Source organism: Pelobates fuscus, chromosome 9, assembly GCF_036172605.1.
Source record: "Pelobates fuscus isolate aPelFus1 chromosome 9, aPelFus1.pri, whole genome shotgun sequence".
Lineage (NCBI taxonomy): Eukaryota > Metazoa > Chordata > Amphibia > Anura > Pelobatidae > Pelobates > Pelobates fuscus.
This window is the reverse complement of record NC_086325.1, coordinates 96,747,129-97,876,342: the sequence shown is the minus strand read 5'-3', so window position 1 is coordinate 97,876,342 and position 1,129,214 is coordinate 96,747,129. Positions and strand designations below refer to the sequence as shown.

General features: G+C 42.3%; 4 protein-coding genes across 5 annotated transcripts; 2 read left to right on the top strand and 2 right to left on the bottom strand.

The window, feature by feature from the left end:
• Positions 1-21,209: 21,209 nt before the first annotated feature.
• LOC134573665 (threonylcarbamoyl-AMP synthase-like) lies at positions 21,210-32,060 on the bottom strand. The gene is made up of 6 exons (XM_063433446.1): positions 32,025-32,060; positions 29,715-29,912; positions 25,924-26,086; positions 24,494-24,659; positions 24,266-24,360; positions 21,210-21,301 (listed from the first exon to the last, which is right to left on the bottom strand). Exons 2-6 carry the CDS (start codon positions 29,892-29,894, stop codon positions 21,210-21,212), a joined length of 696 nt encoding a protein of 231 aa, XP_063289516.1. The 5' UTR covers positions 29,895-29,912; positions 32,025-32,060.
• Positions 32,061-60,693: 28,633 nt separating this feature from the next.
• Positions 60,694-71,040, bottom strand: LOC134573664 (threonylcarbamoyl-AMP synthase-like). The gene is made up of 6 exons (XM_063433445.1): positions 71,005-71,040; positions 68,258-68,455; positions 66,449-66,611; positions 64,480-64,645; positions 64,252-64,346; positions 60,694-60,785 (listed from the first exon to the last, which is right to left on the bottom strand). The coding sequence occupies exons 2-6, from the start codon at positions 68,435-68,437 to the stop codon at positions 60,694-60,696; spliced, it is 696 nt and encodes a 231-aa protein (XP_063289515.1). The 5' UTR covers positions 68,438-68,455; positions 71,005-71,040.
• Positions 71,041-144,621: 73,581 nt separating this feature from the next.
• LOC134572196 (uncharacterized) lies at positions 144,622-252,288 on the top strand. 2 transcript variants are annotated; one of them, XM_063431004.1, is made up of 9 exons: positions 144,622-144,804; positions 205,901-206,008; positions 215,072-216,715; positions 224,773-224,872; positions 229,534-229,685; positions 230,044-230,156; positions 247,207-247,287; positions 247,867-247,989; positions 252,085-252,288. In XM_063431004.1, exons 1-9 carry the CDS (start codon positions 144,750-144,752, stop codon positions 252,157-252,159), a joined length of 2,451 nt encoding a protein of 816 aa, XP_063287074.1. In that variant the 5' UTR covers positions 144,622-144,749; the 3' UTR covers positions 252,160-252,288. The 2 variants fall into 2 exon arrangements, with proteins under 2 accessions (XP_063287074.1, XP_063287075.1); XM_063431005.1 differs by lacking the exon at positions 205,901-206,008.
• A 23,214-nt stretch (positions 252,289-275,502) lies between these two features.
• On the top strand, positions 275,503-775,906 carry MID2 (midline 2). Its single transcript, XM_063432185.1, has 10 exons — positions 275,503-276,135; positions 333,648-334,357; positions 518,617-518,712; positions 563,309-563,416; positions 566,429-566,577; positions 570,465-570,592; positions 573,812-573,955; positions 697,757-697,918; positions 701,930-702,137; positions 773,134-775,906. Exons 2-10 carry the CDS (start codon positions 333,698-333,700, stop codon positions 773,540-773,542), a joined length of 2,064 nt encoding a protein of 687 aa, XP_063288255.1. The 5' UTR covers positions 275,503-276,135; positions 333,648-333,697; the 3' UTR covers positions 773,543-775,906.
• Positions 775,907-1,129,214: the final 353,308 nt, after the last annotated feature.

The following is a 1,129,214-nucleotide window of genomic DNA, read 5'->3' as shown; positions in this document are numbered from 1 at the left end:
AGAAATAATCTATTGTTGCCACAAAACAGCTGTTTGGCCGATGGCTGACGGACAGATTGATGGCTCAGGTTTTGCAAAAGTTTACAATGTTTATTGCAAAAAGTTAACTGTACCCTGTGGACATATAGGAACTTTCTGGTTATGAAAATCATTTTTGTTCAAAAGGAAGATTTTCATCATACAATGCAGGTGTCCAGAAGTGTTTTCTTTTGACATTGTTTTATTTTCATGTATTTTTTTATTTTATTATTTTGTCATGTTTTTCGTTTTTTTACCGTGGTCAACCTTGGACTTGCGAGGTTAGTCAGCAGTTGGCCAACGGCAAAGCAGGACACGAGAAAGTGAAAGATGACTATAGGGTGGATATTGGAGTTTGGCAACTAATCCATTGTTAAACCCTTTTACTACCAAGTTATACCAAAGGTGTGTTCGTTTTACCAAGATTAAAAAAGATATACATTGCTCCTATATGAGGATCATAGGCGTGCGCACGGGGAGTGCCGGGTGTGCCTTGGCACACCCTCATCCCCGCGGTCCACGCTATGTGCAGGAGAGGACCCGTGGAGCTCTAGCCAGCAGCTCCGCCCGGTTCCTCTTGCGAGGCCGCTAGAGTTCACTCAACCCTGGACCACCAGGGATGGCAGCCGCATGGTCCCCCCTCCCTTCTTACCTTTTTTTCCTGAACGGTCCCCCCACCCCACACAATACACACAAACAGCACCCCCACACACACACAGCACCCTTACGCAACACACACACTAACAGCACCCACACACATACATCACCCTTACACATACACACACAGCACACACACTAACAGCACCCTCAAACATACAGCACCCACCCGCACACAGCACCCTTAAACAGCACATACACACTAACAGTGCCCTCACTCTAACAGCACCCAAACACATACATCACCCTTACACATACACACACAGCCCACACACACACACTAACAGCACCCTTACACTAACAGCACCCTCACACATACACACATAGCACACACTAACAGCACACACACACACACACACACATACACAGCACCCTTACACACACACCACTCTCACACACAGTACCCTTACACACAGCACCTTCACACACACAGTGCCCTCACAAACACACACACACACCACATCCTCACACGCACACAGCACCCTAACACACACACAGAACCCCCACACACACAGCGCCCACACACACATAGTGCCCACACACACACACACAGCAGTGTGTGTGTGTATATATATATATATATATATATATATATATATATGTACGCGGCGTGTGTGTTTGTGCTTTAGGGTGCAAACCCTTATGCAATAGACTGCGCACACCTATGATGAGAATACTAGTAAACCACTAATTTTTGTTATGATTGAGGATATGACAAATAACTTAAAAGGCACCTCTCGTGCCCATTATAACTTATGCTCTTTTTATAAATATGTATAGATTGGGAAGAAAACCTATTTAAAAATAGGTCAAAGCAGAAGAATTGATTGATAAGGGAAAGCAGAAAATACCTTTTGCTCTCTACAAAGAGCAACCACAACACACATACTGTTGTTTCTCTGATAACATATGGGAATGAAGTGACGCAGAATGTCCGTGTGTCAGCATCATAATGGAGGTTTACCCTGTTTGGGGAAGTCCTGTTTAAAAAAAAAAAAAACTCTTCATCTGCCTTTTTCATTTTATTTGGAGGGAGGTTAGAGGGTTGACAGGGGGGGCAAATTAGACTTATCGATATTTAAATCCAGCCCTGACTACAACTTGTTCTACAATACACCACAAAAACTTTCAGGAAAAATCCACTCTGGACATATCCTGGTCGGCTATAAAACCACACTTCAGATATAAGTCAAACTAAGCAAACATCAAGGTATTGGTGATTTTGTCACTTGGTATTCATGCAAAAAACTAGATTATCCCAGATCACCTTAATTCAACTGAAATCCATCAAAACGAAAAACAAAAAGGTGACAAATTCGCTATTGCTAGACTATTATTAGTCAGGACTCAAACATATAAATCTGGTTCTTACTTGTGAAGTCTGCACATTACCAAAACCTCTACAACCTATCTTGAATTCCTGTATTCAACATTATGTAGGTATTTCCTGCATGTCTTCTAACATATTCACAAAGGAATTGCTTCACACTAACAGTATCACCCTACCCAAGCTGGGTAAACCCCCTGGCTATTGCCAATAATTTTAGTCATTTTGTTTTACTTACGCCTCTCTCCTGAATATCATACATTCCACGAAAATCTTGACAAATCCATTTCTGCACAGTCATCAGATGGAGAAAAAACCTCTGACAGATTGCTGTTTGGATACACGTTGACATATAATGACGTATACCCTTAATGGAAGCGAATTAGGGATAACAACACACGAAAAGGACTTGGGAATTGTTATAGACCACAAACTATGCAACAATGTGCAATGTCAATCAGCAGTGGCCAAGGCCAGTAGGGTATTGTCATGCATGAAAAAGGGCATTCATTCTCTGGACAAGAATATAATTTTGCCTCTTTATAAATCACTGGTAAGACCACACATTGCATATGCTGTGCAATTTTGGGCACCTGTTCTAAAGAAGGATATTATGGCACTAGAAAAAGTGCAGAGGCGGACTACAAAATTAATAAAAGGAATGGAACATATCAGCTATGAAGAAAGGTTAACAAATTTAAACCTATTTAGTTTAGAAAAACGTCGCCTGAGAGGGGATATGATAACATTATACAAATATATTCAAGGCCAATACAAACCATTGTGTTGAAATCTATTCACAAACCGGACTTTACATAGGACACGAGGTCATGCGTTTAGACTAAAAGAAAGAAGATTTCGTCTAAGGCAAAGGAAAGGTTTTTTTACTGTAAGAACAATCAGGATGTGGAATTCTCTGCCTGAAGAAGTGGTTTTATCAGAGTCCATACAGATGTTCAAACAGCTACTAGATGCATACTTGCAAAAACAGAATATTCAAGGATATAATCTTTTAATGTAGGGTAATAACTGCTTGATCCAAGGATAAATCTGACTGCCATTCTGGGGTGAAGAAGGTTTTTTTTTCCTAGCTTGTTGCAAAATTGGAAGTGCTTCAAACTGGGTTTTTTGCCTTCTTTTGGATAAACAGCAAAAAACATATGTGAGGAATGCTGAACTTGATGGACGCAAGTCTCTTTTCAGCTATGTAACTATGTAACTATGTAATAATCTAAATTCAGGTTAACCACAAAATCTATTAATGTTATCATGGTTCTATATACGTCGGTCACTTGCCCTAGCTTTCGCATCACAAAGAGTTCCAGACAGTGAATTAGAATAACAATTATTATTATAGCGCTAAAATGTTCCACAGCACAGTACAATAAGAAACAAGACAAACATTTAATTCTAACAAAACGTGTATGACATACCAGAACAGCATGTTAAGGTGGCCATTTTATCTATATCTTGGACCTGGAACCTTTCAAGTGATTATTCGCTTGAGCAAGGACATAAATGGACACCTGTGATCCACCAAAAGGCTGACAACATTATGGTCACAATCACCAATCCTGTCCCATCCCTCCCCAATCTACACCATTCAGTCATACAGTTTGCTAGTATATGCTATGAAACCAATATAATACCTACTGGAGTACCATCTTAAATTATTGCTAGTCCTTGAGATAGTCAAATTACTTACTTTGGCAAACCTCAAAGCAAATAAGCTAAAATTAATGCTAGATCTACACAATATTCTATTCAACTGGATTTTCTGTGGAAATATGAATTGTCATGGTTGGGATTATACTCAATGTTCCTGTCAAACTAAATCTATCTGAACCATTCTGACTGCAACTCCCTTCTTTTTTCAAATCCATCCAATTCTGAATAAATATAAACGTAAAGGAAACCTTACTGGTACCAAGATGGTTATGTCTGTAAAGAAGCCCACTGCTCTCAACTGAAGTAACTATCTAACTATATAAGGGATCTGCGGCTTAGGTAGACAAGAAGTACTACTCTACATGTAAAATCAGAAATATTTTCGAGTCTTAAGGAGTTACTTCAACCATCACAACCACAAAAGACTGCTGTAATGTTTATTAGATTCATTCATTTCTTTTTGTATGAATGCAAATTTGTCTGGATTTTGGGCAATTTCTTCATTCACACAAATGTATGAGTGAATTGCATTTTCAACTAAAAGCATGAAAAATGAAGTGCCTGTGAATGAAAATGTGTTAATTCGTTCATCTAATCACAGGGAGGACGCTACCAGCTCCCTTCTTGTAATTAGCATGGTCTGCAACAGATTGTATATTCTATCTATGTGATTTTACCCCCTCCAGCAATAAGGAGCAATATGGACCTCTGCTTCATTGCCTGTTCTAACCCACTGAAAGGAGATGTGCTTAACCAACGTGAAGGGCATAAAACCCTAATAAAGCCCCATTTATGAGCCTGACTGCAGCACAATCGATCTTTAAGTGTACAGTGCGTGGCTTTTGCTCATGGAAACAATGTTTTTTTAGATTGTGTGGTAAAGTGGATCTGATCACAGAATCTAAGATTAGATAGTAGTCAGTGTGACTCTGTAAATCACACCTGTACCACTCTAGTAGCACAGGAGATGAGCTAACACAGTCTTAGCTTACAGTGCTGTATTAGGGATAGGAATGATGGAATTAACACTCTCTTTTGTTTGTGGCTCTATAAGATTTATTTGCAATGAGGCTTCACTATATACTTTCTATCTCAAATTAAAATTAGTCTAATCAGATATTAGTTTTGAAGTGAGAACTTCATTCTTTTGGAGTCACCATGCACTTAGTGTATTTGGTACTTAGTGCTCTGCCTGTGTCCAAATCCCTCTAGTACTGTTTGTGTGTAACTGTCTGTCAGTAGAGATATGGAAATAATGCTTAAAAGGAAACTATAGTGCTAAGAAAACAAAGTTGTTCTCTTAGTACTATAGTAATCTACATTGCTCCCCTCCATGGCAGGCCCCTCCCCATTCCCATGTTGTGCTGGAAGGGTTAATAACCCTTCTATCACTTACCTGACATTAACGTAATGCGCATGCACGGTGAGTGTTCCGCTCGCATTAGGACTACCACATAGGAAATCATTGCACACTGCACCACCAGAGATCATCATGGGAATGGGGAATATATATATATTTGTATTATTATTATTTTTTTTTATTCTTCTTCTTTTTTTTTTAAAGACTTTTTTATGTAATAAAGTCTATATACAAACACTACACTCCTATATGCACACTATACATGGATGAGCAGGTGTAACAGGGGAGGGGAGCTGTGAAATTGTTTTACACAGGGTACCAAAAAGCCTAAGGCCGGCTCTGCTCTGCTCTGCTCTGCAACTGTCATTACATTGAGCAATAACACAAATGATATGAAATGACTTTCTAGATAATTGCTTGTTAATGTAAAGAAAAATCTATACATAGATTGCAGACACAATTTAAAATGATCAAAATACAAAAGCTTCTAAGAAATTTATCATTCTTAATGCTCTGATTTTGTTTCTTGTTCTTTTGTGCTTTTCTGTGTGGTTTTGCAAAGCACTAGATATATACTATGTATATCCTATTAACAGACATCCCAAGTTTCCCGGAATTTATGGGAGACTCCCGTATTTTGAATGCAGCTCCCTGACACCCACAAATCACATTCCATATCCTGGAAATCACACAATCTAACAGTGTGTGTGTGTGTGTGTGTGTGTGTGTGTTTCATTTACATCACTACAATGACAGAATACTCAGATGTCATTTCCCACTGTTTTTAATACTTTAATACTCACAGTCTAAAGCTAGTAATCAATGACATCACTCATGTTTAATGTTTCACTTCCTAGAAAGCTGATATCCGACTATTTATAGATACATTCCACCCACAAGATGTGTGCATCTTACAGGGATGAGAGTATATTTCTTCATTATTCTTTTGGGAAAATCCTTTACAGCAGGTTAAACCAGTCCACAGCTACAATGACTATACGTAACCCCCTGAACTGTTGAGCCTTAATGAGATTGTATCCTCCCTGGGAAAAAAATATTTAGTACTTTTAAGTATCTTCAGTACAAGACAGTGTTCAGTGTTTTTTTCAGTGCCCCTTTTTAGAAAGAACATTTTGGACCCAAAGCTGTCTTTCCGTTCCTTAAGTCTGAGTGTAAAACATCTGCACAGGAATAATACTCACAATAATGAGTCTTTAACCCCTTAACACCATATTGCGTTCTGTACCATCATGCTTTTATTGAGCTTAAGATCCCTTACGGCGGCATAGAACAGCGTTACGGTTTTGCCCGCTTGGTCACCGTGGCGGGCTAGTATAAGGAAGGTTAAGGGGGTAACTGGCCTGCATAGGGAAGAGAAGAGTAGTGAGTTGACTGTTTAATATGGTTGGTTACCTGTTGGTAAGATGTTGGTGATTTTTGAGCTTGTTGGTAGCTTGGTGTAGGGGTATCAAGGTGGAAAATGATGGATCTTGTTTATGTTATACTTATGTATTGTTATACCATGTTATGTTATATATGATGGGTCATTGCCTTGTGATCTGATATGTGGGGAAGTGATAATGTTGGATGGCTGAGGATTTGGGGGTGGGCAATGACTTTAAAAGTTATTTATATATTATTGTTGTTATCATTATTATTATTATTATGAATATAATAAATAAAAGCTGTGGACATATTGACCCATACCTAAGAGTGTCAGTGTTTCATTAGGGGTGGGTTGGTATAAGGTAGTAGACAGCTCCTCCAGCCCATATGGCGACAATGCACCTGTCAAGTCTAAAGCATTTCTGAGCAAGACAACACATAGAATTCAAAGTTGAGTTGTGATACAGAAGTTAAAGTGATATGAGTGCAGATAATACAGGTTTGATAGAACATAGACACCATTCTTGCAGTGGGTCATAAATATCTTATGGGAAGATCACAGAGGGAGGGAGGAGAGAGAGGGATAAAAAAACCCAAGTGAACAGTGCAGAAAATGGTGCTAGAAGGGGGGAGTAGTAATATAAGGAATGCCTGAATTCCCATCCAAGACTTACAGGATATGCATGAAGGCCTATATTTGGGCATTTGGTTGTATTTATATGTATATTATATGTACTTGTGTATAGTGTCTATGTTCTTGTGTATACTTGTATATATGCACTACTTGTGTATATGTACATGAGTGTGAGTGTGTACGTGTGTCTGTGTATGCTGGATATGGGCCTTCATGCATATCCTGTAACTCTTGGATGGGAATGCAGGCCTTGTGTATTGTATAAATTGCCCCCCCCAGCAGCAGCACCCCATTTATGCATGTTCAGTTTAGTACAGCCCCCTGGTTTTATATATATAAATACAGGGCCTATTTAGCCTTGTACTGCAGAGAGCCCCAGGTGAAATTTGTTCCTCTAGTAAATTGGTTAATCTTATAAGAGACATTAGGCTGTTAGAGCAGGACCTGCCAAAGATGGGGTATATTGACGTTGCGGCACCAGCAGAACCCCATTTATTCATGTTCATGTGAGTGCAGCCTCCTGGTGTCATATATATATATATAATCCACGATCCTGCACTCACATTTGTAGTATAAGCACCACAGCGCTCTTTCAGCCAAATCAACATAAATCTCCACAATGAAAGGGACACGCTGGGCTTTTTGAAGAAAATAATTAGTTTTTTTTAATAACACACGGCTTACAGCAAATCAACGTTTCAGTCCATCATAGGACTTTCATCCTGAGATTTTAGAGGTATACATTTGTTAATTGGGAGGTATACATTTGATTGTTCACTTTCAATATACAATTTGTTCAATTAAACTTCAGTGTGCAAAAAAATATTCTTCCAAGAATCCAGCAAATGTTGAAGATACATCATTGTGTTACATGGTATTGGCATATTTTCTAAATCAAACAAATGTTTTACAGTTTTATGATCGTGATGATTCCATATAAACATTTACAGCACTGGAGTAATGGATACATGGATCGCAAGTTTAATTTTTAGGGCACATGTTTCCTAAAGTGCTCAGTGAAGCCAAGGAAGCTATCTATGTCTACCTGGCTATACTCAATAAGTGTGTCATCCATTATTTCAGAGCAGATCACACAGAAAAATAATACATCAGGAACATTGGGCCTATTGTAATGCATGGGCATGGAGCTTCAGCTTCTATAGCCGCTATGTTAACATGGCCTCGAACGTCAGAAAATTATGCAGCAAATTTGTCAAATTGTAATAATTATGTTTACTTTGCTTTCTTTATCCTGCTCTTCTGCCACAAAATGAAATGGAGCTTGTTATATATTTTTTAAAAATAAAATGTCAAGATACCAACCGGAAAAAAAAGAAAGGAAGTAACCAGAAATAAAATATTTGTGAAGTGTGTTACTAATCTATTCTCCCATAATCGTTTCAAGATAAGTGGGAAGGTAAGCAGTGGGGGTTTTCACACCTGATCTGTGAAACAATTGTCGGGAATCGTGTTGCTATTTGCTGGCCATTTAATTTCAGTTCACAGTGTTCTTATGAAATCTGAGATTGTGGCAGCACAAATGTACGATCAGTTAGGTTTTTTCTATTCTATATTTTTCCCCCTAAATATGGTTGAGCAGTTGCTGTATAGGGAAAGCTTTAGCAGCACAATTTCCAATCAATTCTAGCTGCAGCATAGGTGACCTTGATGTCACAGACAGGGCTGGATATGATTTAGGGTAATTTCTAAGGAGTCTTTCAACACCTGTTATTCTTCCTGTCATTCGCCAACAATTTACCATTTTATCATTATTCTTTTTAAAGTTGCATTGTAATCCTCCCTTCAAACCCAGTCAAAAGATATATTGTGACACAGTAGAAGTAACTTTGTCTCACTATTTTTCCTCAGCCTGATTAAGCTTGACACAAGGCACAGCTACAACCGTCAAGCCTTTTCATCTCCCCCAGCCATCACGAGTGACAGCTGTAGGGAAATGAACTTGTTCTATGGAGGATTCCTTGGTCTCACGGAATCCTCCATTAACCTCAGCACTGATGTCGTCTCCTGGCAGATGAAGTGCTAAGAGATGTAGTGGAGTGACAGGAAGACAATGACAGTACCCGTGAGGGACAGGTTCAGGTGAGTAAATATCTCCTTTGCCTGCCCTCCTAGCCACTGGATCCCGAAGCAGCTATGTCAACTTTGGAGGTGTTTGCAATTTATGCAAAGACCACAGACACTGATCTGCTTTAACTTATATATGTTATTGCTATGTCTGCAGCTCTTTGGATTATTCTATTGTTAATGTTGATCAGTTGCACATATGTTTTTTTATGATTTATGGCCTGTTTAGATGTTGGGGTACTCCCAGATTAAATGTAAAAAAAAAATAAATTAAATAGATCTACTTAACTTATTTATCTGCAGGGCGTGGTTCCGGCTCCGTCTAAGATGGCCGCGTGAAGACAGTGCTCCGCTCCGCCGATCCCCCACAATAGCGTTTTATAGCGGCAAATTAGCTTTCATGGGGCGCACTAAACGCCCGGAGCACTCCCAGACCTCGGGGAATCCCCAGCAGGGCCCTCTGGACAGCTTCTTGCAACCACAGCCCGGTGCAGGCGGCGACCTTGCTACCCCCAAGGTGGCGTCGACACGGAACAGGGCCCAGCAAATACTGCCCTGGAGCGGATCGAAAACTCCCTCAGGGACCTGACTGCTGCTATGGCCACTCAAATTGACTTGCAGGCCATGGCAGCGAATATTCAAGACACACTGCGGACTGAGATAGCTGGGCTCCGCGCCGAGCTTACAACGCACGCAGGCCGCATCACCGCGCTGGAGGAGGCGGATGCGGCCCTAACAACCCGCATGACATCCACGGACACTGCGGTTGCCAGGCAGGGCGAGCTGATTCTATCCATGCGTCGCCACCTCGAAGACGTGGATAACCGAGGTAGGCGATGCAACATTCGTGTGCGTGGTGTCCCAGAAGTCAAAGGGACGGAGGTGGCGGCGGACACCCTCAAGGAGCTCTTCCACTTTATTATGCAGCCAACACCGCCTCCACAGATCAACTTTGAGAGAGCACACAGGGCCCTGCGACCCAGGAACGCGGAAGACGGCCCGAGGGACCTTGTTTGCTGCCTAAGCTCTTTCCCGGTGAAGAATGCCATCATGGTGAAAGCCCGGGAAAGAGCATCCTGGCCCTTTAGAGGGACCCAAATCGCGCTCTTCAATGACTTGTCCCCCATCACCCTGGAAGCCAGAAGGGCTCTCCGCCCTATCACAGCAACGCTGCGGGACCATAATGTGGTCTGTAAGTGGGGTTTCCCCTTTGCCCTGATGGCGAGGCATCAAAATCGTTGGATCACCCTGCGATGGCCAGAGGAAGTCCCACAATTCCTGGGAGAACTGGGCCTCCCGCCGCAACCTGTCACCAACTGGATCTTAGGCCCGCTAGGCCCACCGCCAAGACCTCAGAGGGATCCCAGACAACGGCTTGCCAGAGCTCCCTCTGCACCCCGAACGGGAAGATACCAGGAGCCGACATCACCAGAGGAATAACTGCACCCTCCTACCTCTCCTGTGTCGCACCTTCTCCGGGACTGGGTAATGGAATCCTGCTTGGCTTGATGATTGGTGTATAACCTGTCCGCCCTGTGAGGAACGTGCTTCATACGGCAAGTCCTAAGGTACTGTGAGGCTTATTTTTGGCGTTTGGGAGGGGGGGGGCAACGGGCCCTGTGGACTTTTTCTGGGGACTCTCACGCCTGTGGTTTCCATGATTGCCTTATATATTATAGCACTCTCGATATCTCGATCAGTGGTACGCAGTATATGCATGCCTCTTGGGCTTTGGGTGGGGGGGGCGGGGTTCTTTTACTAGCAACAGGAGTTTTTTTGCCATTGGGACTCGGGTTGGGCACTGGATTTTACGTGGAGATCTTGGGTGGGGGGGACCTGGGCTGAAGTGGAGGGACCTGATGGGGGAGTACAATTGGAATTCATTATCTCTACTTACTGATATCTGTTGCGTTGTTCACTGTGTATTATGCTCATCGTATAACCTACAGTCACCCCCTGAGGGTCTTAATCTGCTAGCTATACTTGTTGTACTGAGCTACATTAGGTGATCCTCCCTAAGAATGTAGTGTAATGACCCATACCAAGCAAATGAAAGCTGACTTAAAATCATCCGAAACCCTTTTATCCGATAAAAGCCAGCACCCACCCCTTTATATCAACGTATCTAATTCATGGTAAAGGTCTCTTGTGTAGCATTCATTTGTGAAATTCTGCGAGGAACACACACTGATATATTTAGATGTTTAATAGCTCAGATACTAGCACGGGCAATGTTGTGAATGATTTCTTGCTCCCCACTCACGCCTCCCGCATGCGACATGCGCATTCCACGCTATCCCGAGAGGGACCTGCCCAGGATCTTGCCCCCCCACCCCTCTTTCTCCCCCCCCACCTCCCCTTCACCTCTTCCTCCCCTTCCCCTCTCCTTCCCCCCCACACCCCACCTTTCCCCGCCCCCACCCCTCCCCTACCCCCCTCCCTCCCTTCCCCCGATATGTGCCATGGACTCTTCCCCTGAACACTCACAGAGGAGCTGGTGGTCACACACGCCTGACCATCCCATGAGGTGCGTGCTTGCTAACTATAGTACAAGTATGATCCCTCTGCTAGGTGGGTCCCCTAGGGACTGGGGGGGGGAACTAGGTGGTGAAAAATAACAATATTGCTTATTATTGTTTGCTTGCCTGTTTGACCATGTTTGGATGTACATGCATCGTTATATGTGACCCTCTACGAGTGATGTTTCCTATGGGCTATTGTACACCATCGCATTTCGGGGGGTTTGATAGGTGAGCACTGTCCATTACTGTGCAACAGGGTGGGTTGCTGGTCCTGTGGGATACTACTGGAGGAGTGGGTATGGGAGCTCGGCAGAGGCGCTCTGCATTGGGGTAGTACCTGGGGTACACTGGAAGTCTCTGGTAGTCACTAAGTGGCCCTGGACATCTATGGTTAATCTCTCTTCTATTTAGCTGTTAACGTCCGTAGGTTCTAACATTGCTGTTAACGTCCGTATGCTCTTTGGGGAATTCACGCAGCCCTTTTACCGTAGATAGGGGGAACGGTTAGGAGCGGGTGCCGATTGTCTCTCAGTGAGATAGTCTCCGAGCGGAGGTCGAGCTGTGCTTCCACACTTGTACACTCGTGCTAAAAGTGGTGCGGCCACATAGAGGGCGCTTTGGTCTCCTGGGCTGGTACCGGAGCGAAGCCCCACTAGTGTCGGTCGCTGCACGAGACTACCCCCCTCCACCCTGGTGGGGGGCGTAGATTTGGGTCACTCCCAAAATCTGTGAGGGTATCGACGACAAGGACATATACCTCCTTTTAATCTTCTTACGGACGTCTAGCCCTGTTTCCCGGACGCCTGAATCCGACCCACTCCTACACCCGCTACTCTTGTCTCTGGCCTTCTCTTTCCCCCCCTCCCCCCCATCTCCCCTCCTTCTTGCCTAGCATTGGACTGACTGCCGCGCCGACTGGGAGCTCTGTTCGAAACTTCGGCAGCCCTCACTCTCGGCGAATCTGTGCACTATGGCTTACCGCAAGGCGCCCCTGAAGGTTGTCTCACAGAATTGTAGGGGACTCAACATTCCTGAACGCAGGACGCACCTGCTGAGGGAATTGAAAAGAAAGCGAGTGGCGATCGCACTGCTACAAGAGACTCACTTTAAGGACGGGTCGCACCCTAAATTACGCAATCGGCACTATCCTACTAACTACTTTTGCAACCATCCCTCATCACACAAGACCGGTGTGGCTATTCTACTGTCGGCTAACCTGGGATTTGAAGAACTAGACCGAGCGCAGGACTCGATGGGGAGATATCTCTTCCTTAAAGGGGTTATAGCTGACAAGATCTACACGATAGCCTCCATCTATGTTCCTAATAAGAGGCAGGCTCCTTTCCTCCGCAATGCTCTCCAACAGTTGGAGGACTTCTCAGATGGGATTCTAATTGTGGGAGGCGACTTTAATACCCCGCTGGACCCAACGCTAGACTCCTCCACGGGTCATAGCTGTATCTCACAGTGTCACATTAGGTCCATCCGACAATCGCTGGATTCCTTGAGACTGGTGGACTGTTGGAGGACGCTGAACCCCTTGGTGAAAGACTACACCTATTTTTCAGCACTTCACAACCGATACTCACGCATAGATTATCTTTTTGTCACTCAGGAGGGACTCTCTCACCTATTAGGGGCTGGCATTCTCCCGGACACATGGTCGGATCATGGATCTGTCGAGATGGAATTGGCCTCCCCTCTCTACAGGCCAACTGGATGGACTTGGAGACTCAATGTAGCCCTACTATTAGACCCGGATACCAAAGATCAGCTGCACCAGGCGTTGGAGCAGTATTTTCGGGAAAACGACACCCCGGACATTTCTCCGATCTCCCTATGGGAAGCGCATAAGAGCGTGATCCGCGGCACATTCATACGCATCGCCTTGCAGAAACGGAAGGCATTCATGTCCGAACTGACCGAGCTACACCACACTATCTCAACGCTTGAGCGCAGCCACAAGCGATCCCAACTAAATGCTGTCTACAGAGAACTGATGGAGCACAGGAGACAACTTAAAGCACTCCTTTTGAAACGGCATCTCAGGTCGGTGCAACGAACCAAGGGCTTTTATTATGCTCATGCTAATAAAGGCGGCAGATATCTTGCACGACTACTGAAAGGCCCCATGCCTCACAGGCAAATTCGCCAGTTACGTCTTACCTCTAGGGAGGTATCTCCCTTCCCGGAGAAGATCGCAGAAGAATTCAGGCTTTACTATAAGAAACTCTACAATCTGCACGGGCCTAATGGGGAAACCGAGGCTATGCGACACCGCGTGAAGATTCACAACTATTTGTCAGAAATGGATATGAACAAACTGGACCAGGATTCCGCAGCACTCCAAGACAAGCCAATTAGTGTGGAAGAAATAGCCGCGGCCCTGAAAACATCTAAAACTGGTAAAGCCCAGGGCCCGGATGGCTTCTCTGTGGGGTATTATAAAAGTTTCTCGGGACTACTCTTATTACGGCTTACCAATGCCCTTAACGCAGTCGGCGAGGGGGGTCCCTTGGGCAGAGAATCAGTTGCTGCTACCATCACTGTACTCCTGAAGCCCGGGAAGGACCCGCTGCAATGTGGCAGTTACCGCCCGATCTCACTGCTCAACGTGGATTCCAAACTGTTTACGAAAGTGTTAGCTACTCGCCTCAAACACCTTCTACCCGGGTTGGTTCATGCTGATCAGACAGGGTTCGTTCCGGGTAGGGAAGCCAGGGATAGCACCCTGAGACTATTTGCTGACCAACACCATGCTCGGAGACGGGGGACCCGACTGATGCTTCTCTCCACGGACGCGGAGAAGGCATTTGATTGGGTCAATCGGTCATATTTGCCGGAAACGCTGAAATGGCAGGGCTGCGGAGAAAGGCTCCTTGCATGGATCTCTGCCCTATACATGGATCCCCGAGCAACAGTACGAATCAATGGGGCCACGACCACCGATTTCGCAATCCGTAACGGAACCAGGCAGGGGTGCCCGCTCTCGCCACTGTTGTTTGCGCTTCATCTGGAACCTCTCCTCCGAGCGATTAGACGGAACCCGAAAATACAAGGCTATGAATGGCAAGGAGTGCACCATAAAGTAGTGACCTACGCTGATGACCTCCTCTTCTTTGTCCGCAATCCCCAAATCATGCTGCCTTGCCTCCTCTCAGAACTCAACAGATTCGGACAGCTGTCTGGATTCAAACTTAATATTTCCAAATGTGAGGCACTAAATGTCACACTCCCCACAGAGGAATTCCGATCCCTGGAGTCTCAGTTCGCGTTCCGTTGGTGCTCCGGCAAAATTAAGTATCTAGGCGTATGGGTAACCACGGAACCGGAAGATGTTTATGGATGCAACTTTACATCCCTCCTCAAAAATATCTTGACGGACCTCTCCAACTGGTCTTATCCACATATTACATGGCATGGCAGAGTTGCAGTGCTTAAGATGAACATCCTTCCGAGGGTCCTCTACCTTCTGCAAACAATACCCCTGGCCATACCAGCGAATTTCTTCTCTGCCCTGAAATCAGGAGTGCTTAAGTATGTCTGGCGTGGAGGCCGTCCTCGACTTCGTCATGACATCATGTGCCGACCTAGGACACAAGGCGGTCTGGCGCTACCTGATTTTAAAAAATATTATCAGGCCGCGGTAATGCAGCGCGTTTTGGATTGGCACTCAACGTCGACGCCCAAACAGTGGGTGGTTCTGGATAGAGGCCTCATAGGCTGGGGGAACCCCGGACGACGGCCCATCTCGACGCTCAACGAAGGGCTGGTCCTGCAGACCCTGCTTAGCTGGCAAACCCTGAGGGAGCGGGAACATGTATCACCAACGCCTAGCCCAATGTTGCCGATCACGCACAACGAAGAAGTTGGGGGTGGGCTCCCGACGGGGGCTTGGCCCATCGAGAGTGAGCGAGCATTTGTACCCATATACACAGTACTCACTGACGGGAAATTGCGAGATCTCTCATCACTGCTGGGAGACAGGTCGCAAACTCTTCTTTCCCATTTTCGTTATCTACAACTGAAACACTTTCATGCCTCCATACCACACAATGCACAACTCCGCATGGATCTCACGTGGTTCGAAAAGTTCTGTGACCGAGGTTCCGCCCTGGACCACGCAATTTCGTCCCTATATCAAAACCTGCTAACCGGGGCACCCCTACACTGATGGCATTTAAACGACAATGGGAAGGACAACTAGGGAAAGATCTTACCGCCCAACAATGGGAATCCGCGTTGCTCTGGCAACATAAGAGCTCCATGAGCTCTTATTATCAAGAACTAAATTATAAGCTGATATCCCTATGTATAGGACACCGGTACTGCTACACCGAATTTTCCCATCAATCCCCCCGGTGTGCTGGAGATGCCAAGAGGAACGCGGTACGGTGATACATATCTGGTGGGAATGCAGACTTATCACTCTCTACTGGGTCATGATCAGAGAGGCCGTGACGCTCATCCTGAGAGACATACCTACATGGGACGCGGAATTGGCTCTGCTACACATTTCCGCTCAGCCCATCCCGGTGTACAAGAAGTCGATACTACGGCACCTGCTTAACGCTGCAAAAGCCAACATCCCGGCCCACTGGAAGACGGATACAGTGCCGACTAGATGTGAGTGGATAAGTAGGGTGGAAGATATTCAGGGGCAGAGGAGGCCCATGCTACCATCACAGGTCAGGGAACCAGGCACGCTGAAATGTGGGTGCCCTGGTTCTTCTATATTGCCAGATACCGACAGAATGGGGACGACCGGGGGCGCGCAGCGCAGATACCAATGCTTCCTCCCCCTTAACCTCCTTCCTTACCTCTCTCCCTCAGGTCGCAGGGCCATGTGGGGTCTGGGACCGGGGCTAGACAGACCGTACACAGGACGGATAGATGACACCATACGGTAAATGACAGACCTGAGTACCAACTAGTGGACATCCCTGAGTTAAGACTTGACAACGGACAGTGGATCCTGACCCCCGAGGATGCCTTCGGGGTCTCAGGAGATTTACGTTACACTGGATGCTTAACAATCTGGACAAGACCCGCTTTATCCCACCGACGCCTTGACTCCCGGATTGACAGGTGCCCCTACAAACTCACACACCAAAGAGACAACAACTCTTGACATAGACGATCAGATGACCCCGCTATGAATGGGTTGGTAGTGTGGAGGTGGAGGTGGCTAGTGAGCATGTCTCGAGCTCCGCTATGGATAATTGTCATGGGGGAGGGTTCGCCACCAGCGCTGGGACTTGGGCCCTGACCGTAGGCCCCTACCTGTGGATACACTAGGTGGAGGCTTTATGAGGAGGAAGCGGTGAGTGAGTGGCCTATACTATAACTTAAATTGTTGGGTTCGGGGAGCTTGAGTGCCAGTGAACAGTCGGCAGTTTATTACATACACGCTTCAGACCATAGATAAGATCCCACTCTTGCCACTGCCACAAATATAGACGACTCGACGAGACCACCGGTAGCAACTTGCAACCTAACTCCCGCTGGAGGCTCTCCCCTGCTGCTATCCTCAGGACTCGCTGGTCTCCCTCTCCTGTTCTATACTGCCATCTGCCCCGAACCTTATCCTCTAAGGTGGTGACTGTTCATCCGATACATTTAACCCTGCTCTTTGCGGGTGGGCCACGGAGACAGTTTATGTCCAACCTAAAGCAGCAGTACATTTAGAGTAGTCAATCATACAGGGAGTGCAGAATTATTAGGCAAATGAGTATTTTGACCACATCATCCTCTTTATGCATGTTGTCTTACTCCAAGCTGTATAGGCTTGAAAGCCTACTACCAATTAAGCATATTAGGTGATGTGCATCTCTGTAATGAGAAGGGGTGTGGTCTAATGACATCAACACCATATATCAGGTGTGCATAATTATTAGGCAACTTCCTTTCCTTTGGCAAAATGGGTCAAAAGAAGGACTTGACAGGCTCAGAAAAGTCAAAAATAGTGAGATATCTTGCAGAGGGATGCAGCACTCTTAAAATTGCAAAGCTTCTGAAGCGTGATCATCGAACAAGCAAGCGTTTCATTCAAAATAGTCAACAGGGTCGCAAGAAGCGTGTGGAGAAACCAAGGCGCAAAATAACTGCCCATGAACTGAGAAAAGTCAAGCGTGCAGCTGCCAAGATGCCACTTGCCACCAGTTTGGCCATATTTCAGAGCTGCAACATCACTGGAGAGCCCAAGAGCACAAGGTGTGCAATACTCAGAGACATGGCCAAGGTAAGAAAGGCTGAAAGACGACCACCACTGAACAAGACACACAAGCTGAAACGTCAAGACTGGGCCAAAAAATATCTCAGGACTGATTTTTCTAAGGTTTTATGGACTGATGAAATGAGAGTGAGTCTTGATGGGCCAGATGGATGGATTGGTAAAGGGCAGAGAGCTGGTATCATCAAAGATGAGCTTGTGGGGCCTTTTCGGGTTGAGGATGGAGTCAAGCTCAACTCCCAGTCCTACTGCCAGTTTCTGGAAGACACCTTCTTCAAGCAGTGGTACAGGAAGAAGTCTGCATCCTTCAAGAAAAACATGATTTTCATGCAGGACAATGCTCCATCACACGCGTCCAAGTACTCCACAGCGTGGCTGGCAAGAAAGGGTATAAAAGAAGAAAATCTAATGACATGGCCTCCTTGTTCACCTGATCTGAACCCCATTGAGAACCTGTGGTCCATCATCAAATGTGAGATTTACAAGGAGGGAAAACAGTACACCTCTCTGAACAGTGTCTGGGAGGCTGTGGTTGCTGCTACACGCAATGTTGATGGTGAACAGATCAAAACACTGACAGAATCCATGGATGGCAGGCTTTTGAGTGTCCTTGCAAAGAAAGGTGGCTATATTGGTCACTGATTTGTTTTTGTTATGTTTTTGAATGTCAGCAATGTATATTTGTGAATGTTGAGATGTTATATTGGTTTCACTGGTAAAAAATAAATAATTTAAATGGGTATATATTTGTTTTTTGTTAAGTTGCCTAATATTATGCACAGTAATAGTCACCTGCACACACAGATATCCCCCTAAAATAGTTATAACTAAAAACAAAGTAAAAACTACTTCCAAAAATATTCAGCTTTGATATTAATGCGTTTTTTGGGTTCATTGAGAACATGGTTGTTGTTCAATAATAAAATTAATCCTCAAAAATACAACTTGCCTAATAATTCTGCACTACATTCACACATACATTACTGGAACACCCTGAGATGGTGCTCGCTCTCTACACTTAAGTCTAGCAGAAGGGAAACACGGAACTCGTTCACAGATCAAAACTCAGAAACTCTGATCTTACACTGTTTAATTGCATTGATCATGTTTAAACTGTACTGTATTAGTTCTCTGACTTCGTATACATGCATTGCTCTTGTTTTGAAACTAGTATCTTGTTGCCTGGCCTGCGAGCAAACTCTATGCTGATTATTATGCCATAATAAACAGATTTACAAAAAAAAAATTATTTATCTGCCACCAATCTCAGCTGATCCAATGCTTCCCCAGAGGGATGCATGGTGTGTGTGTGGGCGGGGGGGGGGGGGGGGGGGGAACTAGTGCCCATGCATGCCAATCACCATGCTTTGCCAATCAGTATCTCCTTGAGTAAACATTGACTCAATGCATCTCTAATCTTCATGCAGATTGTGGAGACACAAAACACCGGTCCTGCAATCTCTACAGGACTGCAACAAGGAAGACCCTAGTGGTTGTCAGAGTGACAGACACAACAGGTGGTGTTACACAGCAATATGAGCACTGCCTTTGCTCAGACAAAAATGCAGAGCTGGATGGACAGTCTCTTTTACTCAGAACTACTACATTAAGGTGTAGTGGTTCTGGGGTTTAGATTGTCGCTTTAAACTTGGGAAACCCCACATTCATTCTCAAACATTAGCCTCAGATCAATTTTAAGCTATAGCACTAAAATGTAAATGTAATCCCAGGACATCAGTACTTGCATCGGGATTTGTGTCACCTGCATTTCATATGCCCACCTTTCCATTTGTAATCACTAGGTAGAACCAGTTACAGAGGCCATTATGGAATACCCTGTTATACCTGAGTTTTCCTTTTCCATTAAAAGTAAAATCATTGGGGCTCTTGATTGAAGATATGCTGCTGGCAGTAACCCAATCCCGTGATAGCTCTACCTACTCTATAAAAAACGAACACGTGGTTTAAGTCAAAATCTAGATGTGGTGGGGAAACTACTGAAATACAGTTAACAAAAGCGGAGGGCTGTTAAGATAAACAGCTAAGATTATGCATTAATTATGAATTACTGTAAATACTGCAACTTTATTCACCTCCAACCACACTAGCATGGGTAGAAGTTGAAGATGCAGGAACATTCCATCCTACTCAGTGCTAATAACTATTGTGAGTGACCAAAACCCCCACTACTATTGCATCCAAATTATTGCCCAAGCTACTTTTTTCTGCTACTCTTTGCATTTCTTCCATCTCTGACCATGACCACTATTCTGTTCTCTCTCCTTTTATTTCTTCTTCTAAAGCCCCTCTTTTCTCTCCTATTTCTCAATACCTTCACCTATCTTATAGCCCTCCAGCTCCCCATTGTTTTTTATTTTTTTACTGTTGACTTTATCTTTATTATAGTAACTGCCGAGATAAACTAGACACTGAGGACTTTGTTTTTTTAGAACATTCACACCAATGATATGCTACAGCAAACAGGGTTAACTGGTTACAAGAAAAAGCTTGAGAACACTGAGTTCGCACAGTAACCATTAAGTTAATTCAACGCAACAAGAGCTGTTACAGTTTGCCAACCTGTAATGGAGATTTGTTTAATTTGCAAAGGTAGATTAAACAGCAGCGACTATATGTTTCACTGATTCCAAACATGTCCAACAGCTCAGTAGGCCTCCAGCATAAAGGTACCTCTTAACTGTGAGGCTCTGAACGATGGACCCCGGTTGTCTGGCTACAGCTGCTTCTCCAATTCCCCCTTCTTTGTAGTAAAGCTCTCCACTTTTTAAACAAAACCATAAGTTGTGAATTACAAAAGACCAATGAACACAAGCCAACCATGGACTGTATAGTTCCAACCTTGGGGTCTTACCAGCATGCATTGGTTCTGGTCTACAAGTTGGTGCAGTACTTATAAGTGTTCTACCACAAAGGGTGCCTGCAGAAATGCAGGGTGACGTCTAAAACATGGTGCCTGTCCATACTCATTTGCATTTTGGGAATTCTGGGATAATTGTGGAAACATGATTTCTCAGAGTTGCAGACTTTTTCCAAAGTCCATATTGAGATATGTAGATCATATGCAAAAGTGAAATCTTAATTTGTATCAATTAGAGGAGAGTTTATCATATTTTTGCTCCTACCACAAATTTTTCAATTTGTATATTGTGCAGTTATCCACTCTTATCACTCGAACAATTCAATACAAATTTATTCATCTAAAAATGTTTAAATATATTATAAATAAATTATTGTTTTTTCATATTTTACAAATAAATTATTGTTTTTTCATATTTTATAAATAAATTATAGTTTTTTTTCTACATCATGTCCTCCATGGTCTTCGCTACTTCAAACAGCTGCATGATCCTAGTTGATGGTACACATCCTTCACGCAGTATTGTGACAATGCCTAAAAAGGAGATGTGAACAATTTTAATATATTCCACAAAACAATACATTACTAAGGACACATTTCATGTGCAAACACTTTGGTACAATTATATGAGGAGGAAAATACATACAAAAATTTAAAATTAAAATGCATCTGCTGCTGATATCATATTAACACTGATCAACGGACGCTTTTTTACATTTACATGTATTTATAATAACGCCTTGAATGTCCAACACAATCTAAAGATAGCATAAGATGAAGTAGGGACTGTCTTATTCTGTCTTTGTCTTATGGTAAAGCCTGAGGTTGACAAAAAGCAGAGCTATGCCGTCAACTTTTTCCAATCCCTATAGCAGTCACAAATGACGGCTGTGAGATTCAGGCTCTTTCTATGTGTCGGCCCAAGTGTTGTACTCTTGTGCAAGGTTTTTTTTTTTATATTATTGGCCCTCACAAATGGGTGGGGTTGGGGGGGACAATAGGTCACCTGTTATTTTATTTAAAGCCCCCACCCGCAGCCAGTGGGTGCAAGTTGGGGGGGACACTAACAAGGTCCCTCCATTTGTTTGATTTTAATCGGTACTACCAGTGGGCCACATTATTTCCCCACTGCTTTATTTTTCTTTTATTTTTTTAATTGGCCCACCACAGTGACTTTGGGACCTGTGTTAGGTCCCCTTTTATTGGATTAGTGACTGAGAAACAATAGCTGCGCAGTAGCTCATCTTCCACTGCCTGCTTACTGATTAGTTGACATGCCCCTACCTACGACAAAGCAGGCAGAATCATGAAGCAGGAATTAAAACTCCCTTATTAGTAATATTACGAATTATTTTTTTTTTACTTAGTATTAGTAAGTTAGCTGATAGATCAAAATTTAAAAAAGGAAAGGTTTTTAATAATTATGATCTTTTATCTTCTTAGATAGCTCCCTAATCCTTATGTAGTATTGCAATAAGGATACCTACTCAGTCCTCTAATTTGGTACCTTTGAATATGGCAATCCTGAAAGGAAATAGGAAGGTATCTGCTAAATGGCTGCAAGATGCAACCACGCATAGCCCAATTTCATACGTCTTAATGTTAGTCTGAATCGAAAATAATTACTGATTTTAATGTGAAAACAAATGTACAAATGGACTAAATTAGTTTCAAAGAAACAAACTTTTTTTTTGTCTGAATTTATTCGGACAAAATAAAAATTCAGCAGAGCTCCTGCTGGCTCAAGCAAGCTATTGAAATTAAATCTCTTTTTCCAGGAAGTTTTTACGAAGGTCGTAAAGAAGTAAGTAGAAGTATAGATCAGGGTGTTGCAGTGGAGGTGATCTGTTTGGATTTTGCCAGGGCATTTGATACCGTTCCACACAATAGATTAGTCTTCAAACTAAAAGAAATTGGTCTAGATGAATATTCTTGTTGTTGGGTAGAACATTGGCTTAAGGATAGAGTACAACGAGTTGTCATTAATGTTAAATTTTCATGCTGGACAAAAGTGGTAAGTGGTGTCCCTCAGGGTTCTGTTTTGGGATCGCTTTTATTTAACATATTTATAAATGATCTTGAAATAGGCATTGAAAGCCATGTATCAGTGTTTGCAGATGACACAAAACTTTGTAAAGTAATAACATGTGAGCAGGATATTGCTTTGCTGCAGATGGATTTGGATAGATTGGGGGACTGGGCACTAAAATGGCAGATTAAATTTAATGTAGAGAAATGCAAAGTTATGCACTTCGGGGTAAGGAACGCACAAGCAATTTGTAGTGAATTAGGGATAACCACACACAAGAAGGATTTGGGAATTGTTATAGACAACAAATTAAACAGCAATATGCAATGTCAATCTGCAGTTGCTAGGGCCAGTAAGGTTTTGTCATGTATAAATAGGGGCATAAATTCTCGAGATGAAAATATAATTTTGCCTCTATATAAATCGCTGGTAAGACCACACCTTGAATATGCTGTGCAATTTTGGGCACCTGTTCTAAATAAAAATATCATGGCACTAGAAAAGGTGCAGAGACGAGCTAAAAAATTGATAAAAGGAATGGAGCATTTTAGTTACGAAGAAAGGTTAAAAAATTTAAATCTGTTTAGTTTGGAAAAACGGCGCCTGGGAGGGGATATGATAACATTATACAAATATATTTGGGGCCAGTGCAAACCTTTATCTGGAAATCTATTCATAAACAGGGCTATACATAGGACATGAGGTCACACATTTAGGCTGGAAGAAAGGAGATTTCATCTAAGGCAAAGAAAAGGTTTTTTTTTACAGTAAGAGCAATAAAGATATGGAATTCTCTGTCTGAAGAGGTGGTTTTGTCAGAGTATATACAGATGTTTAAACTGCAATTGGATAAATACTTGCAAAAACATAACATACGGGGATATAATTTCTAATTAGTGGGGTAATAGCTGCTTGATCCAATGAGACATCTGACTGCTATTTTGGGGTCAAGAAGGAATTTTTTCCTAGTTTGTTGCAAAATTGGAAGCGCTTCAGACTAGGTTTTTTGCCTTCTTTTGGATCAACAGCAAAAACATATGTGAGGAAGGCTGAACTTGATGGACGCAAGTCTCTTTTCAGCTATGTAACTATGTGTAAGTCACATGCAGGGGATGTGTGACTAGGGCTGCATAAACAATAAACAAAGTGATTTAACTACTAAATGGCAGAGAATTGAGCAGTGAGACTGGAGGGGCATGATCTATACACCAAAACTGCTTCATTATGCTAAAGTTGTTTTTGTGCCTATAGTATCCCTTTAAGTAAATAAAGAATGCACTTTGGAGTTAAGACCAACAAGTATTCCTTTAAACCAGATACATCTTTATTTCATATGATCAATACCAAAATGACACTCCTCTTACAGAAGGAGCAAAGGGAGAATATAATGAGGGCTGACATACTGTATTTTGGGAATTATAAGACTTTAGATAAGTACATCAAGGCATTTCTTAGTTAATACAACTCACCTTCATCTATCTTCAAGCAATTTACTACAGTGGATCCTACAACTTCATTGGTAGTTCCATCACAAAGAACTGCATCGAGCTTGTCACTCAGACGTCTGAGAGAGAAAATGTACAAGATGGAAATAGTATTACTAAAGGTTCTAGCATTCCTTGCATCATCTCTTATACCATAAAGACCCACTTGTTCCATCAATTAGTTTAAAAATAATAAACGTTTATGTTACGTACGATATAACCATGTCATGGTGAGTGCTGTCAGACTCTCCACTTGGATTGGCCGAGGTAATAGCTATTGGGCCTGTTATATCAGTGAGGTGAGCAGTGACAGTGTGATCGGGAACCCTTATCATGATGGACTGATGTGTCCCAACTTGGTCATATGCAGGACCTACACCTAAGAGATAGAAAAAGCAATGATTACACATCTAGTCACAATCAGTTCAAACTGAATTAAATCACAAGGGCATTTAAAGGGACACTATAGTCACCAAAACAACATTAAATAGCTTAATAAATAAATACATTTTTGTTTATAAATCATGCCCCTCAGTTCTCAATTCTCTACCATTTAGGAGTTAAATCACTTTTGTTTCTGTTCATGCCACCCTAGCAACACCTGCCCTGGCTTTGACTGACACAGCCTGCATGAAAATAATGGTTTTATTGTCAATCAGATGTTGACTTACTTTAGACGTTTTATATCCTGCTCTGTAAATTGAATGTTAAAATGGTATCTCCTGCAGGGCCTAGTAAGCTAATAACAATGCAGGAGAAAAGAAATGTTTAATTAAACCGAATTCATGATAAATTGTGTATCAGAACAAATTGAAATAGCACACCGACAGCAGTCTGCTCTTTTAAATATCTAGGTATCTTTTGGCCTTCACATTGAAAAAATCTCTTCAAAGCTTTACCCAATACTCGCTGCCCTGTACAGAAACAAATGTTAAAGGAGCAAAACTGGCTGTCGCTGGAATCCCGACGCACTCTTCATCTCTCCAGCCTTGTGCATAAGAGCATTTTTGGGACGCTCCCACCCTGCCTGAGTAGAATGCTCTCCCCGGCTGTTCCCACCTCCTATAACCTCCGATCCAATACTAACACGATATTTAGCATACCACAATACAAAAATAAAGCGGCTCGATCCTCCTTTTCCTACAGAGCACCGCAATTCTGGAATAATCTCAGGGACAGAGTCAAATCTTCATTCAATCTAAAATCTTTTAAGAAATCTTTGGCAATATACCTCAGCACAGAATGCACCTGTCATGGTTGAATATATTTATTACCTGTTATGTATTAAATTTATATATGTGTGTGTATATATATAGTTTGTATATTGCAGAACTAAAAGGTTTCCTTCAGATTAATGGAAATTTGGAAACCCTAGAAACAAATTAAAAATGTAACACATACACTGTAACTAAGTTAAATCTTCAGACATTGTGAAGGAGCTATAAAGTTTTGACTATAATATCTCTGGACTTCAAATAGAATCAAGTTTACTAAACAAATGATACCTAACAAACGGTATGCAGTATTTGAGAGCAGTGGAACATGCCGTGTAAGTTTGATTTAAAATGTGCGTGTGTGTATGGATAAGAAGCATGAGGTTGTCTGTCTCCATGCCTAAGGCCGTATGGTGAAGCTTTGCTTACCCAATCTTTTCAGCCACTCCCCTTTCTGGACAATGCAGCTGATTCCCCCAGGGTAAACTAAGTCCATGAACCTCCAGAGAAGGGGGCTGAATGGAGGATTAATCGCTCTCAGTTGATCGAGGTTAGAGATACAGATGCAGACTGGCTTTTCTGTAGGTCGTTCCTGTAAAGGGATGATTGAAATGTCAATGTCAACTGACTTAGTAATTAAATTAAAACATGCATCAAATTAAATCTCAATGGCAGATCTGAGGCTAAAACAGCTGATTTGGAGAAATTCTCAACTGGCTATAGTCACAGCCTGGCTATATGAGCCTCCGTTTTGTCATTCAGATTTAATTTGATAACATTATATGTTTAGTGAATAACCCTGCAAATATGCAACTAATTAGAGCAAATCACTGGCACTGGCGTACCTAGGATATATGGTAAACTGGTTCGTAATGTATTCTGGAATTCACCAACCCTCTCCCCCATTCGTCTCGGTCGCCGCACCCAAACTATAGATTTTTATTTATTTATCTATCTATTTAGTCTCTCTACAATTTTCCTTAAGCCATTTTGTTAGAGAAATTACAAACTTACATTAATACACACTCACACATTTAGTTTTTTATTGACTTTCATCCCTGGTCTCTAGTGGTTTGCTGCTGGGATCAGTGTATTTAATGATGTCACAGCTGCTTGCAGCTCTGTTCTGTATGTTTGTACACAGGGCCGGCCTTAGGGGTGTGCGAGCTGTGCGGCCGCACAGGGCGCCATGGCAACAGGGGCGCCGGGCGGCCAACACAGCTCGCACTCAGTCACTCACAGGCCGGCCTGAGTCATGTGCAGAGCAAGTCAAGTGCATTGTGTTGTGCACTTGACTTGCAAATTATGAAGAGAGCAGCGGCCGGGAGAGAAAGGAGGTCAGGAGCACGGAGGAAGAGCATGATCCGCCTCCACAGTCATTCGTGGAAGGATCCGCACAGTGAGTGTGAGGGAGGAGGTCAGTGCTGGTATCAAGGTCGGCAGACTGGGACACTGTCAGGAGGGTCCAGGGAGCAGCAAGATTTAATGTGAGTCTGCTTATTCTTGTTGTAACTATTGTGTTTTTTTTTATTAAGTAGATTGTTGTTTTTGTGTGTGGGGGGTTTGCAGAACGGGAGCAGAGGTTTTCTGGCTGGGATTTTGGGGAAGGGGTTTTGTAGAAGGGGAGGGGTTTTGGTTTAGGGAGGAGCAGAGGTTTTATAGAAGGGGTTAGGGTTTTGGTGTAGGGAAGGGGTTTTGTAGAAGAGGGGGCAGGCATTTCTGGTGAAGTGGCAGGGGAAAGGATTTGGGGGAGGGGGCATGGGTTTTGTTGAAGGGGGAGCAGGGGGTTTGTAGAGGGAACAGGGGCTTAGTATAAGGGGACAGGGGTTTAGTATAAGGGGGGCAGGAGTTTAGTATAAGGGGGCAGTGGTTTAGTATAAGGGGGGCAGGAGTTTAGTATAAGGGGGCAGGGGTTTAGTATAAGGGGCAGGAGTTTAGTATAAGGGGGCAGGGGGTTAGTATAAGGGGGTCAGGAGTTTAGTATAAGGGGGCAGGGGTTTAGTATAAGGGGGGCAGGAGTTTAGTATAAGGGGGCAGGGGTTTTGTATAAGGGGGCAGGGGTTTAGTATAAGGGGGCAGGGATTTAGTATAAGGGGGCAGGAGTTTAGTATAAGGGGGCAGGGATTTAGTATAAGGGGGGCAGGAGTTTAGTATAAGGGGGCAGGGATTTAGTATAAGGGGGCAGGGGTTTAGTATAAGGGGGCAGGAGTTTAGTATAAGGGGGCAGGGGTTTAGTATAAGGGGGGCAGGAGTTTAGTATAAGGGGGCAGGGATTTAGTATAAGGGGCAGAGGTTTAGTATAAGGGGAGCAGGGGCTTAGTGTAAGGGGGCAGGAGTTTAGTATAAGGGGTTAGGGGTTTAGTATAAGGGGGGCAGGAGTTTAGTGTAAGGGGGCAGGAGTTTAGTATAAGGGGTTAGGGGTTTAGTATAAGGGGGGCAGGAGTTTAGTATAAGGGGGCAGGAGTTTAGTATAAGGGGGCAGGGGTTTAGTATAAAGGAGGCAGGATTTTAGTATAAGGGGCAGGGGTTTAGTATAAGGGGAGCAGGGGCTTAGTATAAAGGAGGCAGGAGTTTAGTATAAGGGGCAGGGGTTTAGTATAAGGGGAGCAGGGTCTTAGTATAAGGGGGCAGGGGTTTAGTATAAGGGGCAGGAGTTTAGTATAAGAGGCAGGGGTTTAGTATAAGGGGGCAGGAGTTTAGTATAAGGGGCAGGGGTATAGTATAAGGGGCAGGGGTTTAGTATAAGGGGGCAGGGGTTTAGTATAAGGGGAGCAGGGGCTTAGTATAAGGGGGCAGGAGTTTAGTATAAGGGGCCAGGGGTTTAGTATAAGGTGGGCAGGGGTTTAGTAGAAGGGGAGCAGAGGTTTATGTAAAATGAGTACAGGGCTTTTGTAGAGGGTGGCAGTGGTTTTGGTGGAGGGGGAAGGTTTTTAGTGATATTATGTGTACATTGCTGTATAGTTGATATATATAATGATAGCATGTGTTTTGTTAAAGGGGGAGAAAAAACTTTGTAGAAGGGTGGGCAGGGGTTGTATTAAAGGGAGAGCAGGGGTTTTGTAGACGGGGCAGGTGTTTTGTAAAAAGGAGGGCAGGGTTTTTGTAGAAAGGGAGGCGGGGTTTTGTGGAAGGGTTTTGTAGTAGGCGGAGCAGGGCTATTGTAGAAGGGGCAGGGGTTTTGCTGAAGGGGGGGGGGGGCGCCATATGTTGGGCTCGCACAGGGCGTCTGATCACCTAAGGCCGGCCCTATCTGTACATCTGTGTATGCTGGGGCTCAAGTATTGTTATATTCTGGCTCTGTGTTTAGTAACCAAAATTAGCAGCTGTGCAGCCGAACACAGACTGATTCCATCAGCTCCCTTGATGCCTGCTTAGCATCAGTCTTGCTGTTTTGCTCTACTTCCGGTATGCAGGTGTCTGTCACCTGGCGAGGACGGCTTCACAGCCCACCTCCCACCCCCCATTAACACACTACTGAACACACAAGAGGCATATTTAATCAAGTTATCATTCAAATTCATTATTTTAGCTGACAGAGAATTTCCCAGTTTGGCCATATTGGCCTTAAATTCACTTTGAATTGGCTTTGAATTCTCACTTCAATGAATAACCCTCAAGTTACAATGTAATATAGAGTGAAAAAAGTACTCAAGTCAAATAAATGGTAAATATCAGTAAGAGGCAATGAGGAGAGTATAATCATTAGGAAGCATAAGGAAATGAAAAGTAAAAAAAAATAAAAATAAAAACCATGACTAAGCCATTATAGTTTCAACATCTATTTCTGATTGTTCCAAATCTGGCAACTCCTCCCTCACCCAACCCAAAACTAAGTGATTTGTAACTGTGCCACAAAGTGGGAAAATCCATCTTAATTCAAAAATGGCAATTAGATTTTGATCAACAAGCTTTTACCCAGGACCAAAATTCCATCTCAGGCATCTAAAGATACAGATTTCAAAAACCCACAATGTGACACCAAAAAATGTAGTTCTCTTGTGCTTGCTCCATGACTTGGTTATAGCACAAGATATTAGGAGATTCATCTCTCCCTTGCTCCCTTTGCTAATAATAAAAAAATACCATCAAATGATATAACACCAGTTCTTGAATGTCTTTGAACACTAAGATCAGCCTTAAAGGTGCCTCTACTATTCATGGTTGTATTTCCTATCTCATTAGTTCACCATCACACAAGTATTAAGCAATTGTCTTCTCACCTTAATGGTGTAAATTCTTTTGATGGCGTCTGGGTGTTTGCATGAAGCCGCAAGAGCATAGACTGTGTCAGTAGGAATTCCGCAAACGCCTCCATTCTCCAATAACTCTGCAATGGTTCTTACACCACTCGTCCGATGAGACTGAGATAAGATGCATGATGATCCTGAAATGCCTTCCATCCTTTCTCACTCTTGTTTCTGTGTGTAGAAAAAAATATAAAAAAACAAGAAGAGTCAACATTTATACATGTGATATCTATGCCGGTAATTCACACCTTTTCTGATAGGCTTTACTATATAAATTATACAACCATGCTGCTATTCTTATTCATGATGTAACGTGTTAACACGATCAGAATTATTCACTAAACCAAGATGTGTTGGGAATTAGCCAGAAAATTGCACATTTTACTGCAAATTATGAAACATGGTAAATAGCTGAGTTGTTTTTTTTTTTTATCTCCAATTTGGCTGATTTGCATTAAAATTGTCAAAACAAAATAATTTATATTAGATTGCCTTCAAGCAGCACTTCAAGTGCTATAACCACAACCAGCAGTGTATTTACCGTGAGGCTGACAAGGCATTTGCCTTGGACGGCACTATTGGGGGGGCCGCAAAAAAAGCGCCCCAAAACACCCTGGCAAATGCCTTGCCAGCCTCTTGTCTTGGAGGGCAAAAGAGCTGGCCGGCTGGCCACCTCAGGCTCCCCAGAGGCTGGCATTACCTGATGTGGGAGGCGGGCAACGAGGGATCACTGTCCCATGAGCTCTCCTTGCTCAGCTCTCATGCGCACACTGCAGTGATGCCGGAGCCGGGTTATGACGTAACTCCAGCCTCGGCATCACTGAAAGGAACGCGAGGGAGCTGAGCAGGGAGATTAGAGCTCCCTCGCCACCTAAATTGACTGCATGCTTGTCCCTCCGGCAGTTAAAGGATCCCCACTGGACCCCAGGGATATGGAGAATCCACTCCAGCAAAGGTATGTAGGTTGGATGTATTGAAATAAAAAATAAAAATAAATGATAATGTGTGTGTGTCTGTTGGTGAGTGTTTTAGTGTATCTCTGTCTGTTAGTGAGTTTTTGGGTGTCTGTGCCTGTTAGTGAGAGTGTGTGTGTCTGTCAAAGACTGTGCATGTGTGTCTGTCAAAGAGTGTGTGTCAGTGAGAGGGCGCATGTCTGTTAGTGAGTGTGTGTCTGTTGGTGAGTGTGCTAGTGCGTGTGTGTGTGTCTGTAAGTGAGTGTGTTAGTGTGTGTGTGTGTTGGTTGGTGAGTGTGTTAGTGTGTCTGTTAGTGAGAGTGTGTGTGTCTGTTAGTGAGTGTGTTACTGTGTGTGTCTGTTGGCAAGTGTGTTTGTGTGTCTGTGTCTGTTAGTGAGTGTGTGTCTGTCAAAGAGTGTGTCTGAGAGGGCTAGGCGGGAAACAGAAAACTAGAATACACCACTGACCACAACAATGTGCTGTAACCATTTTAGAATAATTTAACTTCTAACCTGGGGTCCACTGGGTACCATTCTCTACCTCCAAAGCCCCAGTCAAAGAGCCATAGGTTCACTGTACTGGGCTCATCTGGTTGACTTAGCGCAGGAGAGCTATTGGAGATGTGGAATGGCTTCACCTAGACTCAGACAAGAAATCAAACCATTTTAAAAAGGTTTGATTCCTTACAAAGGAGAGAGGTGAGGGCTCTCCTGGCACTATAACCACTAAAACACACTGTATTGGTTCTGGTGCTTGGGGTGTTCTTTTTAAAGACACCAGGCTCTATTGGAATCCGCTCTTTAGTTTGCCAATCAAGCCAGAAGTTAGTAGAAACAGATGACTGACAGCACAATAGGTAAACATGATATGCTAAGAGGGCAGAGATTATTCTGTACTACAAAATGGACACAATATATAAACACTTTCCAAATAATTATAATTTCACAGCTTTGTCTCTCCAAACGGTTTAAGTTATTTATGCAGTCTCCTGAGTGTATATTTAATATCAACCGTTACAAAAAGAATTACTTGTAAGTAGTCAAAGGAACCTACTATTTTTGTAGAAAATTACATTTCAACCTAATAGTAAGTCCAATATTAAAAACAACAAAAAAAAAAATATCCCTAAAAACTAAAAATCGGAACTATAACACCTATTTCCTGAACACAATCATTTTAAATATAGACCTAACATTGCAATATTATATTAAAACTGGAAACCTTCCATAAAACTCCATCAAACTGTTAAATCCTAAGCACTGTTCTGCTTCTAGCACAGTAAAGTATAGAAAATGCCTAAAATGGCTTAATTCCTGCTTTGTGACTTACCTGCTTTGTATAGTGATCTAGAACACCTGCCTGTCTTCACAATTGCACTCTCCAACACAAGTCACTGGTTTATATGTAGAAGAAGAATTTTAAGATGGGTGGAGTAAAACATATTTTCCTCATTACCTTTGTCAGAAAATCATACCTTGCAGTCAAGTATCTGACCAAAAACATTTCCTCATATGTCACTTGTTCGTAATATTAGTGCTATTTTGAACATTGCTATTTTTACACTTTGTCAATTAGTGATGTCGTTTAGATATTCCTATTAACTTTCTCCTACAGGGAACTGAAACCTCTTCATTAATATTTAGATATATGCAATGTAGGAATATTTTCTTTCCTGATTAATACAATACAGAGCAGGAGTGGTGAGTAATGCAATTTTATGTAATCATAATATTTACTACTATTTCGGCTTCCAGTTTACATATTTACAATTTAAAGGGACACTGTAGGCACTATAACCATTTACTCTCATTGAATTGGTCATTGTGTCTGGGGTCCCCTGGCTCTGTCTCTCCATTGAGTTGTAAACCATTTTTCGAGTAGTTTAACATTAAAAGTGGGTCCCCGACTTTCCTTATCCTTGCTCCCACTGGAGGTGTAGCTAGGTCATTTCTTTGTAGCCACAGCAATTCATAGCGACAATAGGCTGTGTGATAGGCTGAATGCGGTCAGTTGATACTCTAAGCCAATCACAGCTACCCACTGCTGCTGAGGCACTGGAGTGCTGAAGTTGTCAACCCCTGTGTTACCACTGTTATAGATTATGGGGGGACACAGAGTTTTCACACCATTCTAAAAAAGCTTCATAAATAATTGTGTCAAATAAGCACCATAAGCACAACTTTTTTTAGCAGTAGCAAAGTGTCAGCGTTTAGTCAGTAATCCCCAAAGATCAGTACATATGGGTGGACCTAATATTATTGAATTAATGTGGTGCAGAGTTCTAAAATGAATTAAAATGAATTATCCACCTCCACAGAGATGGATATTTGGTAGTTTATATTCGTTCCTGGTGGTATCCAAATAATGAGATACTTAGTATCCAGTGTACTTTGATTTTCCAATGTACGTTACAAAGATACAAATAAACAAAATATAGTGTATCATTTATTAACGAAAATCCCCAACCCCTTATTGAGATCTCTTACGCAGTATATATCCTTTGTGGTCCATTTTCAAATCGGAGCTGTGTTAAAGTGATAGTTCATGCTGTGGCAGAACTTTTCATGTATTTTTTTTTTTTTTTTATTGTATCCGATCTTAATGTAGAATGGATCATAATGATAACAATTAACAACGAAATACTAAATAACGTATCTCAATAGTCATAAAAGCATTAGTTCCATTCCGAAATACATTAATGTCAATTCAACATAATTAAAAGGGATCCGTGTAAGCAAGGATATTAGTGTATCAATATAGTTCTTCATTTCAGACCTCAAATAGTTAAAGGACCACTCTAGTGCCAGGAAAGCATACTCGTTTTCCTGGCACTAGAGTGCCCTGAGGGTGCCCCCACCCTCAGGGACCCCCTCCCGCCCGGCTCTGGAAAGGGGAAAGGGGTAAAAACTTACCTTTTTCCAGCGCTGGGCGGAGAGATCTCCTCCTGCTCTCCTCCTCCGATCCTCCTCTTCTCCTCCCCGTCGGCTGAATGCGCACGCGCGGCAAGAGCTGCGCGCGCATTCAGCCGGTCACATAGGAAAGCATTCATAATGCTTTCCTATGGACGCTGGCGTGCTCTCACTGTGAAAATCACAGTGAGAAGCACGCAAGCGCCTCTAGCGGCTGTCAATGAGACAGCCACTAGAGGACATAGGGGGAAGGCTTAACTAATTGATAAACATAGCAGTTTCTCTGAAACTGCTATGTTTCTGAAAAAATGGGTTAACCCTAGAAGGACCTGGCACCCAGACCACTTCATTAAGCTGAAGTGGTCTGGGTGCCTAGAGTGGTCCTTTAACCCCTTAAGGACCAAACTTCTGGAATAAAAGGGAATCATGACGTGTCAGACATGTCATGTGTACTTAAGGGGTTAAGCACCTAAAACTTCAAGCCTATTCTAAACATACCTATTCAGATAAAATATAATGAAAGTCTGTATAATAACAATCTATATGAAGTATCATAACCACAGTCTGTGTAGATGAAATAAAATACATATCTTTAAAACATAAATATAGTGTAAATTTACAAATATGTATTATTAAGAATTACCATTAATATTCTTATGCTGAATGTATTTCGATTATCTAAAAATACCATTATTTCTATATAACTTATAAATAATTTTCTGGTATTAAACGATGTTTGTTAGTTCTAATTCAGCATTTAGACCAGGGGACTAGCGTCTTCAAATTATATGTCCAGAACATTTTTCGATTTGTTAATATCTTTCTTAGTGCCCCCCTCCCTCTCCGCCTAAATGGAACATTTATACAAAATCCCATTTTAATATTTTGGGATCACCATCATAGTGATGTGGGATTATTTAAAAAACCTTATTGTATTTGTATTCAATTATTGCACTAACTCCATTTTAACTTTATACTGTGACAATCCTCCATTTTGTCCCCCTAACCTGACTTCTTCAATCCTCTATTTTGTCCTCATAACCTAACTTGTTTATTTTAAAATCACCTTACATGACAGAATTTCCCAGCACATCTAATACAATAGAACAAAGACTGTATTTTCTATAAAGATATGATTAACACAGGAATTGCTGACTTTTCCTTAGATTTGCAACAAAGTATAATTTGAAGGCCATGCGAACACAGTAGTAATGAAATGTTCTATTCATAAGAGACCTTGCACCTGGCCACGAGGCCTGAGATCACCGACCGTGTAAAATGACGCTCAAGACCCCTTGTCCCCCACCCGTGTCCAGAACAATCCCACCTCTTGGTGGGTGGACACGGGATTAACCACTTAGTCTTTTGAGCCAATTAATAATATTGATAGGTGGACACTAATCCCGACACTTGACAATTAATCCAATTAATGATGTTTATTTACTGATATTCTAATAAGCAATGATGACGTAAAATGTCTCTTAAAAGGACCTGCGTGTCCGCTTTTTAATCACTTGCCAATAAATTTTCTCGAAGTTATTTTAACCTGAACCTTGTGTGTCAGACTTAATTACTTCAGCGTATATACGCAATTTATTTTATTGATTTGGACAGGAACAGATAGACATTTAAACATTTTGGTTTACTGCAAAAAGTACCATAACAACTTGGCTGCCCAACGTGGGGCATCGGGCTATGTCCGGCCGGTGAGCCGTCCTAAGGAAGACAAGGGTGGACGGAGGAATCCAGGGGGAAGGAAGGGAGATTGATCACCTCCAGATACACGGTAGAGACTTCTGCAGAGCCACCGGTACGTTCCGGCCCCTTTGATTGACCCGTCCACGTGTCTGTGACTGCTTCCCGGGAGGACATCAAAGACAGGTAATATCTTGCCCGGTGTCTCGTTACTCATTTGTTTACCTGCATTTTAGTCTATCTGTTGCCTGGGTGTGTTTGAATTGTGTTTGAATTGTTTGCCTGTTTCCCCATTTTGAGATAAAGGGGGGGTGGACCTGCAGGGGATTTGCCTGGGGTTCTGTCTTGCTTGTTTTCCCCTTTTTGGGATAAAGGGGGGTGGACCTGAGGGGATTTGCCTGGGTCTTCTGTTTTGTCTGTTTATCTGTTTGTATTTTGCCCCTTTTGGGATAAAGGGGGGTGGACCCGAGGGGATTTGCCTGGGTCTTCTGTTGCCTGTTTTACTCCTTTTAGGAACCACGGTGCCGTGGTTGTAGGGAAAAAGGGGGGTTGACCTGTGGATGCGTTCCTGGGGGTCTTCTTTGCCTGTTTACCTCTTTTAGGAGCCTCGTGGCTGTGGCTGTAAGGAAAAAGGGGATTGTTGGAACTGTGGATTTTGTGTAGACTCATAATTTCCTGTGATCCTTCTCGTGACACTCTGAGAGCTTAGCTAGCCTCATTGTGCACATGGTAACCCACAGTTTCGAGTACTGGGGCTAGTGGAATTCCAATTTTGGTAACCACTGTCCCGAGTACCGAGGCTGGGGGGATTCCAGTTTTGGTAAACCTCAGCTTCGGCTGGGGGGATTCCAGTTTTCTCTTGGTAACCGCCGCCCTGAGCGCTGGGGGCTGGTGGAATTCCAGTTTTTCTGTTTATTTGTGGTAGTGAGACTTATAAGTGGGTTTTATAGGGGCACTACGGGGTTGAGGGAGGTGACTTTGGAGTAAGCACATGAGTAAAGGAAAGGAATTACTGTTGATTTCATTTGAACTGTGATGCATACACTGTATTTCAACTGTATTGTTGTCTTGTTTGTTTAATGAGGAGTCTCATGTACTCCTGTGTCTGTCTCTAAGGATTTTTTTCCTTGCCTTTCATCTTTTCTACACTTTCTATATTATTATACTATCCACTCCCATTCCTCTTAAAAGAGAAGTGATTGGTCACACACTTCTCACCTCGCTCCAATCCGTGTCTACCACCCCGGGTAGGCGGATTCAGTGACTAGTCTACGTTTTGGGAAGACGCACCTGAGAAAGATCCACGATTCTCGGGTGGCAGTCGAGCATTGTAGACGTTCTTGTTCAATTTTCCTTCTCTCCCTCTATATCTAGGACGCTGGTATAGGGGTAAAGGGATTATGGGACAGGATTTAGATAAGCCCAGCAAGGGCTGGTTAGCATGTGATTTGGTAGAGAACAGAGAGGGTGAAGAGATGGTTAAAGGTGTTGAAAAGATTGCAAAAGTATGTAAAATTGCTGTACCGACATGTGGAAGATTGCAACCAGAAAGTTGGCGCAAGTTACTAGCAGAAATGAAAGGCAAGCTTACAGATAATGGTTTATTAAAGACTGCTGAAGCATGGTACAGAGTAGCGAAGGCTATTCAGTTAGAAGGTTGGGTTGAGGAAGAAGTAAATCACAAAGGTGTAAAAGTGTTTGTGTATCATAAAAACTGTGTTGCTGGGGTTTTCCCTCAGCCAGCGCCCCAAAATGGCGCCCAGGGGATGTCCGTCCCTAAGGTTCAGTCAGCCATAGGTGATAGCCAGCTGACCATGTTCCCCACTCCCGATCCTCCCGAATCCCATCCCATCACCTCCCCTGTCTGCCCGGTCCTGAATTCTGATGGATCTTTCTTTACCCCTTCCCTTTCTCTAACGGTCCCATCATCCTCAGCCATCCCCACGCTCCCTTCCATGCCTAATCCTAACATCTCATCTGCCGCCTCCTCTCTGCAATCCCTCTCTATGGTTAATCCCCTTCCATCAGCACCCGTTCAGCTAACTACCCCTCCCTCCCATGCTACGACTCCTCTTTCTGCATCCATCCCTACTAATCCTGTCCTGTCTCCTCCGATAACCAGCTCCGCCCCAGTCCAATATCCTACCTCCTTAACCGTACCTGTCCACCCTACTCTTTTGCCCTCCCCTGCCTGGCCCTACCCCTTCCCATATCCCATGGCCCTGCCCTACCCCGGTTACCCTCCCTTTCCCCAAGCCACTCCCCAGGTTCCGGTCATGCCCAGTCCGGCCCAATCTGCCCCGGAAGTGCCCATATCAAATATGGCCGCCGCTTCTTCCCTTAATCCTGAAGCAACTCCTTTCCCCACCTCCAATATGGCGGCTCCCAGTTCAGCCCTGATGCCAGTAATTCCCGGCGACTACCTGTCTCCAGGTTACGACTCGCTAGCCACCCCTGCATCTGGGGCTCATTCCCAACCACCGGTCCTTTCACCTCACGCGGGACCTGCACCGCGTAGAAGAGTCAATATCATAGAATTCGATGATGACGAGATGGACAGGGTGTCCCATGTCTCATCGGAACTTGCTGCGGGAGCCCCATCTCATCGTTCTATCGATGATCCCTTCGGCCACAAGGGTCGGGGAGAACAGGCCCCTCCTAAATATGTAGCTTTTAACCCCACTCAAGCTAGTGCTCTGATGAAATCACTCCCGGACCCAGAAAAGCAGCCTATGCCCTTCTACCGAGGGATAGTTCAAATTCAAAAGACTTATTCAGCCGCATGGCGTGATTTATTGAGCATTTGTGCTATTAAAGCAGGGGATGCATATTGGCCAAGTATGGCCCGACACCTCAGTACAGATCAGCTCAACAGTGATGTTGATTACCCCTCTGGAGTAACTTTTTGCACCCAATTAAAAGAATGGGCTAAGGACAAACTTGCAGATCAGGCTGCTGGCCTTACTGATGTTATTCAAGATAAAGGAGAATCAGTGGAAAGGTTTCATGCAAGACTGTATCAAATGTTTACAGATTTGGGGTTTGATCTTACTGACAAGATTCATTCACAAATGCTGTCAGGTGCGTTTGTCCAAGGTGTTAAGGACTCTATACGCAAGGGAATCATTGCTGCACGCCCTGAATATAAGGTTGTTCCCCTGGACACCCTACTTTTAGTTGCTAGAGGTTTGGAATCCGCTCAGACCCCAAGAAGATCCACTTCAGCGCCTCTCATGGTATCCCGCTCCACCCCAGTCCCAAAAGGTACTAGACCGGAGGAGGGGGGACATTGTTTTAATTGTGGAGCCAAGGGGCACTTTAGAAGTGACTGCCCAGAACCTAAAAAGGAGCCAAGGGAGCCCAGAAAGCCCTCCAAACCTGCCCCAGCTCCCAAAGCCACCAAACAGGTTCCGATAATTGAGGAACCAGATGATTAGGAAATTGGCAAGCCTGTGTCTGCAACCCCAGTTATGGCAGTGTCTACAGGGGATAAGGGGGGGCCACTTGCCACAGTGACTTTGCCCATTGAAGGCCACCCTACCACATTTCTAGTTGACACAGGTGCAGCCCGTAGTGTTCTGCGAGAACAAGACCTGCCAGACCCATCCTTTCTGTCAAATATTGACGTCTCTTGTGTTGGAGTGGATGGCCAGCCAAGACATAGCCCTTTAACAACTCCATTACGAGTTGGCTCTAGCCTGCTAGCTCGCTTTGTGGTATCCTCCACATGCCCAATTAACCTGTTAGGTGCTGATGTTCTCTCACGCCTGCAAGCATCCATTACCTTCACCCCGGATGGGCAGGTAGAAATGTCCACACCTCTATCTGAATCAGACACCTCAGCCTTGTGCTCCTTGCCTCTAATGCTGCATTTAGAAAAGCCCCGTGAGAAAGCAGCAGAATTAAGGTCCAATTTCCCAGAGGCATTAAAGATACAGGTGCCCGCCAAGTTATGGTCCTCAGGCCCAGAGGACATAGGTCACCTAAATGTTCCCCCTGTGGTGGTAAAGCTCATTCCAGGAGCTAAATTACCAAGAAAACCACAATATCCATTAAAACCAGCACAGGCCGCTGCCATTTCTACCCACATCAAGGCACTCTTGGAGAAGGGTGCCCTGGTGAAATGTAAATCTGAATGTAACACCCCATTATTCCCTGTGAAAAAGAAAACTCCAAAAGGTGAGCCAGAGAAGTACAGGATGGTTCAGGATCTCCGTGCTGTCAATGAAGCTACCGTCCTGGACACCCCTCTTGTACCAAACCCCCATACTCTGCTCTCTGGAGTCCCACCATCTGCAAAATTTTTCACAGTCATTGACCTAGCAAATGCTTTCTTCAGTGTCCCACTGGACCCATCCTGCCAATACCTGTTTGCTTTCACTCATGAGATGCAACAGTATACCTGGACTGTCATGCCCCAAGGGGCACAAAATTCACCAAGTCAATTTGCAAAGGCCATGGCCACCATCCTTGACCCATGGCAAGCCGAGCACCCAGAAGTTGTTCTGCTTCAGTATGTGGATGATTTGCTGCTCTGTGGAGATGATATACCCACTGCTGAAAAGTGCTCAATTAGCCTGCTTTGTTATTTGGCAGAACAAGGATGCAAGGCTTCCCTCATCAAGCTACAGTTCTGCCAACCCTCAGTAATTTTCCTTGGACATTGCCTATCTCAAGGTACCAGACATCTTACCCGGGACCGGGTAAGAGCCGTACTGGATATTCCAACTCCAAGAACTTCAAAATCTCTCCATGCCTTCCTAGGCCTTATTTCCTACTGCAGAGCATGGATCCCAGAGGCCTCCCTGCTCATGCAACCTCTCTATGACGCACTTAAGTCTGACCCTTTCTGTTTAACTAATGAAGCAATAGACAATTTCAATGCTCTAAAACGTGCCATTGCTTCTGCTCCTGCCTTGGGCCTGCCTGATTACTCCAAACCTTTCAAATTATTTGTCTCTGAAAGACAAGGCCATGCAACAGGAGTTCTCACCCAAACTAATGACTTAAGAGGCCGCCAAAGGCCTATTGGATATTTCTCATGTCAACTGGACATTGTGGCCAGAGGGACCCCTTCCTGTCTCAGGGCTGTTTTTGCTGCAAGAGAGCTCATAGAAAGAACCTCAGACCTGGTCCTTGGCCACCCTCTGGTTGTTTTGGCCCCTCATGACATCTCTGCCATCATCAACCAAGTCCAGCTCAAGCACGTGTCTCCTGCCAGACACCTACGCCTACAGTGTCATCTTCTTCTACCTGACAACATTTCCATTCAAAGATGTCAAGTTCTTAATCCATCCACTCTTCTTCCACTCCCTGAGGGGGGTATCTATTATGGATTTGTCACAGATGAAACCTACATTTACCTGCTTTGTGGATGTATCAAGAAAGTCATGCATCCACATTTGACATTTTATGAAGATGAGAAGCCTCTCTGTGAAGGCCCAGATTACGCCTTCTGTACCATGTGGTACAAACCAAACATTACTCCCGAACCTTGCTATGAAGATGAGCTTTACCACTGGACTGATGTGAAGCTCACTGCTCAAGATTTCTATTGTGACTCTGAAGGCAATAGCATGGTCTTGGTCCAACTACCTCAACAACTTATCTACCTCTACCGCCATTGGGATACTGCTATCCCACATATTCCTGTTACCAAATTGAAGACAAGGTCATGGAATGACCTTGGGCCCATGGCAAAGCTATGGGCCACCATGGATGAAGAACAGCTACAGGAAAATGGTATTGTCAAATACCCAACAACTGACCTTCTGGAAGCATGGCCACGCCACTTCCTAGAAAAGGAATTTCAAGATCTGGTCATAGTGAATGATTATGACCCCGAAACACCTCATGACTGTTTTGAACAGATGAAAATGGAGACAGTGCACCTACCAACTGTGCATGAGAATCCATTACAAAATCCAGATTTTACCCTGTTTGTGGACGGCTCAAGATATGCTGATGAAGAAGGAAGATATCATACAGGATATGCCGTAACCACAACAGACGAAGTTATCAAATCATCATCTTTACCGCCAGCAATGTCTGCGCAAGAAGCCGAATTACAGGCTCTGACTTCAGCATGCAAAATTTCCGAAGGAAAACGTGCCAACATCTATACAGATTCAAGATAGGCTCTGGGTGTGGCACATGACTTCGGCCTAATTTGGAAGACAAGAGGATTTCTTACCACCGCCGGTACACCAGTCAAACATAGTACTGCAATTAAGGAGCTAATGGATGCCCTCCTACTCCCTGAAGAAGTGGCCGTTTTGAAGGTAAAGGCCCATGGGAAATTGGATACAGATGAAGCAAAGGGCAACCATTTGGCTGATCAGGCTGCTAAGCTAGCAGCCAGGGATCTGCAGGAAGTGGATGAAGAAGTGTCCGGACAAGAAGAAGAAGAAGAAGAAGTCCCTATTTTTGCTCTGCAAACTCTTCCTACTGATTTGCGAATTTTGCGAGAACAGCAAGCTGCAGTCACTCCTGAAGAAACCAAAAAATGGAAAAATAAAGGAGCTGTCCAAAAGGACGGAGTATATTACAACAACTTCAAATTTTGCCTTCCAAAAAATTTATATCCAGCAGTTGTCCAATGGGCACATGGGCCTGCACACCTGTCAAAAGAATTGATGGCCGCCCTCATACAGAAGTATTATGAAGCACCCGGAATCACAACATTGATCAACAGCTTCTGTAAGGCCTGTGTTATTTGTGCAAAATGCAATCCAGGAAGACCAATCAAGGTGCCTGCAAAACACCTGGCAAAGCCCATGTACCCCTTCCAGCGAATCCAAATTGACCACATCCAAATGCCCAAGAGTGGGCCCCATGAATATGCACTAGTCATAGTGGACATGTTCTCAGGATGGCCAGAGGCCTACCCAGTGGCCAATATCACTGCAAAAACAACCGCAAGACGCCTACTTACAGAAATAGTATGTAGGTTTGGACTCCCAGAAGTCATTGAAAGTGATCAAGGCCCCGCCTTTACAGCAACAGTGACTAAAGAAATTTGGACTGCTCTAGGGGTGACCCTAGCCTTCCACACCCCTTACCACCCACAAAGTAGTGGTAAAGTAGAGCGCATGAATGGCACTCTAAAAGCCAGAATGTTAAAAATGTCACAAGAAACAAAGATGCCCTGGCCAGAAAGCCTGTCAATAGCTTTATTCAGTGTTAGGCACACACCTAGAGGGAAGCATTCACTGTCCCCATATGAGATTCTATTTGGGACAGCACCCAGACTAGGTTGTTATTATCCGCAGCAGTTACAGCTCCAATCAGATGTTTTAGTAGATTATGTAACTGAACTTGCAAGTGCCTTAAACAAAATACATGCCCAAGTTTTCTCTTCAATTCCAGATCCCGAATTGGATACAGGTGCCCATAACCTGCTCCCCGGAGATTGGGTTCTGGTCAAGAAGTTTGTGCGGAAAAATACCCTGGAACCAAGATTTGACGGTCCATTCCAAGTTCTCCTGATTACCGCAACTTCCGTCAAACTGGCCGGTAGGCCAAATTGGATCCACGCTTCCCACTGCAAGAAATCTCCTGCCCCAGAGGAAGCAGATACCGCACAAGCATGTACCTCTGGCACATCTTCTCCTTAATCAGCCTCATAAAGGCCCAACAAGTAGCCATCACCAAAGATATTAGTGGGTATACCTTCTGGTACAATTCATCATGCACCCATGTGGCTACTTACACCTTTGACTATTGTGATATTGTAGAATGCCCGTTCCCCACATCACAAATCCAGAGTATTTACAGAGATATCCCTCATTCAAAAGATCCATATGTTTGTGTAGTTGACAAGCAATGGGGGCACAATTGTAATCATTGGGGGGCGGCGGGATGGAATGCCGGGCCTGCCTGAGGTTACAAGCCAAAAAGTGCCTTATCTAAAGTAGATGATCAAGGTAGATCCCTTCTCCAGAGAATGACTTTAAGAAAGCCTGGGGGGGGTACACCAATGAAATTAATCCTTAACATTGAGCATCCAAGCCCAACGGATGCAGACCAGTATGTGATGGGAATGTATTGGAAAAAGGGTTCCTACCGTAAATTAGGGCATTTCTTCTTAAAAGATATGTGCAACTCTTCTGAGTGGCAAGGGGCCACCCACATGGTCCCTAACCCATTAAAACCTCACATCCAGACCTTTCAAGACATGATGGCCATTGCTAACCCCACCTTTGAAGATACCATGGCCGCTGAAACAGGTTTTAATGATGTAAATCTATGGTTAGAATGGATGAAATATAATGCCAATAAGCATAATAAGACTGCATGCTATGTGTGTGGTGGTGCCCGGCCTCACCTGGGCACTGTACCTCTAATCCTGCCAGTAGATATAGAGGAATGTGTTTTAAGCCTTTTTGCCTATCACTATGATTTTAACAGGTCCATATGTATTGCATGGACAAAGGAGTATCCTCTCCTAACCAAGGATGTCAAACCCCCAGATGGTATTACCGTGTATAAAGGTAATTACACTTGTTATGCTAATTATGATGGAATTGGTAAATTCTTGGGTAACTTCTCTAAGGGGTATTGTGCTACCTACAGGAGTGTCTCTATGAACTTGTTGCAGTTTCACACCAGGTCATTAGGGGATATCTACTGGTTGTGTGGGGATTTACAGTTAAGATCCAGAATGGACAAGGAGTGGTGGGGGGAGTGTACTTTGGCTAAAGCTATTATGCCTATACATATCATCTCTGACACACACCTCAACACCCATGAGTCCAGACACACTAAGGTTAAGCGTGATGCCCCAGTAAAAGGAAGTTTTGATCCTCATGTCTATATTGATGCCATTGGGGTGCCTAGGGGGGTGCCCAATGAATTTAAAGCAAGAGATGAAGTTGCTGCAGGATTTGAATCACTTTTTGCCATAGTTACCACAAACAAGAATTTAAATTGGATAAATTACATTTATTATAATCAACAGCGTTTTGTTAATTATACCAGAGACGCCCTCCAGGGATTGGCCGAACAATTGCAGGCCACATCCCAAATGGCTTTCCAGAATAGAATGGCCCTAGATATGATCTTAGCCGAAAAAGGAGGAGTTTGTAAAATTTTGCCCGACACCTTGACATGTTGTACCTATATCCCAGAAAACACAGGCCCTAATGGTAAAGTTACATTAGCCATAGAGAAATTAAATGACCTGTCTATAGAGTTGAAAAGGAATTCTGGGATACAAGATCCCTGGGAAAGATGGTTTGGCTGGATGACGGGATGGCAAAAGGCTTTAATGCATATTGGTATGGCTATACTAATTTTTCTTTTTCTCTTTGCTCTTCTCTTTTGTTGTATTCTCCCATGTCTGAGAAAATCCCTCCTGAAGACTGTTGACCAAACGGCACCCACTTTCGCCCATCTTGAAGTTGATGACCAAGATTTCCAAGACATCAACTCACCCTGTCTGCCGCTGCAAACAATCCCTTTTGTTGATAAAGTGCAGGAATTCTAGGAAGGGACTAGCTCAGGGACAGCATCTGTCAGTGAATGGTAAAGGCCCCATGTGGAGAAGTGGTGGGTTAGCTGCCATGGGATACCCTTGGGTGTGAAGTGTTCGAGAGCCATACTGACGGATGAGTTAGCCTATTAGGGTCAGATCTAGGGACAGCCTTGCACTTTGCATTAACACCTAGCTAGCGGCCACGGGGTTTCTGTGCCTTTGGGTTAACACGTCTTCCTGGTACTAACTTAATAAAGTTTTATCTCTTAGAATCTAACATTTCATAGGGGGGACTGATGTGGGATTATTTAAAAAACCTTATTGTATTTGTATTCAATTATTGCACTAACTCCATTTTAACTTTATACTGTGACAATCCTCCATTTTGTCCCCCTAACCTGACTTCTTCAATCCTCTATTTTGTCCTCATAACCTAACTTGTTTATTTTAAAATCACCTTACATGACAGAATTTCCCAGCACATCTAATACAATAGAACAAAGACTGTATTTTCTATAAAGATATGATTAACACAGGAATTGCTGACTTTTCCTTAGATTTGCAACAAAGTATAATTTGAAGGCCATGCGAACACAGTAGTAATGAAATGTTCTATTCATAAGAGACCTTGCACCTGGCCACGAGGCCTGAGATCACCGACCGTGTAAAATGACGCTCAAGACCCCTTGTCCCCCACCCGTGTCCAGAACAATCCCACCTCTTGGTGGGTGGACACGGGATTAACCACTTAGTCTTTTGAGCCAATTAATAATATTGATAGGTGGACACTAATCCCGACACTTGACAATTAATCCAATTAATGATGTTTATTTACTGATATTCTAATAAGCAATGATGACGTAAAATGTCTCTTAAAAGGACCTGCGTGTCCGCTTTTTAATCACTTGCCAATAAATTTTCTCGAAGTTATTTTAACCTGAACCTTGTGTGTCAGACTTAATTACTTCAGCGTATATACGCAATTTATTTTATTGATTTGGACAGGAACAGATAGACATTTAAACATTTTGGTTTACTGCAAAAAGTACCATAACAATAGCATTCCATATAATGCTTTAATAAAGTGTGATTAACACATTGTCTTTTTACATTGTACAAATGTTTCTTAAAATGTTTTGTCCCACATACTGAAAACCACATCCACACACTTGCAAGTAAATCACTTGTTTCGAATTGCATGTGATACGATCATCAATATGGTACTTTTTCTTCGTTTTATAAGATTGGAAATTAGTGATCTTTCCAAATGGTGCTCCTGTGGTTTTACATATATTTGCACTTTCCACATTTAAAAAAAAACAACAACATTTTGATCATTAACCCCTTCAGGACGGAGTCAATAGTGCACGTTCTGATCAAAACAAAACGAAAACAAAAACTGGTATTTGCGCTATATGTCTGTTCACCCGTAGTTCCCATCTTTCATATTAAATGCACCCACACTTATTATATATCATTTTGTTCAGGAGAAACAGGGCTTTCATTCCATATCAAATATTTATATATGAAACCTAATTTATTATGAATAAAATTAAAAAAACTGTGAGAAATGTTAAATTTTTTAAAAAATGTGTAGTTCCGCCTCACATTTTAGCTGTAAATGTCATAATACTGTTAGGTTTTACTGCAATAAAATGCACATATTTGTAATCAGCGATGTCTCACGAGTACAACAGTACCCCCCATTAACAGGTTTTATGGTGTTTTGGAAAGTTACAGGGTCAAATATAGAACGTTCCATTTTTAAATTGAAATTTGCCAGATTAGTAATGTTACCTTTGAGACGGTGTGGTAGCCCAGGAATGAGAATTACCCCCATAATGGCATACCATGTGAAAAAGTAGACAACCCAAGGTATTGAACGTGGGGTATGTTTAGCCTTTGTTAGTAGCCACTTAGTCACAAACACTGGCCAAAGTTAGCGTTCATATTTGTTTTTGTGTGAAAAAAGCAAAAAACTAATATTTGGCCAGTGTTTGTGACTAAGTGGCTACTAAAAATGACTGGACATACCCCATTTGCAATACCTTGGGTTGTCTACTTTTGCAAATGGTATGCCATCATGGGGGTAATTCTTATTCCTGGGCTACCATACGGTCTCAAAGGCAACATAACTAATCTGGCAAATTTCAATGTGAAAAAAATGAAATGCAAGCCTTATATGTGACTCTCTAACTTTCCAAAACACCATAAAACCTGTACATGGGGGGTACTGTTATTCTCGGGAGACTTCACTAAACACAAATATTAGTGTTTTAAAACAGTAAAACATATTACAACAATAATATAGTCCATAAAAGTGCAGTTTGTTTGTAAAAAATGCAAAAAACTTCACTTTTACTTAAAATATCATCGTTGTAATATAATTTACCAGTTTAAACAGTAATATTTGAGTTCAGCGAAGTCTGCTGAGTAAAACAGTACCCCCTATGTACAGGTTTTATGATGTCTTGGAGAGTTACAGGGTCAAATATAGTGCTTGCAAATTAAATTCTCTGCACTTTCTCCCTGTGTTGTCAGGCATGTCAATCAAATTTTAATTAATCAAATGACATAATTATGTTAAAAGATTACTTAAATATACACGTAGAATTTTAATATATATGCATTTATAGGTATTTAAATTCTACGTGTATACTAATGTAATCTATTATGTAATTATATGTATTTATCTCTCTATATATATTTGCGGTTATTTGTATTTTATATATAGATAGATATATATAGAATGTCATTCTAAGTGTATTTTGTTACCAATATATATTTTTTAATAACAAAATACAGTTAGAATAAAATTACATATGAATATATAATTTATTTTAAATTTTGTTTCAATATTTTATTTATTTATTTAATTATTTTATTTATTTATTATTGTAATTATATGTATATATATATAATATATGTGTATATATCTATTATATATATAATATATATACATATTATATATATGTAACGTCACTCTAAGTGTATTTTAATACTAATATATGTACTAATATTACTATTAAAATACATTACGCATGACGTTACATATATATAATATGTATATATATTATATATATAATATATATACATATATTATATATATAAAAATGCATTTATTTTAATTTTACACATTTCTAATTATTTTTTTTAATTCTTCCCACCAGCAGGGGGACTGTCTGATATTTCAGACAGCCCCCCTGCTGGCAGATCCACAGCCAGCTATAGGGGGCCATGTGATCGCTCTTTGAGAGCGATCACATGACCTGAGCCTTTGAGAAATAATCTATTGTTGCCACAAAACAGCTGTTTGGGCGATGGCTGACGGACAAATTGATGGCTCAGGTTTTGCAAAAGTTTACAATTTTTATTACAAAAAGTTAACTGTACCCTGTGGACATATAGGAACTTTCTGGTTATGAAAATCATTTTTGTTCAACAAGAGGATTTTCATCATACAATGCAGGTGTCCAGAAGTGTTTTCTTTTGACATTGTTTTATTTTCATGTATTTTTTTATTTTCTTATTTTGTCATGTTTTTTGTTTTTTACCGTGGCCAACCTTGGACTTGCAAGGTTAGTCAGCAGTTGGCCAACGGCAAAGCAGGACAAGAGAAAGTGAAAGATGACTATAGGGTGGATATTGGAGTTTGCCAACTAATCCATTGTTAAACCCTTTTACTACCAAGTTATACCAAAGGTGTGTTCGTTTTACCAAGATTAAAAAAGATATACATTGCTCCTATATGAGGATCATAAGCGTGCGCACGGGGAGTGCCGGGTGTGCATGGGCACACCCTCATCCCCGTGGTCCACGCTATGTGCAGGAGAGGACCCGGGGAGCTCTAGCCAGCAGCTCCGCCCGGTTCCTCTCGCGAGGCCGCTAGAGTTCACTCAACCGTGGACCACCAGGGATGGCAGCCGCACGGTCCCCCCTCCCTTCTTACCTTTTTTTCCTGAACGGTCCCCCCACCCCACACAATACACACAAACAGCACCCACACACACACAGCACCCGTACGCAACACACACACACTAACAGCACCCACACACATACATCACCCTTACACATACACACACAGCACACACACTAAAAGCACCCTCAAACATACAGCACCCACCCACACACAGCACCCTTACACAGCACATACACACTAACAGCGCCCTCACTCTAACAGCACCCACACACATACATCACCCTTACACATACACACACAGCCCACACACACACACTAACAGCACCCTTACACTAACAGCACCCTCACACATACAGCACCCTTACACACACACAGCACCCTTACACATACACACATAGCACACACTAACAGCACCCTCACACACACTAACAGCACCCACACACACACACATACACAGCACCCTTACACACACAGCACCCTCACACACAGTACCCTTACACACAGCACCCTCACACACACAGTGCCCTCACACACACCACACTCACACACACCACCCTTACAAACACACAGCACCCTCACAAACACACACCACATACTCACACGCACACAGCACCCTAACACACACACATAACCCTCAAACACACAGCGCCCACACACACACAGCGCCCACACACACACACAGCAGTGTGTGTGTGTGTATATATATATATATATATATATATGTACGCGGCGTGTGTGTTTGTGCTTTAGGGCGCACACCCTTATGCAATAGACTGCCTATGATGAGGATACTAGTAAACCACTAATTTTTGTTATGATTGAGGATATGACAAATAACTTAAAAGGCACCTCTCGTGCCCATTATAACTTATGCTCTTTTTATAAATATGTATAGATTGGGAAGAAAACCTATTTAAAAATAGGTCAAAGCCGAAGAATTGATTGATAAGGGAAAGCAGAAAAGACCTTTTGCTCTCTACAAAGAGCAACCACAACACACATACTGTTGTTTCTCTGATAGCATATGGGAATGAAGTGATGCAGAACGTGCGTGTGTCAGCATCATAATGGAGGTTTAGCCTGTTTGGGGAAGTGTCCCCATTCACACAGCTGCATACACTCACTATACTCGGATTCAGACACAATACATTTCAAGCAGAAATACACACATTACATGCATATTCAGTTATTGCAAAGTCCTGTTTTAAAAAAAAAATCTCTTCATCTGCCTTTTTCATTTTATTTGGAGGGAGGTTAGAGGGTTGACAGGGGGGTAAATTAGACTTATCAATATTTAAATCCAGCCCTGACTAAAACTTGTTCTACAATACCCCACAAAAACTTTCAGGAAAAATCCACTCTGGACATATCCTGGTTGGCTATAAAACCACACTTCAGATATAAGTCAAACTAAGCAAACATCAAGGTATTGGTGATTTTGTCACTTGGTATTCATGCAAAAAACTAGATTATCCCAGATCACCTTAATTCAACTGAAATCCATCAAAACGAAAAACAAAAAGGTGCCAAATTCGCTATTGCTAGACTATTATTAGTCAGGACTCAAACATGTAAATCTGGTTCTTACTTGTGAAGTCTGCACATTACCAAAACCTCTACAACCTATCTTGAATTCCTGTATTCAACATTATGTAGGTATTTCCTGCATGTCTTCTAACATATTCACAAAGGAATTGCTTCACACTAACAGTATCACCCTACCCAAGCTGGGTAAACCCCCTGGCTATTGCCAATAAGTTTAGTAATTTTGTTTTACTCACGCCTCTCTCCTGAATATGATACATTCCACGAAAATCTTGGCAAATCCATTTCTGCACAGTCATCAGATGGAGAAAAAACCTCTGACAGATTGCTGTTTGGATACATGTTGACATATAATCTAAATTCAGGTTCACCCAAAAATGTATTAAAGGACCACTCTAGGCACCCAGACCACTTCAGCTTAATGAAGTGGTCTGGGTGCCAGGTCCTTCTAGGGTTAACCCATTTTTTCATAAACATAGCAGTTTCAGAGAAACTGCTATGTTTATCAATTAGTTAAGCCTTCTCCTATTTCCTCTAGTGGCTGTCTCACTGACAGCCGCTAGAGGCGCTTGCGTGATTCTCACTGTGAAAATCACAGTGAGAGCACGCAAGCGTCCATAGGAAAGCATTATGAATGCTTTCCTATGTGACTGGCTGAATGCGCGCGCAGCTCTTGCCGCGCGTGCGCATTCAGCCGACGGGGAGGAACGGAGGCGGAGAGGAGGAGGAGAGCTCCCCGCCCAGCGCTGGAAAAAGGTAAGTTTTACCCCTTTTCCCCTTTCCAGAGCCGGGCAGGAGGGGGTCCCTGAGGGGGGGGGGGGGCACCCTCAGGGCACTCTAGTGCCAGGAAAACGAGTATGCTTTCCTGGCACTAGAGTGGTCCTTTAATGTTATCATGGTTCTATATACGTCGGTCACTTGCCCTAGCTTTCGCATCACAAAGAGTTCCAGAGAGTGAATTAGAATAACAATTATTATTATAGCGCTAAAATGTTCCACAGCACAGTACAATAAGAAACAAGACAAACATTTAATTCTAACAAAACGTGTATGACATACAAGAACAGCATGTTAAGGTGGCCATTTTATCTATATCTTGGACCTGGAACCTTTCAAGTGATTATTCGCTTGAACAAGGACATAAATGGACACCTGTGATCCACCAAACATTATGGTCACAATCACCAATCCTGTCCATCCCTCCCCAATCTACACCATTCAGTCATACAGTTTGCTAGTATATGTTATGAAACCAATATAATACCTACTGCAGTACCATCTTGAATTATTGCTAGTCCTTGAGATAGTCAAATTACTTACTTTGGCAAACCTCAAAGCAAATAAGCTAAACTGAATGCTAGATCTACACAATATTCTATTCAACTGGATTTTCTGTGGAAATATGAATTGTCATGGTTGGGATTATACTCAATGTTCCTGTCAAACTAAATCTATCTGAACCATTCTGACTGCAACTCCCTTCTTTTTTCAAATCCATCCAATTCTGAATAAATAGGTTTATAAACGTAAAGGAAACCTTACTGGTACCAAGATGGTTATGTCTGTAAAGAAGCCCACTGCTCTCAACTGAAGTAACTATCTAACTATATAAGGGATCTGCGGCTTAGGTAGACAAGAAGTACCATTCTACATGTAAAATCAGAAATATTTTCAAGAGTCTTATGGGTTAACTTCAACCATCACAACCACTACAGCCTGCTGTAATGTTTATTAGATTCGTTCATTTCTTTTTGTATGAATGCTAATTTGTCTGGATTTTGGGCAATTTCTTCATTCGCACAAATGAATGAGTGAATTGTATTTTCAACTAAAAGCATGAAAAATGAAGTGCCTGTGAATGAAAATGTGTTAATTCGTTCATCTAATCACAGGGAGGACGCTACCAGCTCCCTTCTTGTAATTAGCATGGTCTGCAACAGATTGTATATTCTATCTATATGATTTTACCCCCTCCAGCAATAAGGAGCAATATGGACCTCTGCTTCATTGCCTGTTCTAACCCACTGAAAGGAGCTGTGCTTAACCAACGTGAAGGGAAAAAACCCTAATAAAGCCCCATTTATGAGCCTGACTGCAGCACAATAGATCTTTAAGTGTACAGTGCATGGCTTTTGCTCATGGAAACAATGTTTTTTTAGATTGTGTGGTAAAGTGGATCTGATCACAGAATCTAAGATTAGATAGTAGTCAGTGTGACTCTGTAAATCACACCTGTACCACTCTAGTAGCACAGGAGATGAGCTAACACAGTCTTAGCTTACAGTGCTGTATTAGGGATAGGAATGATGGAATTAACACTCTCTTTTGTTTGTGGCTCTATAAGATTTATTTGCAATGAGGCTTCACTATATACTTTCTATCTCAAATTAAAATCAGTCTAATCAGATATTAGTTTTGAAGTGAGAACTTCATTCTTTTGGAGTCACCCTGCACTTAGTGTATTTGGTACTTAGTGCTCTGCCTGTGTCCAAATCCCTCTAGTACTGTTTGTGTGTAACTGTCTGTCAGTAGAGATATGGAAATAATGCTTAAAAGGAAACAAAGTTGTTCTCCTAGTACTATAGTAATCTACATTGCTCCCCTCCATGGCGGCCCCTGCCCATTCCCCCGTTGTGCTGGAAGGGTTAATAACCCTTCTATCACTTACCTGACATTAACGTAATGCGCATGCACGGTGAGTGTTCCGCTCGCATTAGGACTACCACATAGGAAATCATTGCACACTGCACCACCAGAGATCATCATGGGAATGGGGAATATATATATATATATATTTTTGTATTACTATTATTATTTTTTTATTATTATTATTTTTATTTATTTTTTAAGACTTTTTTATGTAATAAAGTCTCTATACAAACACTACACTACGATATGCACACTATACATGGATGAGCAGGTGTAACCAGGGAGGGGAGCTGTGAATTTTTTTTACACAGGGTGCCAAAAAGCCTAAGGCCGGCTCTGCTCTGCTCTGCTCTGCAACTGTCATTACATTGAGCAATAACACAAATGATATGAAATGACTTTCTAGATAATTGCTTGTTAATGTAAAGAAAAAATCTATAAATAGATTGCAGACACAATTTAAAATGATCAAAATACAAAAGCTTCTAAGAAATTTATCATTCTTAATGTTCTGATTTTGTTTCTTGTGCTTTTGTGCTTTTCTGTGTGGTTTTGCAAAGCACTAAATATATACTATGTATATCCTATTAACAGACATCCCAAGTTTCCCGGAATTTATGGGAGACTCCCGCATTTTGAATGCAGCTCCCTGACACCCACAAATCACATACCATATCCTGGAAATCACACAATCTAACAGTGTGTGTGTGTGTTTCATTTACATCACTACAATGACAGAATACTCAGATGTCATTTCCCACTGTTTCTAACACTTTAATACTCACAGTCTAAAGCTCGTAATCAATGACATCACTCATGTTTAATGTTTCACTTCCTAGAAAGCTGATATACGACTATTTATAGATACATTCCACCCACAAGATGTGTGTATCTCACAGGGATGAGAGCATATTTCTTCATTATTCTTTTGGGAAAATCCTTTACAGCAGGTTAAACCAGTCCACAGCTACAATGACTATACGTAACCCCTGAACTGTTGAGCCTTAATGAGATTGTATCCTCCCTGGGAAAAAACTATTTAGTACTTTTAAGTATCTTCAGTACAAGACTGTGTTCAGTGTTTTTTTCAGTGCCCCTTTTTAGAAAGAATATTTTGGACCCAAAGCTGTTTCCGTTCCTTAAGTCTGAGTGTAAAACATCTGCACAGCAATAATACTCACAATAATGAGTCTTTAACCCCTTAACACCATATTGCGTTCTGTACCATCATGCTTTTATTGAGCTTAAGATCCCTTACGGCGGCATAGAACAGCGTTACGGTTTTGCCCGCTTGGTCACAGTGGCGGGCTAGTATAAGGAAGGTTAAGGGGGTAACGGGCCTGCGTAGGGAAGAGAAGAGTAGTGAGTTGACTGTTTAATATGGTTGGTTATCTGTTGGTAAGAGGTTGGTGGTTTTCGAGCTTGTTGGTAGCTCAGAACCAGGGTGGTGTAGGGGTATCAAGGTGGAAAATGATGGATCTTGTTTATGTTATACTTACGTATTGTTATACCATGTTATGTTATATATGATGGGTCATTGCCTTGTGATCTGATATGTGGGGAAGTGATAATGTTGGATGGCTGAGGATTTGGGAGTGGGCAATGACTTTAAAAGTTATTTATATATTATTGTTGTTATCATTATTATTTTTATTTTGAATATAATAAATAAAAGCTGTGGACATATTGACCCATACCTAAGAGTGTCAGTGTTTCATTAGGGGTGGGTTGGTATAAGGTAGTAGACAGCTTCTCCAGCCCATATGGCGACAACGCACCTGTCAATTTCTGAGCAAGACAACACATAGAATTCAAAGTTGAGTTGTGATACAGGGGTTAAAGCGATATGAGTATAGATAAGACAGGATAGAACATAGACACCATTCTTGCAGTGGGTCATAAATATCTTATGGGAAGATCACAGAGGGAGGGAGGAGAGAGAGGGATAAAAAAAAAACCAAGTGAACAGTGCAGAAAATGGTGCTAGAAGGGGGGAGTAGTAATATAAGGAATGCCTGAATTCCCATCCAAGACTTACAGGATATGCATGAAGGCCTATATTTGGGCTTTTGGTTGTATTTATATGTATATTATATGTACTTGTGTATAGTGTCTATGTTCTTGTGTACAGGGCCGGCCTTAGGGGTGTGCGAGCTGTGCGGCCGCACAGGGCGCCATGCCAACAGGGGCGCCGGGCAACCGACAGCTCGCACAACCAGGTCCTGCCCTACCTCAGAGCGCCCTTATGGGTGAAATATTGCGCCCTGGCCGGCCCTTACAGAGTGCGCTCTGCTTTGGTATTGGCCGGTGAGGTTATTGAGGACCTCCCTCACCGGCCCGTTTGGATGATGGGAGCGAGCAGTGAGCGCTTTGATTCTGCCCTCCTCTCGCGAGCTCGGCATTCGGAGTGTTGCCGCGGCAACGCTCATACTATCAACGCAGAGCTCGCGAGAGGAGGGCTCCTGTTCTGCAAGGTTCAGAACTTCAAGAGCTGGCAGAGACCGCTGGACCACCAGGTCATTAGTATTCCCCCATTGCTGTCCAAAAGGTATGCAAGAGGGAGGGGGCAGACATTAATTTAAGAAAACAAAACCTAAAATTGCTCTCCCACCTCCTAATTTAAAGCCTTATGTCACCCCCTCCTACCCACAAATCATCACTATCCCACCCATACTGTGTTAACTACACACACTCTATAACACACTACATAATCTACTCACACACAACGCCCCCAGTAAACACTGTATGTTCTCTACACACATACACACTAGATAACTCACAAACACTACAAAATGTAGACACACTATGCTCCCTATACACACACACACACACACACACACACTACATAATGGCATGGCAACTTCAGGGAGATAGGACACTCTTGTTAGAAATTTGTTTTTACTCCTAATGCAAATCTATACATGTGGGAGGAATTCTTCTAGTGTATGTATATATATATATCTCCAAACTTCTGGAATAAAAAGGGAATCATGACATGTCACGAGTCCTTAAGGGGTTACAAATACCAGAAATTGTGTGTACCATAATAAGATAATAAGTACAATTTAACATGATTTCTGAGAGTAATATTTAAATATACATGTATATTAATATGGGATTATTATTATTATTATTATTATTATTATTATTATATGTGTTATTACGCCTATAACATTTACAAATGTATTAATATACGTGTATATGCATGATATGCCCAGAAATCACATTAATACGTAACACCTATGTAATGGAGGCTTAGCACTTTTTACAAGATGGACGAGGGCATGTGACCATGGAGGGGCGCTGTGAATATTTTTCGCACAGGGCGCCTAAAGGCCTAAGGCCGGCCCTGCTTGTGTATACTTGTATATATGCACAACTTGTGTATATGTACATGAGTGTGAGTGTGTACGTGTGTCTGTGTATACTGGATATGGGCCTTCATGCATATCCTGTAACTCTTGGATTGGAATGCAGGCCTTGTGTATTGTATAAATTGCCCCCCAGCAGCAGCACCCCATTTATGCATGTTCAGTTTAGTACAGCCCCCTGGTTTTATATATATATAAATACAGGGCCTATTTAGCCTTGTACTGCAGAGAGCCCCAGGTGAAATTTGTTCCTCTAGTAAATTGGTTAATCTTATAAGAGACATTAGGCTGTTAGAGCAGGACCTGCCAGATATGGGGTATATTGACGTTGCGGCAGACTTATGCAATGTCTGATCATATAATGTAACTAAACCCCCAGTATTTATGCCTAGATTAGGTTGTTTTTTTTTCAGCTAATAAAATCTGTCAACATTGAAGTTGCTGTTTAGTGGATAGGTGAGTGCGCTGGATCTGGTGTATTGTATAAATTGGCCTCCAGCAGCACCCCATTTATGCATGTTCATGTGAGTGCAGCCTCCTGGTGTCATATATATATAATCCACGATCCTGCACTCACATTTGTAGTATAAGCTCTACGGCGCTCTTTCAGCCAAATCAACATAAATCTCCACAATGGAAGGGACACGCTGGGCTTTTTGAAGAAAATCATTCGTTTTTTTAATAACACATGGCTTACAGCAAATCGACGTTTCAGTCCATCATAGGACTTTCATCCTGAGATTTTAGAGGTATACATTTGTTAATTGGGAGGTATACATTTGATTGTTCACTTTCAATATACAATTTGTTCAATTAAACTTTAGTGTGCAAAAAAATATTCTTCCAAGAATCCAGCAAATGTTGAAGATACATTGTGTTACATGTATTGACATATTTTCTAAATCAAACAAATGTTTTACAGTTTTATGATCGTGATGATTCTATATAAACATTTACAGCACTGGAGTAATGGATACATGGATCGCAAGTTTAATTTTTAGGGCACATGTTTCCTAAAGTGCTCAGTGAAGCCAAGGAAGCTATCTATGTCTACCTGGCTATACTCAATAAGTGTGTCATCCATTATTTCAGAGCAGATCACAAAGAAAAAGAAAACATCAGGAATATTGGGCCTATTGTAATGCATGGACATGGAGCTTCAGCTTCTATAGCCGCTATGTTAACATGGCCTCGAACGTCAGAAAATTATGCAGCAAATTTGTCAAATTGTAATAATTATGTTTACTTTGCTTTCTTTATCCTGCTGTTCTGCCACAAAATGAAATGGAGCTTGTTATATATATTTTTTAAATAAAATGTCAAGATACCAACTGGAAAAAAAAGAAAGGAAGTAACCAGAAATAAAATATTTGTGAAGTCTGTTACTAATCTATTCTCCCATAATTGTTTCAAGATAAGTGGGAAGGTAAGCAGTGGGGGGTTTCACACCTGATCTGTGAAACAATTGTCGGGAATCGTGTTGCTATTTGCTGTGCATTTATTTTCAGTTCACAGTGTTCTTATGAAATCTGAGATTGTGGCAGCACAAATGTACGATCAGTTAGATTTTCTATCTTTTTTTCCCCCTAAATATGGTTGAGCAGTTTGCTGTATAGGGAAAGCTTTAGCAGCACAATTCCCAATCAATTCTAGCTGCAGCATAGGTGACCTTGATGTCACAGACAGGGCTGGATATGATTTAGGGTAATTTCTAAGGAGTCTTTCTACACCTGTTATTCTTCCTGTCATTCGCCAACAATTTACCATTTTATCATTTTTCTTTTTAAAGTTGCATTGTAATCCTCCCTTCAAACCCAGTCAAAAGATATATTGTGACACAGTAGAAGTAACTTTGTCTCACTATTTTTCCTCAGCCTGATTAAGCTTGACACAAGGCACAGCTACAACCGTCAAGCCTTTTCATCTCCCCCAGCCATCACGAGTGACAGCTGTAGGGAAATGAACTTGTTCTATGGAGGATTCCTTGGTCTCATGGAATCCTCCATTAACCTCAGCACTGATGTCGTCTCCTGGCAGATGAAGTGCTAAGAGCTGTAGTGGAGTGACAGGAAGACAATGACAGTACCCGTGAGGGACAGGTTCAGGTGAGTAAATATCTCCTTTGCCTGCCCTCCTAGCCACTGGATCCCGAAGCAGCTATGTCAACGTTGGAGGTCTTTGCAATTTATGCAAAGACCACAGACACTGATCTGCTTTAACTTATATATGTTATTGCTATGTCTGCAGCTCTTTTGATTATTCTGTTGTTAATGTTGATCAGTTGCACATATGTTTTTTATGATTTATGGCCTGTTTAGATGTTGGGGTACTCCCAGATTAAATAAAAAAAAAAAAGAAATGAAATAGATCTACTTAACTTATTTCTCTGGCACCAATCTCAGCTGATCCAATGCTTCCCCAGAGGGATGCATGGTGTGTGTGGGGGGAACTAGTGCCCATGCATGCCAATCACCATGCTTTGCCAATCAGTATCTCCTTGAGTAAACATTGACTCAATGCATCTCTAATCTTGATGCAGATTGTGGAGACACAAAACATCGGTCCTGCAATCTCTACAGGACTGCAACAAGGAAGACCCTAGTGGTTGTCAGAGTGACAGACACAACATGTGGTGTTACACAGCAATATGAGCACTGCCTTTGCTCAGACAAAAATGCAGAGCTGGAGTGACAGTCTTTTTTACTCAGAACTACTACATTAAGGTGTAGTGGTTCTGGTGTTTAGACTGTCGATTTAAACTTGGGAAACCCCACATTCATTCTCAAACATTAGCCTCAGATCAATTTTAAGCTATAGCACTAAAATGTAAATGTAATCCCAGGACATCAGTACTTGCATCAGGATTTGTGTTACCTGCATTTCATATGCCCACCTTTCTATTTGTAATCACTAGGTAGAACCAGTTACAGAGGCCATTATGGAATACCCTGTTATACCTGAGTTTTCCTTTTCCATTAAAAGTAAAATCATTGGGGCTCTTGATTGAAGATATGCTGCTGGCAGTAACCCAATCCCGTGATAGCTCTACCTACTCTATAAAAAACAAACACGTGGTTTAAGTCAAGATCTAGATGTCGTGGGGAAACTACTGAAATAAAGTTAACAAAAGCGGAGGGCTGTTAAGATAAACAGTTAAGATTATGCATAAAGTATGAATTACTGTAAATACTGCAACTTTTACTATTCACCTCCAACCACACTAGCATGGGTAGAAGTTGAAGATGCAGGAACATTCCATCCTACTCAGTGCTAATAACGATTGTGAGTGACCAAAAGCCCCACTACTATTGCATCCAAATTATTGCCCAAGCTACTTTTTTCTGCTACTCTTTGCATTTCTTCCATCTCTGACCATGACCACTATTCTGTTCTCTCTCCTTTTATTTCTTCTTCTAAAGCCCCTCTTTTCTCTCCTATTTATCAATACCTTCACCTATCTTATAGCCCTCCAGCTCACCATTGTTTTTTTTTTTACTGTTGACTTTATCTTTATTATAGTAAGTTCCGAGATAAACTAGACACTGAGGACTTTATTTTTTTTTTAAAAATTCACACCAATGATATGCTACAGCAAACGGGGTTAACTGGTTACAAGAAAAGGCTTGAGAACACTGAGTTCGCACAGTAACCATTAAGTTAATTCAACTCAACAAGAGGTGTTACAGTTTGCCAACCTGTAATGGAGATTTGTTTAATTTGCAAAGGTAGATTAAACAGCAGCGACTATATGTTTCACTGATTCCAAACATGTCCAACAGCTCAGTAGGCCTCCAGCATAAAGGTACCTCTTAACTGTGAGGCTCTGAACGATGGACCCCAGTTGTCTGGCTACAGCTGCTTCTCCAATTCCCCCTTCTTTGTAGTAAAGCTCTCCACTTTTTAAACAAAACCATAAGTTGTGAATTACAAAAGACCAATGAACACAAGCCAACCATGGACTGTATAGTTCCAACCTTGGGGTCTTACCAGCATGCATTGGTTCTAGTCTACAAGTTGGTGCAGTACTTATAAGTGTTCTACCACAAAGGGTGTCTGCAGAAATGCAGGGTGACATCTAAAACATGGTGCCTGTCCATACTCATTTGCATTTTGGGAATTCTGGGATAATTGTGGAAACATGATTTCTCAGAATTGCAGACTTTTTCCAAAGTCCATATTGAGATATGTAGATGATATGCAAAAGTGAAATCTGAATTTGTATCAATTAGAGGAGAGTTTATCATATGTTTGCTCCTACCACAAATTTTTCAATTTGTATATTATGCAGTTATCCACTCTTATCACTCGAACAATTCAATACAAATTTATTCATCTAAAAATGTTTAAATACATTATAAATACATTATTGTTTTTTCATATTTTACAAATAAATTATTGTTTTTTCATATTTTATAAATAAATTATAGTTTTTTTTCTACATCATGTCCTCCATGGTCTTCGCTACTTCAAACAGCTGCATGATCTTAGTCGATGATACACATCCTTCACGCAGTATTGTGACAATGCCTAAAAAGGAGATGTGAACAATTTTAATATATTCCACAAAACAATACATTACTAAGGACACATTTCATGTGCAAAAACTTTGGTACAATTATATGAGGAGGAAAATACATACACACATTTTAAATTAAAATGCATCTGCTACTGATATCAAAAATGAAAAAGCATCATTAACAAAATGAAAAAAAAAATTGTAAATACATTTTTATATTCAGTTTAAAAATAAGACATTTTCTAGACACCGAATGATAAATCCTGGCATTTTCTACTGATGTACATGAAATCTCCTATACTCAAATCTTAGTGTGCCACTACCACATTGAATTCTGGGCAGTGATTGGTTGAATGCAGTTCTTAAAATATACTTAATAAGTATCAGTATTAGAATGGGGATTTAAATCTGACAAGTCATTAAAATAAATATTACTCAACTTAGCTAGAAGTGTGCATACCTCCCTAGTAAAGATTAAAACCTAGACATTTATAAAGTGCTGATGAAGTTAAAGGAAAACATTAACCTAATGTGCCTTAGAAATGTTACTTTCAAACCTTTAAGGTCAAAATAGCTCAACAGGAAATATTCTCTAAGTCAACTATGCTTCCAGTTTGGCTACTTTGGCCTTACATTTTAATTAACACTTTTAATTAACACTTTAGTAAATAATCCCGTGTGCCTCATTCCAAAGAAAACTTGAAGAACACTACACTAGCAAACTTAACACTGACCAACGGAAGCTTTTTTACATTTACATGTATTTATAATAACGCCTTGAATGTCCAACACAATCTAAAGATACCATAAGACGAAGTAGAGACTGTCTTATTCTGTCTTTGTCTTATGGTAAAGCCTGAGGTTGACAAAAAGCAGAGCTATGCCGTCAACTTTTTCCAATCCCTATAGCAGTCACAAATGACGGCTGTGAGATTCAGGCTCTTTCTATGTGTCGGCCCAAGTGTTGTACTCTTGTGCAAGTTTTTTTTAATATTATTGGCCCTCACAAATGGGTGGGGTTGGGGGGGACAATAGGTCACCTGTTATTTTATTTAAAGCCCCCACCCGCAGCCAGTGGGTGGGAGTTGGGGGGGGGACACTAACAAGGTCCCTCCATTTGTTTTATTTTAATCGCTACTACCCGTGTGCCACATTATTTCTTCACTGCTTTATTTTTATTTTATTTTTTTAATTGGCCCACCACAGTGACTTTGGGACCTGTGTTAGGTCCCCTTTTATTGGATAAGTGACTGAGAAACAATAGCTGCGCAGTAGCTCATCTTCCACTGCCTGCTTACTGATTAGTTGACATGCCCCTACCTACGACAAAGCAGGCAGAATCATGAAGCAGGAATTAAAACTCCCTTATTAGTAATATTACGAATTATTTTTTTTTACTTAGTATTAGTAAGTTAGCTGAGAGATCAAAATTTAAAAAAGGAAAGGTTTTTAATAATTATGATCTTTTATCTTCTTAGATAGCTCCCTAATCCTTATGTAGTATTGCAATAAGGATACCTACTCAGTCCTCTAATTTGGTACCTTTGAATATGGCAATCCTGAAAGGATACCAATTTAGGAAGGTATCTGCTAATTGGCTGCAAGATGAAAACACGCATAGCCCAATTTCATACGTCTGAATGTTAGTCTGAATCGAAAATAATTACTGATTTTAATGTGAAAACAAATGTACAAATGGACTAAATTAGTTTCAAAGAAATAAACTTTTTCTTGTCTGAATGTATTCGGACAAAACAAAAATTCAGCAGAGCTCCTGCTGGCTCAAGCAAGCTATTGAAATTAAATCTCTTTTTCCAAGAAGTTTTTACGAAGGTCGTAAAGAAGTAAGTAGAAGTATAGATGAGGGTGTTGCAGTGGATGTGATCTACTTGGATTTTGCCAAGGCATTTGATACGGTTCCTCGCAATAGGTTAGTCTTCAAACTAAAATAAATTGGTCTAGATGAATATTCTTGTTGTTGGGTAGAACATTGGCTTAAGGATAGAGTACAACGAGTTGTCATTAATGGTACATTTTCATGCTGGACAAAAGTGGTAAGTGGTGTCCCTCAGGGTTCTGTTTTGGGATCGCTTTTATTTAACATATTTATAAATGATCTTGAAATAGGCATTGAAAGCCATGTATCAGTGTTCGCAGATGACACAAAACTTTGTAAAGTAATAACATGTGAGCAGGATATTGCTTTGCTGCAGATGGATTTGGATAGATTGGGGGACTGGGCACTAAAATGGCAGATTAAATTTAATGTAGAGAAATGCAAAGTTATGCCCTTCGGGGTAAAGAATGCACAAGCAATTTACACCCTAAATGGTAGTGAATTAGGGATAACCACACACGAGAAGGATTTGGGAATTGTTATAGACAACAAATTAAACAGCAATATGCAATGTCAATCTGCAGTTGCTAAGGCCAGTAAGGTTTTGTCATGTATAAATAGGGGCATAAATTCTCGGGATGAAAATATAATTTTGCCTCTATATAAATCACTGGTAAGACCACACCTTGAATATGCTGTGCAATTTTGGGCACCTGTTCTAAAGAAAAATATCATGGCACTAGAAAAGGTGCAGAGACGAGCTAAAAAATTGATAAAAGGAATGGAGCAAAACGAAGAAAGGTTAAAAAATGTAAATCTGTTTAGTTTGGAAAAACGGCGCCTGGGAGGGGATATGATAACATTATACAAATATATTTGGGGCCAGTACAAACTTTTATCTGGAAATCTATTCATAAACAGGGCTATACATAGGACACGAGGTCACACATTTAGGCTGGAAGAAAGGAGATTTCATCTGAGGCAAAGAAAAGTTTTTTTTTTACAGTAAGAGCAATAAAGATATGGAATTCTCTGTCTGAAGAGGTGTTTTTTTCAGAGTCTATACAGATGTTTAAACTGCAATTGGATAAATACTTGCAAAAACATAACATACGGGGATATAATTTCTAATTAGTGGGGTAATAGCTGCTTGATCCAATGAGACATCTGACTGCTATTTTGGGGTCAAGAAGGATTTTTTTCCTAGTTTGTTGCAAAATTGGAAGCGCTTCAGACTAGGTTTTTTGCCTTCTATGTAACTATGTGTAAGTCACATGCAGGGGATGTGTGGCTAGGGCTGCATAAACAATAAACAAAGTGATTTAACTACAAAATGGCAGAGAATTGAGCAGTGAGACTGGAGGGGCATGATCTATACACCAAAACTGCTTCATTATGCTAAAGTTGTTTTTGTGCCTATAGTATCCCTTTAAGTAAATAAAGAATGCACTTTGGAGTTAAGACCAACAAGTATTCCTTTAAACCAGATACATCTTTATTTCATATGATCAATACCAAAATCATACTCCTCTCACAGAAGGAGCAAAGGGAGAATATAATGAGGGCTGACATACTGTATTTTGGGAATTATAAGACTTTATATAAGTACATCAAGGCATTTCTTAGTTAATACAACTCACCTTCATCTATCTTCAAGCAGTTTACTACAGTAGATCCTACAACTTCATTGGAAGTTCCATCACAAAGAACTGCATCGAGCTTGTCACTCAGACGTCTGAGAGAGAAAATGTACAAGATGGAAATAGTATTACTAAAGGTTCTAGCATTCCTTGCATCATCTCTTATACCATAAAGACCCACTTGTTCCATCAATTAGTTTAAAAATAATAAACGTTTATGTTACGTACGATATAACCATGTCATGGTGAGTGCTGTCAGACTCTCCACTTGGATTGGCCGAGGTAATAGCTATTGGGCCTGTTATATCAGTGAGGTGAGAAGTGACAGTGTGATCGGGAACCCTTATCATGATAGACTGATGTGTCCCAACTTGGCCATATGCAGGACCTACACCTAAGAGAAAGAAAAAGCAATGATTACACATCCAGACACAATCACTTCAAACTGAATTAAATCACAAGGGCATTTAAAGGAACACTATAGTCACCAAAACAACATTAAATAGCTTAATAAATAAAGACATTTGTGTTTATAGATCATGCCCCTCAGTTCTCAATTCTCTGCCATTTAGGAGTTTAATCACTTTTGTTTCTGTTCATGCCACCCTAGCAACACCTGCCCTGGATTTGACTGACACAGCCTGCATGAAAATAATGGTTTAATTGTCAATCAGATGTTGACTTACTTTAGACGTTCTTATATCCTGCTCTGTAAATTGAACGTTAAAATTGTAACTCCTGCAGGGCCTAGTAAGCTAATAACAATGCAGGAGATAAGAAATGTTTAATTAAACAGAATTCACGATAAATTGTGTATAAGAACAAATTCAAATAGAACACTAACAGCAGTCTGCTCTTTTAAATATCTAGGTATCTTTTGGCTTTCAAATTGAAAAAAATCTCTTCAAACCTTTACCCAATACTAGGTGCCCTGTACAGAAACAAATGTTAAAAGAGCTAAACTGGCTGTCGCTGGAATCCCGACGCACTCTTCATCTCTCCAGCCTTGTGCATAAGAGCATTTTTGGGAAGCTCCCACCCTACCTGAGTAGAATGCTCTCCCCGGCTGTTCCCACCTCCTATAACATCCAATCTAGTACTAGCACGATATTTAGCATACCACAAAACAAAAATAAAGTGGCTCGATCCTCCTTTTCCTACAGAGCACCGCAATTCTGGAATAATCTCAGGGACACAGTCAAATCTTCATTCAATCTAAAATCTTTTAAGAAATCTTTGGCAATATATCTCAATACAGAATGCACCTGTTATGGTTGAATATATTTATTACCTGTTATGTATTAAATTTATATATGTGTGTATATATATAGATATAGTTTGTATATTGAATTTTTTTTTTTTTTTGCAATGTTTTGTGGACAAAGACCCAGGACATACTTGAACCAAGAGAAATTTCAATGGTAAAATATTTTATAAATAAATAAATAAATAAATACATTTGTTAGTTCATTTCGGACTGGAATCATATACATTTTTCATACTTTTGGACTGCATGTGTACATTATGGCTGAAAGAATGCAGAACTAAAAGGTTTCCCTCGGATTAATGGAAATTTGGAAACCCTAGAGACGAATTAAAAATGTAGAGCAAAAACCGGGTCGCAAGAGTATTCTGAGGACAGACAGCAACTGAAATAGCCTGCCCTTTGGTGGGTCCCCGCTGGATTTAGCTCAACTTGTGCCATTACAGAGAGAACATATCTGAAGCATATCAGACTGGTCCCACCGATACGGGCAGTCCAGATCCGAAATGCCAGCAAGTTCCCTCTGCACGAGAGACACAGCAACCCCAGGCGATCGTTTCAGCCTTGTTAGGCATCATCAGTGAGGCATAGCTGATATCTCTCTAGGCACCGTGAGCAAGGGGTCCACGTCTGGATTACCCTTTAAACTTATGGAGAGAAAAAACGGGTCGCAAGAGTAACACATACACTGTAACTAAGTTAAATCTTCAGACATTGTTAAGGAGCTATAAAGTTTCGACTATAATATCTCTGGACTTCAAATAGAATCAAGTTTACTAAACAAACAAATGATACCTAACAAACAGTATGCAGTATTTGAGAGCAGTGGAACATGCCGTGTAAGTTTGATTTAAAATGTGCGTGTGTGTATGGATAAGAAGCATGAGGTTGTCTGTCTCCATGCCTAAGGCCGTATGGTGAAGCTTTGCTTACCCAATTTCTTCAGCCACTCCCCTTTCTGGACAATGCAGCTGATTCCCCCAGGGTAAACTAAGTCCATGAACCTCCAGAGAAGGGGGCTGAATGGAGGATTAATCGCTCTCAGCTGATCGAGGTTAGAAATACAGATGCAGACTGGCTTTTCTGTAGGTCGTTCCTGTAAAGGGATGATTGAAATGTCAACTGACTTAGTAATTAAATTAAAACATGCATCAAATTAAATCTGAATGGCAGATCTGAGGCTAAAACAGCTGATTTGGAGAAATTCTCAAATGGCTATAGTCACAGCCTGGCTATATGAGCCTCAGTTTTGCCATTCAGATTTAATTTGATAACATTATATGTTTAGTGAATAACCCTGCAAATATGCAACTAATTAGAGCAAATCACTGTTTTAATGCCATTATAAATGTAGGACACATAGAGAGGCGTACCTAGGATATATGGAAAACTGATTTGAAATGTATTCTGGAATTCCCCAAACCCCTACCTCATTCCCCTTTGTTCCCGCACCCAAACTGTAGATTTTTATTTATTTATCTATCTATTTAGTCTCTCTACAATTTTCCTTAAGCTATTTTGTTAGGGAAATTACAAACACAAACATTCACTTTTATATATATATACACACACACACACACACACACACACACATACTCACATTCATACACACTCACACTCGCACATTTAGTTTTTTATTTTGACTTTCATCCCTGGTATCTAGTGGTTTGCTGCTGGGATCAGTGTATTTAATGATGGTACAGCTGCTTGCAGCTCTGTTCTGTATGTCGGTACATCTGTGTATGCCGGGGCTCGGGTATTGTTACATTCTGGCTCTGTGTTTAGTAACCAAAATTAGCAGCTGTGCAGCCAGAACACAGACTGATTCCATCAGCTCCCTTGATGCCTGCTTAGCAGTCTGTTATGGGGTAACTCAGGCAAATCAGGCACTTGCTGTTTTGCTCTACTTCTGGTATGCAGGTGTCTGTCACCTGGCGATGACGGCTTCACAGCCCACCTTCCACCCCCCATTAACACACTACTGAACACACAAGAGGCATATTTAATCAAGTTATCATTCAAATATATTAACTTAGCTGACAGAGAATTTTACAGTTTGGCCATATTGGCTTTAAATTCACTTTGAATTGGCTGTGAATTCTCACTTCAATGAATAACCTTGAAAGCTACAAAGTAATATAGAGTGAAATAAAGTACTCAAGTCAAATAAATGATAAATATCAGTAAGAGGCAATGGGGAGAGAAAAATCATTAGGAAGCATAAGGAAATGAAAAGTGAAAGAAGAAAAAAAAAAGAAAAAAAAAAACATGAGTAAGCCATTATAGTTTCAACATCTATTTCTGATCTTGTTCCAAAACTGGCAACTCCTCCCTCACCCAACCCAAAACTAAGTGATTTGTAATTGTCCAAAGTGGAAAAATCCACCTTGATTACAAAAATGGCAATTAGATTTTGATCAACAAGCTTTTACCCAGGACCAACATTCCATCTCAGGCATCTAAATATACAGATTTTCAAAAACCCACAATGTGACACCAAAAAATGTAGTTCTCTTGTGCTTGCTCCATGACTTGGTTATAGCACAATATATTAGGAGATTCAACTCTCCCTTGCCCCCTCTGCTAATAATAATTTAAAAAAACACATACAATTTTATAACACCAGTTCTTGAATGTCTTTGAACACTAAGATCAGCCTTAAAGGTGCCTCTACTATTCATGGTTGTATTTCCTATCTCATTAGTTCACCATCACACAAGTATTAAGCAATTGTCTTCTCACCTTAATGGTGTAAATTCTTTTGATGGCATCTGGGTGTTTGCATGAAGCCGCAAGAGCATAGACTGTGTCAGTAGGAATTCCGCAAACGCCTCCATTCTCCAATAACTCTGCAATGGTTCTTACACCACTCGTCCGATGAGACTGAGATAAGATGCATGATGATCCTGAAATGCCTTCCATCCTTTCTCACTCTTGTTTCTGTGTGTAGAAAACAAAAAATTATATCGAAATTATATAGAGAATTATATAGAGAATTATATATGTGATATCTATGCTGGTAAATTATACATTTTCTGATAGGTTTTACTCATCATCTTCATGATGTAACTCGTGTTAACACTATCAGAATTATTCACTAAACTAAGATATGTTGGGAATTAGCCAGAAAATTGCAGCTTTTACTGCATTATATCAAAGATGGCAAATAGCTGAGCTGGGGATTTTTCATTTCCAGTTTGGCTGATTTGCATTAAAATCGGCAAAACAAAATAATTTATATTGTTAAAGAACTATGAGATTGTATATATTATAGGATATTATTATGTATGTTGTATTAGATGATGTTATATTATATATGTTTTCATTATTAAGATATACTAAATGTGTCTATGCATTTTAGATATTTTAAATTGCCTTCAAGCAACACTTTAAGGGCCATAACCACAACCTGCGGTGTATTTACCATGAGGCTGATAAGGCATTTGCCTTGGGCGGCACTTTCAAGGGGGCCACAACAAAAGCGCCCCCAAACGCCCTGACAAATACCTTGCCAGCCTCTTATCTTGGAGGGCAAAGGAGCTGGCCGGCTGGCCACCTCAGGCTGCCCCAGAGGCTGCATTACCTGATGTGGGAGGCGAGGGAGCACTCTCCCCTAAGTAGGGAGATTAGAGCTCCCTTGCCACCTAAATTGACCACACGCTTATGCCTCCGGCAGTTAAAGGATCCCCACTGGACCCCAGGGAAATGAGAATACACCCCAGCACTCCAGCAAAGGTATGTAGGCTGGGTGGATTGAAATAAAACAATTAAAAAATTGTTAGTGTGTGTGTCTGTTGGTGAGTATGTTAGTGTATCTGTGTCTGTTAGTGAGTGTGTTAGTGTGTGTGTCTCTGTTGGTGAGTGTTTGTGTGTCTGTGTCTGTTAGTGAGAGTGTATGTGTCTGTCAAAGTGTGTCATTTGTGTCTGTCAAAGAGTGTGTCTGTTAGTGAGAGTGTGTGTCTTTTAGTGAGTGTGTCTGTCAAAGAGTGTGTCACTAAGAGTGTGTATCTGTCAGTTAATGTGTGTGTCTGTTAGTGAATGTGTGTGTTTGACACTGAGTGTATAAGTGTCTGTTAGTGAGTGTGTATGTGTGTTTGTCAGTGTGCGTCTGTCAGTGAGTATATGTGTGTCTGACAGTGAGTGAGTGTGTGTCCATCAGTGAGTGTTTATGTGTCTTGTCAGTGAGTGTGTATGTGTGTCATTCAGTGAATGCGTGTCTGTCAGTTAGTGTGTATGTGTGTCTATCGGTGAATGTTTATGTGTGTCTGTCAGGTACTGTGCATGTGTATCTGTCAGTGAATGCGTGGGCCAGTTAGTGTGTCTGTCGGTGGATGTGTGTGTCTGTCAGTGAATGTGAGTGTCTGTCAGTGAGTGTGTATGTTTCAGTGAAAGTGTGTGTTGGTTAAACAGTGTGTATGACAATGACTGTGTATCTGTCAGTGAGTGTATGTAAGTGTATGCATCAGTGAAGGCATATGTCTGTCAGGCAAAGAGCGTGTTGGTTTTTAAAAGGAAGTGAAATTTAGAAGGGGGGCAGCACAAAACTAGAATACACCATTGACCACAACAATAAGCTGTAGTGGTTATGGTGCCCAACGTTCCCTGGCATGCCCTCATTGTAAGTAGTCTAACCATTGTAGAATAATTTAACTTCTAACCTGGGGTCCACAGGGTACCACTCTCTACCTCCAAAGCCCAAGTCAAAGAGCCACAGGTTCACTGTCCTGGGCTTATCTGATTGACTTAGCGCAGTAGAGCTATTGGAGATGTGGAATGGCTTCACCTAGACTCAGGTAAGAAATCAAACCATTTTAAAAAGGTTTAATTCCTTACAAAGGCACTATAACCACTACAACACACTGTATTGGTTCTGGTGCTTGGGGTGTTCATTTTAAAGACACCAGACTCTATTGGAATCAGCTCTTTAGTTTTCCAATCAAGCCAGAAGTTAGTAGAAACAGATGACGGCAGCACAATACGTAAACATGATATGCTAAGAGGGCAGAGGTTATTCTGTACTACAGAATGGACACAATATATCAACACTTACAAATAATTATAATTTTACATTTTTCACAGTTTTGTTTTTTTGAAATGGTTTGTTCTTTATGAAGTCTCCTGAGTGTATATTTAATATCAACCGTTACAAAAAGAATTACTTGTAGTATTTAAAGGAACCTACTATTTTTGTAGAAAATTACATTTCAACCTAATAGTAAGTCCAATATTAAAAAAACAACAAAGAAAATATCCCTAAAAACTAAAAAGCTATTTAATAATTCCCACTTTCCTCTTCCAATCGGAACTATAACACCTATTTCCTGAACACAATCATTTTAAATATAGACCTAACATTGCAATATTATATTTAAACTGGAAACCTTCCATAAAACTCCATCAAACTGTTAAATCCTAAGCACTGTTCTGCTTCTAGCACAGTAAAGTATAGAAAATGCCTAAAATGGCTTAATTCCTGCTTTGTGACTTACCTGCTTTGTATAGTGATCTAGAACACCTGCCTGTCTTCACAATTGCACTCTCCAACACAAGTCACTGGTTTATATGTAGAAGAAGAATTTTAAGATGGGTGGAGTAAAACATATTTTCCTCATTACCTTTGTCAGAAAATCATACCTTGCAGTCAAGTATCTGACCAAAAACATTTCCTCATATGTCACTTGTTCGTAATATTAGTGCTATTTTGAACATTGCTATTTTTACACTTTGTCCATTAGTGATGCCATTTAGATATTCCTATTAACTTTCTCCTACAGGGAACATAAACCTCTTCATTAATATTTAGATATATGCAATGTAGGAATATTTTCTTTCCTGATTAATACAATACAGAGCAGGAGAGGTGAGTAATGACATTTTATTTAGGCTTCAATTTACATATGTAACATATTTAAAGGGACACTGTAGGCACTATAACCATTTATTCTCATTGAATTGATCATTGTGTCTGGGGTCCCCTGGCTCTGTCTATCCATTCAGTTGTAAACCATTTTTGAGCAGTTAAACATTAAAAGTGGGTCCCCGACTTTCCTTATTCTCACTCCCACTGGAGGTGTAACTAAGGCATTTCTGTGTAGCCACAGCAATTCATAGCGACAACAGGCTGTGTGATAGGCTGAATGCGGTCAGCTGGCACTCTCAACCAATCACAGCTACCCACTGCTGCTCAAGCTCTGGAGCTCTGAAGTTGCCTACCCCTGTCTTACCACTGTTTTAGAACCTGGGGGAACCCAAACTAGTTTTCACACCATTCTAAAACAGTTTGATAAATAATGTTGTTAAAAAAGCACCATAAGCACAACAGCAGGCGTTTGGTCTAATTGAAATGCAAACATTATGTCAAATTGTTCTATGAAAGGTGATACGTGTTTATACTTTGAAAATTCAGATATCAACAAAATAGTAGCTGTGTTTATTAAAGAGGAATCTAGTGTAAGATCTAATGTATATGTGCACATATTACATATAGTACAAAATAGAAACGAATGAATGAATATCCCGCAGAGTAAAATCATTGAAAACATGCAAGAATTGCATTGCAACCTGAGCCTCTGATAAATAATATATTGTTGCCACAAAAGAGTTGTTTGACAGATTGATGGTTCAAACAAGGTCTACAAAAGTTTAAAATTTTTATTCCAAAAAGTTAACTGTACCCTGTAGAAAAGACATAGGAACTTTCTGTTTAGCTAAATTTCACGATATATGAAAATACTTTTTGTTCTATATAGTGGATATTGGAGTTTGGTAACTAATATATTGTTAAACCCTTTCACTGCCAAGTTATACCAAAGGTGTGTTCATTTTACCAAGTTCAAAAAAATATATATCTTGTCCCTATATGAGGATACTAGTATTCCACTCATTTTTGTTTTGATTAAGGATATGACACATAACGTGAAGGGCACCTGTCATGCCTATAATAACTAATGCTCTTTTTAAAGATATATATATAGATTGGGAAGAAACCCTATTTAAAAATAGGTCAATGACAAAGAATTGATTAACAAGGGAACACAGAAAAGACCTCTCACAGTTGGTCCTTCTGCTCTCCACAAAGAGCATGGTGTGGTTACGCTGATAACTCCATAGCCGACACTCCTAGCACAGGCTAGGGATTATAGGAACGGAGTGATGCTGGATTGCTGGCATTGAAGTCAGTGTGTCAGCATCACAGTGGAGGTTTACCCTGCTTGGGGAAGTGTTTCCATTCACACAATACATTACAAGCAGAAACACACACATGCACTTTATTTGCCTTTTTTGAGGTGGGGGAGATTATAACGACCTCCTTAGTTCAACTGAAATGGTGGGGGGGGGGGGATGAAGGGGGGGATTATAACAGACCTCCTTAGTTCAACTGAAATCCATCAAAAGGAAAAACAAAACGTTGCCAAATTCATTATTATTCATTATTACTTGACTATTATTAGTCAGGACTCAAGCTTGTAAATCCGGTTCTTACTTGTGAAACAATTTGTACATTACCAAAACCTCTACAACCTATATTATATTCATGTATTCAACATTATGTAGGTATTATTATGTTATTATTTACATAGTGCCAACAAATTCCGCAGCGCTCTACAATGGGTGGACGAACAAACATGTAGTGGTAACCAGACAAGTTGGACACACAGGAACAGAGGGGTCTAGGGCTCTGCTCAATGAGCTTACATGCTAGAGGGAGTGGGGTAAAGTGACACAAAAATGTTAGGGTAGTATTAGACTAATGAACAGGTATTTCCTGCATGTCTTCTCACATATTCACAAAGGAATTGCTTCACGCTAAAATGCTTCATGCTACTCAAGCTGGGTAAACCCCTGGATATTGCCAATAATTTCAGTCATTTTTTTTTTACTTACGTCTCTTTCCTGAATATCATACATTCCACTCAAATCTTGGCAAATCCATTTCTGCACTGTCATCGGACAGAGAGAAAACCTCTGACAGATTAGATACACGTTGAGATATAATCTTCACCCCAAAATGTATTTATGCTATCATGGTCCTATATATGTAGGTCAGATACTATCCTGCTGCCAGATTTCCCCTGGTTTTTGCATAACAAAGGATTCCAGACAGTGAATTAAAATTTTATATAGTGCCAACATGTTCCACAGCAATGTACAATAAGAAGCAAGACAAACATTTAATTCTAACAAAATGTGTATGGCATACAGGAGCAGCAGGTGAAGATGACCCTGCCCAAATAAGCTCACAATATAAAGTACAGTGTATTTCTCCATCTTATCTATTTCTTGAACCTGGAACCTTTGGCAGTGATCATCCACTTGGACATCTGCTATCCATCCATATATTTTGACAATATTATGGTAGCAGTCACCAATCATGTGTCATCCCTCTCCAATCTACACCATTCAGTCATATATTTTTCTGATATATTTCATGAAATAGCTAACATTTTGAAGTACCAAATAATACCTACTGGGTTCCATTTCGGATTAGTGCTAGTCCTTGAGATGGTCAAATTATTTACTTGAGCACAAAATAAACCTCAACGCAAATAAGCTAAACTGAATGCTAGGTCTACGTGGCATTCTGTTCAACAGAATTTACTGTGCTGTTAAAATATGAATTGTCCATCCATCCATCCTGGCTGAAAACTGGCTACAAGGTACATATGGAATACACTCCCACAAATCTTGTTTTTATTTCAGGCACTTCCCTTGTACTTGACCAAAAGAGATCTGGCACCATTACAAAAAGCTATAGATAATCTCATTTGGCGGAATAGGAAACGTAGAGTTGCTTATAACATTTTATATCGCTCCAAACTGGTAAGTTGGCTTGGGTTACTGCACCTACGTTTTTATTTGCTAGCGGCACAATTAGTATAAATCGTTTTATAGCACTCACCAGCTCACCCACGGAAATGGGCTGACTTGGTGACCTCCCACAGTTTTACATCTTGTTACCTAAGGAAAATAGAGTGCTGTAGCACACTACCTACATGGCTACAGTAATCTTCATCCTAACCTGGGATAGCTGCGTCCTGAAATATTACTTGACATCCTCAGTGTCCTACATGATGCTTCATGATGCCTTTTATACCAGGTATGAGGGCACGGGAGTATAGAGGAATGGAAAAAAAAAGGAATGCAGAGGATAATTCCATTATATGATGGTAACCCAGTTACTGAACTCCAAAGCATAACTTCACTGATGACATCAAACTATTTCTGATACATACAAATTAGGGTCTTCGCACAACAAACTTACATTAAAAAGGCGGACACTGATCAAATTTTTCAAGAGTCTATGTAATGCTGAAATATGTTAAAAGGGTCTCATAACTATGCTATATCCGCACTTACGTATATTCCATTAAGACAGATTGGGGAAAACTACATTATATAGGTCAGTGAGAGGCAGAGGTGGGTGGAAAACTAGAAGGAACAGACTTGGAGGATATCTGGGAGGCAAATGGAAAAACATCTATCTGTGTAACCATGCAAGAGCAGTCATACAAGATGATATTCTGGTGGTATTCCAAATGCATTGTGCTGAAGGATGTGCAGGATCACGAGTACATATGCACGTATGTGGTGGGAGTGCCCATGAATACAAACATTTTGGAGGAAAGTTGAAACGCTTATAACCAATATTTTTAATTAACATCTGGCTCCAGACCCATGGGTTTTTGATTGTCCAAACCGCTTGATAGGCAGACTAGCATGGAACCCAAATCCCTCCGTAAAATAACCTTAGTGGCCCGAAGATCACTAGCTCAGTCCTGGTTGCAATCTGATATACCATCCATAACATAGTACTCTTAAAACATAAGCACAATTATCTAATGGATAAGCTGACTGACCAAGTACGGAGGACAATGAAGACCTTCATAAAGGTGTGGGAAAAGTGGGAGAGTGAGTTTCATACAGCTACCTCTTGTTATACTTTGATGGTGGACGACAAAAGTATGTCATAATTCTTATATTAGAAGTTATATTGTTAGTGTCACTTGAAGAAACGTCTACTGATATGAATATAATCTGGATGTTCTTTAACTAATACTATCTTATTTTTTTAGCTTATTTTTTTTTATGTATTTGGTTGCACATTATCGCAGCTCATTTATGCCTGATGTCTTATGTAAATTACTGCCCTATTTTTCATACCGTTGTACGCTGTCCATTTCATGTGAAATTCCTGCTGTTCAAGCTTAAATAAAGAATGAAAAATAGAAAATATAAATTGTTGTGGTTGGGGAGTGTACTCAATGGTCCTGTCAAAGCACCTCTGTCTGAACCATCCTACTTGCAACTCCACTCTTACCTAAAATCCATGCAATTCGGTATAAATAGGTTTATAAACTTAAAGGAACCCTGCAGAGTTTACTGTTACCAAGATGGTTATGTCTTCTATAATATAACGTATTACTGTAAAGGATCCCACTGCTCTCAGAAGTAACTATATAACTCAAAGGATCTATGGCTTACATAGACATGATTCCTACAAGTAAAATAAGAAATATTCTCAAGAGTCTTCAACTATCATAACCACTGCAAATAAAACCAAAAAAACATCAGTGTGTGGTATATACACCCACCCCAGTGAAAAAGTGGAGCGCTTGGAATTTGGACACTTACCCTTATAGTTTAGATAAGTTATAACGTCTTTTAATGACAGAAATGTTAATATAGTGTAGTATATCCAGTACTATACAGAGGGTATTACTTAATATTGGTACACTCACATTCAACTGAGCCCCACAGGATAGGCTCAGATCATTTGGGCAGATGTGTACTATGGTGGCACTTCCCCTCTTCCTCTGTATCTGGATATATAAGGAATACAGAAAGTGGGAGAAAACCTAGTGTAATATGCCAATTTTCAAAAGTGCATACATATAGGGTTACAGAACTGATCACCTTCTCAAGAGCCCATTATACTTGGCTCTTAGTTTGTAGACTCATGAGTCTATAAAGAGGACACAGAACCCTTCTTTCGAAACAGGATCCAAGGTAGCAGAGTAGTGTCTCCAGGAAGGATTAAAAATACTATTTATTACCAGTTGTATAAAAACAAATATAAGTAAAACATAAAATCTTCACAATGGAGCTCCCGATAAAACGGCTTTCTTAATCCGTATAATTACCACCAAGTCCTGTCCTAACTTTAAATGTCCTTCAATGTTCTCATTGGCAGAATCCAGAGATTGTTATCCAATCGTCCGTCTTGTTGATGAGGGACATTCACACAGAGATGGTAGCAGCTCACTAATACAATATATCTTTTCACTGTTTAAACGCTTGTAACACAAACCTATCATTTTTATCATAACCACTGCATCCTGCTGTAATGGTTATTAGACTTGTGCGTTCGTATTCATACAAATTAATCAATTTTGGTCAATTCATTCATTCGTGCAAGTCACGAATGAATGATTTGAATTTTCAACTAAATACATGAAAAAATTAAGTGCATGTGAATGAAAACCTGTTCTCTCAATTTGTTCATCTAATTACAGAGAGGGAGCTACCAGCTCCCCTCTTGTAATTAGTATGTTCTTTAACAGATTGTATCCTCTAAGCACCTCTGCTTCACTGCTTGTTCTAACCCACTGAAAATAACTGTGTTTAACTAATGTGAAGGGCAAACAACTATTAAAATCCCCATTGAGGAGCCTGACTGCAGCACATTTAGATCCAAAGTTTACATTGGATTGCCTCTGAGATAGTCAAAGGATATAAAGATAGTAATCAGTATGACTCTGTAAACCACATCTGTACCACATACTAGTAGCTAAGAGATGAACAAGTACCCTCCTAACACAGTGCTGTATTAGAGATAGGAATTATGAAATTAACACTTTTATTTGTTGCTCTGAAGGATTTATTTGCAACAAAGTTTCACTATCTACTTTTCAATTTTAAATAAAAATCAGTCTAAGCAGACATCTTCATTTTGTTGGAGTCACCCTACACTTAGTGTATGGTTGAATGGAATATCTATTTTGGCGTGTATTAACTATTTGGATGCTCTGTCTGTGTCCAAATCCATGCTCACGTGCTGTTTGTGAGTAAATGTCTGTCAGTAGATATATTCAAATAATGCTTGATGTTTGGTACTGGGCAATGATATAGAGTCTGTACACAATTAATCTCCATCTAACCCCAATGGATGATAGAGATTCTCTGGACTGACAATTCATTCACTCTAAGCCAAGCTGAATATGATGCATGTTACAATTCACAACATCTTCAGTGAATATAGTTACACTTTCTAATAATATGAACACAGTAGAAGACTATATTCAATCTGCAGTACCGTATTAGTGACACCTAGTGGCGGATCTTGATAGTAAAGTATCTTTAATATTGCAACATAGGTACTAGATTTGGACACGTTTCCGGACGAACACATTTTCGTCCGAAAGACTAATGAACAAACACTAATTACAAGGAACGAACTGTTTGTTGGACAAAATTATACCTGTGCACTTCATTCGTTGTATAATAGAAGGAGGGAGTTACCAGCTCGCAGCTCCCTCCTTGTAATATTTCAAAATAAACACGGCAGGACGCTTCCTAAATCCCCCATGATAACCCTCCCTCACCCTATTGGAGTCATTATGACCCTATACTAGTATAAGGGAAGTTATATCTTCCCAATAAAAACTATCCTACTTACCTCCCTCATCATAATGATAGTAAAGGGGGTGGGGGGGGGGGGACAGTAAACTAAATACCTGGAAAATAAACAAATAATGCTTACCATTAGATGTCTTCTCCTTCAGCCTCAAAAAATGACAAATAATAATCCATAATGTTGCATCGAACTAATAAAATAAAAGGACCCGGTAGCAAAAAAAAAACAAAAAAACACCCCCAAAAAAGCTCCCTAATTTTTGTGGGATTGTCATAAGAATACCAAAAGGAGCTATCTACTGAACAACTCCCTAATTTGCTACCCTTTAATTTGGCAATCTCACAAGGGTACCATTTTAGGGAGTTATCTACTAAACGGCAGCAAGATGCAGCCGCGACACACGACACGGTTAGTAATCTTAGTATATTGCTTAAACAAATATAGATGCTTTGAGTTGTGTATTCAAAGATTATTTTTAAATAACAATGATGAAATGTTAAAGTAGAATGGCACACACTTATAGTTAGAGGTAATAAAATTTTATAATTATTTATATAACCTCCTTTAAAGATATTAATATATTCCAAATAGTTTCCTATAGTACTTAGCACCAGATTTTATTTCTAATGTTTTATTTTAATTTAGTGTTTCAGGGTTATTAATGTATATTTAAAAAAATAAAAATGTGTTGTTTTTTCAAATACTCATTTTGTCCCTTCCTACTTCCCTTAGTTATTTTGCCATTTTCCTCTCCTATTTAAAAAGATTTAAAATGATACATATTTGTATAAAGTTTAAAGTATGTATAAGGATATAACACAAATATTTAATATTAAATGGATTTATTTGCTTTCTCCCCTTTTTCATGTACACATATGATGAGTGAATATCGAGCACAAAAAACACTATTGATTATGGACTCTGTAGTTTCGAAGGTTGAAATTCGCATTAGAGGAGAATGGATGCATTCACTTCGCTACATGCTTACCATTTGCGGAAAATATGTGTCAGGGAGAAGCCTCCAAAACACCATTTTTGTTTCGGCAGAACTCTTGATTGGAGAGTTCTCTGCACAAGGGCAAGTCATTTGGGGAAATCAGAGGTGACGCAAGCAAGGCAGAAAGTGTGTGCATCTCCATTGACTTTACACGTCCCACCCTGCCCCCTGGAAATAGAACATTCCATTGGTTTATGATGAAGACACATCCCTGTAAAAAGAGCAACCAGAGAAAATGGAAATACCAATTGAAAAAGCCCATAAACGGGCAAAATGTGTCTCTGAGGCCTAAAGGACTGCACTACTATTTAAATTGTATGTTTTTACTTTATTTTCGTTGTTTCCAACTTTTAACTAAGAAAAGTTGATGCATATACTTACATCACAAGTGACTAATGGCCTGGTATTCTTCATCTTGGGTTGAAACCAAAATGGGCTTTGCCACTCCATATCTCGCAACAAATTGGAGCCAGTCTTTTATGTGCTCCAGGTAATGCTGAGCATTTTTATGCCTTTTACTGGAATAAATTGATTGGTTACCAGAAGAGTTACTGTTGCCACCAAAAAGGAACAGAAGCATTTACGTTCAGAGCTATACCGTATAAAAGGCTCTATTTATTGTGAGCATATTTTTTTTTGTTTTTTTATAATTCTTTATTTTTCTTGTGCATGAAAAAATGACAGATTAGCCTGCAATGCCCCAACAGCACATACAGGTACAATATATAACACAAAACAAAAGGTCAGCATTTTGAGGATACTGCACTTTTTTAGAAAGAATATATTCAAGCAAAGCATGCATGCCCATTTGATGTACTGAGAATAGATTTAGGGACAAAGAGATATGTTAGGCATGGAGTGGCTAAATAATAGAACGCCTCAGAGGTCCCCAGGCCCTTCATCCCCCCTTAGGCTTTTCACCCTCAACATATGACTGAATTTATTAGGCTGTATAGACTGAATAGAAGGTTATAGAAAAGAAAAACAACACCATTATGCCATTTAGAGTGTATCAGGGTTATTAAGGGCTAAGGGGACATGTCTGTTAAGTGTCCACTCAACCTATGCCCACAGCAGGTAGATCAGAGTCCCCCCAGAAGATGTAGTCTTGCCAGCTTAGAAACTGGGTTGCTGTTTAAGTGCTGAAATGGAAGCTTGGTAACCGCTTAGATTCTCCCTCACCTCCCCTTTCCCTGCATACTTAACTTCTTGCTGGGCCTATGTGTGCCCTGTGTTAGCTTACGCTTTGCCTTCTGCATGGCCGGTCGACGTGGCCTCTGCCATGTCAGGGGTGGTTCTCGGGTATCAGGGGATGCTGGTGGATCGACAGTCAGTCAATGTGGACTTTGGGGTTTGTGGGTGTACATTGTAGAAGGAGAAGGTGTGTGCAGCTTGGCTTCCAGCTTCTGCCATAAGGCATTAAAAATAGCATCCAGACGACTTAGGGAAGAGGATGTCTCTCCGTGGCTGCAGGGTGGGCACGTGGCATCTGCCATTTTGTGGGTCTCGCTGGCAGAGGTATAGAAGCCTGTAGCTTTGCCACCGAATTCCTTCAGGTCCGGGGAACCTCCAGGGTTCACCCCTGTCGGTCCATAGGGGGGATTGCGGGGTACAAGTTCCACCTGGCAGTGTTCCACCAATGCCCGGTCGAGAGATCGGCCGCCTCTTCTCATTACACCCTCGGACAGGTATTGGAAGCGACAGCTTGTGGCTTGTAATGACTGTGGGAAGTGTTTCCAGGTCAGTCAGCAGATGCAGGGGTTGTTGGTATCGATGCCAATAAAGGTTTAAGATCCCAAACTTGCAGGTCAGAGAGGATTAGTCAGTAATGTGTTAGGAGCTCCCTGGATGCATGAGTAGAGGTAGATGTTGTTATGGTCCCTGGCGAGGCTTCTTTAAGATGATAAAATAAATGCAGGATAATTTTTTTTTTTTTAAACAAAATTTTTAGGGTAGAAACAATATTAATTGTATACCACACAAAATGAAAAAAAAGCAAATTATAAAGTCCTTCTGAATAGTCACAAGCGGTTTCGCCCTTGGGCTTTCTCAAGTGATCAAAAAAAAATAAAAATCATCTACCTCTACTCATATATATCCTTGGTGGGGATCATTCCACCTAAGCTGATATTATGGAGTATAAGGTGCTCTTAAAAGTGTGAGTAATTTTCATACTTTTCCACATATTTTTATTGGCTTGAAACAGTGAGCACTATATCCTGTTTTTATTCTTTCATATGCCGCTTCCACTGTGAACACTCAAAGAGAAAATAATCCAGTTTCATCCCTGAGTGGGGATTTAACCACTCAGAGCCTTATCTAAGAGCTGATTGGAGGCTCTATCCTTGTGAGTTTATTCTTTTTCTTCACATTATTGAGATATTGAACATACTGGGTTCCACTATTGGTTTTTCTTTTCTGCTTATATTTTACATGAGATGCCAATAACAGAACACCCTACCTCAATCAAAACCTAATTTATTCAAGACTTTTGACTGAACTACACTAAAGCATCACCTTCTCAAAGGCCTATAGAAAAATACCATTGTTTCATTCCTCTGGGGCGTTTTAAGTATATCTAAGTTATTTCTATCACTATTTGGTTTTACTGTATGTATATATATTACATAGTTACATAGCTGAAAAGAGACTTGTGTCCATCAAGTTCAGCCCTCCTCACATATGTTTTTTGCTGTTGATCCAAAAGAAGGCAAAAAAAAACCCAGTTTGAAGCACTTCCAATTTTGCAACAAGCTAGGAAAAAAAATCCTTCTTGACACCAGAATGGCAGTCATGTTTATCCTTGGATCAAGCAGTTATTACCCTACATTGAAAGATTATATCCTTGAATATTCTGTTTTTGCAAGTATGCATCTAGTAGCTGTTTTAACATCTGTATGGACTCTGATAAAACCTTCAGGCAAAGAATTCCACATCCTTATTGTTCTTACAGTAAAAAAAACGTTTGCTTTGCCTTAGACAAAATCTTCTTTCTTCTAGTCTAAATGCATGACCTCGTGTCCTATGTAAAGTCCGGTTTGTGAATAGATTTCCACACAATGGTTTGTATTGGCCCCGAATATATTTGTATAACGTTATCATATCCCCTCATATTTCCTATACTTATGGGTGATTGCCCTATTTAATGATTTAAGATTAAGCAACTATCTGCTAAACATATACACATTTTTATGTGCACTAACAATCACAGACATACAAATACACACATAACCAGGTATATACACACACAGAAATACACACACATAATCACATGCACACACACATACAATCACAGACCTAAACATACAATCATGAAACATTCATACACACATGATTGTTTTATTTTTTTAAAGATCCACCCAGCCCTCCTTCCTTTCTCTGGAGGGGGCTGGAATGGATCCACTTCCTGGAGGTCAGTGGTTGCCAGTAGGATCACTGTGCTCTTCCAGCACAGGCACCATGTGCACCCTGTAGTGATGCCAATCCTGTCATATCCTATCTGCCGGCACACTGCAGGGCAAATGAGGGAGCTGTGCAAGGGAGCACATTAAGTACATACTGCCTCCATTGCTGCCCGTTCATCCCTCCCCAGAGGACACTGTTATATATTGGGGTAGAGTAGACACCAAGGAGTACAGTTAACAGTGGGCACCAAAGCCATGAGCACTGCCCCTCTCCTCCCCCACTCTGCTGCCCCACAGCGCCATAGCGAAGACGTAGTATGAGGATGTGCTACTGGATATAGGAATTGTTTAATGATAAGAAAATTAAAGGTGTCTAATGTAATGAAATGAAAAGGTCTCAGTAACTTGGGCGCTATAATAAGCTTGTTAATAGAAAATAAGAGAAGGACATTTTTAAAAACTTATTTTGGACATGGACGTGGAGTGTGACGAGGAAAATGTGGAAGCTTTATCGGTAGATATCTGCTTGGGGCAAACAGAGGGAAATAAATTATTGGTTGGGATATGTTATAAACCACCTAATGTAAATATTAATGAGGAAGAACAGCTGTTTGGGCAAATTGGGAAAGTTGCAAATCGGGGTAACTTGTTAATTATTGGAGATTTTAATTACCCGGACATAAATTGGGATAGAGGGACTAGTACTTCAGCAAGTGGAATCAGGTTTTTGAATGTGTTAAATGACACCTTTATGTCACAACTGGTACAAGCACCAACTAGAAAGGATGCTTGTCTGGATCTCGTTATAACAAATAATGTTTATCTTTTAACCAACATTCAAGTAGGGGAGCATTTGGGAAATAGTGATCACAATATGGTAACTTTTGAAATAAACTCAAAAAAGCCAAAGCACATGGGGTATATTAAAAAGTATAATTTTAAAAAAGCCAATTTTAATAAGATAAGGGCAGCTCTACAAAATATTGACTGGCATAAACGCATTAGTGATAAAAACACTGAGGAAAAATGGAAAGTATTCAAACAAATATTAGAAAGGTACATTTCACAGTATGTACCATTGGGTAATAAATATAAAAGAAACAAATTAAAACCAATGTTGCTTAGTAGAGAAGTAAAACAAGAGATTAAAAATAAGAAAAGGGCATTTAAAGCATTTCAATCAGACAAATCAGAGGCATCCTATATAAGATATAAGGAAGCCAATAATACTTGCAAAAAGGCAATTAAAGTGGCTAAACTAGAAAATGAGAAATTTATAGCCAAAGAATGCAAACCCAACCCCAATTTTTTTTTCAAGTACATCAATTCTAAAAAAATAAAAAAAATAAAAGTGTAGGTACACTGAAAACAGAGATGGGTCTGTTAGTTAATGAAGACCAGGAAAAGGCAAAAAATGTAAATAACTATTTTTCTTCAGTATATATGAATGAGGATCCTATGGCAAGAGATAAGCAAATGATTGCTGCAACAAACTTGCAGATAACTTGTGATTGGATAACTCGAGACAAGGTGCTACAGCTATTAAAGAAAATTAATGTAAATAAAGCTCCGGGGCCTGACGGTATCCACCCACGAGTACTTAAGGAGCTAAGTGGGGAAATAAGTGAACCTCTGTATTTCATTTTTCAAGATTCTTTTGTTTCAGGTATTGTACTGGAGGATTGGAGGAAGGCACATGTTGTTCCTATATTTAAAAAGGGTTAAAAATCCTTGCCTGGAAATTATAGACCTGTGAGCTTAACTTCTGTGACTGGGAAATTATTTGAACGGCTATTAAGGGATAATATTCAGGAATTCCTTGGGAAGAACTTTGTTATTAGCAATAATCAGCATGGTTTTATGAAACATAGGTCATGTCAAACTAACCTAATTGCATTTTACGCAGAAGTAAGTAGAAGTATAGATCAGGGTGTTGCAGTGGATGTGATCTACTTGGATTTTGCCAAGGCATTTGATACGGTTCCTCACAATAGGTTAGTCTTCAAACTAAAAGAAATTGGTCTAGATGAATATTCTTGTTCTTGGGTAGAACATTGGCTTAAGGATAGAGTACAACTAGTTGTCATTAATGGTAAATTTTCAAGCTGGACAAAAGTGGTAAGTGGTGTCCCTCAGGGTTCTGTTTTGGGACATCTTCTATTTAACATATTTATCAATGATCTTGAAATGGGCATTGAAAGTCATGTATCAGTGTTTGCAGATGACACAAAACGTTGTAAAGTAATAAAATGTGAGCAGGATATTGCCTTGCTGCAGAGGGATTTGGATAGATTGGGGGACTGGGCACTAAAATGGCAGATGAAATTTAACGTAGAGAAATGCAAAGTTATGCATTTCGGGGTTAAGAATGCACAAGCAATTTACACCCTAAATGGTAGTGAATTAAGGATAACCACACACGAGAAGGATTTGGGAATTGTTATAGACAACAAATTAAACAGCAATATGCAATGTCAATCTGCCGTTGCTAAGGCCAGTAAGGTTTTGTCATGTATAAATAGGGGCATACATTCTCGAGATGAAAATATAATTTTGCCTCTTTATAAATCACTGGTAAGACCACACCTTGAATATGCTGTGCAATTTTGGGCACCTCTTCTAAAGAAAGATATCATGGCACTAGAACAAGTGCAGAGACGAGCTACAAAATTGATCAAAGGAATGGAGCATTTTAGTTATGAAGAAAGGTTAAAAAATGTATATCTCTTTAGTTTGGAAAAACGGCGCCTGAGAGGGGATATGATAACATTATACAAATATATTCGGGGCCAGTACAAACCATTATCTGGAAATCTATTCATAAACAGGGCTATGCATAGGACAAGAGGTATGTAAAAGAAGTATGTCAATACCATATCTGAGGATTTTTTGGAGTTAGTCCCCCCGCCGAGAATGGAAGAGAGGAATTTTCCCTTATTCCGAAATCTGTCCAGCAAAAGGAGGGGGGCCCCCATAGAGGAACAAGAGGAGGTGGAAAACAGTCCTGCCAAATTGAGGTGTCTTCAATAAGAGGTTTATTTAATCTATCATCCCATACCCTGAATGCGGGAGAGATCTCCCTATTAAATAAGGGATTGAAATATGCCCCAGATAGACTACCGAATATAATTGATTTGTTTAACCCCTTAAGGACCAAACTTCCGGAATAAAAGGGAATCATGACATGTCAGGCACGTCATGTGTCCTTAAGGGGTTAAAGACCTCAACCATTTTGTCAGGAAACTTACGGTGGTACGATCCTTCAACCTTAAGGGATCAAAAGGTTTGGAAGATTGCCCCAAGTATCTCAACACCCCACAAGACAAAATTATTTTTTATAATTTGATCTCTCTTTTGGAGGAACAAGATGTTCCAGATCCCAATGAGGATCTTCTGAGTATTCTAGAGTCAAATATTCCATCTGGACTGAAACCACCTTCCGCTTTCTACCCCCAGGCGGACAAAGGTCCATATATCCAAATGTTCTACGAGTTGGTCTTAAAAGAGTTGAGAGTTCTCTGCAATAATTTCAAAAGGAAAAAGTCAACAGTTTGTAATAATTTGGAGAAATCGGAATTAACAGCTATGTCCACCTTGAAAAATAATGATAACCTAATCATTTGTCATGCCTTAACTATGGTATCCTCTTACTTCCTGGTTCCACGGAGCTTAGCCACACCCCTTTATGACACGGTCTCCCTATTTAATCCGACCGCACCAGCTGATCGACGCTGGATTATTGAACTACGTTCCGTACTCACGAACCGGCTACAACATCGTTGTGAAAGCCCTCTGTTACCGGACCGGACTGGAAGACTTCAAGTTCCCTTCACCTCTCCTCATCCACAACTAAAGCTGAACTCTCTCCATTCAGGATAACCGCCTCTGAGGAGATCTCGGGAACCAGTGTTCTATGTGCCGGAAGCTAAGTAAAACCTCTGTGATAAGCGTTGCATCTCAAAGCTGTTATTTACTGTCTCCAAAGTCCTTCGATAAAACAAACCCGTTACAGCTAACTTCAACTCATACTTTATCTCAGTTAGCTGCATCTGTCTTGCTTCAGTTAAAGTCTATGGAACAGCTATTGTAACTTCTTATCACCTAATTCATTAATACTACTAAGAGACTCTTTCTGATTCAGTGTCTGCTAATTACTACCGTTTACTACTTAAAGCTACAGTGCCTATAATTGTGGACTTCAGTTATCGTTTACTACTTAAAGCTACAGTGCCTATAATTGTGGACTTCAGTTATCGTTTACTACTTAAAGCTACAGTGCCTATAATTGTGGACTTCAGTTATCGTTTACTACTTAAAGCTACAGTGCCTATAATTGTGGACTTCAGTTATCGTTTACTACTTAAAGCTACAGTGCCTATAATTGTGGACTTCAGTTATCGTTTATTACTTAAAGCTACAGTACCTGTAAATTGGAATTAAAGTCAATACCTTTTACTTTTTATAATAAATATTCAAACTATAAGAAATCTGCAGTTGTGTTCCTTCATAACAAATGTTTAGACGTGACATCATTAAAGGAGCGGACAAGGGATGGGGCATTGTCCTGTTGGATAAAGCGGATTATCTAGAGGAAGCAGATCGGATCCTAGGCAACACAGACTACTATGAGGTTTTAACAGGTGATCCCACCCCATGCTTTAAGAAAGATTTGAGAGAACTTATAGAACAGGCATATTTGAACGGGGCTATTGATAAAAAGGAGAGGAGTTACTTCATCTCGGCCAAAGGGGAGATTCCTATCTTTTACTATCTCCCCAAGGTGCACAAATCTCTCACTAATCCACCGGGGCGCCCCATTATATCGGGCCTGGACTCACTGATATCACCCATTTCTAAATGGGTAGACTTCCACCTGCAAAGATACGTTCCACATTTGCCTTCATTTTTGAAGGACACAGGACATGTACTGACCATCGTCAAGGAAATCAAATGGCGAGAACACTATTGCTGGCTAACTATAGACGTGGCAGCACTCTACTCCAATATTGACCACACTTTGGGTCTAAAAGCCATTTCATCGTACTTAAGATCAGACCCTCTACTCCCAGCCAATCAGTCCGAATATATCATCAGATTTACCGAATTTATGTTAACACATAATTATTTCGAGTTTAATGGCAAGTTTTTTGTTCAAACCAGAGGCACCGCGATGGGGGCGAGTTTTGCTCCATCCTATGCCAACTTGTTCATGGGTCACTGGGAACAGTCGATGATACTCAGTGATCCTTATTGGATGGAGCGACTCGCCCTCTATCGTAGGTTTATTGACGATATCCTCATTGTCTGGAGGGGTGATTGGAATAAGGCGGAGGAGTTCATGTCTTATATTAACAATAACCGTTGGGGCCTCACTTTCACATATAAGAAACATATGTCTACTATAGACTTTCTGGATTTATCCTTTACGGGGTCTGAAGGGCGTATTACTACCACAGCATACCTAAAGAGTGTAGATGTGAATGGTTACCTACATGCCAACAGTGGCCATCACCCTACGTGGATTCAGAACATTCCTTTGGGGCAGTTCACCAGAATCAAGCGAAATTGTACATATGCGTCGGATTATGAGAGAGAGTCTCTGAAGCTCTGCCAGCGTTTCATAGAAAAATCTTATCCACCAAACAAGATTTTGAAGGCCTATATGAAAGGGCTCAGTTCCAATCATAGATTTGGGCCTAGGTCTCAAGTTGCAAGTCCTCCCGAACATATGGTTCATACAAATGAGCACTATACAATTCTTGAATTATTGGGAAAATCCCATGTCTCCACATTAAAAAGAGCCAAGTACAATATCAGTACCAAAGAGGTGGAAAAAGGTTCTACACCAATTTTTTCTACCACGTTCAACAAAGGTTTCGATGATATCATAAACATTTTCTACACGTACTGGCCTATCCTAACTAAGGACCCATGGTTATCGTTTTGCATCTCTGAAGCCCCGAAGGTCACATTCAGAAAGGCCCCAAATTTAAAGAATATCTTAGCCCCCTCTAAGTTTCATCATCCCAGCGATAAAATTAAAGGGGTTCAGAAAGATGGGCCACACTATACCAAGGAGACAAATAGAGCGGCCTACAATGAGGGGGTACCGAATAAGTGCTGTGGTCGTACTATATGTCTCACATGTAATTTCATCTGCCATCAGAGCTCCACTTTTAGCCCCTTTAACAACTCCGATGTAAGTTTTTCAATTGATTTGAAATCACTTGTAACACCTCGTTCGTGGTGTATTTACTCACTTGCCCGTGTGGGCGTCAATATGTAGGTCAAACTACAAGACCCTTAAAATGTAGATTTCGTGAGCATAGAACAGCCATCCTTCGTAATGACATCAGGTCTTCAGTAGCCCGTCATTTTTCTATCTTCCATGAAAATAATCCATCGGGTATACAGCTCATGGGGATAGTCCATATTCCCCCCCATCAAGATGAGGCAAGAAGGAAAAGAGAATTGATTAAGTCCGAGTCAGTTTGGATTTTCAAGCTTAACACCATGACACCCAATGGTTTGAATGAAGAGCTGGAGCTCTTCTGAAGCCTCCAGGTCCACTTCTCTTTTCTTCTTTGCCTCATGGGTGAGTTGCACCCTCATTCATTTTGAGTTCTCTTTAGATTTAAGTTTCATGGAGCTAATCATATTCTCGTCCAGTTCATTGATGTGGAGATATGGGGTTCTTTTGGCCACTGGCAGTGACACTTTAAGATCATCTGTGCTTTTTTCTTTATAATCTTTTTGTTTTAGGGGGATGTAATACCCCTGTTTACCTTGAGTTTTGCTCATATTTGTACCTGGAGGGGGTATAGTTATTCCTTTATATATGTATCATTCTTGGGTCACTGGTAGTGACCCCCCAAGTTTCATCAAGGGACTAAATCATAATTTGGAAATATTAAGTCTGTCCCCTTAAATGGTGTTGTGTTCGATCACCTATGCACTCATTTAAATTTTGTGCGTTTTGATTAATATTTATATCAAAGGTTTTCAAAATATAATTTTGGGGGGGGGGAATAAAAAATTAAGTCTATCCCTTTAAAATTAAAAATTAAAAATTAAATCTGTCCCTTTAAATGGTTAAAAGGTGATATGCTAGATCATTTATACACATGTATAATTTTTTTTGTGTATTTTGATCAATATCTTGTATAGTCATTTATATTTTATAGCCTAACTGTTACTTATTATCAGTCTGTGTCTGAGGAAAGTATATTTTTACCTCTCACTCACTTATGTTATTAGTATTTTGTGTTATTGTGTCAAGTTTACTGGATTAATTGCTCTAGAGTTAGGGGGTGGGGGGGGGGGTGGGGGGTTCCCTCACAGGTCTAATTGCTCCATTACTCTGGAGGTATTTAAACCAGGTTCGTGTTGCAGCTACTTAGTCTTGAGAAAGTCCCGTGGGCGGGACGAAACGCGTAGACGTGGCTGCTGTGTGTTGCTGGTCCCACTTGATCCTTTTCGGCTGCTTTTCATTGTTTATTTATTTATTGTTTATTTATCTTTTTATTTTGTATTGCTTTGTGCCTTTTTTTACATATCCTTTTCTTGAGGTGAGTGAGGGTTGCTGTGCCCACATACTCCTGACCCTGGGACATTGAGGACTTGTGTGTTAATTCCATCTAACTATACCGCGTTCTTTTGCGAAGATACCGACCGCGGTGTACCAACTCGTGAGTGATTCATCAGTTGTAGCTGTGGGTGGTTTGCTACAACTACACCGCGGTCTTTTTTGAAGATTCCGACCGCGGTGTATATCATCGTTGCTCGACGGATCCCCTTTGAAGTGGGTCGGAAGCCTGCCGCATAGAACTCCCTCTCTCCCCTTCTTTTGTTTTTTCTTTGATTACCTCGGTGGGGGGCCCACACCGAGGCAGGTACTTTTATTATTGTGTGCATTTTTTATATATTTGTTTATCTTTAATAGTTTATAATACTGTGTTTTGTGACACAGTTCTATCCTTTGGGCAGCTGTTTGGATACTTTATTTCATATTTTGTGTCTATAATATAGAGTCTATTGACAAATTATTTACACTTCACTTTATATTATGTATCTGCAATAGAGAGTTCATTGGTACATCTATTATTATAGTGGGTCCATGCAGACATTGTGAGTTTTATTCATTTAGTGTTTGTCTTGATTTATTTTAAGTATATTTAAAGTATATTTAATGTATAGGAGTTATATCTCAATAAATATAGCTATCATATTTTTCCACATATTTGTTTCTGAGCGCACATACTTTTTTATACCCTGTTGAGCTACCACTCAATTTTAGACGCTTGTGAATGTATGTAGCTGCCAGCTCTTGATATTCGTTATTTAATACACCTTATATTTATTCTTCTATAGGACAAGAGGTCACACATTCAGGCTGGAAGAAAGGAGATTTCATCTAAGGCAAAGAAAAGGTTTTTTTTTTACAGTAAGAGCAATAAGGATATGGAATTCTTTGCCTGAAGAGGTGGTTTTGTCAGAGTCTATACAGATGTTTAAACTGCAATTGGATACATACTTGCAAAAACATAACATACAAGGATATAATTTCTAATTAGTGGGGTAATAGCTGCTTGATCCAAAGAGACACCTGACTGCTATTTTGGGGTCAAGAAGGAATTTTTTTTCTAGTTTGTTGCAAAATTGGAAGCGCTTCAGACTAGTTTTTTTGCCTTCTTTTGAATCAACAGCAAAAACATATGTGAGGAAGGTTGAACTTGATGGACAAAAGTCTCTTTTCAGCTATGTAACTATGTAACTATGTAACATAGTGCATTAAAATGCATACATAAAAGCTATATGTGTAAATTGGTGTATACGTTGGAAAACCTTCTATCTCAATGACATCATACCTTTTCCTTGCACACTCCGAAGGCATTATAAGGCTCTGAAGTTGCTGCAACATAGACAGTGCAGGAGACGTACGTTTTTATTTTACTCACCTACGCTGCATTATTCACCCCAATAAACACTGAAATAACATTTACTGGAGTGAAGGAACACAATACGGTCTCTTCTCTGAAAGTTATAAATAGCCTCTAACTACTCTTATTATGCTAAAGGAAATTGTCTGTATTTCAGCATACATTTAGCATTGTCTTTTTTATCATATGGAGAATACTGCCATCTAGCAGTTAGTTTCATGAAAGGAAAACAAAACTATCTTTCATTGGAAGCAAAAATAATACAGAGATGAGGGCAGATCTTCAAATAGAAGAAAAGTGGTGCTTCCAGCCAAAGAAAGCTAAAAATGGCATGAAAAAGTATACAAACAAGCTTTATATATTCCTGTTTTTTTTTTTACCTCAGTGGCATTAATTTCAAGAGGCAGCAATTGCCCTGAGCTCCTGCCTTGTAAACACTTCTTAATGAGATACATTGGGAAGTCTGTGATTGGACAGCCACAGAAAGTCTGGGTGGGGTTAGAAGGGGAGGGCTTGCAAAGGCTGCAGACGGGAAATGTCCCGCTCTGGTGTCTCTGAGTCTGGGAGATAATTGAGTTGAGGCTCGATAAACTATTTATCTCCTGGATCCAGACTGCACAACATAAAAACACCCCAAAAACATCATAAAAGTACACAGGAACTCTACCAATTATATATCCCTGGATAGCTCTGATCTGAGCACCCATGTTGGCAAAAGAGGGCCGGATCCATAGAAAGATGACAACACACCGCCGAAGGGTAACATTTTGACCGGCCGCACACGTGGTTCATGCCCAAAAGAGATCCAGTTATTAGTGCTTTGACGGGTCAAATGTCGGGAGTTCCTGTGGGCGAATTAAGGGGCACTCTCCCTGGCTCCCAGGCAGCGATTGTTCCACATAGTCTGTGGCACCTTCCCTCCAAACAGCGCCCTTGTAGTTAGTGGAAAAATAGGGGAAAAACAAAGTGGAAATTTGTCCGAGGCGTTGGTGTCATGGCTCCCGGCTCCTCTCCCGGTGCGGCTGCATAAAAACTAAGCAGCCACACCGACAGAGATATTTCTGACTTACTTTGGTCCCAACGGGCATCTGCCCAGTCTCCCTCTGTTCCGGTCACCAGCGGATGCAACGTTCTTAGGAATGCCGTCCGCTGCAGTTCAGATGTTTATAGGAAACTTACCGTTGACCATATCAAAGATGGTGGCAACGTGCATGAGACAGCCAATTACAGCCTAAGGATGGTTATTTAAACCCAAATTACCTTTTTATCAGTGCCCTGTCGTGGTTTCCATTAGCTGGTTATCCAAGAGTGTGTTCCTGATTGTGTTTTTCAGGTATTTGACTTTGGCTTTGTCTCAACTTACCTGATTTCTAGTATCCTTGACTTCTGGCTTTCCTCATTGTTGTGTCTCATTCTGTGTCCCTGACATTCTATTCTCTGGTACGTTAAGTCTGGACATTATAAGGCCCGGTTAGACGTTATCCTTAGTCCTAGGTGTGATACTATTCTGCGTGCAGGATCAACTATAATCCTGACATTACGAGAAGGCCATCGATCCTGCAGATTTGTGTCAGCACATAGTAGCTTGTGAGAGAAAGCTAGAGGAAAATGATCACCGTATGGATTAATTTTCCCAGGTTAAATGAATACATCACTTATGTAATGCATATCGATAACCAACTTGGGAACAGGGAGATAACTAGAAACAGAACCAGACGTATGAATATGTCACTGGCACCTCGCTTCTCCAATCCTGTTGTCCCTGGCCCTTCTGTGCAATCTGAATCTGAACCTATGCAGTTAGGAGTTATGAGACTGTCAGAGGCAGAGAAACAGTTCAGGAGAAAAGAAGGCCTCTGCTTATACTGTGTCAAGAAAGGACATAATGCTTGTCCGATATGCCCGGAAAACTTGCACACCTGAGAACCATCAGGGGACCAGCCTAAGGTGTAATGTATATGTCCCCTGGTACTACCCAAAGTAGATTTCTCCTTAGTGTTGCTGCTCAATGCAATAAGATATGTTTTACGTGTAACGCCTTGATTGACTCAGGCGCTGCAGAAAACTTTATTGACATGCGATTTGCCAGTAAACACCTCCTACCCATCAAGGATAGATCTTCACCCCTGGCCGTCGAGGCCATTGATGGGAGACCACTCTCTCAGGCTCTTATTACCCACAAAATACTGCCTATTACTGTCACGATAGGAGCATTACACAATTAACTAATCACATTTCAGATAATTGCTTCCCCTTTTTGTCCCATTATACTTGGATTTCCATGGCTTGCTAAGCATAATCCCCGTATTGATTAGGCTAAAGGGGAAATACTGAAATTGGATAAAGAATGTAGAGAGAAATGTATGTTACCTATTACTAACGGAGTGGGTATCGTTAATCTACCTCCTCCTACTCTTACAAGTCTACCAAAACTACTGTGCATTATAGGGAGGTTAAAGAAGTATTTAATAAATATCACACTGATACACTACACCCTCTATGATTGCTCCATAGATTTGTTACCCGGCACTATACCCCCAAAAGGGGGAGTACATACCTTATTACCACAGGAGAGTAGAATTATGGAGGAATACATTAAAAAGCCTCTACAAAAAGGACACATACGTAAATCTTCTTTGCCTGCAGGTGCGGGGTTCTTTTTTGTATCTAAGAAAGGAGGAGATTTACGGCCATGTATTGATTATAGGGTATTAAACAAGATCACCAGCAAAAACGCTTATCCCATTCCCCTTATCTCAGAATTGTTTGACAGACTCCAGGGTGCTTAAGTGTTTACCAAACTCGATCTTAGGAGTTATAAAAACTCTAAAATTGGGTGCGCTGTGCCTTTAAGACAAGATGATTTAAAGTGCCACAAGTGCTATATTGTGCAACATGTGATTAGTATAAAGTGCGTAAATGTCTTTTACACATATATTGTGCACTAATGTGTACAATTGTGATGAAATATAGCACTCAAAGCACTCACTAATACATATACATGTAGATCCTCTCCATGTACCATAAAAGGGAGAGAAAGAAAAACAATAATAGTGTAAATCAGTAACATAAAAAGCAAACGATAATATATAAAGTGTACACTCACAAGAGTAGAGCAGTAAAAGCCTGCTCTAACTATGACAGCTTCCAATAGTAATCCCTCCTGGGATAGAAACGGCAGAGACAAAATGTTCCACTTCACAGATTTATTGCACAGATGATAGCAGTATACTCCACATTTCCCTCGTATATACAAAATGCCAGTCCAGATTATACACAGCGAGAATGCCGGCTTCTTCCACTGTGAGCAGCCGAAAATGCCGTGGGAAAAGACTTCCGGGGGGGCGGAGTTACCAGACTGCAAGCTTCCCAATGTGTGTTGGTACGTCGTACGAGGTCGGGCGTGATGACGCTTTTCGCTGTGTTCACGGCTTCTTCAGATCTGCCCACTTCTGTCTGTCAGAGTTTTTTATACACACCTTTATGGGCGTGTATAACATCCTTCCATTAAAGGACCACTATAATGCCAGGAAAACATATTCGTTTTCCTGGCACTATAGGGTCTCTAGGTCCCCCCCCACCCTTAGGGCCCCCCTCCCGCCAGGCTCTGGGGGGAGGAAGGGGTTAATCCCTTACCTTTTCTCCACCGCCGGGCTCCCTCGGCGGTGGGGACTCTCCGCTTCCTTTCCTCATCATCGGCTGAATGCGCATGCGCGGCAAGAGCCGCGCGCGCATTCAGCCAGTCCATAGGAAAGCATTCTCAATGCTTTCCTATGGATGCTGGCGTCTTCTCACTGTGAAAATCACAGTGAGAAGCGCGGAAGCGCCTATAGCGGCTGTCAATGAGACAGCCACTAGAGGCTGGATTAACCCATAGGTAAACATATCAGTTTCCCTGAAACTGCTATGTTTACAGCAGAAAGGGTTAATCCTAGATGGACCTGGCACCCAGACCACTTCATTAAGCCGAAGTGGTCTGGGTGCCTATAGTGGTCCTTTAAAGTCATAATGGGATTTAGCAAATCGTCCATTTGGCAAATAAATATTTATAGTCCAATTAAAATGTGAACATTTCAATTATAACTTTATTTACTATAACACCTAACCTTAATTAAAAATAGGCATTCAGCTTTATGCCTATACACATAATAACAAATGGCAATTATTTCTTAAAGAAACAGTAAGAAATAAAATATACTTAACAATATAATGTAACAATATAATGTAAATCTTAATATATACCCATATTTCTGCATATAATTTTTTTTATAAGAATGTGAAAAACCTACAAAAAAGGGAAAAAAGAAGAAAGAAGTTATATATAGATGTGCATACCTCTTTTTTTCTAAACAGTCCAGTTTATAATAAAAATTATTTTAAAAATATATAGAAATATATAAATGTATATATAAAATATAAAGACATTTATATAAAAACACTATAAAAAATCATTTTATAAAAAATTTAATAAATCTAATTCTATATTTAACCCCCTTGGTTCTAGAGTCTTTCATTTGTGTACCCATTGCATCTCTTTTTTTTTTTTTTACCAATATTTATAATATGATTTCCTCCACGCCATGACTTTTTTACTATCTCTATTCCTAGGAATGTGAGGCCTCTTGGATCTTTATTATGATATTTCTTAAAATGTGCAGAGACGCTGTGTTTTTCATATCCTTTGTTAATATTATTCACATGTTCATATATCCGTTTGTGCAAAGGACGAATAGTTCACCCTACATACTGAAGTCCACACAGACATATTAATAAATAAATTACATTTTTGCTAAAACATGTGCTAACATTTTTTATAAAAAATTCAGTCTCATTAAATTTAGTTTTGAATTTGTTTATGCCTTTGAGAGTTACGTTTCTACTACATCTACATCTTGCACATTTATTACATGAATAAAACCCTTTTTTGTCATCTAAACATTTTTTGGGGATGTCTTTTTTGGGGTAATTAAAAGTTAGAATATGTTTAAAATTTGGTGCTCCTCTAAAAGTGATAAAAGGCTTTTCTGTGATAATTTTTGCAAAAAAAATATTTATTTTAAGACGTGCCAGTGTTTATTCACTATTAACCTAATTTTCTTACAATCCTAATTAAAATAAAAAAACAGAGGCAATATCTTTTCTTTGCTCTTATTAATACCTTTTATGAATTTATGGTTGTTTAGCTATTTCATTGGGTCCAAGTCTATTACTTCATTGTATGCTTTCTCTAAAAGTTTTTGTGGATATTTTTTCTGAGTAAATTTATCTATTACTACTTTAGTCTGTTCTTCAAACTTTTCTTTATCTGTACAGTTTCTCCTAATTCTTTGTAACTGTCCTTTTGGGATGTTGTTCAGCCAAGGAGTATAATGGACACTGTTATAGAGAACATAATTATTGGCATCTACTTTTTGGAATTTTTTTGTTTTGTTTTGATCATGTTATTTTCTATATACATTTCCAAATTAATATTAGACTTACTAAAATCACTGGCTAAAGTAATATCCCAATCATTTATATTTAATCTTTCTAAAAACACATTAAGGTCCTCCTCTGATCCATTCCATATAAAAATCAAGTCATCGATATATCTGTTATATGTGACCAGGTTTGCCCCCCATTCTGGGCTGTTTTATAGAAGCATATTTTCCCAGCCTGACATATACAAATTTTGCCATTTGTTATTATGTGTATAGGCATAAAGCTGAATGCATATTTTTAATTAAGGTTAGGTGTTATAGTAAATAAAGTTATAATTGAAATGTTCACATTTTAATTGGACTATAAAGATTTATTTGCCAAATGGATGATTTGCTAAATCCCATTATGACTTTAATGGAAGGATGTTATACACGCCCATTAAGGTGTGTATAAAAGACTCTGACAGGCAGAAGTGGGCAGATCTGAAGAAGCTGTGAACACGGCGAAACGCGTCATCACGCCCGACCATGTACCACGTACGAACGCACATGGGTAAGCTTGCAGTCTGGTAACTCCGACCCCTGGAAGTCTTTGCCGGCGACGTTTTCGGCTGCTCACAGTGGAAGAAGCCGAATTGGAAGAAGTATTCTCGCTGTGTATAATCTGAACTGGCATTTTGTATATACGAGGGAAATGTGGAGTAAGCTGCTATCATCTGTGCAATAAATCTGTGAAGTGGAACATTTTGTCTCTGCCGTTTCTATTCCAGGAGGGATTACTATTGGAAGCAGTCATAGTTAGAGCAGGCTTTTACTACTCTACTCTTGTTAGTGTACACTTTATATATTATAGTTTGCTTTTTATGTTACTGATTTACACTATTATTGTTTTTCTTTCTTTCCCTTTTATGGTACATGAAGAGGATCTACATATATGTATTAGTGAGTGCTTTGTATATTTCATCACAATTGTACACATTAGTGCACAATATATGTGTAAAATAAATTTATGCACTTTATACTAATCACATGTTGCCCAATAAAGCACTTGGGGCACTTTAAATCATCTTGTCTAAAATGCACAGCACACCCAATTTTAGAGTTTTTATACTTTCTGTGTGTTGGTTTGAGCTTTTACTCTATTTAAGGTGCAGCTTCTTTCAATAAAGACTTCTGTATTTGTATTATTTCAAGACTAATAGTACTAGCGCCCAAATTTTCACTTGTTCCTTTTTTTGTTCTAGACCTTAGGAGTGCTTATAATTTGGTAAGGATTAAGGAGGGACATGAATGGAGAACTGCATTTAAAGGGACACTCCAGGCACCCAGACCACTTCTGCCCATTGGAGTGGTCTGGGTGCCAACTCCCACTAACCTTAACCCTGCAAGTGTAATTATTGCAGTTTTTTATAAACTGCAATAATTACCTTGCAGGGTTAACTCCACCTTTAGTGGCTGTCTACTAGACAGCCACTAGAGGGCACTTCCTGGATTATAGCACAGAAAACCTGTGCTAGAGCATCGCTGGACGTCCTCACTCTGTGCGAGGACCTCCAGCGTCGCTCAATTCCCCATAAGAAAGCATTGAAAAGCATTAGGTCTCCCTAATCGGGGGCGGGATCAGTCTCTCCCACCGGCCGACGTAATGAAGAGGAGGAGCGGCGGCGGAGGAAGAAGCAGCGGCGTGGGACATGTCGCTGCCTCTGGTAAGTCATTGAAGGGGTTTTCACCCCTTCAGCAACCTGGGATTGGGAGGTGGGAGGGACAGGGGGCCTGCAGTGCCAGGAAAACAGATTGTTTTCCTCACACTGGAGAGTCCATTTAACACAAAGAATGGTCACTATGAGTATCTTGTCATGCCCTTCGGCTTATGTAATGCTCCAGCCGTATTTCAGGATCTCATTAATTATGTTTTCAGAGACTACCTTTATACTTTCGTATTGGTATGTCTGGATGATATACTCATTTATTTCCCCGATCTCCAGACTCATCATGGGCATGTATATAACTAGTTTTACACACTTTGCTCAAAAACGGGCTATATTGCAAACTTGACAAATGCCTATTTGACCAGACGGAAGTACAGTTTTTGGGCTATAATATTTCAGCCTCTGGTTTTCAGATGGACCCACGTAAATAGAAGCTGTTCTACACTAGCCATTACCCAGTGGGTTAAAAGCTATTCAAAGGTTTATTGGGCTTGTGAATTATTATAGGAGATTCATCAACGGTTTCTCTACTGTAATAGCACCCATCACCAATATGACTCGAAAGGTGGTTGACTGTAATATATGGTCTAAAGAAGCTATAGAAGCTTTTGAGCTACTTAAAAAATTATTAACTTCTGCTGACATATCGGTACACCCTGACACTAGCAAACCCTTCATACCAGAGGTAGACACCTCTGAGACAGGTGTCGGGGCTGTCCTTTCTCAGGGGGAGAGTCGGGAGCTCTAGAAAGTTGTCACCAGCGAAACACAACTATGATATTGGTAACAGGGAATTGTTAGCCATTATCCTAGCTCTGAAAGAATTGCAACATCTTTTAGAAGGTTCCAAGGACCCTCTCCTGAACATTACTGATCACAAGAACTTGGCATACATTGGTGATGCTGAAATGCTGTTCTCAGGCAGCTAGTGATAAACCTCAAGATAGTTTGCTTATTCCGTTACTGGAAAGAAAGGAGGTACTAAGAGTGTTTCACGATAATGTGACAGCTGGTCATCCAGGTATTAATAAAACTGTGTCCGCTGTCTCTAGGTCATTTTGGTGGCCATCTCTTAGAAAGGACATCAGAGAGTATGTGGAGGCATTACTATTTGTGCAGTTTCTAAGGTTCCCCATAAACTACCTTGTGGGCTATTACAACCGCTTCTTATACCCAGTATTCCATGGTCTCATTTGACTATGGATTTATTATGGAACTACCGATTTCTAAAGGCTACAACACCATCCTATTGGTTGTCTCATATATTATTACGCGAAAATTGTCAGATTACATGGTATTCCGTTCTCGGGAACCAGGAACGGAAACCACAACAGGGCAATGAACTAGGGAACTTAAGGGATTTAAATATCCCTCCTTTGACTGTGATTGGTCAGAGGGTGACCTCTGACCCCAGAACGTGCATGTGCGTCGACGTTGTGACGTCACACGCATGTTCATGTGACCTTGGGGGGCGGAGCTATCTATGGCCGCGACCGCATGGGCGGTGCCATCTTTTATTTGGGCAGTCGGCCAGGAGAACCCGGCGGAGCGGCTCCCGACTCGCCGCTGAGCAGGTAAGCTCAGTTCGTCGGCGCGGTTGCACCGGTTGGGTGCTACCGCACTTCGCAGCGAGCCAGGGGCCGTGACATTAGCCGCCCTTCATGGACATGGGAAGATGCGTCCTGGCGAGCTTGTGTAACCTGATTACGCATTTCGCAGTAACCGCGGTTTAATAAGATCTTTATTCCGGTCTCATTGCTCCTTAGTTAAATGTTACATAACCACTCACAAGGGTGTGCATAATTAAAAAGGTCCGTCCTACATACAAATATACCCAATGCATCGAGAACCTATATGCTAAACACCTAGCAAATTCCCGGTAGGCCGTGATGGCCATGGGCCAAGGCCGGCAAGGGAAGGCCACAGGATCTCTCCTGCCGGTCTATGCAGTGCTTGCGCTATCTGAGCGCCGGCCCTGCTGTATTCCATGACGGGCCGGTGGGATGATCAAAGATCTCCTTCACCGGTGCACAGTCAATGTAATGTGGCCACCGGCTGGGGAGTGAGACAGAAGAGGACCTGGCAGAGCTCTATCGTGCAGCTTTGCTGGGTTCCTTGCAACGCCCTGATCTTGCTGCCTTGCAGGCCAAAGGTAAGAAGGGGGGGGGAGGAGGGGGGAATACAATGCCTGTTTTTTTTTTTTGTTTGTTTTTTTATTTAAAATAAATACATTCTTATATAGTGGCATTAATCTGCCTTCCCCCAAACACACAATCTCTCCTAACATATATACACACACATCACCCTCACACACACACATTACCCTCACACACACACACACACACAGATCACCCTCACACACAGCACTCTCACACATACATTACCCTCACACAGACATCACCCTCACACAGACATCACCCTCACCCACACAGCACTCTTACACAAGCATTGCCCTCACAGACACATTACCCTCACACACACACAGCTCCCTCTCACACACATGTTATCCTCTTACACACACACACACACACATCACCCTTACAAACAGCACTCTCACACACATTACCCTCACACGCACACATTTTCCTCACACGCACACATTACCATCACACACACACATTGCCCTTACACACATCATTCTCACACACACACATTACCCTCACACACATCACTCACACACACACACACATTACCCTCACACGCACACATCACTCTCACACACACACACACACACACACAGCTTCCTCTCACACACATTACCCTCAGACACACACACAGCACCCTCACACACATTTCACCCCTCTTACACACACACTTTACCCCTCACACACACACACATTACCCTCACACGCACACATCACTCTCACACACACACACACACACAGCTTCCTCTCACACACATTACCCTCAGACACACACACAGCACCCTCACACACACTTCACCCCTCACACACACTTTACCCCTCACACACACACACACATAATGCACCCTTCACACACACCCATTGTAGCATCCCTTACATGCACACTGCACCCCTCACACACATACTGCATCCCTAAACACCTTACATTCCAGACGCACACTAGATCCTTTACCCAACTTTGGATCATCTACACACACTATATCCCTATATACACGGTGAATCAGCTATATACATACACTCACTAGATCTCCTATACCCATTCTGGGTCCTTCAAACACACACTAGACCTCTATATACACACACATACACACTACATTCCTGACATACACACTCTGGATCACCTATACACACACTAGATTCCTTGTAAGCAAGCACATACTACATTCCCTAAACACACACTCACTACAACCCCTACAAACACTACATCACCTACACACACACACACACAAACTATAGCCCGTATACACACACTTGCTACATCATCTATACACATAATCTCTACAGCCCCTAGCCACGCATGCATTACATTACACCACAAACACAACACGACTAAAACCGACCTTATTACACAATACCACACCACAATCAGCTCACTCTACACACACGCAATCCAACAAGCAGGCTCCAAACATATGCACAATACTCTTTCCTGGACCTTTTGTTTCCTGGAATCCCATTTATAGAGACACGAGAGACAGGTTGCAAGCAAACACAGTGCAATCATGTTATTAAATTTGCTTGCGCTGCGCAGAACAAATACAGGAACTTTTTCTCATGCTAGAGCTCTTCAGCAGAGCTCTACGCATGGTCTGCCCTGGAACAACATTGAACTAACATGCTCACTTTGAGAGGGAGCGTGCTCATCATTGGTGATGACAAAACACACCCTCTCTGACCCGCCCTTTTCATTGTGAATAAAAATTGCGCAGGCCGGTCCTGATATCCAGCATGCTTCTGCAGGCCGCTGCTCCTAATAGAACGTAGTGGGGGCACTCAGCATGCGTGTAGAAAGAGGCTGTGGTGGCTAGGCAAGTTTTGTTTCATCCGAACGCTTTCGGTGAACTCGACCATGCCTCCCTTCAGCTATACTATTATTCCATTAAGCTAGCTCAAATTCACGCCTGGCAATTCCTATAGTATGAAGCACTGGGTAGACTACTTCAAATTAGATCTGGCAGGACCAGACCTCCCTTAGTTCTAGATTTGGCTCCATATGTTGCACAGGCCTTTACCAGGGATTTGGTGTCCCACAACCGTACATGATATAGCACTGTAAAACAGATTAGTAATCACTCACGCCCTTATACCCACTGTCTCTCCCATGTCTGATCCAACGAGACACCTCTTTCCCACTGGCTCTGGAGCTCTCTACATTTTTTGTAGGTGCGGGGGTTTCAGAGATACCGTGACTTGTTTGAGAATGGAACTGTGATCTTTTCTGACTCCCTTCAACAAAGAAACTCTCTTACCACAACATTTCCAGTATCTTCAGCTGCATAGCTTTGTTGACTCACTAAAGGTGAAAATAACACAAATTAGGAAATAAAAACGCCTGTTAATATATGTGGATATTAACTTAATATTACATATTTCATACATTCACATACTGAACATAGCACAATTAAAGTGACCATATCCTAAAAATATGATTTTTGATTTTTTTATGCTGTGAATGGGTGGAGCTAGCCCATTAATTAGAGATCTTATTGTGATTGGTCAGGAAAAAGACAATTATGGTAAGTATGTAAACACTTATCCTTTTTTCTATCATGTGTTTTCAGCTCTTCATATTTGTGTTTGTGTTTATTTTTGTGAGTTTGAGTGGTTATATATTTGCATGTTATTACCACATATGTATTGCTAGGTCTTAAAATGACTGTTGCTCTTGCACTAATCCCAACTAGAGAATACTGCCATCTAGTGGTTAGTTTCATAAAAGGAAAACTAAACTATCTTTCATTGGAAGCAATAACAATACAGAAATTAGATCAGATCTTCAAATAGCAGATAAGTCCAAAAAAAGCTAAAAATGGCCTGGAAAAGAATACAAACTGGTTTTATATATTCCTTTTTTACCTCAGTGGCATTAATTTCAAGAGGCAGGCAATTGCCCAGAGAACCTGCCTTGGAAACACTTCTAATGAGGTGCATTGGGAAGTCTGTGATTGGACAGCCACAGAAAGTCTGGGTGGGGTAAGAAGGGGAGGGCTTGCAAAGGCTGCAGACGGGAAAAGTCCTGCCCTGGTTTCTCTGAGTCTGGGAGATAATTGAGTTGAGGCTCGCTAAACTAATTATCTCCTGGATCCAGAGAGCACAACAAAAAACACCCCCAAAACATCATAAAAGTACACAGGAACCACACACATTATATATCCCATGATAGCTCTGAACCGATCACCCATCTTGGCAAAATAGCGTCCATGGAGAGATGACAACACGCCACTGGGGTAAAGTTTTGACCGGCCGCACACATGGTTCATGCCTAAAAGAGTTCCAGCATAGGCGTGCGCACGGGGTGTGCCGGGTGTGCCTGGGCACACCCTAATCCCCGCGGCACGCGCTATGTATTGAGACGGGCAGGGGAGATCTCAGGATCTCCCCTGCCGGCTCATGCAGAGCCGGCGCTCGGATAGCGCCGGCTCTGCTCTCAGCCTCCCCTCACCGGCTCACAGGCAGGGAGGGAGGCAGGAGAGGACCGGCGGAGCTCTTGCCAGCAGCTCCGCCGGGTTCCTCTCGCGAGATCTGAGCGTTGCCGCGGCAACGCTCAGATCTCGCGTGAGTGAACGCTAGCCCTGTGGGGCTAGAGTTCACTCTCCACTGGACCACCAGGGATGGATGGCAGCCGCAGGATCCCCCCTCCCAGGCATAAGGTAAGAAGGGAGGGGGGATAACTGATCTGCCCCCACCTCCACTGGACCACCAGGGAAAGCAGCAAGGAAAGATCCCCCCTCCCTACATAAAGTAAGAAGGGAGGGGGGATATTAAGTAATGTACCCCCACCTCCACCCCCCACAATCACCCACACACACACATATACACAGCACCAACACACATACAGCACACACACACATACACAGCACCCATAGACATACACAGCACACACACACATACACAGCACCCACAAACATACACAGCACACACACACATACACAGCACCCATAGACATACACAGCACCCACAGACATACACAGCACCCATATACATACACAGCACCCACAGACATACACAGCACCCACAGACATACACAGCACCCACAGACATACACAGCACTCACAGACATACACAGCACCCACACACATACACAGCACTCACACACATACACAGCACCCACACACATACAGCACCCACACACATACAGCACCCACACACATACAGCACCCACACACATACAGCACCCACACACATACACAGCACCTATACAAATACACAGCACCAAAACACATACACAGCACCCACACACATACACAGCACCTACACACATACAGCACCTACACACATACAGCACCCACACACATACAGCACCCACAGACATACACATCACCCACACACATACACAGCACCAACACACATACACAGCACCAACACACACAGCAGCCTCACAAACACAAAGCACTCTCACACTCATTACACAAACAGCACCCTCACAAACACAAACAGGACCCTAACAAACACACACACAGCACACTACCAGTACCCTCACACACAAACAGCACCCTCACACACAGTACATTTACAGCACCCTCACAAGTGAACACACACACACAAACAGCACCCTGACACACAGTACATTCACAGCACCCTCACAAGCACGCACACACAAACACCCTCACCCACATAGTACACTACCAGCACCCTCACACACACATCGCAGAGGGTGGTGGGGTGGCTGGGGCAGAGGGTGGTGGGGTGGCTGTGGGTGGTGGGGTGGCTGGGGCAGATGGTGGTGGGGTGGCTGGGGCAGAGGGTGGTGGGGTGGCTGGGGCACAGGTGGTGGGGTGTCTGGGGCAGAGGTGGGGTGGCTGGGGCAGAGGGTGGTGGGGTGGCTAAGGCAGAGGGTGGTGGGGTGGCTGGGGCACAGGTGGGGTGGCTGTGGGTGGCTGGGGCACAGGTGGTGGGGTGGCTGGGGCAGAGGGTGGTGGGGTGGCTGGGGCAGAGGGTGGTGGGGTGGCTGTGGGTGGTGGGGTGACTGGGGCAGATGGTGGTGAGGTGGCTGGGGCAGAGGGTGGTGGGGTGGCTGGGGCAGAGGGTGGTGGGGTGGCTGGGGCAGAGGTGGGGTGGCTGTGGGTGGCTGGGGCACAGGTGGTGGGGTGGCTGTGGGTGGCTGGGGCACAGGTGGTGGGGTGGCTGGGGCAGAGGGTGGTGGGGTGGCTGTGGGTGGTGGGGTGGCTGGGGCAGAGGGTGGTGGGGTGGCTGGGGCAGAGGTGGGGTGGCTGGGGCAGAGGGTGGTGGGGTGGCTGGGGCTGGTGGGGTGGTGGGGTGGCTGGGGCAGAGGTGGGGTGGCTGTGGGTGGCTGGGGCAAAGGGTGGTGGGGTGGCTGTGGGTGGTGGGGTGGCTGGGGCAGAGGGTACCTTATGTTTCCCTGGTGGTCCGGTGGGCGGCCAGGCTGTTTCCCTGGTGGTCCGGTGGGCTCCCTTTACAGTCTGCAGCTCCGCCGGGTGCAGAGCTGCAGACCACGTGGTGAGTTTAGTCTCGCGATCTCAGTCAGTCAGAGCGTTGCCGTGGTAACCCGCGGCAACGCTCTGATTGGGTGAGATCGCGAGACCCACTCAGTCTGCAGCTCTGCACTCGGCGGAGCTGCAGACAGGCTGGCTCTCTCCCGGGCAGGCATAGGAGGGGCCTCGCACCCGGCGGCATTAAGGGCAAGCCGCCGGGCCCCCTCCTGTGTCGGGTCCTCGGTCTCTGACCGAGGACCCTACCTGTCACATTGCCCTAAGGCGATTTAGGCGGCCGCGAGGCCCCCATCAGCGCGAGGCCTTAGGCGGCCGCCTAAATCGCCTAATTAGAGAGCCGCCTCTGATTATATATATACCTTGTTATTCTCTAGACATCTTATCTGGAGAGGCAGCAGTAAACAATGGTGCATACTGACAAGATTATAGACTTTATACACTTTGGCAACATTGAAAAGGTGCCTATGGTCACAGCGCACCTTTTCAATGTTGCTATGGTCACAGCGCACCTTTTCAATGTTGCTATGGTCACAGCGCACCGTTTTAATGTTGCTATGGTCACAGCGCACCTTTTCAATGTTGCTATGGTCACAGCGCACCGTTTTAATGTTGCTATGGTCACAGCGCACCTTTTCAGTGTTGCTATGGTTTACTGAGAGTGTGTGATAGAGCTTATTTACACCTTAGAGGTGCAGCTCTTTTTATTTTTATTGAATTGTTTCTATAAATAACCACAGCGTCATCTATTCACTTGCATTTGGATTTTATACACTTTGGGTGTATGCATTAAATACCAAAGTGATTGATCAGAAAAGTATAAGGCAGAAAAATTGTTAAAGATTACAATCAAGCAAATGGTATTGGTTGTGATATATATAACAGCCAAAGGTTTTGAGGTCAAGTCCAAACAGAAAGAAAAACTAGTACCTAAGTTGAACATGTCATTATACGGTTTGAAGTAATCAGATAGAAACTGGAACAAAGTACTACATGAAATACGTGAAAATGAGTGTGTCCACTGTGTGTATGCCAAACAGTATGAACATGTAAAAGTGATACTAATATTGATGGTAGATGATCTCATTATAGGTACCCGTAGTAAAACAATACTCAAGGATGTAAAAGAAATGCTTCTTTTCATACATTTGCTAGGCATTAAACATACTAGGTACTTTAAAACCAACAATATGTGCAATATGTGATCACATTACTAATACTGAAATATACCTTTAAAAATACAAATTTATACTGATATACATCAAACATATGAAGTGTACTGTGATCACTCCAATATGATAAACAACTTACATCAGGAAATATACTCCATAAAAACAAAACAGATATGAAAAATATATAGAGTATTACTGTTAAGATTATTATTATTATTATTGGTATTTATATAGCGCCAACTAATTCCGCAGCACTTTACAATATTATGAAAGGGGGAAATTTACAATAAATGAGACAATTACATAGTGACACAGGAACAATAGGTAGATGAGGGCCCTGCTCAAACAAGCTTACAGTCTAGAGAAGGTTGGGTACAAATACACAACAGGGCAGCTAGGGTGACAGCCACAAAATAAGGTGGAAAAGTAGCAGAGCTGGAGGTGAGAGTGGATTATGGCTCTTTTAGGAGATTTGGATAAGTATATATAAGTTACTTTGGGCGTCTATAAGCATTTCTGAACAGATGTGTTTTGAGGGACGTCTTAATTGGGGAAGAGTCTGTTGGGGTAGGCAGGCTGTTCCAAAAGATGGGAGCCGCCCGCAAGAAGTCCTGCAAGCGTGCGTTAGCAGTAAGGGTGCGAGCAGCAGACAGGAGAAGGTCACTGGCAGAGCATAGAGACTGAGAAAGGGCATTTCTATGAATAAGGGAAGAAAATGGTTAGCTTTATAGGTAAGGGTTAGTGTGGGAGGGGGGCATGCTGACAAAGTTCAGCCTGGCGGCAGCATTCATCACAGATTATAAGGGGGCAGTTGGACTTTTGAGGAGACCAACTGGGAGAAAATTACAGTAGTCCATGTGAGAAATTAGCAGAGCATGAACAAGCTCCTTGGCAGCACAAGGAGCTCGCAAGGATGGACTGAAGCAAGTACCATAAACTTGCAGGGAAAGCAAAGGAGCAGGATCAGCATTATGAGGAGGGAAACTAAAAAGATCAGTTTTAGAGAGATTGAGTTTCAGAAAGCAGGAGGACATCCAATCAGAGATTGAAGAAAGGCAAGCAGTGACACGTTGCAGGAAAGATCAGGGGAGGAGAGATATATCTGGGTGTAGTTGGCATACAGATGGTAACAGAATCCAAATGAGTTCATGAGTTTCCCAAGAGAGGCAGTATAAAGAGAGAACAGAAGGGGACCAAGAACAGATCCTTTGGGGACTCCAACTGAGACAGGGTGAGAGGAGGAGGTGTCTTTGCAAAAGAAGACACTGAACGAACATTGGGAAAGATAGGAGGAGAACCACGAGAGGACAGTGTCACAGAGACCGAGGGATTAAAGCGTTTGGAGAAGGAGGACATGATCAACAGTGTCAAAGGCGGCCAAGAAGAATTAGTATGGAGTAATGGCTTTTGGATTTAGCTGTGATTAGGTCATTTGTAACTTTAATAAGAGCAGTCTCAGTATAGTAGAGGGGGCAAAAGCCAGATTGAAGAGGATTGAGGAGGGAGTTGGAATTCATTCACGTCTTTCTAGACGTTTTGAGGAAAAAGGAAGCAGGGATATGGGGCAATAGTTGGAAGAGGAAGACGGGTCTAGGGATGGCTTTTTTAGGGTACAGCAGTAGCATGCTTAAGGGGAGCAGGGAAAACACCAGATGAAAGAGAATAGTTTAGGATTTGTGTTAAAAGGATGGTCCAAGACAAGGGTGGAGAGATCTGATAAGGTGCTGGATCAAGCAGACAGGTGGTGGGACGAGAGGAGAGGGGAAGCAAAGCCACCTCCTGTTCTGTAGCTGGGGAGAGGGCCTGTAGGGTAGGGAAGGTATGGTCCATGTGTGGTTGCGAGAGGAAGGAGCAAACGGGAGAGAATTATTTCCAAATATTATTCAAAAGGAACTACCAATACACTCACAAGTACAGAGCAGGTAAAAATTGCTCAAATTGTAAAGTCTCCAAACTATATTATCCAGCGTTTGGTGCCATCACAGAAACGAATGTGAAGCAATGGACAGACCAAAAACCTTTATTCTTCACAGTAAAATACACATGCAGGAAACAAGAACCCTGATTTGCCTCCCAAATTACGAACCTGCAGTCAGATTCAGCGTGAGATCTCCAGCCTTAGTTATCGGTTTCTGATAGCTCAGAGTTTGTGCAGCCCTTCCTGGACATGGGAAGATGTGTCCTGGTGAGCTTGTGTAACCTGATTACGCATTTCACAGTAGCCGCGGTTTAATTAGAGCTTTATTCCAGTCTCATTGCTCCTTTTTTAAATGTCACATAATCGCCCACAACAGTGTGCATAGTTTAAAAGGTCCGTCCTACATACAAATATACCCAATTAATCGAGAACCAATTTATTCCTCCCAGGGGTGCTTTACTATTTCCAGGTCCTCCCAGTGCCCTGTATAGTGAGATGGTATAAATATTTACATTCAGCTACTACTTTATTGGGAGCGGCAAATGTCCTGGGATAGCTAGCAGGGCTGCTACTAGGATTTTGCCGCCCTATTCAAAAATATTATTTGCCTCCATGTTGTGACATCACAATTCCCTACCCATATGATCCGCCCATGTCATGACATCACATATGCCCCATCCACTTTTATGATATTTAGATGAATCCAAAGATACTTTACATTCATATACACACACTCATGCACAAATATAGCCACATTCCTACACTCACTTATTTGCTTTGTATTGAAACTATGATTCCTGGGGTACCGCAGTTTGCTGTAGAGATCACATTCTGCACAGCTCCCTGTAACTCTGTGCTGATGCAGAGGCTTGCAGAGAGCACACAGATGCTGCACCATTGCGGTGCGTTAACCAGCCTAATGGGATGGATGTAGCAGTCTTCAGTGTGCACTGGGCTCCAGCAGCCAGCAGATGGAGTCTGTAAGTAAGTAATAAGTGGACAAATAGCATAGTTAAAAAAACATATACCAGTGAGAGCGCCACAATCTAACTATACTATTTGTCCACTTGTGTCTTTTTGGGGATTTGGGAGTCATCCCTTATTTTGAGTGGCTAGCCTGCACTGCTTTGCACTTTATCCCACATACCGCTCTTGTATATAGTGTAAGTAAGTAATGGCTGCGCTGTGGCCTTAGGTACCTAACACAGCTGTCATCTTCCATACATACTGAGTGCCTGCCTCTTCCGCAGTTGCTGTATCTGCCTGGGAAGCTCATTTGCGCAGACTCCCATAAAGGGTTAGGGGCTGTAGTGAGAGATTAGTGGCTGTAGTGGGTAGGTAGGGACAATAGTGTTGCATTAGGACCTGTAGTTGGTGGTGAGAGGCAATAGTGAGGGGTTAGGGACTGTAGTGGGGGTTAGAACCTCTTGGTTTAGGGGATGCAGTGGGTTATTAAAGGGCTGGGGGGAAGATTACAAAATGTATTTAGTTATTTTTTTAAGAAAAAGTAAAAAAATGTTTCTATGTTTATTTATTTGCATATTATGTAAGTTGTGAATGCATTGTTCTATTTGTGATATTGTAGAAAATATATATGGGGTATATTCACTTAACTGTAGCAAATGAAAATCAAAAATAAAGGCTATAATTTCCAAGCTATGACAGTAAATCATACGGCCTAAATTTTACAATTCAAATGTGTATTTGCTACAATTCAGAGTTTTGTGTATTTGCAGTGAATTTCAGTGAGTGCAGTGTATTTGTTTGGGGGTGTGTGTGTATAAATGCAGGGAGGGGAGTGAAGGACTTGTGTTTGTGAATGTATGTGTTTAACCCCTTAAGGACCAAACTTCTGGAATAAAAGGGAATCATGACGTCACACATGTCATGTGTCCTTAAGGGGTTAAATGCTGATGTGGAGAGTCTGTGGACTAACATATGCTAGATTTCCATGGTGTGTGCACACAGGGGCATGTGTGAGCTGTCTCATTGTTTATGTCCAGTGTATTTGTTTTATTCAAATGTAGCGTATATTCATGTGGATTGTCAGTGCAAGTTCAATTTATGGTGTCAAACTGGGGCATACAAAACTTACACACTGCATTCTCTTGTACCAGGAGTGAGAGCCGTGGACAGGGCCAGGGCCGGATTAACATAGGGGCTGATGGAGCTGCAGCTCCAGGCCCATGCCCATGCCCATGGAATAGGCCCATTGATTTAAAATATATATTATTATTTTTTTTATATATACACTACTACTCTTCACATACTCGTGCTTAAGTATGGAAACTTAAGAGGGATGTATGAGAATAAAACTTGTATGGGCTGGCTGACAAACAAAATTAGTTAAGGTAATGCTGACTTTGGTCTCTCTAACAGTGTGGCATGTCCCCTTTCTTCTACACTCACTACACAAACCTTTTCTCTGTCCCAGACTATATACCAGGAGCTTCTGCCTGCATGTAAGAAAGTTAGGAGAGGAGTGGACCAGCGAGTGATAGGGGACAGTCCTTAGAAAGCGTGGGCGAGCGCATCATTAGATGCATTTATGCCAGGGTGCTGTCTGCACAGTATGCCCTTAGTTGGCCAGCCTGCATGATTGGCAGGCAGCCTGACATGTATTCATGCCAGACTGGCCTTCCAAATCTTTGGGCAGACATGCCCCCTTTTTGGGCATGTTAGCCCCTTTCGGCATTTCTAGTTACATGATTCGCATCAGTTGCACACCCTTTAACCAAACCCATTGATGTCCTGCTTTACTGGACACTGCTGTTAGGGCGTATGGATTTACTTGAAAGATGAAAGTGAGAGATTAGCATAGGGTATGTGTTTGAAAGCTGCATTCTATGAGTTTCCCTCCAGCACCCTATCCACCAGATACATGACACTTGGGAGGTAGGACTGTCAGTGTCCCCATGTCTCTCAGTGTCTCCATGTCTCCCAGCCAGTGTTCCTAGTGTCTCATTGTCCCCAAGTCTCTCAGTGTCGCTACTCTACCAGTGTCCCCTTGTCTCTCAATGTTCCCAGTGTCCCCAGTATCCCAAGTGTCTGTGTCCCCATGTCTCACAGTGTCCCTAGTGTCCCTATGTCTCCCAGTGTCCCCACGTGTCTCAGTGTGCCCAGGTCTCCCAGTGTCACACTGCTCCCATGTCTCCCAGTGTCCCCATGTCACTAGGACACTAGGGGACACTGAGACACTAGGGGACACAAGGAGACATGGGGTAATAAACAGTAGTTGACACTTGGTGACATGGGGCACCGAGACACTGTGATAAATAGGGACACTGTAATACATACTGTAATACATAGGGGACCCTGGGATACCTGGAGACACTGAGACTAGGGTACACTGGGAGACTAGGGGACACTGGGAGACATGGGGACACTGAGACACTAGGCAACATGGGGAAACTTGGTGACATTGGGACACTGTGATACATAGGGACACTGAAACACTGGGAGACAGGAAGACACTGGGAGCGATCCATCTATATAGCAGAATCAAACTGTAAGTAGTTTTTGGGTGATTTTATGGAATTTTCTCTTACATCACTCCTTGTGATTTACATCATGTGATGACATGCATACATAATTAATTATGCAAATAGTAAGGCTGGTATTTTTTTCCAAGAATGGTGGCAACCCTAACTACTCTTCACATACTCTTGCTTAAGTATGGAAACTTAAGAGGGATGCATGTGAATAAAACTTGTGTTTACTGGCTGACAATGAAATTAGTTAAGGTAATGCTGACCCTTGGTCTCTCTAAAACTGTGGCATGTCCCCTTTCTTCTACACTCACTACATACACCTTTTCTCTGTCCCAGACTATATACCAAGAGCTTCTGCCTGCTAGTAAGAAGGTAAGGAGACAAGTGGACATGTGAGTGCTAGGGGACAGTCCTTAGAAAGCGCTGAGCGAGTGCATCATTAGACACATTTATGCCAAGCTCAGTGTGTTTCTACATGATATTCCCTTAGTTGCCAAGCCTGCATGATTGGCAGGCAGCTTTACATGCATTCATACCAGGATGGCCTTTCAATTCTTTGTGCAGACATGCCCCTTTTTGGGCATGTTTGTCCCTTTCGGCAGTTCTAGTTACATGGTTCACGTCTGTGGCACACCCTTTTACCCCGTCCATTAACTTCCTGCTTCACTGGACACTGCTATCAGGGGGTATGGATTTTCTTGAAAGATGAAAGCATAACTAAGAGCGAGATTAGCATAGGGTGCATCCTATGAGTTTCCCTTTCAGCTTCATCTCCATAAGATGACGCTTGGGAGGTATAATTGTTTTAGTGTTTTTGGTCGATAAGATTCTGTAATTAGGCCCATCATAATTGTCAGCATCAGGCCCATTAGGCTCAATCTGGCCCTGCACATGAACAAAATGTTACCAATGATTCATATACAAAGGTAGTTAAGGAAGAGTGACAAGTTAAAGGGGTAGATGTACCACGTAACTACGTCAGAAAGAGAAAGAAGAAGGGAATGGTGGAATTACTTATTTATTTACTTTATTATTATTATTATAAAAAAAGAGGAGGAGAAAGGGGAAAAGGAGGAGGAGGGGGGAAATGTGTATTTTTTTTTTCTTGTTAAAATATTAATTATAGTAAGCAAGTACTCTCACAAAAATGAATAGACTTTTTAGAGTTATAAAGCATTGGTAGTAAGAATGTATTGCACTACTACAAATCATGTTATAAAGGGCTATTTAATGTTCTAGACTGATTGAAGGATTTGGAAACTTAAATATAATTAATCTTGATTTCTGAAGGTAGGAAGTTTGAGTTTAACTCAATAATGTAAATGATAAATATAGTCAACAGATTAGTAATGATTACAATGAAAGGTATCTTATCAATGTGGGTTAGGATAGGTCTTGAAAGAAAGAAGTCGAAGGTTAGAGAGATTAGCAGTGTTGTTTTTTTTTTTCTTGTTAAAAATATTAATAATAGTGAGCAGGTACCCTCACAACAATTTAAAAAGCTTTTTTAGAGTTATAAAGCATTAGTAGTAATAATGTATTACACTACTACAAATCACGTTATACAGGGTTGGTACTGATTGAAGGATTTTGAAACTTAAATATAATTAATCTTGATTTCTAAAGGTAGGACGTTTGCATTTAGCAAAAGAATGTAAATGATAAATATAGTCAGTAGATTAGTAATGGTTTACAAGGAAAGGTATCTAATACATGTGGGTTAGAAAGAAGTAGAAGGTTAGAAAGATTGGTGTGGGTTTTTTTTTTTTTTTACTCTCTTTTTTTCTCATCAACTTTAGGGGTTGTATACCAATAATGTGCATCTGAATGACACCTGGCGATAAGGGAAAAGGAACAGATAGCCAAATAGGTATAAGAATAAAGATACAGGAACCTGAATTATTCTAAGCGGATATTAACTATAACAGTAATAAAATAATAATTATTTTGTTAATAAAAATATTTTGAATTACTATCAAGGTGAACTGGTAGCCCCCAAGACAGGGAGATGAAGGGTTGGAGGAGAGAACAAGATAGATAGATAGATAGATGTTTTATTTTATTATTTTTATTTTTTTTTAATTTAAATTTATTTATTTTTCCTCCTCTCTCTCTCTTCCTCTCCCTATTTAATAGCGTTTGCTCAAAGAGCCCTACATATAATGTTTTTTTTTCCTTTTTCTATCCCGATATACACAGGGGTAAGAAGAGTGTTTTTTTTCCCAATACAGGAAACATTGGGAATTTATTTATTGTTTGGTATTTTTCAATAACCGTTATGTATGTTTTTTGTTGTCTGTTTTTTTTTTGTTTGTTTTTTTGTGAAGCGATGTTTAGTAGCCTGTACATAGGTTTTCATTTAGGGTCTAATGGGTAATCTTAAGTTTGTAACTCTGATGAGATGGGTTTTAAGGCTCTTTTTAAATGACGGAGAGAGTCTGATGGCGGTAGGCAGGTTATTCCAGAGGCAGGGAGCCGCCCGTGAGAAGTCCTGCAAGCATGAGTTGGCCGTACAGGTACAAGCAATCTGGTTTACCTAAGATTTTACAAGATATAAAAGACTCTCTCGAAGTGGACTTTTCAGATAGTGAGATAAAAAAAAAAATAGATTATATGAAAATTAACAAAGCCCCAGGGTCCAATGGGTTCTCGAATGTTTTTTATGAAATGTTTTCTGTTTTGATACCTTTAATTTTATAAGAGATTTAAGAGAGAAACCTTGTTTTTTCCCTTTGAAATGCTTCAAGGAACAATAACCCCTATCCCTAAAACAGGGAAATATAGCTTCAAAGTGGAAAACAACCACCCTATTTCTTTTTTTCTTTTTTTTATTTTCCTTTTTATTAAGTTTTTCTTTTTTTACAAAACATTAAATTTTAACATTTGTACTTAATCCATAAAACATGATTCTGTTGTGAATCCAACATGCAAAACATTACCATACATTTATATCCAAACCATAGAATATTTTTAATCCATATACAAAAAAGAAAATTTTTATTAATTGCATTTATTGTCTCTTATCTATGGTTAGTTTATCTACATTCATACTATCCAGCATATACTAAAACCAACAATATATAATGGGTAATCTCTAATTCGTTGTGATTTTAGACCGGTTCTATTCTATTCTATTTGATTTATGTCTATTATAAGAGAGTTGTATATCTCTCTTAGCAGGTTTTGGTTTTTGTTATCGTTATACCAGGTTGTTCCTTTTTCCATTTCTAATTGGTTCAGAATTTGTTCTTTTGTGTGGTGTAAGTTAGGAATTTCTATTTTTTTCCATGATCTTGCAATCAGCAACTTTAGGGCCACAAAACAGTGAATAACTAATATTTCATTTTTTTGTTTAATTTGTTATTATAAATATGCAGTATAGCAGTTTCTGGTGTAAAGTTTAGCTGTATATTACTTATCTGTGTTATTATTTTATATATAAGCTCCCATATTGGTTGAATTCTTGGGCAGCTCCACCATATATGTAGCATAGAGCCGTCTAGATTAAAGCATCTCCAACAATTTGGAGGGTTAGTGTGACAAATTTTATTTAATCTCTTTGGAACCATATACCATCTGTAACTGACTTTAATAAAGTTTTCCAATATATTTAGGGAGTGGAGGTTTTTTTTTAATTTTTTGAAAAGCTTGGCACCATGAATTAAAGTCAACTTTGCTATCCAATTCTCTTTCCCATTTTTTAAAGATCACGGGAGTATTTGGTTGGTTTGTAAGATTAAGTAACTCTAATATTGTGGAGTATTTTTTATTCATGGTTTCTTTGGTTAGGATCTTTCTAAGTAACTTTCCTATATCCCCATTGTATTTTATCAGGTGCATCTTTAGGAAGCTTTTAATACGTAAATAACTAAACATTTCTCTAGATGGTAAGTCTAATCTTGTTCTTATGGTCGGGTAGTCTTCTATCTGATCGTTTCTATATAGGTCATTGATACAGGTATCAAAATTTTTATACCAATTTTCCATATTTATATCCTCCATAATATTTTCTACCAAATTTATAGATAAAGTGTCTGGGATTAGATCCGCTATTCCCAGTTTTTTTTTTTTATAGTATACCATTCATTTATTGTTTGTGAGATAATTTTACTTTTGGTTTCTGGTAAACAGGCCCTTTTGTTTATGTTGGCCCAGAGTAATATTTCTAAATTTGTCAACTCCTCTCTGTGTAGTTCTAATTTGTACCATGCTTGTTCTTTGCAATCTTTAGCTTGTATGTTTAGGGCATGTGACATCATAATTGCATGATAGGTATTTATTATTAATGGGTATCCCAAGCCACCCCGGTGAGTTTTATTCGTTAATATTAATGAATTAATTCTGGGTTTCTTGCCCCTCCATATAAAATCTGTAAAACTTTTCTGTATTAGATTTAGCCAGTGAGTTGAGATCTTGAGAGGTATCATACGGAACAGGTAGATCCATTTTGGGACTATGTAGGCCCTAATCGTGTTTATCCGGCCCCACCATGAAATTTCGTAGTGCCTCCATTCCCTCAAAAGTCTATTCATTTCTTTTAATTGGTTCATAAAATTTATTTCCATTAAACGGTCTACATTGGATGTTAACAGAATGCCTAAGTATGGTAACTGTGTAATTGACCAGTTAAATTGGTAATTTTGTCTTAATCTTTGTAGCTGTGTTTTATCTATGTTTGTGGTTAGAGCTGAGGTTTTGTTGATATTCATTTTAAAGTTGGAGACCTCCCCATATTGTGTTATCTCTTGTAGCAACTGTGGTAGCGAGTTTTCTGGGTCTGTAATGGTCAGTATTACGTCATCTGCATAGAGACAGATTTTGAGTTGTTCATTGGGAATATTGATTCCTTTTATGCCTGTATTTTGTCTGATACTGCATGCCAGAGGTTCTACAGAAATGACATATAACAGCGGAGAGAGTGGACAGCCCTGTCTCGTGCCGTTAAGGATTGTGAACCATTCTGATCTTAAGTCTCTACCTATGATTCTGGCAGACGGCACTGAGTAAAGGGCCTCCACTGCCCCAGTAAACCAGCCTTCAAAACCCATTTTTTGCATAGTTTGTTTTAGGAAATCCCAGCTGACCCTGTCAAACGCTTTTTCGGCGTCAATAGACAGGGTCAGCTGGGACATCCCACTTTTCTGAGCCCATCATTCTTCTAGTGTTATTATTAGATTGTCTCCCGACCACAAAACCTATCTGGTCTTTGTGAATGATTTCTGGCATTGCTAGTTGAAGTCTGTTCGCCAAAATTGCTGAATAGAGTTTTACGTCGGCGTTTATTAATGATATTGGGCGGTAATTTGATAGTTCTGTCGGGGATTTACCCGGTTTTAGTATTGGAGTAATGTGTGCTCTTAAGAAATCTATAGAGGCTTGGCCTTTGTTTGATATTTCATTGAATGTGTCTGTTAGCACTGGAATAATTTGAGATTTAAAGTTCTTATAAAATTGATTAGTGTATCCGTCAGGGCCCGGGGCCTTATTTTTTGCTAAGTTCTTAATTGCCCATTCTAGTTCTTCTATAGTAAAAGGTTTATTTAGCTTCCTTTTTTGGTCTGTAGAGATTTTTGGCATTTTTATCTTTGCTAGGTATCTTTCCATAGCTATTATTGGAGGGTTTAAATGTAAATTATATAATTTGCCATAGAATTTCTTAAAAGCCTCGGCTATATACTCCGATTTTATAATATTCTCACCTCCTACAATTAACTTATAGATTTTTCTTTCTAAGTTTTGTTTTTTCAGTCTATTTGTTAGCATAGAATCTACTTTGTTGTTTTTGTAATAAAATTTTATTTTCAGTTTTTTAAGATTTCGTTGAATTCTGGCCTCAATTAACTTATTTATGTTTATTTCGCAAGTCTTGATCTTTTTTTGTCTTTCTATTGAAAAATTGCTTTTATTCAAAGTTAATAAGTTATAGTATTCAATATACATATCTGATATATTAACCTCTCTTTTAGTTTTTTGTTGACTTGCCAACTTGATCCAATACCCTCTTATTACAGTTTTAAAGGTACACCAAAGACATTCTTTAGTAGTCTCTACCGTTATGTTTTCTTTAAAAAATAATTCCATCATATTAGTCATATATTCTATGTTTTTCTTTTCTTCCAAGAGACAACCACCCTATTTCACTAATAAATGCAGATACAAAAATATATTTCTACATTATTGCAGATAGATTAAAACCAATAACTTCTCTGACAATACACAAAGACCAAATTGTTTTTGTTAGGGGAAGACAAGCTTCAGGAAATTCAAGGAAGATTATAGAGCTAATAGATGTTATAACACACCAGGGTATATTGGCTGCAATTCTTTCCTTGGATGCTGAGAAGGCCTCTGATATAGTCGATTGGTCATTTCTAGGGGAGACGCTTAGAGAGTTCAACCTCAGGGAGTGACTAATCGGCTCTGTCATGGCCCTATTCACTATTCCTACAGCACAGATAGTCGGACAAGGATTTTCCTTTAAATGGTTCCATATTCAGAATGGAACAAGACAGGATTGCCCTCTAGTCCCCTTGCTTTACATTATGACCTTGCAACCATTAGCCACAAGGATAAGGGAGCAGACTGATAGCAAAGGTAATTTAGAATGAAGAATAAGTATTTACGCCGATGATGTCCTGCCTACCCTGACAAGTCCTAAACTCTCAATAAGAGCAATACTGAAGGAAATAGACAATTACACTAATTATTCAAATTGCAAATTAAACATTAAGAAGATCCAGGCCTTGGGGATAGGAGTATCTAATTCGGAAATGGCAAAAAAAAAAAAAAATCGGAATTTCTTTTCCAATGGGTAGACGGAGCCATCAATTATTTGGGTCTAAAAATTTCTTGTTCTAATGGGAATCTAATAGAGATGAACGTTGCCCCCCTTTTACTGACAGAATAGCGAGGTTTGAATAAAAAAAAAAGGATTAGGATTGCCAGGTTTTGGGCATTTATGTACACTTAAAAAAAACTTTTTTTTGTTGTCCTCCCCCTTCCTTATTCTTTCAAGACTCAGGTTTAAGTACTATATCTTAAAATATGATTAGACATGACACATAAATATGTTTGTAAGCAAAACCATAGACTGTGCAGAAATGCATATGTAAATATAAACAGAGTGGCTCAAGGCGCATCGTTTATCGTAACTCATCTAATATACCACATCGAAGGTAATACCTGTTTGTGGCATTACGATAATCAGATTGAGGAAATATTACCGCTACAAAACTGTAAAATAATGATATCCGTATACTAGGTGCCTGTAAATGTACTACCCAGAACCTAAAACAAGACATTATATTCTGCCAAATTAGCTTGTGGCAGGTTGCCCATTACAGGGCATATAAACACACGTTGGCATTGTAATGCCAGGAGTAGGAAATATACGTATCCCGATTTGAACCCCGAGTTTCAGGGTGGCTGTGCGGGCTGTGTTGGGATTAATGCAGGTGAAGGCAGGATGTGAATCGGAGAATGGTTGTGGAGTTTGTGTATGTAACTAAGACATGTTGGTTTTGAGATGGTAGAAAACACGATAGTTACAAATAATCATCTAGTTTATGAAATGGTTAAAAGAACAAAAACTGTATATAAACACTTATAAAACATCATACAATACATATGCACTGAGCCCAATAAAACGAGGTATTGGAAGACAGAATCAAAACAGGAACAGAGGCCTCTAGAATGCCACAGTGGCTGAACGGGCTAGCGTCCATGATGGCCGTACATAATACATAGGAAAAGACAGGAGATATAAGACGTACATAAAAAAGACCTACATGTGGAATGCTTAGGAGGATGACACATACTTATGCATACACAGCTGGCATGGAAGATTAGGGTTGAAAGCAAGAGGAAATGCTAGAATAATGGTAGAATATCTCAGTAATATTAGCATCAGATATAAAACTTCAATGCTTAAACTGAACATGACTGAATGATGTTCCTGATGCATGTAGACCGTACAAAGAAAGTCTGGGTTGTGCTAGAAAGTGAGGGAATGTAAAAGCAGCAGGCAAGAGAACTGCAGATTTAGCTAGCTGTTTTAGATTATACCCTAATGAAAATTACATCATTAAATGCATGCAAGCTGTCCCTTGGGGCATATCTACTAAACAGTGAATTACGGAACAATGTTGGCCCAATGAGTACCTGAATACACAGAGGGCAGACAAACATTAAAATGTAGGGTGACTTACTGAAATGCATATGATACAGTTTTATGAATTTGAGGTCATTTAGTAAGAAGATTTAAGACATTTAGAAGATATCCCCTTTACAGAAAATAAGGAATTTTACATTTATATGTACAGAGAATGTATATACAAGTTTATATTTTATTTCCTTTACCACATGTATAGTCCCAAGTTTGGGCCTGACCTAAATTTAGACATTCAGTTGCAACACCTAGCCACATAATTACTAAACAATGAAGGCTCAAAAAGTGCATGAATATCCAGGACAGACAAAAAAATTTAAAATGTAGAGTGAAACATTAAATTGCAGGGTGACTAAAAAAAATGCATATGATAAAAGTCGATATGACCAAGTGTGGGCCAAAATACAGTAAGAAGAATGAGTTTTGCTATGTACGATTGAAATAGGCTGAATTTGCGTTACTAGTAAAATGTGCCACATACAAATAGCTGAAAAAAACAAAATTACGGTTTTGTTGAAAAAAACAACAGTTATAGAAGCCGTGCCTGGGCCGGACGCGGCAGTGCCCCATCAGCTTCTAGTGAGGCGGCTGTTTACTAGAGCAAGGCAAAACAAATACTTGCGTGGGCCACACTGGACCAAGACCAGCTTGTTTCGAGTTTACGCAGTTTGTGTTGATGACCTTTGAACTGAAAGTAGATGGTTCTGTACTGAACCAGACAGTCTAATCAGCCTGCATCTCGTCAGACCAATCACGGTAGGGTAGAGAAGGGGGGAGTCCCTTTTAAAGGTCTATAAGTTCCTCACACAACTTCAGGTCAAGCCTTCCAATATACATGTGTAAATTAATTCTAAGTGTATTTTTATATTAATATATGTATATATTAATATAAAAATACACTTAGTATGACATTATATATATAAGATATATAGATATAGAGAGGGGGGGGGATGACGTAGGACGTGGGACGGCGCACGGAGGCACACCGCGTCTCGCGGGTTTTTTTCCTTGGCCGGAAGATGGGAGACACTGAGCAGAGCGGGGCGTTGTGAGGGAAGACGCCTGATTTGCTTTCCGCTGCGGTTGGCGGTACTGGGCGATGCGGTGTTGCTGAGCGGTTGCTGAGCGGTCGAGAGAGAAGACAGGTCCCAAACGCTTATTTTTCTAAGTGGAAAACTAATTCCGTCCGCCCAGTGACTGCTGGAAAAGAGTGATGGGAGTGATGGGAGTGACCCCCCAGGACACTTAAACGGAGAAGTGGATAAGTATACCGGCTGGTTTGCTATATATATATGCTACATGTATGCTATATCCACGTATTAGCTAACAGAGCTTATATATCACCCAGTCACTCAGTCACTAAGTGTACATTAAGGTCCATATTCAGGTTTTATACCCTACTACGTATTACTATTTACTATTATTGCACTACTATCGTAGTAATCGATATCCTTATCTTCCTTTAATCATTTACTAAGAACTATTAAGATTTAAAGGAAACCTTACTGAGAAAAAAATATAGGAACATAAAACAAAAAAAAAATATATAAAAAAAAAATATATAAAAAAAAAAAAACAGAGAAAGAAATAGAACGCTAATAGAAAGAGAAAGTGAAAGAGAAGGGAAAGAGAGGAGGAGTAAATGGCCTCAAAAAAAAACTCAGAAGGTAAACAGAATTTAAAAAGAACTGCTAAAAAACAAGAACCAGCTATAGAAAGGAGGACTTCAGGTTTTTTCTCTCCCCAATTAAACAAGGGGAGTAGTTCTAAATCTATACAAGAAGAATCAATACCTATATTAGACCCCAAAGAGACTGAGATAGACAAAACTTTGTCAGATAGCTCATGGGAAGAAAATGTATCTATCACTGCCGGTTATCTATCCAAATGCCTGGAGATCCAATTTGAGAAAATAAAAGAAGAAATAAACCTGCAGTCTAGAGAAATAAAAAATGAGATTCTAAATATAGGAAGAAGAGTGGTATTGTTAGAAGAGAAGACGGACCAAATAAATATACAACAAAAAAACAATACGGATAATATAAATAAATTGGATGAAACTCTAGAGACCCTGAAAAAGAAGATTACGGATTTAGAAGATAGATCTAGAAGACAAAACCTCCGAATTAGGGGGATCCCGGAGACTGTTGTAAATGCAAATCTAGAAGACTATTGTGTAGAGTTTTTTTTGTTTCTGGGGGTTAATTCAGATAATGGTACAAGCGGCATTGAAAGATGTCATAGAATTTATAAACCTGGTAACGTACCAGAACAAGCCCCGAGAGACACAATTATTTGCCTACAATCATTCCGTTTCAAGACGCAAATTATGAAGGCAATGACAACAAAAGACCTGAAGGGGTCAATCTTCCATCAAATTAAGATTTTTCAAGATCTCTCATACCAGACCAGACTTCAAAGGAAATTTTTTACCAATCAGACAGAGGTCCTTAGAAAAAATGCAATTAAATATGCCTGGGGATTTCCGACACGCATAAACCTAACACATAATAACCAAAGACTGACCTTTGATAAACCGCAGAAATTAGAACAATGGCTACTAGAAGGGAATTTAAAATAAGTCATTGCACAAGGTATTTTTTTTTTTTTTTTTTTTTCCTCGCACATATATAACACAACATAAAACAAATAAATTAGGATTAAAGCTACACTAGAGGCCATAGAAATGTAAAGAGTGGTCACACACTATTAAGCTAAATCTCTCCTGAAAACTAAGAAAAATGGGAGAAAGAAGTGATAAAGGGAAGAAAAGAGAAGGGAAAAGAGGGAGAAAAAAGGGGGAGAAAAAAAAAAGGGGAAAAAACTAAAATAGATAAAAGAACAGGAGTGTTTATACTAACCACAATAATAATAAGTAAATACACGATATATTAGAGGTAATTTGATAGAAAGATTATGACACAAAATAAAGGTAATACCTTGGACTTAAAGGTATATTAAAATATAAAATACACTAAATACACTAAAAACAATTTTTTGGGTTTAATTAAAAGGCTATTTAGATCAAATAAAGGGAGAAAGGAAGAAAAAAAAAATAAACTAATGAAATGGGAATAAATATCAGAAGTAACTTTATAGAAATATTTTGATATAAAATAAATGCAAATAAATGTAATATTTGAGAAACAAAGATATATTAAAATTTTAAACTTACACTAAAATTTAACGAAAGAGCTATTTTGGCAAAACAAGAAGCAAAAAAATAAGAAAAAAAAAAGTATGAAATGGGAATAATTATTTATTTATTTATTTATTTTTTTTTTTTTTCCCTTCTGGTATTATTTTTATCCACTACACCCGTCCGGCCAAGGAGAAACTCTAGCTCGCAGATCTCGACACTTTTTCTTTTCTGCGAGCATAGAGTATGGGGACATTTTCGACGTCACTGATTAGAGAGTCGGTGTCGTTTTTGGATTGTTGTTTTCTCTCCCTGTGTTTTTGGCAGGGCTTCCCCCCGAAGGCTATGGGAGGCCTAGGTAGGGAGGAACACAAGGGAGGGAATAGATACATAGTTTTTTGCCTAGTAAAAGGCAGACATTGTACGTTTTATGTTGTGTTTTATATGTTTGTTAGTACAGATGGTGAACTTATCAGTCCTCGAAGGAAAAGAAATAGGATACATAAAATAAAATGAGGCTAGCGACGATTAATGCACAGGGGATAAACTCACAATTTAAAAGATATACAATCCTTGAGTTTCTCAAAAAAGAACAAATCCAGATTGCAGCCCTACAGGAAACCCACTGGAGAACGCAAGATAAAAACAATCTTAAATCTAAATTTTTTCCTACTATAATTAGCGCCTCTATGAGTCAAAAAAAGAAAAGAGGAGTAGCCTTCTTATTTTCTAGGAGTATATCATTAAAAATTATATACCAAGAAATTGATTTGGAAGGCAGATACATTATATTAGTAGCAGAAATTAATAATCAAAAATATACGTTAGTGAACATATACGCACCAAATCAATCACAAATTGCATTTATTAAAAAAGTGCTTAATAAAACTGAACGCGTGAAAATGGGCCGAGTTATGGTTATGGGAGATTTTAACTGCGTACCCGATATTGAGATAGACCGAAGTTCTAAAACAAAAACCAGTAACTATGGAAACTTGAAGATGACTGCTAAAAATTTTTCAGAATTAATTAAACAAGCCCAACTTTTAGATTATTGGAGGATATTTCATACGAAGGAAAAGGATTTTTCCTGTTTCTCAAAAGCTTTCTGCTCATATTCTAGAATTGATCTCTTTTTAGGGGACAGAAACTTAGCGAGCCAAATTAAAAAGGTTTTTATAATAGCCACTACATGGTCAGATCATAATCCGGTCATCCTAGATATAAAAGAACAACATCAAAGAACAAGAGCTGACTGGAAAATGAAAGACTGGTTACTTAAAAATGAAGACAATCTTAAACAAATCAAAGATACAACAGATTATTTTTTCAAAGAAAACAGAAACAAAGATGTCTCTCCAGCAATGACTTGGTGTGCTTATAAATCAGTAATAAGGGGCCTTTTTATAAGCTTAGCAGCAAAAGAGAATAAATTAAATAAAAAAAGGCAAATTTAGCTGAATTGTACATAAAACTAGACAATTTACTTGAACAAAATAAAAATAAACCATCTCGGAGTATTACTAATGAAATTATAGTCACTGAAAAATTAATTAATGAACACCTTATGACAAAGGCTAATAATGCGTTGCATTACTTAAAACAGAAATGGTACTACACCGGAAATAGAGCAGAAAAACTAATGACGAACAGAATAAAAAAAGAAAAATCGAAAAGAATCATCACCAAAATTATTGATAATGGAGAGACTATCTTGAGACCTGAAAAAATAGCAGAAGCCTTCAAAAATTACTATCAAGATCTATACAATATTAAAGATCCTACCGAAACGGCGAACATTAGTGCATTTCTCGAGAACATAAAGAGTCCAAAAATTTCACAAATACAACTGCAGGAGCTTAATAAAACTTTTCAAGAAGAAGAACTGATTTTTTGTATCAACAAATTAAAAAAGAATAAATCCTCTGGTCCAGATGGATTTGATAACCTTTTTTACAAATTGTTAAGAAATAATATTAAAACGGACCTAATTGAAGTTTTCAATTCCTTTGTTACACCTAATAGCATACCGGCAGAACTGTTACAAGCAAATATAGTGCCTATCCTTAAACAAGAAAAGGATGCAGAGAAGATAAAGAATTATCGTCCAATCTCATTGTTGAATACCGACATTAAAATATACTCTGCTATGATAGCAGAACGTTTAAAAAAAATTATATCAGAAATAATAAACAGAGACCAAGTCGGGTTTGTCCCGGAGAGGTCTTCAACCCATAACATCAGAAGATTGATTGACATATTGGATTCCGCTTGGACCACTGGAACTCCCATGTTGACCCTGTCCTTAGATGCTGAGAAAGCATTCGACAGGGTCAACTGGGAGTTCATGAGACAAACACTTCAGCGATTTGGATTGGAGGGAAGACTTCTTGAGAACATTTTTGCCCTATACACTGGTCCAACAGCAAGAATAAAGGGGAATGGCTTTAGCTCAGAGTGGTTCCCATTATCTAATGGAACACGACAGGGGTGTCCGCTATCCCCCTTACTCTATATAATCTCATTAGAACCTTTGGCATCTGCCATTAGACAAGAAGAAAACATCTCGGGTTTTGACCATAAGAAAGAAAACATAAAAATAAACCTTTACGCAGATGATGTGATCATAACTTTAGAAAATCCGTTACAATCAATAACACAGCTCATGACAACTATAGAAAAGTTTTCACAGGTTTCTGGCTACAGATTAAATACAGACAAATCAACTATTTTGGCGAGTAATGTAAATATGGAAGAAAAAAAAAGAGATAAAAAAGAGGTTCGACTTTACTTGGATTGAAAAATCATTTAATTATTTGGGAATTAACATCTGTACAGATCCAAGCAAAATTGTTGAGATTAATTTCCTCCCATTACTTCTAAAAATGAACAAGCTATTAAAAGATTGGAGAAATCTGGAATTCTCCTGGTGGGGCCGTATAAATATAGTTAAATCCTATGTTCTACCAAAGTGGTTATACCTATTCAGAATGCTTCCTTTGAAGGTACCCGACAGCTGGCTATCACTTATTCAACAATCCTTCTCTAAATTTATATGGCAATCAAAGAAACCTAGGCTGGCAAGAAAATTCTTGGCAATTAAACAAGCAAATGGAGGAGTAGGACTTGCGCTGATACAACAATACTATCAAGCGAGTACTCTCTCTCATTGCATTATTTCACAACATACAGAGTCTAAACATGAGAGATGGTATGCAATAGAAAAAAAAATGTCATATAATAAAGATCTGTCTACCCTTTTTTGGTTGACGCAAAAAAAGAAAGATAACTGCCAACCATGTTCTGAAAGTATAGTGTTACAAAATATTGGAGAAGCATGGAACAAAATAAGAAAAAACATGGGTCTTAACAATCGTATCATTAACACTTTACCAATTCTAATTTTGGAAAACAATATAGAAGATCTAAATTTAAAAAATTGGGCCAAAGCAGGTATTCAAAATATAGAAGACCTAATGATTGGATCAAATCTTAAATCATTTGAACAATTAAGTACAGAATTCGCTCTTCCAGAAAAAGAAAAATATAACTTCATAAGGATTAACAGTTACTTAAGCAAAGTACTAGATAAAGAACATTCAGAAGTTAAATGTAAGTTATGTCATCTGCTGAAAGCGAATGACACGAAAAATCTATTAAAAAAGTGTAATTCGATACTAAGACTCGAGGAAGAAGATCTTATTTTTCCGGCCATTGAGAAATGGGAGAAAGATTTGAAAATAAAGAAAAAATTGGAAAAAAGCGATTGGAAAAAAGCTTGGGTGTCTGTGGTTAAACATATTAAATGCTTAAATTTAGTTGAGTTACATTTTAAGATTATAAATAGACTGTACCTGGTCCCAAGTCGCATGAATAAAATGGATCATAACATATCAGCTACTTGTTGGCGGTGTGATAGTGCGACGGGAGACATGTTACATATCTGGTGGAGCTGTCCCTTGATAATAGAATTTTGGAAAATGTTTACAGGCAAAATCCAAGAAATAATCGATACTAAAATACCCTTGTCTCCAGAATTATTTATACTACACTTAAATCTTAGCCAATATAATATGGATTTTCAATACTTTCTTACTCATGCGCTAATAGCGGCAAAGATCTCTATAGCTAGAAGATGGAGAACTAATAGTATACCAAATTGGGAAACTATAAAAAATCAGTTAATCTTTCAGCTAAAAATGGAAAGCGGCTTAAATATAAATCTAAAAAAAAAAAAAAAGATGGATATAGATATATGGCTAAATAAGCTGTGCGCATTCTAATTTGATAAAGAAAATAGGAGAAAAAGAAAAGGGAAGGGAAAAAGGGGGAAAAAAATGAGGACCTTTGTCACCATCTATATGTTTGTATTGTATTGTCTTTATGTTTTTTGTTTTTGATAATGTGAAATATTAATGATGACTTAGTACCATAGTCCGAACTATATGAACGGCAGCAGAAAATCATCGGCAGGTACTGTCTGAAATAAAAAAAAAAAAATAAAAAAAAGATATATAGATATATATATTATTTTTTGAATCTTTATTTTTAACATTTAACAAATTGTAATATTTGTATATTATTTAGTCAATATTCAATTCATACAAATTTTACTTACAGGAAAAGAGGAAAATATAAACCTCTTTTAAAATAGAATTTAACATTAAATATCTAATAGTACGTATATTATACAAATTTACAATATAACACAAAACAGTATAGCAGCAAAATAAGAGGAAAAAAAATGAAAATTCTATAAGTAGAGTGGAAGGAGCTTTAAGTATAGCTTATATATTTGCAATGTTCAAGGTATGTAAATTACTTCTAATTAATCACAAGTATTTCCCATATAAATCAACTCAAGACATTTCGACCAGACAGATACTTTTTTACTTGATTTTTGTTTGCTCAGCATCAACTCCATTTTTATCTGAAACTCGAGTTGTTTTTTTACATTCTTCCAGGGGACTTCTGAATCTTTTTTCCACCATCTCGCAATTACTATTTTAACAGCTAAGAAGAGATGTATAAGGATTACCTTTAATTCATACGCCGTAAGTGGCCAATTTAGATGTAGCAAAATTACCTCTGGAGAAATTTTCAACTCGAGTTTTAGATTTTTGGATATAAATTTTTGTATTGTCGACCAAAGATTTCTTAATTTATGACAATCCCACCAGATATGTCTGAAATTACCTCTAGCACTTTTACATCTCCAGCAAATAGGATTAGTTAAAGGGTATATTTTATTTAATTTCACCGGTACTAAATACCACCTATTTAAGACTTTGAAGTGTGTTTCTAACAAGTTTAATGAATGTATGTTCTTCTTAACATCCATCATTTAAGAACCCCATTGTTTCATGTTGATATCAATGTTTAAGTCTTTTTTCCATACAGGTATAGCTGTTGGATTTATATAGAAAGTGGTTTATTGATTTTTTTTGAAGTGAATAATAAGTCAATCAAATTGCTCAAATTAGATTTTGGTATGATAAGGTGTGTAGACATGTAACTCTTGAGTCTTAAAAAAATTGAACACCTCTCTAGATGGAAGGTTATATGTACATGTTATTTGAGCAAAAGTTTTGATTGTTCCTTCTATCAATAAGTGTTCTAGTCGTGATATCCCTAGTTTTTTTTCCAATTATTGAGATTTAAATCTTCCACTTGGTTTTCTACAATATTTAATTCCAAATAACTCGGAACTTTTTTTTCTATATTTAATGCTTTTTTTATTTTAGACCAGTTTTTTTTTAATAATTGAGTCAAAATAGTATTGAAATATTCTTTTTTTTTTTACGTTTTATCTATGTTCCAAATTAAACAATCTAAACTAGGGACTTCTCCTTCCTTCATTTCCATCGTATACCATCCTTCATTTTTGTTTTCTTCTAATATGCAAAATAGTAGCTGCTTTAAAATTATTCATTATAAATGGATAAGCGAGTCCACCCTTATGTAAATTTTGTACTAATATTGATTGTTTTAATCTTGGCTTCTTACCTTTCCAAATATATTGAGTGAAACTTTTTTTGTATTAACTCAAGCCAATGAATCGGGATGTGAAGAGGTAACATTTGGAACATATAGTTCCACTTTGGTATTACATATGAACTGATCACATTTATTCATCCCCAAAAAGTAATTTCTAAATTTCTACGATCTTTTAACCATTTATTAAGCTCCAATAATAATGATTTCAAAAAACGTATTTCCATAATCCTATTTATCTCTCTAGATATTTTAATTCCTAAATAATCCATACTGCCCTTAACCCAAATAAAATCATAACTGTTTTTAATCTCTTTTTATTGAGATTGATATCTAAGATCAAGGATTCATTTACATTTCATTTGTAATTTTATATGAAGCTCTATCGGTCTATTTCCTGCATAATATGTTCCAATGAGCTTTTAGGATTTGTAACAGTGATTAAGATATCGTCAACATATAAACTGATTTTTTGATCTTCATCTATTACTTTGTGACCATTAATCTTCTTGTTATTTCTAATATTTTCAGCCAATGGTTCAATAGTCAGTAAATAAAGAAATGGTGAAAGGGGACATCCTTGCCGAGTTCCATTTTTAAGCTGGAACCATGAGGCAACAATATTAGGTCCAATGGTGCGTGCAACTGGATTTGCATATAGGGCCATAATAGCTTTCTTGATCCAACCTTCTAGTCCATAGTGTGACAAAACGGCTTCTAAGTATTTCCAGCTGACTCTGTCGAATGCTTTTTCGGCATCAATCGACAGAGTCAGAACTGGAATCTCATTTCTGTTTGCATCATCTAAGATGTTTACAATTCTCCTCATACTTGTATAAGAGTTTCTACCTGGAACATATCCTATTTGATCTTTGTGGATAATTAATGGAAGAAGTTTCTTTATTCTAGCAGCCAAAACTGAAGCATATAACTTAGTGTCTACATCTATCAGAGATATTGGACGATAATTTTTAATATCAGTAGGATTTTTATCATTTTTTAAAATTGGCAAGATATTAGCCTTCAGCATCTCTGCTGGCAGAAATCCTCTATTTGCCGCTGTGTTTAAGGCATTAGTCAGATATGGACATAGTAGATCTTTAAATGTTTTATAGAATACGTTATTAAATCCATCAGGGCCTGGTGTTTTTGATCTTTCTAAACTATTTATGGCTTTCATGATCTCATCTGTAGTTATAGATTTATTTAAAAGTTCATTGTCACTAGCTGTTAGTTGAAACTTTATTTATAGTTTCTAAGTATTTTTTGATATCATCATCTGTGGTGATTTGAGATATATTATATAGGTTACTGTAAAATTTGTTAAAATATTTTCCTATTTCTCTAGGAGTTGTTGCTGTTTTTCCATTATATATTAATTTTTCCACTTTGTTCTGTCCTTTTTGTTTTCTAAGTTTTTGAGATAGCATTTTATCAGCTCGATTGCCTTTAGAATAATATTTAAGTTTTAATCTATCCATATTTTTGACCATTCTTTCTATTTATTTTTGCTTTATATTTTCTTTTAGTACTAATATTTTCTCATAGATTTCAGGGGATGGAGATTGAGTAATGTTTTTATCAAGTTGACTTTGTAATTTGATAAAGTGGCCTCTTATGACAGCCTTAAAGGCACACCACAAAATAGATGGATCAGTGTTTTCTGAGATATTTTCTTTAAAGTAGTTTATTATATTATTTTCTATATAAGTTTTTATTTTTTATTTTACAGATGCAGGGAGACTGCCTGTCAGTTCAGGCAGTCCCCCTGCAAGCAGCATTACGGACACCTATTGCGGCTATGTGACCACTCTTTCAGAGCGATCACATAGCCTGCGGGGGCCTAATTTGTCGAGGGGGGACTTTCTCGGCTGTCAGACAGTCCCCCCAGACCGGGAGGAACACCGATTAACAGCTGGGGAAAGGCGGCGATCGGGTAAGTAAGAAGGACTGCGAGGACATACTAGGTATGTTTGTGTTTGTTAACGACCGTTTTTTGTTGGACTTTTCTAGTACATCCTCAGTCCTTAAGGGGTTAAGACAATGTTCTACCCAAGAACGAGAATTTTCATCTAGACCAATTTCTTAGTGAGGAACTATATCAAACCCCTTGAAAAAATCCATGCAGATCACTGTAGCGGAGCTCTCTGTACCCTGGCTGGGTACCTCTGCCAAGGACCGCTTCTTAGCTAGAAAAGGGGAAAACCTCAGCGCTTCTGCCCCAGTTGCCATGGTTTGACTGAGGTCCTCCTGGGGCCTCCCCGTCCTGAAGCAGGATAGGGGACTAGCTCTATTCTCTCCCAGGGACTGGACGACACACAGTCCTGTGAAGTCTAGTCCTTACAAGGACTTTCCCCGCCGAATCCTCCACAAGCAGGAATAAGAGCTGAGCAGTGATTATAGCCCTTTCCCTTCCCAGTAAACAGACGACACATAGCTGTTAAATAGCCCTGATCTGAGTGCCCAAGTTCTCTAAATAGCACTCAGATCCTTGCAGTGTAGGGGAAACCCCACAGTGTTAAAGTTTTGACCGTCCAAACACGTGGTCCTATACGCCCAAAAGAGTTCCAGGGTGTTTGGTGCTTTTGACGGTCAGCTTTCGGGACCTCCTGTGGCCGCAATATGGGGTGCTCTGCCTGGTTCTTAGGTAGCGATTGTTCCCCTTAGTCTCAGGTACGTTCCCTCCAAAAAGCGCTCTCCTGACGGATTTCAAAGTGGTTCAAAATTGCGAAGCAAGTTGTCCGGGAACCGCACCGTCACCTCATGCAGAAAACTGTTCCATAGCCATCATGGCTAAGTACCGCTGGGACTATTCGTGGGTTTGGTTCATGCGAACGGCCGCTAGAGAGCCAGCGTTTGGTTCTATTCGCATGAAGGGAAAGTGCCGAACCAGGGACACCCAGGGAAAGCTAATAATGGCGGCTGAGCAGGGTAACTCCGAAACGGTGTCCCACACCTGGACCCAGTGGCGTACTAAGGGGGGGCGGGGGGGGGGCGGTCCGCCCCGGGTGCCACCCAGTAGGGGGGTGCCACACTCTGTCCCTCCTGCTGGTCGTCCTCTCCCTCGCGGCTCCGGTGCTCAGTGAGTGAGTCAGAGCACAGGGAGGGGATTCCCAGCCTGTGTTCTGAGTCATCACTGAGCACCAGGGATGCTGTTATGGAGTGTGCCAGCAGGGGGCGCAGAGCGTGTATTCTGCAAGGTTTCTCCCCTGCGGCCACTCTGCCTGCACCTCCTGCACTGCCTGGGATGGAGAGAGACAGCCATTGAATCATGGTAAGAAAATATTATTGTAAATTCACCCTCACCCCCTCCCTCAGTCACCCTGTCACCCCCCCACTCAGTCACCCTGTCACCCCCCCTCAGTCACCCTGTCACCCCCCCCTCACCCTCTCACCCTGTCAGCCCCTCCCTCAGTCACCCCCCTCAATCACCCTGTCACCCCCTCCCTCAGTCACCCTCTCACCCCCCCACTCAGTCACCCTGACACCCCCCTCAGTCACCCTGTCACCCCCTCACCCTCTCACCCTGTCACCCACCTCCCTCAGTCACCCTGTCACCCCTCAATCACCCTGTCACCCTCTCACCCCCTCCCTCAGTCACCCTCTCACCCCCTCCCTCAGTCACCCTGTCACCCCCCCTCAGTCACCCTCTCAACCCCTCCCTCAGTCACCCTCTCATCCCCTCCCTCAGTCACCCTCTCACCCCCTCCCTCAGTCACCCTGTCACCCCCCCTCAGTCACCCTCTCACCCCCTCCCTCAGTCACCCTCTCACCCCCTCCCTCAGTCACCCTGTCATCCCCCCTCAGTCACCCTCTCAACCCCTCCCTCAGTCACCCTCTCATCCCCTCCCTCAGTCACCCTGTCACCCCCCCTCAGTCACCCTGTCACCCCCTCCCTCAGTCACTCTGTCACCCCCCTCAGTCACCCTGTCACCCCCCTCACCCTGTCACCCCCCTCCGTCACCCTGTCACCAGTCACCCCCCCCAGTCACCCTGTCACCAGTCACCCTGTCACCCCCCCTCAGTCACCCTGTCACCCCCCCTCAGTCACCCCCTCAGTCACCCTGACAACCCCCTCCCTCAATCACCAGTCAACCCCTCCCTCAGTCATCCTGTCACCCCCCTCACCCTGTCACCCCCCTCAATCACCCTGTCACCCTCTCACCCCCTCCCTCAGTCACCCTGTCACCCCCCCTCAGTCACCCTGTCACCAGTCACCCCCCTCAGTCACCCTGTCACCAGTCACCCCCCTCAGTCACCCTGTCACCCCCTCCCTCAGTCACCCTGTCACCCCCCTCAGTCACCCTGTCACCAGTCACCCCCCCAGTCACCCTGTCACCCCCCTCAGTCACCCTGTCACCCCCCTCAGTCACCCAGTCACCAGTCACCCCCCCAGTCACCCCCCCTCAGTCACCCTGTCACCAGTCACCCCCCTCAGTCACCCTGTCACCCCCTCCCTCAGTCACTCTGTCACCCCCCTCAGTCACCCTGTCACCCCCACCCTCACCCTGTCACCCCCCTCAGTCACCCTGTCACCAGTCACCCCCCCAGTCACCCTGTCACCACCCTCAGTCACCCAGTCACCAGTCACCCCCCAGTCACCCTGTCACCCCCCCTCAGTCACCCTGTCACCCCCCTCAGTCACCCTGTCACCCCCCCTCAGTCACTCTGTCACCAGTCACCCTGTCACCCCCTCCCTCAGTCACCCTGTCATCCCCCCTCAGCCACTCAGTCACCCTGTCACCCCCTCAGTCACCCTGTCACCCACCTCAGTCACTCTGTCACCAGTCACCCCCTCCCCAGTCACCCTGTCACCAGTCACCCCCTCCCTCAGTCACCCTGTCACCCCGTCACTCTGTCACCAGTCACCCCCCCTGTCACCAGTCACCCCCTCCCTCAGTCACCCCCCCTCAGTCACTCTGTCACCAGTCACCCCCTCCCTCAGTCACCCTGTCACCCCCTCCCTCAGTCACCAGTCAACCCCTCTTTCCCTCACTCTGCTACCTGTCACTCCCTCCCACGCTCTGTCAGCCCCTCCCTCCTACGCTCTGCCACCTGTCCCCTCCTCACTCTGCCAACCCTATCCCACAGCACACTATGTGCCTTACAATGCCCTACACACACTACATCCCACCCCCACACTATGTGTCTTACCCATACTACATCCCTATCACCCCTACACCAGGTCTGTCTCCTAAAATTACTATCAATAAAGATTTGTATCAGGACAAGTAGATTGTCACGGCAGACAAGTAGATTGGGCAAACACTTTAGTCCCTGGACAAGTAGTTTTTTTTGTTTAAATTTCAACACCCCTGCCCTCTCTGCCATGTACACCCACGCCATATACACCCCTGCCTTGTCATAATATCCTCCCTGCTATAAACCCACTACCTGGTCATAATTCCCACCCCTTTAACATGTCATATAATACCCACACTGCCATAATCCCCTCCCTGCTATATACCTCCACCGTATCATAATACACACCCTGCCATACACTCTGGCCCTGCCTTGACATAATATCCTCTCTTCCATATAACACCCAATCCCATTGTTCCCACCCGGGACATAAAACACCATATACTCACCACCTCACCTGCAGTCACCTCCTTCAATCCACTGTGTGCAATGGCACACACTGTCATAGTATCCACCACACTGTCCCACCCTGCCATATACCTTTCTCCTGATAGTAATACTCACCCACTTACATATACATCCACGTTGTCACATTCACCCAGACAGATAGGACAGATATATACTGGAAGGCAGTGAGATTAAACATTTTTATGGACCATATAGGAGTTTGTGTACGCCCTGCAGTAAGCCGGCAGCCGGGGTATGACGTCATCCTGGCATCGGCATCACTACTGGTCGTGCAAGTGAGCTGTGAAGGAAGAGCACAGAGATCCCAGCCCAGCAGCAACCGCTTGTCACTCCCAGAGTAAGGTAGGGAGGTTGGTTGGACCTCTTAATAACTAAATGCGTTTGTATATCTGTGGTTGTGTATATGTTTAGTAGATAGCTCCCTAATTTGGAAATGCGTTTGTATATCTGTGGTTGTGTATATGTTTAGTAGATAGCTCCCTAATTTGGTGTCCTTAAATATGTCAATCCCACATAAGGATAACAAATAAGTGAGTTATCTACTAAACAACCTAAAGATTAAAATTAAGAAAACACATTCCTGCATTCCAGTGCAAACACTACATACAAACACACCTCTGTATTAAAACATCACCATTATATATAACCACACCACTGCATCTCGCCAACACTACACACAAAAGCATGCCTGCATTAAAATGCCAACACTACATACAAACACACCCATTCATTCACTCACACTTACTCCATACAAAAGCATGCTTACATTGAAACATGCAAGCACTGCTCAATGCTACATACATTAAAAAAAATGTGGGTGTTTTGTACATTTTAAAGTGCAGGGGGAGGGGGGGGGGTGCCAAAACTAGGACCCGCCCCGGGTGCCATATGCTCTAGGTACGCCCCTACCTGGACCATAGTTGGAGGCCGGCTTTTACACTCCTCCCAGACTCCGTGGCAAACGTACGTGGGAAGGAGCATTTGTCACAATCACATTTACTGAAACACTCTGATCTATACTTCTAGCTACTTCTTCATAGAATGCAATTAGGTTATTTAGACATGACCGATGTTTCATTCAATTTTCAAAAAAATACCAATGTTCTTCCCAATTAATTCCTGAATATTATTCCTGAATAACCCTTCCAATACGTTCCTAGCCACAGAAGTTAAGCTCACATGTCTACAATTTGCAGGCAAATTAAGTACTCGTGGGTGAAAACTTTCAAGCCCTGGAGCTTTGTTTACATTAACTTTTGTTAGTTTCTGCAGCACCTTGTCTTGAGTCAGCCAATCACAATTTTTCTGATTTTTTTTTGGTAGCAATTATTTGCATATCTCTTGCCATAGGATCCTCCTTAATATATACTGAGGAAAAATTGTTGTTTAAAATGTCTGAATGAAGAATTTTTCTGTTCTTCATTAACTAGTACACCCCTAATTAACTTTAATTTGGCTCAGTTTATACCATGTTATTAAAGGCCATGTTATTGGCATGTAAATACTCATAGGATAGTTATTTCTTCTGGATAATAATGTTCTTCAGTTCAGCTCATGCACAGAGTTTATACTGGTAACACATGATGATACAAACAAGCAGAAGACTACTCATAACAAAATTAGCTTCCAAGTTTCAGTTTCATATAGTGATATGATACAATGTATATAAAGAATGTAACCATATTGACTGAAAAGAAGAGGGAAAATATGCCAGTATAGAAACTTTCAAAAGAGACACAAATCTTTTGTCTGAATTAGCAATCCTAAATAATTTAACTAACTGGCTTGACAATTTACTTTGAGTCAACCGGACGCCAGTCTCCACTAGAGATAGATTCTGTCTGTATTGAGCTAAGCTCATTAGCTGAGAGTGATCAGCTAAAATTCTGTAAGTGAGTTGTGCCGTTAGGGTTAGCTCAAAGCTCTGTCGAGGACATACATTAGAGTATGTTACTTATTACCAAATTTAATAATACTTATTTTACCTACCATTAGAAGGATGAAGGGCTGAGTCAACCCTGCTGGGAGTTGAACCTGCAACTACCAAGGGTTGTACAGATTATACTGATGCTAACTCACTGTAAATAGCTTGACTTCTTACACTGGGATGACCAGGTAACTCCTGGCACAATGCTACAGCCAGAGCCGGCATTAGGCCTTTAGGCGCCCTGTGCGAAAAATCTTCACAGCGCCCTTTCCCACTCTCCCCCCGCCCCATGTGTGTGATATTTGTAATGGGTGTATTAACTGTATGTGATATACGTGTATTAGTTGTATGTGATATTTGTGCTGAGCTTATTGGCTGTGTGTGATGGGAATTTAAGTCAGATAAAAACATGCATTTCAGCCTATGTGTGAATGCAGGTGTATATTTTTGCAGAGTTATGTGCACACAGTTCCACAGTCAGATGCACAGTTATACATATACACTTGTCAAATACACTACATGCACACAGTCGCAGGCAGATAGTCGCAGAAACACACAGATACAGGCAGTAACACACATACACAGATACAGGCAGATAAACACACTCACACGCAATTACAGGAAGACAGCCACACATACTTACATGCAGACAGCCACACACACACACAAACACACAGGCAGGCAGTCACACACAGACAGCCACACACAAACACACAGGCAGACAGCCACACACACATATAGAGGCAGACAGCCACACAAACACACACACACAAACAAACACACACACACACACACACACAGGCAGGCAGTCACACACAAACACACAGGCAGACAGCCACACGCACAAACAGAGGCAGACAGCCACACACAAACAGGCAGACAGTCACAGGCAGTCACACACACACAGGCAGGCAGTCACACACACAGGCTTACAGTCTCACAAACAGGCAGACAGTCACACACACACAGGCAGACAGTCATACACACAGACACAGGCAGACAGTCACACACACACAGAGGCAGACAGTCACACAGACAGCCACACACACACAGTCAGACAATCACACATAGTTACCTCTGTTCAGTACAGCTCCTGGAGACTGGATGATTGGGAAGCAGGGACTCCTTCCTGCTTCCCCTGTAGGAGTTCCCCGGCACTTTTAGCTCCGTCGCGCCGTGCGGTAAGCCCCGCCCCGCCGCACAGTAAGCTCCGCCCCGTCCAAATATATATAGCTGTGTCAGCTGCACGGCGCCCCCTGCTCCCACACAGCTCGCACACCCCTAAGGCCGGCCCTGGCTACAGCACATTGTAGTGGTTATATTGCTTGCAGTGTTCCTTTAAATCAATGTTATTGAACCCACTGATGGTTTATATAGTTAACTAGCTCTCTATCGCAGTACTGATAAAAAAAAAATACTGACCAGGTTATTCAGTAAAGTGAGATTTCAAAGTAAATTAAAATTTTTAGGCCAAAGTACTTGAACTGAAATAATAGCCGATTTAGAGAATTTTTCCAGTTTGGCTATATTGTAATTCACTTTGAATTCTCACTCTAGTGAATTACACTGTAAGATGAAGTACATGTCTTATGAGCCTGTATAACCACTACTGTATCAGCAGCTGGAACCCCTTAAAATATCCCATTCTTAAAAGAAAATGCTTGGAATTATGGTATGCTATAGCGTTATTTCGGCAAAGGATGATGCACACCACCTAGAGATGCCATATTTGTATTCTTAATTTTTTTGCTAGTTGGATAGAGGAAATTTCAGATTAGAGAGCAAAATAAAATCTGAATTAAGTATAAAAGAAACTGGCTAGCACACTGCATTTAATTTTAATTCACTACACTTTGTGTCACCATGTCGTTTATTCATCACATATGCATTTCAACATACTGCTGGCATAGCATATTTTGAAGGGTGTATTTTATTTAGTCTATTACAGTACTATTGCTAATTACAGGATAGAAAACTACCCAAACTAATAAACACCCAAACAAAAGGTGGAGCGCAAAATACCTAACACTGTAATCATTTATCTTTAACAAGTATTCCGTCGAAATATACAGTGAGGGAAAAAAGTATTTGATCCCCTGCTGATTTTGAATGTTTGCCTACTGACAAAGAAATGATCAGTCTATGATTTTAATTGTAGGTGTATTTTAACAGTGAGAGACAGAATAACAACAACAACAGAAACCCCCCTAGAAAATGCATGTCAAAAAAGTTATAAATTGATTTACATGTCAATGAGTGAAATACGTATTTGACCCCTTCGACTACGTACTTGGTGGCAAATCCCTTGTTAGCAATCACAGAGGTCAAACATTTCTTGTAGTTGGCCACCAGGTTTGCACACATCTCAGGAGAGATTTTGTCCCACTCCTCTTTGCAGATCCTCTCCACGTCATTAAGGTTTCAAGGCTGACGTTTGGCACCTCGAACCGTCAGTTCCCTCCACAGATTTTCTATGGGATTAAGGTCTGGAGACTGACTAGGCCACTCCAGGACCTTAATGTTCTTCTTCATGAGCCACTCCTTTGTTGCCTTGGCTCTGTGTTTTGGGTCATTGTCATGCTGGAATACCCATCCACAACCCATTTTCAATGCCCTGGCTGAGGGAAGGAGGTTCTCACCCAAGATTTGAAAGTATATGGCCCCGTCCATCACCCCCAAAAGCATAATGTTTCCACCTCCATGTTTGAGGGTGGGGATGGTGTTCTTGGGGTCATATGCAGCATTCCTCCTCCTCCAAACACGGCGAGTTGAGTTGATGCCAAAGAGCTCGATTTTGGCCTCATCTGACCACAAAACTTTCACCCAGTTCTCCTCTGAATCATTCAGATGTTCATTGGCAAACTTCAGATGGGCCTGTAAATGTGCTTATTTGAGCAGGGTGACCTTGCAGGCGCTGCAGGATTTCAGTCCTTGACGGCGTAGTGTGTTACCAATTGTTTTCTTGGTGACTATGGTCCCAGCTGCCTTCAGATCATTAACAAGATCCTCCCGTGTAGTTATGGTCTGATTCCTCACTGTTCTCGTGATCATTGAAACTCCACTAGGTGAAATCTTGCATGGAGCAACAGACCGAGGGAGACTGACAGTTATATTGTGTTTCTTCCATTTGCAAATAATAGCACCAACTGTTGTCACCTGCTCACCAAGCTGCTTGGCGGTGGTCTCATAGCCCATTCCAGCCTTGTGTAAGTCTACAACCTTGTCACTGACATCCTTGGACAGCTCTTTGGTCTTGACCATGGTGGAGAGTTTGGAATCTGATTGATTGCTTATGTGAACATGTGTATTTTATACAGGTAACAAGCTGAGATTAGGAGCACTCCCTTTAAGAGCATACTAGTGTTTTGGTTTGAAGAATATGTCAAAAAAATACCGGAATGCATAGTAATTGTATCTTTTGTTTTCATCCCCATTTGCAATTTTTGGCCTGGCTCTGCTGGGACTGAACTGGATTGTGATATAAATTGCTAATTGGTGATTTTTCAATGGTGTAAATCCCCATTTAATGTGGATAATAAAGATACACAATGAAAAGAGCATTTATATTACTGAGAAATGTGTGTAAAGAAAGCAAAAAGGATCCGGCACACACAAACTCCCAAAACAGCAATTTTATTAAGAGTCCACCACCAACATTGCTGGTGGATTCCTAATTAAATTGCTATTTTTTGGAGTTTGTTTGTGTTGGATCCTTTTGCTTTCTTCACATGTTGGGAGTGGCGTCCTGATGCTAGTGCACTGTGTTTTCTGCCTCCCTGGCTTAACTGTGAGTGTCACCTCCATTGTGCTTTGCAACTTTTATTGTGATAAACAATAATGTGTAAAACATTGTAATCATGCAGATTTTTTTACAACAGGAAATAGCAGTGATATGTTGCAATAATATGAAGCAATATAATGGAAATCCCAGCCTTGTCATTTAATGAATTGTATGTACCTGTTGAATTTACATGATATACGGAATTGAGAAGATGTAAAGGAAAGCTAAGCAGAGGCACAGTGAGGATGAATACAAAGTACACTATTTCCACAACCCGTGTGTAGTAGTGAAGGTGTGTAGCGCTATAAAATATTTACTTACTCCCCAAATTGCTTTAGGGGTGTGGATAGTCTCCTGGTAGCTAGAAGAAATTTAAAAGTACATAATGTATTCCAATTTTTCAAAATAATTATACACCTTGTTATTAAGAAGCACTCACATGGTTTAGAGCCTATTCGGATTGGCTCTAATTACTTTCACTTTGTGTCATTCAGGTGACACACACCTCTCAGCATCCAGATAGAGTATACTCCTCAGAAAGAGAAACAAAAACAGGGGAGGGAGAACAGGAAGAACTCGCCCTGGTGTTGAAATCCTTATGGACACAGTATAGTAATAGTATATAAGTAAGGGTTGCTCCTCACCTGGTTAAGAGCCTGTAACCTGGCTCCCAGTATAATAGTATATGAGCTAGTTCAGGGACAGCTCTCTCCCTTCTTTCAGCAGGATTGATGAAACTTCAAATGTATATAATTCAGCTTTTAAGAGTATTTATTGCATAAGCATATAAAATAAATCTGATACATACATTCAAATAGTCCAAAACGTGTTTCACCGATTCCGTTCGGCTTTCTCAATTGGTGTCTTCTAACCTGCTTCGTTCCGGTTAAATTATGAAACCCAAGCAATGCATTACTATGTTCTATAACATATACAATCTATTAAACATTATATCCTTCCTAGCATGTATCTTCCATTCCATCTTGTGAATACTCTTAGAGCCCCTTGTCTAAGAGACAATCATTCCCCAATTGTCAATCACCTATCAGAGAGAGACTGTATGGCATGTAAAGATGATTGGTGATTATCCTCTTGCTGAGAGACATGTGCAGTGTTTAAAGTTGGCAGGGCATTATAATCTGTTTGGCTGGGCCTTATTTAAAAATGGTGGCATGATGCCAGATCGGCACACCCTCTTAGATTCCTGGACTCTTTTATGTTACTGTGTGGTGGCTGAGTGTTGTATTTGTATGGGGTAGGTCCAAATGTTCTGTGTCTTGAGTGTGTGTTTGTGTGGAGAAGGCTGATTGCTGTATGGAGCAGGGCCAGTTTAAGAGCTCGTTGGGCCTGGGGCTGACACTAATGATGGGCCTATTTACAGAATTTTATTACAGAAAACACTAAAACATTTATACCACCCAAGCGTCATGTATCTGGTGGAGATGGTGCTGGAGGGACACTCACAGGATATAGCTATCATAAAACACATACCCTATGCTAATCTCTCGCTTTTATCTTTCAAGTAAATTCATACCCCATTAACAGCAGTGTCTGGTGAAGCAGGATTTCGGTGGGCAGGATAAAAGAGTGGGCCACTGATGTGAATCACGTAACCAGAACCACCCAAAGGGACAAACATACCCAAAAAGGGGGCATGACTGCACAAAGAATTAAATGGTCAGCCTGGCGTGAATGCACTTCAGGCTGCCTGCCAATCATGCAGTCTGATAAACTAAGAGCATACTTTACAGACAGCACCCTGAACTTGGCATAAAAGTGTTGAATGATGTGCTAGCTCTACGCTTTCTAGGGACTGTCCCCTAGCACTCGCTTGTCCACTCCTTTCCTAACCTTCTTACTAGCAGGCAGAAGCTCCTGTTATACAGTCTAGGACAGAGAAAAAGTGTGTGTAGTGAGTGAAGAGGAAAGGGAACATGCCACAGTATTAGAGAGACTGAAGCATCAAGAGTATTTGCATAGTGCGCAAAGTCAGCTTTACCTTAACTAGTTTAATTGTCAGGCTGTCCACACCAGTTTTGTTCCCCTACATCCCTCTTCAGTTTCCATACTTAAGCAAGAGCATGTGAAGAGTAATTAAAAAAACAAATTCCATAAGCATGGGCCTGTTAATCCGGCCCTGAATGTATTCCACCTTTGACAGGTTCCATTGTCATAATATAATTAATATTATTCACTTCGCCTGTCAGTGGTTTTAATGTTGTTGCTGATCATTGTATACACACACAGATTCTTACATACACACATTAATATACCCTAGGTAACCTTGGACACACCAGATGTTGTGGACTACATCTCCCCTTGTACTTTGCCAGCACTATGGCTAAATGAGCATTATAGGAGATGCAGTCCACAACATCTGGAGTGCCGCATTTTGCCTATCCCTTACACACAGATTGAATCATATACACACACTTCTCATACACACACAATCATGGATTCATAAACACCCATTCATATGCATACACTGACTCATACACACGCATGAAAGGGTGGTCACTTGCTGAGCAGCACCTCCGCAAGAAACATACCAGAAGGCAGGTGCCCACTCTGGTGGGAGGAGTTTGCTCAGTACCACTTGTTGCCCAGGGCAGACAACCCCTCTATTCTTCCTTAGAATGCATATGTGTGTGGGTTACTGTCAGTGGGTATCTGTATGTCTATCTGTGTCTTGCATTGCTTATCCAGGAATGTGTGTCTTGTTAAATATGTGTGACTTCGTCAGTGTGTATGCCTGTCTGGGATTGTAAGCTTGTCTGGGCAGGGCTCTCTTCCCCAACTGGTCCTGTGTGCCATACATCTTTTGTTGAAATTGAAGGTTTGTCTTGTTTACGTGTTTTACAGTGCTGCAGAATATACTGGCGCTTTATAAATAATGTATTTATATTTGTAATTGTATGATGATGGGCAGCCATAAAGGTCTTCAAGAATGCCCACAGACGAGGGAGGGAGAAATATAGAATAGAAGTTATAAGCATCATCATATATTGTCAAGTGCTGAAAGTGCTTTTTTTTTTTTTTTTTAAATATGCATGTTCAAGTCACGCATATTTCTTGTTATCTTAATGTATATATACTTGGCAGACTTAAAATGTAGTGACAGCACATTAATCACCTATTATGAAAAAACTATTATTTACATTCTTGCTCAATATACAAATGAATGTAGGGCAGCAGTACTTAGTAAACAGGTTTTTCAGTTCACAAAGTAACATGTCAAAATTGGATTAGAAAGAAAGCTTCTCAGAGTCTACAAGGAACATTTTCTGTATTTCATCTTTTAATCAGCTGCTTATTGTCTGCACTGAGCTTCCTATCCAGCAATGGAAGAAGAAGAGATTGTTGGTTTTCTTACAATATCCGCAACAAGAATAACAGGTGAGACATTTTCTTGAACTCGGAATCAGTAATAAGTTGTAATATAGCCAAGGTGCATGTTATTATGGGAGATCTTGAATATAATTTATGTTGGATATACATGGCTTATTGCATTTTGTTTTTTTGAATTTGTTTTCATTGTGTGTGTAATATAAGATATCCGATTGACAATCTGTGATTTAAAGTGTAAAATGGGAAAAATATGCTTACACAATAAGGAGATCAGTAAAAGCATCAGTAAAACATAGAATTAGCAAGCATTACACCAAATAACAGAGTAACAATATATAAACACAATTGCGCATCCATCTATTGCTCACAGTTTTAAATGCAAGAACACATACGGAAGGTGAAGGATCAGTATGCATTAAACAGCACCAAGGACCATTAAAATTGATCCAATTCCAAATTTATACACTTCTTCACTGTCTTCCACTGTATCGAAAAGAAAGATAACAGATCCATAGTTTTATATGGTTAACAAAAACTTTGTTCCAAAAAAAGATTAAACACGTTTACAGGATCCCTGAGCAAGAGATCGCATATCAGGAGACACAGTTCTTCCACACTACTATTTACTTGTTGCTTAGTGCTCAAGTCTCCCCCTGAGAGCCAGCATTCACGAGAAAACGAATCCACTGGAGATCCAAGAAGAGCAAAGTAGTTTGAGTTTTGCACGTGTTTTCACAATAATTCTGTCAATTTGTGTTCCACTGGTGCAATTCTCGCTCTCACTTCAGTAAAGTAATATGGCCTTACGCGTTTCGTGAAGAAAGTGCTTCATTTTATTATTATTATTATTATTATTATTATTATTATTGGCATTTATGTAGAGCCAACTTTTACCGCAAAATGCTTTACAGTATTATAAGAGGGGGGCATTTAACAATAAATGAGACAGTTACAAAATATTACATGAACGATAGATTAATGAGGACCCTGATCAAATGAGCTTAGATTCCAGAGAAGGTGGGGTGTAAAAACACAACAAGAAGGGCATTGAACCAGTTAGCAACTAAGCAACAAGGTGAGAAAGTAGCAGAACTGGAAGGTGAGGGTAGAGTAGGTATTTAATAGAGAGCAAGCCATGTTTGTGAAATGGAAGTTACTCTGGGAGGCCATAAACTTTTCTGGAGAGGTGAGTTTTGAGGGACTTCTTAAACGATTGAAGACTAGGGCAGAGCCTGATGGGGGTAAACAGGCTGTTCCAAAATGTTATACTACAATGTGTAGACTCTTATATACCAATCCAGCACCAAATAAATATGACTAACGAGTAAAATACACATATATAGACAGTATAGTAATATCACAGAAAAACTTCTGTATAAAAATGTTCATAATATCAAAGTAAAACATGATGTTGCATCAGTCATAACTAATATATTTATTCATCAAATGAACAACATCTAACACGATGATAGTCAGTCCTATTAGTATCAGTAGAAACTAAATCGTTTCCTAACAAAGAGTACACAGGTAAACTAAGCAGAACAATATAGAGATATATGCTGAATATATCTATATTCTGTACTTGTTTAAAATATATCATGAAATAATTTGTTCTTCTTACTATAAAAGCATATTATGAACTGTGAAATAGGCTTATACCGTCTAGTTAAAAATATTTAAGATGTTTTACAAAGATATACAAAAATAATTTTCAGCTTTTCAGTATGGCTATTGTGAATATTTTTGTTGCTTTGTTCATTAGTCATATTCACAGTTTGTCCCAGAAACTACATCTGTTCCACCTGTATTTTGCTGGATAATGCAGATAGTACATGTTTTGCATGTCTTTACAATGACAAAACATCTCGGAAGCTGTAGTTTTAAAACATCTGGGGATCCACCTTTTGGGCACCCCCGGATTTAACAAAATAGACAGGATGCTATGTTAGGTCATCCAGAACATGCCTAAACATAAGTGCAATCAGAAGTGATTATGAACAAAAGCAGTTGCGATTTGTAGGACTTAAACATTTTCTAAGTGTACATCTCATATTTTTAAATGCTGAAGAATTATTCAAATGTAGCATGTTTTGGCATTCCATTGTGTTATGCATGTCCTGTTTTGTTTTGTTTTACAAACCATTATTAGTTTTTGGAAAGACTAAACAGAGACATTGATTGACAATGTATTTTCTGAATGTAAAATTATATTAAATATTTGTTGTTTGTTTTTCTGAAATGTATTTTGTCACCTTTCCATTAGAAACAAGTCCTTTTCCTCTCTTATTATATGTATCCAGGGTAGGACAAATATGGCCGTCCCAATTAGGCCTAAAGTAGCATATTTTTTTCATTCAATCACTGTCGACTGTGTTCATGTTAAGTGTTGATTGGTGAAGTATTTATACGGTGGGATGGAAGACTCAAAATCTCAATGTGCTCCACAAATTAAGAGTTATTCTCTTTCCCAGTCAAACATACATAGGTACACACTCACAGACATACGCACAGACACAGATACAAGCTGTCTAATCTTGGTGATGGGGCATAGCTCATGAAACATAGGAATATAGATACCTCCTCAAGACAATTCTTAAAGGTAACATTTGTCTTGAGGGGAGACTTATTAACCTGGCTCATTAACGATCATTCTGGCAGTTTGTGAACACATCAAATTACAAATTACAATGTAATTGCTGTTTGGTTAGTTTACCTATTATTCTCGCTTATATTTCACTTTACAATAAAACCTTGTTGACTACAGATGTAAGATTCCCCTTACGCAGATACATTTCCGTAATTTACTAAAGTTAAGTCCGGCGATCGCGAGGTTAATGCTCCTCCAGTCTGCCTCGGTATTCGAGGCAGACTTGGAGTACCTGATCTCGCTGTCTCGGCAGCTGTGATCCCTCTGACAGGATAAAATTAACCTCTTCACTGCCGTTTGATCACTGACTACAGAGTATTTTACTGTGATCTGACTTTTTTTTTTTTTACCCCTGAGAGTTAACTTTTACGTTTTTTTAACCCTCAGGGGTTCAATTTATTTTATTAATTAATTTAAATATTTTAAAATAATATTTTTAGCTAGCTGGGGTGGGTGAAAGTTAGTGGGGAATTGGTGAATTTGGTGTTAGGCTAGCTAGGGGTTAATGTTAAAAGAAGTTTTTTTAAAAAAGCTTTAAAAGTTTTAAAAAAGTAAAAAAAGTTTAAATAACGTTTAAAAAAACCTACCACCCCCCTTTACCCAGTCCTAATAAAAATTAACCCCTTCCCTGCCTACAGTGATCAAAATACAGATCACAGTATTATACAGTGATCTGATTTCTTTAACCCCTGAGGGTTAACTTTTATTTTTTTTAACCCTTAGGGGTTCAATTTATTTAATTAATTAATTTAAATATTTTAAAATGATATATTTTGCTAGCTAGGGTGTTGAAATTAGGGGATTTACTGTTAGTGCTGCTTACTGCTTGTTAGGGGTTGACAGTAAAAAATAGATTTGTGGGGAAGTTTGAATAAATAGGCAGCTAAACTACTCCAAAATGGAACATGGACACAGCGTAAAACTTCAAAGTAGAAAAAAACTGAATAGCTGCGTCTCTAATGTGCCCCTTCAACATACCCATATACCTGACAAAGGTACATACAGGGGTATTGTTGTATTTAGATGACATAACTGAGCAACATATATTATACAGCCGTAGTATACATAAGATTTGCAAAATATACTGTGCAAACTCACTTTGTGTCAAAAAGGCAGAAAAAATGCTTATTACCACTACACTACACAAGCTAGCGGAAAAATTATCCCACGCTAAGGTTCCAAAAATGCCTTTTGAAATACTCTGGGATGTGTTCTTTAAGAAATGGTATGCCTTTATGGTGTAGTTGGAATATGTAGCCTGCTCAAGTACTCCAAAGTGGGACACGGACGCATCAAAACCCTCCATGAAAATTCACACTTAAAAAGTGAACTTGTCACGTCTCTTTTACAGCACTGTAGCTTTACAAAATAGTGTCTAGGTCATTCATTGGGCATATTGTTTTACTCAGAAGATGTTACCGAGCATAATTTGGGGGATTTTATGACAGTGATACATATCAAGTGTAAGAAATACTCGGCAACATGTATGTAAAAATTAAATTTTTCCCAAAACAAACATTGACATAAATTGGTGAAAAAATGGGGACAAGTTAATGTACAATATACACCATATAAGATACCCTGAGTTGTCTGCTTTATCAAATGGAAGCCCTTTGTGGGGTTATATGAACAGTGAAACTGCTATATACCCCAAAAAGAGACATAGGCCCATCATACCCATTTATGAAAATTCTAACTATGGTAACTGAAATAGCCTTGTGTCTTATATGGCATTGTAGCTGTACAGAATAGTGCCAAAGGCAAACAATTGGTGTATCGTTATACTTAGCAGATATAGCTGAACACAATATGGGGTTCTGTGTAGGAATAGCACACACCAGCTTAACGAAATACACATTACAGAAACCTTGCTATATGTGTATATGCCAAAATAGAGAAAAAACACAATTTTACTCCAATATTTAGCGGAGATTGGCGATGAAATGACTACATAAAAAGTGTCAAAATAACCTTAGGTAAATAGCCTGTGATGTCTACTTTATATAAAAGTACTTTTGTGTGGCACACATAACTTCTAAAATTGTTTCACATTGAAATTTTATTTTAGTTCTTTTATTTTGTAAACTGTAATTTTCAAAATAAGCTGAAATCCTATACATATTATGCACTCTATAGATCAAAACACATAAAGGAATTTATTTTGAATAACTTTTTCTAAGCTGGACATATTAAGCACACGCTAATATTGCCAAAACTATGAACAAAATGTTGTTGTTTTTTGTTGTATTTTTCAATTTTTTCTGCATTTTTTTTATAATTAATGAGAATTTATCTATGTATATGTGACATCAACTTAAAGCCCTTTTTGCCCTCTAAAAAAAACGGTATATAATATGTGTTGGTGCAATAAATGAGAGAGATGCAAATTGCATTTGAACTCAAACACCAAAACATTAAAAAATGTCTTGTGTCCTTAACCCCTTAAGGACCCCTTAAGGACCAAATGTCATGTGTCCTTAAGGGGTTAAGGGTAAGACAAGCTTTTGAAGCTGTGTCCTTAAGGGGTTAAAAACAGTGGACCAAAACCTAAAAAGGAATGTTTACTAAAGGGAGAATTGTCATGAATTCAAAGTGAATTTCAAATATAGGCCAAAGTAGCCAAACTGAAAGCATAGCCAAATGGGGGATTTTTTTACAGTCCATCTATATTTAAAATTTACTTAAAATTCCCCACATTTCTCTCTTTAGTATATAACCATGTAAATTCCCTGATGCCAACAGAGAAAGTTTGAAGAAAAAGAAAAGAGAAAAAGTAGACGAGGAACACAATATGTCTATATATAAGTAGACACAAAACAAAACTCATCTTGCTCAGGAATGCTTCAGACTTGAGAAAGGGAGGTTCTCCCAAAAGCTTGTCATTAAAACATTATCTTAGTCCAATAAAAAAGGTATTACAAGATACAAATTGTATCTGTATTTTTACATCTTCATCACTGGACTAATACGGCTACAATCTCTACTTGAACATATAAGTAGACACAGTACACAAATAATCCTGGCTTAAAAACATGAATCAACATAAATAACAGTGATGAATTCTAACTTGAGTAAAATCCTTACTGTCCCAAAATAACTTAAGCAAATTACACAAATGAACAGACAGTTCCATATCCAGATCTAACTCTGAATTTGATAGATGCTGTACTTCCTTAATGAAAAATGCTTACATTTTGCAAATGCCTGGGTTACAATCTCAGGTAAAAGCCAAACAGAGAGCACGGTGGAATAAGGCTCACTCAAGGCAGGAGTGGCTTGCTTTGGGCTGTTTGAGGAGAATACTGATCCCTGGTGGTTCCATGGGAAATGCAGCAGAGGGTGCAGACAGCTCCTTCCAATCAACACTGGGAATGTGTCACAGCGTTGCCATGGTAATACAGTAGCGGTGAACTTGGCCTGGAAGTAAAGACCAAGTTTTCCCTCCTCCACCTCTGCGTCATAACAATTGATCTCCCAGCCGGCTCATTTGGTAACCAGAACTTTGGCTGCATTAGGGTGTGCCTAGACACACCTGACACATCTCGTGCGCACCCTTATGATAAGGTGCAAGAAACTGGCCCTTACTGCAGTCAGAGGCTATACCTGGCTGATACATTAATCACTACCCCAGATAAACCATGTCAGTGTCAGAAGAACACAAATGATTACATGCATTTTACTATGGACTGTAGTCCCATGGAGCAAGTGTAGCTAAAGTGGAATGGAAGATTTGACAGGGCTAGGAGGCGGGCTTAGGTGGGGATGGCTAGTTTTGGCTGATTAGAATAAGGGCAGGCCTAGTATATATAAGGCAGCCATCTTGATTTTGCCACAACTAATCTGCTCACCAGTCTGGGTTGGTGTATCCAGCCTGGTAAGCTTGTGTTTTTTCTTGCAGGATGGACTCGGTGAAGGTCCTGTGTCACGGTTCTAATAAAATTGCCTTTGCTCTGGAATTTGTTGGAGTGCCTGGATTATTTTCTACATTCAAAAAAAGGTTCTCACCATGACATCAAGACTGCCAGACGAGGTCACCCCAGAAGTGCCCGATGAGGGATTTGAACCTGGGTACTCTGCAGTGCTGGGGCTGCTGTTTTGCCTCTGAGCCACCATACAGCTGGACTGGGCTGGGCGTTATCTGAGACTGCTCCTGTCACTCATGGTTCACCTGTGGCTGATCACTGATTAGTCAGGTATAAGACACTGCCTCTCCCTGAGGGCAGTGTCAGTTCATCGACTCTGGTTCAAGTATTGCTGTTTTGTGTTCTCCTGTTGATTCCTGACCTTGGTTTGTTATTTCGTGTACCCTGACTTCTGGCATCCTCTGACCTCGGCTTTCTACTGGTTTATCCTGATTTCTGGCACCCACTGACCTTTGGCTTACCAACGACGATTCTCCTGTTTATGTCCGTATCTGCACTGCAACTTGGAGCATCATCCTGCACAGCCCCCGTGCACCGACTTACAGGCCAGGTGAATTCTTACCTGACCACCTTGGCCTGTGTTTACTTGCAAGGGTGAGCACATACATCTGCGCTACAGACTCCAACTCAGGTAAGCCCTGACACCCTGATTGCCAGCATCCAGGCGGCGGTGGCACGGAGGGGAGCGGCGTGGGTGCATTAGAGGCTTGGAAGTGCGGTTGCGGCAGTGGATTTGGTGGCTGGAGGGACCACGCAGCCTGCATGAAGGAGGAGTCCCCAAGCGCGGCTTAGCCCCAGCCCTGGAGACGCGGGAGGTGGCGAGAGTGTGGCGTGTCGGGCAAGGGGCCTGTAGAAGTGTGCCCAGTGAGTCCACTATCAGAGTTGCCGCGGCCTGGTGGCACAGGGTGGAGGAATCGGAGGCAGCACAGCCAGGAGGCCTGAAGTCGGGCAGCTGCGTGGCGCCCAGACCGGAGGGTGGCAGAGCAGCATGGAGGGAGCGGTTTACCGGGCCAAGGCGGAGGTGGAACTGGCTTCCAGGACAGCGGGATACACAGCAGGCAAGTACCTCTCCCTCCCATGGTGCAGTGGGCCCCTCTGCTGTGGGGGGTTCCGTTCAGTGCAGGCCCCAAGGGTGTCATCACTGGCTGCTACGGGGAGTTGGGAAGGAGTGCCAGCAGTAGGCCCCGTTAGTGTGAGGTGTGCTTCTAGGGATGTGAGTGGTGGCCAGACCACTATCCCAGCGACATGGTCGGTCCCTCAGGGAATGGGGGGGGAGTGAGTGGCTTGGTTGGGGGTCTCGTGGACAGAATGGGGGACCCTGGGAGCGTGCGCGCACTCCCCCTATTGATCAGCAGGAGGATTCGGGTAAGCAGGTGGGCTGAGCAGGCCACACCTCGGGCAGGGGAGCAGGCAGACAGCTGCGCAGGCGCTTCAGGGAGCTCACGGAGATCCAGTAGGCCACAGGAGAGGAGAAGCAGGGGAGCCGGCGCCCATTGGGAGAAGCAGTACAGGGTCTCGGAGTCAGATGGCAGTGTACCCATGGAGGTTCATTCCTGTTCCCGTGCGCGGTCAGGTTCCAGTGGTTCTTCAGAGTTCAATGTGACTTGGGCATGGCAGGCCATCTAGGGTTCGCAGCAGGAGTCGTAGCCCCAGGTCCAGGGTCAACGGGGCTTCAGGTTGCCAGGGCAGAAGGGCCTCAGAATGGGATGCTAGGGTGGCTTCCTGGTGATCCCAGGGGAAGGGCGGAAGGGCAGCGGCAGCCTGTGACACACTGCCCAGGAGTTCTTCTTATTCTTCTAGGTCCAGCAGCATGTCGGTTTCTGTGAGTTTGGTGCACCGGGTGGTCACGCCGGTTGGCGAGCAAAGATCAGCAGCTACCTATATCAGGTCTGGTGGCCCTGGAGCAGCAGACCGTGTGCCTTCAGTGGCAGAGGGCTGGGCTGGTGACTCTGGATCTGCAGCAACTATAGAGGGTTTTATTGACACACTGCGGGTGGGAGCTGATGTGGTTCAGGTCTGGGCACCGGGCATAACCCCGGTGAAGTTGGACACGATGCTGCCGTAGCTAAACCGCTACGGTAACAAGGCTGCCGCTGACTTGTTGAGGGCTAGGTTTTCGGAGTGTTTTATCATACCGTTTCGGGAGCTGGAGTTTCGTAATTTGCTTTCAGCGAAGGACTTTCCTCAGGTGGTGCGGGACAAGCTGCTTAAGGAGGTTCAACTGGGGAGGATGGCCCCGCTGGATAGTTTGTGTTTGTCCCTGTTGGGAGTGATTCCCAAGAAAGAGGCGGGTAAATTTCGACTCTTTCGCCATTTCTACTATCACAAGGGGAGTTCGGTCAATGACGACATTTACAGGGACCTGTGCTCAGTCTCTTACGCATCATTCTACCAGGCGGTCGAGCTGGTTAAGCCGTAGTCTGTCGCAGGCGACAGCTGGCGTGCGGTCATCACACCATTTTCTTTGAGTGACCCCAGCTATGAAGGCAGACCTGTCATGTGATCTTTTGGTCGGAGGAGCTGGAGTTGTACACCGTTGCGTTGGTCAGCAAGGGGTTCTTGGCGTACTTCGGGGGTATGTGGTGCTTGGAGCCTTGGCCAGAGGCCTGGCTCGGTAGCCCACTGTAATGGCTTACCTAAGGTGAGAGTCCAGTAGGCAGAGATATATGCTCACCCTTGCAATTAAATACACAAGCCAGGGTGGTCAGGTAAGAATTCACCTAGCCTGTGAGTCTGTGCATGGGGACTGTGCAGGATATTGCTCCATGTCGCAGTACAGGTAAGGACACAAGCAGGAGAATCATCGAGGGTAAGCCAAAAGTCAGAGGGTGCCAGAAGTCAGGATAAACGAGGGTAAGCCAAAGTTAGAGGATGCCAGAAGTCAGGATACACGATACAAAAGCCAAGGTCAGGAGCCAACTGGAGAACACTAGATCACGAATACAAACACAGGAACCAGAGTCAATGAACTGACAAAGTTCCCAGGGCAAGGCACTGCTTATATACCAAGCTGATTAATATCTGCTTCAGGTGGGCTAGATAGACCGGAGCAGCCATGGGTAAAGTCCAGCCCCCAGTGCTGGAGACAAGGTAAGGATAAACATAGGCTGAAACAAGAAATATATTATTTGAATATTTATATTGAGGTCTCCCAGGGCATTTCTGGCACCATAACCACTTCAGGATGGAAAAGATTTATAAACTTTTAATACAATTTCAATGCAATCAAAAGATAAAAGACAAAATCGGGACTAATTTCTCTTATGCTAAAATTACAAAAGGCAGAACTTACAGTGTCTAGTTGTGTTATCACAGTTATCACTAGAGTGAGTGCCACACCGAGCAGCAATGCTACCATTGGGGGCCAAATACGACTGACTGGTAAGAAGAGTCACTGTAAACCTGGTTAGTAAGAAGGTAGTAGGTAGTAAAAAAAAAGACTCACCAGTACTAAAAAGTATAGTAGGCCAGACCATTTTAAATCTAATAATTAACTTTTATTCTAAATTCATAAAAAGAAAAGAGCAACAGTTATGATTGACAGTAAGAACAAAAGTGGAAACAAAACCCATTAGCTTGCATTCTCACATTTAGTCTATGTGTTTAAATGTATTTAATCTGGATGTTTAAGGAATGATGTAAACTATAATGCATTTAAACAATGTATGTTTATGGGATGATGGTAATTTCAAATAACACCAATATTACATTATAATAAAGAACAAACATTATATACACATCTACATGTGGAGTTCTTAGCACACCTTGTGAATTTTTAATAAAATGTAAAAAAAAAGAAAAAGACAGAGTAGAAAGATTATCCCCTACGCGACTTCTTTTAAAATAGCATTAAAGCTTTAAATCCATTTCTTGGATTCCAAGTTTCCATTTTAGCTTTGAAAAGTTGTTAATAGCGTTGTTATCAACTCTGGGCTTAGATTACCATCCCCAAAGGCAATTATCTGATAAAGCTTAGAAAGGAGAGGGTTTTAAAATCCCACTCTGGTTTTATAAAATTGCTTAGTTAGTAAATCATGAGATTACAAATCCAATAAATTTCCCATTGACTAAGACATATATGTCTCCTTATTCTCTTCAAAACAAAATTTTATATGTTGAGTTACTTGAAAACTAAATGGAAAACTCCCATTAAAATAAATATATCCGGGAGCGGAGTCTGACAGCCAAAGCGGACGGTCACATGTTTGTAAAGCTCCAGTCCACGGAGGTAATAATTACCAAGTTTTCGACATCCAGGCCAGCCTTATTGTGTCCAGAAGAACTCCCCAGCGTGCGTAAGCCCCATGGGGAAAAAAACAAAAAAACCACGACAGGATGCACCCCACCTGGGAATGAATATTGGGGATCTGTGGCGGCAGGCTCATGGCGCTCACGGGCCCAAGATGGCGGCCACCACTGGGGACTGCACGGACTTCCCAGATGATCTCTCCTGTGGATCAGAGGAGGGCTACATACCTGCATAGGCGCCTCCACCGCCGACCCCTCTAGCAAAGCCAGACTCAGCTCCGGTGACAACTACAATCTTAAAAGAGCTACTGGCAGACCTGCAAAAAAACCTACAGGCGGACATGGCCACAATACGCCAGGACCTGCAGGGCCTGACAGGCCACATAGGAGCACTGGAAACTAACTCACACTCCTGTACACAGCAGATCTCAACTCTTCAACAAAAGGTCAGTGACTTGCAAAAGCAAAATTACTCATATGAATGCCGCTTTGCAGCACAAGACGACTCCGGCCGCCGGAACAACATGAAAGTAAAGGGGATCCCTGAAAATATATCTGAAGCAGAGTTCCCACATGTGGTGCCCAAAAATGCAAAGGCAATAGTGATTGAAGGCATATTCCGGGGGCCCAAACCGCGAAAAGCGCCGCCGACAACACCAAGGGACCTGATACTCCAATGCCAATACGGAAAAGACTAGGTGGCAGTCCTGAATGCTCTGAGGGGCAAGTCACCTTACACCTTCGACGATATGTCACTGACACTTTATGCAGACCTATGCGGCAACACTCTGGCATGGCGCCGAGAACTACGACCACTCACCTCCCTTCTACAACAGCACAAAATAAACTACCGATGGTGCCAATCCCGATCACTGTCAATCCTCCACAGGGATTCAACCCGCATCATTCAGGACCTCCAGGAAGCCACAACGATCCTGCAGCGCTTGGGACTCCCTCAGCTCTCCCTCAGCATTGATGCCCCGAGTGCAGTGCCTCAACCGACCCACAGATAGAACCCAGGGGCTGCTGCGGATATTGTACCCAAGCTGCCCACATCAGGCTCCGTGTCAAAGCCAAAACCTGGCCCCAAACGGGACTGCCTCTTACAGGCCTTGTTTGGGACTCATGCAATTGAACGGCCCTTTCCCCCCGTGCACAACAGCTCACATCCTTACTCTGACATAGAGCAGGATAATTATGGGATAACTAGGCTAGGAATGTGTAAGCTGCACACCTGAAAACGTTAGATGAGAACACACACATGTTCCATCAACAAGCTCTGAGCACTAGCTATGGCCCATCTTACTCCCACACCTCTATGGTAAACACTGGCACTGTCACCCTCTCTGTAAATGCCACATATCTACCACTAGCCCGACCACCACCTAGCACTTAGCTATACAGAAAAAAACCACAGCCTAACAAAGGTGTAGCAGTCCTCAGGATTTTGTCTCTGTTTATCTAACTAATCTGGTCCAGGGATTGATGGTCACAGGTAGACATCTTGCTAGCCAGGGGTGACAATTTCCACAGATATACTCACGCTGGTCTGGGGATTTATCTCACCAATATTTTTAAGCTGTCTAATAACCTATACCCAGACAGGAAGTTCAGCATACTGAGAGTATTGCAATGTTCGCCTACTCAGAGATACTCATTCATACACTAAGCGCCTCCTACACTTCTATTACCACAGTCAATGGTTACGCATATTCAGCCTCTTATACACTCGCATTGACTTGCACCACACTACTGTCTACTCTCATTAATCTTAAATAAAAAAAATGTGCACAGTTATTCATGCTATTCAATTGTCTTTATATGTTTATGGAAACACTGGCATTAGCTGTTGTGGCATTGCTGGTGTAAATGGAACATGTATTATTCATGCACGAAAAATAAAGAATAAAAATAAATAAATTATATATATATATATATATATATATATATATAAATATATATCCACTAGTGATGTACCGAACTGTCCGCCGGCGAACAGTTCCCGGCGAACTTAGCGTGTTCGCGTTCGCCGCGGTGGGCGGACACATGCGCAGTTCGATCCGCCCCCTATTCGTCATCATTGGGCAAACTTTGACCCTGTGCCTCTCGGTCAGCAGACACATTCCAGCCAATCAGCAGCACTCCCTCCCTTCCACACCCTCCAACCTCCCTCTCAGCATCCATTTTCGATTCATTCTGAAGCTGCATGCTTAGTGAGAGGAGGGAAAGTTTAGCTGCTGCTGATTAGATAGGGAAATTGATAGCTAGGCTAGGGTATTCAGTGTCCACTACAATACTGAAGGACTAATCTCATCTCTGCTGTAAGGACAGCACCCCAAAAAGCCCTTTTTAGGGCTAGAACATCAGGCTGCTTTTTTTTTTTTTTTCCTGTGTAATGTAATTGCAGGTGCCTGCCTGCCAGCTTCTGTGTGAGGTTCACATTGCATACTGTGCCTACTTGCCCAGTGCCACCACTCATATCTGTTTTTACAATAGGTTAAGCTTTACATTTAAAAGAAATATTTTTTTTTCACTGTAATAGAAGAGCAGTTGCCTGCCTGCCAGCTTCTGTGTCAGGTTGGATGCCTTGCCCATTTGCACAGTCAGTGCCACCACTCATATCTGTTTTAACAAAAGGTTAAGCTTTACATTTAAAAGAAATATTTTTTTTTCACTGTAATAGAAGAGCAGTTGCCTGCCTGCCAGCTTCTGTGTCAGGTTGGATGCCTTGCCCATTTGCACAGTCAGTGCCACCACTCATATCTGTTTTAACAATAGGTTAAGCTTTACATTAAAAAGAAATATTTTTTTTTCACTGTAATAGAAGAGCAGTTGCCTGCCTGCCAGCTTCTGTGTCAGGTTGGATGCCTTGCCCATTTGCACAGTCAGTGCAACCACTCATATCTGTTTTTACAATAGGTTAAGCTTTAGATTTAAAATAAATATTTTTTTTTCACTGTAATAGAAGAGCAGTTAGTTGTCTGCAAGCGTCTGGGTGTCAGGCCTACTTCAGCGTGTGCTCTGCAGACCTGTGCCAGCGTGCTTTGACAGTTGCCAATCATATCTGGTGTCTCTTTAGCGTGCTTTTACAAAGAAAAAAGGTTTCCAGTGTAAGCTAATAGCAGCCAGTCAGTGTCCTTCAAGCGGCTCTGTCAGGCCTTCCTTCAGCGTGTGCCCTGCACAACCCTGCCAGCGTACTTTGACAGTTGCCACTCATATCTGGTGTCTCTATAGCGTGCTTTTACAAATAAAAAAAGTTTCCAGTGTAAGCTAATAGCAGCCAGTAAGTGTCCTTCAAGCGGCTCTGTCAGGCCTTCCTTCAGCGTGTGCTCTGCAGACCTGTGCAAGCATGCTTTGACAGTTGCCAATCATATCTGGTGTCTCTATAGCGTGCTTTTACAAAGAAAAAAGGTTTCTAGTGTAAGCTAAAAGCAGCCAGTCAGTGTCCTTCAAGCGGCTCTGTCAGTCCTTCCTTCAGCGTGTGCTCTCCAGAACTGTTCCAGTGCACATTGCCAATCATATCTGGTGTCTCTATAGCGTGCTTTTAAAACCAAAATTTTTTTTTCACTGTTATAGATTGAATAGCAGTTACTTGTCTTCAAGCGGGTGTGTCAGGCCTACAGTGTGTGCTCTGCAGAACTGTTCAAGTGCACATTGCCAATCATATCTGGTGTCTCTATAGCGTGCTTTTACAAAGAAAAAAGGTTTCTAGTGTAAGATAATAGCAGCCAGTCAGTGTCCTTCAAGCGGCTCTGTCAGTCCTTCCTTCAGCGTGTGCTCTCCAGAACTGTTCCAGTGCACATTGCCAATCATATCTGGTGTCTCTATAGCGTGCTTTTACAAAGAAAAAAGGTTTCTAGTGTAAGTAGGCCCCCCATTGTGATTTATGGCCCCCACCCACCGCGCAGGGGTTGGGGAGGACAGTAGCTCCCCCCAGTGTGTATCATGGGCTTTGAGGACAGGTGTCAATCCATACCTGCCAAGTGACCCTATGTAGGGGTAACAGTCCCTATTCTGCTCTGTGTCAGTGTGTATCATGGTCTCTGTGGACGGGGAACAGTCTCTATTCTGCTCTGTGTCAGTGTGTATCATGGTCTCTGGACGGTGAACAGTCTCTATTCTGCTCTGTGTCAGTGTGTATCATGGTCTCTGTGGACAGGGAACAGTCTCTATTCTGCTCTGTGTCAGTGTGTATCAGGGGCTTTGAGGACAGGTTTCAATCCATACCTGCCAAGTGACCCTATGTAGGGGGGACAGTCTCTATTCTGCTCTGTGTCAGTGTGTATCATGGTCTCTGTGGACGGTGAACAGTCTCTATTCTGCTCTGTGTCAGTGTGTATCATGGTCTCTGTGGACAGGGAACAGTCTCTATTCTGCTCTGTGTCAGTGTGTATCAGGGGCTTTGAGGACAGGTGTCAATCCATACCTGCCAAGTGACCCTATGTAGGGGGGACAGTCTCTATTCTGCTCTGTGTCAGTGTGTATCATGGTCTCTGTGGACAGGGAACAGTCTCTATTCTGCTCTGTGTCAGTGTGTATCAGGGGTTTTGAGGACAGGTGTCAATCCATATCTGCCAAGTGACCCTATGTAGGGGGAACAGTCCCTATTCTGCTCTGTGTCAGTGTGTATCAGGGGTTTTGAGGACAGGTGTCAATCCATATCTGCCAAGTGACCCTATGTAGGGGGAACAGTCCCTATTCTGCTCTGTGTCAGTGTGTATCAGGGGTTTTGAGGACAGGTGTCAATCCATATCTGCCAAGTGACCCTATGTAGGGGGAACAGTCTCTATTCTGCTCTGTGTCAGTGTGTATCAGGGATCATTAGGATAGGTGTCAATCCATATCTGCCAAGTGACCCTATGTAGGGGGAACAGTCCCTATTCTGCTCTGTGTCAGTGTGTATCAGGGATTTGACTATCTTTATTCAGATTCAAAAATTACAATTCCAGGAAAAATTTAACAAACATTTACAAGAACATGTTATGCACATCATAGAAACAACGTAAACCTCTTAAAAGCCACAAACTTAAGACAAAAAATACATACACACAATGTGTAAGGGTTTGAAAGAATATTCTGAATCCTTACATGTTTACTTTATCGTTTGTTTGATTTTTGTGAACCATATATAAACTACAAGCAGCGTGAAAACTATAAAAACTCAAGTGGCCATGCTGATCAAATTAAATAGTATGCTTTACACAGCGTATAAGGGTGATGTCACAGCACAACGGGAATCTAAGAGGGGAAGAGGTGAAAGTCATATTCTGCTCTGTGTCAGTGTGTATCATGGTCTCTGAGGACGGGGAACAGTCTCTATTCTGCTCTGTGTCAGTGTGTATCAGGGGCTTTGAGGACAGGTGTCAATCCATATCTGCCAAGTGACCCTATGTAGGAGGAACAGTCCCTATTCTGCTCTGTGTCAGTGTGTATCAGGGGTTTTGAGGACAGGTGTCAATCCATATCTGCCAAGTGACCCTATGTAGGGGGAACAGTCCCTATTCTGCTCTGTGTCAGTGTGTATCAGGGGTTTTGAGGACAGGTGTCAATCCATATCTGCCAAGTGACCCTATGTAGGGGGAACAGTCTCTATTCTGCTCTGTGTCAGTGTGTATCAGGGATCATTAGGATAGGTGTCAATCCATATCTGCCAAGTGACCCTATGTAGGGGGAACAGTCCCTATTCTGCTCTGTGTCAGTGTGTATCAGGGATTTGACTATCTTTATTCAGATTCAAAAATTACAATTCCAGGAAAAATTTAACAAACATTTACAAGAACATGTTATGCACATCATAGAAACAACGTAAACCTCTTTAAAGCCACAAACTTAAGACAAAAAATACATACACACAATGTGTAAGGGTTTGAAAGAATATTCTGAATCCTTACATGTTTACTTTATCGTTTGTTTGATTTTTGTGAACCATATATAAACTACAAGCAGCGTGAAAACTATAAAAACTCAAGTGGCCATGCTGATCAAATTAAATAGTATGCTTTACACAGCGTATAAGGGTGATGTCACAGCACAACGGGAATCTAAGAGGGGAAGAGGTGAAAGTCATCCTCCCCCTCCCACGACCCCGCCATATCTGCCAAGTGACCCTATGTAGGGGTAACAGTCTCTATTCTGCTCTGTGTCAGTGTGTATCATGGTCTCTGAGGACGGGGAACAGTCTCTATTCTGCTCTGTGTCAGTGTGTATCAGGGGCTTTGAGGACAGGTGTCAATGTTAGGTGATTTCTGCCCTTTATGGATTAAAAGCAGACTCTGCATCAACTGTGCAATTTTCCATGGGAGTTTTGCCATGGATCCCCCTCCGGCATGCCACAGTCCAGGTGTTAGTCCCCTTGAAACAACTTTTCCATCACTTTTGTGGCCAGAAAGAGTCCCTGTTGGTTTTAAAATTCGCCTGCCCATTGAAGTCAATGGCGGTTCGCGCGGTTCGCGCGGTTCGCGCGGTTCGCGCGGTTCGCCGGTTCGCGAACATTTGCGGAAGTTCGCGTTCGCCGTTCGCGAACCGAAAATTTCGGGTTCGCGACAACACTAATATCCACAATGAGGCTTTTGTTTAAAGATTTGCAATGTAGCTAGATGGTCCTTTATTCTGGCATCTAAGGGAGGTTCAGAAAATTGGTGCACAGCATAGTTTGAGATGTAGATGTAGAGATGTAGATGTAAAGATGTAGAAAAAAATGTGGCAACATTAATAAAAGAGTAATAGATTCTTCTCCTGCAGATATAATTGCTCTGGAAGCTCTTTCATAATGCTAAGAAATCCCTGGTGTTATATCCTTGCTGCTTTAAAATCTACATTATTTATAAAAATAGTCTTAAGCCCTGTTTCTGAGAATGAAATGGATATATCTCTATTAATAGTTTTACATGTCATAGTACTAATTACTGCAATCTATACTAATTTAAGGCACTTTTAAATGAAAGCTATAACGTTAGCAATACAAACATGTGTTCGTAACATTATCTCAATTTTCTAGCCGGTTTACTGCCCCCCACCTTTCTCGTTTGCATTTTTTTTTTATTATTTTTAAACTTAGAGCCTTAATCACGCCCGTGTCCACAATTCCAACCCCACATCCTTAGCTGAGATCATTAAAGCTGATTATCTCAGCCAACCCAGATATTCCCCATAGAGAAGCATTGGGAGGCCAGTGGGTATGTATGGCAGCATTTGATCTAAACTGAGTTTGATTCGATTATAGCAGAGGACGTTTTTCTAGTGGCTGCCTTACTGACAGCCATTAGAGGTATGTGAACCCTGCAATGTAAATATTTCTGTTCCTAAAGAACTGCGACATGGCACCCAGACCACTTCATTGAGATGAAGTGGTCAGGTGCCCATAGTGTACGATTAAGGAGAATAATTTCATATACACCTTAAATGATGCTACTCCCTGAAATATGCACCCTGTAAGTAGATTCTAGTCAATGTTTTCATGCTTTCTAATCTGTATTTTAATATTAAAAATAAATTCATGATCTAAAGGGATGTATATATTCAACATTTTGGAACACCTTTGACTATTCCAGGGGTGGCCAAACTTAATGTCTGTAAGAGCCTCATGTTAAAATTTAGAAATATTCAAGAGCCGTAATTAAATTTATTAGAGTATTTTTTGTCCTCCTTAGACCCTCTGTTTATGTCTTTCCCTCCCCAGTGCCTCTGTGTGCCTCTGCCCCTCAGCTCTCTGTATGCCTCTCTTCCCTACAGGCCTTTGTGTGTCTCTTTCCCCCACAGCCTTCTGTGTGCATCTCCATTGTCTCATTCCCCCCCAGCCCCTCTATGTGCTTCATTAAACCATCAGCCCCTCAATGTGCCTCATTAACTACCCCAGTCCCTCCATGTGTCTCATTTGTATCCCCTTTTTTGTATCCCCTCATTTGTATTGGACCGTCTAAAGAGCTGCATGTGGATTACGAGGCTCAGTTTGGCTATGTCTGGACTAGGCTAAAGTAATAACGCATATTGCTTGAAAATGTTGTTTACTACAATGTGGGATTGTTACAGGGGTTACGTTTTGTCTTTCATGCAGGTCATACTTAAATAAATACAAAGTAATACAAAAAAATATTCTTGTTTGAGGAAGTAATAACATGTTGCTAAAGGAATACAGATCATATTTTCACCTTTATGAGTCAGTGCCTGAGATGCTTTGGGGACCGTAGGTAGGTGGCAAAAATGAAGAAACCAAGATGTAACCCCAGAGAAAATCCATCTTCTACCAAGAATCTGAGCTGCTCTCTAGAAATGAATACTTGATAATTATCATGTCTCATTTAAGTATAAATATCTGGTGATTGCGAACATCTGTCTGAAGGTACAGATCTGTAATACCCAATCTACATCCTTGGGGTTGTGATAAGATGTGCCAGTGATGGCTCATAATCATCGACAACAATTGTAGAGCTACATTTATCATGCAATTTATTCTCTAGACTGACTTTCCTGTCAAATTTTAGGATTATCTAATGATGAGTTTTCTTCAGAGCCTGAGGTTCTTGAGCTCAATTTTCATTTTTCAGGTGTGTCTTCTTTGGAGTCTGAGATTGTAAACTCACTTTTCAGACTCTCCTAAGCAGTAGTATATCCTTCTCAGAAGAGGGGAAATTATTTCTGACAGCAATGGTTCCTTTTATGAGGTCTTTTGACAATGAACTGTGCATCAAAGCAATTCTATTTAAGGGATTTGTTGCAGCAACTCCATGCTTGCTGTTAAAATAATAAACTCCTAAATAAATAACCTTCAGCTTAACTGAATGTGTTTTTTGTTTTGTTTTTTTGTCAATCTTTCTTTTTATTGAAGCATATTAGATGGGGTACAGAAACAAAGAGAGGGAAATGCAAAAACGGTTTACAATAAAGGGTTAGTACATCGATAGCTTTGAAAAATAAAATTTCCTGAGTGATGATGCCTCATTTTTTAATTGCGTTAACGTGTCGTGTAACAAAAGCGTGTTGTAGCTAGTAGCTATGCCTATCCTGATAGACTAGTAACATTAGACTATGCAATAACTTAGGCACGCAGTAAATAACTAGTATGTGAGGTCATAGCAGAAAAAAATAGTGGTATTCGTAGGGTACATGCTAACATTCCTTGTACTGTGTTGTTTAACTTTTTAGCTTCACCGTAATACCTAAGTGTACGGTAATGACTAGTGTTTGAGATTATAAGCATAAATTGTGCCATCAATAGCATGTGGCTTGATATACATTTCCACATTGACAGGTATCGCTAAACAGGTTGTAGACTATAATGACTTAATATTTGGTATTGTTGCGTTGATGCATTATAGTGTGTGAGACTAAGTTTCAAGTGCTGGGGCTGATTATTACTTGTCGGCATCAGAGTGTGTGTCATAGAAGAGGGTGCAACACAGGGGCAGTCTGAGGGTATCCAGTAGGCTGACTTATAAACAGTGATATCCTGGCAGAGTTGACAGTACTAGGCTGTCTAATCATTAGTGGTACGGTAAGTTCAATATAGTCAGCGTAAGTTCTTGAGAGGTACTTAGCTTGCGCCAGTCGCCGGTAAAATATTGTCCCTTAGAGAGGCGTTGCTCAGGCCTGCCTGTCTGTGTCGGCTGATCAGTGGGTGGTTGAGGCCCGTGGGTAGTCCGTAATCTCATGTTTAAAAAAAAAATAATAATAATAATAATAATAATAAGTAAATAAATTTGAGCACCCGTTTGAGCTTCATGTAGCGGAAAATTTATGCTAGTGAACAGCGTGGTGAGTTTAACTGTAGGTGATAGTCCAGTAAGGAGAGTCCATGAGGGCTGCTCAGGCTAGGTCCCCAGATGCCCTCGGTTGAGAGTGTTGTTGGTGGGACTGCCAGTTCAAGGGGCTAGTTCAACCTATACCTCTGCTTGGTAGGACTGCAGCACAGACTGGTAGAGTGGGAAGGGTGGCACTGTCGTTCCGGGAATTCCACTGGGGTGCAGCACGGTGTGGGTTGGCGACGGCCGTCCTCCGGCCCCAGGTCGTTGTGAAGACCTGCACCCGTGATCCACCGACTCGGTTACTCAGAGAGGCCGTGTCGTCCCTTCGTTGGGTGCCGAGTGGGGCTTGGGTGTTATGCTGCCGCCAGCGTCTGGCAAGCCTCCGGCGATGTGGTCGGTGTTTCGGAGTTTGACTCCTTGTGGTTTTCGGCCTGGGAAGGTATTGTGGATGGCCCACCATAGTAGCCTCCGGTAGGTGATGGAAGCGTTGGTCCGTTTGCCGTGATTTGCATGCTCCGCTCTTTCACCATTGTGGGTGAAGCTTTGGGCCTTGAGATAAGTCTTTGAGCTTGACTGGGTTCTTGTGGAGCTGATCTCCGATCTCCCGCTGCCTGTGGCTGTCTCGTGGCCTCCGGCCCGCTGTGTGGCTCGATGCCGGGGGGTCCTGTGCTTCCTCCCCCCCGACCCTGTGTGGGCGAGCTTGCGGCCCGGTTACCGGTTCAGCCTCTGGGTCCGGCGGGAACAGAAGGGTCTCCAGCTTTTCACTGAAGATTTGGAAGGCCCTGTCCAGCCGATGCTCGGCCTCTGTCAGCTCACTGTGAGTGCTGGGGAAGCACACCGCCTCCGCCATTGTGGGTGCTGTGTCGTCGCTTGTGGTAGGCCCCTGTGTCGCCACGGCTATCCTGCCGGGCTGCATCGGGGTCCCCCGAGGGTGGACCGGGATGACCCCCACCGGTCCATAGGGGGGGAACGAGAGTCTGGTCTCCGCTTGTCAGCCGCCAGTGCCAGCGGGGGAGCAGCTGTCTCCATCACGCCGGCCATGTGTGTAGGCGTCATGGGAATAACAGGTGCAGTAAGCCGGGGTCGTAGCTTGTGTGGCATCGTTGTTTGCCCCTGGGTTCCGCCTATCATCTGGAGGTCCTTTTGGACCGATCAGATCCCGTTTTGGCTGTCTGAATCCGTTTATTTATTGCCGCAGAGCAGGAGCTATACAGGTTTGCATCCTCTGCTCTCAGCGGTCAGGCCCCGCCCCCTAACTGAATGTTTTCATTCTACCTCATTCCTTTAAATTTTTTACTCTTCTTTTTTGTTCTACTATGTCCCTATGCTATATACTTTCCTTACTGTATACACATTGTTTTATGTTTTCTACACATTCACTGCATATAGATCATAAAGAGATGCTTGTTATTTTCTATTCTGACCTTTAGTGTGTACAGTATACTGATTGAAAGCAGTATTTCTTACAGTGACATAATTTTAGATAATTTTCTGTTATTTTCACAATTGTATTTTCTCCCCCAAAACTTTAACTTTATCTTTACCTCTTACACACACAGACTAATTCGTATTAACGCACACATACAGATCATCCACGTACACACCCATACACGCACAATCATGTCTAGATTGTAAGCTGCAATTGTTCTCCTTGAATATTATTTTAACTCTATACAAAGAAAGGCTTCAGTTTAGTTAGTGCCTTTGCAATAAGGTGCATTGGTGTCCTCATTCCTTCATCCTGAACAAGTTTCACTGATTTTGACTTCTTGCTGTTTCCTGAAATTATAAATTAAGTTTACTACTCCTGCCTTAAAGGGACACTATAGGCACCCAGAACGCTTTATCTCATTGACGTGATCTGTGTGCACTGTCTTTGTTCCTCTTAGTCCTGCGCTGTAAAACATTGCAATTTTAGAGAATGTTTTACATTGCAGTGCTAAGACTGCTGCTAGTGACTGTCTACCAGAGAGCAACTAGAGGTGCTTCCGGGAGTTTGATGGAGTTTGACTTTGTGAACACGTCACTATTAGGAAAACATCTTTGTATTCCTAACACTAAAATGATCCTTCAAGCATTTATTAATTTGACTTCAGTAATCAGTATTTTCTTTAATGTTCCCAGGCTCATAGTCTACTAACGTCTCAACTGACTACTGCTTGTCCAACCATATTTGCAGATGTTTTGTGCTTTGATTGTTTTTTAATGTGGTTAAATCTACTCTGAGCTTTTTTTTTTTTTTTTACCTTGCATTCATCTCAAGGACTTCCTATACGTTTTATCCCTGCAGCTCAAACACTATAAACTACAGTCTGAACAACCTGTACTCTATAAAACTCCTGCATGTTATTGCATTAGAATTTTCACATAAAAACTATATTGACCAATTTGAGACTATATTGTTATAGGAACATACTTACTTGCTTCATATCTGCAATGCTGTGTATATCCACTAAATCTTTGTGTACTTCGGCCTGTGATTCTTATATATTAATAGTTATCTGCTTCTCTGTTTTACTGTAAATCAACATTGCTCTGTACAATATACCAGTTTTTTTCTGTATTATTACACTTCCAATGTATATGAATGTTTATAGGCCTTAGAACTCTACCAGTGTTTCAAAACAAATCTTACAGGTTTGACTTAGGAGGGGCTCTTTTATCCAGACAGATTTACAGGGGCGTATATGGAGCATTTGGCACCTTAGGCGGATCCTATACTTGGCACCCCGCAACTTTAATATGTAAAAACCACCCACACATTTTTTTTTATGTATTTAGCACTGAGCAGTGTTTGTGGGGTTTGTTCCCCCCAAATGTAAGCATGTTTTAGTATTGAGTATGTGTGAGTGAATATAGAGATGTGTTTGCATGTAGTGTTGGCATTTTAATGCAGGCAAGCATTTTTGTGTGGTGCGGTGTTTGAATATGGTGGTCTGTTTATGGATGCAGGGGTGTATGCGTGTGTAGTGTTGGTGAAATGCAGAGATGTATGCACATATTAACACACTGGTACACATGCAGATATGTAGACAAATAGATGCACATGCTGGCACATACAGATACACAGACACATAGGTACACACATGCAGATACATAGAAACACAGTCATACGCAGATACAGACAAACACTGACACACATACAGATAGAGACACACAGATACACAAAACACACACCTACAGATACACCGACACACAGATACAGTGGATGCAGTGTGTGTCTAGTGGATGCAGTGTGTGTGTGCAGTGGATGCAGTCTGTGTGTGTAGTGGATGCAGGTGTGTGTTTGTTTAGTGTATGCATAATGTATTCAATGCATGTGTGTGTATAGGCTATGCAGTGTGTGTGTTTGTGTAGTGTATACAGTGGGTGTTCTGCGTGGGATAATTCCTGGGGGGGGGGGGGGTAGCAGATTGTATTATTTGGGTTTTCCACCCCCTCCCTGACTCTTACCTGTGGCCAGGGAGGGGGGCACTAGATTCGCTGGTGGTCCGGTGGCACAGCATAGATGTGAAGAGAGTGAAGAAGGGCTTGCTGCTGGAGGTGAAATTAATGTGGAGACTCCTGTAAGTGACCCGGTCCATTTACATAAGACACAGGGGCAACATTTAAAACCCCTGTCAAAGTACGCTCCCTGCACCTCTCATAGTACGCCACTGCAGATCTGCAATTATCCAACATACATGAAGACTTCCAAGAACTCCTGACAGAAAACTTGACTGAAACTATAAACAACATACTATTGTAGTTGCCTCCACACCCTTAACCTCTTAAGGACCAAACTTCTGGAATAAAAGGGAATCATGACATGTCACACATGCCATGTGTCCTTAAGGGATTAAAGTGGCACTCTAATCTTGAATATAAATATATTTATTAGTTAGATGTTTTATGCAATCCTTTTTTAGTTTAAAACGTGGACCCACCCATTGATTACAAAAAAGTTGCAAAACACAATTAAACTCATGTGTAATCCAGCAATCATGATGATCTCTAGCCAGTCAGTTGCTTCTCTTAGAGAAGCATTCATGACACATGGTACATGTTCATCATTTAAATAGAGAGTATCTTGTGAATGTGCACACTACTTAAATCTAAAAACACAATCACAGTGTGCTATATTTTTAATGCACTGCAGAGTACAAAACTAAACCACACATTATATAGAAAGGCACACACACATATACTATAAACACCACCTTTATTAATACACAAAACATACACTATATAAAATAAGGCAGTTATAATAGTAGCAAAGGCTTAAATGCCTTTAAAAGAGTCGATCAGCTTGTGCAACCTGCTCCTACACACCTACACCTAGTGGACCAATTCTTGAAACATCTGGATGACTTCTGTGACCACTTCTGGGACACCTTGGAGGCACGCTTATCTGCTACAACACTTCAGACTCAAGATGAGAATTAGGGGACTATGGGCCGGGCGATGAGTGAGCTTCCTCTGGGCAATCATCCGCCTTATACTCAACTACCAATGACTACTGGTACGCCCAAGCCAAGGGCCACGAGAGGCATAGCCCCCAAGCATCGTCCATCGTCCCAAGCATCGTCCTGTGGAAAGGGGGACACCCCACATCATTCCCGGATCATCAATGCCACCCAAACCCTCTGCATGTTAGACATTCCAGATGTGGGAGTGGGCTGAACGAACTAGTGTCAATGATCTGCTCAGCCATCTTTTAGTCTGAACAGCTGAGTCTCTCTCTCTCTCTCTCTCTCTCTCTCTCTGCACTCCTAGGTCTTCGTTTAAAATCCAATAGTTTATTAGGTATACATTAAAATCGAGATCAACGTTTCAGCCCTGTTATGGGCTTTCCTCAGGATCAAAAATTACATACAAATGTGCTATCCAGTGTAAACGGACTTATATACTATAAAGGAAAGAGGATAACTGATTAACTTACCCAAGCTGATGCGGAAGCCCGCCTGGCGTTCTGCTAATCGTTATGCGCCTGTGTGCTATCGGCCAATAGTTAACTCCCTGCGGCATGATGCTATAAGCATCTCCATAGTGATGATGAAACTTAGCCGTGTTGCTATGGGAGCCAGCAGACGCCATATGGGCTGCGCACCAGAATGCTGGTCGGGAAAACGATCGGCATATAGGGACTATACAAAGAAGAGACATAATTAATATGAAGTGACTGGCAATAGCCAGATGCATATCTACATGATACACATGTAATACTAACTAATACACAAACATTCTAATGGCTTCCAAAGTAGTGTGCACTGTGTACCATATAAGCACATGTATCATTACATTCAAATTGTAAATACTCCATAGTTTTAAAGTGGTATGCAGTGTGATGAATCACTATGTGATTGTGAAGTAAAAAGTGCTAAGTACTAATAAAGTGCATGTGATGTGCAAAAGGATATAAGAATAAAGTGCTTAACAAAGATCTGTGTTTGAAACATACTAAAACGTATAGTACTAGCTGTGCAAGGCTAGGTTAACTATATATTATTTAGTTGTAATAAATAATTGATTAATTTATAGTGCAAATATTATGCCATAAACAAGAATTATACTTAATAATAAAATAATGTATCCATATACAATCTAAAGAAGAACTAGTTGAAATATGGTGAACCATATGAAGTATGTAGTGTGAAAGTGCTTCAATATATTAGTGGTTGTGCATTAGCTTGCATATATTATGTGTAAGTGCTAATAAGAGTGACAAAGTGCTAAATAAAAGATCCGTAATTAAAATACATAAAAATTTCATGATTTATATATATAAAAAAAGTCATAATCTACATATAAAACAATTAATTAATTATTTCACTAGCTGGATGTATCTTAGAGGAATAAGTGGAACAGCAAATTTTCATTAAGTCCTCTGGGTGACACAGTATTAAGTTCATGAATCCAATACGCTTCTCTATTTAGTAGGATTCGGCCTCTATCACCTCCTCTTCTCGGTTGTGGTACATGATCAATATCTGTAAACTTTAGGGAGGATAAGGGATGTTGTTGGGCTAAAAAAAGTTTAGCTACCGGCTTATCTGAAGCACCGTCCCTATGTGCCAGTCGGATACTTGAACGATGCCCTCGTATTCGTTCGAAAAGTGGGGTTTCTGTTTTGCCCGCGTAGTTGAGGCCGCATGGGCATGTCAATTTATACACGACAAATGGTGTCTTGCAGGTGATGGTATGTCTGATTTCATACATTTTGTTGGTATGTGGATGATTAAAGACTTTTGCTTGTAGCATAAGTCCACACGTGACACAACCAAGGCACCAGACACCCCCCCGGTTAATAGTCGTAGATGCTTCAGCATAACTCTTTATTGGATCTGTTTGTACCAACATGTCTTTTAAATTCTTATTCCTCTTGAAACAAATGAGAGCGGCTTCTTTGAAGCCTTTGGGGAGTGTGTCATCCGTAGAGACCATTTGCCAGTTGTCCATAATAGCACGGAGTATCATAGGTGATTGATGATGGAAAGTCGTCAGAAATACCATACTCTGTGGAGTATCAATTTTCCGAGGTGCAAGTGCCATTCTGGCCTCATTCAATGCTCACTCAAGGATATTGCTGCTATACCCACGATTAAGACATTTTTGATACATTTCCTGCAACTGTCTTTCCATCATGATTACATTCGAGTTATTTCTGATAACACAAAGAAATTGTGCCTTAGGAACGGAGTTAATGAGCGCACGTGGATGCGCGTTCTGAGCATGTAGTAGCATATTACGATCTGTAGGTTTGGAATACAAAGCATTTTCAATTTGTTGTTCTTCCACTTTCAGTTCCAAATCCAAATAGTGGACCTTCTCATGGCTGATGTTTGCCGTTAATCTGACTGGTACAGATATATATATTGTTTCCTTGTATCTTGTTTCTCTTGTTCATTTTCTAGGGACCCAGTGGTTACAACGCATTTTTATTTTCACTACATGCCATCTGGGCTTGCATACTTGATTGTGTAAAATATTTTGGCACTAACTATGGTCGCTATGCCTGCAATTTTACTCATGTTCGAACACCTAGAATTCTAGCTACATAGTACACTTCCATGATTGCTAATTTAAGTACATTTTTTGTAAGGAGAAAGTTGCCCCAGTGTCTCTTTGACAGTCACATTAAGATGTAGTGGTTTTGGAGCTTAGAATACCCCTTAAAATTTTGCATAAACATTTGCATCTACATGGAAAATGTTATCATCATATATGTGAGTCATGAAAGTTAAAAAAAAAAAAAAAAACACCTCCCATTATCCTTGAAAATATTCATTTACTCACTATCTCCATTGGAGTACTAACAATCAGTTCAACGACAATGCCATAAATTCTAATTCTGCATTCTGTACAGAACATTATACTGATTTATTGTCTTCTTGACTACTCCCTAGTACCTGATCTCTAAATGAAGTATGTCAGATGCCTTTAAGTAGAAGCAACATGGCAGTGAATAACATAACAGGAAAAGGGCAATTACATCAAAAACACGGTCTAATTTTGTCAACAAACTTCCCTTTCAGCTTTTTCTGACTTGTTTATCCAATGGCAAAATGTCAATGCTGAGCATATTTAAAGGGACACTCTAGGCACTGAGGCACTGTAATTGTTTCATCTCATTGAAGTTGTTTTTGTGTCTTGAGTCACCTGACACAATTTTCAGCATTTTACATTAAACCATTTCTAATGTTTTATTGCTAAATGAGAGTGCTCAGCAGCTCACAACCTCTCTGCTGTTTGGACTAATTAGGAAGCATTACTCTTCACAGCAATGAGAATCGATGATTTGTTGGTAGATTTATTGCTATTACTACTGGACTTTTATTTGGGCAAGACCAAATTCTTGTGCACCCTTGAGGTGTTCCATATCATGTGTTGTAATTGCTTGAGCAGAAGTGGGTGGCTGTGATTGGCTCAGAGTATCAACTGATTGATCTTTGCCTATCACAGCGCCACTGTTTGTATGAAAGGGCTTGGCTAGAAGGAAATGTATAATCTCTGCCTTAGCCATACCTCCAGTCGTAGCCGAGCTTTGGATGACCAGGAACCCTTAAGTAGTGTTAAACTGGCCAAAAATGGTTTTACACTAAGTGGAGGGACAGTGCCAGAGGACTCTAGTCACTATAACCAAGTCAATGAGATGACGGGTTATAGTGCCCGCACTGTCTCTTTAACACCTTCAGAGATATATATATGGACTCTTTCAGATCAGAAATAAGAATCCAAAATGTAATTTAAATGGAAAAGCAATATTCGCACAGTTTACAATGTGAAGTACACTTCAATTAGATATTTGCTCTTCAGATACCAGAGATAAATCCAGAAATACATATGTATCTCTGTTTACTGAATCTAGCCCAATACATTAAAAAACTAGCTTCTGTGTTTTGAGCTGCATTTGCAGACCTGGTAACAAATGATACCATGGTTTTGAAACCCTTGATTGTTTCACCATAGAGATTGTCTTCATGCACTGGGGAGATAACACAGCTAAGCGAACAAGGGTACATGTAGGAGTGTGGGGATAGATGTGTGGGAGTGTCTTTGGAAGTGTGTATGTGTGTGGGTGGGGTTAGGGCTATGTGAGCTGGTAGGGGGGAGGTCTTACCTCAGTGCCACTTGGGATTCGGGCCAGCAAACAGCTTCCTGTCCTCCAGCTCCTGTTTGCTTGGGCCTTTAGTCTTCACAGCTTGAGGGATGGATATTGAGGCGATCCTGGCGTCCCTCAGGGCTGCTGCAGCGCTGGATGGTGGACGGCAACTGAGGGAGCAATTTGCCAACATTAGTGGAGGTATTGATACCGGAGAAACTGACGGAAGCCAAGCACAGAGAGATGGACACAGGTTTCTTCAGGAAGGAAGAGATTCTTTATTGGATCACCGATCGGGACTCAGAGGGACTAATGTCACCAAAATACAGCAAGTTCTGAGCCCCGGACAATAGTGCAGGCTCCTTATATAGGTACATAACTCCTCCCATATTAAGCTCCACCCGCACATTCTCTTGACCAATCAATACAAATAAGAATTAACTTCCTGCTTGACCGCATGGCTTGTCCAGCACAATGGAGGAGGGGAATACTACATCCTGTATTCTTGCACATGCTCCGTACACTACTGATCGTATCTTGCCTCGTGCAACCAACTGATCGATACGTCAGCATATGCACGTACACATGCCACGTGGTAATCTCGGCCTACTAAATTTATTTTTACCGAGATTCCACCACATTCCCCCCTTTGATGCCTCTTGATATGTCACAATTACTTGAGGCATCACTTAACCTTAGTTTGCATACACCGCAAGTTACCTTGAACCAGACCAGACTTATCTTATGATGTGAATCTTCAAAACTCATCTTCCTGCATTGGTTCTCCCTGATCTAGAGCCTTATATTTATAAATTGCCATTATCTGTGCAGCAGCCTTCCTCTCTGCTATATTTTCTATCAGGCTTTGCACAGACCTAACTACTAAGGGTATAAGACACGGCAGGAGTAGACACAACATTAAAATCAGTAGGACTCCACCTACCACTGCCTTAAGCCCTCCAAACCACTCATACCAGCTACCAAACCAACTGCTTGGATTATACCCTTTCCATACCTGAGTAGGCACATGCGCTAGTTTAACCATATGGCTAGTAAGCTCAGCTATTGCTTGCCCTTCGTCATCTATTTTAAGACAGCAATTGCTCAGGTTAAACTTCCCACATACACCTCCCTCTACTGCCAAAAGGTAATCCAAGGCTAATCTATTTTGGTATACTGCTGTCCTCATCCTGGTATTGTGCTTCGCTAGAAGATTGAGCGCTTGTGATGTCTCGTTAGTAATGATCTCAACCACCGCCTGTAATCTTATAATACGGTTGAGCATATAAATAGGGGTTCTATAACCAAAGGTACCATCCTCTGCCCACGTGGCTGGCCCATAGTAATCTATAATACGCTGGGGAGGCCATTCATTATCTTCCCAGGCGCCTATCTCTATGGGTCCCCTTTTCTTCCTATGATTCACATCATACACTTTAACACCTAAAGTCTTACCTGTTTCAATAGGTAACAAGAAGAAGGATGGTTTGAGCATACCCAACACACATGCCCCTTCCCAGTCCTGTGGCAACTCCGAATAGGCTTTCTTACCACAGATCCAGTACAAATTTGCTGGGGCTCTCCAGTTAGATGTGATGGATAGATCAAACCACACATCCTTTAAATTGGCGTATCTAGCAAACGGGTTAAATGGTTCTGAGACATTTGAAGCCGACCACCAAGTTGTATTCTTTGTATCATCATCATAAGCTTTTTGCCCTAGACAAGTTAATTCTCCTACAGAAGTATTATACATCATTCCTTTCCTTGCTATGCAAACATAACCTATGATGGAGGTCTTTAATCTCCACTCAGATTTACCTCTAACACTCATATGATAATCGGCTTGTGTAGATATTAATTGGTCAACTGCCTCAGAACCGGACATTACCTCCTTTGCTTCCCAAGGCCATTGGTCTCCCATGTTAGTACCTCCACACACATAGCAGTTGGTAACATTAAGACTACCGGCAATACTTTCGGCTAAATCAATAAACAGGTTTTTAGCATTATGGGGGATCTTATTATCTATGCTCATCTCTTCATAAAAGGAATGGTATACTTGATGAGTTTGGGAGGATACCGTATCAGTCTCTATCCCTATAAACAATATTGTCCCAGGATCTAAACCCGTCCCATATATTTGAAACCCAAATAAATTACCATATGTATCTAAGAACTTGTCGGGGTTATTTATAAGTATATGGACTGGATTGCATTCCATAGACTTACAATATGGGCTGGTAGGCAACTTAGTCACAATCATGTCCTTGTCTACTGTCTGTCCCCAAGTTGCCCACCCCACACAAGACCAATATGGGCAAAAGTTATAATCTCTATTTGGGCATCTAGGACTCACATATTTATTTTTACTACTGGGACAAATATATTTATCGTTAGACCCATACGTCCTCTCCCATCTAAGATCCCCACATACATTCCACGGCTTTCTACCACTTGATATCGCCTTACACGCATCAAATAGCAGAACACCCGAAGAATGTACGGATTCTAATACCGTCTTATTAATTAGGGTCCCCTGAGGATCTCCATTCCTGAGAGTCAACCAAATTGTACGAGGTTGATACTCCGGACTGAAGCACTTAGGTTCTCCTACTCCTAAATGGCACACACTATATTCTATATTTAGGTATCTACATCTTGATACATCTCGTATTGTGAATGCCAAATTAGGGTTTGGGAAATATGGTTACCTGTTCTTGTAGTATTAATGCATACCTCACAGCTAGGAGTGTCAGTACCTCTACCTTCCTGAATATAAAAATACACATAAATAAACATTATCATAAACACATCTTTCGTCGTCATCCTCAGTCTTCGTCCGTGCGAAGGCACCTCAGCTTCCAGGGAGTAAGGGCTGCAGGGAATTGAGTTCTGCTCGTCTTCACAGGAGTCCCTTCGAGACTTTTCCTGGCTTATATACTATACGTCGGTGAGCGGACAGGCTTTATTATGGCCCTCTCACTCACTTACCAAATCTCTGAAACAATAAAATTTTGTAATCCACAAAGTTCCTCGTCACTCCGACTGAGTCGTGCGCTTTAACCGGATCTTGCATCTTGCAGGGATTCTCTGGATCTGCTGTAACTTGCCAAGAATCGACTGCTGCTGGTTTAACCCTGGAGTGATGTATCCACGGAGTCACTTCGGCTACTTTTATCGCTGTAGGGGTAGACAAAAGAACAACATAAGGACCTCTCCACTTGGGCCCTAACGGTACATTATTCCACTCTTTAATCCACACTTGGTCTCCTGGGTGGTAACTATGAACTGGGGGATAAATATTCACAGGTAATCTATCTTGTACCCATTTCTGTACCTCCTCCATAGTCTTACCCAACTCTACAACCTGCTGCCGGGTAATTCCTTCTCCCAACTGACTCAAGTCCCCCCTTAAGTTACCAAGTACGGGAGGTGGTCGCCCATACATGATCTCAAAAGGAGAGAGGCCCATCCTTCTGGTAGGTGTACTGCGGATTCGCAATAGAGCTATGGGCAAGAGAACGTTCCACTTAAGTTGGGTTTCCTGACACATTTTAGCCAACTGATTCTTAATAGTTCTATTCATTCTCTCTACCTTACCAGAACTCTGGGGTCTATATGCCGTATGAAGCCTCCACTTTATACCAAGCATATGAGTCAGTTGTTGTAGGCACTGATGAACAAAAGCTGGACCATTGTCCGATCCTATAGAGCAGGGTAGTCCATATCGGGGTATTATTTCTCGTAGCAGGAATCTCACAACTTCTCCTGCTTTCTCTGTACGAGTAGGACATGCTTCTACCCAGCCTGAATAGGTGCACACAATTACCAGCAGGTAACGATGTCCACCCGATTTAGGCATCACTGTATAGTCAATTTGTAAATCGGACATGGGGAGTCCCCCCATAAACTGGACTCCTGGTGGCTTTACTGGTCCTTGCCTTGCATTATTTTTAGCACACGTTACACATCTTCGTACAATGGCCTGAGTCAAGTTGGACAATCTTGGTATGTAGAAATGTTTTCTGAGAGATTCTTCTGTGCTGTCTCTCCCAGAATGTGTCCCGTTGTGATAGTTTTGGACAATTTCTACCGCTAGTGATGCTGGAATGACTATTCTTCCATCTTCTAACTGATACCATTTGTTCTCCAAATACTTTCCAGGTTCAGTCTTTAACCACTCCTCTTCTTGAGCTGTATAAACTGGAGTCCATTGAGACAGTGGAGTTGGTATAAGAGCAGCTATATGCCCCACATACTCCTGTCTTCCCGATTCAGCGGCACGCTTAGCTGCACTATCTGCCATCCGATTTCCTTTGGTTACATCACCATCTCCTCTCAGATGCGCTCGACAATGTATGATACCGACTTCTTTCGGCTCCCACACTGCTTCCAATAGTTGTAGGATTTCAGCTGCATACTTGATTTCTTTGCCTTCTGAATTCAATAGTCCTCTTTCTTTATACAAAGCTCCGTGGGCATGAGTGGTTAAATTCAGGCATATAAAGGAATTTATGTTTTACTACGTGGCCTCCCAATGTACAGAGTCGACTTTTAAGAACCGTTTTTTCAGCACTTCTTCCAGTTGCTCCTATTACAGTAATAGTTCTTCCAGATGGAGGAGCAACTAGGTCAGTCACCACCGAATGTTCAGCACCAGTGTCGATCATGAACGCACTCCTTTTTCCCCCTATTGATACATCGACCATAGGCTCCGCTCGACCAAGGGGGATGGAGCCCGGTCGGTATCAATAGTCCTCCATGACCGTGTCAGCCAATCCTACAAAGTCCCTACCTTCTCTATCGCGGGACCTTTGCGCGGCTGGAAAATACCTATCTTCCCTAACACTTCCTCTGTTCCCATTGCTCCCTCTATTACCATTACTCCCTCCGGGGCCTCCTCTACCTCTCGCTCTGCCTCTAAAGTTTCCATAACCTGTCCTAGGTCGGTCTCTCTCATACTGTTCTCTTCGCGGACACTCATTTCTCCAATGCCCTTCTTCTCTACAGTATGCGCACTGATTTCTACTCAGAGGTTCCTCGTTCCACTTACTATCACCTCTATCTGGGCCCCGTCTATCTACGCCTGCGATCGCTACCGCTAGCATATCTGCCTTTCTACGCATCTTGCGCTCTTCCTCTTTCTTTGTCTCTGTTTCCCTATTCATGTATACTTTATTTGCTACCTCCATTAGTTGGGTGATAGACATTCCTGCAAACCCTTCTAACTTCTGTAGCTTGCGCTTAATATCTCCGTAAGCTTGGCTGACAAAGGCGGAGTTCACCATTCGGGAATTATCTGCGTCTTCCGGATTAAAGGGGGTATACAAGCGGTATGCCTCCAATAATCGGTCATAAAAGACACTGGGCGCTTCATCACTTTCCTGAATCACCTCAACTGTCTTCGACATATTAATGGCTTTCTTTCCTCCGGCTTTCATGCCAGCAATTATAGCGTCTCTATAGGCTCTGAGTTGAACCATATCTGCGCCATTTACATTCCAGTCGGGATCGGTGTTAGGATAATGTGTTGCGGCCCATGCTGCTGGATTGGCTTGATTCAAAGCACGGGCTCTATCCTCTAGCGCTTTAATGGCCGCTTGATTAATCCTTATCCTTTCCTCATTATTGAACAAAGTCATTAATAACTGCTGGCAATCAGCCCATGTCGGGTTATGTGTCTGAACTATCGAGGTGAACAGATCGGTCATAGCTTGTGGTTTCTCAGTGTACGAGGAATTGTGGGTCTTCCAATTCAAGAGATCGGTAGTCGTGAACGGGACATATACGAAGACTGGGTCAGCATGTGCCATTTGACCTGCGGCATCGATATAGGCTGACCCGGGATTCAGACGAAGAGGCATCTGATAATGTTTTAATTGTTGGGTACCGGTCAGTTGTCGGGTTAGTATGGGGGGCTACGTGGAGGGGCGTCAGTTAGAGGTTCCGGTCGGGGGGTAATAAAGCATGAGGATGTGGGAGCTTGGTTTTGGGAAAAGTTAGTAAATAGAACACTTCGAGCCGAGCTAGAAGAAGCTTGACCGGAAGTCTGAAGTGGCGCCAAATCAGGATATTCAGATCTAATGGGGGTTGGTTCTGGTTCCGGAAGGGGAGATTTAGTACGATAGGGGGTGGATTCTGTACTGGAGGAGGAAGCGGAAGTGGATGGGGGCAATGGGGGAAGGGGTGCAGGACTTCCTGCATTCGCGTCACTTCCTCTTAAAGGAAAGTAAGGGGGCGGCAAAGGGATCTCGGACTCAGGGGGCGTGTCCAAAATGGGCGTCACACCAGTCCTAGTGGACAAACAAGTCCTAGCCACCATGAGGCGACATTGCTCCTCGTGGCATGTCTGAATCCATTTTGGCGAGTCATTTACGGCCTGTCTCCAACAATCAATATAAGGAAACTGCCCGTAAAGTTCAGGCCTACCCGATACAGCCACGTGTACGCGCTGTACCAGAGTTGGATCCAAACTGCCACGTGGCGGCCATGCCGCAACCAAAGTAGGCCACTCCCTAGTACACAAAGTGACCAAACGTACAGGAGACATTTTAACCCCAAAATCACATGTTTTGAATCCCTTTTTAAAATTCTTTACCATACAACCTAAGGGATCCGGAATCGTTGACTCCGACGCGCCCATACTTATCAATGGAACGTCGTTGACAACGAATACTATGCACACGTACTTTTCAACAGTCACACCCGTTTCCTCTGGCAACAGCACCACGTGGTACGGTTACCAAGTGAAACGTACACAATAACACAATAAACACTCAGGGAATTCCCGTACACACACAGCTGTTACACCAGTCACTAGATAATCAATATTATGCCCTTTGGCGAAACTATACAGTCACCCCCGCTATAATTCTCTATATATGAATTACCCGTCTATAACACACCCCAGTAACATCGTCTTTTACAAATAGCGGTTACAGTACGGTTAGCATAGGTCAAAGCACAATTTAAGGTCACAATACAATTATTAGTGGTTATGGTGTTAAACATGCATTGGACGACAGTGATTAGTACTTATATACAGTGTCAGTAAATATACAGGGTTACGGTACCGTGCACTATGATACAGCAACACACTATTAACACTCTCGCTAGACGGCTGAGCTCGCGCTATCTAACAAGATATACACTTTACTAAACAATCTTTAACACATTTACAATTCCCAACTAAACTATTGGCCAGTACCTTGAATGGACTACCTAAAACTATCTACATCCGTTTTGGTTAGCCACACTGCCCAAGTACCACATATAGCGAGCTAGAGGACCGAATTTACACAGACGCCTCTTAGTCGATTACTATCAAAAATCTAGTGGGTTCCAAATTTACACGCCTTCCCACTTAGCCAAGATAGGTTGAGAGCTAGCGAACCGAATTTACACAGACGCCGCTTAGTCTCCCGGTCCCTCCGACCTAGCGAACAAAATATACACCCTAGAACGCTAGTCTAGACAAGACACCGGTGTCCGGCTAGGGCTATTTACACCAGAACCCCGCCTGACTAACCAAATCAAACGGTCTGACTAAAGAGCGTTCGATTGAGCGGTGCGCCTTCGCTCCTTCCCTCCGACAGAGGGGGCAGATTCCATACACAATTCAAACCCCTTATGGGCCTACCGCACAATCGGTATACCCCTAGTGGGTCTGCCGTCTAAAACAGCAGTTGTCTTACCTCCTCGTTCCTGAACCTGAGTTCACACTCATCGACGGGGACACCCCAGCACTTCTTACGTAGAGGCCGATGATCTCCTGGACAACAGACCAGTGGCGCCGAGACGAAGGGAAGTCCACGCAGAAGTTCAGGGGTGCAGCCGTAGAGAACGTGGGCAAAGATAGACCGTCTCACGCCTCTGCCTCTCAGCTACCGTTGAACGATGAGCTTCCCGGCCAATGCACCAAATGATACCGGAGAAACTGACGGAAGCCAAGCACAGAGAGATGGACACAGGTTTCTTCAGGAAGGAAGAGATTCTTTATTGGATCACCGATCGGGACTCAGAGGGACTAATGTCACCAAAATACAGCAAGTTCTGAGCCCCGGACAATAGTGCAGGCTCCTTATATAGGTACATAACTCCTCCCATATTAAGCTCCACCCGCACATTCTCTTGACCAATCAATACAAATAAGAATTAACTTCCTGCTTGACCGCATGGCTTGTCCAGCACAATGGAGGAGGGGAATACTACATCCTGTATTCTTGCACATGCTCCGTACACTACTGATCGTATCTTGCCTCGTGCAACCAACTGATCGATACGTCAGCATATGCACGTACACATGCCACGTGGTAATCTCGGCCTACTAAATTTATTTTTACCGAGATTCCACCACAGTATGGCTACCGGTGTGGTCCTCCCCCCGTGGCCTGCCTCCCCCTGGAGCACCCCCTGTGGTCTCCCCTGCTGCCTCCCCTGCTGTCCCTGCCCCTGGGGGCCGCACCAGCACTGGCACGCGTTCCTGACCAATATATAGAAAAAATATATACACTTTTGAAAAAGCCACGGCGAAACACGTTAAGTGAGGAAGAACCACGGACTCTTATTTTTTTATCCTGACTGGTATTTTATATATTTGTCATGCACTTTTAAATATTTGTTAAAATAAAGTACCGTATTTATCGGCGTATAACACGCACTTTTTTCCCCTGAAAATATGGGAAAAATCGTGGGTGCGTGTTATACGCCAATATCCCATAATTACTTACCTGTCCTGAAGCGTGGTCCGGCTTCACAGCGCGCACCGCGGTACAGGAACTTTAATTTCAGGTTCCGGTTTCCGGCGGGACTGAAAGGAAGTGTGCACAATAGTCGGCCCACGCTTCAGGACAGGTAAGTAATTATGGGAGGGGAAGTACACTATGGGAGGGGAGAGGGGGGGAGTACACTATGGGAGGGGAGGGGGGGGAAAGTAAACTATGGGAGGGGAGGGGGGGGAAGTACACTATGGGAGGGGAGGGAGGGAAGTACACTATGGGAGGGGAGGGGGGGGGAAGTACACTATGGGATGGGAGGGGGGGAAGTACACTATGGGAGGGGAGGGGGTGGGGAAGTACACTATGGGAGGGGAGGGGGGAAGTACACTATGGGAGGGGGGGAAGTACACTATGGGAGGGGGGAAGTACACTATGGGAGGGGGGGAAGTACACTATGGGAGGGGGGAAGTACACTATGGGAGGGGAGGGGCGGAAGTACACTATGGGAGGGGAGGGGAGGGGGGGAAGTACACTATGGGAGGGGGGTGAATACACTATGGGAGGGGAGAATACTATGGGAGGGGAGGGGGGAGAATACTATGGGAGGGGAGGGGGGAGAATACTATGGGACGGGAGGGGGAAGAATACTATGGGAGGGGAGGGGGGGAGAATACTAGGGGAGGGGGGGAGAATAATATGGGAGGGGAGGGGGGAGAATACTATGGGAGGGGAGGGGGGAGAATACTATGGGAGGGGAGGGGGAGAATACTATGGGAGGGGAGGGGGGAGAATACTATGGGAGGGGAGGGGGAGAATACTATGGGAGGGGAGGGGGGAGAATACTATGGGAGGGGAGGGGGGAGAATACTATGGGAGGGGAGGGGGAGAATACTATGGGAGGGGAGGGGGGAGAATACTATGGGAGGGGAGGGGGAGAATACTATGGGAGGGGAGGGGGGGGGAGAATACTATGGGAGGGGAGGGGGGAGAATACTATGGGAGGGGAGGGGGGAGAATACTATGGGAGGGGAGGGGGGAGAATACTATGGGAGGGGAGGGGGAGAATACTATGGGAGGGGAGGGGGGGAGAATACTATGGGAGGGGAGGGGGGAGAATACTATGGGAGGGGAGGGGGGAGAATATTATGGGAGGTGGGGAATACTATGGAAAGGGGGGGACACTATGGGATGAGGGGGGAACACTATGGGATGAGGGGGGGAATACTATGGGATGGGGGGGGGAATACTATGGGAGGGGGGGGAATTTCCTGGAATTTCTTTCTAAAAATGAGGTGCGTGTTATACGCCGGTGCGTGTTATACGCCGATAAATACGGTATATACATTTTTATACTACCCAGTCTATCTCTAGTCCTACTTCCTACCTCATCTTGCTGCTGCTACATTTGGGTCCAGTACATCCTTAGGTGGGGATTGTTCCACCTGAAGCCTTTTAAACTAGAGCAGGTCCATTGCTTTAGTCTATGTAAGTAGGTTCTTTTTTATTTTCGTTGTACATATACCTACTATCTATTCTATACCATTGGTTTTTCTGTATTTTTTCATTCTATATACCACGAAAATTCACACCTATAAGTTCACCTAGAAGACTGCACACCAAGAAATCCACAGACGGGGATTATCCCGTCCAGGCCCTTGATATTGAGCTTATAAAGCTCTTCAAAGTGTGAGTGAGAATTATATATTCCTCTATCATCCACTATACCATCAAAATATACTGCACTATTATTGTATTCTGTTTTTTTTTTCTCTTTTAAGCTATACCATCGAGAAGTATCTCCGATTACGTATGTAATATATATATATATATCTGTGTATACCGCTAGCGCTGTTCACCTTTTTCTATATATTTTTCTTGTTTTGCACAAGGTTGAGGGAACACCTTGTTGGTGAACTGCAGCTTTATTTACAGATAGAGAGCACTTATTTTTGTAATTTTTATCTATACGCGTTCCTGACCGCCTGCCAGGCTCTCCCCTGATCATACTCCTCGGGCCCGGTTGAGGACTGGGAGCCCGGGCCCGAGGTACCACCTACCACCTACCACCAGGGGCCGTGATTTGAGGCCTTCTGCGGCCGCGTACGTGGCACGGCCTTCTGCAACGAGGCCTGCCACTGCCGCGCAGCCTGCCGCCTCCATTGCCACAAGGCCTGGTACTCCCAGGCCGGGGATGCGGCCTACTACTGCTGCGCGGCCTGCTGCTTCCTCAGTCGTGCGACCTATTACTACAAGGCCGGGGATGCGGCCTGCTACCGTGGCCTCCATGTGGATCTCCAGCCGCACCATCCGCCCCGGCCGCCAGCGCTGGATTGCGGGCCGGGGGCGGTGGGTGGCGGATGCAGCTATCCGGGCGGGGAGGTAAGGCAGTGAGTAGGCCCTCGCGGGCCGCGCGGGGTACCTTGGTACCGCCGTTTGGGGTCTGGGGGGGGTCCCCTTGCCCGTCGGGAGTCTCCTCTGCCAGTGAGGAAGGCTCCCACGGCTCTGTCTCCCCTCTTTCCCCTACCCATTCGTTTTTTCCTTCCAGGGGGCCCAGCTTGCCCTTTCCTGGGCCCCCTGGTCACCCATCCTCCTGCCCGGTTTCTGTTTCCTCCCTCCCCCCCTCTGGTGGGCCTCTCCCCTCCTTTTTTCCCCCTCCTGTATTTTCTTCCCCCCCTTCTGGTCCCCATCCCTCCCTGTCTGCCTCCCCTCTGTTCTCCCCCCCTCCCCCTGCCTTGCCTGGGCCCCCTCCCATCCTGCCTCGGCCATCTCCTCTGGGGCGTGGGCTCACGTCTTCTCTGCTGCTCTCTTCTCAGGACACTGCTGCAGTTCATGGACCCGGCCAGCAGGTGGCGCCTGGAACACAGCTGATGTCTTCTGTGGATGCTGGAACTGCTGTTTCTTTGCCTCAGCCTTCTGGGAGTGCAGTGCCGGGCTTGGATCGCCAGACTGCGACCGGTGAGTACCTTGTTCCTTCCACTTCTGGCGCTGCGGGTCCCGGGCTGGGAGGGTTCCTCTTAGGTCTTCGGGGGTTTTTGGATCAGTGGGAGAAGGGGATGGCGGTTAGTGGGGTCAATTCTATTGATGGTCAACTCCGGTCAGCATAGTCCCCAGCCCTGCTCCCTCCTCATGTTCAGTCTTCTCCTACTCCTGGGCCCCTGCCCGGGACGGGTGGCAGTACGGTGCCTCTGAGTTCCCCGGCACCCGCGGTGGCCAGTATTGGTTCCACCTCGGGCGATGCTTGTCTCGAAGGGGGGTCTCGGACGTAGCGCGGGGTGCTGCTTACATGTGCTGGTCTGGCCCTCTGGGCTTGCACTTGAAGCAGGAGACTAAGGAGAAGATTTGGAAAGGGGAATTTGTGGAGATAATTTCTCTCCTGCCGCTGGAGGAAGCTCCTCCTGTGGCGGACAAGGACAGTAAGGAGTCAGAAAGGGATAGAAGTACCGTTTTTGAAAAATTCCCAAGAACTTTGGGAACTGGTTTCGGGTGTTCTCTATTTTGGCCAGCATGGTGGGGGAGAAGTCTCCCCAAAAGTGTTCCGCGCTGTTCTGTTATCAGGACACAATCTGGAACGCTTGTCGCACCTATGGGGGGCTGGGTTGGTAGAGGTACGACGAGCAGTTTTGACAGCGGCTGGCAGTGCGTCCCTCGCTGTCGTGGGATCAGATGGATATCGGCCTCTGGCTTTCCATCATGACTCATCCTGCCCCTCAACAGGGCACGTTTTCGTCTTTTCTCAGGGGGGGCGGTGGGGGCACATCCTCCTCCTCATCGGCCTCCGGTCAGAGGTCCGGCTGTTGTTGGAAATGTAATGAAAGTCTGTAAGTGGGGGTCCTCGTGTTGGTTTAAGCACAAGTGCTCCGGGTGCGGTTGGGCCGATCCTGCCTCCTGCTGTTTCAAGCGGGGCAAAATGGGGGAGAAAGGGAACATGGGGGCTAAGGGCGACGACGCTGGTCCTTGTAAACGTGATGCACCTGTAGCTTGACCTTTATAGGAATCGGACTGTGGCGCGGGTCAGGGGTCGTTCATCCGCAGCATTTTATCCGGCTTACCAGGCCCTTGCGGGCTGACTTGGCCATCTGGGATTCCTTTTTTGGCCTCCTATAATGGCAGGTCATACTGGCAGGCCCCGGAGGTCTCTAATGCGGACCTCCATTTGTTTACCGATGCGGCGGGTTCGGCCAGCTTTGGGGCCATTCTGGGCACCAAATGGTGCGCTGACTCGTAGCCGGAGGCCTGGCATGCGGCGGGGCTCACTCGGAATTTGGCGTTTCTGGAGCTCTTCCCTATTTTGGTAGCTTTGGAGGTATGGGGTTCCCTGCTGATGGATAGTCGGGTGGTCTTCCATTGTGACAATTTGAGTGTAGTGCAGGCTATTAACCAGCTGTCTGCTTCTCCACCCCCCCCCCCCCCCCCCGTGGTTCGCTTGCTCTGGCGCCTAGTTCTGCGCTGTCTGGAGCTGAATGTGTATTGTAGGGCTGTGTAGGGCTGTGCACATCCCGGGTGTTCGTAATGTGATGGCCGATGCTCTCTCTCGTTCACAGTGGGACGTGTTTCGGGTGGTGGCTCCACAGGCCGAACTGGAGGGTGTCCCGTGTCCGACAGAGATGTGGTCCTTGGGTCTGACAGTCTAATGGAGTTGGTCCGTGGGTCGGTCGCTGCGGCCACATGGGACCGCTATAATAAGGTTTGGAGGGAATGGGATGGGTGGGAGGGGTACCGCGGGGGCTTCCGGGACTCGTCCACTCGCCTGCAGGGTTTGGTTCTGCTCTTGGGGGACTGGGAGGCCGCAGGATTGTCTCCCTCGGCCATTTCGCACACTTGACGGGACTCAGCTTCCTGTTTAAGTTACGGGGTTGGAAGGACGCTACCAAGGCGTTCATTGTACACCAGGTGTTGAAGGGTTTGAGGCGGAGGAGGGTGTCTGCGCGAGACTCGAGGCGTCCTGTCTCGGACACGCTCCTAACTACTTTGTGTGAGGTGTTGCACAGGGTTTGCCATTCGGATTTCGAGGTTCGGCTGTTTCGCCTTGCCTTTTCCCTGGCATTCTTCGGTGCCATGCAGATTGGGGAGCTGGTGTGCCCCAGCCGGCAGCAGGTGGGGGGGGGGGTGCTATTTGGGGACGTTTCATGCACCACTGATTGGATCTCGTTCAGGATCCGCCGCTCTAAGACGGATGTCTTGGGGAGGGTAAGTGGGTCCGGTTGGGGGCTTTGCCGGGTTCCGGCATTTGTCCTGTTTGGTCCTTTAGGGAATATTGTGCTGTGCACTCTTCTCCTGCGCTGCCACTCCTGGTGCATGGGGATGGTAGTTTCCTTTCCCATTTCCAGTTTTTTAGAGTGTTTTGTTTGGGGTTGGAAGCAGTGGGATTGGATAGCAGGGAGTTCGGGGGCCATTCCTTCCGTATTGGGGCGGCGACCAAGGCATGCCAGCGCAGGTGGTTCAGAGGATTGGTAGGTGGGACTCGAGGTGTTATGTTTCCTATGTTCATCCGGCCGGTTTATTGACGTGATTTCTTTCCACAGTTTCGGTTCCCCCCAGGATCTGGATCGTCGGCCACTCTTATGTTTACTGGGCTGGGCAGCCTGCGGCGCTTCAGCCTGGAGGCGAGAGGTTGGGTTTCACGCCTTCAGAAGTGGAAGTTCGATGGCTCGGTGTGAGGGGTATGAGGTGATCCACCTGGGGGGGAATGATCTGGGTTCAGTACCCATTTGGGATTTGATTTCGGCGGTGAGGCGGGACTTAGCCCGCATTTTGATTTTGTTCCCCGGCGTGCGCATGGTCTGGTCTGAAGTCATTGCCCGCAACTATTGGCGTGGCGCCAGGAGTCAGAGTGCCATGGAGCGTTGCCGACGCAAGTTAAACAGGCGGGTTTCCCAGTTTGTTTTGGGGGTTCGGGGGATCCCGGTCCGCCATAGGGTTTTTGAGCGGGAGGCGGCTCATTTTTTTCGTGGGGATGGTGTACACCTAACGGAGGTCGGGCTCGACCTTTTTAATCTCGCCCTACAGGAGGCAGTGGAACAGGCCATGGGGGGTTTTGGTGGGGTTCCCCGCTGATTTAGGGGTAAAGCAGCGGGTCTGGTGGCGGGGGTATGTCCTTGCCAATTAAGTTTGAGGGGTTATGTTTAAGGATGGAGTAAGTTCATTATGTTTGCAGGTCTCAACCTCCCCTGCTTCAAAGGTTTAACATTAGGTTCCCTGAGGTCTCGTGACCATCGAGCGTGGATAAGGTCGGCTGATGGCTGGCATTGGAAGGATATGACGAGGGCGGAGGTGAGAGGAAGTGGTGTTTTGGAACCACTGTATGTTTATTGGCAAGGACGGTTGGGTCTCTGTATAACACTGTATGTTGAGTTATATATGTATATATGTTAAGTTATGACTATTTATTTCTAACAATTTGGTTACAGAAAAGACGAGTTTAATAAATTAAGTTATGGATGTGTTATACAGTAATTTATTTATGTTATAATAAATGCTGTGGCCTGTTCATCCATACTACGTTGTCTGTCGTTATTGGGGGTTGAATGGGGTTAGTTATGTTTATGTGGCATAGTAATTCCCCACTACGTACATACAGGTCACTAGATGATAAACTAACCCTCCTTTTTCTTTTAAATTTCTATTTCTCCTGCAACTGATTTTGCTTATTATTTGTTTGTTTTTCCCCCATTACCATTTGTGTATGCACCTCTATAAGTTATTAAAGTATTTTTTCATATGCGACTTACATTTCTGAACTGGTTAATTACATTTAGTCTATAACTGGAAGGTAAGTTCTATGAATCTATTTTGCAAAGCAGGGGTTCAACAAGACATTGATGAAGGAAGAAAACACTTGAAAAATCGTAGACCATCTATTATGTTCACAAGTATGTCCTGGAGTTAATATGTCTGTAACTACATTTGTAACAGTTTGCACTGTTTATCAAGGCCCTGGGGAGTCAGCACAGCTAAACGGACAAGGGCACATGTATGAGTGTGGGGATGGTGCTAGTGATTGGCTGTATGTGTTTAGGGGAGTGGTTATATGTTTGTAGGAGGGCAGGGATCATCTTACCTCAGTACCTTTTGGAATTCTGGCCAGCAAACAACTTCTCTGCCTCTGCTCCTGTTTGTCCTGGGCCTGCATGCTTTACCAGCTTGAGGGATGGATATTGAAGTCCTGTCTGCCCTCAGAGCTGCTGCTGCCCTGCATGGCGGTAGGCACTTTCAGGAGCCATGTGCCTGGCCTGCTTGCCCGTGTGGGTTCACCCCCCGCGGTCAGACCTCTCCTGGGGCCTCCCACGCGGCTACAGCCTCCTGTAGGCCGCAGGAGCACGGGCCGGCCCTCCCACCCACCTGCTTGGCTGAGCCCCGATCCCTGACCTCGGGCCGGTATAGGAGCTGGAGCCCGGGCCCGAGGCACCACCAGGCCCACGTGTCAGCTCCATCTGCTCCGTCTGACACGCGGCCTGCATCATCTGCCGCCCCCCGCGCACCCCCCAGCCGTGGACAGCGGGCCAGGGGGGCCAAAAGACCTGCTGAGGATCCTGGGGGGTCTGGGAGGCCTTCCCAGCCCCCACGTGGTCGGCGCACGGCAGATCCAGAGCCTGGCCGGTGGTGGTGAGTTGGCCCCTCAGGGCCACGCGGGGCACGGCTGTGCTGCCGTTGGGGGGTGGAGGGGGGTCCCCCCCCCCCCCCCATTAGATGGTCATCTCTGGTTAGTGTGGTCCTCGGCGCTGCTGCCACAGGGGGTTTTGACAGTCACAAGGTTACCCTCTCCCAGAGTGGGTGGGTATGCTGGCACCCCTGCTACGGCGTCGGGTGCCACAGCATTAGGTGACCCCCCCGGGTGTTGCTGACGTTTCGCGTGGGTTCGCCTATGTGTGGGTCAGGGCCCTTGGGCTTGCACCTACAACAGGAGGTTCATGGGAAAATTTGGAGGGGAAACTTTGTTGAGATTTTTCCCTCCTTCCCATGGAGGAAGCTACTCCTTTTAATGGAAAAGGACGGGTAGGAATCCGAAAAAGACAAGGAGAAATACCGGTACCCTAAGACTTTCGGAATTGGATTTGCGCATTTGCAATCCTGGCCAGTGTAATTGGGGAAAGGGCTCCGCGGAAGTGCTCCGCATTGTTCTGCTACCAGGATACCATTTGGGATGCTTGTCGTACCTATGGCAGTCTGGGGTGGTGGAAATATGACGAGCAGTTCCGTCAACGGTCGGTGGTGCGCCCTTCAATTTCGTGGGACCAGATTGACATTGGCCTCTGGCTCTCCATTGTGATCTGCACGGCCCCTCTCTTCCTTCTCTGGGGGGGAACCTCCTCCTCACCGACCGCACATCAGAGGCCGGGCTGTTGAAATTCAATTACAGTCACTGCAAATAGGGGGCACCTTGCCGTTTTCTAGCACGAATGTTCCACTGGTGGGGGAGCCCATCCCGCCTCCCAATGCTTCAAGCTGGGTAAAGTTGTCGAGATGGGGGATTTGGGCGATGGTGCCGGTGGTCATGAGCGCAATGCGCCCTTGGCTTGCCAGTTCTAGGAATCGTCGGGCGGCTGGCATCCTACTGGATGGGTTGAGCAAGGGTTTTGGACAAATACCGTCTGATTCACCATTTATCGTACCCCTGGGAGGGGGTTTGGTGAATGACGACATCTCTTGGGTACTCTGCCGAGTATCTTATGCATCATTTGACGTGGCGGTTAACATGGTCAGGGCCATAGGCCCTGGGGCCTTCTTGGCCAAGGCTGATGCGGATTCGGCCTTCCGTCTACTGCCGGTGCGCCCGGAATGTCACCATCTTCTGGGCTGTGTTTTTGAAGGCATGTGTTACGTGGATAGGTGCCTCCCTATCCTGTTGTTACTTTGCATGCTTTAGCTTGTTCTTGGGCTGGGCGGGGAGGAAGGAGGCTGGGATAGGCTCCTTGCTACACTACCTCGATGATTTCCTTTGTGTGGGTCCTGCCGATTCGCCAGCCTGTGCGCTGCTGCGACGGGTTCTCGGTGAGGTGTTTCATAAATTGGGGTCCCGTTGGCTCACGGCAAGACGGTGGGCCCGGTCACTTGTCTCAGCTTTCTGGGCATTGAAATTACTCTTTGGCAGGGGAATGCTGCTTGCCGTTAGATAAGATTCAAGGCTGGTGGCGCGTGGGGGCCTGGGCCATTGGGCGGCGCGAGATTCAGCTGCCTGCAGTCGCTCCTGGGTGAGCTGAATTTTGCCTGTAGGATCATGCCTGTGGGGCGGGTTTTTAACCGGCGTCTGGCTCTGCGACGGTCGGGGTCTCCGGGCCTCGCCATTTATTCGGCTCACTTGGCCACTGCGGGATGTTTTGGCTGTTGGGGACTCCTTGGCTGCGGGCAAGGGCTGGGGTCCCACCGGTCCCTAAGGTTCGGGTTATCCCCTGGGGGGGCATTGAGCTTGGGACGATGCCAATGTGGTATTTGGCGTTTGCCCCTAAGAGGGTATTGGTGCATGATTTAGTTGTTTCGTGATGCGTGGTGTTGGGTTCACTTTATAACACTATGTGTTAAGTTATATATGTTCAGTTATGGTAATTTATTTTACCGTTTTGGTTCCTGGAAAGAAGTGAGATTATTAAAATAAATTCTGGATGCGTTATTCGGTATTTATCGTATGTTATAACTAAGACAGTTCCTAAAAATAAAATGAAAAAAAAATAAAAATTAATAAATAAATTAATTAATTAAATAAAATAAATAATAAAAAACAAAAAAAAACTTGATTGGTCAGAGGTCATTTCCCGTATCTTTTGGCGGCGTTACCATAATCAGAGCATGGTGCGCTGCCGTATGACAAAATAATTGGAGGGCCTCTAGGTGTGTTTTTGAGTGTAAGGGGATTTTGGTTTGCCAGGGTGTTTCGCACACGTGGCAGTCTAAGAGTTTGTGGGTGTGGAAGTCGGGCTCGACCTTTTTTCGTCTTGCCATGCAGGAAGTGGTGGAACAGGCCTTGGTTAGTTGTGGTGGGGCTTCCCGCTGATTTTAGGTGTAAAACAGCGGGGTTTGTGGCGGTGAGCGTGTCCTTGCCAACAGGGTTGGAGAGCAGATGGAATGTCAAGAGATGGTCAAGGTGGGTCTCAACCTCCCCTGCTCTGTAAGGTAAACTTTCAAGTTACCAAATAGGACGTGCCCACCGAGCAAAGAGCCGGCTGGTGGTAGAGCATTTAAGATGATGGGAATTTTGGTTTGGACGAGGGGGGAGGCGAGACACCAGTGGGTAAAGTTTTGGTGCATGGTGCATGGTTATGTTTGTTGGCAAGGACGGTTATTTAAGTTGGAGGCTGTAGGGCAATAAGTGTTAGTTTATATGTTAATTATGATATGCATATATATTTATGTGTTTATTTATATTTGAATTAAAAGAAAAGAATAAAGTTCGGATGTGTCCTACAGTTGTAAGTTTTAATAAATGCTGTGGCCTGTTTCATCCAATATTCGTTGTCTGTCGTTATTAGGGGGACAAGTGGGGTAGTCTCTTTACTTTTAGTTGCACCTCATTCCCCGCTACGTAAATACAAGGCCCTAGGGAGTCAGCACAGCTAAACGGACAAGGACACATGTATGAGTGTGGGGATGGTGCTAGTGATTGGCTGTATGTGTTTAGGGGAGTGGTTATATGTTTGTAGGAGGGCAGGGATCATCTTACCTCAGTGCCTTTTGGGATTCTGGCCAGCAAACAACTTCCCTCCCACCCACCCTAATTTTATGTTTGTTCTGTCACAGCTGGCGGTGAGCGTGTCCTTGCCAACAGGGTTGGAGAGCAGATGGAATGTCAAGAGATGGTCAAGGTGGGTCTCAACCTCCCCTGCTCTGTAAGGTAAACTTTCAAGTTACCGAATAGGACGTGCCCACCGAGCAAAGAGCCGGCTGGTGGTAGAGCATTTAAGATGATGGGAATTTTGGCTTGGACGAGGGGGGAGGCGAGACACCAGTGGGTAAAGTTTTGGTGCTCAGGCACCTGGTTATGTTTGTTGGCAAGGACGGTTATTTAAGTTGGAGGCTGTAGGGCAATAAGTGTTAGTTTATATGTTAATTATGGTATGCATATATATTTATGTGTTTATTTATATTTGAATTAAAAGAAAAGAATAAAGTTCGGATGTGTCCTACAGTTGTAAGTTATTAGGGGGACAAGTGGGGTAGTCTCTTTACTTTTAGTTGCACCTCATTCCCCGCTACGTACATACATGATATGGCTGTACATATTATGGGTCAGGGCACAGAAATATGTCAGACTGTTGAACATGTAACTAAGTATGAGTGAGTCAAAGTCTTCACACATTTGTGATAAAACATAGTGATTGATTTTCACACAGGATAACATGTTATGTCACTAGTGGCCCATTTTAATGGACTACCTGCTTCTGTGCCAAGTTACCAGTTTGCCCCATGCCCTACCTTCATTGTTCACATACAGATGATGAATGAGCCCAACCAAATTCATAGTTCAGGTGCCCCTGTCTAACCTCTGGTCCCTAGGTAACCACCAAAGGTCACCTTATGGTTTATCCTGCTGTGACTATATACAATAAACAGTTTTGAGGCTACACTGGTAGGTACATGATTGCTGGTTCAGTTAAAAATCATTTTTTTCAGATCTACATTTCATTTGCAATCTTATTCTATTTACCTTACTTTGCAATGTTTGAGATCTGTGCAATTTCTTCATTTGTATACTTTTAAGCGGGCTTTTCTTATGGATACATAAAATAAATGTTTTGGATTACTATGTCTAAAAGTAAAACAAGACTACTATGCTTCTAGATATGCGCATTAATTTTTGTAATAATCGAAATTTGAACAAAATTTTAGTGTTTCATTAATTTTGGCAGAAAATGAATATAGTTATTCATTAACCTACTGCCGCTCTTCTGGGTGCGTGAATAAGTTAAAACAGCTGAACTGTAAAAATTATCCAAGTCAGCTATGCTCTCTGTTGAGTCATCCTGACTTTACATTTGAAATTCTCTTTGAATTCACACTTTTGTTTAACCCCTTAGTGACCAGACCGCTTTTCAATTTTCTTACCGTTAAGGACCAGGGCTGTTTTTACATTTCTGCTGTGTTTGTGTTTATCTGTAATTTTCCTTTTACTCATTTACTGTACCCACACATATTATATACTGTTTTTTAGCCATTAAATGGTCATATTATATGATTTACTATAAACAATATTATAAAATATGATGACATTTTAAAAAAAAAAAAAAAACACACTCTTTTTAACTTTGATCCCCAAAATCTGTTACACATCTACAACCAAAAAAAGCCCATGATAAATAGTTTCTACATTTTGTCCTGAGTTTAGAAATACCCAATGATAACATGTTCTTAGCTTTTTTTGGAAAGTTATAGGGTACAAAGTACAAGTAGCACTTTGCTATTTCCAAACCATTCTTTTTTCAAAATTAAGGCAATTTACATTATAACACTGACATCTGTCAGGAATCCCCGAATAACCCTTCACATGTATATATTTTTTTAAAAGAAGCAAACCTAAGGTATTAAACTTGGAGTAGTTTGACTCTTTTCATAGAACCATTTTACCACCAATCTATGCCAAATTTAAAAAAAAGGTGATTTCTTGACACACATAGCAATTTAATAATTCACGTACTGAGAACTTTAAGGGTTACTGCCAAAGAACACCCCAATATGTGTTCAGCAACATCTCCTGAGTATAGTGATATCGCCAATGTATGGCTGTGTCGGGTTCTCTGGAGGCTAAAATACCTTATAAGGTGGGTGCGCATTCCAGTTTTCCGACTTTGAATTTTCACAGCTGTTCATCATGCACCCATATCCTATTTGGGACATTTTTTAAGCCGGCCAATGTAATTTACCGCCATAAAACCATATATTTTTTAAAAGTAGACACCCTAGGGCAGGCTTCCCCAAACTCTGGCCCTCTAGATGTTGTTGAACTACAACTCCAATGAATCTAAGCCTATTTTATGTCATATAATCATAGTTGTAGTTCAGCAAAACCTGGAGGGCTGGTGTTTGGGGAAGCCTGCCCTAGGGTATTTCACATGGTGGTATTTTAACACTTTCCATGCACTAATTCTACCACCAGTCTTTGTCAAACTTTTGGGCAGTCATTTTTTTGTCTTATTTTTCACACACATTGTACTTTAGGCATGGATTCTCAGCTCCTGCTATGTATTACTGCCATAGAACACCCCAATATGTGTTCAGCAACATCTCCTAAGTACAGTAATACTACCCATGTGTGTCGGGTTCTCTGGGGGCTAAAATACCTTATTTGGAGGGTGCACATTCCAGTTTTCCAACTTAAAATTTTCACAGCTGGTCATCCTGCACCCATTTCCTATTTGGGACATTTTTTAAGCCAACCAATGTAATTACCCCCATCAAAATATATATATATTTTAAAAGTAGACACTCTTTTTCAGATGGTGGTATTTTAACACCTTTCATGCACTAATTCTACCACCAGTCTTTGTCAAACTTTTGGGGAGTCATTTTTTTTTTTGTGTTATTTTTCACACATATTGTACTTTAGGCATGGATTCTCAGCTCCTGTTATGTATTACTGCCAAAGAACACCCCAATATGTGTTCAGCCCCATCTCATGAGTACAGTGAGACCACCTATGCATAGGTTTGTTGGGTTGTTTGGGGGGGTGCAATGCCACACTTCTGACATGTGTTTTCCAAATTTGACTTATCTTCTTTGCCTATCTTCTTTTTAGGGGACTTTTTACATATCCCAATTTATTTTCTTGCCATGAACGTGCACATATTTGAAAAGTTGACACCCCAAGGTGTTGTATATGGAGTGTTTTGATGCCTTTGATTCAGCTGTTTTAGCAAAAAAAAAAAAAAATTGGAGAAAATGTGTGGTGGTAATCTTTCGATTTTAATTGTTACACACACATTTGTGTGTGATTTAGGGAAGCTTGTTGTTGGTTATTGCAATAAAACACTCCAGGTTGTTTTATGCAAGGCCTCCTGAGTACATCCATGCCCCCCATGCATAGGTTTGCCAGGAGTTTGGGAAGGTTCAGTTTAAATTGAGAGGCCTATCTTTAGTTTGGGGCCTATCACGTACCCCAGTTTTATTTATTGCCATGAAAGTGTATATATTTGAAACATAGACACCCTGAGGTATTCTATATGGAGTGCTGTGATGCAACCATTTTAGCCCGAAAATTGGAGAAACTGTGTGGTGGTAATTCTTCAGTTTTCATTTTTACACCCACATTGCTTTTTGACTGTGATTTAGGAGAGCCTGCTGTCATTTATTGCAAGAAAACACTCCAGGTTGTTTTCTGCAAGGCCTCCTGAGTCACCCATGCCCCCCATGCATAGGTTGAACTTGATCATAAAAATAGTCTGGCGCAGTAAAAGTAAAAAATAAGAATAAAAACCTCAAGGATAGTAAACTTAACCAAAAAAAAAACTGAACGTCAAATGTAAAAAAAGAATTAAAAACGGACCAGTGTATGATATTGCTTGAAGCAGTCCCCAATGCAGAGTCCAGGCTCTCCAGGGCAATCAGGACAGTAAAAGATGGTGTCCTTTCTCTGCCCCCTCTTGAAACAGATTCTGCATCTTTTTTGAGGCTTCTGCTTTGCCGCACTAGGGGGATCTTAAAAATATAGTGAGTAGCCCCAACTCTGCTCTCTCCCATCACCGCCGGGGAGCAGGTGCATCTTGGTACAAAATCCACTAAATGATCTGGAGCTGAAACTGTAAAAGAGTCAGTTTTATTCCGGGGTTTGCTTTTTTCAACAACAAAAAAGCATTGCGGGTTGCAATCTGCATTAAGTAAATTGCAACCTTTTTGTACCTGGCCCTTGCTGCTGCAGCCCTAATTAGGTAGGGCTGCAGCAGTTCATCTACCAGACATGGGCGTCTGCAGGAATATTTCTAGGGGGGCATAATTTTAATGACATCCATGCTTAGTCCCTTTTTGACAGTGTCACGAAAGGGATGGGGCATAGTCATTATCACATAAAGCCGGGGTGAATAGTGTTTTCACAACTATGGTGTCAGGAATACATGTTTGTATTCCTGACACTATAGTGTTCCTTTAAGCAAATTAAAGGAACATTCTGGTCACCATAACAACTTCATCTAAATGAAAATGCTTTCCTTTAAGGGGTTAAACCACTCTCAAATGGTTTAACCCCTTAAGGACACATGACATGTGTGACATGTCATGATTCCCTTTCATTCCAGAAGTTTGGTCCTTAAGGGGTTAAAACACAAAGGCTTCCTCCAGCTCCAGATCGCTCAGTAGTATTCGGCTTCTGAAACGGAGTGTCAGGAAGTGCAGATTGACGTCAAGCATGGGTGCTACAGATTGGCTAGAGTGGTCAGTTGACGCTCTAAGCCAATCGCTAGTTCCCGGTTCATAAACATTTTTTACTGATTGGCTTAGAGTGCCAGCTGACCGCTCTGGCCAATCAGTGACACCCCTACCCAGCGGCACTCTGTGCTTTCTGACACTCAGTAAATAAAAGTGAACACATTAACACTGATATATTTTTTTTAATCTTGGGAGATGAAATGTTTCCCTGACAGGCCCAGGTACCAAAGCCTTACGATCTGGTGTCCAAAATAAAGTGGAGGGTTCACTTCCTACTCCAATCTCCTTTTCTTCTCCTTCATTTGACACAGTTTTCTTTTTCTTCTGACATTGTCTCCTCTCCTCCTTGGCTTCTTCTGCTCCTTTACCTCTCTGCTTATTTTGCTCCCCCTTCTGCTCCTTTCTCTTTCTGATCCCTTTCTGCTCCTTGCAGACCCTTTCTGCTCCTTCTCTTACTTTACCTTTGTGCTCCTTCTGTCCGTTTCTGCTCTTTGCAGACCCTTCCTTCTCCTTGCAGACCCTTCCTGCTCCTTGCTGCCCCTTCCTGCTAATTTCTGCTCCTTCTCCTACTTTATGTTTGTGCTCCATCTGCCCCTTCCAGCTCATTGCTGACCCTTTCTGTTCCTTGATGTCCCTTCCTGCTCATTTCTGTTCCTTCTCCATCTTCGCCTTTGTGCTCCTTCTGTCCCTTCCTGCTCCTTGCTGCCCTTTCAGCTCCTTCTACTTTACCTTTTACTGCTTTACCTTTTAGCTCCTTGCTGACCCTTCCTGCTTCTTGCTGCCCCTTCCTGCTCCTTGCTGACCCTTCATGCTCCTTGCAGACCATTCTTGCTCATTTCTGTTCCTTTGTGCTCCTTCTCCTACTTTACCTGTTGTGCTCCTTGCTGTCCCTTTCAGCTTCTTGCTGCCCCTTTCTGCTCCTTGATGTCCCTTCCTGCTCATTTCTATTCCTTCCCTTTTCTTCTCCTTCTCTTACTTTACCTTTCTGCTTCTTGCTGACCCTTCCTGTAGGCTGTCTCCCCTATCCCTTACTTACCCGATCTATAGGCTGCCTCCCCCATCCCTCACTAACCTGATCTATAGGCTGTCTCCCTCCCATCCTTCACTTACCTGATATGTAGGTGGATCCCCCCATCTCTAACTTACCTGATATGTGGGTGGATCCCCCATCTCTCACTTCTCTGATCTATAGGCTGCCCCCCATCTCTCACTTCTCTGATCTATAGGCTGCCCCCCATCCCTCACTTCCCTGATCTATAGGCTGCTGCCACCATGCCTCACTTCCCTGATCTATAGGCTGCTGCCCCCCCTTATGCCTCACTTCCATGATCTATAGGCTGCTGCCCCCCTATGCCTCACTTCCCTGATCTATAAAAAAGAAGGAAAGGAACCGCGCCCCAGATAGTGATTAATATATAAAATATACGTACATAGAAATTATGGACAATTCTTGTTTATCCTCAGACATAAAAACAAAGAAAATACATCATAGTGTAGTATATTGAAATAAGGAAAAAAATGTGGAGTGAATTGTAGTAGTTTGCACTCACATTTAGTAGAGCTTTCCAGGAGCTCTACCGTAATATAGCTTGGACGGAATAATCCCCGTCTAAGGATCTGTGTCTCAGCAGTTACTTCCAAATTTTCAATAGTAGTAGTATTTGTAAGAGAAATAAAAAAGAGCTCCAATGGTATAGTATATACTGATAAAATGTGTAGAAATATAAATGGAGGGTATAGTACTCACATTTCCTAAAGCAGAAACTTGCTCTAGTGTAATCAGCTTGGGTGGTACAATCCCCACCAAAGGATATGGTAACCAGGAAGTAAAATATCAAATGGATATATATAGCTTTAAAATATAATATTTAATAACACATATAAAAAATAAATTGGCTATATATAAAGTAAGAGAGTCCCACTTAACGCGTTTCGCCCGTCAGGCTTCTTCAGAAGTGTAAGAGAGGGTCTCCATGAGTTTCCTTTTTATAGGTAGTATAATAAAACAATAACTTCCTGGTGTGTTCGCTACGTGAGACGCCCACGTCATACCGGAAATGACGCGGCGTGATCACATGGAATAGTATTATGCGTTCCAGTGTGGAACGCATCCGTGGCCGTATACGGAACGTCTGCGTCATACCGGAAATGACGCGACGTCTTATGAGCACAATAGATAAGAGTTTTGGAACGCATCAGCGGCCATATTGGGATGTGTGCGTTCCATTTCGGAAAGAACCGCACGGCAGTATTGCAACAGACATAATTATGCAGACTAGAGAATAAGACTCTAATAGTCCATATCATTATTGTCCATCATTCAAAGTCAATAAAAAGAATATAATAATTATACGATCTTTGCTTCTCTTTTTCTTCTTTTAAGTCCATATGGGATAATACCATTGAGTCTTCTTAGCAGGGATGGGGCTCAAATGGCAGTATCATTTCAGCCATATTGGTTAATGGCAAAATTATGAAAAAAGACATAAAAGGACATAAAAATAACAAATTAACATTGGTCTATGCATAATGGTGTAATATTTAAGCATATAAAACCTTAATAAGTCAAAATAGTATAAAAACCACTAAAAGGTATATAAATGTATAATAAAACATATAATTGTGTATCTTAACATATCTTAAAAATATGTGCAAAGAAAATGCTTAAAAAATACAAATATATTAAGATAATTGTGCAAAAAAGGACATGGATAATAAAATTATACTAAAACAGGACTTGGTAAAATAAAATAAAATAAGAGATGGAGTGAGAATAATGGAATAGATTAAAGTAGAGTAAATTATGGAAAATTGTGATTAATGTTTCTCATTGATTTTTTCTTAGAAAATTAAACAAATCAAATTCAATATTTAAACCATTTGGGTATAGAGTATCTAAATGATAAACCCATTCCATCTCTGTCTGTCCTATTTTTTTAATGTGATCACCTCCTCTCCAGTGATTTTTGACGGTGGTGATCCCCATAAAAGTGAGATCTTTAGAACTATTATTATGGGTGCAGAAGTGGGAAGAAACAGAATGATTCTTATACCCATTTTCAATATTTCTGCAGTGTTCCGCCACCCTTACTTTTAGGGGCCTAATAGTTCGTCCAATATATTGGAGGCCACACGGGCACTCCAATAAATATATCACATTTTTGCTGTTGCGTGTGATAGTCTCTTTGATATTATATGTTTTACCAGTATTCTTTGATTTGAAAGTAGTTATTAATCTGGATGCTTGTTTTGTCTTTTTGCATGCTGCGCATGTATTGCATTTATAAAAACTTTGATATTGTTTAAAAAATTATCTCTTGCTTTGTTTTCTGTCTTAGTGTAATTTTTTGTGAGGTGCAACTTTAAGTTAGGTGCTCCCCTAAATACTATTTTTGGTTTTGCTGGAATTAGATCTTTGAGGATATTATCCTCTTTTAGTAAGTGCCAATGTTTATTTATAATTTTTCTAAGTTCTCTATTTTTATTATTGTAGTTTAGTACTATTGGAAGCGATATGTTTTGTTTTTGAACTCTTTTTTTAGATAATAAATCTTTTTGGTTAGTAGTTAATGCTTGTTCTAGTGTGGATTGGATGATTTTGTTATCATATCCTTTTTGTAATAAACAATTTTTCATTATTTCTGCTTGTTGTTTAAAAATGGTTGTTTCTGAGCAATTTCTTCTAAGTCTTAGCATTTGGCTTTTTGGTATACTGTCTAGCCAGACTTTATTATGACAACTATTGGTGTCTATATAATTGTTTACATGTACGTCTTTAAAATGTGTTTTAGTATTGATTTTATTATCTTTAATATGAATATTAAGATCCAAATAAGTGATTTGAGTATCACTTATTTCTGAAGTTAAAAAGATTCCTTCTTGGTTGGTATTTAAAAAAGAAATAAAACTTTGTGCTTCTTCTATCCTCCCATTCAGCCATATAGAGATTGGCATAGCTGGGTGCAAACCTGGTGCCCATGGCTGTACCTCTCTTCTGCAAGTAAAAAACGTCTTTGAACCAAAAATAATTATTATTTAAAATTAAGTTTATACCTTCGATTAAAAACTCTATTTGATCCTGAGGCATTTTATTTTATTTTTCTAAAATTTTTCTTACAGCTTTACATCCTTGTTGATGTTGAATAATAGTGTATAGTGACTGAACGTCGCAGGTAATCAGTTTAAAATCTTTCTCCCATTTAATAATTTTTAATGTGAGTGCAAACTACTACAATTCACTCCACATTTTTTTCCTTATTTCAATATACTACACTATGATGTATTTTCTTTGTTTTTATGTCTGAGGATAAACAAGAATTGTCCATAATTTCTATGTACGTATATTTTATATATTAATCACTATCTGGGGCGCGGTTCCTTTCCTTCTTTTTTGTATTCTTTTGTTACAAGGTTGGGAATCCTTGCATTAGGTACCGCAGCCTATCTTTATTGTGTATTGGAGTGAGCACCTATCATACCCCCTTTTTTACACCCTGATCTATAGGCTGCTGCCCCCCCATGCCTCACTTCCCTGATCTATAGGCTACTGCCCTCCCTATGCCTCACTTCCCTGATCTATAGGCTGCTGCCCCCTATGCCTTACTTCCCTGATCTATAGGCTGCTGCCCCCCCCATGCCTCACTTCCCTGATCTATAGGCTGCTGGGGGTTGCCTCACCTCCCCCCCATGCCTCACTTCCCTGATCTTTAGGCTGCTGCCCCCCATGCCTCAATTCCCTGATCTATAGGCAGCCCCCCATGCCTCACTTCCCTGATCTATAGGCACCCCCCATGCCCCACTTCCCTGATCTATAGGCAGCCCCCCATGCCTCACTCTCCTGATCTATAGGCAGCCCCCCATGCCTCACTTCCCTGATCTATAGGCTGCCCCCCCATGCCTCACTTCCCTGATCTATAGGCTGCCCCCATGCCTCACTTCCCTGATCTATAGGCTGCCCCCCATGCCTCACTTCCCTGATCTATAGGTTGCCCCCCATGCCTCAGTTCCCTGATCTATAGGCTGCCCCCCTATGCCTCACTTCCCTGATCTGTAGGCTGTCTCTGCACTCTGGCTTCCTTGTGCTCTCAGCTCTGCCACGTACAGAGACCTCCACAGTTCTCTCAGTGTGGATGGTGGTAAGAAGGTACACATCCTTCTTGTCTCCGTACTTAACTGCCAAAAGCTCCTCTTGGCTCAGAGCTGAGGTCCCCCCCCTCTTCGTAGCCTGGTACATGCAAGTTGTCCTGGGAAACCTGCACAGTTCTTTCTAATTGTACCGCAAGCTACTGTAGTATCTCAATACAGTAGCTTGAACAAAGGGACACTTGTATAAAAATTATCTGTATACAAGTGGTACCATTTGTTCATCAGGGGGAATATCAGGTCCTAGACAATCCTTTCACTGGTTCCCATATGTTCTGGGCAACCTGGAGGGTCAAGGTGGCTATCCTTTCCCTCGTACACACAGAAGACCTGAGTATATCCAGCCTCGCTCTCATAGAGCTTATACACCTTTACACCATACCTGGAGCACTTGGAAGGAATATACTTCTTGAATCCCAACCTTCCCCTATACTTAATCAGGGATTCATCCACAAATTTATTCCTTACAGGTGTATAAGCCTCTGCAAACCTGGCAGCGAAGTGGGTAATCAGGGGGTGGATTTTATACAGCCTGTCAAACTGGGGATGCTCCTTAGGGGGACACAGGCTGTTGTCGATGAAGTGCATGAATTATTTTAAATTCTGGCACATCGATGGGGGCCCATTGCCGCTTTGCCAAAAAAGACTCAGGCTTAGAAGCATGGAACTGATGGGCATATAAATTAGTTCTGTCGACAATGTTCCCCAACACATCATCGCCCAGAAACACCTCCATAAACTGTTGGGGGCTAAATCCTGCAACATCCAAATTGATGCCAGGATTTGCGGTGAAGGGTGGGATATCTGGCCTCTGGCAATGAGGCGCTACCGACTCCTCAGCAGCACTGCCAGCTGGAGCAGCATGTCTTGAAGTTTGAGAGAAAGGCCTAATCATGGAAATCAGACATGAGGTTTGGTGTGAGAGATCAGTGGATTTTCAATAAAAAAAAACATATTATCTGAATATGCAGCTTCCTTATGCCTTGAGCCCTCATGTCTATACCTACAGACATTTGCATTCTGCCTGATTGCTTCCAAGAAGGGCTCCAAAGTAAGAGCAATAAGTAGAGGGGACAGTCAGCAGTGCTGTCTGGCGCTATTACGGATTTGTAGGGTGTTCAACAGGGATCCATTTACCATAAAACTAGCATTTGGACAGGTATTCAGAGAAGCGATCTACAAATAGATCACCAAAACCCAATTTTCAAAAGAATGGCACCCACATAGGTCCAGTCCACCTCGTCAAACAGCTTTTAGCCTTTTAACATTTTTATTTCTAGCTAAAGGCTTGTGAGAATTAAAGGAAGAATGGATGGAGGAACATACATGGCAAAACTGTAGGGTATAAAAAAAAAACAGCAGCAATGTTGAGACTAAATAAATAGTTTAAAAAAAACAATAGTTTTATTCTTTTATTCCCCACACATTTGGGTGAAAATAAACCTTGCGTCAAGCAGCTTACAGAGCTTGCGTTTCAGCAATTACCAGCAGTCTACAGTAAAAAAGGTTAATATATTTTATATTAATATCCTTTAATATTTAAAGTATCCCCTCTAGACTATTGAGAGGGCATCTACTATAGCTTGGAGCAAAAACAGAAGTGAATTACTCCAATGCTATCGTCACTTTAATCGTAGGAACAATAATAATTAGGTGGTTTATTTTTCTACCCCTTTCAGTAGACAATTTAAATATATACAATATATTTTGAAGAAGAATTTAACCATTTTTATATGGGAACAACTCATTGGTCTCTATCGTACAGGATAAAATCAGGTTTGTGGCAAAGAAGGTACCCACCCTGCCCAGTCATCCTGAGTAAAGAAATTAGGAATAAGATTGACAGTAGCTTGTGGTTTAGAAGACATAAGATTTGTTTTAGGCATGAATTTTAATGGAAACCTAAAGTTGTGCAGGGCATTTGGTTTGTATTGAACTACTCAAAAATACAAATGCAGAAAGAAAAGTCCTGCGCTCAACTCCCATCACTACTGGGCGGCTGCAATGACTACAGTACACATCAGCCCCAATACATAGTAAAAACCAAAGAAAAACATGTTACTTGCGCTCTATCCTTTATCCCTATGCAGGTGGGCTCAATCCTCTCATGGCCATTGGAGGTAACTAAAAGACCTCCATTTGTTTTAAAAATACATAGGGATAAAGGATAGAGCGCAAGTAACATGTTTTTCTTTGGTTTTAACTACTCAAAAATAGCCCAACAAAAAATTTGGGGCTGGCACCATAATATATATAATAATATAGCGTATATAGCGTGCCCCTTTCACTCAGCCTGTAAGAGGGCTACATTTAAACAGAGGAACAGCTATCAAAGAGCTTTGCATGTCCTGATCTTTCATGAATTAGTGAGAGTATGTTCCATTCTGGAGTGTCTTGTGATTAGGGACAAAACATTATACCAGGGATAGGCAACCCTTGGCGCTCCAGATTTTGTGAACTACATCTCTCCCTGATGCTTTGCCAGTATTATGGCTGTTAGAGCATTATGGGAGATGTAGTCCACAACAGCTGGAGTGCCGAAAGTTGCATACCCTGGCACCATACGGTTGCAGTGAAATCATACATAAGGGTAATAATACACAGATTACATCACACGTCGAATTGTATCGAAAATATTTTAAAACCATGACTTGTCTATAATATATACACATGGAAATGGCCAGAGCTCCCTTACCTCCAAAGGTATTTACATATACTGTAATCTATAGAGTCTTTACTAACCTAATTATTCATGCTAATTGTATTTTAATCATTTCATTTGTACATTCTTTCTATTACAGGCACGCTACTATTAGCAGCAAATTATTACAGCTCAGCAAATGAAATCATTTCAAGATCAGCCCTGGGGACTATATTAATTATTTTATCTGCTATCTTGGCTTATGCAGGTAAACCTTATTTTATGCATTACCTCTTAACATATATTTCCTGCCAAGTCTACAACCCTAAAGGAGTAGACACCAATAATGATGTGTTGTCAAGGACTGCATGCAAAACAAATAGGTCTGTCTGATAAACAGAGATGTAAACTTTTGGAAACTCGCTTTTTATCTTTTAATGGGTCTCTCTATATATATATATATAAGACTAGATAGAGTGCTGCACAAATAAATGTGCATGTGCAGCTACATAGATAACTTAAAGAAGTATATATTTTTTTTTATTAATGAAAATACATTTTTTTTGTTGCTGCACTATATATTTAACATGTACATGTGTAAAATATAAAGAAAACAATTAAAAGACCACTATAGGCACCCAGACATCTTCAGCTCAATGAAGTGGTCTGGGTGTCAGGTCCCTCTAGTTTTAACCCTGCGGCTGAAAACATAGTAGTTTCAGAGAAACTGCTATGTTTACACTGCAGGGTTAATCCATCCTCTAGTGGCTGTCTCACTGATATACAACACCAACAGATTTTGGCCACTAGAGGCCGCTTCTGCGATTCTCACTGAAAATAACAGTGAGAAGACACTGACGTCCATAGGAAAGCATTGAGTAATGCTTTCCTATGGGCAGTTTGAATGCGCGCACGGCTCTTGCAGTGCATGCGCATTCGGTGCTGACGTCGGCAGGAGGAGGAGAGTTCCCCAGCGCCGAGGGAGCCCGGCACTGGAGACAGGTAAGTGGCTGAAGGGGTTTTAAACAATGGGGGGCCATGAGGGTGGAGGGGACCTAAGGACTACAAGTTTGTTTTCCTGGCACTATAGCGGTCTTTTAAACACTAGCAGTTATAGCAGTACTTGCTTTGGTTAACTTATTTATAGAAATATTTCACATATTTAAAACTGGTGGAATATGATGTGTTTTCTAAAAGATAAAATATGAGAACTCTCAGATTGCTTGCTCTTTGATTAGTTCCCGCTTAACGCTCTTCCGCCCGTCGGAGCACGTGATCGGCCGTGGTATGGCAGACAGGAAACAGACAGGAGAGATCTTTCCTGTCTTGTGGCTGGTCACAGCCACAGCACAATGCGGACCCTGGGCAGGTGGGCCGCAAAGATAGTCATTGTGGGCCGCAAGTTTGACATGCTTGACCTAGACTATTTGCATATTAATCTGATCCTGTCTATAAGAGCAGTCCAGATCCTAAATTCTGGCAAGATCCATCTGTAAGAGAGATACAGCAACACTGGATAATCATTAAGCCTTTTTTTGGCTGTCACCAGTGAGGTGTAGCTGATGTCCCTCTAGACACATTGAGCATGGGGCCCATGTCTGGATTACGCTATTAACTTATAGTGACCTTAAGTCAGGGGTAGTCAACTTTTAATACCTACCGCCCACTTTTGTATCTTTGTTGATGGTAAAATCTCCTTATTGCCCACCAGTGCCACAGTAACTAATTTTAATGAGCAAATGCAATATACATATATATATATATATATATATATATATATATATATATATATATATATATACCGTATATACTCGAGTATAAGCCGACCCGAATATAAGCCGAGGCCCCTAATTTTACCCCAAAAAACTGGGAAAACTTATTGACTCGAGTATAAGACTAGGGTGGGAAATGCAGCAGCTACTGGTAAATTTCTAAATAAAATTAGATCCTAAACAAATTACCGTATATTAATAGAATATTTATTTACAGTGTGTGTATATAATGAATGCAGTGTGTGCGTATGAATGCAGTGTGTGCGTATGAGTGCAGTGTGTGCGTATGAGTGCAGTGTGTGCGTGTGAGTGCAGTGCGTATGTGTATGAGTGCAGTGCGTGTGTGTATTAGCGCAGTGCGTGTGTGTATTAGCGCAGTGCGTGTGTGTATTAGTGCAGTGCGTGTGTGTATGAGTGCAGTGCGTGTGTGTGTGTGTATGCGTGCAGTGCGTGTGTATAAGTGCAGTGTGTGTGTATGTGCAGTGTGTGTGTGTGAATGCAGTGTGTGTGAGTGCAGTGTGTGTGTGTGAGTGCAGTGTGTGTGTATGAGTGCAGTGTGTGTATGAATGCAGTGTGTGTATGAGTGCAGCGTGTGTATGAGTGCAGCGTGTGTATGAATGCAGTGTGAGTGTGTGTGGTGCAGTGTGTGTGATGCAGTGTGTGTATGAATGCAGTGTGAGTGTGTGTGATGCAGTGTGTGTATGTGTTGGGGGTGGGCATTTTGATTATTGTTATTTTATTATTTTAATCATTTTTTATATTATTTATTTATTTTATGAATTATTATTTAATTTTTTTTGTTAGATTGTTATTTTTTTAATTATTATTTTTTTATTTTATTATCATAATATATATTTTTTCGTCCCCCCTCCCTGCTTGATACATGGCAGGGAGGGGGGCTCTCCTTCCCTGGTGGTCCAGTGGCATTGGCAGTTCAGAGGGGGGGAAAGGGGGGCTGTCAGAGCTGTAACTTACCTCTCCTGCAGCTCCTGTCAGCTCTCTCCTCCTCCGCGCCGTCCGGTCAGCTCTTCTGTCAGCTCCCACTGTAAGTCGGCTCTCGCGAGATTTACACTGGGAGCTGACCGAGGTGCTGAACGGACGGCGCAGAGGAGGAGAGAGCTGACAGGAGCTGCAGGAAAGGTAAGTAAATGTTCTCTGCAGCCCCCACAGCCCCCAGTCTGTATTATGGCAATGTAAATTGCCATAATACAGACTATTGACTCGAGTATAAGCCGAGTTGGGGTTTTTCAGCACAAAAAATGTGCTGAAAAACTCGGCTTATACTCGAGTATATACGGTATATATATATATATATATATATATATATATATATATTGCATTTGCTCATTAAAATTAGCTAATTAAAATTACATATATATATATATATATATATATATATTTGTAGTTGGGGACAGTAAGCCGTACATAACGCCGTTGGCTATGTATGAAAGTCGGTTGTGGTGTGCCTAAACTGACGATCGGGTAGGCCTGAAATAAATGAGGGCCCACCAAGGAAGTGTTTGTTAAGGGGTATGGCGGGTGGGTAGTCTGGATTGGTATCGGCCCTGAGTGGAGGTAAGTCTGAGTATAAATAGGCCGGTAAACCCCTCCCACAACTCCAGGCTGCGCCTTAACATTTGTATTCGGGGACAATAAGCCGTACATAACGCCGTTGGCTATGTATGAAAGTCGGTTGTGGTGTGCCTAAACCAAAGATCGGGTAGGCCTTAAATAAATGAGAGCAAAAAGATTTAATCTTAACACTTTAATGCTGATATCAATTACCTAACCCATTCTATGAAGGCTTCCCGTGTTCTCTCTTAGGTTATGGAATGTACTTGCTGTAAGCTGCAGATTCCCATCTACCTAATACCTTGATTATGAGTGCTGGTACTTACCTGATGGAAGTGGCAGATGCGGCATCGATCTTAAGGAGATGACCTGTGATGGTCAAAAGGGACCTAGCCTATTCTGGTAGCCGGGTCATCACATAGTTCATGAATTTGCGGTAGCGAGTGGAATTGTATAGTGTGTATTGGGTCTCTCTGTGAGAAAAGGCCAAAAAATAAATAAAATGCATCCACCCTACCACCGGACACTACTTTCGTGGTTCGGATTTTACTGGACCTCTAACTGGGTTTATCTTGTGTATATAGCTGCCACGTGGTGTTGCTAAAAGTTGGAATGATATAGAGCCTTGGAATTTGCAGTAGCGAGTGGTTTGTTGTATGTTGTGAATTGGGGTGTTTAGCTCTGTCTCTCTGTGAGAAAGAGGCCAAAAAAAAAATGCATCCACCCTACCACCGGACACTACTTTTGTGGTTCGGATATTATAAGACCTCTAACTGGGTTTATCTCGTGTATATAGCTGCCACGTGGTGCTGCTAAAAGTTGGAATGAGATCATCGGCCGCGATATTTCCCCGGCCAGGTACGTGTATGCATACCAAACAGACGTTATGTGATGCTGCTAACCAGGTGATTCCCCATATGAGTTTAATGAGTGCCCATGAGGGAGAGCACCCTTTATCTATATCTACACAAGCGGCTTCATTACTGGAAAGGCATGTGATGGTTTGCCTTTCCGTACAGAACATCAGGTTAGATCGGCTGCAACCTATAGGTTAAATGACGAAATATTGTGAAAGTGGTGCAGGCGGATTGTAGTGTCGGGGTTTCGGGGGGCCATAGGTCATGGATCCACCAATCTTGGTATATAGCTGTGAACCCTGAATGGCCTGCTTCGTCGATTTACGTAACCAGTGATTCTATGACTGGTGGGGGGGATGAACATAGAAATCCCCTTGCCGCTACGTAAGAAACCAACACCACCTCAGTGCTCTGTATGCGTGATTGTAGAGAGACGGTGTTATAGTCATGTGGGGCCTCTGATAGGAGGTGAGGTGGTCGCAGTAAGAATGAGCAGCCCCGTGGGATAGCGTGACATGCAAAGGTAAGAGAGCCAAGTAGGAATTGCATGTCTTTGCGGGAGCAATTACTCATATGTGAGAACCCTGTCACTCATCGCTGATGCGTTGTACTTTATCATCGGTTAACCTGGCTAGCCTGGTTGCTGAGTCCGGGAGGATACCTAAAAGGTTAGGTCGGTGGAAGGCCCTATTGTTTCCTCGCTGGGTAGGGGAGACTCCTGATGAGGTGAATAGTGCCACGGTATCGGTGATGTTTTGAGGGGTTCTGTTGGGAACTTCGACCTAGAGGAAATCATCGGGGTAGCATATTGCTATCGTGCTGTATTTCTCCTATTTTGGAGGAGCCTGCGTAGTGTTTCCATGAATGTGTCTAAAGTTTGGGGCTACTCTAGCCCCAAACGTCCGACGCGTGGCGAGACAGTATGTACCTTCATTTGGAACCCTGTGAATGTGACAGGTGTATACGTAGCAACTTCCCGGTTTCCAGAATGACGGCCTAGTGAGATTGTGTGTAGATATTTTTCCGAAGGACCCGAAGTTGTGTTACACAACGTCTCAATTTCACTGTCAAGGCAAGCATCGGAGATACAATAAGTGCCTGCAACTAGACCTAACAATGCGGAGAGAGCGTTGCACGTGGAATTGAGTAGGCCCGGTGAGGCCATGGTCATATATGATAGCCCAAGTGAGGGGTCGGAATTGTGTTGTGGTGAGTTGCCCGTGGAGGACCGTATATAATGTAGGTAGTTGCGGCTGGTGAGGGCCGCATATAGAGGTATTTCTGAAGGACCTGAGGTATTTAATTGAACAACGTCTCTGGTTTAATATTGGGATATGTCTGGACCCCTAAATGCGAAGAGAGAGAGTCGTACGGGGAATTGAGAGGGCCAAGCGAGGTGACAGTTGTATGTAATGGTCCGAGTGAGGGGCCAGAACTAAGTTGTCGAGGATTGCCCGCGGAGGGCTGTGTATGGCGAGGGTAGTGACGGCCAAGTGCGGGCTGCGTATAGAGGCATTTCTGGAGGACCTGAAGCATGTATTTAAACAACAACTCTTTATATGAATGTCAGAGATTCCTTAAGCCTGCGACTGGACTTAGGAATGCAGAGAGACAGGGTCGTGCAAAGGAACTGAGTTGGTCCAAGAAGGCCACAGTTGTATGTAATAGCCCGGGTGAGGGGTCGGAAAAGTGTCATAGAGAATTGCCCATGACAGGCCGTATGCTACGTAGGTAGTGACGGCCTATTGGGGGCTTCGTATAGGGGTATTTCCGAAGGAGCAGAAGTATGTATTCGACCAATGTCTCGAGTTCACTGTTGGGAGAGCATATCAAATATACAAGAAGTTCCTGCGACTGTACACGTTATTGCAGTGAAAGAGTCGCATGAGGACTTGAGTGGTCCCAATGATGCCGCTATCTTATGTAAATGCCCAAGTGAGGGGCCGGAATTGTGTCGTAAGGAATTTCCCGCGGAGGGCCGTATGTAACGTAGGTAGTGACAGCCTAACGAGGGCTGCGCACGGTGGTATTACTGAAGGCTAAGTGCCAGAATGTAGAGATTATGCCATGTGTAATTGCCCATTCGAGGAGTTTTAATGTGGGTGTATTGGGCAGCCTGCAGAGGCTGTTTGAAACATATGGAGGGAGGCCGTGAGTAATGGTTGACTGCAGTATTATAGTAGAGTATTAACTCTCATAGGCTGGACTTGACATACGAGCTGACCAGGTGTGTAGCGGGCTGCAATAGATGTATCCATGGTGCGTGGCTAAAGTCAGTTAATCATCCGAGGTTGCAGGAGCAGGAAAATGGCCTGGGAACAGCGGGTGGGCAGTTTGAGATGCCTGGTATATGTGCTGGTTTCTCGGGAGTAGTGGGGGTAGACAAAATAGAATTGTGTGGTGTAATGGCGGGCCGTCTATAAGCGGTGACCAGGCTACTTCATTAATTGACTGCCTTGCAACAAATTGGTACGTGAAATAATGTAGGTGACATGGTTGCCCATAACGTATATCAATGCAACAGCTGAAGTGGCATATTAGTAGGGGGATGGATAGACGTACTTAACAAGGGGATTTGGTCCTTCTGTAATGCCCTCGAGTGTAGTCCGCAGGGTGGTGTGGCCGTGTGACTGGATGGTGTATTCTGAACATGGTATGCTAGAGCAGTGTATAATTCCGTGAAGCCGAAAGGTTTCCATATACCGTGCCAAAATGGAGGGGAAGAAAGTAAGTTGTAGCGATAAGCGCCCTGATGGCCATACAAAGAGTTAGTCATGAAGGCATAGGGAGGGTTGTGAATTAAGTAAACAGTCCAAGGCCAAGCCCATAGTAACACTTGGATGGCAAGGTGACCTCGTACAGGTCATACGTGACTTATTGGAAGCAATAATGATAGGGTGCGGGTTCAGTGTTGGCTGTACAGATGTGTGGCTCTAGCCGCGTTCGTGTACCCATATAAGCAGAATGGTAATTTAACTTACTACCCGAAGGAGGGGCTGAGGTATGTCTTAGTAGGCTACCATCTGGGTGTCGTGTGGATAGTGTAAGCATAAATAAGGAACGATGAAATATTAGGTGAGATATTATGGGAGTCATGAGATCACAGAATAACCCATTGAGTGACTCCAAAAGCACCTAATGTACTAACCAGTGAGCATGAGAGAATGCCCGTGTTTATGTAGGACTGTATATCACACATACCCACGTGCAACCAGAATTTAACAATGCCGAGGCTTCAAAACCCAGGAATGCAAATGGTGGCCGAACGTGAGTGTGAACCTAGCGGCCATATTGTGCATAATTGGAAAGCAATAACATACTAGAGTTGTAATAACCAAGCGAAACGTATGTATAGGAGGATAATTAGTGCGTTAGGAAAGGAACCTAGGAAAGGAACCCTCCTAATTGGGAAGTGGATTAACATATACGTATTTGAAACCACAGAATATGTTAATGAGGTAACAAAGTTAATTAAGGGACTTGCTGCGCGGATATAACGTAAGTGTGAGTTTGACTGAACACGACTAGGTAAATAGCAAACAATTTGCAAACTAAGGGACATAATCATGCGATTTACAAAAAAAACAAACAAGGCTGTCATGCCTGGCTGGCCACAAGGGGGCAGTATACCAAGGACAAGGAATGTGAATACGTAGCGTGTGGCTGAATTGGCTAAAAGGTGATCAAATCGTGGACCGAATGTAAAGAAGTGACTGTGACCGACTGGAATGTGTTCGGTATTTAAATAACTTAGGTCAGTCCCAGTGTGAGTGCCGTTCGATGGCCGGATTAATTATGTGTATGATGCCCAGCATGGGTAACTCATGACCTGAAGGACGAATGACCGGACCCGGGAAGCAGTGTATAGGGACATGGAAGCTGCGGGAGGGTTAGAGTTCGGTGGGACACGCGTATCAACGGTGACTATGAGTGGTGGAGAGAAAGTTTGCTGAGTGTCTGGAGGGGGTTAGGTGGCTGGGGGGAAGGGGCACAGCAGGAGCTGGGCCAGATGTTGTGACTTAAAAGGTGGCAAGGACTGGGGAGGTTGCCCGGAAGAGCTGTGCTGATCCGGGGGTACTCTCGATACCGTAAAACAGTGATGGTAGCGGACTGTGGCGGTTTTGTTTGCGGCTGGCTGTCCGGCTCGCCTGCGGGGAAGTGTACCCTCCCTGAGCCCGGACGTAGTTCTTGGCTGCAGGTGGAGGCCGGTAGTCTCCCAGGATTCGTTTTGTGTGGTACTTCTTCAATGGCGGGAGCGACGCTGAGGCAGACCAGAACCGTAAGTGGTCACAGAGTAGTCTGGATCGGTGTCGGCCCTGAGTGGAGGTAAGTCTGGGTATAAATACGCAGGTAAACCCCTCCCACAACTCCAGGCTCCGCCTTAACATATATATATATATATATATATATATATATATTTCTATTATTTATTTTTTTAGAAATTAGGATTTTGTACAAAAATATGTACTTAAATTTGTCTATTTTTTTTCTCCATTTTTTTCTATTTCCTATTCTACTTTTTTTTCTATGTATGTCTGTGTGAGAGGTGCAGTGTGTGTGAGGGGGCACTGTGTGTGAGGTGCAGTGTGCGAGAGGCGCAGTGTATGTGTGTGAGGGGGCACTCTGTGTGTGAAGGGTGCTGTATGTGTGTGTGCGAGGGTTGCTGTGCGTGTGAGGGTTTCTGTGTGTGTTTGAAATGTGCAGTGCATGTGTGAAGGATGCAGTGTGTGTGTGTGAAAGATGCAGTGCGTGTGTGAAGGATGCAATGCGTGTGAGGGGGCATTCTGTTTGTGTGTGTGAAGGGTGCATAGGGTCTATGCTATGTGTAGGTGAGTGAGATGTAAAAATCTATGTTAATATCTCCCCCTCCCTTCTTCTTACCTTTTGCCAGGGTGGGGGGACATAATGCTGCAAGCTTTGGTGGTCAAGTGGTGGCATGTTGCTTTTTATCAGAAGTGAGTACATATCCAGAAAGAAAAGTGAAAAAAGAGTGATAGCCTGTTCTGTTCTTTTGACATGTCAGGTGTGTTTTTTCTTTTTGTATATGCTACCTGTTCTTCAATAGGTAGGGAATCAGAAGATGGTTAACCCAAACTACAATAAAAAAATAATGTCTCTGTTTGTCTTTAGGGTACCAGAAAAACTCTACCAAAGAATATATGACTGTGACATTCAGCATGACAGTATCAAGCCTTTGGTGCAATTCTGGAATTATCAATCTCTTGACAGAGTATAACGTGGTGAAAAACAAAGAGGCATTTCAAAATGCAATGCTGCCTGGCCTCATTGCGATTTCAGTTTCTCTCTTTATTATTGGAGGTGTAGGAACCTTTCAAAGTCAAGGACCTTTATCTTTAATGGCTTTTGCACTGTCTCTTGCCAACTTCCACCTTGTTGGCTTGTTCGAAAACAGGAATTTGGGGGCATCAGCTACTGCTTGCAACTTTATGATAGTCTCAGCTATAAGCCTTTATCTCGTAGCAATACGTTTTTTTCCCCTTCCTGCACAAAAAAATGCACCAGTTGTTAACAAGTCAATTACCTTAAAAAAAAAACTTAACAAAAACTGCCCAGTGAACAATCCTCTAATTGTCACTGGAATTATAGCTAATATTACATCTTCTGTAGTCTATTTTGGAAGACTTGTTGGCATTACCAACATACTCTTCGTTGGTCATGTTCCTTGGTTATGGACATCAGGGCTATACCAGTTAATTGTGTTTTTTGCATCATTATGGGCACAGGATGTTTTGTATGCCTCCTTTTTTAGTTTCACAGCAATTCTGAACTTTTCCGAAGGATACTGCCTGTTGATCGAACACCAACCATCAAATGAATTCATTTTACCCTTCCCGTTCATGATTGTGTTTGCATTTCTATTCTTGGTATTGGCATGTATAATGTGTTTGCGAAATCTATTTGATGGGCTTTATACACTGCTCTTTGCCATTAGTTGTGCCGTGTTAAGCTACAATGCCAGTGGAATTCCGAATAATGCAGTGCACACCGTTATCTTTGCCGCTTCTATACTGAATACCTGTGAGAAACTTTACATCTCAAACACAGATATGAAGATCTCTTATGGACAATGGATCACCGAAAAAATATTTTTTCGTTTTAGATTTATTAAACTAAGGCAAAGAAATGGCAATCACTTTGCTCATTTATCTTGCTTTAAGAATCACAAAGCGGATATTACTGGTCATGCGTTCAACACACTTGCTGCTTTTTGCATTATAACAGAAAAGGATGCAAGTTTCATATTATTAATAGCTACTGGATGTATGGTGCATATAAGTGGTTTGCTCTCAGCATCAAATGGAAAGACTTTGGAAAGTTTTGCTTTCATATTTCATGGAATCATGTGGGTAGTCTGGGGTTTAATCAAATGTAAAGTTTTTGGAAGTGACATTAGGAATTTTAATATGGCAATGCCAGTTATTAGTTTCTTGATGGTTAATAGTCTAGTAACCATCTCTGTTCTGGTACTAAATAAAGCATGGCTTTTTATTTCTCTTACTCTTGAAATTCTCTTAATAGCTCTCTTACTCAATACATTGAATATTCTGTCTGTCAAATACATCATCGCTTTTAGTGTTTTGTTTGGGGTGGTATGCTTCTACTGCTTTTTGACGGCCCTGTTTAATGCTATTGTTGAAAAACCTCAGCTGCCATGGGGCGAGCCATTCATAAAACGCAACACACTGCAACACACGAATCCTAAGGAATATCCTCAACCAGCCAACAAAGTCACCTCAATTATGAAAATCGCAGGTAAGTGTTGACAAAAAAATTATATAACAAATTTATTTATGTTTTTTTAAGAATAAATTGTGAATGGGCTGGTCATTTTTAGAAAATAAATGTATATGTAAATGCATAGCTGAAATTTAATACAAAGCCTGAACATGTCATTGGGGAATAAACTCTGAATGACACTTTTAGAATTTGTATTAGATTTAGGCTGATATTGTACCTATTTCTTTTTTATTTGTTGGGTCTTTATGAGGTGGACTTTAGGTTAAAAGCATGATCAAATAGTCTCCAAAAGTGTGTCAACTACAAGTAAGCCTAATTCTTGCATGATGGGAAATCTCAATGAGATTAAAAATATTAAGAAGGGGGGCGGGGCCTAGCTAACATGGCCGACGGACGTGTCTGAGCGGAGCTCCTCAAACAACCACAGCGAAAACCACAAAAAAGCAGCTCAACTACTGCTAAACCGAGGCTCAAGAGCTACAATCAGAACCCCACACTGAAGGGGATCACCCATAAGCGACTGAGGAGCACCGTCCACGATCCGCGACCAAAATACTCATTGCGGCCTACCTGAAAGGCGGACCACATGGAGAGGAGACACGGCCGGTCTCCCAGCCACCCGCTGTCAGAGCGCCATAACCGACCCGATCCCCCCCCAGGACCGGAGGGGGTTATCCCGGTCCCACCTGGGGGCCCAGCGACTACAAAGCATAAAGGACTCACCAATCCCCCAGGTTACTCATTCACAACAAGCTGAACCTAAAATGGCAACCGAGGAGGAGAACACACGGATGCCAGTATGGGAGGCACGATTCAATGATACCTTCAACAGAATCTGTGCAGCGTTCTGGCACCGGATTGAATCTCGTGCAGCACAGCCACAACCACCGTTGCAGCCAGCGACCGGGCATCAGCAGACAACCAGAATTGTCCAGCAGCCCATAAGCCCAGAAACATACCGAGCGCAAGGCACTAGTATACTAACAAGTCGCATCGCCCACGTGGAAGCCGCTGCCGCTGTGACCACTTACCCTTCATCTGAGCTGGGCGCTCACCAGGAGGAAATCCTCCATAGCCTGCCATACACCCAGGGAGACCGGGCTCCGGCAGATCCCTGTGCCCACGATCCTGGTGATGGGATCAATGGCAACTGGGCAAGAGCACCCACTAAGGCCTCAGGCAGAAGACAGGTGGCCCCTGGACGCAGTGACACCACGGCACTGGAGCGAATCAGCCGACCTCACCGCCGGAGAAGCGCACCATGTGGAGTGGGCTGAATACAACTACAGACACAATTGGACATGCCAGTTTCTGCCTGGCGACCTCACTGGTACTTAGCTGGGACTTTGGACTGGGAGCGTTGCAAACCAATATCTCAGTTGCCTGGCTTGGCAAGACCCCAAGGGGTCCATTGATACGCAAGTATTATGCTCTAGCATTGCCTACATCAACAGCTAGCCAAACCAGTTAAAACATGCCTATCATATCTCAAGTGAGCACTGTATACCCGACGTCCTAGTGTATCACTGCACAATTGCAATATCTTCAATGCTAATACTGCTTGCCTTACTGTTGGGATTGCTTACGTTTGATTACTTTGGTGTTGGTTAAATTCTCACAGGTCAGCTGTATCCTCAGCTTGTACTGCAAATACTGGCCAGGCCATATTGCCTAGCATGCTTGATTTCCTCACTTAACATACTCTAACTATGCTGACCTTTTTGTTACTCACTCTCACTGTGGGCAAAATGTACTAGCAGACCCAGCCATAAGCAACACATACTTCATTCCTACCAAGGGAGTACACTCACCCGGCACAGCTGGCTGTTCGCAGGCACCACACATAAGACCAACACTACCCTCGCCACCTGCATGGCGGTCACAACAGCTTACCACCGCACACATATATCGACACACCAGCCTGAACCCGAGAACGTCCATCACAGCAGACTCGGATAGTACAGCTCCATCCTCACAAACCACTATAGTGCCGCAGCATGCTTCCACACTATACCACACACCTGTGCTACTTTCATTGTCATGCAATGTCTCAACCCACTCTTGCTTGTGACTGATTTGTATCAATATGCAGCAGTTAAATAATCATAACGCAATAGCTTGTTATAAACTACCCTAAGGATTGGCAAAGGCACACCAGTTGACTCATGGTTTAACCTACTCGGTATTATACTGTTGGAATATTAAGATTAGTTCATGCACTGTTAATTCAGCATGCTACATACTGGATCTTATAATCCATAGCCTGAATTTCCATGCTACAGTTTAAACTTAAAAAATAAGGCATCGTTACTCTTGAAATGATACATAATGAGGGTTCATAAGCCGCAGATATGGCTATTCTGCACAGCTACATTTACGCATATTTTGTTAGTTACCTTGAAATCGCATGTTTACTATCTACATAGGGTATCAGCAGGTTGCTTCGCACTGAATAGCTATCTAACAAGTTTCTAAACATGCTGCACTCAGACGATTCCAACCAGGGCCGGACTGGGAATTAAAAGCAGCCCTGGAAAAAAAATATTTACCAGCCCCATAATGCGTCGCGCCAGCACAGTGTGCAGATACAGAGTTAGAAAAGAGAACTTAAAATTAAAAATTATTACTCCATGTGGAAAAAAAGCACATATAGGCCTAAAAAAAAAAAGAGTGCAGATTTATTTTAAGCAGACGTGCCTTTGCATGTAATCAATGTTTCAGTCCAACTACCATGACATATTAAGGGAAGCTTGGTAATGGGACTGAAATGGTGAATGTATGTAGGGCACAACTGTGAAAAACTGACGTTCTCTTGTTTATTTTGAAGTCATGTGGGTGCGCTCTTCACTTTCAATATGTTATTTTGCTGGAGTATGCACCTAGCAACAAGAGGCCAATATCTGCTCATTACATATAGTACATATCAATGACATTTCTCTGTGTATTATGCATATATAAATGTACATTAATATATGTGTAAATATTAAAGGCATAATTATTTATATATATCTATCTCTTTCTCTCTCTTGTGTCTCTTTCTCTCTCTCTCGTGTCTCTCTCTTTCTTTCTCTCTCTTGTGTCTCTTTCTCTCTCTTGTGTCTCTTTCTCTCTCTTGTGTCTCTCTCTTTCTTTCTCTCTCGTGTCCCTTTCTCACCTTTCTCGCTCTTTCTGTGTCTCTTTCTCTCTCTTTCTGTGTCTCTTTCTCTCTCTTTCTGTGTCTCTTTCTCTCTCTTTCTGTGTCTCTTTCTCTCTCTCGCTGTGTCTCTTTCTCTCTCTCGCTGTGTCTCTTTCTCTCTCTCTCGCTGTGTCTCTTTCTCTCTCTCGCTGTGTCTCTTTCTCTCTCTCGCTGTGTCTCTTTCTCTCTCTGTGTCTCTTTCTCTCTCTGTGTCTCTTTCTCTTTCTGTGTCTCTTTCTCTTTCTGTGTCTCTTTCTCTCTCTCGCTGTGTCTCTTTCTCTCTCTCGCTGTGTCTCTTTCTCTCTCTCTCGCTGTGTCTCTTTCTCTCTCTCGCTGTGTCTCTTTCTCTCTCTCGCTGTGTCTCTTTCTCTCTCTGTGTCTCTTTCTCTCTCTGTGTCTCTTTCTCTTTCTGTGTCTCTTTCTCTTTCTGTGTCTCTTTCTCTCTCTCTCTCTTTCTGTGTCTCTTTCTCTCTCTCTCTCTTTCTGTGTCTCTTTCTCTCTCTCTCTTTCTGTGTCTCTTTCTCTCTCTCTTTCTGTGTCTCTTTCTCACCTTTCTGTGTCTCTTTCTCTCTCTTTCTGTGTTATTTTCTCTCTCTCTTTCTGCCCTTTCTCCTACTCCACCCCCCTTCACCCGAGAGGAGTCAGGGGGGCCGGCCGTGCTCCACGCTGGAGCTGCCGGGCTGCAGCCTCGCCGGTCCGGCGACACTCTTAATGCTGAGGACTGAAGGAGGAGGGAGCATGTCTCTCTACCATGCTCCCTCGCGGTTCCCACAATTCACAGCAGCTGCTGCTGTGAATTGTGGGAACCGCGAGGGAGCATGGTAGAGAGACATGCTCCCTCCTCCTTCAGTCCTCAGCATTAAGAGTGCTGGCGAGGCTGCACCCCGTCTGCTCCAGCGTGGAGCACGGCTGGCCCCCTCTAAGTGTGCCACCGTACCGGCCACCCAGTGGCACATACCTGCGCAGCCCCCAGATGCCGCGGCCCACCGGGAAATTTCCCGGTATCCCGGTGGGCCAGTCTGGCCCTGATTCCAACGTATTAACTAATGTCCAGGTGAATAGCATGACTGTATTTGCACTGTATCTACATTGACTGCAAGGCTCCAAACGTGGCTGCAGTATTATGGTAGTAACTTAACATAACCGTTGTTTGCTTACCTTCAAAATGCTTTATATAAGTTTTCGTTAATCGACTTAACAAACAAAAAAATGTGGCATTACTAAACAAGGAAATGTATCCACCTAATGCTAACGATGTATTAACCCCATCCTGTGAACAAACCGTACATTATCCTTTTCTCTCTTCTGTATCCCATCTAATATGCCGCAATAAAACACAGATTGACTAAAAAAATATTAAGAAGGTGCTACTGCATGCCTGGGGAATATTTAACTGAGAGCAATGGCATAAGTACAGGAGCCCCAGTTGCAAATACCTGGGGGGAGCCACGAGAAGCAGGCTGTTGGTGGCTGGTCGCAGGGCAAAGTTTGCCTGGATGGCAGGTACTTACTCTGCCGAAATACACAGGTGGTAGGAGGATGCTGGAATTCCAGGTTACCCACACTGCTTCCTCGCGCGCCCTCTTGGTGATGTCTGGAGCAGGAATAGGACATCACTCTGGCCACAGCAACACTAAACAGTACTCTAAGGAGGAGTGTAAAGAACTGACAGATTGCAGCAGCCCATCCTGGATCCCAAGGAGAGGACCCACAACAGCTCTCAAAATAGGTAGGGAGGCTGGATTAAAACATAAAACCATGGGGGGGGCGGAGCCAGCACCCAAGCTAACTAGACGCCATACACAGTGACTCCCAAGTACTGTTTCTCAATTTCGCCTCAATCTTCTTTCCAATACCCGATCCAAACTCCCATGACCCGCCAAGAGAATCAGGGGCCACAGCTGTATCGATAGATTCCCTTCTTTCTAAATTCTAAAGCGCCCAAACGGAGACATAGGCCTTGAGCCTGCCTCACGCGGATCCTGCCTGACCTGGAATATATCCTTGACCACAAGGGCAGCTCACAGCCTGAGATACCGAAACATATGTCAGCTATGGGATGCAGATCCCAGAAACCTGGAACCCCAGCAGAGGGCAGGGACATAGGAGCCATGCTCCAAAGACCAGCGCGGCCTGTGCTGACGTCGGCGGAGGCCCTGACTGCAGGAGAAATACCTACACATCCTGAGCAGCAAGAGCGGTATGAATCCCACAACATACAAACAGACTGCGTTGATCCCCCAGAGGAATCAGCTCCCACAACAAAACACGTCCTGAAGGTCCTTTTGCAAGACCTTTACAAAATGCTCACCTCAGAATTAGCAGTCCTCAAGATGGATATACAAAATACCAACGATCGACTGCGGGCCGCGGAGATGGACATTGTGGAGGTGAATGTCGGCCTTTCCAATGTGCAAAGCTCAGTGCACCAGATACAACAGGCCCAACACAACCTCTCACAGCAAATGTCAGCTCTGGAGGACCAATACCGATGCAACAATGTTGAGATCCACGGTATCCCCGCAAACATCACAACCAAAGAATTATGGTCCTGCAAATACCCTCACCACACATAGCGCGAGACGTTATCCAGTGTATGTGTATCTGTCAATGTGTGTGCCTCTGTCTGTTAGTGCATGTGTGGGTCTATCAGTGTATGTGTATCTGTCAGTGTGTGTGTGTGTGTGTGTGTGTCTGTCAGTGAGTGTATTTCTAATCAGTGAGAGTATGTGTCAATGTGTCTCTCAGTGAGTGTGTTTCAAATCAGTGAGATTGTCTATCGAGAGTGTGTGTGTCAGTGTGACTGTCAGTGAGTTTTTAAAATCAGTGAGAGTGTGTGTCTGCCATTGAGAGTGTGTCTGTAAGTGAGTGTGCTTGTCAGTTTGTATCTGTGTGTGTATGAGTCAGTGTGTATATGTGAAAAGGAACAGCATGGAGAGTAAAGACCATTGGAGAGTAAAGACCATTTCTTTATGTTGTTGATGGTTAAATTGCTGATAAGCTTTTTAAAATGCAAAGAAAATCGTCATGTTTTTCTTTAGAGGTCTAAGCAATATTTACAATATAATAAGATATACATTTATTTTTGTATATTTTGATAATTTGTGTAACATATTGATATATTTCTTTATATATGATATATGTGTTGTTACTTTAAAGTGGCACTGTCATAGCTACATCCATTTTTTTTTAACCCCCCTCCCGACTCCACTACATTTGATTGTCCCTTAGTCACCCCCAAATGCCTCTATTTTCATGCCTTGATCTTGGTCCTAGGTGGCGTTATCTTACTGTGGGCAGATAATAGTGGGGACAAGTCATCTGCCCATACTAGATAGCACAGTGAAATTCCCGCGTATGTCCAGTTGGCATGCGCTATTGTCCAAAATTCAGACGGGGGATTTCTGCTATTAGTTTATACATCAGAAAGACAAATTAATAGAAATTTCAAAGAACAAAGTCTGGAAATTAATTCAGCCTTTGTTCGTTTGTTTAGTTTATTACAAGGCTCCTCCTGATATGCAAAAATAGAAGCAGAAGGGGCGCTGTGCTTCCTGCCAATTTCTATACCCCTCATGCCCTTCTTACTCTATAGGGGTCAACATGACCCTCATATTAGCACAAGGGAGATTAAACTTTTCTTTCTGCCCTTACTCGCCATGTTACGAGAAGGGGCATGTCTACTAATACTAAACAGTGAAAAAAAAAACTAAACTAGACTAAACCGGGGACCTAGTGTCCCACCTGGGCCCCACCGATAGTCAAATGAATAGAAATTTAAAAGAACGAACGAAAACTGGAATTTAATTCGGTCTTTGTTCATTTGTTTAGTTTATTACAAGAAAGGAGCTACCGACTACGATATGCAAAAATAGAAGCAGAGGGGGCGCTGTGCTTCCTGCCAATTTCTATACCCCTCATGCCCTTCTCACTCTATAGAGGTCAATATGACCCTCATACTAGCATGAGGGAGATTAAAATATCCCTTCTGCCCTTACTCACCATGTTGCACACAGTGAGCTGCCGGTGGCAGCCAGTGGCTGCTCAATGCTTTAAAAAAATACTAAATTAGACTAAACAGGGGACCTAGTGTCCTACTAAGGCCCTACTGATAATCGGCGGGTGGGGGCCCTATGGAATAAATGGGGAGACCTATTGACTCCATCCCCCATCCTTAAGCGGAGGGTGGGAGCCCTAAGTGAATCTCCCTTATTTACTAAGACTAAGTCATTTTTACTTAGTATTAGTAAAGTTGTCTGAAACACCAATGTTGGCAATACTTACTGCTAAACTGCCTCCAGAGACTCTCTTCAATTTATGTGTTCATGCGGTCACCTCCAAAGGGGCACCATATAGTAAAGAGAACAGTGAAATCATGGGAAGTGACAGTTTCCCTCTAAAGCTGACCCTTCTGCTTTTTTCTGTCATGAGACGGTCTACCTCTCTTATCACGTCCTCTTCCTTTTCACATTTTAAGATTTAATCCAACCAGATTCCATTACCCTGTGAACCCCTGCTCTATATCGAACCCTTTAGTGTGACATGTCCCCATAATAGGCATCTCTTTAACCCCTTAAGGACCAAACTTCTGGAATAAAAAGGAATCATGACATGTCACACATGTCATGTGTTCTTAAGGGGTTAAAGAGTCCTAAAATAATTCCACTCATTACTAATGTCATTATATTGCCTCTCCAGGTAACACATATTTCTCTTATCTTCATCTATTTTATTTCTATTGGACTTTCCCAATTTGTTGTATCTGTTAAACTCTGTCTGAAGAACTGCATTTTATTATACCATTTTCTTTAGAATGTAGAACAGTGGAAATTGTTAGATAGTTGTGTAATAATAATAATACTTTTGTTTAAATATTATCTTTTTATGTGTCTCACAGAAATAATGAACGAAGGAGGACTTTGTGTAATTCCAACAGAGGCTACCAATGTCATAGCTGCATCATGTTATTTTTCTGATTCTGTGAAACAAATCTCACAGTAAGTAAAAACTTTGAAGAAACAAAACAAAATGCAGTGGTTACTTTTTCTTGATCTACTTGATCCGTGAACCAAATGGCTCAAACATGTGCCAATAAATATTTATATTATGTATATATTTTGTAGTGCAAATATTGACCCATTTTCACAGCCTTTTGATTTGTCTGAATGAAAGACGTCCAATCCAAAACTCCACATAAATGGAGTTTCAGACGGAAATGTTCACAAATGGAATGCATACATAATACAAACACAAGTTCTCATAATTAAGGAAAATATAAATATACAAAGGGCTGTGAACCATTCTGATTTATCTGTATTCCCCGCATACATTTAATCTAAAATGTAGTTTAACAATTATCTAGATCCTATAAATAAAGCGGTTCTGATGCAAAATAACAAAACAATTATATAAAATTTTACTTTTATTGCCATTTAACACATTAACTTACATCCACTCTCACTGTTGTAAAGTTTGTCATTATCTAGGATACTTGTCTTTACTTTAAGAGACATTAGATTCAGATATTCCAGTTTTCTTCTCTCTCAATTAAGAGTTTACACTTCAATGACATAGAAAAAGATAAATGCTTCTACTCGTGAAACTGTGAAGTGTTATAGCGATTAAAACTTGGATGTTGATCAATTCATGATCATACAAATAACATATAGAAGAAATTCAAAACCATTGATAGCCTTCATTGGCATGGTCCTCCAACTAATGTCATTTTAGAAGTAAGGTATACAAAATGCAAAACTCACTAAAAACCCAAGGATAATGTCTAATATTTTAGCGTTTATAGACTACCATAATTATCAATTATCAGCAATGTAAAATGATTGTATGAACTTCAAATACCGTGGAGGAAAGCAAGTCACGTGAAAATAAGGACCATCTGCATGGTCTAGATATACCACTTTACTTCACAAATTGAGTATGAACTTTCATGCATTTTGGGGGAAGAAACTCTAGTCTGTAAAGCCTCACTCACCCTCATTTATACTCAAGGAATGATTACCAGCCTTAAAGGGAACTATTTTCTCTGCCAAAAGCATCATTTAAAGCATGAAAATGTGCTGAAAATGTAATCTACACTCTCCTCCAAACAGTAAAGACATTTTAAATGGATCATACTACAGTTGCAAGAAAAAGTATGTGAACCCTTTGGAATGATATGGATTTCTTCTCAAATTGGTCATAAAATGTGATCTGATCATCATCTAAGTCACAACAATAGACAATCACAGTCTGCTTAACCCCTTAAGACCGGGGGGCGTACAATTACGTCCTTTTTTAAGTGGCTCTAAACGCCGCCGGGCGTAATTGTACGCCCTCCGTTTTTTTTTTCTTCTGATTAAATATATATATAATTATTGTTATATATATATTTATATAATATAAAATAAATTTAAATACGTAAAAAAATTTAATTAAAAAAATAATTAAAAATAAATTATTAAAAAATATATAGATGTGTTTTATTTCGTTCTAACTGTATTGTGATATTAATATATATATATTTATATCAAAATACACGTAGAACGAAATAATATATATATCTATATACAGAAATATATACGTATATATCACTATATATATACCTATATATAAATAAAAATATTTAAAAAAATTATATATATATATATATATATACAAGTATATATATATACACATATGTATATATATATATATATATATATATATATATACATATATTAATTCTACACATATATTTATGTAATATTTTTACATAATTAGGTATCCTAATTAATTACAATTAGCGGGACCTGCCTGACAACCCATGCCGAAAGTATAGGGAATTTAATTTGCTAGCACTATATTTAACCCTATAACTTTCCAAGACACCATAAAACCTGTACATGGGGGGTACTGTTTTACTCGGGAGACTTCGCTGAACACAAATATTAGTGTTTCAAAACAGTAAAATGTATTACAACGATGATATCGCCAGTAAAAGTGAAGTTTTTTGCATTTTTAACGCACAAACAGCACTTACACGGACGATATTATTGCTGCAATACTTTTTACTGTTTAGAAACACAAATATTTGTATTCAGTGAAGTCTCCCGAGTACAACAGTACCCCTCATGTACAGGTTTTATGGTGTTTTCAAAAGTTACAGCGTCACATATAAGGCTTGTGTTTCATTTTTTTTCACATTAAAATACGCCAGATTGCTTAAGTTGCCTTTGTGACCCTATGGTAGCCCAAGAATGAAAATTACCCCTATGATGGCACAACATTTGCAATAGTAGACAACCCAAGGTATTGCAAATGGGGTATGTCCAGTCTTTTTTAGTAGCCACTTAGTCACAATCACTGGCCAAAATTGGCGTTTTTTTGCATTTTTCACACACAAACAAATACTAACGCTAACTTTGGCCAGTGTTTGTGACAAAATGGCTACTAAAAAGACTGGACATACCCCATTTGCAATACCTTGGGTTGTATACTATTGTAAATGGTATGCCATTATGGGTGTAAATTTATTTCCTGGGCTACTATACAGTCACAAAGGCAACGTAACCAATCTTGCAAATTTCAATTTCATATGTAACACACTATATTTGACCCTGAAACTTCCCAAAACACCATAAAACCTGTACACAGGGGGTACTGTTTTACATGTGAGACTTTGCTGAATACAAATATGTGTATTTTATTGCAGTAAACGCAAACAGTATTATGACATTGACATTTAAAATGTCATGTAGAACTAAGAAAATAAAAAAAATTCTTAATTTCTCCCATTTTTTTCATATTAAATTATGTTTCATAGCTAAATATTTGATATTAAATGAAAGCCATGTTTCCCCTGAATAAAATGATATATAATAAGGGGGAGGGGGGGGGGAAATATGAAAGAGGTGAATTACGGTTGGACAGACATATAGCGCAAATGCCAGGTTTTGTTTACGTTTTGTTCTGTTCACAACTTGTACATTTGGCTCAGTCCTTAAGGGGTTAAACTAATAACACACAAAGATTTAAATGTTGCCATGTTTTTATTGAACACACCATGTAAACATTCACAGTGCAGGTGGAAAAGTATGTGAACCCCTAGACTAATGACATCTCCAAGAGCTAATTGGAGTGAGATGTCAGCCAACTGGAGTCCAATCAATGAGATGAGATTGGGGGTGTTGGTTACAGCTGCCCTGCGCTATAAAAAACACACACCAGTTCTGGGTATGCTTTTCACAAGAAGCATTGCCTGATGTGAATGATGCCTCGCACAAAAGAGCTCTCAGAAGACCTACAATTAAGAATTGTTGACTTGCATAAAGCTGGAAAGGGTTATAAAAGTATCTCCAAAAGCCTTGCTGTTCATCAGTCCGCGGTAAGACAAATTGTCTATAAATGGAGAAAGTTCAGCACTGCTGCTACTCTCTAGGAGTGGCCGTCCTGTAAAGATGACTGCAAGAGCACAGTGCAGACTGCTCAATGAGGTGAAGAAGAATCCTAGAGTGTCAACTAAAGACTTACAAAAGTCACTGGCAAATGCTAACATCCCTTTTAGCGAATCTACAATACGTAAAACACTAAACAAAAATGGATTTCATGGGAGGATACCACAGAGGAAGTCACTGCTGTCCAAACAAAACATTGCTGCACGTTTACAGTTTGCACAAGAGCACCTGGATGTTCCACAGCAGTACTGGCAAAATATTCTGTGGACAGATGAAACCAAAGTTGAGTTGTTTGGAAGAAACACACAACACTATGTGTGGCGAAAAAGAGGCACAGCACACCAACATCAAAACCTCATCCCAACTGTGAAGTATGGTGGTGGGGGCATCATGGTTTGGGGCTGCTTTGCTGCATCAGAGCCTGGACGGATTGCCATCATCGAAGGAAAAATGAATTCCCAAGTTTACCAAGACATTTTGCAGGAGAACTTAAGGCCATCTGTCTACCAGCTGAAGCTCAACAGAAGATGGGTGTTGCAACAAGACAATGACCAAAAGCATAGAAGTAAATCAACAACAGAATGGCTTAAAACAGAAGAAAATACGCCTTCTGAAGTGGCCCAGTCAGAGTCCTGACCTCAACCCGATTGAGATGCTGTGGCATGACCTCAAGAAAGCGATTCACACCAGACATCCCAAGAATATTGCTGAACTGAAACAGTTCTGTAAAGAGGAATGGTCAAGAATTACTCCTGACAATTGTGCACGTCTGATCTGCAACTACAGGAAATGTTTGGTTGAAGTTATTGCTGCCAAAGGAGGTTCAACCAGTTATTAAATCCAAGGGTTCACATACTTTGTTCACCTGCACTGTGAGTGTTTACATGGTGTGTTCAATAAAAACATGGCAACATTTCATTCTTTGTGTGTTATTAGTTTAAGCAGACTGTGATTGTCTATTGTTGTGACTTAGATGCTTATCAGATCGCATTTTATGACCAATTTGTGCAGAAATCCATATCATTCCAAAGGGTTCACATACTTTTTCTTGCAACTGTATTTCCACATATAGGCAGGAGAAAGGGTTGAAAAGACTATACAACCTTATTGTTAGCATTGCATTGTCCCTATATTAACATTGGTGTCAAATCAGAATATAATATGCAATCCATATATGTCTACTTATCAAAAATGATTATTACAAGATATATTTATGTGTCATTTTGCAGAATAAACCTGAAGAATATCGATAACGAGATTTCACTCTGTATCTCTGACTTAGTACAAATGCAGGCTGTTAAATATCTGTTCAATGGTATGATTTGGTATCTTATTGAAGCTCTCTCGCCTAACCCTATTGGTCTAATTCTACCTAAACAAGGTAATAGTTATTGTGGTATACTTAATATGTTTACTGTACGAATTGCATAAACTTAATGACAATACAACACAATTCAGATAAACTAAATTGTTTCCCCAAAAATTTTTGTGAAAAAAAAAATATAATATATATATTTTATTCATTTAGTATTTTAGAATTGGTTTACACATTATTATTTATTGTATATAATAATAATAGTAGTGGTGGGTGGGGGGGGAGGGAGGGGTGGGGGGGGGGGGGGGGTAGAGAATTTAGAAGACACAAATGCAACAATGTTAAACTACACAGCCAAACTGGAAGATGATTTGTAAACACAATCTTAAAATGATCAAACTAATTATTTCTCTAAATTTGTCAGGATGTTGGCTAGACTGCTTAGGTCTACAAAATGATTTATCGTATTTGGGTACCAGTCATACTGTCACGTTGTATGTATCCGATTGTCAAGTTACCAACCAAGTCATTGATATGGTGAGTGTGCATAACACATTTTAAATTAAAACATGGCATGTTCATAGTCACCTATGAAATCCCTATTGCAATATATTAGTAGTAGATCTTGAAACAGTAAATAAAAAAAGGCAGGGATAAAATGAGTAATGTCGAGAAACAAACCAAAATCAATACCCAAGAATGCTCTTGAAAGCTAGAAAAAAAGTTAATTCATGATTCCTGGCTCAATAATTTGAAATTATTTGTAACACCCTCATTGAACACTTTGGATTGTATTCATTAACCACATAAGGACACAGCTTCGGGTTTGCTTGTTTTGTACTTAAGGTCACAAGCAATTTTACCATTTTTTGGACCAACACATATTATATACCCTTTTTTTTTTTTTTTTTTTTTTTTAAAGCACATAAAGGGATTTAATTTGATGTGACATATACAGTTGGAAACACAATTATTTAACCCCCTTTGAAAATCAGGCTTATTGTCAAATTTTACCGCTTTTCAGCTGTTTGCAACAAACTAATCATACAAAAGGAATAGCTCACTGTGAAAAAATGCTTCAAGTGGTTTCCCAAATTCAGCTGGAAATGCAACTTATAATGACTTTTCCAGTCTCAAAATTATTCACCCCCTGTATATAATCCCTCATAATAGCACAAATATTCAAAACAGGTGTTGTCTCAATCACACCTGATGCAATTAATCAAGGGCTATTTTAGTTGCACCAGGTGTGCTTGAGCTGGAACACTTGAAATACCTGAACTGGCTAGTTGAGGTTCTTGAGTGTCACATTTGACTGCATGTTATAAATATGGCCAAGTCAAAAGAATGGTCCACAAAGTTAAGAGGAGAGATGCCGTTGGAAGTATAGTTCACAAATTTAAAGTTGAAGGAACTGTGGTTACACTACCTGGATGGGGCAGAAAAAAGAAACTATCAATAGCTGCAACCAGATTTCTGAGAAGGTAAGTTGTGAAAAACCCTCAAAAAGACCTGCAACAAGACTTGGTGACAAAAGGCACTGAAGTTTCAGTGAGCACATTGAGGCATGTAGTAAACGCAGAAGGTTTCCATTCCAGGTCTCCAAACTGTACACCACTACTGACCCAAAATCACAAGACAAGTCGACTGCAATATACTCAAAATCATATAAATAAGCCACAGAAGTTTTGGTATTCTGTTCTGTGGAGCTATGAAACCTCTAGGGCTGGCTTCAATTTAAAGAATGGTGATGTACAGCTCACTGTGTATATATATATATATGTATATATATATATATGAAGAAAATAGGGATACAGCTGTATAATCTACAACAGCGGCTCCCAAAGTGTGGGTCGCAACCCACTGGTGGGTCGCAGGACGATTCCCAGTGGGTCGCGCTGACCCACACATCCAGGGCCGCCGGGGAGTCGGGTAAGCAGACTGACACCAGGAGGGAGCCCGGCGGCTTGCCCTGTATGCCGCCAGGCTCCCTCCAGTCAGTCTGCCCAGCAGCTCCTGTCTGCAGCTCCGCCGGGTGCAGAGCTGCAGACCGTGTGATAGAAGTCTCGCGAATCCGAGAGTGTTACCATGGCAACACTCAGGGAGCTTGCAAGATTTTTATTACACTGTCTGCAGCTCTGCACCCGGCGGAGCTGCAGACCGGAGAGTTACCCCAACGGACCACCAGGGAGACACTGGACAACCAGGGAATTTATTACAGGTAGGACACAGCCCCAGACCATGTCCTCCCTCCCCCCATGTAACCCCTTCACCCCCTGCCCCCCATGTAACCACTTCACCCCCTGCCCTCCCCATGTAACCACTTCACCCCCTGCCCTCCCCATGTAACCACTTCACCCCCTGCCCTGCCCTCCCCATGTAACCACTTCACCCCCTGCCCTCCCCATGTAACCCCTTCACCCCATGCCCCCCCTTGTAACCCCTTCACCCCCTGCCCCCCCTTGTAACCCCTTCACCCCCTGCCCCCCATGTAACCACTTCACCCACTGCCCTCCCCCCATGTAACCCCTTCACCCCCTGCCCCCCATGTAACTACTTCACCCCCTGCCCCCCCCATGTAACCACTTCACCCCCTGCCTCCCCATGTAACCCCTTCACCCCTGCCCTCCCCCCATGTAACCCCTTCACCCCCTGCCCTCCCCCATGTAACCCCTTCACCCCCTGCCCCCCCATGTAACCACTTCACCCCCTGCCCTCCCCATGTAACCCCTTCACCCCCTGCTCTCCCCCCATGTAACCCCTTCACCCCCTGCTCTCCCCCCATGTAACCCCTTCACCCCTGCCCTCCCCATGTAACCCCTTCACCTCCTGCCCCCCCCATGTAACCACTTTACCCCGGCCCTCCCCATGTAACCCCTTCACCCCCTGCAACCCCTTCATCCCCTGCCCTCCCCCATGTAACCCCTTCACCCCCTGCAACCCCTGCCCTCCCCATGTAACCCCTTCACCCCCTGCAACCCCTTTACCCCATGCCCTCCCCATGTATCCCCTTCACTCCCTGCCCTCCCCATGTAACCACTTCACTCCCTGCCCTCCCCATGTAACCCCTTCACTCCCTGCCCTCCCCAATGTAACCCCTTCACTCCCTGCCCTCCCCATGTAACCCCTCCACCCCCTGCCCTCCTCATGTAACCCCTTCACCCCCTGCCCTCCCCATGTAACCACTTCACCCCCTGCCCTCCCCATGTAACCCTTTCACTCCCTGCCCTCCCCATGTAACCCCTTCACTCCCTGCCCTCCCCATGTAACCCCTTCACTCTCTGCCCTCCCCAATGTAACCCCTTCACTCCCTGCCCTCCCCATGTAACCCCTTCACCCCCTGCCCTCCCCATGTAACCCCTTCACCCCCTGCCCTCCCCATGTAACCTCTTCACCCCCTACCCTCCCCATGTAACCCTTTCACTCCCTGCCCTCCCCATGTCACTCCTTCACTCCCTGCCCTCCCCATGTAACCCCTTCACTCCCTGCCCTCGCCATGTCACTCCTTCACTCCCTGCCTTCCCCAATGTGTCACCCCTTCACTCCCTGCACTCCTCCATGTCACCCCTTCACTCCCTGCTCTCCCCATGTAACCTCTTCACCCCCTACCCTCCCCATGTAACCCTTTCACTCCCTGCCCTCCCCATGTCACTCCTTCACTCCCTGCCCTCCCCATGTAACCCCTTCACTCCCTGCCCTCGCCATGTCACCCCTTCACTCCCTGCCTTCCCCAATGTGTCACCCCTTCACTCCCTGCACTCCTCCATGTCACCCCTTCACTCCCTGCCCTCCCCATGTCACCCCTTCACTCCCTGCCCTCCCCATGTCACCCCTTCACTCCCTGCCCTCCCCAATGTAACCCCTTCACCCCCTGCTCTCCCCATGTAACCCCTTCACCCCCTGCCCTCCCCATGTAACCCCTTCACCCCCTGCCCTCCCCATGTAACCACTTCACCCCCTGCCCTCCCCATGTAACCCTTTCACTCCCTGCCCTCCCCATGTCACCCCTTCACTCCCTGCCCTCCCCATGTAACCCCTTCACTCCCTGCCCTCGCCATGTCACCCCTTCACTCCCTGCCTTCCCCTATGTGTCACCCCTTCACTCCCTGCACTCCCCCATGTCACCCCTTCACTCCCTGTCCTCCCAATGTCAACCCTTTACTCCCTACCCTCCCCCATGTCACCCCCTTCACCCCCGCCCCCCCTGTAACCTTTTCTCCCCCTGCCCCCCCACTGTAGCCTTTTCTCCCCCTGCTCCCCACACTGTAACCCTTTCCCCCCGCCTGTGCCATCCCTTCTCCCTCTGCCTGCCCACGCCTTCTCCCCCTGCCCGCCCACTGTAATCCTTTCTCACTTTGCCCTCACACTGCCCCCCACACTGTTACCAGCACACACACTCCCTCCCACACTGTCACCCTCACCTCTCCCACACACTGTCACACTCACCTCCTGTCTCTGCGTGTATATGTATCTGTGTGTCCTTTTGTGTCATTGTGTGTGTATTGTGTGTCAGTGTGTATCTGTGTACATGAGTGTCTGTTTATCTATGTGTGGGAAACTAGGTGTCATTGTGTGTATTGCTGTCAGGGTGTGTATTTGTGTGTCTGTGTGTGTCTCTGTATGTGTGTGCATATGTGTATACACTTCACACATACTCCATACAAAAAAACATGCTTACATGCAAACACACATTGTGTATATGTATATTTTATAAACACAATACACACACTGCATCCACTACACACACACACACACACACACACACTGCATCCACTACACACGTACTGCAAACGCAAACATTACATTAAAACACTAAACATTAAAACACTAAAATTATCTACAAACACCCCTTCATTCAAACACCAACACTCACAAAGCACACCTGCATTTCAAGTCCGACACTACATACAAACACCCTTGCATTCAGACGCTAACATTACAAACAAGTACACCACTACATTCCAATGACAACAGTACATACAAATACACCCATACATGCACACATATACTTATTACAAAAACATGCTTACATTCAAACGCTCAAACACTGCTCACAAATATAACCCTGCAATGATAAGAAAAAGGTAGATCCCCATCTGGTATAGCATTGTTAAAGTTCTCCGACAGATGGAGATCTACCTTTTGGCCACACTTGCACTAGAGGGGGGCCCAGAAAACATATTTGCACCAGGGCACTCTCTACATTAGTTCCACCACTGGGATAATCAACGTGAGGTGCCTGGATGAAAGAGCAGGACACAGCACTTTTGATTCTGACTCTGTGAGTAAGCAGTTCTATGTCTCTAAAACTGATTGTCATGATGTGCAAAGTTTCTGCCTCTAAAACTGCCATAATATCCCAGAAATATGCCTCTAAAACTGCCATGGTGTGCCAATTTTATGCATCTAAAACTGATTGCCATGGTATGCCAATCTATACATACAATATAAGGTGGAGTATCTTCTTGTTTAAAACGAATTTAAAACAACCTGGAGATAAAACAAAAAGAACACATAATAGTGCAATATTGTCTAAAATCTCCTATAAACGTCAGGGAAGTATGTGGAAATAAACTCACAAGGCAGGAGCCTGTAAAGTAAGGCTCAATCTTCCAGCGTTGTGGGATTTAGGTTCCCACTCCCTTCTTTCTACTGCCCAGAGGTGATGAATAAGGTGATGTCCTCTCACAGGTAAGTTGAAATAGTAAAAAGTGCTTTATTTAATAAAGTGCACAAAAAGTATAAAAAACACAAGACCTTACGATTAAGGGAAATCTTGTAGAGATTGTCTCTGATAGCAAAACGCGTTTCGCCTCCTATGGAGGCTTCCTCAGTTGCTGTGGGTCCTTGCTGTAGGTTTTCTTTATATGTGGTTTCGATTTCGCGCCCTTTTTCCGGCTTGAGTGCTCGATCGCGGTATTTTCTACTTCCGCGTTCCACAGGTGGAACGCATTCGTTCAGTCATTTCCGGTTTCGGCTCTTGCGTTCCAACGGTGGAACGCATACGTTAGGATTCCGATTTCTCTGTATTGGGACGTGCTTCTGCGTTCTATTTGGTTCCATTTTCGGCTGGCAGTCCATTTTGCCCTTAATGAGTCCCATAAAAAGCTGGCAGTCCATTTTAAATAATTTTCATTGTGCAAATAAGTCTCTCAAAACGAAGTTTAAATGGAAAGAATAAAATGTAGTAAATATATATTCTGGATACAAAATTTACATAAATATAATATAGAAAAACTTATAAATGACCAGGAAATATAAAATTATACACTTTAAAATTACTATATAGATCTGGTTAAAAAAGAGAACTAAATGGATAAGACATATGAATGAAAAAGTGCTGATAGTAAGGCAAGAATAAAATGAGCTTAAGAGCATTCCCAAAATAGACTTAAGATCAAAAACCTTTATATAAAAAACTTGCTTTAAAAGGAATTGGATATTTAAAAGTGACAAACCTCAAAATCTAAATTGAGGCCATGGGGGATAAGGGTTTTAAAAGTATATATAAATTTCATTTCTTCTTTCCCTAATGTTTTAATATAATTTCCCCCTCTCCAGTCTCGTTTCACTTCCTTAATCGCACAGAAAAATAAATTCTCTGGGTTTTGATTATGAGTTTCTTTGAAATGCTGCGACACACTATGGGTTTCTATAAAAGACCATCTCACGTGCCACTCCAAGGGCATTTTATATATTTTAAAATGCCCTTGTAATCTGCTCTATGTAGGGAGAACCATTAGACCTCTCAAAGTTAGAATCGCCGAACACATTCGGAACATTAAAAATGGCTTGGAAACCCATAGTGTGTCGCAGCATTTCAAAGAAACTCATAATCAAAACCCAGAGAATTTATTTTTCTGTGCGATTAAGGAAGTGAAACGAGACTGGAGAGGGGGAAATTATATTAAAACATTAGGGAAAGAAGAAATGAAATTTATATATACTTTTAAAACCCTTATCCCCCATGGCCTCAATTTAGATTTTGAGGTTTGTCACTTTTAAATATCCAATTCCTTTTAAAGCAAGTTTTTTATATAAAGGTTTTTGATCTTAAGTCTATTTTGGGAATGCTCTTAAGCTCATTTTATTCTTGCCTTACTATCAGCACTTTTTCATTCATATGTCTTATCCATTTAGTTCTCTTTTTTAACCAGATCTATATAGTAATTTTAAAGTGTATAATTTTATATTTCCTGGTCATTTATAAGTTTTTCTATATTATATTTATGTAAATTTTGTATCCAGAATATATATTTACTACATTTTATTCTTTCCATTTAAACTTCGTTTTGAGAGACTTATTTGCACAATGAAAATTATTTAAAATGGACTGCCAGCTTTTTATGGGACTCATTAAGGGCAAAATGGACTGCCAGCCGAAAATGGAACCAAATAGAACGCAGAAGCACGTCCCAATACAGAGAAATCGGAATCCTAACGTATGCGTTCCACCGTTGGAACGCAAGAGCCGAAACCGGAAATGACTGAACGAATGCGTTCCACCTGTGGAACGCGGAAGTAGAAAATACCGCGATCGAGCACTCAAGCCGGAAAAAGGGCGCGAAATCGAAACCACATATAAAGAAAACCTACAGCAAGGACCCACAGCAACTGAGGAAGCCTCCATAGGAGGCGAAACGCGTTTTGCTATCAGAGACAATCTCTACAAGATTTCCCTTAATCGTAAGGTCTTGTGTTTTTTATACTTTTTGTGCACTTTATTAAATAAAGCACTTTTTACTATTTCAACTTACCTGTGAGAGGACATCACCTTATTCATCACCTCTGGGCAGTAGAAAGAAGGGAGTGGGAACCTAAATCCCACAACGCTGGAAGATTGAGCCTTACTTTACAGGCTCCTGCCTTGTGAGTTTATTTCCACATACTTCCCTGACGTTTATAGGAGATTTTAGACAATATTGCACTATTATGTGTTCTTTTTGTTTTATCTCCAGGTTGTTTTAAATTCGTTTTAAACAAGAAGATACTCCACCTTATATTGTATGTATATTCTGTTTGTTGTGAGGGCGAAGGGTACTCACTAAGGTGTATGAGAATCTCTTGGTTTATTTTAGCATATGTGTGTTCCACTGGTAATACTGTATTTCTTTTAAATTATGGTATGCCAATCGTATGCCTCTGAAGCTGATTGCCATGATATGCCAAGTTTATGTATTTAAAGCTTATTGCCATGCTGTGCCAAGTTTATGCATCTAAAAGTGATTACCACGATATGCCAAGTATATGCATCTAAAGCTTATTGCCATGCTGTGCCAAGTTTATGTATTTAAAGCTGCCATGATGTTCCAATTTTATGCCTCTAAAACTGATTGCCACGATGTTCTGAATTTATGCCTCTAAAGCTCGTTGCCAAGGTGTGCCAATTGTAAGCCTCTAAAACTGATTGCCATGGCGCGCCAATTGTATGCAATTAAAGTTGCCATGATGTGCCAAGTTTATACATCTACAACTGATTGCCATGATGTACCAATTTTATGCATCTAAAGCTGATTGCCATGGTATGCCAGTTGTATGCATCTAAAGTGGATTGCTATTGTGTGCCAATTTTATGCATCTAAAGCTGACATAATGTTCCAATTGTATGCCTGTAAAGCTGATTGCCACGGTGTGCCAATTGTATGCATCTAAAGCGGATAGTGTGCAAATTGTATGCCTCTAAAGCGGATAGTGTGCATCTAAAGCGGATAGTGTGCCAATTGTATGCATCTAAAGCGGATTGCTATGGTGTGCCAATTGTATGCCTCTAAAGCGGATTGCTGTGGTGTGCCAATTGTATGCCTCTAAAGCGGATTGCTGTGGTGTGCCAATTGTATGCCTCTAAAGCGGATTGCTGTGGTGTGCCAATTGTATGCCTCTAAAGCTGATTGCCATGGTGTTCCCTTTTTAAAATATGCATTAAAAGCAAGTGGGTCTCGAAAAATTACCATTTTGAAAAGTGGGTCTCGGCCCATAACAGTTTGGGAAGCCCTGATCTACAAGATATACATCAACAAAACGTAGTGTGATATTGTCATAAAACAATGAAATAACATGCTTGTTATAAATTGCACTCATGAGATATGAGCTTTAAGATCGCCTTAAATGTGCCTCCCTTGATGGAGATGAGGGGCTATGTTGACTTCTTCATTGTCACTGATGCTTCCAATTCAGGAACAAAGAGAAGTGAGGAATCCAGGTAGGTACAAAAACATTTTTTTATTGTGCAAAAGAGACAAATGGTTTAAAAATTATTAACCGACCACGGACCAAGGGCAGCTCACAGCCTGAGATACCGAAACATATGTCAGCTATGGGATGCAGATCCCAGAAACCCAGAACCCCAGCAGAGGGCAGGGACAAAGGAGCCATGCTCCAAAGACCAGCGCGGCCTCTGCCAACGTCGGCGGAGGCCCTGACTGCAGGGGAAATACCTACACATCCTGAGCAGCAAGAGCGGTATGAATCCCACAACACACAAACAGACCGCGTTGATCCTCCAGAGGAATCACGACCTGAAGGTCCTTTTGCAAGGCCGTCACAAAATGCTCACCTCAGAATTAGCGGTCCTCAAGATGGATATACAAAATACCAACGATCGAGTGCAGGCTGCGAAGGAGGACATTGTGGAGGTGAATGTCGGCCTTTCCAATGTGCAAAGCTCAGTGCACCACATACAACAGGCCCAACACAACCAATTATGTTATTTTTATATTATGTTAGTTGGGTCAAGATATGAAGGGGTTATTCAGTAAAAAATAAACCTTAGCGTGGGCGGAGCCTAGCTTCCAGGCTGATCAGACGTGCAGGAACCGAGCTCCTGACCAAACCTGCTAACTTGAGGGTAGAAAACCCCCAAAACCAGCACATCTAGTATCCGGAACGATTAACGAGGAGGGGACACCCGGGGGAACCGCATGTCACCCGAATGTGGCCTAACAATAGCCGGGAACCTTAAAGACCTGCTAAGGCCTACTGGGGATCGAACCGAGGAGAGGCGGACGCTTTCTTCGCTAGAGAACTAGAACACAGGCTCAGCATACCTCTTAACTCCTACTCCCCCCCCCCCCCCGGACCGGTGGGGGATATCCCGGTCCACACTAAGCGACTGAAGTACACACCACAAGCTACTGCCACGGAGCCTGACCGGGAAACCTGGGTCAGCCACGAGGCACCCTCAAGATAGCCGCCACAGTGCAATCCCAGCACAGCCCAGTAAGCCAGATGGACCAAAGCTTGAGAGAGGCCTTTGAAGCCCGGTTTGAGGCTATTTGCCAAGCCTTCTGGGACCGCATAGCCAAGCGGGGACTTCAGTGTCTAATATGAGTATCACCACATCACACTAACCTAGCATATTAACCTTAAAAATGTGCACGAGCTACCTGCCTAGCCATGCATACCTGTATTAACCGTGAGCTACTAACTTAACCCACGCTCTGACCAAGCTTGTTCACAGCATAATTACATATTTACAGTCAAAGCTATACTTTTAAACCTGCTTATGTTATTATAAAATTGTGCCTGATAATCAAATGCCCCGCATGTTATGCGAGGGAAATGCTTGAGGAATGCTTTTGGGGTATTTCGAGCCTGCATGTACCATTTCTATGCACTGCCAAAAAAAAAAAAAAAACCTTAGCCAATACTTGATAAAGGTAAGTATACAATCTATTTTTTTCTTATTTTTTTTCGGGTTAGGAAGTATTTGGAGAAGCTCTCTGAGACAGAATGGCACTAATCCTGGATTCTGGGGCATTTTCTACCAATAAAATTAGCAAGCTGGCATTGGGGTTCATTAAATCATAGCAGATAAATATAGACATTTAAGTGTTATTAATGCCTTTGCTGCTTGTTTAGGCCATGATGTGTTTCATTGCCTCTTTTTTGTCATGGCAGTGATGAGCATAGCCATGGAATGAAAGTTTTTAACATTTTCTTACAGTAATTGGTAGATCATAGGAAACAGAATATATTTCAGTCAGAGATGAAGAAACCACTAAAGAATTGCAGAAAACGTAAGGGAATCCACTCTGAAACCCTTACGAGTGTGTACCACAGACTGGTCAGATAAAAATTTCTCCATTACACAATAAAGGTTGTTCTCTTTAAACTACTACAGAACCTGGCACACATGCTCTCTATTGGACTGTACAGAGGAGATATGGATGGGTATATCGTGAACATATATGAGAACATTGTTTTGGCGATACTCTGTGAGAACATTATTAATAAAAACTTGGGACAAGGCCAGTAGATTAGAACTCAAATGACCTATTTAAATTTTCATAATGCAAACACAGTTAGGAATCAATGCAGGAAGAGACCTACATTCTGTGCCTCCTGATGTGGGGTTACAGTACTGAAAATACTGGATCCTAAAAACCAGGGAACAAGAAGGTGATAAAATAAAATGGAGTATGTGGCGGAACCTATCGCCAATTTCGTACGTTTTGTCTTTTTCTGTTCGGGAGTTATGGTATACGAACACTCTACATTCTACTCCCGAACGAGAACCACCCCTGTACCCCATTAGAACGTTCACACCAACAACTTAAGTGCAAAACCGCAAGGGAAGTAATTAATGAATGCTTCCCCTGAGTGGCCGACATTTCATATAACCGAATGCACGTGGTTGATAAAAGAGTGGCAGCCATTTTGTCTCCCAAAAATTGGCAGTGGCACTTGGTCATCGAGTGCTTGGAACTCTTTTCAGTTGGGCACTCACACGAACCCCGGTAAAGATTAGACCGCTGCCCGTTCTACTTCCCGACCAACTATACGAACAACATTCGGGACTTGGGAACTACCGACTAGGAGGAGTATTCATACACTGAAATTAAGAAAATCCCTTGCATGGTGTTCGCACAGGAACCCCCGAACAGAGACTGGCCAGGGCAACCATTTCCCTGGAACTGTTTTGGGCTATCTCTTTGTGTCTGGCTGGTTAAATCTTTACCGTGGTGGCAATCCAATTCCACTCAACCAATCTGAGTGATATTTGGCTATGTTATACACTCAGATCCGGGCTATCTGGGGATATAACGTTTGTGGGGTTCTAAGTTATGGTGGGGTTACTTTTGGGGTACTGTACATTTCATGTAAGCTTTTATGTACCGTGGAGATAATTGAATTGTAGTTTTTCTCACGCAATTATCTCTCAGGCACAGAAGACCCTGGGAAGAAAAACCCTGTATTATTGTGTTGGAGACTCCATGTGAGACCCCATGTAGGGGTCTGTGCATAAAAGCCGTGTGTGGCCTGAAATAAATTATTTGACTCCCAGAACTATGTTTCGTCTGGTTATTGGGGGAATGGATGTCAGCATGTTTTAATGGTTCCAGTCTGGCTGAGAGAAGAAATTAGTGGAGGTAACCAGCCGGGTTACCCGTGGTCCGCTACAGAGTACAAACATTTATTTTTTGCATAAAGGTCATTGGAAAAAGCTGCTACAAAAGCCTCGTCATACCATGGAATTTCTGATGCACATGTTCTGATTTCTATGGCGTATCCCACAACCTATGTTGATCTCTGTTTGATGGACAAAAGAGTTTTAGAAAGTGAATCCACCCGGCTAGAACATCAAATGCTTTCTTTAAAGATCAGCCAACCTCATAATGTTTACCCTACAGGTCTTTACTTTTTCCACAGAGGGCTACATTTCCCCCAAAAAATCCAACTGGCCAATTCCAGGATAGGTGACCTATCGTGCAGGGAATAGGTTAACAGAAAGAGAACAGGAAGAGAATGTAAAAGCAGAGTATATGTATTACCATACCTTAGAGAGGCCAGGCTTAAAATAATGCCTACGGTAGGTGAAATAAAGTCAAGAAAATGAGCCAAGCTCACGGATTCCACAAGTACACAAAACAGTAAGAGAAGCCAATGGTCAGGGCTACTAGGTAATTAGAGGGGTCAAATAGAGCCTTGTCAGTAGCAGGAAATCAAAATCAAGATATGAACGCACTCTTGGGTAACAAAAACCATGACAGGGCACAAATTGTTCATGAGAGGGAAAATATATAGGGTGAACTAAATTACTATTGGGTAGCATCATCACCACAGTGCCAAATTACATGGGGTGGGTGTTGATGGGAAGTAACAGAAGGAGTTGTCCCTTGATTATGACATAATGGACTTTTACTATACAAGGAAATTTATTTTCAGTGTCCTGTTACCTTAAGGATGACTGCAAGACACGTGGAGTTACCATGGTTAATATTATATTATTTTAGAATATAGCACAATAAAAAAAAAAAAATGTTGCAAAAACGTTTAAACTTAATTGGGATTTAGTTCATCTGCTTTTTCTTTTTTACCATCTGACAATGTGGTTTGTAACCTAGTAACCCACAGAGATATGGGATTGCTTAGAAAGCAATGAGAACCTGTTATTCTGAGAGTTTTGTATCTTTGTAAAAAAAAAAAAAAAAAATAGAAAAAGTGTAATTGGTATCTGATGAGAAACAGGAAAGGCATTGGTTCTTTGTGTAGCCTGGTGTGACAATGCAAGGCAACTTGTATTGGTATGAATTTCCTAAAGACAAAATAAAGTTTCTTATGCACCATGTGGAGAATGAGAATAGTGCTCTCAATATGGTCACTGTGTATAAAATAACTAACCACAGTTAAACATAAACCTTGGTAATGTGCCTCTCAGATGTGGTTCTTAGATTATGCTCTATGAACCAGAAGTGGACTATTTGAAATAAAAAAATCTCATCAGTCGTTAGGCAGAGCCAAAATATCTGCTTCACACTAGCACTCTAAGCAAGTGAGAGATAAACATAGCAACTGCAGTATTTATACACAGTCAGGGCCAGCCAAACCATTAGGCATTCTCAAGGGCGCCGGCCTACAGGGGGCACCCACCGGGATGTTTCCTGGTGGGCTGCCCTTGTCTTTCCCAGAGCGCTGGGTGATGGCGCCAAAAGGAACACTATCACAGGGGGGACACAGGAGGTGACCATCTGGCCACCTTAGGGCGCCCCCGAAGCTGTGCTTTAATCAGTTTGGCAGAGCAGGCACCTGCTAACCTGAATGGCAGGTGCCTGCTCTGCCGATAAATGCCAGAGGGGGGAGAAGGCAGGCAGGCGAGGGAGGATGTTCTTGCAGCTTCTCACTCCTCCAGTGCCTGCTCTCTGTGATGCTGGGAGCCGGGCATTACATCATTCCAGCCCCGGTATTCTAAACAGCGCGCTGGAGGAGTGAGGAGTTGCCCCACACTGGACCTCAGGGATAGGAGACAACCCACACCAGCTCTCCCAAAGGTAGGAAGTCTGGGTGGCCCTAAAATAAATTAATTGTGTCATTGTGTATGTGTCAGTGTGTGAGTGTGGGTGTCAGTGAGTGTGTGTGTCTGTCAGTGAGTGTATCTGAGTGTTATATCTGTCAATAACTTAGTCTGTGTTTGTCAGTGAGTGTGTGTGTGTGCGTGTGTGTGTGTGTCTGTCAGTATGTGTGTGTCTGTAAGTGAGTGTGTCATTAAGTAAGTGTGTGTGTGTGTGTCTGTCAGTGAGTGTGTGTGCATTTGTGTCAGGACTTGCTCTGTTCTGTTCTGATGTCTGACCATGGCTTCTGGTATCTAGTACTCTTTTAACAATTCTTGTTTAGTTTTTCTTGTTTTTTCTTGTTTTTTCTGGTTTTCTATTCTGTGTCTGGTTTTCTTTATGCTGGGTTTTCTGGGTTCATTCCTTTATTCCGTTCCTGGAATTCCCAGTCTCCTGCATTCCTTTATATGTTTGTTTTATGTTGCCACACCCTTTCCTTTTCCATTAATCCTTTTGTTTCAGTTGGTTCCTGCAGGCAGTTGCTTCATGTTTATTTAGTCATGCATATCTAGGCAGTTAGGACCCACCGTACTTGGAGTACTTTGGCGCATTGGTGGGCTGCATACATCTTTGCCATTTATGTATGTCTAAATCTCCAATATAGAGTACTTAGTTATGTCTCATCTTGTTTTGCCTTATATCTCTTGTCTTGTTTTATTTTGTATTCCCAGTCCATGTGCAGTCCTGTCCTGTCCTGCCCATGGTAATGTTTCCCTTTTGCATTGTGTACATGTTCTGGGTTCTGCTTTCTATCCTTCTCTGGTTCTGGGTTCTACTAGTTTTGTCTTGTTTTCTTGTTTGGTGCCTATTCTAGTTTTTCCTTGTTTCTAGTACTGGATACATATCAGCATATCATCTGCTCCTCGTATCCGTATAAGCTGCAACAGGGTTCTGGTTTGTGGCCGCACAAACGCTGGTGCTCAACACCAGGGGGCGTGTGGTTACCCTGCACCAGGTACTACTTATCAACTTCAATGCTGAAGAATCCGCTCATCAACTACATCAGGCACAGGGGTCCTGGTCTTCGGACCGCCACCCATGACAATTTGTGTGTGTCAGTGAGAGTGTGTGTATTTGTGTGCATGTCAGTGAGTGTGTGTCTGTCAGTGAGAGTATGTATGTGTTACATTGTGTATGTGTGTCAGTGAGTGTGTATGACCATTTAAATCAACCATTATATATCAAATTATATTTATAATATATATTAATACAGTTATATATTGTATTTTTTTTCTTCACTTAAACTGAACCTGTCAGACAAGTTCACTGTAACATAAATTAAATCCCACCATTATTACAAATTAAATTCACCAAATGCATTGAATACATCATTTATTACAGCAACAAATTACATATTCAATGTAAAATGTATGTATTAGGCCAAGCATGTCAAACTTGCGGCCCATGTGCCGCATGCGGCTCACAGTGTATATATTTGCGGCCCGTCTGCCCTGGAGCCGCTCTTGTACTGTGGCTGCGACCCGCCGCAAGACAGGAAAGCTCTTCTGTCTGTTTCTTGTTTTCCCTTCCACGGCCACAAGAGCTCAGACTGGAAGAGGGGCTTGGGGGATTATCCAGTGTAGTGTGTTAAATTAAGAAGGGGTGCAGTGTATTAATTTGAGGAAGGGAAAGGGCAGTGTATTAATTTGGGGGAGGGAAGGGGCATGGTATTAATGTGAGGAAGGGAGGGGGCAGTGTATTAATTTGAGGGAGGGGGCAGTGTATTAATTTGGGGGAGGGAGTGGGGCAGTGTATTACAGTGATGGGAGGGAGGAGTGTATTTAATTCTCCAATTTGGCAACAGTCACAGTTCAGCTGTTTTTGCTTAAACTTTGCAATTTGGTTTTCAACTCACTGCAATTCAGAGTTTAGTGAATAAATCTCTGTGAGATTTTATTTGCATTCAAGAGGATGCGGCCAAATGGATCTTTGCCTAGGGAGGCAGAAATCCTTGCACAGTGCTATGGCACAAAACATGCCTAAATACTATCACTTCTTTGATAATAACTGTTGCTCATTCCTTAATAACAGTAAATTCTGTTGACGAGTGTACTGAGGGGGTGAATGATACAGTATAAAAAATGTGAGGTCATCACCCCACAACTTGAGGCAGGTCTCCTGCTCTCCATCAAAGCAACTACAGCATGCAGATTGTAGTTGCTGTGATTGTACCACTTGCTACTGTGCCTCACTCTTTGTTATAGAAATATAGATGTCACTCCAGTGAGGTGCTAATGCACTGGCAATTACATTTATTTTGTGAAATAGGGGCTGGTGTTATATTACTGTATCACCATAAAAAACAGATCAAGGTAGCATTGTTGGAGGAGGCAAATATTTAATTAATATCTCTGTAAGCAATATAATCAGGGCCGTCTTTACCGCAGGGCAAACGGGGCCCAGTTACTCCTGGGGGGCCCAAAGAAGCTGCACCATGGCCCTCAAGCATTTATCCCACCCACCGGTGCACTCGCAATCTAAGGGCCACCCGGTAGGTTTCTGTCAGCAGGGGCCCGGTCTTGCGCTGTGGCGCTTTAAGAGCGCGACCAGGCCCTCTTGCTTTTCGGCAGCTGGCTGGGAGGAAGTGACGGCCGCAAGTCACTTCCTCCCATAAAGAGAGGAGTCGCGCGGGAGGTGTAAGAGGCAAAGGGGAGGGGGTCTGGGCCGAGCTAGCCAAACCCCAACTCCCAACAGCTTCAGCCAACCCTGGGAAAGCCACCCTCCAAAGTAGGAAACTGGAGGGTGGGTTTAATAGTGTAAATTTTGTGTGTGTGTCAGTATGTCTGCCAGTGTGTGTGTGTGTGTGTGTGTGAGTGAGTGAGTGAGAGAGAGAGAGAGAGAAAGGAGTCAAATAATCTGTTACTGTTTCACCTTTTCCTATTTTAACTAACTTGCTTATGTGTGTACAATATTTGAGCAACGTTTCACTGTGAGAAAAAACGGTGTACACCTACTATACAAAATTATCTGTTAGATTCCTGATGTTTTGTGATATAAACAACTGGTTTTTTTTTGGTTTTTTTTCATTGAACAGTGGTTGTGTTGAAGTGAAAACTGAATTATCTTAATTTGGATCAAAATTGCTATATTTGAAAAACAAAATTACCAAACCTCAATTTATCTAACGTGGCCTAAATTTTGCCATTTCCGTTTACAAGTCATTACATGTAATACGATCTGAAAAATCCCCAAGCTAGCAGTCAGTGAAATGTTGATAAATTTGATAATGTTCTAAGATTTTAATTTCTGGATATTACCAGGTTGGTCCCCTAGCTATACGGGTTCTGGGGAAGGAATGTCAGGAACTTTGTGATCAACGTTGTGCAATGCTGCTTACACAGGTATACTATGTGTTTTTTAAGTATGTTTAAATAATCAGGCATATGGCAACGTTCATTTTTAACATGAAGCTCCTGCACCCCACATCCTATCCCGAACACCTTGTTCTGTATATAGACATTCAGTAAAGCAGGGTTATAGAATCCTACTGATGCTGCTGTAGCACCAAACCTCAAGCACAAATATATTTCAATGCATGATGACAGTTTTAGAAACACATTAATAGTGTATGGCACACTTGTCTTGAATTGAAACTGCCAAATACAGATAATTAACCCATTCAGGAATAACAGTGTTTCAGGATTGTAAAGATAACAAGGGATTTAGCTAACCCTGGCACTGAAAAGGTTAACATTAACTGAGCACTAGAAATATTAGTTTTACTCTCAGTAATTCCAAGAGGTTACAGTAAAAGTCACTATCATGTAGAATACAAAAACAACACACCCCATATTCATAAGCACATGATTTGTGTGTTTAGGGGAAATCATGTAGGAATGCTACCATACGTTGCGAACTAAAGAGTCATTCTATACAGTATATAATGTGTGTGTAAATGTTGACTAAATATTTGTATTCAGGTAGATGGAATCCTCTTGGACGCACCTTTCAAAGAGGACAGTGGGATTACTGTTGTAGACTGCACACAGATAGACAAGGGACTTATTGATGTAAAGATTGTTGGATCTGTATCAAAAATACAGGTAAACATATTTTAGCATGTTCCCTAACTGAGACATTTTGTATAAAATAACAAGCAATCATTTGGGAATAATTAGGGGCACTGAAATGATGTGTGTGAATTTACAAAAAAAAGTTTATTCTGCTACCAGTGATATGTACTTTTAGTATCAGACATGTCGTTATTCATAATTTATATAAAATGGGGAAAACTTTTTAAAAGGGATTAATTTATTTTTGTATTTCCTGACACCAGACACAAGTCCCAAATAAGAGTAGCATAAGAGCATTATTAGAAGTGCTCAGATTGTGTAAACTGAACACTTAAGAACTAAGCACACTCAAGAACACTTTGGTAGCCTATGATGAGAATCTTTTGAGTTTCATCCCTTGTGTGCTCCTGCCTGTGACAAATTAATTAGACTAGTTTTTTGTTTTTTTTTTGGCTGCAACTAACAGTCTACATTGTCTCCACCAATGAGATCAATCTCGGTTAGTGCAGAACCACCCCTTTTCCACCTCAGCTTGCATCTTCCTCACTCTGCTTCTTGGACTACCCGGCCCTTTGTGAGAGTGAGAGAAACCTCTTCCCTGAAGATGCATACATAGTAACTCTGCTAAAGGAAACAGTTAATGCAATACAGAAACTAGAAGAGGAACTCTGTCCATTTTAATTCAAGTGGTTTTAAGACTTATCAAGTTCATAAAAGAACTGTCTTAAAAGGACACTATAGGCACCAAAACAACTTTAGCTTAATAAAGCAGGTTTTGTGGATAGATTGTGCATCTGAAGTCTCAGTGCTCAATTCGCTTTTGTTTCTGTTTATGCAGCCCTAGCCACACCTCCCCTGGCTGTGACTCACATAGTCTGCATGAAAAGAAAATGGGTTCATTTTCAGTCACATTATTATTATTATTGCCATTTATATAGCGCCAACAGATTCCGTAGCACTTTACAATATTATGAGAGGGGGGGATGTGGGCAGTCGCATGGCACTGAAGCTCCAGCGATATAAAGTAAACTTCATCCTTATCAGACCGAAAATCTCGACTAAAACTGCAGAAAATACTGAAAAGCGACTGCAGACCCGACATGGGTCGAAAATCAAAAAAACAGAAGCCTGATCAGCCGAAGGCAGAGCCAAGATATTGGGGCCATGTGGAGGCAAGTCCACAGAACAACAAGGCCCAAGATGGCCGACCACATTGAAACATACTCGGACTTCTCAGACGACTTCTCCCTGGGGGAGGACGCACCTGAAACACCAAGCTTACCTGCGGTAGGGACAAAACCCCTGAACCCGGATGGCGCACCGGTCACAACGGCTGTACTAAAGGCATTTCTGGCGGGGCTCCAGACCACGCTACAGGCGGATATGGCCGCCCTCCGCACGGAGCTTCTGGGAATCAACGGGAAGATGAGTGCCCTGGAGGCCACCTCCGCTGCGCAAGACGCGCACATCACCTCCATGCAAGCAGAAATCAAGAGCCTGCAGAGCAGGAACGACGAATTTGACCGGCGGTTCGCCGCTGTGGAGGACACCCGCCGAGCAGCTAACTTAAAGATATGGGGGATACCCGACGACATACCAACCGAGGAGCTACTGCACTATGTACGCAGACTCATGATAGAACTGCTTACACCGAAAGTGGCCAAAGCCATCCACCTTGAGAGAATATTCCGAATTCCAAAACCAGCCAGAGCACCAACAACGGCCTCACGCGACCTCATAGCCCGCTTTCAACAATGTAAAGACAAGGCCGCAATCCTGGCGGCAGTAAGGAACCAAGCTGGCTTCACATTCGAAGGACACTCCCTCTTATTTTTCGCGGACCTGTCAAAAGCACTTTAGCATGGAGGGGGTCATTAAAACCCTTCACCACACTCCTTAGGCAACAGGTCATAAAATATAGATGGCGCCTAGACGGCTCCCTACATGTACTGACAGGAGAATGTAAACACATAGTCTACAATCTAAAAGGTGCACAAGACCTGTCACACACCTTGGGACTGCCTCAGGAGGCTATGCGCAACACGGCACTACCAACAAACGCAGATACACCACATGGATGGGACCCCGAGCGAGTCAAAACGTTTGTACCACGGCAGCACGGACGGGGCTCCTCTGAAACGGCAGGCACTTAAAGACCCCCAAGGACTCGAATACCACAGACATTAACTATCGGGATGATGTACCATCGGCTTGATAGACACAACTTAAAGACACCTCAGTTAATTTTCTTATCAGTTTAAATGTTTTTATTGTTTAGTTTGTTCATGCCATGCCTTATGTAAACGATCACACGTAATGATACTTCTCTGCTCTCTGAAACTTCAGCACATGCAGAATGACATGCCTTGAAACCCTACCCCTGCCCCCCGCCGGCTCTAGACGCCCACGGGAGGACAAACGAGAAGGCAGCGGAGAGGCGCGTACTACCCACACCTCACAACTAGGTACAGGCCGGATTAAACGAATAACTACCTAAACAGTGCAGGTACCCACAACATGTACCCCAGCCATAGACCCACAGTACATGCAGTGCTGTCACCACAGCCCAACCCACTCCGCTGCCCAAATATTAGCTCTTAGATAAGCAGCCTACACGATGAAGCGGAGTCCGCAGCGGCTCAGACAACTATCATGCAGGCACAGCCCTACCCTCATCCCCCTTATCTGCAAAGGGGAACAAGCAATGTTTCCCACTCGAGGCACACACTAAGTCTTGCATACGCTATAGACAACAAGATACCAACCACTAACACAAAATATGTGCATGTAATATGTATGCCATACCTATGTTTCTGTTATGTATTTAACTGTTAAACACGTCACGCTAATGTGGCACCGCACGCTTACGGTACCAATTCTTTGCACAACAAAAATAAAGAATTTAAAAATGAGAGGGGATATGTAGCTATAAATAGGACAATTACAAGAAAACTTACAGGAACAATAGGTTGAAGAAGACATGATCTATGCACCAAAACTGCTTCATTAAAGGATCACTTAAGGGTCAGGAACACAAACATGTATTCCTGACCCTATAGTGTTAAAACCACCATCTAGCCCCCCTGGGACCCTCATGCCTCCATAAATATAGCCACATCTTACTGTATTCAAGCCAGAAGCTGTAGATCTTCATGCTGTTTGCCTAAAAAAAAACAAGCAGTCTGCTGACATCATCAGAATTGGTAGCCTGATCCAATCACAATTCGTCCACATAGGATTGGCTGAGACTGACAAAGAGGCAGATCAGGGGCAGAGCCAGCATGATTCAAATATAGCCCTGGCCAATCAGCATCTCCTCACAGAGATGAATTGAATCAATGAATCTCTATGAGGAAAGTTCAGTGTCTGCATGCAGAGGGAGGACATACTGAATGTTTGGATGCATTTTAGGCAGCCATGACCCAGGAAGGATCTCTAACATCTATCTGAGGAGTGGCCAGTGAAGTTATCACTAGGCTGTAATGTAAACACTGCATTTTCTCTGAAAAGACAGTGTTTACAGCAAAAAGCCTGAAAGGAATGATTCTACTCACCAGAACAAATTCAATAAGCTGTAGTTGTTCTGGTGACTATAGTGTCCCTTTAAGCTAAAGTTGTTTTATTGACTATAGTGCCCCTTTAAATAAAATAAAGGGGATTTAGTTACACAATATGATACATTACCTCCCTATCACTCAGAGATATCATGAGAGGGATGACGTGTTGGGAGGGGAAATCGCCTATTCCACTTGTCCAAAGCCACCATTCCCTTTCTACAACAATAATAGAAATAGAAGCATTCTCGAAATCAGTTTAATTATTTTGTGGTATTCCTTTCCATAACTGCCCTATTAATGCATTATTAAAGGCCAAACTGTGAAAACACTTGCTTTATAAGTTCTTCTTAATCTGTCCTTAAAAACTATTTGTACTATACGTGAGGGAATTTACAGTGAACACACAGTCAAATATTTCTGGGGCCTACTGTAAAGATAGATTGATCAATGATGTTGATCAGTTGTACCATTTTTACATATTTCATACATTTTTCATTGTTATTCAGTATGTACACTTTGGTGCCCACTGTAATTAGTTTGATCAAGTTTTTTTTCTTGTTTGCTGCAGGTCATGGATATTTTTAATGCAATCACTGCAGGTCAAGCAAATGGCATGGACACTGAGAACAGCGTCTACCTGTGAATTTTCAATGAATAATTTTTTTTAAACCCATTTCACACCTCTTTGAAACATGTTTTTTGACAGTTAATATGATTCATTTATTATGTTAAACTGACTACAAGTTCTGTTAATTTATATATTGTATAATAATAATAACTAACATTTAATTTAATAATGCCAAAAAGTTAAATTTTCTGTTTCTTCTTATTTTTGAAAACAGACATCCTCCATTTTGCTTATTTTTAGGCGAGTTGTGTCAAGTAAAAAAATATTTATCTCTGTTTGAATATCCAAATCATACTTATGATATTGAGGTAAAAAAATTCCTTTTCACACATCTTTGCAGTAGGAAAGGATAGTATTGTATTTACCAGCAGAACATGAACATAAAAACCATCTATGCAATAAAACACATCTACAGTAGTGATGTAAAGAGGATATCTTTACTGGTTAACTCAGAGAGTAGTGACGACACGTTATCAGGTATACAGTGCCTTACTAAAGTATTCACCCCCTTGGCATTTTTTGTGTTTTGTTGCCTCACAACCTGGAATTAACATGGATTGTTTGCGGATTTGCACAATTTAATTTACAGAACATGCCCACAACTTTGAAGATTTTTTTTTTTTTATTGTGAAGCAAACAACAAATAGGACAAAATAACAGAAAAGGTCAATGTGCATAACTATTCACCCCCCCTAAAATCAATACTTTGTAGAGCCACCTTTTGCAGCAATCACAGCTCCAAGTCACTTTGGATAAGTCTCTATGAGCTTGCCACATCTTACCACTGGGATTTTTTCCTTCCCTCCTTGCAAAACTGCTCCAGCTCCTTCAAGGCCCAGAGGAGGCGGGCTGAAAGCTAGCCGGATAGGAGGCATGTGTGGGTGTGGGTGTGGTGGGTGTGGGTGTAAAATGGGTGTGGCATTTAGGTTAAGGGTTTGGGTGGGGTTGTATAAATAACGGACATTTTGTCCCCTTCACCTCAGCCATCTTAAAAATAACGGCAAGGTGACAATCTCTCCCCCTGTTTCCTATCATTGTGTTGCTTTTGCTTACCCCACGGCCAGAAGCATGGATATAGACGGAATCCTTGCTGCTCTTCGGGCTGAGGCCCTCCAGGACGGTGGCCGGCACCTGCAGGCCCAGCTGGTAAGGCTGCAGGGTGCCTCCCTGGTAGCTGCTCCCTCTGTCGGCAGCCAGGGTACTCCGCGCCGCCGGGCGCGTCCTCCTACCCGTTATAGCCCCTCGCGGGAGGGTCGGGTGAGGGGTAGGAGCAGGAGCCCCGTTGCCGGCCCGCGCGCCAGGTCCCCCGCGGCCGCGTGTCAGTGCAGCCTGTCGCCTCCTCCCCGAGGCGGTCTAGAGCTACCCGTGCGGCTGCCGCTTCTCGGGGAGGTGATGGCCATCCCGCGCCGGTTCCTGCTCCTGTGATCTCGCGGGCCTCCAGGAGGTCGTCCGCGAGATCACTTTCCAGCACAACGATGGTGACAACCCGAGCACCTGACAGGCGCTCGGCTCATGGTGGATCTCAGGCGGAGCGCGAGCAAGTGAGGTCGGCGGCCGGCTCTTCTTCAGGAGTGGTGAGTAGGCCGCGAGGCGGCAGGGCAACCAGTAGGGGGTTGGGGGGTTCGGGGGGTCGGGGTATGGAGCCAGGTCCGGCTACTCGTGGGCACAGCCCCCCCCTTCTCATCCTCCCCGCTCTGTCTCCCCTGGCCCGGCCACTACCACACTCCCATCAGCCTCATCCGTTCAACAGGCACTCCCATCAGCTTCATCCGGCCAGCATGCACTCCCATCATCCTCATCCGGACAGCATGCACTTCCATCAACCTCATCCGTTCATCCTGCATTCTCATCATCCTCAGCCGCCCATCAAGCTCTCCCAACACTATCTCCTGCCCATCCTACCCCCCTTGGCCCCCTCCCTATGGGTCTGATGCCCTCTGCATCTGCCCCGCCATTACCCACGGTCCATGCTGCCCCCTCTGGGGCTCTTTCTGCCATGCCAGTTTCACACACAGTCTTTACCACTTCTGCGGGTCCCCAATTACCTGGGTTGGGTGGGCAGGGTTCTTTTTCACCTGTCCTGTCTTCACAGGTCACCCCTGGTCGGCTGACAAGTCGGTTCCCTGATGCTGTGACTGGTGCAGTGCTTCCTGCGGTCGCAGTTCCCTTGGGGCCGTTGCAGCCTGGTGGGCATGTTGAAGTCCCGCTGCTACCTGCCAATTCAGCTCCTGCAGGTGAGTACTCCGGTATAACGGGGTCGGGTTTGGGGGGCGCTGGCGCAGGGGAAGTGCAAGAATTGGGTTCTGTACTCCAGGCTATGAAGCAGGTTTTGCTAACCCTTGAGCGGGGATATCGCCCCGGGGCTTCCCCCCCGGTGGCGTTAGATAACCAACTTCGGGCGGGTTGGGCAAGTTCCGCAGGGTCTGATCCTTCAGCAGTCGCGGCGTCAATGCCCGCTAATATGACACAGGCCCCCAGCCCCTCAACCTCGGCGTTACTGCCGGTGACGCCGGAAACTGCAGTGGGCACGGCTGGGGACGCCGCTGCTCTCTCGGGTTTGGGGGTTGCTCCGGCTGCGCACGGTGCGGCGTACATGTGCTGGTCAGGTCCTCTGGGCCTCCATCTCACGCCGGAATTGCGCGCCAAAATAGACAAGGGGGAATTTGTTGAAATCTTTTCTCTCCTCCCTATGGAAGATCTTCCCCGGGTTGACGCTGATGCTAAAGAGTCCGAAAAGGACAAAGAAAAGTTTCGGTACCGGAAGATTCCGAAAACTTTCGGAAACTGGATCCGAGCCTTTTCGATCTTAGCCAGCGTGATAGGTGAGAAGACTCCCGCCAAATGTTCTTCCCTATTCTGCTACCAGGACGTCATATGGACCGCTTGTCGGGTGTACGGCGGGTTAGGGTGGTGGCGGTATGATGAGCAGTTCCGCCAACGTTTAGCGGTTCGGCCTTCCATGGGCTGGGATCAAATGGACATTGGCTTGTGGTTAGCTATCATGACCCGCCCAGCCTCACATCAAGGGGGCCTGTCGTCCTTTCTTGGGGGGGCCGGCGCGGGTTCTTCAACCGCAGCGTCGGCCGGTCAACGTAAAACAGGCTGCTGTTGGCAATATAACGATGGCCAATGCAAATTCGGGTCTAGTTGTCGCTTCAAGCATGAGTGTTCGGGGTGCGGTGGGTCCCACCCCGCTTCAAAATGCTTCAAACGAGCCAAAACTGGCGACAAAGGGGACTCCGTGGGCGCTAAGGGCGAAGACGCCGGTGGACGTCGACGCGATGCGCCCATGGCTAAATCGTTATAAGAATAAGAAGGCGGCTGCCTTATTGCTGGAGGGATTTGGGCAGGGGTTTTGGATCCCTCACCGGCCTCGGCAGGTCTCCGGTTTTTGCAGAAACCTGAGATCTGTTTCTGAATATCCAGGGGTGGTCAGGGAAAAACTGGCGAAGGAAGTGGCGCTGGGCCGAATGGCGGGCCCATTTCGGGATTCGCCACTCCCCGATCTAAGGGTTTCACCGTTGGGCGTGGTGCCCAAACGGGAACCGGGAAAGTTCCGGCTGATTCATCACCTGTCGCACCCTCATGGGTGCTCGGTAAACGATAACATTGCAGCTGAATTATGCCGCGTTTCCTATGCGTTCTTTGACGCTGCTGTGGGCATAGTCAGGGCCGCTGGCCCCGGAGCACTCATGGCAAAAACTGATATCGAGTCTGCTTTTCGCCTCCTACCAGTTCACCCAGAGTGTCATCATCTCTTGGGTTGTGCATTTGAAGGTCATTATTACGTGGATATGTGTCTCCCCATGGGTTGTGCAATATCCTGTTTTTATTTTGAATGCTTCAGCTCTTTTCTAGAATGGGTAGTGAGAATGGAGTCCGGTTACGATTCCCTGCTTCACTACTTAGATGACTTTCTGTGTGTGGGCCCCGCGCATTCCCCGATATGCTCCCAGATCTTACAAGCAGTGTCGGATGTGGCCTGTATGTTCGGCGTGCCGCTGGCACCTGACAAAACGATTGGCCCTTCCACGTGCTTGTGCTTCCTCGGGATCGAGATTGATTCGGTCGTCGGGGAATGTCGGCTTCCGTTGGACAAGTTGGCTGATCTACGTGGGGTGGTCCAGGAGGCGAGCTCCTTGCGGAAGATCACGCTGCAACGACTTCAGTCCTTGTTGGGCAAATTAAACTTTGCCTGTCGGATTATGCCCATGGGTAGAGTATTTAACCGACGCCTGGCGGCTGCCACGTCAGGGATACTGAAGCCGTTCCACTTCGTCCGCCTGACCAAACCGCTCAGGGAGGATTTAGCGGTTTGGGCGGTTTTTCTGGAAGAGTACAATGGTAGGTCTTACTGGCAGCAGCCCGAGGTAGCAAACTCAGTGCTGCACCTGTTTACGGATGCCGCGGGTTCGTCGGGTTTTGGGGCTATCATGGGAAAACAATGGTGCGCAGAACCTTGGCCAAGATCGTGGTTCGACTCGGGCCTGACCAAGAACATGGCGTTCTTGGAGCTTTTTCCCATTGTGGTGGCTCTCCATCTTTGGGGGCCGGAGATCAAGGACAGGCGTGTCGTGTTCCACTGTGACAATTTGGGCGTTGTCCAGGCCATTAATCGGTTGACAGCCTCCTCTCCTCCGGTGGTCAGGCTCCTGCGGAGCTTGGTTCTGCGTTGCCTGTCTTTGAACGTTACATGTCGCGCTGTGCATATTCCCGGTGTAGAGAATACCACGGCTGACGCCCTTTCTCGTTTCCAATGGCAGGTGTTTCGTCAGATCGCGCCCGAAGCAGATACGAAGGGCCTTCCCTGTCCCAGAGAGCTATGGTCCCTTGGCCTGAGCGAATAAGGGAATGGATTCGGTCTTCAGTGTCGGATGCTACTTGGGCCCGGTACGGTAAGGCATGGGGTGACTGGGTCGCTCTGGAGCAGGACCAAGGTGGGTTTTCTTCATCTGCGGAGAGGGTTCAAGGGGTTTTACGGTTGCTCTGGTTTTGGGAGGCTAGTGGTTGTTCCCCAGCCACGGTAGCGGGGAAGCTGTCAGGTCTGAGCTTCTGGTTCAACCTGACTCGCGTGCCGGATGTGACCAAAGATTTCATGGTCCGGCTCGCTATGCGTGGCTGGCGTAGAGGTCCGCAGCCTCGGGATTCCAGGAGACCGGTTTCTGGCGCACTGCTACTTGGTATCGCGTCGGTCTTATCCAGGGTCTGTTTGTCCGATTTCGAAGCGCGTTTGTTTCGGGTGGCTTTCTCTTTCGCCTTCTTTGGTGCTCTGCGGATTGGGGAACTTGTGAGCCCTAGCAAGCGGATTCCAGGCGGCTTGTTGTTCCATGATGTGTCTGTCGTGGATGATACGGTGCGTTTTTTGGTGCGAAAGTCGAAAACTGACATTTTTGGTAGGGGGGCATGGGTGTCCCTTCGCGCCATTCCCGGCTCGGCTGTCTGTCCCGTCGCAGCTTTTCAATCTTACCTTCTGTGTCGCCCGGATGTTGTAGGCCCATTGTTAATCCATGGGGATGGGTCTTTTCTTTCTCGCTTCCAATTTCTCCGGGTTTTCCGTTTGGCACTCGAACATCTGGGTATTTCGAGCACAGACTTTGGGGGTCACTCTTTTCGGATTGGGGCCGCTACGGAAGCCTCTCGTTTAGGTTTCTCGGACCAGGCCATTCAAAGGATTGGTAGATGGGAATCGGGGAGGTTTCGGTCCTATGTTCGGCCCACTCGGCTGATCGGTATCCCCCTTGTGTTTTCTCCACAGGGCCCGGCCGACGGATCTGGATAATCGGTCATTCCTACATCTACTGGGCCCACCTGCGGGCTGGGGTTCGCCCGGGTGGGACAAGGCTTGGAATACCTCGGGAGCTGGCGGAGGTCCGGTGGTTCGGGTTCCGGGGCATGAAATGGGGTCAGCTGTTGCCTGAGGTCGTGCAGTTATCCACGTTATTAGGAATCCCGGATATCTTGGTGGTGCATCTGGGAGGGAACGATTTAGGTTCGCTCCCTGCGTGGGGCTTAGGGGAGCTGATCAGGCGAGACTTGGCGCGCTTGCGAGTACTTTTTCCAAGAATTTGCTTAATATGGTCAGGAATAGTTTCCAGGAACTATTGGAAGTGCGCACGCGATCAGGGTGCTATGGAGCGCTGTCGAATAAAGATTAATAAGCGGGTTTCCAAGTTTGTGCTAGGTGTCGGGGGCTTGGCAGTTCGACACCGTATTTTTGAGCGGGAGGCGGCTATCTTTTTTCGCCCGGATGGGGTCCATCTCACTGATGTCGGTTTGGACTTGTTTAACCTAGAGCTGCAGGATGCGTTGGAGCAGGCCATGGCGTTGCTTGGGGGTCGCGCCCGCTGATTTAGGCGTAAATGCAGCGGGGCTAGTGGCGGGTATGGTCCTTGCCGAACCAATTGGGAAGAGGAGTACAAGAAAAAGAAGGATGCTGGGTCGGGCCCCCTCCCCTAACCTCGGGAAAGGTTTGGGTATTTGCGCGTGCCCTCTGTGCCAGGAATGGTGGCCAGGGGTTGGCATGTGGTATTGGAAGGCCAAGGTGAAGGCCAGGTATCATGGACGAGGGGGGAGGGCTGATGCCTCGGTAGGGCGTGTACCCTAGAGGGTTGGTGGTACGGTTGGCAAGGACTAGTTCAAGTTAAATAATGCTTATACCTTGTTTTATTTATGGTTGGTTTTATAAATATGTTTGATAAATTATAAATAAAAGCTGTGGCCTTTTTTATACCACACATATATGTTTCCTAGTTTTGATTGGGTTAAGGGTTTGAATGGGGGTGATGTATTGTGTCGCACCACACGTAACCGCTACCTACACACAAGGCCCAGAGGAGGCGGGCTGAAAGCTAGCCGGATAGGAGGCATGTGTGGGTGTGGTGGGTGTGGGTGTAAAATGGGTGTGGCATTTAGGTTAAGGGTTTGGGTGGGGTTGTATAAATAACGGATATTTTGTCCCCTTCACCTCAGCCATCTTAAAAATAACGGCAAGGTGACAATCTCCCTCCCTCCCTCCCCTTTTTTTGCTGTTTTGTTTCCTTTCTCTGTAGGTGTTCAATATCTTGTCACAGCCGGCGGGTATGGTCCTTGCCGAACCAATTGGGAAGAGGAGTACAAGAAAAAGAAGGATGCTGGGTCGGGCCCCCTCCCCTAACCTCGGGAAAGGTTTGGGTATTTGCGCGTGCCCTCTGTGCCAGGAATGGTGGCCAGGGGTTGGCATGTGGTATTGGAAGGCCAAGGTGAAGGCCAGGTATCATGGACGAGGGGGGAGGGCTGATGCCTCGGTAGGGCGTGTACCCTAGAGGGTTGGTGGTACGGTTGGCAAGGACTAGTTCAAGTTAAATAATGCTTATACCTTGTTTTATTTATGGTTGGTTTTATAAATATGTTTGATAAATTATAAATAAAAGCTGTGGCCTTTTTTATACCACACATATATGTTTCCTAGTTTTGATTGGGTTAAGGGTTTGAATGGGGGTGATGTATTGTGTCGCACCACACGTAACCGCTACCTACACACAAGTTGGATGGTTTGCGCTTGTGAACAGCAATCTTTAAGTCTGACCAAAGATTTTCTATTGGATTGAGGTCTGGGCTTTGACTAGGCCATTCCAACACATTTATATGTTTCCCCTTAACCCCTTAAGGACCAAACTTCTGGAATAAAAGGGAATCATGACGTGCCAGACATGTCATGTGTCCTTAAGGGGTTAAACCACTCAAGTGTTGCTTTAGCAGTGTGTTTGGGGTCATTGTCCTGCTGGAAGGTGAACCTCCTAGCCTCAAATCACGCACACAGTGGTATAGGTTTTGCTCAAGAATATCCCTGTATTTAGCACCATCCATCTTTTCCAGTTTCCCAGTCCCGGCTGCTGAAAAACATCCCCACAGCATGATGCTGCCACCACCATGTTTCACTGTGGGGATGGTGTTCTTTGGGTGATGTGATGTATTGGGTTTGTGCCAGACATAGCGTTTTCTTTTATGGCCGAAAAGTTAAATTTTAGTCTCATCAGACCAGAGCACCTTCCTCCATACATTTTGGGAGTCTCCCACATTTTTGCAAACTCTAAACGTGTCATTTTGTTTTTTCTGAAAGTAATGGCTTTCTTCTGGCCACTCTGCCATAAAGCCCATCTCTATGAAGCGTACGGCTTATTGTCGTCCTATGTACAGATACTCCAGTCTCTGCTGTGGAACTCTGCAGCTCCTCCAGGGTTACCTTAAGTCTCTGTGCTGCCTCTCTGATTAATACCCTCCTTGCCTGGTCCGTGAGATTTGGTGGGCGACCGTCTCTTGGCAGGTTTGCTGTTGTGCCATGTTCTTTCCATTTGATTATGATAGATTTGATGGTGCTCCTGAGGATAATCAAAGATTTGGATATTTTTTATAACCTAACCCTGACTTGTACTTCTCAACTTCCCTTACCTGTTTGGAGAGTTCCTTGGTCTTCATGGCAGTGTTTGGTTAGTGGTGCCTCTTTCTTAGGTGTTGCAGCCTCTGGGGCCTTTCAAAAAAGATGTGTATATGTAATGACACATCATATCACACTTAGATTGCACATCATTTCACTAATTATGTGCCTTCTAAAGGCAATTGGTTGCACCAGAGCTTTTATATGGGCTTCATAACAAAAGGGGTGAATACATACGCACATCCAAATTTTCTGTTTTCAATTTCTAAAAAAGAGTTTTATGTATATATTTTTCTCATTTCACTTCACCAACTGAGACTATTGTGTTCTGATCCATCACATAAAATTCAGATTAATAAAACATTGAACTTAAGGCTCTAATGTAACAAAATAGGTAAAAAGTCAAGGGGGGTGAATACTTTTGCAAGGCACTGTATACAAACCAAGTTTAAGACTTTATTGAAGATACTGGTAAATCAGGATAGCAAACTATTCCGACCTAAATAAAGCCTAAATAAGGGAATTAAGAGCACAAAAACAAATGCAAGTAAGGGAAGAGAGTGCCTGTATGACAAAAGCCTGCAATGCAAGGGTGACAAGGCAATGCTCATTGACACAGAGGGTGAAGAATCAGTAAGTCCAATAGATGCTCACTAGAACACATTGTGGAGCAGGGGTCTCAAAGTTAATTTATGTAAAGGCCACTAACATACTTATCTCTAAAGGTGGGCGTAGCTCTGTAATGCCAGAGGTGTACACGTACAAGCAAATTGATGCTCACAATTAGACAGACACTCAAAAATCCTTACTCTCTTATACACAGATACAAACAATTAAAAAGCATCTCTAGCGTGATCAAGCTCCCAATGAAGACTGCTTCTCTTCACTCTGTGCTTCAGCCAAGCTCATTACTGAACCTCCAACACACACTAAAGAATGCTGGAACTTTACTAATGAGACTGGCAGAAGCATACAGCTCCTCAACCACTCAGAATAAGGGTGAGGCCCAGATTTAGACAAGGCCAGCAGCAAACTGGACATAGAAAGGTATGCCCAGAACGCAGACACACCTTTATATTACACTAATGGGTGGTTATGGGCTAAATTAAACTAATTAGCTGGTCATAGATGGCCATTGGGACAGTTCTTATTCAATTAATAATTCGGACTGCCATTCCTGGTACCAGAAAAAAAAAAGAGTCTATTTTTGGTGGGGGCAAAAAAGCAACTTAGCCATGATACACAAAAGGTCTGTACAATCAGGGTGTTACCGAGTAAACTAGCAGAAGCCAAACACAGAGAGATGGATGCAGGTCTTCAGGAAGTAAGAAGTCTTTATTAACATACCGATCGGGCCTCAGATGAACTCCTGTTCCAAAAATATCACTATAACTCCTCCGATTAATAGCTACACCCACATATACCTTTAACCAATCAATGAGCAGAATATAGACTTGTACATCTGGTCAAACCACATGGCTCATCCAAGACAAAGGAAATAAGTGCAATTTCAGTTCCTGCATTCCTGTACATGCTCAGTACATTGATGACAGTATCCTAGCTACATGTAGCTAACTAACTGACACAACATACACATATGCCACATGGAATTTACATTCACCGAAATTCCACTACAAGGGCTGTATATGATGTCCAATCAAGAGATGGGAAAAAAAAGATGATTGATGGTTAAGGGACAGCCAATAAATGTTGATTTAATTTATAGATCAAGTGACAACTTCCAAACTGAATTATTACAGATACTAGCTGCTAAGGGAGACAGACCAACAGAGATACTGTGTGTTTTACTTTTGCTGTGCCTGTGTGGGAGTGATATAGTTTGGGTCATTGATTCTAATGTGAGACTAGCTTTAATGTAATGCTGTATCTGACTAGCTAGATACTGCCAAATAACTTTGAGATGTAAATACTGTCATTGATCCTAGTGTAAGACTGGCAGGTTTATTCACTAATGTGAGAAATTAAAGTGAGTTTCAAGTTCAAGGTCAAAATAGCCAAAATGGAAAAACATATGCTCAGTTTGGCTACTCTGTCCCCAAATTTGAAGCCCACTTTAAATATACTTTGAATTCTCAACTTAGTAAATGACCTGGTATTGTTAAGTTACTACTGTAAGTGTATACCTACCTACCTAGCTGGCAGTCAGTGACACTTAAAACAACTTTGAATGGGTGATCGCCATTGTGCCATTGATCCTAGTGTGAAAAGTCATTACTATGTTAGTTAAAAAAAATAAAAAAAAATAAAAAGAAGCCAAACACAGAGAGATGGATGCAGGTCTTCAGGAAGTAAGAAGTCTTTATTAACATACCGATCGGGCCTCAGATGAACTCCTGTTCCAAAAATATCACTATAACTCCTCCGATTAATAGCTACACCCACATATACCTTTAACCAATCAATGAGCAGAATATAGACTTGTACATCTGGTCAAACCACATGGCTCATCCAAGACAAAGGAAATAAGTGCAATTTCAGTTCCTGCATTCCTGTACATGCTCAGTACATTGATGACAGTATCCTAGCTACGTGTAGCTAACTAACTGACACAACATACACATATGCCACATGGAATTTACATTCACCGAAATTCCACTACAAGGGCTGTATATGATGTCCAATCAAGAGATGGGAAAAAAAAGATGATTGATGGTTAAGGGACAGCCAGTAAATGTTGATTTAATTTATAGATCAAGTGACAACTTCCAAACTGAATTATTACAGATACTAGCTGCTAAGGGAGACAGACCAACAGAGATACTGTGTGTTTTACTTTTGCTGTGCCTGTGTGGGAGTGATATAGTTTGGGTCATTGATTCTAATGTGAGACTAGCTTTAATGTAATGCTGTATCTGACTAGCTAGATACTGCCAAATAACTTTGAGATGTAAATACTGTCATTGATCCTAGTGTAAGACTGGCAGGTTTATTCACTAATGTGAGAAATTAAAGTGAGTTTCAAGTTCAAGGTCGAAATAGCCAAAATGGAAAAACATATGCTCAGTTTGGCTACTCTGTCCCCAAATTTGAAGCCCACTTTAAATATACTTTGAATTCTCAACTTAGTAAATGACCTGGTATTGTTAAGTTACTACTGTAAGTGTATACCTACCTACCTAGCTGGCAGTCAGTGACACTTAAAACAACTTTGAATGGGTGATCGCCATTGTGCCATTGATCCTAGTGTGAAAAGTCATTACTATGTTAGTTAAAAAAAATAAAAAATTTGCTTGTAGAAATAAAAAAAAAATATGTTGTGAGCAAAGTGATTGTTCAGTGAAAAAGCAAAAAGGAAGAAACAAGTTCCTTTTGCCTTGCTCAAAGTGTGGTACTCACACTTGGAGTGGTAGATTGCCAGCTTCATTCATCCTAGAGTGACAATATTGTTTATGGCTAGTGATGTCCCGAACATCGCTTGTTCGCCACGGATGGCGAACATATGAGCTGCTCGGTCCGCCCCCTATTCATCATCATTGAGTAAACTTTGACCCTGTACCTCACAGTCAGCAGACACATTCCAGTCAATCAGCAGCAGACCCTCCCTCCCAGACCCTCCCACCTCATGGAAAGCATCCATTTTACATTCATTGTGAAGCTGCATTCTTAGTGAGAGGAGGGACAGTGTAGCTGCTGCTGATTTGATAGGGAAATTGATAGCTAGGCTAGTGTATTTAGTGTCCACTACAGTCCTGAAGGACTCATCTGAGCTCTGCTGTAAGGACAGCACCCCAAAAAGCCCTTTTTAGGGCTAGAACATCAGTCTGCTTTTTTTTTTTTTCTGTGTAATGTAATTGCAGTTGCCTGTCTGCCAGCCTGTGTGTCAGGCTCACAGCATATACTGTGCCCACTTGCCCAGTGCCACCACTCATATCTGGTGTCACAATAGCTTGCATTTAACAAAAAAATAACTTTTTGGACTGTAATATAATAGCAGTCAGTTTCCTTCACTAGTGTGCGTTTCAGAGCCTGCCCAGTGCCACCACTCACTCACTGGTGTCACAATAGCTTGCATTTAAAAAAAAAAAAAAAAAACTTTTTTTACTGTAATATAATAGCAGTCAGTTTCCTTCACGAGTGTGTGTTTCAGGGCCTGCCAGGGCACAGTGTTACACCAGTGCAACTCATATCTGGTTTAACAGTAGTGTACATTTAAAAAAAAAAAAAAAAAATTTGACTGTAATAGATTGAATAGCAGTTAGTTGTCTGCCAGCGAGTGTGTCAGGCTCACAGCGTATACTGTGCCCACTTGCCCAGTGCCACCACTCATATCTGGTGTCACAATAGCTTGCATTTAAAAAAAACCAAACTTTTTGGACTGTAATATAATAGCAGTCAGTTTCATTCACGGGTGTGCATTTCAGGGCCTGTCCAGTGCCACCACTCACTCACTGGTGTCCCAATAGCTTGCATTTAAAAAAAATAAAACTTTTTTGACTGTAATATAATAGCAGTCAGTTTCCTTCACGCGTGTGCGTTTCAGGGCCTGCCAGGGCACAGTGTCACACCAGTGCAACTCATATCTGGTGTAACAGTAGTGTACATTTAAAAAAAAAAATACAATTTTGACTGTAATAGATTGAATAGCAGTTAGTTGTCTGCCAGCGCGTGTGTCAGGCTCACAGCGTATACTGTGCCCACTTGCCCAGTGCCACCACTCATATCTGGTGTCACAATAGCTTGCATTTAACAAAAAAAAACTTTTTGGACTGTAATATAATAGCAGTCAGTTTCCTTCACGCGCGTGCGTTTCAGGGCAAGCCAGGACACAGTGTCACACCAGTGCAACTCATATCTGGTGTAACAGTAGTGTACATTTTTTAAAAAAAATACAATTTTGACTGTAATAGATTGAATAGCAGTTAGTTGTCTACAAGCGTGTGTGTCAGACCTACAGCGTCTACTCTGACAACTGCACAGTGCCACTCATATCTGTTGTCACAGTAGCTTGCACGCATAGTACCACTAATCGTCAAAAAAAATGACAGGCAGAGGCAGGCCACCCCGCAGGGGCCGTCATGGTCGTGGTGCTGTGATTCCCTTTGGCCCTAGAATAATGCCCAGTGTTCAGAGGCCACGTACCCTGAACTTGAAAAGTTCTGAGGACATAGTTGACTGGCTAACACAGGACACACAATCTTTTACAGCTTCCGCTCGGAACCTTGACGCTCCTCCTCCAGCTTAGCTTTGGGCACCTCTCAAGTTACCACTCGCCCGCCTGCCGCCACCATCAACACTAGCACCACAGCCGCTTCACTTGGTATGTCAGAGGAGTTATTTACACATCAGTTGGAAGAAATGAGTGATGCGCAACCATTATTGCCAGAGGATGTAGATAACAGGGATATGTCTCAGTCAGGCAGAATTAAACACGTACGGTGTGATGATGATGATGTTGTACCCGCTGCTGCTTCCTTTGCTGAGTTGTCAGATACAAGTGAAGCGGTTGATGATGACAATGCATCCGTGGATGTGACGTGGGTGCCCGCTAGAAGAGAAGAAGAACAGGGGGAAAGTTCAGATGGGGAGACAGAGAGGAGGAGAAGGAGACGAGTTGGAAGCAGGGGGAGGTCGTCGCAAGGAGCTAGTGGTACAGTCAGACAGCATGCACTGGCACTCGGGGTCAGCCAGACAGCACGCCAATCAACGCATGCTGTTGCCACCACCAGAATGCCGTCATTGCAGAGCTCAGCAGTGTGGCATTTTTTTTGTGTGTCTGCCTCTGACAACAGCGATGCCATTTGCAACCTGTGCCAAAAGAAACTGAGTCGTGGAAGGCCAACACCCACCTAGGTACAACTGCTTTGCGAAGGCACATGATTGCACATCACAAATGCCTATGGGATCAACACATGAGTACAAGCAGCACACAAACTCAAAGCCGCCATCCTCCTCCTGGTCCAGCATCTTCAGCCACGTTAACCACTGCTGTCCTCCTTGCCCCCTCTCAACCATCCGCCCCACTGTCTCTCGCCTTGAGCAGTTCCTGCTCATCTGCCCACAGTCAGGTGTCTGTCAAGGACATGTTTGAGCGTAAGAAGCCAATGTCACAAAGTCACCCCCTTACCCGGCGCCTGACAGCTGGCTTGACTGAACTCTTAGCCCGCCAGCTTTTACCATACAAGCTGGTGGAGTCTGAGGCATTCAAAAAATTTGTAGCTATTGGGACACCACAGTGGAAGGTACCCGGCCGAAATTTTTCGCACAAAAGGCAATCCCCAACCTGTACTCAATTGTGCAAAAGGAAGTAATGGCATGTCTGGAACACAGTGTTGGGGCAAGGGTCCATCTGACCACTGATACCTGGTCTGCAAAGCATGGCTGACAGGGATCCTGAGCCTCCACTATAGTTGGGAGATCGGGACATCTTAGTTACATAGTTACATAGTTACATAGCTGAAAAGAGACTTGCGTCCATCAAGTTCAGCCTTCCTCACATATGTTTTTTGCTGTTGATCCAAAAGGCAAAAAAAAACAGTTTGAAGAACTTTCAATTTTGCAACAAGCTAGGAAAAAAAATCCTTCTTGACCCCAGAATGGCAGTCAGATTTATCCTTGGATCAAGCAGTTATTACCCTACATTGAAAGATTATATCCTTGAATATTCTGTTTTTGCATCTTGTTCTGACGCAGTGCCTCCACTCAGTGCAACTTCTATTTATGGGGGACCCACCCCACTGAGTAGATGAGTACCCTCCACTTAATACCTCAGAGACATTAAATAAATACAGATATGGGAATAAACACTGTATTGCGGTCAAAGGGATACACATATAACAGCCACATATAACAATTCAGTTCCTGGCTAATGTTAAACACAGTCACAAGAGTCTTTAGCAGCAGGAATGCAGACAACAAACTTCTCTTATTAACATTAATAACTACATCTTAACAGTTATACTTCTAGGTACCTGCAGGTAAATTATGTGCACAATGTTGGGGCCCTTAGGTGTAGGTTGCGCTACCCAGGTACAGTTATAAGGGAGAATCCTGAAGCAATCTCTGGAGACAGTACCTTTGAGTGACTTCTGTAACTGCAGATATTTCCAGAGAGATCCAGCAGAATGTAGGACAGCAGCAGAACAGCAATGGCAATCCTTTCTCTTCCTTCTGCTGGCAGGATGCAAGAGCTCATTCACACTCCTGCAGAAAGTTCCAGAATCTGCAGGGAGTTGAACATAAAATGACAGTCTTCTAATTCTCCTAGCAGTAGACCGTCTCCAACTTCTTGTAGTTGCAGTGCATTAGCCTTCCCCTGTTATTATCTCACTGTCCCATCAGTAATAAACCATATAAACAGGTAGAAACACACTTTCTTTATAGCAGACTCAGAGAACATGCCTTCTCCCATGTCCTCTTCTTCCTGCCATCCTAGCCTCTCCTCCTCACAAGACAGGGCAAAGGGCAAAGTTCAATATCTCAAAACTTAAAGTAAAAACAGTAAAATATAGCAGTCTGTTACATCTTCCCCTCTGTAGAATCCTTGCCTTCCACTGGCAAGAGCAGTCCATCTGGTTTATAACCGTTTAACAAGATGGTACAATAAAATCTAATACAGGGAAATTCTATCACTCAATATTTCAGTCAAATTATGCAATGCATTGATTAACTTAGTGCACGTGTGGGGGTTCTGAGAATATGTGGGTTCCCCAACGTTGTCATAGATCAAGAATCTCGGGGCCCTCCGATTTCTTCTGCCTCTACCTAGGTTGCTCGGTGGTTGTCCACTCATTTCTTCATTACAGGGTCTTTCGCTCACACCATTGGGAAGGGATCTGGTAGACAGAGGTCCAGATCCTCATATAGAGTTAAAGTCCCTAACTGGTGAATGAGGGACAAAGCTGGGACTTTCAGGATTCAATCCAGATGAGGGGGAAGAAGGAGAAGGAGCAGAGGTAGAAGGGACTAACTGTGTTTCTGGCGCTGTCCGCCAGTCTCTGTCAGGGCTGGAACCTGTAGCTTCTTCTTTATCATTAGTTGGTGAAATCCCGCTGGGACCTTGTCCAGGGTTGTCTTCTGATAGGGGATATAACAGGGATTAAACTGATACTTAACACACCTTATAATAACGCAGAGAGAGGCAACGCAAAGAGAGAATAGTCTGAAGAAGAGGAGTCAGAGGAGGAAGGTGGCTTTAAGGAGGTGGGAGACCAAACACAGCAGGCGTCGCAGGGGGCTTGTTGTCACCTTTCGGGGACCCTTGGTGTTGTACGTGGCTGGGTGGAGGAAGAGACCTTCAATGACATCAGTGAGGACAAGGAACGGGACATGGCTAGCTTGGTATCCAACCTTGTGCAAATGGGGAGTTTGCGTTTGTGCAAATGGACTGTTTGCGGTTGTTTGCGGTGCGTTAAACGGGGAGTTTGGTCTGTCACTGTGAAGCTGGCGTAACCTTTACACTACCTGATCGATACAACATCATACCTGATGTTTTAAAGCAGGTTATTACAAACAATTTAGGAATGTTAGGTGATTTATGCCCTTTATGGATTAAAACCAGATTCTGCATCAACTATGTAATTTTCCATGGGAATTTTGCCATGGATCCCCCTCCGGCATGCCACAGTCCAGGTGTTAGTCCCCTTGAAACAACTTTTCCATCACTATTGTGGCCAGAAAGAGTCCCTGTGGGTTTTAAAATTCGCCTGCCTATTGAAGTCTATGGCGGAAGTTCGCATTCGCGAACCGAAAATTTTATGTTCGCGACATCACTATTTATGGCCGGTGCAATGTCACACTGCCACTTAACACCAACTTTTATTCACCAATTAACAATTATTAAAAAAAAATAATGTGTTAACTGTTTATACAAATAGTAGCTGTGACAAACTGCCTTTTGTCACTGGGTTTTTATGTGATCAACTGCCCTTTGCCCCTGGCTTTTGGAGGAGCCTGATTGCCAGCCTCCTGCCTCATGACTATGGCCCTGGGGTGCATGGCCCTTTAAAAACTGTATATGGGCATATTGCAACTTTTGAGAACAATGGCCCTTTAAGACTGTGTCCCCAGACCCTTAAAATACTTTGTTTGTGTCTGTTTCTTATATGGTTCGGTAATTGGGGTTTACCTAACCAATTACCGTACAGGCAGACGGCACACAAGTGGAAGTGTGCAGGCAATTTACCTCCCAGGCTAGTGTTTAACCGCAGGTTAATCGCCGACCGCTAGGTGGCCGCCGTTTGTACAGTCCAACACGTGGTGGTGGCCATCTTTGTTAGTCGAACGCGGTCAGCGGTGTGTGCTGCCAAATTCATGGAACTGAAAACGGCTACAAAACGGCACGAACACAGCTGACCCTTACCTTCTCCTCCACTTCAACACTTCGGCTGAAATCGAAGCGCTTCGACGATTCAAACGCACAGTTAAACTGGGCTATTTGCACGAACGGTACCCCGTTCGTGCATTCGAATGGGACTTCATTATTTTTCAGTGTAAAATGGACTTCCACCTAACTTTTTAACCACTGGAGGGAATTGTCTGATTTTTGGGTATGTTTGTATTTGGAGTATGCTGATTCAAAATATTGTATGAATATTTTAGGAGTTATGAATATTGTATGAAACTGTGTATTTTCCTGCCTGCGATAATTAAGTTAACCCATTGTGTACAGTAATTATATCAAAGGCAGAGGGGAGGGTTTGTGTGTCCTAACTGAGAGTGTCTGACTGTATTATTATGTGTTTGATTGGCTGTTCCACAAAACCATGTGGGTGGTAACTGTGCGTAAAAACTTGCATAAAAGAAAGCCCTTTGGTGTTGATTAAACAGATCATCTTGTACCTTCATGAAGTTTCGGCTCATGTTTGGGGGATTGGAGAACTACACTCTGGGGATTGCTATAATCACTTTACTCCCCAGGGTATAATCACTAAGCTCTGCTAAGAGCTTGTTCCTGTTCCTGCTCTCTGGAATTCGGAGAGGTCGACCTACTGGAAGCTGGACCCTGGTCTTGAATCTAGAGTGGGTGGAGACAGCGAGACCCCAACCAAGCTGCGGCGGTTCGTGGGGTCTGCAGTGGTTATGGTGTCAGGTGGAGTGCCTGGAGACCTCGGAAAGCACTAGGAGCATCCGTCAGCGTTACAGTACAGTAGCTATTAACATATTTGACAGGCATTGTACAAATTTGTAAATGCTATTAGCAGCATAAATACATGCATGCTCAGACATTAGTAGCAGAGTTTGTGGCAAAACAAACTACAAAATCAGTCTGTTAACTCATCATGGTCTCTTATCGATTATCATGCTGTTAACATCTCTGCCTGTTTTATACAATTTACTTTCAATGTTTGGATCAGTTTTAGAGTATAAACTCAACATTCATAAGTGTGAAGGTCTTTCTTTGAATGATGTATATATGTTTTTTAATGACTATTTAAGATTGTCAAACAACTTCAACTTTAAACCAAATACAATAAAATGACCATACCTAGGTGTTAGGATAATGACACGCCAAGAAGAATTATACGTACACAACTAAAGACCTGTCTTAAAAAAAACTGCATGAACTTCAGTGTAGATGGTGTTCTTACAGAATATCTCTTCTGGCCAAGGTCCATTCCATTAAAAAATGAAAAAAAAGATGATTCTGCATTTTTCAGAACCGTACCCATTAAACTGATCAATTTAGACGTCTGCTTTTCTTCAAGACTCAATCAGATAGCCTCAGACAGGGGCTCCGCTCATTGGCTAAAGGGGCCATCTAATGATTTAAGCCAATTAGTAACTACCCATTTACAAAATGGCTAGACACATAAATTGTCTATATGAACAACAATAGTTGAAAAGGGATATAAAGTGGTATTGAGATGGTACCTGGATCCAACAAAATTTGCCCAGGTATATATAGAACTCTCACTTCTTTGTTATAGGGGTTGTGGACAAATCAGAACATCTCTCTACATGTGGTGGACTTGTGGAGAATTTGTGCATTCTGAAACAGAGTGTTCAAAGTATTAAGCCAGATTATCAATATAAAAATAAAGGGTATCATTACTGGGTGGCTCTCCCTCTTAACAATAACCACGCATGACTAGCCTTTCTATATATATATATATATATGTATATTGTGCAAAGAAGAAGACAGCATTGACAATCTTGTGATGTCACAACACCCTTGACAATATGTTACTCATATAAACAAATATTGCCACATTTTTATGGTAATAAGGTAATAATCATCAAGTTGAACAAAGCCTCATTGTTAAAATTGAAAGAAAACAAGCTAGGCATACAAGAGTAAGTCGCTGAGCAGGTAGTTTAGTCATGTACAAAATAAACAAGCCATGCTTAGTCACAGGGCTAGATACTAAATATGTCAGTAGGCAACTGAGAATAACAGGTCGCTCAGTGTTAACTAACGCAGTGAGAACTGGGTTGCAAGACTACAAAAATACTACTAGTTGGCAAATACGCATAACGGCAGGTGCCCTATTTAATTAAAGCAATAAAATAAGTATTTTAGTGCATACTTGGAAGACTATGGTTTGTAGGATCTACAGTACACTCAACTGATTCCTGCTGCGGGACAGCCACTGGCCCCAGAGAACTGAGACCAGCCTCTCTCAGGAGGTCACCCCACCAGCACCATGCTTATATCCTACTGACCAGATATTTCCATGAAAACCAGTTTCATCCATCAGCTGGGTCTAATGCCGATGTTTCCCGCGCTTTTGCCACCAGCAGTGTTGAGCGAGGATTCTCCTAGTAGGCGAGCTGTATGTGGGGTGTAGGACTTGTGGGACTCACAGCCTAAGCGAACAAAGGCGAGATTTGGCACTGGGTCTACTATGGTGAAGTGTCAGCTGCAGCTTCCAAACATGATTCATCGTCCGCATATTGAGCGGACAACACTCAGAAGCTGCTCTGCCCCACGTCAACCTGGAGGCATTGTCTGGGAAGCCCAGCCGAGGGACACAGGTGCGGTAGCAATTCCACAATTGTGCAGGTTAGTCCAGAACTGTGTGCACAGGTGGTCGAAAGCTCGGAGTGATTCCACTAGGGAGGCCAGTTATGCGTTGGCAGTTGGAGCAGGAGGTCCCAATGAGTCTGTCATTTTAAGATGTATGCATTGGTTATTTAATGCACCAAGGACTCCACTAAAGACTATTCAAGTAGGCCACAGATTTACCAGTGGGGATCGGGATATCCCCCACTGGTCTAAAGGGGAGGGGACAGGGCACAGTGACTTGCTAGCAACAAGCCAGGGCAGAGGATCGGCCACCTCCCCAGCCTCAGGGATACCTGCAGGCTGCAGAGATGTTGCACACAGTCTGTGCCCACTGAGTGTAGTTCTCAAGCATAAGGTGAGGATTGAAGCCCAAAATAGAGGGCCTTTGTCATTTAACAAGTTAATTGGGTGTTTTCCCTGAGGAGCTTCAGCCATGTGCGTCAGTCTCGGTCAGCTGTCAGACCCCGCCCCCCAGCCACAACTTAGCTTATGCTACTAATTTGTATTGTTTCCTGTTTATGCTTGGCAAGGAGATGAAAAAAATAGTATATTTTGACATGGTGACAAAAAAAAAATTGAATATAAAAATTGAATATATATATATATATACAGTGAGGGAAAGAAATATTTGATCCCGTGCTGTTTTTTGAACATTTGCACACTGGCAAAGAAATGATCAGTCTATAATTTTAATGGTAGGTGTATTTTAACAGACAATATTACAAAACAAAATAAATCCAGAAAAACGCATGTCAAAAAAGTTATACATTGATTTGCATGTCAATGAGTAAAATAAGTATTTTGACCCCTTCGACTTAGTACTTGGTGGCCATGACAGAGGTCAGATGTTTCTTGTAGTTGGCCACCAGGTTTGCACATATTTCAGAATGGATTTTGTCCCACTCTTTGCAGATCCTCTCCAAGTCATTAAGGTTTTGAGGCTGACATTTTGCAACTCGAACCTTCAGCACCCTCCACAGATTTTCTATGGGATTAAGGTCTGGAGACTGTCTAGGCCACTCCAGGACCTTAATGTGCTTCTTCTTGAGCCACTAATTTGTTGCCATGGATGTGTATTTTGGGTCATTGTCATGCTGGAATACCCATCCACAACCTATTTTCAATGCCCTGGCTGAGGGAAGGATGTTCTCACCCAAGATTTGACGGTACATGGCCCCATCCATCGTCCCTTTCATTTGGTGCAGTTGTCGTATCCCATTAGCAGAAAAACACCCCCGAAGCATAATGTTTCCACCTCCATGTTTGATGGTTGGGATAGTGTTCTTAGGGTCATAGACAGCATTCCTTCTCCTCAAAACACTGCAAGTTGAGTTGATGCCAAAGAGCTTGATTTTGGTCTCATCTGACCACAACACTTTCACCCAATTCTCCTCTGAATCATTCAGATGTTCATTGGCAAACTTAAGACGGGCCTGTACATGTGCTTTCTTGAGCAGGGGGACCTTGCGGGCGCTGCAGGGTTTCAGTCCTTCACGGCGTAGTGTGTTACCAATTGTCTTCTTGGTGACTATGGTCCCAACTGCCTTCAGATCATTAACAAGATCAGTTCTGGGCTGATTCCTCACCATTCTTATGATCATTGAAACTCCACAAGGTGAGATCTTGCATGGAGCACCAGACCGAAGGAGACTGACAGTTATTTTGTGTTTTTTTTTTCCATTTGTGAATAATCGCACCAACTGTTGTCACCTTGTAGCTCATTCCAGCCTTGTGTAGGTCTACAATCTTGTCCCTGACATCCTTGGACAGCTGTTTGGTCTTGGCTATGGTGGAGAGTTTGGAATCCGATGGATTGCTTCTGTGGACAGGTGTCTTTTATACAGGTAACGAGCTGAGATAAGGAGCACTCTCTTAAAGGGAGTGCTCCTTATCTCAGCTCGTTACCTGTATAAAAGACACCTGGGAGCTAGAAATCTTGCTCATTGACATGCAAATCAATTTATAACTTTTTGACATGCGTTTTTCTGGATTTTTTTTGTTATTCTGTCTCTCACTGTTAAGATACACCTACCACTAAAATTATAGATTGATCATTTCTTTGTCAGTGGACAAACATTCAAAATCAGCAGGGGGTCAAATACTTTTCCCCCTCACTGTACATATATTTTGACAATCTTTATAAAATTGAATATATTAATCAAATTATAGAGATAACTGAAAGACTGCTGGGTTGTCAGGCCTTTCGTGATCAAATTTAGACTCCATAATGGAATGTTAATGGCAAGATTAGTCCTCTAAACACAATCACTAATTTAAGACGAAACTAGGCAGATCAGTGCCTGATCTAACAGACATTACCGCGCACTCCCACCTAATGTATCTGTTTGTTTTTTGTATGTTTGTGTTTTGTTTACATCTTTGAGAACTGTATAATTGGTACATTTTGTTTTTTATTTGTGATGTTTGTCTGTTTTTGCATATTTATTGAATATTGTTACGTGTCCAATGTTTTGTTATTTTTATATACAAACATGCCACTAAAATAATATTGTTGTGTTACATATTTCAAAAAAATTAAAGAGAAAGAAAGCTGGATTTGCCACATAATACTTTCATCATTGTTAACTGACATATAAAAAATAATAAACTTTTATATACACATGAAAAATGCATTAATAATTATATATACAATTTTCCAACAGGATAAATGTACATCACTGTGAGACATAAATATTCTTCATTGATTCTTCATTATTTAAGTTCTAGAATGAACTGTTTGCATTTATTTTGTATGTACCCTGTTCTTTTTCTCAAAGAAATAAGAAAAGAAAAGAAAAAAGAAATATCCAAAACTGTAATACCAGTTTATAGGTGTAGGGGGAGCTCTTTCCCCTTTTAAGAGCAAGTCTTAGATTTGGTTAGAGTCAGACTGTGCGTTCCATAGAGTGGTAAGTATTCAGCTCAGACTGTTACTCTGAATGTCATCCTTTTTCCTGGCAGAGATGAATTGACTCTCACCCTTTACTGACAGGGCAGACAGCCGCGTCTTTCCTTTAGCTCTGGCAGATAAACACTGGCTTCTCATCACCAGTCCTTGGGACATCTAAGCTCCCTGGCCCTGACCTTGCAGAATCAAGACTTGGAAAATGGACTACTTTGCACTGGCTGCTCCCTGAGTGACTCCTGCAGACAGTCTCTGAGCTCACCTGCTGGGTGCTCTTAGCCTGTCAATTAGAAAGACCTGCAGTCCTGGGAGCAAGAGACAGTCCTGCAAGCATCCCCTCCTTCACTGGTATAGTAACATACCCCTATATTCCTCCCCTAGCTGTACTTGGTATACACCCTTTTTTTGCTCCTGAACAGCTGTACTGGAGACAGACCTGTTCTGCTGGGGAATGTGGATTTGGTAACATGCTCAGGGAAATAACATTTAGAATCTTCTGTAACCATCAGCACAGCACAAACTAATGGTCGCCTCGTCTGAGAACTAATTTCCTATTTCCTTACTTGGGATAACCTAACACCCGAATTCAGAAAAGGCTGCTCCTTTGTGATCTCCCTCTCCCCCTGTGTCACACCCAGCATTTGGATCTTCTCTTGAACAGAAAATTGATCCGCCCGGGGGGGACATGGCCCCCTGGGAAAGTTACGGGTAATCATTGTACATGTCTTTGTGTGTGTGTGTGTGTGTGTGTGTGTGTGTGTGTGAGCTAGCAGTTTATGTATGTAAATTAGTTCATGGGTGCACCAGCTTTGTCATTTTCCTGATCAGACGGGAGCTCTGTGTGTAGATGTATACGGCAGATACTCCACTGTTTATACATTAACCATTTTTACTCATTAGCATAGGCTTGTTGAGTGTCAAATTAAAAGGCAAAATATTAATTATGCCAACGTGCGACCTCCCCCTCCCCACAAAATTATGTTTATAAGGGTACAGCATCTATGGTATCTTCAGTTGTCAGATGTGAAAATGACCTGTAGGTTTTATACTGCAAAAAAAAAAGGGGGGGAACATATTTTTTTTTTTTTTTTTTTTAATAAACATGGGTATCTAATGGATTTGTTTACATTTCATATCCATGTTATAATATTATTCTTATAATTGCATTTTATGTATTTTTTTTTAACTGTATTTGGACCTCTAGTAATTTATTTTTAGTCAAGAAACATTACCAGGTTTTAGCTATTCATTTGGCTTAGCCTGTTTGCAGGTATTTTATAGGCAGCAAAGATTAACTAGTTCTATTCCTTGATAAATCACACTGAATTTCTCTACGCATATTCTACCACTGAAGTGATGCATATATTGATGAGAAACTAAGGCATCTTTATTTATCTTTTTGCCATAAATCCTGATTTTCATTTTGGGTAGAATCTTGCATCTCCATAGTTGCATGAAACATTTGTAAACTTTTTATAATGCAATGTAACAGGTAATATTTTTTTTTTCTTCTCAGATTTGGATTTAAACAATATGCTATTGAGTTAATTTCACAACTACACTTCAGTATTTTTCTTTAAACTTTAACGATTATACAGGTATTTTAGTATTTCAGTACGTCTAGCAAACATTACCAAGTGAAATGTATAAAGAAACAGTTACTCCATTCTATACAGCTTGGACCATATTAAACAAGTCATTGTACATTAAGAACATACAATCTGACAGTGGAAATTAAGATAAGCAAACATATGGAAGATAATGTCACTCTAGAGTGGAGACATGTTTGTACGTTCTGAACACTGTCAGATTTCTAGTAAAATTGTGTCTTCTATCATATATACCTAACGTTCCAGATGTTAACATTTAGCATGCAGGATATGTAAAATACCCAATAACCATCGCAAGGGCTGTAAAATTGAGATTTGCTGTGATATGGATCATGCTTACCTTTAAAATACATTTACTGGTCTTGTGTAAAATAATGTGATTTGTGCATCAATGTTGAAGACTACACCCGTGAACAGTCCTAAAGTTGTTGTTTTTTTGGTGACTATAAAACAAATTCACCACACTTACCAAAGAATCATAAACATAGAGATTAAAATAGGTTTTCGTGTTATATTTTGGAGAAATGAATGTATTTTCTCATACCACAATGATCTACTGTAATCCTAAACTATGGATTGTTGGGATTTCAAATAGAAGTTCACATTTTAGCTCAAATTAACTGGACTGAAAATATAACTTGGAGAATTTTGCCAATTTGTCCAAAAATCTAAATTCTTTGGTGGATTTCCACCTGTTTCCATTTTAGTGGATAACCCCACATATCAACATGCGTAGGCTTCTCTGCAATAAAACTATTATTCCAAAACATGCATACCTAGGCTAAATAACCAGTCCAAGCAAAAGACTCTGACGACCAAAAGGCCAGATTTGTTAGACATGACCCAATCTACTGTTAAAATTAATATTTTTAGATTTTCTTTCATTTACAGCAAAGATAAACATGTTATGTCAACTAAATGTATTTCCTATGATTCCTTACACATCTATATTATATACAGCAGATGTATTGTTATGGTGAGCATGGTCCATATCATGGCAGCACCCATTACTCATTTGTAAAGATGGTTAATAGGCATTTTATTTATACTGACTGCATATTTAAAGGTAGAGACGTACTTGATTCCGCACTCACTAAATAACACAGGTGCTATGATGCCAGGTCTGGCCAAGCCTCCCTTCCAATATACGCAGAATAAATAACGGTTCAGGCACTCCCGGTTAACACAAATAGCAGCTTTATTGTGGCAAAAGCAGCAATGTTTTAACCCTATGGGGTCTTTATTAAGCTTGATAAAGACCCAGCAGGGTCAAAACGTTGTTGCTTTTGCTCCAATAAAGCTGCTATTTTTGTTCTCCTGGAGTGCCTGAACGATTTTTGCATATTTAAAGGAACACAAACATGTATTCCTAACCCTATAATGTTAAAAACACTATCTAGCCCCCCCTGTCCCAACACAACCCTCTAAATGTAGTAAAATCTTACCTTTTTTCCCCAGTCTGTTGGTGCTGGTTCTGACCCTGATCTGCCTAGAAAAGCACTGGATTGGCTGAGATTGTCAATTCTGATTATCTCAGCCAAAGAGGTGGACTGGGGGCGGAGCCAAACACAGGCTTGGCCAATGAGCATCTTCTCATACAGATGCATTGAATTAATGCATCTCTATGAGGAAACTTCAGTGTCTCCATGCAGAGGCTGGAGACAGTGAATGTCTGTCTGTGCAGCACTGCCCCAGGAAGCACTTATACTAGCCATCTGAGTAGAGGTCAGTGGAGGTATCCCTAGGTTGTTATGTAAACACTGCCTTTTCTTTGAAAAGACGGTGTTTACTGCAAAAAGCATGCAGGGACTCACTATACTCACGAGAACAAATACAATAAGCTGTAGTTATTTTGGTGACTATTGTGTCCCTTTAACTACCACAGATGGGGCAATAGTATATACTAGAATGAATGAAGATGTAAAGAAAAAAAAATGAACAGCACAGGACATTGCTAGTTGCGTTTTCTCTGTCCAAAAAAACCATCCAAGTGCCAATTCTCTCTATCATCCTAATATTTTTATTAGCATGTTTATTACGCCAATATATTCTACTGAGCTTTACAATTATAGAAAGGTGATATTTAGTGGTAAAGAAGGGCCTGCTCAAATACGCTTACAATCTGTGAGTGTTTGAGGTAGGTGAGTATATATCAATGGGTGTCTTGCCCAATGACCCTTACTGGTAAGGTGGTTTGTCAGGGATTGAAACCAAAATGTTGTATTTATTTTTAGTTCAGCATTACCACTGCTTTAGCCATTGGCATGTCAGACTCTTTAATAACAATGGATTTGCTTGACACTAGCCCTGATATGAATATAATATACAATCGGGCTTATTCACAAAAGGGATAACTGTTGGGAATTCAAACTGAATTTCAAATTTAAATGCAAATTAGCCAGACTGGAAAAATTCTCCAAGTCCGTTTTGCTTTCAGTTTTTCTACGTTTGACCTTAAATTTGAAATTAACTGTTAATTCCCAACAATTTTCACTTCAGTGAACAGCCCTGTTTGTAATTGTCTAAGTATATTCTAGCTTTCGGATATCTATATATCTTTGAAATAATTGCAAGCTTTTGTTCTTCAGAATATTGCCATCTGATTTGCTGTATTTTATATCCCAAGCATTCAATCAATCAAAGTGTCCAATTGTATTGTTTCTTTAACATCCAAAATAGACCTGGTCGGAGGAAGCATACTGTCATTTCACTAAGTAATCTTCTTCTGTCATGGAAACTAGAGAAAATATTTTGCATTAAAGGGACACTATAGGCACCCAGACCATTTCAGCTAATTGAAGTGGTCTGGGTGCAGTGCCCCTTTTGCACTTAGTGCTGCAATGTTAAACATTGCAGTTCCTGACACTCTGCATGAGGACATCCAGCATCAGATTTTTCCACTTAGGAAAGCATTGATATAATGCTTTTCTATGTGGAGATCTAATGCACACATGGCATTTGCCGTGCATGCGCATTAGCGCCCGCTTGTCGTGGTATGTCAGTGTAGGCAGAGCGTCGACCCAGTGCCAAGGGATATCAGCGCTGGGATAAGGTAGGTAAATAAAGGATTTTTAACCCTTTATACACGTGGGAGGGGGGTGGCAGGGGGAGCGATGGTGCCAGGAATACAGCTAATCAGATAATCTGTTGCAGTTAGTACTATGAGTGCATATTGAGATATTGATATGTACTTGTTTGTAGAAGAAGTCATGTCTGAACAGCAACACTTAGAGAAATATCATTACTAAGTGGAGCTGGTAATAATGGAAGCTAATGCGAATGTGGTTTGGGATGGAGCTTTACTATATGGAGGAGATGGGGGGCCGGGGAGAGGAAAAAGTATTTTATTAGTAGTATGGGAGAGTAGTGATATGGTGGTGAGAAGGAAGCACAAGCATCATTTCTCAAAACAGGAGTGCCATATTCTTTTTTACCATTCTCCAGGGATTTCAGTCACCTTTTTTTCATTTATGGTGGGGAAATAGGTCTGTTTGGTGGCGATAAAGACTGGTTTAAACTAGTATAAATAGAGGCATATGCTGACTAATAAGGAGTGGTGGCATGATAATAAATACTAAAAAAGGATTGAAATTAAAGACCGTGGAATGAGCTCTGATTAAAAGGACAATCTAGGCACTACATGGCATACTGTAGTGGTTATGGTGCCAGGAGATACTGAGAGGGAAAAGTACAAGGGGGTAATTATTATAGAGCAGCGGTGCCCAAAAGGTAGATCTCCATATATTTTAAAACTACAGCTTTGCCATTCTAAAACATCCTAAAGGCATGCAAAGCATCATGGGAGTTGTAGTTCTAGAACATCTTGAGATCTACCTTTTGGGCACCCCTGTTATAGAGGACGAGAAGAACAAATTGATGTTAGGCTTAAGCAGGTGTTGTGGAATTAAGGTTTGACAGCAGAAAAGGAGGGAAAATGAAAATGGATATAAGGGCAATGCTTAAATAGTTTAATACTCAATTAGGGGTGTAAAAAAAAATTAGTCCTATTTTATAGTATATGTTCATTAAAAAGTAGTTTTAGTGTACTCAAAGCTGTGCAATGAGACTGGCCACATTTGTAATAATGTAATTCATTTACAAGCAAATCTGCATGCTAGCTTGAAGACAACAGTTGTTGAAGCTTGACCTTCTTGTAGCGGCAGTCAGAATTGTCAGCTGGTTCTATAAGGACTTTCCATGCATAATTAAATAAAAGTGCTTAACAGTGGCTTAAGATAAACACATACAAGGCTGGCGACAGTTGCTTATACGATAATTTAGAAATGGGATAGGCACTATACAGGGATGGATTATGTTAACATGGTTCTTCGAGTACTATAACTACTTCTGTATTTTGTAACCACTACAATGTGTCTGTGGTGCATTGAGCCTCTGGGTGCAGTCCCTGGAGGTTTCTGTTAAATCATTTTTAAATGATTTAATGAGAGTATATCCTAGGGCCCCTTGGCAGTTCTTCAGGAATGTTCTAATGTGGAAGCTCATTTCTTAGTTATCCATTTACTTACCGGTATTTGTAAAGTATAGGTGAGATTTATCTTCATAGAACCATATTTATTACTTTTTAACAATATTTAAGATATTGGTTATTGGATAGGTCCCTAAGCCCACCTGTGGGGTGGGATTATTTTTATCACTTGACTCTGAGACGGGACATTTCTGGGCTCCTTTGGGTGGGTGCAGGAATTTTATTTTTAAATTATATTAATCAGTGCAATATAGTTTGGGGAACCTCTGGCCCTATTGCTTTTAGGAGTGGACATTCTCTAATGTTCCACTTAGCAGAGTATAAAATGCACACAAATTGCCATTAAAGCAACACAATAGGCATGGGTTTACTTTGTTTTTTAATGCACAAATTGTTAATGCATTAGAAAAATAATAGAAATGTTCAGAAATGTCCTGATTTACATGACTAGGAAAGTAGAACAGATGGTAGCTGCCTTCCTGACGAGATAGAGGCTTCACCTATCAAATGTAAATAATTTTGGGATGAACAGTTAGGTAATCCTCCAGGAAGATTTGAACTGCTTTATAAACTGATTAAACACCGCTACTGTGTGACCCGAATAATGTTTTTGGAAGGTATTGAAATCCGTCCATGCAGTTTGTTTTTTGTAGCGTACAGAAGTGCAATTGGGGAACTTCCAACTTGCTTCTTGTAATTCTATGTGTAAATGTCAGAAAGACCTTTGAGCGCGGTAGTGCGCTCAGGACTCCAGAGGGCAGCATTCATGCCGCCCTCTGAAGTATGTGCACATGTGTGGCGAAGCCGCGCATGCGCACAAGGGAGCAATGACGCTTCCAAATGGAAGCATCTGATTGCTCCCTGCTCGCACCCGCCTATTTCGTCATTTTGACGAAATAGGGAGCGCGGCTTCACGAGGCTCCCGGCGCTGGAATCAGGTGAGTAAAGAGGCTTGGCTGGAGAGTCCCTTTAACGGTTATGGTTACCACAACTTTAAACTGAACCATGTGAATGATTTTTCCTGTGGGAACTGTTTTCTTCATGTGTCTCTTTTTTCAAATATTAAACTTGGCTACAGAGCAGTGGCGGAACTAATGTAGAGAAGGCCCTGGTGCAAGAATGTTTTTGCTTCCTCCATCGCAAGGGTGGCTAAAAGGTAGTTTGCTATCTATCATACAACTGCCACAGTGACTTGCCAGCTGGGGATCTACCATATGCCCATCCTTGTAGGTTTGTATTGAGTACTGAGCAGTGTTTGTGTGTTTGAATGTAAACATGTTTTTGTATAGAGTATGTGTATGGGAATATAGGGGTGTACTTGTGTGTAGTGTTTGCTTTTTAATGTAGCATGTAAGCTCATTGAGCAGGGCCCTCAACCCCTCTGTTCCTGTATGTCCAACTTGTCTGGTTACAACTACATGTCTGTTCGTCCACCCATTGTAAAGCGCTGCGGAATTTGATGGCGCTATATAAATAATAACATAATAATAATAATAGTGTGTTTGCATGTAGGGATGCACCGAAATGAAAATTCTGGGCCGAAACCAAAACCAAAATCCTTGGCCGAAAATGAAACCGAAAATGACTTTTTTTCCCCATGATTTTAAAGGTTTTTTTTCCTATATTTTTTTATTGATATTAGACTTTTTAATGAATTGAATTAATCTAATTTGAAAAACATCCTTTCTCCCATCTGTTTTAGTGGTCCCCCCCCTTAATGTTCCTCTCTCCCACCTCTTGTGTTCCTCTCCCCTCCCTCTTTTTTAGTGTTCTTCTCCACCCTCCCCTGTCCCATAGTGTTCTTTCCTTCCCCCTCCCCTGTCCCATAGTGCCCTTTCCTTCTCCCTCCCCTGTCCCATAGTTCTTTCCTCCCCCCTCCCCTGTCCCATAGTGTTATTTCCTTCCCCCTCCCCTGTCCCATAGTGTTCTTTCCTCCCTCCTCCCCTGTCCCATAGTGTTCTTTCCCTCCCCCTCCCCTGTCCCATAGTGTTCTTTCCCTCCCCTCCCCTGTCCCATAGTGTTCTTTCCCTCCCCCTCCCCTGTCCCATAGTGTTCTTTGCAAGCATGTCTGTTAAACTATGTACTACAAAATAAATAAATATATATTATTATTATTATATATTTTTTTTATTTCGGCAAATATGACTAGTTTTCGGCCGAAACAGGATAGGCCCATTTTCGGCCGAAAATTTCAGCAGCTGTAAATTCAGTGCATCCCTATTTGTATGTCGTGTTGATGTATGAATGCAGGGGTGTATTTCTGTGTAGGTTTGGCAATTGAATGTTGAGATGTATGCACATAAACATATGCACTGGCACACACACGGATACACTTCACACATATACACACACTGACACACATGCAGATGCAAAACATACAGAAACACACATGCAGATGCACAGACACACAAGCACGCAAAGACACACATGCTGGTAAAAATTTTTTACATTTTTAGCCACCTTCCATTTTCCTACATTTGAGGCCCATTTGGATCTTCTGTCTAAGGCTGTTGGAAGTCAATGTTTGGCTCTCCCAGGTCGCACCGTCTCCTCTGTTCTCATACTGTGCAGCTCAGTGGCCGTTATCTAGGAATAATTGACAGTCTCTCACGTCCTCCAAGTGCTGCTTATATGAAAAGCGGCTGGTATAGCTGTTAAAGGGCTTCAGCGCAAAACTGATGACACATGCTCATGCATGGGCCGCCTGATTATACTTTGATTAGACTTTATAGCAGTAGAGTTAAACAGAATTAAAATTATATCTGCAGTAAATTATCTTCACCAATTATATGCTGTCAATTAGCAAACCATACCACAAACAGAGTGAAGTGAGAATAAACTAACTTCTAAAAAGTTGTGTGTTTAAATAAAAAATACTAATCGTATAAATAACATATTAAAAATGGACTATATATATGTATACATGTATTTCACTGTACGCTTATCAGTGCAGGATAAATATTCTAGGCCTTATTTATAAAGTATAGTTTAGCTGTTTATTTAGGTTTTTTTTTTGTTTTTTTTGGTTCTAAACAAATTATGCTTGAGGAATTGATCAATCTTAATTATTCAAAAAGAAAAAAAAGTAAAAAGAAAAACAAAGATCAAACCACCACAAGCATTTCTGACAGTATTGAATAATTTGGAAAGGTTATTAAATCGAGGCAATAGTATGCAAATCCTTCGGAGTGGCATCAGTTGTGAAGAGAAGCATTAGTAATTCTTGGAAATTAGAATGTTCTATGCAGTTTGATCTCTAGTAAAAGGCTGAATATCTACTGTTGAAGACTCCTTATATAAGTTACTTCAGATTCCTTCTTTTCTTTTCTTTTTTTTTGACAATCTTTATTTTGAATTTTCCAAACAATAGGTGAAGGGCATCATTTCAGAAAACAGTACCATGTAGCTTAGAGCAAGTTTCCAGATTTTGAGTTTTTCAAACAATAGATCGATGACATCGGCTTAGAAATCCTCCTTTTTTTCTTCTTCTGTATAGAATAGCTTTTTTTTTCCTGTTCCTATTTCTTCCCATGAGCCCACATTGTTACTTGTACAGAAAATACACAAATATTTTCAATTTGTTGTTATATAGCAGTTGTGGTTTACAAGTCCATTTTTAAATGTAACATCTATACTATATATGTTCTTATTTTAATAACATGTGCTGCGTCCTTTATCCGTTTGACAATTGCCTAGTTATTTTTAGTTGGCTGTTGTGATACAAATTATTTTGATTTTGTTTTTTAGCATCTCCAAACATATTTCCCCTAGCTGTCTGTACTCCAAGTCTTATTTTTCCAGTCAATTACCAGATAGTGGAAAAACTCCCATGATTAAAACATGACCTAATTGAACAGCTTTTTCATTTGCAGTAGCAGTTCTGCCTTTTTAAAGATGCCAGTGTAGTGTTTCCAGCATATGTCAAACATTTTTTCTTAAATATGATCCATGCTGCTTCTGTTGTGTGTTATGAATAGGGTGTGCGTGTGTGTCTATGTGCGTGTGTGTGTGTAGAAATAAAAAAAATATATATATATTTACTAAACAAAATTATAAATGCAACACTTTTGTTTTTGCCCCCATTTTTTATGAGCTGAACTCAAATATCTAAGACTTTTTCTATGTACACAAAAGGCCTATTTCTCTCAAATATTGTTCACAAATCTGTCTAAATCTGTGTTAGTGAGCACTTCTCATTTGCCATGGTAATCCATCCACCTCACAGGTGTGGCATATCAAGATGCTGGTTAGACAGCATGATTATTGCACAGGTATGCCTTAGGCTGGCCACAATAAAAAGCCACTCTAAAATGTGCAGTTTAATCACACCGCACAATGCCACAGATGTCACAAGTTTTGAGGGAGCATGCAATTGGCATGCTGACTGCAGGAATGTCCACCAGAGCTGTTGCCCGTGAATTAAATGTTAATTTCTCTACAATAAGCTGTCTCCAAAGGCATTTCAGAGAATTTGGCAGTGCATCCAACCGGCCTCACAACTGCAGACCACGTTTAACCACACAGCCCAGGACCTCCACATCCAGCATCTTCACCTCCAAGATCATCTGAGACCATCGACCCAGACAGCTGCAGCAATAATCGGTTTGCTCAAACTGTCAGAAACCATCTCAGAGAAGCTCATCTGCATGCTCGTCATCTTCATCTGGGTCTCGACCTGACTGCAGTTCATCGTTGTTGCCGACTTGAGTTTGCAAATGCTCACATTTGATGGCGTCTGGCATTTTGGAGAGGTGTTCTCCTCACGGATGAATCCTGGTTTTCACTGTACAGAGCAGATGGCAGACAACGTGTATGGCGTTGTGTGGGTGAGCGGTTTGCTGATGTCAATGTTGTGGAATGAGTGGCTCATGGTGGCGCTGGGGTTATGGCATGGGTAGGGGTATATTATAGACCATTAACACAGGTGCATTTTATTGATGACATTTTGAATGCACAGAGATACTGTGATGAGATCCCAAGGCCCATTGTTGTGCCATTCATCCACGACCATCACCTCATGTTGCAGCATGATAATGCACAGCCCCATGTTGCAAGGATCTGTACACAATTCCTGGAAGCTGAAAACATCTCAGTTCTTGCATGGCCAGCATACTCACCGGACATATCAGCCATTGAACATGTTTGGGATTCTCTGGATCGGCGTATACAACAGCGTGTTCCAGGTCCTGACAATATCCAGCAACTTCGCACAGCAATTGAAGAGCAGTGGACCAACATTTCATAGGCCACAATCAACAACCTGATCAACTCTATGCGAAGGAGATGTGTTGCACTGCGTGATGGAAATGGTGGTCACACCAGATACTGACTATTTTTTAGACCCCCCCCCCCTCCCAATACAGTAAAACTGCACATTTTAGAGAGGCCTTTTATTGTGGCCAGCCTAAGGCACACCTATACAATAAATCTACTGTCTAATCAGCATATTGATATGCCACACCTGTTGGATGGATTATCTCGGCAAAAGGAGAAGTGCTCACTAACACAGATTTGTGAACAATATTTGAGAGAAATAGGCCTTTTGTGTACATATAAAGATCTTTGAGTTCAGCTCATACAAAATGGGGGCAAAAACATAAGTGTTGTTTATAATTTTTTTCTGTGTGTGTGTGTGTGTGTATATATAATATATATATATCTCACAATAATATTATATTTGTATCAGTTTATGCACATATCTCATAAAGTAAGACCATAAGAAAAGTCTACCTTGGGCACAGCAATTCCGCTGATATCATTTGCCCTTGTGCAACGATTCTTGCCGCCCCCTCATGAATACAACTACATTCTCTCAGAAGTTATTTACGAAACTCTGGATTTCAGTGAAATGAAAATCGAATTGCAAAGTTTATGCAAAAACAGTTGAACTGTAGCTGAGTTGGAGAATTCTTCTAAATCAGCTATTTTGGCCTAAATTTGGCATTTGGTTTCCAATTAGGTCTGATCAGCTGTCCCATTCCTCCACACTGCTCGTTCATATTCTTAACATTTTCTCTCATTAGTGTTTATCCCCATCTTTCTTCTGTTTCTTTTTCCCGAAGCTTGTAGTCTCTATGTTCATGATTTCTCTGCTCACTCTATGCCACTGATTCTCTCCAGACTCTCCAGTCTCTCTTTATTCAGCTACAGTTGTTCACTAAAGTGAGAATCAGGAATTCAAAGTGAATTTCTAATTGAAGGCCAAAAAAACAACTTAAAACATTTTCTAGATTTGTCTACTTTGACCTTAAATTTGAAATTAACAATCAGTGAATAATTTAATTTCAATTCTCTTCAAAAGACAATTAAACAGTGAGGTGAAACATAACGTGTAACATTTAGGCCAAAACAGAAGAGTTGTATAATGTCACCATTTTTTTCTCTTCAAATCACTGTTTAGTGAAAAGACCCCTAATAGTATATTTGCCAGTTCCTGTTTAAGATAGACAGGCCAAGCCATTTAGTGGAAAATGTCTGGGGAAACTGAGACATTTAGTAAAAAAGACAGTTTGGGGAGAAATTTAGGGAGCAGAGATGGATTGGTGAGATTGGGAAGACATTTAGGGAAAGGACACGGGCCGGAGAGACATGTAGGGAAAGCAGAGACACCGGTGAGAAATTTAGGGAAAGGGAACAGACTGGAAAGACAAATAGGGAAATGATAGAGATTGTTGAGGTATTTAGAAAACAGAGACAGACTAGGAGACATTTTAGGAGAGAAATAGTGAGCAGACATTTAGGGAAAAAAAGAGGCTGCCTGTCAGGATTGTATCCTGAAAACTATGTTTTATCTCTGTTCCTTTAAAAGAAGTTACAGCTCTCCACCACTAGTGGTCTCCCTAGCCACTAGTCACCTCAGTCCTCACCTGCCTAGGACTAATTACTTCAGCTACAAAAGGCTACACCTAATTAACCTCATGGCCTTTACATTGAAGTTGGTGATTTACCTGAATCCCTTCATATCCTTGCTCCTGTGAACCTGCTTCAGACTTACCTTTAACCCCTTAAGGACACATGACATGTCTGACACGTCATGATTCCATTTTATTCCAGAAGTTTGGTCCTTAAGGGGTTAAATCTGCTCCATACCAACCTGCTCCAGACTTCCTTTAAACTGCTCCTAACAATAACCTGCTCCACCCTTACGTATACTTAAAACCAGCCTGCCACTGTTACCAGCCTGCCTTTGTTACAACCCTACCTGGAAATTAGACATTCTTTATTATTTGCAAGTATCTTGTTCTTTGGCATATTGCCTAAAGTCTGTTTTCCATCAAGTTTCATAATATGTCTACAAACACTAATAAAGTACCTGAAGTCAACCCTGGCATAATTCTTCTATCTGACCTGCTAAAGATCATGACACTGGGGGTGTGGCCTGGCATCTCATGGACTCGGACACGTGAGCCGTCAGCTCCTCTGAGGTTGCACCTATATTCAGCGATTAGCAGAGATTCTACTAACCTACCTGCGAGACAATTACAACCCACAACAGCCCCGAGCCACTATGTCTCACCGAGGCCAAAAGAGAGCAAAAATGAGGCAGACAGAACTACAAATCTCCTCCCTAACACCGCCACGGAGTCGCACACAAAATGGCGCCGTCGGACCCAACTCTCCCGCGGCCAGCTCAGATCGGAGCGATATTACATCCCTCTCAACCACAAACGCTGCCCCAGCATCAGAAGATGCCATGCAACGGATGCTGCAAAACTTACAGAATACACTGCAAGCTGAATTTGCCAAGTTAGCAAAGGACGTCCGCGCTGATATAAAAGACATAAGCGAGCGCACTTCTGCACTTGAGGACAAGACTGAGGAAATCACCGAGGCCCACAACAACCTAACTGAGGTATTTGACTCACTAGACTCCCGACTGGCCCTCTTAACTGCCAAAGTTGCAGACCATGAAGACCGCGATAGGCGCAATAATATACGCCTCAGAGGGATTGCGGAAGAGATTAAACCCTCAGAGTTATATGATTATGCTGTGGGCCTGTTCAAGGCCTTGTGCTCAGGCCTCACTGACGCCGACCTCCGCCTTGACCGCATACACCGCTTACTGCGGCCCAGATTTCTGGACTCATCCACACCAAGGGATGTACTCACTCAAGTTCACTATTTCACATTGAAGGAAGCCATTATGCGAGCAGCACGTAATGCTGATAACATCCCAAACGAATTTGCTGGGGTAAAATTATTCATTGATCTGTCAGCAGCAACTCTAGTGAAGCGCAAAGAAATGAAACCACTGACGCAAGCTCTGCAGGTTGCGGACATTCTATATAGATGGGGCTCCCCTACCCGTATAATCATTAAGAAAAATGGAGCTGAACACCACATCCATAACATAAACAACGGAATCAAGCTGTTGAAGGAATGGAACCTGCAAGTTCACCGGCAAGACACGGCAGAGCGACCAAGAGAACCCAAGAAATCGCCGATCAAGCTCACCAAAGACTGGGCCACCGCATCAAAGAACAAAAACTAAAGACTGGTTTCAATCTAATGAGAGTCATTAGTTCACTTTGCACTGAAATTCCAACAAGATATGTGAGCATGTTCTGATATTATACATACAGTATACCTCTTAATGTTACAGGGCCAATGCGTGCCTAGCATTTTAAAATGTTCATGTCTTTCATACTGTAGGTTACCCTTAAGAAAGTCTCACTTCCCCGAGGTATGTTATAGTGAGGAACTAATTTACATATGCCTCGAAAGGGCTTCCTCCTAGCCTTTTTTTTTACCCAACAGACAGGTAGGCTGGTATATAGCATCTTAGTCACCCACCCCCATGTCTTAGCTTCACGGAGCCGTTAAAGATCTGGTTACTGTCAGATAATCATTATCTGACCAACACCCTGTACATAGTTTTTCTCCGGTTGCTCTCCCCTCCTCCTGCTCACTACTCCACCTTCACCCCCCCAATCTCATGACATGCTCCACCTCAACAACTGGCTACAAATACTGGATAGCATCCATCACTACGAGCCTCTGCAACACCTAGACGATTGCACCATACGAACGCAGACACACTTAAAGAAACACCCATGGCCCTAACTATAATATCGCTTAATAGGAAGGGTTTGAACTCTCCGCATAAACGAAGGCTCGCCTTGACGAAGCCAAAAAAATGAAGGCTACAGTGGCCTTCTTCCAAGAAACCCATTTCCTGAAATCTAACCTGCCCAAATTCACATCTAAACAATTCCCCATAGGCTACCACTCCGGATACTCTAAAAAGAAGAGGGGGGTGTCAATACTGATCAATAAGGATGTGCCCTTCTCATTACAGAAAAAAATCAGTGACAAAGAGGGACGTTTCCTCCTGGTACAATGCCTAATCAACAATGAACCATACACACTTATTAATGTGTATGGACCACACGAGAACAAAGCAGCATACTTGGACAAAGTTTTGAACTTAGCCAAATCGCATACTTTTGGCAATGTAGTGATGGGGGGGACACTAACTTTATCTTAGATAGTAACTTGGACACATCCTCCTCTTTACAGATATCACAGACCACGGCCAAGAATCGATCAACCATGACAAAAGATATCCAGCAATGTCTCCACAATACTAGTTTCTTAGACGTATGGAGGGTACTACACCCCTCCGAAAAAGATTTCACCTTCCGTTCACAAGCCCATAATTCCTACTCCCGGATAGATAGATTTCTATTACACTCCTCTATGATGCCTAAAGTCCAATCCACCAAAATAGGCCTAATAACGTGGTCCGACCATGCCCCTATCTCTATTACATTAACGACTCAATACCCCAGCAAAAGCACGGGCTCGTGGAGATTGAATGAATCTTTATTACGCGACCATAACATCATCACACAAGTTAAGACAGAACTTACAGAATATTTCCAACGAAATACTGTGGAAACCTCACCCATAGAAATGATATGGCAAGCCCATAAGGCAGTACTACGGGGACTATTCATTAAACATGCCAGCTTCGCGAAAAAGACACGGCTCCTCACTTACAACACTCTAATTCAACAAATAACCACACTCACCCACGCTAACAAACTAAATCTGATAGCAAACCATTATGAACAACTAAACACATTGCAAGCACAATGTGAACTAGAATTAGACAAAAGAACCTATATCCTGCAAATATATAAATATAAATTCTTCGCCCAAGGGAATAAAGCGTGATCTCTTTTAGCATCTAAATTAAAAGGACGCATGACCAACTCACGGGTGGCCTATATTCTCTCCTCCAACAAGAGCAAACTAATGCACCCTCAAGACATTGTGGAAGAGTTTGCGAAGTACTATAGCTCTTTATACAATCTCAAAAACGACTCTATGACACCCACACTGTCTAAGGAACATATCAGAGTGAACCTCCCCACTCTAACACAGGGAGAAATAGAATCGATAACACAACCTTTCACAGTAGAGGAATTGAAACGCACAATAACCAAATTGCCCCAGCATAAATCCCCAGGACCAGATGGTTTCACAAACCTTTACTACCAGACATTCTCTGACATATTGACCCCCCATCTTACAACCCTGCTAAATCAGTGCTTCTCCAAAGGTACGATGCCCACAGATATGCTGCAAGCCCACATCTCCACCTAACCTAAGCCAGGTAAGCCACCCACGCAATGTCAGAACTTTAGGCCAATTTCCCTACTACACTGTGACACGAAAATTATGCCAAGATTTTAGCAGACAGGCTAAAAATCATCATAGCCCGGATAGTTCACAACGACCAATCAGGCTTTGTCACAAACAGACAAGGATCAGACAACACCAGAAAAATATTAAACATATTGGCACACATGGAAACACACAACACGGAAGGTCTTCTCCTCGCACTAGACGCGGAGAAGGCCTTCGATAGACTACACTGGGGCTACATGGAACAGGTACTCATTAAGTTTGGATTCCCAGCGACGTACCTCAAGGGCATCATGGCCCTGTACTCGAACCCTACTGCCAAAGTCACAAACGCGGGGTTTGTGTCCAGCCCTTTCCCTATCACAAATGGTACTTGCCAAGGCTGCCCGCTTTCACCCTTACTTTTTGTCCTCTCTCTTGAGCTGCTAATTAGGCACCTCCCGAATATAACAGGAATGAATATCAAATCCTCAGAATACACACTGTCAATGTTTGCAGATGATGTCCTGATCACCATGTCCCGACCCAAACGCTCCCTACCCAATCTCATCAATGTACTGGAGGAATATAGTAAGGTGTCCTATTACAAGTTGAACCAATCAAAAACGCAAGCCCTACCAATCCGTCTATCCTCTTCAAGGGTATCTAGACTGAAAACCAAATTCTCCTTTGATTGGAGACAGACACATCTCACTTATTTAGGAGTAAAAATAGCGTCCACACACCGAAGCATCACCACACTCAAATTTTTCCCCTTACCACGAATGTGTAAACATATCCTACATAAATGGAAAGATGTTATGTTGTCATGGCTGGGCAGGATTAACACTGTAAAAAATGATGGTACTCCCGAAACTTCTATATGTTTTTCGTATGCTACCCTTACCATTCTCACCCACACTATGCAAACAAATACAAAAATTACTATCATCCTTCATATGGGACACAAAAAAAACGAGAATTCCATTTGCATTATTACATTCCCCAACCAAGAAAGGCGGAATGGGATTGCCTAACATCCTGAGGTATCACAGGGCCGCAATCATAGAAAACGTAGTAAAACTGCATGCCCCACCAAGGACCATACAATGGGTAGACATTGAAAACCAACATGGGCCCAGAGGCTCTGTGGCAGACCTCATGTGGGGACCCCCAAACATCTGAGAGACAAAAAACACAAACTCCTACCCCTAACCCAATACGCTATACAAGTGTGAGACTCCCTCCGCCACTCACAACAGACTGACAAACGGTTCTCCCAGTGGGCACCTATAACTGCGCTTCATTCGATCTCTCCATGGCTATCCTTAAGCGGATGGGGGGAGAGAGGAGCTAAACGCATTAAGGACATATGTCACCAAGGGAAGATAATACCCTTCCCGGAATTACAAAGCACATTCAAAATCCCCCCTCCTATATCTTTCCATACCTCCAACTAAAAAGCACACCCCATAAGCGCTCCACACAACACTGATGCAGAAACGATCACGCTGTATGACAGATGTCATTCGGCGCCGACTAAAAACAAGACTTTGTCTTTGAGCTATGCGGTACTGGGAAACCAAATCACCACGCCTGAATTCTCTTACAAGGACAAGTGGGAAAGAGAATGCCCCTTGGCCTTTTCAGACAAACAGTGGCTTGACTCCCTGCTAGCTTTAAAAGGTATAACAACCACCTGCTACTCGCATATGGAAGCCCACAAAAAGCTAGTGTACAGAGGGTATTACACCCCTGATAAGCTGCATAGAATTTTTCCTCTCACTTCAAACAAATGCTGGAGGTGTGGAATAGGTGAGGGAACAATGACCCACATGTGGTGGGGATGCCACCTAATAGCACCATTATGGGCGGAAACCCAAAATCTATGGTCCCTTATGGGTATACCGAACCTGGCACTGACACCCCAACTGGGCCTCTTGCTCTTGGTCCCCACCCCTATCTCACACCTAGATAAACACATGGTAGTAATAACAATATTGGCGACACGCAATCTTATAGCCTCGCACTGGAAACAAACTACTTGCCCTTCTTCCGCTCTACTGGAAGTCAAGACTAGACAATACCTTAAATATGAAAAATTAACGGCCTCTACACGAAAATAAATCGCAACCACACACCACAACTGGCACAGGTGGACTACTTTAAAACCATAGCCCATCAATACAGTTTGGTATGAAACATAACACAACGTTAGAATCCAATTGTTAATAAAGAAATAAAGGTCTAAATGAGATATACACGGTTGACGCCTACGATGGGAGAAACGAAACATCTGACTTACAGGATTTCTATATATGGTCGCACTCTTTCCTAGTGTAGATAGGTATGCAAGACTGCAAGCGGATCGTACAGCATATCACATATATATATCTTAGACCCATGTATGTACCTGATCTTGGACAGAAAAACTTGTGCAAATAAGCAACTGTTAACATGTGAACGGTTATGTGATAAACTGCAAGTACATGTGAAACACCCCTACCCCTCCCCATCCTTTTTGTCTTCTGTACCCTATCCCTACTCGTAAAACTTTCAATAAAATAGGAATTATAAAAAGAAATCATGACACTGCCACATATATATATTATACTCACTAGCACAACACTGACATACACAATATCACTTGCACACTCTCCCTACAACACATAAACACACTCTTACTGACATACAATGTCACTCTTACACTTTTCACTATCACACTCTTACTGAAATATACACTCACACCAGTTTACAGTCACACTTTATTTACACACAAACGCAAACACACCAATTTAAAAACATACACAAAACAATCAGCCCTCTTAAGCTACATGTGGGCCATAACTGTGCTAGTACTGTGGAGCAGGGACCATCCTCCAGCCTGCAGGAAGTTGCCTTTTATTTTTGATGGGGAAGCAGGAAAGCCGTGCACAGTTAGCACAGGCTGCTTCCTGCTCCCTCCAGCGTGTTTACAGGCGGGGCCAACCTGTATACTAGGTCACGTCCTGGCTTCGCCTGTCAGCAGAATGCATTTGCTCGGGCATTGGGCTTTCAGTGACATCGAGGGAATCACAGGAAATAGCAGCACTTGGGGGTGGTTCACGAGCCACTAGCCCAGCGCTTCAGCCCCAAAAAGGAGCAGCACATCCGGAATCTTCACGGACGGCATCCCAGGCAAATGCCTTATTCGCCTAATGGTAGCACCGGCCCTGGTCATCTACCAACATTTGCAATTTAAAGAAAAGTGGTTATAATGTTGCTTTGATTCTATAACATATCTTTATAAAAATATATTTGAGAATATGAACCCACTTCTCCCCTCCCCCCCCAAAAAAAGACCAGAGGGTCCCCTGGTTTCAAGTAAACAATTATGAAACCCCCCTCCCCCCCCCCCCCCTCCACGTACAATATTACACAAGGTTTATCCCCTGCCAAGCTCATGATCTTATGAAATTAAAGGAGATATATAATTCTCATTTCTAATACAAATTACTGTTTAAAAAAAAAAAATCATCCATACCAGCATTTACTTTTCTTTTTGCTCGCATTACCTTGTTATTTATTAGTTAACATTTCAGGAATAGATTTTAGTTTTTCCTAAAGCAATCTTTTTACACTACAGTATAATCACTAGTAATCTAACTTTTATTTAAGTACTTGCATCTAGCATTCATATTAACTTTATTCCTTTAAACCCTGGTATATCTCAGATGGAGCCTGATGCATTTGAATAGAATATCTAGTAGGAATGTGGAGTTTACAATTTCTGAAGCACTGATATGATGATGTATGTGTGTGTGTGTGTATATACATATTTTAGTTTTGTACAATTTTTGCTGTGGTAATGAAATCTGTCACTAGTGATGGTTAATTTTCTAGACGATATTTAGAGCTAAAAAAAGGGCAATGTATGCAATTTACCAGCAGTAGAAATTACTTTTTGTAGAATGAAGTTTTCTGTTGTACAGGGGAAAGAAAGATGTAGTTACTGCTGATAGACATGCAACAAATGAAAGTGAACAAGTGCAGAGATATGGAAAAAATCTATTTATCTTGTTTTAGTTTAATCTTCATAATTTCAAATGGACATGGAATAGTTGGGTATGTAACTTTGATGCTGGGGTGCAAGACTTTAATTAGGGACTGATTTGTCAGTAGGCACTTGCCTACAGGTGCCTCTCTTCCAGGGGATTCTTATTTAGAATTGCATGAGTGATATAAAGGCAGAAACGGGAAATAACCTTTTTGTTTTTCCTCAGCATATATTAGGCAAGAGATATGCAAATGATTGCTACAGAAAAGTGTGATCGGATGACTCAAGACAAGGTGCTACAGCAATTAAAGAAAGTTAATGTAAACAAAGCCCCATGGCCGGATGGCATTCACCCACGAGTGCTTAAGGAGCTATGTGTGGAAATAAGTGAACCTTTGTTTTCACTATTTTAGGATTTAGAATTCTTTTCTTTCAGGAGTTGTACTGGAGGATTGAAGGAAGGCAGATGTGGTTATTATATTTAAAAAGGGGTTTAAAATATTTGCCTGGAAATTATAGACCTGTTAGCTTAACTTTTGTGATTGGGAAAGTATTTGAAGGGTTATTAAGGGATATTATTCAGGAAATAGTCAGCAAGGTTTGAAAAAACTGAAGTCACGTCAAACTAACTTAACTGCATTCTACGAAGAAGTAACTAGAAGGTTTGATCAGGGTGTTGCAATAGATATTATCTATTTGGACTTTGCCAAGGCAGTCAATACAGTTCTACACAATAGGTTAATGTTCAAACTACAAGAAATTTGTTCTAGATTAAAAATCTTCTTCTTGGTTAGAATATTGGCTTTAAGTTAGAATACAGAGTTGTCATTAATGGTGAATTTTCAAGTTGGACAAAAGTGGTAAGTGGTGTCTCTCAGTATCCTCTTCTGGAACTGCTTCTATTCCAAATATTTATAAATCCTCTTGAAATAGGCATTTCAAACCATTTTTGTAGTATTTGCAGATGACACAAAACTCTGTAAAGTAATACAATTTGAGCAGGATATTACTTCTCTGCAAAAGGATTTGGGGACTGTGTGCTCAAATGGCAGATAAAATGTAATGTAGATAAATGCAAAAGAATGCACAAACCACTTAACGGTTAAATGGTAGTAAATTGGGTATAACTACACATAAATTGTTATAGGCAACAATTTTGCAATGTCAATCACCAGTTGCCAAGGCAGGCAAGGTATTGTCATGTCTAGAAATGGGTATTAATTCTCGGGTTGAAAATATAATTGTGCATCAATTGTAAGACCACACCTTGAATATGCTGTGCAATTTTGGTACCTGTTCTAAAGAAGGATATTATGGTACTAGAAAGTGCAGAGGCGGGCTACAAAATTAATAGAAGGAATGGAATAATTTTTTTTTTTACAATCTTTATTTGCGTTTTGATTGAGGTTACAGAAATCGAAAAGGGGCGGAGACAATGAATCAGGTGTTGAGACAGTACAATCTCCTGAGCAAACATTTTCTAGAACGGGATATGCACAACGTTATATTATTGAGACGTTCGTCAGTTTAGGTTTGAGGTATGGAAATAGGGTTTGGTACATACCTTCACATATTCTTCTTGCGTACATAAAATGTGAGTCAGGGTATGCATCCCTTGGCAGTATGCCACCTGTTGACTTCCGCCCTTGGAATAATAGGGATGTGGCTAAAGAAGGACAGTCCTGGTGGAGTAACACGTAGTGGGCTAGACCATGGACCTGGGTTGATCCAAGGAATGGAATATTTTAGTCATGAAGTAAGGATAACAAATGTAAACCTCTTTAGTTTAGAAAAACAGTACCTCAGAGGGAATATGATGGCATTAAATAAATATATTCATGGCCAATACATAACCATTATCTTCAAATATTGTCATATACATGAATATTGGCAGCTTGTAAAGACCAGAGTAAAATACAAAGATAACCATGCCACAACAGAGCTGAGAAAAAAAGAGATATAATACACAGAGCTGGGCACAATACAAAGATACCTATTCAATACACAGAGCTGGGTAGACTACAGAGATCCCGAACAATGGGTAGAGATGAGTAAAATACAGAGAAATAACACACATAACTGGGCACAATAAGAAAATGGTATAACTATCCCACTCAACCAGGGTCACTGTGGATGCAGAGTTGCAATACACAGATCCCCACACAGAACATGTCTCTGTAAAATGCTCTAGCTCTCTCTCTCTGTGTTTATCTTCTTAGCCCTCAATTAGCTCTTTCTCTTATTATCTCATCTTCAATTCAGCTACTTATATGACAACTTTTTTAGCTTTCAATTAAATATTGCTGCTTTAATGAAACATTGCTACTCCATTAACTCTCCACACACGTGGATAAAGCAGCAGGATACTGTTAGACTACCCTTTACCTTTGCAGCTGGGTACTCTTTATATAGAAAGAACATAGAGGCTGGGTTACGTTAGAATTTGGTAATCACACAGTAACTCGTGTAAGTGTGATTTAAAGGCCCCCAGGACAAATTGAAGAGTTAGATAATCTACTAGTTGAGGAAATAGCTAAAATGACAATGAAGGGGGAAGTTATCATCATGGGTGACTTTAATCTTCCTGATGTGACTTGGAAAACAAAAATAGCTGCTTGTGCCAGGAGCACACATATTCTAAACTCCCTACTGGAATTGTCTCTAAAACAAGTTGTTGAGGAGCCAACTGGTAAAGAGGCCATACTAGATTTAGTGTTAACAAATGGAGATTTGGTATCAGATATAACTGTAGGTGAAAGTTTAGGATCCAGTGATCATCAGTCAGTGTGGTTTAATATAAGAACAGTGACTGAGTCACACCACACAAAAAAAAAGTTTTGGACTTTAGAAAAACAGACTTTTCTAAAATTAGAATATGTGTAAAGGAGTCATTATCAGACTGGAGCAATTTAAATGGAGTCAAAGAGAAATGGGATTATTTAAAAGTTGCACTACTGAAGGCAACAGAAAATTGCATTAGGCTTGTCAGTAAAAGCAAAAATTTCAAGAAACCACTGTGGTACTCCGCAGATGTGGCCAAAATAGTAAAAAAAAAAGTTAGCATTTAGTAACTATAAAAAAACCCAGAGTGAGGAAGACAGAATGATTTATAAGATTAGACAGAAAGAGGCTAAGCAAGTTATAAGAGCTTCCAAATCACACACAGAAGAGAAAATAACACAGTCAGTAAAAAAGGGGGACAAAACTTTTTTTAGATACATAAATGAGAAAAGAGTAGTAAAACAAGGATTAGTTAGATTAAAAACAAATATGTAGAAGAGGATAAAGGTCTAGCTGACTGCCTCAATGAATATTTTTGTTCGGTATTTACAGATGGAAATGGAGGAAAGGGACCTCAGTTATGAAAAGGAATAAATGAGTCATTTATTACACGTGAGTTTACAGAGGAAGAGGTTCTATTTCAACACCCAAAGCTATTAAAAGAGCTTAGTGGTGTATTAGCAAAACCATTAACATATTTATTTAACCAATCATTGTTAACAGGAGTAGTCCCAGAAGATTGGAAGTTGGCGAATGTTGTGCCCATTCACAAGAAAGGTAATAGGGAGGAGTCGGGCAGCTATAGGCCAGTAAGCCTTACTTCAGTAGTGGGGAAAGTGATGGAAACCATGTTAAAGAATAGGATTGTTGAACATCTAAAAACACATGGATTTCAAGATCAGAGACAACATGGGTTTACTTCAGGGAGATCATGCCAAACTAATCTTATTGATTTTTTTGATTGGGTAACTAAAATTATAGATCAGGGTGGTGCAGTAGACATTGCTTACCTAGATTTCAGTAAGGCTTTTGACACTGTTGCACATAGAAGGCTTATCAATAAACTGCAATCTTTGAGTTTGGATTCCAATATTGTTGAATGGGTAAGGCAGTGGCTGAGTGACAGGCAACAGAGGGTTGTAGTCAATGGAGTATATTCGAAGCTTGGGCTTGTCACCAGTGGGGTACCTCAGGGATCTGTACTTGGACCCATTCTCTTTAATATTTTTATTAGTGATATTGCAGAAGGTCTTGATGGTAAGGTTTGTCTTTTTGCTGATGATACTAAGATATGTAACAGGGTTGATGTTCCAGGAGGGATAAGCCAAATGGCAAATTATTTAGGTAAACTAGAAAAATGGTCAGAGTTGTGGCAACTGACATTTAATGTGGATAAGTGCAAAATAATGCATCTTGGACGTGAAAACCCAAGGGCAGAGTAAAGAATATTTGATAGAGTCCTAACCTCAACATCTGAGGAAAGGGATTTAGGGGAGATTATTTCTGATGACTTAAAGGTAGGCAGACAATGTAATAGAGCAGAAGTAAATAAACACAGTGAAGGAGTTTAAGCATGCGTGGGATAGGCATAAGGCTATCCTAACTATAAAATAAGGCCAGGGACTGATGAAAGTATTTCGAAAATTGGGCAGACTAGATGGGCCGAATGGTTCTTATCTGCCGTCACATTCTATGTTTCTATATAATTAATCTGCAGTGGTAATATGGAGCCAAGACATAGCTGACATAGTTAACAGAATCCACTATAATTACAGATTAAAAACAGAATCACAACAGTCCTCAGTCACAGCCCCAGTCCTGCAGTTTTAAGCCTCACAACCTTTCAGTTGTAGAGTAACTGAACACTTTAAAGAAGATGGTGATTATGTCAGTAGAGTTATTAAAACGATTAGTGGCAGGCGGCACAGTGCTCTGTGTCAGACATGTCCTCCTCCCCTTGTCACCCTAGGCTTCCCTGGCTTTATATATGTTCTATATTTGAGTAAATTCCCTTGCTTAATCAGCCCTCAAACAGTCAATGGGATCATTGGGGGAGACAAAAAAAAAAAAAAAATGACACACTTACATTCGAGAGGGGCCAGGATCTGCTTCTGTGCTCTCCTTGTTCTACTTCCAAGATGTCGGCTTGCTTCTCTCTCCTGTGGGCACTGTAACCCCACCCACTGGTTCTATGAGCCTTTGATAGGCCCTGAATATAGAGGCAAATAGCATGCCTTCACTCATGGGCAACTTTATCTGCTGATCGAATGGCCACTCCATGCATATTCCTGCAATTTTTTCATTAAAGGAGACTAGAACAGGGCCAATTAGCCCCATTTTGTTGACATGACTTGATGCTCTTAAGTAAGTGCCTTTTTTGTTTTCTTCCCATTTTTTTATTTTTTGCTTACCACCCTCCCCTCCAGAAAAAGAATCTTAGAGTTTATAAAACTGCAAATACACTTTTACTGGAACAATCAAGATTTAATCTAAGGCAAAGGAAAGGGTTTTTTACAGTAAGATCAATAAAGATGTTAAATTATCTACCTGAACAGGTGGTTTGCTCAGAGTGAACTGGATCAATATGTGCTAAAACATAATATTCAGGGATATCATTTTTTTTTATATGTAGAGTACCATATGATCCAAGGAAAGATGTGACTGACATTCTAAGGTCGAGAAGGACTTTTTTTATTTTATTTTTTGTTGTTGCAAAATTGGAACTAGTGCTGGAGTTCAGGTAAGTAAAATTGTATTGTATTACTTCTTTTTTTTTTTGAATTTGAAGTTTATTGGTTTTCAAGATATCATAAAATGGGGGGGGGAGAAGGGTAGGTACAGAAGAAAAAAGGGAAGGAGGGGGGGGGTAAGCAGTCACAATACAGATTTACATTTCATTTCCATTTCGGCTATACAATCCAATTCCATCAAAGTTATAGTGTTACTTAGAAGTCATTGCTAACCCTGCTTTTCAATTACGTCATAACAGGCTAATGGGTGAAATACAGTTAGTACACATTCCTACTACTTTGAACCCTCGCGTTGGCTATCAATTCTAGGTGCTTCTCCTGTGGGCAAGCTCGGCCCTTCATATATTCCTATCTTCCCCTCTGTTTCTTTCTCCCACCTCTGCTATTTACCCAAACCATGTCTGTTACTCGTCCTGTATATAAAGACATATCTGAGTACGTATTGTACACTTGTCCTATGTGTGTTACGAGGAAGGTATTATTGTGCTGTCCCCGGAGCTTGCGGTACCGGGGAGTCTGCGTTTTTTCGTCTCCAGCAGCTCCACAGCTCCCATGTTTCTCCATAACATCGTGTATGAGAGTGTATTGTCTTGTATTGTGTTTCATAGATTCGTTGTTTATCAATGTCTTGTAGGAGATGTTGGATGCTAGGGACAGTGGTGGACTTCCAGGACTTTGCTATTACTCTTTGAGCCGTTAGTAGGATGTGGTATATTAGCTTTTTTGGTACGGCAGGTAAGTCAGGTGGGGTGTCTAGTAGGAGAAATACTAGGGGGTCTAGGTCGAGGACAACGTCTGTGGTGTCAGCTATGATTTGTTGTACAGTCTTCCAATACCTCTCCAGTTTGGGGCATCTCCACCAGATATGCATCACTGAGCCAAGGTCTTGTGCGCATCTCCAGCAGGTCGGGGGTGTGAGGGGGTACAATTTGTGCAGGCGGGTTGGTACCATGTACCACCTATACACAGTTTTGTAATATTGTTCTATAAGTGGGGCAGATTTAACTGCTTTCCGCACCGAGGATGCTATATGCCTCCATGTGTCCTCTGATATACTAGTATGCAGGTCAGAACTCCAGTGTTGTGCTTGTGTGGAGTCGTGATACGACTGGTATGGTTGAATGAGTTTGTAGCTTTCAGATAGTGGTTTGAATGTAAGCGGGGGTATTCCAGAAATCCCTATTTTTTCCCATATCGAGAGTTTCTCTGTTTGTCTGTGATTGCGTGTTTGTTCTTTCTTACGTCCATGTAGGAAGGAATGGAGCTGTATGTAGGAGTATTGGGATGTTTGTGGTATATCGTAAAGCTTGCACAATTTCGAGAAGGGCAGTAGCTTGCCTGCCGCGTGTAGATGCGAGAGGTGCGTAGCTCCCCTTACTTGCCATGGTGTTGCATGGAATGTTGGGATACAATAGGTGATAGCTTCTACAGGGGTTGCCATAGACAGGGGGTGGTTCGATTCGAAGCAATTCCTATGTGCCTCCCAGGTGTGCAGTGCTAAGCTAATTTGTGTAGGCAGAGTCGGGATGCCTGGTCTAATGGACTTATGCAGCCACAGTAGGTTAGCAATCTGGAACGGAGCTATAGCTTGGTTTTCCATTTGTACCCACTGGGGTTGATTCTTACTAGTGAGATGTGTGAGCAAGGAAGTCAATATCGCTGCTTGGTAATATGATTTAACATGGAGGAACGCCATCCCCCCCTTCCTCACAGGGGCCATCAACACTTTTTGCGAAATTCTCGCTTTACCCATACCCCAACAACGTTTTTTGTACGTCTTTGAAGTAGGAGTTTGGTGCTCGCCAAGGGAGGTTCCTGAATAAGTACTGAAGTTTTGGCAATATGGTCATTTTTAGTGCTATTATGCGCTCTGTCCATGATAGGAAGAGGCGACCCCAACCTCTGAGGATCTCGGCACACTCCCTCCAGACTCTATTGTAATTGGAAGGGAACATTTCATTCAGGTTTTTGGTGAATACCAGGCCTAGATATTTTATGTTCCCAGTTCTCCATTCAAATGGGTATTTCTCCTGGAGGCCTGCTAGTGTTTGAGGGTCTAGGCGGAGGCTCATAGCTTGTGTTTTGGTGGTGTTAAGGGAGTAATAGGACAACTCTCCGTATTCGGTGATGATCTGCATAATGTTGGGTAAGGATTTGTCAGGGTTGGTTATATATAGCAGAATATCATCCGCAAAAGCGCTAATCTTTATGTGTTTCCCATGCCAGTCTACTCCCTCGATCCCCCTATGTGTTCGAATAGCTGTAAGTAGCGGTTCCAAGGCCAGCACATAGAGCAGGGGGGACAGAGGGCACCCCTGTCTCGTGCCATTCGAGATCCTAAAGGGTTGGGACAAGAACCCAGCTTGTAGCACTTGGGCCGTGGGGCTTGAGTACAGGGCAAACATCTGGGTAATAAATTGTTGTGGGAATCCGAACCTCTCCAACACTTGCCTGAGGAAGGGCCAGCCCAGGCGGTCAAAGGCTTTTTCCGCATCCAGAGCCAGCAGCAGACCCCCTGGGCCCGACCCCCTCATCTTTTCCAGTACGAGGGACAATTTCCTAGAGTTATCTGTTCCCTGTCTCCCCAGTACAAACCCCGTTTGATCGTCGTGTATTAGAGTCGGGAGGATTCTGCTCAATCTGGTGGCCAGGATTTTAGCATAGATCTTAGCATCAGTGTTTAATAAGGAAATAGGTCTAAAGTTTTTGCATTGGTCTGGGGGTTTCCCTGGTTTGGGCAAGGTAACAATCGTAGCCAGCAGCATCTCGGGAGGGAGCTGCCCTGTGTCCGCCGCTGCGCGAAAGGTCCGCACCAGCCACGGGCCAATTAATTCTGCGAATGTTTTGTAATATGCGTTGGGTAACCCATCTGCCCCCGGAGACTTCCCCGCGGGCAGATGCTTGATGGTGTCCCCAGGACTTCATCTAACGTAATGGGTTCGAGAAGGGCTGTGAAGTGTGCGTCGTCAAGTTGCGGGAGGGGGAGCTTCTGTAAGTACGAGCGAATCGAAGATTCGTTCAGCGGGGGGACGTTAGGTTGGTCTTTTAAGTTATATAAGTTCGAATAGTAATTCGCAAATGCTTGCGAGATGTCTAGGGGGTTTTGTACCTTTTTGCCTTCAGTGGTGTGCAGATAAGATATTTTAGACGCTGCTAGTCTTGCCTTCAACCTATTTGCAAGATATTTAGTGGCTTTACCACTATGGTGGTAAGAGGTTGCTTGCATTTTTTGCAGAAAGTAGGCAGTTTTTGTGGCATTTAGCTCAGTCAGTCGGTCCGTCAGGGTCTGTACCTGATTAGCCAGTGCACTAGAAGGGTTTGTTTTATTTTTGGCAGTCGCTATAGCCAATAGTTTCTGGCATTCTACCTGTGTTTCCTGTCTACATTTTTTTAGGTGTGATGCGCGTCCGATAAAGAGTCCTCTCACCACAGCCTTGTGTGCTAACCACACAGTTGAGTCTGACACCTCTCCCCTGGAGTTCGTTTGGAAATAATTCTCTAATTCCTTTTTTACCCGGGACAGGAATGTGTGATCTTGTAACAATGTTTCATTTAACCGCCAAGTCCCTCTCCCTTTAAACTGGAAGGAGTCAGAGAGATCTAGGTATACCGGGCTGTGGTCCGACCACGTTATCCCACCAATGTGACATTTCGAAACCTGTGCCAATGTCGCTTGGTCTACATAGAATGTATCTATGCGAGTGTAGGTATTGTGTACCTTGGAATGGAAGGTGTAATCCCTTTCCCCAGGGTGGAGGACCCTCCAGCTGTCATATAAGTTGTGCAATGTAAGATGTGCAGTTAACGATTTACCCAAGGCTACCAAGTGTCCCCGTCTCACGCTTTGGTGTATCGCTGACGTGTCTTCCTCAGGGGAGGTAATAAAATTGAAATCACCGCAGAGGACCAACCCTCCTATTTTTATTTTTTCAATTTGTTGCAAGAGGCGCCGAAGGAATACCTCTGTTCCCGTGTTAGGGAAGTATGCTGAGACAAGTGTGTATGGGGCGTTATTGAAAAGGCCTATCAGGATAATAAATCTGCCTTGCGGATCAACCAATTTCCCCTGTTCTACAAACGCCACATCTTTGTGAATTAGAATAGACGTCCCTTTGGACTTAGTCTCTGAGACTGCATGGTATTGAACCGGGAAAAGTTTGGTATATATTTCGGGGGTTTTGGTGTTTTTGAAATGAGTCTCCTGGATACAGGCAACATCAATCCCCTTTGTCCTAAGCTCTTGTAGCAAAAGACGTTGTTTACCTGGGGTATTCAACCCTTTTACATTATAGGTCAATAATTTCATAATGGTTTAATAATACTATGTAGTACCAATTGCTAGGGTGTACTCTATCGAACTGGAGTGATGCCTTGCGCGTGGTGGTTATTGTCAAGTTCTGGTACTGTTTGTGGAAATAAATTGTCTGGGTAGGTAACATGTGATCTGCATACCTATGGATGGGGCGGGAGGGGTAAGAGGGGTAAGGAGGGGTTAGGACAATTCGTGGGTGGTGTACCCAGTATGACTCCCAAGTGCAGAGTCGCGTTCCGCCGCCTAGCCAGTAGGTGCGGTTGGTGGGGGGGATGTCGGTGAACCCGTCTAACATGTCGGATATTCACCTAGGAACCTCAGAGCATTTGTAACATCAACATCAATCAGTTCTTAAATATCTAAACAACTAACAAACAGAGCTAATACAATTATGGTTCACTTTCCTTAAACATCATGTGAGCTATTTCAGGCTACATATCTGTCTGTCTCAGCCACTGCTGCTCAATCTGAACCCCGTTTGGTTAACCATGCGTAAGGGGCAGAGTCATAGTCTAACCAGCAGTGTATGTTTCCTAGTTATAGAACTATACGTGATACAACCAGTAATAAAACAAAGTTCATGTGTCACCATAAGGCGAAATGTTTTTGGCAATGTCTAGTTGTTCAGCTCGACATGTAACTGTGGAGTTTAAAGTGAGTGTGTGACATAGTTACGTGTATCTTGGGTGCTTCATTGGGTCGACCACTCCGGCGACATTCTCGGGACTTTCGCTGCTTTAGGTGGGCCAGTGGATGGAAGTGGGAGCCCCCAGTCGCGTAGCTTGTGGATTCCTTGGGTCGCATCTGTGATCAGGTGGATCGCCTCTTGGTGGGATATTAGGAGTTTAGCCGGGTACCCCCAGCGGTACTTCACATTTTGGTCCCTCAGGATCATGGTGATGGGCGCCAGCGACTTCCGAAACTGTAAGGTGGCTGCTGAGAGGTCTGCAAAAATTTTAATAGACTTGTAGTCTTCTGGCATGCCAGCGGTTCTGCTTGCTCTCATGATCTTCTCCTTAGCATGGAAGAAATGTATCCGCGCTATGACATCTCTCTCCGCCGTCAGTGGCAGGTGCTTTGGTCTTCTCAGTCTATGCGCTCTGTCTATGATCAATTGGTCAGGGTGGATTTCTGGGACGAGTGCCTGAAATAGGTCGGCCAAATAGTTGTGTAAGTCTGCATTTTGTATTGATTCCGGTATACCACGGAATCTGAGGTTGTTCCTCCGTGCTCTGTCTTCTATGTCTGCCAATTTTATTCTATGCTCTTCCAGGATATTATCCATCTCCTGGATTTTATCTGCCAGGCTATTGTGGGCTACAGCATATTCGTCCATTTTGGTTTCTATCTGTGCTGTGCGGGACCCAATTTCTTGAACCTCTTTGCGGAGTTCTAGTGTGAGCTCCTGAAGCTGTTTTTTCATATTTTTCTGTATGTTTGCAGTGAATTCCGCCATCATTTCGCGGATTCCTCCCATCGTCAGTGGTTGTTCCTCTGATGTGCGCGAGGGTGAGGGGGAAGATTCCCGCGTTTCCTCATTGCCGCCATCTTGGGTAGGCTCCTGATCCTCTCTCCGCTTGGAGGCCGCGGTTTTTGTGAGGAAGACCGGTCGGTCTTTCCAGTTTTGGATTTTTGTCTCTGGGACATGGCTGACCTGTTCACTGAGCAGTAGGTAAGGCTGTAACTCGTGTTTTCGCTCGGTATACCGATTATTTATTGCTCTTTTGGTTCCCTGTAGCCGGAGCTTTCTCTACATGCGTCTGTCCAGCTCCGGTAGCAGGCCACGCCCCCCTTGTATTACTTCTTTAAACTTTTTCGGGAGGGAGCGGGGGAGATGAAGAACACTGCTCCAATTAAGCATTACTTGTTTTTGAAGAAAAACTTTTTTTTTGTTGTGTTTTTTTTTAGGGTTAGAGTATCACTTTGATGTTCCCAGTTTTTCTTTTTGTTTTTTGTTTTTCGTGTAAGACCTACTTTATCAGATATAAAACAGATGAATGCACATAATTCTAGTAACATTACGAAAGCAGCTGAAAAACTCCTTACCTAAACAAATCTCCAAAAATGTAATCAGAATATATGCAATAATCCTCTGTGCCAGTTCTGAAGGCACTAAATAATTAAAATAACAAAATCTTAAAATATCACACCAAAGTAAAGATGCTGCTACTATTTACTCTCTGCATTAGTAACTCCACTTGAATGTGCCTTTTATGAATTCCTTATACACAGCACTTAAATTGTTGCAGATTTTCTCAAAGAAAAACACAAGAGAAATACTCATCAAACAAATATGAGCGTTAACTTATAAGAGCTTACAGATGGCATAGCAAAAACATTTGGCGCTCAAGGGGTTAACGCTAGTGTATCCTCTGTGCACATTGCTTCCCTGCAGGGGATGCTGCCAGACCTTGATCTAGACTTGGTGTGATGCTCAAACAGTATCCCTGCCATGTGTAGTGCTATAGTTCCTCTACAAGAGGGGTGCCCAAAAGGTAGATCCCAAGATGTTTATAGACGCTTTGTCAATCTAAAGCATTCTAAAGGCATGCAAAGCATCAAGGGAATTGTAGTTTTATACCATCTGGGGATCTGCCTTCTGGGCACACCTATTCTACAGTAAATGGTCTCAGTCAATGCGTTCCAGCCTCAAAACAGTGCTCAACTTAGAGGGTGCCACATTTAAATTGGGCATATATAACATTGTCTTATAACTTCAGTTAATTTATGTATGCATTTGTGTAATACATAGTCTTACTATATTTCCCCGTGGGAGTATTCCTCTTGCGTTTCTCTCTTTGAGGAAATTTGCAACATTAGAAGTGCTGTACGTCAGGAATCTGTTACAAAATTATTCTAGCCGTAGTTATAGCTGAAGAGAGGGAATAGTGGCTATATCTTTACCGTAATATTGAATAACACAGTAATATTTTAAAGGAACTCTATAGGATCAGGAACACAACCATATATTCCTGACCCTACAGTGTTAAAACCACCATCTAGCTCCCCTTCCCCCCTTGCCCTTACTAAATATAGTATATAATCTTACCTTTACTCCCATCTGCTGCTGCTTACTTTCCCTCTGTTCTGCCTGCTTGGCTGACATCAGAAGTGGTGTTCTAAACCAATCACAATGCTTTCACGTAGGATTGGCTGAGCTTGTCAAGGAGGCAGATCAGGGGCAGAGCCAGCACAAGCCAAACACAGCCCTGGCCAATCCGCATCTCCTCATAGAGATACATTGAATGCATCTCTATGAGGAAAATTCAGTGTCTCCATGCAGATGGTCGGGATACAGAAGGGCAATACTGCACTGTGCCCCAAGAAGCACCTCTGAGTAGTGGCCAGTGGAGTTATGCCTAGGCTGTAATGTAAACATTGCATTTTCTTTTAAAACTTGCACATTCTTAAAGGGAGAATATAAGAACAAACACTTCTTTAGCTTAATTAAGTGGTTTTGGTGTGTAAATCATAACCCTGCAGTCTCGCTTCTCGTGTGTGTGTGTTTTTTTTTTTTTTTTTTTATTAACCGAGAAAAATAGAGAACTATCCAAAGTAAACAAACTATGCTGTTACACTTGATTTAAAGTTGTATCGTTTTCTTTCATTTTGGCTTTGTGAGCCACAGTCAGGGGAGGTGTGGCTAGGGCTGCATAAACAGAAGCAAAGGTGATTTAACTCCTAAAGGGCAGATATTTGAGAAATGAGATTGTAGGACTTGATCTATACGTTAAAACTGCTTCATTAAGCTATAGTTTGTTTTTGTGCTTAGAGTATCCCTTTTAAGGACTGCTTTCATGAAATTAACTTTCTTACCGGAGACATCCATCCTCCTTGAGCTTTCTACAGTTCAAAGTTAAATATATATAGTATATATCTTGAAATCTCTGCTGTCCATGTACCAATTGAGAGTAACAACTTTCTGGTTTATGTACAGATATATATACATTCTGCACTGGAGTTAAGTTGCAGGACAAGGATCTCCTAAATTGATGCTAAAGAAATCCATCACCTCCCCCCCCCCCCCCCCCCAATAAAAAACAAAAAAAACAATCACCTGAATGTGAAACCTTTATGACATTACATGGACAAAGCACGGCTAAACTTTAGCCTACCTACAACATTCCATGCATAAACAATGGCTGTTCAGTTACTTGTGTTGCCCCAAAAAAGCCAGCGCTCCAATATAGACTGTTTCACTTCCATATTTTTAAAGACTTTATTAATTGTTGAGATACCATGTTTGTATAACCTTCCTTGGCATAAGACCGAGAGACCGCAAGTAAACAAAATTCAGTTTTAAATATTTTTTCTTAAGATTATCCAACTCAAAATGGCCCTTTGTGAAACAGCTATTTCTCAAATACACAAATACTTGTAAGAGATTGGATGAATTCCCAAAGGATGACTAACAAAAATATTCATTGTTTAAACTAGGGATGCACCGAAATGAAAATTCTGGGCCGAAACTGAAAATTCAGGATGCCCTTGGCCGAAAACCGAAACCGAAAATGACTTTTTCCCCCCCAAATGATTTTTAAAAAGTTTTTTTCCTATAATTTTTTTAATATTAGACTTTTTGATGAATTTAATTAATCTAATATGAAAAACTTCCCTTCTATTTTAGTGGTTCCCTCCCCCCACCGCTTAATGTTCCTCTCTCCCCCCTCTAGTGTTCCTCTCCCCTCCCTCTTTTCTAGTGTTCTTTTCTCTTCTCCCCGTCCCAGTGTTTTTCCCCCATTCCATAGTGTTCTTCCCACCAGCCTGTCCCATAGTGTTCTTCCCCCCCATCAAAAAAAAAAAAAAAAATATTTAAAAAAATAAATAAAAAAAATCTGCAAATTTGACCCGTTTTCGGCTGAAACGGGATAGGCCTATTTTCGTCCGAAAATGTCGGCTGCCGAAATTTCGGTGCATCCCTAGTTGAAACCTAGTTGAAACGCCTTTTAAATTCATGACAAGATGGTTTCTGGTCCCAAGCAGACTGCCGAAGATATACCCACGTGCCTACACTGAATGTTGGCACGCTCAGATTTCTTCTATATCTGGTATCACGCGCATTAGACCTCCCCATAGGAAAGCATTGAAAAAATGCTTTCAATGCTTTCTAATGGGGATTTCAGCGACGCTGGAGGTCCTCACATAGCGTGAGAACGTCCAGCGACGTTATAGCACATGTTCATGTGCTATAAACACGGAAGTGCCGTCTAGTGGCTGCAATAATTACACTTGCAGGGTTAAGGGTAGTGGAAGTTGGGCAGAAGTGGTCTGGGTGCCTGCAGTGTCCCTTTAAATGTTTCAGAAATTGTGCTGTGTGGATAAAGACTATATATAATGAGAATGGTACAAAAGAACTTTAGTTTGGATAACTAGGTACCTGGAGAGAGCTTGATAAGTTCCCTTTTCACCAAAAATAGTGTAGCACAGGTGTCGTTTTAAGCAAAGGGGTTAACGCTGACTTTTTCTTTTTTCTTTACCTCAGCCTAGAGGGCACATAGCCATTACAATAATTATACGCCCAGATGGTGATCTACTAATCCCTGTTGCAACCCCACGTAGAATAAGGCCCCCTGCCATACATTAACATGTTCAAGGGAAGTTACTTTTGTACACAGCAAGCCCCAGTGGTTCTTTACTCAAAGTTTAAATAGCCCTTGTCACAGCATCTTAATTTCATGTTTGGAAGTGAAGCGAGGTCACGCAATGTTATGTGTATGCCTAAACATCGAAAATCGTTAATGTTCATTATATACTCTAATTTTATAAAAATGTGCTAGACTAAACATGTACTTCTCTGTTTAAACATTGATAATGCGCTGGTGGATTGCCTTCCGGGTACCCCATGCACGACTGTACTAAACTTATGCACTATAAAAATAAAGAATTAATAAATACATAAAAACTTACCTTTAAATCCAGCACTGGGTTACATTTTCATGACGTTGTTTCCCATCTGATGTTACTAATTTCTTTGCAAAATTCAATCCAATGCTTCTCCTAGAGAAGCATTTCATTGACCGTTTAAACGGCTAATAATGCATGTGTGTGTGCTGTGGGACGTTGTGGGGAGGGAGGGCATTTATTATATAAAGGGAAAAATAAAGAAATGGTGAGGCAGGGAGTGCAGGGTTGGAGGGCACATTCATTCTAAAAAGTAGAAGTGGTCATGGTGGTTGGAGTAACCCTGCCTACTGTAGCGTTCCAAAATGATGTTGGCTCTAAGGTGCAGTTGTGGGTATTTTAGTAGCTCACCCTTTTAAATTACTCCATAAATGCATAGCATTTGCAAATGTGGGCTCTATGGGGATTTTTACAAGTTATTATAGATTTTTTATTTATTAATATTATTTTTTTTACTAGCCTGTGAACAGTGTTGCCTTCACACAGATCGCGAAAGAGAACACATTCCCAACATTTATGTGATACAATAGCCTTTGTCAAAGGATCAGTTTCAACACTAATGTATAATTTAAATAGGGATACTACTCAAAACGAGTTGGTAGCCTAGCCCCACAGTGTCTAGCAATGTATATCTATCATAGCAGATATCCATTGATAGAGTGACAGTGCTGATATCACATTCGCATGTATGTAATAAAACGTTCACCTCTCTCCTCCCCTTCCCCCACCCCCCCAAATTAAAAAAGGCACAGCATGCATAGCCATATTAAGAGCAGATTGGGCCTGGTGCTGACTATATATATATATATTTATTTATTTTTTTATTTATTTTTTTAATATATGTGTATTGAATATTTGTCAACATTTCTTTAGAGAAAACTTCAGTGTGGACTTGCAGGTTCCATCAGTCTTGTGCATCGTCTATCATACAAGAGAAATGACGATCTTACAGGCATACATCGGTGACGCACAGGTCACAATATAACGCAGATAGCATACATGTTGGACTCGCAGGTCCTATAGAATATATACAATTAGACAGTACCCTCTAATTCCTGATGAAATTGGCATTTATGGACCCCCTTCTATGTTGAGAATTTTGGGTTGACTAATCTTGCGGCTCATATGGGAAAGCTGACTCTAGATTAATAGCTGTGGACCCCAATTCTCAGGGAGTCTCATAAAGTGGATGCAGGGTTGAAGTTGTGTAGCACCCGTTAAGGTTGTTTTCCTCCGTCTGAGCTCTGTTTTGTCAGCAGCTTACCTTTGTCAGGGTTGCTAGACCCTTCAGCTACAAGGGATCTCCGCTTTGGGGTCCGGTCGTCACATGTCCCAGTACAGGAAAGGTTCTTGGGACTCAAAAAGAAGTAAAGTAGAAGAAAATAAAAGACGGAGGGTGGCTGTGGGGAGGGTGAGGTGCAAGTCTGAGATCGTTATGTCAGTCAGGCAAAGTTACTGTTGTAATTGAGATGTGAAGTCTGCTGCTGCAATGGTTAAAATCCAATGAGACCAAGTCTCCATACACGTGGAGGTATTAGCAGCCCCAATGTGGAGCTCCTGTATTGCCCTATGTTCCTCCATTTGGGTGAACCATGTCAGGAGTGGAGGGGTGATCGCCTGTTTCCAATACTGTGGAAGAACCTATTGAGCTATGTTCAGAAATCTAATGGACATGGATTTCTTATACATGGACCTGGGGTTGGCCGTGTGGTGTAGAAGCATTCCCGCCGGGACCAGGGGTGGGGATGCATCGGAGAACCTCCCCAACATATTGTGTATTCCCACCCAGAAAGGTCTTATTTTTTCACATTCCTACCAGAGGTGTAGTGAGTTGGGCCTATTGCGTGCAACAGGGCCGGTGTGCGATTCCAATTAGTCAACAGTTTAAAAGCCGTCTCCTGCGCTCTACTGAATACAGAGCAGTGGTGCGTAAGGTAGCATATCCTTTCCCATTAACTGTTAGTAAATGTCCGCCCCAGGGCTGCTTCCAAGCAGGTTTCTCCATTGGGGTTTTCCCCATGTAACATTGAGTACCGAAAGGAGATCCCATAGGGCCAGGGTCTGAGTGTATACAACACTCTTCAAATGTGGTTGGTTGTCTGGTAAGTGCTCGTCCTTGGGGGAGGGTGTCAATGAAGTTCATCAACTGTTTTATATTTAAAAGTATGTAGAAAGGTGGGGGCATCGGCCGCCATGAGATCATTAAGCTTTCTGCGGGTGTGGACATGGTGAAGTCGTGGATTGGGAGTGCGTATTATGTTCCTAAAGGCGTTCGGGTCTAGTCCAGGTGGAAAGTCGTCGTTGTGCGTTAAGGGTAGCAGAGGCAAGGGTTATTGTGTCAGTTCGTGAGTCCCGCAGACTTGCTCCCACATGCGCACGTGCAGGGTGTGTCATGTGAATGTGGAGGATAGCTGTACGTCCAACCTGTCTTTGTCCACTCCATCACTCTTTGAAGGTGGCATGCCACATAGTAGAGGTAGAAGTCTGGCATTGCTAGTCCTCTCCTCTGTCCTTAGGTTGCATGAGCACGGAGAGCTTGACCCTTGGCTTTTTCCCATTCGCATGTTGTGTCCCATTGCTGAGTGCAGGGAGGTGAAGAAGGGTTTGAGGATCCGGATGGGGATTGCTTGTAGCTGGTAAAGCAAGCATGGGAGGAAATTCATTTTAATAACCTGAACTCTCCCTAGCCAGGATATGTGTGGGTAGGACCATTCCACCATTTCCAGGTTGAATGTAGCTGGTAAGGGGTCAAAATTCTCCTTTAATAAATCACCGCTCTGTCTAGTTAACCATGTTCCCAAGTAGTGTACCTTATGGTCCGCCCATTGGAATGCAAATCTCAGGCGCAGGGGGTGGCACGACTACTGGGTAAGCCAACATTTAAGACTTATGACTTAGAGAAGTTTAATTTTCAAGTTGGAGATGGCTCCAAATTCTTTAAAAACTTTTAGGATGTTTGGGAGGGAGATTTCCGTGTGGAAGACAAAAAAGAGAAGGTCGTCTGCATATACAGCTATCTTATGCTGTGTGTGTCCCATCTTTATCCCCATATAAACATAGATTGTGATAAGAACCATTCGGCGCATCTAGTCTGCCCAATTTTCTAAATACTTTCATAAGTCCCTGGCCTTATCTTATATCTAGGATAGCCTTCTGCTTATCCCACACATGCTTAAACACCTTCACTGTGAGGCTGTTCCATCAAATAAGGTGGGAGTGAAGCAGAGCTGGAGGAGAGTGTAAAGTGCTGCCCTTTAGGAGAGAGCAAGAGAGGTAGAGGTTACTCTGGGAGGCCATAAACCTTCCTAAAGAGGTGAGTTTTAAGGCACTTCTCAAATGATGAAGACAGGGCGATAGTTTGATGGTGGTAGGCAGACTATTCCATAAGAAGGGAGCCACCCGCGAGAAGTCCTCCAAGTGTGTGTTGGCCGTACGGGTGCGAGCAGCAGACAGGAGAACATCACGGGCAGAGGAGAGAGACCGAGAAGGGGCATACATATGTATCTGTGAAATGATATGAGGGGCTAGAATTGTTCAGTGCTTTATAGGTATGGGTCAGCACTTTGAATTGGCTCCTATAGGATACAGGAAGCCAATGTAAGGACTGACAGAGGGGTGAGGTGTGAGAGGACCGACTAGAGAGGAAAATCAGTCTGGCGGCAGCATTTATTACAGACTGTAGCGGGGCAATACGTTTTTTTGGAAGACCAATTTGGAGAGGGTTACAATAATCCATGTGGGACAACCTCCTTCGTAGCATCGAGCGGGCAAGTGGTGGGGTGATAGAAAGGATAAGCGCAGCCCCCTCTTGTTCAGTAGCCAGGGAGAAAGTCAAAAGGATAGGAAAGGCATGGTTGAGAAAGAGAACGACAAGGTGGTGAGAATTCTTTCCTTAGCTGTTCAATCTTGTCGGTAAAGTAGCATGCAAAGCTGTCGGCTGTAGGGTTAGTTTGGGGGGTGGCCACAGCAGGGCAAAGAAGAGTTAAAGGTGTCAAAGAGATGCCTGGGATTGCGGAAGCTTGAACTAATGAGAGAGGAAAAGTATGACTGTTTGGCGAGGGCAAGGGCTGCGCTGTATGAACACGTTATGAATCTATAATGGAGGTAGTCTGCCTGGGTGCGAGACTTCCTCCAGGAGCGTTCAGCACAACGGGATCAGTTTTGCAGGTAGCATGTTGATTTAGTATGCCATGGTTGGGAGCGTGTCCTCCTCAAGGTGCATGTTTGGAGCTTGTCTGCAGCGTCCAAGGAAGACATCTTAAGTTCCTTTAACCTTTCCTTATAAGTTTTATTCTGCAATCCATGAATCGGTTTAGTAGCCCTTCTCTGAACTCTCTCTGAAGTATCAATATCCTTCTGGAGATACAGTCTCCAGTACTGCGTACAATACTCCGAGTGAGGTCTCACCATTGTTCTGTACAATGGCATGAGCACTTCCCTCTTTCTACTGCTAATACCTCTCCCTATACAACCAAACATTCTGCTAGCATTTTCTGCTGCTCTCTTGCATTGTCTACCTACCTTTAAGTCATCTGACATAATTACCCCTAAATCCCTTTCCTCAGATGTTGAGGTTAGTAGGGTATCAAATATCCTGCAATATGAATGTGATAGATACCACAAGGTGAGGATAAATATGTGACAACTAGTCTGTAAACCGTGTTACTTTCACACCATGGGTCTAGAAAGAGAACTAATTCCCAACGTTTTGGCTATGAAATAGCCTTTGTCAAGGGATAAGTTTCACCACTAATGCATCACTTAAATAGGGAGAATAATCAAAATCAGGAATTGGCTTCCTGACAGTAACAAAAGTGCTGCTCAGCAGCCCTGCACCAGTATACCTGACTCCTGCAACATGTTGGTGGCCGCTGCAGATCTACGCCATTCTACAGCCTCATGTCCGCTCACGGTAATGATGACGTCAACGTGCGTGTGACGTCACGCAGAAGACGCGCACGCACATTTTGGCGTCAAAGGCCATGTAACGGCACCCCCAGGCATAAAAGGGGTTAACAGCCGTTTAGTAGATCTTCCCCTTCCAGAGACACAGGCACAGCTACTGTAGATTCGAATCCACCAAACCGGAGAAGCATATGAATGCCGTAAACAGCTAAACAGGAACCATACGAATGCTGTAAACAGCCGAATAGGAAAAACCATATGAATAGGTTTACACTCATAGCAGTCAAACTGGAACAGCATACAATAAATCCCCCCAAGAACGAGACAAGGCTCCGTTTTGAGGGTCAAGCAGGAACAGACAGAGCTGTGGATTTATTGTTCTTATATACACATTAGTACCACCCACAGGGCTTTGGAAAACAATCAATAAACATGTACAATACACTCAGACACTCCCACACAAAATCCTCCCCTCTGCCTGTGATGCAATTACCTTACACAATGGGTAATGTAATTATCACAAGCAGAGAAATACAGTTTTTCCACATTATTCATAACTTTAAAAGTATGCATCACATTCACATAAATTACATTTTCAGAATCAGCATACTCCAAATATGAACATATGTCAAAATCATCCAAATTGGTCCAGTGGTTCAGAAGATAGATCGTAGTCCTTTGTGACCAAATGAAGCATGGCTTTTCTGCCCAAAACTAGTTCCACAGAGTCTTCTATCCTGGAGATAATTGGGAAGTAATCCAATTATCTCCAAGGACAGAGGCAAAACTCCATTGAACACATGGCAGCAAAAGACAATAAAATACATAAAAATATATAACTCTGCAGCCATTGCATAAACATTCAACATACCCCCAGATAGCTCAGATCTGAGTGCACAGTATTACTGAATGGTGCTCAGATCACACACCTACAGTTCAATTGCCATGGAGCCAAAGTCTTTCCCATAGTCAGGGTCGTCTTTAATTTTGATTGGACCCTGGTCAAGCATTTACTTGGGCCCCCCTGACTTCATATAGATACGCACAAATACACTATCTGACACACACACGCAGATACACACTGACCGCATATAGATACACACAAGAACATACATATACACACAGACTACATATAGATACACTGACACACACATAGACACACACAGATACAAACACTGGCATACATGCAGATACAAAGGTACACACACTGACTTCATATAGATACACCGACACACACACTGACACACATACAGACACACAGATACACAACCTGACACACATGCAGATATACAGATACAAACACTGACACATACAGATACACACAAACACAAATGGACAACATACAGATACAGAGACACATTCTGACAGACGTACTGACACAGACAGCCATACTGAAACACACAGACACTGACGGACACACACATAGACATACAGACATTCTGGCACACATACACACAGACAGACAGACATACTGAAACACACATACAGACATACTGACATACTGACACACTGACGTACACACACACACAGACATACTGACACACTCTCTCTCTCTCTCTCTCTCTCATACACACACACACACACACACACACAGACATAGACATACTAACACACTGACAGACATACACCCATACACTGACAGACATGCACACATACATACATATATACATACTGAACCACACAGACACTGACAGACTCACACACACAGACAGACATACAGATACACTAACACATACACACATACATATTTACTGACACACACACACACACACACACCCACACACACAGACATACTGACACACTGACAGACTCACACACACACTCAGACACTCATACAAAATTTGATAACCACCCTCCAGTTTCTTACCTTGTGCGGCTGTCACTTCCTCCCAGTCAGCTGCCGAAAAGCAAGGGCTCGGTCGCGCTGTTAAAGCGCCACAGCGCCCAACCGGGCCCCTGCTGACACAGGCCCACCGGGTGGCCCTAAGTGCATGGGCCACCCGATGGGCCCCCATAGTTTGCGGGCAGAGGGCAAACGGAGCAGCTGTCTTGGTCCCCCCAGCAGGGACGGGGCCCGGGGCAGCTGCCCCATTTGCCCAGCGTTAAAGACGGCCCTGCCCATAGTCTTTCATTATACGAATGGGCTCCATGGCATAGCTATCTGGGGTATCACCGCTCAAACAGGGCAAGCACCGAATGACCCGGCTTTCGTGTCTTTGCAGGGGAAAATCAAGCTTTTTAACATGGGGCCATAGTCCAGAGGCAACAGGCGGGCAACCAGGCTTCTCCAATGCAATGTGGCGAGATTGGTCTCGTCACAGGCCGGTTACAGCCAATCGGATCTGTAGGAGGCTTATTTAAACAAATTGTTACTTTTTCTCATTGCCCTGTCGTGGTTTCCCTTAGATGGTTATCCGAGAGTGTGTTCCTGTTCGTGTGTTTCTGGTTATTGACTTTGGCTTCGTTTTGACTTCCCTGACTTCTGGGATCCTTGACTTCCCCTTATCGCTGTGTCCCATTCTGTGTTCCTGACCTCGGCTAGTATATTGACTTTTCTTAGGCCATTCTAAAGTCCGGTTAGACGTTACCCTTAGTCCTAGGTGTGACACAATTCTGCGTGCTGGATAAACTGTAATCCTGACACTAGTATACTGGCCTCTTATTTAATGAAATTTTGTTTTGATTATTTTTCATTTGTGTGCTTTATGCATTTAGATGTCGTTGTATGTTTACCCATATTCATTATTTGCAACTACAATAATAATAATTGTGTTCACAATTTATATGTAAGATTATTACGCTTTTTAATAAATAAATAAAAAAAAGCTTTTATTTTAACACACTTAGAGTGTATTATAATTTTCTTGTTCTGTATGTTTTAGACCAAACGGGGAGGTGGTTTATGTTATAGTTGAACCCTGTACTGATTACTTTGGTCTGTACTTTTTTTGTGTGTGCCTATTACTACTAACAGTAGAGTCTGACCTACCATGGCGACTCAGCCAGAAAAAAAGTGAAATGCCAAGATAAAAATCAATGTACATACTTTCTAAAAAAAAAAAAAATCATTAGGTTTCATTACATGTAAACTGCTTCTAAAAAATAAGTGAAAATTGATGACAGTTGTCCTTAAAATATAAGCAGCAGGTTGGGAAGAAATTGGTAATAGATTTGTTTAAAAAAAAAAAGTGTAAAAATGCTTTTCCTTGCATTCCCTGGGGGGCTCTCCTTTCTCTAAATATTTACTTTTCAGATTCTCGGAGGGCTGTTAAAGTTCTAGGCTCAGCAGAAGTTTTACACCTTGCAATATTTGCCCTTTAACGCCCAAAAACTAACTGAATTTGTAGGCACATTTTACATTTTAAAAATCAGTAAAACGTGAATTACTTTTGAGTTTTTATTTTTTTCCACTACCTTTTTGTAGAAATTATTGTAAACAAAACAGTGAAACTGTTTCCATTATTTAATATTATGGTGTATGTAATGATGTATGTATAGATACAGGGTATCCCAAGAAAACCCTGTCTTTTTAAAAAGATCTATATGTGGGGGTGCACATTAAGAGGAACAGTTTAATTTAGGGTGGAATGAACACATGGCAAAAGTGCCAAAAAGATTTCTGTCCCAAAGACAATCTCTTTGGTGACTAAGAGGTTAAACCAACTACAGCATTACCCTTTACCAATCTACTTCAGATCATGGACTGAAGAGAGAAATTCATGGTTGCTTCATTATATGTAAAGCCTCTCTGGCCAACGGCAAAGCATTAACACCATCACATGGCCATTGCCATGTTTGATTTTTGGTATGACGTTCTTATTGTGACATGCTCTGCTTTACACTAGATATAATGGCATACGTTTGACTCATTTGTCCACAGATCAGATATGCTTTTTTTTTGTAAATGTGAAATGAATACTAATGGTTTTTCTTAGCAAAGTTTTGCACTTTGCAATTCTCCATTGAATTCATTTTTTTTCTCAGTCTCTTTCTTATTGTCAAAGCATGAACAGTCTTTTATGAAGAAAGGCTGGAACACTTTAACTTGTTTACTTTTGATAAAATGCTTCACAGTGGGGATATCAGAAGATGGCTGTTGATCGAAAGAGAAATCTGACTGCTATTTTGTGGCAAAATTGGAAAATACCTCAAATTGGTTCATATCACCTTCCTTTTGATCAACACCCGTTACAAGGTTATATGAAAGGATGAACCTAACGAACTAAAGGTTTTTGTTTTTTCAGCCAATATTACTGTGTAATACTCCTTTTACCTGAGGTTAGAGAGAAATGCAAAATAATCTCAGCTATTATTTTCCCCTTTCTTCTTGGACACCATTTGTTAATGGCATACTGTGCTACTTATTGAGACCATCTATACTTCACAGTAACATTGTGTGTCATGTTTAGATTTAACATGGCTGGCACAAAAGGCACACTGCTCAAAGTGCATTGTTTGTTGTGTTGCACTGTACAAACTGTGATATGTGAAATAAAAGACCATGCAAGAAGAATTCAGGTACTATATATTTGTTAGCTTTGAAGGACCTACGTCTATCCTCTACTCCCACCTGATGCTTGCCTTCTCTAAGATTGCACCATTCCTGTGGAACTCCCTTCCCTTCTCTGTAATGCTTTTACCCAGTCTCCAATACTTCAAATAATCGTAAAACAATGAAACTGCTAACCGCTTTCATTCCTCGCACCCTGATTCCTCTCCTGCAACTGTCATAAAAAAACCAAAAAAACACACACTCACATACACTCAATCCCTGAATGAGTACTATTCTAGCAACCATAGTTTTCTGCTCTATCCTTAGTTTTTATGTCACTATAACCTATTACCTCTAGCATGTAAGCTCTATGAGCAGGGCCCTCAACCCCACTATTCCTGATCATCTATCTTATCTGGTTTCAACTATGTGTCTGTCAGTCCAGCGATTGCACAGTGATGCGGAATCTGTTGGCACTTTATAAATAATCATAAAAATAATCAAGGCTAGGTGTGTCTGCTCTAATTAGTTAAGTTTGGATTACTTGATCGATTAAGGGGTCACTTGTTTTGTCACACAAGGCCAGTTGATGGTTTTAAAGAAATAAAATTAGAATTAGAATTTTGTGATTACTAATATAGATAATTAGAAACAATTCAAAGTGACGAATTATGTAATAGTAGAAGAAATCTGGAAGGGAAAAATACCTTTTTACAATAGATGAGTCTGTAAGACATTTTGAGCTCTGCCTCCATCTTACTTTTTAGAAAGGCTTGAGAATATGTCTTTCCTGAACATGTTTCATATACATGAACACTCTGGACCCCTGAAGTATGTTAGCTTGCTGAAATTATTTATTTCTGAAAAGTGTCTTTTTTTTAAATTTTATTTTATTTTAGAAAGTGCAGATTTCAATAGAAGTTGGCTCTTTTATAAATTATACCTTGGCTGTCAGACAATCAGTTCTGTTACGTCGTGGTTGTTTAGCTTAGTGGAGCTAAACTCAAGAGGCAGATAATTGACCAGAGCACCTGCCTTGCACAGACTTCTGAAGGCAAGAGAATCTCAATAAGCAGTGTGTATGTAGAAAGTTTAGCTGCTGCTGATTACATAGGGAAATTGATAGCTAGGCTAGGGTATTCAGTGTCCACTACAATCCTGAAGGACTCATCTGATCTCTGCTGTAAGGACAGCACCCCAAAAAGCCCTTTTTAGGGCTAGAATATCAGGCTGCTTTTTTTTTTTCTTTTCTGTGTAATGTAATTGCAGGTGCCTGCCTGCCAGCTTCTGTGTGAGGTTCACATTGGATACTGTGCCTATTTGCCCAGTGCCACCACTCATATCTGTTTTAACAATCGGTTAAGCTTTACATTTAAAATAAATATTTTTTTTTCACTGTAATAGAAGAGCAGTTGCCTGCCTGCCAGCTTCTGTGTGAGGTTGAATGCCTTGCCCATTTGCACAGTCAGTGCCACCACTCATATCTGTTTTAACAATCGGTTAAGCTTTACATTTATAATAAATATTTTTTTTTCACTGTAATAGAAGAGCAGTTGCCTGCCTGCCAGCTTCTGTGTGAGGTTGGATGCCTTGCCCATTTGCACAGTCAGTGCCACCACTCATATCTGTTTTAACAATCGGTTAAGCTTTACATTTAAAATAAATATTTTTTTTCACTGTAATAGAAGAGCAGTTGCCTGCCTGCCAGCTTCTGTGTGAGGTTCACATTGGATACTGTGCCTATTTGCCCAGTGCCACCACTCATATCTGTTTTAACAATTGGTTAAGCTTTAGATTTAAAAGAAATATATTTTTTTCACTGTAATAGAAGAGCAGTTGCCTGCCTGCCAGCTTCTGTGTGAGGTTGGATGCCTTGCCCATTTGCACAGTCAGTGCCACCACTCATATCTGTTTTAACAATTGGTTAAGCTTTAGATTTAAAATAAATAATTTTTTTTCACTGTAATAGAAGAGCAGTTGCCTGCCTGCCAGCTTCTGTGTGAGGTTGGATGCCTTGCCCATTTGCACAGTCAGTGCCACCACTCATATCTGTTTTAACAATTGGTTAAGCTTTACATTTAAAATAAATATTTTTTTTTCACTGTAATAGAAGAGCAGTTGCCTGCCTGCCAGCTTCTGTGTGAGGTTCACATTGGATACTGTGCCTATTTGCCCAGTGCCACCACTCATATCTGTTTTAACAATTGGTTAAGCTTTCGATTTAAAAGAAATAATTTTTTTTCACTGTAATAGAAGAGCAGTTGCCTGCCTGCAAGCATCTTGGTGTCAGGCCTACTTCAGCGTGTGCTCTGCAGACCTGTGCCAGCGTGCTTTGACAGTTGCCACTCATATCTTGTGTCTCTATAGCGTGCTTTTACAACCAAAATTTGTTTTTCACTGTTATAGATTGAATAGCAGTTACTTGTCTTCAAGCGGGTGTCTCAGGCCTACAGTGTGTGCTCTGCAGCACTGTTCCAGTGCACATTGCCAATCATATCTGGTGTCTCTATAGCGTGCTTTTAAAAACAAAATTTGTTTTTCACTGTTATAGATTGAATAGCAGTTACTTGTCTTCAAGCGGGTGTCTCAGGCCTACAGTGTGTGCTCTGCAGAACTGTTCCAGTGCACATTGCCAATCATATCTGGTCTCACAGTAGCTTGCACGCATAGTACCACAAATCCCCAAAAAAATGACAGGCACAGGCAGGCCACCCCGCAGGGGCCGTCGTGGTCGTGGTGCTGTGATTCCCTTTTGCCCTAGAATAATGCCCAGTTTTCAGAAGCCACGTACCCTGAACTTGAAAAGTTCTGAGGACTTAGTTGACTGGCTAACACAGGACACCCAATCTTGTACAGCCTCCACTCGGAACCTTGACGCACCATCCTCCTCCAGCTTAGCTTCAGGCACCTCTCAAGATAGCACTCACCCGCCTGCCGCCACCACCAAAACTAGCACCACAGCCGCTTTACTTGGTATGTCAGAGGAGTTATTCACACACCCGTTTGAAGAAATGAGTGATGCGCAACCATTATTGCTAGAGGATGTAGATAACAGGGATATGTCTCAGGCAGGCAGCATTAAACACATGGAGGTACGGTGTGATGATGATGATGTTGTACCCGCTGCTGCTTCCTTTTCTGAGTTGTCAGATACAAGCGAAGCGGTTGATGATGACGATGCGTCCATGGATGTCACGTGGGTGCCCGCTAGAAGAGAAGAAGAACAGGGCGAAAGTTCAGATGGGGAGACAGAGAGGAGGAGGAGGAGACCAGTTGGAAGCAGGGGGGGGTCGTCGCAAGGAGCTAGTGGCACAGTCAGACAGCATGCATCGGCACCCGGGGTCAGCCCGACAGCACGCCAATCAACGCATGCTGTGTCCACAACCAGAATGCCGTCATTGCAGAGCTCAGCAGTGTGGCATTTTTTTTGTGTGTCTTCCTCTGACAACAGCGATGCCATTTGCAACCTGTGCCAAAGGAAACTGAGTCGTGGGAGGTCCAACACCCACCTAGGTACAACTGCTTTGCGTAGGCACATGATCTCACATCACAAACGCCTATGGGATCAACACATGAGTACAAGCAGCACGCCTACTCTAAGCCGCCATCCTCCTCCTGGTCCAGCATCTTCAGCCACGTCAACCTCTGCTGTCCTTCTTGCCCCCTCTCAACCATCCGCCACTCCGTCTCCCGCCTTGAGCAGTTCCCGCTCATCTGCCCACAGTCATGTGTCTGTCAAGGACATGTTTGAGCGTAAGAAGCCAATGTCACCAAGTCACCCCCTTGCCCAGCATCTGACAGCTGGCTTGTCCGAACTATTAGCCCGCCAGCTTTTACCATACAATCTGGTTGAGTCTGAGGCGTTCAAAAAATTTGTAGCTATTGGGACACCGCAGTGGAAGGTACCCGGCCGGAATTTCTTTTCACAAAAGGCAAACCCCAACTTGTACTCGATTGTGCAAAAGGAAGTCATGGCATGTCTGGCACACAGTGTTGGGGCAAGGGTCTATCTGACCACTGATACATGGTCTGCAAAGCATGGTCAGGCAGGTATATCACCTACACTGCGCATTGGGTAAACCTGCTGACGGCTGACAAGCAAGGAATGCGTGGCATTGCAGAGGAGTTGGTGACACCGCCACGAATTGCAGGCAGTCCTGCTGCCACCTCCTCTACTCCTCCTACTCCATCCTCTTCCATAACCTCCTCGGCTGAGTCCTCTTGTGCCGCTGCGTCTTGCTCCACATCAACGGCACCCCCCCAGCTCCCCAGGTACTATTCCACATCCCGGATACGGCAGTGTCACGCCGTCTTGGGTTTGACTTGCTTGAAAGCAGAGAGTCACAGCGGACAAGCACTCCTGTCCGCCCTGAACGCACAGGTGGAAAAGTGGCTGACTCCGCAGCAACTGGATATCGGCAAAGTGGTGTGTGACAACGGAAAAAATTTGATAGCGGCATTGAAGTTGGGCAAGTTGACACATGTGCCGTGCATGGCACATGTGTGTAATCTGATCGTACAACGCTTTGGGCATAAGTACACAGTTTTACAGGACGTCCTGAAGCAGGCCAGGAAGGTGTGTGGCCATTTCAGGCGTTCCTACACGGCCATGGCTCACTTTGCCGATATCCAGCGGCGAAACAACATGCCAGTGAGGCGCTTGATTTGCGACAGCCCTACACGTTGGAATTCAACACTCCTAATGTTCGACCGCCTGCTCCAACAAGAAAAAGCTGTTAATAAATATTTGTATGACCGGGGTGCTAGGACAGCCTCTGGGGAGCTGGGAATTTTTTTGCCACGTTACTGGACGCTCATGCGCAATGCCTGTAGGCTCATGCGTCCTTTTGAGGAGGTGACAAATCTAGTCAGTCGCAACGAAGGCACCATCAGCGACATCATACCATTTGTTTTCTTCATGGAGCGTGCCCTGCGAAGAGTGCTGGATCAGGCTGTAGATGAGCATGAAGAGGAAGAGGAAGAGTTGTGGTCACCATCACCACCAGAAACAGCCTTATCAGCATCGCTTGCTGGACCTGCGGCAACGCTGGAAGAGGATTGTGAGGAAGAGGAGTCAGAGGAGGATTGTAGCTTTGAGGAGGAGGAGGAGGAGCAAGACCAAACACAACAGGCATCCCAGGGTGCTCGTTGTCACCTATCTGGTACCCGTGGTGTTGTACGTGGCTGGGGGGAAGAACATACCTTCAATGACATCAGTGAGGAGGAGGAACGGGAAATGAGTAGCTCGGCATCCAACCTTGTGCAAATGGGGTCTTTCATGCTGTCCTGCCTGTTGAGGGACCCTCGTATAAAAAGGCTGAAGGAGAACGACCTGTACTGGGTGTCCACGCTACTAGACCCCCGGTATAAGCAGAAAGTGGCGGAAATGTTACCCAATTACAACAAGTAGGAAAGGATGCAGCATTTGCAAAATAAATTAAAAAGTATGCTTTACACCGCGTATAAGGGTGATGTCACAGCACAATGGGAATCTAACAGGGGGAGAGGTGGAAGTCATCCTCCTCCTCCTCCTCCCACGACCACGCCGGCAAGGACAGGACGCTTTAAAGACGTGTTGTTGATGGAGGACATGCGGACCTTTTTAAGTCCTATGCATCGCCACAGCCCTTCGGGATCCACCCTCAGAGAGCGACTCGACCGACAGGTAGCAGACTACCTCGCCTTAACTGCAGATATCGACACTCTGAGGAGCGATGAACCCCTTGACTACTGGGTGTGCAGGCTTGACCTGTGGCCTGAGCTATCCCAATTTGCGATAGAACTTCTGGCCTGCCCCGCTTCAAGTGTCCTGTCAGAAAGGACCTTCAGTGCAGCAGGAGGTATTGTCACTGAGAAGAGAAGTCGCCTAGGTCAAAAAAGTCTAGATTACCTCACCTTTATTAAGATGAATGAGGGATGGATCCCGAAGGGACTGACACTGGGCGATACATTCGCTTAAAAAAGGCCTGATGAGATGAGCTGCCTTGGGCTAAAAATGGTCCACACGCTGCTGTATTTTAGCTCTGAATGACGTTTGACTTGCGTGACTTATCCGCAACCAACTAGGGTTCAAGCCGCCATGTTTTAGGGCACTTTCTGCCTGTGAAACAAACATCAATTTTTCTGGCCGCTGCTACAGCAGCGGCTGCAACAATACCAAATTTTTCAGGCATGTGTACATTCCTAATTTTTAGGCCCACTGGTGCAAGTGGACTGATTACAATTACAGGGCCTCTAAAGAGTCCTTTATTGTTATTTGTCGTCACTACCTTCCCGTGCCGGGAGTGGGTCATTTGCGCCCCTGCTGCCTTCCTTGCATGTGGTAGCTGTTTGTCAGGGATTTGTCAATCCATATCTGCCAAGTGACCCTATGTAGGGGTAACAGTCCCTATTCTGCTCTGTGTCAGTGTGTATCATGGTCTCTGTGGACAGGGAACAGTCTCTATTCTGCTCTGTGTTAGTGTGTATCAGGGGTTTTGAGGACAGGTGTCAATCCATATCTGCCAAGTGACCCTATGTATATCTGCTGTCAGTACACAGGAAAAGTTTAAATATTTCTTGTTCTACGTTCTCTGCAACTCCACGCACCGACTCATCCAATACGTGAAGATCTGGGGTTTCTCTGACTCTCCTCAGTAGTGTATCAAACAGAGTCTGCACTGTGGTAACACGGACATCTTCAGGACATAACTCAACTATTTGCAGATAGGCAGTCTGCAGCTTCTCTTTTTCACCTGTTCCCTTCTTTCTCTTATGCGTATTCTTGTCTATATGCAGGTGGTCTCTTGCCTTTCTTTTAACCAATTTGTTCCTTCCATATGGTTTCAAAAGATCTCTGGCATCATTACTTTCAACGCAAATAACGTCATCATAGTTAGTCTCCTCATTATTCACCGGGAAGAGAGTGTTTGCACTGACTACCCACAGCATGCTCTTGCCATTGCCTACTCCACCTTCAACGACAGGGTGCAAGTCCCAAGGAGAAGGATCATTCACTTTATTATCTGTCTTTATTTCACAAGTAGTGCCTGGAACATCCTCATGGGTCACAAGATGTAAATCTGGACTAATGTCAACCCCAGGGTCTGGAAAATCTAAAGAGTCCTGTATTGTTATTTGTCGTCACTACCTTCCCGCGTCGGGAAGATTTCTTGCACAGGGCGCCCAAAGGCCTAAGGCTGGCCCTGCGCATGGGTCAGTGGCTCTGCACCAGACTTCCCTCCAATTGATCAAAGTTAAAGGATTTCAAGTGGACTGATTACAATTACAGGGCCTCTAAAGAGTCCTGTATTGTTATTTGTCGTCACTACCTTCCCGCGTCGGGAAGATTTCTTGCACAGGGCGCCCAAAGGCCTAAGGCTGGCCCTGCACATGGGTCAGTGGCTCTGCACCAGACTTCCCTCCAATTGATCAAAGTTAAAGGATTTCAAGTGGACTGATTACAATTACAGGGCCTCTAAAGAGTCCTGTATTGTTATTTGTCGTCACTACCTTCCCGCGTCGGGAAGATTTCTTGCACAGGGCGCCCAAAGGCCTAAGGCTGGCCCTGCGCATGGGTCAGTGGCTCTGCACCAGACTTCCCTCCAATTGATCAAAGTTAAAGGATTTCAAGTGGACTGATTACAATTACAGGGCCTCTAAAGAGTCCTGTATTGTTATTTGTCGTCACTACCTTCCCGCGTCGGGAGTGGGTCATTTGCGCCCCTGCTGCCTTCCTTGCATGTGGTAGCTGTTTGTCAGGGATTTGTCAATCCATATCTGCCAAGTGACCCTATGTAGGGGGAACAGTCCCTATTCTGCTCTGTGTCAGTGTGTATCAGGGATCATTAGGATAGGTGTCAATCCATATCTGCCAAGTGACCCTATGTAGGGGGAACAGTCTCTATTCTGCTCTGTGTCAGTGTGTATCAGGGATCATTAGGATAGGTGTCAATCCATATCTGCCAAGTGACCCTATGTAGGGGGAACAGTCTCTATTCTGCTCTGTGTCAGTGTGTATCAGGGGTTTTGAGGACAGGTGTCAATCCATATCTGCCAAGTGACCCTATGTAGGGGGAACAGTCTCTATTCTGCTCTGTGTCAGTGTGTATCAGGGATCATTAGGATAGGTGTCAATCCATATCTGCCAAGTGACCCTATGTAGGGGGAACAGTCCCTATTCTGCTCTGTGTCAGTGTGTATCAGGGATCATTAGGATAGGTGTCAATCCATATCTGCCAAGTGACCCTATGTAGGGGGAACAGTCTCTATTCTGCTCTGTGTCAGTGTGTATCAGGGATCATTAGGATAGGTGTCAATCCATATCTGCCAAGTGACCCTATGTAGGGAGAACAGTCTCTATTCTGCTCTGTGTCAGTGTGTATCAGGGATCATTAGGATAGGTGTCAATCCATATCTGCCAAGTGACCCTATGTAGGAGGAACAGTCCCTATTCTGCTCTGTGTCACTGTGTATCAGGGATCATTAGGATAGGTGTCAATCCATATCTGCCAAGTGACCCTATGTAGGGGGAACAGTCCCTATTCTGCTCTGTGTCAGTGTGTATCAGGGATCATTAGGATAGGTGTCAATCCATATCTGCCAAGTGACCCTATGTAGGGGGAGCAGTCTCTATTCTGCTCTGTGTCAGTGTGTATCAGGGATCATTAGGATAGGTGTCAATCCATATCTGCCAAGTGACCCTATGTAGGGGGAACAGTCTCTATTCTGCTCTGTGTCAGTGTGTATCAGGGATCATTAGGATAGGTGTCAATCCATATCTGCCAAGTGACCCTATGTAGGGGGAACAGTCTCTATTCTGCTCTGTGTCAGTGTGTATCAGGGGTTTTAAGGACAGGTGTCAATCCATATCTGCCAAGTGACCCTATGTAGGGGGAACAGTCTCTATTCTGCTCTGTGTCAGTGTGTATCAGGGATCATTAGGATAGGTGTCAATCCATATCTGCCAAGTGACCCTATGTAGGGGGAACAGTCTCTATTCTGCTCTGTGTCAGTGTGTATCAGGGATCATTAGGATAGGTGTCAATCCATATCTGCCAAGTGACCCTATGTAGGAGGAACAGTCCCTATTCTGCTCTGTGTCACTGTGTATCAGGGATCATTAGGATAGGTGTCAATCCATATCTGCCAAGTGACCCTATGTAGGGGGAACAGTCTCTATTCTGCTCTGTGTCAGTGTGTATCAGGGATCATTAGGATAGGTGTCAATCCATATCTGCCAAGTGGCCCTATGTAGGGGGAACAGTCTCTATTCTGCTCTGTGTCAGTGTGTATCAGGGATCATTAGGATAGGTGTCAATCCATATCTGCCAAGTGACCCTATGTAGGGGGAACAGTCTCTATTCTGCTCTGTGTCAGTGTGTATCAGGGATCATTAGGATAGGTGTCAATCCATATCTGCCAAGTGACCCTATGTAGAGGGAACAGTCTCTATTCTGCTCTGTGTTAGTGTGTATCAGGGATCATTAGGATAGGTGTCAATCCATATCTGCCAAGTGACCCTATGTAGGGGGAACAGTCTCTATTCTGCTCTGTGTCAGTGTGTATCAGGGGTTTTGAGGACAGGTGTCAATCCATATCTGCCAAGTGACCCTATGTAGGGGGAACAGTCTCTATTCTGCTCTGTGTCAGTGTGTATCAGGGATCATTAGGATAGGTGTCAATCCATATCTGCCAAGTGACCCTATGTAGGGGGAACAGTCCCTATTCTGCTCTGTGTCAGTGTGTATCAGGGGTTTTGAGGACAGGTGTCAATCCATATCTGCCAAGTGACCCTATGTAGGGGGAACAGTCTCTATTCTGCTCTGTGTCAGTGTGTATCAGGGCTGGGCTTTGAGGACAGGTGTCAATGTTAGGTGATTTCTGCCCTTTATGGATTAAAAGCAGACTCTGCATCAACTGTGCAATTTTCCATGGGAGTTTTGCCATGGATCCCCCTCCGGCATGCCACAGTCCAGGTGTTAGTCCCCTTGAAACAACTTTTCCATCACTTTTGTGGCCAGAAAGAGTCCCTGTTGGTTTTAAAATTCGCCTGCCCATTGAAGTCAATGGCGGTTCGCGCGGTTCGCGAACATTTGCGGAAGTTCGCGTTCGCCGTTCGCGAACACGAAAATTCCGGGTTCGCGACAACACTATCCCTTAATAGCCCTTCAAATATTTTCCCAGTTACAGAAGTTAAGCTCACAGGTCTATAATTTCCAGGCAAGGATTTTGAACTCTTTTTAAATATAGGAACAACATCTGCCTTCCTCCAATCCTCCGGTACAACACCTGAAACAAAAGAATCTTGAAAAATGAAATACAGAGGTTCACTTATTTCCCCACTTAGCTCCTTAAGTACTTGTGGGTGAATACCATCAGGCCCCGGAGCTTTAGTTACATTAATTTTCTTTAATAGCTGTAGCACCTTGTCTCGAGTTATCCAATTACAAGTTATCTGCAAGTTTTTTGCAGCAATCATTTGCATATCTCTTGCCATAGGATCCTCATTAATATATACAGAAGAAAAATAGTTATTTAAAATTTCAGCTTTTTCCTGGTCTTCATTAGCTAATAAACCCAACTCTGTTTCCAGTGTACCTACACTTTCATTTTTTTTTTTTTAGAATTGATGTACTTGAAAAAAATGTTGGGGTTGGTTTTGCATTCTTTAGCTATCAATTTCTCATTTTATAGTTTAGCTTATAGTTTAGCCACTTTAATTGCCTTTTTGCAAGCGTTATTGGCTTCCTTATATCTTAAATATTTGTCTGATTTAAACGCTTTAAATGCCCTTTTCTTATTTTTAATCTCTTTTTTACTTCTCTACTAAGCCACATTGGTTTTAATTTGTTTCTTTTATATTTATTACCCAATGGTACATACTGAGAAATGTACCTTTCTAATATTTGTTTGAATATTTTCCATTTATCCTCAGTGTATTTATCACTAAGGAGTTTATGCCAGTCGATATGTTGTAGAGCAGCCCTAATCTTATTGAAATTGGCTTTGTTAAAATTATATGTTTTAGTGTACCCCACTTGCTTTTGCTTTTTTGAGTTTATTTCAAAATTTACCATATTGTGATCACTATTTCCCAAATGCTTCCCTACTTGAATGTTGGTTAAAAGATCAACATTGTTTGTTATGACGAGATCCAGACAAGCATCCTTTCTAGTTGGTGCTTGTACCAGTTGTGACATAAAAGTGTCATTTACCTCGATTTGCAGCTTTCTCAATTTGCTCTAAGAGCTGTTCTTCCTCAATAATATTTACATTAGGTGGTTTATAACATATCCCAACCAATAATTGATTTCCCTTTGTTTGCCCCAAGCAGGTATCTACCCATAAAGCCTCCACATTTTCCTAGTCACACTTCACATGCCTAAGATTTGACTTTAACTCATGGTTGACATATAAACATACCCCACCACCCTTCTTGTTTTTCCTATCCTTCCTAAATAACGTGTACCCATTTAAATTAACTGCCCAGCCATGTGTCTCATCCCACCATGTTTCTGTTATGCATATTATATCATATTGTTTAGTGTATGCTATTGCCCATTTTGTTATATAGGCTCCTTGCATTTAGCTCGGGGAGTAGCCAAGTTTAAATCTTTAAAAGCAAATCAAAACCACTGTTTTATGGTTTTCATATTATTAGGGTACCCTAAAAAAATAAAGAAGTCAGACAGAATTACAATAAAAAAGAATAATGTGAAATGACCACACTTTGCTATCAGGAAATCGAATAGAGATGTTTTATTAAGTAATTATTTACTAGGACACCACTTTACCTATAGAGAGCATTAATCTAATGCCTCGTTTCCACTGAGCGGATTGGTTCGGTTCAGGTCGGTACGGTTCGCTATTTTGGGTGTTTCCATTATGAAAGTGGTCCATACAAGCGAACCGTACCAATCCATTCAGGGTCCTGTTTCAGATGTAGGGCCATAGAAAATGGAACGGTTCGGTTAGGGCGGAACTACTATACAATCCATTGATTGGTGGACAGGAAGAGCATTTTTTCTAAATCCCGTATGGCCCTGAAGGTCTAACTTGCAGTGGAAACGCTCACCAGAATGGGCTGGTCCATTCTAAACTTTCCAAACTGTATCAACCCAAACCGATCCGCTCAGTGGAAACGAGGCATAACATGATTTGGAAGCGTCACACTTATGTATCAAGAACTGAGACATTACAGATAATATATAAACGTTATGGTTTTAGATGGAGAGCTATTAATGTATTATTATTTATAATATACTTTGCAAAAACAAACAGTGTGAGAGGATTTAATTTGAAAGATTTTAGTAAACTTGTTTTTTTTTCCTGCAGGTGAACAAAAGACCCCAATGACAATCAAAATCCTGATGTCTTAGCTAAAAATGGAAACACTGGAGTCAGAACTAACCTGTCCAATTTGCTTAGAATTGTTTGAGGATCCTTTGCTCCTACCTTGTGCCCATAGTTTGTGCTTCAGTTGTGCCCATCGGATACTAGTTTCTGGATGTGCTTCTAGTGAAATTGCTGAGTCTGTACCAGTCTTTCAGTGCCCAACTTGTAGATATGTCATATCACTCAACCACAGAGGGTTGGAAGGGCTGAAACGCAACATTACCTTGCAGAACATTATTGATCGTTTTCAGAAAGCTTCGTTGAGTGTACCCAGTTCTCCTTGTGAAGACCAAAGGGAAAAAATATATAAAAGTGTCCCAATCATGGCAGCTGAAAGGATTCCATGTCAGTTTTGTGAGGTTGAACCCCCCAGAGATGCAGTGAAAACATGCGTGACCTGTGAAGTGTCGTATTGTGATCGTTGTTTGCGGGCTACTCACCCTAACAAGAAACCTTTTACTAGTCATCGTTTAGTGGAACCAGTTCCAGATGCTCATTTCCGTGGGCTTATATGTTTGGAGCATGAGAATGAGAAGGTGAACATGTACTGTACAGCAGATGACCAGCTTATCTGTGCCTTATGCAAACTGGTCGGTAGGCACCGGGAGCATCAGGTAGCATCCTTGAGTGAGCGATATGAAAAGCTGAAGGTAAGTCTGTGACGAAATATACATCTCATAGAACATTTTTTATATTATTATGCCTTCTCTACTATAACTTATGTTGATGTGTCGTGTCAAAACACTCCTCATTATTTTCTTATTTCTTCACCAAATATTCATTTTATTGCCAATTTACACCTTGTAATGTATTACATATACTCCTTTGAAACCATGTGTTGTTCACATAGCAACAAACCCATTACTGACTCTACAACGTCAATTTATACATTGTGTGTTTCTTCATAATACACTGTGACAACCCTTACTAAATAATGGATTAATGGAGCACTTTTGTTTATCGTCTAAAGTTATTGTTCCTTTTAATATTTAATTTTTCTCTATATAATTTTACGTGTTTACTTCTCTGTATTAGCTAGCAGAGTGAATGTAATATCAGACCTCCCTACCCCCTCCAAAACAAAAAAGGGGGAAACAATTTAGGAGCTGAAAGCTGTGTAAGTTTATTTGCCACTTAGTGAATTTGTCATGAACAACAGCATGTTAATGGTGATTTAAAGCATTTAAAGTGACACTGTAGGCATCCAGACCACTTCAGCTAATTGAAGTAGTCTGGGTGCTGTCACCCTTTTACACTTAGTGCTGCAATGTAAAACATTGCAGTTCCAGAGAACTGCAATGTTTACATTGCAGCTCTAAGTCTACTCTCTGTGGCTGTCTACCAGACAGCCACTGGGGACGCTTCCGGAATCCAAACTGACTTTTGGTCCGTTATCTGACGCTAGACGTCCTCACGGACCTATTAACTCTATAGTGCCAGGAAAACAGCTTTGTTTTTCTGGCACTATAGGATCCCTTTAATGACTAGAATGATTGCAATGTATGAGTTACCAACCAATGGGGTAACTATTATTATTATTATTATTTATAAAGCGCCAACAAATTCTGCAGCGCTTTACAGTGGGTGGACGAACAAACATGTACAAGTTGGACACACAGGAACAGAGGGGTTGAGGGCCCTGCTCAATAAGCTTACATGCTAGAGGGAGTGGGGTAAAGTAACACAAAAGGTAAGGATAGTATTAGACCGTTGCAAGAGAAGAATCAGTCGGGAGCTATTAACAGTTTAATTTATACGCGTTTATGGAGAAGTGGGTTTTTAATGATTTTTGAAGGAGTGGAGACTGGGTGAGCATCTAACGGATGAGGGAAGGGAGTTCCACAGGAACGGTGCAGCCCTCGTGAAGTCTTGAAGGCGAGCATCAGAGGTGGGAGTACGGACAGAAGATAGACGTAAGTCTTCAGCAAAGGGTAAGGGCCTAGATGGGACATACTTGTGTATTAGGGAGGATAGATATGTGGGAGCAGCATTATGTAGAGATTTGAAGAAAGAACCAGAATTTTAAATTGAGCCCTATATCTTACAGGAAGCCAATGTAGGGACTAACAGAAGGGTGAGGCGTGGGAGGTGCTGGCGGACAGGAAGATAACCCTCACCACCGCATTCATTATGAACTGTAACAGCGCAAGTTGGGAGCACGTAAAACCACTGAGAATCAGATTACAGTAGTCAAGGCGAGAAAGGACAATGGACTGGACTAGCACCTTAGTCGCATCTGGCATTAAGTAGGGTCGGATGCACGCAATGTTTTTGAGATGGAAGCGACATGACTTGGCGATAGACTGAACATGAGGCGTGAAGGAGAGGTCAGAGTCAAAGAACACCTAGGCACCGAGCCTGTGTGGTGGAGCTGAAAACATGCGTTTCCCTGTTGACTTGGAGGGAGGGAGACACAGGAGTAGGAACACTTGAGGGAGAAAAGACCAGAATTTCAGTTTTGGTCAAGTTAAGTTTAAGGAAGTGGGCAGCCATCCAGTTAGAAATAGCAGAGAGGCAGTCAGAGACACTAAGAGAGTATAGTGTTTTAGTATTGAATCAAACTCATTAACATCACATAAATGCTTTCTAGATTGTTAAATTACTAATTTTGGACAAATGCAGTTATATCTGAATTTCCACCCACCCACCCCCCTAATATTAAGTAATTAAATGAACAGTTTGTGTCAAATCTGCAAGATGTTAGTGGTCATGGTGCCAGGATTGCCCTTGCCGTATGACAGTTTGATTTCTTACCTATGGTCTATTTGATGCTGCTTTCCGCTTCCACTACTAATGCTGGAGAGCTGGGAAGTCCTAAGCAGAAACTTATGCTAGCTCTCCTGACTTGCAGGGAATGCAGAGCTTCGTTCATTGGCTGAGAGCTAGTTTTATAGCATGTGCTACGGAACTCTGCAACAAAGAGTATTGGTAGCTACTATAAGGGGGGTAACATTGGGAATTTTATAGCTTTTTGGCTACAACAATGTATAGTAAGTAGCACTTTAAAATGAGTAAATTTTTGGCATTGAACAGAATGACTATAACATTAAAGCTTTTTGTAGAGGATATAGAGGAGACTTTTGGTAGAGTGGCTCATGTTTTGGTGAGACCGTTTTCTAGATACTGGTTTTAGAATCTGCTGGCACCTATGGCTTGACCTTTTTTCTGCTGCCTTGATTTTAATATTTTTCGATAAACTAAAATTATTTAATATCATGAACAAATAATATTTTGATATGTTTTTTTTTTTTGTAAATATAATTTTTATTTCCTGGATATAGGAGGTAAATATGGTTATTACTGCGTAGACTCGCAGGTCTGTGCAACTTTCAACAAGAGGTTAGAGTCAGGCATAATACGGGCACGCAGGCCCAACAAGGCTGCGGGACACGCAGGTCCCAAATAACAACAACAATAAGAGCACAAGAAGGTGAGTCCCCCCCTCCCTCCCCCGAATTCTTCCCATTTGTCTCAAGCGTCGTCGCCATCCAGAGAAGGGTAATCACCCGTGGTTAAGCCATTGTTCCCTCAGGTTGAGAATAGCTCCCTCTAGTTGGTTACCTCTAGGGTGTCTAGTGCAGAGTACACTATCACCTCCCTTGTACCCCCTGCGGGGGCATTTATGGTCTGCCTGTGCGAGAAGGATGAGTACTTGATCTGATGGGTCGCTACTGTGGGGGTCACGTCTGTAGGGGTTCCCTATTGCCAGCTTACTATATCAGCGGAATGACATTTTGTAGGGAGGTGAGCATGCATGGGCTCATTTCCAATGCCCCTATGTCACCATGGCTTTTGAGTAGCGTTTCTAGTTTGTGACTCCTGGGTAGTGGGGAAGGGAGAGGGTTAGGAAAGTGGAAGGGAGGAGGAGGAGGGTCTGTCCGTTGTCCCCTAGGTCATGTAGGCAGAGTTCAGCCCTATATTCAGTTTTGTAGCATCGTCAGGAAGTCCTGTTTCGTCGTAGTCAGTATCCAGTGAGTCCAGATGTCCAAGTATGTCTGATGCTGTTTTTCGGTAGCCAACATGGAGAGCTCCTCCACCGCTCTCAGCTCCTCCATGTGGGTGAACCATTTGAGAAGGGAAGGGGTCTCACACTTTTTCCAGTATTGTGGAATAGTTTGTTTGGCCATGTTTAGGATGCGGATTGTGAGCGATTTTTTGTACTTGGAAATCGGTATATTCGTGTGGTGAAGCAGCATTGCTGCAGGTTGTAATGGTGGTGGGTTGTCAGAGAAGCGTGAAGTGATTGTGTGTATCTTCCTCCAGAATGGTTGGATGAGTTCGCACGTCCACCAAATATGTAGAGGTGTACCCGGTGCATTTGTGCATCTCCAACATATGTTGGTCCCATGGGCATGCATGTACTGAGGTGTGTCTGGGGTGCAGTACCATTGCGTGAGTATCTTATAAGCTATCTCCTGGCTCTTGCTAAATATGGAGCAGTGGTGTGTGATCTCACATATCTTTTCCCACTCCCTTGCGCTGAATGTGTGGTCGAGAGCCTCCTCCCATTTGCCCATAAAGCGTGGTGTGGCCGTGGGTGTGTGTGTTTGTAGGAGGGTGTAGAGCTGCGAAATACAGTGTGGTAGCGGTTCAAGGTCTACACAGAGTTGTTCAAAGGCAGTAAGTCCCCTTGTAAGAGCTCCTGCCCGTGGTAGGGTTTTGGTGTAGCTAACTAGTTGTGCGTAACGGAATTGGGTCGTGAACGGCTGGTTAGGGTCACCGCACAGGTCAGTTAAGGACCTCAGCCCCTGACCGGAGCATACATGTCTCAGTCTCGGCAGTGGGCATTGCACCAGGGCCCTTAGTGCCCTAGGGTCCTTACCTGGTGGGAAGCCTGGGTTATGTGTAAGGGGAAGCAGTGGGGACGGGAATGTGGAGAGTGTGTGTCTACCTACACTCCCTCTCCATACCTTCAACGTCGCTTTCGTGTATGTGGAGTAGTGTGTTTCCTTTCCGTCAGTCCCCCCGGGGAGCCACGGGATGAGGGCAGCTGGGATCCCGGCCAACCCCTCCTCCGCCTGTTTCCATAGTTTACCGACCCCAGTCTTAGACCACTCCACTACCCGTTGCAGATGGCATGCCTTGTAATATTGCCTAAAATCGGGTAAGGCTAGGCCCCCTTTGTTCCTAGGTTGGGTGAGTAGTGCATATTTTAGTCTGGGCCTCCTCCCATCCCACACAAAGGCTCCCATTGCTTGTCGAAGTGTAGTAAAGAATGAGGTGGGGATCGAGATAGGCAGAGCCTGGAAAAGGTAGAGTAATCTCGGTAGTAGGTTCATTTTAATTACTTGGATTCTACCCAGCCAGGAAATATGCGGTAGGGCCCACTCCCTCATGTCTGCTTGGAACCTAGTCAGTATCGGGGTAAAGTTTGCTGTAAAGAGCTCCGATTCCCTAACCGTCAGCCAAGTGCCGAGGTAGCGGATTTTATCAGTGGCCCACTGGAACGCAAAGCTGCGTTGGAGCTGTGTCGTTCTCCTTTTGGGTACGCTGACATTTAAAACATACGACTTGGAGAAATTGATCTTGTACCCTGACAACCTGCCGAAGGTCTGGAATTCCCGCACCAGGTTGGGGAGGGTGACCTCTGGGTGTGTTATGAAGAAAAGGAGGTCATCTGCGTATGCAGCTAGCTTATGGTGTGTGTCTCCTATGCGCACTCCCTTGATATCTGGGTGGTGGCGGATAGTAGAGAGCAGGGGTTCCAGGGCCAGGACAAACAGCAACGGAGACAGGGGACACCCCTGTCTTGTTCCGTTGTGAATTGGGAACGACTCGGTGGGCGCCCCATTGACCAGGACGTGCGCTGTCGGATGAGTATACAGGGCCCTGATCCATCCCTGCAGGTACGGTCCCACACCCAGGTGTGACAGTGTCTGGAACATATACGTCCAGCAGACCCTATCAAAGGCCTTCTCCGCGTCCGTGGACAGCAGGAGAAGGCCCGTGTCGTCCCCTGTTTTTTTGTGCATCACGGTAAGGGCCCTTATGGTGTCATCTCTGGCTTCCCTACCCATCACAAACCCCACCTGGTCCGGATGGACCAGAGAGGGTACGTGCACCTGGAGTCGGGTCGCCAGGACCTTCGCTAGCAGTTTGATGTCGTTATTTATAAGGGATATGGGCCGATAACTCCCGCAGTGCTCCCGGTCCTTACCCTCCTTCGGGATTATAGTGATGTGCGTCATGAGCGCTTGTGGGGGCAGTTCGTGTCCCTCCCTGATGGCATTGAACATGTCTAGGAGTGGGGGGTACAGGGTCTCGGCATAGCTTTTATAATATTTGATGGGCAGGCCGTCCGGGCCCGGTGTCTTGCCCGGTTTCATGGATTTAATAGCTAGCGCTAGTTCCCCCATAGATATAGGTTCATCCAGCTGGGCGGCAGTGGTTGTCGTCAGAGAGGGGAGCGTATGGGTCTTTAGGTAGTCATCTATTGAGGTCTTGAGTGATCGTGACTGGGCATCAGTGTGGGGGCGTGGGAGGGAATACAACCCTGCGTAGTAAGTGCGGATGATTTCTTGGATCTTGGCCGGGTGTCTGTGTAGGACTCCCCCCTTGTCCCTGATCCTGTCTATGTACGTGTCTTGGCGCCTTTTGGCTAGCATGCGCGCTAGAAGTTTCCCACTTTTGTTCCCGTGAATCGCGAAGAAGGCCCTATTTCGCAGAGCGTCCCTTTGGTGAGTGGAGTGTAAGAGTGAAGTCAGTTCCCTACGCAGGCTGAGGAGAGTGGCCTGGTGTGTGGGGAGTTGGTGTTGTTTGTTAAGTGTGTCTGCCTGTGCTATGTCCGATAGTAGTTTAGCCATGCGGGCCTCCCTTTGTTTTTTCAGGAGCGCACTCTTTTGGATGAAGTGGCCTCTTATGACACTCTTATGTGCCTCCCATCGTATGGTGGGGGAGGTCTGCTCGCTGGTGTTGTATGTGAAATATTCCCTTAATGTCGCCCCTATGTCCGAGGTGATCGTAGGGTTCGTAAGCAATGATTCGTTCAATCTCCACTTAGAGATCTTGGGTCTGTGAAGGGGGGAGTTTAGTTTGATGATCACTGGGGCGTGGTCCGACCACGTCACAGTGCCTTGGTCAGCCTGTAGGACTAGCGGTATGTGGTAGCTGGGTACTAGTAAATAGTCTATGCGGGTGTAGGAGTTGTGAGGGTGGGAGTAAAAGGTGAAGTCCTTTTCGTCGGGGTGGAAGGCTCTCCAACAGTCTACTAGCTTAGCCCTGGCCAGAAGAGTTTTAATGGCTGTAAGGTATTGTGAGGAGATGTGTGTGTGGCCCGAGGAGGAGTCCCACTTGGGGTCTAACGCTACATTCAGATCCCCTCCCACTACTAGTATGCCTTCCTGGAAACCCGCTAGTGTGCGGAGCGTCTTAGCCAAGAATTTATATTGCCCCCGGTTAGGGGCATAGAGGTTGGCGAAAGTATACGTAGTACCCGCAATCGTCCCCTTGAGGAACAGGAAGCGGCCCTCCGGGTCTGTCAGGACCCCAGATTCAGTAAATGGGAGGTGTCTATGTAGGAGTATTGCCGTGCCTCGGGATTTACCTCCCTGGAAGTCACTATAATACCCCTTGGGGTAGTGGTGGTTCGTCAACTTGGGTCGTGAGCCTGCCCTAAAATGGGTCTCTTGCAGAAACACTATAGATGCTCGTGCTGTCTTAAAGTCCTTATGAGCTCCAGTCCTTTTTTCCGGCGTGTTAAGTCCCCTAGTGTTCAGTGAAAAAATGGTGAGTGGGGCCGGTATTAGAGACATACTGGATGTGCGTCAGTTGCTCACAGGTGGTACTGTCACTTCTGTCCGGTCGTCAGGTATAGCGAGTACTGGATAGGGTAACTTGGGGAAAACCGGGGAGGTCAGAGGGTAAGAGGGGAAGGAACGTACCCACTGGGACTAGAGACTGGGTACGGAGGGATAACACTATGTACAATGAAAAAACGAAAAGTGGATTTGAGCGTTGGAGGGCAGTAACCACCCCCCCTCCCGTAGGTGGGAGGGGTGTACCGCACACCTAGGGTTAGAACGCTCCAACCAGTAGGGTAGCAGAGGAGTCCAAGAAGCCCCAAGTGGGCAGGACCCGGCGGGCCCAGGACGCTCCCAGAAAGATCGTCACGTGCCTCTGTGAGCCCTCGGGGTACCGCCCAGTCAGGACATCCCGTCTCCCCGCCTCTTGGCTCACTGTGCAAGGAGTGTAGCCTATGATGTACCTCCATAAGCGAATGTTTGTAGGGTCTGTGTCATGACCGCAGTTTGTGGACTAATCGGCCCACCGATATATCATGGTGTCCTTTAGTTTAAATGTGCCTCGCCCGCCACCCCCCAGGTCACTGGGTGATTCCCAATTTTCTAGGGTCAATTGAAACCACCTAGCTTAGAGCAGTGAGATTATCCCCTTGGTTTCCCTCAGATGTCGTATGCGTCCCCTTGCTCCCCCCCCCCTAGGCTCCATGGCCTACCTCTCCCCGGTCCCGGCCCGACCCCCAGCAGCCATCCGGCCCCTATACTTGCATGCAACAACATATATTTAAATGGTCCCTGTAAGGTCTAATACAGCTTTCTCCCGTAGTCCCCTATAACCCGGCAGGGGGTGAGATCAAGATAGCCGGGATAGCAGCAACAGTCCATAAAGTCTGTAAAGTCTGAGGGGACCCACTTTGTGACTGCATGGGCCGCATCACCCCTTTACAGGTGCTGATGTGGCTGACTCTCCCGTCTCGTGCGGGTGGTGTGGTGGCGTCGGCCGGTTAGCATCCCAGTTTGTCCTGACAGGTTATGCCCGGGAGCTGTAGCCTTCCGGGGTGAATATAGGGGTGATTCATGTGGGTCCCCCATCTCCTCGCCTAATAAAGGGGGGGCAAGTCCAGGGCCAGAGTGTGTCTATCCTGCTCCCTCCGTGCCATGATTAGGCAGGGTATGCCATTTAGTAGAACCCGGGGCCACCCCCTCTCCCCCTCCCCAAGTATTCGGCCCACTGTCCTTGTGTTGAGGTGTAGCGTGTAGTCCCGAGCCCCCCTTGTCCCCTTAGGCATACTTGCGGTTATGAAGCGGGATAAGGAATGCTGTCCCCAGACTCCGGTCCGTTAGTCCGTTGATTGTTCCACGTGGGCCCGGGGTTTGGAGCCGGGAGGCCAACTGTAAGTCCCAGGACCGGAGCGGTTTTACTCAGGAGAATGATGATGGTCGAAGCGATGTGGATGTATCAGAGAGAAAGTAGAGGGTGAAATAAGCATATAAGTCCTCCCTGTCAAGGCTTGGTGCGTTCCGTAAAAAGCCCAGGGAGCGGCAGGGTCGGTGGCGCTGTTAGTTTTGTGTTCCCGCTGGTCTTATCGTCTGCATGCGGGGGTTCCGTAGTCGTTGGGGTTTGGGGCCCACGCCTTGCGGCCTAGGACCTTCCGTGTAAAATCTGAGCGGGTTCGGCCATGTTAGCTTCTCCGGCGGTAGATGTAACTCTCGTTGAAGCGTCTCTAAGTCGTCTGCGCCCGTGACCATGAAGGGGCCTGAGGGTGTCGCTACTTGAAGGCCCGTGGGGAAGCACCATCGGTACCTTAGGTTGGCGGACTGCAGTTGCCTGGTGAAGGGTTTCAGGGCTCGCCGGTACGCCAGTGTAGCAGGGGACAGGTCTGGATATAGCTGGATGTCCGACCCTTCTAGTAGCACCTTGTCCGCTGCCCGCGCTTTGCGTAGGATCTCCTCCTTAAGCTGGAAACTCTCCAGGCAGCAAATGATGTCCCTGGGAGGTCCCCCTGGGGGCCCTTGAGGTCTCAGAGCCCGATGCGCTCTAATAAAGTCTATATGCGTCAGTGGCGGCCTATCGAGGAGCCGATTGAAAAGCTCCATCAGTGTGCTTTGTACTGTGGCCTTGGTATCCAGTTCCTCTGGGACCCCCCTTACCCTAATGTTCTGGCGTCTGCCCCGATTGTCGAGGTCCTCTATATGCAGGGCCATCTGTCTCATCACTGTGGTATGGTGCTGCAGCATGTCTGTGTTAGCTGCTTGTGCCGCTGCCATGTGGTCACAGTCCGCTTCAATCTGCGATACACGTTGGTTGAGGCCTTGTAAGTCCTCTCTCAGAGCATGGAGTTCCGCCGTGATCGAGGAGTGCAACTCAGCGTTGGCCGTCTTGAGGTCTGTTTTCGTTGGTAAGTCTTTTAGCAGGGCCATCAGGTCCGACATTGCTGGGTCTCTTGTCGCCCGCGGTTCAGGGGCCTGCTCTCCCGTTGGGGAGCGCTGGGAGAAAATGTCCGACTCCGTGGAGTCATTTGAGGCCTGCGGATCCAAGTCCGCCTGTGCGAGCAGGTATCTCTTCATTGTCGGGGTCGGGGTTCCTTTTGGGTGTTCCCCTGATCTTTGGGTATGTGAGGCTCGATGAGTCTTACCCATAACTGCGGTCAGAGTGCGGATTAAATGAGGTTACAAGCCGAGCCAGCGGGGAGCTCAGGGATCAAGCTGCCATCTTCTCGGACCGCTCTTGATATGTTTTTATATATTTGTATACATGATTTATTTTTGAAATTTTTATATTAAAAAAATAATAATCTTAAAAGTGATTCCAAAATGAATAAATCATTTATAAAGTTTTCCCAAAAATATTAAATCGAGGACTAATGCAGAAATGTCACTTCAACTTTTTTCCATATAAATATATGAGAGCTTATATTTGCTTTCAGCATATCATTCCACCCAAATGTGAATGAATGTGTAAGGGTAATAACATCTAAGCTGCAGCATAAGGACCATGCTTTGCTTTCATTTTGTTGTACTAATTTCTGTTGTACTTGCTCTCTCTATATTTCCCTTTCCCTGGTGTTCAGCATCAAGAGACACCAGGGAACTGTCTTCTGGCAGCACAGTGCGAGTGCATCATTATGCATTCTCTTCAAGGCCCATTTTCTGAATAAAGTCTGCCTATTAGAGGAAACTATGGGTTCCAGTGTAATTTGGGGGCTTAGCCTTCCCCTCCTAGAGCATCCTGTTGGAAATACTCCCTATGTCTGTGTGTGCATTTCTCACAACTCATATAAACTGTGTCCAGAGACCCTAAACAGTAAAAAGCTAATGGAGGGGCCCACCAGAAACATGCATTTCTCCGTAGTGGTTCTGCCGCAAAATATATAAAATAATATATATAAAAAATATATATAGACCCTAAATAGTAAAAAGCTAATGGAGGGGCCCACCAGAAACATGCATTTCTCCATAGTGGTTCTGCCGCAAAATATATAAAATAATATATTAAAAAATATATATATATATATATGCGCCTTTTCCAATGATGCTTCCTATGCCTGGGTTGTGTCACTAGTGGACACATGATGCCCATCAAAGCATTCACCCATCCACACTCTGTAAACACTTTTCCTATTAAGAATATGTTTACTTGCTCCACCTCCTTTGTTCTATACAAACTTCAATGCCCTGTGGTCTTTCCTTTTATAGGCAAGACCTGCACTGAGCTCAGGGAGAGGATTAGGGGTCTTCAATCAGGACTACATACAGGGATGGCCACTGACTAACCTGTGGCATGACCGTTTTGTAGAGGCGAGTCATCCGCTACCATCCCTCTGCTTCACAGCAATTGACTATGTTGCTGATTCCCCAAGGGGTGATGATCGATGCAGAGGACTACTGAAAGTGAGTGTTATTAGATTTTTATGTTGGATAATATAGCTCCAAGGGGTCTTAATGAGCGCAATCCTTTCAATTGCTTTTTGGAAGCACAATAAGCTGTATATGTGTTTTAATATCCTTTACCTCCATTGGCTACCCAGTCGAACTCTCCTTTAATAGATTCTGTGGAAATTAATTTCTCCGATGTGTATGTTATGGACTATGTTGTGATGGGCCTTAGAAAACTGAGCCTATGTAATCGCTGTTTGGAATCTTGATCTTGGTTTTATTTGCTTTTTCACGTTTCACTCTTGTTTTTCACCCTGGCCTTTTTTGGTTTTGAGGTGCCTTTTTAAGTGGTGTTCTGTGTTTTCTGAAACTTGTCTTGAAAAAAAGTCTAAGTAACCGGACTGAAACATTGCTATTTGTCATGTAACCTTACATAGTGCGGTGTTAATAAATACACCATGTGAGTGCTTTCTTTCTTTGGATTTACATTGTGACCTGCACCCAGGCTAGTGACCGTGTGTGTGTTTTATTTATTTTTTGTCTACCGAACTAAATCCAAGCACCTCTTTGTACTCTATATTTTCTCTTCCAATGGTAGCGTGACAGACTATAAATTATATTATACAATATCTTTCAGTCATGCAATTTTGTAGAATGCGAAACTGCAGATTTTTGAGAATGTATTCACAACTATTTTAAAATGATGAGATTCATGAAAATGTCATATTCTTTTCACGTAAGAGGAATACACATATATTGAATGTCATTTTATATAACCTATTGATGGAACAATAAGGAGTTTCAGAATTAATGCCATAGACCAACATAACAAGGTACTGTTAAGTGTAACAGAAGAACGAAAATTGGTGTCATACACACCTGTCAGACTGCAGTGAAAAGTCATTAATAAACTTCATTGGTATTGGTCTAACATTTACATATTGTGTTCCTCTTAAGGTTATACACATACACAGTGTGGATAGACACAATCCATAAATGGAAGACACACACATTTGTGCATTTAGTAAAAAAAAAAAAAAAAAAATATGGAAAAATAGTAGGCACATCATCAGGATTTAATGCATTTTCCCCATGTGTATAAATATTATATAGTCATACCATCTTTGCCTTCTCAAAGGAATGAATTAATTATTAGAAGCTACACAACTATAGGATTCCTCTAAAAATCATACTCATTCACTAAACAAAAACAAAAAAAATGTGCAGACTTTCTCATCTTTACTTAAAAACCTTAAGGCAGATCATACACCAGATGTATTACAGATCTGACATGGAACTTGACAAATCCACAAATTAAATTCACCTGCATTTTGCAGGCGAATTTGTTAAAATCCTTACGGTTTGTATGCATCCAGAAAGCAAATCGCTAAAAGAAAATAATAATAATAATTTAAAGTTGTGCTGGCTGACCAACTCTCATAAGATGGTCACACATAAAAAATGAAATACCTATCAGGAGGAATAAATCCTCCTTTAACCCCAAGCTTGGGGGTGTGTCTATTATATGGTGAACAGCCATTGGCTGCTCAACTAGTTCATCCCCTGAGCAGTGAGATGGGGGTATTGCAATAATGAGAATCTCATAAAAGTTGGGGGTTACATTTAAATAGTGATTGAGTTACTGTGACTGCCCAGTTGCAAGAGATCCCATTCCATCAGTGGCTTGTGGAGGCATATTAACAGTGTTGGAGGGTGCTATTTTTTAGATGTCCATTTTCAAGGGGAAAAGATGGGGGATATTTAAGGTTAATAATGCTGTATTGGCAAGGCCTGCATCATTCTTTTCCATATAGAGCTGTGGGTTAATCATATGGTATACCACTACTTGTCATTGGACTACAACCCACGTGATGCTCAGCTTTAAGTATCATGGTAACTGCAGTTCTAGTACAGCTGACGGTATACAAATAGTTAAACCTCACAAATATGAAAGAAACTACATTGTATTTCAGCCTAGGAATAGTGGTAGAGGCAAGGACTTTTTCCCCATTAGCGTCAGGTGGACTTGTCATCTATTGACGCTACTAGGGGAGCTTTTAACAGGGGTTGATATGGAGAGCAGCTGGCTTGTTAACCCCATTATTTTAATAGGCCCCACCTGGTGTGGGCAGAGGGTGTCCACCCCATATCCTTTTTTTAAATATACTTTCTTCCACAGCTATTGGGTATTCACCCCCCACTGCCACCATTTATTTCTCTAGATGCACTTTTGTCTCAGTTTATCTGGCTGAATGTCTATGTAATGCAAATAGACAATATGTGTTTATTTGATTATCCAGACAGCAAAACCTTTTATTGCTCTGTACTCTATAAAGGTTTACATTTTGTAAAATTTGTACAGAAAAACACCTTGTTGTACACCCTTATGAAATGTGCTATAAATAATTATGTCAATATATGACAGCAATGTGCAAGTCTGAATCCGATTACCATATACATGTTGTCTCTTTTGAAGTTGTACTGACAGAATTTCAGACGGCTCATGCTGCTGAGGAGCTTGCTGTTTAGTCACCTTTACTAAGGCAGTCATGCTTTCCTAGAGAATCTGGAAAAAGGATTTACATGTTTGTTTTTACCATTATCTCACTCATGCTAACAATATCTCATTTTAAAATACATTTATTCACAAATACTCCAAAAAGCCATGAAGACAGGCAGGCTGTAAAACCGTTACCCAGAGTTATGATTATATATTCTTTATATAATTATAATTTATTGTGGGGTTTGGCTGTCCCTTAAAACACGCTTATATTATTTTTTTATTATTTTCACTTGTTTTTAATATGCTTTCATTTTAATTTTGGCTTTTGTTTCAGGGGAAAGTAACACTATTAAAAAGTGAAAAATGTTTGTATATAAAGGGTTGGAGTAGTCCTTCAAGCTATGTTTTATGTCTGAAATGGATTGTCTGAAAACCATAGGTTTAAGGAGAATCTAGTGCATTCATTTTTTTTATCGTCTGATAAAGATTCTTTAGGGTAATGAAAGATCAGATGCGTAGTTGAGATCACTTTCTGCTACAGTCTTCTAAAACTGAACTATACATCTCCAATAATACTTATAGCAACTCTGTAAAACATTTTTGTCCCTCTATTAATGTTCATTTAAGTATACTACTTTTTTTTTTAATGTAGATCAGGAGTGCCCAAAAGATAGATCCCTGGATATTTTAAAACTACAACTACCGTGATGCTTTGTCATTCTAAAAGCATGCAAAGCATCATGTGAGTTGTGGTTGTAAAACATCTGGGGATCTACTTTTTGGGCACTCCGGATGTAGAACATTATCATTGATCTTTGGCAATGTGCAGAACTCAAGGAAGGTTCCTTTTCAATTGCCAAGTAAGGGCAAACTATATAACGTCATAGGTAAAAATCAAAATGCAGGTCTCTGGTTCTCAAGGACCATAGAAAAAAATAATAAATATAAATGAAGGCAAGTGGCGGATGGTGGACTATAATTATTAAAGGAACACTATAGCATTTGGAATAATTAAAAAAAAATGAAAAAAATACATATTTGTATTTCAAAAAATATAGTGTCCGTGTCTCTAGATTTATATAAGCTCATTCTGTTTGCAATTAAAATAAAATAAATAAATGATTTACTTACTGTTCAGTTTAGCTATCTTCCCCCAGATCAAATAGTCCTCCTAGAGAAGCATTGAGGACCTAAGGTGCATATGTGGCGAGCGCCACAGACGTATTCAAGGTTTCCCACGTTAAAGTGTTGTATACAGTGTTTTTCTGTGTGTTTCCACGTCACATTTGCCAAGTTTTACTCTGTTAGTACTCTGTTAGTATAGCAGAAGCACCTCTTGAGGTCCTGTAGCAAGTGCGCTCTTTTTTCGGGTGCGTTCAAGCCCCTACAATTTTGTGCAATGACGCGGAAAGGGTGCGGCCGAGTATGCCATTTTGTGGGTGTAGTTTGTTGTATTCTGTATGAGTGTGGTTAGGGTCCTAAGAGTTTAACCCCTAGGTTCTGTGTATTCTTCAGGGGTCGGTACGGTCTTGTTGGAGGGTGGGTTGTTATTCTAGGGGGGGGTCTCCCGGCTGCGGCCCCCTGGTTCTCTGTGGGCGGCAGTCGGGGGAGCCAAGGCAGGGTGGAGCAAGGGGGGAGGATGGGATGGTGGTTGGGTAGTGAGATGGGTTAGTGGGTATAGGGGGGGTTGCCCCAGAGCCCCTGCGACTTCGCCCCGCGCCTGCTCTCACTTGGTGTTGACTGGCCTAGGGTTTCTCCTTGTGGGTTTTAGGGAAGCCTTGCTGTTTGCGGGTCTATTTACTATTGTCTAGTTGTGTTCCAGGGATGTTATCTATGTTGGTGTTCTCTGTGGTTAGTGATTACCTGTGTAACTGGGTTGGATGGCAAAGGCAAACCGCCACTTAGTGTATACTAGGGCGGCAGGGCGGTGTTCCTCCCAGTAGTCTATGTATACACAGGGTTGGGTCGGGGTCGTGGCCTCCTAACCGTTCTCGTCTTCCACTTAATATGTGGAGATTTGGTTATATTATAGATTGTGGTCTGGTTATGTCAGCCTCCATGAGTCTCTCGTCCCAATAACGTTTGGCTATATTTGTTCGTTAGATGCTCACCCAGTCTCCACTTCTTAAAAAAATAGTTAAAAACCCACTTCTTCATAAAAGCGTATCAATTAAACTGTTAATAGTTCCGGACTGATTCCTCTTCTGCAACTGTCACTAGTCTAATACTATCCTTTTGTGTCATTTTACCCCACTCCCTGTAGCATGTAAGCTCATTGAGCAGGGTCCTCAACCCCTCTGTTCCTGTGTGTCCAACTTGTCTGGTTACAACTACATGTCTGTTCGTCCACCCATTGTAAAGCGCTGCGGAATTTGATGGCGCTATATAAATATCATAATAATAATAATTTGTCGAGGTTATCTTTGCTTCACTTTTTCTTTTCTTTCTGAATCATTTAAAACGCTGAAAAATGCAACATGGTTTTTCAAAAATAACATAACTGCTGAATATTATGAAATATAAAAAAAGAAAAAAATATCCTATTGCTTATCCATGCATAACGTGGGTATTGATAATGATTCATTTGTCAATTCTTCCTAAAATATTTTAATTAATTAATTAATTAATTAATTAATTAAAAGTCCCCCACAAAATGATATTTGGTGTTCACAGTGCTTTCAGTACCAGATGATTAATCACCATATTACTACACCTGCAGTAATATATTGATTTAATCCTCATAATCTTACTCAATCCACTTTTAAACTGTACAGGCGCTGACATCCGTTACCTTGCGGACTTTAAACGAGTGTGTTTTGCAGTTCAATACAATGTACAATGTATGGGACAGCGATTTGCTGCTGTTGTCTATCTGTGCAGGCTTTGCACTCCCTCTGTATAAACTGTAACATTCCACAATCTCCTGCTGCCATCGCTCCTTTTATAGGATTAGTTTCTCTCACTCTTAAAAAGGTGCTGTGTTTTCTACGAAAAAGGAAATGATTCAGACTAGCACGGCACAATAAAAGCAAAATAGTCTGAGCTTGTTCTTGCCAATATCTGTCTATATGTATTATCTGTCTGTTTGCGTTATCTGGGCACACATTATTATTTATAGGGTGATGAAAACCTGCTTTAACTGGCAGTGTCACTTTGCAGGTTTTGTTTTTAGATAAATGCCTCTTTTTTTTTTTTCTCTCCCTCTCCTAGGCTTTTTTTTTTCTTCATTTCTTATGGAGAGTGTGATCTTTGGCAATGTGCGGAACTTAAAAAGACACTCCAGTCATACTGGGAGCACTATTACTTTAAGCACATTTTGATAAATATTGCACTCTTAATAATGCTTTTTTTTCCCAATCAAATCTCAATAGTTTGCATAAAAAAGTTAAAAAAAAAAAAAAAAGTTTGTGGATAGCGGGTTATGCTACAAAAAATTGCAAAACCGCTCTCAACAGGAGAAAAACACAGCAAATGAACATGAGGCCAAAATCCATTTAGCATGAGGCCACATGCACTTAAAGGGACACTACCGACAACTAAAGTACTTTAGTGTACCGAAAAGCTTTGTGTAAAAAAAAGTCTTTTTTTTTTTTTTTCATTTTGCAAAAAATGCAGCTTTTAATTGAAATTGACACATTTACAACTGGTCCTGTTACTGTGTTTTTTTTGTTTTTGTTTTATCTCTGTTTGTGACGTTAAACTCAATGGTTCAGAGTACCTACCTTGCATAGACTTCTTCTTATTGTGTCGCATTGGGATATCTGTGATTGGACAGCCACAGAAAGTCTGGGCTGGTTTAAAAGGAGAGGGTTTGCAAAGATAAGTGAACTGTTTGTTTTGCAAGCTGTTTTTAGATACATTTGGGGTAAATCTACTAAACATCAATTTTTATTTAGTTTGTATTTGGGCAGTGGAGTTCCTTTTAACTCCTTCCTGACCGCGGACGTACCAGGTACGTCCGACAAAAAAATGATGTACCTGGTACGTCCGCGGCAAACTATCTACTTATCTAATGCTGGCGATCGCAATGTTGGGACTTGCCTGGCATCCCAGGCAGTCCCCCTGCAGCTGATCCGGCCGCCCGGGCCATGTGATTGCGGAGTCCTCGCGATCACATGACCGGAATAGCCTGCTTGTGCAGTGCCTGCAGGGTGCCTGCCTGAGCCCTTAGGATTTATATATATATATATATATTAGAGTGCTCTTTGTCATTTTACACAGCGTGGGAAAATTCCAAAGAACTTTCCCACGCTGTGTAAAATGACACAGAGCACTTTGATTGGGTGGATTTCAAGCCATCCAATCACAGTGCTTTGTTTTATTTTACAAAGCGTGGGAAAGTTCTTTGGAATTTTCCCACGCTGGGTAAAATGACAAAGAGCACTCTGATTGGCTTAAACCAACCAATCAGAGTGTTCTAAGCCTAATTGCAGGGTGGGGCAAGGCTTTATAAGTCTTGGCCCGCCCTGCGGAGCTCAGTATGCGGCGTGCCCTCGGAGGGTGAAGATCGATTATGGTTTTTTAGCGTCGGGATTTTTTTTTGCGCTCGTTTTTTTTATTTTATTTTAAGTTCGACGGGTATGATGGCTTTTTATTTGGCCTTTTTTGGGGCTGAAAAATGAAGATTTTAGAAAAAAGAAGACGTCAAATGGTAAGTTTAATTTTTCTTTACATGTGAGTTATTTTATTCCCCCCTCACTATTTTTAGGGTGAGGGGGGTAGGTAGGGGATAGTTTGATTTGGGTGGGGGGTGGGGGTGTGACTAGGGGCTTGGTACCCCTAGTCACCTTGATTGGGGGGGGGATTTTCATTTAAGGCCCCCCGCCGCTCATGGGTGGGGGCCGGGGGGGAGGACGGTAGGTCCCCCCCCACCATTCTTATCTAGGGCCCCCACCCACTGCTCAGGGGTGGGGGTCGGGGGGGAGGACAGTAGGTCCCCCCCTATCTTTATTTAGGGCCCCCACCCACCGCTCAGGGGTGGGGGCCAGGGGAGGGAGGACAGTAGGTCAATAACTACATCTGAACAGTTAACTCATCGGTACCTGCATTTAAATTATGTGGTAGGTAGCGCTGCCCAGATACAGTTATACGGGAGAATCCTGAAGCAATCTCTGGAGACTGTATCTTTGAGTGACTTCTGTAACTGCAGAGATCCAGCAGAATGTAGGACAGCAGCAGAAAAGCAATGGCAATCCTTTCTGTTCCTTCTGCAAACATGATGCAAAAGCTCATTCCCACTACTGCAGCAGCTTTATATATGTCTACTTTGGGAATAGCTTTTACATGTTCTTCGGTTTTAGTTCCAAAAAAGATCCCAAAAGCAATGCATGTACTCCATCGTTAAATGATGAAACAGTACATGAGTGATAAGTGATTTCCAATTAATCACGTCTCAAACTTGATCTTCTTCTTTCTTTGAACAAGTGACATTTTGCTTAGATATCCTGGATGGATTTCTATAATTACTTGTTTTTAAACAAGTTGTCTTATTTCTCAAATCCCGAACTTCTTGTCTTTATATGAAAAGATGATCAGGTAAGGTGGAAAATCTTGTAATGGTATTTTCAGAAGTACTGATTGATATCCTTTTACTGATTGGGGATCCATTCCTCTATAATTATTAAAGCCCACACTCAGGAAAAAATGGATAAGTCTGCCACCAGTCCTTTTCCTTAGAAAGAAAATACATTGAAAGAAAGGATTGCCATAAGGATGTCTTCCAGATAAACTTTCCTAGAAACCTCAAGCTTGCCATGCATGCCTCTGTATAGATTTACTCTATTGAATGGGATTTTTGAATATTTTTTTTGGTTCATTTTGGAGTAACCTGCAAATATTGTTAAGTTAATAAACTAATTCTATAAACAAAAGATGTCTCTCCTTGACAGAATGAATTATAATCAAAAATGTCCCAGTAATAAAGAACACTCAACCTTTCAACCAGGGCCGGCCTTAGGTGTTCAGGCGTCCTGTGCGAGCCAATCTTGTGGCGCCTCCCCCTCCTTCCCACCCCCCGTCTTTGTTTGACCCTTTCTAGACAATTTCAGGCACATTCACAATCTGCTGCCTGCACCCCATTCTATAAACCCCTGCCTCCTTCACCAAACCCCTGCCATCCTCTTCCTCAGTCCCCTGCCATCCTCTTCATCAGTCCCATGCCATCCTCTTCATCAGTCCCCTACCATCCCCTTCCATCAATCCCCTACTATCCCCTGCCCCTTCATCAGTCCCCTGCCCCCTTCCATCAGTCCCCTTCCCCCTTTCCATAAATCCCCTGCCCCCCTTCAATCAATCCCCTGCCCCCCTTCAATCAATCCCCTGCCATCCTCTTCACCAGTCCCCTAGCATCCCCTTCTTCAGTCCCCTACCATCCCCTTCTTCAGTCCCCTACCATCCCCTTCTTCAGTCCCCTACCATCCCCTTCATCAATCCCCTGCCCACTTAATCAATCCCCTGCCCCCCTTCATCAGTCCCCTGCCCCCTTTATCAATCCCCTGCCCCCCTTTATCAATCCTCTGCAGCCTTCCATCAATCCCCTGCCCCTTCCATCAATCCTTTGCCCCCCTTCCATCAATTCCCTGCCCCTTCCATGAATCCCTTGCCCACCCTTTATCAATTCAGTGCCCCCCTTCACCAGTCTCCTTCCATTTCCCCATCCATTAATTCCCTGCCCCCCTTTATTAGTACCCTGCTCCCCTTTATCAGTACACTGCCCCCTTTATCAGTACACTGCCCCTTTTATTAGTCCCCTGCCCCCTTATCAGCCTCCTTTCCCCTTCACCAGTCTCCTGCCCCCCTTCACCAGTCTCCTTCCACCAATTCCCCATCCATTAATTCCCTGCCCCCTTTTATTAGTACCCTGCCCCCCCTTTATCAGTACACTGCCCTACTTTATCAATTCCATGCCCCCTTCCATCAATCCCTGGCCACCCTTTATCAGTACCCTGTCCCCATACAATAAAACGCAATCAGAGAAACAGCCGCCATCCTCACACACTGAGCGGATCCTTTTGCAGCTCCCTGTGAAGGCGCAGCACGTCAACGTCGCACCCCCACGCTCCTACACGCTCCGGACCTGTTCTTCATCCACAAGTAGATTCCCAACCGCAGCTCCCCTCATAACATGCAAGTCAAGTGCACAGCAGTATGCACTTGACTTGCTCTTCATTTTCAATGCTCAACCAGCCTGTGAGTGACCGACTGCGAGCTGTGGCCTGATGCCATGGCACCCTGTGCGGCTGCAAAGCTCGCACACCCCAAAGGCCAGCCCTGCTTTCAACTAGATACTAGTTGTAAACTCTGAATCATTTAGTTTACACACATAGTGAAATAACATGTCTTAGTTGTTGTCCTTTTCAGGGTATTTTCCAGAGGTCCTAACTTGTTGAGGTTAAAAAAAACTGTTCACGTGGGGTCTAAAAGGTCCATATTGGATGTATCAACTTTACTCCCAGTACTTTAATAGTGAGTAACTTACAGTATGTAGTAAATTAATCTACTGTCATGAATACTCCACATTAGATTCACCTGTACTAATCTTTCTGTTCTTTAAACATCTAATTGAGCATTTGCCCTTTTCCAATTCCTTGCTGATATAACCCAGCAGAGTTTTAGGCCATTTTAACTGTGACAATTCAAATTATGTTGCTTTTACACATTTTGGATGGTGAATGCACAGTATGTTTTGCTTCAGAGAGAGCTTTCTTACTTGAAGTTTTCTGAAATGTTATGTTCAGTCTTTGCGTCCGATTCCAGAAATCAGTAGATGTCTGCACTGGGAGATGTTAGTTGGCCAGTTTTAACAGATGAAGGTTTTGCCTGTAATAAGACCTGCTTTATAGATTTAAATAGCATTGAGCATATGCTGTATAGTGGAATAAATTGCCTTTGCCACTGACTTATTCATAGAGGCATCTGTGAGAGACTGGATCTCATAAGAATTTAAGTTAAATGCAGTCTCACTTTCGTCCTCAGAGGAAATACAGCTCAAGCTTTCAATAGTCTGAAATAAAGGTTTGTCCTTTTTCCACAACCTGACTCGAATGACTTGCCTTATCTTTAGAAACCTGTATAATAAATATAAATATATTAAAAATAATAATAATAATTGTAACACAGATAATTGACGGTCTTTAGTAGTCTGTCCGAAATGAAAGCACTATTTCTAACTGAACGTTTCATCTGCCTAATAACATATTCTCAAATCAATATCTTATGTATTCAGGTCCAAAATTTCACCAATTCTTCTCTACCCTGCTGTCCCAAGTTATGTAAGGGTCATTATGCCTCACTATCATGGACGATTGGTTGTGCATAAATTAGATAACCACACAGATCATACTGTTCATTTTATCCATATCAAAAGGGTTTGGGTGAATTGAAACATTTATGTCAAAATAGTTATAATGGAAAAAAAATCTGCCAACGCTACGTGTCCCTGTTTTGCGAATAGACTCCATTGCATGGTTTGTAGGATCATAGTGGTGTAAGGCTAATGATAGTGACAATGTGAATTCAGTTCCATGTACAGTATTATGTAATGAAAGCAAGTGACATGTTTAATGCATTAACGGTATTGTTTCACATGGGGATTTTTAAATCCATTAAATATGACTGTCTTTAGCTCCTGTAGGGACATTTTAGCATGACACTAAAATCATTCCTGGACTGAGCAATGAGAGATGTTGAGCAAAGTCTTTTCCTGCAGCAATCGTAAGCCATATACGGTAATTGTAGCAATTTTATGTCTCCACTGGGAGCTGTTTAACACGGAGGTCCTTATGAATTTAATAAAGCCCCGATACCCTGATTGCTATAACTATAATTTATGCTTAGTGCAAAATACTTACAGAAGGGAAAGAACAGTGTATGTAAGAGAATTCTGAATGGAAAAAAAAAATTACAAATCTTAACTATATATCATGTCCCTGTGAGCCTGTCTAGGCTGGACTATTGGGACCTGTTGTGGACCGGTGACTGCGGGGTCTTGCGGCCTGTACATCTGAGAATTGACTGGTAATGGAGGGGGCATATGGAGGCATCAGGCTTGCCTTATCGTCTGGTAAACAGCCACTAGAGGTGGAGTTAAACCTGGATAGTAATTACTGCAGTTTCTCAATAACTGCAATAATTACTATTGCAGGTTTTAAACTTACAAGGGCACTGCACGCAGACCAATTCAATTAGCTGAAGTGGTCTGGGTATCTATAGTGTCCATTTAACAGCCGAATTTCAACCTTGCTTAAGCTCCAAGATGTGAAAGGAGTAAGGGCTGTGCTAAGGGTAGTAGCAGTAGTCTATAACAACAGAAAACAGACCAAATGGTCTAAATGGATAAACAACAAAAAGTAGGCCTATGTAGATAATAAAAAGCGGTAGCGAATAAAAGTCTCACTTAAGACAACTGAATAAAAATAGAGGTTGATCCGTCCGGATAATAAAATATAAAATGTAGAGGTCAGATACTAATTTGAAAAAGCTTAACAGGTGAAACATGTTAATGGTTTTAAATTGTGTATTTTAACAATACAAGTTTTTTGGTTACTTTTTTTGGACCATTCTAATTTTATTGGATTGTATATGCACTTTTTATTTTTATTCTCCCTGGCATTTTTATTGTATCCTGAACCAAAGTAATCGTAGGTGGGGATCATTCCACCAACGCTGTGCCAATAGAGCAGTACCTCCTGCTCTATACTTGTGAGTATATTTTATATATATATTTTATTACTCATCCCTTATATACTGAGAGCACTATTGCTGTTTTTTTATATACCCTGGAGCACTGAATAAACCAGACCGGATTGACGGACGCACCTCTCCATTATATCCTTTAGCGGGGATCATACCGCTACACGCCCTTCACCCCAGAGCTGGTTAGAGCTCTCACAAATGTGAGTGTATTATCTTCCTTTTATCTATTTACCATTGGATCCTAACTATATGACACTATCGGCTGTTTGTCATATTTTCCTTTTGTCTTCACACATACGGATATTTTAACAATCCGTACGGATCAGCTCCCGAGGACTGTACCCCTACCCTATGCAGATATATATTAGTGAGACTTTTATATGACTTTTTATTAACCTCTACATGTTATATTTTATTATCCGGACGGATCAACCCCTATTTTTATTCAGTTGTCTTCAGTGAGACTTTTATTCTCTACCGCTTTTTACTATCTACATAGGCCTACTTGTTGTTGTTTATCCATCTAGACCAGTGATGGCGAACCTTTTTGAGCCCGAGTGCCCAAACCGCAATACATGCCAACTTTTTTCCCCTCAAAGTGCCAACATGGCAATTAAACCTGACTACTGAGGTTTACGTTTAGAAAAAACTACTCGTACAGTTAACAACTTTTGTTTTAAAAGAAGAACACAACAGAGAGTTAAATTATACAAATTTTAAATAATGATATAAATTAAGCATATATTTATTATTATCTCCAACAAATGCAATACATACACACAGACTGCTGAACACATTCACACACCAACTGCTTAATACATACACACACCGAGACACAGACAGACTGCTAAATACACACACAGTCCGCTAAATACACGCACACTGCTGAGTACACAGTCCGCTAAATACACGCACACTGCTGAGTACACAGTCTGCTCAATACACGCACACAGTCTGCTGAATACACACACACACTCTGCTGAATACATAAAGACTGCTGAACACACACACACATATACTGCATTGAGGGGTGCAGTGTATGTGTCTGTGTGTAATGCTGTGTGTGGGGGGGTAGGGTGCTGTGTGTGTGTGGGGGGTAGGGTGCTGTGTGTGGGGGGGGAAACGATGCTGTTTGTGGGGGGGAAGGGTGCTGTGTGTGGGGGGGAAAAGGGTGCTGTGTGTGGGGGGGGAAAGGGTGCTGTGTGTGGGGGGGAAAGGGTGCTGTGTGTGTGGGGGAAAAGGGTGCTGTGTGTGTTTGGGGGAAAGGGTACTGTGTGTGTTTGGGGGAAAGGGTGCTGTGTGCGTGGGGGGGAAAGGGTGCTGTGTGCGTGGGGGGGAAAGGGTGCTGTGTGCGTGGGGGGGAAAGTAGGGGTAGGGGTGCTGTGGTTAGGGGTGCTGTGGGTAGGGGGGTAGGGGTGCTGTGGGTAGGGGTGCTGTGGGTAGTGGGGGTAGGGGTGCTGTGGGCAGGGGTGCTGTGGGTAGGTGGGTAGGGGTGCTGTGGGTAGTGTGGGTAGGGGGGTAGGGGTGCTGTGGGTAGTGGGGGTAGGGGTGCTGTGGGTAGGATGCTGTGGGTAGGGGGGGTAGGGGTGCTGTGGGTAGTGGGGGTAGGGGTGCTGTGGGTAGGAGTGTTGTGGGTAGGGGGGATGAGAAGCAGATGCACTATTTTTTTTTTTTTAACATATTAAAAAAAATCAGTATCCTTCCCTTCCCTTCTTATTGCCTTTGGTGAAGGGGAGGGGGGGAATACAGCCATCCCTGGTGGTCCGGTGGTGGTATGCAGGACAGGACAGGTCCTGCAGCTCTCCTGTCCTCCCGCGTGATGCTGTGTGGAGCGTTGCCATGGTAATGCGCGGCAATGCTCCACACAGCTCGCGGGAGGACGGGAGAGCTGCTTCCTCGATCCTTCCCCCCTGCTTCCGGTCCTCCCGACACGGAAGCAGAGTAGGCACCTGCCGCTTTGGGCAGGCAGGTGCCTACTCTGCAGTGATTGCAAACTTATGGCCGCGTGCCCACAGAGAGGGCCCGGCGTGCCACCTGTGGCACGCATGCCATAGGTTCGCCATCACTGATCTAGACCATTTGGTCTGGTTTCTATTGTTATAGACTACTGCTACCAGCCCTTAGCGCAGCCCTTACCCCTTTCACATCTATTAGCTTGTTTTATTAAGGGTCTTGAGGGATTCCCTTTTTTGGGTTGCTGTTTATTATCTTGTTATTTAGCACTGACTCTTCCCCCCTGTTCTTCTTGCTTAAGCTCCGTCCATTGTTCTCCGTAAGAAAAATAGTACCTACTTTTTTTCTTTTATATAACTGTAAAAGGTGAATTAAAAATAAGTAAATTAAAGCAAGAAGAAATATATGGACAAAAAAAAAGGATTAGTTGAAAGGCAAAACAAGCAAAGTGACAATGCTAGATTTGTAAACAAGTCCATTGGAATGTAAATGTTAGGATGTTAAGCAAATTAATAGAAGAAAAGTGTCTTGGAAAATACTGAAATCATGATCTTACCAATAAAAAATATTCAGTTCAGAAGAAAAGGTCACACATTGCATTTAAGTTGTCCTGAGGGTATATTGGACACTGACAATAGGCAATCCCCATAACACTTATAGAAACCTTTGGCAAGACAAATACTTACTTTCTACAGTAAACATTGAGAGTTGACTGAGATTGGGACAGAGAGAACAGAGCAGCAAGGCCCTGGGGAGATAGCGCAGCTAAGCGGACAAGGGCACATGTAGGAGTGTGGGGATAGATGCATGGGATTGGTTGTGAAGAATCTGTGGGTGTGATTATGTTTTGTGTAAGACAGTGTGGGGGAGGTCTTACCTCAGTGCCACTTGGGATTCGGGCCAGCAAACAGTTTATAACCTACTCTATCATGAACCTGGCGTGCACAGCCGTGGGAACACTCTGATCCCTACAGCAAATCAATGCACATCTAAGAAATCACACATTGAGAAAGGCCCTGGGGAGATAGCGCAGCTAAGCGGACAAGGGCACATGTAGGAGTGTGGGGATAGATGCATGGGATTGGTTGTGAAGAATCTGTGGGTGTGATTATGTTTTGTGTAAGACAGTGTGGGGGAGGTCTTACCTCAGTGCCACTTGGGATTCGGGCCAGCAAACAGTTTCCTGTCTCCTGCTCCTGTTTGCCTGGGCCTGCAGATTGACACAGCTTGATGTTTGAGGCTTCTGGCTTCCCTCAGGGCTGCTGCAGCGTGGATTGTGGCCGGCACCTGTGGGTACAATGGGCAAGCATTAATGAGGTATGGCTACCGGTGTGGGCCCCCCCCGTGGCCTACCTCCCCCTGCTGCCTTCCCCTGGAGCACCCCCTGCGGTCTCCCCTGCTGCCTCCCCTGCGGCCCCTGCCCCTGGGGGCCGCAACAGCACTGGCAGGCGTTCCCACCCACCTGCCAGGCTCTCCCCTGATTCCACTCCTCGGGCCCGGTTGATGAGGTGGAGCCCGGGCCCGAGGCATCAACGGGCCGCGTGTCTGGGGGCTCCAGACACGCGGCCTACCTCCAGTTGCTGTGCTTTGCGGCCTTCCGCGGCTGCGCGCGTGGCACGGCCTTTTGCCACGAGGCCTGCCACTGCCGCGCAGCCAGCCGCTTCCATTGGCGCACAGCCTGGGACTCCCAGGCCGGGGATGCGGCCTGGTACCGCCGCGCGGCCTTCTGCTTCCGCAGCCGCGCGGCCTATTGCTACAAGGCCGGGGATGCGGCCTGCCACCGCCGCGCGGCCTCCTGGTGCGGCTGCCGCGCGGCCTACATGTTTTCTCCTCATTTCACCATCCGCCCCGGCCGCCTGTGCTGGATTGCGGTCCGGGGGCGGTGGGCGGCGGTTACAGCCATCCGGGCGGCAGGCGGCCCGCGGGGTGGTGTGGTGGTGAGTGGGCCCTTGCGGGCCGCGCGGGGTACCTTGGTACCGCCGTGGGGAGTCCACGGGGGGTCCCCTTGCTCGTCGGGAGCCTCCTCTGCCAATGAGGAAGGCTCCCAGGGCTGTCTCACCTGTCCCCCTCTTTCCCTCCTTCCCCTGTTGGGCTGTCCTTTCCGCTGGGGGCCCCCCTTGGCTGGTCCCCCCCCCCTCCGCTTGCCTGGTTTCCTCTCCACCCCCCCCCCCTCTTCGGTGGCCCCCTTCCCCCCCCCCCTTTTTCTGCTCTAATTTCCCCCCCTCTCCCTCTCCCATCCTGTTCCCCCTTTTCTGCTGTATCCCCCCCCCCCTCTGTCTCTCCCCTCTGCCCCCCCCCCCCCCCTTACTAAGCCTGCCCCCCCCCCCCCCATGTAGGTCACTTACCTCGGCCATCTCCTCTGGGGCGTGGGCTCTCATCTTCTCTGCTGCTTCTTCTCAGGATACTGCTGCAGTTCATGGACCGTCCAGCAGGTGGCGCCTGGATCAGAGCTGATGTCTTCTGTGGATGTTGGGACTGCTGTTTCTTCGCCTCAGCCTTCTGTGAGCGCAGTGCCGGGCTTGGATCGCCAGGCTGCGACCGGTGAGTACGCTTCCCCCCTCCTTTTCGCGCTTCGCGTGCATACGTTGTTCCTTCCTTTATTCAGTCTGGTCCCCTTGCACACAATAAAAAAAAAAAAAAAAAAAGATAAAAACAAATTATTACAGGACAGAAATAATCTGTAAATTGCCACATGGAATAAATCACAAAAAATAACAAAAAAAAAAAAAATAAATAAATAAAAAAATTATGAGAGATAAAAATACAATGACAAATACAGGAAGGAGGTTAAACGTTCAAAAAAAAAAAAAAAAAAAGAGAACCTGAAATATAATCCAAGTACTTGGGTGCATGGACGCCGCTTCCCCCTCCCCCTTAATTGTCAATATGTATCGTATGTTTAAGTGCGCTTTCCTGCAGCGTCCAGGGTTCGCGTGACTCTGGGTGTTGCTGAGCTACTATGGCTCGCTTGGCTTGCGCGCAATGCTAGGGTGCAGATGGGGGGAGGGGCCTTTTACTGCAGGGGCGTTCCCTCCTGCCTCGGGGGTGCCTTGACTAAAAAGGAACATTAAGGTTTCCGGGTGGGTCATGGGGTACGTGCCGTGGACGGTAGCGCCCCATGGCGCATGTTCGAATGCACCCTGTGTTCTGGATAGCATGGTCGGGGTGAGGGCTCCCCGAGAATGCGCTGCTGTCAGAGCTGGGTTGGTGGAGGTACGTTTTGCACTTTCGTTGGCGGTGCGCCCCTTCTTGGCCTGGGGCGGGATGGACTGCGGCCTCTGGTGATACTTAGGACTCGCCCGGTGCCTCAGCACGGTGCGTTTCTCGTCCTCTCTGCAATCTGTCGGGGTGGGGACATGGGTGCTCTCGGGGCAGGACCCTCAGAGTGCTCCTTTCGGGTGATGTGGGTCCAGTTTACCAAGAGCGCCCGGTTAGCTGACTTCCCGATCGTTTAGTGGGCCCCTGGGGTCCACTTTGCGGGTCCCCCCTGGGGGATGTGGTGCCCATGGAGGAACGGGGTTGATGTAGCCTGATTCATTATTTACTCGGTTGTCGTTTCTTTCCGGGGCTGGGTTTTGAGTTGGTGGCTCACCACAGCGGTCTGCGTGGGTAGGGCTGACGAAGGCGGCTGTGGAATCGGTTTTCCGGCTGCTGCCGGTATGCCCGTCGAGTTGTGGTTTCGGGCTGTGTTTTTCTGACGGTCAGGATTAGGTGGCTATGTGCCTCCACGTGAGTTGCTCCCGATGTCGCTTGTGTGGGACCGTCAGTGGTGCATGTACGCGCTCTACTGCTACAGTGTTTTCTTGGGATTGGAGTTTCGGAGTTCCGTGGCCCGGGCCTTATCCGTGGGTCGGGATGTGTGCTCTTGTCTCTGGATAGTGGGATCAATTCCTGTAAGGGGAACGTCGGTGCCCCTGGCTGCGGTATGGGGCATCGGGCAGGAGGCGTCTGTGGTTTGGAGGGGCGTTGTGGGTTTCGGCCGCGCTACTCATGGTCTCTCCTGGGAAAGCTGGGCTTTGCCTGTTGGGGTTGCCCGTGGGACTGTATGGGGTTCCTGCAGGGGCCTCTTTTAACGCTGGCTTGTGCAATCTGGCCCCTGAGTCCTTTCCACTGGCTTCCAACTGTTTTGCCGCCGCAGTAGGTTTTGGGGATTTGGGTCTCGGTGGTGTGCTGCCTCTTGCCCAATACGCTGGCTCTGACGGACTCTGGTGTTCTTGGAGGTCCCCCTTTCTGGTGGCATGGTAGGCATGTGGTACCCAGCTCACGAACAAGGGGGTGGGTTTTCCTCGGGGACCATCGTGGGGTGATGCTGGCTGTCTTCGCATGTTACAGTACCCTATACCCCGGAGGTACTCTGGTACTCTGGCTCGGTGCTGTTTGAGTCTAGGGGCGGCTGGTCAGGGTTTGTCCGGTGGTTACCGATACGATGGCCGATGCTCTGTCTTGTTCATTATAGAGCGTACTCGGGTGGAGGTGTCACGGTGGTCCGTAGGCAATCTCTGGGGCGGCGTGGGGCCCGCTCTAGTAAGGTTGGAGGGTTCGGGACGGATGGGTACGTTTCTTTTTGGGTTCCGGGATTTGACTGCTCATATACATGTTTGGTTCCGTTGAGTAAGCGTTGGAATGGACTTCCTTCAGGTTTCGCAGCTCGATGGCTGTTGTCGTCGGGAAGGGTAAGTTGGTTGAGGTTGGCTGTTTCATCGATAGAATCTGTACAATTCTTGGATGTTGCAGGGTTGACTTTCTGCATCCTCCTGGGGTAGGTGGGAGGCACGGGGTGATGGTTGGGCTCCTACCAAGCTGTGGAAGTCTCTACCTACCTCTATTGAAGTCTCATTCCATTTTGGTCCGCTTGGAGTTCCAGTGGAGAGTGGAGACGTCCAGCCGCCCAAGCTTATCCGGGCAGGCACTTGTTCTGGTGATTTATTCACTTTGATCTTGTGAGTGCAATCTTGTATCAGCGCATTATCTTTTCTTTTGCGGTATTACACTAGGTAATTTTTATTTATTTATTTATTTATTTATTTATTTATTTATTTATTTTTTTTTCTGTTCCTGTTTTAGATTATGTACAGCCGTATCTCATTCCCCTCTGTGTCTATGTATATGTTGTAAAGGTCGGGAACTGGGCCACGACCTTGAGAGGCTGTTGTAACTGCACCAGATAAGTGTGGGTGTATCTAGATGCCATTGTCACTAATTTGGAGGTATCATATGTAGATATACTGTTTTGTATTTTGTCTTAGCAAGCTGTAATGGGTTTCCAGGATGGTCTGTAATATACCGTTCCGATCGGGGGCGGTGCAGGGTTCCGTCATTTGCCTGTTTTCGTTGGGAGGACTGTTCCGTCCCTGGGATTGTTCGGCCTCCTCCCCGGTTTGTTTCTCGGAGGTGGTTTTTTCAACCCCGCGTCCATCTGGTTGGGGTCTTCTTCTTGGGGGCTCGACTTCCTGGATAAGGATGGTGGGGAATTCAAAGGGCATTTATTTTGGTTGGGGGCGGCTACAGACGCCGCCAGGCTGGGCGTGCCTGCGCCGATGGTTCGGAGGGCTCGAATGGCGGAGGTTCGGTGGTCTGGCTCCGGCTACGTGAAGGGAGTGTGGCTCCTCCTCATACGGGGTCAGCTGCCCCGCCTCATGGGGTACCAGGGGTTTTGTCCTCCCGGGGGTGGAATGACGTGGGTCGGTGGTGGTTTAGGACTTGGGTGCTCTTCGGTCGGGACATGTTACGCATTCTGTTTCTTCCCTGAGGTTCCCAGGGGCTAGGCTGCGCCTATCGCCCTTTCCTGTTGGCAGTGCACTCCGCAATGTGAGTGCCCTGGTGAGCTGCCGTCGGTCATCAGAATAGATGGGTTTCTAGGTTTGTCATGGCCATAACAAAAATGACTAAACGTATGACGGACAAAATGAATAACTAAAACATGAACACTTCCGGTTCGCATTTTGGGTTTGGCCAAAGGTGGCCTGGGTATCTCGAAGGGAGGGGTGCGCTTGCTGGAGGTCGGACTTGACCTCTGTTACTCTAGCGCTGCGTGAAGTGGTGGAACAGGCCATGGCTGGTTGTGATGGGGTCCCCCGCTGATTTAGGCGTAAAACAGCGGGGTTGTGGCGGGGGTATGTCCTTGCCAATTGAGTTTGAGGTTACGTTTAAGTAGATGGAATGAGATGAACAAGTTTTTTAAGGTCTCAAACCTCCCCTGCTCTAAAGGTTTTAACTTTAGGTTGCCTGAGGTCTCGTGCCCATCGAGCGTGGATAAGGTCGGCTGATGGCAGGCATTGGAAGGATTTTTATGACGAGGGGGGAGGTGAGAGGGAGTGGTGATTAGGAACCACTCCATGTTTTTATTGGCAAGGACGGTTGGGTCACTGTATAACACTATGGGTGGAGTTATATATGTATATATGTTAATTTATGCTTATTTATGTCTAATGTTTTGGTTACAGAAAAGAAGAGATTTAATAAATAAAGTTATGGATGTGTTATGCAGTAATTTAGTTGTGATAATAAATGCTGTGGCCTGTTTCATCCATACTAAGTGGTCTGTCGTTATTGGGGGTGTTTAATGGGGTTAGATTTTGTTCTAGGCTGCATCGCAATTCCCCACTACGTACATACAAGGCCCTGGGGAGATAGCGCAGCTAAGCGGACAAGGGCACATGTAGGAGTGTGGGGATAGATGCATGGGATTGGTTGTGAAGAATCTGTGGGTGTGATTATGTTTTGTGTAAGACAGTGTGGGGGAGGTCTTACCTCAGTGCCACTTGGGATTCGGGCCAGCAAACAGTTTCCCTCCCGCCCACCCTCTACTATAATTTGTCGCAGCTAGCCGGGGGTATGTCCTTGCCAATTGAGTTTGAGGTTACGTTTAAGTAGATGGAATGAGATGAACAAGTTTTTTAAGGTCTCAAACCTCCCCTGCTCTAAAGGTTTTAACTTTAGGTTGCCTGAGGTCTCGTGCCCATCGAGCGTGGATAAGGTCGGCTGATGGCAGGCATTGGAAGGATTTTTATGACGAGGGGGGAGGTGAGAGGGAGTGGTGATTAGGAACCACTCCATGTTTTTATTGGCAAGGACGGTTGGGTCACTGTATAACACTATGGGTGGAGTTATATATGTATATATGTTAATTTATGCTTATTTATGTCTAATGTTTTGGTTACAGAAAAGAAGAGATTTAATAAATAAAGTTATGGATGTGTTATGCAGTAATTTAGTTGTGATAATAAATGCTGTGGCCTGTTTCATCCATACTAAGTGGTCTGTCGTTATTGGGGGTGTTTAATGGGGTTAGATTTTGTTCTAGGCTGCATCGCAATTCCCCACTACGTACATACAAGCACGAAGAGAAAATGGAGCGTGGTCTGAAGGTGGATAAGCTCTGAGCCAGGACAGCGTCTTGAGAGGGAAAGCTGAAGTGTGGTCTGAGCTTAGGAAAGCTTGGTAACTGGGAGATCAGAAGTTAGGTACACTATAGTCACCAAAACAGCTTTAGGTCATTGGAGCAGCTTTGGTGTATAGATCATGCCTCTATAGTCTCGCTGCATAATTTTCTGTCATTTAGGAGTTCAGTCACTTTGTTTATACAGCCCTAGTCACACCTCCCTACATGTTTGCTGTACAACAACCTTCTTAAACACTTCATGTAAAGTGTGATCTAATGTTTATACTTCCTTTATTGCAAATTATGTTTAATTCAAAATGCTTCAGGTCTTATCACCTGCACAGTTAATAGTTTGCTAGTATTTGCAGGAGCCTACTGTGTTTGATTGAGGTTCAATTTACAGAGCAAGAGATAAAAAACGTCTAAAGTAAGTTAACATCTGAATTAGACCTTTTTCTTTTTTTCCATGCAGGCTGCGTGCATCACAGCCATGGGGAGGTGTGGTTAGGGCTGCATGGCAAAAACAATAGTTATTTAACTCCAAATGGCAGATAATTAAGCAGTGAAGCTTCAGAGACACTTTCTATACACTGAAAGTGCATCATTAAGCTAAAGTTATTTTGGTGACTACAGTGTTCCTTTAAATGAGAAGCTTATGAGTGATGGAGAGACATCAGTCTGTAAGCCTGTAGAAAATGATGAAAATATATTAAGATGAGTATATCTATTTAAACTGCCATGTGGACAACTTGAGAGTGCACTGAAGATCTAGTAACAATAATGTTCAAACAATAATTCAAATTGTGTGAGAGAAGTTATATAATTGACAATAAACCCTACACCATGAACTAAAGAGAAAGAGCCCGGAATGAGAGAAGCAAAATGACACATCCCTTCATTGTCTCATTATAATTTTAAAGGCGTACACTATGTTTTGCTACTTTTTATATTTATATGCATGAGGATAACCGTTGAAGACGGGAGGTACGCTTTTGTTCTACCCAAGTGTGGGAGGTACTCCCTCTATTCACTTTTTTTTTATTATTACTTTTACAATTGAATGACTGCTTTTCCTATTACCAGCAGATTAAACCCTTCCATACAAGTAATAATATGCTGAATAAAAGCATTAGGTGTCTTCAGGACCCCATATTGTGAACGCAGGATGCACAATTGTGCAATTCTAGAGTGTTCTATACTCTGGAGTGTAGAATAGGAATATATTGTTAGTGGACCAATGGCTTGCACTCCCTCCTAGTATGCCAACATGTGTGAAGGGTTTATACATCAGGTGTTCTACATGCAATGTTCCTACCATATCAGATGGTTCTGTGAAGCTGATGTTGCCTTTGTTCAATGAAAATCCAGTACATTTTATAACCCTGTACATTTTTTGAAAACAATATATATTTAGACAAATTAATGGGAACTTCCACATGTGAGCTTGCAATCTAGAGAAAATAATGAGGGTTTGCTTAAAAGGTTATTGTAGAATTCCAACTAGATGGGTGGAGGGAGGAAGTTACTGGAAGTCCTAGTTAATAATTTGTGACTAATGAAGAAGTAAATGAGACGACTTGTTATTTGAGATGATTATTGGCAGATGAAAGTCATGAGAAGGGATTATGTGTGTACATAGATCATTAATTTCTATTTTAAGCATTTAATTTAATGAGTAAAAAAGAAGGAAATACAGCGCTTTTATAATACTGGTTCAGTACAATGTGGCAGCTTAGCAACAAAGTTGGTGTTTCTCTTGTCCTGTAAAGTACCAGTCAGATAAGACAAAAGGTTGGTGTAGTACCTGGATTGTCCTTAGGAGAAATATTGAACGACAAGGAGAAAAAACACAGGAACTGATGGTGTAGAAAGTTTGGAAATGCTGATGAGTAGTAAGGATCGTAAGATCTGCGCTTATACTTTTTGGGAGCTTAAATCCAGCTCCAACTTGAGCGCCTGGGCGGGATACACACCGCCTAGAGAAAAGAGCGGTGCAAATATTTCTACCGCTGTAGGCAAAGATCCATTTTGCCGCCCCTTCATGAAAGCAAATCAAATCTCACAGAGGTTTATTCACTAAACTCTGAATTGCAGAAAAAACTAATTTTGAAAACCAAATTACAAATTTTAAGCAAAAATAGGTGAGCTGAAGCCGAAATGGATAATTCTTGTAGATCAGCTTTTTTGGCTTCCATTTTGCCATATGGTTTCCAGTTAGGTCTGCCTAACACACATACTGCTTAATGTGTACATCCATAAACACACACTGCTTAATACCTACAATCATACACACATACAGCTTTATACATGCATCCGTATACACATACTGCTTAATACCTACATTCTTACACACATACTGCCTAAAATCTACATAAATACACACATACTGCTTAATGCATGCACCCATACACACATATGCCTAATACTTACATCCATACACAAATGCTGCCTTATACATGCATCCATACACACACACACACACACACACACACTGCCTTATACATGCATCCATACACACACACACTGCCTTATACATGAACCCATACACACACACATTGCCTTATGCATGCATCCATACACACACACACACACTGCCTTATACATGCACCCATACACACACACTGCCTTATACATGCACCCATACACACATACTGCCAAATACATACATTGTACATTGAATACATAATTTATCGCTGTGATAAATGGTGTATTCAATGCATTTGGTGACTTTAATTTATAATTAGACTAGCACAGACGAGCACGCACACTTACAGACGAGCACACACATTGACAAACATACACATAATGAGAGACACACTCACTGACAGACATACACACACATACTCACTGTCACACATAGTCACTGACAGACAGACACAAACACTCACAGATGCACACTCGCTCACAGATGCACACTCGCTCACAGATGCACACTCGCTCACAGATGCACACTCGCTCACAGACATACACTCGCTCACAGACACACACTCACTGACAGACACACAGACATTCACTGACATATATTCACTCACTAACAGACACACACACTCACTGACACACACACTCACACAACTTTATTTTTTTAGGCCCATCCAGCCTCTCAACCTCCCTGAGGTCCAGTGTGGGGCAGCTTCTCACTCCTCCCACCCGCTGTTTAGTATGCCGGGGCCGGAATGATGTCATATTCCAGCTCCCGGCATCACAGAGGGAGCCCAAGGGAGGAGTGAGAAGTTGCAAGAACAGCTGCCCTCACCGCTCACTCTTGCCTGCCTTCTCCCCCAGCATTTATTGGCAGAGCAGGCACCTGCCATCTGGGTCTGGGTAAGCAGGTGTCTACTATGCCATACCTAAAAAAGACAGCTTCGGGGTGACCTAAGGAAGCCAGATGGCCACCTCCTGGGCCCCCTAAAACAGAGCTCCTCTTGGCACCCACCGGTAGGTGCCCCCAGCAGGCCTTATTCGCCTAACTGTTGTGCTGGCCCTGCCTAGGGATATAGTGTAGCACTTGTTGGACAATCCTTGTTGTAGGGAATTTTCTCATAGATATATATAAAAGGAGAACAGAATAAAATAATATAGTGTAGTATTTTGAATTTAAAATTCCAAAAGTAAGTAGGCATATATATATATACACTTGCATATTTAGGAATATGGCTCCTAGTGTATGGCATAGTGTGGTATGATCTCCACTCTAGGACATGAAGGTAATGCATATCCTCTCCTTTGTATAAAAAGAAAAGGGAAATAAAGCAAAAATAGTGCACACCATAAAATATGTGTGTAAAAACATGTTGCATATATCCATGCTCTACATCAACCTTTTTGTTTTATTTGTTTTATATTACTGTCTCACAGGGATCCAACCACACTATTAATTTCCTTATCAATTTTCCATAGTGGCAACAATCAGACTAGAGCCATGAAATGTTCATCAGTCCTTGGTATGGTGTGATTGGGATGTCATATGTAATGGTAGTTCAAAGGCTTCCCACACTCCCATACCACTTGCTAACCAGCACAGAGATCTGCACTCCCTTCGTCATAAGTCATGTTTAACCATCTCCATCCTATTATCGATCCAAGGACCCCTTGTCTATATACTATGACAACTCCTGTCTACAATAACTGAACAAGAGGATGCCTGTCGGTCAGCCTCAGCCAATGTTAGTGTTGCAGGGTTCTGTAATTTCTTCTTTACAAAATACATTTTAAAAAAATCACACATCACTGAGAAAACGAGTTGATTTTCTGTCTGTCTGTATTTTTATATGTAGTTTATTTTCTATGCTTTTCCACGCTCTCCTACAGTACTGGAAGGGTTTGTTTGGAGCTCATTAAATATTTTTTTAGCTTCTGTAAAAAGTGTGTTGGCTTCTCTCTCTAGACCTCTGTGCAGAACATTGAGTTTTTTTTATCCCATTAGCTTATATTGGTGAAAACGTAACCTTGCAGTGTGTGGTTTATTGATATACCCTATGGAATACTTGCAAGTGGTGTTGAATACCAAAACTCCAGGTTACCATCTGCATGTTTTATTTTTTCCCTCAGGCAACAATGCTAACTTGTATGCTTCTCTGTTAATAAAAGTGAAAGAGAAGTGCTGAGGGATTGGTGCTTTGATGAAGAATTTAGGGGTTCATGACTTGCATGAGGAAACCAATGTCTTGGGGAGATGAGCACAAGTAAAGACGCAAATCAAGAGCGTTCACGGGGTAAGTCTACAGTGTATTACTTGGAGCAGCATATATTTTCTTCTTTATATGGTGAAAATATATGAAATCCTTTGCCTTTAGCAATCAAGCACATTCCCATTGGAAAGGCATAACACACACAGTAAAGAATTGTGTCTCCCCTACGATGCCCCTCCTAATAGGATCAGCTTCTTTCTCCTGCAGAGATTATTAAAAATGTGGAAGCTTTGAAGATTATTTTTGTTTTATTCAATCAACTAGGATTCTTTGTTGGTTGCGGATTATAAAGCCTGTTATTATCTGATATTCCTCTTGCGTATGGTTTAGGCCTTACACTTTCACTCATAGCTATACTCTACCAGACTGTATTTTCTGTAACACTATTAGTATTGGCAATGGCTAGACTGCATTGTGTGTGGGTCCCTTGTGAGTGCTCTTTCTCAAGGATAGACGGAGCATGTCCGGAGACTACTCATGAGCTTATCTCAATGTACCTGCCCAAAGTACATCGCATCTATGGATGGTTCATAACAAATGCTGTCTGCCTTACACTCAGTCTGCATGAAGACCTGTACCCCACCTGGCATCCATACAAAGTTAAGTATATTAAGAAAACCTTTCAATCTACCCACTTTTGACCCCTGTTTTTGGAACATAATCTCTGGGAATGTCACTCTCCTTTTTATTGCTCTACCCTTGTTGGAGAAAAAGGTCACATGAGAAAAGGAAATGAAAATAGATATTTAGTGAGCGATAGTGTTAAAACCATTATTATTAGCATTTATATAGCACCAACTTATTTTGCAGGGCTTTACATTATAAAAAGGGAAATCTAACAATAAATGAGACAGTTGCTAAATGATACAGGATCAATAAGTTGATGAGGATCCTGCTCAAACAAGCTTACAATCTAGATGAGGTGGGTTACAAAAACACAATAGGAAGCGCAGCGTGAGGGAGAGCGACAAGTGAGGAAAGTAGCAGAACTGGAAAGTGATAGTAGAGTGGGGCCCTTTAAGAAAGAGCAAGAGACGGGTTTGTAAAATAGAATTTACGTTGGGAGGCCATTAGTGATGTCGTTTGCGAACGGCGAACGTGAACTTCCGCAAATGTTCGCGAACCCGATGAACCGCCATAGACTTCAATAGGCAGGCTAATTTTAAAACCCACAGGGACTCTTTCTGGCCACAATAGTGAGGAAAAGTTGTTTCAAGGGGACTAACACGTGGACTGTGGCATTCCGGAGGGGGATCCATGGCAAAACTTGAAAATTACATAGTTGATGCAGAGTCTGGTTTTAATCCATAAAGGGCATAAATCACCTAACATTCCTAAATTGTTTGGAATAACGTGCTTTAAAACTACTCCCCCCTGGCTCCCACCCCTGAGCGGTGGGTGGGGGACCTAAACAAGAATAAGGGGGGGGGAACCTAATGTCCTCCCCCCTGGCCCCCACCCCTGAGCGGTGGGTGGGGGCCCTAAATACAAATTGGGGGGAAACCTAATGTCCTCCCCCCTGGCCCCCACCCCTGAGCGGTGGGTGGGGGCCCTAAACACAAATTGGGGGGGACCTAATGTCCTCCCCCCTGGCCCCCACCCCTGAGCGGTGGGTGGGGGCCCTAAACACAAATTGGGGGGGGGGGACCTAATGTCCTCCCCCCTGGCCCCCACCCCTGAGCGGTGGGAGGGTGCCCTAAACAAAAGTAAGGGGGGAGAACCTAATGTCCTTCCCCCTGGCCCCCACCCCTGAGCGGTGGGTGGGGGCCCTAAACACAAATAGTTGGGGGACCTAATGTCCTTCCCCCTGGCCCCCACCCCTGAGCGGTGGGTGGGGGCCCTAAACACAAATTGGGGGGGGACCTAATGTCCACCCCCCTGGCCCTCACCCCTGAGCGGTGGGTGGGGGCCCTAAACAAAAGTAAGGGGGGGAGGACCTAATGTCCTTTCCCCTGGCCCCCACCGCTGAGCGGTGGGTGGGGGCTCTAAACACAAATTGGGGGGTCCTAATGTCCTCCCCCTGGCCCCCACCCCTGAGCGGCGGGTGGGGGCCCTAAATACATATTTAACCCCCCTCTCCCAGGTGACTAGGGGTCCCCAAACTCCTAGTCACCCCCTCCCCCCAAAAAATAAACTCCTACCTACCCCCTCACCCTAAAAATAATGAGGGGGGACCATTTAACTAAGTACCTTTAAAAATAAAAATACACTTACCATTCGATGTTTTCTTTCTTCTAAAATCTTCTTTTTTCAGCCCCAAAAAAGGCCAAATAAAAATCCATAATAAACGACGCAATAAAAAAAAAAAAAAAAAGCGCCAAAAAAAAAAATCCATCTTCACCCGGCGAGGGCTCCGCGCAGACTGAGCTCTGCAGGGCGGGGGAAGGCTTATAAAGCCTTGCCCCGCCCTGCAATTAGGCTCAGAGCACTCTGATTGGTGGGTTTAAGCCATCCAATCAGAATGCTCTGACAGGTAAATGAATGACAGGTAAGTCTCTACATTTACCTGTGTCTACTCTGTGTCTCTCTTCATCTCTTATCATACATGGTTTGTTGCTAATTGAAAAACTTTAAAGAGAGAGGGGTACCTTCACTTATGATTAAAGGTCTTCAATCAATCTTATGTTTATATTTTTAGACAGTATTATACTTTTTAAGTTTTATGTTTGTAGATATTGGTATGTACGTCATAATTATATGAAGAGTTGGAGGAGTTGTTCTATATCTACAGTGTTAAGGAAACAGGTAATTGGATTATAATTTATACCCTCTTTATATATTTATATATTTTTATATTACATGCATCTTACTGCTATTTGGTGCATATGTGTGTACTATCTTGATCAGAATCCAAGCTTACCGATACTTGATCATATCCTTGATAGAGGGATACCTCCAGGTGTTGACTGATCGATTGGGCACTGTCCTTTATATCTGGTGGCAATTTGACCTTCTTCCTTATATTAACAAAAATCATTATACCCCATTATGTCTACTTAAGACATGCTTTGGAAGTGTACCATCCCTCAACCCTCCTCTGGAAATGCCTGGTTTGAGTAGCTTCACTCAGCTTAATGAACTGTATTAAAGTTCAAGTTTCACAGATCTAATGCCTCAATTAAAAAGATCAACTGCTTTTTGACATTCAGCTGGAACTACTACTGGATCTCTGCCGTTTTCTCCAGCACCACTGACCGGGGACTTAGTGTCCTTTGACTCTTGGATCCTTTTTCTTTTTTACTTGCTAAAGTTATTTTTCTTTCGCCAAGACCATCAACACTGTATTTCAGCTCCATTTCCATCTCATCTATTCATTTTTTACCTGTCTTTTTCCCTCTTTCCCTATCATTTCATTTTTCCTTGCATACAGCAGGAGTACATGAGAGATGTTCATTCCAGTAGTGGGCAGGTAAGCTCCTCTGCAAAAAGATTGAATTGATTAGCATGATCATCCCCCTGAAACCTATTTAAATACCTGAATGACCCGGGACTCAGTTCTTAATTGCCCCACGTTCAGGACAGTCGGGTATCATACAAGGAGGTTTGTTCCATGCTGTGGTGAGTGAAGACACAGACTGCTAGGGGTTCTGCCAGGGGTTCCTCCTGCACCTTGGCTGCCCAGGAGGTGTGCGGTGTCTTGTTTTTCCAGGTTGGTATAGTTAAAGGAAGCATCAATTTTATGCATAGGCACACTCAGCAAGTGCGCTTTCGCAGACTTTGGCTTACTCGGATGGTGACCAATCATCCTACAGGCATGGTGTCTACTCACAGCAAGTGGAACGCAAGCACAGGAAGTGATGTGTTCTGGATGCACTACTGCACATGTTCAGACAGAATGCCAGTCCTCTGCACCGAATTCAAAAAGTGAGGATCCACTACTATTTATTCTTATACACTTGGGTGTGTGTCTTTTAATTTAGAGAGGTTTTTCTCCTTTTTGTTATATATTTATGTATACTTTTGTGGTATTATATATTTTTCTGGTTGTTGGTGAGACACTTTTCTTTAGAAGGCTCTTATTTATTATTCTTAAATAGTAGTATACTTTTTTTGTTTATACTAGAGCCCAGAACTCCTGAATATAATCTTTGGAGGACTGTCTCTACCAAGTTCGACTATTTAGAAGTATTAAATTAGCCAACATTTTCTTCTGTGAAAAAATATAAAAAAAATAGCTGCAAGAATTCTTTCTTCATTGGTCCGCAGGACAACATTGTTAGTCTTGGTCAGCTGACACAGCATCTAAATTACTTTTGTGTGAACTGCCGTTTTGATAGGGAGCAGTTATTTGGATCTTTGTTTGAAGACCTTATAAGCAAATGTCCAAAAAAGAGTTGCCACTGGACAAAGATTCAAGATGGAAAAAGTGCTTCTTTTTACGTTTCCAGATAAACTATCATTACAAGGAGGATAGAGCACGGTCCTTTCAGAACCCTCAAGAATCAAGGTCTAAAAATAAGAGCATCTAATAGACCGTTCCAACACCAACTCAATACTGGAAGGAAGACTGCAAATGTTTGAAGATTGCTAGACCCTTACCACTCAGAATCTGTGGACTCTGAATACAGTTAATTACAGTTACAAAATAAGATTTGTAATGGTCGGATCCGCAATCGAACACGTAGAGCTGGGGTTTCACACATTATCATAGCAGGTTTCATTGTATCTACAGCTTAGCAGGAAGGTAGGTCACGTTTGAGAGAACAAACATTTTCTTTGGCCAGGCTATTGATACATGAAACTGCTTAAGGATGAAACTCCTCACTGATTTTAGTGCAGAGAACAGCCCTCACTAAACTATAAGGCTTATGCACAGTGGCACAGATGTATACAGACATTGGAGATACTTCAGTTTAAGTGCAGAATGAAACTTTCTAATAACTTTTTCTTATGCACAATTGCAAGTATTGAGAAGCAAAATTCAAATTAGAAAAATATATGTCATGTGACAGCAGTTCTTCTTCAACAAGTTTCTCCAAGTCACCTATGCCTTCACTTCAGGTACTTTGGCTTTAATGTTGAAATTCACTTAGAATTCCTGACAATTCTCACTTTAATGATGAACCTGGTTAGGTAAGGGGGGCACAATGAGCATTAAAACAACTTGAGATTTTAATGAAATGATTTTGATATAAAGATAACACCCCTGCGGTCTCTCAATTGTCACCCATTTAGAAGTTAAATCACTTTGTTTATACAGCCCTAGCCAGGCCTCCATAAACACTTCCTTATCTAGTTTTTGACCTTTCTTTATTCTATATTTAAGTCATTTTTAGTTCTTTTTGTGTCATTTGCCTGCTAGAGCCTGCAGCAGACTTTTGTATGTGAGTAAAGTTCATCTTAGGGAACTAGAGGTAAGAATTACTAAAAACACACTGAACTGTAAGATTTTTTTTTGTTTTTTTTTTATTGAGACTGTGTGAGTCACAGCCATTGATAGTGTGGCTATGGCTATCTAAACAAAGTGATATAACTCCTAAATTGCAGAGACTTGAGCAGTGAGACTCCTAGGGCATGATATATACACTGAAATTACTACAGCTCACTGCAGTGGTTGTGGTGCCATGTGTGCCCTGAACCCCCCTCCACCTCCCATTGTAAGATCCCCAACTGTTTTTCAATCGTTTGACTTCTTACTTGCAGTTGCCACCACCACTCATTACCTCTGCTGCCCAATAAACATAAAATAAACATACAATACTAAGGAACTTTCAGCAGCACTCCTTTTGTTGATAGTGCTGTTATGGGAAATAGACCTGGACCACATTACAAAGTTTATTAGTCTGTTAATTTTGTCATTGGTAATGTAGGTAGAGATTCGTCTCATTGAAATGGGTTTACTGTCTGGGGTCCCCTGGCACCATTTTTCCATTTGGTGTTAAACCATTTCAAATGTTTAAATGTAAAAAGAGAGCCCCCAGCAGCCCATCCCCTCTGTGCTGCTTGGGCCAATAAGGAAGATTTAGCCTGGTGAGCAATAAGCAGCTTATTGATGGGCTGAGAGTGTCAGCTGACTTCTTCTATTCTATCACAGTGCCCAAATGCTGGTATGAATTGATATGGCTAAAAAGTACTGGTTAATTTCTGCCTTGGCTATACCTGCAGTGTAGGTCAGATTGTGAGCAGCAAGGGGCCCTTAATCAGAGTTAAACTGCTCGAAAATGGTTTACCAGTGTAACGGTTTACCTGGCACCCCGACTGGGTACCTCCGTTAAAGGATGCTCCTAGCGCTTCCTGAGGGCTCCAAGCACTCCATCCGACACCATAACCACCGTAGATTCCTACAGAGAGCAAGACAGGAACAAGCTCTTACAAGAGCTTAGCAGTGATATATAGTGTTGTCGCGAACCTGGAATTTTCGGTTCGCGAACGGCGAACGCGAACTTCCGCAAATGTTCGCGAGCCGGCGAACCGCGCGAACCGCCATTGACTTCAATGGGCAGGCGAATTTTAAAACCAACAGGGACTCTTTCTGGCCAAAAAAGTGATGGAAAAGTTGTTTCAAGGGGACTAACACCTGGACTGTGGCATGCCGGAGGGGGATCCATGGCAAAACTCCCATGGAAAATTGCACAGTTGATGCAGAGTCTGCTTTTAATCCATAAAGGGCAGAAATCACCTAACATTGACACCTGTCCTCAAAGCCCAGCCCTGATACACACTGACACAGAGCAGAATAGAGACTGTTCCCCCTACATAGGGTCACTTGGCAGATATGGATTGACACCTGTCCTCAAAACCCCTGATACACACTGACACAGAGCAGAATAGGGACTGTTCCCCCTACATAGGGTCACTTGCCAGATATGGATTGACACCTATCCTAATGATCCCTGATACACACTGACACAGAGCAGAATAGAGACTGTTCCCCCTACATAGGGTCACTTGGCAGATATGGATTGACACCTATCCTAATGATCCCTGATACACACTGACACAGAGCGGAATAGAGACTGTTCCCCCTACATAGGGTCACTTGGCAGATATGGATTGACACCTGTCCTCAAAACCCCTGATACACACTGACACAGAGCAGAATAGAGACTGTTCCCCCTACATAGGGTCACTTGGCAGATATGGATTGACACCTATCCTAAGGATCCCTGATACACACTGACACAGAGCAGAATAGGGACTTTTCCTCCTACATAGGGTCACTTGGCAGATATGGATTGACACCTGTCCTAATGATCCCTGATACACACTGACACAGAGCAGAATAGGGACTGTTCCTCCTACATAGGGTCACTTGGCAGATATGGATTGACACCTATCCTAATGATCCCTGATACACACTGACACACAGCAGAATAGAGACTGTTCCTCCTACATAGGGTCACTTGGCAGATATGGACTGACACCTGTCCTAATGATCCCTGATACACACTGACACAGAGAGGAATAGGGACTGTTCCTCCTACATAGGGTCACTTGGCAGATATGGATTGACACCTATCCTAATGATCCCTGATACACACTGACACAGAGCAGAATAGAGACTGTTCCTCCTACATAGGGTCACTTGGCAGATATGGATTGACACCTGTCCTAATGATCCCTGATACACACTGACACAGAGCAGAATAGAGACTGTTCCCCCTACATAGGGTCACTTGGCAGATATGGATTGACACCTGTCCTAATGATCCCTGATACACACTGACACAGAGCAGAATAGGGACTGTTCCTCCTACATAGGGTCACTTGGCAGATATGGATTGACACCTATCCTAATGATCCCTGATACACACTGACACAGAGCAGAATAGAGACTGTTCCCCCTACATAGGGTCACTTGGCAGATATGGATTGACAAATCCCTGACAAACAGCTACCACATGCAAGTAAGGCAGCAGGGGCGCAAATGACCCACTCCCGACGCGGGAAGGTAGTGACGACAAATAACAATACAGGACTCTTTAGAGGCCCTGTAATTGTAATCAGTCCACTTGAAATCCTTTAACTTTGATCAATTGGAGGGAAGTCTGGTGCAGAGCCACTGACCCATGCGCAGGGCCAGCCTTAGGCCTTTGGTCGCCCTGTGCAAGAAATCTTCCCGATGCGGGAAGGTAGTGACGACAAATAACAATACAGGACTCTTTAGAGGCCCTGTAATTGTAATCAGTCCACTTGCACCTGTGGGCCTAAAAATTAGGCATGTACACATGCCTGAAAAATTTGGTATTGTTGCAGCCGTTGCTGTAGCAGCGTCCAGAAAAATTGATGTGTGTTTCACAGGCAGAAAGTGCCCTAAAACATGGCGGCTTGAACCCTAGTTGGTGGCGGATAAGTCACGCAAGTCAAACGTCATTCAGAGCTAAAATACAGCAGCGTGTGGACCATTTTTAGCCCAAGGCAGCTCATCTCATCAGGCCTTTTTTAATCGAATGTATCGCCCAGTGTCAGTCCCTTCGGGATCCATCCCTCATTCATCTTAATAAAGGTGAGGTAATCTAGACTTTTTTGACCTAGGCGACTTCTCTTCTCAGTGACAATACCTCCTGCTGCACTTAAGGTCCTTTCTGACAGGACACTTGAAGCGGGGCAGGCCAGAAGTTCTATCGCAAATTGGGATAGCTCAGGCCACAGGTCAAGCCTGCACACCCAGTAGTCAAGGGGTTCATCGCTCCTCAGAGTGTCGAACTTTTCAAGTTCAGGGTACGTGGCTTCTGAAAACTGGGCATTATTCTAGGGCAAAAGGGAATCACAGCACCACGACCACGACGGCCCCTGCGGGGTGGCCTGCCTCTGCCTGTCATTTTTTGGGGGATTTGTAGTACTATGCGTGCAAGCTACTGTGAGACCAGATATGATTGGCAATGTGCACTGGAACAGTGCTGCAGAGCACACACTGTAGGCCTGAGACACCCGCTTGAAGACAAGTAACTGCTATTCAATCTATAACAGTGAAAAACAAATTTTGGTTGTAAAAGCACGCTATAGAGACACAAGATATGAGTGGCAACTGTCAAAGCACACTGGCACAGGTCTGCAGAGCACACGCTGAAGTAGGCCTGAAACACAGACGCTTGCAGACAACTAACTGCTCTTCTATTACAGTGAAAAAAATTTATTTCTTTTAAATCGAAAGCTTAACCAATTGTTAAAACAGATATGAGTGGTGGCACTGGGCTAATAGGCACAGTATCCAATGTGAACCTCACACAGAAGCTGGCAGGCAGGCAACTGCTCTTCTATTACAGTGGAAACAAAATTTTGGTTGTAAAAGCACGCTAAAGAGACACCAGATATGATTGGCAACTGTCAAAGCACGCTGGCACAGGTCTGCAGAGCACACGCTGAAGTAGGCCTGAAGCACAGACGCTTGCAGACAACTAACTGCTCTTCTATTACAGTGAAAAAAAATAATTTCTTTTAAATCGAAAGCTTAACCAATTGTTAAAACAGATATGAGTGGTGGCACTGGGCTAATAGGCACAGTATCCAATGTGAACCTCACACAGAAGCTGGCAGGCAGGCAACTGCTCTTCTATTACAGTGGAAACAAAATTTTGGTTGTAAAAGCACGCTAAAGAGACACCAGATATGATTGGCAACTGTCAAAGCATGCTGGCACAGGTCTGCAGAGCACACGCTGAAGTAGGCCTGAAACACAGACGCTTGCAGACAACTAACTGCTCTTCTATTACAGTGAAAAAAAATTATTTCTTTTAAATCGAAAGCTTAACCAATTGTTAAAACAGATATGAGTGGTGGCACTGACTGTGCAAATGGGCAAGGCATCCAACCTCACACAGAAGCTGGCAGGCAGGCAACTGCTCTTCTATTACAGTGAAAAATTTTTATTTATTTTAAATCGAAAGCTTAACCAATTGTTAAAACAGATATGAGTGGTGGCACTGACTGTGCAAATGGGCAAGGCATCCAACCTCACACAGAAGCTGGCAGGCAGGCAACTGCTCTTCTATTACAGTGAAAAAAAATTATTTATTTTAAATCTAAAGCTTAACCGATTGTTAAAACAGATATGAGTGGTGGCACTGACTGTGCAAATGGGCAAGGCATCCAACCTCACACAGAAGCTGGCTGGCAGGCAACTGCTCTTCTATTACAGTGAAAAAAAATTATTTATTTTAAATCGAAAGCTTAACCAATTGTTAAAACAGATATGAGTGGTGGCACTGACTGTGCAAATGGGCAAGGCATCCAACCTCACACAGAAGCTGGCTGGCAGGCAACTGCTCTTCTATTACAGTGAAAAAAAAATATTTATTTTAAATCTAAAGCTTAACCGATTGTTAAAACAGATATGAGTGGTGGCACTGACTGTGCAAATGGGCAAGGCATCCAACCTCACACAGAAGCTGGCAGGCAGGCAACTGCTCTTCTATTACAGTGAAAAAAAATTATTTATTTTAAATCTAAAGCTTAACCAATTGTTAAAACAGATATGAGTGGTGGCACTGACTGTGCAAATGGGCAAGGCATCCAACCTCACACAGAAGCTGGCAGGCAGGCAACTGCTCTTCTATTACAGTGAAAAAAAATTATTTATTTTAAATCGAAAGCTTAACCGATTGTTAAAACAGATATGAGTGGTGGCACTGACTGTGCAAATGGGCAAGGCATCCAACCTCACACAGAAGCTGGCAGGCAGGCAACTGCTCTTCTATTACAGTGAAATTTTTTTATTTATTTTAAATCGAAAGCTTAACCAATTGTTAAAACAGATATGAGTGGTGGCACTGACTGTGCAAATGGGCAAGGCATCCAACCTCACACAGAAGCTGGCAGGCAGGCAACTGCTCTTCTATTACAGTGAAAAAAAAATATTTATTTTAAATCTAAAGCTTAACCGATTGTTAAAACAGATATGAGTGGTGGCACTGACTGTGCAAATGGGCAAGGCATCCAACCTCACACAGAAGCTGGCAGGCAGGCAACTGCTCTTCTATTACAGTGAAAAAAAAATATTTATTTTAAATGTAAAGCTTAACCGATTGTTAAAACAGATATGAGTGGTGGCACTGGGCAAGTGGGCACAGTATATGCTGTGAGCCTGACACACAGGCTGGCAGGCAGGCACCTGCAATTACATTACACAGGAAAAAAAAAAAAAAAAAGCAGCCTGATGTTCTAGCCCTAAAAAGGGCTTTTTGGGGTGCTGTCCTTACAGCAGAGATCAGATGAGTCCTTCAGGATTGTAGTGGACACTGAATACCCTAGCCTAGCTATCAATTTCCCTATGTAATCAGCAGCAGCTAAACTTTCCCTCCTCTCACTAAGCATGCATCTTCCGAATGAATCGAAAATGGATGCTGGGAGGGAGGTTGGAGGGTGTGGAAGGGAGGGAGTGCTGCTGATTGGCTGTAATGTGTCTGCTGACCGAGAGGCACAGGGTCAAAGTTTGCCCAATGATGACGAATAGGGGGCGGATCGAACTGCGCATGTGTCCGCCCGCCGTGGCGAACGCGAACAAGCTAATTTCGCCGGGAACTGTCCGCCGGCGGACAGTTCGGTACATCACTAGTGATATAGCAAGAGAGTATGACTAGCATAGCAATCCCTTGTAGAGGATTCCCCCCAATAACAGCTTTTAATCAAACACTCTGCTTTTATGCCCATTTTACAAACATAGTAACGCCCACAGGGTTTTTCAAAACAACCAATCAATACGTACAATACACTCAGACACTCCCAGCAATTACACACAAAATCCTCCCCTCTGCCTGTGATACAATTATCTCAACACAATAGACTAACTTAATTATCGCAGAAAATATAATTTTTTTACAAAATATTAATAACTTCCAAAATATACATGCCATTCACATAACACATACATTTCCAGAATCAGCATACTCCATATACAAACATACTCAAAAGTCATACAATTCCCTCCAGTGGTTTAAAAGTTAGGTGTGGTAACTTACTTATCTCCAGTACAGGGCATATCTCCATTTACAACAACAGTAAAATACCTAAAAATACATAATTCCTATCATACTGAACAGAACCCCCACATTCAACCTATCCCCAGATAGCTTGGATCTGAGCACTCACTATATCCGAACAGCGCTCAGATCCCACGAACACAGTCAAATTGCTATGGGGTTTAAAGTTTAGCAACAAGTTCCAACTGGTCTGGCAGTGTCCCTGGGACAACGCCCTGCTGGAGAACAATATACAGGAAACGGGGGAGGGGCACACCTTCTCATGTATTCAAAGGGGCAGAAAAAGTGTTTCAAAATCCATTATGCCCAAACAGTTTCTTAAAGGGCAATACATCCCAGGGGCCAGAGTCACATGGCAGGAGGCTGGCCATCAGTCTTATCCAATGCCCAGTGGCGAGGCTGGTTCCGCCACAACCACTAAATAGAAAGACAGTGCCAGATGATTCACTGTAATCAATTCTGTGAGATGAAATGGTTTCATGCCTACAGTGTCCCTTTTAGGCTAAAGTTGTTTTAACTACATTGTATCTCTACCACATTGTATCTCTTCATTCATTTCACTGTATTTGCTTGGGATATAGTACTTTGTTTAGAAGCTGTTTGGAACATTATCATGCCCATGGTAATGCATCAGATGTAAGTAATCATTTGTCTAAAATAAATGCCTTCTAACTTTTTTTTCCCTTTTCTTCAGAGTCTGTTCCATTTGAGCAGACTTTTTTTTTTTTTTTGTCTGTTCGTGTGTCACTGATTTGTGCTGGGCCTATACTTTTGATGATTTTCTATATGACCTATGAGAATAATTGGCATGCATATATACATTTGCAGATGTTGTAAAGGGAGCCAACTGTCCCTCAGCATCTGTCTCCGAGTTTAATTGTTATTGTGGAGTGATATAAAAATAAATTCTATATAAATAATGGACTTCTACCATCGATTTGAATAAAAAAACAAACAGCTTGATATAATCTCATGTGTAATGATTAAACAATATATTCCAAATTTCCACCATACTGTTATTGTATTCTTTATAAATAAAACATAACATATGATGTTTAACCCCTTAAGGACCAAACTTCTGGAAAACAATGATATTATGACATGTCACACATGTCATGTGTCCTTAAGGGGTTAAAGGTATAAGGCAGAAAAAAAATCTTATTATAATTGGTTCATTTTATTGGACAGATAGTGATAAAACTGAATCGGTTATTGTACAATTGGCCAAGTTTGCTTCCAAACCCCCTCTTATTAAACCCCTTAATAATCCACTAGGATACCAGAAATGAATGAGATGCCTCCTTGAATAGAGTGTGAAGCATACCCTCCAGGTCTTCAAGTGCTCTTTGTTTGTATACAGAGGCCAGTACTGTGTTCAAGGTCAGTGATCACATTCCTCTATGCAACAAACCAACAGGACTAGCCTGTTAATATCTTTGGGAAATTCGACAAACAGGAGGGGGTACTCTGTTAACACTGTGAGCAAAGCCACGGAAATTGGTTTTACTCTTTATTGTACACTATCATTTTATATTGAATCCTTCATTCTATTATTTTCATCACACTTAACTGTTCAGCTTCTATTTTAGGACAATTTAAAACCTACTGAAAGGTACTTTTTCATTTTCTTTACATCAATGATATAATGCAATGGGTGCCTCAACACAAAGTAATGAAAAACAATGGAGCACATGAAACCACTATGATTTAAACAGCGACAGAAAAAGGGGGTAACACATACTTAAAAGGACAGAGGCAATTGTACAAGTTCTGATCAAAATAAAGCCTAGAATTTTAGCTATATGTTGTTTAACCATAGTTTACTTCTTTCATATTAGGTGCATCCACACTTATTATGAGTAATTTTGCTCAGGAGAAACAGGGTTTTTATTTCACATCAAATATTTATATATAAAGCTAAATTTAATATACGTAAGTAAGATGCAAAAAAATTTAAGAAATCAATACATTTTGTCATTTTCTGCATGGCATTTTAATTGTAAATGGCATACAGCTGTTGGCTTTTATTGCTTTAAAATACACATATTTATGTTTAGCAATATCTCACGATGGGGTATCTTCATTCTTTTTTTAGTAACCAATTACTATATATTTATTTTTCTTTATATTTATAAGCTGAGGACCTTAATAACCTTGTCATAAAAGGAAAATAAAAACAAAATTTGAAAACGCACTCTGTACTGAAATCATAAACAAAATGTGAAGCGATGTGGCAGATTACATCAAAACACACTCCTTGGAAATCTCGATTACTGCGACTCATCCTTCATCCAAATTTCAAAATATTCTAATGGCAGAAAATAGATGATTAAATTAGTCAATCTTCTCCTATAAGTTGTCTTTGAGGTCCCTCCAGAACTCTGTGAGGATAAGTCTATGTTCTTCTGCAGCAAGGGGGCCCCCAGCTGCTGATAATGAGCGCTGCCAATGCGCTCAATGAGCACGCCATGTGGCTGAGTGACTCGTCCAAGGACCCCGACATCTCTCTTTTTATTTTTTATTTATATTTCTTTATTAAGTTCAGTTTTCCATAATAACAAAATGCAAATAAGACTGTAATATAGAAGACAATGACTCAAAACAGAAAGATCCACATTTTAATATAATCCTCAATCATTAACTTTAAAGGAACCCTATAAAGTCAGCAACACAAACCTGTAATCCAGACACTATATTGTTAAAAATGCTATGTAGCCCCCTTGTTTCCCTAAATGTAGAAACATCTTACCTTCATTCCAGTCTGCTGGTGCTGGCTCCGCCCCTGATCTGCCTCCTTGGCTGACATCATCAGAAGTGATGATCTCAGTAAATTACAATGTCTTCCCATAGAAAACCATTGGATTGGCTGAGATGATCAAATCTGATGATTTCAGCCAAGGAGGCGGGGAAAAGCGGAAGAGCTAAACACCGCCCTGACCAATCAAACCTCCTCATAGAGATGCATTGAATCAATGCATCTCTATGAGGAAAGTTCCGTATCTCCATGCAGAGGGTGAAGACACTGAATGCTGCCCCAGGAAGCACTTCTACTAGCCATCTCATGAATGACCTCTGGAGGTTTCCCTAGGCTGTAATGTAAACACAGCCTTTTCTTTGAAATATATACAAATCTTTTCCATTACATATTCAAAAATGTGCTATTACATAAGGTCTATATCTACAGATGTTATATTCAAATTTACATTGCTAAATAAACTGAGCTTCTATTTCATTCCATTTTAGTATGGAAGGTTTTCTCCAGTATCTTGCTGAAATTAATTTAGAGGCAGTTAGTATGTGAGTGGTTAAAATTTTACCTGCTTTAGGTGTGTGAGGCACTTAATATGTAATAAGAATATTTCTGGGGACAAAGGTAAAAATATCTGTAGATAACTATAAAGCTGTTTATTTACATTTCTACAAAATTCCTGTATTGTTATACAGCTCCACCAAATATGACAATAGCTGGCCTTAGAATATCCACATCTCCAACAGGAAGGATCCTGTAGTGAGCCAAATTTTGCAAGCCTGCTTGGTGTTAAATACAATCTATTGATCACTTTAGAGTGCCTCACTATTATATATGGGCAATGTATAAAAGTTGTTAAATTTTTGAAGATTTACATATAACTTTACGTGTATTCTTATAATTTTTTTAAACATTTAAATTGTCTGGCTTTTGATATAAATCCTCTATCTTGAGCTTGTATTAAAAGTTTTATTAGAAGGTTTATTGAATCTGTATTTTCCCTCTGTAGATGGTTTTTCGAAGAAGTTATTTACTCTAAGATAGCGTAAAATATATTTCTTAGATAAATTAAAATCAGATTGTAATGTGGTTATTTAAACATAAATCTCAGTATGTATACATCTTTTTAAACCCAATGTTTTATATTTAAATCTTGCACTTTGTCATAAAATTTTTTAAGAGTAGGCAATTTAAGATCCTATTTTGTATTTTAAGTTTATATAATGTTGTTCCAGAATTGCCGAACATGCTGAGTGGTAGTTAGTTTAGAGTTCTCCTTACCTTCATTCTTATTTACTTGGTTGCCTAAAAGAGAGACAAGATTTATAACCATTCTGCCTCAAGTGTTTGCCATACTTCTGTAATATTGCCATTATTGTAAGATATAAGAGCATGGGTTAACATGCAGGCATCATGGTACTCACTGACAACTCGCATACCTTAGCCTCCCTTTCTAAAATTATTTGATAAAGGCCTATCCTAGTTATTTTATTTCTGCAGTCCAATGTATTGAATGCAGCTTGAATCATCTTTAGCCATTGTGGTGGAATTTGAGTGAGATCATTCAAAATACGTATATCCATTGTGGTAATATATAGGCTTTAACAGTATTGATTCTACCGAGCCATATCTTAAATGTTATGACTATCTTGCAATCAATGAACAAAACTTTATTTCTAGGGTGTCTGATGATATTTTATTTTGAATCTTTAACCCAAGTGGAGTCATTTGTTCCTTATATAGATTTTGGCATCTGGAGATATGTTTAAAGTCAGTAATAATTACTTAATGATATTTAGTTTGTAGTTGGAATATTTACTAAAATTCTCTTATCTTCATTAATTCTTCCATTAAAGTTCTAGATTGTTATGCAAGTAATATGTCATCAGCATTAAGGTGAATCTTCGATTTGGGTTGCTTTAGATGTAAACCCCTTAATGCATTTGTTTTGTCTGATATCATGGGCAAAAGTTCTATTGATAGGATATATAGTAGTGGTGACAGGGGTCAACCCTGTCTGGTCACATTACCTATATTGAACCAGTCAGTGCTTCAATGCCCGCTCTTATAGTTCTGGCTGAGTGTGCACTATGTAAGGATTTGATTGCATCATTAAAAAAAAAAACTTCCATATCTAATGCTTTAAGAGTGCGGGACATAAAATCCCAACCAACCCTATCAAATGCTTTTTCACCATCTAATGACTGGACCAGAATGGGAGTATTGGAGGATCTCACTGTATCTAATATTTCAATAATTCTTCTGACTTGGTTCGAGGGTGACCTGTGTGGGATGATACCAACTTGGTCTGTATGTATAAGTGTAGAAATTAATGGTCTATTTGTCAGAATAGAGGAAAATATTTTAAGATCAATATTTAACAATGATATTTGGTAGTAATTTGTTAAAGGGACACTATAGTCACCTGAACAACTTTAGCTTAATGAAGCAGTTTTGGTGTATAGAACATGCCACTGCAGCCTTACTGCTCAATCCTCTGCCATTTAGGAGTTAAATCCCTTTGTTTATGAACCCTAGTCACACCTCCCTGCATGTGACTTGCACAGCCTTCCATAAACACTTCCTGTAAAGAGAGCCCTATTTAGGTTTTCTTTATTGCAAGTTCTGTTTAATTAAGATTTTCTTATCCGCTGCTATATTAATAGCTTGCTAGACCCTGCAAGAGCCTCCTGTATGTGATTAAAGTTCAATTTAGAGATTGAGATACAATTATTTAAGGTAAATTACATCTGTTTGAAAGTAAAACCAGTTTTTTTTTTCATGCAGGCTCTGTCAATCATAGCCAAGGGAGGTGTGGCTAGGGCTGCATAAACAGAAACAAAGTGATTTAACTCCTAAATGACAGAGAATTGAGCAGTGAAATTGCAGGGGAATGGTCTATACACTAAAACTGCTTTATTTAGATAAAGTAATTTAGGTGACTATAGTGTTCCTTTAATAAATTAGGATTCTTATTGGGTTTCAGTTGGGGATGATGTTAGCTGCTAGCTTTTCTTTTGGAAAAGTATGTTGAGATATGCATTCATTATAAGTTCTCAGTAATCTGTGTATTAGTTGATCTAAATAGTTTGTAAAAATGGGCAGTGAAACCTTTGGGGCCTGGAGCTTTCTCTGTTTTAAGATAGTCGATAATTTTACTAATCTTTCTTATCAATGGGTTTATTAAGAATTTTTAGTTGTTCCGCTGACAGTTTTGGAATTGTCTATCCTCAAAATATCTACCTGGATTACAATTTTCGCTATTTTTAGGAAGGTTACACAGTGATTGATATTATTGATTAAAAGCAAAACCTATGCTTTTTGGAGTATTAGAAGTTTTATAATTTATTAAAATTGTATGTAGCTTTCTATTTTTTTCCCTTTTCATCTGTATGTTAATGGTTTATTGGCTTTGTTGCCTATTTTAATTTTAGGTATTCCATTTTTTTATTTTTCATCTCCGTTAAATTCTTATTATCTTCTACCAACTTATATAGGGAGATGTATAAATATGGTAGCATGATGTTTATAATTCTTATTTAATAAAGAACCCATTTTGATAAGTTATCCTCTAATTAAACATTTACTCGTACACCAGACTGAAGGAAATTGAACTTCTTTATCCTCGGTTTAAAAACAAACAAACAAACTGTTCTGTATTTTTCATTATTTGCTCTCTTTTTTTTTTATATAAAATATTATTAATTAGTCTCCAATTATTTTTTAAATAGTATCTGTATCATTTTGAGTTCCATAATTAAAGAATTTTGGTCAACTAAGTGGTTTCCTCAATAAAAAAGTTTTTAACTTTATCTTATATGAGAGAATTTACCAGAATTAGATAAATTCTCAAATTCATCAGATGTGTTCTAGACAAAAAAATGTGTAATCCATTTCTAAGGATTTTTATTATTTGTCTAAACGGGCGAGAATATTATTTAATCTTGCTATTGTGGGGATATTTATGGGATGATAATAGTAAACAGTTGAGAATTGCCCACAATTTCAACTCTCTAGATCCCAAAGATCGTTATCATGTAAGTGAAAAGTATTCCATATAAATAAAATCACAATTTATTTTAAAAATAGATACAATTTATTGTGACAATTTAAATAATAATAATATGTAACATGCGTGATAATAATCAATGAATATTTAGTATAACATAGTATGCAATACACGTTCCAATGGTTAACACAGCATCAATTGTCAAGACAAGATTTATGAGGGTACTTCAGAGACAAAGAAAAACTTTCACACAGCGCAGCGAAAGGCCATACAACTTTGGCTAGCAGTTAACTAATAACCCTTTAAATGCTGGCTAGATCCTCCTAGGCATATAATACCTATTCTCATGTAATTTTAGTTAAAATAACATCTAAACCAGCTCATTAATCATTTACTGGAACCATCCAATAAGAGTAATCTACCAGATTCTATAAGCCGAATTTTAATTTGCCTAAAAAGATATCTTATCTTATTTTAGAGCAAATCAATACCCCTGGATAAAAATAACGGTATGCTAACATGTGATAAATCACATTAATATATAATTATCTTTAATTCCACCTGCAGAATGGAATGTTTATAACTATATATTCTTTAGTTAACTAAGATTTCTAAATATCGAAATCTGACCGTGATTTATCCAGTCATATATCATGCAATTAGAAAATGTTTAATTAATTTAGATTAATTAAATAAAACCAGCATATTTACCAGTTAAGTAGATATTCTCATCAGATGAGTAGGTAGTCTCAGGAACTTGAATGGATGTATGATTGGTTGCATTGAATTGTGCAAGTGTTGCTTGAGTGTTAGCCTCAGAGTGAATGTCTGTCATAGGCCTCTCTGCATGTCCGAATCTGAGAAGCCCAACTTTCTCTTTCAACTTCGACTGACTCTTCTCTGACTCACTTGCTTCCTCACTTAGCCTGCGATCCTGACTTTTAAAGGGCCAGACTCTCTGTACGTCATCAGTTGATAAGGCCAATAAGAAACTGAAGGTGTGGTCAACCTGCAGATTGCAATTTAGGTATTTGGTCCATAGAGGGCAGTCTTGTCTCACTAAACTTTCCTATCCAGGAAAGAGTTAACTTTTCCTGATGGCTACTTTGACGTCATTTGGCTTATCTATATGGCTACCATAACTTAAATTTACTTGTCACTTCAAAGTGTTTCTTTGGGTTTTCTCCAGACAGTGCGTCGACAATTTCTGTTGTAATTTCTAAAATGACAGTTAGAAACTAAATTTGACCCCTAACTTACAATGGGACCTTTTGAAATTTAGAAAGTAAAATTAAATTATTTAATCTTCTCTGTCACTAATGTCTGGGTTTAGAATTATTTCTATTCCATTAACATCTAGGCAGAGCCTCCATCCCCCTGTCTCATTTCTTATCACTTGGCATTCCTTAGCTCAGGCTGTGGTTAGTGTTACAGAAAGGATAGAAATTTTGTGTCTTTGTTAGCTTGAAGATAGCAAAATGAAGTCTGCTCTGTTCTGAGTGACTCTGGCAATATACACTTTTAATTTCTATCATAGCACAAAATGTCTGCCGATATAAATATCCTGACACTATGCAGAGAGCTTCCCAACGTGCTCCTATTTTCACTTGGATCCATAATTCTATTAAAGTCTCCTGCCACAAATAAGTACCCTGTCTGTAGCTCTGTATTTTTAAAAAAAAAGATAATTAAAAAAGCCATTTGAGAAACCATTAGACGCGTATAAGTTATCCAATGTATACCTATTTCCTTCAATGTCGCATACTAAAATCTTTCTTCAACATCTACTTCATGGTGGTGGTGCAGAACATCCAGATCTTTATCTAAAAGGACTGAACTCTTTTTATTTTCTAGAGATGATTACATCATTTTATCATCTGACTTTCACCACTATAAATTTATGCTGAGCTCATGCAGCTTGGCTCTTTCCTCTGCAAAAGTTAATTACTTCAATACCCTCATAACCACACTCTCCCGCAAACCCAAATGACTATTTCACACATTTAACTCTCTTCTCCGCCCTGCTGTTCCTCCTCCACCTACTAACTTGACCGCCTCAGACTTTGCAACTCACTTCACTGACAAGATCTCTACAATCAGAGAAGAGATCTCTCACCTTTCTTCTTCCCCTTACAATACTTCCCCTAACTTCACTCCCTCTGCTGTTCTATGTTCATTCGCACCCGCTACATTGGAAGAGGTTTCTGCTCTGCTCCAGTCCTCCCACCCCACCACCTGCTCCCTAGATCCAATTCCCTCGCATCTCCTCCGTACTCTGTCTTCTTCTCTTTCTCCACCTCTCACTAAAATTCTCAATCTCTCTCTCTCTCTCCTCTGGTATATTTCCATTGCCCTTCAAACATGCAACTGTAACCCCAATTCTAAAGAAGCCCAATCTTGACCCTAACTCTCCATCAAACTATCGTCCTATCTTGCTACTGCCTTTTGCATCCAAGATCCTTGAAAGAATTGTGTTTGCGAGATTGACAGACTTCCTCGAGTCCAACTCTCTGGTAGACCTGCTTCAGTCTGGTTTCCGCGCTAAGCCCTCTTTGGAAACTGCACTGACCAAAGTATCCAATGATCTACTCACTGCAAAATCTCATGGTCACTACTCTATCCTAATTCTCCTTGACCTGTCTGCGGCTTTTGACACTGTTGATCATCAACAGCTTCTTCTCATCCTCCGCAATATCGATCTACAAGATATTGCTCTCTCCTGGTGCTCCTCCTACCTCTCCCAGTGTTCTTTCAGTGTTTCTTTCTCTGGCTCTGCTTCTTCTCCCCAACTCCTCTCTGTTGGTGTCCCCCAAGGTTCAGTCCTGGGTCTCCTACTGTTCTCCATCTATACTGCCTCCCTTGGTAAACTCATTAGCTCCTTTGGCTTCCAATATCATTTCTATGCAGATGACACACAAATCTACCTGTCCTCTCCTGATCTCTCCCCGTTCCTCTTGACTAGTGTCTCTGCTGCCTCTCTGCTATTTCTAACTGGATGGCTGCCCACTTCTTTAAACTAAACTTGACCAAAACTGAAATTCTGGTCTTTCCTCCCTCAAGTGTTGTTACTCCTGTGTCTGTCTCCCTCCAAGTCAACGGTGCTACCATCAGCTCCACCACACAGACTCGCTGCCTAGGTGTTCTCTTTGACTCCGACCTCTCCTTCAAGCCTCATGTTCAGTCATTCGCCAAATCCTGTCGTTTTCATCTCAGAAACATTGCGCGCATCCGCCCCTACTTAACGCCAAATGCGACTAAGGTGTTGATCCATTCCACTGTCCTTTTTCGCCTTGACTACTGTAATCTGCTTATCAGTGGTCTTATGTGCTCCCAACTTGCGCCGTTACAGTCCATAATGAATGCGGCAGCGAGGCTCATCTTCCTGTCCGCCCGCACCTCCCATGCCTCACCCTTCTGTCAGTCCCTACATTGGCTTCCTATAAAATATAGAGCTCAATTTAAAATTCTGGTTCTTGCTTTCAAATCGCTACATAATGCTGCTCCCACCCATCTATCCTCCCTTATACACAAGTATGTCCCGTCTAGGCCCTTACGATCTGCTGAAGACTTACGTCTTCTGTCCGTACTCCCACCTCTGATGCTCACCTTCAAGATTTCTCGAGGGCCGCACCGTTCCTGTGGAACTCGCTTACCTCCTCCGTTAGATGCTTACGCAGTCTCCATTCCTTCAAAAAAAGCTCATTGAGCAGGGCCCTCAACCCCTGTGTTCCTGTGTGTCCAACTTGTCTGGTTACAACTACATGTCTGTTCGTCCACCCATTGTAAAGCGCTGCGGAATTTGATGGCGCTATATAAATAACATAATAATAATAATAATAATCATAGTTAGTATGAATCTCATGTTAACGTTCTTTTTTCCAATGGGTTTCCTGCAGGAAATACATTTGCATGTGTTCTTTCTTTAGATAATCAAAAAGCATGGCTCTTTTATTGGGGTTTAACCCCTTATGACCGGAGGGCGTACTATTACGTCCTTTTAAAAGCGTCTCTAAACGCCGCAGGGCGTAATAATACGCCCTCCGGTTTTTAGTAACTTACTCGGTCGCCGGCGGTCCCACGCCGGCGATCGCGGTTGGGGGGACTCCCAGGGAGCCCCCCCGCGGCAGATCTTCCTCCTCCGGTCCTCCCCGGTCATGTGAGAGTGAGGTCCTTGCGAGGACCTCACAATCACATGGCTGGTATAGCTGGCTTCTGTATTGCCAGCAGGGGGACTAACTGTAATGACAGTTGGTCCCCCTGCTGGCTGAAAATAAAATCAAATAAAGTTAAAAGTGTAAAAAAAAAAATATATATATACTTAGATCATATATATATATATATATATATATAATATATATGATCTAAGTATATATATATATATATATATATATACACATATACACACATACACATACACCGTCTAGGTGTATTTTAATATTAATATGTATATAATTATATATATATATTAATATCAAATTACAAGTAGACTGATACTGATTAAATATATATATATAATTATTGTTATATATATATTTATAAATAATATAAAAAAAATATGTAAATACGTAAAAAAATAAAATAAAAAAATAATTAAAAATAAAATATAAAAAAATATATAGATGTGTTTTATTTCGTTCTAACTGTATTGTGATATTAATATATATATATATTTATATCAAAATACACGTAGAACGAAATAATATATATATAGCTATATACATAAATATATACGTATATATCACTATATATATACCTATATATAAATAAAAATATAAAAAAGAATAAAAATATATATATACGTATATATACACATGTATATATATACATATATTAATTCTACAAATATATTTATGTAATAATTTTACATAATTAGGTATCCTAATTAATTACAATTAGCGGGACCTGCCTGCCTGCTAGCACTATATTTAACCCTATAACTTTCCAAGACACCAGAAAACCTGTACATGGGGGGTACCGTTTTACTCGGGAGACATCGCTGAACACAAATATTAGTGTTTAAAAACAGTAAAATGTATTACAACCATGATATCGCCAGTAAAAGTGAAGTTTTTTGCATTTTTCACGCACAAACAGCACTTACACGGACGATATTATTGCTGCAATACTTTTTACTGTTTTGAAACACAAATATTTGTGTTCAGCGAAGTCTCCCGAGTACAACAGTACCCCTCATGTACAGGTTTTATGGTGTTTTCAAAAATTACAGCGTCAAATATAAGGCTTGTGTTTCATTTTTTTCACATTAAAATTCGCCAGATTGCTTACGTTGCCTTTATGACCCTATGGTAGCCCAAGAATGAAACTTACCCCTATGATGGCATACTATTTGCAATAGTAGACAACCAAAGGTATTGCAAATGGGGTATGTCCAGTCTTTTTTAGTAGCCACTTAGTCACAAACAAAATTGGCGTTTTTTGCATTTTTCACACACAAACAAATACTAACGCTAACTTTGGCCAGTGTTTGTGACCAAATGGCTACTAAAAAAGACTGGATATCCCTTATTTGCAATACCTTGGGTCGTCTACTATTGCAAATGGTATGCCATTATGGGTGTAAATTTATTTCCTGGGCTACTATACAGTCTCAAAGGCAACGTAACCAATCTGGCGAATTTCAATTTCAAATGTAACACGCTATATTTGACCCTGTAACTTCCCAAAACACCATAAAACCTGTACATAGGGGGTACTGTTTTACACATAAGACTTTGCTGAATACAAATATGTGTATTTTATTGCAGTAAAAGCAAACAGTATTATGACATTGACAGTTAAAATGTCATGTAGAACTAAAAAAATCAAAAAAAATCTTATTTTCTCCCATTTTTTTCATATTAAATTATGTTTCATAGCTAAATATTTGATATTAAATGAAAGCCCTGTTTCCCCTGAATAAAATGATATATAATAAGGGGGGGAGCATTTAATATGAAAGAGGTGAATTACGGTTGGACAGACATATAGCGCAAATGCCAGGTTTTGTTTACTTGTACATTTGGCTGCGGTGTTAAGGGGTTAATCACTGTGTGTTTATTGTGTTGAGTCTAAGCATTTTTTTTTTTATCTAGCGCCAGGAAGTAAGAAAGAGTTGTGCCCTAGATCCCAATTACAATAAATAATAAAATACATACATACATACATACAGACATATTTATTTGCAAAATAGAAAAAAATTAACCACACTCCAATCACGTGAAGATCCGAGTGCTAAACTGGACAAAGGGCCAGCACCAGCCCCAAGAAGTAGATATCAGTGGTAGAAAGAGGATCCAGGCACTCCAAGTATCTCCAATTGTATTTATTAGGATAAGTGAGACACTGCAACATTTCGACCCCTGAAATTGTCTTTGTCAAGCTTGACAAAGACCCTTTCATGGGTCAAAACGTTGCGGTGTTTCACTTATCCTGATAACTACAACTGAAGATACTTGGAGTGCCTGGATCCTCTTTCTATCACTGATACTTGTATTTCTGAACAAGAAAGAATACTCAAACATTGTTCCAGATCTTGGTGGTCCCACTCCCTACCCAAGTCTTGATCCCATTTTACTAATTAAAAACAAACAAACCATAGGCTTTTAAACAAGAGCCTTGAGCTGGGTAAATCCTGAGTATATTTACTGGTGACAGAGAGTAAAAAAAAAAAAAAAAAAATATTCCAGGAGATGCTTAATATACATTTTCCAAATATATTTTTTCTAAAGTACCCAATTCATCTTCTTCTAAATACAATATTACTATATCAGTGGACCATTGGGTATAAGTGTTTACACCCAATGGTCCACATTATCGTAAGTTTATTCGTTATTAAATAAAACAAGTATTTTATCTATACCCACCTTCCATTTCTATCTATTTGTTTTCCCTATTATACATACATACATACATCTGTATGCATAGACAGTTCCACAGTTGTAGTATTTTTAAAGTGCAGTATTTCTCTCTATAAATTATATAAATGTGATTTTAAAAAAAACAACAACAAAAAATGTGTGAACAATCTATTGCTCTATATTTTGATTAATTCTTATAGTGGCAACACAATACAAAATTCTTAAGTTAATCAGCAAAATAGTGAATATACATTTCTGCCTCATTAGACTCTGCCATCTTAGGTCTGCCCTCGGGGAACTGCAACTTAGATTGCGTGGTTAGAGCAGACCTGACATTTGCATGCTTTGCTAGCACTCTGCCCAAACATGACATCTGGACTGGTGGATAGGTATGTTTCACGGCTCAAGTCACTATTTCTTAATCAAAAGGAGCCAGTCTGCATTTAGCTCATCTAAGACATGTCCTGCACTCAGGGATGTATTTACCACAAGGCAAACAAGGCATTTGCCTAGGGCGGCACTTTCAGGGGGGCGCCAAAAAATGCCACCCCAAGCTCCCAGACAAATGCCTCATGTTCTGGGGCTGTCCACCTTACTGGGAGGGAGTGAGTGAGTGTAGCTGTCAGTGTGTGTCTGTGAGTGAGAATGGGTGTGCCTGTCAGTGTGTGTATGTCATTTTATGTGTATCTGAGAGTGTGTGCCTGTCAGTGAGTGGGTGTGTCAGTGTGTATCTGTCAGTGAAAGTGTGTGTTGGTTCAACATTGTGTGCCAATGACTGTACATGTGTGGCAATGACTGTGTATCTGTCAGTGAGTGTATATCAGTGCATGTATCAATGAGGGCATGTGTCTGTCAGTCACAAAAATGGCCTTAAAACAAATTGGGGGGGGGGGGGAGGGGGCCAATTTAGATTCTGGGGGTGCCCGAATTTTGTTGTGCCTAGGGCAGCACAAATCCAAAATACACCACTGCCTGCACTATCGGCTCACAAGCTCCACGACCAGCAAGCAAGCAAGCACTTTTAAACAAATATGCAAACTAAAATAAAGCAAGAAAAACTTTGAAAAGCATGTAATAAACGTTTATAAACTTACTATAAACTTGGTCAGATTGTATTTTGGGCACACTTTTTTTCTGCTAGTGCAGAGCCATCTTTGTTTCAGTCCACTGATGACAGAAACAGGGCATCATTGTGCAGAAGTAGGAGATAGAAATCTGACACAAGAATTTGCTCTGCATGAATCATACTGATTAGACTCCATCTTTTCTCCTGTCATGATATGCAAGGCGAAGAGATCTTCCAACTGCACATGTGTAAATCTGTCAGACATATCAAAGCATCCCTAGGGATAGGACACTGATTGGTTAGATCAATTTTCTTCCTAGAGTGGGAGAGGAAAGTATAAGGAAGAAGATGCATGTAAACATGGGGAAAAAATCCTATTCACATGCTTTTTTTCAACGTGCAGAGTGATGCAGCTGTGTCATTCAAAACTAAATCTCAATTCAAAATTATTGTCTCCAAGTGTTACACATCCCTTTAATTATACATTGTAAAAGAAGCAAAGAAAGATCAAAATACACATTACATTTCTGCATACATTTTTAGTATAGTCTCTCTCTAAACAAAACTGAAGGCAGGCAAAAAGTGTACTCATGACAGAAAAGTAAAGGAACTCTCCAGTATTATAGACTTTTTTATTTATAAGGCTGATTATTTGGAATATTGCTTGTTCCTTCATTCCTAAAAGAGATTTAACATTACCTCTAATCCAGCAGAGGAAGACATTGCAGCCCTCCATGGTTATGCACCGGCCTATGATTTTAACCTGCAGGACTCCCATGCCACCCTCACTCTATGAGTTGATGATATTGATTATAATGTCTGCAGAATATTTAAGATCCATGGAATAGCAGATCATTTAAAAGCGCACCACAATAAAAAACAATCCATCTTTCCCTATGAAGAGCTTGCCACAGGATGAGCTCTGATAACGGGCTGGAAAGCACTTCTTGGGCTATGATAGCTAACAAAAAGAGTGTGTACATTTCCCACGATTTGCAATATGAACATGAGCGCTCTGATTGGCTAACAAGCCAACCAATTAGAGTGCTCTGACAGACAAGTCTTGAGAGAAGTGTCACTTCTTGGCTGTCAGAGTGAGTTTGATAAAATTCGGAAATTGGTGAATTCCATCAACAATGTCCTGATTTTGCAGTTAAACTTTAGTAAATAACCCTTGGTTCCCTGTAGCTTTTTTTTTTTTATTTATTTTTTTACAAATCTCTATAGTTCTAAGCTACTTTTAGAGCTGAGTGTAGGCTCAAGGTGCTTTATGCATTGTTACCCGTTGTGATGGTGCTTAGTTATCAATTTAATACCATTTGGTGTCAACATCAAACTAGACGTGAAGTCCTCACTCTGCAAGGGACTGTAATATTTTCATTTTAGAATGAATTCGGCTATTCACCCTGTGCTTTGAGGTTATACTATTTGAGATACTTAATTATTAGTTCACACCTCATGGTTTCCCTAATAATCAGAAATCTGGTATTGTCTGTGATTTACTCTATGTCCTACGTATACTCTAGCTCTCCATTATTCCTTGTCCTTCTTTAAAACAACTCTGTAAACACCATGACAACTTCTTTGTTCTGCCCTGGTACAATGGAGTTCACTGGAATTGTCATGGTGGGGCATGTTAACTCTATAAAAGCATACATTTTCCCTAAGATAATTTATGTACTAAGAATGATCCCGATACCCATTCTGCTTCCTTGGCTGAAATATATACGGTAAATAAAATCTTTATAAGTTATACATGGCTCAATAAGAAACCTAGAATCAGGATTGACCTTTTATATCTAAAACATAAACAAGGAGGAATTGGTTTTCCAAATATTTCTCTATACCATCAAGCTGCTCTCTTAAGGCATACGATTATTACGATCAAACAAGATATCAGCCAGAGTTTGCATAAAATAGAATTTAATGACATTGAGAAGCCATGTAATGTTAATTTGTTCTGATCAACAAGAATAAACACCTACAATAAAAACAAGACAGGACAAACTGATAATATAATACTAAAACCTTTAATTCAATTTTGGTATCATTTCAAAAAAACGAGTATATTTAAAAGGAAAAATGATACCGGCGCTACTACTTACACATCTATCTAGCTGGATCGATAATTTGGATATTTAATGGACACGACAGGGCATTAAAACAACTTTAGGTTTATTTAAGCATTTAAAAATAATGTCCTTCTCAGAATTGCAAAATCTATTCGGCCTCTCTGTTACACAGAACTTTAACTTTATGAGAATAAAAAGTTTTGTTTTTTTTAATGTAGCTTCATTTATTATTAGAATTTGTCATCTCTGGTTACCGAATTAAATGAATTACTTAAAAAAATATATTTATAAAGTTACTAGCTAAATGTGTACATATGATAAAAAGTCATGCTAAAGGAAGATAGGAAAATGACCCCTACATACTAAGATTGATATAAAAGACTGCTATGCTGCCTTACAATCCGTATATTCTTTGGTTCATTGTTTGAACATAATGGAGGCACATTTTAAACTGGTGAATAGTTGGTACCTGCCTCCTGCCAAATTGGAGAAATCCTCTCAGGTTGATACCCAGAAGTGCTGAAGGTGTGGTTCAGAAAGGGCAGACGAGATGCATCTGTGGTGGAACTGCACCCCGATTAAGAAAGCTTGGGACTTAATTTTATTAGACATTAACAAGTTATTGGGTAAATCATAGTTATAGACCCCCGAAACCACTCTGGTAGATCTAAAATTACCCCAACTACCAAAGGAATAGAAATTGCTTTTGATCCATGCCTTGATGGCTTTTAAAATATCTATAGCTAAAAATTGGAAAAAAGACAACAATAGATACTTGGCCTCAACTTAAAGAGTCCATCAAATTCCAATGCAAAATGGAAAGAGGCATTGCCTCACCATTTTGTATTAATCCTCATAGATATGAAATATGGGACAATTGGATTAAAATCTTTGATCTCCCATCTATAGAGTGAATTCTAACAATCTCTTTTGACAACTCCTGCCATGGGGGCATATCCCGACTCAGTATAAAACTAATGCTAAATAAATAGCATTTTGTTGACCGAAATCAAAATGGCAAACTATTTGTCCTTTGTGTTTTATGTTGTTCGTAATGTTAACTGTTAATGGATACTTGTATTAACATTAATTTTAGATGACTGTGCTTTAGGGACAGATAACGGTCCCTTTATTGTTTGTAATCATTTGAAAAAACTACTTAATAAAATGTATTAAAACAAAAAACCTAAAATACACAGTAAACACATATACAAATTTCCAAAATAGCATTATAGCAACAGATATCCTAATATACACAATGACACATATAAAGTAACACATACAATAATATACACCGTAGCTCGTATACATTGTGCCACACATATTCATTGATATATACAACATACACACACATATAGTAACATACATACACTAATATACACAATAATTCATACATGCAGTAAAATGCCTAAAGACTAATATACACAATATGTATATACAGTAGCACATGAAACCATATAGACAACACAAACACACAGTAACAAACACACTTCTTTTCCCATAGCAAGCATTTCAACATAACTTTTCAGCCAATGCCAGCAAAGATCACCAAAATAGAATGTTATATTAATTATTATGATGTATATAGTAACTATTCTTTAATAATGTGTCTGGCTCTGTTAACTCAAATTGTATTTGCTTGCTTGGAATGTCAACCATCTGTAGGTTCTTGCTTCAACTGCTTTGCCAATCTTTTACAGATACCCAGATAATAAAAAATATGTTAGTCAGAAAAAGCTTAACTAGAAAGGCAAGTTTTAGTCCCGCCTTATAAAGTGCTAGTTTGGTTTTCAAATACCTTGCAATTTTCTTTGACTCTAACATTGCAAATTGAGTTTTCCTAGGATCAATACACTTTTAGTACCTTGCATATTGGGCATTAAATCCCCAAATATGCAGTTTAAGCTGGTTCACTGTGTCTTTATTAAACATAGGACAAAGGGATGTTATAAAATACCTTCTGAAACACCTTATTTCCCAAGTAAGATCTACAATACGCATTCAACCTTTCTTTTTAAGACCTTCCACCCGCTTATAAATAATTATGCAATTTTTTTCTTTAGTTCTAGAATTTTTTTTTTATAAACTAGTGCTAAAAGTTGCATTACGTATTCAAAATGAGGTGTTACCATTGATGTATATGGAGACAAAATAATACTTTCCATAATAAATAAATCCATGTTTACACATGACAGTTTCCAGGTGACGTTTGTGTCTGCTGACTGGTGCTGTGCATTGTGCTGCATATTCTGTTGACTACAATTCTTCACTAGTCCTTCTAGTTAACATGTTTTTGTTGGCCAGCATGCATTATATATGGTCATCAATTATAATGATTTCCCTTGTACTCTGTACATTAGCAGTGTAGGCTCCTGCAGCTGCAGGTCACTTTAAGACCTGCGTATTGCTTTATTGTCAATGTTTGTGTTGATAAGTATGGTGACACTGATAAGGATAGCAAGTCCTCTTCACTGGGCAGGTGATAGACTCCCTAGGGATAAATGATCTCATATTGGTCCTTGCTGAGCCTGGATCTTTTTTCTTCTCTTTTCTTTTTATTTATTTATTTATTTTTTTAAGCGTAAGGTACCATTTTGAAGAGGTTCCTTTCCTATATAGGACATGGGTATATAGTCTGTTGATGACTTTATTATTTGAGACGTATGTCATTTTTTATATTATGTGTCAGAGCTGTTAAATAAAATACATCTCTGAGCTGCAAATGAGGGAATCTTGTTTAGTTGGCTAGGTTTTTACTATCCCTCAATTTGATTCTAACTTCTATTATTTGGTAATTCGGTGTATTCCCTTTAATACAATATTCATGTCTTATTTTGGACTGAATTAAGGTTTGTGAAGGGTTTATATCCTAATATTTAAGACTGAATTTAGATTGGATTTAGTTAGTGTATATATGTGTTTAATAAATTGTTTTAAGTTTATTTATGATATAACTTAACACTAGTTAATCATCTTCCAACTTGGTTTACTATTACAATTAAAGTCTTACTGTTTATGAATGCAGCTGGACAGTGGCGTACACACACTCCATGGGGCCCCGGTGCGAAACTGATCCGTGCCCCCCCCCCTACCCTGACCCACTCCCCCTGACTGTGGGCCCCCCCCGACAAATACATACAAACACAAACACATACACACACCCACCACAGACACATACATACATACATACACACATGCAGACACATACATACAGAGACACACACACAGACACATACATACAGAGACACACACACATACATACAGAGACAGACACACACATACATACACAGACATACACACATACAGAGACAGACACACACATACACACATACAGAGACACAGACACACAATCATACACACATACAGAGACACAAACATACATACACAGACATACATACAGATACACACACACACACACACACACACACACATACAGAGACAAAGACACAGACATACATACACACAGAGACACAGACAGGCAGACACACACATACAAAGACATACATACAGAGACACACACACACACAGACATACATACGGATACACACACACAGAGACAGACACACATACATACACACACACATACAGAGACACACACACATACAGAGACACAGACACAAACATACATACACAGACATACATACAGATACACACACAGAGACACAGACACACACATACATACACACATACATATACACAGACACAGACATACACACATACAGAGGCACAGACACACACATACATACACACATACAGAGACACAGACACACACAAACATACACACATACAGAGACACAGGCACAGACATACACACAGACACAAAGACATACAGAGACACAAATACACAAAATGTTTCCTACCATGTGTGACTTTCCCTGGGGTCCAGTGGTGGCTCAGCCTGATGGAAGTCAGAGTTCCCACTCTGACTCCCTCCTCCTTTCAGTTTCCTCCCGCGCGGGCTCTCAGTATGCCGGGAGGAGTGACGTGCGGTCACTTCCTCCCAGCCGTGATGATGTAGTCACAGGGGGCCCGGTCGCGCTCTTAAAGTGCCCAGCACAGACCGGGCCCCCTTACAATCCATGTCCTTCAGGTGGCCCTGACATCATGGGCCACCCGATGAACCCCTTAACATGCGGCCCCGGCGGTTTGCTGCACGGGCCGGGGCCGCAAAGTGTGGCAGCTGCTACCCGGTCGTGGGGGTCCGCAGGGCGGCCGGGCCCCCTGGAGTGCCGGGCCCGGTCACAGCTGCGACCCCTGCGATTGCGGTACGTACGCCACTGCAGCTGGAGGTTAATTTTTTATTTATTTATTATAATCTCATTTCATTTCATCTGCTTTTTAAGGTTAGTTGTCAACATTACAGCCCACTAGAGTGATGCAGATGTAAGTTCTATTTCACCTTAATAATTACTGTTTTGGAATTGTTTAATCTAATGGTACAATCTAAATATCATTGTTCTCAAATTACTTATCCCTATAGTTTTCAAACATCCTTTGGGTTCATTTATATTCCTACCCGAATGGAGTCTTATAGCTCACGTTTCCATCAATAAATTCTTTCAACCTACTAGGCCTGTCAAAATTAAGGCAGGTCTCTTCTTTGAAACAATAACATTTCTGTAAATCTCAGCATGAACTCCTCATAAGTGTAGCGGTACTTACCCTTCCCAGGGGCCGGCCGGGGTCCTCTGTTCAAGCCGCACACGGCCCTGCTGCTGCACGAGCCGCGTGCGGCTCATCCGACGGCTAAAACAGGAAGGCGGGCAGTGACCTCGAGAAGCAGTCACGTGTCCCGCCTGACTAAGAGCGCGCCGCGGGTCTTGGGCGCGCTCTTAAAGGGACAGTGGGAGCCTAAATTGGCAAAGGCCTCCCATTGGTCCCTGTCATGCCACACTCCCCATACACTTACCTTTTGGGGGCGTGGATGTGACAGGGACCAATCAAAATAGATGTTAAGATATTTATACTCACCTCTTTCCCTTAGTTCCTTGCCCTATCGTGGTTTCTGTTTCAGTTCCCTTTAGCGCTTGTTGTATTCAGTTGTGTTCCTTCGTACTTGACCTTGGCTTTGTTTTCTGACTACGTTATCTCTTTATCCTTATCTGCTCTGTTTGCCGGCTTGCTGTTTACTGTGTACCAGACCCTGGCTAGTCCTAGTTTACGCTGTCTCTTTGTGCCCTTGACCTCGGATTGCTCCTGCCTCTGTACTTCTCCTATATACGTCGAGTCCGGCCACTCTAAGGTCTGGTAGGCGTATCTCCCCTCTGGGTTGTCTTCTGTTTAGTTGAATCCTGCGTGTTGGGGTATATTTTCATTACATTACGATAGGGCCATGGACACCGCAGATTTAGCTCAGCAGATGGCGTCTCATGAGGCTAGATTTGTAGAGCAGGATCACCGTATGGATCAGATAGCCCAGGCTGTCCAGATGCTCTTATCTAGAACTATTCCAGCAACCACACCTAACCCTCCTACACCTCTTCTTCCTGAAGTATCTACTTTGCCTAATATTTCGGCCCATTTAACACCTCCTCCTAGTTATGGAGGGGACTCCAAGACATGCAGAGGTTTCATTAATCAAATAGAATTCCACTTTGAGATGTATCCACGTTCCTTTCCCACAGAAAGGTCTAAGGTGGGGTTCCTTATGCACCAACTTACCGATAAAGCACTTGAGTGGGCAAATCCTATTTGGGAGGCTAATGGACCTATGGTGCATGATTTTAATAGGTTTCTTACGGCTTTTCGTAGAACTTTTGACACAACGAAAAGGTCAAAAAATGCAGCAAGAGGATTAATGAGAATTAAACAGGGTTCTAGGTCTGTGGCTGACTATGCTATTCAGTTTCGTACCCTTGCTTCACAGGTAGATTGGACCAACAATGGGTTAACTACTGCATTTATGGAAGGTTTATCTGACACTATATTGGATGAGGTAGCAGCTAAGGAGCTTCCTATTGCATTAGAGGACCTTATTGACTACCTCATTGATATAGATAATTGTCATGGCCGTTACCAGTAATTCCTGTCTCTTCTGGGTTGACGGACTGTAGCCACACCCCCTCTCTGACGCGGTCTCATCACGCTACATAATGCGACCGCGCCAGACACCAGACGCTGGATTAATGAACAGCGTACCGCGGAATTTAACCGGCTGCCAGCTTTCTCTGCAACTTACCTGTGTACCGAACCGGACTGATACTCGACTAACCTCCTTCTCCTTCCCTCGACCACGGCTAGTACCTGGACTCCTCTCGACCTATCTTCCACGGAACCTCCCCGGAGGGGACCCTGGGATCAACGTCAACCTCTGGAAGCTAAGTTATCGTTTATACGAACTTTTCCTCAGATTCTTAAACAATCATTCTTCGGTCTGCTCTCAAGTTCTCCTATCTTTAGTGCTGTAAACCCGCTCATTAACCATTAAGGCTCCAGCTGATTTCGGATCCTACTATAAAGCTAAAACAAATCACTGCTGGATAAATCTTCATTATAATTCCTTCATTTACTTTAATTATTGCAATTCAAATTGTACAAGTGGCAATAAGAAACCGCTCATCAATATTGGAGCAATTAAAGATACAGCACCTATGTTTTCTTCAATCAATAATTAAAGACACAGTACCAGTAAATTCTATATTGAATTGTCATTTCTTATATTATCCTCTTTTATTCTGAATCCTCAATTATTTACATTGAAATCTGCAGTTGAGCTCCACCTCAATCTATGTGAGCGTGACAGATTAATCCAGCCTTTGTAATGGATCCAGCGGATTTCGATTCAAAATTTACTATGCTGAATCAAAGAGTCGATACACTTGCTCAAGGCATGCAAGATCTCCAGGTCACAAATGAACGGATTCTTACTTATGTCGGAGACTTACAAACCCACACTCCTCATACTGTTATGCACTCAGCTAGCGACCCTGCTGTCTGTAATCCCGAAAAGTTTTCTGGAGATAGATCAAAATACAGGGAGTTCCTTAATTTCTGCAAATTATTGATTGCTCTAAAACCTCGATCTTATCCCACTGAAAGATCTAAGGTTTGTTCAGTTATCTCCTTCCTAAGAGGTGAACCTATGGCCTGGGCCCACTCCTTCTTGGAAAATGACGATCCCATCTTAGACTCATTGGATGAATTTTTTTAAGCTATGTCTCTCCTTTACGAAGTTCCTAACAAACAGTCTACAGCTGATTTAACCATCAGAACCCTCCAGCAAAAACATAGACCTGTCGAAGATTACATAGCTGAGTTTAAAAGATGGGCAATAGAAACACAATGGAATGATATAACCCTGGGCAACCAGTTTCTAATTGGGTTATCCGAAGGAGTAAACTCTCTAGAACTGAACTTCCTACTACATTAAACGCGCTTATTCAACTATCAATCAGTATTGACAGAAGGCTTAGAGAAAGAAAGGCCGAAAAAGCTCTCTCAGGTTCATCATGGAGAAAACCAGTTGCTCCTCCAAAACCATCTGAAAAACCATCATCACCTAATGAACCTATGGAGATAGGCACTATAAGAAGTCCTCTCACACTAGAAGAAAAGACTAGAAGACGTCTACTAAACCTCTGTATGTACTGTGCCTCACAAGATCACTTGATCCCGGAATGCCCTCTATTGAAACGACCAAGGGGTGGTAAGCATGCTCATACCACTTCTATACTAAGTGCTCTCCCTTCCAAATCAACCACTCAATTTTTCTCTATTTCTCTCATATTACAGTGGGACAAAGAAAGAATTACGACTGAAGCCATCATTGATTCTGGGGCTAACGGGGTGTTCATCGATTCATCCTTTGTAACCAAAAATAAAATTCCTTGTGTTCGTAAAAGCACTTCTGTTTCTGTCAGAGTAATTGACGGCTCCCTCATAGCCTCGGGCCCTATAACAAAGGAAACTATTCCTGTAAGAACAACCACCCTGAACACTCATATTGAATATCTTATATTCGATGTTATCTCTTCTCCTCTTTATCCGGTCATCCTAGGAATCAACTGGTTAAGGGACCACAACCCTCAAATTACTTGGTCTCCTTTCTCTCTCACCTTTAACTCCGAGTACTGTAAGGAAACATGCTTACAACATATTCCACTTCTTCAAACTATTGAAGAACCAACTATACCTTCCTGCTATTCCGAGTTCTCTGATGTATTCAGTAAAAAGGAAGCTGAAACACTCCCACCTCATCGTCCCTACGATTGTCCCATAGACCCCATACCTGGTGCCCCCATCCCTTTTGGGCACATCTACCCTCTCTCTGAATCTGAATTAAAATTCCTCAAGGAGTACTTGGATGAAAACCTCCGTAAAGGGTTCATTAGACCCTCCAGCTCACCTGCTGCTTCCAGTATGTTTTTTGTGAGGAATAAGGACCAGACCATCCGTCCCATCATAGATTACAGAGCCTTAAACAAAATAACAGTGAAAAATCGCTATCCTCTTCCCCTGATAAACGAGCTGATTGAAAGGTTAAAAACAGCTACCATCTATACTAAGCTTGACCTCCGTGGGGCATACAACCTCGTTAGAATCAAGGCTAACGATGAATGGAAAACTGCCTTCCGAACTAGATATGGCCTCTACGAGTATCTTGTGATGCCTTTCGGCCTTTGCAACGCCCGTGCAACCTTTCAACATTTTATAAATGACATCTTCAGGGATCTTCTCGACGTCTGTGTTATCATTTACTTAGATGACATTCTTATATATTCTAATACTCCTGAGGAACACAAAAAACACGTTAGATGGGTGTTATCCCGACTTAGAACTCATAAATTATACGCTAAACCAGAAAAAGGTCTCTTTAACGTCAATGAAATAACCTTCTTAGGTTACGTTATTACTCCTCATTCGATTGGAATGGATAGTTCGAAAATCAATTGTATCCTCAACTGGCCCATTCCTTCTAATGTAAAAGAATTACAACGTTTCCTGGGGTTTGCTAACTTCTACAGAAAATTTATTAAAAATTACTCTGACGTAGCTCATTCCCTTAATTCACTTAATAGCAAAAAACATGCTTTCAACTGGAATGAAAAGGCCTGTTTCGGCTTTCGATGAATTAAAAAGAAGATTTACAATTGCTCCTATCCTTCAACTCCTAGACCCCACATGTCTACATGTCCTTGAAACAGATGCTTCAGAAACTGCCATTGGAGCTGTCCTCTCCCAACACAAAACTCCTCAAGATCTTTTTCATCCCGTTGCCTTTTTCTCCCGTTCCATGTCTCCTGCCGAAAAGAATTACCCTATAGGAGAAAAAGAATTATTGAGTATAAAATCAGCCTTAGAAACCTGGCGACATCTTCTAGAAGGAAGACAAACTCCTATAATAGTTTATACTGACCATAAAAACCTTGAATATCTTCACTCCAACAAAACTCTCTCTGTGAGACAAGTAAGATGGAACCTCTTCTTCTCCCGGTTTAATTTTCAAATCGTTTTTAGACCTGGGGCTAGGAACAAAAAGGCGGATGCCCTTTCCAGAATTCACCAAGAACCTGAATTGGAACCCCCACATGCAGTCATCGGAATTGCAACATCCCTTATAGATGACATAAAAGGCCTGCATCCGGATGCTCTTGAACTTCCTCAATCAACTAAGTTATCTTTGAAAGACGGTCTCTATTATTTCAATGACAGAATTTACATTCCTCCCCCATTAAGAAATAAAATACTCGAATTCATTCATGATTCTCCTCTGGCGGGTCATCCCGGTATAAAAAAGACCCTCGAATTATCCAAAAGATATTATTGGTGGCCTCGCCAGGACATCACCATCGAATCCTATGTGAAAACTTGTTCAACCTGCCAAAGATCCAAATATGACCATCATCAACCCTTTGGTCAATTGCTGAATCTACCAGTTCCAGAAAGACCTTGGCAATCCATTTCCATGGACTTCTTGGTGGAACTTCCCCCTTCTCAACACCATTCTACCATTTTAGTAGTAGTAGACCGATTCACAAAAATGTCCCATTTCATTCCTTTGAAGAAATTACCCTCATCATCAGAACTTTCAAAAACATTCCTCGATAATATTGTGAAACTTCATAGACTTCCAGACGAAATCATATCGGACCGCGGAACCCAGTTCACCTCCAAATTCTGGAACGCATTGTGTGCTTCTCTTCGTATTCAACGTAAACTGTCTTCCGCTTATCATCCTCAAACCAATGGGCAAACTGAAAGAGTTAACCAATGCTTAGAACAATATTTACGTTGCTATTGTTCCCACTTACAGGATGATTGGATGACATGGTTACCCATGGCCGAATTTGCATACAACAACTCAGTTCATACAAGCAGCAAAATTACTCCCTTTTTCTCCAATTATGGATTTCATCCTTCCTCATTTCCTTCTCAAATAATTCCTTCATCTAAGCCGTTTCGGATCAAATCTCTCATATGTCCTCCTTATTTCGACAATTACACGAAAATCTTGAAGTGCCATCCTCCAACCAGAAGAAGTTTTTTGATGCTAAGAGACAACCTTATAAAATTGGCGATCTTGTCTGGCTCTCCTCAAAAAACATCTCCACCAACCGTCCTTCAAAGAAACTGAGTTCCCTGTTTCTTGGTCCTTTTCAAATATTGTATCATAAACCCTAACGTTGTGAAATGGAAGCTTCCACCTACTTTCAGACTTCACCCCGTCTTTCATGTGTCCTTGCTCAAGCCCCATCATCCTGACCCTTTCCAAAGAGATGTAATCACTTCTCCTGATCCTATTTTGGTACATGGTAATGAAGAATACGAGGTCCAAAAAATTCAGGATTCACGGATCCATCGTGGCTCTTTACAATACCTCATTAGATGGAAGGGTTATGGTGTTGATGAGGATACATGGGAAGACTCCTCTGTGATCCATGCCGATAAGCTGCTTACAGCATTCCACAAACGTTATCCATCCAAACCACATGGATAGCACCTGGTGGGTGCTCCTTACAGGGGGGGTACTGTCATGGCCGTTACCAGTAATTCCTGTCTCTTCCGGGTTGAAGGACTGTAGCCACACCCCCTCTCTGACGCAGTCTCATCACGCTACATAATGCGACCGCGCCAGACACCAGACGCTGGATTAATGAACAGTGTACTGCGGAATTTAACCGGCTGCCACCTTTCTCTGCAACTTACCTGTGTACCGAACCGGACTGATACTCGACTAACCTCCTTCTCCTTCCCTCGACCACGGCTAGTACCTGGACTCCTCTCGACCTATCTTCCATGGAACCTCCCCGGAGGGGACTCTGGGATCAACGTCAGCCTCTGGAAGCTAAGTTATCGTTTATACAAACTTTTCCTCAGATTCTTAAACAATCATTCTTCGGTCTGCTCTCAAGTTCTCCTATCTTTAGTGCTGTAAACCCGCTCATTAACCATTAAGGCTCCAGCTGATTTTGGATCCTTCTATAAAGCTAAAACAAATCACTGCTGGTTAAATCTTCATTATAATTCCTTCATTTACTTTAATTATTGCAATTCAAATTGTACAAGTGGCAATAAGAAACCGCTCATCAATATTGGAGCAATTAAAGATACAGCACCTATGTTTTCTTCAATCAATAATTAAAGACACAGTACCAGTAAATTCTATATTGAATTGTCATTTCTTATATTATCCTCTTTTATTCTGAATCCTCAATTATTTACATTGAAATCTGCAGTTGAGCTCCACCTCAATCTATGTGAGCGTGACAATAATAGGATTTGTGACAGGCTCTATACTAAGAACAGGAATAGATGTTTGGTTACACCTATTAACCCCAGAGTTGATAAACCTGAGAGTGTTAAAGTATCTGAGGAGGAACCCATGCAATTAGGGGTTGCCAAACTCTCTGATACTGAAAAATTACATAGGAGAAGGGACGGACTCTGCCTATATTGTGGTAGGAGAGACCATATGGTAAAGAAATGTCCTTTGCTTCCGGAAAACTCTCGCACCTAAGACCATATAGGGGACTGGCCTTGGGTGTGATATCTAAGTCTCCTAAATTGCCTCCTAACCATTTGCTTCTCCCTGTTTCTTTACATATGGGAGAGAGTTGCATAGATGAGCACATATACGCTCTGGTTGACTCCGGGGCAGCTGAAACTTTCATAGACTCTGGTTTTGTTAAGAAAAACAACATTCCCATCAGAGAGAAGGAGATACCCTTGGCCGTTGAGGCCATAGATGGTAAACCATTAAGTTCTCCAGTTGTTACTCATGAAACTGTACCATTACACATGTATACAGGGGTTTTACACTTTGAAACCATTCGGTTCCAGGTCATCACCTCTCCCTCTTCTCATGTCGTGTTAGGGTACCCATGGTTACGTACTCACAATCCCATTTTCGACTGGGAGTCAGGGCAAATAAAATCATGGAGCGAAGCCTGCCACGAGTCTTGTACTATTGAAATCACCCCTTTGAATTCTATTAATGTTCCAACTACTCCTCCTTTGTCTACTGTAATACCCCCTCAGTACTTATTTCTCAAGACTGTCTTCGATAAAAGGGAGGCTGACAAATTACCGCCTCACAGGCCCTACGATTGTGCTATCGATTTATTGCCTGGCACTATACCTCCAAAGGGCAGGGTGTACCCTTTATCTGTTCAAGAAAACCGTGTCATGGAGGAATATATTAAGGAATCACTAGAAAAAAAGGTTTATTAGGAGATCCTCTTCTCCGGCTGGAGCGGGGTTCTTCTTTCTATCAAAGAAAGAAGGTGATTTAAGACCGTGTATCGATTATAGAGGTCTAAATAAAATCACCATCAAAAATCCTATACCTTTAATCACGGAATTATTTGACAGGCTAAAACATGCTACTGTATTCACTAAATTGGATCTTAGAGGTGCATACAATTTAATACGTATTAAGAAAGACCACGAATGGAAGACGGCATTCAACACTAGATCTGGCCATTACGAGTATACTGTGATGCCATTTGGTCTGTGTAATGCCCCAGCAGTATTTCAAGAATTTATTAATGACGTCCTAAGAGACTTTATTCACACATTTGTAATTGTGTAGTTGGACGACAAACTCTACAGATTTACACACTCATCACAGACATGCTACAACAGTTCTGAAGACCCTTCTTGCTAATGGTCTTTATTGTAAACTGGAAAAATGTCTATTCGACCAATCCGAGGTCCAGTTTTTGGGATATTTGATTTCCGCTAAAGGTTTTCGTATGGATCCCCAGAAGCTTTCTGCTGTAATAGAATGGCCTCTACCACAAGGTTTGAAAGCCATTCAGCGTTTTCTTGGTTTTTCTAACTATTATAGACGCTTTATTAAAGGTTTTTCCTCTATTGTAGCGCCTATCACCCATATGACAAAAAAGGATGGCAATACTCTTGTCTGGCCTCCCGAGGCACTTCAGGCTTTTGAATTTCTTAAAACTACGTTCGCATCTGCACCTATTTTACAGCATCCTGTCCCCTCACTGCCCTATATTCTTGAAGTTGATGCTTCCGATATCGGGGTAGGTTCTGTCCTATCCCAAAGAGAGTAGCCCGAAAAGCCATTGCATCCTTGTGGCTTCTTTTCCAAACAAATGTCCAAGGCAGAAAATAATTATGATGTGGGTAATCGCGAACTCCTTGCTATTATTTTAGCATTTAGCATTTTTAGAATGGAGACATTTGTTAGAAGGAACTAAGGATCCCATCCTCATATTTACGGATCACAATAACCTATCCTACCTTAGTGAGGCTAAAAGATTGTCTTCTAGGCAGGCTAGGTGGTCACTGTTTTTGTCCCATTTCAATTAAATTATCACCTATAGGCCAGGTGATCGCAACACTAAAGCAGACGCTCTGTCCAGACAGTTCGAAACTGCTGACAAACAGGAGATTGATGTTACTCCTGTCATTCCCCCAGACAGGATAATAGCTACTACTATTTTGTCGATTTCCTCGTCCCTCTTGCAGACCATACAAGCGAAACAAAGAATGGCACCTAGCGAGCGGCCTACTGATAAACTATTCGTTGATGTTCCCGAGAGACGGGATATTCTGTCGTTGTATCATGACATTAAGACTGCTGGACATCCTGGTATTTCCAAAACGGTGTCAGCTGTTTCTCTGTATTTTTTGTGGGATTCCTTGCGCAAGGATGTCACCGGCTATATAGGTGCTTGTACTACTTGTGCCTGTATGAAATCTTCTCGTAGAGTGGGCTGTTGTGGGCTGTTGCATCCGTTGCCTGTTCCCGAGAGACCTTGGTCTAACCTGTCCATGGATTTTATTGTTGAATTGCCCCCTTCGAATGGTAACACAGTTATCCTAATGATAGTAGATCGGTTTTCCAAGATGGCTCACTTTGTGTCTCTTCGCAAGCTGCCCACGTCTAAAGAACTGGCCCTTATCTTCGCTAGAGAGGTGTTTCGGTTGCATGGCATTCCTGTATCTATTGTGTCCGATAGGGGTAGCCAATTTATTTCCAGGTTCTGGAAAGCCTTTTGTTCGGAAATGGGTATTACTCTCTCATTTTCTTCCGCTTACCACCCCCAGTCTAATGGAGCTGCTGAACGTGCCAATCAATCTCTGGAGCAGTACCTTCGTTGTTTCGTATCCCACCATCAGAACAATTGGGCTGACCTTCTTCCTTGGGCTGAGTTTGCTCGGAATAACGCTACTCATGATTCTTCCGGCAAAAGTCATTTTTTACGTTGTCTATGGCCAGCATCCCGTTGTTCTTCCGGCTGCTTTCTCCTCACAGGGCATGCCAGTTCTGGATGAGCATTTGGCTGGTCTGCAAAACACTTGGGAGCAGGTTCAGCGTTCTTTGGTGGATTCCGCTGCTCGCCAGAAGGTTCAGGCTGACAAGCGTCTCAGGGCGCCTCCTTCTTATGTTGTGGGGGACAGGGTTTTGCTTTCCACGCGTAATATTCGCCTCTGGGTGCCTTCTATGAAATTGGCTCCCCACTTTATTGGTCCTTATCGTGTTGTGCATAAGGTTAATCCTGTTTCGTATGTCTTGGGTCTTCCTAAGAATATGCGTATTCCTAATGTCTTTCACACTTCATTGTTGAAGCCTTACGTACGCAACCGCTATACCCGGCATACTCCTCCTCCCCCTCCTGTCTCTGTGGAGGGTCATGAGGAGTTTGAAGTTTCTGCCATTCTTGACTCTCGTTTCCTTAGAGGTCGACTTCAATACCTGGTAGGAGCACAGTTGGATTTCCGCTGACGCTGTTCACGCTCCTCGCCTTGTGCGTTCCTTCCATTCTCGTTTTCCTGCCAGGCATGGCCCTCTCCGCCCGGAGGTTGTGTCCTCAGGGGGGGGTACTGTAGCGGTACTTACCCTTTCCAGGGTCCGGCTGGGGTCCTCTGTTCAAGCCGCGCGCGGCCTTGCTGCTGCACGAGCCGCGCGCGGCTCATCCGACGGCTACAACAGGAAGGCGGTCAGTGACCGCGAGAAGCGGTCACGTGTCCCGCCTGACTCTAAGAGCGCGCTGCGGGTCTCGGGTGCGCTCTTAAAGGGACAGTGGGTGTGGCGAAACCAACCTCGCCACTGGGCCCTGGAGAAGCCTGTTTGCTAGCCTCCTACCTACTGACTATGCCCCCTGGGTTATTTGGGGCATATTGTACTGTATATTGCTGCTACTGGCCCTTTTAACAGCATCTATGGACATATTGGGACTTTTGGGACTACTGTCCCTTTAAGATTGTGAAGCATATTCAAGTGTACTGCCTGTAATATTATATATGTATTTATAGATGTGTTAAGTTTATCCTGGGTGATTTGTATGCAGCATTCTGATTGTTCGGTAGAATCACTCCATTCAGTATATTGAGTGAAACTACCGAACAACCAGACCACCCAGGAATGAGTGTGCCTCCAATTACCGTTTGCAACAATGTTGCAAACAGGTAATTGGCAATCAGTGCAGTGTGGTCTTTGTCCTCTGGGTGGCCGCCATTCGGGAAACAAACACGTGGCGGCGGCCATCTTAAACTACCGAACAGCGGTGTTTTGCCGTCGAGTGTCTGGAACTAAAATCGGACACTTGACTAGGCAAACACCGCTGAGACCTCCATACTTCCAGAAATTCGTATGGAAACTACCGAATGACCCGCCGTTCGGTAGAAAGAGCCCCATAAACAAGGGAATTCATTCAAACCCTCTCCAGGCTCTATAACACAGGCAATTCGCCTGTTTTCATTCCCTTGTTTGTGACCGACCGCAGGGCCAAAATGCATGGAACTGTTTTCGGATACTTTACCCATGCGGTTGGTCAAATCTTTGGAACCCCATATCTCACGAACCATTCATCCGAATTACTTGAATTTTGAATATGTTGTCCCCCTGAATAAGGGCTATCCAGCGATGCTGGATTTAAAGGTGTACCCCCGGGTTTTGGGGTACATCCAGAACTTGGCTGAAAAAGTGTACCGGATAATTGAGTTTAATGTTATCTGAGGGGAGGGGATGTGTGGGCTGAACCATGTATGTGATTGGTTATTTTATGCCTCCCCCTGGGTGTGGCCTGTATGTGGATTAGTGTAATAAAAGCCAGGCTGGATGAGCCAGTCCAGAGTTCCTGTTTTACCCTCAAAGTGATGTGTCGTCTCATGATTGGGGGGAAGGATTTATTGTATGCTGTTCCAGTTGACTGCTAGGAGTACAAGCCTATTCGTATGGTTCCTATTCAATGGTCTACAGCATTCATATGCTTGGGAGAATTTAAAGGTTTCTCGGATTCGGTGATTGTGGTGTCTGCCAGAGTGCTTGGAGTCCTCAGGAAGCACTAGGAGCATCCATTAACGGAGGTACCAAGTCGGGGTGCCAGGCGATCCGTTACAGTGGGAGCCTAAATTGGCAAAAGCCTCCCATTGGTCCCTGTCATGCCACACTCCCCATACACTTACCTTTTGGGGGCGTGGATGTGACAGGGACCAATCAAAATAGATGTTAAGATATTTATACTCACCTCTTTCCCTTAGTTCCTTGCCCTATCGTGGTTTCTGTTTCAGTTCCCTTTAGCGCTTGTTGTATTCAGTTGTGTTCCTTCGTACTTGACCTTGGCTTTGTTTCCTGACTAAGTTATCTCTTTATCTGCTCTGTTTGCCGGCTTGCTGTTTACTGTGTACCAGACCCCGGCTAGTCCTAGTTTACGCTGTCTCTTTGTGCCCTTGACCTCGGATTGCTCCTGCCTCTGTACTTCTCCTATATACGTCGAGTCCGGCCACTCTAAGGTCCGGTAGATGTATCTCCCCTCTGGGTTGTCTTCTGTTTAGTTGAATACTGCATGTTGGGGTATATTTTCGTGACAATAAGATACACTTGGGCTATGCAAAACAAACTCAGGACTTTTATGCCTGTACAAAAAATCTTAAATAGGGCTCAGCCCTTTTTTTGGCATTGCTCGCAAACTAGCCATTGGTGCCCCTGGCACCACTCTCTCCCTACGCCTCTTTCATTTCTTCCAGTGTTGGGAGATATTGTGATTTCATATCTATAGCAATTGGTACTCCCAATATATGTTAAAATATTTTTTTCTTCAGTATATTAGTGTGTATCTGTTGAAAAGTACTTAATACTTTATCTGATCATCAATAATTAACACACACATTTTAGATTTCCCTGGACATTCTCAGCCAATCATCTGACAATAACTTCCCAGGCTAATGCTTCCTCATTAGCTAAAGCATCACTAATGGCACTTGTTTACCATCAAAACATTAAAAATGGTTTAAAGGAACCACACACTATAACAAATTAAATCAGATGAAACATTACATTGCCTGCAGTGTTCATTTAAGGTTTTGACACTGCATGTTCTGTCCTGCCTTTTCAACCTCTAAACTAGATCTACCGAGTCATTCTGTGTTATTCCTCTCTGCAACCATTCTGGAGTCTTGGACAATATCTAGACCTTGTTAATTGACCTGGTCGCTGTTGAAATATAAATAGGTGAGCAACCACAAGTAAAAGTTCTAACACGTTTTCCATGGATTTAGTAGTATTATTTAATAGGCATGTGCAATTTGTTTTGTTCGGAATGTCAGTTTGGACGACTTTCGGGCAATTCGGACCTTCGGATACTTCCGAATAGCTGAATTGGCGAATTTCCGAATTGCCGAATTTCGGAAGTACCGAACTGCTTAAGTCCCGAAGCACAGAATTGTCGAAGTACTAATATACCCAGTGGAAGCCTGTGGCTGCTCACTGTTAAACCCCCCCCCAAAAAAACATCCCAACGGTCCTTCCTCCCGAGCCCCCACCCGTGCAGCCGAGTGGGGGCTTTTAAACTGAAGTGGGGTGGGGGCCCTGGATGACAATGGGAGGAACCTATCATGTTCCCCCCAGCCGCCACCCCTAAGCGCTTGGTGGGGGCACTGAAGTAGAATAAGGGGGGGCGACCTATCGTCCTCCTCCCGACCCCCACCTGTGAGCGGCTGGTGGGGGACCTAAATTACTTTTGGGCCCCAAAAAGGCCAAATAAAAAAAAAACATAATACCCTTTGCACTTAAAAAAATAAAATAATAATAACCTGAGCGCAAATAAATCTGACGAAAAAAAAAAACCAGACGCTGAAAAAGTAATCCATCTCCACCCACGGAGGGCACGGCGCAGACTGAGCTCCTCAGGGTGGGGGGAGACTTATAAAGCCTTGGCCCGCCCTGCCATTAGGCTCAGATCACTCTGATTGGTTGGTTTAAGCCATCCAATCACAGTGCTCTGGCAGGTAAATGAAGAGACTGACTGGTAAGTCTCTACATTTACCTGTCACAGCACTATGATTGGTTGGCTTGAAATCCAACCAATCAGAATAATCTGTGTCATTTTACACAGCGTGGGAAAGTTCTTTGGAATCTTCCCATGCTGTGTAATTTGACTCATAACTCTCTGGTTGCTTTCAATCAACCAATCAGAGTGTTGTTATGAGTCAAATTACACAGCATGGGAAAATTCCAAAATACCAAATACCTTATTGGTATTCGTGCTCAACTGAATGTTGAAGTCATTACTAAACTGAATGGTTGTATTCACCTCTGGAGGATGGTTTAGTTTCTAAGGTATTAAACCTGAGTTTAGTTTCTAAGGTATTAAACCTGTAGTTGCAGGACTAACCCATGCTTCCACAGGAATATAACTAAAATTAACTTCTTCCATCCATCTGTCAATAGGGGAAAGGAACATGTGATGAGGAACATGTGATATTGTCCACTCACCCTCATCAAAAACCAACTCATTTTTCAATTCTTCTTTTCACTTTAAAAAGCTTTGATTCTGTTTTGAAATTGAATTAATTTTTTTTTATATAAACAGGTTTTTTTTCTTTAAAAAATATATTTCAGTAAGCAAATATTTAGTTACAGCAATACCCCACCAAATGCTGCAAGCCCAGCTTCTTAAGTACTACCTACCGAGCTATTTGCAGCTGCTGTAGCACTAACTAGTGAGCAATTTCATCCATATTTGCATATTGTATATTCTCAGCACAGCCGTATTAATACATTAAGCAAGATGAGGTCTGTGTAATGTATTTCAAATAAGACTGTATATAGCTACAAGCATCCACCAAAATAGACTGTGCATCTGCACATAGTGGATTGTATTTTGTTCAGTAAAATTTAGAAACGAACATTTATATTAGTGATAAGCTTGTCGTGAGGATTAATAATTTGGTAGCAGATGCGATTTCAAGAGCAGCAATTCAGTTAGTGCCAAAGGCAACTGTGGATTTTTCTTTGAGAGTGCGCTTTGCCAAATGTAATGAAATAATAATTTATTACTTTTCAGACACATTAATATACTATGCAAAAGTATAGGGTGCATTTGTAAATGGTATGCTATATTCTGGGAGGTTTTGGAAGTAAATGTGTTTTGTTTTGTTTATTTGATTTAGTATAACAGATTTTTATATAGATAAAATAATTTGAAACCAAGAGGCTGCACACGCCTGAACGCGCATACATTATAGGGTGCTGCTAGGGGCCAATTCATACAACACACAAGATCCAGCGCACTCGCTCATTATAAAAAACATAAATTTCAAGTCTCACAGAATGTGTTGTATGATATATATATATATATATATATATATTTGTGCTCGGAATTTAAATACGTAATGGATAGTAACTGTGAGCAAAGTTGGTTGTGGTGTGCCGAAACCAACGTATGAGTGGGCCTGTAAATAAAAGAGGGCCCACCAAGGAGAATGTAATTATAACAGGGTGTAGGTGGGTGGGAACAATCAGCTGAAAGGCAGAGGTGAGTAGGGGCTGGGAGTTTAAGTAGGGGACTTACTCCTCCCACAAATTCAGGCCTCCACAAGTTCAGGCCTTTTAACTTGTGCTCGGAATTTAAATACGTAATGGATAGTAACTGTGAGCAAAGTTGGTTGTGGTGTGCCGAAACCAACGTATGAGTGGGCCTGTAAATAAAAGAGGGCAAAAAGATAAATTCGAGAAATACACACTTTATTGCATTTTTTACAAAACCAAGTTGCTGAAAGCTTGGCGAAGCTCTTTCTCCGGCTGTGGAATATATGCAGTATATATGGAGGATTTCCACCGCCCCAGTCTCTTGATGATATGGACCGGTGTGTTAGTGCTAGAGGCTGCTCCTATACGGAAGGAGTGCCTAGAGAATGCAATCGGGTTGTGTCCGAGCTTAGATAACAGAATTCTGATATGAACCATCAATTTTGCTGTGGTTAACGGGTGCCCTTGTAGTGTTAAGAGCGGAGAGTCCAGTAGGTGACCGTGCAGAGTTGACCGTAGGTGGTCTAGTACTTTTACCGGACACCAGGCATTATCAGTAGGGAAGAGAGGAATTATAGTAGGGTGTAGTGACCGGTTGGTTTTAGTTGTAGGGATCGAAAGTTGGTAGTGATCCTCTATTTTAGTGAGGTGTGATATTTTAAGTCTTAGCTTCGTATCTCCTTGACAAATTACGGTGAACTCTCTAGGTCTGAGAAAACCATAGAAAGCGAGATATAAAGCAGATTTGATCACCGTATTTGTGCCGATGTCGAATGGGGCTGTGTCAAGGAGATTACCATTAGATTACCTATAGATGGTCTTATCTTCAGGTCACTTAGCAGAGAGTGGAGGTGAAACCTTTGATATTCCTTTCAAAACCTTTTTGACGGGGTATGAAGACAGGAAAGGTGTGTTGTTAGGAAAAAAAGGTGAGGCTGTGGTGCTGGACCCCCGTGAGATATAGTTTAATGGTGTTGTGAGATAGTTTAATGTGTAGGTAGAAAAAAGAGGCAAAAGCCACCATGGTTTGAATAGAGAAGTCACCTTGTAAACCGAACTCTGCTGTGAATTTATTAAATATATTAAGAGCCCTATTGTAAGTGATAGCCGTGTTTGGTGATAATGCTTGGTGAGTGAGTGCTCTAGCGTGGTTCAAGAGTGTGCTTAATCCAGGATTAGATCGTGGAACCGTGGTGTCCTGGATGGTTGTAGGTGAGCCGTTGGGAGTGCCTGAGAAAATGCCTGAAATTGAGAACGAGAGAGCGTCAGCGGCCGTGTTGTGAATACCCGGGATGTGAAAACAAACTAAGTGAAACTGGCCGGATGCTGCCAACCAGGTCAGCTTGCGAATCAGCCGCATGATGGTCAGGGAAGATGATCGCCCTTTGTTCACGATTTCGCAAGCTGCCGAGTTATCAGAGTAGCATTTGACTGCCTTGCCAGACCAGAGATGACCCCAGGTGTGTGCGGCCGCCACAATGGGATAAATTTCAAATAGTGCTGAGGTCTCTCTGAATCCTGGCAAGGCATCCGAATCAGTGGGCCAATGGCCCCTGAACCAGTGGTTCCCAAAAATGGCTGCAAAACCGGTATTGGCTGCTGCGTCTGTGTGGATGATGGGTGAAGAGGTGGAGAGAGGGGGAATAAACATGGAGATTCCATACCAGTCCTTCAAAAACTTCCCCCACATAGCTAAGTCAGCCTTGGCGTGGGGGTCCAAAGAAACTGTGCCAGAGTCCGGAACTCCGTGCAGCAGGCAAAGGAGTCTGGATATGAAAGACCTTCCCTGCAGAATGATGTGCATCGCAAAGTTCAGGGATCCGAGAAGGGACTGAAGTTATTTTCTAGTGCAAACATCATTCCGCAGGAACAAGTCATCTCCCCTCTCAAACGTGACAGTTTGTCGTGGGGGAGGCTAGCTCTGAGGTTAACCGAGTCCAGTTCTATCCCCAGAAAGGTCAATTTAGTTGTGGGGCCTATAGTTTTGGCTGTGGACAAAGGGACTCCAAGTGTGGAAAATAGTGCAGTAGTGCTTCTTATTGCTGTGGGTGAAGGTGACCCTGGCTCTATTAGTAAAAAGTCGTCGAGGTAGTGGATAACGGAGTGACACCTGGTGACGTTCAGAAGCAGCCAGCATAGTGACTCTGCGAAAATGTCGAACAGTTTGGGGCTGCTTCGAGAACCGAAAGTGAGTCGTGTAGAGAAGTAATATTTCCCTCGCCATTTAACACCGTGTAAGTGCCAGAGTGAGGGGTGCATGGGTAGTAATTTAAACGCGTTTGTGATGTCCGTTTTGCTAAGCCAGGGTCGATTACCAGATGATATGATGGACTGTATGGCGTCGTCGATGGTTACGTACTGAAGTGAGAATTCGTCTGCTGGAATGAGTGCGTTTATGCTTGGAACAAAAGAGGAGTGCGGTGCCGATAAATCAATAATTAGACGTTTTTTTTTTTTGTTTTTTTTTTGGGAATATTTGTGAATAGCAATACCAATGGGGGAGAATGGTGAAGAGGTGAAGGGGCCGATCATGAAACCGTTGGTGATTTCAGAGGCAATGAGAGTGTCTATGGAGACTGGGTCTAAACGTGCTGACTGGAGATTAGGGCATTCTAGTGTACCTGGGGGAATGGCTACAATACCCGTGAGAAACCCTTTAGTGAACCCTGTGGTGAGATAACCCACCAGATGATTAAGCCTGGGATCCCTTGTCTTGAGCACCACAGAGATATCACCGTAATTGAATGCCTTGTTCTCAAGTACATCCTGTGAGGCTATGAGCAAGGACACCAGACACACATCCTTCCCGTCTAGGATATCTTTCCTGATAGAGTCAGGGACGGAGTGTGCTGGTGACTCAAATGGTGTAATGGCTGTGCCCGGTGCTGGAGGGGGGAGTATAGGAGGGCATGTTGGTATAGTAGGTACAGCCTTGAAAGCGACTGGGACTACCGTGGTAGTACCTGGGGAGGAGATGGCGTTTTCCACCTTAGGTAGCCTGCTATTGAGGGTCTGTAGATTGGCCAAGATCTCTGCCAGGGTATCCTGGGTGGCCGTGCTGTTGCTTGGTGGTTGTCCTTGAGAGCTAGTCCCTGGCCTGGGCTCGGGGGCTTGGTGAGTAAGTAGCCTATAAAGTTCAGCCTTCCTAGCTGTGGCTGGAATGGGGATTCCCCTGAGCCTAAGCTCGGCCGTAATTTTGGGAATAGTCCATGCTCTCAAGGACGTGGGGGTTGAAAGAGTGAGTGATTCGCCTGGGGACCCGGGTCTGGTAGGCCTGAATGGAGTTTCTTCTGTCAATTCTTTGGTTGGAATAGGTTCTTGGGACATTCTAAAAGGAATGATTATGTGAAAGATATATTAGAAGGGGCGTAAGGTAAGTAGGCGGGGTATGTGGGGTGGTGTATATGGAAGAACTGGACTGTAATGCTAGATGCCAAAGCGAAAAACTTAACTGTTGAATGTTTGGATAGGTGAGGCCCTGCTAATGCCAAGTGGTGGTGAGAGGCTCTACCTATGATTTGGCTTATGACGTAGTTGCCACAGACGTGGTGGCGGGATGTTGGCCTCTCGGTGACAGTAGAGAGAAATCAAAACGTGTGGCCGTGACAGGTGAGGCCCTGACTAGCGCCCTGTAGTAGGGCATGCGAGGCTTGTAACTATGATTTGGGCGTGGGGCCGTACCTCCGTGTTGAGGTGGGGGGGGGGGGGTGGAAGGCCTCGCTGGGATGGGTTTTCTGATAGGGTGCGCTAAGGCATTAGCCTAGACCCTGTAGCCAGTTCGATTGTATATTTAAGGATAAGGTGAGAGGACTGGAATGTTGTGTAGATACTAACCTTGACTTCTTGCGAATGGTATCTGGAACCTTCTGGTGGTAATAAGTGTGGTAAGTCTCGTCTTATGCTGTCCTTGAGGAAGAGTCCTGAGGCTTTAAGACAGATGTTGACGTATTTATGCGTATCGTGGTGGCGTATGATTTGAATTGGGAGTAGGTTGTTTGTTAGGGGCGCAACGTGAGATCCTGCATTGAGGGATCTGGAAGGTTTAAGTGTGTGACTGGGCTGAAATAGATATTTGTGAGAAGGCTGGATGAGGCCTTGGGGTGACGATTGGACGTATTTGGGTATAGACGTAAGTACCTGAAGGTATGGCTGAGTACCGGGTCAGGTTTTGGTGTTTACCGGAGCCTGATGGCTGTATGACCGTATGTCTGAGTAGAAATAATAGTAAAGAATTAACGTACCGTGGGCGTAAGCCTGTGGAAAAGTAGTAATGAACTTGAGACCGTGATAGGTTTTATATGAGGTGTAGTAACAAACGAGTTGTGAACTATACCTTGGTTTGACATAAAGAAATTACGTTATGTGAAACGGTTTAACTGTGTAGAACCGGGGGAAGCCTAGAATAATACTGGAGCTAAGGGTTAACCGAAGAAAAATTCCATAGTTAACGACAGGTGTGGAGGTAAGTAATAAAACCCAATATGTAAACATTTTAGGCCTATGGCTTTATAATGCAAAGTGATAAAATACAATACCTGTTCCTGTAATAAAAGACCTTGAAATAAACAACTTTAACGCAGAAAAAGCGATAAACCGATGCAGTTTGTAAAGCCAAAAATATGTGACAGCGTGTTTATATGGAAAATGAATAGTACAGACGTTTATGTGCCGGATATTGTGTTTATAAACAGTATTTATTAGTATATGTGACAAAATGAAGTGTTTAATAGGTAAATATTTGTTGTGTCAAGGTCAGAGAGTCTTTCTATGTTAGTAATAGATTGGAGCGCTCTCTATTCCCAGCATGATGGGGTTAATTGGTGGGAGTCACCCCTTGAATGTTATATACCAGGTGAATGTAATTAACCAGCACTAGGGTTTTAAAAGGTTAGCCTCTGAAGACAGAGAATCTAACAGCTGGGAGAGAGGAGGCAGTTAAGCCTGAGACAAAGGTACTGTGTGAAACCTGCTTAAAGTGCTGTATTTCATTTTGTTTAAAACTGGGAACTAGATTAGCTGGCCAGTTGGATAGTTAGTAATACTGTTTAGTAAGTCTCCAAGTTGGAGTAGGATTTATTTTCTTTTTGTTTTATTTTGTGGGAGAGCACAACCTTGTATATATTGTGGAAAGTGACAATAAACTGCAGTACTATTTTATCCTGACTGTTGCATTTGAAGTTTGTGAAGAGCCTGGCCATCCTGCCACAGTGTATAGAAACCGTACGTTTATGATAGACGTGGATATTTTAAAAAGTAGTAAAACAAATTAACTGGTTAACAGAAAGAAAATCACAAGGCAGATTTTTAAACAAGCTAATTATATCCCCAAACTGACAAAAAAAGGTATCAGTAGCAATATGACCGAACAGGGAATATACGTAAAGAAAAGTAGAATTCGTGAAATAGAACTTAGTGCATACTGTAGCCTATTTGAATAAGAACTAGCCGAATATGGATTTAGAGCAAGGTGTTTGTGTTTTAATCGTACGAAATAGATTGGTCCTGGGTGACCAAACGGAAATAAGAGAATGCCCGTAATAATATTACTGTGTATATAAATAATAATAGATTAGGTAGTTTCCGTACGAATATGTAAAAGCAGTGATAAAGTGCCGAGCGTTCGTCTGTTTTGGCGTGAACACTGAAATCGGTTAAAAAAGCGTGTATTTGTACAAATATGATAGAGGGAGCCTACCCCTACGTTTTTAGGCCCGAACGGCGGGAAATAGCGGGGCGCTATTTCCTACGCCTAACTTACGTGAACGTGCCGGTCTCGTGACCGGAAACCGGGTACCTTGACCGGAAACCGAGTGGAAGGCCTCAAACGGACAGAGGACTGGTCAGGACGTCTGACTGCTGGAAACAGGAAAAAATTCTGGAGGGAAGCTGGACAGGAAGTGCTGGTTGCTATGGGGACAAAACAATCAGCTGAAAGGCAGAGGTGAGTAGGGGCTGGGAGTTTAAGTAGGGGACTTACTCCTCCCACAAATTCAGGCCTCCACAAGTTCAGGCCTTTTAACATATATATATATATATATTATGCAGAAATCTGACTGCACTTATGGTTTCCTTATAGCCAAAGGAGGTCCTTTATTATTCACATTACTGTATGATAGAATGTAAAATGGTACAGGTCAATGTTTCAGTCCCACATAGGGCTTTGCTCAGGACCAATATTCTTTACATGTCGGGTGACTGTAGGCACAGATTTCGAAGGTGCTTCGTGCCCTTGTCCTCCCCCCCCCACACTACCAACCCTAAAAAAGAAAAAAGGCGGCCAGATAAAGTGAGTTTCATTAATGCATAAATGTATTAACTGGACATTGCAGGCATAAACATAAATCTAAAAAACAAATATTAAAAATATACAACTGCTTATGTATAGATCTGCATATTTCTGCTTGTAATGTGTTTTAAAATGTGAGTGTATGAGTGAACTGTGTCAAGGCATGCATTGTTAAATATACTGTTAGAAGTGATTAGGGTAAAGGAGGGGTCAAGTTTAGAGAGAGGCTGATGTCAGAGTTAAATTAAAAGGGGGTGATTAGTGATAAGAAACCGGTCCAGGCGGACGTTCTCGGGTAAAACGTTAGCTCAGGGTTCTGTTCTGTTCTGTTCTGGGACCCCTTCTATTTACCATGTTTATAAATGATCTTGAAAAAAGCATTGAAAGTCATGTTTCAGTGTTTGCAGAGGACACAATGTGAGCAAGATATTACTTTACTGCAGAGGGATTTAGATAGACTAGGCATTCAAATGGCAGATGACATTTAATGTAGAAAAATGCTAAGTTATGCACTGCTGCTATAGAACGCACAAGCACTTTATACCCTTAATGGAAGCGAAGTAGGGATAACAACACACGAGAAGGACTTGGGAATTGTTATAGACAACAAGCTATGCCACAATGTGCAATGTCAATAAGCAGTGGCTAAGGCTAGTATGCATGGAAAAGGGCATTAATTCTTGGGGTGAGAATCTCATTTTGCCTCTTTATAAATCACTGGTAAGACGACATCTTTAATATGCTGTGCAATTTTGGGCACCTGTTCCTGTTATGGCACAAGAAAGAGTGCAGAGGCGGGCTACACAATTAATAAAAGGAATGTAACATTTTAGCTATGAAGAAAGGTTAACAAATGTAAACCTCTTTAGTTTAGAAAATCATCGCCTCAGAGGGGATATGATCATATTATACAAATATATCAGGGGCCAATACAAACCATTGTGTGGAAATCTATTCACAAACAGGACTTTACATAGTAAACTAGGTCATGCGTTTAGACCGGAAGAAAGAAGATTTAGTCTAAGGCAAAGGAAAGTTTTTAGTTTTTTTGTTTTGCTTGTTTTGTTTTACCGTAAGAACAATAAAGATATGGAATTATTTGCCTGAAGAAGTGGTTTTATCAGAGTCCGTACATATGTTTAAAAGGCAACTAGATGCATACTTGCAAAAACAGAATGTTCAAGTATATAATTTTTCAATGTAGGGTAATAGCTTCTTGGTCCAAGAATAAATCTGACTGCCATCCTGGGGTCAAGACGGAAGTATTTTCCTAGTTTATTGCACAATTTGAAGTGATTCAAACTTTTTCTTCCTTCTTTTGGATCAACAGCAAAAAACAAATGTGAGGAAGGCTAAACTATGTAACTAAGATTAAATGTTTGATATGGTTATAGTTTGTGGTAGGTGTGTTTAGAGTTATTGAGTTTAGGGTTAGAGTGGTGTTAAACTTTAGCATCGAGGTACATGATGTGATGTTAAATCTAGTTTTAAGGTTTTGTTTGATATGCGAAAATGTGAAACATTTGGCTTTAGCACAAAGCAGTTTGTTCGCCAAATTGCTGGAGAACAGTGCAAGAATGAGTGTCTGCAGGCAGCAGTGAAGCACATGATGGAGTTTCTATGCAAGTTTGGGGCTGCTTTTCTTTTTGCTTCAAATGGAGTTGGTAGTTTGGTCAGAATGAATAGCCTACTCAATACAGAGAAATGTGAACAGATATTAAGTCATCATGCAATTGCAATACCATCAGGGAGGCATTCATTTTGCCGCTGAACAAGGACCCCCAAATATACAGCCAACATAATTAAGAACCATTTTCAGCATAAAGAACAAGGAATTCTGGAAGTGATAGTATGGCCCCCACAGAACCCTGATCTTGACTTTTTTATAGTCAGAAGCAACTGAGGTTGGCTAAATCCACAGAAGAACTGTGGTTAAATGTGGTTAGATGTTAATCACAACCTACCTATGAAGTTCCTTACAAGACTGTGCAAGTGTACCTAGCATAATTGATGCTGTTTTGAAGGAAAAGGGTGGTTTAATTTAGGTTTTTAAAATCTGAGATTAAAGGAGTAGTGCTTTTAGGGAATTCTTCTTGTTTTACAGAGTGGAAAATATGGTGTAGTATGTCTGGTGCAGGTTAATAAAAAAAAAAGAAAAGAAAAAAAAAGGAAATGCTCTTACAGTGTGTAGAGCTTAAGTCGGCTCTACTTTGATGCACTTGGGTGGTACTATCCCCGCCTAAGGATGTCTGGCTCCAAGGGATATGTGAAATAAACACATAATAAAACCAAATCTAGTGCAGTATTTTATAGGGTAGATGTAAAATTAAATGAAGAAATACACTCACAGTGTATAGAGTCTCCCAACTGCTCTTATAAAATAGTGTAGAGTGGTATAATCCCCACTATTTGTTTATAGAGACTCTTGTATAAATAAAAACAAGAAAAACTCACTGTTTTGTAAAACAGAATAGTATAAAAGAGGTACTCACCGCTTTTGGGCAAAATATGGTTTTGCTTAGTTCATGGCCTCCCACCAAAAGTCAGGATAGGTCTAAGGAAAAAAGTTTTTATAACACTAATTTATTTTTAATATATTTGAAACACAAGTCAAAGTAATGCAAATATGGTGCTTTGTAGACTTGACTAGACGTGTCGAGATCTCCACAGGAAATACTTCTAAATGCTGGATATGTTGCTGGTTAGTGTTGTCGCGAACCCGGAATTTTCGGTTCGCAAACGGCGAACGCGAACTTCCGCAAATGTTCGCGAACCGCGCGAACCGCCATTGACTTCAATGGGCAGGCGAATTTTAAAAACAACAGGGACTCTTTCTGGCCACAATAGTGATGGAAAAGTTGTTTCAAGGGGACTAACACCTATGGATTGACACCTGTCCTCAAAACCCCTGATACACACTGACACAGAGCAGAATAGAGACTGTTCCCTGTCCACAGAGACCATGATACACACTGACACAGAGCAGAATAGAGACTGTTCACCGTCCACAGAGACCATGATACACACTGACACAGAGCAGAATAGGGACTGTTCCCCCTACATAGGGTCACTTGGCAGATATGGATTGACACCTGTCCTCAAAACCCCTGATACACACTGACACAGAGCAGAATAGAGACTGTTCCCTGTCCACAGAGACCATGATACACACTGACACAGAGCAGAATAGAGACTGTTCACCGTCCACAGGGACCATGATACACACTGACACAGAGCAGAATAGGGACTGTACCCCCTACATAGGGTCACTTGGCAGATATGGATTGACACCTGTCCTCAAAACCCCTGATACATACTGACACAGAGCAGAATAGAGACTGTTCCCTGTCCACAGAGACCATGATACACACTGTCACAGAGCAGAATAGGGACTGTTCCCCCTACATAGGGTCACTTGGCAGATATGGATTGACACCTGTCCTCAAAACCCCTGATACACACTGACACAGAGCAGAATAGGGACTGTTCCCCCTACATAGGGTCACTTGGCAGATATGGATTGACACCTGTCCTCAAAACCCCTGATACACACTGACACAGAGCAGAATAGAGACTGTTCCCTGTCCACAGAGACCATGATACACACTGACACAGAGCAGAATAGGAACTGTTCCCCCTACATAGGGTCACTTGACAGATATGGATTGACACCTGTCCTCAAAACCCATGATACACACTGACACAGAGCAGAATAGGGACTGTTCCCCCTACATAGGGTCACTTGGCAGATATGGATTGACACCTGTCCTCAAAACCCCTGATACACACTGACACAGAGCAGAATAGAGATTGTTCCCTGTCCACAGAGACCATGATACACACTGACACAGAGCAGAATAGGGACTGTTCCCCCTACATAGGGTCACTTGGCAGATATGGATTGACACCTGTCCTCAAAACCCCTGATACACACTGACACAGAGCAGAATAGGGACTGTTCCCCCTACATAGGGTCACTTGGCAGATATGGATTGACACCTGTCCTCAAAACCCCTGATACACACTGACACAGAGCAGAATAGAGACTGTTCCCTGTCCACAGAGACCATGATACACACTGACATAGAGCAGAATAGAGAATGTTCACCGTCCACAGAGACCATGATACACACTGACACAGAGCAGAATAGGGACTGTACCCCCTACATAGGGTCACTTGGCAGATATGGATTGACACCTGTCCTCAAAACCCCTGATACACACTGACACAGAGCAGAATAGGGGCTGTTACCCCTACATAGGGTAACTTAGCAGATATGGATTGACACCTGTCCTCAAAACCCCTGATACACACTGACACAGAGCAGAATAGAGACTGTTCCCTGTCCACAGAGACCATGATACACACTGACACAGAACAGAATAGGGACTGTTCCCCCTACATAGGGTCACTTGGCAGATATGGATTGACACCTGTCCTCAAAACCCCTGATACACACTGACACAGAGCAGAATAGGGGCTGTTACCCCTACATAGGGTAACTTAGCAGATATGGATTGACACCTGTCCTCAAAACCCCTGATACACACTGACACAGAGCAGAATAGAGACTGTTCCCTGTCCACAGAGACCATGATACACACTGACACAGAGCAGAATAGGGACTGTTCCCCCTACATAGGGTCACTTGGCAGATATGGATTGACACATGTCCTCAAAACCCCTGATACACACTGACACAGAGCAGAATAGAGACTGTTCCCTGTCCACAGAGACCATGATACACACTGACACAGAGCAGAATAGAGACTGTTCACCGTCCACAGAGACCATGATACACACTGACACAGAGCAGAATAGGGACTGTACCCCCTACATAGGGTCACTTGGCAGATATGGATTGACACCTGTCCTCAAAACCCCTGATACACACTGACACAGAGCAGAATAGAGACTGTTCCCTGTCCACAGAGACCATGATACACACTGACACAGAGTGTCCGCGTGAAATAGGGCCGTGAGTAATGACGTCACGGGTAGCCTGCCCATAGTATCGCATAGGGTGGAAGAGCTGATAGGACATCTGAAACGTATTGGGATGGAGATGCTTAATTGTTCTCCAAAATGCTTGACACCACCCCATAGTGAATCTCTGCAAACTTTAATACCATCAGAGGAGGAAGAATGTGGCAGCCCACTGGGATTATTCGAAAAATTTCAAATTGATGATTTTCCAGACCCTGGGGTTGACATTAGTCCAGATTTACATCTTGTGACCCATGAGGATGTTCCAGGCACTACTTGTGAAATAAAGACAGATAATAAAGTGAATGATCCTTCTCCTTGGGACTTGCACCCTGTCGTTGAAGGTGGAGTAGGCAATGGCAAGAGCATGCTGTGGGTAGTCAGTGCAAACACTCTCTTCCCGGTGAATAATGAGGAGACTAACTATGATGACGTTATTTGCGTTGAAAGTAATGATGCCAGAGATCTTTTGAAACCATATGGAAGGAACAAATTGGTTAAAAGAAAGGCAAGAGACCACCTGCATATAGACAAGAATACGCATAAGAGAAAGAAGAGAACAGGTGAAAAAGAGAAGCTGCAGACTGCCTATCTGCAAATAGTTGAGTTATGTCCTGAAGATGTCCGTGTTACCACAGTGCAGACTCTGTTTGATACACTACTGAGGAGAGTCAGAGAAACCCCAGATCTTCACGTATTGGATGAGTCGGTGCGTGGAGTTGCAGAGAACGTCGAACAAGAAATATTTAAACTTTTCCTGTGTACTGACAGCAGATATAAGAATAAATACCGGATCCTCCTTTTCAATTTGAAGGACCCTAAAAATCAGATCCTGTTCCGTCGTGTGGTCCTTGGTGAAATCACCCCACAGTGTTTGGTTCTAATGAGTGCAACGTAAATTGGCAATGTGCACTGGAACAGTTCTGCAGAGCACACGCTGAAGGAAGGACTGACAGAGCCGCTTGAAGACAAGTAACTGCTATTCAATCTATAACATTGAAAAACAAATTTTGGTTTTAAAAGCACGCTATAGAGACACCAGATAGGATTGGCAATGTGCACTGGAACAGTTCTGCAGAGCACACACTGTAGGCCTGAGACACCCGCTTGAAGACAAGTAACTGCTATTCAATCTATAACAGTGAAAAAACATTTTGGTTTTAAAAGCACGCTATAGAGACACCAGATATGATTGGCAATGTGCACTGGAACAGTTCTGCAGAGCACACACTGTAGGCCTGAGACACCCGCTTGAAGACAAGTAACTGCTATTCAATCTATAACAGTGAAAAACAAATTTTGGTTTTAAAAGCACGCTATAGAGACACCAGATATGATTGGCAATGTGCATTGGAACAGTTCTGCAGAGCACACACTGTAGGCCTGAGACACCCGCTTGAAGACAAGTAACTGCTATTCAATCTATAACAGTGAAAAACAAATTTTGGTTTTAAAAGCACGCTATAGAGACACCAGATATGATTGGCAATGTGCACTGGAACAGTTCTGCAGAGCACACACTGTAGGCCTGAGACACCCGCTTGAAGACAAGTAACTGCTATTCAATCTATAACAGTGAAAAACAAATTTTGGTTTTAAAAGCACGCTATAGAGACACCAAATATGATTGGCAACTGTCAAAGCACGCTGGAACAGGTTTACAGAGCACACGCTGAAGTAGGCCTGACACCCAGACGCTTGCAGACAACTAACTGATCTTCTATTACAGTGAAAAAAAATGATTTCTTTAAAATCTAAAGCTTAAGCTATTGTTAAAACAGATATGAGTGGTGGCACTGGGCAAGTGGGCACAGTATCCAATGTGAACCTCACACAGAAGCTGGCAGGCAGGCAACTGCTCTTCTATTACAGTGAAAAAAAATATTTATTTTAAATGTAAAGCTTAACCAATTGTTAAAACAGATATGAGTGGTGGCACTGGGCAAGTAGGCACAGTATCCAATGTGAACCTCACACAGAAGCTGGCAGGCAGGCAACTGCTCTTCTATTACAGTGGAAACAAAATTTTGGTTGTAAAAGCACGCTATAGAGACACCAGATATGAGTGGCAACTGTCAAAGTACGCTGGCAGGGTTGTGCAGGGCACACGCTGAAGGAAGGCCTGACAGAGCCGCTTGAAGGACACTGACTGTCTGCTATTAGCTTACACTGGAAACCTTTTTTCTTTGTAAAAGCACGCTAAAGAGACACAAGATATGAGTGGCAACTGTCAAAGCACGCTGGCACAGGTCTGCAGAGCACACGCTGAAGTAGGCCTGACACCCAGACGCTTGCAGACAACTAACTGCTCTTCTATTACAGTGAAAAAAAAAATATTTATTTTAAATGTAAAGCTTAACCAATTGTTAAAACAGATATGAGTGGTGGCACTGGGCAAGTAGGCACAGTATCCAATGTGAACCTCACACAGAAGCTGGCAGGCAGGCAACTGCTCTTCTATTACAGTGAAAAAAAAATATTTATTTTAAATCTAAAGCTTAACCAATTGTTAAAACAGATATGAGTGGTGGCACTGGGCAAGTAGGCACAGTATCCAATGTGAACCTCACACAGAAGCTGGCAGGCAGGCAACTGCTCTTCTATTACAGTGAAAAAAAATTTTTTATTTTAAATGTAAAGCTTAACCAATTGTTAAAACAGATATGAGTGGTGGCACTGGGCAAGTAGGCACAGTATCCAATGTGAACCTCACACAGAAGCTGGCAGGCAGGCAACTGCTCTTCTATTACAGTGGAAACAAAATTTTGCTTGTAAAAGCACGCTATAGAGACACCAGATATGAGTGGCAACTGTCAAAGTACGCTGGCAGGGTTGTGCAGGGCACACGCTGAAGGAAGGCCTGACAGAGCCGCTTGAAGGACACTGACTGTCTGCTATTAGCTTACACTGGAAACCTTTTTTCTTTGTAAAAGCACGCTAAAGAGACACAAGATATGAGTGGCAACTGTCAAAGCACGCTGGCACAGGTCTGCAGAGCACACGCTGAAGTAGGCCTGACACCCAGACGCTTGCAGACAACTAACTGCTCTTCTATTACAGTGAAAAAAAAAATATTTATTTTAAATGTAAAGCTTAACCAATTGTTAAAACAGATATGAGTGGTGGCACTGGGCAAGTAGGCACAGTATCCAATGTGAACCTCACACAGAAGCTGGCAGGCAGGCAACTGCTCTTCTATTACAGTGAAAAAAAAATATTTATTTTAAATGTAAAGCTTAACCAATTGTTAAAACAGATATGAGTGGTGGCACTGGGCAAGTAGGCACAGTATCCAATGTGAACCTCACACAGAAGCTGGCAGGCAGGCAACTGCTCTTCTATTACAGTGGAAACAAAATTTTGGTTGTAAAAGCACGCTATAGAGACACCAGATATGAGTGGCAACTGTCAAAGTACGCTGGCAGGGTTGTGCAGGGCACACGCTGAAGGAAGGCCTGACAGAGCCGCTTGAAGGACACTGACTGTCTGCTATTAGCTTACACTGGAAACCTTTTTTCTTTGTAAAAGCACGCTAAAGAGACACCAAATATGATTGGCAACTGTCAAAGCACGCTGGCACAGGTCTGCAGAGCACACGCTGAAGTAGGCCTGACACCCAGATGCTTGCAGACAACTAACTGATCTTCTATTACAGTGAAAAAAAATGATTTCTTTAAAATCTAAAGCTTAAGCTATTGTTAAAACAGATATGAGTGGTGGCACTGACTGTGCAAATGGGCAAGGCATCCAACCTGACACAGAAGCTGGCAGGCAGGCAACTGCTCTTCTATTACAGTGAAAAAAAATTATTTATTTTAAATCTAAAGCTTAACCAATTGTTAAAACAGATATGAGTGGTGGCACTGGGCTAGTGGGCACAGTATCCAATGTGAACCTCACACAGAAGCTGGCAGGCAGGCAACTGCTCTTCTATTACAGTGAAAAAAATTATTTATATAAAATCTAAAGCTTAACCAATTGTTAAAACAGATATGAGTGGTGGCACTGACTGTGCAAATGGGCAAGGCATCCAACCTGACACAGAAGCTGGCAGCCAGGCAACTGCTCTTCTATTACAGTGAAAAAAAAATATTTATTTTAAATCTAAAGCTTAACCAATTGTTAAAACAGATATGAGTGGTGGCACTGGGCAAGTGGGCACAGTATCCAATGTGAACCTCACACAGAAGCTGGCAGGCAGGCAACTGCTCTTCTATTACAGTGAAAAAAAATATTTATTTTAAATGTAAAGCTTAACCTATTGTTAAAACAGATATGAGTGGTGGCACTGGGCAAGTAGGCACAGTATCCAATGTGAACCTCACACAGAAGCTGGCAGGCAGGCACCTGCAATTACATTAAACAGGAAAAAAAAAAAAAGCAGCCTGATGTTATAGCCCTAAAAAGGGCTTTTTGGGGTGCTGTCCTTACAGCAGAGATCAGATGAGTCCTTCAGGATTGTAGTGGACACTGAATACCCTAGCCTAGCTATCAATTTCCCTATCTAATCAGCAGCAGCTAAACTTTCCCTCCTCTCACTAAGCATGCATCTTCCGAATGAATCGAAAATGGATGCTGGGAGGGAGGTTGGAGGGTGTGGAAGGGAGGGAGTGCTGCTGATTGGCTGGAATGTGTCTGCTGACCGAGAGGCACAGGGTCAAAGTTTGCCCAATGATGACGAATAGGGGGCGGATCGAACTGCGCATGTGTCCGCCCGCCGCGGCGAACGCGAACACGCTAATTTCGCCGGGAACTGTTCGCCGGCGGACAGTTCGGTACATCACTATTGCTGGTACAATAAAACATATCTGGTGACGTTGCCCTCATATTGCCAAACTTTGGACATACCATGTTTCCCCAAAAATAAGATATCCCCCGAAAATAAGCCCTAGCTTATTCTTAGTAAAAAAAAAAAACAAACAGAAATTGCCTTCCTACACCCAACTGGGAAAATGTTAGTTTCAGTTTTAGGATTTGGATTACACATTGTTTAATGGCCGCAAATATCCTTATTGCTAGAAATTGGAAACAAATTGTTATTCATTGCTATAATTTATTTAAAAAAACAATTTATATTCCATTTATAAATGGAAAAAGGTATTCGTTTTTACAATTTCAATCATAAAACATCTTTATTCTGAATTAATTAATAAAGCAGAACAAGTTAGATCTTGTGCATCGGTTGATAGCAGTAGCTGTGGATCGTCGAGAGGCCCCTGACGCGCGCGTTTCGCCCGCAGCTCATCAGAGGGGAGTATTAGCGATCTCTATCCAGGAGCTATCAGCCCTTACTATCACCCATTTACCAACATTGAAGGCTTTATTTATGTACTAATCAGCCTATATGTAAATATGGACAAGTGAGTGTATTGCTGCTTTTACCCAGGAGGTTTCAGCATACACTAACACTTATGTCTTTTGAATGTGCAAAATTACTGTTTTTTTTGCACCAAGTTTCTGCAGTGAGGACGCTGAAAACTTTTGAACAGGTCCTCTCTATTCATCCTACTAGGGAAGCTTTCCATTTTTTGACGTTTTAGGGTTTTACAGATATGGGTTTTACCCTAAACGTCAGAATATTTAACAGACATTATATGGGAAGTTTATTAACGTTTACGTTCACATGTTAATAACGATCTACTTTCTCAGACATATGTTTCCCACCAGATTTATAACAGTGTCAGTTTTTATATTATTTTCTTGTGGTTATTCCCACATTTTAAGTGCATTATTAAAGGTTATGTATTAATTATTTAGGGCACTCACCCCTCTTTTTCTATCTCTCACTACTTTGGTAGTTCCCCCAGGGTTATCCCCTTTATCTTGAGTGTTCTCTCCAGGCTTCCAGCTCTCTTCTTTTTGTTTGCTTTAATTTGTACTAACCTATCAGGATTTGATGTTGATATTTAGATATTTATCTAACATTTTTAAAGTGCTAAATGATCTGTGATGGTGTAAAATGTGTATGATTCTATGATTGGTTATTAATGTAGATAAGGAATATTACTTATACGTTAAATTGTTTAGTAATGGTTTATGGTATCACAAATTGTGTTAATTTTGTATAACCTTAATAGAATGTATCATGCTAAGTGTGTGTAATGATTTTAGATGTGTGTGTGTATTTAAGGCTGGGCCTGTAGTTATGGGAGGGGCTTAGGTCCCCTTTATAAGGGCTGCCAAACCTCTCCCACTTTACAATTGTTGGTCTGGCAAGTTGTGTGACTACTTCAGGTCACAATTTTGCTGCAGTTTCCTCATGTCCTGATTTCTTGCTCCTGTTCCGTTTACATTCTGCATATCTGACCGCTTGCGAAACGTTACAGTACTGCTGCCCCTCCAGCTGGTTCGGTGACTGTGCTCAGAACTGCTCGTTTCTAGCGAAAGTCAGACCCACACCGTCGCCCCACGGTCGCACTTGTGTAGCGTCATCAAGTTGTGGGTCTCTGTTTTCCCCATCTTTCTCTCCCTTACCTTTTCGCATTGAATATGTGTTGGGCAAGTTCTAATACATGCACATATGCATATGCTTTAGTCCTGTTGTAAAGACTTTTTCGTTTTCTGTCAACCGCATGGTTGCGACCCCCCTCCCCTGGTTTGGCTCTTTCTATGTTCATAGATGCTTATTTTTATTTGTATGCATTCATACGAATCATGTGATATATTGCGGTAGAAACGGGCGAACAGCTGTTTAAGCATAGGCTGTTCGCACGATTCTTCCAGATTGCCTGACTCCAGCATTTTACGTTTGCACATTTGTCTGTTTTTTTCTAGATTGGTGCCCTCTACTGGTTAAAACTAGATATTACAGTTAGATTAACATTTTCTCATGGTTATTCCTATTCATATAAATAGTAATTTTACTTCTGGTGTATAAAGCCTTCTATTTATGTCTTTTTGATGTTTTACCCGCATGTGAATTAAAGAGGTATTAGTTAGAGGAATTGTTCCTGTTTCTGTCAACTTCCCAATACTATCATTTTAGGTTGGTAAATTGGTATAAACTCGTAATATTTAGATAATCTCTCCAGGTTTCGTTAATATCTTGATATATCCATAGGTGTCAATTTAGACAAGACTGTTGTCTTTACACAAAGTTCTTCCAGTAGTAGTAGCATTCACCAAATTCTCCCCTCGCTCGTAGGAATGGAGTAGGTTACGCTATATTAATCGGGTCCACGATCTGGCCCATACATAGGTCTATATACATATCTCACATCCTCAGCTACTGTATTATGTTTCATTTTAAGGTTTACTTACGTATTCGCTCCTATCCTCCTTCCCCTAATTTCTACAAAGAATCATAATTTCTGATTCTAACCTTCACAGGTACGACATTTACATTTTCAATTTTTTAGCCCCTATTAGCAGATCGTACTGGCTATCAAGGATTAGGTTGCCCATCTAGGTTATGTTTCTGGCCTCCTGCCATAGGCTAGTTGCCCCACGAGGCCAACACCCATCCTCATAATCTGAGGTTTTCGCCCATCGGTCCAAAACATCGCTATTCGCCTTGCATGGTTGCATAGAGATGGCCTCACCTGTCACTCCCATCTTCTGCTTTAATTGTCATCGAGAGGCCAACACCCCGCCACAACATTTCGGTGGCCTCAAATCCCCTCGGACCAACACATAACTAGAGCCTCTTAAGCCACTTGGCACTTAGCAGGGCCTCACCTGTCACGTTTATGTTAGTTCATTTTTCACCACTCGGCATTAGCAAGACAGCCAGTACCTGATTATGGCTTATTAGTTATGGTAATCATATATATATATATATATATATATATATATATATATATATATATCAGGATGTGTCAAGTTCCTGATACACCAGAAGAACCATCCCTTCCTTGCACCCCAGCTAGGGCCGATACCCCTGCCCATGGTGCTGATACGGCTAGTCCAACTTCTTTTTTTTTTTTTTTTTTCAATTCTTTATTTTGATCACTCAGTGTGTGAAAAAGCATCAATACAATACGAGGGCTTTCGCCCTTAAAGTTCACATACAATAATAATAGCGTTGTTAATGACTGGAACATGGTGCCACACTGAGTGAGGTTGTTTTTTTTTTGTGAGAAACATGGTAGTCAACGACAGTATATTACAAACATAGCTAACGTGCTATCCTCTGGGCACAGGTATAGGGTATATTCAGAAATTGGGCACATTAGTGTTGGCTTAAGTGCTCCAGTTAGTGGAGGTGGCCCCCTCCGGGGATTCTTATTAGTAGGTAAACTGAACTATTTTGGTTGGGGGGGGGGGGGGGAATATCAGGGCCAGCGTGATACTGAAATTCTCTGTCTAGTGTCCGCGTTTAGTGCGGGCCCTTTTGTGTGTGGCTCATCTATAAAAGAGGGAGACTATTTATAGGTGGTACATTGGCCTATTCTAGCTGGGCTGGGTACGGCATGTTAAAAATAAACAATGTAAATCGTGAAAACATAAACAGTGTGCTATCATAGGTATCATCAAGCAAAATAACGAGTATAAAGTTTTGAGTATAGTCACTGAGTGTGGCGGCGGGATCAATAGCATTCTATGGGGTGGAGAAGTATCCTTTCTGTTTAACCCTCTCTGGATGTGTTGCCTGCTGGTGTAGCGCGCCGGGACGATCTGGGCACAAATTCCCGTACTGTGGTGGGGTCTAGCCTGGTCAGGGTGGTCGTGGATTCGTTTTGCAGGGCGGTCAGGCCCAGCCGGGCCAAGTGGGTGTCAAGTTCCTGCGGATTCTTTGCCCGGTATACAGTCCCTTGGAAGGTGAAAGTGATAAGTCGCGGTGCCCCCCAGCGGTACTGGATATTGTTGGTTCGGCTGAAACGATTTGCGCCAGCTTAGTGTGTTCCTTGTAGGGTCAGGAAACAAAGTTAACTGAGAGTTCTCAAATAATAGAGGGGTTTTCCCCCTGGTCGCAGCCAAGACTGTGGTCTTGTCTTGGTATGTTTGAAATTTCAGGATGAGGTCAGCCGTGGCGGTCGGCGGTGCATTTGCCGGTTTGGGCAGGCGGAACAGGTCGTCTAACTTCATAGTTTTAGCCTGTTTCGGCTGTATCAGCGTTGCTAAGAGGCGCCTTACGTAGTGTGGAAGGTCGGCAAGCCCAATGTCATTGTGTACCCCTCTGAGCTTTATGTTGTTTCTCCATCTGTGTTCCTCCAAGGCTTCCAGTTTTCCTGCAGTGTCGAGTTGTTGTTTGCGGAGGTCTGACAGGCTCAGTTCCAGAGTAGTTAGTCGTGCATCTTGTGCACTTGTGGTGGTCTCTAGAGAGGTGAGCCTTGTATTGGCCCTTTCCATAGTCTCCTTTAAAGGTTACCCGATCGGAAGCCAAGTCCTGCCTGAGTTTCTGTGAACAGTTTTGTGAACAGGGCTACGGTAACAGGTTCCCCTGCTGTGGCTGTTTTGGTTGTGTGTCCAGTGGGCTGGGCTGCTACTACACCTTCTCCTAGGTCCGGATAGAAATCCTCTGAGGAGTCGGAGTATTCAGCTTCCCCCAGCGCCATTTTCTCCCATTCGGCCTTCTGCGAGTTCCGCAGGAGTTCGCCGATATCTTGGCTGAAAGGAGGCTTGTCTGGCCTCGGTTTTTTGTTTTTCTTGCCCATCTGTGCTTCGCCCACCCGTGGGCTAAATCTGGATAAGGTAGGTGCCCGATCTCCGCCGGTAAATCGGGTATTTTGCTTGGGTTGGTACGGAGCTGTGCACAGTGCGTCTTTGCTGGTCTGCAGCTGGCTCCGCCCCCCAGTCCAACTTCTTTCATGGACCATCCCTCATCTCACTGCTGAACTCGGTAAACAATGTATTCCATTCCCGGCTACTGCCAGGAAAGCAAAGCTCTTCAGACTTCTTAATACAAACACTGACAACTCGGGGGCAGGGAAGGGGCCTAGTGGATCCCAGTTACCGTATGTTCATGCTATGCTCACCACACTAATGTCTTCCATTGGACTGATTAGTGATAGACTGGAAAAATTGGATGCAGTCTGTTCATTTAACATGCCAGCGTGACCCGCTATTCCAGTGTGTGGTGGTCCACCTGCCACGCCGGGTAACTATCTTGTCCCATCTCAAATTCCACAGAATATAATCCCAGCGCATATGGTCCCGGCCAATCTCAAGAAAGATATCCTGGAGGGCAAGGATTTTAACCTAGTCTCGCTCCTAGTAGCCTCCCAGGATGTCATTGAGAACAGGACATACGCGCATGGAGTCATATCAGTGGCACTGAGGGCTAGAGATCCTAGGTGTCACATGTTCATCCTCACCTCGTGGTATCTCTGGAGATAACTACCTTCTGGGCATTGGTGGAGGCTGGTCGGCAGCACTGTGCCATGGTGTCTGACACCTGCAGCATACTGAAGAATGCCGGCCGCTGCAGAACCATGCCAATTTGTAGCCCCGCGTCCACCTGCGGTATTGACGACCTCAACGTGCATATGACATCATGCAAAGGACGCGCACGCACGTTCTGGGGTTAGAGGCCTGGTACGGCCAATCAGACTTAAAGGAGACTTATTTAAACTCCTTTCTTGCTTTTCCTCATTGCCCTGTCGTGGTTTCCCTTAGTGGTTGTCCGAGAGTGTGTTCCTGAGCGTTTATTTCTGGTTATTGAGTTTGGCTTTGTTTGACTTCCCTGTATTCTGGTACTCTTGGCTTTTGGCTTTTCCTCATCGTTGTGTCTCATTCTGTGTCCCCAACCTCGGCAAGTATTCTGACTATTCTCTTTTACGTTAAGTCCGGCCATTCTAATGCCCGGTAAGATGTTACCTTTAATCTTAGGTGTTATACAGTTCTGCCTGCTGTATACTTGCACACGCTTGTTGATCTGGGGCATAAATACGGTGGTTCAGCCTTCTATGACTACCACCGTTCCTTCTCTGTAAAGGTGGCCGCAGCTCTGGCTCCGTTTAACTACAGTATCAACCGGAGCAGATTAGATACTGAGCTATATTGCAAGCATTTCGCAGGCCTCAGGTCCCCGGTTTGGGCAATTTGTGCATCCATGGCACACTCCACCAATCCCTAATTCGACTGAAGTGGAACATGGCCACTCAGTCCCTAACTGCACAAGGCCAACTAAAGGTTTGAAGGATAAACTGGGTAGAGATATTGTTTTTCTGGGCAAATCCCAGATTTGTAATAATTTTAATGCAGGATCTTGTGGGTTTAGTTCCTGTATACTGCTACATGTTTGTGTCTTCTGTTTTCGGGCACATGCAAAAACCATGTGCCCTAATAAACTATTCCCTAAACCTTTTATTACTTGCATCAATGTCACATTATTTGTTATTTTACTACAACACCACCCCTCACAACACTTGGTTTGATTTCTCACCGAAGGGTTGTCTACAGGGTTTCTGTGACAAACTCCCCTTTTCAAGTGAGTTTGCCACAAGTTCTTGGAGGGGACTACTTGCCAGCCTTTTACCCTGTGACTATGGCCCTGCAACAGAACTGGTTAATATACTTTAAACAGGCTCTGTTCGTGCAATTGGGACTATATGGTTAGTTTACCGAACAACTGCACCAACCGAGACCACCCTGGAGCTTGTTAACACCTATTAACAACTTGGAACGATTCTCACCGCAGTGTTCTAATTGTTCGTCTGGGTGGCCGCAATTCCTATGAACAACCACGAGGTGGCGGCCATCTTGTTCACATGAACGCAAGCAGCGGTGTTTTGGCATGAATCTCATGGAACTGAAATCGGATACAGAAACTCCTGAACACCGCTGGACTTTCATCATCGCCTGCATTAGTTTCTATTCAGCTTAGAAGGGCACTGTTTGGTGAGAACATTCGTCTGGATGAAGGGAACAAGCTCCATGGTAGGACTATCGGTAGTTTGTTCATTTGTTTGTTCGTTTGCAAACTACCGAACTAGACCGGCTGCAAGCCCTGATTCTCTGGAACTGTTTTGGGCATGAAATCATGCGTGCGGTTGTTCAAAAGAGACTTCCAGGAATTTCCTGAACCCCTACTCTGATCTGGGTGGTGTTTGGATATGTTGTTCACCCAGATCAGGGATGTAAGATTTATGAGAATATGTTATGTTTTGGGGTGTTTTATGTACTTTGTGGAAATTGTGTGTTTTTCTGCCTGTGGATAGTTGGGTTATTGTATTATCTACTTTAATTGTATCACAGGCAGAGGGGAGGGATTGTGTACTGTGTGTGGGAGTGTCGTTCATTTATACACTGTTTTTATTGGCTTGCATGTTTTGTGTCCTGTGCCCCACAAGGTCCACCTGGGCTTCAACCTTGTTGGGAAACTTGTATAAAAGGCCAGCGTGCCCCATTAAACAAGATTCCTGCTTACACTCCAAAACTGTGTGCCGTCCAGCTATTGGAGGGAAAGATGATTTGCTCCTGTGTCTGCTGTTCCAGCTTGCAGGAGATTCAACAGGGAAAGTCCTTGTAAGGACTAGAGCTAATTCCCCATTTGGTTCCAGAGTTCCCAGGACTGCGTGTCGTCCAGTGCCTGGAGGTGTCAGAGCTAATTTCCCCTTCGGCTCCAGGAGGGAGGTTGCGGTTTCAGGGCCCCAGTCAAGCTACGGCGACTGAGGGCAAGAAGTGCTGCGGTTTGTCCCCTGGTCCAGCTAGGAAGTGGTCCTTTGGGGGAGGTACCCAATCGGGGTGCCAGGTAATCTGTTACAGTTTCATACAGGCATTATCCACTTACCGCCTTGTACGCTTGAGTGCAATAATTTGCAGACAGCGATAGCAGACCCAGAGTTGGTTGATGATCTTATCAACATTGAATTAGGTCAGGAAAATGTGCTAGGGCCTTTCAATCCCCCTCCTTTCTCTTCATGGAGAACCAACCCCATTGGGATTGTCACGGGTAAGACATCACATAAACACAGACTAATCATAGACTTATCAGTACCACATTCCTCCACAGTCCCCAATCTAAATTCCCTCATACCCTCTGACAAATTTTTACTTCAATATTCCACAACTGACAATGCCATCTGGGCCATTTTGGCTGCTGGAACAGGAGCATGGCTCAGTAAAACAGACATTGGCAATGCTTTCAAATTACTTCCCATTCATCCTTCACTTTGGCATCTGCACTGCATTAAGTGGCGAGGGCTATATTATTTATTCTCCCGGCTCACCTTCGTTTTTAAAAGCAGCCCCAAAATATTTAATATTTTTGCTGAAACCTTGTGTTGGTTACTATTTAATGTCTGCAGATGTCCGACTGTAATTCACTATTTGGTCGATTTTCTCAATATAGAAAACAACTCTCTTCCCCCTGCCAGCTTGACACAAATGTTGACTCTTTTTGAAACTCTGGGTATACCGGTCTCCCCTAAAAAAACGGAAGGTCCGGACACAGTCATAAATGTTCTGGGGATTCAACTTGACTCGGTTCACAGGCAGGCAAGTCTTCCCCAGGATAAGATTGGGCGCACCCTAGAGAGCATTGAATGATACTTACAGATAGGTTCTTGTAACCAAAAGGAACTTCAATCCTTTCTCCAATTAATTTTGCAATGAGGATCATTCACCAAGGTAGATCTTTTATCTCACAGTTACTTTCTTTATTCCCGAACCTCTCCTCAGACGACTCACGCACCACGTGTGTAGTTCAAAATCATCTTCTCAATCTTTAACCCCTTAAGGACACATGACATGTCTGATATGTCATGATTCCCTTTTATTCCAGAAGTTTGGTCCTTAAAGGGTTAATGGGAGAGCATCATATATATAAAATGCCAATTAGTCTACTGCGCATGTGTGCATAAAAAAAAAATAAGAACAAAAGAAATAATGGCTTACTTGAAAGTGTTATCTAAACTATGCAATGTTAAAGCAAATGTAACATTTTATGAAAAACAGGAAAGCCATCTGCAGAAACTGCTGACAAAACTATTTAGCTTTTATCCCCTGCAGACGTGGAGGAACTTAACCCTTTATGTACCTTTTATCTATGACACTATAATCAATATATATTCTTAATACACACTGCAGCATTCTGCATCTTTTTATATATTTGTTTCCTAAATTAGGGTTGGTTCTTTTAATATTAGGGCTGTCTGAGATTTAACGGGGTTAGACTCCAAGGCCCCAGCTGCTGTCATTAATTCAGCTCCTTTCATGATATTGATATGCTGGATGTGTTCTGGTGCTACTCTGATTAGCGTCCCACAGGCTGCACTTCACGCTGTGCATTACAGGGAATATAATGTGAGTCACACCGTGCAGTACAAAGTATAATGATGTGCCCTTTGAAAGTGAGTGTCTATATATAATAAATATATATATATATATATATATATATTAAAAAAAATTAAGATACATTTCTAAACTTGGCCATAACTGTATGCAAAGTGGTCTGTATTGAGCCTAGACTGCTGAGTCGCATACACCTGTATAGGGCCTTTCAGATTTTCATAAAATGAAAAGTGCATGAACAAGTGCCTTAGTAGTACAGTAGTATATTGGTAATCATTAGCACTAATTACTCATTTGAGAATTTCCAATAATTTTGCTATGGACATACCAACTTGGCCATCATTGTATAAGAGTATTAAAGCCAGTATACAGGTGCCTTAACAGCTGGGTAGAGTAGGCCTCAACAAGGATAGAAAGAAACCCAATAACTTTATTTCACACAGAGTTGACTACAAACGTACCAGAAGTTATCAAACGAGCATCACGCTTTTTTTGCATAGGGAAAGATATGCACCCATATTGCAAGTTTTTATCTACCTAGTTACTTAGTGACATGAGTTAAGAGGCAGCTGAAGCAGTGCATGCACACAATGAATGGCCTGAACCAGTGGCATACAAAGGGTGGGAGGTAGGGGGGGTGGTCCACCCTGGGTGCCACCAGGAAGTGGGGGGGGGGGCATGACCAGGGCCAGGAATGTGTGAGCTGTGTGGCCTCAGGTTGACATGGCATCTGGGGCACCGGGGTGGCCGACACAGCTCACACAAGCAAAGACCAGCAATGCAGCCACTTCTAAACCAGCTGCACGAAAGGAAAGTGGGGCGGAGCCAATCTGGTGGTGGGGCAGATCCACCACCCGCTGCTGTTACGGCTGCACATGGGGGGAAGCAAAGAGTCCCTGCGCTTCCCCAACTAACAGACATCAGGGAGAGACTTCAGAGAATCCACTCCTCCTACAGCCCATACTGTAAGTAAGTGAGAGAGACTTGAGTGCGTGTGATTGTCTGTGTGTGTGTGACAGTCTGCCTGTGTGTGTTTGCAGGGCCGGTGCAAGTATTTCTGCCGCCATAGGCAAAGATCCATTTTGCTGCACCCTCATGTCACTAACTTACTGACAGTCACACACTGGCAGACACACACTCACTGACAGACAGACACACACACACACACAGACACTTACTGACAAACATGCACTCACTCACTGACACAAACACACAGACGGACACTTACTGATAGACATACACTCACTGACAGACACACACACTCACTGACATACAGACACACACTCACTGACATACATTCATACACTCACTCATTGACATACAGACAGACACGCAAACACACCTTCTTGAGACCTAGTCTAGATAACAGAACCTTTAAGCATGTTAAATTTACTGAATACAATGTACTATCACCCACCTGTAGAAGAGGGCTATTGCATAATTTATATGCAGGTTAACTCATCCAATATGGCCTATGGACACCATAAATTTCCCTCACTTACAACATTGTGCCTTAAGCACAGGACCCCTTTTGATGCGTTTTACTCCTGACCACGTGCAATAAATAATGGTCTGGCATTCTGTGTATTTTACTAGCAGTATACAAGCTCTGCTTGAAGACTTGGAGAACTTCTTGTTTCTTAAAAAAGAAAAGATATAGAAATAAGAAAACATGGCAGCATGCATATTGAAACTTGTATAAAGGTTAAATGAAAATGTCCAAAAGGTCAGATTTGGAATATAGCTGTTGAAACACTGTTTAGTAGGTCATTGACCAAGTGATAATTTATAATGGATTGACCTTGTGGTCAAATAGTGTTGTTTACCTGCAATGCATGGTAGTATTGTGAGACAATTTAAGATTCAAATGGCAAAAAGTGCCAATCGTCTGATTTAACTTTAATGCCTAACAATTTATTAAACTGCTTCCAAGCTCTGGTCTACAAATTAGCTGTACTGTGGTATAATGAGTCATTAATTTGCATTTTAGCCAGTGAATAAAGCCCATCTAACCCATAATGAGGTCCTTGAAGTCCAGGGAGGGCATTAGCAAACCATCTGCTCTTCCTGGGAAACCAGGTTAAGATTAGCCCTTGACATTGCATTTGCATCGACATTCATAATCCCTGGAATATGAAAGTAGGAAGAAATAAAATTGTGCCCAAGTGATAACCACCTACGGCCTTAATTTAGAGGAACACTGAAGCAGTTATAATAAAAACCTATATTCCTAACAATTTAGTGTTCCTGTCCCTAGTTATATAGAGCACCCCCCCCCCCCCCACACCATGTGTCCCATAAAAATATTTTTAAAAAATAAATGTTTTTTTTTTTCATTTACCTTTTTCAAGCTCTCCCGGCACTTCTCTGGCATGGTCCAATACAATGCTTCTTATACAGTGAGTGAGAAAAGTATTTGACCCCCTGCTGATTGTTGTTTGCCCACTGAAAAAGAAATGATCAGTCTATAATTTTAATGGTAGGTGTATTTTAGCAGTGAGAGACAGAATCCCCCCCCCCCCCAAATATATACAGAAAAACGCATGTCAAAAAAGTTATACATTGCTTTGCATGTCAATGAGTGAAATAAGTATTTGACCCCTTCAACATGGTAGTACTTGGTGGCACAACCCTTGTTGGCAATCACAGAAGTCAGATGTTTCTTGTAGTTGGCCACCAGCTTTACACACATCTCAGGAGGGATTTTGTCCCACTCCTCTTTGCAGATCCTCTCCAAGTCATTAAGGTTTTGAGGCTGACATTTAGCACCTCGAACCTTCTGCTCCCTGTACAGATTGTCTATGGGATTAAGGTCTGGAGACTGTCTAGGCCCCTCCAGGAACTTAATGTGCTTCTTTTTGAGCCACTCCTTTGTTTCCTTGGCTATGTGTTTTGGGTCATTCTCATGCTGGAAAACCCACCCACGACCCACTTTCAATGCCCTGGCTGAGGGAAGGATGTTATCACCCAAAATTTACCGTACATGGCCCCGTCCATCGTCCCTTTAATGCGTTGCAGTTGTCCTGTCCCCTAAGCAGACAAACACCCCAAAGCATAATGTTTCCACCTCCTTGTTTGATGGTGGGGTAGGTGTTCTTGGGATCATATGCATCATTCCTCCTCCTCCAAACACGGTTAGTTGAGTTGATGCTAAAGAGCTCATTTTTGGTCTCCTCTGATCACAGCAATTTTTACAGTTCTCCTCTAAATCATTCATATGTTCATTGGCAAACTTCATACTGGCTTGTACATGTGCTTTCTTGAGCAGGGGGACCTTGCAGGCGCTGCAGGATTTTAGTCCTTCACGGCGTAGTGTGTTACGTATTGTTTTCTTGGTGACTATGGTCCCAGCTGCTTTGAGATCATTAACAAGATATATAGTTCTGGGCTGATTCCTCATATAGTTCTGGGCTGATTCCTCACCATTCTCATGATCATTGAAACTCAATGAGGTGAGATCTTGCAAAGAGCACCAGACCGAGGAAGACTGACAGTAATTTTGTGTTTCTTCCATTTGAGAATAATCGCACCAACTGTTATCATCTTCTCACCAACCTGCTTGGCGATGGTCTTGTAGCCCATTCCAGCCTTGTGTAAGTCTACAATCTTGTCTCTGACATCCTTGGACAGCTCTTTGGTCTTGGCCATGGTGGAGAGTTTCGAATCTGATCAATTGCTTCTGTGGACAGGTGTCTTTTATACAGATAACAAGCTGAGGTTAGGAACACTCCCTTTAAGAGAGTGCTCCTAATCTCAGTTCATTACCTGTATACAAGACACGTGGGAGTCAGAAATCTTGCTGATTGATAGGGGATCAAATATTTATTTCACTCATTGACATGAAAATCAATTTATAACTTTTTTGACATGCATTTTTCAGGATTTTTTTGTTGTTGTTGTGATTCTGTCTCTCACTGTTAAAATACACCTACAATTACAATTATAGACTGATCATTTATTTGTCAGTGGGCAAACGTTCAAAATCAGCAAGGGATAATTTACTTTTTTCTCCTCACTGTAGAATAGCACTGGGAACCTGATGCACATGCACAGCGAGTGCATCCAAGATTCCCCATAAAAAGCATTGAAGTTTATCTTTCCTATAGGAGCTTCCATGTCATGTGATCGTCTTTTACTCCAGGAGATGTCAGCGGAACAGCAACTGGACAGTGTGTTTAACCCTTCAAGGTAAACATTTCCATTTCTGCAACAGCAGTGTTTTACCTTGAATGGTTAAATTTACATGACCCCTATACTGAGATGAAGTGATCTGAATGACTATAGTGGTGCTTTACTAAGCTTTCTAAATTATTTAGAACAATTAGAAAAACTTTCTAAATGATTTATCTACGGAAGTCACAATTAAAGTCTAGCGGAATTTGTGTTCATAAATTATTTGAACCATTTAGATTCTTAAATCATGGCCCAAGTTTATGAATGAACATCATGATTGACAAGGTGCCTGATCTGTCCATTTTCACAATGTCAACTTACCATATGGCCAATAATACTGACTGACTTGACTAGTAATGATCCCAAGCAAAACAACTGCAGTCTCTGTGAATTTACAAAACTCAAATATTTTCTTAAGCAAAATGGCTGCAAACCATACTGTCTTGATTACATCACTAGAAACTATGGGTTCAGAATATTTGGAAGGAACGCAGAAATACTTGCTAAAAAGATCTTTTCATGTAAAAGATGAAAGACCTCCCTTGGGAATGATTCACAATGATTCACAATGATTCAGTGAAATTTAACATTCTTACGAGGGATTAAAACATTTACCTTGTGTATGTATGACTAAATAAAAGTGGTGTATAATTGGCCAGTTTCTAATTAATCTCTTAAATCAGGCTAGTGTGCAATTCATCTGTACATCCCTTCAGTTCCGTTTGTTGCTGCCAGAATGTGTGATAGGTTCAGAATCAGAGAGTTAGTTAGAAGCCAGTTTTTTTCCCCCAACAACAAAAATACAATTCTTAAATGAACACTATAGTCACCAGAACCACTAAAGGCTAATGTGGTGGCTCTGGTGTCTTTAGCCTGTCCATGCAGGATTTTCAATGTAAACACTGCCTTTCCACCGCCTAGTAACATCTCTAGAGGCAGTCACTCACGGACAGGCAGACACACTCACTGACAGACAGACACTCACTGACTGATAGGCAGACAGAGAGACACACACACTGAGACAAACACACACACTGACCGAGAGACACACAACGATTTCTGGGTACACACAGTCAAACACACATAGAGACATATACATGATAGACACTGTAACGGATCGCCTGGCACCCCGACTGAGTACCTCCGTTAATGGATGCTCCTAGTGCTTCCTGAGGACTCCAAGCACTCTGGCAGACACCACAATCACCGAATCCGAGAAACCTTTTAAATTCTCCCAAGCGTATGAATGCTGTAGACCATTGAATAGGAACCATACGAATAGGCTTGTACTCCTAGCAGTCAACTGGAACAGCATACAATAAATCCTTCCCCCCAATAATGAGACGACACATCACTTTGAGGGTAAAACAGGAACTCAGGACTGTCTCATCCAGCCTGGCTTTTATTACAATAATCCACATACAGGCCACACCCAGGGGGAGGCATAAAATAACCAATCACATCCATGGTTCAGCCCACACATCCCCTCCCCTCAGATAACATTAAACTCAATTATCCGGTACACTTTTTCAGCCAAGTTCTGGATGTACCCCAAAACCCGGGGGTACACCTTTAAATCCAGCATCGCTGGATAGCCCTTATTCAGGGGGACAACATATCCAAAATTCAAGTAATTCGGATGAATGGTTCGGGAGATATGGGGTTCCAAAGATTTGACCGACCGCATGGGTAAAGTATCCGAAAACAGTTCCATGCATTTTGGCCCTGCGGTCGGTCACAAACAAGGGAATGAAAACAGACGAATTGCCTGTGTTATAGAGCCTGGAGAGGGTTTGAATGAATTCCCTTGTTTGTGGGGTTCTTTCTACCGAACGGCGGGTCATTCGGTAGTTTCCATACGAATTTCTGGAAGTATGGAGGTCTCAGCGGTGTTTGCCTAGTCAAGTGTCCGATTTTAGTTCCAGACACTCGACGGCAAAACACCGCTGTTCGGTAGTTTAAGATGGCCGCCGCCACGTGTTTGTTTCCCAAATGGCGGCCACCCAGAGGACAAAGAATACATTACATGGATTGCCAATTACCCGTTTGCAACATTGTTGCAAACTGTAATTGGAGGCACACTTATTCCTGGGTGGTCTGGTTGTTCGGTAGTTTAACTCAATATAATAAATGGAGTGATTCTACCGAACAATCAGATGAATGCTGCATACATATCCCAGGTTAAACTTAATACACATATAATATTACAGGCAGTACACTAGAATATGTATCACAGTCTTAAAGGGACAGTAGTCCCAAAAGTCCCAATATGTCCATAGATGCTGTTAAAAGGGCCAGTAGCAGCAATATACAGTACAATGTGCCCCAAATAACCCAGGGGCCATAGTCAGTAGGTAGGAGGCTAGCAAACAGGCTTCTCCAGGGCCCAGTGGCGAGGTTGGTTTCGCCACATTTCTCCCCTTTTCCAAACAGACTAACAGGGTACCTGACCTCTTGCCGGTCAGTGCCCTTGTTAGTCCAGCAGCCCACCCACAAAACAGAAACAGCAGTACAGTCCACCCACAATGAATGGTTACTACACCTGAGTAATGGAAAAACTTGTCCAGGTCCAGGTGCCTCACCCCGGCTGTGTGGGGGACTGGTAGGCTGTTTTGGTGGGTTGCTGAGTGGGCAGAGTGGGCAGACTGGTGCCAGCACTACTACGGGAGTAGTCTGGTTGGAGCCTTGCTGGAGACCGACTGCCTCCCCTTTAGCTGTGCAGCTCTGCTGCTGGAGACCGACTGTCTCCCCTTGAGTTACACAGCTCTGCTGCTGGAGACCAACTGTCTCCCCTTTAGTTACACAGCTCTGCTGCTGGAGACAGACTGTCTCCCCTTTGGCTAAACAGCCCTGTTGTGGGGGGGCAGGACCGACCGTCCCTACCCCCTGTGCTGGAAGTGCAGAGACCACGGTCCCATCTGCACAGGTGTGGGGCTTACGGTCTCCCCCTGGTACATTAAGCTGCCGCTGGGGAGAGGTGGTAACCAGCTCCTCTCCCATTAGAACACTCTGCCCATTGATGATCCGCCGCTGGGGAGAGGTGGTAACAATCTCCTCTCCCATGCCTACTTTCAGTCTTTGTGGAGGGAGACCGACTGTCTCTCCTCCCAATTCAGTGTCCTGCTGCTGGGGAATAGAGACTGGGCTCTCTATTCCCAAAAAATCACGCTGCTGCTGGGGGGTAGGACCAACTACCTCTGCCCCCTGTAACTCAGCCTTCCGCTGGGGAGGGAGGACGCTGCTCTCCTCTCCCTGCACTTCACACTGCCTTCCCGGCATATCACTCTGCTGCTGGGGGGTAGGACCAACTACCTCTGCCCCCTGTAACTCAGCCTGCCGCTGGGGAATGGAGACTGGGCTCCCAATCCCCTGCAATTCACACTGCCGCTGGGGAATGGAGACTGGGCTCCCAATTCCCAACAAATCACACTGCCGCTGGGGAGGGAGGACGGCCCCTTCAGCTCCCTGTAACTTGGGCGCAGAGACCACGGTCCCATCTGCGCTGGTGTGGGGCTTACTGTCTCCCCTTGGTGTGCTAAGCTGCCGCTGGGGAGAGGGGGTAACAAACTCCTCTCCCTTACACACTTTCAGCAGCTGGGGAGCAGGGCTGACCCTCTGTACTCCCTGTAGGCAGGGCGCAGAGACCACGGTCCCATCTGCGCTGGTGAGGGGTTTACTGTCTCCCCTTGGTGCGCTAAGCTGCCGCTGGGGAGAGGGGGTAACAAACTCCTCTCCCTTACACACTTTCAGCCACTGGGGAGAGGGGATAACAGGCTCCTCTCCCTGCACCGTAGACTGCCGCTGGGGAGCAAGAACGGCACCTTCAGCTCCCTGTAACGCACACTGCCGCTGGGGATCTGGGCCGACTGCCCAGCATCCCTGTAGGGCCAGTAGAGAGACCGCAGTCCCATCTCCACCTGCCATCTGTGGGTCTTCCCAGGACCAATCCGTGAGGCCCCTCAACATTTGTGAGTAAGGGCCACCTGCTTCCCCACCTGGCAACTCTGGCTGCTGCTGGGGATCTGGGCCGGCTGCCCAGCATCCCGGTGGGCCCGGTGGAGAGACCTTGGTCCCATCTCTACCTGCCTGTTGTGGTTCCTCACAGGACCAGTCTATGAGGACCCCCACTTCGGGTTCCTCCCGCCGCCTCAGGGAAAGACGGCTAACCTCCTCGGATGCAGCCTCTACTCGGCTGCTGTAATGCTCCTGCTGCTGAGCATACTTCCTCTCTTTCGCCAACCGGAATTCTCGGTCCAGCCTTGTGTTTCGCTCGGCCATGACCTGGTTCCAGATCACCCGGCGTGTCTCCATGGGTATATCATCCCCATACTCGGCCACTCGCTGCCTCACCTCGGCCAGCCAATCATCTCCAGAGCCAGAACCTTCCATACTAGTCTGCTCCCAGGGGCGCTGCACGACTGCTAGCGTTGCCCTCAATTTGTAAATCCAAACGTACTGTGTCTCCGAGCTGCTTTACCTCGCACTAGGACGCCATCCCACCGCTTGCCACCAACGTAACGGATCACCTGGCACCCCGACTTGGTACCTCCGTTAATGGATGCTCCTAGTGCTTCCTGAGGACTCCAAGCACTCTGGCAGACACCACAATCACCGAATCCGAGAAACCTTTTAAATTCTCCCAAGCGTATGAATGCTGTAGACCATTGAATAGGAACCATACGAATAGGCTTGTACTCCTAGCAGTCAACTGGAACAGCATACAATAAATCCTTCCCCCCAATAATGAGACGACACATCACTTTGAGGGTAAAACAGGAACTCAGGACTGTCTCATCCAGCCTGGCTTTTATTACAATAATCCACATACAGGCCACACCCAGGGGGAGGCATAAAATAACCAATCACATCCATGGTTCAGCCCACACATCCCCTCCCCTCAGATAACATTAAACTCAATTATCCGGTACACTTTTTCAGCCAAGTTCTGGATGTACCCCAAAACCCGGGGGTACACCTTTAAATCCAGCATCGCTGGATAGCCCTTATTCAGGGGGACAACATATCCAAAATTCAAGTAATTCGGATGAATGGTTCGGGAGATATGGGGTTCCAAAGATTTGACCGACCGCATGGGTAAAGTATCCGAAAACAGTTCCATGCATTTTGGCCCTGCGGTCGGTCACAAACAAGGGAATGAAAACAGACGAATTGCCTGTGTTATAGAGCCTGGAGAGGGTTTGAATGAATTCCCTTGTTTGTGGGGTTCTTTCTACCGAACGGCGGGTCATTCGGTAGTTTCCATACGAATTTCTGGAAGTATGGAGGTCTCAGCGGTGTTTGCCTAGTCAAGTGTCCGATTTTAGTTCCAGACACTCGACGGCAAAACACCGCTGTTCGGTAGTTTAAGATGGCCGCCGCCACGTGTTTGTTTCCCAAATGGCGGCCACCCAGAGGACAAAGAATACATTACATGGATTGCCAATTACCCGTTTGCAACATTGTTGCAAACTGTAATTGGAGGCACACTTATTCCTGGGTGGTCTGGTTGTTCGGTAGTTTAACTCAATATAATAAATGGAGTGATTCTACCGAACAATCAGATGAATGCTGCATACATATCCCAGGTTAAACTTAATACACATATAATATTACAGGCAGTACACTAGAATATGTATCACAGTCTTAAAGGGACAGTAGTCCCAAAAGTCCCAATATGTCCATAGATGCTGTTAAAAGGGCCAGTAGCAGCAATATACAGTACAATGTGCCCCAAATAACCCAGGGGCCATAGTCAGTAGGTAGGAGGCTAGCAAACAGGCTTCTCCAGGGCCCAGTGGCGAGGTTGGTTTCGCCACAGACACACACACTGACCGAGAGACACACAAAGATTTCTGGGTACACACAGTCAAACACACATAGAGACATATACATGATAGATACACACACTGTCACAGATACCCATATAAAAAAAGAAAATACATGTTTTTAGCCATCCTCCTGTTTCCTACATTTTGGGTTCAGGAGGGTGACTTCCCTGTGGTCCAGTAGGACTGGGCAGCAGGTGGTTGCAATAGGGCTTGCTGCAGCTGATGGGGGTGGTCTGCTGGATTGATGTAGAGTATAACTCCAAATTCTGCAATATCCTGCTGCTTTGAGATATTTAGCAAAGTAATGCTCATTTTTCCACTTAATACAATCTAGGTGCTAGGGATATAGGTGTGTTGGTGTTAGTTATGCTTTAATTAGATAGGTATGACCTCTGCCCAGGGGTGGGCTGGGCCAGGGGGCAGGGAGGCAATTGCCCCCCAGGCCACCCTAAATTCTTTTAAGACCATATTTGGAAGAGGAGAAGCTGTTGTGTTTGGTTATTAGGTTATGGCACATGGAGATCGGCTTACATTGAGACGAAAGTTTTGGATTTACCGTATATACTCGAGTATAGGCCGACCCGAATATAAGCTGAGGCCCCTAATTTTACCTCAAAAAACTGGGAAAACTTATTGACTTGAGTATAAGACTAGGGTGGGAAATACAGCAGCTACTGGTAAATTTCTAAATAAAATTAGATCCTAAAAAATTATATTAATTGAATATTTATTTACAGTGTGTGTGTATAATGAATGCAGTGTGTGTGTGTGTGTGTGTGTGTGTGTGTGTGTGTGTGTGAATGCAGTGTGTGTGTGTGAATGCAGTGTGTGTGTGTTATGGTACTTTTTAGCAGTAAACCAAAATGTTTAAATGTCTATCTGTTCCTGTCCAAATCAATAAAATAAATTGCGTATATACGCTGAAGTAATTAAGTCTGACACACAAGGTTCAGGTTAAAATAACTTCGAGAAAATTTATTGGCAAGTGATTAAAAAGTGGACGCGCAGGTCCTTTTAAGAGACATTTTACGTCATCATTGATTATTAGAATATCAGTAAATAAACATCATTAATTGGATTAATTGTCAAGTGTCGGGATTAGTGTCCACCTATCAATATTATTAATTGGCTCAAAAGACTAAGTGGTTAATCCCGTGTCCACCCACCAAGAGGTGGGATTGTTCTGGACACGGGTGGGGGACAAGGGGTCTTGAGCGTCATTTTACACGGTCGGTGATCTCAGGCCTCGTGGCCAGGTGCAAGGTCTCTTATGAATAGAACATTTCATTACTACTGTGTTCGCATGGCCTTCAAATTATACTATGTTGCAAATCTAAGGGAAAGTCAGCAATTCCTGTGTTAATCATGTCTTTATAGAAAATACAGTCTTTGTTCTATTGTATTAGATGTGCTGGGAAATTCTGTCATGTAAGGTGATTTTAAAATGAACAAGTTAGGTTATGAGGACAAAATGGAAGATTGAACAAGTCAGGTTAGGAGGACAAAATGGAGGATTGTCACAGTATAAAGTTAAAATGGAGTTAGTGCAATAATTGAATACAAGTACAATAAGGTTTTTTAAATAATCCCACATCAGTCCCCCCTATGAAATGTTAGATTCTAAGAGATAAAACTTTATTAAGTTAGTACCAGGAAGACGTGTTAACCCAAAGGCACAGAAACCCCGTGGCCGCTAGCTAGGTGTTAATGCAAAGTGCAAGGCTGTCCCTAGATCTGACCCTAATAGGCTAACTCATCCGTCAGTATGGCTCTCGAACACTTCACACCCACGGGTATCCCATGGCAGCTAACCCACCACTTCTCCACACGGGGTCTTTACCATTCACTGACAGATGCTGTCCCTGGGCTAGTCCCTTCCTAGAATTCCTGCACTTTATCAACAAAAGGGATTGTTTGCAGCGGCAGACAGGGTGAGTTGATGTCTTGGAAATCTTGGTCATCAACTTCAAGATGGGTGAAAGTGGGTGCCGCTTGGTCAACAGTCTTCAGGAGGGATTTTCTCAGACATGGGAGGATACAACAAAAGAGAAGAGCAAAGAGAAAAAGAAAAATTAGTATAGCCATACCAATATGCATTAAAGCCTTTTGCCATCCTGTCATCCAACCAAACCATCTTTCCCAGGGATCTTGTATCCCAGAATTCCTTTTCAACTCTATAGACAGGTTATTTAATTTTTCTATGGCTAATGTAACTTTACCATTAGGGCCTGTGTTTTCTGGGATATAGGTACAACATGTCAAGGTGTCGGGCAAAATTTTACAAACCCCTCCTTTTTCGGCTAAGATCATATCTAGGGCCATTCTATTCTGGAAAGCCATTTGGGATGTGGCCTGCAATTGTTCGGCCAATCCCTGGAGGGCGTCTCTGGTATAATTAACAAAACGCTGTTGATTATAATAAATGTAATTTATCCAATTTAAATTCTTGTTTGTGGTAACTATGGCAAAAAGTGATTCAAATCCCGCAGCAACTTCATCTCTCGCTTTAAATTCATTGGGCACCCCCCTAGGCACCCCAATGGCATCAATATAAACATGAGGATCAAAACTTCCTTTCACTGGGGCGTCACGCTTAACCTTAGTGTGCCTGGACTCATGGGTGACGAGGTGTGTGTCAGAGATGATATGTATAGGCATAATAGCTTTAGCCAAAGTACACTCCCCCCACCATTCCTTGTCCATTCTGGATCTTAGCTGTAAATCCCCACACAACCAGTAGATATCCCCTAATGACCTGGTGTGAAACTGCAACAAGTTCATAGAGACACTCCTGTAGGTAGCACAATACCCCTTAGAGAAGTTACCCAAGAATCTACCAATTCCATCATAATTAGCATAACAAGTGTAATTACCTTTATACACGGTAATACCATCTGGGGGTTTGACATCCTTGGTTAGGAGAGGATACTCCTTTGTCCATGCAATACATATGGACCTGTTAAACTCATAGTGATAGGCAAAAAGGCTTAAAACACATTCCTCTATATCTACTGGCAGGATTAGAGGTACAGTACCCAGGTGAGGCCGGGCACCACCACACACATAGCATGCAGTCTTATTATGCTTATTAGCATTATATTTCATCCATTCTAACCATAAATTTACATCATTAAAACCTGTTTCAGCGGCCATGGTATCTTCAAAGGTGGGGTTAGCAATGGCCATCATGTCTTGAAAGGTCTGGATGTGAGGTTTTAATGGGTTAGGGACCATATGGGTGGCCCCTTGCCACTCAGAAGAGTTGCACATATCTTTTAAGAAGAAATGCCCTAATTTACGGTAGGAACCCTTTTTCCAATACATTCCCATCACATACTGGTCTGCATCCGTTGGGCTTGGATGCTCAATGTTAAGGATTAATTTCATTGGTGTACCCCCCCCAGGCTTTCTCAAAGTCATTCTCTGGAGAAGGGATCTACCTTGATCATCTACTTTAGATAGGGCACTTTTTGGTTTGTAACCCCAGGCAGGCCCGGCATTCCATCCCGCCGCCCCCCAGTGATTACAATTGTGCCCCCATTGTTTGTCAACTACACAAACATATGGATCTTTTGAATGAGGGATATCTCTGTAAATACTCTGGATTTGTGATGTGGGGAACGGGCATTCTACAATATCACAATAGTCAAAGGTGTAAGTAGCCACATGGGTGCATGATGAATTGTACCAGAAGGTATACCCACTAATATCTTTGGTGATGGCTACTTGTTGGGCCTTTATAAGGCTAATTAAGAAGAAGGTGTACCAGAGGTACATGCTTGTGCGGTATCTGCTTCCTCAGGGGCTGGAGATTTCTTGCAGTGGGAAGCGTGGATCCAATTTGGCCTACCGGCCAGTTTGACGGAGGTTGCGGTAATCAGGAGAACTTGGAATGGACCGTCAAATCTTGGTTCCAGGGTATTTTTCCGCACAAACTTCTTGACCAGAACCCAATCTCCGGGAAGCAGGTTATGGGTACCTGTATCCAATTCGGGATCTGGAATTGAAGAGAAAACTTGGGCATGTATTTTGTTCAAGGCACTTGCAAGTTCAGTTACATAATCTACTAAAACATCTGATTGGAGTTGTAACTGCTGCGGATAATAACAACCTAGTCTGGGTGCTGTCCCAAATAGAATCTCATATGGGGACAGTGAATGCTTCCCTCTAGGTGTGTGCCTAACACTAAATAAAGCTATTGACAGGCTTTCTGGCCAGGGCATCTTTGTTTCTTGTGACATTTTTAACATTCTGGCCTTTAGAGTGCCATTCATGCGCTCTACTTTACCACTACTTTGTGGGTGGTAAGGGGTGTGGAAGGCTAGGGTCACCCCTAGAGCAGTCCAAATTTCTTTAGTCACTGTTGCTGTAAAGGCTGGGCCTTGATCACTTTCAATGACTTCTGGGAGTCCGAACCTACATACTATCTCTGTAAGTAGGCGTCTTGCGGTTGTTTTCGCAGTGATATTGGCCACTGGGTAGGCCTCTGGCCATCCTGAGAACATGTCCCCTATGACTAGTGCATATTCATGGGGCCCACTCTTGGGCATCTGGATGTGGTCAATTTGAATTCGCTGGAAGGGGTACATGGGCTTTGCCAGGTGTTTTGCAGGCACCTTGATTGGTCTTCCTGGATTGCATTTTGCACAAATGACACAGGCCTTACAGAAGCTGCTGATCAATGTTGTGATTCCGGGTGCTTCATAATACTTCTGTATGAGGGCGGCCATTAATTCCTTTGACAAGTGTGCAGGCCCATGTGCCCATTGGACAACTGCTGGATATAAATTTTTGGGGAGACAGAATTTGAAGTTGTTGTAATATACTCCGTCCTTTTGGACAGCTCCTTTCTTTTTCCATTTCTGGATTTCTTCAGGAGTGACTGCAGCTTGCTGTTCTCGCAAAATTCGCAAATCAGTAGGAAGAGTTTGCAGAGCAAAAATAGGGACTTCTTCTTCTTCTTCTTGTCCGGACACGTCTTCATCCACTTCCTGCAAATCCCTGGCTGCTAGCTTAGCAGCCTGATCAGCCAAATGGTTGCCCATTGCTTCATCTGTATCCAACTTCCCATGGGCCTTTACCTTCAAGACGGCCACTTCTTTAGGGAGTAGGAGGGCATCCATTAGCTCCTTGATTGCAGTACTATGCTTGACTGGCGTACCGGCGGTGGTAAGAAATCCTCTTGTCTTCCAGATTAGGCCGAAGTCATGTGCCACGCCTAGAGCATATCTTGAATCTGTATAGATATTGGCACGTTTTCCTTCGGAAATTTTGCATGCTGAAGTCAGAGCCTGTAATTCAGCTTCTTGCGCAGACATTGTTGGTGGTAAGGATGATGATTTGATAACTTCATCTGTTGTGGTTACGGCATATCCTGTATGGTATCTTCCTTCTTCATCAGCATATCTTGAACCGTCCACAAACAGGGTAAAATCCGGATCTGGTAATGGATTCTCGTGCACGGTTGGTAGGTGCACTGTCTCCATTTTCATCTGTTCAAAACAGTCATGAGGTGTTTCGGGGTCATAATCATTCACTATGACCAGATCTTGAAATTCCTTTTCTAGGAAGTGGCGTGGCCATGCTTCCAGAAGGTCAGTTGTTGGGTATTTGACAATACCATTTTCCTGTAGCTGTTCTTCATCCATGGTGGCCCATAACTTTGCCATGGGCCCAAGATCATTCCATGACTTTGACTTCAATTTGGTAACAGGAATATGTGGGATAGCAGTATCCCAATGGCGGTAGAGGTAGTTAAGTTGTTGAGGTAGTTGGACCAAGACCATGCTATTGCCTTCAGAGTCACAATAGAAATCTTGAGCAGTGAGCTTAACATCAGTCCAATGGTAGAGCTCATCTTCATAGCAAGGCTCGGGAGTAATGTCTGGTTTGTACCACATGGTACAGAAGGCGTGATCTGGGCCTTCACAGAGAGGCTTTTCACCTTCATAAAATGTCAAATGTGGATGCATGACTTTCTTGATACATCCACAAAGCAGGTAAATGTAGGTTTCATCTGTGATAAATCCATAATAGATACCCCCCTCAGGGAGTGGAAGAAGAGTGGATGGGTTAAGAACTTGACATCTTTGGATGGAAATGTTGTCAGGTAGAAGAAGATGGCACTGGAGGCGTAGGTGTCTGGCTGGAGACACGTGCTTGAGCTGGACTTGGTTGATGATGGCAGAAATGTCATGAGGGGCCAAAACAACCAGGGGGTGGCCAAGGACCAGGTCTGAGGTTCTTTCTATGAGCTCTCTTGCAGCAAAAACAGCCCTGAGACAGGAAGGAGTCCCTCTGGCCACAATGTCCAGTTGACATGAGAAATATCCAATAGGCCTCTGGCGGCCTCTTAAGTCATTAGTTTGGGTGAGAACTCCTGTTGCGTGGCCTTGTCTTTCAGAGACAAATAATTTGAAAGGTTTGGAGTAATCAGGTAGGCCCAAGGCAGGAGCAGAAGCAATGGCACGTTTGAGAGCATTGAAATTGTCCAGAGCTTCATTAGTTAAACAGAAAGGGTCAGATTTAAGTGCGTCATAGAGGGGTTGCATGAGCAGGGAGGCTTCTGGGATCCATGCTCTGCAGTAGGAAATGAGGCCTAGGAAGGCATGGAGAGATTTTGAAGTTCTTGGAGTTGGAATATCCAGTACGGCTCTTACCCGGTCCCGGGTAAGATGTCTGGTACCTTGAGATAGGCAATGTCCAAGGAAAATTACTGAGGGTTGGCAGAACTGTAGCTTGATGAGTGAAGCTTTGCATCCTTGTTCTGCCAAATAACAAAGCAGGCTAATTGAGCACTTTTCAGTAGTGGGTATATCATCTCCACAGAGTAGCAAATCATCCACATACTGAAGCAGAACAACTTCTGGGTGCTCGGCTTGCCATGGGTCAAGGATGGTGGCCATGGCCTTTGCAAATTGACTTGGTGAATTTTGTGCCCCTTGGGGCATGACAGTCCAGGTATACTGTTGCATCTCATGGGTGAAAGCAAACAGGTATTGGCAGGATGGGTCCAGTGGAACACTGAAAAAGGCATTTGCTAGGTCAATGACTGTGAAAAAATTTGCAGATGGTGGGACTCCAGAGAGCAGAGTATGGGGATTTGGTACAAGAGGGGTGTCCAGGACGGTAGCTTCATTAACAGCACGGAGATCCTGAACCATCCTGTACTTCTCTGGCTCACCTTTTGGAGTTTTCTTTTTCACAGGGAATAATGGGGTGTTGCATTCAGATTTGCATTTCACTAGGGCACCCTTCTCCAAGAGTGCCTTGATGTGGGTAGAAATGGCAGCAGCCTGTGCTGGTTTTAATGGATATTGTGGTTTTCTTGGTAATTTAGCCCCTGGAATAAGCTTTACCACCACAGGGGGAACATTTAGGTGACCTATGTCCTCTGGGCCTGAGGACCATAACTTGGCGGGCACCTGTGTTTTTAATGCCTCTGGGAAATTGGACCTTAATTCTGCTGCTTTCTCACGGGGCTTTTCTAAATGCAGCATTAGAGGCAAGGAGCACAAGGCTGAGGTGTCTGATTCAGATAGAGGTGTGGACATTTCTACCTGCCCATCCGGGGTGAAGGTAATGGATGCTTGCAGGCGTGAGAGAACATCAGCACCTAACAGGTTAATTGGGCATGTGGAGGATACCACAAAGCGAGCTAGCAGGCTGGAGCCAACTCGGAGTGGAGTTGTTAAAGGGCTATGTCTTGGCTGGCCATCCACTCCGACACAAGAGACATCAATATTTGACAGAAAGGATGGATCTGGCAGGTCTTGTTCACGGAGAACACTACGGGCTGCACCTGTGTCAACTAGAAAGGTGGTAGGGTGGCCTTCAATGGGCAAAGTCACTGTGGCAAGTGGCCCCCCTTTATCCCCTGTAGACACTGCCATTACAGGGGTTACAGACACAGGCTTGCCAATTTCCTAATCATCGGGTTCCTCAATTATCGGAACCTCTTTTTCGGCCTTAGGGGCCGGGGCAGGCCTGGATGGCTTTCTTGGCTCTCTCTTGGGTTCTGGACAGTCACTTTTAAAATGTCCCTTGGCTTTACAATTAAAGCAGAAACCATCCTCTGGTCTGGTGCCCCTGGGGACAGGGGTACTGCGTGATACCATAAGAGGGGCAGAGCTTGGCCTTCTGGGGGTCTGGGCAGATTCTAAGCCCCTAGCAACTAAAAGTAGGGTATCCAGGGGAACAACCTTATATTCAGGGCGTGCAGCAATGATTCCCTTGCGTATAGAGTCTTTAACACCTTGGACAAACGCACCTGACAGCATTTGTGAATGAATCTTGTCAGTAAGATCAAACCCCAAATCTGTAAACATTTGATACAGTCTTGCATGAAACCTTTCCACTGATTCTCCTTTATCTTGAATAACATCAGTAAGGCCAGCAGCCTGATCTGCAAGTTTGTCCTTAGCCCATTCTCTTAATTGGGCGCAAAAAGTTACTCCGGAGGGGTAATCAACATCACTGCTGAGCAAATCTGTACTTAGGTGTCGGGCCATGCTTGGCCAATATGCATCCCCTGCTTTAATAGCACAAATGCTCAGTAGATCACGCCATGCGGCGGAATAAGTCTTTTGAATTTGAACTATCCCTCGGTAGAAGGGCATAGGCTGTTTTTCTGGGTCAGGGAGTGATTTCATTAGAGCACTAGCTTGAGTGGGATTGAAAGCAACATATTTAGGAGGGGCCCGTTCTCCCCGACCCTTGTGGCCAAAGGGGTCATCGATAGAACGATGAGTTGGGGCTCCCGCGGCAAGCTCCGATGAGACATGGGACACCCTGTCCATCTCGTCATCATCGAATTCTATGATATTGGCTCTTTTGCGCGGTGCAGGGCCCGCATGAGGTGAAAGGATCGGTGGTTGGGAATGAGCCCCAGATGCAGGGGTGGCTAGCGAGTCATAACCTGGAGACAGGTAGTCACCGGGGATTACCGGCATCAGGGCTGAACTGGGGGCCGCCATATTGGAGGCGGGGAAAGGAGTTGCATTAGGATTAAGGGAAGAAGTGGCGGCCATGTTTGATATGGGCACTTCCGGGACGGACTGAGCCGGACTGGGCATGACCGGAACCTGGGGAGTGGCTTGGGGAAAGGGAGGGTAACCGGGGTAGGGCAGGGCCATGGGATATGGGAAGGGGTAGGGCCAGGCAGGGGAGGGCAAAAGAGTAGGGTGGGCAGGTACGGTTAAGGAGGTAGGATATTGGACTGGGGCGGAGCTGGTTATGGGAGGAGACAGGACGGGATTAGTGGGGATGGATGCAGAAAGAGGAGTAGCAGCAAGGGAGGGAGGGGTAGTTAGTTGGGCGGGTGCTGATGGAAGGGGATTAACCATGGAGAGGGATTGCAGGGAGGAGGTGGCAGATGAGATGTTAGGATTAGGCATGGAAGGGAGCGTGGGGATGGCTGGGGATGATGGGACTGTTAGAGAAGGGGAAGGGGTAAAGAAAGATCCATCAGAATTCAGGACCGGGCAGACAGGGGAGGTGGTGAGATGGGATTCGGGAGGATTGGGAGTGGGGAACATAGTCAGCTGGCTATCACCTATGGCTGACTGAACCTTGGGGATAGACATCCCCTGGGCGCCATTTTGGGGCGCTGGCTGAGGGAAGACCCCAGCAACACAATTTTTATGATACACAAACAATTTCACACCCTTGTGATTTATCTCTTCCTCAACCCAACCTTCTAACTGAATAGCCTTCGCTACTCTGTACCATGCTTCAGCAGTCTTTAATAAATCATTATCTGTAAGCTTGCCTTTCATTTCTGCTAGTAACTTGCGCCAACTTTCTGGTTGCAATCTTCCACATGTCGGTACAGCAATTTTACATACTTTTGCAATCTTTTCAACACCTTTAACCATCTCTTCACCCTCTCTGTTCTCTACTAAATCACATGCTAACCAGCCCTTACTGGGCTTATCTAAATCCTGTCCCATAGTCCCTTTACCCCTATACCAGCGTCCTAGATATAGAGAGAGAGAAGGAAAATTGAACAGGAACGTCTACAATGCTCGACTGCCACCTGAGAATCGTGGGACTTTCTCAGGTGCGTCTTCCCAAAACGTAGACTAGTCACTGGATCCGCCTACCCGGAGTGGTAGACACGGATTGGAGCGAGGTGAGGAGTGTGTGACCAATCACTTCTCTTTTAAGAGGAATGGGAGTGGATAGTATAATAATATAGAAAGTGTAGAAAAAGATGAAAGGCAAGGAAAAATCCTTAGAGACAGACACAGGAGTACATGAGACTCCTCATTAAACAACCAAGACAACAATACAGTTGAAATACAGTGCATGCATCACAGTTCAAATAAAATCAACAGTAATTCCTTTCCTTTACTCGTGTGCTTACTCCAAAGTCACCTCCCTCAATCCCGTAGTATCTTACTACCAACGGCCAAGGATAACAGCTAACACCGGTCCGAAATCCATATGCCTCCCTCGTCACAGCAGCCCACTAATGGTGTCTGCGCTACCCTCACCCTTGTAGTGCCCCTATAAAAACCCACTTTATAAGTCCCACTACTCCGTGGTGATGAAGACAGCAATGCCTGCCCGAATTCACACACCACAAAATAAAAATTGGAATAGCTCCAGCTCAGCGCTCAAAGCTGGAGGGTACCACCACTCTGCAAGCAGAGTAACGTGCACAGAGAAGCTAGCAAGGCTATCAAAGTGACACAAGAAGGATCCCCAGGAAACTATGAGTCTACACAATCTCCACAGATCCAACACACCTCTTTTTCCCTACAGCCCCAGCCACGAGGCTCCTAAAAGAGTTAAACAGGAAAAGATGACCCCCAGGAACACATCCACAGGTCAACCCCCCTTTTTCCCTACAACCACAGCACCGTGGTTCCTAAAAGGGGTAAAACAGGCAACAGAAGACCCAGGCAAATCCCCTCAGGTCCACCCCCCTTTATCCCAAAAGAGGTAAAAGACAAACAGATAAACAGACAAAACAGAAGACCCAGGCAAATCCCCTCAGGTCCACCCCCCCTTTATCCCAAAAAGGGGAAAACAAGCAAGACAGAACCCCAGGCAAATCCCCTGCAGGTCCACCCCCCCTTTATCTCAAAATGGGGAAACAGGCAAACAATTCAAACACAATTCAAACACACCCAGGCAACAGATAGACTAAAATGCAGGTAAACAAATGAGTAACGAGACACCGGGCAAGATATTACCTGTCTTTGATGTCCTCCCGGGAAGCAGTCACAGACACGTGGACGGGTCAATCAAAGGGGCCGGAACGTACCGGTGGCTCTGCAGAAGTCTCTACCGTGTATCTGGAGGTGATCAATCTCCCTTCCTTCCCCCTGGATTCCTCCGTCCACCCTTGTCTTCCTTAGGACGGCTCACCGGCCGGACATAGCCCGATGCCCCACGTTGGGCGCCAAGTTGTTATGGTACTTTTTAGCAGTAAACCAAAATGTTTAAATGTCTATCTGTTCCTGTCCAAATCAATAAAATAAATTGCGTATATACGCTGAAGTAATTAAGTCTGACACACAAGGTTCAGGTTAAAATAACTTCGAGAAAATTTATTGGCAAGTGATTAAAAAGTGGACGCGCAGGTCCTTTTAAGAGACATTTTACGTCATCATTGATTATTAGAATATCAGTAAATAAACATCATTAATTGGATTAATTGTCAAGTGTCGGGATTAGTGTCCACCTATCAATATTATTAATTGGCTCAAAAGACTAAGTGGTTAATCCCGTGTCCACCCACCAAGAGGTGGGATTGTTCTGGACACGGGTGGGGGACAAGGGGTCTTGAGCGTCATTTTACACGGTCGGTGATCTCAGGCCTCGTGGCCAGGTGCAAGGTCTCTTATGAATAGAACATTTCATTACTACTGTGTTCGCATGGCCTTCAAATTATACTATGTTGCAAATCTAAGGGAAAGTCAGCAATTCCTGTGTTAATCATGTCTTTATAGAAAATACAGTCTTTGTTCTATTGTATTAGATGTGCTGGGAAATTCTGTCATGTAAGGTGATTTTAAAATGAACAAGTTAGGTTATGAGGACAAAATGGAAGATTGAACAAGTCAGGTTAGGAGGACAAAATGGAGGATTGTCACAGTATAAAGTTAAAATGGAGTTAGTGCAATAATTGAATACAAGTACAATAAGGTTTTTTAAATAATCCCACATCATGTGTATGAATGCAGTGTGTATATGAGTGTAGTGTGTGTATGAATGCAGTGTGTGTGTATGAGTGCAGTGTGTGTGTATGTGTTGCAGAGCCTTGGTGGGGGGTGGGCATTTTTATTATTTAAAATTAATTATTATTATTTTTTTTTGTTATATTATTATTATTATTATTTTTTTATTATTATTTTTAATATTATTTTATTTTATTTTTTTTCGGCCCCCCATCCCTGCTTGTTAGCTGGCCAGGGAGGGGGGCTCTCACTCCCTGGTGGTCCAGTGGCATTGACAGTTCAGTGGAGGGGGGCTGGCAGGAAGCACTTACCTCTCCTGCAGCTCCCTTCTCCTCCGCGCCGATCCGGTCAGCTCCCAGTGTAAGTCTCGCGAGAGCCGCACTAATACCCCGCGGCTCTCGCAAGACTTTCAGTGGGAGCTGACAGAGGTGCTGACCGGACCGGCGCGGAGGAGAAGGGAGCTGACAGGAGCTGCAGGAGAGGTAAGTAACAGCTCTGCCAGCCCCCCTCCTACACAGCCCCTTGTCTGTATTATGGCAATGTAAATTGCCATAATACAGACATTGACTCGAGTATAAGTCGAATTAAATTAAAAAATGTGCTGAAAAACTCGACTTATACTCGAGTATATACGGTATACACATTTGTTCCCAGGAAGTGAGTGATGTGGTAGTAAGAGATGTGATTGTGATGTGGAGAGACAATTGTTTTCTATTTTTTTTTCTTTTTATTCTTTATTTTGGTTGTGCATGGATGATACAATTCAGCATTTCACACTGTTAAGCAACATAAACAATTGTAATCACATTGTGGGAAGACTTAACAATAGAGCTTATTCTGCACATTTTTATATTGATTATACAAGTTGGAGAGAGACACAGTGCTAGTGTGGAATCATCAGACTAAAGTTTGAGGCGCAGGCACTGGTTGCAGAAACCAGATTAGTGTAAGGGCACTATGCCCATGAGTTTTAGCTTGAGTCTAGACATGTAGGTTGCAGGTATGTGTAATCGCTAATATGTGTCAGACCGTTAGCATGTAGTAATGCCTATTCAAGTGAGGAGGTACCTATTGATAGGTGCTCAGTGAGTGTGGGTAGTGCCAAACTGCAGAAAAATTATAACAATTTACACAGGCTTAAACAATGTAAAAGAGGTAATTATTAGAGTAAAAGTAAGTGGCATCTTGTAGGCGCTTGAGAGTGTCAAAGCTTAATGTGTACCATGGGTTATTTATGCTGTTGCCTAGTATGGTGCATCACGTCAGTCCCGGTAAATAACTCGAGTGAGCCTTGTTGTAGAGTGTCCACCTGGGGGTGCTTAGCCGATGCCTGTTAGTGGCAGGCAGGTAACTCTGAGAGGCAAGAGTCCACATAGGTGTGTGAGCCTGTTTGATGGGTCGTCCTCGCGGTATCATGCTGGTGGTGGAGCCGTCATTAGGAATTGTAAGGGGAGCGAGTGTCCCTGATCTTCGGCCGTTGAACCGGCCCTTTTCCGTCGCTGGTTCTCCTGGTGCTTTTGGCTAGTAAATATTGGGAAGTCCTGTGTGATTCCGTGGGGCTGAAGGGGAGCTGTTCCGAGGCATGTCTTGTTTGAGAGTGCGGAGCCCTCCGGCATGGTGTTGTCTCTCAGATGGGACTATATGCATGAGGGAGGAGTGGTGCGGGGTAGCCCCTGAATGAGTCCCTGTTGAGGCTTTAGGCGAGTCACCCGTGGTCGAGTGTTGGGGTGCCAGAGCATGCGTCGGGCTTCCCGCCACCTTCTCCCCACTGCCCAGGTCCCTCTCGGGGTCCGTATCGGTTCTGCGGGCTTCTGTGTGGAGTCCCTTTGGGCTGATGCCGATGGGACTTCTTCCGAGGTGCCCCCGCGGCTGGTTACCTGTCCCAGAAGTCTGCAAATAGTCGGTCTAACCTTTCCGACAGTGGGAGCAGGCAGGGCTCGGGTGCTGGGGCCTGCGGGGCTTCTGCCATGTTTGGTGTCTATGGCCCTGCGGTGTTGGTAAACCTAGGTTGGTACCTCCGTCCTGGGCTGCATGCTTTGGTTGCCGGGATATCCCCCACCGGCAGGGGGGTGGGAGATGGTGTTCCTGGGCGACCTCCAGCAAATAGGGCTGCAGTCGGCTGGGGGATCGGCCGTCTCCCCCGTGCCTTCTGAGTAGGCCGCAAGTAGGCCTCAGGTCTATCCCCTGGTTACGGTCGTCAGTTTTGATCAGTGTCTCGATTTGACTTCTTCTCCACGGTATACTCTTTTCGCTGGGGCTGGAAAGCTGGCACTGTGCAGATAATTGCAGTAATTTTAACTGATTTTGGGCTGTTTGACCTGGAGCTCGTCTGAAGTGCGACTGCTCTGTTCGGCTGTCAGGCTCAGCTCCCTTGTTTTCTATTTTTAATGTGTGCATTTATACTTTTAATTTAGTTCAGTGTCTCTCTAACTTACTTGATCTTGTTAATTCTCTCTTCTATCTCTAATTTTCTTTGTTTTTCTTCTTTTAATCAATTCTCCATCCTAGTCTTGATCTCTTATGTCTGTTTTTATTTCTGTACAAATGGTTCTCCTTCTTAATCTGGCTTCCATTTTCTCTGCCAACCTTTCTTGCATTTGTCTATTTGTCTCCCTTACAGTTTTGAATCTCCCTATTGTTCTTGGCTGTAATTGTTAAAGGAACACTCCAATGGAATGGAATTTCATTTAAAATATAATTTAGTAGATATAACCCCAATGAAAACTTACATGACATTAATCAATTCTACTGTAAAATGCAAAAAAAGGGGGGATTACGCTCCTCATATAAAAAGCACTATAGTAAGCTAAAGTGCTTTAGTTGTGTGTAATGTCCCTTTAACCCCTTAAGGACACATGACATGTGTGACAGGTCATGATTCCCTTTTATTGCAGAAGTTTGGTCCTTAAGGGGTTAATGGAACTTTGTCAACTTTCAACTTTTTTCATCACAGTTCTTTTGTTTCTTTTCCACTTTTTCTTAATTTGTTTTACATATTCCTCTTAACCCTTTATAGCTGATTAATTTTTCTCCATTACCAAGTTCACATATTTCCTTACATCTATCTACTTTCCATCCCTACTTTATTCCTTTGCAGTCCTTGTCTCCTTTGCCTCTTCCTTAGTTCTTGTGCATTTCCATATCAAAGCAAACTCAATATCTATCAACTCTCCCTTGGTTATATAACTTATATACAAAAAAGAAATGGCAGCTGAAAAGTTCAAACCATAAACCGAAGCAAATGAAGTGGATGCTAATTTTTTATTTTTTTTATTTTTTAAATGGTACAGTGTTTAAATCTCGTTTATCACTTGCAATTGTGAGGCAATAATTTGCTGTAATTTTAAGGTACTTGTTTATTTAATGTTATAGCACAAAGGCAAAAAACCTTGGAGTATTAAGTCTATTATATATAAATAAGAGAATGTTGTACGTGGGATAGAAATTACTACAACTCCTTAATCACTCTGTTTACTATGTTTTTCCAAGAAGTCCTTACATAATTTGATTTTTCACGAAATGACATTCTGTCCATGCAATTATGTTTTAAGCATAAGAACTGAACTTTTGGAATGTTGGTCAGCCAAGGGCTATAATGGCTGGATTCTGTGTAGTTAACATTAACAGGTTATACATGTGTGCAGTACTATTCTCTGTATAAATAACCAAACAAGACAGTTGTTAAATTGGTTGGAATTAAAATGCTGAAAAAGCCCTTAAGTCTATCCTCTATACTCTCTCAGATCTCTCAGATTCACAAGATGTTATTGACATAGTGTTAGTATGCCATTAGACTTGCCAACTGTGATGAATATTCTAAATAACTTTTATTTCCAATAGGCCAAGAGGAAACCGTCATAGTTGGTGATGGGCATAGTTTAATGCCCATCGTTTTGCCATATTTTTGCAAATGATTTTGTGCATAAAACAAGGAAATCTATGTTTAAGAACCATAGCAAAATACGTTCTATAAGTGCCTGAAAACCAATTCACATGTCTGCCTGCTTTTTTGTGCTAGATTAATATCCTCGATTTGAAATCAATTTTACACTATTTTTTGTACTGATGGAGTAAAATGAAATCTTTGACGGCTACCTTTAGTAAAACTGAAAGTCGTTTTGTTATTTTTATTGTGTAATTCAAATTAAGTTACAATTATAGTTTACTCACAAAGGGCCAGATTGTATTAACAATAAGAAACTTAAAGCAACACTCCCATCACATAACTTATTTTGAACAAAGTTGTTATGGTGCAGTTGTGTCTGGGCACCATATTCAGGGATCAAACCATTTTTGAGTAGTTTAACCCCAATGTTTTTCCTCTGGCACCCACTCCAGGTAGGTTTACCTGATGGTCTGTGGTAACCAGATACATCTTCCTGGAGTGGACGACTGCCGGAGGAAGGAATAAAGGAGGCAGAGCAACTTCAGGGTTAAAACTTTTAAAAACTGCTTTAACTCATGGAAGCAAGACATCCCTGACCCCATAACAACTTAATTGAGAAGATGTTATGGGGTTGGAGTGTTCCACTTTAGTACCATGGCCCTATTTTCCTGTAATGGGGCAAATTGTTTTGAGAAATTGAGAAAGCATGTTTATAAATTCAGCCAGTAACAAAGCTATGTGTTGTATTTATGATAACATGATAAGCATGAATATTAGTGAGGACAAAAAGCATACATATATATATATATATATATATATATATATATATATATATATATATAAAATCATACACTGTTTTGTGTATAGATGCTGTATACAATGTTTTCTATATATAATTGTATTCAATGTCCTACTTTTATCTCTGTTTATCTCTGAACATAATCTTGACATTGACATTTGTAGTATAATCTTTATGAAATTATAATCTCTTGTTTTGGTTTATTGATTTTTTTTTCATTCGAAGCATTACTATTTTCTAATACACAGAAATACTAAGCAATCACTGTTTTATTGGAGACTTATATAAATTTACATTTAATCTATTTATGCTGACTTTTTCATATTGCTACTATGACGATTTTGTTTTCCACCCAGACATGTACATTAAGAACAAACTACTGTTATTTGTAAAAAAAAAAAAAATTATAAATTGCGTTAAATACATCTGCATTTTGTTATGATGGGTAAATCTTAAGCACCTCAGGGACCAAGTCAGCACTACAGCCATTTGATAGCAAGACCGGACTCACTGTAATTGTGTCAGCACTGGGAGGAAGTGACAGCAGGTCACTTCCTCCTAGCTAACACAGAGCGCCATTTGGGAGGTAGGCAGAGAGGAGGGGAGCAGAGTGGGAAAACTTCTGACTCTGAACAGCCTCAGGCATCCCACTGAACCCCAGTGAAGCAACCCTCCTGTACCCTAAAGGTAGGAAATGAGATGATGACTTAAAAAAAATGTGTAAATTTTGCATGCATGTGTGTATGTGTATCTTTATATCTGCTTGTGTGTCAGTGTATATGCATGTGTGTCTGCCTGTGTATCTCTCTGTCTGTGTATCTGCATGTGTGTCCGTGTGTGCCCCTGTGTACCTTTGTGTTTATAGGTATCTGTATGTGTGTCAGTGTTTGTATCTTTAAGAGTCTTATTCTGTGTATTTGAATGTGTGTCATTCTGTGTGTCTGTGTGTCATTCTGTGTGCCTGTGCATCTGTATATGTGTCTGTGTTTATATCTTTGAGTGTCATTGTGTGTGTGTGTGCCTGCATATCTGCATGGTATTATTGTGTGTGTGTGTCTGTATGTGTGTTTCTTGTGTGTATCTGTGTACCTGTGAATCTGTGTGTGTGTGTGTGTGTCTGTTTATCTGTATGTTTCTTAGTGTATGTCTATGTATCTGCACTTGGTAATCTGTGTATCTGTACATGTGTCAGTGTTCACCTGTGTATGTGTTTGTGTGTCTGTGTATCTGCATGTCTGTACCTGTGTAAGTAGACATAGAAATAAGCGCTCACTACAAAGAGGAGAGATGGGTGGGCAGCAGTAAATCTGTGAGAATTCCCAAAATCTCTCTAACAAAACAGATAATAGCAAACAGGGTGATGAACCACACCACAAAAACAATGAGATTTAACAGAAATTGGTGATATAGAATAGAAGATATTAGTCTACATACGCAGGAATAGGATGATTTCTGTAACCTTAAAGGAAGCAGAAATGGACAAAAAATAGTGCAATATGTAACAGTAATTTAGACTATTTGAGGTAGGTATATAGAGTGCTAACTCACAATTGGTAGAGCTACTAAGAGTTCTGCTTTTATGCGCCTGAACGGTACAATCCCCGTCTTTGGATATTTGTAGCTCTGTTCTGTTGTTCTTTCCGTCCAATAGATATGGAAAAACACAACAGAGAGGTCTTATGGTGTAGTATGTACATACACAAAGTAAGAAAATAAAAGCAGTATCCTACTAACAATATTCAGAGCAATGGCCTACTCTGGTGTGGAGAGCATTGGTGATATTATCCCAACCTATGATATGCAGGATAAATTAGGAAATGATGACAGGAATGTGATGAATAAAATAAAAATAATAAAATTAAGATACACCTTTAAAATTATAAATACTTTATTATGAATAAAATATATATATATATATATGGTAAATTTGGAGTAGATTCTTCCAGGAGCAACACTTAAGCGTTTCACCCGGCTAGGCTTCCTCAGAAGGGTAGGTTCATATGTGGTATCCGTCCATACTTAATTAAATCAGATGTGTGGGATTCAATTTCCTGGTTGTGTGCGTCACCCGGAAGTGACGTCCCATGAAATCAGATGTGTGGGATTCAATTTCCTGGTTGTGTGCGTCACCCGGAAGTGACGTCCCATGAACTTTTCCTTGCATCGAGTGAGTTACATTTAGTTTTCTCCTTTACTAGCCCCGTGCGTCACACCCAGGAAGGGACGTATCATGGCTAATACAAGGCTATGGACCTTGGGGTGTGTAGTTCTTCCTGCAGTACTTGTGATATATACGTAACCCGAAAGTAACCTATTGCTCAAAGGTTCATGGTAGATGTAGTTCATAGTAAACCGTTTTAAAATGCAGCAGCATATAGTCTCAGAAGCTCCATATAGGGGAAATATGCAAAGGGGAAAGTAAAATATAGAATTCAAAAGTTATATTTAAATTGTAATATATATATATATATATATATATATATAATCAGTATTTTAATAAACACAAAAATGTAGGAGTTTAAATTATCAATGTAATGACAAATAAAATAATAAAATCCAATGTGAAAAAAAATGAATAAAAATAAAAAAGTAGGGGGCGTGGCCGACCACGGAGCTGCATGGACGTGTTTTAAGCCAGCTCCTCTAGGCCCGATAGTGAATCCGCGTGCATCGGAAACTTTACACAATAAAGGGGAACCCCAAGAAACAAGGAACTACCCACGAGAAATCAGGGAAGACACCTGTATCGAAATCGGGAACTTTAAACCATTACTTTAAAGAAAACTCGGATACTGAACCCAGCACCGAGAACAACAAAATGGCTGCGCCAGATCTGGGAGCAGAGCTAATCCCTTCCAGCCCTTCGGGTTCGGAGCGCTCAATCCGAACTCTTGATTCGAGGAAAGAAGCAGACCTCAGGGAGCTTATCAGGAACCTACCTTCTAAATCTGATCTGGCCTCCATGATGGGTAGGCTGGAGGCGAAAATGGAGTCCGTCAAGGCCGCAATGCAGCAGGTGACAAATCGTGTATCGGACCTGGAGGAAGATAGAGACGTCACACACGCCCAAATCTCCAATCTAGCTAGCATGCTAGAATCACAAGGTAACACTCTAGCCGGCTTTCAGAGATATGTCGACGACCTCGACAACAGGGGTCGTCGTAACAATCTGAGAGTGAGGGGCCTGCCAGAACAGCAGGGAGAGGATGTAACCATGATGCTCACTGAGCTATTCAATTTACTTTTAAACAAACCTAGTGATAATCTTATTTTATTCGATAGAGCCCATAGGTCCCTTAGACCCAGAGGACTGGCGCAAGACACACCTAGAGACATTATATGCAGATTGCACTACTTTTCCATCAAGGACAGCATCCTCCATTCTCTCAGAGATACTACCCAGCCACTCCTATTTCATGGTTCTCCGGTTCAGATTTTTCCTGACCTTACATGGTTTACTCTACACGCAAGAAGGTGCCTAAGACCAATAACGGCATTATTACGTCAACGCTCTATTAAATACCGCTGAGGCTTCCCATTTGCCCTTATTGTGCAACACAAAGGCACCTTATCCTCTATAACTTCCTTTATAGATGTCAAACCTTTCTTAAGAGCCTTGGACTTACCTGATACAGCGGTAATGGATTGGATCATTCCTCCTACATCCGCAGAACACGCTCCTACTCCCATAACCCAATGGGGATACACTCCACTGAAGAAGCGCCGACCAGACAACCGCCTTTTTTCCCCCAACAGAGTTCATCTCACTTCTCACCTATTAACTTACAGATCACATGGAACTCGCATTACCTCGCATTACCCTAAGTCAAGCACAAACCCCAAGCATCTACTGACACTACTTGCCCTCAAACACCTCTATGGTACCGGTACCTGGTTACACCTACACCGAAGATGTGTACTGCAAGAAACAACCCCGTGCAAACTAACAAAGAGAATACCGGAGCTGAGACCCTTCGAGAGCCGTAATAGGACGACGCCGTCAACGACCATAGAACTTTGCCCTATTTCTCCTCTTCAGATCTATCACATAGTGACATTTCCTACTTAAACATCAAGAGGACTTTAACTCCATCACTGTTACATACAATTAACTTTAATCTGGAATCTATGCCGAGTCATCTTAAGTAAGGCTGTATGATTTCTAACCAACGAGACCACGTAATGTACAGTTTATATTTTATGGTTGATATGTTTAATAACCGATATTCGTAGCACCTCTATCTGCCCCTAATTTCCCTATCTACACCCCCTCTTCAGCTACCCACCTCTAGAAGCTGATACATATGATGAGCCTTAACACCTTTAGATATGGATTGCAATTAGCGTTTAAATTCAGTTAAGTTAATGTAAGTCAAGTTGATTTACACAAAACACAGTAGGCATAATCTCACCTACTAATCATAATAGCCATCCTACTGAACGCATAGTAAGTCAAACTTTGCACTGTGCCGCCACTGTGAGGGCTTTATTTTTTCATACTGCAGCTCAAGTCGAATTCTCCATGGTGTATATTGTAAGATGCAAAGGGTAAAATTTTGTGTACCTTCTTCTCAACTACCCTCCCTTCCCACTCCTCCCTCTCCCCCTATTCCTCCCCGTCCTTTCTCAGCCTCCCTTCCTTGCACCTACTACACACTCGCAGGGGGTAGTTAGATAGCATTTCAGGTCTTAACTAAAACAATTACGGATCCCCATGAGACCGACTCCTTAAGACAAATGCATTAGATATATTTTTATTCTCGACATATAAGCTATATGAAACCGTGTCTTTCTCCTCATCATCTCGTTTTTTTCTTTTCTGTTTAACCTAATTTCATCTTGATATGAGATGGTAGCACATGTAAATAACCTGCTACCTCCAAAATACAAGTGCTACCATACCATGTACATAATACACATTGTTAATAACTAACATTTTCGGCCCCCCTGCCGCAAAGAAAGTCAACAGACATGGCCAAGTCCTTACATTTTGAAACGTATAAAGGGCCAATCTATAAAAAGCCTACTCTATCGGTAATTTATAATACACAACTCACTGCATGACTTCTATCTATGAAGATGGGTCATTGCTATCTCACCCAACTTATTTACACTCCCTTCTTCTACACTCCATCAGTTATTGTAACCAAGGTCACCATACCATTTGACCACCTCACTATTGGAAAGTACTGTTGCTTACTTAACCAATTTATATGTTTTGATTTTTGCATATACTGTATATAATGTATATATACTTCAATCGCTCTCCTCTCCTCCTCTCCTCCTCTCCTCTCCCCTTCTTGACACTCTCCCTCACCCCTCCCCCCCCCTCCTACTAGATGTTTGCGATGACACAAAATGTTGCACAAGTTTTTGGACACTCTGAGACAACCCCTAACATTAACACACAATTGTCTCCTATTTGATTTAAAACTTTAAATAGTGGATATCACTTTAAAGGGCCAATGATCGACCACCTGCCCAAGAACTTAGCTGTTCCTCTTGTGCACGGAGAGAGAACCAGCACACTGGTCACTGTTTTACAGAGTGACATATTACAGTCAGGCGTTAGCCAAGCGGACATAGCCGGGGTGCTCAGACACAGGCTTGAGGGGGGACCACTAATTTGGGACCACCCACACTCACCTGGCACCCATCAGATAGGCACAACCTCTTGGCTACTAGACGTCTGAGTAAGGTTATCTTTCTATTTCTTTCAGTTCCTTTTATAAATTTGTTTTTCATTCATTCATTGTTTTTAATTCCATTTCAATTTACAACTGCTACAGCGTTAGTTGATCGCATCCTACTGGACACCTAACTAATTAAAAAAAAACAAAAAAAATAAAAAATAAAAATAATAAATAAATAAATAAAAAAAATAAAAAAAAGGGAAAAATTTACTCTACTGCAAAGAAAAGTCTCAAAATCACGAAACAGGCAGTCGCAGGACTGCCCACTAGGGATTGACTGTTTTGGCGGGGATAACTCCTCAATTCTTCATCTCCCCGAACCAAAGCTGACCACATAGGCCACACTTTTTGACTCAATCCCTTGAGGATTAAACCACACTGCACAGATTAGACAAGTAAGTGACACTCTAGAGTCTGATTCCTCCAACCGAGACTAATCTTGGTCCTGGTAATTTCTTTATAAAATAAAGCCCCCTTCCCCCTTTCCCTCCTCCCTCCCCCTCCTCTCTCCCTCCCATCCCCCCCTGAAAGGCACTAAACATGGCATCCATTAAACTACTAACACAAAATGCAAGGGGACTGAACACTCCCGAAAAAAGAACCATAGCCTTAACTGACTTCAAAAGACATAAAGCCGATATTATTTTTGTCCAAGAAACTCACTTCCGTGCTGACACCACTCCCAACTTGCGCAACCATGATTACCCGACGACTTACTATGGCAATTACACGGGCTCAAAATCACGTGGAGTTGCGATTTTAATAAGCAGACTCACCCCATTTGCCTACCAGGACCACCAATCTGATGACTCAGGGAGGTTTGTCTTTGTTAAAGGGAAAATAGGAGACACTCAAATAACATCTAATAGCTAATATATACCTGCCAAATAGAAAACAAAACACATCATTGAAAAGGATACTAAACAAACTTACCTCCTTCCAAGAAGGCATTCTCATAGTAGGTGGAGACATAAATGTTTCCCTAGACGGCGACCTTGACTCTACGGCCGCACCACAACCTCACTTGACTCAAGTCCGTAAACAAATTAACAACACACTCTTTGAAGCCCAGCTCTATGACGGCTGGAGATCCATCCACCCTACACGTAAAGACTACTCCTTTTTCTCACCACCCACGGGGACCTATTCCCGGATTGATACTATTCTACTCCACCACAGATTCCTCCATCTGGTTGACTCAGCCACTTATGGGCCAATTACTTGGTCAGACCATGCTCCCTTATCGTTGGTACTGACAATCCCGTCCATACCTAATCCAACATCTCAATGGAAGCTAAACGACCTGATCCTCAACAATCCTGAGATAATTACGCAACTACGACACACAATCAATACCTATTTCACTGACAACGCACATCCAGACAGCTCACCGGCCCTTATTTGGGAGGCACACAAAGCGGTAATTAGGGGCGAACTGATTAAAATAGCGGCCCAATTAAAACGGAAAAGAGAACACACAATTACGCAATTAACCCGAGAACTAAAAACACTTGAAAGTAAACATCACCAAGGCCTCAATAGATTGGATGATTACAAAAACATATTGAAGAAGAGATCGGAATTTACCCTACTCCTGCAAATTCACGCCAAACGCAAAATATCGCTAACAAAACACACATATTACACTAAGGGAGGGAAGGCAGGCAAACTACTGGCGCAGTCCCTTAGACAACCCAAACAAACCACTTTCATAGCTGGAATTAAAAAAGCAGATGGCACTATGTCTCACCATATGCCAGACATCATGGACTCTTTCCATAAATTCTACTCTAACTTATACAATCTTACCAACTCGCCTCCTTCATCTGAAGACATTCAACAATTCCTGAGAACCAGGATTAATCAAACCCTTCCGCTAAACGACGTAACTTACCTAGATGAACCCATCACAATAGACGAGTTCACGAACACTGTGAAATCACTTCCTTTGGGGAAAAGTCCTGGGCCAGATGGATACTCAGGAAAATATTATAAAATATTCTCCTCTGCACTAGCCCAACACTTCACGGCAGCTTTCAATCTACAAAACTTAACAACCACCTTGCCCACCTCGGCGCTGGAAGCTAATATATCTCTGATCCCTAAACCAGGCAAAGACCCTTCACTTTGTGGAAACTACAGGCCGATTTCACTGATAAACATTGATCTTAAAATACTGACTAAAATCCTTGCCACCAGACTGAAACCCCTTCTCCCACTCCTTATACATCAAGATCAGGCGGGATTCATCCCTGGTAGAGAAGCCAAACACAATACAACAAAAATCATAAACCTCATAAATTGGGCACAAAAACACAAAACTGACAGTGTCCTGCTGGCTATTGACGCTGAAAAGGCGTTTGACAGGGTCAGTTGGGCGCTGCTTAAACACACAATGAAACACTTAGGATTCGGTCCCTGCTGGCTGACCTGGTTATCTGCCATCTATTCGGTCCCCACGGCAAGAATTTGCATCAATGGCCAACTATCACGCCCAGTCACTATCACGAACGGTACTAGACAGGGATGCCCCCTTTCCCCTCTCTTGTTCGTCCTAGTTCTAGAACCCTTTCTACAAGGGATCAGAGATAACAACCACATCCATGGAGTCCAAATTGCAAATCAAGAATACAAGGTCACAGCTTTCGCGGATGACCTCCTGTTCACCATCTCTAACCCTCTCACCACTCTACCACACATCCTTACGGAAATGAAAATATATAGTAAGGTCTCCAACTTTCAAGCAAATTTGTCCAAATGCGAATTAATGCCTTTTTACTATTCTGCCTCCCAAAATAGATTGTTAAAAGAGAACTTTCATTTCTCTTGGGCCTCCCGTTCACTTAAATATTTAGGAGTTCAAATTCCGTCCAACTTAAATGACATATTCAACCTGAATTTCCCTCCGCTGTTGAAGTCCATTGCCGCAGATCTCCAAGCGTGGCAAAAGCCGTGTTTTGGTTGGTTCTGCAGGACTAATATAATTAAAATGAATACCCTGCCCAGGTTGTTATACCCACTCCAAACATTACCAATTACGATACCTAACAAATTTTTAAAAAAGGTCAGAACCTTGATCAACAACTTTATCTGGGCTAACAAAAACCCTCGTATAGCCTTCTCAACACTGAGTAACTCTAGGGATAAACGGGGGATCAACTTACCTGATCTTGATACATACCACAAGGCAATTCACCTTACCCGAATATATGATTGGTCGCTGACCGACCCAAAATTACATTGGGTACAGATTGAAAACGCTTCCTCCACGATACCCCTAGAAGTACGACCTTGGCTATTCACAAATCCGGCCCAATGCCAACACACCATTGACAACCACCCTACAATTAAGCCCACTCTTCAGACATGGCTTTAAATAACCAGGACTTCTATGATCGCTCCTCATCCTTCCCCCTTATACCCTATCACACATAATCCAGACTTCCAAAGGGGGCTATCAGGAGCTTCGTATAACCTCTACAATACTGGTAAGGTCCTGCAACTTAAAGACATCTTCGAAAACGACAATAAAATTATAAATCTAACACAACTGATTCCCAATAAAACTCCAACTGGTAACCAACGATTACAATACGCCCAATTGGTCCACTTCCTTAAAAAGGCCAATCTCCTACAAATAGAGATGAGGTCACTGACTGACTTCGAACAAATATGCTCTAACCATACAATCACCAAGAAAGTATTGTCCACTATGTATAAGCTATTATGGAAATCAAAGGAATTATCTTTGCCTTCTTGCACAGATAGATGGATGCAGGAACTCCAGATAGAAATATCCCCGAAAGACTGGAGAGCTATTTTTCTGAACGCACACAAATCAACCACGTCTGTTGCAGCTCAGGAAGGCAATTATAAGCGAATCACCCGTTGGCACTACACCCCGGCTAAAATTCAACAGATACATAGTCTAAACGCTCAGACATGCTGGAGAAGTAACCATGAACCAGCTCATCATGCCCACATATGGTGGCTCTGTCCTCAAATAGCAACCTATTGGAAAAGAATACAAACCATGACACAAACGATAATCGGTGCCTCCATTCCTCTCACCCCGCAGTACTACTTGTTCTCCTTGTCCCCTCCAGGGATAGGTAAAGACAACACATCACTGTTCAGCTACTTAATAATGGCTGCGTCGCAGCTCATACCTAAACACTGGAAAAACAAGCAGACCCCCTCTATCTGAGAGTGGATAAATAAAGTAGACGAAATCAGACGAATGGAGGATATAACCTTTGCACAAATGAAAAATTTCCAAACCTTTACCAAAATCTGGAAGCCATGGCTTCACTTTCTATCCACAAATGTACTATCTGCAAAGACATAAATACAATTAGTGCCCCCCTCTCCTCCCCCCCCCTTTTTTCTCCCCTCCCTTACTTCCCCTGCCCATGTGGTTCACTGACTGCCCATACTAAAACAGTCACATACCATTCCTCGCCCAGTCAAAGAAAATAACCCCGTATACGCAGATAACGATTTTTCCCGCACAAAACAGTCGATCCTGTCCGCATCAGCCTTAACCAGTAACATTGCATCAACTACGCTTCGCTGTCTTGTTATGTTATAGTTATCTATGATGGTTACATTGTATGTAAAAACTAACCCTCCTGTTTATTTAGCCTGACTCGCAAATCAGACTCTGATTTACCATATACTATGTCAGTATGCTCAACTAACCTTTATGTCATGTGACCCAATTATTCTGTCATGATATGATATTTGCTTATCATTTGTAATTGTTTTCTATGACATGTTGTACCACTCTTTTTCCTATCTGCAAAAATAAAATAAAAACTTACATTTAAAATAAAAATAAAAAAATAAAAAAGTAACAAGCAATTAGGTAAGACTAATAGTCTTAAAGGTGAAAAGGGATACAAATTGAAAAAAATAGATAAAAGTGGAGAGGTTAGATGTATCTAAAAAATAATTATTTAATCTAATAAAAATAACTATAGGAAATTGTACAGATCAAAGTCTGCATTTAGACCATTGGGGTGGAGGGTGTCTAAATAGAACACTAACATGAGGAAATAGACCTCGTATTCTCTGCATGAGCTTTTAGTATCGATTATCATGCCAATAATAATATCCTTCCGACCATTTGGAAAATAGGACAATTATTTGAATTGTCTTTGGCCTCGTATTTGTGGATATTCCGTGTTGAAACGATCTCCCAGTATATGTACATATGGATTTCAGACGATTCACGAACTTGACGTATCACATATCTATATGGGATGCTATCCACCATTACATACAGATGGGATTTCTAGTTACGTATCGGTGCAACTGCTATATACATTGCAAACATCATAATTTGTAAATACTGTATATGATGAGGGTCTAAACCAAAGCCCCCCACTTCTCACGCTGTATGATAACATGCACTTGACTCTACAGATGAATTACGACCATCTTACTAAGTAGATAAGCAAAAACTTACTGATCGGGCATTATTAGCTCTACGTATATGTAACTGTTTTTAGGCATGTCACTCACTTTGAACATGCCACCTATTCTCCTACACTGTGTATCCATTCATTGGATACATGCTGGCATATTTGTTTCACTTTCTGTGAAATTTTGCAAACATAATATGAACGGAAGGAGATGGCCCCTCCGGACCACCGTCTTTCGTCAGAATCAACTGATGACGTCGACGTTCTTGTGATTTCAATCAAAGGTTTGGGCGCCCTATTTAATAGCCCATTGTGAAACGATCACGTTCCCCTTGAAAAGCCGCCTTACCGGCGAAACGCGCGTCGCCTACTATAACTCTAAGACAGCATTTAGACAGCACCTGTCTCCTGTCTTAACTACAGTTATAGATAATATCTTTTGCAACCTGACAAACCACATCGAGATATTACTAATCATAACGGTAGAGACATTACTCAGATAGCATTGTCTCCTGCATTTTGACCACAGTTATAGACAGTATCCTGTGCAGTTGTACGAACTGCCAAAAGTACTACCAATTGTGACAGTGGAGACACTGCAACGATTAACCTGAGAATAGCTGTGATTCAAGTGCTGTTGATTCTCCTTTTAAACCTTTTATTTCTGCATAGCATCTCTGTATGCCCCTGTATGTATCTATACAGACGGTTTAGGAGTGGATGTACGAAATAATCACTGTGTATCTTGTTCACAAATAAATATATTTTTTATTTTTACTTTAATTTAATTTCTCTGTATATACATATACTTTATAGGCAGTGTTCCTCGCTCTCTTTTGTTCTCAACCAATCTCCACGTAGGGTTAACCCCTTCACTGCCCAGATATCTTTACACTAGGCTTTCACTTTGTAAAATTTTCAAACACAGGTTTCAATACCTACCTTAACTAATAGCCACCACTGAAGTGCCCGTTTTCAATGACTGACCTCCTGGACAAATTGTCAGATCCTGCCATAAATTTAGATGACATTCAGAACGTCTTTTCAATTAATCCTTTGACGAACTGTGCTAACAATACTGACATTAATGACGCTTTTTTCGAAATACAGAAACTATACCAACAACACATTAGGCGTTTCTGGGAATTGACAAGTCTTAATCAATATATCCAACAAAAATTGGTCCCTAGGGGCCTTCGACCAGATATTCTCCTCCCAGATAAAATTCAAACGGAAGAGCAACAAAACGAATGGAATGCCATACTGTTGGATTGCTCTGCCAGATTAATGACCTTTCTGGTTAAACTAGAAACTATACATCTAGAGGAAACAAAGACAAACTTGCAAAATGAGATTGTACAAATAAAAAGGTTCAAAACGGATAACCTCTTTTCCCCAATGGAAACAAAACTCCAAAAGAATATTGAACATTTTAGACAGAATTTAAGAATAAAAAAACACACGAAATTCCAAAGAGACTATAACGACTTTAAACAAGGCGAAATATTTCGCAAAAAACGGAAAATACGGAGATATAACAGTAGCCAGAGAGGCTCCACATCCGCAGACACAGACTGGTCAGACTCGGATATAAGCTCCTCTAGGTCCAGACAAAGACCATACAGTAAGAGTATACGTAACAACGACCCAGTCCCAAGTCACTCACCGAATAGGGGCATCCTTAAGAGCACTGATAAATCAGTTGAATTTTTAGATGCCCCTATCTCCTCGGATAGCACCAACTCTACTGTCTCTAAGACTTTTTTAGGGCAGGATCTCCCTCGAGAGCAGAGGGGACGCTTGAGGGACAGGGATCGCTGGGCCTACAAGCGACAAGGACGGGGTCAGAGATTCTGACGTGTAACAGGATTATCAATCTCTCTGATTTCCCGTTACAACCTCACCATATTTCGCTTCTAAGTAAAGGCCTAACCTTTGTACCAACCCCAGGTTACAATAGATTTGAGTGGTCAAAGGACATCAACTTGTTTGGCAGGAAATTAGCACTAAATTTGATGCATTCCAAAAAGGATGCACTAATGGCAAATGATCTGGGTTTAAGTTTGGAGGATTTCGAACTTTCAAAGATACTGACAGGATTACTGGAGGAACAGAATCCATCCAGATCCCTGACGAATCTAAAACCACAGAGTTGGTTTACCCCCAACCTGAAAGATTCCCCACATGTAGATCTGTTCGTAGAAATGACCACTAGCGATTTGCAAAAGATGCATTTTGAACGCCCACTGGACAATAATCTATCTACCACTGAACGAAAAGCCCTTAAAGAATTGACAATGTTGAATAACGTTGTCATAAAACCAGCAGATAAAGGGGGGAACATCGTCTTACTCAACCGTGACATGTACATTGACATGTGCATGACACATCTGAATGACGAACTAAACTATAGTGTTCTCCCTGAGGATCCCACTGAAAGGTACATTAAAGATTTTGATTCCTTACTCAAAAAAGCATTGGATGATAAAATTATCAATATAGAGGAATACAAGTACCTACTACCACATAAGCACCCAACGGTAGCCACTCTATACTGCTTACCGAAAGTGCATAAGGACATCAAAACACCCCCAGGGAGACCGATTATATCAGGCAACAATTGTCTGACCGAGCGGGCTAGTAAATATGTTGACAAAATCCTGCATCCATTTGTTATAGACCTACCATCCTATATACAAGACACCAAGTCCACATTACTGATTTTGGAAGGACTTCAGGTACCACCGTATACCCTATTAGCAAGCTTGGACGTTGTATCTTTGTATAGCAATATCCCGCACAAAATAGGTATAGAAGCATGTCGCTCATTTCTCGAATCAGTAGCATATGATGAAGCACAGATCTCCTTCATCATGTCACTATTAGAATTCATTTTGACGCATAACTACATAATATTTAATGGCAAATACTATTTGCAAGAGACCGGGACTGCGATGGGTACAACTTGTGCCCCCACCTACGCAAATCTCTTCCTAGGGTGGTGGGAGGACAAAATCTGGAAGGACCCACAATACAGTCTGTACCACAAATACATTCTAAAGTGGTACAGATATATCGACGATGTGTTTATACTCTGGACAGGTTCGGTTAAGGTATTCGAAGATTTTGTTAATACTCTGAATGACAATACAATTAACCTATCACTTACACATGTCATTGATGAAAAAGAACTGGTCTTCCTCGACCTAAAGATCCTCCTGATGGAGGACGGTACTATTCAAACTGCACTCTTCAGGAAGCTAACCTCAACAAATAGCCTCCTGCATTGGGAGAGTCACCATCCTTACAGGTTGAAAGCATCAATCCCATATGGACAATATTTAAGGGCAAGAAGAAATTGCTCTGAGGACTCAGCGTACTACCAAGAATGCCAATCACTGAAACTCCGTTTTAAGGTCTTAGGGTATCCGAACAGGGTTTTGAAAAAGGCATACCAACGGGCCAGTGGGACAAATAGATTGGAAAGTTTGAAGACTACACGCCCAAAAACTAGTTCCTCGACCCCGAGATGTATCGCCACCTTTGACGGTGGCTGGGGAAAAATGATACAGACTTTTTCCAATCACTGGCCTATCCTTATACACAACCCTGTTTTGAGAAAATCATTACCTAGCTATCCATCTATCACGGCCCGCAGGTCAAGGAATTTGAAAGACCTCCTAGTTCACAGTTTTTTGGCTCCTATTCCATTTGAGCCTAATTGGCTCACGAACACAAAGGGTACATACAGGTGTGGCCACTGTAAAGCCTGCCCATTACCCCTTCCAAGTCAACTACTTCTACGCAATCAAAAATTATCATTAAAACCAATGCACTGGTCAATTGCAGTACCACTCGTCTAATATATCTGATCACATGTACATGTGACATCCAGTACATTGGTAAAACCATCCAACCTTTTCGTCGAAGGATCCTTCAGCATATTAACTCTGTAAAGAATACCATCACACCTACTCCTGTGGCAAAACATGTCATAAATTTTCACCAGGGCAATACTGACAATTTAAAATTCCAGGCTATTGAGAAGCTGATCCCTAACCCTAGGAAAGGGAACTTCAATCAGCAATTACTACAAAAAGAATCTAAATGGATATATTCCTTTAGAACCCTCGCCCCCCAGGGACTCAACGAGGAGTTCAACTATACACCCTTCATACATTAATCATATCTACAGGGAGTGCAGAATTATTAGGCAAATGAGTATTTTGACCACATCATCCTCTTTATGCATGTTGTCTTACAGGCTCAGAAAAGTCAAAAATAGTGAGATATCTTGCAGAGGGATGCAGCACTCTTAAAATTGCAAAGCTTCTGAAGCGTGATCATCGAACAATCAAGCGTTTCATTCAAAATAGTCAACAGGGTCGCAAGAAGCATGTGGAGAAACCAAGGCGCAAAATAACTGCCCATGAACTGAGAAAAGTCAAGTGTGCAGCTGCCAAGATGCCACTTGCCACCAGTTTGGCCATATTTCAGAGCTGCAACATCACTGGAGTGCCCAAAAGCACAAGGTGTGCAATACTCAGAGACATGGCCAAGGTAAGAAAGGCTGAAAGACGACCACCACTGAACAAGACACACAAGCTGAAACGTCAAGACTGGGCCAAGAAATATCTCAAGACTGATTTTTCTAAGGTTTTATGGACTGATGAAATGAGAGTGAGTCTTGATGGGCCAGATGGATGGATTGGTAAAGGGCAGAGAGCTCCAGTCCGACTCAGACGCCAGCAAGGTGGAGGTGGAGTACTGGTTTGGGCTGGTATCATCAAAGATGAGCTTGTGGGGCCTTTTCGGGTTGAGGATGGAGTCAAGCTCAACTCCCAGTCCTACTGCCAGTTTCTGGAAGACACCTTCAAGAAGTGGTACAGGAAGAAGTCTGCATCCTTCAAGAAAAACATGATTTTCATGCAGGACAATGCTCCATCACACGCGTCCAAGTACTCCACAGCGTGGCTGGCAATAAAGGGTATAAAAGAAGAAAATCTAATGACATGGCCTCCTTGTTCACCTGATCTGAACCCCATTGAGAACCTGTGGTCCATCATCAAATGTGAGATTTACAAGGAGGGAAAACAGTACACCTCTCTGAACAGTGTCTGGGAGGCTGTGGTTGCTGCTGCACACAATGTTGATGGTGAACAGATCAAAACACTGACAGAATCCATGGATGGCAGGCTTTTGAGTGTCCTTGCAAAGAAAGGTGGCTATATTGGTCACTGATTTGTTTTTGTTATGTTTTTGAATGTCAGAAATGTATATTTGTGAATGTTGAGATGTTATATTGGTTTCACTGGTAAAAATAAATAATTGAAATGGGTATGTATTTGTTTTTTGTTAAGTTGCCTAATAATTATGCACAGTAATAGTCACCTGCACACACAGATATCCCCCTAAAATAGCTATAACTAAAAACAAACTAAAAACTACTTCCAAAAATATTCAGCTTTGATATTAATGAGTTTTTTGGGTTCATTGAGAACATGGTTGTTGTTCAATAATAAAATTAATCCTCAAAAATACAACTTGCCTAATAATTCTGCACTCCCTGTAGTTCCCATACTCAAAAAAAAACTTAAAAACTTTCTCTGTCATTATCACTGGTACTCTATGATCATAACCAATTATGTGTACACATCATAATTTTTAGTATATTATTAATTATCCTTAATGACCCTTTGAGTATCAATACTTCTTCTAATCACAAGACATTGCAGAAATCGCTAACACTAAAGAACGTCTACTGATGTATTTATATACATGTTCCCTACTGTACATATACCATAGATCCATCTATATGTTCATTATAAAATAGCACCTAACATGAGGAAATAGACCTCGTATTCTCTGCATGAGCTTTTAGTATCGATTATCATGCCAATAATAATATCCTTCCGACCATTTGGAAAATAGGACAATTATTTGAATTGTCTTTGGCCTCGTATTTGTGGATATTCCGTGTTGAAACGATCTCCCAGTATATGTACATATGGATTTCAGACGATACACGAACTTGACGTATCACATATCTATATGGGATGCTATCCACCATTGCATACAGATGGGATTTCTAGTTACGTATCGGTGCAACTGCTATATACATTGCAAACATCATAATTTGTAAATACTGTATATGATGAGGGTCTAAACCAAAGCCCCCCACTTCTCACGCTGTATGATAACATGCACTTGACTCTACAGATGAATTACGACCATCTTACTAAGTAGATAAGCAAAAACTTACTGATCGGGCATTATTAGCTCTACGTATATGTAACTGTTTTTAGGCATGTCACTCACTTTGAACATGCCACCTATTCTCCTACACTGTGTATCCATTCATTGGATACATGCTGGCATATTTGTTTCACTTTCTGTGAAATTTTGCAAACATAATATGAACGGAGGGAGATGGCCCCTCTGGACCACCGTCTTTCGTCAGAATCAACTGATGACGTCGACGTTCTTGTGATTTCAATCAAAGGTTTGGGCGCCCTATTTAATAGCCCATTGTGAAACGATCACGTTCCCCTTGAAAAGCCGCCTTACCGGCGAAACGCGCGTCGCCTACTATAACTCTAAGACAGCATTTAGACAGCACCTGTCTCCTGTCTTAACTACAGTTATAGATAATATCTTTTGCAACCTGACAAACCACATCGAGATATTACTAATCATAACGGTAGAGACATTACTCAGATAGCATTGTCTCCTGCATTTTGACCACAGTTATAGACAGTATCCTGTGCAGTTGTACGAACTGCCAAAAGTACTACCAATCGTGACAGTGGAGACACTGCAACGATTAACCTGAGAATAGCTGTGATTCAAGTGCTGTTGATTCTCCTTTTAAACCTTTTATTTCTGCATAGCATCTCTGTATGCCCCTGTATGTATCTATACAGACGGTTTAGGAGTGGATGTACGAAATAATCACTTTGTATCTTGTTCACAAATAAATATATTTTTTATTTTTACTTTAATTTAATTTCTCTGTATATACATATACTTTATAGGCAGTGTTCCTCGCTCTCTTTTGTTCTCAACCAATCTCCACGTAGGGTTAACCCCTTCACTGCCCAGATATCTTTACACTAGGCTTTCACTTTGTAAATAGAACACCCATTCCATCTCTTTTTGACCAAGTTTATTAATGATATCTCCAGTGATGTGCAAGTTTTGCAATACCCATAAATTTGAGGTTACTGGGATCTTTATTATGGGAAAGAAAGTTAGAGAAAGCCAAATAATTTTTGAAGCCTATTTCTATTGCGGCAGTGTTCTCTAATTCTTGTTTTCAACAGTGTTATTGTCCTTCCTATGTATTGGAGGCCACAAGTGCACTCCAATAAATATATTAAATTTTTACTATTACAAGTTATGGTGTTCTTTAGGTTATATATTTTATTAGTTCTCTTTGATTTAAAACTTGATGTGCACTTTTCCATTTTATAGTTTTTTGCATGCCGTACAGCTATTGCACCTATAAAAGCCTTGTTTACTATTAACAAAACTGTTGATATTTACCGAATGCATGTTTTTTTAGGTTTTTTTTATTCTTTATTTTTGTGTGCATAGAGATTCATGCAGGCAATATCAAAGAATTATCCCCAAATACCCCGCATTGTAGATACAAAATACAATATTATACCTTTCAATGGGCATGCAGGATACATAGCATACAGTGCACTTTTTCTCTCCCAGAATAACATGTTTTGTATCGGAGTGTTGTAGTGATCACAGGGGCTCTTGGTCGTCTTATGCGTAGAGGAGTCTTATCAAACTACACTTAGTTTGGAGGATTAATCTATGTAGGCCCGCTCCACCCGTTCCCTCTCATGTTTGTTATTGGTCGTATTGCTTTGATCCTTCTAGCCTTAACTTTTAAATATTGTACAAGTACCTTCTGTGGGAGCAGGTAGATTTAGTGTCGTCTATAGGCCTGGTCCTATATGTCTCTGAAGCATATTGATCCTAATTTACGATGATCCCCCTAGGCACCCTTATGCGTCTCCCCATGATCACCTTATCTCAATTTTCATAGCTAACAACTGCCTTCTTGATTTTGTTGCGTTTACGTTGTACGGCTATAGAAGCCAACTGTGCTCTGAGAGTGTTCCTTTATTTAGAACTAATTGCTGGGACGAGGGGGCGGGAGAGGGGGCGGGAGCGAGGGGAGGAAAAGAGCGGAGAGGCCGATGGGAAGGCCTACATACCCAGAGGGCTACTGCCCCATGGTTCCCACAGCCTGTAGAACATCTTTGTAGATCCCCTAACTCTAGCAGTCAGGTCGTCCATCAAGCGGATCTCCTTTACCCGATTTATTACACTTGCTACTTGAGGCATTTCCTGTTTCAACCATGTATATGCTATAGCACATCTTACCGCTAATGTAATTTTGTGTATCAAGTGTTGTTCCTTGCGTGTCCACCCGTCGATTGATCTATTTAGCAGGTATACCCATGGGTCCAAGTCTGGTGCCCTAGTGAACACCTGGGCCAGAATATCTTTTATGTCTCTCCAGAATGGCTTGGCTTGTGAGCACTCCCACCACATGTGTAGGTATGTCCCCTTTTCCCCACATCCCCTCCAGCAAATGTCTGAGGTGGTTTTGTGCATTTTAAATAATTTGACCGGGGTCGTGTACCAGCGGAACATCGTCTTAAATGATTGTTCCTGTAGTGTGACGCATACTGACGACGTGTTGCTAGCTTCCCAGATCTCTTGCCATTCCACTCCCTCCAATGTCTCACCCAAGTCCCTTTCCCACTGTTCGGTGTATGGTAGTCCGCCCCATTCTCCCGTGTCTGAGCTAAAGTGGCTGTATAGCACAGTAATCAACCCAATGTCAAATGCATGTTTTTTGTATTGTTTTTAGTTAATTGCATCTTTAAATTAGGGGCACTTCTAAAGACTATTTGTGGTTGCTCTGGGATAATATTCTTTAAGAGTTTGTCTTCTTTCAGGAGGTGCCAGTTAGTTTTTATTATTTTCTTTAATTGTTTATTTTTGTGGTTACCGTATATACTCGAGTATAAGCCGACCCGAATATAAGCCGAGGCCCCTAATTTTACCCCAAAAAACTGGGAAAACGTATTGACTCGAGTATAAGACTAGGGTGGGAAATACTGGTAAATTTCTAAATAAAATTAGATCCTAAAAAAATTATATTAATTTAATATTTATTTACAGTGTGTGTATATAATGAATGCAGTGCGTGTGTATGAGTGCAGTGCGTGTGTATGAGTGCAGTGCGTGTGTATGAGTGCAGTGTGTGTGTATGAGTGCATGAGTGCAGTGCGTGTGTATGAGTGCAGTGCGTGTGTATGAGTGCAGTGCGTGTGTATGAGTGCAGTGTGTGTGTATGAGTGCAGTGTGAGTCCAGTGTGTGTGTATGAGTGCAGTGTGTTTATATGAGTGCAGTGTGTGTATATGAGTGCAGTGTGTGTATGAGTGCAGTGTGTGTGTATGAGTGCGGTGTGTGTATGAATGCAGTGTGTGTGTATGAGTGCAGTGTGTGTATGAATGCAGTGTGTGTATGTATGAGTGCAGAGTGTGTGTATGAATGCAGTGTGTGTATGTATGAGTGCAGAGTGTGTGTATGAATGCAGTGTGTGTGTATGAATGCAGTGTGTATGAATGCAGTGTGTGTGAGTGCAGTGTGTGTATGAGTGCAGTGTGTGTATGAGTGCAGTGTGTATGAATGTAGTGTGTGTATGAATGCAGTGTGTGTGTGAGTGCAGTGTGTGTATATGAATGAAGTGTGTGTATATGAATGAAGTGTGAGTGTGCGTGATGCAGTGTGTGTCTGTGTATGTGTTGGTGGGGGTGGGCATTTTGATTATTTTTATTTTATTAATTATTATTTTAATAATTTTTTTGTTATATTATTATTTATTTTATTAATTATTATTTTATTTTTTTGTTATATTGTTATTTGTTTTAATTATTATTATTTTTAATATTTTATTATTATTATGTATTTGTTTTTTCCATCCCCCCTCCCTGCTTGATACATGGCAGGGAGGGGGGCTCTCACTCCCTGGGGGTCCAGTGGCATTGGTAGTTCAGTGGAGGGGAGGAGGGGGGCTGGCTGAGAGTTTACTTACCTCTCCTGCAGCTCCTGTCAGCTTCCTCCTCCTCCGCGCCGGTCCGTGCAGCTCCTCTGTTAGCTCACATTGTAAGTCTCGCGGCCGCACTATGACTCCGCGGCTCTCGCGAGACTTACACTGGGAGCTGACCAAGGTGCTGAACGGACCGGCGCGGAGGAGAAGGGAGCTGACAGGAGCTGCAGGAGAGGTAAGTAAACACTCTGCAGCCCCCACAGCCCTCTGTCTGTATTATGGCAATGTAAATTGCCATAATACAGACACTGACTCGAGTATAAAAATGTGCTTAAAAACTCGGCTTATACTCGAGTATATACAGTATATTCCAAAACTATTGATAAACTAAAGCCTTTTTTTCTTTTTAGTTTTTTGTTTTGTACTTTGAATTAGATTTTCTCTCTGTGTGTCGAGTTTCTTCAATAATTTTATCTAAAGTGCCAGTATTATATCCCTTTTCTAAAAAATTGTCTTTGATTTCATTTACTTGATTATTACATATATCCAACTCTGAGCAATTCCTTCTGAACAAACTATTGCATATTAATTGGAAAGATGGCTACACACTAGCTACATGTGATGTACAATCCCTGTACACCATAATTCCACATAATAAAGGATGTCAAGCCGTCAGAGATATCCTAAAAAAGAGATGGGTCCATGCCTGAAAACCAAATCGTTTTTATTGTAGAGGGAATACATATAATTAAAAAAACAAAACTATTTTTTGGTTTGGTGATTCTTTTTTTAATCAGCAAATTAATGGTACAACAATGGGCACCAGGTTCGCACCCAGCTATGCCAATCTTTTTATGACAGAGTGGGAAGAAAGAGCAGTATGCAGGGGGCATGGCTGGATGGAGAACCTGGTAGCCTATTAGAGATATATTGATGCCTTGTTTTTAATATGGAATGACCCAATGCCCAGGGTTGTATTATTTTTTTTAAACAATAATGATGATGGAATAAAACTAACAGCTGATTCTAGTACTACTAGTGTAACATTTTTGGATGTAGATCTATATATATATATATATATATTAAAAATAACGAAATTGGGGGCGGGGCCTGACAGCTAAGATGTCCAGGCGTGTTTGTTAACTGCTCCTGAACAACTGAGTTTAACTGAAACCTTTACCAATTAAGTCGCCTGAAATTCAGAGTGGAGTAGATGGTGGATTGTTCCTGCAACGTGTGGGCACTCGTGGGTGTCCTTTATACTCCTCTAGACCGAGGAAATCCGCTGTCCGAACATGCGGCTTAGCGTGACTAGCAGCCTGGAGACGGGGGAGGCGGCCGCTCCCTCAGCACAGGGCTCACTTTGATCGATGGCCTGTCTACTGCCCTGCAACCTCCCCCCCTATTGACCGGTGGGGGTCATCCCGGTCCCCGGTGGGGAAACTTACCTCTTACACACAACAAGGCTCCCTGCTGAAATGGCAACCGCATGGCATGCAAAACATGGCCGCTGCTCCTCATCCTCAGCAACACCAGAGCTGTACCGCTGAGCCGCAATGAAGAGAGCTTTGAGGCGCGCTTTGATGCTCTGTGTGACCGGTTTTTGAGGCGCATATAACACCAACCACCCATACCTGTCGTGACGGTTAGTCTGAAGGCAGCAACGACTACTCGACCAAAGAAATCCACAAGCAGCCGACTCGGCACACGGAAAGTCCCCCGACAGGTGGTTTACCAGCGGACCCGCTCTGACACAGTGCGGTGACGGAGCACCCATGACTGCTTGGCTGTAGAACAACCTGCTCCTAGGGCACTGTGGAGCAGAAATCCCTTGCACAGCAGACCTCACACAGCACTCTGGTATATGACCCCGGCTGAGGCAGCGGGACAGAGAGCAGAGAAACCCCTCACACAGGAGCCGCAAAGCGGAGCCCAATAGACCAGCAAGTCACACACAGAGCCTAAGAGAGGGAATTGGCTGACCGCTGATGGACATAGTACCGCAGCCCCACACCGGACAACGGGAACCGAGTCACTTTCTACGGACTCCGACTCACCGTTGTGGGTCTCTCATCACCCTACAAGAGGATGCAGCATTCACACACTCTGGATTGCCAACACAAGATACCCAATCCCAATCTTGCCAGAGAACACACAGTGAGATGTTGTCTTTGCTTATTAGTTTTGCTCGACCATAGCCATATCAGTTCACTTAATCTAATGCACAATAGGCATAACCTGTTGGTTATCTGAGGCTAATAATGAGTGCAAGTAAACAGAAGGGAGTAAAATTATCTTATATACCTACACTCCTGCAGACATTCTGACTCCCCTAGGAAAATATCTGTACTCACATAGCCTGTAGTACTCAGCAGCCTGGCAGCTTAGCAAGATAACTTCCCATTAGAGGAATTTTTACACTATAATGCCTAGACGAATTACACTGTCAGCTAAGCGCTCTAATGGGTATACTGTTTTTAGTTCATATCTGCCTAAGACCTTCATAACTGTAACTAAGCACAATTTCACTTATTGCTACCAAGCAGGTCCTGAGATGTACAATGATGTTGCTAGCCTGTTGCCTTTAAAATACACAACTCCATCTTGGAACTCACAAGCTCCGTTAAGCTTGTAGATCAGTTAATTACATTAGCAGCCAATATGCGTTGCTAAGACGGTTATACCTCGCATGCCTAGTTATTGCCTAAACTTTTTGTTCACCTTGTACCATATTATGCTAAGACATGCATGTTTATCTTGATAATCTAACAAAAATGTGCTATGCCTTCAATGCCACAATATTGTTCTCTTGTGTTTATCGCTCAATTTGCTCCTGCTGTTGTGGCAAAGCAAACCCATTTGTTAATCATATGTACAAATAATATAAAGAATGAAAAATAAATAAAAAAAATAACGAAATCCACACTAAAACACATTTTAAAAAAGTTCATTCAAATAATTTTCAAAGTATTTACAGTTGCTACTATGATAGTTGACTTAAAAGTATACTAAAGAGCCAACTATTAAGATTCAGAAGAAATTGTTCAGAGTTGGATATATTTAATAATCAAGCAAATTAAATCAAAGACACATTTTTAGAATATGGGATATAATACTGGTACTTTAGATAAAATGATTAAAGAAACTTGACACACACACAGAGAAAATCTAATTCGATCTAATAATTCTATAGATTTTATGTGTAACCTGTCTCAAACCAATACCTATGTCGAATGTGTAGTATGTAAATGATTTTTATGTATTTTATTTTATGTATTTTTTGATAAAACTAATAAAACATTTTACAAATCAAAAAGAAAATCTAATTCAAACTGCTAAACAAAAAACGAAAACGAAAAAAGACTTTACGGTAATTTACCTATAGTTTTAGACTGTAACAACAAAAATGAACAATTAAAAAAATATTAAAAACTAATTGGCACCTCCTGAAAGAAGACAAACTCTTAAATAATATTATCCCAGAGCGTCCAAAAATAGTCTTTAGAAGTGCCCCTAATTTAAAGATGTAATTTAACTAAAAACTATACAAAAAACACGCATTCAGTAAATATTAACAGTTTCTTTAACGGTAAACAAGGCTTTTATAGGTGCAATAGCTGTACGGCATGCAAAAAAACTATAAAAATGGAAAAGTGCACATCAAGTTTTAAATCAAATAGAACTAATAAAATATATAACTTAAAGAACACCACAACTTGTAATAGAAAAAAAAAAGTAATACATTTATTGAAGTGCCCTTGTGGCCTCCAATACATAGGAAGATAAGACCGTTGAAAATAAGAATTAAAGAATACTGCGGGAATATAGAAATAGGCTTAAAAAATAATTTAGTTTCCTCACACTTTCTTTCCCATAATAAAGATCCCAGTAACCTCAAATTTATGGGTATTGCAAAACTTGCACATCACTGGAGAGGTAGTGATATCATTAATAAACTTCCGGGTGTGACGCATGCAGCTAGAAATGGAGAAAGAACTTCATGTCCCATGAACTTTCATTGCATCGAGTGTGTTACATCACTTCCAGGTGATGCACGCACCCAGGAAATTGAATCCCACACATCTGATTTAACCAAGTATGGACGGATACCACCTATAAACTAGGACTTGACTGGACTACCTACACTTCTGGTGAGAACGGAAAACCGCTCAATTAGCCTGCCCTTCAGTGGATCCATGCTCATATCTCAAGCTGGTTTTAGCTCTACTTGTGCCATTACAGAGAGAACATATCTGAAGCATATCAGACTGGTCCCACCCATACAGGCAGTCCAGATCCGAAATGCCAGCAAGTTCCCTCTGCACGAGAGATATGGCAACCCCAGACGATCGTTTCAACCTTGTAAGGTATCATCAGTGAGGTATAGCCAATATCCCTCTAGGCACCGTGTATTTATAATTTGAAAGGTATATCTTCATTTTATTATATTTATTTTATTCATCACATTCCTGTCATCATTTCCTAGTTTATCCTGCATATCCTAGGTGGGGATAATATCACCAATGCTCTCCACACCAGAGCAGGCCATTGCTCGGAATATTGTAAGTAGGATTGTGAGTTAGCACTCTATATACCTACCTCAAATAGTCCAAATTACTGTTACATATCGCACTTTTGTCCATTTCTGCTTCCTTTAAGGTTACAGAAATCATCCTATTCCTGCGTATGTAGACTGAATATAAACTGATGTAAATATATCTTCTGTTATATATCACCAATTTCTGTTCAATCTTATTGTTTTTGGGGCACGATTCATCACCCTGTTTGCTATTACCTGTGTATGTGTGTATCTGTATGTGTGTCAGTGCTTGCATCTATATGCCAATGTTTGTGTCTGTGTGTATGTGCATCAGTATGCATATGTGGCTATGTATATGTGCATACATATCACCATTCAAATGCAAACATTACACACAAGTTCGCCCCTGCATTCAAATGTCAATACTACATAAAGACACATCCCTACATTCAAAGGCAAACAATACACCACTGCTTTCAAATGGCTACAGTGCATAAAACACACAACACTAAACACAAGTTCCTACATTCACACACGTATGCTCCATAGAAAAACATGCTTGCTTGTAAATACACAAACACTGCTCAGTGCTAAAGACAACCCTGCAAAGATGGATAAATGGTAGATCCCCAGCTGGCAAAGCATTGTTGGAGTTGTACAACAGATGGAAATCTACCCTTTGGCCATCCTTGCGATACAGGTGGCCTTAAAACAATTATTGCACCAGAGCCCTCTCCACGTTAGTTCTGCCACAGGTTCTGGTATAAAGAGACTGTGCCTGCATTTTCTTGGACAGACACTAGAGGGACTTCCTGGTCGAGGTCCTTCAATCATTGTAGGATTTACATTTAGTATCTGCATACATACATGGAGACGCTGGATGCTCTGTGAATAGATGGATTGACTCAATTCATCTTTATAAGGCGATGCTGGTTGGCGCATGTGACGATCTGAACCTAGTCACTGGTTCTTGGAGGAGCCTGCTGGCCAACATCTTACCCTGTAACTATTATTGGTTTGTAAGTTTGTGTCCCTGTCCCCAACAAGGTCCATGTGGGCGTACACCTTGCTTGGGGACTTTCATAGAAGGCCAGTTTGGCACCTATTAAAGAGAGATTTGTTTACCCCTTCATGAAGTTTTGGCTCATGTTTGCAGGATTGCAGAACTACATACACTCTGGGGATTGCTATATCACAATACTCCCCTGCGTATAATCACTAGCTCTTATAAGAGCTGTTCCTGCTACGCTTTCTGGACTAGGAGACGTCTACCTATTGGAAACTGGATCCTGGTCTTGGGACCAGGGTGGGTGGAGGACGGCGAGACCCCAACCAAGCTGCGGTGGTTTGTGGGGTCTACGGTGGTTATGGTGTTCCAGTACAGTGCTTATTGTGCTTGCAAGTACTAGGAAGCAGCGATTGTCGGAGATACCCGGTCGGGGTGCCAGGCGGTCCGTCACAGCGTAGCGCAACTATTTTCCGCAAATGTGCACTAACCACCCAATGTATTGAGACCGGCAGGGTCTGAGCGCCGGCTCTGTTCTAGGCCTCCCTCTCCACCAGCACACAGGCAGTGAGGGAGGCAGGAGAGGACCCGGGGAGCTCTTGCCAGCAGCTCCGCCAGGTTCCTCTCGCGAGATCTGAGCGTTGCCGCAGTAACGCTCAGATCTCGCGAGAGTGAACTCTAGCCCCGCAGGGAAGGCAGCAGGAACAAGGATCCCCCCTCCCAGGCATAAGGTAAGAAGGGAGGGGGGATATTAAGTATAAGTAACACCCCCCCAATCACCCAAACATACAGCACCAGCACACACACACAGAACACACACAGCACCCACACACACACGCACACCACACACACTCACACACACACACAACACCCATACTGCACACACACAGCACCCTACCACACACACAGCACCCTCAGACACACAGCACCCTCAGACACACAGCACCCTCACACACACAGCACCCTCACACACACAGCACCCACAGCACCCTCACACATACAGCACCTTCACACATACAGCACACACCCATACTGCACACACACATACAGCACACACACACACCACGCACACACACAGCACACACACAACACACAGCGCACACACAGCACCCTTACACACCCATACTGCACACACATACAGCACACATACAGCGCACACACACATGCAGCACCCTGACACATACAGCACCCTCACACATACAGCACCCTCACACATACAGCACACACACACACACAGCATCCTCACAAATACAGCACCCTCACACACCCATACTGCACACACATACAGCACACATACAGCACCCCCACACACACACTGCACACACACATACAGCGAACACACACACACAGCACCCACACAGCACCCTCACACACAGCACCCTCTCACACACAGCACACTAACAGAACCCTAACAAACACACACACAAAAACCCTCACACACAGCACACAAACAGCACCCTTACAAACATGCATACTACCAGCACCCGAACATACAGAACACACACAGCAACCACACACATACAGCACCCTCGCACACCCATACTGCACACACACACATACAGCACACAAACAGCACCCACACAGCACACACACACACAGCACCCTCACACACACACACACAACACCCATACTGGACACACACAGCACCCTTGCGCACACACACAGCACCCTCACACACACACACAGCACCCTCACACACACAACACCCATACTGCACACACACAGCACCCTCACACACACACACAGCACCCTCACGCACACAGCACCCTCACACACAGCACCCTCACACACACAGCACCCACACACACACACACATACACAGCACCCTCACACACACATACAGAACACACCCATAATGCACACACATACATACAGCACCCACATGCACACAGCACCCACACGCACACAGCACACAGCACACACACAGCACCCACCCACACACAGCACCCTCTCACACACAGCACACTATCAGCACCCTCACAAACACACACAAACAGCACACTAACAGCACCCTCACAAACACACGACACCCTCACAAACAGCACCCTCACACACACATATCACACTAACAGCCCCTCACACACAGCACTCTTACACACACAGACACAGCACCCTTACACACACAGCACCATCACACACACACACAGCAGTGTATGTATGTGTGTGTATATAAATATATTATGTATATATATATTATGTATATATACTATTATGTACCTCTCTATCGTTATAGTGACAAAGTAAGAAGAGTGAGAAGTATATTTTTATTTTGCCATAACGTGCTCCACCTATGTTTTGCGTGTTACATACCTATAAAGCATTGACCAATTCTAGCCCCTCTTATTTCTCTTCACAGATCCATAGGTATGCCCCTCCTTGGTCTCTTTGCTCTGCCCGTGACCTTCTCCTGTCCACTGCTCGCACACATACAGCCAACTCGCGCTTGCAGGACTTCTCGCAGACAGCTCCCTTCCTATGGAATAGCCTGCCTACCACCATCAAACTATCCCCTAGTCTTCAATCATTTGAGAAGTGCCTTAAAACCCATCTCTAGGAAAGCTTATGGCCTCACAGAGTAACCTCTACCTTACATTCCTGTCTCTGGCTCTACTCCCTCTTTCAGCTCTGCTTCAGTCCCACCTTATTTGATTGCTATTTCCGTTTCTATTGTGTTTTACACCCCACCTCATATAGACTGTAAGCTCGTTTGAGCAGGGTCCTCTTCAACCTATCGTTCCTGTAAGTTTTCTTGTAATTGTCCTATTTGTAGTTAATTCCCCCTTCTCGCAATATTGTAAAGCGCTACGGAATCTGTTGGCACTATATAAATGGCAATAATAATAATAATAATTAGTCCAGACTTTGTTCATAATACTTACGTGAGCCAGTTGAATGGCTGTATTGCTTTTAGATGCTGACTGGTCCAAACTGAGAAAGCTCCCTTGGGCTACTCCAGTGGGAAAGAATATCTGAGATGTCACTTTAATGGCTTGGCCTTACTGTGTTGACTGTAATTTGCAGCTCACACAGAGCTTCAGCATTTTTTTGGGGGGCTAGTTTTATTCCCAGCAGCTCTGGCTACATTTTGGCTTCAGGCCACTTGTGTTCTACAGTTCTTTACTGATTAGGTTATAATAGAGGAACGAGACCAGATTTATATAGTATGCCCTGAATTAGGGCTAATAATTGAATGGTCACAGTTTCCAGGCTCATTCCTCCATACTCTTCTGCTACCTATAGGCCACAAAAATGTATTCTACTAACGTGATCTTTTATAGCCTCAAGGTCTTGTGGAGACACCAATAAAGAACTGTACAGAAAGATGTTGGAAGATTTACCCATTAAATCAAGCCATAGAGCAGAATTTGCACTATATTTATGCCTGTAATATCCACATTCCTAACAAATCATTTAAAATATCATATTTCAAACTTAAAACAATCTAACATTTGAAACACTTCATTCGGTTATCTGACATTCTCCTTAAGAGAGCTTTAAAACTTTGCATTGACATTGTCAATCTTCTGATTTGTTTTGCTTTACAATTTAAGTGGTTTGGGCATGACAGTTGTCATATTAATCTACTCGGTTATTTGCCTTCTTCCTGTAGTCTATCCTTTAAATTTTTACTATAGACAATAGAGAATTCCTTACCTGGAATGTTTAAACTATTTATAAGGTATCATTTACATGGTAGATAAAGCAACATCTCCCTTACGAAGTCTTGCCTCTTAGCCGAAATCGTATCATTTAATGGGAATTCTATGTCACTTGAATTATTGATGTGTTGTATAGTCTACTGGGTTCAGAAATCTAGAAATACTTCCAAATGGATTATCTTTAGCTCTACTAAGCCCTATTCTGCCTTTATAAATATTGCATAATTCACAGTGGACAGATAAACAGTGTATAATGTGGCGTGCGCTATGCTAAATGACAGCTCTGTTGAAGAGGACCTGATTTTATGTAAATATATTCATAAATTTATGCATTTTCAGAAAGTAAACATTTTGGTTTGAGTGATTTTCACTTCACAAGACAGATGTGTGTACTGCCGAGATTGTATATCTAACCTCTTCAATAAATGGATTACTGAGCCGGTTATAAAATTGCTCTACCGGTTACTACATCTCTTTGCATGTAATTACATAACTCTGCATCATATATCTCTCTGAATATTAATAAATCTTCATGCATGCTCTGCTATATGGTTATGTATGCTATTTTATCCCATTCTACTATGATGCTCTTTAGTTCATCTGCATTTATTATCACTCTGAAGGCGAATATATTATTTGAATTATATTTATTCTTATTATTTATAGGGTATTCTTGTATGCTATTTTCAATATATTATTTTAATTCAGCTGCTTTGTAAAAATGGCAATAGATGATATCTAAGTATTATAGATTGGCAAAGTAATGAAAGTAATTTGTCAACACACACACATCTTTATATTGAGGAGTATTCATTTGAAGATTAAACTACTTTTTTAATAAATAACTAAGCTGTTTTCTGTTAATCCGTGCAGCAGGCTTCTCCTGGTTCCACAACCTACAGTATGCCATCTTGTTACATTAATATTTAACCAAAGAACTGGCAGAGTAGACGACAACATGGTTCAATTGAATGTGTATCAAATTTTTTGTGAAATTGCCATGGTTGGCTGATAAGAGGAACGTTCTTAATAATGACGTTTTTGGGATTACCATTCTAATGCTACCTGGCAACTGTGTGAAGTAGGCTGATGGAGTTTCGTGATTGAAGACACGAACAGAACTTTAATAATTTAGTTGAAAAAAAAAACAAACAAAGAAAACAAACTTTAAAAAAAAATAATTAAAGTGATGCAAGGCAGGTGGGGGTTCCTGATGTGTCTGCCAGACATGTGCTGTACCCACATCCACATTTTACATAGGAAAACACTGAATGAATGCGGGGACTTCCATGCAATGTGACTGAGTTTTACTGGTGTGGGTGTACTTCTACATTGCAGTTTATTAAAAAAAAAAAATAATACAATATATTGCATTGCAGGGTTAAATCTCATGGACCAATGCATCCAGACCACTTCATTCAGATGAAGTAGCCTGGGTGACCTTAGTGGTTGTTTAACCCCTTAAAGGGAAACTCCAGTGCCAGGAAAACAATCCGTTTTCCTGGCACTGGAGGGTCCCTCTCCCTCCCACCCCCCAATCCCTGGTTACTGAAGGGGTGAAAACCCCTTCAGTCACTTACCTCAGGCAGCGACATGTCCCACGTCGCTGCCTGCTCCTCCCCCGCCACTCCTCCTTCTTCCTGCGTCGGCCGGTGGGCGAGACTGATCCCGCCCACCGGCCGAGGAGTCCCAATCATGACATGTCACACATGTCATGTGTCCTTAAGGGGTTAATGATATGCGTGTTTTTAAAAAAAACCACAAAAAAAACATGGTATCTGTCATGATTAGTTCTGCAGTTTAGTCCCTCTCTCATTGCTGATGCTGCTGAGAGGCTAAGCACCTAATCATGTCAAGATTATTGGACATTAAACAATTTCCCATTTTCTTTGCTCACACCTCTCAGACACACTTAATCTACTCAAAACCAAATGTCTGTCGTCTGTTGGTTTTGTATTGGGTTGTCAGACACAGGACAGTCTAAAAAACAAGCCTGTGTATTGTTCTGTGTTTCATACCAGAAAGAAAATAGAGGTTTAGGATACTGCAGTTCTAAAAGTAAAAAATAAACCCTCAAAGACAGTGTAATGACATATAGCAAAGCAATAGTCAAAAAATAGAACAAATGCATACAAGAAGATTTAAATGCACCTAAGTAGTATAGCATCTAATGAAGCCCATTAACTGACATATGTTTCATGTATAACCCTTTTTCAGTGTTCAGTATACTCCTTTTTTCCATTGAACATTGCACATTGAAAAAGGGTTATACATGAAATATGTATTTTAATGTCCTTTATTAAATGCTATGGCACTTACATTTATTTAAATCTTTCAATAGGTTTATGGTGTTGAATAGGGCATGATGTCGTATTGGTTAAGGGTTTGAGAACATGAGGTGAAATGGGCAGTCAGAGGTCCAAGTCAAATTATGCGGCTAGAGTCTAGTGCAGGGCTGTCCAACCTGCGCCCCCCCCAGATGTTGCTGAACTACAACTCCCATGATTCCCTGGCTATCTGTTTCATTGAAAGAATCATGGGAGTTGTAGTTCAGCAACATCTGGGGGGCCGCAGGTTGGACAGCCCTGGTCTAGTGCATCACCACTGCCATACTTCTCCAGCCCCCACTGAACTATGTGATAAATGGAGCGTGTGAATGTCTGTGACTGTGTGAATTTTTTTTATATATACTGTATCACTATTTTGCTGTGGCTTTCTAATACTATTTCAGTGCTTATTTGGATCACTTATCCAGAGCTCCTTACAATTTATGCAAAAATAACTTAGTTAATTATACATGTTTTTGCGCTTGTTTTTTATTTTTTTTATTTTAACAGTTGCCATCTAATGGTATGTATGACATTTTATTTTCCAGGGTTAATTTATTGCCCCCCCCCCCCCCCTCACTATTATTAGGGTGAGGGGGAAAGGTAGGGTATTTCTATTGGGATGCGGGGTGACTAGGAGCTTGGGGACCCCTAGTAACTTTATTATTTGTGGTCCCCTGTGCCAGGTCCCCTCTTATTGCGCTAGCAATAAGGGCAGCAATAGCTGCCCAGTCACTAGTAGTTTTAAATGACAGCGAGCAGCCACTGGATTTAACCTCCATTTTATTAATATGGGAGTCATAGTGATCCCCATACTGATTTATATTTAGTTTAAAAGGATAGCGAGCAGCCAGTGATATAAATGTATCTTGTATAGAAGTGTAAAGAGTACGGGAAGAGTACGTGTAAAAAGTAGCTATTTTAGATCAGTAGCACAGCCTTATTGTGTTACTGATCTAAATAGCTACTTTTTCATATTGCAACATTGTTATAGTTTTTGCTATAACTTTTGGTTACACGTACTCTTACCATAACTCTCGATCACCGTCCTTGCTCTTTATTCTTTTTTTTTTTTTTTTATTGCACATGCGCAGTGCTGTTGTTGTCCTAATGGACGAAAACAAATTATTTTTTAACGCATTTCGGTCGAAAACCAATGGTTTGCTGACGAAATTCGGGATTGACAAATGAAATTTTTAGTCAGTACAAAATCATTCCTACGAAACAAAAACTTCACTGGTGCACATGTCTACTTGACAGTGACTGTACGTTTTATATATTGAGTTTCAGGCTCTTGGTTTGCTGTTTGACTCTTTGTGTTAAGAAGCTTGTTAAATTTGACAAAAGCCTCAATTATTTATTTACTGGAATAAGCTTTTTAAATGATCACAATTTTATTTTGTAGATAAATCTAATTATTTATCTACAAAATGTCCTATATACTTTAATCGGTACTTCTGTATCTAAAAATGTTTAAAAACATATCCAAAAGAATTCAATCGAGCCTAGAGTCGCCCATGAGTGTGTATGCATTTGTACTCATGTATGTATTTAGAAAAATAAAAATAAAGAATAAAGGTTCAACACACACACACACATTCGGGCTTCATAAAGAAAGATAAAATTTTTCCTGACATAGTAGATAATAAAAAAAAGAGACGACACATATACATGAGAAAAAAACAAATCATTAGGTATGGGGCTGTGGATACAAGTGAAGGTAGAACGTGAGAAGTTGGAAAGTACAGAACTTATGTCTGCAGTCATTTACATTTTTACCTGTAATCTTTGAGGTAACCATATGATCATAAAGGCTGAATTATCACCCATGGGTTTCTGTTGATTGTGAGACGTGGCAATTACAGTGTTTCAAGAGGTTATTTAGAACCTGTCACAGTTCTGCCACTTTCACTGGTTGTCTTATTATTAGTGTTAGCAATTCACACCTTCTATTACTTATGAATATAATGGATTGAATATACACGTACCATTATTTCTGTATAGACTTCTTAATGCTCCATTAGTGAAGCAAGCAGACAAGCTACCTATACTAGCATTAGGCAGACCATTATGTACAGCTAGTACGTTATCCAGTATTTGTTTTGCACTAGATTAAGTCTTCTTTTAGACATTATTCTAGATTTTGCTTAAAGCGGCACTGTCATACCGAACTTACCTTTCCTCAATCTCTTCCTCTTCTCACCCTCTCTCGGGATCTGTTATTCATTTCTTCCATTCTTCTTTAGTTTTCTTTAAAATCATAAGACAAAGTAGGGACTCTGTCTTATGGAGGATTCCTCCGCTTGACCAGCTCTGACCAGCGGAGGAGCAAAGTGTGCTTCATTTCCGCTGGTCAGAGCAATTTTCCCATAATCCCTAGCTTTCCTCCCTGTTCCCACAATGCTTCCTGTCAGTATTGCCGAAAGTCCTGTCACTTAGACAGAACGCCGGCAAAACTGCCGAATTGCATCCTAACAGAATGAGCACTGTTTCTCCATTGGTGTTAGGATGCAATTCGGTACTTTGTTCGGATCGGAATTTCATTCAAATGAATGAAACTCCGATCCTATTCATTGCTGTGGCTGCATCTTGCAGCCGCTTAGTAGATAACTCCCTAATTCCCACGGTATCAGGGAGCTATCTACTAAAAGGCTGAAAGACCTAAATTGGTCTTTCAGCCAAATTTACTAACACCAAGTAAAAATGACTTGGTATTAGTAAATAATATGCCCCTACTCGCTATACCGTGAGTAGGGGCATGTCTAGTAAGCAGTGAGCAGCCTGTGGCTGCTCACTGTAGAAAAATAAAATAAAAAATATTGCCCCCCACCCCTAAATGACGGGTGGGGGCCGTTAAGTAAAATAAGGGAGGGAGACCTATTGTCCCCCCCCCGGCACCCACCCCTGAGCGGTGGGTGGGGGCCATAAAGATAATGAGGGGGGGGGACCTACTGTCCTCCCCCCCCGGCCCCCACCCCTGGGCGGCGGGTGGGGGCCATAATGTTAATAAAGGGGGGGGGGGACCTACTGTCCTCCCCCCCGGCCCCCACCCCTGGGCGGCGGGTGGGGGCCATAATAGTAGTAGGGGGGGGGGGAACCTACTGTCCTCCCCCCCGGCCCCCACCCCTGGCCGGCGGGTGGGGGCCATAATGGTAATAAGAGGGGGGGGACCTACTGTCCTCCCCCCCCCGGCCCCCACCCCTGGGCGGCGGGTGGGGGCCATAATAGTAGTAGGGGGGGGGACCTACTAACCTCCCCCCCCAGGCCCCCACCCCTGGGCGGTGGGTGGGGGCCATAATAGTAGTAGGGGGGGGGGAACTACTGTCCTCCCCCCCGGCCACCACCCCTGGCCGGCGGGTGGGGGCCATAATAGTAATAGGGGGGGGACCTACTGTCCTCCCCCCCCCGGCCCCCACCCCTGGGCGGCGGGTGGGGGCCATCATAGTAATAAGGGGGGGGACCTACTGCCCCCCCCCGGCCCCCACCCCTGGGCGGCGGGTGGGGGCACTAAGTAAATCCCCCCCCCCCCATCAAGGTGACTAGGGGTGCCCAAGCCCCTAGTCACCCACCCCCCACCCAAATAAAAAATGCCCCTACCTACCCCCCTCACCCTAAAAAATAGTGAGGGGGGAATAAAATTGCTAACCTGTAAAGTAAAATTAAACTTACCATTCGACGTCTTCTTTTTTCTAAAATCTTCATTTTTCAGCCCCAAAAAAGGCCAAATAAAAAACCATCATAGCCGTCGAACTAAAAATAAAATAAAAAACCCGAGCGCAAAAAAAAAAAACCTGACGAAAAAGAAAAAACCCGAGCGCACAAAAAAATAATCCATCTTCACCCATGGAGGGCTCCGCGCAGACTGAGCTCCGCAGGGCGGGGCAAGGCTTATAAAGCCTTGCCCCGCCCTGCAATTAGCCTAAGAACACTCTGATTGGTGGGTTTAAGCCAATCAGAGTGCTCTTTGTCATTTTACAAGCGTGGGAAAGTTCTTTGGAATTTTCCCACGCTTGTAAAATGACACAGAGCACTGTGATTGGATGGCTTGAAATCCATCCAATCACAGTGCTCTGTGTCATTTTACAAGCGTGGGAAAATTCTTTGGAACTTTCCCACGCTTGTAAAATGACACAGAGCACTGTGATTGGATGGCTTGAAATCCATCCAATCACAGTGCTCTGTGTCATTTTACAAGCGTGGGAAAGTTCCAAAGAATTTTCCCACGCTTGTAAAATGACACAGAGCACTGTGATTGGATGGCTTGAAATCCATCCAATCACAGTGCTCTGTGTCATTTTACAAGCGTGGGAAAGTTCCAAAGAATTTTCCCACGCTTGTAAAATGACACAGAGCACTGTGATTGGATGGATTTCAAGCCATCCAATCACAGTGCTCTGTGTCATTTTACAAGCGTGGGAAAGTTCCAAAGAACTTTCCCACGCTTGTAAAATGACACAGAGCACTGTGATTGGATGGATTTCAAGCCATCCAATCACAGTGCTCTGTGTCATTTTACAAGCGTGGGAAAATTCCAAAGAACTTTCCCACGCTTGTAAAATGACAAAGAGCACTCTGATTGGCTTAAACCCACCAATCAGAGTGTTCTTAGGCTAATTGCAGGGCGGGGCAAGGCTTTATAAGCCTTGCCCCGCCCTGCGGAGCTCAGTCTGCGCGGAGCCCTCCATGGGTGAAGATGGATTATTTTTTTGTGCGCTCGGGTTTTTTCTTTTTCGTCGGGTTTTTTTTTTTGCGCTCGGGTTTTTTATTTTATTTTTAGTTCGACGGCTATGATGGTTTTTTATTTGGCCTTTTTTGGGGCTGAAAAATGAAGATTTTAGAAAAAAGAAGACGTCGAATGGTAAGTTTAATTTTACTTTACAGGTTAGCAATTTTATTCCCCCCTCACTATTTTTTAGGGTGAGGGGGGTAGGTAGGGGCATTTTTTATTTGGGTAGGGGGTGGGTGACTAGGGGCTTGGGCACCCCTAGTCACCTTGATGGGGGGGGGGGATTTACTTAGTGCCCCCACCCGCCGCCCAGGGGTGGGGGCCGGGGGGGGGGGCAGTAGGTCCCCCCCCTTATTACTATGATGGCCCCCACCCGCCGCCCAGGGGTGGGGGCCGGGGGGGGGAGGACAGTAGGTCCCCCCCCCTATTACTATTATGGCCCCCACCCGCCGGCCAGGGGTGGTGGCCGGGGGGGAGGACAGTAGGTCGTCCCCCCCTACTACTATTATGGCCCCCACCCGCCGCCCAGGGGTGGGGGCCTGGGGGGGGAGGTTAGTAGGTCCCCCCCCCCCTACTACTATTATGGCCCCCACCCGCCGCCCAGGGGTGGGGGCCGGGGGGGGGAGGACAGTAGGTCCCCCCCCCTCTTATTACCATTATGGCCCCCACCCGCCGGCCAGGGGTGGGGGCCGGGGGGGAGGACAGTAGGTCCCCCCCCCCCTACTACTATTATGGCCCCCACCCGCCGCCCAGGGGTGGGGGCCGGGGGGGAGGACAGTAGGTCCCCCCCCCCTTTATTAACATTATGGCCCCCACCCGCCGCCCAGGGGTGGGGGCCGGGGGGGAGGACAGTAGGTCCCCCCCCCTCATTATCTTTATGGCCCCCACCCACCGCTCAGGGGTGGGTGCCGGGGGGGGGGGGACAATAGGTCTCCCTCCCTTATTTTACTTAACGGCCCCCACCCGTCATTTAGGGGTGGGGGGCAATATTTTTTATTTTATTTTTCTACAGTGAGCAGCCACAGGCTGCTCACTGCTTACTAGACATGCCCCTACTCGCGGTATAGCGAGTAGGGGCATATTATTTACTAATACCAAGTCATTTTTACTTGGTGTTAGTAAATTTGGCTGAAAGACCAATTTAGGTCTTTCAGCCTTTTAGTAGATAGCTCCCTGATACCGTGGGAATTAGGGAGTTATCTACTAAGCGGCTGCAAGATGCAGCCACAGCAATTAATAGGATCGGAGTTTCATTCATTTGAATGAAATTCCGATCCGAACAAAGTACCGAATTGCATCCTAACACCAATGGAGAAACAGTGCTCATTCTGTTAGGGTGCAATTCGGCAGTTTTGCCGGCGTTCTGTCTAAGTGACAGGACTTTCGGCAATACTGACAGGAAGCATTGTGGGAACAGGGAGGAAAGCTAGGGATTATGGGAAAATTGCTCTGACCAGCGGAAATGAAGCACACTTTGCTCCTCCGCTGGTCAGAGCTGGTCAAGCGGAGGAATCCTCCATAAGACAGAGTCCCTACTTTGTCTTATGATTTTAAAGAAAACTAAAGAAGAATGGAAGAAATGAATAACAGATCCCGAGAGAGGGTGAGAAGAGGAAGAGATTGAGGAAAGGTAAGTTCGGTATGACAGTGCCGCTTTAAGCAAAATCTAGAATAATGTCTAAAAGAAGACTTAATCTAGTGCAAAACAAATACTGGATAACGTACTAGCTGTACATAATGGTCTGCCTAATGCTAGTATAGGTAGCTTGTCTGCTTGCTTCACTAATGGAGCATTAAGAAGTCTATACAGAAATAATGGCCATCCAAAGAACTTTCCCACGCTTGTAAAATGACACAGAGCACTGTGATTGGATGGATTTCAAGCCATCCAATCACAGTGCTCTGTGTCATTTTACAAGCGTGGGAAAGTTCCAAAGAACTTTCCCACGCTTGTAAAATGACACAGAGCACTGTGATTGGATGGATTTCAAGCCATCCAATCACAGTGCTCTGTGTCATTTTACAAGCGTGGGAAAATTCCAAAGAACTTTCCCACGCTTGTAAAATGACAAAGAGCACTCTGATTGGCTTAAACCCACCAATCAGAGTGTTCTTAGGCTAATTGCAGGGCGGGGCAAGGCTTTATAAGCCTTGCCCAGCCCTGCGGAGCTCAGTCTGCGCGGAGCCCTCCATGGGTGAAGATGGATTATTTTTTTTTGTGCGCTCGGGTTTTTTCTTTTTCGTCAGGTTTTTTTTTTTGCGCTCAGGTTTTTTATTTTATTTTTAGTTCGACGGCTATGATGGTTTTTTATTTGGCCTTTTTTGGGGCTGAAAAATGAAGATTTTAGAAAAAAGAAGACGTCGAATGGTAAGTTTAATTTTACTTTACAGGTTAGCAATTTTATTCCCCCCTCACTATTTTTTAGGGTGAGGGGGGTAGGTAGGGGCATTTTTTATTTGGGTGGGGGGTGGGTGACTAGGGGCTTTGGCACCCCTAGTCACCTTGATGGGGGGGGGGGGAATTTACTTAGTGCCCCCACCCGCCGCCCAGGGGTGGGGGCGGGGGGAGGACAGTAGGTCCCCCCCATTATCGTTATGGCCCCCACCCGCCGCCCAGGGGTGGGGGCCGGGGGGGGGGGGGAGGACAGTAGATCCCCCCCCCTTATTACTATTATGGCCCCCACCCGCCGCCCAGGGGTGGGGGCCGGGGGGGAGGACAGTAGGTCCCCCCCCTTGTTACTGTTATGGCCCCCACCCGCCGCCCAGGGGTGGGGGCCGGGGGGGGGGAGGACAGTAGGTCCCGTCCCCCCCCTTATTACTATTATGGCCCCCACCCGCCGCCCAGGGGTGGGGGCCGGGGGGGGGACAGTAGGTGTCCCCCCCCCTTTTTACTATTATGGCCCCGACCCGCCGCCCAGGGGTGGGGGCCGGGGGGTGGAGGACAGTAGGTCCCCCCCCCCCTTATTACTATTATGGCCCCCACCCGCCGCCCAGGGGTGGGGGCCTGAGGGGAGGACAGTAGGTCCCCCCCCCCTTATTACTATTATGGCCCCCACCCGCCGCCCAGGGGTGGGGGCCTGAGGGGAGGACAGTAGGTCCCCCCTCATTCCCATTATGGCCCCCACCCGCCGTCCAGGGGTGGGGGCCGGCGGGGGAGGACAGTAGGTCCCCCATCCCCCCCTTATTACCCTTTTTTTTTTTTTTTTTACAGTGAGCAGCCACAGGCTGCTCACTGTTTAGTGGACATGCCCCTACTCGCGATATAGCGAGTAGGGGCATTGGGGAGATTTGAATCTCCCTTGTGCTATTATGGGGGTCATATTGACCCCCATAGAGTGAGGGGAGGACCTGGGAGGCTAATGAAGTGGTGGGGAGCACTGCTCCCTGCCGCTTCTGTCTTTACATAATGCAAGGAGGGAGCTGCACGCCGGTAGCTCCCTCCTTGTAATAAACCGAACAAACAAACGAACACTGATACACAGTGTTAGTTTGTTCGTCTGATTTTTTCTATTCATTCATTCGTCTGTCTGATGAATGAATGAATAGATGAAATTCCCGTTCGCATGTCCAGGTGTTTCACTGGGCATGTGCGGGAATCTCACAGTCTGTGTAGTGTGGGTAGATGACGTGTCCCACAGGGACTTCACCTACCCACACAAAGATGGCGGCGCCCTGAATATAGATCGGGCAGAAAATAAAGAATAAAAAATAGGTAATGTGGGGGGCATAGGGGCATTTGGGGATGACTAGGGGGTCGATTGGATGTAGTTGAGGCGGGAGGGGGGTTAAAAAAAAAAACGGAATTCGGCATGACAGTGCCGCTTTAAAAGGGGAACCACTTGTGTACAAACATTAGTTATCTCAACTTTACTGATACTAAAAGAACACTCCAGGGCAGGGGGGCGGAGCCAAGCAACTGACCTGAATGGTTGCATGCCGCTCTAGCTCTGCACAAAACAAGCATCTGGGCCCGATATCACAACCCGAATCCGGCGAAACCCAGTGGCAAAGGGGCAATTGCCCCCCCCCCCCCAGAGATAGAAGTGCAGCATGATGAGAGGGATTCCAGTGGCCCTGCTTTGCTGCTGCCATTCCATCTACAGCCCTTGTTCATCGGCAGCACATCTCCCACCGGACCAACAGGGAACAGGATTCCCCCCTCCCTGACCCAAGGTAAGCCTCAGGGAGTGGGGAATACACTATTTTTTTCTTCAGACACCCAAATTCACCACCTTGCCATCCACTAGTGCCCCTAGCCTCCCCAACTAAAGCCTCTAACACCCCTTCTAATGCCCCTTTCTCTTTACTACACTCCTAACCCCCCACTACAGCCCCTAACACTCCCACTGAATCCCCTTACTCCTTACTACACCCCTACCCCCACTACAGCCCATAACCTCGCTTACTAAAGCCCCTTACTCCTTACTACATCCCTAACCCCCACTACAGCCCATAACCTCACTTACTAAAGCCCCTTACTCCTTACTACATCCCTAAACCCCGACTACAGCCCCTTACTCCTTACTACAGCCCCTAACCTCCTCTACTAAAGTCCCTTACTCCTGCCCTTAACCTCCTCTACTAAAGTCCCTTAGTCCTGCCCCTAACCTTCACTACTAAAGTCCTTACTACAGACCCAAACCTCCTCTACTAAAGCCCCTTACTACAGCCCCTAACACCCCCAACTAAAGCCCTTTACTTCAGCCCATAACACGCCTATTAAAGCTCCTTACATTTTACTGCAACCCCCAATTGAAGTCCCTATGCCCTACAGCCCTGAGCACTCTACTACAGCCCTTTTAACTAAACAGCAACCCCTATTCCCCCACTGCAGCCCCTATCCCTACTACAGTCCCTTATCCCCACTGCTGCTTTTACCCCCTATGGCAGCCCCTACCCCATTACAGTCCACACTCTCCAAATGTAGCTTCTATCCCCCACTACAGTCCCTACCCTCCAAATATAGCCGTTATTCCTTACTTCAGTCTCTACCTTCCAAATGTAGCTTCTATCCCCTTCTACAGTCCCTAATTCCCTAATGCAAACCCTACCCCACTACAATCCCATTCCCCCACTACAGCCCCTCACACCCATACTACAGTCCCTAACCCTTCTACCACAGTCCCTTACTCCTCACTGCAGCCCCTATCCTACACTTCAGTCCCTACCCCCATATGCAGTCCATATCCCCCCCACCCTACAGCCCCATTCATCCCAACTTCAGCCCATACCCCCATTCATCCTAACTTCAGCCCATATCACCCCACTACAGCCCCTATTCCCTTAATACAGTTGCTACCCCACACTACAGCCCCTCTAACCCAATTGCAGCCCATATTCCTGATTGCATCCATTCCCCCCACTCTTGCCCCATCCCCCTACTACATTTCCTAACCCCCATTTACAGTCCCTAACCCTCCCACTACAGTCCATACCCACGACTACAGTCCCTATCCCCCACTACAACCGCTATCCTCCACTACAGCCCCTGTCCCCCCATAGAGCTCCTATCCCCTTACTCCTCAATTACAGCCACTGTTTCCCCATTACAGCCCCTATCACCCTACTACAGCCCACTACCAGTGCCCCTCCCTGGTAGTTTAGAATAGGCTCTGGATCCGCCCACAGACCGCTGTCAACGAAATGGGCCGAAAAACTAAGAAGCCCAAGCCTGACAAACTGCGGCAAAGTATGAATATTGGAGACCTCTGGAGACAAGCGCTCAGCACCCAGGGCCCAAACATGACCGTCTACACTGACGAATGCTCTGATTTCTGACAACAGGAGTGGAAGTGGATCACTCACCTGCCATGATGGCACCTCTTCTGGAATCCCCCACAGCCAGACTCTTCTCCAGTGACCACAGCGGTCATGAAGGAACTACTGGCAGGGCTCCAACTCACTATACAGGGCGACAAGGCCCAACTTCGTAAGGGCCTGCAAGGTCTGACAGGCAGCCTGGAAGCTGATTCCCGCAACAACACTCAACAAACTCAACTCCTGCAGCAAGCAGTGCAAGATCTTAAACAGCAGAACCTAAAATATAACCAACGCTTTGCGGCACTAGAGGATCAGAGGCGAAGCTTGAACGTCAAGATCAGAGGTATTGGAGAGGAAATACCGGAAGCCAAAATGCCACACGTGATACAGCGACTCCTGCAGGCCCTCTTGCCTCCCAAGCAGGATAAACAAGTGACCGTGTAGGGGATGTTTCACTTACCAAGACCAGCCAAGGCCCCAACATCATCACCCAATGACCTCCTGGTGTGCTTCCAAAACCACAGAGACAAAGCAGCGGTGACACAAGCCACACAAAACCCCTCGCCCTACCCATTTGAGAACATGCATCTCTCCTTTTATGCAGACCTGTCAGGATCCACACTAGCATGGCGACGCTCACTCCAGCCCTTCACAACTCTCTTACACCAGCACAACATCAAATACAACTGGAGGGGGCCTCGAACACTGCTGGTCCATCATTGGGACTCTTCCTCCACCATACAGGATATGCAAATGGCGAAATAACTGCTGCCCAACTTGGGGCTCCAAGAGGGCTCCATACCCCTCCAAGTACCACACCAGTGCAATCCTGCACCTGGGATCCCACAAAAGTGGTCCCGTTCTTTCCCAGATAGGCCGCGACAGTGGCTTATGCAGCGGCCACTACTTGACACTAACCAGCCACAAGTGCCATGCTGCTCCCAGACCTGCTCCCAGCCTGTTAACTTTGAATGCATGTTTTGATGTTTTTTTGTTTTTTTGCTTTTTTCTCTCATGGCAACACTCACTACTGCAAGCCATTCAATGCACCACCACGAATTACAATACGTAGCTCTCTCAAAATGCCTAGCAAACTGGACAGCCTCCCAGGGTAGCAGGGTGACTCCAAGCAGCGCTAGATCAGGGTATTTGGTCCTCAACCTCAGACAAAACATAGCCTAGCTACCCTAGAAAGAACGGATATGTTAACTACTATCTTCTCCCGCCTCCCTCACCTATAACTAGCCCACACCATTGGTCTCACTGGGAATGATACAGACACCCTAGGCGGATGAGGAGTTAGATCACCCGTAGGCACCACCAGTATTAACACACAGAAACCCTTGGTTTATGGTCCACTACTATACGGTGACCAGTGATGGCTAGAAGATGCACCTGGACACACGGGCCTGACTCACAAGATGGCCGCACCACGTGGCACTGACCTAGGCAGATGGGATTACATTCTCACAAAATAGGATTGTCTCTTCAAGCAATTCTTTGAGTGGCTAAGTCTGAGAGTGACTACACACAAACTTCCCTTGGACCAGACACTCTTAAGACCACATACTGAGCGAAGCAGTGTGCGCACACCCCCATTTCCCAGAAGATCTTCTGTTTCTTAGGCCAAGAGTCAACTGGGGCAGATACCTTACGCACCACCCATGCCCTCTGAGCCTGTTGAGAACAGTGTCTTGGACTCTTTCCAAGCTCAGGACAGTGGAGAAAGGGTGCAGATTCCTATGCAGGCCTCGGGCTGCTACGATGGGGTTCTAGGGTACCAAGATAGCTGCAGAACACAATCGACCAGACATAGGCCATTACCTTTTTGGGGCATAGGTCGATGCCATAATATTGAGTGCCCTATATTCTAGGTAGACATGTTTTCCTTGCTTATTTTTCACATTGCATTATCAAATGTGCTGTACCCTTAAATCTTCAGTGTTCTAATTGACACGATATTGAGCAATATTGTTCAGCATGCTAACCTCGTGCATATACTTTTGTTTTCCAGACAGTTACCTTACTATCCAGTCTGTCTAACCTGTCAGTATGTATTGCCTACTTACACACAATACATTACTCACCCACTGACATATTTAGCCTGCATATACATCCTTTAACAAAACATTGTGCAGTTTTATCATATGTCATGTTTATACCAAAATGTTTGCATTGAAGAAAATTAATGGGGAGAGTATATTTTGGTCAACATTTGGCAGTTTGTTAACATTTTAAGTAGTTAAATCCTTGTTGCTCAAACATGTTTTAAAACTGCAACCTAGGAATGAAGATGGTGTTTGTAACTTATCCTTTCTACTCATGATATTTTGATATGTTATGTATATATTTTTGGTACTTTGTCACAAAGTGTTCTCAATGTTTCCTTGATATATGCCATTATAATTTTTGAGTTTTAGGACAAGTCTGATCATTGAGTGCTACTACCACATTATCTTCGGAAAAACAAACAAAAAAAACCTATAACATATTAAATTACCTCAATTAAATAATTTTAAATGGTTAAATAGTTAGATTGATTTGACTAAATTAGAGATGAAAAGATTGAAGTAATGCAATAATGGAGAAACAGCGTGATGCATATATTTTCAAAATCTTTAGCCTCATATTCTGTTTGACTTTCAGCAAACATTGGAATCAAATCTCACTAACTTGGTCAAGCACAGCAGTGAACTAGAAACCCAGATGGCCAAACTTATCCAAATCTGCCAACAGGTTGAGGTAAGAGATTTATTGCTGCATCCTGATTGAATATGTGAATATAGTAGCAAAAAAAAAAAAAAAACCCTGTATCTAAAATTATGGGAGGTCAATCATAATTTTATATGAGCTGCACGGGCAAACGGAGAGTTGATCTTGAAAAAAATGTTATATACAGACTATGTTGCTGCTGTTCAAAAAATAAGAATTGTATCGATGATTTTTCTTTGCAAACGCTGTCTATTGTAGCATAAAGCTTACTACACTTCACGAAACAAGCTGAGTGTGCTGTAATTTTTTTTTTTTATCTTCTGAAGTCTGTACTACATTTCTAGAGTCTATATAAGACATACAGGGTTTCTCTTTGGCATAGACATGCACAGATTTTATTTTTCAGACAAATCGATCCCCAATATTTACCATTAGCAATGGTCAACAAAAGTAATATATCTCTGGAGGCTTCTATGCTTTTTTTTTTCTCCCTAAATTGCCTTTAAGCTGTGAAGCTATTGTCTAGTTTACTGGCAGAGAATGTGCTCAGTCAAGCTTCTGTCAAGTCTGTTTTTTCCTTTTTGAAGTTCACATGTCAAGCCAAACCTAGCTTGATATCACTTTGTAGGGACTACTATTTCATCTTTACATTGTGCTAGCAAACAAACACAATTCTAAATTTATTTTTTGATCTTCGTTTTCATTATGTTGTTAGTGTTAGGGTAGATAAACCTTTTTTGCTACTTTTTAGCAACCAGCCACTGCTCATTTTTCATGCTAGACGCTACAGGTAGCGAGTAGTGGCTGTGTCCGGCTGCTGCTTCTGAAAGTAAGTCACTAAGTCACTAAGTAGTAACAGCTAACTACTCCTATTATTCTCCTAGGGAGCGGATAACCTCTACTTAGTGACTAGTTTCCAACGTTGTTAGTACTCATTGCCAATAATAACACCTTCTAGTAATACAATAACTAAACGTTTATTGTAAATGTAGATTAGAAACTAAAGAGGTCCACACCAGGTTTTTAGTTCAATTCTGTCTGTGAGCATGTTTGTGTGCACACTTTATCATGTACAGGGCATGCAGTTATGGGATAGCAAGCATTAGAGTAGCCAGTTCTAGGTTTTGGTGACACACTCAAGTCTGTAGCCATCTCAAAATCCCAAACAAGATATTTTATCCTAATGAATTATTTCATAGATGCAAAACCAAACCCTCCATTCCTCTCAATCCTTCCCCGACTTTTCTATATTATATTCATTTACGACTGTTTTTGTTTTGAATAATAAAACCTATACGATTAAAATTGGAAGAAAAGTAATCAAAATGTGCTACTTGCTTTGTTAAAAAAAAAAAAAGTGGAACATCTATTTATTTATACAATATTCTATCAAAATTGATTAAAAACGAACTGTTATTTCACATCATTTTTTATATTTTGTTTACTTACCCTTATATTTAACAAATATGTATTTGTGAGGTGTAAAGAAAATGCAATTCAAATTATAAATCATTTACTTCTTTATCTTGTAATGGTCTATATTAGTTCCTTGTCAATCATTATTGCAAACGATGACCTTGATTTCTTTTCCCTTTTTTCTTTTAATATAGTTTTTTATTAGAAAATTTTTTCCTTTACATATACAACAATATACTGGTCTCATATTTTGTTTAACAGACAAATACAGAATCACATAGCATTCTATTAAATCATATATCATCAAGATTTGTCTTGTATTCAATTATAGCACAGTATATATCACATACGGACATAGTCTACAATCACAAAAGAGAAACAAAAACACAGACAATAAAAGCCCCACACCAAATCTAGAGCAACATGATCGAGTTAGTTTCAATACTCGCTTATATGTATTTTATTATCACTTATCTATATTCCTCGCCTTCCATATATCAACTGCTAAATTTCGAATAATAGTATAATCAAGAAGGGCTATTGGAGGAGCAGAATAATATCTTATATTTATACAGCCAATCACCATACCATTGTTTTTTCTTCGAGTTATCATTGTTGATCATCTCGTGTTCCATAGATATTTGGAACAGGACCTGATCAATCAATAACCGTTTATTATACGGCTTAGATGATTTCCAATGTCTCGCTATGATAATTTTAACAGCAACTAAACAATGAATAGCAAAACAAATGTCTTTTTTTGCATCAAATGACAAGTTTAGATGTAAAAGAGCAGAAGCGGCATTCTCCGTAATTCTATTAGTAGTCACAGTTGTAAAAATATGAAAGGCCCAAGACCATAGATATTTGACAGCTGGACAGGCCCACCAAATATGTATGTAAGTACCTGGATGAGAACCACATCTCCAGCAAGTTGGATCAGAATTATGGAACATTCTCGCCAATCTTGCCGGAGTATAGTACCATCTGTAGAGGACTTTAAAGTGGCATTCAGACAGATTCAAACAGTGAATATATTTATTCACCAGGCTCAAAGAGACATTCCAATCATCCAGAGAAATTTGCAGTTCTAGTTCTTGTTCCCACGTCTTAATCAAGCTGTGGGGAGACTCCTTAAGAGCTTCCAACATTGATGCTGCAGCAGACATAATCTTATTAATAGATTGGGAATTAAATATGGCCTCTAACTTTTTAGCAAAAATGGAAGATGATTTAATCACGTTTTTGTGAATAAAGTTTTTTATGCGAAGATAAGTAAAAATTTCTCTGCGCGGAATATGCAGAGAATCAATAATATTCTGGAAGGGTAAGATATTGTCTCCCTGCATAATTTCTGCAATTCTTATTCTATCCGCGCAGACCCAATTCTTTAACGAAAAGTCTTGTATAAGTAGTTGGAATATATCCAAGGGACATGTCTTAGGTATCATATTTATTAGGCCTAATTTTTTTTTAATTAGTATCCACTCTTCTAATATTTGCGATAGTATCGTTGAGTTGATTTAATACACTTTCCAAATGCTTCAATACTGTTCCAAATAATTTACCTGCAGAAGTCACAATTAAAGTCTAAGGGATTTTCTATAGACAAATCATTTTGAAAGGTTTTTTTTTAACAGTATTTAATAATTTGAACAGCTTATACTGTTTTGTTTTGAAACTGTAGAGCAGGTTAAAAAAGAATTGTAATTTTGAAAGGTTGAATTAGTAGATGGTAACAAGTTGTTTGTGCAAGGAGTTGCAAAGGTTAAGCATAAGGCGTTAAAATTAAGTGATTATTTCAAGACAAAGGTTCCAAATCGTCAGGCAAACTTTAAACAGTCCATAGTCACAGGGTCATGAGGCAAGCAGGGTCTGGCAACAATATAAGTATAACTCACATAAAGACAATAGAGGGAATATAGTATAATATATATTTAATCAAATATCTGCCTACATATTAAAATGTGTCTCTGAGTTTTTCTTCACTGCTGTTCCTGAGGACAGAATTATATCTCCCAAGAGTAGCAGTCACAAAAGAGCAAGGTTCTTCTGTTCATCCACAGCAAGCATGTCAAACTCAAAGGTTAACACGAGCCAAATAAACCAGGTTTAAATTGATGTGGGCCGCAAAAAAACTAAAACTTCAGTTTTCATAGAAACCGGTTTATTTAGAAAAGTACAGTATAAAAAAAAAGTTGCCTAACTGACACCGGACGTCCTCGCGCTCATAGGGCTTCAAAGAAAACAAAAGAGCGAATTTATTTTAAGGATATGCATTTCCAATGTTTCTGTACTACCTTGACATATTAAGAAAAGTTTGGTAATGGTACTGAAATGGTGATTGTATGCTGTTGCACAGCTGTAAAAAAAATGATGTTATCTTGTTGATTTTGAAGTCTTATGGTGTGTTCTTTACTTTATCTGAGATCATCAAACTTGATGATCTCAGCCAATACAATGCTTTCCCATAGGAAAGCATTAGGAGGCTATTGTGCATATGTGGCAAAAAGCTGCGCGGCCAATCAGCGCCTCCATGCAGACCCGATCTAATACACTGCCCCTCCCCCCATTCTAATACAGTGCCCACAAATACCGCTCCCTCCCTCAACTCTAATAAACTCCCCCCTCCACCCTATCTAAAACACTGCACCTTAATCTAATACACTACCGCTCCCTCCACTCTAATTGAATACACTGCCTCTGTCACGGCAAGAGTGCATAATTTATTATTACACTATGAAATATTATCCTTTAATGTAATTTGTGTAGTAAATGGCACAAATTACAGGGATGCTATTGCTGAGGTCAACAGGGGTTACATCTTTTGAAGCTGGGACCCCCACAGAGGTCAGCTGACAGTTGGCTCCCAGACTGGGTGTCGTCCAGTCCTTGGGGAAGGGGGATTATTATTACGCTGCCTGTGTTTTACCTGTTTTTATCCTGACTACCAGCGGAGATACCGTGATTATACTGCTACTCCGCTACAGTGAGTAATTAGGACTTCTGTATTTTATCCTTTTTGTTTTTATCTGTTGTTGGTGTAAATAACTTGTTTATCCATATATTGTTATATGCACTGTGACTATTCTTTGTTCATAATAAACATTCATTTATTAAGTTCTGCTGTTGTCTGGTTAAGAATCACGTTACCTGAAGAGACTAGTTAGTACTTTTGTAATTCCTTAAATATTGTACTAAGTAATATTTGGTGGGATAGTAATAGTTATTATTATGTTTAAGTGTGGGTGGTGTTAAAAAGGGGGATTTTGTCATTATTTCTGGTCTAGTGAAGACAAATAGTGTACTTTAACCCTTTCACCCCCACAACTACGTCACGCACACTCTTGGAGTAGGGTGCGTTCGTGACAGCCCCTCCTCCCAGCACTCTAATACACTGCCCCCTCTCCCCCAATTTAATATACTGTCACCCTACCTCCCCCAATATAATACATTGCCCTCCCCAATTTAATACAATGCCCTCCCTCCAATTTAATACACCGCTCCCTCTAACCACTCTAATACACTGCCCCCTTCCCTCCCCCAAATTAATACACTCCCCCCTCCAACCACTCCAATACACTGCCTCCCCCTCCCACCACTCTAATACACTGCCCAACTCCCTCCCCCATTTTAATACATTGCCCTCATTACTCCCCCAAATTACTACACTGCCCCTCCCTCAAATTACTACACTTCCCCCTCTCCCCAATTTAATACATGGCCCCCTCCTTCCCTTAAAATAATACACTGCCCCCTCCCTCCCCCAATTTAATACACTGTCCCCTTCCTCCCTCAAATTAATACAATGTTCCCCCTCCCCAATTTAACACACTACACAGGAAGGTCCCACCAAGCCCCTCTACCCATACCTTAAAATGAGCTGCCCGTCCTCCACTTCAAGCAAGCAGACGCTCCTCTGGCACTGCGAGCAGGAGGGAAGGGGAGTGGCTGGCCTGCAGGAGCACTCGATCAGCCGTGGGAGATAAGATAAATATCAGACAGGAAATATCCGCAGCCAGAACACAAAGTGACCCAAGGGCAGGTGGGCCGTAAATATATCCATTGTGAGCCGTAAGTTTGACATGCTTGATCCACAGTATCATGGCGTCGTCTTAGGGTCAGCTGGCAGCTGTAGTTACAGCTCTGACACATTTTGCCCTCCTATTGGACATTTTAAAATACTCTTTGTACATGTCCTTAAAAATGCGTATGTATCCAATCTGAGACCCAGTTTACAATTCACTACAATAACAGCATAATTAGCTGTTACAAATAGCAGTAATGTTTTATTATGCATAACAAAGATATTAATTCACATGATGAACACTTTTTTTTTATTTATAAATCAATGGTAAGACTTAACTCTTGACTATGCAGTCAAACTTTTTTTTTTAATATATATTCTTTATTTTTGTAGTGCAAAAAACAAGTTAAAACAGACTTTTCGCATGAACCATAAATGTCAAGAAAGGGTGTGTGCATATTGCAAATTGACAAGAGCACTAGTGAGAGGAGTAAGCAGTTGCATGAATGTGCTATTTGAGAAGACAATATAGTTAAAATTATGCAACTCTAGTTAACAAGGCTTGCAATCTTGTCAGCATGAGTATTTGATAAAGAGGATATCTTTATGAAATACTCAGAAATTTCAGAGCCATTTTAACTGTATTGTCAAGCTTTACTTGTGGGAAAGTTAATGGGAAGGGATACACTAAGTGAATCTAAATTAAAGATGTAGTGAAAGGTTAAAAAACGGTCTCCTCCTCCTTGTCCTCTTCACACCCTTCCCCTCACCCACCGCCATGTATTGCGGCCCCGGCCCGTGCAGTGTAACCATTGGGGCTGTGTGTTTAGGGGCCCATCAAGTGGCCCATCAAGTGGCCCATGCTGTTAGGGCCACCCGATGGAAATTAATTTCCAGGGGACCCGGTCAGTGCTGCGCTTTAACAGCGCAACCGGGCCCCCTCTGATGATGTCAGTGACTGCCCCGATCACTCCTCCCAGATTTCACTGGGAACCATGCGGGAGGAAGGGGAGGTGGAAGTCAGAGTGGGAACTCTGACTCCCATCAGCCTGAGCCCCTGAACCCCAAAGAAAGTCACCCCCTGCACCTAAAAGGTAGGAAACAGGAGGGTGACTTAAACATTTTCCATGTGTGTGTGTTAGTGTATGTGTGAATATGTGTATGTCTGCGTGTGTATCTGTTTGTCTGCATGAGGGGGTGGGGGAGGGGAGTATTGGGTGTGTGCCACAGGGCAATTTTTGCACCGGGGCCCCGTTGTTTCTAGTTACGCCTCTGCCCTCACCCTCACTAATACTAATACTCTTCTGGCATTGTCTTCTCAATATTCACTTCTTGTTGCTCGCGGACATTCATAATGCCCAGGTCTGAGAGGACTTTTGCTACTTCCCTGCTAAATATGTTGCTGTGACTTATTGACATTGTTTGTAATGTCTTTATCACAATGTTATTTCTCATTATTTTTGCAAAAGAGCACTTGTACTTATGATTGATGCTGACATTGCATATTTATAATGTATTGTATTAAATACTCAGTACATTTTGAGGAATAAAAAAATTGTATGTGAAATGTGGAGAGGTCTTGCTTTTTGAAATGAGCAGAAATAGTCAGCTTTTACAGTTTTTTTCCTTGAAAGACAAACTTGTGAAATTTATCAAGCATGTTGTAGTGCTGTACAATAACATAACTTATTATAAGTATTACAACCGTCAGTGCTTTCAAACAATAATTGTTACCTATAGGGATGGGCTAATGCAGACGTTTCTGCATTGGTCAATAGTGATGTCCCGAACTGTTCGCTGGCGAATAGTTCCCTGGCGAACATCGCTTGTTCGCGTTCGCCACGGATGGCGAACATATGCACGGTTCGGTCCGCCCCCTATTCGTCATCATTGAGTAAACTTTGACCCTGTACCTCACAGTCAGCAGACACATTCCAGTCAATCAGCAGCAGACCCTCCCTCCCAGACCCTCCCACCTCCTGGACAGCATCCATTTTACATTCATTGTGAAGCTGCATTCTTAGTGAGAGGAGGGACAGTGTAGCTGCTGCTGATTTGATAGGGAAATTCATAGCTAGGCTAGTGTATTCAGTGTCCACTACAGTCCTGAAGGACTCATCTGATCTCTGCTGTTAGGACAGCACCCCAAAAAGCCCTTTTTAGGGCTAGAACATCAGCCTGCTTTTTTCCTTTTTTTTCTGTGTAATGTAATTGCAGTTGGCTGTCTGCCAGCGTGTGTGTCAGGCTCACAGCGTATACTGTGCCCACTTGCCCAGTGCCACCACTCATATCTGGTGTCACAGTAGCTTGCATTTAACAAAAAATAAAACTTTTTGGACTTTAATATAATAGCAGTCAGTTTCCTTCACGAGTGTGCGTTTCAGGGCCTGCCCAGTGCCACCACTCACTCACTTGTGTCCAATTGGTTGCATTTAAAAAAAAAAAAAAAAACTTTTTTGACTGTAATATAATAGCAGTCAGTTTCCTTCACGCGTGTGCGTTTCAGGGCCTGCCATGGCACAGTGTCACATCAGTGCAACTCATATCTGGTGTAACAGTAGTGTACATTTGAAAAAAAAAAAATTTGACTGTAATAGATTGAATAGCAGTTAGTTGTCTGCCAGCGTGTGTGTCAGGTTTACAGCGTATACTGTGCCCACTTGCCCAGTGCCACCACTCATATCTGGTGTCACAATAGCTTGCATTTAACAAAAACAAAACTTTTTAGACTGTAATATAATAGCAGTCAGTTTCCTTCACGAGTGTGCGTTTCAGGGCCTGCCCAGTGCCACCACTCACTCACTGGTGTCACAATAGCTTGCATTTAACAAAAAAACAAACTTTTTTGACTGTAATATAATAGCAGTCAGTTTCCTTCAAACGTGTGCGTTTCAGGGCCTGCCAGGGCACAGTGTCACACCAGTGCAACTCATATCTGGTGTAACAGTAGTGTACATTTAAAAAAAAAATAAAAAAAAATTTGACTGTAATAGATTGAATAGCAGCTAGTTGTCTGCAAGCGTGTGTGTCAGGCCTACAGCGTCTACTCTGCCAACTTCTGCCAGTGCACAGTGCCACTCATATCTGTTGTCACAGTAGCTTGCACGCATAGTACCACTAATCGAAAAAAAAAGGCAGGCCACCCCGCAGGGGCCGTCGTGGTCGTGGTGCTGTGATTCCCTTTGGCCCTAAAATAATGCCCAGTGTTCAGAGGCCACGAACCCTGAACTGGAAAAAGTTCTTAGGACATAGTTCACTGGCTAACACAGGACACCCAATCTTCTACAGCTTCCGCTCGGAACCTTGACGCACCATCCTCCTCCAGCTTAGCTTCGGGCACCTCTCAAGTTACCACTCGCCTGCCTGCCGCCACCACCAACACTAGCACCACAGCCGCTTCACTTGGTATGTCAGAGGAGTTATTTACACATCAGTTGGAAGAAATGAGTGATGTGCAACCATTATTGCCAGAGATTGTAGATAACAGGGATATGTCTCAGTCAGGCAGCATTACACACATGGACGTATGGTGTGATGATGATGATGTTGTACCCGCTGCTGCTTCCTTTGCTGAGTTGTCAGATACAAGTGAAGCGGTTGATGATGACGATGCGTCCGTGGATGTGACGTGGGTGCCCGCTAGAACAGAAGAAGAACGGGGGAAAGTTCAGATGAGGTGACAGAGAGGAGGAGGAGGAGACGAGTTGGAAGCAGGGGGAGGTCGTCGCAAGGAGCTAGTGGCACAGTCAGACAGCATGTATCGGCACCCGGGGTCAGCCAGACAGCACGCCAATCAACGCATGCTGTTGCCACCACCAGAATGCCATCATTGCAGAGCTCAGCAATGTGGCATTTTTTGTGTGTGTCTGCCTCTGACAACAGCGATGCCATTTGCAACCTGTGCCAAAAGAAACTGAGTCGTGGGAAGTCCAACACCCACCTAGGTACAACTGCTTTGCGAAGGCACATGATCGCACATCACAAACGCCTATGGGATCAACATATGAGTACAAGCAGCACACAAACTCAAAGCCGCCATCCTCCTCCTGGTCCAGCATCCACTGCTGTCCTCCTTGCCCCCTCTCAACCATCCGCCACTCCGTCTCTCGCCTTGAGCAGTTCCTGCTCATCTGCCCACAGTCAGGTGTTTGTCAAGGACATGTTTGAGTGTAAGAAGCCAATGTCACAAAGTCACCCCCTTGCCCGGCGTCTGACAGCTGGCTTGACTGAACTCTTAGCCCGACAGCTTTTACCATACAAGCTGGTGGAGTCTGAGGCGTTCAAAAAATTTGTAGCTATTGGGAAACCGCAGTGGAAGGTACCCGGCCGAAATTTCTTTGCACAAAAGGCAATCCCCAACCTGTACTCGAAAGGAAGTAATGGCATGTCTGGCACACAGTGTTGGGGCAAGGGTCCATCTGACCACTGATACCTGGTCTGCAAAGCATGGTTAGGGCAGGTATATCACCTACACTGCGCATTGGGTAAACCTGCTGACGGCTGACAAGCATGGAATGCGTGGCTCTGCAGAGGAGTTGGTGACAACGCCACGACTTGCAGGCAGGCCTGCGGCCACCTCCTCTACTCCTCCTACTCCATCCTCTTCCATAACCTCCTCAGCTGAGTCCTCTTCTGCTGCTGCGTCTTGCTCCACATCAACGGCACCCCCCCAGCTCCCCAGGTACTATTCCACATCCCGGATACGGCAGTGTCACGCCGTCTTGGGGTTGCCTTGCCTGAAAGCAGAGAGTCACACCGGACCAGCACTCCTGTCTGCCCTGAATGCACAGGTGGATCAGTGGCTGACTCCGCACCAACTGGAGATCGGCAAAGTGGTTTGTGACAACGGAAGAAATTTGTTGGCAGCATTGAATTTGGGCATGTTGACACAAGTGCCGTGCATGGCACATGTGTGTAATCTTATTGTACAACGCTTTGTGCTTAAGTACCCAGGCTTACAGGACGTCCTGAAGCAGGCCAGGAAGGTGTGTGGCCATTTCAGGCGTTCCTACACGGCCATGGCGCACTTTTCTGATATCCAGCGGCAAAACAACATGCCAGTGAGGTGCTTGATTTGCGACAGCCCGACACGTTGGAATTCAACACTCCTAATGTTCGACCGCCTGCTCCAACAAGAAAAAGCCATTAATGAGTATTTGTATGACCGGGGTGCTAGGACAGCCTCTGCGGAGCTGGGAATTTTTTTGCCACGTTACTGGACGCTCATGCGCAATGCCTGTAGGCTCATGCGTCCTTTTGAGGAGGTGACAAACCTAGTCAGTCGCACCAAAGGCACCATCAGTGACATCTTACCATTTGTTTTCTTCCTGGAGAGTGCCCTGCGAAAAGTGCTGGATCAGGTAGATGAGCGTGAAGAGGAAGAGTTGTGGTCACCATGACCACCAGAAACAGCCTTATCAGCATCGCTTGCTTGACCTGCGGCAACGCTGGAAGAGGATTGTGAGGAAGAGGAGTCAGAGGAGGAATGTGGCTTTGAGGAGGAGGAGGAAGACCAACCACAACAGGCATCCCAGGATGCTCGTTGTCACCTATCTGGTACCCGTGGTGTTGTATGTGGCTGGGGGGAAGAACATACCTTCAGTGAGATCACTGAGGACGAGGAACAGGACATGAGTAGCTCGGCATCCAACCTTGTGCAAATGGGGTCTTTCATGCTGTTGTGCCTGTTGAGGGACCCTTGTATAAAAAGGCTGAAGGAGATTGACCTGTACTGGGTGTCCACGCTACTAGACCCCCGGTATAAGCAGAAAGTGCCTGAAATGTTACCGAATTACGGCAAGTCGGAAAGGATGCAGCAGTTCCAAAATCAATTAAAAAGTATGCTTTACACAGCACAACGGGAATCTAACAGGGGAAGAGGTGAAAGTAATCCTCCTCCTCCCACGACCACGCCGGCAAGGACAGGACGCTTTACAGACGTGTTGTTAATGGAGGACATGCGGAGCTTTTTAAGTCCTACGCATCGCCACAGCCCATCGGGGTCCACCCTCAGAGAACGACTCGACCGACAGGTAGCAGACTACCTCGCCTTAACTGCAGATATCGACACTCTGAGGAGCGATGAACCCCTTGACTACTGGGTGTGCAGGCTTGACATATGGCCTGAGCTATCCCAATTTGTGATAGAACTTCTGGCCTGCCCCGCTTCAAGTGTCCTGTCAGAAAGGACCTTCAGTGCAGCAGGAGGTATTGTTACTGAGAAGAGAAGTCGCCTAGGTCAAAAAAGTCTAGATTACCTCACCTTTATTAAGATGAATGAGGGATGGATCCCGAAGGGACTGACAGTGGGCGATACATTTGACTAAAAAAGGCCTGATGAGGGGGACGTAACAGGATGTCGCGGCTGCCGGCCAGCCGCGTGATATTTAAATCCCTAGCTCACCCCAGTCGTGGTTTCCTGTTCCTGTTCCTGGTTTCCTGAGAGTGCTTTATCATTGTGAATCTGATTTCCTGGTTTCCTGATCTTGGCTTTTCCCTGGTTATTCTGAATTCTGGTTTCCCTGACTTGGCTTGTGTAAACGGCATTGTGTATTTTCTGGCTTCCATTGACCTCGGCTTTCCCTTTCACCATTCTCTGTCTCTAGCATATTAGTCCAGCCATTCTAAGGTCCGGTTTATGCTCTGTCCTTTTATTTTCCTTTTCTTGCCTATGTATATGTTTATGGACTGTTTGCGGTTGTTTGCGGTGCGTTAAACGGGGAGTTTGGTCTGTCACTGTGAAGCGGGCGTAACCCTTACACTACCTGATCGATACAACATCATACCTGATGTTTTAAAGCACGTTATTCCAAACAATTTAGGAATGTGATTTATGCCCTTTATGGATTAAAACCAGACTCTGCATCAACTATGTACTTTTACATGGGAGTTTGCCATGGATCCCCCTCCGGCATGCCACAGTCCAGGTGTTTGTCCCCTTGAAACAACTTTTCCATCATTATTGTGGCCAGAAAGAGTCCCTGTGGGTTTTAAAATTCACCTGCCCATTGAAGCCTATGGCGGTTCACCCGGTTCGCCCGTTCTAACATTTGCGGAAGTTCGCGTTCGCCGTTCGCAAACCGAAAATTTTATGTTCGTGACATCACTATTCACTATGAGGTCAACCTTCACCACGAGGCTTTAAACACTTGGAGCTTAATAATTCTTGTTAAACCACTCAAAATAGAGGGAGAACACCTGCAAATGTTTACATTAAAACCAATGCAATGAGCTGTAGACAGTGGCGGATCCGGAGGAGGGGGGTCTCCACTGCCGGCCCATGCAGGGCTGGCGCTATCAAAGCGCTGGCCCTGCTGTTTGCCTTCACGGACCAGAGGGGAGATCGGTGATCTCCCTCACCGGCACACAGGCACATTGCTGGCAGCCAGCAGTGGAGGGAGAGAGGACCCGGGGAAGCTCTCACCTGCAGATCTGCCAGGTTCTCCTCTCGCAAGTACGGAGCATTGCTGCGGTTACCATGGCAACCCTCCGTTCTCGCGAGAGTGAACCCTAGCCTGAGCTGCAGGCTAGAGTTCACTCTTACTACTAGGACCACCAGGGAATGGAAGCATTGTCCTCCCTCCCAGGCCTCAAGTAAGAAGGGGGGTGGAGCATTAACTATATTTATTTAATTATTTAATAATAAAAAAAATATATTATATTATAACAGATTTAAAAAAAACATATCTTATATATAACATATATTATCTTTAATCTGACCCCCAACCTCTCACACATATTATAACCCCCTACACACAAACACACAACCCCCAATACACACACTACCCCCCTTACACACACGGCTCCCAATACACACACTGCCCCTTCATACACACGCTGCACCCCTCACACACAAACAACTGCTCCCCCATACATACACACTGCTTCCACCCATCTTACACATGCACTGACACCTACACACCCTGCCCCTACATACACATACTGCAACCCTCACACACACTGCACCCCTCCCACACATAAGCACTACTGCCCCAATCTTGGCAGACCCCAGGTAAGTTATCAAACAGTTTTTTAAACGGTTTGACTTGACTGCTTACTATGTGAGGGTGTCACGGCACTCCTGGCACAAAAACCCCTACAGAGAGCTGTAGTGCTTATTGTGCCTGGATTGTTTCTTTAAATGATCTGCCAGTGCCTCTCTCGAGATTAGGTTCTGGATCCGCCTCTGGCTGTAGAGGTTATGGTTCCCATTAACACGCTGCTACTCAAGTTTGCAGACTTGGCAGCTTAGTTTTGTGAAATTCAATATGGGTTTGTCTCAGTCAAATCAATTAATCGAACGTTAGCATAGTGGTTCACACTATTTAAATCGTAGCTAATTTTTCAATAATTACAAATAATTAGTTCCTCAAAAACTCACTCAACTAGGTGCTGCTGTACTGCATGTCCCTGCAAGTGAGCATGTTTTTTTTTTTTTAAATGTATTTTAACTGCAAAATTTGTTTTAAATGGACATGGTAGGCACCATAATGGTTTCATCTAATTGAAGTGGTTATAGTGTATGAAGTCCCCAGGCACTGTACTTACATTCAGCAATTGTTTTTAATATTTTAATGCTAAAGAAGAGTCTCTAGCAACACTGTGCCGGTCGGGCTAATGAGGAATCATCAGCCTGAGCAGTAATGGGTGGCTGTGATAGGTTAAATGCTTTCACCTGACACTCTCAGCTACAGTGCCATTTCAGGTATGAATCTGTATGGCTGCAAGGAAGTGTGTAATCTCTACTTTAGCTATACCTTCAATAGGGGCTGGGCTGTGGAAAGCAATGGACCCTCATTCAGTCTAAAACTTATCAACAATTGTTTAACTCTGAATGGAGGGGCAGTGCCAGGAAACTTTACACACACACATATATATATATATATGTGTGTGTGCCAACAAATTCTGCAGCGATGTACAATTGGAGGACTAATAGACATGTATTTATAAACAGACGAGTTGGACACACAGGAAATAAAGGTTGAAGGGCCTGCTCAATGAGTTTACATGCTAGAGGGAGTGGGTTATGGTGACACAAGGGTAAAAGTAGGGGTAAAGGTTACAGTAGTAGTTTACTTTTGCAGAGGAAAAAGCCAAACTGAATTTATTTATAGTAGAGGAAGTCAGACGTATAGTCTGAAAAATTTTTTGAGTTATCGGGTCAGCTTGGTGTACCAAGGTTGGAATTGGGAGTACTTGATTTAAATGTAGGAGGTGCCACGATGTCTAGTTGAGAGGAGATGGTGTTGTAGAGGGAGGTTGCAGAGCTAGGGGAGGTGAGGTCTGACATTGGTAAAAGTAGAGTTCGGAGGTTGGTGGAGAATTGCTGGAAGTCAACGCAGTCGAAAACATAATTCCTAAACTTTTTCAGCCTGAGCATTGAGCATATTGGAGATTACTTTTCTTGTGCTTTTGGGTCAGTAGTGGTGTACATCATGGAGTTCTAACATGGAAACCACCTGCGTTTAGTACACACCTTATTGTGCTCACCAAGTCTTGTTGCATGTTTTTTGCCATCACTCAAAAGTTTTTCACAACCTGCCTACTCAGAAATCTGGTTGCGGCTATTGATAGCTTCCTTTTTCTGCGCCGTCTAGGTAGTGTAACCACCGTTTGTTCAACTTTATACTTGCAAACTGTGCTTCTAACAGTGTCTCCAGGAATAGTCAGTGCCTCTGCTATCTTTTTGTATCATATCCCTTGTTTGTGGAGGGGATGATCTCTTTCCCTAACTTTGTGAACCATTATTTTGACTTAGCCATATTTCCAATGTGACGCTCAACAAACCCCTAGCCAGTTCAGGCATTGTTCCAGCTCAAGCAAACGTAGCAACTAATGAAGCCTGATTAGTTGTATCAGATGTGCTTGAGATAACACCTGTTTTGCCTATTTGTGCTGTTGTGAGGGATTCTATTCAGGGGGTTGAACAATTTTGAGACTGCATAATTATAAGTTGCATTTTCAGTTGAATTTGAGTAAACCACTTGAAGCACTTGTAGTGTTGCGCTATTTCAATTGCTTTTGTTTGGTTTGTTCATTGCATGTAGCTGAATTTTTTTTAATTTTTGGGTTGAATAATTTTACTTGCAACTGTGTGTGTGTGTGTGTGTACATATATATAATCTCTTCTATATTGTACATCCTGTGGAAAGCAGATTGTAGATTTAATTATGGGAGTGGGTAGTATGTATGTTTGTATTCCTAGCCATGTATTTGTTTTTCTCAAGGCCAGGTTGATTCCACAGTTATATTTTATTCCTTTTATTCCTCATTAGAGGAGCCTGAAGTGGGCGGACAAAAAAACCCAAATAAAGATCGAGGACAGTGGTAGCAGGTTTTTTTTTTTTAGAGTTTGATGAATGAAAAACATAGATTAAACGGAAATTAAAGCAAACAGGGAAAAATAGATACAGCTATCTTTTACAGTAGAAACTAAGAAAGAAATTGAGGTTGAATTAACCATTTAATAAAAATAAATTATACCAGTAGGTAAGACAAAAATAAAAATAGAATAAAATAAGTAGAAACATGGGAGAGAGTGCTAAGCGAAGGGTGGAATGGCAAAGTGGCATTTCTGTGAAGAGAGGAACAGGTGAATGTCAAAGACGACAAAAAGAAAAAATAAGGATTTCTTTTCTTTGTGGAGTAGAGAGTGTGGCAATGGAAGAGATACATAATAACTAAAGCCTATATATCGATTTCATTGTATCCAGCTAAATTGTCATTATAAACCGCACATAAAGAAAACTAATAACGCAAAGTGAAAGCTAAGTAGTGCTTCAATTAATTCCATTCAGACATATGAAAGACATGTTAGTTACAAATTCCGAGTTAAATACTAAATGGGAAAATGTGCTAATTGTAATCTTATTAATTGAGCCAGTAGTGTTTTTCCACAATGTCTAGCTATATATGAATACCGTTTGTAAGAAGATTGAAAGACCTGGTGAAATTTACTAGTCCACATCGCATGTTCTTTCTAAATACGCTATTGTCCGTAGTGACCCTGTGCTTTTCAATTTAGAGCATTAATCCACAACTGGCAAATAGCATCTTAGCAGTGCTGTTGGTAATTAGTCTTTGTATAATGATAATCACAAATAGGAGGCTGGCATATTGTAGTCAAAGTCAAAATTGATTTATTGATACAATACTGGGCTTTTTTATGGTTATTGGAGAGGGGTCTTAGGTGCTAAAGGCTAACAGGGTTATTCACCAAAGTGAGAATTCAAAAGAGGAATTCAAAGTGAATGTAAATGTTAAAGTCAAAGTAGCCAAGCTGGAAACATTCTCTGTCAGCTATGCTTTAACCCCTTCAGGACACATGACGTGTGACATGTCATGATTCCCTTTTATTCCAGAAGTTTGGTCCTTAAGGGGTTAATTTGAGCTACTTTGGCCTTAGATTTAACATTCATTTTGAATTCACTCTTTGGTAAATTATGCTTTAAAATTTTATGAAATGGTGAGTCAAAATTACAAAATACCAATGACTGGAAATTTTTTTTAAATAATTGGGAATATAAGATTGTGGAGTGAAAACTGAAACCCTAGGGCAGGTATAGGCAACCTTTGGCACTCCAGATGTTGTGGACTACATCCCCCATAATGCTGGCAAAGCATTATGGGAGGTGTAGTACAAAACATCTGGAGTGCCGAAGGTTGCCTATGCCTGCCCTAGGGGAAGACTGTTGGCATGAATGGTCAGTATTGCAGTGCTTTGAACAATCCCCATCCTTCTTCAAAATCAAGATGTAATGTTTACTCCAGAGAAGTTCATTCAGTGCATGAAGAAAACTATTCTTTTTTGGTACAACTGGAGTGTAACTGAAGTTAAGGTTTCTTACATATAAGGTTAATTAACAACCAAATAAACAAAACATACTTATAATCTATGTCTTCAAACTGTTCAGAGAACCAATTCATTTCTTAATGACCCTTGTTGGGCTCCTTACACGCTAACTCTTTTGCTGAAAATAAGTTCAGATTTTGTCCAAAGAGCAGAGAGAGATTAAACAGCACAGAAAGGGTGTAAGCAATTTCTCAGTCTGGTCAGGGTCTACAGAAGATCAGAATATTTGTGTGGAGCACAGAAGGGGTGTAAGAAAGTTCTCTGCAAATGCTCTAAAGCAACAGTGACATGATACACCCCGTAGTGGAAGTGATCCTTGAAGTAGCCGTTTTGTAAGTAACCTGGCCTTGACCTGGATTTGTTTGAGGTGGGGATGAGGGGTTCAAGGTAGGGAGTTAGTGACTGGGAGGTACCGCCATGTCTCAATGTGTCCCATTCCCAACCCCAGCCTCTCCATGTGGCCAGTACCCTCCCAGTCTCTGATCTGTCCAATCCCTGCCACCCCAGCCTCTCCACATGTCCCATTCCCCCTACCTAGCCTCTCCACATATCTGACCTGTTGAAGGAGATATTTGGAAGCCTCGCCTACCAGATCCTTGATGTATTGGGTGAGAGATCAGCGCTTCAGTGCAAATTGTTAGATGACATATGGGTTTGCATACATAGGATGTTATGATGTTCTCTGTTATTACAATGTTGCCAAAAGTAGGACCCTATGTTCTTCCCTATTACTCTATCACAATTAAACATGCTTATGTGTTATGCCTCTGTTTTGTAAGCTGGGTGCAGGCAATGATCAGTTTGAGTTGTACATAGTTTAGTTACTCCTGGGCTGCCTAATCCCCCACATGACAGGCTCATACTGTAAATTTGATCGGGGGTCGGAAGCAGGGACCAGTCCCACAGGCCCTCTCGCTCTCCTGATCTGTGTCACCTGATCATGGGTCTTAGTTGCCTGCTGTAAATACATCATAATAAATGCTTGGTTTTGCTTTCCCTTGTCCTTTTCACTACCTGTTTCTTTTTTCTTCAGTTCTCTTCTTCCTCGCATAGTCTTGACACGGCTGGCTTTCAGCCAGCTGCCTTGTGGTTCTGGGCTAAAAAGAACCGTAATACTAGATGAACTGCCTCCTCATCCTCACCACATCGCAATCTGATTTGCTGCGATGTTCGGATCAGTATATATCCTGGATTGGGCAGCATTAATGCAGTAAAGATGAATGTCTTGTCGCGTCTTTTATACCTATTCCACACCATACCTGTGCTGATCCCTAGACCGTTCTTTAAATCCATATCCTCAACGTTCGTTTTAAGCCAGAGGGCTTTGCAAGGTCGTTGGTCCCAACTGGTTTTGCCCAAGCACCTGGGAGATGTAGTTCTTACCGCCATAGTTGCCCATTACCAGACAACACACTTACTCAGAAAAGCGGACTGGCATGCCTGCCTAACCGTGAAGTTGTGGGTGTATATGGAACTGAAGCAGGCTAGAGGAATTTTTGCTTTGGCAATCTGGAGCCAAGCTAGGTATGCTGTGTACCAACAACCCCCTGATTGATGCCACCCAGCAAGTTTGGTGCTCTTTGCTATTGTTACTGCTGACCAGTACACCAAGTCCATTATGTATAATCCAGAAGTGTCAGGCAGACTGAAACCGGTGGACTTATGGGCATGTGTCTTACTGGAAATATATGCACCATTTGTGCGCAGCTCAGACCATTTTTAACCTGTGATAGGTGTTTCCCAAGGTATCATCAACCTGTTTAGACCAGGACTGCTGCCCTCAAGGGTTGCTCTGACATATGTCCTTTGACCTGGACCCCCTGGCCAGACTGTATTGCAAGGGCCGGATAGAGAACTTAGGGGACCCTGGGCTATGGGATCTCTGACCGCAAGGTTACCCCCAGATAGTACAGGTCATGCTTTACTGACACACACACATTTTCCTGTCGGTGAGATTCCCTCTATTTCCATCTGCGTTTCTTTTTCTTTCTTTCTTTTTTTTTTAAATGTATTTATTTATTTTTTATTTATTACCCTTCTACCTATACTAATCCCCAAAAACTGAAATGTAAGAAAGTAGACCTTGTTTTTATAACTGATGTTCCTTACCAAATTTTTTGTAATACATTTCATTTTATAGAGCTTTAAATAACTGCTCCAACGGCCTAAGCTATTAATGTTTCCCTCACAGTACTGACCCCTTCGCCACAGTCTACGTGTCAAATGATTTAATTCTATACTTCTACGTGTTTTGTGGGGACATGGAGACTATCTGCGTCATAGGTTGTGAGGTTGCAGCTCTACAGGCCTGAGGGAGGATAAAAAGTAACAAAGTGGCCTTCTTTTAGCCTAGACAGATCACTGTTGTTAGACAGATATGATTTATGTTGCACTACTTTGTATGTCACGTGAATTTCTCTCTAACTTATTGTATTGTACTTGTTTAAAAAAAAAAAAAACTATTGCATAAGTAATAATTGTCAAACAACAAAATTTAGTTCTAAATCCAGTTAACAAAGTCAGAGATTTTTGCCAAAAAGTAAACCAATAAAAGAAATAACCATTTTATTGAGAGACCAGTCTTCTTTAAGCAGCGGCTATCAGGGTGTTACATGTAGAGAGGGGAGGAAAACACAGGTTATGTATGTTAATGGGACACATTGAGTTTGCAATGGGAACAATCTGTTTACTGAATGAAAGTGATTAGTGGATTTTTAAAGGGGAAAAAGTTAAAACAGAGAGGTTGAGTTGAGTTGATTAGATCATACAGTGAGGTAAAAAACTATTTGATCTCCTCAGAGGCGTAACTAGAAACCACAGGGCCCTGGTGCGAAAATTACCCTGGGGCCCCCATAAGTCTGCCACCCCACACATGCAGACAAACAGACACACACATAGACACACACATACAGACACACATACATGTAGACAGACATACACATAAAGGCACACATACATACAGACACACATACACACAGTGGCGGCTCTAGACTTGGCGAGGCCTTAGGCGAGACTCATACATGAGGCCCCCACTAACACCATTATTGAAAAAATAGCAGTTGATTTGTGTGTATAAGAAGCTGTAGATATATTGAAGAGGGAGCTTGCAGCACTGGATATAGAGAGCTAGTCTATGTATACATTGTTGCATTGTCTACCTCTGTGTGCCTGAGAATGTGTGTTTGGCAGTGAGTATCCTTGTATATGTATGTATGTTTCTCTGAGCATGTGTATGTTTGTGTACTGCCTGTGGCCTTTGGCACTGAGTTTATGGCGGAACTATGTTTTATGACAGTGTGTATAATTATTGCCTTCAGGGGGTGACTATGTGAGTAAAGGGGTAACTGTGGCAGGGTGAGTGTAAAAGATCAGGAGGGTGCTAAAGTGTATGGAGGTGGGTGCCAGAGTGTTGAGGGTTGACAGTGAGAATGAAGGGAGGTGCCCGATTGTGGAGAGTGGTGCCCGTGTGTGCGGAGGGAGAGACTGTGTGTATGGAGGGGTGTCAGTGTGCCTAGAGAGTGGTGACAGAGTATGAGGGTGGTGACAGTGTGAGAGGGTTACATTAGTAAAGGGGTGTGACACAGTGAGAGGGGGTGACAGAGTGAGAGGGAGGGTGACATAGTGAAGGTGGGTAACAGAGTAAGAGGGGGGTGTCAAAGTAAGAGGGTGGGTGACAGAATAAGAGGGGGTGACATAGTGTGAGGGGGTGAAAGTGTGAGGTGGGGTGACAGTGTGTGGGGAGTGATGGATGAGGTGACAGAGTACGGGTGGGTGACAGTGTGGGGGGGTCACAGGGTGGGTGACAGAGTAAGAGGGGGTGACAGGGTGTGACCTAGTGTGTGAGGGGGGAGATCTAGTGTGAGAGGAAGGGTGACATTGTGTAGGGGGGTGACAGTGTGAAGGGGTGGCATAATGTGAGATGAGAGAGACCTAGTGTGTGAGAGGGAGATCTACTGTCAGAGGGGGGTGACCTAGTGTGAGAGGGAGGGTGACAGAGTGAGAGGGTGGTGACATTGTGTAGGGGGTGACAGAGTAAGAGGGGGTGACATTATTGTGAGAGGGGGATGACAGAGTGAAAGGGGGTGACAGAGTGAAAGGGGGTGACAGAGTGAAAGGGGGTGACAGAGTGTTAAGGGCTGACAGTGTGAGGTGGGTTGACAGTGTGTGGTGGGGTGACAGTGTGTGGTGGGGTGACACTGTGAGGTGGGGTGACATGGTGAGAGGGGATGACATAGTGTTAGGGGCTGACAATGTGAGGTGGAGTGACAGGGTGAGAGGGGATGACAGGGGCTTACAATGTGAGGTGCGGTGACAGGCTGAGAGGGGGTGACATATTGTTTGGGGAGTGGCAGGGTGAGGTGACAGAGTAAGGGGGGTGACATAGTGTGGGGTGGTAGGGTGAGGGGGGGTGACAGGGTGAGGTGACAGCGTAAGGGGGGTGACAGTAGGGGGTCACAGGGTGGGTGACAGAGTAAGAGGGGGTGACATGGTGAGAGGAGGTGACAGGGGGTGGCATGGTGAGAGGGGGTGATGGGGGGTGGCATGGTGAGGGGGTGGCAGATGGGGTGACAGGGTTAGGGGGTGATAGGTGGGGTGACAGGTGGGGTGGCTGGGTTACAGATGGGGTGACTGGGTGAGGGGGTAGCAGGTGGGGTGACAGGGTGAGGGGGGGTGGCAGATGGGGGACAGGGTGAGGGGGTGACAGGTGGGGTGGCAGGGTGACAGATGGGGTGACTGGGTGAGGGTGGTGGCAGGGTGAGGGGGGTGACAGGTGGGGTGGCAGATGGGGTGACAGGTGGGGTGGCATGGTGACAGAGAGGGTGACTGGGTGAGGGGGTGGCAAAGTGGGGTGACAGGGTGAGGGGGTGGCAGATGGGGTGGCAGGGTGACAGATGGGGCGACTTGTAGGGTGGCAGGGTGACAGATGGGGTGACTGGGTGAGGGGGTGGCAGATGGGGTGACAGGGTGGCAGATGGGGTGACAGGGTGAGGGGGTGACAGATGGGGTGACAGGGTGAGGGGGTGACAGATGGGGTGGCAGGGTTAGGGGGTGGCAGGGTGGCAGATGGGGTGACAAGGTGAGGGGTGTGACAGGTGGGGTGGCAGATAGGGTGACAGGTGGGTTGGCATGGTGACAGATGGGGTGACTGGGTGAGGGGGTGGCAGGGTGGGTGGCAGGGTGACAGGTGGGGTGGTAGGTACCTTTTTCCCTGGTGGTCCAGTGCTGGCAGACTCCCTGGTGGTCCAGTGGTGGCAGTCAGACTCCCTGGTGGTCCAGTGATGGCAGTCAGACTCCCTGGTGGTCCAGTGGGACCCGACATGTCAGTCTGCCCTATGCCACCCACCCAGTCACCCCCCTCACCCAGTCACCCCATCTGTCACCCCCCTCACCCTGCCACCCCATCTGTCACCCCATCTGCCACCCCCCTCATACATACATACATACACAGAGACACATGAAAAATGTCACCCTCCTGTTTCCTACCTTTTTATTGCAGGAGGGTGACTTTCCCTGGGGTCCAGTGGCTCATACTGATCGGAGTTCCCACTCTGGCTTCCTCCTCTCTTCCTCCTGCGCGGGCTCTGTGATTGAAAGGAGGAAGTAACTGGGGCAGTCACTTACTCCCTGCGCTCTGATGTCCTCAAATGGGGCTCGTTCGCGCTGCTAAAGCACGGCAGGGCTAACCGGGCCCCATGGAAATTAATTTAACTTGCGGCCCCAGCGTTTATGCAGTGCAGGCTAGAGCTAAAACACATGGCCAGTGAGCATTGGTGTGACGGGCCCGGTCGCAGCTGCAACCCCTGCGAGGGAGACAGAATAACCGCCCAAAAAAAAATCAAGAAAAAAAACGCGTGTCAAAAAAGTTATAAATTGAATTGCATGTCAGTGGGTGAAATAAGTATTTGACCCCTTTGACTTAGTACTTGGTGGCAATCACAGAGGTCAGATGTTTCTTATAGTTGGCCACCAGGCTTGCACACATCTCAGGAGGAATTTTGTCCCACACCTCTTTGCAGATCCTCTCCAAGTGATTAAGGTTTCAAGGCTGCTGTTTGGCAACTCGAACCTTCAGCTCCCTCCACAGATTTTCTAAGGGATTAAGGTCTGGAAACTGGCTAGGCCATTCCAGGAACTTAATGTGCTTCTTCTTGAGCCTCTCCTTTGTTGCCCTAGCTGTGTGTTTTGGGTCATTGTCATGCTGGAATACCCAATGCGCTGGCTGAGGGAAGGAGGTTCTTACCCAAGATTTGACGTATATGGCCCTGTCCATCGTCTATTTATTGCGGTGCAGTTGTCCTGTCCCCTAAGGAGAAAAACACCCCCAACGTAAAAAGTTTCCACCTCCATATTTGACGTTGGGGATGGTGTTGTTGGGCTCATAGACAGCATTCCTCCTCCAAACTCGGCGAGTTGAGTTGATGACAAAGAGCTTGATTTTGGTCTCATCTGACCACAACACTTGCACCCAATTCTCCTCTGAATCATTCAGATGTTCATGGACAAACTTCAGATGGGCCTATACATGTGCTTTCTTGAGCAGGGGACCTTGCAGGCGCTGCAAAGTTTCAATCTTTCACGGCGTAGTGTGTTACAAATTGTTTTCTTGGTGTCTATGGTCCCAGCTGCTTTGAGATCATTAACAAGATCCCCCCGTGTAGTTCTGGGCTGATTCCTCACTATTCTCATGATCATTGAAATTCCATGAGGCGAGATCTTGCATGGAGTATCAGACCGAGAGAGACTGACTGTTATTTTGTGTTTCTTCCTTTTGCGAATAATCACACCATCTGTTGTCACATTTTCACCAAGCGGCTTGGCGATGGTCTTGTAGCCCATTCCAGCCATGTGTAGGTCTACAATCTTGTCCCTGACATCCTTGAACAGCTCTTTGGTCTTGGCCATGGTGAAGAGTTTGGAATCTGATTGCTTCTGTGGATCGGTGTCTTTTATACAGGTAATGAGCGGAGATTACGTGCACTCCCTTTAAGAGAGAGCTCCTAATATCACCTCTTTACCTGTATAAAAGACACCTGGGAGCCAGAAATCTTGCTGATTGATAGGGGATCAAATACTTATTTTACTCATTGACATGCAAATCAATTTATAACTTTTTTGACATGCGTTTTTTTTTTTAATTTTTTTTTGTGAATCTGTCTCTCACTGTTAAAATACACCTACCATTAAAATTATAGACTGATCATTTCTTTGTCAGTGGACAAACGTTCAAAATCAGCAGGGGATCAAATACTTTTCTCCCTCACTGTAACTGTGCTCCCTGTACTGCTGGGAACCTACCTGTTCTGTCTTTTTACCTTGCTGGTTTATCTCGATAAATATTGCCATTGTAACTATACACTGATCAGCCACAGCATTGAAACCACTGACAGGTGAAGTGAATAACATTAATTATATCATAACAATGGCACCTGTCAAGGGGTGGGATACATTAGGCAGCAAGTGAACAGTCCATTCTTGAATTTCATGGAATGGAAGCAGGAAAATGGGCAAGCGAAAAGATCTGAATATCTTTGACCAGGGCCACATATTGATTGCTAGACAGCTGGGTAAGAGCACCTCCAAAATGGAAAGTCTTGTGGTTGTTCCCAGTATGCAGTGGTTAGTACCTACCAAAAGTGGTGCAAGGAAGGACAACCTATGAACCATTTTCAGGGTCATGGACGCCCAGGCACATTGATGCATATGGGGAGCAAAGGCTTGTACCAGACCATGGAGCAATGGAAGAAAGTTGCCTGATCTGATCAGGTGGATGGCCAGGTACGTGTGTATCGTTTATCTGGGGAAAAGATGGCAGCAGGCTGCACTATGGGAAGAAAACAGGCCAGCGGAGTCAGTGATGCTCTGGGAAACTTTAAGTCCTGGCGTTCATGTAGATGTTACTTTGACACCTACCACCTACCTAGAGATTGTTGCAGACCATGTACACCCTATCTTGGCAGTAGTGTTCCCTGACAGCAGTGGCCACTTTCAGAAAATAATAATGCACCCTTCCTCCAGGGCCAGATTAAGAGCCCAGTGGGCCTGGTGCTGACAATTATGATGGGCCTAATTACAAATTCTTATTGACCAAAAACACAGTTCTACCTCCCAAGCGTCATGTATCTGATGGAGATGGTGCTGGGGGGGAAACTCATAGGATGCAGCTATGAGAAAACACATACCCACGCTTTCATCTTTCAAGTAAATCCATATCCACTAACAACAGTGTCCAGTAAAGCAGGAAGTCTATGGACATGGTAAAAGGGTGGGCCACTGACGCAAATCACATAACCAGAACTGCCGAAAGGGACGAACAAACCCAAAAAGGGGGCATTTGTGTCCCCGTGTCTCCCAGTCCTTTAGTGTCTGTGTCCCCATGTCTCCCAGTGTCCCCATGTCACTAGGACACTGGGTGACTTTGAGATACGAGGGGACACTAGAAGACATGGGGCACTGAGACACTGTGATACATAGGGGACACTGGAGACTTGATAAAAATGTTGTGGTGTCCAATAAACCTGCTTAAATCTATCACAGTGAGTGCCTGAGATTTTTTTCTTTTATACTAGGGGACACTGACACTTGGGGGCACTGTGAGACATGGGGACACTGGGAGATTAGGGGACTCTGGGAGACACTACGGACACTGAGAAACACCAGGGACACATAGGGCACTGAGACCTTGTGATACATAGGGGACACTGTGATACATAGGGGACACTGGAGACTTGATAAAGACCTGGGTACAGGTCAAAACGTTGCGGTGTCCAGTAAACCTGCTTAAATCTATCACAGTGAGTGCCTGAGATTTTTTCTTTTATACTAGGGGACACTGAGACACTGGGAGACATTGGAGCACTGAGACACTGGGAGACACTGAGACACTGAGAAACACTGAGACACTAGGGACACTGGCACACTACGAACACTGAGAGACACCAGGGACACTGTGAGACATGGGGACACTGAGATACTAGGGACACTGGCTGGGAGACATGGGGACACTGGGACACTCCCAGTGTCCCTTAGAGTCTGTGTCCCCATGTCTCCCAGTGTCACTGGAAGAGACATGGGGTCACAGATACATGGGGACACTGAGGGAACAGGGGACTCTGGGAGACTAGGGACACATACACTAGGGACAGTGAGAGACACCAGGAACACTGGGAGACATGGAGACACTGAGAGACACCAGGAACACTGGGAGACATGGGGACACTAGGGACACTGGCTGGGAGACTGTGTCCATAGTGTCTCAGGGTCCCCATGTTCCCCAGTGTCTCAATGTCTCAGTGTCCCCAAGTCTCTCACTGTCCCTATGTCTCACAGTTTCCCCTAGTGTCTCAGTGCCCCCAGGTCTCCAAGTGCCCCTATGTCTCCCAGTGTCCCCAAGTCTCTCACTGTCCCCATCTGTCACAGTTTCCCCTAGTGTCTGTGTCCCCATGTCTCACAGTGTCCCCTAGTGTCTCCCCTAGTGTCTCCCCACTCTCTGTGCAGAGCCGCTCCCCCGCGGATCATTGAGTAGAGAGGGGAAGGGAGGGAGATGCTGTCACTTCTTATCCCTGCCTCTCTCTATACACACAGCAACCCCTACTGGCCAACGCTGGTATTGCTGATTAATCTCTGTTCATACTGACACTGACATTTGTAATGCTGGTATTACTGCAATACCGGCACCGGCTAGGCAGCCTCAAATACCTGAGAAATACTTCTGAGAAATACCTGGCAACCCTAAGAAATACCTGAGAAACACCTGGCAACCCTAAGAGTAGTGTGTAAAAAAAAATATATATATTTTTTTAAATCAATGGGCCTATTCCATGGGCTTGGGCCTGCAGCTGCAGCTCCATCAGCCCCTATGTTAATCCGGCCCTGCCTACCTCACTGCAGGAAAATTACAGAGTTCAAGGTGATGCGTTGGCCTCCAAATTCCTCAGATCTCAATCAGATTGAGCATCTGAGGGATGTGCTGGAGCAACAAATCCTATCCATGGAGGTCCCACCTCGCAACTTGCAAGACTTAAAGGATCTGTTGCTGATGTCCTTGTGTGTATTATAGCTGATAATCTACAGAAAGAAAACCGTACAGACAAAATAGCAGCATTACCCTTTCCTCCCCAATCGTTCCTTTTATATGGCTGTCATCCATTCTCATTGGTGGTCCAGGGGGCGTCTTCCGCGTTGTCCAGCTGTTTCAGAGGATTTCTCAATTGATTATTGTGGGTATTGTGTGCCCCGCATGACGTCACGTCCGGTATGTCACTTCCCGGGTGACGCATGCGGTCCAGCTAGCGTCCATTATGCGTTCCACCTACGGTAGTGGGTGTTCCTGATCATATGTTGATGTAAATGTAATGGAGTCCTTAGTAAATCATAAAGAAGCCTACAAGGCTCAAAATTAGTGCATATAAATATACATCCAGGACATTTAGTTTCGGCGCATTCTATATCAAAACCAGTATAGCCCAGTTTATGAATAGATTTCCAGATAATTCTTTGTACAGGCCCCGAATATATTTGTATAATGTTATCATATCCCCTCTGAGGTGCCGTTTTTCCAAACTAAAGAGATTTAAATTTTTTAACCTTTCTTCGTAACTAAAATGCTCCATTCCTTTTATCAATTTTGTAGCTCGTCTCTGCACTTTTTCTAGTGCCATTATATCCCTCTTTAGAACAGGTGCCCAAAATTGCACAGCATATTCAAGGTGTGGTCTTACCAGCGATTTATAAAGAGGCAAAATGTTATTTTCATCCTGAGAATTTATGCCCCTGTTTATACATGATAAAACCTTACTGGCCTTAGCAACTGCAGATTGGCCTTGCATATAATTTGTTGTCTATAACAATTCCCAAATCCTTCTCGTGTGTGGTTATCCCTAATTCGCTACCATTTAGGGTGTAAGTTGCTTGTGCATTCTTGACTCCGAAAGTGCATAACTTTGCATTTCTCTACCCTAAATTTCATCCGCCATTTTAGTGCCCAGCCCCCAATCTATCTAAATCCCTCAGCAGCAAAGCAACATCCTGCTCACATTTTATTACTTTACAAAGTGTTGTGTCATCTGCAAACACTGAAACATGGCTTTCAATGCCTCTTTTAAGATCATTTATAAATATGTTAAATAGAAGCGGTTCCAAAACAGAACCCTGAGGGACACCACTTACCACTTTTGTCCAGCCTGAAAATTTACCATTAATGACAACTCGTTGTACTCTATCCTTAAGCCATTCTTCTACCAAGAACAAGAATATTCATCTAGACCAATTTCTTTTAGTTTGAAGACTAACTTATTGTGAGGAACCGTATCAAATGCCTTGGCAAAATCCAAGTAGATCACATCCACTGCAACACCCTAATCTATACTTCTACTTACTTCTTCGTAGCATGCAATTAGGTTAGTTTGACATGACCTATGTTTCATGAAACCTTGCTGATTATTGCTAATAACAAAGTTCTTCCCATTGAATTCCTGAATATTATCCCTTAATAGCCCTTCAAATATTTTCCCAGTCACAGAAGTTAAGCTCACAGGTCTATAATTTCCAGGCAAGGATTTTGAACCCTTTTTAAATATAGGAACGACATTTGCCTTCCTCCAATCCTCCGGTACAATGCCTGAAACAAAAGAATCTTGAAAAATTAAATACCGAGGTTCACTTATTTCCCCACTTAGCTCCTTAAGTACTCGTGGGTGAATACCGTCAGGCCCTGGAGTTTTATTTACATTCATTTTCTTTAACTGCTGTAGCACCTTGTCTTGAGTCATTACATCACGAGTTAACTACGTAAGTTTTTTTTTAACTGTCTTAACAAGTGTGAAACATGCAAACACATAAATAACAAATATCCACATAGCCTAAAACACTCAAATGGGTTGATGGAGTGTGGATATTTAATAGCAGGAAAAAATCTTAATATAAGAAACCACTCAAGGAATAAATAAACCTTTAAACGTCCCATAAAAAAAAAACCTAATAGGTCCATTGTAACTAGATATGGATCTCTTAAAAAGAATATCTTATTTTTGGAAATTAACCCTGTAGATAAATAATATATTCGAGAAAGCACACTATATCTGTCTGTGTTGAGAGCACTTGGCTCCAGGGAACCCAACTGATGGATCCAGAAAGTCTCCCGCTGTGTGAACCTGTCTTCCCTACTGCCTCCTATCCCAAAAAAGGAGAATTCATTCCAACTAATGTGTACACAGGAATTCTAATGTGCAGAGACTGTATGATTGATGGCCTTCTTTCTGATGTTACCAAAATGTTCTAGGATCCTCATTTTTAGTTTTCTTTAGAACGACCTCCCATTATTTTTAAAAGGAATCGAAATCGTAAAAACAAATTAGCCCCAAGTTACAGCATTAAACCTGTTGAAAAGACAGGGAATCACACCTCAGATAAAGGATTCAGATACTGCAGACATTGCAAAGCTTGTAGTAAAATCTCTGTCTATGGTAAATAACTTCACTTGTACAGTAACATGGAAACCATACACAATTAAACACAAAATGGATTGCCACACGGATCACGTGATTTATTTATTACAGTCCTCGTGTGGCAAACAATTAGTTGGCAAAACTAAAAGTGAGGATCCCAGAACATTTTGGTAACACAAAAGAAGCTAGGTTGTGAAGCGAGGTTGTGAAGTGAGATTGTAGTTGTGCTTTTTTGTGTCACAGACAAATGTGCATGGTACATTTATAAAACCAATTACGGTATATAATTTCTAGTGTCTATTTTTTTTCACTACTGTCTCCTTAACAGGGTGTAGGTAATATATGTTCTTGTATTCTTTTTAATATTTCCTGAGCTAAAGAGCCTGACAAAACACTTTGAAAGTAAGGAACGATTTTTGATAACATTGAATAAAAATACCAATATAGCTGAAGATTCTAAATCTCATATTATACCAACCGTTTTCTTTTGAAAACTCATAAATAACAATGCATATGAAAAAAATATTTCTATTTGACATTTGCACTATTTGTTCAATGTTATATGTAGCATTTTGTTTGTCTATCATTTAAAAAAAATAAAATGGACACTGCGTTTTTTTCTTCCAGGCATTTTTTATATTCAACTCCCACTATTCATTTTATTACACGTAGAGAAATAGAGAAATGTGTTACATTGTAACAGTCTGACACAAACTTCTGTAAAACGCATTCCACCTGACTGAGCTTGTTTAATGAAATGACACTTTCATGGTAAAGCCACTCATCTTTAATCCCCATGACCCAAATACTTGTTTTATGTGTATTGTGCTCCATTGTGTAAACGTCCCTCAAAATTTCAGAGATGTCTTAAGATGTATGATAAAAGTAATGTATGCATTTGAAGATTTTCACTGCATTTAAAGTGATCGTAGATGCGTAACATTCTACGTATCCCTGTATTTCAGGATTTTAGGCACAACACTTAGTTTGTGATAGCTCAAACTATTTATTTCAAATGGGTGATTAAGGTTAATTTACTGTATCCAGATGCCATTGTTTTCTGGAGCTTAGGCCAATTAATGCAAAAATTATAGGATGTTTACCAGCTTGAGTATTCAGATAACTAAACAGAAAATTAGCTTCCAACCAGAATGAAATTGATCCATAAGAAAATCACAGAAACTGACACCTCTGGCTATTTAATCAATAGACCTCATAGAATGTAAATCCTATGTCCATGAGACCAAGGATAAAGTCCAAATGAAATATTATTGTTTTTTAAAGCACCATGCATTGGATTCACAAAATATGCACATATGTTCAACTTACATGTTTGCCATGCAAGAACAAAATGTAACGATGGTCCTGCTTAGACAAGCTCACAATATACAGCAAATGGGGTAGACGTACACAGAAAGGCAAAGGTGGAGTGCATATAGTTTACCACTAAACACCGAATTTTAGTAAATTAAAATCAAATGGCAACATTTGAAAACAATCTCCTAGTTGGCTATAGTCACAGCTTAGCTATTTTTGCCCAGATACTGCCATTTGGTTTTAATTTACTAAAATTCAGTGTACAAATAAGTATATAATGAAATGCAAATGTATTTATTTGTATCAAATGTAAACAGCATATTACTATAATAAGACTTAATGGGAAAAAAAGGTAGATTTTTGCATGATGTTCTACTAAAAGGCATTTTTTTCTGAGGTTTCCTAGAGCAGTGTTTCCCAACCCAGTCCTCAAGGCACACCTACCAGTCCAGGATTTAAGGATTACCCAGTTTTGTCTAAGGCGTTTTTTCTTTTTTTTCTAAAAACACCTTAGACAAAACTGGGTAATCCTTAAGTCCTGGACTGGTAGGTGTGCCTTGAGGGCTGGGTTGGGAAACACTGTCCTAGAGTGTCCACGTAAAATTAGTAGTTTTTTTTAAAAACAAAAATGTAGTATTATTATTGCTATTAGTATTACTATCAATAATTAAATGGCATTCATTTTACTAAAATGGATATTTCACTAAATGTTTTTGTGACAAAATGGCTTTTGTCACTGGGTCTGCATGTGACAAACTGCCCTACCCCCCTATCGCTTGGAGGAGCCCGATTGCTAGCCTCTTACCCTGGGATGCTGGCCCGTTAAGTCATGGGGTCTTAAGGCACTTGGGACAGAGCCCTCTGTCTCTGGATCACATCATTCGCCTTACTTGCTTGGATTGTACATTTCCCCTGTTACACTCGTATGTGGGTTTGTGCAGTTTAACTTCCATTACAGCTGGACTAAGGCTGTTCGTACCGACGAACAAACTGCCGAAGGGCCGACCACCCGGTCTGCGGAGTGTGCTGCTTGTTAGCCACCCAGAAGCTGCGGTTGACCGCAGCTTAATTGTCAAATGCCTGGGTGGCCGGCGTTCGTTTGCCGAACACGTGGCGGCGGCCATTTTAAAATCGCTGAATACTCAGCGGTAGTTTGTCGTTGACGCTCTGGAACTCTTTTCGGGTACATTTGCACGGACAGCTGGTGAACTTAAACTTTACTCGACGTTATTGAGAACTGTGTTCGTGGGATCTGAGCGCTATTCGCCTATAATATGCGCTCAGATCCAAGCTATTTGGGGGGGTGTGGAACATGGGGACTTCGTTCAATGAAACATGAGTTATTGATTTTAATACAGTTTTGTTAAAAGGTAAAAAGCACATGTTTCTCTCTGCCCGGAGATAATTAGGTTCTCTGCAAACACTTACGTTAATTATATCCAGGATAGAGAGGAGGGATAAGTTAATTATCTCCAGGATACAGAGGAGGGGTTACACTCTTCCTGTGGGTGTGTATAAGAATTGTACTGTATACTGATTGGTTCTGCATATTTTGTTACAGTCCTCCACAAGGTCCCATGTGGGAGTTCTCTTGCTGGGAGACCATCATAAAAGGGCTGAGTTTGGCCATCAATAAACACATTCATTTTACCCCTTCATGAAGTCTCGACTCATGTTTGGGGAATTGGGAGCTATAATCACTACTTCACTCTTTTCAGCTTGGATTTCGGGAGACGCTACAAGGATCAGCGCTGCACGGATAGCAGGATCCTTTACAGTTTTGATTACCGTAGTTTAAAAGTTGTTTTGTTTAATTTTGTATAATTCAGTTTCCAGCAAATTGAAGCATGGTTGGTTTCAACTATTGTTACACCTGATATAAAATCCCATTATTATTTCTCATACAAGATTGCTTCCTTGTGAGTGTATTTCCAACCAGTTATTTAAAGAAATTGTAATGGTTGTTCTCCACAGGTAGAGAGCGCTTCCAAGTTAGCACATGTCATATTAAATCTCCCATGTCACAATTTATTACACATCCATGATTCCTTTACTAATAATAAATAAATGTGTTTATCTTTAGTAGACCATGTATTTTTTAAAATTATTTATTTATTTATTTGCCTTGGTGTCTAGAGATATGTCCTATTAGTGATTTATATTATTATTCTTGTATAATAAAATCCCGATCACACCCTTTTTTTTTCTTACTTTATCTATAAAAAGATGGTATGACTATATAAATCATTGTTTTCACTACACAACATTTTTTTTCTATTATCTGCCAAATCCAATATAATCCCCATCCATTATAAAAAGTATCTTAGATTGCTTACTTTCTAAATCATTTGCACTTTTATACATGACACTAAGACTTTTCATCTTGCTGCACAGACGTCTACAAAGCTTATCCATATATGTTTTTGTTTTTTGTTTTTTATCCGCTGCTTGCTATCCTTACACTGTTTAATATTTTCTAAAGTCTGGCTGGATTCCTAAACAATTCAATTCAGCATCAACAATAATCTAATAATTATTTTCATGGTCACTGAAACTTCCACAGATAAAACAGAAAAAAATTGTTGCATTAAAAATTTCTATACAAATAAATCTCCAAATACACTTGATCACATTAGGAAGTGGCAAATCTTCTGTGAGCAATATTTAGAACTCATTCTAATGCGTGTAAGTGTAAGCTAAGGCAAAATCCAATAACCGCTTGGCTAAAGGTTTAACAAAATTAAAGGGACACTATAGTCACCAGAACAACTACAGCTTATTGTACAATATGCAGCACTGACATTCAGTGTCTCCACCCTCTGCATGGAGACAGTGAACTTTCCTCACAGAGATGCATTGGCATTTATTCAATGCATCTCTATGAGGAGATTCTGATTAGCCAGGGCTGTGTTCTGCTCTGCCCCTGCCCCACCTCCTTGGCAATATCCTTTTCCTATGGGAAAGCATTGTAATTAGCCAAGATCACCACTTCTGATTATGTCAGCCAAGGAGGCAGATCAGGGGCAGAACTAGCACCATGTATGTATGTATGTAGTGGATGTGCATGTAGTAGTCTCTGTGTAGTGCATGTAGTGTTGGATGAGTGCTGGGGGCTTAAACCCCCTCCCTGCTTCTTACCTGTGGGCTGGAAGGGAAGGGACGGTGTGTAGGAAGGTGACAGTACAGGGGGGCAGTATTTAGGAATAGTATAGCAGGTCAGTGTGTTGGAAGGTGTCTGTATGGAAGGCAGTGTGTAGGAAGGTGACAGTGTGGGGGGGGCAGTGTGTTGGAAGGTTACTGTGCATAGGCGTGCGCACGGGGTGTGCCGGGTGTGCCTAGGCACACCCTAATCCCCGCGGCACGCCTGTGAGTCCTGCAGGAACGCGTGGGAACAATGTTCCCACGCGTTCCTGCAGACACTCTGCCACCCACAAATGCCCTCCGAGTTCCCCCCGAGTTCCCCCTGTCATGGGGGGGAGGGCAAGAGGTAATGGACCCCCCCGCCGGTCTCCATCTCAGCCGCGGCGAGGGAGCTGTGTGCTGTCTGCTTCCTCTCGCCGCGCGCCGTTTGCTGATGCCGGAGCCGGAATATGACGTCATATTCCGGCTCCCAGCTACAGCAGACAGCCCGCGCGGTGAGAGGAAGCAGACAGCACACAGCTCCCTCGCCGCGGCTGAGATGGAGACCGGCACCCGACCCACTGGACCCCAGGGACAAGTCCACGCCAGCACTCCAGGTAGGGAGGCTGGGTGGACAATTTTTAATTAAAAAAATAATAATTTGTGAGTGTCTGTGTGTGTGTGTGTCTAAGTATGTGTGTGTGTGTGTGTCTAAGTATGTCTGTGTGTGTATCTAAGTATGTCTGTGTGTGTGTGTGTCTAAGTATGTCTGCGTGTGTATCTAAGTATGTCTGTGTCTGTGTGTGTATCTAAGTATGTCTGTGTGTGTGTGTCTAAGTATGTCTGTGTGTGTATCTAAGTATGTCTGTGAGTGTGTGTGTGTGTCTGAGTATGCGAGTGTGTGTCTGTGTGAGTGTGTGTGTCTGTGAATGTATGTGTGGGTGGGTGTCAGAGTATGTGTGTGTCTGTAAGTGTATGTGTGTGTGTGTCTGTGAGTGTATGTGTGTGTGTCTGTGAGTGTGTGTGTGTGTGTGTGTGTGTGTACGCGTATATATATATGTGTGTGTGTCAGTGTGTGTGTGCACGTATATATACACGAGTGTATATTATTTTTTTTGGGGGGTGGGAATCTTGGGAGAGTTCTTACACTTTATTCCCCAGGACTTGACCCCTGCCGGCAGGAGAGATCTCCGGATCTCCCCTGTAGACTCATGCAGAGCCGGCACTATTTGAGTGCCGGCTCTGCTCTAAGCCTCCATGGGCCGGCGGGGAGATCAAAGATCTACCTCACCGGCCCACAGCAGCATAGAGGGAGGCAGGAGAGGACCCGGGGAGCTCTAGACAGAAGCTTCGCCAGGTTCCTCTCGTGAGATCTGAGCATTGCCGTGGCAACGCTCAGATCTCGCGACAGTGAACTCTAGCCCCGCAGGCTAGAGTATACTCTACACTGGACCACCAGGGATGGAACATGGCAGCAAGGATCTCCCCTCCCTATCATAAGGTAAGAAGGGAGGGGGGATATTTACTACAGCACACACACAGCGCACATATGTCACGTCTAAACATTTGATATGAAGGAACACAACTGTAGATTTCGTATAGTTTGAAGTTTTTATTATAAAAGGTAAAAGATAATGGGACGTTAGTCCAATTCACAGGCACTGTAGCTTTAATTAGAAAACGATAACTGAAGTCCACAATTACAGACACTGTAGCCTTAAGGAATAAACGATAACTGAAGTCCACAATTATAGGCACTGTAGCTTTAAGGAGTAAACGATAACTGAAGTCCACAATTATAGGCACTGTAGCTTTAAGGAGTAAACGATAACTGAAGTCAACAATTATAGGCACTGTAGCTTTAAGGAGTATACGATAACTGAAGTCCACAATTACAGACACTGTAGCCTTAAGGAATAAACGATAACTGAAGTCCACAATTATAGGCACTGTAGCTTTAAGGAGTAAACGATAACTGAAGTCCACAATTATAGGCACTGTAGCTTTAAGGAGTAAACGATAGTAAATTGCAGATACTGAATCAAATAAAGTCTCTTAGTAGAATTAACGGTTTAGGTGATAAGTAGTTACAATAGCTGTTCCATAACTTTAACTGAAGCAAGACTGATGCAGATAACTGATATGCAGTATGAGTTGAAGTTAGCTGTAACGGGGTTGGTTTTACCGAAGGACTTTGGAGACAGGTAATAACAGCTTTTAGATGCAACGCTTATCACATTGGTTTTACTTAGCTTCCGGCACATAGAACACTGGTTCCTGAGATCTCCTCAGAGGCGGATGAAGAGTGTTTAAGCTTTAGTTGTGGATGAGGAGAGGTGAAGGGAACTTTGCAGAGTCTTTCAGTCCGGTCTGGTAGCAGAGGCTTTCACAACGAAGTTGTACCGGTTGGTAGGTACGGAACGTAGTTTAATAATCCAGCGTCGATCAGCTGGTGCGGTCAGATTAAATAGGCAGACCGTGTCATAAAGAGGTGTGGCTAGGCTCCGTGGAACCAGGAAGTAAGGGAATACCGTAATTAAGGCATGACAACATACATCACCGTCACACACACAACACCCTCACACAAACAGCACGCTCACAAATACACGACAAAAACAGCACCCTCACACACACAGCACACACACACACACACACAAATCACACATCAGACAAACAGCACCCTCACACAGCACACTAACAGGACCCTAACACACCCTCACACACAGCACACTACCAGCACCCTCACACACAAACCGCACCCTCACACACAACACACTAACAACACCCTCACCCACATAGCACAGTACCAGCACCCTCACACAGCGCACTAACAGCACACACACACACACACACAAACAGCAGTGTGTGTGTATGTGTGTATGTATGTATGTATATGTATATATATATATATATATATATAAAACAAACAAAAAAAATAATATATATATATATATATATATATATATATATATACATACATGCGGTGTGTGTTTGTGCTTTAGGGTGCACACCCTAATGCAATAGGCTGCACACGCCTATGTTACTGTGTGGGGGGCATTGTGTAGGAAGGTGACAGTGTGGGGGGGGGGGCGGGGCAGGGTGTGGGGATGACAGTGTGGATAGGCAGACTAACAGACAGCATGCCCTCACTGATACACACTCACTGACCGTCATTGTCAGAACACAATGTTTAACACACATGTTCTCTGACATACACACACTGACACAAACAAAACACATGCACTCACTGATATACACACACACATTCACTGACACACTGACAGATACACACTGATAGTCACACACATTCAATGACAAACACACAGACGTCACTGACACACACAGACTCTCACTGATTTAACATACACACATTCACTGACAGACACAGATACACTCACTGACACACACACACACACACTCACTGACAGGCACACAAACACTCAATGACAAACAGACTCTCACTGATGTGACAGACACTCACAGACAGACACATACAAATTCACTGACATACACACACACACACACACACATATTCACTGACAGAAACACACACATCCTCTGACACACACTCACAAATTACTAATATTATTATTTTAATTTGTTCACCCAGCCTCCCTACCTGTGGGAGAGCTGGAGTGGATCTGTATCTGGGGTCCAGATGGGGCTGCTGTGAGCACATCAGAGGTGGTGAGGGAGCTGTAATCCTCTTGCTCTGCTCCCTTGCAGGATGCCTACCGATGCAGGGAGTCAGAATATGACATCATATTCTGGCTCCCGGTTTCAGTAGATTCCTCGAAAGGGAACAGAGTAGGAGGATTAAATCTCCCTCGCTGCCTCTCGTGCTCACAGCCACCCACCTTGGGGATCCATAAACTGCTTCCTCCAAAACAGGAGGAAGACCTGGAGACATCCATGTGGGCACTTTGTGATAGATAGTCAGGGCCAGCCTTGTCCTTTAGGCGCCATGTGCGAAAAATCACACACACAGGCTTGCAGTCACAAACAGGCAGAGTGTGATGCACACACAGTTATAGTGACACAGAGGAACACATTCACACACACACAGTCACACAGAGGCAGACCGTCACACACACAGTTACAGTCACACATAGGCAGACAGTTACACACACAGTCACACTTAGGCACACAACCACACAGACAGAGGCAGACAGTTACACACACGCAGTTACAGTCACACACAAACACACACACACACACATTTACAGTCACACATAGGCACACAGCCACACACATGGCTAGATGGTGTTTTTAACACTATAGGGTCAGGAATACGTTTCTGTTCCAGACCCTATAGTGTTCCTTAAAACATGGAGTTTATCTAAATTAGGCTAACTACAATATTGTCACAGTAATTTGCAGATTCCTTTTTATTGTTGTGGTTTTAATATACATGCATTACACATTTGACATATGAAAAAGATTGAAGAAATAATGTGAAGCAGAAAACTAGCTGGTGAATAATTATCCAACATAAGTGTTATAGCAGATCGTGTCAATTTATGCTTGTAAATTGCTTAACTGCATCAATAGCTAATATGTTAGGATAACTTCAGTGCTTCTGATTCAGCCTCAAGGCGTAAAATTATGTCATTTATTTCTCAGTGTGGGTTGGGATCCAAGAAAGGTGAGATAAAGAGATGGCCTTTTATCGACTACTTATCTAACTAGAATAGAATTGATTAAAAACAGCCCTAATTATACAGACAATTAAAGGAGAGTTCAGTATCATACAATTACCTATTTTGTCTTGTAGCTAGCAAAAAATTAATAACTTGCAGATCACAATCCCAAAATGACTCATTACTTTGAATGAAGATTACAATGTTAATTTTTTTTCTTTAAAAATAAAGTGAATGAGGAAACACTGAAGATTCAGTATGCTCGTTGCCAGAAAAATCAGTGTTACGTAAAACTTAATTGTGCTTGTAAATCAGGAATAAACTTGCTAGTATATCTTGTTAGGATATCGTGCATATCTAGCCTTACCTGGTGCAATCTGGAGTTGCTGCTAATTTATTTTACTTTTTTTGCTCCTGGTGGCTATTTCAAGGAGGCCCTGTAGGCTGGCACCCAGTTTTTTTATGTATATTGATTTACTTTAATGAAAGTATGGGGTGCATAAATAAGAACAATTAAAAGGGAGTCTGGCCAAGTACGACTGCATATGAAAGCCAGAGGATATGAACCTTGAACAGAAATAACGTGTATCACCGAGGACAGAGGTTCCCAAATGGTAAATCTCCAGATGTTTTAAAACTAAAAATTCCATAAGGAATTATAAAAGCATGCCAAGAATTATGGAAGTTGTAGTTCTCGAACATCTGGAGATCTACCTTTTGGGCAACCCTGACCTAGGGGGTAATGATCAAAATAAACAAACATGAAAGCTGTGGAAAGGTCTCCGGGTGGCATAGTCTTGGGAAATACCCAGGACAATCTCTGGAACCAGCATTTAAAAGCTTCTCTTCTGCATATTTCCCTTCCACATTTACCCTCTTTCCTGCTTTTTGTTCCAATACCTTTAAATGTAACCGTTATGTCAGAGTAAGCATTCCATTAAAGCGGCACTGTCATGCCGAACTTACCTTTCCTCAATCTCTTCCTCTTCTCCCCCTCTCTCAGGATCTGTTATTCTTTTCTTCCTGTCTTCTTTAGTTTTCTTTAACCCCTTAACACCGCAGCCAAATGTACAAGTTGTGAACGAAACAAAACGTAAACAAAACCTGGCATTTGCGCTATATGTCTGTCCAACCGTCATTCACCTCTTTCATATTAAATGCACCCCCCCTTATTATATATCATTTTATTCAGGGGAAACAGGGCTTTCATTTAATATCAAATATTTAGCTATGAAACATAATTTAATATGAAAAAAATGGGAGAAAATAAGATTTTTTTTTCGTTCTACATGACATTTTAACTGTCAATGTCATAATACTGTTTGCTTTTACTGCAATAAAATACACATATTTGTATTCAACAAAGTCTCACGTGTAAAACAGTACCCCCTATGTACAGGTTTTATGGTGTTTTGGGAAGTTACAGGGTCAAATATAGCGTGTTACATTTGAAATTGAAATTCGCCAGATTGGTTACGTTGCCTTTGAGACTGTATAGTAGCCCAGGAAATAAATTTACACCCATAATGGCATGCCATTTGCAATAGTAGACGACCCAAGGTATTGCAAATAAGCGATGTCCAGTCTTTTTTAGTAGCCATTTGGTCACAAACACTGGCCAAAGTTAGCGTTCGTATTTGTTTGTGTGTGAAAAATGCAAAAAACGCCAATTTTGGCCAGTGTTTGTGACTAAGTGGCTACTAAAAAAGACTGGACATACCCCATTTGCAATACCTTTGGTTGTCTACTATTGCAAATGGTATGCCATCATAGGGGTAATTTTCATTCTTGGGCTACCATAGGGTCATAAAGGCAACGTAATTAATCTGGCGAATTTTAATGTGAAAAAAATTAAACACAAGCCTTATATTTGACGCTGTAATTTTTGAAAACACCATAAAACCTGTGCATGAGGGGTACTGTTGGACTCAGGAGACTTCGCTGAACACAAATATTTGTGTTTCAAAACAGTAAAAAGTATTGCAGCAATAATATCGTCCCTGTAAGTGCTGTTTGTGCGTGAAAAATGCAAAAAACGTCACTTTTACTGGCGATATCATGGTTGTAATAAATTTTACTGTTTTGAAACACTAATATTTGTGTTCAGCGAAGTCTCCCGAGTAAAACAGTACCCCCCATGTACAGGTTTTATGGTGTCTTGGAAAGTTATAGGGTTAAATATAGTGCTAGCAAATTAAATTCCCTATACTTTCGGCATGGGTGGTCAGGCAGGTCCCGCTAATTGTAATTAATTAGGATACCTAATTATGTAAAATTATTACATAAATATATGTGTAGAATTAATATATGTATATATATACATATGTGTATATATACGTATATATATATATATATATTTTTAATATTTTTATTTATATATAGGTATATATATAGTGATATATACGTATATATTTATGTATATAGATATATATATTATTTCGTTCTACGTGTATTTTGATATAAATATATATATATATTAATATCACAATACAGTTAGAACGAAATAAAACACATCTATATATTTTTTAATATTTTATTTTTAATTATTTTTTTTATTTTATTTTTTTACGTATTTACATATTTTTTTTATATTATTTATAAATATATATATAACAATAATTATATATATATTTAATCAGTATCAGTCTACGTGTAATTTGATATTAATATATATATATATATAATTATATATATATATTAATATTAAAATACACCTAGACGGTGTATGTGTGTGTATGTATATGTGTATATATATACTTAGATCATATATATAAAATATATATATATATGATCTAAGTATAAATTTTTTTTTTTACACTTTTAACATTATTTTTATTTTATTTTCAGCCAGCAGGGGGACCAACTGTCATTACAGTTGGTCCCCCTGCTGGCAATGCCTCAGCCAGCTATACCGGCCATGTGATTGTGAGGTCCTCGCAAGGACCTCACTCTCACATGACCGGGAGGGACCGGAGGAGGAAGATGTGCCGCGGGGGGGCTCCCTGGGAGTCCCCCCAACCGCGATCGCCGGCATGGGACCGCCGGCGACCGGGTAAGTTACTAAAAACCGGAGGGCGTACTATTACGCCCTGCGGCGTTTAGAGCCGCTTTTAAAAGGACGTAATAGTACGCCCTCCGGTCTTAAGGGGTTAAAATCATAAGACAAAGTAGGGACTCTGTCTTATGGAGGATTCCTCCGCTTGACCAGCTCTGACCAGCGGAGGAGCAAAGTGTGCTTCATTTCCGCTGGTCAGACCAATTTTCCCATGATCCCTAGCTTTCCTCCCTTTCCCCCCTATGCTTCCTGTCAGTATTGCCGAACGTCCTGTCACTTAGACAGAACGCCGGCAAAACTGCCGAATTGCATCTTAACAGAATGAGCACTGTTTCTCCATTGGTGTTAGGATGCAATTCGGTACTTTGTTCGGATCGGAATTTCATTCAAATGAATGAAACTCCGATCCTATTCATTGCTGTGGCTGCATCTTGCAGCCGCTTAGTAGATAACTCCCTAATTCCCACGGTATCAGGGAGCTATCAGCCAAATTTACTAACACTAAATAAAAATGACTTGGTATTAGTAAATAATATGCCCCTACTCGCTATACCGCGAGTAGGGGCATGTCTAGTAAGCAGTGAGCAGCCTGTGGAGCACTCTGATTGGCTTAAACCCACCAATCAGAGTGTTCTTAGGCTAATTGCAGGGCGGGGCAAGGCTTTATAAGCCTTGCCCCGCCCTGCGGAGCTCAGTCTGCGCGGAGCCCTCCATGGGTGAAGATGGATTATTTTTTTGTGCGCTCGGGTTTTTTCTTTTTCGTCAGGTTTTTTTTTTTGCGCTCGGGTTTTTTATTTTATTTTTAGTTCGACGGCTATGATGGTTTCTTATTTGGCCTTTTTTGGGGCTGAAAATGAAGATTTTAGAAAAAAGAAGACGTCGAATGGTAAGTTTAATTTTACTTTACAGGTTAGCAATTTTATTCCCCCCTCACTATTTTTTAGGGTGAGGGGGGTAGGTAGGGGCATTTTTTATTTGGGTGGGGGGTGGGTGACTAGGGGCTTGGGCACCCCTAGTCACCTTGATGGGGGGAATTTACTTAGTGCCCCCACCCGCCGCCCAGGGGTGGGGGCGGGGGGAGGACAGTAGGTCCCCCCCCATTATCGTTATGGCCCCCACCCGCCGCCCAGGGGTGGGGGCCGGGGGGAGGACAGTAGGTCCCCCCCCCCTTTTACCATTAGGGCCCCCACCCGCCGCCCAGGGGTGGGGGCCGGGGGCTGGAGGACAGTAGGTCCCCCCCCCCTTATTACTATTATGGCCCCCACCCGCCGCCCAGATGTGGGGGCCGGAGGGGGGACAGTAGGTCCCCCCCTATTACTATTATGGCCCCCATCCGCCGCCCAGGGGTGGGGGCCGGGGGGTGGAGGACAGTAGGTCCCCCCCCTTATTACTATTATGGCCCCCACCCGCCGCCCAGGGGTGGGGGCCTGAGGGGAGGACAGTAGGTCCCCCCTCATTCCCATTATGGCCCCCACCCGCCGTCCAGGGGTGGGGGCCGGCGGGGGAGGACAGTAGGTCCCCCCTCATTCCCATTATGGCCCCCACCCGCCGTCCAGGGGTGGGTGCCGGCGGGGGAGGACAGTAGGTCCCCCGTCCCCCCCTTATTACCCTTTTTTTTTTTTTTACAGTGAGCAGCCACAGGCTGCTCACTGTTTAGTGGACATGCCCCTACTCGCGGTATAGCGAGTAGGGGCATTGGGGAGATTTTAATCTCCCTTGTGCTATTATGGGGGTCATATTGACCCCCATAGAGTGAGGAGGGGACCTGGGGGGCTTATGAAGTGGTGGGGAGCACTGCTCCCTGCCGCTTCTGTCTTTACATATTGCAAGGAGGGAGCTGCGTGCCGGTAGCTCCCTCCTTGTAATAAACCGAACAAACAAACGAACACTGATACACAGTGTTAGTTTGTTCGTCTGATTTTTTCTATTCATTCATTCGTCCGTCTGATGAATGAATGAATAGGTGAAATTCCCGTTCGCATGTCCATATTTTTCACTGGGCATGTGCGGGAATCTCAGGGCTTTCTAGTGTGGGTAGATGACGTGTCCCACAGGGACTTCACCTACCCACACAAAGATGGCGGCGCCCTGAATATAGATCGGGGCAGAAAATAAAGAATAAAAAATAGGTAATGTGGGGGGCATAGGGGCATTTGGGGGTGACTAGGGGGTCGATTGGATGTAGTTGAGGCGGGAGGGGGGTTAAAAAAAAAACGGAATTCGGCATGACAGTGCCGCTTTAAAGATTACTTTTATGCATTGGAATTGTTGTTTAGCATGTATTTAAATATATACTAGTGTAAATGGATTTCGCATTAGAATGGCTATAGCTGGTGTGAATAAACATATTTAACAAGCTCAGTGTAGTTTGTACTTCGCAAAAACAATACTTGAACCCAGACGGTGGATCAAATGCTCAGATACAATAACAATTATTATGAAGCAGCTTCAAGCGGCATCTGAAGAATCGCGGCTACTAACATGACATCTTTCGCTTTCTGTAAGTGAGAACTGGTAGGAGGAACAAGATACTGTGCAAGAATAGCTGCAACACCATCTAGTTGCCCAAGGATAGAAAAAAAGAGAAACATTAAGTGCTTCAATATACTGGTACAGTTTTAACAGGCAGCTCAACCCCTAATATATAATTATTTTACTTTATTGCAACAGCTGACATATTTGTAAGATTCAACATGCCACTGTCATTAAAACAATATATTCAAAAATAAACCACATGTCTATAATTTCTTTACACAGGTAAACACCAGCATGCATGAGGCCAAACTCAACGAGGAATGTGATGAACTAATGGATACTATACAGAGAAGAAAGCAGATGATAGCTGTCAAAATCAAAGAGACAAAAGTAAGAATTTGATCAAATAAAGTTTAGTTTCTCTATAGTTATTATGTTTATGAATTGTATCATATTCAAGTAGGGATTCCATGATGAGGGTATCTGTATTACCCTTCCAGCTAGGTATTTGCAAGATATAGCTCTATTAATGAAAAAAACCTGCAATGATTCTCAGCCATACGAACTGAGAATCGTTGTTCTGAGGTATGGTGGCAGTAAGTGAGCAAAACGGGCAGTCTCCAGACAAGCTCTGTGTCCGGCTCCACTTTCATGATTCTGAAGTGCACTGGATATCGATTGAATGTTCTAAAAGCAGTTTACATGGAGGTCTAATCATGCACTCGTACTCTGCTTTCTACACACACGTCTACTGTATTAGCCATATTTACTGGCATGCCATTTACTATATAAAATTAAAAACCATAACATGTACTATGACATATACATCATTTCCAGGTTCTATGGCTTGAAACACATTCTCAATAGAGTAGAGTGTATAGTAAAATCAACACACCGTAATACAATTAACTCATCTCATATCTGATATAATCTCACACATGACTTCAGCTCTGCAGAAATTACAGCCACAAACACTATCTGTAATCAGCACATTGCTGCATTATTCCCCATCCTCACCCTCGCTACTTGTACTTTATCTTTTCTAAATCACCCCTACATACTCTTTCCGAACGTTCTACTCCACTGCATCGCCTCTCCTTGCTTCTCTTGACCTACCCCCATCTCCAAGCCTTTCTGAATGTTTGCCCGCTCGTCTGACTAATGTTTTGTCTTTTCCTCCTCTTCTTTTCCCCCTGTTCTCTCAAAATCACCCCTTACCCCCACTTGCTTCAACCACCTCCCAACCTCATTTCCTCTCTGCTACACACCCACCATATCTCATCTCACAGTCTGCACTCATTTATCTGTTCACTCTCTCCCACTCTCAACCAATCTCATCCTAGAAACCATCCATACAAAACCCACTCTCACCTCCTGTCATTGTCTCACCTCCTGCTACCAGTGCCCATCGCCTCCTCTGCTCACACTAAGTCAACTAGCAATCATATGAACTTCATCCTAGTACCTTGTCATTTCTCCTCATGTGCCACTGTTCACTGAGCACTTTCGGGTGCCCATTTTGTCTGCAGCAAATTGAAATCTACGGCTATGCATGACCTCTTCATTTTAACCTCTCTGTATTCTAACACCCACTTAGACCTGGCTTTACCCCTCCACTATAGCATCATTATGCTTTGCTGGGCTACAACTCTCCCACACTCCCTGGAAAGAAGGCAGTGTAGGCATCAATTTCTCACCCAAATGTACCTTTCAGCCAATTTTCTCTGCCCCACCTTAGCATTTTCTTTGTTTGAAGAAAGATTGCAGCTATTGCTTCATATTTTTGTTTTCACAGATAATCCTCTACAGTAAGAATACGGATAAGCAATGGTAGAGAATAATAGAAAATATTAGTGCCTTATTGAATGATTTATAACTAGCACAAACAATTATTAATTATGTTTTTTTTAAATGCTCAATTGGAGGGTGGCCTGTGGGTGAAATAGCCTGTTCTGATAACATGAGGTAAGCAGACACTATTGTATAACAAATACTCTAGCTATAACATTAGAAGTCATCATGGAATGGTAGGTCAGAACAAATTAAACTAGGCAATTAAGTGCATTGATTTTTTTATGAATAAGGTAACATTTAAAGGAGGGGAGAGATAATTATATCCAATTTGTAAAAGCCTATCAGACAGGCAAAACACATCTTGGATGTAAAGTAACTTGCGATTTATTTTATTACTTAATAACCATAACCACTATAGCTCCTTGTAGTGGTTATGGTGCCAGGAGTGCCATGGCATCACCCCAGTGTAAGTAGTTAAACCACTTGACAATGTACCTGGGATTCTGGGTCCTCCACTGAGAACTGGTTACTGCAAAGATCATTCATTAGTTCTCTGCCAGGCTGAGATCAATGCAGAGAACTTCAGGCTCCCATGAAGGAGGTGATCGGCACCTGACAGTCCCCAACTTAGTTGTCAAAATGTTACTGATTGACCGCTTATATGGAGGAGATCTGGAGCACGCAAGGCACCGGAAGCACTAGAGGATGCTCTAATAGTTGTGGAACTTGGAGTCCATGTTTTTCTAATTTTTTTCTTATCATTTGACAGTTTAGGTATGTTATTTTGTGGACTATACACACAAATGCCTAATGACTAAGAGCAATTAGCGCAAAACACATCAGGTTTATGCTGTTGCTGACTATCGTTCCCATTTATTAATGGCTCTCTGTACTTTGTGAATATATTTTGAGAAGTAGCTGGAGTTGGACATGTTCCTTCATAGACACATATATTTTATTGCATCTACTATTTTAACTTTAATCCTTTTCCTATTAGTAGCTTTTTATCCATAAATGACTGACACTGATTACCATAGAAAACATATGTGTGCTTCATGTATTATAATTTGTCATCTCTACCACCACTATATTAGTGTCAGTTTAGCACATAGCATGGAATGTGGCATACAATTACATCTTGTTAGTATGTATCAGGCTCTAAGAAATGGAACTGAAATCCTTTATTAACTGGGATGGCTTGACTGTCATCTGTGCCAAAAAAAATATTCTCCTTATTCTTTTCTGACAAATCTGAATGTTTTAATTTAAAGGCGAGTGACAAATAATGCCGTGATTACTATTCTCCAGGAATACCTAGATACTTACCTGACATTTCAGTACAATGCAAGATATACTTCTCCTGCAAAGTCTCTCCGTAAAGAAAACGTTTGTGTTTAAATTGCTTTTATTTTTCCTTCGAAAACCCTATTGTGATTGTGATTTACAAGTCCTACTTTTTCTGTACAGAACACAATTTTGCTTTACACATTACATATAGAATATGCAGTCGATTTTATATATATATACACATATATTCAGAGAATTATAGTTTGCACAATGAATTTGTTTACCTAACTTGGAACTGATTATTATGTGATGTAATTTAAGGTGATGAAATTAAGAAAACTTGCTCAGCAAATCGCAAACTGCAGACAGAGACTTGAAAGATCCACTGTCTTAATTAACCAAGCAGACCATATTCTGAAGGAGAGCGATCCTGCAAGGTTCCTGCAAGCTGCCAAAACTGTAGTAGAGAGGTACGAGCAAGACTTAATAATGATTTTTTTGTGTGCTGTAATCTGGCAAAGCTCCCTATACAGACGTATTGTGCAATAATTAGTTTAAGCCATTTCACAAACCTTTATGTTCAAGTTACTTGAGAAACTGTACTCATAGTCCCCATGGGATTAACTTGGCAACTGATGAAATAACAGAGGATGAACTGCCTGATAATAACATGCCTTTTTAACTTCTGTATTGTGGTATTGATTAAATTAAACTGTAGCAATTTTCCCCATAAGTTCATAACTCTGTAGTGGTGTGTATTGTCAGCTTGTAATTGTGTCAGTCTCTCAAATACATCAGCGGGCAGACTATAAAGAGCCATTTTCTTCCCTATTCCACACTTTATCTATTGCTTGAAATCATCCCAGTGAAACTGTTTCTTTAATTGGTTACACGCATTGCAGTTCTGAAGTCACCGTATATCAAAAGACAATTGACTCACCAGTGAGATAAATGCATCACGTATTAAAGAGGTCATATCATTTTTTATCATTTCTTTCATTAAATGAAAAAATAATGTTCTCATAAAATTTGTCTCCAGTTTTTTTTTGTATTCTTGTCTGGCAGTTTAAAAGTACTTGACATAGAAAGTCTTAAATATAATAGACACCTTAACCTATTTCCCCCCCAATCTCTGCTTTGAACCCATTTTAGTTATACATGATACAGAATATGTAGTGTCTGCTCCGTGTTGTTTGACAGCTGCCATTTCCTTTTTTGTTGCTTTTTCATTTTTTAAAAACAAAACCTGAGGTATGATGTATATGGATGCTGTGCACTATATGCTTGTTAATGACTACGCTTAATTCTCTGCTCATTCTTTGAAACACTTGTTTGTTAATGTCTTTACCTCAATTAAAAAGAGATTGACCAAAAAACAAACAAAACAAATATAATACAGAATGTGTTGTGTTTGTTGAGGTATGACTGCAAAACTGTACAGGTAACATACCTCCCAACAACACAATGTATGAAATGTTTTCAGTTCTCTATTGTTTTCCTAAACGACTGTAATTATGACCCTACTTACATTAGGAAATGTTGTCCCTGAAAGATTATACTAAGGAAATGTATATAAAGAGAGTGTTTACCATATCCCCTTCATTTCATATGCCATTTCCCTTTCCTTCTCTTCTAACCCTGTTCCTTTCCATTAATTTTCATTATTTTCTCTTCTTTGCCTCCCTTTCCTTCTCTTCTTTCCCCTCCCTTTCCGTCTTTCTTATCCCCCCTTTCCTTCTCTTTCTTATCCTTCCCACCTTCTTTTTTCAATCCTCTTCCTCATTCATTTTCCTCTATATCTCTCTACCTTTCCATTTTTCCCCTCTTTCCTTAATTTACATTCTATTCCTCTCCCTCTCTTTCTCCCCCCTTCTCTCTCTCCCTCTCTCTCTATTTGCCCTCTCTCCCCCCTCTCCCCCTCTCTCTCCCACCCTCTCTCAGTCCCCCCCTCCCCCCTCCCTCCCCCTCTCCCTCTCTCTCCTCTCTCTCCCCTCTCTCTCCCCCTATCTCTCCCCCTCTCTCCCCATCTCTCTGTCCCCCATCTCTCTCTCTGCCCCCCTTTCCCTCTCTTCCCCCTCTCTCTCTCTTCCCCTTCTCTCCCCTCCCTCTCTCCCCCTATCTCTCACCCCCTCTAACTCCTCTCTCTCCCCCTATTTCTCCCCATCTTTCTCCCCTCTCTCCTCATCTCTCTCCCCCTCTAACTCCTCTCTCTTGCCCTCTCTCTCCCTCCTCTATCTCCCCCTCTCTCTCTCCCCTCTCTCTCCCCTCTCTCTACCCCTCTCTATCTCCCCTTCTCTATCTCCCCTTCTCTCTCTCCCCTTCTCTCTCCCCTTCTCTCCCTCCCCCTTCTCTCTCCCCCCCTTCTCTCCCCACCCTCTCTCTCCCCCTCTCTTTCTCCCCCTCTCTCTCCTCTTCTCCCTCTCCCCTTCTCCCTCTCCCCTTCTCTCTCTCCCCCTCTCTCTCCCCTTCTCTCTCTCCCCTTCTCTCTCTCCCCTTCTCCCTCTCCCCCTCTCTCTCTTCCCTTCTCTCTCCCCCTCTCTCTCCCCCTCTCTCCTCCTCTCTCTCCCCATCTCTCCCCCTCTCTCTCCCTGTTTCTCTCCCCCTCTCTCTCCCCTTCTCTCTCTCCCCCTCTCTCTTCCCCTCTTTCTCTCTTCCCCTCTTTCTCTCTTCCCCTCTTTCTCTCTCCCCCTCTTTCTCTCTTCCCCTCTTTCTCTCTCCCCCTCTTTCTCTCTCCCATTCTTTTTCTCCCCCTGTCTCCCCTTCTCTCTCCCGTTCTCTCTCTCTCTCTCTCTCTCCCCCCTTCTCTCTCTCTCTCCCTCTCTCTCTCCTCTTCTCTTTCTCCCCCTCTCTCTCTCCCCCTCTCTCTTAACTTAGTATATTTTAGAGCACTAGAATAAATCCAAATGTCAATGTTAGGGAAATACCAAACTTATCATCATAAATGGCAGTCAAGAATTGATTATTTTTTTAAATAATAGAAACCTAGTTAAATCCTCTGATCTCCGGATTACCTGCATTGGGTCAGTTATTCAGCCTCATATAATTCTTATAACATTCTGCTATTAGGCCAAACTATATTTTACTATACGAATTATTCCAAACTATCAGACTTGTCTGCCTATTTTTTTTTTCTAGAGTACCCACAGCTTACCCCACTTCCACCTATCCGTACTTTTTTTCATCCCTTGTGTTTTGTTGGTAATGTTTTCACTGATTTGCTGTCTTATACTTAATGAATTAAGAAATTCTGTACTCAAGCATATCCATTTCTTTTTCTTGAACATGGTATGTGCCTTTTAGTGAATACTTGCCTGCCTTGATTTGCTCACTTAGACACAAGTTATGTTTTACTTTAACCCAATGTAATGGTGTATTTAAACATTTAGTTCCTTAATACATTTTAAAAAAAATAGACTCAAAAATGCTGCATTTAATGAATTAATTCTCGTTTTTTTTAATGGTATTTTTCACTGCAATATATGACTAAGACTGGAGTAAATATGTATCTTTAGATTCAACCAAAGATACAAAATGAGAATAATTGTATCACTAGCATTGTATTACTATAAAATGAATAGCCGTGTATTAAAAAAAAATACTAGGTTTATTTTTACGCAAAGAGAAGTTGCATTGTTTAGTCCAGTAGATTTTTGCTGCTGTTTTATTTGCTGCAGCATATATTTGACGAATACATATTTTTTATACTTGAGGACATCAGTCTGTTCATTTACATCATTCTAATAATTTGTTAATTTTTCTTTAAAAAAAAAACAAAAAAATAATCAATGTAGTCCAAATGCTAAACGGTTTAGTTGTTTTAAGCCTTTTAAGTTTTTTCCTAAAAACTGTGCAGTTCTTTTTCTTAATTAAATCAAAATGTCTACTAGGTTTCTGTTTGATGTTGTGCATAATATGGAACATCAATATAACAACTACAAATAAGAAATGAGATGTGTTTTTTCATTGTGTGCTTGCATCGCTTTATTTTTACTGTACCTGATTCTCTACAAGACGTGAAAAATAATTCATTACTGGCACCTCTGGCTAAGAAAGAATTAGCCCTTTGGATATTTTGCTGTTCTTATATTAAAATATTCCACCCATGACTAATCCTTTACATATGTCACAATCATGAACTCTTGAGTTGTATGGCCATTTTTGCCAATCTCTATTGTTCTTTTAGATCCTCATTGATTTAAGTAATTTGTAATAATATGAATTTAAAAAAATAAATATATATATATATATATGTGTGTGTGTGTGTGTGTAATTTTTCGTACCATATCTCATTATCAAATAGCCTTTTAAGAGTCACACAAATATCTAAATACTTACTAAGGCTCTCATCTTTTGGCAGAGTCTCCATGGCAACTGCGTCATCTCAAGTTCTAATCCCTGATGTCAACATTAATGATGCGTTTGAAAACTTTGCTCTGGATTTCTCCAGAGAGAAGAAAATATTAGAAGGACTTGACTATGTAACAGGTAAGAAAATAAAATCTACATCTCCATCTACAGGGAGTGCAGAATTATTAGGCAAGTTGTATTTTTGAGGATTAATTTTATTATTGAACAACAACCATGTTCTCAATGAACCCAAAAAACTCATTAATATCAAAGCTGAATATTTTTGGAAGTAGTTTTTAGTTTGTTTTTAGTTATAGCTATTTTAGGGGGATATCTGTGTGTGCAGGTGAATATTACTGTGCATAATTATTAGGCAACTTAACAAAAAACAAATATATACCCATTTCAATTATTTATTTTTACCAGTGAAACCAATATAACATCTCAACATTCACAAATATACATTTCTGACATTCAAAAACATAACAAAAACAAATCAGTGACCAATATAGCCACCTTTCTTTGCAAGGACACTCAAAAGCCTGCCATCCATGGATTATGTCAGTGTTTTGATCTGTTCACCATCAACATTGCGTGCAGAAGCAACCACAGCCTCCCAGACACTGTTCAGAGAGGTGTACTGTTTTCCCTCCTTGTAAATCTCACATTTGATGATGGACCACAGGTTCTCAATGGGGTTCAGATCAGGTGAACAAGGAGGCCATGTCATTAGATTTTCTTCTTTTATACCCTTTCTTGCCAGCCAAGCTGTGGAGTACTTGGACACGTGTGATGGAGCATTGTCCTGCATGAAAATCATGTTTTCTTGAAGGATGCAGACTTCTTCCTGTACCACTGCTTGAAGAAGGTGTCTTCCAGAAACTGGCAGTAGGACTGGGAGTTGAGCTTGACTCCATCCTCAACCCAAAAAGGCCCCACAAGCTCATCTTTGATGATACCAGCCCAAACTAGTACTCCACCTCCACCTTGCTGGCGTCTGAGTCGGACTGGAGCTCTCTGCCCTTTACCAATCCATCCATCTGGCCCATCAAGACTCACTCTCATTTCATCAGTCCATAAAACCTTAGAAAAATCAGTCTTGAGATATTTCTTGGCCCAGTCTTGACGTTTCAGCTTGTGTGTCTTGTTCAGTGGTGGTCGTCTTTCAGCCTTTCTTACTTTGGCCATGTCTCTGAGTATTGCACACCTTGTGCTTTTGGGAACTCCAGTGATGTTGCAGCTCTGAAATATGGCCAAACTGGTGGCAAGTGGCAACATGGCAGCTGCACGCTTGACTTTTCTCAGTTCATGGGCAGTTATTTTGCGCCTTGGTTTCTCCACACGCTTCTTGCGACCCTGTTGACTATTTTGAATGAAACGCTTGATTGTTCGATGATCACGCTTCAGAAGCTTTGCAATTTTAAGAGTGCTGCATCCCTCTGCAAGATATCTCACTATTTTTTACTTTTATGAGCCTGTCAAGTCCTTCTTTTGACCCATTTTGCCAAAGGAAAGGAAGTTGCCTAATAATTATGCACACCTGATATAGGGTGTTGATGTCATTAGACCACACCCCTTCTCATTACAGAGATGCACATCACCTAATATGCTTAATTGGTAGTAGGCTTTCGAGCCTATACAGCTTGGAGTAAGACAACATGCATAGAGAGGATGATGTGGTCAAAATACTAATTTGCCTAATAATTCTGCACTCCCTGTAAACTTGAAATTGAATTTATAGAAGGAGATCAAGATGTTTAAAGGCTCAGTGCATCTCCTAAAATACTGCTGCAGTCTGTCTTTCTGGTGTTGGATTCACAGCAAATCGGCATTATAACACAAATTACTAATATTTAATTCTAAAGTTTGGTAATTAGGAAAACAAAATAGGATTTCCAAGAATGGACACAATGTATTAGCTAGCCTTATGGGATAATTGCCACCACAGAACGTCTCAAAAAGAAATTTGCTCACCTTTGGCTTAATACAAATACATCTGGCAGTACGCATATTAGGCTTGTCTCAGTAAGGCATAAATGAGGGCAAATAAAATTAAACATATTTCATCAGCGTTCATTGAGTGAGCATCCTCACAATGGACTCTGAGTTAAGCCTTTGTCCAGTCTTGGTGACAATGTTTCATCATTAAAACTTGCATTAACACCATTCAATTTCAACTTTTATCCTAAATCTCTGCCATGATTCCCAAACCTAAAACAATAACCATTACCTAGCCAATATATATCTGTCTGTATATTTGGAGATGTCTTATATTAACCCATATATTTACATTATAATTTCATCATTTTGCATTATATATCTTTGGACAGTTTTTCTTATTCTGTTTTAGCTGACAATCTTACAAATAATCTAGTTTTATTGAACTATAAAAATATATAAATATTGGTTATTTAATACACCAGAACTTGACATAATGAGTATTTCTTTATCTTGATAACGCTCATTGGGATATTAAAGTCAATGTGAGGTATTTTAAAATTACATGGCGTCCATAAGCTAGGTGACATTTATATTACTTTGATTTACAAGCTACACGATTTAATATCAAGCTCGATTGTTTCACAAGTCTCTGTCTGTTCTTGTCCAACACATTCTACTACTCCTCAAATCAAATGATGTACATAGCCCATTAACTTAAATCAGATAGGATTTAAACTCCGGTCATTTACTTTTTTATTTCCTTTTATACAACTGTTAGTCAAAAAAATCCTCTCTTGTTGAACCAATGTTTTTGATCAAAATACCTCAATGTTTTTGTAACAGACAGAACACGTTTTAGAATCCTGCCAATTATTACAATAATGAAAAACGTAAATGTACAAATCTCCTCTATGCAGCCTGTGGGCCCTAATTGTAGACAGAACAAGATTAGTGGGAGTTTTACTCTTGAGCAATTTCTTCATTAATTTCTATGAAGACAGCAGAAATAGTAGATGTCCATGACTGTAACTCAGTTGAATCTCAAGCAGCACTGGGACCTGTATTACCCAGTGCTGTCCTTACAGTAAAGTATTTCCTTTACACATTACAGTACCCTCACACATGATACTATGCATTCATTCCTATAAGACCCCTTACACACTACATTACACGAAATATTAGCCTCCTACAGCACAGCATATACATTAAATAAAAAATATAATGTAATATAGAAGTTCTATGACAGTGTATTGTGCATTGGGAAAAAAAGTAATGTTATGGAGAAATTTACAAATCCCATGACCTTCAGACTCATGATTTAGTTTTATTTCTCCAAAAACCTCTAATGGCGTTTGTTTCCCATTATCCAAGGTTATTTGTATTTAATTGGTTGTATTTGTATTTGATGACTTGCAGCTCCAAATCCACCTTCAATCAGAGAAGAGCTATGCACTGCATCTCATGACACCATAACAGTCCATTGGATGTCGGACGATGAATTCAGTGTTGGCTCATATGAGCTTCAGTACACCATCTTCACTGGGCAAGCCAATTTCATCAGTAAGTTGTTATCTTTGCATGGAAACGCTCATTCATAACTAAAGCTGTTTTTAATCTCCAGCTGCTGTGTGAATTCCAAAGTCCCCTCTCCTGGTGACATGGACAAGTTTATTATTTTTCTCACAGGTGCTACAGATTAAGACAACTGTATTTGGGATTAACAGGGAAATCTAAATGCATGTAAAGAGTTTTTCATGACAATGAAAGGATTCAGTATTTCAATTACTCTTTAGAAAATGCATTTTTTTACTGTTATTGTGTTCTCCTTAACCTTACTACATGTGTCTCAGCCTTTAGAACATTTTACTCCTATTCATTTATTTAAAGGGTCACTTTTTATTATCAATATATTTGTTTGTAATTCAAATGTTATTGAGCATCAGTGTAGGTTTTACTTCAGAACAAAACTTTGTTGGTACATGCATCATTCAAATTAGAAAATAGTTTACATGAGATACTCTTCTGGTGCATACATTATGTTGTCATTTGTTCTTCTATTCTAGCTCTTTGTTAGTATCGTGAGTTTTAATAAGCATACAATATTACTACCATCTCCCACCACATAGCTCTTTAGGTTTGTGAATTACTATGTTCAGCCATATATTCAAACTAAAACAAAAATAATGTTCCAATCAAATTAACCATTGCCCTGCACCTGTACTGAGGGATGGGAAGACTGCGGGTCAGGGGTCTGAGAGCTCTCCAATCTTAATTGTCAGCATCTTGGACTCCTTTGCTATATTGAATGTCAACCTTTTTGCACCAGATGTCCACAAAGGTATGCATCTTACACCTTGCACTTAGGATCAGTTCTTCTATCTCATGTAGCTCTTCCATGTGGGTATACCAGAGCTTTTAGGAAGCTGTTTTGGTCTTCCTCCACAATAGTGCTACTAAAACATCTGCATACAAGCATATCCAACAGCTCTCTCTGCATGGTGGATCAAATGTCTTAAATTGTCTGTGGGGTCCAATACCATAAGCTTAAAAATGTATAAGCCGTGTTTTATACCTTGCTCGATAGTGAGAAATGGTGTGTAATATCACAATTCTTTTGCTGTTTTGCATCTGTGAAGTTCAGACCTAGTGCATTTTCCAAGTTTCGCATAAAGTGGGTGGTATGTGACAAACTACCCTGTCCACTTGAGTTTGCCACCAGTTCCTGGAGGAGCCTGCTTGCCAGCCTCCTGCCTACAGACTATGGGCCCTGTAATATGCACTGTAAAAAGTCTCCATTCATGTATTTTGACTATATGATTCGGGAACCAAACAGCCGCACGAACCGGAGACCACCTGGGAGCTTGTTAAGCCTAATTGCTACTTTGTAGCAATTTCCACCGCAGTGTTCGTCTGGGTGGCCGCATTTACTATGGACGACCACGAGGTGGCAGCCATCTTGCTCGCACGAACGCAGGCAGCGGTGTTTGGTCGTCGAGTTCATGGAACTGAAAATGGACACAGAAACTCCCGAACATCGCTGGACTTCCAGCATCACCTGCATTCACTTAGGAAGACACTGTTCGGTGGAAATGTTCCCACGAACAAGGGAAACAAGCTCCATGATAAGAATATTGACTATGTTCGGTAGTTTGTTCGGTTAGACTTACCACTAGCCCTGGTTTTATGGAATGGTTATGGGCAGGAACCTCGTGTGGTCGGTCAAATTAAGACTTCCAGGAAATTCCTGAACCCCTGAACCGATCTGGGTGATTTTTGGATATGTTGCTCACCCAGATCGCGGCTATCAGGGGATGTAACTTTTGTGGGTGTTTTATATATTTTTAAGGTATTTTGGGAATGTCTGTGAATAGTGTTTTTTTTGTGTCTGAAGATAATTGAGTTAGTTAATTATCTCTCAGGCACAGGAGAGGAGTTTGAGACTGGTAACTAGTCCCCTCTCAGGTCCAGAAGAAGGATTATCTTGTTTGTGTGGGAGTGTCAGGGTCGTGCTTAATTGTGTTCAGAATTGTATAAAAGCAGGCCATCTGACCAGATGAAAACAATTCCAGCTTGTACTCCCAGAACTATGGTCGCCTGGTTACTAGGAGGGGAAATGGCTAATTACTAATCACTGTTCCAGTGTGGAGAATTCAATGGGGAAAGTCCTTGTAAGGACTAGAGCTCCCAGGACTGAGTGCCGTCCAGTGCCTGGGGGTGGAAAGAGCAAATTCCCCATTCGGCTCCAGGAGGGAGCGGTTCTAGGACCCGAGTCAAGCCGCGGAGACTGTAGGCAGAAGTGCTGCGGTTTGTCTCCTGTTCTAGCTAGGAAGTGGTTCTTGGCAGATGTACCCAGCTAAGGGTACAGGGAGCTCTGTTACAGGGGGGTTACTCTGTTGTTGTAGAGTTGTTTATAGGGAGGAGATTCCATGCTCTAAGGCAGGGGTCCTCAAACTCCGGCCCCTCAGATGTTGCTGAACTACAACTCCCATGATTCTCTGGCTATCTATGTAATTCAAAGAATCATGGGAGTTGTAGTTCAGCAACATCTGGGGGGCCGGAGTTTGAGGACCCCTGCTCTAAGGGATCTGAGTTCAGGCACAAATCCTCAAACGTCATTAGGTGTTAAAAGCCCCAGGGTCCAAACCTGGAGGAAAGGCCAGGTTGTGCACTATGGACGTAAGAGGGGACGGTAAGAAAGATAGGTTCAACTTAAAGGCAAATGCATGCACCATCACTCTTGCATTTGAGGAAAGGGTTCAAGGACACTAGTGGTGTGCCGCTACCATTAATAACCACCCACTACTTTGCCTACTCCACCACATGAAGGATATGTGTTGCCTGTTAGTAGGGCTTAAAATCTAGGGCTGCTAAGTCTCCTCAAGCCTTCGGTAGGGTCACTATGGAAAACCGCAGCTGCAGTTTGTTCCTTCTCCAGATATACAGGATCAACAGCTTTTGAATGGATTAGAAGAACGCTCTAGGTAGTGTTATAGGGATAATTTCAAAGATGTATAGTAGGGGAGGAATTTTATTTTCACTACCACTATACATCTCAGCCATGATATGTGTGGCATCGACCATGTTTCCAAGTCTCTTTGAAATCTGTTTTGTATGGGCTGAAAGTTTTTAGTATACAGTTGAGTATGATCTGCACATATCAAAATTCCCAAATATTTGATAGTGGAGTTAGCCCAATTATAGGGAAATGATTGACAGACCGGGATGGTTTGTCTGTCTGGGACAGTGTTGTTTAATATATTGGATTTTGACTAATTTATACATTAGTTAAAAAAGCCAAATATACAGAAATAAGTCCTGTGCTCAAACCTCTACTACTCCTGGGTGGTAGCATTGACTATAGTACACTTCAGCTCCAATAGATACAATAAAAATCAAAGAAAATAATTACTTGCGCACTATCCCAAATCCCTATGCACATTTAAATAACTGGATGTTTTTGGTATCAGTCCAATGGCCACTATAAACTAGTCGCCTATGCAGATGACCTTCACTTTTATGTCGCTAAGCTACTCATCTCACTACCGAATATCATTAAAGAATTCTAAGTTATGGTCGGCTTTTTAACTTGTAAAAAACAAAGAAAAGAGTTACTTGCATACTTTCCCAAACCCCTATGCACAAAATAATTGAAGGTTTTTAGTATCACTCCAATGGCCATTTAAGTGAAAGCTCACCTGCCACATCAAGGCAAACCTCTTAGGGGAGTCCTACGCTAACAATTTACTTTTATTTATTTATTACCTAAAGCTGAAAGAAGCACTCTCTAATGAGACAGAAAATATACAAAAATAATTCCTGCGCTCAAACTCCCACTAATCCTGTTTTTTAGTGTATGTATTGGGGCTGATGTTACTATAGTCATTGATGCAAATTAGACTTAAAACTCACAAATTATGATATGGCACGATATCTATGCAATTTCAAATTATTAGTAAATTGGTTACTTTACCACACAAAGGTAGAATTTAATAAAGGAATATTTACTTTGAGCAGAAAAAATTGTCACAGTGCATACAAAGACACCAAAATAGCTAAAAATAAAAAAGAAGAAATTAACAAGAAACCTAACTACTCAATTAGATGGTAAAGGAACATTATTTTCTGTCAAAGGGGGCTCATCATTTATACTTCCTGAATTCATGTCTAGTTTCCAAGCAGGCCCAGAGGTGGTATAGGCAAAGGGAAAACTTATCTATAGGAACAATAAGTGCCCTCTCCCACTCCTTGTATGTTAGACCAATGCCAATCCAATTGGATTTTATTTTCTCTCTTGTGTGTGGCACAGAAATAATAATTGCATCTATTATTTTTTTGCAACTTAGCAATTCCATATATATGTCCCATTTCCTACTTATGACTTAATATCATGGATTGCACAATTCCTTATAAATGGCTTAAGTTGTGCTAGCCATATTTATACTACTATAGGATGCACGTGCCCTGTTCTGAATATTATTGTTTCTTTTGGATATAAAACTGTCAGACAATGGTCTCCTGACTACTAATGGTCACTTAGCATATCAAGAGAAGCCACTATTCATGATGGGGTAAAGGAATATGGTAGATAAGCCAGTTAGTTTGAAGCTAGACTTGGAGGCAACTCATTCGTAATATTTCACAACTGGCAGAGGAACTGGCAGAGGAGCTCTGGTTTGAGTCACAGCTTAAAAAGAGGAATTCATGTTGTACACCTTCTGACATCTATCACATTCCTATACAATTAATTTAACCCCTCTCATGCTGAAGTTGGTCATGTCACCTCTACTAGATAGCCAATTTATGTATGCACTACTACAATAACATTTAATAGCGATATTGGATTGTGCAACAATAAATTATACGCCCTGTTGTGACAGTCAGTATTTAGAAGTGAGATATGTCAGTAGTATATCCAGTGCTCTATGTCCTTGCCCTCTTTAGGAATGATCGAGACATTAGCGGCTAGTGCTGCACAGTTCCCTCCTCTCAGATTGCGTTAAACGCTGCAAGGAGTCTGTGGTACAGGTTAGAAGCAAATTGTGTGTAGTATTTTATTGGTAAGCCATGTGGGCCGGTGGATTTACCAGATTTAGTTGTGTTAACCTCTAGGGCAAGTTCCTCCTCACTCACTAGGTCTTCTAGTGTTTGGGCTTCATCTGGGGTAAGTCATCTATCTTTTGTCCTGTTTGAGAGTGTCCAAGTGGCACCAGCAGCGACCGTCAGTTATGGTACCGCTGCGCCAGAATCCGCTCGGGTGCTTGCCTACTCTGGCTGTTAATGTGTAGCAATAAGTCAGGATTATACATGCTCACTTTTCCTGCAATTTGACCAAGATATGTACACGTTTGGGAATAGTTAAAGAAACACTGCAGCGTTAGGAATACATATGTATATTCCCAATGCTACAGCCCTAATGCTTATAAATTAGGTCCCTTTCCCAGTGTAATATTTAAAAAAAGAGAAAACTAAATATCTAATTACTCACCTTTTTCCAGCCTCAAGTCTCCCTCGGCGCTGCTGCAAGATCCTCGTCAGGTTAGGTCATCTTGGAGGCTTGCCTCCAACATAATGGGCCAATCCAATGCACATCATAGTTGAGGATTGGGGATAATAGGCGCAAAGATTCTCTATGGTCGACAGAGATAACTTCATTGCTAAAATAAAAGATATTCATTTTAATGACCAATTAACAATTAATACTCCCCTTTGTATTTGGTTATTGATTTTGAATGCTGTCTTATTATCTATTTATTTTACTGCTTGGGCACCATTGGATCATTTGTATTAAAGAATTGTATTAAATAATTCCATGTCTACTCTGTGACTGCAACCAAGATTAGTCTTACATTAATCTGGTCCTCTTAAGGCTATTTATGTCCATTTGTTTCATAGTAAGGGACTGTCTTTCTAATCAAGGAACAAGTGGTCAGTATGGCATGCATGTCATTCTTTGATTTTCTGAGCCCTCTATTTATAGCCTACACTTAGTGCCTGATTGCCTGACTGATCAGTCCATGTCTCCCAACAGCATGTTTCTTTTTTTCCTTTTTGGGGGGGGGGGAATTGGAGGATGGCAGCACAGTGACACTCTATGTTAAAATAGAATGTATTCATTCTGTAGAACATGTTGGCAATTTACAAGCACGGAAAATAAATTAATAATAAAATACTTTGTATCTTTTATATTTAAGTAGGATATAAAAAATCAGCTAGACTTACATGAGGGAGTACCAAAATGGCAGATGCAAAATGAAATGGCACTCACTGATGTGATACATTGCCAATTTGTTGTCCCTAACTTATAATATTAAACAGAGACATTTACAATAGGATCACAACAAAGGTTTAGTGGTTCAAAGATTATATACATGTGATTGCTGAGAGAGAGAGTCATCATAGTGAGTGTTCATAGAAAATGTTGCCATCCTCATTTTTTTCTGCCCAATGGGACTTAAACCACATTACAGTAGTCTCTCTGATCTTACTATGACCTCAATTTAATACTGCTGAATAAGCTTTTTAAATTACTTATTATTATATTTGGCTAAACTTAAAAAAAAAAAAAATTAACATTAAATTCAAAATGATCATATATAAAAAATAGCAATATATCAAAATATTACAAAATTAAAATATTTTTCATCATATCAAATATTTTTAAAAGTTTATCCAAAGATGATAACATCATTCATTCGGGAAGTTTATCCAACAATATTAATCAAGGCCTTAATCAGCAGATGATAAATGTTTATATTACTATTACAAAACGTAATGGTATTTATTTTATTGACCTTGGTTGAAACTCTAGGTTATCACTGACAGGAGCAGGTTTCAATAGACGCTACAATTAGTACATTAGGTAACTGATCTATATCACCATTGTGATGATGGTCATTCTAAGTAAGATGGATGATGATATACAAAGATTGTAGCCAGGTTGTGGAGTAGTCTGTAACAAATGATCCATTGCACAAATTTTCTAAAGACTTTTTAAGAAGAAAATGAACTGAAACAAAGGTTTGGTTGGAGTTTCAAGTGCATCTTGAGTATCTCTAAAAAATAGTTTGCTGTTCGTTTTATTGCACTTGTATGTTTTAGCTTGTTGAAGTGTTAAAAAGATAGTGTACTATATCAAAAGTATACAGTATTAACTTATTTAAAAAAAATGCGAGTTAAAGCAAACATATTTATTCAGCAATGGAGAATTTAAATGAGGTGTGAAGGGCCACAATGTCTATTAAAGTTACCGTAATCATCCTCAGAAGCCCCTGTATGGGACAGATACATTCATGACAAATGAAAAATCATTGTGTCATATCCATGCGTTTCCTCTTTTGTTTGATAAGTGATTGTTTTCAGGGCATATAATAAAACCACAAGATTTAACTGCAAATAAAACATTTGGATGTGTTAATTAGAGCAGCAGACCAATAGATCTGCATGCACTTAATTTTGAGGATCTTCGATATTGAGATCTTGATAATCACCAGTATTGATATGCCTCTTTTGGTTTTGTGCATCAGTAAATTCTCCTTTTTCTAAAACTACAATAGACTCCATGGAAGAGAACTATATATATATATATTTATTTTTTATTTTATTTTTACTTCAGTATGTGGTTACTGTATCTGTACCCCCCCAAAATAATGTGCTATAAATCACTGTTAGTATCAGTCTTTTTGAAAATAAGAATATTCAGTAAATGAAAAGTTTAATGAAGATCACAAACAATTTGTGATCTAGATTTTATTTAAAAAAACATATTTCAAATATCCCTATGTCTTTATATATGTAGTGGTATATGTTTAACCCCGTTGTGATCAAAAGAAAACATGGAATTTTACTATATGTCTGTTCAACCGTAATTCACCTCTTTCATATTATGTGCACCCACACTTATTATATATCATTTTATTCAGGGGAAACAAGGCAATGTAACCAATCTGTGAAAAAAAAAATGCAAGCCTTATATTTGACTCTGTAACTCTTGAAAACACCATAAAACCTGTACATGGGGGGTACTGTTATACTCGGGAGTCTTTGCTGAACACAAACATTAGTGTTTCAAAACAGTAAAACGTATCACAACAATTATATTGTCAGTGTAAGTGCCAATTGTGTGTGGAAAATGCAAAAAGTGTCACTCTCACTGAAAATATCATCCTTCTAATACATTTTACTGTCTTGAAACACTAATATTTGTGTTCAGCAAAGTCTTCCGAGTAAAACAGTCCCCCACCCATGTACAGGTTTTATGGTGTCTTGGAAAGTTACAGGGTTAAGTATAGTGCTAGCAAATTACATTTCCTGGACTTTCGGCCTGGGTTGTCATGCAGGTCCAGCAAATTGTAATGAATAAAATAACCTAATTATGTAAAATTACTTACTTTATTTATTTTTTTATTTTGTTCACTTTTGGTAGCACTAATGGATTGATTTATGTAATCTTTTTTAGCTATTAGGACAGGTAGGGACTAGGGTTCGAGTAGGCACTAATGGTTTTTCACAGTGCCGAGGTAATTAGGGACAGTTTACTACCTACAGGGGTTTCTGTCTGGGCATAGACTCTGGGTGTTTATTTTTTCCCTACAGAGGCTTTCTTAACCTCTTTTTTTCACTAGCCCAGTTTTAAGTTACCTCCATCTACCTGGGGTTTCCTTCTATGAGACTTAGAATATATGTTGTTCAAACCTGAAGTTAGAACACTTGTCAGGCAGTTTCTTTTTTAAACTGGCATTTGATTTCTGTGTCTGCCTCTGGATGGTTCACCACTATACATTCCTCTTTCCACCTGTCCTATTTTATTTTGTTTTCCCTTATGATGATTAAAGGTAGGGACTCCCTCCCCCTCTATTACTCTCCTATCAAGGACTTGTTTAGTCCTATTTCTTGCTTTTCGTATGTATGTGTGTATATATATATATATGTGTGTATAAATTTAAATTCTATGTGTATATTTATGTAAATCTATTAATTACATTTTGAAAGACCTGCCTGACAACACAGGCAGCAAGTACAGAGAATTTAATTTGCAAGCCCTATGTTTAACCCTGTAACTTTCCAAAACACCATATAACCTGTTGTGGTAGAGAGACTTCATTGAACACAAATATGAGTATTTCAAAACAGTAAAATGTATCACGGCGATGATATCACCAGTAAACTTGAAGTTTTTGTGTAAAAAATGTGGACATAGCCCTTTTTGAATACCCTGCATTGTCTTCTTTTGCAAATGGTATGCCATGATGGGGGGTCATTTTCATTCCTGGCCTGCCATATGGACTCAAAGGCAACCTAGGCTCAACAAACCAATCTGGCAAATGTTAATGTCCAAAAACTGAAAAGGAGGTAAGCCCTATACATGACCCTGTAACTTTCCAATGCTGCATAAAACCTGTACATAGGGGGTACTGTTATATTTGTGAGACATCGCTGATCACACATATATGTGTTTTATTGCAGTAAAAGCTAACAGTATTATGACATACACATTTAAAATGCCATGCAAAACTAAATACAATTTCTTAATTTCTCACAATTGTTTAGATTCCATTCATAGTAAATTATATTTTATATATAAATATTTGTTGTGAAATAAAAGCCCTATTTCTACTGAACAATATTCCCGGTTTTGTTTTTATTAGAACTTGTCAAATTGGCAAAGTGATTTTTTTTTTTTTTTTTTTTTTTTTACAGCTTGGGTTCCATTAGATAATTTATATGAAAGAACTGTGTGTCAACTAAGATAGTAGTCTTACTTAATCTGGTCCTTCAGACTAAATCAATCCCAGAATCTATTTATGTCCATTGTTTCATATTAAGAGGCATTCAGTCATGGACAAATGGTCAGTATGATATGCATGACTTTCTTTGATTTTCAAAGCTCCCTATTGATTGTCCTCACTTTGTGCCTGATTACCTGACTGATCAGTCTATGCCTACCAACAGCTTGATTTTGAGGAAAGAGTGGGGGGGGGGGGGGGGAGCAGTGGGAATGTAGCATACAACTAATGTGACACTCTACATTAGAACAAAATCTGTGCATTCACTTGCTAGAAATGTATTTATCCTTGTAACTAAGCACGAAGTAAGAGTTATGAATAGGGGACTCAGAAAATCAAAGAATGCCGTGCATGTCATACTGACCATTTGTCCCTGACTGGACATAAATAGACTCTGGGCCTGATTATGCCAAAGGGCCCAGATTGACGTAGGACTAATGTTGGTTGTAGTCACGCATCATGAGCAGTGTTTTTCTATGTGTACTGATAATGTGTGCTGAGAATATCTAATGTATGTAACAGTGCCACAAATTAATGTAGTGCTTGTGAGTGGTATTAGTGTACACAGTGATTAGTGCTGATTGAAGATTGGGTGTCATGCCGCACTGGAACACGGCATGACACCCAATCTTCATCAACTTCCAGAGGAAGACAGGGTAGCGGCGGGCAGAGGGGTGAGTGGGCCTCCCTCGGGCATCGCCTCCCCACTGTTATGGGTGGCAGTCCCAAGACCTGTGCCTGATGTAGTTAATGAGGAGTCTTCTGCGTTATAGTGGATAAGTAGGGCCTGGTGCAGGGTAACCGCACGCCCCCTGGTGTTGAGCACCAGCGTTTGTGCGCCCACTTACCAAGACCCTGTGCAGCTTATACATATGCGAGGAGCAGATGATATGCTGAGATGTATCCAGTACTAGAAACAAGGTAAAACTAGAATAGGCATCAAACAAGAAAAAAAGACCAAACTAGTAGAACCCAGAACCATAGAAAGCAAAACCCAGAAATGTACACAATACATAAGGGAAAACATTAACAGAACGGGCAGGACAGGACTGTACATGGACTGGGAATACAAAATAAAAAAAGACAAGATATATAAGGAGATAACAAGATAACAAGAGGAGACAAAACTAAGTGCTATATATGTAAAACATTGGAGATTTAGACCTACATAAATGGCCAAGATGTATGCAGCCCACCACTGCGCCAAAGTAATCCAATTACGGTGGGTCCTTGACTGCATAGATATGCATGACTAAATAAACAATAATAAAACACACACAGCACTTACCTGCAAGCAAGGGGCAGAGGAGAAACATTTAAAGGAATCCAAGAGACTGGGAATTCCAGGAACGGCATACAGGAATGAACCCAGAAAACCCAGCATAAAGACAACCAGACAAAGAATAGAAAACCAGAAAAACCAAGACAAAACTAAACAAGAATTGTAAAAAGAGTACTGGATACCAGAAGCCAAGGTCAGACCTCTGAACAGGACAGAGCAGGTCCTGACACCCACATATGGCAAGTTCTCCCAGTGAGAGCCCACCTAGGCTGAAGGCCACCAGGGGTTTGCCCCCAAAGCATCGCCCACACAGACTGGGTGCTACCTGCAGACAACGGGCCACTCGCACCTTGGGAGAGACTTGGACTGTTGCAGACCTCGAGTCTGTGGGAAGAATGAGTTGGCCTTCATACAAGCCTGGGGCTAAGGGGAGACCTCCTTTCGCTCTCTGCACGCAGCTGTCTTCACAGACTCTCTGGTTGGGACACCCTGTCACCCATGCCTGGGCATCGGTTGATTCTGGACCTCTCATAATATAATATGTGGTGCCACCACACGCTAGAGGTGTCGCACAGACACGATCCTGTCCATAATAGGCCTCACTCAGCTTCCATCTACAGAATGTAATGTACTGTTTTATTCCTTTTGCTTTCTCATTCTTCTTATCTGCCAATGCCTTTTTTTTTATGTTCAAGTGGTGTAGGCACATATCGCCGACTTAATTATCAGTGGGACATTTAGCTTACATGATACCTAGGTACATCTTTTGAGATACATCTTATATTGACCTGCTTTCTAACTTAGGCAATCAGTCATGCTATTATAACCTATCTAGTCAGTTAATTTAGCCTGTATTATCATCTACTCCTGATGACTCATACCTGACTTATCTTTCGCAAGCATGATTCCTTTGTTTTTTCTATTATAAAATAGTGCATGTCTTCTATAGTACCCCAAGTGTAATGCGTGATGCTATGCCTGAGGACTGCCGTTGGGGTACCTCAAGCTTGTTTGTTATAATATTATGCACTGAAAAAAAAAAAAGAAAGCACATGTACAGGCCGTCTGAAGTTTGCCAATGAACATGTGAATGGTTTAGAGGAGAACTGGGTGAAAGTGTTGTATTCAGCTGAGACCAAAATCGAGCTCTTTGTCATCAACTCAACTCGCTGTGTTTGGAGGAGGAGGAATGCTGCCTATGACTCCAAGAACACCATCCCCACCATCAAACATAGAGGTGGGAACATTATGCTTTGGGGGTGTTTTTCTACTAAGGGGACAGGACAACTGCACCGCAATAAAGGGATGATGGACGGGGCCATGTGCAGTCAAATCTTGGTTGAGAACCTCCTTCCCTCAGCCAGAGCATTGAAAATGGATCGTAGATGGTTATTTCAGCATGACAATGACCCAAAACACACAGCCAAGGCAACAAAGGAGTATCTCAAGAAGATGCAGTCCTAGCCAGTGTCCAGACCTTAAAACCATAAAGTGGCCTAGCTAGTCTCCAGACCTTAATCCCATAGAAAATATGTGGAGGGAGCTGAAAATTTGAGCTGCGATACGTCAGCCTCGAAACCTTGATCACTTGGAGAGGATCTGCAAAGAGGAGTGGGACAAAATCCCTCTTAAGATATGTGCAAACCGTGTGGCCAACTACAAGAAACGTCTGACCTCTGTGATTGTCAACAAGGTTTAGCCACCAAGTACTAAATCAAAGGGGTGAAAAATGTATTTCACTCATGGACATGCAAATCAATTTCTAACTTTTTTGACATGCATTTTTGTGGATTATTTTTTAGGGGGGGAGGGGGTATTCTGTCTCTCACTGTTAAAATACACCTACAATTAACATTATAGACTGATTATTTGTCAGTGGACACACATTCAAAATCAGCGGCGGATCAAATATCTCCCCCCCACCTCTGTAAATGTGCATAGGATATTGGTATTTTTTTATGTTTGTTTTTTTTGTTCTTGTTCTATGTATTTTGGCTGATTAATACTATAGCCATTGCTGCTATCCATTAATAGTGGGAGTTGGAGCATAGGGCTTAATTTATATTTTTTTGCATGTGTTTTTGTTTTTTTCTTCATCAGTTGTATCAAACCACCATACTGTAGATCTTGGCATAATGCACCCTCTGCACCATCGTAAAGGAGGTGTTACATTGTTACAGGAATAAAACATACAAGAATATTTTTAAGCAACCCTTCAGAGATTGTATCCAACAGGTGATGAGGCATACTTTACAGAGATGGGGTGTCAAATTTCAGGGGTGAAGTCTAGCACACTATCATCTTAAATGTTATAGAAAATACCATGCTACCATCTGCATGCATTGTTTATCGCTCTACATGTGAGATTACATTTGCCTCATAGCTCTGGCATCATTAGCAAATCATATATAGGGGTGCATGGGTCTGAATGTTTCAGATATTACACAACACTTGAGCTTCGTTATACACCCATGCAGATAAGTGGGATCTGTTGAAGAAATTAGACGTTTTTAGACCTGACATTAAAAAGCAGGATGATGGTGACGGAGCAAGGAGTAGTAGTGCCATGTCTCTTTGCCTCTCTTGTCCCCCCAATTTTGGTATCTTAACCAAGTTCCACTGTAAGTGTCCTAACCAACCTCCCCCAACTCTTACCTTCCCACTTCCCTCTTTCTTTCTGTCAGCCCCCTCTATAATAGGGACCCCATCATGAATAATTTTGATATTACATTTTTTTTATGTGGGGGATGGAGCGGACCCCAGGTAACCCGACTATTAGTAGTTTTCTCCACTATTTCTCCACTCAGCCAGACTGTTGTGTGATTAAGCTCGTATCCCCAGAGTAACCAAACGAGACATAGTTCTGGATGTTATCTGGTTTATTCAGGCCAAACACTCTCAATTTATGCGCTGACCCCCAGCATGAGGTCTCCATATAGTAACATAGCAAGCCACTCCCTGGCGTCCCTGTGTCTGGGAGATAATTGAGTCATAAAACGATAACTCAATTATCTCTCAGTTACAGAGCAACATACAGAATATTCATACAATCCCCCAAAAGTATCCCCAATTTTAACAGGAACCCCACAAGAGTCATAACCCCGGATAGCCCAACTTGGCCAATAGTGCTCAGATCCATTCGGTAGAATGCAATCGCCAACGGGGTAAAGTTCTGAACGGCTGGCCACGAGTTGAAAGCCCAAAAAGGTTTCAGGGGAATGGGTGCAGCAGCCGGTCTCCATTCTGGGGTTCCTGTGCGAACACTGCACAAGATATTCCCTTGGTTCCAGGGAGCTAATGCTCCCCCCAGTCGGTAGTTCCTGTCTCCCAAACGTTGTTCGTATAGCTGATCAAGAAGTGGGATGGGCAGCGGTACAATCTTTGCTGGGGTTCGCGCGAGTGCATAGCAGAAAAGTGTTCCAGACACTCGACGACCAAGTACCGTTGCCTGTAAAACCATCATCCTTTTATCGACACGTGTGTTCAGTTATACGATATGGTGGCCACCTAGGGGAAGCACTCACTAATTATTTCCCTTGCGGTTTCGCGCTTATGTTAACTGGTGTTAAGGTTCTAATGCGGTACAGGGGTGGTCCTCGTTCGGGAGTCGAATAAGGTGGGTTCGGGTACAATAACTCCCGAACGTATGAAAGAATGAAATAGTCAAAAGGAACAGTACTTTCCGCCACAGAGGAGTTCCAAGAACATTCCATGCCTAAAGATGCTCAATATGTAAGCCTGTTCCTCCATGGCAGGATTCATTTTTAAGCAGGCTGGCATTATATAACTATGTAATATGTAGCAACCTTTATATGGTATGTATTCAATTTATTTTGTTGATAGAAATTGTGTAAGTTAGAAAAAAGCTAAATATCTACAGTAGGCAGCAACTAAGGAATGAGGTCATATTAATTTCCTAGTGTGCATCCGTTCAAAGAACACAGAGGTTGAGTATCTATACATTATTTTAATGTAACACATAATACTACCTATTGTGTGTCTGGTACAGAATATTGTTACAGCATCCTAAATTTGTGTAATTACATTTTACGACTGAGTAGATGTTTAACTAGCTACATTACATTAGAGGATTTCATGGATGTAGTAAAATACTGCTCTCTAGTGGTTGTAATAATAGCACAGTGACTTGTATCAAGCAAATCGCTACAAAGTATCTAAATGCCTGTACTCTGAACAGTCCACACTTATCTTAAACAAATTACTTGGACTATAGCTCATTTGATGCTGCTGTTTGCTTCAAACCATTTATATATTTGTTCTTAAAGGACCACTCTAGGCACCCAGACCACTTCAGCTTAATGAAGTGGTCTGGGTGCCAGGTCCTTCTAGGGTTAACCCATTTTTTCATAAACATAGCAGTTTCAGAGAAACTACTATGTTTGTGAATGGGTTACGCCTTCCCCTATTTCCTCTAGTGGCTGTCTCACTGACAGCCGCTAGAGGCGCTTGCGTGATTCTCACTGTGAAAATCACAGTGAGAGCACGCAAGCATCCATAGGAAAGCATTATGAATGCTTTCCTATGTGACCGGCTGAATGCGCGTGCAGCTCTTGCCACGCGTGCGCATTCAGCCGGCGGGGAGGAGAAGAGGAGGATCGGAGGAGGAGAGCTCCCCGCCCAGCGCTGGAAAAAGGTAAGTTTTTACCCCTTTCCAGAGCCGGGCGGGAGGGGGTCCCTGGGGGTGGGGGCACCCTCAGGGCACTCTAGTGCCAGGAAAACGAGTATGTTTTCCTGGCACTAGAGTGGTCCTTTAAGATAGCTCACTATCTATATCCAAGGATCTCTTATCAAAATTAGCCTGTATATTTAGGAAGCTTTGAGATAAGAATGCACAGTTAATTATTACAAGTGAATACAAATCATCAACGTTTATTTTCACAATTCAGGATATATGTACCAGAGTTCTTCCTTTAAAGAAATGGCATAATTCATTGTATTACCATATCCCCCCCCTCCTCTCCCCCAAGTATAAATAAAGATATGATTTTCTTTTTCCGTGCATATTCTTTAGTAAAATAATTAGCATTACGAGTATTCTTAATAAACTCAATAAAAATGCACATTGTGTGGCAAGAACATATTTTATTATATTGCTTATATCTCAAAAACTGACAATTTTATTTAAGAAAAGTTAACTTATTTTCAAACACTCCTTTTCTGTATTTATAATAATGACAAACAGCTTTATGTTTATTTTATAAGCAATAATCGAATAATCATTTTCTATTTTGTTTAGTATTCAAAATGTATATTTGGCACAATGGTGTCATCATTTTGGTGTCATCAAGGTTTGGGATTTCTGCATTGTTTTGGTAAATAACCTGCTGTTCCTAGTTATGTCTCTGACTGTACGCACATTAATTTCACTTGGATGATTTTATAAACCTCTAATGAATTATGAATAATGTATTTTTTCATGATCTGGGAAGCAACATATAGCAATATGTGACAGTAACAGTGGAACATTTATTATTTACAGAAACGTACATTGTGAATGACTTCCAATCAGTGCTACATTAATTGAGTCACCGACTGGCAAATGGTTTCTAATGTTAAAATTTGTTACTTTGATGTCATCCTTGTGTCCATAGTTCAGAACTAAAGGAGATTTATCTGTTGTGTTGTAGACATTTTGTGCCTTTTTTTTTTTTTCTATTATTCAATAGTTGTTTATTTGAGAAAGAGCACAGGATACACACAAAAACCATTGCATTTTACTAATTTTGGTTAGTAGATATTTAACATATTGTTAAATTGGTGAATTTTTAATATATTACAATATTGTTTATATTATTATTATGATTATTTATATAGCGCCAGCAAATTCCATAGCGCTGTACAATGGGTGGACTAACAGACACGTAATTGTAACCAAATGGACAAATGGATGCATAGAAACAAAGGGGTTGAGGGCACAGCTCAATGAGCTTAAATGCAAGAGGAAGTGGGGTATAGTGACACAAAGGGTATAACTAGAGGTAATCAAATAGGTTGCTAGAAAAGTATTTACTGAGAACTTAGGGTATTTTTGACAGTTGCAGGAGAGGAGTCATGGGGAAGGGGGGTGGGGGAGGAATGAAAATCACCTAGGCAGCGAGCTGACAATAATGAAATAATAATAATCAACTGACAATAATAAAAAAGCATTATGTAGCACGTCGGCTAACATCCAGCATATATATGGATATATCTACCAGAAACGGGTGTTCTGTTTGACTTCTCTTCTTTTCCACCACTCTAAATTTGGCAGACTTTTGTGAAATGTATATTTCATCTAACAATGGTAGAATTTGTGCACTTTTTATTTTATTTTTTATTTTTACCATTTTTAAAACCATATGAACAGATTAGGGACCAAAAAAAGACACCTTTCAGAGCTCTCTCCCTTTTTTATGTCCGATTTAGATTTGCAAGATCTATCAAATTTTACTGGGCACATTTCAATCTTGCAAGTTATAGGGTTGGACTTGAATGTGGTGCTCTGTGTCGTATACAAATCACATGCTGTAGGAGAGAAATCAATTAATTAATGAGAAGGAAGAACCTTGATTAGCTAACTGATTTATATCACGTCAACCACATCAATTGATTGTAGTGATTACAGAGCAAACTCTCTGACAGAATATGGAGAGAATGCACCCAGAAACCATTTCAATGTGATATAAACCAGATTATTCCTCTGCATTCAAATCAAATCCAACCCCTTTTTGCTAGGAATGTCATACGAGCAGGTTTCACTTTCGTAATTGTGCATTCAAAATATTTGTACAAGTTGCATAATTAGTTTGAGCCCTTTGGTGCCACTAAATTGCCAAAGTCTTTGGAGGGGAGACAGGTTGGGGAGGTATAGCATAGCTAACAATGACAGGCGTGTTGAGTCTCGAAGTCATTCATAGACTCATGGTCCTCAGAGAAGAGCTAGCTCAGAACAAAAAGGGTCTGGATGGTGTACTAATTGTAAGGTGCTATGTGTGAAAATGATGATGATTATTACGTTTAATGAGCCACCATGTTCTGAAGCCTCATACTGTGGATAAACAACATACACAAAAGAATTGTGTCAACACACACCTGACAAGACATAATTAGAGCCCTGCCCAAAATAGCTTTCAGTTTGATGGAAAAATCATGCATAACGTTACATAATCAAACCTTTGGCAGCATTGATCCGGGGAAAAATCTAGTTGCTTTGAAATATTTTTTTCCAGTTGACACAAATCTAGAAATAAATGTATTTTGGACGGTAGTGGTTAGATACCTGGAGGAGGTTGAATGAGAGCTAATATTATCAGCTACACTTATGTATCCATAAGCTATTCGCTGACAGCATCTCACATTACATTGTTACTTTGTGAAATGGACAAGGTTCCTATCTGTTAACATGTTTGCTTTCCATCAATATTCAGAAACAATATAATCAGTTTTAATCCAGAGCTTTCCATGGGGTTCTCGATCTTAGTTCACACTGAACGCAGACAGACAGCACTATATATTTAAGACATTATTCACTAAATGCTGAAAAGAATCCAAACGGAGTTCAGTTTGGCAGTCCAAATTTGGCTGTTTTAACTGAAAATTTGCTTTAGGAATCCTAACTGGTTATTCACAAAAGCCAAATGTAGTTATTTCAGCTGTATTTTCAATTCCATCCAGCTGCTATTTTGTTAGACTTTGATTTGGATATTCACAAACTGACAAATTGCAACCACGCACCTACTGTTTCTTTGAGCATTTTCCCCGATACAAACCAGAGGAATTGTACCCACAATCTTAGGGCCCCCCACCCCCCTTTACCCTAAATCACTCTAACATTGTCCCAAAATCATGTAATGATATCCAACAAACCCTACCCTTACCTTAGTGGCTTTTTGGGGGGGGAAATTTTGCTGCTTTCAAACAAATCTTACTGTAGCTGTGAGATCCAAATAAATAGGGCCCATTCAGCTAAAAGTGGTTTTAGTTCAGGTGACGGTGCATAAAGTGAACCTCCGAGCAATTCCATTAACCGAACTGAAGAGAATTAAGTCAAATGGTAGCAATTAAACTCATATAGTACGTTTGGTATTTAGTGAATACACCTCTTACAGGGTCATTTATTAATGGAACACTTTAGTGTTAGGAATACAAAGCAGTATTCCTAACACTAAGGTGCCCTTCTGCCTCTGTTGCCCCTGATTCTAATCTGATTCTAATGTCTGTGTGTTTCTCTACGCTGGGTTGTGCACCTCCTCCTCTGACGTCAGCCGATGTATGTGCATTAGGCCTTCTCCATATGAAATCAATGCTTTCATAGGTAGATTTGCTTGACGCTGGATATCCTCATACATAGTGTGAGCATGTCCAGCAGCGTTCATCTCTGTGAAACTGCAGGAAGCACCTCTAGTGGCTGTCCCGCGGACAATCACTAGAGTCACTATTAGCACTGCAATGTAAACATTGCAGTTTCTCATAAATTGCAGGGTTTTTGCATTGTAGGGATAAGGGGGACAGGGACACTGAACCCAGACCACTTCAATGAGATCAAGTGGCCTGGTGCGTATAGTGTCCCTTTAACCCCTTAAGGACCAAACTCCTGGAATAAAAGGGAATCATGACATGTCACACATGTCATGTGTCCTTAAGGGGTTAAAGTACAATTTTTTGGGAATGCAAAGTAAATGTCAGATTTTAGAACAAAATAGATGAGATCAAAACATTGCAGAAGTAACCCACTTTATGTTCAAATTTGAAATCCACCCCTGACATAAAGCATTTAATGTAGTTTTCCATTCAAAGTAAAATAATTCAATTATAATTCATTACAGTTGAACAAGGCATTCAGTCTGAAACCAATGATGTGCCGTGAAGGCAAATAATCGCATCATGTGCATTTACTAATGTAGATATGACCTCATATAAAAGCAAGGTCACCAGGATGCGTTCTTAATCACAGAAATGCATGATGCCAACCTCTAAAGCTTGTTTCATTTAGCCAACCATTTACGCGTCATGGATTATGCTGTGCTTAAGACGAAAGGTAATAAGCTAGGCATCCCTTTAGGTGAATGCTCTTCCGCAAAGTAAAAGTTTGCATACTCAGATAAATTAAATTGTAATGTAGCTGTAAAGATAATCAATAGAAGAAAAGGTTCAGCTGATTACCTTGAGAGATTCTTTCCACACGAGTTAGAAATGTTGAAAATGTTGAATCATTGCAAGCTAAGGTCTAAATTAAAATGTAGCTGACTGACCAAGATGATTTGCTGGAATTTTTTTTTAAAACAAGGCGTAAAAATAAGAGTTGGCACATAAGATGTTTCATATGCTTATTCTAACAATAAAGTACTGGCTTGACCTGAATATCATCCACCGAAATCTCGAGAATGGGAACATTCTCTTAGATAAAAACATTAACATTAGGCTTCCGAACTTTGGATTTCGAAGACATTTTTCCTACAATGGTAAAAAAAACTTTTGTGGATCATTCTCTTTTGCAGGACCAGGGGTCTTACAGGGTACACTAGACCAGTATGGGTAAAATTATTTTCATAATGATCAGATTGTGATCCAATTATTGAGAAATTAGTGCACAAACAAAAAAAACAAAAACACATTACACATTTCCAACATTCTTTAGATCTTCGAGATCATTGCAAAGACAAAAAGCAAATGTAAAAAATTTGAGTCATAGCTGGTTTCTGCCAACCAACTGGGTTAATGGAAAAGACAAAACCACAAGGAGAATTTGTAAAATCTGTAGATCATAACTCAGAACATGGCAAATACATGGTAAGAACGAAGGAATAGTTCATGACCAACTCCCAATGCATCAGATGCATTTAAAAAAAGCAGAAAAGGTTAATTACAGCAAAAAAGGTCTGCACAGCTCTGATTTAAACAAGTCAGTATAACATGTCATAGTCATGGCCAAAATTGAAAAGGCATGCAGCTAGAAAACACTGATAGCTATCACTATAGCTTTGAAAACAAAGTTTAGTCCCTTAGCCCTCCTGTCAGCAATGTGTTTGTTTGTTTTCCCAGTGCTGGGCAGGTCTCCTCGCATCTGGTCATGCACCCGCTTCCTTGGCTTAGATCAATGCTTTCCCATAGGAATAACGCGCGCTGCGCCCATCAGCATCTCCTCATAGAGATACATTGAATCAATGGATCTCTATGAGGAATGTTCAGCGCCTTCATGCACACTGACCCAGGAAGCACCTCTAGTGGCTGTCTGAGTGACTGCCACTGGAGTGACCACTGTCCTTAAAAGGGAAACTCTGTTACAAATACAAACATATATTTTTATGTTAGAGATTCTTTCCCAGTGTTTTGTATTTAGTTTCCTCTCCCTTAACCCCCATTATGAGTACTATAAATTAGGTTCACTCACGCTTTGTCCCATGCTGTGGCAATCTCTCTGTGGATGCCCCTCACTGAGATTATCAGTGATGATGATCTCAGCCAATCCAGTGCTTCTCCATAGCAATCCATTTAATCTTTCTGGAGGTTGTTTGGCATTGTAATGCGTAGTATGAGGATATTGAACATCAGTTCTGCATAGATTGTTGGACTATAATAGCACCTCTAGTGGCTATCAGTGTTTTTGGTAATTGGTGATGTGGTTGTCCACATTGGTAACAAGTGAGTACCCAGTGTTCTAATTTGGGTTGAGTAGACTCTGACATATAGAGTGAGGGGTTAAGGGGAAATATTAATGTGGGCCAGTGTACTTTTCAATACCTGAGTCTATTTCTAGTACAAGTTTGGACGTGGCTGCTGCTGTCTTCACTGATTACATTGTTTATAAGTTATGGTCATTCAGAGAGACACAAGAGACAAATGACCACAGGGAGTGCACTTGGAGGAAATCGGTGACAATAGCTGCAGGGAAAATAAAAAATAATAGACAGCAGTGTACGTGTGCACATCAAGTAAGGGTTTGTTTGTGTGTCCATCTGCATGTTGAAAAAGCTGTTTTATACAGACAGAAGGAGAGCTGTAAGAGAAAGATGCACGTAGCATGTGAGAGAAAAAGAGACTTGTAGGAAATTTTACTGAGTATAGGACACACGCTGAACAAAAAAATGTGCAATATTAAATATGAGACAGTGAAGGCTATCGCTTTAGAATGGTAAATGGATAGGACTCGAACAGTGTAAAGAAATGAGAATGGTTCTTAAAAAAACATGCAAGAGATTTTAAGAGAGAATGTATACGAAAACCAAAGAGAGAATTGGCTGTGGGAGATCTCATCCTCCTCCAGCTTTTACTTTAACATAACACCCATCAGTTCGAGTCAGCCTGTGCGCGATTGGTGGTTTATTAAATATAAGTAGGTTAGAGTAACCATGATTAATAAATTGAGTTTTAACTAGAGAAAGACAAAGGATGTATTAAAAGAAAAATGTAGGAGGAGAGTGTAGTTGGAATAAGAGGGAGGCATAGACCAGTGAATTGCGTATGTACAGTCTAAGTGCAGGGAGAGAATAATAATGAAGTGAAATTAAAGAGATGGGGAAAAGATTGAAAGAGGGAATAAGGGGTGGATATAGCTTTATTGTTCTACCACATAGCTATCTATGCGCTTATTACTATTCACAGTGCGTTAACACACTCACAGCAGAATACGTGTGTGAATCAGCCCTGGGATTAAACTGTGTTTGATAGTCAACCCATTCACTGCCAATACATTGCAGATTCATGTTTTAGTATTAAAATGTGTTTTAGCCAGTGCCCTGTAATTGTTACATTGTGTTCTCAGCCTGAGGCTGGTATTAAAATACTTAGTAATATTTATTTAGCAGTTACTGCCCAGTTAGATTTAAAGTTTTCTGTTCACAGTTTCATATTGCAATAGAATTTGAAATTAAGGTTAGACGTGCACTGGTGGATGTCTATCCAAAGCCTTGAGTAAAAAGTGATGCAGGTAATGGTCCAGCAAGCGCTAGAGGGGCCGTCTTTATATTGACAAAACAATCAGAGGACCTTTTATCAAGCATATCTAAATAATAATACTACACAGATGAGTTGTCTTGATGCTTATGGAGCAGAGATAGCTCCCTAAAGACTTTTAAATAAATCTCATATATCAAGTATTTAAAATTGATAGGTTGCCTAAATGTCAGTTTCAGGGCCCAGTGCATGATTTAAAGGAAAAACGTTAATAAATAGCATATATATTTTTATCATGAAGTATATATAATCTGCACATTATAAAGTACACAGGCCACTAAACCCCTGACACTCCCAGCGCTCTCACACACATGCACACTGCACCCCTGACACAGCACCCTCACACACACACACTGCACCCTCACACACAGCTTCCTCACATGCACAAAGCACCCTCACTCAAACACAGCACCCTCACACACACACTGCACCCATCACACACACACTGCATCCCTCACAGCATCCTTACCCCCACAGCACCCTCACACACACTGCACCCCTCGTGCACACACACTGCACCCCTCACACACACGCACATGTTGATCCAAAAGAGTCAAAAAGCTCTATTTAAAAGAAAAGGTTAATTATCCCACAAAATAGTGGGAAAATCTCCTCTTGGCTCTGCAATGGCAATCAAATTTTTCTTGAATTGGCAACCTCTTTATTTACATATAATACCCATGAACATTCTGTTTTTACCACAACATGGCAGGCTTTAAAAAGAAATACATTTAAAAATCTAAAAAAATTCTTTAGAACCTGGCAAGATGACCTCTTTGGCAGAGCATCCCACATCTTTGTTCTTACTGAAAAGAAGCCTCTGCTGTAAGCAATAACACCTTCCTCTAGTCTTAATGGATGACCTGTTGTATATTCCTGCTAATGAACAGGTTAGTACATAGTGATGTGCACTGACCATGTATATATTTGTATAGTGCTATCATATCACCTCTGAGTTGCTTTCCTCCCTTCTCCCCCTGCCCCCCTCTCCATAAAAAATATTTTTCTAGCCTTTCTTAATACCAGTGTATTACATCCCCTTTATATATTTTGTAGTTTCTCCGTGCAGTTTTTCTAGTTTTGTAATAAACTTCTTTCAAACTGGTACCCAAAATTGCACCTCATATTTAAGTTTTTTTTTTTTAGAAATGTAGAAAGGTTTATCTGGAATAGGATTCATTAAAATAGCAACTGAGTAGCAGGAAAGCAGAGCAGATACATGTTTTGTGTGTTTCAAGGTTGATAGCTCGTTGATTTTGGATTTTTTTATTTTTACTTCCCAACCTGTATCACTTTACCCACTTTCTGCCCTAAACAATCATTGACCAGAAAACCAAGAAACAATGGACATTTGTGTGTGTACGTTCATGGTTTCATAGATATTGGAGTTACAGCCACATAGACCTTGTAGGTTGAGTATGGCTTTCCTTGCTAGAGTCCCCCACAAATAAAAGGTTTTTCCAAATGGTGATGGGTAAGATCTATACTAATGTGCAGTGATAGAAAAGAGTTACTCTAACCAATACAAAGACATGACCATACTCAAGTGTAAAGGATAAAGTGTATATTATCCAGGAAACCCAACTCCACAAACCTCACAAGTTGTACGTATACAAGAGCACTACACTGACACTGGTGTCAGTATGCTGTGCCCTGTCGAAACTTGCTGTACTAAACTAGCCTGGTGATCTATAGTAGTTATGGTGTTGGAATTTGCTGTTCTTCTTTGAGTTCATTACTCAAAACTGGTACCACCCATTGAAGAGTCACCTGTAAGAGTTTGATAAATCTGAAAATAAATTTCTTCTTATTTGTTTGAAGGTATAGGCCATATTAAAATGATATCTATCTGTATGTATCCAGTTGATAAAACTTATCCTAAAAACTTATCTGACTTGTATCAAAATTTTATTTTTCAAACTTGGCATATAGCCAGTTTGCACTGAGTCATGCTAGAACTGCTTTTGTGTGTTCACTGAGTTCTTCTGATGAATAGAAAAAACATAAGAGCATGTCTTGTATATTTCTCATTATTTTGTTTTGAAGCTTCTGAAAATTAGTTTGGCATTAAAGAAGCCATATACATTCTTTAGACGGGGCACTAACAGTGGTAGTGCTTTAAAAGCTTATCCTTATATGCATAGGGACAAAATAACCTCTATTCATGTTTTCCAGCTGATAATTTAGTTCATTATATTGAAATATGGTCAAGTATAAGAATCATGAAGCTCAAAATCTTTGTGTTGTTCTCATTGAACTTGTCAGAATGGAATTCCTGAAACACTGAAATGGGATCTTGAGTTCCAGTGACAGGAGTGTTGACTTTTAATGTACCTGGAGCAGTCTTGCTTGTCCGGCTTCCAAATGGCTTATGCAGTATTGATCTTTTGGACTGATTTGGTGAAGTCAACATATTCTTAGTGTAGCACAGCAATGGCATTTCCTGTCTCTGTGGGTCCCATAAAGGCTTGGTTGTTTTGTATGGTATAATGTCTTACTGAAACCCATAAGCAGGGAAATTCATTGGTATGTAACATTCCATTGCGTTTGATATACCCTTTTGATATATCCTCAAATGCCATACGCAGGGACACGCTCAAAATCACAATACTTAATAAAGTCTGTGTCATTTTTATAGTTACTATTGTGTCCTAAAATGAGTTTAGGCCCCAGAGTTAAAGAGAACATCTAGTTCATTATGATTTCCCTCTTTCCATAGACTTGAAGGTTGTCTGAGAGAGTTTATTTTTGTAGTACTATTTTGAAGCAAAAAAGGTAGTTTCTGGTGTTATTGCATGACAATAGGACCTGGACACACTCTGTTTAAAACTTTGTCATTTTAGACATAACAAATTTGCTGAAATAAAGAATAAAGGGCAGTCTGCCACAAACAGGATACTTTGAGAAAAACAGGGTTTAGGCGATATGCCACAAACAAGATTTTTAGAAAGTAAATGAATAAAGTCTTTTGTATACAAGCAAGCTTGAAGTTATACCAAGTAGTTAAGGATTTCCAGGATACTTTGCAATGCAGCTAGTTATAGGTAAATACCTTTTAGGATAAGACAATACAGGATCATGCAGAGTTGTAAAGGTTGAAACAGGTAGGTATATTCCAAAATAATATAATGCAGGTTGCTTACGAGATCATGCAGTAATGCAACAATTGAAGCAGTTAAGATTCTTCAATTAAGGCAATACACCTCAAATCAGGATAGTCTTTCAGGCAAGTTCAGGATGAAGTAATGCAGGTTAGTGCCTTTCAGTATGAGGAAATGCAGATGAGTACAGGATGAGGCACTGCAGGTAAGTTCTCTACAGAAATAAGTCAGGTAGATAAAATACAGGATATTACCAGGAACAGAGATTCTTTATCAGAGCATAGACTTCATCTTTATCAGAGCATAGACTTCAATATCCAGGCATAGACTTCAATGTCAAGGCCCTGTTGTGTGCTGGGAGAAGACTTATCAAGCCTCCTCATTAGTTAATCCAAGTGAGGATATTAAGGTGAGTGGATAGATTAGTGGCTAGGGAAGCCACTAGAGGAGAACATCATGAAGTTCACTTAAAGGGCCAGTAATAAACGAAAAAGTCTTACATGTCAGTTTTGGAACCTGACCGCTACTCTGTTTATTTTTGGGTAAATAGTTTTGTATAGTGCATGGGTGGTGTGAAACCGTTTTACTGCTAATTTTAACTCTCACAAATTGAATAAAGAGCCAAGTAGTTTTTTCTGTAGTCCTTTACTTCCTGTATCATAATATAATAATTTATTATTATAATAGCTATATTTGTTTCTTCCTTACTTTATTATTTATAACTCTGAGGGTAACCCACTTTTGAGTATTAATAGACCAAATCTAATAGCAACTATCCCAAACAGTGAGGCCTAAGAGTAAATTACTACAACACGTGATTTGTCAAAATGCATTCACTGATTATTCAAAAGGATGGTAACAAATAGCTTTCTAAAATATGCCTCCCAGTTTATCCTCCAACCCTTATAGACGATTGGAAGGAAGTAATACTAAAATTATATGTTTAGCAGGTCTTCTATCTGGCACTCAAAATATTGAGTCTGTGCCAAACATGACACAGAGAACAAGTCACGGAAGACATTATTTATAAAGGTTATCTTTCTGAATACATTTATGCAACCCAACATGTAACCCCCGCTGTAGTAATTAAATCCTAACCTTGCCCTAATTCTAGTAGCCATACTAAAAATGGTGCCAATGTTAATGGGCTCTATAATGATTTTAGGTTTTAGTGCTATTACAGTTTTTAATGGAATGAACATTGAGAGATTCATATCATACTACATGATAGAGTTTGTTGTTAATACTTATGCTTGAGAACTATTTAATGCTATTTTATTATCATCTTCTTTCACATTCCCCAAATGGCTGATTTTATTCTATGTAGACAGTGTAGTTGCACAGTAATTGAATTTGTATGTTGTGTATGAGATTGTATTTATTTCATATAACAATGCATGGACAATATCTTTATATAAATTATTTTAATATGGCATACAATTAGATTTTTTTTAAGTCTATTTTGTTATTTTCCTCTTGAAATAAAAGTGTTTGAGAAATTAGGGACCAGCTGTTTATTTCCATCCAATTTTATTATTTTTTTGGCATATGTTCTCTGTATCCTCCTGGGGATGAGAATCTGTTTTAGTCACAATTGCTCATTCTTACTGTGTCACAAGAGAATTTTCTGTTTAATAGGGGGATGTGTTGGGAGAATAAAATGACCCACAATTCTGCTAAAGTGTGAGACATATTCTCTAGCATTTTAAAGAAGCCTTGAAATTGGCTCATATCGCTTTTTAGATATACCTTTTGTGATCAGGATTTATGAAGATACAGTATTGCAACCTTGAAACTGACATATTGCTGTAAATCATAAAATATATTCTGAGTTTAAAACACTCTATATTTGCTTAACCCCTTAAGGACCAAACTTATGGAATAAAAGGGAATCATGACATGTCACACATGTCATGTGTCCTTAAGGGGTTTAAACCCGTTGCATAGTTTGCTGTTTTTATATAATTTTATTTATAAAGACAATTCTTAAACCAAAAGATCAGTTGTAACCAATAATTAAGAGATGTGATTAGATTTATATTAGTTTCAAATAACTGGATAATAAATATTCTTACGTTTGTTCCTTTTTTTGATATATTAAAGAGACCTTAATCACCGAGGCTATATCTTTAAAATGAATAACCACATATGCTTTAACTGAAGTAATCATATTATCGTTATCAGTTCTCCAACGATTGCTTAGACGTAATTGCAATTGGCTTGAATTCAAAATAATCTAGTCATTTTTGTGTTGCTTTATAGTCCCATATTCTTGAATTCTGATTCTGCCTCGTTGAGCACTATATACAGGGATACAGCAACATGGGATAACAGGGTGATCTATAGATTACTGTACTGATGTGCAATGCCATTGTCATACTAACGAGAAAAGGGTATGCTTATCATTATTCCAAATGTACATATATTGGTTTATTCGCAAAAATGAGAATTCAAAATTTTGAAACTCAAAAATGTTTAATTTCAAATTTAATGTAAAAAAAAGCCCAATTGGGAAAATTTCTTAGTTAAAGGACCACTATAGTGCCAGGAAAACATACTCGTTTTCCTGGCACTATAGTGCCCTGAGGGTGCCCCCACCCTCAGGGACCCCCTCCCGCAGTGCTGGATGGTGAGGAAGGGGTTAAAACTTACCTTTATTCCAGCGCCGGGATGCTCTCCTCCTCCTCTCCGCCTCCGATCCTCCCTTTCGGCTGAATGCGCATGCGCGACAAGAGCTGCGCGCGCATTCAGCCGGTCTCATAGGAAAGCATTAACAATGCTTTCCTATGGACGCTTGCGTGCTCTCACTGTGATTTTCACAGTGAGAATCACGCAAGCGCCTCTAGCGGCTGTCAGTGAGACAGCCACTAGAGGATTTGGAGGCTGGATTAACCCATTTATAAACATAGCATTTTTTTCTGAAACTGCTATGTTTATAAAAAAAGGGGTTAATCCTAGAGGGACCTGGCACCCAGACCACTTCATTAAGCTGAAGTGGTCTAGGTGCCTAGAGTGGTCCTTTAAGCTTTGAGCTCAGCTACTTTGGTTTACAATTTGAAATTCACTTTGAACTAGACTTAGAGATTTTTTTCAGTCTGGACTGCAATTTAGCCAAATCCGGTGCTCATCAGAAATTCTGATTTTTGAGCCGCCATGTGGCAGAACATAGAGGAACTGACTTGCATCTGTTTTATTCTTGATTTGCAGTGCCATTTCTGCCACCAGAAAAAAAAGGGGGATGAAAAGGAGAAGAGACTAATCATTTTTTATTTTTTTTTGTTTCTCAGTTTCCTGTTATAGACAAGAGGTCTGCCCAATTTTGTGGGCTGAATCTCTTGTCCAATCAAGGGGTATCAAAAAAAGAAAAAAGACTGATTATTAGGGGACAGCCATTAAATGTTAATTTTATTCACTGATCAAGAATCAGGTGTATTTACCTTTGCTGTGCCTGTGTTGCAGTAGTGAATAGCCTGAATCATTAATTCTATTGTGGAACTAGGTTTATCTTTCTGCTGGTCTGTAGCGCATATGCTTGAAACAGATAGGCAGCTTAAACACCCAAACCAGAGTCTCTCAGTTCCAATTCTAGTGTGGTTTACTATTCTGTATTTCTTTTATTTTTTTACACCAGTTTATTAAATGAAGAAGTTAATCTGCTAACTTCTTTGGACTTCAAATTGACCTTGTTTGGAGCCTGGTACAACACATTCCTTTTCTCAACACATTCTCTGTTTTTATATATACTACTAATTACTATTATGTCTGTGAGACCCTGAGGTGGGGTGGAAACTATCCTGAGCCACCATACCTGGTTGGAGGTCCTATGCAGGGCCGCCACCAGAAATTTTGGAGCCCCTAACTCAGCTCAGGGTCTGCGCCCCCTGGGGCCCGCCTCCAAATACCGCCCACTGGGTCCACACACAGACACAAACGCACACACTGATACAAAAGGACACAGATACATACTAACAGACACACATACTGAAACAGACATACACGCATACAGGCATACATACTGACACACACATACTGAGACATACACACAGGCATACATAGTGACAGACAGACACATAATAACATACATACAGACACACATACATACAGACACCGACATACATACATCCATACACACACATTCATACATACAGACACTGACATCCATACACACATACATTCATAATGGCATACAGACTGACATACATGCATATATAGACATACTGACAGACATACATGCATACAGACATCCATACACACATACACACAGACCTACGTTCATAATAATATGCAGACATACATTCATACTGACATACAGACATACATATATACATACATAGACATACATACATACAGACATACATGTATGCATACAGACATACACAAACATACATAGACAGACATACATACGTAGACATACATGCATGCAGTCAGACAGACATAGACATACACACAGACATGCATCCAGACATACATACATACATACAGACATAAACATACATACAGAGACATACATACATAGACATACACACATAGACATACACACATAGACATATGGACAGACATACATGCATGCAGACAGACATACATACATACATGCATCCAGACACACAGACATACACGCATACAGACATACATACACGCATACAGACAGACAGACAGAGACATACAGACAGACATGCATGCATCCAGACAGACATACACACATGCATACAGACATACACACATGCATACATACATACATACACAGACAGACATACATACACAGACAGACATACATACATACACATACATGCATCCAGACACAGACATACACGCATACAGACAGACATAGACATACAGACAAACATGCATGCATCCAGACAGACATACATAGACATACATGCATACAGACATACACATACAGACAGACAGACATACATACATACAGACATACACGCATACAGACATACACATGCATACAGACACACAGACATACATACAGACATACACATACATGCATACAGACACACAGACACACATGCATAAAGACACACAGACACACATACAGACAGACAGACATACACATACATGCATACAGACACACAGACATACATACAGACAGACATACATGCATGCAGACATACACATACATGCATACAGACAGACAGACATACATACATACATACATACATACATGCACACACACAGCTCATTTTCCAGCCACCCTCCTGTCTCTTACCTTTTATTTGCAGGAGGGTGGCTGGGGATGATGGGAGTCGGCGCTGCTCCCTCTTCATTGCCTGGCTCTCCCTCTTCACGGGCGGGCGGGCGGGCGGGCGGGCGCGCTCCTCCCGCGCGGAGTGAGCTGGGAGGAAGTGTCCACTTCCTCCCAGCAGCACTTGCGGCTGCTTTTTTTTTTTTAAAGGGGCCCGGTCGCGCTATACAACAGCCACAGCGCTGACCGGGCCCCTGAAGGAGGGGGCTCATTGGGTGGCCCTAAGTGTGTAGGCCACCCGATGGGCCCCAGACGTGGGGGCCGGGCCCCCCAGGGCCGCCGGGCCCGTGACAACTGTTATGGTTGTCACCCCCTGATGGCGGCCCTGGTCCTATGCACAGAAGCACTTTAAAGGAACACTCCAGGCACCAAAACAACTTCATCTAAACCACCCAAGAGTATCCAGATAGAGCTACCTAATGTCTAAATACTGTAAGTGCAATTCTATTTTGTGGGGATATTTATGGGATAATAATGTAAACAGATGAGAATTGCCCACGATTTTCAATTCTCAGATCCTTAATCGTTATCGTGTTAAATGAAATGTATAACCATATACCGGTAATTAAAAATCAAAAATTGTTATAAAAATAGATATTTATTTCTTAACAATTTAAATAATAATGATGAGTAACATGCATGATAATAATCAATGGAATTCGAGTATAACATGAATATGTAATACAATATGGCAATAATCAATGAATATTCAGTATAAAACAATATGCAATACAGAGTGGCAGTTTACTTCCTGGTTAGTACGCATAGACTCCATTAGCTGTCAAGACTGATTTACGACCCTTTCTTTACAGCTAAGGAAACAAAGTTTTAAGGAGACAGAGCATTCCTTAGAGCTGCAGTAAAATTTTCTGGCAGAAGTACCCTTTCAATGCTGGTTAGACCTCCTAAGTAGTTAAGATTTACTCCTATGTAATATTAACTAAAAATAATATTTAAATAGTCAGTAACCACTGCTTGATCCATCCAATGAGAAATCTACATGTTACATAAGCTGATATTTTAATTAATTTGTCTAAATAGATATTTTATCTTATTTTAGAGCCAATCAATACAGCTGGATAAATGGTCATGATATGCTAACGTGATATTAATCACACAAATACATTAATGGCTATATTAATCCCAGCTGCAGATAGGATGCTATAACCATATATATATTCTTTAATAATTAAGATTTCTAAATATGAAATCAAACATGATTTATCCAGTCATATATCATGCTATTAATTTTAATTAATTTAAATTAATTAATTAAATGCCTGTATATTTACCAGTTATGTAGATATTTTCTCATCAGATATCCTCAGGTAGCTAAATGTCATAGATCTCTTTCTCTGCATGGAGTGTGAGAGTTTCTTGGTTACTCTGGTCGCCCGATTCTGCCTGGATCTCTCTGAATCCCCAGAGTGTCGTAATGTGTCTCTCTTCAATCTTTGAATCTCCGAATTTCTGAATCTCCCTCTCTTCCCTTGTCTTAACTTTTTAAAGGGAAAAATTCCTTAGGTGATAGCCAATCACAAATGTGGGGTGTGGTTGCCTTCTAGGTAATCATTTTAATATTCGAACTCAAGAGGGCAGCCTTGTTCCACTACACATACCTATCCAGGAAAGAGTTAACTTTTCCTGGTGGCTATTTTTGACGTCATTTACGTTATCTTTATGTATCCAATAATTTATTTTATCTGTCAGATCACAGGGTCTTTCTCAGTTTTGTCCAGACCATGCGTCTGCAAGTTCTGCTATAATTCCTAAAATTGATAGTTTGTGAACTAAGTTTCACCTTAAACTATAATGGGACGTTGTACAATATCGAAAGTAAAATTTAATTATTTAATCCTCTGTCACCTAAGTCTGGGAATAGAATTTATTATATTCTGTCCATCCCCCGTTCTCAATGTCTTATCTATTTGGTTTGGTTATATACACATTCCATTCAGCTTGGGCAAAGCAGTCAGTCAAAGAGAAAGGATAGAAATTTTGTGTCTCTTTGTTAACTTGAAGATACAAAATGGAGTCTGGTCTGTTTAGCAATGACTTCAGAACATACACTTTGTATTTCTATCATAGCACAAATGTCTGCCGATATAAATACCCTGACATAACCCCCCTTTAGTGCCTGTCATAGCCAAGTAATTTAGCTTATGAGTTGGCACTATGGAAGTCACAAGACATATTGTGCAATCACATCATTTCTAACATAGGCTCATGCGTGGAATGGACATGTTCGTATGCTTTTGTACCTGTAAGTGTTTTGAACTTTATGCTTAGTACAATCAACCATAATATCACTATTATCATAATACACCCAATAACAATTTTAACATGTATGAACCAGTCAACACTATCAATAAGGTCAGTATCTAACTCAGAGTATTTAAATGTGTCCACAGAAATGTTATCTTTCTTGATTGACATTTGGATAGTGTGGTTGGGCTTATGGTCCAGCAAGAACTTTAGATTAGGATCTAGAGGGATATCTAGATTCTGGAAGGGATCCACCATCTCAATAGCACTTTCGAGGACGTCAGTGTACACTGGGTATAGCGTAACGTCACCGATGGTGATACGAGAGTTGTGGGGTACCTTGATCAGTGATACAGGTGCTAGTAAGGCAATTACTTTATTAGTCACCTGGTCCCTGCGAAAAACACTCATGTTTTTAAGACATGTGGTTACCAACCATTTATCTTTTACTAAGATAGCATGTACTAACGCATTACTGTCGGTTTTTGACATAGTCACTTGACATGTTTCAGAGCCATGTTTAAGGTACTCAATCCCACACAAGGCGTTGGTAGAATCGTACACAAAAGGTTTTCCATCACATTGGAAATTATTGTCTTTGAATTTCTCACAGCCATTCAAAATGGGTATTGAATACCAATCTGGTATCCACGGTTGAAAAGCCAAAACGTCTGGGGTTTGGACTTTTACATGGATATTTTCCTTCCATGTACCAACGTTGTAAATTGTTTTCATTTGAAAAATGTTTTTGGGAGTTACATATGGTATGGCCAATAAAAAGCAAATCTCCATACGTTCCGGATCAATTAAGAGAGGTATAGCGCTCCCCATCTCAAAGGCCAGATTTAATTGCATAGGCTCAATTGTTTCTCCATCCACATTGGCAAGCATCGCATGAACAATATCCTTGGATACAAAATACAGAGGTATGCGTCCCCCTGCCAATTCGATCATTCCAGTTTGCACTTCGTCGAGAAAAGCAAGTGTGTGGAACAATATTGGGTCATGCAGAAATAGAAGTTCACGCTTAAATAAGTCATGACTTTGGTGCAATTCAGTGGATTTGGCAATTAACTCCGAATGCAAATTTGTTGTAACAACTGTGTCTTCCACAATAGTTAACACGTCTTGGAGAAGTGTTCTTTGCTCTTTTATCACCTGATGAATATCGTTAATGTGTTGCTTTAGCGCATAGATTTCCATATCCAGCTTTTGGACAGTAATAGAGTTGGCTGCAGACATTCCAGTTGCGACAACTGCACAGACAGTGGCACAAACTAATGCAACAATTATAGCGGTGAGGAACCTTTTGGGTCGGTTGCTCATCGAAACAGAACTGGATACAAATGGTTTCCGGGCTTGCTCCAAGATGTTTCGCACATGGTCCTGTGCTCTTTGGAGGTGCATCTGGTACCAAGTTTGTAACTCAGGAAGCTGCATCGATGAAATGTTGTACGCCTTCTCGATGGAAATCTTGGGGTCCAAGCTGACGAACACACGTCGGGTAAGGATCCTCTTCTCTGTTAAGATGAACCCTGGTGTCTCTTGAATCAGGATGCCGGAGGATGGTCCCATCTCTGCGATCGGGTCGGTCCGTAGCTCTTGGCACAGGAGCAGTACGATCCAGAAACACGCCACATCCTTCTTGGACATCTTTCAACAGTCACGGATCAGGAACTCGTTTCAGACTTATCTACTAATGATTCAAGGTTTGTTAAGTATACAAACTTATAACAGTATGACATCACTTGGCCTAGGACAACACATTATTACGAATCATCAACATATGTATTCTTTCTAATTCTATTTTTATAATTGCATCTCTCACTACATTTATTACTGACTCCTCAGCAATATGCCTATAGCAGTTAAACAAGCTAGTAACCTGCTTAGAAATTTAGTTATTGGATGGCAAGGAAATGGTTAATGACATGAACGTATATGAGATCATGGCACATCACAACATTTCACATCATACGATACCACGTGAATCAAGCATTCATCCAGGTTAGTCGTTCACCCTTCTGCATCAGAATCCACACCTATAATCCTTAATTGAGATTTAGGATGACAAGCACGCAACTGGTTAATGTGAACCCACTTTTCAATAAAATTACCATCCTTAGGAATTTTTATTTTGTACGCTACTGGGGAAATTTTGTCAATGATGACATATGGCCCTTTCCAAGAAGGTAAAAATTTCTTTTCCTTGACTTGATTTCGCGCAAAATTATACAGATAGACTTGATCTGTTATCTCATATTCCTTTTTCGTGGTTTTTAAATCGTAATAGGTCTTAACCCCTGTTGCTGCTTTTTCTAGATTCTTTTGGGCAAAAGCAAACGCATGCTGTAAATGCTTGCGCAAATCTTCGATATACTGATGCGTAGTGGCAGCATTGATCAAATTATGATCTGAAGTACGATATAGTAAATGCTGTGGTAAAACCATCTTTCTTCCTGTCATCAATTCAAAAGGTGACAATTTGGTAGCAGTGCTAGGTGTAGCTCTAATCGCCATTAAAACTAGGGGCAATTTAATGTCCCAGTCTTTACCAGACTCCTTAACGTACTTTTTCAGAATATTAACGATAGACTGGTTATATCGCTCTACCCCCCCGCTAGACGCAGCGCGGTATGCAATATGTAGCTTTCGTTTAACACCTAGAATGTTCCACATCTTAGCCATTACTTCGCTGGTAAAATGACTACCTCTGTCTGACTCAATTCTTTGAGGCAGACCGAACCTGGAAAAGACATGGTTAATCAACAAAGTGGCGCACACGGTACTCGTGTTCTCTTTACAAGGCAAACATTCTATCCACTTTGTGTACATACATGTAACGGTTAACATGTATTTGTTACCTCTTGAAGATCTTGTTACAGGACCTATAAAGTCAATTTGGATATCAGACCAGGGTAATGACACCCCCCTCTTCTGAAGTGGTGCACGATGGGTTGGACCATGGGGTTGATATTGCGGACAAATCAAGCATCCCTGACAGTATGTCTTAACATCTCTTAACATGTGTGGCCAATATGCATAATCACGCAAGATCTCATATGTGATCTTATCACCACGATGCCCAGATGTAGGTGCATCATGTGCGTGTTGGAGCATTAACCCTCGGTATACAGTTGGGACTACCCATTGTTGAATACCATGTTTAGAAGTTCTGACCAGCAACCCATCCATGATACTAAATTGGACTTTATATCTCATTAAGATTCGTAAATCTTCATTATCTTTGCAATCCTCATCTGTGATGGGATTGGCAGTAGGGTCTTCTATATGTCTATAGAATATGCCTATGACAGGATCGTTCTTCTGACTGGTAATCAGGTCCTCACTAGGAGCTTCTTGACTCCATTGCACGACATTTAAGTCGGCATTATCTCTAGCCTGTCGTCTAGTTATGGCTTCAACGTGAATTGAACCCATAAGATCATCAATGTTTAGGGTTTCACCATCAATGGCTGCTTGTTTTGCCAGTGAATCGGCTAAGTCATTACCATCCTTGTCAATACCTTCTATCTTAGAATGGCCTTTGGTTTTCTTCCAATATATGGTTAAACCATGTTCCTTAACCAACTCATCAATTTTACAAAACAATTTCCCATGTTTAACAGGTTTGTTATTGCTTTTCAGCATTTGGTTACGTTTCCAGCTAGGCAGATATTCGACGAAACTGTTGCGAACATAGTTGGAATCAGTTATGATAACAAATTCTTTGATACTATATTCTATTGCCATTTGAATGGTCTTATAAACTGCACAGAGTTCGGCTATCTGACTGCTTTTAGGACCAATACTGTATCCTATAGATACATTGGGATAATCACCTATCCAGGCAATTCCGATACCTGCAACTAACTTCCGTTCAGCACCAGCGACGTGGTGATATGAACAACCATCAATGTATACCCACGGTAGTGGTCGACAGTATTCCTCGTCATAAACTTTATAAGGGGATAGCAATTGCTCTTCTAGGAAGTCATCTCCGGTGTCAATATCATCCAGAGATGGAGCAGTACAGTCATGTAATTCTGCTAAACCTTGGGCAACTGGGCTTCTCTTATTATGTTTATAACGGACTTCTAACGGCCATCCCTGTAAGGATAGAGTCCATGCAGTAATCCGACTGCTAGAGAGATTACCGTCTCTAATTCTTTCACTCTGCAGATACTCTAGAGGTTGGTGAGCTGTTTCTACAATTATTTTCTCACCTTGGATATAGCTACGAAAATTTTGTAGTGCCCAGACAGTCGACAATAACGCCTTCTCACACGTGTTGAATTTAACTTCAACAGGTGACAAAGTCTTGCTAGCATATGCAATAACTTTGTTTAAACTGTCCTGCTTCTGATACAGAACAGCACTGATGCTTAAATCGGTATATCCTGTCTCCAGATAGAAAGGTTTACCCCCCTCTGGGTATGCTAAACAGGGTGCCTGAGTGAGCTTCCTCCTCAGTTCACTTACCGCTAAGTCCTGAGGCTCCCCCCAGTTCCAGGTAGTTTCCTTTTTAAGCAGGTGTAAGAGTGGTTTTGTTATTTCTGCATAGTTATCTATAAACTTACGGGAGTAGTTAGTCATACCAAGGAACGATCTTAATTCCCTGATGTTTGAAGGTGTTTTAGCCTTCAGTACGGCTTCAACCTTCTTCCTCTGGGGATTTAATCCTTCAGAGGTTACCTCATGTCCGAGGAAATTGACATGAGTGCGACACCATTGCGCCTTTTGTAAAGACAGTTTAATCCCTGCCTCTCTTAACTGAGTGAGAACATGTCTAATCTCTATGATATGCTTATCAAAGGAAGTGCTTTTCAGCAAGACATCGTCGACATATGATAACGTTCCTCTCTCGAGTGCGTCAGGCATAGCTTTATGCATGAACACAGCGAATTCATGACCAGAGTTTATGTAACCGAAAGGCATGCGGGTCCAGGTATACTGCTGCTTTCCAAATGTGAAGGCCAATTTGTATTGGTCTTCATTATGGACTGGTACAGTCCAATATCCCTGCGCACAGTCAATGGCAGTGAATATTTTGGATCCCTGCATTTGTACCAAACATTGGTCTATGTATGGCACTGGCCAACCAGACATATAGACGCGTTTATTTAGCTGTCGTAAGTCAGCGCATAAACGCCATTGTCCATTAGGTTTCAGAATCCCCAAGATCGGATTATTATACGAACTGTGCACTGGACGTATAATACCCCTTTCCTTTAAATTCTGAATGATGTCTTGTAGACCATCGTATGACGCTAATGGGAGTCTATATTGTTTGATAAATACAGGTGGTAAATTTGGATCAGTTTGTATTCTGGCTACGTGGAGGTTAGTTAACCCACAGTCGTAGGAATCTTTGGCAAAAATATCTTGGAATTCCAAAAGGATTTCCTTTAGCTGCTGCCGCTCAGCATCGTTGGAGCAACCGTCAGCTAAAGATATTTGCTCTTCTAGCCTTTCCTGAAATCCTGGAAAGATTTCAGGCTGGCCTATCTCATAAGCTTCTTCAAGCCTAGAAGTTAGGTCAGTTCGGTGTTGACTTACCTTTTCTCTTTGGTCGTGATACTCTTGTGATTCCTGCTCATTGAGCGGATGATCGAAGGTGATTGATGCTTCTTCGATTTTACACGAGCCGTCTTCGACGTTGAAGGGATATACAGATAGGATAGTGAATAATCCTTCTGGGGAGGAATGGAATATTTGATCGACAATTTCGTCCTCAGTTAAGTATTCTTCAGGGATGAGGCCTATAATTTGGTTTTGGAAACCAAATGTATAGTACTCAGCATCCAATGCTAGACCTAATAATGTTCCTTTTGGTAAAGTAACACTATTGGGTGTAACATTGTTGACCATAATATAGGTGGGATTCTTACCAATACTTACCATTGGTGTATGTGTTACCACCATCCCTAATCGTTGTATCCTGTTGGATAAACAGATTAGGGCATCAGAGTTTTCTAATCTCTGACCCTCCTTGACCTGTAGGGGTAAAAGAAAATTACTTGTCCCTTGTGGAATGGTTATGTCATCAGGTACTTGGATACTTACCGCATATGGTAGTATTTGTCCTGATTTTAGGGCGTTTTCCTCGTGTAGGTATCCACAAGGATTGCCTTTTAACCTTGTCCACAAGTTGGAATTAATCAGATCAAGGTGTATGGCAAAGCGATGTATGACATCATTGCCAATGTAAACCTGATAGCGAGGTTCGTCTATCACTAGGAATAAATGTTTAACTGTCTTATTTCCGATGGAAATAGATAGTAAACATTTTGCTATCACATTGTGACTCTCTGATTCGCCATCCAGGTTCTGGATCCACCTGTCATGTGGGGAAGCGTACCTGATCATTTTAGGACTAGCGATCTGCTTTAACAGACCTCTGCTAATATAGCTGTTCTCACTCTGTAAGACCAGCTTTGCATTCCTATTTCTTCCTAAGTCATTTATCTGAATAGGAAAGAATAAGTTGTTATTAACCCTTTCAATTCTGGCAAGGAATTGAGCATGACCTGCCAGATCTACAGATTCAACATAGTCCCTGTGGAGAGAAATGGTTAAAACATCACCTTCCAGAGAGACATTCTGGATCCTCTCTGGAGCAATTCTTACGGAATGCTCATCTACAGGTGCGATTGCGTCATTCACCTGCAGGATAGTCACGTCAGGTGACTGACTATTCCTAAAATGTACCTCAATCGAGTCAGGTCTTTCTTCTATTACATGGCAGTTACGATCAGATTGTACATGTGATTTTTCATAGGTTATAGGAAACTTAGCTTGCGACCATACAATTCCATTCACACAGTCAATAATTGTGTTAAGTCTTCTGAGTATGTCTATACCCAGAATCAGTCGGTTATAGGGAAGATCTACCACTATCACCGGGTGTCTAAAGGTTTTGTTACCTATTTTAAACTTTAACCAGGTATTGCCAATAACATGAAGTGCATTTCCTCCAACGCTCAACAAAGCATTGGGGAAATTTCTTAGCTTCGGCTTATCCGTTGCTAAGTCCATTACCTGCTGGAAGTAGGTATTGGATAAGATCGTGGCTTGTGAGCCAGTATCTATTAACCCTTTGAAAGGCTGGGGTAGCGAATCCTGTATTTCTACAGACATGTAGTACCTTCCTTCATGCTCTTCTAATTCACATAAGAATTTAGAGTGTGTCAACATATTACTTGTTTTCCATACATTACCGGTCACAGCAGTAGTTTCTACCTGTACTGAGGAATGCTCAGTCTTACCCACAGGCCCATCCTTTTTAGGATTATCTTGAACTGTCAAGCGGGAACTAGTGGTCGGCATCTCATCAGTTAACCCTTTCAGGTCTGGATCCTGGAAACTAGTGGTTGCTGGGGCTATTTTAGCCTTTGGCTGAAATGAAAAAACAGAGGAACACGTTGCGCCTCCTTCACCCGGAAGTGAAGTGACGGGATTGGCAATAGGTTTCCTAACACAACTATTGTTTATTTGACTGTTAGTACCTGGAAGGGAAACAGGGTTAGGCATTACATCTACTGACAACCTATCCTGTTTAGTCACTGTAGCTATTGTGGCTGCGGTATTTGTTGTTGCTGTTGCAATTGCACAGGTGTCTCTGTAATTTGAGCTGCTCCTAAAAAAGGATTGATAGCAAAGACTTGGTTAATCTTTGTTATTTGCTCCATTAATTTGCCCATCTGGTCTGTCAATTGACCAACCTGACGACGCAAATTATTTCCCCCATTGCCCTTTTGTCTTTGCCCATTAGAATTTGGCTGGGATGGCTGAGACTGTTGGGAGTTATTGGAAGCAGATTGGTTGTTTCTGTTTCCATATCTCCTATTTCCCTGAGGATTCCTTCTCCATTGGGAATTGCCTTGGTTTTTATTGACCCAGGGGCGTTTATTCCCATTGGAATTGGATTTTTCAGAGTTATTGTCAGAGGAGTTTGCAGAATTGCTTCTGGCGTTTTCCTGTTTCTGAGGCTTTGGTGTTTTCAAAACCTCAGAATAGGTCCTCTTTTTCTGTTGGGTTTCTAAACCTAACTGAATTTTAGTCTCTGACACCATTTTATCACCAGGTTTCTTAACCTTTGGCTGATTTTCGTCATGTGCATGGTGTATGGTATACAATTTCATGCACTGACTGACTAGCCATTCTAATGGTAGTTTACAATCATAATCTCTTGCTAGATTCATTTGTATACTTACCGGCATGGCATGAAAATACAGATCTTTGAAGTCTGTGCTTTCATACCTGGGTTTTCTTTGGGCCACGGAGTATGCATTTGTAAGAATTACTAAAAATTCTTTGGGGCTTTGATCTGGACGGCACTTTAAGTTATAAAGCGCCTTCTTTGCAGAAGCAACGGTTTTATACTTACCATATTCCATGATTATTTCATATTTCATTTTGGACCAGGACATTAATTGCATAGCTTGAAGACTTTCAAGATGAACACGGCACATTGAATCAAAGGTCCATGTAATGAACCATTTCTTTTGAATGTCATCATACATGCCCAATGAATTCATTGCTCTATCATAATTTTCCAGATGTTCAGAAATGTTTCCTGAACCTCTAGAAAATTGTGGGACAGTCTCTCTAAGGAACTTAACAACCTTTGGTGATTCATAAACAGGCGTCGTTGATTTACGACTTCTGTTTCTGTTTAAACGTCTATGCGATCTGTCTGCCGAAGAGGAATTAGACCCGTACAACAGTGCAGATGGCATATCAGTCACATGGCCTTCAGAGTGGACAGTGCAATCACTTTCACTCCCATCACTCTGAGCTTCTTGTTCACTGTCACAATTCTGATCAGCATCAGAATCCTGCCAGTGTACAGAACCATGTCTGTTTTCATTCCTATCACCTTGAACTGGACTCTCCCTCTCAAGTTTGGCCAAGACAGCTTTTTCAAACTGTTCTGCCCAAGATTGCCAAGGTTGTTTGGCAATGCCAGGAGATGGAGAATTCTGTTTCACAGGTGATATTCCTGAATTACTCACCTCATTCCTTACAGACTGTTTTATGAAAACCTGGTCTGGTGTGGGAAAATCATGACAAGGAGGGGATTTATAGATAGTCTTTTCTTTCATTTGTGTGCAACTTTTTGGCACAGAATGATGGCTATCAACCTCACTGCCTGATTCCTGGCTATCCTTTTCATATTTATCCAATTGCATTTTGAGCTGATTTATTTCCTGTGCATATTTATCCATCAAAGCTGTCATTTCTTTTTCATGATCAGCCTGACGAGTTTTATGCTCAGCAAGTAAATCTTGGAGTTTCCCATCTTGAATGCCAAATTGTTCACTGTACGTGTCCAGTTTGGTATTCAATACCTTGTTTTCATCTAACGCCTTAAGAAGTGCTGTCATAAAGAAAGGCCAGGATTGTATTATGTACCCCATCTTTTTCTCTATGTTCTTTTGTTCAGCAATTACTTTAAGTTGTTTCAGTATGTGTTCATCAGTCATAAGCGTCCGTTTAGCATCCCATTCTACGCTCTTTAACCAAACGTCATAGCTTAAATCATTTTTCATATGTTTATGAATATTGATTAGAGCATGTTTTCTTAAGTCTTCAATTATTTCAGTATTATCTGTTACAGATGTATCGCTGGCCATATTTTATACAATGATTTAATCTCAATACAAAACTCTTTTCTATATTAAGATTAATTGCATGAATTACACAAATATTATTGTATATGGAATATAATTTCAACTTAAACGATCTCAGCAGCGTGCCTCCAATTTGTGGGGATATTTATGGGATAATAATGTAAACAGATGAGAATTGCCCACGATTTTCAATTCTCAGATCCTTAATCGTTATCGTGTTAAATGAAATGTATAACCATATACCGGTAATTAAAAATCAAAAATTGTTATAAAAATAGATATTTATTTCTTAACAATTTAAATAATAATGATGAGTAACATGCATGATAATAATCAATGGAATTCGAGTATAACATGAATATGTAATACAATATGGCAATAATCAATGAATATTCAGTATAAAACAATATGCAATACAGAGTGGCAGTTTACTTCCTGGTTAGTACGCATAGACTCCATTAGCTGTCAAGACTGATTTACGACCCTTTCTTTACAGCTAAGGAAACAAAGTTTTAAGGAGACAGAGCATCCCTTAGAGCTGCAGTAAAATTTTCTGGCAGAAGTACCCTTTCAATGCTGGTTAGACCTCCTAAGTAGTTAAGATTTACTCCTATGTAATATTAACTAAAAATAATATTTAAATAGTCAGTAACCACTGCTTGATCCATCCAATGAGAAATCTACATGTTACATAAGCTGATATTTTAATTAATTTGTCTAAATAGATATTTTATCTTATTTTAGAGCCAATCAATACAGCTGGATAAATGGTCATGATATGCTAACGTGATATTAATCACACAAATACATTAATGGCTATATTAATCCCAGCTGCAGATAGGATGCTATAACCATATATATATTCTTTAATAATTAAGATTTCTAAATATGAAATCAAACATGATTTATCCAGTCATATATCATGCTATTAATTTTAATTAATTTAAATTAATTAATTAAATGCCTGTATATTTACCAGTTATGTAGATATTTTCTCATCAGATATCCTCAGGTAGCTAAATGTCATAGATCTCTTTCTCTGCATGGAGTGTGAGAGTTTCTTGGTTACTCTGGTCGCCCGATTCTGCCTGGATCTCTCTGAATCCCCAGAGTGTCGTAATGTGTCTCTCTTCAATCTTTGAATCTCCGAATTTCTGAATCTCCCTCTCTTCCCTTGTCTTAACTTTTTAAAGGGAAAAATTCCTTAGGTGATAGCCAATCACAAATGTGGGGTGTGGTTGCCTTCTAGGTAATCATTTTAATATTCGAACTCAAGAGGGCAGCCTTGTTCCACTACACATACCTATCCAGGAAAGAGTTAACTTTTCCTGGTGGCTATTTTTGACGTCATTTACGTTATCTTTATGTATCCAATAATTTATTTTATCTGTCAGATCACAGGGTCTTTCTCAGTTTTGTCCAGACCATGCGTCTGCAAGTTCTGCTATAATTCCTAAAATTGATAGTTTGTGAACTAAGTTTCACCTTAAACTATAATGGGACGTTGTACAATATCGAAAGTAAAATTTAATTATTTAATCCTCTGTCACCTAAGTCTGGGAATAGAATTTATTATATTCTGTCCATCCCCCGTTCTCAATGTCTTATCTATTTGGTTTGGTTATATACACATTCCATTCAGCTTGGGCAAAGCAGTCAGTCAAAGAGAAAGGATAGAAATTTTGTGTCTCTTTGTTAACTTGAAGATACAAAATGGAGTCTGGTCTGTTTAGCAATGACTTCAGAACATACACTTTGTATTTCTATCATAGCACAAATGTCTGCCGATATAAATACCCTGACAATTTCTTGTATCAGTACTTTGCACAGGATATACTACACTATTTTTTGGTGCAGTCTTTTGTCTCCACATACTTCACCACTTCTGAGAATGTACCTACCTCAAGAAGCATATCAAGGTGCTCCCTCTTAGATTTCTGCTGTATCTAGCCAGTAGCTATTGCCAGAGGCACTTGAAACAGCTTTGTGTGGGAGATAGGATATTGGATATAGGATTCTGTCATTGATTCTAGATACATCATTTACAGTAATTGGAAAAATAAATCCACCATCATCAATGTTACATCCTAATACCAAGCAGAAATTAAGGAATGGTAGAGTAAGGGGTTCATGTTCCTTAATCCACCAGTAGTAGTGCGATGACACTGAGAGCTTGAACACATCTTCCTTGGCCATGAAGACTGTTGACAGCTTCACTGTAACCACCATCACTATTAGAAGTATTCAGCTTCATAACAGTGTGATTAGCAGCATGTCCGTTATGTCCCATTCACCACCTAGGAGGCAATTGGATGTTTACCAGCCTCTTCATACTACAATAACTTCTTCTGCTGCTTCCACTTGCACTATAGCTCCTTCTACTACAGCTAGCTCAATCATAGGAGCTTCTGTGTTTTATGGTGTTTGGAGCAAGGGATCGGTGAAGCCAGTGAACATGTTACTGTTGCCTATGTTACTCCCTATTTCTTAAAGCTCGTCCAAGAAGCAACTAAGATAGAGCTCAGCAGAGTCATAATCAATGATGAGTACCCAAGTATTCTTCCCAATGTCTGGTCTTTCTGGTGGTGGTGGTGGTGGTGGTGAGGAATATAGTGATAATGATGTCGCTCTTTCCCTCATCACTACAGACATCTGTTTGCCTGTCACAAGTGAAAATGTAATATGGTATATAGCTATACAAAAGTAGAGTAGGGAGAGAAGAGACAGCAGTCCACTATTATCTACACCTATTGTGCACTCACCACTCGCAACTTGGTCGAAGGCCATCTCGATCTACAGTAGCATAACCTCATTTAACAGTTGGGGCATCATCTCCTACCAATGCCAGAAGTGGCTCAAGTGAATTTATTATTAACTCCTCCACCTCCCTTCCCATAAGCACCAGTCAGCCAAGTGCAAGTGTAGAGGTTAGTGGTACGACAGCTTCCAAAGATTGAAATCCACTTCCAACTTCATTAGCCACCACGCCAATGGTTGAGGCTGAAAGATCTTGGCCAAGCAAAGTTTTGCATTAGAAAGCCTCCTAGAAGAGCAAATTGCAAATTGTAAAAAGTGCAGCAATAAACTGAGTAGGAGGGGTTGAAGGGTCATTTCACTAGTGTCAGTATGAACCAACATGTGCAAATACTCCACAAGTCTGTATTACTGAGGGAAGAAGCAGAAAGAGAAGGATCTAGGGAAGGCAGCAGGTTCACTGGTGCTGAATCTAATTCTGTGGAACCAACTACCACCATCGGTACCTTCTCCATTACTACCACCCTAACCACATTATCCCAGGGACATGTCTGCCAGTCCACTGATGAACATTTGTTGCATTTCATGCCAGGGTCATGTCAAAACAGCAGGTTAACAAAATCACCCACCTCATTGTCCAGCTGCTCTTTGTAAGGGAGCTTCCTTTTTTCTATGAGAGAAGCGGTGCCCTTTTAGCAGCTGATACAGGTCCTTACTCCACAATAAAAGAAGAAAAACTACCACAACAAGAGGACATAGTCTTAAATCAGAAGGGCAAAGGTTTAAACATATCAGGAAGTATTACTTTACTGAGAGAATAGTGGATGCATGGAATAGCCTTCAAGCTAAAGGTCAACACAGTGAAGAAGTTTAAGCATGCAGCTGACAGGCATAATGCTATCTTAGCTATAAGACTAGGCCAGGGACCTAAAGGGAGTATTTAGAAAATTGGGCAGACTATGGGCTGAATGGTTCTTATCTGCTGTCACATTCTATGTTTCTAATATGCTCATCACAATTTAGAGCAGAAATATAACCCCATCACTGTACAGTACTTTCATGCTAATAGTGAAGGGACAGCGGACTATGGTTGTAGGTCAGTGGGTGCACTTCACCACAGATTTATGAAGTGCCGTAGTGGCCAGCATGCCGCCTTCTCCTTGACAGCACACTCTCGGCGCCCGGGCATGGGGTTAGCAGTAAAGGTCAAAGCGTAGTAGCAAGTCACTCTGGAAGTGGTTTTATAGGGCAGCAGGTCTAACAATCTCTACTGCAACATGCTAAAATGATGGACAAAAATCCCACTTCTACAGACATCCTATAGGTAATCAGAAAAATTGTGTCAAATTGGTTGGAAGAGCAGGCACCCATCTACAATTTGGGTTTTTGATCCCCAATGGAGCAGCTAACATAATCAATAATCTTCAAAATGGTTCCTTCGTAGGTGTGTGCTGTTTTGCACACATCTTACATCTTGTGAGAGAAGCCAATACAAAGGTTCAAACCATTACAGGAGAGTTGCTGGGCATTTCCACCATAGTGTGTGTGTAGCGGAGCGGCAGGGGTTAATCCAAGGGCTCTCCGCTGGTAATCAGGATTCACCATACAGAAGGCAGGACACACAGCAAAATTGCCATTCCCAAGGACCGGGCGACACATAGCCTGGGAGTCAACTGACAATTTTTATTCACGGCTCCAGGAGTTAACTGTCAACTGTCAACTGTCAACTTTATTCACGGCTCCAAGAGTTAACTGACAATTTTATTCATGGCTTTTAGCCTATGCATGCTCTCTATTCTAAAACCCACAAATACATTTTTACACCAGGTTAACACAGCTATTTCAGACAACCTTTAAATGTTCTGCAATATGACCTAAAGTGGCTAGGTTTGCCACAATGCTCCCCCAGAACCAAGCCGGCATACACAGTCTGATCCCAACGGATCGGCTTGGGGATGTCCGGAGTACTACCCATACAAATAGGGTTGCAGCTTTTTAAGGGCCCACCCCACGCTGATCTCTAGGACACGGCTGAAGGTCCAGGTGAACAAAACCTGGAAGTAGGTATGCTAATGTTTTCCCTGTGCCCGTCTGGGTGATACCAATAAGGTCTGTTCCCTGCAGTATAACTGGCCACGCTCCATGAGCCTCAGAGTGATCGGATGGAGCCGTGGTGTAGGCCTGCTGTCGAGTAACAACAGGGTATGCTTCTTGAACGGTGGGTTGGGAAACAAAGGCGGATGTGAGCTCCCCCAAGTCGTTGCCCAAGATCACATCAGCTGGCAAATCCTGCATAATCCCCACCTCCACATTCCCATGCCCCACTCCCCAATCCAAATGTACCTTGGCAGTGGGAACTTTGTAAATTGCTCCCCCTGCCACTCGTACGGCCACACAGTCCCCAGTGAGATTGTTCTTTGGAACCAGATGATTCCGGACCAGAGTCAAGGTAGAACCAGAGTCACGTAATCCTTGTATACTCTTTCCCTCCATGTGTACCACCTGGTGGTGCCCCTGGCGGTTGTCTGAGGCGGCTTGTATGGGGTTCACTTCGTGCAGGGTTCCCAGGGGTTCTTCTACGGATATGCCTGTCGTGTGTGGAACAAAGGCTTCTTTTTGGTAACAGTGTACCGCAGCTCGGTTATGGGGTGGTGGCCCCTGGTTATGCCAGGTTGGTCGGTTCCTGTTCCGTCGGCAATCTCTTTTAATATGTCCTTGCTGGTTGCAGGTATAGCAGCGGGTTGGCGGTCGTGTATTGAACCTGGGAGGGTACGAGTTGTTGCTTACCCCTGGTCGTGGATGGGCCGAAGTGGTCACTGCTGGAAGAGGGGCGGTAGATCCATAAGCGAACCGGTGTTGCCTGTTGTCTGTGACTTGTACTGACAACACATCGTGTAGTATCCCCAGGGGCTCTTCAGTCTGATTAAAAAGTATCTCCTGGGTTGCTGGCTCTGCTTGGTAGTGGTGGGCGGCTGCTCTTGGTGCTGGATTCTGCCGTACCTGGCTCCATGCTTGGCGGCTCCGGTTCTGGGTACACTTTCTCGCCATGTGGCCCCATTGTTTGCATGTGTGACAGCGGATAGAGGAACGGTTGTTGTACCTGGGTGGTGGTTGGTAGTTTCCCCCTCCTGGACGAGGTGGTGGCGGTAGCTGGAAGCAGTGCGGTGGTCCCGGGGGTGGGACGTGACTGCGTCCGTTGTGCCCTCCTGGCATCTTGGTACTCGTCTGCCAGTTGTGCTGCTTCGGTTAAGGTACGTAGTTTTCGGTCCCTTAACCAATTCTGTAGGTCTGGGTTTAGTCCTTGAAAGAACTGTTCTAATAACAGCAGTTGCAGCATGTCTTCCACGGTAGTGGCTCGAGCTGCTTGTATCCATCCCTTGGCAGCCCTGGTCAGACGGTGTGCCCACTCCGTGTGTGAATCTCGGTCCTGTTTGCGCAGTTCCGGAAACTGTTGACCATACGCCTCTGCGGTGATGGCATACCTGGTCAGGATGGCCTGCTTCACTTTCTGGTAGTCCCTGCTGTCCTCATCTGGCATGGAGCGGTAGGCCTCGGATGCCCGGCCTGATAACTTGCCCGCCATCAGGTCGGATGCCCGGCCTGATAACTTGCCCGCCTGGTCGGCTGCGCTGATGTCATGCAATTGACATAACCTCTCGAAGTCTTGCAAGTATCCATCAATGTCCTCTGTGTCCACATAATTTTTTAACGCGTGGTAGGGAATTTTGGGCTTTCCCTGGACAATGTTGAGCAGTGTTGGAGACCCCTCTCTGTATCTCTGGGTGGCTTGTTGCTTGGCCATTAAATACTCGTGCACGTCGGCCATTATCCGTTCCACTGTTTCTGTAGAAAAATGCCAGCCGGCTCTTGAGCTCTTTTTCAAACTCTGTCTGTGTATTCTCCATTGGAGGTGCTGCAGCAGCCGCTGCTCTGTCTCCCTCCATGAGTTCAGCAACGAGAATGGCTTTGGCTTTGTTACTGGCAATGATTCCCCTTGATTCTAATAGCTCCTTTAATGTAGCTTGTTTCAAGCGTGTATAATCCGTCCCCATTCACCATCTGTTCGGGTAAATTCACATACCCTTGAATTCCGGTTCTCATGTGAATTGGGGTTTCCACAAATTGCTGTTCCTTTCTCTTTATTCATGCCAGATCTGCCGAAGGACGTTCTGCTGTGCGGTTCGAATCCCGTCGCTTGCCACCAATTGTAGCGGAACGGCAGGGGTTAATCCAAGGGCTCTCCGCTGGTAATCGGGATTCAGCATACAGAAGGCAGGACACACAGCATAATTCCCATTCCCAAGGACAAGACGACACATAGCCTGGGAGTCAACTGACAATTTTTATTCACGGCTCCAGGAGTTAACTGACAATTTTATTCACGGCTGTTAGCCTATGCATGCTCCCTATTCTAAAACCCACGAATACATTTTTACACCAGGTTAACACAGCTATTTCAGACAACCTTTAAATGTTTTGCAACATGACCTAAAGTGGCTAGGTTTGCCACAGTGAGGGCTATCCAACTTTGAGGCACGAGCAAAGAGGGCTTCCCACACACTGTCTACGACATTATGTCAGCATGCAGTGGAACTCCACTTTAGATATGCTGGAAAAACTATGGAACAGCTGAGGGAAATCTATAGTCTGGCTACCCATTACTCCATTGGCATTGACTACCCACTGGTGCATAAGGATTGGACAATATTAAAGCAGCAAGTGGCAGTTCTTACCCAATGACAGAAAATTTAAGCCGCAGTAATGCCAGTCTAGGACAGGTCATCCGTTTGTTCATCCACCTCATAAACATGATGGATGCATTTTTTTTGAAAACTGGGAACGAATTCCTGGCACCACACTCAATACTGATGTAGCTGAAGTAGTCAGAAAGCTGAAGGATCTACTCAATGATTAATAAACACATTATAATTGCCCAAACTGATATTTTTTCGAAGGATGCTTACTGAGGCCACAGAATGGATATATGGGAAAGTTTTTTTGTTCTTGCCCAAAAAAAGTCGTTAAGGACCGCGGACGTACCTAGTACGTCCACCGCAAATATGTACTTACCTGATCGCTGGCGATCCCTAAGGGGGGGGACCTATTGTCCCCCCCGGACCCCACCCCTGCGCGGTGGGTGGGGGCCATAAATAAGAATTTTGGGGGGGGAACTGACACTATGGAAATTATCACTTTTTTATAAACTTTTCATATATAGTGGATATTACAATCCAGAAGGCAGTAATTCAATAATTAAAAATTCTGGTTGTCTGTCGCTTCTGTGGCATGAATGTTTTCATTAAGCCATAATGCAATTTTCTTTACATTCTTAGAATTAGACCTCGAAATCTATTAGTAATATAATAGCAAGTATTGCTTTCATCGCTTTGTCTTATCACTTTTTTCTTGACAACATCTTGCATTAATCTTTTTCTGTGCACGCAAACTTATGCAGCTTCAGAGAGAACGTGGCTGTCCTCTGCCTACCACCCACTGTCCTGGAACTAATGGACCATGCTGACCGAGCTACAAAAAGCTCATTAGACTCTTGATATTTCAAGACTTGTGCAATGACAAAGTATTGTGTCTTCTCTTAAGAGGTTACGTAGGTATTTATTATTTTATAGTTAAAGCTTCCAAGTAAAAGCCCCACGTTGGGCACCAATTGTAACCGCGGCTGGTTCCCTTATTTACCACTATAACGTCTTAAAGCATAGAACTTAGCAGGGCTAACCATACAGATATCTTAGCCATAATTTTATATGGTTAGTAAGAGATCCTCTATTTAAAATATATAAATAATTGTGAAAACAATATAAAATAAGGATTGTCTTGGAAGCAATAAAGTTTTGTCTTTTAGATATTTTATTAAATTTAAATATAAATATAGACATAGTGATGTACCGAACTGTCCGCCGGCGGACAGTTCCCGGCGAAATTAGCTTGTTCGCGTTCGCCGCGGCGGGCGGACACATGCGCAGTTCGATCCGCCCCCTATTCGTCATCATTGGGCAAACTTTGACCCTGTGCCTCTCGGTCAGCAGACACATTCCAGCCAATCAGCAGCACTCCCTCCCTTCCACACCCTCCAACCTCCCTCCCAGCATCCATTTTCGATTCATTCGGAAGATGCATGCTTAGTGAGAGGAGGGAAAGTTTAGCTGCTGCTGATTAGATAGGGAAATTGATAGCTAGGCTAGGGTATTCAGTGTCCATCTGATCTCTGCTGTAAGGACAGCACCCCAAAAAGCCCTTTTTAGGGCTAGAACATCAGGCTGCTTTTTTTTTTTTTTTCCTGTGTAATGTAATTGCAGGTGCCTGCCTGCCAGCCTGTGTGTCAGGCTCACAGCATATACTGTGCCCACTTGCCCAGTGCCACCACTCATATCTGTTTTAACAATCGGTTAAGCGTTACATTTAAAATAAATATTTTTTTTTCACTGTAATAGAAGAGCAGTTGCCTGCCTGCCAGCTTCTGTGTGAGGTTGGATGCCTTGCCCATTTGCAGTCAGTGCCACCACTCATATCTGTTTTAACAATCGGTTAAGCTTTAGATTTAAAATAAATCATTTTTTTTCACTGTAATAGAAGAGCAGTTGCCTGCCTGCCAGCTTCTGTGTGAGGTTGGATGCCTTGCCCATTTGCACAGTCAGTGCCACCACTCATATCTGTTTTAACAATTGGTTAAGCTTTAGATTTAAAATAAATAATATTTTTTCACTGTAATAGAAGAGCAGTTGCCTGCCTGCCAGCTTCTGTGTGAGGTTGGATGCCTTGCCCATTTGCACAGTCAGTGCCACCACTTATATCTGTTTTAACAATTGGTTAAGCTTTAGATTTAAAATAAATAATTTTTTTTCACTGTAATAGAAGAGCAGTTGCCTGCCTGCCAGCTTCTGTGTGAGGTTGGATGCCTTGCCCATTTGCACAGTCAGTGCCACCACTCATATCTGTTTTAACAATTGGTTAAGCTTTTGATTTAAAAGAAATAATTTTTTTTCACTGTAATAGAAGAGCAGTTAGTTGTCTGCAAGCGTCTGTGTTTCATGCCTACTTCAGCGTGTGCTCTGCAGACCTGTGCCAGCGTGCTTTGACAGTTGCCAATCATATCTGGTGTCTCTTTAGCGTGCTTTTACAACCAAAATTTTGTTTCCACTGTAATAGAAGAGCAGTTGCCTGCCTGCCAGCTTCTGTGTGAGGTTCACATTGGATACTGTGCCTATTAGCCCAGTGCCACCACTCATATCTGTTTTAACAATTGGTTAAGCTTTAGATTTAAAATAAATAAAAAAAATTCACTGTAATAGAAGAGCAGTTGCCTGCCTGCCAGCTTCTGTGTGAGGTTGGATGCCTTGCCCATTTGCACAGTCAGTGCCACCACTCATATCTGTTTTAACAATTGGTTAAGCTTTCGATTTAAAATAAATAATTTTTTTTCACTGTAATAGAAGAGCAGTTGCCTGCCTGCCTGCCTGCCAGCTTCTGTGTGAGGTTGGATGCCTTGCCCATTTGCACAGTCAGTGCCACCACTCATATCTGTTTTAACAATTGGTTAAGCTTTCGATTTAAAAGAAATAATTTTTTTTCACTGTAATAGAAGAGCAGTTAGTTGTCTGCAAGCGTCTGTGTTTCAGGCCTACTTCAGCGTGTGCTCTGCAGACCTGTGCCAGCGTGCTTTGACAGTTGCCAATCATATCTGGTGTCTCTTTAGCGTGCTTTTACAACCAAAATTTTGTTTCCACTGTAATAGAAGAGCAGTTGCCTGCCTGCCAGCTTCTGTGTGAGGTTCACATTGGATACTGTGCCTATTAGCCCAGTGCCACCACTCATATCTGTTTTAACAATTGGTTAAGCTTTAGATTTAAAATAAATATTTTTTTTTCACTGTAATAGAAGAGCAGTTGCCTGCCTGCCAGCTTCTGTGTGAGGTTGGATGCCTTGCCCATTTGCACAGTCAGTGCCACCACTCATATCTGTTTTAACAATCGGTTAAGCTTTCGATTTAAAAAAAAAAAAAAAATTTCACTGTAATAGAAGAGCAGTTGCCTGCCTGCCAGCTTCTGTGTGAGGTTGGATGCCTTGCCCATTTGCACAGTCAGTGCCACCACTCATATCTGTTTTAACAATTGGTTAAGCTTTCGATTTAAAATAAATAATTTTTTTTCACTGTAATAGAAGAGCAGTTGCCTGCCTGCCAGCTTCTGTGTGAGGTTGGATGCCTTGCCCATTTGCACAGTCAGTGCCACCACTCATATCTGTTTTAACAATTGGTTAAGCTTTCGATTTAAAAGAAATAATTTTTTTCACTGTAATAGAAGAGCAGTTAGTTGTCTGCAAGCGTCTGTGTTTCAGGCCTACTTCAGCGTGTGCTCTGCAGACCTGTGCCAGCGTGCTTTGACAGTTGCCAATCATATCTGGTGTCTCTTTAGCGTGCTTTTACAACCAAAATTTTGTTTCCACTGTAATAGAAGAGCAGTTGCCTGCCTGCCAGCTTCTGTGTGAGGTTCACATTGGATACTGTGCCTATTAGCCCAGTGCCACCACTCATATCTGTTTTAACAATTGGTTAAGCTTTCGATTTAAAAGAAATAATTTTTTTTCACTGTAATAGAAGAGCAGTTAGTTGTCTGCAAGCATCTGTGTTTCAGGCCTACTTCAGCGTGTGCTCTGCAGACCTGTGCCAGCGTGCTTTGACAGTTGCCAATCATATCTGGTGTCTCTTTAGCGTGCTTTTACAACCAAAAATTTGTTTCCACTGTAATAGAAGAGCAGTTGCCTGCCTGCCAGCTTCTGTGTGAGGTTCACATTGGATACTGTGCCTATTAGCCCAGTGCCACCACTCATATCTGTTTTAACAATTGGTTAAGCTTTAGATTTAAAAGAAATAATTTTTTTTCACTGTAATAGAAGAGCAGTTGCCTGCCTGCCAGCTTCTGTGTGAGGTTGGATGCCTTGCCCATTTGCACAGTCAGTGCCACCACTCATATCTGTTTTAACAATTGGTTAAGCTTTCGATTTAAAATAAATATTTTTTTTTCACTGTAATAGAAGAGCAGTTGCCTGCCTGCCAGCTTCTGTGTGAGGTTGGATGCCTTGCCCATTTGCACAGTCAGTGCCACCACTCATATCTGTTTTAACAATTGGTTAAGCTTTCGATTTAAAATAAATAATTTTTTTTCACTGTAATAGAAGAGCAGTTGCCTGCCTGCCAGCTTCTGTGTGAGGTTGGATGCCTTGCCCATTTGCACAGTCAGTGCCACCACTCATATCTGTTTTAACAATCGGTTAAGCTTTCGATTTAAAATAAATATATTTTTTTCACTGTAATAGAAGAGCAGTTGCCTGCCTGCCAGCTTCTGTGTGAGGTTGGATGCCTTGCCCATTTGCACAGTCAGTGCCACCACTCATATCTGTTTTAACAATTGGTTAAGCTTTCGATTTAAAATAAATAATTTTTTTTCACTGTAATAGAAGAGCAGTTGCCTGCCTGCCAGCTTCTGTGTGAGGTTGGATGCCTTGCCCATTTGCACAGTCAGTGCCACCACTCATATCTGTTTTAACAATTGGTTAAGCTTTAGATTTAAAAGAAATATTTTTTTTTCACTGTAATAGAAGAGCAGTTGCCTGCCTGCCAGCTTCTGTGTGAGGTTGGATGCCTTGCCCATTTGCACAGTCAGTGCCACCACTCATATCTGTTTTAACAATTGGTTAAGCTTTCGATTTAAAAGAAATAATTTTTTTTCACTGTAATAGAAGAGCAGTTAGTTGTCTGCAAGCGTCTGTGTTTCAGGCCTACTTCAGCGTGTACTCTGCAGACCTGTGCCAGCGTGCTTTGACAGTTGCCAATCATATCTGGTGTCTCTTTAGCGTGCTTTTACAACCAAAATTTTGTTTCCACTGTAATAGAAGAGCAGTTGCCTGCCTGCCAGCTTCTGTGTGAGGTTCACATTGGATACTGTGCCTATTAGCCCAGTGCCACCACTCATATCTGTTTTAACAATTGGTTAAGCTTTCGATTTAAAAGAAATAATTTTTTTTCACTGTAATAGAAGAGCAGTTAGTTGTCTGCAAGTGTCTGTGTTTCAGGCCTACTTCAGCGTGTGCTCTGCAGACCTGTGCCAGTGTGCTTTGACAGTTGCCACTCATATCTTGTGTCTCTATAGCGTGCTTTTACAACCAAAATTTGTTTTTCACTGTTATAGATTGAATAGCAGTTACTTGTCTTCAAGCGGGTGTCTCAGGCCTACTTCAGCGTGTGCTCTGCAGCACTGTTCCAGTGCACATTGCCAATCATATCTGGTGTCTCTATAGCATGCTTTTAAAAACAAAATTTGTTTTTCACTGTTATAGATTGAATAGCAGTTACTTGTCTTCAAGCGGGTGTCTCAGGCCTACTTCAGCGTGTGCTCTGCAGACCTGTGCCAGTGTGCTTTGACAGTTACCACTCATATCTTGTGTCTCTATAGCGTGCTTTTACAACCAAAATTAGTTTTTCACTGTTATAGATTGAATAGCAGTTACTTGTCTTCAAGCGGGTGTCTCAGGCCTACAGTGTGTGCTCTGCAGCACTGTTCCAGTGCACATTGCCAATCATATCTGGTCTTACAGTAGCTTGCACGCATAGTACCACAAATCCCCCAAAAAATGACAGGCAGAGGCAGGCCACCCCGCAGGGGCCGTCGTGGTCGTGGTGCTGTGATTCCCTTTTGCCCTTGAATAATGCCCAGTTTTCAGAAGCCACGTACCCTGAACTTGAAAAGTTCTGAGGACTTAGTTGACTGGCTAACACAGGACACCCAATCTTGTACAGCCTCCGCTCGGAACCTTGACGCACCATCCTCCTCCAGCTTAGCTTCAGGCACCTCTCAAGATAGCACTCACCCGCCTGCCGCCACCACCAAAACTAGCACCACAGCCGCTTTACTTGGTATGTCAGAGGAGTTATTCACACACCCGTTTGAAGAAATGAGTGATGCGCAACCATTATTGCTAGAGGATGTAGATAACAGTGATATGTCTCAGGCAGGCAGCATTAAACACATGGAGGTACGGTGTGATGATGATGATGTTGTACCCGCTGCTGCTTCCTTTTCTGAGTTGTCAGATACAAGCGAAGCGGTTGATGATGACGATGCGTCCATGGATGTCACGTGGGTGCCCGCTAGAAGAGAAGAAGAACAGGGCGAAAGTTCAGATGGGGAGACAGAGAGGAGGAGGAGGAGACCAGTTGGAAGCAGGGGGGGGTCGTCGCAAGGAGCTAGTGGCACAGTCAGACAGCATGCATCGGCACCCGGGGTCAGCCCGACAGCACGCCAATCAACGCATGCTGTGTCCACCACCAGAATGCCGTCATTGCAGAGCTCAGCAGTGTGGCATTTTTTTGTGTGTCTGCCTCTGACAACAGCGATGCCATTTGCAACCTGTGCCAAAGGAAACTGAGTCGTGGGAGGTCCAACACCCACTTAGGTACAACTGCTTTGCGTAGGCACATGATCTCACATCACAAACGCCTATGGGATCAACACATGAGTACAAGCAGCACGCCTACTCTAAGCCGCCATCCTCCTCCTGGTCCAGCATCTTCAGCCACGTCAACCACTGCTGTCCTTCTTGCCCCCTCTCAACCATCCGCCACTCCGTCTCCCGCCTTGAGCAGTTCCCGCTCATCTGCCCACAGTCATGTGTCTGTCAAGGACATGTTTGAGCGTAAGAAGCCAATGTCACCAAGTCACCCCCTTGCCCAGCGTCTGACAGCTGGCTTGTCCGAACTATTAGCCCGCCAGCTTTTACCATACAATCTGGTTGAGTCTGAGGCGTTCAAAAAATGTGTAGCTATTGGGACACCGCAGTGGAAGGTACCCGGCCGGAATTTCTTTTCACAAAAGGCAATCCCCAACTTGTACTCGATTGTGCAAAAGGAAGTCATGGCATGTCTGGCACACAGTGTTGGGGCAAGGGTCCATCTGACCACTGATACCTGGTCTGCAAAGCATGGTCAGGGCAGGTATATCACCTACACTGCGCATTGGGTAAACCTGCTGACGGCTGACAAGCAAGGAATGCGTGGCATTGCAGAGGAGTTGGTGACACCGCCACGAATTGCAGGCAGTCCTGCTGCCACCTCCTCTACTCCTCCTACTCCATCCTCTTCCATAACCTCCTCGGCTGAGTCCTCTTGTGCCGCTGCGTCTTGCTCCACATCAACGGCACCCACCCAGCTCCCCAGGTACTATTCCACATCCCGGATACGGCAGTATCACGCCGTCTTGGGTTTGACTTGCTTGAAAGCAGAGAGTCACACCGGACAAGCACTCCTGTCCGCCCTGAACGCACAGGTGGAAAAGTGTCTGACTCCGCAGCAACTGGATATCGGCAAAGTGGTGTGTGACAACGGAAAAAATTTGATAGCGGCATTGAAGTTGGGCAAGTTGACACATGTGCCGTGCATGGCACATGTGTGTAATCTGATCGTACAACGCTTTGTGCATAAGTACACAGGCTTACAGGACGTCCTGAAGCAGGCCAGGAAGGTGTGTGGCCATTTCAGGCGTTCCTACACGGCCATGGCTCACTTTGCCGATATCCAGCGGCGAAACAACATGCCAGTGAGGCGCTTGATTTGCGACAGCCCTACACGTTGGAATTCAACACTCCTAATGTTCGACCGCCTGCTCCAACAAGAAAAAGCTGTTAATGAATATTTGTATGACCGGGGTGCTAGAACAGCCTATGGGGAGCTGGGAATTTTTTTGCCACGTTACTGGACGCTCATGCGCAATGCCTGTAGGCTCATGCGTCCTTTTGAGGAGGTGACAAACCTAGTCAGTCGCAACGAAGGCACCATCAGCGACATCATACCATTTGTTTTCTTCCAGGAGCGTGCCCTGCGAAGAGTGCTGGATCAGGCTGTAGATGAGCGTGAAGAGGAAGAGGAAGAGTTGTGGTCACCATCACCACCAGAAACAGCCTTATCAGCATCGCTTGCTGGACCTGTGGCAACGCTGGAAGAGGATTGTGAGGAAGAGGAGTCAGAGGAGGATTGTAGCTTTGAGGAGGAGGAGGAGCAAGACCAAACACAACAGGCATCCCAGGGTGCTCGTTGTCACCTATCTGGTACCCGTGGTGTTGTACGTGGCTGGGGGGAAGAACATACCTTCAATGACATCAGTGAGGAGGAGGAACGGGAAATGAGTAGCTCGGCATCCAACCTTGTGCAAATGGGGTCTTTCATGCTGTCCTGCCTGTTGAGGGACCCTCGTATAAAAAGGCTGAAGGAGAACGACCTGTACTGGGTGTCCACGCTACTAGACCCCCGGTATAAGCAGAAAGTGGCGGAAATGTTACCCAATTACAACAAGTCGGAAAGGATGCAGCATTTGCAAAATAAATTAAAAAGTATGCTTTACACAGCGTATAAGGGTGATGTCACAGCACAACGGGAATCTAACAGGGGGAGAGGTGGAAGTCATCCTCCTCCCACGACCACGCCGGCAAGGACAGGACGCTTTAAAGACGTGTTGTTGATGGAGGACATGCGGACCTTTTTAAGTCCTATGCATCGCCACAGCCCTTCGGGATCCACCCTCAGAGAGCGACTCGACCGACAGGTAGCAGACTACCTCGCCTTAACTGCAGATATCGACACTCTGAGGAGCGATGAACCCCTTGACTACTGGGTGTGCAGGCTTGACCTGTGGCCTGAGCTATCCCAATTTGCGATAGAACTTCTGGCCTGCCCCGCTTCAAGTGTCCTGTCAGAAAGGACCTTCAGTGCAGCAGGAGGTATTGTCACTGAGAAGAGAAGTCGCCTAGGTCAAAAAAGTCTAGATTACCTCACCTTTATTAAGATGAATGAGGGATGGATCCCGAAGGGACTGACACTGGGCGATACATTCGATTAAAAAAGGCCTGATGAGATGAGCTGCCTTGGGCTAAAAATGGTCCACACGCTGCTGTATTTTAGCTCTGAATGACGTTTGACTTGCGTGACTTATCCGCCACCAACTAGGGTTCAAGCCGCCATGTTTTAGGGCACTTTCTGCCTGTGAAACAAACATCAATTTTTCGGGACGCTGCTACAGCAGCGGCTGCAACAATACCAAATTTTTCAGGCATGTGTACATGCCTAATTTTTAGGCCCACTGGTGCAAGTGGACTGATTACAATTACAGGGCCTCTAAAGAGTCCTGTATTGTTATTTGTCGTCACTACCTTCCCGCGTCGGGAGTGGGTCATTTGCGCCCCTGCTGCCTTCCTTGCATGTGGTAGCTGTTTGTCAGGGATTTGTCAATCCATATCTGCCAAGTGACCCTATGTAGGGGTAACAGTCCCTATTCTGCTCTGTGTCAGTGTGTATCATGGTCTCTGTGGACAAGGAACAGTCTCTATTCTGCTCTGTGTCAGTGTGTATCAGGGGTTTTGAGGACAGGTGTCAATCCATATCTGCCAAGTGACCCTATGTATATCTGCTGTCAGTACACAGGAAAAGTTTAAATATTTCTTGTTCTACGTTCTCTGCAACTCCACGCACCGACTCATCCAATACGTGAAGATCTGGGGTTTCTCTGACTCTCCTCAGTAGTGTATCAAACAGAGTCTGCACTGTGGTAACACGGACATCTTCAGGACATAACTCAACTATTTGCAGATAGGCAGTCTGCAGCTTCTCTTTTTCACCTGTTCTCTTCTTTCTCTTATGCGTATTCTTGTCTATATGCAGGTGGTCTCTTGCCTTTCTTTTAACCAATTCGTTCCTTCCATATGGTTTCAAAAGATCTCTGGCATCATTACTTTCAACGCAAATAACGTCATCATAGTTAGTCTCCTCATTATTCACCGGGAAGAGAGTGTTTGCACTGACTACCCACAGCATGCTCTTGCCATTGCCTACTCCACCTTCAACGACAGGGTGCAAGTCCCAAGGAGAAGGATCATTCACTTTATTATCTGTCTTTATTTCACAAGTAGTGCCTGGAACATCCTCATGGGTCACAAGATGTAAATCTGGACTAATGTCAACCCCAGGGTCTGGAAAATCTAAAGAGTCCTGTATTGTTATTTGTCGTCACTACCTTCCCGCTGGCCCTGCGCATGGGTCAGTGGCTCTGCACCAGACTTCCCTCCAATTGATCAAAGTTAAAGGATTTCAAGTGGACTGATTACAATCACAGGGCCTCTAAAGAGTCCTGTATTGTTATTTGTCGTCACTACCTTCCCGCGTCGGGAAGATTTCTTGCACAGGGCGCCCAAAGGCCTAAGGCTGGCCCTGCGCATGGGTCAGTGGCTCTGCACCAGACTTCCCTCCAATTGATCAAAGTTAAAGGATTTCAAGTGGACTGATTACAATTACAGGGCCTCTAAAGAGTCCTGTATTGTTATTTGTCGTCACTACCTTCCCGCGTCGGGAGTGGGTCATTTGCGCCCCTGCTGCCTTCCTTGCATGTGGTAGCTGTTTGTCAGGGATTTGTCAATCCATATCTGCCAAGTGACCCTATGTAGGGGGAACAGTCCCTATTCTGCTCTGTGTCAGTGTGTATCAGGGATCATTAGGATAGGTGTCAATCCATATCTGCCAAGTGACCCTATGTAGGGGGAACAGTCTCTATTCTGCTCTGTGTCAGTGTGTATCAGGGATCATTAGGATAGGTGTCAATCCATATCTGCCAAGTGACCCTATGTAGGGGGAACAGTCTCTATTCTGCTCTGTGTCAGTGTGTATCAGGGATCATTAGGATAGGTGTCAATCCATATCTGCCAAGTGACCCTATGTAGGGGGAACAGTCCCTATTCTGCTCTGTGTCAGTGTGTATCAGGGATCATTAGGACAGGTGTCAATCCATATCTGCCAAGTGACCCTATGTAGGAGGAACAGTCCCTATTCTGCTCTGTGTCAGTGTGTATCAGGGATCATTAGGATAGGTGTCAATCCATATCTGCCAAGTGACCCTATGTAGGGGGAACAGTCTCTATTCTGCTCTTTGTCAGTGTGTATCAGGGATCATTAGGATAGGTGTCAATCCATATCTGCCAAGTGACCCTATGTAGGGGGAACAGTCCCTATTCTGCTCTGTGTCAGTGTGTATCAGAGGCTTTGAGGACAGGTGTCAATCCATATCTGCCAAGTGACCCTATGTAGGGGGAACAGTCTCTATTCTGCTCTGTGTCAGTGTGTATCAGGGATCATTAGGATAGGTGTCAATCCATATCTGCCAAGTGACCCTATGTAGGGGGAACAGTCTCTATTCTGCTCTGTGTCAGTGTGTATCAGGGATCATTAGGACAGGTGTCAATCCATATCTGCCAAGTGACCCTATGTAGGAGGAACAGTCTCTATTCTGCTCTGTGTCAGTGTGTATCAGGGATCATTAGGATAGGTGTCAATCCATATCTGCCAAGTGACCCTATGTAGGAGGAACAGTCCCTATTCTGCTCTGTGTCAGTGTGTATCAGGGATCATTAGGACAGGTGTCAATCCATATCTGCCAAGTGACCCTATGTAGGGGGACCAGTCTCTATTCTGCTCTTTGTCAGTGTGTATCAGGGATCATTAGGATAGGTGTCAATCCATATCTGCCAAGTGACCCTATGTAGGGGGAACAGTCCCTATTCTGCTCTGTGTCAGTGTGTATCAGAGGCTTTGAGGACAGGTGTCAATCCATATCTGCCAAGTGACCCTATGTAGGGGGAACAGTCTCTATTCTGCTCTGTGTCAGTGTGTATCAGGGATCATTAGGATAGGTGTCAATCCATATCTGCCAAGTGACCCTATGTAGGAGGAACAGTCTCTATTCTGCTCTGTGTCAGTGTGTATCAGGGATCATTAGGACAGGTGTCAATCCATATCTGCCAAGTGACCCTATGTAGGAGGAACAGTCTCTATTCTGCTCTGTGTCAGTGTGTATCAGGGATCATTAGGATAGGTGTCAATCCATATCTGCCAAGTGACCCTATGTAGGAGGAACAGTCCCTATTCTGCTCTGTGTCAGTGTGTATCAGGGATCATTAGGACAGGTGTCAATCCATATCTGCCAAGTGACCCTATGTAGGAGGAACAGTCCCTATTCTGCTCTGTGTCAGTGTGTATCAGGGATCATTAGGATAGGTGTCAATCCATATCTGCCAAGTGACCCTATGTAGGAGGAACAGTCCCTATTCTGCTCTGTGTCAGTGTGTATCAGGGATCATTAGGACAGGTGTCAATCCATATCTGCCAAGTGACCCTATGTAGGAGGAACAGTCCCTATTCTGCGCTGTGTCAGTGTGTATCAGGGATCATTAGGATAGGTGTCAATCCATATCTGCCAAGTGACCCTATGTAGGGGGAACAGTCTCTATTCTGCTCTGTGTCAGTGAGTATCAGGGATCATTAGGACAGGTGTCAATCCATATCTGCCAAGTGACCCTATGTAGGGGGAACAGTCTCTATTCTGCTCTGTGTCAGTGTGTATCAGGGATCATTCGGATAGGTGTCAATCCATATCTGCCAAGTGACCCTATGTAGGGGGAACAGTCTCTATTCTGCTCTGTGTCAGTGTGTATCAGGGCTGGGCTTTGAGGACAGGTGTCAATGTTAGGTGATTTCTGCCCTTTATGGATTAAAAGCAGACTCTGCATCAACTGTGCAATTTTCCATGGGAGTTTTGCCATGGATCCCCCTCCGGCATGCCACAGTCCAGGTGTTAGTCCCCTTGAAACAACTTTTCCATCACTTTTGTGGCCAGAAAGAGTCCCTGTTGTTTTTAAAATTCGCCTGCCCATTGAAGTCAATGGCGGTTCGCGCGGTTCGCGCGGTTCGCCGGTTCGCGAACATTTGCGGAAGTTCGCGTTCGCCATATAAAATCCATTACAATAATTGATAGCAGAATTAATAAGATTAAACTATATGCTTGCAATATCTTAATATATTAACATACCCTCCTGAACATGTCATCATGTCCGCCTCTCTGTCATAAGATTGAGCATCTGTCTACAAATCTCTCCTCTCTGTGTTAACATTTAAAAGGTGCACTTTTTTTTATACCTTAGGTGTCTTCATTTTAGGGTTAGCGTAGTTCATTCATGAAAAAGTAACACTTCTTTTACTTTTTTCATTTTAGGACCACCCTTAACTTGGCAAAAGTACAACTAAAATGTTAGGGTGGTGCACACGTCATGGAAAATTCCCTTACTTAGATAAAGATGTTCGGACTTTAAAATGCCATCTTGTCCTATTTAGGGTTACCGCAGTATATTATGTACTCAAAGAGTCGTAGCGTAGCCTTGAAGCTTGTTTATGCATTATTGTTATTACATTTCGTCTGGGACAAAATGGTGTAAACATATTATGCACTGAAAGTAGGTAAAAGGTTATTGCTTGACCCCTTAAGGACCAAACTTCTGGAATAAAAGGGAATCATGACATGTCACACATGTCATGTGTCCTTAAGGGGTTAAAGAAACCTGTATGAAAAACAATATGTTCAATTTCTAACACCTTGTCACTTTGCAATATCTCTTAAAGACAAAGTACACAGTTTGAGAATTACAATGTTTGCATTTGCCCATAACACTTTCCCATAGGACAGCATTGGGAGGCTATTTTGTATGTTTTGCAAAAAGCTGTGCGGCCAATCAGCATCTCCGTGGGGAGCGTTTAGCGCCTCCATGCAGACCCAAACTAATACACTGCCCCCTTCCCCCATTTTAATACACTGCCCACAAATCCAATACATTACCCCCAAATCCAATGAACTGCCCCACCCTCCTCTCTAATACACTGCCCCCTCCACCCAATCTAATGCACTGCCCCTTCTCCCTCCACACTAATTGAATACACTGCGCCTCCTCCCAGCACTTTAATACACAGCCATCCCTCCCCAATTTAATACACTACCCTGCCCCCAATTTAACACACTGTCCCCCTTTCCACCACTCTAATAAACTGCCCCCTCCCTCAAATTAATACAATGCACCCCCTCTCCAATTTAACACACTACAAAAGAAGGTCCCCCAAGCCCTTCTTCCCCTACCTTAAGATGAGCCGCCTGTCGCCCAGTTCCAGCCCTGCTCTTCTCTGCAGGAGGGAAGGGGGAGAGGCTGGCCAGCAGGGAACACACAATCGGCCGTGGGAGGGAAGACCAGATCAGATGGGAAATATCTTTGTCTTGCTGCTGGTTACAGCCACAATATAAAATGACCCCAGGGCAGGTGGGCTGCATGACAGGCGCACAGTTGGATTTGCCGGCATATGCGCTAACCTTACCCAAACCCCCATTAAAACACAGACACAGGTTATACTGTTGGAAATAATTAGTCCACAGCTTTATTAAATTATTAATAAAATAATTAAGGAATAACAAATGGGGTCATTGCCAACAAATCCTATTAAAGTTAACATCCCCCCCATAACATACCCCTAGCAATGACCCCACAATAATAACAATAGATAACAATCTACATAACATGTTAATACAGAAACGGTCTGCCCAATATGACCACATTTCCACCAGGTTAAATTGTAGGGGTGTACCGAGACACCGCTACCCACCATATCGATTGTAGGGGTGTACCAAGACACCGCTACCCACCATATCCATTGTAGGGGTGTACCAAGACACTGCTACCCACCAGTTCCAGTGTAGGGTGTACCAAGACACCACCACACCCCCAGGTTCGGAGCCACTGACGGGCTCAAACCTACCAACCACGTGCAACACTGCCCAATCCACACTAAACCTCAGGATGCGTACTTTCTCCTCCATCTACCCTCTGATTTAACCAGACCATTCCCCGCCACAGCTCAGGACTTGACACCTAAAGCTCCTGAGCGACCCCCACCACACTGGAATAAGGCCTGTGAATGCCTTCCTGAAGGCCCAATTTAAACAGATCACACCTTACAAACCCGAAAACGTACCCCATCCCCCCTGGAGTACCCAGGCAGCTTGCCTCCCAGTTCGTTGTGTCTCACTGTCACACTGCCCCCACATCTGATAAATACAGCCATCAATTTTTTATTAATTGGTCCTCGACACCGAGCCACCGCGACCGGGTACCTAGTATGTCTCCAATGTAACAGAGGAACCATCTCGGACCGCACCATCACCACACCTGTGGCCAGCTCCCATAGCCGGTCCACCTCCCTCTGCCTCCACCTGTTCAATTCCTTTTCCGGGACCATGCCGATATCCTTCCCGCCCTTGCAGATTACCAGAATGTCCTGGACAGTACCCTTTGTTACCTTCCGGAAAATTTTCTCCACTAATGCCTTGCCACCAAAACCCCAGAAAACCAAAACTACTCCAGCTCCACCAATTCCAAAGGAAAGCCCTGTTGCGCTTGACCCGAACCGCGGCTCCCTTCTGCGCCCCTTAGATGTAAGAGTGGCCCACCAACCATGTCACCAAACCTGAAACAAAAGTAATTAGCGACAAGGCATAGCCCTTAACACAAACCCATACGTCCATAGCCATTAAACCAAATAGACCGGCCGTAAACAGGACTTAAACCGTACTGACTCCCACCTGCCTAAACGTTTCCCCAGGTCATCACTTAAAACCAAGGCGGGATGCCTCTGTTGCCGCCATTATACGGGAAGCATGGGCCCCAAAGTGCCCAGGATCCAAACCCAACATTGTCAAACCCCTCCGAACAAACCCCTGCGGGAATCGTGACAGCGCCGATCCGTCCCCTTTTAGCAGTAAGCCACCTGGGATGTCCGGGCGAAGCTCCAAGTAGCATGATGCGCTTGATGCCGGGCGTACCCCTGTCCCCGGCAAGGAATTTAGCTTTAGCAAACCTCCTTTACCAGACACATCCGTTCTTGTACAACCCTACCGAATCGTTACCTTGACCGACTGAGGTTCGACAACCGAGTGTAGAACCCTCCAACACCCGCCTGAAAGGCACTCACCAGCTCCCCAATCCGAATTGCTCCAAGCCCCCGAGAAGGCCACCGCAAAAGTAGAGTAACACACCACCAGGCGTTGCGTTACCCAAGGAAACCAGCCTCCCGGCACCGACATATTTCACACCTCTCCGTAAGACCCGCGATGCCTGACGGACGTGACAACATTACGTCCCAATCGGTCAATTTGAACCCTAACGCAAATGCCGCCATGCTCCTGTCCATTGCCGATGGAGCTAACGCTAAAAGAACAGGCGGCTTAGGAACCACAGCAAGGTATCCCTTCGCCCCTCGTTTGAAACCAGCCGCCTCGTCCCACATATCCCAAACCTTTACATAGGCAGTCCCCGTGCCCGGTGCCATAGGATTCCGTATCGATCCTCCAAGCATGGCGTCTCGAGCTGCCACAGTTCCTCCAGACTGGCCTGTCCCTCCTCCCGTGCCCCCTGGGGCTGCCATTCGCAGCTTCTCCCCTTGTGCGCGAGCTAAGTAACCAGCCCCTACCTTCCGCCAACCAGGCACCTGGCGTGCCTGCTCCCTATATTAAATGACCTGCACAGTAATACGAATCGCCGCCATTGGCGTACTTCCTGAACCGAGTAATCGGCTGGATAGTAAACTGCATGAACCCCGCCGTATTGTCCGTGAATTACGACTTTTCATCCCTTAATCCTTCACCTTTTAGAGCCACGGCCACTCCCAATGGAAATAACTCAAAAGATGCCAACTTCGAATAAGAGGACTTACCTTTCATGCCTCCCGCCACCGCTCCGCGCGCCACCTGCCTTCCAGGTATGCCCCGGAATTTATGTTCCCAGAGGCATCCGTGAACAACTCGATACCACCCGCAAAGGCTCCACAAGTAGCCTTCGCCATGAAACTGCTACAGACCCATTCCTCGTGACTAACCTGACATGCGAACTTGAAACTGCCTTATGAACAACTGCAATTTCTCAGCGTGACCTTCTTGGACCTGTGAACCTTTACCCTGAACTCCCGAAGTGCAGTCAACTGATCCCCAGGCAATTGACACTCTCCTACCACGAAACAATTTCCAGCCTAAGCTAAGATGTGCGGTAGGATTCCCGCGACCGTAAGGTATGTCCACAACGGCCCGGCCCAGCCGAGACCACACAGCATGCTATCTTACAGATAATGTACCAATAGGCACCTGCAAACATGCAATCCAAAAGATGGAAGGGTCGTCAATAATCGATCGCGTCCCGCTCCCCGGAACCAACTCGACGGCAAGGCAGAATGATGCTAAAGATACAGAACAGGTCCGCGTCTATGTCCTCATTTACAGATGCCCCTTTCGGGTGCGATACGTTTTGTATCAGACGGAATTTCCCTGCCCCTTTCTAGGGGACCACCCCCCACAGAGACACCCACAGATCCGCTAATGGCGGGATGTAACGGACCTGCCATCTCCTCAATTGGGCTTCCTCGCGTTACCACTCGCCTTTGAATGGAATAGCAACCCCCCCCAACAATCCCAGCCATAAAACTAGTGCCTTCATGGGAGGCTTACTGCCTTAGCCACGGCAGCAATTGTCACCGGTGCCGCTCCGAGCTGAAGCTCCGAGCTGAAGCCCCGGCGAGTACCCCTCCTGCTTTAGGTTTTCCTTTCTTGACGCGTCAGTTGACACCGTGACTCCCACCGGAACACCCGTATCCAAGCCTACTCGACGGTCCCCAGTTACATAGTTACATAGTTACATAGTTACATAGCTGAAAAGAGACTTGCGTCCATCAAGTTCAGCCTTCCTCACATATGTTTTTTGCTGTTGATCCAAAAGAAGGCATAAAAAAAAAAAAAAAAAAAAACCCAGTTTGAAGCACTTCCAATTTTGCAACAAGCTAGGAAAAAAATTCCTTCTTGACCCCAGAATGGCAGTCAGATTTATCCTTGGATCAAGCAGTTATTACCCTACATTGAAAGATTATATCCTTGAATATTCTGTTTTTGCAAGTATGCATCTAGTAGCTGTTTGAACATCTGTATGGACTCTGATAAAACCACTTCTTCAGGCAGAGAATTCCACATCCTGATTGTTCTTACAGTAAAAAAACCTTTCCTTTGCCTTAGACAAAATCTTCTTTCTTCTAGTCTAAACGCATGACCTCGTGTCCTATGTAAAGTTCGGTTTGTGAATAGATTTCCACACAATGGTTTGTATTGGCCTCGAATATATTTGTATAATGTTATCATATCCCCTCTCAGGCGACATTTTTCTAAACTAAATAGGTTTAAATTTGTTAACCTTTCTTCATAGCTGATATGTTCCATCCCTTTTATTAATTTTGTAGCCCGCCTCTGCACTTTTTCTAGTGCCATAATATCCTTCTTTAGAACAGGTGCCCAAAATTGCACAGCATATTCAATGTGTGGTCTTACCAGTGATTTATAAAGAGGCAAAATGATATTCTCGTCCCGAGAATGAATGCCCTTTTTCATGCATGACAATACCCTACTGGCCTTGGCCACTGCTGATTGACATTGCACATTGTTGCATAGTTTGTTGTCTATAACAATTCCCAAGTCCTTTTCGTGTGTTGTTATCCCTAATTCGCTTCCATTAAGGGTATACGTTGCTTTTGTATTCTTTACGCCGAAGTGCATAACTTTGCATTTTTCAACATTACATTTCATCTGCCTTTTGAGTGGCCAGTCCTCCAGTCTATCTAAATCCCTCTGCAGCAAAGTAATATCTTGCTCACATTGTATTATTTTACAAAGTTTTGTGTCATCTGCAAACACTGAAACATGACTTTCAATGCTGTCTTCAAGATAATTTATAAACATGTTAAATAGAAGGGGTCCCAGAACAGACCCCTGAGGGACACCACTTGCCACCTCTGTCCAGCTTGAAAATTTACCATTAACGACAACTCTTTGTACTCTGTTTTTTAAGCCAATGTTCTACCCAAGAACAAGCATTTTCATCTAGACCGATTTCCTTGAGTTTGAACACTAATCTTCTGTGTGGAACTGTATCAAATGCCTTGGCAAAGTCCAAATAGATCACATCCACTGCAACAACCTGATCTATACTTCTACTTACTTCTTCGTAGAATGCAATCAAGTTAGTTTGGCACGACCTGTGCTTCATAAAACCGTGCTGATTTTTGCTGATAATTATGTTCTTCTCAAGGAATTCTTGAATATAATCCCTTAATAACCTTTCAAATATTTTACCAGCCACAGAAGTTAAGCTCACAGGTCTATAATTTCCAGGCAAGGATTTTGAACCCTTTTTGAATATAGGAACAACATCTGCCTTCCTCCAATCCTCCGGAACACTTCCTGAAAGAAAAGAATCTTGAAAGATTAAAAACAGAGGTTCACTTATTTCTACACTTAGTTCCTTAAGTACACGTGGATGGATATCGTCAGGCCCTGGAGCTTTGTTTATATTAACTTTCTTTAGTTGCTGCAGCACCTTGTCTTGAGTTAACCAATTACAATTATTCTGCAAGTTTTTAGTAGCAATCATTTGCACATCTATTGCCATGGGTTCTTCCTTAATATATACAGAGGAGAAATAGTTATTTAAAATTCCTGCCTTTTCCTGGTCTTTATTGACTAACACCCCCGTTTCAGTTTTTAGTGTAGCTACACTTTCATTTTTGTTTTTTTTTAGAATTTATGTACTTAAAAAATGCTTTAGGGTTGGTTTTGCTCTCTTTAGCTATCATTTTTTCATTTTGAAGTTTAGCAAGTCTAATTGCCTTTTTGCACGCATTATTTGCTTCCTTATATCTTTTATAAGATGCATCTGATTTGTCCGATTTAAATGCTTTAAATGCCCTTTTCTTATTTTTAATCTCTTGTTTTACTTTTCTAGTAAGCCACATTGGTTTTAATTTGTTTCTTTTATATTTAGTTCCCAATGGTACATACTGAGAAATGTACCTTTCTAATATTTGTTGGAAGATGATCCATTTATCCTGTGTTCTTTTCACTAAAGAGTTTATGCCAGTCAATATATTGTAAAGCTTCCCTTAACTTATTGAAATTGGCCTTTTTAAAATTATATGTTTTAGTATACCCCATGTGCTTTTGTTTTTTTGAGTTTATTTCAAAGGACACTATATTGTGATCACTATTTCCCAAGTGCTCACCTACTTGAATGTTGGTCAAAAGATCAATGTTGTTTGTTAAAACCAGGTCCAGACAAGCGTCCATTCTAGTTGGTTACATTGACCTTTCTTCTGTCCGGCCAGCACCGCACCTCCTGGGGGCGTGCCGGCAGCCACCGGAAAGAGCGCATTTATTGCACCATCATTAGGAACCGGGCACCTTACCCCGATTACGCCTACTAGGATACAAAAGCCCTAAGCCAATTCCCAAAGTCTTCAGTATCTTGCGATACTTCCGCATTTCCCCTCCTCTTCTTTTCCGGCCTCCTTCCTATAATCCCCTTTTAAATCAAGGAACTCCTCGAGCGGAAGACAGGATTTTTTATTTTTTTTTTCACAAATCCCCTTAATCAAATCTTATCCTCCGTCTTCAAGTGACCCCCCAATGTCCCCACGATGGACACATGGCAATTTCATCGCGCCACGCCTGGAATATTGGCACACATCTAACTGTTCTCCTGCCCCGTCGGATGTCCCTGGTACACCGTATTCCCCTTCCCTTCCCGGCACGCCGTCTCCACCGCCCTAAATTCTGCCTCCCGACCGCCCTCCGGTGACCCCACCCTTCCGTACCGTGGGGACGGCCCCTTTTTTCCTTGATCATGACTCTAAAATGATTTTTGCAATTTAAAAAGTGTGGTGTGTTTATTGACTCACCGCCCGAAGCCCCGTCTGCGCGGTACTTCCGTCCACCTTGCCAGGCTCTGGAGTATCCGGTGGACGCCGACTCCTGTCCGCGCTGGTCCTGCCTCAAGCCCGTAGGAGTAACACTCCTCGACCTGCTGGGAGAAGATAACCTGGGTAGTCTGTTCTGATATAGCCTTACCAGCCCTTCCTCCCTGCGCTCTGTTCTGTCATCCTAATCTCTGCTCCTTCTTGCTATCTGACCTTCCTGGCCGCAGGCGTCACGCCTCTGCCCTAGTGAAATCCTGCCAAATGAAGCTGAAGCGCTGCACTGAGACCTCCTCCTCTCCCAGGAACTGGACCTCCTCCTACCACACCGACTTCTTGACGGGCTCCTCACCTGCTCCTCCATCCCTCATCCGACCTCCTGCTGCTGCTGTGCCTGTTATTGTCCCTGCGCTGCTCCCTCCCGTACTCACACCTGCTGACACTCCTCCTGTGTTCCTGCTCCTGAGAACGCGCCCCAGGGGGCTCCTGCTTGCCTCTGTCCCTTACGTCCATAGTCAGTTTTACTTAATTTATGGACTGAATATTATAAAAAAAAATAAAAAAAAATTTTGTTTTAAAAGTTTAGAATAAGGATCAGATTTAAGTACCGTATATACTCGAGTATAAGCCGACCCGAATATAAGCCGAGGCCCCTAATTTTATCCCAAAAAACTGGGAAAACTTATTGACTCGAGTATAAGACTAGGGTGGGAAATGCAGCAGCTACTGGTAAATTTCTAAATAAAATTAGATCCTAAAAAAAATATATTAATTGAATATTTATTTACAGTGTGTGTATAATGAATGCAGTGTGTGCATATGTGTGTGTGTATGAGTGCAGCGTGTGTGTATGAGTGCAGCGTGTGTGTATGAGTGCAGTGTGTGTATGAGTGCAGTGTGTGTGTGCATGAATGCAGTGTGTGTGTGCATGAATGCAGTGTGTGTGTGTATGAATGCAGTGTGTGAATGCAGTGTGTGCAGGGCCGGTGCAAGGATATTTGCCGCCGTAGGCAAAAAAAATTTTGCCGCCCCCTCCCCCCCCATATGTCCTGACTTTCCCTCCTCCTCCCTCAGTGGTCCTTACCTCCCCACCCCCGTGTTCCTTCACCCCCCCCCCAGTGGTCCTGACTCACCCCTCCCCTAGTGGTCCTTACCCTCCCCTCCCCTAGTGGTCCTTATCCCCCCTCCCTCTCATAGTGGTCCTTATCCCCCTTCTCCCTCCCATAGTGGTCCATATACCCCCCCCCTCCCTCCCATAGTGGTCCATATACCCCCCCTCCCTCCCATAGTGGTCCTTATACCCCCCCTCCCTCCCATAGTGGTCCTTATCCCACCCCCTCCCTCCCATAGTGGTCCTTATACCCCCCTCCCTCTAATAGTGGTCCTTATCCCCCCCCCCTCCCATAGTGGTCCATATACCCCCCCCTCCCTCCCATAGTGGTCCTTATACCCCCCCTCCCTCCCATAGTGGTCCTTATACCCCCCTCCCTCCAATAGTGGTCCTTATCCCCCCCCTCCCTCCCATAGTGGTCCTTATCCCCCCCTCCCTCCCATAGTGGTCCTTATACCCCCCCTCCCTCCCATAGCGGCCCTTATACCCCCCTCCCTCCCATAGTGGTCCTTAACCCACCCCCACCCTCCCATAGTGGTCCTTATACCCCCCCCCTCCCATAGTGGTCCTTATACCCCTTTTTTTGTTGTTATTAATTTTTTTTTATTCTTATTATTTTTATATTATTATTTCTTATTTTATTTATATATTTTTTTTTTCGTCCCCCCTCCCTGCTTGATATATGGCAGGGAGGGGGGCTCTCCTTCCCTGGTGGTCCAGTGGCAGTTCAGTGGGGGGAGAGGGGGGCTGGCAGAGCTGTAACTTACCTTTCCTGCAGCTCCTGTCAGCTCTCTCCTCCTCCGCGCGGTCTGTGCAGCTCCCTCTGTCAGCTCACAGTGTAAGTCTCGCGAGAGCCGCGGCTCTCGCGAGATTTACACTGGGAGCTGACCGAGGTGCTGAACGGACGGCGCAGAGGAGGAGAGAGCTGACAGGAGCTGCAGGAAAGGTAAGTTACAGCTCTGCCAGCCCCCCTCTCCCCCCAGTCTGTATTATGGCAATGCAAATTGCCATAATACAGACTCTGACTCGAGTATAAGCCCAGTTGGGGTTTTTCAGCCCAAAAAATGGGCTGAAAAACTCGGCTTATACTCGAGTATATACGGTAATAGTATTTTATTGGTGACATTCTTAATTTCGCTATTATAAAAATGTGTAATATGTGCAAAATATTAATGATCAATCCTCATCTCCCACTTTCAAAACTATTGTAGGTGAATTCCTACAGGAGTATAATAGGTAAGAATATAAAATATTAATTTAGATAAAATGGCATATTTCAAAATCACTGTTAAGACCGCCAGGGAGTAAAGTATTTAAATTAAACATCCACTTCATCTCAATGTGCCTCATTTTTTTAAATTAAGTCTTCCCCTTTGCAATTGGTATTTACTAACTGAATGCCTATGAAATGTAGCTTTGTAGGATCCTGATTGTGTTTTTGCTTTTCAAATCCATTTTTTGTGATTCTTATGTGTCTTATGCGGACTTACAGAGGCCTTGAGGTCCTCCCTACGTAGCCTAGTCCGCAGGTACACACTATCAAATAAATAACTCTCTTCGAGTAGCAAGTGATTAGGTCCTTAATGGTATATTTCTCTTGTTTTTGTTGTGGATTGTGGGATTTGTTTAAAAATCTTTTCTTGCTACCTGTATTTTTGCAAGCACTACACATTCCACATCCATAAAAGCCTGGGAATTTGTAAAACATATTTTGTTTTGGCTTAATTGGCTTAATATGATTGCGTACCAGATTGTCTTTTTTAGATTATCCACCCCTCTGTAGATAATCCTAGGACAATCGGATAAAATTGTGTTTAAAAGCGAATCTTCTGAGGCGGAGCCGAACTGCCGAGGAAAGCGGTCGCTGCTGCCAGTGATCAAAAGGTTAATCCCTGGTAAATTTGCTATCAAGAATGGGTAAAGGGGGTTTGCTACTTTATAACACTTTTGTGTCTGTCAAAGTCTCTCCACTTCACCACACACACAGAGGTGGAGGGAGGTGGATCATAAGTCCCAGCAGCAGTGTGATCGCTGTGATTGGCTGTCACAGTGATCACATGTGCTTGGACAGCGGTATTGGCTGTTGCTGGTCTTCCTCGAACACCGAGGCACCCAGCAACAGCGTTATCCCCACAAGGGGTTAATAAGTAGTTTTGATGGCATTCAGATCTGACTTCTGACTTACCACAGTGAAACAAAATTGAAGATTATGCTAGCATTAGTGTACTAACAATCTTAATTTTACAACATGATAGGAGGCGTCATATTTTGCAATTTTATTGCTGAGTAATTAGAGAAAAATAGACGTTGGACAACGAATAGTAGTAAAATGTCCAAAATGTGGACTTATGTGAGCACTCTGCCGCCTCTAAGATGCCTGAAAGGGACGCGCCTGCCGAAAAAGCAGACGATGCCGCCGCTCCCTGAACGGAGTGTGCACCAAACGACGGGTATGTCCCTGCCAACGTAAGAACCCATCAAATCCATCTGGACAGAGTGGTGTTGACCGTAATATAACGGTATATGACCGCCACATAACGCCATTACCACACAAAGCTAAGGATCCGAAACAAAGAATGGGTAGAAGACCGACGACAAATGCGATTTGGTCCGTCGAGAAATACGGAATGCGACTCCCTCTGGAGTGACCAAAAATGTGTTTACATCGAAAGCGCGTTTGTCCGAGACTTGTCAGAACGATAAGAGGCACAGCAGAAAGGTGAACTTACCCCTCAATTGTTTCTAAGAACAGAAGTTCGTTAGGTAGCCATTCTCTCAAGAAATGGAGTACTACATCCACATCCCACAGGTGTTGATATTTGGGAGCTGGAGGATGTCTGAGCTTGATGCTTCGGAGTAATCTGCAGATAAAGGAATCTTGACCGACCGTCTTCCCTTAAAGAGGTATGTGTGTTGCAGATTTGAAGTCCCCTTGTCCGAACGCGGGCTGGATTACGCCTTTCGTGTGCAGTTCCTGGAGTTCCAGTTTAATGAACCGTGCATCCGTGGCTGAAAGGCATAGGGACATCGATGTGATAACCTTTGACGGTCTGTAAAACCCATGCATCTGCGGACAGTTTTCCCAGTTTTGGGGGAAAAAAAGCAATATGGCCTGCGGTAACAATCAGAGTAGGAACATGTACATAATGATCTCTTACCTGTAGGGAATCTGGCATGGGCATATTCATGTCCTCTACGGCCTCTGTCCGATACCTGTTAGTAGGGTTCTCACTGTCTTGAACCCACTTCCTGGTAAAATTGTTTCTGGTGTTCAGTACAGGGGCCCGATGGCCAAAATCAGCTGGTGGTACGGCCCCTTTGCTAACCAGCCCTGCAAAAAACATCCCTGGTGGGTTTGCCTCTAAAGACACTGCACATGGAGGTATGGGCCTTATTCAGAGAGGTGAACACGTTGACTTGCTTGTTTAATTATTTTATGAAGGCCTCTCCAAAAGGTTTTCGCTGTGCCTGTGGGCCTAGCTCTTTTGCCCCAAGATTTGCCAGTTTGGCATCCTTGCAAAATGGTGCTGCACGGCGCCTCTTACCCGAGAGGGGCTTTAGTATTGCCCATAAAGCAGAAACATCGTTGGGCACATTCTCTAATATCTCTAATGCATCCACCAGGTACATTACATGGGCCAGTGGCCCAATAGGAGCTTATCTTGTGCTCCCCTGAAGCCACTTTTGACACCTATGCGAGGGTCACCACCTCCTCGTGCCATAAATGCCAGCATGAGCTGGTCAAATTTAGGCGTAAAAGCCATCTTGTCTGACAGTGATGGTCTTCCGTCATTCGACCCGCATTTGCTTACGGAAATCCTTGTCCAGTGCTTTCCTCAACCAGAAGTACATGAACTTAAGGAGGTGTTTGGGTGGAGTCCACTCCTTGGAGCAGGGATGTCTGATGTTCCTGGGGTCAAACATTCTCTGACCCATAGTGTCCAGGAAAGTCTCTTGTTCCTGCGCATTGGACGCCTCTGTCGTACCTGAACCCACCCATATTCTGGGGCTCACCTGGAAAGGTCTCCCTGATGAAGGCGTTGGAGCCCCAATCACCTTTGTCTGAGTCAGAGGCCTCCGCCTGCCACTCGTCCATGATGGAGAGGGAGTGGGGCATATTCTGTTTCTCATCCGAGGAATCATCCTGAGCCAGTGGAGGGGCAATAGATGGGGCACGCTTAATGCGATTGAGTGGTGCTTTCCCTAGCCAGGGTCAGTCCTGGAACCCTCACCCTTCCAATGGTGTTTCGCTGGGCTTGATCTCTCTTTGGAGGAATCATCCGACTAATCCGAGTCTTCTCTGCTTTGTGAGTGTTTCGGGTTTGGCTTCATGGGATCAGAGGCCATTGGGAATGCTTTGTCCATAGCCTTTTCCAGGGATGTGGCAACTGGCACGTTAATCATGGCCTGGAGATCCATAGGTTCCACAGATTCTGGGTATCCTCCATGATCAGCCGTTTATATGAAGGGTTAGAATGTAAACAGGCATAGGTAGGAGAGGTAGTGGAACTGGTAGAGAATGACGTGAGAGAGGCTGTGGAGCCGACCGGCGTGTGGTAAAATTAGGCAGATTGTAATATAATCACTGGGGCTCACCCAAGAAAACCAGAACTCCAAAAGCAGATTCAACTCAGCACTCTGGGTCGTACCCAAATTGGGGCCCAGAGTAAAAGGTAATACCCGACTGTCCGTCCCACTCCCCAGGGGTATAACACCAACCTGACCAGGTCCCTTAACAGCTTGAGCAGCTGGGTATAAATCAAATCCAGAGATAGGAGAGAGCCTCTTTGTGATGGGAGTAATTTCCACGACCGACAGCACCAACAAAATGGCAACCGCACTGGGTCTCACGAGAACCAGGGCTAATATGGTGCATGAAAAGCCCGCAAAACGCATTTCGTGGGAAATTTGAGCCAAAATGAAGCGAATCACATGTAATGGAGTTTGACACAAACGGTTTGTTTGTGCCAAACTACCGAATATACGTGAACGGGGAAAGCTGCGAACACCTTATTCGTATGCAAACTACCGAACACTAAGTAATAGAATAGGTGCGAGCGTAAAAAAAACACAAGTGGCCCCGTTCCGTCCCGAAGCAACAGGATTCACCACCTGAACGCACTGGAAATCAATGTGAATGGCACTGGAATGCAAAGGAAAGTGGCCAATGTAGCCACAGGGGGAGAAAGGGAGGGGATAAGCTGCACTCTGAGCAGAGAGGGCCTATGAAGAGAGGGAGCAGAGTCCCAATTGAAAACCGGAAAGTAAAGACCCACGAGAGGAGAAGAGGTAAAGAGAGAACCCTACATCACACCCAAGGGAAATTTAATAAAATTAGCCATAGGATTAGGTAAAACAGAAACAGTGAAAAAGTACTCTGACCTGACTGGTGATGGAGCAGCAATGAAAGAGGAATTGCTTTGGATATGTGTTCCCTTATAAACACTCTGACTGTTTCTGATTGGTTCTGTATTTCTCCTGTTTTTTTCTTTGCTGCTATGGAGTTAGTAAAGAAGGTTAATGCAAAATATGAAGCCCCCTGTCATGTTGTAAAATTCAGTTTTACCTCTGTGTGTAAAATCCACAATAAAATAAATAAAAAGGGGAAAAAGCATTCAGAGTTTAAATTTTAACAGAGCGATGCACTTAAGTTACTTTGTGGCTACATGGGACCAACTATTTCAAACAGGTCATTAGCATTTATCACTACTTGCTTCATTAGAGATTGTGTGAAACATTAGTCCGTAAAACTAGCCCACTTTAAGAAAGAGTAATAGCTTATTTTATAAATTGCAGCCTCTCTTGTAATGTGTGTAATATAACATAAATCTTAATTAGAAGTGATTCTCTCCCTCACATGAATATCACAACCATAAATGTGTTGGCTTAGAAAATATTAATATAGCATGCTTATCAAAATATATTGAAGTTTAATTTACTGTAAGTTGAAAGCATCTTTTAGGAACTGTTGTGGACAGTTTTAAGCAAACTAATAGGCTCCTTTGGGTTTCAGTATAATTTTTTTGCTGATGTAATACTTGTTTTCTTCCCCAGACCCAGCATCATCTCCTCTAAGTAACACTGGTAGCTGTTTAGATGAAATAAATCATCTGACACTGCTTAAAAGGAGAACAATATTTCCTGGGATTTTTTTTACTCTGCTGGTTTATACATATATCCATAATAAATATGGCCTTTATTTATAAGAGCTCATAAGGCTTTTTGGGGAGGTGGCACGGGGGTTGGCATTGCTGCTAAATTACAAACCACATGTTCATTCGCAGGAATGTACAGCAGATTCTCAATTGAGAACAATAAAATATGTGGTATCAGCTGCCCAAAGAGGTTGTCATGATCAGATTCTGTAGATTTTTTTTAAAGGTTTACTCAAGGTTATAATTATGTTTTTACAATGTACATAACATGTGTTCAACATATACAAACTCAAATGAGCTGCAAGCGAAAAAATTGTGATAGCTAGAAAGGAGACATTACACCTTGGAGTAGCGATTGTCTTACTGAAGTAGCCTATTCTTCTAAATCTTCCTACCGTGCTATTCTTGTAAACATAAATTCCAGAGCCATATATACGTATCAAATAATTATTTGACAAAGGAAAAGCTAAGTCTCCACACCATCCCTATAATTGTGCTATATACCTAATACCTGGCATTATGCCTCCTAGGGGTACCGTGTATCCTCTTTCGGTCAATGAGAATCCAGATCTAGAGGAATATATTAAGGAGAATTTGAAAATAAGGTTTTATTTAAAGGTTCTCATCACTGGCAGGGGCAGAGTTTTTCTTTGTGTCCAAAAAAGGAGGTAATATTAGACCTGTTAGGGACCTTACTCATAGTTCTTCTTCCCACTCCAGAGTTCCAAACGCCAGCCGCTATGGCTCAAGCCCTTTTATGACATGGCACTTGAGCACCAATGTCATGACGATGTCACGAAACTCGAAAATTGGACATTTTGGAAATGTTGTTAAAGGACCACTATAGTGCCAGGAAAACATACTTGTTTTCCTGGCTCTAAAGGGTCCTTGGGTCCCCCTCACCCTCAGGGCCTCCCTCCCACCTGGCTCTAGGGTGAGGAAGGGGTTAATCCCTTACCTTTTCTCCAGTGCCAGGCTCCCTCGGCGCTTGGCACTCTCCTCCTCCTTTCCAGTCATCGGCTGAATGCGCATGAGAATTCAGCCAGTCTCATAGGAAAGCATTCTCAATGGGTGCAGAGGGTGTGGGAGGATTCTTCTCCAACACCCCACCCCCTTTTTTTTCTCCTTTTTTTTTCTTCTTTTTTTCCTCTCTCCCTCCTTCTCATGCTCTTCAACGACCCCTCCCCCATCTACCACGCTTGTCTACGATACTCCGCTTCTGGGGTAACTTACTTTGCAATATCATGGGGAGAAGGGGATCAACTGGCTCGGAGAGGGTCGTCACACACCACCCATCAAATTTCCAGATCTACATCCGATGTCAATAGGACACAGATGCCTATAGCCCGACTGGACAACCCAATTCCCACACACGTGTGAATGACCCCCGTTCCACCGACACCCCATAGACCTGTAAACGCTAAATCAGTTAAACACCACAACTAACTAGGCAGAACGTGCCTAACTTTACCTCATCTGGAGGTTATAAGCGTCAAAAGCACTCCCAAATACGACCCCAGCTACATCATTATCCACAGCCAATACCACCAGACATAGCATACCCTCTCTAGGGAACTCAGGCAGTAGGGAAGTCAGCCCAAAGCAATGTGACACTAACATATTGGGCTCCATGACTTGAAATGTTTCTCATGTTCAGAGCTGTGAAGTTAAAACCAATACACATGTTTCTCTTTTTTTGTCCACAATGCTTTAGAAATTATATCGCATTCATTACTGCAATCTGTAAAATGGAAATGGTAACTATAGAAAGGGAAAAGAAAAAGGGAGACAAAAATAGAAAAGAAAAAAAAAGTACACAAAGAATAGAAATGATATCACAAGATCAATGCGTGTACTTGAAAATTGTACGAAAATTGCATGTAAAATTGATTTTATAATAAAGACTGTCAAAAAAGCAAACAAAAAAACTAATATTCTATGGAGGATCAACTTATTTTGTTTGCGGGATCTTGCATAGACATGAGTAATGTACTCTTATGTATTCTTGTTCATGCACAAGAATGTACCACTGACATGGCTTTTAGAGTTTGAAGTGCCAGAAGCTGAAGAAAGAGGTCAGCACCCACGGGGGACAGCTTCAGGTATGTATATTTACATTCCTCTGCACTTCCGAGCCACTGAACCCAAAGTGTGGAAGTTAAAATATGCATTTACAAAAGTTCAGCGTTTAGGGAATATCCCTGCCTTTATTCCCTTTGTGCCAAATTGTTGTACCTGTATTCTTAAAATTAAGTAGTACATTTTGTTTATCATAAAGTATTTTCACTGCTCTCCTTTACATTGGAGACTTAAAGGGATACTATAGTGCTATAAGTACAAAGTTGTATTCCTAACGTTATAGCTCCCTCATCCACCCCCCCTCACACACGCACACACACAAACAAAACCCTTACTGTACTTACCCGATTAAGGTCACCTGATGGGTGCTTTCCTATGGGGAACTGACTGACCGCGTCAGTGGTCGCCTAACCACGAGGAAGTGCCCCTAGTGACTGTCAGTCTTAACCCTACAGTGTAATTATTGCAGCTTCTGGAGCTGCATTTTTTCTTCAGTCTGGCATTGGGTGCAGTGAACCACTGTCGGCCTGCATTGCCTGATAGCAGATGTCTTGAGTTGCTCTTTCAATGGCACTTCTGGAAGGAATTGATGTAACATGTCTCTTTCTCCCAGCGCTCTGTAGTGGCTAAGCAGGAGGGAAGAGGCAGAGAACTAAGACAAGTGGACCCCAGACTGCAGTGCAGCCAGTTTTCAAAATACAAACATTGGCAGCCTCATCGTAAATGTGAGTTGTATTAATGAGAATGACCCTTTCTCTGACATCATGGGCACCGGTGTGAATGTTAACAGGAATCCCCTCACCTGTTCATTCCTACATACCATACTGAGTAATTAACTAAATGTGGGATCCCCAGAGCTCGTAATCATTCAGGAAGGGCAGAGGATTATGTCCTGATACCCTGCAATATATATCAAGCAGCCATCTGTCTAGATTTTGGAGATGCAGATGTCTCCTGCATATTTCCTCATCCCAGGGAAAGTAAACTCTTTCCGTAGAGTTCTGTGTGCTGACTTAGGGTGATGGAATTTCCTGCTGCCTTCTTATTTGTTTATACTGATGGATGTATATATATATAAATAAACAAAATATATACAGTTCTTGCACACACGCTTATCAAAATTGTTCGCCGGGTGCTGGAAATCCAGGGAAAAATATGTATGTTTCAGGTAGTGATCAGCACTCACGGTCTTGTAAAGTTAAAAGTCCAAGGTTTATTATAAATCCATTTGGGACTTTCATCAGGATCAGGTATGTCATATGTCATACCTGATCCTGCTAAAGTCCCAGTGGGGACTGAAACGTTGGTCAAATTTTAATGGATTTATAATAAACTTTGGACTTTTAACTTTACAAAACCATGAGTGCTGATCACTACCTGAAACTTATATATATATAAAAACTGGGAAGATTTCTAAGATCTGTGCTAAGATTTTTATTTGCTGAGGTCACAACATGAATTCACTAACTTAAAACATAAGACTTTCTATATTAACATGAGAGAGTACCTCACAGCAGCAGAAGCAGTTTTCTTTTTATTGCCGGTGTGAGATAGATTCTCATTTTATTTGTTTACCGTATATACTCGAGTATAAGACGAGTTTTTCGGCACATTTTTTGTGCTGAAAAAAAACCCACTCGTCTTATACTCGAGTCAATTGTCTGTATTATGGCAACTTACATTGCCATAATACAGACAAGGACCGGGGGCTGGCAGAGAGCTGTTACTTACCTTTCCTGCAGGTCCTGTCAGCTCCCTTCTCTCTTCTCCGGTCCGTGCAGCTCCCCTGTCAGCTCCCTCTGCAAGTCTCGCGAGAGCCGCGGGGTCAGAGCGTTGCCACGGGTTACCGTGGCAACGATCCACGTGGCCGCGAGACCACCAGGACCACCAGGGAGTGAGAGCCCCCCTCCCTGGCCAGCTAACAAGCAGGGAGGGGGGACGAAAAAAAATAAATACAAATATTAATAATAAAAAAATAATAATAAAATAAAAAAAATAATATTAAAAAATATATATTACAATAATAATAAGAATTAAATAATAATAAAAAAAAATGCCCACCCCCCACCAAGGCTCTGCATCACACTCTGCATCACACACACACACACACACTGCGCTCATACACACACTGCACTCATACACACACACTGCACTCATACACACACACTGCACTCATACACACCAACTGCACTCATACACACCAACTGCACTCATACACACACACACTGCACTCATACACACACGCTGCACTCATATACACACAATGCACTCATATACACACACTGCACTCATATACACACTGCACTCATACACACACTGCACTCATACACACACTGCACTCATACACACACACTGCACTCATACACACACACTGCACTCATACACACTGCATTCATATACACTGCACTCATACACACACTGCACTCATACACACACTGCACTCATACACTCACTGCACTCATACACACACTGCACTCATACACACACTGCACTCATATACACTGCATTCATATACACTGCACTCATACACACACTGCACTCATACACACACTGCACTCATACACTCACTGCGCTCATACACACACTGCACTCATACACACACTGCACTCATACACACACTGCATTCATACACACACACACTGAATTCATTATATACACACACTGTAAATAAATATTAAATTAATATAATTTTTTTAGGCTCTAATTTTATTTAGAAATTTACCAGTAGCTGCTGCATTTCCCACCCTAGTCTTATACTCGAGTCAATACGTTTTCCCAGTTATTTTGGGTAAAATTAGGGGCCCCGGCTTATATTCGGGTCGACTTATACTTGAGTATATACAGTACTTATGTCTGGTTGAGAGAGATTCTCATTTTATTTATTTATTTTGCTGCGATTTGCTCTTTTTTTTCGCCTGTGAGAGACTTAAAAAAAAAAAAAAATTACAAAATAAGTCTATATATATATATATATATATATATATATATATATATATATATATATATATATATATATATATATATATATATATATATTGCTTATTCTGTATTTTGGTTAATTTATATTTGTATACAAATGCAGAAAGAAAAGTCCTGCGCTCACTCCCATAACTACTGGGCGGCTGCAATGACTACAGTATACATCAGCCCCAATATATAGTAAAAAAACAAAGAAAAACAAGTTACTTGCGCTCTCTCCTTTATCCCTATGTATTTTTAAACAAATGGAGGTCTTTTAGTTACCTCCAATGGCCATGAGAGGAATGAGCCCACCTGCCAACATCAAGGCAGAACCCCCTAGGTGGGTCCTAACTCTAACCATTCACCTTGCTTCCTTGAGCCTCTGGCAAAAATCTCTAATGAGACAGAAAGGGGTATTTTTTATATACACCCCTATACATTATTAACCCTTAATAGGGAACACATGGGATGGGCGGCTGCATTGTAACAAGGCTGAGTAATAGAATAAATGGATACAAATGCAGAAAGAAAAGTCCTGTGCTCACTCCCATCACTACTGGGCGGCTGCAATGACTACAGTATACATCAGCCCCAATATATAGTAAAAAACAAAGAAAAACAAGTTACTTGCGCTCTCTCCTTTATCCCTATGTATTTTTAAACAAATTGAGGTCTTTTAGTTACCTCCAATGGCCATGAGACTGTAGTCATTGCAGCCGCCCAGTAGTGATGGGAGTGAGCGCAGGACTTTTCTTTCTGCATTTGTATCCATTTATTGTATCACACAGCCTTGTTACAATGCAGCCGCCCATCCCATGTGTTCCCTATTAAGGGTTAATAATGTATAGGGGTGTATATAAAAAATACCCCTTTCTGTCTCATTAGAGATTTTTGCCAGAGGCTCAAGGAAGCAAGGTGAATGGTTAGAGTTAGGACCCACCTAGGGGGGTCTGCCTTGATGTTGGCAGGTGGGCTCATTCCTCTCATGGCCATTGGAGGTAACTAAAAGACCTCCATTTGTTTAAAAATACATAGGGATAAAGGAGAGAGCGCAAGTAACTTGTTTTTCTTTAATTCATATTTGTGTCTGTATATCAGATTAAACAGGTCTATAATTCTGATTTATTTTAAACAGTATTCAAATCTAATTTATTATTTACGTTCCTCCCCATGTAGTTTGGGTCTCTGGGTTGCACTTGTTCCCTGGGCCAAAAGTCCCTGCTTTGCAGTAGTGCTGTGTGGCCATAGAGCGTAAACTGACCCTTATCTGATTATGTGTAATATGCAGAGTAGGCAGAATTAAAATTATTGGCTATGGTACTTATAGGTTTCTACAGCAAAATGTATTTAATTAAATTATTAGATCACACTTCAGTTCAACTGTTCTTTTAGTATACCTGAAAAGATTTTTTTCTTTTTGATTTGATCTACTAAACTGATTTCTCTTCCCCCACCAACTCAAAATGTTTCTACTGGAACTATGTCCATCTGGACTGCTGACCCATGTCAGGCATTGTATTCTCTGTTTTTTATAGCTGGTATTGCGAGGGCCTAGAATAACCCCTATGCTTGTACTGTAAATCTGTAAAGGATATTATTTCCCCTTTTTTTTATCTTCAGGCTGCTTTTATATTCCCGGTTCCAGATTGTTTTTACAACAGAGTCAGACCTGAAAACATTTTCACATCAGATGAAGCTTTTATTTGCATTGTGTTCTGATTATGCAATTTAAATGAGTGTCTGTTTAAACAAACAAAAATGTTATAGGAGATGGGTTTTACTGGAACTGCCTTTGTAATTGGATCGTATAGTTTCCTGTCTTTTCTGAGTCATATTAAGTATCTATTTCTGTAAACTGTGTAGGATCAATACATGGAGCCATTATTATTTTTTCTAAGACTAAAGTGACTCATTAAAAATAACAAGTTATTCACTAGATCACTGTGCTCACAAATACACTGCTTCCCAGAAAAGTTCTAAAACACCCCCAAAGTTTCAGGATTCAGTTATCTCCTAATTCTGTACCAATGGGGATTTTGACAAAGGATGCACTAGATGAGATCCGAGAGGAATAGGTTGGGAAGTCGTGTATTAACTAGTCATCTGATGAGTGCAAACTATATTTCTTTGCAAGGCATTTTAAAATCCTTTGTTATTGAATTTTCTGTTCTAAGTCTGGAACCTTTGTTCATTAAAATGACACTGTAGGGTTGAGGTAACCAAGATTTCTAATCCATGCGAATAATACATTAAGCCCTTCCCCACAAATCTATGTATCAACATGTAACATGTCAAGTTTATCTTAAAAGCGTTAAAGAATTGAGAATTTAAAATACTTTAAAATATAGAAGATCATAATTCTCTAAAGGAGCAACAATCTATTTTTGAGCATGTTAAAATAAAGAATAAATCAACTTTCATCCGTATGTGCAGACATAAAAAAAAATATGGAATAAAAAGATCTTTTAATTTAAATAGACATTCATATACAGAATTACAAGAATTTAAGAATGATTATCTAGTATTTATTAAGTATCATGAGCATATGCAGATGCTCCTCTCAGGAGGGGCTCTGTGCTAGATTGTTTTTGCAAAGAGACACAACATAAAACAATGGCAGACTATTAACAGTTATATCTTAATGTTAAGGGTTGTCTATGAAATTGGCAGCCTATTAAATTTAAATGGTTAACTCTCTTATTACACAAATTATTAAAATGCAGTGGTTTGGCTGTTGTACTGAAATTAAAATATGTATGGGTTGCATATTATGGGTAGAATAATGCACAGAGATAGAGTCCCTGTCATCTATGATTTGATCCCCATCTCCACAGTGTTTTCAAACTTTTTTTTTTCATCCGCATTCTTATTTGATCCACATACCCACAGTGGCCCATTCCTTTATTTGATTGACAGTTGCTCCCATTCATGAATTCCTTCACCTACTTCCTCCAGTCAGCAAATCCTGGTTGCCGGCCCCACTCAATTCACAGCCCTGCTATATAGATGCATATGCATGAGTAGGAGATGAGCCACCAACTGAGCATGAAAAAAAATGGAGGTGCATTGAACTTTTGTGGGAAGTACTTGCCGCAATGCTCCCCCCCGCCATCCATTGTTGCTCAGCATTAGACATTTTAATGCAGCTGTAGGTCAAATCTCCCCTACATATTTAAAAAACAAAACAGCAAATACTTACTTTGTCAGATTGTATGGAGTGGGATGATTTTTGTAACTCTGTTATCTCCCTGTATTCATTATTCATCATGATTTAGGTATAAGGCAGTGAAATGGGCATTTAGCAAGATCTAAAAGAGTAAAGAAAGGTAATTTAATTATTAACCTCCTGAAGCGGGAGGTAACCCCTAGTTAGACTAGTCACTATGGAATAAATGGGAAAATAGAGAACTGCCAGGGAAGAGCAATAAATAACTGTATCGCTGGTGGAGCGACAAATATCAACCAATATCAACCTTTTCTAAAAATAAAACGTAACTTTTAATATAGCGATTAAGAGATGACATAAGTCACCATGACTAAAAGGAAAAGAAAATGTAAACAGAAATAATAATGTATGTAGCGGAGAGCCGATCTTGCACAGCTATTCTCCACTAGAGATTCCAGTGAGGCTCAGGAACAAGGTGATGTTAAGTCCATAGGCAAGGTTTCCAGCAGGTAAAGTAATACAGCAGTATCCCCATCGCAATCCCAATAACTGGACGACACACAGTTTCAGGAGTAGACTGACAAGCTTTATTCCACAGTTCCTTATAAAGCCCTCTCCCATGCAAGGGAGGAGGTTCTATCACTTAAGACATTATCCAATCTCTAAGTAGTAACCTCCCACAGATCTCCTCCCCTCCTCTAGCATCATAATCCCCTTATTGTGTACACAGTTTTCCCCGAGTTTTGGATGTACCCTAAATTAGCCCATTCGGATGAATGGTTCGTGAGATATGGGGTTCCAAAGATTTGACCGACCGCATGGGTAAAGTATCCGAAAACAGTTCCATGCATTTTGGCCCTGCGGTCGGTCACAAACAAGGGAATGAAAACAGGCGAATTGCCTGTGTTATAGAGCCTGGAGAGGGTTTGAATGAATTCCCTTGTTTATGGGGCTCTTTCTACCGAACGGCGGGTCATTCGGTAGTTTCCATACGAATTTCTGGAAGTATGGAGGTCTCAGCGGTGTTTGCCTAGTCAAGTGTCCGATTTTAGTTCCAGACACTCGACGGCAAAACACCGCTGTTCGGTAGTTTAAGATGGCCGCCGCCACGTGTTTGTTTCCCGAATGGCGGCCACCCAGAGGACAAAGACCACACTGCACTGATTGCCAATTACCTGTTTGCAACATTGTTGCAAACGGTAATTGGAGGCACACTCATTCCTGGGTGGTCTGGTTGTTCGGTAGTTTCATTCCCTTGTTTTATTTGAATGATTCTACCGAACAACTAGAGGAATACAATTCTTTACATACATTTAACTGTCATTATACCCGGATACCATGCTTTCTATACATGTACATACACATTAAACCAGCCATATGACCAAATACACTTATTCTCATACATGTCGTGGGACAGCCCGGTACCAATCCGCTACACTGCTCCCCCTTGCCCACAAGCCGGCATACACAGTCTGATCCAACACGGATCGGCTTGGGGATGTCCGGGGGCTCACGGATCATTTCTCTAAGTCAGTTTGTCTTGACAACCCGTCAGCATTTCCATTCTGCTTACCCGGCCGGTACTGGATATTAAAGTCAAAAGGCTGTAGCGCCAAACTCCAGCGCAGCAGCCTGGCGTTGTCTCCAGCCACCCGGTTCAGCCAGACTAACGGGTTGTGATCCGTGAGCAAGGAAAAGGGCTGTCCATATAAATAGGGTTGTAGCTTCTTTAGGGCCCACACCACAGCCAGGCATTCCTTTTCGATGGCGGCGTAGCTTACTTCTCGAGGTAACAGTTTGCGACTGATGTAAGCCACTGGATGTTCCCCGCCATCGGCCCCGACTTGACTCAGTACTGCCCCCAATCCAAACATAGAAGCGTCTGTGTGAACAAGAAAACGTTTAGTTGGATTGGGAGCTGCCAAGACAGGGGCATTTATCAGTGCATTTTTCAATTGTTGGAATGCCTGCTCACACTCCGGGGTCCAGTTTACTTGGCGGGGAAGGTTCTTACGGGTCAGGTCAGTGAGGGGTTTGGCCAGGGCGCTATAATTGGGAACAAACTTCCGGTAATACCCTGCTGTCCCTAGAAACGCTAAAACCTGGGTCTTAGTCCTAGGGGTGGGCCACTGGGCTACAGCCTCTACTTTGGCGGGTTCGGGTTTTTGTTTACCGCACCCTACTCTATGTCCCAGGTATTGTACCTCAGCCATGCCGATACTTGGCCGGCTTCAAGGTCAGACCTGCTTCCCTTATCCTATCTAGTACAGCTCCGATGTGAGCTAAGTGTTCCTGCCACGTATTGCTAAAAATAGCAATATCGTCCAGGTAGGCACATGTATAGTCCTGGAATCCATCTAGGAGTCGATCCACCATCCTTTGGAAGGTGGCTGGGGCGTTTTTCATCCCAAATGGCATGACCTTAAACTGGTACAAGCCAAATGGGGTGACAAAGGCCGACTTCGGGATGGCGTCTGGGGCCAGGGGGATTTGCCAATACCCTTTACACAAGTCAATAGTGGTGAGGTATTGGCCCCTGGCCATTCTGTCCAGTAACTCGTCTATCCGGGGCATCGGATAGGCGTCAGATACAGTCTTCTCGTTCAATCTCCTATAGTCCACGCAGAAGCGGGTCGTACCGTCTCGCTTTGGTACGAGGACTACAGGAGATGCCCAAGGACTGTCTGAGGGTTCAATCACCCCCAGTTGGAGCATTTCGTCGATCTCCTTACGCATGTTTGTCCGTACCGCTTCTGGAATGCGGTATGGCGTCTGGCGCATGGGTAGTTGCCCTGGGGTCTCGACCCGGTGAGTTGCCAGAGGCGTGTATCCAGGTACATTAGAGAACGTGTCGCGTTTCTCTTCCAATAGTTGCTGTACCTCGATCCGCTCCTGTGGGCTCAGCCGATCTCCCAGCGTAACCTCCCCTAAATCTCCGGACAGCTGCCCATCCCCCAGCAAATCGGGGAGGGGTAAGCTGTCAAACTCTTCCGTGTTAGGGGCACAGATGGCGGTTACCTCCTCAGTACGCTCGTGGTAGGGCTTCAGCATGTTCACATGGAGCATGCGTCGCCCCCCAGTCCCTGTGCAGGGGCCGATAATATAGGTGGTATCGCATCTTTGCTCCACCACCTTATATGGGCCCTGCCAGGCGGCCTGTAACTTATCATGTCGGACAGGTTTTAAAATTAGTACCTTCTGCCCGACCTGAAAGCTACGGTCCCTGGCTCCCCGATCATACCATGTACGCTGGCGGGTCTGGGCCTCCTGAAGGTTTTCCCGTACCGTCTTGGTCAACGCTTCTAGGCGGTCCCGAAAGGCCAACACATATGGTAGGATGGGAGTGCCATCTGTGCTCCGGTCTCCCTCCCAATGCTCTCTAATAAGATCCAATGGGCCTCGGACCCTCCTTCCAAACAATAATTCAAACGGGGAGAACCCTGTGGATTCCTGCGGCACCTCCCGGTATGCAAATAGGAGGTGCGGCAGGAATCGTTCCCAGTCCTTGTGGGTCTCTGCGAAGGTTCGGAGCATCTGCTTCAAGGTACCATTGAATCGTTCGCAGAGCCCGTTCGTCTGGGGGTGGTAAGGGGCGCTGATAATAGGCTTAATGCCACAGATCCTCCAGAGGTGTTGGGTGAATTCTGCGGTAAACTGGGTACCCTGATCCGAGATAATCTCCCTGGGTAATCCCATCCGGGAGAATATCCGCATGAGGGCATCCGCGACCGTCTCAGCGTGGATGTTGGTCAGAGCCACTGCTTCTGGATACCTGGTGGCATAATCTACGACCGTTAAAATATACCGTTTTCCTGACGGGCTAACTTTATTGAGGGGGCCTATCAGATCCACCGCTATTCGGCTAAAAGGTTCCTCTATTATGGGTAAGGGGTGAAGTTTAGCCTTCCTGCGATCCCCCCGTTTTCCCACTCTCTGGCAGGTATCGCAAGTCGTGCAATATCTGCGTACTTCCTGGCTAATCCCTGGCCAGAAGAAACTCTGGGTTAGTCTGTACCTGGTGCGACTAACCCCTAGATGTCCGGATAGCGGAATATCATGCGCTATCCGGAGTAATTCAGCCCGGTACCGCTGTGGTACCACTAATTGTCTCCTCGCTATCGGGTCTAACCCCGTAATCTGTTTGGTTGTTTCCCTGTATAAAAGTTGTTTATCCCAGATAAACTTCTCTCCCTCCGCCCCGGGGGAACCCGTGCCAACCTTGTCCCTATACACCTGAAGCGTGGGGTCTGTTGCGACTTCAGCTACAAATTCATTAGGTGGAGCCCAGGGGACACATTCTAGAGGGGGGGTAGGGTTGCTTACCTGGACCTCCGGCAGTGTGTTGTGGTCCTGGGTGCGGGCCTGTTGTCGGGTGACTACAGGGTTGACCTCTCCTGTGGTGGGTGACTGGGGCTCAAAAGCAGAAGTGAGCCTCCCCAGATCGTTCCCCAATAAAACCTCCGCCGGTAAATGTGGCATCAACCCCACCTCCACTTCCCCTGCCCCCGCTCCCCAATGTAAATGTACCCTTGCTGTAGGTAGCCGGTACACTGCTCCCCCAGCTACCCGGACGGCAACAGTTTTGTTCAGTTTTGCCTGATCTGAAATCAGGTGGCTCTGTACCAAAGTGATGGTGGCTCCCGAATCTCGTAATCCCCGGACTGCTGTACCATTCAGATATACCGTCTGTCGATGGTGCCGTAGATTATCCACATTGGCCTGGACCGGATCTGCCTCGTGCAGTACCTCCCATTGTTCCACAGTAGTAATGGGGACTGCGGAACCATATGGGGTGGTGACTAGGTCCTGGTAGTGGTGGGCTGCGGCCGCCCTGGGTGGAGGTGGGCCTGGACGAATCCAGGTGGAACGGTCCCGTAGCTGTGGGCATTCCCTTTTATAATGTCCCCACTTCTGGCAGTGATGACAGGGGCCAGCGGTGGGTTGTCGGAACCGGGGCTGTGCAGCGGGTGGTGGAGGTGGTGGTAGCGGTCTCGGTGGAGCTGGGGTGTAGTTGTTTCCCCCGAATGTTTTAAAGGTTGCTTTTGGAGCTGCAGGTTTTTGTGACCTGCGTGCATCCAGGTAGTCATCCGCTTTCCTAGCCGCCTCGGTAAGGGAAGTAGGGTTTCTGTCCCTTACCCATTCCTGGACCTCATTGGTTACTCCCTCATAGAACTGCTCCATCAGCAACATTTGTATTACATCCTCCATAGAACGTGCCTTGCTAGCTTGCACCCACCCGAGCGCTGCCCCCTGTAATCGGCATGCCCACTCTGCATGCGAGTCCTTCTCTGTTTTCTTTAGATCCCGGAACCTCCGCCGGTATGCCTCGGGTGTTATAGCATACCTGGCGAGTATAATTTCTTTCACTTTACTGTAATTCCTTATTTCGTCATTAGGTACAGTCCGATATGCCTCTGCTGCCCTCCCGGTTAACCTTCCGGCCAAAATAGGTACCCAGTCCTCTGCGTTAATTTTATGCAGTGCACACAGTCTTTCAAAGTCTTGCAGGAAAGCGTCTATATCTTCCTCTGCCTCCACATATGTTTTAAAAGCCTGGTATGGTATTTTAGGCTTACCTTCCTGTGGCACATTAATTGCAGAGCTTTGTTCTGGTGCCTGTGTCCTTAGGATGAATTCTTGTACCTCGGCCATTGTCCTGGTAACAATTTCTGTTGGGGGGTTTTCCCCATAAAAGGATAGCCTGAACTGAACCTGCCTCTGGAATTCCGATCCTTGTGGTGTTCCTCCCGGCTCCCTCTGTGCCGGAACTGAATCGCCCTCCATTCTGTACTCTGCCATGAGTTCTGTAACAAGTACTGCTTTCTTCTTATTGCTGGCTTGTATACCCCTTGCCTCTAGGAGGTCCTTTAGCGTGGAGCGTTTTAGCGCAGAAAAATCAATCTCCATCCGTACTCCATTTACGCTTGTTCCTCTGTGAGTTTGGATCCCAGCGCTGCCAACCAATGTAGCGGAGAGCCGATCTTGCACAGCTATTCTCCACTAGAGATTCCAGTGAGGCTCAGGAACAAGGTGATGTTAAGTCCATAGGCAAGGTTTCCAGCAGGTAAAGTAATACAGCAGTATCCCCATCGCAATCCCAATAACTGGACGACACACAGTTTCAGGAGTAGACTGACAAGCTTTATTCCACAGTTCCTTATAAAGCCCTCTCCCATGCAAGGGAGGAGGTTCTATCACTTAAGACATTATCCAATCTCTAAGTAGTAACCTCCCACAGATCTCCTCCCCTCCTCTAGCATCATAATCCCCTTATTGTGTACACAGTTTTCCCCGAGTTTTGGATGTACCCTAAATACTTGGGGTACATCCACAAATCCAACATCCCCAGATAGCTCTATTCTGGGGGACCAACATACTTAAAAATTAGCCCATTCGGATGAATGGTTCGTGAGATATGGGGTTCCAAAGATTTGACCGACCGCATGGGTAAAGTATCCGAAAACAGTTCCATGCATTTTGGCCCTGCGGTCGGTCACAAACAAGGGAATGAAAACAGGCGAATTGCCTGTGTTATAGAGCCTGGAGAGGGTTTGAATGAATTCCCTTGTTTATGGGGCTCTTTCTACCGAACGGCGGGTCATTCGGTAGTTTCCATACGAATTTCTGGAAGTATGGAGGTCTCAGCGGTGTTTGCCTAGTCAAGTGTCCGATTTTAGTTCCAGACACTCGACGGCAAAACACCGCTGTTCGGTAGTTTAAGATGGCCGCCGCCACGTGTTTGTTTCCCGAATGGCGGCCACCCAGAGGACAAAGACCACACTGCACTGATTGCCAATTACCTGTTTGCAACATTGTTGCAAACGGTAATTGGAGGCACACTCATTCCTGGGTGGTCTGGTTGTTCGGTAGTTTCATTCCCTTGTTTTATTTGAATGATTCTACCGAACAACTAGAGGAATACAATTCTTTACATACATTTAACTGTCATTATACCCGGATACCATGCTTTCTATACATGTACATACACATTAAACCAGCCATATGACCAAATACACTTATTCTCATACATGTCGTGGGACAGCCCGGTACCAATCCGCTACAATGTACATATTTACAAAACAATTATCCTGAGTGTAGCTATAATGTCTGTAAATGAAAATCATGTAGTTCTACCTGAATATAGGGATAATGAATACAGAGTAAGGTAGCACAGGCTGTAGCTTTGTCAGTTCAGGGTAATAAAACAGACCATCTGTAGCAGGCCAGCGGTATAAGGAGAAATAGAAAAAAATCTAAATCTAAATTCCAAACAAAGGGAAAAGGGGGCGTCTCCCTCCCTTTTGAAAAAAAAGTAGTATATAACAATGTGCTGTGCAGCAATAGGAATACTAAGATATCAGAAAATGCTTATAATACAGGCTAAATCAGTGATGGCGAACCTATGGTACGCGTGCCACAGGTGGCACGCCGGGCCCTCTCTGTGGGCACGTGGCCATAGGTTCACCATCAATGCAGACTAGGCACCTGCCTGCCCGAAACGGCAGGCGCCTACTCTGCTTCCGGGTCGGGAGGCAGGGGGAGGGATCTGTGATGCAGCTTCCCTGTCCTCCCGCGCGATTCTGTGTGGAGCGTTGCCGAGCGTTACCATGGCAATGCTCCACACAGCATCGCGCCGGACGACAGGGGAGCTGATTCACAGATCCCTCCCCCTGCAGTGCTTACCACCACCGAACCACCAGGGATGGCTGTGCCGCCCCCCCCTACTTCATTAAAGGTAAGAAGGAGGGAGGAGGGGTACTGACACACAGCACCCCTACCCCCCAGCAGTACCCCTACCACCCCAAGCACCCCTAACCCCCAGCAGTACCCCTTCCCCCCCACAGCAGTACCCCTTCCCCCCCACAGCAGTACCCCTTCCCCCCCACAGCAGTACCCCTTCCCCCCACAGCAGTACCCCTACCCCCCACAGAAGTACCCCTACCCCCCAGCAGTACCCCTACCCCCCATGCACCCCTACCCCCCACAGCACCCTTACCCCCGCACAGCACCCCTACTCCTTCACACAGCACCCTTCTCACACACACATACAGCACCCCTCTCACACACACACACAGCACCCCCCCACACACACAGCACCCCCCCACACACAGCACTCCCCCACACACACAGCACCCCCCCCCCCACACACACACACAGCACCCCCCACACACTTACACAGCACCCCCACACACACTTACACAGCACCCCTCATACACACACACAGCACCCCTCATACACATACACACACACACACAACACCCCCCACACACACAGCACCCACACACACACATGCACCCCCCCCCCCCCCCACACACACACGCAATTGCCGTGTTGGCACTTTAAGGAAAAAAAGTTGGCATGTATTGCGGTTTGGGCACTCGGGCTCAAAAAGGTTCGCCATCACTGGGCTAAATGGTCTTGCTAGAGATAGCGCAACTAAAAAAAGTCCAGCAATGTAGTGGGAACAAAAAAGCAACATTGTATTAGTGAATAGTCGCTGCCAAACAAACATGTCTGTAGCAATAGGAGTGATGGCAGGGAGAGGAAAAGTAAATACTAATTCTGTGCCTTCGAGGGCATCCCTTAACCCAAAATGCCTTTTACTCCTAAATGGATATATAAGAAATGCCTCCCATCCCTAGAATAGATATAATGAAAGAAAGCTGGAGATTGTAATGATGGCCATTTTTTCCTCCAATATATAGGGAGAGGTATTAGTACATTTCTGTTAATGCCATTATAAGCCAAACATGAGCTCACTCATGATACAGTGGCTATGAAGTGTGCTTGTCAGAACCCCTGATGCTTGTTTACCTAATCTGGCTCATCAGAGGGGAATCCACTTCATAGCCACTGTATTACGAGTGAGCTCACGTTCGGCTTATTATTATTTCGGGGAAAAGCAGTAGCAAGCATGTGCTAGAAACCAGGTCTATGTTCAGGGAAACAGGGTATTATTTTATTTTTCTTCTCCATAGGGTTTATTAAGCATAACTTGCATTTAGCTCAACATTTTAGGGCCTTGTTAAGCAATTAATAACTATGAATGGAGTTACTACATTTGTATTTCTATTAGTTTACTGAGGTTTATGCCACCTGTTATACACCTGTTAAATTGTTAAGCAACTATATAGTAGCTATTAAAGGTACACTATCCTTTAAAAATAAATATATTATTATTATTATTATTATTAAAGTTAGAAGTATGCTTTATTATATTTACATTCAGAACTTCTACTTGTTTACATAAAAACAAAAAACAAAAAAAACAGAAAATTACTTGTAATTCAGCACTGGACATACTCAACACTACATCTGCTGCCTTTTCACTGTGAGATCAACAATTAGGATAATATCTGGTCCAACTGGTCCAATCTAATAATTTTCTTAGAGAATAATTTCAGACCCATGCATGCGCATTTTGTAAAAATGTTTTTAATTCTTTATTTTTGAAAGTGCATTGTTAATTACATATGTCAGTAATGCCAAAGGATATTACAGTAGTAGATAATTGGTGACATTTTGGTGACAGTTTCAAGATGCGTTGCACTTTTTTTTTTATATACCGGTATATAAGAAATTCAAGAGTAAGCAAAGACAGACGTAACAAAATAAACATGAAATAACGTTGCACATTTTATGTTATAGACAGGCTGAAGTTTAACTAGTAGTATTCCAACGGCTAGGCTATCATGGTTAGTGAGACATGTGTACAGTATACTAGCTAGATGTGCTGGCTGAGCCGGGTGAAGTAAAACAGGGTTATATCTTGTAAGGATTGGGCTTGCAGGGTTAAGTGTATGAGGCGTATTAGGCCAACCCAGCTTGGGGATAGGGTTAGTTGTGTGATAACAGGCTATTCTACTGCTGAAACAAATAGAGGTGAACATTAATACCACTGGGTATGCAGCAAGGAAGAACAGTTTAAACATTTAATAAGTCCCGCTCTGTCAACCCGGATGGGCGCTGGCATATTAGGAATAGTGTCTGTTAGCTTTGCCCCGTTACCGTTAGCGTATCGGCAGTTCAGTCCTTATCCCGGCATGGTGGGGGGTCATGCTCATCCAATGCCGACTCTGGATATTTGCCAGGTGCGTTGGGAGTGAAGGCGTGGAGAGCTTCCCAGCAGAGTACCATTTCTGATGTGCCACAAGGGTGTTTTCCGGTCGTGCTTTAGTATCAATTCGAGCTGTGCATGCATGGGCAGGCACTCAACGGTATAACCACAGTGGAGATTACGTTTCAGGACCTGCCGTGCGCTCCTCGATGTTGTCCCGGGGCTGTTCCGGAAGGGGAGCTTGCTCTTCTCAGAGTTGTCATCGCCCAGTCTCTGGGTCGTGCACTTATTTGTGGTCAGCTTGTGCTTGCGTGAAAAGCTGGTCTCAGCAGGGAGCCTCAGCGGGAATGAGGACTTATGAACCAGTTTCTAGCTGTGGCGGGCTGCGGGGGAGTGACCGCCTCCCCCATGCCGCGCTTGCTTGTAGGCCACAGGCGTCTCTTCATTCAGTTGGGCTGCTTGTTTGGTGATGGCAGGTGCCCCTTGGATCACCTGTCTGTAAGTGGCACTGTGGTGTCGATTAACCGCCGTTAACTGGCTGATATGTCATAGTTTTGTCAGTTAGAGCAGGAGTAGCTCCGGCTCAGCGGTCAGGCCCCTTATGCATGCACATCTGATAGCACCTGAAGCATGTTCTCAGACAAATGTAAACTGTTTCTAAGAACAATTCCTGGAGAAAAGGGACAAAGTATATGCACCAAAATAACTACATTAAGAGCGATTTCATATATAGTGCTTTATGCCATTGATAAGGATTATTTATCTGGTCAAATGATTGTAACTAAATTATTTTATGCACAAGAAGGAAACCTCAGTTCAGTGTCTGAGTCAAAATTACATTTAATACAGCACAAGACTGACCTGGCAACATTTCAACCTAAAAAAGTCTTTCACAAGCCTAGCCAAAAGCTATTTAAGTTGAAATGATGCCAGATCAGTTTTGTGTTCTAAAAAAAATGTCACTGAGACTGAATTGAGGATTCCTTTCTTGTACAATACTTATTAGAAAACATCCTGACAGTCCATAAAATTCCTTTGTACACTCAACGGGAGCTTAATTGTGTAACATGTATGGGCCTTGCAATTTGGAATTTGTTTATTTATCTAGTATATTCCTTGTTGATTAAAATAAAACTATTTCAACTCAACATTTAAATGTAATTTCTAAATTATTAAAATTACAAAGAGTTGCATTTGATCAATATTTTGTTGTATTGTTATTTGTGTTTTTGGTGTCCCTTTAACCCCTTAAGGACACATGACGTGTGTGACACGTCATGATTCCCTTTTATTCCAGAAGTTTGGTCCTTAAGGGGTTAAATATAGGATTCCCTTTTGATAAGCACATAACTTAAAGGCATTAATATGGAGCTAAAGGGTTTCTCCAACCCTTTTAGATAGTTAATAGAATAATACCCCATTATTATATATACCTCTCTCTCTCAAAAAGCATTTTAAAGTAAAGTTTACCTTACCCTAATCCAGCGCTAGACAAAGAGAGAGTCGCGCCAAGGTCCATTCAAAGGCTTCTCACAGGCCTTTGGTGGGACTATTTTACAGGATCAGGGCGCATGCGTGTGCTTTGAGCTGGCAAGGGGAGTGGGAGTTGAACAGCAGGAGTAAAAGGAGAGGAAGAGAGAGTGGGTAATTAAAGAAATGACAAAGGGGATTAGGAGGAAGGACTGGGTGGGAGGGAGGAAGGGAAAAGAAGAAAAAAAGCTTATCCCTTCAGGCTCTGCCTGCAAGGGAGAAGCAGTACCATCTGTTGCCAGTATGCAGTGCGCACGAACACCAGACGTTAGTTATGCACAGAATTGACATTAGGCAGCTATAGCAGAGTTATAGGCTGCCTAAGTCACATGTGCTGGGGATGCAACTTGCGCCCAGCACACACTTAAAAATATCTCTGGATGTGCAGTGTTTCAAACGAAATCACTGCACATCCAGACTCTTAGCTGTATGACCATTTAAAAATGCAAAAGTGGTCATGGTAGTTGGAGTAACCCTTTACGATCAGTTTATCTGATTTAGAGTAATGCTGCACTCTAAGCACCTAAACAATTTCAGCTTAATGAAGTGCTTTGTGTATAGATCATGCCCTCACAGTCTCATTGCTCAATTCTTTGCAATATATATTAATTATCAACATATCAATGTCTATTTGCAGCATTACAGGTTAATGACACGTCATCTATCATGATCAGCAGTGTCTTATAAAAGGGTCAAACGGCTCAGATCATGTCTCAAAGTATACATATCTTCAGTGTTGAGATGTTGTGATTTACAGTAATGACTGAAGTCTAAAGCCCAGTTTTAAGTCTACAAAGATTTTTAACATTTTTGGATTGTGCTTATGTTGAAATCACTCAATACATTTTGAAAGTCAAAAAAACTGACTGGATTGCTCAGACACCATTTGGATTGTAATTTAGCATCCTCACCATCTAGCATATGTGCCAACAATCCCGATTCTCATGGTACGCTTCCAATTTTTGGCCTCCTGTCCTGCTATATATGTATCTTAGGACTCTGTCCCACAATTTAAAAATATCATCCAAAATCTGTATTTGTAAGTGGATTAAAACATGTTTTTGTGGCCTAATGCTGGTGCTGTGCGTAAAGATAACTTTCCTATTACAAGGATATACTCCATATGAGGTGCTGTAAGCTAGGTGATTTTATGAGCAAGTGGTAGGTGTAAAATATTTTTTTATATATTGGTATGACTATTGTGGCGGGACTGCCTAAACTGTGAATTGCCTTATTTTATATGTATGGATGTACCCTCCTAAAAAGTGTGTTTCCCCTCTTTCACATTCCCCTTCTGTAAATTTTACCATAAAATCCTGCAATATACCATTTGGCCGCCTGGGGGCACTCCACTGCGGCACTTCATTTTGAACGTTTACTTAGAATGTTCACACCTCGCTAACGAGGTGTGAAAACCGCGGACCGCAGGGAAACGAGTGGCGCGTGCCTCCCATGGGTGGCCGCCGGCTGATATTGCTGAACACCCACTAGGGGGAGCATTTGTCTCCCAAACCAGCCTACATACACTGTCTTCGGACCCTGCATCAGGGACCGTCCTGCCTGCTCTGAAAGGAGCTGTAATCACTTTTACCTCCCCTACCTGGCAGCTACGAGGCTAGGCTCATGGCTGCCCAGGCGCATTCTCTCTCTGGCGGATGCCTGAGTGTGGGTATCCACTGGAGAGAGGGATGCACGCCAACAGGGAGTCCCTGGGGCTGAGAGTTGGTCTTACGGCTGCAGGGTTCCCGCTGGTCGCATGGAAGTCTGTGCCGACCAATGGGAGAAGGGAGCTTTCATTCAAACTGGGTTTGCACCATTCTCCTGGTTGGTCGGCACAAGTAAAGCGCCGATTGGTCGCCGCAGGGAGCGGGCGACCAATCAGAGAAGGAGCGCTTGTTCAAAAGGGGCTTCACGCCCTTTCTTCTGATTGGGCGGCTAGAGCGCTGATTGGTGAAGCCGAGTTTCGCACTCTTCCTTTGGATTGGGCAGCGAGAGTCCTTCCTCTCCTGAACGCTGATTGGCGCGATTTGGTTTGCGCCCTTTCAGCTGATTGGCTGTTGTTTGGTTTAGGTGCAAGTTTGAATTCACCGGACTAAACCAAGCAACACTATGGAACTACTTTCGGGTATGTACAGATCCTTGAGCCCCAGACTTCCGATGCTGATATCTCCGACTCTGTACATCTGACCGCCCCATTTTTTGCAGGGGTCCCAGAGGGGACCCGGGGCTATTTAGCTATGTAAGTATTAGCCCTGTAACCCCTTCCTGTCCGGGTTGCCAAGCCCCAAAGTGTATTCCCCTTAATGTCCCCTGTGTATTCCCCTGTGTCTAGTTAGTATCTCACAGAGCGCGAGATGGTTATCTATTTCCCAGCCCCCTCCTGTATGTGTTTTTGTGTTGTGTTGGATGGAGACCCCCTGTGGGGGTCTGTGCATAAAAAAACTGTGTGCCCAATAAACATTGTCAAATGTTGTATCCTGGAACTGTGTCCCGTCCTGTTACTGGGGAAATGGGTCTGACCTACTATAACCAAACTGGATAACCAGCCAGGTTACCCCAGTCCCGCTACAACTATAAATTATATGATTAGTGTCATATGGTGGAGGCACAGTGAGTGAGGCTACTGAAACTATTGGTTGGTATGGCCAACACTTCTGTATACTACTTATTTGATTGCCTTGCTGAAAAGTGCCCATTCACATTTTTTTTTAAAAAAAATGTGAGCATCTACAGTATGTACCCCATTCAGTTCATCTGGTCTTGGCAGTGGGCCTATAAAAGCCCGACCATGAATTATTCTGTAACATACAAGGTTCAAAGTGAAGTGGAAACATTCTAACACTGTTTGATCTACTGACGGTGCAGCTTCCCCAGGAACCACAGGCTTGGGGGTCATTCAGGTATCCCTGACACTGAGACAGTCTCTCCCACTACACAATGCTCTCCTGCAGCTCTCAATATCACGTACAAGCAAACCACGGTGCATGGAAGTCTGCTGTTTTTGCTGGCCATGCTATTATGGGAAGAGCCAGGCTATAGCACAGCATATTTCTTTGCTTTATGAACCAGCCACTCAAGTCATTGCACTGACTGGATTAGCTCAAACTGCACAGATCGGGGCAGGCAGGCAACCCACTCAGCACCTGGTACAAGGAGCATAGCTAGTACAATAAAGAGTTACCTTACTCCTAGAACAGCAGGATCAGTGGAGTGAGTTATTGACATGGAGCAGAAACTGAGAGACTGAGGTAATGAATAGAATAGATAATTGGGAATGACGTGGGAAAAAAAATAAATGGTGGATAGTGAAGTAGAAAGCCTTTAGTCTATTTACTATTATACCTACTGGATGTTGTCTAATTGACTGGAAAAAAATAAATATTTTTTATGAGGAGGACAGTGTCTAGTAGGTAGAATGTTTGGCTGGTGTTATCCTCCCCCCTTTATTTCCCCCTTGAGTCCCAGAGTAATTTTAGGGATGCCAGGTATTTTTACAATATTCCTTTATCACCCATAATATATGGTAATATTTTTTGGGGAAGGGAGCAAAAATATAAGAGATTTATTTTTTTTTTTGCGATTATGTCTAATTGTGTTTTTTTTTTTTTTTTTTTTTTTTTAGTTCCAAAAAAGGAGATGCACTTTTTGGATAACAGCACTACACATCTTGACAATCAAAGCTGCCCTGCAGCTTTTTATAGTAATAAGTAATTTATAGTAATATCTGGCGCTACCACTTTCTTCTCAAGTAAAGTCCCTTTTGTGGCTATGGACATTATACAAACTGATGAAGGTGGTTACCTGATTGTTCAGGATAAAATCATCGATGTTATATACATGTTTCTATATGCAAACTAATGCACAGCATAAAAGAACTGGTTTGTCCAAATCCTGGTTCTGCCTCCAACCAATGTCCCCTTATTAAGGTGTCCTCAGTGTATAAAGTAAGGTTTTGACCACCACTGCAGTCTTTGTCAAGCTTGGAATTTACTCCAGTTCTTATTCGGCATCTCTCCCATGGGCTGCCCTGCCAGCTGTACACCTTTTAGTAAGTTTAACTGCTGAAACCTCCAACGTTTACGTCCCACCACATCAGGCTGCTTTTCCACTATGTTACATGCTTTCTCAAGCACTTCTGAATCCAAACTGGAATGTTGGGTCACCTCCACTTCCTCAATTTCTGTACTAGTTTCAAGTATCTCCTCCTGCAGTCGATGTTCAACAGCATAACATAATTTACGAAGAACACCCTCATATTCACGTAGGTGTTTTTCTTTGTTATTCAGTAGAGTAGTTCTCAAATTCATCATTAATCCTCTAGAACAGCGTTTCCCAATTGGTCGCGGAACACTAATTGGGGTTCCTGCCAAAATGTTTCAAAATAGAATGGCAGTGAGCAGCGAGGGAGCAGTGAGTCGTGATCTCCTCGCGTGCACAGCAGTGATGCTGGAGCCGGAATATGGCATCACTCCTGCATCACTAAGAGGCGAGGGAGCTGATCAGGGAGATCACTGCTCCCTCATCGCCCGCACGCCAGCCACCCAGGAGCCCCACTCGACCGCAGGGACCATGATGTTGATACACTATGTCAAAGGGTTCCACAGGAAAAATTAATTGGGATCCCCTGCTCTAGAAATTAGTTTCTGTCTATAATCAGCCAGCCAGCATAACACTAGCAAATAGTATGCATTGTTATTCTTTTTCAGTTTCTCCCAATCTCTTATATTTGTAACTGGCTCTTAAAAGTTGATACTTATTTTATTTATACCTGATAATGTTGCGGCCAGGATTGTTTCAGCATCACAATCACAGTATGTGCACATTAATGCTCATGCATTCTGCATGCTTTTATATGACACAGTTCAACTCATTTCCATGTGTAAGATGATATATGTTTGGTCTCTAACTAATTGTCTGGATGCACTGAGATTATCTGACCTGATTACAAAGAGATCTGAAGCATTTGCACATAAGTGTACAGCTTAATGGAAAGCACTCTGCAGCTTAAAAGAGAATGACAAGATCATCATCAAGCCGGCGGACAAAGGCGGTAATATTGTGGTAATGAACAGACCACATTACGTACAAACAATAGAAAACATCCTCCTTGACAATAAGACCTATAGAGTACTTGCCAATGACCCATCCATCAAATACCAAATGGAGTACAAAAAACTCCTGGATCAAGCATATGACGATGGCATCTTGACGAAAGAGGAATACTGTAGTATCTTCATAAAATGTCCAACAACTTCAACTTTTTATGGCCTCCCTAAAATCCACAAACAATATGAAACACTTACAGCTAGACCCATCGTTTCAGGGTCCAATAATCTCACTAGCAAGGGAAGCATATACGTGGATAGAATTTTACGACCATATGTAGAAACCCTACCCTCTTACCTCAAGGACACAAAGGATACTCTGAAATGCCTGAAATCATTGACAGTACCAAGAGGGTCAGTACTCTGTAGCCTGGACGTAGAAGGCCTATACTTATCTATCCCACACTCAAGTGGGCTAGACCATGTGGGTTATTTTCTGGAGAAAAGAGGTCCAGAACATGACACCCATACAAAGTTTGTACTAAACCTACTGAGATTCATCTTGACTCACAATTTCTTCTTATTCCAGAACAAATACTACCACCAGGTGCAGGGGATCGCTATGGGGACATCTTGTGCCCCCGCGTATGCCAACCTGCACCTGGGTTGGTGGGAAAGTGAGTTGGTGTTCTCTGCACAAAATTCACACTATACAGACTTCATCTATGTATGGAAACGGTACATAGATGATATCCTAGTGATATGGACAGGTACCAGGCAATACTTTGAGGAATTTGTAGCAACATTGAATGTGAACAACATAAACTTGAAATTCACCATGGAATTTGGTGATCAAGCCCTCAATTTCCTTGACTGTACATTCACAATATCCGAATCCTTGAAGATCAACACTACCCTCTTCTGTAAACCCACTTCAACAAACAATATGCTTAGATGGGAGAGCTATCATCCTATCCCTCTGAAAAGAGGTATCCCAGTGGGACAGTACCTTAGGCTAAGAAGAAATTGCTCATCAACGGATGATTTCAAGATAAAAGCCAGGGTATTAAGAGAAAGATTCAGAGAAAGAGGGTACCCTATAAGATGCCTGAAACAGCCTGCCAAAGGGCACTGGATAGTGACCGTGAAACCCTTTTGCAAAATAATAAAACTGATACGGATAAACAAATTAGATGTATAGCCAACTATGATGCAGGCTGGGAGGAAGCAAAAAAGATCTTAAGCCGATTCTGGCCACTCTTGACACAAGACCCACACCTAAGGGACATCATCCCCTCTAGAGTGTCTGTTACGGCCAGAAGAGGGAGAAATATAAAAGACATATTAGTACCCAGCCATCTATCCACATCTAGACATACATCCAAGAACTGGTTAACGGTGCAGGGCACATATCAATGTGGGAGATGTGTAGTTTTAAGGGATCTAAAACAATTACCGATTCGACTGATACCACTACAATCCCCATAAAACAGTTCTTCAATTGCAACACGTCTGGAATGGTTTACTTATTAACATGCAAATGTGGCATGAAATACGTTGGAAAAACCATACGTCCATTCAAGAAACGAATAATGGAACACGTCCATTCAGTGACGTCAAGTAGGGACACCCCAGTGGCCAGACACGTTAGGTCTCAACATATGGACACACCCCGCTGCATCAAATTTGCAGGCATTGAGAAGATCCAGATTAGTAGGAGAGGTGGTGATCTGGACCAGGCCCTCAAAAGAAGGGAATGCTACTGGATCCACAAACTGGACACCCTATCACCCAAAGGACTCAACGAGGGGTTTACATTCACTCCCTTCATTAGTTGAGTGACCTTAGGAAATCCATAATTGTAAATATGTATATATGTATAAAGAGTTTGTTTACTCATGACGAAGTTTGATTTAACACCAAAGATACAATAGGGTTATAATACTTAACATAAGCTAACTCATATTGTGACACTATTCTATCACATTAATTACACTCCCTATCATACAGCAGGGAAGTATATGAGCCTAATGGGGATCTACATTAAGCGTACACCGTCATTTTGTACATCATATTCATACCACATATGATAGAGATGCTTTTATAACAAGATAAGGATAGATAGATATGAGGATAACATAATTATTTGAAGCATTAGTATATATGCTGGTATTTTCTGTTACCTCTATACACTCCTTCTTTAAAATAAAATAAAATATCTCTCCTTATGGCAATAACTACCCTTTATGCTTTTGATACGTATGTCACACTATATCTCTGGCAATAAATTAATAACTGTAGTTTTCTATGATTCCTGTAATTGACTGTACCCTTAATAGCTTAATCGTCCCCTGGTCATATTGCATCCTATTAATAACACATATAATATCATATCCTTAGGGACAACAAGTATGTGACTGTCCTTCTTGTTTGTTCCCTGGAATATACTGTGCCTTTAAGATATGAATAAATTATGCTATGGACATGTATGTAATTAGGATATATGCATATGCCCTCCACATTTCTGGGATTAAACCTGTGTACTGAATTGTTCCTCAGGATAGGTGTACCATGTGCAACAAGGACGTTTCGTAATCTCATACCTTTTTTGGTCATGACAAAACCAGTATCACATGGGCGGCAGCATCTGCACACGCCCCCAATGATGTGGATGGGCGGAGCTATGACGCATAGACCGCCCATCCTAATTCTGGCGCGAGAGAATCCAAATAGATGCGCCCTGTGATTGGTTATCGGACGAAAGTAAAGAGATATAAAAACGAGCCGGCGGCAGTGTCACATTTACCTTTGAAAAAGGCGCTTGCATAGTGCCGAAACGTGCATTAGGTTATGCTTTTTTAACTATCACCAGCACTTTTTGTGTGTTCACTAGGTGGGGGGAGGTAGATGAGAACATAGGAGACTGATGTTTATATCAGATTAGAGCAATTTGGTGCTTTTCAAAGCTAATGGCCGTGATGTTTTAATTTAGTAACTCTTCAACAGGAGCAATAGCGTGAATATTTGTTTCTTAAGGCTATGCTACAGAATCTTTTGGAGAGATTATAAATTCTAAATTTCTTCACAAGCTTTCCAGTGTTTGCAAAGCAATTTGGGGCATTTAGCCCCTTATATGGACAGCTCATCTTAGGCACTCTGGTGAAGCTTAGTAACTCTTCAACAGGAGCAATAGCGTGAATATCAGTTTCTTAAGGCTATGCTACAGAATCTCTTGGAGAGATTACAAGTTCTAAACCTCTGCACAAGCTTACTATTTTTTTGTAAAGCAATATACTAAGCAATTTGGGGCATTTAACCCCTTACATAGACAGCTCATCTTAGGCAATTTGGTGAAGCTCAGTAATTAGAGGTAATAGCAATATATCACATAAGACTTGCAAGTCCTGGATATAATTGAAACTATGTTTAAGGCTTCAATGTCTAACTGTATCAATCCTACAATTGACTAAGTTAATAGCTCTACTCATAAGAGATACTATCTTTCCTTATCTCTTTCAAGGGCTTTTAGTCCTCTACAAGCAGTGAATATTGTCTATCTCCTACACAGACTACACGGATACTTAAAGAAACCCCTGATTATATGGTTTCAAGTATTGGACTGTGTAAGATTTAATTGCTCACTCCTTTCTCAGTTGTATACATTACTACCTCCCTCAATACAATTTATTAGATGTGTTAGCATTATTTATAAGTTTCCTTTACTTTTCTGGGGAATTTATACACTACAATAAAGGTGTTTTTTATTTTAGTCCATAAAGAGTAGACTCATAGAATCTTTCCTGGTGCCCCTGAGCTCATCTGAGCTTGGGTCCACCCTCAGTTCCTACATTTATTATATATTCAAGGGTTATCCCCTATTTAAGATTCTGTGGACACACTATAGATCCTGTTTATCAGGAGTCTCACTACTTTACAATTATTGTACATTTTTAGACAGATTTTAAAATAAATTAATGACTCCTCAAACTTGAATTCCTGCACATCCGGCTCCTCCTCAAACTTGAATTCCTGCACATCAGGCTCCTCCTCATAGGGCCAGCATAGAACCTGAGATAAGCAGAAAACCCAATATCTTCTAAAAACCTAAAGAGCTTTGTAATACATTTTGAGAGCCAAATAGAATTTGTATTGGATTAATATTTTCCTTACCAAATGTTACTTAATATCACAGATTACTCAGTTATTAATGTTAATAATTCACAGACAATGTGGCTAAGATCTTAATTACCATTTTTGCTCAATAGTGATGTCGCGAACATAACATTTTCGGTTCCGCAAATGTTCGCGAACCGGGCGAACCGCCATAGACTTCAATAGGCAGGCGAATTTTAAATAGTAGTAGTACGTCCTGATAGCCAGAGAGTATGTCTATCAGAGACTAGGTAAGAGGGAATAGGACAATGAGTGAGTAGATAAAAGCTCAGAAACTGGAAAAAGAGGGGTTCCACCAAATCCCAAAGTAGTAGACAAGTATAGAGATAAAGTAATCCAGGAGCTTAAAAATAGAATATTAAAAACTAGATAGTATAGTTATAAATTATCAGACAAATACTGTAATATAAATCGATAAAAAAATATCAACATAAACACAGAATATAAAACAACGGCTGAAAAACTCTTAAAAGATAGAAAGAGGGGGGCCTGGCCGCTGAACTGTGAGGATGCATGCCTCACCAGCTCCTGTAACCTAGGGGAAACAAAATCGAATTAAGAATCCACAGAGGCACTAAAATGACCCCTCACGGTCACCAAGCGACAGCTGACACTGGGGCGCACAAACGGACCACACAAGCGACGAAGCACCTCAGATGCACCCAGACTCAAGATGGGGCCTACCAGCCTGGCGGGCGCAGAGAAGACGGCCGCTTTCCTGCTGCCTGTAACAGCCAAACGCTGGCCTCAGGGCCCTTGTCCCCCCCCCCCCTGGACCGGCGGGGGTCATCCCGGTCCGATCCCTCTCGGTTCCCTTGAAAGGAGATGAGCGGACGAAACAACCGCACGGTGTGGAGGCTGCGGACAAGGCAAACAAAATGGCGGACAGCAAACATACCTCAGCCCTTCAGGAGGCCAGGTGGGACACAGAGCGCCGGCTCTCCCCCCGCATCTTCGACTCCTTTTGGGAGCAACTGGGGAAACTAGCATGGCCCCTGGAGCCTGAGAACAAGCCGGAGAGCAAGCCACGAGAACCCACACGAAAGACCCCGGGGGCAGCCCCAGAATATACCGCCGGCTACCCTCCCGGGCCCCACAGAGAGACTGCCCTACTAGCGGAGACCCGACGCCTCACTAAGAATAACAGCCGTACCAAGACAGAACGAACTGGGGGCACTGCAGTAAGACGGCGGCGCAAAACCCAGCCTCACCGCCCAGCCATGAAACAGCCTAAGAAAGGTACAGACCACCCCACTCACGCCGACAAAAAGCAGATCACTGTGCTCTGCAAGGGGGCCGCAATAGCACGACGCCAAGGTAACAGATATAGCCAACAAGCACGCAGATGGACAGGGCCCGATATCGGAACCACATCATACCTATCACTGCTGATTCTGGCCCACGCTCAGACACTCCACCCAGGCACCGCTGAACAAAGGGGACCGCAAAACAAAGCACAGCCGCGGCAGACGGCAGAGGGGGAGCACACCCAGCCCTTACAAGGCATAGGATGACTCACACGGCACTGGGACTTAATGTCCAGAAAAGAACTCATCACCCCTTTCATTTTTATTTTGTTTTACTAATCTTTCGTTTTACTAAATCTTTCATGACTCAGATGAACTCCCACAACTGTTGGTATGCTACTGACCCTTTTCACCCCTCCTGACAACTCCAATAGGGGACCAAAGAGAGGTATTCCTCGAGATCAAGCGACCACACATTAAGCATGAATATATATGGACCGACTCAAACCCACAAAGGTTTCTATGAATATTCAGCACACAAATGTTTGCATTCCTGGACTCACTTACCTTTGGAAATAGCACTGCATAGTTCTATCACCAGATTAGGATATTTCCTTGCTTAGTTTTAATAGCTGTGTTCTAGCCTAAGCCTAGGTTGTTAGCGTGTATACTACTGTTCCCCTATGTGGTAGTTTTAAGGTATTCTGTCCTGCACAGGACCACTCTCATTAACACGTATATAAGAGCAATAACATCTAATACTCACCTAATGCAACACCATGCTAAGCGCTGCCCACATGAGCTTTGATGGTCGTGTAGACCTGTGTAACACTTCACTAACCTGATCTCTAGTTAATTCATGCTAGTTCTTGCCACATATGCACTCCTGCTCTAACTAACCTTGCACCTCACTTCTGATAAGCGGAATAGGAGTAAATAATAATAATTGTTGAGCGATGTTACGATATATGACAAAAAACAAATTACAAAATGTGCAACATCCTCCAATGCCTAACTATTGTTAAACCATGTGAACAACTGTTTTTCTTACTATTGAGGCACTGTAAGCCCTGCGGCCGCATAGCTCACACGGCATGTCTGTTAGCCGCAATGCTAACAAGACATTTGCCTTGGGCGGCATTTTCCAGGGGGCGGCAAAAAAAGCTGCCCCCAAATGCCCAAGGCAAATGTCTTGTTAGCCTTGCGGCTAACAAACATGCCTGGCTGCTGCTGGGCAGTCAGGCGGCGCTGGCGGGCGGCTGGCGAGGGAGCACTTCCTCTGAGCTGTATGCTCAGCTCCCTCGCGCGCCGCAGAGTGAGGCTGGGAGCCGGAATATGACGTCATATTCCGGCTCCCAGCCTCACTCTGCAGCGCGCGAGGGAGCTGAGCATACAGCTCAGAGGAAGTGCTCCCTCGCCAGCCGCCCGCCAACGCCGCCCGACCGCCCAGCAGCCACTGGACCACCAGGGAGGAAGAGACCCCCCCCCCAGCATTAGTGTGTGTCTGTGTCTGTTAGTGTGTGTCTGTGAGTGTGTTTGTCTGTTAGTGAGTGTGTGTGTCTGACTGTATGTGTGTGGCTGTCTGCCTGTGTGTGTCTGTTTGCCTGTGTGTTTGTGTGTGTGTGTGACTGTTTGCGTGTGTGTGTGTGTGTGACAGGGTGTGTGGGAAGGGGTAAGGAGTGGGGGAGGGGAGGACGGGAAGGGGGGGCGCTGTGAAGATTTTTTGCACAGGGCGCCCAAATGCCTAAGGCCGGCCCTGCAAAGGGTAATAAATATGTATCAGAAAACGCCTATGATCTGCTAGAAAATAAATAGCAGAATCAACTAAGGTGTTTATGAATCACTCTACTTTCATATAAAAAGGCGAATTTTAAAACCTACAGGGACTATTTCTGGCCACAACAGTGATGGAAAAGTTGTTTCAAGGGGACTAACACCTGGACTGTGGCATGCCGGAGGGGGATCCATGGCAAAACTCCCATGGAAAATTACATAGTTGATGCAGAGTCTGGTTTTAATCCATAATGGGCATAAATCACCTAACATTCCTAAATTGTTTGGAATAACGTGCTTTAAAACATCAGGTATGATGTTATATCGATCAGATAGTGTAAGGGTTACGCCCGCTTCACAGTGACAGACCAAACTCCCCGTTTAACGCACCGCAAACAACCGCAAACAGTCCATTTGCACAACCGCAAACTCCCCATTTGCACAAGGTTGGATACCAAGCTAGCCATGTCCCGTTCCTTGTCCTCACTGATGTCATTGAAGGTCTCTCTTCCTCCTCCCAGCCACGTACAACACCAAGGGTCCCCGAAAGGTGACAACAAGCCCCCTGGGACGCCTGCTGTGTTTGGTCTTCCACCTCCTCAAAGCCACCTTCCTCCTCTGACTCCTCTAATTCAGACTCCTCTCTCTGCGTTGCCTCTCTCTGCATTATTATAAGGTGTGTTAAGTAGTACTATTCCTATCAGTTTAATCCCTGTTACGTCCCCTGTCAGGGGACGTGTATATAAGGCATCGATTTTAGGAACCGGGAGATGGAAAAAGATGCTTGGTCGGTCCTCCTACTTCAAATTTGGGGCACTGCGCGTGCAATCTAATGTGCCACCAGATAGGAGTGGTGTGTTAAGTAGTACTATTCTTATCAGTTTAATCCCTGTTACGTCCCCTATCAGGGGACGTGTATATAAGGCATCGATTTTAGGAACCGGGAGATGGAAAAAGATGCTTGGTCGGTCCTCCTACTTCAAATTTGGGGCACTGTGCGTGCAATCTAATGTGCCACCAGATAGGAGTGGTGTGTTAAGTAGTAATATTCTTATCAGTTTAATCCCTGTTACGTCCCCTATCAGGGGACGTGTATATAAGGCATCGATTTTAGGAACCGGGAGATGGAAAAAGATGCTTGGTCGGTCCTCCTACTTAAAATTTGGGGCACTGCGCGTGCAATCTAATGTGCCACCAGATAGGAGTGGTGTGTTAAGTAGTACTATTCTTATCAGTTTAATCCCAATGTCACGACTACTAGTGTGGTCCAGCACGCAGAAACTATGTAAACATATACATAGGCAAGAAAAGGAAAATAAAAGGACAGAGCGTAAACCGGACCTTAGAATGGCCGGACTAATACGCTAGAGACAGAGAATGGTCAAAGGGAAAGCCGAGGTCAAGGAAGCCAGAAAATACACAATACCATCTACACAAGCCAAGTCAGGGAAACCAGAATTCAGAATAACCAGGGAAAAGCCAAGATCAGGATACCAGGAAATCAGATTCACAATGATAAAGCACTCTCAGGAAACCACGACAGGGCAAGGTACTGGGGTGAGCTAGGGATTTAAATATCACGCGGCGGGCCGGCAGCCGCGACACCCTGTTAAGTCCCCCTCATCAGGCCTTTTTTAGTCGAATGTATCGCCCACTGCCAGTCCCTTTGGGATCCATCCCTCATTCATCTTAATAAAGGTGAGGTAATCTAGACTTTTTTGACCTAGGCGACTTCTCTTCTCAGTGACAATACCTCCTGCCGCACTGAAGGTCCTTTCTGACAGGACACTTGAAGCGGGGCAGGCCAGAAGTTCTATCGCAAATTGGGATCGCTCAGGCCACAAGTCAAGCCTGCACACCCAGTAGTCAAGGGGTTCATCGCTCCTCAGAGTGTCGATATCTGCAGTTAAGGCGAGGTAGTCTGCTACCTGTCGGTCGAGTCGCTCTCTGAGGGTGGATCCCGAAGGGCTGTGGCGATGCGTAAGACTTAAAAAGCTCCGCATGTCCTCCATCAACAACACGTCTGTAAAGCGTCCTGTCCTTGCCGGCGTGGTCGTGGGAGGAGGAGGATGCACGGCACATGCACGGCACATGTGTCAACTTGCCCAAATGCAATGCCGCCAACAAATTTCTTCCGTTGTCACAAACCACTTTGCCGATCTCCAGTTGGTGCGGAGTCAGCCAGTGATCCACCTGTGCGTTCAGGGCGGACAGGAGTGCTGGTCCGGTGTGACTCTCTGCTTTCAGGCAAGTCAACCCCAAGACGGCGTGACACTGCCATATCCGGGCTGTGGAACAGTACCTGGGGAGCTGGGGGGTGCCATTGATGTGGAGCAAGACGCAGCAGCAGAAGAGGACTCAGCTGAGGAGGTTATGGAAGAGGATGGAGTAGGAGGAGTAGAGTAGGTGGCAGCAGGCCTGCCTGCAAGTCGTGGCAGTGTCACCAACTCCTCTCCAGAGCCACGCATTCCATGCTTGGCAGCCGTCAGCAGGTTTACCCAATGCACAGTGTAGGTGATATACCTGCCCTGACCATGCTTTGCAGACCAGGTATCAGTGGTCAGATGGACCCTTGCCCCAACACTGTGTGCCATACATGCCATTACTTCCTTTTGCACAATCGAGTACAGGTTGGGGATTGCCTTTTGTGCAAAGAAATTTTGGTAGGGTACCTTCCACTGCGGTGTCCCAATAGCTACAAATTTTTTTAACGCCTCAGACTCCACCAGCTTGTATGGTAAAAGCTGGCGGGCTAAGAGTTCAGTCAAGCCAGCTGTCAGACGCCGGGCAAGGGGGTGACTTTGTGACATTGGCATCTTACGCTCAAACATGTCCTTGACAGACACCTGACTGTGGGCAGATGAGCGGGAACTGCTCAAGGCGAGAGACGGAGTGGCGGATTGTTGAGAGGGGGCAAGGAGGACAGCAGTGGTTAACGTGGCTGAAGATGCTGGACCAGGAGGAGGATGGCAGCTTTGAGTTTGTGTGCTGCTTGTACTCCTGTGTTGATCCCATAGGCGTTTGTGATGTGCGATCATGTGCCTTCGCAAAGCAGTTGTACCTAGGTGGGTGTTGGACTTCCCACGACTCAGTTTCTTTTGGCACAGGTTGCAAATGGCATCGCTGTTGTCAGAGGCAGACACACAAAAAAAATGCCACACTGCTGAGCTCTGCAATGACGGCATTCTGGTGGTGGCAACAGCATGTGTTGATTGGCGTGCTGTCTGGCTGACCCCGGGTGCCGATGCATGCTGTCTGACTGTGCCACTAGCTCCTTGCGACGACCTCCCCCTGCTTCCAACTTGTCTCCTCCTCCTCCTCTCTGTCTCCCCATCTGAACTTTCCCCCTGTTCTTCTTCTCTTCTAGCGGGCACCCACGTGACATCCACAGACGCATCGTCATCATCAACCGCTTCACTTGTATCTGACAACTCAGCAAAGGAAGCAGCAGCGGGTACAACATCATCATCACACCGTACGTCCATGTGTGCAATGCTGCCTGCCTGAGACATATCCCTGTTATCTACATCCTCTGGCAATAATGGTTGCATATCACTCATTTCTTCAAACGGATGTGTAAATAACTCCTCTGACATACCAAGTGAAGCGGCTGTGGTGCTAGTGTTGGTGGTGGCGGCAGGCGGGTGAGTGGTATCTTGAGAGGTGCCTGAAGCTAAGCTGGAGGAGGATGGTGCGTCAAGGTTCCGAGCGGAAGCTGTAGAAGATTGGGTGTCCTGTGTTAGCCAGTCAACTATGTCCTCAGAACTTTTCAAGTTCAGGGTACACGGCCTCTGAAAACTGGGCATTATTCTAGGGCAAAAGGTAATCACAGCACCACGACCACGACGGCCCCTGCGGGGTGGCCTGCCTCTGCCTGTCATTTTTTTTTCGATTAGTGGTACTATGCGTGCAAGCTACTGTGACAACAGATATTTTTTTAAAATGTACACTACTGTTACACCAGATATGAGTGGCACTGGTGTGACACTGTGCCCTGGCAGGCCCTGAAACGCACACTCATGAAGGAAACTGACTGCTATTATATTACAGTCAAAAAAGTTTTTGGTTTTTTTAAATGCAAGCTATTGGGACACCAGATATGAGTTAGTGGTGGCACTGGGCAGGTCCTGAAACGCACACTCGTGAAGGAAACTGACTGCTATTATATTACAGTCCAAAAAGTTTTTTTTTTGTTAAATGCAAGCTATTGTGACACCAGATAGGAGTGGTGGCACTGGGCAAGTGGGCACAGTATACGCTGTGAGCCTGACACACACGCTGGCAGACAACTAACTGCTATTCAATCTATTACAGTCAAAATTTTATTTTTTTTTTTAAATGTAAACTACTGTTACACCAGATATGAGTTGCACTGGTGTGACACCGTGCCCTGGCAGGACCTGAAACGCACACGCTATTATATTACAGTCAAAAAAGTTTTTTTTTTTTTAAATGCAAGCTAATGTGACACTAGTGAGTGAGTGGTGGCACTGAGCAGGCCCTGAAATGCACACTAGTGAAGGAAACTGACTGCTATTATATTACAGTCCAAACAGTTTTGTTTTTTTTAAATGCAAGCTATTGTGACACCAGTGAGTGAGTGGTGGCACTGGGCAGGCCCTGAAACGCACACTCGTGAAGGAAACTGACTGCTATTATATTACAGTCCAAAAAGTTTAGTTTTTTAAAATGCAAGCTATTGTGACACCAGATATGAGTGGTGGCACTGGGCAAGTGGGCACAGTATACTCTGTGAGCCTGACACACGCTGGCAGACAACTAACTGCTTTTCAGTCTATTATAGTCAAAATTGTATTTTTTTTTTTTAAATGTACACTACTGTTACACCAGATATGAGTTGCTTATCAGACTGGTGTGACACCGTGCCCTGGCAGGCCCTGAAACGCACACTCGTGAAGGAAACTGACTGCTATTATATTACAGTCAAAAAGTTTTGATTTTTTTAAATGCAAGCTATTGGGACACCAGTGAGTGAGTGGTGGCACTGGGCAGGCCCTGAAACGCACACTAGTGAAGGAAACTGACTGCTATTTTATTACAGTCAAAAAGGTTTTGTTTTTTTTAAATGCAAGCTATTGTGACACCAGTGAGTGAGTGGTGGCACTGGGCAAGTGGGCACAGTATATGCTGTGAGCCTGACACACAGGCTGGCAGGCAGGCAACTGCAATTACATGACACAGGAAAAAAAAAAGCAGACTGATGTTCTAGCCCTAAAAAGGGCTTTTTGGGGTGCTGTCCTTACAGCAGAGATCAGATGAGTCCTTCAGGACTGTAGTGGACACTGAATACACTAGCCTAGCTATCAATTTCCCTATCAAATCAGCAGCAGCTACACTGTCCCATTTCTCACTAAGAATGCAGCTTCACAATGAATGTAAAATGGATGCTGTCCAGGAGGTGGGAGGGTCTGGGAGGGAGGGTCTGCTGCTGATTGACTGGAATGTGTCTGCTGACTGTGAGGTACAGGGTCAAAGTTTACTCAATGATGACGAATAGGGGGCGGACCGAACAGCGCATGTGTTCGCCGTCCGTGGCGAACGTGAACAAGCGATGTTCGCCGGGAACTATTAGCCAGCGAACAGTTCGGGACATCACTATTGCTCAATTATAAAAAAAAACTTTCTTAATAAATTACCTTGGCTTATCAGCCCTTTAAGCTGGAATTGTGTGCCTGTGTATCAAAATAATTCAACATTATTTAGCAGAAACTGTGTTTAAATGGAGTTTATACTAAATTTATACCACCTAAAGCATTGGACTTTGTTAAATATTATACATGTGCTCACCTTACCATGTGGTCTAAGCTATGTGGGACGTACCACTAGAACACTGAAGACTAGGATAGGGGAGCACATATATAAAATAAAAAGAAAAAATATTCCCAACATCAGGTATCTGCACATTATCACAATAAGCACGATGCAGATCCCTCCAGTTTAAAATTTAAAGGCTTTTAAAAGGTGAATCGGGATTAAAGGGGAAACAATTTTATTAAAAGCATGCAACAAATGGAGATAAAATGGATATTTAAATTAAATACATTGATCCCATATGGATTGAATAATGATTTTGAGATCTGTCATTTTCTATAATTAATTTTTAGAAATGTTGTATTTTTTTTTTACAATTCTATTAGATATCAAAATGTTTTAGTCTATTGTACTATAGTAAGGTTTTTCTGATCCTATCCATCTCATCGCCCCATCCTTGTATTGTTAATTGTTATCGTCAAATACCCTTATTGTGTGAATGGTGATGGATATTTGTGGTGATGGTCACCTTCGTATCCTCTAAATATATAAAAAAAATTGAATGTCTTATTTTATCTTTCAGGTTTTAATGATGAATTTTAAAATCAATATGATAAATGTTCAATTTTATTTTAAATACATATTGTGAATTATTTTTGTATGCATTGACATATTGTTTCCAGATGAAATGTGTCCTTGTGAGAAATCGGCTACATGTTCATATATATCTTGTTCATATATATCCTGTTTGAGTAGAGAAGTTGTTAATGAACTGCTTAGAATCTAGCTCGTTAACAAGTTTACTATTGATTATGTAAAAGGACTTTGAGTAGATCCAATTAAATGAGAGACTGACCTAAAAGGGGCTGCCCATAAACATCCCTATGAAAGATGGAAGAAACCATGACCCACGTCCTGCTGAGGCCATAGGTGAAACGCAAAGACGTGCGTAGTGACACAAAGACAATACACATACAGACACAGATATGCATATAGACACACAAAGACACACATTCACACATATACCTAGACACAGGCACACAGACAAACACACAAGAACACAAACACTCACAGACACACACAGATGCACATATACACATACAGACACATACCGTATTTTCAGCATTTGAGTTTAAAAAAAAAAACTTTTCTCTGATTATATTGTTTTTATAATGTTTATAAAATAAATCTTGTTAATTATTTTTGGTATATATATATATATATATATATATATATAGAGAGAGAGAGAGAGAGAGAGAGAGGGAGAGAGAAGGAATTACACTATCTTTTATCCCTTCCTTTTTTCCCAGATGTTTATGGAACTATCCTGACCAGCAATAGAGTCATCTGTATAAGTATTTTTAAGTGCTCCACTTTTTTATTATAATTTTTTTTACAAAGTCACACATAATGACACCTATGAAGATACACAGACACACAGATACATACGTATGCACAGACAGACACACAATTAGATAACAAACACATACAGTCACACACATATATAGATACACAGACACAAACGGACACATAGATACACAGACACACACACATAGAACCATACAGACACACACATAGAGACACAGATAGAGGCACAGATACAAAATAACACATAACAACACACATGCAGATACACAGTCACACAGATACACTCAATGACACTCATACAGATTCTGACACACAGATATACAGACACACACAGATACACAGGGGCACCCGGATATACAGACACACACACACACACACACACACAAGCACACATTAACACACAGATATACAGACTCCGATAGATACACTGACACACAGATACACACAGACAAATATGCATGCAGATACACAAAGACAATACACATACAGACACAGATATGCATATAGACACACAAAGACACACATTCACACAGATACCTAGACACAGGCACACAGACAAACACACAGAAACACAATCACACACAGACACGTTCACAAATAGATACAGACACACTCACAAATAGATACACAGACACACACAGATGCACATACAGACACATACCGTATTTTCAGCATTTGAGTTTTTAAAAAAAAAACTTTTCTTATGAAAACATTATGTAAATACCGAGACACTGACAAAAAACATGTTTTAACCACTAGAGGAGTTTGTGTGTGCTGTGTCTGTCCGGGAGTGTTCCATTAAAGGGACATGTTACTCTTCATGCTGATAGGATGGGCAGGATGTCTAATGGAATGGGGGTGTGGTCAGCCTTCTGGTTGTGTCTAGAGAACAGGCAAGAGTCAGCTTCAGTATCAAGCTCCGCTCACAGAGTGTCAGCACTGTGACAGTGTGGGCATTGCTCCAGTGTAAGCGCATGAGGCCGTGGAGTGGCCCACGTGCAGAGTACAGCCGTTGCTCGCACAGTGCCCATGTCTTCCCTGGTTTTTGCTGGTTGCAGTCATATTGTGTCAGGGGAGCACCTATGATAAATCACCTTCTCTGTTTGGGGGAGGTATTTATAGGATGTGATCAGGGCTGTCTTTAATAAAGATTGGACCTTGGGCAAGCTTTTGCTTGGGCCCCCTAACCTCCTTTTCCCATTAATAACCATCACAGTTCACAGTGTCTGACAGTGAGCATTCTTGTGTTCGAATGTACGTCTATCTGACCATATGTATGTTTGTTTTCAGGGCCATATGTGTGTGGGGTAACTGTTTGCAATTTGGTGTGTGTGTGTGTGTGTGTATGGGGGGCTGCGTGTGGCCTTTGTGCATAGTGTTTATGGCACAGCTATGTTTCATGAGTGTGTGTGTGATGACTGTCTTCAGGGGGTGACTGTGACAGGGTGGGTAAAGGTGAGTGTGACAGGGCCAGATGGGTGAATGAGACAGGGTTGGGCGGTGAGTGTGACAGAGTGAGTGTGGAAGGGTTGGGGAGCGGTCGTGACATGGTTGGAGGAAGGAGTGTGACAGGGCGAGAGTGTCAGGATCGGGACAGGGATCCAACACGCAGAGTACAAAGAGTAGCAGATACGTATACCGGACCTTAGAATGGCCGGACTTAACGTAATACTACGTATAGAATGGTCAGGGACAAGCCGAGGTCGAGGGAACGAGAAGACAGGTAAGCGAGAGACAAGCCGGGTCAAGGATAACAGAGAAGACAGGTAAGTAATAACAAAGCCGGGTCAGAACCAAAAGACAAGAGAATACAAGAGCACTGTGTGACTAGGCTGGCTAGAACCACGACAGGGCAATGAGCAAATGCTGAGAGCTCCCTTAAATACCCTGGTTCTAGAGACTAATCACACCTCCGCCGAGACCTGATTCGTGTCCGGGATTTGACTGACAGGTCGGGCTAGAATAGCGTCATGACGTCGACTATTGAGCGTCACGTTACAAAAAGGCATAGTTCTCTCGCGGCCGGCGTTACATGCGCGAGGGGACCGCGAGGAACGGGAGAATCATGCCGTCTGGATGGAAAAACTCTAAGTCTCTACCCGTCTCAGGGGTAGAGACTACAGGTACCCTGACAGAGAGAAGGTAAGTGTGGCAGGATTAGGGAGGGTTTATGTGACAGGGTGATGTGGCATGGTTGGAGGGTAAGTGTTACAGAGTTGGGGTGAACGTGGCTTGGTTGGAAGAGGGAGTGAGACAGGGTGAGGGGAGGGGAGCGTGACACGATTAGGGGAGCCTTATGTGACAGGGTGAGTGTGGCATGGCTGGAGGGTGAGTGTTACAGAGTTGGCGTGAACATGGCATGGTTGGAGAAGGGAGTGTGACAGGGTGAGAGGAGGTGAGCGTGAAAGTATTAGGGGAGCTTTATGTGACAGGGTGAGTGTGGCATGGTTAGGGGGATGAGTATGACAAAATTGGAGGGGTTAATGTGATAGGGTGAGTGTGGCAGAGCAATGGGAGATAAGTGTGGCATGGGTAAGTGTGACAGAATTGGGGGAGTTAATGTGGCAAGGGAAGGCGGTGACTGTGTGTGAAAAAGGGTGACAGTATGTGTAGGTGCTGACCATGTGTGTGGATAATGACTGTGTGTGGGGGGGCTGACAGGGGTTTATTTGTGCATAGTGTTAGTGTTGGAATGCAAGTGCAGTGTTGGCATTGGAATGCATGGGTGTATGCACTGCCACACAAACAGTTATGCACACACATTTAAATATACAGACACAGATACACACGTACACAGATACACAGGCGCACAGACACACGGGTACACATGCACAGACATACAGGTGCCTGACATACACACACATATATGCACAAACTCATAAACAGGTACATACATATACAAATTACAATTTACATATTTCATCCACCTTCTTGTTTACTTTTGATGCAAAAGGGTGGCTTCCCTGGGGTCCAGTGGGAGCTGGATGACCTAGTCTGATGGGAGTCTGAGGCACCAGGCTTCCTCAGTTTCTCTCCTGGTCTGCATGTGGTGCCTTCTTCTCTTACCCAAACAGCACTCTTTTAGTTGGGAGGAAGTGACCTGTCCTAAACTCACTTTCTCCCAGCAGGCTGGTAGAACAAAGTAAAAGGGGCCCGGTCCGGGGGAATTTTAAAGAGCCACTGGTCCCTGATTTAAGTTATTGCAGGCTCAAGGGGCAGCTGGTTTAGGCCCCCCAGGAATAACTGGGCCCAGGGCAGCTGCCCTCTGTTAAACACGTTCCTGAAGTTGAACAGACTGTAGGTTGTGTTTGTGCTTAGGTAGCAGCCGCTAGAGGTGCTTCCACGCTTATCACTGTGATTTTCACAGTGAGAAGATGCCAGCGTCCATAGGAAAGCATTGAGAATGCTTTCCTATGGACTGGCTGAATGCACGTGCGGCTCTTGCCGCGCATGCGCATTTAGCCGATGACGACCAAAGGAGGAGGAGAGTCCCCAGTGCCGAGGGAGACCGGCGCTGGAGAAAGGTGAGTGTTCAACCCCCTTCCTCCCCCTTCAGCCCATCAGGAGTGGGATCCTGAGGGTGGGGGCACCCTCAGGGCACTATAGTGCCAGGAAAACAAGTTTATTTTCCTGGCACTATAGTGGTCCTTTAATGTTCATTTTAAGTTAGGTAATCCTCTATGGATGATTTTAGGTTGTGGTGATAACATTTTGTTAAGAATTGGGTCTTTGTTATAAAAGATGCCAATTTTTTTCTCTTGTTTCTCACTTTGGACTTCTGTCCTCCTGAATATTGGCAAATAAAAGGAATTGATGTTTCTAAGTTTGTTCTTTTTTCTTTGTATTTTAAAAGTGTGGGACTTTATATATAGAAACTTGTTGTATAGCTGATTATAGTGGAGCATCTTTGTAGCCTCTAAATTTAAAATCCTGAGTGATTTTTTTTTTTTTTGTGGCAATTTCTTTGAATTCTAATTAGTTGGCTTTTAGGGATATTTTCTAGTCAAGGACTAAAGTGGCAACTCGTTTTAAAATATTGTTTAAAAAAATGTTCTGGTCACAATTTGGTTTTCTTCTATATAAATCGTGAGAACCAAGAAATTAACTTGGACTTTACTATAGGTAAAAATGTGTGTGACTCCCCAATTGAGTTGACTTTGTGCCTGTATATCTGTCTGTGTGTACTGTGTGTCTGTATGTGTGCATGTGTGTGTATCTGTATGACTGTTTTTCTGCATGTGTGTCATTATGTGTGACTTAGTATCTGCATGTGTTAGTGTGTATTTGTTTTTGTTTTTCCCCATAGGTTAGTCTTATATTTAGGTCTTTTTTTATTTTTATTTTTTTTAACAAGATCCAGAATTTAAGGGGGTAGTCTAATAAGGGTTGTCTTATAATCAAACAAATACAGTACATTATACTGGAAATATAGAACACAATATACATATACATCAAATTGAAAAAATTGAGGAATCTAATGTTACTCACATCACTTGCTGGTCAAACTGATGTACAGAAGTTCTGCCTGAATTCTCTGGGCCGTTTTTTCCAATCTTAATATTTTTAACATTCTCAATTTGTATTTACTGCCAACACTGAGAGTCAGGTTTTTACCCCTAGTAGGAATTATTTTTTCCTTTGTTTCCTTTTGGAATTTGACGTTACTAATTGTTGGGGTTTTATTGTTTGCATTCTGCTCTGGACATTTGTATATGTATGTAGAAGTTATTAAAAAAAATATATATATAATTGTTAAACCCCTCCGATTTATGTAAAGGATTAAAGGAGAATTTACCAGGATTCTTAATAATATGATCGCTTATTCACTATCTTTAGCAAATTTATATTTGAGGTGTGAAAAATAAAATTAAATGTAGAAATCCAGATGTCTGTACCCTCCAACTGGGTTTCTTCATCTTATCTCCTTGTCTTATCTCCTTGTCTTTTGCTCCTTCCAGCATAGAGAAAGAACACAGAGAAGAGGAGAAATTAATTAAATGTTTCTCTTTCACCTCCACATTTGTAATGCGTGCCTTATTGGTGCTTGGATTGAACTGAATTGTTAGATCATTTACTAAATGCTTAATATACATTTATCGGAAGAACGGTTAACACAAGTTATAGGTGATGGTTCACCTTGAATAAATGAACCATTGTGTATTTTGTGTAAATTGTAATTAATTGTACATGTATAGTTGCTTTTGTGCAGCAATGTACAGACACAATTGCTGTATTGTCATAATGTTATGTACTAGTTATTTATTGCAGGATTCAAATAAATGTTACACTTTTTTAACCAAAAAAAGTTTTTTTTTTGTTGTTGTTTTTTTTAAATCAAAACACATTTAGCAGTGAAGCGGCTCAAATACACATGCAGTACATATTGTTCTTTCTTTGGAATAAACTGAATTCATGATGTGAGCAGAATAAAATAAAAAAAAAAAAGGAATCTATTATTAATCTGCAGGTACTGCTTGCAAAATTATCCACTCTAATCTACGCTTGTTTCATATCTCTTGACGAAGAAACATAGCTCACCTACCAAATGTCTATGTGTATTTCATATTAAAATGTTACAAAGGAATCTATTTCATATTAAAAATTAAGTGAAGTTGTGTATATTTTGGTCATATTGGATAGACGATTTCTGCTTTTTCTTTTAGATTGAATTAATCCTGCACTTTCTGTCTTCACACATTGTAGGTTTATATAGTTCTATGGATAGCTGGATGATTGTACCAAACATCAAGCAGAATCATTACACTGTCCATGGACTGCAGAGTGGAACACGGTATATCTTCCTGGTCAAAGCCATTAACCAAGCTGGAAGCAGGCATAGTGATCCAGCCAGGCTCAAGACCAATAGTAAGTAGCTAAAGTAAAAGGGACACCCCAAATGCCATAACCACTTATGACCAAGAGATTTGGAAGAATTAAAATGGAATATGTTTAAAATTTTTACTTGTCTGAACCTGCTAACATGTCCTGAACCCCTACTGATCCTGGATTTGTGAGATATTCTTAGTGTTCCTGTTAAAAAAAAAATTATGATGGTATATTAATTGGCTAAAATATGTCAGCTACTTTGTGGGAGAACATTGCATATTATCATAATTTGCTGAAAACACAGAAACTGCATAAAATTATTTTAATGCACTTTGTAGAGTTGAAAGAATGTGTGTGAGGTGTTTGGAATTACCTGCATTTCTGAATTAATTACAAAATAAAAGTTTCTGCTAAATCTCTTTGTTAATAGCTACAAATTGTGTTTATCCTATTGCAAACACTGTTTACTTAACACATTGTTTAAGCATTCACAGACTGCATTGGAAATGGTGTCTGAGCCACTTGGAAAATTACTATAAAAGCAAACTGGAGTTAGGTGTACCAATCAATGAGATAATATTGGAGGTATTGGCTGGCAAAGTCCTTCCTTTATTAAAATGGTTACAGACCTTGGCTGCTCTTTTCAAGAAATAGCTGTTATTTTAAACCATGTGCTAATCAAAATAGCTTAGAAAAAGAATTGTAGAGATGTACGAAGGTGGAAAGAGCCAAAAAGCAGGGCTGGGGTGTTTATCAATCCACATTAAGATAACCTCTCTACAAATGTAGAGAATTCAGTATTACTGTGCCTCCATCCTCAAACTAGACATGTCTTTTTTTTTTTCTGCATGTCTTAAATCTTCAAAAGCTGTTGGGTTTTCTACGGTGTTTCTGGAACAGTGTTTGGTTGGCAACTAATACAAATGTAAAACAGAAATGTTGTTTAGAAGAAAAATGTATTGCTCACCAATATAAAATTATCTTCCCAACCATGACTCAAGGTTTCGGGACAATCATGATTTGGGCCTATGTTGCTGTCTCATGATCTGGAAAGCTTGTTATCCTACAGGGAAAAATACACCCGTAATTATCAAATCAAAATCTAGAGAAAATCAGCATAGTAAAATGTTGGTGATGCATTAGGGCAATGCCTTTAGCACATGAGTAAACACAAAAATAATCACATATACAGAAGAAAATGTGTGGTATTGAATGCTCAAGCTAGGGTCCAGATCTATATAACTGTTACATTACTTTTGGAGAGCACCTTCACAAACACACTCACATTATATATACTGTCGTATGTTTTAACAGTCTTTATACAATTGCAATGTGTACCGTTGTGAACAGATTTTAACAGTCTACAGGTGCACCAAATCTAATAGTTGCAATGTCTCAATGAATGCGAAAATAAGATTCAATGTGATATTTTTGGAATAAGCTTTTCCAATGATTTAATATTTTATGAATAACATTTTAAAATATATATTGTTTTCTTTTCATTAATATATTATGAAAACATCTCAAAATAGCACAATATTTTTTTTTAAATATTAATCATTTTAAAAGTATATTAAAAAATAAAATCTAGACCTTCACAGCTAAGCTGTGACTAAAGTCAAATTGGAGATTTTTTTTCCAAATTTGCTATTCTTGCCTCAGTTTTGAAATTTTGGATTTTTAATTCACTCCAATTTTTATGAATATCCCTTAGCTATATAAAAAATGGTGTTGATAGCAGAAAGGGGAGATAATACCACACGTAACACGTCATCTAGAATATAATTCAGTTTTGGGACAATTCTCTTCAGAAACAGATATTGTAGGAGGAAATCAACCAAATGCTATAAGAATAGGGAAAATTCTACATAATATATATCACCGAGTATATCTTGGTAAAGAAAGGGAATATAGGTGTTGGGTTGACAAGTGAAAAGCTTACAAATAGTTGAACTCTTAAGTTTCATAAACTTAATTTTTATTGATGAAATTTCTCAATTATTTTATAGTGTAGCACAAATGTTTTTTGTTTTTTGCAGGTTAAAAAGAAAGATTGCACAATATACAATGAGATAACACAGAATTAGTTTGGCATAGATAATAGGTGTACATATAGATCAGCACATTTTTTTTAATAATGTACGTAGGAGAAGAAAATATCTATACTGAACAATATGAGTTTAGCATGACTTGCTGGACTTAGCTTGGGTCACTAGCACTGGTTGAGTGAGAGAGACAGGAAAAAAGAATGAACAATTAAAGACATATCATAAATAGCAAAATGTTTCAGCTGCATACAAAGCCAACTGGTAGATGTGGTAGAGCTAACTGTGGGTTCAAAAGACCTTGGGCTAGCACACTACTTTACTGAGCTGGAACCAAAGAAGAAGGCCTGTTTTTCAGATATAAAATGGGAAGACGGCCCAGCTGACTTTAATATGCAATCAAAATCTATTTCAGTGTCACATACATAAGACTGTGTTGAGTTATGGCTTAATCGAACTGGCTGGCTTTTTAGGTGCCAAGATGGTCCAAATAAGGTGTTTGGAGCATCATGAACCAATAATCTGTATTTAACTTCATAAAATAAGAAAATATGTTACATGTAAAGCAATCAGTGCAAACACTCATTGGCTTCTATGGTGATTTCCCTAAATTATGGACATAGCTCCTAAATTGCTTAAAGCCTTATTTGATTAGGAAAATCTACAATGTTATGTAAAGCATCAAATGTTTACAAGAAACATCTTGGCATGCCAAGAGCATGATTGTATTTTTCCTGTAATCAATGATATATATATATTTATAATCTTACCCATTTGCAACACCACAAACGCTTTTTTTTGTTGTTGTTTTTTTTTTGTTTTGTTTTTTTACAAGTTACATTTGTTCTTTTGGGGAAGATGCCATTACCAACAATGCTTGATTGGTTAAAATGTAAAATGATCTTCCGGAATGTCAGCTAGAATAAGATGGAACTTCATTAGCTCATACTAACAGAGTCAGACAGAGAAAAGATGCTGGATTTCTATTAAAATCTAATTTTCCAGCTCCAGTGAGAACAAAGTCTGCTATCCACAAGGGTTTTCTTGATTTAATGTTATCTCGCAGAAATAAAATGACCCTGCCCTGGTAGCATCTTCCAATTCACTGCATGTGTGCATTTTTCTCTTTATAAACCTTGACTCTTGGTTAGACAATGCAATAACTGGTTTTAAAAGCTCACACACTCAATAAAGATTTGAAATAAGATGATTGACAGAACAAGTGTAAAGCAATGGGGAATATTTAGCGATCGTGCTCACAGCTTTAGTTTCAAATTGATTTAACCTTCTGCAGTTAATATGAGATTTTAAGATAAGGGATGTGTTGTGTACAGTTAATACATAATCAATTAGAATTGATCTATAAAAAACAGTAAGCAGATCTGCATGTAAAAACCATTGGACAATCCCTCTACACCAGTCATTCATTTGGTTCTTTCTGGTAAAGCTAATTGCGCATACAGACAATATAGTTGTCACCTTGAATTCCTATCACGCACGCAAGTCTGTGATATAACGTGGAGGGTCACATGGTAGCATTCTGCATTCACATTTCTAAATTGCTGTAAGAACATTAAGAGACCTGGTTTGTTTATCCATAAAACATTTTTTTTAAAGAATGATTAAAACTGCTGATAATATATTTTCTTTATTCATATGCATGTATTGCTGTATTTTTAAGTGTAAGCAGTTTGCATATTAGCTGTTCTTTTCTGAATTGACTATTGATTTAATCTCTTTATATGTTCTATATACATTATTCCTTAACATGACAACAGATACAGGAACTACATAGTTTTCTTTTAGCCAAGGCTGTCATATATATTAACTCCAAGAAAAATACATATTTACAGGGATTTCTTATCATTTAATTGTTCAATTAGCTAATCTGATATTAATATACGAATATACTAATACTCATATAAAAACATTTATATAGTAATATTTTTTGACTAATCTTTATACCTCCCCAAGTGAAATAACGTAATTATATTCACATTTGTAGGTCAACCTTTTAAACTTGACCCAAAATTTGCTCACAAGAAGCTAAAAATATCAAATGATGGCATGCAGATGGAAAAGGAGGAAAGTTCTCTAAAGAAAAGCCACACACCGGAAAGGTTTAGTGGGACCGGATGTTATGGAGCAACAGGGAACGTCTTTATTGATAGTGGATGTCACTACTGGGAGGTGGCAGTGGGAAATTCAACATGGTAAGTTCATAGAATGTTCTGTCAAGTTCATGTCATGTTCTGTCATCACTATATACACCAGTAACGCATGAAATGAGTCAGAATAATTTTATAATTTACACAGATATCAATCAAAGCACATGTCTTATAAATAGTAGGTGTTTTGTTCTTCACAACTGACTATTTTGTTCCCTGCAAAATTAGCAAGGAAGACCTAAACGGTGTACGAACAAACTGGACACATTTTTCAAATGGTTCTCTCAGGTCCTTAAAGGGCAGAATAAAATAATGGATGCAGTGTTTCGACATAAAGTGGTCTTTTTCATATTTGAAGGCTCTTCTCAAACAAGCTTATAATCTGTGCGGAAGGGTTTAAGAAATAGAGTAAGAGTAGCATGTCACTAGGTAGGATGGACAAATGGATATGATGCCTGTATTAAATTAACTAGTAAGAATGGTGAATAGAGAGATGTCTCCCAGGAAGATGGTAAGCCTCAAGAGATGTGTTTTTAGAGACTTCTGAAGGCTAAGTGGGAGTTTAATTGCACAGACTTAGGAATCGCCTATGAATAGGGCGGTTCTGGAAATATCCTGCAGATAGACTTAGCTATGCAGGAAAAGGCAGATGCCAGCTGAAGGGACAGAAATGTATTTATTTGTTAAGTAAAGAGTAAATGTAGTAAAGAGTAGAATTATTAAGGGCGTTGTAGGTAGGTCAACAGTCTGAATCGGACCCTAAAGGGTACAGGAAGTCAATGTAATGATTGACGAACAGATGAAGTGCTGAAGTAACAGTCAGTCAGGAAGGTGAGCATTCAGTAAGACTGAAGAGGGGCAATGCAGGTATGTGGAAAGCCAATGAGTAGTGTATATTACTATAGTTAAGCCAGGAAATAAGTGCCTTTATTATATCTTGAGTTAAAGGGCAAATGTGGGCAATATTTCCAAGATGGAAGTTGCAGGATTTAGAGGCAGACTGAATGTGAAGAGAAAAGACAAGAGCTGAGTCAAAATTAATTAAACCAAATAAGTCACTCACTGTTGTTTGGGTTTTTATCGTCTGTGCAAAAGCTTCTGCCTATCTTTCCCCATATTTTCACCGACTGATATATATACGCTACTACCATGTATGCCTTTCTCTCTCACCTGTAGGTGTGCTCATGGCAGGGCATGATGTTCTGACCTGCTCTGAATGTTGCTTATCGGTGATGGGATAATTAGTCCCCTGTCAATTTATAACAAATCATACTCCGAATGCCATTAGATTTGTTCAAATCACAAGGTGTGTTTTATTGACAGGTGGCTGCACCATTAAAAATTGGAAGGCAATTTGTTGAGAAGGAAATTGTATTCGGCTATTAATACTTAAATGTTGTATCAGAAATAGTAGGGAGACAGAAGGATGATTCCTCACTGATTGTCTCTTCGGACATAAGACTGATCTGAGTATTTTCCAATTCCATCATTCTGAGGCTGGATCCAAATGGTATGGAATTCTAAGCCAAGACTGTAAATGTTACTATTGTGCTTTGGAAGGACAGGGTTCTGAGCCATGCCTCATGCAAGATAACTTGACCTCCTAAGCTAATGGAACCACTGAAATTGCCACACACACCTTAGATAGTGTAGGTCTGCTACAGGTACACGCCTAGCTGTTGCCTCACCAATGCTGCGCTCTCCCACACCATTCAGCTTTTAAGTTGGAAACTGATGACTGTGAACTGCTACTCCAAGTACTGATCTTCTGTACATGCGCACAACCTTGATTTGGAGCAACCACATAACTAGTATAACATTTTTTAGCCTCAATAATGTTCCCTAAGTTGACTTCTGGCTTTTTAGCAAGTTTTCTGTTTTGTTTTGCACTCAGTTACTGACCTCGGCTAGTTTATTCTTTTTAAAAGTCTGGTTCTTGCTTTAAAATCGCTACATAATGCTGCTCCCACCTATCTATCCTCCCTTATACACAAGTATGTCTCATCTAGGCCCTTACGATCTGCTGAAGACTTACGTCTATCTTCTGTCCGTACTCCCACCTCTGATGCTCGCCTTCAAGATTTCTCTAGTGCTGCACCGTTCCTGTGGAACTCGCTTCCCTCCTCCATTAGATACTCACCCAGTCTCCACTCCTTCAAAAAATCGTTAAAAACACACTTCTTCATAAAAGCGTATCAATGAAACTGTTAATAGCTCCCGACTGATTCCTCTTCTGCAACTGTCACTAGTCTAATACTATCCTTACCTTTTTGTGTCACTTTACCCCACCCCCTCTAGCATGTAAGCTCATTGAGGAGGGCCCTCAAGCCCTCTGTTCCTGTGTGTCCAACTTGTCTGGTTACAACTACATGTCTGTTCGTCCACCCATTGTAAAACGCTGCGGAATTTGATGGTACTATATAAATAACATAATAAAATTAATAATAATAATAATAAAACCAAAACACACATACATAGTAATTACCCCAAAAAACAACACTCTGAACAAACGTGGATTATACAGAAATATCAAAGACAAACAAATTTGTGTGTATGCAAGGGAGAATTAAAAAAAAAAAGGTTTATACTATTAGATTGGTGTTTATGGTTTTATACTATGATTTGCATTTTATATGTTTCAAGTAATTAAAGATTTGGAATATTTGTATCTTTATACTTGTAACATTTATGTTGATCCTGAATACCATACTAAGAAGAATTGCAGGTGTTAGCAATCCGGCGATAATTCTGTCTAAAAACCTGGCGAATTGCTCCTTCTCTGAAATGGCTGGTTTATATGTACCTTCTTAAATATAAACCCAGTGTTTAACCCCCATCATGCACCACAGCCTCATGGCTTTCTATTTATTTATTTAATTTTTGCAGTGCGGGTAGTTACAAACAAGTTTATAATGCCACGGCAGCATCAACAGACTTGACATGCAAATACGTTGCACTATTTTTTTAAGTAAAGGTACAAAAGGATGGAGTAGGTTTAGGTAGTTGATTAGGCATTTGTAAAATCGTGATTAGAACACTTAGTTATCGCTAGGTAAGACATTATACAAGCTTTAGTCTCAGAGGCTGGAAGTGTAGCATGCGGGAATAATTCAGTAAACCAGCCTATCACGATCTACTAAATGTGTCACGTATTTCCTTTCTCCCACAGAGTGAAATAAGCAGACACCATGCATGCTTAAATTGACATAGCCCAAACTCGTGGTAGCCATACATACAGCAAACATAACCTAGGGGTAGTTAAACTCCACAGATGCTTAGTATATGCCTAACTAAAGTAAGTCTAGAGACTGCAATAATGTAAGGCATGCTAATAGCTCATGGCTTTTTAATGTGCATATACAGTCAGGTCCATAAATATTGGGACATCGACACAATTCTAATCTTTTTGGCTCTAGACACCAACAAAATGAGTTTTAAATGAAACAAACAAGATGTGCTTTAACTGCATACTTTCAGCTTTAATTTGAGGGTATTTACATCCAAATCAGGTGAACGGTGTAGGAATTACAACAGTTTGTATATGTGCCTCCCACTTTTTAAGGGACCAAAAGTAATGGGACAGATTAACAGTCATAAATCAAACTTTCACTTTTGAATACTTGGTTGCAAATCCTTTGCAGTCAATTACAGCCTGAAGTTTGGAACGCATAGACATCACCAGATGCTGGGTTTCATCCCTGGTAATGCTCTGCCAGGCCTCTACTGCAACTGTCTTCAGTTCCTGCTTGTTCTTGGGGCATTTTCCCTTCAGTTTTGTCTTCATCAAGTGAAATGCATGCTCAATCGGATTCAGGTCAGGTGATTGACTTGGCCATTGCATAACATTCCACTTATTTCCCTTAAAAAAACTCTTTGGTTGCTTTTGCAGTATGCTTCGGGTCATTGTCCATCTGCACTGTGAAGCGCCGTCCAATGAGTTCTGAAGCATTTGGCTGAATATGAGCAGATAATATTGCCCAAAACACTTCAGAATTCATCCTGCTGCTTTTGTCATCAGTCACATCATCAATAAATACAAGAGAACCAGTTCTATTGGCAGCCATACATGCCCACGCCATGACACTACCACCACCATGCTTCACTGATGAGGTGGTATGCTTTGGATCATGAGCAGTTCCTTTCCTTCTCCATACTCTTCTATTCCCATCACTCTGGTACAAGTTGATCTTGGTCTCATCTGTCCATAGGATGTTGTTCCAGAACTGTGAAGGCTTTTTTAGATGTTTGGCAAACTCTAATCTGGCCTTCCTGTTTTTGAGGCTCACCAATGGTTTACATCTTGTGGTGAACCCTCTGTATTCACTCTGGTGAAGTCTTCTCTTGATTGTTGACTTTGACACACATACACCTACCTCCTGGAGAGTGTTCTTGATATGGCCAACTGTTGTGAAGGGTGTTTTCTTCACCAGGGAAAGAATTCTTCGGTCATCCACCACAGTTGTTTTCCGTGGTCTTCTGGGTCTTTTTGTGTTGCTGAGCTCACCGGTGCGTTCTTTCTTTTTAAGGATGTTCCAAACAGTTGATTTGGCCACACCTAATGTTTTTGCTATCTCTCTGATGGGTTTCTTTTGTTTTTCAGCCTAATGATGGCTTGCTTCATTGATAGTGACAGCTCTTTGGATCTCATATTGAGAGTTGGCAGCAACAGATTCCAAATGCAAATCGCACACTTGAAATGAACTCTGGACCTTTTATCTGCTCCTTGTAAATGGGATAATGAGGGAATAACACACACCTGGCCATCGAACAGCTGAGCAGCCAATTGTCCCATTACTTTTGGTCCCTTGAAAAGTGGAAGGCACATATCCAAACAGTTGTAATTCCACAGTTCACATAATTTGGATGTAAATACCCTCAAATTAAAGCTGAAAGTCTGCAGTTAAACCACATCTTGTTCATTTCATTTCAAATCCATTGTGGTGGTGTATAGAGCCAAAAAAGATTAGAATTGTGTTGATGTCCCAATATTTATGGACCTGACTGTATGTGGTCTAATTTTCCTGATTATTGCATATTCTAATAAAGTTGTTCCACCATTATTTTATTTATTGGAGTGATCTCCATCTTTGGACTCATATGTCCTTGTTGGACCTGTTTGTCTATTCTGTAATCTAACTGCTCTCTGGTACTTTACTCTGGCATTCTGTTTTCTTTCATTTCTGGCAACATGTACCTTCGTTATTCCTGCCTTTCATGTTCACTATTTTTCACCATACTGCAGGCACTGTGTTAACTCAGGCAGTCTAAGGACTGGTGATATGTGTCTATTCTTCTTCCACTATCTATTTGTCTGACACGGTGTTCTTTGTGTTAGGATTTTATTCCTGATCCTTGAAAAGCTTATGCTAAATAAATGCTAGATAAATCATATGGTGTATATATATTTGTAATATGAAAATATTATGTTCCGTGGGTCCTTGTGCACGCCAATACTGCTCGTTATTATACTTAGTTATTTAATTTAGGCATGTTTAAATCCCCCCAAAATGAAAAGAATATTCAAAAGCCAGAAAATGTGAAACTGTTGCTTTGTTATAGAAAATCTAGCGACAGAAAATGTTCCAGTCCAATCTACTTACATTTTAGTGAAAATCCAAGTGGAATAGGCTGCTACTCCAATGAAATGGGGATGTTACAATAAAGTGATAGTTTCATATTTAATAGCCTGACTGAGATATTCCCCTTGGTTCGAAAGAGCTACATGATAATAGACTTCTTGTTGGCATCTGCTCACTTCTGCTGCTGCATTTTGTTAAAGGAATGTGAGGACAGGAAGAGGGTTCACTGTGGTTACAGTAAGCGGCACAGTGTTACAGAGCTCTCTGTTACTATGAATTTAATGTATGTATGCAGAAAGAGAGATATTTCTTATTCCGTTATCTAATTTATATTCCACTTATCGCTCATTGTCCATTTCTGTTTTCATTCTCTACCCGTACTTCAGTGGCCCATTGTATCTCTCCCACTCAGTATTATATCACTGGACTTAACCCTATAATAAATGAATAGAAAGAAACAGAAATAAAGTCACTCAAACCACAACAAAGTGGGTGAGTGAAAACTGGATAGTAAGTAAATATCTTGTTTGGACTTGACTGGACCAGCACCAAATAAACATATATAAACACATGTGTCTCAAAACTAGAAAAAAAAATAATACTAGCCTTATAAGGCTTCTCCACTAACTCATAATGGGAGTTTAGGGTCATCCAGTAAATGACTTAAAGGGACATTATAGTCACCAGAACTACTACAGCTTATTGAATTTGTTCTGGTGGGTAGAATCATTACCTTCGGGCTTTTTGCTGTAAACACTGTATTTTCAGAGAAAATGCAGTGTTTACATTACAGCCTAGTGATAACTTCACTGGCCACTCCTCAGATGGCTGTTAGAGATCCTTCCTGAGTCATGGCTGCTTAAAATGCATCCGGACATTCAGTGCCTCCTCCCTCTGCATGCAGACACTGAACTTTCCTCATAGAGATTCATTGATTCAGTTAATCTCTATGAGTAGATGCTGATTGGCCAGGGCTGTGTTTGAATCATGCTGGCTCTGCCACTGATCTCCCTTTTTGTCAGTCCCAGCCAATCCTATGGGGAAGCATTGTGATTGGATCAGCCTACCACTTCTGATGATGTCAGTAGACTGCTTGTTTATTTTTTTAGGCAAACAGCATGAAGGTCTATAGCTTCTGGCTTGAATACAGTAAGATTTTGCTATATTTATGGAGGCATGAGGGGCCCAGGGGGGCTAGATGGTTGTTTTAACACTATAGGGTCAGTAATACATGTTTGTGTTCCTGACCCTTTAGTGATCCTTTAAACAAATGGTAGCTTTATTTAAACTGCTTATTTTAGCACAGGATCTGCCCTATCCCCAATCTAGTATAATGTAAATATACCAGGGTGAGAGTGAATACCCTATTTGTTTGGAGGTGTCCAAGACAAATAGACACAATATCTAAGGAGTGATATTAGGTCCTAGCAAAAGTTAGTTAGAAAGTACATCTATTTAAACAAGATATTTACTTACTATCCAGTTTTCACTCGCCCACTTTGTTGTGGTTTGAGTGACTTTATTTCTGTTTCTGGCTATATAAAATTCACACAAACTTTGGGGTACTGCACTATCTTTTTTTGTACATGTTGCGCGAAGCCAGAGTGCTGTTCACCCCAGTGAAGCTGTTGTGAGTAGCTGATATTGTGTGAGCGCTGGTTACTTTTTATTTTAGTTTGTTATCACATTATCTTAAATGCCTGCAATCCTGACAGTTATGGGCAGCAAGGAGTGTTCTATTCACCACAATCTCAAACAAATATAAAAAGAAAACATTATCATCTACTACACCCTCATAACACTCCCAGCATCTCACAAAATACCTTGGAAATAAAATTTTCATCTTTTACCACTATAATAAAGAACCGTAAATCTCTGACACACAGTACTCTGTCAGCATGTGATGTTTATTGCTCCTGGGTACAAAGCTTGCGGATCCCATCTGCAGTACAGCTTTTATTCTGCAATTTAGATTTGTCTGGCTTTAATATGATTGATTTGATGACACTTGCTACTTCTTACATAAAGAATTCAGTTATACAAAGTGTTAATTTGTAGCTCTACTATGTGGTCTTTGATGTGCTACTCAGCACCCAGACTGCAATGTTTACTGCTTCTGGCCTCGATGCCTTTTTACTCCATGTGATGACTTCTGCAATGAACCTTAGAATCAGCTATCTGGCATTTGTTACTGCTTGTTCCTAAGGCAGACAGAGAATTATGCTTGCTGCTAACCATTTGTATGTTCTGTCTCTGGAATATAATGTTCCTTTCTATTCTCTGCTTTTATTCTACATCTGGCTGCCAGTTAGTTTTCTATGCCCCATCTACTTCACTTGTTTTCCGCGTCTTAACACTGGCACTATTACTCCTGCGAACCTCGTTCTCATTTCACACTTCCTACTGTCAGTTCCGTTCAGACAGTCTGAAGGACAAAAAATTTCCATTGAAAAGTTGTTAAAGAAATAATGAAATTGTTCCTTCCTATAAGGTCAAATATTGCAATCATTGGACTAGAAAGGAAACTTGAATGCAAAAGTATATTTTAATGCAGGTTTTTTTCCTCTCAAATAGGTTTGCATTTCTGCAAAATCCAGCATTCTACTGTATAAATATCATAAAAAATAATGTTACCTTCTAAAGAACAAATGGTATACTTCTTGCTTTATGCCAGCCTGGAACATCCTGCTTATTTAATTATGATCGCTCCATGCAGTCTCAGTAATTCAGTGATATTTTCTATTTACGATCCTTAAAAAAAGTTTAATATGGCAGCATACACAACCACTTGGCTTAAAGAAGCTTTAGCATAAAAAGTGATTCTTCTAGTTTTGCTATGTAACATAAAATGCAGTGTGCATATATGTGTGTGTGTGTGTGTGTGTCTGTGCGTGTGTATATAAATACACATATATATATATATATATGTGTGTGTGTGTGAAAAGCCGAAGGCCTGTATTTGTGGGAGGAGTTAGCGTTCCTATAAAAACGCTAATCCCCCCTTCCTACCTTGACGAGGCTTGCGCTGTTTACCCCACCCACCCACCTCACCCTCTTACCTATACAGTCTTTCGGGATGCCCCCTTTTTACAGGCCTACCACTACATCGGTTCCGGCACACCACACCGACTTAATTCCAATCACAAGGTATTTCACAGTCACGATATTAACCGACCACAAATATATATATATATATATATATATATATGTGTATGTGTGTGTTTCCTATTTTTATATTAATGTGTATAGATGTGGGGACTATTTTGCTACATCCTCTTCACTTACTGGTGGCATTTATGGTTATCAAAATGCTATATTCCCAGGAGATGCTTGCAAGTGAGACCTCCAAATCTACACAGAGCCCTCGATATTGCAATACTCGTCATCAAACCGTCTATTTTATTTCCATCAGATTAAAACCCATGTACAGATATCAAACATAGCACTTCGTGAGAAAGTAAAAGAAAAATAACACGGGCACTGGTATAATATCAAAATGATGGTTAGTTTACAATGCTTCAGCAACTTTCCTTTTTTTTTTCTCAACTATCATCATGTAATCAAATGAGCAACTTCAGTGATAGCTTACCACATCCATCACTTATTGAGGGCATAAAAATATGGGGATGTCACCATGAATATTATATATATTATGACAAATTGTCCCTGAGTAGAAAAAAAGGTTATAACGTGGAAAACAAAACACATAGTATGTAGTTAGAATTAGGAAAAGACTGCAATTAAAAAATAAACATATATTAATTTTGTTTATAGATAGACAATTTCTTGCCGTAGTTGTCTACATTTTTATCTGTGAAGATAATCTCATGAAACCAATGATTTCTAATTTGCTCACCCATAGAACCTTTCATTAATTTGTGTGTGATAAGATACGTGGAAATATTGTTGTTGCTTTACAGACTGCTGTCTTGAAAGTACATTTATACACAGTGAGACAAGAAACTCCTGCATCTCTGTACAACCCACAAAAGGGATGAGAATTGAGCATGAAGAATAGTAAGTGTGTATGAAAGAGGCTCATATGATCGGTAAAATTAAGACCTAATTTCAGTGACAGAGGACTAAAATGTTTGTTTTACAAAGAGACATCAAATCAAAATATTTAAAGGAACGTATAGATATACCCCCCAAAGAAAATGTACCGTATATACTAGAGTATAAGTCGACCCGAATATAAGTCGAGACCCCTAATTTTAAATCAAAAGAAAAGGTAATGAGGGGAGCTCCTCGTAGATACGGGGTGCTTCACCTCACAACCACTACCCCCAGGACGAGTATCAAACAGTTAAAACTAAAAATAACAAAACTTTAATGAAACAAAAATATATTTTCCAGATACACAAAACCTACACTGTCACCCCAAATCGTGAGGATTAAAAAAGAGAAAAAGGACTGTAGATTAAACTGGCAAAACAGTAAGGCAAAAATCCTTATAAGGAGGAAACTGCAACAATGTGTCACACAAATGCAACTAGTATATGGTTTATATGAAACGTCTGAACATAGTTGCAAATGTTAAAAAAGTGATTGCAGAGAAGAAAACCCCCCAAGGAGATCCAGCCTATCTGTAATTCGTTAAAGCCAGAAGACAGCAAAAAAAGGTCTTCCCCTAATAGGCAACCCAGGGAAAAACAGGACCCAGGTTACCCGTAGCAACTCCAAAGGTTCCTATGGTGCATTCAATTATTAGCTTCCAGTTGTGAAAAACCTAATATGTCTAATATTGCCAAAAGGAAATAAATCGAAAGGATAGAGAGATAAGGGGTAGAGGAAACAAAGTAGTATGGAAAAAGCCGAATCTAGACAGAGTTTAGAGGAGAGCTCTGTCACCACACCAGCTCCTATGTCCTTACTCCAATAACATTAATCCCTATGGTGTAAAGCGGGATCATTAGTTCCTGGATCTCTAAGTGCGGGGTATCCAGCAAGCTATCAGTACAGTCAGTTGAAAAAATAGTTTAGTGACAAGACTATCAAATCATAATTGCGTGTATAAAAACAGGCTGCCCAACGCGCGTTTCGGCGGTCTAACCGCCTTTCTCAAGGGCAAATGGTGCAACTATACCTCTCCCTCCATGCCTTAAATACCGTGAACACCCTACCTTTCAACAGGGGGAGGGGTTCGGAAGTGCCCGCCAGCCGAGTGCTCTTGATTACAGCTGGCCGGTGCAGCGGGTATGTGATAGTAGCTGAATACGCATGTCCGTGTCCAATTGCAAGCGCATGCGCGGGAACTTTAAACTCGTAAGTGCACATATCCATTTTTAGGCGCATGGGGGGGGGGGAGGGGGGGGATACCCTCATTCGAATATGATAGATATAGATAGATTCTTAGCCCTACTGTCTACACCCATATCCAGTAGTGGCATATGTATAGGAGAGAAGAAGAAAAATAGTAATCGAAAAAAATATTAAAATTGTTCAATCAAGAAGTTATAAACAAAGTTTTTATGTGCAAAGATAAAGTGGTATATATAAGAAGAATAGGCATGGTTCAAAAAAGGACCTCAAAACTTGGTCCATATCATTAGATAGCTGGGTATATAGATAGGTAGATGTGGCCTCTGGTCAGATAAATGGGGCAAAAGAAAAGCCCTCATTTAGGCCTCTGGGTTGGAGTGTCTTTAATCTATATATCCATTTGGATTCTCTCTGTCTCAGGGTCCTGTCGAAGTCTCTGCGTCTTTGGTTCCTCCTTACTAGTTCTAAGCCACAAAACCGGAGATTATTGGGGTCACCATGGTGGTGTTCTTTTAGGTGTCTAGAGACAGGTGTTTCCAGGCGATTCCTTGGGGACCTTACATGTTCCATGATTCTCTCTTTGAAGGCCCTGAAGGTCTTGCCTACGTACTTCTGTCCGCAGGAGCATGACAACAGGTACACTAGGCCCTTGGTGTTACAGTTAAAAAAATCTTTTATCTTTATAGAGCCTTGACCTGTGCTGTCACTTACAACTTTTGAACCTCTAGATATGTATCTGCAGGCCACACACCTACCGCAGCCGTATGAACCACAGGGTGGAGTACCTAGCCAAGTGGCTCTTGGTTGTGTTGGGGTAGAAAAGTGACTCGGTACCAACATGTCCCGAATATTCCGTCCCCGTCTGGCCGTAATATCAATATGTGGACCTAGGACATGTTTGAGATGTACATCATTTAGCAGGATAGGCCAGAATCTGTCCAGAGACCTTCTAACTTCGGACCAGCCTGCGTCATATGTCGCGATCATACGTATTGTGCCTGCTTCCCTAGTTGTTTCGTTATCAGGGTGGTCACAGAGGAGTGCACTTCTCTGGGTCCCTAGTGCCCTTTTGTATGCCTTCTTAAGGCAGCGGTTCGGGTAGCCTTTTTCTTTGAAGTAGACTCTAAGCTGTTGTGCTTTCAGTTTGAAATCTGAAATATCGCTACAGTTTCTGCGGAGACGGAGGTATTGACCAATAGGGATACCTTCCTTCAGTGGTCTCGGATGACAACTACCCCAGTGGAGAAGCGAGTTTGTGGCAGTTGGTTTTTTGAAAAGTGTGGATTGGAATGTGCCTCCCTCATTCATGGAGATGGTCACATCCAAAAGGTTAATTGAGCGTCCACCATATTCAAAGTGAATCGAAGATTCTCCTCATTCTGGTTAAGGAGGGTCACCAGATCAGAGAATTCTTCAGGGGTGCCTTGCCAAACAATTAGGACGTAGTCAATATAGCGACCCCACCACAAAATCTTGGGTATATAGTCTGTCAAGTCATCAGAGGTAAAAATCCGACGTTCCCACCATCCCAGGTGAAGGTTCGCATATGACGGGGCACAAGCCGTGCCCATAGCGGTTCCCCTCACCTGGTGGTAGAACTTGGAATTGAACAAAAAATAATTATGTGACAGAATAAATCCCAGCAAACGTAGAACAAAAGTTGTATGGGAGTCATCCCTACATGTCCTCTTGTCAAGAAAGAATCCTACATGTTCGATCCCCCTATCGTGGGGAATGGAGGAATAGAGGGATTCTACATCCAAACTACAGAGACTAGCTGTAGGTGGAAATTGGAGGTCTGAGAGTCTGTTTAGGGCTTGTTTTGTGTCCCTAATATATGAGGGTAAGGCCTCCACAAGAGGTCTCAGAATTTTATCAACGTAAAGACTGCCATTTTGTGTGAGATTATCCACACCTGAGACGATTGGACGTCCGGGGGATCCTCTTTGTTCTTATGAACCTTAGGCAAGCAGTAGAAGGTTGCTATCTTAGGGTGACGATTAAGAATAAAGTCATACTCGTCACCAGACAGCAACCCTCCACTGCGGCCGTCGTCCAAGATCTCTTTGTATTTCAAGAGATATTCATTTGTGGGGTCAAATTTGAGAATTTTATGTCTCGGAGTCACCCAGAAGAGTCACCCCTAATTTTATCCCCAAAAACTGGGAAAACTTATTGACTCGAGTATAAGACTAGGGTGGGAAATGCAGCAGCTACTGGTAAATTTCTAAATAAAATTATACCCCCCAAAAATTACATTAGTTGAATATTTATTTACAATGTGTGTATATAATGAATGCAGTGTGTGTGTATAATGCAGTGTGTTTGTATGAATGCAGTGTGTGTGTGTGTGTGTGTGTGTGAGTGCAGTGTGTGTGTGTGTGTGTGTGTATGAATGCAGTGTGTGTGTGTGTGTATGAGTGCAGTGTGTTTGTATGAATGCAGTGTGTGTGTGTATGAATGCAGTGTGTGTGTGTATGAATGCAGTGTGTGTGTATGAATGCAGTGTGTGTGTGTATGAATGCAGTGTGTATGTGTATGAATGTAGTGTGTGTGTGTGTGTGTATGAATGCAGTGTGTGTGTGTGTGTGTGTGTATGGATGCAGTGTGTGTGTGTGATGCAGAGTGTGTTTGTGTGTGTGATGTAGAGCCTTGGTGGGGGGTGGGCATTTTTATTATTTTTTTAAAATTATTATTATTATTTTAATATTACATTTTTTTATATATTATATTTTATTTTTATATTATTTTTTTTTTCATATTATTAATATATTATTTTAATTCTATTATTATTTAAATTTGTATTTATATTTTTTTCGTCCCCCCTCCCTGCTTAATACATGGTCAGGAGGGGGCTGGCAGGAAGCGTTTACTTACCTTTCCTGCAAATCCTGTCAGCTCCCTTCTCTCTCCTCCAGTCCGGTCAGCTCCCTCTGCAAGTCTCGCGGTGTGATTGCCGCACGGAGCTCTGACCCTGCGGCTCTCGCGAGACTTGCAGTGGAGCTGACCGGACCGGAGATGAGAGAAGGGAGCTGACAGGAGCTGCAAAGGTAAGTAAACGCTCTCTGCCAGCCCCCAACAGCCCCTTGTCTATATTATGGCAATGTAAGTTGCCATAATACAGACACTCACTCGAGTATAAGACGAGTGGGGGGGTTTTCAGCACAAAAAAATGTGCCGAAAAACTCATCTTATACTCGAGTATATACGGTAAATGCAATTTGTGTTGAATGTTTTGGGCAGTATATAGAATCTTGATATGCAATGGCTGCATATATAGTAACTGTAGCTACTGCAAGGCCTTACCTTTTACTGCAGACTTTCTGTGGTTGTTCAGTTACAGGCTTCTCAATGAGCTCTATCCTCATGAGAAGTCTTTGCAAGGCAGGTGCTCTCGGCAATTGTCTGCCTCTCGAGTTTAGCTCATTGGAGACATTTATTATTGACTGTAGCAAGGCAGTATGGTTTCTGGGGATACCAATTAGGAGAAAATTACAGTAATCAATGTGAGAAATTACAAGGGCATAAACAAGCTTTTTAGTAGAATCTTGTGTAAGGAAGTGGTGAATGCGGGCAATGTTTTTGAGATAGCATTGGCAATTTTTAGCAACAGACTGGATGTGAGGTGTAAAGGTGAGGCCATAATCAAAGAAAACACCAAGACAGCAAGCTTGCAAGGATGGGCCGCTGCATGTGCAATCAACTTGCAGGGAGAGTAAAATAGGAGGATTAGTGTTATGAGGAGGAAAATCAGATGCTCCGTTTTAGAGAGATTGAGTTTTAGAAAGTTGGTAGAAATCTGTTTAGAGATGGAAGAGAGGCAACTTGTGACACGTTTTAGGACAGCAAGGGAGTTGAGATAAAATAAAATCATTACTTACTCTAATCAGAGCAGTTGAAGTAGAGAGAAGGGGCAGAAGGCAAATTGAAGAGTGTTAAGGAGTTGGAGTTGGGAAAACATGTCAGATGAGTTTAAAGGAGGCTTTGAGAAGAAAGGAAATAGAGGTATGGGACATAGTTAAATAGTTTGGATGGTTCAAAAGATGAATATTTTATGGTAGGTAAGACAGTAGCATGTTTAGGGGGATCAGGGACAACACCAGAAGAAAGAGAGCAGTTGAAGATCTGCATTAAATATGGCACAAAACAAGGGAGAAGAGATCTGATGAGGTGGATTGGAAGGGGACAAGTAGTGGGGCAAGAGGAAAGGAGAAGTGCAACCACTTCCTGTTTAGTAGCTGAGGAGAAGGCCTGAAGGGTTGTAAGGAAACAGTCCAAGTTTTTTTGAGAGACAGAGGTGCAAACAGGAATAATATTGTCAGTAAAATAACATGCACAGCTATCAGTTGAAAGGTTAGTTTGGCGGGTGGACACAACAGGACAAAAAAAGGAGTTAAAGGAACCAAAGAGACAGGTGGATTGTGGGAGTATGTATTAATGAAAGAGGAAAAGTATGATTGTTTAGCAAGGGTTAGGCCCTTTTAGGCTGTTTAAGCCCAAAATTAATCTTACAGGATGCAAAACTTCCTCCAGCAGCATTCTGTAGGTAGCGGGTCGACTTATTGTGCCAGATTTGGAGGCACACCATCCTTGAGGTGGGTGTTTGGAGCAGGGCTGCAGTGTTAAGGAAAGAGGTGAGGGTAATGTTGTAGAAGAAGATCACCAGAGAGTGACAGGAGAAGGTAGAGATGGATGAGAGTTGGGAATGAACATCAACTGACAGTTGCTAGAGGTCAATAGAATTCAGATTTCTTCTGAATTGAGGAGGGTTAGGTTGAGGATGTTGGGTAAGGGGGCATTCAAGAATAACAGATAAGAGGTGGTGAAAATTAGATCAAGTGTGTTGCTAGCTGCATGCGTGGGAGAATTATCCCACTGAGACAATCGAAGGGAGGAAGTAATTGCATGCAGTTTTGAGCCTATTGATGGTAAGGGTGAGTTAATATGAATGTTTAAGTCCCCAAGAATTAGGGATAGAATATTATTTGAAAGAAAATAGGGAAGCTAGGCAGTAAAATGGTCAAGGGAGAGAACCACCTCTGGCAGTGTCATTGGGCATCATTATTCAGCCCAGAAAACAACAGTTCCATCTTAATTCTGGACATCTGCACAAAATGCTGGTGACAGGCGTCTGTCCATGCTGCCCATGTCTTATTCTGTGGCCATTTAGTTATTACTAATACTGAATACTCCTGGTTACAGTAATAATATATATGAATATATATATTCTATACTCAGCACTTGTCTCTGAGTCAATTGGCCTACATGTCAGTATTTCTGCCATCTACACTCTTTGTCATAAGATGAAATTCTGTTAAAGCATAGTTTCAACATAACTTTACTTTCAGGTCATTTAGCCCTGTTAGGCACACAACCACAGAGCACAACAGCACACCAGAATTATCCCCACGCAATGTAAGAGCAGACATAGTGTAGGAAAGATTTTATAAGGGTTTCCTCCTGTGAGTGCTCAGTCTGCGGTAAGCACTCAGGGGGTAATGATGACTTAATTATACTGCATTGGCTTTTTGAAAATAATAATAAAACAGGGGATAAGCTCTATGAGTACAATCATGCAGTAATAACTTTAGTTTATATACAATCAAATATATAAAACATATTAGCAAGCATCCGATCAGGAACGAACTACAAATGTCACGGTACACCCTGAGCCCTGCAGACAGCAAGGCGTGGCCGCCACTTTAAGAAACCTGGGTTTGAACTCACAGCTCCAGCATCCCAGCCAGGTTCTCTACCATGCTGTCCACCATGGGGCTTCAGTATCTGTCTGCATTATTCTGCTTCCTGACCCCTTGCCTGGTTTAAGCAGTGCTGAGCCACCTGCAGCACTTTTACAATTAGGGTCAGCTGCATCTAATTATCAGGCTGTAAAAGCCAGCCCAGCCTGAAAACTAGCATCTGGTCATTTTGCCTGTTTGGTTTTTCCTGCCGGATCTTTGATACTCTGCTGACTGATTTCCTGGACTCTGACCTCTGACTCTGCCTGCTTTACCGACTACGTTACTCCACTGCCAGCTCTGACTTCTGCTTCTCGTCTGACCCTGCCTTTCCACGTACCAGAGACCCGAAAACTGCCTGATATCAGGCTCTCGTTCGACAGGCCTACCCAGCAGGCCTTTCCCAAGATGGTGCCTCCAGTGCAGAGCGAGGATGAGGCCTCTGTGACATTGCAAGATGCAGAGCAACCCACAGGGAATACCCCAGCTAGTTGCATGGGGAAACCAGCTGACTGACTGTCACAAGGGTTCCCGAGCAGGAGACATTGAACCTGCACTAACACAAAAGACGCAAGTTACGTTAAGCTTCCCTATACCTTTGTTAATAGTTTATAGTTTATGTGCACCAGTTCTAGTTTAACTTGTCTCAAACCTACCCATCAGTGTTTCATAGATGCCAGAGGGATGACACCTCGGAACAGGCCACACTAGCTTCTGAAGCAAACCAATAGAGGCTCCCTGACTGAAGCATATCCACATACTGTGTATAAATATGTTGTAAAGCATGTTCTTACTAAAATATGACGTTGATGTAACATAGATGTACCACTGATTGTACCACCTTACTTTTTTCATACTATGATACAGTGTGTTTTGTGTGTGCAAATTCAATAAAATACAAATTGAGAAAAAAACAAAAAAAATCCCCCCAAAATATTAAAATATCAAAAATATATTATATAAAACATAACATATCAATGTAAAAAAATATCAAAATATTACAATACAAAAAAACAGATGGTACATGTAAAGTATCCTTTTGTGTTAGTTGACTTGCTCCCCCCAGCACAACTGCTAAAGGGACACTATTTTTTGCCCCTCAGATTATATGCAATGTTTACATTACAGCCTAGGAATACTTCCACTGGCCACTCCTCAGATGGCTACTAGAGGTGCCTCCTGGGTGAGTGCTGCATAGTGTACAGCACTGACATTTAGTGTATCCACCCTCTGCATAGAGACACTGAACATTTCTCATTGATTTAATGCATATCTATGAGGAGATGCTGATTGGCCACGGCTGTGTTTGACTTGTGTTGGCTCTGCCCCTGATCTACCTCCTTGACAGTCTCAGCTAATGAAATGCTTTCCTATGGGAAAGCATTGTGATTGGCTTTGATCAACACTTCTGATGATGTCAGCCAAGGAGGCTGATCAGGGGCAGAGCCAGCAGCAGGAGACAGGAATAAAAGCAAGATTTTACTGTATTTAGGAAGGCAAGAGGGCCCTGGGGGGCTAGATTGTGTTTTTAACACTACAGGGTCAGGAGTACATGACCCTATATTGTTCCTTTTAATTGCCAATTTGTTTTAAAATATAATGGTATCAAACGAGCTAGAGAAGGTGTAATTGCAACCACTGTTACCCAGGCAATTGTGTTTTGCAAGTATACGAAAAAGTAAGTTAGTGTGCAACAATGGAAAATTATCTGGTATAATTATTTTGGCATGGCACATGGTGTAATATTCTCCTAATTTACTAATCGCATCAATGTTATTTCTTAGTTTTCTTCAGAAATTCTTTGTGCTTATACAGCCCCAAGTAGGATCAGCCATATAGGATATCGGTCTGCCTGGTGTGCATTCCTTTTCCAAGTATGTCTCCCCCCAATTACATTAATTTTGCACATGTCTCTTGGGCCCATCTATGTCCACAGTTTCTACCTTCCAGTGTTGCAAAGTATGCAATCATGAATTGTCAGGTATAAAGGGTGGAATACGGTGTTGCGGAGGAAAAAGAGCTTCAGGTAAATATCCTTTATTCCTTCTTTATTAAAGTGGCATTGTACTATAGAAAAAAAATGCATAAACCCCACAAAAGATGGTGCCATGTTAGTTACCAGAATTTGCACCTAACTGTTTACAAAAGGTTTTCAAATATCACTTGTAGAATATACATTAAGACAATGAAATGCATGTATAAAACACTATATGATCAGTACAATCTTTATTCGAAACCAACATATTTTTATACAGTTTGCTGATTTTGTTCTGTCTAGAAATATATTGTAGTTATTATCAGCCTTTATAACTACGTTACAATATACAATAATAAGCAAAACATATTTATTTCTGCAAATACACATAGTGATGGTTTGAAGATATTTCACTTGTGTCCCTGACCAGTCAATCTGGTGTGGGATAAATCAAACTAATGAAATCAGCCTGTGGACTGATTGGTAAGTTATGGATGACATTAAAAAACTCCATCTAGCAGAATGTGTGTATCCTCTTGTTGGTATCAAACATAGGGCTCAATTTAATATAGGATAAGCTTTTCAAATTATTTAATAATTTTATATACGCTTTCAATTTTTCTTTATGTATATGATCTTTTTTTTATATATATATATATATAAAAAAAAATCATATCAAAATATGAAATCATTTGAAAAGCGTATCCAAAAATATTAAATTTTGGCCATAATTTGCAGTTGCTGTCGGAAGTGTAGCTATTTCTATATTGGCTACTAGAATAGATTTTGAGTATAATACCCATAAGGAGAGACTGAAAGCCAGAAAATGTATGTATAGCTTGAAGCAGAGCCAGTATAAAGGTGACATGATACACACTCAGATCTCCTTTAAACTGCTCCATTGGTTTCCATAGTTCACTGCCTTGTGTTGTTCTCTGATTTCTATCATCTTGGGGATTCCATTCAGGATATGTGGATAGTGACCAAGATGTCATATGGATTTCAGTGCTCATTATCTGAGTTGAATCCAAATGTCACATCCATGCTGGCTTTTCCCTGATATTTTTCATGTTATTGAGCTTTATCTTGTTTTTGTGTTTTGGGTTTTTTACACTTTATTGTATGAACCTATTTTAACAATAAACTATTATGTTTTAAGATCAATTGGTAATATTTATAATTTTATAAATTATTGCCTTTGTCTTGATAGTAACTGTGACTTAAAGGGACACTATGAGCAACATTACCACAATGTCTCATTGTAGTGGATATGCTGCCTAAATTCTGTAGGAACCATCCTCCTGTTTTAAAATATAAAATATATACAGTTGTAATCAAAATTATTCAGCCCACTTCTAAAATCCGGTTTATTGACAAAATGTACAAACTTTCAACTGTTGCAAAATAAACAAATTAAACAAAAGCAATTGAAATAGCTCAACACAACAGGTGGTTCAAGCGGTGTCCCCAAATTCAACAGAAAATGCAATTTATGACTTCTCCAGTTTCAAAATGATTTAACCAGTTCTTGGCAAGTATATTTAGTTCATAGTAGAGCACCCTTTTTCTGTTATGACCTGATGCAAATGAGATGCATAGCCAGACACCAGCATCTGGCAGAGTTCCATGAGCAATGGCCTCCAGTTCAGTAATATTCTTGGGTTTGTGTGCTGCCACCACCTTCTTCAAATCCCACCAGAGATTTCCGATGGGGTTTATGTCAGGTGACTGATGGCCACTGTAGAATTTTTCAGGACTTCTTTTGCAACCAAGCCTTGGTGGAATTTGAGGTATGCTTAGGATCATTGTCTTGCTGGAAGGTCCAATGATGCCCAAGCTTCAGCTTCCTCACAGATGATATGACACTTTCTCCTAGGATATCCTGAAACAATGAGTCCATCTTGCCTTCCACATGCTGCAGGATTCCAGTGCCAGAGGATGCAAAGCAGCCCAGAGCATCACCGAGCCACCACCTTGCTTAACTGTAGGCAGAGTTGTCTTTTCAGCATATGTTTCATTCTTCTTCCTGCAGACATACCGCTGATCCATTGGGCTGAAACGTTCTAGTTTTGTTTCATCGCTTCACAAAGCAGAATCCCCAAATTTCTGTTTTGTTATTTAAAAAATCCAATTTATAGGTTTTTGAGCATATTGGAGAAAACTCTCCTTGTGCTTTTGGTTCAGTAGAGGTTTACGTCTTGGAGTACTGGAAACCTTCTGCGTTTAGTACACACTTTACTGTGCTCACTGAAATGTTAGTGCCTGTTGCCACCAAGTCTTGCTGCAGGTCTTTTGCAGTCAATTTTTTAATATTTTTATTTATCATTAATATTTTTTACAACCTGCTTTCTCAGAACTCTGGTTAGAGCCATTGATAGCTTAATTTTTCTGCCTGGTCCAGATAGTATAACCACTGTTCCTTCAACTTTGAACTTGCGAACTATGCTTCCAACGATGTCTCTAGGAACATTTAGTGCCTTCGCTATCTTTTTGTATTCTGTTCCTTGTTTGGGAAGGGCAATGATCTCTTCTCCCAACTTTGTGGACCATTCTTTTGACTTAGCCATATATCTAATATGCAGTCAAACGTGACACTCAATAAACCCCTAGCCAGTTAAGGTATTTTTAGAGTTCTCATACAAGTACACGTGGTGCAACTAATGAAGCCATTGATTAGCTGCATTAGGTGTGCTTGAGACTACACCTGTTTTGCATGTTTGTGCTGTTGTGAGGGATTCTATTCAGGGTTTAAATAATGACTGGAGAAGTCATTATATGTTGCATTTTTAGTTGAATTTGAGAATACCATGTGAAGCAAATGTGTTATTTCAATTGCTTCAGTTTGATTTGTTTATTGCAAACAGTTGAAAGTCTGTACATTTTGACAATAAACCTGATTTTCAATGGGGTTAAATCATTTTGATTACAACTGGGCATAGTATTTATTTATATTTTTTTGTTTCTTCAAATCATTTTCACAAATATTCTTTCTTCAATATATTAAAATTGTATTTGAATTTGTTCAAGTTACAACATAACATAAACATTCAACAGTTTATATTAGACATGCAAAATCAAGATTAAAAAGTCAAAAAGTTCACTCTCACCACTTGAACCACCAGTGCTTCTCCACCGAACCACCAGGGTTTAGTACTGCACCCCCTCCCAGGCAAAGAAAAGTAAGAAGGGAGGGGATATATAAATACATATACATTTATTTATTTTTACGTATAAAAAATAATAATTGAAAAATATATATATATATAAATATATATACACTACACACACACACACACACACATTCTTCACACACACTGCACCACACACACACTACATCCTTCACAAACACAATGCACCCATGTACACATACTGCACCCCTCACACATACACACAACTGCCCCTATCCCCTACTACAGCCCCTATCCTGGTAGATACCAGGTTAGTTGTCAAACTGTTCTTAAACAGTTTGACTAATTATCCTCCTGGCACCATAACCACTACAGAGTGCTGTAGTTATTGTGTCTGGTTATTGTGTCTGGATTGTTTCTTTAAATAATCTACCACTGCCCCTCCCAAGATTAGGTTCTGGTCCCCCCCCCCCCTGACTGGGAAACATTTCTGTAGAACAGGGGCCCAGTATATGTTGCACATCCACAGTCCATTTATACAAGCTGGAATTTTTTTTGACTTGGGACTCCTTGAAAAAAATATTGATATATTAAGGGTGGCTTGAACCTAAAAAGTTTGTGAACCACTGGTGTATTAGCTAGAATTATGGAATCTATTTTGATATCTGCATTTATTAGTGATCTAAGCCTGAAATTGACGCAAATATTAGGGGATTTACTTAGTTTTAGTAGAGTAACAATGTTGGCTTACAGCAATTCTGGAGGCCTAACCCCAGTGAGACTGATATGATTGCATAAAGCAATGTGGGTCTAGGGAGTTACCATAGTTGAAATAGTAATATTTGGAAAACCCATCTGGGCCAGATGCCCTCTGTTTCAGTAATTCTTTAATGACCTGATTCATCTTCACTAGGGTTTTTTTCCAGGGACATTAACCCTGTCAAAAAACATATTGATATCATCATCTGTATTCGGGATTCGGGATTCAAGTGTGCGGATGAGTGCTAAGATTAAGTTCTCCATAGAACCTGTTAATTTTAATTTAGATGCCAGCAGTTTACCTGCTCTATTCCTCTGGGAGTAGTAAGTGCATTTTATTTTACAGATACCTTTCAGTAGTTTGTAGTGGAAGTGTCCTACAATTCCCTCCTAACTGAGGAAATCTTGGTCTAGAGTGCCGCAGACTGGACTGCTTTGTTTTGAGATTCTCAAGAAGCCAGGGACTGAAGGAGTGTCAAGGTAAGTATGCACATCTTACACACAGTCAATTAGCAGTATCAAGGCTCCTGGATGACGTAACATCTGTAGGAAGATGAATCCATTTGTGGGTGTGGTCTATGTGACATGAGAGTCGCTGGCTTGCACAAATTGGGCCTTATGCACACAGAGTTCTCTTTATTTGTGATCATCCAGCTCTGTGCCTAGCCATGCCTGCCCCATTCCCCATGCAGCAAATATGTTACATAAACATTGCAAGAGCTGGCTCTAACCATTTCTCTACTGTAATTACTGTACCTACATACTCCTCCCTGTATTATGCAAACAAATGTGTCATGCCTGTAAATGTTGAAAAATCTGTGTGCTCATACGATAAATCAGTTCATTGAAGTTCACTTTTACATCATGAAAAACTTGATTTTCTCTTTCTTTGTTGTAATTATCTATGGTCTGCTAGAGTGCGACCGCTCAGGGTAGAATCGCTAGAGGTTATTTAGTTAGAATATCCTGTAGTACCCCGAGCAACTCTGCACTGGATTGTGCTTTGCAAGGGGATTAGCAACTCAAGTACCTAGAGTCCTAGTGCTCCGGGTAGAAGTTTGCGCAAGCGATACAAGTTCCAAACTGTTACGCCTTTGGTAACAGAGATGCCAGGACCGTATACTAAATCAAAAGTGAGGAGAGACACTAGCGGAAAAAGTACAGGCGATACTAGCCCTTTAGGGCCAAAGATGCCAGGGCCATGCAGTCATGTGCAGGTTAGTGATATGCAGAGACATTAATTGCATTCTGCAGTCAGTACAGCCAATTCTAGGCTTGAAGTGTTCCACCTTCAGGCCAAGACATGCCAGGGCCATATTGTTACATGCAGGTTATTGATCTGCAGAGATTTTAATTGTATTCCAGACTCAGTATGAGCGATACTTGGCCTGAACTGATCCACCTTCAGGGAAAGAGATGCCAGGGACGTATCATCACATGCAGGTTAGTAATCTGTGGAGACTTTAATGGCATTCCGGACCCAGCTATTGACACCAAGGACCTCAAAAGTAAACCACCTTCCAAAACCGCATTACAAATGAGCAGTAAACTACGAGACCTTCTGAAAAAATAACAACTACATGTTTAGAGAGAGCACTCTCCTAGAGAATGAGACTATATGTTTTATTATTTATAAAGCGCCAACAAATTCCACAGCGCAACAGGGGTCACTTTAAAAGAGGAAAATATCAGCGCAAAAAGAAAAGCTCATGGTTATACTATCAGAACTTGAATCTGTAACAAACAAAAGACCAATACAAGAGGCTCATCAATAGCATCTTACAAACATGTTCACAACTATAAACCCTACAACTAGGAGATACTGCCAAATACCTGCGCAGACTGAAACTAATTTATTACTGCAATGCTGAGACTGAATATTTCCGCTGTAATCCTCTGGAGGTGGAAGGAAAGCACTGGCTGGTGGATATAGCCCATTCCCCCAGTAATTGGAAGATATACAGTTCTGGTAGTCAACTGATTTTTATTAGCCCACACACAGCTTTTTATACACAGCCCCATAGTATGGGGTCTCCAGGACAAGTTTATAGGGAATTTTCCCAAGATGCACTGGGTCTGAGAGATATTTGAACTGTGAATTTGAGAAAATTCAATTATCTCTGTTACATAAAATATAAAACTGTTGCGGTTGCCGGCTCGCCGCGTGGCAAAGCTGTGCCCGACCGGCACAGTCTAGCCGACGGCATGAGCTTACCTGCTTACCGGCGAGCCGACAGCCGCTTCTCCGCATCCTCCGACTGTTGCGCCCAGATCCAAAATGGCGCTGACCGCGTGGTCGTGCCTAATCTCAGCTCCGCCCCCCAAGTTTATACTGACGTGCACATGACATCACAATGTCAATGCGCACGCAAGTTTTGGGGTCAGAGGTCGCCCTCTGAGCGATATTCCAGGATTTTATTAACGATGTCCTAAGAGAGTACCTCCACATGTTCGTTCTAGTGTACCTAGACAACATTCTCATCTATTCCCCAGACCTAGAGACACATCGCGTGGTCGCGCCTAAACTTAGCTCCGCCCCCAAGTTTATACTGACGTGCGCGTGACGTCATAACGTCAACGCGCACACACGTTTTGGGGTCAGAGGTCGCCCTCTGACCAATCAGACCTTTGAGAGGGATATTTAAATCCCAGTACCTGGCCCTGTCGTGGTTTCCTGTTCCTGGTTTCCTGAGAGTGCTTTATATTTGTGAATCTGATTTCCTGGTATCCTGATCTTGGCTTTTCCCTGGTTATTCTGAATTCTGGTTCAGATTGCTTTTTGTATATTATCTTGGTGATGGGAGACACAGTGAGACCCATCCATGCTGTTAATACTCAAGTTTAAATTACGTTTTCCAAGACATAGTAATTCACAAAGGGAGGATACAGCACTCACACTTAGGAAATCAGGACGAGTAGCATGCCTGGATTCAGGGGAGTTCCCTGTTCCTCATCCCAGTAATCCCTTGTATACCCTCCAATACTCTTTGTAGTCTACTGCTTGACAGCTTGAAGGACAAACCAAATTAAGTATTGCACTGCTGTACCTCATGACTACTGTGTATAGCACATAAATGTCTTGCGGTGTAACACTCTTGTTGAAAACCCCTCAATAAAAATGAAACATTCAGAAAATTGCTAATTCATGAAACATGACTAGGATTCAGTCTCCTGTTTATTACATTTATAGATCATGTCACTATATGGTTAAGCAGAGCTTTTTTAGCTTCCGTTATTGAAAAAGATCCCCAAAGTAAACCTAAAAGTAAATCTGAATTTAAAAAAATCGGGAAAAAAAAACTGAGACAGTAAAATAAAAGAGATAGTATTGAAAAAGATTAATCTTTTCCATAATTCACACCAATGGCATCTCATTAACATATGTCTGTGAGGATCTGCTGGTCTCCCAGATTTTCCATAGACATCTCTTTTATATTCTGGTGTATACAATTAAATACAAAGACGATGCATCCCAGGAGATGAAGATCAGAGGATGGCAGAAATGAGAAGGAATAACTACAGGTAATTTCATTTCGTGCCAACACGCAATGAGGCATGTCACCTGGGGGTCATAGACCCTACAAATTGCAGTGTCACGTTAAACATTTTGATGTCCCTGTTCTGGACCGTTGTTATCCAGTGTTTTAATGTGGAAAGCTGCAAAGCATTCAGGAACAAGTATCTATTAAATGAATAATAGAATAAAATAGAACCCTGGGTGGATCCTGGGCCTAACTTCCATGGGGCCACTGGGCGGCCATACAGCCCACACAGCCCCCTCCAGCCCCCAGACCAGGGTCATGGCACCCCCCACCCTGGTGGCACCCGCGGCAGTCCGCCCCCCCCCCCTTAGTACGCCACTGATAGAACCTACTTTTATTATTTTTTCATGGTTTTTTTTTTTTTTTGGTATATTTTTATTCTTACTCTTCTTTTCAAAAGTAACGTTGCAGGATTTCAAAACTTTGATGTCCGTGAGCATCTGATTATATGAAAATATTAACAAGTTCTGATAATTTACCATTATTAACATTAGAGACATATTTTTCCCTTTTTGTTTTTTCAGGCAGAATAAAGGTTGTAGAGAAACCATTTCAAGCCAGACAAAAAAGGTTCACTGACCCTAAATTGGATAAAACATATTCCAAACCACAGTTGTTTTCTTTTATAATACCAAATCCACAGAACAAACTTTCATTAAACTCTAGCTGGTAAAAGAAAACAGAGCACCTTCAGATCTTCTATGTCAATGTAACTGCCTTAATGGAACACATGTACCAATTTATTAACAGAGAGAGAAAATAAACTAATAAATATGCTGCTGTTCAGGTCAGAGTAGAAAACGTTTAGACATCATTCCTCATGTTCAAATAAATGGGGTTTACCTGGATATAAAATAGCTTTTTGTATATAATCTTGGTGATGGTAGACACCGTGAGACCCATCCATGCTGTTAATACTCAAGTTTAAATTATGTTTTCCAAGACATAGTAATTCACAAAAGGAGGATACAGCACTCACACTTAGGAACCCAGGTGCTTATCTGGGCCAGGGTTGGCAAAACCCAGTTTAGTAGATAAAATTATTTAGGTCTAGGCACTCAGGATTGCTGCAGGAAGGCAGATTTATTGAAACAAAAACGTCAATGTTCGATAAAGGCCTCTGCAATGTTTGATAAACCTGCCTTCCTGCAGCAATCCTGAGTGCCTGGACCCAATTTATTTTGACTGCCAAGACATAGACATGGCCTAGCGTCCAGAAGGATCAGAAAAATGGTGTAGTTTTGTTATAATGTATATATTTTTAAATATTCTTTATTTATGGTGTGCAATTGATAACAGAAAGCTTGGTAAGCCACAACAGCATTCACAAGCATAGATAAAACAGGTTTTTGGAACAGTGACATTCAGATAGACTGCACATTTTTTATATTAAAGTATGCTAGAAAAACATGTCTAAGATCTGGGCATTACTTATAGAAAGCTGTTAGACATGGTTAGTTGTAGGGCATAATAGGATAAATCAGGCAAATAAAACAGGTTGAACAATATGGCATGGAAAAAACTGTTATGAGAATGCCATATAAAGGATAGACCCCTGAACCCCACAGACAGCCCGAGACAGGTTAATAGCTGGCGGGAAAGTATGGACCACGTTAAAGATCTGTTAGGATACACTCCCAGGTGTCAGATAGGGATCTCATCCCCATCACAGTCCCTAGATGCAGACATGGATCTGTCTCCTCAGTGTGAGCCATTTTGCTGCTTTTGTAACGCCATCTTGAGGCAGAAGGTGTCAGGCACAAGTCCACTCCGGGTTTAGGTTGTCGATTGATGCTGTGGTGGAGGGTTATCAGCCCATTTCATGCAGAAGCAGATTCTCCCCTGGTGGTAAGTTGCCTAGGATCGGCAGAGGAAGAGGTATAACCCAGTTGTGGGGGTCACTATAGCCAGCGGCTCGTTGGCGATGGAAGCTGCGTCGTCCAATAAATGGGCCTCCGCACCAGATAGCTGCGTTCTAATCTGGGCCACTTGATCTGTATGTTTCTCTCGGGTAGGATCGCCCAGAATTGTGTGCAGAAGACATTGACTGCCATCTCCAGCACCTGACTGTGTTGTGAGGCAGGCTCGGCAGCCATCTTGCGATGTGGGTGAGTCCACCAACCGTCTGAGCCGACAGCAGGGCACCAGGGTGGACCGGGATGACCCACACCGGTCCAAGGGGGGGGGGGGGAGACAGTGCCGGCGCCTCTGAAGTTCGAAGGGTGCGGCTTGTTGCAGGCGGGATAGCAGGGCAGTGGCCGTCCACCCCACTCACCACCTGGATAGGCCGCAATCATAGAGGGTTAATATTTCTACGCAAGGGACCATGAGACAAGTTTTGGGCCGAACTTCAGAACCAGCACCCCACCGTGCATTAAACTGTCGCTTCTCAGTGTCATACGGGGGGTTTGCAGCATTTGTGAACCAAAAGGTCTGAAAATTGTGGGAGCTGTTCTTCCATGCGACTATGTAGCATGCCCACCCATAATGTATATATTTTAGGTAGATGTTATTCAACAGCCGACAATAATTTGTAGAGTAACAGTGATGCAGTCGTGTTCTTGGGTTTCCATTTTATTTGAAATTGATAAATGTAGCATTTATGGGGATATGTTGTGTTTTGGGGTACATATGGGACTTTGTAAAATTTGTTTTTTTTCTGCCTGGAGATAATTGGGTTAATACAGTATCAGACTCAATTATCTCAGAGGCAGGGGGGAGGGATTGTATGTTTGTTATGGGAGTGTCATACATTTAATTACTGTTCTGATTGGTTTGTAAGCTTTGTGTCCCTGTCCCCAACAAGGTCCATATGGGTGTACACCTTGCTTGGGGGCTTGCATAAAAGGCCAGCTGTGGCCTCCATTAAACAGAATGCTTTACCCCTTCATGAAGTCTTGGTTCATGTTTGGGGGATTGGAGAACTACATACACTCTGGAGATTGCTATATCACAAAACTCCCCTAAGTATAATCACTAGCTCTTCTAATAGCTGTTCCTGCTACGCTCTCTGGATTAGGAGAGGTCTACCCACTGGAAGCTGGATCATGGTCTTGGGTCCAGGGTGGGTAGAGGACGGCAAGACCCCAACCAAGCTGCGGCGGTTCGTGGAGTCTACAGTGCTTATGGTGTCTGGTGGAGTGCTTGGAGCCCTCGGTGAGCACTAGGAGCATCGATTAACGGAGGCAACCGGTTGGGGGTATATGTATCAATGATTTATTTATTTTTGTTATTTGGGAAGTGGAGTGTTCCTTTAATGATACATATAGCATACGCCATTTCATGATTATTTTCTAACTTGGTGGATTCTGAATAAAACTTGAACTTTATACATTTGTGGAGTCAGAGTAATCGATAACTTCAGTGTTGACTAAAATGAGTTGTAAAAAACTATAATGCAAATATATAAAACCAAAAGATATGTGGGTGAGATCAAAGACATACAGTAAATTATTACATGTAATTAATTCATGCATGCAATTTTACACAGACTCGGCAATAAATTAACCTAAAAGACATAAGAAAAGACAGACCATAGTGTAGTAAATTGTATACAAGAATTAAAATATAAACACAAATTGTTCCCACTCACATAAAACTGACCCACTTATTAATAGGCTCAGACTTTCAGCGCCTTTTAATGTAAGTAAGTTGGATGTTCTTGAGGTCAGAGACTGGATATTCAAAGGAAACTTGTCCTTTCCCACTCAGATTATAAGAAAACAAATTGAGTAAGAAAAAATAAAGAAACAAAAAGATTAACATAAACAGATCTCATTATAAAACAAACAAAAAAAAAATGAACCGCACTGGCACGTTTCGACACAAATAGTCTATTTCGAAGTGCTCGTTCGTTCCATTTTGGCAATATCCACTTTTTAAACCTGAAAAAAGCGCGCTTTCCAGGTTCATCTAAATGCCAAAATTCATCCCGGACTTTTCCAGGGGCATCTCTTCCAGCTTTGCCGGCATCGATGCATCTTTACATTGTGACGTCACTCCATCATGTCCAATCAGATGATCGGCTCCCAATATCCAGCACCATGATGTCCCTCCATGTAAAGGTCCCATCACATGATTGAATTATGATTCCCAGCACCATCTTATTGAAGCCTGTTTGCAGCTAATAGAGTTCTTACACTCTACAGCATGTTATTCCACAGACTTGTTGAATTTACATTTCAATAGTGTCTTACTTAAGTCAGAGTATACTAAATCAATTTAAAACACGTTATTGATTATAAAACCCACGAAATGATAAACATGTTAAATTCAATTAAAACACACATAATGAATATACAGCATAATGACAATATAGAACCAATAACGAATGATAAGGGGGAAAATAATATAAAACTTAGCAGGATTTTTTAAATCAAAAACTTGAGTAAATAATATAGAAGTCACCTTAATATATATATATATATATATATATATATATATATATATATATATATCAGATCTCCTAGATGCATCACCTTTCGAGACCCAGACAAATCACATGATTAAAATGTTCATCTATTTAGCATTCTTTGGCTTTCTCCGACCTAGAGAATCAAAGTCTTGGACCATTACCTTTCCTACAATCAACCACTTCTGGCTTTACACAGGAAAACACTCACCACTAGCAGGTTCATGCTGTATGTTACAATGTTACTGGTATGGTTAGGTGTTAACCCGGCTAATTACTCCGGTCATTCATTCCGTATCGGGGTCGCCACCACGGCTTCGAAAATAAATATTCCCGTACATATCATCAAAACTTAGGTCAATGGAAATCCACAGCCTACACTAGATACATACCTCAACCTACACAAGAGGTACGACAAGTATTTCAGAACATGTTAATGTGATGTATCCATGTTGTATTTGTAGGCGGAATACATTTTGTGTTATCATCTCTTTTTGTCCTCTTTATTTCAGGCCTACCGCATCGTCGGTTCAGCACACCACAACCGACTTTTGTTTCTTCCCTGTATGTCTTTTTCCCCAAACTCTACGGTTTTTGAAGCCCTGAACACAAATATAAATATATATATATATATATATATATATATATATATATATATATATATATGTGTGTGTGTGTATATATATGTAGAAAATATACCACCCAGTTGAACTGAAATAACCTAGGAAAAAGGATTAAAAAAAAAATTAAATAATAAAAGATAAGAGGCAATTTCAAAATCAACATTTAAACCATTAGGACTCAAGGTCTCGAGATTAAAAATCCATCTTATATATTTGCAGAGCAGACCCTAAAACTAGCACACAATAAAAATTACTATCATGGCAACATTTATGTTGAAATGTTTGATTTAATGGATGCATTAGAAGGAAGAATGAGCAAAAGGCTGTATTTTCATTATATTATTATATTTAGTTGTATAATTGCAAACAATATATAAAAAATATGATCTTGTATTTCTTGCAAAATGTTCAAAAAGACATTCAAATTTTATTTATGATCTTTGTAAACACAGAGTATGTCCATTAGGCAATATCTCTATAGCGATACATTCATTATATATGTTCTCCTATCATCATGCATTTCAGTGACATGAGGCCTTGAGGCAATATTTTCCCATAATGCACGGTTCACCGTTCGGAATCATGTATGTGTTTGTATATTGTAATGTGTAATTCTAAACATTTAATTAATTCAGAGAATGCATTTACAATACTGGCCTATGACCTTTATCAAATGCAAAGTCTGCTAAACAAGAATAGGTCTACAGCCATTAAAATCAACGGTTGGTTCCACCGATGAATCCGTGTCGCATAAATATTTATTTTTGTTTAATATGAACTGTGGAGTTTGCAATTTATAATAACGGGAGAGGTAAACCTGAGTGAGTGGCAGAATATAATTTCATCTCAATATGATTTTTTTATATTCTTAAAGCCACTGTGAAAACTATCTTGTCAGCCATAAAATTAAATCTATTTACACTTGATGTAGAAAACATTGGGAAACCTATTTTTCTATGGTATGGTGTTCTGGTCACCATATGCAAAAATGCAACTATTTCTCTCTGCACCGTTTTCCCCTTCAGCAGCTTATTTCCTCAAGATTCATAAATTGTCTCGCCTGAATGTTGATTGATTGATAGATACATACATACATTTGTGTGTGTATTTGTATGTATATAATATAGTGTGTGTGAAAGCTTCCCCTGAGGCTATGCATAGAATATCATATAAAATGTTTCACTTTCCTCATTGGGTGCCCGTAATGTATGTATGTAGGTAAACAGGCTTAACCCTCTTTGCACATACCTATCCTAATGTTTCTAATACCCCACCTCCTATAGACTGTAAGCTCATTTGAGCAGGGTTCTCTTCAACCTATTGTTCCTGTAAGTTTTCTTGTAATTGTCTTATTTATTGTTACATCCCCCCTCTCAAAATATTGTAAAGCGCTACGGAATCTGTTGGCACTATATAAATGGCAATAATAATAATAATAATATCTACTTTAGACAGATAGTTCCAAGACGGCCAGCACTCACCAGCACACACGGACAGTCTATCACACATACATACAGTCAATATGCTCACAGAAATCTCCTGCAGGGCACATATGTTTGAAATCTTTCAATATCAGCATTATAACATGTAAGCATCACTACTATATTTAGTTGCAGAATGGATGGGGGGAACATATGTTTCTTTTTCCCAAAACACTGCTGAAGTGCCAGATGTTACTCTATTGGCCTGTTATATGGGGAATTAAATCTGTGTATAGTCTGAATTAAAACTGATGTTTTAGAACCATTCCGTTTAATGTACTGCTAGTAATTTAAATGAAACATATTTGTCAAGATATATATATATATCTTGTATTTGAAAATCTTCAATTGTTAGTAGCGGTATTGACCATCTTCTATCAAATATTGTAATAGATTTTAAATTCTGATTTTATATTCATATTAGTATATTGCATGTTCACTGATTTTTAGAGAAATCCTGATTATTGTATATTTATGTATACCCACATATTTAATTAGAGGGGGTACATGACTTGGCTCAGGAATGGGTATAGCAGCTTATGGTTTTATTTTTTTGTTTATATATCACAGCAATATGTTGGATATGATACATAATGCATGAGCTTATGATTCCAATGAAAGCAACCGGCTTCATTCTAGATCTTATACCTGCCAAAGCAAGGCGAAATAGGTTTTCTGAAATAATGACCAAAGTGTAAATACAGCCGAGATCTTGCTGGCATTTCTGCAGAAATAGTCATTAGTCGTGTTGGTTTCTTTTTATTGAGGGCACTGTTACTACCAGTGAAGCCAGTGAATTAAGAAAGCCATTAGAGGGTCAGAAGAGCAATGTTTATTTTGTTTTTTTCCCAACTCTGTCAAGTGATTCTGGCTGCTTCTAGCCTGTTCCTTTTGCTGTTTGTCCTCTTTGTTGTGTCACTTTTGATGGCATTAGCTTAGCCGGTGTAGGTGTATGTGTAGGTGTAAGTGTTATCAATTTTCTCATTACGGATTGGAAGCAGTGGTAGATAGCTATTGACAAAATGGAAATATGTGCAATAAATGAAACGTACTTGTGATATATATAGCTGTTGGTTTTACAGAGATGCTTATTTTAATAGAGTTTAATGCCCGCATTGAATGATGTAATGGGAGGTTTGTTTTATGAAATGTGTTCAGTTTGCTGGTGGGAGTCCCACAGTTTAGTGTCGTATCAGCACAAGCCTTGTAAGCTATACCTGACCCCAATCAAAATGTTAAAAATGGGAAATTGAGGGTGAATTACTCCTTGAGTATTTGGAGTGACAGGCAGTTTCTTCATGTGCTATATATTGAAAATGAAGAAAAACTGCAGATGACTGCATTACCATAAAAAGTAAAAACTATTCATCCAGTCTTGCCCTATAGAACCCATAGCCATTGGTTTTTTCCGGTGGTAACATGCACAAAGTCAAAAGCATAGCTGGTTTGCAAATGCACAGCAGTGCTAAACACGTTTACCAAAGGACCTACAATATACAAAGCAGATGTTTGGGGTGATAGAGGTTATATCAATAGATCATGCCCTTTATATATCCCTTGACTGTATCCATGCTACACGTTGGGTAGGCCCAGATTGCTGGATAATGAACAGGCATGTTCTCATGTGTTAATACGTTTCATAGTCACTAATGCAAGCTGGGAATAAAGAATGATTGCTGGCCCTATATTAAACATTGCAGTAGCTATGCTTCCCCATGGCTGACCAAGTATGCCCCTTTAACTCAAGTTAAAACTACCTGGAATTGACTATTGATGAGAGTTTATGCTGCAGCATTCATTTGCTGAATTAAAGGAACACTCCGATCACCATAACAACTAGAGTCCAATGTAGTGGTTATGGTGCCAGGAGTACACATGCTTCCTCCAACAAATAATTGGTCAAACTGGGCCTGTGTCCAGCATCCCTGAGAGCAAGAAGCTCCTGCAACAAGCTTCAGTTTGGCTGTCTGACTTGCAGGGCTGACTCACTAGCTTAGAGCATCAGCTGAGCACATCATTCTGACTGCAGGTGAAAATATCAAACGTGTCCTTCCTGATACTCTTGAAAGTGCACCCCCTGCTCTAAAATAAAGGTATTTCATTTTTGCAGGTTAATTATTACTATATTTTAACATTTTGTGAATGAGAAGCTAATGATTGAAAGTAGGAATTAAGAAGTACATTTGTATTTATAAGTGAAAATGCACCAATGCAAACCAATTTTGTATAGCATTACCTTAGCAAGAAAATACATATGAACAATAGGAAAACAACACGTATGGCCGACTCGCGCTTGCAGGACCTATCGCGGGCGGCTCCTCTCCTATGGAATAGCTTGCCTACTGCCATCAGACTCTCCCCTAGTCTTCAATCATTTAAGAAGAGCCTTAAAACCCATCTCTTCAGGAAAGCGTATGGCCTTACAGAGTAATCTCTACCTTACATACCTGTCTCTTGCTCTCTCCTATGGGACAGTGCTTTGCTCTCTCCTCCATCTCTGCTTCACTCCTACTTGATATTTCCTGTCCTAATGTTTCTAACACCCCACCTCCTATAGTCTGTAAGCTCGTTTGAGCAGGGTCCTCTTCAACCTATTGTACCTGTAAGTTTTGTTGTAATTGTCCTAATTATTGTTACATCCCCCCCCCCCCCCCCCTCTCAAAATATTGTAAAGCGCTACGGAATCTGTTGGCGCTATATAAATGGCAATAATAATAATAATAATAACCAAATTACTTTTAATGTGTATGTACTAGCTTGGAATGTATGTGCACTGAGCTAACACATCTTTCATGGAAGTAAACCCCTTTCCCCAAGCGGGGTACATCAGAAACCACATTTTCTCTAGTGTCTCTTAGAAGGAGGATAATAACATAGGATGCTTGGGCAGTATGACTGTTAGTTTCTTAAAGTTTTCTGTCCCTAAGATTCTGTAATTTTTAGTGCCAGACCCATTATGGTTTTAACCCAGTACTGAGTCCACACCGCAAATCTCTGTCCAATTTCTTGCTAATAAACAGGTCACTTACAGGGTTATTTACTAAGAGCGAGAACTGCCTGAAGAACGAAATATGCCAAAATTCACCATGTCCATTGTGCTTTCAATTTGGCTACTTTGGTTCTGAATCTTCCCGACAATTAATATGAACTTATGGATTTTATTAATCAGCCACCGTTTGTATTTTATCATTAAATATCTTTTATTCTTATCTGATAGACATCTTCTTATTGTTAGGTGCGCTCAGACTATATTTCTAATCTTCCCGACAATTCCCACTGTCATCCATATAAATATCCCTATGTGACAATTTTATTTTTTTCACTGTATGATAATAAGGAAAAGCAGCCGAAGTCATCCAAGCATAATTTTTGATTTACACAGCAAAAAAGAAAATTAACAAAAATTCATCATGATTTTTCTTACCTAGTCACTAAATGAAATGTCCTTTGCTACAGTTCACAGCTCAACATATATTTGCAAGCATTACCCCAGCTGTGCATTTTACTGGACTGTGTGCAGTAGAGAATGGGTTAATGCTACGTTATAATGAATTTATTATGCAGTTGTGATCATTATTATACTTTGTAGCAGAGTAGTGTCAATCTATATGCATATATTATTTATTACATTTTATATTTATTTAGTTTTCTGGGTATAGTCATTCTCATTATACATTGAAGCATGTTCATTAGAAGTACATAAAGCCTCACCATATAATGTTACTTATGCTCCAACTATCTTCGGATGGGGACGTGGTGATTGCTGCTTTACATCCTTCTCTGAAAGGTTTGTTGTGTTATCTTGAATTTTCAATAATCTCAGGCAATATACCTGATCTATTCATATATTTTACTTTGTATGCAGCAATACACATGCTTCATATTTTAAGACTCTCCCAAACACAGAGAAATCATCAAAAAGTTTACTTGTATCTAGGGGGTTATTCGCTGAACAGTGAATTTGTCATTTGAAGGAAAAGCTCCTTTTTCCACTTGCGTGATTTCTTTATTTATATTGTTTATAGGTCTGGGTTTGTTTTAAGCTATTTTCCAGATTTGAGAAATATCTGTCATTGGCCTGGTAACTTAAGGTCTGAGCACCCACTCACGAATCTCTAAGCCAAATATTGGTTTATTGGTAGAGTCTGTTCTCATAGTGCAATGTTGCCACCTATTTTAGAGTGATACATCTTAAAGCGGCACTATCACCCTCTGAGAAGACACCAGACAGTGACATCACCCCTGGGGGTTTTGAAGGCTGGGGGAGGAGATGGGGCGGGGGGGCAGGTAAAGGTGTGATTTACTCATAAGAGACAGGAGCCCAGGGCTGCCATCAGAAATTGTGGGGCCCCTAACACAGCTCAAGGTCTGGGCCCCCGTGTGCCCGCCTCCAAGCCCCGCCTCCAAATTCCGCCCACAGGAATACACACACACACAGACACAGACACAGAAAGATACACACATACATATAGACACATACACAGATACAGATACACACACACACACTGATATAAAGACACACACTGACGTACATACATACTCACATACTGACAGACACACATACATACATACAAACTGACATACAGACATACAAACAGACATACATACATACACATAAATACATAATGGCATACATAAACATATATACTGATATACATACATACAGACATACACACACACACACACACACACACACACACACAGAGATAGATATATACATACACAGATACATACAGACATGCTGACATACAAACACACAGACATACATACAGACATATCTACATACTGACAAACACACACACATACAGATAGACACATACAGACATACATACACACAGACATACATACATACACATACATACATACATACTGACATACACACAGACATACACACACAGACATACACACATACATACACACACAGACATACACACACAGACATATATACATACTGACACACACACAGACATACACACACACACACAGACATACACACACATACATACATATATACTGACATACACACACACAGACATACATACATACTGACATACACACACACAGACATACATACACACACCTCATTTATCAGCCACCCTCCTCTTACCTTTAAGTTGCAGGAGGGTGGCTGGGGATGATGGGAGGTAGGGGATGCCTCTCCTCTCTCCTCTCCTTTTTCTCTTCCTCTGCTCTCCCTGCGCTCTCCTCCCGCGCGCTGTGAGCTGGGAGGAAGTGACCGTCCGTCACTTCCTCCCAGCAGCCCTTGCAGTGTAGCCGCATTTTTTTTTTAAAGGGGCCTGGTCGCGCAATTACCCGGCCGCAGCGCTGACCGGGCCCCTGAAGATACAGGGCCCATCAGGTGGCTCTAAATGCTTGAGCCACCTGATGGGCCCCGGTGCAGATGCACCTGCGGCAGTTTTGACGCTCCACGTGGGGCCCGGGCCACCGGGCCCCCCAGGGCCGCCGGGCCCATGACAACCATTATGGTTGTCACCCCCTGATGGCGGCCCTGCAGGAGCCGATGTCACTGTTGAACTTTCGCTCATTCGTGTGTGTGCAGCATTGACGTCAATGGGGAATCCTGCAAAATAATGGGATCCTCCACCAACAGAGCCAATTCCCTGCAGATGGCTAGTGTTGGCTGGACGGTTTGCCAGTGTCTAGAAGTGTCATGCATAGGAGAAACACTGAGACAAAGTATAGTATCTCTTAACTGGGTGGAAATTTCAACACAGCCAATATGAGTATTTCATAAAGATTCTATCTTATGAAGTGCTCATTTTTCAGGGGAAGTGGTGACAGTGCCACTTTAATGGCCTTTGTCAACCTACCCCAGTATGAGGTGGATATGGTACATTCTCAGCTAATGTGCACTCATTGTAATGTGCACTCGTTGTATGTTCATCTCAAGCTGTACGCAAACAGGGCAATCTTATTTACTATCTGTGTCTGTTGGTTTGAATATAACAGAAATGTGTATGATTCAATAAATTGATCAGTCTTTCCAGCTAACTTTGAAAACACTTCTGAACTGAAACCGTGAATAGACCTTGCTTACTCCTCTACTGGTTTTTCTTTATATTTATGTAGCTGGATTGGTCACAGTTTGCAATTCTTGAATAATTTAGTAAACCTAGTGTTCTGTTTTGAGTAGGATTTTGCAACAAATAATTACATATTCCAAGAAATGTTACAGCTGTATCTTCTTTATGGCAATCATGAGATCTGGACACCCGTGCACATGTATGCATCAATGCATTAAGCCCACTGCCCCATTGCAACGTAACCTTCTGGAAATACCTCTACATATCTGTTCTTCTGAGATTTTTTTCAATATCTTTGTCGCAGAAAATATTTACAACAGTCAATACAGCATTTCTAGCAACAAAAACCAGTATATAACTTGGGGTTAATCAATGTAAATCAACCACCTGAGCACCTCACCCCCCCCCCCCCGCCCCCCCAACTTCAGATACCCCTTTTGAGGTGACCACAGGAAAGTATAAATTTGAGTAGGCCTTGGATATTAATGTCATTTTAATTAGAATTTTCATAGAGTAAATACATGATATGCGTTGTGAATATATACATCAAACCACTATCACTTTAATATATATATATATATATATATATTTTTTTTTTTAAATCTTTATTTTTTAAGATAACATGACATCATAGCACAACATTTAAGATGGAGAAAGTAGTGTTGGTTGGGGTGTCTACAACAACTAATTATTTTATTATTAATTCAGTGAAGACTGATGGTATGTAATTCCTGTGCATGAATTGCAGAACATTAATAAAATCAGATAACTTGATATGGTATCTCAAAGTGTTGAGTGAGCAGCTCCACCAAATGTTATGTGTGTGAGTCGAGAACATCGGAACTGGTGGGGGAGGGGGGGGGGTGGAGGGAGGGCATGGTTGTAATCAAGGGAGCCAACTGGGTCTTATCTTGCCCAGTGTTGGCCAGTATGGCCGCTCTGTCACGGTTAATAGAAGGAGAATGAGCACTTACGTGTAGCGCAACTTTTAAACAAAACAAAAGCACTAATGAAAGGTAAAGTGAAAGGAAGAAAACAGGACAAGTCCTAACACCAATATTGCTGTATTCAGGTGACAGCTACGCCTGCTGCTCCTCAGGGTGTAGGAGTAAATAGGACCACAGTGGCGGGATCCCAGGTGGTTGTAGCTAGTCAAGGGTTAGGACCAGCTCTCAGGGAAGACAGAATTGCGTCCATTTCTGATGCTTCTGTGTTCTTCTCCATTGTGCTGAAATATCAGCGTATGAGGCATGCTCCAGTGATACTTCAGGCCTTGGGATGCTAGTGTGGATGTTAGGGGTCTAAGCAACTTCCGCCACTGCAGTGTTGATCGAGGGAGGTCAGCGTAGAACGTAAGTTCCATTTCTTCAAAGTGTTATGGGGCTTTCCCCCTGGTGGCATTTAAGATGGCTGCCCTGTCCCATTTTGAAATTTAACCAAGAGGTCACTGGTAGCTGGGGTAGTAGTGGACTGAGGCTTGTGTAGACTAAACATGCCATCCAGGTGTGCACACTTTGCTGTTTTAGGGGGTAGCCTGTGTTGTACCTCTGACATAGTAGTGAAGTCTGATATACCCCTGATCTTCAGGTGTTTCCACTACCTCTTATCTTCCAGAGTTGCTAGCTGGCTGTCAAAGTTTGTCTGAGCTGTGGTGAGGTCCCTCACCTGCTTCTGCAGGTCCGAGATTTGGGGAGTATGCTTTTCCACTGTTTGTTCTACTTTGATTAAGCGGGCTGTGAACCCCCTGACATCTTCCCGTACTTGGGATATGTCTGCAGAGAGGCTTTTGCGGAGGTCGGTCAGGAAGTTAGTTAGGATGGCTATTCCTGGGCGGTCCCTGGAATCCTAGGTCTTCTGATCTATGCAGGGGAACTTCATCTGAGAAGTTGAAGAAATCATCCAGCACGTCCGCCATGTCTGGCCTGCTCTCACCATGCGGCCTTCTAAAGAGCTTGCTAATGTCGGCTGAAAATCTGAAACCATCCAGCCTCGGTTGCCAGGGCAGTTATTGCTTAAGAAAGGCTCCCTATTTTTTTTATGCTTTGTCGATGGAGCTCCGTAGACATGCGACCGCTCCAATGGTGAGTTCGCTCTTCCCCCCACTGTCACTTTAATTGTTTTTTGACACTGCATTTTTTTCATTGTGTTTTTATCACATTGATTTTGCATTATATGTATATTCATAATCTTTTACAACATATTAATTACACTTTAATTCATGTAAGATGCAAATACTACACACAAATACATATACCGGTACATTCAAATACGGAAAACATGCTTAAATATATCAGTTATTTTTTTCTATTGCGTTAAGAAGTGTTTATCCGTACATTGTAATGCACATTATCAATAAATACTATACTCTTTGCATGTGTTGAATTAGCCTTAGAACCAGAGGGACATGGTTTAATGGGTGCTGGAGGGTGAAACAACATTTTGTTTTGCCCCAAGCGACCCTAACTCTGGTTACGACACTGGGTTCAGAACTTTGATAATGCATTTATCTCTATGGGGTTAAACATGCCCAGTTGCCACGTCAATAACTGTCCACAAAATTATATCTATCATTTCAATATGATGATGCAAAGTGAACAAAAAGCTGTTGGTGTTGTATATACCAATTGTGAATGTATATTCACAGACGTACATACAAACATACCTACTGAAAAAATGTAAAGCCGTGCAGGTAGATAACTTTTCTTATTAAATTCCAGTATTCTAAACTGTTAAAATATAAAGAAAAGGACATCTTACTACAGTGCAGTTTAACATTTTAATGGATATAAAGGGAAATGTCACAGCACAGTACAATGTAACAATTTTGTGTGTGTGTGAGGAGGGGTGGGGGAGGGGGGGGGAATAGATCTATGCTGTTATTGCTTATGTTCACCAGTCAAATACGAATTTCTACCATCAAACTGGCATACTAAACTTTTAGGTCTTTCCCCATTGTGCTAAATCCTACCTGCTGTCCTGTTCTTTCATCAGTAAATCAGCCATGTTGCTGATGTTTCAATTGTTGCTGATGTTTCATTATTATTTAGCAATTTTATATCTCCATAAAAACTATAACATAAACTCCATTTGACAGTTTTGTTAAATACTTCAAATTATTCGCATGTAAAACCACTATAATTTCACTTAGAGACTGAAATCACTTTAGTAACATTGTGACCTTTGAAACAATTAGTATACTGCTGTAGCTGTTAATCACCTCAGGTGCAGAGGTGATTGAATGGTTGTCCAGAGCCCTTGAGGGAAATTAAGGTATGTTGGGTTGCAATATTGGTTGGCGTGTGAAGGGAAGTAATTCCTTTTGCACTTCTAATTTCCAGTCACAATTTCCAATACACAGAGAAATCCGTTACCCTTGCAGAATTTTTTTTTTTTTTTTTAAATTAAAATATCGTAATTTCAGTCAAGATGTAAACCTTTCTTTAAGCATTTTTATTTTTGTTTGTGTCATTATATCAAGTCTGGATTCTAGTATCCATTTAGTGAAAATAAAAGTTATTGTTAACTGTAATTTCATATTTTTAGTATTCTTAGCATTTTACATTATTTAATGGAGTGTTCAAGTTAATTTGTCAGTCATTCACAAAGTCTTTCTATGAAGCCTTGCACTAAGGTTAACATCATTAGAGATGTCATAGCGCACTTGTCCACAACAGTCCGGGAGAGGAATAACTAACTGCACATATTTTTATGAAGAAAAAAATAAATAAAAATAAATAAACATGCCTGTCATTGTGGTTTGTATAGTATCTGGCTAAATGGTGAGGTTACCTATGTCAAAGATGGTATAATAATAATAATAATAATAATAATAATAATAAAAAATGGTGGTAAAAGATGCTGACATGTTCATAAATTTGGACCGACTCAATGATGCAGGCAGATTGAAGGATTTAAAGTGGCCCTGTCATTCCAAAATTACCTTTTTTTTCTCTTGTTTCTTCATCTCTTCCTTTTTCAGAATATCTTCTTAATTTCTGATCTATTTCTCTTTAAAACAACAAGACAATGTAGGGACGACTTTGTCTTATGTATTTTTCCTACAATTGACAATATTAACTAATATTGACTTAGGCTCCACCTTTTGTCAATATTTCCAAGTGTAGGAAAAATACATAAGACAACGTAGTCCTTACTACAAAGTAGACTTTGTGTTATGTTTTAAAGAGAAATAGATGAGAAATGAAGAAAAGAAGAACATAGTCTGAAAGAGGACAAGAATAGGAAACAATAGGAAAAGGATGTGTTTGAGGTGACAGAGCCCCTTTAAATGTAAAGAGTATAAAAGACTCCACCAAGTCAGGGAAACTTAATAAATTTTTTACTTTTCATACCTAGTTCCCGCTCCCCAAAGAAGCTAAACATTTCTTGGAAACCCCAATCAGGTCTCAAAAGTGTTTGCTCACTTGTGCATTATAGAGATAACCTATACCATTTTCTCATCTTGCAAGTAAGGGCAGTCAAGATCCGAAATGCTGCACGAGAGATACAGCAACCCTTAGCAAACGCTTACATATATATTTCATGTTGTGGAGTGTGGTGGCTTTGACAAATGATCTCAATTTAAAAAAAAAAAAAAAAAAGGCATGAGAGAACTAACAAAAAGGGGAAAGAGCAAAGCAACTTTTAAAAACACTGTGAATAGAATTGAACAAGGAAAAAAAAAAGATCATCCAGTCTGAGATCTGATTTATGAATTTGAATTACCATCTTGGAAAAATTGATGTACACATGTTCCTTTGTGACAACACCCAACATCTGAGAGAAAATTATAGCCAATAAAATCACATATTATGGAAACCACTTGAACTTAACACCACTCTTTGCTCCAAAGGCAGTGTGGCAGCCTGGCAGGGGAGGGCTGACAACTTTTGGTTTGGGGGAAGGTTACAAAATGTGCCTTTTTTTTTTTTTTTTGTTTTTTTTTTTGCACACAATACTCAGATATGTGCATGGATGGTCCTATACACAGTAGTGCATATCCATACATGGATTTGACATATGGAAGCTGCTGGAATTGTGACATCACACATCTGCAATCTTCAAGAGTGTGACTTGTGCACCATGAGGGAGCTTTCATGAGATAAGAGAGCGACACTCTGTCCTGTGATTCCACTGACACCATCGTATCTCACTCGCAAAGCCATCTGCAAACACCTACACATCAAATGCTCATCACAGTCTAGCAGCCTGGTTGCCCCAGGTACTACAGTCTTCCCATAAATATCCTAGAGGGCCAGTCCTGGCAAAAAAAAGAACGGAGACTGTGGGCCACCAGCCCCAGCACAAACCCACACAATGCTGGACTAGCAAAGACCCTGCTCAATTCCTGCCTGCAACCTCATTCCTGCAGTACTCTAACAGACGTACCAACACTCCTCCAGAAGAATGGTGCTATGATGTTCTAACCCACAAACCCTGTATCCAAGTGGCCTGAAACCTGAGGGTTTGGACCTATGGGGGAGATTCCAGCGATGCCATTGTATCACTAAAAACCTCCAAAATGGGCAGTCCCACTTGGAAAGGTGCAGTTAAATAAGGGGAGTGTTGGCCTAATGTGCAAGTATACCAAGATGAATGGCAGATTTGAATGATTCTACTCAAGATAGACCATGCAAAGATTGCGCCAAAATACTCTCTACATAGTCCTCTTGTCCAGTCCTGCATTCCCAGGATAATTCCCTGGTTCTGTCCCCAGTGAGAGTGTCATTATATTGACTGCAGTCCCACCAGATGTAGGACTTCTGGGAGGTATGGTAATTGCTGATTTTGTTTTTGCTCTGGCAGTAAATATTTCCAAAGGTACTATAACAACTACAGCAATCTTTAGCGGTTAGGATGCTTAGAGTGTTCCTTTGTTATAGAAGTTAGAGAAAAGTAGTATAAAATTAATGTTTTGTAAATGAATGTCTATTAGAGCAGTCTTTCATAATTAAACAAAGTATATCATAAATAAAATAAATTACAGACCTACATGAATACAAATAACTGCAATCTTTATAGTGCTGACATGCCACTGGCACTGTTTCAAGGTTCTGTGTCAACATCTTTGTATGTGTAAGTGAGGGAGAGTGTGTGTATCTAAAAGAAGGAATTCATGCATGTACATATAAAATCAAGTGATGCTCGGGGGCGCATTACGCATTCCTAGTCATCTGCACAAACATGGCATGCAAGTGCATATGTGCTCTGACATTTCGTCGAAGGATCTATACATGCAGGGTTGAATATAATTTCCATGACATACGCTGGCAGAGCCCGGACTTACAGGCAAACCATATAAATTAAAAATAAAAACAACAGAGAGTTTTACAAACGTAAAAGCACAACCCATAGATAACTTTTAGTTAGATATTGAGCTGTGCAAATATTTCAGCCATGTCTGTTCCTCTATAGTCAGATATTCCAGTTTGGGGTATAGGAATTGTGAATTATCCATCGATTAGGAAAATATGTAGCAATCCATATTAATTTACATAAACGTACCTCAAGATATTGATTTCTGATGTAATGTGATGCATATCATTTTTTAATTTCACTTTGTGTAACGGCATAGGACAATACCTAAGTGGAACCTCTACAGACAGTTTTTGTGTGTTCTCTTTCACCTTTTCTGAATGTTACACAAATGCATGTCTCAGCCTGTTATTATAACTTTTAATGGCCCTATGCAATTCCTGCACTATGCTTCTCCCCTTGGGTCCCATACTACGTGGTCAGTTGCTTCCTGACAACTCCAATTATCATGATGCTGTCGACTCTGCTTATAAAAATCTCACACACAGTCTGTTTAACATGCAGCGTGCAGTCCTCAAACATTCATTTTTAATAAGGTACATAGCACTTCAGGCTTTCTAAGCGTCAGAAAAAGAAAAAAAAAAAAGCACTCCTTTCTGCAGAGGTGTTCATAAACTTTAGGTTCCCGCACAGAGGAAATCTGTTTTGTGAGCAATTAAAAAAAAACATAAGGAACATCTCCACTCAATATGGGTGTGTAACCTAGAATTCACAATAGTAACTGTGATCAGTTAATAAATGTGTAATCCTTTTGTGTATAAGTTGAAGATTAGAATCTAAGCTACTCAGTTAAGGTGTTTAAATAAATAGCAGTTTAGAGAAATCCTTTCAAGGAACTCTATAGTGTTACGAATACAAATATGTATTCTTAACCAGGGGCGGACTGACAACTCATGGGGCCCCTGGGCAATAGGAGATCATGGGGCCCCCGTGTACCCACCAACTTGCAACACACATAAATATACATCACGCCCACATACATGTGTTACAGGAAGGGTTGTAATGTGGGGGGGAAGAGGCTTCAGTGGGGGACAGGAGTCATAGCGTGTGGGACTGGGGCCAAGGCCGGATTAACATAGGGGCTGATGAAGCTGCAGCTCCAGCCCCAGGCCCAGGCCCATGGAATAGGCCCATTTACACACTACTCTTAGGTTTGCCACCTGAATTATATTTTACTGGCACAGACAGTATTTAAGGCTGCCTGGCTGTGCCGGTATTGCAGTAATACCGGCAATACAATTGCAGGTATTTTTCTCCGTTTAAATGGAGATTACTCTACAATACCAGCACCGGACAGTAGGGGTCAATATGTGTGGAGAGAGGCACGGATAGGAAGTTAAGGCCTATCCCTGCCTCTCTCTATTACTCACTGATCTGTGGGGGAGCAGCTACACAGCACAGAGTACAGACAGCAGCTCTACAGCTCAGGTTCGTGAGGCATGGGGGGAAAGGCAGCAGGGAAACATGGGGACACTGAGACACTAGGGGACACATGGGGACACAGACACTAGGGGACACTGGGAGACCTGGGGACACTGAGAGACATGGGGACACCGAGACACTAGTCCACAAGCGTCCCTTTGTCTCCCAGAGTCTCCAAGTGTCTGTCTCCCAACCAGTGTCCCTAGTGTCCCTCATTGTCCCCATGTCTCCCAGTGTCCCCATGTCTCCCAGTGTCTGTGTTCCGATGTCTCTTAGTGTCCCCAAATGTTTTAGTGTCCCCATGTCTTTGTGTCCCTAGTGTCTCAATGTCCGCCTTTCTCCCAGTGTCTCCATGTCTCCCAGTGTCAACATGTCTGTATCCACAAGTGCCCCCATGTCTCCCAGTGTCCCCAAGTGTCTGTGTCCCCATGTCTCACTAGTATCCTAGTGACATGGGGACACACTAGGACATGAGGACACTGGGAGAAATGGGAACAAAACACTGGGAGACTAGGGGACTGGGCGACATGGGGACACTGACACTGTGATACATAGGGACACTGAGACACTGGGTGACTTGTGAGACTGAGACACTGGGAGACAGGGAGACACTGGGAGCAATCCATCAATACAGCAGAATCAAACTGTGAGTAGTTTGTTGGTGATTTTGCAGAATTTTACAGATGTCATGCATACATAATTAATTATGCAAATTATTTAAGGCTGGTATTGTTTTCCAAGAAAGGTGGCAACCCTAACTACTCTTTACATACTCTTGCTTAAAGGAACACTATAGGGTCAGGAACACAATCCTGTATTTCTGACCCGATTATGTTAAAATCACCATCTTGCCCCCTGACCGCCTCTTGCCTCCCTAAATATAGTAAAATCTTACTTTTATTCAAGTCTGCAGCTGCTGGCGCTGCCTCTGAACTGACTGTCTGCTGACATTATCAGAAGTGGTGGTCTGAGCAAATTACAATACTTCCCCATAGGATTGGCTGAGACTGTCAACTAGGCAGATCAGGGGCAGAGCCAGCACAAGTCAAACATAGCCCTGGCCAATCGGCATGTCCTCACAAAGATAAATTGAATCAATGCATCTCTATGAGGAAAGTTCAGTGTCTGCATGCAGAGGGTGGAAACACTGAATGACAGTGCTGCACACTACGCAGTACTGCCCCAAGAAGCAACTCTAGCAGCCATCTAAGGACTGGCCAGTGGAGTTATTTTCTCTGAAAAGACTGTGTTTACTGCAAAAAGCCTGAAGGGAATGATTCTACTTCTCAGAACAAATACGATAAACTGTAGTTGTTCTGGTGACTATAGTGTCCCTCTAAGTTTGGAAGCTTAAGAGACATGTATGGGAACAAAACTTGTGTGGACTGGCTGACAATAAAATTAGTTTAGGTAATGCAGCCTTTGTCTCTCTAACACTGTGGCATGTCCCCTTTCTTCTATACTCACGACATACACCTTTTCTCTGTCCCAGACTATATACCTGGAACTTCTGCCTGCTAGTAAGAAGGTAAGGAGAGAAATGTACATGTGAGTGCTAGGGAACAGTCCTTAGAAAGCTTGGAGTAGGTGCATCATTTGATGCATTTATGTCAAGCTCAGGGTTCTGCCTGCATAGTATGCCCTTAGTTGGACAGCCTGCATGATTGGCAGGCAGCCTGGCATGCATTCATGCCACGCTGGCCTTCTAATTCTTTGGACAAACATGCCCCCTTTGTGGGCATATTCACCCCTTTTGGCAGGTCTGGTCATGAGATTCGCACCAGTGGCACACCCTTTTACCCTGAGCATTGACTTCCTGCTTCACTGGACACTGCTGTTAGTTGGTATGGATTTACTTGAAAGATGAAAGCATAAATTAGAGAGATATTAGCAAAGAGTATGTGTTTTCGTATAGCTGCATCCTTTGAGTTTCCCTCCAACACCATCTCCATCAGATACATGACGCTTGGGAGGTATGATTGTTTTAGTGTTTTTGGTTGATAAGATTCTGTAATTAGGCCTATCATAATTGTCAGCACCAGACCCACTGGGCTCCTAATCTGGGCTATAATGGGCAACAGTGGCGCTAATGGAGAAAAGGTGCTGTAGAGGGGGTATAGGAGTTTTAATTGGAGATAGAGACTGTAGTGTGAAGTTGGGTGATTAGGGGCTGTCATGGGGGATAGGGGCTGCAGTAAGGGGATAAGATTATAACAGGAGGATTATAACATATGCAAATGGAGTGCTATATTTGTTGCATAAGCATATGGTATGAAAAATTAATAAATACAATAAAAAAAATCCAATGACACTATAGTTGTAAGAACACAGTTTAGATCTCCAGCCCTGCTTTTCTCCCGTAATAAAGTTATTTTACTCCCTTTTTTTCACCTAAAGTAGAGTGGGTGCTGGTGCAAGATTTTTTTTTAAGCCCACCTATCGTAAGGATGGAGAAAAAGGTAGATCCCCATCTTTCGTACAACTTCCACAATACTTTGCCAGATGGGCATCTACCATTTTCCCATCCTTGTAGGTATGTACTTAGCCCCCAGCAGTGTTTGTATGCTTGAATATAAACATGTTTTGAATGGAGTATGTGTGTGTGAATGTAGGGATGTATTTGAGTGTAGTGTTGGAGTTTGAATGCTGAGATGTATACACATATACACTGCCACGTACCCACACACACATTTATTTATATATATATATATATATATATATATATATGGAAGGCAGGGCCTGAAGTTGTGGCAGGGGCTTGGTTCCCCTTCTTAAGGAGCACCAGCCCTTCCCTCAATACCGTCTTAGGTCTGGTGATTGTGTGTGGTCGTCACTTCCGGTCCGACCAAACAGCTGTTACTTAGCTTTTAGCTCGTGGGCAGCTTCCTGGAGGTCCTAACGGTTCCCGGGTCAACTAGCGCGGCGGTCTGACTTTGCAGTCAGAGAAGCGGTATCGGAGGCTTCCAGGCTCGCATCGTGTCACAAAATCATAAGTTACGGCCGTCGCACTAACAGCGCGGCCGATGACGTCATGGGGGGGTCGACGGGCGCACGCTGTGTATTCGCTTTTCGGATACTTACACTTCTATGCATTCGGTCAAACGTCTGACGATTCGTTATATTACCCGGTAGTTTGCAATTATGGCTTGCTTAGGCCGTTTGTTTGCCGAACACTGTCTTATTTCAACCATAGATTTTCGGTGTTAGGACGACCTCTGGTGGCCGGATTTGTTATAGCAGGTCTTATTTTTACACAATTGTAATTACATGTTAATGTGGAATGCATGTATGACTGACCCCTGGCGGTCAGAATAGTTATGACTTTAGGTTGGGAATTTGTCACATAAGGATAATGATAGGGTACTACTGGTAATGGGGGTTATGGAGGGATATGGCTTGATAGTTATGAGGCACTCATATGCTTTTTTTTATTTTGTATAAATCAGCAGATGGTTGCTAGAGATGGAATACCTTTTCTATGAGCTTGTACGTATCCAGCTCTTAAAAGCCACACACATAAACTATATGTACCGCTAAATTATGTCGGCAATTGTTATAATACATAAATTTAGGTGCCGAAGAATCGGTAGCATATCAGTAATTATGGACCTTTTTTGTTTCAGTCTCAACAGCATCCACAGTGTGCTGCTACTACACCAACTTTCACCTCTTATAGGTCAGTTATCACCAGTTATTATCCTCCCATGATCACACTAGGGCCGGGTACTTATGTGTTTTTCTGTATTAATAGGTGTAGGTCATCCTTACTCCTTTGGAGTATTTGGTTCCAGTCCCCTACAGTTGGAATATATACCGGTAGGTATCTGGTTAGCGGGGGGGTAGGAGGGTGGCATATTATCAAACACTGGAACTCCTGTTTCACCTCTTACTTCTACCTTGCAATTTGCTTATCAGGTATGTCATGATTTCTGTACATTTCCCATCCTCCCAACCCTTTCGGGTTCATAGCACAGGGCTATACTGGCATTTAAGAACAGGAGCCTCTAGGTAAGTTTTCTGGCATCTAAGCCTTACGTTAGTGGTCCCGCGAGGCCAACTCCCATCCTCATTTCGGAGGTACGACATTCCCTCAGGCCAATTCATAGCTAGCCGCCTTGCTTGGTTGCATAGAGAGGGCCTCACTTGTCACTCCCATTCTGTCTTATGCTTTTACAAGTGACAGAGAGGCCATCACCCCGCCATAATGTCAATGGCCACGTACCCCACACAAGCCAAATCATAAATAGTGCCTCTCAAAGCCGCTTGGCAACTAGCAGGGCCTCACCCGTCACGTCATTACGTAATAGTTTCGCAGCTTGGCTTTAGTTACATCAGCCAGTCGGGTAGTGCCCCAGGTAACATGTTATTTTGTTTTGTAGCATGTCACAACTACCTGAAGGCGGGGAAGATTTGTCCATGCCCAGCACACCGGCTAGATCAGTCACTCCTTCCCGGGGTGACGACACGGCAAGCCCGGCATCACTCAGGGCATGGAGCATTCCTAGGATCACTGCCGAACTGAGGAAAAGGAATATTCCCTTCCCTGCGATGGCTAGAAAAGCTGAATTATATAGACTATTGAATACCCAGACTGATAATTCGGGGGCGGGTGAAGGGTCTAGTGGTAGCCAGTCGGCTGATCTGCATAATGTTTTATCTTCAGTCCTGACTTCCTTGGGCCGTATTACGGCCAAACTTGATAAGATGGATGCAGATAGCCAGCAACGGTCACCCTCAGAACTGGGGCATCCGGTCGCCACGGTGTGCCCAGACCACCTTACGGGTAATATTCCAACTGGTATGAAAGACCCGCATATTATCAACCCGTCCCACATGGTGCCTGCTAGCATCAAGAAGGACATCTTGGAAGGGAAGGATATCAATTTGGTATCACTTCTAATTGCTTCTCAAGATGTCCTTGAAAATAAGACGTATGCATATGGGGATGTGTCGGTAGTGTTAAAATCTAGGGACCCTAGATTGAATCGCAAGATATCCATACCAGAATTTGTGTTGGCTTTCGGAATCTATAGAGACATGATATGTTCCGTATATCCTGATAGAAGGGAAGAGTTGGATCTCTATCTCCACAAGCTGGTGGATTTGGGGCACAAGTATGGTGGCACGTCTTTTTACGACTACCACCGTGCATTTTCCGCAAAGGCGTCGGCCTATCTCTCGCAGTTTAATTATCAAGCTGATTGGGGGGGCTTGATACGGAGCTTTTTTGCTGACACTTTGCGGGCCTCAAAACCCCAGCTTGTGCTATCTGTGCATCCAACTCCCACACAGCCAATTTGTGCCCTAACTCCCCAGAGGTGAATTCTTTTTCCCCCCCTACAAATATGATACCCACTGGGAAAACAGGCAAGGTACTAAAGGATAAACTTGGACGTGATATTGTGTTTTTGGGAAAATCTCTGATTTTTAACAATTTTAACACAGGCACTTGCGGCTACAGTGCTTGCAGATTACTTCATGTCTGCTCCCAATGCTTCAGGGCTCACTCCAAGGTCATGTTTCCGAATAAATTATATCCTAAGCAGTACCTTTCGTCTCTTAATGTCTCTCTGCTGAAAGAGTTATTGTGTGATCACCCATCTCAACATCTTGTAGATTTTCTGGTGGCAGGTTTCACTTTGGGGTTTCATACTGGTATTGTGCACATGCCTACTGGGATTTTAGAATGTAAAAACTTACAGACGGCCCAGGCAGCTCCTGACTCAATTGACCTACTTCTCCAGAAAGAAATTGACCAAGGTTTCTTAATTGGCCCGTTCAACTCTCCACCTTTTGCGGTTTGGAGAACTAACCCCATAGGACTGGTCACAAGTAAATCCTCCAATAAGCAAAGGTTGATTCTGGACCTCTCTGCTCCCCACGCTTCACCTATCCAAGTCTTAACTCGCTTATTCCATCTGAGGACTTTTCTCTCCAATATGCAACCATTGACCATGCCATCACGGCCATCCTTTCGGCGGGTGTGGGGGCATGGCTTAGTAAAACGGACATAGTCCGAAATAATGTTTTTTCAGATATCCTGGGGAGGAGCGATGACGTGATGTGCACGTGGTGACGTCGCGCGGACGAGGGGAGCGGAGGGAGAGGAAGTGGCGACCGAGGCCGTCTGATGGCGGACACTGCGTGTTGCCTGTATAGCTGCCCAAACCGCTGAGCGGCTACCGCTGAGCTGCTACCGAACCTGCCTTTGTAAACTGCTGCAACCACTGATAACTGCCGGAGGAGCTTTGAGGAGGGACAAGTGGGAGACGGAGCAACTCGGCACAGCACATTACAGGAAGCTCTGAGAGGGGGGTTCTCTCGGCCCCTAGCTCCCGCGTGGAAGCTGGGAAGGTACACTAAAATCAAAGCACGCTAAGGTACTGCTGAGGTACCGCTGAGGCACCGCATGTTAACGCTTTGGTTTCTTTTTTGCATGAACTGGCAAGCCTATTTGGAATAAGTACTAATTCACTTAATCTAATTGAACATGAAGAATGTACCTAGTGTTTGGGAATCAGTAGAATCAGTAGATATCTAGCGTTACCCTTCAAAACTGGGATTAAAGGCAAAACGATAAAACGATAAAACGATAAAAACGATAAAATGCTATAAATTCCCTTCATACCCTTCTTACTCACTGCTCCCGGAATCTTGTTTGTTTGTGTATACCTCTTATTATGAACTGTGGACACAGAGGCTGGGAAGCAACTGGAGATTTAAGGCGAACTAAGGCGATTTGGTGATTTAAAGCTGCAGAAGGCCAGAAGGCCAGAAGCCAGAAGCCTGAGAAGCTTTTTAAAATCTGTGAAGGGAAAAAAAAAAAAAGCAAACTCAGAGAACGTTTATTGGGACGTATTTTTCCCTCTCTCCTTTTGGGGACACACAGGCACTATATCTAAAAACGTATCTTTAAAGCCCTTATTATTTTAGGCAGAGGCGTTTTGGAACTTAAGCCAACCTATATACATCTTTATCTGCCCTTTTCTAACGAGCCATCTAAAACTGAATGCAAAACTGAGGGCACTTTGAGCGCACTTTTTTTTTAAATTTATTTATTTATTTATTTATTTTTTTTTTAGTTTATTTTATCTTTTTTTGTTTTTGATATTTTCTTTTTTACACACGCCTTCACGCGTCAAGAGAAAAGATGGCGGCAAAAAAAGGTGAGAATAAGCCTAACACCAGGAAAGAAAGAGATAAAAAAGCTGAACTCAGATCCGAATCTAAAGCCGAACAAAAAGCTGACAAACGTTTGTCTAATTATTTTTTTTCACAAGAGAAAGAAAGGAGACTAAGTCAAGCGAGCTCGGTCAAGCCCAGCGAAGAAGATATGGCGAACTCAAGTCTTGTGGACATAAGTGGTCCTAACCTGAACTGTACTTCCCCCCCCAGCTGACCTCCTCAATATCGATAGAGATACTCTGAATAACTGCTTTGATGCGCAAATGGAAAAGATAAAAGGTGAGATGCACCTCATTACAACTACTTTCAAAGAAGAAATAAAGAAATTGAATATTAAGATTACTTCCATTGAAGATAAGCTGGAATGCTCGATCCTTAAAAACAACATGATGGAAGATAAGATAAGCTCCTTGGAGCAGAAGATAAATCTTTTGGAAACAAAATTGGTGGATTGGGAAGATAGGTCCCGAAGGAAAAACATTAGGATCAGAGGAATCCCGGAGAATATATCTAACCAAATGCTTTCTACTTACTTGATTGAATTTCTAAACTTTCTAGACATCCAGCTGCAGGACATCCCAATCATTTTTGAGAATGTACATAGACTGCCAAAATCAAGCAGCTTGCCGGCACATATCCCAAGAGAAGTGATAGCAAGTTTTAATTCCCTCTCCTTAAAGACAAAATTTAATCTGGCCTTAAGGATGAAATCCCTAAAGGACTCAAAGTTTGAAGAACTAAAATGTTTCAATGACTTATCCTTGGCCACAAGATCTGCAAGAAAGAAATTCCTAGCATGTACACAAAGGCTTAGAGAAAATAACATAGGTTATATGTGGTTATTCCCTACAGGTCTAAAGTTCCATCACAATGATAATTTACAAGTCTTTAAGGAAGTGGACAAACTCCACCAATGGCTATTACAAAATATCTAGATGCGATCATTAGAGTATCAGACTAAGCCCTTTGGAGGGGCTAGCAAATCTATGTAACTTTCTCCTTTTTTTTTTTTTTTTTTTTTTTATGGATAAATTTTTTTTAAGTGGTTAAGGGGTTCTTACACTATGTTATTCTCTAAAACGCGAACTACCACGGGTTATTGTAAGGTGGGATAATGGCCCTTTTTGAAGCACGTCTATATAGAATACTGTAATGGGGTCAAACCCAACCACACGTATATTTATAATTACTATAAGGATTACACGCGATAATATAGAATTGTCAAAAAAAATTTAGATATCTTAGGTGACTCCCCGATACACGGGTATATCATGAAAAATCTATACTTATCGTACACACTCACAAGCTCACTCGTGTAAGGGGGACAGGCACCGTTTAGTAAGGCATTGTTAAGCAAGTTACTTAGTCCGCTAAAAGATATATTTGATAAAGGTTTTGGGGAGGATGGTCGTTGACTTTGCTGCAATGGTATAAATCAAGCCTAAGACCGTTCTTTTCTTTTCTTTTGCACGTTTTGCTAAAAAATGGCAGTGGGTTTAAACCCAAGCACACGTATATATATAATTATTATAAGGACTACACGCGATAATACAGAATTGTTAAAATTCTACTAGATACTTTAGGTGATTCCACGATATATGGCATATCACAAATAATTTATACCTATCACACACAGTTACGAGTTCACTTGTTTAAGCGGGACAGGCACCATTTAGTAAGGCACTGCCAAACTATTGTTACTGAGTTCGCTAAAAAGACACATTTGATAAAGGTTTAGAGGATCACTAAGGCTAAGACCTTGCTTTTTTTTTTTTTTTTGTGTGGCTTCTTTGCTTCTGGGTTAATAGGGGATATTTCTATTATCCTCTTTCGATGATAGATTCCATACAGTTTACAAATGAAGCTCAGGGGTTGATAACTAGATACTATCTTCTTCTGCTCCCCCCAACCGCTAAGCGGTTGAGTTTAATTGACCTGCACCTTGGTAGGTAACGGTCAATATCGGGTAAAGGATGGCTCCTAAGGAAGGAAGGGCTGGGAGCCACTGGGGATTTAATGTTTTTCGTACGTGCTTGTCGTTTTGTTATGTTTTGGTCATATATGGTCCTTTTCTCCATGAGGGCTTCATGGGAGATTGTTTAAATTTTAATTGGTATTCCAATGATAAAAGTATTAACACTAAATCTTAGGGGTTTGAATTCACCACAAAAGCGTAATATCCTCCTAAAGTTTCTGAAAGAAGAGTCTATTTCCATCTGCGGGTTGCAGGAAACACATTGGGAACGAAGAGGAAGGTCAGGTCTAAACTATAAAGATTATCCGTTTATTTTCTCTTCCTCCTTATATGATAAAAAGAAAAGAGGAGTGGCTACCCTTATTTCTTCTAGAGTAGCTTTCAAACTTATTCACCAAATACAGGACCCAGAAGGCAGGTATCACATTTTAATCTGTGAAATAAATAATAAGGTGTATACGATTGTGAACCTTTATTCCCCAAATCAAGCCCCAATAAGGTTCATCCGGAAAGTGTTGGACAAAGTTGACAGAATTAGCCAGGGCATGGTAATCTATTTGGGGGACTTTAACTGCATTCTTAATCCAGAATTAGATAGGAGAAGTTTGATCAGGGACCACCATAATAAACAGCTAAAAACCTCAGCAAAATCCTTCAGTAACTTGTTAAAGAATAGAGGCCTTTTGGATCTCTGGCGTACCCTTCATCCTATGGAACACGATTTTACGTGTTTCTCACAGGCACACCAGGTATACTCTAGGATTGACTTGATAGTCTCAAATCCAAGCATATCCAAAATGTTGAAGAAAGTCTTTATTAAAAACATCGCATGGTCAGACCATAATGCGTTAATAATGATTTTAGATGATGGCTTGAAGGAAAATAGATCTAATTGGAGACTGAACGACCGTCTTCTAAATATTCCGGAATATCTAAGTCAAATTAAGTTAACTACTGATTTATTTTTTGAAGAAAATTCTAAAGATGATCTAACTTTTTCCACTATTTGGTGTGCTTATAAATGCACAATTCGTGGACATCTCATTAAGCTGGGGTCTCTAGAAAAAAAAAAGAACTCCCATAATCTTGCGCACCTCTATATAGAATTAGATAAATTAGAGTATATAAATAAGAACAACCCTTCAATAGACATTATTAAAAAATTGACGATTATCAAGGATAATATCAATGACTTACTCATTCAGAAAGCAAACTATTCATTAGAAAAATTAAGACGTTCTTGGTACTACAAGGGTAATAGAGCGGATAAACTACTCTCGAATAGGTTGAAGAAGGACTCAATCAAGATGAGTGTAACTAAGATTATTCAAGAGGACAAGGTTCTCCTAGACCCATCAAAAATAGGCCAAGCTTTCCAATCATTCTACACTAAACTATATAATCTCCCGGATAGACAAGCTCCAGTAAATTTAACAGAATACTTAGAGAATTTAAGGTTGCCTAAAATATCGAATGTCCAACTGCAAAATTTGAATGAACCTATCAACTCAGAAGAAGTTAGCCAAGCTATAGATAAACTAAAAACATCCAAGACCCCGGGCCCGGATGGCTACAGTAATAAATTCTACAAGTCCTTGAAGGAACATGTAGTAAATAGTTTAACGGACACCTTTAATGAGTTTATGACAACGGGTAACATTCCCCCGGAGATGCTAAAGGCTAGTATAATCCCTATTCTTAAACATCAAAAATCACCAGAGTTAATAACTAACTACAGACCTATTTCGTTGTTGAATGAAGATTTAAAACTTTACTCATCAATAATGGCAAATAGATTAAATAAGATCATGACGGATATAATCCATAGGGATCAAGTGGGTTTTATTTCTAAAAGATCCTCAGTATACAACGTTAGACGTCTGATAGACGTAGTGGACTGGGCCCAGTTGAGGAAATGTCCCCTCCTGATCCTGTCCCTAGACGCAGAGAAAGCGTTCGACAGGGTCAGGTGGGATTTCCTCGACGCGGTCCTACAAGCCTTTGGTCTACGAGGAAATATAAGGAAGGCAATAATGGCCCTATATTCAACTCCTTCCGCAAAAGTCATGGGGGCTGGATTCAGCTCAGAGTTTTTCCCGTTGAATAACGGGACAAGACAGGGCTGTCCGCTCTCACCTCTTCTTTACTTAATGACAATAGAAGCTTTAGCAATATCAATAAGGAAAAACAAAGCAATAAAATGCCCTAATCTTAAAGACGACTGTATCAAATTAACAATGTATGCTGACGATGTTGTGTTAACATTAACGGAGCCTTTAAACTCGGCAACGGCTCTTTTTAATTGTTTAGACGAATACTCACTATACTCTGGTTACAAACTCAATGTTAACAAAACTACTGCTTTGGCAGTGAAATTCTCTCAGGAACTGAGGGATACTCTTAGCCAAAGATTTGAGTTTGATTGGGCAGAGTTGTCCTTTAATTATTTAGGAATTGAAATTGCGAGTGACGTTAATAGGATTATGGAATTAAATTTTTTACCCCTTCTTAAGCTTACCGCAAAGAAATTGAAAAAATGGAAAAACTTAGAGATCTCTTGGTGGGGCCGCATTAACGTAATCAAGTCATACATCATCCCAAAATGGGTTTACCTGTTTAGAATGGTGGCTTTACCGTGCCCGGATAGCTGGTTATCCTTAGCTCAATCCCTTATAAATAAATTTATTTGGCTACATAAGCCCCCAAGAATAGCTCTAAGCCGTTTATCTTTAAAAGTGAAAAAGGGGGGTCTGGGGATCCCTATCCTAAAGGAATACCAAAAAGCTGTGACTTTCACACATGCGGCCATCACCCAATTAAAGGATAGTAAGAATGAGATCTGGTACAAACTAGAACAAGACCTTACCCCCACTGAGGGATTTTTGGAGGATCTGTCCCTGCTTTTTTGGCCCTTAAAATTAAGGACTGACCACAAGCCGGATCCCATATCACTTAGTACTGTTTTGAAAAACATCTTAAAAGAGTGGGGAAAAATTAAGAAAGCCCTAGGTCTACACAATAAGTTAATTCCTCTCCTTCCTTTAGGAAATATAACACATTATATGCCCAACTTCAACTCAAAAACCTGGTCCGAGAAGGGGATACATAAATTTCAAGACCTAATGGATAGAAATGGGCGGATGGACTTTCAGACTTTAAAGCAATTATACAAAATAGATAATAAGGAAATCTTCAACTACCTTAGGTTAAAAGGCTTTTGTAACCAATATCTTAATTTAGAAAACTCTAATAGATTGAAAGATTTAAGTAACATCCTCAACAGAGACTCCCCAAAAAAATTACTAGCTATGGGATTAAGCCTAATGCAAAAAGACCTAGATAAACCTTTAGAATCCATAATAAACTCCTGGCAAAAAGATCTGGATATTCAGATTACTTGCAACCAATGGAGAGAAGCTCTTAATCTGGTTTACAAATACATTCACTGTCTTAACCTGGTAGAATGCCAATTTAAAGTTGTAAATAGATGGTATATGGTACCCAGCAAAATTAAGAAGTTTAATATCGCAGGCGACTCCATATGTTGGAGATGTAATCTCTCATGCGGCAACTACTTACATATATGGTGGAACTGTAGCTATATTCAGAAATTCTGGAAAATGATTCTGGCCAAGATAAAACATATCACCACGATTCAATTAGCTCATGTACCACAAGTATGTCTCTTACAACTAGATATCCGCTCATTTTACACATTCTTTTAGCGGCCAAATTATCTATCGCAAGGTATTGGAAAATGGCGTTAGTGCCTTCCTGGCTCATAGTTAAAGAACAAATTAAATATCAATTAAAAATGGAATCTGGTTTAAACAGAAAATACCAAGAGCGATATAATTTTTGGCTTGGGAAGTTGGATGTTTGTGACGACTTATAGATAATCTCCTGAAATACCTTGGGTTCATGATGTCCGTTACGTTCATGTAGTAGGACCCTATATGACCAATTGATGTCTTGTTCTTTTATTGTCTTTGGGGGTGCTTACAGTGGGGACTTAAGATGAATTTGTATGTGTTCAGAACAACATTCTTATTTCGATTACTTATATTCAATAGGAACTCGATTGTTAGTTTGGCCTACTGTTTGCTATGTGATGATTTTTTTTTTTTGTTTTGTTTTGTTTTGTATTATCGTTGTGAACAATGTTTTACCTGTCTCAAAAGGGAAAAGAAAAAAAAAGGAAAATGGAGTTGATCTCCGAATAAAGATTATAAATAAAAAAAAATAAAAAAACGGACATAGTGAACGCATTTAAGTTACTGCCTATACATCCGTCCCTGTGGCATTTACATGGTGTTAAGTGGCATGAGTATTTTTTCACGCGTCTCACGTTTGGTTCTAAGAGCAGCCCAAGGATTTTTGACATATTTGCTGAGACGTTGTGCTGGATGCTGCTTAACATATGTAAATGCCCTACCATTATCCATTACCTAGATGATTTTTTGTCCGTAGAAAGTAACCTCTTACCTCCCAGTAGCCTCCTTTCTACAAAACGACTGTTCTCACAACTTGGGGTACCTATTTCACCCGCAAAGACTGAAGGTCCGGATACGATAATTAACTTCTTAGGGGTAATGCTGGACTCTATGCATATGCAGGCTAGCCTCCCCAGGGAGAAAATTGAACGCATCCTTTCAGCCATTGACCATTACCTAGCAGGTGGTTCTTGTAATAGAAAGGAGTTGCAATCCCTGTTGGGTTCACTTAATTTTGCGATGAAAATTATACCGCAAGGGAGAGCATTTATATCACGATTACTGAGCTTATTTCCCCTGTTGCAATCTGATTCCTCACGCATTACATTGGACATTCACGCTACCGCTGATCTACGCATGTGGAGGGAATTCTTGCTGCACTGGAATGGGAAAAGCATTTTTATTCCGGTATGGACGGATAAGTCAGTATCTGTATGGACAGATGCAGCAGCCACTTCGGGATTTGCCGCAATTTTTGGCAATGAATGGATGTGGGGTATATGGCCTGGGGAAATTAATGAGATTCCCGAGTTTAAAGACACCTCTGCGTTATTTGAGCTCTACCCGATAGTGGCAGCGGCAGTCAAATAGGGTGCTTGCTGGTCAGGGAATACAGTGCGTTGCTTCTCAGACAACATGGCAACATGCCATATTGTGAACAAGGGACGTTCCACTTCCCTGGCCATCATGCGATTTATGAGGACTCTCACATGGCTAGCTGCAAAACACAGTTTCTTCTTAACGTGCATACATGTTCCCGGGGTTCTGAATATCGCTGCTGATCATTTATCACGGTCTCAATTTCAGGAGTTCCGGGCGGCACTACCAACAGCTACCTTGATACCAACTCCAACGCCACTGTGGCAGGAGATGGTTTGGGACTAAAGGAACTACTAACTCACGGGCAGCAACTCTCTCAGATGGGTCTTTCGGTGAACACCAGGAAGGCATACGGCAGGGCCTTTCATATCTTCAATAGATTTCTGCTTGACTTTAAGATCACAGAGCAATTTTCCATAGAAACAATGATTGCGTTCATTTCCTTTTGCCACCTTCACCTGACACTATCATACAACACGATTAAGTTATACATCACTGGTATTCAACATCACATCCTCACTTCTTGGCCTAATAAACAACGCTTTCTGTCATCTTACCAAGTTAAAGCTATACTTAAAGGTATCAAGGACTCCACCCCTACACCCACACCTTCCAGATTACCCATCCACGATCTCCTGTTCCAGTCACTGTCAAACCTGTTAGACACCTCACCATTCGAAGCTCACACTAATCAGGTCATTAAGACAGCCATTTATTTAGCTTTTTACGGTTTCCTTCGGCCCAAGGAATTTACCACCTCTAACTACTGCACCCAAAACCTTATCACAAGGTCAAACCTGGTAAGAGCACACAATCACTATTTACTGTCCCTACACCATACTAAGATAAGTGCCAAGGGTCAGATGGTCACTATCACCTACTACCCCACTGGTAATAGGTGGTGCCCCATGGAAGTGTTCAATCAATACCTCTCCTCCTTTCATTCAGCTCCAACCAATCCACTGCTAGCTTTACACGGGAATACGCTTACTACGAGCAAATTCATGCTCTATGTCAGGATGTTGTTAGTCCGGTTGGGCTTGAACACAGACGAATATACAGGTCATTCCTTTAGAATAGGAGCAGCTACTACCGCTTCTAAAAGGAATATTCCGGCTCATATCATTAAGATATTAGGCCGATGGAAATCCACGGCTTACACCAGATACATTCCTCAGCCGTGCAAGAGGTGCGTCTGGCCTTTAAAAATATGATTATGTAAGATGCTATGTTGTATTGTAGGCTGAATAAACTGGTTTACATCTTTTTTGCCCTCTTTTATTTCAGGCCTACTACCTCGTCAGTTACGGCACACCAGAACTGACTTTTCCCATGCACTGTTTGTCTTATGTTACTAATTCTACGGCTTTATGTCCTGACCACAAATGGAAGGCAGGGCCTGAAGTTGTGGGAGGGCTTGGTTCCCCTTCTTAAGGAGCACCAGCCCTTCCCTCAGTACCGTCTTAGGTCTGGTGATTTCTCCCACCCACCACACCTCCTTTTATAAGAATTTCATAAGGAAGCCCTCTTTTATTTCAGGCCTACTACCTAGTCAGTTACGGCACACCACAACTGACTTTTTCCATGCACTGTTTGTCTTATGTTACTAATTCTACGGCTTTATGTCCTGATCACAAATATATATATATATATATATACACACACACACACATAAACATATATACAGACACACATTGACACATAGAGATACACAGACATACAGACACAAGCATGGACACGTACAGATTTACAGATACAGACACACTAACACACGTACAGATACACATACACACACCAACACAGATACACAGACACACACATTGACATACAGATACACATACACACATTAACGCACATAAAGATACACACACGGGGGGCGGGGCCGGGCCGCCGAGCAGAGCGGCAGCCATGCATGCGAGCTCCAGCTCTGAGCAATCTAAATGCCGAAAATCACGGATTCTAAAGCTAGCCAGAAGCTGGGGAGGCACCAAGCATTGTGTGGGGAGAGACCCGGGAGCAGATTGTGCCAACGCTCACCAAGCTGCAGCCGCGAAGCCTGCATAATTGAAACGAACCCACAAGGCCTACACACACACGGACTGCAGACATGTAAGGCACGACGACAGAGGGAGAGAAAGGAGCGCCGGCCCGGCCCCGCTCCCCCCCCCTCTGGCCGACGGGGGTAAACCTGGCCCACAAATCCGACCTTCAGAGACTGGGGTGGAAGCCCGAGCAATGCGGGACCCCTTCCCGCGCGGGGCCAAGATGGCGGATGGCCACACACGCAGCTGGAAGCCGCACTGGGCCACCTGGACCCTTCAGGGTGATGGATCCCATGGAAGGACCCCCCCGGGCAGCGGACTGCTCGGCACGGAGCGGCCTTGGCCCCTGGATTTGGTGGTGGTCCAGGGGCAGATGCCCCCAACTCTGAGAGCCCTGTGGAGCCGAGGCGTGCTGGGACCCCGGTGGACCGGTGGCCGGGGAGGCGCTGACCGGCGCCATGCATGTGACCGGAGAAGGGTGAGGCAAAAAGAGGCTGGAGCTCAAATGGGGACCCGCAGGGGTTGGGGAGGTGCAGGGGACGGGGGCCCAAGGACTTTTCAGGGGTGGGAGTCCGCCGGACTGTTCACGTCCCTGAGTGCCCACAACACTGTGGAATCCTATGCTGCACGACAGGGGCATGCCTTGGGGGGACCGGAGAGGATCTGACACACGGGGGGCGCTGGGAGGCCCTGGGAGTGGGCAACCAGCTTAACATATATAAGCATCCCTGCCACAAGTTTGAACAGAGGTAACAGCAGGGGGAGGATTCAACAACGACTACCCAGGAAGTCATCGGCCCCGCGCTGGTCGGTGCCCTCGTAGCGGACGCTGCGATGCCACCTCCAGAGAAGAGACTCACCTTTTATAATTTTGTTTTGCTAACAATGTATATCTCCTTACCAAACATGTATGATTTACTCATGTCTCTCACAACTAAAATGTCAGGACGAGCACCCAGTCTAACGTCTAGCATAACTACCCATCCACTGACATACACAGCATAAGCATGCTCCACTGATTTAACAGTGTGCAGTACTAGTCAGTTATGTTTTGCCAGCAGGATGTATTTTTATTTTTATTTTAGTAGCTAATAAGCATGAAAGATCCAGCCTGCTCCAGATATTTGTTAGCAATGTTTTGCCTAGTGATTTCCCTTTTATTATTAACTCACGCAAACAATATGTGCCTTAGTTAATCATACTGCTAGCACTAGCACCTCCATCTGTCAGCCTGTTAACCTGAATCAGGGCTTCGCCTGCCTTATAAATTCGTATACCAATAATACTTTTAGCATTTAGCCTGTTCCCTCTGTTAAATGACACTAGCGACCAATACAACTTTGGGTAATCTTTCTCAATTTGTCCCAAGCCTGATTAGCCTGAAACCAGCTCAGAATAACTGTTTGACCAGGTTGCGTGTCCCATAGCCTGTTTATTTCTATGTTATTTTCATGCCAAGTTAAGCATAGATTGTATATCATATGATGCTCCTCAGTTTTACTCTTGTTACCTTTACTTTATTGCTGACGGTATCACCGTATAGCTCGAAGCTACCTTTATAAATATTACTATATGCAGGATCCTACCTCTTTGGGAAGCGTACTTAATAATTAAAAAAACGAGGCTCCCAACCGTAGGAGATGTACTATTGTGTTACAATGCTCCCACTATGTACTAATACTATGCGTCTCCTCCTCTTCATTCTGTATCCCGTTTAAACCCTGCCTCAATAAAAGAAAGATTGACAAAAAAAAAGATACACACACATACTAATAAGCATACAGATACCCAGACACACGCACACATATAGATAAGCTAATACAGATACAGACACACACTAACATACATATAGATAACATGCACACACAGATCACATTACAGATATATTAACCACCCCCCTGCTTCCATACCTTTTTGATACAGGAGGGTGGCTTCCCTGGTGTCAAGTGGCGTCTGGTTGAATGTGATGGGAGTTTGACTCTCTCTTCTCCATTCCTGCCTGTTAATCTCCCTCCTCTTTCGGCTTGTTGGTAAGCAGGGAGGGGGAACCTGGATGCATCGCAGAATTACACAGTGCAGGGGCCCAGTCTGACCAGGCACTTGTTTATTTCTGTAGCGACCCGTGCAGACGAAGCACTTCGATGCACGTGCATGACGTCACCGTTGAGCGCCGACACACAGGGCCAAAATAATCCTCTGCTTCTCGGGATCCCACCTCCACTACTGGTAATCAGGGCCGGTGTTCCACCGGACCTGAGAACGGCACAGCTATTGCGCATTACACTTGAGCGGTCAGCGCAAGTTTTGTTTTATGTCACAGACAAAGTGGCTAGGTGGCTATGTCCGAAGTGCCCGACCACTCAGCCCGCCCCTGTTCCTAACGCTATAGTGTTCTGAAGAAATGTAGGTATCTGTGCATGAAAAAGGTAATTTTACTGATCCTTTCTAGCCCCCTGCACAGTGTAAGGGTCAAGCCTTTGTTCATTGGTTGAAGGCAATCAGCTGACACTCTCAGACGATGAGCAAAGCCCTATATTGCAGGAGAGCTAATGGATGTTTCTGCTGGAGAACTTCTGGCTTTCCAGAGATGATAGAGGAGGCAGGAGCAGTGCACGGTGGACTACGGGTTAGAAGTCTGACCAGTTAAAAATGGTTGAACTCTTTACAATAGGGTCTGTGCATGCCAGGGCATTCCTAATAACCATAACCACTACTGAACGCTGTTGTGGATTGTAGTGCCTGGAATATCACTTTTTAGATCATTTTCATATAGAAAGGAGCCAGTCAAGTTAAAGGAGCAGTATAGGATCAGGAACACAAATGTGGATTCCTGACCCTACAGTTTTAAAAACACATGTAGGGTCCTGCCCCTTCAACCCCTTAAATAATAAGAAAACTTACCTTATTTCCAGCTCCGCACATGTCTATCAGCGCTAGACCCGTCCATGATCAGCTTCCTTGGCTGACATATTTAAACTTAATGATCTTAGCCAATCACAATGATTTCCCATAGGAGAACATTGGATTGGCTGAGATCGTTAATTCTGATTACCTCAGCCAAGGAGGCAGGGTGGGGGGCAGGGCCAAAAGCTACCCTAGCCTATTAGCATCTCCTCATAGAGATTTATTGAATCAATGTATCTCTATGGGGAGCGTTTAGCGTCTCAATGCAGAGTATTGGCCACTAGAGGTGTTCCTATGCAGTAATGTAAACACTGCCTTTCTCTGAAAAGTCAATGTTTACATTAAAAAGCCTGCAGGGACTGACTATACTTACCAGAACAACTACAATAAGCTATGGTTGTTCTGGTGACAACAGTGTCCCTTTAAGCATTATTAACCTTATAAAATTAAAATTAAATACTGTATTGAAACTGAAATATGACAGTTTCACTTTGTCTTTATCACACTTTCTGTGAGCTAGTTCAGAGGGATTGGAGGTCACTGGTAGGAGAGATGAGGATACAAGAATAAATATTTGGTGGTATTGTTGAAGGGTTTTAATGGAGAGTATCACATTAAAGATATATATGTCACATTTTATTATTCAGATCAGCATTTAAGTCACCGAGGAGGAGAATATGAAGCCTTATGTTGGTCATGATAAAAATGTTAAGACTGTACTGGGGAATGAATGCAGTCTGTTCATTACCCAAGAGGTATGTAAACTGCAAGTGACAAATGTCAGAACGCAGTCTACAATGTGAGGTTCACCACAAAAATGGTCGATATTGGCATAACAACCAAAGGACTGTTAATGAGACAAGTCAACATACATATGAAAACAGTGTGTGGAGGACAACAATTTCATTAAAGTTTAATACCTGTGAAAGCTGTCAGTGGTTTCACAGATTCCAGTACAGACATTAAGCTGAATTAAAATTTTCATTCTAGGATATCTTTCCTTCCAAACTCTCCTTGACTTTAAAGCCGCACTGTTGTTGCCACATCCATTTTCTTTACCCCCCTCTCAACTCCTCTACATTTGATTGTCCCACAATGCCCCTAGGACCCCCATTTCACCTTTTTTTTACCTCTTTATTTTTTTTTGTCCAATCTATGTCCTAGACACCGCAATCTTTGTGCTCCCTGGATGACGTCAACTGTATGGGCTTCATCTGCCAACACTAGCTCGGTCTTTAAAATTCATGCACATGCCCAGTTCTAGACTTGGGCATTTGCGGTCGTCTGAATTTCTGCCCGAATTTCAGCTATTCGTCCATTTGTCAGAAAGACGAATGAACGAATGGAAACTACAAAAAACAAACAAAGACCGAATTTCAATTAGGTCTATATTTGTTTTGTTTATTACAAGGAGGGAGCTATCGGCGTTTCAGCCTCACCTGTGCCCCAGGAGTGGGGGCTATTAAACTAAATGTGGGTCCTAGTATCCCCCCCATGCCCCTCCCCACCCCTCACCCCATCCCCCACCGCCACCCCATACAGACACACACAGAGATACACACAGACACACATACATACAGACACACTGACACACACACACACACACACAGACATACATACACACATGCATACAGACACATACATACACACACACAAACAGACACACACACACACACACACATGCAAAATCTTTTAGGCACCCTCCTATTACCTACCTTTTAGGTGCAGGAGAGTGACTTCCCTGGGGTCCAGTGGCTCAGGTTGATGCCAGTCAGAGTTCCCACTCTGACTCCCTCTCCTTCCTCCCGCTTGGGTATAGTAAATGAGTAAGAGGAAAATGATGAATATTTTTTATATAATTCAATAAAGAGCGCAATATTTTTTATATAATTCAATAAAGAACACACTTTGCAACCCTTATGCATACAAACACAGATTCACACAATGCATCCCTTACACACAACGAGAAACACACAATACATCCCTTATACACAAACAAACACTGCTTTCTATCCCTTACACACACTGCTTCCACTACACACAAACACACTGCATCGGCTACACAAACTGGTATCCCTATACACTACATTCCAAGAGCACACACATTAGATCCTCTACCATAACACATCCTCTACACACTCCACTCCCTGTGAGCAAACATATAGGTGGACTTATGGGTGGGCCTTATTCAATTCAGAACATTGAATTTTGTGACCACAGTTACAAACAGCCTCCAGACATCCTGTTCTACACTAGACCAGTGGAGCCAGACTGCAGCCAGAGCTCATCGCCATCCTTATCTAGTTGTAAGAAGGCAATCTAGTATATTATTAGTGACACTAATCTCTAATTTACCTCGCATTAAAGGGACACTATAGTCCCCAGAACCACTGCAGCTTAATGAAGTGGTTCTGGTGTCTATAGTTTGTCCCTGCAGGCTTTTTAATGTTAACACACACTGTGTGCAGCACTGGCGTTAGTTCATATGGGTGGGGCATTGTGATGTCACTGGAGGGGTGGGGGAGGGGCGGCAAATCTTTCTTTTGCCTAGGGTGGCAAAAATCCTTGCACCGGCCCTGTTTGTGTGTCTGAGGGTGCTTTGTGTGAGTGAGGGTGCTGTGTGTGTGAGGGTGCTGTGTGTGTGTGAGGGTGCTGTGTGTGAGTGAGGGTGCTGTGTGTGTCTAAAGGTTGTTTTTGGGGGTGTCTGAGGGTGCTGTGTGTTTCTGGGTGCTGCGTGTGTTGGGGGTGCTGTGTGTGTGAGGGGGCTGTTAGTGTGAGTTTATTTTTTATATAAATGTATATATTTTTTATTAATATAAAAAAAAGGTTATATCCCACGCTCCCTTCTTACCTTTATCCTGGGAGGAGGGGGGTGGGGGTTGCTGCCATGGAGGGGGGGACCGTGTTGCCTTCCCTGGTGGTCTCAGTGGTGAGAGTGAACCTGCAGGGCTAGAGTTCACTCTCTCGAGATCTGAGGGTTGCAACCCGGCGGAGCTGCTGGCTAGAGGTCCACTGGGTCCTCTCTCCTCTCCCTCCCCAGCCAGCGGCAGTGTTACAGTGCCTGTGGGCCGGTGAGGGAGATCTTTGATCTCCCCACTGGCCCACGAAGGAATACAGCAGGGCCGGCTGGGGAGATCCTGTGATCTCCCCTGCCAGCCTCGGCCCACGGCCATCGCGCCCCATACTGGGCATTTGCCCGGAATGCCCGATGGTCAGTCCGGGTCTGCTGATAACAGTGGAAGGCTGGTAACAGTGGAAGGCTGGTTACAGAGGCAGGCTGGTTACAGAGGCAGGCTGGTTTGAAGTGTACGTCAGGGTGAAGCAGGTTTGTATGGAGCAGGTTTGAAGGTAAGTCTGAAGCAGGTTCACAGGAGCCAGGATATGAAGTATTTCAGGTAAATCACCAACTTCAATGTAAAGATATTCTTGGGTGTGGCCTTTTGTAGGATCTGTAATTAGTCCTAGGCAGGTGAGGACTGAGGTGACTAGTGGCTAGGGAGGCCACTAGTGGTGGAGAGCTGGAACTTCTTTTAAAGGAACAGAAAAAAATGAAGATAAAACATAGTTGTCAGGATACAATCCTGACAGTAGTATCTAAATGATTACTTTAGTATAGCATTTCCCACTTTGTGTTCCAAGAACAAAACTGGGGTTCCAAAATGACCGCGGCTCCCCACTGTTAACAGAATTCGGAAAGAGCAGTGTGACGGACCGTCTGCCAATCGATGCTCCTAGCGCTTACCAAGGACCATCAGCACCACACCGGAAACCTTAGCCACCGCAGACTCCACGAACCGCCGTAGCTTGGTTGGGGTCTCGCCGTCTCCTTCCCTCTCTGGACCCAGGACCGTGTGGGAAGGACCTCTCCTCCAGGAGGGTATAGCTGAGAGAAGGACCTCTTCTCCAGGAGAGTATAACTGTGTAGCTGAAGAGAGCTCTTACAAGAGCTAGCAGTGATATAGCAGTTATAGCAGTTCCCTACACGAGATGAGGCTGCGAGATGAGGTTAAGAAGGTCTGGTTTATTGAGCACAAAGGTATTTCTTTTATACACATTTTCAGGCCAGAGGCACACCCTCTGGACCTGATGGAACACAGGGACACAAGGAACATAAACCAATGGGAACAATAATTATTACTGTAACACTCCCACATACAGTCAACAAGCCCTCTCCTCTGCCTGTGATATAATTAACAAAGACAATGGACTAACTCAATTAACTCTAAGCAGAAAAAAACATACATTTTTACAAACCCCCAAAATACCCCAAAATACAACATATCCCCACTGTCACATCCCATGATAGCCCTGAACAACATATCCAAAAATCACCCAGATCGGTTGAGGGGTTCAGGAATTTCCTGGAAGTCTTATTTTTGCCCCACCGAGCACATGGTCCCATGCCCAAAACAGTTCCATACACTTGACGACAAAACACTGCTGGGCAATTTAAGATGGCCGCCGCCACATGTTTGAATCTGTTCCAGTTAAAAGTCCAGGGCGCATAAATAGTGCTTTAAAATCCAATATGCACAAATAGAGTTTTTACAAGGCAATACACCCCAGGGGCCATAGTCACAGGGCAAGAGGCTGGCAAGCAGGTCTCTCCAAAACCCAGTGGCGAAGAGCAATAGTCAAAGCAGCAATCATGAGACTGCAATTTTATTCCCGCCAGCCGTTGGCCATTTCAGACTCAATTGTTCGCGAGCATTGATACAGGACTGTCGCATGTAGGAGACCTCTCACTTTCACGCTCAGCTATTTTTGTTGCTTCATTCAGTATTGTGCCTAATCTGGCTTCACATAGGAGGGAAAATGTTTGTTTTATTGTGCTGCCCTTCAATCTTTCAGCTATTTTGTTGCTTAAATCAGTATTGTGCCTAATCTGGCTTCACAAAAAGTTATTTGTTTTATTGTGCTGGCCTTTAGATTTGCGCTCAATGTGGCATCTAAGGATATGGTTTTTGTTTTTATTTTTAGAGTCAGACTGTGCTGGTTAAAAGTGTGCTTCTGAAAATCTTTGTATATCACACTTTTGCCCTAATTTACTTTTTTACATTTTTTTTTTTTATGTAAAACTTCATTAGAAATAATTTTATAAAAAAAACAAAAAAATGAAATTAAACACAAAAAAAACTTTCTGCTATTAAGTACTACTCTATGTTTACTATCGGTAGAAATCAGTGTATGTGTCCCAAAAACACATTGCTTCTGCTTCAAAAGTCAAATATGTTTAGCATGAAGCTGTTATACAACAGTGCATTTTGCTCCAAAACCTATACAAAACGCATGGGTGCTTTACTTCCGTATTAAGAGCTGAGAACAAAGCAGCATCCATTGTACTCAGGTAGTGAAATCTGTATTTTTCCAGGTTAGAGTAGTGTTATTAAAAGGTTTGTGGTACGGCGCAAAACATTTTTGTAGGTTCACTATGAACCACTGGTATAGTGGAATAACTTTGCAAATTAAGAAATGTGATTAACAATTTAAGATTTTGTAAATAGTGGAAAAGCCTCTTTAAGGTAACATTATTTCACTATTTTTTATTTATTTTTTACTCTAGGTATGCAATAGGAATTGCTTATAAATCTGCACCCAGGAATGAATGGATTGGAAAGAACATTTCATCATGGGTCTTCTCTCGTTGCAACAACAACTTCCTTGTTAGACATAATAACAAAGAGATCCTTCTGGACGTCCATCCACAGTTGAAGCGCTTGGGTGTTCTCCTTGACTATGACAATAATACCCTTTCTTTCTATGATCCAGCTAATTCTCAACATCTGCATACATTTGAGATTTCTTTTATCCTTCCTGTATGTCCGACCTTTACTCTGTGGAATAAGTCCCTGATGATCCTCTCAGGATTACCTGCTCCAGATTTTATGGATTCGTTTATGCCTCCGCAACAAGAGTGTATTTGTAGACCTCAAGAGTCACCATATGTGTCTGGACTCAAGGCTTGCCAATAAATGATATTGTCCTGCAGTGTGTTACCTAGTTGTTTTGAACAGAATTGAAATACATTCAATATCAACGCAGGGCCATTTTATTTTTCCACAAAAAAAAAAAAAAGATAAAATGTCTAATCTTCTACAAATGCTTGTCCCTTTTCGAAGGGCATGATACAGTCTTTTAACTGTAGATATTCCAATGACAGACTGTCAAGCTGTGTAGGTAAGTTATAAATTCAGGCATATGTTTGCTGAATATGCATGGCTCTTGAAGACACTGTACTGAATTCAGTAGATACTGAAATGTCTTCCAGCATTAGGAGATGTCATAAAAAGCAAATGTCACCATGTGCTGCCCAACCTAGATTTCAGAAAAAAATATTGTTGGTGAATCTTTCAAATTATTTCTGAAAATTTATATGATTCAGTGACTGTCGTGCTGCTTGAATTTTGCTCTATAAGAATATGAGTTGACATTGCAATGGTTGTTACAAAGCTGGGCTGATTTTCATGAATGATTACTGCCTCTATGTTGTATTATACAAAAAAACAAAACAGGGTTGGAATAAATCTAACATTACTCCGTTAAATAAGATTGTTTATTTTGAAATAACTCTGCAGTTTCTGTGCTTATTTTTTTTTAAGTGTGGATGCTGTAAATTGTTTACGCAAGAAATGCAATATAACCAATATATGTAGGAATACTGCATAATCTTGACAGTAATTGGGCAGTTTTGGTCATATTACACTGGGTTTTTAAAAAATCAAATTAAAAGACAAATCATCTTACGGGGGTGACCCAGGTTGGACGAGAACCCCATTTTAATGCATGATAATTAATTACAAATATATGCAAAAATAAAATCAATAAAACATATAAAATGTATACTTTTAAAGTCCCTGCCTTTTTGTACAAATTCCCAGACATTACATCAATCTTTGACCCGGCCCACTCCAGGAAGTAGATTGGTCAGTTAGTAGCCTCACGTTTAGGTCAATGGAATTTGTACTGTTGGGTCATGCTCAACCCAACACTGCAAGAGTAGCACAGATAGTTCAAAAGCTATTCTGTTTCTTTGCAGAGATTAGAAAAGTGACACATGCAGCACTAACTTGAATCTGTATATCTTTTACCTATAAACATGTCAATTCAAAAATGCCTGTATGTTTCATTACAAGGGGCAGATTTCTCGGCCTCAATTCATGAACATACAATGAATTCCTGGGGCCTTTAGTTCAGCTATCAGCTTCCTTATTAAAACAGCTTAATTGTTTGGAAAGCTTCCTGTTGACTTATACAACAGTGTAATTGAAGAAACAATGTAAGTAGGGAGGGGAGGGATCGGAAGATGTAGATTTCTAAAGCTGTGACCCCGTACCCAGGTATATTAACAAGCCAGGAGGAAATATAAGGTGGTTTGACAAAGGAGGCAGGTGTGAGATGCAGAATGCTGCAAATATCCATTTAATTATTCAAAAGCTGTCATTTAGCGTGAAAAAATACAGCTAATTATTTAGGGAAAGTGCTATAAACTGCATACATGTGCTTGTGTCTGGAATCTCTTAAATCATGCAACAGCCACAAAGCCTAGAATTTAAATTGCCTCTTCTGACAAGGTTGAAAATGCGTATGCACTACAAAAAAATATATACTGTAAGTATAAATGTAACCTTAAGCATTACACCCTAACCTATAAATACACTAAACTGGGTCGTGATATAAAACATACTTGGGTTTTGACCTAAGGTGAAAGACAGGTGAGCACTTGTGACTATTGGTGTTTATTTTATTCTGCAATTTATAATTATCCTTAGATCTTATATAATGTTAATATTAATATGTAAGATAATTACAGGGAGAGTGTTATAAATACTTTGTATTTTTTTCGTAGCTAGAGTTGTGCAAGATGCTGTATTCTAAATGTACACTACAAACAAGAACTTAAATATATATTTTAAAATAAATTAAACACTTCTAATCCATTTCTGACACTTAGATTTATGGGTCCTCCTTTCTATATAGTTTACATTTACGTAGCATCACTGCAGCTCAACAAACAATTGTTTGCCTATAGGACTAATACCAGGAGCTACAATTGATGAATCTGTTGACTCTGGAAGGGCAGACTCAATACCCTGTAGCTTTTAGAGATTGAGCCAAAGAGCAACCACTCTCTAGGCTTAGTTGAGGAAAAATAACTTTCAGGAACCCCTCATCTAGTGTTAAACTGCTCGAACATTATTTAACACTAAATGGAGAGACAGTGCGAGAGGACTTCAGGCAATATAAACAATTCAATTAGATGAAGTGGTTTTAGTGCCTACAGTGTTCCTTTAACAGCTTTTGACATTCTGTGTAAGTAGCATAGAAATATGCTCATGTTATTGGTTGTTTTATTATGAGCTATAATTTAAATTTCAAACTAAATAGTTGTGTTCATTTTAATGACCTTCATTTAAATATGTAGCACTTTAAATTTCCTAAGATATACATATATATCCTAAATATGTATATATATATATATTATGTAATCGGGGAAAAAATAGTTGCAAAACAAAAGCACTCTTCAAATACTGTATGAACTAGCTTTGCGATAATGGACACATTTAATGGACATTTCACAAGCAACAGCATCTATAGAATTATGGGTTCCAGTTTTTTAGAAGGACATTATAGGTCAAAAAAATATATATATATATTAATGGGGTGCAATTTTAGCTCTGAAGAAAGACTATAAAAGTTATATTTGTTTAGACTAATATATGCATTATGAAAAATGTAACACAATAGTAATTCACACTTTGATAATGCAAGTATCTCCTTGGTGATTATTTTTTTTTTTTTACCAGGAATAGCTGTAGGAATAGCTGTAGACAAAAACAACATTAATCAATGCATAATGTAGGCACTAAAATCATTTCATCTCATTGAGCTTGGTATAGTGTCTGTAGGTATTGGTATTGTCCCTATCAGTGTTAAACCATATTAGAGATATTTAACATTATATAAGGCTCCCTGGCCCTACACAGCTCAGCTCCTAATGGATAAATGTAGATGGCTTGATAAAGCAGTGTCCACATCGATTTGGCCTGTCACAATTTGTAATAGTTTGTCTCTTTTGTTGTTAAAGTGCTGTGGAAGAAGTTGGCACTATATAAATTCCCATAATAAGGCAGAGATTATACACTTCCTTCTAGCGATACCAATTCACACCGGTAGTGGGTGCTGTAATGGGCTGTAAGCAGTCAGCTGACACACTCAGCCAATTATAGACTCTTGTTGCTGCTTAGACTGAAACTTCCTCAGTAGCCCAAGAAGCAGAGAGGATTGGCTGTCAGGGGCTCTTTTTTACCATTAAACCATTAAAAACGATTTAACGCTAAATGGAAGGATGGTATGAGAGGACTGCAGACACAATAACTATTTCAAAGATATCAAGAAGTTACAGTGCCTACAATGTCCCTTTATGTTAAAACCAAGCCGTGTTACCCTCACATTGTTGATATTGATATTACAAGGTTAACCGCAAATTTGAAGGAAGGGAATTGATCATGCCAACAGATGTGTCATTAACCTAACATAATCCAAATAAACATGGAAATGTGCATGTTTCTGTAAGGTATCTCCAAACAGATAATTTAGGTATATGCGTATTTATTATGTTATCAATTTTACTATAGACACTCCTCACTTACAGACCAGATTCCGTTCTTATGACTCGGTCATAAAACGAATTGGTCGATAAGTGAGAATGAGATACAGAGCATGCACACCAGTGCAGGTCTATGTTTAGGGAAAGTGCACCAGAGCAGGGAATCCCTCTAATCTATGTTTGGGGAATGTTCCCTGATCTTAGATTTGAGGGATTTCCTGCTCTGTTGCACTTGTCTAGGTTCTTTTCTATGTATAGACCAGCTTACTAACGTGAGGAATCCCTTGAATCCCCACGCTAGAGAGTTGGTCGTAACTCCGAGTTGTCATTAAACAGGTCAGTCGTAAAGTGAGGACTACCTGTAGTTATATTTCAGCTACAGCATTTACTTACCTTTTATTTAATGCAATCGATTAACGAGGCATTGTTACATAATAGTGTCTGTACCACATAATCAGGGGAGATGCTTGTAGGTGTTTGTTCTGCTCATGCGAAAACCACCTGGAATTATTTTAGAGAATTGGGTATTTTTAGCAAGGTATTTTCAAGTTCTTTTGAAATGCTGAATTTGATAAGTTTTTGATGATCTTGTAAATGTGTTGCTAACTTGTTTGCAGCAGGATTGCAATCATCAAATATTGAGTGTTTAAAGCAATACACCTCTGTATATCTAACCATTTAGTAGATATACCCTTAATTGAAACATGCATGCATTTAAGTATAAAAATAAGAAAAGGGTCAGCGCTAATAAAATTGAAGTAAGGTAGACAGTGGCCCAACAGAAGGTAACCCTCAAACCCTCTGAGGAGAGAACATATAACACAAAAAATACAGGAAAAGGGCTGCGCCAATAGTTAAAAGGTACAATAGTTAATCTGAATAGGTAGGGCAATATAATGTAGTTGGTCTCACTGATATGGTTGGACTAAAGTTCTGATGGAGTAACTGAAGGTAAAGTCTGATAATATTGAGGTCTCACTCAGAAGTAAGTATCTTTATAAGGTGCCTGTTTTTGGGTGTAGAGTCCTCAATGTCCCTAGTGCTCCAACCGTCCTGCTTGTTTGCAAGACAAAAATGAGGAGACCCAATGGTGCAGTATATAAAAGCCAATATGGGTAAAATAAACAAATATGTGCAATCAACTCACATTTAAAAGAGCTATAGCCAGCTCTGGTGTGAAGGGCGTACAGCGGTATAATCCCCACTTTAAAGGATATGTGATGGGAGTCGTCCAGAGGATGGTATCCAACAACCAGGAGAGGGATATATAAAAGACAGCCAATAGTGCTCTCAGTAGAATAAAATATGCAGTAAACATAAATAAAAATGTACTCACAAGTGAAGTGCAGGCAAACCGTACTGTGATGTCAGTGTTGGTGGTATGATCCCCACCTCGGATATACTTGGAATCACAGGAAGGTAAAAGGAAGCCAGGAAAACTTCCAAATAAAAAAGTGTATTAAAAAGATGATTTGCACAAAATTGTAACCACAAAGCCTTTTATTTAAAAAATACACAATCAAAATAACCATCATAACACGTTTCACCACTAGGGCTTTATCAAATGGGTTAGACCTATTCAGACAAACTATTGTACCTTTTAACTATTGGCGCAGCCCTTTTCCTGTATTTCTTTGTGTTACATGCATTTAATTATGCCTTTTCCATTTGAGGTAAATCTAAAAACAGCTTTCAAAAGCTGCAGATCTCATTTGAAGCTTTTGCAAGAAGTCAATTTCTTCCCCAACCCAGACGTTCTGTGGCTCCAATAATTGATTCCCAATGCAGCTCAATCAGAAGTCTTTGCAAGGCAGATGCTCTAAGCAATTGCTGCCTCTTGAGTTTAGCTCCACTGAGCTGACCAAACCAGGATGTAATAGGACCGGTTGTCTGATTGACAGTCAGTGGGCTTTAACCAGGTTAATTTATAAAAGTGTAAATTTCTATTGAAATCTGCACTTTTTTTTTAAATAAAAAAGAGGACACACTCTTCACACATAAAGCATCTCAGCAAGTTAAAGAGCTTTAGAGTGCAGGAGTTTCATTTAAAGGGAATCTATATTGTTAGGTTGTATTCCTAACACTATAGTGCTCTCTGGTTCCCCTCTCTCTTGCAGCCCCCCTTCTTGATACATAAAAGGTTAAAAAAATAAAGTTATTTACTTACCCAATTCTAGCATCAATGCCCCTCGGCGCTGGATTGCGTTCCTCCCCTTCTGATATAATCAGACAGGAGGAACCTAATGCACATGTGCAGCGAGCGCCACGCACACCTTAGGCCTTCCCCATAGGAGAGCAATGCCTCAATGCTTTCCTTTGGGGTTTTCCTTGACTCTGTGAAACTCCTGGAAACTCCTCTAGTGGCTCTCTGGTAAACAGCCACTAGAGGCAGTCTTAGTGCAACAATGTAAACATTGCAGTTTTTCAAAAATAGCAATGTTTTTCATTGCACAACTGCGGGGGACAGGGACATTGCACCAGACCACTTAAATGAGATGAAGTGGTCTGGGTGCCTAGTGTCCTTTTAAACATAAGGTAGAAGGCCCATTTTTATCGATCTAGTAATGATAAAAGTGGTGTTGAAAAATATCGTAAAAGTGGGACTGTGATCATGTCGACATTGCTAATGACTCATCGCCAAACATTGGCATGTTGATAAATATTCAATATGAGAGTTTAATTTGTCTACTGCAAGTCTAGATAGCCACGTTATTAATTTATTTACATAATAATACCCCAAGACTATCTAGGTAGAAATATTTAAGTTCTGTAATATTTGTAAAATGTGATGGAGTACACGACATTATTTTAAATTGTAATTTTCTGTAAGCCATCTTAATTAAATTCATCTAATGTCCTAGAGAGGACATTACAGCACATCAGCCAGCTTTCTGACTATTGGAATAAAGACTTCTCAGGTTGTGGCTTTTGGTGCTATTTGATCAGTATTTTGAGCTGGCGCACAACATATCGGTCAGTTGAGAAAATATACGAACTATAACTAAGCTTTCAAGCTTTCGTGATATAGAAACTTTACTGTCTACATTTGTGTCAGTTTTCTATGGCGTCCCAGTGAATTAGGACACCAAAGAGGAATCCTGAGAAGGCTCAGTCCAGGTCCCACTGATCCCATGACAGATAGCTTCTTTGATCCCCAGTCTGTTCAGAGGTATGTCAAAAATACATTTTGACAGCATAGAGGCACTGAATGTGACAGCTTATATGAGAAAGTTAAAGAATGTGAATGGATTTGTGTTATGTTTTAAAATGTAAGTTTTCCTGTTATTTTAAAGATTCACGAAATATGTGTAGAAGGTCCGTAATATATGCATAAATATATATATGTATATACATCCTTTACAAAATTCTGTATTATATATTTATGGGATGAAAGCATAGACAAATATAAATGTTTGCCCTTAGGAATATACCAAAAAGGAGATGTCTAAATGGACAATGTTAATATTTGAAAGATGAGATGGTCACATTTCTACTAATAAAAATATGTACAATTAATGTTTACAGTGGTTTTCTTTTTGAGTTCCTGTTCCAGGTAGATGCTTGATGGTGACATTTGATGTGGTGCTAAAGATATATGTGCCATGGCATGCTAGTATATTGGATTAACATGTGAAGTTTCTTTCTATCTGGACCCTCTCTGCATGAGGATCACTGATACATTGTTGATACTCTGTTAATTCATGGGTTATAATGAATGCTTAGCTCAGTCCAGCTGGTAATCCTGTCATTAAGACCTTCTATTTCTATGTATTTTCCTATAAAGTTCCTAATGAGAAAATGTTATTGATTTCAAGGAATTTCTGATGGCCATAAGAGTTTTCAATTCTTCAGTCAAAGGGAGCATCTCATGCAGGATTACTATGACTTAAGTAGATCAATTTCTAATTCTCTTATTTAAATATATTCTACTTAGAATTCATTTTACTCCTTAGAAAAAGAACCTGACTTTATATAACTCAGTGGTCCTTAATCGTGCCCTCATGGGGCAAATAAATATGACACTGGAAAGAATCAAGGTGATTTACACAAATAAATACATAAATAAAGACATTTAAAAATAAATAAATGTGTATATATATATTTATTTATTTATTTATGGTCAGGACATACCAGCCGATAGAGCAGGGGTAGGCAACCTATGGCACGTGTGCCATGCACGGCACTTGAGGTGCCTGTGCACGGCACTCAAGGCTACCAGAGTCAAACAGGCTCTGGCCTATCAGGTGTCCCAGTGAAATTTCAGATATCTGCTAATACGAAAAGGTGGTGAAGGAAAATCCTCAATGTATACATTGCAGCACGTAGAGGAAGTGATCTCAGATCACTTCCTCCCAGCTGCTGCTGCAGCTCCTGTCCTTGACCTGTACCTGGCCAGCCTAGTCCCCACTGGACTCCAGGGAAGCCACCCACACTGCTAGATATACACAGAAATGCAGGATAACCCTCCCCTCGTACAAATAATACGAACAGCCAACACACAATCCGCACAATCCGCAACTCAACACCACTGATAGTCCACATACAGGCACACAACCCCACATGCAGACTCTCACATACAATACCCTGAACAGCCCCACACATACACACAATACCAAATACACAATGTGACATATCCATCCACGCACAATTCTACAAGCAGTCCCCATACACAGCCCACATTCATAGGTATCATACACGTGATACTCATGAACATATACAGTATAATAGCTCATACACGCACAAATACAACAATACAAAGTAACTGCAGTATAAATAACACAAGTAGAAGATGGCAACATACACACCTCAATTTTTTTTTAAAAATAGGACCGGCAACGCTACGGCCCATCACAATCTTATTTCGGCACAGTGCTGCTAAAAGGTTGCCTACCCCTGCGATAGAGTATAAATATGCATTCATACTACAAATTTAATATGAAATAAGTCGGTTGAAGTGTGCCCAAACCGACGAGAGGTTAGGCCTGAAAAAAGAGAAAACAAAAATAATATGCAAATCAAACCTTTATTTAAACACTTCTTTAATATTACATTGCGATATTACAGAAGGCTTTCTCTGGTTGTGGCACATACTTGCAATATACCGAAGATTTCCACCTACCCATGTTTTTAATTATGTGGGGGGGGGGGGGGGGGTATTGTGGCTGGATGCTGCTGTAGCGGCTCCTATACGAAATGAGTGGCCGTAAATGAGGCAGGGTTGAGACCAAGTTTAACCAACTATGTTCTAGTAGTGTATAACATGAACTTTTGAGTTGTAAGAGCATTGCCGTGTAATGCGAGTAAAGGGGAATTAGATTTAAGATTATGTAGAGAATGTTTTAATAAGTCAAACACTTTAACGGGACACCATGTGTTACCTGTAGGATAGTAAGGTATCTGGACTGGGTGTCCTATTTAGCTAGTGTTACTATGTAGTATTGATAATATATAATGTAAATTATTTAGGTCTTAAGAAACTAGAAAATGCCAGAAAAATAGCTGCTTTGAGAACTAAATTGGTATTTGGGACGAAAGGGGCTGAATCTATCAAGTCTGAACTTACTGCTGTCAGTAGGTAGTCTTTTTGGAGGAGTTTCTATTTTTTATTTTAAAATGCCTTTCAAGACACTTTTTATAGGGTATGAGGCTAGGAAAGGCTTTTTGTTAGGGGAGGTGATTAACATGTAATGTTGGATTCCAGTTACCGTATATATTCGAGTATAAGCCGAGTTTTTCAGCACATTTTTTGTGCTGAAAAACCCCAACTCGGCTTATACTCGAGTCAATAGTCTGTATTATGGCAATTTGCATTGCCATAATACAGACTGGGGCTGTGGGGGATGTGGGGGCTGTGAGAGAGCGTTACTTACCTCTCCTGCAGCTCCTGTCAGCTCCCTCCTCCTCCGCGCCGGTCCGTTCAGCACCTCAGTCAGCTCCCAGTGTAAGTCTCGCGAGAGACGCGGCTCTCGCGAGACTTACAGTGTGAGCTGACAGAAGAGCTGACCGGACGGCGCGGAGGAGGAGGGAGCTGACAGGAGCTGCAGGAGAGGTAAGTTACAGCTCTGACAGACCCCTCTCCCCTCCACTGAACTACCAATGCTGAACCACCAGGGAAGGAGAGCCCCCCTCCCTGCCATGGATCAAGCAGGGAGGGGGGACGAAAAAATAAATAAATTAATAATAATAATAATAATACAATATTAAAAATAATAATAAAAAAATAATATAAACAAAATTAAATAATAATTACTATACAATAAATAATATTATAACAAAACATGATCAAAATAATAAAATAACAATCAAAATGCCCACCCCCCACCAACACATACACAAACACACTCTGCATCACACACACTCACACTGCATTCATATACACACACTGCACTCACACACACACTGCACTCATACACACACTGCACTCATACACACACTGAATTCATACACACACTGCACTCATATACACGCACTGCATTCACACACACACACTGCATTTTCACACACACACTGCATTTTCACACACACACTGCACTCATACACACACACTGCATTCATACGCACACACTGCACTCATACACACACTGCACGCATACACACACTGCACTCATACACACACTGCACTCATACACACACTGCATTCACACACACTGCACTCATACACACACTGCACTCATACACACACTGCACACACATTGCACTCATACACACACTGCACTCATACACACACTGCATTCATACACACACACTGCATTCATACACACACACTGCATTCATTATATACACACACTGTAAATAAATATTCAATTAATATAATTTTTTTAGGATCTAATTTTATTTAGAAATTTACCAGTAGCTGCTGCATTTCCCACCCTAGTCTTATACTCAAGTCAATAAGTTTTCCCAGTTTTTTGGGGTAAAATTAGGGGCCTCGGCTTATATACGGTAAATGCAATTTGATTGTGTTATATGCTAAGTTTAAGGAAAAGTAGCAAAATGTTGTGAATGCGACCAGGGTTTCAATAGCAAACATATTTATTATATGAAAATCACAAACAAATTTCTTAAACATTTTATACGCTCCAGCATACGTAGTCCTTGTGTTAGATGCCAGACCCACTTGGGCCAGAATTTTACTCTGGGACAACAGTAAATCTAGTCCATTAACAGGTCTTTGAAATCCAGAGGATCCATGGAGTGAGGATCGGATGACAGGCGGATTAGAAAGAACTCCTGAAATTTAGAGCATGATGGTTAGTCAGCTGCCTTATTTGTTTTCTATCACTTAGATCTGTGTAACAAGTGTTGTAGGTGTGAAACAATATTACAAGTGACCGATGTAGTAAATTCTAATCAAAGTTACGCTTTGATTTGACTCTCCGATATGAAGAGCAGGCCCCAAAATGTACTATTTAGCAGATTGGCACCCAGAAAATAAGAATGTTTACAACTGCGCTGTAAGCGCACTATTAGACACTTCTATTTGACTCTCAGATATGAAGTGCACGCCCCAAAATGTACTATTCAGCAGATTAGCACCCAGAAAATTAGAATGTTTACAACTGCGCTGTAAGCGCACTATTAGACGCTTCTATTTGACTCTCAGATATGAAGAGTACACCCAAAATGTACTATTTAACAGATAAGCACCCAGAAAATTCGAATTTTTACAAGTGCGCTGCAAGCGCACTATTAGAGGCTTCTATTTGACTCTCAGATATGAAGAGTACACCCCAAAATGTACTATTTAGCAGTTTAGCATTCTAAAACAATTAGAATGTTTACAACTGCGCTGTAAGCGCACTATTTGACGCTTCTATGTGACTCTCAGATATGAAGTGCGCCCCACTTAAATACTATTTAGCAGTTTAGCACCCAAAGAAAATTTGTTTTAAAACTGCAATGTGACAGCAGTATTTTACGCTTCTATTTGACTCTCAGATATGAAGTGCACCCCACTAATGTACTATTTAGCACCCAAACATTTTTACGTTTTAAAACTGCAATGTGACAGCAGTATTTGACGATTCTATTTGACTCTCAGATATGAAGTGCACCCCACTAATGTCCTATTTAACACCCAAAAAAAATTTACTTTTTAAAACACTGATGTAACCGCGGTATTTGACGCTTCTATTTGACTCTCAGATATGAAGTGCATCCCACTAATGTAATAGTTTGCAGAATTCTTTCCTAAGCTGTCCCTCACAGCGGCAGCATCCTCTCCCTACACTAATAGCAGATTAGCACCCAGAAAATAAGAATGTTTACAACTGCGCTGTAAGCACACTATTAGACGCTTCTATTTGACTCTCAGATATGAAGAGCAGGCCCCAAAATGTACTATTTAGCAGATAAGCACCCAGAAAATTAGAATTTTTACAAGTGCGCTGTAAGCGCACTATTAGACACTTCTATTTGACTCTCAGATATGAAGTGCAAGCCCCAAAATGTACTATTCAGCAGATTAGCACACAGAAAATTAGAATGTTTACAACTGCGCTGTAAGCGCACTATTAGACGCTTCAATTTGACTCTCGGATATGAAGAGTACACCCAAAATGTACTATTTAGCAGATAAGCACCCAGAAAATTAGAATTTTTACAAGTGCGCTGTAAGCGCACTATTAGAGGCTCCTATTTGACTCTCAGATATGAAGTGCTCCCCACTAAAATATTATTTAGCAGTTTAGCACCCAGAAAATGAGAATGTTTACAACTGCGCTGTAGGCGCACTATTAGACGCTTCGATTTGACTCTCCGATATGAAGAGCAGGCCCCAAAATGCACTATTTAGCAGATTAGCACCCAGAAAATAAGAATGTTTACAACTGCGCTGTAAGCACACTATTAGACGCTTCTATTTGACTCTCAGATATGAAGAGTACACCCAAAATGTACTATTTAACAGATAAGCACCCAGAAAATTAGAATTTTTACAAGTGCGCTGCAAGCGCACTATTAGAGGCTCCTATTTGACTCTCAGATATGAAGTGCTCCCCACTAAAATAATATTTAGCAGTTTAGCACCCAGAAAATGAGAATGTTTACAACTGCGCTGTAAGCGCACTATTAGACGCTTCGATTTGACTCTCCGATATGAAAAGCAGGCCACAAAATTTACTATTTAGCAGATTAGCACCCAGAAAATAAGAATGTTTATAAGTGCGCTGCAAGCGCACTATTAGAGGCTTCTATTTGACTCTCAGATATGAAGAGTACGCCCCAAAATGTACTATTTAGCAGTTTAGCATTCTAAAACAATTAGAATGTTTACAACTGCGCTGTAAGCGCACTATTTGACGCTTCTATGTGACTCTCAGATATGAAGTGCGCCCCACTTAAATACTATTTAGCAGTTTAGCACCCAAAGAAAATTTGTTTTAAAACTGCAATGTGACAGCAGTATTTTACGCTTCTATTTGACTCTCAGATATGAAGTGCACCCCACTAATGTACTATTTAGCACCCAAACATTTTTACGTTTTAAAACTGCAATGTGACAGCAGTATTTGACGATTCTATTTGACTCTCAGATATGAAGTGCACCCCACTAATGTCCTATTTAACACCCCAAAAAAATTTACTTTTTAAAACACTGATGTAACCGCGGTATTTGACGCTTCTATTTGACTCTCAGATATGAAGTGCATCCCACTAATGTAATAGTTTGCAGAATTCTTTCCTAAGAATGCGTGCTGCGTGCTGACGTGATACAGACTGTGCCCCCTTCCCAGCCGATCTCCTATTGGGACGCCGGCAGCTGCGCAGTGCTTGCCGACGTCCGACTACATTTCCCATTACCCCCCTGGGTGTCTATGCCGGTCATGTGACCGAGCTATATTAAATATATGTTTATAATTTTCTTCTGTATAAAAGTTCGTTTCACATATGTATTGGTACACTGCTGCTACAATTATAATTTGTAACCACTCCATAACTGATTTCAACTGTTCTTAATATGATTTTTTATATTAGTTTTTACTCTCTCTGTGATTGGTTGCCTAATTTTTGGCGCCAATTTTAAAGTATTGTATTTGCTATTTAATGCTCTCTCTGCCAGGTATCAGGTCCTACTTTCCCATATTGATAACGCCGTATTGGCGAAACGCGTTTATGGTTATAATATTATGTATTTTAAATATTAAAGTATAATTTGTTACTTTTAATTGTATTTTTTTAATACATATTTATCTACTTTTTACCTGGCATTTTAATCATCACTCTGGACTCCAAGTAATCCTAGGTGGGGATAATACCACCAGCGCTATCAAAAGAGAGCAGCTGTTCTGCTCCCCCCTTGTGAGTACCCATTTTATTTCTTTATTTTACAATCAGCTTTTTATCTAGTGTGCACTATTGGTTGTTTCTTTCTACCCGAGTGCCTATTGTATCAAGAACGGAGGAAATTTCCCACAGACGAAGGATACCCACTGTATATCCCATAAGCGGGGATTATACCGCTGAACGCCCTTTCCACCTGAGCTGGTTTTAGCTCTCTCAAATGTGAGTTTACATTCACAAGTTTTATATATTTTATTCACTTATATTTTAACTTACTACACTATCCGGCTTCCTGTATATACCCTTTTGTCTCCTATATTTGAGTGGATCTACAAGGAAGAATCAAACGAGGACATTTATTGCAGACTGAATACTGCCGTACTAGACGACTGCACGGGACACTCTTAGATAAGACTTTCTCCCTTTTATCCATCTATTTTATTTGGACTATAATTTTTTGACTGTTACTAGGCGCAGCTTTTATTGTTTTTTCTTTTTGTTATATCTCCCTTAAGGGTTTTTGAGGGATTCCCTTATCAAGTTGCTGCCTACTGTGTTATCTAGCGCTCACTCATTGTTTTGACTAATAGCAGATTAGCACCCAGAAAATAAGAATGTTTACAACTGCGCTGTAAGCACACTATTAGACGCTTCTATTTGACTCTCAGATATGAAGAGTACACCCAAAATGTACTATTTAGCAAATAAGCACCCAGAAAATTTGAATTTTTACAAGTGCGCTGTAAGCGCACTATTAGAGGCTCCTATTTGACTCTCAGGTATGAAGTGCTCCCCACTAAAATATTATTTAGCAGTTTAGCACCCAGAAAATGAGAATGTTTACAACTGCGCTGTAAGCGCACTATTTGACGCTTCTATGTGACTCTCAGATATGAAGTGCGCCCCACTTAAATACTATTTAGCAGTTTAGCACCCAAAGAAAATTTGTTTTAAAACTGCAATGTGACAGCAGTATTTTACGCTTCTATTTGACTCTCAGATGTGAAATGCACCCCACTAATGTACTATTTAGCACCCAAAATTTTTTACGTTTTAAAACTGCAATGTGACAGCAGTATTTGACGATTCTATTTGACTCTCAGATATGAAGTGCACCCCACTAATGTCCTATTTAACACCCCAAAAAATGTGACTTTTTAAAACTCTGATGTAACCGCGGTATTTGATGCTTCTATTTGACTCTCAGATATGAAGTGTACCCCGCTAATGTAATAGTTTGCAGAATTCTTTCCTAAGTTGTCCCTCACAGCGGCAGCATCCTCTCCCTACACTAATAGCAGATTAGCACCCAGAAAATAAGAATGTTTACAACTGCGCTGTAAGCACACTATTAGACGCTTCTATTTGACTCTCAGATATGAAGAGTACACCCAAAATGTACTATTTAGCAGATAAGCACCCAGAAAATTAGAATTTTTACAAGTGCGCGCTGTAAGCGCACTATTAGAGGCTCCTATTTGACTCTCAGATATGAAGTGCTCCCCACTAAAATACTATTTAGCAGTTTAGCACCCAGAAAATGAGAATGTTTACAACTGCGCTGTAAGCGCACTATTAAATGCTTAGATTTGACTCTCCGATATGAAAAGCAGGCCTCAAAATTTACTATTTAGCAGATTAGCACCCAGAAAATAAGAATGTTTACAAGTGCGCTGCAAGCGCACTATTAGAGGCTTCTATTTGACTCTCAGATATGAAGAGTACACCCCCAAAATGTACTATTTAGCAGTTTAGCACCAAAACAATTAGAATGTTTACAACTGCGCTGTAAGCGCACTATTTGACGCTTCTATGTGACTCTCAGATATGAAGTGTGCCCCACTTAAATACTATTTAGCAGTTTAGCACCCAAAGAAAATTTGTTTTAAAACTGCAATGTGACAGCAGTATTTTACGCTTCTATTTGACTCTCAGATATGAAATGCACCCCACTAATGTACTATTTAGCACCCAAAAAATGTTACATTTAAAACTGCAATGTGACAGCAGTATTTGACGATTCTATTTGACTCTCAGATATGAAGTGCACCCCACTAATGTCCTATTTAACACCCAAAAGAATTTGACTTTTTAAAATTCTGATGTAACCGCGGTATTTGATGCTTCTATTTGACTCTCAGATATGAAGTGTACCCCGCTAATGTAATAGTTTGCAGAATTCTTTCCTAAGCTGTCCCTCACAGCTGCAGCATCCTCTCCATACACTAATAGCAGATTAGCACCCAGAAAATGAGAATGTTTACAACTGCGCTGTAAGCGCACTATTAGACTTTTCGATTTGACTCTCCGATATGAAGAGCAGGCCCCAAAATGTACTATTTAGCAGATTAGCACCCAGAAAATAAGAATGTTTACAACTGCGCTGTAAGCACACTATTAGACGCTTCTATTTGACTCTCAGATATGAAGAGTACACCCAAAATGTACTATTTAGCAGATAAGCACCCAGAAAATTTGAATTTTTACAAGTGCGCTGTAAGCGCACTATTAGAGGCTGCTATTTGACTCTCAGATATGAAGTGCACACCCAAAATTGACTATTTAGCAGATAAGCACCCAGAAAATTAGATTTTTTACAAGTGCGCTGCAAGCGCACTATTAGAGGCTTCTATTTGACTCTCAGATATGAAGTGCACGCCCCAAAATGTACTATTTAGCAGTTTAGCACCAAAACAATTAGAATGTTTACAACTGCGCTGTAAGCGTACTATTTGACGCTTCTATGTGACTCTCAGATATGAAGTGCGCCCCACTTAAATACTATTTAGCAGTTTAGCACCCAAAGAAAATTTGTTTTAAAACTGCAATGTGACAGCAGTATTTTACGCTTCTATTTGACTCTCAGATATGAAGTGCACCCCACTAATGTACTATTTAGCACCCACAAATGTTTAAGTTTTTAAAACTGCAATGTGACAGCAGTATTTGACGATTCTATTTGACTCTCAGATATGAAGTGCAGCCCACTAATATCCTATTTAACACCCCAAAAAATTTGACTTTTTAAAACTCTGATGTAACCGCGGTATTTGACGCTTCTATTTGACTCTCTGATATGAAGTGCACTCCACTAATGTAATAGTTTGCAGAATTCTTTCCTAAGCTGTCCCTCACAGCGGCAACATCCTCTCCCTACATTAATAAGACCTCATGTGCGTGCGGCGCTACGCGACTCCAGCTTATATATAGAGGCTGGGTCACATGCTGCACTGGCCAATCACAGCCATGCCATTAGTAGGCATGGCTGTGATGGCTTCTAAGGGCACACGAGTCAAAAGCTTGTTGATTGGCTGCCCTGCAGCCTTTGAAAACGCGCCATTAAATCGCCGAACACCAAACTCCAACCCGAACATACAGTGATATGTCCGTGTTCAGGTCCAGGGTCCAAAAAACGTAATGTTCGGTACGAACCCGAACTTTACAGTCCGGTTTCGCTCAACTCTATTCATAACTAAAAACTGCAAGAATACAGAAGCAGCATGTTGCAGTCCAAAGGGAAAGTAGATGAGAACGCAAAGGGGGTTGAGCGACTAAATGTTGCAAACCTTGGTGAGAAACCCTTTTATAGCATTGCTTGTAAATTGTATAAAAACTGTAGGTAATATAAGATACTGGATAAATATCCCTACATAAGAGAAAAATGATCAAATAAATATACAAAAACAATAATAATATTTGTATAGAAAAGTATAAAAAAAATAATAAAAACTAATTGGATACATTGTTTATTTAGTGTGTTCTATGTCCCACCTAAGAGTTATTTAATATATGGAGGAAAATATCCTACTTACGTCAGGACATTGCTCTGGATGACGTAAGTAGGATGTTTTCCTCCACCAATACCAATTGTTTGTATATGCTATACCCAGGACCAGATTAAGAGCCTAGTGGGGTCTAAGTACAGAATTTTATCGACCATAAACAGTAAAACAGTCATACGTCTCAAACGTTCTGTAATTGGTGGAGATGTTGCTGGAGGGAAGTAAATCCATACCCCCTAACAGCAGTGTCCAGTGAAGCAGAAAGTCATTGGACAGTGTAAAAGGGTGGGCCACTGACGCAGATCATGTACCCAGAACTCCCGAAAGGGACGAACATGTCCAAAAAAGAGATGTGTCTGCCCAAAGAACTGGAAGGCTTGCCTGGCATGAATTCATGTCAGGCTGCCTGCCAATCATGCATGCTGGCCAACAGCATCCTGAGCTTTGCATAAATGCGTCTAATGATGCGCTCGCTCCATGCCGTACTTATGCCCAAGATTCACCAGTTTGTGCAAATACAAATCTAACTCTTGCCTACGATGTGGGTAAATAGTGCTAACTACATCCCCGAACAAGCCAAAGGCCAACACAAAGTCAGGTATACATAATTTTTTGTTCAGCCCAGGATCCCTAGCTTTCATTACTACTGAAAGATCACCAAACGAATAGGACTTATTGTCAACAACGTCTTGGGAAGCTATAAGCAAAGAGACCAAATTAAAGTCTTTGCCTATCAAAATATATTTTCTTAAATTAGGAGTAACAATGTGGGAAAGATTAGAAACATTAATGGAAGTAGAACAGAAGAGAAGGGATCGGTGGTGGAGAAAACCTCCGCCGATACCTTGGTAGGGTTACAGGAGGTAAAAGGGGCTTAACCCCAAATGCAATAGGTACAAAAAAAGGGAAGTGGAAATGTGTGACCAACTTGCATAAAGCAGGTGGGAACACAGATCCACTAGGAAATACCTCCTAATAAAAGGCGTCACATGGGTAAGAAAAACCTTTATTAGAGAAAATAATCTTAGTAACATACCCAAATAATGTGTAAAGAAGAAAACCAACACCAAGTAAAAAACTTTTGGCTGGATCTAATTAGTGATCTTAAATAGAGTGGTGTAGTGGGAGCCCGTGATATTATGAAGTAAAATATTATTTACAACTGGAGATAAATCACTGGATATAGCCCCTAGAAACACAATATAAATAGCAAGACCACTAAAGAATCAATCAATTGGACGGGATAATGTCTAGTAGTGGTTGTGGTATCATAGGACAGAGACAGTAGTTAGCGAAAAAGGGGGCTCCTAAGGGAGCCTAAGTAGGCAAAAGGAACTAATAACCTGTAGTATAACAGACGTACTGGTACAAAATAGAAGTAAGGTCTATAGGTAAAGACCATAAATGAGTAGCCAGCTGGAGCCCTGGAATACGTAAAATGGGTTAAATATCCAGACCTAATAAACCCTAAACTAACTGTCTCAAAAAGCCACTGCTAGCTGCTGCTTCAAGGCAGCCTAACAAAAGTCCCTCCAAATAGAATAGTAAGACGCCAGGATAGCGTCTAACTCAGCCCAAGTTAAATAAAATACAAATCGAAAGTGGATTAGAAAATCATAGCGTCGGCTATTTCGCTCGACGCGCGTTTCGGCGTATTACAAACGCCTTTGTCAAGAGCAACCGGCATACTCACAGGGTGCCGCTTATGAAGGAGTGAGTGCCGGCCCTCGTGCGTGAAACCGCCAATGAGATTGCTAGGTTGGCGGATATTGACGCATGCGTCTTCCGGGTAGTTAGCCAATCGTAGGCGGTGGGCGGGATCATATTACGTCTGTACTTGTTACTTATGAAAGGCAAGTACGGACATCAAAACGGGTCAAAAAGGTGACTGCACACATGCTGGTGATATAGAGCCCGAAAGCAACATAGTAATTGGAAGAGAATACAATGTTAATTCAAAATGATAATTAAGTAGTAGAAACCTTTCCAAAGAAAGGAATAATAAATAAATTAAGAAAGAAACACTGTAAGTTGAGCTTTCAGTTTAGACTCAGTGACCAGGCATGAATCGTCCAGGGGGAGCCTGGAGGGTTAGCAATGATAAAAGTATGGTAGGCAGTCACAATTTTGGACATCACAGAATAATAATGCAGACCATAGTTGAGAATGCCATCATAAAGAGAATAAATAAATAAAATAAAGGTATATTTGAATGTAATGTGTGCCAAACAACGATCATTACAATTAAAGTATGGCTATTTAAAGAAACAGGAGAGGTAATAAAGGTGGTAAGTTTGTAGATGATAAGTAGTACCGTAAAGGAAAATCAGTCAAATATATGGAGAGAAGGAAAAACCTTAGTTTAGACCCCTTGGGTTCAGAGTATTTAATTTAGAAATCCATCTGCATTCTCTTTGACGTAGGATTTTGTCAAAATCGCCACGTCTTTGTTCTCGTTTAACACACTCCAAACCGCAAAAGCGAATATCCTTTGAGGATCCTCCATGTAGTTCCTTAAGGTGTCTTGAAATAGGGGTGTCTAGACGATTTTTGGGGGATCTGACATGCTCCTTTATGCGCTCCTTAAAGGACCGGAATGTCTTACCAACGTACATTAATTTGCAGCTGCAGGTAAGTAGATATACTACCCCTGTGGAATTGCAATTAAAGAACTGAGTAATTTTAAAGGTTTGTTTCCTTTCACTATCGCTTACTGATTTGGAATCTCTGAGAATATACTTACAGGCAACACATCTACCACAGGTAAAGGAGCCAGTTGGTATATTGCGTCCAAGCCAGGTAGTGGTGGAGGTTTTTTTAATAGTAAAGTGACTAGGTACCAAAATGTCACGAAGATTCTTACCCCGCCGGGCTGTAATCGTAACATGTGGGCCTAGGACTTTGTTGAGGTGAGTATCCTTCAGGAGTATCGGCCAGAACTTCTGGAGGGACTGCTTTACTGTATCCCAGCCAGTATCAAATGTGCCAATCATCCTGATGGTCTTGTTGGCATTATGATGTAGTGCTGGGGGGTCTGCCAGAAGGTCAGACCTTTCTGATGTCAATGCTCTCGAGTAGGCTCTGTTAAGACACCTATTCGGGTAGCCTTTCTCTTTGAATTGTTTTCTCAAGATTTTGGCTTTAACTTTGAAATCCTCCACATCAGTACAGTTTTGTCGCAATCTGAGGTATTGGCCAGTAGGGATACCCTGTTTTAAAGGTCTTGGATGGAAACTGTCCCATTTGAGGAGGGAGTTAGTTGCAGAAGGTTTCCTAAATAACGAAGTTTTGAGGCAGCCATCTTGGGAGATGGAGATTGTGAGATCCAAGAAATTCAAGGAGGGACCCCCACACTCTGCTGTGAACTTAAGGTTATCCTCATTGGTATTGAGGAGTGTTACAAACCTATCAAAATCCTCCCTACTCCCCTGCCACACGAGTATAATATCGTCTATATATCTGTACCAAAAATGGATGTTGGACAGAAAAGATGATAAATGGGTAGATGACCTGATGTTCTCTTCCCACCACCCTAGGTGAAGATTAGCGTACGAAGGTGCACAAGCAGTGCCCATTGCTGTACCTTGTATCTGATGGTAGTATTTGTTGTGGAAGAGAAAATAGTTATGGGAGAGGATGAATTGTAAAAGTTTCAGAGTGAAGGAAGTATGTGCCTGTAGTCCCAAACCTCTTTTATCCAAATAGTATTTAGCGTGTTCAATACCCCTATGATGTGGAATGGAGGAGTACAGGGCCTCCACATCAAGGCTACACAGGTTAGCCGTGGGGCCAACTTTTAGGCTTGATAAAAGAGAAAGTGCCTGTTTAGTGTCTTTGATGTATGAAGGGAGAAGCTCGACAAATGGTCTCAGGATTTTGTCGATATACAAACTACCATTTTGGGTTAGATTGTCAACCCCCGACACTATAGGGCGACCTGGTGGGTCTACAAGGCGTTTGTGGATCTTTGGCAGGCAGTAGAAAGTTGCTGTCCTCGGGTGACGATTCAGAATAAAGAAATATTCCTCGTCAGAGAGCAACCCTCCACCGCGGCCATCGTCCAAAATGTCCTTGTAGCTCAAGAAAAAAGTGTCAGTTGGGTCAGAGGATAAGACTGTGTAGGTATCTGTATCTTCAAGTATATTGAGAACCATACATTGATACTTTCCTGTATCCATAACTACGACATTGCCTCCTTTGTCTGCCTGTTTGATAATTATTTCTTCATTATCCCTTAGTGATTTAAGGGCAATTTGTTCCCTTCTAGATAAATTATCACTGGGAAAAGAGCAGAAGAGTTTAGAGTCAATGCTGTCGATGTCACTTTTAACAGCTTCCAGAAAGAGATCAATATTTCTGAATGCTGCAAAGTTCGGAGTAAAACGGCTCTTAGGTTTTAGATTTGTTTGGACAGATAGTGATTGGATTTCACTCTCATCCAAGAGGGAGACCAGTGTGTTAAGACAGTCTATATCCATATTGGAGAGTCCTAAAGACTGTGCTCTTTTTTCTTTATTTAACTCGTGGAACTTATGTAATGCCAATTTGCGTACAAACAAATGTAAATCTTTGATCCATGTAAACCTATCAAAGGCTGGGGTAGGTACAAAAGACAGCCCTTTTCCCAAGATTTCAAGATGGGAATCGTCTAGTTGGCAGGAAGAGAGGTTTACAACTTGTGATTTGGGGGTGTATTTGGCTTGAGTTACAGGGTTAATTGTTAGTATCGTCTCCCCCTCCTCTTTTCTCGTCCCCTGTTCCTGGATTGGAAGCGTGTCTGGTAGTTTGGGAATACCTCCTGGTGGCTCCCCTCTAAAAAATCCACGCCTTTCTTTAGGATACCGCGGGGATTGCTTGGGTTCGGGGGAGCTGGTGTTGTGGTTTGTGAATTTGAAGGTGTAGTAGTGGGCTCAGTATCTGAGGAGTCGTATTCAGAAGTCAGATAATTCTCAGAGTTCTGTCTCATGCGGCGATTTGGAAAATTATAAATGTTACCGGATTTATAATCCTTATAATCCCTAATAAATTTTTGGTGTTTGCGAAATTTAATTGAGTCTTTTTTTTTTGTCAATCTGTATTTTATTGAGGCATAATAGATGGGATACATAATGAAGAGAGGGAAATGTACAGTTAGAATACAGTATAGGGTTCAGTAACAATGATATCTAACATTTCCTCAGTACTTGTACCTCATTTTTATATTTTATGGTTTAACTTTGCATTTACAATCAGGTTCAGTCAATATGCAATTGAAATCGCTTAGCAGTAACTGGTTGTGTGATATTAAGTGTGAAAGCTGTGTATAGGGTAAATGTGCGGATTCAACATTTCCCTGCTGTGTGAGTGTAGCTCAAATTGTGGGAACTCGCTAGCGCAACAGGCGATTAGCTACTTGCATTAGTTGCAGGTTCCTGACTGCTTGATTAAATGTAATCGTGCTTAATACGAGTTAACCGTTCCTCCTCCAATGTAACAATTAGGTAGGCGTTATTGTGTGGGAACTATCTGCTGAAATGAGATAAGAAGCGTGAAACTGTTCTAGTGTGTCTTGGAGGGCGACTGATTTAACATTGCGCTCGTACAGTATATCCATGTTAACAATATACGCTAAGTACCAGCTGTGTAGCTGTCCCTGTCATAATGGATTAAGTCGTCGCTTAGTGACGGCCGTTTATAATCAATATTCAGTTACTTCGCTGTAGTGTCTTTTGTATCGTAGCAGTAGGTCCCCTTAAACATGTTATGCATGAACATATACTTGTGCCAGCATTATAAATAACAATTACAGGCTATTCAACTTTGCCTAGCTAATCAGATAACAACCATTAGTGCCTTTACATCTTGAGCGATTGAAAGGTAGTATGGTAACAATAAGGAATGCGTATAACAAGAAAAACAATACATGGTGGGCATCGTTAAGTATAGGCATATGTCCCAAATTTTGCCTGTGTTATGCTCAATAGTCGGTATAATGAGGGCATGATTATTTAGCATTTAGTACCCCTTATGGCCGTATGAAGCACCCGAACACATTGTAGTCGTACAGTTAATCTATCGTACCGTGAATGAGGCAGGAATAATAGCCTCCCTATCACAGATCTAGGAGTGCAGCACTTGGAGATATGTCCCAAGTATTGCGGGTGCCTCAGCATGTACGATATGGTGGTTTCAGCCAATGCCACGGCTCAGTGCTCTGGGACAGTCTCTAGGTGTCGGTATGCTGTTGTGGGTGTCCCGCTGATCCTGGGGGTCCGCTTCTGGGTAGTAGCGGGGAGTGTTGTGCGGTGGCTGTTGTCTTGGCTCCCTCAGCAACGCCCGGTCCCACCGTGGGCTAGAGTGTCCATTCCGGAGGGTCTGTAGCCCCTGCCTGGGTGGTTGGCTGAATCTTGCTGGGTCTCTGTTGCGATGGGATCCCGCCTGTAGCTGGACCTTCCGCGCTTGGTTGCGGCCTCGCTTTCGGCGCCATTTTTGGACCCTGGCTGCCGAGGTGAATGTACGCCCTTGTTTGATGCTTGTCAGTCCCTTTGCGGGAATGTGGTTAGCAGTATTGGCTGTCTGTGCTTGCTGCTCTCTTAGTGCCATCTTCTCCCTGAATTTGGCGAAAAGCATGTCGAGTTTGGTGAGTAGGTCAGGCTTCTCTATGGGCCGGGTGCACGTGGCGGCGGCCATTTTGGCGGCATTCGCTTCTTCCCGCCGTCGATGGGGCTCTATCTTGAGGCTTACACAGGTGAGTGTACCGTCAGGCTTTGACCGGGGTAACCCCCACCGGTCCGGGGGGGGACGGGATAGGGTGGTCGTGTGGCTGCCCTTCTGATGCAGGGCCGGGGAGAGCGGCCGCCTCCCCCCAGTCCCCTCACCTCTAGGCCGTGTCTGGCCAACTCAGACTCCCAGTCTCCGAGGGTCCGGATTCCGGGTTCAGGCTTGTCACCGATGTTCATACGGCTTTAGTAGCGCTTCCCGGTTCTGTTTAGACGCTCGGGTTCGGCTTTTATCAGTAGTTTTAAGGCTCGGTAGACAGGAGCCCTGCCTGCATGCGACCGCTCGGTTTCCTGGCTTGGCCCCGCCCCCCTTAATTGAGTCTTGATAACGATCAAGACTAAATTTCAGTTTATTCTCAAGGGATTGAAAATTGGGATCGGTTCTAAACTGTGTAAGTTTCTCAATTTCCTCTCCTAGTTTAGAAGTAGTATTTTCCAATTTGTTTTTTTTCAAAGGAACAAATAATCTCCATAAACCTCTTGGAGCAAGTGCCAGCAGAAAGTTCCCATTCCTTCATAAATTCTGAATTATCAGTATATGCTGTGGGAGTGTTTCTGACTCTTAAGCCCCTGGGGATCATGTCCTTTTTAATATAATTTTCTAATGACGATACTTCCCAACATGTTCTGATTTGTTGTTTATACAATTTAGTTATTGTATTGAAAGACTGGTTAATGTCGGGTGAGTTGGGATTGTGGTCTAGATTGTCATTTGAAAAAACATTGTCGGCATCTTTACACCATGTCGTAAAGTCCTGTCTATTGGCTAAAAAGCCAGCCATACTATTGAGAAATGGTCAGTAACCCAGGTATTAAAACCTAAATATCAAACAAAACAGAAGAGAAGGGATCGGTGGTGGAGAAAACCTCCGCCGATACCTTGGTAGGGTTACAGGAGGTAAAAGGGGCTTAACGGTTTTCCTTTACGGTACTACTTATCATCTACAAACTTACCACCTTTATTACCTCTCCTGTTTCTTTAAATAGCCATACTTTAATTGTAATGATCGTTGTTTGGCACACATTACATTCAAATATACCTTTATTTTATTTATTTCTTCTCTTTATGCTGGCATTCTCAACTATGGTCTGCATTATTATTCTGTGATGTCCAAAATTGTGACTGCCTACCATACTTTTATCATTGCTAACCCTCCAGGCTCCCCCTGGACGATTCATGCCTGGTCACTGAGTCTAAACTGAAAGCTCAACTTACAGTGTTTCTTTCTTAATTTATTTATTATTCCTTTCTTTGGAAAGGTTTCTACTACTTAATTATCATTTTGAATTAACATTGTATTCTCTTCCAATTACTATGTTGCTTTCGGGCTCTATATCACCAGCATGTGTGCAGTCACCTTTTTGACCCGTTTTGATGTCCGTACTTGCCTTTCATAAGTAACAAGTACAGACGTAATATGATCCCGCCCATCGCCTACGATTGGCTAACTACCCGGAAGACGCATGCGTCAATCTCCGCCAACCTAGCAATCTCATTGGCGGTTTCACGCACGAGGGCGGGCACTCACTCCTTCATAAGCGGCACCCTGTGAGCATGCCGGTTGCTCTTGACAAAGGTGTTTGTAATACGCCAAAACGCGCGTCGAGCGAAATAGCCGACGCTATGATTTTCTAATCCACTTTCGATTTGTATTTTATTTAACTTGGGCTGAGTTAGACGCTATCCTGGCGTCTTACTAATCTATTTGGAGGGACTTTTGTTAGGCTGCCTTGAAGCAGCAGCTAGCAGTGGCTTTTTGAGACAGTTAGTTTAGGGTTTATTAGGTCTGGATATTTAACCCATTTTACGTATTCCAGGGCTCCAGCTGGCTACTCATTTATGGTCTTTACCTATAGACCTTACTTCTATTTTGTACCAGTACGTCTGTTATACTACTGGTTATTAGTTCCTTTTGCCTACTTAGGCTCCCTTAGGAGCCCCCTTTTTCGCTAACTACTGTCTCTGTCCTATGATACCACAACCACTACTAGACATTATCCCGTCCAATTGATTGATTCTTTAGTGGTCTTGCTATTTATATTGTGTTTCTAGGGGCTATATCCAGTGATTTATCTCCAGTTGTAAATAATATTTTACTTCATAATATCACTACACCACTCTATTTAAGATCACTAATTAGATCCAGCCAAAAGTTTTTTACTTGGTGTTGGTTTTCTTCTTTACACATTATTTGGGTGTGTTACTAAGATTATTTTCTCTAATAAAGGTTTTTCTTACCCATGTGACGCCTTTTATTAGGAGGTATTTCCTAGTGGATCTGTGTTCCCACCTGCTTTATGCAAGTTGGTCACACATTTCCACTTCCCTTTTTTTGTAATTAATGGAAGTAGGTTGGCTCTGTTCATTAGGGGCGATAGGAATACTGGCAGTAACTCCGGAATCACTAGTCAAGTTGTAATTCTCCAGTGACTCTAAATGGTTATTAATTGTATTAATTATTGCTGTAAGAGAGGACATCATACTATGGAGTTCTGACGAGGCTTTTCTGAAAAGTATCCCCCCACTAAAACCAGGCCTGTCACTGTGATTTTTGGGCTTTCTTTTAGCCGAACAACTTAGCTTTCTTAGCAGTGGCAGGCAAGGCACATTTTTTTGTTTTAACTTGGCTATGATTTTTGGAATAGTCTAAGATTTGTAACTTGAAGCTGGACTTGTAGGATCATTAAGTCTGCTGAGAGAATTTGTCCTGGCAGGAGTGCTTGGAAGGGATAATTCATCACCCTGGATCGAAACGTTAGACATGCTATGAGGAAAAGAAATGGAAATGAGTAACTAACAACCAATAACTAGGAATTCGCTGCCTAGTAAGAATGTCAAGGGGCAAAATTATATTATTGTAAATGGTACAAATGAGGCCCTGCTAGTTTGCCCAGCGGCTTGAGAGGCTCTACTTATGATTTGACCTGAATGGGAAAAAAAGGGGGCATAAATGTATATGGCGGGATGTTGGCCTCTCGATGACATCTATAAGATTCAAGATAGAATGGACAGGGCGGGCGTGAGACCTAACTATGCAACATGTGAGGCAAATAATTGTGATACGGGCCTATAACTGAAGTTGCCTCCGAAAAGGATGAAATGCATAAGCCTCGTGGGAACACTAATAAATAATGAGGAAGAAATCTGAAATATTATTTGGACTAGTATTAATCTAACGAGCCAGTTCCTACTAAATGTGTACAAACAACGGGGAAGCAGGGAGGAATAGTAATTAACCAATAAAATAAAACAAAATTGTCTAAAACCTGAAGTCCTATTGTTCCAAGGAACTCCAACCAAATTTCGATTTATGGGGTGCTGTTCAGCCTATGCAAAAACAAATGTAAGTATGAAATAAACCCAAGCAAAGAAGCATTGTGGACGGGAGCGTGATGACGTAATTCGCACACGATGTAAGGGGAGGGGAACGTTTCAATCACGGAAGATAGGAGACTCCGAGGAATGAGGGAGAGAGCGGACCACGAAGCATGCTGAGAAGCTGAGTTCAAGGTTCGAGTAAGGAGAGAACACGACTGATACAGCTACAGGAGATAAGATCGAGATAAAGTGACGGGGAGGCTGCCTGTGAAGATTTACTACACAGCTCTACTTTACTCCAGATTTATTTGGATAAGGATTCAAACTTAAACAGCTAAAAAGAAGCTCAGAGAAATACAAATTTGAAAAGAGGAATCCCACCAAAGTGGGAACTGTCAGTAAGGGATGAATCATTACTGAATAGTGAATCCTGCTGATTGCTATAAACTGCAGAGAAAATCAGGTACACATGGATTGTATATTTATTTTTGAGTTAAATTGTGGAAGTAAAACAAAGTGAATGACTTTCTGCAAATGTTTAAAGATATTAAGTAAACATGCCTGAATCCAAAAGAAAAGAATAGAGTATTGCAGGGGAGACTGTCTCTTGGCTTGATATCAGTTGCGCCCGTAAAGTAAGTGCTGCGCTGCTGTGTCTTGCGACATTGGCCATTGTGGGCACTTCCATGATGCAGCTTAAAGTGGAGCCTCCAGACTCTGAGGTCGTCGAGGGGAAGGATTAGTGCTTGCTGTTGCTGAGGCCTCCATTTCGGTAGTGGTCCTGTCTCTTGCACTGAACACTCTGCTGCATCAGGAACATGCACCGCACCGAACATGCATTGCTGAGGTAAGGCAGGAGCTAGCAGTGCCGATGTTATGCTTTTGCATCCAGCTGGTAAGTGCACGCTGATGAAGTTTCTCCCAGCATCGCAGGAAATTTTAGTCAAGGCGTTGTGAGGGATCTGTGGCAGTAACTTGATGGCGCCTATGGCTTGGAGGCGAGCTTTCAGTATAAGGTGAGTAATCGGCCGCCATCTTAGGTGCGCCACGAGGGCCAGCTTCTTAATGCAGTATACAAGATTTAAAACTCATGCCGGATAGATTGCTCTCAACTCCGATGTTAATTTATTCATCGGACACGCTGTGAGGGTCCCTGCCGGGGTCAGTGACGGAACCTGAGCTTTTATGGTGAGGTGCCTTGAGTCGCCGCCATTTTACAAGGCCTTGGGTGTTAGTCTCCTCGTAACCTATGGGTCACTTAGTATAAACTATGTACACAATAGCAGAGGCTTGTGAAGGCCTTTTCTCCATGCATCAGGAGTTGAGCTCAGTTTGAACAATGAAAGAGAATACCCTGCACTCCAACCCTCTCTCAAATGGATAATTCTGGTGATCCTCCTGACAGCCATGCTTTAGATTTGTATTTATGTTCTTCCAAAGCTAAAATCAAAGATTCCATCTAGTGCTATTTTATGGCTGAGTTGTATTTTTTATTTTTATGTTATTTTAAGGGATTTCCCTATCCAAATTTGTTTGCAGGGCACTTGTCCTACTCTTACCCCCATTTTACTTCCTTTTGCAGCTCTCTAGCCCTTTCCAGGACTTCTTTAGAGGCATTTTTGTGGCCAAAAGTTCGGGTCACCATTGACTTCAATGGGGTTCTGGTTCAGGGTGAAGTTCGGGGTCAAGTTCGAGCCTGAACCCGGACTTTTTTTCAAAGTTCGGCCGAACCCGCCGGACCCGAACATCCAGGTGTCTGCTCATCTCTAATTGTGACCATTAGAGCAACCAACTAACAAAATCATACTCAGCTCTATTTACTATACATATGCATTAATTCTATTTTGTGGTGAAGGTTGTGTTTGGAGTCAGCACTAACACTGTAACCAAATATATATATTTTTTCAATACATGATTGAAAATGATATTATAAATAAGATACTTTGAGAAAGAAGCCCCAACTACACTATGAAAGAGGACTGTTGGGCACATGTCATAACTTCAAATACGGTGCCCCTCAACAACACATTCTTGTGACGGACTGCCTGGCACCCCTACCGGGTACCTCCATCAATCGCTGCTTCCTAGTACTTGTGAGTACCATAGGCACTGCACTGGAACACCATAACCACCATAAATCCCACAAACCGCTGCAGCTTGGTTGGGGTCTTGCCGTTCTCCACCCACCCTGGACCAAGGACCAGGTTCCAGCTTCCAGTGGGTAGACCTCTCCTAGTCCAGAGAGCGTAGCAGGAACAGCTCTTATAAGAGCTAGTGATTATACTCAGGGGAGTATAGTGATTATAGCAATCCTCAGAGTGAATGTAGTTCTCCAATCCCCCAAACATGAGTCAAGACTTCATGAAGGGGTAAACAAATCTCTCTTTAATGGGAGCCACACTGGCCTTTTATGCAAGTCCCCAAGCAAGGTGACAGAGACACAAACTTACAAACCAATAATAACACATTTACAATGTAAGGCACTCCCACACATAGCATACAGTCCTTCCCTGCTTGGGAGATAGTTGGATCAGTAACTGTACTAATTCTAATCAAATTATCTCCAAGCACAGAAAAAAACATACTTTTTTTAAAACGTACCTTAAAATACATAAAATCCCACATCCCCTGATAGCCCTGATCTGGGTGACCAACATATCCAGAAATCCAAAAATATCCCAAAATCACCCAGATCAGTTCAGGGGTCCCATGCCCAAAACAGTTCCAGAGAATCACTGCTAACGGTCGGTCTCTCTGTCTGGAGTACAAAAGTACATACTTCACATGAACAGAGCCTTTTAAAGTAATTTAGCCAGGTCTATTGCAGGGGCCATAGTCACAGGGTAAGAGGCTGGCCAGCAGGCTCCTCCAAGAACCAGTGATGAGGTTCAGTTCGTCACAATTCTACTTGCCCTAAATAGGCAGCGAGTGTTTAACAATATGAAGTAAATTATAATCTATTGTTTGTTAATTATCAACACGTTAGTGGCTGCTAATGAGCTGTTAACAACAGTAAATCAATCACAATTTCACTATTCCAAGGCTTTTCCACAACACTTTTAAACTTATTGATTTGGAGAAAAATGGTCCTTATTAAACAGTCAAACATAAGCAATTCCAATCCTTCCAATGAAGAGTTATCTACAATTATCGGACGTATCGAACATTTAGCAAATTCACCACATTAAAAAGTACTTGAAAAGAAAATGTTATTTATTGGATACACTGGATTTATTGTTATTTATTGGAGACACTGGATTTTAATTTACCCTCTTAATACATTAATTACATAATGAGGCCCTACTGATTTAAAAAAAAAAAAAAAAGAATTGGCTTCAACCCTGTCAGTAAACGTGACTTGCACAGCACAATAGGCTTAGTGAAGAGTTGTTGCTAAGTTGAATAACAACGATGATCACAATTTGTGGCTTTGCCGTCTTATAAATGTATACATATGCAGCAACTGAATACTGAACCTTCAATTATTTGCCTTGATGTGCACTTCTGTGATATACCACAGGTCATGACAAGGATTAAACTGATGCTAGAACAATATCAGAAAAAAAAACATCTTTAAGCACTGAATACAAATGCATGTGAAATGTGCTGTAAATGTGTGTTTCATTATCATCACACATTCTTGTAATGGGGCCTTATCATTACCATGCAGACAATCAGTTTACTGCAGAATAAAGCCTCAGAATTAAGTACTGCAGACAGCGTGTCCCACAGGAGTCCAGAACAGAAGTCAGAACTGTATGAGATTTTAACATCTCTCCTTTCTGTGTTCACAAACCCGGAAAAAAATGCTAATCCACGTGGTGTACAAACTGACTTTACTGCAAATCCTTATCAACCTCTAGTGAATAAGTTACACAATGTTACATAAACTATTTTTATCTATCAATGAAAAAAAAGTGCTACAATTATGTTGAGCAAAGAAAGGGAGGGATAATAAATCTTTGGGCAGAAGCAATTGAATAAAATATTTAACAATGAGCCTAACTTCCTGAGCAATTTGTAGTTTAAACGTTTAGGAAAGTAAGCATTAGAGTCTTACAGAATGTTTATCTCTCTCCTTTCCCGCCAGCTGACATCTACAAGAATTAACAGAAATGTGAATATGTGTGTGTATATGTGTGTATATATATATATATATACCCAGGTTCAGGAGGATAGGACAACACGATCATTCACCTTTGGTTAGTCACTCATTTATATTTTCTTATATATTTGTGCATATCACTGTATTGTATTAATCTTGATAAAGACCCATTAGGGTCGAAACCAGAGTTGTAACTAGAAACCACGGGGCCCCAATGCCAAAATTGCCCTGGGCCCCCCCCCCCAAGAATACCCCCACCCACAATATGCCTACCCCTAAAACCTCTCATACGTCCCCCCCCCCACATGCAGACAAACAGATACACATGCAGACACACACATAGATACACACACACACATATACAGAGACACAGACATACATGCACATACATGCACATACATGCACATACATGCACATACATACAGACACACACATACATCCAAACACACATACACACACATATACACATACACATACATACAAACACACACATATACACACACATACATACAATTACACATACAGAGAAACATACAGACACACACACGCACATGCATACACACACACACACATACACTAACACACACACTTGCAAAATATTTTAGTCACGTTCCTGTTTCCTACCTTTTAGGTGCAGGAAGGTAACTTTTCCTGGGGTTCAGTAGCTCAGGTTGATGGGAGTCAGAGTTCCCACTCTGACTTCCTCCTCTCCTTCCTCCAATGCAGCACAGTGATTGCTGGGAGGAAGTGACCGGGGCTGTCACTTCGTCTCAGCATCTGACATCATGAAAGGGGGCCCGGTCGCACTGTTAAAGCACCTCAGCTTATACCACACGGGCTACGTTACATAGGGGTCATCATGGGCACTCTGATTGTTCTTCGACTTTGCAGCCCCCTACACACAAACTGCAATGCATTTTGTGTTCTGACACCTTTCTGTTATGTACAGCATGACCGTTTTCAGCAATTTTGAGCTACAGTAGCTCTTCTGTGTGATTGGACCAGATGGTCTAGCCTTTTCTCCCCACATGGATCAATGAGTCCTGGGCACCCATAACCCGGTTCACCAGTTGTCCTTTTTTTTCACCAGTTGTCACTTTTGGTAGGTACTAACCATTGCATTCCGGAAACAACCTCAAGAATTGACGTTTTGGATATTCTCTGACCCATCTATCTAGCCATCACTATTTGGCCCTTGCCACAGTCATTCAAATCTTTTTGCTTGCTCATTTTTACTGCTTCTAAGACAATTCCAGAATTTCACTTGCTGCCTCATATACCCCTCCCACCCTCCCCACCCCGCCCATGACAGGTGCCAATGATATAATCAATGTTATTCACTTCACCTGTCAGTGGTTTTCATGTTGTGGGTGATATAGATATGTAAATAATACCAATGATGAACCACAGCTAAGAAACTTTTAACCCTTTAATTGTAATTATATACATAAGAGTATATATACATACATGTATCAGAGGGGGCCTTCTTTAACCCCTTAACGATCGCTGATGGTTCAGGACCATCGTCTGAAAAATCCTCTTGAGGACCGGTGATGGCCCTGAACCGTCATAACGGTTTTCTGTACTTACCTGATCGCCGCCGTTCCCCCGGCAGTGATCAGCGTTGCTCCCGGTGTGGGAAGACTGAATGACAGCCCAGGCAGTCTCCCCTCAGCGAATTAGGACCCCGTGGCCATGTGATCGCAGTAATAGAGCAGTCACATGGCCGCAATAGGTGTCCAAGTGTCTGCCTGCAGGGGGGACTGCCTGTGCTGACAGTCTCCCTGCATGTGTAAAATAAAAAAAAAGTTAATAAATAAAAATATAATTAGATACAGTGCCTTGCAAAAGTATTCACCCCCTTGACTTTTTACCTATTTTGTTACATTACAGCCTTAAGTTCAATGTTTTATTATGTAATGAAATAGATAAGTAGGAATGCAAAACAAGAGATAGACACTTCTAAGGTGTAGATACAGAAATATATATACAACCTTGTAATAACGAAGTGGGCGATGTCTATAGGAAAATAAATAAATCGCACATAGTGTATTAAAGAATAAAAATATCAAGACACGCAGGATGACTATACAGAACTCACAAGATAACAGTGAATATCAGGCCCATCATCCGTAGTCAGAAGCGATCTTCAAAGTGTGTGGGACAAAATCTTCTTTTGTACTTGTAAAGTAAAAGAAACCAAATAATAGTGCAGATAGAAATAAAACTTCAACAAATTTATTTTACAATGCACTTACAAAAAGGTCCAAATAAAACAGCATGTAATCCACTCCAAGGTGGTATCGACAGCATCAATAGTAAGTCCTCTAAAAGGTGTAATCCGACGCGTTTCGTCCAGGGGACTTCCTCAGGGATTATAAAGTTACTGTTCCAGGGATCGCCGTTTAAATATGCCGCCAGAAAAACCGGGATGTGATTCACCTGTGTTGCTCTTCCGTCGTGTGCGTTTCAGCTTGGAACGCACTATACACGTCCGGCGTCACTTCCGGTTCCGGTTTAGCGATGAAAGTCTTTTATGCGTTCCATACTGGAACGCAAAAGCAAAAAAAAAACCCCGGAACATAAAAAAGGCCACTACATAGTAACACTGAGATGTCGCATAGTAAAAGGGCACATAACTACTAATAGGAAGGACATTCCTGAAAATTGTGAATTATCTCTAATACCGATAGTACATTCCAAACTAAAAAATAAGTCCAATTTCTATCCCCATATGGAAAAAAATAAATATCTGGAACTGTTCGACGAACTTGTTCAAGATGATTTAGATAAAATCACACATAACAAATTTACCCCAAATCTTTCCAAGAAAGAGAAGGGAGCAATACAACAGTTAACTGATCATTTTGATTTGATTATAAAAGAAGCTAAAAAAGGGGGGGGGGATAGTTATAATGAGTAGACAATTCTATATGACAGAGGCCAATAAGATCCTAGGAGATTCTACCACGTATAAAATCTTACCCAAAGATCCTACACAAGCATTTTTACAAGATCTTAAAAATCTTCTATCAGTTGGGATGGAAAAATAAATAATTAAAAAGCAAGAATTTGATTATTTGTTTAATATAGAGTGCAAAACGGCAATATTTTACTTCCTCCCAAAAATTCATAAGGATTTGATTAACCCCCCTGGTCGTCCCATCATTAGTGGGATTGATTCTCTATCTTCCAGGTTATCTGAATATGTTGATTATTTTCTCTAGCCATATGTGCAAATGGTTCCATCATACCTTAAAGATACTAGACACATATTATATGACCTCCAAAAAATAAAATGGAAATCTACTTATATTATGGCTACAGTAGACGTATCCTCTTTATATACAAGTATACCTCATTGTAAGGGGTTAAGAGCCATAAAAGAGATTTTAGTTTCAAAACAGTTACTTAATATACACCAGATAGACTTTTTGATTGACTGTATCGATTTTGTACTAACTAAGAACTATTTTTGGTTCAATTCTACTTTCTTTTTGCAGCTATGTGGCGTCGCCATGGGGACAAGATTTGCCCCGAGCTTTGCCAATCTTTACGTGTCCCATTGGGAGTCCAGGGCTATCACGATGGATGAGGCGGCCGGGGGCGGTCTGGTCCTATGGCGACGCTACATAGACGATGTCCTAATTATATGGGAAGGTCAGACAGAGGGACTGGTAACCTTCATAAATAATATCAACAACAATGACTATAATTTACATTTTACATCAGTCATACATTCTACACACATTGATTTTCTGGATCTTACCCTTTATGTTGAGGGAGAACAATTAAAGAGTAAAACCTTTTTCAAAAGTACAGACTGTAATACAGCAATTAATAAATCTAGTCTACATCATGGTCCGTGGCTCATGAACGTTCCTAAGGGCCAAATGATGCGACTAAGACGTAATTGTACAGACCTATCAACATTTGAGGAACAAAATCAGATTATTAAAAAAGATACCATGAAAAAGGTTATGATCTGAAAAAAATGAATCAGGATGAGGAACAAATAAAAAGTCTAGAAAGACAATCTTTATTGAGAAACCAAGGTGACACTCAAAAAAATAAAACTAATAACAGATTCAAATATGCCTTTATTACCAGGTTAATTTCCCAGGCCAAAAAAATGGAAAAAATTCTGAAAAAACATTGGCACATACTGAGGAAAGATGATATATTAGGAAAAGTGATCCCAGAAAAGCCAATGGTGATATATAAAAAGGCGGAAAATCTAAAAAACCAGTTAGCACCTAGTCTACTACGTACAAAAAAAGTTGACACCCATTTATTTGACTTAAAAGGCTTTTACAGTTGCGGAAAATGTTCCACCTGTAAATTTCAAAAAAGAACCACACATGATTTTACTGGCACCTATACCAATAAAAAGTACGAGATAAAAAAAGTTTATGCAGTGTTCCACTGCGTTCGCTATTTATCTTTTACAATGTGGTTGTGGTGCACAATATGTGGGACGAACAACACGAAAATTATCCTAATATTTCTCACCAACATTTTTTCTTATTATCTACTTTCCTATTTAATATTTTTTTTATTATTTTTTGTCTTTTATTACATCATGTTTTTTTTTATTTTTAATTCTTGTTTTCTAAGTTTCAGAAATGTTTTTGGAGCAAGAATTATTTCCAATTTTGACTGGAGTGTCAATACATTTAATAGTATTTATATTCTATTATGTACATTTATATATTGTTTTTATACTTATACCTGACTGTTTGTTTAATAATAGCATTGTGATATTCTGGTATACATCCATATATTATATATGTGTAAGAGGTGTCCCATGATCATTGGATATATACATATCTTTTTTTTATTTTGTTCCATAGTTATTATTATTATTTTCATCAATCTTATTTTTATTTTTTCCATAACTATTAGCAGTTATGTGCCCTTTTACTATGGGACATCTCAGTTTTACTATGTAGTGGCCTTTTTTATGTTCCGGGGTTTTTTTTTTTGCTTTTGCATTCCAGTATGGAATGCATAAAAGACTTTCATCGCTAAACCGGAACCGGAAGTGACGCGGGACGTGTATAGTGCGTTCCAAGCTGAAACGCACATGACGGAAGTGCAACACAGGTGAATCACATCCCGGTTTTTCTGGCGGCATATTTAAACGGCGATCCCTGGAACAGTAACTTTATAATCCTTGAGGAAGTCCCCTGGACGAAACGCGTCGGATTACACCTTTTAGAGGACTTACTATTGATGCTGTCGATACCACCTTGGAGTGGATTACATGCTGTTTTATTTGGACCTTTTTGTAAGTGCATTGTAAAATAAATTCGTTGAAGTTTTATTTCTATCTGCACTATTATTTGGTTTCTTTTACTTTACAAGTACAAAAGAAGATTTTGTCCCACACACTTTGAAGATCGCTTCTGACTACGGATGATGGGCCTGATATTCACTGTTATCTTGTGAGTTCTGTATAGTCATCCTGCGTGTCTTGATATTTTTATTCTGTAATACACTATGTGCGATTTATTCATTTTCCTATAGATATCGCCCACTTTGTTATTACAAGGTTGTATATATATTTCTGTATCTACACCTTAGAAGTGTCTATCTCTTGTTTTGCATTCCTACTTATCTATTTCATTACATTATTGTTCTGGTGTTTTTAGAGGGTACACTGTTTAGTAGGTTTGCTGTTGTCTGTTTTTTAGTGGTTGGGTACTTTTATTGCCTTATCAATGTTTTATTAATCTGAATTTTATGTGATGATCAGAACACAATAGTCTAAGTTGGTGAAGTGAAATGAGAAAAATATATACATAAAACTTGTTTTTTAGAAATAGAAAACAGAAAATTGGCATGTGCGTATGTATTCACCCCCTTTGTTATGAAGCCCATAAAAAGCTCTGGTGCAACCAATTACCTTCAGAAGTCACATAATCAGTGAAATTATGTCCACCGGTGTGCAATCTAAGTGTCACATGATCTGTCATTACATATACACACACCTTTTTTGTAAGGCCCCAGAGGCTGCAACACCTAAGCAAACACTGCCATGAAGACCAAGGAACTCTCCAAACAAGTCTCAAGGGACAATGTTGTTGAGAAGTAAAAGTCAGGGTTAGGTTATAAAAAAATATCCAAATCTTTGACGATCCCCAGTAGCATCATCAAATCTATCATAACCAAATGGGAAGAACATAGCACAACAGCAAACCTGCCAAGAAACGGCCGCCCACCAAAACTCACGGACTGGGCAAGGAGGGCATTAATCAGAGAGGCAGCACAGAGTCTAAGGTAACCCTGGAGGAGCTGCAGAGTTCCACAGCAGACAATGGAGTATCTGTACATAGGTCAACAATAAGCCGTACGCTCCATTGAGTTGGACTTTATGGCAGAGTGGCCAAAAGAAAGCCATTACTTTCAGCAAAAAACAATATGGCATGTGGGAGACTCCCAAAATGTATGGACGAAGGTGCTCTGGTCTGATGAGACTAAAATTGAACTTTTCAGCCATCAAAGAAAACGCTATGTCTTGCGCAAACCCAAGTCATCACATCACCCAAAGAACACCATCCCCACAGTGAAACATGCTGGTGGCAGCATCATGCTGTGGGGATGTTTTTCAGCTGCCGGGACTGGGAAACTGGTCAGAGTTGAGGGAAAGATGGATGGTGCTAAATACAGGGATATTCCTGAGCAAAGCCTGTACCACTCTGTGTGTGATTTGATGCTAGGACACTGCTAAAGCAACACTTGAGTGGTTTAAGGGGAAACGTAAATGTGTTGGAATGGCCTAGTCAAAGCCCAGACCTTAATCCAATAGAAAATCTGTGGTCAGACTTAAAGATTGCTATTCACAAGCACAAACCATCCACATTGAAGGAGCTGGAGCAGTTTTGCAAGGAGGAATTGGCAAAAATCACAGTGGTAAGATGTGGCAAGCTCATAGAGGCTTATCCAAGGCAACTTGGAGCTGTGATTGCCGCAAAAGGTGGCTCTACAAAGTATTGATTTTATGGGGGTGAATAGTTATGCACATTGTCTTTTTCTGTTATTTTGTCCTATTTGTGGTTTGCTTCACAATAAAAAAAATAAATCTTCAAAGTTGTGGGCATGTTCTGTAAATCAAATGATGCAAATCCTCAAACAGTCCATGTTAATTCCAGGTTGAGAGACAACAAAACACGAAAAATGCAAAGGGGGGTGAATACTTTTGCGAGGCACTGTATGTGTTTGTGTATATATATATATATATATATATATATATATATTATATAGACATATATTATATCTATAAAATAATAAAATATATGTCTATAATCTTATATAATGTCATACTAAGTGTATTTTTATATTAGTATATACATATATTAATATAAAAAATACACTTATAATTAAATTACACACGTATATAATATATAATAACTATATATTGTGTATATATATATATATATATATATATATATTATAAAATACAAATAATACGTAAATTCAAATAAATAAAAAAAATAAAAAAAATTATATGTATATATGAAATTTTATTCTAACTGTATTTTGATATATATATATATATATATATATATATATATATATTCATATCACAATAATATATATATATATATATATATATATATTTATATCAAAATACACTTAGAATTAAATTATATATACATGTGGTGTGCCAGAACCGCCGATGAGGTAGGCCTGAGAAAGAAGAGGGCCTACCAAGGAAAAGAAATAGAAAGGAAATAAATGTTAAAATGTGGTGTGGTGGGAGGGTCATTCAACGCTGACCTCGGACGGTAAGGAGCAAGGTAAGGGGTGTGCCTTAAGTAGGCTAGGAGTGGATAAAAAGCACCTCCCACAAACAAATCCAGGCCAAATTGCCTTAATACTCATGTTAGGTGCTCATGATAGTTCAGAGTGAAATACCATAATTAAATGTAGGATAGTAAAAAGGGCAAGTCGGTTGTGGTGTGCCGGAACCGACGATGAGGTAGGCCTGAGAAAGAAGAGGGCAAAAATTAAGTAATCAAATTTATTACAGACAACCAATACAGATACATATATCAACCAGACATGTTTTTGAAAGCATCCCTTAATTCTTGTACTGGGTTCGGTATGTATCGTGAGTAAGCGGATGACTTCCAGCACCCCAGTGTTTTTATAACATGAATTGGAATGTTGACACTGGAGGCTGTGGATGCTGCTCCTATGCGGAAGGAGTGCCCTGAGTAGCATTGAGGCCCAGTTGAGTGAGCAAAGACCTGACGTAGGTCATGAAGGTTGTAGTGGTGAGTACCGGACTTTGTAATAGTAGTAATGGTTGTGATGGTAGTAAATTATGATGCTGTATGAATGCATCAAGAACCCTGACGGGGCACCACCTGTTGTGCGTGGGATAGTATGGAATGTTTACTGGTATGTGCTGACTGGTTTTGGAGTGAGGTAGAGTCAGGATGTAATGATCCATGAGTTTTGTTAAGTGGGAATAGAGGAGAATAGGAGTAGAATGTGTTGTGTTGGTTGTAGTGAACTCTCTAGGTCTTAGGAATCCATAGAAAGCTATGTATATTGCTGCTTTGATGACAGAATTTGTAGTGGTGTCAAAAGGTTTTAAATCAAGCAGGTTAGACAATGCTTTGAAGATATGGTTATCTATGGTTAGCCTCTGTGATGTACGTGTGGGTTCAGATTTCTGAATGCCTCTGAGTATAATCTTAATCTGGTGAGAAACTAGTGTTGTTTGGTTGTAAGATTAGCATATGGTGTTGAATGCCTGTGAGATAAAGTTTGATGGTGTTATATGACATTTTAAGTTTAAGGTGGCAAAAAGAAGCAAAACCCCAAAAAGATGTCATAACAAATGGTTGCATGATGTTATGTTCCAAAAGGAATCTTTTGAATAGTGTAAAAGCCCTGTCGTATGTAAAAGCCGTGTCGTATGATGCATGATGGTGTCTAGTCCAGTATTAGTTGTTGAAATGTTGGAGTGGTGGTGGCTGTGGACGCAGCTGACAGGAGTGCTTGATGAAATGCCTGAAATTTAAAACGAGACAAACTGTCAGCAGCTGTGTTACGTATACCTGGAACATGGAAACAATATAGAAAGAAATTATGACAAGCTGCCAACCAAGTGAGTTTCCTCAGAAATCTCATGATCGTAAGGGATTTGGAATGACCTTTGTTGATGATGTGACAGGTTGCCTGGTTATCTGAGTAACAACAAACTGTCATATTTGCCCACAAATGACCCCATGCTACGGCAGCCGCCACGATGGGATAGATCTCAAAGAGAGCTGAAGTAGTGGAAAAACCTTCCAAGTCCTGAACTGCTGTAGGCCAGCTGCCCCAAAGCCATTCGTTCCCAAAAATTGCTGCAAAACCTGTGGTAGATGCTGCATCTGACCAAATGGTAGGTAATGAGTCAGTCAATTGAGGGAGGAACATACTTTTACCATTCCAAGTGGTTAAAAATCTCTTCCACATGCGTAAGTCTGCTGTAGCTTGGGTATCTAAGGACAACCTGTGTGTGTCGTGTAGGAAGTGTGGAAAAAGATACAAGAGTCGTGATATGAAAGAGTGGCCCTGAGGTATGATACGCATGGCAAAATTTAGTGATCCCAGCAGGGACTGTAGCTCTTTGCGGTTGCAAGTACCGAGCTGAAGGTAGTGGTTGATGTAGGTAAGAATGTCCTCTATCTTGTCGTGTGGTAGGCTTGCTTGCATTGTGGTTGAGTCTAATTGAATACCCAGGAAAGTGATAATCGTGCCTGGCCCCTCCGTTTTCTTAGGGGAGATTGGTACACCTAGTTGCTCGAATAGCTTGGTGGTAGCTTTGAGGCTACTAGGAGGGGAAGTATTTTCCTCGACCAGTAAGAAATCGTCCAGGTAATGTAATACCGTAGGGCATCTGGCTATGTTCAATAGTAACCAGCACAATGCTTCGGCAAATGTGTCGAAAATAGCTGGGCTACTTTTGGACCCAAAAGTTAAACGGGAGAAAAAATAGTAGTTCCCAGCCCACTTGATGCCATGCAGGTGCCACAGTGTGGGGTGGATTGGCAGCAATTTAAAGGCATTAGTAATATCGTTCTTACTAAGCTAGGCTCCGACCCCTGCTTGTATGATAGCTGTAATGGCGTGATCTATGGTGGTGTATTGCAGGGAGAATTCTTCGGAGGGTATGAGGGAGTTAAGACTGGGGTTGGCCGATGAGTGTGGTGCAGACAATTCAATGATGAGTCTCTGTTTAAGGGAAGATTTCCCTGTGACAATACCAATGGGGTTAGTGCGCCATTCTATGAATGGAGGAGCTTTGAAAGGCCCCAATACGAAACCCTCAGCCACTTCTTGGGCTATGAGAGTGTCAACCGCTGTGGGGTTGTGTTGTGCGGATTGTAGATTAGGGCATTCCAGAGTCCCGGATGGTATGTGTAGAATACCCGTGTAGAAGCCTTCTGTTAAACCAGAGATAAGAAAGTCCACCAAGTGTTTAGACGGGTGATGTGACATAAATGCAGTAAATACCGGCATATTAATGAACGTTAGGTAAGGCTTAGAGTACATTTTATTTGGACACATGTTTTTTGCATGTGCCCTAAAACATTTTAAACAGATATGCAATAATCTGCAACCGCTATAATTATGAGACCCAACATTGAAATTATTACATATCTGGGACTTGCCCAGAAACTTGATTGGGCGTCCCAGTTTGTCTCTTGACAATTTCTCTGGAACACCAGAGGAACTAGCTCCTTGCGTGGAGGCATGTTCGTCCGCCGTGTTGGGACAGAAATTTGTCGTATGGGCTGTAGAGGAGCAGTATGCACAAGCCTGTGTTCTTAGACCTGCAAAGTGTCTGCAAAATTTGACGGTATCAATCCTTCCCGAATTGGATCTTGTTCCATACTGGGAGAAGGCTCCAGCCACTTTTGCAGAAAAAGACCTATGGTAGTCATAAAAAGCTGAACCACCATATTTGTTGCCCAGGTCTACCAGCTTGTGCATATAAAGATCACACTCTTCTCTTCTATTGGGATAGACCGCACAGATGACATCCCGGTAAATACCAAAGGCCAGTACAAACTCGGGGATAGTCAGTTTTCTGTTTAGGCGGGCGTCCCTAGATCTGACAACAACAGACACATCATCATAAGCATAAGTCTTATTTTCCACAATATCCTGGGAGGCAATCAGCAGGGAAGCCAGGTTGACGTCTTTACCTTCCAGGATATCTCTTTTTATGTGCTCAGGGATCATATGAGCAGGGCTAACTTCCTGGTCATCCAGGGTGATGGTTGGAGCAACTAATAGCAAGTCGGCTGGTGCTTGTGAAACAGCAGCGGGTGGCCCTGCTAGAGTAAGGGCCGTGGTGACCGACTCAAGTTTCTCCAGCCTGGAGTTGACCTTGTTCATGGACGCCATGAGGGAAGACAACATGGAATGTATGTCTCCTGGGTTGGACTGGCTAGGTCCTACCCCAGCATCCATGTTGTTTGTTGAGGTACGTAGCAGTTTGAAAAGTTCTGCTTTCCTTGCTGTAGCGGGGTAGGGGATTTGCCGTCTCCTCAATTCCATAGTTTTACGAGGGATCGTCCAGGATCTGATTGATGCTGGAGTAGTTTCCTCTCCTCCTTGTGTAGGAGTGATAGCTCTAGCCGGAGTGCTAGGCAGGGAGAAATCATCTACCCCTTCCTGAGACATACTACAAACAAAACAATTAGAGTATGAAAACCACCAAATCGTACTAGCAGGCTAGCTAAGCTGGATGGCAAAACATTACACTTGTTTGGTGACAGGTGAGCCCCTACTAGTTGCCAAGTGGCTTGAGAGGCTCTATCTATGCGTTGGCGCGAGGGGATTTGAGGCCACCCGTCGTAGTGGCAGGAATTTTAGGCCTCTCGGTGACTGTAACACAGAAAAACAGGGAAAGAGAGTGACAGGTGAGGCCCTCTCTATGCAACATGCGAGGCGGCTAGCTAACGTGTGGCCCGATGGGTGTTGCCTCTGAAACGTTGAGGCCTTGCGGGATCACTAACTGATGGCAATTGCCAAGAAGGGGTAAATACCTATTGCGAAGCCTAAGACCCTATTGCCAGTACTCTTACCTAGGTGGGAGAAATGAAATGTATGGCAGAATACCATATGAGCAGGTGTACGTACCTGGTAGTATGAATATCTCACAGGAAAAACCGTGTGGTGAAAATATATTTAAACCTGGACAGCCTGAGAACGGGTAAAAAGAGAGTAGTATAATGAGTGTGGACTGTGTGGGAATGAAGTAGACTGTGTAGCCTGTACCAGCAATGTTTTTTAAGGGCTTGCTGGCGTATTACTTGGTAAATGAAGTGTAATGATATACCATGGGAATATAAATGTGTTACCAAGGCAAAGTGATGCCGTGGCTTTAATGCACAATTCTGTCTAAAACAGTAGGGATTGTATGATGGGTGTCAAGTAGAATAAGAGGATGGGGTGAGGGAGGCCGTGGCCTATATTTACACAGCGTTATGTTGTTATATAATAGAATAACAAATGTGGCAGGGATAAACACAATGCTATAAAAAATGATGTAAAGTTATATATATTACTGTACTGTAAATGACGTATTATTGGATGGATCAGTACTTGTGATTTAACCCGAGAATTCATTATTTGGAAAAGGAAAACTGTATCCTTATGTATGTGTCGTAGTTTAAAACACAGAAATAAGGCCTGTAATGTAGGCTGAACCAAATTGAATGAAATGGATAAGTATGGAAGACCCCTGAAAGTGTGGGAGTCAAAATGATCCATACAGATATGTTAGTTGGTTTTGAATACCAACTAATAATACATTTAAACAGTAATGGAATTAATCTGTCTATTTAATCAAGCAAATCGTTACCCGAATGGTATATACATGAAATGATGAAATGTAATCCACAAAAGGATTTATGCGTAATACATAGAAAGAAAACCGAAACCCAATGTGATGGGAAACAGAAGCTGGAACGAATAATTTAAACGTATGAATTTTTATGCGAACAGCAAGCGTGTTTAAGCATATCATGAATTAAGTGCCGAACGGCAAAACAACCGAAATGATAACTTGTTTCACTGTAGCAAGGGAACAGTTATATGGGAAATGACCACCTTAGCTAATATACTGATTAGTCGAATAACCGTACGAAATGAAGCCGCGAACGGCTTAGGGTGGCTAAAATATTTTCTATATGTCTGTGTGTTTGTATGTATGTGTGTGTGTCTGTATGAAAGTTTATCTGTGTGTGTATGTCTGTCTGTGTGTGTGTATGTGTGTAAATATACAGGAAAAGTGGAAACCACCCAGAATACGTATATTATGTAAAGAATAGAATGACCTGTATTTGGGTAGAATCTCCAAGCGTATGCTCTGTGTTAAAAAAATCAAATAGCTAACATAGCGTAAAATAGTATGATATAAAGATGTGAATGAGTTAAAAATATGAATGCACTCACAAACGAATGAGAAGATCAGGCCTTTCACCCACTCAGGGGTACTGTGATGGATATGAGATGAGATATCTTCCAACCAAGTATGTAAGATAAAGAAAATCAAATATGGTGAAGATTGTTATAAAATTGTATAAGACACATTTATTGGTCACACTTACACATAGGAAGTATAAAAACAGCGTGTCTCCAAATAATCATAGGACTCCTGGATGATGTTTTCAAGATATCCACAATAGGAGTCTAGGAGCAACGATATTGGTACAGCAGCAAATCAAAGTAAACAAACATAAATAAAAAGTCCACAAGGAGTAAATCCAACGCGTTTCGTCCAGTAGAATGCTGGACTTCTTCAGGGATGTCTCTGGGTTCGTCCTTGTGGGTTTATATAGCATGAACAATCTCCGTTCTTCCGGACAGCTGGTAATTTCGCGTGCGTTTCAATCATGGAACGCAAAAAGGTGCCAAACGTCCGGGATGCCTGGTTAGTAGTTCCGGGTATGAAGACGCATGCGCGTAATGCGCGAGCCGCAATCTGAGAAGGAAAAGAACATATGGCGAAAACGCCTGAATGTCTATGTCTATGTCTATATGAATATAAATAATATGTTGATAGAGTCAGAATAAAAAACTGTGAATGATTATAGATCAATACTATATTAAAATACCCAGTATAGAAATAAATAATAATATACTAATAATATACTAATCCAATAATATACTAATCCAATATATGTATCACACTAGAAATATTTATATGACCATATATAACCGTTTATTTAAGGAGGAAATACCATGAAAATATATAACCGTTTATTTAAGGAGGAAATACCATGAAAATAATACAAATAGTCAGCCAAGTAGTCTGAAAGTGATGGCTATTAATGCCCAACATACTCATGCGTACATATAGTGTTCCATTAGTTATACACGTAAAAATTTATATACATAATTATGAAAAAACACAAAGAAAACAATACTTTTAAATGAGACCTTGTAAGTCAATTTCTTGATTTAATCCTAAATCCAAAGTTTTAAGGTTAAAAATCCATGAAGCCTCTTTTTTAACTAGCTCTTGTAATCTATCTCCTCCTCTCCATCCCAATTGTACTGAGTCTATTCCAAAAGCTTGGAAAGTGTTCCAGCAAAACAAAGGGCATGAATTGCAATGTTTTGGTACGCTGTGATCAAGCTTATTTTTATTTATATTGTTGAAATGTTCTAAGATTCTGGTGTGTAATTTTCTGGATGTGCGGCCCACATATTGGGCCCCACAGCCACATTGCAACAAATAAATGACAAAGGAAGAAGAGCAATGAACGTGTTTTTTAATAGTATAGGTTTTTTTGGTATAAGTACCCACAAAATCCTTAATTTTCCTTTTTTGGTGTTTGCAAGTTGAACAATGGCCACAACTATAGAAACCGTGTATCGGGGTCCTTAAAACATTATTGCAAGTAGGTGCTGTGGGTAATAAACTAGGTGTCAATTTGTTCTTTAGATTGGTAGATTTTTTGTAGATGACTATTGGAAATTAAGGTAACACATGTTTTAAGATATCATCTCTCTTCAAGATGTACTAATGTCTTTTCAGTACTTTTTCTATCTTTTTTGCTTGAGAGTTGAATTGCGTTATAAAGGCAAATTCAAATCTATTATTAACATCTTTACTTTTATTTTTATGTTTATTACTATATAAAGACTTGTTTTTAAATTTGTGTTGAACCGTTATATGGTCGTCTTTCTTTTTATTTCTGTTTTCCCGGAATAATGATCTATCAGTATTTAGTATCTCAATTTCTGTTTTCTCCATTTTTTCAATATCATAGCCCTTGTCTGCATATCTTTGTTTAATAATTGCAGATTGTTCCAAAAAAACCTGATTGTCTGTGCAGTTTCTTCTAAGTCTAGTTAGCTGGCTTTTGGGGATGTTTGAGAGCCAGGGGGGTTGGGGGGGGGGAGGGGGGAGGGGGTAGTGGTTACTTGAATATTCTATTGCTGTGTTACAGTCGGTAGGTTTAAAATAAGTTTTGGTTTTTAACTGATTTTGCTCTACATATATAGTTAAATCCAAAAAAGAGTTTATGGTGGAGTTGTTAGACACAGAAGTGAATTTTAAGTTGTAATCATTGTTGTTTACTTGGCTCAGAAATGAATCCAGATCGTTTGTAGTACCATCCCAGATGATTAACACATCATCGATGAAGCGTCGCCATAGGACCAAACAGCCCCCGTTCTGATGGCCCAATCTAATATGCTGTTGTTCCCAATGGGACACATATAGATTTGCAAAACTGGGGGCAAAGTTGGTACCCATGGCGACGCCGCATCGCTAGAGAAAAAACTGTCCATTAAACCAAAAAAAGTTTTTGGTGAGAACAAATAGGATACAGTTAATCAGGAAATTCATTTGGGCGTCCTGTAGATCTTGTTGCAACTGGAGTATGTCCTTGATACAAGCAGTACCTTTTAAATGAGGAATATTGGAGTATAAAGCTGTAATGTCAGCAGTGGCTAAAATATATGAAGGCTTCCATTGTATTGATTGTAACTCCTGTAAAATGTGTTTTGTGTCTTTTATAAAGGTAGTTTGTAAAGGCACATATGGCTGCAAGAACAGATCCACATACTCAGATAAATTGCAAGATATGGAATTGATTCAACTAATAATAGGACGACCGGGGGGTTGTTTTGTGTTCTTGTGGATCTTTGGTAGAAAATAAAAGACTGCCACTTTACAGTTAGGGTTGTAGATAAATTTAAATTCATCTTGGTTAATAACTTTTTCTTCCAAACCTGTTGTTAATAGTGTATTTAATTCCACCAAAAATTCACAAGTAGGATTTTTTTTCCCAAAGTTTGGTATGTATTAGTGTCATGGAGAATGTTATAGGCTTCTTGTAAATAATAGGATTTATTCATAATCACAATCCCACCCCCCTTATCAGCCTCTTTTATAACCAGATTGTGATTTTATGTTAGAGATTTTAGTGCTGATATTTCTTTCCGAGTAAGATTTGGTTTGAATCTGTTATCTACAATTTTACTGAGGTCCTCTTGGACTAAATCATTGAATACTTCTAAAAATGTACTTTTAGCTGACCAAGGAAAACAATTTGATTTAGGTTTTAAAGAAGTATGTATAAATGTTGGTCTTTCATTTATAACCTCATTATCATTATTGGTTGTATTCGTAGGACTGATATAATTTGGTTCATCGTTGGTTGTATTTAGATCTTTGCCTTTTTAATGTTAATTTCCTCAAAAATGTTTGATTGTCTAAGTAAAGGTTAAAAGAATTACAGTTGGAAGCAGGGGTAAAATTTAAACCTTTCTTCAGCAATGACAATTCCTGTGGAGACAGGACTGTATCTGATAGATTAAAGATGCCCTCCAAATGGTCTAATTTTGTCTGTATGAGAGGTGTAGTGGAGAATCCTCCTCCTCCATCTCTAGATGCGGTCTCTTTTTTATAGGAGATTTTAGATTTTGAAACCTGTTTTGTGTGTGTATTGAATACTGGGTTTGGTCTGCTCTTAGGTCTCGCTTGTCTAAAAAATCCTCTTGATGTCCCTTAAAATATCTGGATTGGTTGGGAGAATTTCTAGATAGATTGCCATTAGATGTTTGTGGGTGGGGTTTTGAATGATATGTGGGATTAGAATGATCTTTTGAAGTTCGGTCAGAAGGATTAGAATAAAAATTAGAATTGGAGTTAGAAAACCGTCATCCAAAAGATTTTTTTGGGTGGGAAACCGGGAATCTAGAAGTTTTTGGATTCTGGGCAAAGTAATTATTAGACCGCCTAAAATCGTTTTTGGATCTAGGCCAGTTTCTTTGGTTTCCCTTTTGATAGTCATCTTGATCTCTTTTGAATTTAGTGGATTTTGTGTTTGAAATTTTTTCATCCACAACCTTTATTTTGTCTTTTAAAGTTTTATAATTGTTTTCCACTGCTTTTGTTTCTATATGTTAATTTCTTCCTCCAATAATTTTAAAGATCTTTTCTGATAATTAATTAAACTAATCATGTATTTCTTGGAGCATTCATCATTGGCACTATGCCAGTCTTGCATTAGCATTTTATCCTCTAGGCCGAATGCTGGCACCTTTAATACTCTTAGGCCGCAGGGAATAATATCATAAGCTAGATATTGTTCTAGGGACGTGATTTCCCACCATTTTCGGGTCTCTTTTTCTAACAGGCGTTCCAATTGAATACATTTCTGGTTTAAGGAACTTGATATGGGTCTAGAGCCCCCCTAAACAAGGCATCAATTTTTAGTTTTCTTTCATTTCTCATCTCATCATAAACATTTTGTGAAGCCATAGGCTTAAGAACAATAGTGATATACAATAGTGAAGTGACAAATATATAAAGACAAAAAGAAAGTATATACACTAAAAGGGAAAAAACGTATAACTGGAAGTGATTCCAGGTGTACTTCACAACCACCTAAGAAAATATGCAAATATACAGGAAAAGTGGAAACCACCCAGAATACGTATTTTACATAAAGAATAGAATGACCTGTGTTTGGGTAGAATCTCCAAGCGTATGCTCTGTGTTAAAAAATCAAATAGCTAACATAGCGTAAAATAGTATGATATAAAGATGTGAATCAGTTAAAAATATGAATGCACTCACAAACGAATGAGAAGATCAGACCTTTCACCCAATTTCCTGATTAACTGTATCCTATTTGTTCTCACCAAAAACTTTTTTGGGTTTAATGGACAGTTTTTTCTCCAGCGATGCGGCGTCGCCAAGGGTACCACATTTGCCCTCAGTTTTGCAAATCTATATGTGTCCCATTGGGAACAACAGCATATTAGATTGGGCCATCAGAACGGGGGCTGTTTGGTCCTATGGCGACGCTTCATCGATGATGTGTTAATCATGGGATGGTACTACAAAAGATCTGGATTCATTTCTGAGCCAAGTAAACAACAATGATTACAACTTAAAATTCACTTCTGTGTCTAACAACTCCACCATAAACTTTTTGGATTTAACTATATATGTAGAGCAAAATCAGTTAAAAACCAAAACTTAATTTAAACCTACCGACTGTAACACAGCAATAGAATATTCAAGTAACCACTACCCCCTCTCCCTCCCCCCCCCCGACCCCCCACGCCCCCTGGCTCTCAAACATCCCCAAAAGCCAGCTAACTAGACTTAGAAGAAACTGCACAGACAATCAGGTTTTTTTGGAACAATCTGCAATTATTAAACAAAGATATGCAGACAAGGGCTATGATATTGAAAAAATGGAGAAAACAGAAATTGAGATACTAAATACTGATAGATCATTATTCCTGGAAAACAGAAATAAAAAGAAAGACGACCATATAACGGTTCAACACAAAATTAAAAACAAGTCTTTATATAGTAATAAACATAAAAATAAAAGTAAAGATGTTAATAATAGATTTGAATTTACCTTTATAACGTAATTCAACTCTCAAGCAAAAAAGATAGAAAAAGTACTGAAAAGACATTGGTACATCTTGAAGAGAGATGATATCTTAAAACATGTGTTACCTGAATTTCCAATAGTCATCTACAAAAAATCTACCAATCTAAAGAACAAATTGGCACCTAGTTTATTACCCACAGCACCTACTTGCAATAATGTTTTAAGACCCCGATACAAGGTTTCTATAGTTGTGGCCATTGTTCAACTTGCAAACACCAAAAAAGGAAAATTAAGGATTTTGTGGGTACTTATACCAAAAAAACCTATACTATTAAAAAACACGTTCATTGCTCTTCTTCCTTTGTCATTTATTTGTTGCAATGTGGCTGTGGGGCCCAATATGTGGGCCGCACATCGAGAAAATTACACACCAGAATCTTAGAACATTTCAACAATATAAATAAAAATAAGCTTGATCACAGCGTACCAAAACATTGCAATTCATGCCCTTTGTTTTGCTGGAACACTTTCCAAGCTTTTGGAATAGACTCAGTACAATTGGGATGGAGAGGAGGAGATAGATTACAAGAGCTAGTTAAAAAAGAGGCTTCATGGATTTTTAACCTTAAAACTTTAGGATTAAATCAAGAAATTGACTTACAAGGTCTCATTTAAAAGTATTGTTTTCTTTGTGTTTTTTCATAATTATGTATATAAATTTTTACGTGTATAACTAATGGAACACTATATGTACGCATGAGTATGTTGGGCATTAATAGCCATCACTTTCAGACTACTTGGCTGACTATTTGTATTCTTTTCATGGTATTTCCTCCTTAAATAAACGGTTATATATGGTCATATAAATATTTCTAGTGTGATACATCAGAACACTATGCATATATTGGATTAGTATATTATTGTATTTTTATTTCTATACTGGGTATTTTAATATAGTATTGATCTATAATCATTCACAGTTTTTTATTCTGACTCTATCAATATATTATTTATATTCATATCTCCCCAATGTACAGTGGTGGTTCTGGTGTTATCATACTAATTTTATCCTTTCGTACTAGCTAGACATTCAGGCGTTTTCGCCATATGTTCTTTTCCTTCTCAGATTGCGGCTCTATTTGTTCACGCATGTGCGTATTACGCGTATGCGTCTTCATACCCGGAACTACTAACCAGGCATCCCGGACGTTTGGCACCTTTTTGCGTTCCATGATTGAAACGCACGCGAAATTACCAGCTGTCCGGAAGAACGGAGATTGTTCATGCTATATAAACCCACAAGGACGAACCCAGAGACATCCCTGAAGAAGTCCAGAATTCTACCGGACGAAACGCGTTGGATTTACTCCTTGTGGACTTTTTATTTATGTTTGTTTACTTTGATTTGCTGCTGTACTAATATCGTTGCTCCTAGACTCCTATTGTGGATATCTTGAAAACATCATCCAGGAGTCCTATGATTATTTGGAGACACGCTGTTTTTATACTTCCTATGTGTAAGTGTGACCAATAAATGTGTCTTATACAATTTTATAACAATCTTCACCATATTTGATTTTCTTTATCTTACATACTTGGTTGGAAGATATCTCATCTCATATCCATCACAGTACCCCTGAGTGGGTGGAAGGCCTGATCTTCTCATTCGTTTGTGAGTGCATTCATATTTTTAACTCATTCACATCTTTATATCATACTATTTTACGCTATGTTAGCTATTTGATTTTTTAACACAGAGCATACGCTTGGAGATTCTACCCAAATACAGGTCATTCTATTCTTTATATAATATACATATTCTGGGTGGTTTCCACTTTTCCTGTATATTTGCATATTTTCTTAGGTGGTTGTGAAGTACACCTGGAATCACTTCCAGTTATACGTTTTTTCACCTTTAGTGTATATACTTTCTTTTTGTCTTTATGTATGTGTGTGTTTGTGTTTGTATGTGTGTATCTGTATATATGTGTCTCTGTGTGTGTGTATGTATGTTTCTGTATGTATGTATATGTATGTATGTATGTGTGTTTGTATGTATGTGTGTGTCTCTACAGTGGCGTACATACAGGGGTCACTCCAGGGGGCCCAGCTGCCCTGCGGACCCTTGTGACCAGGTGTCCAGGGGGCGGGGACCCACAGATCAGTTTTCGGACCGGGTCCCCATGGATTGTGTGTACGCCACTGCCTGGGACTGTTACTCTCATTAACTTCAGGCAACAATGAGACATGTATGTCCCAGTGCTGCCCTTGCAATAAATTATTCCCCCTTAACTCTTACACTACACGTTATCCTCTACATTACTCCAACACATTACACTACATATAAACCCTACATTACATATAACCCCTATACTCAGGGCCGGCACAAAGCATTGAGCTGCCCAGGTTCAAGGATGAAATGCTGCCACCAAACCCCCTCCTCCCCAGCACCAAAAGCACGCCAACATCCATTATGTTAAGCAGTGTGTGTAGTTAATGCAATGCCTGTGTAGTGGATGCAGTGTGTGTGTATTGTATGCAGTGTCTATTTTTGTGTCATGGATACTGTGTGTATTGAATACATTGTCTGTGTAGTGGATGTAGTGTCTGTGTATGTAGTAGTGTCTGTGTAGCGCAGGATAGATGCTAGAGTTGTTAGCAGTTTAAATTCAATTGGGCTTCTCCCCCTCTTTCCTGCCTCTTACCTGTGTGCTGGAAGTGGGGGACTGTGTGTATGAAGGCGGCAGTCTAGGGGGGCAGTTTGTAGGAAGGTGACAGTGTAGGGGGCACGATGTGAGGGTGACAGTAGTGGATGACAGGATGTGATGGTGACAGTTTAGGGGGCAGGATGTGAAGGTGACAGTTGTGGAAGGCAGGATGTGAGGGTGACAGTGATGATGGGCAGGGTGTGAGTGTGACTGTGACAGTGTGGTAGGCAGAATGTGAGGGGGACAGTGTGTGGTTGGGGTGACAGTGTGGGGGGCAGTATCTCAAGGTTAAAGTGATCCGTGGCAGGATGTGAGGGCGACAGTGGTGGTGGGCAGGTTGTGAGGGTAACAGTGTGGGGGGCAGGATGTAAAGGTGACAGTGGTGGAAGGCAGGATGTGAGGGTGACAGTGATGATGGGCAGGATGTGAGAGTGATGGTGACAGTGTGGTAGGCAGAATGTGAGGGTGACAGTGATGGGGGAGGATGTAAGAGTGACAGTGTGGGGTGCTGTGGTGAGTGGCAGGATGTTAGGGTGACAATTACAGTGTGGGCGTGACAGTGATGTGGGCAGGCTGTGAGGGTGACAGTTTAGGGAGGCTTTGACCTGCCTCCCCACACTCACATACCTTTTTTTGTGCTCCATTCCCTGGTGGGCTGGCTCTCCGGTCTGCATCTCCGTCGGGTGTGAGCTGCAGACCACATGATCATTCATGCTCCTGTCCAAGCGTTTGAGACCTCAGAGTGTCCGGCTCACACTCGACGGAGCTCTAGACCGGAGGCTCTCTCCTCCACCGCAGACTGATGGAGGGGCCCCACACCCAGGGCAGGCCACCTGGCCCCCTCCTGGTGTTGGACCCGATGGATCAGTCTGCACTAAGCCCTGCCTACACTACATATAACCCCTACATTACATATAATCCTTACATTACCCTCAATTAGTACAGATCCTGTCCACCTTTTTTAGTTTGCGTGTCTCCTGTGACCACCATGGCTTGCAGCTTTCAGCTGCCATGGTGGTCTCATACATTGCGGTCAGCAGTGAGTTGGCAGCTTATGCCCTCCTTATTACTTCACAGCAATTTACAGTCCATGAACTTTTCTGTATAGTTACTCCACTGCCATCTAGGAGATCATCAAACTTTGGTACTGAGTGAAAAGTAGGTGACATTGCTCAAGTTGAAGCAACACTATAGAAATCCAGACCTCTACATCTTAATGATCTCAATGAAGTGTTCTGGATACTATGTCCCTCTACTTTTATCCATGCAACTGCAAACATTGCCGTTCTGCAGGGCTTCAATATGAAAGCCAGTAGAGGCACTTGTGCAGAAATACCCATGTACAACTGGGCTGTTTCAATCAGACCATCTGATTGGCACAGAGCAGCAATTTCCTGTGCGTGTGCACTGGCATCCCAGTGCTTTTCTATGGATTGGCTGAGATCATCAATCTCCTATAGAATAGCTGACACCATTGATCTCTTATGGATTAGTTGAGATCATCGATGGAGGCAAGAGCAGCTGCGGAGAGAGTGCACTCAGGAGTGAAAGGTGGTAAACAAAACAGCTAGAGTACATTATATTGTTAGGAATACATATTTGTATTCCTAATTCTATAGTGTTTCTTTCATTCGTATCTTCATTCAACATGAGGGGTACTGTTTGTCTTGCTTGCTGGTTCTTCAGAACCCTTTTCGGTGCTTTCATAGATCATGCCCATTTAGGAGTTAAATCACTTTGTGTATACAGCCCTAGTCGCACCTCCCTGCATGTGACTTACACAGCCTTTATAAACACCTGTATAGAAAGATAAATATACAAACAAACGTGTGAAATACAGGCACCTATATCGTAATCTATTATAGTATATTTAGTGTAGCAGCTGAAACACTGTGTGGGTGCTCCAGAATCACCCACTAAATAGAATACTTAATTCTATTTATTAAGAGTTTCGTATAGGTTATTTTTTAACATAAGGAATTTTTTACATAGTGGTAAAATATATTTTTGAATTAATTTCCCATAAACAGTTTTTTAACCTAATTTCTTTTATTCTGGTATTTCCTATTTTTAGGATTATAATATTTATAAATACCAATATCTAATTTATAGTTGTAGTAGGTACACATCATTCAGTTATTAACATCAATTTTATGTCACATTTATCTTAATAAAGAGATTTTGTATTGTGTTTGTATAACATACATGGATTGACTATATTTATATTTTTCTGTCTGTATTTTCATGAATGGACTGCCAAATAATGAATTACACCGGGGACGGAACATATCAGCATTGAGCATTATGGGCGCTGTAGTTCTGGATACAACCCGGAAGTGACGTATTGCAGGTATCTGAACTTTTACAGAATAAAAACCAGCAATGTAAGACAGCTGATTCTGGAGGAGGATAGAGAACAAGGAGCACAATGATTGGAGTACATGATCAATGGGTGGATTTGAAACACGGTTATAACACCGGAACAGGAATGACGGAGGTCGGAGGATCAAAAGGACATCATTTGTATTCATATAATTTCTCATTTATTTTACATTTGTTATATTATTTTAATTTTAATCTTATTAAATAAAGAGCACTGTGCGCACTTTACCAATTGTATCCAGACTCCCTATACCAGGTACCAAGGGAAAGTGTCACCCAGAAAAGACACACAAGCTTTTGAACTCAGCCAGTTTGGAAGGCTCTGTACCAGGTGAACGTTCCTAGGTGTGTGTAATGGTTTATTAACAGTCATTAACACACTGCACTTAAGAGACTTCTCTTCACCTTTTGTCTCCCTGTATATATATATATATATCTCATATGGAGAAAAAAACATCTATAAAAGAACAAGAGGGGTTGTATGTCACCCTAAGGCATACCAGCTTCCAAGTTTAGAGCCTATATTCTAAAAGTCTCTTTACCATGTGAGTTTAATACCACTCACCCTTGTCACTATATTTTACCCATTGTGTAATAGATTCACACTATATATTCTTATCTTTCTCTTTTTATGTATGACCTAACCCACCCTGACTATTGAAAGGTGAGCTGTACTTGACATTTTTATTAGCGTTGCAGTACTAACAATCAGTGTTCTAGGGGTTAACCACTGTAACACCCGGTTTTGTGTGTATTTTTAAGTCTTCCTGTATAGAATCATCTAATGGTTACACTTCCTTTGTTGTAAATTCTAGTTAATTTAGAATTTCTCATCTCCTTCTCTGGTAATATCTTGCAGGAGCCACCTGTATGTAATCCCTGCAGGAGCCACCTGTATGTAATCCCTGCAGGAGCCTCCTGTATGTAATCCCTGCAGGAGCCTCCTGTATGTAATCCCTGCAGGAGCCTCCTGTATGTAATTAAAGTAAAATTTAGAGACCAGGAGATAGAAACTTTTAGTAAGTTACATGTGATTGAAAATTAAACCAATTTGCTGTCATGCAGGCTGTGTCAGTCACAGCCAGGGGAGGTGTGGCTAGGGCTGCATAAACAGAAACAAAAAGGGATTTAACTCATACATGGCAGTGTATTAAGCTGTGAGACTTCAGAGGCATGATTTATACACCAAAACTGCTTCATTAAGCTAAAGTTGTTTTGGTGGCTTTAGTGCCCCTTTAATTCAAATAATGATAGTAAATTCACAGATTTTACTATTAACATGACGTAAAGATTTTATTAATGACACAGAGGAGAGTATTATGCTGCACTCTTTCTATATTTCCCTCAGCATAAAAGAAAATCTAAACATTCAAACCGTATGATAACAATAAATAGCATGAGAGGTATATCTTCCTAGCGACAGGAACAGCCAATCAGATTCCACTCTCCAGCATAATAGGCGATGGTGAGTAATCTACTTCCTCTTTCTTGAGATCCCGAACAAGGACAAATGTGTCACATAACAGGGAAACACCAAGAGCATGCCAGTAAAGGTGCAATGTCAAATCAAGCTGGAAGAGAGAGGAGAAATATGGTAATATCCATATGCATAAATCATCCTGTCATCAAGTATAAATGTACGATCATAATTAGGAGTAGTCTAAACTGAACTCTAGACACTTCAAAATTGGATAATACTCTTACCGTGAAGTCAACTTACCCAAATCCACTCAATCCTCGGGTGGGAGGGATAATACTCACCTCCTTGTCGTTATTAATATCATGACTTTACATCATGTTAATAGTAAAATCTGTGAATTTTATTAAGACACGGAGGCTCCTATTATGCTGGTTTAAAGCTGGGAAACTACAGTCCTCGCAAAGTGTTGAATAGGTCTAAAATAAAATTCACGAAAGGTCAACTCAGAAGACCAGTCAGCTGCTTTCAAAATGTCCTCTAGGCGGCAACCAATCGAGGAGGCCTTAGAGGCCATCGCCCCTCGAACTGAGTGAGAGGAAAATAGTGAAGCATCAATAGACACTGATAGATGCGGTTTCTGGAAGGAAACAGAGTTCGTGTTTCGATGGGTTCCGTAGTGAAGAGGTGCGAAAAATCATATGTTTGCAGGCATGTAACCAGACATAAGAGTGGTTTGTCAGGGAAAGATGGATATAAAACTTTCTTCAAGGAAGTTTTAGTTCTCCGAGATATATCAAAGAGGACACCTTCTGGAGTATATGAACGAGCAGTAATAGCAAGCGCTGTACAGGGAACAGAAATCCCCGAAGACGTCCCTTAGCCCTATTTACAGGGCCGGTGCAAGGATTTTTAGCTACACAGGCGAAGATGCATTTTGCCACCCCCCTTCCCCCAACCCGCAAAAAAAAGTGCGTCTTCACCTGTGTGTCTTGTAACAGCCCCCCCCCTTTGAATTTCTTACTTTCTTACCCTCTTTACTGTTTCATATTCCCTCTTTTGAATGTATTATCCCTCTTTAGTGCCTCCTCTGTTTGTCTCTTACTTACACCCATCCCTTTTTGTGTCTCTTACCCCCAGCCCCTTTTAGTTTTTTCCTCCACCACAGTCCCTCTATGTGGCTATTTCTCCCTTTAGTCCATTTTGTGTGTCCCTCCCCTCCAGATCCCTTTGTGTGTCTTACACGATCATAGAGGAACACAGACATTGTTTTTCAGGCACACAATCAAACAATGTCATACAGGTACACTGTCATACAAACACAGACATAATCATACAGACATACAGACAGAGAGATACAGACATACAGAAACAGTCACACAGAGACATACAGACAGTCACACAGAGACATACAGGCAGATACATGCACACATACAGAGACACACACACACAGCGGTACAGAGACATGCAGGCATATAGGCATACAGAAACATACATACAAAGAAGTAAAGGCATGCAGATACATACAGACAGACACATACACATACATGCGTACAGAGGCATACATACATACAAAGACAGACATGCACACAGAGACATCCATACATACATGCACACAGAGATATCCATACATACAATACATACATACATACATGCACACAGAGACACACATACAATACATAGACAAATGCACACAGAGACATACATACAGGCTCACAGAGACATACATACACACATACAATACATGCACACAGAGACATACATACAATACATACACACACAGTCACAATGACATACCTACTGTACATACAGGTCCTTGAGGTGCATGCTGACAGGTGACCGGCTCTGTGGAGTCCTGACTTGCATCCCAGCCCTATCACTGGGCGCCAGCCAGTGATGTCATTCATATCCCCGCCCCCTCCACACAGCCTGCGGCAGACACCAGTGAAGGAGGCTCCTCGGGCGGCAGTAAGCTGGGCGGGTGGTAAGCGGCTGGGCTGAACGGAGGCACTTGCGCTCGGCTTAATAAAGTAGAGCGCAGTGGGCTTCCCTCCAGCCGGACAGCCTGACATTGCGCCCCCACAGCCGGTGCACCCTAAGGTGGCCGCCTGGGCCGCCTTATGGTAGTGCCGGCCCTGCCTATTTATAAAACTCTGCTCAGGTAAGTCCAGAAAAACAAGCAATTACATATACAAAATAAATCAATATAAAATCAGTAAATGATTACATAAATATACAAGCAAATTATACCAAGAATAAACTAATGTATTAATACTGTAGGAAATGAGTAATAATATAAATAAAATACATCAACTATACTACCACATATTAAAAGCAGATAATACATGTTTAAAAAAGATTAAAAGATTTAAAAGGTTTAAAAGATCCCACAGTTAAGAAAACTGTAGGACCTAGTGTTACTTAACTGAGGGAGCAGCAAAGAAAGAGGAAGTAGATTACTCATCATCACCTATTATGCTGGAGAGTGGAATTTGATTGGCTGTTCCTGTCGCTAGGAAGATATACCTCATGCTATATATTGTTATCATACCATTTGAATGTTATTTTCTTTGCTGCTGAGGGAAATAAAGAAAGAGTGCAGCATAATAGGAGCCTCCGTGTCTTAAAGGGACACTATAGTAACCAGAACAACTACAGCTTATTGAATGTGTTCTGGTGTGTAGGATCATTACCTTCAGGCTTTTTGCTGCAAACACTGTCTTTTCAGAGAAAATGCAGTGTTTACATTACAGCCTAGTGATAACTTCACTGGCCACTCCTCAGGTAGCTGTTAGAGATCCTTCCTGGGTCATGGCTGCCTAAAATGCATCCAAACATTCAGTATCTCCTTCCTCTGCATGCAGACACTGAACTTTCCTCTTAGAGATTTATTGATTCAATTTATCTCTATGAGGAGATGCTGATTGGCCAGGGCTGTGTTTGAATTGTGCTGGCTCTACCCCTGATCTGCCTCTTTGTCAGTCTCAGCCAATCCTATGGGAAAGCATTGTGATAGGATCAGGCTACCACTTCTTATGATGTCAGCAGACTGCTTGTTTTTTTGTTGTTGAGGCAAGCAGCATGCAGAGTTACAGCTTCTGGCTTGAATCAATAAGATTTTGCTATATTTATGGAGGGAGGGGAGGTTAGATGGTGGTTTTAACACTATAGGATCAGGAATACATGTTTGTGTTCCTGACGCTATAGTGTTCCTTTAATACAATCAGGAACTTACAAATAAAATGCTCAAAGTCCAGAGCAAAAGCTAGTTTGTCTAACATAACATCTTCAATTCCTCTATTTTAAAATGGAGGAAGACTCCTATCCTCAAATAAAACCATCATAATTACAGAATACCCACAACAATAACTAAGCTTATAAATTATTTGGGTGGGTAGGCACTTTAATATTGGAAGCTCTGAAGCATTCATGGCTGGGATTCTCTGGCATTGCCAGTTTAAGCAAATTGAAAAACATTCCTTTTTACACCAGAAATTCCCACCAATCTTATTCAAGTTACCTCAGACCTTATGATACAAAATATATGGGTTGCAGCTGAATACCTAAAATATAAAAAAATAAAATAGTGCAACACTGTATAAATGGATCCACAAATCCCCCACTAATAATGGAATTCCATAATTAGTGAGGGCTTTGTGGATTTATTTATACACTGTTGCACTATTTTGTGTTGTTTTATATTTTAGGTATTCAGCTTTATCCCATATATTTTGTATCATATCTTGTTTGTATGGGGTCTCCAACAGGGAAGGGACCCCGGGAAGCTGTTCATTTAACCCTGACTAACACTATTGTTGATAAGAGGCTATATTGGCACTATTTTGCACTATTTGGTTTTGTTTCCCTGCACCTCAGACCTTATACCTGCTGCAAGCCACTTGAAATATTTCTCATGAGTTAACACATCCAACTCGTCAGGGCTACAATTATTCACATTTTTTGTGGCTATACTAGATATACCATAGCATGTTTTTACAATACAAATTACAAAAACACACTCTTTGGTATTCCACCACTGCATATTAAAATGGTATATTACAAATTTAAGTTGACAACAAAAGTGTCGGTTACAGAGTATAGTGAGCTAAATGTGCCATTTAAAGGAACACTCCAAGCACCATTTCGTGGTTAGAGTCTCCCAGTGTAAGTAGTCACACCATATGACTTTTTACTTGGAGTTCACTGGGTGCCGTTCCCTGCCTCTACTACAGCCTTCAGAGAGCTGAGCCTGATCACTCTCAGCTTAGCTCATTGGCTGAGAGTGATCAGCTGATGCTGTCAGTCAATGAGCTAAACCTGCACCACCAGACTTAGCTCAGGAGTGCTAACCAAAGCAGGAGCTTCCAGCTCTCTGTTAGATCTCGTGGAGACCCCAGGTAAAAGATCAAAGCATTCTAACATGGTTTAATTATTTCCTGTGGGCACTCCTGGCACCATAACCCCACAGCACACTGTAGTAGTTCATGTGCTTGAAATGTTCCATTACATTGGTTTTGTATGTGAATTGAATTGTGCTACATGTTGTTTTTAGATTACCTGAAAACAAGAACGAATATTCACTATGTGTGAGCTTCTCTACAAAGTCATTTTTCTTAGAGTGGGAGCAGGAGATCAGAAACCAAGTGTAGAAGTTGATCTGCAGCACTGTGTTTGTGGGGTAAGTGGAATAAGGTTCCATATCAGAGTTCTTGTACGCTTCAGCAAGTTTTGTTCTGAAAAAGAGGGTTTCAGTTTATTTTGTAATTGTAAAGTTTAGATGAAAATGGATATTAATTTTATTGATTTTGAAATTGCCAAGTTTGAATGAAAAAATGGCTATAGTACCAAGGTCAGTGACATTTTTTTCCCCTTGTGCAGAAAAATTGATAAGAAGCTTTACAGGAATGCTGTTACTCTGCACGTTATAGAAAATGTGTGATTCTAAAGAACATAGATCAGTTCCTTAGTGATGGAAAAGTACAGAATGATATGTCTGTTCTGATGAATTGCACAAGACACAGCTGAGAACTACAATGGACTTTGCACACAGTATGGTACTCAGAATGCAGCATGTACAGCAGACACTGCCTCCTGAGCCCCACACAGACCTCAATGTGCCCAAATTATATGCAATAATTTATTTACAGCATTTTATTGAGTTACAGAAGTGAACAATGCACTTCAGAATATTCACCTTACAACGTTTAGTTTTAAAGAGAAAGAATAGTATGCAAAGTCCTGAAAATACTTAAATGCTATTAGTCTAATCCTTATTTGTAATAGTGATGACCTGCATATAGATTCTGCACAGTCACATGTGGGGTACCTTGATCACTTTAAAGAGAGGGGAGCTAAGGGTTCCATTAGAGACCAACTCCTCCAAGGCAAAAAATTGCAGTTGTTGCTGGCAGTCGCTGATTTTGTATCAATCATCTGTATCTTCAGGCGACAACAGACTCCCTGTGTGAAATGCCAGACTCTGCACCATCACAATATGGAAATACCAGTGCCCTCAAAATGACGCGTGACATCACTGTACACAGTAGAAAGTGTAGAAAGGTCCAGGCACTCCAAAATTCAACAAAAGTAAATTTATTCAAACCCACAGCAAAATCGCAACGTTTTGTCCTACATGGTCTTTTTCAAGCTTGAACATTTAAATTGCCTTTTGTTGAATTATGGAGTGCCTGGACCTTTCTACACTTTCTACAATAAGTATCTGGTCTCCTGGTACTGAGACCTGGTTTGGTTGCACCCAGATTCAGATTGTTAGGGATTGAGTGCAGTTCCATACTGTTGTTTTGGGAAAATAACTGTACACAGTGTCGTAGTAGAGATGTGGAACTGCACTCAATCCCAAGTATTGTGTATCTGGGTGCAGCCAGGCCAGTCCCAGGGACCAAATAAAAAAAAAAAATAATAAAAAGAAGAAAGGTCCAGGCACTAGGAGATACAAAAAGGCAAATGTATTAAACCCACTGCCACTCACGGTCTTTGTATAGGTCGAAACGCTGTGAGTGGCAATGGGTAATACATTTACCTTTTTGTATCCTGGAGTGCATGGACCTTCTTCTATTTTTCTGTACACAGTGTCATGACATTGCACAGCCCAGGTATTCTTAATAAATGTAGTTAGTAGAGATTACTCTTCCTCATTATATTGTAGTGAGGGAGAAATGGATATTAGGTTAAGAATATTTGTGGAGTTGAGATAAAAGGAGCACCAGCTGCTAAAAACAGGAAGAGTAAAAGTAGGACAAAATGTGCAACGTGTCGATCTCAAAGAGTTCTTTCTCAAGCTTTATTGAGAAAGATCTTTGAGATCGACACGTTGCACTTTTTGTCCTACTTTTTCCAAAAAAATCTGCTGAACAAATGACCCTTGAGTGCCTGGACCATAATTTTGTTTAAATTACACAAATACAGACACAAATGGTTGCACATGCATGCATTTCTACATCACAAATACACATACACACTTAGAAATGTATGCATGCAGACATACTCACAGATACATGTACACAAATAAATATACACAAGTACACACACTCAAAGATACACATTCAGTTACACATGCAGAAACATTCACATAGGCAGGCTACTAGCCAGTTCTGACACTTTAAATTCATATATGTATATTTTTTTTTGTACAAAATGGGAAATTAGAATAGGACACTGATATAGTACACAAATTTGGGCATGTTTATTTATTTTTTCTGTAACCAGTCATCACAGTGTTGCCCTTGGAAAGAGTGAATTATAGAGGACATTGGTAATAAGTAGTGTCTGATGGTGTTGATCGGCTCTCATATGACACAGCTCTGTGAGTCAATAATATCAACATATTTTGGTAGGTGTGATAGTGTAACAGTCACCATGGAACTTATGTAACAGGTTACCAGGAGTTGGAGCCCAGTTTCAGGAGATGGCACAAGGAGGAGGCAAAATCCCAAAATACAGTACAGATAAAGGGGTAATCCAAAGGCAGGGTCAGACGAGAAGCAGAAGTCAGGGCTGGCAGCGGAGTAACGAAGTCGGTAAATCAGGCAGAGGTCAGAGTCCAGGGAATCAGTCAGTAGCAAAGCAAAGATCCAGCAGGAAAAACCAAACAGGTAAAAAATAACCAGATCATAGGTTTCAGGCAGGGCTGGCTTTTACAGCCTGTTAATTAGGTGCAGCTGACCCTAATTGGAAAAGGGCTGCAGGTGGATCAGTGTTGCTTAACCCCTTAAGGACAGAGGGCGGTTCAGGACCGTCATCGGCATTTTTCCATTGCCGACCGACGACGGTCCTGAACCGTCCTAAATTTAAGATGTACTTACCCGATCGACGTATTTCCCCCGGTGGCGATCGGCGGTGCTCCCGGTGTGGGGAGACTGCCTGCAGCCCAGACAGTCTCCCCATGGCGGATTAGGACCCCTGGGGCCAGGGGCGGACTGATCAGTCGGGCACTTCGGACATGGTCTGAGGGCCCAGCCGAGAAAGGGGGCCCGCCACCCACACACACACTACAACTTTTGAACTGGCCGCTCGAGTCAGACGCGCAATAACTGTGACGTCCTCAAGCCCAGTGGGGCAGCAGTACTTACCAGAAGTACAGGTGGGGCCCGGGGGAGGAGATAGTGAATGCGGCCCAGTGCGCGGAGGTGCACTATGTCACGCATTGACGTTGATGTGCGCCTCATGCACGGCCGCAACGATGGAAGAAAAATTATCAGGGTTCCCTATATCAGTGCGTCTGGGCCCCTGATCTATGCATTGCTTCTCTGCTGGGAGGAAGTCTCCTCCCTTCTTACAAACCAGCTGCTGGAAGAGAGAGAGGGAGACCAAGAGGCAGCACCAGACGAAGGAGAGCCTGACTCTCATCACATTCAGCCAGATGCCACTGGACACCAGGGAAAAAACCCTCCTGCACCAAAAAGGTATTAAAGCAGGTGGGGTGGTTACTATGTAATGTTATCTGTGTGTCTATGTGTAAGGCTGTGTATTTGTATCATTAGTGTGTCTATCTATATCTGTGTGTTTGTTTATCTGTATGTGTGTTAGTGTGTGTGTTTGCGTATTGGTATATGTGTTATTGTGTATCTATGTGTGTCTGTATCTGCATGACTGTACATGTGTATCTGTGTCAGTGTGTGTCGTTATGTGTGTGTGTGTATGGCAGTGTATGTGTGTGTGTGTGTGTGTGTGTGTGTGTGGCATTGTGTGTGTGTGTATGGCAGTGTATGTGTATATGAGTATACATCTCAGCATTCACACGCCAACCCTACAGACAAATACACCCCTGCATTCAAACATCAACACTAAATACACACACACACACACCCCTACATTCAAAACCAAACACTACACAGTACATAAAAACACACAACACTATACACAAGTACACCTCTAAATTCACACACACATACTCCATACAAGAAAATACTTACAATCCAACATACAAACACTGCTTAGTGCTAAATACAACCCTGCAAGCATGAGCAAATGGTAGATCCCCAGCTGGCAACGCATTGCACTAGTTGTACGACAGATGGGAATCTACCTTTTTATCCATCCTTGCAATATAGGGTGTGCAAAAAATTCTTGCACCAGGGCCCTCTCTATTTAGTTACGCCACTGTGTGTTTCTATCTGTATGTGTGTCTTTGTATCTGTATGTGTGTCTATGTGTGTATCTGTATGTCTGTATCTGTATATGTTTGTGTGTGTCTCTGTATCTGTATGTATTTGTGTGTCTCTGTGTGTGTCTGTGTATCTGTATGTATGTTAGTGTGCATCTGTATATGTGTGTATCTGTATGTGACCGTGTGCTTCTGTGAATCTGTGTGTGTTTTAGTGTGCGTCTGAGTATCTCTGTGTGTGTGTCAGTGTATCTGTATATGTGTGTGTCTGTGTGTGTGTGTGGCAGTGTATACATCTCAGCATTTAAACTCCAACACTTCACACAAATATACCCCAACATCAACACTACATACAAAACATGTAGACACACCCCTATATTCAAAAGCAAATACAACAGACAAGTAAACCACTGCTTTAAAATGGTAACAGTACATAACACACTACACACAAATACACCCCTACAATCACCCACACATACTGCATTCAAAAACATGCTCACATATAAACATACCCAGTGCTAAGTACAACCCTGCAATAATGGGCAGATGGTAGATGCCCAGCTGGCAAAGCATTGTGGGAGTTGTACCCTTTTTTTCATCCTTGCGATAGGGGGGGGTCTTAAAATAATTATTGGACCAGGGCCCTTTCTGTTTAAGTTCCACCACTGAGCGTAATGCAGATTCAACTTAAAAAATGGTACACATAGAAAACATTAATTTAGCAATGCAGGGGAATATTTAATCAGAGGCAAACTTAAATATACACGATAGTCACCAGAACAAATATAGTGCTCCATTTGCACTGAAGCTTTCCTCTTATAATATTATCTCTCTACTACAGCCCCTATCTCCCATGAAGCCCCAAACCACCCAACCTCCACACTACAGTCTCTATCCCCAATTACGTACCCTATACCCACTACAGCTTTCTTCCCATACTACATCCCCTATATCGCCCCTACCACCTCACTACAGCTCCTGTTCCCCCATTAGAGTCCTTTTCTCCCCACTACAGCCCCTATTCCCCCATGACAGCCCTTAACGTCGACACTACAGACTATATCCCCAATTACAACCTCTATACCATACTACAACTTTTCTCCACCCACTACATCCCCTATGGCACCATTACAGCCCTTACCGCCCCACTACAGCCCATAACCTCCCAAGCCCCACACTACTCTCTATCCCCAATAACAACCCCTATAATCCCACTACAGTGCCTATTCCCCCACTAGAGCCCTTATCTGTAACACAAGGATGAACATGTGTGTTGTGTGTGTATGTGGGTGTGATGTATATTTGTGTAGTTTGCAAGTTAATTTGTACAAGGGGGGCCCATTATCTTCTATTGCCCAGGGGCCCCATGAGTTATCAGTCCGTCCCTGCCTGGGGCCATGTGATCGCTCAACAGGGCGACCACATGGTCACAATAGGTGTCCATGTGTCTGCCTGCAGGGGGACTGTCTGTGCTGACAGGCAGTCTCCCTGCTAGTGTAAAATAAAAAAAAAAATTAAGTTAAAGTTAATAAAAAAATTAACATTATATATGTGTATATATATATGATATATAGACATATATTATACCTATATAATATATGTCTATATATCTTATATATAATGTCATGCTAAGTGTATTTTTATATTAATATGTACATATATTAATATAAAAATACACTTATAATTAAATTACACACGTATATATATATAATATATATAATAACTATATATATTGTATATATATATATTATAAAATACAAATAATAAGTAATTTAAATTAAATTAAACATGTAAAAATAATACATTTTTTTACAAAAATTAGATATCTATACGAAATTTTATTCTAACTGTATTTTGATATTAATATATATATATTTATATCAAAATACACGTAGAATGAAATTGTATATATATCTATGTATATATAAATAAATAAAAAGAATACAAACTATTCATATGTCCATATACAAAATTACATAAATAATTATATAAATATACACGTAGACTTCAAATATATAAATATGCATATATATTTAAATTCTACGTGCGTATTTATGTAATATTTTTACATAATTAAGTTATTTTATTGATTGCAATTTAAGGGACCTGCCTGCCAACCCAGGCCGAAAGTCCAGAGAATTTAATTTGCTATCACTGTATTTTACCCTGTAACGTTCTACGACACCCTAAAACCTGTACATGGGGGGTACTGTATTACTCGGGAGACTTTGCTGAACACAAATATTAGTGATTCAAAACAGTAAAACATATCACAGCGATGATATTGTCAGTGAAAGTGACTTTTTTTGCATTTTTCACACACAAACAGCACTTTTACTGATGATATAATTGTTGTGATACATTTTCCAGTTTGAAACACTAATATTTGTTGTGTTCAGCAAAGTCTCCTGAGTATAACAGTAACCCCCATATACAGGTTTTATAGCGTTTTGAAAGTTACAGGGTCAAATATATGGGTCAAATATTTTTACATTGAAAATGGCCAGGTTGGTTACGTTGCCTTTGAGAGCGTATGGTAGCCCAGGAATGAGAATTACCCCCATGATGGCATACCATTTGCAAAAGAAGACAACCCAAGGTATTGCAAATGGGGTATGTCCAGTCTTTTTAGTAACCACTTAGTCACAAACACTGGCCAAAATTAGCGTTCAATTTAGTTTTTTACTTTTTTCACACACAAACAAATATGAACGCTAACTTTGGCCAGTGTTTGCGACTAAGTGGCTACTAAAAAAGTCTGGACATACCCCATATTGAATACCCTGGGTTGTCTACTTTAAAAAAAATATGTACATGTGGGGTGTTATTCAGCGATTTATGACAGATAATAGTGTTACAATGTCACTATTGATACATTTTAAAAATGTATGTTTTGAAACCGCAATATCCTACTTGTACTGATAGCCCTATAACATGCAAAAAAATAGCAAAAAGCATGTAAACACTGGGTATTTTTAAACTCAGGACAAAATTTTGAATCTATTTAGCAGTTTTTTTCATTCGCCTTTGTAGATGAGTAAAAGATTTTTCACATAAAAGTCAAAAAACATGTATTTTTTTTCAATTTTTCATCATATTTTTTCATTTTTTAAAAATTAAATTACATGAGATTATATCAATAATGGTATGTAAAGAAAGCCCCTTTTGTCTTGAAAAAACAATATATAATTTGTATGGGAACAGTAAATGAGAGAGCGGAAAATTACAGCTAAACACAAACACCACAAAAGTGTCAAAAAGATGCCTGGTCGCAAATGTACAACATCGCAAAAACAGTCCGGTCCTTAAGGGGTTAAGGGGTTAATGCAGGCAAGGGGGGGTCAGGAAGCAAAAAAATGCAAACAGAGACTGAAACACCCTGGTGGATGTCATGGCAGAGAACCTGACTGTGATGCTGGAGCAATCATGCCTTGCTGTTTGCAGGGCTCGGGCTGTGGTGTGACAGAGCCCCCCCCCACAAGGAGTGACCTCTGGGGGCAAACAAACATGGGGTTAACCAGTCCAGTTCAGGTTCAGACAGGAAATCCAGGTCTGTATAGGCATCAGGATCGGAGAGGGTTGGAACATTTTGCAGATTGTTATTCTTTGAGAAGGCAGGGGAGGCAAGGAGGCGAGAAGGAGATGCAGCTCTGGCCTTAGGTGTCAGGGGTGGCAATACGGAAACCGGGACCCCTGAGTGCCTGATGAGAAGTTGGGAGTCTCAGCGTGGTAATGGACTATTAGGCTCTGGTGTTGAGCACCAGCGTTTGCACGGCCACATACCAGAACCCTGATGCAGCTACAGCGGATCCCTGGAACTTTATATGATATATGGTTTCTGGCTCATCTTGTATGCCCATTTGTCTCTATCCCTTAACTTCACACTCTGTTGACAAAGCCAGTCCTGGTCTAAAAATGGGGAGGTTGAAGAAGATAGAGAGGTACTAATGTCAGAAGTAGATGGTAAGTCTAGGAAAGAAACAGTCTTTTAAATATGCTTTTATTAGTGGTAGATTGGGAATTATTATGGTTCAAGTTGCCGTGTGGTTGGTAACTAATAGACAAACTACTTTCTGTGTCAGACCATTCCGTCTCAGCAGCTGTTGAGCTACTACGGCTGTTCAATCGCCTGTGGTATCTACGTTTTTGTTTGAATATAAGGGAGATATAAGGATACATATGAAGAACCTCTTTATATGCAACCACATTCCATAATTATTAGACAAAGAATGTCAGGTAACATATTAACACCATCTGTTACTTATACTCAATCCAGACACCCACATCTAATGTGTATAGAATATGCAATATCATAATGTGCCTATCGCCAGTAAATATGAGTCTCCACTTTTACTCGCCCCACTTTTTCCTGTGCCATACCTTGATGAAAGTTTGAAATATAGTATTGTTTGAGGAGTTTTATATTCTGTTCTTTTACTCATGACACTTGTTGGAGTTGATTGATGGGGTATGCAGGCAACATGTTTCCATTTGATCCTATTGATTTTCTGGAAAATGTAAGTGTGAAGTGCAATTCTGCAACTGGAAGATACAGCATATGAAAGATAAATATTTATCCATGTAATATAAAATTATTTTAATTATTATGTTAATGTCAATTTATATATTACATTTATCAATGTGCTAGTCAACATGCTATGATATAATGATCACACTTGTTACATAATCCTGCATATTTTGCTTCTCTGCACATTACATTTTAAGCAGACTGGGTGTGTGACTACTAAATTGTAGCATGCTGAATAAAACGAATTCCCCTAAGTAGCCAATACACCATTTTTGTGCAATTGTAAACTCCTAAAGTGTAGCTCATACTTAACAATATAAAACTGCATATTCCACTCTTTTGAAACAAAATGAGTTCACTATCACACAGGCTTAAAAGAACCAAGCAGTTACTAAGGCAACGGTTGAACAAAGTAATTTCAGTTCTCCATTTGCTGATTCCTAAAAAGACACTTTCCTTGATTCTAAAAGGAAAAAAAAGATGCAGCCCTCTTTAAAAAAATATTTTTTTCATATGCATAAAATTCATATATAGAGCCTTGCATAAATATTAAAACTACAATTGTCGTTGTGGAACGTGGAATAACAATGGCTTTTATTAGAATTTTAACCCCTTAAGACCGCAGCCAAATGTAAAAGTTGTGATCAAAACAAAACGTAAACAAATCCTGGAACTTGCGCTATATGTCTGTCCAACCGTAATTCACCTCTTTCATATTAAATGCACCCACACTTATTATATATCATTTTATTCAGGGGAAACAGGGCTTTCGTTTAACATCAAATATTTAGGTATGGAACATAATTTAATATGAAACAAATATAAAAAAATGGGAGAAAATAAGAATTTTTTTTTTTTTTAATTCTACGTGACATTTTAACTGTGAATGCCAAAATATTGTTTGCTTTTACTGCAGTAACATACACATATTTGTATTCAGCGATGTCTCATGTGTAAAACAGTACCCCCTATGTACAGGTTTTATGGTGTTTTGGAAAGTTACAGGGTCAAATATAGCATGTTACATATTTCAGTTTTTTTCACATTGAAATTCGCCAGATTGGTTATGTTGCCTTTGAGACCATATGGTAGTCCAGGAATAAGAATTACCCCCATGATGGCATACCATTTGCAAAAGTAGACAACCCAAGGTATTGCAAATGGAGTATGTCCAGTCTTTTTTAGTAGCCACTTGGTCACAAACACTGGCCAAAGTTAGTGTTAATATTTGAAAATGCAAAAAACAAATTTTTAACGCAAATTTTGGCCAGTGTTTGTGACTAAGTGGCTACTAAAAAAACTGAACATACCCTATTTGCAATACCCTGGGTTGTCTACTATTGCAAATGGTATGCCATCATGGGGATAATTTTCATTCCTGGGCTACCGTACGGTCTCAAAGGCAACCTGGCGAATTTTAATGTGAAAAAACTGAAATGCAAGCTTTATATTTGACTCTGTAACTATTGAAAACACCGTAAAACCTGTACATAAGTGGTACTGTTATACTCGGGAGACTTCGCTGAACACAAATATTAGTGTTTCAAAACAGTAAAACGTATCACAACAATTATATTTTCAGTATAAGTGCCATTTGTGTGTGAAAAACACACAAAAAAAATCACTGTCACTGACGATATCGTCGTTGTAATACATTTAACTGTTTTGAAACACTTATATTTGTGTTCAGCGAAGTCTTCAGAGTAAAACAGTACCCCCATGTACAGGTTTTATGGTGTCTTGGAAAGTTACAGGGTTAAATTGTCACGATAATATACCCCAACACGCAGGAATAGTCCAGATAGTCAAGAGACAAGAAAACAGGTTTCACCTTACCGGACCTTAGAATGGCCGGACTAAGACGAGTACAAGAAAAGACAGAGTCCAGAACAAGCTGAGGTCAAGGGGACGGAGAGACAGCGTAAAGTAGAACAAGCCGGGGACTGGTACACAGGAGAGCAAACCGGCGGAGATACAAGCAAGGATAAAGAGAAAGCGGAGTCAGGAACAAAGCCAAGGTCAAGCACCAAAAAACCAACTGAACGCAACAAGCACTAAAGGGAACTGAACAGAAACCACGATAGGGCAAGGTGCAAAGGAAACAGGTGAGTATAAATACCCTAATGTTCACTTTGATTGGCCCCTGTTATATCCACGCCCCCAAAACGTGAGTGTATGGGGAACGTGGCATGACAGGGGCCAATGGGAGACTGATTCTAATTTTGTCTCCCACTGTCCCTTTAAGAGCGCGCTCGAGACTCGCGGCGCGCTCTTAGTGTCAGGCGGGACACGTGACCGCTTCTCGCGGTCACTGCCCGCCTGACTGATCTCGTCGTTGGATGAGCCGCACGCGGCTCGTGCAGGAGCAGGACCGCGCGTGGCGAGAAGAGAGGACCCCGGCCGGCCCCTGGAGAGGGTAAGTACTGCTGCAGTACCCCCCCCCCCTGAAGACACGCCCACCGGGCGGGGAGGAGCAGGCCTGGCAGGAAAGCGAGCGTGGAAAGAACGCACAAGGTGAGGAGCGTGAACAGCGCCAGCGGAAATCCAACTGCGTTCCTCAGGCCCATAGCCCTTCCAATGTACCAGATATTGGAGGCGACCCCGAAGAAAACGAGAGTCGAGTATAGCAGCCACTTCAAATTCCTCATGGCCCTCCACAGAAACCGGAGGGGGAGGAGGAACATGCCGAGTATAACGGTTGCACAGGAGGGGTTTTAACAAGGAGGTATGAAACACGTTAGGAATGCGTAGATTCCTAGGAAGATCCAAGGCATACGAAACAGGATTAACCACATGCAAGATACGAAAAGGACCAATAAAACGAAGAGCCAACTTCATAGAAGGCACACGAAGACGAATATTGCGAGTAAAAAGCCAAACCCGGACCCCCACAGCATAGGATGGAGCCGCCCTGCGATGCTTGTCTGCCTGAACCTTCTGGCGAGCAGCGGAATCCACCAAAGAACACTGAACCTGCTCCCAAGTATTACGTAAACCAGCCAAATGTTCGTCCAGAGCTGGCATGCCCTGTAAGGAGAATGCAGCTGGAAGAACCACGGGATGCCGGCCATAAACAACGTAAAAAGGGCTGTTACCGGAGGATTCATGAGCAGCATTATTACGAGCAAACTCAGCCCAAGGAAGAAGGTCAGCCCAATTGTTCTGATGGTGGGACACGAAACAACGAAGATACTGCTCTAGAGATTGGTTGGCACGTTCAGCAGCTCCATTAGACTGGGGGTGGTAAGCGGAAGAAAACGAGAGAGAAATACCCATCTCTGAACAAAATGCTTTCCAGAATCTGGAGATAAACTGGCTACCCCTATCGGACACGATCGAAGTGGGAATACCATGCAACCGAAACACCTCCCTGGCAAAGATAGAGGCAAGTTCCTTGGATGAGGGCAATTTGACAAGAGACACAAAATGAGCCATCGTAGAAAAACGATCCACTATCATCAGGATGACAGTTTTACCATTCGAAGGGGGTAATTCAACAATAAAATCCATGGATAGATTGGACCAAGGCCTCTCGGGTATGGGCAACGGATGCAACAACCCACAAGGAACTCTGTGGGAGGACTTCATACTGGCACAAGTAGTACAGGCATTAACGTAATCGGTAACGTCCTTGTGTAAGGAAGCCCACCAGAAATATCTAGAAACTGCTGATAATGTTTTAGAAATACCAGGGTGTCCAGCAGTTCTTGTGTCATGATACAATGACATAATTTCCCGTCTCTCGGGGATATCAACAAACAGTTTATCAGCAGGCCTCTCTCCAGGAGCCATGTTTTGTTTAGCCTGTATAGCTTGTAAGAGGGAAGAAGAAATAGAAAGAACAGTAGTAGCTATTATTCTGTCGGGAGGAATGACAGGGGTAACATCAATTTCTAGTTTGTCAGTAGTCTCGAATTGTCTGGACAGAGCGTCAGCTTTAGTATTACTATCACCTGGTCTGTATGTGATTATGTAATTAAAACGAGACAAAAACAGAGACCACCTGGCCTGCCTAGAAGACAATCTTTTTGCTTCACTAAGGTAGGAGAGGTTTTTGTGATCCGTTAAAATGAGGATGGGATCCCTAGTACCTTCTAGTAGATGTCTCCATTCCTTGAGCACCAAAATGATAGCAAGGAGTTCGCGATTGCCTACATCATAATTCTTTTCTGCTTTGGACATCTGTCTGGAAAAGAAGCCACAAGGGTGTAACCGCTTTTCAGGTGAATCTCTTTGAGACAAGACAGCACCTACCCCAATCTCAGAAGCATCAACTTCAAGAATAAAGGGTAGTGAAGGGACAGGATGCTGTAAAATAGGGGCAGAGGCAAATGAAGCCTTCAGGAATTCAAAGGCCTCAAGTGCTTCTGGTTTCCAGACATGAGTATTACCATCCTTTTTGGTCATTCTGGTTATAGGTGCTACAATGGCAGAAAACCCTTTAATAAAATGCCTATAATAATTTGAGAAACCCAGAAAACGCTGAATGGCTTTCAAACCCTGAGGTAGAGGCCATTCCATGATGGCAGAAAGTTTCTTGGGATCCATACGAAAACCCTTAGCAGAGATTATATAACCCAAGAATTGGACTTCTGATTAGTGTTGTCGCGAACCCGAAATTTTCGGTTCGCGAACGGCGAACGCGAACTTCCGCAAATGTTCGCGAACCGGCGAACCGCGCGAACCGCCATTGACTTCAATGGGCAGGCGAATTTTAAAACCAACAGGGACTCTTTCTGGCCACAATAGTTATGGAAAAGTTGTTTCAAGGGGACTAACACCTGGACTGTGGCATGCCAGAGGGGGATCCATGGCAAAACTCCCATGGAAAATTGCACAGTTGATGCAGAGTCTGCTTTTAATCCATAAAGGGCAGAAATCACCTAACATTGACACCTGTCCTCAAAGCCCAGCCCTGATACACACTGACACAGAGCAGAATAGAGACTGTTACCCCTACATAGGGTCACTTGGCAGATATGGATTGACACCTGTCCTCAAAACCCCTGATACACACTGACACAGAGCAGAATAGGGACTGTTCCCCCTACATAGGGTCACTTGGCAGATATGGATTGACACCTGTCCTCAAAACCCCTGATACACACTGACACAGAGCAGAATAGAGACTGTTCCCTGTCCACAGAGACCATGATACACACTGACACAGAGCAGAATAGGGACTGTTCCCCCTACATAGGGTCACTTGGCAGATATGGATTGACACCTGTCCTCAAAACCCCTGATACACACTGACACAGAGCAGAATAGGGACTGTTCCCCCTACATAGGGTCACTTGGCAGATATGGATTGACACCTGTCCTCAAAACCCCTGATACACACTGACACAGAGCAGAATAGGGACTGTTCCTCCTACATAGGGTCACTTGGCAGATATGGATTGACACCGGTCCTCAAAACCCCTGATACACACTGACACAGAGCAGAATAGGGACTGTTCCCCCTACATAGGGTCACTTGGCAGATATGGATTGACACCTGTCCTCAAAACCCCTGATACACACTGACACAGAGCAGAATAGGGACTGTTCCCCCTACATAGGGTCACTTGGCAGATATGGATTGACACCTGTCCTCAAAGCCCCTGATACACACTGGGGGGAGCTACTGTCCTCCCCAACCCCTGCGCGGTGGGTGGGGGCCATAAATCACAATGGGGTGACCTACTGTCCTCCCCCCCTCGGCCCCCACCCCTGCGCGGTGGGTGGGGGGCATGAATCACAATGGGGGGCCTACTTTCCTCCCCCCCGGCCCCCATCCCTGCGCGGTGGGTGGGGGGCATAAATCACAATGGGACGGACCTACTGATAGGAGTGGAGTATTGTTCATATCAGTTTAATACCTTCCGCGTCTCCTATCAGTGGACGTGTAAATGGCAGAGATTTTTAATTGTTGAATCACCTCCCCTTTTTAGGCCAAGGTGGGAAGATGCTTAGACCACTGGTATATTGGTGCCATCTTGGAGGATTTTAATTTTTGGTTTGGTTTTTGAAGCCACAGTGCTGCACCAGTGGGCCTAAAAATTAGGCATGTACACATGCCTGAAAAATTTGGTATTGTTGCAGCCGCTGCTGTAGCAGCGGCCAGAAAAATTGATGTTTGTTTCACAGGCAGAAAGTGCCCTAAAACATGGCGGCTTGAACCCTAGTTGGTGGCGGATAAGTCACGCAAGTCAAACGTCATTCAGAGCTAAAATACAGCAGCGTGTGGACCATTTTTAGCCCAAGGCAGCTCATCTCATCAGGCCTTTTTTAAGCGAATGTATCGCCCAGTGTCAGTCCCTTCGGGATCCATCCCTCATTCATCTTAATAAAGGTGAGGTAATCTAGACTTTTTTGACCTAGGCGACTTCTCTTCTCAGTGACAATACCTCCTGCTGCACTGAAGGTCCTTTCTGACAGGACACTTGAAGCGGGGCAGGCCAGAAATTCTATCGCAAATTGGGATAGCTCAGGCCACAGGTCAAGCCTGCACACCCAGTAGTCAAGGGGTTCATCACTCCTCAGAGTGTCGATATCTGCAGTTAAGGCGAGGTAGTCTGCTACCTGTCGGTCGAGTCGCTCTCTGAGGGTGGATCCCGAAGGGCTGTGGCGATGCATAGGACTTAAAAAGGTCCGCATGTCCTCCATCAACAACACGTCTTTAAAGCGTCCTGTCCTTGCCGGCGTGGTCGTGGGAGGAGGAGGAGGAGGATGACTTCCACCTCTCCCCCTGTTAGATTCCCGTTGTGCTGTGACATCACCCTTATACGCTGTGTAAAGCATACTTTTTAATTTATTTTGCAAATGCTGCATCCTTTCCGACTTGTTGTAATTGGGTAACATTTCCGCCACTTTCTGCTTATACCGGGGGTCTAGTAGCGTGGACACCCAGTACAGGTCGTTCTCCTTCAGCCTTTTTATACGAGGGTCCCTCAACAGGCAGGACAGCATGAAAGACCCCATTTGCACAAGGTTGGATGCCGAGCTACTCATTTCCCGTTCCTCCTCCTCACTGATGTCATTGAAGGTATGTTCTTACCCCCAGCCACGTACAACACCACGGGTACCAGATAGGTGACAACAAGCACCCTGGGATGCCTGTTGTGTTTGGTCTTGCTCCTCCTCCTCCTCCTCAAAGCTACAATCCTCCTCTGACTCCTCTTCCTCACAATCCTCTTCCAGCGTTGCCGCAGGTCCAGCAAGCGATGCTGATAAGGCTGTTTCTGGTGGTGATGGTGACCACAACTCTTCCTCTTCCTCTTCACGCTCATCTACAGCCTGATCCAGCACTCTTCGCAGGGCACGCTCCATGAAGAAAACAAATGGTATGATGTCGCTGATGGTGCCTTCGTTGCGACTGACTAGGTTTGTCACCTCCTCAAAAGGACGCATGAGCCTACAGGCATTGCGCATGAGCGTCCAGTAACGTGGCAAAAAAATTCCCAGCTCCCCAGAGGCTGTCCTAGCAACCCGGTCATACAAATATTCATTAACAGCTTTTTCTTGTTGGAGCAGGCGGTCGAACATTAGGAGTGTTGAATTCCAACGTGTAGGGCTGTCGCAAATCAAGCGCCTCACTGGCATGTTTCGCCGCTGGATATCTGAAAAGTGCGCTATGGCTGTGTAGGAACGCCTGAAATGGCCACACACCTTCCTGGCCTGCTTCAGGATGTCCTGTAAGCTTGTGTACTTATGCACAAAGCGTTGTACGATCAGATTACACACATGTGCCATGCACGGCACATGTGTCAACTTGCCCAACTTCAATGCCGCTATCAAATTTTTTCCGTTGTCACACACCACTTTGCCGATATCCAGTTGCTGCGGAGTCAGCCACTTTTCCACCTGTGCGTTCAGGGCGGACAGGAGTGCTTGTCCGGTATGACTCTCTGCTTTCAAGCAAGTCAAACCCAAGACGGCGTGACACTGCCGTATCCGGGATGTGGAATAGTAACTGGGGAGCTGGGGGGGTGCCGTTGATGTGGAGCAAGAAGCAGCAGCACAAGAGGACTCAGCCGAGGAGGTTATGGAAGAGGATGGAGTAGGAGGAGTAGAGGAGGTGGCAGCAGGACTGCCTGCAATTCGTGGTGGTGTCACCAACTCCTCTGCAATGCCACGCATTCCTTGTTTGTCAGCCGTCAGCAGGTTTACCCAATGCGCAGTGTAGGTGATATACCTGCCCTGACCATGCTTTGCAGACCAGGTATCAGTGGTCAGATGGACCCTTGCCCCAACACTGTGTGCCAGACATGCCATGACTTCCTTTTGCACAATCGAGTACAAGTTGGGAATTGCCTTTTGTGAAAAGAAACACCTTCCACTGCGGTGTCCCAATAGCTACACATTTTTTGAACGCCTCAGACTCAACCAGATTGTATGGTAAAAGCTGGCGGGCTAATAGTTCGGACAAGCCAGCTGTCAGACGCTGGGCAAGGGGGTGACTTGGTGACACTGGCTTCTTACGCTCAAACATGTCCTTGACAGACACATGACTGTGGGCAGATGAGCGGGAACTGCTCAAGGCGGGAGACGGAGTGGCGGATGGTTGAGAGGGGGCAAGAAGGACAGCAGTGGTTGACGTGGCTGAAGATGCTGGACCAGGAGGAGGATGGCGGCTTAGAGTAGGCGTGCTGCTTGTACTCATGTGTTGATCCCATAGGCGTTTGTGATGTGAGATCATGTGCCTACGCAAAGCAGTTGTACCTAGGTGGGTGTTGGACCTCCCACGACTCAGTTTCCTTTGGCACAGGTTGCAAATGGCATCGCTGTTGTCCGAGGCAGACACACAAAAAAAATGCCACACTGCTGAGCTCTGCAATGACGGCATTCTGGTGGTGGACACAGCATGCGTTGATTGGCGTGCTGTCGGCTGACCCCGGGTGCCGATGCATGCTGTCTGACTGTGCCACTAGCTCCTTGCGACGACCCCCCCCTGCTTCCAACTCGTCTCCTCCTCCTCCTCCTCTCTGTCTCCCCATCTGAACTTTCGCCCTGTTCTTCTTCTCTTCTAGCGGGCACCCACGTGACATCCATGGACGCATCGTCATCATCAACCGCTTCGCTTGTATCTGACAACTCAGAAAAGGAAGCAGCAGCGGGTACAACATCATCATCATCACACCGTACGTCCATGTGTGTAATGCTGCCTGCCTGAGACATATCCCTGTTATCTACATCCTCTAGCAATAATGGTTGCGCATCACTCATTTCTTAAAACGGGTGTGTGAATAACTCCTCTGACATGCCAAGTAAAGCGGCTGTGGTGCTAGTTTTGGTGGTGGCGGCAGGCGAGTGCTATCTTGAGAGGTGCCTGAAGCTAAGCTGGAGGAGGATGGTGCGTCAAGGTTCCGAGCGGAGGCTGTACAAGATTGGGTGTCCTGTGTTAGCCAGTCAACTAAGTCCTCAGAACTTTTCAAGTTCAGGGTACGTGGCTTCTGAAAACTGGGCATTATTCTAGGGCAAAAGGGAATCACAGCACCACGACCACGACGGCCCCTGCGGGGTGGCCTGCCTCTGCCTGTCATTTTTTTGGGGATTAGTGGTACTATGCGTGCAAGCTACTGTGAGACCAGATATGATTGGCAATGTGCACTGGAACAGTTCTGCAGAGCACACACTGTAGGCCTGAGACACCCGCTTGAAGACAAGTAACTGCTATTCAATCTATAACAGTGAAAAACAAATTTTGGTTTTAAAAGCACGCTATAGAGACACCAGATATGATTGGCAATGTGCACTGGAACAGTTCTGCAGAGCACACACTGTAGGCCTGAGACACCCGCTTGAAGACAAGTAACTGCTATTCAATCTATAACAGTGAAAAACAAATTTTGGTTTTAAAAGCACGCTATAGAGACACAAGATATGAGTGGCAACTGTCAAAGCACGCTGGCACAGGTCTGCAGAGCACACGCTGAAGTAGGCCTGAAACACAGACGCTTGCAGACAACTAACTGCTCTTCTATTACAGTGAAAAAAATATATTTATTTTAAATGTAAAGCTTAACCTATTGTTAAAACAGATATGAGTGGTGGCACTGGGCAAATAGGCACAGTATCCAATGTGAACCTCACACAGAAGCTGGCAGGCAGGCAACTGCTCTTCTATTACAGTGGAAACAAAATGTTGGTTGTAAAAGCACGCTATAGAGACACAAGATATGAGTGGCAACTGTCAAAGCACGCTGGCACAGGTCTGCAGAGCACACGCTGAAGTAGGCCTGAAACACAGACGCTTGCAGACAACTAACTGCTCTTCTATTACAGTGAAAAAAAAATATTTATTTTAAATGTAAAGCTTAACCTATTGTTAAAACAGATATGAGTGGTGGCACTGGGCAAATAGGCACAGTATCCAATGTGAACCTCACACAGAAGCTGGCAGGCAGGCAACTGCTCTTCTATTACAGTGAAAAAAAAATATTTATTTTAAATGTAAAGCTTAACCTATTGTTAAAACAGATATGAGTGGTGGCACTGGGCAAATAGGCACAGTATCCAATGTGAACCTCACACAGAAGCTGGCAGGCAGGCAACTGCTCTTCTATTACAGTGAAAAAAAAATATTTATTTTAAATGTAAAGCTTAACCTATTGTTAAAACAGATATGAGTGGTGGCACTGGGCAAATAGGCACAGTATCCAATGTGAACCTCACACAGAAGCTGGCAGGCAGGCAACTGCTCTTCTATTACAGTGGAAACAAAATTTTGGTTGTAAAAGCACGCTATAGAGACACAAGATATGAGTGGCAACTGTCAAAGCACGCTGGCACAGGTCTGCAGAGCACACGCTGAAGTAGGCCTGAAACACAGACGCTTGCAGACAACTAACTGCTCTTCTATTACCGTGAAAAAAAAATATTTATTTTAAATCTAAAGCTTAACCTATTGTTAAAACAGATATGAGTGGTGGCACTGGGCAAATAGGCACAGTATCCAATGTGAACCTCACACAGAAACTGGCAGGCAGGCAGGCAACTGCTCTTCTATTACAGTGAAACAAAATATTTATTTTAAATGTAAAGCTTAACCTATTGTTAAAACAGATATGAGTGGTGGCACTGGGCAAATAGGCACAGTATCCAATGTGAACCTCACACAGAAGCTGGCAGGCAGGCAACTGCTCTTCTATTACAGTGGAAACAAAATTTTGGTTGTAAAAGCACGCTATAGAGACACAAGATATGAGTGGCAACTGTCAAAGCACGCTGGCACAGGTCTGCAGAGCACACGCTTAAGTAGGCCTGAAACACAGACGCTTGCAGACAACTAACTGCTCTTCTATTACAGTGAAAAAAAAATATTTATTTTAAATGTAAAGCTTAACCTATTGTTAAAACAGATATGAGTGGTGGCACTGGGCAAATAGGCACAGTATCCAATGTGAACCTCACACAGAAGCTGGCAGGCAGGCAACTGCTCTTCTATTACAGTGGAAACAAAATTTTGGTTGTAAAAGCACGCTATAGAGACACAAGATATGAGTGCCAACTGTCAAAGCACGCTGGCACAGGTATGCAGAGCACACGCTGAAGTAGGCCTGAAACACAGACGCTTGCAGACAACTAACTGCTCTTCTATTACAGTGAAAAAAAAATATTTATTTTAAATCTAAAGCTTAACCTATTGTTAAAACAGATATGAGTGGTGGCACTGGGCAAATAGGCACAGTATCCAATGTGAACCTCACACAGAAACTGGCAGGCAGGCAGGCAACTGCTCTTCTATTACAGTGAAAAAAAATATTTATTTTAAATGTAAAGCTTAACCTATTGTTAAAACAGATATGAGTGGTGGCACTGGGCAAATAGGCACAGTATCCAATGTGAACCTCACACAGAAGCTGGCAGGCAGGCAACTGCTCTTCTATTACAGTGGAAACAAAATTTTGGTTGTAAAAGCACGCTATAGAGACACAAGATATGAGTGGCAACTGTCAAAGCACGCTGGCACAGGTCTGCAGAGCACACGCTTAAGTAGGCCTGAAACACAGACGCTTGCAGACAACTAACTGCTCTTCTATTACAGTGAAAAAAAAATATTTATTTTAAATGTAAAGCTTAACCTATTGTTAAAACAGATATGAGTGGTGGCACTGGGCAAATAGGCACAGTATCCAATGTGAACCTCACACAGAAGCTGGCAGGCAGGCAACTGCTCTTCTATTACAGTGGAAACAAAATTTTGGTTGTAAAAGCACGCTATAGAGACACAAGATATGAGTGCCAACTGTCAAAGCACGCTGGCACAGGTATGCAGAGCACACGCTGAAGTAGGCCTGAAACACAGACGCTTGCAGACAACTAACTGCTCTTCTATTACAGTGAAAAAAAAATATTTATTTTAAATCTAAAGCTTAACCTATTGTTAAAACAGATATGAGTGGTGGCACTGGGCTAGTGGGCACAGTATCCAATGTGAACCTCACACAGAAGCTGGCAGGCAGGCAACTGCTCCTCTATTACAGTGAAAAAAATGATTTATTTAAAATCTAAAGCTTAACCAATTGTTAAAACAGATATGAGTGGTGGCACTGACTGTGCAAATGGGCAAGGCATCCAACCTCACACAGAAGCTGGCAGGCAGGAAACTGCTCTTCTATTACAGTGAAAAAAAATTATTTATTTTAAATCTAAAGCTTAACCAATTGTTCAAACAGATATGAGTGGTGGCACTGACTGTGCAAATGGGTAAGGCATCCAACCTCACACAGAAGCTGGCAGGCAGGCAACTGCTCTTCTATTACAGTGAAAAAAAAATATTTATTTTAAATCTAAAGCTTAACCAATTGTTAAAACAGATATGAGTGGTGGCACTGACTGTGCAAATGGGCAAGGCATCCAACCTCACACAGAAGCTGGCAGGCAGGCAACTGCTCTTCTATTACAGTGAAAAAAAAATATTTATTTTAAATGTAAAGCTTAACCTATTGTTAAAACAGATATGAGTGGTGGCACTGGGCAAATAGGCACAGTATCCAATGTGAACCTCACACAGAAGCTGGCAGGCAGGCACCTGCAATTACATTACACAGGAAAAAAAAAAAAAAGCAGCCTGATGTTATAGCCCAAAAAAGGGCTTTTTGGGGTGCTGTCCTTACAGCAGAGATCAGATGAGTCCTTCAGGATTGTAGTGGACACTGAATACCCTAGCCTAGCTATCAATTTCCCTATCTAATCAGCAGCAGCTAAACTTTCCCTCCTCTCACTAAGCATGCATCTTCCGAATGAATCGAAAATGGATGCTGGGAGGGAGGTTGGAGGGTGTGGAAGGGAGGGAGTGCTGCTGATTGGCTGGAATGTGTCTGCTGACCGAGAGGCACAGGGTCAAAGTTTGCCCAATGATGACGAATAGGGGGCGGATCGAACTGCGCATGTGTCCGCCCGCCGTGGCGAACGCGAACACGCTAAGTTCGCCGGGAACTGTTCGCCGGCGGACAGTTCGGTACATCACTACTTCTGATTGATCAAATGAACATTTTTTGAGTTTGCAATAGAGACCGTTAACAAGAAGAGTTCTCAACACTAATTTAACATGCATGTGATGAGTCTGTAAATCAGTAGAATAAATTAATATGTCGTCCAAGTATACTATTATGAATGTGTGTATATACTGACGTAGGACATCATTAATAAATTCTTGAAAAACTGCTGGGGCGTTACAAAGGCCAAAGGGCATCACAGTATATTCGTAGTGACCACTCCTGGTATTGAATGCGGTCTTCCATTCATGATCCTTTTTGATACGTATGAGATTGTAAGCACCCCTAAGGTCCAATTTAGTAAAAAACGTGGCATGTTTAACCCCTTAAGGACCAAACTTCTGGAATAAAAGGGAATCATGACATGTCACATATGTCATGTGTCTTTAAGGGGTTAAGCCTATCAAATAGTTCCTTGATCAAAGGTATGGGGTACGCATTTTTGACGGTGATTTTATTAAGGCCCCTATAGTCAATACAGCCATCTTTCTTGGATACAAAGAAGAAACCAGCCCCTGCCGGGGAAGAGGATCTTCTTATAAATCCCTTTTCTAAAGATTCTTTAATATATTCCTCCATAACAAGATTCTCCTGAGTAGACATAGGATATATTCTCCCTTTGGGAGGCATAGTACCAGGTAGTAAATTAATAGCGCAGTCGTAAGGCCTGTGAGGTGGCAACTTTTCAGCCTCCCTTTTATCAAAAACAGATTTAAGAGACAAGTACTGAGGGGGTATGACAGTAGGCACGGGAGGAATATTAGTAGAATTCAAAGGGGTGATTTTAACAATACAAGACTCTTGGCAAGCATCACTCCAAGATACTATTTGTCCTGACTCCCAGTCAATAGTGGGATTATGAGTACGCAACCAAGGATACCCTAACACGAGGTGAGAGGAAAGAGAAGTAATGATCTGAAACCGAATGGTTTCAGAGTGTAACACCCCTGTAGACATATGTAGTGGTACAGTTTCATGTGTGATAACTGGAGAGCATAATGGTCTACCATCTATGGCCTCAACGGCCAAGGGTGTCTCCTTCTCTCTAGTGGGTATGTTATTCTCCTTAACAAAACTGGAATCTATAAAGTTTTCGGCCGCTCCGGAATCAACCAGGGCTAGTATATTCCCTGCTATGCAGTTACTACCAAGGTGCAGGGAAACAGGGAGAAGCAATTTATTAAGAGGCAAATGTGAGGACTCTGATGTCACACCCAAGGCCTGTCCTCTATACGGTCTTAGGTGCGATAGTTTTCCGGACGCACGGGACATTCTTGTCTCATATGGCCCCTCCTACCACAATAAAGACAAAGTCCCTCCTTTCTCCTATAAAGTTTTTCAGCGTCAGTAAGTTTAGCAACCCCTAACTGCATAGGTTCCTCCTCTGACCCTTTAGATCCCTCGGGAGTCTCAGCTCTAGGTGAATTAACGGGGACAAAGCGTCTATTTCTGGACTTGGTATATAGCCTGTCACGGATCCTGTTATCTATATCGATGAGATAGTCAATAAGGTCCTCTAGGGGTACAGGGAGGTCCTTAGCTGCTACCTCATCCAACATAGTTTCAGACAGGCCTTCCATAAACGCAGTAGTAAGCCCATTATTAGTCCAATCTACCTGTGAGGCAAGGGTACGGAACTGAATAGCATAATCGGCTACAGATTTAGATCCTTGCTTAATTCTCATTAACGCCCTGGAGGCATTCTTTGACCTTTTAGTCGTGTCAAATGTTCTACGAAACGCTGTGAGGAAGCTATTGAAATCGTGTACCATAGGTCAATTAGCCTCCCAAATAGGATTTGCCCATTCAAGTGCCTTATCAGTAAGCTGGTGCATAAGAAAACCAACCTTAGATCTATCAGTGGGAAATGAACGTGGGTAAATTTCAAAGTGGAATTCCACTTGATTAAGGAATCCCCTACATGTCTTCGCGTCCCCTCCATACCTAGGTGGCGGGGTTAGATGTGCTGAAGCATTAGGCATATTAGCTGTGTCTGGTACAGGGTTTACAGGAGGCATAGGTACAGGTACCGGAGCTGTTCTGGATAACAGTGTCTGGATGGCTTGAGCCATTTGATCCATACGGTGATCCTGTTCTGCGAATCTAGCCTCATGAGTGGCCATCTGTTGTCCTAAACCTGCGGGGTCCAGGCCCTATCGTAATGTCACGGTAATATACCCCAACACGCAGGAATAGTCCAGATAGTCAAGAGACAAGAAAACAGGATTTGTCTTACCGGACCTTAGAATGGCCGGACTTAGACGAGTACAAGAAAAGACAGAGTCCAGAACAAGCTGAAGTCAAGGGGACGGAGAGACATCGTAAAGTAGAACAAGCCGGGGACTGGTACACAGGAGAGCAAACCGGCGGAGATACAAGCAAGAATAAAGAGAAAGCGGAGTCAGGAACAAAGCCAAGGTCAAGCACCAAAAAACCAACTGAACGCAACAAGCACTAAAGGGAACTGAACAGAAACCACGATAGGGCAAGGTGCAAAGGAAACAGGGGAGTATAAATAGCCTAATGTTCACTTTGATTGGCCCCTGTCATATCCACGCCCCCAAAACGTGAGTGTATGGGGAACGTGGCATGACAGGGGCCAATGGGAGACTGATTCTAATTTTGTCTCCCACTGTCCCTTTAAGAGCGCGCTCGAGACTCGCGGCGCGCTCTTAGTGTAAGGCGGGACACGTGACCGCTTCTCGCGGTCACTGCCCGCCTGACTGATCTCGTCGTTGGATGAGCCGCGCGCGGCTCGTGCAGGAGCAGGACCGCGCGCGGCGAGAAGAGAGGACCCCGGCCGGCCCCTGGAGAGGGTAAGTACTGCTACATAAATATAGTGCTAGAAAATTAAATTCCCTGAACTTTCGGCCTGGGTTGTCAGGCAGGTCCTGCAAATTGTAATTAATAAAATGACCTAATTATGTAAAATTATTACATAAATATATACGTAGAATTATTACCGTATTTTTCGCTCCATAAGACGCACTTTTTTCCCCTCCAAAGTGAGGGGAAATGTCTGTGCGTCTTATGGAGCGAATATGAAGCTTTACTTACCTGTCTTGCAGCGTTGGCCGGCAGCACAGGGCGCACCGCGGTACTGGAACTTGAATTTCATGTTCCGTTTTCCGGCGGGACTGAAAGGAAGTGTGCACAAGCTGAGTGCGCACTTCCTTTCAGTCCCGCCGGAAACCGGAACTTGAAATTCAAGTTCCACTACCGCGGTGCGCCCTGTGCTGCCGGCCAACGCTACAAGACAGGTAAGTAATTATGGGACAAGGGGAGGGGGACAGTATGGGAGAGAAGAATATGGGGAGGGGGATGAAGTCTATGGGGAGGGGGGAAGATGAAGTCTATGGGGAGGGGGGGATGAAGTCTATGGGGGGGATGAAGTCTATGGGGAGGGGGGGATGAAGTCTATGGGGAGGAGGGGATGAAGTCTATGGGGAGGGGGGATGAAGTCTATGGGGAGGGGGGGATGAAGTCTATGGGGAGGGGGGATGAAGTCTATGGGGAGGGGGGGATGAAGTCTATGGGGAGGGGGGTGGATGAATTCCATGGGGAGGGGGTGGATGAAGTCTATGGGGAGGGGGTGGATGAAGTCTATGGGGAGGGGGTGGATGAAGACTATGGGGAGGGGGTGGATGAAGACTATGGGGAGGGGGGAGATGAAGTCTATGGGGAGGGGGTGGGTGAAGTCTATGGGGAGGGGGTGGGTGAAGTCTATGGGGAGGGGGTGGGTGAAGTCTATGGGGAGGGGGTGGATGAAGTCTATGGGGAGGGGGTGGGTGAAGACTATGGGGAGGGGGTGGATGAAGTCTATGGGGAGGGGGTGGATGAAGTCTATGGGGAGGGGGTGGATGAAGACTATGGGGAGGGGGTGGATGAAGACTATGGGGAGGGGGTGGATGAAGACTATGGGGAGGGGGTGGATGAAGACTATGGGGATGGGGGGATGAAGACTATGGGGAGGGGGTGGGTGAAGACTATGGGGAGGGGGTGGGTGAAGACTATGGGGAGGGGGTGAGTGATGACTATGGGAGAGAGGAGAAGACTATGGGAGGGGGGACACTATGGGACAGGGGAGAAAAAAAATATTCTGTACAAACTGTCCCATAGTAAGAAACACTATGGGACAGTTTGTTCAGAATATTTTTTTTCTGGGTTTCTTCCTCTAAAAACTAGGTGCGTCTTATGGTGAGGTGCGTCTTATGGAGCGAAAAATACGGTATATATACATATATATATATATATATATATATATATATATATATATATATATATATATATATATATATATATATATAATTTCGTTCTACATGTATTTTGATATCGATATATATATATATTAATTTTAAAATACAGTTAGAACGAAATTACGCATGTATATATATTTTTTATCTATTTATTTTGTATAATTTTTTAAACGTATTTATATATGTATTTATTTTTTATTATATATAAATATATATATATATATATATATAATAAAAATTATATATATATATTTAATCAATATCATTGTTCGTGTATTTTAATATTAATATATATATATATATATGTATATAATTATGTATATATTAATATTAAAATACACGTAGACAGTGTATGTATATTTATGTGTGTGTATATATATATATATATATATATATATATATATATATATATATATATATATAATAAACAATACACAAGATCCAGCGCACTCTCCTATCTATTAAACAGCAACTTCAATGTTGACAGATTTATTAGTTTTTAAAAGGTTTTGTTTAAAAACACCTTATCTAGGCAAAAAATAATGGGGATTTAGTTACATTATATGATCATACATTGCATAAGCCTGCCACAACGTCAATGTACCCCATCTTTGGCAGGTCCTACTCTCACAGTCTAATGTCTGCTCTTATGAGATTAACCCACTTACTTGGGGAACAAATTCCATCTGAGGCTCTCTGCAGTACAAGACTAAATAGGGACCTTGTGTGTAGGTAGCGGTTACGTGTGGTGCGACACAATACATCACCCCCATTCAAACCCTTAACCCAATCAAAACCAGGAAACATATATGTGTGGTATAAAAAGGCCACAGCTTTTATTTATATTTCGTTTATAATTTATCAAACATATTTATAAAACCAACCATAAATAAAACAAGGTATAAACATTATTTAACTTGAACTAGTCCTTGCCAACCGTACCACCAACCCTCTAGGGTACACGCCCTACCGAGGCATCAGCCCTCCCCCCTCGTCCATGATACCTGGCCTTCACCTTGGCCTTCCAATACCACATGCCAACCCCTGGCCACCATTCCTGGCACAGAGGGCACGCGCAAATACCCAAACCTTTCCCGAGGTTAGGGGAGGGGACCCGACCCAGCATCCTTCTTTTTCTTGTACTCCTCTTCCCAATTGGTTCGGCAAGGACCATACCCGCCAGCTGTGACAAGATATTGAACACCTACAGAGGAAGGAAACAAAAACAGCAAAAAAAAAGGGGAGGGAGGGAGGGAGATTGTCACCTTGCCGTTATTTTAAGATGGCTGAGGTGAAGGGGACAAAATGTCCGTTATTTATACAACCCCACCCAAACCCTTAACCTAAATGCCACACCCATTTTACACCCACACCCACCACACCCACACATGCCTCCTATCCGGCTAGCTTTCAGCCCGCCTCCTCTGGGCCTTGTGTGTAGGTAGCGGTTACGTGTGGTGCGACACAATACATCACCCCCATTCAAACCCTTAACCCAATCAAAACCAGGAAACATATATGTGTGGTATAAAAAGGCCACAGCTTTTATTTATATTTCGTTTATAATTTATCAAACATATTTATAAAACCAACCATAAATAAAACAAGGTATAAACATTATTTAACTTGAACTAGTCCTTGCCAACCGTACCACCAACCCTCTAGGGTACACGCCCTACCGAGGCATCAGCCCTCCCCCCTCGTCCATGATACCTGGCCTTCACCTTGGCCTTCCAATACCACATGCCAACCCCTGGCCACCATTCCTGGCACAGAGGGCACGCGCAAATACCCAAACCTTTCCCGAGGTTAGGGGAGGGGACCCGACCCAGCATCCTTCTTTTTCTTGTACTCCTCTTCCCAATTGGTTCGGCAAGGACCATACCCGCCACTAGCCCCGCTGCATTTACGCCTAAATCAGCGGGCGCGACCCCCAAGCAACGCCATGGCCTGTTCCAACGCATCCTGCAGCTCTAGGTTAAACAAGTCCAAACCGACATCAGTGAGATGGACCCCATCCGGGCGGAAAAAGATAGCCGCCTCCCGCTCAAAAGTACGGTGTCGAACTGCCACGCCCCCGATACCTAGCACAAACTTGGAAACCCGTTTATTAATCTTTATGCGACAGCGCTCCATAGCACCCTGATCGCGTGCGCACTTCCAATAGTTCCTGGAAACTATTCCTGACCATATTAAGCAAATTTTTGGAAAAAGCACTCGCAAGCGCGCCAAGTCTCGCCTGATCAGCTCCCCTAAGCCCCACGCGGGCAGCGAACCTAAATCGTTCCCTCCCAGATGCACCACCAAGATATCCGGGATTCCTAATAACGTGGATAACTGCACGACCTCAGGCAACAGCTGACCCCATTTCATGCCCCGGAACCCGAACCACCGGACCTCCGCCAGCTCCCGAGGTATTCCGAGCCTTGTCCCACCCGGGCGAACCCCGGCCCGCAGGTGGGCCCAGTAGATGTAGGAATGACCGATTATCCAGATCCGTCGGCCGGGCCCTGTGGAGAAAACACAAGGGGAATACCGATCAGCCGAGTGGGCCGAACATAGGACCGAAACCTCCCCGATTCCCATCTACCAATCCTTTGAATGGCCTGGTCCGAGAAACCTAAACGAGAGGCTTCCGTAGCGGCCCCAATCCGAAAAGAGTGACCCCCAAAGTCTGAGCTCGAAATACCCAGATGTTCGAGTGCCAGACGGAAAACCCGGAGAAATTGGAAGCGGGAAAGAAAAGACCCATCCCCATGGATTAACAATGGGCCTACAACATCCGGGCGACACAGAAGGTAGGATTGAAAAGCTGCGACGGGACAGACAGCCGAGCCGGGAATGGCGCGAAGGGACACCCATGCCCCCCTACCAAAAATGTCAGTTTTCGACTTTCGCACCAGAAAACGCACCGTATCATCCACGACCGACACATCATGGAACAACAAGCCGCCTGGAATCCGCTTGCTAGGGCTCACAAGTTCCCCAATCCGCAGAGCACCAAAGAAGGCGAAAGAGAAAGCCACCCGAAACAAACGCGCTTCGAAATCGGACAAACAGACCCTGGATAAGACCGACGCAATACCAAGTAGCAGTGCGCCAGAAACCGGTCTCCTGGAATCCCGAGGCTGCGGACCTCTACGCCAGCCACGCATAGCGAGCCGGACCATGAAATCTTTGGTCACATCCGGCACGCGAGTCAGGTTGAACCAGAAGCTCAGACCTGATAGCTTCCCTGATACCGTGGCTGGGGAACAACCACTAGCCTCCCAAAACCAGAGCAACCGTAAAACCCCTTGAACCCTCTCCGCAGATGAAGAAAACCCACCTTGGTCCTGCTCTAGAGCGACCCAGTCACCCCATGCCTTACCGTACCGGGCCCAAGTAGCATCCGACACTGAAGACCGAATCCATTCCCTTATTCGCTCAGGCCAAGGGACCATAGCTCTCTGGGACAGGGAAGGCCCATCGTATCTGCTTCGGGCGCGATCTGACGAAACACCTGCCATTGGAAACGAGAAAGGGCGTCAGCCGTGGTATTCTCTACACCGGGAATATGCACAGCGCGACATGTAACGTTCAAAGACAGGCAACGCAGTACCAAGCTCCGCAGGAGCCTGACCACCGGAGGAGAGGAGGCTGTCAACCGATTAATGGCCTGGACAACGCCCAAATTGTCACAGTGGAACACGACACGCCTGTTCTTGATCTCCGGTCCCCAAAGATGGAGAGCCACCACAATGGGAAAAAGCTCCAAGAACGCCATGTTCCTGGTCAGGCCCGAGTCGAACCACGATCTTGGCCAAGGTTCTGCGCACCATTGTTTTCCCATGATAGCCCCAAAACCCGACGAACCCGCGGCATCCGTAAACAGGTGCAGCGCTGAGTTTGCTACCTCGGGCTGCTGCCAGTAAGACCTACCATTGTACTCTTCCAGAAAAACCGCCCAAACCGCTAAATCCTCCCTGAGCGGTTTGGTCAGGCGGACGAAGTGGAACGGCTTCAGTATCCCTGACGTGGCAGCCGCCAGGCGTCGGTTAAATACTCTACCCATGGGCATAATCCGGCAGGCAAAGTTTAATTTGCCCAACAAGGACTGAAGTCGTTGCAGCGTGATCTTCCGCAAGGAGCTCGCCTCCTGGACCACCCCACGTAGATCAGCCAACTTGTCCAACGGAAGCCGACATTCCCCGATGACCGAATCAATCTCGATCCCGAGGAAGCTCAAGCACGTGGAAGGGCCAATTGTCTTGTCAGGTGCCAGCGGCACGCCGAACATACAGGCCACATCCGACACTGCTTGTAAGATCTGGGAGCATATCGGGGAATGCGCGGGGCCCACACACAGAAAGTCATCTAAGTAGTGAAGCAGGGAATCGTAACCGGACTCCATTCTCACTACCCATTCTAGAAAAGAGCTGAAGCATTCAAAATAAAAACAGGATATAGCACAACCCATGGGGAGACACATATCCACATAATAATGACCTTCAAATGCACATCCCAAGAGATGATGACACTCTGGGTGAACTGGTAGGAGGCGAAAGGCAGACTCGATATCAGTTTTTGCCATAAGTGCCCCGGGGCCAGCGGCCCTGACTATGCCCACAGCAGCATCAAAGGACGCATAGGAAACGCGGCATAATTCAGCTGCAATGTCATCGTTTACCGAGCACCCATGAGGGTGCGACAGGTGATGAATCAGCCGGAACTTTCCCGGTTCCCGTTTGGGCACCACGCCCAACGGTGACACCCTTAGATCGGGGAGTGGCGAATCCCGAAATGGGCCCGCCATTCGGCCCAGCGCCACTTCCTTCGCCAGTTTTTCCCTGACCACCCCTGGATATTCAGAAACAGATCTCAGGTTTCTGCAAAAACCGGAGACCTGCCGAGGCCGGTGAGGGATCCAAAACCCCTGCCCAAATCCCTCTAGCAATAAGGCAGCCGCCTTCTTATTCCTATAACGATTTAGCCATGGGCGCATCGCGTCGACGTCCACCGGCGTCTTCGCTCTTAGCGCCCACGGAGTCCCCTTTGTCGCCAGTTTTGGCTCGTTTGAAGCATTTTGAAGCGGGGTGAGACCCACCGCACCCCGAACACTCATGCTTGAAGCGGCAACTAGACCCGAATTTGCATTGGCCATCGTTATATTGCCAACAGCAGCCTGTTTTTCGTTGCCCGGCCGACGCTGCGGTTGAAGAACCCGCGCCGGCCCCCCCGAGAAAGGACGACAGGCCCCCTTGATGTGAGGCTGGGCGGGTCATGATAGCTAACCACAAGCCAATGTCCATTTGATCCCAGCCCATGGAAGGCCGAACCGCTAAACGTTGGCGGAACTGCTCATCATACCGCCACCAACCTAAACCGCCGTACACCCGACAAGCGGTCCATATGACGTCCTGGTAGCAGAATAGGGAAGAACATTTGGCGGGAGTCTTCTCACCTATCACGCTGGCTAAGATCGAAAAGGCTCGGATCCAGTTTCCGAAAGTTTTCGGAATCTTCCGGTACCGAAACTTTTCTTTGTCCTTTTCGGACTCTTTAGCGTCAGCGTCAACCCGGGGAAGATCTTCCATAGGGAGGAGAGAAAAAATTTCAACAAATTCCCCCTTGTCTATTTTGGCGCGCAATTCCGGCGTGAGATGGAGGCCCAGAGGGCCTGACCAGCACATGTACGCCGCACCGTGCGCAGCCGGAGCAACCCCCAAACCCGAGAGAGCAGCGGCGTCCCCGGCCGTGCCCACTGCAGATTCCGGCGTCACCGGCAGTAACGCCGAGGTTGAGGGGATGGGGGCCTGTGTTATATTAGCGGGCATTGGCGCCGCGACTGCAGAAGGATCAGACCCTGCGGAACCTGCCCAACCCGCCCGAAGTTGGTTATCTAACGACACCGGGGGGGAAGCCCCGGGGCGATAACCCCGCTCAAGGGTTAGCAAAACCTGCTTCATCGCCTGGAGTACAGAACCCAATTCTTGCACCTCCCCTGCGCCAGCGCCCCCCAAACCCGACCCCGTTATACCAGAGTACTCACCTGCAGGAGCTGAATTGGCAGATAGTAGCGGGACTTCAACATGCCCACCAGGCTGCAACGGCCCCAAGGGAACTGCGACCGCAGGAAGCACTGCACCAGTCACAGCATCGGGGGACCGACTTGTCAGCCGACCAGGGGTGACCTGTGAAGACAGGACAGGTGAAAAAGAACCCTGCCCACCCAACCCAGGTAACTGGGGACCCGCAGAAGTGGCAAAGACTGTGTGTAAAACTGGCATGGCAGAAGGAGCCCCAGAGGGGGCAGCATGGACCATGGGTAATGGCGGGGCAGATGCAGAGGGCATCACACCCATAGGGAGAGGGCCATGGGGGGTAGGATGGGCAGGAGATAGTGTTGGAAGAGCTTGATGGGCGGCTGAGGATGATGAGAATGCAAGATGAACGGATGAGGTTGATGGGAGTGCATGCTGTCCGGCTGAGGATGATGGGAGTGCATGCTGGCCGGATGAGGATGATGGGAGTGCATGCTGGCCGGATGAGGATAATGGGAGTGCATGCTGGCCGGATGAAGCTGATGGAAGTGCCTGTTGAATGGATGAGGCTGATGGGAGTGTGGTAGTGGCCGGGCCAGGGGAGACAGAGCGGGGAGGATGATAAGGGGGGGGCTGTGCCCACGAGTAGCCGGACCTGGCTCCATACCCCGACCCCCCGAACCCCCCAACCCCCTACTGGTTGCCCTGCCGCCTCGCGGCCTACTCACCACTCCTGAAGAAGAGCCGGCCGCCGACCTCACTTGCTCGCGCTCCGCCTGGGATCCACCATGAGCCGAGCGCCTGTCAGGTGCTCGGGTTGTCGCCATTGTTGAGCTGGAGAGTGATCTCGCGGACGACCTCCTGGAGGCCCGCGAGATCACAGGAGCAGGAACCGGCGCGGGATGGCTATCACCTCCCCGAGAAGCGGCAGCCGCACGGGTAGCTCTAGACCGCCTCGGGGAGGAGGCGACAGGCTGCACAGACACGTTGCCGCCCGCGGCCGCGGGGGACCTGGTGCGCGGGCCGGCAACGGGGCTCCTGCTCCTACCCCTCACCCGACCCTCCCGCGAGGGGCTATAACGGGTAGGAGGACGCGCCCGGCGGCGCGGAGTACCCTGGCTGCCGACCGAGGGAGCAGCTACCAGGGAGGCACCCTGCAGCCTTACCAGCTGGGCCTGCAGGTGCCGGCCACCGTCCTGGAGGGCCTCAGCCCGAAGAGCAGCAAGGATTCCGTCAATATCCATGCTTCTGGCCGTGGGGTAAGCAAAGCAACACAATAATAAGAAAGAGATTGTCACCTTGCCGTTATTTTAAGATGGCTGAGGTGAAGGGGACAAAATGTCCGTTATTTATACAACCCCACCCAAACCCTTAACCTAAATGCCACACCCATTTTACACCCACACCCACCACACCCACACATGCCTCCTATCCGGCTAGCTTTCAGCCCGCCTCCTCTGGGCCTGAGATGAGGCACCTGTGACAGGGAGGGGTGCAAAACCAAGGAGTTGGCTAGACTCCCAAATATATACATATGGAACATGGGGGGGTGGCTGCACTCACCTGAACATGCTTAAATGGGGTGCTGCTGGGGGCCATATTATACAATAAACAATACACAAGATCCAGCGCACTCTCCTATCTATTAAACAGCAACTTCAATGTTGACAGATTTATTAGTTTTTAAAAGGTTTTGTTTAAAAACACCTTATCTACGCAAAAAATAATGGGGATTTAGTTACATTATATGATCATACATTGCATAAGCCTGCCACAACGTCAATGTACCCCATCTTTGGTATATAATAAATAAATATATATATGATCTAAGTATATATAATGTTATTTTACACTGTTTTAACAATGTACCCCATCTTTGGTAAATAATAAATAAATATAAATATGATCTAAGTATATATAATGTTATTTTACACTGTTTTAACATTTTATTTTTTTTCAGACAGGAGGGGGAGTACCTGTCATTACAGGCATTCCCCCTGCTGGCATTGCCTTGGACGGCTATGCCGTCCATGTGATTGCGAGGTCCTCGCAAGGACCTCGCGATCACATGGCCAGGGGGGCCGAAGAGGACGGAGGGGGACTTCCTGGGCTCCCAGGTAAGTCCCCATACCGCGATCGCCGGCGTGGGATCGCTGGCAACCGGGTAAGTACAAAAGATCGCAGGGCGTTATATGCCGCCCTGCGGCATTTAGAGCCATCTAAATAAGGACGGCATAGAACGCCCTACGGTCTTAAGGGGTTAAGGGTGCAAAATTATTGTATTGTGACATAAGACAAAACAGACTGTGAATTAGAGGGACACTTCACTGCCCAAATTAAAAAAAAAAAAAATATATTGTTTACTAGATACACCTCCATTGAAAACATGCTTGTATTTAACCCGTTCGCGCCGTTACGACGTGCTATGCCGTCACGGCGTTTATGGGCTTAAACGCCTTCATGACGGCATAGCACGTTGCGGCGTTTAAGCCCACCCACATGTTCCCGATCCCTCCCAAACTGCAGATCGCGGTTGGGGGACCTGCCTGGCAACCCAGGCAGGTCCCCTGTGGCCAATCCGCAGTGATCTGCAGTTTGTGATCGCAGTGACAGCCAGTCACTGCGATCACTGTTACAATGTGTCAGCCAATGATTTTAAATCACTGGCTGACACATTGTCTCTGCCCCTCTCCTCACCTCACTTCGATCTGAGAGAGAGAGGCAGAGAGATCGTTGCTGGAGAGTCCTGTGTCCTGAAAATTGTTAAAAAGAAAGTAAAAGTTAAAAAAAATAATAATTTTTTAACCCTTCCAGTGCTGGTCACAGCATTTTACACTGTGATCAGCCTGTTTAGGGATTTTAGTACATTTGTACTATTATTCATTTTTTTTTTTAGGGTCAAAAAATTTTTTTACATTTTTTTTGACCCTTTGTCAGCCGCAGCAACCCAAATCACCCTTAACCCTTTCCCCGCTGCCGTGATCACTGTACTGTACAGTATCGCTACTGTACAGCATTGTACCAGTGATCACTGTGATCAGAGGGCTCTCTGATCAGGCTGACTTTTTTGGGGGGTTATTTTTATTAAAAAAACAGAAAATAAAATAAAAATTAACCCTTTCTGTACTGGTCGCAGCAGCCTAAACTGCGATCAGTACATTTATTTTATTTTTTGTGGGTTTTTGAGGGTGGGTAGTAGGGTGTTTGGCAGGTAGGAATTTAGTAATTTCCCCCTTTTTTTTTTAAAATTAATTATTGAGTAGTCCCCCCCCTAGAATGGCACGACACTACTCGGCCGAGGAGGCGTACGCCATTCTGGCAGGCAGTGATAGTGACACTCTGCAAGATAGTGACACTATCACTGCCTCTGACATTGAGGCTATGAGGGACTCCTCTAGTGATGGTGCCCCACCACCACCACCAAGAGGACGCTCAGCAACCCCAATGCCAGATGGAGACTGGGTGCCCCCAAACCTGACGGCCCCAGATATTCCCCCATTTACGGCGACCCCTGGCATCACGGTTATAGTGGATGCTTGGGAGCCCCTCAAATATTTCGATTTGTTTATGTCAGAGGACGTATTTCAGTTATTGGTTGAGCAAACCAATTTATTTGCCAACCAATATCTGACTGCGAATCCGGGGTCACATTACAATCGGCGTAATATGTGGCACCCCACGGATCTCGCAGAAATGCGCAAATTTTGGGCCCTAACTCTAGTTATGGGCATTGTCAAAAAAACGAGTATCAGGTCCTACTGGTACAAGCACCCCATCCTGGCGACCCCTCTTTTCCCTGGGGTTATGAAGAGGGATCGCTATGAGCAGCTGCTGCGTTTCCTCCACTTTAACGACAACACACTGTGCCCCCCAAGAAACGACCCATCGTTTGACAGGCTGTACAAAATTCGACCCCTAATTGAACTCCTGTCAGACAAATTCTCCCAAAATTATGTCCCCGGAGAAAATATTTGTATAGATGAGTCCTTAATGAAATTTAAGGGCAGATTACTTTTTAAACAGTATATCCCTTCTAAACGGTCCCGATACGGTGTAAAATTTTATAAATTGTGTGAATCAAAATCTGGCTATACATGGGCGTTTCGTATTTATCAGGGGAAGGATAGCCATCTTGACCCACCAGGATGCCCTGATTCTGTGGGTACATGTGGCAAGATAGTATGGGACCTAATCCTTCCCTTGTTAAATAAGGGATACAGGCTATGGGTCGACAACTATTACACAAGCATAGAGTTATTTAAAACTCTATTTTGCTTTGAGACCGTAGCCTGTGGCACAGTGCGCAAGAATCGTAGAGGTTTCCCCCAAGCCCTGGCAAGAGGTAGACGCAGTAGAGGCTCCCTTTCAGCGCTCCGCCAGGATGAGTTGCTTGCCCTTCGCTTCACCGATAGGAAAGATGTGTACATGTTGTCTACAATGCACGAAGAAACTTCAGTGCCAGTGTCTGTGAGAGGTGGAACTGAGCAGCTGGAGAAGCCGAAGTGCATTGTGGATTACAGCAAGTTTATGGGGGGAGTAGACTTGGCTGATCAGTGCATACAACCCTATCTGGTGAACCGGAAGAGTAGGACCTGGTACAACAAAATTGCAGTCTACATAACCCAGATTGCAATTTTCAATGCCTATGTGCTTTATAAAAAGGAAGCCATAGGTAGACCATGCCCATTTCTAGAGTTTATGGTCCAAATTTTGTCCCAAATTATATTTGCCCAGACCCCAAATCCTAACCCTCCTTTGGAATCAGAAGATGTCCAACGACTTACCAGCAAACATTTCCCTTCCCGAATCCCCCCGACATCCTGTAAAAGGTCACCCCAACGAAGATGCCGTGTTTGCTGGAAAAGAGGAGTCCGAAAGGACTCCAGTTATTATTGCCCCTCCTGTCCATCCCTACCCGCCCTCTGCATAACAGACTGTTTCAAAGTCTACCATACAGAGCTGAACTACTAAATCACTCTGTATGGTACTTTGGCAGTTTGTTTGCTTGATTTCCCTGGATTCCCTGACCTCGGCTTGTCCTGACTATGCTTCGTTAGCTGCCTGTACCGACCCATTGGCTTGTTTTACCGACTACTCTGATTTCTGGATTCCCCTGACCTTGGCCTGTCCCTGTTTATGATAGCCATTCTAAAGTGGCTACACCAAACAACTCAAAATACTACATTTGTAGTACCGTATATACTCGAGTATAAGCCGAGTTTTTCAGCCCATTTTTTGGGCTGAAAAACCCCAACTCGGCTTATACTCGAGTCAAGGTCTGTATTATGGCAATTTGCATTGCCATAATACAGACTGGGGGGGGGGGGGGGCTGGCAGAGCTGTACTTACCTGTTCTGCAGCTCCTGTCAGCTCTCTCCTCCTCTGCGCCGTCCGGTCAGCACCTCGGTCAGCTCCCAGTGTAAATCTCGAGACTTACAGTGTAAGCTGACAGAAGAGCAGAACGGACGGCGCAGAGGAGGAAAGAGCTGACAGGAGCTGCAGAACAGGTAAGTACAGCTCTGCCAGCCCCCCTCTCCCCCCCACTGAACTGCCACTGGACCACCAGGGAAGGAGAGCCCCCCTCCCTGCCATATATCAAGCAGGGAGGGGGGACGAAAAAAAAAATATAAATTAAATAAGAAATAATAAAAAAATAATAATAATAAAATAAAAATTAATAATAACAAAAAAAAGGGGGTATAAGGACCACTATGGGAGGGGGGGGTATAAGGACCACTATGGGAGGGAGGGGGGTATAAGGACCACTATGGGAGGGAGGGTGGGGATAAGGACCGCTATGGGAGGGAGGGGGGGTATAAGGACCACTATGGGAGGGAGGGGGGGTATAAGGACCACTATGGGAGGGAGGGGGATAAGGACCACTATGGGAGGGAGGGGGGGGGATAAGGACCACTATGGGAGGGAGGGGGGGATAAGGACCACTATGGGAGGGAGGGGGGGATAAGGACCACTATGGGAGGGAGGGGGGGATAAGGACCACTATGGAAGGGGGGGGATAAGGACCACTATGGGAGGGAGGGGGGTATAATGACCACTATGGGAGGGAGGGGGGGATAAGGACCACTATGGGAGGGAGGGGGGGATAAGGACCACTATTGGAGGGAGGGGGGTATAAGGACCACTATGGGAGGGAGGGGGGGTATAAGGACCACTATGGGAGGGGGTGGGATAAGGACCACTATGGGAGGGAGGGGGGTATAAGGACCACTATGGGAGGGAGGGGGGGGGTATATGGACCACTATGGGAGGGATGGGGGGGGATAAGGAACACTATGGGAGGGAGAAGGGGGATAAGGACCACTATGAGAGGGAGGGGGTGGGATAAGGACCACTAGGGGAGGGGAGGGTAAGGACCACTAGGGGAGGGGTGAGTCAGGACCACTGGGGGGGGGGGTGAAGGAACACGGGGGTGGGGAGGTAAGGACCACTGAGGGAGGAGGAGGGGAAGTCAGGACATATGGGGGGGGAGGGGGCGGCAAAATTTTTTTGCCTACGGCGGCAAATATCCTTGCACCGGCCCTGCACACACTGCATTCACACACTGCATTCATACACACACACACTGCATTCATGCACACACACACTGCACTCATACACACACTGCACTCATACACACACTGCACTCATACACACACACATACGCACACACTGCATTCATTATACACACACTGTAAATAAATATTCAATTAATATATTTTTTTTAGGATCTAATTTTATTTAGAAATTTACCAGTAGCTGCTGCATTTCCCACCCTAGTCTTATACTCGAGTCAATAAGTTTTCCCAGTTTTTTGGGATAAAATTAGGGGCCTCGGCTTATATTCGGGTCGGCTTATACTCGAGTATATACGGTACTTGAAATGTGCTTTCTCAAAAAAAAAAAAAAAAGCAAAAAACTAATCACAGGGTTAATACTACAGTATCTGAGTCAAAGATCTATCTGCCTCTCTCTGCCTTCAGATCAAAGTGTATGTGTACTGTACTATTCCTGTGATATACTAAAAACCTGGAAACATTGTACATGTAGGTACCGTTATATTCAGAAGACAGTGTTAAATCAAAATACTGAGGTTTTAGTGCACTAACTAATACCAGGATTATGACATTTCTAGTGAAAATGCAATTTATGTGATTAAAAAGACAAAAATAAAAGTAGAAATTGCTACATGGGCCCATAATTTCTGTTAAAATGGCTAAACCAAACATCTCAAGGTCTGCCATTTGTTGTACTCTGGGTTGCCTACTTTTGAAAATGGTATGCCATAACGGTGGAAATGTTATTACCCAGGCTGCCATGCTCTCTAAATAGCCACATAGGCCCAGCAAATAACTTTGTCAAACTTACAAGCTAAAAGGACATCTAATATATTTCGCTCTGTACTTATCGGAAAGAATCTGAAATAATGATACGTGGGGGTACCGTTATATTCAGAAGACAGTGTTAAATCAAAATACTGAGGTTTTAGTGCACTAACTAATACCAGGATTATGACATTTCTAGTGAAAATGCAATTTATGTGATTAAAAAGACAAAAATAAAAGTAGAAATTGCTACATGGGCCCATCATTTCTGTTAAAATGGCTAAACCAAACATCTCAAGGTCTGCCATTTGTTGTACTCTGGGTTGCCTACTTTTGAAAATGGTATGCCATAATAGTGGAAATGTTATTACCCAGGCTGCCATGCTCTCTCAAAGGCGAAATAGGCCCAGGAATTAACCTTGTCAAATTTCCAACTTTGAAATGGACATCTAATATATGTGTCCCTGTGACTTCCCCAAAAAAACAGAAAATCCGGTACATGGGGGTACCGTTATATACAGGAGACAATGTTAAAAAAAATTTGTGAGGCTTTGTTGCAATAACTCATACCAGGAATAAGAAATGTCCTGTGAAAAGTGAGTTCATGTGTGGAAAAAAGCACAAATAAAACTATTACCGCTATGTGGGGCCTTCATTTCTGATAAAGTGGTTAGATCAAACATCTTAAAATGCACCATTTGAAATACTCTGGGTTGCCTACTTTTGAAAATGGTATGCCATAATAGTGGAAATGTTATTACCCAGGCTGCCATGCTCTCTCAAAGGCGAAATAGGCCCAGGAATTAACCTTGTCAAATTTCCAACTTTGAAATGGACATCTAATATATGTGTCCCTGTGACTTCCCCAAAAAAACAGAAAATCCGGTACATGGGGGTACCGTTATATACAGGAGACAATGTTAAAAAAAATTTGTGAGGCTTTGTTGCAATAACTCATACCAGGAATAAGAAATGTCCTGTGAAAAGTGAGTTCATGTGTGGAAAAAAGCACAAATAAAACTATTACCGCTATGTGGGGCCTTCATTTCTGATAAAGTGGTTAGATCAAACATCTTAAAATGCACCATTTGAAATACTCTGGGTTGCCTACTTTTGAAAATGGTATGCCATAATAGTGGAAATGTTATTACCCAGGCTGCCATGCTCTCTCAAAGGCGAAATAGGCCCAGGAATTAACCTTGTAAAATTTCCAACTTTGAAATGGACATCTAATATATGTGTCCCTGTAACTTTCCAAAACCACATAAAACCTATACAAGGGGGGGTACCATAGCGCTCGTGAGACATCACTGAACAGAACTAGGAGTGTTTCAGGGCAGTAAACTATATACTGACAATAATATTCTCAGTAAAAGTACAGTTTTTATGTGAAAAACGCAAAAAAAAACACGGAACACTAACTTTGGCTAGCATTTGTGCCCAAATGGCTACTACAAAAGACTGGCCATACCCAATTTTGAATACCCTGGGATGTCTACTTTTTCAAATGGTATGCCATTAAGGGGTAATTTTGATTTCTTGGCTGCCATACGGTCTCAAAGGCAGCCTAGACACAGCAAACTAATCTGACAAATTCCATTGTGAAAAAGCATAAATGGATAAGCCTTATATATGACCCTGTAACTTTTGAAAACCCCATAAAACCTATACATGGGGGGTACCGTGGCGCTCGTCAGACATCACTGAACAGAACTGGGAGTGTTTCAGGGCAGTAAACTATATACTGATGTTAATATTATCAGTAAAAGTACAGTTTTTATGTGAAAAACGCAAAAAAAAACACGGAACACTAACTTTGGCTAGCCTTTGTGCCCAAGTGGCTACTACAAAAGACTGGCCATACCCCATTTTGAATACCTTGGGATGTCTACTTTTTCAAATGGTATGCCATTAAGGGGTAATTTTCATTTCTTGGCTGCCATACGGTCTCAAAGGCAGCCTAGACACAGCAAACTAATCTGTCAAATTCCATTGTGAAAAAGCATAAATGGATAAGCCTTATATATGACCCTGTAACTTTTGAAACCCCCATAAAACCTATACATGGGGGGTACCGTGGCGCTCGTCAGACATCACTGAACAGAACTGGGAGTGTTTCAGGGCAGTAAACTATATACTGATGTTAATATTATCAGTAAAAGTACAGTTTTTATGTGAAAAACGCAAAAAAAAACACGGAACACTAACTTTGGCTAGCATTTGTGCCCAAGTGGCTACTACAAAAGACTGTCCATACCCCATTTTGAATACCTTAGGATGTCTACTTTTTCAAATGGTATGCCATTAAGGGGTCATTTTCATTTCTTGGCTTCCATACGGTCTCAAAGGCAGCCTAGACACAGCAAACCAATATGACAAATTTCATTGTGAAAAAGCATTTATGGATAAGCCGTAAATATGACCCTTTAACTTTGAAAAAACCCATAAAACCTATACATGGGGGGTACCGTGGCGCTTGTGAGACATCACTGAATAGAACTAGGAGTGTTTCAGGGCAGTTAACTATACACTGACAATAATATTATCAGTAAAAGTACAGTTTTTATTTGAAAAATGGAAAAAAAAAAACGAACACTAACTTTGGCTAGCGTTTTTGCCCAAGTGGCTACTACAAAATACTGGGCATACCCCATTTTGAATACCCTGGGATGTCTACTTTTTCAAATGGTATGCCATGATGGGGTAACTTACATTTCCTGGCTGCCATACGGTCTCAAAGACAACCTAGGCCCAGCAAACCAATCTGTGAAATTTCTATGTAAAAAATAAATAAATAGACAAGACGTATATTTGACCCTGTAACTTTCCAAAACACCATAAAACCTATACATGGGGGTTACTGTTTTACTCATGAGACATTTCTGAATACAAATATGTATATTTTATTGCAGTAAAACCAAACAGTATTGTGACATTAACAGTTAAATTGACATGCAGAAATTGAAAAATATCAAAATTTCTTAATTTTACAAACTTTTTTAGATTTTATTCATAGAAAATGGAGTTCTATATATGAATGTTTGATATGGAATGAAAGCCCTGTTTCCCCTGAACAAACCGATATATAATAAGTGTGGGTGCACTTAGTATGAAAGAGGTAAATTATAGTTGAACAGACATAGAGCCAAATTCTGTGGTTTGTTTACGTTTTGTTTTGATCACAACTTGTACATTTGGCTCCGTCCTTAAGGGGTTAATTATGCATTTTTCATTGGGAGTATATAAAAAAACAGCTTGCAAAAGTTTCATGTCATTTGACTAAAGCCTTTGCAAGCCCTCCCCTTCTAACCTAGCCCAGACTTTCTTTGACTTACCAATTACAGACTTCCCAATGCAGCTGCTCTGAGTAGGTGCTCTGAGTAATTGCCTGACTCCTGAGTTTAGCTCCACTGAGTTAAACAAACCAGGAAGTAACTGTGCCAATTTCTATTGTCTGTACTTTTTGTAAAATAAGAAAGATGGAGCAAGCACAGCTTAATCGAAAGAAGCCTTGACAGGGCTTGGAGGCAGGCATAGGTGTACCATAGTGTGGTGGAATCTCGGTAAAAATAAATTTAGTAGGCCGAGATTACCACGTGGCATGTGTACGTGCATATGCTGACGTATCGATCAGTTGGTTGCACGAGGCAAGATACGATCAGTAGTGTACGGAGCATGTGCAAGAATACAGGATGTAGTATTCCCCCTCCTCCATTGTGCTGGACAAGCCATGCGGTCAAACAGGAAGTTAATTCTTATTTGTGTTGATTGGTTAAGAGAATGTGCGGGTGGAGCTTAATATGGGAGGAGTTATGTGCCTATATAAGGGGCCTGCACTATTGTCCGGGGCTCAGAACTTGCTGTATTTTGGTGACGTTAGTCCCTCTGAGTCCCGATCGGTGATCCAATAAAGAATCTCTTCCTTCCTGAAGAAACCTGTGTCCATCTCTCTGTGCTTCGCTTCCGTCAGTTTCTCCGGTATCATTTGGTGCATTGGCCGGGAAGCTCATCGTTCAACGGTAGCTGAGAGGCAGAGGCGTGAGACGGTCTATCTTTGCCCACGTTCTCTACGGCTGCACCCCTGAACTTCTGCGTGGACCTCCCTTCGTCTCGGCGCCACTGGTCTGTTGTCCAGGAGATCATCGGCCTCTACGTGAGAAGTGCTGAGGTGTCCCCGTCGATGAGTGTGAACTCAGGTTCAGGAACGAGGAGGTAAGACAACTGCTGTTTTAGACGGCAGGACCCACTAGGGGTATACCGATTGTGCGGTAGGCCCAAAGGGGTTTTGAATCTGTGTATCTGCCCCTCTGTCGGAGGGAAGGAGCGAAGGCGCACCGCTCGATCGAACGCTCTTTAGTCAGACCGTTTGATTTTGTTAGTCAGGCGGGGTCCTGGTGTAAATAGCCCTAGCCGGACACCGGTGTCTTGTCTAGACTAGCGTTCTAGGGTGTATATTACGTTCGCTAGGTCGGAGGGACCGGGAGACTAAGCGGCGCCTGTGTAAATTCGGTTCGCTAGCTCTCAACCTATCTGGGCTAAGTGGGAAGGCGTGTAAATTTGGAACCCACTAGACTTTTGATAGTGCGACTAAGAGGCGCCTGTGTAAATTCGGTTCTCTAGCTCGCTATATGTGGTGATTGGGCAGTGTGGCTAACCAAAACGGGTGTATATAGTTTTAGGTAGTCCATCAAGGTACTGGCCAATAGTTTAGTTGGGAATTGTAAATGTGTTAACGATTGTTTAGTAAAGTGTATATCTTGTTAGATAGCGCGAGCTCAGCCGTCTAGCGAGAGTGTTAATAGTGTGTTGCTGTATTATAGTGCACGGTACCATAACCCTGTATATTTACTGACACTGTATATAAGTACTAATCATTGTCGTCCATTGCATGTTTAACACCATAACCACTAATAATTGTATTGTGACCTTAACTTGTGCTTTGACCTATGCTAACCGTACTGTAACCGCTATTTGTAAAAGACGATGTTACTGGGGTGTCTTATAGACGGGTAATTCGTATATAGAGAATTATAGCGTGGGTGACTGTATAGTTACGCCAAAGGGCATAATATTGATTATATAGTGACTGGTGTAACAGCTGTGTGTGTACGGGAATTCCCTGAGTGTTTATTGTGTTATTGTGTACGTTTCACTTGGTAACCGTACCACGTGGTGCTGTTGCCAGAGGAAACGGGTGTGACTGTTGAATAGTACGCGTGTATAGTATTCGTTGTCGACGACGTTCCATTGTTAAGTATGGGTGCGTCGCAGTCAACGATTCCGGATCCCTTAGGTTGTATGGTGAAGAATTTTAAAAAGGGATTTAAAACTTGTGATTTTGGGGTTAAAATGTCTCCTGTACGTTTGGTCACTTTGTGTACTAGGGAGTGGCCTACTTTGGTTGCGGCATGGCCGCCACGTGGCAGTTTGGATCCAACTCTGGTACAGCGCTTACACGTGGCTGTATCAGGTAGGCCTGAACTTTACGGCCAGTTTCCTTATATTGATTGTTGGAGACAGGCCGTAAATGACTCGCCAAAATGGCTCCGGACATGCCACGAGGAGCAGTGTCGCCTCATGGTAGCTAGGACTTGTTCGTCCACTAGGACTGGTGTTAGGCCCATTTTGGACACGCCCCCTGAGTCCGAGATCCCTTTGCCGCCCCCTTACTTTCCGTTAAGAGGAAGTGACGCAAATGCAGGAAGTCCTGCAGCCCTCCCCTCATTACCCCCATCCACTTCCGCTTCCTCCTCCAGTACAGGATCCACCCCCCCTCGTACTAAATCTCCCCTTCCGGAATCAGAACCAACCCCCATTAAAAACGAATATCCTGATTTGGCGCCACTTCAGACTTCCGGTCAAGCTTCATCTAGCTCGGCTCGAAGTGTTTTATTTACAACCTTTTCCCAAAACCAAGCTCCCATATCCCCATACCCTATTTCTCCCCGACTGGAACCTATGACTGACGCCCCTCCACGTAGCCCCATACAGACCCGACAGTTGACCGGTGCCCAACAATTAAAACACTATCAGATGCCTCTTCGTCTGAATCCTGGGTCAGCCTATATCGATGCCGCAGGCCAAATGGCACATGCTGACCCAGTCTTTGTATATGTCCCATTCACGACAACCGATCTTTTAAATTGGAAGACCCACAATTCCTCGTATACTGAGAAACCACAAGCTATGACTGATCTGTTCACCTCAATAGTACAGACACATAACCCGACATGGGCTGATTGCCAGCAGTTATTAATGACTTTATTCAACAATGAGGAAAGGACAAGAATTAATCAAGCGGCCATTAAAGCACTAGAGGATAAAGCCCGTACTTTAAACCAAGCCAATCCATCAGCATGGGCCGCAACACACTATCCCAACACCGATCCCGATTGGAATGTAAATGGTGCTGATATGGTTCAACTCAGAGCCTATAGAGACGCTATAATTGCTGGCATGAAAGCCGGAGGAAAGAAAGCCATTAACATGTCGAAGACAGTTGAGGTGATTCAGAAAAGCGATGAAGCGCCCAGTGTCTTTTATGACCGATTATTGGAGGCATACCGCTTGTATACCCCCTTTAATCCGGAAGACGCAGACAATTCCCGAATGGTGAACTCCGCCTTTGTCAGCCAAGCTTACGGAGATATTAAGCGCAAGCTACAAAAGTTAGAAGGGTTTGCAGGTATGTCAATCACCCAACTAATGGAGGTAGCGAATAAGGTTTATATGAATAGGGAAACAGAAAGCAAGAAAGAGGAAGAGCGCAAGATGCGTAAAAAGGCTGATATGCTAGCGGTAGCGATCGCAGGCGTAGATAGACGGGGTCCAGATAGAGGCGATAGTAGATGGAGTAGGGAGCCCTTGAGTAGGAATCAATGCGCGTATTGCAAGGAAGAAGGGCATTGGAGGAAGGAATGTCCGCAAAGAGAGCAGTACGAGAGAGACCTACCCAGGACAGGTTACGGAAACTTTAGAGGCAGAGCGAGAGGTAGAGGAGGCCCCGGAGGGAGTAATGGTTATAGAGGGAGTAATGGGAACAGAGGAAGTGTTAGGGAAGACAGGTATATTCCAGCAGCGCAAAGGTCCCGCGATAGAGAAGGTAGGGACTTTGTAGGATTGGCTGACACGGTCATGGAAGACTATTGATACCGACCGGGCTCCATCCCCCTTGGTCGAGCGGAGCCTATGGTCGATGTATCAATAGGGGGGAAAAGGAGTGCGTTCATGTTCGACACTGGTGCTGAACATTCAGTGGTGACTAATCTAGTTGCTCCTCCATCTGGAAGGACTATTACTGTGATAGGAGCAACTGGAAGAAGTGCTGAAAAACCGGTTCTTAAAAGTCGACTCTGTACATTGGGAGGCCACGTAGTAAAACATCAATTCCTTTATATGCCTGAATGTCCAGTCCAATTGCTGGGACGTGATATGCTATCAAAATTACAAGCGCAGATTACGTTCCTACCAAATGGAACAACATCCTTAAAGTTTAATGGACCTTCAGGTATTATGACATTATCCGTACCAAAGGAAGAAGAGTGGCGACTTTATACAGCGTTGACTAGCCAAAACCCTAGGAGTGATGAGACATTATTTAACATACCAGGAGTTTGGGCAGAGAACAACCCACCAGGACTGGCCCGCAATATTCCACCTATAAAAATTGAACTAAATCTTGGGGTTTATCCAGTGAGCCTAAGACAATACCACATCCCGCAGAAGGCTAAGAAGAACATCCAATCCTATCTGGATAAGTTCATACGGTATGGTATCCTAAAATTCTGTACTTCCCCCTGGAACACCCCATTGCTGCCTGTTCAAAAGCCCGGTACAGATGAGTATCGACCTGTGCAGGACTTGAGAGCAGTCAATGATGCGGTTGTTAGTATACATCCAGTTGTACCCAATCCATATAACCTGCTTGCTTTAATTCCGGGCGGGGCTACTTACTTCACAGTCTTAGATCTCAAAGATGCCTTCTTTTGCCTCCGAATTGCCGCAGAAAGTCAATATATTTTCGCTTTCCAATGGGAGAACGCTGTAACGGGCTCAAAACGCCAGATGACTTGGACAAGACTGCCCCAAGGGTTTAAAAATTCACCTACCCTATTTGGTTCAGCCCTAAGTCAAGATCTACTGGATTTCGAGTCCATCCCAGGAGAGTGTGTATTGTTACAATATGTAGATGACTTGTTGATAGCAGCAGTTACAAAAGAAATCTGTCAGCAAGCAACGCACGATCTACTGCACATTCTCTGGAAGGCAGGATACAAGGTGTCTAGAAAGAAGGCTCAGTTGTGTTTGCCAACTGTCAAATATCTGGGATTCCATATCTCTGAAGGTCAAAGAATTATGGGGCCAGAGAGAAAAGAAGCTGTCTGCCAAATACCAATACCCAAGAATAGAAGACAAGTGCGAGAATTCTTGGGGGCAGCAGGCTTCTGTAGGATATGGATTCCCAGCTATGCGATACTGGCAAAACCTCTGTATGCAGCTATCAAAGGTACAGAGCACGACCCCTTCTTATGGACCCAAGAACAGCAAACGGCATTTGAAGATGTGAAGAAGGCTTTGATGAGTGCCCCAGCATTAGGTCTACCTGATCACACACGACCATTCTACCTGTATGTACACGAGCAAAGAAGAATGGCTGTGGGAGTATTGACACAGTACTTGGGATCATGGCAAAGACCTGTTGCCTACATGTCTAAGCAATTGGATGCAGTGGCCAGCGGACTTCCACCTTGTCTAAGAGCAGTAGCTGCAGCCGCCCTGCTAGTAGCTGAAGCCGATAAACTCACTCTGGGTCAAGAACTTTATGTACGAGTCCCACATGCAGTACAGACGTTGTTGGATTACAAAGGAAATCATTGGTTTAGTAACAGCCGTATGACCAAGTATCAAGCAATGTTGTGTGAAAACCCCAGAGTGCATTTAGAGACTGTAAACACCTTAAATCCAGCTACCCTTTTGCCACAACCTACTGAAAGTCAACATGATTGTTTGGAAGTAATGGATGAAGTATTCTCAAGTAGACCAGATCTTCGTGATTTTCCCATCCAGAACCCCGATGTTCAATATTATACCGACGGCAGTAGTTATGTGAAAGAAGGGATCCGCTATGCAGGATATGCAGTAACAACAATAGACAAGGTGATAGAAGCTCGGCCACTGGCGAAAGGAACATCAGCACAAAAGGCAGAATTAATAGCACTAACACGAGCACAATTGGCTGAAGGTTTAAGAGTAAACATCTATACGGACTCCAAATATGCGTTTTTAACCACTCATGCCCACAGAGCTTTGTATAAAGAAAGAGGACTACTGAATTCAGAAGGCAAAGAAATCAAATACGCAGCTGAAATCCTACAACTATTGGAAGCAGTGTGGGAGCCGAAAGAAGTCGGTATCATACATTGTCGAGCGCATCTGAGAGGAGATGGTGATGTAACCAAGGGAAACCGGATGGCAGATAGTGCAGCTAAGCGTGCTGCTGAATTAGGAAGACAGGAGTATGTGGGGCATATAGCTGCTCTTATACCAACTCCACTGTCCCAATGGACTCCAGTTTATACAGCTCAAGAAGAGGAGTGGTTAAAGACTGAACCAGGAAAGTATTTGGAGAACAAGTGGTATCAGCTAGAAGATGGAAGAATAGTCATACCAGCATCACTAGCGGTAGAAATTGTCCAAAATTATCATAACGGGACACATTCTGGGAGAGACAGTACTGAAGAATCTCTCAGAAAACATTTCTACATACCAAGATTGTCCAACTTGACTCAGGCCATTGTACGAAGATGTGTAACGTGTGCTAAAAATAATGCAAGACAAGGACCAGTAAAGCCACCAGGAGTCCAGTTTATGGGGGGACTCCCCATGTCCGATCTACAAATAGACTTTACAGTGATGCCTAAATCGGGTGGACATCGTTACCTGCTGGTAATTGTGTGCACCTATTCAGGCTGGGTAGAAGCATGTCCTACTCGTACAGAGAAAGCAGGAGAAGTTGTAAGATTCCTGCTACGAGAAATAATACCCCGATATGGACTACCCTGTTCTATAGGATCGGACAATGGTCCAGCTTTTGTTCATCAGTGCCTACAACAACTGACTCATATGCTTGGTATAAAGTGGAGGCTTCATACGGCATATAGACCCCAGAGTTCTGGTAAGGTAGAGAGAATGAATAGAACTATAAAGAACCAGTTGGCTAAAATGTGTCAGGAAACCCAACTTAAGTGGAACGTTCTCTTACCCATAGCTCTATTGCGAATCCGCAGTACCCCTACTAGAAGGATGGGCCTCTCTCCTTTTGAAATTATGTATGGGCGACCACCTCCCGTACTTGGTAACTTAAGGGGGGATTTGAGTCAGTTGGGAGAAGGAATTACCCGGCAGCAGGTTGTAGAGTTGGGTAAGACTATGGAGGAGGTACAGAAATGGGTACAAGATAGATTACCTGTGAATATTTATCCCCCTGTTCATAGTTATCATCCAGGAGATCAAGTGTGGATTAAAGAGTGGAATAATGTACCGTTAGGGCCCAAGTGGAGAGGTCCTTATGTTGTTCTTTTGTCTACCCCTACAGCGATAAAAGTAGCCGAAGTGACTCCGTGGATACATCACTCCAGGGTTAAACCAGCAGCAGTCGATTCTTGGCAAGTTACAGCAGATCCAGAGAATCCCTGCAAGATCCGGTTAAAACGCACTACTCAGTCGGAGTAACGAGGAATCGTGTGGATTACAAATTTTATTATTTTTGGGATTTGGTGCGTGAGTGAGAAGGCCATAATAAAGCCTGTCCGCTTACCAACACATAGTATATAAGCCAGGAAAGTCTCGAAGGGACACCTGTGAAGACGAGCAGAACTCCATTCCCTGCAGCCCTCACATCCTGGAAGCTGAGGCGCCTTCGCACGGACGAAGACTGAGGATGACGGCGAAAGATGTGCTTTTGATAGTGTTTATTTATATGTGTTTTTATATTCAGGAAGGTAGAGGTACCGACACTCCTACCTGTGAGGTGTGCATTAAGACTACGATAACAGGTAACCATATTTCCCAAACCCTAATTTGGCATTCACAATACGAGTGTAAAGGAGATGTATCGAGATGTAGATACCTAAATATAGACTATAGTGTGTGCCATTTAGGAGTAGGAGAACCTAAGTGCTTCAGTCCAGAGTATCAACCTCGTACAATTTGGTTGACTCTCAGGAATGGAGATCCTCAGGGGACCCTAATTAATAAGACGGTGTTAGAATCCGTACATTCTTCGGGTGTTCTACTATTTGATGCGTGTAAAGCGATATCGAGTGGTAGAAAGCCGTGGAATGTATGTGGGGATCTTAGATGGGAGAGGACGTATGGGTCTAATGATAAATATATTTGTCCCAGTAGTAAAAATAAATATGTGAGTCCTAGATGCCCAAATAAAGACTATAACTTCTGCCCATATTGGTCTTGTGTGGGGTGGGCGACATGGGGACAGACAGTAGACAAAGACATGATAGTGACTAAGTTGCCGACTAGCCCATATTGTAAATCTATGGAATGTAATCCCATCCATATACTTATAAATAACCCCGATAAGTTCTTAGACAAATATGGCAATTTATTTGGGTTTCAGATATACGGGACGGGTTTAGATTCTGGGACATTATTGTTTATAGGGATAGAGACTGATACGGTATCCTCCCAAACTCATCAAGTATACCATTCCTTTTATGAAGAGATGTGTGACGAAACCAACCTCGCCACTGAGAACTGGAGAAGCCTGGTTGCCCGCCTGCTGCCTTTGGACTATGGCCCTGGGAGATTGGGCCCTTTACAAACAGTATTCGGCCCTAACAGAGTGCATGTCACTCATTCTGGCCCTTTAAATACAGTGGGGCCATTCGGTACTTGCCCTGTGTGAGCAGTGATACCCCCCAGATAGCTATGCCATAGAGCCTATTCATATAATGAAAGACTATGGGAAAGACTTTGGCTCCATGGCAATTAAACTGTATTTGTGTGGTCTGCGTGCCATTCACCTAATAATGTGCACGCAGACCTGAGCTATCTGGGGATATGTTAAATGTCTGTGTTTAATGTATAAAAAGTGACTTTATGTATTTTAAAGAGTTTTATGTTGTTTTGCAACCATGTGGTTAATGGAGTCTGCCTCTAGTCCTGGATAATTAGATTTCCTCTCCAATTATCTCCAGGGCAGAAGGGAGGAAGCCAGGATGCATTGTGGGGATGTTTTACTTTTACTGTTTGAGCCAGAAGGAACAAAAGATACTTTTAGTAACTTTTTAACCCCTGGTCGGATTCATGCCATTTTTTAATATGTTGTTCCCCTGAATGGATTGATTGTGGATATGTATTTTTATGTGAATGTGATGTATGGTTTTAAAGTTATGAAAGTTGTGTAAAAGTATATTTTGAACTGTACACATAATGGGATTAAGTGTCACACTAAGGGGAGGGGATGTGTGGGAGGTAACATCTATGTTATTGGTTATTTTATGCCTCCCCCTGGGTGTGGCCTGTATGTGTACTCATGTAATAAAAACCAGGCTGGGTGCCCAGCACCTCAGACCACTGCTTGACCCTCAACACGGAGCCTTGTCTCGTTCTTGGGGGGGATTCACTGTATGCTGTTGGAGATTTGACTGCTAGGAGTGTAAGCTGATGTCTGCTTTTCCTATTCATCTGCTAGCAGCTATTTGTGAGGTTCCAGCTGGAGTGCTACCTTATTCACCTATATCCAGTTCGTGAGTTCTGATGTTCTGCAGTAGCTGTGCCTTTCTGAGGAAAGGGGATTATCGCCTAAACTGGGTTTTATCCTCTTGTATGCTGAAACGGTCCGTTACAAGATGAGTATAGATAATAAGATCCCCCATAATGCTAAAAACCTGTTCATCGATTTAGCCGGAAGTATTGCCGGTAGTCTTAATGCTACCAACTGCTATGTGTGTGGAGGTACTAACATGGGAGACCAATGGCCTTGGGAAGCAAAGGAGGTAATGTCCGGTTCTGAGGCAGTTGACCAACTAATATCTACACAAGCCGATTATCATATGAGTGTTAGAGGTAAATCTGAGTGGAGATTAAAGACCTCCATCATAGGTTATGTTTGCATAGCAAGGAAAGGAATAATGTATAATACTTCTGTAGGAGAATTAACTTGTCTAGGGCAAAAAGCTTATGATGATGATACAAAGAATACAACTTGGTGGTCGGCTTCAAATGTCTCAGAACCATCTAACCCGTTTGCTAGATACGCCAATTTAAAGGATGTGTGGTTTGATTTATCCATCACATCTACCTGGAGAGCCCCAGCAAATTTGTACTGGATCTGTGGTAAGAAAGCCTATTCGGAGTTGCCACAGGACTGGGAAGGGGCATGTGTGTTGGGTATGCTCAAACCATCCTTCTTCTTGTTACCGATTGAAACAGGTGAGACTTTAGGTGTTAAAGTGTATGATGTGAATCATAGGAAGAAAAGGGGACCCATAGAGATAGGCACCTGGGAAGATAATGAATGGCCTCCCCAGCGTATCATAGATTATTATGGGCCAGCCACGTGGGCTGAGGATGGTACCTTTGGTTACAGAACCCCTATTTATATGCTCAACCGTATTATAAGATTACAGGCGGTGGTTGAGATTATTACTAACGAAACATCACAAGCGCTCAATCTTCTAGCGAAGCATAACACCAGGATGAGGACAGCAGTCTACCAAAATAGATTAGCCTTGGATTACCTTTTGGCAGTAGAGGGAGGTGTATGTGGGAAGTTTAACCTGAGCAATTGCTGTCTTCAAATAGATGACGAAGGGCAAGCAATAGCTGAGCTTACTAGCCATATGGTTAAACTAGCGCATGTGCCTACTCAGGTATGGAAAGGGTACAATCCAAGTAGTTGGTTTGGTAGCTGGTATGAGTGGTTTGGAGGGCTTAAGGCAGTGGTAGGTGGAGTCCTACTGATTTTAATGTTGTGTCTACTCCTGCCGTGTCTTATACCCTTAGTAGTTAGGTCTGTGCAAAGCCTGATAGGAAATATAGCAGAGAGGAAGGCTGCTGCACAGATAATGGCGATTTATAAGTATAAGGCTCTAGATCAGGGAGAACCAATGCAGGAAGATGAGTGTTAAAAGATTCACATCATAAGATAAGTCTGGTCTGGTTCAAGGTAACTTGCGGTGTATGCAAACCAAGGTTAAGTGATGCCTCAAGTAATTGTGAAATATCAAGAGGCATCAAAGGGGGGAATGTGGTGGAATCTCGGTAAAAATAAATTTAGTAGGCCGAGATTACCACGTGGCATGTGTACGTGCATATGCTGACGTATCGATCAGTTGGTTGCACGAGGCAAGATACGATCAGTAGTGTACGGAGCATGTGCAAGAATACAGGATGTAGTATTCCCCCTCCTCCATTGTGCTGGACAAGCCATGCGGTCAAACAGGAAGTTAATTCTTATTTGTGTTGATTGGTTAAGAGAATGTGCGGGTGGAGCTTAATATGGGAGGAGTTATGTGCCTATATAAGGGGCCTGCACTATTGTCCGGGGCTCAGAACTTGCTGTATTTTGGTGACGTTAGTCCCTCTGAGTCCCGATCGGTGATCCAATAAAGAATCTCTTCCTTCCTGAAGAAACCTGTGTCCATCTCTCTGTGCTTCGCTTCCGTCAGTTTCTCTGGTATCAATAGTGCTATACACCTACCAGGATTATGTCAAGAAAATGTTAGCACTTTACATGTTGATATTTATGTGATTGTTATATTGTTATGTTAATGTTTATAATATGGATCATTGCCTTTTATTTTACATGTGAGGATGTTATTATGCTGTATGGTTGGGGGTTGGGCTGGGCAATGACTTTAGTATGTTTGCTTTTATCAGCTGCTAAAGCTGTGGACATTTTGACCCATACATAAGAGTGTTGGTGTCTTATTGGGGGTTAACTAGTTTGAGTGTAAGGTAATCTCCATCTGCACATATGACAACAATGCACATGTCATGACAGCACCACTATTGGCTGCAAATGCAGCTGTGAATCTTTTTAGGTAAGTCTCTTCTCCACTGCAATTTGTCTACATAGGTGTTAAGGGTGCACCCTACCAACTCCAGAATTATTTGCCAAAAGAGTTAGAAAACTACTTAGCATATTGTTATTACTGTAAAAAACTGTTTGATAGAAAACAACATAGTTGCATCTCTCTTAAATTGGCCCATTCTCCGTTATGATTAACTATGATTGATTGCTAACTGAGCCAGCAGATACTGCTCTTTGTGTGCTACGGGGCATTTTCAAGTCTAGCGTTGTTTGCAAAAAAAAATGTCTTATCTGATTGTAGACCTCACACATATTCTGTATTCCTTATAGCAGCCCAAAGCAGGAGGGTAGATGTAATTGCGCAGCCCAGCTGCTCACACCAATTTCACGCTGCTCGCTGGGTTGCCTGGAAAGCAGCAGCACTGATATGATAAGAGATCATTTTGCTAGTCCCATGTTAGACTGTAAAATTTGAAATTACTCCCTGCACAGGTCTACTAAATGGTGCTTTCGTAAATCACTATGCATTGGGCCATGATGGCATTGTTTAGTAGATGTGTTTATGGAGGACAGGACAGACAAAGAGACATGTAGTAATATACATATAAGTCTACCTGTATTTTTTTCTTTGTAGTGCTGGCTGCTGTTATTTCTGCAGCTCTGCTTACTCGAGTACAGTTAGTGGATAAGCTACATATACACTGATCAGCCACAACATTAAAACCACCTGCCTAATATCATGCAGGTCCCCTCGTGCAGCCAAGACAACTCTGATTCATTGAGGCATGGACTCGACAAGACCTCTGAACATGTCCTGTGTCATCTGGCACTAAGACATTAGCAGCAGATCCTTTAAGTCCTGCAAGTTGAAAGGTTGGGCCTCCATGGATCGGATTTGTTATTCCAACACATCCCACAGATGTTCAATTGGATTGGGGAATTTAAAGGCCAAGGCAACACTTTGAACTCTTTGTCATCTTTCTCACACAATTCCTGAACAATTTTGCAGCGTGGCAAAGTGCATTGTCTTGATGAAAGAGGCAACTGCCATCAGGGAACACCATTGCCATGATGAGGTGTATGTGCTCTGCAACAATTTCTAGGTAGGTGGTACATATCAAATTGACATCCACATGAATACCAGGATCTTAGTTTTCCCAGCAGAACATTGTCCGGAGCATAACAGCTCCACAGCCAGCCTGCCTTCTTCCCATGGCGCATCCTGCTGCCATCTCTTCACCAGGCTAATGATGCACACATGTCTTTCCTTTCACCTGATCTAAATATATACAGTATTCATCAGGCAAGGCAACCTTCTTCCATTGCTCTATGGTTCCGTTTTGACACTCACGTCACCATTGAAGGCTCTTTTGGAGGCGGACAGGTGTCATCTACGCAGCCCCATACACAGCAAACAGTGATGCACTACGTGCTCTGCCATTTTTTTTTATCATCTCTGTTTTAGAGATGCTCTGACCCCATAGTCTAGGCATTACTATTTGACCTTTTTCAATGTCACTCAGATTGTTTTGCTTGCCCATTCTCCCTGCTTCCAACACATGAAATTGGATCACTGACTGTTCACTTGCTGCCTAATATATCCCACCCCTTGACAGGTGTCATTGTAACAATCTAATCAATGTTATTCACTTCACATGTCAGTGGTTGTAATGTTGTGGCTGATCAGTGTACATAGGGCTAAATAAGTATGTTACAATTTAGTGGTGTGGCTCGGGAGGCAGACCTATGCCTCGTTTCCACTGAGCGGATCGGGTCGGTACAGTTTGGAAGGTTTAGAATGGACCAGCCCATTCTGGTGAGCGTTTCCACTGCAAGTCAGACCTTTCAGTATCAAATGCATGAAAGTTCTATTGTTAACCATAGTGTATGGTACCGTTTCTTCGGTAAGTAAATCATTACAGTAATGCCTCACTCCAGAAGTCTTGTTGTCACTATTATTGGTAAAGTGATGTGAGTTTTATTGTTTTAACAAATCATTGCATATGTCTAATTTTATAGAACATAATGTTAATGTAATAGTATTAAGATTAATCAGCTCCTTCTTTCTATGTTATTCTTAATGTTATATTAACTTGTTGTGCTGTCTCCATTTGTGGACCTTCAACTTTTAGTGTGACTCCGATATGTCGATATAGAACTTAACTTACCCTCTTCCCTTGCTATGGATTCAATGAATGACCCAAGTAATCAAGCAAAGCTTTCTCTGGGCAGGCAGCCTTAATTGAAGATTTAACACATTCGAGACACTGCATACTAACGACAGGTAATCATGCAAATGCAGGATTGGATTATCATTACAGAAGGGGTCCTTGTTGCGCAGTGATATTTAACCACATATGTTTGTAAACTAAATTTCTCAGCCAGCCTTCACTTTATATTGTAGCCATATCAGTATATTTTTTTTCTCACATATACAACATACAGCACTGGAAACATTTAATCTAAATTTGTAATTAAATTTGCACTACAATTGTTAAGGGGAGGATAGTTTTCTGTTTCTATTTTCCAAGGTATTTATTGCTGTACATGAAATATCCAAACCTGTTCACCTTCTTTCTGCTGCTATCAAAGGTGAACTAATAAATGACTATAAGAAACTGACAAGGCCCAATTTGTGGCTATGGAAACTGAAGTAAGAAAGAATTGGAATGCATCTGATGTTTGAACACTCACTGATGCGTCATTAATCTGGGTCAATTCAAACAGATCTCAAAAGTGCCAGGTTGCATCTATGATCCTATGTACGTTAAATGTGATATATCTTATATAGTTGCATGCACTCAAATTGAATTATGTGTATTGAATATCAGCAAGCTATTAGTCTGGCTGTCTATATTTTACTATTGCGATTATATTCTAATGCACAATGAGTTTGTGTAGGATATTGCATTAATTCTTTTGCTGAGAGCATTTATTTAATATGATATTTTTGGAGTCTACATGAATGGATATTTGTTTCCTGCTCTACAAAATTTCATAAAATTTGATATCAAATTATTGATGCATAAAATGTTAGACATTGTTTTGTGATTTTATAGCTTGTAAATTGTTATTACGGCATCATTCATTAATTTGTATTGTCTAGAAAGAGCTAAAGAAAACCTCTTAATTCATGTATAACACATTTAAAATTCTGTTTGGCTAACAACAGCATTAAAGTATGTGATACTTTTACCATCACATGTTAAATAATGTTCATTACAATTATGTAAATCACATCATGTGATCCATACATTATTTTTAGTGCTCAGAACTAATCATTATCTATAGTAGCTGTCCTAGAGGATAGAGACACAGATCTTATCAGTATATCTAATTTACTATTATTGTTATAACTAATTTGTCTTAAACCCATTTGATTTTTATTATAGCCACGCACATTTTCATTTAAATCTAGTTCCTAAACATCGGTTTACTTAATTATTTCATACTCCTTAAAAGGTAAATGAAACAGCTGCTTATTACTTCTAAATTTAAATTTTTTGACATGTAATTTAAAAAACACGTGGGAGTGGCCTGACCACGGAGCAGAGAGGACGTTGGCCTCCACAGCCCCGGCTGAATTACGAGAAAAAAGCGGTTTAACGCTCACTAAACTGCAAATTTCCTGTGCTAAAAGGCCAACAAGCCACTGATGACATGGAAGGGAACAAGAAGATACCTTATATGCGACAATTCAAGCACTGTACACCTAACATGTCTCTGAGGCCTACAAGCTCGGTAGACGCGGGAAAGGCAGCCGCTCTCCTGACGCCGAGCCAAGAAGCAACTCTGAATCTGGGCCCGTGTTCCCCCCCCTCTGGACCAGCGGGGGATATCCCGGTCTACCAGCACACGTTCCCCGAGCAAAATAGTGAGAACTCTACCTTAACTTGGGGTCCCGAGCCAACACCCAGAGCAACTCACAAAATGGCGGACGCCTTCCTCACCTCCGACTCACTAGGTGCAAGGATTGAAACGGAGCTCTGGCTGAATAAAATTTTCGCCTCCTTTTGGGAGCAATGGGAAGCCCGCATGCAACCTCCAGAGCCAGCGACTCCACCCAATGACCTACCTCAGGACCTGGCACGGGCGGCCAAGCGTAGGAAGGCAGAAACCCATAACTACACAACAGCAAGCGGCCATGACAAAGAAGGGGCCTTCTCGGGGCCACATCGAAAGAACCTGGCAGAGAGCGTATGCAGACCGAAGCCAGCTCAAGGGAGAGGTGGGAGAAAACGAAAAGCACATAGACGGCGCAGACATCTACCCAGGACAGGTTTAGCCCTTGGTCCTCAGCCTACAAAGAGACACATCCCCACTACAGGATCTCAACCCTGGGTACTCACCATTCACCGACGCAGACGACCGGACACAGAAGAGTCCCGAGACCCCGAGCGGATGGTCGGAAACAGACGGCCAGGGGTGGAGCAGGAACTGGACTTTACCAGAGCCGGGGGATATGTCGGTAACACTGAGGAAACCCAGTATTTAATCTCACCTCGGGGTGGGCCGCATAGATCAATGGGCATAGGATAAACCCCCCCCTCCCATTATAGCTAAAGGGTCTTACTCTCCTTACCTTAGGCCTTTTGACCCCCAGCGGGCACACACCCATTGTCAACCAAACCCATTTTAAGTGTTTTTCAGCACCTAGTCTCCCCTACTACTGCGCCACTCTGTGGCATTAATATCACTACAAGCACCCTAGTAATACACGGGGGCGCTGCGCCCTTAAGCACCTTTGAAATATGCTTTTAGTGTGTCTGAGCCACCCGATACGATAAATAGACACACACTAGGGATGATTGTCAGCAGCTCCTATTGGTTTACCTAACTTACCCTTGAGCCCAGTTTTACTGTATGACATGTTAGTTTAAGGGTAGTTTAATCACTGTGATAAAAACTTCCTAGCCTGTATTACTCTTGCCTTACTATCGACTTACACTTAAAAATGTGCACGTATTCTAGACTACCCCATTGTTAAATGTGTTACGATTATGTGCGAGGATTGCCGTCGGGGTACCTCACACGCACGTATGTTATCTTGATATGCACTACAAAAATAAAGAATTAAAAAAAAAAAAAAAAAAACATAAGAGGCGCAGAGTCGCTAGAGCCAGTTTGTACCGACCAAAGCATGGGGGGAGTCTAGGACTGTCATTGATCATGATGTATTGTTCTACTGATCAGCTAACCATATTCCAAGCCCCCCATTCCCTCCTGTTCTCTCTTAAGTTAAATGGACATTTTAAGCTCCAAAACCATTACAGCGAGCTTGGGCCCCATTGGGCTCCTTTCCCTGTTTCCTGTACGGCTTAGTGAGACCCGGAGCTCCTGCGCAGTGATAGGGTATTGAGTAGCGTGCCAGCTGACCTCTCTTACATAATGAGCTAAGCTGTGCTCTCCCAGGCTTAGCTCTGATAAGAGAGCTTCCGCCTATCATTGAATTGTAGTGAAGGTGGAGAGCGGCACCTGGTGGTCCCTAGGTAAGAAGTCACACCATTCTAAAATGGTTTTACCCCTTAAAATGTAGGAAGGGAGTAGGTGCCATAACCACTAAGGTGCACTACAGTGGTTATGGTGTTTGGAGTATTCATTTAAACCAAGGGAAAATGCATATGGTTAGGTTGTTTGCTATAGTGTTGCTTTTCCTACCTTTGACCGACTCTAAGAACCCCGGCTCACCCTATTAGGGTTATTCATTAAAGTAAGAATTGAGGGAATTCAATGTAAATTTAAAATTCAAGGCCAAAACAGTTAAACTGGAACTGAAAATTCAGTCAGTTATGCTTCCAGTTTGACTATTTAGACCTTAACAATTCTCACTAAAGTAAATACTTCTGTGTGGGAGAACCCTAACACAGCCTGTTTTCCTTTGCAGTTCTGTGTATCCCCTATAAATTAAAAGAACACCAGAGCACCAAAGCTACTTTTTAAATTGTAGTCACACAGGCACTGGCACTGGTTCACAGCATTTAATTGAGCAACGGTGATAGTACAGCAAGTATTGCTTCATAAGACTATGCACAGGGTGGCCCATAAGTCCCTAACCAACCAGCACACAGATACACTAAGTACATAAGATATATGGATGGGTAGGGACTTACGGCCACCCTGTATATTTGTGAATAATGTAAAGCGGTTGTGAGTAACATTTGACACTCCATATGTTGTGGACTACATCAGCCCTGATGCTTTGCCAGCATCATGGCTGTAAGAACATTATGGGAGACGTCTCAAAGGTTGCCTACCCCTGATGTAAAGCATTGAACAAGCTCAATATTGTACCATTACAACCTTAACTGACTGACACGGTTGTGGTGCCTGGGGTCCATTGGCACTTGTTCCCACATCACTATAAAACCATTTACTCCCTATTTAGTAGAGATTATCCATTCCCCAGCAGCTTGTGACCTGGCCTCCAGTGTCAGAGGTGGACCTATGCTTCTGCCTCACAACCAGGGACGTATTAGCTGCAAGGCAAACAAGGCATTTGCCTTGGGCGGCATTTTCCAGGGGGGGGCGGCAAAAAAAGCCGCCCCCAAATGCCCAGGGCAAATGTCTTGTTAGCCTGGCGGCTAACTGACAATCCTGTCGGGCGGGCGGGAGGCGCTGGCGAGGGAGCAGTTTCCCGTGAGCTCTCTGCTCAGCTCCCTTGTGCGCCGCTGTTAGTGAGTGAGAGTGTGTGTGTCTGTTAGTGTGTGTGTCTGTTAGTGAGTGTGAGTGTGTGTCTGTTAGTGAGTGTGTGTCTGTTAGTGAGTGTGTGTCTGTTAGTGAGTGTGTGTCTGTTAGTGTGTGTGTGTATGTCAGGGAGTGTGTTACTATGTGTGTGTCTGTTAGTGAGAGTGTATGCGTGTCTGTTCGTGAATGTGTGTGTGTGCTAGTGACTGTAAATGTCTGTTAGCAGTGGTGTATCCTGGTTTTGTGCTGCCCTAGGCAGGACAAAACTCAGGCCCCCCCTCCCCCCTTCCCCTCCCCTCACGCCACCCCCACCAAACCCACTGAGTTTTGTCATGTCTAGGGCAGCACAAAACCAGGATACACCACTGCTCACAACATAATCCTTTATAGCAGGGGTTGGGCAGTGTATGGCTGAGAGTGCTCATCTGACTCTAAGCCTATCACTGTCCACTACCTGGTATGGTGTGAAGTGAAGCATAGCAAATTAATTCCAATATGACTTTTGCTTTTAGTATTTTTTTTTTTTTTTGTCCAATCTGCAGTAAAGTTCTTAGTGAAACAGAAAATCCTAGTTCACAATAAGATCCTGAGAGGATTTGTTGTTTCATTGAGAAACAAAAGCAAATTAGCTGTTACAGCAAATTAATAGTGCATGGTAGTGAGAAAGTCACAAATGGGCACAGGGTGCTAAGATTGAATATATTTGTGTTTTTTGTGTGTGTATATTAAGTTGACATGTGGAAAGAATTAGAATGATCTGTAAGTAAGGATTGTGCTGATAAGCCATTCAATGACACCTGCAGAAGGAGTAAAGAAAATGGTTAACTGAGGTTTTATATAAAAAAAAAAAAAATAGGAGATAATTATTCACATTCTTTTTAACTTCCTACTCATACTTCTCTGCATAATTTCACACCTATTTCTCTTTACAGCTTTCCAAGAATGTGGAGGGCTGAACTGGAAAACAGGTGTAAGAAATTAGCTTTTCTGTAAGCTTTTTCATTTTGTATATGCTGATTAAGCAATCTGATGAAAGATTAATTCACAATGACTTATTTCTTCTTCCTTGCAACTGTATGTGTTTTTTGGTTTTGTTTTGAAGTGGTAATTCATAGCCATGATCCCTCCAGCCTCATGATAAATGGTTATTAGATCTGTCCTCTGATTTATTGAACAGGTTACTTCAAGTAAACACATGATCAATCTGCTGGCTATTCTATTTCTCAGCGCAGTGCCAGCAAGCATTTCAAAGCAGATTTTGAGCTATTTAGAGGTAACCTTACTACTTATCAGCAAGAGATTTAAGAAAGTAATTTTCAATATCCTCTCCATCGGGGTTACTTGCTAAACTCTTAATTCCTGTGAACTGAAATAAGGATGGGAAAATAAGAGCTGGTGCAATGATTTATAGCAGTATAAGAAAAAAGGTTTGCTGACCCTTTTTTTTTTTTTTTTTTTTCTCATGGCAATTTTTGTACCTTGTTCCCACTATTGACCCTCACTGTTAGTACTTTCCATAATAGCTGTGTGCTGTGTTTGCAATGAGCGTGTATTGAAGATTGTGCGTAGGGTAGCTGTGTATGACGATGTGTGATGTGGGTGGGTAGCTGTGGTGGTCTAATAGATGGAGCTTGTGTGTCCGTTACTCCAGTGGGTAAAGATCACTGTTAATGTCACAACTGTGAGGGAACACAGATAGTGGTTGTAACAGAGAACCGTGCCCACCCACTTGTCCAGTCACATTGGACCCCCAAGGACCTGGACTGCGGGGGTCCAACAGACTTGTTGCAGGCCCATCGTGGGTCTGGCCACAAGTCTGTCTATTTCTATGCGGGGAGATATGTGATGAATTGCCTGATTTGTTTGGTGCAAGCTTGTGGCGCTATTTTTGTGACGGGTTTCCATGTATTTAGATATCGCTGTATTGTGTACCTGTATTCTACATAGAGCACTGTCTGTATATGCAGTTGTGGGTCAACAAAGGGGGGGCAGCAGCTCTATAAACTATAAAGTATAGTTCGGTGAAATATATTCTGTACGTTAAAGGGATACTCCAGGTACCCAGACCCCTTCTGCCCATTGGAGTGGTCTGGGTGCCAACTCCCACTACCCTTAATCCTGCAACTGTAATTATTGCAGTTTTCATAAACTGCAATAATTACTTTGCAGGGTTAAGTCCTCCCTACAGCCACTAGAGAGCACTTCCTGGTCCATAGCACAGGTTTTCTGTGCTATAGCGTCGCTGGACGTCCTCACGCTATGTGAGGACCTCCAGCGTTGCTAAAATCCCCTTAGGAAAGCATTGAAAATTTCCTATGGAGAGTTCTAATGCGCATGCGCGTTCAGTCTCCCACCGCCAGCTGACGTGATGAAGGGGAGGAGCGGAGGAAGAAGCAGCGACGAGGGACATGGTCGCTGCCTTTGGTAAGTGACTGAAGGGGTTTTCACCCCTTCAGCAACCGGGGATGGGAGGTGGGAGGGAGAGTGGACCTGCAGTTTTTCCTGGCACTGGAGAGTCCCGTTAATCAAGTTGGCTGCTCACTGTCATAAAACTAAATATAAATCAGTATGGGGGTTACTATGACCCCCATATTGATAAAAGGGAGGTTAAATCCTCCTGCATGCCCCTACTCACGGCATGTCACTTAAACAGTGAGCAGCGACTGTCATTTAAAACTACTAGTGACTAGGCAGCTGTTGCTGCCCAGTCACTAGTGCAATAAGGGGGGACCTGGTGGACCCATGGTGGGGAACACAAATAACTAAAATGGGGGGGACACAGTGCCCCCCCCACGACCCCAACCTTGACCTGCGGTGTGGGTGCTATTCATATAAACGGGGGAGGGCCATAAATAAATAATGGGGGGGACCTAATGTCCCCCTCAGGTCCCCACCCATGACCGGGTGTGGGGACCCTAATTAATTAAAGGAGGTGCCTAATGTCCCCCCTGGTCCCCACCCCTGAGCGCCAGGTGGGGACCCTAAATAAATAAATAATGGGGGGGACCTAATGTCCCCCTCAGGTCCCCACCCATGACTGGGGGTGGGGGCCCTAATTAATTAAAGAGGGAACCTAATGTCCCCCCTGGTCCCCACCCATGAGCGGCAGGTGGGGACTCTAAATAAATAAATAACGGGGGGACCGAATGTCCCACCCCAGGTCCACACCCATGAGCGGCGGGTGTGGACCACAAATAATAAAGTGACTAGGGGTCCCCAAGCTCCTAGTCACATCCCCCCCATAAAAATACCCTACCTACCCCCCCTCAACCTAATAATAGTGAGGGGGGGCAATAAATTAACCCTGTAAAATTTAATTTTATACCTACCATGAAAGCCCCAAAAAAGGCCAAATAAAAATCCATAATACGCGTCGCAACTGTTAAAATAAAAAAAGAAAACCTGCATAATACGCCAAAAAAAAAATCCTAACGGTAAAAAAAAAATCCATCTTCACCCAGCGAGGGCACAGCGTAGAATGAGCTCCGCAGGGCGGGGAAAGGCTCCTGCCCAGAAATAGTTACATGAGTTTAGGTTGTGCGGTCGGTCTATTACGGAAAGTCTAATAACCGAACAAATCCACGAACAGTACCCCCTGGCTCATAGTAGCATTTGTTCCCCTAGTTCATGGGAACAAAACTACCGAATAGCGCTCTCTTGGCTGGTTTGGGAAAGGAAGCAGGCATTTGAAAAGTTTAACCAGTTTTCTGGGAAGTCAAATGTCTTTTAGTTCCAGACACTCAACAACCAAATCCTGCTGCCTCCTTTCGTGCGAACAAGATGGCAACCGTTTTCTCCTGCTCGTGGCGTTCGAATATACGAATGGCGGCCACACAGGAGAGCACTTTCTTTGAAGTTAAATGAGCCAGGGGGGTGGTCGGTGTTCGGTAGTTTCAACTACCAAATGAAAAAAAGTCAAAGTATCGAATATACAGGGTAATTTCATCACAATAAATATTCCTTTATTAAGTTCTGCCTTTGTTGTGGTTAAGAATCACGTTACCTGAGGAGACTAATTAGTGTTTTGCAATTGCTTAAATATTATGCTAAGTTGTATTTGGTGGGTTTTGATTGTTAAGTTTACCTAGGGGACCAAGGCACCCCATTTATGAATTGTATTGATGGTGGCAGCGTTAAAATTTTAATATTTACCGTATTTATCGGCGTATAACACGCACTTTTTCTCCCTGAAAATAGGGAGAAAATCATGGGTGCGTGTTATACGCCGATATCCCACATTTACTTACCTGTCTTGAAGCGTGGGCCGGCTTCACAGCGCGCACCGCGGAACTGGAACTTAAATTTCAGGTTCCGGTTTCCGGCGGGACTGAAAGGAAGTGTGCACACTATTGTGTGCACACTTCCTTTCAGTCCCGCCGGTACTGGAACTTAAATTTCAGGTTCCGGTTTCCGGCGGGACTGAAAGGAAGTGTGCACACTATTGTGTGCACACTTCCTTTCAGTCCCGCCGGAAACCGGAACCTGAAATTTAAGTTCCAGTTCCGCGGTGCGCGCTGTGAAGCCGGCCCACGCTTCAAGACAGGTAAGTAAATATGGGACAGAGGGAAAGTGCACTAGGGGACACTATGGGAGGGGGGGGGGGACACACTATGGGGGTGGAGAATAGTATGGGAGGGGGGGGAGAATACTATGGAAAGGGGGGGGGATACTATGGGAGGGGGTGGAGAATACTATGGGAGGGGGGGGAAGAATACTATGGAAAGGGGGGGGACACTATGGGAGGGGGTGGAGAATACTATGGGGGGGAGAATACTATGGGAGGGGGGAGAGAATACTATGGGAGGGAGGGGGGGATTACTATGGAAAGGGGGGGGGGAACACTATGGGATGAGGGGGGGAATACTATGGGAGGGGTGGAAATTTCCTGGAATTTCCTTCTGGAAATGAGGTGCGTGTTATACGCCGGGGCGTGTTATACGCCGATAAATACGGTATATTATTATGCTTAAGTGTGGGTGGTGTTAAGGGTGATTTTATCATTATTTCCGTGAACTTTAACCCTTTCATCGAAATCGAATCAGTTAAAAGACGTAACACGTTTGGTCCTTGTACAGCACAAAACATGTTATTATCTCTCTTCTTGGTGACCCCTTTGCACATTGTGTTCTAGGGTAATATTTCATGTTTAATAAAGGATGTTTTAACCTATAAGACTGAATCTGGTATTTTTCCCCGCATGTGGAAGCATTGATATTTTATATGGGAGAAGAATCCACACACCAGGACTCTCTTATGGTAGGACCATTTTTACTTTTCCAGCTTCGACACTTGTCTACTACATTATAAGTGTTGATGATCTTTTGATTAAGACATTCAAAGTAAAATACACACACACACATTCAAAGATGGAGACACACAGGCTCACACACATCCACAGACAGAAACGCACATTCTCACTGCATTCAATATTACTCTCCTCTACATCTCATTAGGAATGTAACACATGTATTTGTATATGTATAGAGATGTAATCAAAGATCCGCCTCCTTGGCTGAGATCATCAAAACTGACCATGTCAGCCAATACAATGCTTTCGCATAGGAAAACATTGGGAGGCTATGGTGAATGTGCAGCAAAATGCCGCTCTGTGCCAATCAGCATCTCCTCATTAAATCAATGCATCTCTATGGGGAATGTTCAGCGCCTCCATGCAGATCGTCTGAGTGACTGCCACCGGAGGTATTACTAGGTACCAATGTAAATAGTGTTTACATTAAATTGCCTGCAAGGACATGCTATAGACACCATAACAACTACATTAAGCTGTAGTTGTTCTGGTGACTATAGTGTCCCTTTAACTATTTTATCAGCTGAAACTAGAGAAACAAAGTTAAGAAAATACAGTCAACTTGTCTTTAATTCTCTTGCCTCTCATTAGAAAACATCAGGGTCTAATTCTCAGCTCTGTGCTGTTACTGAAGGTTAAGGTTTTCTTGCCAAACCATAAATCTGCCTGCTGAGAGTTGAAAGAACATCATATATCATTAAGACACACTCTATCCTGACAGCTGCCATCTCTGCACCTCAGTTGCTGATTTCTGTAAATGCAGAAATCTGGCATACACAGCTAGCTGTAAACTCACTGCTTGATTTCGACTGCACAATGGTGCAGTGAGATTACAGTAAAGTATTAATGGCAGATGCTTGCCTTGTGTGTGTGTGTGTGTGTGTGTGTGTGTGTAGAATATTGCATATTCTATGTTTCTATTTATTATGTATGGATGTCTGGATTGACATAAGTAACAGATGATATAAATAAGTCACAAGGCTTCCTTTGTCTGAGAACTCTTGAATATGGATTGGCGGTCTTGTCCTTATATGGCTAGGGTTATACTCTGATGTCATTTTGGTCATATCTATATAGAATAGGGGACAAAGGACCATGAGGTTTTGCTGTTGCTTGCTGCTTGCTGCACGAAGTTCTTCTTCTCGTCCGGCTGTCTTACTAGGTAGACTCAAACTCTTCCTTCAGGAGTCCAGCAATTACCATCTGCTGTTGAACATCCATTATCCTGTAACATCCTTTGTTGTTTTATTACGTAACTCTAAGAATAAAGCTGAAGAAACTGTAAGTCAGATTGCGTATTAGTATTATTGGTTAATATAGATGTATATTAACATGGTGAGTCTTTTACCCAAGAAGAAATATACATAAAATACTTATTTCAATCAACCTGGAAAAATACACAGAAGGAATTCAATTTATTACAGTGTGTGTCTGCAGAGGGCCTGTGGCCACAAGATAGAGGCAAGCCAATGCACTTTATCTGCACTCTGAGGTGGGAAAGTGCTAGGAGCAGAAAGTGAAGCAGAACCATGCAGGAAAGTGCCTTCAGTCTCCTAAATAGCACCTTCTATTTCCCCTCATAGCCCGTCTGTTAACACACAGCTCTTCTGCATCCATAAACACATCTATGCAGCCTCGGTACTCAAACAAAAAAATAATCTGAAATTTGACAGAGAGAAAGTAACTTAAATTATTAGATATCAGGGCAGAGCCAGCTCTCAATACATAGTGTGTACAGGATTAAAGGTACAACAAATTGAGATATGGTGCCATATGAGGGGGCTGTACTGTTCTCGAACGGTTTAACCCCAAAGGTTGCCTTTAGCCCCAGATCTTCAATTTCCCCAGTCACATCTGACTTCTGAAATTGACTTTCAGAAAACGTGCAGTTCCGCTGGGCACATTGGCTCATTGGCTAGACCTGTTAGCTGGTGCTTTAAGCCAGTCAGTAGCTCCCCTTTCATAAAAATTGCTACATACCTTTTTTATGAATGGGGAGCAACTGACTAACTTATAGGATCAGATGAACGCTGAGGGAATTGCAGATTCTGCGCTAAGGCAACCTTTGGGGTTAAACAGTTCGAGAACAGTTTAAGCCTTTCAGGTAAGAAAGTCTCCAGGGACGTCCTGTCACCATAACTACTTAATTGAAGTAAAGTTGTTATGGTGCCCAGAGTGTTACTTTAAAGCAGCAGGATACCGATAGAATCCATATCATTATTACCTTTGCAACTGACAATATGATCACCCTGCAGTGGTAATATGGAGCCACAAAGTATTTGGCATGCTTAGCAGAAGAAACAATTCTTAAAGATTAAAATGATCAGAATCAACTTAGTCCTCCAAGTCACAGGCCCAGTCCTGAAGTGTGGAGCTTGACAACTTTTCAACTAACCACAGCATGAGTGTCTAAGGTTTCAGCTAAAGAGCCAGTAAGCACTAAGGTCGAGAGAACAGAAGTCATGCTGAAGGTGGAGCAGGGAGTCGGGTCCCTTTTAGCAGATACAGCAGAACAAAGTGCGCCCTGGTAACCCCCCTAATGACTGGCAACAGGGGCAGACCTCACCCCCTGCCACCCCCCCCCCCCACACACACCCCCACCCCCCCTTAGTACGCCACTGTTAGGATGTAAATTTTAAATCAAAGGAACAAGAATATGTAAAATATTTATATATGTACATGTACCTTGTAATGTGCTCTAGATATCAGTGTTTTTGTCCAAGAAGCTAGGACCATCCCATCCTAACCTGAAATATCGAGGTTTGAGTAAACATCAGTCTAACAGTCATCTATTTACTTTGCATCATGACACAAAGGTGGATGCAGTGTTTAAATAAAGTGAAATACTAATAAAAAAAAATGTATGGTTCTGATATACCAATACATCAAGGTAAATTAGGAAAATTAAAGAAATGGTCAAGCAACCAACTTCATAATTGCTGAGTTTGCATGGCACTGGGAGAATATACGCTTTAAGTGCCAAATTACAGCCATAAATAGTAAAACAAGAACCAAGATTTTTACTTTATTTCTGTTAAATTCTTACAGAATATAACAGAAATAAAGTAAAAGTAAACTCACATTTATTCAGTAAAAGCAAGAATTATATGGGAAAAAAAAAAAAACAAATATGTTTATACCAATTCAATCAAAGGTAGATACTGGTAAAACGGACTATAATTAGTCTACAAATGCTACAAATGTTAAATGAAACCAAAGTGACAATGTGACTCTGGTAAAATGTATTTCCCAGGGGTATCACTACATCAAACCTCACAAGGTCTGTTAACCCTTTGGTATTAGTTCAAAAGATGAATCCTGTGATCCAGAGTGACCCCATTTGAAGAGGCATGTCGAATTCTCCCAATATCAGTATAACTTCTAAGAGCATGAAAGTAACGTGTAAATATATTGCCACGATATATTGGAATGGAACAACTTTTCCTCTTTTGTATGAGCTCCATATTGTTGATGTGTCTGAGTGTGTAACAGAGCTTCACATCAATAGTACTCACAGCAAGGTGTCTTTAAACTACAATAAATCTCCCGAAGACTCCATTAGTGGCCTGCTGATATTTTAGCCCAATGTTTAATATTTATCTGAACTGAATTATTTAAGAGTAAGGCTAAATACAAAAAGGGTTACAAGTATAGCAATATATATAAGTGATCTGTCAAATGTGTAAACAGGTGTTAGTTTTGCACAATCACGCTCTGCATGTTTTATTTAATGCATTGGTTACTTTTTTATTTAATGCACTGGCTACTTTCTTTATTTAATTCACTGGCTACTGGCTGCATTTTTTTTTAATTCACTTGCTACTAGGGATTAACACCTATGAGATTAAAGGGACACTAAAGTCACCCAGATCACTTCATCTCAATGAAGTGGTCTGGATGCAGTGACCCTGTTCTTTTTTTTAACCCTGCAATGTAAACCTGCAGCACTGAGTAAAACAAGTGATGCAAGACATGGAGGCCCATGAAGAGCTTCCTATGAGGAAGCTTAGATGCGGATGCAGCACTCAGCGCGCAAGCTCATCAGGTCCACAATGATTCTTTATGAGAAGTCGGCCATGAAACCTTGTGCACGTCACAGGAGGTGAAGAGGTGAGTAAAACTTTTATTTTATTAATTTTGATTGTACACAGGGGACGGAACCTATATATAACTACTATAGACAGAGGCACTACAGTAATACAGCTTTATAGTGTTAATTTATTGTAACATACTAACAATAACAGAAAGCACAAACATCTTATTTTAGAGAGTTTGCCAGATGTCATTCTATTCTAAAATGATGTACTGTGACCCTCAAACAACCTTGCAGCTTGATCAGTAAGTCAATTTTGTTATAATGCATAGACAGGCCTGTAAGAATAGCATACAGTGAGGGGTTGACATCTACACACTCCTTTGCACCGAGTGATGGATGGAATGATTATATAAGGAATAATAACTATGCTGGAATCAATTCCTCGTGTAACAACATGGGACAGTCTTTTGCTTCAAAGCCTGAACTGTTAATTAATGTTAATTAATTGCTAAAGATCCATTTAACTACACTATTTAATTACAATCAGATTTCTTCTATTTTACAATCTGACGGATATAAAACATATAGGGTAAACTGTTTAAATGCTACTTTAAGTACGCCCTCATATAACTATAATATTTTTTGCATTTTTTTTTCAATTCTTTATTTATTGTCAAACAGACATTTTATCAGGACATTGACATATCAATTATGGGCTTCGCAGAAGCCTGAGGTGGAAGCTTGTATATTTTCGTTTGTCTGTTTTTTTTTTTTGGTTTTTTTTACTTCAAAGGTATAACATAACGTACATAAGTGTTTAAATTTTGTTACAATTGTAACAGTATGTGTACAGTGATGGGTAAAAGTGAGGTTTTTGGAAGGTGTGACTCATTTGACCATTTTTTAAATTTATTTTTTGTAGAGTTATTCATGGTTTGCGTCAATCTGGCCTTGTATGAGAGTGAGTCGTCCTCTCCGTGGGAGCCCGTTAGTCGTTCGGTGGTGGGGGGGTGGGCGTCCACTCTCTCCCCTTTAGCTCTGAAGTGGAGTCATTCGTTATATTGTTCCCATGGTGATAACTATAATATTTAGTTGGACAAACTAGCAGGATTGCTTTTTATGTAAAAGAATTAGATGTTTTCTCCAAACATAGGTGTCCTTTGTGCAGTTATAAATAGTAGGAATTGCATTTCTTCTTCCAGCTACAGTCCAAGCATTGTTTAGAGGTCAAATACTCTCCAATGCAGGATACACAAAAACATTGTATAGAACCAGAGGTATCTTGACAGTTGTAGCCTCAACTATCAAGCTGTGCCTACCAAAAATTAAACCACACGGCACAGACGTAGTGGGTAGAAAAGGCCACAGACATTTTATTTATTAAATAGTAATTTCCTCCAATTAACATTAAATATCACGTTAAAACCATATAAAAATATTAGGCAATGACAATGTATTTTAAAACAGGGTTAACATAACCATAAATCACATACAGACCGTAATCAACATAATTAACCATTAACATAATTTATTTCCCAAACGAGCTTGCTCCCAGGGATCCCCATGTTTGGACCAATCCAATTACTTGGACAGATCTGTCTGCCCAGCCCCAACTTAGGCTAAGTGCCCCTCTTCTGGCTCAAAACCTCCGTTATGCTTTCACCATGCTCATATTGTGTGGTCAAAGACCACCCCCAGAAGCATGTTGCCACCAAGGCTGTGACAACGATCTCCTCTGGCACAGCCATCCTTGTGACCCGCCGCCCATGAAAGTGAAATAAAAAAAAGACTTGTTCAGCACAAACTGTCAAGGCCCTTTGCCTATGTGTCTCGATGGGCTGCAATAATGCTGCTGATCCCCTTAACCACTCCATAACTTTGTAAATAAAATACATGTACTTTTGTATACATTTGTATTTCCCAAGCCCTAAAAACATACCTTTCATGTTGGTGTCTACGACTGATGAAGGTTCACTCATTTTTTTGGCCAGCACGTACTTCCCTTTAGAGCTGGGTATTGTCCAGTCAATTGATTCTCAAATCATATCCAAAGCTTTTAATAGAGACGGTTTTACTGAGAATTAGGGACTCGAATTAAAATAAATAAATAACATACTTTTGAACTGTATTAGAACTGTCATTTTTAAGTATGTTTATTGGATCTGTGTCCATTAAAATGGTGGCTTGATATATTATTATCATTATTAGCATTTATAGACCGCCAAAATATTCTGCAGTGATTTGCAATTATAAATAGGGATAATTGACAAGTAACTGACATAAAGAATATAACAGCAAGGAGAAGAGGTAAAGAAGGCCCTGTGGAAATGTGTTTACGATCTATGAGGAAGAGGAAGGAAAGCATATCAGAGGGGATGAGGGATTAATCGATAAGATGCCTGTATTTATATATGCTGCTGAAAGTGTTTTTTTTTTTTTTTTTTTAATGCTGAAGTTAAAGGATTTGGAGACAGACTCTGTAAGAGGAGAAAAGGTAAAACAAAAGTAACTCAGTTTTTGAAAGATTACGTTTTAGAAAATGGGGGTTAAATAGAGACAGGATATAATGTTGTTGCTGAATAAAATCCTTCTCAGGCTTAACCAACCATTGAACCAGGTTGATTGGATTTATATTCCACATGAACTTTTTAATAAGTGGTTGCCTCAGAATCCCATTATATCATTTGTATATTGCACTCTCAGGAGCCAGAATCTCATTAAAGGGATACTATAGTACCAAAAATACAAAGCTGTATTCCTTTATTTACCCTTTATTTACTTACCTGATTCCAGCGCCAATGACCCTCGCACTGAGTTGAAGCTTCTCCTTCTCCTCCGTCCCGCGAATAGTGGACTCTAATGCGCATGCACAGCAAATGTCATGTGCCCATTAGACCTGCCCATAGGCCGACTACCGAGGTGAACGGACGCATGGAGTGAGAGCTCCCGGTCCGACACAGCCTAAAGCGTGATTTACAGCAGCGTTTTCGCCCGACAGACACCGACACCCGGGTGTACTACCCTAACAGCACCTGGCATGGCCCCTGCGAAGCAAACTAAGCTTACAGACCCGATACGCCAGGCTAAACGAGACCGGCCGCGACCGGCGCAAGATGGCGGAGGTGAGGAGCTGGAAACAGTGCAGGCCGCAAATATACACACTGAAGGTGAGGAGCAGCATTACACCGACGCTCCGGTCACTGAAAAGAAATTATTTGCCATGTTACAAGACTTCAGGGTGTCCCTGCAATCGGACTTAAAAAAGGCTACAAATGACATTAAAAAAGAGATAGCTGAGCTGGGAGAAAGGACGAACAATCTAGAAGCGCGCACTGACGATATATGTGCTGTGCAAGACACCATGGCGGACACAGTCCAATCCCTATTAGAAGAACAACAATTCCTTAAAAGCAAAATCGCGGACATGGAAGACCGCTCACGGCGTAACAACATACGCTTTCGCGGCGTACCAGAATCCGTCACGAGGGACCAACTGTCACAATTCCTCCTGTCCCTATACAAATCATTGGTACCAAACATGGAGGATAATGAATGGCTCATGGACCGTGCACATCGGCTACCGAAACCGCAAAACCTGCGACAAGACACGCCATGTTGCAAGCGGCAAGAAAACTACCAAAACTACCAGACCCATACGCTAATATCCAACTTTTTGCAGACCTGTCGGCCATGACGATGAACAGACGCAGAGAATTCATTACGGTCACAAAGACCTTAAGAAACAACGATATACAGTATCGATGGGGATACCCAACAAAACTGCTCGTATGGAGAAATGCCAAATCACACATCATTAATGATCCGGAGGTGGGGATGCGATTGCTGAAAGAATGGGGACTGTTCCCGCTACAAGACCGAGACACTACGAGCTCAAACTCGCCGAAAAGACCACATGCAGAATGGCAGATGGCGGGCTCGCCACGTCAGCACACCTGAGACCCGATCCTGCCCCGACTATAACGAACCTGAACTGTATCACATTTGTCAACCAAAGGACATTCTGCCTATACAATGATATCATGCTAAGTAACGTGTACCGCATGGGTTTGTGAGTATGACGTAAATGGAATGTTAATACTATGTGAACTCTTAATGTTACACCTAGGGTATCCCAGATGAGTCCTAGGCCGTAGATATTGTCATAAACATATTAGTGAACGTATAGTACGGGGCAAACCGCAGGCAACAAGGGTGAGAACAATACCACTTACTGACAGGCTGTTACTCACTCGGCCCGGTTTTTTTATCGGTACGACCCCAAGATGAGTAGTGTGAAGAGGGACATCTGCCCTCTCACACCTCACCCACGCAGAGCGCCGACGCTCTTAATGGCGCTATTTTTGTATTGTTTGTATTTGTATTATAGTTACTCACTACCTCTACCCTTTTCCTGTATCACTACTCTCCCCCCAAACCCCCTCGGCTCTGGTCTGGCCCCACAATGCCCAAAACGAGATGCAAATGTTCCCATCATACCCCAACGCCAGCCGGCGTTACAACAAGATTATGGATGACTCCCTTGTAATATTTAATCTAAACGTTAAAGGTCTCAATAGCCCACACAAAAGAAGAATGGCAATGGTAGAGATGACCAAATCTAAGGCGGCCATTGTTAGCTTACAGGAAACGCATTTTTTGTGTCAAAAACCCACCCAAATTTTATACTAAGCACTACCCACAGAGCTATGATGCAATGTCTCCCACTAAGGCCAAAGGTGTCTCTATATATTTCCACAAAGATTGGGTGTTCACTCCTTCCAACCAGTTTGCAAGTCGAGACGGGAGGTTGCTGATACTAGTAGGCTCTCTAAATGGCCTGGGCAAAGGGAAGACAACAAACCGCCCCAACTTCACTCAGTCTCTTTAGGTCAACACCTTAGGAAACTAATGCACGACCACGACTACTATGACGCTTGGAGAGGCCTCAACCCGAGAGGTAGAGACTATACGTACTATTCTGCAGTCCACCGGACATACACGAGAATTGACCTCTGCTTACTAGACACTAAAACACTACCCTTTGCCACCAGGGCATCGATAGATCCAATCACTTGGTCCGATCACGCCCCACATACAGTGACTATGCGCATTCCATACCCAGCTAGAGGTAGAGGCACATGGCGACTGAACGACGGGCTACTGGACGTGCCGGTACACCTCCAGCGGCTTCAAACCAGAGTAGAGGAATATTTTACGACCCATGCAAACTGCCCAACGTCCACTACCATGCAATGGCTGGCCCATAAGGCGGTCGTGAGGGGCGAACTGATTCAAATAGGAGCTAGGGCCAAGCATATTCATAACACGCTGCTATATAATACAGAACAGGACCTGGCTAAACTAGAGACCATCCATAAAGCAAATCTGAATAAAACCACACACGAGAAACTGATGTTACTCCGCAAACAGCTACATGACCTACACCTAGCCAAGACAGAACGCCACTTACGTTTTTTTAAAACAATCGCATTACACAATGGGTAACAAGGCGGGTAGACTGTTGGCAAGGAAGGCGAAACAGATGAAATTACAATCTAAAATCCCTTACATAACCTCAGATACTGGGGATAAACTGTACAACCCCCAAGATATAGTAAACGAGCTAGCAAAATATTATGCCTCTCTATACCAACTAGAGTCCGACTCTACTACTTATCAACCCACAGATGACGAAATCTCCAGCTTACTAGAAAAAGCACCTTTAGTCAAACTAACACAGGAGCAATGCACTCAATTAGAAGGTCCCTTCACGCATGACGAAGTAGAGACAGCGATCCTCTCTTTGCCCAAGCACAAAGCTCCCGGTTATGATGGTCTATCCAACTATTATTATATAAAACTGGCTAAACAATTAAACGGACCCCTCACAACGCTGTTTAATCATATCAAAGATGTAGGGATTATGCCCAAAGAAATGCTGGAAGCACACATTATAACTCTCCCTAAACCCAATAAACCTCCCACTCAGTGCGCAAACCTACGCCCGATCTCCCTTTTAAATGCAGATACCAAGCTGTACGCTAAGTTACTAGCCTCTAGGCTTAAACAGATACTTCCGGACCTTGTCTCGGAAGAACAGGCAGGCTTCGTACAGGGCCGACAAGTAGGGGACAACACCAGACACTTTTTAAACCTAGTGGATTGGGCAAATGCCTCGAGACAAGCAGGACTTCTACTCGCGCTCGATGTCGAGAAGGCATTTGACCGTCTGTACTGGAAGTATATGTTGCTCACTCTTGCTAAAATGGGGTTCCCACCGACTTTTCGATCTAGCATAATGGCCCTGTATCAAAACCCCTCAGCCAAAGTGTTCAGCACTGGTTTTGTATCCAAACCATTCGACATCCATAACGGCACCCGTCAGGGCTGCCCACTTTCCCCCTTAATCTTCATTTTATGCTTGGAACCATTGGTCAGAATCATTAAACAAGACTCATCCATTCATGGGTTGTGCACCCCAGGGGGTACCAAAAAACTTGCTTTATTCGCTGACGACATCTTGCTATTCATGACCAAGCCTGAGTCTTCCCTGCCCTCTCTTTTAGACCTGTTGAAAAATTATGGTATAGTGTCATACTACAAAAATAATATAGCCAAAACACAAGCTTTACCGATTAATCTACCAAAAGCTGTAGCGGACACCCTAACGTCACATCACTCTTTCGACTGGCGCACAAACTCTATCCAATACTTAGGAGTCAAACTCACCAAATCTTCTCACAAATTAACTAAAGAAAACCATTACCCTACGCTTAAACGCATCACAACTACCCTTGCCAAATGGGTGGGACTGGAGGTTTCATGGCTAGGTCGCATTAACCTGATTAAAATGATGATCCTGCCACATATACTATACCTCTTCCGAACCCTGCCTATCTCACTACCAAATTCATTGCTCAAACAATTCCAAAGTACTATCAATGCACACGTATGGAAGAGAAAACCCCCAAGAGTAGCCAAAGGATGTATGGGTCTCCCATACAACAAGGGAGGGTTAGGCGTACCTGACATAACAGCCTACTACAAAGCGTCCTTTCTGGCTCAAGGGATCAGACTCATTAGAGAATATAATTCGCCCCACACCCCATTATGGATGTCCCTAGAAAATGCATGCCTAGACAACAAAGACATTGTTCACTACCTGTGGACATGCGCACCACCTCGGACACCTGCGGGCCCGAATCTACACTGCTCGAGCACCTTGCTCAGGGCATGGAGAATATGGTGCCTGCTGGTGTTAGATCCAACACAACTTTTCAAAAAGGCTCCGTTACCGTCACTAGCAGCCTACTCCCCAGACATACAGGTAGGGAAATGGACAGTTAAAGGAGCCAGGGTGGTTGGTGACCTTATGAAAGGGGGCGTAATAAAACCTTTTCCAGAACTGCAAGCCGACCTAGGACTAACCCCGAGAGACCTATATCTATACCTAAGGATTAAAAACATATTACAAACCCGCAGTAAACAAACACAATGTGGACAGATAGCCCCTGCATTCACTCCGAGCCAACTATAGCTATCCAAATTCGCAAAACCTCTATCACTATGTTATAATGCGATTACCGGCAACAATATCCCTGACAAACTGCAATACATGGTGAAATGGGAGAGGGAGCTAGGATACCAAGTCCCCCGGGAGGACTGGCAGGTGGCAATGGAAAACACAAAAAAAGCTTCAAGTGGCCTCTCACTGTGGGAAGCCTATTGCAAAGTAAATATGAGGTGGTACTTAGTCCCACAGAGGTTAGCGGGAATGTATACAGGTGTTACGAACATATGTTGGAGGTGTGAAGCAGGCATTGGTAATATGCTCCACATCTTCTGGTCATGCCCCTCTTTACAGAGCTACTGGACACAGGTCCAAACCTTAATCTCCCACAAGACCGGCATCTACGTACCCCTACGTCCGGAAAATTATCTACTCCACACTATACACAATCTAAGCTCACTCCCTCACAAAAAAGTGGTTTTAAATATACTCACGGTAGCAAAAACAGCAATAGCCGGCAACTGGAAATGTAAGCAAGCACCCCAATTAGAACTAGTGATAGCCAAAATGGACGTAATTAGTGCATACGAGAAAGTGGCATACAAAATGTCAGGGCGTTTGGAGAAATATGAACAGGAGTGGGCAAGCTGGCTGACCAATTAGGACACAATGAGCGTGTTGGGTCTTGCAGTCCAGATGGACCAAGGGGTAGTAACGGACGTGTTCATGATAAAATGTTGCACAACAACCTGTTATGTTTCAACGCATGTATTATTGTGTAAAAGTCCAGGGCCCGCCCCTCCCCTTCCCCCCCCTTCTCTTCTGTACCCTACCCCCCTTCCCAGTTAGTATAAAATTCCATAAACTACACTAAATTGTTGTATGCATCACATCAAGATCTGCATGTCGTATACCTACAATGTCAAGGAAGATCGTAACTGATATGTATACATAATGTTCTTATCTATGTACTGTACCTTGCATGCAATGATGTGTGTTGCAAATATGCACAAATAAAAACGATAAATGAGAAGACCTGCCCATAGGAAAGCATTGAATCAATGCTTTCCTATGAGGAAAAATCTGACGCTGAACGTGAGAACGTCCAGCGTCAGATACCGGACCAAAGGTTGGTTTCAAACCATGAAGCCCTCTAGGGGCTGTCTAGTAGACATCCACTAGTGGCAGACTTAGTGCAGCAATGTAAACATTGCAGTTTTTTCTGGAACTGCAATGTTTAACATTACAGCACTAAGTGCAAAAGGGCCCGTAGAGGTAAGAATTTACGAGACCTGCTAGCCCCCAGTCATTTGAAAACTGGACCCCCCTCCCCCCACAACATGGCTCCAGACCCCTTTAGTCGGAACCTATGGGTGTGGGAGATGCATTTCCTGTAAATTCATTAAAAGGGACTCCAAAAAGGTGACAGACAGTTTAGAGAAGGAGGAATTTGACCTAACCTCCTTCTTTAACTGTAATACGGCAGGTATTGTTTATCTATTGACCTGTGAATGTAACAAAAAATATGTGGGCAAAACATTCCGCCCCTTTAAGAAACGGATACAGAAACATATCAGATCATGTAAGAATTTGACTGATAGCCCTATTTCAAGACTTCTCGCGAATACCACGACAGCAACCCTAAAGGGTTACGCTTTTGCGGTTTGGAATTTGTCAAGAAGAATCCTAGGCGAGGAGATTACGATAAATTCTTTAGGCAAAGAGAATGCTTTTGGATTTACCAACTTAAAACCTTGAGCCCACAAGGTCTCAATGAAGGATTCTCGTTCTCCCCCTTCCTATAAATAAATATAAACAGATATTGTTTCTTAGACACCTCTGACTAAGTGTACATATATTCTTAATGTAATGTTTCATTTTACCATACTTTATTTGGTAATTTTTTAACCTCTTCAAACTTCTCATGGTTCTAAGTACCTACTATTTTGAAAGTTCCAAAATTTATTAGCAGCCCATATTTATGGTGCTGACAAACTTTATAGTTACTTTATTGTACTTTTCAGCTCTAGGATACATTATTATTTTTTCAATTAAACCTTATAGTAATTACAACCTGTCAAGGCATAACAGTGATACATTTGTTTGTTTTACTAATGAACTACTCTAATAGGTTTACACTGTTTGCTTTGTTTCCAATATTGAGACTGAGGGACTACATGTGTTACTCTGATGTAGCGATCTACTTCAATAAGTTATGTATTTACACATGTTTCTCCCCGGTCTACAATCCTATCTGATCGAGCCGGTTGGGCCCCTCCCCCTCTCGCTACGCGGCGGTTCAGGATTGGCCGCGTGACGTGTACTGATGGGCGGGCCCTCACCCTTTAAAAAGTCTCGGCGGGTTCTGAGTAATCTTACCGCTCTTGACAAAGGCGCCACATAGCGCCGAAACGCGCGTCGAGTAGGACGCCAAACTTAGGCTTTTAGTTTTAATTTCACTATGGGCTTCACTATGGGCTTTTCTTTCGTGGGCAGTCTCGTTATACATCTCGTGGGATGAATACTATTTAACTAGGGAATATTGATAGCTTTGCCTGGATAGTGTACTATGATAATGAGACAGTAGATTTAGGGATCTTTAGACCGCATATTCGTTCTATATCAATCCCATAAGACTACGTAATAAGTTCTCTTTCGCTGCAACTATGTATCCTTGTCTGTCTAATCCATTTTTTGGATACTGATTAGCTATTGCTTATAAGGGGGATGATATACATGTTTTCATCACCCCCATAATTTTGGCACTGAAGTTGCTGATACATTTGTTGCAGATAGAGATATCTGGCATTTCAGATTGAGAGTGAGACGATCTATCAATATAGACATTCATTCATTACATCTATGTCTCTATCTACTGCACTGCAGTTTTTTGTTTGATTGCTTCTACTACCAGCAGCATTTGACAATTCATATTAGAATAAAGGTTAATAGGAAGACAGTTTATACAATTTTACTGTCCTTCTTTATATTTAGTTAGTCTGGGACTGATTTTAGACTTAGAGGAGTGTTTATCTCCCCCACAATATAGGTACCAATAATATATGCAGGTCCTTTGTAACTAATACTCTCCATCTCCGTTAGGCTACTGACTCCCAGGCAAATGCAAGTTCTAATTGCCCTAAGTACTTTTTACACTTGAATTGTACCAGACAGACTTCACTTAAGATTCAGACCCAGTATGTTTCACACTTTTTCACTTCTTTCACTATTTTTAGGTTGTAACACTGATTTTTAAGATTTTTCTATTAAAGATGTATTATTTTATTGATACCCTATATACCATGGGACTTGAGCTATTTACCTTTACGTATAGGCACACCCTTTGTTAGCGTTTGTTGGAAGCTGGACTCTTGCTCTCCCTTCCAGCAACTCTGACTTTTTGGGAATTTCTTTCTAAGTGCAAAAGGGACACTGGACCCAGACCACTTCAATTAGCTGAAGTGGTCTGGGTGCCTACAGTGTTCATTTAAGCATGATATGAGTTGCCAACAAGGGCAGATTACTTGTTGCATTCGGTTTGATGGGACATGAATTCCAAACAGAGCAACCTGTGCATGGTTTTTCTGAATTCTGTACTTTGGCAGAGCAGAAACACCATAAGAGACAGACACCAAGAGTTATTCACTATCGGCACTCCCATAGTTATTCACTAAAGAGAGAATTACTGAGAATTCAAAATTGAGTTTAAAAATTTAGGCCAAAATAGTTTTAAAAAAAATTCCAAGTCATTTTTATTTTCAGTTTGGCATTTGTTTCACTAAATTTGAATTTACTTTGAATTCTCAGCAGTTCTTACTTTAGTGTAACACTCCCAGCCAAAGCCAGTTTGTCCAAGGTTGGTGTTTTTTTGAAAGTTTTGCTTCTAGTATCAGCACAAAAAGCATGCCAACCACATACATTACCAGCCAGGAAGAGAGCGTGCTAGCTTGCTCGGTGTGGTGGCTATACACACAGAAAAAACGGTATTTATCAATGGAAATGAAATTCAAGGGAATTGTTTTTTTTGTTTTTTTAATCATTTTATCATCATTTATTTCCTCATATAGCTCTCCAAGATAATAATCAAAGGTTAATGCAGTATATGTATCTCCCTTACAAAAATAATAATTTGTTACATATGATGGCATTGTATTTGCAAGGTTTGTGTTCCAGGTCTGCATGTCTTGTGTAAGAAATCTAAGTGGAACGAAAGCAAGAGATGCATTAAAAGCAGCTGCTTTTGGCAGGTTCCCATGAGCTACAGCTTGCATCAGCTACAAAAGCCTGTCTTCAGAGCTCATGTAGTATACACGGAACATAGTATGAGTGGCGTAGGACCCATGAATTTATTGTGGTTCGTTTGTAGTCTTTTTAACCTGTGTAATTGTTGGTTTAACCTATTTAACCTAAGCAACAGCCAGGAACATCTGTAATGTCCATAGTGTCTTGGACAAGCTTTAGTTTTTGGACCTTGATATCAGTTTACTTCTCCAAGCTGCCCCTCTTCCAGATGACCCATCCCATTTCCTAAGTAACATTTAACCTTACCCTCCCTGACTAATATATTAAATCCCCAAGATTATGCATGTATGTACATATATATAAAGAAAAGAGAATTTATAACTCATGAGTATGAAGGGAAGGAACAAATGCCCAATAGTTCTACTCTCAGAGATATCTTGTGATAGTTACAGAGTGTTACTGAATTATATGAAAGATTTTGTATCGTATTCAGTGTTATATTGTAACAAAGAACTGTTTGAAATTGTAGATTATGCTAATGTAGTGTAACTATAATCTTAATTTTAGTAATGACAGGAGGCAAATATTTGCATAAACTTTCTTTACATTAAACTCCAGCAGCATGGATCAATCAAAACGTTAAACCAATCACAATCAAGAATCATTTCTGCATATAGTTCTGTGGTGTTTGCCTTTTCCTCTTTATTTGAAGCGAATTAATAGTCCACCAATGAAAACTCGAATAACGATGTGGATCCAATGTAACCCCTTGAACAGTAAGGATGTGATGGGCAGATCCAATGTATAATGCCAATTTTCACACTGAAAAGAACAGAAAGAAGTGAAAGGCAGCAAAATGGCCGTAGTTTATCATACTATTATCGAGTATAAAATAATGTATTCATATATGAACCAGAAATTGTATAATAATTGATATCAACTAGCTAGGAAATTTAGCGTAAGCAGCAGAAGGACATGTAAACAAACAGAAAATTATAGAAACCAGTAGAGGGAGAGGAAGAAGGGAGGGAAAGATTCGCCTCCTGTCATTACTAAAATTAAGATGATAGGTACACTACGTTAGCATAATCTACAATTTTACCACATGACAGGAGGCTTCATATTTGCATTTTTAACGATATGAAAAAAAGAGCGAAATAAGCAGGAGAAGCAGGACGGAAACAGAAAATCCGAAACGTATCTTCGCAAGACCAGTGAGCAAAACGCATGATGTCCGCCAGTGAAGCACCCGATGAAAAAGCTTCCATAGCAGCTGCACCGTGTACGGAGTGCGCTCCGAACATCGATTCGATGCCCGCCAGGGATAACGGCCATCGGACCCATCAAGCGAGGGTCATAGCTGAATCTGGTCCATGTGGTTGTACATAAGATATGAGTAATTGCCCTGAAGGGGAATGACGAAGTGAAGCAGCAAATTGTATAGTAAGTTGGATGGTTTGCGCTTGTGAACAGCAATCTTTTAAGCTTTGACTAGGCCATTCCAACACATTTACATGTTTCCCCTTAAACCACTCAAGTGTTGCTTTAGCAGTGTGTTTGGGGTCATTGTCCTGCTGGAAGGTGAACCTCCTTCCTAGCCTCAAATCACGCACAGAGTGGTACAGGTTTTGCTCAAGAATATCCCTGTATTTAGCACCATCTTTCCCTCAACTCTGACCAGTTTCTCAGTCCTGGCTGCTGAAAAACATCCCACAGCATGATGCTGCCACCACCATGTTTCACTGTGGGGATGGTGTTCTTTGGGTGATGTGATGTGTTGGGTTTGCGCCAGACATAGCGTTTTCTTTGATGGACAAAAAGTTCAATTTTAGTCTTATCAGACCAGAGCACCTTCCTCCATACATTTTGGGAGTCTCCCACATGCTTTTTCGCACACTCAGAACATGCCATTTTGTTTTTTGTTGAAAGTAATGGCTTTCTTCTGGCCACTCTGCCATAAAGCCCAACTCTATGGAGCGTACGGCTTATTGTCGCCCTATGTACAGATACCCCAGTCTCTGTTGTGGAACTCTGCAGCTTCCCCAGGGTTACCTTAGGTCTCTTTGCTGCCTCTCTGATTAATGCCCTCCTTGCCCGGTCCGTGAGTTTTGGTGGGCGGCCATCTCTTGGCAGGTTTGCTGTTGTGCCATGTTCTTCCCATTTGGTTATGATAGATTTGATGGTGCTCCTGGGGATCATCAAAGATTTGGATATTTTTTTTATAACCTTAACCTGACTTTTGCAAGGCACTGTATGATATATGCATACATTTGTATTTATGATACGCAACACAAATGATTATATATATATTTATGTGCATTGGTTACTTTATGCAGACTTATCTAAACTTAATGCAACTACTAGGAAACATGCATGTGCATGCTCACAGCTATTCACACACCAATAAGGATATAACAAACAACATAACTTTCTACTATCCAACAATGTAAGTTAGGAAGGTGGGGCTTAATAGGCATTATACAGCAGTACATTTCTACACCAGTAAAGGAAACCAGCAAGAAGGAAGTATTTTGGAATGGAGGAGGTGGGAGACAGGAGACAGAGATAAGATTCTGAATGCTGCAAAATATTATATATATATTTTTGCAAATTAACTACATGCAGCTGGGCAGGCAAATAGATAAAGATAAACCCAGCTCATTATTTAGGCCACAGCAATACAATGTATATGTTGGGTTGGTGTATGTGGTGACCTATTAAGTCTAAAAGTTACTGAATTGCACCTTAAGGTTCTTGCCATCTGGAATTTACTTTCCAAGCCCTGTGCTCAACTGTACATGACTGAAATAAGAGCAACTCAAAGTAATTAACAGTTACTTTACTACCTTCACATGTACCTAATTAGCCATGTCTGCTTAAACCAATTCCTGTCTTTTACCTATGCATGATTAATGAACAATCTAACTTCGTGCATTTTTTCCTGCTGCTATTTCATGTCCTCGCTATTCAACTAAAAGCCACTCTTCTATCCTTGAACCTGACTTTCCTATTTACAAATCCAAATCCAAGAACACCCTAGGGGGAGGAAATCAAGCAGAATGCCTAGCTGAGACAACTACCTCCTCTAGTTGTGCAGCAATAATGTTAAGGAATAAACAAGCCCTATATCTGAATCCAGAAGAACATATTCCGGTTTCATATAGCAGGTCACCATCAAAATGCAAGCAAACACTGCTGGAATCTAGTAAAAAGATTTAGGAAAGTGATCTATAGGAGAGAATGTTGGATAATTCCCAATATATATGTGTAACCTTGCTGTTAAAGCATCATCACTAATCTTGTATTTACTATTACCTGTTATCTGATATGTTTGGAGGAGAGTAGATAATTTTTCAGCCTGCGATGTTTGTTTTATCCGATGGAACCGCTGTTGCCACAGAAAGAGACAAGACTTAATTTCTCCCTTGTCTTTAATACATTGACAGTACAACTCAAATTTAATAGATACATTCAGATTTCACACTGGTATAAGGCTTTTATTCTAACAGTTATTATTTGTTAGGGTAGAGGCCTTCCTGCTTAATATTTGCCCTGGGGAAGATGTTGTTACAAAACTGTCAGGGTCTTACCTGAGTTGGGAGTAGCGCAGATATGTTGCTCACCCCTGCAGATAGCCACAGGCCGAGGTGGTCAGGTAAGAATTCACCTGGCCTGTGGGTCTGTGCACGGGGGCTGTGCAGGATGCAGTACCAAATACGCAGGACAGGCAAGGACAGAACCAGCAGGATAGTCGAGGGATAGCCGAGGTCAAAGGATGCCAGAGGTCAGGAACAACGAGGAGTAGCCGAAGTCAAGGGATGCCAGAGGTCAGAATAAACGTAGTCACAAGCCGAGGTCAAATAAACGAAGCAAATAAACTGGAACACTGGTACGACACAGCAACACTAGATCAAAGACTTGACCCTGAGCACAGGGCGAGGCTGGGTTTAAATACCCTGCTGATGATCGATCAGAGTCAGGTGAGACACAGACAAGTCAAGGTGCAGCCCCCGGTGTAGTAGCCATGCCAGGATGAACAAGACCGGAATCAGTAGCCTCTGGTAAAGCTGCTGTGGCTCAGAGGCAGAAAGCAGGACTAGGATAGATAAGTTCCCCGGTTCAAGTCCCCTGTTGGGAATTCCAGGGGCGACCACGTCTGGCCGTCTGTCTCACAGGTGAGAACCCTGACAGTACCCCCCCCTTTAAAAACGACCTCTGGGCGTAAGTAGGTTCTCCATTGAAATAATTCGCATCTCCACAGTCACTATCAGAATCCATTGAGTCCCCATAGTGAAAGTCCTCAGTATGGAATCCCTCATTAGCTCGGGATTTCCCAGTACCAGCTTCTGGTACGGCTGACGATCTGTCTAGGTTCCGGGTAGGGGTGACAAGAACTTCCACAACTTCGGCAGGAACAGTGCTCGTAGCTAGCAGTGCTTTTTCGAACACTTCTAGGTCTTTTTTACAGACCGTAGTGCCATTAGAAGCAATGACACAATCCATAGGTAAATCCTTTTCAAGTGGGCAGGAAGTAGTGGTGGTACTACAGGAAGTAACTTTGGTAGTAGATGCAGACGACTCTGGAGCAGGAGGTATAGCATTTTCCATGGAAGCCAAGCCTGGGCAGGAATAACGGCTCCCTTGTAGCTCTTTAGGCTGATATGCGGTGTACACTGGACGAAGAATATTATTACCCAGTCGGAGAGCTGGAGGTCTAGGAGGGCGAACAGGACAAAGCGTGATGAAGTGTCCTCCTTCTCCACAGTAAAAACACAGACCATGGCTTCTCCTTCGGTCCCTCTCCCTAGGTGTGACTTTGCAGTGGACACGTCCAATTTGCATAGGTTCCTCAGGATCAAGTGGAACACAGGATACCTCTGGAGTTTTCCTGGGAACTGGATCATAAGAGGGCATCACTGGGGTGTGGTGATAGTACTCGGTTCCTTGGTAACGTAGACTCCGCGATTTTTTAGTAGGTGGAGCTGGCTTGGGCTTAGTGGTCCTGCACTGTGAGTCCATAGCAATAATAAAGGATTCCCAGCTGACAAGGACAGGACTCTTCCTCTGCAACATTTGGTAAGACCAAACTTTGATGCGTCCAGACAACAGGTTGATAGCTGCTCTGACCCTGATGAAATCCGTGGCGTAAGTTCGAGGCTTTAAAGAAAACAATACCTCGCAATCCATCCTGAATGACTGAAAGGACGTGTAGTTACCATCAAATCTGTCGGGCATGATGACAAAGGGTTCCGGAGCTGGATGTACTGCGCCTTTAAGAGAAAAAATTTCCTGCTGCAACTCCGAAACAGTCTGGACCAGGCTGGACACTTGCTGGAGTGAGGGTGAGCACATTTCTGCGGACTCCATATTGGTCAAGTCTTTTGTCAGGGTCTTACCTGAGTTGGGAGTCTGTAGCGCAGATATGTTGCTCACCCCTGCAGATAGCCACAGGCCGAGGTGGTCAGGTAAGAATTCACCTGGCCTGTGGGTCTGTGCACGGGGGCTGTGCAGGATGCAGTACCAAATACGCAGGACAGGCAAGGACAGAACCAGCAGGATAGTCGAGGGATAGCCGAGGTCAAAGGATGCCAGAGGTCAGGAACAACGAGGAGTAGCCGAAGTCAAGGGATGCCAGAGGTCAGAATAAACGTAGTCACAAGCCGAGGGCAAATAAACGAAGCAGATAAACTGGAACACTGGTACGACACAGCAACACTAGATCAAAGACTTGACCCTGAGCACAGGGCAAGGCTGGGTTTAAATACCCTGCTGATGATCGATCAGAGTCAGGTGAGACACAGACAAGTCAAGGTGCAGCCCCCGGTGTAGTAGCCATGCCAGGATGAACAAGACCGGAATCAGTAGCCTCTGGTAAAGCTGCTGTGGCTCAGAGGCAGAAAGCAGGACTAGGATAGATAAGTTCCCCGGTTCAAGTCCCCTGTTGGGAATTCCAGGGGCGACCACGTCTGGCCGTCTGTCTCACAGGTGAGAACCCTGACAAAAACATGGTGCTGCCATCTGTTGGGTACACCGTAAACCGTAAACCTTCATGATCATAAGTAGTCTGGATGGTTTCTAAATGGTTATACTACTGAAGAAACAATTTTACCTGGCATCATAAAACACACTTCCTTAATTTGGTCTCCCGCATTGGTGCAACCTTCAAAGCAGAAATCATTGTATACAGGTGCTCCTCACTTAATGACCTACCTGTTTTACAATGGCTCGCACTTACAACCAGCTCTCTTGCGTGGGGATTTAAGGGATTCCCCACATTAGAAAGTTAGTCTATGTTTAGGGAATTTTCCCCGAACATAGATACGTAGGATTTCCTGCGCTAGTAAGCTAATCTATGTTCGGGGAAGTTTCCCAGGACAAAGATTTGCGGGATTCCCTGCGCAAGTGAACTGGTCTATGTTCGGGGGAATTTTACCGCCAGTAAACCTGCTGTCTTGCGCATGCTCTCTAGCGCATTCTCACTTACCAATCGATTCGTTTTACGACCGGGTTGTAAGAACGGAACCAGGTTGGTAAGTGAGGACAACCTGCAATTAATATACAGTTGCAAGAAAAAGTATGTGAACCCTTTGGAATGATATGGATTTCTGCACAAATTGGTCATACAATGTGATCTGATCCTCATCTAAGTCACAACAATAGACCACCACAGTCTGCTTAAACTTATAACACACAAAGAATGAAATGTTGCCATGTTTTTATTGAACACACCATGTAAACATTCACAGTGCAGGTGGAAAAAGTATGTAAACCCTTGGATTTAATAACTGGTTGAACCTCCTTTGGCAGCAATAACTTCAACCAAACATTTCCTGTAGTTGCAGATCAGACGTGCACAACGGTCAGGAGTAATTCTTGACCATTCCTCTTTACAGAACTGTTTCAGTTCAGCAATATTCTTGGGATGTCTGGTGTGAATCGCTTTCTTGAGGTCATGCCACAGCATCTCAATCAGGTTGAGGTCAGGACTCTGACTGGGCCACTTCAGAAGGCGTATTTTCTTCTGTTTAAGCCATTCTGTTGTTGATTTACTTCTATGCTTTGGGTCATTGTCCTTTTGCAACACCCATCTTCTGTTGAGCTTCAGCTGGTAGACAGATGGCCTTAAGTTCTCCTGCAAAATCTCTTGATAAACTTGGGAATTCATTTTTCCTACGATGATAGCAATCCTTCCAGGCCCTGACGCAGCAAAGCAGCCCCAAACCACGATGCCCCCACCACCATACTTCACAGTTGGGATGGGGTTTTGATGTTGGTGTGCTGTGCCTCTTTTTCGCTACACATAGTGTTGTGTGTTTCTTCCAAACAACTCAACTTTGGTTTCATCTGTCCACAGAAAATTTTGCCAGTACTGCTGTGGAACATCCAGGTGCTCTTGTGCAAACTGTAAACATGCAGCAATGTTTTGTTCGGACAGCAGTGGCTTCCTCTGTGGAATCCTCCCATGAAATCCATTCTTTTTTAGTGTTTTACGTATTGTAGATTCGCTAACAGGGATGTTAGCATTTGCCAGTGACTTTTGTAAGTCTTTATCTGACACTCTAGGATTCTTCTTCACCTCATTGAGCAGTCTGCGCTGTGCTCTTGCAGTCATCTTTACAGGACGGCCACTCCTAGGGAGAGTAGCAGCAATGCTGAACTTTCTCCATTTATAGACAATTTGTCTTACCGTGGACTGATGAACAGCAAGGCTTTTGGAGATACTTTTATAACCCTTTCCAGCTTTATGCAAGTAAACAATTCTTAATCGTAGGTCTTCTGAGAGCTCTTTTGTGCAAGGCATCATTCATATCGGGCAATGCTTCTTGTGAAAAGCAAACCCAGAACTGGTGTGTGTTTTTTTTATAGGGCAGGGCAGCTGTAACCAACACCTCCAATCTCATCTCATTGATTGGACTCCAGTTGGCTGACATCTCACTCCAATTAGCTCTTGGAGATGTCATTAGTCTAGGGGTTCACATACTTTTTCCACCTGCACTGTGAATGTTTACATGGTGTGTTCAATAAAAACATGGCAACATTTCATTCTTTGTGTGTTATTAGTTTAAGCAGACTGTGATTGTCTATTGTTGTGACTTAGATGATGATCAGATCAAATTTTATGACCAATTTGTGCAGAAATCCATATCATTCCAAAGGGTTCACATACTTTTTCTTGCAACTGTATGTCCAGCCATAATTTAGGTTAATAATATGTTCCCTAACAAAACCCCTACTATGGCTACTATGATAAGGACATCAGATCACCATATTTTGCTGTTGTGAGTGGAAGGGGAAACAGTATTACTCCTACCACAAGCACCCCCTTGCACTAATGGCACTATACTTTTTTTTTCTTTCAGTATTTTTTTATTGGAATATTACCAGAAATAAATAAGGACAAAGTCTCTCAGGATTATTTAATAAAGTGAGAATTCTTAGTGAATGCCAAAGGCCAAAGCTGACTTACAGAATATTTTTGATTTGGCTAAATGAACCTTACATTGAGTAACCCTGACAGTGTTGAATATCCAGTAATTTCTTTCTTCTCTTATTCATATACAATATGAGAAGAATAGTTCAATATACAATTTATGGAACAGAGCAAAATAATCAAACACAGTAGGTATTTAAGCATATAGGCTACAACATTAGTAGGAGATCAGGTTGTGCATCATGTCCATTGATTCTCTGGAAAGTACACTTATCAAACTGAAGCACTAAAACTTCCACTTCAGGTAAGGATTAGTCAATAAGTGGATCGTTACACAGTAAATCCAAACCAAGATATTCAAACGTTCATTAGATGAATGCTTTAAAAAAAAAAAAAAAGAAAGAAAGAAGAAAATATAATTTTTGTATGGACTCCAGTCACAAAATCATTTAGTTACCTGGCATCCCTTATGAATAGAGTACTCTAATCAGTCAATTTAGAATATATAAAATAATGTAACCTTAAACATGGTGTTGCTATGCCTGTCCGTACATATCCACCTATTTAAGATGGTTTTCATTCCTGCTGCCAAGACAATTTGAACAACGTTTGTGTGGTTTGGCACAACCTTGAAAGGTACACTAGTTTTGCTAGTTTTTAAGAGAGTGTAATGTTGAGATGTTGCAATTCCTTGGTGTTGTATTTTGTTTTTATCCCCAAAAGGCACATATTTGTGGACAGCTCTAAAAGTAATGGAACAAGTTTAGCTTCCAATAATTCTCTCATCAAACAAGTTGGCAAATAGCACAGTTCAAGACCATATTGTGTCTCCATGAATAGGTAGGCATTTACAGGCAGCAATTGGAGCAGTTCATTGGTAGGTGAAAGAATAACATCTGATGGCAAGATGGGAATCAAAGCTACCCCATTACTGTAGGCTCCCATACCACTTCAGCTTATTGCCCTTAGTGCTGTAATGTTAAACAATATCAGTATCAGAGCACTAAGTGAGTCTCTAGTGGCTGTCCACTAGAGGGCTTCCTGGTTTGAAAACTGACCTTTGGATCGGGTCGATGGAAATTGGCACTGGAATTAGGTAAGTAAATAAGGTGTTTTTAACCATTTTTTGTCACTCGGGAAGAGGGTGCACAGGGGAGAGGGGAGGCAGGGGGAGCGATAGTGCCAGGAATATAGCTTTGTATTCCTGGTACTATAGTATACCTTTAAACCCATTATGGGTAGGGAGTGACCTGTCAGTGGATGGATTGCATCATATATCATAGGAATTGAGTAACTAAAATTATATGGTAACGTGCTTTCAAATGGGTCATACTAGTTAGCATAGTTCTTAGACTTGTGGACAAATCCCTTTCAGCTGCGAGGAACAAATGTAATGCCTGTTAATCTGTGGATTAACAAAATTAATTCATTCTGATTTACCTAACTAATCAATTAATTTGTCAATGACTGACTGGCATTTGAGTACCATTAACCCCTTAGTGACCAGACAACTTTTACATTTTCTTACCGTTTGGGACCAGGACTGTTTTTACATTTCTGCAGTGTTTGTGTTTAGCTGTAAGTTTCCTCTTACTCATTTACTGTACCCACACATATTATATACTGTTTTTCTTGCCAATTAAATGGTCTTTCTAAAGATACCATTATTTTCATCATATCATATAATTTACTATAAAAATAATTATAAAATATGATGAAATTTTTTTTAAAAAAAACACTTTTTTGAAATTTGACCCCCAAAATCTGTTACACATCTGCAACCGCCAAAAAACAACCATGCTAAATAGTTTCTAAATTCTGTTCTGAGTTTAGAAATACCCAATATTAACATGTTCTTAGATTTTTTTGGAACGTTATAGGGCAATAAGTACAAGTAGCACTTTGCTATTTCCAAATATCTGTCAGAAATCCCTTAATAACCCTTCACATGTATATATTTTTTTAAAAGAAGACAACCTAAGGTTAAAAGTTTAACCTAAGGTTAAACTTTCGACTATTTCGACTCTTTTGGGATATTTCGACTCTTTTCATGCAATCATTTTAGCACCAATCTATGCCAAATTTTAAAAAATAATAATAATTAGTGATTTTTTTGACACACATAGCAATTTAAGAATACAAGTATGGAGAACTTTAAGGTTTACTGCCAAAGAACACCCCAATATGTATTCAGCAAAGTCTTGTGAGTACAGTGATAACCCCCATGTATAGGTGTGTTGGGTTCTCTTGTGGATAAAATACCTTTTTTGGAGGGTGCGCATTCCAATTTTCCAACTTCGAATTTTCATCATGCACCCATGTCCTATTTGGGACATTTTTGAAGACGGCCAATGTAATTTACCCCATCAAACCATGTATTTTTGAAAAGTCATATTTTTTGTGTTATTTTTCACACACATTGTACTTTAGGCATGGATTCTCAGCTCCTGTTATGTATTACTGACAAAGGACACCCCAATATGTGTTCAGCAATATCTCCCGAGTACAACAGTGCCCCCAATGTACAGGTTTTATGGGTTTTTGCAAACTTACAGGGGTCATATGTAGGGCTTTCCCCTTTTCCATGTTTGCACATTGAAATTTGCCAGATTATTTTGCTGGCTGATGTTGCCTTTGAGACAGTATAGCAGCCCAGGAATGAAAATTAACCCCATCATGGCATACCATTTGTAGAAGAAGACAACCCACGGTATTCAAAATGGGGTATGTCCAATCTTTTATAGTAGCCACTTAGCCACAAACGCTATCCAAAGTTAGCGTTTTTCTTTTTTTTTTTGCATTTTTTTACACAAAAACTACACTTTTACTGGTGATTTCATCGTCATGATAAGTTTTACTGTTTTAAACACTCATATTTGTGTTCAGTGTAGACTCCTGAGTATAACAATAACCCCCCATGTACAGGTTTTATGGTGTTTTTGAAAGTTACAGGGTCCATATAGGGCTTGCCCAATTCAGTTTGCCAGATTGGTTTGCTGGGTCTGTGTTGCATTTTGAGACCATATGGTAGCCCAGGAATCTGAAATAACCCCATCATGGCATACCATTTTCAAATGTAGATAACCCAGGGTATTTAAAATGGGGTATGTCCAGTGTTTTGTAGTAGCCACTTTTGTAGTAGCCACGCTGGCCAAAGTTAGTGTTTTTGTTTGTTTTTTATAAATGTTTTTTCCCTCAATTTATATTATATAAATATATATATATATATATAAAATAAGAAAATAACGATGCACTCACAGGTCTTCGAAATCAAGATTTTAGTGCTTTAAATCTTATAAGCTGTGTACATCCATATCAACGTTTCGACCCAATTTGGGTCTTTTTCAAGATCACAGTGCAAGTGTAAGCATATGGATTTATAAGAAACTTACCCAACAAGTCGACTGATTGCACCCGGAAGTGACGAACGTAGCGTGCATCTTGTGTGCGTGGTTGCTAAGAGTTACAAAGATACAAAAATACATTGCCGTATGAAGTTGCCATAGAAACTAGGTGCAACTAAGGCAAATATAATCCATCACCCGGAGAACATGGAGGAGAGAGGGCATTAAGAGCAGATATATCTATTCATATAGAATGCCTTATGGCAATATAGTCTTAAAAAAAAGCCAAATAAAGCCAAATTAGTGTGAAGAGAATAAGTAATGTGAAAAACTTGTGGGTGGGATAACATGTATATAGGTGCAACAAGTGAAAAATATAATACATGCAATGTGTGAATAAAGGAAAGTGAAATAAGTCACTGGAAAAGGAAAAGAAAAAAGAAAAAACAAAGGGGAAAGAAAAGGTAATCCTGGAAATAATTCCAGGGTTATTAGAAAAATACCATTCTCCACAGGTAATAAATAGCAATTTTAAGCATATAGAACATTTTTCTATTACACATTTCATTAATTGCTTCTACACACAATAAACATAATGAAAATTCTCCTTTCTCCATAAATTAAAAGAGAGAAAACCTTTTCTATTTACATATAATGTATTATGGGAATAATTATACATAATGAAACATAGAAACATAGAATGTGACGGCAGATAAGAACCATTCGGCCCATCTAGTCTGCCCAGTTTTCTAAATACTTTCATTAGTCCCTGGCATTATCTTATAGTTAGGATAGCCTTATGCCTATCCCACGCATGCTTAAACTCCTTTACTGTGTTAACCTCTACCACTTCAGCTGGAAGACTATTCCATGCATCCACTACCCTCTGAGTAAAGTAATACTTCCTGATATTATTTTTAAACCTTTGTCCCTCTAATTTAAGACTATGTCCTCTGGTTGTGGTAGTTTTTCTTCTTTTAAATATAGTCTCCTCCTTTACTGTGTTGATTCCCTTTATGTATTTAAATGTTTCTATCATATCCCCCCTGTCTCGTCTTTCCTCCAAGCTATACATGTTAAGATCCTTTAACCTTTCCTGGTAAGTTTTATCCTGCAATCCATGAACCAGTTTAGTAGCCCTTCTTTGAACTCTCTCTAAGGTATCAATATCCTTCTGAAGATATGGTCTCCAGTACTGTGTACAGTACTCCAAGTGAGGTCTCACCAGTGTTCTGTACAATGGCATGAGCACTTCCCTCTTTCTACTGCTAATACCTCTCCCTATACAACCAAGCATTCTGCTAGCATTTCCTGCTGCTCTATTACATTGTCTGCCTACCTTTAAGTCCTCAGAAATAATCACCCCTAAATCCCTTTCCTCAGATGTTGAGGTTAGGACTCTATCAAATATTCTGTACTCTGCCCTTGGGTTTTTACGTCCAAGATGCATTATCTTGCACTTATCCACATTAAATGTCAGTTGCCACAACTCTGACCATTTTTCTAGTTTACCTAAATCATTTGCCATTTGGCTTATCCCTCCTGGAACATCAACCCTGTTACATATCTTAGTATCATCCGCAAAAAGACACACCTTACCATCAAGACCTTCTGCAATATCACTAATAAAAATATTAAAGATAATGGGTCCAAGTACAGATCCCTGAGGTACCCCACTGGTGACAAGCCCAAGCTTCGAATATACTCCATTGACTACAACCCTCTGTTGCCTGTCACTCAGCCACTGCCTTACCCATTCAACAATATTGGAATCCAAACTCAAAGATTGCAGTTTATTGATAAGCCTTCTATGTGCAACAGTGTCAAAAGCCTTACTGAAATCTAGGTAAGCAATGTCTACTGCACCACCCTGATCTATAATTTTAGTTACCCAATCAAAAAAATCAATAAGATTAGTTTGGCATGATCTCCCTGAAGTAAACCCATGTTGTCTCTGATCTTGAAATCCATGTGTTTTTAGATGTTCAACAATCCTATCCTTTAACATGGTTTCCATCACTTTCCCCACTACTGAAGTAAGGCTTACTGGCCTATAGTTGCCCGACTCCTCCTTATTACCTTTCTTGTGAATGGGCACAACATTCGCTAACTTCCAATCTTCTGGGACTACTCCTGTTAACAATGATTGGTTAAATAAATCTGTTAATGGTTTTGCTAGTACACCACTAAGCTCTTTTAATAGCTTTGGGTGTATTCCATCAGGTCCCATTGACTTATTTGTCTTTACTTTTGACAGTTGAAATAGAACCTCTTCTTCTGTAAACTCACATGTAATAAATGACTCATTTATCCTTTTTTTTAACAGAGGTCCCTTTCCTTCATTTTCAGCTGTAAATACCGAACAAAAATATTCATTGAGGCAGTCAGCTAGACCTTTATCCTCATCTACATACCTTCCTTCTTTTGTTTTTAATCTAACTAATCCTTGTTTTACTTTTCTTTTCTCATTTATGTATCTAAAAAAAGTTTTGTCCCCCTTTTTTACTGACTGTGCTGTTTTCTCTTCTGTGTGTGATTTGGAAGCTCTTATAACTTGCTTAGCCTCTTTCTGCCTAATCTTATAGGTAATTCTGTCTTCCTCACTCTGGGTTTTTTTATAATTACTAAATGCTAACTTTTTGTTTTTTACAATTTTGGCCACATCTGCGGAGTACCACAGTGGTTTCTTGAATTTTTTGCTTTTACTGACAAGCCTAATGCAATTTTCTGTTGCCTTCAGTAGTGCAGCTTTTAAATAATCCAATTTATTTTGGACTCCATTTAAGTTGCTCCAGTCTGATAATGACTCCTTTACACATATTCTAATTTTAGAAAAGTCTGTTTTTCTAAAGTCTAAAACTTTTGTTTTTGTGTGGTGTGACTCAGTCACTGTTCTTATATTAAACCACACTGACTGATGATCACTGGATCCTAAACTTTCACCTACAGTAATATCTGATACCAAATCTCCATTTGTTAACACTAAATCTAGTATGGCCTCTTTACGAGTTGGCTCCTCAACGACTTGTTTTAGAGACAATCCCAGTAGGGAGTTTAGAATATGTGTGCTTCTGGCACAAGTAGCTATTTTTGTTTTCCAATTCACATCAGGAAGATTAAAGTCACCCATGGTGATAACTTCCCCCTTCATTGTCATTTTAGCTATTTCTTCAACTAGTAGATTATCTAACTCTTCAATTTGTCGTGGGGGCCTATAAATCACACCTACACGAACTACTGTGTGATTACCAAATTCTAACGTAACCCAAATGAACTCTATGTTCGTCTCACTAACCTTTATTAGGCTAGATTTTATGCTATCCTTCACATACAGGGCCACCCCTCCCCCTTTCTTGCCTTCCCTGTCTTTTCTATATAAAAAGTACCCTGGTATTGCTATGTCCCAGTCATTTTTAATACACCCCCATAATTAATCCACCCCCCCCCATAATTAATCCACCCCCCATAATTAATCCACTCCTCCATAATATACACCCCCCATAATTAATACACTCCCCCATAATTAATACACTCCCCCATAATTAATCCACCCCCATAATTAATATACACCAACCCATTATTAATACACCCCCATAATTAATATACACCCCTCCATAATTAATACACTCCCCCATAATTAATATACACCCCCCATAATGAATACACTCCCCCATAATGAATACACTCCCCCATAATTAATACACTCCCCCATAATTAATATACACCACCCCATTATTAATACAGCCCCATAATTAATATACACCACCCCATTATTAATACAGCCCCATAATTAATATACACCCCCCATACTTAATACACCCCCATAATTAATATACACCCCCATAATTAATATACCCCCCATAATTAATATACCCCCATAATTAATATACACCCCCCATAATTAATATACACCCCCATAATTAATACACCCCCCCCCATAATTAATATACACCCCCATAATTAATCCACCCCATAATTAATACACCCCCATAATTAATACACCCCCCATAATTAACATACACCACCCCATAATTAATACACCCCCATAATTAATATACACCCCCATAATTAATCTACCCCCCATAATTAATCCACCCCCCATAATTAATACACTCCCCCATAATTAATACACCCCCCATAATTAATACACCCCCCATAATTAATACACTCCCCCATAATTAATACACCCCCCATACTTAATATACACCCCCCATAATTAATCCACCCCCATAATTAATACACTCCCCCATAATTAATACACTCCCCCATAATTACTATACACCACCCCATAATTAATCCACTTCCCCATAATTAATATACACCCCCCATACTTAATATACACCCCCCCATAATTAATATACACCCCCCCCATAATTAATCCACCCCCCATAATTAATATACACCCCCATAATTAATACACCCCCATAATTAATATACACCCCCCATAATTAATATACACCCCCCCATAATTAATACACCCCCTTTAATTAATTAAATAACATTACATAAATTACAAAAACACATAAATTACTACTCACGTTTTGATGATGCCTTCCCTCCGAGACCGACCACTGGATCCTTGCGCTGAAGATCCGTGAAGGCGGATTGACGGCGGCACTGCGTACGGCGTCATCACGCCGCGTCCCAAAGACTCCTCCCCCTTCTCAAAGGTGCTGCTTAGGCTGAGCGCACCGTGATGATTGGGGACGGGGGGGGGCGACACATGACACGTGAAGTCATGGCACCTCCCTGGACAGTGGCACCCGGGGCGGACCGCCCCCCCCGCCCCCCCCTTAGTACGCCACTGACGAGAAAGGAGTGCTGCAGCCGCCTGAGGCTCTCTATAGAGCGCTCAGGCGGCTGCAGCCTTATAGGAAGCACCGGCTCTGCTTGGGGCCCCAGGCCAGCTCGGGGCCCCAAGCAGTTGCTTGGTTTGCCTGTCGGGTAGCGACGGGCCTGTATACAGTCTAAGTGTCAGCGTATCTCTAGTTTGCACTGAAAGAACAGCACACAAGCGGTACAGCGAAGGTTATAGCAAAAATCTTAACTCTGGTCCAAAGAATTGCAAAAGAGTACAAGAAAAGTACAAAAAACAGTACAGAAAAAATAGTACTGAAAAAACATATAATGTGTGAGTGTGTATATATATGTATATATATATATATATATATATATATATATATATACACACATATATACACACACGTGTTTTTATATACTATATATGTATAATATATTATAAAATAATTTTAAGCATTTTATAATATATTATACATATATATGATTTCATTATAAGTGTATTTTGAGATATATGTGAATCTACTCAAAGTACACTTATAATGAAATCATATAAATGCATTATATATGTATAATATATTATAAATTGCTTACATTATTTTTATTTTTTTTAGTTTTTAGCAGCCTGGGGGACTGCCTGACAGCTCCTAGAGTCCTTTTGCGGCGATGTGATCATGCTGATCACATGGCTCTGGAGGGCCGGGGTGGCCGGAGCTGCTGCAGGGGGACTGTTGGGGTCTCTGGCAGTCCCCCCCGACCGTGATCGCTGCGGATCGCCAGTCCAGGGCTCCTATATTCCGCGGACATACTAGGTACGTTTGCTTTATGGGAATAGATCACATACCAATCTCATCCAGAGGAGGAGATTGTTACAACCTCTTACTCAGACGTAAGGCTTTCTGAAAATACACATTGGAAACATTATCAACATCCGGTTTAAATGTGAAGAACTCATTTTATTTTGTGTTTTACCTAGAAGATAATATATGATTAAGCTAGGTTTTACAGTATGCATTAATATAGTACAGTTATTTGCCGTAACTCCATGATGGAAGTAGTCCATATCGTATAATGCTTAAGAATTGCACTGACAATATTTATTTATGTTTTCTATATAACTGAGTTAATATTTAGCTAATGAAGATAAGTACTATGTGTCTATGTTCCCTCGGTTAGAGTTGAAACATTTGGATATACTTTATTTTTATAGTTATTTATATTTTATTACTTTCTGACTTATCTACACGAGAGTATGTTTCACATACCGGTTACACATAGTGTTAACTTCAATTTACTACGTAATTCAAACATGTGTATGTCATTAATGACATCACTCTGATCCGTTGTTACATTTCACCTGTTCACCTCCAAATAGGATCACTGCATTTTTTGTATATAAGGTATCCATCTCACATACACAATTGTCTTGAAATAAGTCTTTTACAAACTGAAATGTCGACTTGAACGTTGTGTGAATTTGTAATTGCTCAATAAAGCAACAGATGAAATTCCCAGATTTTACTATTAACATGACGTAAAGTCATGATTTTATTAAAGACACAGAGGCGAGTATTATGCATATCTCTTTCTTTATTACTCTCAGAGCAAAGAAACAGAGATAAATAAATAACTGAAATGAACAAAAAAATACAGTGCTCAAGCAACCAAACCCATAACACAGGAAGTGACTATAATATGCTTGATGCACCCACAATCCCCCTCTTTCTTGCGGCTAACGAAGACCAGTACGTAGAAATTCCAACTTCAGCTAACGTAGCCAACAGCATCTCCAACGTGGAAAAACACGATAAATTCAGGCTAATAGGAGACATAGAAAAAATATATGGTAATATCTGGGCTCCAAACTGTATGCGTGTACTGGCAATCAATAAAACCACTAAGTCAAGCCCAACACTTAACCCCTAAAAATATGTTAACATATCAAGCGGTAGAAAAAACGCAATTCACCAATACATATAATGTCCGATAATGAAACTTCGGAACCAAAAACTTCAAATAGAGAAACTTACCATATCTACCTACCATACCAGCCATATTCCAACCACAACCGGGTGGGCGGGTGGGAATAATACTCGCCTCCGTGTCTTTAATAAAATCATGACTTTACGTCATGTTAATAGTAAAATCTGGGAATTTTATTAAAGACACGGAGGCTCCTATTATGCAAGTTCAAAGCTTAGAAACCACTTGAGATGCAAAATGGTCAATCGGCCTGAAGTAGAAATCACAAAAGTCGATTCCTGTGACCAATCCACTGCACGTAGAATATCTTCCAAGCGGCAGCCCATTGCCGAGGCCTTGGAGGCCATAGCTCCATGGACAGAATGAGGGGTGAATCTGGACGTATCGATCCCGGCCAGAGTCAACAACTCCCGTACCCACCTTGCCAACGTAGGGGTAGACACCGGTAGGTGTGGGGCTCGAAACGAAATGAACAAAGGGCATAAATCCGCAACGGTCGAGTAACCTCCAGATAGACCTGTAGGCACTCAACTGGACAGAGTGCAGGATTAGCCTGGAATCTAGGGTAGACGAACACTTTTGAAGCCGACTTCGTCCTTCTGGATATGTTAAAGGAGATGCCTTCCGGGGTAAACGCAATGGCATTCCAGTCAAGTGCTCGAACATCCGAAACCCTCTTACAAGAAATCAAACATAACAGCATGACCACCTTAGCCGACAGCTGTTTCAGTGTCAGATCTTGATTCAGATACCAAGAGGATAAAAATCGTAGGACCACATTCACGTCTCAAAAGGCAGTGAATCTCGCGCAGGGTGGTCTAGCGAGACGAATCCCTTTGAGTAGTCGGCATACGAAGGGGTGACGCCCTACAGGCGAACCATCCAAACCTTGATGCCCAGCTGATATAGCAGATCGACATAAGTTAATGGTGCGATAAGCCTTCCCAGATTCAAACATCTCGGTAAGGAATTCCATGATCATATGCAAAGGGAAAGATACGGGATCCACTGACCGTCCCATAGACCAACTAGACCAGATTCGCCAGGCGGATCGGTATGCCACTCGAGTACCTGATGCCCATGCATTGTCGAGGAGGTCGAGAGTTGATTGCGGAACTCCCGCGATAGTCCAGGGTCCACTGAAAGGGGCCATGCCATTAGACGTAGAAGGCCGCGATCCACTAACTCGTGCGAGTTGCCATCAGGATCCCTCAGGAGATTCGGGAAGGTTGGTATCAGTCGTGGGTAATCTGCGGTCAACTCCAGTAACCAAGGGAACCAAGGCCGAGACCGCCACAGTGGCGCGATCAACACCATCGAACAGTCATGTCGAGTCAGTTTCGATAGCATGTGAGCTATCAGGTTGAACGGGGGAAAAGCGTAAATTTGAGCATTCGGCCACTCCTGAAGGAATGCATCCGTCGCCACTGCTGCCGGATCTGGTCTCCAACTGAAGAACCTGGGCACTTCTGTGTTGAGACGGGACGCAAAGAGGTCTACTTCGAATGGGCCCCATATTTGATTCAATCCCTGGAATGCCGCAGCGTATAAGTGCCAATCTCCAGAGTCTCTTAAGTAACGTGAATTCCAATCGACCGTCAAATTGTCCAGTCCCGGTATATGTTCCGCCTGCACAGAAATGTTGTTGCGAAGGCAAAACCGCCAGAAGTCCTTCGCCATGAGAGCTAACATGCGCGATTTCGTGCCTCCCAGGTGGTTGATGTAACGCACCGCCAACACGTTGTCCATTCTGAGCATCACGCAACAATTCGCACGTTCTGGTGTAAGGCTGCGAATAGCGAATGCCCCTGCCAATAGGAAATTGATGTGGAGTGTCCGCTCTTGATCTGACCATCTGCCTCCGGTAGACGCGGTACCACAACGTGCACCCCAGCCGTGTAAACTGGCATCTGATTCTATCACGACGTCTGGGATGGATCCGAATATAGCTCTCCCGTTCCAGGCGTCCATGTGGGCCAACCACCAGGTCAGTTCGTCCCTGGACTCGTCGTCCAGTCTCACTCTCATCTCGTAAGATTGGCCTGCACGCAGGTGAGAGCCCTTTAATCGCTGAAGGGCCCGATAATGGAGTGGTCCAGGAAATATCGCCTGTATTGAAGCGGCCAAAAGGCCGATCACCCTCGCCAGATGTCAGATAGAGAGATCATCTGCACGTAATGTATGCCTGATCTCTTTCTTGATGGCCTTCATCTTGGACTCCGGAAGGAATAGGAACTGCTGGATGAAATCCACTGTAAACCCCAGGAGTTCTATCGACTGAGTGGGGTTTAACACCGATTTTCCCCAATTGATGAGAAAACCTAGGTTCTGGAGTAAGGACGTAGTCCATGAGGCATGAACCTGTAATTGCTCTTTTGATTGAGCCATCAGCAAGATGTCGTCTAAGTAGATAATCAGACGCACTCCACGGCTCCAGAGGAAGGACACCACCGGCTTCATGACCTTGGTGAAACACCAGGGGGCCGAGGAGAGTCCGAATGGCAGACATGTAAACTTCCATCGTCTTCCTTTCCAGGTGAACTGGAGAAAATCTCTGTGTTCCTTGGTTATGGGAACCGCAAAATAGGCATCCTTGAGGTCCAGTTTGGCCAGCCAGTCGGACTCCTGTAGGAGGTCCCGAAGACAATGGATGCCTTCCATCTGGAAATGCTGATATTGAAGAAAGGCGTTGAGGCGGCGGAGGTTGATGACGGGACGCACACCTCCTCCTTTCTTCGGGACCAAAAAGAGGTTGCTCGTAAACCCTGGGTGAGTGAACGGGACCTCTTGTATTGCACCCTTGGTGCAAAGTTCCACGATCTCCGAGGAGATCAGTTCTTCTTGATCTCGAGCGAGCGACAGTTCCCAGGAACAGAAAGCTGAACAGGCATGGACACAAAGTCTATATGGTAACCCTTTACTGTCTGGAGAACCCAAGCATCTGTTGTTAAGGCAGCCCACGCCTCATAAAACTGTGCCAATCTGCCCGCCACCCGCTCTTGAGCATGAGGGAAAAAAGGGGTACTCACCATAAGGGCGTCTGCCCGACGAGGCACCTCTCGGATAGCGGGCTTCCAGGGTCTCCCTCTGGAGGGGAAGAACGGAGCCGGTCTGGGCTCCTGGAAATTCCTCGAAGGGAAGAAGGAGCCTCTCTGAGCTCGAAACGAACCCCTTAATCCTCGGCCGGGTGGACGGCTCCTGTTGCGCCCGGCCCCTCCAAAAACTCTAGGGGAAAACACCCTCTTCATGTTAGCTTGGGCCTTATCAATGGCGGTGAAAGTTTTCACATAAGATCCCAAATCTTTGACAAAATTGTCGCCAAACAACATTCCCTAGAGGGACCTGGTTCTGATATGGCCATGGTAGCCAATTTTGGATCAATTTTGAGCAGGATAGCTTTCCTGCGCTCAGCGGATACGGCCATATTGGCATTGCCTAGCAGACAAATGGCACGCTGTACCCAGCCAATCGCCACATCCAGGTCAAGTTCCGACTCGCCTGCTTAGGCGGATTCCAACAGCTCATAGGCCTTTGACAGTGGACCAAGAGTGTCCATTATTTTGTCCTGGCAATTCCTCAGGGAAACGTCTAGACCTTTTTTCGGTTTCCAGCCCGATTTATTAAGGAATTGTGTGATCTGTTGATCAACTTCGGGCGTCTTGCACGCCGATCCTGGCAGAGAGTGGCGTGCGCATCCTGTGCGCAATATAACGGGCAATATGATCGGGCGGTTCCCACTCAGCTGAGCGAGGATGACGCAGGTTATCCGGATCAAACAGGGGGTTACCCTGCGGATCCAGAAGCACTGCGCCGCCGCTCGCCCCCTGGGCAGCAACACCCTGAGCAGGAATAGCGCCCCTAGTACGGGATGCTACGGCAGGGGTAGCTCCCTCCTCCGAGCCGGCCTCATCATAAGAGGCATAATCCATCTCCTCATAGTCATCCTCCTCACTCCGGTCGCTCTCCAACCTTTCTTCATGGGATCTAGCCCGTTTCAATAATCTGGCCGTTTTTGCCCGACCTTTTGCGCGGTGGTAGCGCGCCATCTGTGACTGCCTCAGGCGAGTCCGTCAAGGCAGGTATAACCTGCATCATGGAGTGGGAGGAGCGTTGTTTGACCTTCACCTTGGCCTTACGGGCTCCAGGTGAGGCAGGGGTAGGGGCAGGACCCGCTCCCTGTAGGGCAGGGGTAGCCACCTGGGGCAATAAAACGGATTGCGCCAGAGTCTGGGAAAAAGAGGAGGACATAGCCCCCATAGCGGAGGCAAGCGCTCTCTGTAGAGAAGACGCCATGGTGGAGTCCAGCAGGGCTTGGAACTCCTCAGATACAATTTGTTCCTCAGGAACTCCCGCATTGGATTTTCTGAAATCAGCAAAAAGGCGGAATGGGGATGGGGTCAAACGCCATTTTAGCTAATCAACACCTCCTCATAGAAATGCATTGAATCAATGCATGTCTATGAGGAAAAATCAGCGTCCCCATGCAGAACGTGGAGACGCTGAATGGCAGTGCAGCACTGCCCCAAGAAGTACCTCCAGTGGTCATCTGAAGAGTGGCAACTTGGAGGTGTACCTAGAGGGCAATGTAAACACTGCCTTTTCACTGCCATTTTTTCTATGAAAAGGCAGTTTTGCATTAAAATGCCTGAAGGCAATGATTATACTCACCAGAACAAATACATTAAGCTGTAGTTGTCCTGGTGACTATAGTGTCCCTTTAATAAAAGCCAGGATGCAACCAAACCGGGGGCCAGCACCAAGGTCCAAGAAATATTTAATAGTCACCAAAGAAAGGTCAAGGCACTCCAAGGCTTGGATAGACATTTTTATTAGAACCACAGTATCCAGCAGCAACATTTTGACCCTACGGTCTTTTTCAGCATTGTGACTAGCCTATAATAAGTAGTCATATGATTTTACTATGGTTTGACAAATTACATGTGTCCCTCCAGGTGCCCATCACTTCAAGCATCTGCATCAGGCCTTCTCCGTTAGGAAAATCCAGTTAGCTCTACAGAGCTAAGCAGGGCCATGGTGGACTGCACTTATGGTACTCACCTTCCAGTGGTGGATTTTTAACACAATATGGCCACAGTTGTAATTATATCTCCCCTCCCCTTTTTGTTGTTGCTTAAGCCAGGTAGCCTTGCATGATATTCAATGTTTTGCATGAGCGCTGTCCCCTTAAAGGGACACTCTAGGCACCCAGACCACTTCTGCTCATTGGAGTGGTCTGGGTGCCAACTCCCACTACTCTTAACCCTGCAAGTGTAATTATTGCAGTTTTTTATATGTGATTAACATTGCAGGGTTAACCTTTCTTTGGTGACTATTAAATATTTCTTGGATCTTGGTGCTGGCCCCCGGTTTGGTTTCATCCCTTCAGTAACCGGGGATTGGGGGGTGGGAGGGAGAGGGACCCTCCAGTGTCAGGAAAACGGATCGTTTTCCTGGCACTGGAGTTTCCCTTTAATAATTTTTCCAGTTTGACTTTTAAATAAATATTGTTAATCATATATATCATGTAACATAACTTTTCACGAGAATAGCCTTTTACATCAGAAAAAGCTGCAATTCCAAAAAGGGTGTGATAACTGATTGTATGTATGTATGTATAGATAATATATATATATATTTTTTTTCAATAATTATTTCGCCTTTCTTTCTAATCAGTGCCTTGACAGAAACTGCATCCCTAGACGATGTAAGGGAGCCATGCACTAACATACACAGACAGTTCTTCAGCAGCAGCAGTACTCTTTTCCTGAGGAAATAAATGGAGTTTCCTGGAGGTTATCAGTAAGCAGCGAGAGCCATCATTAAACATCCTGGCTGTGAACATAATGGGAACATCACATTGACAGCACACTGACAGTTCACAGTGATCTGTGACCTGCCTCCATTTGGAGTTTTCAAAAGCCTGGAAGATGAGATGCTAAGTAAGATATTGATCCAGCAGCTGGTAAAAATAGCTACGGTCTCTCACTAGGGTTCGTGTACATCTATACTCTGCTGCAAGTCCTGAAGAACTAAAGCTTTTTACTTGAAGGAATTTTTTTTACACGTATCATAAAAAAAAATCATTTTGAATATGGCTCTCCCTTTCTTTCATGTTCTAATATGACGTATTTTCATAGTTCTCCCCTCTTTCTACTGCTGGCTAATGATCCTTTCCTGTACACTCCTTCTTTATATATTACTATCGTAGTCCTCGTTTAAGCAAGAAAGACTTTCTGCTGCCTGATATCAGTATTCACACTCTGATACTCTGTATTCAGCTTAGCTCACTCACAGAATACAGCGTAACAGGGTAAAATGTTGATATCATGGTCAATTATTTTTGTTTTTCAAAGTATAAAAGTATTGAACAATGAAATACTTTATTAATATTGCATATTATTATTATAATATTTATATAGCGCAAATAACAAATTCCATAGCCCTTTACAATGGGTGGACTAACAAACGTGATTGTAACCAGAACAGTAAGGGACCAAGGACTGAACCTTGGGGGACACCAACAGAGAGAGGTTGGGAGGAAGAGGCAGAGCCAGAGAAAGAAACACTAAAAGAGCGCTGGGTGAGGTAGGAAGAGCACCAGAAGAGAGCAATATCTCGTAGACCGAGATTACAGAGGATGAGAAGAAGCTGTTGATGATCAACAGTATCAAAACCAGCGGAAAGGTCAAGGAGAATTAGGATAAATTAGTGACCATGAGATTTTGCAGCGAGTAGATAGATCATTTGATATTTTGGTCAGAACCGTTTCTACAGAGTGCTGAGTTCAGAAACCAGACTGAAGTGGGTCAAGCAGAGAATTGGACTTGAGAAAGTCTGTCTATCTCACATCCACAAGGCTTTCTTTGCAAGTTTGAAAGGTAATGGAAATATGCCAGAGGAGAGGGAGAGATTGAGAATTTTAGTGAGCGGCAAAGCAAGAGAAAGAGACAGAGTATGGGTGGGATGCGAGGGAATAGGATCAAGGGAGCAGGTGGTGGGGCGGTAGGACCGGAGTAGATCGGGTGCGAATGAACATAGAACAACAGAGGGAGTGAGGTTAGGGGAAGTATTGGAAGAGGAAGGAGAGAGATGAGAGATCTCTTCCCTGATTGTAGAGATCTTGTCAGTGAAGTGAGTTGCAAAGTTTGTGGTGGTTAGGTCGGTAGGAGGAGGAGGAGCAACAGGGTGAAGAAGAGAGTTAAAAGTGGGAAATAGTCATTTGGGTTCGCGGGAACTTAGTGTGAACTTCAAAGGAAGTAAAGGATAGGGCAGGGGCATGGGAGATTTGTTGAAAGGTACATTGAGGGGAGAGAAGGATTTTACAGTTGGTAGGTCTGGGGGGTGTGGGAGAATTGAAGCCCACCAAAACATAAAGAGGCAGGAGTAGCATATCAGAGGTGGAAAGCCAGGTCTCTGTGAGTGCTAGTAGTGTGAGTGAGTTTGAGATGAAAAGGTTGTGTATGGCTGTTGATTTCAGATTGCCGCAGATAGAGTTGGCATTCTATGTAATAAATAAATATATAAACATTGCATGTTTATTTATATTGAGCATTCTTTCAAAATAAAAAAAAGACACCAAACACCAAACATCACTATAGCACACTGTAGTGCTTATGGTCCAATGAATAACTTGGTGCCCACCCATTGTAAGTAGTCGATCCATTTGAGAACATTTCACTCTCAGCCAATGAGCTGAGCTTAGCACTGCTGGACAGAGAATTTCCACTAGAAAGAGGTTGTTGCACCTGATGAACCTTTGTTACTTATCCCTTTTCTCAATCAGATCACTGCTGTAACAGATGCTAAAAAGGATTATAGTTTTATATACTCACAAGCGGTAGGTCCCGACTTTCTTGATCTAGTCACAATTGTTGGGTCCTGTCCCACCATCCCAACTTAGTTTTCCGTGTCTTGCCTTTGGAGACACCAGGGAAATGTCCCCAACAAGCATAGAGTGAGCACATCTTAAGATGTGCTCATGGTATTATCAAGGAAATAGGAGCCTGCAGGGAACACTGAAACAGTGCTCCCTGCAGGGTCCACCCTTAGTTGACTGGCCTTGAAAAAAACAAAAAAACAGACAGTCAGCCTGGCTTGGATTCACACCCAGCTGACCTTCTCCGTGCAGGTGTGCCACTTTGGGACTGAGCCAGTGGCAGGATTGCATCCCAGGCCCACCTCCTTTACCCCTTTACACCAGTTGAGAGGTATGTTAGCATACCTAGGTTTAACAAAAATGACCTCTAGAATATCAAAATATACCTGCCAACAGGATAGTTCCATCAATGTGCATAAACTAAGTCAAGGATACCAGAACAAGGAATAGTAAATTATCAATTAATTTCCACCTGTCCCAAGAGGTTCTTTGGTATTTGAGATCCGATTTCAACTGGTTTTCTATTACCCCTTACTAAGTATTCTAATAGAGAGGTAATCTAAGAATGGGAAAGAGGAGACCTTTGTTTAGGTATTCTGGTTATCATGTTGGAGGGGGAATTAAACTCCTGGACACAGTTTTATTTATCTTGTGGTAGCCTGCAATTGCTTTGGGTTAGAGTGATGCCTTTACATTGTAACTCACAGATGTGAAAGAGTTTAATAGAGTTGTTAAGTCAACTGGCATATTTAAATTTTGACTCAGCTCATGGCACATTTTGTTTTAAATAGGTTCAGTTACCACTTGTAAAGTCACAGACAATGTCAAAATGATTTGCATTGAGGGCAATAATGTATTTGGATCTTTTAAATGGGAATAGCAAGATGGCTGCAATTAATCATTTTGGTTTTACAGCTCATCAAATAAGGTGCACAATCTGGCTTCTGCCTTTTAATGTACAAAATCCTAATTATTCCTTGGATGTTTCCTTCTCTCAACATTGCTAAATGTGTTGATTTTCCTATTGGCTCATATTCTCTTCAGACTCTTTGTTTCATCCTCTCCCTAGTTTTAATTATCTATCCTTCTCTTCCGCTTTAGTCAATCCTAATATATAGCTGAACTAAAATGTGACAGGTTCTATATCTGAACACACATCAGTAAAAAAAAGATTCTAAGACCTGATTAATTACATTGCTGTGATTAATAAGCTCTCTGAAAATAAATCACTTGAAATCTATGCATCCTGTTAAAGGATAAATGTAATTTTCTATTTCTCATAAAAAATAGTTCAAGGTGAAAACCGCATGACCTAGGACAAACTGTAACCCTTTCAGTACAATAGTTATAGTGACATGTGGTTGGTCCTGAAGGGGGTAACATATTTAAACATTGAGAAAAACAAAATCACAATGTCAAAGATTATAATCCCGCGTAAACAATAGTATTATATTCTAACATTTTTAAAATAGCCATGAAGGTTTTCCGTTATTTGCTGAGTCAATGGCAATTTGCTAATTTTGTTAGAAAGATTAATTAAATCATGTCCCCCTTTATGCAGTAGAGGTATATCCACATTTTAAGATCCAGGGGAGCAAGCACATGTAATGCCTACCATCCCAACAATGGCATTAAGAAATGTAAGTACAATAAATGATCAATCTAGTCTTCTCCTGTTCCCAATTTGCTGTCTCCGGCCCACCTTTTCTTGCTACTCTCCATTGTTAATCTTGTAGCAATACTGCATGGTTTAGTGCAAGGAGACTGATGTGATAGCATATGTTTAGGTTATGATTAAGATGCATGTGTATGTGCAGTTATATATGATAAGGTGACTAACCTCACAGGCTGTTATGATCAGTTTGCCATATCAAACCCTCTATAAAACGCAAACGGTCTCTTCCCAGGATGTTTAATATTATGTTTACTTACCACCTGTATTTAATATGTATATGTCATATATGAAAAAATATTACCGATCAGCTACTACATTAAAACCCCTGATAGGTGAAGTGAATACTTATTTAATTTAATATATCGTTACAATGGCACCTGTCAAAGGAAGCAAGTTCATGAATTTCATGTGTTGGAATCAGGAAAAATGGGCAAGTGAAAAGATATGATTGACTTTGACAAAGGCCAAATATCGGGCATCTCAAAAAACAGCAAATCTTGTGGGGTGCTTCCGGTATGCAGTGGTAAGCACCTAACAAAAGTGGTGTAAAGAAAGACAATGGGTGAACCAGTGTCAGGGTTATGGGCACCTAAGGATCATTGATGCATATGGGGAATGTAGGCTAGCCTGCCTGGTCTGATCACAAAGCAGAGCTAGTGTAGCTCAAATTGCTTGGAATCCTGCTTGGAAACCTTGGCTCCTGGCATTTATGTGGATGTGACTTTGATATGTACCATGTACCTAAAGATTGTTTTAGGCCACTTACACCCTTTCATGGCAATGGTGTCTCTTTCAGTAGCATAATGCATCCTGCCACACTGCAAACATGTGAGAAACAGGACAAAGTGACAAAACATGAAAAAGTTTGAGAAACATGACAAAGGGTTCAAGGTGTTGCCTTGGCCTCCAAATTGCCCAGATCTCAATCCGATTGAGGTCCCACCTCACAACTTGCAGAAGTTATAAGGATCTACTGCTAATGTCTTGATGCCTGATAGCACAGGATACATTGAGAGGTCTTATAGAGTGCATGCCTCAATGCATAATAACTATTTTGGTAACACAAGAGGACCTACATGATTTTAAGACAGATGGTTTTAATGTTGTGCCTGATAAGTGTCTAACTGTACCTCTTGACCCTGCAAATTAGCATTTCCACTCTAGCGTCTTGCCGTGGATTGATATAATCTCTATCCTTTTCACCTGGCAGTCAACATAGATACAGCATACAGAGAAGAGGAGCAATAAAACAATATAGATAAACATATAATTTATACAGGGTTTATAATACACTATTGGTAGGAGTTGGAGAGGACAATAGGTCCACTACCATTATTATTTAGGGCTCCCATCTGCTGCCAATGGGTGAGGGCGGACAATAGGTCCATTCCACCCATTATTATTTAGGGCTCCACCACCTGTCAATGGGGAGGGGATGGGGGACAATAGGTCTACCCATTATTATTTAGGGTCTCTACCTGCCGCCAATGGGTGGGGATGGTGGACACTGTAAAATCTCTGTTCAATTTATTGAAGATCCCCACCTGTGATGGCTGGAGGGGGACACAAGGGACAGTTAATTATTTAAACATGACGGCAACCATGATGTTTACCTAAAGACTCACATGAGATGTATAATGTACTTATGAACTGTGTAAAATTGCATATCAGTGCCCACAACAGAGGATATTTCTGGAGAATGTTCTATTCAGTATGATATTCATTGCATATTTATTGTACATTCTTTACTAGTCTATATGCTTCCAGTACTGCACCTTTAAGTGTCTGCCACTTTTTGCTTCTGGAAAACTCCATGTCTGTTTTTTTTACATCTGTATATAGAGTCACATTAATATGTAATTAACTAGTATGTAATTAATTAATGTGTGAGGAACCTATTTATACACACAGAACCTTGTATTCTTTATGTATGATTAAGGCTCATTTGAGCCGAAACATCACATTATTTTAGTGGGGGAAATTACTCTTGAATAAACTTGCACCATCAGTATCCAGGAGTGCACTGGGAGTATACTTTTATTTTTCTCTCTGGTGATTGTTTGGAGTTGTGGTATCCATTTTTGGTATGGAGCACCTCTTGGTTTGATGGCTCTGTCGCCGTGGGGAACTCTGTGTGCAATGTTCTTTGTTTCTTGGAGGACAGTTTTTCCAATTGTGAGTAAGAAGGGCAAGAAGTGTTTCCCAGGGACAAACCATTCTGTGTAACATGTTTCAAGCAATATGTTATATGCAAATACTTTAACTTTGAAATGTAAGCTATGTTGTAATTATTTTTAATCTTATCGAATGATAGCATCCCTTTCCTAGAAAACAAATCAGAGATATACTCAATAGCATGCTGTTGCCAAAGGGTTGGATTAAAAATATTTCATTACAGATATTGGCATTGCTTTAACTAACCTATCAAGGAATTTGTATACCTATAATATTGTCCCACATCTATATAGTGTACTGTGTAGTGGGCAATATTCTCCCCTGTCCCAGTATTTGTCCATTTTTATCTATTTTGTCACACCTGCTGTATGTAAGACAAATTGCATTTTTGCTTTTATATAAACATTTCAGACTGTGAAATATTGGAAAATTAAGAACACTATATACTGTCAAAAGTTTCATTTCACAAATATTTTTATAAATGCTGAAATAACTGAAATAACTGAAAAATAGAAATTGCTTAAATCTACATAATCTTACTTTTTACATTTGTCAGCAAAGCAATCTTTATACAAAACTGCTGTGTTATATAATATGTTTAAATGCTAGTTATGCATCCCTTGCTATAAATGTTATGCTAATATTTTTTTCAATTAAAAGGGAAAAATCAATAAAGTTGTCCCCCCCCCCCCCAAACTGATCCTCCTATTTCCTCTATTGTTTACTTTCTTACTTGATATGTGCACCATATGGTAAAAAATAATTATGTATATATTTTGCAGTACACTAATTGTTCCATCTAAATAGTATTCTTAACATTTTGCATGGCCAGTATGTGATCGAACCAAATCGCCACATAAGCAACTATCAGCTATTATTTCTTTCTTTTACTCTCTTTGATTTCAATTTCTTATTTTAGTCACTCACACACTTAAAAAACTCTTTATTATCCTTAATCAATCATTTTCCATTTCTGGGTTCAGTACTCTTCCTGCAACCAAGGTAATCAGTTTGTAGCAAAAGTTTCAGTTCTGCCAAAGGAGTAAGGAGGCCCATATGCACATGGCATCTGGTATTAGATCACTATAGCAGTAATTTGCTTGACTTTACTGGGATATTGGTAGCACATTTTTGTTCAGTTAAAGTTCTGTGCATAGAATTACACATTTTGAGCTTCTATCCCTTATCCACTGCATAGTTTTCCTGAGCGCGCTACATTTGACTATGCAATAGCTGAACCTCTAAATGGAAGAGTGAAACGAAGATGCTGACAGGGTACTTTACGGGCTGATACATGCAAGTTTGCTGCTTTCATTCTTGATTTTACCCATCTGGTGGGTCTTTCTTTGCCACAAGCTCCTGGAGGAGCCTGCTAGCTAGCTTTCTGCCCAAGGACTATGGGCCGTATCCAAAGACCATCACCGGGAGTTAACCCTGCCCAGCCACCTTTAGCAGCTTTCCCTTGGTGCCCCTTGTTCAGCACTTTCGCTTCATTCAAATGGAACTGAACACTAGCTCCCTTGCAGCCGTTCGCACAAAGAAACCCATGAATTGCACTCAGCGGTACTTAGCCGCAATCGTTATGGACCTAAGATCAGCATGAGGACATCATGGGTCCCTGGTCATCTAAGTGGGACTTAGCCGCGAATGTTATGGAACTGTTTTCGGCATGAGGTGACCATGCAGCTCTTGGACAACTTGGTCCGGGGTTTTGAACGACTTTGCAAGCCGCCAGGAGAGCACTATTTGGAGGGAAGGTGTGTCTGAGACTAAGGGGCACAAACGCTACCTAAGCGACAGACGGAGCACCTCATATTTTGGGCACAGGAGCTCACAGTGTGGTTGTCCTGATGAAAGTTTCTGAATGGAACTGAAACGTTGACTGTTACACTCTTTAGGAAAAGAAGTTCCTAAGAAATCTACCTAGGAGTGCTGATTTTTTTCTTTTATATATTTAGTGCAATCAAGCACCGGGTCAAATAACTAAGTAGGAGTGCAAGGCTTTTATTTAATTTTTTTTATATTAAAACATACGTAAAATAAAAATAAAAATATAATAAAAATGTAATGTCATAAGCGTATCTTGATATTATATATGTATTTGTGTGTATATATATATATATATATATATATATATATATATATATATATATATATATATTCAATGTGTATATTTATCTACTATATTTACATAATTAATTATAATTCAAGGGACCTGTCTGACAACCCAGGCAAAAAGTCCATTGAATTTAATTTACAAGCCCTATATTTAACCATGTAACTTTCCATAACACCATAAAACCTGTACATGTGGGGTACTGTTGTACTCGTGAGACTTTGCTGAACACAAATATAAGTGTTTTAAAACACTAAAACTTGTAATGATGATATCTTCAGTGAAAGTGGCATTTTTTTTATAAAAAATGCAACAACAAAATAAATATTATGAACGCTAACTTTGGCCAGTGTTTGTAACTAAGTGACTACTAAAAAAAAATTGGACATACCCCATTCTGAATACCCTTGGTTATCTACTTTTGTGAATGATATGCCATGATGGGGGTAATTCTCATTCCTGGGCTGTCATATGGTCTCAAATGCCACCTAAACATAGGCCACCTAACCAATCTAGCAAACAAAAATGGGAAAGCCCTATATTTGTCCCTGTAACCTTTCCGAAACCCCATAAAACCATATACATGGGGGTACTGTATTACTCCTGTGACATCGCTGAAAACAAATATGAGTGTTTTAGAGCAATAAAACATACAATTATGATGATATCATCAGTGAAAGGGCATTTTTTTTGTGAAAAATGCAAAAAACAAATATGAACGCTTATTTTGGCCAGGGTTTGTGACTAAGTGGTTACTAAAAAAGACTGGACATATCCCATTTTGAATACCCTGGGTTGTCTACTTTGGCAAATGGTATGCCATTATGGGGGTAAATCTCATTCATGGGCTGCCATACAGTCTCAAAGGCACCATTACCAATCTGGCAAATTTGAATGTGTAAAAAATTAAATGGGCAAGCCCTATAACGTTCCAAAACACCATAATACTGTACATGCATGGTACTGTTTTACTAATGAGACATCTCTGAACACAAATATGAGTGTTTAGGAGCAGTAAAATGTATAATGGTGGTGATATAATCAATAAAATTGCAGTCTTTGTGTGGAAAATGAAAAAAACTATAATGAATGCTAACTTTGGCCAGGGTTTGTGACCAAGTGGCTACTACAAAAGACTGGACATACCCCATTTTGAATACCCTGGGTTGTCTACTTTTACAAATGGATTGCCATGCTGGGGTTAATTTTCATTCCTGCACTGCCATACAGTCCTAAAAGCAGCATAGGCCCAGCAAACCAACCTGGCAAATTTCAATGTGTAAAAATGAAAAAGGGGAAAGCCTTATATTTGACCCTGTAACTCTCCAAAACACCATAAATACAAACGTGTAATTTATTGCAGTAAAAACTAACAGTATTATGATATTAACAATTAAAATGCCATGCAGAACTTAAAAAAAAATTCTTAATTTCTTAAAGTATTTTTTAAATTTTATTCATATTAAATTATGTTATATATATAAATATTTGATATGAAATCAAAGCCCTATTTCCCCTAAACAAAATGTTATATAAAACGTGTGGATGTACTTAATATGAAAGAGGTGAATTATGGGTGAACAGACATATAGTGCAAAATCCAGGTTTTGTTTACATTTTGTTTTGATCCCAACTTACAAAGCACAACTGACTCTGTCCTGAAGGGGTTAATACAAACTGAATACATTTTGTAGTCCTCATCACATATTTGCTCACCTCACAATGAAACGTGAGGTGTGCTCTTCTGAAATAGACACATATCCTAACACCTTTGCTTTTCTCACATGGACACCACAGTTCCATTCTGCTTCATGTAGCCTGAATTTGCTCTTTCGTAGTTACTACACATTTTCCTTGACAACACATCATCTTGTTTACAATACATGCTTACTTTCCTTACAAATACACTGCATCACTTATTGAACTCACATTAACACCTCCATGACATACACACCACTTCTTCCCACATAAAACGCCACTGTGCCATATCTTCATCTCACAGCCATTGCAAATTATATTTATACACACATATATATATACACACACAACTGACAGCACTGAGATTCACTTTCTGATCCAGAATACAAATTATACATGGCATAGATTAAACTTTCTCCAATGCTGTGTGTACAGCATGTGCACTGTCCTCAAGACCAGGATGGAACTAGGTCAGCACAATAAAGTAAATAGACAAACATAACTAGGGTGCTAAGGACCTGCATCAGTAATACCTACCACTTGTATCCCATGACCACACACCTACATGACTACTTCCATGCAACAAAACAAGAGACACTACCTCCTTTGCACAATGTCCACAATGCATAATGAATTTAAGTATCGTATCTCTCTTTGCATTATATTATATATATATATATATATGTATGTATATTTGCCCACCTTCGTCCAGTCTGTCTGCAAATCGCATTTTAAATTTTGTTTAAGAGTTTTCTGTGAGCATCTAATTTTCCATGTATTGCATGTAGTTGCATTTCTGCCACAAAGCCACAGTTATAGACCCCACAGAATTATAGGTTTCTGTGAATGCTCATAACTTGGTATTTTTTTGTTCCCCTGTAAAAATAAATAAAAAGTAGCAGTAACATTTTAAAACGTTTAAAAATATTTTGTGGAAAGCCTGGGCAAAAGCAAATTCACTTATGGGAAATTAATATCTGTGCAATTGCGGCACTCTAAGTCTAATATGGCTTGCAAAGAAATCACTCTTAAAAACTTCTATTCTAAACATAGTTACCACAAATGAGGGTGTATAAAGAATAAGAATTTTTTTTTCCCTCATTGTCTTCTCTTGCTTGAGAAAGGGGCTGATGCGGGCAATGTTTTTAAGGTGGAACCGGTGGAACAAAGCCAAAATAGGTCATGCCAAATACAAAGGAGTTATCTGATTACTAGAAGTCGATACTTTGAATTTGGGAATAAGGTCGGTAAGCTCCTGGCCAGGGTTTTGAGAGAGAGAAGGACTCTGTATAAATAAAATAAAAAAGGGAATAATGTTTATAATCTGACTGAGTGGAACAACTTGCTCAGTACTACGACTACTACAATTAATATACCTTATCTGATTAATGGGGTTTATTTAAAAGATAAAAATAAATAATGGTAAATAACTCTTTGCTCTTTGCAGCATAAAAAAAGTGAAATAATTCATGAATCCTTGCCTACACTGATTGGGGTGGACCATACAGGTGTATCAAAGAGGGTCAACAGACTCTACAATTGGGGGGCGGGGCCTGGCAGCTGACCAAGATGGTCACAAGCAACTGGAGCTCCTTGTGATAACCTTTTACAAAGCCTAATATTGGACATTAGCAAGTCATTTATTGTTACAATCCTGCACATTGCCATTGAGGGGCACCCTGTCAAGCGTGTGGACCACTTTGGCCCGATTGTAGAGTGTACAACTGCAGACATACTCGAGGCAGGGGAGGCGGCCAATCCTCTGCCTGGTACTGGAAAGCAAACACTGTTGAGCCCCGTTTCCTCCCCCACCCCCCTCTGGACCGGTGGGAGTTATCCCGGTCTCCACCATCACATTCTCGCGCCCTACTACCAGCAGCTTTGCAAACCAAGCAACTCACAAGGTTGCGGCCTATCACTCAAAATGGCCGTCATGCTACAGCCAGCATGTAGGCTGCTAGAGTAGGACCTGCCAAGAATGGGGTACATTGACGTTGTGGCAGGCTTATGCAATATATGATCATATAATATAACCAAACCCCCATTATTTTTTGCCTAGGTGAGGTGTTTTTAAATAAAACTATTACAATCTCTAAGACTTGAAATCATTGTTTAGTGAATAAGCGAGCGCGCTGGATTCAGTGTTTTGTATATATATATATATATATATATATACATATACATACACGTACACACACACACACGTGTCATTTTACTCTAAGTGTATTTCTATGTTAATGTACGCTGTATATATTGATAGAAAAAATACACTTAGTATGACGTTATATATAAGATTTACAACCTGTTCCAAATTATTATGCAAATGGTATTTTTCTCATTTACCTAAATAATTGATGTAAATAACAGTCGGCATCAATCTCATGTTATCAACTATGAAGAGTACAATTCAAATTTTATTGAACAAACCTCCTAATGATAACAGTATTTTTTTTAAACATAAAAAACTTACAATGCATTGTACCAAATTATTACGCACAGTAAGTTTCAAAACACTTTATAGGTTGTGAAGAACTGAAAATTGTCATTTGTTGTGTTTGCAGCATATTTACTGAAATCAAAAGCTATTTCAATCAAACTTATAACAACATTTTAACTTTTTAAACATTTTAACAGGTCACGTTACATTTTAACATAGAACCTCTTATTTGATAGCAACTTCACAAGTCTTGCATCCATTGAACTTGTGAGTTTTTGGACAATTTCTGCTTGAATTTGTTTGCAAGTTGTCAGAATAGCCTCCCAGGGCTGCTGTTTGGATGTAAACTGCCTCCCACCCTCATAGATCTTTTGCTTGAGGATGCTCCAAAGGTTCTCAATAGGATTGAGGTCAGGGGAGGGTGGAGGCCACACCATGACTTTCTCTCCTTTTATCCCCATAGCAGCCATTGATGCAGAGGTATTCTTTGCAGCATGAAATGGTGCATTGTCATGCATGAAGATGATTTTATTACGGAAAGCATAGATTTTCCTTCTGTACCAGGGAAGAAAGTGGTCAGTCAGAAACTCCACATACTTTGCAGAGGTCATCTTTACACCTTCGGGGACTCTAAAGGGGCCGACCAGCACTCTTCCCATGATTCCGGCCCAAAACATGACTCCACCACTGCCTTTCTGACGTTGCAGCCTTGTTGGAACAGGTTGGCCGTCCCCCAATCATCGACTACTCCATCCATCTGGACCATCCAGGGTTGCATGGCACTCACCAGTGAACAGGACTGTTTGAAAATTAGTCTTCATGTATTTTTCTGCCCAAAGCAGCCGTTTCTGCTTGTGAGTATTGGTTAGTGGTGGCTGAATAGAAGGTTTATGCACAGTTGCAAGACTCTGGAGGACTCTACACCTTGATGTTCGTGGGACTCCAGAGGCACCAGCAGCTTCAAATATCTGTTTGCTGCTATGTAATGGTATTTTAGCAGTGCTCTCTTGATCTGATGTATGGATCTGGCAGAAATCTTCCTCAATGTGCCTTTATCTTTACGAAGCTGTCTGTGCTCTGTATCAGCCACAAATCTCTTAATAGTGCGAGGATCACACTTAAGTTTTCGTGAAATATCTAATGTTTTCATACCTCGTCCAAGGCATTGAACTATTTCATTCTTTTCGGGAGCAGAGAGATCCTTTTTCTTCCCCATATTGCATGAAAATGGTGCTCTGCTTAATAATGTTGAACACCCTCCTTTAGTAGTTTTTCCTTAAATAGGGCTCACCTGGCAATCTAATTATCACAGGTGTCCGAGATTGTTTTCAGTGATCAAAAGAGCCCTGAGACACAATGCCACCCATGAGTTAAACTGAAAAACAAAATGTTTAATCTTTGTGACACTTAACCCCTTAAGGACAGAGCTTCAGAAGCTTGTCTTTCACTTAATGACAACGGCATTTTTTGCTTTTTTTGCTATTTGCGTTCAACTGCAATTTGCATTTTACTAATTTATTGCACCGACACATATTATATACCGTTTTTTAAAGGACAGAAAGGGCTTTAATTTGATGTAACACATATATATATATAAATGCTTATTTATTATAAAAAAATACAGAAATATGCAAAAAAATGAATTTTTGTGTGTTTTTTTTTACAGTTTTTGCAATAATAATGTGTACATACCGTATATACTCGAGTATAAGCCGACCCGAATATAAGCCGAGGCCCCTAATTTTACCCCAAAAAACTGGGAAAACTTATTGACTCGAGTATAAGACTAGGGTGAGAAATGCAGCAGCTACTGGTAAATTTCTAAATAAAATTAGATCCTAAAAAAAATATATTAATTGAATATTTATTTACAGTGTGTGTATAATGAATGCAGTGTGTGTGTGTATGAGTGCAGTGTGTGTGTGTGTGTGAGTGCAGTGTGTGTGTGTGTATGAGTGCAGTGTGTGTATGAGTGCAGTGTGTGTGTATGAGTGCAGTGTGTGTGTATGAGTGCAGTGTGTGTATGAGTGCAGTGTGTGTGTATGAGTGCAGTGTGTGTATGCGTGCAGTGTGTGTGTGTGTGTTGCAGAGCCTTGGTGGGGGGTGGGCAATGTTTTTTTAATTTTTTTTAATTATTTTTTTTTTTTTATTATTATTTATTATTTTTTTATTTAATTTTATTATTATTATTTTAGTATTATTATTTATTATTTAATTATTATTATTTTTTTATTATTATTAATTTATTTTTTTTCGTCCCCCCTCCCTGCTTGATACATAGCAGGGAGGGGGGCTCCTTCCCTGGTGGTCCAGCATTGGCAGTTCAGTGGGGGGAGAGGGGGGCTGGCAGAGCTCCAGAGCTCTCTCCTCCTCCGCGCCGTCCGTGCAGCTCCCTCTGTCAGCTCCCAGTGTAAGTCTCGCGAGAGCCGCGGCTCTCGCGAGACTTACACTGGGAGCTGACCGAGGTGCTGAACGGACGGTGCGGAGGAGGAGAGAGCTGACAGGAGCTGCAGGAAAGGTAAGTACAGCTCTGCCAGCCCCCCTCTCCCCCAGTCTGTATTATGGCAATGCAAATTGCCATAATACAGACTATTGACTCGAGTATAAGCCGAGTTGGGTTTTTTTAGCACAAAAAATGTGCTAAAAAACTCGGCTTATACTCGAGCATATACGGTAATTAGTGCAGGTTAAGGAAAGTAATTACAAATAAATTCATTTAGTTGTTCTGAATTACAGAATATATAATGTGTCTGGGATTTTACGTTTTTTTTGGTAGTTACAGGTCACAAAGCACAAGGAGTAAAATACACTTTTTATGTGGAGCGATTTTAGAATTTGGTATGTTTGTCTTGTAAGCCTAATAGCCATAAAAGAAAACAAAATTGCCACACAAAAGTATATATTTATATAAAGTAGACACCACAGGCTATTTACCTAAGGTTGTTTTGACACTTTCTACGTAGCCATTTTACCGCCAACCTCTGCTAAATATTGGAGTAAAATTGTGTTTTTTGGGGGTTTTCGCACACAAACTTATAACAAAGAACTTCTCATGTGTATTTTGTAAAGTTGGTGTGTGCTATTCCTGTACAAAGTTTTATTATGTGTTCAGTTACTTCTGCTTAGTACAACGGTACCCCCATTGTATGTCTTTGGCACTATTTCGTGAAGCTACAGTGCCATATAGGAGACCTGTCCTTTTCAGTATTCACAGTAGAATTTTGAGAGACGGATTTAATGAGCCTATGCTTCCATTTGGGGTATTATAACAGTTTGACTGTTCAAAAAAACCCCACAAAGGCCTACCATTTGTAAAAGTAGACACTCCAGGGTATCTCATAAGGTGCATATTGTGCCTTAACATGCCCCCATTTTTTTACCATTACATGCCAAAATATGTGGTAAAAAATAATTTTGTGCATTTTTTACATACGGATTGCATTTTTGCTGGGCATTTTGTATATTTCATGTGTGCCACTAAGTTCAAACCCCCCAAATTATGCTCAGCTAAGTCTTCTGAGTAAAAGGACACCCCCATTGTATGTCTATGGCACTATTTTGTGAAGCTACAGTGCCATATAGGAGACCAAGCCATATCAGTTTTGACCGAACTTTGAATTTTGACGCCGGGCCTATGTGCAATTTCCAAGCATCTTTGCAGGTTTTAAATTCAAACTACCCCACAAAGGCCTACCATTTCTTAAAGTAGACACCCCAGGGTATTTCAAAAGGCATATTTTGAACCTTAGCGTGGGATCATTTTTCCGCTAGCGTGTACCAGGTGTAGTGGTTATAAGCGTTTTTTTCTGCCTTTTTGACACACAAAGTGAGTTTGCACAGTATATTTTGCAAACCATATGTGTACTACCACTGTATAATACTTCATATTTTGCTCAGCTATGTCTGCTGAGTACAAAAATACCCCCGTATGTACCTTTGCCAGGTATATGTGGACATCGGAGGGGCACATTTGGGACACAGCCATTCCATTTTTTTTCAAACTTTAAATTTTTACGCTGTGCCCATGTCCCATTTTAGAGTATTTTACCAGGCTATATAAACCAAATACCCCATAAAGCCATACCATTTCTTAAAGAAGACATCCCAGGGTATTTCAAAAGGCATATTTTGAACCTTAGCGTGGGATCATTTTTCCGCTAGCTTGTACCAGGTGTAGTGGTAATGAGCGTTATTAAATGTATTTTTTTACTTTTTAAAACTTTTTTTTTACTTTTTAAAAAAAAATTTAAACTTTTGTTTTGCTTATTGATTTTTTTTAAAGTTTCCTAAACTTTCGTAAAACTTTTTTTTACAGATTTAACATTTTTCTAAGCTTTTTTTTTACGTTAACCCCTAACTAGCAGTAAGCAGCACTAACAGTAAATTCCCCATAACTCCCACCCACCCCATCTAGCAAAATATTTAATTATACAATATTTAAATTAGTTAATTAAATAAATTTAACCCCTGAGGGTTAAAAATAAATAAAAGTTAATCGTCAGGGGTTAAAAAAAAATTAGATCACAGTATAATACTGTGATCTGTATTTTGATCACTGTAGGCAGTGATCGACTGGCAGGGAAGGGGTTAATTTTTATTTGGACTGGGTAAAGGGTTTATTTTTTTAATTTTTTACTTAAACGTTATTAAAACTTTTTTTGAACTTAATTTTTTAACTTTTTAAAGCTTATTTTTAAACTTTTTTTAACGTTAACCCCTAGTTAGCCTAATACTAAATCCCCCAATTCCCCACTAACTTCCACCCTCCCCAGCTAGCTAAATTTATAATTTTAAAATATTTAAATTAATTAATAAAATAAATTGAACCCCTGAGGGTTAAAAAAAAAAAAAAAAGAATTAACCCTCAGGGGTTAAAAAAAAATCAGATCATAGTAAAATTTAATCTCTGCCAATTGATCACTGTAGTCAGTGATCAATTGGCAGGGAAGGGGTTAATTTTTTTATTAAAATGGGTAAAGGGTGGGTAAAGGGGGGTGGGATTTTAAATAAACTTTATTTTTTTGTCACCAGGGGGCAGGATCAACACTGATCCGTCTCCCTGCACTTCACACTGAACCCGGAAGTGCAGGGAGGCGGAGGTGAGTATACACAGCACATGTGCCCGCTCTGGCATGCTGTCAGAGCGGGCACATGTACTGGGGCAGCCGGATCCGGTGCTCCCGGTCTGCCTCTAATGCAGAGGCAGACCGGAGCACCATTAACCCCACGATCGCCGCGATTGCGGCGATCTGGGGTTAATTTTAACAGGTGACGGACAAGGTCCGTCACTCGTCATTAACGCATTCCCCTGAGTGACGGACCTCGTCCGTCACTCGTCGTTAAGGGGTTAAATAGAATTTGCATAATAATTTGGAACAGGGTGTATATATATAAATATATATATATATATATATATATATATATATATGTAACAGACTGCTATATTTTACTGTTTTGCTTTAAGTTTTGAGATATTGAACTTTGCCCTTTGCCCTGTCATGTGAGGAGGAAGGGCTAGGATGGCAGGAAGAAGAGGACATGGGAGAAGCAATGTTCTCTGAGTCAGCTTAAAGGACCACTATAGTGCCAGGAAAACATACTCGTTTTCCTGGCACTATAGTGCCCTGAGGGTGTCCCCACCCTCAGGGACCCCCTTCCGCCGGACTCTGGGGAGAGTAAAGGGTTAAAACTTACCTTTATTCCAGCGCCGGGAGGGGAGCTCTCCTCCTCCTCTCCGCCTCCGATCCTCCCTTTCGGCTGAATGCGAATGCGCGGCAAGAGCTGCGCGCGCATTCAGCCGGTCTCATTGGAAAACATTTACAATGCTTTCCTAATCGACGCTTGCGTGCTCTCACTGTGATTTTCACAGTGAAAATCACGCAAGCGCCTCTAGCGGCTGTCAGTGAGACAGCCACTAGAGGATTTGGAGGCTGGATTAACCCTATTATAAATATAGCAGTTTCTCTGAAACTGCTATGTTTATAAAAAAAAAAAAAAGGGTTAATCCTAGAGGGACCTGGCACCCAGACAACTTAATTAAGCTGAAGTGGTCTGGGTGCCTAGAGTGGTCCTTTAAAGAAAGTGTGTCCCTACATTTTTCAATGGTCTATTACTGCTGGGACAGTGAAATAATAACAGGGGAAGGCTAATGCACTGCAACTACAAGAAGTTGGAGACTGTCTACTGCTCTGCTAGGAGAATTAGAAGACTTGTTATTTTATGTTCAGCTCCCTGCAGATTCTGGAACTTTCTGCAGGAGTGTGAATGAGCTCTTGCATCTTGTCAGCAGAAGGAAGAGAAAGGATTGCCATTGCTGTTCTGCTGCTGTCCTACATTATGCTGGATCTCTCTGGAAATATCTGTAGTTACAGAAGTCACTCAAAGGTACTGTCTCCAGAGATTGCTTCAGGATTCTCCCTTATAACTGTATCTCTGTAGCGCTACCTACACCTAAGGGCCCCAACGTTGTGCACATAATTTAGCTGCAGGTACCTAGGAGTTTAACTATTCAGGTGTAGTTATTGATGTTATTAAGAGAAGTTTGTTGTCTGCATTCCTGCTGCTAAAGACTCTTGTGACTGTATCAGGGACTTTATCATCATTTAACATTAGCCAGGAACTGCATTGTTATTTCTGCTGTTATATGTGTATCTCTTTAACCACAATACAGTGTGTATTTCCATGTCTGTAGTTATTTCATGTCTCTTAAGTTATTAAGTGGAGGGTACACATCTACTTAGTTGGGTGGGTCCCCCATAAATAGAAGTTGCACTGAGTGGAGGCACTGCGTCAGAACAAGATGTCCCGACCTCCCAACTATAGCGGAGGCTCAGGATCCCTGTCAGCGACAGAAGAAGGTATAACTGCTGCTAGCTACGGCTTGTTGCCAGGAGCAGGGCAAAAGAGGGTTGCATATAGATACACACACACACATATTATTATTATTTTTTGATATAATAACTTTTTTTAATTTTATTTTACAGATGCAGGGAGACTGCCTGTCAGTTCAGTTCACTGGGCCCCTTATCTGATCCTTCCTATCTTTTATCCCAAATGTTCTCTCCTTTAGTTTTTCATCTCTAATTAATTACCTCAATAGCCCCATGTCTCCCCACCCATAATAGTGTTTTATTTCATTTTTTTTCTAACCTCAGACCTTATATTTCAGACTGGGCCCCTTAAAACAGCATTAACACCCAGCACTCCCAAGCAACCAAGTCCTGCAGAATCTTCTGAGCAGAGGTATAATCAGTGGTGTATTTTGGATTTGTGCTGCCCTAGGCACGACTTAGATTTTGGGGGTGCCCGAATTTAATTTGACCCCCCAATTCGTGTCAAGGCCACTTTTTTAATGGACAGGCACATGCCCTCATTGATACATGCACTAATATACACTCACTGACAGATACACAGTCATTGGCACACACATACAGTCATAAGCACACACTGTTTAACCAACACACACTTTCACTGACAGACACACACTGACACACCCACTCACTGACAGGCACACACTCTCAGATACACATAAAATGACATACACACACTGACACACACTCACAGGCACACCCATTCTCACTGAAAGACACACACACTTTCACTCACTCACAGACACACTGACAGCTACACTCACTCACAGTAAGGTGGACAGCCCCAGAACACAAGGCAAGCAAGGCATTTGTCTGGGAGCTTGGGGTGGCATTTTTTGGCACCCCCCTGAAAGTGCCGCCCTAGGCAAATGCCTTGTTTGCCTTGTGGTAAATACATCCCTGGGTATAATCTCTGGAAGATTGCCCACACCATCCCATCCCATGGTCATCAACTTACTTATAGATAGTGCACATCAGCTGGTTTCCTTAACACACCTATCAAGTCACTAAACCTCTCCTCACCTGAAATCATTTAACACACTGCATCCTTACAATGGTTTAAACACTCATTGATATTTGTGTGTGTTTGTATATATGATCTACATATCTATATAATACACATTTTCTCTAATGTTCTCCCTTCTATTTTTCACTTTAACACTAACTTCTCTCATTACTAAAATATCCCTATCCTTTCGCTCACCTGTCCCTGGCAACACCATCATCATTACTTCCACCTTACTCCCCTCTCTTTTCATCCCATGCACTTTACACATATCTTTCCAGCCCATCTCCACCAACTCCTCCCAAATCCTCTACATACATACCCTCCTACAAAACTTTCAAATCCTACTCTCACCTTCACTTCCTTTCTATCCTTCTGCTCCTAGCAGCTGGTGATGTCTCTCCAAACCCCGGTCCCCTCTCAACAAACTCACCACATACTAACCCAAGGATCCACACTAATCTCATACCCATTTCATGTTCCTCTAAATCCTCCTTCAATACTGCCCTCTGGAACGCACGCTCTGTTTGCAATTTAACTAAATCCACTGCTGTCCATGACTTCTTCATCTCTCGTTCAATAGATTTACTAGCCTAAACAGAAACCTGGCTCTCCCCCTCTGACACTGCCACCCCTGCATGTTTGTCCTTCGGTGGTCTCCAACTTACCCACAACCCAAGAAACTCTGAATGTAAAGGTGGTGGTGTTGGGTTTCTCCTCTCCACTCACTGCTCCTTTAAACCTCTTCCCACCCCCCCTTCCCTCTCTTTCCCGTCATTTGAAATACATTAAATTCGCCTTTTCAAACCCTTCTCTGCTAACATTGCTGTTATATACCGTCCCCCTTGTTCTCCTCTTCTCTTCCTTGACCACTTTGCTGCCTGGCTACCCTATTTCCTCTCTTCTAACATTCCATCCCTAATTCTCGGGGACTTCAATATTCCTATAAACCCACCTTTGACCTCTGCAGCCACTAAACTACTTTCAATTACTTCCTCCCTCGGGCTATCGCAGTGGTCAAATTCTCCCACCCATGTAGCTTGCAATACCCTTGACCTAATCTTCACTTATGCATGTACAGTATCTAATATCTGCAACACTCCATATCCACTCTCTGATCACCACCTCTTATCATTTGCTCTTGCGTACCCCCACACCCAACAACCTCAGCCTAACCCCCCTCAACTCAGGAGGGACCTTAATTCTCTTGATCTCCAGCAGTTGTCAGCTGACATTGATTCATGACTGCTGTCCATCCCTTCCCTCTCCTGTCCTTCACTGGCCATCTCCACTTATAACTCTACTCTTACATCTGCCTTGAACGCTGCAGCGCCACTCCAAACAAGTACCTCGAGGAGGACTCGCCCCCAACCATGGCATACTAAATCAACGCGCTACCTGCAAAGATGCTCCCGTTGTGCTGAACGCTCCTGGAGGAAGTCTCGCACCCAATCAGACTTTCTCCATTATAGATTCATATTGTGTTCATACAGTGCAGCCCTTGCCCTTGCCAAACAGTCCTATTTTTCCTCTCTCATTAGTTCATGTTCCCGCAACCCCAGGCGTCTCTTTGACACCTTTCATTCTCTTATTCGCCCTGCTGTGGCCATCCCCCAAACTAACCTTACTGCTGATAACTTTGCATGTTACTTCACTGACAAGATTGAACAGCTAAGGAAAGAATTCTCCCCTCCTTGCCTTTCTGTTTCTCAACCACACATAGATCATGCCTTTCCTACCCTTCAGACATTCTCCCCAGTTACTGACCAAGAGGTGGCTGCCCTTCTTTGCTCCTCTCGCCCCACCACTTGCCCGCTCGATCCTGTCCCATCTCACCTTATCAGATCTCTCTCCACTTGTCTCGTGCCTTCTTTAACACACATCTTCAACTGCTCGCTCTCTTCTGGCATCATCCCTGCTGACCTTAACCCCTTAAGGACCAAACTTCTGGAATAAAAGGGAATCATGACGTGTCAGACACGTCATGTGTCCTTAAGGGGTTAAACATGCCACTGTAGTACCTATACTAAAAAAAAAACATCCCTCGACCCATCCACCCCCTCTAACTACCGTCCCATATCCCTGCTCCCTTTTTCCTCAAAGCTTCTGGAAAGACTTGTCTTTACCCATGTGTCTCATTTCCTCAATTCCAACTCTCTCCTTGACCCCCTTCAATCTGGCTTCCGCCCTCTCCACTCTACAGAGACTGCCCTTATCAAAGTTACTAACGACCTAATCGCAGCTAAATCCTAAGGCCACTACTCCATACTAATTCTTCTTGACCTCTCAGCGGCCTTTGACACCGTTGATCATGCTCTCCTTCTTCAAACTCTTCAATCGCTTGGTCTCTGTGACTCTGTCCTCTCGTGGTTTTCCTCTTATCTCTCCCAACGCTCATTCAGTGTCTCTTTTTCGAATGATACCTCCTCCCCTCGTCCTGTCTCGGTTGGAGTCCCCCAAAGCTCCGTCCTTGGTCCCCTGCTATTTTCTCTTTATACTGCCTCTCTTGACAAACTTATTACCTCTTTTGGATTCCACTACCACCTGTACGCTGATGACACCCAGCTATATCTCTCCTCCCCGGACCTCTCCCCTGCCGTCCTGCAATGTGTCACTGCTTGCCTTTCTTCCATCTCTGACTGGATGTCCTCCGCTTTCTGAAACTCAATCTCTCAAAAACTGAGCTCCTTGTCTTTCCTCCTCCTAATACTGATCCTCCTCTTTCGCTCTCCCTTCAAGTTTCTGGTACTAACATCAGTCCATCCTTGCAAGCGCGCTGTCTTGGCGTCATACTTGACTCTGGTCTCACCTTTGAGCCTCACATCCAGCATGTTGCCAAATCCTGTAGATTCCATCTTAAAAACATAGCCCGCATCCGCCCCTTTCTTGCACCAAATACTACCAAGGAGCTTGTCCATGCTCTAGTAATTTCCTGCATGGATTATTGTAACCCTCTCCTGATTGGTCTTCCCAAAAGCCGTACTGCACCCCTACAGTCCGTAATGAACGCTGCTGCTAGACTGATTTTCCTCTCTAGTCATTTCTCTCACACCTCACCCCTCTGCCAGTCCTTACATTGGCTTCCTGTATGCTATAGGCGTCAATTCAAGGTACTAACTCACACCTATAAAGCACTGAACAACTCTAGCCCCTCTTATATCTCCTCACAGATCCATAGGTATGTCCCTTCTCGGTCTCTCCGCTCTGCCCGTGACCACCTCCTGTCCGTTGTCCGCACCCGTACGGCCAACTCGCGCTTGCAGGACTTCTCGCGGGCTGCTCCCTTCCTATGGAATAGCCTGCCTACCGCCATCAGACTCTCCCCTAGTCTTGCATCTTTTAAGAAGTGCCTTAAAACCCATATCTTTAGGAAAGCTTATGGCCTCCAAGACTAACCCTTACCTCACATACCTGTCTCTTGCCCTCTCCTAAAGGGCAGCCCACCTTATTTGATTGCAAATTCCTGTCCTAATGTGTTTTACACCCCACCTCCTATAGAATGTAAGCTCGATTGAGCAGGGTCCTCTTCAACCTATTGTTCCTGTAAGTTTATTTGTAATTGTCCTATTTATATCTAAATCCCCTCTCATGATATTGTAAAGCGCTACGGAATCTGTTGGCACTATATAAATGGCAATAATAAATAAAGGTATGTCCGCGGTCCTTAAGGACCATTTTTGTCGGACATGCCTAGTACGTCTGCAGTCCTTAAGAGGTTAAGCTTCTTTACGTCACTCATGGACATGCAAATCAATTTATAATTTTTTTGACATTTTTTTGTGCTTTTCTGATTTTTTTTGTTGTTATTCCGTTTCACTGTTAAAATACACCTACCATTAAAATTATAGACTGATCATTTCTTTGTCAATGGGCAAAAATTCAAAATCAGGAATACTTTCCCCCCTCGCTGTATATATAATTATACATATATATGTGTGTGGCTGGGCTGGGCTCTTTCTACCCCCATTGTTTGTTCCAAACACATTTAGGTTCTTGTAAGGATTGTACTGCCCAGGCACTACCATCTGGAGCTGCTCTATAGCTCCTGAAAATTGTAAGTGTGTTTTTAAACTCCTTTCACCAACTGTCAGAAGATACTACACTATATTGTTTTCGCTTGGATCTTTTCTCTCCACAAATGCATCTACTGGATTCAAGACTACCTACGAGGAATTGCTCCTTCATGTTTATACCAATATTATATTGATGCTCAAATCTCCCACAATGTGGAAACTTTGAAACAAAAAGGTCAGATACCAAAAATGGTATCTAATTATGTTAGTTGCAAGAACCTCTGAATAGATTAATATTTAAAGTATATATAGTCATGGGAAAAAGAAAGTACACCTTTTTTGTTATTTTTTGTTATTTTGTCCTCATATGTAAAACCAATCTCCAAGCCCTTAGTCACCCCTTCCCCCCCAAAATTAAATCCTACCTACCCTGTCACCCTAAAAATAGTGAAGGGGAACAAAAACACCCTGTAGAATAAAGTTTCATACTTACCATTAGATGTCTTCTTTCTTCTTTTCTTTCTTCAGACCCAAAAAAGTCCAATTAAACATCCATAATTGTCCCGTCGCGACTGTTAAAATAAAAATTAAAACTAACAGAGCAAAAAAACAAAAAACATACTGAAAAAAAGAAAAACCTGACTCCAAAAAAAAGAATCTCTCACCCAGTGAAGGCACCATGCAGACTGAGCTCCGCAGGGCGGGAAAAGGCTTATAAAGCCTTCCCATCCCTTGCTATTTGACTCAGAGCACTCTGGTTGGCTTGGAATCTGACAGGTAAATTAAGAGTCTGACAGGTAAGTCTCTACATTTACCTGTCACAGCACTCTGATTGGTTGGCTTGGAATCCAACCAATCAGAGTGCTTTGAGTCATTTCACAGAGCATGGGAAAATTCCAAATAACTTTCCCACAGCCACTGTTTAGGCATGCTGTGAGCAGGAGCCTGCAGGAAGATTTAACCTCCCTTTTATTAATATGGGGGTCATAGTGACCCCCATAGGTTTTAATACGGGGAGGGGGGGTAGGAATAAATATTATTTATTACAGGGAGGGAGCTAGTAGTGCTGCCGGCTTCCTCCTTGCTTCTTTTTTTTGCGCATTGGCAGTGGTATTTTCATCCTAATGGACGAAAACTAATTTTTTTTTTTACCGAATTTTGTCCGAAAATTAATGGTTTACGGAAGAAATTCAGAATGAATCAATGAAATTTTTATTTAGTACGAATTAATTTGCACGAAATGAAAATGTAATTGGTGCACATGTCTAGCGATTAAATTCCTATTTCATAAGGGTCATTCAATTATTCTGGCCACCTCACCTATGGCATATCTTACGTATCTACATGTGCCTACAATCTTGTCATAGTTTGATCAGTTTCAGAATACTGGTTAATACAATCGCAATGAACTGTAATCTCTTTTGGGCTACCTTAACTTTGTGATAAAAATTATTCCACAAGGTCATGCTTTCATATACAGCTTACTTCACTTTCCCCCCCATTTTCAGTCCGATAATCTCCATATTGCACTTGACTAACATGCCACCTCCGATTTGCGCATATGAAGAGACTTTCTACTTAAATGGAAAGGGAAGTATGTTTCACCCCCTTATTAACCGAGTCACTTATAATTTGGATGGACGCGGCTGCCACTTTCAATGGGTCTGAGAGCAGGATTTATTAATATGGACTTGTTTCGATTCCTTTACCAAATTAACTCACGGAGTCCCATCATATACAGCATTCCGAAGATCCACAAGAATGCCCAAAAACCGCCCGGACGCCCAATAGTGTCTGCAATTCAAGGTCTCCTTGAGCCGTTAGCTAAATGGCTTGATTTTTTATTTAAGGAGCCAATTGAATGATTGGAGACATGTATCAAGGACACACCGACACTATTGAACAAAATCAATGAGCTTGGTTTCTTGGATTATCAACCGTTACTCATCACAATGGATGTGAAGAGTCTTTACACGGTGATCCCACATGGAGGAGGAATTGAAGCTATGCGTGAAGTACTTTTAGCTTCGACTGTATATAATGGGCCACCTATTGAATTTGTTTTGGAAATTTGGGCACTTACTCTAGAAAAGAATTACTTCCGCTTCGAGAACCAATGGTATCTGCAAGTATACATGTATGTATATGAAAAACAGCACATCTTGGCCCCATATGGTCACCTAATACAAGGGTACTATCGTTACATAGATGACCTTTTAATCATATGGAAAGGCACAGAATCGGAAGCAAATGCCATGGTGGAGGCACTTAACAAATTACCAACACCAATCAGACTGACATCACATATCAGTGCTGAGAAGGTACAGTATCTAGACGTGGAATTAACTGTCGGGACTAATAGGTTGGAATATAGCCTATATACTAAGACGATGGACCGCAATACACTGTTACATGCACAAAGTGCCCACCCACAAACTCTGATTAAGTCGCTTCCAAAAGCACAGTACCTAAGGGTGATGCGGAATAATTCTAACGTCACCATCAAAGAAAGACAGTTGTCAGAAATGACGGACACATTTTTGGAACGTTCTGTCCTTGATGAAGCCTTAAATGAAGCGAGAAAACCACGAGTATCCAAAGAAGGAATGTCAAACGGTGAAGCGATCCAAAAATTGTTTTTTCCCCACTACGTACCACCAGTCCACCAGAACTATCTCTACAACTATCAGAAAGAATTGGAGAATTCTGGCCGCAGATGATACCCTCCCCAAGGTCTTTCATGAAAAAACGCTTATTTGTTTAAAAAGAAACAAGAATTTAAAAGATCTTTTAGTCAAAACGAACCCAGTTTCAAGTTATATGAAAAACACCACTGTCCAAAACCGGGGTTGTGTACGCTGCTTAGGGTGCGTCACGTGTGGCCACATGACGCCATCAAAAACTTTTTCTCACCCACATACAACAAAGCAGTATTCCATCAGGAGGACCATCACATGTAAAACAACGCATGTTATATACAAATTGACATGTCTGTGCGGCTTAGCATATATTGGAAAGACTGAAACCGCATTATGCGAGAGAATCAGGGGACACCGGTCTAGTATTAGATTGGCGTACAGGGACGGATCCTCCGACAAGCCTGTAGCCAAACATTTTTTGGAATTCAAGCACCTGTTAACCTCTTTGAAATTTGTGGCCATCGACCATATCCCTCAGTCCAACAGGGCAGGAGACCGAGGAAAAGCGCTATTGAATAGAGAAACTTTTTGAATCTATGAATTAGACACAGTATCTCCAAAAGGCTTGAACGAACACATTTCTTTTCATTCCTTTTTATGATCTAGGTATAAACAGTCGAATAATGAGACACACACTCAATATCAAGTCTTTAGTGCTTGCCTCCAATATAGTGTCTGTTCCCTTAACAGGATTATGTAATTTCATACATAAATTGTTTAATTATCCATTGTGCTGTTCGTAGCAACTTCTTGTACCCACAAAATATTGAGTTATTAAGCTCCAGCTAGTATCAAGTTTTTTTTAAATAATTTTTTGTTTAGCATCTTCAATTAACACAGTTTTGAGTCACTGGCCACAAATGTGGCAGCGATGATAGCAATTAAAATTAAAGTATAAATTAAGTTTACAAGTCACAAGTATAGTTAGTACTTGATTTTTGCTCTATCATAACGCTAATTTTGAAGCTTATAAATTAAGTGTGTCTCATTATCAATACTGTACTTAATTGTATATTTTTTTGATTTTTTTTCATACGTTGAAATTTTTTTTATCATGTATTGTTTATGTGCTTAGTCTTTTTTATTTATATGTAACTATATATTGGCAATAGTGTAACCTATTGAAGCAGATTTTATACATAACTCTGCACTTTAAATCTCATTTGTCACTTTAAGCACTTGTTGGCACTGTTTGACCTAGTTTATGCACTTTATTTTTCACATGGGCACTTTTACAAATAATATTTGCACTATTGACCTTTTTGCCACCTAATAAGAAATTGCTTAGGCATGTTTCTTTAGATTGTATTTTCTCCATCTTAATTAGCATTTTAGCCATAGAAATGTCACAATGGACTGTCACTTTAACATTTGAGCCAGTAATAGTTTATGGCTCATTGCACTTATCAATATATCGTGTGCTATAACAAAATATATTTTCCACCATCCACAATGTATCTAACCTCACAGAGCACTTTTGCGATCACATTTCCCGATCTCCGTTACGTCTCTATCTCCATGACGACGCATTAGGTGTATGCGTTGCCATGGTGACGAACGGCACACGTCATCACGTGATGACATCACTAGAAGGGCGGAGACTGTTCGAACAGGCGCACTGGGCACTGAGGGACGCCGGCAACATGGCGATTTTCACCTGGGGTAAGCTACTCTTCTAAATTCACTAATGTTTTCAATCTGCTAATTGGAATAATTATGTTGGGTATATATAACGTCTTTGTATGTCATAGAATTTTTATGATCCTGATGAAAGTCTGATAGGACTGAAACGTTGATCTTGGATGTTTTAACTATTTGTCATTAAACTTTGGACTTTTAATCCGTGAGTGCAACCATTTACTTATATTTTTTTGGATATTTAAGCTGTCTTTTTGGTTGGCACCCAGCTATTAAGGGATATTGGAGTGTGTGTGCAGGAACAAATGTATTTATATATATATATATATATATATATATATATATATATATATATATATATATATATATATATATATATATATATAAATCGTGATGCTTGCACTCCTGGATTAAGGCACAAAATACAGAAAAAGTGAAAATGACTGCACTCCAAGGTTTAGTGGTCACTAAGTCCCTGGAGTGCGGTCATTTTAACTATATATATATTTTAACTATATATATTGGTACACCTGACCATTACACCAACAGGAACTTTTATGATATTGCTTTCTAAATACATATACATTAATATGTAGTTGGTCCCCCCACAGACACACACACTGTAAGTTGTGAGTATAAGCTGGTGTAATTACATTTTAGATTGGTAAAGGGACAGTATTCTTAAAACCTCTATTTTTGTTTATACTTTATTAAACTTGGGGGGCCCTTATAGTGGGTTTAGTACAACCAAGTTGTGCCTGATGTTTGTATATTGTTTGTTTAAGGTCTACTTAACACTGTGAAGGATTAAACTAGAGAAAAGTTTTCTTTTCACATTGTTTTGCTAATATTAATAGTTTAATTGGTTTTAATTTATACATTTGTTTATTTGCCTTGCCCTCATAGACATGTAGTGTCAAAAATGGTTTTATTACATTTCAGGATACAAATAACAAAAAAAAAAAAGTAAAATTTAGTTTGTAATTATTGTCTAAAATAAAATACATAAATTTAGAGACACCAGCAATTTAGCAGAGATTGAGTGAAGATAATCTTCACCTTCGAATATAATTTGTAATTTTGAAGACAGTGTCCAAGTCCATGGGACTCAAAATTCTCCTGTTGTGTAATGGGTATATCAATTTTTCAGTGTGGCAACATCTGTTGAGTAGAGACAGGCAAGACAAAAAGATACAATTACTCCAAAAACAAACAATTCTTTCACAATAGTGAAGCTCAATGCATCAAATCAGCTGCCGAAGCAAAACCCACTCCAGTTCCATTTATCTCGTACATGCTACCTTCATTTGTCTTGCACTTTTTAACCGCTTCCAGAACCAGTTCTAGATCAAGCGTAAATAGAGATATATGTAGTATTAATACACATGCATTTCTCTCTTTGATATGAAATAAAATCTAAAGCCATTCTATTTTGTGACGCCATAAATCTAATCTTTACTGGCTCTGCATAAAGCAACTGAATAGCATCTGTTTTATTCAGCGCAATATATCTAATAACCTAACCAACATATTATGCTTAGTAGCTATCAACAGTAACCTCACAAACAATATAGATGCATGCTGCAATGGAGGTGGCAAATCACTTGAGCCTGTCTCTTGCACATATGTAGAAAGCAAAGGAGCAAAAATCTACATTTTATAAACGTATTTGGAAATATTAAAACATTTGTTATGTAACCCAATATGGCCACCAGACCGCATGACCTATTGGCTGCATGTTGGAGATGGCAGAGTACATCATAGACATTTATCATGGTACCAATAATAAAGCATTTTTGTCAGGTAATTTCAGTTTTGTGGTTATTTGAATGATACATTTTACCCATTTGTGACAATTTTAAAATTCTAATGAGTGATTGACCAGTAGAAGCAGCCAAGTATAAGAACGCGGATGCAGAACATTTATAAATATTGCATGTAGAGAAATAGGTTATAAAAAGATTTGCATGTTATCATAATGTTTGAAATTTTGCAACATAGGTCATGCAAACCAAGGTGGCCGTTAGATCAGAAGACATACAGGCTTTACATGTTTACTTTCACATCACATTTAAGGAAATTTTAATTGTACTGTAAGTTCAATATGTCATAAAAACTCCACGCTTTTTTTTTCTACATTTGCAACCATAGACTTCTACAACTGTGCGTTTTTCCTGAATTTTAATTTTTTTTCATGTTCAAAATGACCATTGGCCTTTACAACCTTTGATCCATATTACTATTTGTACATCTTACTATTAAATAATCATATTATATGAAATTGTAATATAGTTTATTAGTGGGAAGAAAAACAATCAAACAAATTCCACCCCCCACACATTTATGAAATTGAAGGACATCTTAAATGTCATTGGCTTGAGGTGGCCATCTTGCATTTGGTATTGACTTGCTTAGAACAAGCATTGTAGAGGACCTAGCCATGGACATACCACATGTTGCATTGTTCTGAAATTATGTTTGAAGATCAATTTTGTGCAATCCAGTTTGTCCATTTAACTATGCGACCAATCATTTTTTCTTGAACAAATGTGAATCTAGGTCACTGTGTAACCTCACAAAACCTTTTGACAGGCCATGTGATCCATGACCTTTTTATTGGAAAGACTAAAGCACACCAGTGGTCTCTACTATTGAAATAACTTTCAAGAGTTTCTGATTTGCAGTTTGGTTTTTATAAGCATTTTACAAATGGGCAGAAAAATAATCAAAAACAAAAAAAGTAATAACCTTAGCAAAAACAATATGTTGTACAGTATATTCATAGCTCAGTCACCTAATAACTAAATGTACCTCAAACTCCATCTTTCATAAACAAACATTTCTAGACATAAGACATTAATTCTTACAAAAAAAAACAATTAACAACCTTGAACATGTTATAATTCAACGCAAAGAGTTAGAAAAGGAATACTTTGGGACACAGCAAAACATTTGACTTGCCACCAAATATTATTCTAATCAGAATTTATATAGCATCAACAATCTACAGTTTTACAAAGAGGATAAAACGGCAAATAAGAAAAACTATAACAAATTTTAACGGGGACAGAATATTAAGGACACTGATCAAACAGAGCTATATAACAGCATTAGATATTGTGCAAACATTTCATTAGACATTAACATCCAAATAGATTACTTTTTGAAGAATTGCATTACAGATTATACCATTATACCTGTCTTGGACAAGATATATTTGCTTATTAACATATTTAAAAACTTCCAGGGATTCTATGATACAAACGCTGCATATTACCCTTTAGATTGTTCTAACTCTGCTCACTGGCAGAGTCCTCTACTTATTGTATCAGTCTGTTTTTATTATGTTTGTCTTTTTCCCAATTGTACAGTGCTGCGGAATATGTTGGTGCTTTATAAATGCCAGTAATAAATAAATATACTTTATACAAAATCCTAAATCACTAGTTCTACAAATACAAATGGAATGTACAGAAATGTTTGCCTCTTTAATCACTTCTATACCATGTCAACATATATACATAGTACAATTTGTGTTAAGATTTTTAGGAATATTCCAAGCACCATTACCACTACAGCACATAGTAGTAGGTATAGTACCACAAGAGCCTTGACCGCCCCCCCTCCCCCTCCCACCCCCACCCCCCCAATGTAATGCCAAACCACTTGTTAAGAGTTTAATAAACTTACCAGGGGTCCACTAGGCGGCAGTTGCTTTCTCAATTGAGAGCAAGAAGCTCATGCTAGCTATTACCTCTCCTTAACTAAGCCCTGTTAAGCAAGGCCAGCTCATTGGCTGAAAGTGTAAGGAAAGACCCTAGAATAGTTGTCAAACTGTTACCACATGCTTTGATTACTTATCACTCCTGGCACCATAAATATTAGAGGGCACTGTATTGATTATAGTGCTTTGAGTGTTCCTTTTAAACAAGTAATTCATGGTGACAGCACATCAAAGTGTGGAAAAGTCCCAGGGGGTGAATATTTAAACAATTCATGGTTTTCTGAATTAAAGAATATATATATATATATATATATATATATATATATATATATATATATATATATATATATATATATACACATATACACATACACACACACATATTTATATACATACACACATTTATATACACACACACACATATATATACAGGGTGTGTGTGTGAGTGTGTTTCAATTATGACTTAAAATTATGACTTCTAGTTCTCGATATGAAAATACATTGTTTCAGCTATTCCATATCCTGCTGAACTTTTGGCATTCTGAATATAAAATTTATAATACACTAGTTGTCATTGGTGGCAACAGAGTTGTTGAGTCTGCATCTCCTGGGCATGCACAAACCTCAGTAAACACATCTTCACAATGTACATGTCATATTGATAGTAGTAACTGGGATATAGGATTTCACACTTCGCAACTCCAGCAGCCATCATCTGTCAAATGCATGACACCGTGGCTTGCTGATTGGTAAGTTAGGACAGAATGCTTTGGCCACCTATAAGGGATATTTAAACTTGAAATGACTACTCAAAATAATAAAGCTGTTTAGCTTGAGAAAAAATAAAAATGTTTAAATTTTTAGCTATTTTATGGAATTTTAAAATCAATCATGTTCAGATTTCCACGTGAAAAAGACAAATGAAGACCTGTATATATGCCTCTGCCTATCTTCTCATTCTTTAAAGCGGCACTGTCATGCCGAACTTACCTTTCTTTACTCGATTCCTCTTCTCTCCCTCTGTCAGGATCTGTTCTTCATTTTTTTCCTGCATGCTCTAGTTTTCTTTAAAACATAAGACAAAGTAGGGACTATTTGTCTTTTGGAAGTTTCCTATGCCTGACCAGCTATGACTAGCTGAGGAGCAAAGTGTGCTTCATTTGCGGTGGTCAGAGCAATTTTCCCACAAGTCTCACCTTTCCTCCATGTTCCCGCTAAGCCTCCTTTCACTTTTCCCGAACATCCTGTCATTTAGACAGAACGCCCACGAAACTACCGAATTGCGTACTAACAGAATAAGAACAGTTTCTCCATTCGTGCTAGGACGCAATTCGGGACTTTGTTCGGATCGGAATTTAATTGGAATTAATGAAACTCTGATCCTACTACTGCCGCGGCTGCATCTTGCAGCCGCTTAGTAGATAACTCCCTAATTCCCACGGTATCAGGGCGCTATCTACCAAAAGGCTGAAAAACCTAAATTGGTCTTTCAGCCAGATTTACGAATACTAAGTAAAGATTATTTATTATTAGTAAATTCTGCCCTTACTCGCTATATCGCGAGTAGGGGCATGTCTACTAAACAGCTAGTAAAAAAAAAAAACCCTAGTATCCTACTTCCCGAGCCCCCACCTGTGCCGCGCGAGTGGGGGATATTAAACTGAAGGGGGGACCTAGCGTCCCCCCCCCCCTCGGCCCCTACCCCTGAGCGGCGGGTGGGAGCCCTAAATACCAATAAGGGGGGACCTAAATGAAAATTACCCCCTCCCTGGTGACTAGGCATCCCCAAGCCCCTAGTCACCCCTCCACCCAAAAAAAAAATAATAATAAACCCCTAGACAGAGCACTGATTGTTTGGATTTCAAATTGAATGCAACCAGTGTGTTATGAGTCATTTTACATAGCGTGGGAAAGTTCCAAAGAACTTCCCACGCTGTGTAAAATGACACAGAGCACTCTGGTTGGATTTCAAGCCAACCAGAGTGCTGTGACAGGTAAATGTAGAGACTCATCTGTCATTCTCTTCATTTACCTGTCAGAGCACTCTGATTGGTTGGCTTAAACCAACCAATCAGAGCGCTCTGAGACAAATTGCAGGCTGTGGGTAGACTTTATAAGCCTTTCCCCGCCTTGTAGAGCTCAGTCTGCGCCATGCCCACCATGGGTGAAGATGGATTTTTTTTTTTTACAAAATCAACGGCTATTATGGATTTTTATTTGGCCTTTATTGGGGCTAAGAAAATGATTTTTTTTTTTTTAAAAAAGAAGACATCAAATGGTTATTTTTTTTTTTTTTTTACAGGTACTTCGTTATTTTGTTCCCCCTCACTATTTTAAGGGTGAAGGGGGTAGGTAGGGGTTTATTCATTATTTTGTTAGGTGGGTGGTGACAAGGGCTTGGGTACCCCTAGTCACCTTGGTGGGGGGTGTAACATTTTTATTTAGGACCCACACCCAACGCTCAGGGGTGGGGGGACAATAGGTCCCCCCTTATTGTTATTTAGGGCCCCCACCCCCCGCTCAGGGGTGGGGGCTTGGTGGGAGGACAATAGGTCCCCCCCTCATTCTCATTTAGGACCCCCCACCCGCCGCTCGGGGGAAGACAATAAGTCCCCCCTACTACATTCTCATTTAGGACCCCCACCTGCCGCTCAGGGGTGGTGGACTGGGGGGGGGCACTAGGTCCCACTGGCTGCTCACTGTTAAGTAGACATGCCCCTACTCGTGGTGTAGCGAGTAGGGGCAGAATTTACTAATAAGTAATATGTACATAGTATTAGTAAATCTGTCTGAAAGACCAATTTAGATATTTCAGCATTTTGGTAGATAGCTCCCTAATACTGGGGGAATTAGGGAGTTATCTACTAAGCGGCTGCATGATGCAGCCACGGCACAAATAGGATCTGAGTTTCATTAATTCTAATGAAATTCTGATCCTAACAAAGTCTCGAATTGCATCCTAACACAAATGGAGAAACTGTTAGGACGAAATTCGGTAGTTTCGCCAGCATTCTGTCTAAATGACAGGACGTGCGGGAACACAGAGGAAAGGTGAGAATTGTAGGAAAATTGCTCTGACCGGAAATGAAGCACACTTTGCTCCTCAGCTGGTCATAGCTGGTCAGGCGTAGGAAACTTTCATAAGACAAATAGTCCCTACTTTGTCTTGTGTTTTAAAGAAAACTAGAGCAGACAGGAAGAAATGAAGAACAGATCCTGACATATGGAGAGAAGAGGAATCGATTAAAGAAAGGTAAGTTTGGCATAACAGAAGGTTGGGAATTTACCTATACAGGAAAAATAGGCAGATTAGGTATACAGTTGTGCGCAAAAGTTTGCATACCCTGGCAGAAATTGTGAAATTTTGGCACTGATTTCGAAAAAATGACTGATCATGCAAAAAAAAATAAAGTATTTTATTCAAGAATAGTGATCATATGAAGCCATTTATTATCACATAGTTGTTTGGCTCCTTTTTAAATCATATTGATAACTAATTACATTGATAACTAATTACCCAAATGGCCCTGATCAAAAATCTACATACCCTTGTTAATTTCAATTAAATTGCAGTTAGGGTCTGTGGATAAATAGTCAATTAGTTTGTTAGCTCTCACGTAGATACACTGAGCAGGCAGCAGAGTATAACTGTCAAAAGACCTTCGTAACAAAGTAATGGAACTTTATAAAGATGGAAAAGGATATAAAAAGATATACAAGGCCTTGAAAATGCCAGTACTGGTCAATCACTTATTAAGAAGTGGAAAATTTGGGGTTTTCTTGATATCAAGCCAACGTCAGGTAGACCAAGAAAGATTTCAGCCACAACTGCCAGAAGAATTGTTCGGGATGCAAAGAAAAACCCACAGTTAACCTGTGGAAAAAGACAGTGTGATTGTTTCAATAAGCACAATACGATGATACTTGAACTAAAAAAAGGCTGCATGGTTGAGTTGCCAGAAAGAAGCCTTTACTGTGTCACAATGCCACAAAAAAGCCTGGTTACAATATGCCTGACAACACCTTGACATGCCTCACAGCTTCTGGCACACTGTAATTTGGAGTGACGGGACCAAAATAGAGCTTTATGGTCACAACCATAAGCACTATGTTTTGAGAGGGGTCAACAATGTCAGGAAAGGAAGGGGTGCTGCCCTGAGACAGCAATATCCCTTTAAATGTGGGAACCCAATTTGCAGAGAATCAATGACAAGACACAATGAATGAGAGTAAATAATAGGTATATATTATTATTAAAGCCAAAGGACAAAGAAATATCAAACTATATACACATATACAATGCCAAAAACAAGTAAATACAGTAATTTAGGATTAGCACGAATTGTGCAGGCAAAGCATAAAGAGGAGGGCCGGGCAGCCATCAAGAACAACAGACAGTACACAAGTCCAGAGCCACAAGGTAGACTACAGAGTCACAAGGAAGCAAGGCCAGAATCAGGATACACAATCAAAGGAAGCTGGGTCAGGGTCACTGGATGCCAGACCAGAGGACAGGAACACAGAACCAGAGAACACAGGAACACAAGACCAGATGACATGGGAACACAGGGGGGGGGGGGGTTTACATAGTTACATAGCTGAAAAGAGACTTGCGTCCATCAAGTTCAGCCTTCCTCATATTTGTTTTTTGCTGTTGATCCAAAAGAAGGCAAAAAAAGTTTGTGTTTTTGAAGCACAATTTTGCAACAAGCTAGGAAAAAAAAATCCTTCTTGACCCCAGAATGGCAGTCAGATTTATCCTTGGATCAAGCAGTTATTACCCTACATTGAAAGATTATATCCTTGAATATTCTGTTTTTACAAGTATGCATCTAGTAGCTGTTTGAACATCTGTATGGGCTCTGATAAAACCACTTCTTCAGGCAGAGAATTCCACATCCTGATTGTTCTTACAGTAAAAAAACCTTTCCTTTGCCTTAGACGAACTCTTCTTTCTTCCAGTCTGGCCTTGTGTCCTATGGAAAGTCCGGTTTGTGAATAGATTTCCACACAATGGTTTGTATTGGCCCCGAATATATTTGTATAATGTTATCATATCCCCTCTCAGGCGACGTTTTTCTAAACTAAATAGGTTTAAATGTGTTAACCTTTCTTCATAGCTGATATGTTCAATTCCTTTTATTAATTTTGTAGCCCGCCTCTGCACTTTTTCTAGTGCCATAATATCCTTCTTTAGAACAGGTGCCCAAAATTGCACAGCATATTCAATATGTGGTCTTACCAGTGATTTATAAAGAGGCAAAATGATATTCTCATCCCGAGAATAAATGCCCTTTTTCATGCATGACAATACCTTACTGGCCTTGACCATTGCTGATTGACATTGCACATTGTTGCATAGTTTGTTGTCTATAACAATTCCCAAGTCCTTTTCGTGTGTTTTTATCCCTAATTCGCTTCCATTAAGGGTATACGTTGCTTGTGTATTCTTTACGCCGAAGTGCATAACTTAGCATTTTTCAACATTAAATTTCATCTGCCATTTGAGTGCCCAGTCCTCCAGTCTATCTAAATCCCTATGCAGCAAAGTAATATCTAGCTCACATTGTATCATTTTACTAAGCTTTGTGTCATCTGCAAACACTGAAACATGACTTTCAATGCTGTCTTCAAGATCATTTATAAACATGTTAAATAGAAGGGGTCCCAGAACAGACCCCTGAGGGACACCACTTGCCACCTCTGTCCAGCTTGAAAATTTACCATTAACGACAACTCTTTGTACTCTGTTTTTAAGCCAATGTTCTACCCAAGAACAAGCATTTTCATCTAGACCGATTTCCTTGAGTTTGAACAGTAATCTATTGTGTGGAACTGTATCAAATGCCTTGGCAAAATCCAAATAGATCACATCCACTGCAACACCCTGATCTATACTTCTAGTTACTTCTTCGTAGAATGCAATCAAGTTAGTTTGACATGACCTGTGCTTCATCAAACCGTGCTGATTTTTGCTAATAACCATGTTCTTCTCAAGGAATTCTTGAATATTATCCCTTAATAACCTTTCAAATGGGGGGCGGAGCCTAGCTTCTAGCCTGAACAGACGTGCAGGAACTGAGCTCCTGACCAAAACGGAAGATTTGGGGGTGTAAACGTCTGGTATCAGGAGGACGATAATCGAGAAAGGGATACCCAGGGGAACCGCCTGACACCCGAATCTAACCTAACAACCGCCGGGAACCCTACAATCCCGTTAAGGCCTGCTGGAGATCGAACCGAGGAGAGGCGGCTGCTCTCCTCACTAGAGATCTGGCAAACAGGCTCAGCACACCTCCGAACTCCTGCCCCCCCTCCCCCCTTGGACCGGTGGGGGATATCCCGGCCCAAACTAAGCAACCAAGTGACTGTAGTACACACCGAGAACTACTGTACCAGGGCCTGATCGGGAAACCTGGGTGAGCCACGAGGCACCCTCAAGATGGCCGCCGCAGTGCAATCCCAGCACAGTCCACCAAGCTTACCGCACCAGAGCTGGAGAGAGGCTTTTGAAACCCGCTTTGAGGCTGTTTGCCAAGCATTCTGGGACCGCATAGCCACACGTGGGGCCCTGCCAGCAACCCCTGACATAGCACCTACCTGCCACACAGCAGCGGACACCTGCCCCCCCACGGGTCGGGGGCCCAACTGGAGGAGACTCCAGGCCGCAGTCCGACCACCCGCGGGGACAACCGCAAGCCGGGAACCCCGGTGACCCACGATCTGACCTCAAGATGGAGGAGGATCCACGGACAAAGGGCCCTAGCTCCCATCAAAGCCCGGAGCCGAAGAGACAGGGACCTGTCATGCTGCACACAGCGCTCGCACAGCGAGCAGGGCACCCCATGCTCACACACATCTGGAAAAGGCACAGATAAAGCAGACCTTGACGCGGACTCTACACTGAGGCAAGCAAGAGGCATAGGCTGAGGACGGCGGACAACACATTCATTAGCTCACTTCCTGAAGCATGACACCGGCCTGAGCCCCGACCACACCACTTGGACACTGATAACAGTAACTCAACTTAGCCTCACATTAGCCAGCAACAATAACCCTCTCTTCCAAAGCTATATTATGTTTGTCATATATGCTGTTGCTTACTCAGCCTGTCACACATAGACACTACACTTCAGTGCCAAACACGAGCATCACCACTTGACACTAGCCTAGCACATTAACCATAACAACTGTGCATGATCTACCTGCCTAGCAATGTATGCGTGTATCAAATGTGAACTACTACTCTAACCTACGCTCAAACCAAGCTTGTTTATAGCATAAATGAATACCTATAGTCGAAGCTACAATGTTTAACCTGCTATGTTATTATAAAATTGTGCCTGATAATACAACGCCCCGCATGTTACGCAAGGGAAATGCTTGAGAAATGCCTTTGGGGCACTTTGAGCCTGCATGTACCAATTCTATGCACTGCAAAAAAAAAAAAAAATTAAAAAAATAACCTTTCTAATATTTTACCAGCCACAGAAGTTAAGCTCACAGGTCTATAATTTCCAGGCAAGGATTTGGAACCCTTTTTGAATATAGGAACCACATCTGCCTTCCTCCAATCCTCCGGAACACTTCCTGAAAGAAAAGAATCTTGATTAAGATTAAAAACAGAGGTTCACTTATTTCTACACTTAGTTCCTTAAGTACACGTGGATGGATACCGTCAGGCCCTGAAGCTTTGTTTATATTAACTTTCTTTAGTTGCTGCAGCACCTTGTCTTGAGTTAACCAATTACAATTATTCTGCAAGTTTTTAGTAGCAATCATTTGCACATCTATTGCCATGGGTTCTTCCTTAATATATACGGAGGAGAAATAGTTATTTAAAATTCCTGCCTTTTCCTGGTCTTCATTAACTAACACCCCCGTTTCAGTTTTTAGTGTACTTACACTTTCATTTTTTTTTTTTTTTTTTATTTATGTACTTAAAAAATGCTTTGGGGTTGGTTTTGTTCTCTTTAGCTATCATTTTTTCATTTTGAAGTTTAGCAAGTCTAATTGCCTTTTTGCACGCATTATTTGCTTTCTTATATCTTTTATAAGATGCATCTGATTTGTCCGATTTAAATGCTGTAAATGCCCTTTTCTTATTTTTAATCTCTTGTTTTACTTCTCTACTAAGCCACATTGGTTTTAATTTGTTTCTTTTATATTTATTTCCCAATGGTACATACTGAGAAATGTACCTTTCTAATATTTGTTGGAAGATGATCCATTTATCCTCAGTGTTCTTTTCACTAAAGAGTTTATGCCAGTCAATATATTGTAAAGCTTCCCTTAACTTATTGAAATTTGCCTTTTTAAAATTATATGTTTTAGTATACCCCATGTGCTTTTGTTTTTTGGAGTTTATTTCAAAGGACGCTATATTGTGATCAATATTTCCTAAGTGCTCACCTACTTGAATGTTGGTCAAAAGATCAATGTTGTTTGTTAAAACCAGGTCCAGACAAGCGTCCATTCTAGTTGGTGATTGTACAAGTTGTGACATGAAGGTGTCATTTAACAAGTTTAAAAACCTAAACCTAAAAACCTGCTCTCCTAATGATAGAGTCCCTTACCACCACAACCTGTCTTGCCTTCCTCACATTTTGATCCCCACCCATACTAGGGGGGCTGTTAGCTCGGCTGTTAGAAGTAACAGTTTCCTCTAATACAGCTACTCCTGAGCTGATGCTCCCAACATCTTCCCTCAAACGGGCAAATCTGCTAGGTTGCACCAAATCAGGGTTGAGCTCTTGGACTTTCCAGCATGACAATGACCCTACACACAACGCCAAGTTGACTCTCCAGTGGTTACAGCAGAAAACGGTGAAGGTTCTGGAGTGGCCATCACAGTCTCCTGACATTAATATCATTGAGCCACTCTGGGGAGATCTCAAACGTGTGGCTCATAAAAAGACGACCAATGACTTTGCATGACCTGGGGGCATTTTGCCAAAATGAGTGGACGGCTTTACCACCTACAAGAATTAGGGACCTCATAGACAACTATTACAAAAGACTGCACTCTGTCATTGATGCTAAAGAGTGCAATACACGGTATTAAGAACTAAGGTTATGCAGATATTCCAACAGGGGTCATTTAATTGTTTTCATTGCTGCCATGTTTTGTTTTATGATTGGGCCATTCTGTTCTAACCTACAGTTGAATATGAATCCCATAAGAAATAAAAGAAATGTGTTTTACCTGCTCACTCATGTTTTCTTTAAAAATAGTACATAGATTATCAATTCTCCAAAGGTATGCAAACTTATGAGCACAACTATATGTGAATGTAAGCATAGGCGTAACAATGACATAATCAGGGATATATGTATTCATCATTTTGATACTCACAACAAATATGCAAAGATATATTAAAAATTTGTGAAGCGTAGCAAAATGGAAAGTTTACAAAAAGGTTATTTTTTAGTTGGAAAAAAAGAAACCACATGGTGGCTAATTTTGAAAAGCAATTGATGGACTGTTGTAATCCATCTGCAGTTGAAGTTTTAAATATTTACACTTCGCAATAGATTCCTCCCATATTTGTGCTGCCAGAAATACAAGTAGCTGGTTGTTCTGAAATTTATTGTAGACCACCCTTCAGGCATCTAACATTTAGTGAATGAACAATTGTTGATACAACAATGACAATTGTTTGGGGTTTTTTATTTTTATTTTTTGTGTTTTTTAAATCCTATTTATAGCTGCTATTCATCTCACAAAGCATTCCCTGAGGCAGATATATTTACATATGATTCTTTTACAAAACTATATGTTATTTCTGCATCATAGAAATATACCCTACAGATGCTCCTAAACATGTCCCATGCCCTTTCATAAATGTCAGTGAACAAGCTGATATTGTTTACTGCTTACATATATAAAGTTTCAAGCAAAAAAGAAAACATTTTCAAGAGTGATCTGTCAGCATTGCTTAATACAGCAACTGAAAATTTGGTTTTGAAGCCTCAAGGGAGATTTACCTGTGCATCAAAAAGAATTAATTAACAAATTGTATATTAAGATAGACTTTCATAATGATGATTCATTAATCATACTCAATGCAGGAAGAATGAATTCTGGAAACCTTTATTACAAGACACATTTAGTCAACATATTTAAAGGAGCAATCCAGGCTGGATATGACTTCTGTTTTAATGTGTACAGATATACAATTAAATCCAGTAAAGAAATAGATCAATAAGTGAAACTACAATCAACTCTGCATCTGCATGATAAATTTGGGGAATTGGGACACAAGCTGAGAAATTTGTCCACATGCATCTAATAAAAGGCAGCCTCTTTAATATATACCGTATATATATATATATATATATATATATATATATATATATATATAAAATGTATTATTACACTATGAAATATTATCCTTTAATGCCATTTGTGTAGTAAATGGCACAAAAGGATGCTATTGCTGAGGTCAACAGGAGTTACTTCTTTTGAAGCTGGGACCCCCACAGAGGTCGGATGACAGAAGGGGAAGTGTGGATGGCATATCAATGTTGAAAGGATTTTACTAATATGGATGTGAAGTAATCAAGGCTCTGCAAGGTGTGAGGTTCTACACTTGGGAAAAGTCTGAATGTCTCTTCATCCATTTGGCCTGTACCATTAAGTGCTGAGTAAATCTCTTTGATATGTAAATGCCATTAGCTTTGCTCCAGTATCATACCCAAAGGAAGGACAAAAACATTCATATTTACCCCACAGAATAATAATAAAGCCTCATTTTTATTATATTTGGAATGGGACAAGCCCAATCTTTTAATTAAGCCTAAACATGAGTTGCACAACTTAAACCGTGTGGCAGGAATTGTGATGTCTGTCCTATTGGATCGCAGGTGGGGCGTGCAACATGTCTATGGAATGGGAAAACAATAACAAATTCATAGAGGCAATTATTATTTCTGTGGCAAGTACAGTAGAGGAGATAAAACCCGGTTATATTTGGCTTGTTGTTTCTGGAACAAAGGAGGTGGTCACTTAGAAGCACTATAGGTACGCCCCTGGGTGGGGTGTGCTAATTCCACAGGGTATATCTCATGTGATCCTGAAGGGTGGTAGTGTACTTGCTTGGGGCCAAGATCTAATTTTGAGTGAGTCACCATCATCCTTCCTTGCCAGAGACCCCCTGGACAGAAGTTGTACTTTGAAAACCTAAGTGAGTAATTAGGACTTCTGTTATTTTATCCTTTTTATTTTTAAATGTTGTTGGTGTAAATAATTTGTTCATCATATATTTTTATATGCACTGTGACTATTTTTGCTCATAATAAACATTCATTTATTAAGTTCTGCCTTTGTCTGGTTAAGAATCACGTTACCTGAAGAGACTAGTTAGTATTTTTGTAATTACATAGACATTGTGCTAAGTAATATTTGGTGGGTTTTTATTGTTGATTTACCTGGGGGACCAAGGCACCCCATTTATAAATTGTCTTGGTGGTGGCAGCGTTAAGATAGTAATAGTTATATTATTATGTTTAAGTGTGGGTGGTGTTAAAAAGGGGATTTTGTCATTGTTTCAGGTCTAGTGCAGACAAATAGTGTACTTTAACCCTTTCGCCACCACAACTACGTCACGCACACTCTTGGAGTAGGGTGCGTTCGTGACAAAAGTCACTGTGTCGAAACTGCTGTGACCAAAGTATCCAACGATTTACTTGCAGCTAAATCTCACGGCCAATACTCTATCCTAATCCTCCTTGATCTTTCTGCCGAAATTTGACACTGTTGATCATCAACAGCTTCTTCACATTCTTCATAACTTTGGTCTACGGGATACTGCTCTCTCCTGGTGCTCCTCCTACCTCTCCCAGCGCTCTTTCAGTGTTTCTTTCTCTGATTCTGCCTCTTCTCCCCAACCCCTCTTTGTCGGCGTCCCCCAAGGTTCTGTCCTCGGCCCCCTATTGCTCTCTATCTATACTGCCTCCCTTGGTAAACTCATCAGCTCCTTTGGTTTCCAATATCATTTATATGCAGATGACACGCAAATCTACCTGTCCTCCCCTGATCTCTCTCCGCCCACCTTGACTCGTGTTTCTGACTGCCTCTCTGCTATTTCCAACTGGATGGCTGCTCACTTCCTTAAACTCAACCTGTCCAAAACAGAACTTCTAGTTCTTCCTCCCTCAAGTGCTGCTACTCCTGTTGTCTCCATCCAAGTCAACGGTGCTACTTTCACCTCTACCTCGCAGGCTCGCTGCCTAGGGGTTCTTTTCGATTCTGACCTCTCTTTTACTCCCCATGTCCAATCGATAGTCAAATCCTGTCGCTTCCAACTCAAGAACATAGCGCGCATCCGCCCATATCTAACGCCAGACGCGGCTAAGATACTGGTTCATGCTGTTGTTCTCTCTCGCCTCGACTACTGCAATCCCCTTCTCACCGGTCTTACATGTTCCCAGCTTGCACCACTGCAATCAATAATGAATGCGGCTGCGAGGCTTATTTTCCTGTCCAGTCGCACCTCCCACGCCCCCACGCTCTGTCAGTCCCTGCATTGGCTTCCAGTTAGATATAGGGCCCAATTCAAAATTCTGGCGCTTGCTTACAAATCCCTACATAATGCTCCTCCAACATACCTATCCTCCCTCATACACAAGTATGTCCCGTCGAGACCCCTGCGCTCATCCCAAGACCTACGGCTATCCTCTACCCGGATCCCCACCTCTGACGCTCGCCTTCAAGACTTCTCTAGGGCTGCACCTATTCTGTGGAACTCCCTTCCCTCCTCAATCAGACTTTCACCCAGCCTCTATTCCTTCAAAAAATCTTTGAAAACTCACTTCTTCATTAAAGCGTATCAATTAAACTGTCAGCAGGCTTCTCATCCCCCACCCCATGACTCCTTTCCTGCAACTGTCAAAAATGACCTACCAAGCACTCAATAAACCCTTCTCTAACAAACTATTTAATCCCCCTACTTTAACCCTTTGTGTCACTATACCCCACTCCCTCTAGCATGTAAGCTCATTGAGCAGGGCCCTCAACCCCCTCTGTTCCTGTACGTCCAGTGGTCTGATCTCAATTATGTGTCTGTTAGTCCACCCATTGTACAGCGCTACGGAATTTGTTGGCGCTATATAAATAATAAAATAATAATAATAATATACTTTTTTTTTTTTAACTTGAGCTTAAATGATAGCTGTCTTTCTTGTGGGACAGGTGTTTAAAGGAATGTTCCAATAAAAAAATATATATATATTTATTTTTTCTTCTTTTTCCAGAAGATGTATGATTAGTGTAGTGTGTGGGGAAGAGGATATCTCGAACTAGTATGTAGAGCTGCTGGTATTTTAATTTCACATGAAGCACTTTTTGAAGTAACACACCTCCTTAGAGAGTTTTTTTGTTAAATTAAATATTGTATGAATTATTACTCATGTCTCTCATGCTAAGGTCACTCACAGGGGGAAGTACATATACTTTGGGTGGGCTTTTTTACTGGAAAGGTGTGGTCACTATGTAGGTAATTTGTGCCATGTGCTTTCATGCTTGATCAGTGAGTTGCTTGCCTTCAAGTGGTTGATATCTTTGCAAGTAGACGTTTTTGGCAATAGCCAATAAAAAAGGAGACAAGATCGGATACCAGTCGCTAATCAGTGTGGCCATCTGGAAGAAATAGCCAAGCTTTAATCAGCTATTTCTACGGAAACGTCTCAAGTGGCTGTCAGAGTAACAGCCACCAGAGGCATTTAACCCCTGTAGTTTAAACATTACAGCTCCTGCAAAATGGCAATATTTGCAGCTGCAAGCGTAAAACTACAGGGTTGTGGCACCCATTCCAATGTACTGGTCTTGGTGCCTACAGCGGCTCTTTAATTGTTGAACTGCTCCATCTTCGTTATTTTGGGTTAGAATTTTAAATTCAGCTTTCAATCTACATCAGTTCACTGTTTAGCAAATAATTCCTATCCTATTTCAAAGTCCTACATGTATACTGTATTGTAACAGAGAACAGATTAAAAATGCTTTACAGTAACAAAGCATCTCTAAAGCAATCAAAATATACGAGGCACGATGTCTTTTGGAGGAGCCAGTCTAATTCAGTTTCATTTAATGTGAAATCCATACTATCATGACTTGGAAACTTCAAAGGAAGAATTAAATTGGATGCATCATCTATTGTTTTTATTAGGCCATGTATTAGACATCACAGACATTTAATGGTAGGACTCACCCTGAAAAAATCACACGTGCAGTATGATGCACCAAAGACCAGTTTTCATTATTATCAAATAACCTTGGACTTGCATCTTATAGTTAAAGGTAATTTTTTTAAATCAATCTATTTTCTTGAAAGGTTTTGCAGACACATCTTATAATTACATAATTGTATACAAAATTATGTATAGTTATCATGTGGTTAACAAGCCTGGCTAGGATTTGGATAGATAGACAGACAGATAGATAGATGAGACAGATATGCTCTGGTTAATATGTTGACACTATATAAATGCTAATAATACTAATAATTGTGATAAACATATAAATAGATTGGCAATCAGATGGACAGATAGAGAGATAAGCACTGCGTAATATGTTGGCACTATATAAATGCTAATAATTTATGAATTTATAAACTCAATTAAAATGTGTTTGCCGGACTGATACATGAAAGTTATATTACATTAATTCTGGCCCATCCATATTTTAGAGTCATCCACACTCTGATGTGCAAACATAACATGTGATCTTTAAATATCTTATTGCAGCACAGACTATAAATATTTTTTATCTCTTCTGTTATTTTAGCATGTTTGAAGTTGTAAGACTGGACAAGTGCTGAATGACCTGGCAATGAGATAAGAGACTTTTTACAAAATGCGTTTTTGGTTCTGTTCTCAAAAAATGTTCTCAAAATAATGAAAGCTTTATAGCTATGTTGGACACTAACGCCACAAAATCTATTTATCATATGTAAGACAACAGTTTTATGAAATCTCAGATAGCAATCCTTTTTTTTCCAATTCTTTATTTTTGAATGACAGGTCTGCATACACAACATACCGTTTTACAAATGGTTCAACATTAATATATACAGTTATCTATAACAATCTTTTAAAGGAACACTAGAGTGTTAGGAATACAGACCTGCATCCCTAACGCTATATTTCCCCTATCTCTAGGTGTATTCACGTCCCTCCCATTTTTTCAAATAAAATTTAATGCAATAAAAGTTATACTCTCCATTTTCCAGCACTGAGGCTTCATTGGTGCTGCTCACATCTCCACCTCCAGCAATGTAATCGAGAAACATTAAGGACCTAATGTGAATGTGCGCCATGCGCCATGCATGCACTTAAGCATACCCTTAGGATAGCATTGCATTCAATGCTTTCCTATGAGCTTCCGGTTCAAGTGTCAGTGTAGCAGAAGTGCTTTTAGTGGATGTCAGTATTAAAATTTAACCCTGTAATGTTTCATTGCAGGGTTACAAGGGCAGGGCCACTGCCCCTAGATAGAGTGTCTTGGTGGCTTTTGTGTCTCTTTAAGAATGACTGGATTATTTATTAAAGTGAGAATTGAGGATTATTCTAGCCTTGGTGACGAAATAATCTAAATTGTGTTAAAGGTTAATACTTGCTTATACCTTCTTTACTGGCACCTCCAGCAGCAAGGAAACAATTAACATTATCAGTGAAAAACAAAAACAAAAAAACAACAACCAATCAGAAGGAGATATAACATATGTAACCCCTAATAGGACCCTCCCACTTCCTCTTTCTTTGACGAGGTCGAGCAAGACAGTAGAACAACAGGAAAACATCAACAAATCAAGCAGCACACAAAATACATGAGGAGACAAAGAAAAAAACAAGGTGGGGAATAAAAAACAATACCTTTTAGATGATTTCTTCACTTAGGCTAGAATAATCCTCAATTTACAGCAAGACATGAGGCTTCATGTGTGTAACTGTAATGCCCATAGAGCAAGGCAAAGGAAGCATGAGGGCCGAGCACAGAAATAAAAGATCTGGAAAGTAGATTCCTGAAACCAAATCGCTGCAGCCAAAATCTCGGATAACAAACTGCCTAAGTCCATGGCAGCCAAAGCCATGGCACCATGCACCGAGTGGGTACCAAAGGATCCTTCCCGCCCACATGGTAAAGGATCCATTTGACCCATTGAGCTATAGTAAGACTTGAAACCAATTTAAAAGGGCGAACACAGGAGATAAAAAGTTGACCTGCAGAGTAGATGGATGGATGGAAGATAAAGTCGACGAAAGGCAATGCGCTACACAAAGCCAATCCAGAAAATAAGGTTAATAAACCAAAGAAGAACTAGATATAGTTCTGTTACAAATCGTGAAGGACGCCCTGCCTGTAGTGAAAGAAAGCATTGAAGGCTCTACTATCAGTCACCTGACAAAAAGACCTCAGACAGAGGAGAACAGCCAACTTGGAAGAAAGCTAGCGCAACAACAGTAAGTTGTTATCCCACCTTTTCAAAAATTGAAGTATAGAGGAAGCGTCCCAAAAGGAAGAGTAATGAGCAGGGGGAGGTCTGGCCACAAGAATTCCATCAAGCAACCTACAAGCCATAGGATCCTTCCCAACTCCAGAACTGTGAAGAGGAATATGGGTCGCTGTCATAGCTGAACAAAAGATGCTGATCATTCTGTAAGATTTCCCTCGGAAGAAAAGCAAAGAAAGAAAATTCAAGAACGAATGCCACGCGCTCCATGTCAGAAGATAGGACTTCCTGGTGCCCGGAGCCCAGGATTCCCAGAGAAGATCCTAAGCCATTTACAATAGGCCTGACACATTTTATGATCCCGGGAAACAGTCCAGGCTACCAGTGATAGACAATCCTGAGAGACCAGTGTATGAGGAAACCAGTCCAGATCAAGGAAGAAAGAAGGTAAGAGAGGAAGGATGAGAGGATGGTCGCAAGACATCTCCAGCAGAAGTGTGACAAGCAGGATAGTCATACACTGATGTTTCAGAAGAGGAAGAGTCAGCAGAATCAATGAAAAGGAAGGAAATGCGTACGCCCCTCAAGGCATCCACTCCTGGAGAAACGTGTCCACAGCTAGGCAGAGAGGATCAAGAAGTCAACTGAAGAATTGGTCCATCTGCCGATTAATCTGGAAATGAACAGATCCAGATGAAGAGGGCCCCACCAAAGATCCAGAAGGAATTGTAGGAAATGTCTGTTCTTCCCTTAAATCAGAACTGTGGGGAAAAAGCGACACAATCTGCGCACAATATATATTGAATATGTTGGAAAGTGTGTGACTCTTATCTGAGGTAGGTCTGAGTCAGGTGGAGTTTGTACCATGACCCAGGTATGATCTGCAGGGGAAGAGTAAACAATGTTGGTAAGGCAATGTTGGTAGGCAGAGATAGGGTAGGAGTCAGACACACGGGGTCTAGGGCCAGAGAAGGCGGTTCAACTCTGAAGGAAAAACGATTCCCTGTGTGGAAGGCCCTCTTCAAGGAAACTTGAGCCTTGCTCAAGGAGGTATAAATGGAGATGTGAATATTCAGCTCCTTCATGAACCTGTCACCAAAGAAGACCCTAGGCCTTGGGACCCAATTCTTTGGTCGCCAAATCCGCCAGTTTAGCATCCAGCTTGTAAAAGTATTCAGTAAATAGGGCTGCGTTAGCATTGTCAAGGAGGCGGAGAGCCCATTGTGCCCAATCCTGATGGAACTTTATGGCTTGCATCCATAAAAGTGCCCTAATGGAGAACCTCATCTGCAGTGGCATACTAATAGGAGGCGGGAGGGGGGGGTCCTCTGATGTCCAGGATTTTGTCCTGGGTGGAACGGAGGCTGTTTGGCACTTCCATTGGTGCATGCGGGAGGAACTGGGGCCCACCGAACACAGCCTGCCATGATCAGGCAAGAGCTAGTGGAAGGCCCATTCAGGAAGGCATTAAGGCAAGGCGGCCACCCTTAGCACAGGAACAGGGGGTCACCCAATATTATGGCAGTAAATCCAGTCAAGGAACTATATAGCCAGCAGCAAAAAAGACCAAGGGGGGATGAGAAGAAAGGCCGTCAGCACAGCCAGTCGTGGGCACGATCACGTAGGCTTCCGCCTTGGAGTGCTGACACAACCAAGATGGCCACAGCGGTGCAGCAGCAGTGAGGTCATGCCCTATTATGCGGCAGGTGTGTGCTGTCCATGTGATGAAACACAGCCGGGAAAGACCTGCCACGAGGAGCAGAGGCTCCTAATGAAGCAAAGTAATAACTGGGGAGGGGCATGGGAAGCGGGATGCATAAAGCGCAATGGCGGCCGTGATCATGTGTGCAAGGCCAAAAACAGAGTGGGCGACCCAGACAGGACACAGAGGTACCAAGGTTGAGCCCAACAAAACCCCAAGCAGAAAATAATTAAACACTAAGGCACAAACACAGATAGCAAGATCAGTCAGAGAACTCTGACATGGATGTTTCTCACCTTGAGGCAGCAGCAAATAAAAAGGGTGTGGGAGGGTCCAGTTAAGGGTTATATATATGGCATACCTATTTTGATTGGTTGTTTTTTTTACAATGCTAACTTCCTCTCTGCTGCTGGAGGCGTCACTAAAGAAGGTATAAGCAAATGTGAGGGCTCCTGTCTTGCTGTAAAATTGCAGTTAAAGTGAATTTTACATTTAACCCCTTAAGGACACATGACATGTCTGACACGTCATGATTCCATTTTATTCCAGAAGTTTGGTCCTTAAGGGGTTAAAGGACCACTCTAGTGCCAGGAAAGCATACTCGTTTTCCTGGCACTAGAGTGCCCTGAGGGTGCCCCCACCCTCAGGGACCCCCTCCCGCCCGGCTCTGGAAAGGGGAAAAGGGTTAAAACTTACCTTTTTCCAGCGCTGGGCGGGGAGCTCTCCTCCTCCTCTCCGCCTCCGTTCCTCCCCGACGGCTGAATGCGCACGCGCGGCAAGAGCTGCGCGCGCATTCAGCCGGTCACATAGGAAAGCATTCATAATGCTTTCCTATGGACGCTTGCGTGCTTTCACTGTGATTTTCACAGTGAGAATCACGCAAGCGCCTCTAGCGGCTGTCAGTGAGACAGCCACTAGAGGAAATAGGGGAAGGCTTAACTAATTGATAAACATAGCAGTTTCTCTGAAACTGCTATGTTTATAAAAAAATTAGTTAACCCTAGCTGGACCTGGCACCCAGACCACTTCATTAAGCTGAAGTGGTCTGGGTGCCTAGAGTGGTCCTTTAAGGCCTGACATAACTGACTTAGAGAATTTTTACAGTTATGTTATTTTGATCTAAAATTTGAAATTCACATTGAATTCACTTGAAATTCCCACTTTAGTAAATAACCTAGTGTGATATTTTATTTTAATATATTTTTTTAAATTAAAAACACATACCATTAAATCTCATGCAGTTTCCTCCCATAGACAAGATTTTATGAACTGGTTTCCTTAACACTAATAGAAAACAATACTCGGCAAAAAATACTCAGCAAAACATTCTGCTTAGATCAGCATCTAAGGTCCTCCATTGTTTTAAAAATACATAGGGATAAAGGAGAGAGCGCAAGTTACTTGGTTACTGCCTTGATGTGGCAGGTGGGCTCAACCTCTCATGGCCATTGGAGGTAACTAAAGGACCTCCATTTGTTTTAAAAATACATAGGGATAAAGGAGAGAGCGCAAGTAACATGTTTTTCTTTGGTTTTTACTATGTATTGGGGCTGATGTGTACTGTAGTCATTGCAGCCGCCCAGTAGTGATGGGAGTTGAGCGCAGGACTTTTCTTTCTGCATTTGTATCCAATTTTTGTATTACTCAGCCTTGTTACAATGCAGCCGCCCATCCCATGTGTTCCCTATTAAGGGTTAATAATGTATAGGGGTGTATATAAAAAATACCCTTTTCTGTCTCATTAGAGATTTTTGCCAGAGGCTCAAGGAAGCAAGGTGAATGGTTAGAGTTAGGACCCACCTAGGGGGGTCTGCCTTGATGTGGCAGGTGGGCTCAACCTCTCATGGCCATTGGAGGTAACTAAAGGACCTCCATTTGTTTTAAAAATACATAGGGATAAAGGAGAGAGCGCAAGTAACATGTTTTTCTTTGGTTTTTACATGGTAATATTGGTACAATGAAGGAAATAAGGTATACGCAAGATTTGCAGGTCACAATGTACTTGCTCAATAATGCAGTGAAAACATGTGAAATTCAGGGTACAGTACTTTAGAGAATCATTAGGAGTGACAGTATATCCGTGCTTAAATCGGAGCTTGCTAGCTCTTCTAAAGTATGCATGGAGAGGTAACTAACCCACCAGGGACAAGCTAAGTGCGGAGTCCGCTTAGGTAGCTTCTTGCTCTTGTTCTGCGTTCAGCTTGTATCTGACATATTTGAGTGGGTAGCCACATGAGTATGCTTATGGGGTTTCAGGAGCTGAGATTTTGGGAGGGTGGAGTAAGTTTGGGGTCTGAGATATAGGCTGTGTCCATGGGTAGCCTAGTTGCATGTGTGCGTGACTTCCTGTAACTGCTGAATAACCTGAGTAGCTCTGAGGTGGGACTCTCGGAATTGGTCTTAAATTCTGCCTTTCAGGATCCCTCTTGTCTTGAGTGTGCCCGCCTAGATAGAGGTCTGTAGGGTATGTAAAATAGAGTGGAGGGTAGAGCAAGAGAGGGAGCAGTTGGGTGGTAGTATCAGGGTGGGTATAGGAAAGAGTGGGGTATAGGACATATTAGCCAGATGCAGGGTACAGCCTCTACTCAGGGCCTCACAGGTCAGCCCCAGCACCCCTGGCACACACCACATCCTCCCGTGCCACGTATTTAAATCAGGGTCGCCATCATTCTGCTTGTTTTGTGTCAGTCCCCTTCAGTTATGTCTACATTGCTTCTGCTGACTGGATTTCTACTACCCGATCCAACTACTGCTCTACTGTTGGGGTCTTATACTGTTTCCAGAGGGCAGGTATCATGGATTTGGCCGCGTTTAGGAGGTGACGGTAAATTGATTTTTTTTGTATGTGGCCAGTGGAGATGGGGTTGCGTGTAGGAGTAAATGTTCGATCTTGAAGGGTGGGTCCTCTCCCAGTATCTCTGAGATCTTGGCATTGCCTGACTCCTAGAATGGTGTTAATCGCCTGCAGTCCCACCATATGTGCCTGGTCATTCCCTCGGCCTCTTCGCATCTCTAGCAGGTGTTGGGTACTGTGGGGAACATCTTGTGTAGGTATTCGGGTGTTCTATATCAAGAGGAGATGAGTTTGTAAGTTGGTGCTTACTGAGGTTTGTTGGTTAATATCAAGATTTTCTCCCATTGAGCATCAGAGATTTTTTTTTCCCAAGGTGGTTTCACAGGTGCGTTTGAAGGCGCGGTTGTGCTCCAGGTGTCTGACAAGTAGATGTTGGTAGAGTACGGAAATTGTCCAGTCGAGATTAGTTTTGTCATTGCATAGGCTTTCAAACCAGGTGAGTTCCCCATGTATGGCTGTTCTGTTTGGCAGTTTATGGTAGAAGTGGCTTATCTGCGAGTACTGGAACTTGTGTAACTGTGTTGGCGTAGTGTCAGGATCGGGACAGGGATCCAACACGCAGAATACAAACAGGAGATAGGTACGTATACCGGACCTTAGAATGGCCGGACTAACGTAAGGAGAAAGCAAAGAATGGTCAGAGACAAGCCGAGGTCGAGGGAACGAGAGAACAGGTAAGCGAGAGACGAGCCGAGGTCAAAGGACACGAGAGATAAGCAGGAACGAAAGTACAAGCCGAGTCAGAACCAAATAGACAATAGTAATAAGAGCACTGAATGACCAGACAAGCTAGAACCACGACAGGGCAATGAACCATTACACACATCCCTCTTTTATACCTTGGTTCTTTAATTGATGACCCCGCCCTTGCCGAGCCCTGATTCGTTGTTCAGAACTAGATTGACAGGTCGGGATGTGATTGCCGTCATGACGTCGGGGCTATTGCGGCCGGCGTGTGAACGGCTATGAGAGGTGTGAGGATTGGGTGAATCAGCCCCCCTGAGAGGACGGCCGTTTGAAAGTCTAACCTCCTCCGAGGTAGAGACTTCATGTACCCTGACACGTAGTGCCTTCGGTGAGTTCCTCGAGAGGTCATAGCTCTGCGTTTTGCAGCTCTTGATTTTTTTTGAATGGTAATAGTAGTCCATAATTCCCAGATTTTACTAGTAACATGATGTAAAGTCATGATTTTATTAAAGACACGGAGGCGAGTATTATGCATAACTCTTTCTTTATTTCCTCAGCAGCAAAGACAGAGGAATATAAATATTGTCAAAAATGAAGGAAAAAACTGTATAGGTACACAGGCAACCAATCACATAACAGAGGAAGTGACTATATAAGGCCTGTGTCTCCCACAATCCTCCTCTTTCTTGCGAAAACCGAAGACCAGGTAAGAAGAACGATATCCCACTTGGCCAGAACAGGAAACGGAAACAAACCAATACCTTCAAGCTAAAAGAGAGAGAGAAATATGGTAATAACCAAACTCCAAACTGTAGACTTACTAAAAACAAAACTGACGGTTGTTCAATGAGAAAACTGAAATCTAAAAAACATAAAATATAATTAATATAAGATATAAATACCATATGCAATTCCCATCAAAAACAGACTGAATTGTAACGTACCTGAAGAGTCCAACAGCATCTCACCCCTAGACCCACACCGGGAGGGTGGGAGGGAATAATACTCGCCTCCGTGTCTTTAATAAAATCATGACTTTACGTCATGTTAATCGTAAAATCTGGGAATTTTATTAAAGACACGGAGGCTCATATTATGCAAGTTTAAAGCTGTGCTATCACCTGAGATGCGATATGTTCAATAGGTCTGAAATAGAAGTTGCGAAAGGTCGATTCTCGAGACCAGTCCGCTGCTCGTATAATGTCCTATAGGCGACAGCCGACTGCAGATGCTTTCGAAGCCATAGCACTCCGTACGGAATGAGGAGTAAAGATAGAGGTGTCTATTCCCGCTGAAGATAAAAGCCAGCGCACCCAACGTGCCAGAGTCGGTGTCGAAACAGGCCGGTGAGGCGCTCTAAAAGAAAAAAATAAGGGATGCAGATCTGAGGAACGAAGAGACTGCGTATCATCCATATAAGCCTTCAGACATTCTACTGGACATAGTGCCGGACACTCCGAGAATCTAGGATACACGAACGACTTGGATGCTGACTTAGTCCTTCTGGATATGTTGAAAGCAACACCTTCATGGGTGAAAACAATGGCGTCCCAATCAAGGGCCCTGACGTCGGAGACCCACGAAATCAAACAGAGTAACATCACTAGTTTGGAGGACAATTGCTTGAGAGTCAGTCCATGGTTAGGATACCATGACGATAGGAACTGTAACATCATGTTGACGTCCCAGAAGGCAGAGAAGCGAGATTTAGGAGGACGAGCGAGGCGAATACCCTTGAGAAGGCGACATACAAAAGGATGTCTGCCGACTGGTGAACCATCCAAACCACTATGTCCGGCCGAAATAGCCGAGCGGAAAAGGTTGATCGTGCGGTATGCCTTGCCTGAATCAAACAGGAACGTGAGGAACTCCAGGATCAGATGGAGAGGGGCAGATATGGGATCCATTGCCCGTTCCATGCACCAACTAGACCATGAATTCCAAGAAGCACGGTAAGCTGATCTCGTACCGGGAGCCCAGGCGTTATCGAGGAGCAGGAGAGTTGATCGTGGAACATTCGGGACAACCCAGGTTCCCCTGAAAGGAGCCACGCTACCAGAGGCAATTGCTGTTGTAGCACCAATCCGTGTGAGTTCCCGTCCGGATCCAGAACGAGGTCCTGGAAGCTCAGGATCAACCAGGGGTAGTCTATCGACAACTCCATCAGGCGTGGGAACCATGGCCGGGATCTCCACAGAGGAGTGATCAACGTCAGGCAACAATCGTGACGAACCAACTTCGAGATCGTTCGAGCAATCATGTTGAATGGGGAAATGCATACAGGCGGCATGAAGGCCACTCTTGGAGAAAAGCGTCCGTCGCCACAGCTGCCGGGTATGGTCTCCAACTGTAAAACTCCGGTAGTTGAGTGTTCAGACGTGATGCGAACAGATCCATCTTGAACCGTCCCCATAGTCTGTCTAGACTTTGGAATACCAAAATGTGCAAGTGCCAATTGCCCGAGTCTCTTAAATGTCTGGAATTCCAATCCGCACCCGAATTGTCCAGACATGGAATGTGTTCTGCTGTCACCGAGACGTTGTTGTAAAGGCAAAATTGACAAAAATCTTTCGCCAATAGAGCCAACATCCTGGACTTGGTTCCCCCGAGGTGATTTATATAACGTACTGCCGACACGTTTTCCATCTTGAGGAGATCGCAGCAGTTCGCCCGTCCTGGGGTAAGGCTGCGAATCGCGAAGGCCCTTGCCAAAAGTTCCAGACAGTTGATGTGCAAGGATCTCTCTATTTCGGACCATCTGCCTCCTGTGGAAACGTAGCCACAACAAGCACCCCAGCCGTGTAAGCTGGCATCGGACCCTATCACCACGTCCGGGATGGAACCGAAGATGGCCCTTCCGTTCCAGGCCTCCATGTGTGCCAACCACCACACCAGTTCGTCCCTGGACTCCTCGTCTAGTCGTACCCGAGATTCGTAGGAGTGACCTGACCGGAGGTGCGAACCTTTGAGCCGTTGGAGGGCTCGGTAATGTAGCGGACCCGGGAAAATCGCCTGAATGGAGGCAGCAAAGAGGCCGATAATACGTGCCAACTGTCTTATGGACAGGTCCGGTACACGAAAAGCCAGTCGAAGCTCCTTTTGGATGGCCTTCATCTTGGAATCCGGTAGGTATAGAAATTGGCGGATGGAGTCTACTTGGAAACCTAAGCATTCCATCGATTGGGCAGGGATCAGGGCCGACTTGTCCCAGTTGATCATGAAACCCAAGTTTTGAAGTAGATCGATCGTCCATTCCAAATGTACTAGGAGATGGTTTCTGGATTGGGACATGATTAAAATGTCGTCCAGGTAAATAATCAGTCGTACCCAACGGGTACGGAGGAACTCCACCACAGGCTTCATGATCTTGGTGAAACACCAAGGAGCTGAGGAAAGACCGAACCGCAGGCAGGTTAAAACACCATCGCCTCCCGTGCCAGGTGAAGTGTAGGTAATCCCTGTACTCCACCGCGATCGGGACCGTAAAATACGCGTCCTTCAAGTCCAACTTGGCCAACCAATCCGACTGCCGAAGAAGGTCTCTGAGTCAGTGTATGCCCTCCATCTGAAAATGTTGGTATCGGAGGAACGCGTTGAGAGGACGGAGATTTATCACTGGGCGGATCCCGCCCCCTTTCTTTGGTACCAGGAAGAGATTGCTCATAAAGCCTGGAGCGGCAAACGGCAACTCTTCTATGGCGCCTTTCGACAACATCTCCTCTACTTCCGCGGAGATCATTTTGTCCTGATCTGGCGGAAGGGACAATTCCCTGGGGATATAAAATTGGACAGGCAGAGAAACGAACTCCAGGCGGTAACCCTTTACACACTGCAGGACCCAAGCATCTGAAGTTATATCTGCCCACCCCTGATAGAACAAGGCCAGCCTTCCCGCCACCTGCACATGAGCGAGAGGGGAAGAAAGGGTACTCACCATAAGGACGTCTGCCCGAAGTGGCACCGCAGGGGTATCTGGAGCCCCAAGATCTCCCTATGGCAGGGAAGAAAGGAGGCGCCATTGGATCTTGAAATCCCCGGGATGGGAAAAAGGAACCTCTGGAGGCACGGAAGGAGCCTCGGAAGCCACGGCCGGGTGGACGGTTCCTGCTATGCCCGGCCCCTCCGAAAACCTTGGGTGCAAACATGCGTTTCATGTTTGCTTGGGCCTTGTCTATGGCCGTAAAGGTCTTAACATATGGCCCCAGGTCCTTAACAAAGGTATTACCGAATAACTCCCCTTCATCGGATGGACCTGGTTACTTAGGGTCGATTTTAAGGAGGATCGCCTTACGCCTCTCTGAGGACATGGCGGTATTTGCGTTCCCCAAAAGGCAGATAGCCCGCTGGACCCATCCAATGGCCACATCGATATCCAAAACAGAATCACCAGCTCTAGTGGCATCAAGCAGCTCGTACAGTTTCGACAAAGGCCCAGGGTATCCACGATCTTGTCCTGACAACCCTTAAGGGAGTAGTCCAGGCCCTTCGTGGGCTTCCAGCCTGACTTATTCAGAAACTGAGCAATCTGGGGGTCAATGTCAGGAGTCTTGAAGGCCGAGCCCGGGAGGGAAGGCCTGGGGCATTCGGCACGCAACTTATTGCGACCCTCCTTAGACAGGGGGGTACGCATGCGGCGGGCCACATATTGGGCGATATGTTCAGGAGGGACCCATTCTGCTGACTGGGGATGGCGGAGGTCGTCTGGGTTAAACAGGGGGTTGCCCTGAGGGTCAAACAGCGTCTTACTATCCCCAGTGGGGCCTTGTACTTGACCCTTGTTGGTGGCAGAGGACCCAGAGGGGGTTACACCCATAAGGGATAAATCCTCGCCCGATTCTCCCTCATCATAGGAGTCATACTCCATAGCATCAGACTCATTCTCCACACTCCGGTCGGTATCCGACCCATCATGCAGGGCTCTAGCCCATTTCCACAATCTAGCCAGGGGCTCTTTTGCGCGGGGGAGGTGCGCCTTCTGTGACAGCGTCAAGCGAGTCCATCATGGCAGGTAGAACCTGCATCGAGGAGTGGGAGCTGACGTGTTTTGCCTTAGCCTTCGCCTTACGGGCTCCAGGCATGGCGGGGGGGGTCCCATCACCTAGGAGGGAGGGAGCCACCATAGAGGGCAAAAGCATACTCTGCAGTGACTGGGAGAATGATGTGGACACCGCTCCCATGGCAGAGGCAAAGGCCCTCTGCAAGGATGATGCCATAGTGGCATCCAAGAGGGCTTGGAATTCCTGGGATGCTACATTACCCTCAGGAATATCCTGATTAAAAGTCTCAGTAAGGCCCTCTGGCCCCTCATCCCTGTCTTGCATATTGGCAGGGAAAAATACTCACAGAATGTAGTAGAAAAAAACGATTTGCATTAACCAGGTGAAGAAGAGAGCAACAGGGTTGAGTAACCCACAGGCAGAAGAAAACAACAATACGTGTGCTGTAGGTGTGCCCAGGGGACCCAGAGGACTGCAGAGGCGGGCAGCAGGCTGACCGCAAGCCGCAGAGAGCAGTAAGACCGGCCGCGAGTAAGATCCACCTCCAAAATGGCCGCCACACGTGGAAGCCGGCGGATACCGCTCGCGGCCAGTACACCCTGGGGGAAGGGGCGCGTGCACCTCACCCACGCGGCTCGCAGTCCGCGAGAACGAGGACCAGAGAGCTGCGGTCGGCAAGAGCAAACCACCGCACTGTAACGAGTATATACCCCTACACGCAGGATCCAGCCAAACAGAAGACAGCACAGAGGAGAGATACGTCTACCGGACCTTAGAGTGGCCGGACTCGACGTAAAGGAGAAGTACAGAGTCAGGAGCGATCCGAGGTCAAGGGCACAAAGAGACAGCGTAAACGAGAACTAGCCGGGGTCTGGTACACAGGAATCAGCAAGCCGGCAAACAGTACAGACAAGGATAAAGCGAAAACGAAGTCAGAATACAAAGCCAAGGTCAAGTACGGAGAAACACAACTGAATACAACAAGCACTAAAGGGAACTGTAGCAGAAACCACGATAGGGCAAGGAACTAAGGGAAAAGGGTAAGTATAAGTAGCCTTCAAACTAACGTGATTGGCTCCTGTCACTTCCACTCCCCCAACAGGTAAGTGTATGGGGTGATTGGCATGACAGGAGCCAATGGGAGCCTTTTTGCAATTTAGGCTCCCACTGTCTCTTTAAGAGCGCGCCCGAGATTCGCGGCGCGCTCTTAGCTGCAGGCGGGACACGTGACCGCTTCTCGCGGTCACTGCCCGCCTTCCTGTTTGAGCAGTCGGATGAGCCGCATGCGGCTCGTGCAGCCGCAGGACCGCGCGCGGCTTGAAGAGAGGACCGCGGCCGGCCCCCTGATAAGGTAAGTACCGCTACAGTACCCCCCCTGAGGACACGCCCTCCGGGCGGGCAGGACCAGGCCTGGCAGGAAAACGCGAATGGAAAGAACGTACAAGGCGGGGAGCATGAACAGCATCCGCAGAAATCCAACTGCGCTCCTCAGGCCCATAACCCTTCCAATGTACCAAGTACTGAAGCCGACCCCTGAGGAAACGAGAGTCAACAACAGCAGACACTTCGAACTCCTCATGACCCTCCACAGAGACAGGAGGGGGAGGGGGAGTATGCCGGGTATAGCGGTTGCGTACGTAAGGCTTCAACAACGAGGTGTGAAATACATTGGGTATACGCAGATTCTTAGGCAGACCCAAGGCATAAGAAACGGGATTAACCTTATGTATAATGCGATAAGGACCAATGAAGCGGGGAGCCAATTTCATAGAAGGCACCCGGAGGCGAATATTCCGTGTGGAAAGCAAAACCCTGTCCCCCACAACATAGGAAGGAGCCGCTCTGCGATGCTTGTCAGCCTGAGCCTTCTGGCGGGCAGCAGAGTCCACCAAAGAAAGCTGAACCTGCTCCCAAGTATCACGCAAACCAGCCAAATGCTCATCCAGAACTGGCATGCCCTGTGAGGAGAATGCAGCCGGAAGAACAACGGGATGCTGGCCATAGACAACGTAAAAAGGGCTCTTGCCGGAAGAATCATGAGTGGCATTATTCCGAGCAAATTCAGCCCAAGGAAGCAGGTCAGACCAATTGTCCTGATGGTGAGACACAAAACAACGGAGGTACTGCTCCAGAGACTGGTTGGCACGTTCAGCAGCTCCATTAGACTGGGGATGGTAAGCGGAAGAAAATGAGAGGGAAATACCCATCTCCGAACAAAAGGCTTTCCAGAACCTGGAAATAAATTGGCTACCCCTATCGGATACAATAGATAAGGGAATACCATGTAATCAAAACACTTCTTTAGCGAAGATAAGAGCCAGTTCCTTGGAAGTGGGCAACTTGCGAAGAGACACAAAGTGAGCCATTTTGGAAAACCAATCTACTATCATTAGGATGACTGTGTTACCATTCGAAGGGGGTAATTCAACAATAAAATCCATTGATAGATTAGACCAAGGTCTCTCGGGAACGGGTAACGGATGCAACAGCCCACAAGGAACTCTACGAGAGGTTTTCATACATGCACAAGTAGAACAAGCACTTATATAGTCAGTAACATCCTTACGTAAGGTATCCCACCAGAAATACCGAGAAACGGCTGACACTGTTTTGGAAATACCAGGATGTCCAGCAGTCTTAGTATCGTGATACAGTGACAGAATATCCCGTCTCTCGGGAACGTCAACGAACAATTTATCATTAGGCCTCTCGCTAGGTGCCATGCTCTGTTTCGCTTGTATGGCCTGCAAGAGGGACGAGGAAATAGACAATATAGTAGTTGCTATTATCCTGTCTGGGGGAATGACAGGAGTGGCATCAATCTCCTGTTTGTCAATAGTCTCGAATTGTCTGGACAGAGCGTCCGCTTTAGTGTTCCGGTCACCTGGCCTATAGGTTATTATATAATTAAAATGAGACAAGAACAGTGACCACCTAGCCTGCCTGGAAGACAATCTTTTAGCTTCGCTAAGGTAGGACAGGTTCTTATGATCCGTAAATATGAGGATGGGATCCTTAGTGCCTTCTAACAAATGTCTCCATTCTTTGAGTGCTAAAATGATAGCAAGGAGTTCGCGATTACCCACATCATAATTCCTTTCTGCTTTGGACATTTGTTTGGAAAAGAAGCCACAAGGATGCAATGGCTTGTCAGGAGACTCTCTTTGGGATAAGACAGCACCTACCCCTATATCGGAAGCATCAACCTCAAGTATATATGGCAATGAGGGGACAGGATGCCGTAAAATAGGGGCAGAGGCGAACGTAGTCTTAAGAAAGTCAAAAGCCTGAAGTGCCTCAGTAGACCAGACACGTGTATTGCCATCCTTTTTAGTCATACGAGTAATAGGCGCTACTATAGACGAAAAACATTTGATAAAACGTCTATAATAATTAGAGAAACCCAGAAAACGCTGGATGGCTTTCAGACCTTGCGGCAGAGGCCATTCTATGACCGCAGCGAGCTTCTGGGGATCCATCCGAAAACCCTCAGCGGAAATCAAATACCCTAAAAACTGGACCTCGGATTGGTCGAATAGACATTTTTCTAATTTGCAATAAAGACCATTAGCAAGAAGGGTCTTCAGAACTGTCGTAACATGTCTGTGATGAGTGTGAATGTCTGTAGAATATATTAAAATGTCATCCAAGTACACAATAACAAATGAGTGAATAAAGTCCCTTAAGACATCATTAATAAATTCTTGGAACACTGCTGGGGCATTGCAAAGCCCAAATGGCATGACGGTATACTCATAATGACCTGACCGAGTGTTAAAGGCTGTCTTCCATTCGTGGTCCTTTTTTATACGTATCAAATTGTATGCTCCTCTAAGATCTAATTTGGTGAATACCGTAGCATGTTTGAGCCTGTCAAACAATTCTGTTATTAATGGTATAGGGTAAGCATTTTTGATGGTGATTTTATTAAGACCTCTATAATCAATGCAAGGTCTTAAATCACCTTCTTTCTTTGATACAAAGAAGAACCCCGCTCCAGCCGGAGAAGAGGATCTCCTAATAAATCCCTTTTCTAATGATTCTTTAATGTACTCCTCCATGACACGGTTTTCTTGAACCGATAGGGGGTACACCCTGCCCTTGGGAGGTATAGTACCAGGCAACAAATCAATAGCACAATCGTAGGGTCTGTGAGGCGGTAATTTGTCAGCCTCTCTTTTATCAAAGACAGTCTTTAAAGTTAAATACTGAGAGGGTATAGCCGTAGATAAAGGAGGAACAGTAGGAACGTTAATAGAATTCACAGGCGTGACTTCAATAGTACATGACTCATGGCAGGCTTCACTCCATGATTTTATCTGCCCTGTCTCCCAGTCAAAAATGGGATTGTGGGCACGTAACCATGGATACCCTAACACCAACTGTGAAGAGGGAGAGGTGATGACCTGGAACCGAATGGTTTCATAGTGTAGAACCCCTGTGTACATGTGTAGCGGTGCAGTCTCGTGAGTAACAACTGGAGATATCAATGGTCTACCATCTATGTAATTTTTCATTATCAGAGAGTTTGGCAACCCCTAATTGCATTGGCTCCTCTTCAGCTACTTTTACACTCTCCGGTGGATTAACTCTGGGGTGAATAGGCGTAACAAAACGTCTATTCCTGTTCTTGGTATAGAGCCTGTCCCGAATCCTATTATCTATATCGATGAGGTAGTCAATAAGGTCCTCTAAGGCAACAGGAAGTTCCTTAGCCGCTACCTCATCCAATATAGAATCTGATAAGCCTTCCATGAAGGCAGTAGTTAACCCATTATTGGTCCAATCGACCTGTGAGGCAAGGGTACGATACTGTATAGCGTAATCAGCCACAGACCTAGAACCCTGTTTAACCCTCATTAATGCTCTAGCGGCATTCTTGGACCTTTTCATAGTGTCAAAAGTTCTGCGAAAAGCTGTTAGGAAACTGTGAAAGTTATGCACCATAGGTCCATTAGCCTCCCAAATAGGGTTTGCCCATTCAAGTGCTTTGTCGGTAAGTTGGTGCATAAAGAACCCAACTTTGGACCTCTCTGTGGGAAATGAACGTGGATACATTTCAAAATGAAACTCTATTTGGTTAATGAACCCTCTGCATGTCTTAGAATCCCCTCCATACCTAGGAGGAGGCGTTAAATGTGCTGCAGCATTAGGCATAGTCGATACTTCAGGAAGCAGGGGTGTAGGAGGGTTAGGTGCGGTTGCTGGAATGGTTCTAGCTAAGAACGTCTGGAGAGCCTGAGCTATTTGATCCATACGGTGATCCTGCTCTACAAATCTAGCCTCATGGGTCGCCATCTGTTGAGCTAAATCTGCGGGGTCCATGGCCCTATCGTAATGTAACGAGTATATACCCCTACACGCAGGATCCAGCCAAACAGAAGACAGCACAGAGGAGAGATACGTCTACCGGACCTTAGAGTGGCCGGACTCGACGTAAAGGAGAAGTACAGAGTCAGGAGCGATCCGAGGTCAAGGGCACAAAGAGACAGCGTAAACGAGAACTAGCCGGGGTCTGGTACACAGGAATCAGCAAGCCGGCAAACAGTACAGACAAGGATAAAGCGAAAACGAAGTCAGAATACAAAGCCAAGGTCAAGTACGGAGAAACACAACTGAATACAACAAGCACTAAAGGGAACTGTAGCAGAAACCACGATAGGGCAAGGAACTAAGGGAAAAGGGTAAGTATAAGTAGCCTTCAAACTAACGTGATTGGCTCCTGTCACTTCCACTCCCCCAACAGGTAAGTGTATGGGGTGATTGGCATGACAGGAGCCAATGGGAGCCTTTTTGCAATTTAGGCTCCCACTGTCTCTTTAAGAGCGCGCCCGAGATTCGCGGCGCGCTCTTAGCTGCAGGCGGGACACGTGACCGCTTCTCGCGGTCACTGCCCGCCTTCCTGTTTGAGCAGTCGGATGAGCCGCAGGACCGCGCGCGGCTTGAAGAGAGGACCGCGGCCGGCCCCCTGATAAGGTAAGTACCGCTACACGCACACGAACCATGAGCGAGCACCCAGAAGGGAAGCCAGCAGCAGGGGAACAAGGGAGGGAATCTCCCCGGCGGGGAAAACCAGTAGATAGAAAGGGGAAACCCACCAGGCACACCACAGGACAATGTAAACACAGTCAGTACACAGCAATAAAAACCAAAACATGCAAAATAGCAATAAATGATGAAACATCCAGAGCAACAGTCAAGTACTTAGCTGGTCTGAGGAAGCAGCAAAGAAAGAGGAGGATTGTGGGAGACACAGGCCTTATATAGTCACTTTCTCAGTTATGTGATTGGTTGCCTGTGTACCTATACAGTTTTTTCTTTCATTTTTGACAATATTTATATTCCTCTATCTTTGCTGCTGAGGAAATAAAGAAAGAGTTATGCATAATATGAGCCTCTGTGTCTTTAATAAAATTGTGATAGGTCATTGAGAATATTTTTATAGGTAAGTTCTCTAAGCACATTAAAGGAAATAGTAAAGTTGTGTTGTTACATGAAGTGCTAACATGTAGACATATGTTAGGTTAGGTTAGGTCATTTGCCTAACAATCCATTCTTGAAATACCATATATTGATCATTGCATGTTTTCTGTCCATTCTTCTGTCTTAATATTCTGATTCATGGTTTAATATCATAATTAGTGAGATCTGTAATAAACAGACCAATAAAGGATACTGAAAAGATAAAGGGCTAGCCAAAAGGTATTGGCAAAATACGGTATATTCCCAAAACATAGCACATCTTAAAGTCACGCATAAGTTCATAATAAAATCCTAAAACAGAATAACATAAATATAGTGCTCAGGAAATGTCATAGCTCTAACACGTATACTCGCCCCCACAAGTACCACGTGTTAACCCCTTAACGCCGTTACGGCGTTCTATGTCGTCGCGGCTTTAAAGGGCTTTAAAGCCGTTGCGGCGGCATAGAACACCGTAACGGCTTGCAGCCCCTGGTGGTCCGGCGTACTCACCTCCGCCGCGATCCTCTTCTGGGGGGCTGCCTGAGAGCCCAGGCAGCCCCCCTCTGGCAAATGAGGCCCCCGGGGGCCATGTGATCGCTCTCAAAGAGCGATCACATGGCCCCCTATAGCTGGCTATGGATCTGCCAACAGGGGGGGGGTCTAAAATATTAGACAGTCCCCCTGCTGGTAGGTAGTGTAAAAAAAATAAATAATAATTAACATGTTATAAAATAAATTAAATGCCTTTTTATATATATAATATATGTATACATATATTATATATATAATATATAAACATATTATATATATGTAACGTCATACATAATGTATTTTAATATTAATATTAGTATATATATTAGTATTAAAATACACTTAGAATGACGTTACATATATATAATATGTATATATATTATATATATATAATAGATCTACATATATATATTATATATATATATACACGTATAATTACAATAATAAATAAATAAAATAATTAAATAAATAAATAAAATATTGAAACAAAATTTAAAATAAATTATATATTCATATGTAATTTCATTCTAACTGTATTTTGTTATTAATATATATATATTGGAAACAGAATACACTTGAATGACATTCTATATATATCTATCTATATATAAAATACAAATAACCGCAAATATATATATATAGAGATAAATACATATAATTACATAAAAGATTACATTAGAATACACGTAGAATTTATATACCTATAAATGCATATATATTAAAATTCTACGTGTATATTTAAGTAATTTTTTAACATAATTATGTCATTTGATTAATTAAAATTTGATTGACATGCCTGACAACACAGGGAGAAAGTGCAGAGAATTTAATTCGCAAGCACTATATTTGACCCTGTAACTCTCCAAGACACCATAAAACCTGTATATAGGGGGTACTGTTTTATTCGGGAGACTTCGCTGAACTCAAATATTAGTGTTTAAAACTGGTAAATTGTATTACAACGATGATATTTTAAGTAAAAGTGAAGTTTTTTGCATTTTTTACAAACAAACGGCATTTTTATGGACTATATTATTGTTGTAATATGTTTTACTGTTTTAAAACACTAATATTTGTGTTTAGTGAAATCTCCCGAGAATAACAGTACCCCCCATGTACAGGTTTTATGGTGTTTTGGAAAGTTAGAGAGTCAAATATAAGGCTTGCATTTCATTTTTTTCACATTGAAATTTGCCAGATTAGTTATGTTGCCTTTGAGACCGTATGGTAGCCCAGGAATAAGAATTACCCCCATGATGGCATACCATTTGCAAAAGTAGACAAGCCAAGGTATTGCAAATGGGGTATGTCCAGTAATTTTTAGTAGCCACTTAGTCACAAACACTGGCCAAATATTCGTTTTTTGCTTTTTTCACACAAAAACAAATATGAACGCTAACTTTGGCCAGTGTTTGTGACTAAGTGGCTACTAAAAAAAGACTAAACATACCTTACATTCAATACCTTGGGTTGTCTACTTTTTCAAATGGTATGCCATTGTGGGGGTAATTCTCATTCCTGGGCTACCACACCGTCTCAAAGGTAACATAACTAATCTGGCAAATTTCAATTTGAAAATGGAACGTTCTATATTTGACCCTGTAACTTTCCAAAACACCATAAAACCTGTTAATGGGGGGTACTGTTGTACTCGTGAGACATCGCTGATCACAAATATGTGCATTTTGTTGCAGTAAAACCTAACAGTATTATGACATTTACAGCTAAAATGTGAGGCGGAACTACAAATGTAAAAAAAAAAAAAAAAAATCTCAGTTTTTTTTTTTAATTTTATTCCTAATAAATTGTTTCATATATAAATATTTTATATGAAATGAAAGCCCTGTTTCTCCTGAACAAAATGATATATAATAAGTGTGGGTGCATTTAATATGAAAGAGGTGAATTACGGTTGAACAGACATATAGCGCAAATTCCAGTTTTTGTTTACGTTTTGTTTTGATCAGAACGTGTACTATTGACTCCGTCCTGAAGGGGTTAATATATGCACTTTGGCATGTTAGATGTGTTCTCCCATGTTTCGTTTAAATCAAATAGTAGTTATTTAAGTCAGTGATGGGAACTTAGTTTTTGTCTGTTCTCATTATTATATTAATTCTGTTTTAGCCTGTTTGAGTATTATTGATGTTTCTGTATGTCTGTAATTGCATAAATGAGTTAAAACATGTTGCCTGTCCTGAAAAAACGTTTTAGATTCACTTGTTGGTCTTGTTTATCATAAAAGGAATGCCTTGAAAGTTACCTCTTTATGAGTAGTCCTCTCTAACTGGTGCAAGAGTAAGGATGTTTTGTAAAACCTCCTATCTGTATATTTTTGTCATACTAAAAATTGATCATTTCTGACTACAGCATAACAATATTTCCAGATCAATATTTCTTTATCAACAGTCCCAAAATAATGAGAGAAACCAACAAGGGAGCAGTCAGCCAAGCCCTCAACAGTAATGTTTCAGCCTGGGGGAAGTGACAAAGCTGTAAGTATTTAAAATTATCATCTCATAAATTCCACCTTCACCAACCCCTCCTGAAAAGAGAGTTAAAGGGACAGCTGAAGATGTGAACCTCATAAAGAGTAAACTATGTTTTCTGACAATATTAGCTGTATCTGGGCGTGTTAGATGATGATGATGATCATAATAAAAATAGTAATGTCCTTTCCCATAATTGTATTAAATTTCAGGTGGAGGGAAGTAATACATACGTTGAAAGATGTCAGTGTCTAGGGATATGTTTAACTTCCCAGGGGATTACAATGCTATCCTCCAAAACCACCATGTTTTCAAACCCCTAAGGGCAAAAAAGGATCATGATCCTTCATCAACCTGAAATAGACATGACACTTTGTTATAATTTACTTTATCCTTTAAACACATAGCCTCCTCATATTCTTAAACTTTGCAGATTAATTCAGTGCTTCCAGAACAGAGTAACAAGTAGATAAGAGAATTGTATAAAATCTAAATAAGAAACAGCAAAAACAGATGTGAAAAAGGCTGAACTTGACGGACACATAACTCTTTCAGCTATGTAACTATGCAACTATGTAAGCAGGGAAGGACATTTATCTTAACTGCCGCATTACTGGGTATCCCGAACACTTCACATTGTTTCCCATAAATTCATGAACAAAATTCCACTTTTCCCTTCCTTTCCCCTCCCCTAATATATTGTTTCGTTATTACTTGTAAAATCTGCAAAATCTTTCAATAAAAATTATTTGAAAATAATTCCACTTGGTCGCTATAGATGTGCAACAGTATATCCAAAAAGCAAAAGATGTGTGTTATCTTGTAAAAAGATGGCAAATAACTTTCTGTGCAAATATGCTAATTAGATTTTCTTTATGAAAATAGCAGCTACAACACTAAATGTGTAATTCTCCCACAACCACACAGTAACGTAACAAATTTATAAAAAATAGTGGAGCGCTATATATTTAGTGTCAGAAACATCCCATGCCTAAATATATGTATATATATATATATAAACTTTGCTCAATGTTCTCTTTTGAGCAACTTCAAACAAGCGTATATCCCTTTAAACAAAGACATAAAGAGCAATTGTGTGAAATCTTTTAAAATCTTTTGTGAAAACAGTTTAAAGTGCATGAATTGCCAATTTAACACTCACAATTTCCAGAGCTATATGGCCTAGCTCTGGTATGTATTGCTTGTTGGTCCGTTTCAGGCGACCATTTCCCTTGTTGGTGTAGTAGTTATGCTAGTAACTTTTATTTTCCTTCCTTTTCCTCTTTCCCTATTTTTTTTTCCTCTTTTCCTATGTTTTATAAATTTGTATATCCAAAAAGACCTGTGGGCATAGTGTACAAATTCAAAAAGTAAAAGAGGCATTCTCAGAACCATAGCCGTTACATTGCATAGTAGTGGTTATGATGTCAAGAGACCCTGACATGGACTTACTGAATGTCTAACTGATATACTAACTAGGTGATACCCTATACACTAGTATAACAGAATTTTTTATTAGACAAGCAATGATTTCCTGTTAATTTAGCTTATCAGTGCATTGTATAGTAAATATATCAAGTCTATTTACAGTTACTAACAATACAAAAAATATTACACTTCTGGTAGATTTAACACTCGGTACATAATTGCCACATAATAATATGCCTTAAACTAAATTAACCAATAGATCTGTTCTTCATGAAAATTTATTTTAGATGATAAATTATAAATAAATGAAGTAATGTGCCAAATTTACATATGTCACAGCATGACAAATATATTATGGCTTTTTGAACATCCTAATTATCTGAGTCTGAGACCCACAAAGCATATCTGAATCAATCATTATTTCTCTCTGAACAGAAGATGAAATAATACATTGTATACTATATAATTTGAATCCCAATAAGAATTCATACAAATCCATTTATTATAATTATATACAGTCGTGGGAAAGAGAAAGTACACCCTCTTTGAATTTTATGGATTTACATATCTGGACATAATAACAATCATATGTTCCTTAGCAGGTCGTATAATTAGCTATATAAAAGAGCAGATGAACAACAACACACAACTTATTACACCATTATGATGTATTTAACAAAAAAACAAAGCCAAACAGGAGAAGCCATGCATGAAAAACCAAGTACACCTTGTGATTCAATAGCTTGAAGAAGCACATTTGCATGAGGACATACAGCATGTTAAAAAAAACCCAAAGGAAAGCATTGAGTTAAAGCTTTCCTATGAGGAAGGCCTAATCCCCCCACCGACTGATATCAGAGGAGAAACCTGACCCAGCTCCAAGGGACATCGGTGGTAGAATGAGGTAACTGGTTAAATGGCTTATTTAACACTTTACGTGGCAATGGGGGGTGGGGGGAAGGGGAGGAGAAGGCAGAGGGACACTATAGTGTTATAAATACAGCTTTGTATTCCTAATGCTCTAGTGTTCCTTTAACCCCTTAAGGACCGGACTGTTTTTGCGATGTTGTACATTTGCGACCAGGCATCTTTTTACACTTTTGTGGTGTTTGTGTTTAGCTGTAATTTTCCGCTCTCTCATTTACTGTTCCCATACAAATTATATATTGTTTTTTTCAGGACAAAAGGGGCTTTCTTTACATACCATTATTTATATAATCTCATGTAATTTAATTTTTAAAAAATGAAAAAATATGATGAAAAATTGAAAAAAAATACATGTTTTTTAAATTTTATGCGAAAAATCTTTTACTCATCTACAAAAGCGAATGAAAAAAACTGCTAAATAGATTCAAAATTTTGTCCTGAGTTTAAAAATACCCAGTGTTTACATGCTTTTTGCTATTTTTTTGCATGTTATAGGGCTATAAGTACAAGTAGGATATTGCGGTTTCAAAACATACATTTTTAAAATGTATCAATAGTGACATTGTGACACTATTATCTGTCATAAATCGCTGAATAACACCCCACATGTACATATTTTTTTTAAAGTAGACAACCCAGGGTATTCAATATGGGGTATGTCCAGACTTTTTTAGTAGCCAGTTAGTCGCAAACACTGGCCAAAGTTAGCGTTCCTATTTGTTTGTGTGTGAAAAAAGTAAAAAACTAAATTGAACGCTAATTTTGGCCAGTGTTTGTGACTAAGTGGTTACTAAAAAAGACTGGACATACCCCATTTGCAATACCTTGGGTTGTCTTCTTTTGCAAATGGTATGCCATCATGGGGGTAATTCTCATTCCTGGGCTACCATACGCTCTCAAAGGCAACGTAACCAACCTGGCCATTTTCAATGTAAAAATATTTGACCCATATATTTGACCCTGTAACTTTCAAAAACGCTATAAAACCTGTACATGGGGGGTACTGTTATACTCAGGAGACTTTGCTGAACACAAATATTAGTGTTTCAAAACTGGAAAATGTATTACAACAATTATATCATCAGTAAAAGTGCTGTTTGTGTGTGAAAAATGCAAAAAAAGTCACTTTCACTGACAATATCATCGCTGTGATATGTTTTACTGTTTTGAATCACTAATATTTGTGTTCAGCGAAGTCTCCCGAGTAAAACAGTACCCCCCATGTACAGGTTTTAGGGTGTCGTAGAACGTTACAGGGTAAAATACAGTGATAGCAAATTAAATTCTCTGGACTTTCGGCCTGGGTTGGCAGGCAGGTCCCTTAAATTGCAATCAATAAAATAACTTAATTATGTAAAAATATTACATAAATACGCACGTAGAATTTAAATATATATGCATATTTATATATTTGAAGTCTACGTGTATATTTATATAATTATTTATTTAATTTTGTATATGGACATATGAATAGTTCGTATTCTTTTTATTTATTTATATATACATAGATATATATATACAATTTCATTCTAAGTGTATTTTGATATAAATATATATATATTAATATCAAAATACAGTTAGAATAAAATTTCGTATAGATATATAATTTTTTTTAAAAAATGTATTATTATTTTTAATTTTTTTAATTTAATTTAAATTACTTATTATTTGTATTTTATAATAATATATATATATACAATATATATATAGTTATTATATAGATTATATATATACGTGTGTAATTTAATTATAAGTGTATTTTTATATTAATATATGTACATATTAATATAAAAATACACTTAGCATGACATTATATATATGATATATAGACGTATATTATATAGGTATAATATATGTCTATATATCATATATATATACACATATATAATTATTATTTTTTTTTATTAACTTTAACTTTAATTTTTTTATGATTTTACACATGCAGGGAGACTGCCTGTCAGCACAGACAGTCCCCCTGCAGGCAGACACATGGACACCTATTGTGACCATGTGGTCGCCCTGTTGGGCGATCACATGGCCACAGGGGTCCTAATTCGCCATGGGGAGACTGTCTGGGCTGCAGGCAGTCTCCCCACAACGGGAGCAACGCGATCGCTGCCGGGGGAACGACGGTGATCGGATAAGTACATTTTAAATTTAGGACGGTTCAGGACCGTCGTCGGTCGGCAATGGAAAAATGCCGATGACGGTCCTGAACCGTCTTAAGTCCTTAAGGGGTTAATATAATACATATATTAACAATATATACTTATATATGTATATATGCACATTACTACAATTCACATTAATTTAAATTATTTTATCAATTAAAAGTTTTTATCTTTTAAAGTGACATTGTCACCCCCAGCCTCATCTGTACCTCGACCCTCGACCCTCAGACTGAACACAGTGATTTATAGTAGGGAGAAAACTGGTAAGAAGAATGGAGGGATACTATAGGCAATGAGCAGTGAGATTTAAGGGAGATGATCTATACCAAACTTGCATTAATCTACAGCTGTTTTGATGTATATAGTATCCCTTTAATGTCTTTGAGGGTTTTATCCAACATTGGGGAGATACTACTACTACTACCACTACTACTTTTACACACACATACACACACACACATACACACACACACACAAACACACTGTAAATACAGCCCTACCCACAAGGAACTTGTTCAGGTAAGTAATTCTCACCTTTGCTATTCCCCACCTGAACAAGCGGTGATGTCACTATTGGGGGTCTTTTCAAACTATGCAAAGACCCCAGACTGTGACAGTTCCATTCCTCATTAACACTCCAACTCTTTAACTAACATACATACATGCACACCCTGTCACACACATACACACCTTCACTGACACACATTACCATTCATTGAAGCCAGGGCCGATGCAAGGATTTTTGGGTACACAGGCAAAGACAATTTTGATGCCCCACCACCCCCAAAAAAGCATTTTCACCTATGTGCCTCTTAACCTTCCTTTTGTGACATATACCCTCTTTTAAATGTCTTACCCCCTTTAGTGTATTTTATGCCCTATTTTTCCCCATTGTGCATCTTACACCTCTCTTGTATATCTCTTACAGCCCCTCTTTGTGTGTCTTACTTGCCCAGCCCCTTTGTGTGTCTCCTCTTTCAGACCCTTTTTGTCTTTTACTCTTCCCAGCTCCTTTCTGTGTTTCTCTTTCACCCCCAGCCTGTCTGTCTCCCCAGCCCCTCTGTGTCTCTGTTTCCTCTTTTCCAGCCTCCCCTCCCTTGTCCATTACTGTTTCTCTGCCCCCATTTCTTTAGTGGTCCTCTTCCCTGTCCCTTAGTGTTCCTCTCCCCTTCCCGTTCATGTCACTTCATGTTCCTCTACCCTCCCTTTCCTGTCCCTTAGTGTTCATCTCCCCTCCCCTGTCCCTTAGTGATCCTCTCCCCACTTATCCCTGTCTCTTAGTGCCCCCCCATTCCCCTTATTATTTATTCCCCCTACTCTTAATTCTCTCCTTCCCTCTCTTTTACTGCCCTCCCCTTCCCTCTTAGTGTTACTTTTCCCTTCCCTCCCCTGTCTTAGTGCCCTCCTCCCCCTTAGTGTTCCTCTCTCTCCCCCTCCCGCTTAGTGGTCCGCTTTCTTGTAGTGTGGCTAAGCGGAGCTGACTGCAGTACAGGAGCTTCTGTGAGCACTTCCTATCAGTCCAGCCGGGTACAGGAAACAGAAGCTCCTGTACCGTTGTCCGCTCTGCTCGGCCATGCTACACTGAGTGACTGGCAGGAGGGAGCACTGTGCCGGATCACTATAATCTAGCTCCTCCCCCCCCCCCCCCCCCCCCGCATAATATCTATATTCTTGTTGGAATATTGAATAGCAATCTTACTATGAAATATGCGAATTCCAGGAACCTTGGTTAAATAAGTATTCAAATATGTGTTTATTTATACAGGTAATGCAATGGTAAAAAAAAAAAAAAGCATATATTTTGCAAAAAGAAAAATTGGCCCTTACATTTTTTATTATTACAATATTGGAGTTTGAGCAAAGAGCTGAAAAATATTGTTATATCTAAATTATTCTCTAAGGCCCATGCAACTCCCTTGCAATTGTACCTGTATTTATGAAAAAAGAAATTAGTCAATCTTCTATTTAATGCATTATAAAACATCAAAAGAGAAGTAAATTAAAAAAATTAAATGTTCCAAATCGCTTACTTCAAATAGCTTCTTTTTTTTCAGCATTTTTCTTTCTGAAATCAAAAAGTAGCTGAAATATTTCAGCTAGCCTTGGTTGAACTTCCATTATTTTCCTTGACAATTCTGTGTTTATCCTTAAATCTGCTGGCCAAGCAGAAATATATGAGATATATAGTTTGACTATAAAGAATACTTTCATTCAAGAGACTACTTGATACAAACTACTTGGCAAGTTGCTATAAGAAAGATATAAGAGTACATAAATGTTACCGGATTTTGTTCAGACTGAAGGAAGCATTGTAGAAGATGGGCATGTTGCTGCAATTATTTTTGCTGATTGGTATAGCTATAATGAATTGGATAAAGTGAAACCATAATCCATAATCTATACCCATAATCTATACAAGAATCATTGTTGCTTGTAGAGTAAATGCAAAATATTTTTTTAATCCTGCTGATGCCTCAAAGTGGCAAGGATTGAATAGGCATGATGAAAGTGGGCATGAATTAAATTTAATTTCAGAAAACTAAATTATGTCTCCAAAAATTTATAGTTTTATGCCATAGATTGGGAAGTACACAAACGTAAAATCATATCAAAATAATAATAATAAAACAGAAATAAAACACAAAAAGTGGAAAGATGGGTATAATAATCAAGCAAACAAAGCTTTTGTGTTAGAAAATAATATTTCTTCATGGTTGAGATCCAACCTCAACATGAAAAGCCCGATAAGTGTGCAGCAGTTATGCAGTCATATATGAAAGACAAGCAGCATGTCAACATGAGAAGATCATAGAGCACGGGTCAGCAACCTATGACACATATGCCATGCATGGCACTGGAGGTGCTTTTGCATGGCACTCAAGGCTGCAAGAGACACACAGGCTCTGATCCATGGGACTTCAGATATCTGCTAATGCAAACCGAGCGGTAATTGCAGGTGGAGAGGGACAATCCTCAATTTACATTTGCAGCACTTGTGAACAAAAATCTGTATTGGTGTAGAGCAACCTGCTCCTGCCCTTGACCTGTACCTGGCCAGCCCGGTCCCCACTGGACACCATGGAAGCCAACACACTCCAAGATATACAGAGAGCTGCAGAATAAACCAACTCCTCATAGAAATAATACAAACAACCCCACACAAACAGAGTCTCTACAAACATCACAACTACATAATTATGTAACTATATAACGGACAATCAACATATACAGCCCCACAAGCAGCCCCACACACACATACACATACACATACACACACACACATACACACACAAATACACATCGTGAAATATCATCCACACACACAATTCCACAAGCAGCTCCCTTACACATACCACATTCATAGATATCATACACAATACCACAAACTATTCATGAATATATAATAACAGTCCACATACACACAAATACAATGTTGCAAAGCAACTGCGACACCAATAAATAACACAAGCAGAATCCGGCAACATACACACCTCAATTTTAGTAAAATAGGACTGACAAGCCAATGGACTTCAGGATATTATTTTGGCAGAATACTACTAAAAGGTTGCCTACCCCTGACAAAGAGCAACAACTTAAAGGGACACTATAGTCACCAAAGCAGCTTTAGCTTAATAAAGCCGTGTTGGTGTATAGACCATGCCTCTGAAATCTCACAGCTTAATTCTCTGCCATTCAGGAGTTACATTACTTTTGTTTCTATTTATGCAGCCCTAGCTCACACAGCCTGCAAGACAAAAAAAATCTTTCATTTTTAATCAAATGTTAATTTACTCTAAAAGATTTTATCTAAATTGAACAGACTGTGCAATAAAGGTAAAGAATAGATGACTCTTTACAAGACATTGTTAGGAAGGATGTGTACATTACATACAGGAAGGTGTGCCCAGGGCTACATAAACAAAGTGATTTAATTCCTAAATGGCAGAGAACTGAGCATGAAGCACTAAAACTGCTTCATTAAAAGGACACTATAGGGACTCAGACCACTTCGGCTAATTGAAGTGGTTTGGTTGCAATGTCCCATGTCCCTTAACCCTACAGTGGTAATTATTGCAGTTCTGATAAACTTGCCCACTCAGCAAGGTGGCCTGCAACAAACTAAGGGTGGAGTGTCCCAGGCCTGTAGTGCCGAACAAAGTATGTGACACCCCGCAGGTAGACCCTAAGATGACCCAGTTTCTGGCTTCTGGCTAAATTAGGTTGGAACCCACGCAAATTCAGCACTTTGTGCCAAGACAAACACTTTGATGGGTTGGTCCACTTGCAAAATTTTTGACTTGGCCAATCTCACCCTCACTGAAGCTGGTGAATACGCCCAGGGCTTATTATTTGGCAATTCCTTTATTAAAGATCTGGGACGCTTCATAGGGGCTTTTACTGCCCTTGATAAGGCTCAATCCTCCATGAGAAGGGTATTCCAGGGGTGGGTCTCTACCAGGGCCAGCAGATCCAGTCCCATGGCTCAGTACGAGGCTCTTTCCAGCACCATTTTCCAGGAGACGAGGACCCAGTCCCCCTTCTTCCCATCATGGGGTCGACCATGGCGGTCGAGAGGTTTCCATGGACACACCGGCTCAAGACACCCATACGGTGAGTTTACATACACCTCAAGTTTTTTCTCATGTTTGTGTAGGGGGCAGACTCCGTAATTTTTTCCCAGTTTGGTCGCCAATTACCTCAGACACATGGGTACTCGTCAGGGTTCAAGGTTTTCATATAGAACTTGTAAGCATGCATTGCGATATTCCAACTCCTCGGCTGATCTGTTTCTCACTCAGAGACTGCAGGTTGATCGACAAGGAATTGTCTGTCCTCCGCGACAAGGAGGCAATTGAGCTGGCCCCTCTGAACCCCGAAAGGGTCTTAAGCAACATATTCCTATTGGAAAGGAAAGGCGGAAAAATATGCCCTGTCATCAATTTACGCCCGCTCAACTGGCGCTCAACCGGCGGGTGGTTGTCATCCTCTGTTGGTGGACGGATCCCTCCTTCTCATGGCATGGGACATTTTAGGGGACCCTGTGAATTCCAGGGGGTTTCGGTGACTACTCAACGATTGTTGGTGGACGCATGGGCTCCCGGCACTAGACGATCACATGGGTCAGCTTGGCTAGCTTGGGCTGGCTGGTGCTTGGCTAGGGATGGGGATCCCATTTCTGCCCCTGTGACAGATATTCTGGACTTCCTAACTTCTCTGTTTGACGCTGACAGGGCTTACTGAAAGATCAATCTGTACAGGTCCGCCATTTCTCTGACCCACCGTGGTTTTGATGGTTGTCCCGCAGGCCAACATACTTTAGTATGTTGACTTCTACGCGGCTCCCGTCTTTCTCGTCCGGTATCGTATCCAACTTTCCCATCGACGCTGGCTTTATGTCCGGTAGTGTGTTTACACGAATATGAAGATCGTACCAGGCCACATCGTTCCGCATCTACACCTCAACTTTTCATGTATTTTCATCCTCCTTTTGTTCCAGTTGTGAGCGCTACGTTGTCCCAATGGTTGAAGTGGATTATGGACCCAGCTGGTATCAACGTTTCTGTTCTTGGTGCGCATTCTGTTAGGGGAGCCTAATTGATTATGGCATAATCGCATGTTTGGAAGACCTTATGAGGATGGCTGATTGGTCACGGGAATCGCAGTTTCGTGAATTTTATTACACATACCACAGTTTGAGTTTTGATTGTGCCTGCTTAGAGTTTTGGGATAGGCTGTTATTCATTTTGGGATGTAGATTAATGCATATAATGCTTCTGGCTTTGATGTTGGTCTATGGTACCGATTTAACCCTTGGGCTCCTGTTCTTTATGCTTTCACAGTATGATCCAGTCCTGTGTGATGTCTCTTTCATCTATCTTGGAGGAGCATTATCTTGTTGGAGCTGTTCCATGGATGTTCCGGATTGGTTTCCTGTTGTGGATTACATGGTCCTGTGTTCTCAATGATGACCGTCTACTTTTCGTTTGCTGATGGATTATGTCTGCTGGTTTCCTGTTTTGCAGATTTTTCTGTTGTGAGAAAAGAGGGAGATCTGAGGGTGGTGCTTACTATTATACTGGGACTTGGCTGGGAGTGGCCTATGTTACTACATATGTTACTACATATGCAATAGTTTTTCATTATGTGTTGTTTTCTTTGCTGCTATTGGTGGACAATAAAGAAAGTGATATGCAATACTCGCCTCTGTGTCTTTAATAAAATCATGACTTTACGTCATGTAATAGGAAAATCATGTAATTGTCATTGCCAGAAGCAGAGGCATGGATTTGGCAAGAAATACTCCGTTTATGGGCATACTTAATCTAGCCATAATCAGTACTGCCAGGAACCAAACACAGTTACATATGATCGAGCTGGTTTCCGTGTGGATTGTCATTCTCCTTCACGTGGTTGATTCCATTAGATTATATTTTGCAAAACTATTTAAGTTTTGTCTGTCTAAGGTAATCCTTGTTTCTTCCTGTAGATTTCAGATCATGATTGGTAATTGGTGTTAAATTATGATCTGATGTATTTATAGTGCAGTATGAGTTCATTCCATGCTGATACTGATACCGGAGAAACTGATGGAAGCCAAGCACAGAGAGATGGACACAGGTTTCTTCAGGAAGGAAGAGATTCTTTATTGGATCACCGATCGGGACTCAGAGGGACTAGCGTCACCAAAATACCACAAGTTCTGAGCCCCGGACAATAGTGCAGGCTCCTTATATAGGCATATAACTCCTCCCATATTAAGCTCCACCCGCACATTCTCTTAACCAATCAACACAAATAAGAATTAACTTCCTGTTTGACCGCATGGCTTGTCCAGCACAATGGAGGAGGGGAATACTATATCCTGTATTCTTGCACATGCTCCGTACACTACTGATCGTATCTTGCCTCGTGCAACCAACTGATCGATACGTCAGTATATGCACGTACACATGCCACGTGGTAATCTCGGCCTACTAAATTTATTTTTACCGAGATTCCACCACATTCCCCCCTTTGATGCCTCTTGATATTTTACAATTACTTGAGGCATCACATAACCTTAGTTTTGCTTACACCGCAAGTTACCTTGAACCAGACCAGACTTATCTTATGATGTGAATCTTTTAACACTCATCTTCCTGCATTGGTTCTCCTTGATCTAGAGCCTTATACTTATATATCGCCATTATCTGTGCAGCAGCCTTCCTCTCTGCTATACTTCCTATCAGGCTTTGCACAGACCTAACTACTAAGGGTATAAGACACGGTAGGAGTAGACACAACAGTAAAATCAGTAGAACTCCACCTACCACTGCCTTAAGCCCTCCAAACCACTCATACCAGCTACCAAACCAACTACTTGGATTATACCCTTTCCATACCTGAGTAGGCACATGCGCTAGTTTAACCATATGGCTAGTAAGCTCAGCTATTGCTTGCCCTTCGTCATCTATTTGAAGACAGCAATTGCTTAGGTTAAACTTCCCACATACACCTCCCTCTACTGCCAAAAGGTAATCCAAGGCTAATCTATTCTGGTATACTGCTGTCCTCATCCTGGTATTATGTTTCACTAGGAGATTGAGCGCTTGTGATGTTTCATTAGTGATAATCTCAACCACCGCCTGTAATCTTATAATGCGGTTGAGCATATAAATAGGGGTTCTATAACCAAAGGTACCATCTTCTGCCCACGTGGCTGGCCCATAATAATCTATGATACGCTGGGGAGGCCATTCATTATCTTCCCAGGTGCCTATCTCTAAGGGTCCCCTTTTCTTCCTATGATTCACATCATACACTTTAACACCTAAAGTCTCACCTGTTTCAATCGGTAACAAGAAGAAGGATGGTTTGAGCATACCCAACACACATGCCCCTTCCCAGTCCTGTGGCAACTCCGAATAGGCTTTCTTACCACAGATCCAGTACAAATTTGCTGGGGCTCTCCAGGTAGATGTGATGGATAAATCAAACCACACATCCTTTAAACTGGCATATCTAGCAAACGGGTTAGATGGTTCTGAGACATTTGAAGCCGACCACCAAGTTGTATTTTTAGTATCATCATCATAAGCTTTTTGCCCTAGACAAGTTAATTCTCCTACAGAAGTATTATACATTATTCCTTTCCTTGCTATGCAAACATAACCTATGATGGAGGTCTTTAATCTCCACTCAGATTTACCTCTAACACTCAAATGATAATCGGGTTGTGTAGATATTAGTTGGTCAACTGCCTCAGAACCGGACATTACCTCCTTTGCTTCCCAAGGCCATTGGTCTCCCAGGTTAGTACCTCCACACCCATAGCAGTTGGTAACATTAAGACTACCGGCAATACTTTCGGCTAAATCTATGAACAGGTTTTTAGCGTTATGGGGGATCTTATTATCTATACTCATCTCTTCATAAAAGGAATGGTATACTTGATGAGTCTGGGAGGATACCGTATCAGTCTCTATTCCTATAAACAATAATGTCCCAGGATCTAAACCCGTCCCGTATATTTGAAACCCAAATAAATTGCCATACTTATCTAAGAACTTGTCGGGGTTATTAATAAGTATATGGACTGGGTTGCATTCCATAGACTTACAATATGGGCTAGTCGGTAACTTAGTCACTATCATGTCTTTATCTACTGTCTGTCCCCAAGTCGCCCACCCCACACAAGACCAATATGGGCAAAAGTTATAGTCTTTATTTGGGCATCTAGGACTTACATATTTATTTTTACTACTGGGACAAATATATTTATCATTAGACCCATACGTCCTCTCCCATCTAAGATCCCCACATACATTCCACGGTTTTCTACCACTTGATATCGCCTTACATGCATCAAATAGCAGAACACCCGAAGAATATACGGATTCTAACACCGTCTTATTAATTAGGGTCCCCTGAGGATCTCCATTCCTGAGAGTCAACCAAATTGTACGAGGTTGATACTCTGGACTGAAGCACTTAGGTTCTCCTACTCCTAAATGGCACACACTATAGTCTATATTTAGGTATCTACATCTTGATACCTCTCCTTTACATTCGTATTGTGAATGCCAAATTAGGGTTTGGGAAATATGGTTACCTGTTCTCGTAGTCTTAATGCATACCTCACAGCTAGGAGTGTCGGTACCTCTACCTTCCTGAATATAAAAACACATGTAAATAAACACAATCAAAAGCACATCTTTCGCCGTCATCCTCAGTCTTCGTCCGTGCGATGGAACCTCAGCTTCCAGGATGTGAGGGCTGCAGGGAATGGAGTTCTGCTCGTCTTCACAGGTGTCCCTTCGAGACTTTCCTGGCTTATACACTATGTGTGGGTAAGCGGACAGGCTTTATTATGGCCTTCTCACTCACACCTGTAACAATAAAATTTGTAATCCACAATAATTCCTCGTTACTCCGACTGAGTAGTGCATTTCAACCGGATCTTGCAGGGATTCTCTGGATCTGCTGTAACTTGCCAAGAATCGACTGCTGCTGGTTTAACCCTGGAGTGATGTATCCACGGAGTCACTTCGGCTACTTTTATCGCTGTAGGGGTAGACAGAAGAACAACATAAGGACCTCTCCACTTGGGCCCTAACGGTACATTATTCCACTCTTTAATCCACACTTGGTCTCCTGGATGATAACTATGAACAGGGGGATAAATATTCACAGGTAATCTATCTTGTACCCATTTCTGTACCTCCTCCATAGTCTTACCCAACTCTACAACCTGCTGCCGGGTAATTCCTTCTCCCAACTGACTCAAATCCCCCCTTAAGTTACCAAGTACGGGAGGTGGTCGCCCATACATAATTTCAAAAGGAGAGAGACCCATCCTTCTGGTAGGGGTACTGCGGATTCGCAATAGAGCTATAGGTAAGAGAACGTTCCACTTAAGTTGGGTTTCCTGACACATTTTAGCCAACTGGTTCTTAATAGTTCTATTCATTCTCTCTACCTTACCAGAACTCTGGGGTCTATATGCGGTATGAAGCCTCCACTTTATACCAAGCATATGAGTCAGTTGTTGTAGGCACTGATGAACAAAAGCTGGACCATTGTCCGATCCTATAGAACAGGGTAGTCCATATCGGGGTATTATTTCTCGTAGCAGGAATCTCACAACTTCTCCTGCTTTCTCTGTACGAGTAGGACATGCTTCTACCCAGCCTGAATAGGTGCACACAATTACCAACAGGTAACGATGTCCACCCGATTTAGGCATCACTGTAAAGTCTATTTGTAGATCGGACATGGGGAGTCCCCCCATAAACTGGACTCCTGGTGGCTTTACTGGTCCTTGTCTTGCATTATTTTTAGCACACGTTACACATCTACGTACAATGGCCTGAGTCAAGTTGGACAATCTTGGTATGTAGAAATGTTTCCTGAGAGATTCTTCTGTACTGTCTCTCCCAGAATGTGTCCCGTTATGATAGTTCTGGACAATTTCTACTGCTAGTGATGCTGGTATGACTATTCTTCCATCTTCTAGCTGATACCACTTGTTCTCCAAATACTTTCCCGGTTCAGTCTTTAACCACTCCTCTTCTTGAGTTGTATAAACTGGAGTCCATTGAGACAGTGGGGTTGGTATTAGAGCAGCTATATGCCCCACATACTCCTGTCTTCCTGATTCAGCAGCACGCTTAGCTGTACTATCTGCCATCCGATTTCCTTTGGTTACATCACCATCTCCTCTCAGATGCGCTCGACAATGTATAATACCGACTTCTTTCGGCTCCCACACTGCTTCCAATAGTTGTAGGATTTCAGCTGCGTACTTGATTTCTTTGCCTTCTGAATTCAGTAGTCCTCTTTCTTTATACAAAGCTCCGTGGGCATGAGTGGTTAAAAACGCATACTTAGAGTCCGTATAGATATTTACTCTTACACCTTCAGCCAATTGTAACGCTCGTGTTAGTGCTATTAATTCTGCCTTTTGTGCTGATGTTCCTTTTGCCAGTGGCCGAGCTTCTATCACCTTGTCTATTGTTGTTACTGCATATCCTGCATAGCGGATCCCTTCTTTCACATAACTACTGCCGTCGGTGTAATATTGAACATCGGGGTTCTGGATGGGAAAATCACGAAGATCTGGTCTACTTGAGAATACTTCATCCATTACTTCCAAACAATCATGTTGACTTTCAGTAGGTTGCGGCAAAAGGGTAGCTGGATTTAAGGTATTTACAGTCTCTAAATGCACTCTTGGGTTTTCACACAACATTGCTTGATACTTGGTCATACGGCTGTTACTAAACCAATGATTTCCTTTGTAATCCAACAACGTCTGTACTGCATGTGGGACTCGTACATAAAGTTCTTGACCCAGAGTGAGTTTATCGGCTTCAGCTACTAGCAGGGCGGCTGCAGCTACGGCTCTTAGACAAGGTGGAAGTCCGCTGGCCACTGCATCCAGTTGCTTAGACATGTAGGCAACAGGTCTTTGCCATGATCCCAAGTACTGTGTCAATACTCCCACAGCCATTCTTCTTTGCTCATGTACATATAGGTAGAATGGTCGTGTGTGATCAGGTAGACCTAATGCTGGGGCACTCATCAAAGCCTTCTTCACATCTTCAAATGCCGTTTGCTGTTCTTGAGTCCATAAGAAGGGGTCGTGCTCTGTACCTTTGATGGCTGCGTACAGAGGTTTTGCCAGTATCGCGTAACTGGGAATCCATATCCTACAGAAGCCTGCTGCCCCCAAGAATTCTCGCACTTGTCTTCTATTCTTGGGTATTGGTATTTGGCAGACAGCTTCTTTTCTCTCTGGCCCCATAATCCTTTGACCTTCAGAGATATGGAATCCCAGATACTTGACAGTTGGCAAACACAACTGAGCCTTCTTTCTAGACACCTTGTATCCTGCCTTCCAGAGAATATGTAGTAGATCGTGCGTTGCTTGCTGACATTTTTCTTTTGTAACTGCTGCTATCAACAAGTCATCTACATATTGTAACAATACACATTCTCCTGGGATAGACTCGAAATCCAGTAGATCTTGACTTAGAGCTGAACCAAATAGGGTAGGTGAATTTTTAAACCCTTGGGGCAGTCTTGTCCAAGTCATTTGGCGTTTTGAGCCCGTTACAGCGTTCTCCCATTGGAAAGCGAAAATACATTGACTTTCTGTGGCAATTCGGAGGCAAAAGAAGGCATCTTTGAGGTCTAAGACTGTGAAGTAAGTAGCCCCGCCCGGAATTAAAGCAAGCAGGTTATATGGATTGGGCACGACTGGATGTATACTAACAACCGCATCATTGACTGCTCTCAAGTCCTGCACAGGTCGATACTCATCTGTACCGGGCTTTTGAACAGGCAGCAATGGGGTGTTCCAGGGGGAAGTACAGAATTTTAGGATACCATACCGTATGAACTTATCCAGATAGGATTGAATGTTCTTCTTAGCCTTCTGCGGGATGTGGTATTGTCTTAGGCTTACTGGATAAACCCCAAGTTTTAGTTCAATTTTTATAGGTGGAATATTGCGGGCCAGTCCTGGTGGGTTGTTCTCTGCCCAAACTCCTGGTATGTTGAACAATGTCTCATCACTCCTAGGGTTTTGGCTAGTCAACACTGTATAAAGTCGCCACTCTTCTTCCTTTGGTACGGATAAAGTCATAATACCTGAAGGTCCATTAAACTTTAAGGATGTTGTTCCATTTGGTAGGAACGTAATCTGCGCTTGTAATTTTGATAGCATATCACGTCCCAGCAATTGGACTGGACATTCAGGCATATAAAGGAATTGATGTTTTACTACGTGGCCTCCCAATGTACAGAGTCGACTTTTAAGAACCGGTTTTTCAGCACTTCTTCCAGTTGCTCCTATCACAGTAATAGTCCTTCCAGATGGAGGAGCAACTAGATTAGTCACCACTGAATGTTCAGCACCAGTGTCGATCATGAACGCACTCCTTTTTCCCCCTATTGATACATCGACCATAGGCTCCGCTCGACCAAGGGGGATGGAGCCCGGTCGGTATCAATAGTCCTCCATGACCGTGTCAGCCAATCCTACAAAGTCCCTACCTTCTCTATCGCGGGACCTTTGCGCTGCTGGAATATACCTGTCTTCCCTAACACTTCCTCTGTTCCCATTACTCCCTCTATAACCATTACTCCCTCCGGGGCCTCCTCTACCTCTCGCTCTGCCTCTAAAGTTTCCGTAACCTGCCCTGGGTTGGTCTCTCTCGTACTGCTCTCTTTGCGGACATTCGTTCCTCCAATGCCCTTCTTCCTTGCAATACGCGCATTGATCCCTACTCAAAGGCTCCCTACTCCATCTATTATTGCCTCTATCTGGGCCCCGTTTATCTACGCCTGCGATCGCTACCGCTAGCATATCAGCCTTTTTACGCATCTTGCGCTCTTCCTCTTTCTTACTTTCTGTATCCCTGTTCATATAGACCTTATTTGCTACCTCCATTAGTTGGGTGATGGACATACCTGCAAACCCTTCTAACTTTTGTAGCTTGCGCTTAATATCTCCGTATGCTTGGCTGACAAAGGCGGAGTTAACCATTCGGGAATTGTCTGCGTCTTCCGGATTAAAGGGGGTATACAAGCGGTATGCCTCCAATAATCGGTCATAAAAGACACTGGGCGCTTCATCGCTTTTCTGGATCACCTCAACTGTCTTCGACATGTTAATGGCTTTCTTTCCTCCTGCTTTCATGCCAGCAATTATAGCGTCTCTATAGGCTCTGAGTTGAACCATATCAGCACCATTTACGTTCCAATCGGGATCAGTGTTGGGATAATGTGTTGCGGCCCATGCTGCTGGATTAGCTTGGTTCAAAGCACGGGCTCTATCCTCTAGTGCTTTTATGGCTGCTTGATTTATTCTTGTCCTTTCCTCATTGTTAAATAAAGTCATTAGTAACTGCTGGCAATCAGCCCATGTCGGATTATGCGTCTGTACTATTGAGGTGAACAGATCAGTCATAGCTTGTGGTTTCTCAGTATACGAGGAATTATGGGTCTTCCAGTTTAAAAGATCGGTTGTGGTAAATGGGACATATACGAAGACTGGGTCAGCGTGTGCCATTTGACCTGCGGCATCGATATAAGCTGACCCGGGATTCAGACGAAGAGGCATCTGATAGTGCTTTAATTGTTGGGCACCAGTCAACTGTCGGGTTTGGATGGGGCTACGTAGAGAGGCGTCAGTCATGGGTTCCGGTCGGGGAGAGATAGGGTATGGGGATGTGGGAGGTTGGTTTTGGGAAAAGGTCGTAAATAAAACACTTCGAGCCGAGCTAGATGAAGCTTGACCGGAAGTCTGAAGTGGCGCCAAATCAGGATATTCGTTTCTAATGGGGGTGGGTTCTGGTTCCGGAAGGGGAGATTTAGTACGAGGGGGGGTGGATCCTGTACTGGAGGAGGAAGCGGAAGTGGATGAGGGTAATGAGGGGAGGGGTGCAGGACTTCCTGCGTTTGCGTCACTTCCTCTTAACGGAAAGTAAGGGGGCGGCAAAGGGATCTCGGACTCAGGGGGCGTGTCCAAAATGGGCCTAACACCAGTCCTAGTGGACGAACAAGTCCTAGCTACCATGAGGCGACACTGCTCCTCGTGGCATGTCTGGAGCCATTTTGGCGAGTCATTTACGGCCTGTCTCCAACAGTCAATATAAGGAAACTGGCCGTAAAGTTCAGGCCTACCTGATACAGCCACGTGTAAGCGCTGTACCAGAGTTAGATCCAAACTGCCACGTGGCGGCCATGCCGCAACCAAAGTAGGCCACTCCCTAGTGCACAAAGTAACTAAACGCACAGGAGACATCTTAACCCCAAAATCACAAGTTTTGAATCCCTTTTTAAAATTCTTCACCATACAACCTAAGGGATCCGGAATCGTTGACTGCGACGCACCCATACTTAACAATGGAACGTCGTCGACAACGAATACTATACACGCGTACTATTCAACAGTCACACCCGTTTCCTCTGGCAACAGCACCACGTGGTACGGTTACCAAGTGAAACGTACACAATAACAATAAACACTCAGGGAATTCCCGTACACACACAGCTGTTACACCAGTCACTAGATAATCAATATTATGCCCTTTGGCGTAACTATACAGTCACCCACGCTATAATTCTCTATATACGAATTACCCGTCTATAACACACCCCAGTAACATCGTCTTTTACAAATAGCGGTTACAGTACGGTTAGCATAGGTCAAAGCACAAGTTAAGGTCACAATACAATTATTAGTGGTTATGGTGTTAAACATGCAATGGACAACAATGATTAGTACTTATATACAGTGTCAGTAAATATACAGGGTTATGGTACCGTGCACTATAATACAGCAACACACTATTAAAGGACCACTCTAGGCACCCGGACCTCTTCAGCTTAATGAAGTGGTCTGGGTGCCAGGTCCTTCTAGGGTTAACCCATTTTTTCATAAACATAGCAGTTTCAAAGAAACTGCTATGTTTATGAATGGGTTAAGCCTTCCCCCTATGTCCTCTAGTGGCTGTCTCATTGACAGCCGCTAGAGGCGCTTACGTGCTTCTCACTGTGATTTTCACAGTGAGAGCACGCCAGCGTCCATAGGAAAGCATTATGAATGCTTTCCTATGTGACCGGCTGAATGCGCGCGCAGCTCTTGCCGCGCGTGCGCATTCAGCCGACGGGGAGGAGAAGAGGAGGATCGGAGGAGGAGAGCAGGAGGAGATCTCTCCGCCCAGCGCTGGAAAAAGGTAAGATTTAACCCCTTTCCCCTTTCCAGAGCCGGGCAGGAGGGGGTCCCTGAGGGTGGGGGCACCCTCAGGGCACTCTAGTGCCAGGAAAACGAGTATGCTTTCCTGGCACTAGAGTGGTCCTTTAACACTCTCGCTAGACGGCTGAGCTCGCGCTATCTAACAAGATATACACTTTACTAAAACAATCGTTAACACATTTACAATTCCCAACTAAACTATTGGCCAGTACCTTGAATGGACTACCTAAAACTATATACACCCGTTTTGGTTAGCCACACTGCCCAATCACCACATATATAGCGAGCTAGAGAACCGAATTTACACAGACGCCTCTTAGTCGCACTATCAAAAGTCTAGTGGGTTCCAAATTTACACGCCTTCCCACTTAGCCCAGATAGGATGAGAACTAGCGAACCGAATTTACACAGGCGCCGCTTAGTCTCCCGGTCTCTCCGACCTAGCGAACAAAATGTACACCCTAGAACGCTAGTCTAGACAAGACACCGGTGTCCGGCTAGGGCTATTTACACCAGGACCCCGCCTGACTAACCAAATCAAACGGTCTGACTAAAGAGCGTTCGATCGAGCGGTGCGCCTTCGCTCCTTCCCTCCGACAGAGGGGGCAGATACACAGATTCAAAAACCCCTTTGGGCCTACCGCACAATCGGTATACCCCTAGTGGGTCCTGCCGTCTAAAACAGCAGTTGTCTTACCTCCTCGTTCCTGAACCTGAGTTCACACTCATCGACGGGGACACCCCAGCACTTCTCACGTAGAGGCCGATGATCTCCTGGACAACGGCCCAGTGGCGCCGAGACGAAGGGAGGTCCACGCAGAAGTTCAGGGGTGCAGCCGTAGAGAACGTGGGCAAAGATAGACCGTCTCACGCCTCTGCCTCTCAGCTACCGTTGAACGATGAGCTTCCCGGCCAATGCACCAAATGATACCGGAGAAACTGACGGAAGCCAAGCACAGAGAGATGGACACAGGTTTCTTCAGGAAGGAAGAGATTCTTTATTGGATCACCGATCGGGACTCAGAGGGACTAGCGTCACCAAAATACCACAAGTTCTGAGCCCCGGACAATAGTGCAGGCTCCTTATATAGGCATATAACTCCTCCCATATTAAGCTCCACCCGCACATTCTCTTAACCAATCAACACAAATAAGAATTAACTTCCTGTTTGACCGCATGGCTTGTCCAGCACAATGGAGGAGGGGAATACTATATCCTGTATTCTTGCACATGCTCCGTACACTACTGATCGTATCTTGCCTCGTGCAACCAACTGATCGATACGTCAGTATATGCACGTACACATGCCACGTGGTAATCTCGGCCTACTAAATTTATTTTTACCGAGATTCCACCACAATACATGTATAGAATGTATTTATTATATATGGGAGGAGGTAAGGCTGGAAAAGAATTACCTGCTTCTGGCTCAGAGTTCTCACTTATATTGATACATTTGATGCTTGTTTGTTCCACATTACACAACCCCAGTAATGTGTTTTAAGGAACCTAAAGTAAGTACACCAGGTGCACAGTATATCTCTGCTTCCTCCTTCCTGCCCCACACAATCTGGAATAGCTCTCACCTTTTTTCTGTCCCACAGTGTGGTGTATATAACAACAGATTGTAGCAACTGTTCTAGCGAATGACCCATTATTTTTCCGATTGTAAAGATAGGTAAATAATTTGGTATTCTTACTTTCCCTAATTGCAAATAATCTGCTGGGCAATCCCCCATTACAATCCACTGGTCATGGATAGTATTGCAGCATTGTTTCACTGCATTCACTGAACCAGAAATTCAGACACCACATGTCTTATGTGCTTCAAGCTGATATGGGCCAGCTCAGAGTCTCTGAGCATCTCGGGGCATTTCTATTTATTCCATTTTTCTAATTTAAAAAAAGTGTTTCCTTTCTCAAACACATAAATAACAGCTAAATAAAAAAGCATTTTCAAGACAATAAAAAAAAACAACATTTCACTCAACAGGATATTGTCCCAGTTACCCTGGTGCACAGTGCCCCAATAAGGTGAGACCTATTCTAGATCACATGGGGCAGGAAGGAGGGAGTGCAGAAGAGGGTTTAGCAGCTACACTAACGATGTCCAATGAAGGCCGAAATCCTCATCCAGAGTCACTGTATCTCTTGTGCAGAGGGAACTTGTCATTTTGGATATGGGCTGCCCTTATGGGCAAGATCAGTCTGAAATGCAAATGGAAATCATTCTCTCTGTAATGGCACAAGTGAACAGAAACATTTTTGGGCAAGCTATTGAGGGTTCTCTGAGCATGTATCTATTATTAGAATTCTCACATTCTCAGTTTTTTTGGTGTTTCTAATATTTTTTACAGAAATTTACATAATTACACTATTGTAAACAATAAGTAGAATACAATATATCAATTAATACAATATATCTATAAATAATTAATATCAAATAAAATGTTAATATGATACGTAAAAGTATCAATTAAGCAATATTGACAATATAAAACAACGAAAAAAGAAAAAAGAAAATAGAGGGGAAAAAGGGAAGATTGGTTATATAAACAATTGACCTTAATATTAATAATTGAGATAATCATGTATAGTATCTTATTCTAAAAAACAAAACAAAAAAATATATAACAGAAATATGTTAAACATCAAGAAGAAAATAAATAAATAAATACAAATGTTTTAAATAATCCATGCTGAGAAAATAAATCTGCCTCTCTATATTAGTTTATTTTTTATTTTTGAATCCCATGTGTCCCATATATAGCTCACATTTGCTAAAAATATGTAAGGAGGTCTTAAAGCCAATTCATAATCTTTGTTTTCTCTGACTACATTTATAACTTCTCTTTTCGATGGTAATGTGACCTTTTTCCGAAATCTGTGTATCAAGGACGTAGCAACTATTAAAATATGAGATATAACAAATGTTTTGCTCTTGTTAAAGAAATTTGGAAGCAATTTGAATGAGCCCAATTTTGGTGACAATTTTGTGATTGTGGGAACAAATATTTGTATAAATGAGAGGATAAAATCCCAAAACGATTTTAATTTAATACAAGTTAACCAAATATGATACATTTGACCAATTTCCCCAAATTGTCTCCAGCATTAGTCTGATGTAGATGTGAACATTTTTTTTACGCCTGGTAGGTACTAAGTACCATCTATATACAACTTTAAGATGATTTTCTAAATGAATTGAACATGGGGTCATACTTTTGAGTGCATCTCTTATTTTGTACCATACTGATATGGCACATTCTCTGTTTTTGCTGCAATGCATTTATTTAGGATTTCTCAAGTTTTAAAAAGTTTGAGTGCCAGAGTCTGACCATGGAATCTGACTCCACCCACTCTCACTACATGTCACATATTCCAATTTTATGAGAAATATCACAATGGCCGTGAATTGTTTTAATTTTTTTTTTAAATCTTTATTTCATTTGATTATAAATCATATTTTATTTATGTAATACTCAGTATACAGAAAACTGCTTTATCTAATCACTTACAATGTTGATGCTGTGATAAATTATGTTAATATATGAAAGTATTACAATTAGCAACACAGAAAAATCCTTTTAATTTTAGAAATTTAAAAAAAGAAAAATGAGGATTTAAGGATGAAGAACAAGACAAAAGTTGCATAAACTGTTCTTGGAAACCTGTGACAGTCAGACAGCATGCTACAACAGACACACATGGTGCTAGTTTGGGGACCCACTTTCAACACAGACACAATGCAGGTACTTGCAGGGACATTGTCAGCAAAAACACAAAACTGCTATTGGTGCTGAACTTTGTAACTACATATGTTTCCATATACTCTGTTGTACATGTGTACATGTGTTTTGTTTTTCACCCTGACAACAAGGGGTTCATTTCCTTGTAGGGGCATGAACTATTTATATATTTTTTCTATTATGATGTTTGTTAAATAAGACACAAACATGTTTTAGGAAAACAGCGTGTGTACAGGTTTATATGTGCCAACATTAATTCGGAAGATAGATGTTTCACATAGGGGTTAATTTTGAAACATCTTTATGGTTAATTCAACAGTGTTAACAGCTCATCAGCTGCTGTTAACTTGTCAGTAATTACAAAACAATAGATTGTGATGTACAGGGCCACCATCAGGGGATGACTTGGGGGCCTGGCCGTCCGGGCCTGACGGGTAGCAGCGGAACTGCCGCCGGTGCCGTTGTACCGGGGCCCGCAGGTGGTTGGGGCATATCGGGTGGCCCATGCCCTTAGGGCCACCCCATGGGCCCTATATCTTCAGGGTCCCGGTCAGCGCTGCGCCGTGCAATAGCGCGACCGGGCCCCTTTAAAAAAAATTGCAGCCGCAAAGTACTGTTTGCAGGAGGTGCCGTCACTTCTTCCCAGCTCCCTCCCCTCACGGAAGGGAAGAAAGCCAGGCTGTGGGCGCCATGCCGATTCCCATTGATACCAGAGAAACTGACGGAAGCCAAGCACAGAGAAGTGGACACAGGTTTCTTCAGGAAGGAAGAGATTCTTTATTCGATTCACCGACCGGGGCTCAGAGGGACTAATGTCACCAAAATACAACAAGATCTGAGCCCAGAACTGACTGTGTAAATGCATGATATAGACATATAGCTCCTCCTATAGTTAACTCTACCCACATATACTCTTTACCCAATCAGCTGAACAAAGCCTAACTTCCCTTACCTGTTATACCACATGGCTCACCCAGAACAATGGAGGAGGGGAAGTGTTTTCAGTTTCTGCATTCCTGCACTTGCTCAGTACACTGTTGATTGTATCTTAGCTACGTGTAACTGACTAACTGATGCACCAACATACGCATATGCCACGTGGAAATCTCGGCCTACTAAATTTAATTTCTACCGAGCTTCCACCACACCATCAGTCACAGCCTTCCACCTGCAAAAAAAAGGTAAGCAAAATTAGCTGTATTTGTGTATGTTAGTATGTATGTATGTCAGTATGTATCTATGTATGTGTGTGTATGTATGTGTGTATGTCAGTATGTATCTATGTATGTGTGTGTCAGTATGTCAGTATGTATGTGTGTGTATGTATGTGTGTATGTCAGTATGTATCTATGTATGTGTTACATAGTTACATATAGTTACATAGTTACATAGCTGAAAAGAGACTTGCGTCCATCAAGTTCAGCCTTCCTCACATTTGTTTTTTTTTCCTGTTGATCCAAAAGAAGGCACAAAAAACAGTTTGAAGCACAATTTTGCAACAAGCTAGGAAAAAAAATCCTTCTTGATCCCAGAATGGCAGTCAGATGTATGCTTGGATCAAGCAGTTATTACCCTACATTGAAAGATTATATCCTTGAATATTCTGTTTTTGCAAGTATGCATCTAGTAGCTGTTTGAACATCTGTATGGACTCTGATAAAACCACATCCTGATTGTTCTTACAGTAAAAAAAATCCTTTCCTTTGCCTTAGACAAAATCTTCTTTCTTCCAGTCTAAACGCATGGCCTCGTGTCCTATGGAAAGTCCGGTTTGTGAATAGATTTCCACACAATGGTTTGTATTGGCCTCGAATATATTTGTATAATGTTATCATATCCCCTCTCAGGCAATGTTTTTCTAAACTAAATAGGTTTACATTTGTTAACCTTTCTTCATAGCTGATATATTCCATTCCTTTTATTAATTTTGTAGCCCGCCTCTGCACTTTTTCTAGTGTCATAATATCCTTCTTTAGAACAGGTGCCCAAAATTGCACAGCATATTCAATATGTGATCTTACCAGTGATTTATAAAGAGGCAAAATGATATTCTCGTCCCGAGAATGAATGCCCTTTTTCATGCATGACAATACCTTACTGGCCTTGGCCACTGCTGATTGACATTGCACATTGTTGCATAGTTTGTTGTCTATAACAATTCCCAAGTCCTTTTCTTGTGTTGTTATCCCTAATTCACTTCCATTAAGGGTCTACGTTGCTTGTGTATTCTTTACGCCAAAGTGCATAACTTTGCATTTTTCAACATTAAATTTCATCTGCCATTTGAGTGCCCAGTCCTCCAGTCTATCTAAATCCCTCTGCAGCAAAGTAATATCTTGCTCACATTGTATTATTTTACAAAGTTTTGTGTCATCTGCAAACACTGAAAGATGATCAATGCTGTCTACAAGATCATTTATAAACATGTTAAAAAGAAGGGGTCCCAGAACAGACCCCTGAGGGACACCACTTGCCACCTCTGTCCAGCTTGAAAATTTACCATTAACGACAACTCTTTGTACTCTGTTTTTAAGCCAATGTTCTACCCAAGAACAAGCATTTTCATCTAGACCGATTTCCTTGAGTTTGAACACTAATCTTTTGTGTGGAACTGTATCAAATGCCGTGGCAAAATCCAAATAGATCACATTCACTGCAACACCCTGATCTATACTTCTACTTACTTCTTCGTAGAACGCAATCAAGTTAGTTTGACATGACCTGTGCTTCATGAAACCGTGCTGATTTTTGCTGATAACCATATTCTTCTCAAGGAATTCTTGAATATTATCCCTTAATAACCTTTTAAATATTTTACCAGCTACAGAAGTTAAGCTCACAGGTCTATAATTTTAAGGCAAGGATTTTGAACCCTTTTTGAATATAGGAACCACATCTGCCTTCCTCCAATCCTCCGGAACACTTCCTGAAAGAAAAGAATCTTGAAAGATTAAAAACAGAGGTTCACTTATTTCTACACTTAGTTCCTTAAGTACACGTGGGTGAATACCGTCAGGCCCTGGAGCTTTGTTTATATTAACTTTCTTTAGTTACTGCAGCACCTTGTCTTGAGTTAACCAATTACAATTATTCTGCAAGTTTTTAGTAGCAATCATTTGCACATCTATTGCCATGGGTTCTTCCTTAATATATACAGAGGAGAAATAGTTATTTAAAATTCCTGCCTTTTCCTGGTCTTCATTAACTAACACCCCAGTTTCAGTTTTGAGTGTACCTAGACTTTCATTTTTGGGTTTTTTAGAATATATGTACTTAAAAATGCTTTGGGGTTGGTTTTGCTCTCTTTAGCTATCATTTTTTCATTTTGAAGTTTAGCAAGTCTAATTGCCTTTTTGCACGCATTATTTGCTTTCTTATATCTTTTATAAGATGCATCTGATTTGTCCGATTTAAATGCTTTAAATGCCCTTTTCTTATTTTTAATCTCTTGTGTTACTTCTCTACTAAGCCACATTGGTTTTAATTTGTTTCTTTTATATTTATTTCCCAATAGTACATACTGAGAAATGTACCTTTCTAATATTTGTTGGAAGATGATCCATTTATCCTCAGTGTTCTTTTCACTAAAGAGTTTATGCCAGTCAATATATTGTAAAGCTTCCCTTAACTTATTGAAATGTGCCTTTTAAAATTATGTTTTAGTATATATGTGCTTTTGTTTTTTTGAGTTTATTTCAAAGGACACTATATTGTGATCACTATTTCCTAAGTGCTCACCTACTTGAATGTTGGTCAAAAGATCAATGTTGTTTGTTAAAACCAGGTCCAGACAAGCGTTCATCATAGTTGGTGCTTGTACAAGTTGTGACATGAAGGTGTCATTTAACAAGTTTAAAAACCTAATTCCCTTTGCTGAGCTACTAGTCCCTCTGTCCCAATTTATGTCAGGGTAATTAAAATCTCCAATAATTAAAGTGTTACCCAGATTTGCAGCTTTCTCAATTTTCTCAAACAGCTGTTGTTCCTCGTCAATATTAACATTAGGTGGTTTATAACGTATCCCAACCAATAGTAAGGTTTCCCTTCTTTTCCCCCAAGCAGATATTTACCCATAAAGCTTCAACATTTTCCTCATCGCATTCCATTTGCTTAAGATTTGGCTTTAAATCATGGTTGACATACAAACATACCCCACCACCCTTCTTGTTTTTCCTATCCTTCCTAAATAATATGTACCCATTTAAGTTAACTGCCCAGTCATGTGTCTCATCCCACCATGTTTCAGTTATGCCTATTTTATCATATTGTTTAGTGTATGCTAATGCCTCTAGTTCCCCCATTTTGTTATTTAGGCTCCTTGCATTAGTAAGCATACATTTAATATCATGCGTCACTTGTATATTTTGTGAACTATCAACATTACATAGCTGCTCTGTTCTGAGCTTGCCCCTCCCCCCGTCTCCACCCCCCTTATACTGTGCTACAGCCCATCTCCTGTGTGTCAGTATGTATGTGTGTATGTCAGTATGTATCTATGTATGTGTGTCAGTATGTATGTATGTTAGTATGTGTGTATGTATGTGTGTCAGTATGGATGTATGTGTGTGTGTCAGTATGTATGTATGTATGTTGGTATGTATGTATGTCAGTATGTATGTGTGTATGTCAGTATGTATGTACATATGTATGTGTGTGTCTGTATGTATGTATGTGTGTCAGTATGGATGTGTGTCTGTGTGTCTGTCAGTATGTATGTCAGCATGTATGTGTGTATGTATGTCAGTATGTATGTATTTGTGTCAGTATGTATGTATGTATGTATGTCAGTATGTATGTGTGTATGTATGTGTCAGTATGTATGTATGTATGTCTGTGTGTGTAAGTCAGTATGTGTATATATGCATGTCTGTATGTGTGTATGTATATGTATGTATTTCAATGTATGTCAGTATGTGTGTGTGTATTTATGTCCTTATGCGTGTGTGTGCAGTGTGCATAGGAATTCGTTCATATTGTTTATTGTCTGAGGGACCGTGAACTGGCCCCCTGTTTAAAAAGTTTGAGGACCCCTGTCATTATGTATGTATGTATATATGTATGTATGTCATTAGGAATGTATGTCTGTATGTATGCATGTATGTCAGTATGAATGTATGTCTGCATGTCATTATGAACGTATGTCTGTGTGTATGTGTGTATGGATGTCAGTATGCATGTATGTTAGTATGTATTTATATGCATGTCTGCCAGTATGAATGTAAGCCATTATGAATGTATGTCTGTGTATGTATGTGTGTGTATGGATGTCAGTGTCTGTATGTCTGTCTGTATGAATGTATGTCTGTCAGTATGTCTGTATGTATGCATGCCAGTATGAATGAATGTATGACTGTGTGTATGTATGTGTGTATGTATGTCGGTGTATGTATGTGTATGTCCTCATGCATGTGTATCTGTATGTATGTTAGTATGTATCTATCTGTCACTATGTATGCCTGTGTGTCTGTATATGCGTGTATGTCTCAGTATGTGTGTGTCAGTATGTATGCCTATATGCGTGTATGTCTGTTTCAGTATGTGTGTCTGTTAGTATGTATCTGTGTGTGTGTGTATCTGTGTCCTTTTGTATCAGTGTGTGTTTTTGTGTCTGTGCGTGTATTCCTGTGGGCGGGATTGGGGGTGGGCCCCAGGTGGCCCAGACCCTGAACTGAGTTAGGGGCCCCAAAATGTCTGGTGGCGGCCCTGGTGATGCACTTCATATGTAGGTACACCTGTCTAAAACCTAAACTTAGACAGCCTGATTTATCTTTGGCATGGATTCAACAAGGTGCTGGAATTATTTTCTTTTTATTTTGCTCCATGCTCGAGCCAGGGCCATATCTGACAAAAACATATCACCATGCCCTATTACCATAGCACGACTGGCAGGTAAGATATATGTGTTAAGAAAATGGTGTACAAGTCTACCTAATAAAGTAGCCTCTGATAGAATGAACTAGACCGACAGACAGGAAGGCAGACATGCACAGAGACATATATTACACAGACATTGTCCTATTGTCATAACATGATTGGTCGATATGGTATATTCATAAAGAAGCAAATGTACCTAACAAAGCAACCACTGAGTATATAGATAAGCACGTTTTGGCAACACCCACGGTTCCTGTGCATCCAACTTGTCCTGTTGCAAACACTTATCTGTTACTCCACCTATTGTACAGCGCTGCGGAAGTTGTTGGCGCTTTATAAATACTAATAATAAGATAATAATACCGTAGACAGAAAAGAGTGGGATAAATGGAGAGGTCGACAGACAAGAACACACAGAGACATATTTGACACAGACTGACATAGTAACATGCTTTATTATAATAACCAGGCTAGGGACATTCAGAGCTTGTTGTGAGGATGCTTAGCCGCATGGCCCCTTGGTACTCATTTGCTTTTCACTGTCACTGTGCTGCCATTGCAGAACATTTCCATGCTTATTAGGCATGACCTACATAGTGCAAATTAATAAATGGTTTACACAAGAGTTTGCTGTCAATATATTTCTGCACGTAGTCATTTCAACAGCTCATTATTGTATTTTAATGCGAACTGCAGACACTTTAAATAAACAGGAGAGAGTGATAATTCAGCATTAAAGATAGATAACATGTTAGAATAATTTCCGATGCTGATCTCTCTTTAGCAGTCTCATAACAATGTGGAATCAGTTTTCCTAATCCTGGAGGGGATATTTCGCAGCCTATGTTGCCCATAGGGTCTGTGACAGATCATTAAAGACACTCAAGCAGTCATTTATGCTATGTAAGATATGCTGCAGGAATCTGGCAATATTCCTGTGTATAGTCAGGAACAGTGGCCACTTTTAAACACGCGAAACATCATTCTGCTGCTGTAGAAATCTTTGCATAATATCATTTGACTCAGACATTATTCTGAATATCCTATCAAATAATGACAAGCATTTGGCACCATTGCAGCATGTCGCAACTAATTACATTGCAAAAATAAAAAATTTAGCAACAAAAAAAAAGAAGAAAAAGATCATTAGTCAGTTCAAATTCAGCCAAGGGAAAGAAACATTTATCTTACAAAAAAAAACCTTAAAGAAAGAATCATGCACAGATTTATGTACATATGCAATGTTAAAGCTTTAATAGTCTGAGATGCACATTGATTTTTGTTGTTGTTAAATTATGGTGTTTAGAGTATCGTTGGAAAGAGGTACTGTCATTAGAAATGTATTATGCTTCCAGTGATCATTACAATCTGGGGGTTTTGTTGTTTTAATAGGATATGAATAAATAATTATATATAATTTTATTTTCTTGGGCATTGGGGGCACAGAGGGATCAGGGATTTTAAACAACCTCTGGGCAACTCCGCAATCACATATTTTAATTGGCTACTGATATCACATGCTCTCAGATGCATTTTAAGATATTTGTCAGTGTTCTGAAAAGTGACAGTAATATTCAGCTATAATGTTTATTGTATTCTGTGATCTAAGCGTGATGGTTTTCTCAGAAATTTCCAGTTCAGAAAACTTTAAGAGCAACGGAATAAAAAGAGGCATGAAACAGAAAACATTTATGTCCGAAAAAGTGGTGGAAAGTGATAAAATTGTTGCACTAACAAAACAAAAAAATGGCATTATGACATAATGGTTTAAAAGATACTGTACCAAACAGACTTAAAGGACCACTATAGTGTCAGGAAAACAAACTTGTTTTCCTGGCACTATAGGGTCTTTAGGTTTCCCTCCAACCATGAGGGTCCCACTCCCTCTGGGCTGAAGCGGGAGGAAGGGATTAAACTCTTACCTTTCTCCAGCGCTGGGCTCCCTCTTCCGATGTCATCCGCCAAATGTGCATGCGCGGCAAGAGCATTCAATCAGTCCATAGGAAAGCATTTCTCAATGCTTTCCTATGGACTGCAGCGTCTTCTCACTGTGAAAATCACAGTGAGAAGCGCAGAAGCGCCTCTAGCGGCTGTCAATGAGACAGCCACTAGAGGCTGGATTAACCCTATTGTAAATATAACAGTTTCTCTGAAACTGCTATGATTAGAGCTGCAGGGTTAACCCTAGATGGACCTGGCACCCAGACCACTTCATTGAGCTGAAGTGGTCTGGGTGCCTTTAGTGGTCCTTTAACATTTAATCTGCATACAAGGGCTGCTGCAACCTACCGGGGAATCAATATGCTAGTTCCATGTTTTAAAAAAGAGCATACTAAGCTGAAATATTAAGCCTGGAGTTTAGTACAACAAGGTGGGGAGTTGACTGTGTGGTATTAAGCCTGGATAGTGTGTTTAACTACCATCATGAACAGGAATTGTTTGTCATTTTCTGTTTTGTTTTCTTTTTTTTAGTTTCCTGCTGTTTGACAAATCTTGATTTAAAGAATACTATCTGTTAAAATATATTCAATTTATATATTTTATCTATGCTAGTGATTATTTAACAGATTAAAACAGATTTTGTGGATTTTATAGAATTTTAGTAAAATTATTATTTCTTAGCAGACATTGAAATTTTTGGGCAAACATCAGGCTGTACACCTCAATATATTTAGTAAATATACTAAATAGTTATACTGAAATTTGGCTAAAATTTTGAATTTATTCCTAAACTTTGCAATTTAGTGGAGCATAATAAATAACAACCGTTGTTCTGTTCCATTACTCAGAGGCATGCATTTTGTAAAATTTCACAGTGTTAAAATAAACCAACCGATGCTTTGCTATCTCTTAAGGCAATGAGAAGAACATGATTGGGGTTGTTTTATAAAATTGGGGTTTCTTTATGAAGATATTTGTTAGGTGAAATAAGCTTTGAAGTAAACATCCGTTTTAGTCAGTAACATGAAAATGCAGATTTCACACACCAGAGGCAGAACAGAGTTAAATATTAAACCCCACTGTGTTCCTGCAGCACAAAGGATATTAAACAGCGTGTTCTATTTAAAGCATAAAAGAAAGAAATGAGAAATGGCACTGGCTTTTATTTTCTATACTTCTGTAAATGTACATTTATTACATAGTTACATAGTTACATAGCTGAAAAGAGACTTACGTCCATCAAGTTCAGCCTTCATCACATTTGTTTTTTGCTGTTGATCCAAAAGAAGGCAGAAAAAAACCCAGTTTGAAGCACTTCCAATTTTGCAACAAGCTAGGCAAAACTTACTTCTTGACCCCAGAATGGCAGTCAGATTTATTCTTGGATCAAGCAGTTATGACCCTACATTGAAACATTATATCCTTGAATATTCTGTTTTTTGCAGGTATGCATCTAGTAGCTGTTTGAACATCTGTATGGACTCTGATAAAACCACTTCTTCAGGCAGAGAATGCCACATCCTTATTGTTCTTACAGTAAAAAAAACCTTTCCTTTGCCTTAGACGAAATCTTCTTTCTTCCAGTTTAAAAGCATGACCTCGTGTCCTATGTAGTCCGGTCCGGTTTGTGAATAGCTTTAAATATTAAACAAATATAAGGCAAATGCATTTTTTTATTCACAAAAATCTGCAATATGATGGCATTTGTAACATGGTTTGTCACTATCCTTAGGGTACATTTATCTATGTAACGACTATCAAAGACATGAGTGACATCGCTTTTGAAACTGCTGCAGATCGTTTCAAATTTCATTTTGATAAGTGGCGTGGGGCCAACCCTGTTTACCAGAAGGGTGATTGGGTATGGCTCTCCTCGCAAAATATCAGACTCAAGGTTCCTAGCATGAAGTTTGCACCCAGGTTTATTGGAGAATCCCTTGACCTGTAGACAAGAACTACAAAGTAACGATACAGAACTGTTTGTCATCCTACACCATACCCCCTGCGATTTTTGGGATATATCCTTTTTCACTATTTCTACTAACTCTGGGACTCTCACTATTCAGTAATTTGACTAGTTATGCTTTTTTCCCCATAATCTTTTTAAGGGAAAGATTGCCTATGCGCTGATACTATTTATTTTACTATTTGTTGTCTTTTGGAACTTGGGAAGGTAGGAATATTTTATACTGTTTGTACGCTCTCTTATAGTGTATACTTAAGTAATATAAAATAAATGTATTCCGTAATGTGTCAATACACCACACCTCATCATCGTCGAAATAAAAATGTAGATATAAATGCCTTCTCATTCTATAAAACCTAGTACGGCTAGGTATTCAGAAACTTTAATAGAAAAAGAATAAAAAGCTAAATCACAACTACAAAATTAATATACAAAATTAAATTTAAACCATATATTAAAAAAAAAAACCTGGGGTGGCTGACCACCGAGCAAGATGGCCGCATAAGGACTTGCTCCGGCACTGATAAGCATCCACAAGCATTTAAAGGCACAAATAAGCATCCACAACGAGACCGACGATAATGTCCACACATAGGACGAAAAAACTGGCGGCGAAAACCGACAAAATGAATTTCTTCGGAAATAAAAGCCAGATTCCGTCACAGACCTCGCGGCCAGAGGCCCAAGATGGCGACGGAGATTCTGACACAAGTTTTCCCGCGGCTGATGGCGGACAAGCGGACCAGATTACCAAAGGCTTCTTGGAGCATGCACTGGACACAATGTCCAATAAACTCATCACCTCATGGCAGCAAACAGCAGAGGCTCTGAGGAAGGAGATGCACGAGTTGGGAGCTCGCACATCCAAAATGGAGGATAAAATGGGGGAATTTGCATCTGCCCATAATAACATGGCAGACCACGTCAGGCACCTGGAGGAGAAAATAGAGCATCTGGAGACACAAATGGCAGATGCGGAAGACAGAGCGAGACGGAACAATATCCGACTGCGAGGAGTACCGGAATCGGTACAACAAACAGACCTCCAAGCTTACGCGAGAGGCCTGATGAGGGCCTATGCACCCGACATTCCAACAGACATGATGCTGATTGATAGGATACACAGAGTTTCCAAGCCGGCTTACCTACCAGACTCCACGCCGCGAGACGTGCTGCTCTGGGCACATTACTTCCACGTCAAAGAGCTGGTTCTCATGGCGAGCAGAAATAGAAGCCGTCCGCATGAGGATTTTCCCACAGTAAAGCTATTCAATGATCTATCAGCAGCAACGCTGAAAAAACGACGGGCATTTCATCAAGTTGCAGAAGCACTGAGGCAGCACGGCACCAAATACAGATGGGGCTATCCGACCAAGATGTTAATCCAGCGTGGAGGTGTATATAAAGCTGCCCATACTCCGGAGGAAGGCCTTAAACTTCTGGGAGAATGGGACATACCGTTCAACACGGCGGAGTCTACACAGCACCCAGTAAAAAAAGTGACAAGGGAATGGAGCACGGTCCGCAAAAGACTCTCCTAAAAAACCTATTAACAGGGACCGCAAGTATTACTTATGCACCACACAATAGATTACCATGCTGCACTACACTATACAATCTATGCACTCATGCTCAATTCGATCATTAACCTCCATGTAGTAACACACATCTTACACATACAATATAACATCAATGAAGCGGTTGACCAATATATGGACCGCAAGGTACTTTCAAGGTTTGAACACATTAATATATAAATACATACCGACCATTCAGAGAGACTGCCACAATAATTGAAGTGCATGTAATACAAAAACGCATTCAAATTTATTAATCGTCCACTTATCACAGTGGATATCTCACAGGACAATTGTTATCGTTTATAAGGTTCAAAGACTCATGTAGAGCATGCCTGAGTACACCACAGGCACTTGAGAGGACATAGATAAGGGAACTGTTGTATATGCTATGTACGCCTGGGCATGGTTAAATGTGTAATAATGCAAATATGGAGTGCAGGGGGGTTGAAGTCTGAGAAAGACATAAGCAGGCTAGCACCACCCCTATGCACGGCAATTGCGTTGTGCATACTGGTCGTGGGCCGAGCAGAGGTCGGGCGTCTTGCAACAGGTGGGAATAATGTGAGTGAGGGTGACAGTGACTCGCATAGGGATGGGTGGTTAGGACTCCACAGCATTTACGCTAAATACCAGATAACACATGCCAGTACGCTACATCCGATCAAGAGGATATATGGAATTTAGGCCTTGTACACAACATGTTTAGTTTACTCTGCCAGCCTTTATCTGCAGTTAAAAAATATCTCAAAGAGCTCGACAGCCATAACACGGGAGAACTGAGGATTTCCCGACCCCGAGGTGTGGACTATCCACACCACGCCCTCAAAGGAGGGAATTGTGTTTATGTCCATTATCCCCAAGTTCAATTTTCCCAGTTCTGTTTTCCCCTCCCCCTTCGTTATTCATGGAAGAGAGGCCTAAGCAGGGATTCGCTTGCCCACTATATAACATGCCAGTACCTTACATTACAGCTATATTCTAATGAGAAACAACAGGTCCAACTCAGAATTTTAATCTGTACCCATGTCTATAACAATACGCTCCCATAACGCCAGAGGGCTGAATCATCCACATAAGAGACGCATGCTATTAGAGGAAGCAAAAAAAGACAAGATTGATATTCTGTGTGTCCAGGAGACTCACTTTGTAACAAACAGAGTTCCCAACTTTGGTCTTAGGGATTTCCCAACTCAGTTCCACACAACGAATACCTCTAAATCCAAGGGGGTGACCTTTCTAATTCATCACTCACTAACATTTGAACTATTGCGAATACGAAAGGACACGCAGGGAAGATATATAGCACTTCATTGTATAATTAACAATACTGAGTGTATTCTGGTGGGGGTGTATTGCCCAAATACAAATCAAAAACAATTCTTACAAAAAGTCTTGAATAAATTACCCACCACGACCACGGGTGATATCATTATATGTGGTGATCTAAACCATGTATTAAATTCGCAGGTGGACACGTCGCTCCCTGGCATCTCCCCGAGACATTTAGCGACTAAAACACAAAGTAAAGCTCTAAATGCTCTACTGACAGAACATAATTTGCACGACGCTTGGCGCACACTACACCCTAAGGACAGAGAGTTTACGTACTACTCACAGGTACATAAGTCGTTCTCCAGAATAGACAATATCTTAGTATCAGGGACACTGATGACAAGGACAAACCAATGCCGAATTGGGGACATTGTGTGGTCTGACCACGCTCCAGTCACAATTGAGATAAGAAGCTCCTTTTTGCATAGAGGACAGGCGCCATGGCGCCTAAATGACTCTCTTCTAAACGACCCCACATTCCAGGCGCACATAACACAGGAGTTAAGAAACTACTTCAATACCAATGATACGCCAGATTTATCACCCAGCTCTCTATGGCAGGCACACAAGGCAACCATACGGGGTCTACTGATCAGCAGGGCAGCACATTTAAAACGAAAATCCAATGAGGAATACATAAAGCTACTGAGAACAATTAGGGATGCTACAACAGCACACACATTACGTCCTGACCCTGCCCATCTCACTCTGATAGAGTCTGCCACTAAGAGATTAAATGACATACACATAGCTAAATCTTCTTACGCTCTACAACGTTTAAAAATGAGGCAATACACACAGGGTAATAAAGCAGGGAAACTATTAGCGACATTACTTAGGAAAAAACAATCCCAATCTAAAATACCATTTCTACAAACCAATAATGGAACCAAAATATATAATCCCCAAGATATCAATAATGAGATGGCAAATTTTTACCACAAACTGTACAATTTAAAACGAGACGATCAGACCCATCAGCCCACAGACGAAGAAATCCAAACATTTTTGGATCGTACACAGTTACCGGAACTTACTCAGATACAAATAGAACAACTACAAGCACCTATAACAACCCAAGAAATACTAAACACGGTCAAATCATTACCGTCTGGCAAATCTCCAGGCCCGGACGGCTTCACGAATTATTACTACAAGACATTCGCTACAATTTTAGCACCATACCTGACAACACTATACAACCATATTACCACTACAGGTGTTATGCCGAGGGAGATGCTGGTGGCGCACGTGGCTACACTTCCTAAACCAGGGAAACCTCCGAATAAGTGTCAAAACTTACGCCCAATCTCGCTCCTAGATACAGACACGAAAATCTTAGCCAAAATTTTTGCTAATAGACTGGCGCCGATAGTTCCCACTCTGGTACATGCTGACCAGGTGGGCTTCGTGAGAGGTAGACAGGGGGCGGATGGAGTGAGAAAGGTGCTGGCCCTGTTGGGTGGACTGCGGGGGGGAAGTGAGCCGAGTGTGGTTGTGTCGTTGGACGCAGAAAAAGCTTTCGACCGGCTTCACTGGCCCTTCCTCCGCGCGGTCCTAGGGAGATTTGGGTTCCCCCCACGGTTCAAGTCAATGGTGGAAGCATTATATTCCTGCCCCTCTGCGAAAGTGGTGAACGGAGGCTTTTCCTCAGATACTTTTGAAATCTCAAATGGATCTAGGCAGGGTTGCCCCCTGTCGCCAATACTATATATACTCGCCCTAGAACCGCTCACACACCTAATCAGGAACGACCCCCAGATCCAGGGAATTAAAGTAAAAAATGAAGAATATAAAATAACTCTATTTGCGGATGACATCCTCCTCACCCTACAAAACCCATATACTTCCCTAACGACATTACATAATTTGATACATCAATATGGGCAATGCTCATACTACAAATTGAACATTAACAAAACACAGGCGATGGGCATTAATATACCTTCGCCTAAGTTGAAGGATCTCAAAGAAAAATTTAAATTCGACTGGTGTAAGGATAAGATTAACCTAGTACGGCTAGGTATTCAAAAACTTTAATAGAAAAAGAATAAAAAGCTAAATCACAACTACAAAATTAATATACAAAATTAAATTTAAACCATATATTAAAAAAAAAAACCTGGGGTGGCTGACCACCGAGCAAGATGGCCGCATAAGGACTTGCTCCGGCACTGATAAGCATCCACAAGCATTTAAAGGCACAAATAAGCATCCACAACGAGACCGACGATAATGTCCACACATAGGACGAAAAAACTGGCGGCGAAAACCGACAAAATGAATTTCTTCGGAAATAAAAGCCAGATTCCGTCACAGACCTCGCGGCCAGAGGCCCAAGATGGCGACGGAGATTCTGACACAAGTTTTCCCGCGGCTGATGGCGGACAAGCGGACCAGATTACCAAAGGCTTCTTGGAGCATGCACTGGACACAATGTCCAATAAACTCATCACCTCATGGCAGCAAACAGCAGAGGCTCTGAGGAAGGAGATGCACGAGTTGGGAGCTCGCACATCCAAAATGGAGGATAAAATGGGGGAATTTGCATCTGCCCATAATAACATGGCGGACCACGTCCAGCACCTGGAGGAGAAAATAGAGCATCTGGAGACACAAATGGCAGATGCGGAAGACAGAGCGAGACGGAACAATATCCGACTGCGAGGAGTACCGGAATCGGTACAACAAACAGACCTCCAAGCTTACGCGAGAGGCCTGATGAGGGCCTATGCACCCGACATTCCAACAGACATGATGCTGATTGATAGGATACACAGAGTTCCCAAGCCGGCTTACCTACCAGACTCCACGCCGCGAGACGTGCTGCTCCGGGCACATTACTTCCACGTCAAAGAGCTGGTTCTCATGGCGAGCAGAAATAGAAGCCGTCCGCATGAGGATTTTCCCACAGTAAAGCTATTCAATGATCTATCAGCAGCAACGCTGAAAAAATGACGGGCATTTCATCAAGTTGCAGAAGCACTGAGGCAGCACGGCACCAAATACAGATGGGGCTATCCGACCAAGATGTTAATCCAGCGTGGAGGTGTATATAAAGCTGCCCATACTCCGGAGGAAGGCCTTAAACTTCTGGGAGAATGGGACATACCGTTCAACACGGCGGAGTCTACACAGCACCCAGTAAAAAAAATGACAAGGGAATGGAGCACGGTCCGCAAAAGACTCTCCTAAAAAAACCTATTAACAGGGACCGCAAGTATTACTTATGCACCACACAATAGATTACCATGCTGCACTACACTATACAATCTATGCACTCATGCTCAATTCGATCATTAACCTCCATGTAGTAACACACATCTTACACATACAATATAACATCAATGAAGCGGTTGACCAATATATGGACCGCAAGGTACTTTCAAGGTTTGAACACATTAATATATAAATACATACCGACCATTCAGAGAGACTGCCACAATAATTGAAGTGCATGTAATACAAAAACGCATTCAAATTTATTAATCGTCCACTTATCACAGTGGATATCTCACAGGACAATTGTTATCGTTTATAAGGTTCAAAGACTCATGTAGAGCATGCCTGAGTACACCACAGGCACTTGAGAGGACATAGATAAGGGAACTGTTGTATATGCTATGTACGCCTGGGCATGGTTAAATGTGTAATAATGCAAATATGGAGTGCAGGGGGGTTGAAGTCTGAGAAAGACATAAGCAGGCTAGCACCACCCCTATGCACGGCAATTGCGTTGTGCATACTGGTCGTGGGCCGGGCAGAGGTCGGGCGTCTTGCAACAGGTGGGAATAATGTGAGTGAGGGTGACAGTGACTCGCATAGGGATGGGTGGTTAGGACTCCACAGCATTTACGCTAAATACCAGATAACACATGCCAGTACGCTACATCCGATCAAGAGGATATATGGAATTTAGGCCTTGTACACAACATGTTTAGTTTACTCTGCCAGCCTTTATCTGCAGTTAAAAAATATCTCAAAGAGCTCGACAGCCATAACACGGGAGAACTGAGGATTTCCCGACCCCGAGGTGTGGACTATCCACACCACGCCCTCAAAGGAGGGAATTGTGTTTATGTCCATTATCCCCAAGTTCAATTTCCCCAGTTCTGTTTTCCCCTCCCCCTTCGTTATTCATGGAAGAGAGGCCTAAACAGGGATTCGCTTGCCCACTATATAACATGCCAGTACCTTACATTACAGCTATATTCTAATGAGAAACAACAGGTCCAACTCAGAATTTTAATCTGTACCCATGTCTATAACAATACGCTCCCATAACGCCAGAGGGCTGAATCATCCACATAAGAGACACATGCTATTAGAGGAAGCAAAAAAAGACAAGATTGATATTCTGTGTGTCCAGGAGACTCACTTTGTAACAAACAGAGTTCCCAACTTTGGTCTTAGGGATTTCCCAACTCAGTTCCACACAACGAATACCTCTAAATCCAAGGGGGTGACCTTTCTAATTCATCAATCACTAACATTTGAACTATTGCGAATACGAAAGGACACGCAGGGAAGATATATAGTACTTCATTGTATAATTAACAATACTGAGTGTATTCTGGTGGGGGTGTATTGCCCAAATACAAATCAAAAACAATTCTTACAAAAAGTCTTGAATAAATTACCCACCACGACCACGGGTGATATCATTATATGTGGTGATCTCAACCATGTATTAAATTCGCAGGTGGACACGTCGCTCCCTGGCATCTCCCCGAGACATTTAGCGACTAAAACACAAAGTAAAGCTCTAAATGCTCTACTGACAGAACATAATTAGCACGACGCTTGGCGCACACTACACCCTAAGGACAGAGAGTTTACGTACTACTCACAGGTACATAAGTCGTTCTCCAGAATAGACAATATCTTAGTATCAGGGACACTGATGACAAGGACAAACCAATGCCGAATTGGGGACATTGTGTGGTCTGACCACGCTCCAGTCACAATTGAGATAAGAAGCTCCTTTTTGCATAGAGGACAGGCGCCATGGCGCCTAAATGACTCTCTTCTAAACGACCCCACATTCCAGGCGCACATAACACAGGAGTTAAGAAACTACTTTAATACCAATGATACGCCAGATTTATCCCCCAGCTCTCTATGGCAGGCACACAAGGCAACCATACGGGGTCTACTGATCAGCAGGGCAGCACATTTAAAACGAAAATCCAATGAGGAATACATAAAGCTACTGAGAACAATTAGGGATGCTACAACAGCACACACATTACGTCCTGACCCTGCCCATCTCACTCTGATAGAGTCTGCCACTAAGAGATTAAATGACATACACATAGCTAAATCTTCTTACGCTCTACAACGTTTAAAAATGAGGCAATACACACAGGGTAATAAAGCAGGGAAACTATTAGCGACATTACTTAGGAAAAAACAATCCCAATCTAAAATACCATTTCTACAAACCAATAATGGAACCAAAATATATAATCCCCAAGATATCAATAATGAGATGGCGAATTTTTACCACAAACTGTACAATTTAAAACGGGACGATCAGACCCATCAGCCCACAGACGAAGAAATCCAAACATTTTTGGATCGTACACAGTTACCGGAACTTACTCAGATACAAATAGAACAACTACAAGCACCTATAACAACCCAAGAAATACTAAGCACGGTCAAATCATTACCGTCTGGCAAATCTCCAGGCCCGGACGGCTTCACGAATTATTACTACAAGACATTCGCTACAATTTTAGCACCATACCTGACAACACTATACAACCATATTACCACTACAGGTGTTATGCCGAGGGAGATGCTGGTGGCGCACGTGGCTACACTTCCTAAACCAGGGAAACCTCCGAATAAGTGTCAAAACTTACGCCCAATCTCGCTCCTAGATACAGACACGAAAATCTTAGCCAAAATTTTTGCTAATAGACTGGCGCCGATAGTTCCCACTCTGGTACATGCTGACCAGGTGGGCTTCGTGAGAGGTAGACAGGGGGCGGATGGAGTGAGAAAGGTGCTGGACCTGTTGGGTGGACTGCGGGGGGGAAGTGAGCCGAGTGTGGTTGTGTCGTTGGACGCAGAAAAAGCTTTCGACCGGCTTCACTGGCCCTTCCTCCGCGCGGTCCTAGGGAGATTTGGGTTCCCCCCACGGTTCAAGTCATTGGTGGAAGCATTATATTCCTGCCCCTCTGCGAAAGTGGTGAACGGAGGCTTTTCCTCAGATACTTTTGAAATCTCAAATGGATCTAGGCAGGGTTGCCCCCTGTCGCCAATACTATATATACTCGCCCTAGAACCGCTCACACACCTAATCAGGAACGACCCCCAGATCCAGGGAATTAAAGTAAAAAATGAAGAATATAAAATAACTCTATTTGCGGATGACATCCTCCTCACCCTACAAAACCCATATACTTCCCTAACGACATTACATAATTTGATACATCAATATGGGCAATGCTCATACTACAAATTGAACATTAACAAAACACAGGCGATGGGCATTAATATACCTTCGCCTAAGTTGAAGGATCTCAAAGAAAAATTTAAATTCGACTGGTGTAAGGATAAGATTAAATTCTTAGGAATAACGTTAACAAAAACAATAACGGGAATCTATAGGGCCAACCATGTGCCACTTTTAGCGGCACTGAAAAATCTGATACACAGCTGGAGGGGGAAGTTTGTCTCGTGGATGGGCAGAATAGCCACCGTAAAGATGCTTCTTCTTCCACGGCTGCAATACTTATTTCGAAACATCCCACTGACAGTCCCAAAGCATTACCTAGATGAAGTACAAAAAATGATATCCTCGTTTATATGGAATAAGGCTAAGCCTAGGGTAGCGAAGGCCACCCTATATAAGCCACTGGAGAAAGGGGGCATGGGGTTACCGAACGTAACCCATTATTACAAAGCGGCAATATTAGCTCCGCTCCTGGCAGCTACTGGTACGCCAGACCCCCCGCAATGGGCACACATAGAAGCATACTACACCAACAACTTCAAAGTAACTACGTTAGCTTGGATGTCTAGAAAACTCAGGCCTAAGTATAAGAATATGCTCCCATCCACCAAACTAACACTACAAACATAGGCGTGCGCACGGGGTGTGCCGGATGTGCCTGGGCACACCCTAATCCCTGCGGCACGCCTATGGATTGAGTCCTGCAGGAACGGAGTTCCTGCACTTTTTTTGTGCAGGAACGCCGTTCCTGCAGGCACTCAGCGCCCCCCTTCCTCCCCCCATGTCCCCCCTGTCATGGATGGGAGGGGGGGGGGCAAGAGGTTATGGACCCCCCCGGTCGGCTCTCTCAATATCAGCCGCGGCGAGGGAGCTGTGAGCTTTCTGCTCCCTCTCGCCGCGCGCTGCTTGCCGATGCTGGGAGCCGGAATATGACGTCATATTCCGGCTCCCAGCTACAGCAGACAGCCCATGCGGCGAGAGGGAGCAGAGAGCTCACAGCTCCCTCGCCGCGGCTGATATTGAGACAGCCGCCCGACCCACTGGACCCCAGGGACAAGTCCACGCCAGCACTCCAGGTAGGGAGGCTGGGTGGACATTTTTTTAATTAAAAAAATAATCATTTGTGTGTGTGTGTGTCTGTGACTGTGTGTGTGTGTCTGTGACTGTGTTTGTGTGTGTGTGTGTGTGTGTGTCTGTGTGTGTGTGTCTGTTTGTGTGTGTGCGTGTGTGTGTGTGTGTGTGTCTTTGACTGTGTATGTGTGTGTGTCTGTGTGTGTGTATGTGAATATGTGTGTGTGTCTGTGAATGTGTGTGTGTGTGTGTGTGTGAATGTGTGTGTGTATGTGAATATGTGTGTGTCTGTGAATGTGTGTGTGTGTGTGTGTGTGTGTGTATGTGTATCTGTGAATGTGTGTCTGTGAATGTGTATGTGTGTCAGTGTATGTGAATATGTGTGTCTGTGAATGTGTGTGTCTATGAATTTTTTTGAGTGTGTGTGTGTCTGTGAGTGTATGTGTGTGTGTTTGAGTATGCGTGTCAGTGTGTGTATATATATATATATAGAAAAAAAAAATATATATATATATACACACACACATACATATACATACACACACTGGAGTGTATATTATTTTTTTGGGGGGGTGGGAATCTTGGTTCCCACACTTTATTCCCCAGGACTTTATTCTCCCCTGTCGGCTCACGCAGAACCGGCGCTGAGTGTCGGCTCTGCTCTAAGCCTCCATGGGCCGGCGGGGAGATCAAAGATCTACCTCACCGGCCCACAGCAGCATGAAGGGAGGCAGGAGAGGACCCGGGGAGCTCTAGACAGCAGCTCCGCCAGGTTCCTCTGGCGAGATCTGAGCGTTGCCGTGGCAACGCTCAGATCTCACGAGAGTTAACTCTAGCCCCGCAGGCTAGAGTTCACTCTCCACTGGACCACCAGGGATGGCACATGGCAGCAAGGATCCCCCCTCCCTACATAAGGTAAGAAGGGAGGGGGGATATTTACTAATCTGCCCCCACCTCCACAATCTGTCCAAACATACAGCACACACACACACATACAGCACCCACACACAAAAAGCACCTACAGACATACAGCACTCTCACACAAACAGCACACACACAACACCCTCACACACACATACAGTACACATACAGCACCCTCACACACACAGTACACTAACCGCACCCTCACAAACACACACAGCACCTTTACAAACACACAACACCCTCACACACAGCACACTAACAACACCCTCACAAACACACACACACACACAAACAGCACCCTCACACACACAGCACCATCACACACACATCACACAAACAGCACCCTCACACACACAGCACCCTCACACAGCACACTAACAGGACCCTAACACACACACACAAACACCCTCACACACAAACAGCACCCTCACACACACACACACACACAAACGCCCTCACCCACATAGCACACTACCAGCACCCTCACACATACACACACACAGCAGCACCCTTACACACACCACCCTCACACAGCACACTAACAGCACACACACACACAGCAGTGTATGTATATATGTGTGTGTATATATATATATATATATATATATATACATATACATGCGGCGTGTGTTTGTGCTTTAGGGTGCACACCCTAATGCAATAGGCTGCGCACGCCTATGACTACAAATATGGGATAAATTTGGGGAAGCGTATATATTAAGGGGGAACACATCCCTAGCGACACCACTAGCGACACTATCCATAGCCATACCGGGATTCCCAGTTCGCTTGTGGTACAACCATGGTATCATCAATCTCTACCAAATAAGTCAAGGTCCAGCACTGAAGACTTTTCTAGAGATCCAAAACCTCTTCGGACTACCCACTATAGCCCATTTCTCATATATGCAACTAGCATCATGGTTTAAGGTACAAACAATATGTTCATATCATCCAGAATCTGGTCTGCAACTAACGGAGATAGAATCAATATGTCTCAACCTAAAACCGAAGAAAAAACTCATCTCCTTAGTATATGCATTATATAACCAGGAGATTCCCATGAATACACATTCATGAAAGCATGGGACCAGGAATTACAGACCCACTTAACTCGGGATCAATGGGCCCGAATACTTAGAGGTCATAGGAATCTTTCCTTATGTGCCTCACATGAAGAGGTAACGCGTAAACTCATGTATAGATGGTACATGGTTCCAACTAGGCTCAACAAAGGAAACCCAGGTATCCCAGACACATGCTGGCGATGCACAAGGCACAAAGGATCCATGTTACATATATGGTGGTCTTGTCCAAAATTAGAAACGTATTGGAAGGACATACATAAAATTATACAAGATAGTACAGGCATATGCTTACCTCTAACGCCTGAGGTATATCTACTACAGCTCTTCCCCACAGACATCAAAAAATCCCAACTATACCTTATATACCACATAACAGTAGCAGCCCTACAAACAATTAGCAGACAATGGCAAGACACAAAATCACCATCTAAGACCCAATGTCTTGCAGCACTACAAATGACAAAACAATATGAAACAATGGCGCGTAGAAATGCACCACCAAAGCGGGCAATAGTGAAAGCCTGGTAAACATGGGAAGTGTACATGATGAGTAACCAAGGAAAGGTCTGCGCCGCCCGGTAACCCTAGAATAAGGGGTGTTGGGAAGCGCGGATACCCCTATAAGAAAGTTAAATAGACATAGCATTGTAAATATCCATCTGAAGGGGAAAGGAATGGGCCTCGCAGCCCTTAGCGCAAACATACCACAACGATCTAGACCCGTAAAAACAACGATCCATATATATCCCTCCCCTACTACCTCTCTTCACTTTGACCCTCCTACTCCCCCTATCCCGTCCTCCCTTAGTTATTGTTTATGTTGTAACATAAAATCGTATCAACATGGGAAATCTTGCTGTATGAATCGCAAGAGGACTGTTGCGAAGCAATATACTGCATTGTTAATCATTCATACTATGTGATATTATGTATGGAATGTTGATATTATACACTGCATTGTTAATCATTCATACTATGTGATATTATGTATGGAATGATGATATTATAAACTGCATTGTTAATCATTCATACTATGTGATATTATGTATGGAATGTTGATATTATAAAATGCAAATAAAAAAAATAAAAAAAAATACCTGAATCTGACAATCTATTATAATTTCTCGTAATGTGGCTTTATTGGACCAGCACAATGTTGCTTTTACCTCTTTTTAGTTTGTATAGTTAAAGTTTTAACTTATGAGGAGAGTCTAGGTCATAAACATTGATTGATGAAATTGTGATTGGAAGTGTTGTCAACACTATTACTGCGAAAATTCCTTCAATCCATGTCATCATTTTTAACAATATGAACAGGAAGAAGGAACACTGCTAACCAAATAAAAAAAAAACACTCATCAGCAAAAACAAAAAAAACCAAGAAAAACACCTGCAATATAATAGATAAGTAAACACAGACAAATCGTACATACAATACTGACTTTATATAGCTGCCTGAAGGTCACCAAAGCAAGGCATACTCTAATATAAATAATATAAAGGGTTAACAACAAAGTTATCACTTTTACTACTTTTGTTGTGTGTTCAATCCTTCATAGTTTATCGCTTTTGCATGAGTTCTGATTGATCCACACTGTTTCATGCATCTATGTGCGTGAATCTGCACCTCATAAATGTGAGTAAATCTGTTGAGGCACAGCATGGTGCACCGATTAAAAGGGAAATGTCCAGCAGTTTCAATGAGAGAATAATGTAATGCCTCTGCATACTGCACCAAAGCATATAGGAAGGAAAAGTATACTTTGTATACTGCACAACATTACCAGTGGGTGTGATAAAAGGAGTAGTGCAAGTAGTGTCACTGGACTTCCCAAAGGGGGCAGACCGCCCAGAAAAGGGATGTCTGCCTGAAGAATGGCAGGCCAATGCTTGCCAGGCTGCATACCCAGAGTGGCCCACTGAGGGTGAGCACTGTTTCAGAACACACCTCATGGTCCAGGTGCCCTGAGTGTAGCACAAGTGCCTCTAATGATGTGCTCATGGTATGCTTTTTGAAAACTAAAGTTGAGATGATGGAACGGGATATTAAAATACAGATTGTCCTTCTGAAATTGGGACTGTTTGGAGGCCTGACTTTAACTTTATCTACCATAGCCCAAATCATTCAACACTTTTCTATTCAAAAAAACAAAACAAACAAAAAAACATGTTGGCACTTAATTAGGATGTGCCTACACTGCCCAGGCACAAATGCATAACTCAAGCACATGACACGGATTGGTTGAGCACTTATAGGTATAGTTGCAACCAAGTCAATATTTTACCAGCATGCAAGTGGCATTTTGATTGATGTATAAATTTAATGATGACTAAACAATAACAATGACTACATTTTCTTACAAAAAACACTTATAGGCTAGTTTGATTTATGAAAAGCTTTGCAACTTTTTTAGGTACACTTAAATGTACATTTAAACTATTATATTGTTTAACTAGGTCTATTGCAATTCTTTGAGTTTTTTTGCACACTCAGAAACTGGCTATAAGCTTTTTCTTTAAATTACAGGATTTTTTACACCTCTCAGTGCAATTACTTCTTGTTTACACTGTAGGACAGTCACTGGGTTTTATTTACACCCCTGCAGCGTTACTACATTTTATTTACATGCACAACTTCTTCTAAGGCACCTAGACCCTGCAAAGATCCTCTGCTCTAAGCAGAGACCTTGAAAATGAGTCTAATAATAGGGTTCTGTTTGCAAATCTTGAGGCTACAGAATAATTGGATATAAAACTCTGGCAAAAAATCTTCCTCTCTTTATCTCGCCACTAATTAGGCAACTCGTTAGTATCACAGCTTTTCTCCTACAGCCCAGTATATCTTATATCCTATGGGACACTGAGCAATGTCTTTTAAGATTCTCCTTAGTGGAGATACATACTGCAGAGCACAGCAGGATAAAGCCAAAGAATCCTAAATCACAAAATATATTTCCTCCCCCCACCACCGCCTGCCCCACCACCACGAGGTGAAATAAAGTCCCTGCTGCTCCCCTGAACTCTTTTCTCTTACTTCTGAAGAATAAATGTTGGTCAGATTCTTTGAAAAAATGTTCTCATGACTGTTTGACTAACACTGCTGCTTCCATTAGGAAATAAGTGAATTAATGAAGATTTCATGACTTTCAGCTTAGGTTCTATGTATACAAACTATTCTCCTGTTCAGTCACTTCAAGACTTACTAATGGTAATGTTATGATAAATGGGAATATTTTCACTAATTCATGACTATTATTATACTTCATCATTTCGGCACCCGTTGACACACCTTTAAAGATTACAAAATGAAAACATACTATTTGACATTTTGCATATTTTATAAGCTTATTAATCTAATCATTAAATATGCATTCCGAATTGTGTGGAACTGTAATCGTTTTGTTAAAAATGATCACTTGCTAGTCTGTTTACAGATGCCAGCGTAGCCTGATATGATATAATGAGAACTCATTTAAGTTTATTGGAGATCGTGTCTTTATCTGAATCAATACAGTGTGGAATATATTGGAAATGTCCTGGGTCCACAAAACATTGCATTGTTACAAATGGATACAATATTACAAAAATACAATATACAAACTATAAATATATATACACATACACACATATATAAATATATTCAACCATGCAAGGTGCATTATGTGCTGAGGTATATTGACATAGATCTCTTAAAATATTTTAGATTGAATGAAGATTTGACCGTGTCAGTGAGGTTATTCCATAATTGCAGTGCTCTGTAGGAAAAGGAGGATTGAGCCACTGTATTTTTGTATTGCGGTATGCTAAATATCGTGCTAGTACTGGATCGAAGGTTATAGGAGGTTGGAACAGCCGGGGAGAGCATTCTTCTCAGGTAGGGTGGGAGCGTTTTCCAGAAATGCTCTTATGCACAAGGCTGGAAAGATGAAGATTGCGTCGGGATTCCAGCGGCAGCCAGTTTAGCTCTTTTAACATGTCACAGTGGTGGGTAAAGTAATTACATCCTAGTACAAATTATATAAGGTATTAAGCTTATTAAGGTGGTTTGCAGTGCGGGTGCATACATTACATCCCCATAATCAATGACCGGCATTAGCATTTGTTGCACGTAATGGAGTTATGTCTTTCTTCATAATCACAAAGTAAATATTTACCTACAAAAGGTCGTAGACGTGGCGAGATAAGCAAATATACAAAATAAGGTTTTGGTAAAATAGCTTGGTTGGCCTATAGTCCAGAAGCAGTTGTTCTATGATTTGAGGCTCTGTTAATGGTGAGCAAACACCTTTAAAAACATGATTACCTGAGAAGGCTTATAGTGCAGAAGGCCACGTAGGAGCAAGCACCATTATGAGTCAAACACAACACCTGCAAAGTTAAAGGTACACTGCAGCACAAGGAATACAAATTCCTTATGCTTTAGTTAAATATATCTAGACTAGTGTGTGTGTGTGTCCACCATGTGAGTGTTGGAATGGTGTGTTTTACTTACCTTTAAGCCCTTGCCACGCCAATATCCGTAGGGAAGCTTTCTTGTCTGAGGAATGCTTAGGAATGTATTGGAATGCTAATGAGCATGCACATCAAAAAGCCGTGCTCTATGAGACCATCTGATTCAAAGACCGGAGTTTCACTTAGCTACTTCAGTGAAAGCACCTCTAGTATCTGTCAGAGTAGCAGTCACTAGAGGCATTTTAACAATGCAAAGTTTTCATTTGCAGGATTAAAACTACAGGGACATGACACCCAGGCCATTTTATTGAGATGACGTGGTCTGGGAGTATAGTGTCCCTTTATAGAAATGAGTAGTAATAATAAAGTCTGGAACCAACTTCAGGAAGCAGGGTTATCCTAATCACCAGAGCAAGAAGAGTCAAAGCATTCTGAGATCTGGGTCATACATTAGGTCAAGTTTCAAAGTTTGAATAACAGGAAATAGGCAGTTAACTATCAGATACATGCGTTGGAAGGGTAGAAATAAGGACCCTCAATTTAAGAAGGCTTTCAGTAGTCATGTCATTGGGCACATAGACACCAGACTATCCAGTTAATCCATAGAGATTCATGGTTGGGCCTGGGCTGATAAACCATTCTGATGCGTAAAGTGATACAAGTAGTGATGAGAAGAATTGTATGCATTGTAAGCAATAAACAGCAAAAACAAGAATAAAATAAGAGACCACACAAAAAAACACAGATACATTAATTTACTTTTCAAAATTAGAAATGGCTGCAGTGTTTATTTTTCAATAAGGACATACCAAATATTATGCATAACCTTAATACAAAGACAAACCAAAGATTGTAATATTTTCTTTATCACCTTAATTTAGTCAGACAATTAATTATAACCTGACCACCCTAATCCAATTTAAATAAACAACACTTTTACAAACAATGATGACTTTACCCCCAATGAACATGAACACCACAACAATAATGGAAGTTAGAAAAATAGAATTAAATGCGATACCTGCTAACATTTCCTCAGAAACTCCTCATTTCCCTTCCAACCCCCAATAGATGACCTGATAGGTAAAATTAATGCTCTCATTGCCACCATGCATATGTTGTCACAGGTCATATATTCCCCCCTTTCCTCCTCTCCTGTCTCCCCCCTTTCCTTACTGCCCACTTCCTCCCCCTCCCCTCTACCCATACTTCCATGAGGCTTAATATACATGGTGTAAGGATATCATGTCTACTTACTGCTGGCCCTTTTTGAAACTTTATTGGGTTCCTTTTAACATTAGACCCAGCTTAGTTTTTGCACACACTCAACTGCGACCTCTGCGGCATTCTGATGCAATCCTCTCAGCTTTATATCACAGTATGGCCTACTAAAAGCCTGGATTACACAATATTTGGACTTTGTAACACCAGACACAGCTAATTTCAGCAAGACAACATTCTATTGCCTATCTGTTCTTTTACAAAGAAATTATGGTTTATATCTGCCTGATTGTGGACTCTCTCTCACATAGAGCCTCTACACACTTCTATGTGGTCTTGTATCCATGGGTCAGGGAAGAATTTGCCCTAATACACACAAGATATAAGATTGATGGCATTTGATACAACCAGAAGAACTAGGATACACTTTTTTTTACTGGAACAGCACAGATTAGATTATTTATTTTTTCCTTCTATACTATCACATGCCCAAATTATTACGCTCATTCTCAGACCATGCACTGGAGATTGAATGAGTCTCACTTAACAGACACAGTGGTTTTGCAAGAGACACACGACCCTACTGACCCAGTACTTTTAGGAAACATCTTGGAGAAGGTGTCCCCTCTTGTAATAGGGGAAGCACACAATTGCTCTTAAGAAGGCCAGATCGACCCCAATAGAAGGCATGATTGAAGAATTAGAGCCATATAAATGGTTTATAAGCAGACCCATGGCCCCAGCCATTTGGGGATCTTAAACCAACTGAGACACAACCTATCTAAACTGTTGAAAGCAACCTCTTACAGGGCACATATGACTTCTAAGACTTTTTTCCATGTTAAAAGCAATAAGTCTGGAGCCTAATTGAATTGGATGATCAATAAGCACCATTCCTCAACCCATATTACCAAGATACAAGATAATTAAGATAAACGTCATTATTTCCCTGGCAAGATAGCAGAGGTAGTGCAGCAGTATTTAGCACTCTTTAACATACCAAAGATAGGCACTCGGCCAGGGTTTGGTTCACCTTGCTTGGGTATCCAGTGCTACTTATCTAATCACATACAGGGAGTGCAGAATTATTAGGCAAATGAGTATTTTGACCACATCATCCTCTTTATGCATGTTGTCTTACTCCAAGCTGTATAGGCTCGAAAGCCTACTACCAATTAAGCATATTAGGTGATGTGCATCTCTGTAATGAGAAGGGGTGTGGTCTAATGACATCAACACCCTATATCAGGTGTGCATAATTATTAGGCAACTTCCTTTCCTTTGGCAAAATGGGTCAAAAGAAGGACTTGACAGGCTCAGAAAAGTAAAAAATAGTGAGATATCTTGTAGAGGGATGCAGCACTCTTAAGATTGCAAAGCTTCTGAAGCGTGATCATCGAACAATCAAGCGTTTCATTCAAAATAGTCAACAGGGTCGCAAGAAGCGTGTGGAAAACCAAGGCGCAAAATAACTGCCCATGAACTGAGAAAAGTCAAGCGTGCAGCTGCCAAGATGCCACTTGCCACCAGTTTGGCCATATTTCAGAGCTTCAACATCACTGGAGTGCCCAAAAGCACAAGGTGTGCAATACTCAGAGACATGGCCAAGGTAAGAAAGGCTGAAAGACGACCACCACTGAACAAGACACACAAGCTGAAACGTCAAGACTGGGCCAAGAAATATCTCAAGACTGATTTTTATAAGGTTTTATGGACTGATGAAATGAGAGTGAGTCTTGATGGGCCAGATGGATGGGCCCGTGGCTGGATTGGTAAAGGGCAGAGAGCTCCAGTCCGACTCAGACGCCAGCAAGGTGGAGGTGGAGTACTGGTTTGGGCTGGTATCATCAAAGATGAGCTTGTGGGGCCTTTTCGGGTTGAGGATGGAGTCAAGCTCAACTCCCAGTCCTACTGCCAGTTTCTGGAAGACACCTTCTTCAAGCAGTGGTACAGGAAGAAGTCTGCATCCTTCAAGAAAAAACATGATTTTCATGCAGGACAATGCTCCATCACACGCGTCCAAGTACTCCACAGCGTGGCTGGCAAGAAAGGGTATAAAAGAAGAAAATCTAATGACATGGCCTCCTTGTTCACCTGATCTGAACCCCATTGAGAACCTGTGGTCCATCATCAAATGTGAGATTTTACAAGGAGGGAAAACAGTACACCTCTCTGAACAGTGTCTGGGAGGCTGTGGTTGCTTCTGCACGCAATGTTGATGGTGAACAGATCAAAACACTGACAGAATCCATGGATGGCAGGCTTTTGAGTGTCCTTGCAAAGAAAGGTGGCTATATTGGTCACTGATTTGTTTTTGTTTTGTTTTTGAATGTCAGAAATGTATATTTGTGAATGTTGAGATGTTATATTGGTTTCACTGGTAAAAATAAATAATTGAAATGGGTATATATTTGTTTTTTGTTAAGTTGCCTAATAATTATGCACAGTAATAGTCACCTGCACACACAGATATCCCCCTAAAATAGCTAAAACTAAAAACAAACTAAAAACTACTTCCAAAAATATTCAGCTTTGATATTAATGAGTTTTTTGGGTTCATTGAGAACATGGTTGTTGTTCAATAATAAAATTAATCCTCAAAAATACAACTTGCCTAATAATTCTGCACTCCCTGTACACTACTAGCGACTAGCATAGGACGATGTTGACAGTCTTGAGGAGTCCAGTATAGAGGAGCAGTTGGCTCTCACAGATAAACTTACCAAGGTGGGCAAGAGTCCTGGACCAAAAATACAGTGGGTGGTGCACTCTACATGCAATAAAAGTGCAGGTGCTTAGTGTATTTGTGTATCACAACCAATATAAGATGCAAAATGCCCCAATATGGTTTCTTTCCACTGATAACTGTAAAACAAACTTTAGATATCCAGTTATATTATAATACACTCAATACGAATTTAGTCACATCCCACACACATTTTAAAGAGCCTGTATATTACTGGCTCCGGTATAACAGCTGAGGAGTTGTGATGGCGTTTTCAAGTGATGGTCTTGTTCACAAATTCTCTCGAATGACATAAAAAAGGAAAAGCACCAAATTAAAGTGAAGCACAAAGTTTATTCAAATAGAAACAAATAAAATATTCCATTAAGGTAAGGTGCCTTTAGCCAAAAAGTTTGTGCAATCAACACGATGCGTTTGAACCCTTCCTGGGTCTTCCTCATGTGTAATATGTCCATGTGTGAGCAAGTCAAAGTTTATAAGACACCCTGAATAGGTATTCACCCATACCATATATGGCCCGGACCGGATGTGTGCCACTCCATCTCCAATATGGAGAGCCACTGGGTTAAGACCATAATAAATCATTCCTTCCACTTACTACTCTTTGAATACGTCTGCTTATACATAAAATCCATGCCCGATACAGTGTACTCCTCCAAGATGACGGAGCGCTCACTTCCTGTGACACTTCTAGAGACGTGTATCCTCCATCATCTCCTGTAACAATGCTAAGCTGTTTTACCTGAGCCAGTAATATACAGGCTCTCTAAAATGTAAGTGGGATGTGACTAAATTCTTATTGAGTTTTTTTTACTAATATAACTGTGGCTCTACTACTCTATATGAAGTTTGTTTTACAGTTGTCAGTGAAAAGAAACCATATTGGCGTATTCTACATCTTATATTGGTTGTGATATACTAATACACTAAGCACCTGCACTTTTATTGCACGTAGAGTGTGCCATTCACTGTCTTGTATTGTATGTGTATTTATTGGGTGGAATTGGGTGATTGATTCCAGGAGAGGGATTGGATGAACTTTATTAGCGCCACTGTATATTGCATATTTTTCTTTCTATGTTTAAGCACAATATTATAAGAACTAAGCCCAAGTATGATACTCCAGCTACTTGATTATGACGAAGTAAACTGGGAGATTCTTTTTGCAACATTAACACATGGCCACGGGTCCAAGATGTGCATGTGGATGCATGCATTATACAAAGGTCCCACAGCACAATTTTGTGTTAATGGAGTTTTTAGGAGCCCCTTCCCCATTCAGAATGGCACACATCAGAGCTGTCCCTTGTCGTTGCTGCTCTTCATTTTTGCCCTCAAACCCTTCCTGAATGCAATCTTGAGCAAACCCTATGTACATGGGCTTATGGTAGGACACACATCATAAAGTTGCCGCTAAAGCCGATGATTTATTATGTTATGTCACAACCACTGAGGTATCTTTTTAACATTATGGCAGAGTTCCAAGAGTATGGAGCACTTTTGAACTTTAAAATGAATAATTCCAGATTAGTTGTGTTGGACTACAACCTTTCAACGGCCAGGACTTAACCAGTCTGTTAGTTTACCCTTTCAGAGGTCGACTATGGCTATTAAATATCTGGAGGTGTGGATTTCAGCTAACCCAGAGTATCTCTATTGCTTCACCTTTCCCCCTTTGTTGACAGTATTCCCTACAGAACTAGCAAACTGGTCCCTAACCCACCTCTCCTGGCTAGGCAGGATAAGCATTCAAAAGATGAACCTACTTTAACACCTCCTGTATCTCTTTCAGATGCAGCCTATTGGAATACCTACTGCCTTTTATCCTCTCATTAAGATCACTACTCATGATCTACTCAAAAGGTAAAACTATTTTTTTTAAAAAGACCCTAACTGACATTGCCAAAGTCCGGGCACCACGAGACTTTAAATTGGTCTATCAGGCTTAATTTAACAGTTTCAGTAGAATCAAAATCATTGCTTATTTGATTTTTTTCTCTTCTTTTTCTCTTTCTTTTCCCTTTACATTTTCTTGGATTACAAGAGTCTGAAATTTCCACATACTGCTACAGAGAATTTTCTTATTTCGCAAACCCGGAGACCTGTGAGCGTCGTATTATTTTATGCATTTGTTTTGATACCTTCAAGCCCTGCATTGTAATTTTTTTTTATGCTCAATACACTCTCTCCTCATAAACAAACATTCACAAAAGTTTGTTTTTAAAAATCTACTGCTACTCAAGTATTATTAAAATCTCCAAGGTCAGTGTTAATGGTGATTTCTACACACTCATATTAAATGACTCCTATAATGATAGTCTCTAATCTTGACCCTGTATGTACCTTCCGTGGTACATTACCTTCCTTGGCTTGCTTCCATATATGAAGTAAAAGAAGTAAGACTAAAAAAAAGTAAGAAGTAAGACTAAAAAAAAAAACCCAGAAATGATGCGGTAACCTTAGATAAATACAGCCAAAATATACTCAAGTAAAAGGAATAAAATAACATGCAGTGCCAAATACGAGCAAGGGCAAAAGCAACACTAAGGGGTAAACCCCCTCACAGGAGATAATGCCCATCTTTAATTTGTCCCATAGACAACTCAGTGATACAGAGATTAACATCCTCAGTAAAGGGTTATCATATGTGCCCACGAGTAATCCAAACTCCTTTAAATGGAGCACAGAGTTATTTAAATTTGGGAGAAACATGAGACTAAAATAATATTTTAATTCTTTGGAAAATCACAAACACCATATATGGGGTCAGATAAATTTAGATTAAGATCTACATTTGATTCACAGACCACTAAACCATAGATCAAGACATTTCTCAATACAACGTCTAAAATCGCACAACATATTTTTTCACAACATTGAGATGTATTACAGAATATCACTAAGGATGAAAGACGCCTCCTTGATAACCTGGCCAAAGATCCCACGATTGTTATCCGTCCAGCGGACAAGGGGGGAGGTATCGTTCTCTTGGACTATTCAGATTATGCTGATGATCTTAAACAGCAGCTTGCAGATACCAACACATATTGCCCCTTACCAGGTGATCCTACACTTGGGATACAAAGGAAAATCTCAGATGTACTAGGGATGGGTCTAAGGTCGGGTTATATCAATTTGGATTTGTACCCTTTTTTGGATAAGCAACATCCCCGTACCCCTATAATTTATAGTATCCCTTAGATACATAAGGATACGCAGAGACCCCCTGGCCGGCCTATCGTTTCGGCCATTGAAGGAACACTTGAGCCCATAGCATAATGGCTCGACTTTCTTTTTAAGGAACCTGTGGAAGCGTTACACACATGTATCAAGGATACACAGACCTTCTTGCACAGAATCAAAAGCTTATAACTCCAAGATACAGTTCCTATTTTTATTACAATGGACGTTAGAAGCTTGTACCTAGTAATCCCCCATAATAAGCGGATCTCCGCTGTATCGAGGCCCCCCTGTGGAGTTTGTCTTGGAATTACTGTCTTTGATCCTCTATAACAACCACTTTAGGTTTGAAGACCAGTGGTATTTACAGGTGGCAGGAACATCGATGGGGTCATCAATGGCCCTGATGTACGCTAATGCGTACATGTATATATATATGAGACCCAATATATATACTCACCCCATACTAAGACAGTATCATTAGCTACTACCTCTATATTGATGACCTGTTAATACTCTGGCGAAGTACACCGACTGAGGCACGTAATATGGTGAATGAATTGAATCTGCTACCAACGCCCATTAGATTTACAGCCAACATTAGTGATGAAAAAGTCCAATATTTGGATTTGGAGCTGTCTTATGGGTTCAATGACATACAGTACACATTATATTCAAAGCTCACGGACCGTAACACTTTGTTGCATGCACGTAGTGCACACCCTACTATGTTGAAGCATTCTATCCCGAAGGCACAGTTTCAGAGAGTTATCTGTAATAATTCTAATGAGGACAAGGCGGAGACACAAGTGAGGGTCATGACACCGAAATTTGTGGAACGGGGTTATGATACCCGAATATTGGAAGACGCACTGTTGAAGGCTAAGATAGCCTGGTACAGTCTAGGATTGACCCTACACAAAGGATTTGGTTTCCTATGAACTTCCATAACTCTTCTAACCGGATATCAGCGGTGATTAAAGAAAATTGGAAGATGCTTGCTACGGGTGACACGTTGCCAAAGGTCTTCAAAGAGCCCTCGTTGGTATGCTTCAGAAGGAACAAAAACCTTAGGGACATGTTGCTGCATACGGACCCTGTTGCAAGTTATTCGAAGAATGTCAAACACAACATACGGGGGTGCATCCGATGTCTAGGATGTGTGACCTGTGGTCACATGATACCAGCTAAAAAATTTAGTCACCCACATACCAATAACGTGTACGACATAAGACATACTATTACTTGCAAAACTATGTTTGTTGTGTACAAGCTTATGTGCCCATGTGGTCTGTACTACGTGGGGAAGACGGAGACACATCTATGCGAGCGAATTAGGGGCCACCGGTCGAATATTAGGCTAGCATACAGGGATGGGCATTCAGACAAGCCAGTAGCCCAACATTTTTTGGATAAAAAACATCCACTGGCAAGCCTCAAATTCATGGGTATAGATCATACCCCTCTCCCCCGTAGGGGTGGCAATAGAGGTAAAATGTTGCTCCAAAGAGAAGCTTTTTGGATACACCAACTTAATACGGTGTCTCCCATGGGGCTCAATTAGAATATTACCTATAATGCATTTATTTAATAGCTCAGTTTGATACTAATTTTTGATTTTAATAATATATGTATAATATGTACTTTTGGTGATAGGGATTTAAGCCCTAGAATATATAAATCTGATGCAGTTTTTATGATATAAATGTTATATGTGTATTTATGTATTAATTATGTATGCATAATATTGATTATTCTATTCACGTTTCTTTTTTAATGCTATGTGGCACAGCACTTTATCACTTTAAATGCATGTCACCATTTTCATGGCACAAGCACTTTGCAACGCATAACCGTCATAACACTACAATATCACTGGATTTGGTGATTATAACATCACTATTTGATTTATTCTATCAGTATGACTCAGTATACTTGAGTCACTTTGAAATATGAGAGTATTAGGTTGTATCTTAATATTCATATTTGGGTTCATGGACCCTTTTCACTAGGTTTGCACAGGTTTTCTCAACAACACTAATCTTTCAGCTTCACAGTTTGGCTGTCTCCCCACACAAATATATTTCCTCCTCGTACAGGAGTAAGTCTGGTGTGTATTGGTCACCATTGTGACGGGGATCCGTGTGACGCCAACCCGCAAGGGGGGCGGAGCACGCGAGCGGGTGCGCGCGCATACCCAGAAGTTCCAATGGTTCCGATGGGCGGTGGGTGTAACGCACCTGGGTGAGTTTTATCTTTATTATATGGGTATATATTGGTTGTTAGTATGCATAATATTTGTTGTCTCGTTATTTTTGACTCTGAAGAAAGTCCCAAACGGGGACTGAAACATTGGTCGTCATTTTAAACTTTATTCAATAAAACTTTAATTTTTAAGACTGGAGAGCAGCCATTTCTACTTTGGAATTATATATATATGATCTAAGTATATATTATTTTATTTTAAACTGTTTTTAACCTTTATTTAACTTTTTACAGGCAGCAGGGGAACTACCTGTCGTTCCAGTCACTCCCCCTGCTGGCACTGCTATAAACGGCTTTTCCGTCCATGTGACCGTGATGTCCTCGCAAGGACATCGCAAACACATGGCCCAGGAGGGTCAGATTGGCAGCAGGGGACTCCAGGGGATGCCAGGTAAGTCCCCCCATTGCAATTGCCGGCGTGGGATCGCCGGCGAGCAGGTAAGTGGCCAGGATGGCGTGGACGTGCTATGCCGCCCTTTCGGTATTTAGAGTTTGGTCCCCAAGGATGGCATAGCACGCCCGCCATCCTTAAGGGGTTAAACATCTAGATTCTAGACAGTGATTATTTGTATTTGTGAACTTAAATTTAGGCGCAAAAGACCACAAATGAAACAAATAGTTAGACACAACTTAAAGAGTTACTAAATAAACACAATAATTCTGTACCTTGATGTGTTTTATAAAATTGTAACAGGTTACTACTAATAAAGAAAATATATTTTTTTTAAAATAAATAAAATAGCACAATATTAGCTGCTGACACGGCTAAAAAAATTGTCGTAGTAGTCATATTTCTTGAGTGTCTAAGCAATGATCCTGACTTAATTTCAATAAAAGTACATGTCAATTAGCTTTTGGTTTCTTGATACAAAGTGATAATTTGAGTCACTAGACAAATCATTTTTGCATTTTAACCTTCCCAGCAACCAGCAAACATAACAAGCAATAAATGTGCTGCTGTCAAATAGCTTCTAAAATGTTCTGAAATTAATAATACATGCCTACATAGCACTTTTGTTTGTTAGTTTTTTTGTCTTGCTTTCACTAATGAATACCAAATACTGAAAAAAAAATTAAAAATCATATTTTGTATTTTTCATAGGTGTAATAAAATGTAATAAAGAGAGATATCAGCTATGCCTCACTGATGATGCCTAACAAGGCTGAAACGATCATCTGGGGTTGCTGTGTCTCTCGTGCAGAGGGAACTTGCTGGCATTTCGGATATGGACTACCCGTGTGGGTGGGACCAGTCTGATATGTTTCAGAGATGTTCTCTCTGTAATGGCACAAGATGAGCTAAAACCAGCTTGAGATCTGAGCGGGGACCCACCGAAGGTCAGGATATTTCAGGCTATTGCTGTCCGTTCTCATTATTCTCTTGTGCCCCGTTTTTTGCTCTCCATAAAATGTAATAATCCACACCTGTAATTTCATCCCAGATGACTAAATTAAGTAAGTACCAGCCCACCAAGTGTACAACAAGAAATGCTGAATATATCCTAAATCTATTACTTTATAAAAGCCTTGTATGGCGCAGCCCAAATTCTTCTATATCTCTTGTCTCTACATGCATCCCTGTGCATCTCTTTACTATAGATGGTAATGTAATTTAAAAGTACAGTATACATTATTCGGGTTTTTTGCTTCTCGCAAGGATATAAGAGACATATATATTGTAGCGGCCCTTTTGGCATTGAGTAAATAACGAGAGAAGAGCTTCTGACGGGTGCAGTACTTTTATTCTTTTACCTCAAAGGTGTGCAGGAGGGTTGAACGCCGTGAACCATAAGCACCATAAGCACTGTGAAAACTGTAAAATGACATACAATACATTTGTTTACAGAGATCACTAAAAGGGGGTTACAACAGATTTACAAGTGTGGAGTTACAAGGTGAAGTTCAGTTGTCTTCACACATATCTAAATTACATTAAACATCTAAGGAAACATGACTATATGTACAAGGATTTGGATTATCTACAGCACATCTTTTGACTAACAGCATGGGCACAATTTCTGCCTAAGAATATATATACTTTTATAGACAATGCACTTTTACTGCGTACCTCGCTCCGCTTGCTAAGGGGTGCAACTTTAAACATAGGAAAAATCTCAGTAACAATCGCCTTCCCGCGAGGTGCTGCTGGCTTGCTTTGCATCTGAATGCTGAGTCACGGAGAACGTTTTGCCTCCAAAACTAGAGAAAGGAGGGGGGTCTGATGATCAAACATTCCCCAAGGAAACAAGAGGCAGGCAGAAAGGATTCCGCCTGTGGCAGTCAGTACTAAACAAGGATTTAAAGTAATAAGCGGACAGTTACACAAAGCTAGATTAAGAGCCCAGTGGGCCTGGTGCTGACAATTATGATGGGCCTAATTACAAAATCTTATCGACCAAAAACACTGAAACAACCATACCTCCCAAGCGCTATGTATCTGATGGAGATGGTGCTGGAGGGAAACCCATAGGATGAGAAAACACATACCCTATGCTGTTATAGGAATGCAGGGCTAAGAAGTACATTAGAGAATGGACACGGGTTTCCAGGAAGCAAACATTCATTTATTTGCAGCTGCAAATGTTCCAGTGCCATTATCGGTAACACAATGCACTGGACACCGATGAGCTTTCACACAAAGAATATATAACATATATGACGTATTCTATACGTATACAAAGAATACAAAAATTACACCTTCATTACTATAGTTACATCCAATCATTAAACTATAACTTATCTCTTACATATGTTATCTAATAGTGGGTGTTCCTGACATTCCACACATGCGCCCTGGTCCAAGATAGTTGTACAGTAGTTTTTTTTTTGTTTTTTTTTTTAAATTCTTTATTTTTCATGTGCATAAAAGTAACAGACAAGCGTGCAGGGCCACGACAGCAACTACAAGCATTTTCATAGCATTTCAATGAGTGGCATATAATACAGCACTTTTTTTTTTTTTTGTCATGAGAATACCATGTTATGTTTCATTAGTAGTGTATAGTGAAAGACTAGGCTAGACATGTATATAACATTCCTAGGTATTCCTAGGGTTAAAGGTTTGTGGCATTGCATTCTTGAGCAGGCTAAACAGGTATGATTCATTAAGCGGGCATTCGTATGTTACGTGTGTAAGGTAACTATATTTGCCTAGTTGTGCACATTGAGTGTACACTTTAAGTTTTGAAGTGGCGCAAGTAAGCTTAAAAGGTTATACTTGTATGTTGGACTACTAAGCTTGAGTTATGAACATGTTGGTTCTAAATAGTGAGCTTTGTGTAAAGTATCACCCTGGCTGGTTTAGAGTGCATGATCTGGTGTAGGCTCTAGAAGCCGTCTGCATGGTGGGCATAATGCCTGATTGGCTGTCTCTGATCAGCCGTGTCTGTGTGGCAGGGTGCGATTGTCCGCCAGGGCAGGGGTACGGGCAAAGTCCATTCGCTGGTTTCCTTTGGGCCATAGCCATGCTGGATCAAGACTGTCACGTCTGGGCAGCTGGAGGCCAGATTCCGCCGGGGTAATTAGCTGAGCATAGTCCCGTAAAGCATGTTGCTGGGTGCCACGTGTAACCCCCCCTGGGGCTGCTGCTCTGCAGGATGTGTGTAAGGTGGTTATGTTGTCGGCCCCGCTGTGGGAATATCTTGCTTGGCGGCAGAGTCGGTAGTCTCCGGCGGGGGTAGTCACTGTACAGTGTTCTGTCCTTCCAGTGCAGCATCCGTTATAGGCCTGGCCATGTCCCCGTCAATGCCTGCCGTTGGCATGGATCGTTGATGGGACAGATAAGGACTCTCTTGTTGGGCTGCAATGTAGGTCACGGACCTCTCTGACCCCCCAAGTTTTTGTCTGGGAGACATACTTATTGCTGTGAGCACATTGAGAGAGCAGCCTTTCTCACCAACCTCGGCGCACGTGGCGTCCGCCATCTTGTGTGCCTCGCCCGGGCCCCCGATCGGGATGGTAGTGTCGGTGGGCCTGGATTGTATAGCCTCTGGATGAGGACCGGGATCACCCCCGCCGGTCTATAGGGGGGGGAACAGGCCCGGGCTCACCTGGGTCTGGGCCTCTGGCTGGGTGCTGTCAGGCAGGACAGTGGGGCAGCGGCCGTCCGCCCCACTCACCACCGGCGAAGGCCCCAACTGGGATGTCGAAGAGTTTTCAGATCCCCTAATTAATCGGATTTAGTCCGTTCCATGTCTGTAAGGGAACGTGGGCCACTGTCCTTATTTTATCAACATTGTCACTTATCGCCTTCCCTTCATCATCAATCTCAAGGCAACAATTAGACAAGTTAAACTTTCTGCATACACCCCCTTCAGTGGCTAACAAATAGTCTAAGGCTTGGTGGATCCGATAGATAGCATACCACATTCTGGTATTCTGTTTGGCCAAAAGCTTCATTGGTCACAATTTCAACTATAACTTGTAACCTGATTATTCGATTAAACATATAGATAGGGGTACGATAACCATAAGTTCCATCCTCAGCCCATGTAGCAGGACCATAATAATCAATTATTTGTTCAGGGGGCCACTCATTATCCTTCCATTGACCTATCATCAGTGCCCTTTGCTGCCTTAAGAGCTATTCATATACCAAAGGATCAAAGTATCTCGCCCTCCCTTAGGGGAAGCAAGAAGAAGGAATGTTTCAAAGTTCCTAGATCATAGGCTCCCAACCAATCTCTGGGGAGTTCAGAGTAGGCCTTAAGGCCACAAACCCAATACATACTATTGGGCGCTATCCAAGTGGACCTTGCAGACAAATTGGTCCATACATCTTTAGATGTGGGTAATTACCAAGGGGACTAGGGGATGGTTCAATTGCATTGGTTGCGGATCACCAGGAGGTAGTCCTATCAGAAGAATTATACGTTTGCTGCTCTAAACATGTGGGAGTACATACAAAAGTCTCAAATTCTGGACCAGATCTACTTATGCACTCATTCTCAATTAGGGAGTTCTTCAGATTTGGGACGGGGTAGTATGCCTCTCCCTCTCCCTGCTGTAGTACATCTACACTGACTCAAAAGTATGCATGACTTACAACTTATGCCCATGGGGCCCTGTACAGGGAACTGGGCCTACTGAACTCTGGAGGAAACAACATCAAGCATTATATGAAATTTTGGCACTACTTGAAGTGGTCTGGGCTCTAGCCCAAGTAAGCATCATCCATTGCCGAGGCCACCAGAAGGGCGACGCCCATGTGACTATTAGAAACAGTCTGGCTGACTGCACAGCAAAACTTGTCGCTTTGAAAGACTCTGTACCTCAGTCAACCCTTGCCCTGCTGTTCCTGGTATCTATCACGGACTGATCACCCCTATATAGCCCTGCTGAACAAAATGGCTGGAAAACAGAACCAGGCCATTACCTGAATAACAAGTGGTACCAATTAGAAGATGGGAGAATAGTTGTATCCACGTCACTCGCTGCAAACATTGCCCGTCGACAGTAACACAAGCAGTGGCCAGAGGATGCATGGAATGTGCCAAAATAGCCCCGACAAGGACCAAGCCAACAACCAGGGAATCAAACTGTTGGAGCATTACCTATGTCTGATTTTCTCATTGACTTTACTGTTATGTCAGAATTTGGTGAATTCCGCTATATCCTTGTCATCGTATTCTTTTCCTATGGCTGGGTAGAAGCCCGGCCCACCAGAATAGAAAGAATAGAAGAAACAACATAAGAAAAAAAGGGTTCCGTTTCTTGCTTTCTGAAATAATTCCAAGATTTGGAATCCCGATAACGGTTGAATCTGACAATGGCTTAACTTTTGTACACAAGTGCCTGCAGGAATTAGCCACCAGCCTCAGTTTTAAATGGAAAGTGCACATTGCCTATAGGCCTCAAAGCTCAGGAAAAGTTGAGCGAATGAACCGAACACTGAAGCCACATCTGGCTAAAATATGCCAAGAAACCAACCTGAAGTGGGATGCCTTGCTCCCCATTGCCTTGTTTCGGATCAGGAGCGCCCCCACAAAACTCATCGGTCTCTCTCCCCTTCGAAATCACCTATTGTCCTAGGCCTTAAACGGGATCTCCCCCAATAAGAGGAGAGATCAAACGCCAAGTAGTACACTGTGAAAGTTGCTGAGATCACCGCATGGATTCACCACTCCAGAATCAAGCCTGCCTCTGTTCCATGGGAAGTAACGTTTGTTGATCTTGACAACCCTTTGAAACTCAACTTTAAGAGAATAAAGATACTTGGAGAAAATATCAACAAGTAGGTGTTTTGATGGCCATAATAATGCCTGACAACCTGTCATCGATGGAAAGCTGAGGACCCCAAAGGATAGTGTTTCCCAGTGTCCCCTAGTGTCTGTGTCCCCATGTCTCCCTGCAGCCTTTCCCCCATCCCTCACTTACCTGAGCTGTAGGCTGTCTCTGCAGGCTCAGAACTGCTGTCTGGATTCTCATACATATACATATACATACATATTTTTTCTCATCAGGACTAAGAATTTTACCAGAATTTTTTAATATATATTTTGATTGGTTTTCTTCAAGATAAGGAAGGGGTAGAAAAACAAGAGGGAGGTTAGAGTAGGGGAACATACCACAAAATTGCTGGCAATGGTATGCATTGAAGATTTTATTTTTATTGATGTTGTATTAGTGATATTTTTCTAGTTTAACCCTGGATGTCAACTGTTTCCTTTGGACCTTCAATAGTAACTGTTGCCTCAACGACAGGCCTGTCACCCTCCCCCCCCCCCCCACCCCCCCCCACCCCCCCCCCCCCCCCACTCCCACTCCCCAAAGAAATTGAGTACTTAATAAGGATACAATCTTTGTGAGATACTTACATTTACTGAATTGGATTTTCACTGAACAACATATCTGTTTCTCTGACTGTCTGCAGCTTTGTTATGGATTAAATGAAGCAGGCAATGTTTTATATTTATCCTATAATAGATTATAAATTTACCTGCATCTTTACTTGGCTGTTCTTGTTGCGATCTTGAAATCTACATTTATCTGTAACATTTTGTAAAAAAAATAAATACTATAAAGTCCCTGTCTCTATGTAGTTTAGTGACCCCAGTTTGTCATAAAATTTATAATAGAGGTTTTACTTACCTTTTTTCCCAAGTAGCCTCAGCGCTGCTTGCCTCTCTGCCTCCCACTAGCATGCATGACCTCCTCTGGTGATGGACCATTCCAATGCTCCTCATGAATATTGTGATCTGATACACATGCGCGGTGGGAGTCGTTTCTCATAGAAGAGCATTGCATTAAATGCTTTCCTATGAGCTGCATCACGTGATTGAGTTTTACTTGGTCAGTGCAAGCACCACTAGTGACTGTCTGATTTTAATATACCTTTAACTAATAAAGTTTGATTTTTATTTTATATAGCTCTGTACATCGCTAAGGCAGTATTTCTCATTTCTCCTTCTTTTATCATTGCCTATTACTGACATCACCAAGCCAGGAGACAAGTCATCTATTTCATTAAAATTTGCTGGGTATTCTTGCAGAAGGCTATGGATGAATAGTATTGTGTCTTGACAATTATCCAAAGGAAATAACTTTTAATTACTAAGTAAAAATGTAGATGCAATTTGCAGGGACAGTAACATTAATAAACAGCCTAGAAATTTAGAGACTAAATACATACATATGATGGATATGGAGGATTTAATGGCATTTCCCAAAATATTTACCAAAGTTTGATCCTTTCTTTAATATAAATGTAAAATACAAAACGCTTGTTTACTTCTTTAGTTTCCCTTAAACAGAGAATTAGGTTAAAAGGTGACACCTAGTGGACATACATTGAGAACAGACAACTAAAGTTATGATAAATATTAAGTAAGATAATAATAAGACTGTAATCCCAAGAACAACTTGTATTTGTACTTTCTTCTTTACTTTTGCTATATGGACAATTTAATATTTAGGAATTTAATTTATTTTCATGATATAGAATGATGCGAGATGGGCGTGTGAGTGCCGTAATCATTGATGCAACATATAAAAATAGGCAATATACCCATACCACTTCCAGGGACGGAGGAATGGCACCACGGGACTACGCTGATGCGCATAGGGGGAATGGGTTGGGGGAGGGGGGATCCACCAATATCCTAACCACCCGCACTGTAGAAAGGGGGTTAAACCCTGGGTAGGCTAGTACATCTTCCCTTCAGACAGGACAATGTCGGGACCCGGGGGCGAGTCCCTGCAGACACACAACAGGTTATAGTTACAGCCGGAACCCGGCCATACCCTGGGAGACTCGCCCCGGGGGCGCGACAGCAGTTTTCACAGGTTTAAGTTACACCCGTTGGTGTTTGTTTTGATACACAACCGCCGCTGTTGGCGAGTTGACAAGGCGCCTTCCACTCCCCGAGGTCGCGGTGTCTACTGTATAGGGGGGGCCATCCCCCACTCCGGTCTCCGGGCCGGGGGATCTCTACCCCCCTGACACCGGTGCCTCTGCTCCACTGCGCGGAGATATCCGCTCCCCTGCTCTGCCCTGCGTCCCCGGACCGGGCTCTACCTACCTAGGCCATCACCCGCCCTCACTGACCGGGGCGACTTAGACACCCGTGGGACTTGACATTATGGCGACACCCGCACCCAAATACGCACCGGCCCCACTCACCTTCTTATCCCTAAACGCAAAGGGCTTAAACTCCCCCGAAAAGAGGTCACACGCTCTACGCCTCTGTCGGAAAACCAGAGCCCATGTGGTCTACCTCCAAGAAACCCACTTTAAAACCAACGCTGCCCCGAAACTCTGCAACCATATATACACCCAAGGCTTCTACAGCAATAACACGGAGGGGAAATCTAGGGGGACGGCAATACTCCTACACAAATCCATACCCTTCGTAGCTGACTCGACCATGACTGATAACTGGGGCAGATACGTATTCGTTAGGGGAAAAATCCTGGACAAAACCTACACCTTTGCCAACATCTATGCCCCAAACACGCGACAGGACAGATTCCTCCGGGACGCACTCCGGGCCCTTCACGACTTCACGACGGGCTGTCTGGTCCTGGGTGGGGACTTCAACATCGCTCTACACCCGACGATGGACGCATCCAGGGGCCACTCATCGACACCCCCCCCCCACACTGCTTAAAATACGTAAACTTCTCCACCAGTACAGGCTTACAGATTGTTGGAGGGCGACACACCCGACAGCCAGGGACTACACCTTCTATTCGACCCCGAATGACTGCTACACACGCATCGACTACTTCTTTCTGCCATACTACTATCTACCCAGACTGCGGGACGCTGCCATAGGGGGGACAGTGTGGTCCGACCACGCACCACTCACGATCCAACTCACATCGCCACTACACAAACCCAAAACCACGAAGGCACGGGACCACACGATCCAAGAACTAACTGCCAAGATAGGGACCCTAACACAGGCCCACAAGCAAACACTAGACGACACACTTCTCGGGGAACTCACAGCAGCCCGTGAAGAACTAACACGGACCCTGCGGCAATCGTACACTAGGGCTCTCCAGCGCACTAAATCGTTCTTCTACACAGAGGGAGATAAATGCGGCAGGTTGTTGGCCAGAATGATTAACAAAAAACGCTCCATGACATATATTGCACGCATGCGCGATGCCGCAGGCCAACTACACCACATGCCAGATCAAATCGCTACAGCCGTAACCCGCTTCTACACGGAACTTTACGCGATCCCCCCCCACACCCCTCGGGCGGACCCTAACGTGGGAACGACCCGCATGAACGCATACCTCTCTAAATACACTAAATCTAAACTCTCCTCAGACGCAGCGGAGGCTCTGGAAGCGCCCCTGACAGAAGGGGAACTGGCCCTAGCCATTAAATCCTCAAAGACCGGCACAAGCCCAGGCCCTGACGGCCTCCCCCTCAAATACTACAAAACCTTCCTGGCCACATTGTCCCCCCAATTTATCTCGGCCTTCAACTCTATAACAGAGGGAAATACTATCCCCCAGCAAACACTAGCGGCCAACATTGTCCTGCTGCCAAAGGAGGGGGGAGATACCGAACGGTGCACGGGCTACCGACCGATATCGTTACTTAACTGCGACCTACGCCTATTCGCCAAAATACTAGCTACAAGGTTGAACCCACACATACCAGACTTAATCTCACCTGACAAAGTGGGATTTGTCCCCCACAGGGAAGCCCGGGACAACACGGTCCGGGCCCTCTCCCTGATCCACCACGCACAGCGCACCTCGGAGAGCCTTCTCCTCCTCTCTACGGACGCGGAGAAGGCCTTCGATAGGGTGGCGTGGGACTACCTGTTCTCGGTACTGGAGCATGTTGGCATGGGGACCCACATTCGCCAGTGGATAGAGGCCCTCTACTCGTCCCCCAAGGCCAGGGTGTGCATAAATGGGGTCTATACAGACGCATTCCCGGTCAGGAATGGCACCAGGCAGGGCTGCCCTCTGTCGGCGCTTTTGTTCATCCTGGCCCTGGAGCCCTTCCTACAAGCGGTAAGGGACAACCCAGATATCTCGGGGGTGGCGGTGGAGGCAGACCACCACAAAATCGCAGCATATGCGGACGATATGCTATTTTTTATAACAAACCCAGAAATCTCCCTCCCAAACCTCATGGCAGAGTTTAAGACATACGGCCACATCGCCAACCTCAAGATCAATTACGCAAAATCCTCTATACTTAACATTGGCTTCCCCCAGAAGAGGGCAGACCAAATCCGACGAAATTTCCCCTAACAATGGCAGGACACCGCTATTAAATACCTGGGGGTGAAGCTCACGGACGACCTATCCAAACTCTACCATATGAACTTCACCCCACTGATGGCAACATTACGGAAGAACCTGACAGAATGGGCCACACCTCACTTCTCCTGGCTCGGCAGGGTGGCCATTGCCAAAATGAACATCCTCCCACGGGTACTTTACCTATTCCAGACACTACCACTCCAACTCCCTACCACCTTCTTCTCCGCACTCCGCACCCTCCTCATTAAATTTATCTGGAAGGGTACTAAACCCAGACTCAAGTATACACAACTCACACTCCCCAAAACGGGCCCTGGAATGGGCAAAAGAGGGGATTAGCAAACCCTGGAAGGCCATCGAAACACACCACGCAGGCAGGCCCCTTTCAGCCCTCCTGTGGCTGGACCTATCGATTGGTAGGTGGCTAGTCCGCCAACAGCCCTTCACCACCGCCACCCTAACCGTATGGCACTCACAAGCGAGGAAACTACGCCTCTCCTCCTTCCCGTCCCCGCTATTACCTCTGGCGTACAATCCGGAGTTTCATGTCCAAATGGGAGACTGCCGTAGGGGAAACACTTACCGAGACCCAGTGGCACAAGATCTGCGACCTAGTGCACCATTGCGCAATCGCTAGCAAAACCCAGGAAACGGCCTACAAGGTTCTCACACAATGGTACCTGACCCCAGAACGCTTACATAGAATGCATTTGGACGCGGACGGCCTCTGCTGGAGGTGCAAGAGAGGGGCAGGATCCTTTCTTCACATATGGTGGGAATGCCCACTCATAGTACCGTTCTGGGAGAAAATAGCTGCCATGGTGGCCATGTTCACGGACAATGTCCCACCCTTCCAGCCTGCCCCGTACCTCCTACACCACACGACAACCCCCACATCACGTTACAAACGCTCCCTGACCATCCGAATTCTTAATGTCGCAAAACACCTAATACCTTTGTACTGGAAAAAAGACACAACCCCAACACTCTCCCTGTGGTTTACCAGAATGGAGGAGTTACGAGTCACAGAGGAGATCTGGTATTCAGTCCAAGACCGAACGCAGACATACTTAGACACATGGACACCCTGGTTGGCACGGGTGGGTACAGAGACATTCCGGACTATGCACTTGACCATGGGGGGAGGAACCGACAATCCCCAGGAGGGGACGCTAGGAGACTAGCGGGATGATCCACACCTGGCCCAAAACGTGATGCCTCACTCCCGCCCCCCGTCAAAAGGGGGTGGAGCGCGGTCCGGGGGACTCGGGGGGCGGTGCCTGGGCTGACCCCGCGGGGGTGTGCGGGGAGGGCTACGACACCTGCTGGGGTGCGACCACTTGCGGAGCCCGGGGCGGCCTGCAGCCCCGCTAGCAAGGGGAGTGGAAGTGCGCCAGGTTTGTGAGCTATAGAGCTAATGAGTTTTGAAGGAGTCGCAGGATACCCCTTAGGTTATCCCCATCAACACAACCTACACCGCTGGGCAGAACCGAACCATACTAAGGTAGGGGGCCATCACCCCACAACACTGCCATCCAGGACCATAGACACAGGGTCACTGGAGGGTTGCACCTCCTGAAGGGACCCTACACAACAGATGGCCACATGCCTCATTACTGCCTAGAGGCTACAGGGTAGGCAGGGGGAATAGACAAACAAAACACCACAGTGGGGCATGCAAAACCACCCAACGTAGAAATGGTGCATATTGAAGATAACAGAGTACGAAACACCACCGGGTAACACCGGACCTGCGAGTCCATAATACACATGCTATTTACTCAAGAAAGCGACCTGCGAGTCGCCCAGACACGTATGTCATCATATGCCTTCCGATGTATACGCTTCTGTGAATGACCAGAGGGACCTGCGAGTCCACGTTTCTCTTTTACATGTTGCAAAACCAACAAAAACGAAAGGTTCAATAAGAAGATATTTACAAAAACAAAAAAGAGTACTAAACACCATGTAACACCGGACTTGCGAGTCCACAATACACATACTATTTACTCAAGAAAGCGACCTGCGAGTCGCCCAGACACGTACGTCATAACATGCCTTCCAATGTATAAGCTTCTGTGAATGACCAGAGGGACCTGCGAGTCCACGTTTCTCTCTTACATGTTGCAAAACCAACAAAAACAAAAGGTTTAATAAAAAGATATTTACAAAAAAAAAAAAAAATAGGCAATATAATGGTATGTATAGATGGTTGTTGCATTGATACATTGATACTTTCTATATCTAGCTGGATACCCTGCTAATGAAATATATCAAATGCATGCGCTTGTTTTCAATATATTGCAATGTAAGTAGATGGGCTTACGTTATCCTACTTTGGCTTTAGCACTGTAAGGATTTTCCAAATTAGAAGAAATTCTACTATACATCTGGTTTCTCTTTTAGATTTCAGGTTTCTACCATTTAGCATTTCTCTGTGGTTTAAGGACTTGTGTCCTGTGTTGAGTTGTAACCCAGAAGCAGGTTGCAAGCCGTCTGTCACGCTCATGCCTGGGAGCCGACTGGGACACGGCGGGCACATCTCGGTCTAGCGGCATTCCTACGTGGTAATGGGAATGCCGCCCATCACTCACCTAAGCTCCTGACGGTAGCTCCTCCCCCTCACACAGCGGTCGGGTCTGCAATCATTCAAGACGCCGGCCGCTGCAGCTTTGATACTTTTAACGGTTTGTAATTTAACCCTTAGAATGCCATTCCATTTTGAACGTGTGCGTGTGTCATACACACACGCCCACTATCACATGCTTCCCTGCAGCCAATCAGGGAGCACCTTAGGCTATATAAATCTTTTTTGTCCATTTCTCTGTGCCCTGTTGTGGTTTCCATCGTGTTTCTGGTATTGATTCTAGTGTATTTGACTTTGGCTTTCCGTCTGACTATCCGGTCTCTGTATTCCTTGACCCTTGGCTTGTTCATTGTGTCTGTGATTTCTGCGTTCTTGTCATTATCCTGTCTTGTGTTTTTTTCTTTTATACGTTATATCCGGCCATTCTAAGGCCCGGTAATACGTCTTAGGGTTTTCTTTAATTTTTACTTAAGTTTTGTGGGTTGGGCATCAGCTATTACTGACATCGTCTAACACTCCCAATTTTGGCAGGATATTCCCAATTGTGGTGTCCTGTCCCAATTGTGTTCACTGTTATCCCACTTCCAGGAACACTAGGCAACTGTGCTCGGGCAACACCATGTGAGAACATCATTAGGCATGCTCACACTGTGAACAGGCATTAGGACCATGCAGAGAGCTCTTCTGCAGCACATTTTGCATGTTCTTCTATGTTAGGACCAACCAGACAGGCTGGTGTTAACACCAGGCTGATATGGTTGGCATGGTTGGTTGGCACTCTTCTGGGCAGGCCAACCAATGATAGGGCCAACCAGACAGGCTGGTGTTAACACCAGGCTGACATGCTTCTCCAGGAAATGGCGCACTCCCTTTTCTGGGCAGGCCAATCAATTACAGCCATCACCAGTGTTTCAAGCCAGGTAATTGGCGACATCCCCATCAGAGACTGTACAACTATTATAATATAATATCTAATTTTGGGAGATATGAGCTACTATATGACATGACCTGGAATGGGAATCTTCTACTGACACATAGTGGACCATGGCAAAAGTAAGATAAATAGCTTGGGGATCTGGCTTCCTATACTTTGTTGTCACTAGAGGTTAAATAATTGTGGTCATTTCTGATCCAATGGTCAGGGCATATAGTAAAGGTTTGCAATGCAGACAAAACAGGAGCCAAATATCCAGAAAGCAGATACAAGTAAGTGCCATGCATATTTGCAGACTGGACTTTTGCTAGGTCATAGGAGCAAATTGAAGATGGAAGATCTTCCCAGATGTTGAATATGCCTGTATGATAGTTGAGTTTATGCTCACTTAAATATGCGATTGAATATTGCATTGCAATATAAGTGCCCAGTGTTTATACATTTAGAGCAGGTCAATAGCCTGAAGGACAATTTGAGAAAAAGGTAAGTGGTGGAACAGCTTCCTGGTGCCATGTGATGTAGCTGCAATTCAGTGTTTGTAAACTGCATTTAAATGAATAAATTCTGGTGGTAAAGCTTGGTGGTCATTTAGGATAGTCATTATTCCTATTGTTTCCATAAGTGGTCAGCTAAAATCCACCTAACATCACGGTTTAGAGGGGTCAATCCACCCTCCAAAGTTATGAATTTCAAAACCAATGATTCTCCTTCACATACAGCTACCAATTTTCTTTTTATCAATTCCAGGAGGTTTAATGCCATCATAGCCTAGCCACAACAGTTCTGAGCTAATTTATTAGAAAATCAGATACACCCACAAAACTTAGAAGTGGTGAGAGGTTTGGGTTTTTTTTTTGTTGGGGGGGGGGGGGGGAAGGGTTATGTTCACCATGCCTGAACCAGCTAACATTGTATGTATGTTTGTATTGGTGAATATGTCTGAATTAAGATACTGCTTTCTTCATGCAAAGTGCTGGATAGCCCACCTCCCTTACTACTTGTCTGCTGAGGTTATCAGTCTCCCTGGAAAAAGAACTCACATTCATCACTTCCAAGTTTGATACAGCACTTTCTAATTTTTAGATATAAAGTCTCACTTACCTTCCTCTTTGGTCAAATTACATGTGTCTATGTTCTTATCTGAGATTTACAAGTTTGAATTTGAAATGTTATTGATGTATTCTTACACTCAAAGGGGAGTGAATGACGGAGGGCTCATTGCCAACCAGTAAAGAACATTAAATATTCATAAAATATTTACCTTCTTTATGTATAAAATATGGCATTTCTGCTTGTATGATAATCCAGAACCTGTCTGAACAATTTCAAGAAATGGTTTCATATAGTCTCAAGAACATATCACTCTAAAATTCAAATGAATGAATAAAAAATTAAATGGTGCAAATTTAGCTTATTTTTGTGTCTGAGCAGCAATCTAAACACAAATATTGATTTATCATTTATTAATATATAATATTTATTAATATTTGCCCCTGATGACGGCTTTATAATATGCTGAAAGGCGCGTCAGGCTTGATTTATTTTTAATTTAATTCTGCACTTTTTCACTTGTTAGGTAGCACTTCACCTTGCTTTTGAGTTGCTTTTATAGGGTATTTGGTTCAGGTAGGCACTAGCTTTTTGTGGTGCCGAGGTATTAGGGACAGATGAGGATATATGCTCTATGGGGTACGGTGGTTATGGTGGGAACCAAGCAGTGATTAGTACAATCTTTTGGGGAGTTCTTTCTGTTTTTCTCTTATATTCATTTTTCAATCTACAATTGACTGACATTCAGGAGTTTTTTCTTTCTAATTTGGATGAGATACAGATTATCCCCCTGTGTCCCGTATCACCTCTCATTAGGTTCTGCTTGATAGCAGGGTATACCTCTTAAGTGGAACGCTTCATCTGTCTCCTAGGGCTGATACCGCCATACCCGGTATGTAGATATTTTTTTTTGTAAATTCTTTATTTTCATTTTTTTCAATTGTGCTTTCAGTTAATTTGGGGTACAGAATAAAGAATGTGGGGAGGGTAGTCAACATGGGGGGTTACACATAGTTATTTATTTTGCAGTACAGTAGGGTTGAGGTATAGAGTTTGTATATTCATTACATTTCACGATTACCCCTCTGAATTGTGATTTTGGTGAGTCGTCTGTTTGTTTTGTCATTTGGGGCATTTGTGATGCCTTTCCTTTGGTATTATTTTGTCCTCATCCAACGGTTATGAGCTTGTGGTCTGTGTTCCCCCCTTGGGGTCTGTAGGTGTTGTATAGGGTGTTGGAGTGTGCGGGTGTCTGGTGGTGTTTAGGTTGTTTGGTGTCTTTGGGTGTGCCTTGTGGTTTGGCTTTAGGTGGTGTAGGAGGTGTGGGTTGTGTTGGGGTTTATGGTAGGTGAATGCCTGTCGGGGCTTAATCCCTGGTCCTTATTGCCGGTATGTAGATATTTGTTCCTATTGAGAGATAGTAGCTCTATGCTTTTAGGATTAATAAAGGTTTTATATATTTTTCGGCTTTTTGTACTAATTCCTATACACCCATCTCCATTAGGAGTGGATGTCTTGGATATCGTCTTTTTTCTTTTTCTATTACTAGTTGTACATTCCATGTTATGCATTTTTGCTATGGTAGTATTTTTAAAAAGTGCTTGGAAGTGAAGGCGTTAACAAAATCCACATGGATACTGAAAATTATTCAAAGAAACAAATTGAGTGGATTTCAAACACATTACTTCAATAGAAAGAACTTCAAAGATTAGCTACCAGTGCTTATCACTACTGCACTTTATTCATTAGTCAATTTCAATATATTTTTTTCCAATATATGTTAGAAACAAATACACGAAGAGACAATTGTAGAAGTATGAAATTGTGTGATTCAAACAGCTGGGGAAGAAGTAAGATAAAATGACTATGCCTTCTTGAGAACCTGTTTTTTTAACTTGCTTTTTGTTTCATCTTACACCTCACTTTAAAGTATGTTTGACTTCCATTTTAACGTTTATGGGAATTATTTTTCACACTAGAATATGTTCCATTGTTACATGCACATATAACTTAAAGGAACAAACGTGTATTTCTAACAATAAAATATATTCCTAGCAGGTTTGCCCGTTTGAGACCTAGCAGGTTTGCCCGTTTGAGGGAAGATGTTGGGAGCATCAGCTCAGGAGTAGCTGTATTAGAGGAAGCTGTTACTTCTAACAGCCGAGGTGACAGCCCCTCTAGTACGGGTGGGGATCAAAATGTAAGGAAGGCAAGACAGGTTGTGGTGGTAGGGGACTCTATCATTAGGAGAGCAGATAGGGCAATCTGCCACTCTGATCGGCTCAACCGGACAGTTTGCTGTCTCCCGGGTGCTCGGGTCCGGCATGTTGCTGACAGAGTGGATGGATTATTGGGAGGGGCTGGGGATGACCCAGCGGTCATGGTCCATATTGGTACCAATGACAAAGTAAGAGGAAGATGGAAGGTCCTAAAGAATGATTTCAGGGAATTAGGTAGCAAACTCAAGAAAAGGACCTCCAAGGTGGTATTCTCCGAGATATTACCTGTGCCACGTGCTACAGTGGAAAGGCAGCGGGAGATTAGAGAGGTTAATGCGTGGCTGAAGTCTTGGTGCAGGAAGGAGGGTTTTGGGTTTTTAGAGCACTGGGCCGACTTTGCGATTGGGTACAACCTATATAGTAGGGATGGATTGCACCTAAACGGAAGGGGGTCTGCAGTGCTGGGGGATAGGATGGCTAGAAGGTTGGAGGAGATTTTAAACTAGTAGTAGGGGGGGAGGGTCATAGCAATCTACAAAATGGAGATAGGACAGAAAGGAGATGGGCTTTAGAACAGTATAAGGAGGGTGGAGACGGGGGGAGGGGCAAGCTCAGAACAGAGAAGCTATGTAATGTTGGTAATTCACAAAATAAACAAGAGACGCATGATATTAAATGTATGCTTACTAATGCAAGGAGCCTAAATAACAAAATGGGGGAACTAGAGGCATTAGCATACACTAAACAATATGATATAATAGGCATAACTGAAACATGGTGGGATGAGACACATGACTGGGCAGTTAACTTAAATGGGTACACATTATTTAGGAAGGATAGGAAAAACAAGAAGGGTGGTGGGGTATGTTTGTATGTCAACCATGATTTAAAGCCAAATCTTAAGCAAATTGAATGCGATGAGGAAAATGTGGAAGCTTTATGGGTAAATATCTGCTTGGGGGAAAAGAAGGGAAACCAACTATTGGTTGGGATATGTTATAAACCACCTAATGTTAATATTGACGAGGAACAACAGCTGTTTGAGCAAATTGAGAAAGCTGCAAATCTTGGTAACACTTTAATTATTGGAGATTTTAATTACCCAGACATAAATTGGGACATAGGGACTAGTAGCTCAGCAAAGGGAATTAGGTTTTTAAACTTGTTAAATGACAACTTCATGTCACAACTTGTACAAGCACCAACTAGAATGGACGCTTGTCTGGACCTGGTTTTAACAAACAACGTTGATCTTTTGACCAACATTCAAGTAGGTGAGCACTTGGGAAATAGTGATCACAATATAGTGTCCTTTGAAATAAACTCAAAAAAACAAAAGCACATGGGGTATACTAAAACATATAATTTTAAAAAGGCCAATTTCAATAAGATAAGGGAAGCTTTACAATATATTGACTGGCATAAACTCTTTAGTGAAAAGAACACTGAGGATAAATGGATCATCTTCCAACAAATATTAGAAAGGTACATTTCTCAGTATGTACCATTGGGAAATAAGTATAAAAGAAACAAATTAAAACCAATGTGGCTTAGTAGAGAAGTAAAACAAGAGATTAAAAATAAGAAAAGGGCATTTAAAGCATTTAAATCAGACAAATCAGATGCATCTTATAAAAGATATAAGAAAGCAAATAATGCGTGCAAAAAGGCAATTAAACTTGCTAAACTTCAAAATGAAAAAATGATAGCTAAAGAGAGCAAAACCAACCCCAAAGCATTTTTTAAGTACATAAATTCCAAAAAACCCAAAAATGAAAGTATAGGTACACTTAAAACTGAAACGGGGGTGTTGGTTAATGAAGACCAAGAAAAGGCAGGAATTCTAAATAACTATTTCTCCTCCGTATATATTAAAGAAGAACCCATGGCAATAGATGTGCAAATGATTGCTACTAAAAACTTGCAGAATAATTGTAATTGGTTAACTCAAGACAATGTGCTGCAGCAACTAAAGAAAGTTAATATAAACAAAGCTCCAGGGCCTGACGGTATCCATCCACGTGTACTTAAGGAACTAAGTGTAGAAATAAGTGAACCTCTGTTTTTAATCTTTCAAGATTCTTTTCTTTCAGGAAGTGTTCCGGAGGATTGGAGGAAGGCAGATGTGGTTCCTATATTCAAAAAGGGTTCAAAATCCTTGCCTGGAAAGTATAGACCTGTGAGCTTAACTTCTGTGGCTGGTAAAATATTTGAAAGGTTATTAAGGGATAATATTCAAGAATTCCTTGAGAAGAATATGGTTATCAGCAAAAATCAGCACGGTTTTATGAAGCACAGGTCATGTCAAACTAACTTGATTGCTTTCTACGAAGAAGTAAGTAGAAGTATAGATCAGGGTGTTGCAGTGGATGTGATCTATTTGGATTTTGCCAAGGCATTTGATACAGTTCCACACAAAAGATTAGTGTTCAAACTCAAGGAAATCGGTCTCGATGAAAATGCTTGTTCTTGGGTAGAACATTGGCTTAAAAACAGAATACAAAGAGTTGTCGTTAATGGTAAATTTTCAAGCTGGACAGAGGTGGCAAGTGGTGTCCCTCAGGGGTCTGTTCTGGGACCCCTTCTATTTAACATTTTTATAAATGATCTTGAAGACAGCATTGAAAGTCATGTTTCAGTGTTTGCAGATGACACAAAACTTTGTAAAATAATACAATGTGAGCAAGATATTACTTTGCTGCAGAAGGATTTAGATAGACTGGGGGACTGGGCACTCAAATGGCAGATGAAATTTAATGTTGAAAAATGCAAAGTTATGCACTTCGGCGTAAAGAATACACAAGCAACGTATACCCTTAATGGAAGCGAATTAGGGATAACAACACACGAAAAGGACTTGGGAATTGTTATAGACAACAAACTATGCAACAATGTGCAATGTCAATCAGCAGTGGCCAAGGCCAGTAAGGTATTGTCATGCATGAAAAAGGGCATTCATTCTCGGGACGAGAATATCATTTTGCCTCTCTATAAATCACTGGTAAGACCACATATTGAATATGCTGTGCAATTTTGGGCACCTGTTCTAAAGAAGGATATCATGGCACTAGAAAAAGTGCAGAGGCGGGCTACAAAATTAATAAAAGGAATGGAACATATCAGCTATGAAGAAAGGTTAACAAATTTAAACCTATTTAGTTTAGAAAAACGTCGCCTGAGAGGGGATATGATAACATTATACAAATATATTCGGGGCCAATACAAACCATTGTGTGGAAATCTATTCACAAACCGGACTTTACATAGGACACGAGGCCATGCGTTTAGACTGGAAGAAAGAAGATTTCGTCTAAGGCAAAGGAAAGGTTTTTTTACTGTAAGAACAATCAGGATGTGGAATTCTCTGCCTGAAGAAGTGGTTTTATCAGAGTCCATACAGATGTTCAAACAGCTACTAGATGCATACTTGCAAAGACAGAATATTCAAGGATATAATCTTTCAATGTAGGGTAATAACTGCTTGATTCAAGGATAAATCTGACTGCCATTCTGGGGTCAAGAAGGAATTTTTTGTCCTAGCTTGTTGCAAAATTGTGCTTCAAACTGGGTTTTTTTCTTTTCTTTTGGATCAACAGCAAAAAACAGGTGTGAGGAAGGCTGAACTTGATGGACGCAAGTCTCTTTTCAGCTATCTAACTATGTAACTATGTAACTATGTAACTATCTAGGCCCGCTCGTAAAAAAATTATTTAAAAAAAATAGATTTACTTACCTTCTAACTCTTGCTATGCTGGTCTCACATAGCTGCCCCTCAGGAGATCATCAGTGACATTGATCTCAGGCCATCCAATGCTTCCCAATGCTTGAGAGGTCCCCCAGAGGAAGGCTTCACAGCCGAAACGTTGGGGTTTAATTTTTCCTGCTCTTGGTCAATATACCTTTTTTAATGTGATTTTGCATTTAGCACTTTGCTTACATTGTGGGTTTGGTACTATATACTGGTTTAGCACTATACTATGCACTCTGCTATAATGATATTTTGTTGTATTTTCTATGCATGGATAAATGCTCTTTTTATGCACAAAACCGTGGTGTGCCTTGGGATCATTTCTTATTTTTTAATACATCCAATGCTTCCCCCCAGGAAATATTCACTATTGGACTTGTTATTTGTATTGTTCCTCTTGACATGTGCTGTGTTAACTGCCGGATGTTAGGCTGTGGCTCATTAATATTAATGGTATTTACATAGCTCCAATGTATTCTGCAGCACTTTAGAATATTATAAAAAGGGGGAAATTTAACAAAAAACAAGACTATTACTTATCATGGAGATAGGTTATTTTAAGTATTGAGTACTTTTCTAATGATACCTCCTCCCCTTGTCCTGTCTTGGGTGGAGTCCCCCAAAACTCTGTCCTTGGTCCTCTTCTATTTTCTCTTTATACTGCCTCTCTCAGCAAACTTATTAACTCTTTTGGGTTCCACTACCACCTGTATGCTGATGACACCCAGATATATTTCTCCTCTGTCACTGCTTGCCTATCTTCCATCTCTGACTGGATGTCCTCCCACTTTCTGAAACTCCCTCTCTCTAAAACTGAGCTCCTTGTCTTTCCTCCTCCTAATACTGATCCTCCTCTTTCGCTCTCCCTTCAAGTTAGCGGTATCCACACAAGTCCACCCTTGCAAGCACGCTGTCTTGGCCTCACCTTTGAGCCTCACATCCAGTATGTTGCCAAATCCTGTAGATTCCATCTTAAAAACATAGCCCGCATCCACCCATTTTTCTTACGCAAGATGCTACCAAGTAGCTTGTCCATGCTCTAGTAATTTCCCGCATGGATTATTGTAACCCTCTCCTGATTGATCTTCCCAAAAGCCGTATTGCCCCACTACAGTCTGTAATTAATGCTGCCGCCGGACTGATTTTCCTCTCTAGTCGGTCCTCTCACACCTCACCCCTCTGTCAGTCCTTACACTGGCATCCTGTATCCTATAGAAGTCAATTCAAGGTGATAATCAGTACCTATAAAGCACTGAACAATTCTAGCCCCTCTTATATCCCTTCACAGATCCATAGGTATGCCCCTTCTCAGTCTCTCCGCTCTGCCCATGACCTTCTCCTGTCCGCTGCTAGTACCCATACAGCAAACTCACGCTTGCAGGACTTCTCGCAGGTGGCTCCCTTCCTATGGAATAGCCTGCCTACCGCCATCAGACTCTCCCCTAGTCTTCACTCGTTTAAGAAGGGCCTTAAAACCCATCTCTTTAGGAAAGCTTATGGCTTCCCAGACTATGCTTTATCTCACATATCATTCTCTAGCTCTCTCCTAAAGGGCTGCACTCTACTCTCTCCTCTAGCTCTGCTTCTCTCGTGCCTTATTTGATTGCTATTTCCTGTGCTAATGTGTTTTATACCCCACCTCCTGTAGACTGTAAGCTCGTTTGAGCAGGGCCCTCTTCAACCTATCGTTCCTGTAAGGTTTCTTGTAATTGTCCTATTTATAGTTAAATCCCCCCTCTCCTAATATTGTAAAGCGCTACATAATCTGTTGGCGCTATATAAATGGCTATAATAATAAGTAGCCTTGTAGAATCTTGGAATGTGTTTTTATGTATGTGATGTTCCTTAATCTGGATTATGTATACATTTTGGTCACTACGGCAGCACCATTCCTGCAAGATGCATGTTCTGGGAGTGCCCCAAATTCCCTATTGTATTTACTATGTAATAGTGATGTCGCGAACACAAAATTTTCAGTTTGCGAACGGCGAACGGGAACTTCCGCAAACGTTCGTGAACCGGCGAACCGGGCGAACCGCCATTGACTTCAATGGGCAGGCGAATTTTAAAACCCACAGGGACTGTTTCTGGCCACAAAAGTGATGGAAAAGTTGTTTCAAGGGGACTAACACCTGGACTGTGGCATGCCGGAGGGGGATCCATGGCAAAACTCCCATGGAAAATTGCACAGTTGATGCAGAGTCTGCTTTTAATCCATAAAGGGCAGAAATCACCTAACATTCCTAAATCGCAATGGATATGGATTGACACCTGACATATGACATATTGACACCTTGACATATGGATTGACCCTGTCCTCAGAGACCCTGATACACACTGACACATAGCAGAATAGGGACTGTTCCCCCTACATAGGTTCACTTGGCAGATATGGATTGACACCTGTCCTCAAAGCCCCTGATACACACTGACACAGAGCAGAATAGAGACTGTTCCCCGTCCTCAGAGACCATGATACACACTGACACAGAGCAGAATAGGGACTGTTCCCCCTACATAGGGTCACTTGGCAGATATGGATTGACACCTGTCCTCAAAGCCCCTGATACACACTGACAAAGAGCAGAATAGAGACTGTTCCCCGTCCTCAAAGCCCCTGATACACACTGAAAAAGAGCAGAATAGAGACTGTTCCCCTACATAGGGTCACTTGGCAGGTATGTATTGACACCTGTGCTCAAAGCCCCTGATACACACTGACACAGAGCAGAATAGAGACTGATCCCCGTCCTCAGAGACCATGATACACACTGACACAGAGCAGAATAGAGACCGGGGGTCTAGTAGCGTGGACACCCAGCACAGGTTGTTCTCCTTCAGCCTTTTTATACGAGGGTCCCTCAACAGGCACGACAGCCTGAAAGACCACATTTGCACAAGGTTGGATGCCGAGCTACTCATTTCCCGTTCCTCCTTCTCACACAGAGCAGAATAGGGACTGTTCCCCCTACATAGGGTCACTTGGCAGATATGGATTGACACCTGTCCTCAAAGCCCCTGATACACACTGACTAAGAGCAGAATAGAGACTGTTCCCCCTACATAGGGTCACTTGGCAGATATGGATTGACACCTGTCCTCAAAGCCCCTGATACACACTGACACAGAGCAGAATAGAGACTGTTCCCCGTCCTCAGAGACCATGATATACACTGACACAGAGCAGAATAGAGACTGTTCCCCGTCCTCAATGCCTATGATACACACTGACAAAGAGCAGAATAGAGACTGTTCCCCCTACATAGGGTCACTTGGCAGATATGGATTGACACCTGTCCTCAAAGCCCCTGATACACACTGACACAGAGCAGAATAGAGACTGTTCCCCCTACATAGGATCACTTGGCAGGTATGGATTGACACCTTTCCTCAGAGACCATGATACACACTGACACAGAGCAGAATAGAGACTGTTCCCCCTACATAGGGTCACTTGGCAGATATGGATTGACACCTATCCTAAGGATCCCTGAAACACACTGACACAGAGCAGAATAGAGACTGTTCCCCGTCCTCAGAGACCATGATACACACTGACACAGAGCAGAATAGAGACCGGGGGTCTAGGAGCGTGGACACCCAGCACAGGTCGTTCTCCTTCAGCCTTTTTATACGAGGGTCCCTCAACAGGCACGACAGCATGAAAGACCACATTTGCACAAGGTTGGATGCCGAGCTACTCATTTCCCGTTCCTCCTCCTCACACAGAGTAGAATAGAGACTGTTCCCCGTCCTCAAAGCCCCTTATACACACTGACAAAGAGCAGAATAGAGACTGTTCCCCCTACATAGGGTCACTTGGCAGATATGGATTGACACCTGTCCTCAGAGACCATGATACACACTGACATAGAGCAGAATAGAGACTGTTCCCCCTACATGGGTTACTTGGCAGATATGGATTGACACCTGTCCTCAGAGACCCTGATACACACTGACACAGAGGAGAATGGGGAATATTCACTAAATGCCAAACATTGTTATACAGGGGAATATTCAGTAAATAAGGATAAGGTGGGGGACCTACTGTCCTCCCCCTGGCCCCCACCCCTGCGCGGTGGGTGGGGGGCATAAATCACAATGGGGGGGACCTACTGTCCTCCCCCCCGCCCCCACCCGAGAGCGGTGGGTGGGGGCCATAAAAATAATGAGGGGGGGGACCTACTGTATGATGTTGTATCGATCAGGTAGTGTAAGGGTTACGCCCGCTTCACAGTGACAGACCAAACTCCCCGTTTAACGCACCGCAAACAACCGGAAACAGTCCATTTGCGCAAGGTTGCATACCAAGCTAGCCATGTCCGGTTCCTTGTCCTCACTGATGTCATTGAAGGTCTCTTCCTCCACCCAGCCACAAACAACACAAGGGTCCCCGAAAGATGACAACAAGCCCCCTGGGACGCCTGCTGTGTTTGGTCTTCCACCTCCTCAAAGCCACCTTCCTCCTCTGACTCCTCTTCTTCAGACTCCTCTCTCTGCGTTGCCTCTCTCTGCGTTATTATAAGGTGTGTTAAGTAGTACTATTCTTATCAGTTTAATACCTGTTGCGTCCCCTATCAGTGGACGTGTATATGGCAGCGATTTTAGGAACCGTGAGATAGAAAAAGATGCTTGGAAAAAGAAATTGAGGAAATGCTGCAGTTCGGGGTTGTGACGAGAGCAATCTCGCCACATTGCATTGGAGAAGCCTGGCTGCCCGCCTCCTGCCTTTGGACTATGGCCCTGGGAGATTGGGCCCTTTAAAAACAGTATTCGGCCCTAACAGAGTGCATGTCACTCATTCTGGCCCTTTAAACACAGTGGGGCCATTCGGTACTTGCCCTGTGTGAGCGGTGATACCCCCAGATAGCTATGCCATGGAGCCTATTCATATAATGAAAGACTATGGGAAAGACTTTAGCTCCATGGCAATTGAACTGTGTGAATAGGATGTGAGCGCTATTCGGTAGTTTTGTGCGTTCAGGATAGAGGCCTCTGTAAAACCTGCTTAAACCAGATTGCCATGCTGCCAGCCAGGGACCAAAATATACTTTTACTAACTTTTGAACCCCTGGTTTGATTCATGCCATTTTTTAATATGTTGTTCCCCTGAATGGTTTGATTGTGAATATGTATTTTTTATGTGAATGTGATGTATGGTTTTAGAGTTATGAATGTTAGGTAAAAAGTATGTTAAACTGTAAATGTTCTGGCCAGCAGATAATTGAGCTGTGTATATTGCTAAAACTCAATTATCTAGCCTGGCCCAGAGGAGGAGTTTTGTGTTGCATAAATTGTGAGTTCTGTGTGCCAGTAAATCAGTCCTGTTCCAGCATTAAGCCTTGGCTCATGTGTGGATTATTCGGCGATATCAGCAATTTATTACTCTGTGGATTACTGGGTGATTTTATTTTATGAGAAGAAGGGAATGCTTGACGGAGTAACGGATTGTACCGTCACAACTGGTGGCAAGCAGCGGGATTTTCCCTTCTTTTTCCCTGCACAGAGGATTCAAAGAAAGCACAGCATCCCTATCCGCAGCAACATGGAGCTAGCAAGACCCTGGACAGCAGCCAGTGAATTGCAAATCTGCCTGTCACAGTACTATGAGGGTGCTGATTTCATGAAGGAAGTAAAGGCGCGGCTGGTCTGGTTTGGCCCAAACCCTTCAGATGAGGTGGTCCATCACGTGATACACCTGTTGAGTGCTGAGAACCAAGAAGCACGGAACTTCGAGTACCAACTGTGGAGTTTGGGGGTATTGACACCCCGTTTCCAGCGACAGAGTGAGTTACAAGGAGAGGAGAGCAGCCACCTCCCTTCCCAGCGGCGGCCTGAGTTCCGGGAGGAGATGATGGTAGATCCCTCCACCGTACAGCAACCAGCGTCCTGGGGAGGGGAGGCAACCGGCCTCCCTCTCCTCCACCAGCCAGAGGTACCTGAGGTAGTGGACCTCATAGATTTGTCCTGGAGATACACACAGATGGCAGGTGGAGATGGGACCGAGGTCTCTCCACCGGCCCTACAGGGATGCTGGGTACCCGGCCCAGATCCCCAGTGGCAGTGTAAAGTGCAGGGAGAGGAGAGCAGCGTCCTCCCTCCCCAGCGGCAGGCTGAGTTACAGGGGGCAGAGGTAGTTGTTCCTGCCCTCCAGCAGCAGAGTGATATGCCGGGAAGGCAGTGTGAAGTGCAGGGAGAGGAGAGCAGCGTCCTCCCTCCCCAGCGGCAGGCTGAGTTAAAGGGGGCAGAGGTTGTTGATCCTGACCTCCAGCAGCAGCATAATTTTTTGGGAATTGGGAGCCCAGTCTCCATTCCCCAGCGGCCGAGTGATGTGCCGGGAATTGGGAGCCCAGTCACCATTCCCCAGCAGCCAAGTGATGTGCCGGGAATAGAGAGCACAGTCCCCTTTCCCCAGCAGCAGGACCCTGTATTGGGAGCAGAGACAGTCGGTCTCCCTCCACAGAGGCTGGAAGTATGTATGGGAGAGGAGCTTGCTACCACCTCTCCCCAGCGGCAGCTTAACATACCAGGGGGAGACAGTAAGCCCCACACCTGTGCAGATGGGACCGTGGTCTCTGCACTTCCAGCCCAGGGGGTAGGGACGGTCGGTCCTGCCCCCCCACGACAGGGCTGTTTAGCCAAAGGGCAGACAGTCGGTCTCCGGCAGCAGAGCTGTGTAACTAAAGGGGAGACAGTCGGTCTCCAGCAGCAGAGCGGTGTAACTAAAGGGGAGACAGTCGGTCTCCAGCAGCAAAGCTGTGTAACTAAAGGGGAGACAGTCGGTCTCCAGCAGCAGAGCGGTGCAGCTACAGGGGAGACAGTCGGTCTCCAGCAACCAGGCTTCAACCAGACTACTCCCGTGGTAGTGCTGGCATCCGGGCAGAGTACCACTGGTCTCTGCCCACTCAGCAACCCACCAAGGCAGCCTACCAGTCCCTCACACAGCCATGGTGAGGCATCTGGACATGGACACATTTCTCCTCTACCCAGGTGTAGTAACCAGTTATTGTGGGTGGGCTGTATTTCTGTTTTGTGGGTGGGCTGTTGGACTAACAAGGGCACTGACCGGCAGGAGGTCAGATACCCTGTTAGTCTGTTTGGAAAAGGGGAGAGATGTGACGAGAGCAATCTCGCCACATTGCATTGGAGAAGCCTGGCTGCCCGCCTCCTGCCTTTGGACTATGGCCCTGGGAGATTGGGCCCTTTAAAAACAGTATTCGGCCCTAACAGAGTGCATGTCACACATTCTGGCCCTTTAAACACAGTGGGGCCATTCGGTACTTGCCCTGTGTGAGCGGTGATACCCCCAGATAGCTATGCCATGGAGCCTATTCATATAATGAAAGACTATGGGAAAGACTTTAGCTCCATGGCAATTGAACTGTGTGAATAGGATCTGAGCGCTATTCGGTAGTTTTGTGCGTTCAGATCCCAGCTATCTGGGGATATGTGAAATGTCTGTGTGTTATGTGTAAAAGGGGACTTTATGTATTTTAAAAGGTTTTATGTCTTTTTGCAACCATGTGGTTAATGGAGTCTGCTTCTATCCCTGGATAATTGGATTACTTTCCCCTTTGTCTCCAGGATAGAGGCCTCTGTAAAACCTGCTTAAACCAGATTGCCATGCTGCCAGCCAGGGACCAAAATATACTTTTACTAACTTTTGAACCCCTGGTCTGATTCATGCCATTTTTTAATATGTTGTTCCCCTGAATGGATTGATTGTGAATATGTATTTTTTTTATGTGAATGTGATGTATGATTTTAGAGTTATGAATGTTAGGTAAAAAGTATGTTAAACTGTAAATGTTCTGGCCAGCAGATAATTGAGCTATGTGTATTGCTAAAACTCAATTATCTAGCCTGGCCCAGAGGAGGAGTTTTGTGTTGCATAAATTGTGAGTTCTGTGTGCCAGTAAATCAGTCCTGTTCCAGCATTAAGCCTTGGCTCATGTGTGGATTATTCGGCGATACCAGCAATTTATTACTCTGTGGATTACTGGGTGATTTTATTTTATGGGAAGAAGGGAATGCTTGACGGAGTAACGGATTGTACCATCACAGGGGTGAGAGGACACTCTGACAGCCCCTGGGCCTCCCTGGTAGTACTAGTACCGAAACGGGATGGCACGACACAGGCAAATTCCATTAGCCGAGGACGCCATCCCCAAGTCGGCATTTGTCACAATTTTTGGCCTGTATCAGTTTAAGGTCATGCCATTCGGGATGAAGAATGCCCCGGCTAACTTTCAGAGGATGGTAGATCGGCTACTGGATGGATTTCAGGAGTATGCCTGCGCCTACTTGGATGATATACCCATTTTTAGCTGCTGCTGGGCCGAACACCTGACCCACATAGGAGCCGGACTAGACCGGATTAGGGAGGCCGGACTGACCCTAAAGCCCAGTAAGTGCCATATAGGAATGTCAGAAGTTCAATACTTAGGGCACAGAGTCGGGAGCCTGCTACAGAAACCAGAACCCGCTAAAATAGAGGCAGTCGCCAAGTGTCCAACCCCCCGCACTAAAACCCAGGTCCTCGCATTCCTGGGTACCGCAGGAAATTCTTAGCTAATTACAGCACCCTAGCTAAACCTCTCACGGATCTAACACATAAAAACCTCCCCAAGATGGTAGTATGGGCCCCAGAGTGTGAACAGACCTTCCAACAGCTCAAGACGACGCTCATTAAATCACCTGTACTTTATGCTCCTGATCCAACTAAACGCTTTCTCGTCCATACAGATGCTTCTATGTTTGGATTGGGAGCAGTACTGAGCCAAGTCGGAGCAGATGGCAGCGAGCAACCCGGGGCTTATCTAAGCCAGAAACTTTTACCCAGGGAAGTAGATACACTGCCATTGAAAAGGAGTGCCTGGGGGATACCCGACGCGGTCCCTGAGGAGGAGCTGCCGCACTTAGTAAGGAGAATGATGGGGGACTTGCTTCCACCCAAGCAGGCAAAGGCAACACCCTTGGAAGGGCTTTTTCGTATCCCTAAGCCACCTAAAGCCCCTGCAACAGCATCAAGCGACTTGATTATTCAATTCAGGCACGGAGCAGACAAGGCAGCAACCTTGAAGGCAATCAGGGGTAAGGTAAACTACCGCTTTGAGAACATGGCCTTAAAATTCTATAATGACCTATCCGTCAGCACAATGGTGTGGCGGAGGTCACTCAAACCCATTACCTCACTCCTCCAACAGCGCAATATAGTATACCGCTGGCGTTTGCCACGCTTGCTACAGGTGACACGAGGCGAGATCACCCACCAAATCCATGACCTACAAGACGCAGCCACACTCTTACGAGATTTAGGTCTGCCGCAGGACTGTCTGCTAAAACCACAACCGCAACCCGCCACCAGGCCCACGCACACCTGGGACCCGAGCAAGGTCACCTCGTTCACACCACGACCACCCGCAATGGAACCATACATTTCAGCAACGACATGAGGCTCTCTGACCGGGACTGATCATAACAAGAAGATGAACCAGCTGGACCAATGAAGAGTAATTCCACAAACAACCACAACGATAATATTTGTGACAGCGAAGCACAAAATAACCAGCGCTCACTTCATGGACTCTGTCATTCATGGACTCCAACAAACTCCACGCTCCCTCCATATTGGGGCAATGCCGAGGCATCAACATTTGTCCCTGGAAACCTAGCGGGACATCATGCACAACTTAAATGGAAAACGGGACTAACAGGTCAACCCTGCTTACGGAGACTCTCAGGTCATTGATCGTGTCAAGAGGAGGGGAACAACTTCAAAAATAGATTCCTGGCAAATTCTTAAAAAAAACGTGCAAACTGCTGCCGAAATTCCAATACCTGACTAGAACGCTACAGATCCCATTACCCAATGCGTACTTGCGACGTCTACAAAGGACTCTCACTAGCTTCGTGTGGGCACACAAAAAAATCAGGGTAGCCACTAGCATACTCACCAAACCCCTAGAGCAGGGAGGGCTAGGACTACCAGAGGTGAGAACCTACTATAGGGCAGCGCTGATGACCACCGCCCTGCAGGCACACACAGCCCACAACACACCACAATGGGTGGAGATGGAATCAACGTGGGCTTGCCCCAAGGGCCTTAGGTACTTATTCTGGGTCCCACATAGACATCCCCCTAAACTACCAGACACACCGGCCACTACCGCAATCCTGCTGAAAACCTGGGATACGATTAAACCACAATTAGGTTATACAGATAAATGGGCGCTGGCCACACCACTATACTGCATACACATGACGAATCCCACATTTGACCATCGACTATGGACCGAGCGAGGATGCACGTTGGTTAGACACCTCTATAATCAAGGACAGCTGAGACAATTCCCCGACCTGCAACAGAGTTACGATTTGCCACAAAGAGCAATATTCTCCTACCTACAACTAAAGGTAGCACTGACAAACTCCACTATCCTGACAACCCCGACCCACACGCGTTGTATAGAGAAAGCATGCGAATCTAGAACAATGCCCAAGAAACCGCTTTCACTCATGTATGCAATTCTAAATAATCCTACCCAACCGCCACCACCGCAGCTAGACAAATTCAGAGAGGCATGGCATAATTATTATTATTATTATTATTATTATTATTGCCATTTATATAGCGCCAACAGATTCCGTAGCGCTTTACAATATCATGAGAGGGGATTTAGATATAAATAGGACAATTACAAATAAACTTACAGGAACAATAGGTTGAAGAGGATCCTGCTCAATTGAGCTTACATTCTATAGGAGGTGGGGTGTACAACACATTAGGACAGGAATTTGCAATCAAATAAGGTGGGCTGCCCTTTAGGAGAGGATAAGGATTTGAGTACAGTCTTCTCAGAAGAACAATGGAACCAAGCCTTCATAGCCCATAAAGGTAGATCCAGATGTGCATCCCACCTAGAGCTAATGCGCAAGATACAATATAGGTGGTACTTGGTACCGACTAGGCTAGCGACCATATATCCCAACACCTCGAGACTTTGCTGGAGATGTTTAATAGAGGAGGGCACAATGTTCCACATCTGGTGGGCCTGCTCGGCCATCAGAGGATACTGGAAGGCAGTTGAGGGGGTGATACAAGGGGCACTGGTCACGAGAACCAACCTGAGACCAGAAAATGCCATACTCTTCATCTCGATTGACCCATTCCCAAAAGCACATGCTGACCTAACATATCATATTTTGATTGCTGACAACTTATTAATAGCCAGAGGGTGGAAACAACAACAGCCACTGGAGAGATCTAGCCTTCTCCAACAGATCTCCCTAAACCTAGCATATGAAACAAAAACCTGCCAGCGGCTACACCCCCCACACCACAAAGTGGAAGCCAGGAACATATGGGAGGCGTATCTGAGGAAGGAGGAGGAGGGGGTCGTGTTAGAACAATAACATATCACATATATATATATATATATACACGAAGGATGAATAGTACCACTCCTAAGACCTAACTGCTCTGACGCAGAGAGACAACGACTCCAAACACCATGGTACAACAGCAAACATTGAGGTATACCAAGCTGAGGTTAAACAATCTACAGGGCATAACGGAACAAACATCCACATTGTACATAGTTAAGTAGTTAGATAAGGGAATAGACCCGGTGACCGCACACAGCGTGCTAACTAAGAAGGAGACAAAGGGAGATGAGGTGCTTCCGACTTCTATTTCCCCCGTTCTTCTTCCCCTACCGTAGCCTGTCCCCAGGTTTCCCCCTTCCCATACCCCGGACCAAACCCAGGTTTAGGAGAGAAAGACAACCCTGACATGGTACTAGACCGAAGGCACAAGGGCAGCGGAAAAACTCCCACGAGAATGAATAACCAGTTTGCTCTTGAATGTATAAGATGTGAATAAGATCGATATACCTTAACCGCTTACCCTCCCTTTTTTCCTTTCTGTATCCCGGACAAGTTCTCTGATAAAATAAAAATTGTCAAATTGAAAAAAAAAAAAAAAACGTGCAAACATGAATCCTGAAAGTACAGAAAGTACAGTGCTTAATCGTATTGGTGTACTAATTTCCAGTATATCTACAAATGTTTTACATATTTTCTGATTTTAATTGCCATGTGTACCTTTCGTATGCCCATGTGAAACGTTTTACCATTTAGGGCCCGAGTGGGGTCATTTAAACAGATCATACTGGTGCATTGGCCGGGAAGCTCATCGTTCAACGGTAGCTGAGAAGCAGAGGCGTGAGACGGTCTATCTTTGCCCACGTTCTCTACGGCTGCACCCCTGAACTTCTGCGTGGACCTCCCTTCGTCTCGGCGCCACTGGTCTGTTGTCCAGGAGATCATCGGCCTCTACGTAGTAAGTGCTGGGGTGTCCCCGTCGATGAGTGTGAACTCAGGTTCAGGAACGAGGAGGTAAGACGACCGCTGTTTTAGACGGCGGACCCACTAGGGGTATACCGATTGTGCGGTAGGCCCATAAGGGGTTATTTGGAATCTGCCCCCTCCAGTGGAGGGAAGGAGCGAAGGCGCACCGCTCAATTGAACGCTCTTTAGTAAGACCATTTAATTTGGTTTGGAGTCAGGCGGGGTTCTGTGTAAATAGCTCTAGCCGGACACCGGTGTCTTGTCTAGACTAGTGTTCTAGGGTGTACATTTTGTTCGCTAGGTCGGAGGGACCGGGAGACTAAGCGGTGTCTGTGTAAATTCGGTCCGCTAGCTCTCAACCTATCTTGGCTAAGTGGGAAGGCGTGTAAATTTGGAACCCACTAGACTTTTGATAGAGTAGATAGACTAAGAGGGTTCTGTTGTAAATTCCGCCCTCTAGTTCGCTATATGTGGTGCTTGGGCAGTGTGGCTAACCAAAACGGATGTAGATAGTTTTAGGTAGTCCATCAAGGTACTGGCCAATAGATTAGTTGGGATTGTATATGTGATAAAGATTGTTTAGTAGCGTGTATATCTTGTTAGATAGCGTGAGCTCTGCCGTCTAGCGAGAGTGTTAATAGTGTGTAGCTGTATTATAGTGCACGGTACCATAACCCTGTATATTTACTGACACTGTATATGAATACTAATACTTGTCGTCTATTGCATGTCTAACACCATAACCACTATTAATTGTACTGTGACCTTAAATTGTACTTTGACCTATGCTAACCGTACTGTAACTACTGTTTGTAAAGACGATGTTACTGGGGTATGTTATAGACGGGTAATTCATATATAGGGAATTATAGCGTGGGTGACTGTATAGTTTCGCCAAAGGCCATAGTATCTATTATTTAGTGACTGGTGTAACAGCTGTGTGTGTACGGGAATTCCCTGAGTGTAGCCGAGGACGCCATCCCCAAGTCGGCATTTGTCACAATTTTTGGCCTGTATCAGTTTAAGGTCATGCCATTCGGGATGAAGAATGCCCCGGCTAACTTTCAGAGGATGGTAGATCGGCTACTGGATGGATTTCAGGAGTATGCCTGCGCCTACTTGGATGATATACCCATTTTTAGCTGCTGCTGGGCCGAACACCTGACCCACATAGGAGCCGGACTAGACCGGATTAGGGAGGCCGGACTGACCCTAAAGCCCAGTAAGTGCCATATAGGAATGTCAGAAGTTCAATACTTAGGGCACAGAGTCGGGAGCCTGCTACAGAAACCAGAACCCGCTAAAATAGAGGCAGTCGCCAAGTGTCCAACCCCCCGCACTAAAACCCAGGTCCTCGCATTCCTGGGTACCGCAGGGTACTGCAGGAAATTCTTAGCTAATTACAGCACCCTAGCTAAACCTCTCACGGATCTAACACATAAAAACCTCCCCAAGATGGTAGTATGGGCCCCAGAGTGTGAACAGACCTTCCAACAGCTCAAGACGACGCTCATTAAATCACCTGTACTTTATGCTCCTGATCCAACTAAACGCTTTCTCGTCCATACAGATGCTTCTATGTTTGGATTGGGAGCAGTACTGAGCCAAGTCGGAGCAGATGGCAGCGAGCAACCCGGGGCTTATCTAAGCCAGAAACTTTTACCCAGGGAAGTAGATACACTGCCATTGAAAAGGAGTGCCTGGGGGATACCCGACGCGGTCCCTGAGGAGGAGCTGCCGCACTTAGTAAGGAGAATGATGGGGGACTTGCTTCCACCCAAGCAGGCAAAGGCAACACCCTTGGAAGGGCTTTTTCGTATCCCTAAGCCACCTAAAGCCCCTGCAACAGCATCAAGCGACTTGATTATTCAATTCAGGCACGGAGCAGACAAGGCAGCAACCTTGAAGGCAATCAGGGGTAAGGTAAACTACCGCTTTGAGAACATGGCCTTAAAATTCCATAATGACCTATCCGGCAGCACAATGGTGTGGCGGAGGTCACTCAAACCCATTACCTCACTCCTCCAACAGCGCAATATAGTATACCGCTGGCGTTTGCCACGCTTGCTACAGGTGACACGAGGCGAGATCACCCACCAAATCCATGACCTACAAGACGCAGCCACACTCTTACGAGATTTAGGTCTGCCGCAGGACTGTCTGCTAAAACCACAACCGCAACCCGCCACCAGGCCCACGCACACCTGGGACCCGAGCAAGGTCACCTCGTTCACACCACGACGACCCGCAATGGAACCGTACATTTCAGCAACGACATGAGGCTCTCTGACCGGGACTGATCATAACAAGAAGATGAACCAGCTGGACCAATGAAGAGTAATTCCACAAACAACCACAACGATAATATTTGTGACAGCGAAGCACAAAATAACGAGCGCTCACTTCATGGACTCTGTCATTCATGGACTCCAACAAACTCCACGCTCCCTCCATATTGGGGCAATGCCGAGGCATCAACATTTGTCCCTGGAAACCTAGCGGGACATCATGCACAACTTAAATGGAAAACGGGACTAACAGGTCAACCCTGCTTACGGAGACTCTCAGGTCATTGATCGTGTCAAGAGGAGGGGAACAACTTCAAAAATAGATTCCTGGCAAATTCTTAAAAAAAACGTGCAAACTGCTGCCGAAATTCCAATACCTGACTAGAACGCTACAGATCCCATTACCCAATGCGTACTTGCGACATCTACAAAGGACTCTCACTAGCTTCGTGTGGGCACACAAAAAAATCAGGGTAGCCACTAGCATACTCACCAAACCCCTAGAGCAGGGAGGGCTAGGACTACCAGAGGTGAGAACCTACTATAGGGCAGCGCTGATGACCACCGCCCTGCAGGCACACACAGCCCACAACACACCACAATGGGTGGAGATGGAATCAACGTGGGCTTGCCCCAAGGGCATTAGGTACTTATTCTGGGTCCCACATAGACATCCCCCTAAACTACCAGACAGACCGGCCACTACCGCAATCCTGCTGAAAACCTGGGATACGATTAAACCACAATTAGGTTATACAGATAAATGGGCGCTGGCCACACCACTATACTGCATACACATGACGAATCCCACATTTGACCATCGACTATGGACCGAGCGAGGATGCACGTTGGTTAGACACCTCTATAATCAAGGACAGCTGAGACAATTCCCCGACCTGCAACAGAGTTACGATTTGCCACAAAGAGCAATATTCTCCTACCTACAACTAAAGGTAGCACTGACAAACTCCACTATCCTGACAACCCCGACCCACACGCGTTGTATAGAGAAAGCATGCGAATCTAGAACAATGCCCAAGAAACCGCTTTCACTCATGTATGCAATTCTAAATAATCCTACCCAACCGCCACCACCGCAGCTAGACAAATTCAGAGAGGCATGGCATAATTATTATTATTATTATTATTATTGCCATTTATATAGCGCCAACAGATTCCGTAGCGCTTTACAATATCATGAGAGGGGATTTAGATATAAATAGGACAATTACAAATAAACTTACAGGAACAATAGGTTGAAGAGGATCCTGCTCAATTGAGCTTACATTCTATAGGAGGTGGGGTGTACAACACATTAGGACAGGAATTTGCAATCAAATAAGGTGGGCTGCCCTTTAGGAGAGGATAAGGATTTGAGTACAGTCTTCTCAGAAGAACAATGGAACCAAGCCTTCATAGCCCATAAAGGTAGATCCAGATGTGCATCCCACCTAGAGCTAATGCGCAAGATACAATATAGGTGGTACTTGGTACCGACTAGGCTAGCGACCATATATCCCAACACCTCGAGACTTTGCTGGAGATGTTTAATAGAGGAGGGCACAATGTTCCACATCTGGTGGGCCTGCTCGGCCATCAGAGGATACTGGAAGGCAGTTGAGGGGGTGATACAAGGGGCACTGGTCACGAGAACCAACCTGAGACCAGAAAATGCCATACTCTTCATCTCGATTGACCCATTCCCAAAAGCACATGCTGACCTAACATATCATATTTTGATTGCTGACAACTTATTAATAGCCAGAGGGTGGAAACAACAACAGCCACTGGAGAGATCTAGCCTTCTCCAACAGATCTCCCTAAACCTAGCATATGAAACAAAAACCTGCCAGCGGCTACACCCCCTACACCACAAAGTGGAAGCCAGGAACATATGGGAGGCGTATCTGAGGAAGGAGGAGGAGGGGGTCGTGTTAGAACAATAACATATCACATATATATATATATATATACACGAAGGATGAATAGTACCACTCCTAAGACCTAACTGCTCTGACGCAGAGAGACAACGACTCCAAACACCATGGTACAACAGCAAACATTGAGGTATACCAAGCTGAGGTTAAACAATCTACAGGGCATAACGGAACAAACATCCACATTGTACATAGTTAAGTAGTTAGATAAGGGAATAGACCCGGTGACCGCACACAGCGTGCTAACTAAGAAGGAGACAAAGGGAGATGAGGTGCTTCCGACTTCTATTTCCCCCGTTCTTCTTCCCCTACCGTAGCCTGTCCCCAGGTTTCCCCCTTCCCATACCCCGGACCAAACCCAGGTTTAGGAGAGAAAGACAACCCTGACATGGTACTAGACCGAAGGCACAAGGGCAGCGGAAAAACTCCCACGAGAATGAATAACCAGTTTGCTCTTGAATGTATAAGATGTGAATAAGATCGATATACCTTAACCGCTTACCCTCCCTTTTTTCCTTTCTGTATCCCGAACAAGTTCTCTGATAAAATAAAAATTGTCAAATTGAAAAAAAAAAAAAAAAAAAACGTGCAAACATGAATCCTGAAAGTACAGTGCTTAATCGTATTGGTGTACTAATTTCCAGTATATCTACAAATGTTTTACATATTTTCTGATTTTAATTGCCATGTGTACCTTTCGTATGCCCATGTGAAACGTTTTACCATTTAGGGCCCGAGTGGGGTCATTTAAACAGATCATACTGGTGCATTGGCCGGGAAGCTCATCGTTCAACGGTAGCTGAGAAGCAGAGGCGTGAGACGGTCTATCTTTGCCCACGTTCTCTACGGCTGCACCCCTGAACTTCTGCGTGGACCTCCCTTCGTCTCGGCGCCACTGGTCTGTTGTCCAGGAGATCATCGGCCTCTACGTAGTAAGTGCTGGGGTGTCCCCGTCGATGAGTGTGAACTCAGGTTCAGGAACGAGGAGGTAAGACGACCGCTGTTTTAGACGGCGGACCCACTAGGGGTATACCAATTGTGCGGTAGGCCCATAAGGGGTTATTTGGAATCTGCCCCCTCCAGTGGAGGGAAGGAGCGAAGGCGCACCGCTCAATTGAACGCTCTTTAGTAAGACCATTTAATTTGGTTTGGAGTCAGGCGGGGTTCTGTGTAAATAGCTCTAGCCGGACACCGGTGTCTTGTCTAGACTAGTGTTCTAGGGTGTACATTTTGTCTGCTAGGTCGGAGGGACCGGGAGACTAAGCGGTGTCTGTGTAAATTCGGTCCGCTAGCTCTCAACCTATCTTGGCTAAGTGGGAAGGCGTGTAAATTTGGAACCCACTAGACTTTTGATAGAGTAGATAGACTAAGAGGGTTCTGTTGTAAATTCCGCCCTCTAGTTCGCTATATGTGGTGCTTGGGCAGTGTGGCTAACCAAAACGGATGTAGATAGTTTTAGGTAGTCCATCAAGGTACTGGCCAATAGATTAGTTGGGATTGTATATGTGATAAAGATTGTTTAGTAGCGTGTATATCTTGTTAGATAGCGTGAGCTCTGCCGTCTAGCGAGAGTGTTAATAGTGTGTAGCTGTATTATAGTGCACGGTACCATAACCCTGTATATTTACTGACACTGTATATGAATACTAATACTTGTCGTCTATTGCATGTCTAACACCATAACCACTATTAATTGTACTGTGACCTTAAATTGTACTTTGACCTATGCTAACCGTACTGTAACTACTGTTTGTAAAGACGATGTTACTGGGGTATGTTATAGACGGGTAATTCATATATAGGGAATTATAGCGTGGGTGACTGTATAGTTTCGCCAAAGGCCATAGTATCTATTATTTAGTGACTGGTGTAACAGCTGTGTGTGTACGGGAATTCCCTGAGTGTTTTTATTCTGTACGTTTCACTTGGTAACTGTACCACGTGGTGCTGTTGCCGAGGGAACGGGTGTGACCATTGAATAGAGTGCGTGTATAGTATTCGTTGGAAACGACGCTCCATTGCTAAGTATGGGCGCGTCGGACTCGACGATTTTGGATCCCTTAGGATGCATGTTAAAGAATTTTAAAAAGGGATTTACTAAATGTGATTTTGGGGTTAAAATGTCTTCTGCACGTTTGATTACTTTGTGTACTAGGGAATGGCCTACTTTGGTTGCCGCATGGCCGCCACGTGGCAGTTTAGATCCAAATCTGGTACAGCGTGTACACGTGGCTGTATCAGGTAGGCCTGAACTTTACGGACAGTTTCCATACATTGATTGTTGGAGGCAGGCCGTAAATGACTCGCCAAGATGGATCCGAGTATGCCACGAGGAGCAATGTCGCCTCATGGTGGCCAGGACTCGTTTGTCCACTAGGGCCATGGTTACGCCCATTGTGGACATGCCTCCTGTGTCCGAAATCCTTATGCCTCCCCCTTACTCCTCCTCAGGAAGAGGAAGAGGAAGTGATACAGGAAGCACTACACCCCTTTCCCCGTTGTCCCCATCTACTTCCTCCTCTAGTTCAGAATCCATCCCCCTCATTGCTAAACCTCCCCTTTCGGTACCAACCCCCGTTAAACCCACATATCCTGATTTGGCGCCATATCAAGCTTCCGGTCAGGCTTCCTCTAGCCCGGCCCGGAATATTTTATTCACCGACCTTCCCCACAATAACGCTTCCACATCCCCATGCCTTACTACCCCTCGACTGGAACCCCTAACCGACGCACCTCAACGAACCCCTATACTAACCCGACAACTGACTGGTACCCTAAAACCTAGACATTATCAAATGCCACTTTGTTTGGCTCCCGGCGCAGCACACCTTAATGATGAAGGTCAAATGGTATATGCTGACTCAGTCTTCGTATACGTCCCGTTCACAACTACCGATCTCTTAAATTGGAAAACCCATAATTCCTCGTACACTGACAAACCACAAGCCATGACCGACCTGTTCACCTCAATAGTCCAGACGCATAATCCTACTTGGGCTGATTGCCAGCAATTACTAATGACATTGTTTAACAACGAGGAGAGAACTAGGATAAACCAAGCTGCCATTAAAGCGCTGGAAGAAGAAGCCCGTACATTAAACCAAGCTAATCCAGCAGCATGGGCCACAGCTCATTATCCTAACGCTGATCCCGAATGGGATGTTAATGGCGCAGATATGGTTCATTTAAAAGCCTATAGAGACGCTATAATTGCTGGCATGAAAGCCGGAGGGAAGAAAGCCATAAATGTGTCTAAGACGGCTGAGGTGTTACAGAAAAGTGATGAACCGCCCAGTGTCTTTTATGACCGATTATTGGAGGCATACCGCTTGTATACCCCCTTTAATCCGGAAGCCCCTGAGAATTCCCGAATGGTAAACTCTGCCTTTGTCAGCCAAGCCTACGGAGATATTAAGCGCAAGCTACAAAAGTTAGAAGGGTTCGTAGGAATGTCCATCACCCAACTAATGGAGGTAGCTAATAAGGTTTACATGAATAAGGAATCAGAGAGTAAGAAAGAGGAAGAGCGCAAGATGCGTAAAAAGGCGGATATGCTAGCAGTAGCGATCGCAGGCGGAGATAAACGGGGCCCGGATAGAGGCGATAGCAAGTGGAATAGGGAACCCCTGAGTAGGAATCAGTGCGCATACTGTAGAGAAGAAGGGCATTGGAGAAGCGTGTGTCCAAAAAGAGAGCAGTACGAGAGAGACCCACCCAGGGCAGGATATGGAAACTTTAGAGGTAGAGCGAGAGGTAGAGGAGGTCCCGGAGGGAGTAATGGTAATAACAGAGGTAGTGTTAGGGAAGACAGATATTATCCCGCAGCGCAGAGATCCCGCGATAGAGAAGACAGGGACTTTGTAGGATTGACTGACACGGTCATGGATGACTATTGATACCGACCGGGCTCCATCCCCCTTGGCCGAGCAGAGCCTATGGTCGAAGTATCAATAGGGGGAAAAAGGAGTGCATTCATGATTGATACTGGTGCTGAACATTCGGTGGTGACTGACCTGGTTGCTCCTCCATCTGGAAGAACTATCACTGTAATAGGAGCAACTGGAAGAAGTGCTGCAAAACCGGTTCTTAAAAGTCGACAATGTACATTGGGAGGCCACGTAGTGAAACATCAATTCCTTTATATGCCTGAATGTCCAGTCCAATTGCTAGGACGTGATTTGCTATCAAAACTACAAGCACAGATAACGTTCCTACCAAATGGAACAACATCCATAAAGTTTAATGGACCTTCAGGTATTATGACTTTATCAGTACCAAAGGAAGAAGAGTGGCAACTTTATACAGCGTTGACTAGCCAAAACCCTAAGCGTGATGAATCCTTATTCAATATACCAGGAGTTTGGGCAGAGAACAACCCACCAGGACTGGCCCGCAATATTCCACCCATTCGAATTGAACTAAAACTTGGGGTTTATCCAGTGAGCCTACAGCAATATCATATCCCGCAGAAGGCTAAGAAGAATATTCAATCTTATCTGGATAAGTTCATACGGTATGGTATCCTAAAATTCTGTACTTCCCCCTGGAACACCCCATTGCTGCCTGTTCAAAAGCCCGGTACAGATGAGTATCGCCCTGTGCAGGACTTGATAGCAGTCAATGATGCGGTTGTAAGTATACACCCAGTTGTGCCCAATACGTATAACCTGCTTGCTTTAATTCCGGGCGGGGCTACCTATTTTACAGTCTTAGACCTCAAAGATGCCTTCTTTTGCCTCCGAATTGCTGCAGAAAGCCAATGTATCTTCGCTTTCCAATGGGAAAATGCTGTAACGGGCTCGAAACGCCAGATGACTTGGACAAGACTGCCCCAAGGGTTTAAAAATTCACCTACCCTATTTGGTTCAGCTTTAAGTCAAGACTTACTGGATTTCAAGTCCATCCCAGGAGAGTGTGTACTATTACAATATGTAGATGACTTGTTGATAGCCGCAGTTACAAGGGAAATATGTCAGCAAGCAACACACGATCTACTACACATTCTCTGGAAGGCAGGATACAAGGTGTCTAGGAAGAAGGCTCAGTTGTGTCTGCCAACTGTCAAATATCTGGGATTCCATATCTCTGAAGGTCAAAGAATAATGGGGCCAGAGAGAAAAGAAGCTGTGTGCCAAATACCAATACCCAAGAATAGAAGACAAGTGCGAGAATTCTTGGGGGCAGCAGGCTTCTGTAGGATATGGATTCCCAGTTATGCGATATTGGCGAAACCTCTGTATGCAGCTATCAAGGGTGCAGAACACGACCCCTTCTTATGGACCCCAGAACAGCAAAAGGCATTTGAAGATGTGAACAAGGCTTTGATGAGTGCCCCAGCATTAGGTCTACCTGATCACACACGACCATTCTACCTGTATGTACACGAGCAAAGAAGAATGGCTGTGGGAGTATTGACACAGTACTTGGGATCATGGCAAAGACCTGTTGCCTATATGTCTAAGCAACTAGATGCAGTGGCCAGTGGTCTTCCACCTTGTCTAAGAGCCGTAGCTGCAGCCACCCTGCTGATAGCTGAAGCCGATAAACTCACTCTGGGTCAAGAACTTTATGTACGAGTCCCACACGCAGTACAGACATTGTTGGATTACAAAGGCAATCATTGGTTCAGTAACAGCCGTATGACCAAGTATCAAGCATGTTGTGTGAAAACCCAAGAGTGCATTTAGAGACTGTCAATACCTTAAATCCAGCTACCCTTTTGCCGCAACCTACTGAAAGTCAACATGATTGTTTGGAGGTGATGGATGAAGTATTTTCAAGTAGACCAGATCTTCGTGACTTTCCCATTCAGAACCCTGATGTCCAATATTATACAGACGGCAGTAGTTATGTGAAAGAAGGGATTCGCTATGCAGGTTATGCAGTAACAACGATAGACAAGGTGATAGAAGCTTGGCCACTGTCAAAAGGAACATCAGCACAAAAGGCAGAATTGATAGCACTAACACGAGCGTTACAATTAGATGAAGGTTTAAGAATAAACATCTACACGGACTCCAAGTATGCGTTTTTAACCACTCATGCCCACAAAGCTTTGTATAAAGAAAGAGGACTATTGAATTCAGAGGGCAAAGAAATCAAGTACGCAGCCGAAATACTACAACTATTGGAAGCAGTATGGGAACCAAAAGAAGTTGGTATTATACATTGTCGAGCGCATCTGAGAGGCGATGGTGATGTAACCAAAGGAAATCAGATGGCAGATAATGCAGCTAAGCGTGCCGCTGAATCAGGAAGACAGGAATATGTGGAACATATAGCTGCTCTTATACCGACTCCACTGTCTCAATGGACTCCAGTTTATACAGCTCAAGAAGAAGAGTGGTTAAAGACTGAACCTGGAAAGTACCTGGAGAACAAATGGTATCAGTTAGAAGATGGGAGAATAGTTATTCCAGTATCACTAGCGGTAGAAATTGTCCAAAATTATCACAACGGGACACATTCTTGAAGAGTTAGTACAGAAGAATCTCTCAGAAAACATTTCTACATACCAGGATTGTCCAACTTAACTCAAGCCATTGTACGAAGATGTGTAACATGTGCTAAAAATAATGCAAGGCAAGGACCAGTAAAACCACCAGGAGTTCAGTATATGGGGGGACTCCCTATGTCCGATCTACAAATTGACTATACAGTTATGCCTAAATCTGGTGGACATCGCTACCTACTAGTAGTTGTGTGCACCTATTCAGGCTGGGTAGAAGCATGTCCTACTCTTACAGAGAAAGCAGGAGAAGTTGTGCGATTCCTGCTACGAGAAATAATACCCCGATATGGACTACCCTGCTCTATAGGATCGGATAATGGTCCAGCCTTTGTTCACCAGTGCCTACAACAACTGACTCATATGCTTGGTATTAAGTGGAGACTTCATACAGCATATAGACCTCAGAGTTCTGGTAAAGTAGAAAGGATGAATAGAACTATTAAGAATCAGTTGGCAAAAATGTGACAGGAAACCCAACTTAAGTGGAATGTTCTTTTGCCTATAGCTCTGTTTCGTATTCGAAGTACACCTACCAGAAGGATGGGTCTCTCTCCTTTTGAAATCATGTATGGGCGTCCACCTCCCGTACTTGGTAACTTAAGGGGGGATTTGAGTCAGTTGGGAGAAGGAATTACCCGGCAGCAGGTTGTAGAGTTGGGTAAAACTATGGAGGAGGTACAGAAATGGGTACAAGATAGATTACATGTGAATATTTATCCCCCTGTTCATAGTTACCATCCAGGAGATCAAGTGTGGATTAAAGAGTGGAATAATATACCGTTAGGGCCTAAGTGGAGGGGTCCTTATGTTGTTCTTTTGTCTACCCCTACAGCAATAAAAGTGGCCAAAGTGACTCCGTGGATTTATCACTCCAGGGTTAAACCAGCAGCAGTAGATTCTTGGCAAGCTACAACAGATCCAGAGAATCCCTGCAAGATCCGGTTAAAGCGCACCACTCAGTCGGAGTGACGAGGAAACCTTGTGGATTACAATTATTGTTGTTACAGAGATTGGTAAGTGAGTGTTTAGACGGCCATAATAACGCCTGTCCGCTCACCAACGTATTATTAAAAGCCAGGAAAGTCTCGAAGGGACCCCTGTGAAGACGAGCAGAACTCCATTCCCTGCAGCCCTTACATCCTGGAAGCTGAGGTGCCATCGCACGGACGAAGACTGAGGATGCAGCCGACGAAAGAAGTGTTAATGATAATGTTTATTTATATGTCTTTTTATATTCAGGAAGGTAGAGGTACCGACACTCCTAGCTGTGAGGTTTGCATTAAGACTACTAGAACAGGTAATCATATTTCCCAGACCCTAATTTGGCATTCACAGTATGAGTGTAAAGGTGATGTGTCTAGGTGTAGATACCTAAGTATAGAGTATAGTGTATGCCATTTAGGAGTAGGAGAACCTAGGTGCTTCAATCCGGAGTATCAACCCCGTACAATTTGGTTGACCCTCAGGAATGGAGATCCTCAGGGGACCCTAATAAATAAAACTGTGTTAGAAACCGTACATTCTTTGGGTGTTCTGCTATTTGATGCATGTAAAGCGATATCAAGTGGTAGAAAGCCGTGGAATGTATGTGGGGATCTTAGGTGGGAGAGAACGTATCGGTCTAACGATAAATATATTTGTCCCAGTAGTAAAAACAAGTATGTAAGTCCTAGATGCCCAGATAGGGAATATAATTATTGCCCATATTGGTCTTGTGTGGGGTGGGCAACTTGGGGACAGACAGCAGACCAGGATATGATTGTTACTAAGTTGCCTACCAAACCATACTGTAAGTCTATGGAATGCAACCCAGTCCATATTCTTATAAATAATCCTGACCAATTCCTAGACAGATATGGTAACTTATTTGGGTTTCAAATATATGGGACGGGTTTGGACCCTGGGACAATAATGTTTATAGGGATAGAGACCGATACTGTAACATCCCAAACTCATCAGGTATTCCATTCTTTTTATGAAGAGATGAGTGTAGATAATAAGATTCCCCATAACGCTAAAAACCTGTTTATAGATTTAGCTGAGAGTATTGCTGGTAGTCTTAATGTAACCAACTGCTATGTGTGTGGAAGTACTAACATGGGAGACCAATGGCCTTGGGAAGCAAAGGAGGTAATGTCCGGTTCTGAGGCAGTTGAACAATTAATATCTACACAAACCGATTATCAGATGAGTGTTAGAGGTAAATCTGAGTGGAGATTGAAAACCTCCATCATAGGTTATATTTGCATAGCAAGGAAAGGAATGATGTTTAATACTTCTGTAGGAGAACTAACTTGTCTAGGGCAAAAAGCTTATGATGATGATACAAAGAATACAACTTGGTGGTCGGCTTCAAATGTCTCAGAACCATCTAACCCGTTTGCAAGATATGCCAATTTAAAGGACGTATGGTTTGATTTATCTATCACATCTAGTTGGAAAGCCCCAGCAAATTTGTACTGGATCTGTGGTAAGAAGGCCTATTCGGAGTTGCCACAGGACTGGGAAGGGGCATGTGTGTTGGGTATGCTCAAACCATCCTTCTTCCTGTTACCTATTGAAACAGGTGAGACTTTGGGAGTTAAAGTGTATGATGTGAATGATAGGAAGAAAAGGGGACCCATAGAGATAGGCGCCTGGGAAGATGATGAATGGCCTCCCCAGCGTATTATAGACTATTATGGGCCAGCCACTTGGGCAGAGGATGGTACTTTCGGGTATAGGACCCCAATATATATGCTCAACCGCATTATAAGGTTACAGGCGTTGGTTGAGATAATTACTAATGAGACCTCACAAGCGCTCAATCTTCTAGCGAAGCATAATACCAGGATGAGGACAGCAGTTTACCAAAATAGATTAGCCTTGGATTACCTATTGGCAGTAGAGGGAGGTGTATGTGGGAAGTTTAACCTGAGCAATTGCTGTCTTCAAATAGATGACGAAGGGCAAGCAATAGCTGAGCTTACTAGCCATATGGTTAAACTAGCGCATGTGCCTACTCAGGTATGGAAAGGGTATAATCCAAGTAGTTGGTTTGGTAACTGGTATGAGCAGTTTGGAGGGCTTAAGGCATTGGTAGGCGGAGTCATACTGATTTTAATGTTGTGTCTACTCCTGCCATGTCTTATTCCTTTAGTAGTTAGGTCTGTGCAGAGCCTGATAGAAAATATAGCAGAGAGGAAGGCGGCTGCACAGATAATGGCCATATATAAATATGAGGCTCTAAATCAGGGAGAACCAATGCAGGAAGAGGAGTGTTGAGGGATTCACATCATAGAAAAGTCTGGTCTGGTTCATGGTAACCTGAGGTATATGCAAACCAAGGTTAAGTGATGCCTCCGTAATTATGAAATATCAGAGGCATCAAAGGGGGGAATGTGGTGGAATCTCGGTAAAAATAAATTTAGTAGGCCGAGATTACCACGTGGCATGTGTATGTGCATATGCTGACGTATCGGTCGGTTGGTTGCACGTGGCAAAGATACGATCAGTAGTGTACGGAGCATGTGCGAGAATACAGGATGTAGTATTCCCCTCCTCCGCTGGACAAGCCATGCGGTCAAGCAGGAAGTTAGTTCTTGTTTGTTTTGATTGGTTATGAGAATGTGCGGGTGGAGCTTATTATGGGAGGAGTTATGTGCCTATATAAGGAGCCTGCACTATTGTCCGGGGCTCAGAACTTGTTGTATTTTGGTGACACTAGTCCCTCTGAGTCCCGATCGGTGAACCGAATAAAGAATCTCTTCCTTCCTGAAGAAACCTGTGTCCATCTCTCTGTGCTTGGCTTCCGTCAGTTTCTCCGGTATCAATACCTCGAGTGCAGAGTGCGTTTAATCCGACTCGTTAATGTTAGTTATTCACTAAGCTTAGTGAAAACATAGTTGGCTTAAAGATGTTTTCGATTCAAGTTCTTGTGCCCCACAGTTCAAATTAACATTCAAATGACAATTCATGACAGATCACACAAGTGAATAGCCCTGCCAACGTCGTCTCAGAATTTTTTTGTTATCTAAGAAGAAATAGAAATGCATATCAACGAAAAATGCTGGCGGGCTAATAGTTCAGACAAGCCAACTGTCAGACGCTGGGCAAGGGGGTGACTTTGTGACATTGGCTTCTTACGCTCAAACATGTCCTTGACAGACACCTGACTGTGGGCAGATGAGCGGGAACTGCTCAAGGCGAGAGACGGAGTGGCGGATGGTTGAGAGGGGGCAAGGAGGACAGCAGTGGTTGATGTGGCTGAAGATGCTGGACCATGAGGAGGATGGCGGCTTTGAGTTTGTGTGCTGCTTGTACTCATGTGTTGATCCCATAGGCGTTTGTGATGTGCGATCATGTGCATACGCAAAGCAGTTGTAGATAGGTGGGTGTTGGACTTCCAACGACTCAGTTTCTTTTGGCACAGGTTGCAAATGGCATCACTGTTGTCACAGGCAGACACACACAAAAAAATGCCACACTGCTGAGCTCTGCAATGACGGCATTCTGGTGGTGGACACAGCATGCGTTGATTGGCGTGCTGTCGGGCTGACCCCGGGTGCCGATGCATGCTGTCTGACTATGCCACTAGCTCCTTGCGATGACCTCCCCCTGCTTCCAACTCGTCTCCTCCTCCTCTCTGTCTCCCCATCTGAACTTTCCCCCTGTTCTTCTTCTCTTCTAGCGGGCACCCACGTGACTTCCATGGACACATCGTCATCATCAACCGCTTTACTTGTATCTGACAACTCAGCAAAGGAAGCAGCAGCGGGTACAACATCATCATCATCACACCGTACGTCCATGTGTGTAAATGCTGCCTGCCTGAGACATAGACCAGATATGAGTGGCACTGTGCAGTGGCAGAGGACTGCAGAGTACACGCTGTAGGCCTGACACACCCGCTTGAAGACAACTAACTGCTATTAGCTTACACTGGAAAACTTTTATTCTTTGTAAAAGCACGCTACAGAGACACCAGATGAGTGGCAACTGTCAAAGTCCCCTGGCAGGGGTCTGCAGGGCACACGCTGAAGGCCTGAAACACCCGCTTTAAGGACACTGACTGCTATTAGCTTACACTGGAAATCTTTTATTCTTTGTAAAAGCATGCTACAGAGACACCAGATATGAGTGGCAACTGTCAAAGTCCACTGGCAGGGGTCTGCAGGGCACACGCTGAAGGCCTGAAACACCCGCTTTAAGGACACTGACTGCTATTAGCTTACACTGGAAAACTTTTATTCTTTGTAAAAGCACACTACAGAGACACCAGATATGAGTGGCAACTGTCAAAGTCCACTGGCAGGGGTCTGCAGGGCACACGCTGAAGGAAGGCCTGACACACCCGCTTTAAGGACACTGACTGCTATTAGCTTACACTGGAAAACTTTTATTCTTTGTAAAAGCACGCTACAGAGACACCAGATATGAGTGGCAACTGTCAAAGTCCACTGGCAGGGGTCTGCAGGGCACATGCTGAAGGTCTGAAACACCCGCTTTAAGGACACTGACTGCTATTAGCTTACACTGGAAAACTTTTATTCTTTGTAAAAGCACGCTACAGAGACACCAGATATGAGTGGCAACTGTCAAAGTCCACTGGCAGGGGTCTGCAGGGCACACGCTGAAGAAAGGCCTGACACACCCGCTTTAAGGACACTGACTGCTATTAGCTTACACTGGAAAACTTTTATTCTTTGTAAAAGCACGCTACAGAGACACCAGATATGAGTGGCAACTGTCAAAGTCCACTGGCAGGGGTCTGCAGGGCACACGCTGAAGATCTGAAACACCCGCTTTAAGGACACTGACTGCTATTAGCTTACACTGGAAAACTTTTATTCTTTGTAAAAGCACGCTACAGAGACACCAGATATGAGTGGCAACTGTCAAAGTCCACTGGCAGGGGTCTGCAGGGCACACGCTGAAGGAAGGCCTGACACACCCGCTTTAAGGACACTGACTGCTATTAGCTTACACTGGAAAACTTTTATTCTTTGGAAAAGCACGCTACAGAGACACCAGATATGAGTGGCAACTGTCAAAGTCCACTGGCAGGGGTCTGCAGGGCACACGCTGAAGGCCTGAAACACCCGCTTTAAGGACACTGACTGCTATTAGCTTACACTGGAAAACTTTTATTCTTTGTAAAAGCACGTTACAGAGACACCAGATATGAGTGGCAACTGTCAAAGTCCACTGGCAGGGGTCTGCAGGGCACACGCTGAAGGCCTGAAAAACCCGCTTTAAGGACACTATTAGCTTACACTGGAAAACTTTTTTGCTTTGTAAAAGCACGCTATAGAGACACCAGATATGAGTGGTGGCACTGGGCAAATGGGCACAGTATCCACTGAGCCTGACACAGAAGCTGGCAGACAACTAACTGCTCTTCAATCTATTACAGTGAAAACATTTTTTTTTCTTTTTAAATGTCAAGCTTAAGCTATTGTGAAACCAGATATGAGTGGTGGCACTGGGAAAATGGGCACAGTATCCACTGAGCCTGACACAGAAGCTGGCAGACAACTAAATGCTCTTCAATCTATTACAGTTATTTTTTTTTTTTGCTTTTTAAATGTCAAGCTTAAGCTATTGTGACACCAGATATGAGTGGTGGCACTTGGCAAATGGGCACAGTATCCACTGAGCCTGACACAGAATCTGGCAGACAACTAAATGCTCTTAAATCTATTACAGTGAAAAAAAACATTTTCTTTTTAAATGTCAAGCTTAAGCTATTATGACACCAGTGAGTGAGTGGTGGCACTGGGCAAATGGGCACAGTATCCACTGAGCCTGACACAGAAGCTGGCAGGCAGGCAGGCAGGCAACTGCAATTACACTACACAAACAAAAAAAAAAAAGCAGACTGATGATCTAGCCCTAAAAAGGGCTTTTTGGGGTGCTGTTCTTACAGCAGAGATCAGATGAGTCCTTCAGGACTGTAGTGGACACTGAATACCCTAGCCTAGCTATCAATTTCCCTATCTAATCAGCAGCAGCTACACTTTCCCTCCTCTCACTAAGCATGCAGCTTCAGAATGAATCTAAAATGGATGCTGGGAGGGAGGTGGGAGGGTGTGGAAGGGAGGGTCTGCTGCTGATTTGCTGGAATGTGTCTGCTGACCGTGAGGCACAGGGTCAAAGTTTGCTCAATGATGATGAATAGGGGGTGGATCGAACCACCCATGTGTTCACCCGCGGCGGCAAACTCGAACACACTATGTTCGCCAGGAACTATTCGCCAGCGAACAGTTCGGTACATCACTACTATGTAAGTTTGGAATCCAGACCAGATTCCTTTTGGGTAGAGCACCCTGCCCAGCCCCCCAGTTTCAGTGGCCCCTTTGGAGGTGACCACAGTTATATATTTGAGGAGGATTTGGATAGTGTGGCAGAAATGCCTCTGCCACATGTTCTTGGAGGGGCCTGCTTGTCAGCCTGCTGCTAAAAGACTATGGGCCCTTTAAAAACTTATGTGATTTATGTACTTTTGTACTCCAGACAGAGAGAGACCGACCGTTAGCCCTAATTCCCTGGAACAGTTTTGGGCATAGGACCATTTGCACGTTTGGTCAAAATTATGACTTCCATGGAAACCCCGAACCACTGAACGGATGTGGGTGACACTGCAATTTTTTTAATTGTGTTTATCACATTTATTTTGCATTATATATATTCACAATGCTCTTACAACAGATTATTTAAATACACCAGCTTATTTAGCACTAGTACTATTTGATTTGTCTCCCACGTTAGAATTAGACTAGGACCCACTTTTATTGGGTACTGTGAAGTAGTGATGGGCTTAACACAATATGGCCATATGGTAGAACTGAAACCCCATATTTTTTGTGGAGGTAGGTGATTTTAAGTAGCCTTGTAGAATTTAAAAATTTATTTTTATGTACGCGCTATTCCCTAACCTGTAATATGTATGCATTTTGGTCTCTATGGCAGCACCATTCCTGTAAGATGTTTGTTCCCCCAATTCCCTTTTGTATCAACTATACGGTGTCATTAATTTTATGATATTTATGTTATGATGTTATTACATCTAAATTGACCTAATTTAGTGCACACATTTTCAAATGATTTCGTTTTTTTTTTATAATTTGCTTTTATTTTATTTCATTGCGATATCCAAATTTAAATACTGAAATAATTGAAGGAGCTTTTCCATCTTCAAAACATATAACCATACATAGCATTTAGGTCATTCAACTGCCTCGAAGGAAGTAGAGCTGCAACTCACTTGATCTGTTGAATTAATTTGATCTGTTGAATCTACCTATTCGCAGATCTGAGACGTTGAACTTTATTCAAATAAATTAATTATCCCATTCCCAAAAAATCTATGAGGCAAACAGGGGGAACACACAAGCAGGCACAGTGGAATGCACGCTGTCCCGGTTTCTGATACAGGACCATTCGGCCAGACTGACTGAGGAAGTCTGAAGCTCCTATTACTCTCATCCATCCTCGGATCATCTGATCTACCTGCATGTGTGGTATTGAACCACTGTTTGGCCTGTCTTAAACGTATGATATGTGAGTTTTTTAAATCTATTGTTTATATAAAGTACCAGTTTTAAAGTGAGCACTATGGACTACTATTTTTTATTGCAGGCATTTCAAGCCACCAAGTGGAATTATGTTGTATTGCATGCAGTCAAATTACACTATTACAAGTTAACTGTACTTGCCTGTTTTTCTTCACACAAATTAATATACAGCTATAGCATGTGGATCTGTTTCAGGTCAACTTTATATTTGCATTGTCGTACCATTTAGACTTCATCATTGTTTTTTTTTTGTTTGTTTGTTTTTGTACATTTTTATTTTTTAAATGCAAATATAGAAACACAAAAACATAGAATGTGATGGCCGATTAGAACCATTCGGCCCATCTAGTCTGCCCAATTTTTTAAATACTTTCATTAGTCCCTGACCTTATCTTATAGCTTTATAGCCTTATGCGTATCCCATGCATGCTTAAACTCCTTCACTGTGTTAACCTTTACCACTTTAGCTGGAAGGCTATTCTATGTATCCACTACCCTCTCAGTAAAGTAATACTTCCTGATATTAGTATTAAACCTTTGCCCCTCTAATTTAAGATGGTCCTCTTGTTGTGGTTGTTTTTCTTCTTTTAAATATAGTCTCCTCCTTTACTGTGTTGATTCCCTTTATATATTTAAATGTTTCTATCATATCCACCCTGTCTCGTCTTTCCTCCAAGCTATACATGCTAAGATCCCTTAATCTTTACTTTTAAGTTTTATCCTGTAATCCATGCACCAGTTTAGTACCCCGTCTCTGAACTCTCTCCAAAGTATTAATTTCCTTCGGGAGATACGGTCTCCAGTACTGCGTAAAACACTGTTGGGGTTCGTGGTTTTGGATGGATTCGTTCATGCAACTCAAAGGGTTTCACAATATCTACTGTGTTAAACTTTCAGGAGCATTAAAATGGCTGCTGACCATATGATTCAAAGAGCATCAAGATGGCCACCAGTCATGTGTCCTGGTGTAACCTAGTTACACTAACAATAGACATCACTTAGCTACACTAACAGAGTTAATGGAAGCCCACATATACTTGCAAGCATTCAAAACCAACCCTTTAATTTTGTACAGCTATAAATTTATATTATTAGCTGCATAAGGTATTTTGGCAGAGTTATATCCTAACAGGTAAAGACCAATGACAATCACTCAGAGTGCAGCAAAAGATAAGGTTTAACAAAAATATGTTAAAGAGAATATAACAAGTATTAATAAACATGTTCTAGCTAAACACTTGTAATACTAACTAGACAATTATCCTTTGCATTACTAATCATGTATTTCCCATGATTGCAGTTAAAACATATAGGCTATCCAAGGAATTTAATCTAAACACAAGTATAAAAGCTATAACAAAATTATACAGTTTTATACTTCCCAGGATCTTAGATGAAATGGAGATCAAGGTTTCTGCTGCTCTGGATAGATGAAACCAGGCAAAAAAGATGAGCCAGGCAAAAAAATATAGGCCCAGAGCGCAAACTGGCAAAAATTTGTAATGAGTCAACCTCGTGGAAATAAACAATCAGGACCTGGTGCAGGGTAACCACACGCCCCCTGGTGTTGAGCACCAGGGTTTGTGTGGCCACATACCAGGGCCCTGATGCAGCTTCTGCGGATCCCAGGAACTAGGAGAAAATATGCAGACCTCCCAGAAACTGGATAGGGAGACTCTGCAGCAGATATGTATCCAGTACAGAAAGAAGGCAAGACTGGACATAGGAAGAAAACATGAATAGATGAGTGGCTCAGAGGAAAGAGAGCAGGACCAAAGCAGTCAGAGTTCAAATCCCTCCAAAGCCACCAGGAAGATAGGAACACCTGGCCTTCCACATGTCATGATGGAGATTGTGACACCCATGGAGGGATGCAGTGCAGATAAAGAGTGACCCCTTTCAAGCATGGGTACAAGCAATGGGGGTTTAGTTACATTATATTATCATACATTGCATAAGCCTGCCTACGCTGGATTTCTATTTTTACTGTACTTATTGGCCCCCAGCAGCACCCCATTTAAGCATGTTTAGGTGAGTGCAGCCAGCCCCTTGTTTTTCCATATATATTTAGGAGTCTAACCAGCTCCTTGGTTTTGCACCGCCCCCTGTCACAGGTGTCTCATCTCAGGACCCTATTTAGCCTTGTACTGCAGAGAACTCGAGATGGAAGGATTTCCCCAAGTGAGTAGCTCATTTAGTAGACAGTTGGAAGTGAGAGTAGGACCTGCCAAAGATGGGATACATTGACGTTTGTGGCAGGCTTATGCAATGTATGATCATATAATGTAACTAAACCCCCATTATTTTATGCCTAGATTTGGTGTTTTTAATAAAACTAGTCAAATCTGTCAGCATCAAAGTAGCTGTTTAGTAGATAAGGGAGTGCGCGTGATTTCTATCTATAAACATACCTACCATGAACCCTCTTTTTACTTATATTCCAATGCATTATAAAAGAAGTGTTTGATAAAAAAGCAAGCTAACAAATACGACTGTTCTATTGAGTTGCTCCCATGGACTATTCCTCCCATAGGTTCTGTATACCCTTTCTCTATAAAAGAGAATACTGTCATGGAGAAATACACAAAAGAAGCTCTTTAGAAAGGCTGTATGAGACGTTCCCACTCTCCTGCTGGTGCTGAGGTATTTTTTGTTCCAAAAAAGTATGGTGATCTGAGGCCTTGCATTGATGATAGGAAAGGAATACAATAAACTATCCGTAATGCATATCCAGTCTCTTTGATCACATAAATGTTTGATAGTGCCAGGGCCGGACTGGGGATACAAATGTCAGGGTACCTGTGGTCTCTACCTCCAAAAGAGGTAGAGACTTAGCTGTTCCACCATTCAGACGGTCTGATGACTCCCTTCCCCGCGGTCTATCCGGTCATGCAAGGCCGGCCGCGAGGGAGTGACTGCCTTTTACACCATCTAGGCAGGAAGTCATCATCAGGACACTCCCCCGGATCGACCTGTCAGTCAATTGCTGCAGGACCAATCAGGACGTCTCGGAGGTGTGGTTACTGCTCTGAACAGGGTATTTAACAGAGCTTCCTTCATTAGCTCATTGCCCTGTCGTGGTTCTAGCTTGTTCTAGTCACTCAGTGCTTGTGTATTCTATTATCCCTTTTGGTTTTGACCCGGCTTGTTTACCTTACTCTGCTTATCTCTGTTACCCTTGATTCGGCTTGTCTCTCGCTTACCTGTCTTCTGTTACCCTCAACCTCGGCTTGTCTTTGACCATTCTATACGGTACTACTTACGTTAGTCCGGCCATTCTAAGGTCCGGTATACGTATCTGGCTACTGTTTGTACTCTGCGTGTTGGATCCCTGGCCCGATCCTGACATTACGACAGGGCCAATGGATCCTGCAAGTACAAACAGTCAGCTGGCTTCTCCTGATCCTAGGTTTGAAGCCATGGATCACAGAATGGATCAGATGGCGCTTGCGCTACAGGCTCTATTATCTCATGCCAATAACCCACCAGAGGAGATACGTAATACCCCTGTTTCTCCTGTCAGTTTAGGTCTAGAGGTAGCCACAGTGGGTGCTTCTTCTCGCATTACCCCCCCAGTACGCTATGGTGGGGCTCCTGAGAAGTGTCGTGGTTTTTTAAACCAAATTAGTATCCACTTTGAATTGCAACCCCGCTCTTATCCTACAGATAGGGCAAAGGTAGGATTTATTATCACCCTACTTATTGAGAAAGCTCTGAGATGGGCCAACCCACTATGGGAGAACGATAACCCATTAGTGTATAACTATAACGCATTTGTAGCTGCTTTTAGAAGAACATTTGATCCTCCAGGTAGAAAGGTTAATGCAGCCAGATTACTGTTGCGCCTGAGACAGGAGAACCGAACACTGGTGGATTATGCACTAGAGTTCAGGTCTCTGGCGTCAGAAGTCAAGTGGAATGAGCAGGCGTATATGGATGTATTTTTGAATGGCCTATCTGAAGTAATCCTTGATGAGGTTGCTACCAGAGAACTCCCTGAGAATTTAGAAGATTTAATTTCGTTCATCTCTCGTATAGATGAACGTTTAAGAGAGAGACAGAACACTCGAGAGAGGAACCGGAGACCTTCTTTTAGGTTAGCCCCCGCTTTTCCAAGTCCTGACTCCACGGTATCTTTGCTTCCTGAACCTATGCAGATAGGTTATACCCGCCTCTCTGAGGAGGAAAGACAGTACAGGAGAAGAGAGGGTTTGTGTATGTATTGTGGAGCCAAGGGTCATTTACTCTCGAACTGTCCTAACCGTCCGGGAAACGCTCGCACCTAAGTCTCTCTAGAGGACAAGCCTTGGGTGTTTCTATTTTGTCCTCTACTCCTAATTATAAAGATCACAGGCTTCTGCTACCAGTTTCCTTAACTTGGGAGAAGGAAGTAGTAAGGGCTATGGCATTGATAGATTCCGGTGCTGCTGAGAATTTTATCGACCAAGCCTTTGCTATTAAGAACAAGTTCCCATCCCAGCTAAGGGAGACACCCTTGGCCGTTGAGGCCATAGATGGTAGACCACTACTAGACCCTGTTATCTTTCGTGAAACCATACCCATTAGTTTAAATGTTGGTATCCTACACGTAGAGAATTTATCTCTTTTGCTCATTTCATCCCCTTCCGTTCCCATAGTTCTGGGGTACCCATGGTTGAAGAAACATAACCCTATTATCGATTGGGAGTTAGGGGAGATACTCTCGTGGGGCCAGGGTTGCCAGGATAGGTGTTTATGCAAGGTTTCTCCATTAGCTAATGTTAACATACCTGAGACTCCTATTCAGTCCACAGAAAGACAGATACCAGACCTTTACCTAGACTTAAAGGCAGTATTTGACAAGAAGAATGCCGATTCTTTGCCGCCACACAGGCCATTTGATTGTAAAATTAAGCTCCTACCTGGGACTATGCCTCCAAGGGGCCATGTATATCCTTTGTCTGTTCAGGAAAACTTGGTTCTAGAGGAGTACATTCGGGAGAACTTAGAAAAGGGATTCATTAGGAGGTCTTCTTCCCCGGCCGGGGCTGGGTTCTTTTTCGTTAAGAAAAAGGATGGCACGCTGAGACCTTGTATCGATTACCGAGGCTTGAATAAAATAACTGTCAGAAATGCCTATCCTATTCCACTTATTACCGAGTTATTTGATCGTCTTAAGGGCTCCAAAATCTTCACCAAGTTAGATCTCAGAGGGGCATATAATTTGGTGAGAGTCCAGCAGGGACACGAGTGGATGACGGCGTTCAATACTCGGTACGGTCACTATGAATACACAGTTATGCCGTTTGGACTTTGCAATGCTCCTGCAGTATTTCAGGATCTGATTAATGAGGTACTTAGGGAGTTTCAACATGATTGTGTCATTGTCTACCTAGACGACATACTGATACACTCTAGGGAGATTGAAACTCACCATAGACAGGTCAGAGCGGTATTACAGAAACTTCTGCAACATGGTCTATACTGTAAATTGGAAAAATGCAGCTTTGATCAGTCTCAGATAGATTTTCTTGGTTACGTGATTTCTGGGGAAGGTTTTAAGATGGACCCTGACAAACTCCAGTCTATTTTAGATTGGCCATTACCTAAGGGACTTAAGGCTATTCAGAGGTTTATTGGTTTCTCCAAT

Excerpts from the sequence above, each read along its gene's own strand:
- LOC134573665 (XM_063433446.1), bottom strand. The coding sequence starts at position 29,894 with ATGGAAGGCATTTCAGGATCATCATGCATCTTATCTCAGTCTCATCGG. Across the intron at positions 26,087-29,714 it reads AAAGAATTTACACCATTAAG|GAACGACCTACAGAAAAGCC; the intron begins GTGAGAAGACAA and ends ATCCCTTTACAG. Across the intron at positions 24,361-24,493 it reads CACCATGACATGGTTATATC|ACGTCTGAGTGACAAGCTCG; the intron begins GTACGTAACATA and ends TTTCTCTCTCAG.
- LOC134573664 (XM_063433445.1), bottom strand. The coding sequence starts at position 68,437 with ATGGAAGGCATTTCAGGATCATCATGCATCTTATCTCAGTCTCATCGG. Across the intron at positions 66,612-68,257 it reads AAAGAATTTACACCATTAAG|GAACGACCTACAGAAAAGCC; the intron begins GTGAGAAGACAA and ends ATCCCTTTACAG. Across the intron at positions 64,646-66,448 it reads GGAGTGGCTGAAGAAATTGG|GTGTAGGTCCTGCATATGGC; the intron begins GTAAGCAAAGCT and ends TCTTTCTCTTAG.
- LOC134572196 (XM_063431004.1), top strand. The coding sequence starts at position 144,750 with ATGGAAGAAGAAGAGATTGTTGGTTTTCTTACAATATCCGCAACAAGA. Across the intron at positions 224,873-229,533 it reads TCTGTGAAACAAATCTCACA|AATAAACCTGAAGAATATCG; the intron begins GTAAGTAAAAAC and ends GTCATTTTGCAG. Across the intron at positions 247,990-252,084 it reads GATCTGTATCAAAAATACAG|GTCATGGATATTTTTAATGC; the intron begins GTAAACATATTT and ends TGTTTGCTGCAG.
- MID2 (XM_063432185.1), top strand. The coding sequence starts at position 333,698 with ATGGAAACACTGGAGTCAGAACTAACCTGTCCAATTTGCTTAGAATTG. Across the intron at positions 334,358-518,616 it reads AGCGATATGAAAAGCTGAAG|CAAACATTGGAATCAAATCT; the intron begins GTAAGTCTGTGA and ends TTTGACTTTCAG. Across the intron at positions 566,578-570,464 it reads GCCAAAACTGTAGTAGAGAG|AGTCTCCATGGCAACTGCGT; the intron begins GTACGAGCAAGA and ends ATCTTTTGGCAG.